Below are 1,153,433 nucleotides of genomic sequence, written 5' to 3'. Positions count from 1 at the left end.
TTTTCCAGCTAGACTAACTGAACAGCCCTCCTTTCAGTAAGTTACCTTACTAAGAGAATGTTGTGCACAAAGAGCTGATGGTCTCCTTTAGGAGTCTGCTGGTCTGTGAGACTGTACCTGGACTTGGGGGTCTGGAAGACGGGTCTTGGACCTATATAGTTGAAATAACAAGACTCCCATAGGAAATCTATGCCATGATCTATACCAAGACAGAATATAACACGTTTTAGCATCATCCTTAACAACCCTTCACACCCCTGCAAGGGATGAGGGATCCAAGAAGCTGCAGATGTAGAATGTCCCCATGGGATTGAGCATGGTGAGCTGCTTTATGCCAGGTTAAAACCTATTTTGTCTTATGAAGAAACTAATCCAAAAGTGTTTGTGACTGCTGCTAGTAGTGGTTCATCTGTTCTAATCCTGCTTCTGATGGACTTCAATTCAGTGGGTTGTTTACCTTCTGGATTAGTTGTTTCTTAAACATCGTCTGCCCTGTGAGTTCACGTCCCTGGTGGTATTGGCTATCAGACAACGTGTGATTCACATGGCACTGCAGATTCCGAGCACCAATGAAAGGATGTATGAGCCCCAGAACAAGAGCCTAAGGCACAAATATAAACAGTAAATCTTTTCCTTATGCACAAAAATCTAAACCTTCTGTGTTCCCTAGGGAGAAGATTTAAAGGGAGAAATCTCCTTTGGTAACTTCAGTTTTGAGAATGCCAGAGGGTGGGGGATGTGCTGTTACTTGAGGTTAGTTATATCCTACCTGTGTTCATGGAACCTCATCAGCACAGAGCTTCTTGGTTACCATGATGGGACTTCTGAGAATAACTGAGTCCACACAAACAAGTGTTAACTAGGCACTGCTTATTCCAAGGCAATGCAGGGGAGGAACAAGACCCAAGCTCTTACTGCCCATTATCGATTGCATTTTCCCATAGCTGTGCTTGGATGTCTGTCTTCTGTCTCAGGCCAAAGCTACTGCTTTGCACACCTTCTGGTTATTTCCCCTCCCAACCTCCCCCAGAGTTTCAATTTCTATCTTAGAGTTTCCCATATAGGGTACCTTTGAGATTGATCTTGGGGAAGGCAGCCAGCAGTTATATTTGTCTATGATTTGAGATTAAGAGCCATGTGGATCTCATACTGGAAAGACCTTTAAAGATGCTCAGGGGGCTCAGTCTTTCACAAGTACTTTTGTGATGCTAATAGGCCTGCCTAGGACTTCATGTTGGAGGTATTTGTGTGTGATACTGTTGGAGAACTTTGAAAACTATTTTCACTTGTGTATACATCCACCTATAACCACGCTGAAACCTTAACACAAATCATTCAATAGCACTCCATGGATGGAGGTATAGTCTGAGTAGGAAGTTATTTTATCTTGTATATGAAGCAGAAATCCCACTGTTTGTCACAAAGGCTGTGCAAAAACTTAGCTACGTATGCTCTAATAGTAAATCCTTGGTTTGGGGCTAAGAAGTCCCTTTTAGGTAACAAATAACAGATACTTTCCAAGAGTGGGCTTAGAGTAGAACTGAGCAGAAGACAGCCTCATGGAACAGAGATCGAGAATGGGACCCTCACGCAAGAGATCCTAACAACTCAGGTAGTCCACACAATGAACATTCAGCTGGGTGGTTGAAGTTCTTCTGGGAGTTTTCCTTTTTCTGCTTGCTCTTAGAACCAAGAGCTATTCAGAAATTTTGCCCTTGAAAGGGTCAGTCAGTTGGTAATATAACTCTTATTCTCATCTGTTCTAAGTCCAAGAGTTGGGAGGGAGGGAGAGAGAAGTAGCTTAGGGTAGAAATCTAAATTCTCTATCCATAAGCAGACTTTACATGAAAACAAGCTGCTACACAGAAATTGAGGAAACTGGACTGTAACAATGTCTATTAGTCTAGAGCAGTCTTAGGCTATTCTTGTGCTGTCTCCCTTCCCATAAAGTGTCCCTGATTGTGAGGAGTGCCTATGGTAAAGAGTGGTTCTGCCTTATGCTGCACTTTGAACTCAGTTGGTATAAGACATTTTTGACACCAGGTCTTTCAGATTTAGATCAGCACCTGAATGTCCCCCAAGTCTTCTGTTCTAGGGTAAGGAAGAAAGGCATTGCTGAGCTGCTTACTGAGGATTGTAATGATTATGTGGCTTTTGCTCTCTTAATTGTCTGAGAGCAGATCTCTGGGAGGGAGGGAGGGAGGGAGGGAGGGAGGTAAGAAGGGAAGGAAGGTCTTAAACTTCGGTGCATTTCTAAGAACGTTCTGTCAAGGCCACAGGGAGTCCTTATGCCAAAGGCATCCATAAGAGGAGTCCAGTGTCCCTCAAGAATGGGTGCGCCTTTTAGTATTAAGCTCCTTGATTGGTTGGAAGCCACCCACAGGAAGTGGAACCTAGGCAGTGCCATGGATTTCTGAGCCTAGTGATAGAGGCTGTCAGTCAAACATGGTCCCTGCAGTCAGATCTGAGCAGCATGTTTTCATGGCCACCACAATCCATTCTTGCACTGTATAGCTGTCCTTCAGATTTGAGGAGCAGCATCTCCATAGTTCCCATGAGCCCTTGCTAAGGGTAAATTAGTTGAAGAAGGTTGATGGGAGAACTGCAGCCCCAGTCTCAAACTCCTATGAGAACCACAACTGTCACTCATCTTCTCTTCCCCCTGTCTATTTGGAATTCCTTTCACCCTCAGCTATCACCACTGCAAATCCTGGTGGCTTATCTGATTGTAGTAACATGATTCTTCATTTCTGAGGAGGATAAACCCTTGGTAATCATACTCTTCAAATGTAGGGATTGTTGCATATGTACATTCCTGCTTAGAATGTGGCATGGTTACCAGAAAAATGCCCAAATGGATCCCCTGGCTTCTCATTTACAAATTCTTCCCTGTTCCCATTGTAAAAAGCAGCTGCCTTTTCAATTAGGTCAGTTACTTCTGCCAGTAAGGTAACTCTTTCCCTGTTGGTTCCTGAGCACTGGAGTCCAAAGTAGCCTGATGGCTGCTGTAGCCTGTGGCTCAATAGAACCCTTGCAGTATCCTAGGAGGATCAGGACTTCCAATACTGCAGATCCAAGAGTTCCTGGGACAGGAAGCCAAAGTCCCTTAGTAGATCATGGAGATTGTAGAATACTCCTGTGTCTACCCTTTTGTTCCTGGACTCCTGTATCCTGTTGGGTACCAAGCACCAGATAGAGATTTGATTTAATGCCAACATGGCATCTTAAAGGAAGATACTCTATTTTTGTGAAGTGTTGCCTCTGAGCTGCTTTTTTAGCTGTGTTTTTAGAAGACTGCTCCAGCATTCTGAGGCTAACTGCTCCTGATTGGTGTGAAGTAATGTTAATTCTTTCAGTGGATTCCCATGGCCATGAGCCCTATCCTGCATATTCTACTGTGAAGAATGTCCACTCTTCTGTTACTGTGTCATGTAGGATCTCTTGACCATAAATCAGCCATTCACAAAGCCTCAAAGTAGTGCTGGCCAAGGCTGTGTGGACAAGAAAGGCAAATCCACGTCCAGAAGTACACAGCATTGGCAGTACAAACCTTCATTGTATTTGGCTTGCCATCAAGTGGCCTCTTTGAGGAACAGTATTATGTATGGGTTTCAGCATTGATCTCTATTGCTGACCTTCAGAGGCAGCAGTAGCTACTCAACCTTGTTCAGTGGGACTCAACTTGGATGGACCCACACAGTCTCCTTTGCTATTACTGCTGCCACTCTAAAAAGCCATCACACCAGTTCTGAGCTGACTGCTGATGAATGTCAACTGGCATAATCACCTCAATGGCTTAGTTGTTCAGAGCCTCTCCTGGTGTATGCTTTATACAGCTAGAAAGCTCTTCAATTTGGGCTCAAGTCCCCTATGCACATCTTTATACCTCCCAGACCTCTTTGCTTTAAATCTCCTTTTACTCTCTAGGCCCCTGTCCAAAGACTTAGATTCTCTTGGACCACTTGACCTTTCACAGAGCATGAATGACCCATTGTACCACTTGAAGTTGTGCCAATTGGGAAGACTTTGGTTCTCTACTCTTCCAAAGCTTCAAGGCCACTCCTGTCCGTAACTCTAATGCATCTGCCACCCATTTTAGGCCATGCTGTTCTGTATGGATAGATGTCTTTGTGATTTGTCCTGCATAGCTGACCACCTGGACCTGCATGTACACAGGCAGGCTAAGGAATATTGTTAGACTCGTGCTGTGTGAATAACCTTGGGAGCCTAATTGTTGAAAATATATTATCTGTCCTGCAGGTCAGAACTGGCCCTTCTGTTCTGGATGCCAAGAGCTACAAATCTTGTCTCCCATCCCTCCTGCTCCAGGCTGGGCTGGGCTCCTGGAATGGAACCCTGGAGGGATGGCAGACACACATAGCCCATGCTCCTTGAAAATCTAGAAACATGCTAAAATAAAAATGCAGCTCGCTCCCAACTGCACGTAGGCAAACAGATGTTTAGTTTCAAACCCTATTATTTGCCCTATAAATCTGGCCCATATGGGGATGATCAGTTGGAAGTCTCCCTTGAGGGGAGGATGCTCCACCCACGCCTCTCAATCAGGACTCCAGCCTGGCTGTTTCACGGGGCTTCCCCAGCTAAGGAGGTTGGCTGTTGTAAGTACCTGATTTGTTGTAACTTTGCCTTATTATTTATTGCCTACTATTACTTTCATTTATGTGTAGACTCCTTTCTTCTATTAGATTTCTATAATAGTTTTCTTCCCTTTTCTAAGCCAAAACATGGCTATAAAATCTTTTTTTGCAGAACACATGCCTTCCCAATCTGTAATGCAAACCAGTCCGTGGCTTTTTCCTCTTTCAGTTGGTTTAATAGACCCCTCCATATGGCCATTGATGTGATCTGGGGGAGAAGGACTGATGCAAATGCTGTGGAGGACAGGAGTCTGGATACTTCCTCCTGCAGCTTATGCCCTCTGGTCTTTCTAGGTTTAATCCTGGATTAACCACTTCCATCTCTCACTGCTGCTGGAGCTGTCCAAGTTTGACTTAGTGGATCTGACAGACTGAACTCATAATAGACAGTTATGGATACATGATCGACTTGTTGTCCCATGGCCAAATGTTGTCTCTACAAGGGTGTAGTAAAATGGAGTTAGTTATCGAAAGTTAGATAACTTTGTGCTGTAAGTGACACAGCCTGATTCAAATACTTTGGGCGTGTGTAGTAATTCCATAAGCTTCATGCTGTTTCTCTTCCCCTTACTTGGCTCTCACACTTAACCATTCACTACTTGTTAGTATCCCTCAATCTTACTATCCTTTGCAAGGCATCAGTGCAACTTAGGAAAACCAAATACCAGGGTCTTCATAGGTGGTACCCCTATGTTTTTCAAATGGTTGTCATCACACCTGCAACAGTGTTTCCCTCTACTAGGATGTTTTCTTAGTTTGCCACCAGTGAAATCTTTAGCAATTGAGCCACCATCTTGTGTGAAGGACTACCTATGCCCTACCCACTAAGTGGGATGGCATCCTCCTCATCCACCAAGGCAGATAGTGAGCCAGTCAGATCCCCATTTTACCTTCTGCTTGCTCTGACCACTCTTGGTCCTCCAAGAAGAGAACCACATGATGGGACTAGACATGTGAAATTTACTGGAAGCTATGCCTATGAGGGAAATGTAGAGGGAACTAGATGCTGGGCAAGCTCTCAGATCACAAAGCCAATCTGACATCTGTGGAAGACTAAAGGAGGCTGAGGAAGGAAAGGTCTCAGACTTCACTGTACTTCTAAAAGCATCAGCAAGGCCAATGAGGATTCCTGGAGCCATAGTTCCCTGTCAGAAGGGTTCTGTCTTGCAGGAATGGGCCTACATTACATCCCTATAATGCCTAGTCATTGGCCATGAGCTGCTTGTGAGGAAATGTGACCTTGGCAGAGTACAGTGTTGGATTTTAGATGGCAACAGCTAAGGCTGGCAATCGATCACACTCCTACCACGGGAGATCTGGGAGGCATATTTAGAGGTTGCCACAAGAATTTCTATGGTTTGTGGTGTGTTCTCTAAACCCTTAGTCTTTCTTGTTAGGTAGCCAACTGAATGCCTCTTGGCTACATGCAGGTTTCACAATATTAAAATACATGAGACCTTAGGGGCATCTGGGTGGCTCAGTATGATAAGCATCTGACTGTTGATTTCTGTTCTGGTCATGATCTCTGGGTCATGGGTTTGAGCCCTGTATTGGTCTCCATGCTCAGTGGTGGGTCTTGAGATTCTCTCCCTCTGTCCTTCCCCCTGCTCATATGTGCTCTCTATCTCAGTAAATAAAATCTTAAAGAATACATTAAGACCATAGAATTGAGGGACTATGGTATTCCAAAGCCAGTCTGACAGAATTCAGTCTTTGGAGTATAAAGGTAAGTTCACATGTGAGGCTGAATTCCAAAGGATAGGTGCCATAAATTGGGTCCAAGTTTATGTCTAACTCCCTTGAGTATATTCTTCTTCAGAAAACTTAAATGTTCTGCACTGAAGGAGAATAACAAGGTTTCTAACATTCCAATTTTTAACATGGTGCTTAAATGCTAGAGCTTCAGAGGTAGTTCTGGATCTTTGGGTCTTGCCCTTTCTTGCACTCCAGCAAGAGTTGCCCTGAGAGCCAGTGAGCACATACTTGGCACTAACTCTTAACCTCTTCCCTTGGTCCCCAACCATGGTGGGGATGGGCAAAATAGGACTATGCTTTTGATTTTTTTCATTCATATGAAGAAGAATATTTGACTCTTCCCAAACTCAGACATAAGTTTCAGGAAAAGAAAACACCATGATGGAAGGATGGGATGGGATAGAATTTAGATATATTAGAAGAAATAGGCATATAATCAGAACCCTAAATGATCACACACTTAGATACCCTAGTAGTGAGGCAATTAACTGGAATAGCCAAAGCAAAATGAAGTCCATTTTTCTGGTTGTCATGTAGTGATCTTTCCTTTGTTCTTGACTACTTTCCTTTATACTAAGCTCTGTGATCATTTTGTTATACACCTGAAGCCTAGTAGACACAACATCTTCCTGCCTAGTTATAGTTAGGGATTCATAATCAAACTTGAATTGAATCCAGCTCTATCCTTATGAGAAGAGACTGATAAGTGCATTCCCAGGTGGGAGTAAGGAGTTTAGTGTCTGCTGTAAAAGGAACATTAAATATACAACCATTCAGTCCTTGGGGAAGAGGTTTGTCAACTTTACCATGGCTAAGAAAAATGTGGGTCAGAAGGACCAGAAGCTTTCAAGTTTTTTTAGAAAAAACCTGCCGAATTCCTGATTTTACCTCTTGTAAACTGAGTCACCGTGGACAATTCTATCACTTCTGGGAATATCAACTTTTCTCATCTGCAAAGTAGGGATGATAATTTCTGCCTGTACAGTGTGGTTGTAGGGATTACATTAGTAACTTTCCAGCAGCTACTTAACTAGCAAAATGCTTTAAAGTCACCTTGTAGATACTGAACTAATACTTAATTTAGAAGGTAAGATCAATGTTCCTAGACATAGTAGAATTAATAACTTCATCTTATTTTGTGATTGATTCAAAAGACCACACATCATGATCAGGGATCCTACAGATGGACCCACAGAGTTCCTGTGCAAAGAGGAGTCACTCTTTTTCATGGAGCCCTCCCATGCTTCAGGCTACTTGACAGGAGTAGGCCTGCAGGGGAAGTACAAGGGTCATGTTGAGACCTGGTCCTCTTGTCTCATTAACCTGACATTTTTTCCAGGCCATGTTCTTCTAGAATACTCCATGCTTTCTTAGTATAAGCAGTTTTTAACAGCATCTCTGTTAAAGGCTTAAATCAAAACTGCTTTGCTTGTTGCTAAGGCCACTTTAATGAAATGACTCCATTTTTTTAGGATTTATTTAAAATATACACAGAAAACAGACTGAGTAGAATGTATTAAATAACACAATATATTATAAACTCCAAAGCGTTTGATCTATTCGTCTTAGAAACCTCATATGCAGTTTAAAAAGCAAGGGTATTCTGCCCTATTTCCAATGTGTAAAATGTGAACAATACTAGCTACCTCCTAAGATGTTAGGATATCTGTAGGACTTACATACGTGGTGACTGAACACTAACCACTATTTGTATTACTGATGTCCTCATGATTTCACCTTGACAGCTCAAATACCCTTTAGTCATTAAAAAAAGAAAAAAGAAAGAAAAACTACCCTTTAGAATTCAGAGTTGTCCTATCTTGGCATTCCTTTGGAATCACACAAACTGGAGAACACTGGGCCTAACATTCCAGACTGCTTCAAGTTCCCATTTGGCAGGCTACCCGCCATATTTCAATACCTTCTCCATGTGCTTATTTGAGAGAAGGAAGTAACAGTCATTTGGTCTTAGTTTCTATCTTTAGGATTTGGAGAAGCCGCTCATGGATCTGCTTGCTATGGACAGCGTAGACAATGGGATTAAGGATTGGAGGAATGAGGAGGTAGAAGTTGGCCAGTAGAGTGTGGATTGGAGGAGGCACCTGGTGAACAAATCGGTGAATGAGAGAAGAAATGGCAATAGGAACATGAAAGATCCGAATGGCACAGATGTAAGAACCACATGTCCCCAGGGTTTTAAGCTGGGCCTCAGGTGTGGCCAGCCCCATCACAGCCCGGAGAATCACCACATAAGAGGCAGTGATGGCCATGGAGTCCAGGATCAGGACCAGAAAGCCAATGCTCAGCCCATAGACATTGTTGACCCTGATGTCACCACATGCCAAGGTGACCACGGCCATGTGCTCACAGTAGGAGTGGGAGATGACACGAGCTTTGTAAAGGGGTAGCCGCAGGCAGATCATCAAAGGCAGAGGTCCAATGTACAGTATACCCCAGAAGAGGGCAGCAAGCCCCAAAGGTCCCACCACAGCATGAGTGAGCACTGTGGTATGACTGAGTGGGTTGCAGATGGCTACATAGCGGTGGTCAAAAGCCATGGCAAGGAAGATGCCTGATTCGACTATGGCAAAGCAGTGGGTGAGGAACATTTGGGCCAGGCAGGCATCCAGGCCAATGTCCCCAGCACCAAACCAGAAAATTCCCAGCAGGTTGGGCATAGTAGAAGTAGACAGAACCAGGTCGATGACAGCCAACATACACAGGAAGAAGTACATGGGCCGGTGCAGGCTATGCTCCACCTTTACCACAGCCAAAATGGTGACATTCCCCACCACAGCAACCAGGTACATGGAGCCAAAGGGGATGGAAAGCCACATATGCAGGGACTCTAGCCCTGAGATGCCAGTGAGCTGGAAGGAGCTGGGTATTGAACAGACATTGTGAGAAGTGAGCATGATTCATAAATGAACCTTCTCACTTGTGGCCCAAAATGCAGGAGAAACTTTTTCTAGAAATAAAAAATAAGAATATTTTATTCTTGGGGTGCCTGGGTGGCTCAGTCGTTAAGCGTCTGCCTTCGGCTCAGGTCATGATCCCAGGATCCTGGGATCGAGCCCCGCATCAGGCTCCCTGCTCTGCGGGAAGTCTGCTTCTCCCTCTCCCACTCCCCCTGCTTGTGTTCCCTCTCTCGCTGTGTCTCTCTCTGTCAAAAAATAAATAAAATCTTTTAAAAAAAAAAGAAAAATATTTTATTCTTAGGTTCTACAATAAAGAATAGGATCAATGATAAGATGCTATAAACTTTCTTAGAAGAAACTATGGAACAATGTCCTAGTGGAAATGTCATGTTAATTATTTTATGGTATTGACAAAAATTTGCCAAGTTCAAACTGAGTACATATTAAATGAATGTAGGAGTATCTCTTTATAATAGGATTCTCAAAGAGTAATGTGCTTGCATCAATAAATACAATGACCTGAGGCAGACCGGTACTAGTTTTTAGTCCTTTAACTCTGTAGGTAGGCTATGTGGTATCTCCCAGGATTATATTAGAAGATCTCAAAATGAGAGGTCCTTGAAAAGAAGAGACACGTTGATGCTGAAAGATACAGTGACAGACTTCTAGGGCTGTCTAGGCTCTATGGTAAATCAAAGTTTAAGCTAGAGGCCAGCATTTGCTCATGCATGAGCTGAAACATTTAACCTGCAGACCAAAAATCACAAAGCAGAGACATTGGCCAATGAAGGACTTTGGAGTATGGAAACAAAGGGATTCCTGGAAGGTGAAAGCGCTGAATGTAACTCCGTTTGTGTGTCTGCCCAGAGGCAGGTCCTTGCAAGGGCCTTCTCCCTTCATGGAGGCTGAATAGAGGAGAAGATTGCAGAAGCAAAGAGGGATATCCCCAGGAAGAAAGAAGACACATTCAGCTCTCAGTGGCAAGAAGCCTAGAGGATGAGTATTTGGCCAGAGAAGAAATGCCCTACTCAGAGTCCAGGGCAACTGGCTTAAAAGAGAGATTAGTATTTTGAAAAAAAAAAAAAAAAAGACAAACCGTTTTGGGGTCTTGTTTGTTCCAGGATCTAAACGATGATACCAGAATGTGTTTCCTATCTATATTAGAGGAATGTCAAGGACGTGGAAAAGCCTATAAGAAGCTTTGTCTTCTAGATCTTGAGCCTTGTAGGGTTGAATATAGCAGGGTAGTTAGTAGTCTGGACTTTGGAATTTTCCAGATCTGGTTTCAGATTGTGGCAGTAGGAGCTGACACAAGTGACATTATCCTATGGTTACACAACTGACTTCATTTGACAACAAATTTAAACAGTTGTGACCTAGAGGAGGCATGAGGATTAAAGGAGAATGCAATGATCTGACACATTAACACTAAGCATTAGCTCTTTCTAGTTGTTGAGAATAATGTTCAAAACCAAAACTACATCCAATAAAGTTCAAAAAAACTTTGGAATGCTTATCTCTGTAGGGAGCCGTGGTACTGGGAGGAGGACAACCATAGTAGTGACTTTATCCCACAGAATTCCTCTCCCTGAGCTGGGTTTCCTCTCTAACTCAAGGTTCTCTTAGATCACTACAAATGGGAACAGTGTTGGCAATAGCCATAAAAAGGGAAGGTAAGAAGGCTCAGTCAGTGGGGCTGGGCAAGACAAGAGCACACAGGAACCAGCCTGTGATTGGATTGACCAGGTAAGCTCAGGTAAGGGGAGCCTGTCTTGGTTTTCTCACCTTGTGTGCTAGTTATTCTCCATTTGTCTGTTTTGAAGCTCTGTCCTAGGTCCCTAGAAGCTGATGTTTACAGGCTGCATCACTCAGATTCCCTTCTCTTGTGGGAAGGAGATAGGAAAGTGGGACTAGAGATAAGGAATTTGTCCCCCCAGTTCCCTTCCTGCCAGACACATATGGCACTGCCTTGGTGTTCTACCAAAGTAAACAACCCAAAGTAAACAACATCTTCCCTTTTGTGGTCAGGCCTGAGTTAGGTAATGCTATGCACGGTTGGTCCTAGTGCTTCACCATCCCCTATTCAGTTTCCTTAACTCTTCCCAGGCCTCAGCAAATAGTCCCTTCAATTGCCCCCTTCCCCAGGCCACTGGTTTGGATGGATCAGACCAGATCCCAGTAGTACACAATCTTTACTCAGTATTGTCTTTGCAAAGCTGTCTGCTTCCTCAGCAGGACACGTAATCTGAAAGTTGTCAACTTTACTGAATTGGTTCTAAAGGCAAAAGAAGGAAAACTTCCTGGTAGTCAAGGGCTAAATGACCTCTACTAGGACTTCTAGACTTAAAATTTAAGAGGGGACTTGTCCCCTTCACCCCTGCCTCTACTCGACTGGCCTTCATAACCTGATGTTATACTAAGCAAAGTTGTATTCATGTGGAGAATGACCTTGTTTACTCCAGAAAAGGAACAGTCTTTGGAAAAATTGGAAGGACTTGCCAAGTGAATTTGTCATTTATTCCCATGTTCCTCCCCCCTCATAGCAGTTATCCTTCTGTGTTAGTGCAGAAGTAGTTTCCATGTTCTCTTTGCTTCTGATGCCATTTGAGTCCCAGTACTACTGAGTCCCACTCTGGATCAGCAGTTTCCTTCTGAGTTTGGGTAGAGAAGTCCCGTTGTAGGGGGAATCTCACAGCTCAAGGTACATACAAGGCTAAATATACCAAGGGAACTCTAAAAATGAGAAATTATTTCTCTTGAAAGCCAGCAGGCCGGCCTTTAACTACATCACAGACCTTCTTTTTTTTTTTTTTTTTTTTTTTTAAAGATTTTATTTATTTATTTGAGACAGAGAGAATGAGAGAGAGAGAGAGAGCACATGAGAGGGGGGAGGGTCAGAGGGAGAAGCAGGCTCCCTGCTGAGCAAGGAGCCCGATGCGGGACTCGATCCCGGGACTCCAGGATCATGACCTGAGCCGAAAGCAGTCGCTTAACCAACTGAGCCACCCAGGTGCCCCATCACAGACCTTCTTAGAGCCAAGCCACATGTCTTCATTCCTCTGGACTGGTCTCAAGCCCTGAAGGTGGATTTGATTTCTTTCCCTTATCCTGTACCTGACAACATACAGAGCTGTTTTCCCAATGGCAGCTTCCTCTTCCTATCCATTTCCAGGAGCACCCCATCACAGTGAAGAAGGTACCCATGACTGGAGAAATGCACTTCCATGAAATGGGGTTGAGCTGAGCCTTGGTTAACTTTGCCAACCCCCATCCTTTCCCTAAGATCCTAACCTTCCTTAGCTTATGCCTCCCTAGTCAGAAGCAACCTTCACACTTTAAATACAACAGGAAGAGGCTAGTGCAGCTCCTGCTCAGAATGGTTGTGAGGGTATGAGGAATTACAACATGCCGCCTGAGCTCTATGCAAATACATCTGCCAACACTAACGATGGCTTTTACCATTCTTCACCCTGCCCACTATCTTCCAACAAGGTTGAATTTTTCTACCTCCCAACTGTAGCATGTTCTTTTGCCTCTGAGAATTACCCATGTTCTTTCCTGGTTTGGGATGGTATACTCCTCTTCCTCACATACCTAGTCCTTACATATGCACCTTGCCATAGCTTAGATGTCCCCTTAAACCTGCTCTAACCCTCAGTCTGTGTTCAGTGCCTGTCTTTGTACTGTACACACATAGTGTTCTGAACTGCCTGCTCACCTGCATGATTCCCCAAACAGAATCTGTTTTGTAAGAGTAGGAAGCATGCCTGTCTTATTCTCTAGTGTAATCCCTGTGCAAGCACAGTGCCTGGCTATGTCAAATGAGAATAACCTATTACCTATTTAAAGCACCTGGAGGTGTTTTGGAGGGTCTTGTATTGGCATTGGTGAACTAGAGACCTCTTCAGACTCCTTGAGTGTAACTCTGTGGATTCCACCCGTCAAGGCCCCTTGCAAGAGAATTCCTTCCCTTGGAGTCTCATCTTGGAGACTTCAAAGGATTATAATCAGAAGTAGGAGGCCCAAGGGTCCCAAGGCTGTTCATCCCAATAGGCTTCAAACCCTTCCTGATGACTTCTGTTGTTCCTTTAGATTCCCCTTTACAAGATGTTCTTGCCTGGGCTGGGTTGTGTCAGAACAAGAGCCTGGGGCTCCGCAAATGTCTTGAGGCCTGGCACTTATAAGCATTCTGTTCAGGGGTCGAGGGAATTCCATCTGGATAACCTTCCCACTTCTCTCAGTGGAGAAGGAAAATAGCAGGCTTTGTCCCAGAAGAATGAATGTAAAATCGAAACTTAAGCATAGCTATGTGTAGTGTGTCAGGGTTGGTCCAGAGAGGTCTAGGGAAAACATGCTTTCTAATTGAGTCATCATCCCTTGGATCGAAGTCTTGCTTTTGCTGGTTGTATCTGGCCTCCCTGGAGTCTGCAGGTATTCTCAGGACCCCAGTAGAAATCAGAAAGACCTTTCTAGAGAAAGGATGAAGAATCTCCTTGGAATCAGAGCTCAGCCTGCTGTAAATCTCTAATGAAGTTTGATATTCTTTGAATATTTGGAGGGGATGATAGTGTCTCAGATTAAGACAAATGAAGGCCTATTCCCTAAAAATTAGATACTGTGGAATTTTCTCTTCCCACTCTAGTTTACACTGTGAGTAGTGGAATCCATGGACTTGTGCGTAGAGCAGTGCATCTCCTTTACATCTTTCTGAACCTAACCTTTCCAACCTAATATCCAGTTCCTCAGAAGAGAAGCCACATTGAGAAAGTGGTTTATCTCTTGGTGTATCCTAATGGGATGTTCATGGGTTGGTGGGCATCTTGGTTTAGGAAGGACATGTGGCAAGACATGGAGTTGGAGGCTCCAAAGGCTTGAGTTTACAAGACATATACCCACTGTATGACCTTGAACAAGATTTTTCTCTAAGTGTAAAGTAAGAATAATCATCTCTTGGTAGTCTTTGTAATTGAAATACTGTATAGAAAGGGTAAAACATGGAGTAAAACATGTCAGGTACTTAATAAACAACATTGTTATCACTGTTACTGCTATTTTTGTGTCTCTGGGAAGCAATAACTCTCATAAGCTTGGGGGACCTCCTAATTGTCTCCTTTAGACCAGGAACCAATATAGTCAGGACAGGGTAATGCAGTAGAATCAATACAGAAAAACTCTTATTGTTACCCCTACTCCCCTTCCAGAGTATCTTACTTTCCAGCACCTCAGGAAAAGCTGGGAACCTCTAGAAGCTTGCTACCTGCTCCCCAACCTTAAACTTGACATTCTATGTAAAACTGCTTGTAGTTGGTACAATATACAGGGTATTTCTTGCTTTTATGCCTGTGCATGTGTTATGCCCTCAGCCAAGTAAAGTAAGAATGTCATTCCATAAGGGATTCATATCGAACTTTTGAAACTTGGTTAATTAAACACCACTTCCAATTGAACTCTGCGTTTAAACTTTAATAAGTTAGTTGTGATTTGTGTACCTGGATACTTTGTATGATATTTAGAAATTATAAGTATTCAATAAATCATTGCATCAAATTGAATCATGTTAGAGGTTATAATAAGGCCACTTCCTTTAATAATTTGACTTTATGGACCAACACAAGACAACATTTTTCAACTAATGGAGAGGTATGCCTATGAGCTGTGTAAAAGAACATTAAAGGTGTTAACTTTCCCCATAATTTAATATCTTAAGTCTATGTTAAATGAGTCAGATATCTATTCAGCCTCGGAAGCAGAGATGAATCAAAAGTAAACTGGTGGTGACTAATATAACATTTAAAAAAAAAAAGTAAACATGGTCCCTGTTGATTCTAGCACTGTCCAGGAGAGGGCATCTTGGCCCAAGGATGAGATATCATGACAGCCTGGGCTCCACAACACAAAGGAAAACCTCAAGCTTGATGTTAGATTTGATCCTTCATTTGAATGTGCTGACTTGGCTTTGTCTTCATCCAGTGAGCCTTGTCTTATTACAATTTGGCTTATTATTATGCAAGTCAAAGGTGTGAAGGCACTGTGGAGGTCAGGCCATTTTGAGTATACCAGGGACCCAAAATAAGTTGAATATTAGATTTCTGGTTTATAATTTTATCAATGAGTTGTACTATTCTTGCTCTGAAATAAGCCATCCTTCATGTACAATTCTAGAAAAGAACTCTTAAGCTTGTTAGACCAGCTGCTGTGTTGGAGTATGTGTGAATAAATATTTGAGTGCCATGAATACATCTGTAAAGTCTGAAGGTGAATTTTCTTATACATAAATGGGAATGCTGATGTTCAATATAGATAAAGAATTTTGCCAAAATCTTCCTACCTTACGAGTGGTAGAGCCAGGATTTAGAATCTGGGTTCAAACTTGATCTCCTCACTTCTGGGGGAACTGGTCTACCACAGTGGTTAAAAGCATAGACATGAGCCCACATCTGTCTGGTTGATTGCCAGTACTGACACTAACTAGACATGTGTCCTTGACCAAGTTATCCCTAAACCTGGTTCACACTTTTTGTGAGCTTTCCCACATCCTTTCTTATCTTGAACCCACCTGTATATCCCTGATTCCACCAGAAAGCTTTCTCAGCTTGAACAATCCAATCTCTAGCCTCCCTCTACCGGTCATTGATAATCTACTCTTTTCTGTGTTTTCCAGTACGTGGAAGGTTTCTCTTAGAGCCTGAAGCAACTATGGATGTACAGCTGGATGAGGGAATCCCCTTTGGATCTATGTCTTCATAGACAATGAGATTAGGCTAGATACCGCTTGAATATCTCTGTTCATTCAGGTGTCAGAATGACTTGACAAATGATGGGTTGTATTATACCAATAAGAATTAGAATCTTTTTTAATGTTTAAGTCATTAAGTACCCCTCTCCTGTGTCATATTCTCATCCCCTTACTACATTGTGCTACCATACTTTGGTTCCTCTGGCTATCATTTCCCAAATCCTTCTCCTTTTCACCAAAACAACCCTCTGAGATATGAGCTCTTAGAATCCTCACTTCTCAGATCAAGATACTGAGGCCCAAAGAGGCTAACTAATTTGCCTGAAATTTACATGGGTAGCAGTGAAAAACAAAAGTTTTGGGTTCATACACCACAGGTTTAAATTTTACATTTTTCATTCCTAGCTTGCTAATAGTTTATGAATGCCAGATGCCTTTTCTGTATCTATTGATAACATGATTTTTTCTTTAGCCTGTTGAGATAAATTACAGCAATTTTTTGAAATGAGTCAGCCATGCACACCTAGAATAAATCTCAGTTGGTCACAGAGCATATGCTTATGTATTGTCAGATTTGGTTTGCTAGCATTTTGCAGAGGATTTTTTTTTTATCTATTTTCGAGATATTCCCCAGTAAACCCATCTGGACCAGGTGTCTTATTTTGGAAAGTTATTAATTATTGACTCATTTAATTTCCTCTATTTCTCCTTGTTTGAGTTTGGTAGACTGTCTTTCAAGGAGCTGGTCTGTTTCATTAGGTTACCGAATGTATGTGCATAGAGTGGTTCAAAATACTATTAATCCTACATGGGATCAGTGGTTGTGGTCCCTCTTTTATTTGTTATTAGTAATTGCTATCTTTTTCCTTGACCTGGCTATAGGTTTATCACTTCTACTGATTTTTAAAAGAACCAGCTCTTGGTTTTGTTGATGTTCTCCATTGACTTCCTGATTTCAACTTCATTGATTTCTTTTTTTAATTATTTAAATTCAATTAGCCAACATATAGTACATCATTAGTTTCAGATGTAGTGTTTAATAATTCATCAGTTGTATATAACACCCAGTGCTCATCACATCACATGCCTTCCTTAATGCCCATCACCCAGTTACCCCATACCCCTACCCACCACCCCTTCAGCAAACCTCAGTTTGTTTCCCATTGTAAAGAGTGTCTCATGGTTTGTCTCCCTCTGATTTCCCATTCAGTTTTTCCTCCCTTCCCTTATGTTCCTCTGTGCTATTTCTTATATTTCACAATGAGTGAAACCATATAATTATCTTTCTCTGATTTCACTTAGCATAATAGCCTCCAGTTCCATCCACATTGACGTAAATGGTAGGTATTCATCCTTTCTGATGGCTGAGTAATATTCCATTGTATATATAAACCATATCTTTATCCATTCATCTGTTGAAGGACATCTCGGCTCCTTCCACAGTTCGGCGATTGTGGACATTGCTGCTATGAACATTGGGATGCATGAGCCCCTTCTTTTCACTACATCTGTATCTTTGGGGTAAATACCCAGTAGTGTAATAGCTGGGTCATAGGGTAGCTCTATTTTTAAATTATTGAGGAACCTCCACACTGTTTTCCAAAGTGGCTGTACCAACTTGCATTCCCACCAACAGTGTAAGAGGGTTCCCCTTTCTCCACAACCTCTCCAACATTTGTTGTTTCCTGCCTTGTTAATGTTAGCCATTTTGACTGTGAGGTGGTATCTCATTATGGTTTTGATTTGTATTTCTCTGATGCCAAGTGATATGGAGCATTTCTTCATGTGTCTTTTAGCCATTTGTATGTCTTCTTTGGAGAAGTGTCTGTTTTTCTGCCCATATCTTGACTGGATTGCTTGTTTTTTGGGGCGTTGAGTTTGATAAATTCTTTACAGATCTTGGATACCAGCCCTTTATCTGATATGTCCTTTGCAAATATCTTCTCCCATTCTGTAGGTTGCCTTTTAGTTTTTGTTGACTGTTTCCACTGTGAAGAAGCTTTTTATCTTACCGAAGTCCCAATAGTTCATTTTTGTCTTGTTTCCCTTGTCTTTGGAGACATGTCTTGCAAGAAGTTGCTGCAGCCAAGGTCGAAGAGGTTGCTGTCTATGTTCTCCTCTGGATTTTGATGGATTCCTGTCTCACACTGAGGTCTTTCATCCATTCTATCTTTGTGTATGGTGTAAGGAAATTGTCCAGTTTCATTCTTATGCATGTGGCTGTCCAGTTTTCCCAGCACAATTTATTGAAGAGACAGTCTTTTTTCCATTGGATATTTTTTCCTTATTTGTCAAAGATTGGTTGACCATAGAATTGAGGTTCCATTTCTGGATTCTCTATTCTGTTCCATTGATCTATATGTCTGTTTTTGTGCCAGTGCCATGCAGTCTTGATGATCACAGCTTTGTAACATAGCTTGACGTCATGCATTGTGATGCTGCAGCTTTGGTTTGCTTTTTCAACATTCCTCTGGCTATTCAGGGTCTTTTCTGGTTCCATCCAAATTTAAGGATTTTTTGTTCCAGCTCTGTGAAAAATGTCGATGGTATTTTTTACAGGGATGGCGTTGAAAGGGTAGATTGCTCTGGGCAGCATAGACATTTTAACAATGTTTACTCTTCCAATCATGAGCATGGAATGTTTTTCCATTTCTTTGTGTCTTCCTCAATTTCTTTCACAGGTGTTCTGTAGTTTTTAGAGTACAGATCCTTTACCTCTTTGGTCAGGTTTATTCCTATGTATCTTATGGGTTTTGGAACAATTGTAAATGCAGTTGATTCCTTAATTTCTCTTTCTTCAGTCTCCTACAGCATTTCAATGTGGTAAGATACAAAATCAATGCACAGGAATCAGTTGGATTTCTATACACTAACATTTCATTGACTTTTTTTTTTTAAGATTTTATTTATTTGACAGGGAGAGCACAAGCAGGGGGAACAGTAGAAGAAGAGGGAGAAGCAGGCTCCCCGCTGAGCAAGGAGCCCCATGTGGGGCTGGATCCCAGGACCCTGGGATCATGACCTGAGCCACCCAGGTGCCCCTCACTGAATTTTGTTGTAATTTCTTTTGTTTGCTTTAGGCTTAAATGATTCTTTGTCTATTTTTCTAAGACAGAAACATACATCCTCTTCTAGATTTCATTTCTTCTAATATGTATTCAGTGCTATAAATTGTTCTCTAAGCACTGCTTTCACAGTATCCCACAAATTTAGTAAGTTGTATTTTCATTTTAATGTAGTTCAAAGTATTCTCAAGTGTGACCCATCTTTATAAAAAGCATTTAATCTACCAAATATTAGGTTTTCCAGCACCCTTATTTCTAGTTTAATTCCATTTTGGTATGAGCAGACTGTTGATTTTAAATCTTAGGGCTTTTTATGGCCCAGAATATGGTCTGTCCTAGTGAATGTTGCATGTGAGCTTAAAGAATATTCTGTTAGGGGCACCTGGATGGCTCAGGTCATTAAATGGTCATTAAATGGTTAAATGGTTAAAGCATCTGCCTTCGGCTCAGGTCATTAAATGGTCATTAAATGGTTAAATGGTTAAATGAAGGTAGGCTATGATAAGTTAATATATATTATAAACCCTAAGCAACCATTAAAATAACAAAACAGTGGGGCACCTGGGTGGCTCAGTCAAGCCTCTGCCCCACATTGGGCTCCCTGCTCCGCAGGAAGCCTGCTTCTCCCTTTCCCACTCCCCGTGCTTGTGTTCCCTCTCTCACTGTGTCTCTCTCTGTCAAATAAATAAAATCTAAAAAAAAAAAAAAAGAATATTCTATTAGATGAAATAACTTACAGATGTCTATTAGATCCAGTTGACTAACAGTGCTGTTCAGTTCAACTATGTCCTGATGTTCTGCCTGCTGGATCTAATTACTTACTGATATAGGGATGTTAATCTCCAACTCTACTATGGATTCATCTATTTTTCCTTGCAGTTCTAGCCTTGCATGTGTTGGTGTTCTGTAAAGTGTATACACATTAAGGATTGTCATCTTGGAGAATTAACCTCTATCATTATTTAATGCTCCTTTTTATCCCAGTAATTTTCCCTTGCTCTAAACTCTTTGTCTGGAATTAATCTAGCCAGATTTCTTTTGACTAGTGTTAGTAAAGGGATGGCAAAATACCTACTATGCTTTCAATTTGCATCTTTATGTTTAAAGTAGATTTCTTATAGACCACTTGTAATTGGGTCTTATTAATCCACTCCAAACACTTTTTAAAGACAAATATCGAAACCCACACACTTAAAGGTAGTCAGGATTGCCATAAGGGCTGGCTAAAGATTCTACTTTCCAGACACCTGATCTTTGATCCTGATCAGACTCAGCTGACCTGTTGCTATCCAAAGTCTTAAAGCTGGAGAGGTCTCCTGGGATATCTAATTCCTGTGGCTTCTGACTTTTTTCTAGATCACATTGATTTAGTATCCCTGTATCCATTCTACAAAGGAAAACTAGAATATGTTAGAATCCTGGAGCTTACTCTAATGCAAATAGAAGAAGTGAGAATAAGGAAGCATAGCTCATGAGTTTCTTGCCCAAGAACTGAGTACAGAACAAAGTGGCAACCTGTGAAGGATCAGTATTCCTCCTCCCAAAGAACCCTGAAGTGCTATCATTGCTAGAGTTCTAGCCCCCTCTATTTAAGGTTGGTTCCCCTGGCAACTAGCCCCCAAAAGTCCCCTCATTGACATAAAGCCAGCTGGTAGAAAGGGGCTTGTTATGAATAACAAGATAACTATTTTACCTTCATGGCTCTGAAATGAAAACAAGAGACCAAATATGCTCCCATTGCTCTTAAACTCAGGAAATTCCAAGAGTTTTGGAAGCTGTGAGTCAGGAACCATGGAGTAGGACCAAATATATATTTGAAGTAAATTTTGGTTCTCTGAGTGGCCAAATGTATATTTCTTATAAATCACAATATTGTGTCTACTTCCTGTTCTTCAAATACTTATCCCTTTCAGCATACCTGTCATAACACTTCCATTTGAATACATATTGTTAGGAGTTAATTGGACACTTAGATAATCAGGGCCAGGGACCCCAACAAGAAAATATGGAATCAAGACAGCTAAAATAAAACAGCACTGACATCCTGTCTTGCAGCTTAGACAGGACTGCACTAACATTTTGCTTTGCAGCCTTTGCAGAAATTACTTCTGCAATATGTCCTAAAATAAGACAACCACAAGGCATTTGTCAATATCATGGGCAAGAGGCAGTTAAGACATAAGTCCACAAATGTCAGCAAAAAAAAGACCATCAGCACAGAGACATTAACCTAATAGGTAGACATATGGACCAAAGCCCTGATTGCTTAAGTTCCATGAAAGCTCATAAAAACCCCTAAACTTAGAAATTCTGAGGGCAACACTCTTGGGCCCCCCTTCCTCTCCAGGAGCTTTATACTGTTGATCAATAAACTTTGCTGCCCACCACTCTTCATCTGGTCTACCTCTTCACTAAGGGACACAAATCCTATAACAACATAATAGTACCAACACAAAAGCCTGACATTTGGATAAACCAATGTGGGGTAGGGATAGATTTTAAGAAACCGCTCATTTGTCCTATAAAGCCATTGCAAACACTTTTGTTCTTGTACTAGTTTGATTTCTTTCTCCCCCTTCATCTTCAGCTACTTGTAACCTAAACTTGCAGAGCTACTTAGCACAGAAATCATCTGGTGAATAGCTACATCAGTTCCTGCTCAGGCCATTTTCCAGAGATATTACATCCTAAGGAAGACTTAGTTCAATCTTCCAAAAACAGTTAATCATTAATATCCATATTATCATAAGACTTATATGTGGTAGGTGAACCTAACCAGCAATGTCAGTGTTGCACCATATCACAGTATGGTCATGGTGCAACTCTGTTCCATTACCAAACAAATCAGTAAGAAATGCAAAAGTGTTTGCTTTGCCTTTCCAACAGAATTTACCTTGTCCATGGACCAGATACTGTTAAAGACAAGGGTTGTTACAATTGGCCATGTTTTATTTCTGGATTCCAGGTTACCTGGGAACAAAGCCAATCACCTTGCCTCATCTCAAGGATTGAACTGAGACTACTTTCCATTGTGTGTTACAAAGCAGGGTGCACCTCCCTCCTATGGGAGGACACAAGTGATATTTAGACTTCCCATCCTTACCAACTATACCACAGGATGGGTTTTATGTCTACATTCTCTGGGGACAAGAGCAATCATGGTACATTAATGTAAATTATAGGTGCCCCCAGAAAATTTCCATAAGCTTGGAGGGCCATAAGATTGCCATAGATGTACCTCTTGAGCATTGACAGCTAGGATTGAGGGTCATTGCCATATGGCCACTTCAGCCTCCTTTTGCATTAAAATCATCAAGAAGCTCTGTTAGGTCAGGGAGTAGGTGCTTTCCCAGTGCTGGGTTCTAGCATTACCCAGCATTGTCTGAATATGCCTGACCCATGTTGCTAAGCCTCTTTATCTTCCCAGGCTGACTCCTGTCCTTTTGCCTTCCTCCTGGAAGAGAACTTCTAAATCTGCCAATCTAGTTAATCTTTGTCCTCTGAATGTAGCTCTTCATTAAAAGGAAACTCCACTTGTCCAAGGATACCTGGACTGGCACTGATCTCCCGTAAGGCCCCTTTCTGCCTTGTAGGCATGTGTTTAGTCCACCGTGCATATTGTTGCCATTAGGCACTAATGGCCAAGTGGAGTTAGTATACATGTTTTGCACCCCAAAATATTGGGATTCCCCACACTAGGGTTAGATGAGTAGTAATCCTACCTAGATGTAATTTAGTCTGAGTATGACTTAAGGCATCCCACAACCTTCATCATCTCAGGGTGGGGCCTTTCCCCAAGGGAATTTAGATCTTCTGTGTGCACCCAGTGCTTGAATATTATCAGGGATCCACTCTTCTCCCCTATTATGCTAATAGCTTTCCATCTACAAAAACAAGGGTGGTATGTGTTTGTGCAGAGCACACTATGGCATGTTAGGCATGCTGCCATTGTATTTTTCCCACTATAACCAGGGACCTTCCTAAGAATTTCGTCAAGAGCTATAGTGACCAGTCTGTCTGCTGTGAGCCATACACCACATAGTTTAAAGTCCCAGTAGGAAGCAATTCTTGGAAATTCTTTCACAAATGATATCCCTTATAGTGGGTGTAGCCTGAAAAATAAGAGTCGAATAATACTGGTATATTACTAGAACTCTATTTAGTCACTGAGTCAGTCCAGTTCATCCTATTATCAGAATCTCCCAGAGCAATGCCACTCAGCTTGCAGACTAGCATTCAACCTTGTCATGTGCCAAAAGCAGGGGTGGTCTCAGCAACCATATAGACTCACCTTCTGGGCATCTAGTATAATAAAAGGTAACATTCTCTTGCTCTGAGCCTCTCCCAGTGTATTAATAAAATGTTGGCTTTCCCTCATTGCCTAACACTACTCCTTTACCCTCAGCTGCTATTTCTCCTCTCCATTTGTCATTTACTTTTACCTGGAATTTTCCACCTTTTGGAAGGGGTGTTACTTTCAGCCACTGTGCTGGTCCATATTGCTTGATAATAATCTAGCACGTGGCCCCGCCTCAGTCCACTCCAATTCATGTAGGGTGGGGTTACACAGGTAACTGTGTGCTATCTTAAGCACCAGGAAATACAGCTGCATTTACTTTCAACTACATTCACTCAACCCCAACTCTGCCAGAATGGGGTAAAGGCACAAGCCATCCCATCAGACCCTTAGGAATTCAGTTTCTTAGGAATCATCCCTGCTTCCAGCACCCACAGCAGCATACCTGGTCCCTGGACTACTGTATCAGGTAGGAAAAAAAGTTGAAGTGATATGAAGAACTGTGAGGTCACACCAACATTCTGCCCCATCCTTCTTCCCCAAATACCCCCAGAAAAGCAGAGGAATCTATCCAGTGGGGACCCTCCCGTAGGTCCCCCTCATGTTGAATATAAGTACATACTCATGGAGGCATGTAAGCCAGCCCTTTATGCTTTTAGCTCTTCCCCTCCCCCATTTTAGACAGCAAATGTTTCAACTGCCTATTTATTAGACCATTACTATGAGGGTGATGAGCAACCTCTCCATTTGATGTAATCTCTTAGCATACTATTGGACCCGATGGGCTGCAAAATGTATCCTTTGGTCTGAATAAATGGAATTCATGGCCCAGATTGGTACAGTATCTTGTGTTCCAATCCTTTCACACTATTTTGAGCACTTACATCTATCACTGGGTATGCAGACCCAGTCTAGAGTATCTATTCCTGTTAGGATCCATTTATAGCTCCCCTTCTCAAGGACTACTGGCATTGGCCTAATATAATCCACTTGCCACCTATGTGTGGGGCCTCCCCACCCCCATCCAGGAATTTTCCCCATAGCCATCGGCAGTCTGTATCTCTTGTTGACAGAATAGTTCTTTCTGACACTTCATGCCTTGCAAGGTGCAAGAAGGTCTAGATTCAGCCTGTCTCTTCATTGCTGTAGTACCAGTGTGTCTACTCACTTCATAGACCTACATGGCCACTTTAGGGGAGCACATTGAAAGGTCCATCTGGTGGTTCCAATCACTTTCCAAACCTGAAAGGGGTTCTTCTGATGGGCATCAATATGTCCTACTCTAATGTGCCCCTTGTACTCTCAGAGTAACTTCCATAGAGCCATGCCCCACTTAGGCAGTGGAAAACTGGACTGTTAAAGGAATGCCTAGCCACCTGACCAGACAGCCAGGCTATTGGCTACAGCCCGTGAGTCAGTAAATAAACTTAGGGGCTTTTACTATGGCTCAATTCTTCCATCACTACTAGGAAAGCATGCCATTCAGCCCATTGAGCTGACTTATTCTGAACTTTAATCAAAGCCTTTCTATCTACTGGTCTTATGTGGCAGTTTTCCAAATGGGATGTCATCCATTCACCTGGGAACTGCTATCCAAAAACCAAGCAGTTTTTCTTGTTAAGAGTCGTTCATAGGGCACTGTGTGGCAATCCATTCCCGCAGCTCCTCAGGTGGCTCCAAAGTTGGCTCTAGAGGAAAAGAGATTACCTGCTCATGAATACAGTGAGTGCCTCCTTGCATTCCCATGGCAGTGTGCTTTTATATAAATCATTCCATTTTATTGAATTCCTCTGGGTACTGCCTTCCTTATTAGTGTTTGTCTGACATCACCCAAGACATTATGGGTATCTCAGTTCTCATGATTATGTCCTTAAGTCATTAAGGCAATCTCAATCCCCAAAAGCAGGCTAATAATTATCTCTCAAATGATGTATACTAGATAGCAACATCTGAGAATTTTCTGGTCCAAAATCCCAACAGTTGCTGCTAAGAGCCACTCATGGGGCTTCTGCCTTAAGCTCCAGTCTGCATGAATACAGGTGGCAGACACTTCAAAAAACCTACCTGAGTGGGGGTCATAAGAAACCAAAGGCATCGGGAGAGACAGCCTTTTAGAATTCAGATGTGGCCCACTCTTGTTCAGGTCCCCACTCCAAAATAGCTTCCTTTTAGGTAGTCTTACAGTTGGGGGCTAGCAATATTCCCAGATCTGGAATACGAGTCCTCCAAAATCCAAATAAACTAACTAAACTCTGGGCTTCTTGCTTGGTTTTAGGAGTGGGTAGTGATAATAGTTTATTTGTAATCACTTGCAGAATATCCCAGGTGGTTCCTGTCCAAGTTACTCCTAAGAATTTTACTATTTGTAGAGGGCCCTTGGACCATTGCTGGATTTATTAACCAGCCCCATGTTGGCCATGTGCCTCATCATTGCACCAAAACCCATCTGGGGGGTGCCTGGGTGGCTCAGTCGTTAAGCGTCTGCCTTCTGCTCGGGTAGTGATCCCGGGGTCCTGGGATCGAGCCCCACATCGGGCTCCCTGCTCAGCAGAAGGCCTGCTTCTCCCTCTCCCACTCCCCCACTTGTGTTCCTGCTCTGTCAAATAAATAGTCTTTAAAAAAAAAACTATCTGGATTTAATTTCTGAGATAGTACACTATATGGATATAATTGAGACCTGTATTAAGTCCACATCCCTTCTAACCAAATCATGGCAGTAAGCTGGTGAGTTCAGAAAACCCTGTGGCAGCACAGTAAAGGTAAATGGTGATCCTCCCCCATGTGAAGGCAAACTGTGTGGTTGGCTCTTTTCCAAGAAGGAGATAGAGAAAGCATTTGCAAGATGAATCATTTAAGTATCAGCCTTCTTCACTCTTTATTTTTTTGTATGATTGAAACCAGGTCTAAAACTGCTGAGCTGCACAACTTACATAAGCCTCAATAGTCTACTACTAGTCTCCATGAGCCAAGTCCCTTTTCACTGGCCACACAGGATGACTGTACAGAGAATTTGTTGGTACCAGCACTCCAACTTCTAGCATGTCATTCTAGTGGTAATCTTTTTGCCTACCAAACTCCAAATTGTTCTAAGTGGACTCAGGCATTTTACATGATTCCTACTTAGAATGTTCAATTAAAACTGGCCTAAGGGCAGATTTACATGCCTTTTGTTTTACAGTATTAGGTAGGGGAAGCAATCCAGTTGGACATAATATCCATCCCAATAATTCAGGTAAAGATGTGACCACCTCAAAGAGTCTGTTCAGGAATCCCAATTTTCATCTAAACTCCCACCTTAATCCTATCAACCATTGTATTTCCATATCCTCCTCGCAATCTGATCTTAGTTCCCATTAAGACTTCACTAACCGGTTTCAGATTCACAATACATTGACCTCCTGTAGCAAGGAGTCCAGAAAATTTTTTCTCCATCTGCCGTTTTATCTACACGTGTGCCCATGACCTTGGATCCCCAGGTGATGGTAAATGCCAGAAGCCTGGCCTCTGTCCTTAATCTATACCTTGATTAATCTGCCTAATCATAGCCCTGGGCATTTCCTGGTCAGGTTTTTCATCATAATCTTTGGCTTCCTCCTTTTAAATTCCTCCAGACAGGGGCAAATTAGGACAGACTTTGGGCCTTCCAATGTTGGAAGACGAAGAGGGTGTCCCTTTGGCCCACTCTGTCCTTAGTAGTGCTGCATCAACACCTTTGTTTCAATTCCATCATTGTCCACTTTATTCATCCTATTTCTCAACCATCTAAACTTCTACTGCGCTGAGTAGGGGCCCTTGCCTCTCCCCTTTGTCTCTCCCCTCTTAAGTATTTTAATTTTCTTGGTATCAGGCCCATACAGGGAAGTGGAGAATAAATCTGAGAAGGCTTCTGCAGTGATCGTTCAATTTGGTAACCACTGAATTACATTGGGTGCCCAAGAAAAGGGGCCCCTTAATCACAGCATTTACCATAATCCAAGTAACAGGCATATTCAGCAAGGGGAATATCCAGTCTCATAAAGCCAAATCACATGGCTTACGTAAGAAGCATATAGGTTGCTTCATCTGGGGTGTCTTACTCTTACATACTTTACAAGGGAACTTGAGCAGTCCCCCTTCTCAGGATAAACACTTTATGGTGGTTTTTATCCAGCCCACCAGGCTGGCTATTTCCCTCAGGGATAACCTCTAGTATGTCTGGATCAAGTACAGCCATCTGATCAACAGTGAGTTGTAGGGCCTATATCAACCAGACATATTCTTCACTCTGCAGCATTTAAAACCAGTGTTGCAACACCCAAACTAGTTACACTCATAATCCATTTTAGTAAAGTTTCTTTAGGAAGCTGATATTTAGCCACAAAATGAGACCATTCCTTTACATCCAGGTTCAGTAGTTCCTTGGTTTTGCCCTCCCCCTACATTGATTACCTTCTTGGTGTGGTTAGAGCTGGATACTTATAACTACTTTCTTCCATAATTCATTCTGTATTACATTTGCCTTCTTGGCAAATGGTTCTTTACCTGGTGGAGTGACCCAAACCTGCATTCCTGAAGGATCTTGTTCCTTTATAGTCCTGCCTCAGTTGTTGTAGCTTTCCATTGACCTTAATCACAGGGAATGGTAATACCAAGAGATGCCCTAGGGACTTTTCTGTATATCCAGACATATTCTTTCTTACCCCCATTTTGGAGTGAGTACAGAGTTTCCCTTGGTAATAATGATCCATCACCCCAGCCAACACAGTAACTCCTTTCTTTGCCTTTGGATTCACACATGAGGATCTCACCATGGCCAGGTGGCAATCTTAACTTTCAGTTCAATGGAATCATTGTCTCTAGGTAGAAGCATTCCTTTCTTTTCTTTTTTTTTTTTTTCTTAATTATGTTAAGTTAGCCACCATACAGTACATCATTAGTTTTTGATGTAGTGTTCAGTGATTCAATTAGTTGTGTATAATACCCAGTGCTTATAACACATGCCCTCCTTAATACCCATCACCTGGCTACCCCATCCCCCTAACCCCCTCCCCTCTGAAACCCTCAGTTTGTTTCCCAGGGTCCATGTTTTCTCATGGTTTGTCTCCCTCTGATTTCCCCCTTCAGTTTTCCCTTCCTTCCCCTATTGTCCTCTGTGCTATTCCTTATGTTCCAAATATGAGTGAAACCACATGATAATTGTCTTTCTCTGCTTGACTTGTTTCACTTTGTGTAATACCCTCCAGTTCCATCCATGTTGATGCAAATGGTGGGTATTCATCCTTTCTGATGGCTGAGTAATATTCCATTATATATATATAAACCACATCTTCCTTATCCATTTATCTGTTGAAGGGCATCTCGGCTCCTTCCACAGTTTGGCTATTGTGGACATTGCTATGAACATTGGGGTTCATGTGTTCCTTCTTTTCACTACATCTGTATCTTTGGGGTAAATACCTAGTTGTGCAATTGCGGGGTTGTAGGGTAGCTCTATTTTTAACTTCTTGAGGAACCTCCATACTGTTTTCCAAAGAAGCTGTACCAGCTTGAGTTCCCACCAACAGTGTAAGAAGGTTCCCCTTTCTCCACATCCTAGCCAGCATTTGTTGTTTCCTGACTTTTTAATTTTTGCCATTCTACTGGTTTAAGGTGGTATCTCAATGTGGTTTTGATTTTAATTTCCCTGATGACTAATGATGTTGAACATTTTTTCATGTGTCTGTTAGCCATTTGTATGTCTTCTTTGGAGAAGGGTCTGTTCATGTCTTCTGCCCATTTTTTTTACTTATTTTTGGGGTGTTGAGTTTGAGAAGTTCTTTATAGATCTTGGATACCAGCCCTTTATCTGTAGTGTCCTTTGCAAATATCTTCTCCCATTCCATGGGTTGCCTCTTAGTTTTGATGACTATTTCCTTTGCTGTGCAGAAGCTTTTTATCTTGATGAAGTTCCAAAAGTTCATTTTTGCTTTGTTTCCCTTTCCTTTGGAGATGTTTCTTGAAAGAAGTTGCTGTGGCTAATGTCGAAGAGGTTACTGCCTATGTTCTCCTCTAGGATTTTGATGGATTCCTGTCTCACATTGAGGTCTTTCATCCATTTTGAGTTTATCTTTGTATATGGTATAAGAGAGTGGTCCAGTTTCATTCTTGTGCATATGGCAGTCCAATTTTCCCAGCACCATTTGTTAAAGAGACTTTTTTCCACTGGGTATTTTTTCCTGCTTTGTTGAAGATTAGTTGACCATAGAATTGAGGTTCCATTTCTGGGTTCTCTATTCTGTTCCATTGATCTATGTGTCTGTTTTTGTGCCAGGACTATGCTGTCTTGATGATCAAAGCTTTGTAATATAGCTTGAAGTCACACATTGTGATGCCCACAGCTTTGGTTTTCTTTTTCAACTTTCCCTTGGTTATTCAGGGTTTTTTCTGGTTCCATATAAATTTTAGGATTGTTTGTTCCAGCTCTTTGAAAAATGCCAGTAATATTTTAATAGGGATGACATTGAAAGTGTAGATTGCTCTGGGCAGTATAGACATTTTAACCATCTTTATTCTTCCAATCCATGAGCATGGAATGTTTTTCCATCTCTTCGTGTCTTCCTCAATTCTTTCCTAGGTGTTCTTTAGTTTCTAGAGTATAGATCCTTTGCCTCTTTGGTTAGGTTTATTCCTAGGTATCTTATGGTTATTGTAAATGTAATTGATTCCCTAATTTTTCTTTCTACAGTTAAAGTGTTAGTGTATAGAAAAGCAGCTGACTTCTGTGCATTGATTTTTGTATCCTGCCACATTGCTGAATTGCTGTATGAGTTCTTGTAATTTGGGGGTGGAGTCTTGGATTTTCCACATAAAGTATCATGTCATCTGAGAAGAGAGTTTGACTTCTTTGCCAATTTGAATGCGTTTTATTTCTTTTTGTTGTCTGATTGATGTTGTTAGGACTTCTAGTACTACGTTGAACAATAGTGGTGAGAGTAGGCATCCCTGTCATGTTCCTGACCTTAAGGGAAAAGCTCTCAGCTTTTCCCCACTGAGGATGATATTCGCTGTGGGCTTTTCATAGATGGTTTTTATGATATTGAGGAATGTTCCCTCTATCCCTACACTGTGGAGTGTTTTAATCAGGAAAGGATGCTGTATTTTGTCAAATGCTTTTTCTGTATCAATTGAGAGGATCATATGGTTCTTGTATTGTCTTTTATTAATGTGCTCTATCACATTGATTTGTGAATGTTGAATCACCCTTGCATCCCAGGAATAAATCCCATCTGGTCGTGATGGATAATCCTCTTAATGTACTGTTGGATCCTATTGGTTAGTATTTTTGTGAGAATTTTGGCATCTATGTTCATCAGGGATATTGTTTCTTTTGGTCGGGTCTCTTTGTCTGGTTTTGGGATCAAGGTAATGCTGGCCTCATAGAACAAGTTTGGAAGTTTTCCTTCTGTTTCTATTTTTTGAAACAGCTTCTGTAGAATAGGTATGATTTCTTCTTTAAATGTTTGGTAGAATTCCCCTGGGAATCCATCTGGCCCTGGACTCTTGATTTTTGAGAGGTTTTTGATCACTGCTTCAATTTCATCACTGGTTATTGGTCTATTCAGATTGTTTATTTCTTCCTGTTGAGTCAGTAGTTTATAAGTTTTCAGGAAGGCATCCATTTCTTCCAGGTTGCTTAATTTGTTGGCATATAGTTGCTGGTAATAATTTCTAATAATTGTTTCTATTTCCTTGATGTTAGACATGATCTCTCCCCTTTCTCTCCCCTTTCATTCGAGATTTTATTAATTTGGGTCCTTTCTCTTTTCTTTTGGATAAGTCTGGCCAGAGGTTTATCAATCTTAATTCTTTCAAAGAACCAGCTTCTACTTTCGTTGATCTGTTCTACTTTTTTTCTGGTTTCTATTTCATTGATCTCTGCTCTAATCTTTATTATTTCTCTTCTGCTTCGTTTAGGTTTTATTTGCTCTTCTTTCTCCAGCTCCTTTAGGTGTAAGTTTTGCTTGTGCATTCAGGATTTTTCTACCTTTTTGAGTGAGGCTTCTATGGCTACGTATTTCCCCCTTAAGACCATCTTTACAGTACCCCATAGGTTTTGGACCGATGTGTTTTCCATTCTCATTAGTTTCCATGAATTGTTTAAGTTCTTCTTTAATTTCCTGGTTGACCCAATCATTCTTTAGCAGGATGCTCTTTAGCTTCCAAGTGTTTGAATTCATTCCAAATTTTTTCTTGTGATTGAGTTCCGGTTTCAAAGCATTGTGGTCTGAAAATATGCAGGGAATTATCTCAGTCTTTTGGTATCAGTTGAGAATTGATTTGTGACCCAGTATGTGGTCTATTCTGGAGAAAGTTCCATGTGCATTTGAGAAGAATGAGTATTCTGTTTTATGGTGGAATGTTTTGTATATATCTATGAAGTCCATCTGGTCCAATGTGTCATTCAAAGCTCTTGTTTCTTTGATCGTTTGCTTAGATGATCTGTCCATTGCTGAAAGTGGAGTGTTGAGGTCTCCTACTAATAATGTATTATCTGTATAATGCTTTATTTTGGTTACCAGTTGGCTTATGTAGTTGGCTGCTCTGATATTGGGGGTGTAGATATTTACAATTGTTAGATCTTGTTGGATAGACCCTTTAAGTATGATATAGTGTCCCTCTATATCTCTTACTACAGTATTTAGCTTAAAATCTAATTTGTCTGATATGAGAATTGCTACCCCAGCTTTCTTTTGAGGTCTGTTTGCATGATAAATGGTTCTCCATCCCCTCATTTTCAATCTGGAGGTGTCTTTAGGTTCAAAATGGTGTCTTGTAGGCAGCATATGGATGGGTCATGACTTTTTATCCAATCTGCAATCTTATGCCATTTCATGGAAGCATTTAGGCCATTTACTTTGTGAGTGACTATTGAAAGATGAATTTAATGCCATCATATTGCCTGTAAAGTCCTTGTTTCTATAGATTGTCTCTGTAAATTTTTGGTCTATATTACTCTTGGGGTCTTTCTTTTATAGAATCCTCCTTAATATTTCTTGCAGGGCTGGCTTGATGGTCACATATTTTCAGTTTCTGCTGGTCCTGGAAGGTCCTTGTCTCTCCACCCATTCTGAATGACAGCCTTGCTGGATAAAGTATGCTTGATTGCATGTTCTTCACATTTAGTACCCTGAATATGTCTTGCCAGCCCTTTCTGGCTTGCCAGGTCTCTGTGGATAGGTCTGACATTATTCTGATGTCCCTCCCTCTGTACATAAGAAATCTCTTCCCCATAGCTGCTCTCAGGATAGCTTCCTTGGCTCTAAGAAATTTGCATGCTTTACTATTATGTGCCAAGGTTTTGGTCTGTTTTTAATGATCTTGGGAGGGGTCCTCTCGGCCTCTTGGACGTGAATGCTTGTTTCCTTCCCCAGATTAGGGAAGTTCTCTGCTATGATTTGCTCAAATATACACTCTACTCCTCTCTCTTCACCCCCTCAGGGATCCCAATAATTCTGACATTGAAACAGTTTATGGCATCATTGATCTTTCTAAGTCTGTTCTCATGGGCTTCTAGCTATTCATCCCAATCTTCCTTGGCTTCCTTCCTCTCTATCAGCTTATCTTCTAGATAACTTCTAGATAACTTCTAGATAACTTCTAGAATAACTCTAGGGTAATTCGTTCTTCTGCCTCATTTACCCTGGCTATTAGAGTATCCAGCTTAGATTGCATCTCATTCGTAGCATTTTTAAGTTTGGCCTGATTAGATCTCAGTCCTGCCCTTAGAGATACAATATTGTTGCTAATGGTTTTCTCAAGCCTAGATATCAACTTCATAATTTCTACCTTGAAGTCTATCTCTGACATCTTGCTTATATCCATATCCATTAGGTCTGTGGCAGAGGCCATTGTCTCTGGTTCTTTTCTTTGTTGGGAGTTGCTCCTCCTAGTCATTCTGTTGAGAGGTGGTTGAAGGAATGTACAGAGTCCAAAATATCAACCACAACCCAAGCAAGATGCACCCATGTAGGGTGGCTGCTCTGATATTGGGGTTGTCCTCTTGTTCTTCCAGCGTGTCTTTTGGGGGAGGGGACTGCTGTGCTGTATCTCAGGCAACCCTGCTTGGTCAGAGTTGCCCTGCCCTCTGTTGGGTGACTGGGCTCAGTGGAAACCTGTTTTTTGAGGTTTTGTTCTCTGGCGGCTTTCCAGGCCTCTGCCAAGGGTCAGAGCAAAAATGGCCTCACCCAAAACTCTGTCACAGAGCAGAGAAATCACAGTCTGCTCTTCACTGAGCCCTCCAGGCCACACAGTCTCCATTTCTGTCTGCGCTGCTAAAAACCTCAACCTTCCGAGGTGGTGTGTGCCCACAGCAACTCTCCCAGAGATCGAAAAGGGCCCAGGTGTGTGTCTGCCCTTGGTGTTTCTAAAACTAGGAGTGGCCCCATGCTTGTGCACGGGTACCCACAGCTCATGGAACCTCTCTGATCGATGCTCTAAAGCCCTTTCCCAGCCACTACCTCTCTGTGCATTTTTGCCATGTCCAGGCACAGGATACTTTTGCCCTCTGGTGTTCCCACTTTCCAGGCTCCAGCTTATAGAGGCTCCCTCCCCCTTCTGTTTATTTTCCCATATCTCCCCACAGATTCATGACTCCACCCTCAGAAGCATTCCTTTCTTTAGAACTAAGACCTCTAGGGTAACAGGGCCTAAGATTGTAGAAACAAAGCATAAAATTTAGTTAATAGGTTAGGGATAATAGTGGTACCACTCCCATTTCTACCTATTAATTCCTAGACCTGTGAATAGTGGCTATGGGAGAATTAGTACCAAATATTGGATGCTGATTCAGAGCACATGGAGCCTTCTTGAGAACTTTTTGCAACCCTGAAATGTATTGCCCCTAGCTGGTGCTATAACTGAGTCTTCAGACGGCCATTCCTCTATCTTATCAAGACAGCTGCTTCAGGATGGTGGGAAACATGGTAATACCTGTGGATTCCATAACATTAGGCCCATTGCCACATTTCATTTGCTGTGAATGGAGTTCCTATCGGAAACAATACTGTGTGGAACACTATGATTAGGAATGAGTTATTCTGAGTCCACATATAGTAGTTTGGTGGAAGCATTGTGTACAGGGAAGGCAAAAATCATATGAAGGGTTAAGTTGTCTATTCCAGGTTAAGTCCTGAGTGGCTCAGTTGATTAAGCATCTGCCTTTGGCTCAGGTCAGGATCCCAGAGTCCTAGGATCAAGCCCCAGGTTGGGCTCCCTGCTCAGCAGGGAATCTGCTTCTCCCTCTGTCCAAACCTTCTGCTCATGTTCTCTCCCTCTCTCTCTCTAATAATTAACTTTTTTAAAGATTTTATTTAAGGGTCTACTCCAATAAGAACAAAATACTTCCACTTCCATGATGGTTGTAGTCCAGTGTAATCAATGTCACCAGGTAGTTGGCTGATCACTTCGGGGAATGGTGTCATATCAGAGACTCAATGTTAGTCTCTGCTACTGACAGATGAGGAATTCAGCAGTGACCACAGTCAGGTTGGTGTTGGCGAGTGGAAGTCCATATTGCTGAGGCCGTGCATTCCTACCACCACGACCACTTTGTTCATAAGCCCAATAGGCAATGTTAGTGGTGGCTGGGAAAAAAGGCTCACTGATATCCATAGAACAGGTCATCCTACCCACTTGATTATTAAATCCTCCTCTGCTGAAGTCACCCTTTGGTGAGCATTCACATGGACACAAATACCTTGGTTTGTTTTTTGTGGGGGTTTTTGTTGTTGGCTTTTTTTTTTCCCCATTCAGAAAAGTCTATCATCCCCAGATTTCCTTGTTACCAATTATTCTAATCTTGTTTCTTCAAGTCCCTGACCATCCAGACAAACCATTGCCCACAGCCCATGAACCAATATGTAATTGTGCCTCTAGCCCCTTCTCCTTCCAAGAAAAATAAATCCAAGTGCTCAAAGTTCTGACCACTGTAGGGATTTCCCTTCACCTCTGTCCTTCACAAATGTCCCAGAAAGACTGCTTCAAGCACTATACTCCCTACTTTGAGGTGGCACCTGCATATTTTACAGAACCATCTTTAAGTGAGCCCTAAGTCTTGTCTCCCTCTTCATGAGGAAGAACTTTCCATGAGGCCCTAGGTACAGGCATAGAAAGAGAAGGTATAGCAGGGGTGGGGACCATGGATATTTGGGCCACTTCATGTAACTGGTACCTTCAGGGCCTTCTTGAGTCTGATCGTATATAGACCACTTGTATTTGGTGGAGTGCTGCTGTTCACACTCACTTCATGGCTTGGTGGGTCAGGTAAGACCCAGTTTATGATGAGCATCTCCAGTCACATGGTAACCTGATGGCCCATGTACAAGCATTCAGCCTCTACTAAGGCCGAATAGTAGACTAAGAGCTGTTTCTTAAATGGAGAGTCATTATCCACAGAAGATGGCAGGGCTTTGCTCTAAAATCCTAAGGCCCTGCACAACAGTTCACCTATAAGGGCCTGCCAAAGGCTCCAATCAGCATTCCCACCTGCCACTGATATTTCAAGCGCCATTGGATTTGCTGGCTCATATGGCCCAAGTGGCAGGACAGCTTGCACAGCAGCCTGGGCCTAATGCAGATCATATTTCTATACCCCACTGAAAACGAGAAGCTTTTTGGATCACTCAGTAAGTGGTCCCAAGTAGCACACCCAGATGAGGAATATGTCTCTGAAAACACAAAGAAGCTCACTCGGCATTGTTCCCCTTTTGATTATAGGAGGGGCCAAATGCAACAGCTGGTCCTTCACCTTAGAAAGGGGTATCTCAACAGAACTCATACCACTGGGCCCATAAATGTTTCACTGAGGTAAAAGGACCTGAATGTAATGGATTGTATTTCATAGAAAAGTTTTAGGTTCACAGTGAAATTGAACAGAGTACAGACTTCCCATTTACCCCCTGTCCCTGACACATACATAGTCACTTTTATTACCAATATACCCAACCAGAATAATGAAACCTACATGGATGCAGTATGGGGATCCTGCCAGTTGCTGAGTGTGTCCATTTCCATTATGCATTCTGAAATTGGTAAATAACCAAAGGATCAATTTGGGTACCCATTTAGCCCAGAGTAAGGTGGATTTGAGCTGAAACTCAATCACCTTACTTCTATAGGCCCTACTCGGATTGGACTACAGTAACATTTGGGGTATACTAGAATTAGTGTCCATTCAGAGCCAGTGTCTAGTAGTTCCCCAAAAGGTCTGATTATTTTTTTTCCCCCAATGAACAGTTACCCTGGATACAAGCAATAGGTATCTTGGGGAAGACTGGGAGAAAGACTAACAGTATAAACTTTCAGTAGTATACCAGGTATTGTTCCCTGAAGGGGTCCCAGCCTCCCACTCACTCAGGAGGCTGTGGGTCTGTAAACTGGTTCAGGTCTGGGAATTGACTGAGGGGCCATGACTGTTTTTGAGAGTCAGGTTAAACTTTACCCAGAATTTCCTTTTTCTACAGATCAAGTAAGAATTTAGTAGACCTCCTATCTATTTCATTTCTAGGAATACTGTGATCAACTAGTCAAAGCCCTAGGTCTATACTAGTCAGAAAATCCTAATTGGTACTTTGACTCTGCTGTCCATCACCGTTACCTTGCCCACCTTGTCTTTGGCACTTGGATACTGGCATGGCAGGAGCCATTTACTCCCATTGAATATAGACTCTAAGGCCTGGCCTGCAGAAGAGAGCAATCACAGAGCTCTTCAAAGATGATGGGGTTCCCCTGACAAACTAATTTGTCACAGTTGTGGTGAAAGGTGTATTCTCTGGGCACTGTAAGGGTGTGTGAGCAGAACCTTAAATGACCAATCTACTTTAACATTCCATTTCTAGTCTCTGAATTCCTTTCTGTACAGTTTTTCAAGGCAGATTTGGCATTTTAAGTTAATTTATTGTGAGCCACCTTTTGGTCCATGTTTCAGCCAACAAACCAAACTGTTAGAGACCTTTTCTAACTCCCTAAGTTGCAACATTAAATCTAGAGTCTCTGCTTATTGGACTCGCCTCCATAAACTTGACCAGATCCCATTTTATCTTCCTTCAACTATTACCCAATACCCTTAATGTCCATTCCTAAACATATTCTCTGGATTTGTCTGTATGAATTAGAAAAGTCAAGTTCTTTTGGAGTGTAGTGCTCTTTCTCATAGGTGACACTTTATACCCCATCTTTAGGGCTCTTTCTGGGACTTGAATATAGTAATAGGCCTAAAAGTAGAGTGGAAGTGGATCCTAAGGAGAACCTGCATTATCCTGTATGGCAACTGCCTTAGGGGAAGTCACTACAGTTTCCTGAGCCAATTTAGGATTAGTCCCCTTCAGAAAGGTAGAGAGGCCTCTTCCACTGGCAAAGAAGATTCATCAGAATGAAGGGGCTCAATGTCCCAGCCTTATCAGGGTCTTCTCCTATATCCCCATTCCAACTTTCAGGATCCCATTTCTTCCCAGTCAAGACCCTTACTTTCTTAGAGACACTGAAAGACTGAGTTCAACTTGCAATGTAATTGAGTCAGTCCCAGGATAATATTCTGTGAGGTTTTTTGTTTGTTTTTGTTTGTTTGTTTGTTTGTTTTCCCCAGCAATCTCAGCCCTGTGGCCACAGGGCACACATAGACACTGTCAGGTCATTTATGTAGTTCTTGAGCTGGGAATTCGAATGTCTGAGCTCATCTTTTTTTTCCCCACTTTGTCCAGTGACATTAGGAATAACCAGCCAATTCCATTCTACTTATTAATTTGACAAATGTTTGAAGCTATCCTACATGGTCACCTATAACCTTGCCTCCTATAAGTATTTGATTACAAGTATCCAATGGTATTACTTCATGTATCTCTATTGCCCTATCATGCCATGAACTGTTCATTCCTTCTTTACTGCTGGAAATAGTGGTGTTTTTAAATATAATCAGATTAGAGAATCAATTCTAGACACCAGAATCAATTTAGAAAACTCCTCTTTACAGGTCTGTTCTTCTAGTTTCCAAAAGCTGAATTTAGGAGTTTCTAGAGAAACAGAACCAGAGGGTGTGTGTGTGTGTGTGTGTGTGTGTGTGTGTGTGTGTGTGTGTACATAATGGGATATTACTCAGCTATCAAAAAAAAATTAAGTCATGCCATTTGCAACAAGTGGATGGAGCTAGAGTGTATGTATTATGCTAAGTGAAATAAGTCAGAGAAAGACAAATACCATATGATTTCACTCATGTGGAATTTAAGAAACAACAGGTGGACATAGGGGAAAGAAAAAAGAAGCAAGCCATAAAAGGGACTCTTAGCTATAGGGAATAAACAGGGTTGGTGGAGGGGAGGTGGGTAGGGGGATGGGCTTAATGGGTGGTGGGTATTAAAGACACTTGTGATGAGCACTGGGTGTTACGTGTAAATGATGAATCACTAAATTCTCCTGAAACTAATATTACACTATATGTTAACTAGAATTTAAATAAAAACTTGAAACAAAAAGAGAACATTTCCAACTTTGCTGTGTTTTCTGAAATCATTAAATCATTCTCCCCACTTCATTTAAGAATATTATGTGGTAGAGAAAATGGGAAAATAAACTGTTCAAAATAAATTGGCCACAAATTGTTCAAATACAGAAAAACATTCACACTGTAGAAATAAAATGAAAACAAGGTTTTCCTTCATCTATACAATGGATATTTCAAAAATTATTGAAGGGCAATTTAGCAAATGAACTCATTTGACACTGGACTAAACATAAACTGGAAGAATGCTTTTGGAAAGCAGTTTGACAATAGGATTCATTTGTCCTGAACAATGGTCAGTAATCTACCTTCTGGGATCCTATCCTAAGGCTGAACAGAAAAAATATTGATAACTGTACCACTTGGCATATAAAAACTGAAATGAGCCCACTACTCTGGAAAGTGAAAAAGTAACCACATATTGTATGGACACACATTGTAATTTGTGATTACAAATTTTGGGGTTTTTTTTTTTTAAGATTTATTTGAGAGAACATGAACAGGTGGGGCTGTGGGTGGACAGAGGGAGAAGCAGGGACCCCAACGTGGGGCTCAATCCCAGGACCCCCCATATCATGACCTGAGCTGAAGGCAGACACTTAATTGACTGAGCCACCCAGGTGTCCCACAAATCTTTTTTTTTTTTTTAAGATTTTATTTATTTATTTGACAGGGAGAGACACAGCGAGAGAGGGAACACAAGCAGGGGGAGTGGGAGAGGGAGAAGCAGGCTTCCCGCTGAGCAGGAAGCCTGATGCAGGGCTCGATCCCAGGACCCTGGGATCATGACCTGAGCTGAAGGCAGACACTTAATGACTGAGCCACCCAGGTGCTCCAAGGTAGGAGTTTTTATACAGTATCCCTTTTCATATTTGACATAAAATTGCAAAGCCACAGAAGTAGGATTATTTCTTTGACATTTTTGATAAAGGATTTCTAGTTTCTCTTTGGAGAATGTTTTGCACAATTTGTAGATGATAAAATTATACTCTAATACCTTCTTGAAGACAGTTTACAAATTGTTAGTAAAGACTTGGAAAAATTCAACTGCATTGGCAAGCTTTTCCAATCTTTTTGGCTTGCCCCAGAAAAGACCTTTCATTGAGGATGATGGCAATATGAATGTGAGAAATCTTAATCTAATAGTACTTGGACTGGGACTTTCCTGCCCACAGGAGTTAAAGTTCTCAAGCCAGGTTATTCCCCCATTTAAATAAATGGAAATGCAATATCCCACATTTCCTCTTAATAATTAACTGGGAGCAGGGAGGAGGAGACAGAAGGACACTAAGAGATTTTGTTTTGGAGGTCCTGAAATGGTCATGAAGTACAGTAGCCACATTGAAATAATAAAATGACAGAGGGAAGAAAGTAACAGTATGATAACTGACATGAAAGGAGCTGGGTAAGAATGGAGTAAAAGTGATGAGATTAAGTGGAAACGGAGTGATAGATACAAACCTTGAAACAACTTCAGATCTTTTTGGAAAATTCTTGATTCATACTTATTTTGTCATAATTTTACCCTTTTTATTATCATAGAAGTTCTATAACAAGATAATAACCTCAGGTTAGAAACCTACAAGAATTTTGTGGTAATGCATGAAAAATAAAGCAACTACTCTCAATTCTAGTGATTCAGAATTATTGTATGTCCATTTTAGTTCTAAAACATTTTAGACTTCAAATCTAAAATGCTCATTTAACCTCAGTTTACAAACCATTACAAAATCTAAGGTGACTTACCTTAGGTTAAAAAGAAATCTTAGTATTTTGAAAGTATAATCTAAAGAAGCCAATGATTAAGCCAGAGTAGTATTCAAACTTCATATCATCCAAAAAAAAAAAATGTTTAAAGGAAAACAAATTTAGAACTAGCTAGGGGTTTAAGCTAAACTTTATTTTTTTTTAAGATTTTATTTGAGAGCGTGTGAGAGAGAGAGAGAGAGAGTGAACGAGGTGAGGAGCAGAGGGAGAAACAAGCTCTCTACTGAGCAGGGAGCCTGATGTGGGGCTCAATCCCAGGACTCTGGGATCATGACCTGAGCCAAAGGCAGCCGCCCAACCAATTGCCCCGGAAGCTAACTCTTTTTAGAAAAGAGTTTGTGCTATTTTATTTCCTCAGAATCCTATACCTAACACTAAGGTTAGTTAGGGCATATTAATTTTTCTTTGTTGTTTTGGGATGAGGGGTGCTCATTCCCCCACCTCCTTATCAAGGACTCTGGACTCCAGTGCCAAACTCAAGTTCACTTATTTTAGAAAGGTTATGTTCTATGAACATAAATTTTGGTGCCAAATATAATCTACCTACTATTGTTTAGGTTTTTTTTTTAATTGGGAGTTGATGAAAAGATACTATAGAAGCCCCAGAGTTAAAATTTGTTTTACAGAACTATCTCCTGTTCATAGCCCTGGACTTTGGAGAAAATAAAGAAAAATATTCAAATCCATCAGTGGCCACAATGCTGAAGGAATGACAAGGAACCTTTGTCATGGGATAGTTCTTTGGCATATTGCCTAAAGATTTAGGTATAAATCCATGATTTATACTACGTAAAGCAGAAAGTGTATATGGAGATCCAAGGCTTTTATCCTGGGCTTTTATTCTGGGCTTAAATTGCATTTAGTAGGGCTAGTATTAAGAAATTTCTAGCCAAATAATCTCAGAAATACTCCGGTATGATGTTTTTAGATGACCTTCTGGGTCTACCGCAGACCAAAATCAAATAACAACCATCTCCAGCTTCATCCCCCTATGTCATCGAATGATTCGGAGTAAAGAGGAGAAATGCCATGTGGACGTGTGCTCCCATTCCAGCCAGGGAAAACCACCCACGACAACACCCAGACCTATCGGACTTAGGGTATGAGCTTAGTTACAGAGGGCATTTAATCCCATTGTCAACCACAGTCATGTCTGGGCTCTTTCACAAACTTTCATGAAGGGGCTTATCTCACAAGAGGGTGGAATGGAATGTACCCTGGTGAATGCAGTATAAGGACATGACAAGTCCAATAACTGAACATCTTATTCAAAGCCAATATCTCATTTCTCCTTCACATAAATATATGATTATTCCTTTTTAAAATTTTTTATTAAATTCAATTTAACATATACTGTATTAGTTTCAGACGTAGAATTCAGTGATTCATCAGTTGCATACAACACCCAGTGCTCATTACTTAAGTGCCCTCCTTAATCCCATCACCCAGTTACCCCATCCTCCCACCCACTTCCCTTTCAGCCACCCTCAGTTAGTTCCCTATAGTTAAGAGTCTATTATGGTTTGCCTCCCTCTCTGTTTTCCTCTTTATTTTTCCGTCCCTTCCCCTATATTCATCTGTTTTGTTTCTTAAATTCCACATATGAGTGAAATCATATGGTATTTCTTTCTCTGACTTATTTCACTTAGCATAATAAGTAAACCCTCTAGTTCCATGTATATATATCTCCCTCATCTTTATCCATCATCTGTTGATGAGCATCTAGGCTCTTTACATATTTTGGCAATTGTGGACATTGCTGCTATAAACGTTGGGGTGCATTTGCCCCTTCAAATCTCTGTTCTTTTTCTATCACCCACACTCAAGGTGGAAATAAAAGACTGTCAGCACCTTCTGGGTCTGCAAGTAAGTCTTGATAGAAAAAGTGATGATTGGGTTAAAGTTGAGGGAGGGGGCATCATTATAGTTATTTGTAAATGGTCATGTGACACAGGTGGTTAAGAACTTGGGCTCCAGGGGCGCCTGGGTGGCTCAGTTGGTTAAGCGACTGCCTTCGGCTCAGGTCATGATCCTGGAGTCCTGGGATCGAGTCCCGCATCGGGCTCCCTGCTCGGCAGGGAGTCTGCTTCTCCCTCTGACCCTCCTCCCTCTCATGCTCTCTGTCTCTCATTCTCTCTCTCTCAAAAAAAAAAAAAAAAAGAACTTGGGCTCTGGATTTAGATAAAGGGCAGAGATGGATCTGAACCAATAACTGTCAGACTTTGGATATGTTCACAATCTAAGCCTCATTTTCCTCTTCTTAAAAACAAAAGTAGTGATAGTAGCTTCTCTTGGGCTTATTATAATGATGTACTGAGATAATGAATCTAAAATGCCTGCATAATTTCTGGCACATAAAGAAAAAAACTTGCCTTTTAATAATAATAGAATTTTATTGTGCACTGAGAGGCTGAAGAGAGGAATAACTGAAACAAGTTTCTGGAAAAGCTATAGAATATCTGCAATTGTTTCTCACTCATGAATGTACCAACCTCAACTCTAGAAAACTCTGTTCTTTACTTCTCTGCAGAAAGTCATCAACAGAACCAGCTTTCCTCTGATCTCCTTAGCTGCCCCCAGCACCCATTCATGTACAACTGAGGATTTTCAACTAGTGACACCCATTTATTTAGTTTTGGGATGATGAAAGGCCAAATAGCTCTAAACACCTCCTGTGTAACAAGTAAAAAAAATCCATAGTCACAGGCTCAGTTGTACAAAAATGTCACTTCAGGTTTTTCCCTGCATCATCCACAATGGGGCTTAGAGTAAAAATTAAAATCAGGCTATAGAACTTAGTCAATGCCAATTTGTAGTTTAGTCTGATACAGGTTTGTTTGTTTGTTTTTCAGATTCTTTGACTTTCTTTTTTTTTTTAATTTTATTTTATTATGTTATGTTAGTCACCATGCAGTACATCATTAGTTTTTGATGTAGTGTTCCATGATCATTGCTTTCATACAACACCCAGTGTTCCATGCAAAATGTGCCCTCCTTAATACCCATCACCAGGCTAACCAATCCCCCCACCTCTCTCTCCTCTAAAACCCTCAGTTTGTCTCTCAGAGTCCATAGTCTGTCATGGTTCATCTCCCCCTCCGAATTCCCCCCCCCTTCATTTTTCCCTTCCTTCTCCTAATGTCCTCCGTGCTATTCCTTATGTTCCACAAATAAGGGAAACCATATGATAATTGACTTTCTCTGCTTGATTTATTTCACTTAGCATAATCTCCTCCAGTCCCATCCATGTTGATGTAAAAGTTGGGTATTCATCCTTTCTGATGTTTGAGTAATATTCCATTGTATATATGGACCACATCTTTATCCATTCATCCGTTGAAGGGCATCTCAGCTCTTTCCACAGTTTGGCTATTGCGGACATTGCTGCTATGAACGTTGGGGTGCATATGGCCTTTCTTTTCATGACATCTGTGTCTTTGGGGTAAATACCCAGGAGTGCAATTGCTGGGTGATAGAGTAGCTCTATTTTTAAATTTTTGAGGCACCCCCACACTGTTTTCCAAAGTGGCTGTACCAACTTGCATTCCCACCAACAGTGTAAGAGGGTTCCCCTTTCTCCACAACCTCTCCAACATTTGTTGTTTCTTGCCTTGTCAATTGTTGCCATTCTAACTGGTGTAAGGTGGTATCTCAGTGTGGTTTTGATTTGAATTTGCCTCATGGCTAATGATGATGAACATTTTTTCATGTGTCTGTTAGCCATTTGTATGTCTTCTTCAGAGAAGTGTCTGTTCATGTCTTCTGCCCATTTTTGGACTTGATTATTTGTTTTTTGGGTGTTGAGTTTGAGAAGTTCTTTATAGATTTTGGATACCAGCCCTTTATCTGTAGTGTCATTTGCAAATATCTTCTCCCATTCTGGGGGTTGCCTCTTTGTTTTGTTGACTGTTTCCTTTGCAGAAGCTTTTTATCTTGATGAAATCCCAAAAGTTCACTTTTGCTTTTGTTTCACTTGCCTTTGGAGATGTATCTTGAAAGAAGTTGCTGTGGTCAATGTCAAAGATGTTACTGCCTATGTTCTCCTCTAAGATGGATTCCTGTCTCACACTGAGGTTTTTCATCCATTTTGAGTTTACTTTGTGTGTGGTATTGGAGAATGGTCAAGTTTCATTCTTCTGTATATAGCTGTCCAATTTTCCCAGCACCATTTATTGAAGAGACTGTCTTTTTTCCATTGCATATTTTTTCCTGCTTTGTCCAAGATTCTTTGACCATAGAGTTGAGGGTCCATATCTGGGCTCTCTGTTCTGTTCCATGGGTCTATATGTCTGTTTTTGTGCCAGTACCATGCTGTCTTGATGATCGCTGCTTTGCAATATAACTTGAAATGGGGCAACGTGATACCCCAGATTTGTTTTTCTTTTTCAACATTTCCTTGGTGATTCGGGGTCTTTTCTGATTCCATACAAATTTTAGGATTGTTTGTTCCAGCACTTTGAAAAATGTCATTGGAATTTTGATCAGGATGGCATTGAAGGTATAGATTGCTCTGGGTAGCATAGACATTTTAACAATGTTTATTCTTCTGATCCATGAGCATGGAATGTTTTCCATCTTTTTGTGTCTTGTTCAATTTCTTTCATGAGTGTTCTGTAGTTCCTAGAGTATAGATCCTTTACCTCTTTGGTTAGGTTTATTCCGAGGTATCTTATGGATTTGGTGCTATTATAAATGAAATCGATTCTCTAATTTCTCTTTCTACAGTTGCATTGTTAGTGTATAAGAAAGCAACTGATTTCTGTGCATTGATTTTGTATCCTGCCACATTACTGAATTGCTGGATGAGTTCTAGTAATTTGGGGGTGGAGTCTTTTCGGTTTCCCACATAAAGTATCTTATCATCTGTGAAGAGAGTGAGTTTGACTTCTTCTTTGCCAATTTGAATACATTTTATTTCTTTTTTTGTCTGATTGCTGTTGCTAGGACTTCTAATACTATGTTGAACAATAGTGGTGAGAGTGGGCATCCTTGACGTGTTCCTGATCTTAAGGGAAAGGCTCTCAGCTTTTCCCCATTGGGGATGATATTCGCTGTGGGTTTTTCATAGATGGATTTTATGAACTTGAGGAATGTTCCCTCTATCCCTATACTCTGAAGAGTTTTAATCAGGACAGGATGCTGTATTTTGTCAAATGCTTTTTCTGCATCAATTGAGAGGACTATATGGTTCTTCTCCTCTTATTAATGTGTTCTATCACATGGATTGATTTGTGAATGTTGAACCACCCTTGCATCCCGGGAATAAATCCCACTTGGTCGTGGTGGATGATCCTTTTAATGTATTAGTGGATCCTATTAGCTAGGATTTTGTTGAAGATTTTGGAATCCATATTCATCAGGGATATCAGTCTGAAATGTTCCTTTTTGATGGGGTCTTTGCCTGGTTTGGAGATTAAGGTAATGCTGGCCTCATAGAATGAGTCTGGAAGCTTTCCTTCTGTTTCTATTTTTTGAAACAGCCTCAGGAGAATAGGTATTATTTCTTCTTTGAATGCTTGGTAGAATTCCCCAGGGGATCCATGAGGCCCTGGACTCTTGTTTATTCGGAGGTTTTTGATTACTGCTTCAATCTCATTACTAGTTATTGGCCTATTCAGGTTGTCAATTTCTTCCTGTTTCAGTCTTGGGAGTCTACAGGTTTCCAGGAAGGCATCCATTTCTTCCAGGTTGCTTAATTTATTGGCATATAGTTGATAATAATTTCTAATAATTGTTTCAATTTCTTTGGTATTAGTTGTGATCTCTCCCCTTTCATTAATGATTTTATTAATTTAGGTCCTTTCTTTTCCTTTGGATAAGTCTGGCCAGTAGTTTATCGATCTTATTAATTCTTTCAAAGAACGAGCTTCTAGTTTCATTGATCTGATCTACTGTGCTTCTTCTTTCTAAATTCATTGATCTCTGCTCTAATCTTAATTATTTTTCTTCTAATGCATGGCTTAGGCATTGTTTGTTGCTTTTTCTCTAGTTCCTTAAGGTGTAAAGTTAGTCGGTGAATTTGGAATTTTTCTATTTTTTTGAGTGAGGCTTGGATGGCTATGTATTTCTCCCTTAGGACTGCCTTTGCAGTATCCCACAGGCTTTGGACCAATGTGTTTTCATTCTCATTGGTTTCCATGAATTGTTTAAGTTCTTCTTTGATTTCCTGGTTGACCCAAACATTCTTGAACAGAGTGGCCTTTAGCTTCCAAGTGTTTGAATTTCTTCCAAATTTTTTCTTGTGATTGAGTTCCAGTTTTAAAGCATTATGGTCTGAGAATATGCAGGGAGTAACCTCAGTCTTTTGGTATCAGTTGAGACCTGATTTGTGACCCAGTATGTGGTCTATTCTAGAGAAAGTTCCATGTGCACTCGAGAAGAATGAGTATTCTGTTGTTTTAGGGTGGAATGTTCTGTATATATCTATGAGGTCCATCTGGTCCAGTGTGTCATTCAAAGCTCTTGTTTCTTTGTTGATTTTTCTGCTTAGATGATCTGTCTATTGCTGAGAGTGGAGTATTGAGGTCTCCTACAATTAATGTATTATTATCAATATGACTCTTTATTTTGGTTAACAGTTGGCTTATGTAGTTGGCTGTTCCCATGTTGGGGGCATAGATATTTACAATTGTTAGATCTTCTTGTTGGATAGACCCTTTAAGAATGATATAGTGCCCGTCTGCCTTCGGCTCAGGTCATGATCTCAGGGTCCTGGGATCAAGTCCCGCATTGGGCTCCCTGCTCCTTGGGAGCCTGCTTCTCGCTCTGCCTCTCTCTCTCTCTCATGAATAAATAAATAAAATCTTTAAAAAAAAAAAAAAGAATGATATAGTGCCCTTCTGTGTCTCTAACTACAGTCTTTAGCTTAAAATCTAATTTGTCTGATATAAGAATTGCTACCCCAGCTTTCTTTTGAGGTCCATTGGCATGGAAGATGGATCTCTTCCTTCACTTTCAGTCTGGATGTATCTTTAAGTTCAAAATGAGTCTCTTGTAGACAACGTATGGATGGGTCCTGTCTTTTATCCAATCTGTAACCCTGTGCCATTTTATGGGAGCACTTAAGTCATTCACATTGAGAGTGATTATTGAAAGATATGAATTTGTCATCATGTTGCCTGTGAAGTCCTTGTTTCTATAGATTGTCTCTGTAAATTTCTGTTCTATATCACTCTTGGGGTCTTTCTCCTTTTATAGAACCCCCCCCTTAATATTTCTTGCAGGGCCAACTTAGTGGTCACATATTCTTTCAGTTTCTGCTGGTCTTGGAAGTTCTGCATCTCTCCATCCATTCTAAATGAAAGCTTTGCCAGATAAAGTATTCTTGGCTACATGTTCTTCTCATTTAGTACACTGAATAGGTCTTGCCAGGCCTTTCTGGCTTGCCAGGTCTCTGTGGATAGGTCTGACGTTATTCTGATATTCCTCCCTCTGTACGTAAGGAATCTCTTCCCTGTAACTGCCCTTAAGATGATTTCCTTGGTTCTAAGATTTGCAAGTTTTACTATTACATGCCAGGGCATTGGCCTGTTTTCCTTGATCTTGGGAGGGGTCCTCTCTGCCTCTAGGACATGAATGTTTCATTCCCCAGATTAGGGAAGTTCTCAGCTATGATTTGCTCAAATATATCTTTAGTCCTCTCTCTCTCTCCACCCCCTCAGGGATCCCAATAATTCTGACATTGGAACATTTCATGGTGTCACTTATTTCTCTAATTCTGTTTTCATGGATTTTGCGCTGTTTCTCTCTGGCCTCTTCTTTTTCCTTTTCTATCAATTGATTTTCTAGATCACTAATTCATTCTTCTGCCTCACTTACCCTAGCTGTTAGATTTTTTCTAGATTAGATTGGATCTCACTGATAGCACTTTTAATTTCTGCCAGTTCAGCTTTCATTTCTGCCCTTAGAGACTCTATGTTGCCCTAATCAATTTTTCCATTCTAGCTATCATCTTCATAAATGTTACCCTGAAGTCCATTTCCAACATCTTGGTTATATCTGTATCCATTTGTAAATCTGTGGCAGAAGTCACAGTCTCTGAGTCTTTCCTATTTTGGGGGTTCTTCCTCCTAGTCATTCTGTTGAGGGGTGGTTGAGGGAATGTACAGAATCCAAATTATTAACCACAACCCAAGCAAGATGCACCTGTATTATAGGGACCTTAGGGTTGTCCACCTCTTGTTCTCCCAGCCTGTCTTCTGGGGGAGGGGCCTGCCATGCTGTTACTCAGGCAACCCTGTTTGGGCAGAGTTGCCCTGGCCCCCGGGCAGGGGGATGGGCTCAGTGAAAACCAGTTTTGGGGGGCTTTTGTTCTCTGGTGGCTTTCCCTGGTGGCTTTCCGCATCTCTTCCAAGAGTCAGAGCAGAAGAGACTGTTTCCAACCCTCTACCTCAGAGCAGAGAGACCGCAGTCTGTTCTTCAGTGAGCTCTCCAGGCCACACCATCTCCGTTTCTGTCTGTGCTGCTATAAGCTGCAGCATCCTGTGTTGTGCACCCCTCAGCAGGGCTCACAGTCCTTGCCTCCAGGTCGGGTCTGGGGGTACGTCTCTGCCCTTTGCATTTCTAAAACCACCAGCCGCCTCCAGTTTGCATGTGTGGCCCTGCCGCTCCAGGTTGCAAATGATACAACTATCATTTATTAAACTTTTTTTTTTTTTTTGCCCTAAAGTGCTTTCCCCACTGCTACCGGTCTGCAAGTTTGTGCCCGGTCCCCAGCACGGGAGGCTTTCGCTCACTGGTGGTGCAGGATCCCCATGGCTCCCTCCCCCCTCTGTTTATCTTCCAGTATCTGCCCACGGAATCATGGCTCCCTACTTCATACCTCGAAACCAACTGCCTGTGATATTCTGTTTGCAGAGATCCAGATATATATCTTCTTACATCTCAGGCTGATTTCGTGGGTGTTCAGAGTGGTCTAGTAGATATCCAGCTCAATTCAGGAATAGGGGCCCCTACTCCTCCACCATCTTTTCCTCTCAGATCCTGATACAGGTTTTAAAAGTCCCCTGGAAGTTTTTCTGTCACCTTCTACCTTGTGTTAAATTTAAAACTGCACTAGGGAATGGGTGTGTTCCTATAAGATTGCCATCATAGCAATCACATAGGAGAAGACTATCTCCTTCCTTATTCCTCACCTGGCCTCTGACCCTAAATACATCTTATGCTATATTTATGATGTTTCTTCACATTGTGACCATGGGAAATGACCATCTCCTACTAGATTCTCTAGTACTGTTGATCCACTGAGATTACAATCACATCTCCACAGGACCCTGGCAGGGATTGTCTCCTCTGTATCCTTCTAATTCTCATCCCTTCATCCCAGTAGCAGGGCTGTGTGCAAACTGGCCAGAGTGATCACTCTTACTTTCTTTCAGCCAACTTCTTTCTCTCACTTGCCTCAGGACCACTTCCACACCACTCTGAGCCTTGGGAGTCTCAGCTAATGGAGTAGCTCTAATCAATATCCTTCTTCCTGCCGGGCACACAGGGTCTTTGTACCTAACCTAATCTAAATCCAAAAAGAAAAACCAGTTCTGCCAAATCAGATACCCTTATAAATCTTTCATCTTTCTGGATCAAGGCTTTTGAACTTAAAAGCCAAGAATCTTTGTCCTGCTAGAAAGGCATAGTAGAAAGCCCTGGCTCTCCTGATATTCTTCTATGATTGGATTCTAGAATTGAGAATTCTAGAATTGAGCTTGAGAAGTGACTCTGCCAAATATCTAGAAATAAAAGCCTAAGATCTAGGGGTCTATATTTCTGGAAATCTTGCCTGATCAGCACAAATTTCCTCCTTGGGAGGAAATATCCCCCCCCTCCTTGGGGGCATAATATGGTTGTTAAATTTTACTGTCAGCAATGAGGAAAACCAACTCACTTGCTCACTTCATTCAAATGGAACCAACATCAGCCAAGTATAAAATTTATTATGTTACTCACAATTGAATTAGAATCTTGACATGGACTCCTTTTCAAGGAATATTTTCTAGTCCAATCCTGATTTGTTAAAGTTGGATGGATATGAAAGTGATTCAGAGTTGAGACCTAATTATTCAAGGGATATAAGCATCTCACTGTGTGCTACAGGAAGATTAGATAGACAGATATATGATATAGTTAAATAGGCAGGTAGATTTTCACTCAGGAGCTAATGTTATTCTCAATTTGATTTGTCCAAGATTTCTCAGATGCATCTGTTAGGGCAGTGTACTATGTCTTCCTGGCCAAGCTGGAACTGTTTCTCAGAACTCCTTTCCCTGTGAGGTTCCTGTTTAGGACTAGCGGGAGGGCCCATATCTGTGAGATTGGAAAGCAGAAGTGAAACAGCAACCATTATTTTCTAAAGGTATGTAGAGTGCCAGGTGCTGCTGTAGCTCCTCCTTTTTTCCCTGATGTATGGGCTCACCTTATGGGCATGGAGTAGCAGCTGAGCTCATAATTCCTTCATCTCCTGCCACATCACCTTCCATTTTTCCAGATCCTGGGCCAAGTGTGTGTTCAGCTCAATGGTGAAAGGCAGCTCCTTCTGCCAGTCACCTGCATTGTAAAGGCTGGAGGCAGTGAGTGAGATGTGGATTCTAGGCTTCCTCTGTAGGTTCCAGTTCATCCTTGGGAGATGCTTATCCCTACTCTACTTTTATAATCCACATCCAGATTTTCTTCCTGAGTGTTGGTCCTGCTGAACTATAGGGCCACTTCAGACTCATAGTCTTCCATTATAGTTTGCCAGCTCCCCTAATTGCTTAAGGTCTAATCCTTATAATCAATCCCTTATTCTATATCATTCATAGTGGTTCTGCCTCCCTGATCAAACTGTAACTGATATATCAGGTTTCTTTCTCTATCCACCCTCATCCATTCTAAGGTAGGAAAGAAAATCCAAAGTCAGAACTATGCTATGTACCTTTTTAGTACAGGTAGAACCTCTTCAACAATTCATTTCATCTTTTTCACCACTCCTGTTGGCAATAAGAATTATTCATAGGGTTAGGATAGCTTACTAATAGAGAAATGTTTTACTCTGGGACTAGAACAAAAGCTAAGATAAAAGTTTAACAGACTTGGGACATGAGTTATTGCACCACAGGGCTCTGGGGAGAGGATCTATGGCATTCAGATATTTCCTATACTTGAGAGATTACAAGGCTACTAGAGGAATCCTTAAAATGGGATTTAGTGTCGTCACAACCATCATTTATTAAACATCTTTTTTTTTTTTTTGCCAGATACAAACCTGAGTATATAGGTTACTTTATATAGGTTAACTAATTAAATCCTCAAACCCTCCTATATAGATACTACACTATTTTGAAAGTGAGGCAACTGGCTTTGGAGAAGTCATTTAATTTCATGAAGGTTCATTGACCTGGATTTGAAACTTGGTTCCACCAGTGTATCTGAGATCTGCTTTCACCACCATGCTATCACTGTACTGCCACTCCCTCTGCTGGGCCATCTTCTGTTGAGGTGAACAAATAACCAAGAAAGAAGAATCATCCAATGGAGTGATTTGGTTTAATCGGGGGTCCTGCTGGCTGCTGTAGTTTAAGGCAAGTGCCTCAAAGTATATCAGGCTCACTTACTGTCATCTGTTTCTAGACAGTTCAGCTTCAAATAATTCTATTTTGAATCATGGATCAACAGAAAATATACTATTCCTGTTCCTGTCTTAACTCTCATCAGTTCTTCCTAGAACTACATGACAAATTTATGAACACTAGCTTGTTTTAAGGCTTCCAGGCCCAAACCAAGACACTATTGGTACAGGTAATTCTCCCATATTTTCTTATTCAGGCACACCCTCTGTTATGTGCATTATCTTTCAAGGCCCTTTCTGGATATACAATATAGTCTTACATAAGAGAAATATCTTCTTGACTGGCAGCTTCACCAATCTGAATCTTCCCAAGCCTCCCTAAACTTCTAGGTTTCTGAATTAACAACTTTGTGTGAAAATAATGTTCTACAAAATCAAGCTATACCATTTTATGACTATTTTAAAAAACACAGAGTACCAATGACTTTATTACCTTGAATGAGATTTTTACCTACTAATTTGGAAATTTTGTTGGCATTTGTAAAATAAGATTTTAGATGATGATACCTAAGCTCTTTTATTAGGTCCTAAATTGAAAAACAGTCTGTTTACCAAGGGAAGACAGGAATGGAACTTTTACAAGCCTATGAGCACCAGATATGGGAGCAATATTTCATTAAGGATCTTTCAGCAGACTCAACTTCCTGTGATTTCTATCTCCTATTGCATGAGGATAGAAATTTCCATTTCTGAGGATTCAGGATCCAAACATCTTCCTTCCATTCATATAACTACACACTCCCTTTCCTGTGGGTGATATTGCTGGTAATGGCAGCAGCTTAGAAGAAGGCCAACCAAAGTCAGGAGACTGGAAGAAGCAAGGTGTCAGTCATCAAATAGACTGCACTTAGACTCCAAACTAATTCTTGGGCAAAACTTTGAGCAGTCATCAAAAAACCAAGCTATAAAAATTAATGATGTACTACTATATGTTGGCTAACTGAATATAATTTTTAAAAAAAAAGGGTTAAGCAGATGATAGGACAGAATTAGGGCAGAATGGGTTGTTACAAATTGGGTGCTGAAGAGACCATGGTTCTAGCTCCTAGCATTCAAGTTTCTTTGATATGAGTCCATCACACTGCCCTATTGTTCTGATCCTGTAATTCATGAGTACAGAAATATCACCCATAATATACTTAAGGCATCAACAAATGTTTGGATAGATAGATGGATAAATGAATTTACAAATGCATGAATTTCTTTAAGTTCAGATGGATGAGATGATCAAATTACATATCATCCAGGCATTTTATAACTTGATACAATTAAGATGTTACGGTCTTAAGTCTTCAGGAAAAAAACCGTAGGGTCACAGACAGCTGTTTGTTATAGCCCAATCCAAGTGCTAACAATGGGCTTAGCAATCATTATTAAGGATCAAATATTTTCATACTTATCTATAAGCTGACATTGCCATGCACATATTAGTTCCTCAGCTAGTGCTTAACATCATTAGGGCTTGAGACTGGTAAAAGCACAATACAGTCCTGAAGTGTGGAAGCTAAGGTATTTGATTTGCATTTCTAGAATGAAAATAGATCCATTCAAATCCTGCCCATTCTGGAAGTTTCAAGTCAAACACTAGGGTCTGCATATGTGCTTTAGAGAAGAGATTCTCCAACTTCTTGTCAGTGAACTCCATAATTGCATAAAGAGATATATAATTTTTCAAAATCAAGTTAACATCTAGAATTTTTGTCATCTAATTCAAATATATAATTCCTGGATTACATTAAATATTGGTATTTTAAAATAAAACTGCTATATCAAACTTTTAAATGTAATCAGTATTATAGAAATATTTTGATACCCATCTGTTTAAAATAAGGACAAGATCTCCTTTAACAAACTTTACATCATCCTCCTTTCTCTGTAAATTATTGCATTTGTCTTGAAAAATTGTTTTTACAGTGCCAGTTTCACAAAAAGCTTCAGAACTAAGAAGGGACACAAAGCCAGGACCAACCAACAACATTCTCAGAGGGAGGTCTCAGCATTACAGGAACTCATCTACCAAAATTGACTAGACATCTCCCAACCTGGAGTCCTACCCAAGGGAGAGCGCAGATCCTTGGACTTTAGTCATGTCATCTGTGGAGGTGATGCTATACTGAGGGTAGCAGCGAGGCCCATTCTTCAGTCTGGTCCTTGTAAGGTTGGTCTCTCTGTCTCTAACTCACTTCCCAAACACGGGTAAGAATTCAATTCTACTTGGTGTCAAAACTACTTGAGGGGCACCTGGGTGGCTCAGTCATTGGGCGTCTGCCTTCGGCTCGGATCATGATCCCAGGGTCCTGGGATCGAGCCCCACATCGAGCTCCCTGCTCCGCGGGAAGCCTGCTTCTCCCTCTCCCACTCCCCCTGCTTGTGTTCCCTCTCTCGCTGTGTCTCTCTCTGTCAAATAAATAAATAAAATCTTTGAAAAAAAAAAAAAACTACTTGAAACATAGACCAAGTGCCATTCCTGGGATGAGGGAGGGATTTAATGTCAGGATTGGAGCAGAAACCAGAACATGCTTCCCCAAGAAAGAGGTACAAATGGCTGGAGTTAACCTAGGAAATCCAAGTCAGTAGACTATAAATTTGATCATTTACATGCGTGTGTATATATACTTACACATATGCAAATATTAGACACATTGATTATTGTATTTATATAAGTGTACGTAACCTATGAGATATGTACTTAACCACCACATACCATTATATTTTATATTATAAAACCTACACTAATGTAAATATTAAAAGGCTGAAGAAAATAGGAAAAAATGAAAATTCTAACATTTTTCTCTACCTGAGTAGGCCATTTTGTGCTCCTATTTTGCAGACCATCCTTTTTAGACAATTAGGGGTTTTGTAATACACAAGATGATATATGTACAACTTTAACATCTTCTATAGTTTATGGACATTCTATCACTTCATGTCTTCTCCAGTCTTTTATCCAACTTGGTATTTCTTAATATTCTGAGGACCACTCCTGTTTTCATGTCATTCTTGACTTTTGTTCTATTCCATGGAGGTAGAAATGCCAGGATCCAAGTGCACCTGGGTGGCTCAGTTGGTTGAGCAACCAACTCTTGGTTTTGGCTCAGGTCATGATCTCAGGGTCATGAGACTGAGCCCTGTGTTGAGCTGCATGCTGAGTATGGAGCCTGCTTAAGATTCTCTTTCCTTCTCCTTTTGCCCCTTCCTGCTCTGCTCACTCTTGCACTCAAAACAAATAAATCCTTTTTTTAAAAAATGCCAGGATCTGGCTGTGTTTTTTGATTTGTTCTATCTACTTAGGTGATCACATACTCTTAAAAAAATCAGACCTCTAATTTCACACATGTGGCACCCCAAATAATATGTCAAACATAAATATCCAAGGGAACTAGAGCTCATAGGTTGGAATACCAGAGAAGAGAGAAAATGCACTGGAGATCTGCAGTCCTCATCTGAGTACAATTTAGTGCTTACTTGGGAGAAAATTACCTGAAACTTAGGGAAAGACCACCCCAGAATACTAGAGGAAAAAATCTCCAGTTCTCACACCAGGCTGGGAATAGTTCTTGTTCCTACAAGCCAGAGTAGAAATCCTCATGAGTCATCAGATTTTTTTTTTTTCCAAAAATGCTTTTACTCAGTAGTAGTAACAAATTAAGCCTAAACTAAAAGCAGCTCTGGTCCTAACAAAGCCTAAAAGCAAAACCTAAAGGATGAAATGGTTTCCAACAACTTAACCATGACCCAGAATAAAGCTCAAGAACATATATATATATAATACAGAAGTATCCAGTACCCAAAAGTAAAATTCAACTTATCTGGTGTTCAACCAAAAGTTATCAGGAAATACACATAAGAAAAATCAAAACAAATTTTTAAAAAGGTGCAGATAAAATTAGTATATAAGGATATTGAATATACAGAATACATTTATATTTGTTTAAGAAGCTAGAGGAAAGATTGAGCATAAACTGTTTAGAGGCATCAAAGATATTTAAAAAATGCCTAAATCAAACTTTCAAAGAAGAAAATTACAATATCTGAGATAAAATATATATACACTTACCTATGAAAATTACAGTATCAGATGAAATGTATAATATCAGATTAAAAAATACAATAAAGGGATATAACAGGCACAATGGTGATATGGAAGCATCCTGAACAAAACACTACTTGAAATTCAAGGAATTGTGCTTATTTCTAATATTGCTTGTTAAAATGTTGGGTGAAGCTTGTCTTCTTTATGTTCATCTGCATTCTAACTCTGTCAATTGGCCATTCTAAGCTATCAATGGGTTTGGGGGCTACCCTAGGTAACACTATGTCTGGTTCAGTCAAGGATCCATGCAGAGGCATTGTTGGGACAACTTACAATTACTCAGGCTCCAGAAAATCCAGAACTAGGGTGCAAGAAGTGTTGGAAGTGTTATGATTAAGTTTGAATTAGCACACATTTTCCATATCCTCTTGTATCATTTATGTAACTGTAAAACTTCAACTCTAAAAATAGCATGCATGTATTCTCATACTGCTGTGCTCCATCTAAGCACATAGTATTAATACATGATAAGAAATAACTCACCTTTGACTATTTGAGTAAAGCTAGCCATGCAGACCATAGTTTATTACATAGTAATTGATTTCATATGCTACTAGACTTATATGTTGGATAAAATCACTCTCTGTGGAGGGTAGGAGTATCACCTGAAGGGCAATTTCATTTCTGCACCAAACATAAGGACAAATCAGATCTTGCAGCCTGGAAATACTTACTTGATCCATTTACTACATTCGGTTTACTAAATAACAATGACAGATAATTAGTTTCCAGAATGTACTGTGGAAAAAAAACCCACAATATTTGTGGTATGTAACAATAAAAATGTATCTTTCACACATCTGGAGATTGGCTGAGATGACTCTGCTGGTATCAACTGGATTTGCTTATCCATCCACAAGTCAGCTGGGGAATCTGCTGACCCAAGGTGGGTTTGGTTGTAAGGCTCTGCTTCAAGCTGATCATGCAGTTCTCCACTTTTTCCTCTTCCTTATTGGACAAATGGGCTAACCAGGGTATATCCTTATGGTGCAGCAGAGTCAGAAGACGGCAAACCCCATTGCACAAGCAAATTTCAAGCCTCTGCTTGCACCACATCTGCTAATGCCCCATTGGTGCAGATAGCCAACCCCATAGTCAGTGAGGTTTTACACTCTGGGAGAGGGAATATTTTTTGAATAGTAATCTAATCTATCAGGCACAGTGCCCCATCTCTACTGAGGAAAACCAAGCAAGAGTCTGGGTTAGCTCAGGGAACAGTCAGAGGCTCTTGGTCTAGGCTGAAGGAAAAATTCTGTCCTTGGACATGACCATTCTTTTAACACAGGCAAAAAACAAGACAGACTAGGCCAAGCTACATGAACACATTTTGAAGTTTATTATTGTGAAATATTTTAAGACCACTCAAATTCCATCGGCTGAAGGAAGTCACATAGCAAGATTTAACATTCCAAGAGTGAGAAAATTCCCCTCCATGGTAGAGGGATGGGAGAGTAAATATCTGTGAACAATAATACAGTCTACTGCAACTATATATTTTAACTTTTCTTTAGCTTCAGAAGTCTCAACTTCAAAAGGAAAGGGCATTAATCTTTGTTTCCATATTACATAGCTCAAAGATGGTATTCAGCTCTTCATTCAATAAATTTTACTAAGTGGGGTTTTTTTCTAGAAAAATACATATGCACATATGCACATGAAAAGTTACTTACAGGATATGAATTTACATAAAAGGATGTCAGAAGACTCTTTTGCTAAGTGTTCAACAAAGGAATTGGCTGTTAGTTCCTTGGACTTCTTTTCTGACTCCTACTGACTTAATGGAAGAAATAAGTCTGCTTAGAAGTGTAGTTGTTCAGGGGCTCCTGGGTGGCACAGTTGGTTAAGCATCCGACTCTTGGTTTCAGCTAAGGTCATGGTCTCGGGGCCTTGGGATTGGGGGATAGAGCCCAGCATTGGGCTCTGTGCTGAGCCTGCTTGGGACTCTCTTGCCCTCTCCCTCTGCCCCTCACCTCCCCCTGCTCTCTCTCTCTCTCAAATAAATAGATAACTCTTTTTTAAAAAAGTAGATCTATCCAAATGTAGAGCCAATAACATTGTGTGGTAATAGGTTAATAGAGTGGCAGAAGACTGGATGCCATTTAGAAAAGATATGGAAGCAGTTTTAGTACTAGAAGAGGTGTTGTCCTTTGGGTCACAAAATTTGTGGTTCAATTCCTCATTCAAGGTCTAGGTGAAGAGTTCACCAAAACCTCAACTTCTTGTGCCAATCTCAGCCAATATTCCTGTTCTCTTTCATCCAGATGACAGTAGCATTTGGGAAGCTTCTTTGTTTTCCTTAATCATGTGATGAGTCTATGAGAATAGGGTCAAATCTCTGCTATCAGACAGGCTAAAGTTTGATCTGACTAGATCTGTGAGGAATGAAACCTCATTTTCCTTGTCATACTAAAGAATTGCCAAACATGGAGATTACAATTTTCCTGCTTAAGATGTTTCCTCTCCACCTCAATCCAATATCCACTCAATACTGAACTGGTAGGTAAAGAAGACAGTATGTTACTACACATTCTTTCTCCAGAATAGACTGAGCACATGATCACGAATCTGCTTGGTCTTGACACCATAGATGATGGGGTTGATCATGGGTGGAAAAAGAAGATAGAAAATAGCAAGGAGTATGTGGACATGAGGGGCAGCCTGGCGAGCCACACGGCGCATGACTGAGGAGATGACCACAGGTGTGTAGGTGGACAATATGGCACCTATATGAGACACACATGTCCCAAAGGCCTTGTAGTGGGCCTCCTGAGAGGCAAGCTGTAGAACTGCCCGAAAGATGAAGATATAAGGATAACAAACAGCAGGTCCAACACCACTATAAACATGGCCACAGCAATGCCATAGACATTGTTGAAGCGAGTATCCCCACAGGCCAGCCTTACCATGGCGATGTGCTCACAGTAGCAGTGGGCAATCATGGGGCCTCTGCAGTAGTGGAAGCCTTTGAGCAGAAAGGGGAGTGGAGTCATTAGTGTCACAGCCCGAGCCACAGCAGCCATGCCAATCTTGGTGGTAAGGGGCCCAGTCAGAACCATAGCGTAGTGCAGTGGCTTACAGATGGTCACATAGCAGTCAAAGACCATGGCCAGCAGCACTGCTGACTCCATGATAGAGAAGGAATGGAGAAAGAACATCTGGACCAGACAGCCATAGAAGCTGATCTCCCGATCTCTGAACCAAAAAATAGCTAACATTTTGGGAAGTGTTGTAGAAGAGAGGACCAGATCAATGGCTGCCAACATGGCCAGAAAGAGGTACATGGGCTCATGAAGGGCTGCATCAGTCTGAATAATGAAGAGGAGGGTGCAGTTGCTTAGCAGGGCTAAAGTATAAGCTGAGCAGAATGGAATGGAGATCCAGTTATGTAGGTGCTCCAGGCCTGGGATCCCCATCAACACAAAGACTGCCGGATGAGTTGAGGTGATATTGGAGGCTGACATGGCCATTGGAAATTTTCTTCCTATTGTCTACTTCCACAGGGCTCTTCCAGAAAATATCCAGTGTCAGCATAATTATAGCATTCAATTTCAAACTCTGACCATTCACATGGAAGGATTAGCCCTTGATCTCATTTCTAGATCTTCAATTAGAAAATAATCCTAATATACATTATGAAACATACATGATCTCTGCCCTCAATGTACTTAAAAATCATTAGGTAATCAGAACATTAAATACCAATTGAGCTAGTATCACAGGCAATCTTCATTGAGGAATTGAGTGGAAGAAGAGCTTTCTATGGTCTTTGTGTGGCCCAGGACCACTTTGTAAAAGATGTAGATCCCTGCTATTTTCAATCTTACCAAAGACATTCACTGTCTTCCTGTTGTCTCCAAACTCAAGCTGCATCTCTAATTATGAAAGGAGTGTCTCTCTCCTTTAGATGTCTATCTTGGCTGTATGAAAGATAATTAAGACTTAGCACCTTCTAAAAATTCACTTTCCTCCAAGTTCTATAAATTTTTCCCTACCAGGGATTCCATAGGTCTTTATTTGATGCTCAGCAATCTCACCAACTAAAGCCATATTTCCAGCCAACTTGAGAGCATGGAAAGACCTATCATTGTTTTCCTTCACCTAAATTTAACTTCCATTTCTGCATACTTCTACCTTCACCCACTTTTCTTTCTAGTATCTAGGACATTCAGAGGAAGAGCTCCTCCACTCCCACCTTTTTGCAAGACTGACCTCTGAACTTCACACCATTCTTTTTCCTTCTGGAATCCTTTATCTTTCTATCTCCTTTTTATCCCTTTTATCATTCTCTTTGAAAAAGCTTAAACATTTGTTTCCCAGAATTTTGATCTGTGCTTCCTTCTCTTTTTTCTCAGTTTATATTTTAAAGGTTTCTTCTGAGAATGGAAATATTGTAGAAACAATTATCACAATGGATGAATGAATAAAGAAAATGTGATACACACAGGAATATTATTCAGTCATAAAGAAGGAAATCTTACCATTTGTAGCAGCATAGATGGAATTTGAGAGCATTATGCTAAGTAAAATAAGTCAGATAAATATTGTATGATCTCACTTTTATGTTTAATCTTAAAAGAAATGAACTGATAGAAAAAGGAATCCTCAGGGCGCCTGGGTGGCTCAGTTGGTTAAGCGACTGCCTTCGGCTCAGGTCATGATCCTGGAGTCCCAGGATCGAGTCCCGCATCGGGCTCCCTGCTCGGCGGGGAGTCTGCTTCTCCCTCTGACCCTCCCCCCTCTCCTGCTCTCTCATTCTCTCTCTCAAATAAATAAATAAAATCTTTAAAAAAAAAAAAAAAGGAACCCTCATGTGCTATTGGTGGGAATGCAAACTGGTGCAGCCCACTCTGGAAAACAGCATAGAATTCATCAAAAAATTAAAAATAGAACTACCCTATGATCCTATAATCATAGTACTGGGTATTTACCTAAAGAATACAAAACACTAATTCAAAAGGATACACGCCCCTCTGTTTATTGCAACATTATTTATAATAGCTAAATTAGGGAAGTAGCCCAAGTGTCCAACAATAGACAAATGGATAAAGAAGATGTAGTGTATATACACAATAGAATATTATTCAGCCATAAAAAACAATGAAATCTTGCCATTTGCAAAAACATGGATGGATCTAGAGTATAATGTTAAGTGAAATAAGCCAGAGAAAGACAAACGCCATATGATTTCACTCATATGTGGAATTTAAGAAACAAAACAAATGAACAAAGGGGGGAAAAGACAAAGCAAAAAAGACTCTTAACTATAGTGAACAAATACCAGGGGGAAAGTAGGTGGGGGATAGGTGAAATAGGTGAAGGGGATTGGGAGTATCTTGATGAGCACTGAGTCATATATGGAATTGTTGAATCACAATATTGTACACCTGAAACTAATCGAACACTATGTTAGCTACACTGGAATTAAGACTTTTAAAAACAAACTCAGAAACAAAACAGATTTGTGGCTGCTAGGGGTGGAAGAAATAGATGAAGGTAGTCAAAAGGTACAAACTTCCAGGGCACCTGGGTGGCTCAGTTGGTTGGGCGACTGCCTTCGGCTCAGGTCATGATCCCGGAGTCCCGGGATCGAGTCCCGCATCGGGCTCCCTGCTCGGCGGGGAGTCTGCTTCTCCCTCTGACCTTCCCCCACTCATGTACTCTCTCTCTCTCTCTTTCTTTCTCGCTCTCTCAAAATAAATAAATAAATCTTTAAAAAAAAAAAAGGTACAAACTTCCAGTTTTAAGTCCTAGGAATGTTCTGTACAGCATGGTGACTATAGTTAATACTATAGCATATATTTGAAAGTTGCAAAGAAAGTAGATCCTAAAAGTTCTCATCACCAGAAAAATATCATAGCTATGTGAGGTGATGAATGCTAACTAGACTTATTGTGGTAACCATTTTGCAATATATACATCTATCAAATCATTGTCGAACACCTCAAACTAATACAATTCTATGTCAATTATATCTCAAAACTAGAAAAAATTAATTTTAAAAATAAAAATAACCATTAGCACAAATCTAGAATATAAAATGCTCAGTAAATATGGGCATTTTTTTAAATTGAGAAAACTAGAAGTGAAGTTACTTACTGATAATCACGTTTGGAAAATATCAAATATTAAGCTTGAACTTTGAGAACTCTGGTTTCCTGACTTCAAATCCAATGTCTTAAATCACTATATTCTGCCTCTACCTTGTTGTTCCACAAACAGTTCAAACCCAGCATGTTCAAGTTAAAAAAATAAAACTCTAACTCCTCACCATGGTATAGGGGAAAGTTTTAGAATCTAGACTTAGTCTCAAGCAATGATTGTGTCATCAGTCTACCAGCAGAAACTAACATTAATCTCTGATATTTTTAAAGTTTTAGCTTCTTGACCTATAACTAAAGGCAATAACTATACTTCCCATGACCATCTCGCCAAGTTTTAATGTGAGGAAAGACGGAATCCTATGAGAATAGGCCTCGTAAACTGTGAAGCATTCTGCATGTGCCCATTTGTCATTTCTATCTGCCCCCCTTTCTACAATGTTTATCTTGATTAACATCAGCACCATCATGTAGTCTTTGGCTTTATCTCTTCCATCTAACAACCCCTTACTCGATTCCCCTTCACAGCACAACTTGTATAAAAACTTGACTATATTTGATCTCTGCTTCCTCATCTCTCATTTAATTTCCAATCCTTTCCAAGCCAGCTTCCATCTCCACTCTTTCCCTTATACTGACATGGTCATTACTTCTTTCCCCTCACTCTCTTTCTCCTTTTCTCTCTTCTTTTATTCCCCCTTTTATCTTCATATTACCTTACTAGGTGCTCACTTTTTTTCCTCTTGGCTTTTTTTTTTTTACCATCTATATTCAGGGGATTGTCAAATGTATAGCTTCTACTCTAAGTTCCAGACACATATATCCTACTGCCTATTGGGCCTCTCCACTTAGATGTTCCACACTCATCTCAAACAATACAGCCAAAGTGGAAATCTTGCTATCTCCCCACAAACTATTTCCTCCCCATGCACTGTCATCTCAGCACATATTCTGGCCATCTATCCTGTACCAAGGTTAGAAACCCAGGGATAATTCTTCATTTAATCCTTTCTCCCTTCCTTAGTATCCAGTTCATTAGCAAATCCCATCAATCTGCCAAATATAATTTAATCCCTACTCTTTTCCTTTTCCCCTGACAGTGTTCTTATTTAATTTACCATCTTTCATCTAGACCACAAAAGCCTCATAACTGGACTCTGTGGTCTGAATCTTGGGCCCTCTCCACTCCATTCTCTATAATGCAGCCAAATAATCCATAAACAGGCAAATTATACTGTTCCAGGGCTTGCCTCAAAACCTTCATGGAATTACCATTGCACTGAGGATGAAATCCACACTCCTAACTTTGGTTTACAAGTCCCTGCATGGTCTGGCCCCTACTCACTATTCAGCTTTATCCCCTCCCACCTGTCCCTTCATTGTGCTTCAGTCATAGAGACTTCTACCAGATGCCAAAGCTCCTGGAGCTCTTTTTCAATCAGTGATGCCCCTCGATCCTGCCCCTAAATTGTCTCCCATGCTGCTTTTCTCCTCTCTCTGACTTTTGTCTTCCCAAATTCACATCCCTGGCCTGTGTCACTATAATGATCACCCCTTTAAAGAAACTGAAGATGACACAAAGATATTCCATGCTCATGGATTAGAAGAACCAATATTATTAAAATGTCTATACTCTCCAAAGCAATATATAGATTTAATGCAATCGAGGTATCACAATCCGAGATTTCAAGATATACTACAAAGCTGTGGTAACCAAAAAGTATGGTACTGGCACAAAAATAGGACACGTAGATCAATAGAACTGACAAGATCTCCCCTGGCAAGGGAAACAAAAGCAAAATTAAACCATTGGGACCACACCAAGTAAAAGGCTTTTGCACAGTGAAGGAAACTATCAACAAAACAAAAAAGCAAGCTACTGAATGGGAGAATATATTCAACACCAAAAAAAAAAAAAAATCCGATTTAAAAAATGGACAGAGGACCTGAATAGACAGTTTACCAAAGAAGACATACAGACATACAAAGATGATCAACAGACACATGATTAGTGATGTTGAATATCTTTTCACCAGAGAAATGCAAATAAAAACCAGCATGAGCTATCCCTTTATACCTGTCAGAGTGGCTTAAGAAAAAAAAAAAAAAAAACAAGTATTGGTGAGGATGTGGAGAAAAAGGAACCCTTGTGCACTGTTGCTGGAAATGCAAACTGGTGCAGCCACTGTGGAAAACTGTGCTGCAGTTCCTCAAAAAATTAAAAATAGAATTACCATATGACCCAGTAATTCCACTACTGGGTATTCACCCAAAGAAAATGAAAACACTAATTCAAAGAGATATGCAGCCCTATGTTTATTGCAGGATTATTTACAATAGCCAAGACGCAGAAGCAACCCAAATGTCCATCCATAGAAGAATAGATAAATAAGATGTGATATGTACACACACACCACACCATACAATACACGGAATATTACTCAGCCATAAATAATGAGATCTTGCCATTTGCAACAACATGGATGGACCTAGAAAGTATAATGCAAAGTGAAATAAGTCAGAGAAAGACAAATACCATATGATTTCGCTCTTATGTGGAATTTAAGAAATAAAAAAAAAAAAACAGTCTTAAAGGCAGAGAACAAACTGGTGGTTGCCAGTAGCGAGGTGGGTGGGGGGATGGGAGAAATAAAGGGTATTAAGAGTACAGTTATGATGAGTGCTGAGTAATGTATAGAATTACTGGACCATTCTGTTGTAGACCTGAAACTAACATAACAGTATGTTAATTATATCTGAATAAAAAAACCTCTTTAGGGGCGCCTGGGTGGCTCAGTTGGTTAAGCGACTGCCTTCGGCTCAGGTCATGATCCTGGAGTCCCGGGATCGAGTCCCGCATCGGGCTCCCTGCTCGGCGGGGAGTCTGCTTCTCCGTCTGACCCTCCCCACTCTCATGCTCTCTCTATCTCTTCTCTCTCTCAAATAAATAAATAAAATCTTTAAAAAAAAAAAAAAAACCTCTTTAGTCCTCCACTCCTACTAAATCTACCACTACAATGTGACAGACCACATGTTCTATCCCTACTGAAAACTGCTTATGAGACCTCACTGCTACAAGGAAAATTAAAAACTACTCCACATTCTTATAAAATTGTTCCTGCCTAAATTATTAGCCTCACTTCTTAACCATTCCCCTAAACATTCATCCTGGTTTTAGCCACATTGGATTATCTGTCACTTCCTGAAAGGCATGCTTACTGCTCATACTATTTATCTGGAATGCTTTCCTCTGCCCATTTCCATATCTGGCCAAGATCCTGCCACCTTCTTAGTGAAGTCTTCTCAGACTCCTCCAGGCAGATTTTTCTCAGTGTTTTCAATGAGGACTCATTAATGACCTGAATTAAATAACATAAGGAGAGTATGATCCGTGTTGCCAGTGCATGTGTTTGTCCATTTGACAGACTGAGTACTTCTAATACAAGGGCTGTGACTAACTTCTATAATCACAGACTCTACTGAACATTACTGATGCTCAATAAGTGCTTTTTAAATGTGTATGAATGACTCCCTGAAGAAACTTTCTCCTCTCCTGCTGGTGTATAATATACTAACATCTAATTCAAAATGAAACATACTGAGTACCTCCCAATTTTAAGCATGTCCACAGATGGAAATTCTATGAAATCCTCCATCAATTTTAGTTACATAGATTGGAGTAAAAGTCCAGTTATTAGAAACTTCTCCAAGTCCAATGTGTATCTTAATTTTCTCCAAGACAGCATTGGGATGGACAGTGTGGAAGGCCCATGACAAAACGGGGCTTTATATATATATATTAAATAATATTAAATATTATATATTTACTGCCACTGTCCTTATGGAATTCAGAAAACCATTTCAGGGTTTCCTTCTCAGAATTTGGACACCCAGATTAGAGAGGGAGGGAGGGAGGGAACTTACTAAATATTTCCTGAATGAATGAAAGAATATCCTCTTATCCATGTTGCCATGCTTATCCTAAGTGAATGTGCTTCTCCAATTCCAACAGGTCCCTCCTCTTGCCTGAGTGCCCATCTCCCTTACTTTCTGTGTGCTCCTGCTGCCCATCTCTGGCCCTCCAGTTTATTTGCCCACACACCTCATTCTCACAGTTTGCCTATTCTGTTTAAATGCCTAATAATTCATCAAGCTTCCTTCTTTCCAGGTTTAACTGAAATATAGCTCTAATTCCATTCACAATCCAACTCTGCTTATCCAGTCTCCTCCTGCCCCAGCACTCTTAACCTGCTTGGCATGAGTGTTTTGTCCAGTCCTTACATGTCATTGTACTATGCTTCATGTTTTCATAGTCAAGACCTCAGCAAATGACAAAAGGAAGTCTGGGTCACTTAATTCTTTGTCTCCCCCAAAAGTGCATGTAGCTCTATACCTAGAATATTCAGTCAGTATTATAAACTATTTGGTAGGCTACCCCTTTAACTTGAGAGGAATTGAGAAAGATCTATTTGGGCAACTGAGTCCCCAAATGGTCGTGGAGGAAGTAAGTAGCAAAGCTAGGACTACATTCCACAACTTCTGACCCCCATGCAAGGATTCTGATTACGGGACTGCTGCAAAGATACAGCTAGTTGTTACTAAAACCTTTAATAAACAAGGGTAACTGACCTGTCCCTTCCACCTCCCTATTTCAGATTTTTCCTTTTTGTCCCAGAACTATTACAGCATCTGTGACTGTGGGTGAGACCAGAATGTGAAATAGGAGGAAAGCAAGTGGCACTAATGAGGGATTAACTAACCTGGTCTGGGTTATTTAGTTAAGGCTTTCTTGAAGTGGCCCTAATGCACAATACAGGAGCACAGCCCTGGGAGGCAGAAAAGGATTTCTTCTAATGGCGGCATGGGAAGATCTGAAATTTGTAGAAGATAAAGCCTTCAGGAGGATAGAAAGCAGGTCTTCTGTTCGATAGACAGTCATACAGGATGAGAATGCTAGAAGACAAGAGAATCAGGAGGTGAGATAATGCCTGAGACAAGAATAAATTGTTTGGGCACAAGAGGTACTGAGGAAGGGACTCTGCCTGTGCACTCCAGAGCTCACCTCCCCATACACTCCAACCTAGTCTGTTCCCTTCAAATATTACACACTCTTCTCATAGTGACTCTCCACTCAGCCTTCAGGTGTTCCTTCTAGTCATTACTATTCTTAGTCTGATTTCGGCCCTTATCCTAGTTATTCTAGTTTTCTCTGTCAGCCCAGCTCACATGGTTGCTTTCCTTGACCTGTACCCCCCAGGTACCCTGTTCCAGCCCTCTAGTAGCCAGCTGACCTAGCATAAGTACCCCTCCTTGGTCTGCTTGCTCCTCACCCCATTCAGGCCACCTCCCTGACTGTGCTTTGTGTATGCCTGGTCTTCCTTACCACCATGGGCCTGGTGTGCTCTGACCCCCCAGCTGGAGGCTCAATTAACTTTCTGTTGGTTTTAAGAAAAACTGATGCAGTTTTCCTCTTAGTGAGAGAAGGGTGGGAAAGAGAGAGTTGGAAAGGAGACGTCTGGCTATATCCTCATAATCACCTACTCTTTTCCCAAAAGAAAAAGAAACAGCAGTCCCAATCCCTGAGGAACATCCTGAAAGGGACCCAAGATGGGCCTGGTGTCTTCCCTGGAGGTCACTCTAGACTTCTCTGTCCCAGTCTCTGGTCTTCTGAGGTTCCTGCGCCTGGCTTCCTACAGACCCTACTCCCTCACCACTTTGTGGCATTCAGTGCCTCCCTTGAGGCAGAGTGTAGTCTGGCTTCGCAATCATGGTGCCTCTTTCCACCCTCACCTTCCTTCCCTGCAGTGCCTACTGAGAAATAGAGCCTCCTCAGAATATGCACACAGCTACCTGCTGTGTGTGCTTGGATTGTGACCTAGAAAGCTGGGGTTCAGCTATAACTAGGTCAAGGTTATCTCTTTTTTTATTTGGGTCAAGGTTATCTTTTTTTTATTTGGAGTTTTGATGTTTTGTTTCATTTTGTGGACAGAGCTGTGAGTTGAGGTTATGAGTGGGAGATTAGGTTTAAATCCCAGTTTGTGACCTTTATGAGGCACTTAACCTCTGTTTCTTGGATTGTTTCCTTATCTAACATGTGGGGACAATTATCCCAGTCCTGCCTATCTCTCATAATATGGGATCCAGTGAGATCACTGAGCTATACTTATCCATGTTGTTATTTACTCAATAGCTATCAACCATTAATAACAATACCAAAGGGGGTGCTTTCCTCCTCTGACTGGTTTCAGCATCTGATATTCTGCCATAGTCCTGAGAGGGGAAGTTGGTTTTCACAGGGGCTACTCTGTCATTAAACCTGAACTAATTCTCCATGAGGCATCCCAATATCTCCTACTGAGACTGTATACTTCTGGCTTCCCCTCCCATCCCACAGAAACATCCAGATTCTGTATTAGATGTCCTAAGTCTTGTCCCTCAGGAACAAGCACTCAACTGTCTTCACCTGGAGTCTTCAGAACACATTGAGTTTAGGTGAGCCTTCTACACAGAGCTTGTGTTGAAGTCTGAGTTAGACTTCAACAGAGACAGAGACAGGTGGTGATCCTGATTTGAGGTTCACAAGCTCATGTTGGGAGCAGTCGGAGAGGAAGATACCCAGGTTGAATTAGGGAAAGATCATGGTAATTTTATGTTTAATTTTTTTGAGGAACTGCCATACCATTTCCACACCAGCTGTACCATTTTGTATTCCCATCAACAAGGTACAGGATTCCTATTTCAACACCTCATTAACACTTAGTATTGTCTGTTTTTTGATAATAGCTATCCTAATGGATATGAAATGGTAGCTCATGGTGTTTTTATTTGCCTTCCCCTAATGATTAGTGATGTTGAGCATCTTTTCTTGAGCTAATTGGCCATTTGTATATCTTCTTTGGAGAAATGTCTATTCAAGTCCTTTGCTCATTTTGAATTACATCTTTTTTGGTTGCATTGTAGGAATTGTGTATATACTCTAGATGTCAATCCCTTATCAGCTATGACTTGCAAATACTTTCTCCCATTCTCTCTTGATAGAGTCCTTTGAACTAAAGGTTTTAATTTTCATGATGCTCAATTTATTTTTCTTACCCGTATTTTAGGTGTTCTATTCAATAAAACTTGCCAAATCCAATGTCACGAAGCTTTTTACCTACATTTTCTTCTATGAGTTTATAATTTTAGAGCTTCTGTTTAGGTTTTTTATCAACTTGAGTTAATTTTTGTATATGATGTAAGGTGAGAGTCCAACTTCATTCTTTTGCATGTAGATATCTAGTTTTTCCAGCATCATTTATTGAAAACACCAATAATCAAATTTTCCATCTTTATGGAGGTATAATTGACAAACAAAAATTGTATGTTTAAGGTGTACAACTTGATGTTTTGATATACATCTACACTATGAAATAATCCTCACAATCTAGTAACATTGTTACCATTTTCTCATGGTAAAAACACAAGATCTACCATTTCAAGTATAGAATACAGTATTGTTAACTACCGATAATCAATTTTTTTTGCAATTGGCAATATTTTTTCTTCTGACACATCAGATTTTAGATAATAACTGGAATTACCACTGATAACATTATACCAAGACATATTAGATTTCTAGGAATTTCATATAATTTGTAGAACACATATACAAAATGAAGAAGGCTTAGTATTAACAAACTGAGGGTTTCAGAGGGGAGGGGCTGGGGGGATGGGATAACAGTGATGGGTACTAAGGAGGGCACATGTTGTGATGAACACTGGGTGTTATATGCAACTAATGAATCATGGAACACCACATCAAAAACTAACGATGTACTATACAGTGGCTAACTGAACATAACAACAACAAAAATAAAAGCTTAGTATTACTTTCTATTTGGCAATGCTTCCCATGTAATTTAGCATATCAAATAAGCCTAATTAGTGTAACATCTCTTTTTTTAGAAGGAGAAAAAACAATTTTTTGTTTGATTTTTCCAGGGACCTTTTAGAAAATCCTGTTAATTTTTACATTTAAAGACTTCATTTACAATTTGATTTTAGGAAGTTTGTTAAAAATATCAAAAAGTTTGGTGCTCCTGGGTGGCTCAGTCGGTTAAGTGTCTGCCTTCCACTCAGGTCATAATCTCAGGGTCCTGGGATCAAGCCGCACGTTAGGCTCACTCCTCAGTAGAGTCTGCTTCTCCCTCTGCCCCTATACTCCCACTCATGCTCTCTCATGCGCTCTCGCTCAAATAAAATCTTAAAAAAAAAGACCAATAATCTAAGAAAATGGTCCTTTTAACAGAGAGAAAACCAAATTTTAATTCTATACCAGATTATTTTTGATATTAAGAAATTCATTTAACTTAATTAATTTTTATCTTAGCCAGCTTGACTTCACACTAAAATTCCTTTCCAAAGATTCTTTTTCTACAAACCTTATATAACTTTTTTTTTTACATTCAGATTTTATCCTAGGTTTTCCTCTTCCCCATTTTGAAATAGCCTCTCTTTAGGACAAAATTACTTTGTTTCCTCAACAAAAATGTATTTCCATTCCTCATACCTTTTTTTTTTTCTTCCAAGATTTTATTTAAATTCAAGTGTGGTGATGGGCAGTGGGTGTTACACGCAACTAATGAATTATTGAACACTACATCAAAAACTAATGATGTATTGTATTTCGGCTAATTGAACATAATAAAAAAATTCAAGTTAGTTAACATATAGTGTAGTATTAGTTTCAGGAGTAGAATTTAGTGATTCATTACTTACATATAACACCCAGTGCTCATCACAAGTGCCCTCCGTAATGCCATCACCTATTTAGCCCATCTCCCCACTCAACTCCCCTCCAGCAGCCCTCAGTTTGTTCTCTACAGTTGAGTGTCTATGGTTTGCCTCCCTCTCTGTTTTCATATTTTATTTTTCCTTCCCTTCCCCTATATTCATCTGTTTTGTTTCTTAAATTCCACATATGAGTGAAATCATATGGTATTTGTCTTTCTCTGACTTATTTTGCTTAGCATAATATACTCAAGTTTCATCTCCATTGTCACAAATGGCAAAATTTCATTCTTTTTGATCATCAAGTAATATTCCATTTATACGGAATATATATGTATCACCTCTTCTTTATCCATTCATCAATTGATGGACATTTGGGCTCTTTCCATAATTTGGCTATTGTTGATAGTGCTGCTATAAACATTGGGGTGCATGTGCCCCTTCAAATCAGTGTTTTGTATCCTTTGGATAAATACCTAGTAGTGCAATTGCTGTGTCATAGGGTAGTTCTATTTTTAACTTTTTGAGGAACCTCCATACTGTTTTGCAGAGTGGCTGTACCAGCTTGCATTCCCACCAACAGTGTAAGAGGGTTCCCCTTTCTCTACATCCTCACCAACATCTGTTGTTTCCTGAGTTGTTAATTTTAGCCATTCTATCAGTAATCAATTCTTAAACCCAATCTTGCTCAACCCCCTGGTAGCATTTGGCAGAGATGTACACTTCCTGCTTCCTGGTTGCCTAAACAATGCTCTGAAGGTTTTTTTCCTTCTTCATTATGTCCTCTTCTGAGTATCCTTTACTGTCCAGTTCTCTTCCCCTCGGATGTTGGGCTCTCTTCTCTATATTCATTCTTTAGGTGATTTTATCATTTCTCATAGTCCTAACTATTCTTTGATGCCTTCCAAATGTATATTTTCAATTCTGATATCTCCCCTGAACTTCAAATTTGGTAAATGTAACTTGCTCACCTGACAGCTATCCTTGAATGTCTAATACATATTTCCAAGCTTACTTATTCAAAACAGAATTCTGATTCCTTTCTTCCTCTACACTTTAAACCCACTTTAATCTCAGTGTTTCCCATTGTACTAAAGCCCTTCCATTCATCCAGCTGGAAGACTGTAAGTCTCCTACCTGAAACTCATCATATTCTCAAGACCCTGCATTCAGTGAATCCATCAACAAATTCTATTTGCTGCATCCTCAAAGCATATCCCAAGTGTAATCACATTTCATTGACTCTACTGCTGCTATCCTGGTTAAATCACTCATTTCATTCTTTGACTACAACAATAACTTTTGAACTAGCTTCCCTCTTTCACCCTTATTCTCCCTATGTAGAACCCAGAGTAGACCTTTTAAAACTTTAAGTCAGAGCATAACAGAATCCTGTTCAAAATCTTCGCATAGATTTCTTCACTTCAAACAAATTCCTGTTTTCAGCATGGCTTACAAGATCCTTTATTATCTGGACCCTGGCTCTCTCACAAATTCATCTCCTACTCTCAGTCACTTCACTCAAGCAAGTGACCCGATGCTGCCTCTCAAATTCACTACATTCTAGACCTCAAAGCCTGTACATCTGCTGTTCCTTCTACCTGGAGCACTGTCCTTCATATACCTGCATGTCTTGTTCACTCATGTCATTAAGATTCCTACTCAAATGTCACCTGAGAAAGGTCTACCATGACTACTCTGTCTAAAATTATGTTTCTTGTCATTTTGTCTTCCTATTTTATTTTTTATTAGTACTTTTCAATACCTCTTTGTTACATATTGACTTTAATGAAATTCTCCCTTACTGGCTTAGAAGTTCTGTGAGATCAAAGACTTTGTCTTCTTTGTTCACTACTACATTCCTAGAACTTAGAGAAATGTTGACACATAATAGATGCTCAATAATATTCTGTAGAGCAAATATCATTACTTGAATAGTGTTCTGCCCAATAGTATCCCAAGTTAACAATAAATAGCCATGTCTACCATTAAGACCATGGAGATCCTTGGCTTCGCTCTAAGCACTGTGGTGCTGGCAGAAAATTTAAGAGTCATCTCATTTATCTGCTATTGCCATTTATTTCCCTCTATTAGAATCAGTTGTGTCTCTGGAAGAACTAAATGGAGGAATGGCCAAAACTCAGAATCCCTGAAACTTAATTCTTGAAGTATGAATCTATGCCCAGAGAACAAAGCCTGCACCTTCCTTTCTATCATCTGGGCCATGCCATCTCCCACTGGCTCTTCCTTTCACCATCTGCATTTAAAACTCCTTAAAATAGGAATCGTGTGTGTGTGTGTCTTCTAAAGGAATGTATTTGTAAATCACTAATATAATTAAAACTTTAGATATGGTTAAAAGACAATTCATGAAATTGCATTTTCTTAGGTGAGTATTATCATACTTTTTAAAAAAAATAGTGAAACCCCTCAAATGAAACGTTATATAACACACTGGTGAACTGTGGTGAACATCCGTTGTTTCCCTTCTTTGGTATAGAATTCAAAAATATGATAGCTTGCTTCCTGGGAACCCGTTCTCCTAGTCACAGTTTTTTTTGGAGTAAACACTTGTATTTGCAAGAAAATATTTAAGGATTTTTACATATTCATTTAACCTTACTAACCATCTTGGGAGGTATATGTTCTATCACTATAAATTTGCCCAGGTTTATCAGCCACTTTTTTCCCAGTTTTTTATTTTTTATCTTTTTACCCTTTAAGTTGTAATTTCTTTCACTATACAGAAGTTTATTTTGAGGTAGTCTCAATATATTATTTTTGCTTTTGTTTCCCTTGCCTCAGGAGATGTGCCTATAAAAATGTTTCTACACTCAATGCCAAACAAATTACTGCCTGTGTTCTCTTCTAGGATTTTTATGGTTTCAGGTCTCACATTTAGGTCTTTAATCCATTTTGAGTTTATTTTTGTTTCTGGTGTTAGAAAGCAATCCAGTTTCATTCTTTTGCATGTTGCTGTCCAGCACCATTTATTGAAGAGACTGTCTTTTCCCCATTGTATATTCTTGTCTCCTTTGTAGATTAATTGATCATGTAGGCAAGAGTTTATTTCTGGGCTCTCTGTTCTATTGGGTTGGGGTGAGGGGACAGGCAAAATGGGTGAAGGGGAGTGGGAGATTCAGGCTTGAATAAGTCACAGGAATAAAGCAGAGCATAGGGAATATAGTCAATGATATTGTAATAGTGCTGTGTGGTGACAGATGATAGCTACACTTGTGGTGAGCATAACATAATGTATAGAGATGTTGAATCACTATGTTGTACACCTGAAATTAATGTAACATTGTATGTCAACTATAGTCAAATAAAATTTTTAAATGTTAACTTTGAACTGGGCTTCACTGGTTGCCAGAAAATGCCCATTATCCCTTGTTTGCCATGTTTTACACCTGCTGTCTTCTCTCCTTCATGTCTACCTTCCTCCAAGCCTACCTTCTATTTCTGAATCTTTGACTAAGTTTTACAGCACTAATTGCTTTTCTGCTGAATGAGCCTGTGTCTTTTTTTTGTATCTATAGGTCTCTCATTAAATTATAACTAATTTTGGGGGCACCTGGGTGGCTCAGTCGTTAGGCGTCTGCCTTCGGCTCAGGTCATGGTCCCAGGGTCCTTGGATCGGGCCCCGCATTGGGCTCCCTACTTGGTGGGAAGCCTGCTTCTCCCTCTCCCACTCCCCCTGCTTGTGTTCCTGCTCTCCCTATCTCTCTCTCTCTCTCTCTCTCTCTCTCTCTCTCTGTTAAATAAATAAAATCAAAAAAAAATTATAACTAATTTTTTATGTCTGCCATCCCAAACCAGACTATGAACAAAAAGGTGTGATCCTTCAATTCTATGCCCTAACATCTAGCACAATTCTTTGTGGGTAGTAGATGCTCAGTCAATGATCATTGAATTAGATAATAAAATAAAAACTTTTTACCAAGTGCTTGGCACAGATCAGGCAAAATGATAAGTACCTTACATATGTCATCTCATTTAATATTCATTGCCTCCCCATTTTACAGTGAAAAACCTACAGAGAAGCTAAGTAGTTTAACCAAAAGAAATATTGAGAAGTATTTGGGACACATGGAAGGGGCCAGGAGAAAAAGGAAAATTACCAAAATTTCCTAAACTGTGTTCCTGCGACAGAAAGCCTTTAGGATTATTTGTGTGCAGAGGTCTGTCCACCCACCCCCTTCCCATCCACTCTGAGCTCTCAGGATAAATTTCTATTGCCCTATTTTTTCCCCCTACCTTACCCAAATATCCTAGCTTCAATTTTCTGCCTCTTTCCAGTATCTCAAAGGTCTTTTTAAATGTCTTCATCCCCAGGGAATTTTTACTCAGGGCCTTAATAATAGGATAAATATTCCAACCATTTTGCTCCCCACACACTAATCCCTGCAGGACCTGAGACTTCACTACCACTCCCTGCCCCAGACCTGGTAAGTCTGTCTGTGTATTCAACCCTATAATATGCACACTACTAGCAGGCCAAAGACCTGACTGCACTAAGATCATTTTCTCACTGAGGTGGTCTCTACTTCAGATAAAAGGCACTTACAAATAAATCACACTTTTTGATCACTGCTATGTGCCATGTAGTGCTCTTGGATGAATGTCCCCCATAAGGATTCCTCACAGTAACCTCTGAAGTAGGAATCAACCTCTCCAGGTCACAGATGAGGAAGCAGGTTGACAAAGGTTGAGTGACTTGACTGAGATCACACAGTTGGTGAGTTAGGAGAGTTGAGATTGGAAATGGGCTGCTCTTACTTTTCCACTAATAAAAGTTGTATCCTTGGCAAGTACTTTTCCACTAATAAAAGTTGTATCCTTGGCAAGTAGCTTCCTCATGAGCACTTCCAGCAATGAACAACTTGTTCCTTTCCTCATGAGGCAGGTTTGTTCCTATACTTGAGCTCCTGTTCTAACATATTTTCAATAAGACCTTTTTTAATACCAGACTCTAAGGTAATTCAGAACAATGAGAGGGACATAAAGTAGAGTTATTCTGGGTGAGTCGTATGGAAGAGGCTGAGAGTCTCTCCTTCAGAAGAAAATTACAGTATAGCACAACAGCATTCACAGGTAGAGAGAAAAAGCTGTAAGAGTCTCTAGCCACTCACCTCCACCATGGAGAAGGTTCTGTAGCCATGCCACTCACCTCCCAGCCCACAGCCTAGGGATCATTGAATCAGAAGTGGCAAGAGCTCCTTTGAATGTGGCAATGGTAAGCCATCTCCTGCCTTTTATCACTTCCCAGTGCCCTACAATCTTATCCTGGAGATTTTTTATGAGATCTAACTCAAATATCATTGAGGACAGGAAGTGATGACCCCCAAGGCCTTCACCTTGATCTCTCTTAGAATCCGGGCATACTGTGCTCAACAAGTGCTTTTCCAACTTCATTTTCTCTATCTGTGCAAATGGGTCTGAGGCAAGGGGAGCATGCAGTCATTGTGCTATGTAACTACAAAGATAGAGTGAACATTCTTTGAGAGGCAACTCAGGGGCTGAGGAAACTTGATTCAATTATTAAAAGGCTGAGTAGAAGAAGAAAAAAGGGAAAAAGCAAGGCTGTCCCATTTATGTCTGATTATTCAACTCTCAATTTTCTCCACACCAAAGAAAGGGCATTGAAGTATGAACACTCCAAAACAATGTCTTAACTAAATGGATGTACCTGTGTCTTCTGAGTACAGCTTTGTTCACGCATTTTATACAGCAACATATATATACACACAGTTACATGCTGAACTAAGCACATAGTGTGCTTATTCATAGAATGGAGCAGGTTTACATATACCATTTTTACAAGGACCCCCTCACCCAGATTGTTCTCTGTCCCTGACACCTCAGCCGCCACCAAAATTGAAATACCCTCTGGATATACTCGATCCCAAGCTGAATGGTAGAAATTCAGGGAGGGGAAATAGCACAGAAGAAAAAAATAGGAAACACATGGAAGAAGGGATGATGAGACATAAAGAAACAAGATGATTGTCTCAATACCACAGTGACAGCCACAATTGGCACTGGGATGGCAACCTGGTCCAGGGTTCCTTCGCCCAGACCACATTAGAAGAACTTACCCTTTCTCTTCTTGCCTCTTTCTTTCTGGGTATGGATAGCTGATGTAAGGGATTATAAGAAGTATTGTAGCTTAATGTTAGGGATATAAATGGGCTATCTCCAGAAGGTTCAATTAGTTCCATTCTCTGTCCCAACTAGTAACCAGAACACAGTCAAATCCCATTATATGTAGAAATCAGTGTGAGAAAGGTACTCTTCTCTCACCTATGTCTATTCCTGGTTCTTGTTCTCAACTTTCCTTTTCATCCCTTGTCCCTCTACTGTCCCCTTCCTGACTTTCTTACTTAATCAAATTCTTTCTTAAATTCTCAATTACTCGCTGGCTAGTGGATAAGAGAGTAACGAGAAGGTACATGTAGGTAAGGGAAGATCAGGGGATATAGAAAGTGCGGATAAGAGATGTGGTGGACATTGTTAACATTTGCTTACAGTTAACAATTGTGTTCCCAGTGATTAAAAGTCACTTCTCATACCATCTTTATGTACCTTTGATTTTTATGAGACTGTTTTCATCCCTCAATAACTTTATCAGATCACATATTATGGCCAAATTAGCCTGACCTCTGCCACTGACCAATTCTGCATGATCTCACTTGTTTCTACCAGTATCCATACAGACACCTACAACAAGCACAGGATCCTAGTACTAACATGAGCCAGGCAATGTTATGGCTTTAGCAGGCTATAAGAGACTCAGGCCCTCACCATGTAAAGGTTGTTCTGGATCAGAAGTCAGGTTCTGAGTCTCATCCATGAGTAACCATGGGCTCAGTGCCCGAAAAACCCATTGAACGTCCCCCCACTTTCCTTTCTATTACTTCTCAGTCCTGATCTTCCCATCTTGAAAAGTAACTATATTTGAGTCTTCCATCCAATCTGCCTGACCTTTCATCATTACATCACCCTTTTATTGTCACATAGGCAGATGGATTAGAAAGAAATGAGAGTATAGGCAGAATAGGATTCACAGGCAGACAGAAGACTGGTAAGATTCTCTAATCACTTACCTTCACCATGATAGTTCTATAGCCATGCCACTCACCCTACAGCCCCAGCCTAGACATCACTGAATCAGACACAAATGGAAAGGACTCCTTTGATCCCTGGTAATGATAACTTCACCTCCTGCCTTGCATCACTTCCCAATGCTCTACAACCTTCTTATCCTGGATGTTTCTCATGAGCTCTAACTCAAATATTTTCTGCTGCCCACTTTGTTTCAGCCACAGCATAAGAATGAGTCCCAATGGCTTCATCTCCCAGGGCTTCCTAGGGTTTAGAGCAGGGTAATAAAGTCTTCTCCACCCACCCTACCTGGACCTGACCATGCAGTTCACAAACCACAGCCATCAGAACCCAAACACTTTTCTGCTCATGGGAATTCCTGGCCTGGAGGCATCCCACTTTTGGATTGCATTTCCCTTTTGCTCCATGTATGCCCTGGCAGTGCTTGGCAACATGGCAGTGCTACTGGTGGTGCAATCAGAGCCTGCCCTGCACCAGCCCATGTACCTATTCCTATGCATGCTGTCCATCATTGACCTGGTACTCTGCACTTCTACTGTGCCCAAGCTCCTTGCACTTTTTTGGACAAATGCTACTGAGATCAACTTTGGGGCCTGTGCTACCCAGATGTTCTTTATCTATGGCTTTTCAGCTGTTGAATCTGGTATCCTGCTAGCAATGGCCTTTGACCACTACTTGGCCATCTGCCGGCCACTGCACTATGGGTCATTGTTGCCCCCAGAGACTGTGGGCAAGCTGGCAGCTGCTGCTGTGTTTCGTGGCTTGGGGCTCATGACCCCACTCACCTGCTTACTGGCAAGGCTGAGCTACTGTAGCCGAGTTGCGGCCCACTCCTACTGTGAGCACATGGTTGTAGTGAAGCTGGCTTGTGGGGGCACACAGCCAAACAACATCTATGGCATCACTGCTGCCAGGCTGGTGGTGGGCACAGACTCCATTTGCATCGCTGTCTGCTATGCACTCATCCTCTGGGCTGTGTTAAGCCTTTCCTCCAAAGAAGCAAGGGCTAACACATTTGGCACTTGTGGCTCCCACCTTGGTGTCATCCTTCTCTTCTATACACCAGGACTCTTTTCATTCTACACACAGCACTTTGGCCAGCATGTACCCCGGCACATCCACATCCTCCTGGCTGACCTCTACCTTGTTTTACCACCCATGCTCAACCCCATCATCTATGGCATGAAGACCAAACAGATCCGGGGTGGAGCCCTCCGACTGATGAAGCAGGGCATTGTTCAGTCTTAAGTCTTCAACCCCACCCTGGAAAGCTATCTTCTTCCTTTAGGCCTTGGGCAATTGTTGGAGGAGGCCATTGAGAGGATGTGACCACCAGTTAACCTGTGAGCTGGCTGGGGGTATTTGGGCATTCTTTATCCCTTCCTCTGTCCCTGGAATGTACATTCTGACCACCATTCCCACAGTGAGAGCTGCTCTAAGTACACAGCCTTGAGAGCGTAAGGTATTGTTGAGCCCATCTGGACCTTATACATGACTAAACCCAGTTAAGGCCTCTACATAAACTTTTAAGATTTGGCAGATGGGTACTTATCTTGTGGCCACCAAGACAAATCTCTTAAGTAAGTCCCTTGCTCTTTAAACCTGCCACCTACCCATCTGGAGTGGCCTGCCTCTTTCCTTGGTCTCTTCTTGCTCTCTGTGTATGGGAGCCAATTTGTGAACCAACATCAATTGTTAAGAGACCAGTAGTTTCCCGCATGGTGGAGAGAGAAAAACCCACACTCAGTGGTATCCTTACTTCAATAAGGAGATAAAGCACAAGTCTGATGGGTGAAGAATCATCATATATTTCCCACTTGTGATGTAGATATGGTTACAAAGCCTAGGGATCCCCTGTCTATTGGGAAACATGGTCATCAAGCTGATGATAGCCTCCCCGGGAATTCCACACTGCTCTTCTGACATGGCTCCTACCTTCTAGGAGACCTTGATAAAATGAGAAAGATATGACTGATGATCTGAAAAGGAAAAAAATCCTCATCCATAGTCAGGTGTTCCTACTCTGATATGGATACATGAATACCTCCCTCAGTGAACTCCAACTTTGACAGGAGAAACACATACACAGAGAAGAGAAGCAGAGAGATGGAGATAGAACACTCAGCAATGGACCATAGGGACAACCGTGTCCACTGTACAGAGGAATATGCAACAAAGTGTAATGTCAATCTAGGAAGGTGAGAATTTTCATCTTTTCATTGAGCATTTAGTATGCTAAAAATCTAGGGGTATGGACTTGATTAGGTCAAAAGTCCTTGTGAAGACTGTTAACTGTTAGCCAGAGGAAAATGACAATAGGGAGACAACAGTGAAATAAATTAGTTTAATTAGCCAAATTAAAGAAATATGATTAGGATAAGCACAGGGACCATGGGTATTGAGTAAGGACACCTAACTTGCTCAGGGAAGAGATCCCAGTACCCACCTCTTTTCATTCCACATCTCTACACATAGGAAAGGCCACTTTCTCAGAAGCCTTCGATGATGCCTGGGGTGTAAGGTGTGGGAACAAAGTCTCAGACTAGATGATATCAAGTCTGTTCCCTGGGAGTGGCCATGTGGAGCTGCCACCAAGCCTCAAATGTCCAGGGAAAAGACTACACCCCTTCTTTGGAGAGAAAATAGAGAAAGCAGTCCAATTTGACCTCCAGAGCAGGTTTTAAAAATTAAAGTGATGGCTGTGATTAGAAGGCCCATTAGGATCCAGAGTTCGCAGAGTCTCTGGTTTTGACATCCCTGCTCAGAAGCTACATTCAGGGGCGCCTGGGTGGCTCAGTTGGTTAAGCGACTGCCTTCAGCTCAGGTCATGATCCTGGAGTCCCGGGATCGAGTCCCACATCGGGCTCCCTGCTCAGCGAGGAGCCTGCTTCTCCCTCTGACCCTCCCCCCTCTCATGTACTCTCTCTCATTCTCGCTCTCTCAAATAAATAAATAAATAAATCTTTAAAAAAAAAGAATCTACATTCAGATTGGTAAGGAGTTAATAGGTATTTGGCTTTCAGGCAAAGCATTCTAGTAAGTTAGGGAAGAGCTTGCACAGAAGGCCACTAGCAGGCTCAGGAAGACCTAGGTCATCAGAACTTCATCCAGTTATAGCAGTAGATTAACTTAACACTCTGCAGTGCCTCACAAGAATATGCATCATCTTCTTAGAGTTTCATAACCATCTGATGAAGGCACATAATTACCTCCAATTTAGAGTCCAAGGCAGAAGATTAGGAAGGTAATAACTTGCCCAAGAAATCAAGTAAATATCAGAGCCAGAATTCAGATCTTTTTAATTCTAAATTCTGTGTTGTTTACCCCTTATCCAATAAGTTCCTATAAATCTAGACCCTGGAAACAAAAATCTAATAAGATTTAATCTAGGAATGAGGGGATAATTCTTTCCCTAATATCACTGACCTTACTGAGAATATGCAACATGACAAACACTCTTCTAGGGTTTGGAAATATAATGATGATTCAGGAAGATAAATCCCTGGTGACAACTTAAATAGGAGACCTCAGCAAAATCCCCCACCCATGTACTCTGACTCCTGTGTTACCATAATAATTCTTCTTTCACTCTAGGGCTCAAAATTAGTAGCTTTAATTTTCCCACAAACAGCCCAGGTTGCCAGGCAACTAGAGACCTCAGATTGGCCAATAAATTCTAGTCTCCAGGATACTTAATTCAAATTATGGGGGAAATCAAGAAAACCAGCTATACTCTATTTGGGACCATTGGTTACAGTTGATTTATTTTTCCAAAACTATTTTTTAATGAGGTATAATTTACCTAAAATAAAATGCATATGTTAAATATATAATTAGATGATATCTGACAAACATGTGCATCAGTATAAACACCACCTTAATCAAGATACAGAATATTTTTATAATCCCAGAAAGTTCCCTTGTGCTCTTTCCAGGTAAAACCCTTAGGGGTCCTCCACTGAGAAAACCACTGTTTGATTTTGATTACCTTGGATCAAACTTACTGTTCTAGAAGTTCATATAAGTGGAATGCTATAATATATATTCTATGTGTCCAACTTCCTTGGCTCAACATGTTTTTGAGATTCATCTGTATTGTGTGCATGAGTTGTGAATTCCTTTTTATTTGCTAGTATTCCATTGCATGAATACACCAAAGTTTAACTATTTGGGGACACTTGAGTTGCTTCCTTTTTTTTTTTTTTTGCTATTATAAATAAAGCTGCTTTGAATATTTCTTAAACTAAAAGTAGAATTTCTGGGTTATAAGGTAAATGTATGTTTAATAGAACCTACCAAATTGTTTTCCAAAGTAATTGTACCATTTTATACTCTCGCAAGTGTTGTATAACACTTCTCAGTTGTTCTACATCCTGATAAATCCTTGAAACTACCATTCTTTTATTTTAACCATTCCAATGGTAAAATGGTAATTTGTGGGTTTAATTTGCGTTTTTCTGATGACCGACATTGAGCAACTTTTCATACATTTACTGTTTGTGCATACACCTTCTATGAAATGTCTGTTAATATCTTTTGTCCATTTTTTATTGAATTTTTTGCTTATTGATTTGTACTAGCCATTTATATATTTTGAATACAAGTCATCTGTCATATAAACATAGTGAAAATATTGGCCAATTTTGTGGCTTGCCTTTTGATTTTCTTGTATATCTCTTTGATAAAAAGAAATTTTTAGTTGCATATAAAGTAATGAATCATTGAACACTACAACAAAAATTTATGAGAACTATATGTTGGCTAACTGAACATAATAAAATAAATTTTAGTTATAAACTCAAAATTAGCAATCTTATTCATGGTTAGTGCTTTGTTTTACAGATTTAACTTATAATTTTAGCTGTAACCCAACACAAATAATAATTGTATAAGGTGTGAAGTAGAGATCAAGATTTATTTTTTTCACTTATGTATATTCAGTTCCAGAATTTATTGGAAAGACTCTTCTCCAAATTGAATTGCCTTGGCAACTTTATCAAATATCAGTCAACTCTTTATGTGTGGATATATTTCTGGGTTTTCTTTTCTCTTTCATTAATCTATTTGATTATCATATCAATCTCATATCCTCATATCAACACTGTCTTAATAACTTTATAATAAATCTTGAAAGGAAATAGTATAAGTCCTCCAACACTGTACTTCCACAGTTGTTCTGGCTGTTCCATATTCTTTGCATTTATATATATATATATATATAATGTGTGTGTCAATTTGTTAGAAAACATAATCAAACCTTAGTAATATTTTTTGTAGAAATTATTTTTTTCTGATTTCATATTGGCTAGGACCTCTGATACAATATTCAATAAAATTAGGCAAACATCCTTGCCTTGTTTCTGATCTTAGGAGGAAAGTATTCAATCTTTCATAATTAAATATCATGTTAACTGTAGGTTTTTCATAAGTTTCCTTTACCATTGTTGAAAATTATCCAGATGTGTTGAATTTGGTCATCATTTTTTTTAATAGAGTTAGGTAATCACATGATTTTTCTCCTTCATTCTATTAATGGAATATACCAGTTGACTTATTTTTAAATGTTAAACTACCTTATATTTCTGGAATAAATCCTACTTGGTTATGATGTACTATCAATTTTGTATATTGCTGGAATCAGTTTGCTAATATTTTGATAGGGATAATTGGCTCTCTGTTCATGACAGATACTGATCTTGTAATTTTCTTTCTTATAATTTCCTTGTCAAGTTCTTATATCAGTTTTGTTTACCTCCTAAAATGTACTAAAGTATTCCCTATTGCTCTATTTTCTGAAAATGTTCATATAACATTTATTTATTCCTTAAATATTTGATAGAATTACACAGGAAAGAAATTTGGGTCTGAATTTTCCTTTGTTTTTTATTTTACATTTAATTTTTAATGAATAATACTATTCAAATTTTCTATTTTCACAATCTTTCCATTTTCTCTAGATTGTCAAAATAACAATTGTCATAATATAACAATTTTATAAATTTTATAATTTTATAAATTACTCATAATATCCTTTTATTATCCTTTCAATTCTGTAGGACTTGTCACCTTTTATTATATTGGTTATTCATGTTTACTTCGTCCTGTTTTGTCATGCTGGTAGGGGAGAAAGGTATATCAGTTTTATTAATTTTTAGAACCAGACTGTGGCTTTATTTTTGTTTTTCTTTAATTTCTGCTCTTTATTTCCATTCTTCTACTTACTTTGGGTTTAATTTGCTCCTCTATTTCTAGCTTCTTAAGGTGGAAACTTAAGACCATTGATTTTTAAAAACTCACATGTATAAGCTTCTCTCTATGCATTGCATTAGCTGTATCCCACAAATTTTGATATGTTGTGTAAAAATATTTTGTACTACTGTTTAATTTCCCTTATGACTTTTTTGTGACCCATTGGTTATTTTTTAAGTGTGTTATTTACTTTTCAAATACTTGGTGATCTTATTTATTATTACTATTAATTTACAATTTAATTCCATTACGGTTGGAAAACATAGGCTGTATTTTAGCCCTTCAAAATGTATTCAAAATGTATTCAGACTTGTTTTATGGCCCTGATATAGTCTGTCTGGGTAAATACTCCATGTCTACTTCAAATTAATATTTCTTCATGTTTTGAGTGTATTTTATGATTATCAGGTAGATCAAATTGATCAATGATCAACTTTACCATATCTTTAAAGATTTTTTTTATCTGGCTCTCCTATCAGTCACTGACAGGACTGTTAAAAATTTCTAATTACAATTATGGTTTTCTCTATTTTTCCTTTTATTTCTGTCAATTTTGCTTTGTGTATTTTGAAGATCTGTTATTAAGTGTATACACATTTATAATTTTTATATATTTTTTCCTTAAATTTTTTTTATTTAAATTCAATTTAGGTAACATATACTGTACTATTAGTTTAATGGGTAGAATTTAATGATTCATCAGTTGCATATAGCACCCAGTGCTCATTACATCAAGTGCCCTTAATACCCATCAGCCAATTGCCCATCATCCCCTCACCCACTTCCCCTCTAGCAACCCTCAGTTTGTTTCCTACATTTAAGAGTCTCTTATGGTTTGCCTCCCTGTTTTCATTTTATTTGAATTGACATTTTAGCATTATAAAATGAGAGACTATGGATTCCAGGAAACAAACTGAGGGTTTTAAAGGGGAGGGGGGTGGGGGGATGGGTTAGCCCAGTGACAGGTATTAAAGAGGACACGGATTGCATGGAGCACTGGTGTTATATGCAAACAATGAATCATGGAACACTACATCAAAAACTAATGATGTACTGTATGGTGACTAACATAACATAATAAAAAATAAAATAAGATGATCCTCTTTATCTTGAGTGGTAATCTTTCAAGTCAATTTTGCCTGATTTATACAACCAACTTTCTTCTTAAACTGTATAGTACATCATATTCCATCCTTTTACATTTAAACTGTCAGTGGCTTTATACTTAACTGTAAAGACCAAAAAGTTGGGCCTTATGTATCTAGTCTGACAAATTCTGCTTATTAACTGGAATATATAGTCTGTTTACATTTAGTGTTATAATATACTTGGGTTTAAGTCTATCATACTATTTGTTTTGTATTTGCCTCCTTTGTTCTTTGTCCTTTATTTCTGCTATATTGCTTTGGGGGGGTAATTGAACATATATTGAAATACCATTCTATCCCCTCTACTTGTGGTTAGCTGTACTTCTTATTATTTTTGTATAGGTAGCTCTAGGGCTTACCCTATATATCCCTAATTTATCACAATCTTCCTTAAATTAATGTTATATCACTTCATGTAAAACATAAGAATAGTAAACAGTTCAGTTCATTTACTCTGTCCTTTGTGCTATTTTTAACATATATTTTACATAAAATATATATTTACACATATTTTGTATACATTATAAACTTTGAAAACTTATTTAAACTACTTTAAAGAATTTAATAAAACTATTTTATGCATATATTTACTATTTTCAGTGCTCTTCTTTCCTTCCTCTAGATCTAAATTTTCATATAGTATTTCTCTTCAACATGAAAAACTTTCTTTAACATTTTTGTAGTATAAGTTTGTTGGAAAGAAATTCTCTCAGCTTTTACCTGAAAATATTCTTACTTAAAATGTATTTTTGATAAAAAATTTTTTGCTAGCTATAGAATCCTAGATTGACAGGTTTATTTTTCCTTTTAGCACTTTAAATACATTGGCCCTTTGTTCTTTTACCTCATTTTTTTCTTATGAAAGTCTTTCATAATTCTTATTATTCCCATAAATATCTTTTTTCAGAAGCTTTGGTTACATTTTTTTCTTTGTATTTAGTTTTCATCAGTTTGACTTTGTGTCAATGTGTAATTTTCTTTGTATTCATTTTGCTTGGGACTCTGAATTTCCTGGATCTGTGAATTACTTTTGTAATTTTGTAATCAAATTTGGAAAATGTTTTTAATTAGTTCACAAAGTATTTTTCTGACCCGTTTTTCTCCTCCTCAGACTTCAATCACTTATATGTAAGACTACTTGGTAGAGACCCAAATGTCATTCTATTTAAATTCTTTTCTGTTTCTATTAATTGGTTAATAGAATACTGGATAATTTTTATTGACTTGGTCTTCAGGTTCTCTATCTTTTCTTTTGCATTATCCAATCTGATGTTATCCCCAACAATGATTTTACTTCAGATATATTTTCAGATCTAGAACTTTCATTTGATTCTTTTATGCAGTTTCTAAATTTCTCCTTAAATCCCTATATCATCAGGAGGTAATCAGAAGAACCACTGGACCCAGGCAATCGGAGGCTCCTCACCTCCTCCCCTGTCCTGGGGTTGTTTGCTCTGCCTACCACTCTCACAGTGGGACCTGTTCCAAGGACATATTCTTGAGAGAGTAAGGTGTCTGAGATCATCTGGATGGCATACATGACTAAGCCCAGTTAAGGCCTCTATATAAACTTTTAAGGTTCTGGTGGGTGGATGTGGAGATCAACTCACCTTGTGGCTACCCAAGACAAGCCTCATATATAAGTTCCCTTGCTTATTAAATCTTCCACCCACCAATCTGGAGTTATTTGCCTCTTTCTTCAGTCTTTCTTTGCCTTCTCTGTACAGGGGCCAGTTTCATATTACACCTGGGAAGCTCCCAAGAAGGTTGCATACTAACGGTCACCTATTTATCCATCTTCTTTGTATTTTTTAAACTGTTTTTATAGTTATGCTAAAATATGTTTTAATATTTCATTCCAAACACAAAGAGAAAATGTTTGTGTAACCCAAAATATGATCTATAAGAAGTCTCTTTCTGCTTTTTTTCCTCTTGATTATGCTTTTTTGGTATGTATAGTAATTTTTCAGACTATAATAGACATTGTAAATGATGTATTGAAAAATCTCTTGATCCTGTTATCTTGCCTTGAGGAGTGTTTAGTTTTTGTCTAGCAGGCATAATTTACTTATTGATGGGTCAAGATCTTATCCTAAGAGGTTTAACTTCAGGCTTTCAGACTTTATTATTCTATTTTTCTCTTATTCCAAGATCAAAGCCCTTAGTATGTGGATGTACTATTAAGGCACAGCTTTTCTGAAGGTTTAAAGTCTGAGGTGTTACCAGTTGTTCTCAACTTAGTGAAACTAAAATATCAAACTCTGTCTTCCTAACAGGAAATTGCTGATATCAGGGATGCTACCCTAATTTAAGCTATTGTACAATTTTCTTAGTTGTAGTCTCTCTGACCTTGTAATACAGGAAAAATTATACCTGGTGGCCAGGATCATTGCACTCTCTGCTCCTTCATTCTTGTATGGCTGGTTCATCATAACATGTACTGCTCTATTGTCTCATCTTCTCCTTAGGCCCACCTGTTCTCCTCACTTGAAGGTCCATTCTAGGGTCCTTTGGTTTCCCTTTCCCTTCTGATATCCACTATTTAAGCATTCTCCCAGCAGGGTTAGAGGTCCAAGCCCTTCTCAGGACACTACTTTTCTCTATTTTGTAACTCCAATAGGCCGGGGGCCAACATTATATCCTATTCAGATGAGTGATTAGATGGGCTTAACCAAGTTACTACTACTAATAAATGCTTTGAAGTAGCAAGTAGATATAAAGTAACTCTCTGGACCATCTCAAGAGTCAGAAGACGGATACTAAGTGTTTTGGTGCCTAGAAACAGAAGAATATCCATGGGTCAGGACAATCCTTTCAGTTTTTCTAAGAAATAGAGACAGTTGCCAGTCTTAAGATTGTTATACAGAGCCTGAGCCACCCTAGGATTCAAGGTCAGAAGAGGAAAAAGCAAAGAAGGGAAGAAACTGATGAACTAAGAATTTATATAGGAATTTTATTATGTTATTACAGTGTTTCTCAACTGGAACTCAGACTTCTGGGATTCTTGGTGGGAGGAGATAAGGGATATACCATATTTATACTTTCTACAACTTTATTTGCATATAAGTTATTTCCTCTAGAAGCAAATACTATATTTCTCCACCTACACTGTTCTAAGGTATAACCGGGCGTGAAAACCATGAAAAGTGATGAAGTAGATCTTGAAGAGAGCAAGAAACTTCTTGCAAAGCACCTGCTTCAAATAAGGTCATGTCATGATTCCCAGGCAGAGAAACTGTTCTCTTCTTGTGAAGGGAAAAGAAGTGCTTCTGCCAGCCTGGAAAGTTCAGAAAATATTGAAGGTTGAGTAGTTGTAGGCTCATTCACTGAAATGCCTCATTTCTTGCTCTTAAAGTCCCACACTTTCTGTATCAGGTCATCTACACCAAAGTAAATTTTCTATTGAGACTGTATATTCAGTTGTCTTTATATTTCTGCCAACCTTAAAATCCTAGCCTGGGTTTGATTTTCAGTAGTCTGTCTTCTGGCTGAAGAAATTAGAGTCCCTTTTAAAGCTACCATGGAGGACCTCTGCCTTTTACTGGTATAGGCCAGAAGATTTTTTTTTTTTAACTCTAGTTTTCTGCATGGGTGGAGGATAGTCTGGTGTTGTGGGGGTTTTTTTAATATTTTATTTATTTATTTATTTGACAGAGAGAGAGAGACAAGAGCACAAGGAGGGGGAGCTGCAGGGAGAGGGAGAAGCAGGCTCCCTGGCCCAATGCAGGGCTTGATCCCAGGACCCCAGAATCATGACCTAAGCTGAAGGCAGACACTTAACCAAACAAGCCACCCAGGAATGGGTGGGGGGATAATCTTATTAGCCTAAAGATTAAGAGCAGGAGCTTTTAGATACATGTACATAGACTTTTTTTTAACTAATAACAAAATCTAATATATATATCACACTTTGATAATTTTAACAGGGCAAACTAGTAATGAAGCTTTCTAGAAACCATCTTAGGATTCCACCTTGTGTCAGGCTCAAATACTTCAGTAGTTATCAGGTCTTTGGAGCAGAGGAAGGCATTACTGGAACATGCCGGGATGTCTGTACCCCGAAGGTAAAGTAGTAGAGACATTGACCCCAGATCTCTTCCAGTTCTTGATGTCAGTGGAGCCACAAAATATAAGAGTGGTTGTGCTATGGCAACAACAATTAAAATGAGACAAGTCTCCAAGCTCAGTGCTGCTGTTGAGAAAAGGTAAAAATGACAAAGCCAAAGAGGACCCCTACAATCCTAGATTGGGTGTCTAATATCCAAGCTTAATTCTGCTAACCGTCTCAATAGAACTTTTCCAGCCTTGGGGCCTGTATACATTTTTTGTTTTGTTTTTCCTGCCCAAGGCTGCTTGTGATTCTGAACACCATCCCGTCAGCTTCGGGTTTCTGATAGAAATAGGTGGGACCCTCCTCAGCAAGATGGACATGCTGTCTCTCTGGTCAGAACCTTACTATTGGGATGGAGAGTGAAGTGGGCAGAGGGGCCTAGATAACACAGTTGCTTGTTCAATCCAAGATCTGTGGCTCTGATGAGGAACCTTGTCATATAACACAAACTATCTTTTCAAATGACCTCCTCTTCCAAAGTAGCCTGTCAAACTAGACTTACTGAAACCTTTAGTTTGCTACTACTAGACATAATATTCTAAAATGGTAACTCTAAACTCATGATTTATTATCCTTGCTTCTTGACCTCTATGGGCAGGATCTGTGACCTTCAGACACACAGGGTTGGCAGTGGCTTTCTCCTAGTTACTGATAAGCATGGGGATCTGAGTTCTTTGGAATCCTATAGTAGAAACAGTGGTCAATGTAAATACATCTAATAGGGGAAACAGCCTTTCCAGCTAGAACTGCATGTAGAGGGCTCACAGCTCCCCATCCTGCCTCCTGCCTCTGAGTTCCTATTCTCTTGTCTCAGTTCATGAAAATGATACATAGAAATGACTATGAGCAGTAAATTACTAATTATCTAGATAGCTATAGATAGAAGCTTTATTGTGGCCTTTTCTATTAAATTTGAGTAGCGATTTTTCTACCAGGAATATCCCTATTTCAGTTCTCCATGAAATGTTTGGTTATTTTAGGGCTGAGCAGGCCAAGGGCAATGCTAGTGCTGGAGTGGGATACCCTTCAGTTTCTGGGTAAAATTCCTTCTGAAAATTTGCAAACAGCTTTGGAAAAATCTCCACAAAAAATTTAAGCTCCTCTCTGAGCTGCACCCTTGGAACCAGGCTTCTTGATCATGTGATATAGAGATAGTCACACCTTGTCCCCAAGGCCTGTGACATCCCATCCTTACCTCATTCCATCACAGTTTACCAACTGCTCATTATACCCCACAGGCCTCAGACATTCAGATCTCTTGGTCCTCTCCCTTCCTGAGGACCAGCCATAAAGACTTTTCTTGTCCCTTTGTCTTCCCTACTCATTTATTCAACAATATATATTGAGCACCTCTTATATGGTAGGCACTGTTCTTGGAGCTGGGGACACAACAGTGAACAGAACAGTCCCCAAATTTCTGGCCTTATGGAGCTTATATCCTAGTAGATCACCTGCATTGGAAGTGAGTGGGCTATTCCACCTTTACCATTGATGCTTGAGAAACCAGCACGATCCAGAAGTTCTGCTGAGCAGCTTTCCTAGGTTTAACAGTACCAAACTTCAAGCTCAAAGCAGAGACATGCCTGAAGAGAATCAAGAGAAAATTACCACTCCCTAGGCTGCAGATAAGTGCTAGATAAATTCAGCATGTGCAGTGTCACCCTGTGTGTTACCCACCATCCACACCCACCCATGTCTATTTCTTGATATGTGAGCTGGTTAATATTGAATTTGGGAGAAGGCCAGTGTCAAGGTGAATACAGTTTACTTCTACCTAACCTTATATATAATAGGAATATAGTTCTTCCTTAGGCTTAGAAATGAAGTGGTGGGAGGGGAATCCAATGGGGAAAAGGAGAGAGGTGCCTGCACAAATGGGTATGCACACATATCCTCTCAATTGCTGTGTCTGGGTCCCCTAGGAAAGGAGATGTCACAGTATGAGTCTGAAATAGTTTAGCTCTAATCAGACAGAGCAATGAGAGGATTATCAAGGTAATACTTAAATATACTTTTCAGTGGTCTCAGTCCCCCAAAATTATAAAAGCTGACTGTGCCCCCACAAAGGGCTCAACAAAAGCTGAATCATTCAAACCTCAAAAATTAACTATCCACCACTAATTCTCCCCCACCCCAAGACCCAGGTTTCCCCACAGGGGTCTGGTATTTCTGGGTCCTCCTGTTCTTCTAGAAGACATCAACCCTTTTCTGCTGGAAGCGCTTAAGGAGGCCCTGACGTATCTGCTTAGACTTGAGGCAGTAAACAATGGGGTTCATGAAAGGTGGGACCAAGAAGTGCAGGTTGGCCAAGAGCACTGCCAGAGCAGGATAGCTGTGCTTCTCTACTCGGTGCAACACAGACAACCCCAGTTTGGGCAAATAAAAGATGAGAACAATGCTGAGGTGTGAGACACATGTGTTGAGTGCCTTGAGCCTTTCCCCAGGTGAAGCAATGCCCAGCACTGTTCGTAGGATCAGGGCATATGAGAGCACAATGAGAAAGGAGTCAAGGCCCAGTGACAAGAGGATGGAGACCAGGCCAACAAAGCTGTTGATCTGGGTGTCTGAGCAGGCCAATCCCACAAGGTCACAGTGCAGGCAGTAACAGTGAGAAAGTACACTGATCTGGGGGAAAAGCAGACGCCGCAGGAGGATGGGTCCTGGGAGGTTGAGCAGGACAGCCCTCACCAGGATGGCAGCCCCCGCTCTGGCCATGGCTGAGTGGGTCAGAACCGTGGCATAGTGCAGAGGTTCCCGGATGGCGGCAAAACGATCAAAGGCCATGGCCAGCAGCACACCAGATTCCACATAGGTGAAGGCATGGATGAAGAACATTTGTGCTGCACAGAGATCAAAGGGCAGCTCACGAGCACCCAGCCAGAAGAGCCACATCATGGTGGGGAAGGTAGAGGCACAGAGTCCCAGATCAGAGGCTGCCAACATGGATAGGAAGACGTACATAGGTTCATGTAAGGACGGATCTCTGCGGATCAGGAGAAGGATGATACTGTTACCCAGAATGGAAACCACACAGATGAGGTTGATGGGGATGGAAACCCAATGATGAGAGGCTTCCAGGCCTGGAAAGCCAGTGAGGAGGAAGGTAGAATGACCAGAAGTGCTGGTGTTGCAGGAGAACATAGTGATTCCAGGACGGAGTGGTCCACCCTACAAGTAAGAGGCATTCATTCATTTGATCATCACTTATAAAGTCCCTACTAAGTGTGGGATGGAAAGGAAGAGCTGCCCCATAACCCTTTCTTAGGCCATGAAAGAAACCTCATTCCCCTCCATCTCCTGGCTAATTTAGTCTCCTCTTTGGATATAGTGACAATGAATACATTTTAAGAGTTGATCTCCGTTTACTGCTTTAGCCACTCAATATCTTCTCTTGGGCCTAAACAACCTCCTTTATTCACTTAAGCCATACCCAAAGGCCTATCTCCAGAGTGTCTCCTCAGATTAAATAATGAAGAAAGGAGAATAATTTTCTGTCAAAATTTAGGATGGTATTATGAATAAGCAGTAGAGACTCCATTTTTCTTTATTCTTAGAGGCAGGTTTTCCACAGCCCGAGATACCTATTAGCAAATACACTAGAAAGGACACATTCAAACAAAGGATGTATTTTCAAAAACTTTGTCTGACGATGGACTCTGAAAAACAAACTGAGGGTTCTAGAGGGGAGGGGGGTGGGAGGATGGGTTAGCCTGGTGGTGGGTATTGAGGAGGGCACATTCTGCATGGAGCACTGGGTGTTATGCACAAACAATGAATCATGGAACACTTCATCTAAAACTAATGATGTAATGTATGGGGATTAACATAAGAATAAAAAAAAAGAAAGGAAAAAAAACTGCGTCTGAGGAGGCTGGTTGGTTTTTTCCTCTGGTGCTGCATAAAACCAACATTTTCTGTACTTCTTTTCTGGAAATGCCTTTGGGACCCCAAATAGGTTCTTTTGAATGTGTTCAATAGTGACAGATTACTCTCCTGTGAAGATGGGTTGGCTTAGAGTAAGTATCCAAGGATTCTTCAAGCTAAGTCTGGTAAAAAAGACAGGAACTCGGATGATGCACTTTTTGTTAAAATGCCATCCTCCCCAGCCCCAGCTCCAGCTCCCTTCCCTGCTTAAAGCTTCTGACTCTGCCTTTGAGACAGTCCTGTGGACACGGACTCAATGGGAAGGCACTGTCCTCCAAAATATCTTTTTCAGCCCTCTTGCCATAAAAGCTGTTATGATAGCCCCCAAGTACTTTGAAGTTCTCCTTGGTGTGGGCAGAAGGGTGAGGCTGACTGGCGTGAGGGTAACCACCTGAAGAGTTAGAGCAGCTGAGGTTCCAGAACCCCCAGATTAATAATGTTAAGCAAGGAGGCCAGAGTGTAGTATTAAAGCTCCTCTGATGCCATAACTTCACATCGCACCTTCGGGCTTTCCAGACTCCCCAGATTCTCTCCTCAGCAACAGCACTGCATCTCCCTGTGTCTACTATCTTCACGTTGGCTTGCATTATAAATTGAATGTCTCACAGAAGCACAAACTGTAATTCTCCTACTTTGTCCTCAGAGCTCACCCTCTAGTACCTGTCAGGCCTTCCTCCCATTCCTGTTATCCATGAAATCTCCAGGGGAAAAAAAAAAAAACACCTGGTATCTTTTTTCACTCCATAACATATTCCCCAAATCAATTGTATTTGAACACTCCCCTCCTCTCAGATCCCAGTGAAACTGCAAATTGTCATCATTTCTCTAGATATTTATGCCCCCTAACTGTCCTACTTTCTTCATCTTCGGGGTCCTAAGGTTTTCTTCTTACAAAATAGTAGTAAAAGTCAGAAACAACATTTGTCTTTTATAAATGCTCCATATATGTATTGCTTGCTTAATCCTCCAACCTGTGGAGAAACCCTTTTTCCATTTTCTGATGAAAAAAACTGGGGCTCTGAGATGCTAATTGACTTTGCCAAGGTCATGAAGCTAGGTGGCAGATCTGGGACTTAAATCCAAGCTGGCCTAAAGACAAAGGCTATTTGCTTAATTGCTTTATACAAGAAAGCATGGTTCCGGCACTTTATGGTTATTAGATCCTTGGCCCTCAAGACAATTTAAAGGCCAGTTTTTCTGTCCCCTCCCTCCAACCCCACTTCCTCTAAAACAGATGCAGAAGTTGGGGACTGGAATGAGGTCACCCACTAGAAGTGGTCCTCAGATCAATCCAGCCAGACCCCTCTGCTCCAATCATTTCTAGTTTTTCTAGCCTTTCCACACAGATTGTGACTCATCCTCTGGATGCAGTGGCCAAGTCCTCTTCCACAGCCCACCTGCACCCAAGACCCAAGAGTGCTGTGGTGGTTGATACAGGGAAGCTGGTCCCTCCTCCCCCACCCCCGTGCTGCAGGAGTGACAAGTTCACCAAAAAGTTGTGTCTTGTCATAGAAAAAGGACAAGAATACTGACCTCACAGAGTGTGAACACGGAAAAGACTATAAACTGTTCAGCACATGGTAGGCATTAAAATGTAATAACAAGCAGATTTCACATCCATTATCTCTTGAAGTCTCCCTACTTCCAAGGGCTGTTAATGGCAGCATTCCCCTTCTGGAGATGAAGAAATAGAGCCTGAGAGGTGAGGAAACTTGTCAAGGACCACACAAAGAATCCGCAGAAGAGAAGACCAGCTTCAAGTTTCATCCATTTGACTCCAAAACTCATGCAGCTGTCCATTCCTCAGAATTCTCACCCCTAAAATCTTTGAAAATAATATTTATCCTTTGAGATCATTATAAAATGAGAATACATGCAAAGCACTTAGGACAGTGCCTGGGTTGCAACATAATAAGCAGTTGCAAATAATAATGGCTAACATTTGAGTATTTACTGCTTCATGATCATAAGCAAGTTTCCCACTTCGCATATGTGAAAACTGAGCTACCAAGTGGTTGCAAAACTTGCTTAAGATCATGAAGTAAGAAAGTGGATGAGCCTGGGTTCAAATCTAAGCAGTCTGACTCCAGAACCCACATTCATAAGCATGGTGTTCCTCGGCTGCTTTGTTGCTAGCTATGATGATTATTAGTGCTGCGAATGTTCATCCCCAAAGAAGATGAAATAGGACTACAGATGTATGGAATCTCCTCGTTTACCACCCCTGCCTCCTCTCTGGTCACTTATAATATGCATCAATCCTTGAATTTCCTCATAGAAAATGTCTAAATTTATAAGGGGCCCATGTGCTTATTAACTGTCCCTGTGTTGCATAGTGCATGAGTTTAATTATAGGCTCATAGTTTAGGAAGAAGAACTTTCTCCTCAAAGTAGTAATCTCCTGAGAAAGTAAAGGAGAAACATGATAAAACTATATCTGGAAAGAAAAAACAGGGAGACAAAGGGAGGGAAACAATGCAGAGCAGACCCTTCTGAGGATGGGGGGAGGGGCAGAATTAAACTACACTTTCTGTCCCTCTACACTCTTACTCATTCAGGTTCCAGAAAGACTTTGTCTTTCTCTAATCAGGGAAGTCTGTCCCCAGATGGCCTGTAGCTGAACTATGAGCCACTGAAAAGAAATGACCCAACTTAGAGAAGACTGGAGACGCTTTTCCCCCACCCCGAAAGATTTCTATGGCAACCAGGTATCAGTCCCCAGCACTCAAGGGGATGTAAAGCTTTAAGCCTCTGGATTTGCCAGCTGAGTCCTGGGACTGAAGAAGTCCCAGGCTTGGGGCCAAGAGGAAGTTTTTTGTTTGTTTGTTTGTTTTATTTTTTTTATTGTTAGCCACTTTATAGTACATCATTCGTTTTTGATATAGTGTTCAATGATTTCTTTAGTTGCATATAAGGAAGTTCATGGAAAAATAGGCTTTGACATTTAGCCTAGCAGAGACCAGCAGGAGCTAGGGACCCAAGTTTTCCCCAAGCCCATGACGCTGTTATGCTGTAGCCAAGATTAGCTTTATCACTGCTCTGCTCAGAAATAAGCTTAGCATAAACCTGCCTGGGCCACATAGCAATAACTGGGCAGTCACAAACTGTCTGCAGGGTCTCCAGCTCCCCAGAAATAACTCAGGCTCCTTCCACCTACAGCTGCTTTCTGGTTGTTTGAAGCTGCTATTATGATTTACGAATGAATGGGGATGTGTGGGGAGATTTCCTACCCTCCATATATCTTTCCTCCTCCTACCACATATAAACAGATTCTCGGAGGCTACAGCTTTCATACAGGACTTAGATCCCAAAAGCTATCAATGAAATTGCAGTGAAATCTGAGTGAAGGAATAAAATCGGAATTCCTCAAAAGGTTGTCATTTATGTATAGATTTAGGATCCATATAGTAAAAAAATCATTAAGTAAATCTGGTTCTATCAGTCTTCTAAATCACTTTAAATATTTTTAAACAGTAGATTCCCTTCAAATTTAACTATATGTGTTGCCTCATTTAGAAAGTTGACAACCAGAATCCTTGATTAGATTTAACTGATGAAGTGTGGTTATTTACAACAAGATGCCAAGGTCTGGAATGAAGTGGGACTATCTCTAGTACTTAATGGTATTAAATTTTAAATGATAGAATCATCCTGGTATACAGGCCTGCTTGTATAAATCAGACTTATGAATGTGTTATTACCCAGCCTTCTGTGATCTTCCTTCCAGAATCAGCATATAAAGCTCTAAGGTGTCTGCAAAAGGGATCTCCAACTTCCTTGAATGTCTTTAATAGCATGAATACTGTAGGTTCTGTTAAAATCACGTGTCGTCTCACATTAGCATTTCAGAGTTTGGGACAGGCTCACATCTAATATGTATTTTATCCTGGGTGGACAGTACAGAGTAGAAGTATATGCAGTAGACCCAGACTACCTGGGTTTGAATCCTGGCTTTATACTACTGATTAGCCACATGACTATGGGCAAATTTCTTAACCTCTCTGTCCTAATGTTCTGACCCATAAAACATAATGAGTACTTCTCCCATTGAGTTTTGGTGAGGTCAAATGAGTTCATCAGGAAATCATAATCTTTTCAATGTTTACTATGATCATCTATTACATAGCTGACTGCCTTCTTGACTTAGAATGAGATGGAAAGTGGCCCCTCCATACTGGTTCAAATTAGTCAGAATACGCTGTTTCAAGGAAGGTTTTGTCATATACCTGAACCCCAGATTGAGGCGGAGTCTATCCCTATGCCTGTCTTTGCCCCAAAATCAGAAGCCCCACACTGTGATGCAGGAAACCTGTCAGATTCAGCCTTTCCTACCAGAAGCCTCTGCTGGTGAACCTGGAGATTCATCTATAGTTCATTTTGCCTAGATTTGGCCAGGTAATTGAAGATTGAGAAGGAACCGTGTTTCCTCTTATCATGAAGTAACCATGTTTCTCAGCCCAGAACAGCAAGGAATAATCTAGCTCAAAAGATGGCATTGATTAATGTAATAACAACTCATTACAGATGCCTACCCAAGCCTATTATGTTATAAGAAAAAGGATCTGCAAAAGCCTTAAAGTAACACTCACCTCTCTGGATTTGGAAAGACCAGAAGGGTGGTTGCCTGCCCTAAACAGAGACTGGGCAGTGCAGCCCAGAGGCAGAAATGCTGAATCAGGCTGAAGCTACAAGGTTCTGTGCTCCACCTCCTCACCCTGGGCCCTGGCTTTGACCCTCCAGTGCCAGCACTCACCATTGCTCCAGAGTGTATGTCTCTTCTCATCTGTTTCTCTGTTTGTGAAAAGCATTTTTTGCTGTGTCAATAAAGACCAATATTTTATAATCCTCCTGATGGAAGTAGGGGAATAACTGGTCTTCTGGGATCCAAGTGCAAATCCAAGAGATTTTCATAGTTGAACTTCCTGAACCCCCTGAGTGCTGCCAGGCAGCTCTGGGACTTGGAAGGAAGCATCAAGCAGTACATGCTGATGATTTTTCATAGTGAGCATCAGAAGAATCCTAAGTTGCCCCAGATTGACCACCTGCCCTTCCCAAAGAGCCAGCCCCATGAATAGCCTGGTGACAGATGGAGGCAGGTGGGAACCAAGAGGATAGTTAGAGACCAGGACACCCAACTGTCCTGCTGGAGCACCAGAGACCATGAAGAATTTCCATTTCTAGAGAGAATAAGTATAAGTTCTTTCCAAATCCTGCCAAAGAGAAACCGGTAGTGTAGCTAAAGAGATGTGCATGAGTGCTTTATACATGGGGAGCGTGTTAGAGAGGAGAAAAGAAGTTCTCTTTTTGCCCATACCTAGGGAATGAAGGTGGTTGAAAATGAAGCTATGATGATGAAGCAATATCTCTCTCTCTCCTGGTAATACCCTTGGAGGTCACACATCAAGCATGATGTAGTAGAAAAGCTGGGATCTATTTCTGGGTCTGTCACTTACCAACTGTGTGATAATGAGCAAATTAACCCCTTGAGCCTTTTATGCTTCACTTATAAACTAGGAATAATGGTTATTTCTTGGGATTGTTAGAATTATCCTAGACTATGAAGGCACTCAGAAAAGGACTTGGCACATCATATAAGCTCCATATACGCTCCTTTCCTTTCCAGTAGGAAATCGAGAACAGGCTTCCAGTAATGTCTGGACGCCCCCGGTCTTGCCCCTCCACAGATCGTATTTCCCCTACCACTCATAGAGTTTTGGGCAGGGTGGGAAGAGGTGGTTTAAATAAACTTTTTATTTGGGGATACATTCAGATTTACAGAAAAGTTACAAAAATAGTGTAATTTCTATATATCCTTCCCCTAGTTTCCTTAATGTTAACAACTTACATAAACATGGTATATTTGTCAGAACTAATTAATAATGGTACATTGCTATTAACTAAAGTCCAGATTTTCTTTAGATTTTGACAGTTTTTCCATTAGTATCTATTTTTTGGTCCTGGATCCAGTGCAGAGAACCACACTGCAATTAGTCATCATGTCTCCTTAGTCTCTTCTGGTCTGTGATAGTTTCTCAGTTTTTCCTTGGTTTTCATGACCTTGAGAGTCTTCAAAAATATTGGTCAGTTATTTTGTAGAAGGTCAGAGCATTTAATTGACTAACCTCAACCATCCCCTCCTTCCTTTCTCTCCAGCATGGAGAGGAGGACAATGTAGGAGTAACAGTCTACCCCCACAGGATGTCCTGACTCCTCTTTATTCCACTCCAAGTCCCAGTGTGTCCTGCAGATTCGAGAACAGGACATTTCAAGGTTCTGTCTGCGTGAGGCCATCAGCATTTCCTGAGGTTTTCCTGGTGGTTTTCCTGATTAGGAGACCAAACTCTGTCCTCCATGGGCTGCACCCCAATATAAGGCTTTCCCATACCTATCACACACCCTTTTTCTCATTCATTGAAATTTTAGAAATTTTTTAGGTTCTTATGTTTCAGGCTCTAAAAAGCAGATAATTTTTTTTTATTTTATTATGTTAGTCACCATACAATACATCATTAGTTTTTGATGTAGTGTTCCAAGATCCATTGTTTTCATATAACACCCAGTGCTCCATGCAGTACGTGCCGTCCTTAATACCCATCACCAGGCTAACCAATCCCCCCTCCCCCCTCTCCCCTCCCCTCTAAAACCCTGTTTGTTTCTCAGAGTCCATAGTCTCTCATGGTTCATCTCTCCCTCCAATTCCCCACCCCCTTTTTTCCCTTCCTTCTCCTAATGTCCTCCATGCCATTCCTTATGTTCCACAAATAAGTGAAACCATATGACAATTGACTTTCTCTGCTTGACTTATTTCACTTAGCATAATCTCCTCCAGTCTCCATGTTGATGTAAAAGTTGGGTATTCATCTTTTCTGATGGCTGAGTAATATTCCATTGTATATATGGACCACATCTTCTTTATCCATCTGTTGAAGGGCATCTCAGCTCTTTCCACAGCTTGGCTATTGCAGACATTGCTGCTATGAACATTGCGGTGCATATGGCCCTTCTTTTCACTACATCTGTGTCTTTGGGGTAAATACCCAGGAGTGCAATTGCTGGGTCATAGGGTAGCTCTATTTTTAAATTTTTGAGGAACCTCCACACTGTTTTCCAAAGTGGCTGTACCAACTTGCATTCCCACCAACAGTGTAAGAGGGTTCCCCTTTCTCCACAACCTCTCCAACATTTGTTGTTTCTCTCCCTATCCATTTTGGCCATTCTAACTGGTGTAAGGTGGTATCTCAGTGTGGTTTTGATTTGGATTTCCCTGATGGCTAATGATGATGAACATTTTTTCATGTGTCTGTTAGCCATTTGTATGTCTTCTTCAGAGAAGTGTCTGTTGTTCATGTCTTCCGCCCACTTTTTGACTTGATTATTTGTTTTTTGGGTGTTGAGTTTGAGAAGTTCTTTATAGATCTTGGATACCAGCCCTTTATCTGTAGTGTCATTTGCAAATATCTTCTCCTATTCTCAACCCTGTGAGTTGCCTCTGTTTTGTTGACTGTTTCCTTTGCTGTGCAGAAGCTTTTTATCTTGATGAAGCCCCAAAAGTTCACTTTTGCTTTTGTTTCACTAGCCTTTGGGGATGTATCTTGAAAGAAGTTGCTGTGGCCGATGTCAAAGAGGTTACTCCTATGTTCTCCTCTAGGATTTTGATGGATTCCTGTCTCACATTGAGGTCTTTCATCCACTTTGAGTTTCTCTTTGTGAATGGTGTTAGAGAATGGTCAAGTTTCATTCTTCTGCATGTGGCTGTCCAATTTTCCCAGCACCATTTATTGAAGAGACTGTCTTTTTTCCATTGCATGTTTTTTCCTGCTTTGTCAAAGATTCTTTGACCATAGAGTTGAGGGTCCATATCTGGGTTCTCTATTCTGTTCCATTGGTCTATAGGTCTGTTTTTGTGCCAGTACCATGCTGTCTTGGTGATCACTGCTTTGTAATATAGCTTGAAATCGGGCAACGTGATGCCCCCAGCTTTGTTTTTCTTTTTCAACATCTCCTTGGTGATTCGGGGTCTTTTCTGATTCCATACAAATTTTAGGATTGTTTGTTCCAGCACTTTGAAAAATGTCATTGGAATTTTGATCAGGATGGCATTGAAGGTATAGATTGCTCTGGGTAGCATAGACATTTTAACAATGTTTATTCTTCTGATCCATGAGCATGGAATATTTTTCCATCTTTTTGTGTCTTGTTCAATTTCTTTCATGAGTGTTCTGTAGTTCCTAGAGTATAGATCCTTTACCTCTTTGGTTAGGTTTATTCAAGGTATCTTATGGTTTTGGGTGCTATTGTAAATGGAATCATTTCTCTAATTTATCTTTCTACAGTTGCATTAGTGTATAAGAAAGCAACTGATTTCTGTGCATTGATTTTGTATCCTGCCACATTACTGAATTGCTGGATGAGTTCTAGTAATTTGGGGGTGGAGTCTTTTGGGTTTTCCACATAAAGTATCACGTCATCTGCGAAAAGAGAGAGTTTGACTTCTTTGCCAGTTTGAATACCTTTTATTTCTTTTTGTTGTCTGATTGCTGTTGCTAGGAGTTCTAGTACTATGTTGAACAACAGTGGTGAGAGTGGGCATCCTTGACGTGTTCCTGATCTTAAGCGAAAGGCTCTCAGCTTTTCCCCATTGAGGATGATATCCACTGTGGGTTTTTCATAGATGGATTTTATGAATTTGAGGAATGTTCCCTCTATCCCTATACTCTGAAGAGTTTTAATCAGGAAAGGATGTTGTATTTTGTAAAATGTAAAAGCAGATAATTTTTAATGGATACTTACCTATGTTTTTTTATTAACTATGTTGAAATATGTACATCTTTCTGATGAAATTGTTTCTTGAGCTTTTCTAGCTCTGCATTCAGAAATGCATTCTTTGCCTTAAAACTAATAAATATGGCTAATGCTAGTTTGTCTCTCAAATCTGGAATGGGAGGGAAAATGGTAAATGGAAGTAGATGGATGAAACCTGAGACCAATTCCATCTGCTCCTGAGAGACTATTCTATTCATTCTAAAATCTACACTATCTGGTAGTCTTTTAAATGGTTCACAATATTGGGGTTCCTATATTCACTGTACTTTACCTAGAGATTAATCAGGTTCCAGTCCTATCCTGTAGTGATTTATGCCTCCAAAAGAAAGCACGTGTAAAAACTAAAATGGACTCTTTAGTAGACAAGCGGGAAATAGAGAAGTCTTTATATAAAGAAGATGGTATTTGACTTGAGACTGAGAAGAGTTGGTCTTAAATAGGTAGAAATAAAATAAAAGGCTTGCCAAGGGAGCACCTGGGTGGCTCAGCTGGTTAAGCATCTGCCTTCAACTCGGGTCATGGTCCCGGGGTCCTGGGATTGAGCCCTGCATCAGGCTCTCTGCTCAGCCAAGAGTCTGCTTCTCCCTCTGCCCCTCACTCCTCTCATGCGTGCTCTCTCATAAATAAATAAAATCTTAAAAAAAAAAAAAGTCTTCCCAGGACTGTAGTTAAGATCATTGTATATGGAATCAAACAGGGCTTAAACCCCCTATTACTAAACTAGATACCTTGTGCCAGGTACCTAGACTCTAAATGCATCAGTTTTAATTAGTAATAATCAGGTGAACAAGATGACCCATCCAGTGGATATTGATCAGTCTCTGCTCCAGTGACCTGTTGCCATTCAATGGGCTTTTATACAAGAGTCCATATCAGTAGAGGTAAACAGAGAAGCCTCAGTGAGGGGAAACCCAGGCTCAGGTAGAGCCTCTATCCTTGCTGCTCTGGACAGATACATAAAAGACCAACACTAAGCCTGAATTTTCACTACTTTTCGAATACACAGTCTTCTAGTGGCACATTGGTTGAATTGAACCAACAGCAATTTGTCCTCACAAAATTGGTGGTAATATTCCAAAGACAGATTCATTTTCTCTCCTACACTGCTTCTGCCAGCACCATGATTTTTAGACTTACACCATCAGGATATCCCAACATCACTTGCAACTGAGGAACTGATTTTGCAATCAAAGAATTCTGATAATGGGATTGCCCTATGGAATGCCTTAGTCTTACAATGTACACCATCAGCCAGAAAAAGTCGGCCCAATAAGACTATGAGATGCCCTGCTAAAGGCACAGCTATGACACCAGTTTGGAAACCCCACCCTATGAGATAGGAAGGTTGTCCCATAAATTCTGGTAAGTGATTAAAATCAATGACTATATCGTGGGCATTTTTTCATATCTACTATATATACACACTTCAGAGAATCAAGGGAGGAGGTAGAAGTGGCCCCTATTATCACCAAATTAGTAACTCCTTTATAGAACACTTTCTTTCCATCCCCCAACATAGGGCTCAGCCTGTTTGGGAGGGCCTAATTAAAAAAAAAAAAAAAAGACTTTCTACCAGAGTAAGCAGACCTGGTTCTAATAAATTGGAATTTGCAACTATCCCGTTGCTCTGTGGGTCTCCTTCAGCCACTGATGAAATAGAGGATAGGCTTTCTATACCGGCTGGAGTGACCTATTCCTATTACCAAGGAGAATTTAAGTGGCTGGTACATAATGGGGCAAGAAGGACTATGCCTAAAACCCAAAATATACATTGGAGATTCCTAGTTATGATTACCTGATGACAATGGCCAGTGCATTAAAGACAGGAACATTAAGGATACTGATCCTTCAGGAATGATTTGGATGACTCACCAGGAAAAGAACACTGAAGTACTAACATACTGGCAGTGAGTGAGGGAAACTTGGAATGAGTAGCAACTTTGGTCTTATAGCCAATACCAAGGTGGAGACTGTTGCAGCATGCATGTGTTATATTCATCGATCTATATGCATATTATTGAACATGTACCAAAGCAACCCTGTGGTATGTATTAATATCTTTATTTAATAGGTAAGTACATTGAAGCTCAGAGAGATGGCACGTGGCTGGTAAATAGCCGGGTTAGCCCTGAATCCATGACTGCCCTATCATGAGATCTATGTTTTCTACCACACCCAACAGTGGCTTACTCAGTGCCTATAGGAATGAGTGAATGCAGTGATGTGAAGCAGAGTCATTTTCTGAGTGTCTGCAAATTCATACATAGGTCTCTTCCTTTGATTTTTTTTTTTTCCCCACTTTGCTTTCTGGAACTATGTTCCGGGAATCAAATCAGTACAGTGATACAGTTTGGATATTAGAGGTCACCTAATAACCTTCCACTATACAAATTCTCTTAAAAACAGAACTGAAAATTTCAAAGAGGCATGAAGTGTTTTTAGGTTTCCTAAATCTATAGAAAACATTTAGCAAAGTTCAACTAATGTTTTTACCTTAAGTTACACAGGGACAAAAAAATATGAGCTGGAAGGAATTGAGAATTATTCTAGTCTCATCACCCTTCCTTTTTTTCCCCTTCCTCTTCTACAGCTTTTAACCACATCCCTCCCAGCTGCCCCTACAGCCTCTGCTTGAGCTGATGGGGCAGTCTGTTATCTCTGGGCTGTCACTAAAATGAGGGTCTTCCCTGGACCTTTAATTCTCATGCACCTACTTACTATGTCACTTCAAGCAAGTCACTTTACTCCATTCAGCCTCCATGTCCTCTCCTGGAATGTGAGTTTAATAACTCCTCAATCACTAAATTGTTATGTGGCTTAAATCCTATAACCTGACCTAGCAACAGTATTCACAATAGTCAAAAGATGGAAGCCACCCAAGTGTCCATTCATAGATGAATGGATAAACAAAATGCATATACAGACTTTGGGATATTATTCAGCCTTTAAAAGGAAGGATCCTGTCACATGCTACAACATGGATGAACCTTAAGGACCTTTTGTTAAGTGAAATAAGCCAGTCACAAAAGAACAAATACTGTATGATTCCACTTATATTGGAGCACCTAAAGAAGTCAAATTCATTGGGACAGAAAATTGAATGGTAGCTGCGAGGTGCTGAGGGGAGGGGATAATGGGGGAATTATTGTTGAACAGTCTCAGTTGGGCAAGATGAAAAAAGTTCTATGGATGGTGCGAATGGTCACACAATGAAGTGAATGTATTTAATGCCACTTAACTATATACTTGAAAATGGTTACGATGGCAAATTGTTATATTTTACTACAATTCTTAAAATAAAAAAAACCTCAGAAAATCCCTAGCTCAGTGACAAGTACACAGTTGGTGCCCACTAAATGTCAATTCCTTTCTTACCACTCACCGGCGTGACACCTGCCTTGGGGTCATGCGGTATAAATCCCTCACCCCCTGATGTTAAAAGAATATCAAGTCTTTCCTCAGAAGGACTTGTTTCTGGAAGTAGGAAGCAGAGGGTGGCGTGTAAGGGAGAGCTCCAGGCGCTGTGGTCGCCCTCCAAACCTCCCCAAGAGCAGCTCCCAGACGTGGGCACGGCACAACACGTTGGTGTGGAGTAATGATGACCAGTGTCAGATGGAAGAATCATGTTGTCTCCTTTTAGATGCGATATTTTATCTTATTAGAATCTGAGGACACGGGAGGGAGGGCGAAGCAAGGACGAAACGCTGCGCAGCTCTCTCTGGGGCCAGCCCGGGGCTTCCGCCCCCTGCGGCGCCCGAGCTCTGCCCCGCCTCACGCAGCGCCCTCTCCTCCCACTCTCCGCCCCTCGGCCCGCCTCCTGGGCGACGGGACTCCGACGGGAAATCGAAAGTGAAATAGGGAACCTGCTGCCGGCTGCTCAGTACCCTGAGAAGGTGAGTGACTCGCCCAGACCCTAGTGCCCCAGCCCTGGCTGGGGGACCTCTCTCCCCTGCCCCAGCTTCGAAGGGCCCCTTCCATCCATTGCTCACCCCTAGAGCCTGTAGTCCCAGTTCTCCCTTCGCAGTGGGGCTCGCTCAGCCCCAGCCCCGCAGTCCGGCCCCCCCGCCCCCGGCCGCGGCTGGCAGCCTGCCTGGAAGGGGGCCCGGCTGTGAAAGTGAATTCCAAGCCACCCGGAAGGAGGAAGGGGCCAGGGCCGCCTTGCTGCTGCCGCCTGAGCGGGGCCGAACCGGGGCGGCAACCTAGCCCGGAGCATGGGCCAGGGACTCCCGTCGACAGTTCCCCTCTGAGGGTGAGGGTTAGGAGTTAGGGTTAGAGTTAGAGAGGGGCAGGATGGTTTCAGATGTTAGAAACATAGGAGTCCGTGCCCCAGAGGCAATGAAGACAGCTACCAGGTTCCCAGGAAGGAGAGGAGAACCCAGGGAGCGCTTGACCACACGTTTGTGTGTATAGAAACACAAACATGGAAGCCCATACATACCTACAGGTATATATGCATACAGATACACATATATAATAAATATGTACGTAATCACAGATATATATAATTCCTGCCATTATTGTGCAGATTAATGATGTTTGCAAAGCATGAAGCACCTTCTCAGGCACATGGAGTGTGCATAGTAAATGTCCCCTATCATTGATGATGAGCTACTCAGCAGGGGACTGGTGACCCGAGAGGGGAGAGGATGAACAGGAAAAGCCTGGGAGCAGAGGATGAAGCAGAGATGGCCATGATGAAAATAGAGTTGTAAACAGCTTTATCACTGAAGTTCTCAACATTCACAGTCTCTTTGGGGGACTCAGTTTCGCCTTCTGTCTGACTAGATAAGTAGATGAGACTAGAGAGGAGAAGCTCTTATTATTCAAGTTAATGTTCTGGTCTTATTTTCACCCTTTCCACTTCACTCATCCTCATGTTTTCCTTTGGGTTGTTTTTTCTCACACAACACTTACCTTCTTTCTTTTCTCGTCTCCCCACTAGGCTACCCCAGAATCTCCACAGCGCTGCTTACTAAGAACACTATCCCTATGGCCTCAGCAGCGCCCTTGGCAATGATGTGGGAGGAAGTCACATGCCCTATCTGCCTGGATCCCATGGTGGAGCCTATGAGCATTGACTGTGGCCACAGCTTCTGCCACGAGTGCATCTCTGAGGTCGGGAGAGATGGGGGCGGCGTCTGTCCTATATGTAAGCACAAGTTCTTGCTCCGAAACTTCCGACCCAATTGGCCACTAGCTAATATGGTGGACAACCTCAAACAAATGGGCCAGAGTGCCAAGGAGGGCACACAGGGGGAGCAGTGTAAGGTACATGGAGAGAAACTGCACCTGTTCTGTGAGGAAGATGGGAAGACCCTTTGCTGGGTGTGTTCCCAGTCCCAGAGCCACCGTAACCACCACATGGTCCCTATTGAGGAGGCTGCTCGGGAATACCAGGTGAGGCCTTAGCACAGAGGCATGAGCAGGTAGAAGGGAGATGTGTCCCTGGGAGGGGGGGGTGCTTTGTTCCCCAGAGCTGGGGAGGCAGAGTCGCCTGTGGAGTGGAGGGGTTGGGGAAATGTAGGGAGTCTCCCACCTTCCATGTCTAATTTAAGCAGAACTGCAAGCTCAGCACAACTTTCTCATTCCCTAGGAGCAGGGAATATGCTTGGGAAAATGCTGCAAGGATCACATTTCCTTGTAGCCTCCTGGTTAATTAGGAATGAGTAGTGCCCCACCCCATACCACCCCCCCAACAGTATGGCTGTATTTTTAAGAAACATCTGCTGAATTCCTACCCCAGTCAGACCGTAGTCTTCCCTCTTTCTCTGCACTCAGGCTTTTCAAAGTACCAGCATGGTGGTCATCTTCATGCCACCCCACCCCACTTTTTGGTCTGGTTGGGCACTAATCTATCTTTCTCTGCAGGGGAAGCTACAGGTGGCATTAGGGAAACTGAGAAAAGGACAGGAGTTGGCTGAGGAGTTGGAAGTGAATATTGCAACAAAGAGAGCAGCCTGGAAGGCAAGTGTCGCGTCCCAAAGGGAATCTCAGATCAGAAGCCAGGGCAGAGTCCAGGGTCCCGGTCTCAAGCCCTAACCATAGCTATGCGCATCTGGGGAGTGATAGTATATCTCACTCTCCAAGAACCAGCTGTTCTCTAGGTCTCCTGATAGAGGAGATTAAAAAGGAGAAAATTCCCAATCAGAAAAATCAAGAGTCTTAGAAGAAGGTGCCAAGAGGAACAAGACATACCCTAAAGCTCCTGATCCTTGAGCCTAGTCTTAAAACATGACAGCACCCCTGCCTTTGTGTCTGGGACAGAGGTCCCCTAGGAGAGATGCCCAATGGCTAGACCTGTCAGGAAATGACAAGGGCTGTGAGGAACAGAGTTATGGGAATGACCAAGGTCAGACAGAAAAACCAGTGTGAGCAGGTAGTTGCTTGACCGTGTCCAGATCACTGGTCCAAAGTAGAATGGACAACTAAAGCTTGTTCTGCCTCTAACTGGGAGATGGGGCGGTCAGGGATTAGAGGAATGGAGGGAACTCATGGCAAATAAAGCCCAGAAAAGGAAGATGTGGGATCAGAGAAGGGTAAGTCAGACTGTGGTGGCAAAAGGAGTCATTCTGTGTCATCGGGTGACCTTCAGTCACTAACAGGAGAGGACAAGCAAAGATTATCCCAAAGACTCCCTTTCCTCAGGACTGAGGAACAGTGTTGTGAGCCTGTGTTTGGGAGGTTGTTGGCGGTGGGGACGGGTCACTCTCTCAGGAACCCACAGAGATATGAAGACAGAGTGGCACCGTTGGGGGCTAACTAGGTTTTGAAAGAGGCCGTAGAAAGTCTGATACCACGGGCAGTACAGCTGTGGTTGTGGGGCAGCTACAGCGGGCCCCCCCATAATCCCATCTCCCTCTCAGCCCAGAGGCCTCACCCACGCACCTCCCCAGCAAAACAGTATGTGTACGTACATATGTTCTGAGACCCAGAGTGCTGAGTCTATGGGAATAGAAATAGACATGAACACCTTCCTTCCCGAAGCTGAGGAGATTTTGATCAAAACCTTCTCTTTCCATTGACACCAAAGAGCCAGGTTGAGACACACAAACTGAGGATTCACGCAGAGTTTGTACAGCAGAGAAACTTCCTGGCTATGGATGAACAGCGGCAACTACAGAGACTAGACACGGAGGAGAGGGAACAGCTGAGAATCCTGGGGGAGGCTGAGGCCATGCTGGCCCAGAAGAGCCAAGCTCTGCAGGAGCTGGTCATGGAGCTGGAAAGGAGGAGCAGAGGCTCAGCCCTGGAGCTGCTGCAGGTGAGCCGGCCCCTTCCCTGCAGCCCAAGGAGAAACTGAAAAACGGGCAGCCTCGGGGAGCTCTAGCATCAGCAAATGGAAACCCGGTGCCTGGAATAACCGGAATTCAGACCCATGAGTGGTTTGCATTCAAGCCCTGGAAAGGTCCCGATTTAGGAGGGAATTTTCCTTGCGGCAATTAAAAAGAACATGCATCCCTGTTAGAGCCTGCTCTGACACATACAAGGTTCACGACCTTGAGAAAGTTCCTTAACCTTGCCGAGTGTCAGATTTCTCATGTGTTAAGTGGATAGTATAATATTAAATATCCCAAAGGATTTTTGTGAGGATTAAATGAGAGAAACAACAAAAGCTTCTACATGAGGGTTTGGCCATAGGAAAGTTCTCATACATGTAACTGAAAACACGGCCCTAGAAATGGAGACAGTAGCCCAGCCCCAGCCCTGCCACCAATTGTCTCCATCATTCTAGGGCAAGTGCTTTTCTTTTCCTAGACCTACTTTCTCCATTTGTGAAACAAGCGGGAGGAAGTGGACTGAATAACAAGGATTCCCCAGACGTTAGTCACGATGTATCATCTTCACACTTCTGGCATTTCTGTGGACTACCCAGATCCTGTTAGCATGTTGTTTCCTTGACCTGTCTCACTCTTTCATCAGAAGAAATTTAGCATAAAAGGAAATTTGCCCTAAGCACTAGTAGCCACGAAATCCTGTGTTAATATGTTACGGATTTTTTTTTCTATTTTCATGACAACAATGGCCATTTCTTAAATAGCACATAGGACACGCTTCAATGTATTCATTCTGTCATGACAATGCAGTGAGGTATGGGTGCTGTTATCCCCATTTTGTAGATGGGAAAACAGAGGGGCAGAGAGTTTGAGAAACTTAGAGACTAAAGCTGAGTAACTTGACCAGTTTCACCCAAACAGTAAGAGGCAGAGCTAAAATTAAGGTAAGCATATAACTATTTTTTTAAAAAACCTCACCCACGTGTGTTCTACTTAAAATCATCTCTCATCCCCTAATATGTTTGCCTTGTTTTGGGAAACTGTCGACCAGAGGGTCTCAAAAGTTCCTTCTGCTCTAACCTCCTGCAGTTTTTCTCTTCCCCAACCTTTTCAAGGTCTCTGTCAGATGTGGTCATGAAGCCATTCTTGTGTTTTTTATATTTTGTTTGTTTCTTCTCATTCTCTAAATCTTGCTTCTGCCCAACACTGAGCCATGCTTTCTAACACTTTTGACTGGGCCTAGGAGTGTGTCCGTTCCCAGGGAAGGGCTCCTAAGTCCTGCCACAGCATATTCTCAAATGATTCAATTTCACATGCATGAGAAAGTAGCATTAACTCCAGCGTAAAACAGAGCCCTTCCTTCCCAAACAATACAAGCCTGCAAATGAGATGGAGCAGTTTCTGTGCATCGTGACCTGGCCATTCTCACCCTGTGACTGTCTCTGGGCCTCAGCCAGGCTGGGCTACTTATTCCTTTCCACTGTCCCCCCACTCCTCTACCCACAAATCTGGGCTTTCTGATTTGTCTTCTGAATCAGAGTCCTTAAACTGGTCATCCTTCCCCTCGCTATAGGTCATACCCATGCCAGTTACCCTGGTTACCCCACAAATATCCACACCCTTTCTCCTCCAAGCTGGTCAGAAATATTTCTGGTATTGGCCCAGAGGAACAATAGGGTAGAGCAATGTCCCATGGGCTTCAGGGGGGCATCACCTCACCCACAGAACTGAGGTCTCCATAAGAAACCAGTGATCCAGAATTTACACTCTATCTCTTTTCTCCTCAGGAGGTGAAAAGTGTCCTGGGAAGGTAAGGAGAGGTTTTCTTTGTAAGAGGAGAGGGTGACAGGAAGCATACATACCTGTGGAAAAGGTTTTTGAGTTAGAAAAACATGCACTGATGTTTTCCCCATTCTCCTCCCTATTTTCAAAGACCCAATCATCCATAAAATATTTTCTGGTCTGAAGCTAATTAATGGGCATCTCAATTGGTGAGTTGCCCAAAGTAATTGGACTATAAGAGCTTCACAAAGTGAACCCTGACAAACCGGGAAATTCTGAGTCCACAGCCTGGTGGGTAAAAAGAATCTAGCTGGTTACAAATCTCCCAGAAAGAGCCAGGTGTGAAACCAGCAGCATGGGGCATGGGCAAGACTCCTTGGGGATCCTTACGGAAGTGATTCCATCTGTAGCACATGCCTCACCTGTAAAATGAAACAATGTGCTTGCCTGCTTATCTCAGGCTTGGGGAAGAGATATAGACTGTCCAGTAGCTTCAGGGGGCCCATGTAACCAGGAAGGCCTAGATAGGAACCAAGTCCTGCATCTTTTTGCCTTCCACCCGCCCTCCCACCCCGGGATCCTAACACAGGTGTTTGTAAATTTGCACTAAATTGTTATCCACAAGGGAGGTTATAGTGTCGTGGTTCAGGAGGGTGGGGCAGGAGTTGGAGACAGAGTCTGTAACTGTTTGCCCCAGGAGTGAGTCTTGGAACCTGAAGGAGCTGGACGTCACCTCCCTAGACCTGAGGAGTGTGTGCCTCGTGCCAGGGCTGAAGAGGATGCTGAGGACATGTGGAGGTGAGGCGAGTACCAGGAGTGTGGGACTGGGGAACAAAGTGGGTGATGAGGGTGCAGAGTGAGTCCTAGGGTCAGGGAGAAATGCAGGTCAGGGTAGGTGAGGCAGGGACAGAGAGGCAGTTCCCTCAAAAGTCAGGCCTGGGGTTCCTTTCCTCCCACAGTGAGGCCACAGTCACCTCCCACCACCGGCCCAGGGTTCCTGATTCCCCTCCCTCTCCCATCCTGACTGTGGTCCTCTCTCTGCAGTACACATCACTCTGGATCCACACACAGCCAATCCGTGGCTCATCCTTTCAAAGGATCAGAGACAAGTGAGGCTTGGAGACAGCCAGCAGAAAGTGCCTGAAAATGAGGACAGATTTGACAGTTACCCCATGGTCCTGGGTGCCCAGTGCTTTGACTCTGGAAAGGTTTACTGGGAGGTAGATGTGACAGGAAAGGAGGCCTGGGACCTGGGTGTTTGTAGAGACTCTGTGCAAAGGAAGGGGCACTTTTTGCTCAGCCCCGAGAATGGCTTCTGGACCATTTGGCTGTGGAACAAGCAAAAATATGAGGCTGGCACCTGCCCCCAGACCCCCCTCCACCTTCAAGTGCCTCCGCGCCAAGTTGGGATCTTCCTGGACTGTGAGGCCCGCATTGTCTCCTTCTACAATGTCACTGACCATGGCTCCCTCATCTATACCTTCTCTGAATGTGCCTTCGCTGGACCTCTGCGGCCCTTCTTCAGTACTGGTTTTAATGATGAAGGAAGAAATGGAGCCCCTCTTGTCCTCTGTCCACTGGAGATGGGATGGTAAGGATCCACTGACCTGTGGCGGCACTCTCTGGACACCAACACCTCTCTTGTTGGTGCCCTTCTCAGCCACTGACCCTGCCTCATTTCCCCAGGAACTCTGAACCACTTTCTCTGCAGAGGGGTCAGGATACCAGCAAGCAGACTTTGGCAGGGAATTCACTGAAAATCTACATCAAATGACCTTCAACATCAGCATTCCTGCACTAGAGTGCTTTCTGATTCCCTCCATGAAACAAACTACTTATATTTGGCCCAAATCACCTAGATCAACCAAAACTTGTTTCTTCCATCTTTATGTGACCCAAATCTTGTTTCCTCCTCTCCATCTCTAGACCTTTGGTTAAATTTCTTATACACCTTGCATGGTTTGCAAAGGGGCTTCCTAAATGCATTGGGCCTCAACCTATCCCATTCGATCCTTGTTCTTGTATACATCAAGGATTACTGTTGCAACATACACACATCAGATCCTAAGTGGCTCCACACCACCAATAGAAAAACAGTCATCCTTTGAAAATAAAGGCTGAATGATGTATGCCTTAGATTGCCACATTACATATCCAGCCCCTGGCTCCCCCATCCCTACCATGCTCTTCCAACCACATCTTGTTGATAATGGAGTTGGTCAAAAGGTATATCAATCTAAATGGAAGGTGGGATGGATTTTTGATACGTCAACTTGTCTAGGCCATAAGCCCCCAGTTTTTCAATCACTAATCTAAATGTTGCTGTGAAGGCATTTTGTAGATGTTATTAAAGTCCATAATCATTTGACTTTAAGGGAGATTGGATTAGGCCTGCCCAACTTATCCAGGACAATTAAGTGAAAGACCTTAAGGGCAGAACTTCACTGAAGTTCACTGAAGATGATCCATCTACCAATAGTACCTTTAGCTCCTGCCAGAGTTACAGCCTGCTGTTCCTGATGCCCTGCCTTGCAGATTTAGGACCTGCCTTGCCAACCCCCACAATTGCATAAGTGAATTCCTTACAATAAATCTCTTCACATTTATCTACTAGTTCTGCTTCTTTGGTGAACCTGATGGTTATGAAGGCCAGGACTGCAGTAACAGCATCACCTGGTGATAGCAAACACTCTCTTGAGTTTAAACTGTTAAGATTGGAACAAAAAGTGCTACACTCAAGCAGTAGTAAGCTGTGAGAGAACAGCTATCCTTCTAGTAACCTGAGTCCTTGTCTAAAATAGAATCTCAGGAGGAGAGGCTGGGAAAATGGCAGAGTAGAAAGACCCTAAGCTCACTTCCTCCCATGGATACAACTAGATAACACACACATCAGTGTAAACTCAGAAAATGACCTGAAGACTGGCAGAACAAACCACCACTAAAGATAGAGAAGAGGCCACATTGAGAAGGTAGGAAGGGTAGAGATGTGGCCGAGAGCTAAATGGACCATGGACCACCCACAGGAATGAGGGAGCCACTGGAGCAGAGAAGGGCAAGAAGCAGACTATCACTCCAGGGAGCTTGCATGGGGAAGACCAATTCCTATAACCTTTGGCTTCAAAAACTAGAAGGGCTGAATTTGATGAGTTCTTACAACCAGTGGGACTTAAAGCCTGGAATTTTGAAAATTAGCTGGCTTGGCCCTGAGAGAGTCCTGAGGATGATAGGAAGTTGAGTGCCAGACTTTAAAGAGCATGACAAACAGCCCTCAAAGATTCAGCATAGAAGCAGCCATTTGAAAAAACACCTGGGGCATGTTGGAGGGAGTGTTACTCATCTCAGAGTGCATCCTGGAGGGGCAGGGTTTGCTGAGGCACTCCTCCAGGAACAAAGGAGCTGGTAGACCCTATCTCCCTTCCCCATCACCCAGCACAAACACAAGGCCATCTGCAGGATACAGCACAGTGCCAACACTATCAAACTTGCTTACACCAAGCCCTGGCCACCCACATGTCGGCAGATCTGCCTTTTCCAGTCATGCTTGCCTTGGCCCCAGCACTGCAGTCCCCTCCCCCAGAAGACCAGGACAAACATTGCCAACACTCTGTTTCCCAACCCATGCACTTTGTGGGGCCTCAGTCCTGGAGATGGCAGTAGCAGGCCACCTCCAGAGGAAGACTAGGGCACACCTTGTTAAAATTGTACACCCTGCCCACGTGCTTTGCAGAACTGGCCTGGTCCCAGCAGCTGCAGTGGTGGCAGATCTCATTTCAAAAGCAGACCAGCATGCACCCTGTTAAAACCATATGCCCCACCTGGGCTGGGCTGGTCTCAGAGGCAGTGGCAGGTCCTCTCTTGCTGGCATGCATACCTTGCAGGCACAGTGCACCCACCTCCTCCAATTCACTCTTGGCCAGAGCCCATACACACTAGGGCCATGAGCCTGGCAGTGTACAAACAGCCCCAACAGGGGCCAGCACCACTCCAAAGTGACTCCTGCCTTCAGGTGAGGGGAAGATAACTACACACATCAGTCAGATGAGTGCCACAGCAGTGGGCTGGGGGCAGACAGTTGGTGTGATTGCAGGTCCCACCCACCAACAAAATCTCAGGGCAGAACAGGGAAAGCACACTGCAGTTTGGTGCTACTAAATCTTTAACAAATGCATGATCTGACTAAACTGAGGCCCAAGGACACCCTAGACTGGCCCACAAACACCACAGGGACCAAACATTGCCCACAACAGGCAAAGAGAACCACTGCAGATAACTGAAGGAAAAAGTGGCCAAGACACAACAGCAGGGCACACACACATACATAGGAGCCACCTCTGAAGTGCCAGATTCTGGTAAACGGGACACTGCCCTGCGGGGCACTACAGGACTTCATAAGGCCATTACTTTTTTTTTTTTTTTTTTTTTAAGGCCATTACTTTTAAGAGCAGGAGACATAGCTGATGCTCCTAACACACAGAAATAGACACAGAGAGTAAGATAAGATGTCCCAAATGAAAGAACAGGACAAAACCACAGCAAGAGACCTGAATGAAACAGATATTACTTATCTGCTAGAGATAGAGAATTTAATGATCATCAAGATAATCAATGGACTTAAGAGTGGATTACATCGGTGAGATCCTTAAAGCAATAAAGAACAAATCAGAAAAGGAGGGCACAATAAAATTTAAAATACACTAGATGGAATAAATAGACTAGAAGATGCAGAAGAACAAATTAGCAACCTGGAGGACAGAGTAATGGAAAGTAATCAAGCTAAGCAGGTGAGAAAAAAAATATTAAGCAAATGAGAATAGACTTAGGGAATTCAGTGATTCAACCATAATAACATTCACATTATAGGGATCCCAGAAGAAGAGAGAAGGGGACAGAAAATGTATTTGAAGAAATAACAGAAAACTTCCCTAATCTGGGGAAGGAAACAGATATCCAGATCCAGGAAACTGATCCCCCCAAAAAAATTAGCCCAAGGAGGTCCACATGAAGACACATAGTAATTAAAGTAGCAAAAAGTAGTGATAAGGAGAGAATTTTAAAAGCACTGAGATAAAAGAAGACAGTTACATATAAGGGAAGCTCATAAGACTATCAGCAGATTTTTCAGCAGAAACTTTGTAGGCAGGAAGAGAGTGACATGATATAGTCAAAGTGCTGAAAGGAAAAAGAAATCTGCAGCCAAGAATATTCTATCCAGCAAGGCTATCATTCAGAATAGAAGAGGTAAAGAGTTTAGCAAACAAAAGCTAAAGGAGTTCATGACCACTAAACCAGTCCTACAAGAAATGTTAAAGGGAACTCTTTGAGTGGAAAGGAAAGACCATAATAGTAAGAAAGTAGGAAGAACAAAAGCAGTAAAAATGAGTATATCTGTACAAATCAGTCAAGAGAGTCACAAAAAGATGTAAAGTATGACAATATATACCTAAAACATGGGTTCAATCTTAAGTGACCATCAACTTAATATAGACTGGTATATGCAGATGTTATATACAAACCTAGTATATATACCCACAAATCAAAAACCAGTAATAAACATGCAAAAAATAAAAGAATCCAAGTATATCATTAAAGAAGTCCAGTAAACCATGAGAAAAAAAAAGATGGGAAAACAACAAAAACCACAAAACAAGTAAAATGACAATAAATATATACCTATCAATAATTACTTTGAAAAATCAACAAAGAAACAGTGGCTTTGAATGACACACTGGATCCGATGGATTTAACAGATATATTCAGAACATTCCATCCAAAAATAGCAGAATACATATTCTTTTCAAGTACACATGGGACATTCTCCAGAATAGATCACATAGTAGGCCACAAAACAAGTCTCAACAAATTTGATCATGGTATGGTCAAAGTTTTACCATGTATCTTCTCTGACCACAACATTATGAAACTAGAAAGCAACCACAAGAAAAAATCTGGGAAGTGTACAAATACATGGAGGTTAAATAACATGCTACTAATCGATGAGTGGCCAACCATCAAAAAAAAAAAAAAATCAAAAATTACATGGAGAGAAATTAAAATAAAAACACAACAATCCAAAACCTCTGGGATGCAGCAAAAGTTTGCTAAGAGGAAAGCTTATAGCAATAGAGGCCTATCTCAAGCAGCAAGAAAAATCTCCAATAAGCAACCTAACCTTACACCTAAAGGATCTAGAAAAAGAACCAAAAAAACCCAAAACCAGCAGAAGGGAGGAAATAATAAGTGATATAGAAACTAAGTAGAACAGGGGTGCCTGGGTGGCTCAGTTGGTTGGGCAACTGCCTTCGGCTCAGGTCATGATCCTGGAGTCCCAGGATCGAGTCCCGCATCGGACTCCCTGCTCAGGGGGGAGTCTGCTTCTCCCTCTGATCCTCCCCCTCATGCTCTCTGTCTCCCATTCTCTCTCTCAGATAAATAAATAAATAAATCTTTAAAAAGAAACTAAGTAGAACAGATCAATGAAATCAGGAGGTTGTTCTATGAAAAGATCAACAAAATTGATAAACCTCTAGCCAGACTCATTAACAAAAAGAGGACTCAAAATCACAAATGAAAGAGAATAACTGACACCACAGAAATACAAAACATTGCAAGAAATTATGAAAAATTATATACCAACAAACTGGACAACCTAGAAGAAATGAATAAATTCCTAGAAATATATAACATACAAAAACTGAAGCAGAAACAAAATTTGAAGACTGATTACCAGCAGTGAAACTGAATCAGTAATAAAAAACTCCCAATAAACAAACGTCCAGGTCTAGATGGATTCATAGATGAATTCTACCAGATATTTAAGAGTTAATACCTACTCTTCTCAAACTTTTCCAAAAAATGAGAGGAAGGACAATATTATCCTGATGCCAAAACCAGATAAAGACACCACAAAAAAGGACAAGTACAGGCCAATATCCCTGATGTACATAGAAGCAAAAATCCTCAACAAAATATTAGCAAACCAAATCCAACAATACATTTTAAAAAATCATTCACAATCAAGTGGGATTTATTCCCTGAATGCAAGGATGGTTCAGTATTCACATGTCAATCAACATGATATATCACATCAACAAAAGAAAGGGTAAAAACCAAAAGGTCATTTCAATAGATACAAAAAAAGCATTTGATGAAGTACAACATCCATTCATGATAAAAACCTTCAACAAAATAGGTTTAGAGGGAACATACATATCTCAAAATAATAAAGGCCTTATATGAAAAACCCACAGCTAACATCATACTTAATGGGGAAAATAGGAGAGCTTTTCCCCTAAGTTCGGGAAGAAGACAAGGATGTCCACTCACCACTTTTATTCAACACAGTCCTGGAAGTCCTAGCCACAGTGATCAGATAACAAAAAGAAATAAAAGGCACCCAAATGGGTAAGGAAGAAGTAAAACTTTCACTATTGCAGATGACATGATACTCTATACAGAAAAACCCTAAAGACTCCACCAAAAAAACTTCTGGAACTGATAAATGAATTCAGTAAGATTACAGGATACAAAATTGATGCACAAAAAATCTCTTGCATTTCTATACACCAATAATGAAGCAATAGAAAGAGAAATTAAGAAAACAATCCCATTTACAACAAAAATAATACCTAGTAATAAACTTAAAAATTTAGGTGAAAGACTTATACTCTGAAAACTATAAAACATTGATGAAAGAAACTGAAGATGACACAGAGAGATTCTATGTTCATGGATTGGAAAAACAAATATTTTTAAAATGTCTACACTACCCAAAGCAATCTACATATTTAATGTAATCCCTGTCAAAATATGAAGAACATTTTTGTAGAACAATCTTAAAAATTGTATGGAACAATAAAAGACCCCCAAATAGCCAAAGCAATCTTAGAAAAACAAAACTGGAGGCATCACAATTCCAGACTTCAAGTTATACTACAAAGCTGTGGTGATCAAAACAGTATAGTACTGGCACAAAAACAGACACATAGATCAATGGAACAGAATAGAAAGCCCAAGAAATAAACCCACAAATATATGGTCAATTAATCTTTGACAAAGTAGGCAAGAATATGCAATGGGAAAAGGACAATCTCTTCAACAAATGGTGTTGGGGAAACTGGACAGCTACATGCAAAAGAATGAAACTGGACCACTTTCTTTCACCATACACAAAAATAAACTCAAAATGGATTAGCTATTTAAATGTGAGACCTAAAATCATAAAAATCCTAGAGGAGAACACAGGCAGTAACCTCCTGGCATCAACTGTAGCAACTTTTTTCTAGATATGTCTCCTGAGGCAAGGGAAACAAAAAGCAAAAATAAACTATTGGGACTACATCAAAATAAAAACTTCTGTAGAGGGAAGGATACAACCAATAAGACTAAAAGCAACCTACTGAATGGGAAAAGGGTTTTTTTGTTTTTTTGGTGCAAAATGGTGGTTTATTAAAGCACGGGGACAGGACCAGTGGTCAGAAAGAGCTGCTGCACCAGAGTTGTGAGGGGTGGCTGATATACTATGGGGTGGGGGGAGGTAAGGAAAAAGGAAGGTTTCAAAAGAACTTTCATACACTAAAGAGGACCTACAAGATACCAGAGGCCTTGCCATTGTCAAGTTAAGGTTGTTTTTCCCCTCTAGTAAGGTATTAACATTAAGATATTTGGGAGATTCCTGGAAGAATATCACACATGGTTCTTCTCTCTCCTCTTATTAATGTGTTCTATCACATTGATTGATTTGCAAAGTTGAACCACTCTTGCATCCCGGGGATAAATCCCACTTGGTCGTGGTGGATGATCCTTTTAATGTATTGTTGGATCCTATTAGCTAGGATTTTGTTGAGGATTTTGGAATCCATATTCATCAGGGATATCGGTCTGAAATTCTCCTTTTTGATGGGGTCTTTGCCTGGTTTGGGGATTAAGGTAATGCTGGCCTCATAGAATGAGTCTGGAAGCTTTCCTTCTGTTTGTTTTTTGAAACAGCTTCAGGAGAATAAGTATTATTTCTTCTTTGAATGTTTGGTAGAATTCCCCAGGGAATCCATCAGGCCCTGGACTCTTGTTTTTTGGGAGGTTTTTGATCACTGTTTCAATCTCATTACTGGTTATTGCCCTATTCAGGTTGTCAATTTCTTCCTGTTTCAGTCTTGGCAGCTTATAGGTTTCCAAGAAGGCATCCATTTCATCCAGAGGAGAAGAACCATATGGTCCTCTCAACTGATGCAGAAAAAAGCATTTGACAAAATTCAGCATCCTTTCCTGATTAAAACTCTTCAAAGTATAGGGATAGAGGGAACATTCTTCAAGTTCATAAAATCCATCTATGAAAAGCCCACAGCGAATATCATCCTCAATGGGGAAAAGCTGAGAGCCTTTCCCTTAAGATCAGGAACACGTCAAGGATGCCCACTCTCGCCACTATTGTTCAACATAGTACTAGAACTCCTAGCAACAGCAATCAGACAACAAAAAGAAATAAAAGGTATTCAAACTGGCAAAGAAGTCAAACTCTCTCTTTTCGCAGATGACGTGATACTTTATGTGGAAAACCCAAAAGACTCCACCCCCAAATTACTAGAACTCATCCAGCAATTCAGTAATGTGGCAGGATACAAAATCAATGCACAGAAATCAGTTGCTTTCTTATACACTAACAATGCATTTGTAGAAAGAGAAATTAGAGAAATGATTCCATTTACAATAGCACCAAAAACCGTAAGATACCTCGGAATAAACCTAACCAAAGAAGTAAAGGATCTATACTCTAGGAACTACAGAGCACTCATGAAAGAAATGGAAGAAGACACAAAAAGATGGAAAAACATTCCATGCTCATGAATTGGAAGAATAAACACTGTTAAAATGTCTGTGCTACCCAGAGCAATCTATACCTTCAATGCCATCCCGATCAAAATTCCAATGACATTTTTCAAAGTGCTGGAACAAACAATCCTAAAATTTGTATGGAATCAGAAAAGACCCTGAATCACCAAGGAAATGTTGAAAACGAAAAACAAAGCTGGGGGCATCACGTTGCCCAATTTCAAGCTATATTACAAAGCAGTGATCACCAAGACAGCGTGGTACTGGCACAAAAACAGAAGTATAGACCAATGGAACAGAATAGAGAGCCCAGATATGGACCCTCAACTCTATGGTCAAAGAATCTTCAACAAAGCAGGAAAAAATATGCAATGGAAAAAAGACAGTCTCTTCAATAAATGGTGCTGGGAAAATTGGATAGCTATATACAGAAGAATGAAACTCGACCATTCTCTAACACCATACACAAAGATAAACTTAAAATGGATGAAAGACTTCAATGTGAGACAGGAATCCATCAAAATCCTAGAGGAAAACATAGGCAGTAACCTCTTTGACATCAGCCACAGCAACTTCTTTCAAGATACATCTCCAAAGGCTAAAGAAATTGTGATATTGTATCTTTGCTTCTGGAACAATGTATTTGACGAAGATCATAATCTAGCTGTTACTATTTTAATGAAGTTAGAGACTTTACATCAGTAATTACCTCCCAAATATTCAAGTCTAGCAATCATGCTTCATTTCATGTTAAAAATTAGTTGTATGAAAGTTTTGACAAAGTTCTAAATTCCTACAGAAGTGTTGAGTGTGTGTGTGTGCATGTGTTTAAAAACAGACCATCTCAGGATGCCTGGGTGGTTCAGTCAGTTGAGCATCCGACTCTTCATTTCAGTTCAGGTCATGATCTCAGGACTGGGAAATCAAGCCCCTTGTTGGGCTCCCTGCTCAGTGGGGAGTTTTCTTGAGATTCTCTTTCTCTCAAGTCTCTCACTCTCTCCCTCTGCCCCTCTCCCCACTCGCTTGCTCTAAAATAAAATCTTAAGAAAAAAATACAAAGTTTCAGAGTAGTATCATTGGAATTTACCCCATCCTGACGGTCACCATTATTCTGAGACTCAACTGGAAAATTGCTTCCTTTTGTAGCTTAAACATGGATTTTTAAGCCAAGTGATCTGTTTTCATATTAGTAAATCTAACTTGATTTCAAATAAGGAGATAATCTTTCCTGATAACAAGGGTTAGTAACTGAACCAGACTAAGCATAGGAGTCTAAGACTGTAGGAAGTGAGGAAAAAGCAGGAGTCAAGAATCTTGATCAAAGACTAGGCAGAAGACTCCGTTGCTTTTCTTTACAGGTATGTAAGGGGTTATATGTGCAGGAGAGGGTAGGTGAACTCGTGGAAACCAAGTGGATGGCAAAAATTAAGGGGCCAGGAGAACAAAAAATTCAGTTAAGAGTCTAACATGCTATATCAGGGGTAAGTTTGAGGAAGAATGCTACAATAGACCATCAGAACTCGAGGCCTCTTCTTCCCAAGAAGAGCATATTTCCTCCATGGAAAAAGGGCATGCATCCCCCAATCCCTATTTCATGATGATCTCTAGCTAGAGCAGACTTGAATGAAACCCCACAACACTAGAGGCCAGTGATGCATAGGACATCACATAATATGTTCAAGTTCAAGGGGCCCATTTAACATTTCTAGAAGTTTGGCCACAAGTTTGTCTTTTCTGAGGGGGCAGTCTTTTTAGGGGATGTAGGCTCCCCAAAGGAAAAGCTTTAAGTTAGCTGCTTGTATCTCCCAGAATGGGCCTATGGATGAAGGTGCTGACGACAAATGGAAACACCCCAATGTTGGATCATTTGGGATAGTGGGGAAACTTCAATAGATCTCTGCACCCTACTGAGAACACCAGCTCCTAAAGAGTTTTCCTGAACTTTATGCTAGACTACTGAACGACACAAAAGTTAGTACTGAATAGCTCATAAAAATACACTTGGATTATTTCAATGAGGAAGGCAATTCTGCACTTGGATAAGAAACTGATTAACACGGGAAGGGAAGGAAAAATAAAATTCAGAGAGGGAAGCAAACCATAAGAGACTCTTAACTATAGGGAAGACTGAGGATTGCTGGAGGGGAGGTGGGTGGAGGGATGGGGTAACTGGGTGATGGGCACTTGATGTAATGAGCACTGAGTGTTATATGCAGATTACTACATTCTACCTCAGACTAATAATATACTATGTTAACTTGAATATAAATCTAAAAACAGTGGGAAAATAAAGGATTAGTATGGAATATGACCTATATTCCTTTAATGCCCTTTGAAAGATAAGAGTAAAGACTAAAATTGTGCTTATTAAAATTAGTAATCATTTGCCTGTTTGGACTGTGCTTAAGTGTATACTGCTCCTGAATTGAACACATGGGTGATGGCTCAAACAGGTGAGGTCATGAGGCTTATCACTGGGAGACCAAATATGGGTAGGAGTGAGCTTAGGGGAGCAGGAGAATTTCAGCTTGCTACTCGCTCACCTGGTCAACTGCTATGCATCCTGACATTGGGGCTTCATTTGGGGGAATAAATGCTCGTGGAATGAACAAATCTTTTTTGTGGCATGAAACTTCAGAGGCTGCTCCTCTCCTGGTTTACATGGTTAGATAGTCGTACCAACAGAAGATTGACTTCCATAAATATCAAGCTAGTTGATCATATAATTCAAGAAAACCCATCTTTTTATTCAGCCATACTATTTGGAGTGTTTCACCTTGTCTTAATAACCCACGAGTTTGAAATCCTGAATAGGTGCTCGCATTGTCTTGGTGTTAAAGGCCATCTGTACTCCTAGATGTTTTTCGGTCAGGACTCAGTCATTTAATAAACCTTGACTAAGCATTTATTATGTATCAAACAGTATGCTCAGTTCTGGAAATATAAGAGAAAAAAAGTAAGATCTCAAGCTTCATGAGGCTATCATTCAAGAGGTAGAAATAGACATTTCACAAGTTAAAAAACATTGAGATAGTCAGACTCTGATAAGTACACCATGGAAAATAAGAAAGGGGATTGGATACAATAGAAGAGGATACCACAGGTGAAGAAAGAACTGTCTGGAAGAACATTTCTCAATGAGAAGGAGTCCTCTGTAGGAAAAGCTAGTTGGAGAACATTTTAGGCTGAGGGTACAGTCTGTACAAAATTTCAGCAGCCAGAGAGAGGATGAGAATTTGCCAATATAGCTCCTGGGTTGCAAGGATCTACTTTACAGACTCTTTCTCTTCCATTTCACAACCTTGAAAATTACCTAACTTTTTAAGCCTCAGAATTCCTATCTTCATTGCAGAATTTTTAATGGTGTTATGTAAGTTAGACAAAACACCTAGCAGGGTCTCTAGCATGTAACAGGTGTTTAGTAAATGATCACTCACTGTCATCACCACTAGAAAAATAAAAATCTAAAAAAAAAAAAAAATGGGAGGAAAATAGGTTTTCTTTGCCACAAAAAGTTCTTCACCTGGAGCCTGAAATATCCTTGACTGATGCCATCTCAGGAGGCAAGAAACCATTAATACTTCCACTATTCAGCTGAGAATGTTCTTGTTTTAGGATTTCTCCAACAGACTCAAACAAGATAGGAGATGGAAAATTCTCCAAGAGATTACAAACCAAGTGCTCAACCCAAGGGTTTGGGTAGGCAGAGGTTTATCGTCCATCCAAAAAAAAAAAACCTGAACAAAAAGGCTTAGGGTACCTCAATAGGGAAAAATCACTGGTAAGCACAGGCTTGCTGAATCTTCAGGTAAAACTAATACCCATAGAAGGACATTAAAACAAATCCTGATGGAATTGTCAGGTAGATATTTCTTCCAGAATGCATGAGGAGACTAAGGGACAGGGACTGGATTTCTGCTTCAGAAGTATCAGGTATGGTTAATGTTGCCAAGTGGACACAAATTGAAGCCTTATGTCAAGGACTGAATAAAAAGCTCTGGGATAAATTGGGGTGGGGAGCTGGAGATGGCTGGTTTCTGAAAGCAACGGAGGCCAGGACTAGTCACCTCTCTTGTCACCTAACCCAATCCATGGTCCTACCATTAACCCTCCTGAAACACCACCTGCCGGTGGCTATTTGTCCATTTGAGCTGAGGAGATGAGCAAGAAGGGGTAGGAAGGGGCTAGTTTATGGATAGGGAAGTAAGGGCCTTCTATAGACCAAGGAGTCCATTACTTTGATAATTGAGTCTGAGAGAGTCCATATTTAGTCCTCTTTGAGGAGCTTTATAAGACTCTATACTAAAGGACCAACCAGAGGCCAAGCCACTAGCTTGAAAAATAAAGCACAAGTTTTATTATTTTTCTTGACCCCTAAAGGGGGTCATGGATATTTTCTATCTCTTCAGTCATACAAGGATGAATCTATGAGTTAGGGTTCTGAAAAATCAAACTTCTGAATGTTATTTCATGAAATAATATATCGAGATTCTGATTTGTCTGGACTCAAGGAGCCTAAGAAACTTGAAGTTTAAGGTGGAAAAGACCGATTTGCAGATACCCCTTTGTTAAGTGTAGTAGATACCAATGTGCCACCCAAGACTTTCCTTGTGATGGACGTATTGCCCCAACTGAGCCTTTAGCTGCTGGCCTCTTCAGGGATTATCTCAGCCTCAGAAACTTCAAGACCACATCTCATTTAAGGCAGCCCAATGACTGAAGGGGTGAAACATCATGGTTAATGTGGCCCAACTTAGGATAAAACTGAAAGGCCATTCTAAAAACTGCTCCTGGAGGAGTTGGTCAAGGCTACAACTGGATCTGCATCATAGCTTGATTTTTTTTCTCTGCCATCTTTTCCCTCCTTTCCACTCCTTAAATATCCTGCACAACCCTAACATTTGGTACTGGAAGAGATTCGAGAAAGTACATACTCAAGGTAAGATGTTAGAGTTGTAACACCTGCTGCCTGTCAGGTAATGAAGATCCCCATCCCTGTTGTAGGAGAAGCACAGATAACCCCTGGTAGCAGTCTGATCATTAAGATTTACTGATGGTGGGGCACCTGGGTGGCTCAGTTGGTTGGGCGACTGCCTTCAGCTCAGGTCATGATCCTGGGGTCCCAGGATCCAGTCCCGCATCGGGCTCCCTGCTCAGCAGGGAGTCTGTTTCTCCCTCTGACCCTCCCCCCTCATGTTCTATCTCATTCTCTCTCTCAAATAAATAAAATCTTTAAAAAAAAAAAAGATTTACTGATGGTGTATTGGGATGATAGGTTGGTGAAAAGTAATACAATTGATTGGTATGGCATAGCAGGCACCTGTCAAAGGTATTCTATTAACATGTGTTCCCTATCTACCTAGGATGAAGATAACAGGAGAACTACTCCATCTGTACAAAAATCAAGATGGTCAGGAGGCTAAGGGCAGTTTATCCAATCAATATTCATAATCCTGTACCTTGTGTTTAGACTTGGAATTTACTAATTGAATGTCTTCCCTCCTGGGAGGAAAAATTCAGCAGAACCTTGGGAAGAGTACATGGTGATGATTCCATTAGTTCTTTCTCCTAAGGGACCTACAGCCATTTATTCTCTGCTAGAGCCCATTATCACCCTCAGGTGCATGGCACACAGCCATTGATTTGGTGGAGGCTTTTCTACAGCTTAAGGGGCTCAGATGCACTTTTCATTCACCTGAAATGGGCACATTGGTAATTTCACCTGAAGGTTGGTTAAATTTCACTTTGTTACAATATAGCTCAGAGTCCTGGAGCTGTGCTCTACCAGTGTTCTGTGATGATGAAAGGGTTCTATCCTCTGTGTTGTTCAATTTAGTAGACAGTAGCCACACATGGCTATTAAGCACTTGAAATGTAGCTTGTTGGAGGCCTTAGGTTACACACACTTCAGAACATGGAAAATGAACACTAGGTAAATACCTAAGTTTGACTCCTAGATTACTTGGTATTTCAAGCCAAAGATGGATGGCTGCTGCACAGTCATCCCACTCAAGAGTAACCTTAAACAGTGAAGAGGAGTAAATCCTCCCAATGGGTACAGCTTCAGCCAGTGCATCCATTTTACGTAAAAGTCTTCATTGTGAGGTTTAAATACATATATATATACTAAAGGGCAATGGCAAATGGCTTGACTCCTAGTCAGAGGCCTAGAAGGAGAAAAACTGAAGACAAGGTGGTATAGGGTAGAGATAGGTGGATGGGCATATGGGTATAGATCAAAGTGTCTTTATAGAGCAAAAAACACCATCAGAAAGCATCTACCAAAAAAGAGTGCTAGTCCTACTGGGTATTTATCCCAAAGATACAAATGGAGGGATCCAAAGGGGTATGTGCAACCCGAAGTTTATAGCAGCAATGTCCACAATAGCCAACTGTGGAAAGAGCCAAGATGTCCATCGACAGATGAATGGATAAAGAAGATGTGGTGTATATATATACAATGGAATATTATGCAGCCATCAAAAGGAATGGGATCTTGCCATTTGCAACAACGTGGATGGAACTGGAGGGTATTATGCTGAGTGAAATGAGTCAATCAGAGAAAGACATGTATCATATGACCTCACTGATATGAGGAATTCTTAATCTCAGGAAACTGAGGGTTGCTGGAGTGGTGGGGGGTGGAAGGGATGGGGTGGCTGGGTGATAGACATTGGGGAGGGTATGTGCTATGGTGAGTGCTGTGAATTGTGCTAGACTGTTGAATCACAGATCTGTACCTCTGAAACAAATAATAAATGTTGAAGGAAGAAGGAAGAAAGAAAGAAGAAGAAAGCAGGAGAGAAAGTATGAAAGGGGGGAAATCAGAGGGGGAGACGAACCATGAGGGACAATGGACTCTGAAAAACAAACAGGGTTCTAGAGGGGAGGGGGGTGGGAGGATGGGTTAGCCTGGTGATGGGTATTAAAGAGGGCACATTCTGCATGGAGCACTGGGTGTTATATGCAAACAATGAATCATGGAACACTACATCAAAAACTAATGATGTATGGTGATTAACATAACAAAAAATTTTAAGAAAAGAGTGCTAGTCAAATAGATACTATATGAAGATCTGCAATGTTTAGCAGTTCTGAAACTGGCACCTCATTTTATACCACTATAGGCCAAAAGAAAAATGTTGTCAAGGGTTAAGATGGCTGCCAACTACCACATACGACCTAAGGCCATATGGAAGTCCATGACATTGCTACATCTCTCCAAAGTTTGGGTTACAGAAGTCTATAGAAGGCCCAGCTAGAAACCACTGGGGTGATAAATTCTATAGATTTGAAAAATAAACCACAGCTTAATATATAGCTGATAGGTTAACCAGAAAAAACATGACCAGCAGAAAAAGCATTTCAAAGTTCAACATTCAACTCACAATAAAAACTCTCAACAAAATGGGTTTGAGGGGAAATATACCTTTTCATAATACAGGCCATATATGAAGAACACAGAGATATCTTATTCAATGGTGAAAAACAGCTTTTCCTCTAAGATCAGGAGCAAAACAAAGATGTCCACTCTTACCACTTATTCCACATTGTACTCTCCCCAACAAGGACCAATTTGGTGGGTAGGAAAATGGTAGAACTCTGTTTCCTGGGCCGTAAGTTTAGTGATTTATTTTCTTAAAGAGGATAGAGAGCTTAAGTTTATGCCTTTTACACAGTCACTCTGCATATACTCTCCAAATACTGGGTTTGTTCTTTGGTTTCTAGTCCTCCATCCTCCTTTGACCCTATAAATTCAGACAATAAAGTAATTTGCCTAGTTCAAGCACCCCTAATGGGAAAGAGTCTTCCTAACTTATCTTGGTAAGATGTTTCATCCAACACAAGCTTCCACAATAGGGACACACTGCCCCCGAAGTAGTTCAGGATCTCCATGGTAGAAAAAGATAAGGTTCCCACAGCATCTTTGTCTCAGGTAAAGGTATGGGACGTGATGGAATTGGGACTGCATGATAAACACTGCCTGGGGCAAATGACAAACTACTGGTGGAGGCAAATAGGAGTCTTCTGGGAGACTGTGGGATTTAAAAATTTTAGAGGTTGGGACATACCCTCAAAGCATGTACATGTGATTATATAATTCTAGGATGGAGGATAGCACTGATCCATCATTAATTAGAAAACAGGGTATCCTGTGTTTGTCCTCAAAAATTATGAAATACATACTCTGTGACTGTATTTCAAGTGTTTAGCTTCAACCCCCACGAAGTTACCCAAAGTCTAAGAAATTACCCTTATCTTCCAGGGTAAGGGAGAATCTGAAGGAAAAGAAGGCATTTCCTAGGGTCAGAGGCCCCCGTTTTACAGACCTTAGACTGAATGGACAGCCATACTTTCTCAGGGCTTTGAGTCCCACACATATAGTAGAAGACTAGAAACTTCAGTGCAGGTGTTTTAAGGACTGGGGGATATGGAATAATTTTTGCCAATAGCTTAGTTCTCCTTACCACTTCTAAGCCAGGATTGCATTTTCATGGTTTAACCATTTAAAAAAAAAAAAAAGTGTTGTGATGAGCACTGGGTGTTATATGCAAACAATGGATCATGGAACACTACATCGAAGACTAATGAAGTACTGTATGGTGACTAACATAACAGTAAAAAATGTAAAAAAAAGATTAAGTTTCTTGTGATTTAGAAGTCAATGGTGTGAGGCATGAAACTCTAGAGCAATGCGTAAGTAGGCATTATCTTAGTTGGTCCAAGTTGTTTATTGATTTGAGGGGCTTTTAGGAACAAAGGAATCAAACATCACTAGCATGAGTATATAAAAAGTAACAATGGTTGATGATCATTAGGAAGTAGTTATAAGTCATGTTAGAAACAGGAGTAACCTATTACCCAGCTGGTTTCCTCCAGAGAGAACTAAAATGGAATTACAATTGGTATTAAGCTCAGTAGTTGAAAAAAAAAAAACAACTCAGAACTTTGGACTGGAGGATAAAATCCCTGTTCCCAGTCTTTTCTGCTTTCTTCCATGAGGATTTGTCTTATTTCCCAGAAATGAACATTCTGGTCCTTCTTGGACTTATTCCTTCCCAAGAGGAAAAGATTTGATTGTACATTAATAAAGCTGATGCTCTATTCTGATCTGGTTGCTAGTGTCTTTTCCACTGTTAATGTCAACCTCAGGAAGGGGAAGTTTTGTGTTTTGGGAGGGCTGATAACATCTATTCCCACCTGTTTAGAGAAATGAGTTACTGTGTGCAGCACTCATGAAGTCTGCTCAGCTGTTTGATTTCATCTGTTCCTGTATGTTCAGTTAGCCAACATATAGTACATCATTCGTTTGATGTAGTGTTCAATGATTCATTAGTTGGGTAAAACACCCAGTGCTCATCACAACACATACCCTCTTTAATGCCCATCACCCATTTACCCCATCCCCCACCTACTTCCCTTCTGTAACCCTCCATTTGTTTACCAGAGTTCAGAGTCTCTCATGGTTTTCCCCCTCTGATTTCTTCTCATTCAGTTTTTTCTCCCTTCCCCTGTGGTCCTCCACACTATTGCTTTTATTCCACATATGAGTGAAACCATATAATTGTCTTTCTCTGCTTGACTTATTTCAATTATACCCTCCAGTTTTGTCCATGTTGAAGCAAATGGTAGGTATTCATCCTTTCTGATGGCTAATATTCCATTGTATATATGAACCCCATCTTTATCCATTCATCTGTTGAAGGTTATCTTGGCTCCTTCCACAGTTGGCAACTGTGGACATTGCTATGAACATTGGGGGTGTGTGCCCTACCTACATCTGTATCTTTGGGGTAAATATCTAGTGTTCCTTTGAGGTTATGGAGCACAGTGAGCTTGGAGTGGCAAAGAGGAGAGGCTGCTTTGCTCCATTCTCAAGTGGCAGGAATCACAGGATCCTAAGATATGCCTAATCAAGGGCCATCACAGCCTGACACAGAAGACTTCATTTGAGTTACACTGGATCCAGATCAGCTTGCCAAAGGAAGGTAGCTGCAGGTGAGGACAGTCTAACCCTGCTGGGTCAACAGTCTCATTAGTAAGTGTTGAAAGGCTTTTGTGAGCTGCCATATTTAGGGATAAAGTGGTTCTGGAATTTCTTACAAGATACAATTATGAACCTTCATCCTGGAATTGGAGTCTGATGACATGGGTCAACCCTCAAACATTCAGGAAGAATTATCTTTTCATGCAGCCCAAGGAAAAATACTTGGGATCTTCTCTTGTTGTTAGGTAAGAACCCATAATCAGATGTGAGGGCTGAAAGCAGGATGCCAAATTTAGATGCATAATTAAATTCTTTAATGATTTCTCCTGATTCAATTCACTCTATACATTTTTGCTAACTACTTCAGTCCACTTCTAGAAGCTGGTTTGATTTTCCTGCTAAATGGAGTATAGACTCCCTACTACATTGTTGCCTTTATAGCTGGAGTTGCTTCCTGAGGGGGGGAAAAAATCTTGGGAACATAGGCTTTTAAGCCTCCACTACTGCATCACACTACAGACTGCATTGCATAACCTTTCCCCCTAGGGACAGAGCACTGTATCTGAACTTCCTGGACCTTCTTTCCTAGCCCAAACTTAGTGCTGCCCAGCTATCCCATCAAACATGGTATCATTCTTGACCTGCTTCCACTCTCTCTAGGGGATCCTCTCATTTCTGGTCTTTGGTGGGAGTCTCCTTCACTGGTTTTCACTTAGCCAATATATTGAAATATATTCTGCCACTACAGTGTTTCAGCTATTGGTCCTATAGAGGTGAACATGTTCTCATGGTGCGAGTTAGTCTAGCAGGAGAAAGGGCTTCATTAAACAAACAAGTAAAAAACATGGTTCAAGCAAGATTTCTCCAAGCGACAGCTGATAGCTAAGTGATAGAAGACATAACTACACCTAGAAGAACTCTTCCAGACTGAAGAAACTGGAACTGTGAAGATATGGAGGAAGGACAGAGATTGGTATTTCCCAGGAAATAGAGAGTTGGTGTGGACAAACTGTAGAATTGCTGGGGTTCCCAAGTGCTAACTACATTCCTTCTCCTATAGGTACATAAACACTTAAGGCTTGTGAGCCAAGTCAATATTTTAGTGCCTGTTATCAATTAGCTACTCTAAGCTCTTTACATTTGTTTACTCCCTTAGTTTTCATGACCACCTTGTAGTCTAAGTACTATTATCCAGATTTTACAGGCACTGAGCAGCAGAGGTTAGTTTCAGAGGACACACAATTCCTAGGTAGTAGAGCTGTGATTCAAGCCCAGATAGTCTGACATGAGAATCCAGGCTTCTAACAAACATACTCAATTGCCTCACCATAGGAATTGAAGTATTGGTTTGACTAATTAAACTGAATTGGATACAGGACCAAGATCTAAAGCCATTCACCACCTGTCCGCTTCTCAATTCAAGGGGATAGTTTAAAGGGCTGAGCAAACACTAGCCCACTTCATAAATAAGTAACCTTTCACCTACAGGCTACAGACGGCACCAGGATTAGAGGCAACTACTTAGGACAATGTGGACAAGTACTTGACTTTTGCAGTCACCATGAAGCCAATGGATTGATAAGCATCCCTTGTGAAAGGGCCAGTTAGAGGTGGAGAGCAGTTAGACGGGTTTCTTTCAATGTTGCTCCCTTCATGGGGGTGTAGAGGTCAGACTTCATGGACATGGAGATTAAGCGGTCATCCTCTCATTGATCCAGCAGTAGAGGCAAGCAGGAATGGGATTCCCATAGTACACCAGAGTTTGTGGGTTCCGAAAACTAGAGACTGTTAAGCAAAGTTCCAACTGCAGGAACCAAATGCAAAGTTCTAAAGGAACCTGGATAAGTCTGAAGATGATCTTTGTGGGCAAGGATAAAAAACCGTTTTGAACATTAGGCAGTTACCGGTGAGGAAGGTGACTGCTTACAAGACCTATTTCCAGAAGGATGGGTGTTTGTGGCTTGTTATTTGACAACCAAGTGATGAATAATATACATTATTAAAGTCATTGCAGAAGAGATTACAAAGATGACCAAGCAACAAGTAACAGCAGCTAGAAGGAAAGAAATATTTTATGTTAGGTTAGTCACCATACAGTACATCATGTTTTTGATGTAGTGTTCCATGATTCATTGTTTACGTATGACACCCAGTGCTCCATTCAATACATGACCCCCTTAATACCCACCACCGGGCTAACCCATCCCCCCACCCCCCTCCCCTCTGAAACCCTCAGTTTCCCAGAGTCCATAGTCTCTCATGGTTTGTCTCCCCGATTTCCCCCACCTTCATTTTTCCCTTACTTCTCCTAATGTCCTCCATGTTATTCCTTACATTCCACATGTAAATGAAACCATATAATTGTCTTTCTGTTTGACTTATTTCACTTAGCATAATACCCACCAGTTCCATCCATGTTGATGCAAAATTTGGGTATTCATCCTTTCTGATGGCTGAGTAATATTCCATTATATATATGGACCACATCTTTATCCATTCATCTGTGGACGGGCATCTCAGCTCTTTCCACAGTTTGGGTATTGTGAACATTTCTGCTCTGAACACTGGGGTGCATGTGATCCTTCTTTTCACTACATCTGTATCTTTGGGGTAAATAGTGCAATTGCTGGGTCATAGGGTAGCTCTATATTTTTTGAGGAACCTCCACACTCTTTTCCAAAGTGGCTGCACCAACGTGCCTTCCCACTAACAGTGTAAGAGGGTTCCCCTTTCTCTACATCCTCCAACATTTGTTTTCTTGCCTTGTCAATTAGAATGGCAAAAATTGACATGTACTATATTTGGATTAACCATATGTTCCCACCAACACATCCCCCCCACACACACACACTTTATGGCTACTGATGTCACCAGCTTTATAAAAGTTTAGAGTAAGGCAGGTAATCACAAGTCTGCTTATAGGTACAGGAAGGAGAAAAGGTAATAGCTTGCATCATGAGTTTTTCTCCTATTCTAGTTGTATATAGTCAGAAATCAAGCATTTTTGAAGGTGGATAAGAAGGGGTTCATGAAAGATATGTGCACTGCAGTCATTAGTAAGGACTACAGGAAATTCAGGTAGCCCATTGCAGAAAGGCCTTCAGTGTAGGTCTGTGTAAAGGGAGTCTGGGCTTTCCTGTTCCCAAAAGGGAGGCTTCTTATCTTGATCTACTCAAGTGAAATCTTGGTACCGATGCAGGACATGCAAACCATAGGGAAGCCGTTGATGGGGGCTTGGGACTGTGTGACAGACCACCATAATGAGACCTGAAGATGCAGTCACCTTGGCATGTTTTTTGAAAATGACTGTTATCCCTGCTCTGACCTAGACTGTTATTACAAAAACCAAACATTACAAGTTTAAGACTGCTTTAAAAAAGCATCCTAAATTGAACTCAGCTCAGGAGCCATCAGCTAAGGACTGCAAACAAAAAGCTCCCAGGTGATCTGAATAGTCTTCAGCTGAAAACATTACTCAGGTACAGAAATCTAGTGAACCACCAATTGAACCATCAAATCTCAGTTCCTAAGGGGAAAAAAGTCCTATGGTAAGACCAAAGCAATACCGTGAACAAGTCAGGAAATAGGAAGATCTCCACTGGGATGTAATGTCATGTCTCTAAGTGCCAGTTGCTAAGATGTGTGTTAGGTTGAGCAGCAACTCCTCCCATAGTACTGCTGCATTTCCTCAGGGGAATCCTTGAGGCTACCAATAGCTATGGTGCCCTACTACAAGGAGCACCTTCTCCTAGACCCAGCAGGTCTCAGTTGTCCCTGCTCTCCTCTTCCCTGCTCCAAACTCCTTCAACCTTTGATCCAGGTTTTTACCACCTTTCTTCCCCCAAAATGTCAGCAGCCACTCTCCACCACTGTAACTGGCATCGTCAGGAGGTGGTTGGTCTGCTGTAGGACTTTATCTAGATCCAAGACTGACAGTTACTAGGAAACAGATTCTAAGATATCCCTATCATGAGTCACAGAACAGTTTTCATTTTACACTGGGTCAACATAAGCTCCAGGGGAAGGCAGCCCCAGGTGAGGCTATCCAACTCTGCTGCGTTGAGTCTGGTTAATAAGTGATCAACAGCACCTGATTTTCTGAATTAAGGACACAGCTCATCCATCAGAGAGAAGTAACTACTCCTACACTTCAAGGGAAAAAAACCTTTAAAATCTGTTTTAAGGGATAGACAAAGGAGTCTCCCTATAGGAACGGGCCCTTAGATTTCACCTCTCAATAGGTTCTCAATGCATTTCACAGCTTCTTCTGCTTGTATCAGGATTCATTCCATGAGTACATAAGTAACCTGAGTATGAGGGAATGAGCAAAGTTTCTAGATCAGCATCACTATCCCACCTACTCGTCCAATTCCATCCCCTATAGAGCTCATATACATTCCAGAGATCTTGTTGCTTAAATCAGTATTAAGAGATTAAGCAGAGGGGCACCTGGGTGGCTCAGTCATTAAGCGTCTGCCTTCGGCTCAGGTCATGATCCCAGGGTCCTGGGATCAAGCCCCGCATTGGGCTCCCTGCTTGGCAGGAAGCCTGCTTCTCCCTTTCCCACTCCCCTTGCTTGTGTTCCTGCTCTTGGTAGCTCTCGGTCAAAATAAATAAAATCTTTAAAAAAAGATTACGTAGAGACCCTTCAGGCTGAGCAGCATCTGAATACAAAACCCTAGAAGAAAATGGGGTTCTCAAGTAGAGATTCTTGAAGTATCTGTAGGTTTAACATAAGGAAGTAGGAAAGGGAACTCTTGGGTCTAGGATCCCACAAAAATGCTTAAGACTGGACTTAGCAGTACTGTTATGATCTACTCTCATCTAAAATCCAACGGCAGGAAAAGATTAAAATAGGTCACTTGAGACAAAGAATGTCAAGGACTGGAACAGCTAGCGGCCCAGAAAGTACACAGGAGGAATCATGTGCTTCTTTGAGGATGAAGTAGATACCAAATCAGGAGTCTGAAAAGGAGAGATGAACAACAGGAATAGGAGAACTACCCCCCAGTAAAAGCCATTCCCTTAGAGCCTGCCTCTCCAGTTCCAACAAGACAAAACGAATCAGAACCTAAACGAACACCAAAGTGTTTCTCAGGTTTCAAGTTACCTGAGAGGAAAGGTAGAAAAGAATAAGGAATGTTCAGACTAACAGCCCTGGGGTTCTGAAGAAAGGCTTTGTAAAAGATCTCAGACAAGGCAAATATCCTATAAAATGCTCTGCACATTATGAGTCACTCCTCAAAGAAGATCTGGATGGCTTAGAGGCAGAAAGTAGCTATAAAGTAAGCCTACTGAAGGCACCAGGAGGACAATGGGCTCCAGCCACAGCTTCCTTCGGACATGGGATATTTTAAGTCACAAAAGGAACGATAACAACCAGTAACCCTATCAAGGATGGGGGCGGTTAACTTTAAGAGATTATGCCAAAATTAGAACCAGAGCTTGCTCCAACTAAAGAATGTCCTTCCTGCAACCTTGCATCATAAAAGACACTAAATCCAAGAGTTAAATACCCTTCCTGATAAAAGAGCTGTTAATTCTCTCATCCCAACCAGTAGCTAGCGTCAACCTCCAGAGTTCTTTGGGAGCTCTTCCCAGTCCCAGGTTTTCCAACAAGCCCACAACAGCACATAAAGGAAGTCTGGATGGGAAAATGAGCTCCACCTGGACTAAGAGGTCGTTTCTAGTATTTGATCAGCTCAAAGCGTTTCTCTCAACTCAGTGCCAAGTTTCGCTCTCCTGTTAGTGAAAGGAAGGAAAGTGCTGCTTACTGCCTAAGTCTCAACTAAATTTTGTGATTTAGTGAGATAAAGGGAACTAAGTCTAGGTGTCTCATTCATCTTGCCTGTCTTTCCCACAGCCAGGCAGCAGGAAATTCCCGGTCTCTTAAAGGAGGCAGAAACAGAAAAGCAGAGAGAAATAGACATTGACAGAAAAGAAAAACTAACTTTGATAGATCCAGGTTGCTCTCCTGCCACTCACAGTCAACCCTCATTTAAGTCAGCAGCATAAACACCCTGGTGGACTGTGGAAGTCTCACTTAAATAGAAGTGAGAGGACATGATTGGTCAGGCTGTAGCCAATGAGGTTCCTGGGTCTTTTGAACCTAAGCAAAGTGCCAGCCCAGGATTGGTGCTGATTTTTTTAAATTGGGAGACCCCCCCTGAGTGTGTACACCTGAATGATAATTAACTCTCCAGCATTTATTATCAGGATTCACAAGGGAGAAAAAAGTTTCAACTGTCAGAAATGGGCTAGAATCTGAAATTTGATAGTAAAAAAAAAATAATAACCTCAGTAAATAGTGATAATACACCATTCCACATGAAAAACAATATTTATTTCCTTATTACTACAGAGGAACCAAATCATGTCACTTTCTGTGTGAATAGAAATCACTGTGTACATCCTCCTTTGAAGGTCTCTTCTTAGTGGCCCTAACCCTCTTCTTCCAGAAATATGTTTGGACAAAACAAGACTGTGTAACCAGTGGCCATTCAGTCACTTCGTAGTCTCAAGCAGATGGCCGCTCCTGATATCAAAACCCACTTTTCATGTCTGAGAATGTTTCTCATCAATACATCCACGTCCTCAGCCCTGAGCTTAGGAAAATTGGTGAAATCTCTAACGAGGTCAGCAGGAATACAATTATTATCCTTACCCTGACAAAACCACCTTAGTAAAAGAGGGCTTATCCTGGCAGGAGACTATTCATAAGTTTGTGAATCTTCTCTCCAGCAGCTGTACCAGCAGCATCACCTTAGACATGTTAGAAGGTGAATTCTTAGTCTTCTGAATCAGAAACTCTTGGGATAACATGTGCGGTTGAACAAAGCCTCCGTGTGGTTGCAATGTATACTACAGGTGGACAACCACTGCTCTGTACCAATTCAGTCAGAATCTGGGGGTTGTGTTGCTTTCCTAAACATCAAGCTGAGGGTTTCAGAGGGGAGGGAGGTAGGGGGAGGGGGTCACAGGGTGCTGGGTATTAAGGAGGGTACATGTTGTGATGAGCACTGGGTGTTATATGCAACTAATGAATCACTGAACACCACATCAAAAACTAATGATGCTAAACAGTGGCTAACTGAACATAATAAAAATAATTAATTAATTAATTAATTAATAAAAACATCAAGCATACCGGGGTGCCTGGGTGGCTCAGTCGTTGGGCGTCTGCCTTCAGCTCAGGTCATGATCCCAAGGTCCTGGGATTGAGCCCCGCATCGGGCTCCCTGCTCAGTGGGAAGCCTGCTTCTCCCTCTCCCACTCCCCCTGCTTGTGTTCCCTCTCTCGCTGTGTCTCTCTCTGTCAAATAAATAAAATCTTAAAAAAAAAAAATCAAGCATACCTTTTGTAAAGCTCTCTGGGTGATTTCCATGTGCATTCAAGGTTGTCAACCACTGCCTTCATTATGCATGGATTCAGTGACCATCTCTGTGCAAACTGAAGGTGATTACCAAATCTTTAATTCTGGTCCAGACCTCCCTCATCTCCCTCAGGCCAATATAATCAACTGATTTATAGAGAATTAATTACATGTACAGCTAGGTGCTAAGTGCTTTACAGTTTACCATTTCATTTAATCCCTGTGACATAGCTATTCTCATATTCCTTTTGTAGTTGAACTGAAGCTTTTAGATATAAATAACCCACTCAAAATCAAACATTTAATAAGTGGCCAAGTCCAGATTCAGGAACATGACTTGCTTGATGAGCACTGTATTATTTTTCATGCTACTTCCCAATAATTAATCAGTAAATAGAATCAGCAAACCAGAAATGTGACGATTGAGTGACAGAATAGATTCAGAATAATTTGGAGCCATCTGGAAATTACAGAGGCGCTAGGATTCACACAGAGTATAGAAAATCCTGAAAGGAGGTTGTCACAGAACATAAGCACAATTCTAGGTTTGGCAGACCAAAGTTGAGACATTTATTTGCGTCAAGAAAAGCCCAAGTCCTCTAATGGACCATCCCTATCTCCAGTTTTACAATAAAGGTTTCAAATTACATTCATCCTAAGGTTTACTTACTAGGTATAATGAATAAAATCTGTGGCCATTTTTTATATTCAGATGGAAATGGTAGAAATAATATGTCTTGCTGGCCCAAAGGCATATTTATCCTGTTCACACTAAATGTTATTGGTTTATTATTTTTGTGTTATCAAAGCAAACATTAACATTCTTTAAAATTTTGCTTTGGGTATGACATAGTAAGACACGACATGATAATATCTCCATTGTTACAACCAGAAAAAGACAATTAAGTTTCAAAAGAAAAAAAAAACACATATTAAGCCATCAGAGAGCCAGGAAAGCGAAAAAGACTAGATAAGCAAAAATTCAAGGGACAGGAGAACTTTTAAAAGCAAGCTGAGAATTGTCAACCACCTTTTCCCTTTGGAACCATTTGCAAATACTGGACATAGGCTAAGTAAGAGTCAGTCGTGGTCCAGAAGCAGGGCTTCTCCTGGGGAAGAACCAAACCCACAGAGCTTTTTTTTTTTTTTTTTTTTGTCATTTCTTTTTCTTTTTTTTTAATTTTATTATGTTATGTTAGTCACCATACAATACATCATTAGTTTTTGATGTAGTGATCCATGATCCATTGTTTTCGTATAACACCCAGTGCTCCATGCAGTACGTGCCCTCCTTAATACCCATCACCAGGCTAACCAATCCCCCCTCCCCACTCCCCTCTAAAACCGTTTGTTTCTCAGGTCCATAGTCTCTCATGGTTCATCTCTCCCTCCAATTCCCCCCGCCCATTTTTCCCTTCCTTCTCCTAATGTCCTCCATGTTATTCCTTATGTTCCACAAACAAGTGAAACCATATGATAATTGACTTTCTCTGCTTGACTTATTTCACTTAGCACAATCTCCTCCAGTCCCATCCATGTTGATATAAAAGTTGAGTATTCATCTTTTCTGATGGCTGAGTAATATTCCATTGTATATATGGACCACATCTTCTTTATCCATTCATCTGTTGAAGGGCATCTCGGCTGTTTCCACACTTTGGCTATTGCGGACATTGCTGCTATGAACATTGCGGTGCATATGGCCCTTCTTTTCACTACATCTGTGTCTTTGGGGTAAATACCCAGGAGTGCAATTGCTGGGTCATAGGGTAGCTCTATTTTTAAATTTTTGAGGAACCTCCACACTGTTTTCCAAAGTGGCTGTACCAACTTGCATTCCCACCAAAAGTGTAAGAGGGTTCCCCTTTCTCCACAACATCTCCAACATTTGTTGTTTCTTTCCCTATCCATTTTGGCCATTCTAACTGGTGTAAGGTGGTATCTCAGTGTGGTTTTGATTTGGATTTCCCTGATGGCTAATGATGATGAACATTTTTTCATGTGTCTGTTAGCCATTTGTATGTCTTCTTCAGAGAAATGTGTGTTCATCTCTTCTGCCCACTTTTTGACTTGATTATTTGTTTTTTGGGTGTTGAGTTTGAGAAGTTCTTTATAGATTTTGGATACCAGCCCTTTATCTGTAGTGTCATTTGCAAATATCTTCTCCCATTCTGTGGGTTGCCTCTTTGTTTTGTTGACTGTTTCCTTTGCTGTGCAGAAGCTTTTTATCTTGATGAAGTTCCAAAAGTTCATTTTTGCTTTTGTTTCACTAGCTTTTGGAGATGTATCTTGAAAGAAGTTGCTCTGGCCGATGTCAAAGAGGTTACTGCCTATGTTCTCCTCTAGGATATTGATGGACTCCTGTCTCACATTGAGGTCTTTCATCCACTTTGAGTTTATCTCTGTGAATGGTGTTAGAGAATGGTCGAGTTTCATTCTTCTGCATGTGGCTGTCCAATTTTCCCAGCACCATTTATTGAAGAGACTGTCTTTTTTCCATTGCATGTTTTTTCCTGCTTTGTCAAAGATTATTTGACCATAGAGTTGAGGGTCCATATCTGGGTTCTCTATTCTGTTCCATTGGTCTATAGGTCTGTTTTTGTGCCAGTACCATGCTGTCTTGGTGATCACTGCTTTGTAATATAGCTTGAAATCGGGCAACGTGATGCCCCCAGCTTTGTTTTTCGTTTTCAACATCTCCTTGGTGATTCGGGGTCTTTTCTGATTCCATACGAATTTTAGGATTGTTTGTTCCAGCACTTTGAAAAATGTCATTGGAATTTTGATCAGGATGGCATTGAAGGTATAGATTGCTCTGGGTAGCATGGACATTTTAACAATGTTTTTTCTTCCGATCAATGAGCATGGAATATTTTTCCATCTTTTTGTGTCTTCTTCAATTTCTTTCATGAGTGTTTTGTAGTTCCTAGAGTATAGATCCTTTACCTCTTTGGTTAGGTTTATTCTGAGGTATCTTATGGTTTTTGGTGCTATTGTAAATGGAATCGTTTCTCTAATTTCTCTTTCTACAGTTGCGTTGTTAGTGTATAAGAAAGCAACTGATTTCTGTGCATTGATTTTGTATCCTGCCACATTACTGAATTGCTGGATGAGTTCTAGTAATTTGGGGGTGGAGTCTTTTGGGTTTTCCACATAAAGTATCATGTCGTCTGCAAAAAGAGAGAGTTTGACTTCTTCTTTGCCATTTTGAATACCTTTTATTTCTTTTTGTTGTCTGATTGCTGTTGCTAGGACTTCTAGTCCTATGTTGAACAACAGTGGTGAGAGTGGGCACCCTTGACGTGTTCCTGATCTTAAGGGAAAGGCTCTCAGCTTTTCCCCATTGAGGATGATATTCGCTGTGGGTTTTTCATAGATAGATTTTATGAGCTTGAGGAATGTTCCCTCTATCCCTATACTCTGGAGAGTTTTAATCAGGAAAGGATGTTGTATTTTGTCAAATGCTTTTTCTGCATCAATTGAGAGGACCATAAGGTTCTTCTCTCTCCTCTTATTAATGTGTTCTATCACATTGATTGATTTGCGAATGTTGAACCACCCTTGCATCCCGGGGATAAATCCCACTTGGTCGTGGTGGATGATCCTTTTAATGTATTGTTGGATCCTATTAGCTAGGATTTTGTTGAGGATTTTGGAATCCATATTCATCAGGGATATCAGTCTGAAATTCTCCTTTTTGAAGGGGTCTTTGCCTGGTTTGGGGATTAAGGTAATGCTGGCCTCATAGAATGAGTCTGGAAGCTTTCCTCTGTTTCTGTTTTTTGAAACAGCTTCAGGAGAATAGGTATTATTTCTTCTTTGAATGCTTGGTAGATTCCCCCAGGGAATGCATCAGGCCCTGAACTCTTGTTTTTTGGGAGGTTTTTGATCACTGTTTCAATCTCATTACTGGTTATTGCCCTATTCAGGTTGTCAATTTCTTCCTGTTTCAGTCTTGGCAGCTTATAGGTTTCCAGGAAGGCCTCCATTTCATCCAGATTGCTCAGTTTATTGGCATATAGTTGTTGATAATAATTTCTAATAATTGTCTCTATTTCCTCGGTGTTGGTCGTGATCTCTCCCCTTTCATTCATAATTTTATTAATTAGGGTCCTTTCTCTCTTCTTTTGGATAAGTCTGGCCAGTGGTTTATAAATCTTATTAATTCTTTCAAAGAACCAACTTCTAGTTTCATTGATCTGATCTACTGTGTTTCTGGTTTCTAATTCATTGATTTCTGCTCTAATTTTAATTATTTCTCTTCTAATGCATGCCTAGGCATCGTTTGTTGCTTTTTCTCTAGTTCTTTAAGGTGTAGAGTTAGTTGGTGAATTCGGGATTTTTCTATTTTTTTGAGTGAGGCTTGAATGGCTATGTATTTCTCCCTTAGGACTGCCTTTGCAGTATCCCATAGGTTTTGGACGGATGTGTTTTCGTTCTCATTGATTTCCATGAATTAAGTTCTTTGATTTCTTGGTTGACCCAAACATTCTTGAGCAGAGTGGTCTTTAGATTCCAAGTGTTTGAATTTCTTCCAAATTTTTTCTTGTGATTGAGTTCCAGTTTTAGAGCATTGTGGTCTGAGAATATGCAGGGAATAATCTCAATCTTTTGGTATCGGTTGAGACCTGATTTGTGACCCAGTATATGGTCTATTCTGGAGAAAGTTCCATGTGCACTCGAGAAGAATGAGTATTCTGTTGTTTTAGGGTGGAATGTTCTGTAAATATCTATGAGGTCCATCTGGTCCAATGTATCATTCAAAGCTCTTGTTTCCTTGTTGATTTTCTGCTTAGATGATCTGTCCATTGCTGAGAGTGGAGTATTGAGGTCTCCTATAATTAACGTATTGTTATCAATATGACTCTTTATTTTGGTTAACAGTTGGCTTATGTAGATGGCTGCTCCCATGTTGGGGGCATAGATATTTACAATTGTTAGATCTTCTTCTTGGATAGACCCTTTAAGAATGATATAGTGTCCTTCTGTGTCTCTTATTACAGACTTTATAAGAGATTTGACTGATATAAGAATTGCTACCCCAGCTTTCTTTTGAGGTCTGCAGGCATGGAAGATAGATCTCCATCACTTCACTTTCAGTCTGGATGTATCTTTAGGTTCAAAATGAGTTTCTTGTAGACAGCATATGGATGGGTCCTGTCTTTTTATCCAATCTGCAACCCTGTGCCATTTTATGGGAGCGTTTAGGCCATTCACGTTGAGAGTGATTATTGAAAGATATGAATTAATTGTCATCATGTTGCCTGTGAAGACGTTGTTTTTATAGATTGTCCCTGTAAATTTCTGTTGTAGATCACTCTTGCGGTCTTTCTCCTTTTATAGAACCCCCTTAATATTTCTTGCAGGGCTGGCTTAGTGGTCACATATTCTTTCAACTTCTGCCGGTCGTGGAAGCTCTGCATCTCTCCATCCATTTTAAATGAAAGCCTTGCCGGATAAAGTATTCTTTTTTTTTTTTTTTTTAAGATTTTATTTATTTTTTAGAGAGCGAGCGAGAGAGAAACAGCATGAGAGGGGAGAGGGTCAGAGGGAGAAGCAGGCTCCCCGCCGAGCTGGGAGCCCGATGTGGGACTCGATCCCAGGACCCCGGGATCATGACCTGAGCCGAAGGCAGACACTCAGCCATCTGAGCCACCCAGGTGCCCCCGGATAAAGTATTCTTGGCTGCATGTTCTTCTCATTTAGTACCCTGAATATGTCTTGCCAGCCCTTTCTGGCTTGCCAGGTCTCTGTGGATAGGTCTGACATTATTCTGATGTTCCTCCCTCTGTATGTAAGGAATCTATTCCCCCTAACTGCCCTTAAGATGGTTTCCTTCGTTCTAAGATTTACAAGTTTTACTATTACATGCCGGGGTGTTGCCCTGTTTTCCTTGATCTTAGGAGGGGTCCTCTCTGCCTCTAGGACTCGAATGTTTGTTTCATTCCCCAGATTAGGGAAGTTCTCAGCTACGATTTGCTCAAATACATCTTCTAGCCCTCTCTCTCTCTCCACTCCCTCCAGGATTCCAATTATTCTGACATTGGAATGCCTCATGGTGTCACTTATTTCTCTGATTCTATTTTCATGGATTCTGAGTTGTTTTTCCCTGGCCTCCTCTTTTCCCTTTTTATCTATTATATTGTCTTCCAGGTCGCTTATTCTCTCTTCTGTCTCAGTTACCTAGCTGTTAGATTATCTAGATTGGATTGGATCTCATTGACAGCATTTTTAAGTTCTGCCAATTCACCTTTTATTTCTGCCCTTAGAGACTTTATGTTGCCATTAATTGATTTCTCCATTCTAGCCATTGTCTTCACAATTGCTAGCCTGAATTCCATCTCCAACATCTTGATTATATCTGCATCCATTTGTAAATCTGCAGCATAAGTCATAATCTCTGAGTCTTTTCTGTTTTGGGGGCTCCTCCTCCTAGTCATTCTGTTCATGGGTGTTTGAGGGAATGTATAGAGTCCAAATTATTGACCAGAACCCAAGCAAGATGCACCTGTTTTCTTGGGACCTTAGGGTTGCTGGCTTCTTGTTTTCCCAGCCTGTCTTCTGCGGGAGGGGCCTGCCACGCTGTTACTCAGGCAACCCTGTTTGGGCGGAGTTGCCCTGCACCCCTGTGACGGGGGATGGGCTCAGTGGGAATCAGTCTTTGGGGCTTTTGTTCTCTGACGCCTTTCCCTGGTGGCTTTCCGCGTCTCTTCCACGAGTCAGAGCAGAAGAGACCGTTTCCAACCTTCTGCCTCAGAGCAGAGAGATCGCAGTCTGTTCTGCAGTGAGCTCTCCAGGCCACACCGTCTCCGTTTCTGTCTGTGCTGCTATAAACTGCAGCAGCCTGGGTCGTGCGCCCCTCCACAGCGCCCCCAGTCCTGCCTCCAGGTCGGGGCACGTCTCTGCCCTTTGTGCTTCTAAAACCGCCAGTCGCTCCCAGTTCATGCACGCGTGACCCCACCGCTCTGGTTTTCCACCCCGGGGGGGCTGCCCTAAAGTCCTTTCCTGACGCTACCGGTCTGCGAGTCTGTGCCGGACCGCAGCACGTGAGGCTGTCACTCACCGGCGGTGTAGGATCCCCATGTCCAGGCACCCTCCCACTGTCGTTTATCCTCCGATATCTGCCCACAGGATCACGGCTTTCCGCTTCGTACCTCAAAACCAACCGCCTGCGATATTCTGTGTGTAGAGATCCAGATCTTACATCTCAGGCTGGTTTCATGGGTACTAAGAGTGGTATGGTAGATATCCAGCTCAATTCCGGGGACCAGCTGAAATAGGGTCCCCTACTCCTCTGCCATCTTTCCCCCCTCCCCCACAGAGCTTTTCAGTGGCCATACAGAAATGCAGTCAAAATTTCAAACTTCAGGGGTACCTGGGTGGTTCAGTCATTAAGCGTCTGCTTGGGGCTCAGGTCATGATCCCAGGGCCCTGGGATTGAGCACTGCATCAGGCTCCCTGCTCTGCGGGAAGCCTGCTTCTCCCTCTCCCACTCCCCCTGCTTGTGTTCCCTCTCTCGCTCTCTCTCTCTGTCAAATAAATAAAATATTTTTTTTAAAAATTCAAACTTTAGAGTTTTTAAACACACAGCTGTTTTTTCCTATGGGACGTTTGCTAGGTACTGTGGCTATAATAGATGCTGGGGAACTAGGCCAAGAGATTCTAAAGGCCATATTAGGGTGCCAGGGTGGCTCAATTGGTTAAGCATCTGCCCTCAACTCAGGTCATGTTCTCAGGGTCCTGGGATCAAGCCCCACATCAGGCTCCCTGCTCAATGGGGAGTCTGCTTCTCCCTCTCTCTCTGCCCTTCTATCTGCCCCCCCCACTTGTGCTGTCTGCTCTCTCTCATGCTCTCTCTCTCTCTCTCAAATAAATAAAATCCTTAAAAAATAAAAATAAATGAAAGGCTATATTAACAAATCAAAACCACAATGAGATACCACCTCACACTGGTCAGAATGGCTAAAATTAACAACTCAGGAAACAACAGATGTTTGTGAGGATGTGGAGAAAGGGGGGGAACCCTCTTACACTGTTGGTGGGAGTGCAAACTAGTACAACCACTCTGGAACACAGTATGGAGGTTCCTCAAAAAGTTGAAAATAGAGCTACCCTATGGCCCAGCAATTGCTCTACTAGATATTTATCCAAAAGATACAAACAGTGATTCAAAGGGGCACATGCACCCCAATGTTTATAGCAGCATAAATTACACAAAAAAGACTAAAACTGTGAAGAGTTTTAAAAAAAGAGATAGGGAAGCCACTCAACTTTTCTGTTTTACAGACAATCCTCCACCAGGGTGAATTTGATATTTCTGTTTGTATTCCTTACCACTTAAGATTTAATATTTTTAAAGACATTTTACTGCTTTTGAAATACGCCACACCATTGTATTAGCAAAATATAAATATTCTACCTATAGAAACAAATAAACATGAAAAGAGGTATTATCAAACACCATTGATTAATATTCCCTTTTGTATAAGAAATCAAGAGATGAATTATCTTAAGTAGTACTTCTCTGAAGATATTTTAGTTTTGTCCTCATTTTTAAATTTTATTTATTTATTTTAAGTAATCTCTAGACCCAATGTGGGGCTTGAACTCATGACCCCAAGATCAAGAGTCACATGCTCTTCTGACTGAGCCAGCCAGGCACCTCTTGTCTTCAGTTGTTGTTTTTTGTATTTTTTTTATTATTATGTTATGTTAATCACCATACATCACATCATTAGTTCTTGATGTAGTGTTCCATGATTCATTGTTGCATATAACACCCATTGCTCCATTCAGTACATGCCCTCTTTAATACCCATCACCAGGCCAACCATCCCCCCACCCCCCTCTCCATTAAAACCCTCAGTTTGTTTCTCAAAGTCCATAGTCTCTCATGGTTCGTCTCCCCCTCTGATTTCCACCCCCTTCATTTTGCCCTTCCTGCTATCTTCTTTTTTTTTTTAAACATATAATGTATTATTTGTTTCAGAGGTACAGGTCTGAAATTCAACAGTCTTACACAATTCACAGCACTCACCATAGCACATACCCTCCCCAATGTCTATCACCCAGCCAGCCCATCCCTCCCACACCCCACCACTTGAGCAACCCTCAGTTTGTTTCCTGAGATTAAGAATTCCTCATATCAGTGAGATCAAATGATACATGTCTTTCTCTGATTGATGTATTTCGCTCAGCATAATACCCTGCAGTTCCAACCACGTCATTGCAAATGGCAAGATCTCATTCTTTTGATGACTGCATAATATTCCACTGTATATATATACCACTTCTTCTTTATCCATTCATCTGTCAATGGACATCTTGGCTCTTTCCACAGTTTGGCTATTGTGGACATTGCTGCTATAAACATCAGGGTGCACGTACCCCTTCGGATCCCTACTTTTGTATCTTTGGGGTAAATACCCAGTAGTGCAATTGCTGGGTCACATGGTAGCTCTATTTTCAACTTTTTGAGGAACCTCCATACTGTTTTCCAGAGTGACTGCACCAGCTTGCATTCCCACCAACAGTGTAGGAGGGTTCCCCTTTCTCCGCATCCCCACCAACATCTGTCATTTCCTGACTTGTTCATTCTAGCCACTCTGACTAGTGTGAGGTGGTATCTCATTGAGGTTTTGATTTGGATTTCCCTGATGCCGAGCGATGTTGAGCACTTTTTCATGTGTCTGTTGGCCATTTGGATGTCTTCCTTGGGAAAATGTCTGTTCATGTCTTCTGCCCATTTCTTGATTGGATCATTTGTTCTTTGGGTGTTGAGTTTGATAAGTTCTTCATAGATTTTGGATACTAGCCCTTTATCTGATATGTCATTTGCAAATATCTTCTCCCATTCTGTCGGTTGTCTTTTAGTTTTGTTGACTGTTTCCTTTGATTTGCAAAAGCTTTTATCTTGATGAAGTCCCAATAGTTCATTTTTGCCCTTGCTTCCCTTGCCTTTGGTGATGTTTCTAGGAAGAAGTTGCTGTGGCAGAGGTCAAAGAGGTTGCTGCCTGTGTTCTCCTTTAGGATTTGGATGGACTCCTGTCTCACATTGAGGTCTTTCAACCATTTGGAGTCTATTTTTGTGTGTGGTGTAAGGTAATGGCCCAGTTTCATTCTTCTGCATGTGGCTATCCAATTTTCCCAACACCATTGGTTGAAGAGACTGTCTTTTTTCCATTGGACATTCTTTCCTGTTTGTCAAAGATGAGTTGACCATAGAGTTGAGGGTCCATTTCTGGGCTCTCTATTCTGTTCCATTGATCTATGTGTCTGTTTTTGTGCCAGTACCATGCTGTCTTGAGGATGACAGCTTTGTAATAGAGCTTGAAGTCCGGAATTGTGATGCTGCCAGCTTTGCTTTTCTTTTTAAACATTCCTCTGGCTATTCGAGGTCTTTTCTGGTTTCATACAAATTTGAGGATTATTTGTTCCATTTCTTTGAAAAAAGTGGATGGTATTTTGATGGAGATTGCATTCAATGTGTAGATTGCTCTAGGTAGCATTGACATCTTCACAATATTTGTTCTTCCAATCCATGAGCATGGAACGTTTTTCCATTTCTTTGTGTCTTCCTCAATTTCTTTCATGAGTATTTTATAGTTTTCTGAGTACAGATCCCTTGCCTCTTTGGTTAGATTTATTCCTAGGTATCTTATGGTTTTGGGTGCAATTGTAACTGGGATCGACTCCTTAATTTCTCTTTCTTCTGTCTTGTTGTTGGTGTATAGGAATGCCACTGACTTCTGTGCATTGATTTTATATCCTGTCACTTTACTGAATTCCTGTATGAGTTCTAGCAGTTTTGGGGTGGAGTCTTTTGGGTTTTCCACATAAAGTATCATATCATCTGCACACAGTGAGAGTTTGACTTCTTCTTTGCCAATTTGGATGCCTTTGATTTCTTTTTGTTGTCTGATTGCTGTGGCTAGGACTTCCAATACTATGTTGAATAGCAGTGGTGATAGTGGACATCCCTGCCGCGTTCCTGACCTTAGGGGGAAAGCTGTCAGTTTTTCCCCATTGAGAATGATATTTGCTGTAGGTTTTTCATAGATGGCTTTTATGATATTGAGGTATGTACCCTCTATGCCTATACTCTGAAGAGTTTTGATCAAGAAAGGATGCTGTACTTTGTCAAATGCTTTTTCTGCATCTATTGAGAGGATCATATGATTCTTGTTCTTTCTTTTGTTAATGTATTGTATCACGTTGATTGATTTGCGGATGTTGAACCAACCCTGCAGCCCAGGGATAAATCCCACTTGGTCACGGTGAATAATCCTTTTAATGTACTGTTGGATCCTATTGGCTAGTATTTTGGTAAGAATTTTTGCATCCATGTTCATCAGGGATATTGGTCTGTAATTCTCCTTTTGATGGGGTCTTTGTCTGGTTTGGGGATCAAAGTAATGCTGGCCACATAAAATGAGGACTTTTCCTCATTTTTGAGAAAAATGGAAATGGAAAATTTCCTTCCATTTCTATTTTTTGGAACTGTTTCAGAAGAATAGGTATTAATTCTTCTTTAAATGTTTGGTAGGGGGCGCCTGGGTGGCTCAGTTGGTTGGGCGACTGCCTTCGGCTCAGGTCATTATCCTGGAGTCTGGGGATCGAGTCCCGCATCGGGCTCCCTGCTCAGCGGAGAGCCTGCTTCTCCCTCTGACCCTCCCCCCTCTCATGTGCTCTATGTCTCTCTCATTCTCTCTGTCTCAAATAAATAAATAAAATCTTTTAAAAAAAAATGTTTGGTAGAATTCCCCTGGGAAGCCATCTGGCCCTGGGCTTTTGTTTGTTGGGAGATTTTTGATGACTGCTTCAATTTCCTTAGTGGTTATAGGTCTGTTCAGGTTTTCTATTTCTTCCTGGTTCAGTTTTGGTAGTTGATACATCTCTAGGAATGCATCCATTTCTTCCAGGTTATCTAATTTGCTGGCATAGAGTTGCTCATAATATGTCCTTATAATCGTTTGTATTTCTTTGGTGTTGGTTGTGATCTCTCCTCTTTCATTCATAATTTTGTTGATTTGGGTCATTTCTCTTTTCTTTTTGATAAGTCTGGCCAGGGGTTTATCAATCTTGTTAATTCTTTCCAAGAACCAGCTCCTAGTTTCGTTGATCTGTTCTACTGTTCTTTTAGTTTCTATTTCATTGATTTCTGCTCTGATCTTTATGATTTCTCTTCTCCTCCTGGGTTTAGGCTTTATTTGCTGTTCTTTCTCCAGCCTTTAGGTGTAGGGTTCGGTTGTGTACTTGAGACCTTTCTTGTTTCTTGAGAAAGGCTTGTATTGCTATACACTTTCCTCTTAGGACTGTCTTTGCTGCATCCCAAAGATTTTGAATGGTTGTGTTTTCATTTTCATTGGTTTCCATGAATTTTTTTAATTCTTCTTTAATTTCCTGGTTGACCCATTCATTCCTTAGTAGGATGCTCTTTAGCCTCCATGTATTTAAGTTCTTTCTGACTTTCCTCTTGTGATTGAGTTCTAGTTTCAAAGCATCGTGGTCTGAAAATAGGCAGGGAATGATCCCCATATTTTGGTACCAGTTGAGACCTGATTTATGACCTAGGATGTGATCGATTCTGGAGAATATTCCATGTGCACTAGAGAAGAATGTGTATTCCATTGCTTTGGGATGGAATGTTCTGAAAATGTCTGTGAGGTCCATTTGGTCCAGTGTGTCATTTAGAGTCTTTATTTCCTTGTTGATCTTTTGCTTGGATGATCTGTCCATTTCAGTGAGGGGGGTGTTAAAGTCCCCCACTATTATTGTATTGTGGTCGATGTGTTTCTTTGCTTTTGTTATTAATTGCCTTATATAATTGGCTGCTCCCATGTTAGGGGCATAGATATTTACAATTGTTAGATCTTCTTGTTGGATAGACCCTTTAAGTAGGATACAGTGTCCTTCCTCATCTCTTATTACAGTCTTTGGTTTAAAATCTAATTTGTCTGTTATAAGGATTGCCACCCCAGCTTTCTTTTGGTGTCCATTAGCATGGTAAATGGTTTTCCAGCCCCTCACTTTCAATCTGGGGGTGTCTTTGGGTCTAAAATGAGTCTCTTGCAGATAGCATATCGATGGGTCTTGTTTTTTAATCCACTCTGATAGCCTGTGTCTTTTGATTGGGGCATTTAGCCCATTTACATTCAGGGTAACTATTGAAAGATAGGAATTTAGTGCCATTGTATTGCCTGTAAGGTGACTGTTACTGTATATTGTCTGTGTTCCTTTCTGGTCTATGTTGCTTTTAGGCTCTCTCTTTGCTTAGAGGACCCCTTTCAAGATTTCTTGTAGGGCTGGTTTTGTGTTTGCAAATTCCTTTAGTTTTTGTTTGTCCTGGAAGCTTTTTATCTCTCCTTCTATTTTCTTCTTTTTTTTTTTAATATTTTTTAATTTATTTAAGAGAGAGAGTGAGATAGAGAGCACAAGAGGGGGTAGGGTTAGAGGGAGAAGCAGACTCCCCGCCGAGCAGGGAGCCCAATGTGGGACTCAATCCCAGGACACTGGGATCATGACCTGAGCCGAAGGCAGTCGCTTAACCAACTGAGCCACCCAGGCGCCCTCTCTCCTTCTATTTTCAATGACAGCCTAGCTGGATATAGTATTCTTGGCTGCATATTTTTCTCATTTAGTGTTCTGAAGATATCATGCCAGTCCTTTCTGGCCTGCCAGGTCTCTGTGGATAGGTCTGTTGCCAATCTAATGTTTCTACCATTGTAGGTTATGTATTTCTTCTCCCGAGCTGCTTTCAGGATTTTCTCTTTGTCTATGAGACTCGTAAGTTTTACTATTAGATGTCAGGGTGTTGACCTATTTTTATTGATTTTGAGAGGGGTTCTCTGTGCTTCCTGGATTTTCATGCCTGTTTCCTTCCCCAAATTAGGGAAGTTCTCTGCTATAATTTGCTCCAGTATACCTTCTGCCCCTCTCTCCTTCTTCTTCTGGGATCCCAATTATTCTAATGTTGTTTCATCTTATGGTATCGCTTATCTCTCGAATTCTGCCCTCATGATCCAGTAGTTGTTTATCTCTCTTTTTCTCAGCTTCTTTATTTTCTACCATTTGGTCTTCTATATCACTAATTCTCTCTTCTGCCTCATTTATCCTAGCAGTTAGTGCCCCCATATTTGATTACACCTCATTAATAGCCTTTTTGATTTCGACTTAGTTAGATTTTAGTTCTTTTACTTCTCCAGAAAGGGTTTCTCTAATAACTTCCATGCTTTTTTCAAGCCCAGCTAGTATCTTTAAAGTGATGATTCTGAACTCTAGATCCGACATCATACTAATGTCCGTATTGAGTAGGTCCCTGGCAGTCGGTACTACCTCTTGTTCTTTTTGTTGAGGTGATTTTTTCCATCTTGTCATTTTGTCCAGAGGAGAATAATGAGAGAACAAAATACTAACAGGGTAACAATGTCCCCAGAAAATATACTCTAAACAAATCAGAAAATACCTGAAGCAGGGGGAAAAGAAAGGGAAAGAGAGAAAAAAGAAAAAGATAAAGATAAAAACAAACAAAAAGAGAACAAAACAAAACAAAAAGAATATGATCAAATATGATCAGACTGGTACATAGATCAGTGCCACACACTAGATTCTGGGTGTGTTTTGGTCTGTTAGAAGAAAGTGCCTCCCGAATTTTTAAAGAAAGAAAAACTTATATATGTACAAAAATAAGGGTTGATATGATGAAGGGATGGAATATGACTGTTAAGATGAAAATTACAAAAAATTTTATAAGAGGAATTGATAAGTTGTTTGAAAAAAGAAAGAAGAGGATTTAAGGGAAAAAAAAGGGAGAGAATGTGATCAGGCAGAGGAGTAGAAAAAAACCATACACTAGACATTTAGGGTATATTTTGATCTGTTAGAAGAAACTATCTCAAAACTTTAAAGAGAGAACAACTTATATATATGTGCCAAAAATACGGGTAACTACTATGAAGGGATAGAATATGACTCTAAAATGAAAAATAAAAATGTTTTTTAAAAAAGGGATTGATAAGATGTTGGTTGAAAAAGGGAAAAAGAAAAATTTAAAAGAAAAAAAAGACAGTTAAAAAAAATTAACTTTGAAAGACTACAGAATCATGGTAAAAAAGCCATGGACTCTATGTGCAGTATTCCCCTAGCGCTGGAATTCTGCCGTTCTCATGATGGGTAAACTTGGTCTTGGCTGGCTATTCTCACTGATCTTCTGGGGGAGGGGCCTGTTGCCGTGGTTCCCAAATGTCTTTGCCGGAGGCGGAATTGCCCCGCCCTTGCCCGGTCTGAGCTAAGTAATCTGCTTGGGTTTGCTCTCAGGAGCTTTTGTTCCCTGCAAGCTTTCCGTACAGCTTTGGAGGCCTAGAGTGAAAATGGCAACCTCCCAATCTCCATCCTGGAGGAGTCGAGAACTCGGGGCCCCACTCCTCAGTGCGCCCCCAGAGAAAAGCAGTCAATCACTCCTGTCTCCCCTGTCTCTGGCCGCACTCCATGCTCACCCAGCCTGTGATAGAGCGTTTCTATCTCTGGCACCTGACCCCGGGTGGAGTCTCCAACCCCAGTAGATCCCTACAGTGCGCTCCCATGCCACTCCTCCCGGGGGAGGAAGGGGAGTCTCCCCGGATCTGCCGCTTGTTGGGTCCCTGCTGGAGGAGCAGTGGGCCAACTGTGCCACGGATCACGGTTTATGGCAACCCCGAGCTGAGAGCCTGCGCCTCAGCTCCATCTCTGCAGCCAGCTTCCCTGCTCCGATCCCTGGGAGCTCTGCTGCACTCAGGCATCCCCAGTCTTTCTGTGACCGCGAGGGTCCTAAGACCACACTGTCCCAGAGACGGTTCTACCCCCTGCTTAGCCACTGGAGCAACGTGCCTCAGCGGAGCGGACTTCTAAAAGTTCTGATTTTGTGCTCCGTGGTTCTATCACTTGCCAGAAGCAGCCAACGGAGGCCCCTCCCCCGCCATCTATCCTCCCAAATATCACCTCGGATTCACTTCTCTGCACGTCCTACCTTCCAGAAAGTGGTCGCTTTTCTGTTCAGAGAGTTGTTGCTATTCTTTTCTTTGATCTCCTGTTGAGTTTGTAGGTGTTCAGAATGGTTTGATCCCTATCTAGCTGAATTCCTGAGACCAGTCGAAATCCAGGTCTCCTACTCCTCCGCCATCTTGCTCCACCCCCCCAATGCACTGTGGTTTTGATGTGTATTTCCCTGATGATGGGTGATGTTGAGCATCCTTTCTTGTGTCTGTATGTCTTCTTTGGGAAAATGTCCATTCATTTCCTCTGCCCATTTTTTAACTAGTTGGGTTTTTGCTATTGAATTATATAAATTCAACAATTCATACATATTTTGGATATTAACTTATTATCAGTTATGACTTAAAAATATTTTCTCTCATTTCCTAGGTTACATTTTCATTGTGTTGACGGTTTCCTTTGCTTCACAGAATCATTTTAGTTTGATGCAGTTCCACCTGTTTATTTTTGCTTTTGTGGCCTTTGCTTTTGGTGTCAAATCTAGAAAATCATTGCCAAGACTAATGTAAAGGAGCTTACCTGCTATGTTTTCTTCTAGAAATTTTATTGTTTCATGTCTTACATTCAAGCCTTTATCCAGTTTGAGTTAGTTTTTGTGTATGGTATAAGACAGTGATTCAGTTTCATTCGCTTGCATGTGGCTGTCCAGTTTTTCCAACATCATTTATTGAAGAGACTGTCTTTTCCCCCATTGTATATTCTTGGCTCCTCTATCATGAATTAACTGACCATATATGTGGGGGGGGGGGGTTTGGGGGGCTCTCTATTCTGTTCCATTCATCAATGTGTCTGTTTTCATGCACATGCCATACTGTTTTGATTACTATAGATTTGTTTAAGTTTGAAATCAGGGAATGTGATGCCTCTTCCTTTATTCTTTCTCAAGATTTTCTTGGCTATTCAGGGTCTTTTCTGGTTCCATACAAATTTTAGGATTATTTCTTCTATTTCTGTGAAATATACCATTGGAATTTTGTTAGGGATTACATTGAATCTGTAGATTACTTTAATAAATTCTTAACTGAGGAAGATGTCTGTTACTTCAAATATAAGCTGGGCAAAAACATGCAGAACTATGAAATTAAATCACTATCTTAAACCACTCACAAAAATTAATTCAAAATGGATTGAAGACTTAAACATATGACTTGATGCCATAAAACTCCTAGAAAAAAAAAGGGAAGAAGCTCCTTAACATTGGTCTTGGCAATGATTTTCTGAATATGTCACCAAAATCACAAACAACAAAAGAAAAAAACAAATATGATTTTATCAGTCATAAAAGCTTCTGCACAACAAAAGAAGCAGTTAACAAAATGAAAAGGCAATCTGCAGAATGGGAGAAAATTTTGCAAGCCATATATCAGGAAAGGGGTTAATATCCAAAATATATAAAGAAATATAACTCAATAACAACAAAAACAACAAGCATCCAATTGAGAAATGAGCAGAGAAACTAAGTAGATATTTTTGAAAGAAGACATCCAAATGGCCAACAGGTTCATGAAAAGATGCCCCAAATCACTAACCATCAGGGAAATGCAAATCAAAACCACAGTGAGATACCACCTCATACCGATTAGAATGGCTGTCATCAAGAAGACAAGAGATAACAAGTGTTGGTGAGAATGTGGAGAAAAGGGAGCCCTGTACATTATTGGTAGGAATGTAAATTTGTTCAGCCTTTATGGAAAACAATATGGAGGTTTCTCAAAAAATTAAAAATAGATCTACTATGTGATCCAGCAATTCCATTTCTGGGTGTATACCCAGAAGAAATGAAAACAGGGTATCAAAGAGATATATGCACTCCACGCTTATTGTGCCATTATTCACAAAAGCCAAGAGATGGAAACAACCTAAATGATCATCAGGATGAATGGATAAAGAAGATGTGGTATATATATACATTGGGATATTATTCGCCCATGAGAAAGAATGACATCTTGCCATTTGCAACAACATAGACAGATCTAGAGGGTATAACACTAAGTGAAATAAGTCCATCAAAAAAAGACAAATACTGGGCGCCTGAGTGGCTCAGTTGGTTAAGTGACTGTTTTTGGCTCATGTCATGATCCTAGAGTCCCAGGATCGAGTCCCGCATCAGGCTCCCTGCTCGGCAGGGAGTCTGCTTCTCCCTCGGACCCTCCCCCCTCTCATGCTCTCTGTCTCTATCTCATTCTCTCTCTCAAATAAATAAATAAAATCTTTAAAAAAAAAAGACAAATACCATATGATGAAAGGCAAATACTCATATGTGGAATTTAAGAAATAAGACAAACAAGGAAAAAAAGAGACAAACAAAAAGACAGACTCTTAAATATAGAGAACAAACTAGTGGTTGCCAGAGGGGAGGTGGGTGGGAGATGGGTGAAATAGGTGAAGGGAATTAAGAGTACTCTTATTGTGATGAGCACTGGGTAGTGTGTAGAATTGTTGAATCATACATTGTACACCTGAAATTAATATAACACTGAATTTAAAAAAAATTTTTTTTTAATCTGGGGTTCAAATTCTAGGAATCTATCATTAAAAGTTGAAAACTCTGAGAACTTTATGAAAAAGAAGTTCATAGTGGGCTTATTTATACTATTAACATAGGGAAAAGCTTAAACACTCAATAATATTGAAAAATATTACTATAGAGTATTATACAAACATTAGAAATTATAATTATTTTAAATTTTTAATGATTAAATTTATCATATATAGTAAAAGCCAAGATTTCAAGATTTTGTACATATTTTCATATCAAATATGAAAATATATACACATGGAACAAAGAATATAGGGCATTACACCAAAAAAGTTATCAGTAATTTTCACCCTCTTAAAGCTATTCTTTATATTTTTGTTATTTTCTTTTTTCTTTTAAGATTTTACTTATTTATTTGCCAGAGATAGAGCGAGAGCGAGAGAGAGCACACAAGGAGGGGGAAATACACATTTAATATTTAATCAAATGATAAGCTTTCATTGATAGCTAGAGATGCCGAAAAATCTGCATCTCTGCCAAGGTTATTTCTGCTTTGGAAAAAATACATAAGCAACCTGCTCCTGGATTTGCTTGGTCTTAATCCCATAAATGATGGAATTCAGCATAGGTGGAACCAGAATGCAGACATTAGCCAATAAGATGTGGATATGAGGTGGAATGTGGTGTCCAAACCGCTGAATAAGACTTGTGAAGATCACAGGCCCATAAAAGAGGATGATGATGCAGACATGGGAGCCACGTGTGTTGAGAGTTTTGTGGTGACCATCTGGGGAAGGCATGTGGAAGACAGCACAGAGAACCAGTAGATAAGAAACAAAAATTAACAGGACATCTAAGACCACTGTCGACATGATGACAAAAAGTCCATACCAGATGTTCACTCAAATGTCATTACAAGCATATTTGGCCAAACCAATGTGTTCACAAAAGGTGTGTGGAGTAATATTATTTTGGCAGAAAGTCAATCTTTTCAAAAGAAATATTATGGGGAAAATTGTACAATAACTTCTCAGACAGACAGTTACTCCAATTTTCCCAATCAGAGCACGTGTAAGAATCGTGGTGCACCTCAGGGGGTAGCATATAGCAAAGTAGCGGTCAAACGCCATCACCAGCAAGATCCCTGACTCAGAGATGAAGGTGGAAGGGTAGAAAAAAACCTGAGTGATGCAGCAATTCAGGGGGATCTCCCCAGCATGGAACCAGAAGATGGCCAAGGCCTGAGGTACTATGCAGGTGGAGAGGACAATGTCCACTCCGGCCAGCATGCAGAGGAAGAGGTACATGGGTTCATGAAGGCTGCTCTTTATTATAATAATAAAGATGAGCAGGCTATTCCCAAGCAGAGCGATAAAATAAGAAATGAAGAAGGGAATGGAAATCAACATGTGCTGGTCCTCAAGGCCGGGGATGCCCAACAGGCAGAAGACTGTGTGGCTAATAGCAGTGTGGTTTAAAGAAGTCATGCCTAGGGAGACCTTTCAGGACCCCACCTCCTATTCACACAGACAGGAGAAAACACAGATTTTCTTATAATATTCTTTGGTGAAGACACTAGGAGATTTGGGCAAATCTTACACTCTGTCTTCTTGGAACATGCAAATAATAAGACACATACAAAGGTTAATTGAATATATTCCCTGCCCTCAATGAATGACACTCTAATTAAAGAATACATGTTTCCAACAACCAAAAAATATTTCTGTATGTTCTTTCCCTACAAACAGATGGTTAAGAATGTAGGAAGGAGACCATGGGGGGTGAGGGGTAAAGGCAATTACAAGATGATGCTTGAATTTGAGATTGAGTCATTTAACATAAGGTAAAGAATGAAAAGAGGGAATCACCAAGAAAAATGTTTGCATTCTTGAAATATTTCCAGCCTAGGGTGGCCAATGCACAGAAAACACTGAGAGGGGGCAGGGGGAGGGGCTGCACAGGCAGATTTTTCCTGATAGTGAAGAGCCTTGACCATAACTTCACATTTAGACTCCATCCTTTACACAGGGGGCAGCCAATAGATGTCTTGAAGACAATTACTCTACTTTAGAAGGTTACCTGTGGACATTTGTTGGAATAGTAATTGGCTGAAGAGACAGGATTCTAAATGGCTAGTGGTATTCTAGGAATAGAATGGATCTGAACATAATACAGTCACAGAGGAATCAATCCAGTATTTGTTATACATCTATCTATGCCAGAGACTATTGTAAGCACTTTGAATGTAGTCCTTCATATTTTTTTGCATTTAGATATTGAATATCCACTCCAGGAACTGGATATTTTCCCCATTTCACACTAAAAGTAAATGACACTCAGTGAATGTGAATCATTTGCCAAATGTCACAAACCAATTATGGATAAAAATGAGGTTTGAAATTTCAGAATCTTATCACATAATTTGCTCACCCGTAGACAGTCATGAGACCTTTAAGAGGGAATATAGACAGGGCCTGTGAGCCCAAGGTGAGGGAGGAATTCCTTGTGTTCACACCTTAGGAAACTAAGTTTAAAAACTACTGAAATTGGAAAGGAGAAAGCACATTTTTGCTGGGCATGCAACAGCATCACATTTAGAAGATTTTGTCGAAGGTGGAAATTTTATCATAAATTTGCCAGTATACTTTCATTCATTAGTCCTTCAGCAAGTATATTTTGAGCTTTAAACTATTTTTCAAGCATCATAGTACAAACTGGTGATATAAAAAAAACTGACAACCTTCCAGGAACCTAGGGGCTTATGGTTTGAGAATGAATCAAATTTATACAGGTGGTTTTGGAGAACTGGAGACAAATGTTTATTCCCTCTGAGGAAGAGTATCTCAAAATATCTCAGTAGCTAAGTTATAGCTTATGCTCATTAACATCATATCTTTGACCCCCTGACTCCCTCCCCCCTGTTGGTGCCTCTGCTTTTTTTCTTTCTGGGGAGGAATATCAGCCCCTATTACCATCCTCCAGGTGATGGGAGAAACTGTTCTACCATTAGTTACTCAAGGGAGTTCAGTTGGCCTTGAAGGAGGGAACGGTCTCTATAGAGCATGTAGCTGCTCTGTGGAAGGCAGAGGCCAGGGAAGACACAATTCAGCACAGGCAGGGGCTTGAGATGAGGGAAGATCATAGAAGCTGCTGATGCCAGATGGTTGGGGGAAGGGAGAAGTAGGAATGTTATTAATTCAGCCAAAGACCAAAACCAGGGAGCTCAGGGGATGGAGATCTGCCTGTTTAGTTGGTCTCCTGTTGGAATGACCTTGTTCTAACACATGTTCATCCTCCGTGTCCCCTCTCGGACACCCCTCCCTCACACTTTCTTCTCACATCTGCCTGAGATAGCCTGGCTGTCTCCTCAAAGCCCTTCCCACACCCTGCTTTCTGAAGCTCAGCACAGGTCCCAGTCCTTCCCAGGGCTCTTCTCATATTTGCCAAGATGCGTCTGCAGTCTTAGCCAATATCTTTCTGTTTTTTCAACCCAGCCTAATTCCTAGGGCACCTGTTACTTTTTGGATGGCATCTCTTCATCTACTAACTTTCAATAACATCAGATAGCTCTTGTACTCTCATCTGCCTTCCCAGACCTCCCTCTCCATATCGGCCATCACCAACCAGATTGGTGCCTCCGGTTTTCCATTCTTTGTCCACATATATCAATAGCCTCCAAGAGTCCTCTCACCTCTGGCCTGTCTGGGACATACACCACCCCATTCCTTACCTTGATCCAGGAGCCTTTCTACTCCATGCACTCAACAGCTTTAGATTGAGTCTTCAGGAACAGACATGAGGACAGCAATTGGGCTGTTTATCCTCTGTCATGAGAGCCCTTGAGGAAGCACTACACCAGGGTCCCAGGGACAGGGCCATCCCCACCAGCCTCATCCTCATCCCAGATGGGCTGGGTCTCTAAGACCATTGCCCACTCCCCTTCACTTCTTCCTGCTCCATTTCTCTCTTGTTTCTCTACAGATGCTCTGATACAGAATCTATCTACTACCTAAGCAGCCTTGCTACATGCCTATTTTTTGCAATTTTAATATAAATGCTTACAATTAAGAGGGACTCACAGTTTTTAACATTTTATTCTTCATAAGAAGAATTACGTGAAACTTTCAGGGGTTTCAAATTCCAGTCATGAATCTGATGTTTAACTCAGTTGTCTAAGGGTATATAAATGTACAAGCTTAACAATTAGAAAAGGGATGTGAGTTTTGATGACCTTAGCCATGTTTCTATTTCCTTTGATTGACCCCTTTGGCTGCATTCAAGACTTTTCACTTTATCTTCATTTTCAGTTCGATTTGGATGGGCCTAAGCAGAGCTAGCTTTCCTTGTTTTTATCCTCCTTGAAGTTCACTAAGATTCTTGAATCTCAGTAAGCTTATCATATTTACCTCATTTGGATATATTCAGCAAGGATTTCTTAGAAAACGTTTTTCTGTCCTAGTCTCTCATTTTTTTTGAAACCCTAACAACACATATTTTGACATCATTGCACCAAGACCTGGTGGGGGGGGGGTCTGTTTTTTATATTCTTTTTCTCTCTCTTCTTCAGTTGGATAATTCTTTTTTTATTGTTATGTTAATCACCATACATTGCATCATTAGTTTTTGATGTAGTGTTCCATGATTCATTGTTTATGCATAACACCCAGTGCTCCATGCAGTACGTGCCCTCTTTAATACCCATCACCAGGCTGACTCATCCTCCCACCCCCCTCCCCTCTAGAACCCTCAGTTTGTTTTTCAGAGTCCATCGTCTCTCATGGTTCATCTCCCCCTCCGATTTCCCCCCTTCATTCTTCCCCTCCTGCTATCTTCTTTTTTTTTTTTTTCTTAACACATAATGTATTATTTATTTCAGAGGTACAGATCTGTGATTCAACAGTCTTGCACAATTCAGTTGGATAATTCTTGATAGATCTTATAGTCTATATCTAGAAGTGAGATGACCTTCCTGGAAGGGTAAATGCATTCGTAGTTTGGTTGTACACTGAAAGACCCCCTTCTTAGAGACTATCCTATTTGCATTTCTGCCAGCAGTGTATAGAAGTCACTTTTTCTCACAGCCTGGCCAGTATAGCATACGTCAAGCTTTTGAATACTTGTCAGTCAGATAGTATGTCAAGTGCGGCTGACCATCTGCAAAAGCAGTAGCCAATAACTCTTCAATCTGCCACACATACAAGCCAATTCCCCCATCATGAAGGACAGTCTATTACCTGGTCCCTTGCATTTGTGATGGCCTCATGATTTGCTTAGACCAATGGAATAAGGCTGAAGTATTATGTCTTCTGCTCACTGGATCTAGAGTGAAGTGAAAGCAGAAACAGTCAGAAGGTGATTATACAATCAAGGAACTTCAGGGGAGATTGGTTTTGGGATGTGAGGGATAGGAAATAATTAAAAATCAAGTATTGACATACTCATAATTTTAGGTTGTTGCCTCTTGGGCTCTAAAGGATTTCTCTCATTGGGGGGGGGTTGTTGTTTTAAAAAGAAACACAAGTACAGAAAACAAAAGAAATGAATTGCTTAAAGAATTATTTATCATAGGGCAAAATCACCCACATCAAGATAAAAATTTGTCAGACACACCCTTATCGATGTCTGTGTGCCCACTTTCAGTCACAAGGCCCTCCTTCCCGGCCTAACTTCAGTAGTTACATTTATATTCCAGTCTCTTAGCAATCTGCATCCAAATGCTGTTGTTTTTTATCTTCAACAACTTGTGAACATTCCATTTGCCCCTTCATCTTGACTAAAACCGTGCTGCCTACTCAAGAAAGCACTGTAGTATCTCCAACATAGTGAATCCGAGTATTTTTTTTCCATTTTTTTATTCTTATGTTAATCCCCATACATTACAACATTAGTTTTAGATGAAGTGTTCCATGATTCATTGTTTGTGCACAACACCCAGTGCTCCATGCAGAATGTGCTCTCCTCAATACCCACCACCAGGCTAACCCATCCTCCCACCCCCCTCCCCTCTAGAACCCTGTTTGTTTTTCAGAGTCCATCGTCTCTCAGGGTTCGTCTACCCCTCCGATTTCCCCCGCTTCATTCTTCCCCTCCCGCTACCTTCTTCTTCTTCTTTTTTTTTTTCCTTAACATATATTGCATTATTTGTTTCAGAGGTACAGATCTGAGATTCAACAGTCTTGCACAATTCACAGCGCTTACCAGAGCACATACCCTCCCCAGTGTCTATCACCCAGTCCCCCCATCCCTCCCACCCCAACCCCCACTCCAACAACACTCAGTTTGTTTCCTGCGATTAAGAATTCCTCATATCAGTGAGATCATATGATACATGTCTTTCTCTGTTTGACTTATTTCACTCAACATAATACCCTCCAGTTCCATCCACGTCGTTGCAAATGGCAAGATCTCATTCCTTTTGATGGCTGCATAATATTCCATTGTATATATATACCACATCTTCTTTATCCAGTCATCTGTCAATGGACATCTTGGCTCTTTCCACAGTTTGGCTATTGTGGACATTGCTGCTATAAACATCGGGGTGCACGTACCCCTTTGGATCCCTACTTTTGTATCTTTGGGGTAAATACCCAGTAGTGCAATTGCTGGGTCATATGGTAGCTCTATTTTCAACTTTTTGAGGAACCTCCATACTGTTTTCCAGAGTGGCTGCACCAGTTTGCATTCCCACCAACAGTGTAGGAGGGTTCCCCTTTCTCCGCATCCCCACCAACATCTGTCGTTTCCTGACTTGTTAATTTTAGCCATTCTGACTGGTGTGAGGTGGTATCTCATGGAGGTTTTGATTTGGATTTCCCTGATGCCGAGCGATATTGAGCACTTTTTCATGTGTCTGTTGGCCATTTGGATGTCTTCTTTGGAAAAATGTCTGTTCATTTCTTCTGCCCATTTCTTGATTGGATTCTTTGTTCTTTGGGTGTTGAGTTTGATGAGTTCTTTATAGATTTTGGATACTAGCCCTTTATCTGATATGTCATTTGCAAATATCTTCTCCCGTGAATCCGAGTATTTATACCCACTTCTCACAGTGGAGCACAGATGTTGGGAGTCACCGTTACAACTCCCAATCATAATTTCCCCTCCCTTTAGTAAAAATACCAAACTAGGGGGGCGGAGCAAGATGGCGGAGGAGTAGGAGACCTGGATTTCGTCTCCTCTCAGGAAATCAGCTGGATAGGGATCAAACCATTCTGAACCCCTACAAACTCAACAGGAGATTGAAGAAAAGAAGAGCAACAACTCTCTCATCAGAAAAGCGACCACTTAGGACGTGCGGAGAAGTGAATCCGCGGCGATATTCAGGAGGATAGACGGCGGGGGAGGGGCCTCCGTCGGCCGCTTCTGGCAAGTGATAGAGCCGCGGAGCACAAAATCGGAACTTTTAAAAGTCTGCTCCGCTGAGGGATGTCACTCGGGTGGCTAAGCGGGGGGTGGAACCCTCCGGGACAGTGTGGTCTCAGGACCCTCGGGGTCACAGAAAGACCGGGGGTGCCTGAGTGTGGCACAGCTCCCAGGTATCGGAGCCAGGAAGCCGGCTGCAGAGGTGGAGCCCAGGCGCGGGCTCTCAGCTCGGGGTTGCCATGAACCGTGATCCGCGGCACAGCCGGGCCACTGCTCCTCCAGCAGGGACCCGACAAGCGGCAGATCCGGGGAGACTCCCCTTCCTCCCCCGGGAGGAGCCGCGCGGGAGTGCACCGCAGGGATCTGCTGGGTTTGGAGACTCCACCCAGGGTCGGGTGCCAGAGACAGAGGCGCGAGGTCACAGGCCGGGCGAGCACGGAGTGCAGCCGGAGACCGGGGAGACGGGAGTGACTGACAGCTTTTCTCTGGGGGCGCACTGAGGAGCGGGGCCCGAGTTCTCGGCTCTTCCAGGACAGAGATTGGGAGGCCGCCATTCTCACTCTCTGCCTCCAAAGCTGTACGGAAAGCTCACAGGGAACAAAAGCCCCGGAGAGCAAACCCGAGCAGATTACTTAGCCGGGAGGGGGCAAGGGTGGGGCAATTCCGCCTCCGGCAGAGACATTTGGGAACCACAGCAACAGGCCCCTCCCCCAGAAGATCAGCGAGAACAGCCAGCCAAGACCAAGTTTACCGATCAATGAGAACGGCAGAACTCCAGCTCTAGGGGACTACTGAACATAGAATTCATGGCTTTTTTACCATGATTCTTTAGTCTTTCAAAGTTAATTTTTTTTAACTGTCTTTTTGTCTTTTTATTTCTTTTTGAATTTTTCTTTTTCCCTTTTTCAACCAACATCTTATCAATCCCTTTTTTAAAAAAAAAAAAAAACATTTTTATTTTTCATTTTTAGAGTCATATTCTATCCCTTCATAGTAGTTACCCATATTTTTGGCTTATATATATAAGTTGTTCTCTCTTTAAAATTTTGAGATAGTTTCTTCTAACAGATTAAAATATACCCTAAATCTCTAGTATATGGTGTTTTCTATTCCCCTGCCTGATCACATCCTCTCCCTTTTTTTTTCTCTTTTTCTTTTTTTAAATCCTCTTTCTTTTTTCAAACAACTTCTTATTAATTCCTTTTATAACATTTTTTATAATTTCCATTTTTACAGTCATATTCCATCCCTTCATCATATCAACCCTTATTTTTGTACATATATAAGTTTTTCTTTCTTTAAAATTTTGGGAGGCACTTTCTTCTAAAAGACCAAAATACACCCCAAATCTAGTGTGTGGCACTGATCTATATACCATATAGATCATATTTGATCACATTCTGGTTTTTCTTTTGTTGTTGTTGTTTTGTTTTGTTTGTTTTTGTTTTTATCTTTTTCTTTTTTTTTCTTTTTCTTTTTTCTCTCTTTCCCTTTCTTATCCCACTGCTTCAGGTCTTTTCTGATTTGTTTAGAGTATATTTTCTGGGGATGTTGTTACTCTGCTAGCATTTTGTTCTCTCATTAATCTATTCTCCTCTGCACAAAATGACAAGACAGAAAAAATCACCTCAACAAAAAGAACAAGAGGTAGTACCGACTGCCAGGGACCTACTCAATACGGACATTAGTACGATGTCGGATCTAGAGTTCAGAATCATCACTTTAAAGATACTAGCTGGGCTTGAAAAAAGTATGGAAGTTATTAGAGAAACCCTTTCTGGAGAAGTAAAAGAGCTAAAATCCAACCAAGTAGAAATCAAAAAGGCTATTAATGAGGTGTAATCAAAAATGGGGGCACTAACTGCTAGAATAAATGAGGCAGAAGAGAGAATCAGTAATATAGAAGATGAAATGATGGAAAATAAAGAAGCTGAGAAAAAGAGAGAGAAACAACTACTGGATCATGAGGGCAGAATTCGAGAGATAAGCGATACCATAAGATGAAACAACATTAGAATAATTGTGATCCCAGAAGAAGAAGAAAGAGAGAGAGGGCCAGAAGGTATAATGGAGCAGATTATAGCAGAGAACTTCCCTAATTTGGGGAAAGAAACAGGCATGAAAATCCAGGAAGCACAGAGAACCCCTCTCAAAATCAATAAAAATAGGTCAACTCCCCGACATCTAATAGTAAAACTTACGAGTCTCATAGACAAAGAGAAAATCCTGACAGCAGCTCGGGAGAAGAGATATGTAACCTACAAGGGTAGAAACATTAGATTGGCAACAGACCTATCCACAGAGACCTGGCAGGCCAGAAAGGACTGGCAGGATGTATTCAGAGCACTAAATGAGAAAAATATGCAGCCAAGAATACTATATCCAGCTAGGCTGTCCTTGAAAATAGAAGGAGAGATAAAAAGCTTCCAGGACAAACAAAAACTAAAGGAATTTGCAAACACAAAACCAGCCCTACAAGAAATCTTGAAAGGGGTCCTCTAAGCAAAGAGAGACCCTAAAAGCAACATAGACCAGAAAGGAACACAGACAATATACGGTAACAGTCACCTTACAGGCAATACAATGGCACTAAATTCCTATTTTTCAATAGTTACCCTGAATGTAAATGGGCTAAATGCCCCAATCAAAAGACACAGGCTATCAGAGTGGATTAAAAAACAAGATCCATCGATATGCTGTCTGCAAGAGACTCATTTTAGAACCAAAGATACCCCCAGATTGAAAGTGAGAGGGTGGAAAACCATTTACCATGCTAATGGACACCAAAAGAAAGCTGGGGTGGCAATCCTTATATCAGACAAATTCGATTTTAAACCAAAGACTGTAATAAGAGATGAGGAAGGACACTATATCCTACTTAAAGGATCTATCCAACAAGAAGATCTAACAATTGTAAATATCTATGCCCCTAACATGGGAGAAGCCAATTATATAAGGCAATTAATAACAAAAGCAAAGAAACACATCGACAACAATACAATAATAGTGGGGGACTTTAACATCCCCCTCACTGAAATGGACAGATCATCTAAACAAAAGATCAACAAGGAAATAAAGACTTTAAATGACACACTGGACCAAATGGACTTCACAGACATATTCAGAACATTCCACCCCAAAGCAACGGAATACACATTCTTCTCTAGTGCCCATGGAACATTCTCCAGAATAGATCACATCCTAGGTCATAAATCAGGTCTCAACCGGTACCAAAAGATTGGGATCATTCCCTGCCTATTTTCAGACCACAATGCTTTGAAACTAGAACTCAATCACAAGAGGAAAGTCGGAAAGAACTCAAATACATGGAGGCTAAAGAGCATCCTACTGAAGAATGAATGGGTCAACCAGGAAATTAAAGAAGAATTTAAAAAATACATGGAAACCAATGAAAATGAAAACACAACTGTTCAAAATCTTTGGGATGCAGCAAAGGCAGTCCTAAGAGGAAAGTATATAGCAATACAAGCCTTTCTCAAGAAACAAGAAAGGTCTCAAGTACACAACCGAACCCTACACCTAAAGGAGCTGGAGAAAGAACAGCAAATAAAGCCTAAACCCAGCAGGAGAAGAGAAATAATAAAGATCAGAGCAGAAATCAATGAAATAGAAACTAAAAGAACAGTAGAACAGATCAACGAAACTAGGAGCTGGTTCTTGGAAAGAATTAACAAGATTGATAAACCCCTGGTCAGACTGATCAAAAAGAGAAGAGAAATGACCCAAATCAACAAAATCATGAATGAAAGAGGAGAGATCACAACTAACACCAAAGAAATACAAACAATTATAAGAACATATTATGAGCAACTCTATGCCAGCAAATTAGATAACCTGGAAGAAATGGATGCATTCCTAGAGATGTATCAACTACCCAAACTGAACCAGGAGGAAATAGAGAACCTGAACAGACCTATAACCACTAAGGAAATTGAAGCAGTCATCAAAAATCTCCCAAAAAACAAAAGCCCAGGGCCAGATGGCTTCCCAGGGGAATTCTACCAAACATTTCAAGAAGAATTAATACCTATTCTTCTGAAACTGTTCCAAAAAATAGAAACGGAAGGAAAACTTCCAAACTCATTTTATGAGGCCAGCATTACCTTGATCCCAAAACCAGACAAAGACCCCATCAAAAAGGAGAATTACAGACCAATATCCCTGATGAACATGGATGCAAAAATTCTCACCAAAATACTAGCCAATAGGATCCAACAGTACATGAAAAGGATTATTCACCACGACCAAGTGGGATTTATCCCTGGGCTGCAAGGTTGGTTCAACATCCGCAAATCAATCAATGTGATACAATACATTAACAAAAGAACAAGAATCATATGATCCTCTCAATAGATGCAGAAAAAGCTTTTGACAAAGTACAGCATCCTTTCTTGATCAAAACTCTTCAGAGTATAGGGATCGAGGGTACATACCTCAATATCATAAAAGCCATCTATGAAAAACCTACAGCAAATATTATTCTCAATGGGGAAAAACTGACAGCTTTCCCCCTAAGGTCAGGAACGCGGCAGGGATGTCCACTATCACCACTGCTATTCAACATAGTATTGGAAGTCCTAGCCACAGCAATCAGACAACAAAAAGAAATCAAAGGCATCCAAATTGGCAAAGAAGAAGTCAAACTCTCACTCTTTGCAGATGATATGATACTTTATGTGGAAAACCCAAAGACTCCACCCCAAAACTGCTAGAACTCATACAGGAATTCAGTAAAGTGGCAGGATATAAAATCAATGCACAGAAGTCAGTGGCATTCCTATACACCAACAACAAGACAGAAGAAAGAGAAATTAAGGAGTCGATCCCATTTACAATTGCACCCCAAACCATAAGATACCTAGGAATAAATCTAACCAAAAAGACAAAGGATCTGTACTCAGAAAACTATAAAATACTCATGAAAGAAATTGAGGAAGACACAAAGAAATGGAAAAACGTTCCATGCTCGTGGATTGGAAGAACAAATATTGTGAAGATGTCAATGCTACCTAGAGCAATCTACACATTCAATGCAATCCCCATCAAAATACCATCCACTTTTTTCAAAGAAATGGAACAAATCATCCTAAAATTTGTATGGAACCAGAAAAGACCCGCATAGCCAGAGGAATATTGAAAAAGAAAAGCAAAGCCGGCAGCATCACAATTCCGGACTTCAAACTCTATTACAAAGCTGTCATCATCAAGACAGCATGGTACTGGCACAAAAATGGACACATAGATCAATGGAACAGAATAGAGAGCCCAGAAATGGACCCTCAACTCTATGGTCAACTAATCTTTGACAAAGCAGGAAAGAATGTCCAATGGAACAAAGACAGTCTCTTCAACCAATGGTGTTGGGAAAATTGGATAGCCACATGCAGAAGAATGAAACTGGACCATTTCCTTACACCACACACAAAAATAGACTCCAAATGGTTGAAAGACCTCAATGTGAGACAGGAGTCCATCCAAATCCTAAAGGAGAACACAGGCAGCAACCTCTTTGACCTCAGCCGCAGCAACTTCTTCCTAGAAACATCGCCAAAGGCAACAGAAGCAAGGGCAAAAATGAACTATTGGGACTTCATCAAGATAAAAAGCTTTTGCAAAGCAAAGGAAACAGTCAACAAAACCAAAAGACAACCGACAGAATGGGAGAAGATATTTGCAAATGACATATCAGATAAAGGGCTAGTATCCAAAATCTATGAAGAACTCATCAAACTCAACACCCAAAGAACAAAGAATCCAATCAAGAAATGGGCAGAAGACATGAACAGACATTTTTCCAAAGAAGACATCCAAATGGCCAACAGACACATGAAAAAGTGCTCAACATCGCTCGGCATCAGGGAAATCCAAATCAAAACCTCCATGAGATACCACCTCACACCAGTCAGAATGGCTAAAATTAACAAGTCAGGAAACGACAGATGTTGGTGGGGATGCGGAGAAAGGGGAACCCTCCTACACTGTTGGTGGGAATGCAAGCTGGTGCAGCCACTCTGGAAAACAGTATGGAGGTTCCTCAAAAAGTTGAAAATATAGCTATGATATGATCCAGCAATTGCACTACTGGGTATTTACCCCAAAGATACAAAAGTAGGGATCCAAAAGGGTACGTGCACCCCGATGTTTATAGCAGCAATGTCCACAATAGCCAAACTGTGGAAAGAGCCAAGATGTCCATCGACAGATGAATGGTTAAAGAAGATGTGGTATATATATACAATGGAATATTATGCAGCCATCAAAAGGAATGAGATCTTGCCATTTGCAACGACGTGGATGGAACTGGAGGGGATTATGTTGAGTGAAATAAGTCAAGAAGGGAAAGACATGTATCATATGATCTCACTGATATGAGGAATTCTTAATCGCAGGAATCAAACTGAGTGTTGTTGGAGTGGGGTTGGGGTGGGAGGGATGGGGTGACTGGGTGATAGACACTGGGGAGGGTATGTGCTCTGGTAAGCGCTGTGAATTGTGCAAGACTGTTGAATCTCAGATCTGTACCTCTTAAACAAATAATGTAATATATGTTAAGAAAAAAAAAAAGAAGAAGAAGAAGAGGGTAGCAGGAGGGGAAGAGTGAAGCGGGGGAAATCAGAGGGGTAGGCGTACCATGAGAGACTGTGGACTCTGAAAAGCAAACAGGGTTCTAGAGGGGAGGGGGGTGGGAGGATGGGTTAGCCTGGTGGTGGGTATTGAGGAGGGCACGTTCTGCATGGAGCACTGGGTGTTGTGCACAAACAACGAATCATGGAACACTTCATCTAAAACTAATGATGTAATGTATGGGGATTAACATAAGAATAAAAAAAATTAATAATAAATAAATAAATAAATAAATAAATAAATAAATAAGTAAAAATACCAAACTAGTGGTGTTCATGCCACCTGGAAACTATTCTCCCACCATATTTACCTAACACCTGATCGAGCCCCACTCTTCTCACTCCATGATTTCTAATGATTTTAGCTCCAGACACACAGGCTTCCTTACCCCCAACTGCCACTATCTTTATTAGCAACTGCAGCAACAGCAGAATTTACCTCTCCAATACCCACAATGTTCAGTGTTTGGACTCTTCCCCAACTGCCATGGTCTACACACTACCAGAGACACCAACTTCTATAGTAACATCCAGAACTCTGCCACTAGATCACAATTGGAAACAGCACATTCACCAATCTTAAAGTTCCAAATTTTCAATCTTTTTATTTCTTTTGAACTATAGGTGCTGTTAAACCAACCATCATTCCACAGTCTGTTGAATCTAGTCCCATTCCTTTTCTTCATCTCCTCTAGTACACTTAGGTTTTGTAATCCAACACTGTGATCACTCCCTTTCAGCACCCACAGCATTTTGCCCCTCTCTCCCTGTCATATTCCTTACCTTGCCCAAACAGACCAGAATTCAATGATCAACTTTTTCTAAGTTTTTTCCAAATGGATTTTCTGGCAAAAATAATGCCAACTGGGCAAAACATTTTCTATCTTCAGAAGACCTCAAGTGTTTGTTCCCATTACTCACAACTACAATCTCAAATGATCCTTCCCACCCTTCCCCAATCATGACCCTTATTACCCACTGTCAGCTGAGGGACTTATCTTAAAGGACATTGAATCAATAGGAAAACACTACCAGGAGAGAAAGCACTCACCTCCTTACCACCAGTACTCCACAGTTGCGAGGCAGAGAATTGACAGTGATTTTATTTTTTTCTGCTCTTTTAAGTTTTTATTTAAATTCCAGTTAGTTAACATATAGTGCCATATTAGCTTCAGGTGTACAATATAGTCATTCACTTCCATACAACACCCGGTGCTCATCACAACAAGAGCATTCCTTAATCCCCATCACCTGTTTCACACACACACACACACACACACACACACACACACACCCCACCCACCCACCCACCCACCCACCCCCCACCACCACCACCACCACCTCCCTTTGGGTAACCATCAGTTTATTCTCTACAGTTAAGAGTCTGTTTCTTGGGGAGCCTGGGTGGCTCAGTCGTTGGGCATCTGCCTTCGGCTCAGGTCATGATCCTGGCGTCCTAGGATCGAGCCCCACGACCGGCTCCCTGCTCAGCGGGAAGCCTCCTTCTCCCTCTGCCACTTCCCCTGCTTGCTTGTGTTCCCTCTCTGGCTGTCTCTGTCAAACAAATAAATAAAATCTTAAAAAAAAAAAGAGTCTGTTTCTTGGTTTTCTTCTCTTTTTTCCCCCCTATGTTCATTTGTTTTGTTTCTTAAATTCCACATGAGTAAAGCCATAGTGTATTTGTCTTTCTCTGACTATTTCACTTAGCATAATGCTCTCTAGCTCTATCCACATTACTGTAAATGGCAAGATATCCTTTTTTATAGCAAAGTAATATTCAATTGTGATATATATGTGTATATATATATCACATCTTATTTTGTGATTTTTATTTTTTTATTACGTTCCCTTAGCCACTGTATAATACATCATTAGTTTTTGATATAGTGTTCAATGATTCATTAGCTGCATATAACACCCAGTGCTCATCACAACACATGCCCTCCTTAATACCCATTACCCAGTTACCCCATCCCCCCATCCCCCCCACACCTCCCCTCTGAAATCTTCAGTTTGTTTCCCAGGGTCCATAGTCTCTCATGGTTCATCTCCCTCTCTGATTTCTCCCCCTTCAGTTTTCCCTCCCTTCCCCTGTGGTCCTCCATGCTATTGCTTATGTTCCACATATGAGTGAGACTATATGATAATTGTCTTTCTCTGCTTGACTATATCAAGATAAAAAGCTTCTGCACAGCAAAAGAAACAGTTAACAAAACTGAGAGGCAACCCACAGAATGGGAGAAGATACTTGCAAATGACATTGCAGATAAAGGGCTGATATCCAAGATCTATAAAGAACTTATCAAACTCAACACTCAAAAAACAAATAACCCAGTCAAAAATGGGCAGAAGACATGACAGACACTTCCCCAAAAAAGACATACACGTGGCTAACAGACACATGAAAAAATGCTCAACATCACTAGCCATCAGGGAAATACAAAGCAAAACCACAGTGAGATACCACCTTACACCAGTTAGAATGGCAAAAATTGACAAGGCAAGAAACAAGTGTTGGTGAGGATGTGGAGAAAGGGGAACCCTCTTACACTGTTGGTGGGAATGCAAGTTGGTACAGCCACTTTGGAAAACAGTATGGAAGTTCCTCAAGATGTTAAAAATAGAGCTACCTTACAAACCAGCAATTGTACTACTAGGTATTTACCCCAAAGATACAGATGTAGTTAAAAGAAGGGGCACATGCACCCCAATGTTCACAGCAGCAATGTCCACAATAGCCAAACTGTGGAAGGAGCCAAGATGCCCTCGGTACATTAGGGTGCATATATCCCTTAGAATTAGTACTTTTGCGTTCCTTAGGTAAATACCTAGTAGTGCAAATGCTGGACCATAGAGTAGTTCTCTTTTTAACTTTTTTGAGGAAACTCCATACTGTTCTCCACAGTGGCTACACCAGCTTGCATTCCCACCAACAGTTTAAGAGGGTTCCCTTTTCTCTGTATCCTCACCAACACCTGTTGTTTCTTGTGTTGTTAATTATAGCCATTCTGAGAGGTGTGAGGTGATTATCTCATCGTAGTTTTTTTATTTAAATTCAATTTATTAACATATAGTGTATTATTAGTTTCAGAGGTAGAGTTCAATGATTCATCAGTCTTATATAATACCCAGCGCTCATTACATCACATGCCCTCCTTAATGTCTATCACCATGTTACACCATCCCCCAACCACCCTCCCCTCCAGCAGCCCTCAGTTTGGTTCCTATGATTAAGAGTCTCTTATAATTGTCTCCCTCTCTGATTTCATCTTGTTTTATTTTTCCCACCATTCCCTTATGATCCTCTGTTTTGTTTCTTAAATTCCACATATGAGTGAAATCATATAATAATTGTCTTTCACTAATTAACTTATTTCACTTAGCATAATACCCTCTAGTTCCAACCACATCGTTGCAAATGGTTGATTTCATTTTTTTTGATGGCTGAGTAATATTTCATTATATATATATATATATATATATATATATATATATATACACACACACACACACACACACACATACATATACACACACCACATCTTCCTTATCCATTCGACTGTCAATGGACATCTGGGCTCTTTCCATAGTTTGGCTATGGGGGAACCCTCTTACATTGCTGGTGTGAATGCAAGCTAGTGTAGCCACTCTGGAAAACAGTATGGATGTTCTTCAAAAAGTTGAAAATAGAGCTACCCTAAGAACCAGCAATTACACTACTGGGTATTTACCCCCAAGATACAAATGTACTGATCTGAAGAAACACCTGCACCCCAATGTTTATAGCAGCAATGTCCACAATAGCCAAACTATGCAAAGAGCCCAGAATGTCCATCGACAGATGAATAGATAAAGAAGAGGTGGTATATATATACTATGGAATATTACTCAGCCATCAAAAAATGAAATATTCCCCTTTGCAACGACTTGGATAAAACTAGAGGGCATTATGCTAAGAGAAATAAGTCAGTCAGAGAAAGATCATTATCACATGATTTCACTCATATGTGGAACTTAAGAAACAAAACAGAGGATCACGGGCAAAGGGAGGGAAAAATAAAATAAGACAAAATCAGAGAGGGAGACAAACCATTAGAGACTCTTAACCATAGGAAAGAAACTGAGGGTTGCTGGAGGGGAGGTGGACGGGGGGATGGGATAACTGGGTGATGGGCATTAAGGAGGGCACTTGATGTACTGAACAGTGGTGTTATATGCAACTGATGAATCACTAAACTCTACCTCTGAAACTAATAATATACTATATTTTAATTGAGTTTTTTAAAAATCAAAAAAACTCCACCTTTTCTCAAGGTACAACTACATATATATGTCCATCTATATTTATGAATATGTTTATATATTTTTATTATTTTTACACAAACAAATAAAGATACATAAAGAAAAATATGGACACATACATACCAAATTATTAACAAATCTAATTGTATTTTAGGTGACTTCTTTTTTTCCTGCTTTATTAAAGTATAATTGACAAATAAAAATTGTATATATTTAAGGTACACGATGTGACATTTTGATTTTTTATACATTGTGAAATGATTACCAAAATCAAGCTAATTAACATATTCATTAACTTTTCATAGTTGCAATTCGTGTGAGAGTATGAGAACATGTAAGATCAAATCTCTTAGCAAATTTTAAATATGCAATACAGTATTATTAGCTATAGTCATCATGCTATCCATAAGATCTCCAGAAGTTATTCATCCTGCATAACCAAAATATTGAGCCTTTTGTATGTGATTGTCCAGGGATATCACAAGATATCTCAGAGGATGAGAAACTCAGTGAGGAATAATTTAACAACTCCCAAGACCAGAGCACTTATTGCTCTCATTTAATAGGGGCCAAGGGCAGGCTGCCTCAAAATGTGCCACTTTGGTACATTAATTATTTTCAATAAAAGCTACTTAAGAAACAGCCGATGAAAGAACTCTCAGACCCATACTGTCCCTCTGAAAGCAGAAAACAAATCTCCCACATGAAGAATACCCTCCCTGTACCAAGTAAAAAGACAACCTTATCACCAGAGATAAGGACTTGAAAGTTGAGAGCACCGGAGAAACAAACCTTGTTATTTTTTTCTAATCTACTACCTTGGACTAAATTCTGCTTAGAATTCCCTACTAATTTAAGCTCCCAAACACCTGTTTTCTTTATCCTGTCAATTCCTCACAAATTTATTGTTTCTTTGTCTAAAAGGTATAAAAACTGCCTGCCTCAGTCTTCTTTAGGTCTCAATTTCATTATTGGGCTTCTGCATGCACATAATAAAACTTTGATTTTTTTTCTCATGTTAACCTATCTCATGTCAATTTAATTCTTAGTCCAGCTGGAACACCTTGAACATAGGCTCTGTTCAGGAAGTAACCTGCACAGTCAAACATGGCACTGCTCTCTCTGTTGCTTTGACTGTAGAAGATACAAGTCTTGTCACCCTCCTGGTGAACATGCTCCAAAAATAGAATTCACTGAGCTATTTCCTAGTGTTTCAGCTTACCCTAGTGTTTCCACCCACTGCTTCCACAGACCACATCATGGATAACTAGAGATGCTAAAAATGCTATTCCTTTGCCAAAGTTATTTCTGCTTTGGAAAAAATACATAAGCAACCTGCTCCTGGATTTGCTTGGTCTTAAACCCATAAATGATGGGGTTCAGCATAGGTGGAACCAGAATGCAGACATTAGCCAATAAGATGTGGATATGAGGGGCGCCTGGGTGGCTCAGCTGGTTAAGCGACTGCCTTCGGCTCAGGTCATGATCCTGGAGTCCCGGGATCGAGTCCCGCATCGGGCTCCCTGCTCGGCAGGGAGTCTGCTTCTCCCTCGGACCCTCTCCCCTCTCATGTGCTCTCTTTCTCATTCTCTCTGTCTCAAATAAATAAATAAAATCTTTAAAAAAAAAAAAAAAGATGTGGATATGAGGTGGACTGTGGCGTCCAAACTGCTGAGTAAGGGTTGTAAAGATCGCAAGCCCATAAAAGAGGACAATGATGCAGACATGGGAGCCACATGTGTTAAGAGCTTTGTGGCAAGCATCTCGGGAAGGCATGTGGAAGACAGCATGGAGAATCAGCACATAAGAAACAAAAATTAACAGGACATCTAAGACCACTGTCGACATGATGACAAAAAGTCCATACCAGATGTTCACTCAAATGTCATTACAAGCATATTTGGCCAAACCAATGTGTTCACAAAAGGTGTGTGGAATAATATTATTTTGGCAGAAAGTCAATCTTTTCAAAAGAAATATTATGGGGAAAATTGTACAATAACTTCTCAGACAGTTACTCCAATTTTCCCAATCAGAGCACATGTAAGAATAGTGGTGTATCTCAGTGGGTAGCATATGGCAATGTAGTGGTCAAACGCCAACACCAGCAAGATCCCTGACTCAGAGATGAAAGTGCAGTGGATGATGAAGAATTGAGTAATGCAGCGATCCAGGGAGATCTCCCCAGCATGGAACCAGAAGATGGCCAAGGCCTGAGGTACTGTGCACGTGGAGAGGACAATGTCCGCTCCGGCCAGCATGCAGAGGAAGAGGTACATGGGTTCACGGAGGCTGCACTTCATGAGGATAAGGCAGATGAGCAGGCTGTTCCCAAGCAGGGCGATGACCTAGGAAATGAAGAAGGGGATGGAAATCCACATGTGCTGGTCTTCTAGCCCAGGGATGCCCAGGAAGTGGAAGATCATGTGGCCAACACCAGTGTGGTTTAGGGAAATCATACCTGTGGAGACTACCAGAGATACTTCAATTCATAGACAGAGTAGAAAATACAAGTTTTCTTGCAATATTCTTTGTGAAGACACTAGGAGCTTTTGGCATATCTCACACTCTCCATCTTCTGTGAACATGCAAACACTAAGAAACATAAGAAGTCACTAGGACATATTCTCTACCTCAATGAGTGATAGTCTAATTTGACATATATATATATACCCAGCTAATCAAATAAAATACATTATTGTATGTATTTCTCCTACAAACAGAGGATTATGAATATACAAAGGAAATCATTATATGTATCTGGAAAGGCTACGTAACAAGATGTTTCTTGAACTTGACCTTGTAATAGGTAGTTCATCATAAGGAAAAGAATGAAAAGGGAGGGAAACAAGAGAAGAAAATGTGGGTATTCAAATCCAAATATGGCCTGTTCACTGAACAGTGTTTATTCAGCTCCAGTTAGCTGTGCATAGGGAATGCTGAAGAAAGCACGGTGGTGTTTGTACAGGCATATTTGGCCTAATTGATGGAAATGAGATTTGAAATCTCTCTGACTTCACCACATTATCAGCTCACTTGCAGAGAGAGTCAACAGACCTTTAAGAAGTAACATTGACGGAATCTGTGTACCTGAATAAGGCACTGCTTGTGCTCACACCTTAGGAAACTAAGTTCAGAAATGACTGAATTTGGAAAATAAAGTATTATTGCTGGAAAGGGATATGCATGATATCTGGGAGGTTTTCTGGAGGTGGAAATTTTATCAGTTATTCTTAGTATACATTCATCCATTCATTCATTCACTTGGTCATTCAGGAAGCAGTAACTATTTTTCAGGCACCATATTATAAACGGGGGAAATAGAAGCAATGGGAATTGGCCTGAGTTCTGCCCTCATGGTTTGAGAGAAAATCAAATTTGTAAGCAGAAAGTTTGAAGAAGTGGAGGCAAATGCTAATTCCCCCTCGTGAAGGGGTATTTAAAAATATCTAGCTTAGTAGCTAAGGTATATCTTACACTCAAGAACATTATTTCTTCCATTCCAGTTATCCTCTTGGTGCCCCTGATTTTTCTTTCTGGGGAAAAAAATCAGCTCCAATTTCCATCCTCCAAGTGCTGGGAGAAAGTGTTCTGCCATCAGAGTCACCAAAGAAGTCCATTCAGCTGGCCTAGGTCAGGGCACTGTCTCCTATAGAGCATATGGCTGCTCTGTGAGAACGTTCTCTCCAGTGAGGGCAGCTGATCTGCAGGAAAACCAGTGTATGGCATCGGAGGGATGTGAGGGCTGGTGTGTGCCCCACAGACCTGATTGGGAAAGGAAAGAAGAAAATGGCAAGAAGGAAGAGGCCATAGAAGACACAAACCAATAAAGGCAGGGCTGGAGAGGGGGCAGATTACAGGAGCTGGTGATGGTCATGTGTTTGGGGAAACGGAGTAGCAGAAAAAAATTTATTTTTTGAACTTTTTTTTTCTTTTAAGTAGGCTCCACGCCCAGGGTGGAGCTCAGTGCTGGGCTCGAACTCACAACCCTGAGATCAAGACCTGTGCTGAGATCAAGAGTCAGTCGCTTAAGTGACTGAGCCACCCAGGCATCCCGAAGACATTTTATTAATAGGAGCCAGTGAGAGAAGGCAGGGAGCTCAGAGGTTGAGGATTTGCCTGCTCAATTGGTCTCCTGACCAAATTAGGATGACTTTGGTCTGACACAAGTTCATCCTCAACATCCCGTTCAATGCCCCTCCCCCATAGTTCCCTCCTCACACCTGCCTGAGATGTCCTGGTCTGCTTCCCAAGCCCTGCTTTGGGAAGCCCAACAGAGATACCAGTCATTCTCTGGGCTCTTGTCATGTTTGCCAAGAAGGGTTTGAAGTACGTCATTATCTTTTCTGTTTTCTCATGTCTAACCTAAACATTAGAGCACTTGCCACATATTGGATTACTTCTCTTTCTTGAGCAACCTTCATTAACCTCAGCTACCCATATACTCTCAACCTCCCTTCCCAGACCAACCCCTCCACTGCTGCTGTAACCAACCAGATTGGTATCTCTGGTCTTTACCATTCTTGGTGCACGGAAGTCCTGTCCCCCCACCCCCAGGCCTTCCTGGGATGTGACATCAGTCCAATCCTTACCTTGATCCTGGAACCTGCCCCTCTACACACATGTCTAATTTACTCACCAGCTCTTACTGAAATTGGAGATGACATTCAGCTTGTTGGGAGCCAGGCACTGGGCTGTTTATTCTCTTTCATGAGAGCTCTTGAGGGCAGTGCTTACATCAGGGCCCCAGGGACACGGCTGTCTCCATCAGCCTTGCCCTCCTCCAAATGCCTGGATCCCAGGTCCCTAAGTGCCATTTCCCTCCCTGGCCTTCTCCTGACTAGCTTCTTGCCCACTCCTCCCCACCTGCTCTAATCTCCATCCCACACTGAGTGTTCACATTTAAGATATTCACTACAAAAAAAGCTCTCCCAGCTAAACCAGGCTTGCTACAGACCTCTTTTAATACTTACACTGGCATTAAATATTGAATTAATGAATAGTAATTTTTTCAATCTACAATATCAATACATGTAATATGCAAAGATGATTTTCAAATTTTTGTTTTTCATGTAAAGGATGATGTTGCAGTTATATTCATCCCGGGATTGGTGATGAGATTCACATTTTGAAGCCATAAATAATGAATTTTCATTCTTTCCTAAGGGTCTATAAACATCCATGCATAACTTGTAGATCACATGGGATTCTTGAGATTCATGACACATTTTTATTTCATTTGCCTACCTAGTGTATCATTCTGTTTAGTGCTTGGTCATCAAAAATCCACATTTATGGTTGCTAGAAGAAAAAATTCTCCTGCTTTGTTTATATTCTTTTATAAGTAATTTTATTTCATTTTCCTCATCCTGAATGTAGGATGTGAACTTTTTTCAACTTGGAAATAACTTTATATTCTGATTATAAAAGCAATCTTGTACATTATTGTTTTTAATCAGAAGACAAGAAGAAGAAAGTAATCCCACCTTCAGGAAAAAAAAAAAATGTGTCATTTGATGTAAATGCATATAAGTATATTATCCTAGCTAGTTCTCCATACTTTATGCTCTTCTAAAAAATCATATTAGTGAAGAGAAGGAAAAAATCTTTTCTACCAGTCAAAGTGTTCCAGCTGTACTAAGAATTAAATTGACATGAGATAGATGAACAGGGGGGAAAAATCAGTTTTATTTGCTCACAGAAGCCAAATAATGAACCTAAGACCTAAAGAAATGACCAAGGCAGGTAGTTTTTATATTTTTTAGACAAAGAGACAATAAATCTCTAATGAATTGACAGGATAAAGAAAATCTAATTTCAGGAGTTTCAATTAGTAAGGAATTCTAAACAGAACTCAGGCTGGGGCAGTTGATTAGTGCCAAGCAACAAGGGTTGTTTGTACAGACTTCTCAGCTCTAAATTTCTCACCGCTGGTGTTAAGGATGTCTCTTTTCCTGTTGGTGCAGAGTGGGTACCGTCGCGAGCATGCTAGAAAGGCAAGTACGAGTTGTGTCTCTGCACAATGTCAGCTTTATTTAACCATAAAGCAAGGGTAAAGCAGGTTCAGGATTCCAAACTCAATGACATTTCACTACACATTTAGTCTGGCTTTATACACATCACACAAAGCAAAGCACAATACAAAGTCACACAGCAAACATACAACAAGGGGTAAGAGGTTAAGGAACCAAAGCAAAGTCAGTCCGTGCGTGCGCACGTGCACAGGTCAAATGAGGCCTCGTCCAGTCTGGGTCCCTTGCCGCACGCGCTGCTTCTTACATTCAAGCAGTGCAGGATCTCCCTTATGTTCAGAGATCAGTCGGGCCAGCAGCTGCCTTTCAATGTTGTTTATTCGCTGAATATCCTTCAACAAATCACTTGTCCCGCACTCCATTATAAACTTTCCTTCGCTCATCTGCAAAGTGCAGGCCGTGGCAGTCATGTCCTCGCAGACCCACGTGAGCGCTGAATTACTTCTTGTGCCCAAAGTACCCAGAACAATGTCCCCAGGTTTGGACTGTTTCCATGACTACTAGCCCTTGTCCTCGTTTCCCAAGAAATGCTTTTTCTTGCTCAACTCTTCCCTGGTGGCATATACCTAAAAATCGCACAAACAGAAGTTTGCGGAAAGGGCGTTAAAAGCCCTTCTCAGAAAATACGGACTAGTCCAAAACGCCACATGAAAGTTACCTAACGAAGGCGCCAACTCCAGCCACGACCTTCAGTAGAAGCAGACCGTGTGAAGAAAGCTCTTTCCTGTTTTCTCCTCCGCGGCCAGCAGCAGCTCCTCCAGACTGTCCACGTCGTCCGCCCGCTGGAGGCTCTGGCACAGCTCGCAGATGAGAAAAGCCCCCAGGGTGGCGTCCTCCAAGGTGTCTGCGATGTCCACGTTGACCACGTGCACGGGCTGGAAGGTCGCCTGCTCCCTGGCCCACAGCTCTTGCATCACTCGGTCATACACACTCTCCTCGCAGGTGAAGATGACGTCGAAGGGGTCGCTGCACTCCTGAAACCTTTCGGGGCGCGGCTTGATCCTCTCGTTTCTCCCCAAGAGGTGCAGGATTCCGTTCCTGCTGTAGCCTTCCCGGTCTTTCCTGCAAAGGTCCTCGTACATCTGCTTATACGTCGTGGAGAAATCGTAGATCACCGGGCGATTGCTTGAGGGTCCTGGCAGCTTCACCCGAGATCCGACTCCGAAAGACTGGACGTGGAACCCTCTTTTGAGGAGGATGCTGTGGGCTTCCATGCTCCTGTTCACATTGCTCCTGCACACCACAGCCACCCTGAGCGGGGACGAGGGCATGGTGGTGGCCTCTGGAGGCTGCGGAGGCTGCGGGGGCGGCTGCGGGGGCGCTGCGGCCAGGGGGCTGACCACCTGGTTCAGCTCTTTCGACCAGCAGAGTGTCTGAGGACAGACAGGGGGCTTATTATATTTGGTCACCTCCACGGTGTGGGCGGAGACTTTCCAGGACTTCCTGATGAACTCGGTTTCAGCGGGTGGAGTGTCCTCTGATCCTGAGCCCATAACCTAATCACAACAACTGTGAGGTGATTACCTCCACTAAGCCATTGAATCCCAACTAAACCACTGAATCTCGATGAGGGTGTGGCCACCCAACACAGGGATGTGAAACCTGCAGTTGGCCGGGTTGGTCTACATGGGGAATGAGGGCTGAGGTTGACAGTGACCAGGTCAACTAGGCTAACTGTAAGCATGTCACTGCTCTGCAGTGACCTGGTCAGGAATATGGGTGGAAAATCTGTTTTGAGGTTTTGAACTTACATCCAATTCAATTCTACATACAATGACATATAAGTATCCTTGCACATTAACATACATTTGGATTTTCTAGAAATGCAATTGTGTAAACCATAGGATGATTGTACGTAGTTTTGCCCAAAAATTTATAAAATTGTTCATCAATGCAAACAAATCACATGCTGGACAACATCCCTGCTGATAGTATATTAAAAGTTACAACACAGCGTTGTCTGCATTTAATACTCTTAAAATCACGATTCTCAAGGAAAATCAGGCTTTGAACTTCCAACTAGCAAAGTGTCCCAGAACAGGAACCAGGTCACCTTCAAGGAGTGTGTGGAGACTTCTAGGACTTCTTGATTGATTCAATTTGATCAAGTGGAGTACAATCTAATCATGCTAACCATAATCTAATCATTAGAACAATAGATGATTAAATCACTTGTACCTCTAGTTCCCCTGACAAGGGTGCTGCTACCAGAGGGAGCATTTTTAAATCTGGAGTTATCTCTGTCGGTTTACTTTTGTATTTGGCTAGAGAGGAGGGATAGGAAAAAGGAAGAAAGGAAGGAAACTTCTGGAGGAAATGATATGTTCATGGCACAGATCGTGGAGATGGTTTCTCAGATGTATATTTATCTCCAAACTCATCAAGTTGTATACATTAAATATGAACAGCTTTTTGTATGTCAATCATACCTCAATAAAGTGTTTTTTAAGGACATCTTGTTACAGCTATATAAATGTCAACTAAGAGTACTGTATGGTGGGGCGCCTGGGTGGCTCAGTCAGTTAAGCATCTGCCTTTGGCTCAGGTCATGATCCCAGGGTCCTTGGATGGAGCCCTGCATCTTGGGCATCCTGCTCAGCGGGGAGTCTGCTTCTCCCTCTCCCTCTGCCCCTCCCCTCTGTTTATGCTCTCTTGTGCACTCTCTCTCTCAAAATAAATAAATAAAATCTTTTTTTAAAAATTTGTTTTAGAGATTTTATTTATTTTTCGACAGAGAGACAGCAAGAGAGGGAACACAAGCAGGGGGAGCTGGAGAGGGAGAAAGAGGTTCCCTGCAGAGTCGAGAGCCCAATGCGGGGCTCGATGCAGGGCTCCATCCCAGGACCCTGGGATCATGACTTGAGCCGAAGGCAGATGCTTAACAACTGAGCCAACCAGGCACCCCAAAAAATTTTTAAAAAGAGTACTGTATATGGCTTTTTGAATCAGTGCAATCTGGCTAGTCAGTTAAAGATATCTCAAAGAACCTACCAACATAGATCTCATTTTTCAAAACCATCAAAAAGGCCAATTTTATCAAATGATTTTATTGCTTAAATCTAAAGAGAACACACAGAAGCAGAGAGTAGAATGGCAGTTACCAGGGGCTGGGAGAAATGGGGAGCCACCTCTCATTCTGCCCCCAAGGTGGCTACAGATGCTGTAGAATGGATGTAAAGTTTCAGTTATGCAAGATGATTGAGTTCTAAAGATATTCTGTACATAGTGCCCATAATTAACAATATTGTTTTGCACACACAAAAAAATTGTTAAGAGGGTCAAAAAAAAAATTATCAACACCTGGGGCCCATCCCAGACCAACTGAATCAGAATCTCTAGGTATGGAATGTACTGTCATCCTGATTTTATTTGCTAATTTCTGTCATGCCTTCGCCCACTCACCCTTTACATTTCAAAATGTATTTAATGCCAGAATTTAGTCCATACACATTTGATGTAAGGACTGTTGTACTTTGCTTCATTCCTTATGTTTTATTTATTTTACATTTTTGTTTCTGCCCTTGATTTTCTTTATTTTTGAGATTCTTATCAAGTTGTTATACACTCCATTCTGTCCTTGTTAATTTTGAAGTTCTACTTTGATTTTCCATTCCATTAAATGGTTACCTACACTTTCTCTTCCCTTCCTAATCACATCACATTTCCCTGCTATTATTTGAAGACAAATTTTGTAAATCTCTTAATTCGTTTTCACTGACCGTATTCCTAACTCCCAGGTTTTGCTGAGACATTTTGTTAATTCTAGTTCAGTGGTCCTAATCTAATTTATCTTGGAGATAGTTCCTTTGATGTCTGAGTCCCTATAACTTAGAATGGACTTTGCCTGAAGCCTCACCTTCTTTTTCCATTAGACTTCATAATAAATTATTTAAATATTTAATCCAAACTTCAATGCTTGCCTCTGTTTTCTTTCTTTTCTTCACATTCCCCTGCCCTCATTTTGTTCTGGTTCACATATCATAATGTTTGAAAAATCTCCTCTCGAGTATTTTTGTCAGTAGGGAAAATGGGAGATACAGACATTCTGAGTTGCTGTGTATTTTTCTTTCACCCTGATGGATGAGCTGCATCGTGGCTGGATAGAGGTTGGGTGTAGTCCTTAACTGCCATTTCACTGTCTTTGTTCCAGCATTAGAGATAAAAAATCTAATTCCAGCATGATTCTTCTTTTATACATAACATGTTCTTTTTAGCTTAATGTTTGTAATACTTTTCTCTTTTTCCTTAGAGCGAAAAAATCAGCATAGGCCTTTCTCATCAGTCTAGTTCAGTGGTTATCAATCTTTTATTCATTATCACCCACCTAAGGAGCCTTTTTAGACATTTTTTCCTAATTCCCCCTATGAAATTTTAATAGCACAGATAAATCGCATATCTGCTTCTGCACTGTATCTGTGCTTTATACATAAAAAGAGTAAGATTTTTTTTTGCCACCACCAACACTACCAGCCCCTGAACTCATTTTCACCTCCTTAGGGGTAAGATCACCCCTGTTGAGGAAGCATGGTCTAGCCTGAAACACACTGAGCCTCTTATAACAGCTCAAGAAATAGTCTACTAGTCTATTATTGTCTACTAGTTCATTATTGTCTCCCATCCGTTAATTTCTTCTGAAATTCTAGTAATTTACATTTTGTTATTCTTGATTTATCTTTACATTTTTGCTACTTGTTTTGAGATATTTCTCAAATCTAATTTGTATTAAGAAAGACCATCTCTTCCTTCAATTCATTCACTAAATTATTTAAAAGAGAAATTACATTAGGGACTCAGAAAATGTTTTTTGTCATCCTCCTCCATCAATTTCTTTAATGGAATTTACCTTTCATCTGAGTTGTCTTCTTTCTCCCCTAGCATCTGTATGTCACTGGGGGAACGTGCAGTTTGTTCTGACTAACTGGACAAAGGGCTTGTACACCCAGCTCACTGAGGCTCAGGTCTGGTTGTTCCTAGACCCCAAATGGGAGCAGACCCAGAGATGGTGGAAGGCAAAGTAGTCTCTATTCCCCACAAGGGTGGTGGTGAAGAAAAAAGAAGTGGCAGCTCTCCTCTGATGCACCTGAAAAAGCCTTCCAGCCCCCTCACCTCCTACATTCCACTCATGATTTCACCTTGGCTTTTTGGGTCCATGGAGAGTCCAGTCTCAGAATACCAAAATCAACCTCCCCAACTTCCCTCCTTAGCGCTTAAGCCTAGGCACTAACTTAATAGCATTCAGAAAGCACTCCCACACACCCTAGTTCTGCCATCAGGCCTTCAAGCAACCAAGACCTCCTTCCTGTGCTATCATTTTACAACTCTCTTACAGTGCATGGGACAGATATAATGATCTGCTCACCCCAACCCTAAGTTAGTCCATCTCTAAGATACCTATACTGTCTGTTTCATTAAAGGGTGGCAGAGAACTGAGGTTTGTGTCCTTCTTACTGTGGTCTCATTGAGGGGGACCCCGCTGGGTAAGGGGAGTGGGACCCAGGCTGAAGAACCCTGGGGCAGGAGTGGGACCCAGGCTGAGGATGCAGTGACAGCACACCAGGGCACCTCCAATCAGCTGAGGAGACCCCAGCAGGTGCTTTGACTTTGCCCAGAGAGAGTGTCCATGAGGACAAGATCCCCAGGACAGAGCTTCCAGTTCTCACCTGAGGCACACAGCCACCTCTCATTCTGGCCCCCAAGGTGGCCACAGATGCTGCTGAACATCACTCTTGGAGCCAGGTCCCAGGAGAGCCTGGGGAAGGACTTGGGCCCACCCACCCACTGCCTTTCTTCCTCTGCCAACCCATGGGAAAGGGAAAGTTGGAGTGTGGCAGGTAAGGCTGGTGGGCAAGGGCAGAAGGGCACTGGGGCCTGAGGGGCAAGGGGGAGGAGGAATAGATGGTCAAGTGGAGAATCAGAGAATGAGTATTCTCAAGACCAAGGGAGAGAGTGTCCACAAGCGTCTGCCTTCGGCTGAGTGCTCACCGGCTTAGATGCACTGAGATGCCTTGTGGAGTAGTAAGAGCCCAGAGAGGGTATTGCATTTGGCTGGGAGAAGTTGGCAGGAACACAGTGTCCCATATACACTGAAGTCTAGAAAGCTCAAGATGTGGCACTGGAATTAGGGTTTATAGAAGAGAGGCATGTTAAAAGTTCTCCCCTTACCTGCTTTCAGAATAATAAATTAGACCCCTAGAACTTCCAAAGGGAAATCTATTTCTTCAGACTCAGAATAATCTCTTGGTTTATAAAACCCATAATAGATGGGTTTCAATCCATGGTAGATATCATTATTTTTGATGTTCAAACTGTCTTGAGGTCTCTGCCTCCATGCCAACATAGATGAGAAGGAGTAAGCCTGGAGACAGAGACCTGTTACAACTCCCGTGAGGGAGGATGAAACCTAAACCAGTCAGATTCTTGGAGCTTTAGGACATTTGTGGATGAGCACTACGTATATCCGGCCTCCACATCTGAGCACAATGGAGTAGCTTATGACACACTAACCCTTCTATCAATAGTAAATGTAAAAGCTGGATAAAATACATAAAGCAACTGAAGGTATTAGAGAGAAATTGAGTCAGGCAGGACTTGAAGGAGAAGCAATTTCTGGAGAGAATGTAGGTGCACCTATTGCTTTTTCCCTCAGGGCATTTTCTAAATCTGGTGTGGGGAACAGACCAGGCTGAAAGAGGAGGCTGGGCTGGGACACCTGGGCAGCTCAGTTGGTTAAGCATCTGCCTTCGGCTCAGGTCATGATCCCAGGGTCCTGGGATCGAGTCCCACATTGGGCTCCTTGCTCAGTGGAAAACCTGCTTCTCCCTCTGCCTGCTTTGCTCTCTCTCTCTCTAACAAATAAATAAATAAAATCTTTAAAAAAAAATAAGAGGGGGCTGGGCTTACGGCATTTCCAGTGGGCTGGGAAGAAGGAAGTTGGAGTTCAGAGATGCCATGGAGTCTGAGACTTGAGATGGAAGATGCAACCTTAGAGAAATGAGCCCAAAAGTGAGTGTGCAGGTTCCCCTTGATGTATTTGCCAGTTCCTAAGCTGTGCATCTCCACAGTAACTAAGTTGAAAGCAACAGTTCTGGGGGGGGAGGGAAGATGGCGGAGGAGTAGCCCTATTCCAACTGGTCCCCAGAATTGAGCTGGATATCTACCAGACCACTCTAGCACCCACAAAATCAGCCTGAGATGTAAGAAGATAGATCTGGATCTCTACAAACAGAATATCACTGGCGATTGGTTCCAAGGTGCAAAGCAGGGAGCCTTGATTCTGCAGGCAGATATCAGAGGATAAATGGCATCGGCAGGGAGCCTGGCCATGGGGATCCTACACCGCTGGTGAGCGATAGCCTCCCGCGCTGGGGACCGGGCACAGACTCGCACACAGACCGGTAGCAGCGGAGAAAGGACTTTACCCCTGGAGGAAAACCTGTAGCGGCAGGGCTGCACATGCAAACTGGGAGCAGCTGGCAGTTTTAGAAGCACAAAGAGCAGAGACGTGCACCGACCTGGAGGCAGGACTGGGGGTGCTGCAGAGGGGTGCACAACCCAGGACTGCAGTTTATAGCAGCACAGACAGAAACGGAGACAGTGTGGCCTGGAGAGCTCACTGAAGAACAGAGTGCAATCTCTCTGTTCTGAGGCAGAGGGTGGGAAATGGTCTCTTCTGCTCTGACTCTCAGAAGAGATGTGGAAAGCTGCCAGGGAATGCCACCAGAGAACAAAAGCCCCAAAAAACCGGTTTCCACTGAGCCCATCCCCCTGCCCAGGGGGCAGGGCAACTCTGCCCAAACAGGGTTGCCTGAGTAACAGCACGGCAGGCCCCTCCCCCAGAAGACAGGCTGGGAGAATAAGAGGCCAGCAACCCTAAGGTCCCTAGAAAACAGGTGCATCTTCCTTGGGTTATGGTCAATAATTTGGACTCTATACATTCCCTCAACCACCCCTCAACAGAATGACTAGGAGGAGAAACCCCAAAAATAGGAAAGACTCAGAGATTATGATTTATGCCACAGATTTACAAATGGATTCAGATATAACCAAGATGTCAGAGATGGAATTCAGGCTAGCAATTGTGAAGACAATAGCTAGAATGGAGAAATCAATTAATGGCAACATAGAGTCTCTAAGGACAGAAATGAAAGCTGAATTGGCAGAATTTAAAAATGCTATCAATGCAGATCCAATCTAATCTAGATAACCTAACAGCTAGGATAAGCAAGGCAGAAGAATGAATTAGTGATCTAGAAGACCAAATAATAGAGAAAAAGGGAAACGAGGAGGCCAGGGAAAAACAACTCAGAATCCATGAAAAAAGAATCAGAGATATAAGTGACACCATGAAGCGTTCCAATATCAGAATTATTGGAACCCATGAGGGGGTGGAGAGAGAGAGGACTAGAAGATATATTTGAGCAAATTGTAGCTGAGAACTTCCCTAATCTGGGGAATGAAACAAACATTCGTGTCCTAGAGGCAGAGAGGACCCCTCCCAAGATCAAGGAAAACAGGGCAACACCCCAGCATGTAATAGTAAAACTCGCAAATCTTACAACCAAGGAAACCATCCTGAGGGCAGTTGGGGAAAGAGATTCCTTACGTACAGAGGGAGGAACATCAGAATAATGTCAGACCTATCCACAGAGACCTGGCAAGCCAGAAAAGCCTGGCAAGACATATTCAGGGTTCTAAACGAGAAGAACATGCAGCCAAGAATACTTTATCTGGCAATGCTGTCATTTAGAATGGATGGGGAGATGCAGAGCCTCCAAGAGCAGCAGAAACTGAAAGAATATGTAACAACTAAGCCAGCCCTGCAAGAAATATTAAGGGCGGGTCTATAAAAGGAGAAAGACCCCAAGAGTGATATAGAAAAGAAATTTACAGGGACAACCTATAAAACAAGGTCTTCACAGGCAACATGATGACAATTAATTCATATCTTTCCATAATCACTCTCAATATGAATGGCCTAAATGCTCCCATAAAATGGTGCAGGGTTGCACATTGGATAAAAAGACAGGACCCATCCATATGTTGTCTACAAGAGACTCATTTTGAACCTAAAGATACATCCAGACTGAAAGTGAAGGGATGGTGATCCATCTCCCATGCCAACAGACCTCAAAAGAAAGCTGGGGTAGCAATTCTTATATCAGACAAATTAGATTTTAAACTAAAGACTGTAGTTAGAGACACAGAAGGACACTCTATCATTCTTAAAGGGTCTATCCAACAAGAAGATCTAACAGTTGTAAATATCTATGCCCCCAACATGGGAGCAGCCATCTACATAAGCCAACTGTTAACCAAAATAAAGAATCATATGTTAATTAGTTAATAATTAATAATTAATAATTAATTAATACGTTAATTGTAGGAGACCTCAATACTCCACTCTCAGCAATAGACAGATCATCTAAGCAGAAAATCAACAAAGAAACAAGAGCTTTGAATGACACACTGGACCAGATGGATGTCATAGATATATACAGAACATTCCACCCTAAAACAGAATACTCATTCTTCTTGAGCACTCATGGAACTTTTTCCAGAATAGACCACATACTGGGTCACAAATCAGGTCTCAACTGATACCAAAAGATTGAGATGATTCCCTGCATATTCTCAGATGATAATTCTTTAAAACTGGAACTCAATCACAAGAAAAAATTTGGAAGAAATTCAAACACTTGGAAGCTAAAGACCACTCTGCTCAAGAATGTTTGGGTCAACCAGGAAATCAAAGAAGAACTTAAACAATTCATGGAAACCAATGAGAACAAAAACACATCAGTCCAAAACCTATAGGATACTGCAAAGGTGGTCCCAAGGGAGAAATACATAGCCATCCAAGCCTCACTCAAAAAAATAGAAAAATCCCGAATTCACCATCTAACTCTACACCTTAAAGAACTAGAGAAAAAGCAACAAACGATGCCTAAGCCACGCATTAGAAGAGAAATAATCAAGATTAGAGCAGAGATCAATGAATTAGAAACCAGAAACACAGTTGATCAGAGCAATGAAACTAGAAGCTGGTTCTCTGAAAGAATTAATAAGATCAATAAACCTCTGGCCAGACTTATCCAAAAAAAAAAGAGAAAGGACGGGCGCTTGGGTGGCTCAGTTGGTTAAGCGACTGCCTTCAGCTCAGGTCATGATCCCAGGGTCCTGGGATCGAGTCCCGCATCAGGCTCCCTGCAGAGCAGGGAGCCTGCTTCTCCCTCTCCCACTCCCCCTGCTTGTGTTCCCTCTCTCGCTGTGTCTCTCTCTGTCAAATAAATAAATAAAATCTTAAAAAAAAAAAAAAAGAAAAGAGAAAGGACCCAAATTAATAAAATCATGAATGAAAGGGGAGAGATCACAACTAACACCAAGGAAATAGAAACAATTAATAGAAATTATTATCAACAACTATATGCCAATAATATGAGTAAACTGGATGAAATGGATGCCTTCCTGGAAACCTATAAACTCCCAAGACTGAAACAGGAAGAAATTGACAACCTGAATGCATTGTTAGTCAATGGCCAATAACCAATAATGAGAATGAAGCTGTGATCAAAAACCTCCCAGAAAAGAAGAGCCCAGGGCCTGATGGATTCCCTGGGGAATTCTACCAAACATTCAAAGAAGAAATAATACCTACTCTACTGAAGCTGTTTCAAAAATAGAAACAGAAGGAAAGCTTCCAGACTCATTCTATTCTATGAGGCCAGCATTACCTTAATCCCCAAACCAGAAAAAGACCCCATCAAAAAGGAGAATTTCAGACCCATATCCCTGATGAATATGGATTCCAAAATCCTCAACAAAATCCTAGCTAATAGGATCCAACAATACATTAAAAGGATCATCCACCACAACCAAGTGGGATTTATCCCCAGGATGCAAGAGTGGCTCAACATTCATAGATCAATCAGTGTGATAGAACACATTAATAAGAGGAGAGAGAAGAACCATATAGGCCTCTCAATTGATGCAGAAAAAGCATTTGACAAAATACAGCATCCTGTCCTGATTAAAACTCTTCAGAGTATAGGGACAGAGGGAACATTCCTCAAGTTCATAAAATCCATCTATGAAAAACCCATGGCAAATATCTTCCTCAATGGGGAAAAGCTAAGAGCCTTTCCCTTAAGATCAGGAACACGTCAAGGATGCCCACTTCTGCCACTATTGTTCAACATAGTACTAGAAGTCCTAGCAACAGCAATCAGACAACAAAAAGAAATAAAAGGTATTCAAATTGGCAAAGAAGAAGTCAAACTCTCTCTTTTCACAGACGACATGATACTTTATGTGGAAAACCCAAAAGACTCCACCCCCAAATTACTAGACCTCATCCAGCAATTCAGTAATGTGGCAGGATACAAAATCAATGCACAGAAATCAGTTGCTTTCTTATACACTAACAATGCATCTGTAGAAAGAGAAATTAGAGAATTGATTTCATTTACAATAGCACCAAAAACCATAAGATACCTCGGAATAAACCTAACCAAAGAGGTAAAGGATCTATACTCTAGGAACTACAGAGCACTCATGAAAGAAATGGAAGAAGACACAAAAAGATGGAAAAACATTCCATGCTCATGAATTGGAAGAATAAACACTGTTAAAATGTCTGTGCTACCCAGAGCAATCTATACCTTCAATGCCATCCCGATCAAAATTCCAATGACATTTTTCAAAGTGCTGGAACAAACAATCCTAAAATTTGTATGGAATCAGAAAAGACCCCGAATCGCCAAGGAGATGTTGAAAAAGAAAAACAAAGCTGGGGGCATCACGTTGCCTGATTTCAAGCTATATTACAAAGCAGTGATCACCAAGACAGCATAGTACTGGCACAAAAACAGACATATAAACCAATGGAACAGAATAGAGAGCCCAGATATGGACCCTCAACTCTGTGGTCAAAGAATCTTTGACAAAGCAGGAAAAAATATGTAATGGAAAAAAGACAGTCTCTTCAATAAATGGTGCGGGGAAAATTGGACAGCCACATGCAGAAGAATGAAACTCGACCATTCTCTAACACCATACACAAAGATAAACTTAAAATGGATGAAAGTCCTCAATGTGAGACAGGAATCTATCAAAATCCTAGAGGAGAACATAGGCAGTAACCTCTTTGACATCAGCCACAGCAACTTCTTTCAAGATACATCGCCAAAGGCTAGTGAAACAAAAACAAAAACGAACTTTTGGGATTTCATCAAGATAAAAAGCAAAGGAAACAATCAACAAAACAAAGAGGGAACCCACAGAATGGGAGAAGATATTTGCAAATGACACTACAGATAAAGGGCTGTATCCAAGATCTATAAAGAACTTCTCAAACTCAACACCCCCCAAAAATAATGAAGTCAAAATGGGCAGCCATGAATAGACACTTCTCCAAAGAAGACATACAAGTGGCTAACAGACACATGAAAAAAATGTTCATCATCATTAGCCATCAGGGAAATTCTAATCAAAACCACACTAAGATACCTCCTTACACCAGTTAGAATGGCAAAAATTGACAAGGCAAGAAACAACAAATGTTAGAGAGGTTGTGGAGAAAGGGGAAACCTCTTACACTGTTGGTGGGAAAGCAAGTTGGTACAGCCACTTTGGAAAACAGTGTGGAGGTGCCTCAAAAAATTAAAAATAGAGCTACCCTATAACCCAGCAATTGCAATCTGGGTATTTACCCCAAAGGTACAGATGTAGTGAAAAGAAGAGCCATATGCACCCCAATGTTCATAGCAGCAATGTCCACAATAGCCAAACTGTGGAAAGCTCCGAGATGCCCTTCAACAGATGAATGGATAAAGAAGATGTGGTCCATATATACAATGGAATATTACTCAGCCATCAGAAATAATGAATACTCAACTTTTACATCAACATGGATAGGACTGGAGGAGATCATGCTAAGTGAAATAAGTCAAGCAAGAAAGTCAATTATCATATGGTTTCACTTATTTATGGAACATAAGGAATAGCATGGAGGACATTAGGAGAAGTAAGGGAAAAATGAAGGGGGGGTAATCAGAGGGAGAGATGAACCATGAGAGACTATGGACCCTGAGAAACAAACTGAGGGCTTTAGAGGGGAAAGGGGTGGGGGGATGGTTTAGCCCGGTGATGGGTATTAAGGAGGGCACGTACTGCATGGAGCACTGGGTGTTATACGAAAACAATGAATCGTGGATCACCACAACAAAAACTAATGATGTATTGTATGGTGACTAACATAACATAATAAAATTAAATTTAAAAAAGTTTTTCTTTATAGTCAGTGTTTTTAATGTTATGAATATCTTTTTTATTACTATTACTTTTTTTATGCTTATCTTAGGAAAAAAAATCTGTTGCCCTTAAAGTTATCTTATGTCTTTCTATTACTACCTTTATGAGAAAGTTCATATATTCTCCACTTTTTCATCTTAAATCAGTAGGCTTAGATTTCTATGTCTGAACACATGAGTTTATTTCATCCAAATTACTTCAAAAACCCAGGCAACAATTTATACCTAGTTACCTCAGAACAGCAGTGAACTGAATGTTTTTTAAGCTACATTTGTTCATGTGAATTCTTTGAGATTCTTTTTTTGCAAGATTTTATTTATTTGAGAGAGAGAGAGAGTGGGGGGGGGGAGAGAATCTGAAGCAGACTCTGCACTGCTCACAGAGCCTGACATGGGGCTTCATCCCACAACCGCAAGATCAGGACCTGAGCCGAAACCAAGAGTCAGATGCTTAACCAGCTGAGCCACCCAGGCGTCCCAAGATTCTTTTTTTTTTTTTTTTAAGTCAATTAGAAAACTTTGCAGTGCAATTGTTTGCCCTCTTTTTTTTTTTTTAAGATTTTATTTATTTATTTGACAGAGAGAGAGATAGCGAGAGCAGGAACACAAGCAGGGGGAGTGGGAGAGGGAGAAGCAGGCTTCCCGCAGAGCAGGGAGCCTGATGTGGGACTCGATCCCAGGACCCTGGGATCATGACCTGAGCCGAAGGCAGACGCTTAACGACTGAGCCACCCAGGCGTCCTGTTTGCCCTCTTTAAGGTCAAGAGTTGACTCAAGCTAAGGGTCCAACTGCCTTCTTTTGGATGCTGATATCCAGTTTTCCCAACAGCATTTATTGAAGAAAGACTCTCCTTTCCTGATGACATGTTCTTGGCTTACTTGTCAAAGATGAGCTGACAGGACATGCCAGTACCATCCTGTAGCTTTGTAGTATACCTTGAAATCAGGAAGTATTATGCCTCCAGCTTTGTTCTTGCTCAAATTGCTCCAGCTATTTGGGGTCTTTTGTGGTTCCATATGAATTTTAGTATTGTTTTTTCTATTTCTATAAAAAAAATGGCCTTGGAATTTTGATAGGGATTGCACTGTATCTGTAGATCTCTTTGGGTGGTATGGACATTTTAACAACATTAATTCTTCCCACTCGTGAACACAGGAGGTCTTTCCATTTATTTGTGTCTGCTTTAACTTCTTCCACTGGTATTTTATAGTTTTCAGTGTATAAGTCTTTGCACACTTAGAAATTTTGTTGTTTCTTATATTTTTAAGTTAAAATTACAAAACTTCTCATCCTATTTACAAATCTAGAAAATGTTCATAATCATTTTTAAGGGGCCATTACGACCTAATTAATTAAATTTCCATAAAAATTTTACACTATGTTTATAAACTTCAGAGTTCGAGTTTCCTCAAATACAAAAATTGCTTTTCATTCTCAAAGTGCCTTACTGAGTTTCTAATAAAAAAATTGCAATCTAATAAAATAAATTTAGAGCTATGGTAGTTGTGTGGTTCTCTTAAAAGTAAACTTACTGGAATTTTATTAACACTTTAAAATGTATAGCAGTTACTCAAGTACACACTTAAAAGTTGGAAACTGTTAAGTACCATATCTGCTAGGATTTCTAATATGCCAGATTCTCTTATAGATTATGAGATCATAAAATAACAAATATACAGGACTGTTCCCATACTAACCCAAAAACATAAACACAGTGACTTTGATTTATTTAATCATCTCTCCATTTAATCACTGGCTGGGATGCAAGATTAATTTCTTCTCCGTGATCAAGTTGATGTTTTATTTGCAAAATCCTTGCAGGTAGGAAAATATAAATTTAAAAAAGAAAAACTTTTCTCACTAAAAATATAATATATACAACTTTTGGCTAGCCAGATTGACTTTAACAAGATTTAAAAAGTCATTATAACCATGGGGTGCCTGGGTGGCTCAGCTGTTAAGCATCTGCTTTTGGCTCAGGTCATGATCCCAGGGTCCTGGGATCGAGTCCCACATCAGGCTCCCTGCTCCATGGGAGGCTTGCTTCTCCCTCCCCCACCCCACCCCCCACTTATGTTCCCTCTCTCGCTGTGTCTCTCCCTGTCAAATAAATAAAACAGTGTGGAGGTTCCTCAAAAATTTAAAAATAGAGCTACCCTATGACCCAGCAATTGCACTCCTGGGTATTTACCCCAAAGACACAGATGTAGTGAAATGAAGGGCCATATGCACCCCCAATGTTCATAGCAGCAATGTCTGCAATAGCCAAACTGTGGAAAGAGCCGAGATGCCCTTCAACAGATGAATGGATAAAGAAGATGTGGTCCATATATACAATGGAATATTACTCAGCCATCAGAAAGGATGAATACCCAACTTTTACATCAACATGGATGGGACTGGAGAAGATTATGCTAAGTGAAATAAGTCAAGCAGAGAAAGTCAATTATCATATGGTTTCACTTATTTATGGAACATAAGGAATAGCATGGAGGACATTAGGAGAAGTAAGGGAAAAATGAAGGGAGGGAAATCGGAAGGAGAGATGAACCATGAGAGACTATGGACTCTGAGAAACAAACAGGGTTTTAGAGGGGAGAGGGGAGGAGGGATTGGTTAGCCCGGTGATGGGTATTAAGGAGGGCACGTACTGCATGGAGCACTGGGTGTTATATGAAAACAATGGATCATGGATCACCACATTAAAAACTAATGATAACTAACATAACATAATAAAATTTTTTTTAAAAGAAGTCATTATAATCAGAACAAAAAATGTCTGAATGGTGAGCAAGTTCCATTTTCTAGGACAAGTTATTTTCTCTAACATGCATTTTTAATAACGTCATTTACTACTATAGACATGCATACAAGCTTTGAATCCTGAGATGAAGTGTTGTATTTCACAACAGATAATAAGTTCTTTTAATTTAATAAAATATTATAGGAAAACTTCTTGTAGAAAAATTAATTTGGGAATCAATTTTATGACAAAGTAGAGAATATTCATATATCTAATGCAAATAGGAACTTTGCCCCAACTCAGTAATGTTGTAGTCATTTTTATGATTTTTAAAATAGTCTGTAACTTTCTTATTGTCGCAACAAAGGACAATGTTAGCCCGTTAGGACTGCATTTCAAAACTGCTTGTGTCCGTCACTTCTTTTTTAAGTTTTTGGTGAAATAGTATTCTATTTGTTTTCAATTAAATTTTTAACTAAGGCTATATTGAAGTGTTTGGTGTACATAAGTTTTGGTATCTGGTTGGTACCTTGAAAGGGGGAAGCTAGAAAGGAATGAAAAGTGGGAAACGGTGTGTGTTGGTCTCCCTCTGCGGTCCCTGAAGTGAGTGTGAGCCTTCCAGACCCTGGGAAAGGCTCCAGTGAGGGAGGGCACGTGCTTTGGTAAGCCACTGTCACCGCGGTGGCCCTGGGACCAGAGAGCCCAGCAGTGGAGTTCTCCACGGACAGCCTGTTCTGCCCAATCCTGCCCTCTTCGGGGTGTTCTCATAAATATCTCCTTGGATATCCCACCCCACCACCACCACCGTCTGGGCTAGCTTTCTACTTAGAGATAAGTCATTCCATGGGGACTATCGGGGCTGCAGAAGTTACCAAGGAGAGGCAGAAGCACAAAGGGAAGGTGAAAATGAGCCACCTTGTTTCCGCTCCCATGAGTGAGAGATGGCCAATGCTAGTGTCCCACTGTCCTTTTTGGTCTCCTCACAGCCTGCAGAGCCCCTTCATCTCATGAAATGGACCCAACATTTGAGCTCTTAAATATAGTAAGAACAGGGCTTACATAGTTTGCATTTAATTCTGTGAACATTGCAATGATGTATCTGTTCTGTTACCCTCGTTTTATAGAACAGGAGACGGAGGCTTAGCCAGGCAACCTAAACTGCTCCAAATCACATGGCTAATCTGTGACACAGCCAGGTCTCCATCCCTAAAACGTCTGTGCTGAAATCTCACGCTCAGATCTCTGGGTCATGTTGCTACCTCTAGAGTACTCCATCCCCTCCAGCAGGAGAGGGCTAATGTACCCAGGGGTAGGTTATCTCTCAGGGAGAGAAATGTAAATTTTTTTTTAAGATTTTATTTATTTATTTGAGAGAGAGAGAATGAGAGAGAGAGCACATGAGAGGGGGGAGGGTCAGAGGGAGAAGCAGACTCCCTGCCGAGCAGGGAGCCCGATGTGGGACTCGATCCAGGGACTCCAGGATCATGACCTGAGCCGAAGGCAGTCGCCCAACCAACTGAGCCTCCCAGGCGCCCGAGAAATGTAAATTTTTTATTATAAGTCATACCCCTCCTACTTCTGAAAGGTATTTGAAGGAAAATCCCTTTTCTTCCAAAAAAAAAAAAAGAGAGAGAGAGAATATATCGAACAAGAAAGTAACATATAGATCTGGCACCACATACAGGAAGGCAAGAAAAGAGGAAATGGTTGTTCCATAACTTAGAAAAGTTGTCTGCTGTAATTACACATAATAGGGATCTCTGAGCTACCAAGCCTCCATGACAACAGTAGAAATATAAATTTAGTAGCTTTGTTCCTCAGGAGAAAGAACTTTGCCAGATAATTCATTCTAGGAGAGAGTTGCCATGTGGGTCTATATGTAAAGTTGGGGGGTGAAAGCTACCTTGTTAATCCTATAGTGCATCTGATCTTAAGGAGCTTGGCACCCATGCAGAATTATCAAAAGCCTCAACTCTGAGGCCACATGAATGATTTTCTTACATTACACACTGTATTTATTTAAGAAACAATTTGTATTTCCACCAGTAATTGTTCTAATTACTTTATAAAAATGGATTCGTTCAGCAAAAATTAATTCAGTCCATACCGTGATCCAAACACTGTCTTAGTCATTTGATTTGCATCAGTGAAAATGGGACATTTCGAACAAAGATTCTGCCTTTGTGATGCTTGCAGTGTGGCAAAGGGAGAGAGATAATAAACCATAAATGCAATGAATAAGCAGATTGTATCGTATGTTAGAATAAGAGCTATGGAAATAGAAACTAGAGGGTAAGAAGGTTGGGGTGACAGGTTGCAGATCAGAATAGGTAGCCTGCGAATATGAGGTGTGAGCCAAGACTGGGAGGTAGGGAGGGACCAGCCACGTCTATCGCCACTTTTGGAAGAGTCAGAATAGAGATAGGAAGAAAGACGAGTACAGCAGCTGCCTTCATGTAGGACCACTCCTTGATTACTCAACAACCAGCGGGGAGGGTAGCTGCAGTGAAAGCGAGCAAGGGTGAGTGTTAAATGATCCTCCTAAGCTGCATCAAGACCGTCCATGGGGTGAGACAGGAAAGAGCGTACCCAAAGATGAAAAGGCATGCTAATTCCCAGTGTTGGTATGGGTATGAGCAAGTTGACACATGGCTGTACTGTTTTGGGGATTATTAATTGATCAAACCTCACTGAATGGCAGTTCAGCACTATGGAATTAAAGTTAAAAAAAAAAAAAAGCCTTTAACCCATGTGCTTACCTTTCACCCATCAATCTAAATCCATCAGCTTACTCTCAAAAAATAACCAGACAATTTGTAAAAGGTATGAAAGAAGATAATGACTATATCATTGTTCATAATATGAGAAAGTTGGAAGCAGCACAGAAATACAAAATTACTTTCACAACGGGTTACATTAGTTTTGGTGCACCCAGCTAACGGACTGCCTGCATGCATGAGCGGTGTAGTAAAGGAAAACTTACGGACATGGAGACCTCGACTTCCTCTATTGCTGCAGGCAGTGCGTATCCTCGTGGAGCACAGACTGTGTTGGAAACCATCATTTTAGCACAACAGGAGTGGGTCTAATTTTTGTGTCCCTCAATATGGGCCGTTTTCCTGAATGGAGTCAAGCATCTGAGGGGCAGGCTGGAGTGTCCTGAAGGGAACAAAGCAGCTGTTGTAGCGAGGATGGCCCGATGTCAGTGCCCACTCCTGCCGGCTGGGTCAGGCTCAGAGGATTTTGATAGCCTTGCCAGAGCACTTTGTTTGGCTGGTGTGAAATCCAGCTCCAGTTTTTACAAGATCAAATGTTGCAACTTGTGATGTAAGAAAACTTAGGTACGAGGAGGGACCCATGCAGCGTAATCTTCCTTCTGACGTGTCTAAAGGAACAGTTATTAGATTCTGTCAGTAATGAGTTCACTTCAGAGCAGTAGCTATGGTTTGAGAAAGACCTCAGAGAGTTTTGGTATTTTCTTAAATCTGTTTTGTTTCTTAAATTCCCCTTATGAGTGAAATCATATGGTATTTGTCTCTCTCTGACTGCCTTATTTCACTTAGCATTATACCCTCTATCTCCAACCATGTTGTTACAAATGGCAAGATTTCATTCTTTTTATGGCTGAATAATAGTCCATCGTGTGTGTGTGTATATATATATATATACACCATATCATCTTTGCCCATTCATCCATCAATGGACATTTGGGCAGCTTCCATAATTTGGCTATTGTAAATCATGTTGCAATAAACATAGGGGTGTATATAGCCTTTCAAATTACTGCTTTCATATTCTTTGGGTAAATACCTACTAGTGCAATTACTGGATTATAAGGGAGCTCTATTTTCAACTTTTTGAAGAAACTCCATACTGTTTTCCACAGTGGCTGCACCAGTTTGCATTCCCAACAACACTGCACAAGGGTTCTTTTTTCTCCACATCCTCACCAACACTTGTTGTTTCTTGTGTTTATTTTAGCCATTCTGACAGGTGTGAGGTGATGTCTCATTGTGGTTTCGATTTGCATTTCCCTGATGATGAGTGATGTTGAGCATCTTCTCATGTGTCTGTTGGCCATCTGTATGTATCCTTCAGAGAAATGTCTGTTCATGTCTTCCACCCATTTTTAATTTGGATTATTTGGGGAGGGTGGGTTTGGGTGTTGAGTTCTTTCAGTTCTTTATATATTTTGGATACTGACCCTTTATTGGATATGTCATTTGCAAAGATCTTCTCCCATTCAGTAGGTTGTCTTTTAGTTCTGTTGACCATTTCCTTTGCTGCGCAGAAGCTTTTTATTTTGATGTAGTCCCAATAGTTTATTTTTGCTTTTATTTCCCTTGCCTCAGGAGACATCTCTAGAAAAATATTGCTACGGCTGATGTCAGAGAAATTGCTGCCTGTGCCCTCTTCTAGGCTTTTTATGGTATCAGTTCTCACATTTGGGTCTTTAATCCATTTTGAGTTTATTTTTGTGTATGGTGTAAGAAAGTGGTCCAATTTCATTCTTTTGCATGTGGCCATCCAGTTTCCCTTAGTACCTTTTTTTTTTAAAGATTTTATTTATTTATTTGAGACAGAGAGAATGATAGAGACAGAGAGCACATGAGAGGGGGGAGGGTCAGAGGGAGAAGCAGGCTCCCCGCCGAGCAGGGAGCCCAATGTGGGACTCGATCCCAGGACTCCAGGATCATGACCTGAGCCGAAGGCAGTCGCTTAACCAACTGAGCCACCCAGGCGCCCCTTAGTACCATTTTTTGAAGAGACTTTTTTTCCATTGCATATTCTTGCCTCTTTTGTTGCAAATTAATTAACCATATAATCGTGTGTTTATTTCTGGGCTTTCTGTCCTGTTCCATTGATCTATGTATCTATTTTTGTGACAGCATCATACTGTTTTGATTACTACAGCTTTGTAGTATAACTTGAAATCTGAACTTGTGATACCTCCAGTTTTGTTTTTCTTTTTCAAGATTGTTTTGGCTACTCTCAAGATTCTTTAATTTGCTGTCCATTTTATAGGAGTTCCTGTAACAGTCAGGAAATCTCTTTGTTTTTAAAGCATTTCAAAATCATGGACTAACCCTAAATCATACCTACCATCAATACAAATATTTGTTCTTATTGTTCATTGGTTAGCAGATGTGGGCAAAGGCAATTAATTTAGCCATCTGAATTGATTTAGTTTCTGTGAGAAGCTTAAATGTAAATCCAAGTCAGCTTGGAAATTTTAATTTTTCTTTTTAGGTATGAGTCATCTACAAACAATTAAACAAAGGATATCCAAAGGAGTGTCTAAAGGATCTGCAAGGAGCATGGAGAGTTCCTTAACAGAGGTAAAGCAATCCTGGGCTGCCCTTCTGTAGGGAAGGTGGGGAGAGGCGGGGTTTAGGGTCCTGCAGCCCATATTGCAGTGCTATGTGAACGGGAAGGCAGCGATACATCACAGAAGCTGAGATGCAAAGCCATGTTTTACCAGGCAACTAGGGGAAAGCAGTGAGGGTTTTCTGTACGTAAAAGTCTGTTCGGCATGGGAAGCCATGAAGGTTAGCGGAGACCTTAGAACCCAGTCAGTTGAGGCTTCCATAAGCTTTGCTGCTCCCGCCATAATTCCTGAACAGGTGGCTGTGCCTTGCTACTGGATCTAATGGAAGACTAAAGTGAGCAGTGGGCCTCTCATTAACGCCAGGCTGAGCCATACTGGAGCCTAGACCCTCAGGGGTACATGTTTCATGTATTGGTTAAGTGGTTAATTTTTTCCAGAACATTAAAAAAAAGTGAAAAAATATTGAAAATTTGAAAAGTAGGTTATTAAAACTTACATTAAATTCAAATGTTTTATTTATACAAGGAGTTTGTTATAATTTAATATGTCTGGGTTTAATGAAAGAAAACTCATCCAGAAGCAATAAAATTAATAAATTGCTCCATATGAAAATAAAATTATCTTACTACAAAAAAAAAGAAATGGCAAAAATAAATGACAAACTGGGAGAAAATATTTGCAACAATGTTTGCAGATAAATGTCTAACATCTCTAATATACAAAGAACTTTTAAAAATTGGGGGGGTGGGGGTATGGGAGTTTCTAAAACCTGATAGAAAAAAAGGCAAAGACATGAAACAGACAATCCACCAAAAATATTTTTTTAATGTCCCTTAAACATATGAAAAAATACTCAACCTCACTTGTAACAAGAGAAATGCAAGTTAAAATAACACCAGGGTACTATTTCTTACCAAATCAGATTGGGAAAAATTAAAAAGCACACCTACACTTTTTGTTAGCAAGCCTGGGGGAAGACAGACACTCATAATCACCAGTCAGAATGCAGATTGGTACAATGCTAATCAGGGAGAATTTGGCATTGTCTAACAAAATGACACACGCTTTCCCCACTCATTGTAATTTACCCTGGTCAAACATCTCCAACTGTACAAGAATATGTATGCCCAATGGAATTCATTTTAGGACTGTTTGTAATTGCAAAATATCAGAAACAACCTAAGGAACTTACCCAGGAGAATGGCTGAATGACTGTGGTATATCCACCCAGTGGAATACTATGCAGCCGTAGAAATGGGAACAATATCTCTAAAATGATATGGAAAGACTTCAAAATGTATTGTTAAATGAAAAAGCAAAATGTGGAGGGGGCAGAGCAAGATGGCGGAGGAGTAGGAGACCTGGATTTCGTCTCCTCTCAGGAATTCAGCTGGATAGGGATCAAACCATTCTGAACACCTACGAACTCAACAGGAGATCGAAGAAAAGAATAGCAACAACTCTCTCATCAGAAAAGCGACCACTTTCTGGAAGGTAGGACGTGCGGAGAAGTGAATCCGAGGTGATATTTGGGAGGATAGATGGCGGGGGAGGGGCCTCCGTCGGCCACTTCTGGCAAGTGATAGAGCCGTGGGGCACAGAATTGGAACTTTTAAAAGTCTGCTCCGCTGAGGGACGTCACTCGGGTGGCTAAGCGGGGGGTGGAACCCTCCGGGACAGTGTGGTCTCAGGACCCTCGGGGTCACAGAAAGACCGGGGGTGCCTGAGTGCGGCAGAGCTCCCAGGTAACGGAGCCGGGAAGCCGGCTGCAGAGGCGGAGCCCAGGCGCGGGCTCTCAGCTCGGGGTTGCCATAAACTGTGATCCGCGGCCCAGTCGGGCCCCTGCTCCTCCAGCAGGGACCCAACAAGCGGCAGATACGGGGAGACTCACCTTCCTCCCCCGGGAGGAGCCGCGCGGGAGTGCACCGCAGGGATCTGCTGGGTTTGGAGACTCCACCCGGGGTCGGGTGCCAGAGATAGAAACGCGCGGTCACAGGCCGGGTGAGCACGGAGTGCGGCCGGAGACCGGGGAGACGGGAGTGACTGACGGCTTTTCTCTGGGGGCTCACTGAGGAGCAGGGCCCCGAGTTCTCGGCTCCTCCAGGGCAGAGATTGGGAGGCCGCCATTCTCACTCTCTGCCTCCAAAGCTGTACGGAAAGCTCGCAGGGAACAAAAGCCCCGGAGAGCAAACCCGAGCAGATTACTTAGCCCGGAGGGGGCAAGGGCGGGGCAATTCCGCCTCCGGCAGAGACATTTGGAAACCACGGCAACAGGCCCCTCCCCAGAAGATCAGCGAGAACAGCCAGCCAAGACCAAGTTTACCGATCAATGAGAACGGCAGAACTCCAGCGCTAGGGGAATACTGCACATAGAATTCACGGCTTTTTTACCATGATACTTTAGTCTTTTAAAGTTAATTTTTTTTAACTGTCTTTTTTTGTCTTTTTATTTCTTTTGGAATTTTTCTTTTTCCCTTTTTCAACTAACATCTTATCAATCCCTTTTTTAAAAAAAACATTTTTATTTTTCATTTTTAGAGTCATATTCTATCCCTTCATAGTAGTTACCCATATTTTTGGGATATATATATAAGTTGTTCTCTCTTTAAAATTCTGAGATAGTTTCTTCTAACAGATTAAAATATACCCTAAATCTCTAGTATATGGTTTTTTCTACTCCCCTGCCTGATCACATTCTCTCCCTTTTTTTCTTTTTTCTTTTTTTAAATCCTCTTTCTTTTTTCAAACAACTTCTTATCAATTCCTTTTATAAAATTTTTTATAATTTCCATCTTTACAGTCATATTCCATCCCTTCATCATATCAACCCTTATTTGTACATATATAAGTTTTTCTTTCTTTAAAATTTTGGGAGGCACTTTCTTCTAACAGACCAAAATACACCCCGAATCTAGTGTGTGGCACTGATCTATATACCAGCCTGATCATATTTGATCACATTCTGGTTTTTTTTGTTGTTGTTCTTTTTTGTTGTTCGTTTTTGTTTGTTTTTATCTTTTTCTTTTTCTTTTTTCTCTCTTTCCCTTTCTTATCCCACTGCTTCAGGTCTTTTCTGATTTGTTTAGAGTATATTTTCTGGGGATGTTGTTACTCTGCTAGCATTTTTGTTCTCTCATTAATCTATTCTCCTCTGCACAAAATGACAAGATGGAAAAAATCACCTCAACAAAAGAACAAGAGGTAGTACCGACTGCCAGGGACCTACTCAATACGGACATTAGTACGATGTCGGATCTAGAGTTCAGAATCATCACTTTAAAGATACTAGCTGGGCTTGAAAAAAATATGGAAGTTATTAGAGAAACCCTTTCTGGAGAAGTAAAAGAACTAAAATCTAACCAAGTAGAAATCAAAAAGGCTATTAATGAGGTGCAATCAAAAATGGGGGCACTAACTCCTAGGATAAATGAGGCAGAAGAGAGAATCAGTAATATAGAAGACCAAATGATGGAAAATAAAGAAGCTGAGAAAAAGAGAGATAAGCAACTACTGGATCACAAGGGCAGAATTTGAGAGATAAGTGATACCATAAGATGAAACAACATTAGAATAATTGGGATCCCAGAAGAAGAAGAAAGAGAGAGAGGGCCAGAAGGTATAATGGAGCAAATTATAGCAGAGAACTTCCCTAATTTGGGGAATGAAACAGGCATGAAAATCCAGGAAGCACAGAGAAGCCCTCTCAAAATCAATAAAAATAGGTCAACACCCCGACATCTAATAGTAAAACTTACGAGTCTCATAGACAAAGAGAAAATCCTGACAGCAGCTCGGGAGAAGAGATATGTAACCTACAAGGGTAGAAACATTAGATTGGCAACAGACCTATCCACAGAGACCTGGCAGGCCAGAAAGGACTGGCAGGATATATTCAGAGCACTAAATGAGAAAAATATGCAGCCAAGAATACTATATCCAGCTAGGCTGTCATTGAAAATTGAAGGAGCGATAAAAAGCTTCCAGGACAAACAAAAACTAAAGGAATTTGCAAACACAAAACCAGCCCTACAAGAAATCTTGAAAGGGGTCCTCTAAGCAAAGAGAGACCCTAAAAGCAACATAGACCAGAAAGGAACACAGACAATATATGGTAACAGTCACATTACAGGTAATACAATGGCACTAAATTCCTATCTTTCAATAGTTACCCTGAATGTAAATGGACTAAATGCCCCAATCAAAAGACACAGGCTATCAGAGTGGATTAAAAAACAAGACCCATCGATATGCTGCCTGCAAGAGACTCATTTTAGAACCAAAGACACCCCCAGATTGAAAGTGAGGGGGGGGGAAACCATTTACCATGCTAATGGACACCAAAAGAAAGCTGGGGTGGCAATCCTTATATCAGACAATTTCGATTTTAAACCAAAGACTGTAATAAGAGATGAGGAAGGACATTATATCCTACTTAAAGGGTCTATCCAACAAGAAGATCTAACAATTGTAAATATCTATGCCCCTAACATGGGAGCAGCCAATTATATAAGGCAATTAATAACAAAAGCAGAGAAACACATCGACAACAATACAATAATAGTGGGGGACTTTAACACCCCCCTCACTGAAATGGACAGATCGTCCAAGCAAAAGATCAACAAGGAAATTAAGACTTTAAATGGAACACTGGAACAAATGGACTTCACAGACATATTCAGAACATTCCATCCCAAAGCAACGGAATATACATTCTTCTCTAGTCCCCATGGAACATTCTCTAGAATAGATCACATCCTAGGTCATAAATCAGGTCTCAACCGGTACCAAAAGATTGGGATCATTCCCTGCCTATTTTCAGACCACAATGCTTTGAAACTAGAACTCAATCACAAGAGGAAAGTCGGAAAGAACTCAAATACATGGAGACTAAAGAGCATCCTACTGAAGAATGAATGAGTCAACCAGGAAATTAAAGAAGAATTAAAAAAATACATGGAAACCAATGAAAATGAAAACACAACCATTCAAAATCTTTGGGATGCAGCAAAGGCCATCCTAAGAGGAAAGTATATAGCAATACAAGCCTTTCTCAAGAAACAAGAAAGGTCTCAAGTACACAACCTAACCCTACACCTAAAGGAGCTGGAGAAAGAACAGCAAATAAAGCCTAAACCCAGCAGGAGAAGAGAAATCATAAAGATCAGAGCAGAAATCAATGAAATAGAAACTAAAAGAACAGTAGAACAGATCAACGAAACTAGGAGTTGGTTCTTGGAAAGAATTAACAAGATTGATAAACCCCTGGCCAGACTTATCAAAAAGAAAAGAGAAATGACCCAAATCAACAAAATCATGAATGAAAGAGGAGAGATCACAACTAACACCAAAGAAATACAAACAATTACAAGAACATATTATGAGCAACTCTATGCCAGCAAATTAGATAACCTGGAAGAAATGGATGCATTCCTAGAGATGTATCAACTACCAAAACTGAACCAGGAGGAAATAGAAAACCTGAATAGACCTATAACCACTAAGGAAATTGAAGCAGTCATCAAAAATCTCCCAAAAAACAAAAGCCCAGGGCCAGATGGCTTCCCAGGGGAATTCTACCAAACATTTCAAGAAGAATTAATACCTATTCTTCTGAAACTGTTCCAAAAAATAGAAATGGAAGGAAAACTTCCAAACTCATTTTATAAGGCCAGCATTACCTTGATCCCAAAACCAGACAAAGACCCCATCAAAAAGGAGAATTACAGACCAATATCCCTGATGAACATGGATGCAAAAATTCTCACCAAAATACTAGCCAATAGGATCCAACAGTACATGAAAAGGATTATTCACCACGACCAAGTGGGATTTATCCCTGGGCTGCAAGGTTGGTTCAACATCCGCAAATCAATCAATGTGATACAATACATTAACAAAAGAAAGAACAAGAATCATATAATCCTCTCAATAGATGCAGAAAAAGCTTTTGATAAAGTACAGCATCCTTTCTTGATCAAAACTCTTCAGAGTATAGGGATCGAGGGTACATACCTCAATATCATAAAAGCCATCTATGAAAAACCTACAGGGAATATCATTCTCAATGGGGAAAAACTGAGAGCTTTCCCCCTAAGGTCAGGAACGTGGCAGGGATGTCCACTATCACCACTGCTATTCAACATAGTATTAGAAGTCCTAGCCACAGCAATCAGACAACAAAAAGAAATCAAAGGCATCCAAATTGGCAAAGAAGAAGTCAAGCTCTCACTCTTTGCAGATGATATGATACTTTATTGGGAAAACCCCAAAGACTCCACCCCAAAACTGCTAGAGCTCATACAGGAATTCAGTAAAGTGGCAGGATATAAAATCAATGCACAGAAATCAGTGGCATTCCTATACACCAACAACAAGACAGAACAAAGAGAAATTAAGGAGTCAATCCCAGTTACAATTGCACCCAAAACCATAAGATACCTAGGAATAAATCTAACCAAAGAGACAAAGGATCTGTACTCAGAAAACTATAAAATACTCATGAAAGAAATTGAGGAAGACACAAAGAAATGGAAAAATGTCCCATGCTCATGGATTGGAAGAACAAATATTGTGAAGATGTCAATGCTACATAGAGCAATCTACACATTCAATGCAATCCCCATCAAAATACCATCTACTTTTTTCAAAGAAATGGAACAAATAATCCTAAAATTTGTATGGACCCAGAAAAGACCCCGCATAGCCAGAGGAATGTTGAAAAAGAAAAGCAAAGCTGGCGGCATTACAGTTCCGGACTTCAAGCTCTATTACAAAGCTGTCATCGTCAAGACAGTATGGTACTGGCACAAAAACAGACACATAGATCAATGGAACAGAATAGAGAGCCCAGAAATGGACCTTCAACTCTATGGTCAACTCATCTTTGACAAGCAGGAAAGAATGTCCAATGGAAAAAAGACAGTCTCTTCAACCAATGGTGTTGGGAAAATTGGATAGCCACATGCAGAAGAATGAAACTGGACCATTTCCTTACACCACACACAAAAATAGACTCCAAATGGTTGAAAGACCTCAATGTGAGACAGGAGTCCATCCAAATCCTAAAGGAGAACACAGGCAGCAACCTCTTCGACCTCTGCCACAGCAACTTCTTCCTAGAAACATCGCCAAGGGCAAGGGAAGCAAGGGCAAAAATGAACTATTGGGACTTCATCAAGATAAAAAGCTTTTGCAAAGCAAAGGAAACAGTCAACAAAACCAAAAGACAACCGACAGAATGGGAGAAGATATTTGCAAATGACATATCAGATAAAGGGCTAGTATCCAAAATCTATAAGAACTCATCAAACTCAACACCCAAAGAACAAAGAATCCAATCAAGAAATGGGCAGAAGACATGAACAGACATTTTTCCAAAGAAGACATCCAAATGGCCAACAGACACATGAAAAAGTGCTCAACATCGCTCAGCATCAGGGAAATCCAAATCAAAACCTCAATGAGATACCACCTCACACCAGTCAGAATGGCTAAAATTAACAAGTCAGGAAACGACAGATGTTGGCGGGGATGCGGAGAAAGGGGAACCCTCCTACACTGTTGGTGGGAATGCATGCTGGTGCAGCCACTCTGGAAAACAGTATGGAGGTTCCTCAAAAAGTTGAAAATAGAGCTATGATATGATCCAGCAATTGCACTACTGGGTATTTACCCCAAAGATACAAAAGTAGGGATCCAAAAGGGTACATGCACCCCGATGTTTATAGCAGCAATGTCCACAATAGCCAAACTGTGGAAAGAGCCAAGATGTCCATTGACAGATGAATGGATAAAGAAGATGTGGTATATATATACAATGGAATATTATGCAGCCATCAAAAGGAATGAGATCTTGCCATTTGCAATGACATGGATGGAACTGGAGGGTATTATGTTGAGCGAAATAAGTCAAACAGAGAAAGACATGTATCATTTGATCTCACTGATATGAGGAATTCTTAATTGCAGGAAACAAACTGAGGGTTGCTGGAGTGGGAGGTGGGGTGGGAGGGATGGGGTGGCTGGGTGAGAGACATTGGGGAGGGTATGTGCTATGGTGAGCGCTGTGAATTGTGTAAGACTGTTGAATCTCAGACCTGTACCTCTGAAACAAATAATGCAATATATGTTAAGAAAAAAAAAAGAAGAAGAAGGTAGCAGGAGGGGAAGAATGAAGCGGGGGAAATCGGAGGGGTAGACGAACCACGAGAGACGATGGACTCTGAAAGACAAACTGAGGGTTCTAGAGGGGAGGGGGGTGGGAGGATGTGTTAGCCTGGTGGTGGGTATTGAGGAGGGCACATTCTGCATGGAGCACTGGGTGTTATGCATAAACAATGAATCATGGAACACTACATCAAAAACTAATGATGTAATGTATGGGGATTAACATAAGAATAAAAAAAAAGAAAAAGAAAAATGTGAGAAAGTCTTTATAGTATGCCACGTCTTATGAAAGAAGGGGAAATAAGAAAGTATATATGTTATCTGCACAGCTTTACAAAAAGAAACTCAGGAAAGGTAACCTAGAAGCTAGTGAGATTGGTTATATCCAGGAAGTGGGGGGAAACTGGGTGAAAAGAATAAGATGGTGGACACAGGGTAGAAGGAGGAGGGAAGTAACATGGGAGAGTTATGGGTTTGTGCAAGTCTGAGTCTTAGAGCCATGTTAATATTTCACTCAATTTTTTAATAAATAAAAAAATTTTAATGAATAAAATCAAGGATAAAAGAGAAAAACCTTAACATAAAATATACATGGGAGCAAACCAACCTAACCATATTTCAAATGAGCACCAATGGTCTCGCTTGGATCCACCACCCCCATGGAAAGGAAGTCTCTTCAGCAAAGAACTGCATCCTGACTCTCCCATCTTCCCTGAGCTGTCACCCCCAACTACACTGCTCCCAATCTCCTTCGCAAGAGTCCTCTGGACTTTGGAGTCTTCCTCTCAGCCTGGACACCAGCACCTGCCTGGGCCAGAGCCCTCAGCCTCCCGGCAGCTAAGCTGAGGCCGCAAGGATGCTGTTCCCCTCTCTCTGGTAGAGAAGAACATGAGCTGGTCTAGGAGAAATTCCTCCCAGGCACTGAGGGAGGAGCAGGAGGGACAGGAGGGAGGCAGGCCACCTTCCAGAAGTACACCCAGAATTCACAAATTGCTCCATTGGAATCCAGTGCATCACGGGGATGTGCGGTGTAAGGGGAGGCCCAAAAGCCCCATGGGCACAGCAGGCTGCAGGGGAAGGACCCCCACAGCACAAAGCCCTCCTCAGCCCTGAGGCCAGGCAGCCCCAGCAGAGGAACAGGCAGGCCACCGTGAGGGAGCCGGGCAATCTCCCGGTTATCAGGGAGTCTATCTGAATGGCCTGGGTGGCAAACTGCTGTAAACCATCAAGAAGGAATGGCTAGCTTACCAGCTCTTACCAACTTCAATTTGCCCAAACTTTGACATTCAAGGTATCGTGCAGATATAACTTATGAACAAGCACCCACATCTCTCCCTAGTGGACTCCCCCCAACCAGGTAGCTTCCTGTGCCCACTCTAAGCCAGTGTGTCTCCATGTGGCCTGGTAATGCAGGAGCCCCCGCTTTCTTACTGCCCTTCCAGACTAACCCCAAAGCCGCGGCTCCTATGAGAGAAGTTCCCTATCGGTGTCAGATCAGGCAAGCCGGGAGCCACAGCAGGCTCCAGATTTTCCTGACCCCTCAGACACCTGTCCTGGAAGGAGAAGGCCCGAGGCCACCCCCTGCTACATTGCACGACACCTGCCCCATTCAGACCCTGAAGATGTGATCCCACACAGAGCCCTGTCCCAGGGCCCGTAGGCAGAGTCAGAGTCAGTCCTTCAGGAATTCTGCCCACTCCTGGGCCCCTCCATCTCAGGGTACCCACTTGCTCTTTGAGGGGCTTCTGAGCTTCTGATGAGATAAAATGTGAAAGTGCTTTGGAAACAGTAAAATACCCTGCAAACACCAGAAGAGCGGAAGGGGGGAAATCCAGGGAAAGGACTGGGTGCCCCTGCAGGCTCCCAGGAGAACTCTGCGAGGGCTCGTGCCCCCCAGGAAGGGTTCCGGGGAAACGGGGCCAGCAACGGAAGCAGGCTTGCCTGGCAGACACCCACATGCAGCCTGCTCTGCCAGGGAGGGCTCATTGCCAGGCCTGGGCCACAGGGAGGAGATTAGCTGTGGCAGGAACTGGCCAAGGGGAGCAGGGACCCACAGAGGGCGGAGGCAGGCACTGGCTCCCAGCAGGACTCAGCTCCCAGGAGCGCAGCATGCGGCTCCTGCCAGGTATGCCTGGATGGGAGGGCAGGGGTCTGCTGTGCCAAGTGGATGGCCCCGCCTGGGGGAGGAGGTGCCAGAGTCTCTGGGGGCCCCTGTGGGCTGGCTTTGGCACTCACAACCCTCTCCATCACAGCTGAGGAAGACCACAAGCCTGCCAGGTTTTGCCACTCTACCCCCACCATGGAGAGACCAGAGGCCCAGAACAGAATTCCTCACCCTACTGTCTCCTTCCCCTACCCAGGAGTGACGGTGATTTAGCAACTGATACCGTTCACAGTGGAGGCAGGAGTTCCCACAAGCTGCCACATGGGAGTGACTGGCTCTAGCCAGAAGACCCAGCCTGAGGGCCTCATGAGTGCATCTGGGAATTCCAGCACCATCCCTGGGGTCCAGGCTCTGGTCAGGGGGACACAGAGAGACAGAGGTCAGAACCCAGGACCTAGAGCAGGTGTATGGGCACCAGCTTTCCCACCCCTGCTGGTGCTCTTGCAGGGTTTCCGGAGGCCAAGGAGACTGGGGGCAACCAAGGGGCTTGGGACCTTAGCTGTTTCTAAAGGGCACCTGGTGTTTCGATACTTTAGTAACTGGTACTACCATACATGGTACACAGGCTGGATGTCAGGCTGCCCTTCCTGGTCTCGAGCTCTTCCTGACGCCGTCCTGCCCATCTCCCACCTGGGGAGCCCCAGGGCACACGGCTGCAGCATGAACCATCGACCTGCTTCCTCAGTCCCCACGCGTTGACATCCCAGCCTTGCCCCTGACCGAGTGGCCCTCCTCCTTGTACTGCTTCCTGCTTCATACTCAGGGCCACAATTTCACATGAGCCTCGCAACAAGAGTCACGCTTGGAGCCAGACAAGTGTGAGGAGATGGGAAAACGTTATAAGCCCCGGCACAGGAGGGCATACGGCAGCCAACCCACCTGCAGCCCAGCTCTCACCTCTGTAAAGCCTTAAGAGACCCTGAAGCTCACCTTCCAGCCCCAAAATCATGATCTGTCTGTCCCTCCCCCAGGTCCTACTCAGCCCTTCTTAACTCAAGGCCTCCGTCCTGCAGGCCCTGCTGTGAAGGATCCTATACAATCTACACCAAGACTTCTTCCCTTTTCCCTCCTGTGTCACCCAGGCCTGGATGTGGAAGGAGGAGACTCAAGAGTTGAAAGATCCCGTAAGGATGATTCTGCCCAAGAACTGCCCAAGAATAAAGACAAAGAACTGACTTGTCCAAAGACCCGGTGAGTTAGAGACTGAGCAGAGGTACAGCCAGTATCCGAATCCTGCCTGCCGATTTCTTCCCTGTAGCCCTCCAGACCCAGGAGGGATCCTCTTTCTTCTGAGCAGGAAGGAGGCCTGTCTTGTCAGCTCCTGTCAACGTCCTAATTCCAAGCATTAGGCCAGGTAAGCCCTTGGGAAACAATATAGGCTAAAGAGAGGATCATCTTGGCAGACCCAAAGGCACAACAGCCTACTGAGGAGAGTCTGTCTGCTTGCTTTGTTTTACTTTGTGTGAGGGGATGGGAAGGGGTTGTCAGCAGGACAGTACCAAAAGTGAGTGTCCCCTGGCCTCCAGACAGCAACCTGGCTTCAGTGCCGTCTCTGTATCTTCAGGAACAGAGTAGCCCTGATTGCCGCCCAATATGGCCAAGTCCACTTCATCAAAACTGAGTCAACAGTTACAGTGACGGTTGTAACCTGAGAGGGCAGGCCCAGTGCAGAGGGGAACAGAGGACATACGGAGCTGCCTTCCCAACCCTCCAGCACATCTCTGCCTGGGAACCACAAAAGCGCAGCCAGCCGGCGAACGCAGCACTCACCCCCTCCCTGCACCATGGCTAGCCTGCCCCAGGGCCAGGCCTTCCGACGAAGTCTCCCGTCGCCCTTACCACTCGCCTCACAAACTCAGGAGAGGTCCCTCACCAGCCAGCTTTGATCTGAGACGGCAGTGTGTGAAAAAAGAATTAAGTTTCTCTGTCATGCAAGTAGCAAGTTAAGGTCAGCCTGCACATGTGAAAGGGAAATAGCACTATTAAATATGGGACTTTGAAGAGCCAAAAGTCATCTTTAGCCAAGACTTCTTGGCCTTTTCTGTAGCAGCCAAACCTTCCCGATCCCACCGTAGTCAGACGTGACCCTGAGCGCACGGAGGAGGGGGTAACAGTGGGGCAGTGGGGCAGGGGCATTGTTACTGTTAGGAACCATCCCCAAATAGACACCCTCTTGGCGGGTGCAGTCTAACGATACAGGCACATGAAGAGGCCAGGCCCGCGGTAGAAGGACACACTAGCTATTTGCAGAGGGGTAGCATTATAGCTTTTTGGACCAACAGGATAATGACACAAAAAGAGGGAAGCCAGGCAGCAGCAGGTCCACATTCTGGACACTGAGGCCAAACAGAGCATCCCAGGCATAGGCCTGGTCTCTTAAGTCCCGAGCACATGCTCCTGCAGGCTTGGCTGGCCCCGGGCGGAGAGGCTCCACTTCTCAGAACAGGCTACTTGGAGAGTTGACGTACACCCTGAGACCCCGGCTACTTTCACCAATAGGGTTAACAAGTAAATGTACACACTGTAAGAGGCCACTGAGACATCCCAGGTTATTTTGTTCTTTTTCCTCTAATAAGGGGAGGAGGAAGATTAACTGGGTTTAAGGCTAGAACAGAACAGTCATTGAGAAAAACAGACTGCGGCCAGGTAATAAAGTGGAAAAAAATGAAAACAATGAATCCTCGAACACTACATCAAAACCTAATGATGGCTTATTAAACATAATTTAAAAAATAAAAAACAAATTGGGAAATTCTAAAGCTGTATTCCACCCAGTAAAGACTGAAAATACCTTGTGATGTTAACAAAAAACAAACAAACAAGGCATCCAAAAATTTTAGGGCGAAGACCATCTGCCACAACTCCCAGGCTCGGATCGGCTTCAGGTCTTACTTTTATTTTTTTTAATTTAATTTTATGATGTTATGTTAGTCACCATACAGTGCGTCATTAGTTTTTGATGTAATGATCCATGATTCATCGTTTGCGTAGAAAACAGCTGAGAGAGAAAGAGCCACCCTGTGGCCCGAGGTCCTCCCATCCCGGACCCGCGCTCTCAGCTGGCGAGCTAACCTGCGCCTTCCTTGGCCAGGCGCCCAGCTCATTCCGCGGACTCGGGCGCCCCCGCGCGCCCGGCCGCCGGCGCTGCTGCCCCGGGCGTGCTGGGTCCCGGCGGCCGCTCCCCCGAGGCCCGCGCGCAGGCCGTGCAGCCCCAGCCTCCCCCGGGCCTCGTCAGCGCGCGGCGGATCCGCTGTTTGCGCGCCCGCGGGCTCCCGGGGCCGTGGCGGCGACGGCCGGTCAGGCAGCGCTAACGAGCCCCGCGGGAGCGCGGCGGCGGAGCGGCCCGCTCGTGGCAACCGCGCCGGCTCGGCCGTCCGCTCCCAGCGCGGGGGCCGCCCTCCCCGCTCCCGGCCTCGCGTGGCCGGGGCTCTTCCACCCCGGCCCCCCGCGCCGCCCGCGGCCAGGCTGCCCCCGGGCCCCAGCCCACCCCCAGGCCCCGCGGCCGACCCGGGACGCGCCCTCCCGCCCCGCCCCGCCCCAACCCTCGGTGACCAGTCCTGGCTGGCTCCCTCCCAGCCTGCGCCATGGGGGCTCTACCGATACTCACAAGCTTGGGGGAGAAGGCGGGGGGGGGGGGGGGGGGTCTTGGGAGCTACCTGCCAACCTCTCTGAGCTCGGCTTATCTGCATGGGGCTAATGATGGGAGCCACTCCTTCAGGTGGGTGGTCGTATGAATAATAATTAACGTTCGTTTCCTCTGTAACATTTGCCAGGAATCAGGCTGGGTGCACTGGTACACTGTTTACCTCATTACACCGATGGGACCTGTCGTATGTGTGTGCTATCCCATTTTACAGATAGGAAAACTGAGGTCGCATAATTTCACCTGAAGGCACACAGCCTGACAATGCGTTTTAGGGAGTTGGAGTTACTTAAGAAAACTGCTCACCTTGGTTTCAGTGTTTTCCAGACTTATTTGAATGGGGAATCTCTTTTTTTAAAAAAACACTTATGAGGGGCACCTGGGTGGCTCAGTCCGTTAAGAATCTCTTGATTTCAGCTCAGGTCCTGATCTCAGGATCCTGGGATTGAGCCCTGCAGCATGCTCACGCTAAGCGTGGAGCCTGCTTAAGATTCTCTCTCTCTCTCTCTTTCTCTCTCTCTGCCCCTCCCCCCTCATGCGCACACTCTCTCTCCAATAAATAAACAAACAAACACTTGGGAGCCTTCTAGGGAACTGTGTCCTGTGAAATACACTTTGGGACACACTGGCCTCCGCAGTCTCAAATGCAAGAATAGATGTGTGAGCCCCCACTCCTGAAAAGTGCTATGGAGCCACGAGGGCGTGTTTCATTATTACGGCCATTGTGATCATCCTCACGTTCATTATCATTTAGGGATCCTGGCTGTGGCCTCGCTGAGCACTTCCTGCCAAGCACTGTCCTAACTGCTTTGTGTGTATTAACTTACACCTTACAGTTACACAGGTGTTAGCCAGTGAGGCACAGGAAGATCAGGTAATTTGCTCTAGGTCATACTGCTGGTCAGAGAATTGGAACTCAGGCGGCCTGGGGGCAAGGCCTCTGCTGGTGGAGTGGAGGGCGAACCCCAGGTCTGGGCCTGTCAGCAAAGCCACGAGTCCCCATGAGAGCATCTCTTCTCTATGAAGAGCCACCACCCTCCTCCTGCCCATCCCCCCTGCTCATCATAACCACCACAAGCACCCTCATCCTGCGTTGGAGCCCAGCCCCACCATTTACTGGCTGGGCGATTTCAGACAAGTAACTTAACCATCAGTTTCCGCATCAGTAAAAGGACAGCATCATCTACCACACAGGTGTGTGTGAGGATGGACTGAGATGACAGCTATAAAGCACTTAACACAGGGCCTGAGCCATCCAAAGCACTCAGTACATGACGGCTCAGCACCTGCCCCCACTCCCACCTCCACTGAGGGGCCCTTGGCTTACCCGCACCTCTACCTGCCACACCCCTGGTCTTGAAATTATGGCTTTCTCTGTCTGTCTGCCCCACAAAACTGAGCCCTAAAGGTTGGTCTTGTTCACTGCTGCCCGCCCAGGACCTACCACGCCAAGCTCAGCACACACTAGAAACCTAATTAATGTTTGCTGAATGAACAACTGAATTGTGATAAGGAATAAAGCTATCATTAATTATTGAGAACCCATGGTGCACTAGGCCGAGTTCCAAATATCTTACATGGATTCTAACTCGCTTAATACCACCACCATATCAGGTAAGTACTGTTGCCACAATGACCAAGTGAACAGTTGGATGCCTGCCTACACTCACAGGGCTGCTGAGGAGGCTGAAAGATACTAAAAGCCCTACCTGTGCACAAAGGTTTTGTTACTAAGCACCAGAAAAGGAAGGAAGCCTGAGTTTGGGCCTGTTCCTCCCAGGCCTCAGTTTCCCTATCTGTGAAGTAAGGGTTGGACTTGATAATATCAGGGCTCTTATACTCATGGTGGAGTAGGAGGAGAAAGGTTTCTCTTGGCCCAACCTCCCTTCCCCTAAGAAAAGCACAGTAGCTAGATGGGCCCCGCCTGGAGCAGAGGGTAGGCCAGGGGCCAGGGAGGAGCCCCATTGCTGCCTTTGTGAGCACCCAGGTCAGAGTGGGCTCTGATTTATCTAGGAGTGGGGGTCAGGGTCAAAGCCCCAGCCAGGATCATGTGATGCAATAATTAAGGGCAATAATGACCATTCACATGCTAGCTCTTTACAGTTTGTGTGATCTCACCTGGTCCCTCACACCAACCCCGTGACTACTACCCCTAGGAACTAAGGCCTAGAGAGGCCTGGTGCTTATCCAGGGTCACACAGTGGGTCAACATCTAGACCCCACATGACTGGGGTCTGTTGATTGACCGATCAGTTTAAACTGCAGCAAGGCATACTCTAGAAATGGCTCTGGCTCTTTAAGGAGGGACTGAGCAGGACCCAGGACCCAGGTGGCAGGCCTGGCTACAGTCAAGTGAGAGAGTAGCCATTTCCAATCATTAAAAGTTGAGGCGGGAGGGCGAAGTGGGCACCTGGGGGCGGGCAGATCTCCTTGGGGCTCCAGCCAAAGCTGGCCCCGGCCTCAGACCCAGACTTCTGTAATTGGGCCCCAGGGATCCTGCTGAGCCTCTGTCCCCCAGGAGAGCCTCTCGGGCCACCAAGGCCCAGCTCATTATGGCCTAATTGGTGGCAAATCATTCAACCAGCCTCAGGGACAGAGAGTGATGAGCTCAGAGCAAGAAAAGTTTGAGCAGCCACAACTTTCTCCCACGCGGCCACAGCTCTGTCCACAGTGGTCCAAACTTTCCCAGTCCTGGGGGGCGGGGTGCAGGTCTCTGCTGGCGCCCAAGTTTGTCCAGGTTGCCCAGGCCCGGCTGTACCCTTGATACGCTGCTGTCACCACTGGGGCCGGCACAACCCTCAGCCGTAGCCTGGCGGTCTGGGTCTGAGGTGCCTCCAGTCTCCCCGCTCCCCCTGAGCCTCAAGGGTGCCCTCAACCTGGTGAGGGGTGCTCTAGCTCTGCCCCCCACTCCTCACCCCATCCCGGGCACCTGGTGGGGCAGCAGCCCCCTCCACACCCCGGAACAGGGCCGGGGCACTGAAGGGGAGAAGGTGTCAGGTTGTCCTCGTGAGCATGGGCCCCGTATCCCCACCCTGGGGCCAGTTCCCAGAGGACGCTCCCCTCGCTCCCCTCCTGGCCCATTTCCTCTCACACCAGCCCGGGAGGGAAAAGATGATGATAAACAAAAGGTTGCTATCTCAGAGCTAAACGTCTCCTATGCATCAGCCTGTTAAATCTCCAGAGAAGCCCCATGAGGTGCGAGTCATATCCCTGTGTCACAGATAAGGAAACTGAGGCACAGAGATTTTGAGTTTGCCCGCCTCGTGCAGCCTTTCCCTACCAAGAAGTGAGATTAATCTGGGCTCAAATCGCCGCCACTGAGCCAGCTGTGTAAACTGCCCCAGTCTAGTTAACTTCTCTGAGTCTTTGCTTCTTCATCGGCAAACTGGGGATGTTATCGTATCTATTCCAGGAGATCGGGAAGACGGTGTGCGTGAAACGCCTGTCACAGTCCCGCAGGGTACACATCCGTCAGTGACTGTGGTTAGTACTGCTGGATAGCACGGCGGAACGGGAAAGCACGGGATTTGGAACCAGCAATTCAAATATCGTAACTGCTCCCTTAATCCATGCCGGGCTCGGTACCAGCCCTGGAGTTTCCAGGGTCAGTTAGGTGCTCTCCCTGCCCTCCCCGGGCAGGATGAGACAGAACATAAGTGCAGTGGAGGACAGGTCAGGGGTCAGTCTGAGATGTCCCTTAACCTCTCCAAGCTCAGCTTTATCATTTGGTAAGTGGCGGGCAGTGCCTGCCCCACAATAACACAAGTTATCGCGAGGCCTGAGAGCCATAGTGTAGGTAATCATGGTCTGCAAGTTCTAGAATGGTATAGAAATGAAGAAGCTGAGGTTTGGGACCTCGAGTCATTGCCCAAGGTCACCCCGCTGGTGATGGCTGAGCCTAGAAAGAATCCCAGGGCTTATTCTGCCCCGAGAACGCTCAGCATCCTGGCAGGAAGGGCAGGCTTCCTCAGCCTTCGGCCCCCGCCACACCCTGCAGGGCAGGCCCCGCCTCGTCACAGGGAACTCACAACCAGGGGTCAGTAAGACAAGCAGGAGATAGTCAAATTGCATGAGAAGGGGAGGCATCCCAAGGAAGGGGGGCTGACAGATGCCTTCCTGCCTCTCCCTGCTCAGGCGTAACCTTGACCCTCTCTCTTCTGTTTCCTTTGCCTCCAAAGAAACCCATGGCCTGTGCGGACACAGGGAGTTTGCTGTAAGACGTGTCCTGCCACCCCCTCCCAAACAGATGGTGGCTGCACAATCCCCCTGAGAGAACATTCTTAGGTGGTCTCTCCTCTCTGTCCCTTAGGAAAGGTCTGAGCTCAGTGTAATGGGTCATCAGGATGGAGCTGGCTCCAGGGCAGAGAGCTCTGACCTCCATTCCCTGGCAGGCTTTGACCCCAGGTGGCAGCAGAAGGGAGCTGGCCCTGGGACCTCCTAGGAGCCCCTGATTGTTGGTGGCCAATGACTTCCTCTGCCAGAAAGGCCCAAACCTGCAGGAGGAGGCAGAGACCTGGGGAGAGGGAGGAGGCTGAGGAGGTGACCCCGGTTGATCCAAGGTCCCCTGGGGAAGATCTGGAGGGAGCTCAGAGGACACGCGCACACACAATGAATGTGGGAACCCGCAGCGGTAGTCAGCCCAAGTTCAAGTCTCAGCTCTGCCACTTACCGGCTGCACGGGCCTGGACAGATGTGTGGCCTTTACCTGTTTCCCCCTCCATAAAATGGGCATAATACCAGGGTCAGCCATACAGAGTTATCATGAGGATTAAAGAGATAGCCTTAGCTCATTCGTATAGAGTCCCTACTGTGTGTGAGCTACAGTGCTAAGTAAGGGACAGTTGTTATCTCATTTGATTGATGCTCAGGACATCTCTGTGAAGTTTTGCTTGTTCACAGCTACACTACACGTAGCCTACTAGGTGCTCAGTAAATATGTGTTGAACGAATGAATGGATGGTTGGATGGAGATAGGGTCGTGTTACCGTTGGGTGCATTTTTCAGAAAAGCACACTGAGGCTCAAAGAGAGAAAGCAATTTGCTAGGACCACACAGACCCCAGGTCTTCTGCCCCGGGCCCTGACACCATGTCCTGATTGACTCAAGCCCACAGTCTGTGGATCAGGGTGGGAGGCTGGGAGAGTGGCAGACCGCACCAGGAAGGTCCAGGGGGAAGCATCTCAAACTGTCCCCGTGGGTCACAGACTGCACCTGCCCCCAGGCACACTCCCTGTCGGCCTCCGCCCGACGTGGTGCTTTGGTGCCCCCTTGTGGCTTCTCTGAGAAGTGCAGGCTACACCTGGCCTGGTCCGGAGGCGTCTGCGTGAGGAAAGTCAGCCCTGCAGCCAAAGAGCCGCGGGTCCACAGATCCTGGGCCAGGCTCCCAGCCCAAACATGGGTAGGGAGGCACAGTCTGCTCCAAAAGCTTTGCTCAGAGACCAAAGGGCCCTCAGGGCCAAAAAACTTGTTTATGGGCAGTGCAGGCAGACGTGGGGGGCAGGGGTGTCCAACAAGGGACTTTGGTCTCCTGGCTTTTTGGAATGCCACCCCACATGGCCCCTCTCATGCAACACACACGCCAGAGCCATATCAGCCCCCTCGCCAGATTTCCCACTGCCCACAGCCTGAGGTCTTTGGCTCTGTAGTCTGTATTTTTAGGACAAGGGTGTTCAGCCCAAAGGACCCCCGTAGTAGAGAGTTCTCCTTCCTTTCTTATGTACATGAGACCCATAGAAGGATGGGCCCTGGCCAGGTGGGCTCAGCACCCAGGCCCCCAGACGGTCAGACCGGTAGATTCTCAGTAGGGACCCTTTCTCTTACAAGTTAAACAGAAGAGCAAGTACGGTGATCCGTCATGCATTCATGCACCCTGAGACCTGCCCTCCTGGACATTCTATACAGAACTGTATAGCTCCTGCAGGAGCTGGGGGGCTACTACCAGTCTGGGCCCAGGCCAAGCATTTTATGGGTCTGGGGATCAAAATGAGACTTGATTTCAAGCCTCAGCTCTGTCCCTTACTAATGCTGAGCCTTGGCCGAGGGCAGGAACTGGCTAACTGGCTGCCTCTTCCTCGAGGGCCGGGCCAGCCAGGGGAGAACCTAACTGAGGGAGCCTCCAGGGGGCTGAGGCCCTCCAGCCACAACTGATAACAGGGACCCGATGCCCATGGCTTTTCAAACTCAGACCCCAGGCTCGGGCAAATCAGGGAAGACCCTTCCAAATCAGGCAGTTGGTGGCCTGTCCTCAGGCCTGGACATTTCTTCCTTTGGGCTCAAAGATAAACCCACAGGTGAGTCGGCTGGGAAGAAGGGGGTACCGGGTGGGGGGCCACACTCTTTCTGGAGGCAGGGGGCCCGGGGCCAGCCCAGTTCTGCCCTCACCCCCTGCTGAAAGACCTCTCCTCAGGATGCTCTCTCCAGCCAAAGGGAGGGTCCCCGAAGCCTGTTGGGAGGGACCTCCTTCCTCCCTGCAGAGTTGATTTAGAGCTGCCCCATCAGGAAGGAAGCCCCCTCATCAGAGCCAGGGCCCACTGGCCTGCTACCTAGGGAGGGTTTCCCCAACCCCCTCCCCAGAGGAGGAGCTAAGGGTGGAGAGGCCAGGGGGTCTGCCTGAGGGGCCAGAGACCCATTTTCAGGACTGGACACAGCAAGATGGATGGGATGTCACGCTGAGGGAGCAGGGGGTGCAAAGTGAGGAGGCCCGCTCATCTGTGTCGCAGTGTTCAGGGACCTCTGGCACCCCAGCAACCAGAGTGGGCCCAGGGGACACTAGGAGCCAGGCGCGGCTCTAGGCCCAGTTCCGCTACCAAGCGGCTGGGACTTCTGGCTCCAAGCCTCAGCTCCCTCAGCTGTAAAGTGTGGTGGGGCCTCCACCTCCCAGGTGTGTTGGGGAAATCATATCAGCTGAGAAACACGAAAGACGGTAAATCCTATGTTCAGTGTTTTATCGCTAAGAATAACTAAATAGGCAGGAGGAATCTTTGGAGGCGGCGATGTGTTCATGGCGTAGCTCGGGGCGCTGGTTGCAGGAGTCTGTGTAATCGCCAAACTCATCAGGGTGCATACAATAGACACGTGCAGCCTTTTGAATGTCATCAGGCCTCAGCAAAGTGGCCTTTAAAAAAAAAAAAAAAAAAAGAGCTTCCGGACCTACAATCACATGAAGTTTGTTAGAAACATCAGAAGTTTGATCTAGGAAGGAAAGGCTCAGTCCTCCTTTTATAGAAGGGGAAACAGAGGCCCAAGGGCACCCCGCCTTCTCCACACTGGCTCCCACCTGGTGCCAGTGGTTGGGGTGGGGGAAAGAGAGGCACAGGCTAGGAGTTCCGAGGAGCCCTGCCCAGAGGGGATGGTGGCCCGAGACAGATAGCAGGGGTGCCAGTGAGACTCCTGTGCCCAAAAAGTCTCCCCATCTACGCCACATGCCAGGATATCCACCATCAGTCCTCAGGGAGCCATCAGGCGTTTACTCATCACTGTGGGCTTTGGATCTCATCAGAAAGCAGGTTTTGAAATAGGGAATCCTGACCACCTGGACTGGGAGAGGACTCTGGAGAGGAGAGTTCAGCACAGGGCGGGTCACGGGGGCCAAAAAGGGGCAAAGGGAGGGGCGACAGTAGACAGAGCCTGGGGAGGAGTGGGAAGCTGTCGGGGAGGTTCCAGGGCAGTTGGGCTGCCCAGAGTGCCCTCCCCAGTGGGATGGGACCCAAGTCCTGAACCCAAAGACTCCTCACAGTGTCGCAGCTCAGAGCGGCTGGGGCGAGAGCCGTCAGGGAGGCCTTCCTGCAGCAGGTGGTACCTGAGGTCCTAGAGCAAGCACAGGAAGCAGCCAGGTGATGTAGAGAAGAGGACGGACCCGTGGCAGAGGGGTGGGCGGCAAAGCGCGGTTTGGCCTTGCTGGAGGCCCCTGGGGGAGGAAGGAGAGCTTTGAATGCCAGCCTCCCTGGTTGGCCCTGGGGAGCCTCTGCAGGGTTTCATGAAGGGTGACAAGGTCAGGTCTGCTTTCCCAAAGGATCCTCCTGGCAGCAGAGGGGGTGAAGGACTAGAGGGCCTGGTGGGGCGAGCCCCCGCACTCATGGGAGGTGAGTCAGGACTGGCTTCAGGAGCCGTCCCAGAGAGGAGATAGGGGGTGGGACGGGCAGGAGTTGGTGGCAGACCAGACAAGGGGTGTGAGGGAGAGAATGAACAGGATGATGTCCCAGAAGATGCCTGGGGCTGTGGGCTGGACCCCCTGAGAAAGGGGATTGAGAGGCAGACCCACAAGGGTGGCAGGGTGGGGAGGCGGGGAGGTCAGCGGCAGGCAGGTTGCACGTTACATGGGTTACATGGGAGGTGTGTGCACCCTCCTCACATCTCACCTTCCTGGTCGTCCCTCGTGTGGAGTCCTGGTGAGGGGCCGCCGGGCCTCAGAAGCCCCCAGGGCCCTCAGGACCATACTCCTGTCTGTGCTCTGGGCCACAGCATCTCACCCTGTCACTAAAAGTTGACCAGCAAGAAAGTGTCCCAGTCTGACAGGGGAGGCCCATCCCTGTCCCAGAAAGCCCCAGACCTGAGGGGCAGCATGGCTGGGAGCTCCCGGTATGATAAGGAAACATGAGTGGTATCTCCTCAGCCTGCACTACTGCTGAGCTCCCCTCAGTTGATCTGTCTTTCCTAAGACAAGGCTGGAAGCACACCTCCCCCAGGAAGTCTTCCTGGCTTAGCCCTGTCTCACACTCAAGGTTGAGCTCCCACCCGTCTGAGCTGAACCCCTGGAGCCCAGACCAGATAGACTTCCTGAGAGCAACCCCTTGCCTCCCCCCTTTCCCCTCTGCATCCAGAGCCTGCCCGGGCCAAAGCCACCCTCACTGTCCCTATACACCCCATGTATAGAGGCTGTAGTGGGTTTATTGGTGGCCCCCAAAAAGGTATGTCTAAGCCCTAAGCCCTGGAAGTTGTGAGTGTGACTTTATTTGGAAACAGGGTCTTTGCAGATGTAATTAAATAAAGAATGTTCATATGAGATCATCCTGGATTTTACTCAGGTTGGCCCTAAATCCAGTGACAAATGTCCTTATAAGAGACAGAAGAGAAGGCCAGGTGAAGGAGGCAGAGATTAGAGTTTTGCAGCACCTAGAGCCACCGGAAGCTGCCAGAGGTGAGGAACGGGTCTCCCCCAGAGCCTTCGGAGGGAGCACGGCCCTGCCAACACCCTGATTTCAGACTTCTTGCTCCAGAACTGTGGGAGAGTACATTTCTGTTGTTTTAAGGCACCCAGTTTGTGATAGTTTGTATGGCAGCCCTAGGAAACGAATAGAGACTTAAAAACAGCCAGCGAGCCATTCTCAGAGGTCTGTGTTGGCCACGGTGTGAGCGGACCGAGTGCTGTGTCCAGCGAGAGGCGCCATTGTCCTGCCTCCAGGCGCAGGCCCCACGTGAGAGAGGGGCATGGACAAACTGGAGGGAGCCTAGAGAGAAGGGACCCGCTGGGGACCTTGGGGGCTCGGAGAGTAGGGGACAGGAGGGCCCAAACGAGAAAGGGAGCACACATGAGGTATGCCCAGTCTAGTGTGTGGAAGTCCCTCCTCTACACAAAGCTCACACTTGGCCCTGGGGCCAGAGCAGGGTTTGCTGGGCTCCTGATGCCTCTGAGACCCTCCAGCCCTGACAGCCCAGCAGCCACCTCTGACCACCCTGCTGTCACCTCAACCCGGCAGGGCTGGAGCTGGCCCAGGCCAGGTGCCCTTGGGTGGAGGGGGCCCCACTCCTGGGCTCCAAACCACACGGTCTTGACTGGTTCCCGCCTTCACCCCCACACCCGAGGCTTTGGGTTCAAGCACGCCCACCATCATCACATTCCTGCCCCTCCTGTCAAGCCTCACCTGAGCCATCCCAGGCCCTCCTCTCTGCCTCTGGCTGTTTCTGCACCTTCCAGGTGGGTGCAAACGTCCCCTCCTCCACGAAGCCTTCCCTGACCCCATCTGCTTCTCCACCAGGCCCAGAGCAGTAACGAGACAGGGGTGAAGTGGAGAGAGCCAGTTTGCCACAGATCCACTGATCTTGGATAAGCCCCCCAAAGTCTCCAACCCTAGGTGGCCCACCTCTAAAGTGGGGTGATCACTTCAACAGGGCCTCCCACAACCTCATTCTCCTGCTTCCAGTTCTTCCCTTTCTCCCATAAACATCACATAAACGCCCCCTGATCCTTCAAAAGTCCCCACATAGTAGGTGCTCAATAAAACTTGCACCTCCTTGGGACTCTTCACTCCTCATTACTGCATGTACAGCGGGCCTATTGGATGGACCAACACCCTGTCCTCCATGCCCTACCTGCTTTGACAGAGCCCCCCAGGGGGAGCTGCAGCCTGGGTTTGGGGCATGAGGCCTGAATTCCCCTGTTTGTGTTGAGTTACATCCCTTTGGCTCCAGAGCAGGGACCTTGGGCAGCTCAGACCAGGAGGAAGGGTCCGGCCTGGGTGTCAGGAGACCCGGCTCCAGGCTGGTCCTGGGAAGGTCCTAGGAGAACAAGGAGTCGCCATAGGGCCAGGCTCCCTGGGGCAGGGGTTGGCGTGCATTCAAGTGCACTGAGGGAGCCCCACCACTTCTCTCGGCTGCTGCCTGCCTATGCTCGAGTGAGTATCAGCTCAGGGGTCCGCTCAGGTGGGCAGTGGGGGCCAGGGAGGTGATGGCGGGTATGGGGGACAAGGGGGCCGGCACAGGAGGAAGGACAACTTGGACTCACACCGCTGACTGTCATCCCCTTTCTCTGGACAATCACACCACAACCCCATCAGCACCCATGTTCCGCCCCACCCCACCCCCCAGCTCCTGGTCTTTCAGAAGGAAATTCTCTCTAAGCCTAACCTACATCCCTCCTCTTTGAACTGAGCCCCTTCAATGGTGGGAAATCTGCAGGAGCTTCCTTTATCCTCTCTCTCCCACTCTCCCGTCTTGTTTTCCTTATACTTTTCTTCCCTGGGACTCTGGCCAAGCCCGTGTCTCCCTCAAGGTGTGCTGACTGTAAGCAGGACCCTGGCTTTGGAGTTCTGAGCCCACCCCCACCAATTCTCAGCTTCTGCACCCACCTCCCCCTCCTCCAGCTCACTTGAGCTTCGACTCTCAGATTAGATGTCCTCTGCTCTGCGGAGCCTTTCCTGTGCCCAGAGGCTGAATTAGAGGTCTCCCCTGAACCCCCATAGCACTCTGGTTCTTCGCCGTTGGACTCTTAGCATTGTGGGCATTGAAACCCCAGGTAATGCACCCATAGAAGCCCCAGTGCCTCGCAGAGTGCCTGGTACCTAATAGATGTTCCAAAAAATATATTGAAAGAACAAATACATGAATAAAGGGTGACTTCCTACGTCTGACCCTCAGTCATAACACCTGCTTATAGAGACGCTACGGCTACTAAGTGAGAGGGAGACTTTAACAGAGCCCAGACTACGGGAGGCCCTCAGAAAAATGTGAGTTTTCCCTCTGCTCCTTTGCATGAAAACAACTTCAAGAAGACAGCTGTTCCTCCAAGTTAACAGAGGACAGAGCTGAGCCCAAAGGGGGGACACTACGTAAAGAGGGATTTCGGGCCTAGGGGAGGAAAGATGTTCAGGGGAGGCCACCCACGCGGGGAGCTGCTGGCCTGACATGTAGTTTCATGTGGCTGTGCGTTCGTGATTGTCGACGTCTCGCCTGCTCCCAGAGGCCCACAGAGGAGTCACTGCTGGGAGGCTGGCAGCTCCATCTTCCTTTTAGGCTTCGTGGGTGCGAGCAGGGCATCTTCCCTCTCAGCTGCCCTATGTTTCTGAGTTTTTTATGTCAGTGAGGCGACTGCCTGGCAGTGAGTGAAGTCTGAGCACTGAGGGTAGGAGCCGTGTTTTTGTTCCGGGACTCAGTCTGGTAGAAACACTTCTCCAGGAGAGGATATGTCTGTGGATCCCAGTGTGTGTCACTGAGTGTTTTAGTGAGTGTGTATATATGTTGGTTTCACACACATCCTAAAGGACTACACTGCTTAACTCCACACAGTGATCTGACATGAGCCTGACTCAAAACACCACCAGCTTATAAATTCATTTATTGGATTGAGATATTTAATTGCGTGATTAAAATGCAAATCACCCTATAGGAATCTATGTTACTAAATTTTAAATTCTTAATGAAATGGGCAAATTATCAGAAGGATGTCGTTTTCCAAAGTTACTTAAGAAGAGATTAAAAGCCTGAGCAGATTAATTGCCATGAAAGAAATCTGAAAGTGTTACTGTACACTGATCAGCTGAAAAAGTCTGGGCCCACCTTGTTTTATTGGTGAGTTTTCCCCCAAACTCTCAAGAGATGAATAATTCCTGTGCTATAAAACCTGTTCTAGAAAATAGAATTTAAAAAGGAAATTGAATCAATTGGTTATGAAGTTGGCATAACTGTGATAACCAAAACCTCATAAAGATAGTTCCAAAAAAGAAACCTGTAGATCTATTCTAAATAAAATACTAGCAAATCAATTTTAGCAGAATTTAAAAGAATAAACACTGTGTAATATATCTACTTGTCAACAAGTCAAATTTTAAAAGTATTGGCTCATTACAGTTGGTTCCAAAAGGCATTTGAAAACATTAAACACAAATTCCTATTTTTTATTATTAAAAACTAGAAACAGAACAGTATTTTATTAACATAAAAAAGAATATCTCAAATGAACAAGCACCATCATACTTATTATTATAAATAGGAGTTCTAATAAAATTGAGGAAAAATAAATATACCTTTTCTTATCATTATTCTTTAACATTGTCGTGGAAGTTCTTTTTTTATTAAATAAAGTGTAATTTTTATTTTTTGGGTTTTTTTTGTTTTTTTTTTAGAGAGAGAGAAAGTACGGGTGAGAGCAGGAGGGAAGGGGCAGAGGGAGACTGAGAGAATCTTAAGCAGGTTCCACACTCAGTACAGTGCCCAACACAGGGCTCAGCCCGGGGTTTGATCTCACAACCCTGAGATCATGACCTGAGTCGAAATCAAGAGTCGGACGCTCAACCAACTGAGCCACCCAGGCTCCCCTGAAATAAGATATAAAACAGAAATAAAAATCTAGTTTAAAAAAAGGAAGGATAATTCTCCTTTGAATACCCAATAAAATCAACTGAAAAAAGTTTTCAGTTAATAAGGAAATTTTTAAAGTATAATATATAAAATATATAATATATAAGATAAATGTAGGGGCGTCTGGGTGGCTTAGTTGGTTAAGTGTCTGCCTTCAGCTTAGGTCATGATCCCAGGGTTGTGTTTCGAGCCCCACATTGTGCTCCCTGCTCGGCGGGGAGCCTGCTTCTCCTTCTCCCACTCCCCCTGCTTGTGCTCTCTCTCTCTTGCTATCTCTCTCTCTGTCAAATAAATAAATAAAATCTTTTTTTAAAAAAAGGATAAATGTACAAATGTACAAAATCAATAACTTTCTATATAAAATTGTTGCCAATTCAAAAATATAATAGAAAATTATTGTATTCTTAATGGTAACTAATAGCAAAACACCTACAATGAACTTAATAAGAAATGTGGGAGACCTATTCATTACTCAACAAATACTGAGTATCTATTATGTGTCAGGTTCTGTATTTGGTGCCTGGAATATAAATGTGAGCGAAGTGGATAGAGTGTTTGCTGCTGTGGCCCCATACAAATAAAACTAAGAAACTGCTGAGAGATATAAATCAAAGCTTTTTCCAGACACCATACTTTGATACTGAATGGAAAGACTGAACGTTGTCAAGACATCAGTCGTCCATAGAATAATTTATAGGATTAATGAAATCCCAATTTTTAAAAAATCACAATAGGATTGTTTTTGAAAATTTGCAAAATGATTCTGAAGTTTGGAAGAATAAAACTTGAGAATGACAAAAAAATAATTTAAAACAAGAGTACTTATAAAGTTGTTTCATTAAAAATCAAAATAAGTGATGAAGCTATAGAGATTAAAATAGTACAGTACTCTCTTACAACTCAATAATGAAAGACAACTCAATTAAAAACAAGCAGAGGATTTGAATAGACATTTCTCCAAATAAATAAACAAATGGCCATTAAGCACTTCGAATGAAACATGCGCATGAAGCACACACAACATCATTAGCTCTCAGAAAAACACAAATCAAAACATGTTGGATGAGTAGAATTTTTTAAAAAGACAGGTAATAGTAAGTGTTGACAAGGATGTGGAGAAATTGGACCCCTCACCCACTGCTGGCTGGAATATAAAATGGTGCAGCTGCTTTGAGAAACAATCTGGCAGGTGCTCAAAAGATTAAATAGAGAGTACATAGATACCCAGCAATTCCACTTCTAGAAATGGAAACATCTGTTTACACAAAAATTTGTGTAAACATTATTCAGACTAGCCAAAAAGTGGAAACAAAGCAAATACCCACCAACTGATGAGTGGATCAATAAAAGATGGTATATCCAGACAATGGAGTACTCTCCAGCCACTAAAAAGAAACCATATATGCATGGCTACAACATAGATGAAACCTGAAAACATTATGCCAAGTGAGAAAAGCCAGCTGTGAAAGACCACAAGCTGTATGCTTCCATCTATATGAAATGTCAAAGAATAGTCAGATCCACTGACACAAGAAGTAGTTGCCTAGCGCTGAGGGGACTGAGGGACATGGGGAGTGACTACCAGTGGGTAAAGGATTTCTATTTGGGGTGATGAAAATGTTGATTGTGGTGATGGTTGTACAGCTCTGTGAATTTACTAAAAAACCATTGAATTGTACACTTAAATGGGTAAACTGTATGGTATGTGATTATACCTCAATAAAGCTTTTATTTAAAAAAAAAATAGCCTGGTATTTGCACAAGTGCAATCAGAATATCACTACCTATAAAACAACCCCATCACATATAAGAACTTAATCTAGGATAACGATAGTAACACAAAGCAATGGAGAAGATGAAACAAGAACAATTATTTAGCTACTTGGGGAGAAATATATCAAGTTAGTGTGTCACTTTGTGACAGAAATGAATTTCATGTGGATCAAAATTTAATATGAAAAAATTAAACCATATTTTAAAGAGGAACACTTTGATCTTTGAATGAGAAAAGACTTGCTAAGCTTAAAACCAAGAAAAGAACTCACAAATGCCAATAGATTTCATTTTATAAATTTAAAATTCTTAGTCTTAACATCAGAAACAAAATAAAAATACTAACAAGACTTAGAAATTTTGTTTCAGTGGATAAGAAAGAGACAATAATTTTAATAATTAAATTGCTGCAGGAAATAGTCCCTTATATACCTGGGCAAAGTATAATGAACAGAAATTTCACAAATGAGAACCTGCAAATTAAAATGAGATTGTGGAGTGCCTGGGTGGCTCAGTTGGTTAAGCATCTGCCTTCGGCTCAGGTCATGATCCTGGAGTCCCGGGATCGAGTCCCGTATCGGGCTCCCTGCTCGGCGGGGAGTCTGCTTCTCCCTCTCCCACTCCCCGTTTGTGTTCCCTCTCACTGTGTCTCTCTCTGTCAAATAAATAAATAAAATCTTTAAAATAAATAAATAAAAGGAGATCGTATTTTTCAATCATGAAATTACTAAAAATATTCTTAAATCATAGTAATTTAATACTAGCACCAGTGACTCTGCAACAAGACTGATACAACATTCTCATTATATTTGAAATGCAAAGATTTATTGAAAGATGTGTATCTCATTAAATTATGACCCTTAAATTCTCCTTTTTTCTCCAGGAATATTGACTCATGAAGAACAAAGCCTAGTGAAGGTGGGGCAGGCCCCGGTGGGGTCAAGGTACAGAAACCAAGCCTCCTGAATCTCTTATCTTCCCAGAGCCATCCTGCTCCCCAGGGACAATGTCATCTTGGAGCAATGGCAGCTCCAATGTGTCCTACACCAGCTTCCTCCTGGTGGGCTTCCCAGGGCTGCAGGACTCCCGTGCCCTCCTGGTGTCGCCCTTCCTCAGCCTCTACCTGGTGATCATCTCTGCTAATGCGCTGGTCATCCACACGGTGGTGGCCCAGCAGAGCCTGCATCAGCCCACGTGCCTGCTCATTGCCCTGCTCCTGGCTGTCAACATCAGTGTTGCCACCACCGTGGTGCCCGCCATGATGTTCAGCTTCTCCACCCACTTCAACCGCATCTCCCTGTCTCACTGTCTGCTCCAGATGTTCTGCATCTACTTCCTCATTGTCTTTGACAGCAACATCCTGCGGGTCATGGCCCTGGACCGCTATGCTGCCATCTGCTACCCTCTCCGCTACCCCAAGAGAGTGACGGGCCAGGTGCGGCCAGGTGCCGGCTGGCCTGCTGGGGGTGGCACCTGCATTGGCGCTCTGGTGGTGGGGCTGGCCTCCCAGCTTCGCCTCTGCCGCTCAGACGTAATCCACCACTTTGCCTGTGAGCACATGGCCCTCATGAAGCTCTCCTGTGGGGACATCTCCCTGAACAAGACTGGGGCTCACTGTCCGCATCTTCAACAGAGTATTGGACATGCTGCTACTTGGAGCTTCCTACTCCCGCATCATCCACACCGCCTTCTGGATTTTGTCCGGCAGAGCACGTTCCAAGGCCCTGAACACCTGTGGCTCCCACCTGCTGGTCATCTTCACAGTCTATTCTTCCACCATGTCCTCATCCATCGTCTACCGGGGGGCTCGCACCACCTCCCAGGACGAGCACAACCTGCTCAGCGCCCTCTACTTGCTGCTGCCGTGTCTAGTACACCCCATCATCTATGGAGCCAGGACCAAGGGAAACAGGCAGCACCTGGCAACTCTGTTCCAAAGGGCACAGCTACCAGCACAGTCTCTGCCCTCGCACAGGGAGCTTCCTGCCTGACTCTTTGGGCCTTGGAGGTCCTACAGTCACTCTCACCAGCAAGCGGGTAAATGTGCGAGTCGGTCATCCCTGCTGTATTTTGGCTTTGACATTCTGCATTCATCTTTGAGAGTCTTTGATCCGTTTTCTGAAAGCAGCTACTAATCCAGAGTTACACAGTAATCAACTACAAAGTAAGCTTCTGTCTCTGCCTTCTAATTTTTCTCCCCTTCTTTCTGCATGTGATTTTCGTTCATTCATGCATCATTCATCAAACATCTATTTTACATACATCATGCTAACCTCGTGATTGCCAAGAAAGAAAAAAAAAAGTCTCTTCCCTGAAGGAGGCTCCAGGCTATAAATTTTCCAAGGTAGAAAGACATGTAATGTTCAACAATAGCTTTATGTACAAAACTCTGTGGGAACACAGAGAAAGGACAATTACTAAGACAGAACACTTCACAGAGAAGGTGAATTTGAGTTGTGTTTGAAACATAAGATAAGGTGTTTGCAGGAGAGGAAGGAGATAGAAGAAAAGGCATTCCAAGCCAAAGCAGCAGCAGGGGCAAAGGCACAGAGGCAGGGTAGACACGGCAGAGCGGGCACTCCCCGCCAGTCCCAGTCTCCCTGGCACAGGGGCAGATGTGGGCCAGGCGGTGAAGGAGGCCAGATGGGCAAGCAGAGGCCAGCTGATGAAGGGCCTCATCTATCATGATAAGGAGTCTGTGGTTTACTCCAGGCAATATGTAACCACGTAAGAGTCCAAAGCAGCAAGGTGGCAAGGTCCTATCTGCATTTTGGAACGATGGCTCTGCAGCCCTAATAGAGTGTTGTGGGAAGAAATAAGATGGTTGGAAAGAAAGACACTAAAATAAAAGACTTCAGAGGTAGTACATTTATGGGTAATGGTCTAGAGGATGACCATATATTTGTGACCTGGACTGATGGACAGTATGTCACTAGTGTTGAAGGAACCAAATGATTAAACAAAGATTGTGTACAGAACATTGACATGAATGCACTGTACTATCGTCCAGAAGAATGGCAGGAGTTGGGGAGGAAAGGTAGGCTGAGCCAGTGTCCTCTATGAAAACAGGAAAAGGATCTTGAAGCTGTTAGAGAACAAGGATGAGAAAGGAAGGGAATACAACACTGGAAATTGAGACCAGACTACACTTGCAAAGCCATCAGAGAGGGAGCCTTTTGTAATTTGCACAAAAGTATGCCATGTACTAGACACAGCTTTGATCAAAAGACACCAAAGGAAACTAAAAAGGTAAGCCACAGATTTGGGGAAGATATTTGCAATAAATTTAACCAAAAAGGAACTAGTATCTAGAATATGTAAAGAACAACTACAAATCAATAAGAAAAAGACAGACAATAGTAAAATAGGCAAAAGACTTAAACAGTCACTTCAAAAAGTAAGCATAAGAAAAGGTATTTGGGGCGCCTGGGTGGCTCAGTTGGTTAAGCGACTGCCTTCGGCTCAGGTCATGATCCTGGAGTCCCTGGATCGAGTCCCGCATCAGGCTCCCTGCTCGGCAGGGAGTCTGCTTCTCCCTCTGACCCTCCTCCCTCTCATGCTCTCTGTATCTCATTCTCTCTGTCTCAAATAAATAAATAAAATCTTTAAAAAAAAAAAAAAAGAAAAGGTATTTGACCTCTAGCCTCTCACATATAGATGTTCAAGTTGTGCACTGTACAACTTCACACATCTATTGTGTAAACATAGCAGATTCGTACATGTATTACAAAATTTCCCAGCAGATGACAATGAAATTCTCATGTATTACTAGGGAGGTTGTAGACTGGTGAACCATTTGGAAGACAACTTGCCATTATCTAGTGAAATTGAAGATATGTACACCCCATGACCCCATAAACAAAATAATGTCCTTCAGCAATAAAATGTGTAAATAGATTATGGTATATTCATACATTAAAATGCTATCAACAATAAAATACAGTCACAAGTACAACATCCATTCATGATAAAAATTTTCTGCAAAGTAGTTCTAAAGGAAATATACTTCAACATAATAAAGGCCATATCTGAAAAACCCACAGCTAATATCATACTCAATGGTGAAAAACTGAAAGCTTTTCCCCAAAGGTCAGGAAGAAGACAAGGATGTCCACTCTCACCGCTTTTATTCACCATAGTACTGGAAGTCCTAGCCATAGTAATTAGACAACATAAAGAAATAAAACACATCCAAACTAGTAAGGAAGAAGTAAAACTCTCACTGTTTGCAGATGACATGATATTCTATATAGAAAACCCTAAAGACTCCACCAAAACTACTAAAACTGATAAATGAATTCAGTTAAGTTGCAGGATACAAAATCAAAGTACAGAAATCTGTTGCATTCCTATATACTAATAATGAAGCAGCAGGAAGTGAAATTAAGAAAACAATCCCATTTACAGTTGCACCAAAAAAATAAAATAGGAATAAATTTAACCAAAGAAGTGAAAGACCTATACTCTGAAAACTATAAAATAGTGATGAAAGAAATTCAAGATGGCACAAAGAAATGAAAAGACATTCTCATGGGTTAGAAAAATAAATATTGCTCAAATGTCTATAATACCCAAAACAATCTACACATTTAATGCAATCCCTATCAAAATACCAACAGCATTTTCCACAGAGCTAGAACAAACAATCCTAAAATTTGCATGGAACAATGAAGACCTCAAATAGCCAAAGCAATCTTGAAAAAGAAAAATAAAACTGGAGGTATCACAATTCTGGACCTCAAATTATATTACAAAGTGGTAGTAACTAAAACGGTATGGTATTGGCATAAAAATAGATCAGTAGAATAGAAAACCCAGAAATAAACCCACAATTACATGGTCAATTAACCTTAAACAAAGGAGGAATGAATACCCACTGGGAAAAAGATAGTCTCTTCAACTAATGGTTTTGGGAAAACTGGACAGCTACATACAAAAGAATGAAATTGTACCCCTTTCTATACCATACACAAAAATAAACTCAAAATGGAAAAAAGACCTAAATGTGAGACCTTAAACCATAAAAACCCTTGAAGAGAGCACAAGCAGCAATTTCTCTAACATCAGCAAGGGAAATAAAAGCAAAAATAAACTATTGGAACTATATCAAAATAAAAAGCTTCTACACAGCAAGGAAATGATCAACAAAACTAAAAGACAACCTACTGAATGGGAGAAGATACTTGCAAATGACATATCCAATAAAGGGTTAGTATCCAAAATATATAAAGAACTGATACAATTCAATACCAAAAAAAACCCCAAATAATTCAATTTAAAAATGGGCAGAAGACATGAACAGACATTTCTCCAAAGAAGACATACAGATGGCTAACACACACATGAAAAGATGCTCAACATCACTCATCGTCAGGGAAATGCAAATCAAAACCACAATGAGATATCACCTCACACCTGTCAGAATGGCTAAATCAAAAACACAAGCAACAAGTGTTGGCGAGGATGTGGAGAGAAAGGAACCCTCATGCACTCTTGGTGGGAATGCAAACTGTGCAGCCCACTCTGCAAAATAGTATGGAAATTCCTCAAAAAGTTAAAAATAGGGATGCCTGGGTGGCTCAGTCGGTTAAGCACCTGCCTTCGGCTCAGGTCACGATCTCAGGGTCCTGGGATCGAGTCCAATATCAGCCTCCTTGCTCAACAGGGAGCCTGCTTCTCCCTTTGCCCGCCACTCCCCCTGCTTGTGCTCTCTCTCTCTCTCTAAAAAATAAATAAATAAATAAAATCTTTTTTTAAAAAGTTAAAAATAGAACAACCTTATGATCCAGTAATCACATTACTTGATATTCACCCAAAAAATACAAAAACACTAATTCAAAGGGATACATGCAACCCTGTATTTATAGCAGCATTATTTACAATAGCCAAACTATGGAAGAAGACTGTGTCCATCAGTTGATGAATGGATAAAGAAGAGGTGGTATATACATACAATGGAATATTACTCAGCCATAAAAAAAAAAGAAATCTTGCCATTTACAACAACATGGATAGAGCTAGAGAGTATAAAGCTAAGCGAAATAAGTCAGTCAGAGAAAGACAAATGCCATATGATTTCACTCATATGTGGAATTCAAGACACAAAACAAATGAGAAAATGGGAAAAAAGAGAAGGAGAGAGAGAGGCAAACCAAGAAACAGACTCCTAACTATAGAGAACGAACTGATGGTTACCAGAGGGGAGGTCAGTAGGGGAATGCGTGAAATAGGTGATGGGGACTAAAGAGTACATTTATCGTGACGAAAAAATATAAACATATATATATATAATTTAAAAAATTAAAACAATAAAATACAGTATCATGCAACATGAATGAATTTTTCAATCATAATATATTTTTCCTATTTTTCTAAATCTCCTCAGGATATAATGGATTGTAGAAAGCCAAAAATATATACAATGTATTGTGGGGTTTGTAATTTATGTAGCAATAAAACACCATACAGTACACAAACACTGGGAGAGGGGAAATGGAAGAAGCCTGTTGTCAGGATCTCATACTGTTTGTTGAAGTGGAATAATACAACTCAAAATAGACTGTGGTCAGTTGAAGATGTGGACCATACATGCTAAAGCAACCTCTAAAATGACACAACCTGGGGCACCTGGGTGGCTCAGATGGTTAAGCGTCTGCCTTCAGCTCAGGTCATGATCCCAGGGTCCTGGGATCGAGCCCCACATCGGGCTCCTGGCTCGGCGAGGAGCCTGCTTCTCCCTCTGCCTCTGCCTCTCTCCCTGCTCATGCTTTCTCTCTCTCTCTCTCTGTATCTCTGTGTCTCAAATGAATAAATAAAATCTTTAAAAATAAATAAATAAATAAATAAATAAATAAATAAAATGACACAACCAAAGCACAGCTAACACGCTAAGAAGTAGAATCGAATCATAAAATACTCAATCCAAAGAAAGCAGGAAAAAAGGAAAAGAGGAGCTTTGCAGTTCTGCTATTTTCAAATTCCAGAGGACAAAGTGGTGAGGCCTCCCTGGAGGAGCCAGCCCCTGCCTCTGTGGGTCTCAGCTCTTCACAGCAGAGCCCACACTGAAGTCACCACCTGCCCCAGTTCCTGTGCCGCCTGCACTGGGCAAGTAAATCCCTCAGCCATCTCACACAGTGCACCTAAATCAGGTCCCTGGCTCTCCCACTGTCACCCAAGTGTCCTTTCCTGTCTTCAGATGACCCTGAGTGCCTATGTAATCCGCAGACTGCAAAAGCCCCTTCCCTTCAGCTGAGCCTCAGGCCATTTCTGGGTGCCCCTGGGACGGAGCCTGACCTGCACCCTGACTTGTTCTCTCGAAGCCTCTAACGGCTCAACTGTAAAATGAGGGAAATCCCTCGGCAGATGTGACTTCTCTCTGAGAAATACCAAGAGCCGTAGAAATGAAAATGTTAGTACACTGTCACCTCCACCCAGCCTCTCTCCCGGGGGTCCCCCGGGAGTCCTGGGTTTCTCCTTGTCTCCTCCTTGGCGTCCTTGGACATGAGTGTCCCCAGGGAACCTCCTCAGGCTCCTCCCCTGGAGCCACAGGTCTACTTACCCATCCCTCCTCTTCAGCCTCACAGATCAGCACTTTTCAGAGGTGAAACCAAAGCCGCGGCAGGCTGCGCCCCGACGGGAGACCACCACAGGCTTCCACGGTGAGGCTGGGGGGGAGAGGACAGATTGATGGGGATTTGGAGGCAGGTTGGACCCGAACTCCACCTATTACCATCGAGAACCTAGGTTCATATCCCAGCCCTATCATGTAATACCTATGAGACGTTAAGAAAATTAGTTACCTTCTCTAAACCTCAGTGACCTCGTCTATAGACAGGGTTAATAAATAAATTCATCCCTCAGGGTTGCTGTGAGTATTAAAGAAATACTGCATGGGAAAACCCTTGGAATCGTGTCTGGCATGTAGTAAGTGCTCAATAAATGCCAACTCTTAATATCACTGCTGAGACTAAGAATGCTTGGAGCCTGTCCAATGCTGCCTCCCGTGTGGGGTGTGAGGGGGAAAGCGAGTCCTAGAAGACCTAAATTTGAGGTCTGGCGCTTCTTGTTAGGTGAGACTGAGCAAATTACTTGGGATCTCTGCGGTTTGATGGGTTTCATTTTTCATTCATTCATTCATTCATTCACGCAACCTCCAAGGGCTGCTCCAAGTTGCAAATGAGAATATTTATTCACGTCCCTTTGCGCATTCATTTGTTCCTTCAACACACTTACTGAGCACATATTCAGCCGTGGGCTCTGGGCTGGGCACTGGGGCAGAGAAGAAAAAGACATGGTCTCCCTACTGGTAGCACTGTCAGTCCAGCGGGGAGCTCGATCTGCAAACCAGCGATTATTGCACGATCAAGGCATGTCCCGCAGCTCTGCTTTTAAAGGTGAGGAGAAAGGGGCGCCTGGTGGGCTCAGTCGGTTAAGCATCTTCCTTCAGCTCGGGTCATGATCCTGGGGTCCTCTGCCCCTCCCCCACTCCCCACCCTTGTGCTCGTGCTCGCTCGCTCGCTCTCAAATAAATAAATAAAATATTTTTAAAAAATAAAAAATAGAGCGCCTGGGTGGCTCAGTTGGTTAAGTGACTGCCTTCAGCTCAGTCATGATCCCTGGGTCCTGGGATCAAGTCCCACATGGGGCTCCCCCTGCTCAGCGGGGAGCCTGCTTCTCCCTCTGCCTCTGCCTGCCACTCCCCCTGCTTGTGCTCTCTCTCTGTCAAATAAATAAATAAAATCTTTTAAAAAATATAAAAAATAAAGGTGAGGAGAAAGATGGAAAGCTTGAGGGTTGTATCAAGTTAAGGTAGAGCTTATTTTCTCTAGACAGAGATGAACTTCGTCATATGCTAAGGGAAAAGGGGGAGAAGTAGATGTCCTGAGGACAGAAGAGAGAAAAGACATCTGTCCCTGGGAACTGAAGGAAGAGAGAGGAACATAGTCACCAGTTTGTGAGGACAGGGTGGAGCTCTGCGTGTGGTTTTGACTTTTCTGGGGGAGAAAGTGCACCTATTTCTGCAGAGAGTACCCTGCTCTGGCATCTTCATCATAGCCTCCTACCCATCCCTCTCCTCTGCTACTCCAGAACAGTAAGCCTTGTAGAGTGATTTGGCTGGGTTGGTCTTTGGCCTCTACTCAGTCTGTAAATTCCTTTACCTCAAAGCTTCCAGAGCAACCAAGCCTCTCCTCTGGTTTCCAGAACTCCATTTGCTACTGGCTCTCACACTGCTTCTCTCCCCTCTTTTTCTCAGTCTGCTTCACTGGCATCTGCTCTTCAGGATTCTGTCTCATGCCCTCTGTAAAGTTCTAATCCTCACATAGTCATCTCCAGCCTTAATCCCCCCATTACACTCTCCATCTTATTTTTGATTGGGCATGTTGACTGGGCAACTCTTCATCTACCAGTCCTCACCACATCCAAATGCAATTAATTAATTGTACCTCCTAGCACCCCAACCCTGCTCCTCCTTTCTCAGGTTTTAGGAGCGCCAATGCAGTCATCCTCCCTAACAACAACAACAACAAAAACCCTTGACATTACTGTTGATTCCTCTGTCTCTCCCCACTTCCAATTGCTCTTATATTGATGTGACTCTCAAAACATCTCTTCAATCTCTCTCAACACTTTCATCAGCCAGTTAACTGATCTGCTCATCTCTCAGTCTTTTTCGTCCCTTCTGCCCCTCCTTGAGGAGGCTGTTATTCTACATTTCCTTTCTTGACTGTTTAGTGTCAAGAAGCTCCATGAGGAACTACCTGAGTAATCCTAAAATGCAAAACAGGAGAGCAAATTACAGTTCACGTGACAGAGACAGACTGACTTTGTTCAAGTTAAGAGGTTCATCAGCAGGGGCACCTGGGTGATTCAGTCGGTTAAGCGTCTCTTGATTTTGGCTCAGGTCATGTTCTCAGGGTCATGAAATCGAGCCCCGTGCTGGGCTCTGTGCTGGGCATGGAGCCTACTTAAGATTCTCTCTCCCTCTACCTCTGCGCCCGCCCCCCCACCAAAACACTCATGCGCACCCTCTCTCTCTCTCTAAAAAAAAAAAGAAAGGAAACGAAATAGGCTTTCTTCCATTGACCATGTTGTTCTAACAGTCTCTGATCCCTACTCCAGGGGCCAACCCAGGGCCAAAGTTAATGGGTGAGGATGGAAATACCAGCACCTTCAACACCTCCTACACCAACTTCTTCCTGATGGGCTTCCCTGGATTGTGAGAGTGGCGGCCCCTCCTGGTCCTGCCTCTTACCTTCCTTTATGTGACCATCATCTCTGCCAATACCCTGGTCATCCACACGGTGGTGGCCCAGCGGAGCCTGCACCAGCCCACGTACCTGCTCATTGCCCTGCTCCTGGCTGTCAACGTTTGTGCTGCCACTGCCGTGGTGCCCAAAATGCTGGCGGGCTTTGTGCATTATGCTAACCCCATATCACTGCACAGCTGCCTGGCCCAAATGTTCTTTATCTACTTCACTCTCCTTCTGGACTACAACCTCCTGCTGGCCATGGCCCTAGACCGCTACGTGGCCATCTGTCACCCACTCCGCTATACTGACCTGATGACCTCCCACCTGCTGGATGTGCTGGCCATTCTTGCCCTGACACGGAGCCTAGGAGTGGCAGTACCTCTGGTGGTGCTAACTTCAGAAGCTCAATTCTGCCGGACAATGGTGATTCCACACTTGACCTGTGAGTGTGAACTGCACTGCTGAGCATAGCTTGTGGAGACTTGACTTTCAACAATAAGTTGGGACTGGCCATGCGGTTGGTCACTGTGACCTTTGACCCCTACTAGGGGCCTCCTACACCCGCATCATTTATGCTGCCTTCCGGATCTCTTCTGGGGGAGCCCGAGCCAAGGCCTTGCATACATGTGGCTCCCACTTACTGGTCATCCTCACTATCTACCTCTCTGGTCTCTCCACCTCCATTGTCTTCCGAGTAGCCAAGACTGTGTCTCAGGATGTCCAGAACCTACTCAGTGCCATCTACTTGCTGCTCCCAGGAGCCTTGAATCCTGTCATTTATGGGGTGAGGACCAGGGAGATCCGGCAATATGTGGAAAAGATGCTCTATAGCAAGAAAGCAGCCCAGGAGGTTGGAGAGAATGCAAGGTATGATAGTGGAGGGAAAATTGCCAGGGTGAGAGGACTTTATTAACTTGGGAAGTTGAGGCTGTGACCCCTGGGAATAAGAAATAAGCAGGCTAGGGGCGCCTGGGTGGCTCAGTTGGTTAAGCGACTGCCTTCGGCTCAGGTCATGATCCTGGACTCACAGGATCGAGTCCCGCATCGGGCTCCCTGCTCGGCAGGGAGTCTGCTTCTCCCTCTGACCCTCCTCCCTCTCATGCTCTCTGTCTCTCATTCTCTCTCTCTCTCAAATAAATAAATAAAATCTTAAAAAAAAAAAAAAGAAAGAAGCAGGCTTTACTGAGGGACAGGCTGAAATCATGAGGAGATTATGGGCTCAAATCAGCAGGTCCCTTGTTGGCCAACAATTGCTTTTTAAATTCTCAGAATGCTTTTTCTATTTCCATTCAATAATAAAACTGCTTTTACCTATTTATTTTTTTATGATTTTATTTACTATTTGAGAGAGAGAGCACGAGTGGGGGCAGAGGGAGAGGGAGAAGCAGACCTCTCAGCTGAGCAGGGAGCCCAAGGCAGGGCTTGATCCCAGGACCCTGAGATCATGACCTGAGCCGAAGGCAGATGCTCAACAAGTCTACTGAACCACCCAGGTGCCCCCCTCCTTTTTTTTATTTTTTAAAAAGATTTTATTTTATTTGAGAGGGAGAGAGGGCAGGGAGGGATGGGCAGAGGGAGAGGGAGAGAATCTCAAGCAAACTTCATGCTAAGCACAGAGCCCGACACAGGGCTGGATCTCATGACCCTGAGATCATGACCTGAGCTGAAATCAAGAGTCAGACGTTTAACCAAGCCACCCAGGCACCTCATTACATATTTATCTTTCTGTTTAGTTTCTTTGTCCTCTTCCCCCTGAGAAAGCCCCAATTAATATCTGGATGTATAGAATCCCACTGGAAGTTGTACAGAGCAAGTCAGGCAGACCACGACCTGCTCTGAACATTCAGTCTGGAACAAATAAATAGTCCAGGCCCTTCCCTGGGACCCAGCCTCTCCCAAATACAGCCTAAGCCCAGTCTGACCAAATATACAGGCCAGCCTTTTGGTTTCCAGTCTAACCCAAGCACACTGGTTGGGTTCTAGAGTCCAGTCAGTCCCAAACACAGGCCCCAGGCCTGATACCCCCAATCTGACACAAGCACACAGGTCAGGCCTACCCCAAGTATCCAACTAGCCCACACAAACAGGTCAGGTCCTGCCCAGGGCCACTTAGTCTGATAGATACCCAGACCAGGTCTTTTCCTGGGGCCCAGTCTGAGCCAAAGACCTGACTAGACAGATAGGGTACTTGAGTCTGACCCAAACCCACAGGTTAGGCCACTCTTCTCATGGCAGCCTGTGTGAGCTACCTAAAAGTTACTCCCTACTTAAAAGACTTCCACAACTGTCAATGGAATAGAATGTCCTTCAGGGATTTCCCTAAAAGGGGCTATGGTGCCTGCATACTGTGCGGAGCCATGTGTAAACCAGGCCCGAGTTTTCTCTCCTTCTGTTTACTGATCCTAGGGAACTCCCATGAGGCCACAGGTGCAGGCTGGTAGAGGTGTAATGGGAGTGAGGACCATGGGCATTTGTGCCACTTCAGTAACTTACGTGTACTTCCAGGGCCTCTTGAGCCAAATCTTGTATATACCACTTCAATGTGTATACCATTTGATGATGGAATGCTGCTGTGCATGACCAACTTTATGTCTTGGTGGGTCAAACAGCACGCAGTTCATGATGAGCAGCTCAGGTTGCTTAGTGGTCCATGGTGAAGCATTCGGTCTCTACTAAGGCTGAGTAGCAAGCCAAAAGATGTTTCTCAAAAAGTGAGTAGTTATCAACAGAGGATGGCAGGGCTTTGCTCCGAACTCCTAAGAGCCTCCTAGAGGCTCCAAACAGCATCCTTATCTGCCACCTCAACACCGTAGACCTGCTGGATCATATGGCCCAGGGGGCAGGGCAGCTCGTGTGGCAGCCGAGGCCTGTTGCAGAGCCTTCTCTTGTTCCAAGCCCCACTCAAAACTAGTAGCTTTTCAGGTCATTTGATAAAGAGGCCAGAGTAGCACATCCAAATGAGGAATATGTTGCCATGCTGCCTCCGAAATCCAGAGGCTCACTAGGCATTGTGCCTGTCCCTTGGTTGTAAGAGGAGCCAGATGCAACAATTTATCTTTCACCATAGAGGGAACATCTCAACATGTCTCATACCATTGGAGCCCTTGAAATTTCAGAGATAGAAGGCCTCTGAATTTTTGTCACATTTCCCACCCTCTGACACACAAACGTTCTAGCAATAAGTCTAGAGTAGTTGCTAATTTTTAGGTCCAATCAGCAGGTCATCAATGTACTGGAACAGTGTCATATATTGTAGAAAAGGTGATCAAGATGAACTAAATTATGACATAGGGCTAGAAAGCTGATATACCCCTGAGGCAGAACATATACATGATCACCCAGAACCTTGCCTCTTAAAGTGTTTGATTAGTAGGAGTACCCAGTGATGGTATTTTGAGTGTCTCTATTACCACATCACACCATAAACTATCAGTACTCCCTTTACTACTGGAAATAGTCATTAGTGCCTTTAAATCTAATCAGATTACAGAACCAATTCCATAAACTCCAGAACCAATTCAGAAGACTCTTCCTGAAGATTCTATTCCTCTAGAACCACTTTTGGTACCAAAATCTGTATCGGTCAGGGTTCTTATTCTCTAGAGAAACAAAACCAATGAGAGAATGGGGGGAGGGGTTGGTAAAGGAGGTTAGGTGGCAGAGGGAGAAGGAAGGCGAGAGGGAGAGAGAGATTTTAAGTAACTGTCTCACATAATTGTGGAACTAGCAAATCTGAAGTTGGCAGAGCAGGCTAGCATGCTGGAGACCCAGAGAAGAAGTGATATTGTAGCTCAAGTCCAAAGGCAGTCTGAAGGCAGAAGTCCTTCTTTTCTTAGGGGACCTCAATTTTTCTTAAGGCCTTCAATTTGATTGGATGAGGAAACTCACATTATGGAGGGTAATCTGATTTACTCAAAGTCTACAGACTTAAATGTTAATTTCATCTAAAAAAAATATCTTCACAGCAGTACCTAGGCTAGTGTTTGACAAAATACCTGTGTACCATGGCCTAGCCAGCTGGCACATAAAATTAACCATCACAGATGCCTAGGCTCAGAGCAAGCCTAGTCACATGTGGAAAAAGTGCCCTAGCACAGAGCCAATCTGCACCAACAGAGAGCTCCTGAACTCAAGGAAATCTGTCAAAACATAAACTGAATATGCACTAAAGGTACAGAGACTTCAGTGATCATATGCACTAGGGAATAGTCTCTGCAAAAGCAGTTTGGAAAAGTCTCAAACAGAATATTTCAACAATAACCAAAAAATCACAGGCATTACAAAGAAACAGGGAAACATAGCTCATTCAAAGGAAGAAGAAAAATTGATAGAAAACATCCCTGAGGAAGCCCAGCCATCAGACTTACTATACAAAGATATTAAAACAACTGTCTTAAATATGCTTAAAGAGCTAAAGGAAAACATGGACAAATAAGTAAAGGAAATCAGAAAAGCAATGTATTAAAATCAGAATATCAACAAAGACATAGAGATTGGTCAAGGGAAACAAATTTTAGAGCTGGAAAGAATAACTGAGATAAAAAATTCATTAAAGGGGCTCAACAGATGTGAGCGTGAAGAAAAACCAATGACCATGATGATAGCACAGCTGAAATTATTGAGTCTAAGGAACAAAAAAAGAATTAAGAAAAGTGAATGAACTCTAAGGGACCTGTGGGACACAAGCAGTGGACCAAAAGATGCATTATGGAGTCCCAGAAGGAAAAGAAAGAAATGGGCAAAAAGATTATCTGAAGAAATAATGGCTGAAAACTTCCCAAATTTAATGAAAGATGTCAATCTACTGATCCAAGCAGCTCAACAAACATCAAGGAGGATAAACTCAGAGATCCACACCAAGATACATTAAAATCAAACTGTCAAAAGCCAAGAGGATGGCTATTATCAAAAATACAAAAAACTAGCAATTGTTGGCAAGGATGTGGAGTAACTGGAACTCTCGTGCACTACTGGTAGGAATGTAAAATGGTGCAACTCCAATAAAAAAGTTTGGCAGTGGGCGCCTGGGTGGCTCAGATGGTTGAGCGACTGCCTTCGGCTCAGGTCATGATCCCAGGGTCCCGGGATCGAGTCCTGCATCGGGCTCCCTGCTCGGCGGGGAGTCTGCTTCTCCCTCTGACCCTCCTCCCTCTCATGCTCTCTGTCTCTCATTCTCTCTGTCTCAAATAAATAAATAAAATCTTAAAAAAAAAAAAAAAAAAAAAAAAAAGAACTACTTCTTGGGCGCCTGGGTGGCTCAGATGGTTAAGCGTCTGCCTTCAGCTCAGGTCATGATCCCAGGGTCCTGGGATCGAGTCCCGCATCGGGCTCTCTGCTCCTCGGGAGCCTGCTTCTCCCTCTGCCTCTCTCTCTCTGTCTCTCATGAATAAATAAATAAAATCTTAAAAAAAAAAAAAGTTTGGCAGTTCCTCAAAAAGTTAAACAAAGAATTATGATATATTCCCACAATTCCACTTCTAGGTATACACTCCCCAAAACGGAAAACAGTAATTCAAACAGATACTTGTGCATCAATGTTCACAGCAGCATTATTCACAATAGCCAACAGGTGAGAATAACCCCAATGTCTGTTAACATATGAATGGATAGACAAAATGTGATATATACTACAATGGAATGTTACTCAGCTTTTAAGAGGAATTAAATTCTGCTATATGCTACATGGATGAACCTTGAAAACACGTTAAGTGAAGTAAGCCAGACACAAAAGGTCACATATTGTAGTATTCCATTTATATGAGGTACCTAGAATAAATAACTTCAAAGACAGAAAGTAGAACAGAGATTACCAGGGATTGAGAGAAGGGAATGAGGAGTTATTGTTTTAGAGTTTCTGTGTGGGATGATAAAAAATGTCTGGAAATAGGTAGTGGTGATGGTTGTATATTGTATATGTACTTCATGCCACTAAATTATATGCTTTAAAGTGGGTAAAATGGTAATATTTATGTTATGTATATTTTACCACAATAAAAAGAGGAAATAGGCATATGTTAAAATCAGAATTCTGCACAGCATCTAGGTAATTTTTCTTAAAATTTCTTCCCTGAACTCTCAAAGTTCAGAAAATGTTTTTTTCAAATTTAACCTCTGTATGAAAATAAATGACAAATTTGGTCTCACACAGTCACTTAGAAACATTTATTTCAGAATGACCTATAGGACCTTATCCAGATAAAGGTCCTGTCAGCACTTCTCACAGGTTGACTCAGTTTTGTTTCTATGGACCCCCACCAGTCAAAGCAGCAAAATGAAGTTTCCTTATGAAAACTGAGGTCACCAGAAAAGGGTGCCAGGTGGGCAATGAAACCCTATTCAATCACTCCCTATTTGCAAGGTGACTTCTTTTGCACTCCTAAAACTTCTACTTTGATTCCCAAGATATCAATTTAAAAAATTAATACTTTCACACTATATAGAAACAGTACTTTAAATTGACTGATCTTTTTGCTGCATTAAGGTCCAGCAAAGCCTTAGCACTTCAAGCAAACCTACTACACCTATCTATGCTCAAGAAGTAGTTTGGCTGTGAGGAAGTGCTGGTCTCTTCTAAGCCTTTCCTCAGGACCCACACATCAGACATTCCTCTCTATTCTCCAGAGAGCACACCATGGCTGCTGTGTTCCTCTCCTTCTCTTCTTCTTTTGTTGCCTTCTCCTTATCTTTCAGCTTCTCTTTATTTAGAGTGAACTGGATTGGATTTGCTGCTGGTCGTGTCCTTAAGTAATACATCCCAGTCTTCAAACCCTACAAAGGAAGCAAATACAACTACTAGAAATTGTAAGAATACTAGGCATTCGAGACCAATGTTTAAAATACATTTCCATAAACCAAGTCAGACTGTTTTCTATACCTGAAACTCCAACTGCTCTAGGAAGCCTTTTCAAAAATGCTTAAAGAGGTAGAGTCAGACAGTATACTGTGTTCCTTTTGCCACTAAAAAAGCTTACCTCTTTGGAAATGTCAAATATTTTTGTTCTTTAGTCTTTTCTTGTTTTGATGTGTATAACTTACAAGTTTGCCTAAAACATGTCTGTCTTATAACTATTTATAGAGCTAGATTGTGTCTCTGTAAAGAACAGATGGTGACTACTTCAAGTATAAGGATCATCTTCTATTCAGTATCCCCAGTCTTGGCACACAGTATGTGGTCAATAAATGCCTCTTAAAAAAAAAAAAAAAAAAAATTGTAAATCTATATAAATACCCAGAAGATTGCCAGGTAATAAGGATAGAATCCAGAATCACAGGACTTTACAGTTGGCAATGAGAAGCTAAGTAACTGGCTTTTATACTGTATATCGTTAAAGTGGGGAAACAAAGGATGTTTTTGAATAGTGGGTTGACGCATGTAGAAGTTTCATTCTAGAAACAGCAGCAGTGCACAAGACAGCCTAGAGCAGATACTAGAAGCAGGGAGATCAGTTAAGAAGTTTAAGAATAATGGCAGTGGAACAGGAAGAAAGATATTCAAGAAACAGTACAAAGGAACAACCACCACAACTTGGTGAGTGTTTGTATGGAGAATAAGGGGAGAGTTGTAGGTAACTCCAAGGTTTCATACCTAAGAATGAAATAATCCTAAAAGAAACAAGAAAATCCGAAGTGAGAGCTTGATCTGGTACAAAAACCATGATTTGGTTTTAACATATTGAAGTGAAAGAACTGCTAGGTGGCAATATTTAATAGGTAGCTAGAATATAAAACTGTTCTAATTCCAAAATATCCCAACTTCCTTGATTTCCTCCACCAACCTGCTTCCAGCCGTAGAAATGCATACTGGTGAGTTTGCCATAGTTAGGCTCAGCAATGTGGATGTTCAAAGATTGGCTTTGATCAATGAAAGCACCTCTTTCAGCTGCCATCTTAAGAACGGTTTTCTGTGAAATTTCCCACACAGTCTTATAAAGTTGCTTCAGGTCATCAGGAATTTCTGGTATGCTCTGAAGAAGAAAAAACAAATGTTTATTGCAGTCTGGCTGAAGAAATCAGGACAATTAACGTAATTAATGACACAAGGGTCTGGCCTTAGTTCTACTTCCTGCCAGGTCTGACCGTATCAGCATCATACAATATGATCCCTATCAAGTTTCCTAAGACGCTCACCTCTGGTTTAGAATGTTCAACGAAACTCCATTTAATTAACAAAATATCTGGCTAGTGGTAATGATTTTAAGATCCATTTTTATTTGGATTATAGCCAAAATATTCATTGTTCTAAAGGTACTTATAATAATTTATTAAGCAGCAAAAAATGACCCTTGAATTTTACAGAATACACAAGTAATACACAACTCATAGACAGACAATCAAGGGAAGCAATGAAACAAACCCCTTTTGGAGTCAATAGAAATAATGTTTTCTTAGGTCTAGGGTTAATTTGCATCAAAACATACAAACTAGCTAATGCTACCATTTCTGCCAGCAAATATAGAAATGTTACAGAAATCCTTATCTGTGTTGGCAGGGAGACAAATGTTTAGACAGAGGCCTCCACCTACAAAAATAAACACTTCTTGATTCTTGGCTGCAAATATTTTATTGTTAAACACTATCTGTCGCTCTGTTTTTTTGACTTTTGAGTCCTCAGTCTCCACCACATTTTTTAAATAAGTTTGACTCTAATTTCACACTTTATATCAGTGGTCCCCAAACTTTAATGCATTTTGGAATTTTAAATACCTAGGGAGTATTTAAAAAAATACTAATGCCTGGCTCCCATTTCCAGACATTCTAATTTTTTTTTTAATTTTTTTATTCTTATGTTAATCCCCTTACATTACAACATTAGTTTTAGATGAAGTGTTCCATGATTCATTGTTTGTGCACAACACCCAGTGCTCCATGCAGAATGTGCCCTCCTAAATACCCACCACCAGGCTAACCCATCCTCCCACCCCCCTCCCCTCTAGAACCCTGTCTGTTTTTCAGAGTCCATCGTCCAGACATTCTAATTTAACTGTTATGGGGTACAACCTAAGCTTCACAATTTTAAAAGCTCCCCAACTGGTTCTAATGTACAGAAAAGTCAGAAACTACTGCTTCATATTATTGCACAAACAAGAGGGTAAAGCCTAGCTATGTGAAAATGTATATAATACTAGCACAACAATGCAGAGGTTAACATAAGCCCATATGACCACAGTGAATAACCTTTCTCTCCACTGCATGGGGTAAGTGAGAAGGTACCAATGTCCAACTTAGCTTCTAAAGAGCACACTTGATTTTTCATTCTGTACCTGGATAGAACCATTGCATGCAATAATCTGATTTTTCATCTCTTCATTCCACAAGCCCCGCTCAGTAAGATCCTTCAGTAAGTGAGGATTTACAATCTGAATAGAAAAGCAAAAAAGATGTCAAGGAATAAGTAAGAATGACAGAGCCTAAAAAGGATCACAGGCCTGGAGCTTAAAATAAATAAGATCACTGAAGAAGTATTTAACATTAAATTAGTTGGTAAATTCTATATTTTATAAGACTGAGAGGCCCATCCTACCAAACAAAAGTTATATTCCTTTAAATTCTTGATCTGTGATTCAAGAAACAGGATATTTACAAAAATAAAAAGAACTAGCATTGCCTAAGATGGGTAAATCTATGTGGATTACTTCTTTTTTTCCCCCCTAAGTAAGGATACAATAAATACTTAAGAAGAAAAATTAGAAATATATCTACTCCAAACCTTACAGAAATTTATTTCAGGTAATCTGGAAATTCACAAATAAAATCTTTTAAATCAGTGGTTCTCGGGGCGCCTGGGTGGCTCAGTCGTTAAGCGTCTGCCTTCGGCTCAGGTCATGATCCCAGAGTCCTGGGATCAAGCCCTGCATCAGGCTCCCTGCTCCACGGGAAGCCTGCTTCTCCCTCTCCCACTCCCCCTGCTTGTGTTCCCTCTCTGGCTGTCTTTCTCTCTGTCAAATAAATAAAACCTTAAAAAAAAATTTTAAAAAAAATTAGTGGTTCTCAACCCTAGCTGCACATTAGAATTACCTGGGAACTTTAAAAAAACACTGGTGCTACCCACCAGAAATTCTAATTTGTAAACCAGATTGAGAACTATTGTCATGGTTCCATATACTTCTTGCTTCTATATACATCTTGAGTTTCACTGTATACATCTTGAGTATCATCAACTTAAGCATCTGAGGTCATAGTATACATCATTATGATTATAGAATGGTTAAATATCTTGTGAACTCTAATATCAACAAGCTACTTTCGTACCTGACCCTCAATCATTCATTCATTTTTTTTTTTTTTTAAGATTTTATTTATTTACTTGACAGAGAGAAGGCACACAGAGAGGGAACACAAGCAGGGGGAGTGGGAGAGGGAGAAGATGGCTTCCCACGGAGCAGGGAGCCCGATGTGGGGCTCGATCCCAGGACCCTGAGATCATGACCCGAGCCGAAGGCAGACGCTTAACGACTGAGCCATCCAGGCGCCCCTCAATCATTCATTCTTTTAACAGATATTTGTTAGGGGCGCCTGGGTGGCTCAGTCGTTGGGCGTCTGCCTTCGGCTCAGGTCATGATCCCAGGATCCTGGGATCGGGTCCCGCATCGGGCTCCCTGCTCGGCGGGAGGTGGGCTCTCCCTCTCCCATTCCCCCTGCTTGTGTTCCTGCTCTCGCTATCTCTCTCTCTGTCAAATAAATAAATAAAATCTTAAAAAAAAAAAAAAAAAACAGATATTTGTTAAATGTCTATTATTAAATAACTTAGAATAATATTGGAGATAAAGTGGACTCACTTTATCAAAGCTTTGCCCCCATACTAAGCAAAAGGGACATACTAAATATGAGTTGGCAGTTACTCCCAACAACAGGCTTTTGCAAGATCTCCTGTAGGTCTAGTTGTGATCTTCTCACCTGAAATTCTCCTGACAAGACTCTGCGAGTATAGATGTTGCTGGTATAAGGTTCAATGGACTCATTATTTCCCAGAATCTGAGCAGTTGAAGCAGTAGGCATCGGGGCAATAAGTAAACTGTTTCTTATACCATACCTAAAGAAAAGGAGATTATTAGGTGCTGGTACTAAAAACTACAATCTGCCAGGAAGGCAGCTACTTCAAGTCACTGCAGTAAATGCAGATGCTATGAGTGACGTCATACATGCATTAGACTCACATAATGACTTTTGAATTTAACCCCTATAGAGATGCAACTCACAGTATGAATGGTATAGCTTGCCCCTCTCCTAAATGCCTGACTCCTAAACAAAATTAGCACAATTTTACTGCTGGCGATTCTTATCATGCCATGACTTATTAGCACGTGACACACTAGCTTGCCCAAGGAAATAACAGAATGGCTGTTGAAGAGTCCCCACCTGTATCAGGGTACATTCATTCAACCCACATTCTTTTCTATGTGCTCTATGATTACTGTGCTAAGCCCTTTCAGGAAACATAATGATGTGAAAGTGGTCAGAATCTGACATCTATCACCAAAATTCTCCATAGGGAAAAATTATGCTCAAAGTATATTCCTGACTTCCTCTATCACCTCTTCAATCATTAAGTTCCTAGAGGAAGCTTAACATCTTTTGACTCTATTCACTGCCAAAGAGAGTGCTTTAAGGAAGAATATACTATCTGAACACTGAGAAATCTTCAAACTGCCCTTAGCTCATCCTTCAAAGCTCAGCCTAAGAGATGACCACTCTAGAACATTTTTCCCGACCAGGCAGAAAATATTAAATACAAAAGCCAAATATAAGTATTTCTTCTGCAAACATTTTCTATGACCTGTACCTTTATGTATACTTTACTTGTGCTACATGTCTCACCTTACTTAGTAAGTCTTAAGTTTCTCAAACACCAAGAGTTTGGTCTTTCCTATATTGTATACCTCTGGATTTATACAGTACTTAGCTTAAAGCTTCATATCCTAATGGAATCTGTACAACCAGGATCTTAATCTCACTTTGTCACTCTCTAGTTTTGAGGTATCAAGAAAACCACCAATCAACTTCATGTCTTACTTCCTCAGCAAAGTGGACAGTGATTTCCTGTCCAAAGATAGGAAAACATTTTGAAAAGTCATATATATATAATATATATATATATATAAAAGACACACCAAACTATGGAATTGTCTGTAATCATTAAAAACATTAGGTAGGTCTGCATGTACTAAGAGAAAGATGTCCAGGGCGCCTGGGTGGCTCAGTTGGTTAAGCGACTGCCTTCGGCTCAGGTCATGACCCTGGAGTCCCGGGATTGAGTCCCATATCGGGCTCCTTGCTCAGCAGGGGGTCTGCTTCTCCCTCTGACCCTCCCCCCTCTCATGTGCTTGCTCTCTCTCATTCTCTCTCAAATAAATAAATAAAATCTTTAAAAACAAAAAAAAAAGAGAAAGATGTCCAAAATAAATCTTAGAATATGTCAAGTTTGATCATATTTTTATAACAAAACTGTGTGCATCTGCAAATGTACTGAAAAAGGTCTAGAATAATACACACCATTAACAATGGTTATCTCTGGTAAAAGGAATAAGTTGGTTTGTATTTGTTTTGTGGAACAAGTGGTTGGAAGAAGAGGTATAAAGAAGGGCTTTCACCTTCCATTTTGTTTCTGTATTTGAACTTTGCTATTCATGTATTAATTTTGAAATTTTAAAAAGTTGTGTATAGAAAAATATCCATGGTATTTTGAGGAAGAAAAAAACAAAAAATAAAATACATGTCCATTTTTGTAAAAGTTGAATTTGCATATAAATGTACCCAAACAGATTTTTAGGAGGTGGTATTGGGATAATTTCATTTTACTCCCTTTCACACATATGTTTTCCAAAATTTTCTAACATGTATTATTAAGTAATAAAACAATTTTAAGGCAAATAGATATTTTTTAAAGAGTATTTTAAAGTTACTGCTTCCTTCTGTAAACATTAAACACTCTGCATATGCATTAATCCAGAGATGACAGGCTCATGAAGAAAGTGAAAACAATTTGTTTTATTATTCATTAAGCAAAACATGCTACCCGCCCTTAAATCTTTTATGTTTATTAGCTTGAAAGGCCTTAAAAACCTCAAGTTTTACATTTTTCTTTGACAGTTTAACGTATTACCCTCCAAAAGCTCTTCTAAATTCCTAGCTTACTCCTATGACAACCAATTCAGCAAAAGCCATTTAGGTGCCCAAGGGAGTTAAGCAATAAATAAAAGTGAAAAACTTTTAAAAAGCAAGCACACTTGGAAATATGAAGTTTAATGAGAAAAAGAATTGCTTAATCCAGGTAGTTAAGCCCCTAAAATAAGATCAACTAATAATACCTACCATTTATTAAAATGCTTTCATTGCACCAAGCAATTTGTAGGTTACTATTCATATATTATCTTACAAAGTATTTTTACAAAAATAGTTTTGTAGATAGGTCATTTTAGCCCCACTTAAAAGAGAAAAAATGAGTTTCAGAAGTTAAAATAACACACCTAACTTCTGAAAGCCAGAATGAGAACCTAAACCCTCCTTACTTCAAAACTACCTTACATCTCTTTGCTTACTTCGCAATCTTCTCCTTGAGAAGTTTCCAGTCCCACAGGTCTGTGGGAGTAACATTCCACATATCATACTGAAGGATCTAGGGAATAAACAATGCAAACTTATGACAAATCACTCTATAACAATTTAAAACAATGACAAAAACCAAATGACTAACTGCCATTCCCCACAACCCAACAAATGTCTTCTAGTAGAACTGTGTGAGGAATCCAAGGTCCAGAGATTTCCTTGGACAAACTTTCATGCAGTCATATTGATCAAAAGCAGGCTAAGAAACCTGGCTTATCTCTTCCCCATGTCCCTGATGTGAGCCCTCAGAGGATTCGTATCATATCTACAAACCAGGAAATCCTAACATTCATAAGTATGTGGCTGAGATGCATTCTCTTTTTGTACAGTAAAAATGTTACTCCAATTTCATCTTTCTTAATTGCCTTGATCTATTTACTTAGCTATTAAACACCTATTTTCAAACCACTGGATATCAGATTTCCTAAATATCAGCAGGAACATCAGGACTAAAAATAACATAACATTTTATTTTATACAGAAGAGACTCATACTACCAATAATAAAGGCAGTGTAGAAAGCAGAATTCTAAGACAGTTCCCAGGTTCTCACCCCCTGGTGCACAGGCCATGTATAATGTCCTCCTCCTGAGTGTGGACAAGACCTGGGAATATGATGGATGTTACTTACATAATTATGGCAAAGATGAAAAGTTTCTGCAGATGTAATTAAGGTTACAAATCAGTTAACTTTGAGTTAAACAAAAGAGAGGATATCCTGAGTGTACCTGACTTATCAGATGAAAACCCTCAAAAGAGCAACTGGACTGGGGCCTTCTTGAAATGACTCTCCCTCCTACTGGCTTTGAAGAAGTACAATGTCATGAGTTCTACAGGTACAAACAAATGAATTCCGCCAAAAACCAGGTGAGCTTGGAAGAGGACTCTGAGCCTCAGAGGAGACCGCAGCCTCTATCAACACCCTGACTGGGGCACCTGGGTGGGTCAGTCGTTAAGCGTCTGCCTTCGGCTCAGGTCATGATCCCGGGGTCCTGGGATCGAGCCCCACATCGGGCTCCCTGCTCCGCGGGAAGCCTGCTTCTCCCTCTCCCACTCCCCCTGCTTGTGTTCCCTCTCTCGCTGTGTCTCTCTCTCTCAAATAAATAAACAAAATCTTAAAAAAAAAACAAAAACACACCCTGACTATAACCTTGTGAGACCCAAAGAAAACAATGTAGCTGAGGCAAGCCTGGACCCCTGACTCAAGGAAATGGAGATAATGTATGTTGTTTTTATCTACTAAATCTAGCAAAAGAAAACTAATACAGATAGAATTCTTCTTAAGTCGCTTTTACCAATGACTAGTTCCATACAAAACATTAAAATAAAGGGGCATCTGGCTGGCTCAGTCAGTGGAACATGAGACTCTTGATCTTAAGGTTATAAATTCAAATCCTTTGTTGGGTGTAGAGATTGCTCAAAAATAAAATCTTGGGGTGCCTGGGGCTCAGCTGGTTAACTGTCTGCCTTCAGCTCAGGTTGTGATCCTGGGGTCCTGGGATCAAGCGCCACGTGGGGCTCCCTGCTCAGCGAGGAGTCTGCTTCTCCTGCTCCCTCTGCCCCTCCCCCCAGCTTGTTCTCTCTCTCTCTCTCTCAAATAAATAAAAAATCTAAAAAATAAAATAAAATCTTAAAAAAAAAACACATTAAAACAGAGTATAGTTTCCTATGGCTGGTATAACAAATTACCACAAATTTGGTGGCTTAAAATAAAAATCTGTGCTCACTTCGGCAGCACATATACTAAAATTGAAATGATACAGAGAAGATTAGCCTGGCCCCCGTGCAAGGATGACACGGAAATTCATGAAGCGTTCCATATTTAAAAAAAAAATTTTATTCTCGTAGTTCTGGAAGCCAGAAGCCCAAAATGAACATGTTGGGAGGACTCTGCTCCCTTCAAAGGCTCTGGAGGAGATTCTGTTCTTTGCCTCTTCCAGCTTCTAGTGGCTATCAGCATTCTTGGGTTGTGGATGCATTACTCTGACTTCTGCCTCCTCCTCTTCTCTGTCTCTTGTAAGAACTATTGTCACTGGATTTAGGGCCCACCTGGGTAATCCAGGATAATTTCAAAATCCTTATTTGAAATGCTCATTTCAAAATCCTTAATTACATCTGCAAAGACCCTTTTGAAATCCAAAAAGTTAACACTCATAGGTCCAGGGATTAGGATGTGAACACATCTTTTTGTAGGCTACCATTCAGCCTACTGTAAGAACTTAGAGGCAAAAAGAAATTTCATCCATATACTTACTCCTCTGCTGACTGGAGAGCCCTCATAGGTTTCATATGGGCCATGCTCCTTGGCCAGGTCACAGCTGGCTTCCAAGGCTCCATAATAAATGGTTTCAAAGATCTGCTTATTCAGTAGCTGGGCTTCTGGACTCTCAAAAGGATACCTCATCAGAATAAAAGCATCTGCCAGACCTTGTACCCCGATTCCAATGGGGCGATGGAGTTTATTTGATAAGCATGCCTTTGTGCCAACAGATTTAGAGAAGAAGGAGACATTACTGAACAGAAAAGGCAACACTCTGCACCAAATGATACATGCTCTTTTTTTTATCTCTGTTTTCTCACACCATTCCAATGACAGCCGTTTAAATGACTGGCAGATCATGATATGCTCCCTCCAACTTGGATTTCAAGAATTACCAATAAGCAGAGACCTCTATTCATACCTCTGGGACAGGGTAGTAGTTAATATCAATAATTTTATTCAAGTTTCGGACAATGACTTTGGTGACTTCAGCCAGCTTCTTAAAGTCATATGTGTGTTCTGATGTGACATACATATTCAGGGCCAGGGAAGCCAAGTTACAGACTGCAACCTGGAATGCAAAGAAAAAGAGTCAAGAATCACACAATTTTTATTTCTTCCCCCTGTGTCAATGACGACACCATGTAAGCCTCTAACACTATAAAATTTGTATCTTTATCTTCTCCCTCTTCACCGTTCATTTCTAAATCCCAATACCTATCCACGTGTGAGCTGTAACATGCACCAGTGAAACAGGTAAGACAGAGAATCTGTGTTCCATAGTCCATGGCTCTACTACCAGACAGACCTCCCATCGTGCTCTAATTTCGTATGTGTATCTGTCTCAGTCAGTAGATGTGTGCTGTCCAGTACAGTAGCCACTAGCCACATGTAGCTATTTAAGTAAAATTAAAAATTCAGTTTCTCAGTGGCACTAGTCATATTTCATGTGCTCAACAGCCACCAGATACATTTCCATCACTGCAGAAAGCTCTTCCAAATTACACATTCCCACCTTACTCTTACTGAGATTCTGATAAGTTCCTAACAATAGGGTATCAAATTTGTGAATTTTGCAAAAGCTCTTCAGGTGATTTTCCACTACACTACACTAGGTGGTAAGCTTTTTCAGGAAAGAAACATATCTTATTTAACCTTATATTTTTAGTACTAGTACCACATCTGGTACATAATAAATGCTTACTAATGCTGAATGAATACACTTCCTTTTCCATTTTGGACTATCTTAACCCAAAATCTCAACTCCTCTCACCTAGACTCCCTCATGCCCTTCATATCTAACTCAATTCTACACATTGCCTAAGTACCCAGTTTTAAAGCATAGCTCAGATTGCATAAGTCTGATAAATGCTAGGGAGAAAAATAAGGCAGGAAAAGACAAAAGGTTTCTAGGAATAAGGACAGAAGGAGTGCCATTTTTAAATAGAGTTGTCAAGGAAGATCTCACTGAGAATGAGACATACGAACAAAGAACTGAAAAGGGTAGACCGCAAGCCACGTGGCTATCTGGTGGAGGAGAGCATTTTAACATTCAAAGTAAAAGGCAAAAATCCTGAAGGGGGAATGTGCTTGATATACTTGGAAATTAGTAGGGCTGGAGCACAGTGAGCAAGGGGGAAAGTAACAGGAGATGAGATGGGCATACTCAGTTGTGCATGAACCCACAGGGCACTGTAAGAATTCTGGATGGAAATGAATGAAGTACTGATACATACTACAACACAGATAAGCCTTGAAAACATGTTAAGTGAAAGAACCTGACACAAGAGACCTGACACAAGAGATTCTGTTTAGAGAAAATGTTCACAAGAGGCAAATCCAGAGGCAGAAAATAGATTAGTAGTTGCCAGGGGCTGGGGGAAGAGGGTAATAGCGAGTGACTGCTAATGGGTACAAGGGTTCTTTCTGGGTTGATGAAAAGTGTTCTAGACTTAGATACTGGTGACAGTTACACAACCTTGTGGATATACTAAAAAACACTGAAATGTACACTTAGAAGGGTGAATTTTATGATATGAGAATTGTATTTCAATTTTTAAAAAATGAACAAACTCTGGATGGGTTGGAAAGTCAAAGAGGAGTGTTGAGTGGAGGAAAGATATGATCTGATTTTTGTTTTAAGAAGGGTCATTGTAGTCTCTGTAGCATAATCTATTTTGTACAATAGTTACTTGAGTACAGTACGTGCCAATTTTCTCCAACAGTGAATTATATGTTTCCAAAGGGCAGGGCCTGAGCTATAATCATTTACATTCCAGAGCACTTGGTACAGTGTCTTGCACATAGCTGGTGCTCAGTAACTCTGGCTGAATTAAACCACAACCTTAGCAGTATGTTTAATTCACTTACCATTTTCTTCCCAACTTTTCATTTGTCATGTGTGTTAGGTCCTAGCATATGGGATCTGCTCCTTCCTCATTTCCATAGTTTACATCCAACATCCAAGCAGCCTGTCATCCAACCACTGCAATAATCTCCATAAGCTAACCTCCAACCTCCTCTCACACCAAGACACTCTATTACCAGAAGCAAGAACTATCCTTCTCATCCTAGCATTTTGACGCTATTTTCCTTTCAGGAACCTACAAGGGCTTTCTACTCTGTGACATGCGAGACATTTCACCTACTATCTCCCCTCCCCCAGCCACAGCCATCTCTCCATATACCAAACCATAATGTATTTGCTCCATCAGAACAAACTTATTTGAAACTCTCTGCACAAAATCTATTCCTGTCTCTGATCTGTCTGACAGGCTGTTCTTCCCAAATGGAAAGCTTTTCGATAAACTTTTTTTTTTTTTTACATCAAATCTGTGTCCCATCTCTAGCCTCGCCTCTTCTATGAATCGCCTTAAAGATTTGACATTAGAATTTTGTCTCACCATTCACTGAAAGGACTCTCTACCTGCTTACATACTTTAAACTGAATGAGCATCCTGACACATTCTTGTGTTTGTCCTAAACCACCATAACTGAACACCGAGAAAAGATTATTACAACAATGTGTGTGTAAGAAAAAAAGTGAGTCTTTCCTACATGGCTTAGACTATAAGATATTTAAGGGCACAGATTACATCTGTTCCTTTCTTTGTCATCTCTATTTTAGTGCCCTTCTACTTATAGCAAACTATGAAAACTCCCTTCCCCTATCTCAAGTGAAATCAAGTGAGGGATTCACAAATTAACTGCCTAAGATTCTTCTCTCAGGACTCTGGGCAGAAGTTTGTCTACCTACCTCATCTTTGCTGGTATACTCTACTATTTCTGTGCACAGGTTGCTGCATTTGATCGTTCCCAGGTTCTGCTGGTTGCTCTTCCGATTACAGGAATCTTTGTAGAGCATGTACGGGGTACCTGTCTCTGTCTGAGACTCAATGATGGCATACCAAAGCTGCTGAGCTTTTACAACTTTGCGGACACGACCCTGTTTCTCATAACTGAAAGGCAAAGCTAATATTATTTTAATATTCCCTAAGAAAATCTTTATTGCAGACAACTTGAAGACACTAAAATATAAAATTATGAAAATTCTTAAATGTTTACTATGTTTTGCTAAGACAGAAGGGGAACAAAAGGAATAGGATATTCATTTTACTGTGGCTAGAGAGACAAAGGAAAATCAGGCAGCTCTGGACCCATTAGAATATACCCAAATCCCACTAAATCAACAATACCCTTCATAAGGAATAGGAATAACACCTAAAGTAGTCAAATCTACTGTGCTATTATTTAATGAACTAGTGACATGTGTTCTAGCTGTTCTTGATTTCTGTGGGCAATATAAAGCATAACTTTTTAAATCAAATGTACTGTGAGACAAAGCAAAATAATAACCCTTTACCTTAATTTTTATAAGTATCAATTAAAAACCAAAGCACCTCTTTATAAGTCACAAAATTTTAAAGAAAGAAGATAGAAACCAAATTTTGGTGAAGATTTGGGTAGCAAATCTGACCAAAATAAAATTATTAATCACATTCTCTCCCAGATGTTTCTGAAGATTCCTAGAAACTGGCTAGGATGACGTTTTGAAATTTGAATCCCCCAAATAAAAGAAACACATGATTAAAAATTATTACTTCATATTTTTCCCATACCTTTCATATAGCTTCTCAAATTCCTCTCCCCAAACCTCATCCAGACCAGGACATTCATTTGGACACAACAAGGACCAGTCCTATAAAGGGAAGAACCCATAAGAGACTTGAAATAACCAACCGCACATACTCCATTAGGAACATGGCAAGGGATAGGGTGGCTTCCATAGACTCTCTTGGAAATCTGCTGTAGAAATAACCATTTTGGGCTCAGGCTCAAACATCTAGTTCTGCCTGTTTATACATGACCTTTAAGCATTTAGGTCAGATGGAATCTGCTTTAGAGAATAAAAACCCAAAAGGGCAGGAATGGCATCTCTTAAATTGCTTAAAATGCCTTCCATAGCATAACACATAGGTGGGCTCTTCCTAACCATGATTTAAGATGACAAAAAAGAAAGCTGATATGAATCAAGTTGTTCTTATCAACAGGTACCTCCTTCTCACCTGATTAGTCTCCACTCGTTTCATGAAGAGATCTGGAATCCAAAGGGCAAAGAAAAGGTCCCTGGCACGCTGTTCTTCCTTTCCTGTGTTCTTCTTTAAATCCAGAAACTCAAAAATGTCTAAATGCCAAGGCTCCAGGTAAATAGCAAATGCCCCAGGTCGCTAAAGGCAAGTAAACCATCATTCTTTTCAGAATCAGAATGAAACAAAAAAACTTCATATTTTCCAAAGCAATTTTATAATATCACCTTTGATCTTCACAATTAAGGAAATAAATGAGATAATACAAATAAAGGTACTACAAATATTAGTAATATTGTCCTTACAATTCTAGGAGTAAAAAAGAGCAATTGATAAGAACAAGATGAAATCACTAGTCCAAAGTGACACAATGAACTGCAGATGGAGTTTCCTTTCAGATGCCATACAACTCACTTGACCTTATAGGACAGGTATACAAAGCCCACAGGAAATCACTTTATCTTTGACAATAAGTTGTGCTCTTATTAAAGATCAAAAAAGTGATGTCTTATCGAGGTCTCCACAGATCGTTTTTAAAGTTCATCAAGGGAAATCCATAAACTAACAGTTGATTAGTGTGCCTACTTATCTGTCCAAGGCAAGCTCAAATTGCAACTATCTTGCTGTTAACACTGGGTAAACAATCCAATCCTCTCAACTTTACTTCTCCCTCTGTGAAACAGGCAGAGTTTTGTTTTTGTTTTTTAAAGAAAAAGCTACAAGACTATTACAACCCCTTTTCAAGGTTAGGTATTAATATTAAGTCACAACTTTAGAAATTCTTTGCCAATAAGCTGTCACATAAAGAAGCTGCCTAGGGGGAGCCTGGCTGGCTCAGTGGGTACAGCATGTGACTCTTGATCCTCAGAGTCATGAATTCAAGCCCCACACAGGGTGTGGAGCCTACTTAAAAAATAAAAAATATAAAAATAAATAAATAAATAAAAGCAAGCTGACTAGACCATTGGCTGCGTGGAGCCAGGGGAAAAGTCTGTATGCATGGGGGTGATGGGGTCATTAATCAAAGGTGCCTGCATAAATGTTTTGGGGTAATGGGAAATGTTCTATATCTTGATTGGTGTAGTGACAAGTATATATATTTGTCAAAATCCATCAAACTGTACACTTAAAGTGTGTACACATTTAAAGTAAGTAAATTATACCTCATTAAATTGATTTTAAAAGTGAAAAAAAGGAGTTAGAAATATATACAGTATATTAGGAATGTAGTTAGAAATATATATACAGTAAATCATCTTATTTGAAGCATACATGGTTAAAGATTTTTTCTTTTTAAAGATTTTATTTATTTATTTGAGAGAGAATGAGATAGAGAGAGAGCATGAGAGGGGGGAGGGTCAGAGGGAGAAGCAGACTCCCTGCTGAGCAGGGAGCCCGATGCGGGACTCGATCCCGGGACTCCAGGATCATGACCTGAGCCGAAGGCAGTCGCTTAACCAACTGAGCTACCCAGGCGCCCTAAAGATTTTTAGTTCTGATTTCCAGGATTTTTGAGTAACAGAACATACCTTGTTTCCACCTTGATCCACATATCGAGCTGTGTTGTTATATACTCTCAGCATTGGTACAAGGCCATTGGAATTGCCATTAGTCTGAAAGAGAGACCAAGAATAAAGGCATCTGGAGGAGAAAAGTGGGACTAAGCAAGGAAAAGAACAAAATGGCTCAACAAGTTACTCTCTCCCAGTCTATATAAAGTCTTATCTGCTCTCCATCTCTCCCTTTGCTTTGAAAACAGAATACCCAATATAAAATGAACAAAATGTTGTTTTTCTCTTATTGCTGTAATGTTGTTGTTACATCTCTAATTTACAGTGAGATACAACATTACAAGTCAAAAGAATCTGAAATCAGGGTAGCTAAATTCAAATTCCATACCCTCTAATGGACATTATATAGATCTACTTTGGGTAGAGTAAAAACACTACTACAGTGTCTTTTTCCCAAAAGAATTCAAGGCAACTTAACAGTAAGAATTATATACAACGGATAAATAAAGACAATAAAGATAAATGGAGATTCTCAACAATAAATGGATCCTAGAATGAAAGTAAGAAAATATAGACTCCTAAAACTAGAAGATACCTCATCAAATTTTAAAAATAATCCTTCTAACTCCAAAGCAAGCCTTTAAACGTCTAGAAAAATAAGTGAACAATAGCTCACCCTACTATTATGTGTAAGTGCTCCAAAACACTACATAATGGAATAATTTCCTTCTAGACTCTAACTTTATTTGATAGGGTTAGGTATTTTCTTCACATTACAGGTGAGGAGACAAACTCAGAGATGTAAAATAACTTACGCTAGGCTGCATTACTGGTAAGTAGTAGAGATAGAATTTAAATCTAGGTCTTACCCAACATCCTTATCTTGACCCCCAATGAATAGTGAACTAGCAAAGGGCTAAACTTACATCATAAGGTGCCAATGTTTAAAGCATGAACCCTGGCTCTACCACATATTAAGTGATCTCTGGAAGTAATTTAATTTTCTATGCCTCAGTTTCCTCACTTGTAAAATGAAGCCGATATTGCCTATACTCACAAAGTTATTGTAAGGAGTGAAGTTCCTACTATGTGTAATGGTACCCACCTTCTATGGTTGTAGCAAGGATTAAATGAGTAACTCAGGTAAAGCTTTTATAACAGACTTAGCATATAGTAAGCAATCAATAAATGATAGCTGCTATTAGTATTGCTAAGATAAATCTGAATTCCAAAATCTGAGCTAAAAAATTCCTACAGATCATCTAATCTAAACCAGAAGCTAGAAGTAGTGAAATGACTCACTCGAAGTCATGTATGACTAGCCAGCACTTATCAGAGACCCAGGTCTCCCAAGCCCCAGCATATGCCCTCTCAACCTGAATCCCTGTAGCCTACAATTTTTTAGTCATAAAAAAGAAGCTTACCCCAGCAATGTAGCTGCCAGTAGCTCGAATACAACTCACAGCAACACCAATTCCCCCAGCAGACTTGGAAATCAATGCACACTGCTTCAGAGTGTCATAAATGCCTTCAATACTATCATCTTTCATGCTCAGAAGGAAACAGCTATGGGGGAAGAAAAAGTCACAACTCAGCAAGGAAATGAAACAAAGCAGAGAAACCAAATTGACTATACACCCCCCAAACAGTAAGTTGGGCAAATAAAAGATTTGAAGTTTAAAAAACTCCTAGGTATTTTAAGAAAAAAAACCTTCTACTGGACCTGACACAAGACACATCAACAAATCGTATTTTTTTAAATTTTTTATTGTTATGTTAATCACCATACATTACATCATTAGTTTTTGATGTAGTGTTCCATGATTCATTGTTTGTGTATAATACCCAGTGCTCCATGCAGAACGTGCAAATCGTATTATTTTAAAAACACCTCCTGCCTATCCTAGACGCTAGGCCTAGAAGGAAGTCTTTTTTTTTTTTTTCTAAGATTTTTATTTATTTTTTGACAGAGAGAGACACAGTGAGAGAGGGAACACAAGCAGGGGGAGAGGGAGAAGCAGGCTTCCTGCAGAGCAGGGAGCCTGATGCGGGGCTCGATCCCAGGACCCTGGGATCATGACCTGAGCCGAAGGCAGACGCTTAACGACTGAGCCACCCAGGTGCCCCTAGAAGGAAGTCTTATAATAAAGTCTAAAATATTAATTTATGTGTTCATCAGACTGCAGATGTGCTTTATCATATTTTCTCATGCAAATTCCTGAGCATACATAACTAATAGGTCTTCCCAACCTATTAGTAAGCCAAGTAAAATTAAACATTTATGAAATAAGAAACATCTATCCAATGTCAACCAATTCTTTGATAGGCCCTCCAAAATTTAGCTCCTTTACAGCCTTTTTGAAGACACCCCCCCACCACAACTTGTGATTTGGATCTCATCCTCCTCCCCACCTCAGGAACCTTACTTACTCTACCAATGATCCCTTCACTACCTTGAATATATATCCACTCACAGATTCTATCCATTAACTTTTTCTATTAAATATGCCAACATTGAGAAAGATACAGAGAATATGACATATACTTTGTACTTATCATCTACTTATATCTACACTACAGCTATAGTGTAATTACAATCCCATACCATATCCATGCATTTCTACCTTCTTCTGGCATTTATCATTTTTAAATTTCTGGTTACATATTTATTTATCCTTCTACAACTTGCTTTTTTTTTTTTTTTTAAAGATTTTATTTATTTGAGAGAGAGAGAATGAGAAAGAGCGAGTACATGAGAGGGAGGAGGGTCAGAGGGAGAAGCAGACTCCCTGCCAAGCAGGGAGCCCGATGCGGGACTCGATCCAGGGACTCCAGGATCATGACCTGAGCCAAAGGCAGTCGCTTAACCAACTGAGCCACCCAGGCGCCCCATCTACAACTTGCTTTTAACTTAATATTGTGTTAGAGATTCTTTCCTACTGATACATGTCACTCTCACTGCTACAAATTGTTCCACTGTATGAATATGCCAATATATTTGTCCATTTGCCTGTGGATGGACATTTGGGTTATTTCCAATTTTTTTGGTATTCTAAACAATGTTGCTGTGGAAATTCTTAAACATATCTCCTGGTGCTTAGGTTGAAGGATTTCTATAGAATATAAACCCAGGAGGGGAATTCCTGGGTCAAAAGATACACGTATGTTCCACTTTACTAAAGATTCTCCTAAGTGGATGGATAAGTATACTCACCTAGCAACGTATGAGAGTTCCCTGTGTTCTACATTCTTAGCCACACTTGGTATTATCAGCCTTTTAATTTTTATCAGTCTGATAGGTATGAAATATCTCATTATGTTAACTTTCATTTTCCTAATTACTAAACTCTTATGTTTATTCGCCAGTCAAGTTTCTTCTGTGAATTATTTTTTATATCCTTTGTCCATGTTCCTATTTAGTTTTGTGTCTTGACACAATCCCTTGACAGTTAATATACACTGTCAATATCTTCTCTCAGTCTGGAACTTGTTTTTCCACTTCGTTTTTGGTTCACAGGAGTTTTTAATTTTAATGTAATCAATTTTTCCTTAATGTTGTTTTGTCTATTATGACTATTTTAAGAAATCCTTTACCACTCTGAGATCATACATATTCTCCTATTAGGATGTAGGTTGAGGGGCTCCTGGGTGGCTCAGTCGTTAAGCGTCTGCCTTCAGCTCAGGTCATGATCCCAGGGTCCTGGGATCGAGCCCCGCATCGGGCTCCCTGAGAGCAGGGAGTCTGCTTCTCCTTCTCCCACTCCCCCTGCTTGTGTTCCCTCTCTCGCTGTGTCTCTCTTTATCAAATAAATAAAATCTTAAAAAAAAAAAAGGTGTAGGTTGAAGTATTAAGAGTCATGATGTCTACAGTTCACTTTCAAATGACTCAGACAAAAGAATTTTTTTTTAATTTTAAAGATAAAAAAATATCTTTAATTTTAAAGATAAAAAAATATATGTGTATATATATATATGGCAAAATGGTAGTAATATTTTTATCTAGACAGAGGTAAGTAAGTGTATGGGCATTCACTATCTTTAAGCTTTTCTTTTTCTTTTTTTTAATTAAGATTTTATTTATTTATTTGACAGAGAGACAGCGAGAGAGGGAACACAAGCAGGGGGAGTGGGAGAGGGAGAAGCAGGTCTCCCGCGGAGCAGGGAGCCCGACGCGGGGCTCGATCCCCATCATGACCTGAGCCGAAGGCAGACGCTTAAGGACTGAGCCACCCAGGCGCCCCTAAGCTTTTCTGAATATTTGAAATTCATAGTAAAAAGTAGGGAGAAAAATAGACATTTATCTATTTTCTCTAATGCTCTTCTAAAAGATTTTACTTTCATATTTAAATATTTTTCTTGGGGGCACCTGGGTGGCTCAGTCGTTAAGCGTCTGCCTTCGGCTCAGGTCATGATCCCAGGGTCCTGGGATCAAGCCCCACGTCAGGCTCCCTGCTTGGCAGGAGGCCTGCTTCTCCCTCTCCCTCTCCCACTCCCCCTGCTTGTGTACCTGCTCTCGCTAGCTCACTCTCTGTCAAATAAATAAATAAAATCTTTAAAATAAATAAATAAATAAAATTTCTTTCTTGAACATATTTCTCTATATGGAATGAAAAAGGGAAATCTAATTACCTTTCCTCCCCATAAGATAACCAATTTCCCTAGCACCGTTTCCCCCAGACGAACTGCAACGACACCTTCCCATATAAGCCTCAATCTCTTTCTGGGCTCTCTGTTATACTCCACCGGTTTATTTGTTTATCTCAGAGTAAATACCACACTGTCTTAATTACCATGGCATTACGGTAGTCTTGAAACCTGGTAGGACTTACTCTTTAAAACTTGCTATTGCAATTTATGTTAGTTTCCTGTGGCTGCCCTAACACATTACCACCAACCTGATGGCTTAAAACAGAAACTTATTCTCTCATAATTCCAGAGCCAGAAGTTCAATGTAAGTTCCACTGGGCCAGAATCAAGAACACTCCCTCCAGAGGCTCTAGGGGAAAACAGATCCCTGCCTCTTCCAGCCTCTAGTGGCTCCTCTGCTTGTAGCCACATCACTCCCATTTCTGCCTCCATCTTTACCTTGCCTCTTCTCTTCTGTATGTACCTTACTCCCTCAGCCTCTCTAAGGGTACTTCTGACTGGATTTAGGGCCCACCTGGATAATTCAGGCTAACCTCCCTATGTCGAGATCCTTTTTAATCATACTTTCAAAGACCATTTTTCCTTATAAGTTAACATTTACAGGTTCCAAGGATTAGAACTGGTATCTTGAAAAGCCTAGTAAATTTTTCTTAGCCTTTTGCTCTTCTGCAATAATTCTGGAATGAGCATATTGACATTTTGACTGGATCCATACGTTAACTTAGGAAAAACTGACATCTTTATAATATCAAATCCATTTATGATATAAAATCACTCTCCATTTGTTTTTTAATGTCCTTAAATGTTTTTTAATGTCCTGTTTTAGAATTTTCTCCTTAAAAGTCTTCCACATCTTTTATTAGATTTATTCCTGGGTACCTTCCAGTATTATAAATGATATATTTTAAAACTTAAATCTTCTAACAGCTAGAGATACTCCCTTCATTCGTATTGAACTTATATCCAGATACTTTGCTGAAATCTCTTTTTAATTCTGATAATTTATGTGTAGATGCTCTTGAATTTCCTATGTAAAAACCATACTATCTGTGAATCACTACAAGTTTTGTTCCCTCATTTACAATCCGTTTTTTTCTTATCTTATAATGCCGGCTCAAGCCTCCACTACAATGCAGAAAACAGAGGTGACAGAGATCTAAGTTTTTAGTGGATATCTCTTACCAAATTAAGAAAGTTATTTTCTGTATCTATTTTGTTAAATTTGTTTTATTATGAAAGAGTATTTGATGGTATATGTTAGTGCAATGGATTACATTAATGCAGTTTTTTATGTAGCGTATCCTTGAATTCCTGGATACACTAATGTTGCTAAGGGGTGTTTTTTTTTTTTTTTAACATAATACTGGATTCTGTTTCAGTGTTCCTTTTCTCAGAAAATGGCATCACCATTAATCCTGTTACTCTACCCATAAACTCAGGAACGAACCTTGACCCACATCCAAAACATCACCAAATTCTGTCAATTTTACCTCCTAAATAGCTCCTGAATCTGTCTACTCTCTCAATCTCTACTTCACTTCCCTAATCCAAACTACCACAATCTCTTGTATAGACTATTAAGAGTCCCATAATTAGTTTTTGGCATTTGTTTTTAAAACAATGTTATTAAGATGTAATTCACATACCATACAGTTCTCCATTTAAAGTGTATAATGAATGGCTTTTAGTATATTCAGAGAGTTGTGCAAACATCATCACAGTCAACTTAAAAATTTCATTATCAGCATTTGTTTCTCCAATTCATTTACCACACTGCAGCAGAGCTTTCCAGGACACAAATCTCATTTGATCAGAGCAGGAGTGATTCAATGTTCATTAAATTAATTTTTATGTGATTAACTGCCTTGTTTCTTCAAGTCAAGGTTTATTTCCCTAATCAAAACCATTTCAGGGGCGCCTGGGTGGCTCAGTTGTTAAGCGTCTGCCTTCAGCTCAGGTCATGATCCCAGGGTCCTGGGATCGAGCCCCGCATCGGGCTCCCTGCTCAATGGGAAGCCTGCTTCTCCCTCTCTCACTCCCCCTGCTTGTGTTCCCTCTCTCGCTGTGTCTCTCTCTGTCAAATAAATAAAATCTTTAAAAAAAAAAAAAACCATTTCAGAACATTAAAAACGACTGGAGATGACACATACCTAGAAAGCTGTGGGCGGTTGGTACCAGCATTGAAGAGAGTGGGAGAGGCATGGGTAAACCACTTCTCAGAAAGAAGGTTGTATGTTTCAATAGCAGCATCGATATCTTCTGCGTGAATCCCCACAGACACCCTCATCAACATATGTTGTGGTCTTTCTGCCACTAAAAACAAAAGGAGTTTCAAATGATGGGACATGTCAGAAAGACTAGGCTGAGACATGTACCTGAGTCAAAAAGGAACACCAAAAGACAATTTAAAAAACTTCTACCAATAAGCGCCAACAATTATTCAAAAGCCAAACCTAAAGTTAAAAATGTTAGTGTTTAAATAGAAATGTTAAGGCTAATAGCTCAGAGCTCTATATTCAATATAATGAATAGAAAATAAAACAAACATGTTCATTTCTCACCTTTCCCATTGATCTTCAACAAATAGGATCGCTCCAGCGTCTAGAAAAACCAAAGCAACCAAAACACTTCCAGAGCACAGTTTTTAAAGACACAATGGATATATCTTTCACAATAAGGCAATCTATTTTTTTTTTTAAGATTTTATTTGAGAGAGAGAGACAGAGTGCGCGTGCGCAAGAGAACCAGACAGAGCAGGGAGGTAAGGGACAGAGGGAGAGTGAGAAGCAGGCTCCCCACTGAGCAGGAAGCCCGGACGCTGGGCTTGATCCCAGGACTCTGGGATCATGACCTGAGCCTGAAGGCAGACACTTAACCGACTGAGCCACCCAGGCGCCCCAAGGCAATCTATTTAAATATTCTCAGTTTTTATATGATTTTAAATGAAAGGAATAGCATATTTACTCTTACTGGCTTCAATCTGGAACATTATCAGTTGGCTGTTTGTTTTGGAAAAGACTACATGAAAATTCCTGGAAAAAGCCAGCTCTGTATTAATATGTATAATGTTAATTGCACAAGTTGTGGTATTCATCATCATCATCATCTTTATGGTTAACACTTATGAAGTGCTATTCTAAGGCTAGGCACTGATGTAAGCAACACAGACACACACACACACACACTCACACTCATTTAATTCTCAAGAGAATTTATTGTTGAAATTTTATTATTATCCCCATCCTAAAGATGAGGAAACCGAAGCAGAGAGATTAAGTAACTTGCTAATAAGAAATAGAGCAGAGACCTGAACTCAGACGGTCTGACAACAACACTCATGTTCTCAATCACTACACAATACTGTTTATCAACACAAAAGTACCTAAAAAAGCACTTTGCACATAGTAGGAATTCAATAAATAGTTGTTATATAAATAGAATAATATGGAATAATTCTAGCAAAGTATCTATATAATTCCTCAAGTAATCCACGGGTAGCATTTGGAAAATTCAAAAACTGCAAATGGAAAAGCTATCTTTCCTTAATTCAAACAACCACCACCACCCTAACCTAATCCCCACCCCAGGTCCATCCCGACTCCCAAAACTTACTGCCTTTATAATCATATCATTAAAACATAAACAAAAAACCTGTATATCCTGATTTAAGGAGGAATTCCCACTTATTAAAGCCCATTATTTACCTTAAATCCAAAGTAGTTGTAAGAAAAATCTCGGTCATAGATAATGGCAGAGTTCAGGCGCTGAAAGAGGTTAAGGGGAAAAAAACCTACAATTAAGATAATTAGACTTATTTTCACAAAATCTGATATCTTTTAGCCCTGACTCCAGAACTAAAATTGACACAGGATACAAAAGAGATAACACTAAGTACTGTAGACTAGAAATTTATATCTAACATTAAGGAAAATAAAACAATATATCAATTGAATATCTTAATTAGGTTTAAAAACATGTATATTAAAAGACTAGAAGAGAACATGTAAATGTAAGCTGTATATAAGTAAAAATATTAATGTGATTTTCCAAATTTTCCCTGTTATTTTACAGTTCACCTCTAATTAAAAAAGGAAAGAACATGAGCACAAGAGGGACCATATTATCATCCTTTTTTTCTTTTTTTAAAGATTTTGTTTATTTATTTGACAGAGAGAGACACAGTGAGAGAGGGAACACAAGCAGGGGGAGTGTGATAGGGAGAAGCAGGCTTCCCACGGAGCAGGGAGCCAATGCGGTGCTCAATCCCAGGACCCTGGGATCATGACCTGAGCCGAAGGCAGACACTTAACGACTGAGCCACCCAGGCGCCCCTATCATCCTCAAACATGCTTTTAGACTACCTGTTAATCTAAAGGTATTGGTACCACATATTTACTAATACATATTTTTATTTTAAAATTAGCCCATTTTAGGGATGCCTTGGTGGCTCAGTTGATTAAGCGTCTGCCTTCAGCTCAGGTTATGATCCCAGGGTCCTGGGACTGAGCCCCGCGTCAGGCTCCCTGCTCAGCGGGAGGCCTGCTTCTCCCTCTCCCTCTGCCTGCTGCTCCCCCTGCTTGTGCTCTCTCTCTCTGACAAATAAATACATAAAATCTTAAAATAAAATAAAATTAGCCCATTTTAAACTTTACATAACTATATATGATAACAATGACAGAAGGTAGGATTACATTAATTCTAAAGCTCTTCAAAAAAAATTTAACTAGTTTTAAACAAACTAGTGTGTGACAATGGTCATTGTTACAGAGTTTTTCTTGGCTATAAAGCTGTTTAGAGGAAAACAAAAGCAATCAGGTACAAATAATCATTCTGGATAGAAAAAAATGGAGTTAGTATTATTTTTCAAAATACTAACAGTGTTTCTGCATAATGATCCACAGCCAAGGCCTAGAAAAATCTCTACGAAACCCTTCCTTTTCTCTTAAATTTTAAAGGGCATCTTTGTTGCCAAAAGCAGGGAGGTCCCTAGTGTGGATAATGGGGAACTGAAATACTTATTAGTACTTATTTTACAAATACAAGTTTCTGCTGTTCTTTATTTTTGTTTTTAATCTGTCTTCCAGATTATACATACGAACAACACACAAACAACTCAATTTTCTCTCTCTTTAACATCAGATACATATTTTGAGAGACAGGTGACTAATCATCCTATTACCCAAGGTTAAAATTGGTTTCTAATCTGTCCAGATATCCATGGTAAATAAACCCATGTACAAAAGGGCTGGCAAGACCTACACATTCTTCCCTTTCTCTCCTGTGGGATCTAGTTAAGAAAGGGGTTAAAACACAGGTGGATAATTTTTAAGTTGCTGAGCAAGATCTCTCAAGATTTTATGCTGGGAGTCAGTTTGGCAATGTCTACTAAATTTTTTTAACAAAATTTTTGAATGCACATATTCTTTGGCTAAGTAACTCCACTGAAGGGATTTATCTGACTGATATACTCATCTATGAGCAAAGCACCTACCATGCAAGGATATTCGCTGTAGCAAAAAAAGGAAAACAAATATTCATCACTAACAATTCTTACATATATGTACAATGACAATATATCTATAAAATGGAAGGCCATGCAGCTGTTAGAAAGAATAGGGTAAATTCATAAATATTGGTATAGAACTACCTCTAAGATAAACTTGTAGGTGAAAAAAGTATCAGCAATAACAGTATGCATAGTACACTATCACTAAAAGGAAAAATATGTATGTACACATATACAAACACACATACATATTATAGAATAGCTCTAGAAAAATACATTTTAAAATGATAAAACATTCTTGCTCTAGAAAGGAAAAGTAGGATTCAGAGGAGAGAGAATAACTTTTTACCTATACTATTTGTAGTGTTTAAATTCTTTTAAATGTGCTTATTGCTTTAAAACAAAAAAAATCTATAAAAAAATTTTTCACCAGAAAAGCATTATACATACATCTTTATTGGCCAAAACAATATCCAGTGTTGACTTGGCCACCATGGGAGAATGTCTGCCATTATGTGGATTTATATAATTGTAGAGATCTTCCATCACATCTAAAAAAATTTTTAAATAAATATATGTCAAAATCACTTAACAACAAATTCAATCCTCCGGTAATAGTCTAAAACCCTTTTTTCATACCAACCTACCTCACTGCCTAGCACAGAAAGTGCTCAATAACCATATACATGTTGAATAAATACATAATAATGCCTCAGTTAAGGAAAAATCTTCCAGAGTTAGAGTAAACATAGGCTCTCGTAATTTGAAAGAGATCCCCTGGTGATTCTGATGACCAAACCATTGAGAATTATTGGTTGAAAATAAAGAAAAACAGAAATTATTATCTCCTCTCAAATGGTTTTTTAACCCAGTAGAATAGAAACTCAACTATAAATTTATAATCTATCATCCCAAGCATTTCATTTCTATAAACGCAGATAATAAGCCCTGTCTTTTTGCTCTTCTTCAAGACATCATAACAGAGTGTGACCCTCTGCATTTACATATAAAACTTATATATGCACACATAATGCCAGCATTTTGATTAGGATTGTCTTGAATCTATAGATCAATTTTGGGATAACTAATATATCTACAATAAATCTAATGAAGAGGGTGATATAATGTTTGAGCTCCACATAAAGATCTGGAATTGACAGCCAAAAGATTTCTAATCTCAGTCTACCAGTTGACTTTTCATATATCACTTGTTACATACGGAACAAATTATTTAACCTTCCTTTGCTCACATTCCCTGAGCTATAAAATGGGAGTGATGTAATGAAGTGCTTGCTAATGGTGACAAAGGACATTTTGTTCAACCCAGAACATGCCAATAAATATTACTCGTTTTTCCAACCACACCACCATCAACCACCTAAAGACAGGCTTTAAAAAAAGGCGGGGGGGCGTGGGGTGCTGGGTGGCTCAGGTGGTTAAGCATCTGCCTTTGGCTCAGGTCATGATCCCAGAGTCCTGGAATGTAACCCCGCATGGGGCTCCCTGCTCAGAGAGGAGCCTGCTTCTCTTCCTCTCCCCTCTGCCTGCCGGCCCCCCTGCTTGTGCGTGCTCTCTCTCTCTCTCTCTGTGTCAAATAAATAAGTAAAACTTTAAAGAGACAGAGAGAAAAGGGTGAAGAAAAGGATCCACTGACTCTCTCATGCAGCAGGTCAGCAGCATGGAGAACCAGGAAGTTCCAATCCCCTCTATGCCACTAACTCGCACACCTTTAAAATAAGACATAACTTTTCTTTTGACATTTAAGGTTTCATTTGAGTAGTCTTACACATTTTCTGAGAATTCTAAGTTTTTCCTCCAGACTCACCACTGAACACTTTCTTTGTTTCTTTGTGCAAGTTGGAGACGGCAATCCTTGCTGCCAGGATGGCATAGTCAGGATGCTTAGTCGTCAAGGTCGCAGCTGTCTCAGCAGCCAAAGTATCTAGTTCCACAGTGGTGACCCCACTGTATAAGCCTTGGATTACTTTCATGGTGATCTGAGCCTATTAAAACAAAACCAAGAACGACTGGAGCTTCCCCAAGAACCACTAGCCTCCTTAAAAAAGCAATGAAGAAAACAATCAAATTTATTATCAAAAAAAAAAAACCAGACTTCCTTTTCTGAAAAATGATCTTTCAGAATGTTGGACTATGGGAAACTTAGTAATGAGAACTCATAAACCAATAGAACCACCAGAAAATGCATACTACATATGCAATGAAGAGGGGTCACCGAACAAACAAACAAAAAACCCAAGTATAGCTTTTATAAAGAGTAATGGTCTCACAGGAAAATAGTTGAAAACAAACCAGTGATTTTATAAGTATTTCCTCATCTTTCATTCAAATTCTGCCTCTGTGGTCAGGGTTTGAGCTACATACTTACTCATTTTCCCCAGTCCTCCCTAAGGACAAGTATAAGAAAGCAAATGAATCAAACTTTAATCATTCCCATTAAAGGAGATGAAGGTGTAAATCATTCAGTGACTACTCTTCCCTTAGCACTTCACAAATTACAAAGTAGCTCGATTTTCATCATCTCTGACATTTCACAGTCACCATGTGAGATGGGTTTTATTACTATCACCACTTTATGTGAGAAACTGAGGTTCAGGATACTGGGACTTGCCCACGGTTACTACGACTCCTGCTCCGCGGGATCCCATGCGACCTCACTGCATTTCGCTGTTTGCAAGACCATTTTGTAAGAGGGTCTCCTTTTTGAAACACACAATGCACAAGTTATTACCATACATTTTTAAGAAAAACAAATTCTTGAGTGTTTACTGAATCTTTAAGACACCTTAATTCAATAGAAAATCAATGCACTTCCCAGGTAACCAAAGCATGTCCCCCTCAAAAAAAGTGTGTGTGTGTGTGTGTGTGTGTATTACTAGTTTATAATCTCTTCTACTTATATTATACCTAAGCCCAAGCTCCTGATCACTTTCTTCTCAGATCCAAGAGATAAGTTATGTTCAGTAAAAGAGTAGTGAAATCTTCTGAATAGTTTCTGGTGCTACATGGCAAGTAATCAGAACTCAGGATAAAATAACAAGTCACTTGTATAAGTCACTCCCCTTCTCCTTGAACCTTTCTTATCTCTAAAACAGGAAGATGAAATAGGATGATCTCTCAGATTCATTCCAATGCTAACATTCTATTATTCTAATTATTGTTTAAAATTCTAAATATAAAATATAAATATATTTTATTTATATTCCTAAATATTTATTTATATTATTTATATTCCTAAATATAAAAGGGAATTTATAATAAGCATATTTTAAAGTTGTTTAAAATTATTTTCTTTTGAACATTTTGGTCAATTCAGTATTTATCAAGTGTCTAATTACATACATGCCAAGCACGGCAGATATCACAAGGTTAAGACACAGCCCACACTTGATTCTAGGGAAGGACAGAGACATATAATTAATTTCCATATCACATGATTAATGCTAGGAGGCCACCACAAGTGCGATAGCAGTACAGATAAAATACCCAAATAAGGCTGGGGCAATATGAATGAGTTTGGAAAAAGGGTTCTTAGAGACTCCATTTCGAAGATCATTTTGGAAACTATGTGTAAGATGCATCTATACAGGACAAGATTAAAGGAAGACACTTTAGAGGCCACTAGAGACAGCAGTCCAGATTAGAGACGATGAGGGTCTAGAGTAGGGAAGTTATAAAAAATAATGAGAAAAACAGAACAACTTGCTTATGAAGCAAGCAATCTACTTTATATTACTTAAATGTATTCTTTCTACATAGATAACAAAAAAGCAAATTTCAAACTAGTTCCTATACAAATGACCACAACTCCAAAACAAGATTTTCTACAGGCTTTTCCACTTATGAATAAAACAATTCACCCAAGGAAGTCTCTAATATGAAATGTTAATGTAAGTTTTCCTCTTTGTTCACTCTGATAATTCTCTGAAAAGAACTCACAGGACCAAAAGTTAGAAAATAAGTTTCGTTTTGTTTTGTTTTAGAAAGTAAGTTTTCAGCAATGAATTCACGCAAGGCCATAACCAAAATACCAAACCAAAATATTTATCAAGTGAATGATAAGAGATAAGGGACTAGTAAAAGGAATCACATGAAGCAAGGTTTACATATAAACCATATTTACTTACAGGATCAACAAAATCCATATTAAGTCCATAACATAGCTTCTGGATTCGAGACGTAATTTTGTCAAACATAACGCGCTCTTGGCGACCATCTGAAGAATCAAACCATGTAATTCATGTTAGCACTCATTAAGATAGCAACGTCAAAGAATCAAAGGTAATCAACCCATGAACTTTTAAAATTGACCAACATGAGATGCTATTTCACAGATAAAAGATTCAGACCTCAATAGAGTCATCAAGAAATTATTTTTGTATCTTCAAAGAGTAGGGATTCTATACACAACATCTTCCCTTCTTCCCTTACAAATATATAAATCAGTTGGATTCGTGCAATAACTTCCTAAATGATGTTTCTCCCCTTGTCCCACATGGCAGCCAGAATTAGTCTTTAAAACTTAAGTCAAAATCATGTCACTATCGGGCGCCTGGGTGGCTCAGATGGTTAAGCGTCTGCCTTCGGCTCGGGTCATGATCCCAGGGTCCTGGGATCGAGTCCCGCATCGGGATCCCTGCTCCTTGGGAGCCTGCTTCTCCCTCTGCCTCTCTCTCTCTCTCTCTGTCTCTCATGAATAAATAAATAAAATCTTTAAAAAAAAATTTAAAAAAATCATGTCACTATCCCCTTCAAAAAGCCTTAATAGTAGTTTAACATCTCCTTCAGAATAGAAGTCAAAATCATTGTAATAGTCCATAGAATCCTACACAACCTGTCCTGTGTGCCCCTTCCCCAACTTCAACTCCTGCTTTCCCACCCCCCTCCCTTCCTCTACCCTGGCAACCCTGGCCTTGTGACTATCTATACTTTTTCAGGTCTTTGGTCAATGTCATCTTCTCAGTGAGGCTTCCCCGATCACCTTATTTTAAACTGCAATGCCCCAAACACAGCCATGCTCTTCTTATCTCATCCTCCTTCTATGCTTTATTCTTCTCTATAGCACTTAGTATCATCTGACACACTATATATTTTACCCATGTATTTGTTTACTGTGTAAGTCTCCCCACTCATCCACTAGAATATAACTTCCAGAAGGAAAAAGATTTTCGCATGTTTTATTTACCAATATATTCCCCAGCACCTAGACCAAGAACCAAGGACTACTAGCCCATAGCAGGAACTCAAATATTTATGAAACGTTAAATGACTTAAAACCTGTCTCCAGGGGTGCTTAGGTGGCTCAGTTGGTTAAGCGTCTGCCTTCGGCTCAGGTCATGATCCCAGGGTCCTGGGATCGAGCCCCACGCTCCGCGGGACGCCTGCTTCTCCCTCTCCCACTCCCCCTGCTTGTGTTCCCTCTCTCACTGTGTCTCTCTCTGTCAAATAAATAAATAAAATACTTAAAAATAATAAAAAAATAAATAAAATAAAAATAAAAAATAAGGGGTGGCTCAGTGGCTCAGTCAGTTATGCCTCTGCCTTTGGCTCAGGTCATGATCCCGGGGTCCTGGGACTGAGCCCCACTCCAGGCTCCCAGCTCAGCGTGGAGTCTGCCTCTGTAATCTTAATCTCCTCTCCCCCGCAACCCCCTCCACGCTGGTGCTCTCTCACGCTCTCTGTCTCAAATACATAAATAAAATCTTTAAAAAATTTTTTCAAAAATAAAATAAATTCAAGTACAACTTCGTATATTAGCAAGCCCTGCTGAATGCTACACTGGCAGAATCTAGCAGAGAATCATCTGGATCAAATTATGTTCTCTGAAGGAATGAGAAACAAAATAAGCCCTGCCTTTTAGAGCTTGTTGTAGGTAGTACTTTTTTTTTTTTTTTTAAGATTTTATTTATTTATTTGACAGAGAGAGACACAGCAAGAGAGGGAACACAAGCAGGGGGAGTGGGAGAGAGAGAAGCAGGCTTCCCGTGGAGCAGGGAGCCCAATGCGGGGCTCGATCCCAGGACCCTGGGATCATGACCTGAGCCGAAGGCAGACGCTTAACGACTGAGCCACCCAGGCGCCCCTGTAGGTAGTACTTTTTAAACTATGGTATTTCAAAGTGGACCCAAAGGTTAAAAATACAACACAGGGGTGTTATCTACTCCAGTAATTTAAGTTCACAAATTTTCAATTCATATTTGTTACAGACTTATTGTAAGGGAATCTTCATCCTTCCATACCTTTTTCTAAAGGTCTAAAAAGACTAGATGTTCATTTCATTCACAGGAATGGACCAATAAAAGTGAACTACGTATTCTGGTCTTTTGGTCTCATCAGCTAAAATGGAGGACTAGGGAAATTAGAGAATGATGTTCTCAAGATACTAAAAACTGGAAGAAGGGCCATCACTGTCCACTTCTCCATCTCTTGGCTTTTATTAAACTACCTGGACAAAACCAAATCAACCACCTGCCTACCCACAGCATTCATTATATCCTATTTTTTAAAATAATTTTTCTCATTCGTTCTTTGAATTCTTATTCATGGCAAGTGCGGTGCTAAGTGTGGGCATAAAGCCCCATCTTTGAAATACTCACAGCCCAGCAGACAAAACATCCAGTCAGTCAACCAGTACTAAGTGCCTACAATTCTGAAATAACTTTACTGCTTTAACAGAGGCAAGCAGAGTCAAGTCAAACTTTGTTCATACCTGCCTTACAGTTCTCTGCTTAATGTATGTTTTGCTCTTGTTTTTCCAATCCGATTAAACCTTTTGCCAAGGCAGGGGCTGTCTCCTCTTATAATTTCACACTGCCAAGCAAAGGGCTGGCACAAAGGACGAACTCGGCAAGTCTAGTGGGAAATAACTGCAGAGGAAGAACCCAAGTCCCTGGCTCTTCCCAGGCCCCATCCTGTCGGAAGTCGTCCTGGCCGCCCTACTCTGATTCTGTATCAGCAGTCCCAGTCCCAAACTCCTCTGGGACTACTCCGGGGAAAACTGGAAACACCTCTCCTACAATGGGCAAATTCCGGGCATGTCTGTGGCTAAGATCGGTTCTGTTCACCCCACACCCCCACAGAAGAGATCACGAAACTGAAGGCAGAATCCCTTCTTTCTGACTCCTCCCACCCCTAGGACAGGTCACCAGCCCCGGGGTTTCCCAGCACACTCCGATGTTAGCCTTGGGTTCAACCCTGGCCTCACCATCAACTAACTGGGAGGCCTTACGTCAGTCACCGGACCTCTCTCCGCACTTCAGGTTCTTGACCTGAGAGGCGGAACTAAGGAATACCGCCCGGAAAGTGCTCGGCGCACGCAGTAACTACTCGATAAAGGGAGGTATTGCTCTTTTGAAAGGCGGCAGGATGACAAAGCCGAGGGGGCTCACACTGAAGGCCGGCTGGGGGGCTGGGAGGGACAGACTGACGCAAGCCAGAGGCCGAGCAGGCTTGACAGGGCGGGAAGCCGCGGCGGGCAGGGCGGGAAGCGGTAGAGGCGGGCGGGCGCCGCCAACTGCAAGGGCGGCAGCAGCCCGCGCCCCCTTTACCCGCTGCCCCTAACGCGCCGCCCCCTCCCCGGCCTCTCACCTCGCTTGATCACATGCATCGCGGCCAGTGGCTGACGCGCTGACGGGATTCGAGACGGGGCTGCAGTTCGGAGGTGCCGGCGGGATCGAGGAGGTGGCAGAGTGCGAAGGGTCGGGTTCCTGGGGGCGCTGAGGTGCAAGGACTGGATTTGGGGGCCAGAGGGCACTTTCCTCCACGGAGCGGAGGCGCGACAATCCGAATCCCCTTCCCGCTCCCGCCACCCGAGACGCAAAAGCGGCGCGACGGAGCTCGAATGACGTTACTCGACGCTGCCAGCGCCCCGGCCCGTGGGCAGGGCTAGCATAGCCCCAAATCGGCCCTCACCCGCCGCCATGTTGAGTACGGGCAGGGCCTTGGAAACTGAGCCTTTCCAACGGCCACATTGGGTGTGGGCGCGCCCGGCGGGAACGCGGTTCTCCCGCCGCCATATTGATTGTGGGCAACGCCAAATCTGGGGCCAGAACCCGGCGCTGCGCGCACAGCCCGCCAGCCCCGGCCCCGCCCCTCTCCTTGGCGGGCGCTGGCCTAAGTCAGTGTGGTTCAGGTATTTTTGAAATAAAAACCCAACCATCCAAAACCCTTTCTTGTCTTGACGACTGTTAGAATATAATAACCCGGGCGCCTGAGTAGCTCAGTCCCCCTGCTTCTCCCTCTCCCGCTCCCCCTGCTTGTGTTCCCTTTCTCGCTGTCTCTCTGTCAAATAAATAAAATCTTAAAAAAAAAGACAGAGAATAACCCGACTGCTATCCGATGTGGGCTATAGCCTGCGACTCATAGCGGGAGGCAGCCGCGAGCCCCACGCTCCTAGAACGGAGGAAATCTGGCACTCAGTCCTTGGAAGAGAACCCTGCGAGCCCAAGGCGTTTGATTTTTTTTTTTTTTTTTAAGATTTTATTTATTTATTTGACAGAGAGCGAGCGAGAGCAGGAACACAAGCAGGGGGAGTGGGAGAGGGAGAAGCAGGCCTCCCGCGGAGCAGGGAGCCCGATGCGGGGCTCGATCCCAGGAACCTGAGATCATGACCTGAGCCGAAGGCAGACGCCCAACGACTGAGCCACCCAGGCGCCCCCAAGGCGTTTGATTTTATTCTGACGGAGTGGGAGCTCTGGGAGAGTTTTGAGCAGGGTAGGGCCATGGCCCATTCGCTTTTATAATTATCCAGTGGATGGTGGCAGAAACAGGGTCAGCAATTAGGCCTTGTGGAGGCAGAATGGACAGTGCTTGGTGATTGAGGGGAGTAAGAATAGATAAGAGACGTAATATACAAGTGACATAGAAGCTTCTGATTTGGGGGACACAAACTTGATTTTCATGAAAGCTCATGTGGCATACCTTTCTAAAATCTTTCATCGGTTCCTCACTGCCCTCTAGATGCACCCCAAACTCCCTGTAAAGTAATTCTAAAAGTCATAGGTGATAGGCAAAGCCATAGGATAGATAGGGTAAAGATGGCCCAAAGATGGGTTGTCAGATTTAGCAAACAAAAATAATGTGTTCCAAATGTTGCAGGGACATAATTACACTAAAAAAGTTTTTATCAGAAATTCAAGTTTAACCAGGCAGGCATGCTGTATTTCAACTGTCAGCCTCTCCTGAGAGCTTTGGGGTATGTGTATTATAGAGTTTCAGTTTTCCTTGGCCAAGGAGAAATAATCTCTTCTTCATCCTGTCTACTATGCCACAAAGAACACAATGAGAGTCAAAGCCAGCAGAGGTTAAAATCTCCTACATGCTTTATTGGACTTCAAAGAGTCTTATGAAATAACACAGAAAAACCATGTGAGGGTGTCCAGGGGGTACAAGGCAGTCTGCAGCCTAGCACCCTCCTAAGACCAGCCCCAGGTGCCTGCACCCCAGGCCCCAAATAGGATCCCAGAGTAAAGGCATGGGAAGGAGTGGGGCAAAAGGAAAATACCTTTACAGCCATAGCAAAAACAGGTAAGGGAGAGAGTTGTCTAGAGGGTGGGAAGGGTGTGGGGGAAGAGGTCACACAGCTGCCTTCGCCTATACGGTCTTCCTCAGCCACCCCCTTCCCTAAACCAGCTGTGTCCTTTTTGAGCCTCTGGCCCAAGCTATGCAGTAACATGAAAATGGGGTCTGACAAGGGGAGTATGTGGTGCAGGCACTTGGGAAATTCAGGAGATTTCTTTTTTCAATTTAAAAATGTTTTTTGGTTCAAATGCAACAATATCCTGCCCAACAGCTCCAGGGCCCCATTAGAGCCCTGTATCATGGCTGAGGCTCCCATGGCCAGGGAAGCCATTTGTCTGAGCTCCAGCAGTTCTGATGCTTGGGGAGCATTTGGGCAGCACCTCTTACAGTCAAACCCTCCTGCAGTGTGGGGGAGCAAGGATAAGAAAGAGGCAGGTGTAGGTGAGAGAAGAGAGAAAAGGTGACTGCCCTGTAGCCCACAACTCTGGCATCTACTCATCCCCCAACTAAGAGGAGTCTCTCAACCTACCCCCTAGCCTAGCCTCTCTTCAAAATTCTCTAGTAGCTTGTTCTCTAGGAATGTGTTCCACTCCCCCATGAACCCCTGGAGGCTCAAGCAAGCTCCAGACCAAGTCTCCTTCTGGCCCACCACACTCAACAAAGAACAAACCTCAAATATTAGGCCCTCGGCCCCAATCTGAGGCAAACAGAACCATCGTGGGTGGGGTGGAACAGGTCTGAGGCACAGATGTCGGAAGTTACTCCTATCTTCCCCCGCCTAGCTGCTAGGGGAAGTTGGGGAGTGGTGGGAGGGAGGAGCCTGAAAGCAGGAAACAGAGAAACAAGAAACCAAACTTCAAAACTGGGACAGCAGAGACAGAAGCTGGACCCCAGAGGTGGAGGTGGGAGCTGAGGGGACAGCAACTAAGACATGCACTGAAGTAGAGAGGGGGTGGCAGCCGCAGCCCATGGCTGGGAGAAAGGCAGGGCAGGCAGGCCATGGTGGTCAGTTAATAAATAATGTTGAAGGACCCAAGGATGAGGGGGGCAGGTATGTACAGTGCCCAGGCCCCTGGGCCAGCCCCTCCCAGGCCCCCACTCGAGGGGCCAGGTGTCTTGGAAGGGGAGGAAGGGGAGGCAGAAGACCAGGGAAGGACAAGCTGTCCCGCCACTGCCACTCTCATCCTGCCTACTTCTTAAGAGGCTTCTTAAAGATTTTGAGGGGAAACTTCTTCCGGCCTGGGCTGGAGTCTGTCTCCTCGCCAATGGAGCCATTATCCTCCTCAGCCACGGCCTTCTTGCCAGCCAGATGGGGAATGCGTGTATTTCGGCTAGCCTGCAGGGCTCGGCTGTCCCCAACTGGAGATGGCGTGTCTGGGTCTGGGGAACTGGAGCTGTGAGAACGGGAAGAATCCAAAGGTGGAGAGCCACCAGGTGGGGCTGAGGGGCTCAGCTCCATCAGGCTGTGGGCCTTGTCCAGCCCATGGTTCAGCGCCAGGAGTGCCTTCTTGGCCAGGGCAGGGCTGTCGGGCAGTTTCTCCACCAAAGACCCGGGGTGGACCCCCTCAATCAGCCGGTGGCTGCCATTGGAAGTCATGGCACCGAGGGCCTCGTCTGCAGCACGGACCATCTGAGGAGGCTTGGGGGCCACACGCTGGCGGTCACTCATGTGGAGGGAGGACTCCGAATCGGAAAGGGTCAAATCCCTGCAAGACAGGGCAGAGAGGAAGAAAGGGACATACAGGAGAGGGGGGTGGGGGAAGGTGTAGAGGAGAGAGGAACAGCATGAGAAGATACGGTGGGGTGGGAAATGAGTATGCAAAGAGGGGTAGGAGAGAGAAAAGAGGATAAACAGGCAGGTAGGCAAGAGAGAAGGATGAGAAACAAGGAAGTTGAGTAGGCCATAAGTACAGGACAAGAGATGAGGCAGGAATAGGGAATGGGGACAGGTTGGGGAAGCGACAGGGAGAGGAGAGTAAAGGGAGAAAGAAAGGCAAAAGGAGGAGCAGGTATATATAAGAAGGACCAAGGGGACAAAAAAAAAAGAAAGAAAGGGAAAAGTGATGGAGAAAGAAGAGACAAAACAAGAAGCAAAACCAAAAGTCATTACACCATCATCTATCTGGCAAAGGGCTTTCTAATGACGGGCCCCCACCCTGCTGAGTGGCCAGGCCCTAACCCGGTGCAACCATACGCTTAAATCCCCCCCCAATAAAATCTCTGCCTTCCCACAGCTGGCTAGATTTCTTAGGACTCAACCCTAAGCCGACACAGAACCCACATATTGCTCTGAGTCACCATTGCCCATGCCTTCCTCCCAGACTGACTCCTGTCACACCCCAGGACACATCCAGTCTGGGCCAGGCCCCAAGGAAAGGGCACATGCGGTAAGTGGGCCTGACCCAGGCTGGGGAGGAGAGGGTTAGAACAGCCTTGCAAACAATCCCTTATGCACCCCAAAAGGCCAGGACGCTGCCTCTTTCAACCCTCTCACGGGAATGGATAGGGAGAGTGTAGGCAGGTGCAGAAAGACAGGACAGAACGTTGGTCTTTAAAGGAGCAGTGGTTGTGAAGAGCTGCCACTAGAAGTCATAATTTCCATCTCTGCCTGAGGCTTGTTGTATGACCTTGGACAAGTCATCTAACCTTGCTGGTCCTCAATTTTGGTCAAATGAAGACAATACCAACTCAATTACTTTGCAAGGCTGTTTGGAGGATCAAATATGTTGGCAAATCACTTGAAAATGTAGGAAGTATTGTGGGAATGAAGATGATGAGGCCAGTCAAGCTGGAAGACCCATATGTGGGCCAATCACAAGAGGCTTCTTTGCAAGGCTGAGTTATGGGGATGTGGCACTGCACACTGGACATGCACACACACAGGTTAGTCCAGAAAGCTGAGACCCTCTAAGGGGCTGGCTATTCCTAAGAAGGCCCACAAACCAATTCTGAACGCCTCCTCTCCTGCCTCTACAGACAAAAGGGTAAATTTGGGGGTCCCCTGCCAGTCCCGTAACTCTCCCTCTGCTCTCCCAGAGGAGAACCCACAGTAGGGGCAGAGGAGAGGGCTAAGGGAAACGCTTAAACATCGAAGTCAGGAAGCAAAGGGGAAAAGTCAGGAGTGGGAGGGGAGAGTGCCATAGGACCTGGAAAGGAGGAGGCTGTGGGTCAAAAATTAGGAAGGGCACCAGGCCCCGAAAATAAGCAAAAGCAGAAGGTTGGCTCATAGCTACTGGACGGTTAATTCTCAGTAGGAAACAATTAACTAAGCAACTACCCCATGGGCCAGTATCTTCCTGGAGACAAGGAACAGCAGAGAACAATCCCAGCTCCAACTCCATCCTACAGATACTGTTTCAACCACATCCTCTACTGTTTACTCATGTTCAGTCTCATATTTGGGTTCGCATATCTGACACTATCCTTCTGTCTAAATGTGCCCTCGTTTCCCTAAGTTCCAACATGATCCTCTCCATATCCTGCCTTTTCTACACACATATCGGCCACTGAGCAAGGTGCCGAGACAGTTCTGGGTAGCAACCGCACTGGGAAAAGGGGCCCTCTATGCTGACGAGATGAGGATCCCAGGAGCTTACTTTTCTAATGCCAAGGGAGAGCAGTCAGGGGGTTGGGGCCCTCCCAGCCTCACTCCTTGTGGCCCACAGCCCCATTTGGCCATGATTCCCATCCCTCCATGCCTTGTCATCAGTTAAAAGCTGAGACCTTCCAAAGCCAGAAAAGAGCCTGGAGGAAGCTCAGGTAGATGCAGGAGGTCAGAGGCCTGCTGAGGCAAGCTCACTTTCCCTCCCTGAATCGTTGAGACACTCAGGCCAGGGGTGTCCCTCCCCAAAGGCAGGGCTGCCTTGGGGCTTCCATACCAAGCTACTAACCTTACTAGAGAGCCTGTTTGTCTTTAGAGACGATCCTCTGGTGCATGGTGCAAAAGAAAATTCAGTAGTGAACAGGCCAGGTGGGTGCAGGTACCTCCCTGCCCTCCCGCCCCACTGCCCTTGGCTTGGGCCTTGGAGCATGAGATTCGCAGCATCCCCTAGTGCCCCGAACCCCAATCTAGTCTTCTCCACCTTTATGGGGAGGGGCAGTCTCCCTGCCTAAGCTTTTGGATGACAATGAGGATGAGAATGAAAATGAGCCACAGGGCTGGGTGAAAGTGCTAGCAAGGGTAGTCCCTTGGTGAAAGACAAAGGAATAGCCCTCATGGATAACTATCCGGACGTTCCAGGAGCAGAGCGAGAGAGACTGGCATCCAGAGTGAAGCAGGACCAAAAATCCACAACAGCGTGAGCAGGCTGCAGCCCAGAGGCCAGGGCTGGGCTGGGTCACAACTTCCAAGATGAGAGGTCCCTCTGGAGGAGAGGGACTTTCTGAGGCTCCCCTAAGCTTAATTCAAGGCTCTCATCTCTGACCCTAGCCTACCTCCTGAGGTATTAGCTGGGAAAGGCCCGGCCCCTGCTAGACCAGGTTTTGGCAGGAAGCCACTCCCCAGTTCTTACACAGTTCACGTATCGAGACCTCGTAGAAGGACAGAAATACCGGAAGAGTGTCCGGGCCTGGAAAGTCAAGTTCGACTCTGTGTTCTGTTCCTAATGAGCCGTAGGACCTGGGGAAAATTACTTGACCCTTCAGAACCTGAAATCCCTACTCAAAGTGAGTACTTTAGGCTCGTCCCACCTATAAACTTCTTGTCCAAAACCCTGAACCTGTCTCTCCTCTTCAGTTCCCTAATTCCGTGAAGGGTCCCACATCCATTCGGTCACCCAAGCCAGAAACCTGAGTGTCCTCCTAGGTCCCTCCCTCTCCTCCACCCCTCCCAGCCCGTTGCCAAATTAATCCTCTCCTTGCCACGCATAGACCTCACTACCTCCCCTACTGGTCTACCTCAGTGACTTCCAAATTTCTGTAGTCTCCCCTTCTCTTCTTCATACAGGCCCCTAAAATGTTATTTCTAAAATGCAAATCTGATTCTGTTCCTTTTAGAAATCCTTTTGCAGTGCTCCCTCTCCTAAAAGGTAATGGCCCAAGCCCCCTGCCTCTCAGAGCCCTTCCCCCTCCTAGCCTCATCTGCCACCCCTTCCCACCAACACACGTCCAAGGTCCTAACCACAAATACATCCACGCCTCTGCCCATCAGGCTTCCTCTGCCTAGACCGCACTTTCTTCTGCTCCTGTACACAGGGCGTTAGCACAAATGTCATCTCTTTTGTGACACGTTCCACCTAGGTGCACATTCTTAGTCACTCCCTCCTCAACACCCCCGTAGCACTTCTCAACTTGTTCCATAATTGTCTGTGTACCTCTCCCGGACCAGACTGTAAATCTTGACTATTCATCTAGGAATCCCCCTGCCCCACAGAGCCTGGCCCAGAGCAGGTATCCATAAATGTTCTATCAAAGGAGTAAAGGAAGCAAGGCCTCCAGTGAAACAACGAATGTGCAGGTGCAGAGTTCAGGCCCAAGTGCGGTAGGACCACGAGGGAGGGGCGCTGCACTCATTTTTAGAGTCGGCAAAGCCCAAACAGAGAAGGGCACAAAGTTGTGGGAAGTGAGGCTGACCTTAAGAAGGAGCCCCGGGGCTGGGAGAGGACAGGACAAGGAGAAGTTGCCCCACTGCACACACACACTCTCACACACACACACCCCCAGCTGACCAAGCAGCAGCCAGCAGGCAGAGGTCAAGGTAAAGGCAGCAGAAAGGGAAGGAAGGGAGGAAAGAAAGAGAAGAGAGACAGCTGATACCCCAAGCTCTCTGAATGCCCAGGCATCACAGCGCTGCTGTCAGAAGGGGGTGAGCCAGGGTAGGGCCCCATCTGGAGGAAATAGGAAGTGCTGTGGCGGTAATAAACAGGGTGGACATGGACGGTGGTGATGGAGGTGGTGGAGGAGGAGGTGGTGGTGGAGGAGGTGCTGGTGGTGGCGGCGGGAGAGGAGCAGGAAGAAGAAGCAGAGGCAGATGGAGCGCTGGTCCCGTGGCCTTCAGAACTGAAAGACTGTCCAGATGAAAGGCTGCGCATTCGCCGCAGAGAGACCCGGCTTGTCAAGAAGTGGCCAGCCTCGCCCTCTACCAACCTCTGAGATCCCAGGCCATGCTGTGGCTCCGTCAGGCGCTGCCGGACACTGCACTGCAGGGTGGGAGCTGCAAAGAGAGGGGGAGGAAAGGGTGAGGAAGGGCCAGCTCCTTCGGGCTGGCAGGCAAGCAGGTCTGCCCCTGCAGAAATGCTTGCTGCGGCCCACTCTGGGCCCCTGGTGCCCAATCTGGAGACTGGGGCACCTCCTCCCAAAGACCTCCCACCAGGGCTCCTGAAAGGAAGGGGAAATTCATGATGAGGTGCCCAGGGCAGTTTTAGTGGCAGCTGCAATGGAAGGAGACCGAGGGCCACCATGACTAGAAAGGAGAGGCAGGGCGGTGAGTGGGAGGACACAGGCAGGGCAGGGTGGGACGGGGCGGGGGGGGGGGGGGGGGGCAAGGTCCGGGAGAGCACTAAGAACCAGCCTTTCTAGAAAGCCAACCTCAGGAAATAATTCGCAATGTAGACAAGGATTTATACACAAACACGCTCATCACATCGGTATTAATAATTATATGAAAGTACACATAAAGTTGGAACAAGGGGAAAATGATAGTATATCCGAATGCTGGAAAACTCTACAGCTATTAAAAATGCTGCTTAGGATTTGAAAAACACAAAAATACCTATTAAAATGCTCAGGGGAGGGGCGCCTGGGTGGCTCAGTTGGTTAAGTGACTGCCTTCAGCTCAGGTCATGATCCTGGAGTCCCGGGATCAAGTCCCGCATCGGGCTCCCTGCTCAGTAGGGAGTCTGCTTCTCCCTCTGACCCTCCTCCCTCTCATGCTCTCTGTTTCTCATTGTCTCTCTCGCAAATAAATAAAATCTTAAGAAAAAAAAAATTTTTTAAATGCTCAGGGGAAACAAAAGGATACAAAATTAGACGTAAAAGAAATACCTCGAGCTATGGAACACAACAGACTAGAGTCTGAAACAAAGCCTTTCCACTTGTAGCCGTGACCCTGTGCAACTTACTTCCCTATTTTAAGTCCTGATTTATAAAATCCTGCAGGGTTGTTGTGAGGCTTCAAGAGAGTGCATTTAGGGGCGCCTGGGTGGCTCAGTTGGTTAAGCGACTGCCTTCAGCTCAGGTCATGATCCCGGGGTCCTGGGATCGAGTCCCGCATCGGGCTCCATGCTCTGCGGGGAGCCTGCTTCTCCCTCTCCCACTCCCCCTGCTTGTGTTCCCTCTTTCGCTGTGTCTCTCTCTGTCAAATAAATAAATAAAAATCTTAAAAAAAAAAAAAAAAGAGAGTGCATTTAAAGTACGTGGCACAGTTCATGGCACTCAATAAATAGTAGCGGTCATTATTATCTTGACCACATAAAAAATTATTAAAAATTCCACAGACTTCAGAAGACTGTCAGAGAAGATGCTCAAATAGGGTGAAGCTTTGGGTGCCTTTTTTTTATGCTCATATTTACACTTTTCACTTTGCAAATTTCTTCTAACAAGTGTACAGACAACAAAGAGCCAGCTCTTGGAACAATGCTATAGATCAGGCTCTTGGCAGATAATGGCCACCATGCCCAGTGAAGGGGATATGTGGACCCCAGGTGACTTGGGAATATGCTAGAGCATCCCCCTTGGGCTCACTTCCAGCTCCAGCTGGAAAGAGAATTTCTACCTTTGTTTTTGCTCCTCTACCCTGAGAGATGGGCTGCCCTGACTTCTCCCTGAAGATGGGAGAAAGAGCCAGGTGACAAGGGTGCCAGAAGCCACGGAGGGGCTGCAAGGGAGAGAACACAATTCCACAGTGATGGAGAGCTAGGGAGGCAGGGCTTCTATGACTGGTGGCTTTTAAGGCATGGAAGGGAGGCAGAAGAGGAAGAAGCAGCATGGAACAGAAAGAGGCAAAGGGGGAAAGAGAAGAAAAGGGAGAAGAAAAGGGAGAAAGGAACTTTCCTTCTCTCTTTCCATCCCAGCCCAGCTGGAAGAAGGGCCACCAGGACTTCTGTCTAGCTGGGCTGAAAAGAGAAGCCCAAGCCTTCCATCACCATGGGTGTTCTCTCTCTAGCCCTCAGCTGAGCAGGCTGATTCTTCTCACCCCCGAACCTCTCCCTGCAGTTAGTAGGGGCAGTGCTGAGGGAATAGAGGCAGCAGGCAGGGGAGTGAGGCAGGCAGGCAGAAGGGGCTCATGGGGTAGGAGTGCTGGTTTAGTCCCAAAAGTTGGAAAAACAAAAGCCCCAAAGGGGCTCCTCAAACCCGGGTATTTCCAGAGGGACTGATCATCCGAGCCGGCGGATGTTGAGCAGAGAGAGCGGTCACTGAACCTACGCCCCATCAGCCAGGCAGCATCTAGGGTCCAACAGCCAGGCCAAAAGGAGAAGAGAATCTGATTTACAGAGGGCTTCAGCCCACCCTTCAGTGGGATAAAGGGAGGGCCAGGGGCAAGGGGTGGGTAGCTCAGAGCTAATGAAGGTCCCTTCCAATCCATGGAACACAGGAGCCTTTAGGATCAAGACCTGCCTGCCAGTGATCTTAACCTCATTGGGCCTTTGATTAAAGCCCTCATAGGATATCACATCATGGTGACAACGCAGCTTGGCTGGAGGCAAAGTATTGCTGAACAAATTTACAAACAAATCCTGCCTGGAGCTGGAATCCAGCCTGATGAAAGAATGAGGCTTTCTGAAAGTGAGCCCCTAAGCCAGCCTCATGGGATATGGGCCCAGGACCAAAGCTTTTCCTTAAAATCACCTCTGATCCAGAGAAAATTTCAACCAGGCCACTCAGGGGTAAGCCCCTCATTTGCAAAAGATTTCCCACAGAGAGTTATCTCTTTGACTTTGCTCTACTCAGCTCTCACCACTGGAGGGGAGAAGACAGGGAGAGAAGGCCCAGGAAAGGGTGCAGAGGTCCAAGAATTCAGGTGGAAAGCCAGACATGCTTGTGCAGGAGATCCCTCCAGGACAAGAACGTCTTTCTGGCTTGGCGGACTTAGGGCTATGTCTCTTTAAGGGACTATTGCTTCATGGGGCCTCGCACAAAAAGGCAGAGAGAAAAAAGATATCATCCCATTTGTCCACTTTAGCAATTAAGAATAAAGAATATAAAAACGAAAACACAGGGGCGCCTGGGTGGCTCAGACGGTTAACGTCTGCCTTCGGCTCAGGTCATGGTCCCAGGGTCCTGGGATCAAGCCCCACATTGGGCTCCCTGCTCGGCGGGAAGCCTGCTTCTCCCTCTCCCCACTCCCCCTGCTTGTGTTCCTGCTCTCGCTGTGTCTCTCTCTGTCAAATAAATAAATAAAATCTTAAAAAAAAAACAAAAACGAAAACACAAATAAAAGCACTCAAGAGGCAAAAATGAGTATCATTTTTATATTATGAACCACTAAAGGAGATTGTTTTTATAAAGGCACATGGGGAAGAGAAGGGAGGATAAAGGGATTTTAAAAACACAGAGTGAAGGGAGACACACTGAATACAGGAGCCCCAGAGGGGCAGACGCAACATACAGCGAGAAAAATCCACCAAGAGCACAACCACAGAGGAATATCCTGATGTGAGCTGTGCGTCATGACCCAAGGCCGGGCGCTGACCTCGCTCCCTTGGTATCTGCCCCAGATGCTGCTGAAGCACAGCAATGGCCAACAGCTTCTCAACCGGGGCCTCAGAGGCTCCTTCCCTCGCGCCCACCCAGGAGGTCACCTACACTGCATGGACAAGGGTGACACAATCTCCTCATCCAAGTCATCCACGTCGTCCGTCATGATGAAGTGGGCGGGGTTGGGGCGCGTACTGCCCGTCCAGCTGGGGTCTATGTTGAGAGCAGCCACCAGGGAGTGGATGCCGGGGTTGTTGACAATCTGGAAGCCACAGAGGATCTCAATCTGCTGCCAGCGATGCAGGCGTTCCCGCAGTGCCGCCGTCACCTCACTCAGAGCTTGCCTGGAGCACAGGGGACAGAAGTGAAGCCATGGGTGGCTGGGAGCCCCAGCAGGAATGAGGCCTCTCAGAGGAGCAAGCGGGGGGGGGGGGGGGGGCGTTGCAAATAAGAACACAATTAAGTCAGGCACTTAAGAGTAACGTGGGAGGGGCGCCTGGGTGGCTCAGTTGTTAAGCATCTGCCTTGGGCTCAGGTCATGGTCCCAGGGTCCTGGAATCGAGCCCCACATCAGGCTCCCTGCTCAGCGGGAGGCCTGCTTCTCCCTCTCCCACTCCCCCTGCTTGTGTTCCCTCTCTTGCTGTGTCTCTCGCTGTCAAATAAATTAAAAAAAAAAAAAAAAGAGTAACGTGGGAGGCGGGTAAAGGCCAGGACAGGAGACCAGCGCCGCCCCTCTACCAGTGAAGAAGTACACCTGGGGTTGGACACTCTGCCCACCCTCCAGCTCTGAGGATGGGTGGGCATCGCCAGAGCCGGGCAGCAGGTGCTACTTACTTTGCAGTTAGGATTTTGTGATCCACGTCGTCCAGGGAAGAGCTGTGAGCCACATGGAAGGTGCCAAAGAGTGTGTTTCTCTTCTTTTTTATCTTCTCAGCCTGCAAAGATGAGGTCCTCAGCTTAAACAGAGCAGGGATTAGAGGTTGGAAAATGAGAAGTGCCTTTCTGTGGCTGGGTCCCCTTCCTCCTCCTAGCACAGCTTAGGCTGCACAAGAGAAAAGAAGAGAAGAAGGAAAAAGAAGGCAAGGGAAGGGCAAAGAGTGGGGGAGGAAAGAAGATGGAGGCAATGAGAGAAGCAGCGGGACCCCCTGCTAGGCCCCCCGACCCCAGGAGGGCTCTGCCCCATGGCAGGCGGGGCTGACAGAGCCTTCCCTCTACCTGCCTCCACCGGCTTCATCTTTCCCTCATTCCCTCCTCCAGAAACTTGAGGACATCATCAGGAACTATGTATTAGGAAAAGAAACAGAACCCAGCACCGGGATATCTCTTGGTCCCACAGCTGGGACGGAGAGAGGTGGAGGCAAGGAGGAAGGGTGGGGGAAGGGAGGGGGCCAGGAGCACGGAGGACAGCAGGAGGGCGCGTCTCACCCCCTCCTTGGCCACCAGCAGCTGCTTCTCGGCGTTTTGCTTCTTGATGTTATAATACTGCACCTCCACCTCGTGTGTCAGCTGCAGCCACTTCTGAAGGGCCTCTGGAGCATACCATGAGCTGTGTGATTCCAGTTCCTTCTCTGCTTTCCTCAGGGCCTCCCGGACCTGTGCAGCCAAGAGGGTGTGACCCATTTACTGCTGCCAAGACCCCCGCCAGTGCCTCTGTCTGATACCACCAAATTCAGAGTTCTCACCTGCTAGCTCATGGGCGCTTTCAAGCCTCTCAAAAGGCAGAAAGGGCAAGGATTATTCTCCGTATTTTATATACCACAGGAGGCAAGCTCAGGGGACAGTCACCTGCTCAAGGTCACACAGTCAGTAGTGTCAACCAGATCTCAAATTGAGATTTTTTGCTGCCTAGACTAGAGTGCTGTTTGCCCAATTACCTGTCTCTCCCGGTCCACAGCCAATCCCCAGCAATCTTCCCTGCTCTCTTGAGGCACAGGTCAGCTCAGTGAATCATCCTCTTTCTGAGAGTTGGGGTCTGTGCTTAGACCTCATGACATCACGATGTGGCAGGAAAAGCACTTGACTGCGAATCTGGAAATCTGGTTCTGGTCCCTGGTCTGTCACTCAACTGGTCCTGCACATCTCAATTCCGTGTGAGGAAAGACTTTTTCCCTCGCAAATCCCAACCATAAGTGAAGGGGTGATCTCAGGACGAGGTATGCGAACAGCTCAGGTCAGAGAGACCGTAAAAATGATTGCTACTCCAGAAGGGGGTTGGCCTGAATGCTCTCCAAAGTCTCCGCAGCCCAGAGGCTTGGTCTATGATTCTCGCATTGAGCAGGGCAGGTAGGCTTTGAAGAGCACCCTCTACAAAGGGCGTAGACAACAATCATGCTTACTTTTAACCAAAAGAGGCCAAGACGTGAAAGAACCACTGTGTAAGCAGAAATCTCACTGACTTCTCAAGCAAGGAGCATACAACAAAGTAGACCATCACAAAGCACTGAACGTGGAAGGTCTGAGATTACACAGACATTATATACACTGGATTCCTTGCTATCTTCCCCAGGCTACAGTATACACTGACCTTTAGCTGGTCAGAATCCCAGAGAAAAGGGATTGAGAGCAGACTTATTATGCCCACCTTCAGCCAATGGGGCAAGTACCCCAGAGCAGGCCCGAGGTTCTACCCATGGCCTACGATAGACTGGGAGGGCCTCAGCTAAGGACAGAACACCTTTATTCCTTAGACAGCCAATGAGAGGACCAATCTTCACATGGTTTTTTGTTCCTTGGAAGAGAAACTATAACACAGCCCACTCCTGGCTTTGTAGATTTAAAATGAAGAACAGATACCACCAAGTCTGAAATGAATGATCCAGTTCTACCTTGAAAGAAGTGAAAGGAATGGGAAAGGCTCAGGGGAGAATGGGAAGAGAAGAGGAAAAAGAACAAATAGAGGGAAGTGTGACAGTTGGAAGGGCTGGCCTAACAGGCTCAAAACTTTTTTTTTTTTTTCAGGCTCAAAACTTTTTAATGGGAGAAATACTTACAAAATGGGGAAAAGGAAACTTGGGGGGCAGGGGGCGGGGGGGGCAAGGAGACAGAGACAGACACATCTTGCCACATACAAGGAATAAATGCCTGAAGGCGATGAGAACTGTGGCAATTCAGAGTATTCTTTTATTCTATGGGTGTGGTTCTCAACCTGCCACACCCTGGAATCACCTGGGGAACTTTAAAAATACTGAAATCTGGACCCAAATCCAGGTTCTGATTTCATTGATCTGGGGTGCTGGCCTGGGTATCAAAAATCTCAAATGCTCTCCCAGTGATTCTAATATGCAGCAACGTTAATAACCACTGGCCATGTGCTTTCCAGGGTCACACCTGACTCCCACTCCCCCACAGGATGCAGTAGGTCACGGCACAAGAACAATTCTTTTTTTTTTTTTAAAGATTTTATTTATTTATTTGACAGCAAGAAAGACAGCAAGAGAGGGAACGCAAACAGGGGGGAGTGGGAGAGGGAGAAGCAGGCTTCCCGTTGAGCAGGGAGCCCGCTGCAGAGCTCGATCCCAGGACCCCAGGATCATGACTTGAGCCGAAGGCAGACGCCTAATGACTGAGCGACCCAGGCGCCCCAAGAACAATTCTGATCCATCACAACATCTGGGGAAAGCTAAGTTCTGAAAATTATGAAATTCTTGAAAGATAAATTATTATAATTATGAAAAATTTTCAAAGACATCAGAGGGCTCTAGAAGCAATAAGGACTAGGTCTACAGTTCTCAAAGTTGGATCCAGGGATCCTTGAGTGCATCCTTTCAGAGCATCTGTGAGCTCAAACTATTTTTATATCAAACTATTTTTATAACAATACTGAGACATTATTTACCTCCCTTTTTCACTCCCTTTCTCTCACAACAAATTATAGATTTCTCCCAAGGCTACATGATGAGGAATATCATAACAGATTGAATATAGATACTAATGTAAGAATCCGGTAGTCTATTAAGCCAAACATTAAAAATATTTACAAAATTGTAAAAAAAAAAAAAATCATTTCTCACTACATTTTTTTATTTTGAAAAATGCATTTTTCAAAAAATATTATTTGTGTTAATATATAAAGAGTTTAGTATACTTATTTTAAATGAATTAGTAAATTTTTTAAGATTATTTGGGTTTTTTTAGTAATCTCTACACCCAATGTGGGGCTCAAGCTCACGACCTTGAGATCAAGAGTTGCATGCTCTTCTGACTGAGCCAGCCAGGCACCCCTGAATTAGTAAATATTTTTTAATTTTCCTAGTTCTAACTTCTAACAGGGTAAATAGCAACATATCGCCCCTTTAAAAATGTTCTTTGAGGTCCTAAATTGTTTGTAAGAGTAAAAAGGTCCTGAGACCAAAAAGTTTGAAAACCACTGAATTAGATGAAAAATCCAGAGAGGGGAAAAAGCCTTTCTAAAGTGAGTTCACAACTGTCAGCCATTTTCTTCCTTGGAGGCTTTTGATGGTTCTGGGTCAGAGCTGATAAATGGGCTCAGCACGGGCAGTGCAACTCCACTGGGGCCCAGAGAAACCAGGTATGATACTGATATGACAGACTGGAAATTGAGATGTCCCAAACATACACCCCGTTTTCTTCATTGAGCATTTACTGAGTTCTGAGGCTGTGCAGGAGAACACGTAGCTAGGCCAAAGGGTGGAATAAAATCTCCCACAATTTCATAATACTTAGGAAACAAAATATTGCGGGAAGGAAGGGACCTGCTTCAAACACACTGCTGGTCCTTCCCTCCGAGCAGGAGGCCAAAGAGCTAAATTAAAATCCTCCCAGTGACAGACATGAATTTCTCATGGGCTCAGGAGAAAGAAATCCACCAGCTCTCAAGAAAAAGGAAGGGATGTGCCTGAGAAACTGGGACAAATGACTGCTAGACCAAGTCTTACTAAACCTACAACCCAGTTCCAACATGGCTCAATTTCTGATTGGCCTGAGGTGATTAGGTCCTCATCCTACATACCTAACAGGAGAAAGGGGGTGGGGGGGAGCCTTTATTTGAAGGAGGATAAAATCATCTGGGGCCTGTTATTGTTTTATACACACTGTCCAGCATTTACTAAAAATAAATTACTAGATATGAGAAGAGGCAGGAAAATATAACCAATAATCAAGAAGAAAAATAGGCAGTCTCATAAGTGATCCAAATGTTAAAGAGTTACCAGAAAAGGACTTTAAAATAACTATGACTGAAATACTAAAGAAAATACAGAAAAGATAGATACAATAGATGAAAAGATGGAAATTCTGGGCAGGAAAATGGAATCTATAAAAGAGTAAGATGAGCATTCTAGATCTGAAAACTACAGTATCTGAGAGTAGGATCCCACTGGATGGGTTAAACAGCACAATGCTCACAGCAGAACACAGGATTGGGGAATCAAAGATAAATCAATAGAAAATAACCAAACCAAAGCACAGAGAGAGAGAGAGAGAGAAAAAAAAAAAAAAAAAAAAGACACAACTAAGTAAGCATAAGAGACGAGTGGAATCCAGTGAAAAGGTCTTGCATGAATACTGGATCCCCAGAAGGAGAGGAGGGAATGCAGCAGAAGCACTCCGTGAACACGAAAGAGCATGTGCATTCTGCGGTTGTCTGGCGAAATGATCTGTATGTGTCCATAAGGGCAAACTGATTAATCGTGTTTAAGTGTTTTACATCCTTACTGAAATTTTGGGCTGCTTATTACTGACAGGGGTGTTTTACAATCTCTAACTCTGATTATAAATGTGTCTATTACACTTTTAGTTTCTTCAACTTCTGCTTTATATATTTTTTAACTATATTGTTAGATGTATGCAAATCAAGTGTTGCTATATGTTACTGTTAGCTTCACACATGTATCAGTTTTGTCTCCAGTAACACTTCCTGCTGTAACTGCCTGCTTTGTCTGATATTAATATAGCTACTCCTGCTTTATTTTCTTCTGTGTTTGTATCCTATATCTTTTCTCATCCTTTTACTTTGAACCATTTTGTATCCTTAAAGTGTATCTCTTGTAAACAGCACATAGCTGGGTTTCGTTTTTTTATCCAATCTGACAACTCTTTGCCTTTCAATTGTATTGTTTGGTCTGTTTACACAAACCAAGTCTCAACATTTGAAAGAACTGAAAACATATAGTATCTGTTCTCTGACCACAGCAAAATTAAATTAGAAATCAATGAGAAAGATAACTAGAAAAGTCCCCCAAGTGTGTGAAAATTAGGCCACATACTTACTCTAAATAACCATGCCCCCCCAAAAAATTTGCAATAGAAATTAGAAAATCTTTTAAACTGAATGATAATGAAAATATGAAATACCAGAACTTAGTAAATGCAGCAGCTAATGCAGTGCTGAGCTGGGAAATTTATAGCTCTAAGTGCCTATGTTGGAAAACATTAAAGGTTTAAAATCAATAACCTAATTTTCCACCTCAAGATGCTAGAAAAAGAAGGGGCACCAAGCTGGCTCAGTCAGTGGAACATGCAACTGTCGATCTCAGGGTCATGAGTTTGAGTCCCACGTTGGGTATAAAGACTGCTTAAAAATAAAATCTTTAAAAAAAAAAAAGGCTAGAAAAATAAGAGCAAGTCAAAAAATTTTTTCAAAGTGCAAGACATCTACACTGAAAACTACAAAACATTGCTGAGAGAAATTTTAAAAGGCCTAAATAGGGGCACCTGGGTGGCTCAGCTGGTTACGCGTCTGCATTTGGCTAAGGTCATGGTCTCAGGGTCCTGGGATCCAGCCCTGCATTGGGCTCCCTGCTCAGCGGGCAGTTTGCTTCTCCCTCTCCCTCTGCTGCTCCCCCTGCTTGTCTCTCTCTCCTTCTCTCTCTCTCAAATAAATAAATAGAAACTCTTTTTTAAAAATTAAATAAATAAATAAATAAATAACCTAAATAAATGACAGGATAAACAATGCTCGTGGACTAGAAGACTTGTTTGGTTAAAATGTCAATTTTCCTCACATTAATCTATAGATTCAAAGCAAAAACAAGAAAAATCCCAGCAAGACTTTTTGCGGGGGAGTAGGGAAGAGCAGTAGAATGACAAGCTAATTATAGAAATTCAAAGAACCTAGAAGAGCCAAGGCCATCAATAAAGGTGGAGAACTTACTAGCAATATCAAACCTTAGTAGAAGACAATGTGGTACAAGGATAAACAAACAAGGACTACATAATAAAGTATCTACCTGAAAGAAAAAGAAACTTGACTTCCTACCTCATATCATAGACAAAAACTAATTTGAAATAAACTACAAACCTAATGTGAAAAGTAAAACAATAACACTTCTAGAAGAAAATTTAGAAAAATATCTTGGGGAATGGGAAAGATTTCTTAAACAGGCCACAAAAAGTATCAACTGTTTAAAAAAAAGATTGATTAAATTGGACTTCATTAAAATCAAGACCTTCTGTTCATTAAAAGACAATACTAAGAGAGCAAAACACAAACAAACAAACTACAGGCCCAGAAGGGGTGCTTAAAAGATATTCTGGGGGCGCCTGGGTGGCTCAGTCGGTTAAGCCTCTGCCTTCCGCTCAAGTCGTGATCCTGGGTTCCTGGGATGGAGCCCCGCATCGGGCTCCCTGCTCGGCAGGGAGCCTGCTTCTCCCTCTCCCTCTGTCCCTCTCCCCACCACTCAGGTGCATGCTCTCTCTCAAATACATAAATCTTAAAAAAAAAAAAAAAAAAAAAAAGATATTCTATATCTTGATCTGGATGGTGGTTATACAGGTACATGCTCATGTAAAAGCTTTCCAGCTGTATATTTATGATTTGTACACTTTATGTAAATACTTCAATCAAAAAAGAAACAAAATAACTGTTTACACCTGTTATCCCCTATTCCTTGACCTTTTTTTTTTTTGCAACTTCCCCACTACTCTTATTGGTAAGACTCTATTGACTCTTGAAGATATTCTTGGAGCCCGACTTCCAAGTCCTCTCTCATGAAACATTCTGGCCAGCCTTCTGGCCCCTGCTCTTCCCCCTCCCCCACCCCCGAGCGCATCCAGGAATTTGTGCACTCTCCTACCTGCTCCAGCTCCTCCTCGGCGTATTTCTGGCGGCTCCGCTCATTCTCCGTACCCTCCCGCAGCTCCTTCAGCCGCTGGGCTTCCTGCTTGGCAAGGTTGATCTCATCACGCAGCTTCTTCTCCAGATGGACCTTCTCCACCTCCACTGTGCGGTGCTCCTCTTGGGCCTTGTGCAGCCTGGGGGCGATGCAGGGAGCTGGAGAAGGCCAGGCAAGGGTGCCAGCCCATACGCCACAAGTCGTGGCATCAAAGAGGAAAATGAGGGCTCTGGCACTGAGAATATATTCTCCCTATTTTGTTGACTGGCTCTGAGTTAGCTCAGGGCCCAGAGAAACCACAGTGGCTACCATAGCTCTTATGTTGGCCATCATTTTGCTGCCAGTAATCAAGCTAGGTCCCTGGGTATGTGATTCCCTCCTCTGAGGTGGCGCACATACTAAGATCCTAACAACTACTAGTTTACAGGGTATTTCCATGTGTCCCCCCTCAGATAATAATGTATCATTATCAGCCTAGGATGGTCCGGATTTAAGACTTAGGGAGGGGAAGTAATTGCAGGTAGAACACAGACTAGAATTCCAATCTGTATGAGTCCAAGTCCCATAGTTATTCCCCTTCTCCAGGGCTATCTGGAAGGTTCAACAAATGTAGAATACCCTGCAAGCTATCCCAAAGATCCAGAGAAGGCACAATGGCTGAGATATGACTGGGGTGGTGGCAGTGGGGATATTTAGGGAAGACAAGAAAGGAATCATTGAGCAGCAACTCTTGGAGTCCTAAGGACCTGTTCCCAGAAGCACAGAAAAATGAAATTCATGCCAAAGGGGCTAGGCAGGGCTTGGGAGAGCCCCCTGCTGCCCCCAGGCCTGAGTTTCCTTTCTGAGTATCTTTCATGGTGGGTAAGATCTCAAGGGCTCAGTTATAATGAAAATATACCTTTATACCCACCCACACATTCCCTCTGTTCACTGACAAAACCACCCAGCCTCCTTCCCTCCTCCCTTCCTTGCTCTACATACCTATGCTAATCCACCCATTCATTCATCCATTCTTTCAACAAGTACTTCCAAGTGTCTACTGAATGCCAAGCCCTGCACTCAGTCCTAGATATATGGAGATGAATGAGAAAATTGTCCGGGCCACTGGGGAGCTCATGATCTAGCCCAATATAGACAAGTAAACAGTTAACTATACGCAGTGTGATAAGTTCTATAAGAGAGAGAGACCTACAAGCTGTTGGATGAGCCCAAAGGATGGAGTGACCAACGCTGCCTGAAAGGAGTCAGGGAAGGTGAGGCCTGGGCTAGACGCAAAAGAAAGAGTAAGTTTGCTAATCCCTCTGGAAGAAGGGAAGGACTTGGCCACGGTCAGGTCTTCCTATCTTGGTAAAAAAACACCAAGTGACAGGGGACCAGGGTAGGAGGGGAAAGGATGATGAAGAAGACAGGGCTCTATGGCTTAGCTACAGATGGATAAGCTACAGAACAAAAGGAGCCCTCAGAAAAGAGCACTGACCACTGAGTTAATTAAGTAGGTGAAACAGAAAAGGCAGAGAGAGAACAGAAGTTCTGAAGACAGAACTCAACCTCTAAAAACTGCCAAGTCCAGATCTGTCAGTGGCTGAAGTCTCAAACGAGGTGGTGGGACCAGCAGGGAGGGACGAGGGGAAAGTCTAGGCTGCAAGCTTCCTGCTGACAAACTGCGGGTTTCTGCCCACTCTGTCCCTGGAAAGGGAAGTTGAGCCTCCCCGACGTACACACCAGGTGGCGCTACAGGCACAGCGAACAACAAAGCCGAGGCGCCATTTTCTACCCCCTCTTCTTCCCTGGCTGGATACCCTCCTTTACCATATTCTTCCACCACCCAACTTCCTGAAATTACACCATTAGGGATTCAGTTCTTCACTGAAGAGCAGCCTCTTCAGGAAAACCTATGATCTGTCTTGTCCAGATAATAGGGAACTCTTTTAAAGTAGAATCAAAAAACTTGACCCACTTTTATAGTCCTAACGAGACCTGGTAGAGGCGAAGACCATTAAGTACTACGGGCTGCAGAAATGAGCAAATACACGCGCAGTCAAGCCTCGCCCCACTCCATCTCCTCCACAGAAGCCTGAGCTTCTTGAAGGCAGCGGTCGGTTAGCCTTGTAAGTAAGACAATGAGGCAGCCTGCCCGCAGGCCCCAGCTCTAAGTAGCTATGTGACTAAGGGCAAGTCCGTTCCTTGTACCAGGCCTGTTTCTTCATTTCTAAATGGGAATCAAAATCCCTGCCTCAAAGAATTATCTCGGAACCCAACGAAATCCTACCTGGAATGCACATGTAGCATTACATTTATTCACCCCAAGTATCAGGAACTCTGTAAAAAAAAAAAAAAGCTCTGTGGTGGCTGGCAGCGCAGGCCCGGTAAAGTAAGGAGGGACGAGGAGGTGTGTGGACACTGTCAGAGGAAGACGTGTGTGTGCACGTGTGTAAGCCCGCCTCCGGGTGTGCACGTGCATTCGTTCCTCCAAGTGCCACAGCGGTCATTAAGCTCTGGAGGCCTTGGGAGTGGGGAGGGCTGGGAGCTTAGTTTTATCCCCAAACTTGGAATGTCTCCTGCCTAGATTCTTTGCCTTTGGAATGGAAACAGTACATGCTTTTCAGACAAATGAAGAATGGGGACTGCCCAGACAGCAGCTTTTAGCCCCCAGTTGGCAAAGGGCCCAGGAACAAGGGGCCCAGAAAAGTAGCCAGGAATCAGCTCAGAGATAAAACTCCGCTTGCCCCTTAGAAACCCAGCCAAGAGACAGCACCCTGTGGGTGTCAAAACTCCTGGCTCACTACTTCCTGTTATGTGACCCTAAACAAAGCACTCACCTCCTCTGAGCCCTCATCTCTTCAACTCAAAACTAGGGATGATAATAGTACTTACCTAACACAGTTGTGGTGATTAAAAAATAATGCATTTAAGCAGTTAACAATACCTAGCTCATAAGAAATCCTTTCCCCGCCCTCCAAAGAAAAGAGTATCTATCATTTAAAAGTAACAGAAAAGAGCCAGATGTCATTTCCTTTTACATGGATTCCTGCAAAGACTTCCCAACTAGAATCCCTAAGCTGCCAGAGTAAGTTTCTAAAAGACAGTCCTGAAGTAGGTCCCTCCTCTTCTCAAAAATAAAACAAAGCTGGGGCACCTGGGTGGCTTAGCCGGTTAAGCATCTGCCTTCAGCTCAGGTCATGATCCCGGGGTCCTGGGATCGAGTCCTGCATCGGGCTCCCTGCTCAGCGGGAAGCCTGCTTCTCCCTCTGCCTGCTGCCCCCTCCCCTGCTTGTGCTCTCTCACTCTATCTCTCAAATAGATAAATAAATAAAATTTGAAAACAACCACCAACAAAGCAAAACACCAAATACCTGCATTAACGCTCTATTGCCTTTTGCATCTTACTAAGACTTATCCATGTGAGGCTTAAGGTGCCAGGAATCTGGCCTCACTCTGTATGTTCAACCTTAACTACCAGGACCCCCCTACCCATCTTTCAAGGTCGCCTTCTGAAGTCCACATCCACTCATCTCCTGCCTCTGTGCCCTTCCTGTTCTTAGAGCCCTCATGCCATCAGTGGGCACAAGTCACTGCACTAAGCGTGTGCTCACTGCTCCTTTGTCTGTGTGTGAGCTTTGTTGCCCCAGGAGCAGTGAATTCCTCACAGTTCCCAGCACAGACCTGGTTCCTAGATGTCAGAATGTACGTGGGTTAACTGACTGACTGACTGACTGACTGGCACCTTCTTTTCACAGCTAGATTTCCTACAACAGTCTTTAAGCCATGTTTTGTTTAAACAGAATCCGACCATCAGATCTAGAAGGCCATTAGTGTTCTCCTGGTTCAACCCCTTCATACTACTGACGAGGAACTCAGTCCCAGAAGGGGAAGGGGATTTACCCAAAGTCACATAACAAGTGAGTACTTAAGAGATTTAGATTCCATACAAGAAAGAACTACAAGTATTAGGAAGACAGATTAGTGAGATTTTTTTTTTAAAAGATTTTATTTATTTATTTGAAAGAGAGAATGAGAGAGAGAGAGCACACGAGAGGGGGGAGGGTCAGAGGGAGAAGCAGGCTCCCTGCCGAGCAGGGAGCCCGATGCGGGACTCGATCCCGGGACTCCAGGATCATGACCTGAGCCGAAGGCAGTCGCTTAACCAACTGAGCCACCCAGGTGCCCAGATTAGTGAGATTTCTTTAGGGAACAGTGAGTAACAGTTAATTACAGGAAGGACAACAGTTCAGACGCCAGAAGGAGGATAGAATGGGCAAGCCGTCCAACCATGGAAGCTCAAGATCTCTGACAGAAGTAAGCTCCTGCCCTGGAGAGGAGTATTTGCCTGCGCAAAAGCAATGGCAGGAACCTACAAGCAGTTCTGGAAGTGTGGTAGAGCCCAGCCCCGTCAGCATGTGTCGGGGGCGAGATGGCCCACAACCCAGGTGGAAACAGGAGGCCCCCAAGAGCAGGAGGCACCACAGCTGTGGGGATGGGGAAGGGCCTTACCTTTCCTGAAGGTCATGCAGACTCTGCTCAGCTCGGTGTAACCCCTCCAGATCCTTCATCATCTTCTTCATGTGCTCCTTTGAGTACCGGTTCTGGATGTAGGCGAACCAGCAGCCGCCCACACCAATAACTATAGACACCACCAGCATGAAGTCCTTGAGGTGATTATGTCGGGTCACTGCCAAAGAGGAAGCCATAGTGAGACAGTTGCCCACTGCACGCTCAGCCTTGCAGACTCCACTGCATCCCCTCCTGTGTGAAGGCTTCCCACTCCAGAGCACTTAGTTGCTCTTCTTAGACACACACTTGCCACACACTAGTATACTAAGCTCTCTGCCTATTTTGGAAAAGATGAGAGGCCCGAGAGCGGTACAGGAAGCTTATTAAATCATACTTCCCTAAAAATGAGTTCCTTCTCAGGGCATCCCAGCTACCCCCTGGCCTACGATGAGCCCACGCGCCCACATGCAGTGGCTTCTGTCTGGAGGGATAAGCAATGCTAGAGTGCTAGAGTGGGGAGAAGGGGATGGTTGGTAAGAGTATAAAGCAATATCACTAGAGCTTGAGGCCTGGCTGTGGGACTGAAGTTCCTGCAACAGCCGGGTCCCCTGGACAATTTGCCTATTCTAGGTACAAGAGGCAGAGCCCAGATCAGGTAAAGGTCTGCAAGGCCCATCTGTGGAAGAGCTTTTCTAGGCTGTGGGCTCAATCCAGAGACCAGGGAGGACAGGAGGAACATCGAGAGGCTGGAATATATAAGACACTGCACGTGCCAGGAATAGAGGGGCAGATCCACCTCCGGAGAACGCCTGGCGGCAATGTGGCAAAGTGCTGGTGGCTGGGGTTCAGAGCAAAACTGAAAAGCCGAACAAGGAACAACACCAGAAAGTAAGTACAAAAACCATGTCCTGAGAACTGAGCCAAGCAGAAGAGGGCCACTCCTGGAGCCTGCCATTGTTCCCAGTCTATCAGATCTGGGCTCTGCGCCACGGCACAGGAGACCTGAAGAGACACCATAAGGAGAGCAGGGCTGCTCCCGTGGCCCCTGCCTGCGTTGTTCTCAACCTGGGATGGAGCAGCGGTGGGCTCAGAGGAGCTGCAGATGTGGGAGTCAGGGCAGCAGGTTACCCTCAGGTTGAGGATGGGGGAGTAGGACTGATAGGATCCCAGGGCCTAGTAAGGACAAGGGGCTCCTCAGTAGACGGATTCTTGTGCCATCGAAAGCAGCATCCTGCACTGAGTCTTAGGGAGTCTGGCTTCTCTGCTTGCCTCTGCCTCATCCGGATCTCTGCTTCCTCAGCTCTAAAATGCATTGTCACACAATTACTAACGAGATCAAGCACACAGTTATGAATGAGAGTGCTTTGAGGTGTTCTGGAAATCTTCAGATAGACATTTCCAGTAGGTAATTAAGAATGTGGATGTGGAGTTTAAAGAAGAGGAGAAGTTTAAAGCTGGAAGAAGAGGTGAGGATTATCAGGTCCCTTCAGTAGAGCCCTGGATGGAACCCCACAATCCTAAGGGAATCTGTGATGTTAATTTCATGTGTCGACTCAACTGGGCTAAGGGGTGCCAAGAGAGCTTTCTGGGTCTGTCTGTGAGGTTGCCTTCATAACAGATTAGTATTTCAATCGCTGGACTGAGTGAAGAAGACTGTCTGCATTAAAGCACCCTCAGGCCACTGACAGCCTGAATAGAACCAGAAGGCGGAGGAAGGATGAATTTGCTCTCTCAGCTTGAGCTGAGACATCCATCTTCTGCCGTCTTATATCAGCACTCCTGCTTGTCGGGTCTTTGGACTCAGACTGGGACTTACAGCAGCTGTCCCGATTCTCAGGCCTTGAACTCAGACTCAACAGTACCACTGGCTTTCCTGGTTCTCTGGGTGTAGACGGCAGATCATGGAGCTTCTTGGCCTCCATCATCACGTGAGCCAATTCCTATAATAAACCTCCTCATATCTATCTATCTGTCCATCCATCCATCCATCCATCCATCCATCCATCCATCCATCCATCCATCCAGGTTATGTTTCTCTGGAGAACCCTAATACAGAATCTATAAACCGATATATCAGAAAAAGAGGGGAAATGAAGAATCTAGTCCGTGCCTTACTAATGATATACTTCTCTCCATCCTAATTTCATTCCCTTTCTTCACTTCCTACCACCTGCTCAGCCTACTACAAGTCTAAAGTGATGTTTCCATTCCTTCTCCTCTGACTAGGATTCCCTAACCATCCCACTCTTTGGACAGGTAAACACGGGTTATCTACTGCTATCTCAGGGACTCCCTTGTGTGTTTTTCAACTTTCATGCTGCTTGCCTTCTGATAGTCTGTGAGTTCCTCAGGGCCAAGGCACAAGACTTACTTCTCTCTATGGTGGCCCCGTACTTCGCACAGACCCTGACCAGAGCAGGTACTCAGCAAAGGTGGAAAGGAAAGAAAAAGGGAAGAAGGCAGGCAGGTTTTAGCAGGAAAGGGGGTACAATACAAAGTCCGTGTGAAAGGACAAGGAGAGTACAGCTAGCTGGCCTGAGAGCCCCTCCACAAGGTCCGCTCTCAGAACCCACCCCACACCCAGCGAGCACGGCCAGGGCAGACGGACCTCAGAGCTCTCCTGAGAGCAGCTGCGGCTGGCTAGGTGAACAGAGCTAAGCCAGGGAATCTGGCTAGGACCTGGGTGGCAGAATTCCCAGCCTGAGTGCTGCAAATAGACTTTAGCAAAATGAGGTCACCTGTTAATACAATCAGGCCTGAAGAAGGGAGGACGGTATAACAATGAGATGCTACCATGTTAACAGAGGCAGGAGTAATGGTGAGAATTTTCAGGGTGCAGTTAGCATTGAGAAAGCGAGCCTCCAATGATTATCACTTTCTGGAAGAATCCCCTCTCCCAATCTATTCCCGCCACCTTCTCCACTGCCCACAGTACCCCCGCCGCCCCTGACTGCCACTAGGAATTTCTTTGGTCATCTGCACAGACGTCTGTGCTGAGGTGTGTGGTTAACCGGGAGGAGCTATTCCTCCCGCTTTCTGGTTACAGCCCAAACAGTGCTTTCGCTGGCTCACCAGTCCACACAAGACACTCCACGGTACTCTCCCCACCACCAAACTGGGCCAGACTCTTCTCCCATGTCCCCTGTCTTATAGTTCTGAAGAGGCCCAGCCTCCTTCTGGAAAACTTCTAGCATACATTTCCTGACACCTGCTCATTGCTAGGCCATATGCTGAGTTATGACGACAGATGAACAAAGCTGTTTCTACCCTCAAGGAGTTCCCTGTTTAAAGGGTAACAGGAAAACAGATTGTTATTTAAAAAAAAAAAAAGGCAGGTACAAAGGGTTATAGGATCCCAGAGGAAAGTAAGAGGGAAGGGTTGAACATGCCTGGGAAAAGGCTGGAAAGGCATCCTAGAGAAGGCTTGAAAAATGAGTTGAAAAACAAAAGAAAAAGAGGGTAAGGTAAGGATAGAGCTGACAGAGAAGAAAACAAGCTTTGCTGGAGAGGAGGTACTCCCACTTCCAGGGGACTTCTCCCATTATCTGAGCTGCTGAGGAAGGAAGACAAGGTGTAGGCTTGCCCTTCCTCTCCACAGCCTCCCCACCACCCCAGCAACTACTCTGCAGGCCCCTCTCCACACCCTTCTCAATACCCCTGCTAAAAGCTCAAAGGCTACACTGGCCCAGGATTAACCACAGTAGGCAACACTAAAAACAGTAGCTACCATTTATTTAGGGGAAATTAGGACATAGGGAACTTTACAAATGTACCCTAGGTCACAAAGCCACTGAATGCTAGAGCCAGTCTGCTTGATTTCAAATGGAATTCTTTATACTCTATCTTGCTTGCTCTACCAGAAGTGGAGAACGGGACAACACAGTACCAAAAACACTGAAATATAAGCCACAGACCGGGTCTGAGCCATGGCTCTGTCATTTAAGAGCTGAATGACCTCTAAAAATTCCCCTCATCACCTGAGTCTCCATTTCTCTGAGCAATTCCCTGCAGAGGAGGAAGAGCCCCCAAGAAAGCTGCACTGCCAGAGTGAGGCATCCGCCGAGACCCCACAGCAAGCTGACTGGGGACCCCGGGTGTCAGAGCACACCTAACCTCAGACCGTGGCACTGCTGGGGGCCCGGACAGATCGCGCAAGCCTAGGCCAGCTCCGCCAGCGGAGGAGACTGGAAGGGCGACGTGCTGCGCTGTGGCCACGGTGGGAGGACAGAGATGCCTTCTACTGCCAGAAAATGGGCCCTGAGGCACTCTGTGCTGGGCCAGTCTGATCCGTCTTCCCCCTTCCCAAGCTCGGAGGCTGCTGGGGACAGAGGGGCCCTGATCACTCCGCAGACCTTCCCGGCTCCTGCACAACAAACCTCTGATTTGAGATTTCTCAAGCTTCGACTGATGGCAGGAATTTCATTAAGGCTGGGCAAGGCAGCCAGGGCTGGCAGCTAGCTGTACCTGGCCCCGGTTCTCTGGGGTGCTTATCTACTACCTGCCTCCTGGTGAGCCCGAAGAACCACAGCCTTAAGAACTCACCCTCGGCGCACAACCACCGGCCATCACGCTAAGTCCTGCGTGGGGTTGGGCAGGGAACAGCACTGAAGCAGGGATTTTAGCCCATGCTCAGATGGGAAAACAGAGCTGGAGGGACACAGATCAAGGGATTCTTTGCAGGTACCCACCACGCACGGCTCCATCCTTGCAGAAGTCTCCTGGCAAAGAGCTTCCTAGTATTTTCCTCAGATTCCATCTGGCAATCTTCAAAAATTTTCTTTAACAAGCCATCAGTAAGAAAGTATTAAAACAGTATTTGCCATCAGGACAGCTGCTAGATTCCAAAAACCTTAGCTCCCAGGAGAACACCCAGTTCTATCAGAGTCTATGAAGGAGGGAGCCAGTAAGAGCCTTAATGACCAAGCCCATCTTACAAACAAGGAAACCAAAAACTAGGTAGGAGAACTGAATTGCCAAAGGTCACTTGATAAAGCAAGGGCCAAGGACCGATTCCTAAAAGTACAGGATACAGACAGCAGCGGAAGGAACAGACTTCCTGTCTTTTATCCTTTTACCAGGACACTTATCAATCAAAGGGTTTCCTCTCAAAAATCACGGAATGTCCATCTGAAAGGAATCAAAGATCCTTTAGTTCAATTGTTTCATAATACAAATCAGAAAACACATCCTGAGAAAACCGACCTATACAAGGTCATATAGTGAGTGGAAATTTGCAAAAGAGACCAAGGTACTTTACTTTCCTAAATTTTATAAGGAGTTCTCTAAATGGAAGTCTAAGAGTTACAAAAAATCAAGCTCTACATGTTTTATTATCATTGAGATATAATTCATATAACCGAAAATTCACTCTTAAAATGTGCAATTCATGTAGGACGACCATAGGTTTGCAGACAAATAAACCTTGTTCTGAATCCAAAAAAAATTAAAAATATTAAAAATAAAATAAAATGTGCAATTCAGGGGCGCCTGGGTGGCTCAGATGGTTAAGCATCCGATGCTTGGTTTCAGCTCAGGTCATGATCTCAGGGTCCTGGGATCAAGCCCCACCTCAGACTCTACACTCAGCATGGAGTCTGCTTGAGATTCTCTCTCTCCCTCTGCCTCTCCCACACTTGTGTGTTCTCTGTCTCTAAAATAAATAAATCTTTTTAAAAAAAAATTAAAATAGGGGCACTTGGGTGGCTCAACTGGTTAAGCGTCTGCCTTCTGCTCAGGTCATGGTCCCAGGGTCCTGGGATCGGGCCACACTGGACTCCCTGCTCAGCAGGAAGTCTGCTTCTCTCTCTCCCTCTGCCCCTCCCCCTGCTCATGCTCTCTCCCTCTCTCCAAATAAATAAATAAATCTTAAAAAATTAAAAATGAAAATTCAAAAAGTACAATTCAATGGTTTTATCATATTTACAAGGTTGTGCAACCAATAGCACAATTAATTTTAGAACATTATCATTACTCCAAAAGAAACCCTAGCAGTCCCTCCTCATTTCTCACTTCCTCCAGCCTCTGCCAGCCACCCATCTGTCTTCTGTCTCTGTGGATGTATCTCTTCTGGATATTTCATATAAATGGAATCATACAATAGGTAACCTTTTACGTCTATCTTCTTTCACTTAGCATGCTTTCCAGGTTCACCCACGTTGTGGCACGTATTAGAACTTCATTCCTTTTTGTGGCTGGCTAACAGTCCATTGTATTTATATACTACCACTTACTTAGCCATTTGTCCACCGATGGACATTTGGGTTGTTTGCAGCTTCTGACCACTGTGAACAGTGCTGCTCTGAATATGGATATATGGACTTGAGTGCTTGTTTTCAATTCCTTGGGTACATTCCTGGGCTATATGGTAACTCTATGTTTAACTTTCTGAGTTGTTCTATGAACAACCACACTGTTTTCTACAGTAGCTGAATCATTTTACATTATCATTAGAAATGTACGAAGAGTCTAATTTTTCCATACCCTTGCCAATAATAGCTATTTTCCACCTTTTCTTTGTTTTTGTTTTTAAGGTACCTATCCTAGTGGGTGTGAAGTGTTTTCTCAGCTCTCATACCTCTGTTCTGTCTATCTCAGAAACACTGTTTTCTGCTGCCGTCTGACTCCCGTAGGTTAGGTCACATGTAAGCTGTAGGCTATATGAAGGTAGCCTAGGAGAAAATACCCCTCCCATCCTGGTATCAGTCTAACCTGCTACACTAGCCCCTCTTGCTGGCTCTGACCCCTGCACCCATTACCCTGCACCTAGGACTCTAGTTCCCATGCTCTCCAGCCCCAGCTGATCTTTCCAGGTAGAATCCTTGCCTACTTTAACCTGAAGTTTCTAATGCACGCTTTCAGATATGGTAAATCCTATCTCGATACAGAACAGTAACAGTCTGATAATATGTCTCAGAAGACTAAAGAAGGCTTTCAGGCTGCTAAAGGCCTCCCCTTCCTGGTGGGGAACAGAGGAGAGCTTCTGCAAAAGTAGCCTAGCTTTTACTGCTAGGTTTGATTCTTCTAGTGTTAAGTGTTCTTGCTGGTGTATACAAAGAGAAGGGTGTAAGCTGTTCATGGGAACAGTCTAATAAAGCTCCTTTCCATCTTTCAAGACTCAGCTCAAGAATGATCTTCTCCATAAAGTTTCTAGGACTCAAACTGAAAACCTGTCCCTATTTTGTGCTCCCAGCTGAACTCTGAAAGACTTCCATGATAGTTATAACACTGTATTTGTTGATCATTTACTCTATTGTTGATATGCCTATCCCCATTTAGATGAAACTTTTTTTTTTTAAGATTTTTTTATTTGTCAGAGAGAGAGAGCACAAGCACAAGGGCAGAGGGAGAGGGAGAAGCAGACTCCCCACCGAGCAAGGAGCCCGATGAGGGACTCGATCCCAGGACCCTGGGATCATGACCTGAGCTGAAGGCAGATGCTTAACCGATGAGCCACCCAGGCGTCCCTAGGTGGAGCTTCTTGAGAGCAGGACCCTGTCATTTATACTGGTACACAGCAGTTGCTCAATAAATGTTAGTGAATGAAAGGCCTTTGCTCAGTAGTGGGCCTCACGTAAACGCTAGAGCCATTCATTGTGTCATTTATTCAAAACTTACACAATGAATGGTAAGCAAAAATGTGTCCTAAGACCAGAAAGAAAGAAAGAAAAACAAGCAAGAAAAGAGAAGAGGAACAGGAAGAGGACGAGAAAAAGAACATCAGTCTTCGCCCATATTGCTTTGTTTCACATTTTCAAAAGGCACAGACCGTCTGGAAAAGGCATAACTAGGAAAGTAAAAAAAAAAAAGACCAGTGGTTGTCAGGGGTTGAGGGGGAGGGAGGGATACATAGGTGGGGCACAGAGGATCTTTAGGGCAGTGAAACTAGCCTATACGATACAATAATGACGATACATACACGTCATTATACATTTGTCCAAACCCATAGACTGTGCAACACCAAGAGTCAACTCCAGTGTAAACTGTAGACTCTGAGTGATGGTGGCAATTGTTACAAATGTACCACTCAGGGCGGGGGGGGGGGGGGGTGCTAACCATGGGGGAGCTATGCATGTATGGGGGCAGGGGCATATGGGAAATCTGTGTACCTTCACTCAATTTTGATGCAAACCTAAAACTACTCTTAAAAATAAAGTTTATTAAAAATTTTAAGAACAGGGCACCTGGGTGGCTCAGTTGGTTAAGCGACTGCCTTCGGCTCAGGTCATGATCCTGGAGTCCCAGGATCGAGTCCCGCATCGGGCTCCCTGCTCAGCGGGGGGTCTGCTTCTCCCTCTGACCCTCCCCCCTCTCATGTTCTCTCTATCTCATTCTCTCTCAAATAAATAAATAAAATATTTAAAAAAAAAAAAAAATTTTAAGAACAAAAAAAGTACAGACCCACCCACCTCTATTGAGACCAGCTTGGGCACTTGTCAAGCCAAACGCACAGATGGGAAAATGTTCTATAGTCTCCGACCCTGCCTGCTAGCTGGCTTCTCCGGACTGCTTCCTGGTTCTATATTATTCTGCTGCTGGCTTCCTCAACCAATGCCAATAGCTCCCAAAGGGCAGGAAGTGGGCCCTAGGAGCCTACTTGGTGAAGGCTAATTTTCTAAGAAATCTTACCACTTTTGTTCCTCCAGAGTTCACTTGGAATAAGGAAAAGGACGGCAGGGTTGGCCATTCCCACCTTGCAGATCTTCAGGAACTGAACTACCTAATTCTCTCAAGTAACCCCTGGCTGAAGAGACTACTCCTTCCTTAGGCCTGAGTGTCTCTATGATTCCATGGAAGCCCACCTAGTCCTCTGTGGCTGGTCCAAGGACACAAGGTATTCAGCAATCAGTTCATATGCTCTGCAGGTCCACAGTGAAAGCAAGGAACAGCTAAATGGCATTCAGACCCTACGGGTTACTTATTATCCCTGAGCATACCTTTCATATTTCAGCTTTTGTATTCTTGCTCCAGTTGTTTCTTCCACCTAGAATGTTCTCTCCTGCCACCTGCATGGAATAAAGCCCTACCCATCCTTACAGGCAGAGGTCACATGCCACCTCTTCTATAGGATGCCTTCTCTATCCCTCCGGGACCTCAGAAGCATTGTGTACCTCTCTGGAACATTCATTTTATCCCTTTAGGGCAGAATATGATTCATCCAGATCTTCCTCTGGGGTCCAGCACAGCACTGGCATGAAGTAGGTATTTTCTTAATGTTATCTAATGGATGGACCTTGCCATCTGGCTGGATTAAAACATAAGACTATTTGAGAATTCATATTTTCATTTCTTAGTGGAAAGAGTGGAAGGTATGCCTTGCAGGTATGCCTAAGAGACCCAGGACCTCAGCCTAGCCACCCCAACAGCCTTGGGTTCCGTGGCACATCAGCAGCCCTTCTCTCCCCAGGACTCACAGAGAGGAGGCCCAAACAGCACTGTGTCCAGGGCCTTCAGCTGCAGCTTCTGCCGATGGCTCCGGTCTGTCATCTTCAGCACAGTCCCTGTCATGGTGGTGTTGGTCACAGCAAGCCTGTTGAAGCAAAGAGGAGGGGCTCAGTTTCCTTCCAGTAAAACCAGGAAGGAGACTGGTAGGATTACCCACCTCCTCCAGGAACACTTCCATGACTTCTAGCTCCTGGTGATAGCTCCCCTCTGCATTCTAGAACACAGAGTCTAGACCAGTGGTTTTCAACAGGGAGTAAGGAGGGACATATAACGTGTACCGAGAATATGTTCACCCTTCTGCCCATGTCCACCATCTCCTGAGAATCCTACTCTCTGAGGATTATCCATCTGTGACCATTGCCACCCCCAACTGTAAATTTTCTGTTCTGTTTCTCCTGCCAGGGATTATCCATTATACACGTGTCCCCACACTCCCACCATTTGTAAATGCATTCTCCTGCCCAATCCAGGTCAAAACATCGTGCCACGTGACCCAGCAATTCTGAGGGCCTCTAATCCTAACCGTCGGCCTTAAGTATAAACCTGCTGATGACAAACATTGCATTAGTGTTGTTATCTTGTATTTGAGTCACTGCAATTTACTCCCAGATTATTGTAATTTTTTATGACCTTCAACATACTCTTCATGATAACTCTAATAAGAGAGGGTCTGTAAACCAGAAAATGACCCAGGAAAAACTGGACTTTGTTTCTCTTCTGCTAGAACACTGTGGGTATAGGAGGAGACGGGTATAAGATATGAAAGGTTATCAATGCACTGGTCTGGGCCCCACATGTGAGCATTTACCACTATCCTACTCCATGAAGGCAGTGCTCTTTTCTGATGCATAGCTTTGTCTCCCCAGGTAGAAAAGAGGCCTCTGCCATCGTGGTGTGTGATTTACACTCCTGCCTGGGTACAGGAGCAGCAACATCCTTCTCTAGCCCTGGGAAGCAATCAAGGCCGCCTACACGAGAGGCAATGAGACAAGGGGTCAGGAGATCAAGCTTCTGGTCCCTGCTGAGTCAGCAACTCACTTGTCTGAGCATAAGCTGCTTGGTCTCTCCTCTGGGGCCCCATTTTTCCTTCTGTGTAAACTTATGTAAAATCAGATGCTTCCTACAAGCCTGAGAGTTCTCGGGGTTCCTCTTTGGAGAGAACACTTCTACCAGGTGTACTGGCCTTCATCTAACTCATCAAAATAAGTGTCATCTTTTCCACAGTCTATTTGTCAAAGAAATCTAAGAACTGGAATATTATTTATTTCTGAGCAATGAGAGAAACGAGAAAGGAGCTGACATTTACTAAGCAACTACTGTGTATCTTGTTCTGTTCTCACACTTTACATACCTCATTTAGTCCTCTGACTTTAAGAACACAGTTCTATCATTAGCTCCACTTCACAGATAAGAAAAGTGAGACTTAGAGTTGAGTAACTTGCCCAAAGTCACCCAGCAAGTAAATGGCAAAGGCAGGAAATGAACTCAAATCTTCTAGATTCTTCCCATTATACCATGTTGCCTAGTGGCGGGCTGAGAACCATTGCCACTCCATCCCACACGCCATGCACCGAGGCTCCATGCTTCCTGCTATCACTAAGGTGCCACAGCTTGGCTTCCTCTACCCCTCTGCCTGGCCTGGCTGGGTCTGGTCTTAGATCTAATCCTAGCTACAAGAAGGCTAAGTGAGCCCATGACCTGAGAACTGACTTCTTATCCTATGTTTGAGTTTTAATCCAAGCCATAGCTATTCCTCAAGATGGAATGAGCCAGGAATCCACAAGGCAATGCTGCTATTTCCATGGGTAATGAGAAAGAAACCTAAATCCTGGAGCTTCATGGTCAGTCATCTATTTAAGGGGGTCTAATGCATTTCTTTGTCCTCAGAGCCCAGGAGAGAACCCTGCCCGGGGTAGACGATGGGTAAAGTTTTGTTAAAGAGAACTCCACTGAATATTTCCAGGAAGCCTATCTATAACTATACGGGGCAAGAGGAAGATGCAGTGAAAAAAGCAGGGCACTTAGAAGCAGGCAGACCTGGGTTCAAATCCCAGCTCCGCCACTTACCAGTTTGGATAAATCATAAAATATTTGACATTCAGTTTGCTCACCCAAAAGCTGGGGTAGTAATTCCTTCCTCTCAGAACTGTGAGAATCAACTGAAATAACAGGTAGGAAAGTATTCTATAAGGGGATGTACCAAATTAAGATTATTACTCTCTCCAAAGTAGGGAGAAGCTGTGAAGAGAAGGCTGCAGGCAGCAGAGTGAGGAGCAGCCAGCTCCACTAGGCCTGGACAGCAGGGCCCGGTAGCTCTGGGGCTGGAGGCTGCCATGGGTGGGCATTCCAACCACTTCACCTTCCCCTTTCCCCTTTGTTGACGGTCATAACCAGACGCACCTACGTAATAAGATGACAGATTGTACATAATCAGCACTTACCAGATAGTGAGCCCTTTGAGGGCAAGGGCGGGCTGTTGTCATCTTTATCCCCAGCACCCAGCACAAGTGCTTGGCACAGAGCAGGTACCCAGTAAATATGTGTCGAATGAATAAGTAAATGGATTAATGACTGAATGACACATGGCACTAGTTTGACATCCCACAAGAAGCCCATGCAGAGCTCCATCCCTTCCCTTCCCCCGCAGGCACTGGCGCAGTGTGCCTGTGAAGGAGGCAGAGTTAGGGTACCACAGCCCTTGCAAGAGCCGCTCCAGAAAGGAGGCTGGGGCCGAGGGGAGTCAGGCCCGCCTCACACCACTTCTTTAGAGCAGATACACGGTATGTGGATAATTCAGGGGAGGCTAACAGAGCCCCGAGGCTCCTGGGCAATAAAAGAGGCAGCTGCTAGAGGGACAGCAAAAGAGGAAAGAAACACCACAGGCTTTGAAGTCCACCCAGATCTAGGTTCCAATCAGTTTTGCCTCTAACTAGCTACGTGACCTTGGAAAAGTTACTTAGCCATGTTCACCATCTATGTGCAATAATACCTACCTTACAGGATTGATGTGAGAATTAAATGAGATACTGTATACAAAGTGTGGAAGAGGAGTGCCTGCCATGTACTAGGCATCCAATAAATGACAGCTATTAGTACTATTCCCAGGCACGACAGAAATACTACATAAGAGAACGGATGCGAAGCGACTGTCATGCTTTACGGTAAGGGCACAACGGATGCGAGAAGAGGAGAGGTCTGCAGATTCTGCCCTGAAAAGGGTGGAACCTCGTGTAACTGGCCAGAGCAGCCTGAAAGTAGCCAACCCCAGCCCATCCCCCATACCCCCGGGGGAGAGAGCCAGTCTCCTCCTGACCTCGGCATGGCATGGCCACTGAGCTGCAGCTTCCGGAAGGTCTCCTCATATTGCGGCAGCTCCACGTACGTGATCAGCCACTGCACCACCTCATCCACGGTCCAGTTGTACACTGTGGGAAGAGACGAGCAGAGCCTTGACTCCAGAATGCAAGCACTACTGAAACTTATCATCACAGTCACATCGGCCTTCTCACTGACTGCATGCTTATGTGTTTACCATCTCCCCCTCCCACAAAATCTTAACTATGAAAGGAGTACATACTGTACTTTTTGTTTGACCCATAGGGGATGGACTTGCTCTTCCACTATACCAGCATTTGGGATGAAATCATCCTGAACTAGAATAATGACAGTAATACTAATAAATGCCATCTTTTCCGTGGCGCCTACTATATGACAGGTACTGTTCTAGGAGCCTCGTATATATTAACTCATTAATCTTCACAACCACCATGTGAAAGATAGGTCCCATTTTATCCCTGTTTTACAGATTTGAAGAAACTGAGGTACAGAAACATTATATATAACTTTCCCAAAGCTGCCCAGCTAGGAACTGGTAAAGCAAATGTCTGGACTCAAGCAATGTGCCTCCATACCCTTGCGCTAAGCCATCATGTACTCTTGTGCTCTCGCTCTCTCTCTGTCTACTTGATAGATTGATGGCTGGCTGGCTGGATGACATACAAGGATATGTGTATCAGGTGACACCCACTAATACTGGCATGCTGAACTTAAAAAACGTGGGAGCAACTGAGTTTCAGCAAAAAGATACCATTTTTATTGGATTTGAAGTTTGCTTTTAAGGATGAATCTGGTTTTGTTCATATTTGTATACAAATTTTATATAGCAACTTAAACCTCATTTTATGTTTGTACACATTTAAATAATAATTATAATAAAAACAATTTAAGTCAGCATTGTAGGTCCAAGATAAATTATTTCCCTTAAAAGGAATTTGTACATCCTCAAGTTTGAAGACTACTGCTGTGAGCAGGAAGAAGCCAAAAAAGTTCTGAAGCGGAGTGAAATGGTGAGATTTCTCACCCTCTTCTCTTAAGGTCCATGTCTTTCCCCAAAACTGCCTTTCATCAGAATGCTGTCCAATTTCCCTCTAAAAGTCAGACAACACTGAAGACATGGACTATGTCTTATTCATTGTTGCCCACCCCACTATCTCTAAAACAGAGATTCCCTGGGGCGCCTGGGTGGCTCAGTCGGTTAAACATATGACCCTTGATTTCAGCTCGGGTCCTAATCTCAGGGTGGTGAGATCGAGCCCTGGGTCAGGCTCTGCACTCAGCGGGGAGTCTGCCTGAATATTCTCTCTCTTCCTCTTTCCTCTGCCCCTCTCCTTCGCACTCTCTTTCTCTCTCTCTAAAACAAATAAATAAATCTTTAAAAAAGTAAAATAAAATAAAATAGGGCTTCTTATACAGTAGCATCAATAAGAATTTACTCAAAGAATAACGATCCCCACATGAGGAGTTCCAGAGACGTTCTGATTGTGGGCCCCCAAAGAGAAACAACAATCTCCTTAAACAAATACACAGTGCAACACCTCAGATGCTGGGCTATTTCTGTCACTCTCACGGAAGCTGGAGAAGCTGGAAGGCTGGACCTGCCCCTTCGTTCTCCTACACCCCCTACAGTGGAGCCCAGCCCGTGGTGCAGAGCAGACACTCAAGCATCCTGCAGGAAACAAGGTTGAAGGCAAAAATGCTCCAATCTCTTAACGTCCTCAAGAAGCTTCTAGACCTCAGGAGGGAAGTTCTGAGCCCGAGAGACTCTGGAGGTACCTGAAACTATCTGCAGAGGCACAGGAGGTGAGAGGGGGAAGGGGCCTGGGGAGGAAGTGAGGCAGGTCTAGTGCCCTCAGACTGCATCCCAGAAGACAAGATCCCAGAGGCTAGGTAAAGGGCGCTTAGTCATTGCTTGGTTAAATTTCAAATTCCCAGACTAGAAAGCATTGAAAAGAAGAGAGAAATTAATGTCCAAGAGCTACGTTCAAATCCTGGGGTTTGGGAAAGGAGGGATGACAGAGCAGGGTTAAAAAAGTAGGATGTATTAGCCTTTTATTCCTGAGAAGGAATGTATCCGCCTCTGTACACATCTGTCGACATGACAAATGTGCGCGTGCGTTCACTACGGTCTGGAATACCGGGTAGTGAAGGTGTAGCCGAGTGACACACAGATCTGAGGCAGACGGACAAGTACCAGCCTGTGAAGTGCGGAGAACAACACGCTCCCGCTACCGCTGCCAAGGGCGCTCGGCCGTGTCTCGCACAAAGGGGCCTTTCTGCTTGGCATGGGAAGTGGGAAGAAGGCCACTTTTTTGTTGCTAGAAAGGCCTGAGGCTAGCTGAGCTACAAGGGCCCCTTGTCTACTGGGGGGATGCCTTGATATAAGCGGGAGCATGGACGCCTGGCGCGCGGGAACTCCTCCCGAGCTGCACCTTCGGCTGTGGCGGAGACAGGCAGAGGCATTCCAACCAGAGTTTCTTAGTCTGCACCACTGACATTTTGGGTAGGACAGTTCTCTGTTGTGGGGGCCATCCTCTGCAGTGGAGGGTGGGTAACAGTAGTCCCTGGCATCTAGCCACTAAATGTAGCATGCTGCCACTCGTGACCGTCAAAAATGTCTCCAGGTACTGACAAATGTTCCCTGGGGGACAGGATGCCCCCACCCCCGGCTGAGAACCACTGCTCTAACACTACATTGAGTGAGACAGAGGGTCTGTATAAGGGGGCCACCGCACTCCAGTGAGGATGGACTCTCAACACAGTCAGCCCCTACATGGCTAAGCTATTGGGAAAAGGATAATGGCTTCAGCGTGTCAGGATAAATCTCAAGGTAGTTGTTCCGTGTGTGTGCATGCGATCATTCTGTTACCTAAGCAGACACCCTATCTAAGTAGGCTTGGCAGCATGGTGTGGCCATCCAGAGTCACTGCAGTCTGAGCGAAGTAAGCCAGGATGGGCTGCATCCTTGTCAGAGAGCAACCCTGTGTCCCACTCACTCAGTAGTCAGGGCGAGATATCAGGGCCTCCTGCCCCTAAGGTTCAAGTACCTAAAAGCTAAAAGTCTTGTTCTGCTTTCTCATTCCAAAAGAGAAAATGGGAAGAATCTCCAGGCCAAAGTGAGGAAGACGGTAAGAGCAAGTACAGAGAGCTGTTGCCGTCAGTAGAAAGCCACGGAATTTGGCAAGGAGGGCTTAGTACAGATACGGTCTCCAAATGACTCACGTGTCCAAATCCCAGGAGGACATGCAAACAAGAGACAGTCTTCTAAAGTCATCAGCCTCTCATCACCCCGAGCCTGTCCATAAGGCCCCTGGAGAGATCAAAAACTACATCTCTGGGCAAAATACTACGTGGAGTCAGAGAAGGCCAACCCCTGGAGTTTTCTATACCAAAGAGTCCTTCCTAAGAGAAATCTATAAGGTGGCTAACTTTGTAGTCTCCAACCCTTTTCATGACATACTCCAACTGTATTTTGACCATACACTGCCAATATATGACTGTTTATAAATCAGATTCACATGCTGACATTAGGTATATGGTAAAACATACACAAAAATTGAAGAATGAGATAAATGCAATAAAAGTACAAGCTACAGTCTTGTCTTGTAGCACCCCAGCTGACTGTGTTGTGCAGGTGGATACCACTGGGCAAACAGTCAAACTCATCCAACACAGATTCAGTTCAGTCAGCCTGAACTTCACAGCTCCGCCCTGGATGCTGTCTCTGCTGTAGCTCTTACCTCGGCAGACCTCACACAGAATCGGTATCTTGCACTATTTTCTTATGCATCCTTGGACATTGCTCTCAGATTTCCAGGTCTTTGCTATTTCCAGAAAAGCTTCTTTTCCCTCTTCGCAGTCTGCTAACCCCCAACTAATCCTTAAAACCCACCTCTAACTCCACTTGTGGAAACGCTTTGGGGCCCCTTTCAAAATCCTCTCTTCTAAAACCTTCAAAATAAAATAGGTACTAGCTCTCCCTTACGTTATATTGGGAGCTGTATGTTATATTGTTATTACTTAGTCACGCATCTCTCTTCTCCATTGTGCTTGGAACAATGTGGTGGTAGGGAACATGTCTTTTCTATTTCCACATTCCCCGGTGTCTAACCCAGAGCTAGATCATTTGAACTACTCTGTAAAGTTTACTGGACAAAAGAATCAATATAAATGAATGAATGGACAAATGAAGGCACTCTGTAGGTCCTGGATCACAGGGAGCACATCCCATCAGGATTTCCATTATGCTTTCCCACCAACAGCATCACTTGCCCCCACAGACTTCTCATGGAAGTAAAGCATTTACCTTATGCATATCAGCAGAGAACTCCAGAAATAGATATGGAGGCCAGGATAGATCTTGACTATCTGAGAAGCTAACTGAACATCAATTTCTGGATTTTTTTTTTTTTTTTAAAGAATAGGAAGGGGCCTTTTCCATTTGAGAAAGATTTTTATATAAAATGAGTAAACTCAGGGTGCCTGGGTGGCTCACTTGGTTAAGCTCAGGTCATGATCCTAGGGTCCTGGGATCCAGCCCCGTGTTACAGTGCTCCCTGCTCAGCAGAGAGTCTGCTTCTTCTTTTTTTTTTTTTTAAGATTTTATTTATTTATTTGACAGAGAGATAGAGCAAGAGAGGGAACACAAGCAGGGGGAGTGGGAGAGGGAGAAGCAGGCTTCCCGCGGAGCAGAAAGCCCCATGTGGGGCTCGATCCCAGGACCCTGGGATCATGACCTGAGCCGAAGGCAGACGATTAATGACTGAGCCACCCAGGCGCCCCAGAGAGTCTGCTTCTCCCTCTGCCCGTCCACCCCTGCTTGTGTGCTCTCTCTGTGCTCTCTCTCTCCCAAATAAATAAATTCTAAAAAACAAATGAGTAAACTCTCCCACTTTATTCTGAAATAACCACACACAAAAAATGAAGTAATCGAGGACTGCCAAATACCTGGCCATTTTAGAATGCTAGATTTATATATATATATATATGAAAGAGGGAAGAAACGTGAGCAAAGAGAGAACTATAAAATGTGAGGCCCGTTCAGAGAACACTAACTCCAGTTTGTCTGGAGTTGAAGGGTAACATACAGAGACAAGAAGAGTGAGGCATTACTGAGGCCAAATGATGAAAGTCCTTGAAGGCAGGTAGTCTCAAACTCCAAAATCATTTATTCACTGAAAAAAACAAAAACAGACATCAAGCATTGACTACTTGCCAGGCACTGCTTCAGGAGCTAGGGATACAACAGTACACACAACAGAGTCCCGGATCCCTGGTGGAGAGAGACAAACTAAAACACCATAAACAAATAATTCTATGTCGGGTGGTGATAAGTACAATGAAGAAAAACAAAGCAGGGTAAGAGAATAAAGAGTAGCGCGTTCTCAGATTGGATTGGGGAAGGCCTCTCTGATGAGGTGACATTGGAACAGACAGTGAAATGAAGGTGTGAGCCATGTGAATACTTGGGGGAAAGGCATTCCAGAAAGATGCAACAGTAAGTATTACTCCCTAGCACTTGAGCTATAGCAATACCTCTGGGAACATGCCAGAACAGATCCTTGGCCTTGGCCAATCCTTTCTCTTGCCAGAGAAAAAATAAGCAGTAAGAAATGGGCTCCTGAATCAGGATATCTTTCCCCTAATGGATTGGTGGTGCCTCCGGATGAAGCCCTCCTTTAGTTCTGTGGTTTCAAACCCACATCCCAAAAGAACTACGTCTGGTAGGACTGTTGACAGTCCTTTCTCTGCCCCTCCTTCACACAGCTGTTAGTCAGTTGATTGCTCAGTCAGCTCTTGCTCAGCCCTTTGGTCAGCCAGTCAGCACAGTGGTGAAGAATGTGGGCTTTTGAGGCGCCTGGGTGGCTCAGTTGGTTAAGCGACTGCCTTCGGCTCAGGTCATGATCCTGGATTCCCGGGATCAAGTCCCGCATCGGGCTCCCTGCTCGGCAGGGAGTCTGCTTCTGCCTCTGACCCTCCCCCCTCTCATGTGCTCTCTCTCTCTCGTTCTCTCTGTCTCAAATAAATAAATAAATAAAATAATAAATAAATTTAAAAAAAAAGAATGTGGGCTTTTGTTTGAATTCGGGATCTACCACTTACTAGACGTAGAACCACAGACAAGTTACTTAACCTTTCTGGGTCTCATTTTTGTCACCTATAAAATGGTGAGAATCAGAGTTCTCACATCACAAGAGCAAAGTGAAGATATGGGAAGCTCCTAGCATAAATAAATGCCAAGGAAATATTGCTTATTATTACCATCACCATTCATTTATTCATTCACCAAGCTCTCCCTGGCTTCCTACTCTGGTAGGTTCTGGGCAAGTTACTACATACAGAGACCAATATGCATAACTTCCGGGGCACCTGGGTGGCTCAGTCCTTAAGCGTCTGCCTTCGGCTCAGGTCATGATCCCACAGTCCTGGGATCGAGCCCCGCATCGGGCTCCCTGCTCAGTGGGAGGCCTGCTTCTCCCTCTCCCACTCCCTCTGCTTGTGTTCCCTCTCTTACTGTCTCTCTGTCAAATAAATAAATAAAATCTTAGAAAAAAAAAAAAACATGCATAACTTCCATCACAAGGGCTCTCTTCTAGAGAAGGAGACATATAAGAAAACACATGAGGGTGCCTGGGTGGCTCAGTCGGTTAAGCGGCTGCCTTTGGCTCAGGTCATGATCCCAGGGTCCTGGGATGGAGTCCCACATCGGGCTCCTTGCTCAGCAGAGAACCTGCTTCTCCCTCTCCTTCTGCCTAACACTCCCCCTGCGTGTGGTCTCTCTCTCTCTCTCAAATACATACATACACACATACATACATAAAACCTTTAAAAAAATAAAAACATCTTATCTTTAAAAAGAAAGAAAAGAAAACACATGAGGATAAGGTAGTACTTCATATGGGGTGATGTGGGGGGACCAAGAAAGGAATGGCTGACTGCTAGAGTGAGACAGAAAAGGCATCCCAAAGCCTAGCTTCTTATCTGGCTACTCTGGATAGAGAGCACTCCAACAGACCTACAGAATCTTACCAAAGTGGCCCTCTCCTAAAAGCGGTTTGTGGCCTAGGCCTATGGTTTGTCTCTCTGAGTGGTTTCCTTCTGGCTTTCACTAGCAGCTTGCCATCTGCACCCTGAGGGAGGCAGGGGTCTTAGTTTTCTGATGCTCTGTCAACCTCAAGCCCTGAATCATCATTACAAAAAGAATCCAGCCCTTGGGCCAAGGCCTCAGGTGACAGGCCCACAAGGCCACCCTGCACAAACCAGGTCTGCATGGCCACAGAATAGTAAAAGAACCTATTTTGGAATGTTGAATGAGCCAAACCACTTGTTTAAGATCACACAATGGTAGAGCCAAGGGCAAACTTCTGTCTACCCCATCCCTACACTGGGCCAGGCCCTGTGCTAAGTGTTAAGATATAAAATCACATAAGATAACGCCCTCAAGCAGTCTGGTGTGAAAACAGGCAAGGGAACAGATGGTTGCAATTAGTGTGCTAAATGCGATGAGGCGATAAGGGTAAGGAGCTGTGGGAACACAGTAGGCACCTAACATAGCCTACGGTTTCCAGGGAAGATTTCCTAAAGAAGGGTATACTTAAGTTGAGTCTTAATTGTCAAATAGGATTTAATCAGATCAACAAGGGGGAAGGACAGAGGGAACAGTATACATGAAAGCATCAAGGAATGAAAGGAAACGACATATCCTAGTAACTTCAGATAAATCAATGTAGCTATAGAAGAGATGGGATGGAGAGTGGTAGAAAATAAGGGGCACCTGCACCTCAGTGTTCATAGCAGCAATGCCCACAATAGCCACACTATGGAAAGAGCCCTGATGCCCATCGACAGATGAATGGATAATGAAGATGTGGGATATATATATACAACTAAATATTACTAAGCCATCGAAAAGAATGAAATCTTGCCATTTGCAACAACATGGATGGAACTGGAAGGTATTATGTAAGTGAAATAAGTCACTCAAAGAAAGACAAATACCATATGATTTCACTTGTATGTGAAATTTAAGAAACAAAACAGATGAACATAAGGGAAGGGAAGGAAAAATAAAGTAAGATAAAAACAGAGAGGCAAACCATAAGAGACTCTTAACTACAGGAAACAAACTGAGGGTTGCTGGAGGGGAGGTGGACGGGGGGGATGGGATAACTGGGTGATGGGCATTAAGGAAGGCACTTGAAGTAATGAGCACTGGGTGTTACATGCAACTGATGAATCACTAAATTCTACCCCTGAAACTAATAATACACTATATTTTAACTAAATTAAATTTAAATTAAAATTTTCAAAAAAAAATAAGAAAAATAAGTAGATCACAGAAATTAGCATGTGCCTGATATGCTAATCTAGCACAATGCCTGGTATATAGAAGGTACTCAGTTAATTTTTTTCTTTTTTAATGCAGGCGTGTTTGCACAAATTGTAGGAGAGAAACAGTACCTTTTGGGGCCAATACTACAAAGATGAATAGGCATGATGGAGAAAGAGCATTAAAATATGAAGAAACTCTCAGGATATAAAAGATCACTAGATTTTTACTTACATATACATATTGAGCTTTTTTCCCCTAACTGAGATAATTTAGTTGAGATTACAAATGGACATTTAATTTTAATGCATCTAGCATCTCATAGATAAACACTAAAAAAATCAATGGCATTTTCTATAATAATTTGTTTCATCAACAACTACTGAGCTTTCAAGTACCTTATTTTGTTGAGTACCAAATGAGACAGCAGTTGTAACCTAAGCTTACTGCTAATTCTACAGAAACTCAAGTGTTACCTAACCAATAGAAGATCCAATATTTATCTCTTCAAAATAACATATGATTATCATATATGATTACATGGGAATTTACTTGTACCATCTTTAGCAACACCTTTATTTATCCAGAGAACAATTAAGAATATTTCTTCCACCTAAGAATTTGGTGTCCTAGCATGTTTGTTTCATTATTTTTAAAAAAAATTTTTTTTCTTTTTTAATGAGAAGCCACTGAAAAATGCAAGCAGAGACATGGTCAGATATTTACTTTTGAAAGATCTCTCTGGAACCAATCAAAGGACAAACTACAGTAGAAGTAGACTGAGCCAAGAAGAATAGTATGAAAGCATCCAAGCAAAAGATGATTAAGGGGAGGTTTCTGCTTCAGGCTAAGATGAAGTAACTAGAATGGAATTCATCCTCCCTCCTGAAACAACCAAAAAAAAAAAAAGGAAAAAAAAGACAAAATATATGAAACAATGGTTTTCAAGACATTGGACATCAGCCTACAATGGACAGTGATCTTTGAGAGATAGTAAACAAATGAGGCAGGTGATACAATTGCCCTAGCTTCTGGCTTTGAAAGAATTTCCAGGCCACAGTGCAGAGTGGAACTAAAGCTGAGAGGGAAGAAATGGAAGTACACTACTGTGGTTCTTACACTATATGTGATAAGGTATAATAATATCTCTTCAGAAACCTCATGTACTATTGGTGGGAATATAAACTGGTGCAGTCACTGTGGAATACGGTATGGAGGTTCCTTAAAAAATTAAAAATAAAATTACCATATGATTACTACTACTACCTAGTAGTAGTAATTCTACTACTAGGTATTTACCCAAAGAAAATGAAAACACTAATTTGAAAAAATATATGCACCCCTATTTACTGCAGCATGTTTTACAATAGCCAAGATATGAAAGCAATCTTAAGTATCCAGCAGTAGATGAATGGATAAAGAAAATGTGGTTACCATATGCAACAACACAGATGGACCTGGAGGGTATTATGTGAAGTAAAGTAAGTCAGACAGAGAAAAATAAATACCATATGATTTAACTTATATATGGAATCAAAAGAACAATATAAATGAACAAACAAACAAAGCAGAAACAGACCCATAAAACAGAGAACAAACTTGTGGTTGCCAGAGGAGAAGGGGCTAGGGGAAAGGGCAAAATGAATGAAAGGGAGTGGGATATACAAGCTTCCAAACAGAATGAGTAAGTCACAGCAATGAAAGGTAGAGTAAAGGGAATACAATCAGTGGTATGGCAATTGCAATAGCATTATATAGTGACAGTAGCTACAGCTGTGGTGAGCACAGCATACATATAGAGTTGCTGAATCACTATGCTGTACGCCTGAAACTAATGTAATATTGTGTGTCAACTATATTTCAATAAAAACTAAAATAATAATATCCCTAGAGGGTAGACTGTGATAAGTTAAAGATGCATATTTTATCTCCTAGAGCAATCACTAAAATAACGAAAGAGTTAAACCAATAAAAAAAAAAGATAAAATGGAATCATAAAAACTACTCATTAATCCAAAAGAAGGCAGAAAAAGAGGAAAAGGGAATAAAAAAAACAGCAGGAGAAAACAGAAAACAAATAGCAAGATAGTAGCCTCAAATCTAATCACATTAATAACCACATTAAATGTAAATGGTCTAAATAACCCAACTAAAAGGCAGAGATTATTAGATTGCAAAAAAAAAAAAAATACAAGACCCAATCATAAACTGTTTATAAGAAATGCATTTAAATATAAAAACACAAGGGGGTGCCTGGGTGGCTCAGTCGGTTAAGCATCTGACTCTTGATTTCAACTCAGGTCATGATCTCAGGGTCGTGAGATGGAGCCCCATGTCGGGCTCCTCACTGGGTGTGAAGCCTGCTTAAGATTCTCTCTACCTCGGGGCAATTGGGTGGCTCAGTCAGTTAAGCGTCTGCCATCAGCTCAGGTCATGATTCCAGGGTCCTGGGATTGAGCCCCGCAACAGGCTCCTTGCTTGGTGGGGAGCCTGCTGTTCCCGCTGCTTGTGCTTGCTCTCTGTCTCTCTGTCTTTTGCTCTCTCTGTGTTAAATAAATAAAATCTTTAAAAAAAAAAAAAAAGATTCTCTCTCCCTCTCCTTCTGCCACCCCCCAAAACACACACACGTAGATTAAAAGTAAATAGATGGAAAAAGATACTCAAAACCAATAATACTCGAAAGAAAGTTTTATTAATATAAAAGGAGATTTCAGAGCAAAGACTATCACCAGGGAAAAAGAAAGTCATTTCATAATAATGAGATCAATTAATCAAGAAGACAAAATAATCTTAAATCTTGGGGCACTTGGCTGGTTCAGCTGATAAAGAATGAGGCTTTTGATCTCAGGGTCATGAGTTCGAGTCCTACATTGGGTGTAGAGATTACTTAAATAAATAAACTTAAAAAAAAAATCCTAAATCTTTATGCACCTAGTAAGAAACCTTCAAAATACATGAAGAGGGGCGCCTGGGTGGCTCAGTCGTTAAGCATCTGCCTTTGGCTCAGGTCATGATCTCAGGGTCCTGGGATTGAGCCCCGCATCGAGCCCCGCATCAGGCTCCCTGCTCGGCGGGAAGCCTGCTTCTCCCTCTCCCACCCCCCCTGCTTGTGTTCCCTCTCTTGCTGTGTCTCTGTCAAATAAATAAATAAAATCTTAAAAAAAAAAAATACATGAAGAAAAACTCATAGAATTAATAGGCAAGGAGAAATAGGCAAATCCACAATTATAGTTGGAAATTTAAATACTCCCCCTCAATAACAGATAAGAGCAATAGGCAGAAAATTAGCAAAGATACAGCAGACTTAAACAACACCATCAACCAACATGGCCTGATTGACGTTTATAGAACACTCCACCCAACAATAGTCAAGTGCACATACCAAGATATATGATGTTCAGGGACATAAAAAAAAAAAAAAAAAAAGGTTTGAAAAATTTTTAAAGGATTAAAAAATATTGAAAGGACTGCTACTCCTGAAACCAATATTACACTGTATGTTAAGTAACTAGAATTTTAAAATGTTTTAAAGGATTCAAGCCATACAAAGTATGTTCTCAGACCACAATGGAATTAAACTGGAAATTGATAACAGAAAAATCTCTGGAAAATCCCCCAACATTTGAAAACTACATACCATGCTTCTAAAAAACTCAGGAATCAAAGACATCAAAAAAGAAAGAGAAAGTATTTTGAACTGAATGAAAATCAAAAGAAAACATATCATCTAACATAGTGAAGAACCATTACTAGATGGATATAAGATATAAGACAGATTTCAGAGGTACGCATTTCCAGGGCCAAAAGAATTCCTCAAATTGGAATACATTATTAAGGAATACACTGTATTGGAGTTATTGGAGACTGTATCAGACCAAAAAAGAAAAAAGAAAAAGTGATAATAAGGATTTATCACCAGTTGTGTTTTCATTTTAGGTATTTTTACTCTGTCTATGCCACCAATAAACCAGTTAGAAAAAAGCAAACAACCAAAACACACCAGAATTTGCAAAATACCTAAAGCAGTACTTAACGGGAAATATACAGCATTAAATGTCTATTAGAAAAAAGGAAAGGCCTCAAATCAATGATCTTAGTTTCCACCTTAACAAACTAGAAAAGAAGAACAAATTAAACCCAAAGTAAGCAGAAGAAAGAAAATAATAAAGATCAGTGTAAAAATCAATGAAATAGCCAACAATAGAGAAAATCCTTGTAACCAAACACTGGTCCTTTGAGCATATCAATATATTAAAAAGAATAATAAGAAAAAGTTATGGGGCGCCTGGGTGGCTCAGTTGGTTAAGCGACTGCCTTCAGCTCAGGTCATGATCCTGGAGTCCCGGGATCGAGTCCCACATCGGGCTCCCTGCTCAGCAGGGGGTCTGCTTCTCCCTCTGACCCTCTTCCCTCTCGTGCTCTCTGTCTCTCATTCTCTCTCTCTCAAATAAATAAGTAAAATCTTTAAAAAAAAAAAAAAGAAAAGGTTATGAATAAATGTACGCCAGTAAATTGATGACTTAATGAAATAGACAAATTGAAGACACAAATTACAAAAGCTCACTCAAGAAGTAGATAACCTAATAGTCCTATACCTATTCAAGAAATTGACACTGTTATTAAAAACCTTGTCACAAAGAAAACTCCAGGATCATGTGGCTTTATTGGTGAACTCTAGCAAGTATTTACAGAAAAATAATACCAACTCTATATGAAGTCTTCTGAAAAATTGAAGAATACTTCCCAATTAATTCAATGAGGCCAGCATAATCCTGATACCAAAAACAAAGGTATTATAAGAAAACTATAAACCAATATCCCTCATTAACAAAGATATAAAAATTTGAAACAAAATTTTAGCAAATAGAATCCAACCATAGAGTAAAAGGATAATGACCAAGTGGGGTTTATCCCAAGAATGCAGGGTTGGATTAACATTTAAAAATTAATCAATGTGGGGTGCCTGGGTGGCTCAGTCAGTTAAGCATCTGACTCTTGATTTTGGTTCAGGTCATGATCTTGGGTTTGAGATCAAGCCCCAAGTTGGGCTCCATGCTCAAGGTGGAGTCTCCTTGGGATTCTCTCTCTCCCTCTCTCTCTGCCCTCCCCCTGTTCATGTGCTCTCTCTCTCTCTCTCTCTCTAATAAATAAATAAAATCTTTTTTTAAAAATAATCAATGTAGGGCGCCTGGGTGGCTCAGTCGTTAAGCGTCTGCCTTGAGCTCGGGTCATGGTCCCAGGGTCCTGGGATCGAGCCCCACATCGGGCTCCTGCTTGGCGGGAAGCCTGCTTCTCCCTCTCCCACTCCCCCTGCTTGTGTTCCCTCTCTCGCTGTGTCTTTCTCTGTCAAATAAATAAATAAAATATTTTAAAAAATAAAAATAATCAATGTAATTCACCATCTTAGCAAATAAAAATAGAAAAACCAGGCAATCATCTCAACAGACACAGAAAATTCATTTGATAAAATCCAACATCCATTCCTGATAAAAGCTCTCAGCAAATCAGTAATAGAAAATCACTTCTTCAATTTAACAAAAGACTTTTGCAAAAAAATCCCCACAGCTAATGTTATATTTAATGGTGAAAGACTGAATGTTTTCCTCCTGAGATCAGAAACAAGACGAAGATGCCTATTGTTACCACTTCCTTTCAAGACTGTACTGGAGATACTAACCAGGGCAATCAGACAAGAAGAAGGATTTTTTTTTAAAGACCTTATTTATTGGGGCACCTGGGTGGCTCAGTTGGTTGGGCATCTGCCTTCAGCTCAGGTCATGATCCCAGGGTACTGGGATCGAGCCCCACATCGGGCTCCCTGCTCAGCAGAGAGCCTGCTTCTCCCTTTCCCTCTGCTGCTCCCCCTGCTTGTACTCCCCCCCTCAAAAGAATAAATAAAACCTTAAAAAAAAAAGACCTTATTTATTTAAGTAATCTCTACACCCAACATGGAGCCCAAACCCACAACCCTGAGATCAAGAGTTGCACACTCTACCAACTGAACCAGCCAGATACCGCCACAAGAAAAAGTCTTTAAAGACATCCAGATTGGAAAATAAAATAATAAAGCTTTCTTTATTAGAAGATTTGATTATCTCAGTTGAAACTCTGATGGTATCTCACTAATAAGTGAGTTTATTGCAAGGTTGCAGAATACAAGGATCAATATATAAAAATCAAATTTTTACATATCTTACCACAATTTAAAAAATACTATTTACAATAACCCAAAATCTATGAAATAGAGATAAATCTGACAAAATATATGAAAGACCTGTACACTGAAAACTACAAAATACTACCAAGAGAAAGTATGTCTCCTAAATAAATAGAAAGATGTACCTTGTTCATGGATCAGAGAACTCAATATTGGGAAGATGTCAGTTCTGTCAAACTGAGCTACAGATTCAGTGTAATGCCAATCAAAATCCTATCAGGCTTTTTTGTAGAAATTGACAAGTTGGTTCACAAACAAACAGCCAAAACAAGTTGGAAAAAGGGAAACCAAGTTGGAAGGCGAACACTATCTGACTAAAAGGTTATTGTAAGACTGTTGTAATCAAGATAGCACGGTATTGACAATAAGAACAAATAGATCAGTGGATCAGAATGTAAAGTCCAGAAATAAACCCATACTTATATGGATAATTTATTTATTTATTTTTATTATGTTATGTTAGTCACCATACAGTACACCATTAGTTTTTGATGTAGTGTTCCACGATTCACTGTTTGTGTATAACACCCAGTGCTCCATGCAATACGTGCCCTCCTTAATACCAATTGATTTTTAGCAGTGGAGAAAGGACAGAATTTTCAACAAATGGTTCTAGAACAATTGAGACATCCATGAGCACAAAAAAGATCTCGGATCCATACTTAACACTAACATACACGAATACAGAACAGATCAGAGGCCTAAACATAAAACCTACAACTATAAAACTTCTAGAGGGGAACATGGGAGAAAATCCTTGTGTAACCTTGGGTTAGGCAAATATTTCTTACATATGACACCAAAGAATGATCCACAAAAGCACAAATTGAAAAACTGGCCTTCAGAAAAATTGAAACTTATCGTTCTTCAAAAGAATGATAAGCCACAGACTGGAAGAAAATCTTTGCAAAACATGTATCTCATAAAGGATATCCATTTGTATTCATGTGTCAAAACTCAAAAAAATTATACACTTTCAATATTTACACCTGATTGTATTATCAAGTACAACTGAATAAATCTTTCAAAAAGATGAAGTTGAGCTAAGGCAATATCATAGGAGATGCACATAAAATATAGAAGAGAGGTAGAATCCTTAGGACTTGGTAACAGAAAGAGGTGAGAGATGCTCAGTTTCCTTTATTAAATGTGGATTCAAGTAAGACCTTTATTTAATATAAGTAGCTATTTAATATAAACCAAAAATGATTGCAGTGTTAAATCACTGCATTGATGCTAGTTGGGTTTTGTTGCTGTTGCTGTTGTTGTTTTTGTTGGAAAAAAGGGATCTAAAAGAATCCAAGACAAAGATAAAGAAAAAGTCAATGATATCTTTCTCCCCTAAAATGTAGCAACAATGGCTGAGGTATTTTAACTCAATGGCTTAAAGATTCACTTAGCAAAGTAAATTTTATGTAACTAAAACAAGAGGATAAACACCTCTCACTGGGTTTATGTAAAAGCAAAAAGGGGATGCCTGCTCTTTTATACTGATCTGACTTCTGAAATGGTTTAGACAGAAGTCCAATGCCACCTGCCCCTGCTGGGTTATGCCAACAGAGAAAGGCCAGTTCTGCAGGGTTTCTCTCTAAAAGCCTCCCAGTTTGCCAATATTTCTCCAACTGCCTCCTATGAAAAATCCCATCCTACAAAGAATAGCACAGACAGAACTGGAGATCTGTTGAGTTTATTTCATTATTTCCAAATTATTATTTGGAATTATTTCCAAATTACTTCCAGTAGAAATAAATATTTTCTCAAGGCAAAGTTCAAAGTTACACTAGAATATTGGGTTCTTTTGCTTTTAGCTGGAATCATATTATTTAGTTAGAATCAAAGTTGATAGTTTAAGATGGTTTTGATCCATACAAATGGGGAAAGAAATTATTACTTTGTTTGCCTGATAGCATCTTTTGAAATCACATGTCCAGGAAAGGGGAGAAAAAATAGTAATGATGCACTTTGTTTAGAAGAATAGAAACCGTGTTTTAGAGGAGAATCCTCTTAGGTCAGTGCCTCCCACCATCCTCTAAGGGCACTGTTACTGTTTCTACTGGTTCAAATATGCAAACAATAATTATGTTTCTCAAAGATTCTACAAAATCTACCCGGCCTACCTTCCTTTAAAGAACTGCCAGCCCCCCTTCCTCTTAGAGGGATTGGAAATTGCCGCAGCCCCCCACCAAGCCCCATACATATTCTCTCACTACCTCTACCCTACATAATAAGTCTGTGATCCAAACTATGCCAATCTGATTCTCCCTCCACCATATCTGACCGTTGAGCAAAGATACTTAGTTAGATAAAAAATGAATGAAGCAGAGACATCTAAGAGTAGCTAATTAGAAAAGGCCAACCCCCTAGTCCCTGCTGCTGGGATCCCTGGAGTTTCCCTTGTTCTTGATCCTTCCTCAGCCCAGTTTGTTCGACTCTTTCTTACTTAATTTTGTATAACAAAGAATTCGGTGGTCTTTGTCTTCAGGTCAATTTCCCTGGTGATAGGAATATCTCTGTTATTCATGGTGGAGCCCTTGGATCACACTTGAGTTTGAGCTAATGACTCTGGATGGGGGCTAGTGACCAGAAAGACCAACCAGGTGACTAGGGGATTGGGCCTTTGGGCCAGGAGATATTAGCCCAACCTTCAGAAAGGAAAAGGGGGTGCAGAATGAGTGCCATCATGGAGCCAGTGATTCAATCAATCATGTCTATGAAATAGGACCTCAATAAAAACTCTGGACACTGAGGCTCAGATGAGCTTTCCAGTCAGCAAACACACTCGTGATTAATGTGCTGGGAGCGTGGTAAGTCCTGATTCCATGAAGGGAAGAGACAGAAGCTCCAAATTCAGGACCCTCCTAGACCTCGCCCTATTGGTCTCTTCTTTTGTCTGGCCCTAACTTTTATCCATTATAGTAAAATGGTAATCATAAGTACAGCACTTTCCTGAGTTCTGTGAGTCATTTAGCAAATTGTCAAACTGAGGGGATAGTGGGAACCCATGATTTGCAGCCAGTCGGTCAGAGCACAGGTGGCTGGAAACACCCAAAGTTTATGGCTGGTCAGTGTCTGAAGTGACAGCAGTCCTCTTGGGGACTTTGCCCTTAACCTGTGAAGCCTGCACTAACTGGGCAGTCAGTGACAGAATCGCATTGCATTATTTCATGAAACACTCTCTCTGCCTCATATTCCTCATCTGTAAATGGAGACAATCATGGTATTTCGACTTCAAAGGGTTTTTGTGCAAAACAAATGAGTTAATATCCATAAATCTCTCAGAACAGTGGCTAGCATATATCAAATACTATGTAAATGTTAAAGTCAGTTTTTTAGTTCTTGTTGTTTTGATTACTGAAGTCTAGAACTGGCTAATGTAGCAATTATCAGGCTTTTCTGTTAAAATCTAAGTAACACTGAGAAAACACTGGCTCCCACCATCAGTCAGAAAATGTTAACCACACTAATCCTGTAGATGGTACTGACACTAGCCAGCTTATGTTCTGCACACAAATGAGCACTGCTGATATCTATCTCATCTAGCAAAACTCAGGCCAGCCAGCTTGTGCCAGCGCCAGAATATCACATGCGTTTTGCAGCTCTGGGAATCATCACTCCAGAGATTAGGGGCCTTGTTGTAAATAACGAAGCAAATTGTTAGGAGGAATAGTACACACGAAGATCCTTACTTTTAGCTTGTCGAGTCACCAGGCATGACACTTGGTGAGCAAATCCTAAAATGATACATACATGTCACCTCTCGGCTTAGCTATGGGCTACCTCCCAGTGCGCTGGAATGTTTCTCCGCTCATCGGTAATGGGAACCAACCCCTCAAAACTCACTCCATTGTCTTCCATCTTCGTGTCATTTAGAACATACTTGGAAGTGTTCCAAATAGTTGCTGAGTCGAGGAATAAAGTTCTTACCAGAAAATTGTCTTGGCTGCTTTTTAGTATTATGATTTCATCCCTCTGTTTCTGCCCTCTCTTGGTCACTTTCCCTTCCCAGCTACTTCTGTGAGAGCTTTCAGAGAAGGCCAGGAATGCTCTCCCTGCCATTGTTCATTCCAAATTCCCACTTATGAAACCCAGTCTTCAAACCCAGGCGCCATGTCCTCATGTTGTTACAGAAAAAAGGAGAAAACTAAAATTAAACAGTACTAATAGAAGATTTTTCCTGGCAGTGCCAGTATAATTCCAAAGATCATTTCACTGCTTGATCTCGCAACAGCAGACAGCCAGAGCTGCTCAGGAGCTATTAAACAAAGCCCCCACAAGGAACTCGGCTCCTAACGATTTCCAGAAAGCGGTCTGTAGAGCTCACTTACGCTTCTTCTAAACTGATAAAAACACAGAGTGAACAAGAAGTATCAGGACTAGAATCCAGGTCTTCTTGCTTCGAATCTCATGTTCCCCACGTACATTATACATGATCCCTTCCAGATCTAAAATTCTATAATCCCAGGCAAGATTAAAACAAAAATAGACACTGCCTCCTTTCCTACCAAAACTGGTTTTCTCTACCACCAGACCAGTGCTTTCAACCGAGATGGCATGGAAAAGCACTGGCCCAGCGAGAGGAAGGTCCAGGTCTAAATCCTGGCTCTACTATTTACTAAGTGTGTGAAAACGAAAAAATCGCTTTATAAATCTGGGCCTAAGGCTCCTCATCTGCAAAAGCAGGGGCCCTGGTGGTCACTGAAGTTTAACCCTTCTTAGCATCAAGACCTACCCAAGAGACCCTGCAAATAGACTGCTTCCAATCTTGTTAGTATCAAAGGACACTCCAGCCACATATAGAGATGGAGAGGAGGCTAAAGTGCTGTTTTTCCCTTCCCTGTCAAGCTTCACAAGGTTAGATATGCTCTTTCACTCAGAGCTCTGAAGCAAATGCTCCAGGAAAAAAAAAAAAAAATGGTAGTCATGGTTTAACAGTTTTATGTATAAGAAATAACTAAAGTTTTTATTTAATAAGTTCAACATGAGGCCACAGAATGACATGCCTGCTGAAGACTCCAGTATCTAATCAGGCTGCATTCACAGATGCACACAGGGTCCAGAACTAAGAAGTTGACAGTCCTGGTCAACTCTGAGCTGGTCAAACCACACCTAGGGGTCTGCATCCGACTCTAGGAGCTATGATCTAAGACATTAACAAAAGTGTTCACAGGCAGGAAACCAAGATGAGGAGGAGGCTGAGAAAACATGTTTCCTTCAAAGAACCTGGCTATTTAACCTGGAAAAGAGAAGGCTCAGGGGAGACTCCATCTTACTTCCAGCCAATCTTTGAATCACCTAGGTCTCAGCACAGCTGAGACCAAGTGGGGAGCTGTGGAAGGAAGGGGCTGCCTCAAAAGGCCAACGAGCTCCCTATCTCTGGAGAAGCAGCAGGAAGTGGGGTGGGTGCTAGAGATGGGGAGGGACATGATGGAATTCAATTAGAATTCCAATGAGGAGCAGCTCCAATCTATTTGGGGCATCTTCCCCCACTCTCAGCAGTGACTAGATTCAGTCTTATTCAGTGACTATATGTAGAACCATTTTAATAATTTGCTCTTTACAAAGCACTTTATACTCATGTACTTTTAAGGCCAAGTTGCTGCCCATCTTCATCTGTCTTCTCTAAACCTTCCAGCAACTAAGATTGACAACCAAGCTGCCTATTACCTTCTGAAGACTTCCATGCCTTCCACAGGTCCTCCACACTGATGAGCTTATCCTCACCATGGAAGGTGCTGTGTTTCACTGTCGGGTCATGGTAATTGAGGTCTTCCCTCAGGAACTGCAAGGGAAAAGCACACAAGTCACAAGAGATACCTAGGAGCCAGCCCACCAAGATCTCCATGCAGGCCATCCAGCTTTCCACAGCACACTCCATCCACCCAACGTACATGTGTATCACACCACTTATCTGTCTTTCCAAGTGCATATGTCCTAGTTGCCAACTACACTGCCTCTTCTTTTTTGTTGTATGTTTCACTTGAAAAAAATGAGTAAGTCCTCCCTCATATTTTTCTAATTATGGATAGATACTAAATAATAGTTAACCAGAATTCAATCAGCTAGAAGAAGGAAGAAGGATGGGGAAAAAGAATTAACAATTTGCGATCACTTGTTTATACACTAAGCAATATTCCAAGAACTTCTACAATACTTTTTCATCTAATCCTCTACAACCAATGAATTATCACACCTATTTTACAAACGAGAACAGTAATACTCTAAGATAATGCAACTTGCCCCAAATCACATTAAATTGAGAGATTAAATTACTTGTTATGATGGTTTTAAAATGTGTCCACAATTCTATGACAATCCTCCCACAAAAGGTGAATTCCCCTCCCCCTGAATATAGGTTGACATGAGTGACTCATCTTCTAACAAACAGAATGTGGCAGCAGTAATGTCAAATGACTCCAAGGCTAGGTGAGAAAAGGCAATACAGAGTCCACCTGGCTCTCTCCCTTTTGGGACACATGCCTTGAGAGTCCTGAACAACATATATGGAGCCTGGCTACCCAAAAGCCACCATTCTGGAGAGATCATGTGGAAAGACCATATAGAAATATAGAGAGATGTCTGAGCAGCCGGAGCTGTTTGTCTCCACAGCCCAGGAGTCAGACATGTGAGTGACTGAGGCTTCAGGTGATTCCAGTCCCCAGCTTCTGAGTCACTGCATCTGATCTCAAGTGGACACAGATGAGCTGTCCCTGCTGAGCCATGCCCTGGTTGCAGGTAAATGACAAAAGAAATGTTGTTGCTGTTTTAAGCCATTGAGTTTTGGGGAAGTTTGTTATACAGCATTAGATAACTCAAACATTTCCTCAAGGTTACAGCTGGCAAGTGATGGATTTGTATTCCAACCCAAGAGATCTCACTTTATTGTCCAAATTTTTCCCCAGCACTGTAGATGCTGTCCTTTAATTATTGGTATTTCTTTTCATAATATACTCTTACAAGAAAAAAGAAAAGCAAAAGAAATCAAAGCTTTTAGAAATTTTTTTTTAGATTTTATTTATTTCTTTGAGATAGAGAAAGAGGAAGAGAGTGCATGCGTGCACAAGCAGGGGGAGCAACAGGCAGAGGGAGGGGGAGAAGCAGGCTCTCCACTGAGCAGAAAACCTGATGTGGATGGGGCACCTGGGTGGCTCTGTCAGTTAAGCGTCTGCCTTCGGCTCAGGTCATGATCCCAGGGTCCTGGGATCGAGCCCCGCATCGGGCTCCCTGCTCCATCGCAGGGAGCCTGCTTCTCCCTCTCCCTCTGCTTGCTGCTCCCCCTGCTTGTGCTCTCTCTCTCTCTCTGTCAAATAAATAAGTAAAATCTTTAAAAAAAAAAAAAAAAGGAAGAAAGAAAGCCTGATGCGGGGCTCGATCCCAGGACCCTGGGATCATGACCTGAGCCAAAGGCAGACGCTTAACCAACTGAGCCAACCAGGCATCCCGAGAGAATTTTTTTTTTTTATATTTTATATTTTATTTATTTATTTATTTTTAAAGATTTTATTTATTTATATGACAGAGAGACACAGCGAGAGAGGGAACACAAGCAGGGCAAGTGGGAGAGGGAGAAGCAGGCTTCCCGCTGAGCAGGAAGCCCGATGCAGGGCTGGATCCCAGGACCCTGGGATCATGACCTGAGCCCAAGGCAGACGCTTAACGACTGAGCCACCCAGGTGCCCCGAGAATTTATTTTTAATAAGGATTACACAGGTGACGTGGTAAAGAGCCCAGAGCAAAGAGATTTTGTCGATTCTTAGAAAAACGAAACTGATAAAAGTATTTTTTGATTTTTTTAAGTCAGCCTTTTAGGCCATCTGACCTTCAATTCATTTTATGCTGTAAGTTGTGAGTTTTAACACTTTTTCCCAAGTTGCCACCCTGTTATCCCAACCCCATTCATTAAATTATCTTTTATTCATTTTGAAAAATGCTATTTAGTAATAAATTAAGTCCTTATGTATACTCGAGTACATTTCTAGGCTCCGCATTCTTTTGCACTAAATGATATTTCTATTTTTGTAATAGCGGTTGACTATTTTATTATGCCTTTTATTTTATTTTACACTTCAATAATAATTTCTAATGCCTGGACCCCCTCTTCCCATGGCTCTTATATTTCAGAATATTTCTTGTCAGTCTCAGCTGTTGATTTTTCAAAATTAATTTTAGGACAATTTTGTTAATTTATTGAGAGTCTGATTGCTCTCCCTGGACACCTAAGTGATGAGATCACTAGACCTTAGACAGCAGACACAGGGACATCTCAGGGAAGACAGAGTCACAAGCAGTCTGACATAGCCAGTCTGGGGACAGAAATTCATTCATTCATTTAGTCAACAGATGTAAAATTTCTAAGTACCGGGCATAGTTCCAGGCACTAGAAATGCAGTAAGTAATAAACAAAACAGATACAAATCTTTACCGTCATTGAGCTAACATCCTCTTAGGGTGAGAGAGACAATAATTCCTATAAAGCAAGAAAGAGGAATAGGAAATGCCAAGAGTAGTGGTATTCATGGTCTGTCATTTTAGACAAGTCAAGGAAGGTCTCGTTAAGAAGGTAACTTTCAAGCATATATCTGAAGGAGATGTTAGAAAGGCAAGCAGAATAACTGGGAGAAGAGTATCTGAAGCATAGGGAATGGCAAATGCAAAGGCCCTGAGGAAAGAACATGCTCAGTATGTTCAAGGAATAGCAAGGGGGCCAGTGTGGCTGAAGAGAAATGAGAGGCGGTGACTAGTGGGACATGAACTAGGGAAGAACCAGGGGTCCAGATCATAAGCCCTTGTAGACCATTATAAGGACTTGGACTTCGACTCTGAGAGGGAAGCTGTTGGAGGAATTTGACAGAGATGCAACATGATCACATTTATATATATATATAAATATGCATGTGTGTATATATATATGTATATATACACATATATATATATTAAGATTTATTTATTTATTCCAGAGAGAGAGACAGTGCGTGCACACGAGTTGGGGGGGGGGCAGAGGGTGAGGGAGAGAATCTCAAGCAGACTCCCTGCTGAGCACGGAGCCCAACTCGGGGCTCAATCCCACAACCATGAGATCACCATCTGAGCCAAAACCAAGAGTCCAATGCTTAACCAACTGCACCACCCACGTGCCCCTACATTTATATATTTTTAAAGACTGTTCTAATGGGTATTAACGAGGGCACGTGTCGTAATGAGTACTGGGTGTTATACACAACTAATGACTCGTTGAACACTACATCAAAAACTAATGATGTACTTACTATATGTTTGGCTAATTGAACATAATAAAAAAATAAAAATTAAATTAAAAAAATAAAAGACTGTTCTAAATGCTGTGTGGGAGAGCAGACTATAGGAGGGCAAGGGCGAGTGCAGAGGAACAAGTCACGTGGCTACTACAATAATCTAGCTTGAAATGAGGTAGTAGTGTGGACGTAACGAAAAGTTGTCAGGATTTGCAAATATTTTAGAGAGATCAAATCTGTAACCCCCAGATGACAGATATGGGGTATGCCCTGTGTTGGCCCTCTTGGGCTCTAACCCAGACCCTCTTAACCTAAGACTAGAGAAACACACATCATATGCAGGCCTTAGGAGCAGAAATGCCAAAATCTCCAAGAGAGGGGATTTTCTGCCATTCCCAGCTAGCTTTAGGAAACCATCTGATGACACATACCAGCTGCTGATCGGGAACCAATAAGAAATAGACTGCTTTTTATAGCCAAGTCTGATCACTGAGGTATACGGAGGACAGAGAAGCTCATGGGAAGAAAGTACAAGGAGGACCTGCATGGGGCTCACATCCAGGGTCCATCGGTGCCCCATAAACCATGCAAAGAAGGAGTGGGATCAGAAAACAAGGCCAGCAAGAAGATGGTGCCAAATGAGGAATGTGGGCTGACAGAAGCTCTACCTGAAGGAAGGGCCTGAAGCTGAAGGGAACCTCTTTAGAGAACAAAGACATGGGATGCACCAATCAGACCTTAAGAGGAGGAAAGGCAGTATACTATAAATAGAAAGAGTGCACAACCTATAGAAACAGACCCCTTCCTTCCTGTGTGACTTCTGGGCAAGTGATTTGGCCTCTCTGACCCAGTTTCCCCATCAGAATGAGAACTAGGCATCCCTCTCATCTAAGCGTGCTAAGGAGTAAATGAGACATGCTTGCAGAAGTCAAAAGCTGCCTTTGCACCTATCTTTTAAGGGCCCACAGAGCATTTTCTAAACGGAACCCATATTTAAAAATCAGATTTCATACCAAGAAAGTCCAGCTTTTCAGGCTATCTTTATTTTTTTTTATTTTTTTTAAGATTTTAATTTTAAGTAATCTCTACACCCAACATGAACTCACAACCCCGAGATCAAGAGTCCCATGCTCCACCGAATGAGCCAGCCAGGCACCCCCAGGCTATCTTTAAAAAAAAAAAAAAAATCTAAAGATCTAGACACTGAACTCCTAGATCTTAAGGGCTTAAGGGCTGCAATTCAATTGCAAGGGAAATGGTGGCTCAGGGACTTGTCAAGAGCTGGTGTTGGCATGGCAAGCTCATTATTTTTATATAGGTTGTCCATTACAAATTAACTTCAAAATGCAACATTTTCTGAAGATGCTTTTATTCACATTTTACTTAAAGCTAAGGAAAAAAAAGTCAATTGTCCATATCAAAGGACATGATGTACATGTTGTCATCTGGAGCCGCTTGGTGGGGGGGGGGGGGTGCTGGCGGAGGTCAGGAGGCCTCCACCCCCACCCCCAGGGCACCACTCCTGGCTTTGCAGAAGGACCGGCAACAATGTGCCAGAGCTGAGCATCAGCTGCCCCCTTCTGAAGAGGCATGTGCTCTCTGGTCTGGGAGCAGAGAGCTTGTGATTCCTGATGCACACAGAAGCACTCTGTTACGTTGTAAAGCACAACTCAAATGTTAGTCGTCATTATTATTGGCAGGCGGGTGAGATAAGGAAGGATATGAAAGTAAGAGAAAAAGCTTCTTCATCAAAGGAGGCTCTTCTGGGCCGTGTACGCCCTCACCAGTGTTACTATCTCCCCTGCCAAACCATAAAGGCTTTCATGGAGGTCCCAGTGATCCAGCCATAAACACAGCAGACAAGAATGCTGCACCGAACTTGAACTCTGACGTCCAATGTACCTGAGGTAGGCTCTGCCACATATCCCTCTGAACTCTGCCCCACATCCAGCTAATAGCTAACGTCTGATTTAAGACAAAGTTTAAAAGCAACAAAAAGCAAAACCCAAACCAAACCAAAGAGGCGACTTTTGGCTCCCACAACAAAGATTTACTATTTCAGACTGAGAACAAGTAGCTCTTCTCTCAGGAAGGTCTAAGAAGGCTCCCTAAACGTCTCGCCTTACCACGGGGAATGCAGCACTGGCTGGAGCCACAGCTCAAGAGCTCTCTGAAGAGCTGGGACCAGCTGTCACGAGGTATGTTTAGCTCTATGAGCTCAGAAAAGTGATCTCCCTGGCGGTGGTGCAAAGAATTCAACCCCACCCCCACCCCAAGTGAAGCAGTAGTGAGGAGATGTGGGTGAGAACAGATGGATGGGAAACATCTCTCTAGAGCCCCCAACAAAACAGGCGCAGCCAGCTTCAGCGGTGAACAGAATTCACGGATGTAAAGCTGGAAGAGGAGGAGCACACCTTTGGGTGCAGGGATCCGGGCAGAGCTCCTGGCTATCTCCTTAGAACCAATTACTCCTCCCTCCCATTTCCAACTGTGTTCCCAACTGCTCACCTTCCATGTCTCCCAAACCAACCCACAGCACCTCCACTCCCACTTAGCCCCCTCCTCACACATACACACTCTTTAGAACCCACAAGATACATGTCCCACATCTAAGACGCTTCCCAACTCTTGTGCACCTCTTCGACATCTAACAAGGACCCACATTTTAGCTATAATAGCTCTAAATGCCATCTGTACAAAGTGCTGGGACTTGGATGTCTCATAGGTGAAGTATCTGTCCCCAGTGAGATCAGAAGCTATTGCTGAGGGCACAGAGAGGACAGTCATTTCTCACTCACCTTTGTACATCTAGTCCCACTTCTGCCAGTCCATCTACCACATTAGTCACCAGAATGACCTTTGTAAAGTACAAATCTGTAAACTACACCAGTGCACCTACTTAAAATCTCATGCCTCCTCATTACCTACAGAATAATGCCCTAGCTTCTTGGCCTCCTATTCAAGGCCATTTACAATCTGGTCATAGACTAACTTACCAGGCAGCCATTTTCCCTCCTTACCAGACAACTATAGTCCAGACCAGGGGCCAAGAAACTATGACCATGAGCCAAATCCAACTTGCTGCTTCTTTTTATAAATAAAGCTTTATTGAGACATAGCCACAGTCATTCATTTAGGTACTGCCTATAGCTGCTTTCATGTTATAAAGGCAGAGTCAAGTTGTTGTAACAAAGATTATATGGCCAACAAAGCCTAAGATATTGACTATATGGCCCTTTATAGAACATGTTTGGGGCACCTGGGTGGCTCAGTTGGTTAAGCGTCTGCCTTTGGCTCAGGTCATGATCCCAGGGTCCTGGGATCGAGCCCCACATCGGGCTCCCCTTCTGTCTGCCTCTCCCCCAACTGGTGCTCTCTCTCTCTCTCAAATAAATAAATAAAATCTTTAAAAAAAAAATTTTTTTTTAAAGAAAAGAAAATGTTTGCCAACATTTGCTCTATATACATCAAGCCACTCAGGCTCCTTGAAAAAACGATTGCTCGTTATACCTCTAAGTGTTTATACAATGTGCTCCATTTAAAATGTTTTCTCCTTCTCTTTATCTGCTAGAGAAAAAGTCACTGCCTCTGTGAAGTTTTCCAGACCTCTCCCAAGCAAGTTAATTGCCCTTTTCCATTTATTCTCTTAGTTCTCAGGGTATACATTTATGACAGTACACTATAATTACTATTGCATCACCACCCCTTTACTATCCCTAAGCAACTCAAATATAGAAACCATATTTTATTTGTCATTTATCTCTAACCTGTGTCTTACAAATTCTCTGGAACACCTAAACAAATAATTAATTTAGCTCCATAAGCCCACCTCCAAGCACAGGTCTGGCACAGAGCAGGATATGTGGTTATTAAATAACTGAATGAATGTCTCTCACCCTACAACACCCAGCAGGGTGCTTAGCTTACCATAACTAGTCAATGCATCTTATCTCCCCTACACAAAAGGAAGAAAAAGGTCCCCAAATTGTCAGCCAATGTAAAATAAAGATATTCAGCTAGGGGCCAGGCAGTTACACTGGCTTGGATTTGGTGTAGCATGATGGTTTAGAGCCTGATTCTGGAGCCAGGCTGCCTGGGTTTGAATCCCTGTTCTAGCACTTACTTTCAGTGCATCATGCACATCATTTCTAAAATGGAGATAACAGTAGTACAAAACTTCATAAAACCCTCAGGTTGAGGGTATTCATGAAGTACTTAGAATAGTCCCTGGCACAAAATAAGCTCCCCTATGTGTGTGAGTGAAGCTCTCCTAAATATGAATATATTTCATGTATTGTATGAAGAATATAAAGATATTAAGAATGTGCAGTCCTGGAGCTCACTATTACAGTGATGCTGATCTCTCACATGTAAAGAAGACCCACAGGGGAGGTAAAAGATAGATATGTCCTAAGTGCTTGCTATATGAAGGCCATGTGCCAAGAGATCAGCAATAGAGAAAATTAAGACAAGGCACTTGTAATCCACTGACCTTCAAGGTCTGTTCTGTCCTCCTCTATGATTCTTACTTTCAAAAAAGCGTTAACTCCAATTAAAACCAAAATTTCACAACCTTATGCAGCACCCTACCTGACTTCAACTGCCACTTCCTCCCATCTGCTGTGATAATGAATTACTTGAAAATCTCTGAAAGCACCAAGCTCTTCACCAGTCTAACGTCTTTGCACATGCTATTCCCTCACCCAAACACTCTACTTCTTCTCCTGGTCATTCTAGTCATCTCTTCAGACCCAAATTACATGTCAGCAACTCTGTGCATGGGTAAAACTAACAGGTCTTCCTCTTCTGTGACTCCCTCACAGCATTCACTCATCCTCCCGTAATATCCTCACCCGTTGACATGGCTATTTCCACCACTAGAGGAACTTCTTCCAAGGCAGCCGCTATGCCCTCCTGCCTTCCCTTTTTCTCCTATATATCCAGCACCTAGCATTCAGCACCCAGCACATACGCAGGTACAGAGAATCCCTCTGGGATCGAGTCCTTGCCATGGAATCATCCTTAAGATGTTGTCAGATCATGAACTGGGCACATGACAGAGATAAATCCTAAAGGTAGCATCTCAAGTTCCAGCCTTCTAGGTAACTGGCCAGAATGGCAAAGACTGGGAAACTCTGACATCTCTTGTCTTTCAAACTTTCAGGACCAAAGTACATAAGCTAGCCAAGGACTACTGGCTGGGGAATCTTTGTCTTAGGAAAAGAGGATAGAAATAGGTCACTAATTTCAAAATATTTCCCCAGAGAAAAGGGATCATCTTCTTAATTGGGGTCAAAACTATCACATCTTTCAGAGAATGAATACACAGCACTGGACAGAATGCGTTGTGGGTAAGGATGTTTTAGAAAATTGATGAATTAGAGGGGACTTCTGGCTTGATAGCATGAGAAGCTCCATGGATCCACTATCCAGTGAAACTGGCAAAATTATTTTTTTAAAGCAACCGTTTAAAGTTTCTGGAAATGGTCCTAGAGCATACACCAAATGAAGAAAATTTTGCCCAAGAATATCTACTAAAACTCAGTAAGAACTGTGAGAATCTGTAGTACCTGAATTAACACCTGCTCCCTCTCTCTCTCCCCACTTCCAAATCAGTAAGACAGGAACTCCACTCCAGACTGGTGCCGCCAAGAACACTGGGTTCTCTGATCCCAAGCTCCCAGCTGGAGGGCTATCTGCCTGAGAGAAGCAGGATATCAGCATTTCTCATGCTGCCCCCAGTTACTCTTGCTTAGGCTAAGTTCTAGGTGAGTCCAGCCAAGAAACGGGCCTCCCTTCTTCCACCCAGCCCCCACTTACGAAGCAGGGACTTCACCTTGGACGCAAAGCCACTGAGGATCCTGGGGCCCTGACTGCCATTGCCCTGGCTTATAAGACAGCAATTATACTTTGGGAGAGGCAAGCCAAGACAGCCTGAAGCTACTGCCACACCTCCACGGAGTGCTCAGCTCCTAAAGTGGGGTATCACTCAAAGAGAAGCACATCATTATCCCCACCTCCAGCTCCAGAACCATGGCTCAGAGATTTTGCCTGGGGTGGAGAGCAGGCTTTACACAGAGTTTCTAACCTCTTCCTAAAGGAAATTATTTTATTTGCAACAGACTGTGAAGGAGTTCAAGACCAAGGGCATTCTCAAAAACAGTTGAGGGTAGTGGTAAAAGGCATTTAGGAGATTGGTGGATTCATTAGAGATAGAGGTTAACTGTAGGCTGGAGAATTTGCTGGTGAGAACTGGAGAAAGAGCTGGGAAGAGCCCTCCTGGGGTAAGAACAAACCTCACTTATCTCAGGAACTATTCTTTCAGAGGAGCCCCAATATGACTGGATCCATCTGTGGAGTAAAGTTATGTCCCAGCACACGTTGAAAACAATAGAGTAATCAGACAACAACTAAGCTTAACAGCTAAATGTGGCCAGGAAAAAAGATTCAATGAGGGCCCTACCCAAACCATTGTCATCCAAAGGTGACTGTGGACATATCCAAAGCTCTACCCTCTGAGGAGAAACATGAGAGGCTTCATACTGTAGAGGATGGGTGGGAATGGACCACTAACAAGATCTTGCCAGCCACCAAACAAATAAGCAAATAATAATAAGCCCCAGAGGGGGTTGAACCAGTTCCCAGAGTTGCTACAATATACTATCAGAAACAACCAGTTCCCAACAAAAATATACAAGGCATACAGATTAAGAGGCAAATATGACCCATACAGCAGAAAAAAACACAAGCAAAGGAAACCATGAGAGTAACCAAGTTTCAGATTTAATAGAAAAAGACTTAAAAGTAGCCATTATAAATATGTTCAAATACTAAAGGAATGTGTGATGACAAAGTCACATCAAATAAAAAATATCAATAAAGGGGTGCCTGGGTGGCTCAGTCGTTAAGCGTCTGCCTTCAGCTCAGGTCATGATCCCAGGGTCCTGGGATCAAGCCCCTTATCAGGCTCTCTGCTCAGCGGGAAGCCTGCTTCTCCCTCTCCCACTCCCCTGCCTGTGTTCCCTCTCTCACTGTGTCTCTCTATATCAAATTAAAAAAAAAATCAATAAATATAAATTACCAAAAAGAACCAAATAGATGTTGTGAAATTGAAAAGTACAATAACTAAGATGAAAATTATAGGACAGAGGCTCAAACAGGAGAGCTGAACCAGCAGAAGACAGAATTGGCAAACCCGAAGAGAGACTGAAAGAGATTACACAATCCCAAAAATAGAGAGAAAAAAGAATGAAGGAAAATGAATCATCTCAGAGAAATGTGGCACACCATTAAACACATATGCATAAAGGGGAATCAAAAAAAGACAATAAAGAGAAAGGAACAGAAAAATATATTCAAAGACACAATGGCTGGGAAATTCCCAACTTTATTCAAAAACATTATTCAGAAAGCTCAACAGACTCCAAAGAGGATAGGATAAATGCAAAAGGATCCAGAGGCACATCACAGAAAATACTGAAAGCCAAAAGCAAGAAGAAAATCTTGAAAGCAACAAGAGAAAAATGATTTGTCACATACAAAGTAAACTCAATAAAATTAAAACAGCTACCTTCTCATCAAAAACAATGGATGCCAAAGGCAGGGGGATGACATGTTCAAAGTGCTAAAAGAAAGAACTGTCAACCAAGAATCTTATAGCCAGCAAAACTATCTTTCAAAGGTGAAGGCAGGGGCGCCTGGGTGGCTCAGTTGGTTAAGCGACTGCCTTCAGCTCAGGTCATGATCCTGGAGTCCTGGGATCGAGTCCCGCATCGGGCTCCCTGCTCAGCAGGGAGTCTGCTTCTCCCTCTGACCCTCCCCCCTCTCATGCTCTCTCTCCTTATCTCATTCTCTCTCTCAAATAAATAAATAAAATCTTTAAAAAAAAAAAAAAGGTGAAGGCAAAATAAAGAGACTTCCAGATAAACAAACACTGAGAAAATTCATTGCTAGCTGACACACCTTACAAAAAATACTAAAGGGGGCGCCTGGGTGGTTCAGATGGTTGAGCGTCTGCCTTCGGCTCAGGTCATGATCCCAGGGTCCTGGATTGAGTCCCGCATCGGGCTCCCTGCTCGGCGGGAAGCCTGCTTCTCCCTCTCCCACTCCCCCTGCTTGTGTTCCCTCTCTAGCTGTCTCTCTCTCTCTCTGTCAAGTGAATAAATAAAATCTTAAAAAAAAAAAAAAATACTAAAGGGAGTTCTCAAAGCTAGTAAATGACCCTAGATAGTCATTTGAATCCACATGAAAAAATAAACCTGCTCCTTTTTAAATAGATTCACTCATTCACTTAACAATATTTACTGAATACCAACACTGAGCCAAGCACTATTCTAGGTGGCTAGGGATTTAGCAGTGAATAAGACAGATCCCTTGCCCTTATGGATATTCTAGACAATAAATAATAATCAATGATTAAATGACAGAATCCAGAAGGTGACTGAGTCCTTGAAAGCAAAACAAACACATCAAAAAGAAGTGATATGTAATGAAGGTCTGTGCCAGAAATGGGGTAGAGGTAACAGAATTCATTACTAAATAGGGTGGTCTGGGAAAGATCTCATCAATAAGAAGTCTGAGAAAAGAAAAAAATATTTGGGAACATAAGGGAATTATCAAAGCAGATATCTGGGAGAAGACTATCCTAGGCAGAGGTAAGAGCTAGTACCAAGGCCCAAAGACAGAAACAACAAGACGTGTTTGCAGACCAGCAAGCAATGTGACTGGAGTGAAAGACCCAGAGAGACTTAGGATCTATAATCCATAGGGAGATGGTAATGATAAGGTAGAGCCAGATCACATAGGGCCTTCTTGACTCTGGTGGTGACTCTGGCTTTCGCCCTAAAAGAAAAATGAAGCTATTACAGGGTTTTGAGCAGAGGAGTGAAATGATCTGGTTTACATTTTTTCTGTTAAGCTCTCTACCTACTACACTGAAAACAGACTGTAGACATGGTGATCTGTGAGCAGGGCAACTGTACCTCAGTGCCTGTAGGGGAGTGGTGGTGAGAAATGATTAGATTTGGGACATGTTTTGAAGGTAGAACCCACTGGATTTATCAGTGGATGTGGGGTGTGAGAGGAAATATGAATGATTCAGAGTATTTGGGGCCTAGGCAACAGAAACAATGGAATTGCCTTCAACCGAGATAAGGAAGCCTGCGAGTAGAGCAGGTTTTGGATGAGGTGATACTCAGAATCCAGTGTGAAGTATGTTAAGCTTCTGATGCCTTTAAAATTCTTAGAAGAAAACACAAGGGTAAATTTCCATGACGTTCGATTTGACAATGGATTCTTAGGACATCAAAAGCCTGAGGAGCAACAAATATAAATAAATAAACTGGACTTTATCAAAATTAAAAACTTCTGTGCTTCAGAGGTCACTATCAAAAAAGTGAAAGGTGAACCTCCAGAGTGGGAGAAAATATTTGCAACTGACATACCTGATAAGGGACTTGTATCTAAGATATATAAAGAAATTTAACAACTCATAGTAAAAAGACAAACAGCCTAATTAAAAAAACAGAAAAAGGATATGAATAAAGCATTTCTTCAAAGAAGATATACAAATGGTCAATAACCACATGAAATGATGTTTGACATTATTAGTCACGCAAATCAAAACCATAATGAAATATTATTTCACATCCACAAGGATGGCTGTGATAAAAAAAATCAGATAATAACAAGTGTTGGTGGGGATTTGGAGAAATTGGAATACTCATTCATTGCTGGCACAAATGTAAAATGGTTCAGCCACTTTGGAGAACAGTCTGACAGTTCCTCAAACAGGTAAACACAGAGTTACCATATGACCCAGTAATTACACTCCTAGGTATATACTCAAGAGAAGTAAAAACATATGTCCACAAAAACTTGTACATCTATATATAGCAGCATTATTCTTAATAGCCAAAAGGTAAAAACATACTAAATGTCCATCAACTGATGAGGGAAAAAGCAAAATGTGGTGTGTCCATACAATAGAATATTCTTCAGCCATAAAACGGAGTGAAGTTCTGACACATGCTACCATATGGATGAACCTTGAAAACCTTATGCTAGGTGAAATAAGCCAGGCACAAAGGACCACATATTGGGGCGCCTGGGTGGCTCAGTTAAGCATCTGCCTTCAGCTCAAGTCATGACCCAAGGGTCCTGGATAGAGTCCCACATTGCATGGGGCTCTCTGCTCAGCTGGGAGCCTGCTTCTCCCTCTCCCTCTGCCTGAGGCTCTGCCTACTTGTGCTCTCTCTCTGTCAAATAAATAAATTTTTTTTAAATCTTAAAAAAAAAAAGAAGACCACATATTATGTGATTCCATTTGTAGGAAATGTCCAGTATAGGCAAAATCTATAAATACAGAAAGCAGATTAGCAGTTGCTCAGGGATGTGAGGAAGAGGCAGATAGGGGAACAATAACCAATGTGTATGGGCTTTCTCTTTGAGGTGATGAAAAGTTTCCAAAATTAACTATGGTGGGTGCCTGGGTGGCTCAGTTGGTTAAGCGACTGCTTTCAGCACAGGTCATGATCCCGGAGTCCCAGCATTGAGTCCTGCATCGGGCTCCCCGCTCAGCGGGGAGTCTGCTTCTCCCTTGGACTCTCCCCCATCTCGTGCTCTCTCTCTCTCATTCTCTTTCTCTCTCTCTCAAATAAAGAAATAAAATCTTTAAAAAAATTAAATTAAATTAAATTAACTATGGTAATGGCTGCACATATATGCGAATATACTCATAACCATGGAATTATATGCTTTAAATGGGTTAAATTATATGGTATGTGCATTTTATCTCAATAAAACTTTTTAAAAAATTGATGGGTCAGACCAGGGGCCAGGCAAATGTTTTTTTGTAAAGGATCAGGCAGTAAATATTTTAAGCTTGGTAGACCATACAGTCTCTGTCACAACTACTCAGTTCTGCTCTTCTTGTGTGAAAACAGCCATCGACAATATGTAAATGAGTAAGAGGGGCTCTTGTACCAATAAAACTTTGTATTTATGGACGCTGAAATTTGAATTTATGGAAATTTCACATGCCATAAAACTCTTCTTTGCATTTTCCCCCCAACTATTTAAAAATGCAAAAGCTAGTCTTAGTTTCTAGACTGTAGGTGTATTTAGTCAAGGGGTCAGCAAACTATGACCCCTTTCTAAAAACAGGAAGGGGGTCATAGTTTGCTGACCCCTTGACTAAATACACCTACTCCTCCCTCTGTAACAGCTTCAAGTATTAAGGAATTCTCTCTCCCTTACAATCCCCATAAACAAGAGTCAACTTTGATTCCCCTCTCAGTTTTTTCCCCCATACTACCGTTTCTACACATGGCTTTCCAAGACTCTGGGACATGAAATTCCAGCCAAGCACTTCATAGCAGGAAAACCTCCTGGACTCCGTTTCCAAAATAGAACACTTGGCAAAAGAGTTGAGGGCTCACCATGTGTTCCTTTTAAATGCTACTCACCTTTAGGCGGTGAGGGGACAAGGGAAAAGGCTTGGGAACAGAGAATATAAAAGAGTAAGACAGGAGCACTTGGCTGGCTCAACTGGTAGAGCATGCGACTCGATCTTGGGGTGGTGAATTCAAGCCCCACATTGGGCAAAGAACTTACTTAAAAAAAAAAAAAAGTAAGACAAACTCAAGTCCATCTTTAACAACCTTCAGGCTCCTAATCACTGTAAGAGGGAGAATTTAGGCATATATGTCAAAGAGCAATACCAAATAACTGTCCTTAAGAACAAAATGTATTAGTGTGTCATAGTACCACAGAGAAGGAAGAGGGAGTAGTGAAGATGTTAGGGGTTCTAGAAGCCTTTACTAAGAGGCATTTATTTATTCATTTGCCCAACCAGCCATTTAAAGGAGCAACACTATGTGACATGCCCTGTGCCCGGATCCAAGAACACAGAGATTAATCAGACATATTTAAAGCACCAAGGTGAGGGGCGCCTGGGTGGCTTAGTCAGTGAAGCGTCTGCCTTTGGCTCAGGTCATGATCCCAGGATCCTGAGATCAAGCCCCACATTGAGCCCCACATCAGGCTCCCTGCCTGCTTCTCCCTCTCCCTCTACCCCTCCCCCTGCTCATGCTCTCTCTTGCTATTTCTCTCTCTCAAATAAATAAAATCTTAAAGAAGGAAGGAAGGGAGGGAGAGAGGGAGGGAGAGAGGGAGGGAGAGAGGGAGGGAGGGAGGGAGAGAGGGAGGGAAGGACGGACCGACCAAGGTGAGACAGATAAAGAGAGAGTCAATCCTTGAAGGCAAGAACCACTGCTCTATGTGGAGGGTACGGCTGAATCTGTCCTCAATCCCAAGGACAGAGCCCAGAAACTCTCTCTCCAATCCTTCCAAACCCACACTGCCTCAGACCCACAGAGTTTTCCACTCTAAACTAATCGGGGAGCTTGCTCACCCCCCAGAGACATCGGGCCTTGTGAAGTGATACATAGGACAAATCTCACAGATACAGCCTCAAATCCCATCTCTGCCACTTAATCACAAGGTCACCGTTGGCCTGTAAAATGCACACAACCTCACAGTGACGATGTGGAGAAAATGAGACAATGTAAGGCACAGTCCCTCAGAGTGCCTATGTGTAGAAGGTGCTTCATAAATGTTTGACCCTTTTGAACCCAGCTCCCTTGGCAGGAGGGCTCATGCTGTGGAGAATGGTGTGTCCTAGATGAACCAGCCCCCAGCCTCTGAGTCCCAGAGACTTCTAATCTTAGCTCCCGCTCCTCAAGATGCCAGGTGGCTAGATGAAAGATGGGCGAGTCAGCGCCACACTGCTGAGTGCACACCTACCTGACCCACACCTGCGAGGGCGTGGCATTGCAGGGCACCAAGCGGAGAGAGAAGAAGCTGGATAGCAACACTATTAATGACATTTTCAGGCAGCATCATGGGTCACAAAGGATTCTTACCATCCATTATCTTATTGGAATCACATACTGCCCATCAAAGAAAACCCTACCCTATAAAGAAACTATTCCCTAGACACCTTCCCACTTGATGTCTCCCAAACTTGCCATATTTTTTGCCTCCTGCCTTTACTCATGATCCTTTTTCCTGGGATGCTCCTCCTTCTTTTCATCAGTAAACCTTGCTCATCTTTTAAAAACCAAGTTTCAGTTTCACCTGCTCTGCAAAGCCCGCTCCTGACACCCCGTCAGTCAGAATGAGAGCCATCTGTTTACAATCCTTCTAGTTTATCATCTTTGGGATAAAATCCAAGTTCCTCAGTATGGCAAGAATCTGGCTAATGCCTGTCATTCCCACCTCATCTCATCTCCAACCTCTCCCTCCCTGTCCCATTGTTACAATCTATGCTCAAGTTAAAAGAACCACTGACTTCACACATCACACATTCATTCCTTCACTGGCTATACCTTTCCCACCTCTGTCCCCAGGTTAACTCCTCTGCATCTCTCAAAATTCATCTCAGGCATCACCTCGTCTGGGCTGTGTTTCCTGGCATCCTAGGATAAGTCAAATTTTCTCCTCTTAAAATTCCAGGAAAAAAAAAAATTCCAGAGTATGCAGTACTCATCTCTCATCACAACACCTATTAGGACATGAATGTTCTTCTGCCTCACTAACATGTGAGCTCCTTGCAGGTAGAAAATTTGTCTTCATTATTAGTCTTTGCATATCCAGTACAGAGCAGACACAAAATATGTCTGGCAAAGGAAGAAAGAGAGAAAGAAGGAGAGTGGGGGAGAACAGGAGAACAAATAAGGGGAGGGTCACGAATCCTCATGTGGATCAGCCATTACGTCGAAAACCAATTGTTTCTGGGGCACCTGGGTGGCTCAGTCATTGGGCGTCTGCCTTTGGCTCAGGTCATGATCCCAGGATCCTGGGATCGAATCCCGCATCGGGCTCCCTGCCCCGCGGGAAGCCTGCTTCTGCCTCTCCCATGCCCCCTGCTTGTGTTCCCTCTTCTCACTGTGTCTCTCTCAAATAAATAAGTAAAATCTTAAAAAAAAAAAAAAAAAAAAAGAAAGAAAACCAATTGTTTCTAATGCAATGCACATGCACAGACACGCACAGAGAGACTTGCATAAATAAACACAAACACCAGTTAGGTCACAGGCAAGGCCTTGGGAGCCAACCACCGATTCCTCCTTAGACAGGATGATTCAGAAGCTTATACCTGAAGCAGGGCTTTTCTCTCTCTCTGCGGGCTTGACCATTTCTGGTTGCTAGATGACCCACCCTTGCATTCTGCCTACCACCCTGTAGGGTCCAGATCAGCCTAGATTAATAGCATCTTTGGAGTCCCGATTATACTTCTGCCTCTGTTTCCACCTCCAGGTCCTGCATACTATGCTGTTGCCCAACCATTTGCTCTTAACCTTCTCTTTGATTCTTGACCTGGCTTACGGGCTTTCTCTCAACTCCTACGTCCTTGGCTCTGTGTTTCTCCCCTGCCTCCACTTCTTTTCATACACACAGACACATCTAAATACAGAAAGACACATAAAAATACAAAAAGGTGGGGCGCCTGGGTGGCTCAGTGGTTAAGCATCTGCCCTCCACTCAGGTCATGGTCCCAGGGTCCTGAGATCCAGCCCCGCATCGGGCTCCCTGCTTGGCAGGAAGCCTGCTTCTCCCTCTCCCACTCCCTCTGTTTGTGTTCCCTCTCTTGCTGTCTCTCTCTCTGTCAAATAATAAAATCTTTTAAAAAAATAAAAAGTAAATTTAAAAAGGCATAAAATGACATACACACACATGCAAAGAAACAAACACAAGGCACATAAACACAACTACACATACTGACACACACACACACACAGAAGTCTTACAAATCTACCTAATCCCTGTCATCACAGGATTGCAGTCCAGAACAAACAAAGCAGACTCACCAACAAAGAGGAGGGAAGGAAAACAACAGTCTGCATAGTGAGAAAGAATTTCCCTGTCTGTCAAAGCAAAGCACCGTCTGGGTTTTCCTGGAAACACGAGCGGTCCCATCTGGGGGAGCTGCTGCTTCATTCTGTATCTGGCCAAGGCACTGGGACAGATTGCAAACTAGGCCTACTCCCTCTGATGTGTAGCTCAGCTTGTCTGGCAACTGGTCCCCTGCCCTGAGTGCTGGCTGACAAGGCGTCTTCTGCTACCCCGGCTTGTTAGATTACCTCACCCTTATTCCTCTCGCAACTCCCACAGTCCTGTGCTCACCAGTATCACGGCCATGAAATGTGCTATTGTCACTGCCAGGTCACAGGTCTGCCACTCTCGCTAGCCTGAGAGCTTATCAACGGCAAAGAGTATCTTATTTTCATCTCTATTCTACAGATGAGGAAAGGGAGCCTCCAAGTTACTTGGCCTTACCAATTTACATTGCAAAATTTGGATTTGAATTCAGGTCAGCTTCCAAAGCTTACGCTTAGACTTTTAAAAAGGCAATGTCCAAATACTTTGTTCTAAGAAACTCACAAGAGTGTGGGCTGAAGGCATGAGCAAGGCTACAGAACTTGAACTCAATGGGAGTTGGGAGGTGAATGCTACAACCACCCTATAATTAAGTATTTACAAGAAAAAATGTGGACAGGTCATTCCCTTAGCCTAAGGACCAGGTTTCGCCTGAAGAATGATGTCATTCACGGTATCACTCATCTCTGTTCTGTCCAAAAGGCCTGAGCAGACCTCAATCTGTGCTTTGCCTAGATTAGGGCAGGGGGTCAGAATGTTCTACAAAGCAGGAGATAAGATGGTGATTGCACCAGGAGGCTGGCAGGAAGCTAGAAGGCAAAAAACCAGAAGGATGCCGCCAAACTGTAACAATTCTTCAGGTCAAAGAAGAATTACTGTAGCAACAGACATGTCTACATAGAAACCTATGCTGAGGTTGTCTGAAAAACTGCAATTATTTCTTTTCTGCCCTATTTTGCATATAGTAAACCGAAGAAAGAAAGAAAAAGGCAAAAGCGCCCTGCTGTCAAAGCTGTTCAAAGAGGAAGAAAGGAAATCTATGTTCAGGATTGGGTCCAGGGACCAAGGGGAGAGCGCTGCTTCCCATGGGTCAGCATGGCAGCAGCGGCGGGAATCAGAGGGAGGCTCTGAGCACAAGGTGAAGCCAGGAGAGATAAAACCAGGGCTACTTAGCCAGCTGCCTCTGACATCTCCCCTCCTGGAGCTCCATATAGTAAGTGCCAAGAATTTGATTCAGGGTCCTGGTATGTGGGTGAGAGGGAATTACCACCTGGGTTCTCCCATAACTTTCTTGCCATCTTAGCTTTTCCATAAGTGACAGCTACAAAAAAGAAGAAGGAAGGAAAGAAGGAAGGAAGGAAGGATGGAAGGAAGGAAGGAAAGAAGGGAGGGAGGGAGGGAGGGAGGGAGGGAGGGAAAAATAGAAGAAGGATTCTCCCAAAGAGGATGCCCCAGGGCTCTTCAGTCTGGTGTCCTCAAAAACCATCTATACCTACCCAGAAACAGGGAATCTAGCTCTCAGGTAGCTAACCAGGGATCTCTGCTTCCAGATACCATGGACACACAGACTTGGAAGACCCTCTGCATATCTGTCAAAGTTAGGAGTCAGGGAAATGGAGATAGAACTCAGCAGGGTTTTCAAAGTGTTTTCTATAGAGCCCTATGGGGTCCTAGGGGTTGGGCTACAGCAAGGCAAGTGGGAGGTGACCGCTATACCAACCAGTGTTGTAGTGACTCTTATTTTTTTAACATCTTTATTTAGATATAATTTACATACCAATTTAGTGTACAACTCAAGAGTGCTTAGCATTTTCAGAGGTGTGCAACCATCACCACAAGTTTAGAACATTTCCATCAGCCTCATGCAGATCTGAGTTGCAATAACCCCCAAAATGGATAACTATGAGCTAATTCAGTCTCAGTTTTCTTATTGGTTATATGAGAAAATTACTACCTATCCCACAGGTTTCTTTCTTTTTTTTTTTTTTTTTAAGATTTTAATTTATTTTTTGACAGAGAGAAAGACAGCGAGAGAGGGAACACAAGCAGGGGGAGTGGGAGAGGGAGAAGCAGGCCTCCCGCCGAGCAAGGAACCCAATGCGGGGCTCGATTCCAGGACTCTGGGATCATGACCTGAGCCGAAGGCAGACGCTAAACGACTGAGCCACCCAGGCGCCCCTATCCCACAGGTTTCTTGTCAAAATTCCGTGTGAGAGTGTAGGGAAAGCCCCCAGCACGGGCCTTGCGGGTGGGAGCAGGGGGAGAGGACATAACACTTGTACCACAATGAACAAAACCACAGGCCGGGCACTTTCTACACGTGCTTTCATTTCGTCTTTGCTAGAATCCTTCAAGGCAGAGACTACTGCCCCCATTTGACCATGAGGAAATGAAAGCTCACAGAGATTTAAGAAACTTTCCAAGGTCATACAACCAACAGTTGGTGAAAGGGCACCTGAACCCCTCATCTTTCTTGCTCCAAAGCCTGTGCATACTTTCACTCAGTCACATAGCCTTTCAGACTTCTGTCTTTTTTTTTCTCTTTTCTTTATCTCTGCCCTCCTTGTACATGTTTTTCTCTAAGTCTTTCCTATTATTTTAACTACAGGGATTTTACCTCCATCCAGATTCTGTATGTGACTCACAGCATTGGGTAGAGGGCTAGGGAAGGAGTCACAGAGGTCAGACATACACATCATACACTAACGAAGCAAGGCTGTATCTGGATCCTAGACCCCAGCACTCTGAGACACAGCCCGCCACTGACTCAGCCACCATCCTGGCCGGGAACTCACAAATCCAAAGCACCCTGTCCCCATGCCACTGACCAGCCAACCTTGTACTCTTGCTCTGCCCTACGGAAACAATTCAAGGGGCACTTGGTGATAAGATAGGATCATTGCCTTCAAATCAAATTTCAAAAATACTTAACGCATCACCTTTATGTGTAAGGCCCTGTACCAGGTACTGTGGGAGAAATAGTGATGAATAAGACCCGATTCCTGGCCCTGGAGGCACTCACAGTCTAGTAAGACAGACAACTAATTACAATACAGAGCAGAGCGATATGCCAAATGAGAGATTCATGCCAAGTACTCTGGAGCATGGAAGAGGAAAAATTACTTCCCACTGTAGGGAAACAAGATTTCTAGGAGAAAACATTTATTCTAGGCCAGTAGTCCTCAACCAGGAGCACTTCTTCGTTTTTGTTGTTGTTGTTGTTGTTAAGATTTTATTTATTATTTATTTGAGAGAGAGAGAGAGCACAAGCATGAGAGGGGAGGAAGGGCAGAGGGAGAGGGAGAAGCAGGATCCCCGCTGAGCAAGGAGCCCAATGTGGGACTCAATCCCAGGACCCTGGGATCATGACCTGAGCCCAAGGCAGATGCTTAACCGACTAACCACCCAGGCATCCCAACCAGGGGTACTTTTATTCCCCAGGGCGACTGACAATTGGCAAGAGAGACATTCTGGTTGTCACAACTTTGGGGGAAAGGGGTGACGGTGGAGGTTTGCTGCTACCCATATCCAGTGTATAGAGGTTGAGGATGCTGCTAAACATCCTACAATGTACAAGATAGCTCCCCACAACAAAGAGTCATCTAGCCCAAAACGTCACTAATGCTGATTTTGAGACCCCTGACCTAGGCCTGTGTGGACAGGTGGAATTTTTACAGGCAAATGGAAGGCAGAGAGATGCTGAGATGAAAATTTATCTAAAGCAAAGGCAGGCGCCTGGGTGGCTCAGTCAGTTAAGTATCTGCCTTCAGCTCAGGTCATGATCCCAGGGTCCTGGGATCAAGCCCCACGTCGGGCTCCCTGCTTAGCAGGAAGTCTGCTTCTCCCTCTCCCTCTGCTCCTCCCTGCTCATGCTCTCTCTCGCGCTCACTCTCTCAAATAAATAAAATCTTAAAAAAAAAAAAAAAAAAGAGCAAAGGCACAGTGATGGGATATAAAGAAACATGTTTGAGATGGTTGTAGCCTAAAGTAAGGGAATACAGTGTAATGTGAACTAGTCAGGAAAGCTAAAGGCAGATTGTGGGAGCAATGAAGGGCCGGTTAGAGTTTAGATTGATTTAGTAAGTAAACGCAGGCCACTCTTAAGTTCCATCATCTCCAAAACACAGTAACACCTAGCTCATAGAGTGGTTGAGCATTAAATGAAACTGTATATGCAACAGCTAGAACAGGGCTTGGCACACAGTAGGGATGCTCCTTTTCCACTGCACTCCCTTTACAAGGTAGAAGTAATGATCAAAGTTGTGCTTTAGTAATTCCAGTAACAGTGCAAAAAGACAAACTTACAGGCAAGGTAATATAATCAAAACCATTAGGGCACAAAGCAAGACATTCTAATTATGTGCTAAATTGAGTTGCTTTGGACTGTGTGCTATGGGAGTTAGTCCTGGGATGAGAGAGAGATCAGTGCGGGGTGAGAAAGTCAGGGAAAGTTCATGAGAAGTGAGCCTGGAGCATTCCAGGAGATACCTAAGACTGATATGGACAGGGCCGAGGGCTGAAGGGGCGGGTAGAAATTAATCCCAGCCAGGGAGAACTAGCTGAGCAAAGAAAGGGCACTGCAACAAGCATGGAATGAGTCTGAGACAATGAGGGCCAGGGCCAGATAAGAGTGGTAGGAGGTACGTCCAGAGAGTCTTAAGAAAGACCAAGGCCAGATTTGAAGGGATGGAGTGCTTGGCACAGGAAGTCAGGTGGAATCAGAAAAGAAAATCACGCAGGACATAGGAAACCAAAGTGTGACTTGGGAAGATCATGGGCAGCATGGACAACGTGGCTGGTAGAGGGGAAACTAGAGGCAAGGGAGCATGGAGAGGTGTCCACAGCTGTCTGGATATGGAAATAAGGCCCAAAGCCTGAGGCGGGAAAGCAATTCTTAGTAATCATGCTAGTACTTCTGGGCATAACGAAGCTACTCACCCGCATCCCACTTAGCCCAGGCAGGCCAGAGCACTGGCTATGTGCATGAAGCCCATGGGGCTTCTCTCCCTCCCTACATACCACCTCCTATCAAGTCCAACTCCTGCTGGCCTCTGGATTTTCCAAGTGGAGCTGCTCCTCTCAAGGTTTAGTTCCCGCAGCCCACACAGCCCTCCAGGACCCAGCAGGCCCCGTGAGAGGACAATGCAAAAGGGGGAAAGCAAATCAAGAGTCAGATGCTTAACCGACTGAGCCACCCAGGGACCCCTGTGCCAGAAACTTTCAACAGAACTTTTCTCACTGAGTTCTGGCAATAACCTTGCAAGGGTAGGAATCACTAACCACCATTTTACCTAAGAAAACTAAAGGGGAAGTCACTATACTGTAATCGCAGTTCTTCCTAATTTCAGAATTTTACTCATTATTTAATCACCTGTGACATACAGACTACTAGAATGCAAGCTCTATAAAAGCTGAAATCTTCTCTGTTTTGTTTGCTATAGAATCTGTAGCCCTATAATGGTGCCTGGCACATACAGGTATTCAATAAAAATCTGTTTAATGGCTGGATAAATGCCCTTGATTTCCCATGTAGGCTCCAGAGAAGAAAATAACACTGCTCTCAAAGTGTCAGGTCAGGTCGAAGGGACAGTGGTTGTAGACAGCCTTTCTCTGTCTACTTCAGACTGTCCAGACAACCTGACAGGACCATCCCCCTACAGCAAATCCTTTACCCATGGGCAGTGTTCCCACCAGAGGTCTCAGCAGAACACAGGCCATGAATTTCCACACTGGTGGGCTGGTCGAACTTCCTCCCAGCCTTGCAAGAAGGGTACCACTGCCAATATTCCCATCTTGTTCATCTGAAGGGCCCCCAATCCACAACCTCTGCCAACTCAGACTGAAGCAAGCAAAGATAGTACTTGAGCAGCCAAACTGGCTGCCCCACAAGCAACTGATTATATATTTTCTATAAAATGCCTGCTAAGTCTCAGCTTGCCATAAATCTAATTTCATAGCTCACAGCAGAGTAAAGACAGCAATTAGAAATGGGGATGATCAAAGAAGAGACAGAGAAATTATGAGAAGAAATCACAACAATGGATATAGGAATCTAGGTACTGGGGTAATCGTGTAAGAGGCCCTGAAGACATGCTTTGAATGATCCAAATAAAGTCACCACTCTGTTCACAATAATCTGTAAAAAGAAAGACTTATTTCAAAAATGGCTAAAATGTTAAGAGCTCTAGAACTGAGGTTATAGTTTAGTCATCTGAAAAACTTACTGATATGAGGCTGAATAAATGAGGCCTCATAGGGTATCCCTTCAGACTTGCACTAAGATCCTTGGGGAATCAGCAGGGCTTTTTAAGTGGTCATGAAAAGCTCAGGTCCCTCATGGCCAGCACAAGCACAGTTTAATCTCTCACGTCTCAGTGCCCAGTAGCCAATATCTAAGCTCTGAGCTGTCCACCCAACACTCTAGTTAGAACCTGACCTCCAAGGTTGTCTCATATGTTTAGACTGACTTAAACACACACACTTTGCTACCACTGCTTTCTCTTTCGAAGACAGGTGCTTGTGACTGATCATGAAAACCCAGACTGGCAGGCCCCCCTCACCACCAGAGGCCTGAGACTGCAGGGGGAGCAGCTGAAGCTAAGGCAAAGGCAGGAGCTACACTGAAAAAGAACAGCTCACCACTGGCACAGAGAAGAGCAGGGTGACAGCTTTTGTGTTATTTTAGAACAGTTTGTGCTGATGAGCTTTTTGTTGTGGTAACATTCCTCTAAAAAGAACATTTTCTTCCTCCCCTCATTGACAAAGCAATCAGCAGAAAGTGAAAAAAGGAGCAGATGATGAAGATATCCAGGAATTTGTAGATCTTGGATCATATCACCTTCTTAACTGGTATGCCATCCATCCCCTAGTCCTGTGGCCAGGCCCCCGGAGAGAGATCAGGAAACCTCTAGGCCTCATCTGCCTCCAGGAACACGGTTCTATTCTCAGCACAGGCAAATAAAATTTGGGACCTCTGAGGGCCAGTGCCGCTTCTAGATGCAACCAAAAGTTCAGATACCTTCATCGCGGTTGCTGTCCTTGCTCAAGGACCTACAGTTGCCAGGTTCAACAAGTAGACCTTGCTCAGCCAGGCTGTCTGGGTCCCCACTTTCCTTTTCAGATTTTTGTCCTGCAGTCTTCCACCACGGAAGCTCTGTCCAACCAAACCCACCCACCACGCTCTTACTACCTCCACATCTGTACTCACACTGGTTCCCTGCTTACTCAGGCTGCCCCATTCCTTCCACTCCACCCGAACGTCTACTTTTGCTCCAGGAGGTCTATTTTTGTCCTCTTATAAATTCCTTAGACATTATCTAATTCAACCGAATGCAAGGATCCCCTCTGCTAACTAATCGGTGGAGTGCTATATTCTACCTGCCCATCTTCAGTGACAGGGAGCTCACTACATACCTACCAAGGAAGGCTCTTCTATGACAAGATGGCACTGGTGACGATTCTTTATTCTAAATGAATATGCCCATATTTTACTTTTCTCACATTGGTCCTGGTTCTGCCCTTAGCCTAAGAGAAAGAGTACACCAGTACTTAACAGCATGAGCTTTGAAATCAGATCTGTGCTCATACACAGTGTGTCCTTGAACAAGCCTTTCCAAGGCTCCAGTCCTTGACAATAATACCAACTTCAAAAGGCTATTAAGAAAGGTAAAAGAGTTAATTATGCAAAGAGCTTAACACTGTGCCTGGCACGGAATAAGAGCTCAATAAATGCTAGCTAGAGCTGCACTTTTCATCGCCTGCACCATCGTTACTTAACTCTGATTCCTCCACTCCTAATGTATTTGAAGACAGAAATTTTATTTCCCAGATCTTTTCTTTTCCAGGCTCCCGTTTCTCCACTAGACTGTAAATGATATGAGGACAGACGCATGTGTCCTCTTTACAGGCCCATGTCTACCACAGTGCCTGGCACATACATAATACTAATAAATAACCAAATTCTATTGAATGTCTCCATTTCATAGTTTCCATGCCCTTCATCGTTCACTCCTTCCCATACAGGTTCTCACTGTTCCAGGTGCTTCTGACAACATGAGATTCAAAACTGAACTCAAAACTTAAAAGGTGGGCTGACGAGCAGGGTGAAGAGACTGGGCTTACCTCTCCCTCGTGACATACACCATATCACTATTAAAGATCTGGCATAACTTGGCAGCTTCACCAAACTGCTGGCTCGTGTTGAGCTTGAAATCAACTGAAACCTTTACATCTTTTCACAAGTGATGACTTCGTACTCTGGGCTCTGTGGAATTGGAACTGTAGTGATGCCAAAAGGTGAGACAATAACAGAGCTTTTTCCATCTAGAGATTCCTCTCACTCCTACTATCTGGACTACTCAACCGGCTCCCAGCAACTGGAGGCCCGCAGTGCAATTCAGAATGATCTTTCTAGGAACATGTGTTTCTTCCTCCCAAACAGAGTATAAACTCCCAGAGGGCAAGATAAGGACCGCCTTGACTTCTCTCCTACATGCCGACACAGGGCTGAGCACATAGTAAGTACAGACGGATGCCCCCTCTGTCTGCAGCGGGATTACAATAAGGAGTCAGGGGAACTGTAGAGACCGACCTCGAGGCTCCCTCTCCCTCTCAGACAGCACAGCTCAGTCAGTGTTGTGCTTCTAGCTGGTAGGCAGATGGGAGCCAGTCCAGGCAGAGACACAGACATCAGGCCTGCACCCGGACCAGCAGGGTCCTATAGGGCTGTTCTGCTGAGAATCACCTCCCTTCGCAGGGAGGAGCTCCTAGAGAACAAGCCAACATCAAGAACATCTCTCCACGGGGAAGAGTGTCTAGACAGCTTTTAGAGACTGTCCACACAGGAAGAGAAGAGAGCCACGGCAGGGTGAGAGAGCTCACCTCATCGCTTTCTTCCACATCCACATCGCCATTGGCATCATCGTCCATCAGCTTGTGGATGCTGCGGACTGCATCGAAGCTGAGCTTCTCATCCTCACTGTGGCACAGGGGCTTGTCAATCCGGCAAAACTCTGTACAGGAAAAGCAAGAGACAACATTACTGTGGGCCGCCACTGGCCTTTACTACCCACCTGTCCCAGGGTCCGTAGCTTCCAGCAGCTAAAGCCTCATGTAGCCACTTCACTGGCTATTTGTACAATAAGAAAACTGTTTCATCCAGTCTTCAACCTTCTCCCCAAATCTCCCCCATTTAGGGACAATGCTTTATTATCCTAATCTTTCCCTGCTGGCAGGGAAGTCAAGCATAAGACCAGGAATACACTGGGATCTAGACAAAGAATATGAATAGGTAACTCACACAGAAAAAAATATAAATGAGAGAAAATACAAACAGCCAACGGACACAGGGAAAAAAGTTTAGCCTTACTAGTAAGTGAAGAAATACATGTTCAAACAAAATACCATTTTTAGTCAGTCGATAAATAAATGTGCATTAATACAGTCTTTCTAGAAACAGGAACACAGCCCATTCCCTGCAGTGCCAAAATAATACGTATTTTCCTTCTCATTCACTTTGTCACTGCTGGGAGTAGCAGAGTGCCAGCCACGGGCTAGCTGCAGAAAGCCTTCACATGCGGAGCCTGCCCACAGCGAGTTACAGTCAGCGATAGCCATCAGGCACCCACGGTCCTGAGCACATCAGCTGCAACAGTGTGGGAGGCCCGCAGTGCAGCTTCCCCCACCACCGACACACAGCCATGTAGCACTAAAGCCAACACAAGAGCTGAGGCCACCTAACCCTCTCTTGGAACCCCGGGAAATACTATGCATACAGCAGAAAGAGCCTGGCATCTTGTCTTAGCTCTACCGTGTGACCCTAGGGAGGTCACTTCCCTTCTCCGGCCTCAAGCTCACTAACTGAAAAAGACATTGTAAGTGAAGTTTCCAGTATGTCTTCCAATTCTTAGATTCTAAAATTCCCCTTTCCTTTGACCCTGATCTTGATAACTTCTCTCCAGCAAAAACTCCTCAGATCACTCCCAAAGAAGAAGCTGTCACAGGGGCACCTGGGTGGCTCAGTCGTTGAGCGTCTGCCTTCGGCTCAGGTCATGATCCCAGTGTCCTGGGATCGAGCCCCGCATTGGGCTCCCTGCTCCACGGGAGGCCTGCTTCTCCCTCTCCCACTCCCCTTGCTTGTGTTCCCTCTCTCGCTGTGTCTCTCTCTGTCAAATAAATAAATAAAACCTTAAAAAAAAGAAGAAGAAGAAGAAGAAGAAGAAGAAGCAGCTGTCACAGAAGAGAAAGCAAGGACAGGGTAAAGAAGCTGCTGCTGTGAAGCCTTCTAGAAGGCACTGGTCAAAGACCTGTCTGCTGATCAGAAACACTGACAGCACAGGACAAGTCACCTCTCTCTCACTGGCTAGTTGTTCAAATCCTTTTCAAAATGAGGGAAGGGCTATAAATGTTAAATGCGGGAAATGTCCCAGTTGTGACTCAATAAAAACATGTTGGATACTGGAGCTCACAGATGTTAACTGATGTGTCCAAAGTCAAAGACAGCTGAAGAGCCACAGCGAGAGCCCAGGTCTATTGACTTCCAGGCCCACACTTCACCTGTCCGCCTTTATGCCAAGGCGCCCAAACAGCTTTAAGTTGGGTTTCATCTTCTGGAAGTCACAGATGGTAAAAAGGACACTGAAGAAATGGCTTCATAGAAGACAAAAAGTAAGATAAATAGTATACATGCCAAAGAAATATCTCCATATAATCTTATATTCTTCTACATTTGTCTTACAAGTTGAAGTGGAGAGTGGAGGGTGGGGTGAGGCAGTGGTGGGTACCCAGGGAAAGAGAAGAATGCAGCCAAAGATTAAGGCATTGTTTCTCAACTTCCTCACCAATAAGAGCTCTTGGCATGATTATTTCATTTATGGACTCCTATCCATGAACTACCTATCTAAACGGAATTGCAGTTAAGTACTGACTGGTTCATAGATGGAAGCACACAGCCCTGGGGATTAGCATTACCAACATAACGCTTTCCTGCCCTTATTCCTGTTTTTGTGTTCATCAAAGGCACATATAATTGCCTATCAGAATAAGAAAAAAAAATTTTTTAATTGCCTATCAGAGATTTTTGATCAGCCTCTGATGTGCCCATTTAAACAACATTTATTGCGTATTCTTTATATGTCAGGCTCTGTAATCAGCATGGGGCATAAAGAGATGAGTCAGATCTCATCCCTGCCCTCAAGGAGCTTAATTATAAATGTAGGGGAGAGAGGTGATTAAAACACTACATGCTAATTACCATGATAGAAACAATCAGGATTACCCTAGGGGTCAGCAAACGTTTTCTGTAAAAGGCCAGACAGTAAACATTAGGATTTATGAACCAGATAGCCTCTGTTACAACTACTTTATCACTGAGCACAAAAGCAGCCATAGACAAAACCTCAGTGCATGAGCTTAGCCGTGTTCCAAGAAAACCTTATTCACAAGAACAGGTGGTGGGCTGAATTTGACCCCTGGGTCATAGTTTGCTGACCCCTGTTCTAGAAAACCACAGGTAGCACACCAGAACCACATTAGGTTGACAGATTTTTGACCCAAAGCAAAGAAACTCAATCTTTTCATTAGCCTGTATCCACACACAGGTCTATCATAAGTAAAGCACAGCTTCTTTTTTTTTTTTAAGTTTTATTTATTTAGGTAATCTCTACACCCAACATGGGGCTCCAATCCACAACCCCCAAATCATAAGTCTCATGCTCTTCCAACTGAGCCAGCCAGGTGCACCAAAGCCTAACTTCTAAAAGGCTTTTTTTAAATGCTGAATGAACTAGTTCACTGAGCTCTAGGGCTGTGGGGGTCTCCAGGCTGGGCACCGTTGGCCTTAAGGTCAGCCAGCCCCTTTCTTGAAGGCCATGGCAGGTCCAAGAAGTCTGGGCTTCAAACACTAGGCTCTGGTTTGTAACCTGATCAGACACACAGGTGACCTTTGCTGCTGGCATCATCTGGCATAGAGAAGGATTAAAGGGACTGAGGATAAAGGAGTACAAAATCTTGATGTCCCATAAGGCCATAGAACCCTGTTCAGAAAAAGCACGTTAGCCAAAATTCACTAATGACTCCTGCCTACCAAGCATTTCCTAGGCTGTCTCTCTCTCCTTCCTGAATCTATCATCTCTTATATATTCCGATCTGCCAAGGCTTCCCAGAACCATCTGGAAATACCTTAGAAGATCCAACCATTTAGCAACACATTAGTAAGAGCCCTGGACTTGGAGTCAGAACACGTATGTCAAAATCCTAGCTCCATCAGTTACAACTATATGATGTTGGACAAGTTGTTTAACTTCTCTTAGCTTCCAATATCTCATTTGTAAAATGAGGATAATTATATCTGCTTACATGGTTTTTGCAAAAATTAAGGGTTTTTGCAAAAATTAAGACCACATTTGTTCAAACACCTAGCATAGGGCATGCATAAAGCTGACAATCAATACATTCGTAGTTTCCTTCTTTCCTCCCAGAGCAGCAGGTGAACAGCTCCCATCCTCTGCTAATCAACCACTCTCCCTGTCAGACTATGAAGAATCAAATATAGGATATACAGTCCAATCAGATCAATCAGCATATGTTCTAGATGAGCTGGCAAGTGATGACAATGGCCTATATTCCCACAACATTTATTTGTCTATCACTGATAACATTCATCATACTGTGTTGCAGTTCTGTCTGTCCTCCCCATCAGACTGTGATTTCCAGAAGGGCTTGGGACAATGTCCCCAGCCCCAAGCAAAAGCCAGGTTCCTGATAGATGCTCAGGAAATGTTTTTTGATGAATAAATACCAACTAACAATTATGTGTAGGATTTCTCTAGGCAGAAAAGAGAATTCTAAGTAAAAAGAATAGTATAAGACCAGGTTTTTAAATTGTTTGATCTCAGGGACCCTGTATACTCTTGAAAATTGAAAATTCCCAAACTGATATTTACCATATTAGAAATTAAAATAAAAATTCTAGTAGCAATTAATTCCTTTTAGACCACTAAATCTCCTATACATTAATATAAATAACATTTTTTATGAAAAATAACTGTTTTATGGGAAAAAAAGTTTTCTGAGAAGGGTGGGATTGTTTTACATTTTTGCAAATCTCTTTAATATCTGGCTTAATGGAAGATGGCTGTAGTCTTATATCTACTTCCACATTCAATGTGTTGTTTTGATCCAAGATCAAAACAGGTATGTAGTTGGAAAAGAGAAGAGTATTTTAATAACCTTTCAGATAACTGTGAACATTCTTCTGTAATATTACATCAAAACTCAACAAGTGGTAGGTTTATTAAAGATTAGTTGCAGTGTGAAATTTGAAACTATCTGGATGAACTTTTTGTACTCTATTACGTTAAAATCTATTGCTTTGTCTTGCACTTTGAATAATCTTTTATCCAGGCGTGATTTTGTAACATGATGCACTGATCACATGGAAACTAGTGATTCGATGAGTTAGGCAGAGCTTCTGATTTTGACCCATTTCATCTATACAATATCAAAATAATCAGTTATTAGTATCACCACTAATTTCATCAGGAAACTTTTATTATTTATTTATTTATTTGAGAGAGAGATTGAGAGAGAGCTTGGGGGCGGGGGGCGTGGTGCAGAGGGAAAGAATCTCAAGCAGACTCTGCACTGAGCATGGAGCCTGATGCGGGGCTTGATCTCACAACCCTGAGATCATGACCTGAGCCAAAATCAAGAGTCAGACACCCAACCAACTGAGCCACCCAGGCACCCCTATTTTTTTTAAGTAGCCTCCACGCCAAGCATGGAGCCCAACATGGGGCTTGAACTCACGATCCTGAGATCAAGACCTGAGCTGAGATCAAGAGTTGGACACTTAACCAACTGAGCCACCCCAGTGCCCCCATCAGAAAAGCTTGAAATCTGGGGAAGCTCTCAAGCTCACAGTGGCAGATACAAGTTTTCCACAATTCTAAGTTTTAAATAAAAGCTAGAATTTTATCATTGGCAACAAATACTACCAGTTGTTTTCCTCTAAGTAGCAGACTCACCTCATTCATTTTCAAGAAAAGATCTGCCAAATAATTAGTTTGAGTAACTATAGTTTATCTGTCAGTTATTCTTTCAAATAAAAATAGTGTTCCCTGGGGCGCCTTGGTGGCTCAGTTAGTTGTCTGCCTTCAGCTCAGGTCATGATCTCAGGGTCCTGGGATTGAACCCCACATCGGGCTCCCTGCTCAGTGGGGAGCCTGCTTCCCCCTCTCCTCCCTGCTTGTGCTCTGTCTCGCTATCTCTGTCTCTCTCTCTCAAATAAATAAATAAAATATTTTTTAAAAATAGTGTTCCCTGAAGAAAGGAGGTAGTTCAACTTGCAACTCGATGGCACAAACACTCTTTCTTGAAATAAACATCAAACTTCTACCTGCAGCAAAAGTGCTTTATGCATATTTCCTATTTCATCACACAGAATACTAAAGAGACATGTATTCGTGTGATACAATTTAATAGAATTCATACATTTTTACTTATATATTTTTTTTTAATTCTTTTTTAAACAGAGCGCATGGAGGTGAGAAAAACAGTGACCACCCGCACGGTTTTGTGGCTCTGCTCTGACTCCTGATAAGGAACAAACAGTTTTACCTAACTGCTTTCGTGCCATTGGTGCAAATGTAGACACGGTGAAAAAAAAAGCAAGTAACATCTTAGCATTATTATTAAAATGTCTTTGACCTTTTGGACCCCTGAAAAGATCTTGGTGACCCCCAATGGTCTGCAGACCACACTTTGTTAATCACTGGCAGGCAAAACCACAGTCTTTCCCTCATGTCCCAATCTCCTCCCCTTTCTCCAGGCAGAGCTAATCACCGACTGCTCTATGCTCCAAAGGACTTTATACATAACTCTGTTATATTAATTCTCATGCTCTGAGTTGTTCACATGCCACATCCAGAAAAGGGCAAGGACTAGGTTTGACTCACTCTATCCCCCAGGGCCTAGTATGGCCCCATCACGAACATCTACCGTCAAGCAGGAAATCAGGAAACACTGGCTGAATGAATGAATGCGTGCATGAATGGATTCATAACAAACTGTATCTCCCCCAAGGACAAGAGAATTCCTGAGTACAAGCGAGTACTCCCCCCACCAATATCCACCATCCACCTGATGCCTCTTCTCTTTCAGCCAGTTTCTCCTCACTGAACAGTAATTCATCCCCCTGAGACCACGCATCTGCAGGCGTGCAAAGCAGAGTCCCTGCAGCTGAGCCTGACAATGGTGTGAGACACAAGCCCAAAGGGAAAGAAGTGAGAAAAACAGCAGTCAAGGAAGAAGGCATAGATAAGGAATAGAGAAAGGCCCTGGTCAAACTGTTCCTTACCACTTGGCTGGCACCTGAACGGAATCTGGAAATTGCTGAATTTTGCCAGCAGGAGTGTCACCTGTTGCGAATCATTTCTCCACTTCACCTCCCACCCCACAAAGCGGGACCAGGAAGCTCTGCAGGAACTCTTGATGGGATCAGAATCCACCCTTACCCTTAGAAAGGGCTCAAAAGACTGTTAAGAGCACCAGCCCGGGGAAGACTCAGGTTCGACCAAGGACCCTGACATTCCAGAGATAAAACAGCACTGAACCTAAATGAGGCTGAGGCTGGGGGTCTGGGGAGGGGGTTGGGTTGGGAGGAGGAAGTACCATCTACACAAAAATGTAAAGAATGAGAAGGGGGGCGCCTGGGTGGCTCAGTTGTTAAGCATCTGCCTTGGGCTCAGGTCATGATCCCAGGGTCCTGGGATCGGGTCCTGGGATCGGGTCCTGGGATCGGGTCCTGGGATCGGGTCCTGGGATCGGGTCCTGGGATTGGGTCCTGGGATCGGGTCCTGGGATCGGGTCCTGGGATCGGGTCCTGGGATAGAGCCCCGCGTTGGGCTCCCTGCTCAGCGGGAAACCTGCTTCTCCCTCTCCCACTCCCCCTGCTTGTGTTCCTGCTCTCACTCTCTCTCTCTAATAAATAAATAAAATCTTTAAAAAAAAAAAAAAAAAAAGAATGAGAAGGGGAACTGGTTTGGGACCTGAAACTGGCAAAAAAAAAAAAAAAAAGGGCCCCCTTGGAACACAGCACATAGTAGGTCTAGCCACAGAGGAAAGAGGAGTCAGCTCCCTGGGGCTGAGTGAAATCCAGCCTCTTGAGGGATGTTCTTGCCCCTGTTAGAACATCATGTCCTTATATCCAAGCAGAGGCCCAGCTCTCCTCAGCAGTGGGGTAGGAATTCAGAAGAGCTTTCCTTATGGACAAAGTTGGCACTGGTTTCAGCTACCCAAGCAGCAGTGACACAAAAGACTTCCCATGTCTCCCCCCAAGGAGAACACATCAAAAAATAACCCATACAACACCAAGAGTGAACCCTAAGGGAAACTATGAACTTTGGGTGATTAGGATGTATCCATGTGGGCTCATCCTTGGCAAAAAAATGTACCACTCTGGTAAGTAACATTGGTAATTGGGTTGGCTAAGCATGTGTGGAGGCAGAGAATATGTGGGAGATCTCTGTACCTCCCTCTGAATTTTGTTGTAAACCTAAAACTGCTCTTAAAAAAAAAAAGCATAGTCTACCATATGTGTATGATCAGTAAATGTTTTTACAATTCTTACTAGCATACTTTAAAAAAATATTATATGTTTATTATAATGCAAGATAACTATATTTTCACTCTAACCTATGATCTGAATACTCCAGTAACAATTTTTTAAATTCATATGAAATATAATTAAAGAAAGCCCTCAGTGGAAAAGAAAAAATTCACAGCCTTGACAATGTATAGAGCTTCAATGTGCAACATACTGAGATACGCCTCTGATTCCATGAGCATTCCTGACTTTGTACCTCTTCTAGCCTTACTTCAGTCAGCTTACAACTGTAGTTATTTGAGGGTATCTGAGGGCAGAGCTCATGTCTTTTTCATTTTTTCATAGCACCTACTACCACCTCACACATGATACACTTGTTGATTTGCTCAGTGCCCATCTCCCTCCAAGAGAAGTAAGGCTCACAAGAGCAGTGACTTTTTTGTTCCCTGCAGTAAACCCAGGGACTCAGACAGTGCTTGGTACACGGGAGGTATTCAATATAGATCTGCTAAATGAATGAACAAATCTTTCTTTTCCTGAGTGTGCAAAGCAAATGTCTCCTCCAGACCTGACTTTTAAATGTTGAAGTTTTAAAGAATCTGCGTTTGGTCCAAGGCTCTCTTCTCTTCATACTACTCTCTCTCTCTCCTCACAGCCTTGATTACCATTTAAAGAAATTACTAGTCATTGCCAACTCCCCCAAAAGGCAAAATGATGTTTCTGCTGCAGGTTTCACTTGTGACCCTCAGAAACCCACAGAAGCCAACTACCTACTAAGTATCTCCACACAAGGATGTTGACAGGAACACGAACGCATCATGTCTAAACCTAAACTCATTAGTTTCCCCCAAACTTTCTACTTCTTCAGTTGATTGTGTCAAAAACCTTCACATCTCACTCTCCCTCACTCCCCACTTCTAAACAAGCACCGATCCTAGTTCAAGACTCAACTATTCCAAATCCTCCTCCCCTCACAGGGAGATATTCTGAATACTTAACGAGCCATCAGCAGGAACGCTACCCATAGGCAATGCAAGTGCATACCAGCTGATTGATTATCTGTCCAAGTCATCTCCCTACTCAAAACCCTTCAAGGGGCGCCTGGGTGGCTGAGTCGTTAAGCGTCTGCCTTCTGCTCAGGTCATGATCCCAGGGTCCTGGGATCGAGCCCCGCATCAGGCTCCCTGCTCAGTGGAGAGCCTGCTTCTCCCTCTGCCTCTGCTGCTCTCTCTCTCTCTCTGTGACAAATAAATAAATAAAATCTTAAAAAACAAACAAACAAACAAAACCTTCAAAAGCTTTTCATTACTCTTAAGATGAAGTTCAAATTTCTTCAAGTGGCCTGCAAGGCCCAGAATGATTTGTCACCTGCCGCCTTTCTGGTCTCATGTCCAGCAACTCCCGTAGCTTTGTGCGATCCTTCTTTGATGTTCCAAGTTTCTCCCCTCCTTTCCACATATAGCACATTGGTTCTCAACTCCAGCTGCATATTAGACCCACTTAGGGAGCATCAATGTCACTGATGGCCAAGCCCCATCCCAGACCAGTTAAATCGGTATCTCTATGGGCGGGACCTAGGTATGGGTTTGGTTTTATGGGGGGTTTTGCTTTTTTGTTTTTCTTTGACATGTAACATACATACAGCGAAGTGTATAAATAAACATATAGATCAACCAACTTTTCCATGTGTATATATCTAAGTAACTACCATCAAAATCAAGAAATAAAACATTCCCAACACTCTAGGAAGACTTCCTCCCTCTTGCCCCTTTCCAATCAATACTACCACGACCACGATCTCATCCCACCCCATAGTAGTAACGGCTCTTCTGACTTTTATCACCATACATGAGTTTTACCTTTTCTTGACATTTATAAAAATAGAGCATGGATATTTCTTAAGGCAGAATTGCACACAATAAAATGTCTCCATTTTAAGTGTACAGTTCAGTGTGTTTGACAAACATATGCACTTGTATAACCACCACCCCAATCGAGATATAGAACATTCCATCACCCCAAAATGTTCCCACTTGGTACTTCACTGCCAAACCTCATCTGCCGCCCCACATAACCACTGATCTGATTTCTATCATTATAAATTAGTTTTGCTTGCTCTAGGACTTCAAAGAAATATAATCACCAGTATGTACTCTTTTGTGTCCGGTGGCTTTTGTTCAGCATTCAAAAGATTCAACCGTGTTGTCACATGAATCGGTTTTCTCCATGTTATCACTGAGTAACATTCCACTGAATGAAGAGACCAAAATTTGTTTATCCATCCACAAGTTTTTAGCTATCACAAATAAAGTGCTATGAACATTCATGTACAAGTCTTTGTGTGGACATGTTTTCATTTTTCTTTAGTGAAAATGAGTTTTTCATCCTGAGTTCCAGTAGGAGTGCAACCTCTGGGTTATATGACAGATTTGTTTAGTATGTTTAACTTTCTTTTTTAAGATTTTTATTTATTTATTTGAGAGAGAGAGAATGAGAGAGAGAGCACATGAGAGGAGAGAGGGTCAGAGGGAGAGGCAGACTCCCCGCTGAGCAGGGAGCCCAATGCGGGACTCGATCCTGGGACTCCAGGATCATGACCTGAGCCGAAGGCAGATGCTTAACCGACTGAGCCACCCAGGCACCCCTTTAGTATGTTTAACTTTTAAGTGCCAAGCTCTTTTCCAAAGTAGTTGTATCGCTTGATACCCTCCCCAGGAAGCACGAGTATGAAGCACCAGCCCAGCTGCTTCATATACTCTCTTATACCTGGTGATGCTAATGTGCAACCCAGGGTGAGAATAACCTAGAATTCCTATTTGCCCAAAGGATACAAAAATACAGATTCGAAGGGGCACAAACATCCCAATGTTCATATCAGCATTATCAACAATAGCCAAACTATGGAAAGAGTCCAAGTGTCCATCAACTGGTGAGTGGATAAAGAAGATGTGGTATATGATGAGGGAGCAGAAGGCAAGCTGAGGACAAAGCACAAGCTGACACCCCACAACACCCCCCCACCCCCACCTCCCCCCCCACTCCCCCGAGGTGGGATATGTGTGACATTCCTCAGGTACTCTGGGCTGCCCTAAAGCTAAGGGAAGGGAAAACAAAGGGGTAACTGACATAGATCACAGTCCTGCAGGACAAGAGTCTCCATCAGTTTACAAATGTCTTAGTGATTTACAAGGAAAAAGCATTATCATCAATAGCCTAACTTTCAGAAACCCATAGACTCAATTTTCGGGAGCCCTAACATCACTCTCTCCTCCATAGTGATGTAGAAAACAAAGGTAGAGGCAATGTAAATAAAATAAAATTGCCTTATAACCTGCAGCCCATTGACAAATACTTGAGGCAGGCAGAGTATGACATTCCACCAGGAAAGTCCCAACTGTCTTAAAGTTAATGCCTTACTAGAAGGAAAAACCATCCTAACTTGACAATAGCCAGACCTCCACCATCCTGTGAGTCTTCTTTAGCATATGAAAGTTCTTTTGGACACCTCCCTTTGTCCCTACCTCCCCCCACTCCCAAGTATATAATCAGCCATTCCTCACAACCCCAGTGCAGCAGCTCTTTCTACCCATGGGTCCTGTCCCTGTGCTTTAATAAAATCACCTTTTTGCACCAAAGATGTCTCAAGAATTCTTTCTTGGCCATTGACTCTGGAGCTCACCAACATTACAAAACTACATCAGTATATACATACACAATGGAATATTACTCAGCCATCAAAAAGAATGAACTCTTGCCATTCGCAAAGACGTGGATGGATCTAGAGGGTATTATGCTAAGGGAAATAAGTCAGTCAGAAAAAGGCAAATACCATATGATTTCACTCATATGTGGTATTTAAAAAACAAAACAGATGAACATATGGGAGGGGTTTGGGGGGGGAACAAACCATAGGAGACTCTTAAAGATAGAACAAACTGAGGGTTGATGGAGGGAGGTGGGTGGGGGATGGGTCAGATGGGTGATGGGCATTAAGGAAGGCACTTGTTGTGTGGAGCACTAGGTGTTGTACGTAAGCGATGAATCACTGAATTCTACTCCTGAAACCAATATTGCACTGTAAGTTAACTAACTAGAATTTAAATAAAAATTTGAAGGAAAAGAAAAAAAGAATAAAGAATTTCTTTTGTATGGAAGCCTCCTCATTCTTTCTTGACCTGCAGACTCTGACTCATACTGTTGGTCTGAACTTAAACACTTTTTCTTCAAAGAATCTTCCTTGATCAACTTCCCTGCCAAACTGGTTTAGGCCCACATTATACATTCTCTAAAGCACCCTGTATTTTTTATTGATAACATTTTTCACAATTATATTATTTGTGTGATAATTTGCTTAATATCTTTCTTCTCCACTAACCTGTAAGTTCCACAGTGGCAGGAACCATGGCTGCCTTCATGGCTGAATCCCGACTTCGAGCCAACACCCAGCACCTAGCAAAGTCCCTAGCACAACAGCTGGGCTCCAGTGAATATTCACTGAATGAACAAATGAATGCCCAGAAGAACTCAGTTGATGAAAGAGCAAGCTGAAACAGAGATGAACAGACACAGTCCTTGCCCACAGAAAGTACGAGAATGAGCACAGTATATGAATCACAAAGACACAAAATAGAATATGGTAAGACACAAGAGACCAGGAGATACCACCATCTGAACAGGAAGAAGACAGCAGGAGTGGAAGGAAGGGAGGGCATCCCAGCATAGCAAGCCCCAGAGCAAGGAGCACAGCATCTCACACAGATTAATTTGTAAAAGAACCCAAAGTCAAAGGGTACTTTTTACCATCTTGCAAAAATTCTTGGCATACAATGGGAGTAATGGATGTTGAGATCGCCACTGTACTCAGACTCTAAGCGGCAGAGTTAGAAGGGCTTTGGAGGCAGCAAGGACCACTGCCCACCTTAAAACTGGAGGAGGAGACTGGGGCTATGAAAGGGGAGGCTGGCCAGCAAAATAGTGGCAGAACCAGATTAGAAGTCTCACTAACTTCCTATGCCATGTCCTGTGGCAAGGCTATCTGGTTGGGAGATCCAGATGAGTCTGTGCAAGAAGGCTCCCTAGAACTACGAACCCTTACTCTCCAAGACCCACAAATAGGGACAAGTTCTAATACGTTCTGCTCGTCCACCGAGGGCCAACACAGAAGTCCTAACTGGTCTTGTACCATTCCCCAAGCAGGGTAAAATAGCATTCTTGGTTTTGCCCTAACTTCTTTAGTGTCCAACACTAACTAGAGACCCCTTCCTTATTAAGACTTAGAAACAAAGTTAAAAAGACACTAGAGAAGGAATACTGAGTCCCTAGTACACTCTGTGGGGAGAAACAAAAAGAGCAAAAGAATATGTTTCTGTTTAATCATATGAAACATAATCATCTGCTAGACGAGATGAATTCTTCAGCCCTCTCTCCACCCAGCCAGCCCATCGTGTCCCATTTCTACCTTCATCCTCTCAGTATTCTTTTCTTCAAATATTGGTTTCACAAGAAGCTTCCTTCCCAAAGAAGGTGGCTAATCCCTAAAATTAGTCCCCACCAAGCAGGCCAGGACCTCAGGAACCCAGGCTTCCAGTGCAGGGGCCTTCTAGCCTGTGCCTCCTCCCACGTCTCCTGCAGGGCTTTGGACTCTTGTCCATCCGCTTAACAGTCTATCTGCCTGCCCTTTAATTTTTGGAACCTTTCTGACTAAATTAAAAGTTTCTGAGCCCCAGTTCAGCATTCACATGCTACCACTTCAATGCTGATTTCTGACTTTCAAACACCTAATTGCTGACATTGAGCTAGCCAGCTGAACTAACCAAAGGCACCAGGAATATAAAAAGAAGTAAGATACACTTCTCTGGCCTCCAGGGTCCCCCAACCCCTGCCCCTCAATGATTAAAATACGTACTGAATTACAGAAGAGGTAGTTGCAGGTCTTTAAATTTCAACTTTCCTATACTCTGAGTGCTCCTAAGGATTTTCTTATCTGCAAAATCAGTAAAGTCCTTGGAAAAACAGTCAAGCCCTGTGTTAGTCACTCACTTGTCAATTGTCTATTCTCTACTTTACCTGTGAGTCTTATCTTCCCAACTACAGATGAGTCTGATTTCTCTGGCGTTCCCCTGTGTCTGGCAGAGCCCCGGGCAACACAAGACCTGGACTAGGACAACTGAAAGCTGCTTACAGGTTTTGAAGATTTGCTTTCTCAGCTTTGGGGTCCCACATACCACAGGTCTTTACATTCTGAAGGTATCTGTGCCAAGAAGCATGACAGCCCCAGAGAAATTAAATCAACACATACTTGTTCAAAAGTTGCCCCAAATTCTCTGACCTGGCACCTGACCCAAACATTCCTGCATCCTGGCCAGCACTTGTCAGGGTCTGAGATGGCCAAAAAAACAATTACAAACTACTCAAAACAGATTTCTGCTGGGAAAAGTTTTCTACAAGTGCTGGGATGGGCCCCCAAGAACTTGCCCAGATAAGGACATTGCACAGTACCCAGGGGAGGTGTCCAACCCATTAGTGGACTCTCTAGGATTACACCCTTCTGGTTCAGAAGTGGGCCTGGCTCCCAACAATCAGTCCTGATCACAGTGGCCCCAAGAGCACAGTGATAAATGCCTGGGTGAGCCAGGCACACCACTACATGGGGTGAAACCAATGTGGATTCCAGGTTCCCTCGCAGCAGGAGGTGATCCTCCAGCCACCCCAGGCCCACTGCTGGCTGGCCTACCAGAGAACACATTCCTGGGCTCCCAAAGAGACCAGACCCAGGAAAGAGCTTTTCACCATCTTCCTGCCCCACATAAGCCTCCACCCAAACTATACGAAGAAGATAACTGGCCCCCTTACTTCTTTTCTTGAGAGAAGATAACCAAGAACATCTACTGAAAAACCTTGCAGTCAGGATGATCTTTCCAAAAACTGGGTTTGCAGCCTTGCCTCACCGGATGGTGATGGCAGTTCTCAGCTATGGTGATGACATCTCCCCAGAAGGGGAACTGACTATCCAGAACAAGCCCAGGCTTCCCAGCCCTGCTTCCCACATGCAAATGAACGTGATATGATTTCTGAGGAAAAACCTCTATGGCCAAGCAGGCTCCAACTCACAGAGAACTGAGTTCTTTGCCTGGGTTACTACGGTTTCCTCAGTGATCTGCCTGTCTCTGGTCGTTTCTCTCAAACTCATTCTCTACTAAAGCAGTTAGTATAATTTTTCTAAAATTCAAATCTGACTATACTATTCTCCTGAATAAAATCCTTCACAGGTTCACATTAAAAAACCTGTATACAGGGGCACCTGGGTGGTTCAGTCAGTTAAGTGTCTGAGTCCTGATTTTGGCTCAGGTTGAGATCTCAGGGTTGTGAGATGGAGCCCTGCATCCAGATCTGTGCTCAGTGGGGAGTCTGCTTGAGATTCTCTCTCTCCCTCTCCCCCTCCCCCTGCTTGCACACACTCGCTCCCTCTCTCTCTAAAATAAATAAATAAATCTTAAAAAAAAAAATGGTATACAAATGTTCGTGGAAGCTTTATGTGTAATACCCCAAATTGGGATCAGTCCATATGTCTTTCAACAGGTGAATGGTTATATACATTATACACAATGGAATATTACTCAGCAATACAAAGGAATGAAGTCAAGATACATACAACCACTTAGATGATTTTCCAGGGAATTATGGCTGAACAAAAAAGCTAATTCCGGGAAGTTACAAACTCTATGATTCCAATTACACAACATTTTTGAAAGGTCAAAACTTTAGAAACATAGGACAGAGGGGTTAGGAACAGGGAAGGGGTGGGAGAGAAAGGTGTGGTTATAAAGGGGTAACATGGAGGTTACTTATGGTGTTGGAATACAATTTACACACACACATACACACAACCAGTACAAATAAAACTGAGGAAATCTAAACAAGATTGGCAGGTTGTGTTAACGTCAATATTCTGGTTATAATATCATACTACAGTCTGTCAAAATGTTACTATGGGGAAAACTGCAAAGTTTCCCAATGATCTCGCTGTATTATTTTTTTTCAAATGCATGTCAATCTACAATTATCTCAATAAATATTCTAATTTAAAGAAAAAAGTCCTTTGCAGAGCCCCCAAACTCCTACAACAGTAATTCCTAACTTTTTTTCAGTGAGGAATTCCAAAAGCTCCATATAATAATAGTTATACTTTTTTGGGCGCCTGGGTGGCTCAGTTGGTTAAGCGTCTGCCTTCGGCTCAGGTCATGATCATAGGGTCCTGGGATCGAGCCCCATGCCAGGCTCTCTGCTCAGCAGACAGTCTGCTTCTCGCTCTCTCTCTCACTCTCTCTCTCTCAAATAAATAAATAAAATCTTTAAAAATAACAATAGTTATACTTTTAGTATCTACAGACTGAAAAACAATTGGGAAAATAATATGAATTCATGAAACACCCTTCAAGGACCCCCTTCAGTTTCAAATCCTCAAGTTGGAAACCACTGGCCTGTATACTGAATATAATGTAGCAAAGGATACAGGCTTTTCAAGCGGTGGTCCCTAGCAGGTTCTCTAGCCTTTTCCCATACAACTCAACTCACACACACCTCACACTCCCACCACACTAAACTACTTTCAGTTCCATAAATATGCAAGACTCACTTTGTGGCTTTGTACATGATGTTCCCTCTGCCTACAATATCCTTGTCCCATTTTACACCTGGCTAATTCCTACTCAAGTTTCAAGATTCTACTCAGGCTTTTTCTAATTCCCCTAGGAAGTATTCTCTATACTGACTCCTTGGTTTACATTAGGAGCCCCTCTTCTGTGCCCTCATGGCCCCTGTGCTTCTCTCTAACACAACTTAGACCAATGAACCTCTGTATGCCTCCATTTCATTACCTATAAAATAAGGAGAAAACAGTATCTACCTCATAGAGTTTTAGGAATGAAATGAGTTAATACATATAAAGTACTTCAAATAGAGCATGGCACACAGTAAGCATTCAATTACTACCAAGTTGTTTTTATTGTCATCGTGTGTCTAACCATTACACTGGAAGATCCAAGCAGGAACAATATTTGCATCCATCTCTGGTCCGGCCTACAGTAGGTGCTTGGTAAATAACTGGGAAAAGAATTAAGGGATCTAAGGCTGGTGGTGTAAGGAGGTTGAATCTAAGTCAGTGGTAGAACTGGAGATCTAGAGAATTGAGAAGTACTGCTAAGAACAAGAGGTAAGTACAGTAGGAGCCAGGAATAAGATAGTCATCTCTCAAAGATAAGCACAAAACGACTATTACAGATTACTAAGAACTTGGGTGAAGAAACATAACTGAGAACTGCTAAATTATACATATCTTTTAAACTAGCTGAAGCCATACTCAATTATTATGAAGAGCTCTTTTGATTTGTCATTATAACCTGTTAATTTTGAGCTGAAAAATCTGTTTCCCCTTTTGGAGGCACTGTTTCTTCAGCTGTAAAATGTGACATAATAACATAATTTCCTAAGTATTTAAGATTATGAAAGCAAACTACCCAGCCCATTGGTTAAAGTAAAACTAGTTTGTTCCGGATAAATGTTATGTCATCCCCTTGCCTTCAAATTTTCTTTCTCCTAAAAATGTAAAAAGAAAAAGGGTAAGTCCCTTGGATAATAACAGCCTAGATGGAGAGAGGGAGGAGACGAATGTGAAATGGACCTACACAAAGCACCAGGGCTTGGGGAAGGGTAGATGGGTACCTAAAGTTACTCTCCCCCCAACTCCTCATGGTCAGAACTTGCTGGCCCTTCAAGGCTCAGGGAAAGTCCTATTCCCACCAGCCTTCTTTAACCATTCCAGGCCCTATGAGTCTCCCCTCTGAGGCCACAGCACTGAGCCCAGCCCGGTTCAGGCACCACCTCACAAGGTCTCTTCCAATCATAATCGGACTCTGTCCCCAGCTGGCCTGTTAGCTCCTCTGCAGTGGGACCTGAGTGTCTTCCTGCTCTCTCCACAAGAACAGAATTCAGTATATTGTTATTGTCTAAGGGAGAAAGGGGCGGGGGGGTGAACAAGTCAAGAACTATGTTGGGACTTATACCTACATTGTCTCTTTTACAAATCTGTAAAGTCGGTATTTTGATTATCCCTAATATAAGATGAGGAAACTGAGGCCCAGATATGCTAAGTGACTTGCTCGAGTCATATAAATAGTAAAAGAAAGGCTGGAACTGGGATACTGCCTGTCTCCAGAGTCTCGATAAGAATAAATGCATACTGGTGTCCACCTGGTTACCAACTATATAGCTGCTTTGTTGGGCAATTTGGTCATACCAGCTCCCCACCTCAACTCTTCTCTGCTGCCAATCTGGGCCAAGCCATTTGACTTCTTTTCTTCCTCTTATTTTGTCCCAAATGCAAAGGGAGCTACCCTGGGTCCCTTCCACAGTAGAGTATGTGGAAGAAACAGGCTAAAAAGAGGGCCATGCCAGGGGAATAGAAGGGAGGCAAATATTAATATCCTACAATAGCAGAGCTAGTTAAACCCTCTTGTTTTACAGATAAGGACACTTAACTCTGAGAAGGCAGGTAACTTGCGTAAGGTAACACAGGTGAGTGGAGACTGAAACCTTGTCCCCCAAACTCCCAAATTGGTGCTCATTTTGGTCTACCCGGCACAAGGCCATGGAGAACTGTCAGGCTTGTCACTGAGCAAAAAACCCAAACGCTGTAAACACAGGAAATGGGCTGGGATGAGGTTCAGAGGGAGCAGCAACTTTTGCCAAGTTAGAAATGTTCAAGGGTTTCCTGTCCACAGCTGTTAACTGTCACAGAAATGCTCCAGAAAGCAATGCAAGGTAGAAAGGGAAAAAAAAAGAGAGAGAATGAGGAGAAAATATTTAGGCCCAGAAGTGACTTTATAAATTATTCAGCCCCAACCTACTTAATTTTACAGATGAAGAAGCTAAGACTCCCCCAAAAAAGAAAAATGACTTGTCCAAACTCACACTCCGAATTTAAGGACCCTTAGAAACCACTTACTTGGTTCAAATCCTTCATTTTAGGGATGAGAAGCCTGAGACCCAGAGAGGGAAAGAGCCTTGCCCAAGGTCACAGGGCTAGAGAGGCGGAGCTAGACTGGAACGGAGCTCTTCGACCTCACAGACCTGTGTGGTTAGAGGGAGCCCGCTGAAGTGACTTACCTCAGACACAGCTGTGTTGGCCATGGAGAGAGTACAACAGGTCAGGAAACCAAAAATAAGCAGGATATACTACCAACTAATGAAGAATAACAAGGACCAAACACAGCAAGCTTATAAGAGCCCAAACAAAAGTGCTCTGGCTGCTTAAGACACTTTGGAAAACTAAGAGGCAGAAAAATATTCGAGCTATTCCAGGAACAGAATCCAAGGAAGAACGAGTGGGGCAGGCAAATAGAAAAGGCCGGAAATGCTAAGGGAAATCCCAAGGTTCTGCTTCCTTCTTCTGTCCTAGAGCTAAATATCCAGAACACACCACCTCAGAAGTAACTCTGGGTTCAGCAGGCCACTATGGGGGCACTACTGTATAGTAATTAGCCCATTACTGGGCCCCCACATACCACTGCTGGCAGGTATAGAGGGAAATTACATTTCCATGAGGCCTGGAATTTCACAGAGATTCACTTCTCATGCCAGCCCTGAGACACAAGGATTAGGACTCTCATCGAACGGATAAAGGAAACTAGGGCTTAGGGAAGACAAGTCTCTTGGTCCGGCATCAAGTTATTACTGTATACGGCAGATCCAGGGTTCAAACTTAAACTCTCTTTCAAGAAATGTTTAGTAAGTGCCTGCTTTTCCAACCCTGTCCTAAGGGCTGGGGATACACTGAGGAAACAAACATGGCCTCTGGCCTATAGAAATTCCAATCAAGGAATTGTGAATGCTTACTGGGTCACCCACATTACACATGAAGCGTGACTACTTAGAGGCTGGAAAGAACAGAAAGGCCAGAGGAACCCAAGCACCGAGAGCTGAGCTACAATAGTTGATTCCTCCAGAGACAGGGGGGCTCTGGTGAGAAAAGATGGGAGGCTGACCAGCATCACTGTACTTTTCTCCTACTCTGGTCAGAGCTTTCTCATCCAGCATGTCCCCAGTCCTCACTACAGTTAAGGCAGTCAGGCAGGGCAGAGACTCTTGATCCTGCTTGACAAATGAGGGAAATGAGACCAACAGCAGTGGTTCATCCTAAATGGCACAGTGAGCTGGTGGCAGAAAAAGTCAAGTCTCTTGGCTTCTGTTCTTTCTACTAGACTGCTCTGACTCTGGACCACAAAAGGGGAAATCTAAAACGGGATTGAGGAAGAGTTAAAACCTCTAGATTTCTCTAGCTATCCTCTTTTCATTTCACCATGACTCCCATCCCCACTTCCCCGTGCACCCCTCATCATCCTCACAGAGTTCTTAACTTGGCTTACATATACCCTCATTCCCTCCCTTGGTGCCTCAAAATCAGTGATTCAATCAGTGAGTTAATCAACCACAAAGTCTTGGCCGCCATCAGATACCATGTCCTCAGGGAAACATTCCCCTCCACCAGCTCATCCTCAGCATTCAGATCTTTAAATGGCAATCAAAGAAGAGAGGAATGCTGAAAAATGGAAAGGCCAGGCGGAAACACCCTAGCAGGGGAGAACATTTCACACGATCTGAAGTCTGCACAGAAGATATCCAATTTGTCCCAGTTTGAGGTCCACCTGCTAAATCAACCCAGCTGGGGGTTTGAATTCCCGATAAGAAGGAAAAGTACTAAAAACCTACCATTAACTTATTCATTCATCCATTCGTCATTATTGATGTTTATTCTGTATACAACTTATGTTAGGTCCTAGAGCCACATAAAAAAAAAAACAAAAAAAAACCTCTGCCTTCAAAAAGCTTACCTTTTAGTTTGTGCTTCTAGTTGTAGATGAAACCATTTTTTGACTAATTCATTTGTTTCTATCACTTACGTTGAACCTTGCGTGTATGTGACCAGTTTGTTTTCAAGTCTTTGTAATGTGACTGTGGGAGATAATGGAAAGGAGGAAAGGAGGAAAGTTGTGTTTGTTCTCTGCTATATTTTTCCATCTATTCAGGAAGTTTTGTGGGGTTTTTTAGAACCCTGAATTGGCCTGTGGCTCTTTTGGTAAAAGGTGCATTCAGCAGTAAATAATCTTTTTCTTTTCTTTTTTTTATTACAGCATAATAGCTTTACCAGGGGGAAGAAAAGCTTACCTTCTAGGGAAGAAAACAGGGAATCAGGATACAAGGAAAGAGCTACAGTTAAAGGATGTACCAACTTCTGTGGAAGCAAGATGACTAATTCTCTCTTAAGAGTAAGGGAAAGGCTTCCCAGAGAAAATGTCATTGGCTTAGTCTTAGGGAATATGAAACATCAGGATGCTAGAATGCCAAGCCCACATAGCCAGGGCTGGAGAGGTCTCTAAAGGCAGACTAAAGTGTCCCAGGTTCCTAGCAGAAAAGTTGATGTGGGATAAAAGAAATACACTATAGCCCTTGTTGCTTCAAAAATATTATACCTCTGGGGTATCTGCTCCAGGAAAAACCACCAAAGTCTGTAATACACCTAGCTCCACTCTGCACTCACACAGACCCAAAGCACTGAGCATAAGCTTGAGGTTCTACAAGAGACTTCTGTATCTTGGGCATGCACACTTCTGCTTCTTGCCTTGCAAACTGGCTCCCAGCAGCCTGAGCCACCTTACCTCACAAAAAGCTCTGCTGGTGGATACCACCATTAATGGTCTTAAGACGTAAAACTTGGGGCACCTGGGTGGCTCAGTTGGTTAAGCGTCTGCCTTCAGCTCAGGTCATGATCCCAGGGTCCTGGGATGGAGCCCCGCATCGGGCTCTCTGCTCAGTGGGGAGTCTGCTTCTCCTTCTCCCTCTCCCCACTTCATGCTCTCTCTCAGATAAATAAATAAATCTTAAATTAAAAAAAAAAAGACTTAAAGCTTAAAAGCCAGCTAAAATGAGAAATGGTCCAGTTCAAATGAAAACCTCTAGTGGTTTAACTCTGAGCTGGTCAAGATGAAGACATAAATCCTTTAATGCAGCACAAATACAGAGCAAAGCAAATAGGTCATAACAAACCACAGTTCATTTAGTGGAAGCAGAAAGTCCAACAGTCCCTGCCACCCTACACACCCATCACCAAACCCATGTTCCAGCTAGGCCCAGCCAACGCACAAAGCACAAACAGCACTGGAAGGAAGGGTGAGGGGGGAGGTCCTCAGGCCCTTTCCTGAAGCACTATCCCAATGGAAGAGAGTAGCCTCCTATCCCCCACCCCAACAGCATAGAACACCAGCCCAGGCCAACCCTTGCGGGACTTGCAAATCAGCAAAGAAGCTGGTGAGGTGCCACCCAGGCACCACAGGCCACTCTTCCCAGGAAATCGGAGCTACTTTTGCAGCCCACGTGATGAGATTGCTATGTGCAGTCTAGATATTATATGGCCATTGCAAGGAGCGCTGTTCTGCTGCAGAACTCACCGGAATAGAGAAACTGGGTTAAAGTCTGACTGGTAACTTGATCGTCCGCTAAACCCATTCTCACCTCCATGCACATCCCCCCACCACCCCCATCAAATCCTGCCCTACTGTCAAGCCCAATGCCCATAATGCTTACTCCGAGGGGAACGTTTGGCTCCCTGGTGGTCCTCAGTGACTGCTCTATTTTATTCGAACAACATTTATCCACTCAAACAGTACGTAGCAATGCTCTTCCTATGGCGGCACGGTCTGCTCGGCAGGTCAGCAAAAACCAGCCAATCCTTCAGATGCTCTGCACTCCCCTCCCCAGAACTCAAGTTCTTTGACGAGGCTGCCCAAGACCTACACTTGTACCGCTAAACCCTCCCAGGGATCACCTCCAGACGCAACAGATGTCCTACACTAGACGATTCAACGGGAACACACCTCAACTCAAGAGCCCACTGCCAACTGTCCCCCACCCCGCCCCGCCAATTCGTCCTGCCCCTTCTGGTCAGATCTGGTTTCCCACCACTTCACGCAGGCCTCACCTCGCTCACCATGTTGATGACCCTTTCCCTCTAGCAGAGGCCTTCAAACGGCAGACATCAGTCAACTGGCATCCCTCAGTTAATGGATCAGCTCTTTTTTAAATTAATTTACTTATTTCAGAGAGAGAGAGAGAGCACAAGCAGGAGTAGGAGCAGAGGGAGGGAGAGAATCCTCAAGCAGACTCCCTGCCAAACACAGAGCCCAACCCAGGGTTTGATCCCAGGACCCCAAGACCATGACCTGAGCCAAAATCAACAGTCAGACTCAACCGACTGAGCCACCCAGGCACCTCGAACTTATTTCTTTAACGTTAGAGTTCATCAGTAAGGGCATACACTTTTAATAAGAGCTTTGTATCATTTAAGTTATTATTATTATAGCAGCTAACATTTATGTAACACTACGTGTCAGGCACTATTCTAAGCACTTCATATTTATCTCATTTACCCTCTTGAAAACCCTACAAGGTATCAATATGATCAATTCCATTCTCCCAATCCAGAAATGAAGGCATGGAGAAGTAAACTAAGTGGTAGCATTAGAAACAAACAGTCTGGCTCTAGAGTCCAAGCTCTTAACTACTACGCTATGCTGCAGGGTATAATAAGGACCTTTATATACATATAGACACATGTGTACAGGGCTTAAATACACCTCCCATAATACACTTCTTCTAAATTAAGTCCAAACTTCTGTCTCTTTAGCTTTACTCTGCACTGCCTCTCCCATGTGCCCCCCACTCCCACCAGACTGACATTCTCACAGGGCCTGCCCTTTCATTCCTGGCTTCCATCCTCCCTCCTTCCTTCCCCCAAATCCTAATCAACCTTTCAGGCTTAGCTCCTCTAGGAAAGCTCCTAGAAAAACGGAAGGGAGGGAGGGAGGGGATCACCACTGGTTTAATGCCTACCATGCATCAGTCACTATGCTGGTGCTTTGAACACATCACCTCATGTAATCCTCACACTCCTGTGAGGCTGCTATCACTATACCCATTTTACAGATAAGGAAAAAGTAGTTCAGGGATTTAACCTGTCAAGGAGCCACAGTTCTAAAGCACACACTCTTTTTGCTATACCTTCTAAGCCCTTTATGACCTACTCCCCACATTTAAATGTTTACACGTACACTACTTGACTTTGTGTTTTATTTAAAATTGTCTCAAACTATTTTCCTGCTTATGTATGTGTCTATCTCTCCAACTGGACTCTAAGCCCCTCACCCCAAGGGCTTCCTCTAAATCCCTAACACATGGTAGGTACACAGTGACTGCAGAGTTTTACTGAACCAAATAGGTCTGGGCTCAGATTTGTTGTGCTCTGGGTAAAGCTGTTAAACATCTGCATCTTAACCATATATAACTATTGGTTAACTTCTTCTAGAGCTAAGAAAAAGGTTCTCTTAACCAAGAAAATCACATAGTGCAGTCTATGAGTCACTCTTGTCGGCAATATGAAGATCGCAGAAAACAAGCAACAAAAAAAGAACCACAGTGGGTGGAATGTTTTTTCCCATCCCACTCTGTAGGGAACACAATTGAGCTGATGTTCTCTAAAGAGTGCACACAGCTTCAGCTACAGAATGAGGGAATCCCAAAGGGAAGGTCAGCAAAAACCAGCCAATCCTTCAGATGCTCACAGGAAGCCCCTGGAGGGTTCAGAATAATGTGGTAGCAAATACTGGCCAAGGACAGACAGAATCTAGGCTTCATTTAGTCAACAAATAGTTCTTTTTTTTTTTTTTAAGATTTATTTGTTGGGGCACCTGGGTGGCTCAGTCGGTTAAGCATCTGCCTTCGGCTTGGGTCATGATCCCGGGGTCCTAGGATCGAGCCCCACGTTGGGCTCCCCACTCGGCGGGGGGCCTGCTTCTCCCTCTCCTGCCTGCTTCTTCCCCCTACTTGGGCTCGCACTCTCTCTCCGTCAAATAAATGAATAAATAAAAATAAAAGGATTTATTTGTTTATTTGAGAGAGAGAGCATGTGCTTGAGCAGAGGGGGGAGGGAGTTGTTGGCCTGGCAGGGAAGAGGGAGAGATAGAATCTCAAGTAGACTCCCCAATGAGCGTAGAGCCCGACATGGGACTCAATCTCATGACCCCGAGGTCATGACCTGAGCTGAAAACAAGGGTCAGATGCTTAACCCACGGAGCCAGCCAGGTGTTCTTTAACAAACAGTTCTTGACAGCACTAAGGATACCAGTCAATCTAGTGTGCAATCTGGACAAATTACTTAACTTCTCTGGACCTCAGTTTATTCACCTCTAAAAAGAGCTTAGTAAGCACGTTTTTGCCCATATCACGAAGTGTTGAGAGGATCAAATGAGAAAGGACAGATCAACATCATGGACAAAGACTAAGGCTATTTTTTTTTAATCGTGATCAGACATATATAACATAAGAGGCTGTATTTCATACTGTATTTCTCTGGTCTAAGAGGAGAGCCATGGTTGGGAGAAATGTGGAAATGAGATCAATGGTAACCTCAACTGCATCTAGTTACCACTTTCCTGACCCCCTGTTGGGCCTGTAAGATTTCTAGGAGTCACAGCACAAAGTCAGTTCTACAATTTTCAGGATTGAAACCCCAGAAGAATCACAAAATCTCAGAGCTATAAGGCCCTTTAGAGGCCAATTTACTCTAACTCATACTCATTACTCATCTTGCTTCCAGCCCATCACCAGATAATCGGGATGGCACTGCTTATGTGTATATCCTCTGAGTGCCCCAGAGATCAAGCAACATTATATAAGCCAGATTATCTAGTTTCAATAACTATGTTTATTTTCCTATTGCTATCCCTGAGTCTTTAGAAAATTCTTGTCTAAATATTCTATGCAGGGCTCAGTTATATGGTAATAAAGAAAAGTTCCCGTGCCCAACTTGGACCCAAACATAAAAGGAGAGCAGTACCCTGCTGAAGCTAGTATGATATAGTGGAGATAATCAGTGAGAGTCCCCCCCATGGAGGAAAGGGTTTTAAAATCCAGGTTTAGATGACATGGTCCAGTTGCCCCTTCTCACATCTTCTGATGTTAACCTTACTCATTCTGGATGGTGGGTGGTCTTATAAGAAATCCAGCATTTCCTCACAATGGCCCTAGGCAACTAGTCTGTTTAACAGTTGTAATGTCAAAGCACTCATATCTCTGGATGGCCCACCCCAATGGTAGGAATTTCTAGTAGTTTGAAAAATCCTCCTTGTACAGCAGGGGACCAGATTAAAAATAATTCAAACTACTTCAGTTATGGAAACTGCCATTTTAAAGTTGTCAGCCCCCTCTGCCTTAGAAACATCAAGTCACCTTGGAGCAGACCCTTGTTCTTGAGGGAATCCCCTTTTAACCATATAAATATAAAACAAGGGAGCACACATTCCCTAGGGGGAAAGGAAACAGCATGATCTTTTGTGACTTGGCAAAGACTGCTCCAACACCCCTTAGAAAGTGAATACAAATGCATGAACATACATATGTACAGGATCCAAAACCCTTCCAGGACAAAAGACTGAAATCTTCACCCCTTTCTTTTGAGGTTCAATGCTATTATCATTTCCCTAACAGACTGAGATCCTAATCAAGTTAAAGGTAGAAAGGAACATTAAGAGCCTACAGTAAGTGCTCACGCAGAGGAAACAGAAAGTCTGAATGGGTGTTTCAAGCTCAATACAATAACCAAAATGACTGTAGAAGAAGGCTGGTTCTGGAACTGAAATGTGGCTAAATCTAGAAATACTTCTAGACCCTGCCAACTGGTGATTGTAGGGGTTCCCTCCTCCAATGAATGAGCTTATACATATATGAACTGAGGAGCATTCGCTCTGAGAACTCAAGCTTAGTGGAGCCTAGGCCAAATGTGAAACTGAAGGGTGCTGTCATCCTCCCTCAAAAAACCACTGCACCATGTGTAGAACCAAGTCCTCGTGGCTACACTAAATAAGGAAAGAGCACACTGTGAGAGCCACTCTTAAAAGCCACACGGTGTCCCATGACGGAAACTGAAAATGGGGCCCACTAACAGACCAGTAAGATTCTCTAGTTCTCTCTTGGGAACTAAGCCTGACTCCTTTGGACCAAATGAGCCTATGAAGTCCTTAAATACTGCAGAAAGAGAAAGAGGAAAGGCCCCAGGAGAGACATACTAAACTTCCACATAATTTCATCCTCATTCAAGAGATCAATCTTACTACTGAAAAGAGATCTGACCTTATTTGTGCTCCAAGCTGATGACAAGCTGATGAGGTATGTCATATCCACTGTACCTCAATTTTTCCAAAATATGCTTATACTGTCCCACCCACAGGGCTCTCTAATTATGCCTTCTGAAGCCACTGAGAAAAACAAGTTGATGCTCTCATCCAAAGAATGGCCTTTCAAGGATATGAAGACGATTATGTTTTCTCTTCAGGCCTTCCAAATCTGGTTCCTCAACCCCTCTTCAAAGGATTAGATTTTCAGGATCTCTCTCCATTGTGCCTCCTTTATATATGCTCTGACCTGTCCATGTGGCCCTGAGAGTCTCCTAGCCCAGAACTGGATGCAGGCTACCACAGACAGCACTCTCAGAGCAAATGAGACTATTCTTCTGTTTCATATCTCAGTTATGTGAACCGAGGAGCCAGTCCCCTTTACAGGCACTACATTATACCTTGTTAGGAGGCTCCCTAGTCAGGGCGTGGAGAGGTGAAGGCTGGCCAAAAGGCAAGTAGCTCTGCCTGCTTGGGTCCTGGGATTCTAGTACTGAGACTGCTGTTTCATCCCTCCCCACTTCCTACCTCTGGGCCTCTTGCCCAGGGCCCCTTTAATGCTTAGACTTTAAGCCTAAGTCATCTTACTCCTTAATCTTATCCACCCGAGCAAAAGAGGCAATGACTGAACCACAAATGAAGAGATGGAAAGCAATATGGTAGTTAAGAATATGGGTTCTGGAGGTCAAATCCTGGTGCTATCACTTATAAGCCATGAGACCTTGGACATCCCTTCAGTGTCCCTTAACTCCTCTTATACTTCACTTTTCTGCCCTCTAGAATGAGGATAATAATAGTACTTATTGATGGAAATGTTCTATACCTTGACTGCAGGGAAGAGATTACAAAGGTTGTATATATTTGTCAACACTTAAAACAAGTGCATTTTACTCTATGTAAATTTACTCAATAAAGTCACTTTGAAAAGTTTTTTTAAAAAATTATAGAAATAGGGGCGCCTGGGTGGCTCAGTTGGTTAAGCGACTGCCTTTGGCTCGGGTCATGATTCTGGAGTCCCGGGATTGAGTCCCGCGTCGGGCTCCCTGCTCGGCAGGGAGTCTGCTTCTCCCTCTGACCCTCTCATGCTCTGTCTCATTCTCTGTCTCAAATAAATAAATAAAATCTTTAAAAAAAAAAATTATAGAAACTACTCATGGAGGATTGTAAGGATTAAGAGAATTATAAAATACCTAAAATAGTTCCAGAAATCATGATAAGCACTGGACAAATGTTATCTGTCTGTAATGGAATTTGCAGTGCTGCACACAATCCCTATGTCCTATGCTTGCTGTTGGGGAGCAAGGGATGGGTCTGAAGACCCAAAGGCATCCTTGGCTAACCCAGATGTGGTATGTTCCCAGAAGCCTCATTACAGATCTGGCTTTCACAAGGATCAAACGCCAGTGTTACAAACCACACCTCCTCCATGCTCCAGCCAACGTTGTGTTTAACACTGGGAAAGCCAAACCACAGGAATCATCATCAAAACTAAAGATATTCCAGGGAAACTGGGAGGGATCTGCTTTCCTTAGTCTTCTTCTGGCTTAGCTCATGAGGTCCTCCTGGAGCAACTTGGGTTTTTATTCAGTCCTTCACCAAGTCTTTCCTGTCTCCTGGGTCCAGCCAGTGCAGGAGTGAGGGAGTGACCAAAGGACAAGATAGCCAGTTTCCCAGCTGACTCACCCTCACCAACTTCACGATCTATAGGAATTACAAATAGAAAAAGAAAACTGATATGAGAGGCAGCAAGGTATAGCGAAGGGAGCAGCACTCTGCTGGGAGTGGGAAGACCAGCGTCCAGCCTCGGCTGACACCAGTCATTCGACCTGGAGCTTGTCCCATGCTCCCTGCGGACCTAGGTTTCCTTCTCTATTAAAATGAAAGGAGACGAATATACAATCTCACAGTTTGTGGCCTGATGATGGGGGAAAACCAAGTGTAACAGGACTTGTTTCAGGCTCGCAGCCGTGTGAGAAACCTCAGGGTGAGCCAAGTGAGCTAGGTTAGAAGAACTGATTGTCTCTGATCCAGCTGCAGCTGCCGCCACACGGGGGAGAGTACGCACAATCTGGAGGAGATCCCTGTCGGCTGCTATTACAGGGAACAGTTCATTTCCATTTTCTCACTTTGCACGGCCCCACAGGGCCAAACCTGAGAGTGAAGGAATCAGGATGCCAAGAGTGGCTCATTTCTGGCATTTCCTCCCTACTCATTCCCTGGGTCAGGCCCAGGGGCTTCGAAGAGCACTGTGGGTGAAGGGCAAGGTAAGGCCAAGCAGACAAAGATACCGTCTGTGGCACACGACACCATTCCCACTGCGATGCGTCGTTGCAGGGCTCTGGAGCCTGGACGGCATGCCGGTCACCGAATCACCGAAGAGAACGCTTTCGTAGCTCATGGAGGCGCACAACAGAGTGGTACGCAACCATCTGCTTCCAGTTCAGGCATTAGTGTCGTTCAAGGCAAAATTACTGATAACTCGAGTCTCCCTCAGGCCCTGTGCCTGCTAACAAGAGATGAAACCGACTCTGTTTCTCGCTCTCAAGAGGCCCCATCATGGAGAGGGGGGCAGACAGGGAAGTGGATAATCACCGCACCACAGAAGCCGGTACAAAGTGCTGTGGAGGCACAAAAGTGGGTATGCCTACCTCCACAGAGACAAGAGATCTAACGCAGCGTCACTGAAAAGGTGACATCTAAACCAGCTCTTGAAGGATGTGTGCACATACAGGGGGTAAAGACGGGAAGGACATTCCTGACAGAGGGAACAGAATGTATGAAAAAGCCTGTCATGCTTCAGGCACTGCAAGCAGTCTGGTGGAGCCGGAACACAAGACAGGTGGGTGCAGCCGCCTCGTGGTATTTAGGACCCTACTTCTCACACAAGACGGAGACCGCAAAGCCTCCACAGGGGCGCAGGGGAGAAGAAAGAGTGCGGAGAAGCGGGTGAGGCGGTGCCTACACATCCCTCCCCGCTCGCCCTCTCCCCAGACTCTGCCCCACACACCTCCCTCTTCACAGCACACATACTCCTACACCCCTGACAGCTCGGGGAAGAAAAAACCGTCTCACACTGAGGTCAGCAGCTCCAGGATCCCCAGATGAAGAGGCTGGTCCTCCATTAAAAGAAAGAAACAAGAACGTAAGCCCCTGGAAAAGGGACTACTAATTTACAAAGATCCAACCGAGCCTGGCAGTCGGGCCCCTCAGGAAGCCTGGGGGGATCTCATCCTACCAGACTCAGTGCCTTTTTCACTCAGACTCATCTCTGGTGAGCCATCTCCTAGTCTCTCTCCTACTGAGAATGCTGGGGAAGCTGGAGCGAGAAAGGCGACCCAACAAATCCAGAGCTGACTTACTTCTCAAAAGTGCCTTTAGCTACAGTTATATTCTCGCCTCACACTAAACACATGCACAAGAATTTGGATGGGAAAAACAATTTAGATACTCTCGGGTATCTCCCAAGCAGGCACATTCCTGAGCCTCGGCCATGCTGAGAATCCACGGGTTACTGACACAGGGAGGCCAGGCAGATAAGTCCAAGTAGACAAGGCCAAGGAAGCCATGGCAACAAGATGACAGGCAAGACCTAAAGTCTGTAACCACACTGGGAAACAGCTGCGAGTGGGGGAGAAGCATGGACTTCAGTCAGACCAGAGCTTGAACCCCAAGCCACCACTTGCTAGCTTCCCTGGACCTTCAGTCTTCTCATCTGTAAATGAGGATACTAACAGCATTTACCTCAGAGCATTCTTGGGACTATTAAGGGAAGTAGAGAATATAAACCACCTAGCCTGGGGCACACGGTCGGTGTTTAAATAACCTCCCTTCAACCAGTGCCACAATGATGCACTCTTGCACAACTAGGGAGGAGCGGCCCCATTCATAACACAGTCTGTGCAGACGGCGCACCCTGCAGTCATGCACCGCATTGTCCAAGACAGCCAGCCCCCAAGACTTCTTCTGTCCATCAGCAGTGCCAGAACTCGGAACAACAGACATCAATTCAAGAAAATGGATGGGCCTGATACCACTCAATCCCAATAACAAATATAAGACCAGTGACAATGAGCTCTGAAAACCAAGGCAACTTCATCCCAGCCAGAAAGGCTCTACTATGCTCCTACTGGGGTAAAAACCAATCTCTGGACCTCGATCAACCTCAAGTCGTCTGTAGATGAACTCCATCAACCAAAGACCTGGTGAGTGTGAAGCAAGTGTGCAACTAAGGTCCATGTCCTCTCTGCTTGACAGGTGCACCAAATGCTCAAGGGCAGGCCATTTCTCTAAAGCTGTTAAGTCCTGTCACATGGGACCCAGGAGACTGAGTCCAAGATTTAGGGTGACCTTAGCACCCTGGTTACCAAGGAGTGATGCCACTGCTCCTGACTGAATTTCTCCAGACAGGAAGGGGCCATCTGATTGTTTCTTATATCCCTAAGTCCTAGCACAGTACATGATATAACCCATCAGGTGTAAATGGTTGCTTAATAAATGACCCAACATGGACATGGCCTTGTCCCTCTCACCAGGTCTTTGCATATACTCTGCCTGCTGCCTAAAATTGCCTTTCTTAACCCTATTTACTTAGCTAATTTTTCTCAATCCTCAGGTCTCACTTAAATGTCATCTCCTCAGGTACTGAGGAGATAAAAGTTCCCTTGCAATATGTACCCTCTCATCACTTCCCTTATTTCCACTTCATGACATTCATCAGACTTCACTGTAATTCTTTGCTTCATTTTTGCCTTCCCTGCTAATCTGTAAGCTCTAGGAGAGCCCAAACCATATCCGTCTTTCCTGATACTGATTCCCAGGGCCTGGAATAGAAGGAGTACACAGTATATTAGAAAGGCTAAACATGAAGTAATGAACGAATGAATGAGAGAGCTCCGGTCCAAAATGACTCTCAGGTAACTAGGTATTCAAAACTGTCTGCTCAGCCCTAAGTGGTCAACAGTTACTTTTTGACTAGAATCTTCACAGAGCCTATAAATACCCATGCATGGAAGATGGCAGCAGACTGGATGAACAACAGAACAAAGAACAGTCTGTGTGATAGGAAGTAAGGAGAGATAAAGTAGAGGTTTTGAGGCAGAAACCCCACCTCTGAGTGCCTTGAATGCCATATAAAGGAATATGGTGAAGAGCCTGCAGGACAGCCTCTATCTGACCTGGGTTCACTAAGGTGGCATACAGCACGTACCCTCCCGCTACGCTAGAGCCACCCGCTTAGCTCCCTTCGCTGCTCACACACTGGCAGGTCTTCCTTCTCCCTGTCCCTTCAGGTTCATCCCCATTTCTCCAAGTCATATGGGATCAATCAATTACACAAGTGGCCCCAAGGATAGCCCACCCCAATTATCCTAGCCCAATATTTACTAAAGAAAGTTACAAACAGGGAAGCTGTCATTTAGAAAGGACAAGATCAGAAGGCCTGGATTCAAGTTGTTAGCTGTGTGACAGTAGGTTACTTAGTAAATCTTTCTGAGTTTTAGCAATCTCTGTAAAATGAGGATAATACCCACCTCACAAGGTTGTAGGGAAGATAGAGATAACACATGTAAAGGGTCTAGTACAGTGCCTTTCATATAGTGAGGGTCCAACACCGGTTTATCAAAAAATAACAAAAATCCCAACCAGGGCAGAAGGGTATTATTTCCTCCTAAATGCTAAGCACTTTCACTCCATCTGATACAGCAAAGACCCAAGAGGCCAGAGACTACTCATGTAGACTTGAGCCTGCATCGCCTCCTAAAAGGGGATGGGCAGATTGCCCTGTTTCCATTCTCTGTCTAGCTGTCTGAGCACTGAGGAAATTACCAGCAGGCAGGCTGCTGGGAGTGGGGAGGTGGGGGACGAGCTGAGGCTCTCTCCGAACTTCAGATCTATTCATAGCCTGGTCACATGTCCACAGAGGCCCAAGACTGTTGTCTGTAAACTTGGTAACCTATGGCCCCAAGCATACAATTTAGGACTAAGGTGTGTTTCAGACCAAACACTACAGACTGAGATCCACTCTAAATAATGAAATGTGGGAACAAACCAAAGCAACCAGAGGTGAGGTGTTAACTCTTGACAAGATGCAGGAAAGGAAACCACAGAATAAATCCCTCCCCCTCCCCAACCCTGCTAGCTTTATGTTACAGTGGGTCTCAGACGGAGCTCAGCCTTTGCAGATTTCCATTTGCCCTTGTTAGCATCTTCAGATACTCACTCTACCCCTGACCGACTGTGTCACCTTGCACAAGTCACAGCTCTCCAGGCTTGTGTCTACGCCTGAAACTCAAGAACGCTAGGCCAGTTGATCCCTACATCTTGATTAGGATGCTCACAGCACTTCATCCCCAAGCCCCAGCCCTGATTTATGAGAACCCAAAGTCTAAAACACTGTGCGCTAGAGATGGCAAGAGAAGGATCTCAGGGGTACTGCCCTCGCCACCAGCCTCAGCCACTGCACCAGGAAGAGAGGCAAGAATGGAAGCAGCTGAGCAGAAACCATCCCAACTTCTCAAAGTCCTCGCACCTCCAGCCTCTGAAGGTCATCATGTCAGAGCACCCAGGAAGGAGCTCAGGAAACATAAGCAAATGACCTCTCGGCATCAGAATGTGGGTGCTAATCGCCAATTCCCTGAAGCAGAGGTCTGCCTGCTTTAAAACAAAAGAGGAAAAGAGGGAATAAAGGGCCTGTATTTCCTATCTTTCCCAATCTGAGACAGCAACAGAGGACAAGCAAAACAGGATATCTGAATAAAACCTACCAGCGGTCATAAGTTATTAGGTGGCAAATCTGAGGTTCAAATACAGTTCAGTGTGTGTGTGTGTGTGTGTGTGTGTGTGTGTGTGTGTGTCTATGGTTATATGGTCTTTTCTTTATTCCACCAACACGCCTCATGAGGAAGATTCAAGAAGTGCTGGCTTCCAGAATGCCAAGAAAGCTGTGATACCAGGAAGGGATTCAAGTTCTTATGGGCCCTTTGGGGCTCTGTGAGGTGCCCCTCTACACACACACACACACACATCACAATCACACAATCCCAGGGCTAACCTAAAAAATTCACAGAGCACAGATAAACCAAGTGAGTTTAAAAGACAGAATAGTTCTCAAGCCAGGATTACATGTGTATTGACATATCTAAAGAAAAAATGTATCCTTTTTAAAAAATTTTTTTATTTGTCAGAGAGAGGGAACACAAGCAGAGGGAGCGGCAGGCAGAGGGAGAAGCCGGCTGCCCACTGAGCAGGGAGCCCAATGCGGGGCTCGATCCCAGGACCCCGGGATCATGACCTGAGCTGGAGGCAGATGCTTAACAGACTGAGCCACCCAGGTGTCCCGAAAAAAATGTATCCTTTATCAAGGAGTTATAGAGGCTAAGAAAAAGCAAAGTCACAGACACAGATTGGCAGACACACAACTGGGTTCATTGGCAGAATGAGTTCATCATTCATTTCCTTCCATAAAGGTTTACTGAGCACCTGCTATATGCCAAGTACAATTCTAGGCCCTGGGAATACAGTGATTCTAACACTCTCAAGGAGAGAGGGAGCCAACGAAGTTCAAACCTCCGAGGAGCTTTCCCATGACCTTGCCATCCCTACTGTGAGGTGACTGCATCAGGCTGTTGTAGACCCCGGATCAGCCAGGGTTCCCAGTTGAAGGAACAACTTAGTTTGCAAGTTCAACAACCAAAACTGATTCTGGCTAGTCTACGCAAAAAACTAAGTTATTAAAAGATAAGCTCAGATTCACCTGGAAAAGTGGAAAACCAGATATGAATGCCAAGAACAATGCCTAAAATCAGGTGGCAGAACTAGTCTGTCATCACATCTCATGTTCCATTGCTCCCCTGCTCCACAGAGCACAGAGAAGCCAAGTGATGCTAACTGCCAATGCCCATACACTCCACTACTGCTAGCCTCCACTATTGCTAGCCTCCACAACATAGACACTTCCACTACTGCTAGCCTCCACTACCACTAGCCTCCACAACATAGACACTTCCACTACTGCTAGCCTCCACTACTGCTAGCCTCCACTACCGCTAGCCTCCACAACATGGATACCTCCACTACTGCAAGCCTCTACTACTGCTAGCCTCCACTACTGCTAGCCTCCACAACATAGACACTTCTACTACCGCTAGCCTCCACTACTGCTAGCCTCCACTACCGCGAGCCTCCACAACAGACACCTCCACTACCGCTAGCCTCCACTACCGCTAGCCTCCACAACATGGATACCTCCACTACTGCAAGCCTCTACTACTGCTAGCCTCCACTACTGCTAGCCTCCACAACATAGACACTTCTACTACCACTAGCCTCCACTACTGCTAGCCTCCACTACCGCGAGCCTCCACAACAGACACCTCCACTACCGCTAGCCTCCACTACCGCTAGCCTCCACAACATGGACACCTCCACTACCGCTAGCCTCCACTACCGCTAGCCTCCACTACTGCTGGCCTCCACAACAGACACCTCCACTACCGCTAGCCTCCACAACATAGACACTTCTACTACCGCTAGCCTCCACTACCGCTACCCTCCACAACATGGACACCTCCACTACCGCTAGCCTCCACAACATGGACACCTCCACTACTGCAAGCCTCTACTACTGCTAGCCTCCACTACTGCTAGCCTCCACTATTGCTAGCCTCCACAACATAGACACTTCCACTACTGCTAGCCTCCACTACCACTAGCCTCCACAACATAGACACTTCCACTACTGCTAGCCTCCACTACCTCTAGCCTCCACAACATGGACACCTCCACTACTGCAAGCCTCCACAACATAGACACTTCTACTACCGCTAGCCTCCCCTACTGCTAGCCTCCACTACCGCTAGCCTCCACAACAGACACCTCCACTACCGCTAGCCTCCACAACATGGACACCTCCACTACCACTAGCCTCCACTACCGCTAGCCTCCACTACTGCTAGCCTCCACAACAGACACCTCCACTACCGCTAGCCTCCACTACTGCTAGCCTCCACAACAGACACCTCCACTACCGCTAGCCTCCACAACATGGACACCTCCACTACCGCTAGCCTCCACTACCGCTAGCCTCCACTACTGCTAGCCTCCACTACTGCTAGCCTCCACAACAGACACCTCCACTACCGCTAGCCTCCACTACCGCTAGCCTCCACAACAGACACCTCCACTACCGCTAGCCTCCACTACCACTAGCCTCCACTACTGCTAGCCTCCACAACATAGACACCTCCACTACCGCTAGCCTCCACTACCACTACCCTCCACAACATGGACACCTCCACTACCGCTAGCCTCCACTACTGCTAGCCTCCACTATTGCTAGCCTCCACAACATGGACGCCTCTACTACTGCTAGCCTCCACAACATAGACACTTCTACTACTGCTAGCCTCCACTACCGCTAGCCTCCACTACCACTACCCTCCACAACATGGACACCTCCACTACTGCAAGCCTCCACTACTGCTAGCCTCCACAACATAGACACTTCTACTACTGCTAGCCTCCACTACTGTTAGCCTCCACTACCGCTAGCCTCCACAACACAGCCACTGTGACACCACCACCTCTGCTGTCCCAGGAGCTCCACCCTGCTATAAACACCACCACCACTGCAGTCTGCCGTTTCACATCACCAGCTCTTCAGACTCAAAGTCCCCGGGGAGTGGATCAGACCAAAAGAACCTATGGCAAGTACGGAAAGTGAATGTCTAGCATTTTAAGTGAAGAAATTCTTAAAAGGGTAATAAATATTACCCTTGCATTCATCTAACTAAGGTCATAATTCAAATTCCATGTTCACCATAACCATTCTGATTAGGATTTGGTGTTCGGTGCCACCCAAAGGGAGAAAAGGCGCTGGTCCTACCGAAACAGGCATTCCAGTAGATGTTCAACATTTCTTGAGGTAAAATTAAAAATTGGCATTCTTGTTTTATAGATCAGCCTTATAAATTTGGTTAAGAAAGTCTGCTTAGACTGAGGGTTGCTGGAGTGGAGGGGGGTGGGAGGGATGGGTGGCTGGGTGATGGACATTGGGGAGGGTAGGTACTATGGTGAGTGCTGTGAATTGTGTAAGACTGATGAATCACAGATCTGTACCTCTGAAACAAATAATATATTTTAATAATTCAAAAAAGAGTAATTGAATAGAGACTATTTACATTTAAAAAAAAAGAAAGTCTGCTAAGAGAAATAAATATTCTCAGGATACTGACAAAACCTGAACCTTCAAAAAGTGAAACACTAACAAACATTCCACTGAGCATTTCACATGTGCCAGATACTATTCTAAGTACTTTATAAAGAATAACTGATTTTTCATAACAACCTTACAAACTGGATCCTATTCTCCCCATTTAAATTCAGAGGAAACTGAGACAGAGAGAGATTAAAGTAAAATTGTCTAAGAATACTCAGCTAATAAAAGAAAAAGTGCAGAATTTGAACCCAAGGAGTGTGACTCCATACTTAAACTTTTGTCAGTTCCACAAAGTAAATCCCCAACTAATGAGGCCTGCTAGCTGGTGGTTCTGCTCACTGCAGTATTTCTGGTGGGGTACAGACTGGCAAGAATACACGGTCCTATATCCTCCATTCTAAGGTTGAATTCTTGGTTTAATTAGCTGCAGACACAAAATCTTATTGGAAAAGAGCTGCCCACACACGACAAGAACAGATGAAGCATCTAAGTGAGCCTTTTGCTCAGCTTCCAGATTCTGTAACCACAGTTGCTGGCCACACTATCCACACAAGGTCATCTTTACTGGACTTAGCATTGTATCACGCTATAAACTGGTATTTATATTCAGAAATCATGTCTACATTCAGAAAGAATTTACACAAACAATATAAAGACAGTCATCTCCAAAATGGGTTGCACAAGGGATGCCTGGGTGGCTCAGTCGTTAGGCGTCTCCTTCGGCTCAGGTCATGGTCCCAGGGTCCTGGGATCGAGCCCCACATCGGGCTCCCTGCTCAGCGGGAAGCCTGCTTCCCCCTCTCCCACTCCCCCTGCTTGCGTTCCCTCTCTCACTGTGTCTCTCTCTGTCAAATAAATAAATAAAATCTTTAAAAAAAAAAAAAAGAACAAAATGGGTTTCACAAGACTTTCCAATGAGGGGCGCCTGGGTGGCTCAGTTGGTTAAGCGTCTGCCTTCGGCTCAGGTCATGATCCCAGGGTCCTGGGATCCAGCCCTGCGGCAGGCTCCCTGCTCCTCAGGGAGCCTGCTTCTCCCTCTCCCTCTGCCTGCCACTCCCCCTGCTTGTGCTCTATCAAATAAATAAATAAAATCTTAAAAAAAAAAAAAAAGACTTTCCAATGAAAGCACAGAAAGAAAAGTGAAAACTCTTATTTCATATTTGTTTTTAATCTTAAAATATAAGAATTATGCTTTACTAATATTAACTGTACAGACTAAGGATGATCCCCTCTCTGAGTCTGGTATATGTTTCCATATCACTTACCACATACAAGATGTCCTGAGGACACACGGGGAACTCCACAGTGTCTGAGGGAGAACATCAGTGTTTGAAGTCACTCATTTGCTTTTAGGATACTAGGACATACTGCAGTTAATACATAGCTGATTAAATGACCTTATGTATCATGGTTTTTATTTTTTTACCAACCAAACCAACCCTCACCACATAGATAAATGATTTTAAGGGATTCTTGCAAATAAGTAAACAAAAATAAAAAAACAATCCTCATGGGTTGAAGATAATATTAAAATTACAAACAAAACTAAACAATAGGAATGTAACAAAGCTGACCCTTCTATTCCTAGTATAACTTTTTAGAAGCTACATTAAGGGTAAAAACAGTCTAATTGCTTCAAACAATAAATTGGCCAAAAAAATTTTAAATTATCAAGAGACTACTTAAAATATGGATTTACATTTATTATTAACAATGAGTTGCATCCTTAGTATACACTGTGCCTTGGTATATTAAATCAGAGTCAGCAAATATTTTCTGTGAAGGGCCAGACAGTAAATATTTTAGGCTCACAGGCCATACGTTTTTTTTTTAAGCTTTATTTATTTGTTTTCGAGAGAAAGTGCATGTGGGTGCACGCTTCAGGGGAGGGGCAGAGGGAAAGAATCTCAAGCAGACTCCCAGCTGAGTGCCAAGCCAGACTCGGGGCTCTATCTCATGACCCCGAGATCATGACCTGAGCTGAAATCAAGAGTCCCACGCTTAGGGGGCACCTGGGTGGCTCAATTTAATGTCTGCCTTCCACTCAGGTCATGATCTCAGGGTCCTGGGATTGAGCCCCACATCGAGCCCCACATCAGGCTCCCTGCTCAGTGGAGTGTCTGCTTCTCCCTCTGCTTCTAATGCTCCCCTTGCTTGTGCTCTCTCTTTCTCTCTCTCTCTCTCTCTGGCTCTCTCTCTCAATAAATAAATAAAGTCTTTAAAAAAAAAAAAAAGACTCCCAGGCCTAACCAACTGAGCCATCTAGGCGCCCCAGGCCATATATTTTCTATCGTAACTAAATTACGTTGCCATTAGAGTATAAAAGTAGCCATAGGTTATATGTAAACAAATGAGTATGGCTGTGTTTCAATAAAACTTTATTTATAGAAGTAGGCATAGCTTGCTGACCCTTGTATTAAATAACGAAATAAAGCTATCATGATTAAAAACGTATCTAAAAATTAAATTTACAGATAAACCTCTCTATTCATTTTCTGTGATTTTTAAAGTCCAGAGATACCCAATCTAGTTAAGAAGTCTCTTTATAGGTTTCCCACTTAATAGTGAAAAATAAAAGGCACATAACATTGTGAAACACTATTTCCTTCTTGCTGCAGTAAAAAATGAGATTAAATAGTACAAGAAAAGCAATATTTTTCTATTTTTCAAACTGTATTCATTTGTTAGCAAGTGCTGTTTGAACAACATATATAAAATATTTCCGGGGCGCCTGGGTGGCTCAGATGGTTAAGTGCCCACCTTCGGCTCAGGTCATGATCTCAGGGTCCTGGGATGGAGCCCTACATCAGCCTCCCTGCTTAGCAGGGAGTCTGCCTCTCCCTCTGCTTCTGATGTTCCCCCAGCTTGTGCTCTCTCTTTCTCTCTCTCTCTGGCTCTCTCTCTCAAATAAATAAATAAAATCTTTTAAAAAATAAAATATTTCCTAAGATTTAAAAAAATATTACATATTATGGAGCATAGGAGATCTGCTATACAGTAGGATTGAAGTTTTCTTTCATGTGCCAGTTAAAGGATTTGAGACATTCTGTTAAACACTGAAATATAAAAGGAACTGCCTTTTAAGGGCCACTAAAGGGAAAATGTACAGGAGAAAAAATATCCTCGACTGTATAAGTCTTTTATTAAAATAAAGTTTGGGGGCACCTGGGTGGCTCAGTTGGTTGAGCATCTGCCTTCAGGTCGTGATCTTGGGGTCCTGGGATCGAGCCACTGCTTCGGGCTCCCCTCTCAACGGGGAGTCTACTTCTCCCTCTACCCTAACCCCTGCTCCCGCACTCTCTCTCTCTGTCTCAAATAAATAAAATCTTTTTAAAATAAATAAATAAAAATAAAATAAAGTTTTATTTTAAATAACAAATGAGGGGTGCCTGGATGGCTCAGTCAGCTAAGCAACTGCCTTCGGCTTGGGTCACAAGTCCCACATCGGCCTCCCTGCTCAGCGGGGAGCCCACTTCTCCCTCTCCCTGCCACTCCCCCTGCTTGTGCTATCTCTCTCTGTCAAATAAATAAATAAGATCTTTAAAAATAATAATAAATAAATAATGAAAAATAAGGTTTTATGAAAACAACTTAAGTATACCCACTGATAAAGCAGCTGATTTAACTGGAAATCTAAAAGGATTCTGGGTGGAGGTAAAGACACAGCACTACACATGGAATTCTTTCCTCAGTCATTCTTTTTTTTTTTTTTTTTTAAGTTAATGGTCTTTTTTTATTGGAATAAAAAAAAAAGACAAGCATTTACAACTTGGAATGGACGTAAATTGTAATTTCTTGATCAGCAATGTTGATGCTTGTGCTGAAGTCCACAGCCACAACCTACTCTGCTGGCTCCAAGTCATGGTTCAGGAGGTTTTAAAAACAGAGCGTCCCGGGGCACCTGGGTGGCTCAGTTGGTTAAGCGACTGCCTTCGGCTCAGGTCATGATCCCAGGGTCCCGGGATCGAGTCCCGCATCGGGCTCCCTGCTCGGCGGGGAGTCTGCTTCTCCCTCTGACCCTCCTCCCTCTCATGCTCTCTGTCTCTCATTCTCTGTCTCAAATAAATAAATAAAATCTTAAAAAAATAATAAAAATAAAAACAGAGAGTCCCAAGATGCTCCCTTGGTAAAGGTTTCTTGTTAAAAAAAAAAAAAGTTTGTGTGAATGGTGACAGCTTGACACCCATTTCGCTCTAGGACAACACGGGACAACGCTAAACCAACACACACGGCATGCCACCGGGATGAGTGTCAGGGTCACTCATGGGTGGGGATGCCCAGAAGTACGAGAGGGCCATCCTGCTAAGTGGGACTACGTCTAGACTGTTTATCCTTCACCCATTTTTCTGCACAGCATCCTGAGGTAAACCAATTTTAAATGTTTTGTTTTCAGTAAACCAGCTATGACAATTTATACTAACAAGTTGAACTAGAACCCATTTGAAGAAGGTTTAAATTTGTTTTTTTCATTTTTTGTTTTTAATACAAATGCCTGACTGTCCTCAATTGTCAAGCTGCATGCATGAAAAACTGGCCAGCCCAAACAGTGTATTTTTTTTTTTTTTTAAAGATTTTATTTATTTATTTGACAGAGAGAGACACAGCAAGAGAGGGAACACAGGCAGGGGGAGTAGGAGAGGGAGAAGCAGGCTTCCCGCCGAGCAGGGAGCCCAATGCGGGGCTTGATCCCAGGACCCCGGGATCATGACCTGAGCCGAAGGCAGACACTTAAAGACTGAGCCACCCAGGCGCCCCCAAACAGTGTATTAATCATGAGCAAACGGAACTGCGAGGAGTCCATTAGGGGCTTCCTTATCATTAAGGTAGTACAAGTATTTATATCGTAAAACTGATGTGTAGCTTGATCTTTAGGGGACAGGACCACCAACCAATACATGCAGATTTTGTGTGTGTGGCAGAAGGTACTTTTGACATTCAGTTTTGCTATATAGAAACAGAATGAGTAAATGAACTTTTTTTTTTTTTTTGCAAGAGGTAAGTAAAAGATTCAATTTGATTCTTCTAGAAGGGGGGAAAGGAGTTGAAAGCAGGCCTTCATTTTGCAGTCATCATCTGTACAAATTCTTCATAGTTGAATTGCCCATCTCCATCAATATCTGCTTCTCTGATCATTTCATCTACTTCTTCATCTTTAGTTTTTCTCCTAAGTTGGTCATGACATGACGTAGCTCCGCCGCACTGACGTAACCGTTGCCATCCTTGTCAAAGACTTGGAATGCCTCGCGAATTTCTTCTTCACGGTCTGTATCTTTCATTTTTCTAGCCATCATAGTCAAAAATTCTGGGAAGTCAATGGTGCCATTACCGTGGGCATCCACCACGTTGTTCATATCCTACCGTTCAGCTTCTGTTGGGTTCTGACCCAGTGACCTCATGATAGTTCCAAGTTCCTTTGTTGTGATGGTGCCATTTGTCAAATAGGGAGAAAGCATCCTTGAACTCAGCAATGTGTTCTTCAGTCAGCTGATCAGCCCTGGTGCGAGCGAAGGGAAGAAGAGCAGAGGGAGGGAGGGTGGCTGCACCAGCGCAGGGGCTGTGAGGGCGGGGGCGCCTCCGGGGCTGCTGCTAAGGCGCGATGGGTGCTCAGCGCTGTGCTGGGGCCGCTGCCCGACTGCGAGTAACCAAGCCGCGCCTGCGAGGCTCCCAGCACCACTGCCCTCCTGAGTCATTCTGAAGCAAGCTACTATGGCAAAGAAATTGAACATGCAAGTGTCGAATGCTAAACGACTTCACTGACGTGGTTTATTTTATAAAAAATACGACTTTTAGGGCGCCTGGGTGGCTCAGTTGGTTGGGCGACTGCCTTCGGCTCAGGTCATGATCGGGGAGTCCCTGGATCGAGTCCCGCATCGGGCTCTCTGCTCGGCAGGGAGTCTGCTTCGTCTTCTGACCCTATCCCCTCTCATGTGCTCTCTGTCCCTCTCATTCTCTCTGTCTCAAATAAATAAATAAAATCTTAAAAAAAAAAATACGACTTTTACATGATCTCAGGGTTGTGAGATCAAGGGGCTCCGCACTGGGAGTGGAGCCTACTTAAGTTTCTCTCCCTCTCCCTCTGCCCCTCCCTACCCCTCTAAAAATAATAATAATAATAACAATAAGACTTTTAAAATTTAGTAGTACCATTTACTATTGTGTCAAAAATACGTTAAATCTCAGGGGAGGGGGGAGGGGTATGGAAGATATATAGAACCTCCAGAAGGAAACTTATAGACTATTACAGAAAAAATAATTTTAAAGATCTAACTAAGTGGAAGGACATATCATGTTCATGAATTGGGAGACTACATCTAGTTAAGATGTCAGTCCACCCAAATTAATATATAGATTCAGTGCAAACCCAGTCAGATTTCCAATAGGTTTTTTTCTTAGCAGAAATTGATAAACTGATTCTAAAATTCACATAGCAATACAAAGGACCAAGAACAGACAAGGCAGTCCTGAAAAACAACAAGCTGATAGACTTACACTACCAAATATCAAGACCTATTATAATAATAATTAAGACAGTGTGAAATTGCTGCAAAGATACAAAATGATCAATGGAATACAATAGAGAATGCGAAACAGACCCACACCTAACGGTCACTTGGCTTATAACAAAGGTGACACTACAATATAGAAGGGAAAGAATAATCCTTTCAATAAATGGTATTAGATCAACCGGATATCCATACAGGGGTGAGCGGTGGGGGGATGTATCTTCACTACCTCACAACATACCCAAAAAATGTAATTTCACATCACTGCAGACCTATGTGAAAGTAATGAAAGAATAAAGCTTATTAAGTGAGAAAATAGGAGAATTGCTTCCTGATCTTGGAGTAGGCAAAGTTTTTTGTTTGTTTGTTTTTTTGAGAGAGAGAGCATGAGAGGGGGGAAGGTCAGAGAGAGAAGCAGACTCCCTGCTGAGCAGGGAGCTCGATGTGGGACTCAATCCAGGGACTCCAGGATCATGACCTGAGCCGAAGGCAGTTGCTTAACCAACTAAGCCACCCAAGCACCCGGCCAAGTTTTCTTTAAAAGAACACAGAAAGGGCTAAACATAAAGGAAAAAGTTGATAAACTGAGAAAAGATATTCAAAATACATAGAACTTATATGTTCCAGAATACATAAAGAACTCCAACAAACAAATAAAATGACAAGCAACACAATAAAAAAATGGGCAGAAAACCTGAACACTTCACAAAATAATAAATCCAAAGAGTGTATATGCATATGTGCAGATACAGTTATAGATATGATAAATGTGTATATATATCATATAGACACACATATGCACTGTCTGGACTTATATATCATATATATTTGTCATATGTATATATTATTCATGTATTTATGAATAAAAAGATGCTCTACTTCATTAGTCATTGGGGAAAGACAAATTAAAACCACAATGCAGTAATACTACACACTAACCAAAAGGGCTAGAATGAAAAAAATAGGCAAATACTAGGTGTTGAAAAGAATGTCCAACAACTGGAACTCTCGTATACAGCTTGTGGGGCTGTGTATCGGTATCTATTGCTGCATAACAAAACTAAGTTGTTTAAAACAATAAACATTCATTATCACAGTTTCTGAGAGTCAGGGATCAGCGAGTGCCTTAACAGGTGGCTCTGGCTCAGGTCTCTCATAAAGGTTTATAAAGGGCTATTGTCACTGAAGACTTTGGGGGCTGGAGGATCTGCTTCCAAGATGGCTCACTCACACTCCTAGCCAATCAGTGCTGGGTGTTATCAAGGAAGCCTCAGTTCTTCTCTATATGGGCTTTTCCACAGGCTGTTTGAGTATCCACAATATATTGGTGGGCTTCCCCCAGAGTAAGTGATCCAAGAGACAGAGAGAAAAACTCTTAGGACCTAGTCTCTGAAGTCATACACCATCACTTTAATTTTATTCTATTTGTTAGATTCAAGTTACCAGGGTCCAGCTTAGTCAAGAGGAGGGGAATTGGGCTCTACCTCTTGATGGGATAAGTATCAAACAATTTGTGGGCCTATGTTAAAAACAAATACATCCACTTTGGCAAAGAATGTGACAGAACCCACTGTGGAGCATATATCTTAACCAAGGCCTCCAAGTGCTAACCTCCTCTTGCTCATTCTGATTATAGCGTGACGTGGTCACCATAATAGATCAAAGTGATGTTCTACGAAATGGCCAGATGGTCCAGGTCTCTTCTGACTAGATTATGACAAGGCGTACAGGAGTGGAAGTGTTTACAAACCCCGGGCAAAACCAGAAAGGTATACTGATATCTGTTCCACTGGACTGTCTGAGATAGAAAGGAATGCACTCACCAAATCAGCATCCACATATTAATGTGCTTTAGCAAAGACGCCACACACACCCCAGCAGTCATAATAAGGGCTATTCAGCTGAACTGCTGAAGTCTCCATTCTCCAGGATCCATCCAGTTTTGTAGGAAGGCAGGCCAATGAATTAAATGTCAGTATAATAGGGACCCACCATCCTTGCATCCTTAAGATACTTAAGGGTAGCACTAATCTCCACCATCCCTCACAGAATGTGATACTGGTTTTGATTCACTACCCTGGCCAGGAGCAGGCAGCAGATTCAAAGGCTTCTACTTGGCCTTCCCCACTATGACGGCTCTTATTTGACCGGTCAAGGATCTGATGTGGATGCTACTCCAGCTGTTAGGTATGTCCATCCCAAGCATACATGTGAGGATAGAAGAAATGACTACCTGGTAGATCTGTGGAAGAATTCTACTTCTAAAAAGTATCATAAGAAAGTAATAAGATAAATATATACTAGCATTATACTAAGTGAAAGAAGCCAGACATGATTCCATTTATATGAAATGTCCAGAATAGGCAAATCCACAGAGACAGAAAGTAGGTTGTCAAAGGCTAGAGAATAGGGAGTGACTGCTTAATGGGTAATGGGGTTTCTTTTGGGGATGATGAAATATTGCCCAGTTAGATAGTGGTGATGGCTGCACAACATTGTTAGGAGAAAAAAACCCACTGAACTGTACACTTTAAAGTGGCAAATTTTATGTTCAGTGTGTTTTATCTCAAAAAAAAAGAAAAAAAACAATACTGAGTGGCTGCTGGCTGTGTGATGAGCTGGCTGATGTATGAGGGCAATTTTACCCTCACTCAACTGACAAAACAGAATCCAGCTCACAGCTCTATATGCTCTAGCATACTGAGCCCTTGCAAAATGCTGAGGATACAAATATATTTCACCACTCACATTAACCAATACATTATAAAGTGACTGCTTCCTGTCCACTGACTCCCTATTTAAATTCGAAAGGCTCGGGGCTTCTTCAATAAAAGCAGTTTGGTGTCAGGGTGCAAGGTCCTTGGCATCTTCAACCCCAGGCAGTAGTAACTGGCTCTGCTCCTTACCCCATTCTCCCTGATTGGAGGGAAAATACAATCTCTTCTACAGAAGGCCAGAAAGATAGGAAGAAAGGATTCAAGGACTATCACACTTCAAGCAAATATTTATTGGATAAACTGTCTAGAAGTTTTCAAATTCTGCTCTGCACACCTCCCCTCACACCCAAGTTCCTTGGCAATATCTACTTCTTCAAGCAGAGCAGCTCTAGTTGATTGAGTTTTAAGTACTAGAAACAGACTTCTTTTTTTTGTGGTGAACATCTGTGAATTTTGTGACTTAACTATTGCCCCACCTCCCAAACCGTTCTTGATGTAAATGCATCCTGATTTTCCCTTAAGGGACCACTCTTACCTGCTCTTGGTCCACATGGATCCAGGGGAGCAGACCCTGAGCCCCGGGTTCCATGAGTAGAAAGAATGTAACTCTGTTGGCCAATGAATGTCCAGCATTCCTCTGTGATTACTTTAGGGTGGACACATGACCCAAGCCAAAATCATAGCCGGGACTGCCAGCACCATCGGGAAAGAGGTATTATCTTTCAACAGTGGTTGCTTAGCTAGTAGAATGCACACCCTAAGCTGATACCGATCTCCGCCGCGGCATGGGTGGAGCCTGCCTAAGAATGACACCAAAACAAAGAAAAGCAGAGCCAAAGGAAGAGAGATTAGGTCCAAATGACATCATTCAAGTCCCTTGCTGTTTTGGATCCTGCTGTACCTAAAGACAAATAGACTTCTAGCCTTTTAGTTACTTCAGTCAGCAAGTCCCTCTCTTGCTTAAGTCAGCCTGAGTTGTATCTCTGTCACTCACAAAAAGACAGAGTCACAACAAATGTAAAATTATTTGAAAAAAGCTGAAAAACACGCATCTGGCCAATAAGCCTCAAACCTTTGCTGTAAATCATAGGCAGGGGGAGAATCTTAAAAAACAAACCAACCAACCAACCCACAACAACTCCTGGAAGAATTAGTCTCTTCTTGACTCCCCATTAAATTCCTAAATGTGCACAGCATTTTACAGTGTCCAAATCATTTTCCCACTGATAATCTCAGCTGATCTTCAAAAACAGAACAACCCGATGAAGCCAACATTCACACTGTGTATCTGAAGACACTGAAACTCAGAGAGAAGTGACTAACCAGAAGTCATCCAATTTGAAATCAAGGCTCCTGTCTCCAAATTGTGTCTTTTTGCAACTCATTACTGCTTTACACAGTTCTCAAATACACAGGGCTAGGAATGTGACTAGGCTCAGTACAGACCTGAGACCTGGCAGCATTGCTCTCCTGACCCCCGGCAGCTTGGCCTTGTTTAACTCAGTCCTTGCTCTCCTCCCTTTCTGCATGGTCTGAGATACAGACAAGCCCATGGTATAGCATCCCACTGCACATACGTGAGGGTGTGTCCCTCTACTGACCGGCAGCCCTAAAACGTCAGCGGCCTTCCTCTCAAAGTAGCCCGGCACCTATTAAATGCACATCAGCAGACCGCATCGGAGGAGGAAACATCGGCTTGAAGATGCACCTCGGGTGAAAAGTGACACTTCAGACAACAGCAGCTAACACAATTTATCTACTGGGATCTGAAAACCTAAAAATCATTACTGACTGGGAAAATCTCAACAGCATACATTCAAGGATTTAAAAGTATGTTAGACTCACTCTTTCTTTTTTTCTTTTTAGAGAGAGAGAGAGAGAGAGAGAGCACGAGTGGGGAGGGGCAGAAGGAGAGGGAGAATCTTAAGCAGACTCCACGCCCAGCATGAGCTGACCCCAAGATCATCACCTGAGCCAAAATCAAGAGTTAAGACACTTAACTGAGTGAGCCACCCAGGCGCCCCTAAACTCACATCTTATACAAATATTAACTCAAAATGAATCAACAACCTAAATATAAGAGCTAAAACCATAAAACTCTTAGAAGAAAACACAGGGGCAATCTTCATTACCTTAGATTCTTAGATATGACACCAAAAGCATAAGCAGCAACAACATCAAAATAGATACATGGGACTCCATAAAAATTAAAAATGATTGTGTACCAAACACATTATCAAGAAAGTGAAAAGTTGGGGCGCCTGGGTGGCTCAGTCGTTAAGCTTCTGCCTTCAGCTCAGGTCATGATCCCAGGGTCCTGGGATCCAGCCCCGCATCGGGCTCCCTGCTCAGCGGGAGGCCTGCTTCTCCCTCTCCCACTCCCTCTGCTTGTGTTCCCTCTCTTGCTGTGTCTCTCTGTCAAATAAATAAAATCTTTAAAAAAAAAAAAAAAAGAATCCTAACAACTCAACAACAAAAGGACAACCTAATTTTAAATGGACAAAGGACTTGAACAGACATTTCCCCAAAGATGCAAATGGCCAATAAATACATGAAAAAATGTTCAACATCATTCATCATTAGGGAAATGCAAATCAAAACCACAATGAGGGGTGACTGGCTGGCTCAGTCGGTAGAGCATGCAACTCTTGATCTTGGGGTACTGAGTTCAAGCCCCACGTTGGGGAGTAGATTGTACTTAAAAATTTTTTTTAATCCTTTAAAAAAACACACATGGTGAGACACCACGAACCACTCACTAGAATAGCTGTAATTAAAACAGACAAAATGAAAAATAACTAGTATTGACAAAGGTAAGGCAAAATGGAACCCTTAGACACTTCTGGTAGGAACGTAAAATAGTGCGGCTGCTGTGGAAAACAGTTTGAGTGGTTCCTAAAATAGTTAAATATAGAATTATACTTTAATCACAATTCTACTCCTAGGTCTTGTATGTAGCCAAAAGAATTAAAAACTGGTACTCAGGGGCCCCTGGCTGGCTCAGCCGATAGAGCACGTGACTCTTGATCTCAGGGTCATGAGTTTGAGCCCCACACTGGGCATGGAGACTACTTAAAAAAAAAACAAAAAACTAGTACTCAAACAAGTACATGTACATGCATGTCTATCGCCGCACTACTCCTGAGAGCCAAAAGGTGGAAACAGCCCACGGGTCTAGTGTCTATCACCAGATGAATGGATAAACAATTGGGGGGGGGGGGAGGGTTCTATCATATGATATACTACTAGCCATAAAAAGGCATGAAGTTTTCTAACACATACTACAACACAGATGAGCCTTATGAACATTATGCTAAGTGAAATAAGCCACACACAAAAGGAAAAATGTTGTATGATCCTATATAAAACACAGGAAATGTGAAATATCTAGAATTAAGTGAACTCAGAGAGACAGAAAATAGATGAAAATTTAACAGGAGCTGAGGGGAAGTTATTGCTTAATGGGTACAGAGTTTCTTTGGAGATGATGAAAAAGTTTTGGAAACAGAGAATGGTGATGTTTGTGTAACACGGTGAATGTAATTACTGCCACAGAATTATATACTTTAAAATGGTTAAAATAGCAAATTTTATGTTATATATTTTGCACAATAAAAACACTTTCAAAGAAAATGGTGTGCTGACAAATGCTACAATGTGGACAAACCTCCAAAATATTATGCTAAGTTAAAGAAGTTAGACACAGGGCGCCTGGGAGGCTCAGTCGGTTAGGTGTCTGCCTTTAGCTCGGGTCATGATTCCAGGGTCCTGGGATTGAGTCCCACATGGGGCTCCCTGCTCAGTGGAGAGCCTGCTTCTCCCTCTGCCTCTCCCCCCGCTCATGCTCGTGATCTCTCTCTTTCTCTCAAAAATAAATAGAATCTTAAAAAAAATAAAAAATAAAGAAGTTAGACACAAAAGGTTACATATTCTATGATTCCATTTATATGAAATACCCAGAATAATTAAATCCACAGAGAGAGTGTAGGTTGATGGCTGCCAGGGGGAAGTGGAAATGGGAAGAAACTGCTTAATAGGTAAGGTGCTCTACTCTGGAGTAGTGGAAATGTTCTGGAACGGAATAGAGGTAGTGGTGGCATAAAATTGTGAATGTACTGAATGCCACTGAATTGTTCAATTTATAATGGTTAATTTTATAATGGTACAACCTTCACCTCAATACATTTTTTTAAGTACATGAGAGAATTCACGGGAATTCAGGGTGGCTCAGCAGTTAAGCGTCTGCCTTCGGCTCAGGTCATGATCCCAGGACACTGGGATCGAGCCCCATGTCCAGCTCCCCGCTCAGTGGGGAGTCTGCTTCTCCCTCTGCCCCTGGTCCTGCTTGTGCTCTCTTGCACTCTCTCTCTCTCTCTCAAATAAATAAAATCTTTTTAAAAATTAAAAAAAAAAAAAAAGAATTTAGGGACTCGTCGGAGCAACAGGAATTAGGGCTAAGAGACAAGGCAAGGCAAGAACCGTGAGGAGCACAGTAACTAGGCTGAGACACCCAGGAGCAGCAGGAAGAAGCAACTTGAGACTGCGGTAACCCAACGCCTCCCTGCATCAGGGAGGGGGCAGCTAACGCGGCAGTAACTAAGAGACCCCCATTCACAGTAGATTAACTCAAAGAGAAGTTTATTTCTCTCTCATATAATAGTTTAGCAGGGAGCAGTCTGAGGCAGAGAGTGGAACTTTGCCATCCTCACTCAACGTGACACTTCCATCTCCGGAACCAAAAAGTGCTGTAGCTCTCATCATCCCCCAGCTGGCAGGAAGGAAAAAGGACAAGAGAGACACTCAGCCACTCTTTTCAAGCACGTGACCCCAAAAGTGGCAGATACGCCATTTCCACTTAGACTCCACTAGTTCGAACTTGGGCATCTGGCCACACTTAGTTGCAAAGAGTTACAAAAAGTTGATATATGCCCGGCTAAAACTCAAGTGCTCTATCATTAAAAAAAGAATGAGAGAGTCAATATTGGCAAAGACAACTAACACTCTGCCATTTATACTCACTTCAGATATTTTTTATTTTTTTTACTATTTTTCTGATGAAAGAACTAATTTCTAAGCCCTGAGGTTTGCAGTTGCTGTTCCATGGAATCTGTGGGCTAGGGTGGAAAGAAAAGAAATGCAAGGCAGTTATGGGTTGATGCCTCCTGTTAACCTCACTATACGGACCAATACCAACATAGCCTATTATTTGCGCTTTGTGACTGGGTATGTATGGTGTAGAAATAAGAATTTCTCTAAAATAATCAGTGAGAGCCATCTCTGTGCAATACTGGGTGAGGGGTACAGGAAAAAAAAGAAAGTGGGGCCCCTGTCTTTAAAAAACCTCCCAAGCTGTGTGACGATCACACACAAAGCAATCGCAATACAGTGAGATACCTAACAGAGAGTCATACCAAGTATAATGAAAGAATAACGCGAATGGGCTGCCTACCTGTGGGCAGGGAAATCGGAGAAGGCTTCCAGAAAAGTGGTGACCCTGGAGCTGGGTTCTGAAGGATGAGGAGCTACCAGACAAGGAAGGAAGACATTCAAGCAAAATGGAAAGCAGGAATAAAAACAAAGATATTTGCTGAGAAGGCAATAAACAAGAGCCAGGTCATGGATGTCATGAACACCAGAATCCCAAGCAGACTCCCCACTAAGCGCAGACCCTGACGCAGGGGCTTGATCTCATGACCTAAGCCGAAACAGAGTCAGATGCTTAACCGACTGACCCACCCAGGCACCCCCAAAATTGACCATTTTATATATTTATTTTTAAAGCTTTTATTTATTTATTTGAGAGAGAGTGAGTGAGCACAAGCAGGGGAGCAGCAGAGGGAGAGGGAGAAGCAGACCCCCCACTGAGTAGGGAGCCCTACTCAGGACTCCATCCCAGAACCCTGGGATCATGACCTGAGCTGAACGCAGACATTTAACTGAGCCACCCAGGCGCCCCAAAAATTGACATTTTAAAGTGAACAATTTAGTGTCATTTAGCACATTCATAATGCTGTGCAACTATGGAGGTTCTTAGTTTTTTACCAAGTCCAGGAAAGCCTCTGTGATTTCCCTGTGACTCCACCCCCTCCCTCACATATCTCAGCTCAAACCCATAAGCCAGATCCTTGTGGTTTCCAGCAAACATCTGCCTCAAGTCCCTTAGCTGCCATAGCCTAGCCTTTCCTGACCTTAGCTCTCCTGGGAACACAGGGCACAGTGACCAGAAGCAAATTTGACCAGATCTACCCCTTATTTTACACTTTTCAAGGACTCTGCCTTGCCAAAAGAATAAAGTCTCAAATCCTTAACAGGACATACAAGGCTCTCTACAATCTGACATCTGCTGGTCTCCCTAGTCTCATCTCCTAAAGATTTTGCCCTAAAATTCTTTCCTCTCACTATGCTTCCTTTGCTACCTGCGCCTGCTCAAACATGCTATTCTCTTTCTCTCACCCTGAGAAGGGTATTTTCACCCCATACACTTTTCCCCCAGGCTTATCTTACCCTGGGGAAGGTTCTCATCCTATTTTCATTATTCCCATCGAACAGCTCTGATTCCAATCTCATTTCACTCTGGGGACCACTCTGATCCACACTTCACTATTCATTATTCTCTGGACATGTCACTGACCATGTCATACCCCAGGATGACTTTTTTCCACTTCCTCTTCTTCTACTTCCCTCATGTCACTGAGAATATTCTTACCCTGAACACATCTGCTTCTGCTCCATCTGTCTGGGTCTCTCGTAAGTCCAGGGCTTCCTTCACCAGGTCCCTCACCCCAAACTTACTGGCACCTGGGTTTTAGAGCAGTCAAAATCACAGAGACAGAAAGTGGAATGGTGGCTGCCAGGCGCTTGGGGGGGCGGGGGGTGGTGCAGGAAAAGGGAGTGTATGGGTATAAGTTTCCATTTTACAAGAAAAGCATCCTGGAGATGCATGGTGGTGATGGTTTCACAACATCATGAATGCATTTAATACCACTCAACTGTACAGTTAAAAAATGGCTAAAATGGTAGATTTTATGTTACATGTATTTTACCACAATAAAAAAAAAATGGTGGGGGGTGGCTACAGGTACTGAGACTTAGGAGAGGGATATAGTATATTCCAGCTGTGGAGGGGGGGGCAGGGGCAGTGTGCATCCTGATCTTATTCTCCTTCACCTTCTTTTCTGACAGTGACACACTTCTATTAGGATCGCATTTGAATTCAGCCTCATTTTACCCTAAAGATATTTCAGACTGTAGCCTCATCTTACTCTAGGAACAGCTCTGACCTAGGCCTTTCTAATCACATACCATGGAAAGTACCACTCCAGGACACCCTGAGGTGGCTGACACTCTGACCTTGGCTGACATTAAGCCTCAGGAAAGAAGAGCGATGTGAAGCAACTGGCCTGAGTAACTCTAAGGTTATCCCAAACTATGGGAAGAAGGTCTTTCCCAGGGAGTGGGGGAGAAAAATTTCCAAATCATCCCAAACCCAGAAGGGGTACACTTTCTGCGTGTACAAGCCAAAGGTGTGTCAAATGGCACACAGGAAGATTTCACCCAGAGGCCTCTTTCCAGGTACGTTTTAGGTTTCCAGCTGCAGCAGCATCACAAATATCAGTGGGTTCCCACGTGAGTCAATGAACAATGCGCAATTCAGGACGTTCAGGCTTTGCCTTTCTTCTGGTATCTAGGCCTCTGGTTTACACACTTCACTCAGCAGCAAAGCAATAATATTTAGACTCCGTCCTTCTATAATATTTTGGGGGGCCTGGAACAGACCTAGGCTTTACAACTTTCTAGCCATGCAATCTTGGACAAATAATTTTCCTCACTTGTAATTTTCCTCATCTTGCTGGGATGTGAAGAAAAGTAAACAAATATCTATAAAGCCTCTAGCAATGTAGCTGCCCCAAAAGATTTCATGCAACAAATACTTACTAAGCATAGGCTACACACCAGTCAGTATTCTAGGCACTGAGGACTTGGCAATGAAAGAAAATCCCTGCTCCTGTGGAACTAACAAGGTGGAGGGCTGGAGAAAGAAATCTATCAGAGGGTGATAAAGGCTATGGAGAAATACAAAGAAAGAGGTTGCAGGGTGCTCTGAGAAAGGAGTTGCTATTTTTAAATAGAGTGACTGAAAAAATCCTTACTGAGAGGTTGGCATTTGACCAAAAGATCTGAAAGAAATGAGCTAAGGAGCCCCACGGAAAGAGGAAAAAGAGGGGAAAAACAAATGTGAAGGGCTCGAGGCAGGAGCATGTCCCTCTTGTTCAAAGAACAGTGAGGAGGCCCACGGGGCAGGGTGAGCAGGTGGACGGAGATGAAGATAAGCCAGGTAACTGAAAGCCCAGGACTTGGACTTTTTCTCTGAAAGATACGGTTTTGAACAGAAGAGCTATATGATTAGATTTACATCTTAAAAGGATCGCTCTGACTGTTCCATTTAAAACAAACTGTTGGCAGGCAGGGGCAAAAGTGGGAAACTAAGAGGCTATTACCTCTCCAAGAAAAGGGACAACAGTAGTTCAGATCAAGGGGGTAGTAGCAGAGGATATGAAAAATGTCTGAATTTCGGATACGTTTTAAAGGTAGAACAAATAGGATCTGCTGACAGACTGAATGTAAGTGTGAATTTGTTAAGTTTAAAATGCTGATTAGACGGAGGCCTGGGTGGCTCAGTCGGTTAAGCGTCTGCCTTCGGCTCAGGTCATGCATGATCCCAGGGTCCTGGGATCGAGCCCCGCAGAGGGCTCCCTGCTCAGCGGGGAGCCTGCTTCTCCCTCTCCCTTTGCCTGCCACTCCCCTGCTTGTGCTCTCTCTCTCTGATGAATAAATAAATAAAATCTTTAAAAAACAATAAAATAGGGTGTCTGGGTGGCTCAGTTGGTTGGGCGACTGCCTTTGGCTCAGGTCATGATCCCGGAATCCTGGGATCGAGTCCCACATCGGGCTCCCGGCTCAGCAGGGAGCCTGCTTCTCCCTCTGGCCCTCTCCCCTCTCATGCTGTTTCTCTCTCTGTGTGTCTCAAATAAATAAATATCTTTTTTAAAAAAAAGTTTAGGGCACCTGGGTGGCTCAGTTGGTTAAGCGACTGCTTTCGGCTCAGGTCATGATCCTGGAGTCCCTGGATCGAGTCCCGCATCGCGCTCCCTGCTCGGCAGGGAGCCTGCTTCTCCCTCTGACCCTCCCCCCTCTCATGTGCTCTCTCTCTCTCATTCTCTCTGTCTCAAATAAATAAATAAAATCTTTTAAAAAAAAAAAAGTTTAAAAAAATAAATAAAATAAAATGCTGATTTGACATCCAAAATCTCAATTAAGAGGTTAGATATACAAGTCTAAAGTCCAGAGAAGTCTGAGCTGGAAACACAAATTTGAGAGTTTTCAATGAACATGATCCTTAAAACAACGGAAATGGCTTCTAAATGTCATTGATTTATTACACAGTAATGAAATAGCCAACGAATAGTGGCTGCTTTTATAAGCCCTTTGTTTCCTTAAGGTGCTAGAAATCTTGCCAACTCTTAACGTGCATAAAACTTTGGTGCCCAACATCTAACCCCATTACCAATCCCTCACAAAAATTTGACTTTCTGCTCTGCATTTTTCCTCACTCTCTTCCTTCCTTTCAAATTTTCAATTAAAACATCAGGTACGTGGGGGCACCTAGATGGCTCATCAGAAGAGTAAGCGATCGTGAGTTCAAGCCCCACATTGGGTGTAGAGACTACTTAAAAAAAAAAATTTTTTTTTTAAACATCAGTTGAGTGGAGGCATTGTGGTATTAAGTGGTAAAGGCACTAATAATTCTATAGTTAGACAGGTCTGAATCCTCTGTCTTAGCTATATACTAGTTCTATGACCATGGAACTGTAATTTTCTTAGTAAGATGGAGCTAATAGTACCTCTGTTACAGAATTGTTGTGATGATAACATCCATTCATTCACTTGTTCAACAAAAACTTACTAAGCATCTATCACATGCCCAGGACTATGTCTAGCACTAGAGCTACAATGGTAAACAGGCAGAGGTCGTACTGTCCTCGTCAAGCTGACAGCCCAAGGGACCTTAATATTTCTAAACAACCAAGACAAAATTTAAAATTTTTAAAAATCATCTTAAAAAAATAAGTATGTAAAGAGCATCACACAGTGCCTGGCAAGTAGTAGGTCCTAAATAAATTACCACACTTATATTTTATAATTAAAGTATATAAATCCTCATAGAACAACACATTTTTAGAATTGGGATGACTTTTAGAAATCAAAAGGTCCAACTCTCTCATTTAACAGAAGAGCAGATTAAATTACTCCATAATAACTTACTCAGGACACCTGTTCAATCGGGCCGTGAGCCAGGTATGTGGGTACAAGGATAGTAAAACAGTCCCCGCCTTATGTCAAATAAATATGCAAGGGGAAGTGACCTGCCTGAGTAACTTAGCTGCTCACTCACACTGGAAATCATGCCTTCTAATTTTCAGTGTTTCGCTCTTTCCACTGATCCAAAATTATTCCATTTAAATAAAAATATGTATCAAGAAGAACCTTACCATGTGCCCGGTGCCAAAGAGAGTGGCATTGTACAACTCAGCAAGTCCTCACAGTTAAGTTGTCAAAAAGAATAGCTTGGGCTTAGAAATTGATCCTTTTTGGGCACCTGGGTAAGCGCAGTCGGTTAAGCGTCTTCGGCTCAGGTCACGATCCCAGGGTCCTAGGATCGAGTCCTGCATCAGGCTCCCTGCTCCATGGGGGGTCTGCTTCGCCCTCTGCCCCTCCTCCCACTCATTCTCTCAATCTCTCTCTCAAATAATAAATAAATAAAATATTTTTTAAAAAGAAAGAAATTGATCCTTTTTTGCTCTGTGAGTCATCAACAATATGCAGCAGCCAGGGCCTATTGGCGTTGCTGGCAAATTACAGAAAGATGGAGAAAAATAAAGTGAAAGCCACTGGCTAAGCAGAGAGAAAACAGAGCAAGGCCTTTCTCCTTCGCTCCAGAGATTAAGTCACAGTCCCTCCAGGGTAGGGCCGATCACAGAACTCCACCTTTACTCTCTCTGGGCCATCCACCCATCCTCACCCCCTTTCAAGGATTGAGTTTCTAATGGGAAAAACAACAGTGGTGTGGAAAGAGCACACCTTGAGGACTCACAGACCTCAGCTGAAATGCTGGCTCCACCTCTCACTGGCTGAATGTTTCTTACCTCATCTATTTCCGCATAGAAAATGGTGACTATACTGTACTTACTTCTGTGGTGAGCATTAGAATTGTGTTCGATGTATCTAGAAAAATGCCTAGCATGCAGAGGTTACTCAATATATAGTACTATCGTTAATTATTATTAATGTCCAGGTCTCCCCTACCTACTCCACACTCCTTGTGACTGCAGGCTTCAACAGAGCACCACAGTGTAGGGCTCCGACAGGAACAGGAAGCTCTGAGACAGACATGGCACCTCCATTGGCTACATTCCTCTCTCTCTCCTCCCTCAACCTAGACCAGCTCAGCTCCCCACTCCACTCCGCCAACTTTGAAAAAACAAAATCTTTGAACCTGCCTTCTCTGGTCCCTCTTCAAAATATCATCTTCTTTCCTTCCTTCCCTTACCACTATCTTTCTCAAAAGAGAAGTCTACACTTGGTGCCTCTGTGTCCTCACCTCCTACTCCCTCCCTAAGCCACAGCAGTCTAGCTACCATCCCCACCCCTCTACTGAAACTGCCGTCACCAGGTCACCAATGACTCAACAGCTCAGTTCAGGGCTCACCCTACTTGTTCTCTGCTTCAATAGAAACTTAAGACACTTTATTTTAGAAACTCTTCCCATTCCTGGCTTCCCAGACAGTACTTTCTCCTACCTCTCTGATTGCTCCTCCTCAAGACTCCTTCCCTAGCTTTTCTGTCTACATATATCAGAGTTCCCCTAGGCCCTATCCTCAACCTCCTTCCTTTCCGCACTTTATGGATTTTACTCAGGTGACTTCACCTATTACTCTTTTTTTAAGATTTTAGTTATTTATTTATTTGAGAGAGAGCAAGAGAGAGAGCTCGAGCAGGGAGAAGGGCAGAGGGAGAAGAAAATGCCCCACTGAGCAGGGAGCCCAATGGGACTTTGGGATCATGACCTGAGCCAAAGGCAGACACTTAACCCACTGAGCCACCCAGGCGCCCCTCACCTATTGCTAATGATCTCTACTCTCACTTGGAAATCATTCCCATAGCTATGCTCCTACCTCTCCGAGGAACTCCAAAGCTCCTATCTTCTCCCCTAAGTAGCAGATGTCATCCACGAGCATCTCAAAACCAACATAAACTCCCCACAGCAGCTCTCTAGGCTGTATTTCCATGTGTTAATGGCCTCACACTAACATCCAGTCACCTAACACTTCCTCCTCCGCCCTTCACTCACACATTTCAGTCAATCCTCATGACCACTACCCTAGTCCCAGCCTCCAGCATTTGCAAATGCTCTCCTGCCTCTAGCTTATCCATTCTCGGCCTCCCGAGCACAGGCATCAAAGAGATCTTTCTAAAACACCACTCTGACCAAGTGACTCTCCGCCTTAAATATCTAGAGTAAAGCTCAACTCCAACAGGATGTAAGCTCTTTGCCATTCAGAATCCCTTCTGAGCAGCCCAACAGTCGGTCCAGCACCAGGAACAAGTCACCATTCCTTGAACATGCCATGTATTTCTTCACTCACATTACCTAGTACTCTTCTGGTCATCCTTTTTTTGTTTGTTTGTTTTTTTAAGTATAATCTCCATTTTTTCCCCCCAAAGGACTTAGCTCCTTACATGGGTTTTGGTAGAGGTAGTGGGGCAGTACCTGTAGGTCTAAATTGGGGTGGGGGTGTTGGGTCCTTCTGTGCTTCACGAGAGCAATTCCTGACTACCTTACTATGGATGGCACAGCGCACATAGTAATGTAGTCTCACATAGAGCTTGGGAAGCACATCGACCTTGAACACACTTGCTTCAGACATGTCCCTGACGGCGGCAGCCTCTACGTTCCGAATAACAAACTTCTCAATGGCCTTGTCCTTGGGCACACAACAGACCCAGCTGGTGCAGCAAAGAGGCTGCATGAGACCACGGCTCTTTTTGGCATGACCATTATTCCTTCTTTCCTTGGTCATCTTGGAAGTGAGGACCCGAGAGACACTCTTCTGGTCATCCTTAAAGATCCACCTTAAACATCTCTGAAGCCTTCCCTGACACCCTCTAGCTAAGCATTTAGACCCTCCTTCCTTTCTCCCAATACATCTTCTATGTTCCTCTACTGTAGCACTTGTGACACAATATTGAGTGTACTTGCCTATGTGCTTATCTTCTCAGTAATCTGTGGATTGCTCAAGGACAAGGACTATGTCTGTCACATCTCCGTAAGGCAGCCCACTTGCCCAGTCTCTCAAGATGAGCAGCCAGACTATCAGCCATGATGGAGATATTCCCCCCATATCAGGAGAGCGAACTCTAATGGCAGCAGGAAGTCTTAATACTTTCCCTCTTGCAAATGCTGCTTGGACTCTGACTCCAGAGGAGGCATCCTGACCTGATTCCTGGGGCCCTTCTGCCTAGAACAGCCTGTTTGATAGGGATAGGAGAGCTTCCTGTAGATTAAAATTCTTTGGAAAATGATTTCTAAAATGGGCTAATTACAAGTAGGGCTGGCCACTGCCAGATCCATTTCAGGAAGTCATGTCAAGACTTTTACATACCGTCAAAAGTAAGTGAGGTGAGTACTACAACAGCCTGTGGCTAGTCTTCCTGCTTTTAATTCCACCTCTCCTTGGGACAAAGCCCTGCACCACATGCTGGTAACAAGTTGTTCACTAGCCAGAAATCTGTGATGGCTTCTCACTGCCTAAAACTGCACAGCATGGTGATTAAGAAGAAGGACCCTAAAATATATCATCCAGGCCTGAATCCCAATTCCACCACTCATTAACCATGTGAGTTTGAACAAGTTATTTAAGTTCTCTGGGCCTCTGTTTTCTCACCTGTAAAATAAGAAAGTAATAGTATACCTACCCTCTTAGGATTGGTATAAAGATTAAATACTCTAAAAATAAGAATTAAATAATAAAAAATTAAACCAGCTTACCATTAAAAATGTTAATAACAGTGCCTGGCTCATGGTAAGAACTTAGTAAATTATATATAAACATATTCAGGTTTCAAGTCCCTCTGTCATTTAAAACCTGAGACAAGAACTGTTGCCCTGACCCATTTCACATGCCACAACTCACCAGTTCCCAATCCTTTTAACTTCTGACTTCATCATTTATGATTCTTTGCCTCTACCCACAATATCACCCCCCCATCTACCAGCCCCTCCCTCTGTCCTTAGCTGCAAATTCTCCCTGGCAGTGCTACCTACAGCTGCCTGGAAAATGCCCCCTCAGCAGAGTGCCCTGGGGGGTGCCACGCTTAAGAGCGATACAGGATAACACCTTCACCTGAGCACCCCAATCTCCTTGCTCACTCCTACTTGCACTCAGGTCATTTTTCCAATCCAAACGCCTCCCTGAACTTCTGCAGGAGATAAACCTTAAACAGAGTTTTAGAGACTAAGTCACACCATCTCCAGGAAGCCTGCTAGACTACAGTGATCCTCAACCACTAAAGTCTTAATCTGTAAGATATACTTCCTCACTCATATCATCCAACCATCTCTATGAGATGAAGTTCCATGAGGCAGTATCTGGTGTTCTATCACTACGTCCCTATTATCCTAGAACAATGACTGGGTCATAGTAAATGTTTAATAACTACTTACAGAATGCAATTAATCTAACCCAACATTTTCATCTTTAAATAAGAAAACGGGGTGCCTGGGTGGCTCAGTCAGTTGAGTATCCGACTCTTGATTTCAGCTCAGGTCATGATCTCAGGGTCGTGAGATCGAGCCCCGCATCAGGCTCTGCACTGAGGGTGGAGCCTGTTTGGGATTCTCTCTCTTCCTCTCCCTCTGCTGTTCCACACCCTCCCCCGACCCGGCCGCCACTTGTGCTCATGCACTCTCTCTCTTTCTCTAAAAAAAAAAAAAAAAAGAAAAGAAATAAATAAGAAAACTAGGATTGAGAAAATAGAAGGACCTCAGTCAAAGCTGAGTGAGGACTGAAACCCAGAACTCTGCAAGACTGAAATTATGAATGCAATCCACCCCCAACACACTTCTGGGCCAGCTGCAATTCACAAGAGAGCAGACAGACAGTTCTCTGATTAAACTGAGTGACGTTCCCTCAAAGCAGGGCATTTATCTTCTCCTCCAGAAGCAAAAGACTAGGCCAACTACAGATGCTCGATTAGCTAAATCTCTTACCATTGATTCTAGGACATAATCAGGGACTGGTGGATTAACCAAGATCTCCAGCTTTCTGTAGCAACAACCCAGTCTGTGAAAAGAAGGGGAGCCCTGGAGTTACCTTGCCAACCAAAGGACAGGTTGCCATTCAACTTCTCCAAGCCTTACTAACAGAAAAGCAGGAAGCCACTTTGTGCTCATTTACCTAATTGTGTTCCGTGGAACACTAGTGTCTTATGTAATGTCAATAGATGGGTTTGTCTGGAGTTTGGGAGTAGGGAGCAGGGAGGGGGTGGAAATTCCGTAATCAAAAAAAATATAGGAGGGGCATCTGGCTGGCTCAGCCCATAGAGCATGGGACTCTTGATCTCACGGTCATGAGTTCAAGCTTAAAAAAAGTTGGGGGGGGGCGCCTGGGTGGCTCAGTCATTAAGCATCTGCTTTCAGCTCAGGTCATGATCCCAGGGTCCTGGGATCGAACCCCACATCGGGCTCCCTGCTCAGCGGGAAGCCTGCTTCTCCCTCTCCCACTCTCCCTGCTTGCGTTCCCTCTCTCGCTGTGTCTTTCTCTGTCAACTAAATAAATAAAATATATTTTTTTTAAATGTAGGAAACCCTACATACCTTTCCTTATCATATTAAAGGATCCGAGCTTTTCCAAACTTGATCTCAAAGGTCTCGCAAGAGTAATACCTATTGTCTTTTCATATGAGAGAGATATTCTGAAGAACATTTATTTTATTTTTTAATTTACTTTTTAAGAACTTATTTTAGGGGTGCCTGGGTGGCTCAGTCGTTAAGTGTCTGCCTTCAGCTCAGGTCCTGATCCCAGGGTCCTGGGATCGAGCCCCGCATCAGGCTCCCTGCTCTGCGGGGAGCCTGCTTCTCCCTCTACCAGCCCCCCTGCTGTGTTGTCTCTCTCTCTGTCAAATAAATCAATAAAATCTTTTTTAAAAATTAAAAAATAAAAATAAAAGAATGCAGTGTACACATGTATAAAGGTACTATTATTCCACAGTTCCCCAAATGGACAGGACCCTAAATAGGAACTGGACTTGGACTACTAAAATCACATTACTTTCTCCAGCACAATAAGCTTGGGAGAAAGTTAACCTGGATTCAGATCTGTCTGCTAACTTTAAAGCCTGTGTCTTTCTATCATTAACACTATATTCCTTGACAGTTGTTTATTCTAAAAAATCTTTACGGAGCTACAGATGTAATGCTAGGTACAAGGATATAAGGAAGTGTAAGATTTAGTAATCTCTGCACTCACTGAACTCATAATTTGGTGATATTCATTGCTATGATAGAGGCAATGGGAACATAGGGATAGACAGAGGGAAAGGAGGTAATGAGAGCTTGAGGGGAGCCCTAATCTTTGGTGGTAAGAGAAGTTGCCAGGGAAGGCTTCCCAGAGACGTAGGTACATCAGCGCTAGTCTAGTGATAAAGAACATGGGGGGAGGGGAGGGGAAACATGGGCTCTCAAGGGAATAGACCAGTTTCTTTTGTTTGTTTGTTTTGTTTTGTTTTTATTTATTTGACAGAGAGAGATAGCGACAGCAGGAACACAAGCAGGGGGAGTGGGAGAGGGAGAAGCAGGCTTCCTGCCGAGCAGGGAGCCCGATGCGGGACTCGATCCCGGAACTCCGGGATCATGACCTGAGCCGAAGGCAGACGCTTAACGACTGAGCCACCCAGGCGCCCCAATAGACCAGTTTCTTAAAGAAGGCCAGCTTCTGGCCTATCCAATGAAGTAGGAGAGGAAAAAGGGGTCTTTACCAGATAATACCACCTCCGGGGACTAACCAGAGATGCTTTAGGAAGCACATGCCAGGTTGGGTCGCCACCAGATACAAACAGCTGCTCTCCTGGAAACAATTAAGTGGCAGTTTTTACTCTGACAGAATCTTAGGCCTCAATGGAATATTTTGAAATCGCTTAAATAAACTCCCAGTTTATTGATAATAAGAGGTCCTAAGAGAACCTGGCTTCATTTGTCTCAACTCCAGCTGAATACGGGAGAAACACAGGTTAGACAATAATAATTATAATGGATGACAATTAATGAGAACTTATTATGTGTCAGGCAATCTGCTAAATGTTCAACATGAATTAGCTCATCTTAATCTTGACAACAGCCCTTTGAGGTAGATAATATGATTATCTCCATGTTATAGATAAGGAAGTAGGCTCAGAGAGGTGAAGTAACTTGCCCAAAGTATTACTAGCAAAAGATGGGACCTAGGTAGACTGACCCCAGGGCCTATGTCCTTCATCACTAGACTAGCTGAGGTACCTACTTCTCTGGGAAGCCTCCTCTAACAAATCCTCTACCATGAAAGTCTGGGGACCCCTGAACTCCCACTGCCTCTTATACCTCTCTCTACTTCTTGTCCCCATTCCCTCTAACGTGGCAGTGAATTATCACCAAAATTATGAGTTCCATGAGGGCAGAGATTACTGAATCTTACACTTTCTTGTAACCCTTCTACCAAGCATCACATCTGCAACTCAATAAGTATTTTTTAGAATAAAAAACTGTCAAGGAATATAGTATAATGATAGAAAGACACAGGCTCTAAAGTCAAACAGACTTAGATCTGAATCCAGGCACTGACACTTCTTAGCTATAATATTGACTAAGTTACTTAAGCACTCTGGGGCTCAGAGTGGTAAAATTTTTAACCATATAACATTGTGAGAAAACTAAGCTAAGCACCTTAAACAGTGCCTGGCACATAAAAGTTACCCAATTTTATTTGCCATCCTCCTCCTTTCCCCTTGTCTTTCACATATTGGTAGAAAGAACTCTAGTCTGAGAATCCAGAGTATAATTAGCTATAATCTTAATTAAGTACTTCTTTCTGGGCTTCAATTTCCTCATCTATAACTCACAGACTATTGGTTCAGAACAAATGAAATAAAACATGCTTGAGTGGTTAAAAAAACACTGTGCAGATGGAAAGATTTTTGTCATTCCACCAAACTAGCTTTTAAAATCAGCCTTGAACCGCACTACACAAGAAGTGTCTTGAAGCTCACGAAGAAGAGCGATCTCTCAGAGACCCAAAAGCTATAAAATGAGGGAGTATTTGCACTGTCACTAGGAGAAGGAGCCAGTCCCACTGAAGAGCTGAGGTAAGTCACTGCCAAATGGCTTTGCTCCAGCAGTCCCCAGCTAATTAAGGCCTTGCTCCCCTGCCTGTCTGCCTGTGACCTCTGCAAAGGCTAGAGAACACCAAGTGCTCCACAGCAGCTCTTCTCTTGGCCAGACTGGCATAAGGTATTGCGGCCAAGGATCAGCCACAGCTATTGCTAAGAAGCTCCAGCCCTTGGCCCTCCTCAGAACAGAGCCCAGAACATGGAGCCCTCAGGCTGTCCGGAGGTTATCAGTTCAGGATTCCTAAGAGTCAGCCTTACAGCTACCAAGACTCTGGGCCTTGAACATGTCAGATGGGACAGAACTTAAGTCCTAAGCAGGCAGGCCCTTTGGACAGCCTAGAAAGTCCCCTTATGCTATAGAATAAGGAGTAAGGATAAGGGATTGGTCCTCCCATTCTTAGCTGGAAGTATCTAGTCTTAGATGCCGTCAAGGTCACTTTGAAGGCTCTTCTTGAAGCTGCATAGGCCCCAGGAACCTAACCACTTCCTTTGTTCATTAAAGCAGAACTTTCATTCCACCCCTAAGGCTCCCTCCCCCAAGCCCAGCTCTAGAGTAAGATGGTCCATCCATTTTGCTCTTTAAAAGTTAAAACACATGGGCCCTTTTTGTTGTAAGGGTTTAACTGCTGCATTGGGAAAGAATGTAGGCCAAAAACAGCACACATGAGGAAGTAAAGAGGTTTAAAAAGTACTACAAGTTAGTTACAGTCACTGTCCCCACTTAGAGTTCCCGGTTCCTGCGTTATTGGTGCTCTTAGAGAACAGCTACAATCCAATAGTCTCCAAACTTTATTTTTGAACAGTGTAACCCTCTCTTTCAAATGCAGTTCAAATTAAATCTAATTAGGAGTCTCAATATCTAATTAGATCTCTAATGCAATAATGGATCTAGGTAGCAAACATCAATGGCTCCCAAAATCATCAGGCAAAAAGCTGATGGGAAATATTTTAACAAATAGATAAAACTGGGCACCTGGGTGGCTCAATTGGTTAAGCGACTGCCTTCGGCTCAGGTCATGATCCTGGAGTCCCGGGATCGAGTCCCACATCGGGCTCCCTGCTCGGCAGGGAGTCTGCTTCTCCCTCTGACCCTCCCCACTCTCATGTGCTCTCTCTCATTCTCTCTCTCTCAAATAAATAAATAAAATCTTAAAAAAAAAATAGATAAAACTGACAATATCTGAACCCACTCATCAATCTAAACATTATAAAAAGAGAGAAAACCAGATATAGTTGGACATCCTTTCTAAAAGAAAGAAAAGCAGGGCACCTGGGTGGATCAGTCAGTTAAGTGTCTGTCTTCTGCTCTGGTCATGATCTCAGGGTCCTAGGATCAAGCCCAGTGTCCTTCCTGCTCAGCTGGGAGTCTGCTTTTCCCTCTACACCCCCCCACTCTTTCTCCCTCTCTCTTTTCTCTCTCTCAAATAAATAAATAAAATCTTAAAAAAAAAATGATTAAACCTGAATCTGATCAAGCCTCAAGATCCAACTACCAATTTATAATACAATATAATACAGAGAACGTAGGAACATGTTAAATGCCACCATAGAGAGATAATCAGCAAAATCCAGAAACTGGAAAACTCTTCTGGACAAATGACCCAGTTTCTTCAACACAGAATTGCAAGGAAAAGAAAAAAAGGAGTGCGGGGGGAAGCTGTGGATTAGAAGAAACTCAAGATTTAGATCAACCAGAAAAAAGAAATAAAAGACATCCAAATTGGAAAAGAAGTAAAACTGTCACTATTTGCCGATGACATAATACTATATATAGAAAACCCTAAAGACTCCACCAGAAAACTATTAGAACTAACAAATAATTCAGTAAAGTTTCAGGATACAAAATTAATATACAGAAACTTGTTGTATTTCTATATGCTATTAATGAGCTATTAGGAAAAACAATTAAGAAAATAATCCCATTTATAATTGCATCAAAAAGAATAAAATACCTAGGAATAAATTTATAAATAAATTTACCAAGGAGGTAAAAGACCTATATGGTAAGACACTGATGAAAGAAATTAAAACTGTAAGACACTGATAAAGTGGAAAACTGTAAGACACCAATGAAAGAAACTAAAAAAGACACAATTAAATGGAAAGATATACAATGCTTGGGGCACCTGAGTGGCTCAGTCGGTTAAGCATCTGCCTTGGGCTCAGGTCATGATCCCAGGGTCCTGAGATTGAGCCCCACATTAGGCTCCCTGCTCAATGGGTACCTGCTTCTCCCTCTCCCTCTGTCTCCCAGCTCATGCTCTCATTCTATCTCAAATAAATAAATATTTTTTAAAAAAAAATACATAATGCTCATGGATTGGAAGAATTAATATTGTTAAAATGTCCACACTACCCAAAGCAATCTACAGATTCAATGCAACCCCTATCAGAATACCAATGGCATTTTTCACAGAACTAGAACAAATATTCCTAAAATTTGTATGAAACCACAAAAGATCTCAAATAGCCAAATAATCTTAAGAAAGAAGAACAAAGCTGGAGGTATCATGTTCCCTGATTTCAAACTATACTACAAAACAATAGTAATCAAAACAATATTATACTGGCACAAAAACAGACACAGAGATCAGCTGAATAGACTAGACAGTCCAGGGGCACCCGGGTGGCTCAGTCAGTTAAACGTCTGCCTTTGGCTCAGGTCATGATCCCAGGATCCTGGGATGGAGCCCCCCATCTGGCTCTCTGCTCAGCGGGGAACCTGCTTCTCCCTCTCCCTCTGCCTGCCACTCTGCATACTTGTGATCCCCCCCTCGTCAAATAAATAAATAAAATCTTAAAAAAAAAATAAAAAGAATAGACAGCCCAGAATTAAACCTACATTTATACTGTCATTTAATCTTGAACAAAGGAGGCAAGGACATACAACAGGGAAAAGACAGTCTCTTCAATAAATGGTGTTGGGAAAACTGCACAAATATGTGGAAAAGAATGAAAGTGGACCACTTTCTTACACCATACACAAAAATAATTTCAAAATGGATTAAAAACTTAAATATAAGACCAGAACCTGGGGCACCTGGGGGGTTCAGTCATTAGGCGTCTGCTTCGGCTCAGGTCATCCCGCATCGGGCTCCCTGCTTGGCGAGAAGCCTGCTTCTCCCTCTCCCACTCCCCCTGCTTGTGTTCCCTCTCTTGCTGTGTGTCTCTCTCTGTCAAATAAATAAATAAAATCTTAAAAAAAAAAAAAAAGACCAGAACCCATAAAACTCCTAGAAGAATACATAGGCATATTGGTCTAAGCAATTTTTTTTTGATCTGTCTCCTCAGGCAAGGGAAACAAAACCAAAAATAAAGAAATGGAACTACATTAAAAAAAAAAAAAAAAAGATTTAGATCAACCAATGTATAGAGCTTCGTTGGACACTGATATGAATAAATCAACTTAAACACTGACTAGTTGATATTAAAGGATTATTACTGTATTTTTAGGTGTGATAATGATATTTTGGTTGTTTTCAAATACAGTTCTTTTAGAAATACATAATAATGTTTGTGAACGAAATAATATGCCTAGAATTTGCTTCAAAATAATCCAAACAGGTGGGACAGTAAAGATGAAATAGAATTAATAAGACTGGCCTTGAGTACATAATTGCAGATGGGGAGTAATGGGCACATCGGGGTTCATTATACTGCCCTCTCTCTAATTTGTTTTTTTAATTTATTTATTTGACAGAGAGAGAGAGAATGAGAGCAGGGGGAGGGGCAGAGGAAGAGGAAGAGAATCTCAAGCAGACTCCCCGCGGAGCAGGTGGGTGAAGCCGGGCTCCATCCCACGACCCTGAGATCATGACCTGAATTGAAACCTGAACTGAAATCGAGAGTGGGGCGCTCAACCAACTAAGCCACCCAGGCGCCCCTGCCCTCTCTAGTTTTAAATATGTTCAAATTTTTCTATAATATGAAAGGTTGGCTTTTTTTTGTTTTTTGTTAAGAGAGAATGTGCATAGGGGCGCCTGGGTGGCTCAGTGGGTTAAGCGACTGCCTTCGGCTCGGGTCATGATCCTGGAGTCCCGGGATCGAGTCCCGCATCGGGCTCCCTGCTCAGCAGGGAGTCTGCTTCTCCCTCTGACCCTTCCCCCTCTCATGCTCTCTCTCTATCTCATTCTCTCTCTCAAATAAATAAAAATAAAATCTTTAAAAAAAAAAAAAAGAGAGAATGTGCATAAGCATGAGTTGGCGGGTGGGGGGTTAGAGGAAGAGAGAAAGAGAATTTTTTTTTTTTTTAAGATTTTATTTATTTAGGGGCACCTGGGTGGCTCAGTTGGTTAAGCGACTGCCTTGGCTCAGGTCATGATCCTGGAGTCCCAGGATCGAGTGCCGCATCGGACTCCCTGCTCGGCAGGGAGTCTGCTTCTCCCTCTGACCCTCCCCCCTCTCATGCTCTCTCTCTCTATCTCATTCTCTCTATTTGACAGAGAGAGAGAGGACAAGCAGAGGGAGCAGCAGAGGGAGAGGGAGAAGCAGGCTCCCCGCTGAGCAGGGAGCCCAACGCGGGGCTCAACCCCAGGACCCCGGGATCGTGACCTGAGCCGAAGGCAGACGTCCAACCAACTGAGCCATCCAGGCACCCCGGGAAAGAGAGAATCTCAAGCAGGCTCCATGCCCAGCACAGAGCTTGATCTCATCTTATGACCCTGAGATCATGACCCCAGTTGAAATCAAGAGTCGGACGCTTAACTGGATGAGCCACCCAGGCACCCCCAAAAGGTTTTTTTCAAGTTCAAAAATAAGCTGAGTGTGGAGGGGCTACAGTTGAGACATATGAGTAAAGCCTAGAGCTCCTCCCAATGACTCATTTCTCCCACACTGATCCCTGAGGCAGCTTGGGAAGCCCTAGGATACCTAGAAAACAGTCTGAAAACCAACGCTGCATTATATGGAATACAGATACCCGAGTAAGAGAACCTGGCTTCGAATCTTGGCTCTGCGCCTTAATAGCAGTGTGACACCTTTAAAAAAGTTACCCTCTGAGGTTCTTACCCTTGTGCAAATAGGGCTACCTCCAAGGATGTATTTATCTAAAGTATATATGATTGTTAGGACCACTTAGGGAGATCACTTGCCTTTTACTCCTGACACTAAAGTTACTCAACCCCCATCCCACCCCAACCTTCATGCCAATCCCTTCGAATCTTCAGAAAACACACATAAAATTCTGTGAAGACATGAGAGGCAGCAGGAATTAAGATTCAATGCTGTGGGCAACCTGTGTGTGCCTGGCCAGCTACAGTATGTGTGTGTAGAGGGGAAGGGGGAGGGCAGTAATGGGAAAGCGCCTTAGAGAGTCTATGACTGAAAACTTACCCTCAGCCTAGGCTCCAGGTCTCTAACTACCAATCCTAAATGACAAAAAATAAATAAGTGCCAAGCACTTGTGGATGAAGGCCAACTATCAGGGGGAAAAAAGTTTCATGTTAATGACAGTTTAACTGCCTATGTCTGGCTCAGAAATAATGAAACCGATCCTTTTTATCAACACTTAGATTCTGTTTGCCTTCCACAGCCCCTCATGTTTTGAATGATTTTGTCTATAAACAAAGTGCACTTACTGAGAAATAATTCAACATTTTCAGCTGTGTTTATTATCACTACTTTTTCTTTTCAAAATGCTGATCCAGATTTCAACCAACCATATACAATTATCAAAGCTTCATAACAATATTTTGAAATCACACACCTCACCATCTTGGCTTTGATTAGAATGAGCAAGAAAGTGAAAGTAAACATGCAGACATTCAAGCATGGGGCCGTGCTACCAGTTGCTTATTTTGGCTGTATACTTGTGTCCAAGGTCACTCACTCACTGGACAGGTTTATGTCCTATGATGCACCAACTGCCAGTCAAAGCACCAACCAGCTCGAGCAAACTAGTGTTACCACACAGCACTGACAATTACAAACCAAAAGCAAAGACACTTCTATTGTAAGTAAAGGCTTACTGAAATACTGAAAGGAACTTAAGTTCATTCATTCATTCAAAAACAAATATTTACTAAGTGTCCCCGGTCGTAGGCACTAAGGACAAAATGAAGAAGACATAGTCCATAGCCTCAGGGATTACATAAATACACCCCTTCACTGCTTTCATGGATCCCAAAGTTACCAGAGACCACAGGCCACCAAAACTGTGTTGGAAGAGGTGACATTTTGATTCCCTGATGAACACAACTTGTGAAAAGGCAACCTGCTTCAAGATGTACTTCTCAAAAGCACAGCCCTGATCTGCAGGTACAAGTTGCTCCAGTACTAGAAAAAAAAACAAGAAAATGGTTTCTAAGATCAAAGTTTCTGTCAGTATATCAACAGATATTTACTGAACTTCTATTTTGTCTTTGGGCACTGTGCTAGATAAGGGATACGCAAACTGTGGTCCTCAGGCCAAATCCAGACCAAGACTTGTCTTTGCAAATAAAGTTTTATTGGAACACAGTCATGCATGTTCATTTACAGACAGCCTATGGCTGCTTTCCTGCAACAACTTGCCACTTCAACAAAAACCATGAGGCCCATCAAGCCTAAAACACTTACTATCTGGTCCCTTACAGAAAACGTTTGCCAACTAGTACGCCAGACTCTGAAGATGCAGAAATGTATCTGTATGTTGATCTAGGTGGTAGTTATATGGGTATACACACGTGTAAAAGTGCATCAAGCATCTCATTCATTTAATCATATTTATGTCATAACTTAATACTTTATTTTAATGGAATAAAGAGTACTCAGTCCTTGCCCTGTAGCAACTCAAAATCTGGTAGGAGGCCATAAAAGTAAATAATTGCAGTACAGTGGTGATAAGAATCATAATGAAAAGTTACGCTAATTACACTAATGGCACAAAAGAGAAAATAAACCTAGCTGAGTATGCAAGGCCAAGTCTTTATAGAAGATAAATGAGGTATATCTCAAAGAATGAGTACATATATGCCAAGAGGGCGGTGCTAGGGGAAAAAAAGATGGCGGTAAAAGGGAGAGGTCATTCCAGGCAGAGAGCACAGCATATACAAAGGTTCAGAAATGCAAAATAAATAAATAAATAAACCAAAACAATAAAATATGGCATGGCTTTGGGAAATGACAAGTAGTTCGCAGAAACGCTTAGGTAAGGGCGCCTGGGTGGCTCAGCTGGTAAAGTGTCTGCCTTCAGCTCAGGTCATGATCCCGGAGTCCTGGGATCGAGTCCCGCATCGGGCTCCCTGCTCAGCAGGGAGTCTGCTTCTCCCTCTTACCCTACCCCCTCTTGTGCTCTCTCTCTCTCTCTCTGTTTCAAATAAATAAAATAAAATCTTTTTAAAAAAAAAGAAAGAAAAGAAACGCTTAGGTAAGGCACTAGCAGAGCAATGTCAAAAGATGAGACTGGAGCAATACAGAGGGGTCAGACCACGGCAAGCCTCATTTGGAAGGTCACCATACGTGAATGGCCATGTAATTCATAGTCTAAGCGGGGTCACTTCTATTTTTTTTTTTTTAGATTTTATTTATTTATTTATTTGAGAGAGAGAGAGAGAAAATGCAGGGTAGAGGAACAGAGGGAGAAAGAGTATCTCGAGCAGACTTCACCCTGCACACAGGGCCCGAAGTGGGGCTTGATCTCACAACCCTGGAATCATGACCTGAGCCAAAGTCAAGAGTCGGATGCTCAACCCACTGAGCCTCCCAGGTGTCCCCAAACATGGTCACTTCTGAGAGTAAAAGAGAACCAGAAAAATAATTGTAAACAAGGACTATCCCAGAAAGATATGATCATCCTATTATTTGCCATATTAAAGAACATAGGCTTTAACCTACAAGATAGGACAAGTTAATACAAAATTTTAAAGAGAGGAATACCAAGATTTATGCTTTAAAAAGAGTGTGCTTCACCTATTTATTTTATTTAACCTATTTATAGACTACTTACTATGTGCCAGGCACTACCCTTAGCACTTTACAAATATTACTTATTAATCCTCATAACTACCTTGTGAGATGGATACTATTATTATCCTCATTATTCAGATAAAAGGCACAGGCTAATTAAGTAACTTGCCCAAAGTGGCACAGATAAGTGGCAGAGCAGTCAGGCTCCAGGGTTTGTGCTGTTCCTATTTCACCTCAGGGCCCACCTGGGACATTTACTCAGAAACTCCTGGGCCCGCAGATGCCGTGAGGTCCCTCTCTGCAGCGACCCACACCACTCCGCACTTCTTCCCACCACTCATCGTACCATTAACCATTTGTTTAAAAATTAATAAATAAATAAATCTATCTTCTTCACTAGACTGTAAACTCTGTAAGGACAGGGTTGAGATTATCTTGTTTACCACTCTATTCCCACAGTCTGATATTTATTAGCTCTCAATTTAGAAATGGTATTAATAGCGAACATGGGGGTACCTGGGTGGCTCAGTCGGTTAAGCATCTGACTCTTGATCTCAGCTCAGGTCTTGATCTCAGGGTCATGAGTTCAAGACCTGCGTTGGGCTCCACACCGGGCCCACGTGGGGCATGGAGCCTACTTAAACACACACACACTGGGGCGCCTGGGTGGCTCAGGCAGTTAAGCGTCTGCCTTCAGCTCAGGTCATGATCCCAGGGTCCTGGGATTGAGCCCCGCATCGGGCTCCCTGCTCAGCGGGGAGCCTGCTTCTCCCTCTCCCTCTGCCTGCCACTCTGCCTATTTGTGCTCTCTCTCTGTGTCAAATAAATAAATAAAATCTTAAAAAAAAACACACACACAATAATAATAATAATAATAATAGTAATAGTAATAATAATAACATTTATTGAGCACTCACCCTGGGGCTAGGCACTGTTCTAAGAGCTTTAAATATAGTAATTGAGGGCACCTGGGTGGCTCAGTTGGTTAAGCGACTGCCTTCGGCTCAGGTCATGATCCTGGAGTCCCAGGATCGAGTCCCACATCAGGCTCCCTGCTCAGCAAGGAACCTGCTTCTCCCTCTGACCCTCCCCCCTCTCATGTGCTCTCTCTCTCTCGTTCTCTCTGTCTGAAATAAATAAATTAAAAAAAAAAATCTTTAATAAATAAATAAATAAATAAATAAATATAGTAATTGATTTAAGAGAAGTTGAGTAAGCCGTTCAAAGGTCACAAAGTTAGTAAGAAGTGGAGCCAGGATTCTGGATCTAGCTCAACGCCCTCTACTTTATGCTATACTACCTTTTTTTATTGAATAAATCAAAATATGACTTAACAAAATTAGTATCCCTGGTATCTAAACAGTGCCTGGCGCTCGGCACGCATTCCAAAAATAAATGACTCTTTCAGGTGCTGAGGAAGAGACAACCTGTTACCACATTGCCTTCCTCCCAACAAGGCAGCCTGGCCCACAGAAATATAAGCATATATCCAGATCACTGGGGAGGCAGCATAATGTACTGGTGAAAAACACAGGCCTTGGAATTAGAACATGAAATCCCTAATTAGGTTGAGTCCCACTTACACCAATTACTAGACATGTGACCTTAGATTCCTCATTTATTTATTTATTTATTTATTTATTTATTTATTTATTTATTTTAAAGATTTTATTTATTTGACAGAGAGAGACAGAGAGAGCAGGAACATAAGCAGGGGTAGTGGGAGAGGGAGAAGCAGGCTTCCCTCAGAGCAGGGAGCCCGATGTGGGACTTGATCCCAGGACTCTGGGATCATGACCTGAGCTGAAGGCAGACGCTTAACGACTGAGCCACCCAGGCGACCTAGATTCCTCATTTATAAAACGAGAATAACAGTATCTATCTCATTGGCTATTGTGACAATTATATAAGGTAAATAATAATTGTACATAATACAAAAGTTTTTTATCATAACAATAAACATGATTTTTATTATTATTAACTGTCTGATCAGTTAGTGGTGGACTTAGCTGTAGCTCAGAGTTTCTGCAACCTCCTGCTAGGTACCTTGGGACCCCCACCCCAAGTTTTATACCAAAGTTGACTATTTTACAAGTTTAGAACTCAAGTGGGTATTGTACATGACCAGTGTTTCACGGAGCTTCAGACTTCTGGCCCAGTGCCTGAAGAAGTGACTATCCTAAGGATGGGCTCCCTATCCCATTACTTAGGCCATGCCTTCCGGAAGGAAAATGAGGAAACCACTAGCTCCATCTGACCTAGCTCACAATGAAAGACACCACACTAGAAAACATATGTATCTACAATATCCTCTTGAGCTTCAGACTTCAGTCATATCCTTACTGTCAGGCTAGAAACACTGATTTAGTCCAAGAGACTGGCCAGAAGCCAAGAGCTTACGGCATTGCTGCGGGGGTCTAATGGTGGTGACAGAGAAAAGTTTTAGAATTTTGAGGTGCCATAAAATACTCTCTGTAATCTCTGTGACAAACTTAATCCCAAGCGTCCTAGCTGCCCAGCCCTATATTAGGACCAGACGGGTCTGATCAGAGAAATCACAGACATGGGAGAACAAGGTCAGTCTCCAGAGATCACCACCTGGATTGGTCCCTGCTTTCAGACCGTGACATACCTATCTATCATTAGCCTCATTTTACAGATAAGGCAGCTAAGGTCCAGAGTGGGTAAGAGACCCAAGTCTAAGTGGTGGCAAGAAATAAATGAGCATCTAGTCTCAAGAAATAACAAGGCAAGACTCATTAAACTGCCAAAACACAGGGTCAGGCCATGAGGAAGATTACTCTGAGGAGCTGCAGGGATGGAGAAGAGCTAAGGTACAGAGGGTCTCACGGTAACAGTTCCTAGCCACCACACCCCTCACAAAGTAAAGGGGGCCCAACCTTGCTTTTATGGCTTGATACCTAGACCCTATATTATCTATTTACCTATCACCCCTATGAGATGGTACTTCCCTGAGGTTATACACATTTTATTACCCTTATCTGTATTATCAGCACCCTGCCTAGGCACACAGCTGCACCTCCTGCTGACTTCACAAGGACTCAGGCTAGCCCGATGCACCCGACTCACCCACGCAATATTTAAAACGAGGCACACTTAGTCTATCAGGCACCTGCCATGTCAAGATGTGGCTCCTCAACAAAGAGCTGAGGTAAGGCTGAGAGAAAGTGACTTTGGCCAAGTTGCTCCTGTAAGATACTGATAACAACAATCACCTCAGAAGGCTGTATGAAAAGCCAGATGTGAAAGCTCTCACCACAGCTGCTGACACACAGTAGGCACCTGATGACTGCCGGTTCCCTCCCATAACCCTTCTGAGTTCCTGTAAAAACTATTTTGGTTTTGGTTTTGTGTGTTCGTGGACCAACGTTGATCAAACTGCAAGTATTTATTTATGTGCAGGGCACTGTGTTGATCTCATCCTAGGCATCTCTGACGCAACCTCCGCATCTAGCACGGGGCCCACCAGAGCTGCCCGGCACACAGTAAGCACTCACTAACTAGGGACCTCCCGAGGAGACTCCCAGACACGCAGGCACAGAAGAGATCAAGTCCCTGGCCAGCATCAGCGTATACATTTAGAGAGCCCCTCCCCTAGTAGAGCCCGGCCATCGCGATGACCATAAAAATACAAGAAGGATCCAGGTGAGTTCCTCAAAACTGCTCTAGGGACCATATGGCAATGTTCCAAACTATAGCGCATCTCCATTTAGGACCTGGGTTGCAATATTACACTGACCACCCACCTTCACCTGTCCTTACACTACCCATTGTGAGGAAAGGAAAGCGCTCCTTCCTTTTAGCACTGCCTGTTTGGAAAAGCTGACCTCCCGGGAAACGGCTGGGTCCATAGCCTGGCAAATAGGATCTGGCAAAAGCTTGAACCCTACAAAAGCATCTCAATCATTCCACCTTGCTGGGCTCCAGCGCTGAAAATAGCTCCAGATGAAAAACAAGCTGTGTGGACTACTTATCCAGTTTCATAGCAAAAGCAGGCCTCAAGCTGACTGAAGAGGACAAGCCCCTCACTCCTTAACTCAAGCAGGACTAGAGGCCTCACCTGTTTCTGGCCCCATAGCAACTGGCATAGCTCTGGCACCTCTCGGGCTTCATCTTTCCAAAACAGCAATGGAACAAGTGCAGGACAGGGAAGGGCCTTCCACAGTCAGCCGAGCGCTGCTAAAGGGGCGGCAGGGAGAGCGCTATTCCCGGACACAGACCCTTTATTCCTTCATCAAATCCGAGGGCAAAAATCAAAGGCCCACACCTGACAAAGAAGCATTCTGTACCTCTGCTTTCCCATCTGGTTCCTCTATCAAGGACCTGTCTCAACGCCTGCCTAAGGGAAACCTTCCCTAATCCCAAATCAGAGTCAGTCCGTCCGCAGTCTTGCACACCAAGCCCATGCCTGGTGCACACCCTGACCCATATGCCACCAGAGTCAACTCTTTCCAGCTCTGTGTACCCCAGAACATTACGCACTTCCAAAGCAGGGCCAGCGTCTCATAATGTCTGTGTCTCCACTTAAAGCAGGTGCTCAAAGGCCGGTTTGTTGTAGCGTGAAAGTAAGCAGGTACATTAACAAGACAGCAAGTATAAGGACAAGAATGTATCCTGCCTTGCTCTCCCTGTTGTCCCAAGTGTACGCTGCCCTCCAGCCCTGGGTTCAGGCTGGCTTTCCCAGGCTTCCTCTCATCGCCCAGCTCATAGCCGTCTCTCCCTCCTCTGTGCATATCCTGGCTGAACCATTCCCTGGACCCAGGAAGGTGTGTTTGGGAACTCCTTCAGGACGTGGTCAATGGAACGGCCACATGAGAGTCCACCAATAAGTGTTGACAGAGTAAAAAGGAAAAAAAAAAAAAAAAGCAAAAAAACTTCCCTTGAGCTTTCAATAGCTCATCTGTGAGAAGATGAAAAAAAATATCTGTCACTGGTATCTCACCTGGTTTCACCTGGTTGCTCCCACAAGCTTCGATTATCTTTCTCCCTATCCTCCACTGGTTCCCAGGGAGTTCTCCATAAAGAATTCAGGGCAAATGGTTCAGCACCTATATTTGGATCTACAACTGTGTGACACTCAAGATGTCATCAGAACAGAGATGACAGCTCATTCTTCACATCCCACATCCTTCAGACTATAGGGAGTGATTCATCCATACTTATCCAGCCAAAGGCAGGAAAAGTCCCTTGAACCAAAGCAGGACAATGTTGCTCCACCTACTCACTGGTGGGCCCGTGCCTGAAATCATGTTCAGGCTCACATCTAAACTGGGAAGCCCTCACCTTTGTGGGCTGAAGTCCTGGGGGAAGACTTCCAATCAGAAAGAAAATAAATGATAAATTTCTACAACTGTGTTAAAACCAACAGTTCTTAGCAAATCCAAGTTATTTTTGTTTTTATTGAGATATAATTTGTATACCATACAATTCACCCTTTTAAAGGTACAATGCAGTGGTTTTCAGTATATTCACAAAGTAATGCAGCCATCACCAACGATCTAATTTCAGAACATTTTCATCACCCTAAAAATAAACCCCATACCCATTAGCAGTCACTCCCCATTACCCCTGCCGCCTAGCCCCTGGCAACCTCTAATCTATTTTCTGTCTATACAGATGTGCCTATTCTGGACATTTCAATAAATGGAATCACATAATATGTTGTCTTTTCATTTCGCATAATTTTTCAAGCTTCATCCCTGTTGTAGCATCTATCAGTACTTTGTTCCATTTTATGGCTGCATAATATTCCATTATACGGATACTTCACATTTTGTTTATTTATCAGTTGATGGACATTTGGGTTGTCTCCACTTTTTGACTATAAATAATGCTACTGGGAACATTCATGTACAACACCTTTGGCCTTCCAGGTGTTGAAAACATCTGGCTAGCTCCCATACTGTTCACTCATTCTCTTAACTTAGAAAAGGCAGAGCCAAGCATCATGCTACTCACCATTTAAGAAAGCACTTTCACTGTCCACTAACTCACTGAATCTTTACAATACTCCCCATAACCTCAAGGCAGGGATTCCTGCTACCATTTTATATATAAAGAAACCCTAACCTTGAAAATTTAAGTAATTTTGCTAAGTCACAAAGGTACAGGGACAGAAGAACCCAGATCTTCTGATTCTTGGTCCAGACCTCTGTGAGTTGACTTAAAAGGCCATCCAATTAGACGCTTTCCTTGACCATCCTACCTAAAATAGCACCCCATCACTCTCTAACACTTTGTCTTGCTTAACTTTGTTCTCTAGAACTTATTATTATGTGAAATTATATTACACATCTACTTGTTTATTGCCTATCCTCCTACTTAAATATAAGACAACAGGGACTATGATTCTTATTATCTTTTGCATATCAAGTGCCTAGCAGAGTTCCTAATACAGAGTAAGGTCTTAATATTTATTATATGAATGAATAAATCTGGTGCAGCTCCCAAATGATCCCCTCTACGCCATTTCTGCCAAGTAAGCCTCCAGTCTACACTCAAAATTCCACTCTATGCTCATTTCATTCAGCATTTATTAACATCCACTAGCCAGGCCATCTAGATGATAAGGACAGAAATAAATCAAAATATAATCCCTGACTCTAGAAATACAACCTAGTGATTTGAGGCAGACAATAAAAAAGTATACCATTATAGAGATGTTCATAGCAAAGAGTACCTAACTAGTGGAATAAGGAGGAGAAAGGGGTTAATAAAGCTTCTCAGAGGGAGTAACACTTGACCTGAGCCTGGAAGAACAATTATAATTTCAGCCACCAGAAGAAGGGAAGGATATTCTAGACAAAAGAAAAAGTCTGATCATAGGCTAAGAGACATAAAAGATGTAAGTATATATATTTTTTAAAAGATTCATTTATTTATTTTAGAGAGGAGGAGGTGGAGGGGCAGAGGGAGAGGAAGAGAGAGAGAATCCCAAGCAGACTCCCCGCTGAGCACGGAGCCCAACGTGGGACTCAATCTCATAACCCTGAGATCATGAGCTGAGCCAAAACGGAGAATCGGACACTTAACCGACAGAGCCACCCAGGTGCCTCAAAGATCTAGGTATATTTAAAGACAAGTTAGTGATTTTTTTTTTAAGATTTTATTTATTTATTTGACAGAGAGAGAGAGAACAAGTAGGCAGAGAGGCAGGCAGAGGGAGAGGCAGAAGCAGGCTCCCCGCCGAGCAGGGAGCCCGATGCAGGGCTCGATCCCAGGACCCTGGGATCATGACCTGAGCTGAAGGCAGCTGCTTAACCAACTGAGCCACCCAGGCGCCCCGACAAGTTAGTGATTTTTAAGTCTAGGAAGGTTTGCCCCAAAAATATGTTTTAAAAAATTTTGAATGTCTGGTATTCAGAATATATAAAGAATTCTTATAGTTTGTATCAGTCAGCGTTCTCCAGAGAAGCAAAACCAATAGGTTATATATACAGAAAGAGAGAAAGATACAGATATATAGAGATATATATATATCAGAGAAAATTTATTATAGGAATTGACTCACATGGTTATGGAGGCCAAGAAGTCCCACCATCTGCCATCTGCAGAGAATTAGGAAAGCTGGTGGTGTGATTCAGAGCAAGTCCAGAGGCCTTGGCCAGGTGGTGGGGTGATGGTATAAGTCCCAGTCCAAGTTTAAAGCCTGACAACTAGGAGCTCTGATGTACAAAAGTAGAAGATGGATGTCTCAGCTCAAGCAATGAGAATAAGTTCACCCTCCTCCCCTTTTTGTTCTAGTCAGGCCCTCAGGAGATTGGATGATGCCCACTGGTATTGGTGAGAGTGGTCTTCTTTACTCAGTTTCCTGACCCACATACTAATCTCTCCTGAAAACATGTTCACAGACACACCCAGAAACAATGTTTTATCAGCTCTCTGGGCATCCCTTAGCCCGGCCCACATGAAATTAACCGTCGCACAATTCAACAAGAAAAAGACAAAACCCAATTAAAAAATGGACAAAGAACTTGAATAGACATTTCTCCAAAGATGATGTACAAATGGCCAAGAAGCAGAGGAAAAGACAACATCATTAGTCATCAGACAAATGCAAATCAAAACCACAATGAAATACCACTTCACACCCACTTGGATGGCTATAATCAAAAAAACAGAAAATAACAAATGTCAGAATGTAGAGAAATTGGACCCCTTGCATACTGATAGAGGGAGTATAAAATGGTGCAGCTACTTTGGAAAACAGTTTGGCAGTTCTTCAAAAACTTAAACATAGAATTACCATACGACCCAGCAATTCTACTCCTGGTATATACCCCCAAAGAATTGAAAACAGGTACTCAAACAACTACATGTACATGCATGTTCATAGCAGCACCACTGACAACAACCAAAAGATGGAAACAGCCAAGTGTCCGCCAACAGAGGAGTAATAAACAAATTGTGGTATATACGTACAATGGAATATTAGCTACCCATAAAAAGGAATAGAATACAGCTTCATTCTACTACATGCCACATGCTACAACACAAATAAACCTCCAGAATATTATGCTAAGCGAAAGAAGCCAGACGCAAAAGGTGACATATATCATGATTCTGTTCAGATGAAATATCCAGAATAGGTAAATCCGTATAGCCAGAATGCAGATTGGCTGCCACCAGGTGAAGGAGAGGGGGAAATGAGAGCAACTGCTTAGTGAGTATGGGATTCCTTGGGTGTATAAAAATGGTTTGGAACTAGATAGAGATGTTGCTTACACACCATTGTGAATGTACTAAATGCTATTGAGTCATACATGTGTATAGTTAATTTTATGTTATGTGAATTTCACCTCATTTAAAAAATTAAAAAAGGTGAATGGCCCATGGTATCATATTCTAAAAGGAAAAACTCAAAGCTACTGATGTTTTCCCATCGAGCTTCTTCCTGCCTTTCCACAAAGCCTGCCCTCACATCCCAATGCATCCAAACCTGCCATTTTAGCAATGAGTTATATTCCCTTGCTCTTGTTTTCTAGTCATTTCCTGTGTCAGGCCTTCTAAAGTCTCCAGTGAGAAAGCAAACTCCTTTCTGAATAGGGTCTATGTGTCCTTGTTGTTTCCCTTACAGCACAGCCCGGTCACGGGTGCAGAGTACGGAAAGGTGCCGCATGGCCTCCCCGGAAGCAGCAGTTTGGAGCGGTGCTATCTCTGAGAAGGGAGCTGGGGGCTGGGTGGCCACAGAGACCAAAGATACAACTATCACACAATGGTCTAAATCTGAATGATTTTCTTTTGGGGCAGGATGGGGGTTCAAGGAGAATAGAGAAGTATTTAAAAAATAGCTTCGGAGCAATATCTGATTTCAGAAATCACTGAAATCTCTCAATAACAACTGTGTTCTTGGGCGCCTGGGTGGCTCATTTGGTTAGGTGTCTGCCTTCGGCTCAGGTCATGATCCCAGGGTCCTGGGATCGAGCCCCACATCAGGCTCCCTGCTTGGCGGAGAACATGTTTCTCCCTCTGCCCCTCACCCTTCCCACTCCCCCTTCCCCCTCCCCCTGCTTGTGCTCGCTCTCTCACATGCTTTCTCTCTCTCTCAAATAAATAAAATCTTAAAAAAAAAAAAACTATGTTCTTGATTTTTCAGAAGCAACAATTCTAATGCCCAAGTCTTTCAGGAAAACAAAGATTTTACTCCCAAAGTTTGACTCTGAAGCCATCCATCAGCTGTGCACGAGCTGTTTTCATTGCCCAAAGTAGGCAGTAGAGACTAGAGACATCGGGCCCCACATTCAAGTTCTGATCCATCAACCAAAAGGCCCCAGTGCAGCATATCATCACTGATGTCTGCAACCCAACCCACAGGGAATAACCTGCAAGGGTCACCGGCATGTCTTCCTCAGGCTCCTCATGCCTTATACTTACAGATACTTCCTTTCTTTAAGGGCCATCATGTGGCCCTTAAATACATTCTCACAATAGCCCTAAGGCTCATACAGATTCATGATTTCTCCAGGGTCATGTGGCTAATAAACAACAGCAAAACCAGATTTTAAGGTCTAGTCTGCCTGCTCCCCAAGCTCAGGCCACTGCCACACCACGAAATTGTCCAGCACCACACATCCTGCCCTATTTCCTGGATGTCTATGGGAGAATGCTCTGACCACTCAAAATAAGCCAGTGCCTGTCAGGTGAACATTAATCCTGGAAGCTGCAGGGCCAGAACCTCTCTCAGGCAGTAGCAACCCGGAGCACTGACACCTCTGAGACGTACCTGAGATGGCTATCCGGGCTCCCCCACCACTCCCCAAGTCACCAATCAAGCCTCCTGAATGTAGATGTTCTGCCTCAGATGGCCCTCGAAGGCAGGGTTCTAGGAAATGCCAGGGACAAATACTCATGTGGAAGGCATGGCAAACAACACATGAAGCCAGAAAGCAATAGACCTGAGACCTAGTCTAGTTCTGTCCCCAAGTGGTTATATGACCTTGAGAAGTTTGCCTGCCTTCTTTGTATTTGTTTTCTCTGCTATAGTACAGAAATAATCATCCCCTACCAGGTCTCATAGGTTTGCTATGGGTATGATGAACAGAAAGACTCATCTTGAACAGGAGAGGGCTTTGTAAAGGGCAAAGCACAAAGTAACTGTGGGGTCATTATGATATGACTACCACCAGCTGGCTGGAGAGAAGATTAATGTCCATGAAACAATTAGAAGGTGAAATAGTAGATAATTAGGTACCAAATTATATGATACAGACCTGGAAGATTATAGTCTCGAAAGGGGAATCTCTGGGATCAGTCAGAGAAACTGCATAGAAAAGAACGGACAGGACTAGAGGATGATGGCAGCAGAAATGTGTAGCCAGCGGGAAGGGGATGAAGTAGCAGGAGGCTAACGGTGCTAGATCAAATGCTGTGTGTTGGGAGGGCAGGGAGGCCACAGTGCGTAGACTGTGGAGAGAAGACCGTCAGGCCAAGGGGCTGGGGCCAGATGCAGTTGGCAACAGGGAGCAACAGGGGAGAGCAGAGCTGGATTTCACAGCAAACACATACTGCGCACTAACAATGTGGTAGGCACTATCAGAGGTTAGGGGGATACCAAGACGGAGAAAGACGTGAACCTTGCTCTCATGACTGCATTTGAATCCTAGCTCTTCTGTCTGCAGTGACATGAACATCACGGAACAAGCTTTACAATCACAGGACTCTGGATTCAAATCCCTGCACTGCTATTGCTACATCAGTGACCTTCATGGAGTAACCAAAACTCTCTAATTCCCACTTTCCTCATTTGCAGTACAGAAATAATAACAATCTTTCATAGGCTGGTGGTGAGTACTAAATTATATAAAGCACGTTAAAAAAAGAAACTTGGTAGGTGCCTTCTCAACATACAACAGATAACTATTACCATTATCATTCACCAGCTCTGTGACCTTGGGAAAGTTGCTTAACTTCTCTGGGCTTCAGTTTCATCACTGGTAAACTTCACAAGGTTGTTGTGAAGATGAAAGGAAGTACCTAGCACGAGGCAACAGCTCAGCAAAGTTCTCTTTTCTTTCCTTATCTCCTTTCCTTAACCCTCCTCCCTTTCCCTTTTCCACGGCCCATATTTGAGATCTCCCTTTTGACAATGCTCAGCCCCCAAGGAGGGCACTGAGGACACAGCTAGGGCACTTGCTGACTCTAGAAGTCAGCAGGCCCATTTAACCCCCCAACTAACTTACCCAGGGCCTGACCACTCCCATCAGGGAACACGTTCTTTACCCACTTCTTGCCAAGTGGCTTCAGTTTGCAAGCAAGAAGCCCTTTCTACCTGACGGTCTGACAATTCCTCCTGTGAAACTTAACCAGAAGAGAAAGCCCTGACGTCTAAAATGATGATAAAAGACAGGAGAGTGGTATTTCCAGTGTCTTTCCATAGGAGAAAAGGGAAAGGTACTGGGCGCCCTGACCGAGGGGCAGACAGATCCCACAGGCCTTGCAGGCAAGGGCAGGCAAACCTGTGGCGACTTCCAGAGGTTCCGGGAATGTCTGAGAACAAGGCCCTCAGCCTGCTGGAGTCACTCAGGCATGAGGAAAAAATTAGGTTTTCACTAGGAAAGGTCAACTCATAAATACCTGATTAACCCGAGCAAACACATTCTGCTTCAAGTCCAGGGAGAATTTACAACTGATCCAGAACAGAAGTCAAGCTGAGTACACGTTTTCAAAGCTATAACTAACAATTACTAAGGGAGGGCCTGGTGGAGGAAGTGATGGCTGGCTATAAAAGCCTAATCCAAATCAGGTGAGTCCAGACTCTCCAGTGGAAGCTGCTTTTTCTGGAAACAACCTCTGCACAAACCTGCAGTGCAAAAGCTACCTTGCCTTGAAAGACAAGAGCCAGCCCTTCCACCAAGACCATGGGAGATGCAGAGAAGCAAAGCATAGTAATGACGACACCCTTGCAGGGAATTCTTTTTGTGAAGAAATAATACCGATAACTCTAATCTTATACCTAAGGAAGACATGGTCAGATCAAACCCGTGAAACCACTAGCTAGGCTTGCCCAAGCCTGCACCGATGTGCTTTTCCCTCTGCTTCCATCCCATTTTGCAAATCGGGAAGGAAAAAAGAAAGGGGAAACGATATTTCATAAAACACTTATTAGGACTCCTACAAAAGTTGTTAAACGTTTAAATGGTTTGTTTTTTTTTTAAGATTTATTTATGGGGGGGAGGCAGAGGGAGAATTGAGAGAATCCTCAAGCAGACTCCCTGCTGAGCCCAGAGCCTGCCCTTGCAAAGACAGGGCTCAATCCCAGGACCCTGAGATCACAACCCAAGCGGAAATCAAGAGTCAGAAGCTCAACCGACTGAGCCACCCAGGCACCCCAAACTTTTAAATGCTTTTAATCCTCCCAATAATCCTGTATGATAGCTAATCCTAGTCCCATTTATTTATTTATTTATTTATTTATTTATTAAGATTTCATTTATTTGTCAGAGAGAGAGAGAGCACGAGCAGGGGGAGGGGCAGAGGGAGAAGCAGACTCCCCGCTGAGCAGGGAGTCCGACATGGAACTCGATCCCAAGACCCTGGGATCACGACCGGAGCCCAAGGCAGATGCTTAACTGACTGAGCCACCCAGGCACCCCTCCTAGTCCCATTAAAAATGAGGAAATGGAGCCCCAGAAAGATCAGGCAACTTGCTCAGGAAAGGGGCTGCTAACGGCAGAGCCCAAATCTGAGCCTAGCCTGCCTGATTCCAAAACTTTTCTTTCCACAATTATTTATTGAGAGCCTACTCTATGTCAAGCACTAGCCCTGGGTGAATATACAGCAGTGTGTAAGGCAAAAACCCCTGTCGTTATGGAGCTTTCTTCCCAAACACAGTTGTCTCCACATACAGCACACCACACATCTAATAAGCAGATACGCGCATTTCTTTCTGGGCTCGCAGGCAGGACTTGACAAGTACGTATAGAAGGACTGAATGCAGTCCTTTCCCTAACCTCACAAGAATTCCTCTCAGAGGCTGCCCAGACAGCATTCAACCATTTACTCATCGAGTCTGCATCCTTCTTCCCACCTATGGCAAGCCGTACCTTACAGCAAAGCTTCCTTGTCGTACTGATAAAATGGCTCCAGTCACCCAGTGAGCATGACGCCAGTATACTTCAGAGTTTACAAAACACTTTCCATACGTGATCTTCTTTAGTCCTCATAAATTTTAATAAGGTAGGTATTGTTCCCATTTAACACGGAAACAGACACCAGAAAGTTTAGTTACTAGTTTCTTGTGTCCTTCTACACAATTGAGTACTGCATCTGAGCTAAAGCACAGTTCTTCCTGGTCCTGAGTGCATTCTCCTCCCCTTCTCCTAAGAACATCTCATAATCTATTCTCAATATTAGACAAAACAAAAGGGTATCATGTCACTATCTAGACCATTCTGTTTGAATAAGCTTTTCAGGTTTCCCATAGCATCAAAACAGAACAAATAAACAAAACCACTGTGTTTTATCCTAATGTGGTATTTACTTTGATTGTTATTAATATTGTTACTTTTCCCCTTAAAGGTGTTTTAACTGTATTTTTCATATTCTAATTTGCCATTTATTCCCAAAAGAAAAGAACTTTTTTTTTTAAAGATTTTATTTATTTGACAGAGAGGGAGAGACATAGCAAGAGAGGGAACACAAGCAGGGGGAGTGGGGGAGGGAGAAGCAGGTTTCCCACCAAGCAGGGAGCCCGCCCGATGCGGGGCTCGATCCCAGGACCCTGGGATCATGACCTGAGCTGAAGGCAGACGCTTAACGACCGAGCCACCCAGGCGCCCCCCAAAAGAACTTTTGATGTGTAACACTAAGCGTATATGCTATATGTATAGAAAAGGGCCTGAAAATACTTTTATAATTTTTTCAAGTCAGTGAGAAAAATAATTCAACTTATGAAAATCCATTTACAGACTTGCCTTCTTCAGGAAAGATTTTAGCTTCTGAAGTGGCACACACCATTAGGTAAAGGTTGCAGAAAGTTTAAGCTTCAATTCCAGGTTAATGACTCAGCATGTTCTTTGCAAAAAAAAAGCCCAACCCCGCATCTCTATCCCCCACTCCCACCTCCCCACAGTCAACAGGTATATTCCAGCAACCAAGGCCAGGCTGAGGGCTCTGTCACCACCATTCTTACTCCAGGTAGCATTGTTCTAACTTTACTAATTACAAGGAAACTTCAAGAAAGAAACAGACTCTAAAGCCAGATGCCAAAGCAAAAGACCTAGAGGAACAGAGGCCTGCTCCCCAGGAACCCAAAAGGCATCCTATAAAAAAGACCCTATTGCCTCTGGTATAACACAGCACACTCTGAGCAAATCAAGACCCAGGCTTGGCTTGATTCAGAGAGCTAGCCAATACTGCCCAACACCCTTCCCTTTACCAGTGTGTCATGATGCCTGAAATTCTAACACTATAACTTCATTTGGTTCTTTAACAAACACATCCTGAGTGCCACCCCTTGCAGGAGTGGTAGTAGTCAAATGGGAAGGGGGGCGAGGGGGAGTGCAGATCCATGCCTCATGAATATCAGCCAGATTAGAGAGACGGGCAGAAGGCTCTGGAAATGCAGGCCAAGAAAATAATTCTGGCTGTAGAAACTGAAGAAGAGGTAGGAAATTATCTCAGCGTGGAAGGATAGGAGGATATGAAATCATTGTACTACTTCAGGAAGGTAACAAGAGGCTTTGGGAGAGACCCGCATTTGAATTCTGGTTCGGTTGCTTAAGGCTATAATGACAATCAGGCGAATTATTTTCCTTTCACAAGTATTTCCTCATCTGTAAAATGGGCATGATACACATCTCAAAAGACAGCTGTGTAAAACACTAGCCCCAACTTGGAACATGGTAGGAATTAATAAACACCCTTTCCTTCTCCCTTTTTCTGGTTAGAACCGAAACACACACCAGGGAGGAATGCTCCAAAGCAGGGGAAATTACTTTCCAGCTAACAGAGCAAAGCCCTTTGGGGGTTAATAGAACAGAGAATCAACCTCAAAGGGCATCTCAGGAGTCTAGAGAATAGCAAATCCAGGCATATCCAGACCCAGGTCTCAGCCTCTATCTCTCTCCACCATGAGACATGTGGCAACCCATTCTGGACAAATACCACATCATTGTGCATTTAGTTAGATGAGGAGATAGAAACCCACTCCTCAGCTCCCCGCAAAGACAGCCCTGTGCCAACTTCTGGTACTACAGGAGGCGGGAGCAGGACCTAGTGCAAAGAAAGGTATTGAGTCCAGGTGCCAACATTTTAATTAGTCCAACCTCAAAAGTCTATAACCACAGGAGATTAAAAGGAGCCCCCGGGGAAAGCCTCTGCCCTTCACACAGTTCAGCCAATTAGATCTGCTCAAGTGCCCTAATTTTCATCACTGAATTCTTGGGGGAATCAGGCCTCACCAAGCTCTAACTCCTGGTGGAGAGTACAGGCCCTAGCTCAGCTCAGGAAGAACCGTTGGATGTGGGCTGTGAGAGAGGCCTATCAAGTATGCCCTGAGGCCCTGACACCCTTCCAGCATCAGTAAACTAAACCTTGCCTTGCCAGGCTCCATTCCTCCACCCCAGTGTCCCACTGTGAACCATTTTCCCAGTGGCTATCCCCTAGCTGATCCACACCCGAAAAGCTAGCAAAGGCTAGTTTTGATTCTCAGTTCTGGGGTAACCTCACCCCAGTAATGCTTGTATTTTAAAGGGAGATGCTCCAAAATGGAAATAACTTCAAAACTCAAAAGAATAGAGCTACATGGTAAACCAGCAGGCAAATATGAAAATTGAGGCACGAAGGGGTAAAGTGTCTTGTCCAAGTTAATGATAAGCTACTACACTCGAAAGCCAACAACCTTTATATTTCCCAAAGGCTCAGGCCCTCTCCCTTGCAACTTGTTGTCACTGAAAGTGAAAAAGCAAGGTTATAAAGAAAAGTGAGAACCCAGGGGACAAAGGGTAGTAAGGAGAAGGGATGAACCAGGGAATTATATAGAGGACCAGACAATTTAAAGGAAAACTAATCATAAATTACTCATATGTGTATAAGACTAAACACCTGTCACATTATTTCATAAGATCTGTACATATCAACCTTGTGAGGTAAGTTCTATTATCCCCAAAATACCTGGAATGGGGGAAACAAAGGCCCAGAAACGTCAAGAGTATCACCACCCATGTTAACTACGTCTACTCAATTCCTAGCCTAGTGTTCTTTTTTATTAAAGTACCTATTCCATAAAGAAAACTATGAAGACTCAAGAGAACCAAGCTAGGAAGAGAGGAAAAAAAGAAATAAAGGTTCAAGGGAAATAAGTGAAAGGAAAATGCTTTAAGACAAAAGCTACAAAACAAGCAGCAGCTGTTTTATTAGAAAATCTTGCAATCCCCCTCTACTGTCTCGGAGGGTGTGTGACAAGACATCCGACAAGATGGCCAGTTTCAGGCCCACTTCCATGACAGGCAGCTGTGTAACCACAGACCTGACAAAACACAAGCAGCCTACTCCCACTTCTCAAGAGGACTCGGGAACTTGTGTACTAAACCGAAGAGATGCCCTCAAGAGGACTCCAAGCACCAGCTTTGACCAGCAGCTATACCCTAGTAGGTACCTCTGCTCCAAGCCAGGGCTCACCTGGTCTAGCAGGAGTCTCCTCCAAAGCATAGCCTAAAATTCAGCTATCACTCTGCCCCAACACCTTGAGCCTGCAAAAGGTTGGCAGAAGACCCTGGGGGGAAGGGGATAGTACTCATCTCTCAGGCCAAGAACAGCTGATAGGATAGGATCGCTTGGTGTTCCTTCAGTAACCCCATTTCCCACTGGAAAAGTAGAGATGTGTAACCATGAAAAACTTGGCATGTTCCCAGACCAGAAAGCCCCAAATGCAGGTGAGTAGTCTAGGACAGCCTAAAGTGAAAGAAGACCTCCCATGAAAAACTGTAAGTTTAAGTCTGCTCTTATTTGGCCAAAATACTCACTATATATATTGGCTCTACCTCAAGCCGTAATCCTGAGATAATACCCTCACACAGCACTTAAGAGTTTTACAAAGTATATTATCTTCCATTGCCTTCATAAGGTAGAGATTAATATTCCTTTTTTTTTTTTTTTTTTTTCAAACTTGGAAACTAGGGCTCAGAGAGAAAAGGGAGCCCGTTCAAGGTTTTATAAACAGGGCGCCTGGGTGGCTCAGTTGGTTAAGCAACTGCCTTCGGCTCAGGTCATGATCCCGGAGTCCCAGGATCGAGTCCCACATCGGGCTCCCTGCTCAGCAGGGAGTCTGCTTCTCCCTCTGACCCTACCCCCTCTCGTGTTCTCTCTCTCATCCTCTCTCTTGCTCGCTCTCAAATAAATAAATAAAATCTTTAAAAAAAAAAAAAAAGATTTTACAAACAGAAAACGGCAAAGGCTGGAGTTGAACCCAGGTTTTTCCATCTCCAAGACTGATTTTCCTACAATGAAGACCCAGCTTTGTTAGAAAGCTTAATAGCTAAAAAACAAGAAACTTGGAGTCTCAGACTTGGAATCCATCCATTGCACAAATCATTTCATTTCTTTAGGCACCTGAAAGCTCATCTATAAAATGGAGAGATCTGAAAGAAGTGTGGAGAAGAGAAGTCTTTGGTTCCTGGAGTACTGTGAAATGTAGCCCCTTGCCCAGCACTTCAAATAAAGTCAACTACCCCTCCACGCATCACTGCCTAGCACTGACCCTCCTTCTAACTGTCATATATTTTCTGTTAATGGCACCACCAGGCTCCTCATTACCCATACTCAAAACATGGGCGTACCTCTGACTCTTCTCTTTCCTTCCTACCCTTAAACTATAAGTCCTATTGATTCTACAGCCACAATGAAGACCCTAATCTCTGCTCGTGAACAACTGCAAAGTCTCCTACCTTGGCTCCCTACCTCCACCCTCACCCCAACCAATGCATTGTATATACACTCTGAGATTAATCTCCCTAAATCTCCCTAAAGCAAAACTCAGGTCATGACCCTTCCTTGGAGGCACAAATGACTTATTGCCTACAAACTCAAGTCTAAATTCTCTAGCCTGGCATTGAGGCCTTCCCTGATCCTTCCTCAATCTTTTCTGCCTTATTTTATAGTACTCTCCTTCATAGATGCTACTCTCCAGCCAATCTGGACTAACTGATGTCTCCTAGAGACTACTTTTTTCCACTCCATGCCTTCACTCACGACATTTCCTCTGGCTGGAATGCTTGCCTCAACCTACCTTACATTTCTGCCTGAAGTACCTGAAGAGCCACTAAGCTGCCACCTCTTCCACAAAGCTTCCCTGATCTCATTTTCCAAAAGGACCATCAGTATCATTCATAGGGCACTAAACCTAGATCACCTTGCACAATAAACTAGCAAATGGGAGACCCACTGTTGAGGATTATACAAGATCATGTACATGAAAGTAGTACAGAGTAGTAGTAACAGTAAACTAGCCCAGTCCTAGTTTAGAGTAGGTACTCAATAAATAGGAGCTCTTATTATAATAAAGAAAAAAGTCAGTGCACATCTGCACTGGTTCCCAGTTATTATACACAGTACTTCTACTGGGCAGGAACTGTCATATAATATACATGTTAAATGTTGACCGAAGAAGTAAAGAACACTACAAAGATACAGACTCTGTCCCAAAGCTTATATCCAAAAGAGTTCAACCATAATGCTAGTTTTGGAAGACATAAACTGAATACACACCACTCTGTAGCTATATACTCCACCACTGTGATAGTCCCATTCAGAATTTATAACTGAAATACACCCTCTCATTCCCTCCCCCATCCCAAATTCCTAATCCCGGTTCTTCCAAGCCACTTAGGTGACACAAAAAACTAATACCACTAACAGTCTGATAAGCTGTACACTTTTTAAACCAAATGCACATCTCTACCTAAATTCATATAGCTGTTTCTTCCCCTCCCCACAAATTATTAAACTAAAATAGAAACATCACTGGCCTTTGGGTCAGATAAACCTAAATTCAAATCCTGGCTTAATAACCTTGGGAAAATCACTTAAATTCTCAGAATTACAGTATCCCCGTCTACAAAATGAAAAAAATATTCACCCTTAGGCGTTATTATACAGATGTAAAGCACCTAGCCCAGTGCCTAGAACATAACAGGTCCTCAATGAATAGTAGCTACCATCATCATTCTTATCTTTGAAGTTATTTGAGTTGTCTTAATTACGTATTTATCTCTTTAGCGATAGGAAGGGTGAGTTCCTGTGAACTTCGCCCTTTTCAGCAGAAATTACTTGAAACAAGACCTCCAGGAGTTTGGCTACCCAGCAACGTACAAGCACGCGCGCACACACACACACACACGGACACACACACACGTGCACACACACGCACACACTGCTTTCTAACCTGTGCATGTATCATACAGGGCACCCGTCTCCCCTGGCCACTACATTTTAGATGCTGGCTCTGGGAACTTGGCAAACATGGACACATTTGTTTTAACATACACTGTAGTGATGAGAGTTCTGAGAGCTTCCTGAGAGGCCTGAGATAACCCAGAGAGGCCAAACAGGAGCAGAGCTACTGAAATCACCCTGGAGAGAATTAGAAGCATATGAGATTTGGAAGCCTGCCTGCCAGAGAGATTTCTGGTCATTACCTAGGCCAGAACTCCATACAAGGCAGCCAGGAGCTCTGGAGATGTGGCCAACAGAGGAAAGGGACAGACCTGTCCTCGCTGGGCCTTGCCGGCCACACGGCTGACTCTCTCAAACCTCTGCCTCCTCCACCAAGGCTCCCTAGGGGCCCTTTCCCCAGTGCCCTGGAGGAAGAAAGCTGCTGTGATGTCCGCTCAGGCTGGAGTTCTCTGAGGTCCAGGGAGTTCCAGGATCAGAGATAACATTTTAAAAGCCAGTGATCTTCACCAGCCTATCCTACCTCCCTGCTGCACAACCAGCCCAGCAGGAAAGAAGACTCCCTCCTCCATCCCACAAGCCAGGCTAAGAAAAGCAGTTAAAGTGTATTGTGTTCATTTGGCTGCCTCAAGTTTGACCTGAGGTAAACCCCCGTGGACCACGGAACCAAAGACAGGGACAGCGGGACCCAAGGAAGGCTTGTCCGCAGGTCTCATGTCGGGCCCCTCGGAGCATAGTCCAGCTGCGGCCACCTGCTCAGGTAGCCGTTGCTGAGGCAAACAGAAACTGTTGGCCAGAGGCAGGGCCAAAGCATCCCCCGGTGTAACTAATAACTGTCGTCGAGCACAGCTTTGGTAGGTCCTCAACAAATAGGGACGAAGTAGGGGCGCCTGCGTGGCTCAGTTGGTTGAGCGACTGCCTTCGGCTCAGGTCATGATCCTGGAGTCCCGGGATCGAGTCCCGCATCGGGCTCCCTGCTCGGCGGGGAGTCTGCTTCTCCCTCTCCCGCTCCCCCCTCTTGTGCTCTCTCTCTCAAATAAATAAATAAAATCTTTATAAAAAAAAAACAAATAGGGACGAAGTAGAGTCAGCAGAAAAATAACGCTCACAGAGCTCCTCAGAAAACCCACCACGTGAATCCTACCCCTAATCTCGGAGCACTCTTGTCTAAGCTTTTCACAGGAACTGGTGCCGATTTACCCGGCACTCTCCCTTCATGCCTACTCAAGCCAAAGATCCACTCTTTGCTATCCATTCATTCATTCAACAAATATCTACTGAGCACATACTTTCTGACCAGCACTGTGAGACACACCAAGGATACGTACTATCGTCAACAAAACAAACGAAACAAAACAAAATCGGAAACAACAACAACAACAAAAATGGCTTTAAAATCTATACAACACTTTCATATAAATTAACTCTTTTAACCCCATTTTTCAAGTGAGAACACCGTAGTTTGGGCCCTATAGCCGGTAAAGACTTCAGCCAGGGCGCAGGGCTCTTGATTCTAGAGCAGGCTATCTCTTGCTTTAAGAGGTATGAGCAGGGTGTGAAGTGCATAGAGTAGTGCAGACAGCAAGTGCCACCAGAGCTTGATCAGAGATGAGAGGGAACTCGTGGCTAGTATTGATGTCAGGGAACACTTCCCAGAGGACTGAGGGGTTAGGTAGGAAGAAAGGAGGAGAAGGGAGGGCATTCTGGGAGGAGAGTACAATGACGTAAGTAAAGGCAAAAGAGAAGCAGTGTGGGGCGCCTGGGTGGCTCAGTCGTTAAGCGTCTGCCTTCGGCTCAGGTCATGATCCCAGGGTCCTGGGATCGAGTCCCACATCGGGCTCCCTGCTCGGCAGGAAGCCTGCTTCTCCCTCTCCCACTCCCCCTGCTTGTGTTCCTGCTCTCGCTGTCTCTCTGTCAAATAAATAAATAAAATCTTTAAAAAAAAAAAAAGAGAAGCAGTGTGAGGTATGTTCTGCAGACCAGGATAAAGAAAAAAGTGTTGCTGGGCCAAGATCCAGAGAGAGGAACACAGGAAGATAAAGTAGGCAAAGTGGTCCGGGACCAGAAGCTTGGGTCGGGAAGGAAACCACCACCCATCGAGGGATTTTAGAGGCTGCACCATCTTTGTCCCAAGCTCCCCAGCGGAAGACAAAAGTACGAGGCTGCTGGCTCATTTCAGGTTTCTCTTTGCAGGTCTGTCATGACATAAATCTGTTCCACTCCGACAAACACGACAGGGCCGTAGCCTTCCTTCTGCAGATCCACCTGCCCCATCAAGCTATGCCAACACAGGCGAGACTTTGTCAAATTCTCGGGGCCCAAAGAGCTTCTTCCCCTTGGCACTTTCCAGGGGGCCAGAAGTTTTAGACACATGTAACCTGCCTGGGGAGGCCCGAAGTCCATACATAATGCAAGCAGCTGAGCCAAACAACAGTGAGAGACGCAGTACAGCGCTTGGACACTCCTCCTTCAGGGAGCCTGCTCCATACATCCCAAGAGACAGAGATCCCTCCGTGCTCTGAACTGAAATGCCAAGGGAGTGGTACAGACTGCAGATACGTATTAGTCACCATAAGCCACAGACACCACTGGGCTCCCTTTACTGTGCCTGATATGAAAGCTCTCCAGCTGTGCGGGAAACTCCTCAGAAGCAGTGCTTGATGCTGACTTTGTGTACTCCCAATTCTGCCCAGTCCAATTTCTGTGAACATGATACAGTATTGTGAGCCACTTTCTAGTTCTCCTCTGTATAGGTCTCATATCCCCTAACAATCTACACTGGCTGTGTTAGGGTAGAAAGACTCCACAACAGAGCGGAAATAGCATGTGAATGAGAATCAGACAAAATGAGATTCTAGCTAAAACACTGGGCAAATTTCGATACTCTGATATGTAAAATGAGGAGTTTGGAAGAGATGGTCCTTAAAAGCCCTTGAGCTTTGACATACTAAGACATTAAGTCCTAGCACCTAACACCAATGACCTAAAAGGTCGTAGTAAGTTTTTCATCTGTCAATGTATAAGTCCCAATTCAATGCCACTTATAAGTCTAGCTCTCTGAGGCCAAGTTGGGGCACTAAAGACGCCAAGGTCAGTAGATGCACAATGGGCTTCAGAACTGAAGGTACCAAGCTGAGCAGTTGCAAGACAACACTAGAACGTAGGATAAAAAGCTACTTTAGGATTGGGCCTAAGATACAGGAGGAATATAGAGGGAGGGGCCATGCCAATCTACATGTCAAAGCAATGAAGTCATGCATGAACCAAGAGGACATGATACCAAAGGGAGTACAGAGAGACTCCACAAAACTCTAGGAGGCAAGTAAAGGAAGTTAAAGAAAAGCTGAGAGGGCACAGCACCTAGAAGCCATTGTTCCCAAGATCATGGCCCTGGGGTGACACCATAGGCATCTTCTTTTTACCACAGGCAGGGTAAATGTATCATGGCCCTAGGGTGATACCACAGGGTGATACCAAGGCCCCCAGTGATCCCCACCCTGCTGGTGTTCATGCCCTTGTTTAAGGCCTTCACCTTGAGTATGGGCCAGACTTACTGACTTGCTTCTAACAAACAGAATATGGCAGAAGTTGTGGCGTATCAATTGTGAGATTAAGCAATAAAAAGACTATAGCTTGGGCACTCCCTCTTGGATCACTTGTCCTGGGGGAAGCCAACTACCATGTCATGAGGCAGCCCAATGGAGAGTCCCAGGTGGCAAGGGACCAAGGCCTGCCAACAACCACATAAATTAACTTGAAGATGCTCTCCCCCGTACGCCCGCAATCGAGCCGTCAGCCCCAGCCCAAGAGCTTGATGCAACCTCATGAGAGACCTTGAGCCAGAGGCACCTAGCTAAGTGAGCACCCAGATTCCTAACCCACAGAAACTGTAAGATAATAAATGTTTATTATTTTAAGCCTCTAAGTTTGGGGATAATTTGTTATGCACCATTACAGGTAGGGACCAGGCCCATCTGGTCAGCCATTTCAAGCCTGCAGCTGGGGCCAGGGAAGTGGTTACACCCAATAAAAGGAAGGGGGAAAGGACCGGAAATAAGGTCAAATACAAGCACCCACATTTTATCAATAGCTTCCCTACAGGCTAGAGTAAGGCCTGAATAAAAGCCTAGCTCGACCATACCCAGAGTCTATACACATTTGATGGGTATACCTCAAGTTAAACAATGGGACTGTAGCAGGTTCAGAGGTGCTTTAGAGAGGTGGTACCACAAGCAGACACTCGGATTCTGACTGAGGTTTTTCAGGCCCACAAAAGCTAAGGTTGAGAGGACCCAACTATCCCTAATCATGCAGTACTTGAGAGTTTATAAAGCCTTCTCACCATGTAAGTTATCTCATGTGATCCTCACTACAAACCTATCCATTAAGGTTACTGATTCCCTTTCTACAAATAAAAAAAAACTAAGCCTGAAAAAGATGAAGTGACTTACCCTCCACTAGATCCATAGTTAGTAAGGAAAGGAACTGGAATTCTCAAGTCCCCCTAAATCCAGATATTTACTTCTGATGGCTGTGGCCAACTCAGACCCTTCAGCAAAGCCAAGCCAGTCATCTCACTCTACATCAAGGCTTCTATCCAGCCCCATCCACTCACTTCCCAACCCTCTCCTCCCCGCTCCACATGGGTCCTTGGTGGAATTAGACAGTCTTCCAGCTACTCTTAACTGCATTCTCTTGGTAAGGATTGCAAAGGTAAGAGTCTGGTTTCTTTAAAATCCTACACAAAGTTTTTCCAAGTGAAGTGAAGCTATTGGACCCAAACTGATCTAGATGATTTTTTTTTTTTTTGAACAAAGAGTGAGAAATTCTAAAACAGTGAAATTTTTTTTTAAGATTTTATTTATTTATTTATTTTGACAGAGAGAGAGAGACAGCGAGAGAGGGAACACAAGCAGGGGGAGGGGGAGAGGGAGAAGCAGGCTTCCCACAGAGCAGGGAGCCCAACGTGAGGCTCAATTCCAGGACCCTGGGATCATGACCTGAGCCGAAGGCAGACGCTTAACGACTGAGCCACCCAGGCACCCCTAAAACTGAACTTTCTAAATAAGTGAAGTTTATTCTTCAACACTACCTAACCCTCTCCGAGGAAAATTTTTTCAACTTCTAACCAAGTGCTTAGTGAATTACAGGAGAATCAGAATCAGAAAATAAATCCCCTTCGGTTTAGTTCTACAAACTTTATTATATACAAAGTATAGTACATGCCAAGCCTTGTGCTAGGAGCTTGCTGTCCTACCCTCCGAGGAGTTTATGGTATGCTGAGGAAGGCAAGCACATACACAGATAACTCCACTAGCACAGCATGGTTCCTAAGATTATGGACTCTACCATATTCTGCAGCCACACTTGGTTATATATTGCTAGACTAGTCAAACAACCTGTTAACACAGCTATCACCAGACCACTGAGGCTAAAGGCTCTGAGTGCCAGATCCGTGAGGAACACATCAACAGGTAATATGTTCTGATAAAAACAGCTATGGCTTGGAACACAGATCCCCAGAGGCATAGTTCTGATCCTGCCACTTTTTAGCTATGGGAGCAAAAACACAAATTTCTCAGCTGCAAATTTGTCACTTTGAAAAAGGCCATAATAATAAAAACAGTCCCACCTAATTCCAAAGTTGAGGATAAAATAAAATAGACTGAAAAAGAATAAACAGGGGCGCCTGGGTGGCTCAGTCAGTTGAGCGTCCACCTTCGGCTCAGGTCATGGTCCCAGGGTCCTGGGATGCAGCCCCCTCCACCCCAGCACTGGGCTCACTGCTCAGCGGGGGGCCTGCTTCTCCCTCTCCCTCTGCCCCCAGCTTGTACTCTCTCTCTCTCTGTCTCTCTCTCTCAAATGAGTAAATAAAATCTTTTTTAAAAAAGAAAAAGAATAAACAGTTCTGAGCGTGGATGAAAATATCAAGTACCCTGTATGAGCAGCACATCCACGGGTTGAGGAAAAGCCCAGAATGTGTAGCAAAACATATGAGATGGTTTGAAAGGAAGAGAAAAAATATGATCCATCCAAATAGGCCCTGATTCCACCTTTTCCAACAAACTTTAACATAGGTTTTAGGCTAGGCACAATAAAAACAGAGATAAATAAAGTACAACCCCTCCTCCCTTCTTCCACAGAGCTTACACTTGGAAGAGAGCAAACATATACACAATGTGTTGTTATGTGTTACATTAGAAATTTATACAAAGTGTCCTGGGGTAATAAAGAAAGCTCTGTATTGTTATTATTTTATTTCTTAAACTGTGTCCTGGGCACATGGTATTCAATGCATTATTTTTTATACCTTGCTGTATATCTTAAATATTTCATATATTTTATCAGCAGTAACAAAAAAACAACAAAAAAAAAAAAAAAAAGGAAAAGAAAAGAAAAGCTCTGTTGGAAGCCCAGACTTCTCTCCCTAAAAGTCTGATAGCCAGAGCTGCTTGTTTCCTGGAGTATCATTTCCCACAAAGGGAACTGTACCACAGCATGCCCATGAAGTCATTAAGCAATGTATCTCAAAGTTACTCAGCAGGAAATGAGAGGCCCCTTGGTGCTCAAATCCAAGTCCTAGGGCGCCCGAGGAAACCATTTCCCTCAACAAGACCTCATCCCTTCCTTGCCAAAGAACAGGAGTTCTTAACATGAAGGCCCCACATTCCGGAGGAGCCCATAGATAGAATTCAGAAGGGCCTGTGAGTTTGGATGGGAAAGAAATTACATCCCTATTTCCAATATTCTTTTACTGAAAGGTAACATTTCCTTCAATTATATCTTATGGGCAACCAACCACAGTATTAGTAGCATACCTATGATTTTGTCACCAAAAGAAATGATATTTTCACACCACATTACACTTGCACATATCTCAAAATATTATTTACATTTATCATTACTTCAAGATTCTGGTAGTTCTTAGACCTGCCCCTAGATCACATATGACTGCAATCTTCCTGTCTACAGGCTCTCATGCGAGGTAGCCGGCCAAGTATGAAGCAACTCTGCCCAGTTATTGTTCAGCCACCAAACAGTGAGACTCCATGTACTCACACTGGAGACCCAGGCATCTACAATGCCCGTTCCTGCAGCCTTCCCCAAGTCAGACCACCACTCCCTCCTGGTTCCCCTCTGCCTCTACCCAACTCCTCCTTCCAGGAAGTCCTCCCTAGCCACCTCAGCTGAGCCCAACCCACACACAGCTCTCTTAATCCTCAGGCTACACTGTCTACACTGCCTGGTTTTATGCTTCATTAAGCCTGTGCATTATGCTACATTTAATAGTAGCATACCCCCTGCCCCTAGACTTAGACTTCTTTGGTAGCCCTAAGTCTCTTCCATAGCACAAAGCAAGCAGTAAGCACTCATTGTGGATTGAATAACCAATTAAGTCAGGGTCCTTGACTCAATTGTCTTTGTCTAGCTCCACCAATAACCCACTGTGGAACTTGTATTTGATGCTTCTCTGGATGTCAGTTTCCTCATTTGTAAAAATAAGTGGGTTGAACTAACTGATGTTTCCACCTCTTAACTTCTGAATTAGGCAACCACTTTCTACCTCCCAAGATCTGAGAAAAAAATTATGGGGGAAACTGAAATGCCTCCCCCAGCTCTCCCAGGCAGTGTTAGTCACTTGCTCCTCTGGGCTGCCCACAGCCTTGTGTGTGTGTATACAATACCTCTATCACAGCGTGGATCCCAAAGCTGTGAGTGAGTCTATACCCTAAGGGCTGAGGTGGATGCAGGGAGAAGAGTCAGGCTGCCTGGGTTCAAATTCTAACTCTACTCCCTACTTGCTGTACAACCTTGGGCAAGTTTCTTAACCTCTCTTTGATTCCATTTCCTCCAATATAAAACAGGACTAATACTCAGCACACCGGATGATTGTAAGAATTAAGTGAAATAAAATGTTTGGAACAGTGCCTGCCACACACTAAGCACTAACAAATGTTAGTTGCTATTATTGCTGCTGTTAATTAATGTCTTCCTAGGCACTGAGTTGCTCCTTCAGCTGGATCTCTGTCCTCCTCCCATTCTCCAAACAGTGCTCTGGTCACGCTTTCTTCCGCAGCACCACCACATGATAATATATTTATTTATGTATTTATTTCCTAGTTCTCCACTAGACTGTAACCTCCTTTTTTTTTTTTTAAAGATTTTATTTTTTATTATTTGAGACAGAGAGAATGAGAGAGAGAGAGCACATAAGAGGGGGGAGGGTCAGAGGGAGAAGCAGGCTCCCCGCCAAACAGGGAGCCCGATGCGGGACTCGATCCAGGGACTCCAGGATCATGACCTGAGCTGAAGGCAGTCGCTTAACCAACTGAGCCACCCAGGCGCCCCCTTTTTTTTTTTTTCAAAGATTTTATTTACTTATTTGACAGAGAGAGACGCAGCGAGAGAAGGAACACAAGCTGGGGGAGTGGGAGAGGGAGAAGCAGACTTCCCACTGAGCAGGAGCCCGATGCGGGGCTCGACCCCAGGACCCCGGGATCATGACCTGAGCCGAAGGCAGACGCCTAACGACCGAGCCACCCAGGCGCCCCGAGATTGTCACCTCCTTGAGGGCAGAGAATCTATCTGTTCTATTCATCCTTAAATTCCCACCATCAAACATACTGTGTGTGCCACAGAGCAGACACCCAAATATTTGTTGAATAAATAGCACATGAACTGCACTGTTCGAGGTTTGCTGAATAAATTAACCTAGCTAAGGGGTGACTGTCAAAGCTGGGTGCAGATGATGTCCTAGCTGCTCCAGGATTAGTGTGACCCTCTCCCGGCCCCAATATTAGCCTCAGCCAAGCCCCACCCACCTGCCCTTGGCCCTGGTCCAGTTCCGGGAGCTACCCTCAGCTAAAATTAGCATAGCCACCAAGATGGCCAGGCCATTTATAGCCTTGGAGGCAGCAGCAACTAGCTGGGTGGGCAGACAGGGCTCTGGCCTCCCACTCCCACCAGGGGTTGATTGAGAAGCCAGCCTGCAGTGCACAGACTGCCTAGATGCCTATCCTCCACCCTGTTCTGGCTATACTGAGTCACACCACAGTTCCTGATCAGAGGCCCTCAGTATCTCCAACACTGGCAGTCACAACCTGACTCACCTGGGATCCCCCACAAACATTCTGCAGAAAACCTTTTGAGTTTCTGGAAGCAATGAGCCCAGAGTCTACGGGAGGTTCCAAGCATCGGTTCCAGGCCAGCTTCAGAAATGCAGCCCCCAGGGTAGCACGCCCAGGCTCAGATCTTTACTGAGAAAGTGACTTAGCACAGTTGGGTGTGCGGGCATCAAAGAGCCAGAAGGTGACAGGAATGGCCTCTCCACTGCCCAACTGAGGGGGCCTCTTAGTGGAGCACCTGCCTTCACTGCAGGGACAGGGCTCTAAGATGGACAGATACATCCAACGAGAGAAAAAATCCAATTCTCTGGCCCCTGCAGAAGACTCTCCAGGGAAGAAAAAGACAGCTCTTTCCTTGGATCTCATCAGCTCAGTTACAAGGGCCTGCCTAAATAACGACTGGGAAGAAAGTAACATTCTCTTGGCCCTGCCTACCACTCCTTTAATGGGGCAGGGCCAGAGAAGATGGGAGAAACCTAAGACCTGCCTATAAGACAGAACCCAGTTTCTTCACCTATAAAAAGGGGAATAATACCACCTGCCATGCATTCTACTAGGCTATTATGAGCCTTTTATAGGAAAAATAGCTGTATAATTGTAAAGTATAAACTATAGAGAACATATAAATTGACCGGGTATGCCAAATCTGATTAGAGAAATGGCAGCTTTAAGGGCAAGTAAAACTCCTGTGTTCTAAGACTACATGGGGACTGTAAGGCCTACGAGAGTTCCTGGCTGCATAAGAAGCTTCTCCCCAAATCCTTTAGCAGAGCCCAGTCCGTAAGCCACCTCTTTGCAAAAAAAATGAGTCCCTGTCTGAGTCAAAGTCCCAGACAGGCCCAAGGGGACAACCTAGAACAACAGTTCTGGGGTCCCCAGGTTCCCACAAACTACAATCATGCCTAGCACCTAGGGTCTCTCTCTGAGACTTCCCTCCCTGGGATTCAGTATTATTATGACAACAGAAACTACTTTCTGAACTGAGAGGAATCAAGGCCTAAGTGATAGAGTCAGCATAGCCAGGTCTCTGAGATATGTTGTGAGGAGGGCTGTCCCCACAAGCTCAAGTCATGGGGTGGTTCTGAGGGATGCTGGAATGCCTCTTACCTTAGGCAGGTGTGTCCACACAAACACACACACACACACACACACAATCTTCTCGATAGCAAGCTAATGCCTAAAGTTCAGAATTTCATCCCTTTAGCTCATGTCTAAAATATAAAACACCTCCTCCCCCCCAAAAAAGATATTCATTTTAGGTCAGGCACTCATATTTTAGGGGGAGAAAAGGACATTTTATCTGTTATAAACAGGAATGTCACTGAGACAGCAGAGATGTTCCTAGGGTTCCTAGGGTCTACTTCACAGTTTGATCTACATCTGCCTAGTAGACTTTCCCTTCACAGCCCAATGAAAATCAAGCTTTGAGCTACATTTCAGGGGCCAAGGAGATACCATATGGAGGAACAAGATTAATCTGCAAGAAAGACCAATCTTCAAAATAACAGCCTACGGGGCGCCTGGGTGGCTCAGTCGTTAAGCATCTGCCTTCAGCTCAGGTCATGATCCCAGGCTCCTGGGATGCAGCCCTGAATCGGGCTCCCTGCTCTGCGGGAAGCCTGCTTCTCCCTCTCCCACTCCCCCTGCTTGTGCTCTCTCTCTCGCTGTGTCTCTCTCTGTCAAATAAATAAATAAAATCTTTTAAAAAAATAAAATTAAATTAAAAATTAAAAAACAAAATAACAGCCTAGGTGCTATGCTTGTACGTAGGGCAACCCTACTTGCAACTCAGCCCTTCAGGTACACCCAGCCCAATCAAAGAAGTTAAAAGAGAGGGTTTTCGGAGAAAGGGTCTATCATCAAAGCCAGCATCTGGATCCATCCATGAAACCTCCCAGCCACTATGACCTATGTTTCCTTTTCCTCCTATATCAATGGGTATCCACTGAGCAGTCCCCTCATAAAGAACTCAGCTATAAACACTCCCTAATCCGCAACCCACTGCTTTGGATAGATCACGGTGACAGGGTGAGAGAAATGGGGAAAGAAAACTGAATTCCTTCTAAGTCTTGTGTAAAACAACTGAATTTTAAAAGTATTCTTTTCTTTTGCATTCTGCAACAGAACTCCAGGGCTCCTGATACCTGACAAGGCTCCATGAGTGCATAAGGAAAAACAGGACAGATCAAAAATATCATAGAATTCCTACCCTCATCAGTCAGAAGAAATGGAATAAATCAACAAGTGGCCCCAGAAATTATACCATACCCACCTAAGAAAAAGCCATTTAACTCCCTAGTGGTAAATAGTATTCGATCTAAAGAACTGCCTTGATATTTCAAATGGGATAGCTAAAAGACAGCGGATTACCTAAGGGAAGGGAGGGACTAAGTTTCCCACGCTTGTTGGAACAGAAAGGCACACCTCAACACCAAGCTATAGGGCAACAGAGTTGGCCCAGCCCTGACTTTCCCTGCCCAACCCAAGTAGCCTCAACCTCCCCTGTGCTGCCAAGTGCTGAAACTGGCCAAAAGCAATAGACTTATCATGGCCAATAGACATCATTTGCCTAAGCCATTCTTCCAGACAAGTAGTCCTGAGAAGAGGTCCTGGCTTGCTGATCTGAAAGGCCAAGGTGCCCGAAAGGCCAACCCCTTCTCACTGCCAACAAAAGACATCCTGGGGAGAGAGGAGGAAAGTTGTTCGTCAGGGACAGACATTAGCCATGGCTCCTGAACAGAAAGAACTTCTTGGACTACTGAGAACAGGCAGTGCCATCAGCCGCACATGTAGAAACCTAAGGTTCAACTTGCCCACTCAGGCACCTCAGTCCAGCCCGTGGCAAGGCCTTACCTGCCGCAGTGGACTCCTCAGAACCAGCCCCCGAGCCAGCTCCTGTCGCCTTCTCGCTGTGGCTATGGCTGAAGCTCTGGCCGTGATGCAGGAGGAGCCCCCAGAGGAGCCACAGGGCAACACGGGCGCACACATCCATGACTCCAGGTCTCAGTCAACATGCGCCTGATGTGGACACCTCAGGATCCCAGAGCAAAGCCGGGAGCCCAGAAGTGTAGCCGACAGTCCTGGAACCCCAGGCAAGAGGCCCTCGAGGCGCCGCAGCTGTCCAGCCACCCGCCGGCCTGCCTCCTACCAAAGCCAAAGGTCAAGTGCTCCAAGTTTGGGCGCGGGAGGAGGGCGGGTTCCTCCGGTCCAACAGTGGGTCCGCTGGAGCTGCGGCGGCCTGAGCGCCGAGTCTGCTCCAGCCGCTTCCGGAGAGTTTGGACAGGGTGGCTGCGGGGCCGCTGTCAGCTCCGCAGCGGGCTACACCTCTGCGGGAGGAGGCGGACGGGCGGGATCTCCCGCGGGCACCGGAGTGGGGGAGGGAGGGAAGAGAAGGGAAGAGGGGGGCACCTGGCCTCTCCCCGCCGAGTAGCCGCGAGCAGCACAGGCTCGGGGAGGGCGTGCAACTCGCAGGTCCCCGCGGGCGCGGGCGGCTCCGGGATCCCAGGCCTCCTAGGCTGAGGTCAGCGCCCCCGCCCAGTCCCGTGCCCAGGCGGCCGGCGGTGCCCAGGTTCAGCAGGCGGACGCGCACTGGCCAGGCCCGGGACAGCGGCTCCCCCGCAGGCTGGCGGGCGGCGCGGGGCGGGCCCGGGGCGGGCGGGGGCGTGCTCTCCTGCAGGCCCGCCCCGCGCCGCCCGGCCTCCAGCGAAGCCCGGCCCGCCCCAGAGCCGGGCTTATCCCGGAATAACCTGTTAGAGGCAGCCGCCGGGTGCCCCCAGCCCGCGGTGGGCTCTCCCCGGCCCGGGTCCGCACTCGTGTCTGCCAGGACCCCCCTCCCGCGCCAAGGGTCGGGTCCCGGCCTCCCCTTCCCCCACGGGAGTCTCTCCCGCTCTAACCGCCCGCGTATGGGCGGGCGCGCCCCGGACACGCAGTAGCTCAGGTAACCCAGGCCTGCGGCGACGGCGGCAGTAACTGCCCTGCCCGGATCTCCGGGCCTCGGTGCTGCTCCACTCGCCTCAGCTCTAGAGCCGGGCTGGACAGAGAGGCCCCCGGCACAACGATTGCTGTCCCGGGATGCCTGAAGCGACAACGGCCTGGCCGGGGCCGGGGGCACGCTCCCAGCCCCCCTACTTCGTGCCGGCTTTCAGGCTCCGCCCTCCCGCCGCGCCGCGCAGCCAATCAGCTTCCTCCTCTCTGCAGTTTAGGAACCTGCGCGCTTAGTCACCCGCGCGCAGTGGCCCCTGGCGGGCAAATCTGGGTGCTGCAGACAGGACTCGAGCTCCTGGGAGGCCCTGCCCCTTTGCAGAGGGGTTGGGGAGTGAAGCAAGGATCCGCCCCGGGGCAACCCATTCGGGACTGCGAGTGTTTTCAGAGGAAATGATGCCAGGTAACAAAATGAAACGTCCAAAACACTACAGTTAAAATTGCCCTACACATCCCTTAAGTCTCGGCTAAAGGACCCCATCTGCCCATCTGCTGACTCCCCGCCTCATTAAAGCAAAGTCGGATGCCCTCCTTTAACTGTCACAACCCGTTTTCCCACCTGCCCCTCAAATCCCCTCCCCTTTGAGGTTTTTGTGGGTAGGGCCTGTGGCTGGTTCCTCTCGGCCTCTCACTCGCCCAGCTCTGTGTCGCTTGGAGGAGGTGTTGGCGACTTAGAATGAGTGCCCCAATGAAGAGAGAGCCGCACCTGGGCCTCCTTCAACAGAGCCTGCATTTCCTGTTCTCTCTCGAGCATGCTGTCAGCAGATCTTTACTAAAACCTGCTCTGTGCCCTACCCTGCCCTTGGCACCGGAGGCAGGGGAAGGAATTACGCGCAGTCTCTCCTCTGACTGACAGTGCTAAGCCAGCTACCTGTTCTGAGCGAGCCCTCTGAAGACCAGGAACATGGATTTGCTCAACAGCTGCCTGGCTTAGGGGTTAGGCTGTTGATATAAAAATACACTTCTAACGTCATCTACTACCACTCTTCCCCACTCTCAAGCTCCAAGCACACTGGCCTTCTTTAAGTTCCTCAAACACATTGAACCTTCATCACCCCACCTTTGTATCTGCTGTTGCTTCTGCCTGAAACACTCTCCCCTTTACCTCCAGCTCCCCGTGTAGCTGCTCTTTCCTTCTTCCAGATACAATTCAAGGTCTCCTCCTCAGAAACTCCCATTTCTGACCAGCGCCTCAGGTCCAGAATTAGACCATATAGATGTCCGCCTCCCTCCACCCCATAAGATTGAGTTTTCAAAGGTCAGGGGGTTGTGTCTTATTCATCTTTGAGAAAGGGTCTCAAATCTCAAGACTGAGAAGATGAGTACCCGACCTAGGTTCTACTAGACATATGCTCTGAGTCAGGGGCCTTAAGCTCAAATGGCAAAGTTGGTAGACAGATAACACAATTGAGAGAAGTAGGTGAATAATAGGGAGTGGTGGGGACTATAGCACAATGGAGAAAAGGCAGGAAGGTGGACTCAGTATTGCTGGATCATCTTTAAGAAAAGTTGGAAAGCTGGACTTTTGCATGACATATCCCCTTTTTTAGTACTAGCAATTAATTAAAAGTAAAAAGCCCTGGGACACTTAAAAATGGCGAAGAAGGGGCGCCTGGGTGGCTCAGTTGGTTAAGTGTCTGCTTTGGCTCAGGTCATGATCCCGGGGTCCTGGGATGAGCCCCATGTCTGGTTCCTGCTCAGTGGGGAGTCAGCTTCTCCCTCTGCCTCTGCCCCTCCTCCCAGTTTATGCTCACTTTCTTCCTCTCTCTCAAAATAAATAAAATCTTTTTTAAAAATGGTGAAGAAGATAAACTTTATGTTCTGTGTATTTTACCACAATTAAAACAAAAATAAAAATAAACAGTATCTGGGAACCAAAGCCATGGCCTAGATAACAGGAGGAACATTTTGAAGATTTTATTTATTTATTTATTTATTTGAGAGAGAGAGAGAGAGAGAAACAGCATGAGAGGGGATAAAAAGCTGGTACTCAGTAAAAGTGTGCCCAGGAGGAACATTTTGGTTTCCTCTCTCTGCCTCCAAAATCATGATTAACATCAGAAAAACTAGTTCCCAGGGCACCTGGGTGGCTCAGTGGGTTAAGTGTCTGCCTTCGGCTCAGGTCCTGATCCCAGGAACCTGGGAATGAGCCCCCAGTGGGCTCCCTGCTCAGCAGGGGAGCCTGCTTTTCCCTCTCTCTCTGACTCTCCCCTTTGCTCATGCACTCTCTCTCTCTCAAATAAATAAATAAAATCTTTAGGAAAAAAAAGCCAGTTCCCCTCTGGATCTCAGTCTCCCCAACTATAGGATGTATAAGTACCAGATTATTAAATTCAGTTTGGCTTTAATATTCTACAAAACAGGAAAATCCTGAGACCTCATGAATCTTCCTGGATCTGAAGCTATGAGTCTCACTTCAACAGTCACTATGTTGGGTCCTCATGTGAGTGTAGTCTCTGCAAGAACCCCTCATCACATTATGAGTCTCAAGAGGAAACAGAGAGCTTTTTTTTTCCCCATCTGTCTTTTTTAAACCTATACACCAAGCCTTTACCATACACCAGGTGTATCTCCCTTGAATTGCTCTCAGGGCCTTGCTCCTGATATTCTGCAGATGTTGGTTAAATCAAATTGGACTAACAATTCTCGTGCCTCTGTTCCACTCTTTGCCCAAGCTTTCACATCAAACATCTTCTCTCTCATTCACAAGAGCTCTGCTAGGTAAGACAGAGGCTATACTCATTATAGATAAAGAAACTAAGGCTAAGGCCACCACACCAAGCTCTCTCCTTTGGAATTTTCTCTCTATCCTGTAAATCTCAGCTCCAGTGAAAGAAAAGCATCCATGCCTTGACCAATGATGACAGCATAGCATGAACCAAAAGTTGTGATTAGTAAAAAAAAAAAAAAAAAAAAAAGATCCAGCTCAAAACTTACCCCTTCCTTCCTTTGCCACCTTGCCTGACTTGCCCAACTTGCCCTGTGTCTCCAGTCTTCTGCTATATCTTAGAGTACTTATACAACTGGATTATGATTATCTCATAAGTATCTGTCTTCCGCATTAGCTTCTGGGTTCATCAGGGATTGAACTTCATTCATCTTCATACTCTTCCAGGCTAGGACTTGACCAGGTACAAAACTGGTACTCAATAAAAGTGTGTGAATGAATGATGTGTGTTCTCTATGAACTGGCTGTCATGTCTCTAGCTGTCATTCATCGACACCACAGGGTTTCTGGTTACCCATAGCTTTCATTTGGAAAATGACAGTATCTTCAGTAGAAGTGCCATAAAGAGTCCTACATCTGCTCACAAAAGTTTAGTTTAGAATCCCCGGGTTTGGGGATTTGTGTTATCAGTGGCGCCCCCTGGTGTCCAAAAATGGCAAGTACCGCTATCACTGAGAAACTGCCCAGGGTCTGGCTGGGTAGGAGTGAGTAAAGAGATTTTGGCTTCTAGCAATTCTTCCCATACTAGTTTCACAAAGAAAATCACCTCCTCTTCCAAAATCAGGTCTAGGATCTTAGTACCAATGTTCATTTATTGATTTAACATACTGAGCACCTGTTCATAACAACCCAGTTCCTATCCTCAAAGAGCTCAGTTTTGAAGGGAAATCTCCATATGAACAGTAATTAGCACTTGTTGATAATGTCTCTAGAGGAATTGGTACAGGGTCAGGTGCGGGAAAACAGAGGAGGAGCAAGTAACCACCTAAAGCAATCAGAGGGTGTGCAGAGGCACACTACTGGGGTGAGGGGGAGGGGTTCTGGAATTAGATTGCCTAGATTCACATCTTGGCACTGTGGTCTGACCACACAAACTGAATTGTTCCTGGGTCACACCAGAGCTGAAGAAGGAGGAATTCCCAGAGGGGATTATGCCAAATGAGGTAGGTACCATCCAGTTTGGAAAACCTCAAAGATGCAAAGGTGCCCTGGAGGCAAACAGGGCAACTATTGTTCCACCAGCCTGGGAGGAGGGACCCTCCTAGAAGATAAGGCCAGGCCCTAGCCCTTCCTCCCCCCATCTAGTTAGTTCCTCAGAGGGAATCAGGAACGATGGATCAGAGGACGCAACTCTAGAACTCTGTTTCATTTGTCACTTCCCGTTTGTTCTTTTTGCTATCTCCTGTCTTGCTCATCATCTTCCCATGTCATGAAATGGGACATCAGGCTTGTCTTTGGGGGTAGCAATGAAGAACAGTAACGAAGGGGAGACTCCTACTTCTCCTAAGGCAGGCTGAGAGAGAGAACACCAGGGAATCAAGAGAAGCCCCATCAGAGACAAAGGAAAACTCAGATTTAGGGTTAGTCTGAAGAGGCTGAGACTGAGACTGAGCAGAAGACCCTTGTGAGCCACTGGTGAGCTATAGGGGACGGAGCTCATACAGACTAGGCTGGGAAGACCTGTTTGGAAGACACCAGGGCAGAGTTGAAATCATTTCAAGGCTTTTTTTCCTCCTCCTTTCTGTCTCCGCCCTGCTCTTTTAGGGGAACCAAGTCATGGACATATAGAGAAATTAATGTTTGTTGTACCCTGGGCAATCTGCTAGGCATTCTACTTGCATTCTCTCATTTAATCCTCACAATCCCACAAAGCATGTAGTATTGTCATTCCCATTTAAAAATGGAAATAAATAGCTCTGTTCTATGCTCTTACAGCACATAATCACCTCTTTAAGATCTATCTCCCTTGCTAGTTACATCAGAATAGGGACTTATCTATGTTTTCACTACTGCGTCATTAACATGTGACATTATACCTAGCCCAGAGAAGGTTTTCAATAAATAGGAGGTTCAAGGAATGAATGAGAGAGTTCATGTGACTTGTCAAAGGCCACTACAAAAGTGGTACAACTAGGATTTGAATCCTGGACTGTCTGGCTTCAGAACTGTCTATGATCTCTCTGTTTTACCCTCCACTGGGTACTTTCATATATTGTCTCTCTTCTGAATGTCCCAGCCCGTGTGCTTGCTTCTCAGCTGCTTGTGAGCACAAACATACACCACCTACCAAGAGCTCACCTATTCAGGGAAAGCAAGTGAGAGAGTAGGAAGAAGAAACAGCCCTATGGGGCCTGTGCCCTCTTCCTATACTCTTCAGATAAGCATCCTCCTCCTCCAAGAAACCTTTGCAGACACTCCCACCCCATTACCTGTCTCCCACTCCTGTGGCCTTATTGGCCCATCCATATCTGTGCCCTAAAAGTGGCTCTAAGTCATCTGGCCTCTAATGGTTCTACCCAGATCAGTGCTTTATTACTGCAATTTTATTCCAGAGATGTATACTGAAGACAAAGGGGTGCTCAGGCCTGCTGTGCCAGGCCCAGTGGGTGAACACAAAGATGAATCAGACACAACCTCAAAGGACTTATAGTCAGTGGGGGAGACAGACATTAGGCACAGATACAATTAACTAGAACACAAAGCAAGATGACCTAAATAGTATTAAAGAACTATGAGCAATAAGCTACACGCATAAGCCTTAATTACTTAATTATTATTCTAAAGAGTGTATCATAGAAAGTCAGAGCTCAAAAGCATCATCTGATTTAACCCCTTGTTTTCCACTGGAGGAGTCTGAGACCCAGAGAAGGGTGAGGCCTAGCCTAAGGTCTCAGTAGCCAGTCTACTTCAGGCCCTCTGGAGTGCAGCGCAGGGCTCTTTCTTCTTCCTCCGGTATTTTCATATGCAGCAGCCCCATATCCCACCAGATCATGAAATCCTCAAGGTCAAGTCAGGCTCTCCCACTTAAGCAAGCTGAACCAGGGCCAGGTATGCTGATGACCAAAAAGAAGGGGAAATTCAGTCTGACCCTAGGCTGCCAATCCAGCCTTTTGGTTTACTGCGTGTTATGTGTACCCTCTTCTTACCACCATGCTTCTAAATTTGATTTTCAAATATTTTTTGCAGGAAACTTTTAAAAAATAAGCTCTTGGGGCACCTGGGGGGCGCAGTCAGTTGAGGCCCCGACTCTTGGCTAGAGTCATGATCTCAGGCTCTGTGCTCAGTGCAGAGTTTGCTTGGGATTGTCTGTCCCTCTCCTTCTGTCCCTTCCCCTCATGCTTGCTTTCTCTCTCTCTCAAATAAATAAATAAATCTTTAAAAAAAAAAAAAAAAAAAAACTCTTTATCCAGAACACTAGTATATAAATCAGATAAAAGTAAACTAACTCTGGTTGAAGGGAAGGGAGGCCAAAGCCCCACTATTTTCCCACCTTCAAGTCCTGGGAAGGGAACTCTAGGAACTCAGCTCAAAAATCTTTGTTCTGGGACATAATTTTTAGTGGCTTCATAGAAGCTGCTTTAGTATGTAGTCCTCCACTGAACCCTGTCTTTTATGGAAACTCACAATCCTTTCTTCATCAGCAAACACCAAGCACCAGCCATGTGCTCCCAGTAAGGTACAGAGGGGAATCAGATTTTCCTTTTGTCTTTCCTGCTCTCCTCTTCTCCACACAGAGGAGTCTATCTATCCCAAGTGCTACGGGGAGGGAGGAGACAGACCCAAACTCCACCTAGGAGGATCAGGACAAGCTTCCCCAGAAGGCTTATAGAGATTGAATTCACCTACTCAGTCATCTACCAGCCTGAATCTGACAGAGGCTCTCCTTCGTTGTCCTATATCTTACCCCCCAGCTGTATGTCCTGTTGAGCACATAGGAAATATGTCTAGCCAAAATTCAGACTTACTGTGAGTGTAAAACACATACCAGATTTCAAAGCCTTAGTACAAAAAAAGAATGTAAAATATCCTATTCATTTGTATAGTCAATAATTTTTATATTGGTTATAGGTTGAATGATACTATTTTTGATATATTGGGCTAAGTAAAACATATCATTAAAATTATTTTTACCTATTTCTTTTTCCTTTTTTTTTTTCTTAAGATTTTTTATTTATTTATTTGACAGAGAGAGAGAGAGATAGCAAGAGCAGGAACACAAGCAGGGGCAGCGGGAGAGGGAGAAGCAGGCTTCCCTCCGAGCAGGGAGCCCGATGTGGGACTCGATTCCAGGACCCTGGGATCATGACCTGAGCTGAGCGCAGACGCTTAACCATCTGAGCCACCCAGGCGCCCCTTCTTTTTACTTTTTTAAAAATGTCATCACTAGAAGATTTTAAGTTACATATGTGGCTTACATTATTTGCACTAGACAGCACTGGGAGAGACTATCAACTGCTTGGCAGAGGTGGGGTGTGTGTGCACCTGTGTTGTAGGAGGAGGGATGATGGCAGCCAGGGAGGGCGTATCCATTCGGGCCAAATTGTGAAAGTCTGAGTGGATTTCGCTGGGCAATCAATACAGGAAAGAAGGCAAGGCCGAGAAAATAGAATCAGCAAAGACCCAAAGGTCCGTGGGCAGGCATGTTGTGTTTAGGAAACTCGTTCTTATAGCATGATTGTTCTTTAAAGGCATTTGTTGAATGTTATTTTGAGCCAGGCATTGACAGCACGCCTTTTACATCCATTCTCATGTTATCTCCACAACTATAGGATGAAGGAGAGGTTATCCTATTTTACCAAAGATAGAACTGAGGCTCTGAAAGGTTAAGCTATTTATTCTCGGAGTTGTTCGTCTTCTTTATCTAGAAAGCCTCTTGGAGACAGGGAGCCTGTCTTAAAACGCCTCTCAGTTTTCCTCCACAGCACCCAGCACGGAGCTGTGCACGTAGTAGGCGCTCAGAAAGTTTGTGTTGAAGGAAGGAAGCATATCCACTCTGGAGTCAGAGCTCCACGCGAAGACCTGGGTGCAGAAGCACCAGAGGGCGCCCACGAGCCCGCCCACCCCTTGGTCCCCAGGGCGCCGGCAGGATCTCGGGCCTGGGTGCGGCCCTGCAGCTCTAAGCAGTTGCGCGCCCCGACGAGAAGAGCAGGCGAGGGGAGCCATACGTCCTGCGCCCGCCCCGCCCCCTCCCCAGAGCCCGGGCGCACCGAGCAGCCGGTTGCGGAACGACGACACGACATCCTGTTTTTGGGGCCCGCGGCTCCGCCGGCGCCTCTGCTGATCTTGTCTTTCCCCGGGTGCTGACGCCAGCTCCCCTTCCCCCAGTCTCCGCACCCTCCCCAGGGGTCTGGGGCCTTCCCACTGCTGAATCACCACCACTCCGCACTCCCCTGGGGCTCGGGGCAGGGGTGGGGACTGCCCCAGTCGGACCCACTCTGGCCAACCCCCAGCCTTGGCCAGCGCTCGATCCCTGGGCTTGCTGGAGGCACCCAGTCTTGGGGCGCCTGTTCTCAGCATCTTCCCGCGCGGGTTGGTGGGGGCGAGATACGGGGAGGGGGACAAAAGCCTAGCGCCCAGGCTAGGGCCTCTACTGGGGTTGGGGTGGCAAGCAGAAGACGAGGAGAACTGACCTTAGGAGGCCTGACTTAAGGGCCTCGGAGGCAGAGGGCTGGGGTAGGGGAGCCCAAGTCCCGGCCCGGGGCTGGGCAGGCGGGAGGGGTGGGGAGCAGAGACCCGGGCGGGGGGCCCAGGCCCCTCGCACTTCCTGGTCGGGCCCCGCCCCGCCCCGCCCCCGCGCCCCGCCCCGGCCGGCCCGCCCCCCCCACTTCCTCCGGCCTCCCGCTCTCACTTCCTTCTCGAGCCCCGAGCTGCTGCCGCCGCCCCCAGCTCCCCCGCGGCGGGGAGGGCACCAGGTGAGGCCCGACGCCTGCCGGCGGCCTGGGGGTCCGGGGGAGGGGAGCCCGGCCGGCGGGGACTGCGCGCTGGCGCGGGCCGGGGAAGTTTGCTTGCGGGAGGCCGCGGGCGGGAGCTTCTCTGCTCAGGGCAAGTTGGGCGGGCGCGGCCGGGCGGGCGGGGCGGGGAGCCGGCCACTGCGAGCCGGCGGCAGTTCTGGGAGGGTGGGTTTCTGTACCGAGGGAGGGAGCCGCGAGGGACCGCTGAGGTGGGAGGGTCTCCCGCTCCGAGAGAAAAGTCTCCGAAGTGGAAGAGCTCAGAGGGGGGAGATGGGACTCAGGGGTGGGGTGACCTCAGAAGTTGGGGGGGTTCCGAAGTGTGTGAAGGAAGGGGGCCCTCTGGGCTGGAAAAGGCGCTCTCCCTACACTCCGGCAGTTGTGACATTTGGGAGGTTGGAGGGGGACGGTGTCTGTGGCCTGGGAAGCCCTAGACTGCAGAAAAAGAGCTCCCTCCCTGGATGATCGGTGCCAATCCGGACCCACATTCGCAGGCTGCAGTCCAAGGTCCTGTGCACTCAGAGGAGGGCAGGGAGGGGGGAGCCCCGCCAGCCCCAATCCCGCTCTCTGTATGCCTGTTTTTCTGACGCCCAACCTCTTCATCCCTGGAATGAAGCAACAGGTATTTAGTTAGCAAACATCTCTGTGCCTAGCTGACCGGAGCCTGGCCTTGCTCTTTTGGGGGTAAACTGAGGAAGGAGAGGACCTGGTCTTGTCCCGTGACTAGAGATGGAATGACTCTCATTCAGAGATAGTGGTGGTCCCTGACAAGATGGCATCACTGAGAGTAGGACTATTTTGAGGAGATAGAAAAGAGCTTCTGGGAGGCAGCAGGGGCTCTGGCCTTGGGAAATGATTGGGAGCATCTCCTATTCCCCTCTCCCCGCCCCATCGTTAGTCCCTGAATTCTAATTTCTCTTCCTCCATTCCTTCTTCAGCCCCTGTCCACAAACTCTCCATCACCCTCTTCTTGCATCCTCTGAGTCTTTCACCCAAACACGGTCATGCCTAGGCCCTGTCTTGTCACCTGCTCTGCCCCTCTGTCCACGTCTGTTCCCTGCAGCTTCCCCCCCCCCCCCAGCTTCTCGCTCCCAAACACATATCCACCCTCTTGCTTCTTCCACTTTCGCTCGCTCCTCTCGATCTCTTTCTCTGTCTCCTTCCCTTTCAGCCATTTATCTCCAGCTTTGGGGTCCAGATCTTTGGTGAGTTTGAGAGCCTTTTCAAATCTCCCTACCTCAGAGAGACAGGCTACAACCTCCCAGTGATAAGAGATGATTAAAGGGCTGAAAACCTTTCTCTATGTGTATTTGCATGGTATTGTCCATGTGTCTATATCCTTATCTCTTGGAGACAAAATAACGGCCCTCAGCCTTGAGAGGGCCCAGAGCAGGGGAAGCCAGCCAAATGATGGGAACCTGCAGTGGGTGAGGTTGTGGTTAGGCAGGAGGAAGCAGTCTGTAGCAGTCAGGGTAGAGCGACACAGGAATAAGACTGGTGAGAGAGGCCATGGGAAATCAGAATCACCCAAACCATTGGATGCTTAACCAAGAGGCCAGGTCTGGAGGCTGGGGGAGAGCCTGAAGGCCCCTGACTCCAGTGCTTACTCGTTCCAACACCACATGTTAGGGAGAATGGGACCAGGTCAGCTAGGTGTGGTGGAAGGAAAGGGAGAGGGCAAAGGCAGGGTTCTGGAGGGAAGACTATATCGCTAACTTAGGTCTTAACTGTTTAGTTCCAGTTCAGGAAAAGAGGAGGGTTGTGAGGCAAAGGTGTGTGCTCCCTCTTCCCTGCTCCCCAACAGGACCTGCCCAGGCTGGGAACCCACGTGCCCTGGGCTGCATCAGGGCCTTGTTGACCAGGAAGCCCCCTGCTGACCCCTCTGCCTCCAGGCATCATTAATATTCCCCCTCTCATCCAGGAGCCTAACTCCCTCCGTTTCAGGAATTTCTCTCTGGAGTTTAACTTCAGCCCAGCCTGGCCTGGTTCTATAAGCTCCTGTCCCCGTTCTAAAGCTCCTTCCTCAAGTCTTTGGGAAGCACATTGAGAGATCCTGCCTCTCCACCTCCTCAAGGCTACTGTAGTCATTTCTCTCCATTAGAAAAAAAAAAAAGAGAGAGAAGTGGAGGGAAACTTTTTTGGGATTCCCAAGCACAACTAGATTTAAGAGCTAATCTGGTTCCTCATTCTATCCTTCCCCCGTCACAGTTGTCCTTCTCCCATGAATTGTCCCTTCTTCCACCCACCCATATCTCCAACTGTCATTCTGGGAGGTATAGGGGGTTCTACTCCAGGAGGAAATTCTGGAACCTGCAAAAAATTCCAGCTCAGAGAAGGATGTGCATGCAAGACGCTTTTTCAGTATCATGGCTCATTAAAAAACCATCCAGGAGTTCTGACTCCCTACCTGCTAAACTAGTACTTATTTTAGGAAGAAATGGCTGATGTGAGATTGTCACAGATCCTGGTTGGGAATCTAGGATATGGAGAGTTGTTTCTGGCCAAATGTGTTAGGTCGGATGAGGTGGCTGATGTGAGCTTTTAGGAGGTCATAGCAGGAAGATACCAGAAGTTGTTGCTGTAATGAGAGCTGGGAAGAAGGGCCTGGGCCCAGAATGAAGACCTCTCCCTCCATATACAGTATAGACCCATTAGTGGTGAGGCTTGTAGGGGTCTGTGAGGAGGGAAACCAAAGACAAAGCCTGGGCCACCTCCCCAGAACAGATTGGTTTTCCTGTCTAGGGTCTAGCTTCCTCTTTTGTCCTCATGTCATGGGCGGAGGACATCTCCCCAGGAGCTAGAGCTTACAGGAGGAGCTCCTCAGTTGGGGCCGGTGAGGGTGGCTGTCTGCCCAGTAATGTCAGTTCTAGATCATGGCTAGCCTAGTGTTGGCTAGACATGAGAGCCAGGGAACTTGGAAGCAAAAAGGGTTCAGGCATCAACCTGATCCCTTTGGCCCATTTCCTGAAGGAATAAAACCATTATTGGGTCATCCTAAATGAGGCCAGAAACATGGGCCCATTCCCAGGCCAGAGTAACAGTCTTCACCTTTTCCTTTGTGGAAGTGACATCAGGCTGGAGGTTAGGAGCCCCAGGTCCTTGTCCTGGATTTGCTCCCAAATCTGTATAACCTTGGTCAACTTTGTCTCTTGTCGCTTACTTCCAACATTAGGGAGTTGCCTGTTAATACCCCCAGTGAACATAGAGAATACTGGGAACTCTAACTCTCCTTCCCCTAAGAAGCTCCTTATAGCAGTACCCCCCACCCTGGGCCCTGCTGTCTCATGTCAGCCTTGATCTGACAGGCCTCAGTAGTCTCTGCGTATCTGTCCGGGGATGGGACCAGTGGCTCCTTTCCCCCAAAGCACAAGGATTCTTACAGGTTGAGAGAAGAGAATTAGGCAGAGTATTGGGGATTATCCCTTGGAGGGGGGCAGCAATATGGGGGAGTACCCTCTGCCCTGTTCCAGCTCTGCCCCACTGACAGTGGAAAATTGGTGCCGGAGTTTCCTCCCTGATGTATTTTTCCCTTGTGGAAACCCCCTCAGAGCTGGGGCGGGGCTGAAGGGATAGGGCGGCCCTGGGTCTCTCTGTGGGTATTTTCAGGTGGGGGAGGCAGGATTGGGAGGATGGCATTTCTGTAGAGCATCGTGTGAAATGAGCAAAGGCAAAGGAAGTGCCACTTCACAGGCCTTTCATGGGGCCCGGGGACTGCTGAGCTGCTGTTAGGCGGGGAGGAGGAAGGGAGGAGGAAGCAAGTGTTGGAGCCTTCCTCTGTGCTGCCTGGTGGGGGAGGGGCAGCCTCCTTAGCTCCCCCAGCCAGAGCTGCCCTGGCCCTGGGGCTCACCCTTTGTGGAGCACCCAAGGTCCTGGGATGGTGAGAGAAGGAAGGGACTGGGACTTTAGTGAAAGGGTCCCAGCACCTCCAGTGCCTTCCCAGCTACACCTGTCCTCCTTCCAGTCCCTACCAGGTGGAGTCAACTCTCTTTGCCTCTTACCCTACCTGCTGCAGTGCAGGATCCTCTGCAGGGGGTGAAGGGTGGAGAATAGCAAGAAGTGGAGGTTCTTCAGCATTCATTTTTTTTTTTTTTTTTTTAAGGCTGGATACTAGGCTGTCTTGGGTTCTGTCCCTGCTGATGGGGAGAAGGGGAAGAATGAGAGAGACTCAGCCCTTGGCCTGGTCCCAGCCCCACACTGACCTCATGTCTCCCCCAGCTTCCTCCTCCTAGCCCAGCTGCAGCCAGCTGCAGCCCCTTTGAGCCTTTTCATGTCACCTCTCCACCTCTCCTTCAAAACAAACAGACTTGCAGAGCTTCTGAAGCCATTTCCAATACAAACCCTGACCCTCACCTCATCCTTGACTAACGGTCTTCTGATGTTACCAGTTCTTAGCCTTATCAGGATGACTTTTCCTACCCATCTTTCTCATCACCTCTGGGCTAGCTATGCCTGCATTCCCCTCCTCTCACCCTTCCATCTGAGGACAGGACAATCTAGCCTGTGTGTTCATTACTCTAAATTGTACTCCACAGAGGAAGGAGGAAGTTGGTTACCCTTGTCTTATGTCTCCTGGGCATGGAGGCTCTTCCTTGTTCCCAGAATCAAAGTCTGGATTAATGGGGGAGGAGATGTGTGTCAGTCTGCAGCTTTTGCCCAGCCCTCTGCTGGGCTTCTGGAAGTAAGCGGGACAGACTTCCCTCCTCATGAGGCATCCAGTTCAGTGCGGTGAATAAATAGTTCAGACAGTGCTGGGGAAGGTAGGGCAGGAGAGGGGGTTGCTTTGGTGTCCTAGAGAAGCTGGGGAACAGAACTGGACCCTGCAGGACTGGGAGGCTCTGAGGCGAGGAAACAGAATTCTAGGAAGAGGAACTCCCATGTGCAAAGACCCGAGGGATGGATTGAGTTCATTCAGTTATTTACTGACAGGCACTGTGTGCTGTGCTCAGCCTAGGGAGATAGATCTGCGAGGACCTTGCCCTCTAGACCCTCCCAGTCTAGTGACAAGAGATAAGGTTCAGGTCAGCCTCCATATGATGCAAGTTAGAACGTACCTGTGAGGGAAACTGAGACCAGACCTGGGATGGGATAAGTCATTTGGATTTGGGTGATTTACAGAAACTTTCCTGGAGGAAGTGGCAAGAGTGCCTGGCTCTGGAGGACCAAGGTTAGGGGTATACACAGGACTAAGGACAGGTTGGAGGATGGAAATGGGGAAGAAATGCTGGATTCCCATAGGGACAGGAAATATTGCTGCTTGATGTGTTTTGGGGAAGAGTATGTGGAGGCTGTGTGTAGAGGATCAGGGTGGTGTGGCCAGAGCTCAGGAACAGAATGCCCACAGACAGATTGTAGTTCGAATGAGTTTCAGGTAGGGCTGTAGAAGGGGAGCACCGTGCCAGGGAGGCAGGTTAGAAGGCTGCAGTAAGTTCCCATTGCCCCCACACTCCCGCATTTCTTTTTTTTTTTTTTTTAAAGATTTTATTTATTTATTTGAGAGAGAGAATGAGATAGAGAGAGCATGAGAGGGGGGAGGGTCAGAGGGAGAAGCAGACTCCCCGCTGAGCAGGGAGCCCGAGTGGGACTTGATCCCAGGTCTCCAGGATCATGACCTGAGCCAAAGGCAGTCGCTTAACCAACTGAGCCACCCAGGCGCCCAACACACTCCCCCATTTCTTACAGCCCATTCCTCCCCTCCCCCACTCCCAGTTGGGACACTTCCCCTGCTCTAACGGCCACCAAGATCTGGCAATCAGGCAATCTGCTGCTTCCTTTCCCTCCCCCATTCTGGGCCTGCCTGGGCCCCACCCCAAGACCAGGTCCCACAGGGTGCAAGCTGGGCTCCAGAAACGACACTCAGACATTAGCCCCGCATGAGTTGTGCTCCTTGTGGGAGCCACGTCAAGCTGGTAGTGTCCCTTATGTGGCACAGGTTAGACCTCACCTTCTAGCATGTGCCCTCCTTAAAGGAGCTGTGGGAACTTAACTGACCCGGCTCAGGCCATAGGATTTCAGAGAAAAGAGTTGTCCTGGGAGAGAGGATAAAAGTCTGAGCTAGACCTGAGTGGGGAGAATTGGGCTGATGCCGCCACTCAGACACCTGCATACTCAGTGCTTTCTGCCTCTTGGGATGAAAGGCATTGCTTTTGTAACCTCTCGTGTGGACAGCACTTCCCAGTTTACAAAGTGCATTCATTCCCATGCTCAGGGATCCTCACTGCTGCCCTTTGAGGCAGGGAGGGCAAGTGTTACCATTCCTGTTGTACAGATGAAGAAACTGAGGCTCCAGGGAGGGAAGTGGCTTACTTGCTTATGGTCTCTAAGACAGCTGGGGGGGGGGAGGACTTGGAGGCTGTGTGACACCTTGAGGAAAACATGGGATTTTGGATCACAAAACCGGGGTTTATGTCCTGACTTCCAGACTAACTAGCTGTGTGATGGGTTACTTTAACTGCCCTGAGTTTGTTTGCTAATCAGTAAATTAGGAATATTACCAGTAGGTAGTCATAACATCACGTGACCTAGGAAAAGTTGTACCTTGTGAGAGTTTTTGATCAAGGGGCAGAGTCAGCAGGTGAGCCCCAGAGGTCAGATTCAGGTATCTAGTGCTCCTGGCTCAATCTACACTGCTTCTGCTTTGCCCTGTTTCTGGACACTACCTCACTCATGATCCTTTTCCGGTATCAGTCCCTGTTCCCTTGCCAGCCCGGAAGCTACCCCGTCCCTCCCAGCTTCTTTGAGGGCTGACTTACTGATTGCTGGTTGATAACCCCCCCCTAGAGAGCTGCCTGGAGCCTGCTATACTTCCAGTCTCTTGGGCCTTGTGACTGCTGGCCAGAGAGTTCCCTCCTCGCCTTCCTGCCAGGGCCAGCCCAGGGTTGGGCTTGCAGGGGAAGAGTTCCCACTCACACTGCCATACCCACTCCCCTGCTCTGTGTGGAACTGAAGATTTACAAGTCCAGGAGTCCTCTCAAAATGCCGGTGTCTCCCAGATAACCCTTGGACACAAGAAATGGCTCTTTTCCCCCACCCCCAAAAAACTGGTTGCTCTTTTCCCAGGGAAGGAGTCACAGAATCCTGAGAATGAATGTGCTGCAACTTGCCCCAGTGTGCCCAGGCCGTATGCATTTCCTGACTCCACCCTCCCACCCCAACCTGGGGGCCTTTCCTGCCCCCATCATCCTATCCCCTGCTCCCAGGGCTCTTGATGTCTCATTTCATCTACCTAGTGCCGTTGTCACAGGCATTTTTCTCCCCATTTCATGGATCGGGAAACTGAGGCCCAGAGAGGATAAGTGCCTCATGCTTGGTTGCAGTGAATCAGCAGCAGAGCAGAGCTGGGGCAAAGACTTAGGTTAGGTCTCTTGACTTCCAGTCTAAGGTTCCCTCCATTGCCCTAGGAGACCCTTATTTCCTTCCCAGCCTGTTCCCAAGGTTCTCTATCTTTCCTGAGATTGAACATATACTTTTTCATGCAAATAAGATGGAAATATTTTTAATGCCCAGAGAGGCAACCTTAAGAGAGTGAAACCATTTCCCTCCAAGCTGGTCCCAGGGGAAGTGGGGACCTGGGAGGGAGCTGTGGCCATCCCTGGGTCCTGTGCAAATCCCAAACCCCCAGAATTCTGTTTCTGTTTCCAATGGGGGATTCCTTCCCCCTCCCTCCGTTTGATTTTTGAGGCTTCTGAACCAATGATTGAAAGGTCCAACTGTGGGGGGGCGGGTATGGGGTTCTCAGACGAGGGTATAGTTTGTATAAAGTGAAATGGGGAAAATGGGCCAGCGGTGATGGTGCTTGGTGGAACAAGGGATGCTTAGAGATCCCATGTGTCTAAAACAGGGCTGTCTCCTCCCAGGGAGTAGGGACCTGGTTGTGGGAGAGAGTCAGGGAAAGGAAGTCACATACTGGCCAGAAAAAGTCCCCCATGGCTGAGAGGAAGTAGCCAAGGAGAGGAGGAATCTTGCCACAGCAGTATAAATAATCACAGGGTTTCCGGAAGCTCTGCTCTGTTCCAGAACTCAGAAGAGCAGTTCCTCACCCCAAAGTGCTGTGAACTGCAGAGGGGATCAGGGTGATGGCTGGAGCTGGGACTTCTCTTATACTTACCCCACTAATAATTACAGCAGCCTATTTATTTGGCACTTCCTGTGTGCCACACCTCATGCCAAACACTTTCTTCATGTTTGCTCATTTCATACTCTTGGCAATTCTAGCACAATAGACAAGATTATTCCCATTATACAGATGAGAAACTTGAGACTCAGGAAATTTAAATATGTTGCCCAAGATCAAACATAACTGGTTGGTGGGACTAGGATTAGAATCCCTGGCCAGTCTGACTTCAGCATGGATTCTCAGTGATGGTGCTTTAATGGCACTATGTTCTCTATCCAAGAGTCTGGAAGCTTCCGAAATTTTTCAGAAGCACATGGATGTGAAAGGATGGAACATGAAGGGGCAAATCAAATGTTTGTTTTCCTCTTCTGCCCATCCCTCTTGGCTGGGCTTGGAGGATCTAGCCTACCCCACCAAGGGCTTTGAGAGAAGATGCTAATGTCTGGGAGCCATAGCCTTTGCCTCTTTCATCATTATATACCAGACTCCAGACCAAATCCCAGCCCTGGCTCAATCTCCAGTATTCTCCTGCACTGAGTTGTGAGATAGGGTTTACTGTGCTTATAAGAGTTATGAGGTCAGCTCTCCCGCCTTCTCCCCATCCCTCAAGCACCCTGGATTGAGATAGGGCAGCTATCTAGAGAATTTTGCTCCTTAGCAGGTTTCTCTTTGTGCCTTTTGGTTTGTACTTAGTAGCCAAGAGGTCAGGTTTGGAGTTAAAACATCAGTGCACTGGGCAGGGTGGGCCCTGAGTTGGTAGAAGCCCTACCATGGTTACATCTCAGAGTGACCTGGGACAGCTGCTGTGTGCCAGAACCCGTCTCCAGTCTACGCAGTGGGAGGGGTCCCTATCTGGTAGAGGATCTGGTAGACCCCCTACTTACATACCTCACTTTTTGTGTCTGTACTGCCTGGAGGGAAAAAGAAAGTAGCTAATACTTACCGAATACTTATTATGACCCAAGGGACTGTTCTAAATGCCTTGGATGTGTTCATTTACATAATCCTTGCAACAGCTCAGTGAGGTAGGGAGCATTTTACTCTCATATTACAGATAAGAATACTGAGGCATACAGAGGTTAAGTAATTTGTCCAGGGTCACCCGGGTAGGAAATAGAAGAACCAGGATTTGACCTTATTCAGTCTGGTACCAGCACTTACTTGCCTCACATAACACATTACACGTTGTACTGCCGTCCTCCCTACACCTGAGCATCTTGGCTTGGTCTCAGGGCCCCTCTCTCATCGTGTGTCTCGCTGTCTCGGAGATCTGTCTTCATGGGATTGCAGGATGGTGTCAGGTTAAGAGAACAGGAGCGGGTTTCCCCCCGTGTGCTCCCATTCTTTCTCCCCAGCAGGTAGAGGCCTCCCTAACCATGCGTGTCCCTTCGATCTGTCCACAGGTCACTGCACCCGGAGGGGCCCAGACGGGGAAGGAGGCCTTTGCCTCCACTGCCGCAGCTGCACTCACGATGCAGAGCATCAAGTGTGTGGTAGTGGGCGACGGGGCTGTGGGCAAGACGTGCCTGCTCATCTGCTACACAACCAACGCCTTCCCCAAGGAGTACATCCCCACAGTGTTCGACAATTACAGCGCGCAGAGCGCAGTGGATGGGCGCACCGTGAACCTGAACCTGTGGGACACAGCGGGCCAGGAGGAGTACGACCGACTGCGCACGCTCTCCTACCCTCAGACCAACGTCTTTGTCATCTGCTTCTCCATCGCCAGCCCGCCCTCCTACGAGAATGTGCGGCACAAGTGGCATCCGGAGGTGTGCCACCACTGCCCCGACGTGCCCATCCTCCTGGTAGGCACCAAGAAGGACCTGAGAGCCCAGCCGGACACCCTGCGGCGCCTTAAGGAGCAGGGCCAGGCCCCCATCACACCGCAGCAGGGCCAGGCCCTGGCCAAGCAGATCCACGCTGTGCGCTACCTCGAGTGCTCGGCCCTGCAGCAGGACGGCGTCAAGGAAGTGTTTGCTGAGGCTGTCCGGGCTGTGCTCAACCCCACGCCCGTCAAGCGTGGGCGGTCCTGTGTCCTCTTGTGACCCTGGCACTCGGCTTGGAGGCTGCCCCTGCCCCCCCACCAGTTGTGCCTTGGCGCCTTGTCTGCCCCCAGCTGTGCCTTAAGGACTAACTCTGGCACCCCTTGCCAGGGGGCTCCCTGAATGCCCTTTGCTCTGAATGCCCAGTTCTCCTTAATGAGGCCCACGGGAAAAGGGGCTTTGGGCTCTGCCCCGCTCTGCTTGGGAACACCAGGTATTCCTGAGAGCTCCCCCAGGCCAGGGTTGGACCCCTCCCCAAGAAGCCAACCCAAGTGCTCCTCCCCCATCGCCCCTACTGACCAGTTGATCCAGCTTCCCACACAGATGTTGCTGCCTGTTGTGGTGCCTTCTCTCAGGTTAGGAGCTCTCAGCTGTCCCTAACCTCTCCCTCGCTGCTCTTTGAATTGCTTCCCCCTCAAGATGCTCTCTCCCTTCCCCAAAGGAGGAGCCACAAATCCTGAGAAGATGAATGTGCCCTAACCTACCCCCATGTGCCCAGGCCTTATGCATCTGCTGACTGACTCAGCCCCCTCTTCCCCAGGCTCCTGGGGGCCTTTCCTACCCCCATCAGTATCAATAAAACCTCCTGTCTCCAGTGGCCCTGGCTCCTCCCTGTGTGCTAGGCTTGGGGGTTGGGCAGGGGATGGGCATGGGCTAGGGCTCCCCAGAGACTGGGAGCCTTTTGTTTCCTGTAAAAGGGGACAGGAGACAATAGGCTTCATTGTGGTTCCCCTACCCCCCAATTTCCCTAACAAAGCTCTGGGCTCCCTTGGAGGGGCCAGTCTTGCACTGGGGCCCAGCCACTGATTCTGTAGTGGACTGGGATGCAAAGCCTAAGGAAAAAACGCATCTAAGGCTCAGAAAGGGAGAAGCTGAGAGCCACAAGCCTACAGGCAGGTGCTCACAGTCATGCATTTGAGAGCTGTTCCCTTACACCCCCAAGGGGACGGGTCTTTACCAGATAGAACTGGGGCTGGAAAAGCCTGTGCCTCAACCCAAGACCTCCAGTTATCCCAGCCTCCAAGCCTAGAGTCATTACAGGGATGGCTCAGTCACTCCTACTCACCAAAATTGGGTCTTAGACCAGCCTTAGGAGACTCCAGGCCTGAGGTGGGAAGCCACTTGGAACCATACCCTGCCATGGACTTATTCCCTCCATCCTGGAGCCTGTCCCTCATTTCAGTTCCATGAAACAAAGACAAGCAAGCCTAGCCCAGGCTGTTGGGGAAAAAAAAAAAAAAAAAAATTTTTTATTATTTGAAATAAAATGTACAACCCAAAAAGGTCAGGGCATGGGGCAGTAGGGAGATACGGGGACACCAGAGAGCCCATTTTAGGGCAGGAATCTGCCCCTGACTCCACCCCACACCTTTGTCACGGAAGAAGAGTCTGTAAGCCAGAGATTTCAGAAGGGAAGGAAAATAGGTGCCGTACCAGTGCTTTTTCTGGAGCACATCAGCCTTCAGGTACAGAACACCACCTCCACAAGGTGGTGTCAGAACCACTGGCAGGGCCCGTGCAAATCCTACAGCCCTCCCGCCCCCCATCACCCACCCGGACACACCGAGGCTTAGATAGGGAAGCATACACACTAAATGGGAGGTGAAGTCAGGGCTAGAACACCTGAGCAAACTTAGCAGGGGATGGTGGCCCTAGGCCTGGGTGTGCACAGGAGATGATTAGACACAGTCAAGCGAACGACCCGGTGGAGAGAAATGGCTGTGGTTTTCAGGTAGCAGCCACTGCTCAGTGGTCCCTGACCTCCGCAAGAGGCGGCTATGTAAAGGTCAAGAACGGGTGGTGGTTATGAACCTCAGGACTTTTTTTAGCACCAGATGGTGGAGCTCTACTTCCAGCTCAGCCTCCTGGGGCCTCTCAGATAAGGGTGATGCTGCTTGAAGGTTCCTAGGCCTTCAGGTGGGGTGAGGGAAAGGAGAAGCCCGCAGGGCTGCCTGAAGCCCTGTCCTGTGCCCTTCCTCCTTTCTTCCGCCCTCCCCCCGCTTCAGCAGGGCCCACAGAGGACACGGTGTGGGGAAGGCCAGAGTGCAGTGTCTTGTTTCTAGTTTCTGGGCAGTGGACCACCTCCTTCCTAGCCGAAGAGAAAGGGTTTAGAATCGCTTTTCCTCAGGCTGGGAGGTAATGAGCAGCTCCTTGTTCCCGAAGTCCCACCAGGCCGTCATGTGGAACGCCATGTTGGTTAGGACAACAGTGTACTCCAGGATGGCAAAAATTGTGTACACTGTTGTGAGGACACAAGAACAGAGCATGGTGAGCCTTCTTCCCCACCCCAACCCCGGGGCCTCTTGCTGAATCACCACCACCACATCCCTACACAGGGGACACAGTGGCAGCAAGCCCCCAAGACCACTGCCATAGCGCACACTACAGAAAACATGACATCTGTCCCATAGCCACCGTGACCACCTATGGATCCCAGCCTGGCCTCACCTCCAGCCTCACAATACATGTTGTGCCGGAAGTAGACAGCCAGAGCCGTGAAGAAGGAGATGAAGTTGATGATGAAAAGCCGCTGCTTCCAGTTGTAGGACTTGCGGTCCTAGGGGATGGGCTATCTGATCACTCTGTAGCCTGCTGGATGTGTGTGGACAGCCTCCCCTCTTGGCCCTGGTTCCTAAGGGCTGTGTCTCTTACCTCCCTTGGTTATGGAAGGGGGCACAGGCAAGGGCAGCGGGAATGATGGGCATGTTCATATCCCTGCATTTGGGAGGATAATGAGGCCAAGGAGCAGAGGTGTCCCTGCCCCTCCCACTTCAGCCGGATGGAATATGAAAGTTACCTGGAGTCACCCACCAACATGACGCCTCCACATACTGTGGGGAGAAGAAAGGCGTGCGCGCGCGCGCGCGTGTGTGTGTGTGTGTGTTGCGGGAGGGGCACTGGAGGTAATACAGACCACAGACCCCTGACACTGTTTCTAACCCACAGCAGCCTGGGTGCTGTCCCTCGTTCTACCCCCACTCGGCGCCTCCATCTCTTCTATTTTCCAATCTCCCATACTATCCGAACACAGTCCTAGATTCTGACCCATCGATCACCCTCCACTTGTCCCCAAGTCCCAGCCCCGGCCCGGATTCCCATTAGAACTCCGGTTCCCACCTCACCATTACCCGAATCCTGAGGACACGTGTCCTTGATTTTCCTCTGGGCCACCTGGAGCCCCACTAGGGGTAGACCGTACCTCCTGACTTACTGTGTGCTTCTTGGTCAGCCGCCAGAGAATGCAGGTGAGGAGCATGTGACTGAGGGATGAGGCGATGAACACAATGAAAGCATTTTCGTGGATGGCTGGAGGGAGAGAGGAGGGTTGGGAGCACGCACCGCAGGGAGCGTCTGAACCCCTCCGTCTGAAGGTCCGAGTGCGGGAGGGTGCGGGGGCGACCCTCCCCAACCCTTCCCTGCTCCTCCTTCCCTCATCCGGGCACCCACTGAAGTCCTCGGAAGAGGAGACGTAGGTGAGCACTAGCAGCGCGAGGTTCTCCACAATGTTGAGGCCAAAGTTGAGGCGGCAAAGCGGGCGGTAGCCGGGACACGGGCATGCGCAGCTGAGGTAGTGGTTCCAGTAGGCGAAGGCCACCAGGAAGCGAGGCGCCGAGTGCAGGCCGATGCAGAAGCGCCACACGTAGCGCTGGGGCACCTCCCCACCGATGGCCGAGCTCACCGAAGGCAGGTAATTGGGCACCTAGAGAGTGGGGACCCGTCTGGTGGCAGGCCTCCACTGGCCCCACCCACCTGGAGAGCCTTCTCTCCCTCTCTCAGAATCACCCTGGCTCTCAGGAGGCTCCACTCCAGCCCCTTCCCTTCCAGGAAGTCCTCCTTCACGCACCCCCAAGGCTCTCCTGGGAGATGTCCCCTGCCAGGTCCAGGCCCCAGGGTGCTTGTTCTCATTCCCCAGGCAGCCTGGGGTGTGTGCAGGGACTTGATGGAACCTATACATGGCTGCGGAAGCTGGAGACAGATTCAGATGCTCTCTGAGCCCATAGAACAGAGCGGTGCCTTTGATAAGGCCTTGTGGGAGGTTCCATGAGCCCAGGGCCCTAGATACAGTCTTGAGGACCAACCACCTGAGCTTCCTTGGGACAGTGCTGGATTCACTGGGCAGCCAAGATGTTCTTCTGACTCCTCCCAGCTTCCCTTATTCTTCTGGGTAGATATGCCAAGGTGCTAGAGGGTACTGTGAGATCCTGGGGGCGGGGGCTGGGTCAGAAGGGTACCCCCACCCTGATCATGCGTAAGAAAGTGGGTGCTCTTAACCTGGGATAGCCTAAGAAAATGACCCTATTCTGGTTCCTCTCTCCCATTCATCTTTCTCAAAGCCTGGAATTCCTCCTTCCTCAAGGAATTGGAGCACTATTCTTTAAAGTTGAGGAAGGAGGAGGAGGTCACACACACAGCCATGAGGATTGGTGTGTTGTTTGCATGAGAGGGTGAGAGGAGGAGGGATGAATGAACAACAGTGTAGATGCTGACAGGAGAGCCAGGGCTAGGAGGACGACCTCTCAGAGTCCAGGGCCTAGAGCAGGGCCTCTACCTTTAACGTGCATGTAACTCACCGGGGATTGTGTGAGAATGTAGCCAGTCTGGAATATGGGAATCTGCATTCCTAAAGGATTCCAGGACTGGAAGCTACCGGTCTGTTGCACACACTTTCTGTGGACATTTTTTAGACTTTCAACAAGAGCCGGAGCAGTGCCAGAGCCCAGTGACTGGAGCAGGGCCAGTCTTCAGAGACGCAGTTCTGGAAGATCCCTTCCTTACACTTCATGGGGATGCTGACTGGGGCTCCATCAAGGCTGGGAAGGGAGGCAGTGATGGAGGCAGCTCACAGAGCAGGGGTCGGCCTGGGGGATCACCAGCCAGGGGCTTCGAAGCCTTCCCAGAAAAGGAGATAGATTTCCCCTCAGCACTATCAGAGGAAGCGATGTGCAGCGTTCTTGGAGAGAGGGTGCTGCTGTCAAGGCGACGGCTTGAGATACTATAGCTGGAGACGAGGCTTAGATACTCACCCTGAGTTGTCAGTAAAGAGGCAGCATGGAGGCTCTGGAGCCACACAAACCCGGGTCTGCATCCCATCTCTGCCTTTATTAGCTGAGCGGCCTTGAGCCGGTCACTTCACCTCTCAGAGCTTCAATTGCCTCGTCGGCAAAATAGGGATACTACCACCTACCTCGCAGGATGATTACGAATATTAAATATAACGTATGCAGAGCGTCTGCAGCCTTCGGCACACAGTGGCTATGGTGATGGCTTTCCCAAGACCAACTTCCATGAAAAGCCTACAACTAGCTGGTGAGCTATGTGGTTCTTGAACATGGGAAGACTGCATATGAGCGAGAGGTGAGAATCATATCTTCGCCAGAGACTTCTGACACCTCCAAGCCTCCTAACTGTTCTGCCACTCTGAGTTAGGTCCCCTAAGTAAGGTTAGTAAGAGTGTGGCCTCCACTTCCTAGAATATTCATTCTGAAAACTCCTGCCCCAACCCCAGCTACTTTAAGGGGAGCAGAACCAGCATGAGTTTGTTTGTTGGTTTGTTTGTTTTTTCCAGCATGAGCTTTTAAAGCTTGGCTGGGAGAGCCCAGAGCCCTAACTGATGCTGGGAAACAGGTAAAGTGTAGAGATGGCAAAGAGCTGGGGTGACGCCTCAGGAGGGAGGGAGATTCAGGGCACTGTGGCTACTCGTGCCATCCTCGTAAGCTCCTTGCAGATTAGGGGTGGAGGTAGGATGCTTAGAGCAGGCATTTTCTCTTATCTCTCCCCCCCAATGCGTGCGCGCGCACACATACACGCACACACACACATGCATAATCAGGTATAGATATTCATATATGCCCCCCCATCCCAAGCACACAAGTTCCCTACTCACCAACTATGCCAGCAACATCAGGAGCTTATCAGAGACCAGGTACCCAGTTCACCCCAAGTCTCCCCATGAGTTCAGAGCTAAGGGTACTGAGGTGGGAACATAACCCCTTTTCCCCAAGAACAGAAACCCTCCACTGGCATGGAAGACGTGGCTCAGTGGATCTGTGGCAGGGCAGTAGATCAGAAATTCACATGGTATAAAGGGTGAGGGTCCAAAAAATTTCCTACCATAGCACCTCGGATTTCACCATTAGAGATTCATTCCTTTGATAAAATCCCCCAAAGTTATGGATGACTTTTCTGTCTACTGCCCTCATCCTTTGCCAAATGGACACAAACTCTCATCCCTATCAATTCAACCTGCTACCTTTCTCTGGACTCCATCCCTACCTCTCTATCCTCATAGTCCCTATTTTAGCTCTGGTCTCCCCAGTAGCGTGAACTACTACACCAGCCTCTTCACTGATCTCCCTATTCTTGCCCCCTGACCTTACAACTGTTCTCTCTACCCAGGAGCCAGAATGGTCTTCTAAAGCATAAATCTGATCATGCCCCTTTCCTGCCTCAAATCGTTCCAAAGCTCACCACTGCCCTCTGGATAAAATCAAAAGTTGTCAGCCTGGCATTCACAAAATCCTTCTTTACCCGCATAGCTGCAATGCCCCCTGCTTCAGGAAGGAAGTCTTCCCCAACATCCAGGCTAGATTAAGTGCTTGCTCTGGGCCCCGTGACCCCTGTGCTCCCCTTTATCACAGTGCCTCCCATCTCACTCAGCCTGACCATCTGTGTCTAGGACTGTCTCTTGTAGGATGAGAGGCTAAGGGCAAGTGCATGTTCAGTTCCATGCCCCTGACCCAGAACCTCTACCCCTGGGCCCTCAGAAAGGCCTGGTGGACTGCTCATGGAGGCAGGTTTCTTCTAGCTAGCAGAGCCCTGAGTGGACAAGCTGTGGGGCCCGAGGCTGCCAGAGGGAGAAACCAAACTAGAAGATTCCAGGGCAGGGCTGGGGGGGTCCTCTCAGGCCAGGCCCCCAGTCTGGACTAAAGCCACCTATGACTTCTGGCTCCTGGCCGCATCTAACTCCCCAGTCCTGGCTTCCTTCCCAGTCTGGTCTTTCTTCAGCCTCCTCCTCCCTCTCATGGCCTCTCTTGCCTACTCCCCCCTCCTCCTCCCCTCTGCTCCCTGGCACTCTCTGTAATCTACTCTCACTGAGTCTCTCCCCACAAATTCCCCCAACTCTGACTTGCCCCCCACCATCCCTTCATCCCTTTCCCCTCTCTCTGACCCTCCGCCTTCTCTCCTACTCTCTGATTCCACTCTTAAGGCCATCTCCCCACCTGGCCCTGACCTGGCCCTGACCCAGGTGCGGGGGAGCGTGGCACTCACCCCACAGTCAGTGGCCACCGTGTACTCAAAGTGGAACACCAGGGACCAGATGATGCAGAAGAAGAAGCCGAACATGGGGAAAGTGATGACCCACCAGATCATGGCCGTGAAGCGGAGCCGGAACACAGTCCCGTCTGGGTCCAAGGGCTGTGAGGCCGCAGAGAACATCCTGTAGGGAGTGATGCCCAAGCAGGGCGAGGGACACAACTTGGGGCCTGGTGGGACACGTGGGCCTCGGGAAGTGAGGCCTTTTCCAGAGCTGGCTCCTCTGGGTAGAGGGAAGAGCCAGAGTAGAAAGGTAGAAAGAACGTAAGGGGAAAAGGAAAGCGGTGCAAAAGATCAGGAGGTGCAGAGAGAGATGGGGCAGGGGCAGCTGAGTCAGGCAGCATCAGCGCTTAGGAATCCCTTTGGCACAATGGTCCTGTAGGTCCACCTCTTGACAAGTCTGGAGAATAGACGCTCCCAGTGGCCTGGACATGGGGAGTTCTGATGGGCCACCTCATTCTCAAGACTCTCATACCCACTCGGAAGGGTCAGAGGTAGAAAGATTGCTATTTCTGTTCCACAGAAGGGGAGAACTATGCCAGGATCAAACATTCGAACTAAGATCTCAGCCACCTGATAGCCTAAAGCTCCCAAGTCAAGGTTTTCTTCAGGCCAAATAACCTAAATAAAGGACCCTTGGCTCAGACTCAGCCCTCCCACTGACCCCGTCTGACCACATTCCTGCTCTTCACCCAAGTTCAACTAGGAACAGTGGGGGTACCCAGAACATTTCACTGGGGCCACAGGCTGCCAACCAGCCCACCCCCAGGCTCAGAATGATCCAAGCCTCAGGCCAGCAGTATTGTCATCTCAAGATACCAGGGTCCCTGCAGAGGCCCAGACCTCCATCTCCTTCCTCTCTGAAAAGACCATGTCACCCAATCCAAAGGTTATAGGAATCTGAGGGTCACAGGAATCTCCTCCACTCACCTTGAGCCTGTCTGCTGGGCCAGACCCAGACCAAGGGAACTGACTTTCTTCCACTCTCTTCTCCCTCTAGGCAGAGAACTCCCTCCTCCCACCTCCCACTGCCCCAACCACCATGACTTGCAAGCTGGGTTCCCTTTTGTGGGACAGACAAAAATGGCTTTGTATTAAAAGACCTAGGAATCAAACCCCCCTTGGGACACATACCTCCCTCCGTTAAGAGAACCCCAGTCCACTAGTCCAGCTCAGCATCAGGGAAATGGGGGAGGGGGCTCGCACTGGGCAACACTCACACTGGGTGCTGACAGATGGATCCGGGGCTTGGGTTGAGGGCTCTAGCGAGACTGAGACTCTTCTAAGACTGGAGGGTCCCACCCCTAGCTCGCCAGGGCCTGTCCTCCCGCCCACAGAGCCCAGATCTCCACGCCTGCCCAAGCACACAGCCCTCCCAGGACCAACAAGGCCATATCATAAACCCTGGAACACTCTGCAAAGATCAGAGTGATAGTGGCTAAGGTCAGCCTAGGGTAGCTTCCTTGCCAGGGATGGGTGTAGGGACCTTTCTGAGGGCTGTGTCCTGGGATACAGGTGGGTTTCTGGGAAGGGAAAGGGAGAAAGCAGAATAGGATTTCACCCCTTTTTGTTGGAGCCAGAGTAGGTCTGCTGGGCCTCACTGGAGAGCTAATCTTAAGACAACAGATTCAGGATCCAAAAGAGATCTAGATGGGCCTGGATATGCGGTTATCAGCGTCCAGCCTGCTGTGCACAAACAGCTAACATCAGCTCGAGATGCCTGAACAGGGGCCTAAGAGCCAGTAATGGGACTGCAACGGGCCTGCTTTTGCCTCTACTGCCCAGGCTGCTTGAAGTCCTCTGCCCACATCAGGGCCTTGTATGGAGAGAACAGTGACCAACTGGAACAAGTCTAGGGGCGCCTGTCCTGTGAGGGTTGCCCGAAAGAACTGGAGCTATGCTACCCAATAAGGGTAAACTCAGGGACCCCCCCCCCCAATTACTGCCGTTCCATCTCTGTAGGACTGGCTTGATGCCAGGAGGAGAAAGTAGCTCTCAGGCTCCCAAAGCAGAGTCAGTGCAAAAGCAGAGATTCACCAGAAAGAGAATGTATGCTCACTACAAGGAAAAGCTTGCTAATTGTTAGTTACTAGGCCTCCTTGGAATAGGCTGCCTGGAGGGGAAGCTCCCCATCACTGGGGATGTGCAAGCAAAGGCAAAGTCATCTATTTATAGATGCAGTAGGCTAAGGTTACTTCTTTTATTCCTAGGGTTAGCCATTCCTGGAATGATCTAGGTGAGAAATTCAGAGCAGACATCCCACCTGGACTGCCCCTAGGAGGCTCCAGCATGGTCATCCCAGGGAGCAGGGACAAAATCACCCCCTGGGTCACTAAGCTCAGTCCTGCCCTAGAGGGGCCAGGTACCTCTGCCACGCCTATGCCTTAGTTCCCTAACTAGTATGCCAAGAATGGAGTATAGGTACGTCAGGTGTGCTGAGTTACTGATCCCATTAGCCCTCAGAAGCCAGCCATGAGGGGCAGAGCAAACAGCCTACTCCATTTAACTCCATATGCTGTACAAGTATTAAAATTTTCTGTATGGACTACATGGTATCAGGCCTTCTTTTTCCCAGGGCATTGGGCTGGAGGGGGGGGGATCCTATTTATTTTTCAACAAATTCTTTCTGATTCAAATGTAGTGCCCACCTTGAAGGAGCTCCAGGTCTGGTGGGGAACAGGACACAAACACGATGTGATAGAACTGTAGGAAAGATAAAACAGGGAACTCCCGGAGGAGGGAGAGATTAAGTTGGCCCCCAAGGAGGCTAGGGAAGGCTTTTCAAAGGAGGAGACACTTGAGAAGGGTTTTGCAGGATACAAAGGAGTTGACCAGGGTGAGAGAAACATTTGAAGCATTATCTAAGGTGAAAACTAGCTCAGAAAAGGCCATTGGTTGGGCCCTTTCTGATCCCCCCCAGATCACCTGCTCACCCCCCTTGTCTTCCAGTTCTGTTCTTTCTGATAGCTCCCAGCCCTGGGTCTCATCACACTGGCTGCCCAGAGCTCAAGGCCAACACCTACCCATTGACAAATCAAGGAGAGGGAAAACTTCAAGTCATATGAACAAAGGAAGTAGGCCCCACTCCATACTGCCAGCCAGACCCCAGTCCTAGTCATAGCCCTATTTCTGGAGCAGATGCTCTTTATAGGGAGGCAGGAAGCTGAGCTGAGTGGGGGCCTTCAGAGCTCTCTCTGATGCTACTCCAAGGGTCCATGTCCAGGCCCTGCCTCTTTTAAACCTCCAGCCCCTAAGCTCTTCCTCTCCTGCCCTGCCTTCCAACCTGACAAACTCCTTTTCCTCCTCTTCCTTCTGCTCCTCATCCTTCACATTTCCCAAACCACCTTCCTATTCTTCCTCTATCTGGAGCTCTACACTGGCCCTGAGAATGAGGATGGGAATTATCAACCCCATTTTAGACATGGGGAAGCTGAGGCTCAGTCTCTGTGTCTCAGGTAATATAGAGTCAGTGGATGAGCCTGGAGGGTAACAGAGGTCAGCACAGGCCTCGCCCTCTTTACTCTGGTATACTACAGAGAAAACTCACGTTTTTCCTCCTTGCCCAGCACGCCATACCCAGTCTAGAGGGTGCATGGCTGCCTATGGGAACGTAGCCCATACACACATATGGAACACATACACACACACATCATCAGGCCCCCATCCAGACCCGCACAGACACAGTCTCTCCCACACACATACAGTCGTGTCCCTACACACACGCACACATAATCACATTCCCACAGAGACAGGCACAGCCCACAGTGCCGCACTAAGAGGCTCCAGCACCTTCTAGCTCAGGCCAGTTCTCTCTCCATCCCTCACAAAACCCTGGGGCTCCTGAATCTGCCTGCTATGAAGTAAGGATTGGGTTCTGGGTCCTGGGGCTGCCCAACTTCAGTGACTGCAGGCCCTAGTGACCTCCATGGAAAGTGGCAGAAGGCTAATTCCTGAGACCTCAATTTGCAGGCACCTTAACCCCCAGCAGCCGAATTTGTTTGACGGACCTCACTGGAGGGCTCACTAATCCTGTAACAATAGAATCAGGATCCAAAAGAGATCCAAATGGGCCTGAAGATGAGATATTGTTCCCCGACCACCCCTGTGCAAGCCCTACCCCACAGTGTGTGGCCGTAGTCTCCTTGAAGTGGAAGAGCAGGGACCAGAGGATGCAGAAGAGGAAGGCGACAAGTGGACAGCAGACCGTGACCAGGGCCACCAGGGTGAAGCGGAGCCGGACCAGGGTCCCATCCCGGTCCAGCGGCAGTGGGACCTGGTACATCTTGTCAGACCTGGGGATGAAGTAATGTGCTGTCAAGACCCAAGGCAGCCAGGCCGGGCCTCGGTGGCAAATCTAGCCCTTGTGCTCAATCCTCAGCTTAGCTGTGCTATGGGGTGAAGGGTCTAAGAAAGCCATCTAGCCCCTAAGTTTGGACAGCTCCCGCCCTGAAGAATGAGAATCCCAAGAGAATATTCATCCTCAATTTCAGAGTAAAGACAACAAACCCAATCTGTGCTAAAAGGAAGCTTGAACAGATTGGGAGAACTTCTTCTCCCTTGTAGCTGGCTTTACAACAACAGCTGGTTTAACTGGTCTCTCTTGTTTCAGGAACCAACCCTACAACTTCCCCGTGGACAGAATGGCCCATCTCCCACCGGCCTTTGAGCCTCCAGGCTTCAGGGCCTCCATCAGCTCTCCCTGCTTCACCCACTGGCCCAGGGCTTTCTGTACCTTCAGTCCCTTCCCAGGCTCTGTGTGCCTGCACCCTAGCGCACAGCAGCAAGGACTCCATGGAAGCCAATAGAGCCCGGAGCCCCTGCTCGACCCCGCCTGCTGCCTCACGTGCTCTGAGGGTGAAAGGCTTTGCAGAATCAGGCCTAGTGCTAGCCTGGGCTTGCTGTTTGCTGGAAAGAGCTGCCTTGTCAGCTTCTGGAGTCTTCCCAGTACCCATGGGGCCTGTCCATCCCCCTCCAGGGATGAAGTAAAGGCTCCTGAGGATTGTGACTCCCCCCTCAGATGAGGATAGGAGGGTCAGCAACTATAATAACCAAGTACACACCAACAATCCCAGGCTCCCTCAGTGCACAGAAGGTGAAATTGAGGCCAAGAGAGGAGCAGGAACCTGCTCCAGGTCACACAACAACTTGAAGGAAGAGCCAGCAGTGGGGAGATGTGGGGCCCACAGGGTCACAAACTACAACCCCAGCCTTCTTTGACTCCTTCCTCTCTGGGCCAGAGGTCTAGGCAGAAAGGTCAGGTTAGGTCAGATTAGGAGGGGAGAGAGAAGGGGTGCCTGTCCGTAAGAGAAAGAAAGGTAAATCAAATCCTATATAGATCAGTCAGGGAGCCCTGTCCCCACTGCAAAGACAGAGAAACCAAGATGAAGACAGAGAAAGGTCCTTCCTCAAAGCCTGATGCTGAGCCTGATGGACAGCCATCCTTGGAACTTAGGCTTCTTGTGGCCAAACTAGGACTGGTTCCAGATTCATAAAGAACCTGCCCTTCTGGGCTCAAAGGTCTTGCCAGATCAAGCCCCAACTCTTCCTGGTCCCACCCTCAGGAAGCACCTCCTGGCATTCCAGAACCAGGTGAACAAGCCTCTGTGTTCTCCTCCATCTTCCCCCACCCGCCTCTCTGCCAGGCCCGATTAGGCTGCCTGCTCCAGTGGCCCAAGCTCCTTTCTCTCTTCAGGGGTCAGGGATCTCCCAGGGGAGTTGGAAGGGGCCCTAGTGACAGCCAAATCAAACACGTTTCTTGGATCATCCCCAAATGGACTGTAATCCCCAGAGGCCCCAGAAGGGGAGCAACTTCCCCACCCAGTCCAAACCCTGATTCTGTGCTTATAGCATCACCAGCCCCCTCCTGAAGCCAGCAGCTCTAGATCCCTCAGGAACCACTGGGATGCCCAAACTGAAGACCAGATCCTCCAGGAATGAATAGGCACTGCCCAAGGCAGAGGGTGGGTAAAGAGGCTGGAGGAATGGTCTGTTCCACAGCTTGGAGGTATGCCTGGCTTCTCTTTTAGCTGTGTGACCTTGGACAAGTCATCTAACCACTCTGGGGCTTTTCCCACAGCTGTGCAACATGAAGATCATGTGGTTTAGATTACTAATAAGGCCATTCCAACGTGGCCATTTTACTTCTCTGGGCCTCAGGACAGGGAGCTCACTACCTGAAGGGCAGCTGTTCAGTCCCAGTCAGCTCTTAACTTCTTCATAGGGACTACTTAGCTGGCTACCACTTTCTCAGGAGTACCCCTACCTGGTCTCCAAAGGTCCCAGAGATCTTAGCCTCCAGCACCTTCTGAGTCTGAGGCACCCTGAATAGCACTTGATACACTTGTTATACATTGTTTCTTGTAACCCTGACTATAATTCTATGAGGTAGGCCCTATAGCCTGTGTATTTCCATTTTACAGTAGAGGAAATTGAGGCTGAGGGAGGTTTAAAAGACTTGCCCAAGGTCACAGGCCAATAATTGGCAGAGGTGGGATTTGAAATTACTTTATGGGGTTCCAGGGCTCCCCAACACCTCAAGAGAAATCCCAACCAGCAGTCCCTGTGAAGGGAAGGGAGAGCTCAACCAATGCACACCCAGCCACCATGTGGGGGAGCAGGGGGTGGGGGAAGGGTTAGTTCAGAAGTCGGCACAGCAGAAGATCCTGGGCAGGCACCAGCACCGCCAGAACGTGGGGCTGGGCCTTGAGGAGGCCGGACCGCGTGGCGGAGCTCCCCCAAGTGGGGTTGCCCGGCAGTCCGGCACACCCATCCCCATACTCACCCAGGATGTGGCGGCGAGGAGGCCGCGCCAGCGCAGACCGGGCCCTGGGGGAACCCGAGGGGAGCCCAGGCCCAGCCCGGGGCAAGCGGCGGGGGGGGGGGGGGGGGGGGGGGGAGGGCGGGCCGGAGCGGGAATGGCGGGGGCGGGGCCAGCGCGCTTGGGGAGGAAACTGCGCCCAGATCCTCCGTTGGCCCCTCCCCACCTCTGCGGACCTAGACCCTTGGCTCTCCCCCTTGCTCCGGCGTCCCCTGGTGCCGTGTCTCTCCAGCTCTCTTAGTTTGCCCCACTAATTCCCGCTGCGTGGGGGCAGCCGGAAGAGCCCTGGACCCCTGGGTTTGACACGTTGGATAAGCCACCTTGTCACCTTACCTCTCAGCTGTGTTCCATCACCTGTTGGAAGAACATAAAATTAATTCAACAGGGCCCCGAATTCTCTCATATCCTAACCTCAGTCCCTCCTGCCCACGCCCCCATTCTAGCCGAATTATCCAGCCTCGCCCTTCTGAAACATTACAACAGTTTTGCCCCAGCCTCAGCGCCCGTCCCCCCTAACTTTGCTCCCCAGAGCCGATTCGAGCAAAGGGAAGAGCACCTTACGGGTAGAGAGATCAGTGAGGCCCACCCCAAAAGCTCTGGGCCAGAGCTGTTCCCACCTTTGATCAGGAGAGGGCGCCCTGTCCTGTCCGATATAACAGAGCAAGGATCTCCTCCACCCCCCTTCCCACTCCCCCGGGGTCTCTCCCTGCCAAGAGAGGATTGATCCCCAGGAACCCGACGAGGGCTCTTGGGGTTGTCAGAGCACCTGCAGGGGGTGAAGGACTTCTGAGCTAGACATGATCACCATCACATTTTCCTATTTAAATCCCTACGGTAATAATTAGCACATTTTGAGCACCCTCTGTCTTCCAGGGACTTTTTTTACTTTTTATGCATTATCCCATTTAATCCTCATAAAAACCCCATGAGGTAGGGGCGCCTGGGTGGTCCATTCGTTAAGCGTCTGCCTTCGGCTCAGGTCATGATTCCAGGGTCCTGCGATGGAGCCTCACAACGAGCCCCGCATGGGCTCCCTGCTCCCTGGGAAGCCTGCTTCTCCCTCTCCCACTCCCCCTGCTTGTGTTCCCTCTCTCACTGTGTCTCTCTCTGTCAAATAAATAAATAAAATCTTAAAAAAAAAAAACTCATGAGGGAGATACTATTAATATCCCCACTTTACCAATGGAAAACAGAAAAGGTATGTTACCTATTCACACAGTTCTAAATGTCAGAACCAGGATGGGGGTCTGGCACCTGAAGCCCTTCTCTTAATCCCTATACGGTTGACCCTGGAACAACAGGAGTTTGAACATCACAGGTCCACCTTATATGTGGATTTTTTTTTTTTTTTGATACAGCACAGTATTGTAAATGTATTTTCTCTTCCTTATGACTTTCTCTAAAAAAAACATTTATTTTTTTAAAGTAGGCTCCACACGCAACGTGGGGCTCAAACTCAAGGCCCCAAGATCAAAAGTCACATGCTCTACTGACTGAGCCAGCTAGGCACCCTTTCTTCCTTATGATTTTTTTTCTCTTTTTTAATTATTATTATGTTATATAAATCACCATACATTACATCATTAGTTTTTGATGTAGTGTTCCATGATTCATTGTTTGCGTATAACACCCAGTGCTCCATGCAGAACGTGCCCTTCCTTATGATTTTCTTAATAACATGTTCTTTTCTCTAGCTTACTTTATTGTAAGAATACAGTATATGAAACATATAACATACAAAATATGTGTTAATCGACAGTTTGTTATCGGTAAGGCTTCGGTCAACAGTAGGCTATTTATAGTTAAGTTCTGGAGGAGTCAAAAGTTATACATGGATTTTTGATTGTGCCAGGGTTCAGCACTCCTCACCCCTGTGTTGTTCAAGAGTCAACTATATAGGCGCTCCTGGGTGGCTCAGTCGGTTGGGCATCGGCCTTCAGCTCAGGTTGTGGTCTTGGGGTCCTGGGATCCGGCCTGCATCAGGCTCTCTGCTCAGCGGGAAGTCCACCTCTCCCTCTCTCTCTCTCTCAAATAAATGAATAAAATCTTAAAAAAATGAGTCAACTTATAATGTTAACCCCATAAGGTAGCTATAATCACCACCGTGGGGATACAGAGGCTCAGATTTGATGAACTTACCAGAGCTCTTTTTCATGCATTCACTCTTCTTCATTCACTCAGCCTAGGCCCTCTCTGTGGCTGGCCCTAGCTGGGCAATGGTGGGGACCCAGAGATATCTCACTCCTGGGGGCTCCAAGTCTGGAGGGGTGATGTCTTTTCTTTTTTTTTTTAGATTTTACTTATTTATTTGTGGGGCGGGGAGCACAAGCAGGGGGAGCGGCACACAGAGCGAGAAGCAGGCTCCCCGCTGAACAAGGAGCCCGATGAGGGACTCAATCCCAGGACCCTGGGATCATGACCCGAGCCAAAGGCAGACGCTTAACCGCCTGAACCAGCCACCAGGCATCCCTGGAGGGACAAAGCCTTATTCTAAAAACTTCTTTTGTTGAACTTGAACTCTCCTTCACCCTGTCCTTTAAGGCCCCAGGACAAATGAACAATTAGTAAAACTTTACTGAAAAAACCACCTCTTTTTAGTTTCATTAACTAGATGTAGGTTTCCTATCTTAGGGTTTCGTGTCATCTGTTTTTGTCTAGCTCCAACCCACAGATGCCTGCTCCTGGCCTTTATTCCCTGTCTTGACACCTGGTCTGTTCCTTTGGCTCTAAATACCATTCCCTGAGGCTGGGTCCCCTCTCTCTGCCTCTAGACTACCCCCAAGGCCTGAAACTCGAGGTGCATTAATCTTGCCTTTAATTCTTTGATGACTGGGGCAATTCACCACACAGTCCTGAATCTCGGTTTCTTCATCTGTAAGATGGTTTTAGGAATATCCACAGCACAGGGTTGCTGTGAGAATTAAATGAAGTAAAAGAGCAGTGTGCCAGGCATGTGGAAGATACTCACGGAAGATACTCATGGCTCTTAGGACCCAGTGTGGAAGCTACAGCCTGAACTCTCCTGACTGAGCCTTTTCTGAACTGTGTGACCACAGCTGTCATGGACACTCCCCGAATCCGTTTCTTCCACTGCCAGTTCAAAAGCCTATCACCTACCTTGATTTATGTGAGAAAAAGTAGAGGAGAAGAATGAGTTCTTACTAGGTGCCAGGAACTTTCTGTACACTTTCTAATTTGATCCTCTTAATAATCTGGTGAGGTAAATTTGATGGAATCTATCGTACCAATAAAGAAGTTGAACAAGCATCTAAGCCTCCAGTCTCGCCTTCATTCAGCGGGCACTCAGTGTTTGCCAAATGGGCATTTGCCCATCGTCCGAGTCCACACAAAAACTCGTACACAAGTGTCCATAATAGCATGATTCATAGTAGCCACAAGGTAGAAATTCAAATGTCATTCAACTTTTGGATATATAAATGAAATATGGCTTATCCATAAAATGGAATGTTATTCTACCATAAAATGGAATGAAGTTCTGATAAGTGCTACAACATGGATGAACCTTGAAAACATTATGTTAAGTGAAAGAAGTCAGACACAAAGGCCACGTGTTGTATGATTCCATTTATAGGAAATGTCCAGATAGGCAAATTCATTGAGACAGAAAGTAGAATAGTGGTTGCCAGGGGCTGGGGGAAGGGAGAGATGCGGAATGACTGCTAATGGTCTGGGGTTTCTTTTTTGGGCTTATGAAAATCTTCTGGAATTAGATAGTAGTGATAGTTGCCCAACTTTGTGAATATAGTTGACCCTTGAACAATACAGGTGTTAGGGGTGCTAACCCCCCCACAGTCCAAAATCCAAGTATAACTTTTGACTCCCCAAAACCTTAACTACTAAGAGCCTACTGTTGACCAGAAGCCTTAACACATATTTTGTATGTCATATGTATTATATACTGTAGTCTTACAATAAAATAAGCTGGAGAAAAGAATACATTACTAAGAAAGTCATAAAGGAGAGAAAATACATTTACAGTACTGTACTGTATTTATTGAAAAAAATCTCTTATAAGTGGACCTACCCAATTATATGCTATTTATAAACATCATCCTTCCTTATCAAGTGGTAGGAAAAGAGGAAGGAAATCAACATTTACTGGGTGCTTACTATGTGTCAAACATGTGCACAGTCCTTTGCAAATTCCCTTATTTGACCTTTACAACAGCCTTACAACATGGGAATTTTTGTGCCCATTTTATAGACAAGAAAGCTGGGTCACAGAACAGTTCAATAATTTGTGCAAGGTCTAAAAAGTAGTGAGACTGGTATTTGAACTTAGCTGTTTGACTCCAATTCTGCCACTCTTTCCAATGTACCACATAAGAAATCTAGACCATCATTCTGAAAGGAAGTCTCTTGCCCTTCCTTGATTCTGTGGTCCATAAGGGTCCTGTCTCCTCCCTGAGCACCAATGCTTCCAAGCTGCATAAGGTGAGTTCTCAGAGTATGTTTGTGAGAGACTGGGGGTTCCTAGGACAGACTTTCCTTTGCTTTGTCTCTCTTGGCCAGAGCAGAGTGTTGAGCTGTGGACCTCTCTGGGCTCCTGATGCCCAGGAGAGGGCTTGGCTCAGCAAGCTTTTGTGAGCATGCACCAAACTCCTTTTCTTTAGAGGGGAAGAAGGAAGGTGATGATAATCAAAGGGGTTCAGGGGTGCCTGGGTGGCTCAGTTGGTTAAGCAACAGCCTTTGGCTCAGGTCATGATCCCAGGGTCCTGGGATCGAGCCCCACATCGGGCTCCCTGCTCCTTGGGGAGCCTGCTTCTCCCTTTCCCTCTGCCTGCCACTTCCCCTCTTGTGCTCTCTCTCTCTCTAATAAATAAAATGTTAAAAAAAAAAAAACCACAAAGGGGTGTTATGCGAATTAGGCAGAGTAAGAGTATGTGGTCCACAAAGTCCTTCCTAGGGCAGAAGTACCTGGGAATGACGAGCTTGTGGGCCACATGCCTACCAGAGAACCTAACGAGAGGTCCTCCTATATAGAAATCATCAGAGTTATAGGAAATTTCTCCCTGTGGTACCCCTCATCCAATGTCTCTCCCTCCAGTCTTCCCACAAGTATGCACTATTTAAGGATCCCAGCTCTATATACCCGCTAGTACTTTGGACTGAATGTATTTACTTACTCATTCATAACGTACTTCTGAGCCCCATTTCTATGTCAGAATCAATGTCAGAATATTAAGAATGGGAACTCCTTGATATTTTATTTATTTATTTATTTATTTAATTTTTGAGACAGTGTACACGCATGCGCGAGGGGGGGGCGGAGGAGGGGCAGAGGGAGAGAGAGAATGTTAAGCAGGTTGTATGTTCAGTGTGGAGCCCAACTCAGGACTCAATCTAACGACCCTGAGATCATGACCTGAGCTGAAATCAAGAGTTGGACGTTTAACTGACTGAGCCACCCAGGTGCCCCAGGAATTCCTTGACATTTTTAAAGAATAGGAAAAACTATCATTTATTGAGGGCTCACTGTATACTGGGTACCATGCTAAATGCTTTATCTCATTTAATTCTCTCAACAACCCTAAAATTACAGTTGTTACCCTCATTTTACAGACAAGGAAACTGAATTCAGGTGTTAAGAAATTTGCCCAAGTTCACACAGCTAATAAATGGTTGGGCTCAGATTTAAACCCAGGGTTCACTGACTCAAAAGTCTCACACTTGTACTATTATTCTACTTAAGACAATAATTCACTCATTCATGGTCAAACATTTAATGTGGACCTATACTGTTTGCCTGGCCTTAGGTACACTAGAATAAATAAGTAGCAGAGAGGTTTAATCACAGTTGGGTTTCAGGACTGGAGGGTGAGAAATCAGTTTCAGTAGGGCAGTGAGGAAGCTACAGGAAACTATCCAGGGAGAGCTAATGACTTTTAATGTAAAACACAGGTAAGTGGAGGAAAGGAAGGGATGTTTGGATGCAGAAGTGGGGGGGAAAGTGGCTGGAGTAAGATGTTTAAACTAGCTTTACTATTTGACCATCCATATATTTATTTATTTTTTCCTTTGAGCATCTACTGAGCACCTACAATGTACCAGATTTCTCCTATCCATTATCTTAGTTCATCTTTTTTTTTTTTTTTTAGATTATTTATTTATTTATTTGACACAGAGAGAGACAGCGAGAGAGGGAACACAAGCGGGGGAGTGGGAGAGGGAGAAGCAGGCCCCCGGCCAAGCAGGGAGCCCGATGCGGGGCTCGATCCCAGGACCCTGGGATCATGACCTGAGCTGAAGGCAGACGCCCAACGACTGAGCCACCCAGGGGCCCCTATCTTATTTCATCTTTACAACCATTCCACTTTTTGACAAATTAGTCAATTATTTCTAATCCCTTGCTACCGTCCAACACTCAGAGGGATTTAAGTTCATCTACGTTTGGGCAGAGCCCATTTCAGTTTTGTACTTATGTTCTAGGAGAAGGTGGTGGTGGTGGAGCGGTAGCCTGAATAGGTTTTGCTTTCTGAGCACAGTCCCTGCTATTCTGTGTGGGACCCTCAGTCACTAGGTCTGTTTTCTAGAACATGCTTAACCTTCCCGCCCTGTAATATCAAGTGGGGTAGGCGGAAGAAACCCAAATGACTAAGATGCAGCTCTGACCTCTAAGAGCCTGGGCACAGAAGACAGAAAAGTAAATAATAGGATACAAAGTGACAAGGCTGTAACAGAAGCCTGCCCAAGCATTAGCCCAACTCTCTGAGAGAGATCCGGGAATGCATCCCAGAGAAGGTGGGAATATTTGAACCAGGCCTTTAAGAATAAATAGGAGTTCCTAAAGTGCAGGTCGTTAAGAAGTTCCAAGAATCCTCATTTGTAACACAGCCTACACTGAGCCATTTCCTTAGGGCATGCTTATAGCGCCTATTCTAGGGATTCAGAGAGGGAAAGGTTGTGATGGGGCCGGCATGGGTTGGGAAGGCCAGGTTTTGGGGCCTCAGAGCAGGGGCAGGCAAGCTACTCAAAGAGACAGACCTCCCGGGAGAGCCCTCCAGCTCCGCACGTGGTCTGGCCAGGAAGTGCGGGCAGGACTACGGGGAAGCGTTCCCATCACCGCCCGCGGACTGGGGCTAGGAAAGGGTAGAATAGTTACCATGCCATCCTGGAGCCTCCCTTCTGATTGGCCCGAGTTTCAGCAGCCCGACTGTCTCGGCTCCAAGGCAGGGGGCGGAGCCTGGGTATAGCGTCACCACCTTTCCCCCACACCCCGCCCAGTGCACCCCAATGCAGCCACTCACAAGCCCACTTCGAGGGGGCCCTGTATGACATCACGACTCTCCCCCAGCCAATCGCGGCAGAGAGGGGCGAGACTTCATGTCCCTCCCACCGCCCCTCCCCTTTCCTCTCCGTAACTCCTTATGTCCCTCCTCTTCCCCCTCTCCCCTTCTCCCAAAGATCGCCCTCACGTTAGGTTTCAAAAGACTCGTTGCCCAATGAATAACAGGGCGGGCTTAGAGTGGCGGAAGCGTCTGCCAATGCGCAGACAGCGAGGGCGGAGCGCCCGGAGCGAGCCTCTGACGGCGGGCGGCGTGTGACGCAGTCGGGCCCTCTGCGCGCTGCGCCCGAAGCGGCGGTCGGTGGCGGTGGTGGTAGCGGCGGCGACGGTTTCGTGGCGGCCGCGCGCTGCTCTCTGAGCGGCGGGTGGCGGACGGGCCGAGGCCTTCACTCCTGACACTTCCTTCTCCTGCCGCACCGCGGTAAGTCGGGAACCCAGGCGGTGGCGGCCCCGGACCGACAGGCTCCTCCTCCCCTCAGGGCGGGCGGGTGCGCGGGGCGTCCCAGGCCCTCCGCGCGGAAGTCTCGCGCCCCGGCGCGCACCTTCTGCCCTGAGGGAGGGGGCGGGGCGCGCTACCCTGCGGCCCCGAGGCTGGGCTCTTGGGCGCTAGGAGAGAATCGAGATTCGTAGAGTCTGTGCCCCGGGGTCTCCCGTGGCAGCCTACGCGGAGGGAGCGTCCATGTATCTGGTGGTACTCCTTCGTTTGCCCGACGGTGATTAGGTGGGCGGGCCCTTTGCGGGGGCAGCGTCTTAGTACTCTGAGTAGGGTCTCCCTAGCACTTCCTTGACCATCGTGCTGGATGGGCTTTAATTTGCCTTTGGCGTCTCCACGGGGGAAATTTGTAGCCCGAGGTTTAGGGTGGGTGGGTCGGGAGTTTGTTAGCTTTTTAAAATAATATCTGAGAGTTAAGGTCGGTTTAGTGGAGTAAAAGGTTATTTTCTGTCCTCCCACGTGTTCCATGTAAAACTAGATGAGGAGAAAGATGGGATTTCTGGATTACTATGGCCATAGAGACCTTAGAAATTAAGCCAATCCCCCTACCGTACATCACGTGCAAGTTTTACAGATGGAGAAACTGAGGTCCAGAGAACGGACGGGATTAGCCAATACCAGATGTGACTCAGTCTAGAAATTTTTCTCCTGTATCACTCTTCCTGGGTGTTCCAGCCTCCCATTATTTGAAGGTTCCCTCTGGAGGTTGGGGGCGGGGAGCATTCGGTAGTTAGAAGCAGTCTTTGATAGCGTTTCCGATCTGGTTGGTACCACTTCTGTTTGTGTAAAGGCAGAAGCTTCATTTGCGGTACCGTAACCTAAACCGTGAGAACTAAAAAGTTGGCGGAAGAATGTCAGTGATGTAAATGTATTGGAAACGAATCCATAAGACTACATGTCTGGCTAATTTCCTATTCCAAATCTGAAATTTTTATTTGTGTCAGCTGCTGGGGATTCAGAAGAAAGAATCCAATTCGTGACTCATAACAGTATTGGAATAGGAAGCAGGAAGTACAGACAAAACTTAGATAGGCAGTGGTAATTTTGTGGTTCTTATACTCATGGCTCCTTTGGTACTGAATTCAAAGTATTGTAGTAGGATAAGGTGAGAAAGTGAAACTATGGAAGAAACTAACTGGAAGAAAGAAAAGAGCAGTGATCATTCCCTGTGACAGTCTTATAAAGGGAAGTGCTTGTTAACTGGGTGACAGATGATATGTTTACTTGGTGGAAGAAGGATATTAAAAAACAAAACCAGAACTTGGACAAATTGGAGGTACTGGGAAATACTTTGATAGAATTATTTTTTTCACTCTTCATTAAGATTTGAGGAAATTGAATTAAAAAGTCGCCACTTTGGTCTGTTCACACTGGTGAGATCATCACTTTGTTCTTGTTTAGATGACAAAGCAAAAACTGAAAACTAGTGTGTAAGAGCAGAAGAGTACAGTAGTCTAAACACATAGATGTGAACAGAGTATATTTTCTGTGACATTTTCTCAGTTCAAGCATCACCCTCTTCTGGGAAGCCTTTCCTGGCATTCTGTCTCCTGCAAGCTTCCATAACACTTATTTGATACTTCTATTTATAGCACAGATCATTTTGTATTTTAGCTGTTTATCTTACTAGACTGTGGTAAAATATATTTGTCTTATCTTTTTTTAAGATTTATTTATTTAATTTTTTTTTTAAAGATTTTATTTATTTGAGAGAGAGAAGAGAGCACATGAGAGGGGGTAGGGTCAGAGGGCGAAGCAGACTCCCCGCCGAGCAGGGAGCCCGATGCGGGACTCGATCCCGGGACTCCAGGATCATGACCTGAGCCGAAGGCAGTTGCCCAACCAACTGACCCACCCAGGCACCCTATTTATTTATTTTAGAAAGAGGGAAAGAGAGAGAGGGAAGGAGGGAGAGGGAGAGAGAGAAAGAGAATCCAAGCCGACTCCCTGCTGGTGCGGAGCCATGTGGGGCTCAGAATCACAATCCTGAGATGATGACCTTAGCCGAAATCAAGAGTTGGATGCTTAACCGACTAGCCTCCCAGGCGCCCCTGTCTTATCTTTGTATTCAGGTTGCTTGGCACATAGTAGGCATTCAGTGTTTACTTGAAGGGATAAACAAATACGGAACAGCTAAACCTAAAAATAGTCTGTAAAAAGACTGGGTATATGTGTGCTCCGGAAAAACGGAGCCTAGATAAGAGGACTCATACCGTTCATACATTACATGGTACTTTGGTACCTGACTTTATTCGTGTCTACTAGCTCCTAGATAGCTAAGAACAGATAGAACTTTTAGGGAACCAAATTCACAGCTTGAAAGAAATTGGGTATATTATTTTATTGTGATATTTTTATTGTAGCAATTAACCTAAGAATTAAGGGATACAAGTTGTGATGTTTAATTTCTGACAGTGCACATCTGTAATTATGTAATTTGTCGAAAGGTTAGGGGACTAAGAAATTTTAGGAGATTTAACAATATAGGTAGTAGAGGTAAGGTATGTATACAGTGTTTCTTGAGAATTTGGTGCATTTCTTTGGGTTTGGTATTATGCCTAAGTATTTGGCATAGCATGTCTCTAGAGAAGATTTTTCAGCCTCTGCACTGTTGACGTTTTGGGCCAGATAATTCTTTTTGTCTGGGAGCTTATTGTAGGGTGTTCAGCAGCGTTCCCCACATCTACCCATTAGATATCCATAACAGCCCCCCCCCCCGAGTTGTAACAATTAGGAAGGTCTCCAAATATTGTCACATGTCCACTGGGAGGCAAAATTGCCCTGATTGAGAGATCACTGCTTTTGAGAAAACATTACCAATATTTCAGTAATGCCATAACTTTATCTTGCCTGGTGTGTGCTTGTAAAGTCAGCTAATAAATTGCATCTTTTTCTTTTTTTTCAAGATTTTATTTATTTGACAGAGGTGGGAGGAGAGCAAGCACAAGCGGGGGAGCGGCAAGCCGAGGGAGAAGCAGGCTCCCTGCTGAGCAGGGAGCCCGATGTGGGCCTGTGGGGCTCGATTCCAGGACCCTGGGATCACGACCCAAGCTGAAGGCAGCCGCTTAACCGACTGAGTCACCCAGGTGCCCCTAATAAATTGCATCTTGATAGAGTGTCCTTTAAAGTTATTAAAATCTGGAATTGTTTCAGGAAGCTGAAAAGCTAAGAGTCCTAGAGTCTCTTTTATTTTTGTGGTAGCCTCCCTTTCTCTGGGATAGAAATCAAGGTCTTGTTTGAAAGGGGATAGGCCATTGGGAAAATAAAGCAATATTTATTTCTCTTTTTGTGGAAGAGGGCAAAAAGAGTTTGTAGTTGAATTGATGTAATTAAATGTGGTGCTGTGGGATTCCATTATCTTTCCATTTCACTGATACAGTTACATGCATTGATTGGAGTCTTGTCCCATTGTAGTGACACTGCGAATTGTCATATTGAAGAGTTTGTACTTAATTCAGCGTAATTGCAGTTTTGTAGTAGAGAAATAAAAATTATTAAAATACAGCTCTAATTAGCTAAGTCTGATACAGTGAGTTTAAGCTGGTGGGTAGTAGGGTAAATTGGAAGATGTGAAACTCGAGTCTGGCAGATGAATTAGAAGACTATAACAATAGTCTAGTATAGCAGTTGTCAAAATTTGAGGTCTTTGGACTCCTTTATACTTTTAAAAATTATTGAAGATTCCAGACAGCTTTTGTTATGTGGGTTATATCTACTCATATTTACTATACTAGAAATTAAAGTTTTAAAAGATAATATTGACTTAAAAAATAATAAACTCATTTGTTAATATAACAATTTTATGAAAAATTGCTAAAAAATTTAGTGACAAGGGTGGTGGCGTTTTACGTGTTTGTAAATCTCTTTGATGTCTGGCTTAGTAGGAGATCACTGGACTTGCAGATCTTTTGCATTCACAGTTGATAAGTTGTTTCGGTTGAAGTATGGGAAGAAAATCCCAGCCTCATACAGATAAGTAGATGGAAAAGAGGAATTTTTTTTTTAAGATTTTATTTATTTATTTGACAGAGAGATAGCCAGAGCAGGAACACAAGCAGGGGGAGTAGGAGAGGGAGAAGCAGGCTTCCCGTGGAGCAAGGAGCCCGATCCAGGGCTCGATCCCAGGACCCTGGGATCATGACCTGAGCCGAAGGTAGGCGCTTAACAACTGAGCCACCCAGGTGCCCCTACACTCAGATGTTTCTAAAAATTTGTTGCAGTGTGGAATCTGAAGCCATATTATTAAAGATTTTATTTATTTGAGAGAGAGCGCACGCACACACAGAGCAGGAGGGAGGGAGAGAGGGAGAAGCAGATTCCCTGCTGAGCAGGGAGCCCGATGCAGAACTCCATGCGGAACTCAGGGGATCCCAGGACTCTGGGATCAAGACCCGAGCTGAAGCAGAGGCTTAACTGAATGAGCCACCCAGGCGCCCTGAAGCCATATTCTTGAACTTAGTCCGGTGTTACATTAAAATTCATTGGTTTGTCTTGCACTTTGAATGGATATTTACTCATGCATGATTTTATGACATCATACATTGGTTGTTTAGAAATCATTGGTTCACTGGGTTATGTAGCTCTTCCCAATGTTGACAGATTTAATTATACAGTTAACATTTTCACCCATCTCATCAGATAAGTCCTTTGAGAATGAGCTGACAAGGGGCGCCTGGGTGGCTCAGTCGTTAAGCATCTGCCTTCGGCTCAGGTCATGATCCCAGGGTCCTGGGATCAGGCCCCACATCGGACTCCCTGCTCGGCGGGGAGCCTGCTTCTCGTGCTCCCACTCCCCCTGCTTGTGTTCCCTCTCTCGCTATGTCTCTATCTGTCAAATAAATAAAATCCTTTAAAAAAGAATGAGCTGATAAGCTCATAGTGGCAGACATAATTCTAATTTTCATTTCAAATCTGAATAACCATAGTTTTGTCATTTATTCTCTGAAGTAAAAATGGTGTTCCATGAAAAATCAGCTGGTTCAGCCTTCTAAGGTAATCACACAGGTGTTATTCTTTGAGATAGCCCTTGTATTTCCATACACAGAAGTGCTTTTGAGTAGTTCCCATTTCATCTCAAACAATAACCACAGAATATTTAAAAAATGTGTACTGAAATGTCAAGAATTAATAATCACTAATTTTTACAACTTCATCAAAGGCATTCAAGTGAAAGTGTATTTTTTGTGTGTGTTGTGTGTGGCAGTGAAGAATTCAGTGACTGTTTTATAGTTTGGGTCATTGTCCTGATTCATGCTCAGGGTCCAGCAGTTTTATACACCATTGCTTTTGCACCCCAGTGCTGAGGTTAGTACAGTTAAAAAAAAAAAAAGGTAAATAATGTCTTAGTATTATTATGAAAATAGTTTTGACTTCATGGACACCCTGGAAGAGGATTCAAGGACTTTTAGGGGCCTTCAGACCTCACTTTCAGAATCACTAGGAAGGACAATGATTTTTCACATTGGTTCTTTGAAAGCACTACTTCACCTATTCCTCTTTACTTCAGCGAGAGCAGCTTCTGCTTATGTCTGTTTTATGTGTTGGGTTCCGTAGCTAAAAATATTTGAAAACCACTAATTAAGGGAAGAAAGAATTGACTGAATTAGGACTCTTGTTCAGGAAGGGAACAGTTCAATCCTTCATGAATGCATGTTGCACTCACTCATCACTTCATACCTTATTTATTTCCACATGCTCCTTTGACCTGTGGTATCTACACACCTAAGCTTTTTTTTTTTTAAGATTTTATTTATTCATTTGAGACAGAGAGATAGAGAGAACACAAGCAGGGGGAGCAGCAAAGGGAGAGGGGGAAGCAGGCTCCCCGCTGAGCTGGGAGCCCGATGTGGGACTCGATCCCAGGACCCTGGGATCATGACCTGAGCCAGAAGGCAGACGCTTAACCATCTGAGCCACACAGGTGCCCCCACACCTAAGCTTTCTTGGTGGACTAAGCTTCTTAAGAAATAGGTGAATGGATTTGTAGATTAAAGGTGACTTGCTGGGAATGAGACTAGGGATGTGAGATGAGTGGAAGAGAATGAATGATCAAAGTGACCTCAGTGTGTGTATGGAGTGGGTGTTTGTTTTTGTTGTTTACAGTGGTATTTTATGGTTGTATTAAATGGTCAGTAGAGGACATTGAAGTATTGGGAAATCATTTTATGTATGGTGTTCTAGCTAGGCATTGAGCAGTCAAGGCTTAGAGCAAGGGAAAATTAATGTGCATTTTTCTAACTAAAAATATTGTAAAAATATTTGTTGAAAAGCTAAAGAAAAACCTGCTTTTGGGTGTAGAGATTACTTTAAAAAATTTAAAAATCTTTAAAAACAAACAAAGCTTTTGAGGAGCTGTAGTTTGAGGCATCTTTGTCCTTCAGTGTAGGCTGGAAAATCCCTGTTCAAGTGTAGACAGAGGTCTAAGAGGTTGAATATCATGACAAGTACAGTTACACAGTAGCAAATGGCAGGGTTTCTTAAATTCCTTTTTAACTTTTTATTTTGAGTTAATTTTAGATTTACAGAGAATTGCAAAGATAGTAAGTGGTGGAGAGTTTTAAATACAGATTTGTCTTACTCCAAAGTTGATGTATTCTTTTCACTACTTCTGTTTGTCAAATGAAGATTATGTTAAGGGAATGAAAATATTGCTCAGCACTGTGAGGAAAGGAGCTCTATTAAATAATATAGATTATTTTAAATTAATTTACACCCTAATGGAAGAAATTGAGCAAAATCCAGGTGCTTTTTACCAGAGCAGCAAACAGTTCATATACTCAAGTGGCAGGTATGACAACAAATATATTGCATAACTAAAAGCAGCTGGGAGGCATTAGTTTACGTAATTGGGTTTGGAAAGGGGGAGGGGAAGGGGATGTGTTTTTATACTGATAAAGAGTCTGAAGGGTCTAATCTGGGACAGTTGTGGAATAGTGAGGCTTGAACGGCAATTTTTATTTTTTATTTTTTTAAGATTTTATCTATCTATTTGGGGTAGAGAGCATGAGAGGGGAGAGGGTCAGAGGGAGAAGCAGACTCCCTGCTGAGCAGGAGCCGGATGTGGGACTCAACCCTGGGACTCCAGGATCATGACCTGAGCTGAAGGCATTCGCTTAACCAACTGAGCCACCCAGATGCCCCTTATTTTTTATGTTTGTTTATTTTTTTATTTTTAAGTAATCTCTGCACCCAGTGTGGGGCTTAAATTTACAACCTCGAGATCAAGAGTTGCATGCTCTACCCAGGTGCCCCAGCAATTTTTCTTTTTCTTTTTTTTTTTTTAAAGATTTTATTTATTTATTTATTAGAGAGAGAGAGAGAAATAGCATGAGAGGAGAGAGGGTCAGAGGGAGAAGCAGGCTCCCTGCTGAGCTTGGAGCCCGATGTGGGACTCGATCCCAGGACTCCGGGACCATGACCTGAGCCGAAGGCAGTCGCTTAACCAACTGAGCCACCCAGGCGCCCAATTTTTTCTTTCTTAATATGTCTTACAAAAAAATTTTTTTTTGCAGTGAGTATAAGTACATCCATCCATAAAGAAAGTGGTTAATCTTTTCAGAAAAATTCATCTAGGCCACATAAATTGTCATTCCGTAAGAGTGAGCAGTTACCTTTCTGATGATTAGAACTGTCATGTTTGCCAGAGAAATGTCTCTTTCCCCTGATAGTGCTGGATTAATACTGCCAAATTTTGGTTTTATAGCCTTCTTATTTTTTTTTTTAAAGATTTTATTTATTTGACAGAGCACAAGCAGCGGGGGAGAGAGCGGGAGAAGCAGGCTCCCTGCTGAGCAAGGAGCCCGATGCGGGAATTAATCCCAGGACCCTGGGATCATGACCCAGGCCTAAGGCAGCAGCTTAACCGACTGAGCCACCCAGGGGTCCCTATAGCTTTCTTATTTATAGTGAATGTAAAGTCATTTTTCCTTTTAGTTGTCAGTGTTCTTTCTCTAGGAGTTCTGGGCTCTCTACGCACAGCTAATAGTCAAAAGTAGCTTTGTGATCATGCTCAATTTCACCATTTGTAGAATAGGGATCAAAATACCTACCTCTTTGGATTCTTGGGAGGTTTATATAAGATAATTTGTAAAATGTACTTAGGCCAGTGCCTGGGACATAGTAAGAATTCAAATGTTAGCTAGTATTTCCGTTTGGGCCAGGTTAATATATTTAAAAGGATAAAGACTTGAATGTATGATATGCCTTTAAACTTTTTTTTTTTTAAGATTTTATTTATTTATATGAGAGAGAGAATGAGATAGAGTGAGACAGCATGAGAAGGGGGAGGGTCAGAGGGAGAAGCAGACTCCCCGCCGAGCAGGGAGTCCGATGAGGGACTCAATCCCGGGACTCCAGGATCATGACCTGAGCCGAAGGCGGTGGCTGAACCAACTGAGCCACTCAGGCGCCCTAAAGTTTTTTTTTTTTGATATGCCTTTGAACTTGAATAGATTTAGAAGTTCCACACATAGCAATCTCTAGGATTACTCCCCCCCCCTTTTTTTTAAGGGGGGGGGAGATCACTAGCGTGAGGGGGATGGGGCAGAGGGAGAGAATTTTTTTTTTTTTAAAGATTATTTATTTATTTGACAGAGAAAGACACAGCGAGAGCAGGAACACAAGCAGGGGGAGTGGGAGAGGGAGAAGCAGGCCTCCCGTGGAGCAGGGAGGCCGACGTGGGGCTCGATCCCAGGACCCCGGGATCATGACCTGAGCCGAAGGCAGATGCCCAACGACTGAGCCACCCAGGCGCGCCTCTTTTTTTTTTTTTTCTAAGATTTTATTTATTTGACAGAGACACACAGAGAGGGAACACAAGCAGGGAGAGTGGGAGAGGGAGAAGCAGGCTTCCCATGGAGCGGGGAGCTCGATGTAGGGCTCAATCCCAGAACCCTGGGATCATGACTGAGCCGAAGGCAGTCGCTTAACGACTGAGCCACCCAGGCGCCCTGAGAGAGAGAGAATCTTAAGCAGGCTCCATGCCCAACACAGAGCCAGACACAGGGCTCAATCTCACAACCCCAAATCATGACTGAGCCAAAATCAAGAGTCACATGCTCTACCAACTGAGCTAGCCAGGCACCCCTACCTTTTTTTTTTTTTTTTCTGGCTACAAATTTATTCAACACAAAACATCTCCAACTTTACTGAGGTGGCTGACCATGTCCACGACCAAATCCGCCTCTAAACTGGAACTCAGTTGCTGACCCAGCCCCGGCCTCAGCTTTCTTGTCGGCACCAGGGGGCACAGCGCTTCGTCTGTAGGTGTCTCTGTCAGTTTCCCCTCGTGTGAGTCTTGCAGGTCGCTCTCCCTCCAGACCTTTGGGCCGTGGTCGGCCAGTCTCAGGGTGGCTGCGACGCAGAGTGGCAGGCACAATCTCGGGGGGCAGGTGGAGGTAATAACGGAGATACTGGATGCCCTCGTTGGTAAGGTACCAGTAGAAATGTCTCCAGGCAAACTGTTCCTTTACGTAGCCTCGTGATTTGAGAGACTGCATGGCCTTCATGACGTGAAGGTTGGGCACATTCTTGTCTGCCAGCTCAGGGTGTTTGGGCATGTGGACATCCTTCTTGGCCACCATCACTCCCTCCTTGAAAAGGAGTTCATAAATGGCAATTTGGTTCTTCTTGGGCATCAACACCTCGGCGGCTGCTACGTCTGGGGCCGGGGCTGGAAAGCTTTTTTTTTTTTTTCTTTAATAGAAAAATAGTGCAGATTATCTGCATCCTCTAGATCTTTTTTGTTGTTGTTGCTGGTAATAGAAGAAATAAACATGATGGAAAAGTTTGGGTCCTCTGAATTCTTTGTCCCAGATACCATTTACCTGCCTTTCTCTAGAGGCCACCACTTTCATGTATTTCTTCTAGTCTTCCTTTTTACTCTTACTATGAATAAGAGTGTATTGTCTTTTCTATTTTACATAATCTGCCAAATGTATCTTTTTGCAGTTTGCTTTTTTTCATTAAACATCTTTTACTTGAAATAACTCTCTAGGATAACTTTGTCCAAATATTCTGGTGGTGTCCTATTCTTCATACCGTATCCTGGCTACATATGTAGCAGAGTGCTCTGGTTTACTTCTGTAGTTGGATAATTTAAGGTTAATGACATCTACCTAATGAACTAATAAGTTCATTTATTATATCCTTATCATATGAGGGAAGCTGAGCTTTGGTGTTAAAACACAAGGCCAGATAGGATAAGTACACAAATACCCATTCTTATCTGTGTACCTTATTTATCCTGATGCTTATTTCCTCTCTTGTCTTTCTAGTCCCCCAAGGTCCAGTTCACATTCTAATTCCCCACAAATTTTTCCTCATATTTCCTATTCACATTCTGACCTACATTTGACTTCCTGTTGTGCTTCCTGGCACTTACTGCTCTTCCAGTTTTAAATGTATGGGTCCTCCCTCTGATTATATCAGAAGTTACAAACTCAAACTCAAAATGTTTTTCTGACCTAGCCCTATTTTAAATGTTATCAGCTAGTTTGAGATAATATAAATGCATACATAAACATTTCTGCATACATGCATACATATATATGTGAAATAGACCATATATATAACAAACCAAACAACTATTTGCTGGTTGTATCCAGCCATTTTGTGATCTCTTCCTTTTTGCAACCTCTTAAATGACAAATTCTACCAAGAATCTTCCCTTTCATGGTTTCCTTTTGTTCTGAGAATTCATCACACTTGATTTTAAGTTAGAAGTTACTTCTAAAATACGTTGATCATACAGCCTTTGTTTAAAAAACACATTAGTGGTTATTGTCATTAGTTTAGAAAATGAGTACACTTGACCCTCCAACAACAAGGGTTTGAACTGCACATGTCCACTTACACATGGAATTGTTTCAATAAATATGGTACAGCACTATAAATGTATTTTCTCTTCTTTATGACCTTCTTAATATTTCTTTTCTGTAACTTACTTTACTGTAATGCAGTATATAATGTACATAACATACAAAATATGTGTTAATCAACTATTTATGTTATTGGTAAGGCTTCTAGTCAACAGTGGGTTATTAGGTACTTAAGTTTTGGGGGCACCAGAAGTTCTAAAACCTGCATTGTTTAAAGGTCAACTGTACCGGGCGCCTGGGTGGCTCAGATGGCTAAGCGTCTGCCTTCGGCTCAGGTCATGATCTCAGGGTCCTGGGATCGAGTCCCGCGTCGGGCTCTCTGCTCCTTGGGAGCCTGCTTCTCCCTCTGCCTCTCTCTCTCTGTCTCTAATGAATAAATAAATAAATAATCTTAAAAAATAAAAATAAAAAAAAAATAAAGGTCAACTGTATATGTTTCAGACCCTTTGTTAGTTTCTGGGATAGTAAACCAATGATACTGTCTCTATCCTGGAGAAGTTTATTGTGTATTGGGGAGGGTTGGAGGTTTCAAAGGTTGAGCTCCTTGGAAAGTAGACTCTGAATTAGAGAGAGTGTTGCATGAGTTTTGTTACAGAGTGCTTTGGGATCACCACCTTGGGAGAGAAGAGGAATGGGCTGAGGGAGAAATTGAGTTGTGATACTATCTTAATGAAGGCCTCAGCCAATCCTGTGGAGAATGTGAAGCTGGGAACACCCTTCAGAATTAGATTAAGTTGGGGTGAAAGGCCCTGATTTTGCATATGGACTACCCTAGGAAGAGGATATGACACTGAGTAAGGCAACTCTTACAGTGGAGGCAGTTCTGAAGAGGATCAACAGCTGAGTGTTATCTTTTGGTAGTACTGCTCAGCAGCTGGGACTACAAATCCCAGGTATTTGGTATTATCACAGTGTCCACCATAAAGAGTCAGAGTCAAGATTAATACTTATAAATGAATCATGTGTTGTGTAAGCTCAGAGGAATGACTGACTAATTGCTAGAAGGAGCTATGAAAGCTTATGGAAGGGATGACGCTTGAGCTAGGTTTTTTGTTTAAGATTTTATTTGAGAGAGAAAGCACATGTGCACACATGAGCAGTGGAAGGAGCAGAGGGAGAGGGAGAGAATCTCAAGCAGACTCCACGCTGAGTGTGGAACCTGAGGCAGTGCTCAATCTCATGACCCTGAGATTAGGACCTGAACCAAAACCAAGAGGGCTGTCAACTGACTGAGCCATCCAGGCACCCACTGAGCTAGGTTTTGAAGAATGAATTAGTAGGTTTAGAAAGGGAAAGTCTAGTGAATGGGACATTTTTCATTGAGTCACTGACATTTCATAGCATAGTCAAAATGATTTGTTTGAAGGACAAAAGGTTAACTGTATTAGCCATTCTTTAATTTCTAGCAATTATGATAAAAATCATGAGGCTGTTTCCAAAATCCTAGTTTATTTCCATGGTGATAATTTTTTTTTTAAACACTTAAATCCCAGTATGCTCAGGCTTAAGACTAAGCCAAGCTCATCATGGCCAGATCCTCGAAAAGATAGGCTGAGCTTGAGTGAGAAGCTTTTTTTCCAGGAGTCCAAATTGGATTTGGTCCCTGCGTTGTCCCTTGTTCTTGGGTCTGGAACAGATGAAATGAATTTCCTTAATACTAAACATGTTCTTGTTTGTTGCTTAGTATGTTCCCTCCTAGGATTGAGGGTGTCCATGGGAAGTCAGAAGATAGATTAAACTGGGGCTCTACCACTTATTACTTCTTTGACCTTGGGAAACTCGGTAAACACTTGATCCTGTTTTCTCATCCTTAAAATACAGTGATGCATAATATCATTTTAGGATTGTGGGATAATGTATCAGAGCTTATAAACAGGTGTTTCCTAGGATATTTTATTACTACTTAAAATCCCTTTGTGAAATATGTGTGATGTTAGGTTTTTATGTTAGGATAAGATTTTTAAATTTTTTACATTTTTATGTTTCTTAAGATTTTATTTGAGAGAGAAAGAGAGAGCACGAGCAGGGGAGGAGCATAGGGAGAGGGACAAGCAGACTCTGATGAGCACGGAGCCCGATGGGGGGGCTTGATCTCATGACCCTGAGATCATGACCTGAGCCGAAATCAAGAGTCAGATACTTAACCGACTGAGCCACCCAGGCACTCCAGGATAAGATTTAAAAAAAAAAAAAGATTATTTATGTATCTTAGTGTGCACCCCAGAGAGAACAGGGGGAGGGGCAGAGGGAGAGAGGGAATTTCAAGCTAACTTCCCGCTAACTGGGGAGCCCAGCGTGGGGCTCCATCTCATGACCCATGAGATCATTACCTGAGCCGAGATCAATAGTTGGACGCTCAATTGACTGAGCCACCCAAGCGCCCCTATTAGGATAAGAATATTAAGAAGCAAATTTTGATTGTTAGGAGCTATGGATTTGGTCTGTAGAACCTAGTGCCCAAATTAACTCTAAAATCTTCAATAGGAGGATGACTGTCACAGAGAAAAAACTATTACTTAGCTTCTGAATCCTGATACATCTGCTGTATAGATGTCAGATGTACATGAACAGATGGCTGGTTGTGGGGATGAATAAGAAAATGGATGGCAAATTTAGTGTAATAACTATTACTCCTCAGTTTTTGCTGTGCTGATGATGGGTCAAAAAATGTAGTCAACAGAGAGTGAAGTGGATGTGATGGGGCTGTGACTCAAGACAGCAGTATGAGAGAGATTGCAGTCAAAATGAAATGGTCTAGACATCTAACCCCTAGCACAACTGTCATTCCAAATGAACTGTTGAAAAACAAATACATAGATAGAGCCACAAAGGTCTAGACTTCTGTTAAGTACTTCCAAGAATATTTTCCCTGGAAAGGAGAGTCACCAGTTAATAGGGTAAAGGCTCAATCTGTACACTTCGTGACACCTGTTAAATTGAGAAGGCAGGAAACTTCAAGCAGATCTCATTACTAAAAGAGAAATGATGTTTATGTGAAATATAGCCTCTGGTTCCAAGAGAATGCATTAGAGTCATTTTAAGAGCCTTTCAAAATACAAATGTCTACATCCCAACCCTGGACATTTTGGTCCTCATTTCTAGAATGGGGCCTGGGGGGTTTTATTTTTGAAAAGCTTGCTAGCTAATTCTGATATGGCTCTCTTGAACCACTGGTTTCAGTGAGCTTTGTTTAATTGGAATTATTAAATTCCCGGATGTTGGGATAAAGAACTAAGTGTTGGAATTTTTTCCTGGGGGGAGTTTAGGGGACAGAATGTTGATTTTTGTAAAACCATTAGGTATTTAGGGACAGCTTCATCTTTTCCAGGGTTGCACAAAATGTTTTGGTTATTAGAATAACTGGAAGTACTGAAGGAACACTAGAACGTTGTGGGGAGCACCTCTAAGTGTTTGATTCTATTATATGAATGAGGTATGATTTACTAGAAGAAAAAACTGTTCCATCAATGTGTATATAATAGAAAAATCATCCTGTCACAAAATCCAGATAAGTATGATTGGCTATTTTCTGAGATTTTTTATCTATCTTTATTTATTTATTTTTAAGATTTTATTTATTTGACACAGAGAGACACACAGGGAGAGGGAACACAAGCAGGGGGAGTGGGAGAGGGAGAAGCAGGCTTCCCGCTGAGCAGAGAGCCCGATGTGGGGCTTGGTCCCAGGACCCCGGGATCATGACCTGAGCCAAAGGCAGATGCTCAACGACTGAGCCACCCAGGCGCCCCCTGAGATTTTTATTAAAAGTACATAGTTTAAAAAAAAAAAAAAAAGTACATAGTTTACTCAGTGGTCTGCTAGCTAAGTGGTAGCAGATACCTTAAGTTTAAGGAAAATTTATCAGAGGGACAGTGTTTACTTTTGAATAGATTAACTTTTTTTATGCAAATCTGGGGAGGGGCGGAAACCAAACTTTTGTACTTGTTGGAACACTTTGGTCCAACTCATTAAGTGCCTGGTTTAGATACTGGAGAGGAATCATTCATATGAGGTGGGGGATTTTCACCAAAGATTTTCTGTAATGTTCCCAGACAAAGATAGGTAAGTAGGGGACCATAAAGAATGGTCTTAAGAAGTAATCTCAAAGAGAATGTCAGGGCACCAGAATCTCAGATTTGGAGATGGTAGGAGGGACATGCATAGTTTAAAGAACATTTAATATTACAACATTTTATATACCCCCCCAAATAGGGCAAAAAAGTTTTTATAATGTAAAATACAGAAAAGAAAGCCTGACAAAAATTTTAACTTCTCAGGTGGTTGTGACGACAGAATATCATTGTAATTTTTTTTTTAAAGATTTTTAAAATTTATTTATTTGACAGAGAGAGACACAGCGAGAGAGGGAACACAAGCAGGGGGAGTGGGAGAGGGAGAAGCAGGTTCCCTGCTGAGCAGGGAGCCCGATGCGGGGCACGATCCCAGGACCCTGGGACCATGACCCGAACCGAAGGCAGACACTCACTGCCTGAGCCACCCAGCTGCCCTTTCATTGTAATTTTTAATGGGTATTGTGGATAACCTCCTAGATCTGGCATAGTGGACCCAAAATCTTCATTAAAAGGGAACTTAAAAAAACAAAACAAAACATTGTTTTAAATAAGGGATGATTGTTGGTGGGATATGAAGTTTAACCTTAAATTATGGTACTAATAATTCAGCTCAATTTTAGAAGGTCTTTTATTATATAGAGTTTTAGGATATTGAATGAGAGTGAACATTATGCTATAGTTTGGATGGGACTAAACTTGTACAATGACATTTTTTGAAATTGTATTTTAATTTACATTGTATTCTGTGGTCCTTAAAAAGGTGATAATTTTTTCTTCTTTCAGCTTGCTGAAGCAAAGACTCATTTTGAAGATGTTTAATAAGTCATTTGGAACACCCTTTGGGGGTGGCACTGGTGGCTTTGGCACAACTTCAACATTTGGGCAGAGTAAGTTTTACAAAAGAACAAAAGAAGGGGAAAAACTTAAGCTATTCTTATTAAGAACAAATCCAATCTGATGGCTGAAATAAAAAACCCAAATACAAGTGCTGGGAGGATGTGGAGAAAAAGGAACTTCCTTTCCCACTGTTGGTGGAAATGTACAGCCACTGTGGAAAACAGTGTGGAGGTTCCTCAGAAATTAAAAAATAGAATTAGCGTACAATCCAGTAATTCCACTACTGCTTATTTACCCAAAGAAAACCAAAATGCTAATTCAAAAAGATATATGCACCCCTATGTTTATTGCAGCATTATTTGCAAGAGCCAAGATATAGGAACAACCCGAGTGTCCATAGACTGATGAATGGATAAAGATGTGGTATATATACAAAGGAATATTACTCATAAAGAGTGAGATCTTGCCATTTGTAGCAACATGGTTGAACCTAGAGGGTATAGTGCTAAGTGAAATAAGTCAGAGAAAGACAAATACCATGATTCCACTCATATGTGGAACTTAAGAAACAAAACAGATGAAGAAAAAAGAGACCAAAAAACAGACTCTTAAATACAGATTCTGAAACTAATGTAACACTGTGTGTTAATTATACTTGAATAAATAAATTAAAAAAAAAATATCATTCTGATAGCTTCAGATAGGAATTTTATTCATACTTTGGTCTTATAACAAATTCTCTTTGATCAATGACCGGATAAGATCTTGTTAGAATTTTCTAAGAAAATAGAAATAAGTTTGGAGTTTTCATGTTTTTTTGATCATTCATAGAAGGTATTTGAAATACGTTTTTATTTTTTTAGAGAGAGCATACACATGAGCCCGGGGGGTGGGGGGGGAGAGGGGCAGAGAGAGAAAAAAAAAATTTTTTTTTTTAAGATTTTATTTGAGAGAGAGAGAGGGCACAAGATGCGGGGGTGGGGGCAGAGGGAGAGGGAGAAGTAGATTCCTTGCTGAGCAGGGAGTCCCGACAAGGGGCTCGATCCCAGGACCCTGAGATCATGACCTGAGCCGAAGGCAGGCACTTAACAGCCTGAGCCACCCAGGCGCCCCTTCCTTTTGTTGTTGTTGAACATATTTCCTGTCATAGAACTATGGAATTAGAATCTTGGTTGGAACCTGAACATGTGTATTCTGAAAAACCTTCCCAGGTCATTCTGATGTGCTCCCCTAAAGAAGGATCATTCATCCCAGTGACTCTGGAATGTATGATGCCTAGAGAGAATTTAACACTTTAATTTTGATGACTTGACTTTTGTCTGTAGCTCACAATCACTAGTTACCTTGGTACTCTTTTTTAACCTGTCGACATCTATAACTTTATTGAAAAGTCACACCTCTTCACTTTGTTTTTTTCTCCTGGGACAGTGAATAAAAGGTCTGGCTTAATTTTAACTCTGTAATTTGTAGCCTGATGGAACTTTGAAAAAATTATTTTCAGATTAGACCAGTGATCCTATTCAAACACAAAATGTTAAGAAATATTAAAATCCTTTTCATTAGGTCACCTGATTTAGATTTTATTTTGACCCTGGATTTTGCTTTTTCAGACACTGGCTTTGGCACTACTAGTGGAGGAGCATTTGGAACATCTGCATTTGGTTCTAGCAACAATACTGGAGGCCTGTTTGGAAATTCACAGACCAAACCAGGTAGGGGTTTTATTTGGAATACAGTGGTTTATTTATAGCTGGTATAGGACTTCCTTTAGTGGTTCCAGTCCATCTATTTAACTGTTTTTTTCCTCTCCATCTATCCAGGAGGATTATTTGGTACTAATTCATTTAGTCAGCCAGCTACTTCCACAAGCACTGGCTTTGGGTTTGGCACATCAACAGGAACATCAAATAGCTTGTTTGGAACTGCAAGTACAGGGACCAGTCTCTTCTCATCCCAAAACAATGCCTTTGCACAAAATAAACCAACTGGCTTTGGAAGTAAGTAGGACATCATTGGACTTTTGCGTCTAATAGTTTGGTTTGCTTATTGAATGTACTCCCTCTTTTTCTTTCTTTTCTTTTTTTTTTTTTAAGTTTTTATTTATTTATTTGAGAGAGAGAATGAGATAGAGAGCATGAGAGGGGGGAGGGTCAGAGAGAGAAGCAGACTCCCTGCTGAGCAGGGAGCCCGACGTGGGACTCGATCCCAGGACTCCAGGATCATGACCTGAGCCGAAGGCAGTCGCTTAACCAGCTGAGCCACCCAGGCGCCCTCCCTCTTTTTCTTTTTCCTGTGTTCATTTACCTCCTTTCTCCACCAGGTGGCAATAGGCTAGAAAGGAAGGGGCTATATCGCTCCAAGATTGGAAATCTAAGAAGCACTAGTATTCAAAGGATATGCAGAGGAAGAGGCTCCTGACATAGAATGACCAGAGAGTGGATGAAAAGCCAGGCCAGAGTAATGTCATAGGTGTTAAGAGAGGAGAATTTCAAGGAGGAATGCATGTAGTCAGCCATATTGTACTGCAGGGGCACCTTCTTCTTGCCTCTGTTTCACATTGGGTATAAGAGACTAAAGGAGGAATAACAGATACTAGATGTGACATGGTTACTCTTCCATTCCTTATCCGTGGCAGATGTTTTGTTGTTTTATTTAAGTGGGCTCGTGGAGCCCAACATAGGGCTTGAACTCACGACCCTCGAGATCAAGACCTGAGCTGAAGTCAAGAGTTGGACACTTAACTGACTGAGCTACCCCAGGTGCCGCATAGCAGATTTTTTTTTTTTTTAAGATTTTATTTATTTATTTGACAGAGAGAGACACAGCAAGAGAGGGAACACAAGCAGGGGAAGTGGGAGAGGGAGAAGCAGGCCTCCCACTGAGCGAGGAGCCTGACGCGGGGCTTGATCCTAGGACCGTGGGATCATGACCTGAGCCGAAGGCAGACGCTTAACGACTGAGCCACCCAGGCGCCCCAGCAGATGTTTTTAATAGGTGGTTTCTTTCTCTTTTAAGTCTAAATGTGGCCTGGGGATACTTCTCCACACAGTACTTTGAGGTAGCCACTACTAGTTGAACAGGTGTGCCCTGTGAGTTGATACATTCACAGTGCAAAAGCTTAGCAGAATGAATAAGTTAGCCAGCTATCAGTATTTCACAAAGGGAAAGTTGTGGGGGGGCAGCTGGGTGGCTCAGTCGTTATGTGTCTGCCTGCAGTTCGGGTCATGATCCCAGGGTCCTGGGATCAAGCCCCGCATCAGGCTCCCTGCTCCGTGGGAAGCCTGCTTCTCCCTCTCCCACTCCCCCTGCTTGTGTTCCCTCTCTCACTGTGTCTCTCTGTGTCAAATAAATAAATAAAACCTTTAAAAAAGGGGGGGGGAAGTTGGGGGGTATTGAAATATTTAACCATAACAATGTAAAATGCAATCTAACATGCTAATTCAAAAGAGATGTGACTGTTTACTTGAAACCATACATTAGGATGGTTTTTTTTTAAAGATTTTATTTGAGAGAGCGAGAATGAGAGAGAGAGAGCACATGAGAGGAGGGAGGGTCAGAGGGAGAAGCAGACTCCCCGCTGAGCAGGGAGCCTGATGGGGACTCGATCACGGGACTCCAGGATCATGACCCGAGCTGAAGGCATTCGCTTAACCAGCTGAGCCACCCAGGCGCCCCAGGACATGTTTTTAGAAAAGAAATAGTTGGCCAGTGTGAAATCTGATTCCTCTTAAATTGGTGATTAGGATGTCCCTTACTATTAAATATTGGCAGATAACTTTATTGCTTACTGACATTTCTGCACCCTATGTATAAATTCTTGAGAAGTAATATCTCTCTTTGAAAAATATATTCTTTAGATAACAGTTAAATTCACTTTTTTTTTAAGTTTTTATTTATATATTTATTTGAGAGAGAGAAAATGAGAGGGAGAGAGCACATGAGAAAGGGGGGAGGGTCAGAGGGAGAAACAGACTCCCTGCTGAGCGAGCAGGGAGCCTGATGCGGGACTCATTCCCGGGACTCCAGGATGATGACCTGAGCTGAAGGCAGTCGCTTTACCAACTGAGCCATGCAGGCGGCCCCAGTTAAATTCACTTTTATGTAAGTTTTTTGAAATTCAGCTTTTTGGAAAAGTAAGGCAATCGGGATTTATTCTAAAAAATAATCAACATGCCTACTAATTTTTCTAAATTACTGGGCAAAATTTTATAATAATCTGTTTGGTTGCTCTAATAGGATCATTTGTATGTTTTGAACTTTTTGGTGTTGTGTAGGTGTTTGTCTTAATGTATGTAAATAAAATATACTGTGACCCCTTTTGAAGTCTGTTATGATGTTTTCAGAAAGGTTCATTCAGCATGGAGTCTTTTTTTTTTTTTTTAAAGATTTTTTTTTTTTATTTTTATTTATTTGAGACAGAGAGAATGAGAGACAGAGAGCATGAGAGGGAGGAGGGTCAGAGGGAGAAGCAGACTCCCCGCCGAGCAGGGAGCCCGATGCGGGACTCGATCCAGGGACTCCAGGATCATGACCTGAGCCGAAGGCAGTCGCTTAACCAACTGAGCCACCCAGGCGCCCCTCAGCATGGAGTCTTATCAAGAAAGGAGAAATGAGATAAAATTTATGATGAAATAGAGTACTATTTCTTTTCACTTGTCTTCCAGGTTTGCCCAATAAGAACTTTATAGATGCTTAGCTGACAAAGGGATTCAGATTTTGTTTCACTTCAAAGTTGGAAGCCTAGAATTATGTATGTGTCTGTATGAAGCAGGTTTGAAGGAACTTGGTCGGGAGATATGAAAGATAGAAAATTTGAGGATGTGAAAGTAATGCTCCTATGGTGCGAAAGCCCAATTCCAAAATATCTTACAGATTCTTAAATTCTTAACTGTTGCCATCTCATTTTTCTTCCTAATTTACAGATTTTGGAACAAGTACTAGCAGTGGGGGACTTTTTGGTACTACAAATACAACCTCCAATCCTTTTGGTAGCACATCTGGCTCCCTCTTTGGGCCGAGTAGTTTTACAGCTGCTCCTACTGGGACCACTATTAAGTTTAATGTAAGTCTTTCCTTCCAGTCTTTGTGGAATATATTACTCTTCCATTTGTATATCTCTTTGCAGGATGAATGGTAAAATTTCTCCTTTTTCCAGTTATGCACAGTTTAGTCTCACTCTTCTTGAAAGATGTGTTAAGAACAAAATCTGTAAATATTTATATAGTAGGTGGGAAAGTCATGAAACATAAATGTTGATTATGTGTGAATCATGCTCAGTCCACCCAAATTTATATTCACAAGGTTGATTACAGTAGGTAGTATGAGGTTGAACTTGTATTTACTGCATTCATAACTTGGCTCTGAATGATCAGCATTCCTTATATAAAGGAATGAGGGGGCAAACTAAAAAAAATTATTGAAAATAGGGTCTCTTTCAAGACAAAATCAGAGAGGGAGACAAACTATAAGAGACTCTTAATCATACTGAGGGTTGCTGGAGGGGAGGGGGATGAGAGGATGGGGTAACTGGGTGATGGACAGTAAGGAGGGCACATGATGTAATGAGCACTGGGTATTATATAAGACTGATGAATCACTGAACTCTACCATCTGAAACTAATAATACACTATATGTTAATTAATTGAATTTAAATTAAAAAAATAGTCTTTAAAAAGAACAGGGCCTCTTTAAAGAGATATATGGAATAACTCATCAATATTCTGTGTTCCAATGAAAAATAAAACTTCTCTTGATGAAATGGCAAAATAGGGCAATAGAGTTAGATGTTTTCTTGGCTATTTTGAGAGAACTTGATAGAGGATTAGAGTGGAAGATTTATTAATGAAAATGTATGGAATACTACTTGATATAAGATACCACTTGATGTGATTGGTTGGGAGATACTTAGAATAGGCTGGAGGTACAGTTAGCCTAAAGAAAATCTGGCACAAAAAGGTCTTGGCTTAACTTCTTGTTAAAATTTATTCTAGGAAATGAAGAATTTCTTAGGCAAGGTGGCGAAGTCATAATTTAGAAACTGAACTTTATTTTATTTATTTATTTTTAAGATTTTATTTATTTGAGAGAGAGAGAGAACATAAGCAGGGTGGAGGGACAGAGGGAGAAGGAGAAGCAAACTCCCTACTGAGCAGGGAGCCTGATGTGGGGCTCAGTCCCAGGACTCAGAGATCATGACCTGAGCCAAAGACAGATGCTTAACTGACTGAGCCACCCAGATGCCTCAAAACTGAACTTTAGAATTTAGAAACATACTGAATTTAGAACCCTAAATTTAATATAAACTTAAATATAAATGATAGTGAAAAATACTGTGTGTTATCTCTTGGAAAGTACAATAATTGAGAAAACGACAATACATGTAGAAATCTTTAGTTACATATTGTGCCTTTTTCCTTATAAAGTTATAGGGAAAAAGCCAGGCTTCTGTATTTCTTAAATGCAACAACTTATAAAGCAGACAGACACTTCAAAAAATTAAATAAAATAAAGCAGACATTTTAGAGCAGGGTAGGGGGCAATTAAGCCTGAGTAATACAGGTTTAAATGTACATGTTGGGTAAATTGGATAGTTTTTCTTATGCAGGTAATCTTAAGTGTATTTTATTTCTTTATTTTTTTTAAAGATTTTATTTATTAGAGAAAGAGCACGAGCAGGGGGAAGGGGCAGAGGGAGAGGGAGAAGCAGGCTTCCTGCTGAGCAGGGAGCCAATGCAGGGCTCAATCCCAGGACCTTGGGATCATGACCTGAGCCAAAGGTAGATGCCCAACCAACTGAGCCACCCAGGTGCCCCTTAAGTATATTTTAGTAGATAATTAGATGGCTTGGTTATGGGCTTAATATCTGATAACTATTACTGATACTGATTTATTTAGATAACCTTGATGTAAGGAGAGGAGAGATCAGAAATGCAGTATATTTAATTAAGTACCCTTGAAACTGTCTCATTTAGCAGAAGACCTACAGGACTAGTTACTATAGAGTTCAGTGGTTGAAGAATTGTGTCTGTGAGAGTAGGGATTTAGAGTTTGGACTTAAACATTTGCTTCAGACTTTCAAATTTGCCTTTATCTTCTTTTGCAGCCTCCAACTGGTACAGATACTATGGTTAAAGCTGGAGTTAGCACTAACATCAGTACCAAGCACCAGTGTATTACTGCTATGAAAGAATATGAAAGCAAGTCACTAGAGGTCAGTAAAATGCAATACAGAAATATCAGCCTAACCTTTTGATTCTATTGGAAAGCAGGTTTTAAAAATGTTTTGATTATTTTTAGGATCAAGTGGTTCACGTTGGGTTTATGTAAAAAACTAACAACCACATTTTTTTTAAGTAAGCTCTATGCCCAGTGTGGGGCTTGAACTCACGATCCCAACCGAGAATAAGAGCCACATGCTGTACTGATTGAGTCAGCCAGGCGCCCCACAGCCAAATTATTATTTTTTAAAAAATTTTATTTACTTATTAGAGCATGCAAGCACAAGTGAGCAGGGGAAGGGGAGGAGCAAAGGGAGAGGGAGAAGCAGATTCCTGGCCGAACAGGGAAACTGATGCAGGGGTCAATCCCAGGACCCTGAGGTCATGACTCAAGCTGAAGGCAGACGCCTAACCAACTGAGCCACCCAGGTGCCCCCCCCAAATTATTTTTTTAAATTAATGTAGTAATCATACATATTTTAGGCAGGGCAATATTCAGCTTGTAAGTAGAACTATAGTTCTACTAGGTAGTCTATTATAATAGATTTTATGTTGCTCACATTACACTGGGCAGTGTGTGTGTACATGGCATGCATGGTTTTTTTTTTTTTTAAAGATTTATTTATTTGAGAGAGGGTGCACATACAGAGGGAGAAGCAGACTCCCCACTGAGGAGGGAGCCCGATGTGGGGCTCAATCCCAGGACCTTGAGATCATGACCTGAGCTGAAGGCAGATGCTCAACCACTAAGCTACCTAGGCACACCCCATGCACATGTTTCTAATAAACTCATGAAAAATCATAAGTGTACCACATAGTAAGTTTTCACCAAGTGAACATACCCATGTAACCAGGATCCAGATTAAGTCACAGAGCATTACCAGCATTCCTGATATCCCCCATATGCCCTGCCTCCCTAGTCACAATTTCCACCCCCTTCTAAAGGTAACCACTATCATGATTGTCCATATTTTCCTCATTTCAGACTTTATATAGGTGAAATCTTGCATTATGTGTTTTTAAGTCTGTTTTTCCACATTGTGGGATTTATCCATGGTGTTTCATGAAGTTAAAATTTGTTCATTCTTTTTTTTTTTTTTTTTTTTAAAGATTTTATTTATTTGAGAGAGAGAGAGACAGGAGGGCCTGAGAAGGGGGAAGCGTCAGAGGGAGAGGCAGGCTTCCCGCTGAGCAGGGAGCCAGACATGGAACTCGATCCCGGCACTCCGGGATCATGACCTGAGCCAAAGGCAGTCGCTTAACCGACTGAGCCACCCAGGCGCCCCAGTTTGTTCATTCTTATTGGTGTGTGATAGTGTCTTGTATATTTTGAGTGTCAACCCTGATTGTAACTGTTGCTTCCTCTGCATCCCAAACTATACTTGCTTTATTGGAAACACCCTGACTGTGAGGCAAAACTGTTAATGTTAAATTTCATCCCTTTTTTCCCTAATTTTCCAAGACCCCCTCACCCCATCCCAGAATCCTTGATCTTTTTAGCTAATTTTTACATTTGGGGTGGGAGTAGATAAAATTACATAGCATTCTACTAAAAGAAAGTACTACTGTTTATAAAAGAAAATTAAAATTAAGATAGGTTAGTCCTTTGGCCTGTAGTGTTAGTGATTACGGTATGGATCTTAATGTCCATTCTACACTATTGAAAGTGTTTTTCTGTAACGATATTAAGTTAATGTTCTGTAGTTTTCTGTTTTTTAGTCATGGTTCTTATGTGAACATGGAAATTGAATTCTAAATTTAAGTATTGTTTCCTAAATAATTTTTTTGGCTGCATGTAAAGATAGGAAATATGCTTTCCCTTCCTCTAGGAACTTCGTTTAGAGGATTATCAGGCTAACCGGAAAGGCCCGCAGAACCAAGTGGGAGCAGGTACCACAGCTGGCTTGTTTGGGTCTTCTCCAGCCACCTCCAGTGCGACAGGACTCTTCAGCTCCTCTACCACTAATTCAGGCTTTGCATATGGTCAGAACAAAACAGCCTTTGGAACTAGTAAGCACTTGGCACCATATTGAGCCATATTGAGGAGGGACAGACAACTGAAACATAATTGTCATTTTGTGATAAATGCTATGGAGAAAAATAATGCAGTGATGTTGGAGGAATAGAGTGATATGTATGTGGGGATGGAGAGAAACAGAGTTTTAAATGAAGAAGGTTAAAAAGGGCCTCACTTTGATAAGGTAGCATTTGAACAGTGACCCCTCTGAAGAAGGCAAAGGATAAAGCTGTACAAATTGCTGGGGAAGAACATTCCAGCCAGAGGAAGCTATAAGTCTAAAACCCTGAGTTTTTTTCCAAAGAGATAAGGACTAAGGGGAAGTATTGAGGGATATAGGGACTATATTTTATAGGATTTTGTGGGCCAATGTCAAGATCTGAATTTTTATTTGAGTTGGGAAGCCATTAGAAGTTGTAGAAAGAGAAGTCATGTGATTATGAGTGAAGGATCATCTGAAACCTGCTCTATTAAATAGAGTAAATTGTGGTAGCTACATTTATGAGCATAGCATAACCTAGAGACTTGGGGAATCACTGTGTTGTATCAACTTCAGAAACTCAAGAAAAAGAAAAAGTAGGTTGTAAGGGGCGAGGGTGAAAACAGATCCGTTAGGAAAGCTATTGCTTCATTCACATGAGAGATGATGGTGGGTTGGCTAAGGAGATGGAGGTGGTAAAAATGTCAGATTCTGGACCCAGTGTGAACATAGAACTGATGGGATTTGCTAATAGATTGCTTTGATGTGGAATGTGAAAGAGGGAAGTCTAGGATGAGGACTAAATTCCTTTAATACAAACACTACTTTTGTACAGGTAGTACATATATATGATAAAAAGTTCATGAGACACAAAAAAGTCTGTAACCAAAGTTATCTTCTTTCTCTCCCCTAGCTACCATTTTTCCCCCATAGAAACAAGCTAAAGTTAGACCTTTTCGTGATCTTTTAGAGAGATTTATATACACCCACAAATACACAGATAAATACATGTTTAAGTGGCATTTAACATTCATTTCAATCCTGGTGTTCTGTGATGTAGCTTAGCCATATATTCATTATCAAGTACAATGTATTCTATGCTGGAATTATAAAGAGAAAGCCCCTGTTCTCAAGAAAAACTTAGTCTAACAGGGTTAAAATACACATACAGATTTTGAGTGTAGTGTGGTATCTTGTAAAATGGAAAGTTTTGGACTCAAAAGAGGAAAATTACTTAGCCCAGCCAGGGTTCTTGGGGTCAGAATATTATTGTAGGAATTAAAGTCTGAACGAAATCCAAGTTAGGTGAAAAAGGATGGGAAGTGAAATGTTTATTTAGTTTGAGTAGTGAATTAATGTAGGGTAATTTAGATATGTATTCAAGAATATTAAGGCTGTTGCAGTAACTGAGTAACGTAAGGTTTGAGGGTTTTTTCCTCCATTTATTTTTACTTTATTTTTTTCTTTCTGAAAGGTACCACTGGATTTGGAACAAATCCGGGTGGTCTCTTTGGACAACAGAATCAGCAGACCACCAGCCTCTTCAGCAAACCATTCGGCCAGGCCACAACCACCCAGAACACTGGCTTTTCTTTCGGTAATACCAGCACACTAGGACAGCCAAGCACCAGCACCATAGTAAGCAACCAGGCCCTTCGTTAACACCACATCGTACATTCATAGAGCTAAGTAATGAGGCTTCTAATCATGTCAAACTAGCCAGTTCTACCTCTAGTAGTTCTTAAGGGTTGATGGTATGTAGTAAAGGAAAGAGCAAAATGTAAAAAATTAAAACCTAGATTCTAGTACAAGCTCTACTCTTTACTCATTGAGAGGCTGTTGAGCAAGTTACCTCTTCTTTCTGAGCTGCTTAGTGTGCTAGAATTGGCCATCCTGAAGGCTACACCTTAGGACATTGGCTGTATCCATTCTGTAGAGTAATAGGAGAAAATACTTATAAATTACTGGCTGTATTTCAGAGTATTCTTTCATCTTGTTCCCTTAAGTGGGGTCAGGCAAAGGTGTGTAATTCATTAAAATAAATAAGGGAGCATTAAAACTCAGAGCTATATTGGATAATTGATACTTCTGTGCAAAAAGCAAAAAAGGAAGTACTAGAGTCACTACCAGTTTATTTCTAAGGACTCTTCTAGGGAAGAATAAAATTAAGATTAATAAGAGGTATGATTTATTGATTCGAATTCTTGGAATTTAACTGGCCTTTAAGTTAAAGATATTTTATCTGATTAAAAAACAATTACAGCCAGACCCCAAAATCTTAGAAATACTGGCAAACAAAATTCAGTAACATTAAAAGGATTATAACCATACCATGTGGGATTCATCCCAGAATGTTGGTTCAACATAGAAAAATTAATAAACCAGAGAAATAAAAAAGGGATGCCTCGGTGGCTCAGTTGGTTAAGCTTCTGATTCTTGATCTCAGCTTAGGTCTTGATCTCAGGGTCATGAGTTCCAGCCCACATGGGGCGGCGGGGAGTGTGGAGCCCACTTAAAAAAAAAAAAAAGGATAAAAGAAAAACAATAAAAAACAGAAACCACATGACTTCAGTAGGTACAGAGAAAGCGTTTGATACCCTTTCATGATAAAAACACTAAACAAAAAATAGAAAGGAACTCAGAATAGCCAAAATAATCTTGAGAAAGAAGAAAGCTAGAAGACTCGCATTGTTTCAATTTTATTTTATTTTATTTTTAAAGATTTTATTTATTTATTTGACAGAGACACAGCAAGAGAGGGAACACAAGCGGGGGAGTGGGAGAGGGAGAAGCAGGCCCCCGGCCAAGCAGGGAGCCCGATGCGGGGCTCGATCCCAGGACCCTGGGATCATGACCTGAGCTGAAGGCAGACACTCACTGCCTGAGCCACCCAGGCGCCCTTTCATTGTAATTTTTAATGGGTATTGTGGCATAAAAAACTAGATAGTAGTATTTTCAAAAATTTGGCGAAATTGGAAACCTTACACATTACTGGTGGGAATGTAAGGTAATACAACCACTTTGGAAAACAGTTTGGTGGTTCCTCAAAATGTTACACACAGAGTTACCATTTAACCCAGTAATTGCACACCTTGGTATTTCACCAACAGAAATGAAAACACAAAAATTTGTACACAAATGATTATAACATAGCCAGAATGTAGAAACATCTCAAATGTCCATTAATGAATGAATTTAAAAAAATGTGTATTCAGGGCGCCTGGGTGGCTCAGTCGTTAAGCGTCTGCCTTCGGCTCAGGTCATGATCTCAGGGTCCTGGGATCGAGCCCCGCATCGGGCTCCCTGCTGCGCGGGAAGCCTGCTTCTCCCTCTCCCACTCCCCCTGCTTGTGTTCCCTCTCTCTGTCAAATAAATAAATAAAATCTTAAAAAAAAAAAAAATGTGTATTCATACAGTGGAATATTACTCGGCCATAAATGGAATGATAAATGTTACAACGTGGTTGGGACCTTTTAAACATGCCAAGTTTAAACAAGTTAAGCCATCCACAAAGGACCACATTTTATAGGATTCCATTCATACAAAATAATCAGAATGGACAAATCCATGGAAACAAAAAGTAGATTCGTGATTGATTGCCTAGGAATAGGGAGTGATTCTTAACGGGCCTGGGGTTTCTTTTTGGAGTGATGAAACTGTTCTAAATTTAGAGAGTAGGGGTAATTGCATAAGTCTGAACATAGGGAAAAAAACCTAAATAGTGAACTTTAAATGGGTAAATTTTATGGTATGTGAATTATGTCTTAGTAAAGCTGTTTAAAAACACTGTGTTTGGGGCACTTGGGTGGGCTCAGTCAAGCATCTGACTCTTGGTTTGGGCTCAGGTCATGAGCTCAGGTATGTCAGATCGAGCCCCACATCAGACTTCATGCTCAGTGGGGAGTCTGCTTGAGACTCTCTTCCCTCTCCCTCTTCTCCCCACCTCCCTACCCCCCACATGGGCTCGCACGTCCTCTCTCTCTCTCTCTCGGTCTCAAATAAATAAATCTTTAAAAACAAACAAAAAACCCAGCACTGTTGAATTCTCAGTTCAGTAATAATAGTCCATTAGTGCAGTATTTTTTTGTTGTCGTTAACTAATGCAAAAATAAAATACCTTCTTAAACATTGGATATGAATTTTGCTTATTTGAAATGAGTGTAGTTTTTTTTTTTTTTTTTTAAGATTATATTTTTATTTGACAGAGACACAGCGAGAGAGGGAATACAAGCAGTGGGAGTGGGAGAGGGAGAAGCAGGCCTCCCGCCGAGCAGGGAGCCCGATGCGGGGCTTGATCCCAGGACCTGGAATCATGACCTGAGCTGAAGGCAGCCGCTTAACGACTGAGCCACCCAGGCGCCCCATGAGTGTAGTTTCTTATCTCAAATTAAGACGACTTTGGGATGCCTGCGTTGCTGGGTTGCTGGGTTAAACATCCACCTTTAGCTCAGGTCGTGATCCCAGGGCCCTGGGATCAAGTCCCTCATCAGGCTCCTTGCTCAGCGGGGAGCCTGCTTCTCCCTCTGCCTGCCGCTCCCCCTGCTTGTGTGCTCTCTCTCTCTCTGACAAATAAATAAAATCTTTTAAAAAAAAAAAAGACTTTAACTTTACACTCCTGCCTCTGTCCAGATTGATTATTTCTTCTGATTGTTTTCAGTTACTTGATTCAAAATCCATTCCACAGCTCAGTGTTGATTAGTTCTTTCAGCATAACTATCTGAAAATGAAGCATTCTGTCATATTGTTTTGTTTTCAGTGTTGCAACCCTGCTGTTTCTTAGAGCATAGGAGTTAGTATAAAGTCTTATTAGCTGCCCAGGACCTTGGAACTCATCGGGCTTAGATGTAGGTATGAATTTCTGGTCCTGTCACTCAGGAGCTGTGACATCTTGGGCAAGTTTTTAACTGCCCCGAGGTGGGATTTTTGTTTTGTTTTGTTTTGTTTTTAAAGACTTTATTTATTTGACAGAGAGACACAGCGAGAGAGGGAACACAAGCAGGGGGAGTGGCAGAGGGAGAAGCAGGCTCCCCGCGGAGCAGGGAGCCCGACGCGGGGCTCGATCCCAGGACCCTGGGATCATGACCTGAGCCGAAGGCAGACGCTTAACGACTGAGCCACCCAGGCGCCCCTGTTTTGTTTTTTTAAATGGCCCTCCTCATCAGGGTTGTTGTGAAGAAAAGAAATGCTCTATGTATTTAGCATAATGTATATCAAATAAACTTTTTTAAAATGGCAACAATTATTAATCTAAGACTCTTAAAGAAAACAGACTGTTGTAGGATATCTTTTAATGTAGATTACTTTTTGCAGGGTTTATTTGGAGTGACCCAAGCCTCACAGCCTGGAGGTCTTTTTGGGACAGCTACAAACACCAGCACTGGGACAGCATTTGGAACAGGAACGGGTCTCTTTGGGCAGCCCAACACTGGATTTGGTGCTGTTGGTTCGGTAGGTTTTTACAGTTGACTCTAATTTGAAGATGTGTATACATTGGTTAAAGGAATTTCTAAGAAAGATTTAATTATCTTTCAAGTGTTTTTACTGGATACATTATATGACTTGATACTGATATAACTAAAGCTATTTGGTGCAAAAAAGAATAACCAGGTAACTTCAGTAGGTTAATTTTCAAGTAGTAAGTTCTTTTTTAAACTTCTTTGCCTCAGTGCTTATGTACAGTTTACTTCTGGTAGCAAAATATCACTCCAGTTGGTTAAATTGAGTCTAAATTGAAGTGCTTTCATTCTTAAAATCGGGTGACTTTTAATTCCTATATCTAACCTCTTTTTGGGGTGATAAGTTGGTATGATACTTGAGAAGTAAACATTCTAAGTTGCTAAAATTGTTGGCGGTCTCATGGTTTTCATGCAATGGAGGCTTAACTGAATTGTGTTCCTTGTTAAGTTATTTAAGTAAACTATTTAGGAGTGCACTTGACCTAAAAATAATAGTAAATTCTGTATGGCCATTTAACTATGTGAGAATTAGTATGAAACAGCCAATCTGTATTATGTACCCATTAAAAAAAGCTTTGAACATGCTGTTGTGGCTAATTAAAAAAAAAGAAAAGAAAAGAAAAATTCCAAAATGTGAATTTCATGGAAATTAAAATCTGTTATTTCCTAATTTTTCTTTGGGCAGCTAATTGAGATGAGAAATTGAGAAAATTATATAATGCTTCAAAAAGTTCTTTTTAATAACCACTTTATTGAGATATAATCCGTATGCCATACAATTCACCCTTTCAAGGCTTATAATTCAGTGGTTTTTAGTTTACCAACAGACTGTGGAACTATCACCATAGTCAATTTTAGAACATACTCATCACCTTAATAAAAAGAAGCCTCATACTCATTAGTAGTCACTTTTCATTTCTCCCCAGTTACCTCAGGCTTACTGTCTACAGATTTATCTATTCTGGACATTTCATATAAATGGAATCACATAATGTGTAGTCTTTTGTGACTCATTTCTTTTACTTAGCATAATGTTTTGAAGGCTCATCCATGTTCTAACATGTTTTAATTTTTTATTATAACTGTTTATACTGGCAAATTAAATACATGATACTTTTCTGTTACCAGGTAAAGAAATATTTGATTACTTTATTGTTTTCTTTGCTCCACTGTAATACTGTGTTTGCTGAAGGGTTGCCATTAACTTCTTAGGCTAGGAGCATGCTCTATAAAGTTAATCTTGCTCAGATTAGTATACTTTTCTGATAGTCTTTATTCACATTATGCCTATTTTTTCATAAAAGTTATGACCTCTCCTCTTGCTTACCTCATCCTCAATCCAGTTTACCTGAGGTAACCTCTATTTGTTGTTTGGAGTGTATCTTTATACTACTTAAAATTTTCCTGTGTTTTATTCTTTTTAGACCCTGTTTGGCAATAACAAGCTTACTACATTTGGAACCAGCACAACCAGTGCTCCTTCATTTGGTACAACCAGTGGCGGGCTCTTTGGTAACAAACCAACCCTGACTTTAGGAACCAATACAAACACTTCCAATTTTGGTACATATAAAAAGCAGGTTTGGCTCTCTTAAAGTTACACTGACTATACCACACATCATTCTCCTGATTCATATGATTGGGAATTTTTAAAAATTCTCAGGTAAGCTGTGGCTTGATGTGAGGTACCGGAGGGAAAGATTTAAAATCATGGACTTGGGTTGACATACTTAGAAAAGTTGTAAATTGCCTTACCTCATTATTAGTCTCTTAATTGCCTGCTTTGGATAAAATGGGCCATTCAGCACATGCAGTGGTACCTTGTAGAAAATTGCTTCTCTAATGGAGATAGATTTTTTCCAAAATAAGGAAATAGATTTTCTTTAGATTACCTCACTGGTAGTTGAGAAACCAGAAGTGAAACCCATTCGGTTGAAAGAACACATTGTTTTAGGCCAGGTTTCAAACAGGGAAGTAGTGTACAAATGAGATTTGATGATTTTTTTAAATGTTTTTTGTTGTCATTTTTGTTTTGATTCTTAGTTGTTTTTTGAGATTTCATAATTTTTTTTGAGATTGCGTGATTCTTACTGAAAATTGGAGTTTTCCCTCAAGCTGCAAAAGTATATTTTTGATTGCATGTTCATTTTTAAAAATTTGGAAAATACAGATTAGATTGAATAATAATTAAAAAATAACCCTAAACCACTATTCAGAGATATGTTGGAAAAATTAAACTTGTTTAATAGAAACATTATATTATTCTAAATGTCTTTAATAATTTGTGTTAGATAACGAAAGTTCATTTTATGTGCCAGATATATTATTAGGCACAGGGGGTATTTAGTGTGAAATGAATGAAAAGATGGTTATTGGAGTGCCTGGCTGGCTCAATTACAGAGTTTTACAGTTTTTCAGTGTTTTTAAATGGTCTTATAGTGTACTAGAGAAAGAGACTACATTAAGAATCTGTTAGAAGGTGATACGTTTTTACAGAAATGCATATGTGAAAGAAATAGGTACCAATTCCTAAATTTTTGCACTTAATTTTATTATTATTTTTAAAAGATTTTATTTATTTGATAGAGATCACGAGCAGGGGAAAGGGCAGAGGGAGAAGCAGACTCCCTGCTGAGCAGGGAGCCTGATGTGGGACTCGATCCCAGGACCCTGGGATCATGACCTGAGCTGAAGGTAGACACTTAACCAACCAAGCCACCCAGGCGCCCTTATTTATTTTTTTAATGAAGATTTTATTTATTTATGTATTTATTTGAGAGAGAGAGGGAGAAGGAAGCTCCCCACTGAGCATGGAGCCTGATGTGCAGCTCTATCCCAGGACCCTAGGATCATGACCTGAGTCGAAGGCAGACGCTTAATCGACTGAGCCACCCAGGCGTCCCCAATTTGATTTTTTAAAAGATTTATGTATTTATTTGAGAGAGAGAGCACGAGCGCGGGGAGAAGGGGGTTGAGGGAGAGGGAGAGAGAGTCCCCAAGCAGACTCTGTGCTGAGCGACCCAGAGATCATGACCTGAAGTGAAACCAAGAGTTCACGCTTAACCAACTGCACCACCCAGCTGCCCCTTTAATTTGATTTTTTTAACCTTTTTTGTTGTGTTGCTCGCTCACTCTTAGTAGTGATTATCATTTCAACGATTAATTCTTTTTGATTATGAAAGAATGGTTTTGAGGCATTGGGCTTGGTTAGCATGGGTATCTATTTTGAGTACTTGTTTATTTTATAAAATTAAGATGGGAAAGATACTTAAAGGTTAAATTAGAGTTTTTCAATCTTTTTTCATCACTGTCACTCCTTCCCCCAAAAGCTTTGTAATCATCTTCTTACCCTGTGAGATTTTAATACCACATGTGTTCTGTTATATCTGTTTATGTACTGTGGCCCTTTGGAGGGCCATAAGCCATTGTATAGCTGTGATTCATTTAGCCCCTCAAGAACCAATTTTCCCTTCCTTTGAAAATGCGTGTTTTTTGGTGCATTCTTCATGCTCAGAAAAAAACCAAACATTGTTTTTAGGTGGGTGCTTATATAGGCTAAAGTGATAAAATGGGCTAGACTTCTGAAATATACTTGATGTTCTTCATCATTGCGAATTTCTGATTTGTTTGGAGATTTTGTTGTTGTTGTGTAAATACATTTATATTCATGTTTGATGTTTTGAAAGTGAAAGAGTTCATTTTTATCCAATATGCCTCACTAGCTTATGTGATGAATCTTAATTGTCCTAATTTTTTTTCCTTTTTTAATCCCCAGTTTTGACCTAATGCCTGGCATAGAATAGGTACTCACTAAAACTTGGTTAAATGAATTAATGAGTGAATAAATGGGGCCCTAAGAGTAAGGATTCCTTCTAAGTCAGATGGGGGTTGCATGGTAGCAAGTTTTGTTCTACTCTTGGGTGAATTTAACATCCCATTACTACCCTTGAGGGATCCTAAGTAAGGCTTTCTTTGATATTCTTGTTTTCTTGGGAAGCTATCAACTTTGAGTTTGTGGACAGAGTCTTCTGATTTGGAAATAAGCCATATAACAAATCTGGAAATGGGATAAGATTATACAAAGATTTAGAGCATCATTATATTATTGTTAGTCACACATCCATTATGGGATTTTGTTTCATTTGGCTGCTGATTAATTCACAGAGTTAAAGGTTGGGGTACCTGCTGCTACAGTTGGTGTTGTGAGATCCTTAAGTCATTCTTTAGAGTCATCAGCTTATTTTCTTAGTAAATGATTATTCCTGGGAGGGACGGGTTTAAGATTAAATGAGTATAAGATAGTGTCTGAATTTCCGAATGAATGGAGGAGTAGAATTGTTTCAGGAGAGGAATTACAGACAGTATGTCAACACTTGTGAGCAACAGTTTAAAAAGATTGCTTCTGGGACGCCTGGGTGGCTCAGATGGTTAAGCGTCTGCCTCCCGCTCAGGTCATGATCCCAGCCCACATCAGGCTACCTGCTCAGTGGGGAGCCTGCTTCTTCCTCTCCCTCTGCCTGCCGCTCCCCCTGCTTGTGCTCTCTCTCTCTCTGACAAATAAATAAAATCTTTAAAAAAAAATAAAAATAAAGAGATTGATTCTTTGGGTATTGATAAGATGGTGCTGGGCAATAAATCAGTGATTCTTCCATACTGTATGGTTAAGTGGACAGTTAAGGAGCTATTTGTATACTTAAACATCTTTTTTATTTTAAAAGCTCATTTTTCTGAATTGCGATATAATTGAAATATAACAGTAGTTTCCGGCGTAGGACATATGATTTGGTATTTCTGCCGAATCATATAATAGACTAGTTAACATGTTACTAACATGTTAACATGTTAACAGTAAGACTAGTTAACATGTTACCAAACGTAGTTATATGTTTTTTGTGTGTGTATGATGAGAACTTTTAGGATTGCTATTTTAGCAACTTTCAAATATGCAAGACGGTATTAACTATCGTCACCATGCTGTACATTACATCCCCATGACTTACTTATTTTATAACTGGAAGTTTGTACCTTTAGATCCCCTTTCACCCATTTCACCCATCCCCTCATCACCTTCTTCTGGCAGCCACCAATCTATTGTCTGTATCTATAAGCTGTTTTTTTGTGTGTGTTTTATAAGATTACACATACAAGTGAGGTCCTGCAGTATTTGTCTTTCTCTATATGGCTTGTTTCACTTAGCATAATGCTTTCAAATTCCATCCCTGTTGTCACAAATGGCAAGATTTCATTGTCCTTTACAGCTGAATAATAATCCATTATATGTATATATCACATCTTTATCCATTTATCCATCAGTGGCTATTTAGGTTATTTCCTGTATTTTGGCTATTGTAAATAATGCTGCAGTGAATATGGGGGTGCATGTCTTCCTGGGTTAGTTTTTTAGTTTTCTTTGGATAAATACCCAGAAGTGGGATTGTTAGATCATATGGAATCTATATTTTTAATTTTTTTGAGGACCCTCCATACTGTTTCCCACAGTGTCTACACCAATTTACATGCTCACCAATGGTGCACCAAGGGTTCCCTTTTCTCCACATTTTTACCAACACTTGTTATTTTTTGTCTTTTTGATAATAGCCATTCTAATAGGTATGAGGTGATAACCTCGTTGTGGTTTTGATTTGCATTTCCCTGATGATTAATGATGTGGAGTATCTTTGCATATGTCCTTTGGCCATCTGTATGTCTTCTTTGTAAAGAGAACAACTCAGATCCTCTGCCCATTTTTAATTAGATTGTGTTTTTGCCACTGGATTGAGTTCTTTATGTATTGTGGATATTAACCTCTTATCAGATCTATGATTTGCAAATATTTTCCCTTATTCAGTAGGTTACCTTTTCATTTTGTTGATGGTTTCCTTTGCTGTACAGAAGCTTTTTAGTTTGATGTAGTCCCAGTTGTTTCTTTCTGCTTTTGTTGCCTTTGCTTTTGGTGTCACATCCAAAAAATCATTGCCAAGACAGATTTTTTTTTTTAAATTAACATACAATGTATTATTTGTTTCAGGGGTACAGGTCTGTGATTCATCAGTCTTACACAATTCACAGCGCTCACCATAGTACATACCCTCCCCAGTGTCCATCACCCAGCCACCCCATCCCTCCCACCCCTCTCCACTCCAGCAACCCTCAGTTTGTTTCCTGAGATTGAGTCTCTTATGGTTTGCCTCCCTCTCTGTTTCGGCCAAGACAGATATTAAGGAGCTTAATGCCCATGTTTTCTTCTAGGGGTTTTATACTTTCACGTCTTAGAGTTCAAGTCTTTAATTTTTGTTTATGGTGTAAGATGGTGGTCCAGTTTCATTCTTTTGCTGTCCAGTTTTCCCAGCACCATTAATTGGAGAGACTGTCCTTCCCTATTGTATATGCTTAACTCCTTTGTTGTAAATTAATTGACCATTAATTAATCGTCCTTAATTTTCATTTAAAAATTGTTTTGAAATAACAGAGTTAATCAACTTTTGTCAGTTAGAATCGGAGGAAATGTGTGGTATAAACAGTGTAAGTTGGGACTTATTTCCCTCATGTGGGTTTGAGGTAGCTCACAAATATTTTCTGCTGTTTACTGGGCTGGAAGATCCTTTCTGGTTAAATTTTAACTCAAAAAGAAAAAGAGTATCTCCAAGTACATTTTTTCCTGGTTTTTTTTCCTTCTTTAAAAAAAACTGTGCTTGAGTAGCAGTACTCCCATTTTGTGGCATAGCTATTAGTTAGCACAATTGAAGAAAATTTTTAGTGAATGTATGATTTAAAATGTGTCAGATTATGTCAGATCCCATGCATTTTTAAGTGAGATTAGAAATATATTTTCAAACTGTTTAAATTCTTTGCTTTCATTGAGATAATCCAGATATTGGCATGACTAACTATAACATTCTTAGTTGGTGATAATGTCCTATATTTCAGGATACTCTCTTTACTCTGTTATCTTTCGTACTTGATCCCCCTCCATGATACCTTTTAAAAAGACTTCTGAGTGTTCCATGAACAAGGTTTGCTGGCCAGTGATTGATTTTTTTTTTTTTCCCCCTCCTATCAAGAGATTAATGATGGGACGCCTGGCTGGCTCAGTCAGTAGAGCATGCAACTCTTTTTCTTTTATAAAGATTTATTTATTTATTTTAGAGAGAGAGCGCGTGCGCGCATGTGCACTCTAGTGAGTTGGGGGAGGAGCAGAGGGAGAGAATCCTCAAGCAAACTCCCCTCCAAGTGCGGAGCCCAATGCAGGGCTTGATCCCACAACCCATGAGATGACCTGAGCCGAAACGAAGAGTCAGATGCTCAACTGACTGAGCCACCCAGGTGCCCCTGGAGCATGCAACTCTTGATCTCGGGGTCTTGAGTTCGAGCCCAGTGTTGGGTGTAGAGATTCTTTAATGATTAAAAAAAAAAAAAGATTAATGATATGCTGATTGGATGTTTTGTTGATATTTAGCTACAAAAGGAGTGCAGAAACTTCGTGGACATATCTGAACAAAAGGGAAATAATAGCAATAATGCAGTAGAGGTGTCTTTTGGTGAAACCTGTGGATTTTCAAGGGGAATCATAGGATTTTCTCTAGATGGGAGGTCATAGTGAAGGAGGGTGATTTCTTTAACTCTCCATCATCTCTCATAATAAAACAGTTCAACCCAAGAAAAGTTATTTATAGATTATTTTCTCTCCTAATATCAGCTAGTTAAGTCCTTGAGTGCTCCTATGAGTTGATTGAGTATGACACCATTAAAGTTCCAATGTGTGATCAGCCAGCCACACATTACTGCCCATACAAGGTTCATCTGTTCAAAACCAAAGCTACTGTGGAGATTTTTTTTTTTTTTAAGATTTTATCCATTCATTTGACACAGAGAGAGAGAGCTAGAGGAGGAACACAAGCAGGGGGAGTGGGAGAGGGAGAAGCAGGCTTTCTGCTGAGAGCAGGGAGCCCGATGTGGGACTTGATCCCAGGACCCTGGGAGCGTGACCCGAGCTGAAGGCAGACGCCTAACGACTGAGCCACCCAGGCGCCCTACTGTAGGGATTTTTATAGGTAAATTTCTATTAGCAAGAACCTTTAGCTTCAGTAAAGTGTCTTTGAGATTGTCTTATTTTTAATATATATATATTAAGGTTTATTTATTTAAGTAATCTCTACCCATTGTGGGGCTCAAATTCACGACGCTGAGATCAAGAGCCATGTGCTCTACTGACTGAGCCAGTTAGGCACCCCGACTATCTTATTTTTAGTGAAAGTTTGAGGGAATGCATTTTTCTTCCATTAATTAGACATGAAAAATAGGTTTGAGGCTCTGAGTCTTACAAAGGGATTGTATATGCTCAAGCACAATCACTTTAATGGATGTTACCCGGTATTGAATATTTCAAGTCTGAAACATAATTAAATAGGAAGATTTTGGGGTCTGTTTATAGGCATCAAAATTAAAATTCTTTAAAAAGGTTAAGTTAGCTTACCATTTACAATTTCTAAATATTAATAACTGACAGGATGCAAAGCTTAGAGTCAGACTGCCTTTTTAAAAATTCCCTTGTATAGGAAATTGAGAGTTGTGTTAACAGTACAGTCCACTCATCTTTTGTCCTTCTAGGTTTTGGCACAAACACCAGTGGGAGTAGTATTTTTGGAAGTAAACCAGGACCTGGGACTCTGGGAACTGGGCTTGGTGCAGGATTTGGAACAGGTAAGGAACTGTACCATGAGATTTAGGAAGTGACACAGCTTGGCTTTCTAATTGCTGGAACTTAGGACCTCTGTTTGATCATATGCTGGGGAATAAGAGGACTAGATTTGCATTTTCACAAATGGACTTATAAAACATTCCCAGCAGTTTTGCTTTACCAGGTTTTAAAACATTTGGACGTTTTATCTTAAAAGTTATATGCTTCCTTTCTATAAAATGTTTTTCTTCTGATAGTCCTAGTCTATCTGGGATTTTTAGTATTTAATGTGAGACTTGTCAATATGATGGCATTATTAACTTTCAGTTCCCTTGTGCTGCCTTTGTAACAGGAAGGCATTTGAGACTTTGAACTGTTAATCAAGTAAGCTTTATTACCCTTATAGTAAGAGAGAGCAGTAAGAGCATTAGTTGAAGTAATTAGCAAATACTCTGAGGTTTTAGTAAGGTCTGTGCATACTTCTCAATTCTTTCCACCTTGATGTAGAGCTGTCATACCTTTGTCTCTGTTCCTACTATTGATAATTTATTTTTTAGTGCCTTTGAAGATATTGACCCTTCTGCCTACCAAACTGTTTTAAGCAATATGAGAGTGGTAGTGGTCATAAATGAATAACAGCATGTACAGTTCCAACAAGGTTGTTAAAGCATATAGTTTTGTCTATTTCCCAAGTCATCTGACCATGGGTGTGTGGTCATTTAGTTGCAAACCATTTATTTCCATGGTCTCTGCTTCCACTATCCAGTTATCTGTTGTCTTTGCTACTATGCTCTGATCACTTATCTTTCATCTCTCTCTCTCTCTTTTTTTTTTTTTTTAAGATTTTACTACTCAGCAATCTCTATACCCAATGTGGGGCTTGAACCCACAACCCTGAGATCAAGAGTTGTATGCTCCACCAACTCAGCCAGCCAGGCGCCCCTGTCCTTTCCTTTTTAATAGAACCTCATTTTATACTCTATGAACTATTTCCTTCCATTTTCTTTTTTAAATAAAAGATATAAGTGTTTTAAAAAAAATTCAACAATACAGAAGTATGATAAGTCAACGTATATCAGTTGTGAAGTAACAGCTATTTAAAGTTTGGCGTGTTCTTGTCAGACTCCTTTACATTTTATACATTTTTTTCATTTTATACGTTTTTCAAATGTGTACAAACACATACAGTTGTACATGTGTGTTTTATGTATTTTCTATTATCTTCTTAAATAGAAACCATATCCTACATGAGTGGTTTTTTTAAACCAAAGGCTGAGGTACGTTAGTTGGATGTAATAGTTATATAGTGGGCTGCAAACAGCATTTAAAGAAAAAAATAATAGAATGGGAAACTCATTTACAAAGTAAGGTTAACTATCATTGAATTTTTGTTTTAGTTATATGTGTGTGTGTGTGTGTGTGTTATGGGTCTCCGTGTATTTCATATTGTGTGCTACAGTCAAAAATGTTTCAAACTGAAAGCAACTGCCTTACATGGTATTCTGTATTTCATTTTTTCATTTCCCATGACATTTTGGGCATATAGTTTTTTCTTTGGTCAGTATATATATAGATCTGACTTATTCTTTAAAAATAACTGTTCGGTATTCCATTGTGTATATATGTGCGTATATACACATGACATAAGTACATACACATAACATAATTCAGTTTTCCCCTTTTAGTAGATGTTTGAGTTATTTGATATTAGCAATGCAATAGTGAAGATCTTTGTTACATAATTTTGTATGTGTTAGTATTACTGTGGGATTGATAGTTGGAATTGGGTCAGAAGATACACACGTTTTGAATTTTGGTCAGTCTTGCTAATTTGCCTTCCAAAAAGAATGCCAATATGAATTTTTGCTCTCATTGTATTAAAGTGCTCATTTTCCCCATACTTTTCCATATTGTTGGACTTTTTCATCTTTAAATGCATGATAGTGGAAATTGGTGTATTCTGATTTGCACTTCACTCATTACTGATGAAGGATACTCCTATGTATGTTTACTGGCCATTTGAATCTTAATTCCTTATTCATAATATTTGATCATTGTTTCTTCATCTATTTTTGAGACAGCTTTATATATTGTGGATATTAACTCTTTTGGGTTGTATGGTAGAGTTTTACTTGAACTTTTTAACTTATCCAAATTCTATCATATATATTTTACAAGAAATAAAAATTAAAAAGCTGTAGTTTTTTGTGTAGTGTGAACCCTAAACTTAAGCAGAATATGTCATCTGACATCAGTGTTCTTTTCTAATCCTGGAGGTAAAATTAGCTTTGGCGTGGGTAAATTACAAGCTTTTTCAAGGGTAGTTTTGACCCTAGACAGTTTGTGAACCATAAACCTAAAGCTCAGGTAAGATGCTACTTTAATGTCTGTTACAGATATTTCCACCAAGTGTTTAAGTTTACCATTTAATTTTATGGTATCGTCATGTTCAAGTTTTATTTTATTTTTATTTTACTTTTTTTTAAGATTTTATTTATTTATTTGACAGAGAGAGACACAGTGAGAGAGGGAACACAAGCAGGGGAAGTGGGAGAGGGAGAAGCAGGCTTCCCGCGGAGCAGGGAGCCCGATGTGGGGCTTGACCTGAGGATCCTGGGATCATGACCTGAGCCGAAGGCAGACGCTTAACAACTGAGCCACCCAGGCGCTCCACATGTTTTATTTTTATGTGGTTAAAGTTGTCATTCTTTCCTTTTTGGCTTCTAGGTCTTGCAGGTTATTAGCAGTGCCTTCTCCTATAGTCCCAAGTTATATAATGTCGTATAGTTTTTTCTAATGCTATCATCATCTCTTCCACGATAATGTAATTTCTCAGCCTTTTTGTTTATTTGAATATGTTCAGTTTTCCTTAAGTAGTTCTACTTCAGAGACAACAGATAACATTTTTACTGCTGTAATATATCCCTCATTCATGCTTTGTTTGTATAAACTAAAACCCAAATACAATCAGTAAAGAATTTTACACCTCCAACCTTAGCAGCAATAGATCATGTAGGGAAATGAAAGTTCTGTGAACCACCATGCATACACTGGTGGAATTCTTTGATGGTCACCTCTGCTAAAGTAGACTTTAGGCTTTGAGAGCAGGGTGTCTTAAGATGTTATATGTAAATACCCACGTTCATGAACTCTGCATTTCATGGTATCACAAGGAGAATAGCACTGTAGCTTTGGGTGATGTCTTTTTGGGGGCACTAACTAAGTGGGTATTCTTTGCACCTTTTTTTTGAGTGATGGAGATTCATACTCCTTTTATTTTGAGTGATAGAGATTCAGACTCCTACCTCAGCAAAGGTAAAATTTCCTATAAGAAATTTTCCTATAAAACATTTTATGTTATTCTTTGGTGTGTGATATTTTCCCACCTGATGTGCTCGGACTAAGGAACATTCATTAAATCATGGGAGTATAAGTTTCTGATTTGACAGTGATATTAACTGTCATTGGCACTATCAATAGTATGGCATTTTCTTGGTAGTTACTTGGTAATATTAAGAAATTTTAGTTCTTAAAAATTTTCCATGAAGTAATAAGTTTAAGGGTACATCTAGTAAAGTTCATTGTTGATAAGGTATACGCAGAAAAATTTACCCAAAGTAATAGATACCATAAATAAAATTAAATTTTAATGTTTATTGGAAGATCTCAAAAGGAATATAACCATTTTCGCTTTTCTCTTGAGTATCCTTGGAGTTTCTAGGGCCACTATTACCATGGTGCTCCCCATATATCTGCTTTATGATTCCTACAACTAATTATAAATACACCACATTTTATAAATTGACATTATCTTTCATCAGAGTGTCCCTTAACTTGTGGACTATTAGTAGGTCTTTTCATTAAACATAAAAATCCATTTACATAATAGGAGATAGCTCTGGATAAAATGCGTATTTTTCCGTTAATAAATTGCAACAGTATGCAGACAGGTCACTTTATGACAGTCTCTTTCCAGGTCACCTGAACCTCCCAATGCCTTTTTTATTCTTTTTTGGCTTATTGAAGTAACAGTGGTTTTTAGACTGTTTCATGGTTCTTCATCAAGGACTGCTACAAAGGTGAGGGAAATACACACCCACCCAGATGAGAAATTTTTGTCCATTTTATTTTTTTAAAAAGATTTCATTTATTTGTTTGTCAGAGAGAGAGAGTGTGCACAACAGGGGGAGCAGGCAGAGAGAGAAGCGGGCTCTCCACTGAGCAAGGATCCTGATGCTGGACTTGATCCCACCTGGGATCATGACCTGAGCCAAAGGCAGATGCTTAACTGACTGAGCTACTCAGGCGTCCCTGTCTGTTTTATATATTTGGGTTTCTTCTAAGTTTTTGTTCAGGGGGTAAAGAGGTATTTGTTACCTGGAAAAATAAAGAATTCTGAAATTTGTGCTGTAAACTATGTCCTTCAAGGAAGTAATTTCAGTTTTTCTTGGAATTTTCACCAATTTCTAATGGTTTGCAACTTTATTTTATTTATTTATTTATTAAAGATTTTATTTATTTGTATGACAGAGAGAGACACAGCGAGAGAGGGAACACAAGCAGGGATAGCGGGAGAGGGAGAAGCAGGCTTCCTGCAGAGCGGGGAGCCCGATGTGGGGCTCGATCCCAGGACCCTGGGATCATGACCTGAGCCGAAGGCAGACGCTTAACGACTGAGCCACCCAGGTGCCCCTGGTTTGCAACTTTATTTTTTTTTTTTTTTTTTTTTAAAGATTTATTTATTTATTTGAGAGAGCGAGAATGAGAGAGAGAGAGAGTACATGAGAGGGGGGAGGGTTAGAGGGAGAAGCAGGCTCCCCGCCGAGCAGGGAGCCCGATGCGGGACTCGATCCCGGGACTCCAGGATCATGACCTGAGCCGAAGGCAGTCGCTCAACCAACTGAGCCACCCAGGCGCCCCTGGTTTGCAACTTTAAAAGGAGTCTTATTTCCTATTCTAAAGCTGGGCTTTGGGAGAAATAATCCCTTCGCTACATTGTTGTCTTCTTGTTATTAATGAGGTTATACAGTTAAGGAATGTTACCCTCACTAATTTATATTGTATGGATTCTCGGAGTATAGACTTCCTGTCTTTTTTTTTTTTTTTTATCGTAAAGCAGTTTGTATTCGATTTTTTTTTTTTTTTTTTTAAGATTTTACTTATTTTAGAAAGAGAGTGCAAGCAGGTGCAGAGGGAGAGGGAGAGAGAATCTCAAGCAGGCTCCACACTGAGTGCAGAGCCCAGTGGGGGGGCTCGATTTCACAACTCTGAGATCATGACCTGAGCTGTGAAATCAAGTCTCGGAAGCTTAACTGACTGAGCCACCCAGGTGTCCCTCGATATTTTTGACCTCTAAGTATTATATCTTTGAAATGATTTTATCGCTCAAGATGCATTGTTGGCGTTAAAAGGAACTTTAGATCTTCTAAATTGCCAGTAACTTTTTGAGGAGGAGGTGATGGAAATTTTTAAAAAATTTTTATGCCAGTAATTTATTCTAAATAAATTTGTCCCATTTTCACTGCCACAACAAGATCCATAAGCAAGATTCATTAGGCTTTAAAACATAAGTTTCTGCAGTGGGTTTCCCCTTGGTGAAAAAATAAGTTTTTATTCCATCCGGTCTGATTCATAATGAAACTTGAGTCTGCTCGGTAAGCACATCACAAGGCATTTAGCTTTTCTTTTCTTTTTAAGTTTTATTATTTAAGTAATCTCTGTACTCCAAGTGGGACTCTAACTCATGACCACAAGATCAAGAATTGCACACTCTTCTAACTAAGCCAACCAGGTGCCCCCATTTAGCTTTTTATAAAACAAAATATTTGTCTTGGTGTAGTTTGCATGAGATGGTATATTTGAAAGTATTACTTTTGCTGTTCAAAGATGTCTTGGGTTTGGTTTTCTATAGTTTAGCCTATAAGTTAGTCAAAAAGATGACATTGTGTTTGGTTCATCTTCATATTTTGACTTGCAAATACTGAGATTTAAGGAGACTTGATTATTTTTTAATTCTTTCAAACTCTATTTCTATAGTGTAGCAATTAAGAACCCTGATTGTATTGTCAGATGCACCAGTGTTTGAACCTCATTTTCACCATTTACTACATTTGTGACATTGAACTGATTACTAAACCCTCAGTTTTCTCATCTGTTAAATGTGGATATTTCCTGCTTCAGGCTTATGAAGATTAAGTGAGATACTAGCTAATATTTAATGAGTATTAGTATCTACCAGTCCTCTTGTAAATACTTAATATGTGTGTTTATTCATTTTAACCTTAGGATAGATATCTGTGTATTACTATCTCATGTTATAGTTGAGGAAACTGAAGCACAGTGAGGTTAAGTATTTTGCCTCTGATGTATATAATGTACTCAGCACAGTACCTGGCAATAATTAGCATTTACTGTATTACATACTCTTGTTGAAATGAGTGGTCATTATGAAGTTTCCAAATGTATTATATTTTTAAGTAACTGACCTCTGGCATAACATTCAAAGGATCTCCTGTGGCGCTTTTTCTTTCCTCTTGTCTCCATAGCTCTTGGTGCTGGACAGGCATCTTTGTTTGGGAACAACCAACCTAAGATCGGAGGGCCTCTTGGTACAGGAGCCTTTGGGGCCCCTGGATTTAATACTACGACAGCCACTTTGGGCTTTGGAGCCCCCCAGGCCCCAGTAGGTAAGTGTCAGTCACTTTAGAAGGCTTTACTCAGTTTATTTCTTGCTAATACTTGACTTGGTGACCTGATTTTCCTCCCAGTCTATCCCACCCCTACCAAAGCAGTACACAGACGCACATCATTAAACAGTCATGTGGTGCAGAAGGGCTTGTGATGGATCCTGGCCTTTTCCACTTCCCCACTCCCATGCCTTGTCCCCTAAAGAGACTGCTTTGTTATGGCCACTTTGTTTCCTGATACGTAGTTAAGTTCCTATCTCTAAATGATGTGCTTATGTTGCTTTGTTTTGCTTTATTTATTAAGTCTTAAATAAATTTAACTTGTTAATGGTAGATGAGAAATAGAGCTCACTTATCACCTACTTCTGTGTTCTTTATTCACTTCTCCTAATATAGCTATGTTACTAAATACCCTAAGTTTAGTTTTATCTACTGGAGTGTTTTTCATACTTCGTTCATTTGAATACCCTTTCGTAGTTTTTGCCCTCTCTGCCTCCTACGTCTGTCATTATTTTTAAATTAAAATTAACTTTTTAGCTTAAATACCTTTTTAAAAGAAATCTGTTCTGTTGGAGATAAAAAACTGTTACCACCTGGCATAAATAAGAGTAACTGAGTGAATGAGAGAGAGCAAGAGAAAGATGTACCATGAAGTTCATCTCCCATACTATCATGATCCGTGTACCACATTTGGATAAGCTTTTTGCAAATTTAAGCCGTGTCCCTACATACTTTTTCTTGTTCTGTCAACTGAGAGTATTTCTTGAGTCCTCTTGATCAAGTAAGGGTATTAGTGCCCTTTCTTACCCTTCTTTTTTCCTCATTTCTTCTTTTGCCATCTTTATATTTTCATATTGAAAGTGATGATAATGTATTCTGTCCTATAATTATTACCGTCATCTTTTCTCTGATTAAAGAATAATTTAAAAGTTGTAAAGGTGAACACAGCGTATTATTACAACTATGAAAACATTGCTGCCCAGCCACATATACCTTTTTTATACAGCTTTTTCATTCTAGAATTTCTAATTCTTTTTTCCCCTTGGATTACCAGTCCTTATCACCTTCCTGAACTGGTCCAAATTCTTAAGGATGGTATCAGAATTCTTTTACCCTGAATATGTCACTCATTGATCCCTCTGTCCTTCCTCCTGCAGCAGTATGAACTCTGATTATTCCCTAGGCCTTCAGCATTGCTCTCAGTATTGCCTTCAGGGCTACTCAGTGGGAACTCCTCTGTCCTAGGTGTAGGTTTTTCCCTTTTATTTATTTCCTGAATTGTCTGGAATGTGTTTTTAAGTAAAGTGTATATGAAGGGTAAACTTCGATCACTTATAGGTCTGAAAATACCTTTTTTTGTTCCTCATGCTTTAATGTTATGGAATTCTAGTGTGAAAATAATTTATCCTCAGAACTTGGACTATATTCCTTGCATTAACCATTATGTGCTGTGAAGTCTAATGCTTTTCTGATTCTTGAGATGTGTTCAGCTGCTACCCCCACAGGCATTTAGGATGGTCCCTTTGTCCTGAAATTTCACTGAATTGCTTATACCCTATCTTTTTTGTTTGTTTGTTTTTTAGAGTGGGGGAGGGGCAAAGGGAGAAGGAGAGAGAATCTTAAGCAGACTCCACACCCAGCCCAGAGCCCGACATGGGGCTCTGTCTCACAACCCTGATCATGACCTGAGCCAAAATCAAGAGTCAGACAGTTAACCAGCTGAGCCACTCAGGTGCCCCCTTTCTAAATGCTTGATTTTTAAGCTGTGTTTCTACTTTTTAGGAGATTTCTGAATGTCTTCTAAATCATCATCGTTTTGGATTTTTATTTTCAACTTAGCAAGAATTCTTTCTCATTCTCTGACAGTTCCTTTTCTCAAGCATCTGGTTCTTAGATGTAATTTTTTCTTGAAACTTTGTTAATTGGCATTAAAAAAATTTTTTTAGGACTTTTCTGTGCCTTAAATCTTCAGGATTATTTTTGCTTTGGTCCTACTCTTTAATGCTCTGTGATCTTTACCATTCATATTCAAGAATAAAATAATAAAAAGCTCACTGGCAGTTTGTGTATGCGTAGAGCTTGTTTACCAGTAAGTTTCACTTTAAGGTAAGTAGTCCAGGAACCAGCTATTATCTAAGGGTCCTCTGATTGTTATATTCTTAGCTCTGGGATGATGCAAGTACTGAAACAAGTTGTCCTTGTTCTTTCCATATGTTAATTTGGTTTCATCAGAGGCACAGTCTCTGATGTTTGGCTTATCTCTTGAGGATCAGGGATTAGGAAGGATGAAGGTATGGGTGTTTGTATATGTACTTTGCATTGGTTCATCTCTCCTGCTTTCAGTCTCACTTCATCAAACTTGGTATCATTGAATCCCTAATCTTTCTGGGATTCTACAGGGCAGATATGCTCCACTTTGGGCTGTAATCCCCTATGAATGTACTCTAAGCTATCCTTTGCTGTATCCTGCTTTGTCACTCCTCTGTCCACTTCTTTCCCCTAGAAATTTGTTATATTTTCTCTTCTGTTCGTTTGTTATGTCCCATTCTTTGTCATTGTGGGTTATATAGATATATTTTAATTTGTTTTAAACATAGATTTAACATAGGGGCACCTGGGTGGCTCAGTTGGTTAAGCATCTGCCTTTGGCTCAGGTCATGATCCCGGGGTCCTGGGATTGAGCCCTGCATCCGGCTCCTTGCTCATCGGGGAGTCTCCTTCTCCCTCTCCCTCTGCTCCTCCTTCCCGTTCGTGCGTGCACACTCGCACGCTCTCTCTTTCTCCCTCTCACTCACTCTCCTCTCAAATAAATAAATAAAATCTTTTTTAAAAAACAGATTTTACTTAGATCTTTGGTTTGGAGGTGAATTAGAATTCTAATTTGTGTGAACATTAGAATAAGCTTTATCATTAAAAGTGATATTTTCACTTTTATTTCTTTTCTTTAGTTTTAGTTGTTTTCAGTAGGAGGACATACCATAAATATTGTAACCTGCCATTTTTACCTGGATAGTGTTTTGAATAGTTTGGGTTTTTAAAATTTTTTTATTTATTTATTTAAGTAATTTCTACACCCAGCGTGGGATTTGAACTCAACCCCGAGATTAGGAGTAGCATGATCTTCTGACTGAGCCAGCCAGGCACCCTTTGAATGGTTTTTGATAATGCATCTTTTTCTGAAGTCAATTAAAAGTTCCTGATATAAGCATTTAATACTACAGTTACATATGGTACTGTTACCACACATTTAAAAGTAGCCGTATTGCCTTTTAGAATGTACATCTTTGTATCATAGGATGTTAGTTGGAAGGTGCTTTAGTGCTTATGTGAGTCCTCTCTTACTGTGGGAGTTCTCAGTTACAGTTTTCCAAGTCATTCTGGTCCATTGTTTTGTTCAGGTTGTTTAGAAACCAAAACATGCCTCCCTAGAATTTCCACTCAGTGGTTCTACTTTTACCTCCTAAGCTAAGCAAACCAGTCTGGTACAGTTTCTTTGCAGTAACCCTATTGTCCTTCTTCCAGATAAAATATCATCAGGTTTTTCTATTCTCAGACTTTATTTTTTATACTTTTTCCTGTGCCTTTAATCATTTGGTCATGATGTGGCTTTTCAGTATGTTTTCAAATTATTGTGACCGGAATTGACTGTAACACAAATGGTAGCTTAACTAGTGCTTATGCTTGATTGTTCTCTTATTTTTGCTAACATACCAGCTCTCTTATCTGTATTTTTAAATAATACAGTTAACTTAGAGAATATTTCATATTTAAGCATACAAAAATAAAAACATCCTGTTCACACACTTTCCTAATTACGTTCGGATTTGTTAAAGGAGTTCTTATTCTTTTGAGTAAGCCCAGATGGGGTGACCTATTATACTTGTTAATGATGGGATCAGCTGGTACATGTCAGTGTTATTTTTAATGCATAATTGCCTGTCAAGTAATAGACTGACTAGTGAATATTAGAATTCTTACAAAAACTTCCAGGTTTTCTTGAGTCTCCTTGAATAGTCCATAGAATAACATTTATGCTATTGTTGTGTGGCACTCTGTACTGAAGCTACTTTTTTATATTTTTTTTCCTCACTGATACTTAAATTGGATTTAGGAACATCATACGGATGATTTGCTATATGCTCTTTAAATTGACATCTCCTCTGGGTTTCACAGTCTTGAGCAAACTTGTACTTTCCCCTTACATATTAGCATACAGTTTTAGTTGTTTTTTTTTTTTTTTTTAAAGATTTTATTATTTATTCATGAGAGAGAGAGAGAGAGAGGCAGAGGGAGAAGCAGACTTCCCACAGAGCAGGGAGCCTGATGCGGGACTCAATCCCAGGACTCTGGGATCATGACCTGAGCCGAAGGCAGACGCTTAACCATCTGAGCCACCCAGGCGCCCACAGTTTTAGTATTTAATTAATACATCTGATTTTAAGAAAGCTTAATTTGACTAAGGTGGATTTACCCCTTTTTCGTTACTTAAGCTTTAGCTCTGTTCTGGGTTTGTTGTTGCTGCTGTTGCTGTTGTGCTTTTTTTCTCCCTGTTGTATTAAAATTTTCCAAATGTTTTGATTGAGGGATTCCTTCATTGTGGATTATCTTATTATGTTTTGGCATTAGCCTTGTTTTAAACACTTATAAAGGAAAAAAGTGTTTTAATCGCTAAAATTATTTAGGTGTGATTTTATTATTATTTTTTTTAATCATTTGGAACTATTTTGCAAAGAGGTTTCTTCATCAATCAGGGTATAATGCAGATAGTTGTGGGGGTTTTCTTGTTTATTTTTTACTGTGTGTGATATAGATCATCATTCCTTTTCTGTTCCCTAAATTCTCTGTGACTAATGACATGTTTTTACACTTTAAAAGAAAATTAGACTAATTGGAGTGATATTTTTTCTTTCAATTTTTACTTGAATATGAATATTAAATGTAAATAATAAACATATAAGGACACCTTTACAGCCATTTTCATTTTTTGTATTCCACTTTCTTCCTCAATAGTCTTAGTATACTTAATATTTTTTATTCTGGAATTTTTACTTACTAAATTAAATCAAAGATACTTCCTTATTTCCACCGTGAAACACATTGTTATTATTTTTAATAACTATTTAACCCACCATGTTGATGTATCATGATTTTTACAACTATTAATGTTGGGTATAGGTTGTTTTCAAGTCCTAACAATTATAGATAATATTTATTGAATATTTATAAACATTTCTTTGTTTCTAGTTTGTTTAAACCCTTGGGTTAAATTTCCATGATTGATATGAGTAGGTTAAAAAATATAAAAACAGTATTTGCTTTATGTACTGTTGTTGTTTCTTTTAGACAGAGTAAGTCAATTTATAATGTGTCTGGAAGTCAAAGACTATAATTCTTTTGATACAGCTGATACATATACAACTAATAGATAATGAGGTAGATATAAAATATTTCTTCAAGGTTGTTTAAATTGCATTTCATTGATTATTAGTGACAACAAACACCTAAGTAAAATTTTTTGTGTGTTGTCTTTTATGAAATGCCTCTTCGTATCTTTTACCCATTAGTTTATTTGGTTGTTGATTTTCTTCACAGTTTGCTCCTCTGCTCTCCACCAATAATGCCATTGAGTGAGTCTGAACATTTTGAAGACGTCTCCAAAATGATTCTGTGTTCTCTTGCTCTAATTGCATTGGATCCCTGGACTGACATCTTCCTTTCTCTTTTCTTTTTTTCCAAAAAGCTTTGACAGATCCCAATGCTTCTGCTGCCCAGCAAGCTGTTCTCCAACAGCACATCAATAGTTTAACGTACTCACCTTTTGGAGACTCTCCTCTCTTCCGGAATCCCATGTCAGACCCTAAGAAGAAAGAAGAGGTAAATTTAAGGATGCTTTTTTTTTTAATATTTATTTTTTTATTCTTATGTTAATCCCCATACATTACATCATTAGTTTTAGATGAAGTGTTCCGTGATTCATTGTTTGTGCATAACACCCAGTGCTCCATGCAGAATGTGCCCTCCTCAATACCCACCACCAGGCTAACCCATCCTCCCACCCCCTTCCCCTCTAGAACCCTGTTTGTTTTTCAGAGTCCATCGTCTCTCATGGTTCGTCTACCCCTCCGATTTTAAGGATGCTTTTGTAAAGTTTATTCTCAGATCAAGAGAAACTAAATGTGGAGAATATAATTTCTTAATATATAGCTTAAGCAGAGTTAGATGTAATTAAGTTTTTAAGACACATTATTTGTGCTTTTCACTGAGCCAGGAGATACATTATGTTTGCTGTATCTGGAAGGCAGCATGACTAAAATAGTGAAATGAACACTGGACTGAAGGTGAGGGCTGAGACTTTTCAGTAACCCTGAAATAAGGCATATCTTATTATTCCCATTTTATAGTTGAGCAAACTAAGGCTCAGAGAGGCTGATTTTCTGAAAATCATAATATTCTTTTTTTTTTTTTTTTTAAAGATTTTATTTATTTGACAGAGAGAGACAGAGTGAGAGAGGGAACACAAGCAGGGGGAGGGGAGAGGGAGAAGCAGGCTTCCTGCAGAGCAGGGAGCCCGATGCGGGACTCGATCCCAGGACCCTGGGATCATGACCTGAGCTGAAGGCAGACGCTTAACAACTGAGCCACCCACGCGCCCCTGAAAATCATAATATTCTTAAGTGGCATATCAGTATCTTTTCTCCTGGTTTCTACAGTTAACTTTGTCTTAATTTTTTATGCTCTAGTGTCAAAGAAATGATCTTCTGCTCACTGTGGTGTGGGTTAAAAGTAGGCTTTGGTCTGTTTAATCCTTGTGTTACCATGTATAATGAGCATGTCTTTCTGCTTCTGAATGTGTTTCTTCATCTGTAAAATGGGGATAGTAATACTCTTTAATCTTGAGAATTAAGTGAGATAATGCATACCTGGCTTATTTATAATAAGTTGGTTAGTCTACAGGTACTATTGCTCAGTTATTTATGTCATCTCGTTTCTCCCTCACTGGTTTTTTGAATTAACCCTATAACTAGATATAAAGATAAGATAGGAATCTAAAGTGCTTTTTAACATGCTGCATAAATACAAGTTTTGCTTAGATGAAAAGTTTGTGTGGGACATCTAGGTGGCTTGGTCAGTTAAGTGTCTGACTCTTGATCTCAGCTCAGGTCTTGATCTCAGGGTTATGAGTTCAAGCCCTGCATTGGGCTCCATGCTGGGCATGGAGCCTACTTTAAAAAAGAAAAGAAAATTATGTGTTATTTGTGCAGCATAATTATAGGCCTAAATATGTGCTAGTCACTGTGTTCAGTACTGAGGATACAAAATGAAAACAAGAACTTATCTTCTAAGAGCTTGCTATTTATTTAGTCAGAAGATTGGATCTGACAGGGTGCCTGGGTGGCTCAGTCGTTAAGCGCCTGCCTTCCGCTCAGGTCATGATCCCAGCGTCCTGGGATCGAGCCCCGCATCGGGCTCCCTGCTCGGCGGGAAGCCTGCTTCTCCCACTTTCACTCCCCCTGCTTGTGGTCCTCTCTCGCTGTGTCTCTCTCTGTCAAATAAATAAATAAAATCTTTTTAAAAAAAAAAAAAGATTGGATCTGTTAATGTGTGTTTTTGGGTTTTTTTTTAAGATTTTATTTATTTATTTGACAGAGACAAAGCGAGAGAGGGAACACAAGCAGGGGGAATGGGAGAGGGAGAAGCAGGCTTTCCGTGGAGCAGGGAGCCCGATGCAGGGGCTCGATCCCAGGACCCTGGGATCATCACCCAAGCCGAAGGCAGACGGCTTAACGACTGAGCCACCCAGGCGCCCCTGTTAATGTGTTTAAATTTACTCAAGCTCAATATAGTAAATACAGTAATAAAATAGCCCATTAGCGGGTGAATGGATAAACAAAATGTGTGTGTGTGTATATATACACACATATATATGATGAAATGTCATTCAGCCATAAAAAGGAATGAAGTACTGATAACGTGCTACATACAACATGGGTGAACCTTGAAAACATTATGCTGGGTGAAAGAAGGCAGACACAAGAGGCCACATGATTCCATTCATATAAAATGCTTAGAATAGGCAAATTTATTGAGACACAGATTCATGTTTGCCTAGGGAAACTGGAATTGGGAGGCACAACATTTCTTTTTGGAGTGAGGGGAATGTTCTGGACTTACATAGTGGTGATTCTTTTTTTTTTTTTTTTTTTTTAAGATTTATTTATTTGAGAGAGAGAGAATGAGAGAGAGAGAAAGCACATGAGAGGGGGGAGGGTCAGAGGGAGAAGCAGACTCCCCGCCGAGCAGGGAGCCCGATCATAGTGGTGATTCTTGCATAACTTAGTAGATATACTAAACCCCCCTGAAGAGTTTGCGTTAAAATGGTGAATATTATGTTAAGGAAGAGCGTAGACTTTTGGGTGAGTTTGATAAGGCTTTGCAAAAGAGGTAACATTTAACTTTTTTTGAGTATATATGGAGAAGTTGGTAGATCTAGGTTAAGACATTCCAAGCAATGACACACAATTGTGAGAGATCACAAAAAAGATCTAGGAATGTTCATTGTTGCTGAAGTATAAACAGTTTGCATTGTAAAGAGAAACATAAACTGTGACAGGGTTTTATATGTTAGACATTGTTGTTTCAAGTGGTTATATAATCCCATGTATAATGTTTAGTAGGAAAACAAATGTATAACATCCAGCAGATGTTACAGAAAATAATAAAGGTGCCATCAAAATCAACCTAAAGTCTTATTTTAGTTGTATGTCTCTTCTACTAACTTGTAATTTCCTCAAAAATCAGGGAAAGTGATTTCATTATTTTTATTGCCAGTACTTAGCGTTTGACTCATGGCAACTACCAATGTTTACTAAATACTGAATACATGCCAGCTAATAACCATTTTTTAAAGAGTGATTTGGATTGCACAGTTGAGTATTCATGGTGCATCTCAGTTTATTTTGAAGTTAAAGATTTTTGGTTTAGTTGAAAAATACACAGAGGTATCTAGTTGGATAAATGGCAAAGACATTTGAATTATGTTAAGATTTTTTTTTAAGGCCAAATAATGCATTTGAGTTAAACTGGAATTTTCCTTGATGCTTTTGTTTTTCAGAGATTGAAACCAACAAATCCAGCAGCCCAGAAGGCTCTCACTACACCTACTCATTATAAACTAACACCCCGCCCTGCCACCAGAGTTCGACCAAAGGCTTTACAAACAACAGGCACAGCCAAGTCACATCTCTTCGATGGGCTGGATGATGATGAGCCATCATTAGCCAATGGAGCATTCATGCCCAAGTGAGTTTATTTTTGTTAACATAAATTAAAAGTAAATATTAATTTAAACTAAGTACAAAATAATATGTATTTACCTAAATGTAGTACAAATGTTGTAAATTTAGGTTTTTGTTTGCTTAAGGATTTATCTGTTTATCTATTTATTTTAGAGAGAGAAAGAGAGCATGGACATGCTCGAGTAGGGGAAGGGGGTAGAGGGAGAGAATCTTCAAGCAGACTCCCCACTGAGCACGGAGCCCAAACCCCGGAAGCTTGACCCGGGGCTCTGTCCTGTGACCCAGGAGATAGTGACCTGAGCCAAAACCAAGAGTCAGACACTTAACCGGCTGAGCCACCCAGGCGCCCCTGTTTTTAATTTTAAAAATAGAGAATATCACAAATAATAAAAGTGGCCTGATCGTTCTTCAAGGATAACCATGGTTAACATAAAAATATTTTTACTGTTCTACTAATATGCAGGTTTTTTTGTTTTATTTTGAGATTTTAGTGCTTACATAATTTTAAGCAGAAGACACTTTTTTCTTAAAACTTACATTGGCCAAACCAATTCAGAATATCTCTACGTAATTTTATGTGTGGAGCCTGTTTTCCTCTCCCTCTCCCTCCAGCTCACGCTCACTCACTCTCTCAAATAAATAAATAAAATCTTAAAAAAAAAAAATAGGTATATATATATATAGTGGGCTGGTACTTCAGAAAAAATGGAAAGTCCAATTTTATACATTTCTTAGCACATAATTGGACTATTTTGAAGTCAGGGACAGTGTATTATTCATGTTTATGTCCCAGTATTTAGGAATTTTTTTGGCACAGAAAGGATTAGGGTGGGAAGGTATACATTTTGCTAATAGTACCACCTCTATCTCCTTCCTGGCTTCCACTTCTGCGTTCTTCCTCTCAACAGTCTTTGCTTAATAGATCAGAACTATTTTAGAGAGTTCGTCTCTCTTTCCTTGATTCTTCACTTGGCTTGCAGGAACCCCATAGCCCCCTGGTTTTCTTCCTACTGTATTGGTTGCTCCTTCTGTCTCCTTTGCTGGTTCCTCTTCTCAGCCTTTTAAAATTGGAATGCCTCTGAGCTTAGTTCTTGATCACATTTTCTTTACTGTCTCCCAGAGTGATTTAATTTAGTTTCATAGCTTTATATGTCATTTATAGTCATTTATAGTCTGATGATTTCTTTTCTTTTCTTTTTTTTTTTTTAAGATTTTATTTATTTATTTGACAGAGAGAGACACAGCGAAAGAGGGAATACAAGCAGGGGGAATGGGAGAGGGAGAAGCAGGCTTCCCGCAGAGCAGGGAGCCCAATGTGGGGCTCGATCCCAGGACCCTGGGATCATGACCTGAGCCGAAGGCAGACGCTTAACGACTGAGCCACCCAGGCGCCCCTAGTCTGATGATTTCTAACCTTTAATCTCCACCCCAGACTTTTCTCCCAAACTCCACAGATTTTTATATCCAGCCCCACCCAACATCTCCACTTGGATGTCTAAAAGACATTTATTTCAAAATCAACATGGCCAACACTGAACTCCTAATCTTCTACCTCAAACCTGTTCCATCCATAGCCTACCCTATCTCAGATAACTGTGTTTCCATCATTCTAGTTGTTCAGGCCAGAAACTTTGGAATCATCCTTAACTTCTTTCATATATCCCACATCTGAAGCATCAGCAAATCTTCTTTGTTGAACCTTCAAAAATTACCTAGTATCTGACCAATTTACCTCTTTCACTGCTACTCACTACCCTGATCCAAGCTTTCATCATCTTTTTCTTTTTTTTCCCCAAGATTTATTTTTAAGTAATCTCTGTACACAATGTGGGGCTTGAATTCAACCCTGAGATCAAGAGTCACATACTCCACCAGTTGAGCCAGCCAGGCATCCCTCAAAGCCATCATCATCTCTTGACTGAATTACTACAATATTCTCCTGATCTTTCCAGCTTTACCCTTACCCCTTTGCATTCTGTCCTAAATATAGCCAGCACAGTGGTCTCTTTGAAGTGTAAGTCATATCATGTCACTTTTCTGTCCAAAACTCTGTGGTGGTTCATATTTTACTCAGAGTAAAAGCCAAATTCCTTACAGTGGTGTGTAAGGTGCTGTAAGATCTGATCTTGTTTGGTAACTTTCTTGTGAAGACGTTTACTACTCTCTGTTGTTTACTCCACTCTAATTTTAGTGCTTCTTTGCCACTGTTAGGACAGGAAAGGCATGCCGTTGCCTTTCAATCTTTGCCATACTTGTTCTCTTTGCCTGAAACACTTCTCCCTGTAAGTCCATATATTAACCCTCACTGTTTACTCACATATCCCCTCAACGAAGACTACTCTGACCCATCTGTTTAAAATTGCACCCATCTTTTCTCTTGTCAGCATTTCCCACATTCTTATCATCTTTCTTTTCTCTTTTTTCCTCATACCTTCTAATATTTATTTTTTTAAATATTTGTTTTTCGTCTGTTTTTTCCCTCTAGAACATAAGCTCTATATAGGTAGGTACCTTTGCTCCATGTTGGGTATAGGGATTATTTAAAAATAAGTCTTGGGGAAAGAAAGAAAAAGAATGCATCTTAGGAGGCATAAAAGGAGCTAAATAAGAGTATAGAATCCCGGTTATAGGATCGAGGGGCTCCCTCCCTATAGGATATGGAGATCATCTAAGCCAGCGGATAAGAGGGGATGGAGATTGTAAAAGTCTTTTGAGTTTATGCTCTCACCTTGTTAGAATCTAGAATTTAATCTTAACTGTATTTAACTATCTAAAGGAAATGGCATATGCCCCTATTCACTTCCTAACCAAGCCTTGGGCTATCACTTTATACTCTGTAAACAGTTGCCATATAATACCACAGAGGGTAAAGGATTCATGAAGGACTTTAGGAGTATGGCTACCCCTAGAAACAGTATTCTGTTTGCTCTGAAAGATGAATTTGGTAGATTGACAGTGTGAGAACCTTATCAGTGCCGTGTCTTTTTCCTTTTGCCTTTTCATACTAGTCAGAGGAAAGTTACTATAGAGCAAGCTAGTATTTTACTTATTCTGAATGGTAAATTTGAAAATATTCTTTGATTCATCTGTTCCTTCCTTCATTCAACAAACATTTATCAAGTAACTACTAAGTCCCAAGTGTGGTAGGCATTACGAATGCAGCTACGAACAAGACACATTCCTCCATTACTGAATTCACAGTCTGTGAGGGGAGAGAGATGTTGACACTAAGCACAAGTGACAGAGAGCAGTGGTAGAGATTGCCACTGTAGGGGAGACTAATAGGAGAATGATGAAGGAAAGCTGCTCTGAGGATGTGTTATTTAAACTGAAGAGGGAGGGCGCCTGGGTGGCTCAGTCGTTAAGCGTCTGCCTTCGGCTCAGGTCATGATCCCAGGGTCCTGGGATCAAGTCCCACATCGGGCTCCCTGCTCGGCAGGAAGCCTGCTTCTCCCTCTCCCACTCCCCTTGCTTGTGTTCCTGCTCTCGCTATCTCTCTCTCTGTCAAATAAATAAAATCTTTTAAAAAAATAAATAAAAATAAACTGAAGAGGGAGGGGCACCTGGCTGGCTCAGTCGGTCAAGCATGTGACTTTTGATCTCAGGGTTGTGAGTTCCGAGCCCCACGTTGAGCATAGAGATTACTTTATTATTTTTTTATTATTATTATTTTAAAGATTTTATTTATTTATTTGACAGAGAGAGACAGCAAGAGCGGAAACACAAGCAGTGGGAGTGGGAGAGGGAGAAGCAGGCTTCCCACTGAGCAGGGAGCCCGATGCGGGGCTCGATCCCAGGACCCTTGGATCCTGACCTGAGCCAAAGGCAGATGCTTAACAACTGAGCCACCCAGGCACCCCGAGCATAGAGATTACTTTAAAAAAATAAAAATAAAAAAGAGGGATAGGGAGGACTGTTGGGCAGAGGGAATATTTTGCTATGTTTCTGGTTTTAAATATGCCTGTTTTTTTTTTCAAGTGGATATAATGTTATTTTCCAGTATTCCTTTTTTTTTTTTTTTTTAAGATTTTTATTTATTTATTTGAGAGAGAGAATAAGAGAGAGCACGAGACGGGGGAGGGTCAGAGGGAGAAGCAAACTCCCCGCTGAGCAGGGAGCCCAATGTGGGACTCGATCCCGGGACTCCAGGATCATGACCTGAGCCGAAGGCTGTCGCTTAACCAACTGAGCCACCCAGGCGCCCCTCCAGTATTCTTTTGAATGATTGTTTCAGACACGACTTAACTTGACCAAATGGTATTCTATCATGCATTTACCAAATTAGAGCTCTTTTCCATTTACTTAAAATACTAGAAAATACAAGTCATTGGCGATGGTAGAAAGGAGAGATTTTGGAAGGTTCATAACAAGGAGTATGAGGAAACTTTTCGGTATGATGACTATGTTGTTTTTCTGGTTTGTGATAATGGTTTCACTGGTGATACAGAGGACAGAGCTTATCAAATTGTATAATATAGTATGTGCAGTTTACGTCAGTTATGAACTAGTAAATGTAGCAAGGTTTGTGGGATACAAGTTCAATACATAAAAGTCAATTTTATTCCTATGTACCTTTATAGCTATATTCCTATACGCCAGTTGAGGGCAGTGACATAACTATGGCAAAATACATGAATCTGCTACTTATTTTTACTTATGAAGTATTTCATTGTTGAAATAAATCTAGTCTTTGAAGTCACATAGGTTTGCTTTACCACAATAGTGTTTCTTTTTTTTTTTTTTTTTAAGATTTTATTTATTTGAAAGAGAGAGAATGAGAGAGAGCGAGTACATGAGAGGGGGGAGGGTCAGAGGGAGAAGCAGACTCCCCGCTGAGCAGGGAGCCCGATGCGGGACTCGATTCAGGGACTCCAGGATCATGACCTGAGCCGAAGGCAGTTGCTTAACCAACTGAGCCACCCAGGCGCCCCACAATAGTGTTTCTATACTTACGTTCTTTGTACCTGTCTAACTTGATATTCCTGATCTGGTCCTCTTCACTTTTGCCTGGCACTATTCTTACGTTTTTTGTTGATTCCTTGTCTTCTAGTTGTAAGTATATTCTTCATGAGAATTTTTTTGTTGGGGGGCAGCAAAGCAAGGTTTGTTGAGCAATTTATTGAGCAATAGCAAAAGTGATGGTACAAAGCTCCTAAGGAGGGAGGGGACCTGAAGGGATTGCCCCTTGTCAAATATTTAATCAATCCCCCACCCTGGTTCCTGTGCTTCAGTCTGCTGGATCTGGTGTTTTTTATGATTGCCAAGTTGTCCCATCTCTGGCAGGTGGAGGCCCTTTTTTTAGGTTTCTCCTAAGTTCTTCCCACACAGGCTCTGAGAGTGTTTGGTAACTTCCTTGCTTGTTAGGATTCACTGTGTAAAATTTTGTTCAGGAGTTTTTTTGCCATTGTGTTCATCACTTAGATTGGCGTGAATGTTCCTTTCTTACCTGGTTTTGGTATAAAGTTTATGCTGACCTTATAAACAAATTAGGGAGTATTTTCTCTTTCTATTTTTCTGGAGTTTATGTAAGATAGGCCCTTTTTTTTGGTTTTTGTTTTCAATAAATGTAGGGTACCAGTGAAGACATAGGGTCCTGAAGTCATATTTATTAGTAAGGTTTGTTCTTGGTTTTGGGTTTTCTTTTAATTATTAATTTATATGAAAGTTATAGGGCTATTAAGCTTTTAATTTTTTGCATTAACTTTTGGCAAGTTATATTTTTATATTGTTCAACTAACTAAAATTTTGAATTTATTGGAATAAAGTTGTTAAAAAGTATCCTTATGGGAGCCTGGGTGGCTCAGTCGTTAAGCGTCTGCCTTCAGCTCAGGTCATGATCCCAGGGTCCTGGGATCGAGTCCCACATCGGGCTCCCTGCTCGGCAGGAAGCCTGCTTCTCCCTCTCCCACTCCCCCTGCTTGTGTTCCTGCTCTCACTATGTCTCTCTCTCTCAAATAAATAAATAAAATCTTAAAAAAAAAAAATACCCTTACTGTCTTTTTCATTTCAGTAGAATCTGTGGAGTTATCCACATTTTCATTTCTGACAAGGGTTTTTTTTATGCCTTCTCTTTTTCTCATGGTGATTTCAAAGAACTAACATTTGGCTTTTATTGATGCTCCCATTTCTGATTGTTTTCTGTTTTATTCATTTTTAATTTTATTTATATTTTCACCAACATTTCATTTCATTTTGTCTTTAGTTCCTTCCTTTCCCCCTCCCTTTTTTTGGTATTTAATTTTTTGTCCTTTTTCTAAGTGGATACGTAGCTCTTTGATTTTCAGCTTTCCTTCTTCCCAGATATATGCATTTAAAGATAAAAATTTTCCTTTAGTTCAGCTGTATTTGTATTCTCTAAGTTTTGATATGGAGTACTCTTACCATTCAGATAATGATTATACATGCTAATAAAATTCTTTCTGATTTTTATGGCCAGGGGTGTTGAGCCTTGGGTTATATACGAGTGTAAATTCCTAACAGGAGATTTTTTTTTTTTTTTTTTTAAGATTTGATTTATTTATTTGAGAGAGAGAATGAGAGAGATCATGAGAAGGGGAAGGATCAGAGGGAGAAGCAGACTCCCTGCTGAGCAGGGAGCCTGATGTAGGACTCGATCCCGGGACTCCAGGATCATGACCTGAGCCGGAGGCAGTTGCTTAACCAACTGAGCCACCCAGGCGCCCCTTAACACGAGATTTTTAAGTGATCATTTTGTTAATTTCTAGCTTATGTGCAAAAACGGTATTCCAGGTGATTTTGAGTCTTTGGAATTTGTGGCTTGCTTTAATGGTCCAACATATGGCTAGTTTTCATAAATACTCCATTTGCACTTGAAAAGAATATGTATTTTATAGTTGTTGGGTATGGTGATCTTGAATTAGACCAAACTTGCTAATCATTTAGGTCTTTTATATTCATACTGATTTTTTCCCCTTTTTTTGTTTGAATATTTTGGTTACTTTATTTCCTTAAATTCTAATATCATAAAAAATGAACACATTTACAGTTTTCGTAAATTTATCCATTTTTAAAAAAGATTTTACTTATTTATTTGAGAGAGAGCATGAGAGGGGGGAGGGTCAGAGGGAGAAGCAGACTCCCTGCTGAGCTGGGAGCCTGACTCCAGGCTTGATCCTGGGACTCTGGGATCATGACCTGAGCTGAAGGCAGATGCTTAACCAACAGCTCAAGGCGCCCCTTATTTTAACCATTTTAATATTTAACAGCCTTTACAAATGTGTGTCTGAATCACTTGTATTTTACTTAAGGTTTTTTAAAAATTACTAATTCTTATTGTGGTAAAATGCATATAAAAATGGTTAAAGTTGGGGCGCCTGGGTGGCTAAGTCGTTAAGCGTCTGCCTTCGGCTCGGGTCATGATCCCAGGGTCCTGGGATCGAGCCCTGCATCGGGCTCCCTGCTCCACGGGAAGCCTGCTTCTCCCTCTCCCACTCCCCCTGTTTGTGTTCCCTCTCTGGCTTTCTCGCTCTCTGTCAAATAAATAAAATCTTAAAAAAAAAAAACAAAACCATGGTTAAAGTGATCAATTTTATGTTAAAAATGCACATGCAGGGTGCCTGGGTGGCTCAGTCGTTAAGCGTCTGCCTTCAGCTCAGGTCATGATCCCAGGGTCCTGGGATCGAGTCCCACATTGGGCTCCCTGCTTGGCAGGAAACCTGCTTTTCCCTCTCCCACTCCCCCAGCCCCTGCTTGTATTCCTGCTCTCGCTATCTCTCTCTCTGTCAAATAAATAAATAAAATCTTTAAAAAAAAAAAATGCACATGCAATAATTCTGTTTTCTCCTTTCAGTCCCCGTTAACCTCTTTATTACTTTCTGTCTGCATGAATTTGTCTATTTTAGAGAATACAAGGGAAGTCATACAGTATTTATTCTATTCATGTCTGGATTATTTTACTTGGCATAATGTTCTTAATATTTATGATGTTGTAGCATGTGTCAAAACTTCATTTCTTGGGGCACCTGGATGGCTCAGTTGGTTAAGCATCTGTCTGCCTTTGGCTCAGGTCATGAACCCGGGATCCTGGGATTGAGCCCTGCGTCAGGCTCCCTGCTCAGCAGGGAGTCAGCTTCTCCCTCTCCCTTTGCCCCTCCCCTGCTGGTGCTCTCTCAAACACGCTCTTCTCTCTCTCTCAAATAAATAAAATATTTTTTAAAACTTCATTTCTTTTTAAGGCTGAATAATATTCCATTCTTTGGATATACCACATTTTGTTTATCCATTCATCTGTTGATGGACATTTGGGTTGTTTCCATCTTTTAGCTCTGTGAATAGTGCTGTTATGAACATTGGCGTACAAATATCTGTTTGACTCCCCGTTTTCAGTTATTTTGAGTATATATCTAGAATTGGAATTGTTTGGTCATACATTAATTCTATATTTAACTTTTTGAGGAGCTATCAACTGTTTTCTACAACAGCTGCACCATTTTACATTCCCAACAGCAATGCAGGTTTCCATTTTCTCCCATTTTCTTGTCAGCACTTAGTATTATCTCTTTTGTTTATTATAGCCATCCTAGTGAGTGTGAAGTGGTATTTCATGCTTATAATTTGCATTACCTTTATGACTAATAATGTTCAATATCTTACCATTTGCTTATTGGCCATTTATCTTTGAAGAAATACCTTGTCTCGTTTTGTGTCTTTTTAAAAAATTACTTTATTTTAGTTACTATATTTTCAAAATTGTTTATGGCAGTAATTAGAGTTCAAAGATGATGATACTGACTTTCAGAGATTTTTTTTTTCTTTTTATATTTTATTTATTTGAGAGAGAGAGAGAGCATGAGCTGGGGTGAGGGGCAGAGAGAGAGAGAGAGAGAAGCAGATTCCCCTCTGAGCAGGGAGCCCGACGCGGGGCTCAATCCCAGCACCCTAGGATCATGACCTGAGCCGAAGGCAGACACTTAACTGACTGTGAGCCACTCAGGCATCCCTGACTTTCAGAGAATTTTTGCTTTTTTATGATAGGTGCTTATTGAGATGAGTGAAGGTTGAACTTGTGATTTTATGTTTTTTACTTTTAGTTCTCTCTTAACTCCTGGGGTAGGGATTTTCCAGGTCCCAACACAGAACAAGCACCATTCACTCTTGCCCCCAACCTCTTGGTGGCTCTAGACTCCAGTCTTTGTCTCTCTCTAGTCCTTTAAGACTGTCAAACAGACCATCTGCCTTTTAACCTTCCTCTTGGAATCAGAAAAGGTGCCAGGAAAAAAGCAACCCTAAATAACAGACACCTTGCTGTGCTAATGGCCCTGAGTGCTGGCTCGGTCCTTTTTTACTATCTTGTTGGCTCTTGACACCTAAGAGAGCTCTGGGTTTTCTAGTTATCCTCCCTCTCTGGCGTCACCCAGGTTGTCATTTAATAGGAAGGCAAGTTTTAATTTTCATGGAAATAACAATTCTTTATTGTCAAGTGCTTATTTCATTGGCTTATTTAATATATATTTATGTCATTATAATAAGTATAACTAGCATACATGCGTTTGGAACAAATGCTATTGATGATTGTTAACCATATAACTCAGTTGTTGAGATTAGAAATAAACAAGAGTGGTCTGCTACTTGTAGTTTGTTTCTTTAATTATTTTTTTAACAATTTATTTGAGAGAGAGAGAGCACATGTGCAGGAGGGAGGGGCAGAGGGAGAGGGAGTCCCAAGTGGACTCAAGACCCTGAGATAACGACCCAAGCTGAAACCAAGAGTCAGACACTTAACCGACTTCGTCATCTAGGTGCCTCATGTAGTTTGTTTGTTTGTTTGTTTGTTTAAGATTTTATTTATTTATTTGACAGAGAGAGAAATGGAGTGGGGTGGGGGGCAAAGGGAGAGGGAGAAGCAGACTCCCAGTTGAGCAGAGAGCCTCATGCTGGGCTCAGTCCCAGGATCCTGGGATCATAACCTGAGCCGAAGGTGGATGCTTAACTGACTGAGCCACCCAGGCACCCCAATCCAGCAAGTTTTTAAGTGGAGGTTGAATAAGAGATCTCCTCTACGAAGCTTATATATGATAGAGGTTCTTGCCTTAAGTAAACCTACTGTATGTACACCTGAAATTTGCATCATTGGATGTCAGGGTTTTTCTCCTTTTTCTTTCTCATCATCTTTAAAAAAGAAATCTTAATCAGCAAATGCCTCTTTCCTATTTTCTTCAAGGCAGCACGCCAGGTTCTGTGAGGAGACAGTCATGAATCCTGTCAAGAAAGGAAGAAAATGTTTAAAGAAGAAGAAGTTATTTAGAGTAGTAACTGAAATATAAGACATAGTATGATGGGTTAACTAAGTGTCTGGGTAGAATGCTCAGGGTTCAGAGGAGAAGGACTTTTCAAGGAGATTTCCCACTTTGTTTTGAATGTACTTAGCTTATTCTTCCAAACACCAGAGAGTAATATATTTGAGACCTTATATTCTGGTTATGTATTAAACATTGTGAGTTGAACTTGTTAGGTCATTTTTAGATATGTAAGGGCTGAACAAGAATGCTCTTTTCGACTAGTTTTTAAGATAATGTTAGTTATGTAATTATGTGTGCCTGAGGTTTTTTTGTTTTCCCGTTTTGGTCTCTTTATAGGAAGAGCATTAAGAAGTTGGTTTTGAAAAACCTTAACAATAGCAATCTCTTCTCTCCTGTTAATCGTGATTCAGAAGATCTAGCTTCACCATCTGATTATCCAGAAAATGGGGAGAGGTAAACCGAATTTTGTTTTGGGTTGTTTCTAGTAGAGCACCCTGTTCTCATTTTGAAGAGATTCTGAGCTTGGAATTTATTCATTCTGTGAAAATTTATGAAGTTTGGTGAATGTGGCATGGTATTACAGATATGAGCACCTAGAAATTGATCATGTTTTTGCTTTTTGAGTATTTTAGACCTTAAAATTATTGGAGATCTTCTGATTCAGTTCTACGTAATTATTTTGATATCCATGTGTCATTTTGGACAGGGTTCTCATACATTTGACACCCCTTTCCCCCCTTTAAAATAAGGGATGTCTTATTTGTGATAATTATCAAAGTGATGCATAGTCATTGTAACTACACCAAAAAAATAAGTATATAAGTGTATAAAGGAGGAAGTAGAAATATACACAATAATCCTTAATAGTTTGATGTATATTCTTACAGTTTAGAAATTTATTTATATAGATACATTGTAGAGACTAGGCATGACTGATAGAATATTTTTAGCCTGCTTATTTCCACTTATTTTATTATAAATGCCTTTCTATATCTATGAATACATTTGCCTCTTTTTAAATTTTTATTTTTTTAAGATTTTATTTATTTATTTGACAGAGAGAGACACAGTGAGAGAGGGAACACAAGCAGGGGGAGTGGGAGAGGGAGAAGCAGGCTTTCCGTGGAGCAGGAAGCCTGATGCGGGGCTCGATCCCAGGACCCTGGGATCATGACCTGAGCCGAAGGCAGACACTTAATGACTGAGCTACCCAGGCGCCCCTCTGCCTTCTCTTTTTTTAATGACTTTAATAGCCATCTTGGTGAATATATGATAATCAGTTCCCCATTGGAGGACATTTAGATTATTTTGGTAAACTTTTTTTTTTTTTTTAAGATTTTATTTATTTATTTGACAGAGACAGACACAGTGAGAGAGGGAGCACAAGCAGGGGGAGTGGGAGAGGGAGAAGCAGGCCTCCTGCTGTGCAGGGAGCCCAGTGCGGCGCTCGACCCCAGGACCCTGGGATCATGACCTGAGCTGAAGGCAGATGCTTAACGACAGAGCCACCCAGGAACCCCTATTTTGGTATTCTTATATTCAAAATAATGCCTCAGTGAAAAATTCTATATACATCCTTGCACTCCTGGGTTTTTTTTTTTCTTCCTTGGATAAAATTCTAAGTTGATGTTTCCTTAATGAAGCATAATACCTTGCTGATGATAATACTAAAAACCTAAAATTTTTAGTTTGAAATTCACCACTCTTTGTCCTTATATAGTAGAATGCCTTTTTTCTTTTTCTTTTTTTTTTTTAACTAATATTTGGGATGCTCAGATTCATTCATTCATGAAAGTAGATCAGTTGTAATCTTATCGTGAAAATAGGTCGTGTAATCTACAGCCAGATTTCCTGTGTTAAAATCCCAACTCTAGCACTTAGAGTTTTTTAATTTGGGCAAGTTATTTTATTTTCTCTGTCAGTTTAAATAAATTTTTAATATGTAGAATTACTCAGTAAAGGTTTAGTGAGGGTTGGCTGTTATCATTGTTATAAAGGGCTAAGATACCATTTGTTTCTTTTCTACTTTTCAGATTCAGTTTCCTGAGCAAACCTGTTGATGAGAACCATCAGCAGGATGGAGATGATGATTCTCTTGTGTCACGTTTTTATACTAACCCTATTGCCAAACCCATTCCTCAAACCCCGGAGAGTGCTGGAAATAAACACAACAGCAGCAGCAGTGTGGATGATACCATTGTTGCATTAAACATGCGTGCTGCTTTGCGAAATGGGCTGGAAGGAAGCAGTGAAGAGACCTCTTTTCATGAGGAGTCACTGCAGGATGACCGAGAAGAAATAGAAAATAATACTTACCATATGCATCCAGCAGGTTAGATACAAATTGATACATGGGTAATGTTTTACCAGTCATTTGAGACCTTACTTTTCACAGATTTTCAATTTACTGGAAGTCAGCTACCTGAACTTTTAATTAAATGTCTTTATTACATTTTATAGACGTTAATGTTTAAACACTTTTCACTTATTTTTTTTTTTTTTAAGATTTTATTTATTTCTTTGACAGAGAGAGCACAAGCAGGGGGAGAGGGAGAAGCAGGCTCCCCGCTGAGCAGGGAGCCCAATGTGGGGCTCGATCGCAGGACCCTGGGATCATGACCTGAGCTGAATGCAGATACTTAACCAACTGAGCCACCCAGGCGCCCCTGTTTTGTTTGATTCTTATTAATTCACTTACTTTTTGTACCTTTGGAGTAGTTAAAATTCATGTTGTTAATTATCCAGGTATAGTTTAAAGATCCCAAATTTTATAGCCAGAGACTATCTTCATACTTTTCCTGGCTTTATAAACTCAGATTGCTTATTAGGTGTTTTTTTTTCCTAAAGATACTTATTTGACAGTGAGGTAGAGACCACATGTAGGCAGAGCGGCAGGGAGAGGGGAGAAGCAAGCTTCCTGCTGAGCAGAGAGCCCGACGTGGGACTCGATCCCAGGACCCTGGGATCACGACCTGAGCCAAAGGCAGCCACTTAACCGACCGAGCCACCCAGGCGCCCCACTTGTTAGTTTTTTAATTAAAATAATAGTGATAGGGGCGCCTGGGTGGCTCAGTTGGTGAAGCGACTGCCTTCGGCTCAGGTGATGATCTGGAGTCTCAGGATCGAGTCCCCGCATCGGGCTCCCTGCTCGGCAGGGAGTCTGCTTCTCCCTCTGACCCTCCCCCCTCTCATGCTCGCTCTCTCTCATTCTCTCTCTCAAATAAAAAAATAAAAATAAATAAAAAATAAATAAAATAAAATAATAGTGATAGTTATCATATAAAACTTTTGAGGTTGAATTAGATTAGTATAGAAACCATAATGCCTGAAATGTATTGGCATTCAAATGGTATAGGTGCTGTGGTTAATTATTATCACCTCAGTTCTGTGCTTCCCCCTCCCCCCAGCAGTGAACTGATTGATCATTTTTCCCCCAATGAATCCGTGAAACAAATAATACAAACTATAAGATTATAGTGTCTCTATTGGTTACTTAAATTAAGCTTGCCTTTTTTCCTACTTTATTTATTTTTTTAAAAGATTTTATTTATTTATTTGACAGAGAGACAGTGAGAGAGGGAACACAAGCAAGGGGAGTGGGAGAGGGAGAAGCAGGCTTCCTGCTGAGCAGGGAGCCCGATGCAGGGCTCGGTCCCAAGACCCTGGGATCATGACCTGAGCTGAAGGCAGACGCTTAATGGCTGAGCCACCCACATGCCCCTAAAGACTTTATTTTTAAGTAATCTCTGCATTCAGCTTGGGGCTCAAACTTACAACCCAGTATCAAGAGTCACATGCTCCACTGACTGAGCCAGCCGGGCACCCAGCTTGCCATTTTTTCTGTGTTGACATAACATCACATTTGGGCTTTGATGAACGTAATCTCATTCCTTTTTTTTACTGAGATACAATTTATATGTAGTGAAGTAAACAGATCTTAAGTGTTTATTTCAATGAATTTTGACATACATACTTGGTATATATAATGGAAAGTGGAAAGTTTTTTCATGTCCCCATCCCCAGAAGTCAACTACAGTCTAGTTTCTTTCACATAGACTAGTTTTGCTTATTCTTGAACTTTCTATAAATGGAATCATACTGTCTCTACTCTTTTTCACTCTACATTTTTGAGATTCTATCCATGATATATCAACAGTTCATTCTTTTTTATTGCTGAGTGATATTACATTATTATATATATGCTACACTTGGTTTATCTATTCTCTGTTAGTGAACATTTGGATTGTTTTATAGTTACTCTTGAAGTGTCTGTGAAATTTTTCTGCATCTAATTATCTTATTGCCTTCATATAGATCTTCCTGTCACTTGGTGCCCTGAGGAAACAACTCTATATTTTCACATTAAGAATCCAAGTATCTATATATGTGTATATCTGCATGAAATTATTTTGATACTACATCTGTTTTTCAAATACCCAGTCTAGACTTTTTTATTCTTATTTTTCTCATTGACCTTGTTTGTCACCTTCCAATTTAAAATTCCCTTTCTGGGGGGCGCCTGGGTGGCTCAGTTGGTTAAGCGGCTGTCTTCGGCTCAGGTCATGATCCTGGAGTCCCGGGATTGAGTCCCACATTGGGCTCCCTGCTCAGCGGGTAGTCTGCTTCTCCCTCTGACCCTCCCCCCCTCATGTGCTCTCTCTCTCTCTCACACAAATAAATAAATAAAATCTTTTTTTGTTTTTTAAAGATTTTATTTATTTATTTGACAGAGAGAGACACAGCGAGAGAGGGAACACAAGCAGGGGGAGTGGGAGAGGGAGAAGCAGGCTCCCCGCAGAGCAGGGAGCCCGATGCGGGACTCGATCCCAGGACCCTGGGATCATGACCTGAGCTGAAGGCAGTCGCTTAACCAACTGAGCCACCCAGGTGCCCTAAATAAAATCTTTAAAAAAAAAAAAAATTCCCTTCCTGGGGCACCTGGGTGGCTTAGCCAGTTAAGTGTCCAGCTCTTGATTTCAGCTCAGGTTATGATCTCAAGGTCGTGGGATCGAGCCCTGTGTCAGGGTCTGTGCTCAGTGAGGAGTCTGCTTGGGATTCTCTCTCTACCTTGGTGCTCCCTCCCTCCTAAATACATGCTGGCTCTCTCTCTCTCTCTCTAAGTAAATTTTTTTTTTTTTAATACTGAGTTTGGAGTTATAGTTCTGCCTCTACCGCTGAGTCAAGGCAGGTTTTTTCCACATTGGGTTTTTTTGGAATAAAAGAAAAATGGATTAAATAGGCTTTTCTCAGAATTCTTCTTATGGAATGCCTTTCATAGTGCAGTATGTTTATGAGTGCCATATGAAAACATTCTGTGATTAATTAAGTATGGAAAACACTGGGTTAAGGCTTGATTATTAGATTTAATTATTTTTCAAGTTCTCAGAGCCTGTAACATACTATCATGTTCATGTTTCCCCAAACTTACTTGACTAGGAACCTTTTTCTAAAAAGCACAGTTTCTCCTAGGAATAGTGTTTCTCAGAAAACCAGTTTGGTGGGCTCAGTTGGTTAAGTGTCTGCCTTTGGCCCAGGTCATGATCTCAGGGTCCTGGGATCGAGCCCTGTGTCTGGCTCCCTGCTTAGGAGGGAGTTGTCTCCTCCCTCTCCCTCTGCCCCCTTCTACCCTGCTCATGTGCTCTCTCTCAAATAAATAAAATCTTAAATAATAGTTTGTAAAGATGCTTTTATTCCTATATGTTTTCTCTTAATAATTTAGTTATGGATTATTTCAGATTATTTTAAAAATTATTCTTTTTAAAATGGAAAAAGTAAAATAAATACGAAAATTCATCTACGTAAGGACAATTACAATTAATATTATATTTTCTGTTTCTTTTGTCATAGGTATTGTTCTCACTAAGGTTGGTTACTATACTATTCCATCTATGGATGACCTTGCTAAAATTACCAATGAAAAAGGAGAGTGCATTGTCTCTGACTTCACTATTGGTCGTAAAGGTGAGTATGAGCTTAGGAGTTTGTAGTATTTAAGCCAAAGATCTGCATCTTATTTTTGTAATTAAGTGAAAGAAGTTCTTGATAGCTGAATCCATTTTTTTCCTTTTTGGACCCACCTTGACCTGCATAGAAGACCCTTTGATTGACAAGTAACAAAAGACTAGAACCATATAACATTCTTTGGTAACTATTTGGCTCATTGCAGCTTTCTGCAGTTAAAGAAAATACTATAAACAGCAAGAAAATACTAAGTGAGAAAACTGAGTAATAAGAGATGAATAATATTTAGATTCAGCTTCATATTATTAATAATTTAATACAGATGCAGTTTTCTTGGGGAAAAAAAAATCTTACCTTGCTATATTGTATTTTAGAGAGGGCTCTCCAGCATTTTAGCTCATTCTCCAAGCTAGGTACTAAGTAAGGGTTGTTTATGTAGCAGTAGTACAGATACTTGGAAGAGATTTAAGAAAACTGTTTTGAAGATAAGTGCAGTAGAAATGTAGATATTAAACAAGATAACTGGCTTTGATGTCATCCTGTGATACATATTATGGACGAAATAACCCATTGATGGTATTGCTGGGTGATTTGATTAATGTTTAGGGCAGCCTGGCTGGCCTCCTTGGTGGGACATGTAACTCTTGATTTTGGGATTGTGAGTTCGAGCCCCATGTTCAATGTGTAGTGATCACTTAAAAATGAAATCTTTAAAACAATTAAAAAATATTGATTAATGTTTTAAGTTTTTTTAATTATTATTTAGTCACTGGAAAATAAAATAGATTATTTGCCCTCTGTACAGGATGAGTTTTTAACTATTTGCTTTGACTTACAGGTTATGGTTCAATCTATTTTGAAGGAGATGTGAATTTGACAAATCTAAATTTGGATGATATTGTGCATATTCGAAGGAAAGAAGTGATTGTCTACTTAGATGATAACCAGAAACCACCTGTGGGTGAAGGTCTAAATAGGTATGTATTTATTTACATATTTAGAAATTAGGGCGCCTGGCTGGCTCAGTTGGTTAAGCGACTGCCTTCGGCTCAGGTCATGATCCTGGAGTCCTGGGATCGAGTCCCGCATCGGGCTCCCTGCTCGGCAGGGAGTCTGCTTCTCCCTCTCCCACTCCCCGTTTGTGTTCCCTCTCTCGCTGTGTCTTTCTCTGTCAAATAAATAAATAAAATAATAAAATCTTTAAAAAAAAAAAAGAAATTAATCTGCTAAATCACAGAATTCTTCTCACATTATATACATTTTTCTGCAACTTGTTTTTTTGACTTACTGTACAGTACGTGATTATTGTTGTTCTAATTTGAAAGTATAAATGATAAATGCTACACTAGGACTTTTTTGACTCCTTTTCCCTAATATTATCAGGTCCAACTGTTACTTTCCAAAAATGTACTTTAATAGTACCTTTTTTCTCTTGTGTCTGCTGTGACCATTTTTAATTCTTTCTCTATATTTTAGTTTGAGAAACTAGCTTCTGGGGGCGCCTGAGTGGCTCAGTCGTTAAGCGTCTGCCTTCAGTGATCCCAGGGTCCTCAGGCTCCCTGCTCTGCGGGAGGCCTACTTCTCCCTCTCACACTCCCCCTGCTTGTGTTCCTTCTCTCACTGTCTCTCGCTCTGTCAAATAAATAAATAAAATCTTAAAAAAAAAAACTAGCTCCTAATACTTCTTTGGACAGATGAAAGGGCCATAGTTAAAGTAATTTATGTTCACAACCTACCAAGATTGAATCATGAAAAAATAGAAATTCAGAATAGCCCTATAATAAGGAAATTGAATTATAATAAACCGCCCCCAACCAAAAGCCTTTGACCAGATGACTTCAGTGGTAAATTCTACCAAACATTTATAGAATTAATGTCAGTTCTTAAACTCTTTCAAAAAACTGGAAAGGAAGGGAACACTTTCTAACTATAAGGCAAGCATTACCCTGACTCCAAAGCTAGAAAAAGAAACTACAAGAAAATAAAACTATAGACCAATATCCTTGGTGAATACTGATGTAAATATCTTCAAAATACATTTGATCCTCAAACCACAAAGGTTTGAACTGTGTGGTCCACATAAATGGGTTTTTTACAGTATGATACTATAAGTGTATTTCCTTAGAATTTTCTTAACATTTTCTTTTTTTCTAGATTACTATATTGTAAATACAGTATATAATACATTCAACTATATAATACATTCAACATACCACTATGAGTTAGTTGACTTATGTTATCAGTAAGGCTTCCAGTCAACAGTAGGCTATTAGTAGTTAAGTTTTGTGGGAGTCCAAGGTACAGAGATATTCAGCGGCACAGGGGTTGGTTCCCCTAACCCCTGTGTTGTTCAAAGGCCAACTGTATTAGCAAACAGACTTCAACAGTACATTGAAAGGATTATACACCATGGCCAAGTATTACTTATTCCAGGAACACAAGGATGGTTTAATATATGAAAATTGATAAGTGTAATACATCACATTTATAGAATTAAAGACGAAAATCACCTGTCATCTCAACTGATGCAGAAAAGCATTTGCCAAAATACAGCACCCTTTCTAGAGATAGAAGGAAACTACCTCAGGGTGCCTGATTGGCTCAGTCAGTAGAGTGCATGACTCTTGATCTCATGGTTGTAAATTCAAGCCCCACATGTTGGGTGTGGAGATTACTTAAAAATAATAATAAAATAAAAAGAAGGAAACTACCTCAACTTAATAGGGCCATATTTTCAAAAGAATGTCAGACTCAGTGGTGAAAGAATGAACGCTTTTCCTCTAAGATCAGGAATAAGACAAGGATGCCCACTTTGCCACTTTTATTCAGTATAATACTAGAAGCACTAGTCAGAGCAATTAAGCAAGGAAAAGAAATAAAAGGCATCATTCAGATTGGAATGGAAGAAGTAAAATATCTCTGTTCAGAGATGAAATGATCTTGTGCAGAAAACCTAAAGATTTCACTGAAAACAGTTATAAATTCAGCAAGGTAGCAGGATACAAAATCAACACACACAATCAGTGGGTTTTTATATACTAACAATGAGCAATCTGAAAGGGAAGTTAAAAAAAATTCCATTTTCAATAGCATCAGAAAGAATAAAATACTTAGGAATAAATTCAGCCGGGTAGGCAATAGCTGGAAGAAGTGAAAAAAGACAAATATATGGAAAGTTATCCCATGTTCATGGATTGGAAGACTTTAAATTACTAAAATGTGGGTCCCTGGGTGGCTCAGTTGGTTAAGCGACTGCCTTCGGCTCAGGTCATGATCCTGGAGTCCCTGGATCGAGTCCCGCATCGGGCTCCCTGCTCAGCGGGGAGTCGGCTTCTCCCTCTGACCCTCCCCCCTCTCATGCTCTCTCTCTCTCTCTCAAATAAATAAATAAAATCTTTAAAAAAAAAAAATAAAATAAAATAAAATAAAATAAATTACTAAAATGTCCATACTACCCAAAACAATCTACAGATTTAATGTAATCCCTATCACGATGCAATCTGCATTTTTTTGCAGAAATAGAAAAATCCATCCAGAATCTCAAGGGACCTCACATACATAGTTAAATGATTTTTGACAAGGCTATCAAGACCATACAATGGGGGAGAGGATAATCTCTTTATCAAATGATTCTGGGGAAACCTTGATATCCAGGTAGAGAAGAATGAAGTTGTATTATGTTATAGAACAATGAACTCAAAATGGACCAAGCACTAAACATAACACCTAAAACTTACAAAATTCTTAGAATAAAACATAGAGAGGGGAAGGTTCATGACATTAGAGATGTCATGAATTACAATGTAATTTTAGTTTCAGGTGTACAGTATAGTGATGCATCACTTCATACATCACTCAGTGTTCATCACAAGTGCATTCCTTAATCACTATCACCTATTTCACCCATCCCCCGACCCACCTCCCTTCTGGTAACCATCAGTTTGTCCTCTTCAGTTAAGAGTCTGTTTCTTGGTTTTCCCCTTCCCACCACCCCCCTTTGCTTGTTTGGTTTCTTAAATTCCACATATGAGTGAAATCATACAGTATTTGTCTTTCTCTGACTGACTGATATTGCTTAGCAGTATACTCTCTAGCTCCATCCATATCATTGCAAATGGTAGGATTTCATTTCTTTTTTTCTTTTTTTTTTTTTTTTTTTAAGATTTTATTCATTTATTTGACAGAGAGAGAGATAGCGAGAGCAGTAACACAAGCAGGGGGAATGGGAGAGGGAGAAGCAGGCTTCCCGCCGAGCAGGGAGCCCGATGTGGGACTCGATCCCAGGACCCCGGGATCATGACCTGAGCCGAAGGCAGACGCTTAACGACTGAGCCACCCAGGCGCCCGATTTCATTCTTTTTTATGGCTGAGTAATAATCCATAGTGTATGGGTGTGTACACCACATCATCTTTATCCATTCATCAATCAGTGGATGCTTGGGCAGTTTTCATAATTTGATTATTGTAGATAATGCTGCTGTAAACATTGGGGTCCATGTATCCCTTTGAATTAGTATTTTTGTATTCTTTGGGTAAATACCTAGTATTGTGATTGCTGAATCATAGGGTAGTTCTGTTTTTAACTTTGAGAAACCTCTGCTGTTTTCCATAGTGGCTGCACCAGTTTGCATTCCCACCAACAGTGCATGAGGTTTCCATTTTCTCCACATCCTCGCCAATACCTGTTGTTTCTTGTGTTGTTGATTTTAGCCATATTCTGACAGGTATAAGGTGATACCTCATTGTAGTTTTGATTTGCATTTGCCTGATGATCAGTGATGTTGAGCATCTTTTCACATGTCTGTTAGCCATTTGTATGTCTTCTCTGGAAAAATGTCTATTCATGTCTTCTGCCCATTCCCTAACTGGATTATTTGTTTTGGGGGGTATTAGTAAGTTCTTTATAGATTTTTGGGATGCTAACCCCTGATCAGATAGAACTTTTGCAAATACCTTCTCCCATTCCATAGGTTGCCTTTTAGTTTTGTTGATTGTTTCCTTTGTTGTGGAGAAGCTTTTTATTTTGATGTAGTCCCAATAGTTTATTTTTTATTTTGTTTCTCTTGTGTCTGGAGACATATCTAGAAAGAAGTTGCTACAGCTAATGTCAAAGAAGTTACTGCCTGTGTTCTCTTCTAGGATTTTTATGGTTTCAGTTCTCACATTTAGTTCTTTATTCTGAATTTATTTTTGTGTATGGTGTAAGTGGTCCAGTTTCATTCTTTTCCATGTAGCTATGCAGTTTTCCCAACACCATTTGTTGAAGAGACATTCTTTTTCCCATGTCATTATATTTTGATGAGGATTTCCTGGATGCAGCACTAAAAGCATAGGCAACAGTAGTAAAAGTGAACAAATTAGAGTACGTTAAAATCTAAGACATCTAAGAACACAGAATGAAAAGCCAGCCTACAGAATGGGAGAAAATATTTACAAATCATATTTCTGATAATGGGGTTAATGAAGAACTGCAGCTCAACAACAAAAATACAAAAAACCCAATTAAAAATGGGCAAAGGACTTCAGTACACATTTCTCCAGAGATAATATGCAGATGGCCAACAAGCAGATGAAAAGACAATCGTGGCACCTGGGTGGCTCAGTCATTTAAGTGGCCAACTCTTTGTTTTGGCTCAGGTCATGATCAGGATCCCTGGGATCAAGCCCCCAGCTGTCTCCGCACTAAGCAGGAAGTCTGCTTGTGATAGTCTCTCTCCCATTGTCCCTCCCCTCGCTGGTGCTCGTTCTCTCTTTCTCTTTCTCTCTCAAGTAAATCTTCAAAAAGAGAGAGAGAGAAAAGATACTCAACATCACTAATAATTAGGGAAATGCAAATCAAAACCACAGTGAGCTATCACACCCATTAGAATGGTTACTGAATTTCAAAAAGGAAAAAAGTTTTTGCAAGACTGTGGGGAAATTGGAACCTTTGTATATATTGTTGGTGGGAATGTAAAATGATGCAGTTACTATGGAAAAGAGTATGGTGATTCCTCAGGAAATTAAAAATGATCCATCATTCCAAAAGAATAGAAAGCAGGGGATATATATCGATATCTGTATATATAGATATATATCCTGGGTATATATCCAAAGGAATTGGAAGCAGGGTCTCAAAGAAATATGTACACACCACTGTTCATAATAGCCAAGAGGGAGAAGCAACCCAGATATCTATCCATTGACAGATGAATGGATAAACAAAATATGTTTTTATATGCAGTGGAATATTATGTAGCCTTAAAAAGGAAGTCCTGACTAGCAACGCATGGGTGAACCTTGAGGACATGCTAAGTGAAATAAGCTAATCATAAAAAGTCAAATACTATATGATTCCACTTATTTAAGGCCTTTTGTGGAGTCAGATTCACAGAAACAAACAGAATAGTGGTTGCCAGTGGCAGGAAGTTGGGGAGTTGTTTTTGTTTTTGTTTTTGTTTTTATTTATTTGAGAGAGAGAGAATGAGAGACAGAGAGCAGGAGAGGGAGGAGGGTCAGAGGGAGAAGCAGACTCCCCGCTGAGCAGGGAGCCCGATGCGGGACTCGATCCCGGGACTCCAGGATCATGACCTGAGCCGAAGGCAGTTGCTTAACCAACTGAGCCACCCAGGCGCCCGGGGAGTTGTTTTTTTAATGGGTATAGAGTTTTAATTTTGGAAAGATGAGTAAGTTTTGGAGGTTGGTTGTACAACAGTGTGAACATATTTAACACTACTGAATGGTATAGTTAGAAGTGGTTAAGATGGTAAGTTTTCTGGTATACCTTTTATCACAATAAAAAAATAATGTTTAAAAAAGTCACTATTAGGGACGCCTGGGTGGCTCAGACAGTTAAGCATCTGCCTTCGGCTCAGGTCATGGTGCCAGGGTCCCAGGATGGGAGTCTGCTTCTCCCTTTCCCTCTGCCCCTCCCCCTCTGCTCATGCTCTCTCACTTTCTCACAAATAAATAAAATCTTAAAAAAAAAAAAAAGTCACTGTTAAACGTTGTGTTTTAATTATAGTCAGTCTTTTTTTTAAAAGTGACCTAGGGGCACCTGGCTGACTCAGTTGGTGGATCATGTGACTCTTGATCTTGGGATCATTAGTTCAAGCCCCACATTGGGGATAGAGATTACTTAATAAATAAAAGTTAGGGGGGCGCCTGGGTGGCTCAGTTGGCTAAGTGACTGCCTTCGGCTCAGGTCATGATCCTGGAGTCCCAGGATCGAGTCCCACATCGGGCTCCCTGCTCAGCAGGGAGTCTGCTGCTCCCTTGACCCTCCCCCCTCCCATGTGCTCTCTCTCTCTCTCATTCTCGCTCTCTCAAATAAATAAATAAAATCTTAAAAATAAATAAATAAAAGTTAGGAAAAAAGTCATCTATTACTAAGTGCTAATCACTCTACTAGGTGCAAGGCATATAGAATGAATAGATTACCGTCCTTGATCTCACATATTGATATTAGAAGGTGTACATTACTGCTGTTATAGTCATCTTCACACTCATTACTTTTACTTAATGGTTAATATTATGGTGTTCCTGATGTCTCATTCTGCAAGCATTTGTTATTAATCAGTGGTAGTTGCTGCTTTATTAATGTTTTTAAGTACAGTAGCGCTTTAAGACCTTCACTAAGACTTAGGTTTTAGTATTTGACTATTAGGACTGGATTTGGTCAAGGCTGCATAGTGTAAGTGTTAACTAAAATTTCATTGGAAATAATTGATGTGGTATGGTAGTTCAAAATGAATGGAGTTTGACTCTTGAACCAGATATTGAGCTAGTTGATGGTGGGGGTAATTCCTTGCTTTTGAGCTTATCTACCCTGGGAAGCAAGAGTCAAGTTTATGAAATATCTGCAAATTCCAAAGTAACACAGGTACCTTTATTTGCTATTTATATAGATGCTACTTGGGTGTCTGGTCTTAAATATGGAACATTTATACTTTATGTGGTTGTACATTGCAGGAAGGCTGAAGTTACACTGGATGGAGTTTGGCCAACAGATAAAACATCTCGTTGTTTAATAAAGAGCCCAGATCGACTTGCTGATATCAACTATGAGGGCAGATTGGAAGCAGTTTCAAGGAAACAGGGAGCTCAATTCAAAGAGTACCGTCCTGAAACGGGTTCTTGGGTGTTTAAGGTATAATAGTCACTTAACCTAGTTCTTAAAAATTGTGGTTAGAGTGACAAAATGTGTTATAAGTGGTCCTCTCTTAAATTTTTTTTTTTTTTTTTTACAAATTAGGAAACAGATACAGAGATGCATCATGATTTGCTCCAGATTTTTTTTTTTTTTTAAGATTTTATTTATTTATATGACAGCACACAGCAGGGGGAACAGCAGAGGGAGAGGGAGAAGCAGGTTCCCTGTGGAGCAAGGAGCCCCATGTGGGGCTTGATCCCAGGACCCTGGGATCATGACCTGAGCTGAAGGCAGCCACTTAACTGACTGAGCCACCCCAGAACAATAATACGCTATTAAAAACTTTATGCTCATGATTCACATCCTCTACCTCATCCTATGAGCATTTAGATACACTTCTAAGGAGTGTTTTTTCAATGTGTGGCATCATTAGAGGCATGAGGCAGAATTTGTCTCTTGATATTAACTCTTCCTCAGTTGTCATTCATTTAAAGATTTCTGGGGATGGAGATGTTGACTTCCTTCCTTGATAGTTTAACCTAATGGTTTCTTTCTCTTCTAAGCCACTTGGATTATTTAACTAGTTGAAGGCCCGACACAAGTTAATAGCGAAAAACTAGGCAGGATATAGATGTGAAAATAGTAATGACTTTTCTAGATTTGGTTTCCTATATTAATAAGTTAGTATTTGTATATAAGCAACTTGTACGAAACATCAAATCTAAGGGTAGCAGTAAATTACATGTGATAGATGACATATCATTCTGCCTTAAATATTTTGATAGTTCTCTCTTTTTTTTAAAGCTAATTCTGCATGATTGCAAGGGCAAGTATTATGGAAGCTTTTAGGAATATAAGTGTTAAAATTGATTTTGTTGGATCTGGGATGCCTGGCTGGCTCAGTTGGTAGAGCATGCAACTCTTGATCTCAGGGTTGTAAGTTTGAGGCCCACATTGGGTGTAGAGTTTACTTAAAAATAAAATCTTAAAAAAAAATTGATTTTGTTGTATTCTTCTTTTCCTTAGGTCTCCCATTTTTCTAAGTATGGCCTTCAGGATTCTGATGAAGAGGAGGAGGAACGGCCATCTAAAACTAGTACAAAGAAGTTGAAGACTGCCCCTTTGCCTCCTGCAGGCCAGGCCACCCCATTCCAGATGGCTCTAAATGGCAAGCCAGCACCTCCACCCCAGGTAGAGACAGGACAGTGAATTTGAATGGAATCCATGATACAGAAGTTGAAAGGAAGTCATTCAGCTAGTACAAAGCTGTTTATGACCCCTGGAACTTTGAAGAGTACAAATGTATTGGCAATCACGTTGAGACAAGTACCAGGGAGGGCATGAGGTGGTCCTGGCATCTGTTCTTAAATTGAGAGATTTAAAGAATTCTCATGCTGTTTGGATCATTCCTTCTACAGATTGTCATTCTTAAACACCTCCCTCTCTTTCATTTGGACTTGCTGAATTCTCTGCTCAGTGATCAACTTAAGATAGCATTTTGTTTGTGTGGGTTGATACAAAGTAAATCTTATTTTCCTTGACTACCTGATGTGCAGTTTAATCTTGTTCTTTACCTCCGTGGTTTTTTAAAAGTTCAGTTAGCTTTCTGCAAGGGCTTTTTAACTCCCATTTTCTCAAGTTGTTTGCTTATACTTCAGGTAACCTCTTGATATTTGTATTTTAACAATACATAATCTTTCTGAAAATAGATCAGGTCTTAGAATATAAATGAATTATTTGGTGTGGGGAAAGAGGGGCTGTATTGTTTATTGCAATTACTTGTGTCATACTCTTTCAGTATTGTTAAGCCAGTATAAACCTTTTGTCCATGTAGGGAAAGGTTTGCAATTTAAATATCAGGTAGTTTCTTTGCGAACTCAAAGAGTTTTACTTTCCTTTGGATGTTGTTTATATTCAATCAAGTTACAAAAAGTTTTTTTCTTTGCTGCCATACTCCCTCAAAGAAGAGAACTTAACACCGAATTTCTTTGTAAAGCATCCTCTACCTCTCAGCTGCTAAAAGCAGGACCTTTGGAATTTTTTGTGCTACAATTCTTATGGCTGCTGAAATGTGCGATTTTTATGATTTATTAAATAATTTCTTGGGAGGCATTTTCTGGAGATTGTTGTGTATGTATGTTCATATTTGCGCGTACAAGGTGAGGGAGGGCATGATAAAAGTGGGAACTGGGATATACATTGACTTCTATGTTCATAATCTTTATAGCACAAAACCCCTAAGAAATCTAAACTAAAGAAATGCTGTAAATGGATTTGGTTTTCCATGTTTTTTTTTTTTTCCTGAATCATATACTTTGTATAATCCCTTTCTCTACAAATGTTTTTTGATCTTTATATTATGTGTATTTCCTGGGATAAGAGTCAGATAGCCTTCATTTTTGCTAATAAAAGTAATTGTTAGATCCTAAAGATGCAGCTGTGAAAGAAAAGCTTCATCTGTGGATAGAGCAAATTTATGTAATATGTCTTGACAATCAGTGATTTTTTTTTTTAGGCTATTTAATTTCCAGAATACAGATAGTAAGGGATAACTATACATTTCTGTGATGACACTTGAGTAGGTGAGAACTTTAAAAAACTTTTTGAAGAGCACCAGAAAATTTCAGAAGAACCAGGTTTTAGGAAGAAGAGATGTGGTAAGGATCAAAATGGGCAAAGAGAATACAGTGAGTGGGATCTTTTTCAGATACATCCTTTGATTTAAGAAGCGGGTGGTCTTTGGCTGGGGAAAGCAGAAATGGGAGAAATGGGTTAGTTGTTTAGGTATTAGCCTAACATATTAGAACAGTAATGAAGGACTCTTCCTTCATATTGCCCAGTGACCTGAGTGAGACAGGTAGGAAATGCTAATGGTTGCATAGTTTTAGTTATTAGCACCAAAGACCTACATTTTACTTGGCATGAGGAAAATACTTGAGCCATCAGAATGAACTAGGAACAGACAGCAGTCTTTTCATCTTAGTGTCAAGATGACTATCTTCACATTGTCACCTGGCCCCCTGGGGAGCTTGATTTTGGAACACGGTGTTCCTTCAGTCTGCTCTAGCATTTTTTTTTTCCTGTGCACAATCTCAGGTTCTCAGAGTTGAGAGTTGAGAGTTTTTTAGGTATTAGGAAGATTTGTATTTTTGTTTAACGGTGCTTTATCACATTGCCTTTTATGTAATATCTTCATTCCCTCTGTAGTTTGTTCTTAAGATTTGATTTGCCCCTAAAGAGGTAAATCTAAGAAAACAGAAAACATTAATGTAACTAAATCTTCACATAATCTCTTCTATGCCGTTTAAGTTAGAGAAAATGTTGGCAGAAAAACCTTCATCACACCAGTGAATCAGGGCAGTTGCAGAAACATTTGGTAGTTAGAACATTATTTCCAAAATGCTGATCTGAGATCCAGTTTTCAGCTGACTGCAACACTACTATGGTGACCTTTGATTCCATAGATACAGCATCGGGCTCAGGCATATTTATATTTTAAATGCTTTCGCCCGGGTGATTGAAATACCCAGCCAGGCTTCAGAACCACTTGAAAGACCTCAGATGGCATTCAGGCAGAGAGACCTTTCTATAGCTTTTTACCTCCACCTCTTAGTGAACTGTAACTTGTGTTCAGTATCACTGAGACAGACTAGTTGGCTTGCTCAGAAACTTATCATCACTAGGTGAGTACATTCAAATGAGTTAGAGATTTTTTTTAAAGGAAAAAAGTGGTTAGGATTTAGGGGCGCCTGGGTGGCTCAGTCATTAAGCGTCTGCCTTCGGCTCAGGTCATGATCCCAGGGTCCTGGGATCGAGCCCCGCATCGGGCTCCCTCCTCCGCGGGAAGCCTGCTTCTCCCTCTCCCACTCCCCCTGCTTGTGTTCCCTCTCTTGCTGTCTCGCTCTCTCTGTCAAATAAATAAAAAAAAATCTTTAAATAAATAAATAAAAGTAAAAACAGTAGCCATCTAAGATTATTCAGTAAGTCTATATATATGTTGAATATATAGTTTGTATTTTTATGTAATTAAAATATATTACATATATATAAAATGTATACTATAGGCCTTTTTGCTTCAGATATTAATGTTGCAATGTCCTATACTTCTTGTAATATCCCTGAATGTATGTGTAGAAACATACACACTTACTTTGATGGGTCCTTGAAACCCTGAGATGAACTTTCTCCGGAGAACACAGTAATGTTGACAGGGCTAATTTTCTAGCCCAATGAATATAAAACATTCTTTATAGTTAGAAAACAAGTTACTTTGGAAGCAGACAACAGTAATAGTTATACTGGATTAAATTATTTTAGAGGGAATAACAGTATGAATTATTTAAATACCTGTTTGACCGTGGATTGGTTGCTCACCCTTTGTTGAATAAAGGTGTCATGATTTACTTTACCTACTTGAATTACTTTATGTACTAGATTAAGAGATGCTTCATCTTTAGGGTATTGGCAGCTTTGTTTGTATGAGGAAGATTCTCTTGAGATGGAAAGTGAAGGTTTCTAAAATCATTGAAGGTTTCACTCATGAAACCTCACCCTCCTATATATGAAGAGACAGTCATTTTACAGATATTATATATGTACTTAGGATTTGTAATGTACTGTGCTGGTTTTAAACATAAATAAGATCTACTTTTTTTTTTTTTTAAGATTTTATTTATTTGAGAGAGAATGAGATATAGAGCATGAAAGGGGGGAGGGTCAGAGGGAGAAGCAGACTCCCCGCTGAGCAGGAAGCCCAATGCGGGACTCTATCCAGGGACTCCAGGATCATGACCCGAGCCGAAGGCAGTCCCTCAACCAACTGAGCCACCCAGGCGCCCAAATAAGATCTACTTTCAAGAGATCATAGTATATGAAAGGGATATTCTGTTTAGCTGTTTTTCTGAGTATTTGCCTTACTTTTCCATAGATTTCCCAAGGGTTTCCTTTTTTTTTTTTAAACTTCCTCCATTCCTTCTGAGCCATCTTTCTATTAATATTATTATTGTTATTGTTAGTCTATTTTTCTTTCCAGGACTGGCTTTGAAGGAGCACCTGATCTCCCAAGATTTCTCTGAAAATAAGTACACAGACATCTTTTGGGGGAGTTTATTGCAATTGCTTAGATATACTTTAACAAAATTCACTAATGGGGATCTTAGGAGCCTACCAGCTCCTCATAGTTTCATAGTCATTCACTTCCCCCTTATCCACTTATTACATGAGACTTCATAACTTTAAAGTCTGTGCATGAGGGTAGAGCGAATAAAACCTTGATCCCTACCTAGCACCCTTCTTAAAAATATGCTGGGTCCACTGGGTCTGTACTTGAGTTGTTTAAGGCAAAATGGGAGGATTTCATCTAAATGTTCTAAGTGAACATCTCTTGCTGCTGTTATTTCTTTGTTGAGTAGTGTAAGTTGAAACCATCCTCCCCTTTTTTCCTTTCCTTTCACCCATCCTCACTCCTTGTTCTTTCATATTAATTGCCCTCTTGTGTGTGTGCCAGGCACTACACTAGGCAATAGAATTGATGAAGAAAATGTCTGATGAATGTTAACTTTAACAATGTGCTTGGTGGTAGATACAGAGAATAGTAGGTTATAATGTTTTCAAGCCTTGACAATGTGGTGGGACATATACATACTGCATATGCAAGAAATCACAATATATCATGATGAATCTTAAAAAACAGGTTTAGACAGGGTGTAATAGGAGCCCAACAGAGGGAGGGTATCCAAACTGATAGGTTGACACAGAGGATATGGAGCAGTTTAATAACTTTTCCTAGAAGTGAATTGGTTAAAAACTAACTTATGAGGGAACTTTTGGAGTTAGTGTTCCCGTAATTCTTGTAATTAAAATGGGAGCATTGTGACCACAGCTACTTATTATTTTATTTTTTTCCAGAATTAGAGAGCATAAGGGTAGCCTCTTCAATAGGTAAAAAATAGTATCATGTTTGCCTTTCACCATTATTTGGCCTTCAGTTTTGTTGCAGTTGTCCTTGGGGATTTTTCTTGTCTTAAGGGGCAATTTATTATGTATCCAACAGCTCAATTTTTCTATATTTACAAATGGGAGGAGTATTAATATCTTACTGAATGGTATCTTTTAGTAAGAATATTTGTTAAAGGAATGCAAGGGAATAATAGCTAATATACCATTAAAAATAAAGTTGGAAAAGTTACACTAATGGATGTTTCTTCGCCCAAAGTAATCATGAAATTATTTTTAAAACTACCTGTTACATAATAGCATCCATTTGAGGGTCAGCATGAAATAGGCCACTTAGGAAGATAAGCCCCAAACTTTGGAAGATTAATAATCTACAGATGATACCATGATAAGAAAAATAAGTAAAACTTTCTGATTTTGAGAATGTTTCATAAATTAGTTTAGCCACTTTTTAGCATTTTACCAGGTAATATGCAAGTTTAGGACATACTTAATGAATTTGTAATGAACCAGTTACTTTACAGTGTGCTTCAGGTTGATGATACCTCATAACTTTATTATGAGGTATCATAATATTACCTTTTCAAATCATAAACTGTTACGCATGGGTATATCTTGAAAACTGCTTAATAAATGTAAAGCCAGGGGCACCTGGGTGGCCCAGTCGTTAAGCGTCTGCCTTCGGCTCAGGTCGTGATCCCAGGGTCCTGGCTCAGGTCGTGATCCCAGGGTCCTGGGATCGAGCCCCGCATCGGGCTCCCTGCTCTGCAGGAAGCCTGCTTCTCCCTCTCCCGCTCCCCCTGCTTGTGTTCCCTCACTCGCTATCTCTCTCTCTGTCAAATAAATAAATAAAATCTTGAAAAAAAAAAATGTAAAGCCAACTCTTGGCACTTGAACATAAAGGAATTATTCCTAGATTAAAATTGTTCCTAGGGAACACCTGTTTGGCTCAATCAGTAAAGCCTGCAACTCTTGATCTCAGGGTCATGAGTTCAAGCCCCATGTTGGGTGTGGAGCTTATTTAAAAAAAAAAAATTTTTTTTGTCTCTAGTATTACTTTGTTTTTCCTTTTCGAAATTAGACATTCCTCATATCTTACATGATACTGCACATGTAGAGCCCAGCTAGCCTTTAGGATTCAGTCACCCAAAAGATAAATTCCAGGCCCCAAATTGTTAACTGGAAATTTATTTCTAATTGTTTTTGTTTAAAAGAAATGCAAAGTTACTGGAGACTTTGGTATTTGTACCTTTTATTCTCTTTTCCCAATGGCTTCTGGCTACAAGACAGTGTGAGGGGACAGGGTCACGCTGTGTATATCAGGAAATTATATTTGCTAGTTAAATCAGGTAAGGCATTATCTTTGTCTGAAGACCACCATTTGTTCAGTATGGGGCTTAGGTTCCAGACACCAGACCTTAAGATACTACCAAAGGGTGATTTCATGAATCTGTATTTGGACCCCAATTACATATAGGGGGTATTTGGGGTAATTATTGTTAAACCCTTTTTAACAAATATGCTACCTCATAGAATTGGCAGAATCTAGTATTGCTGTATCATATTCTGAAAACTATGGTCTAAAAGCTCTGTGTCTATTTGGTGTAATTTAATGCTGCTTCCCTGATCTTTCTGCTATCTACAGAGCCAGAGTCCAGAGGTGGAGCAGTTAGGGAGGGTTGTGGAACTGGACAGTGACATGGTAGATATCACCCAGGAGCCAGTTTTGGATTCCATGTTAGAAGAGAGCGTGCCTGAGGATCAGGAACCTGTGTCTGCCTCAACACACATTGCATCTTCACTGGGAATTAATCCACATGTCTTACAGGTGAAGTCCTAACCCACCCTTACTATAATAGGAAGCCAAACTAATCTTTATCTCCCTTTCATAACCTTGGGCTTCTTCCTTGATTATTCCCTGAAGAGCATTGAGTGGTCATTGGGGTGAGGAAAAAAACAAGAATATGGCCCATATTCTGGGAGGGAAGGGGAAGGCTATATTGAGATTCATTAGACCTGGATTCTAATCCTGGTTTTATAACTATTACTGTGTGACTTTAGGAAAGTCGTTTAACATCTGTGAGCAGATTTTTCTCTATAAAATATACTTTGTTTCCTTCATAGGGTGGTTTTGAGGCTCTAGAAAAGTGCTCCATAAAAGTTTTTTAATAGCCTAGTAGATACAGGTTTCTTTAAACTCTGTCTCAACTTCCCCCTACCTATGCCTTTTGGCATGTCATAAGTTGAGCCTTTGTCTTATTATTTGGAGTTAATCATTCAGCAAACAGGTGAGCAGTTGCTGTGTGCCACGTTTTGGCGAGACTCGTCTAAAGAGTATTCTATAATTTCTACCCTTCGGGCACATGCAGTGTAATAGAGTCAGCCACACAGATATTATACTAGCTCTGGACACAGCCTTCAGACAAAGCGATTTATTGGTTATTGGAAACTGCATTTTTCTTTTATGGCCTTTGGATTTGGGGGAGCACATTCATTCTGTAGATATTGCCTTTTTAGATCATGAAAGCATCATTGCTTGCTGATGAAGAAGATGTAGATATGGTTCTGGATCAACGCTTCAATCATCTTCCTTCTAAAGCAGATACTTCTCAAGAAATCTGTTCTCCCAGACTCCCCATTTCAGCATCCCACTCATCAAAATCCCGTTCTTTAGGTACTGTAACTGATGCTATTTTATGAGAAAGCTGTTAAGTCCTGCTTTTCGCCTTTTAAGATGAGTCAACTTCTCTAGCGAATATCCCCCTAAAGGCATATGACATAAGGATGCCAAGAGGAAATGTACTCTTATAAATATGTTAGGTGGGCCAGTTTTTAAAAACCACAGTCAGCTTTATTGGTGCAGATGCAGAAGTTGTATGGAGAACAAAGCATTTGTGTTTTGTTCAGGTTATGTTTTTATTTGCTTGTAAATGGATTAGATAGTAAGCTCAGATTTTCTAATTTTTATCACACCTTAGAGGAATGAGCGAGTTGTCCTGCACTGTACTCTTTTTGTGCAATCCTCATGCTATCCTTATTTTATAGCCTTCTGGGGGCAAATGTTGCTTCTTAAAACGCACAGAACTTGTCAGATTTCTGCCTTTTCCTAAACCTCCTCAAATTCTTAGGGAAGTAATATTTGATTTTAAAGCTTTCCCTTTTTTCTTGTGGGCTTGTAACTGTGTGGGATTAGGGATAGAGTATTGATGTCAACAAATCTCAAAACAAAGCCAGAGGAACTATCAGGAAGAGATTTGTTTATGTTGCCTTAAAAACTAAGTGTTTCGTTTTCAATTCTTTCAGGTGCCCTTATTAACTTCCTTTTAAAAAATATTTTAACTAGGGCGCCTGGGTGGCTCAGTTGGTTAAGCGACTGCCTTTGGCTCAGGTCATGATCCCAGATTCCTGGGATCGAGTCCCGCATCAGGCTCTGGGCTCGGCGGGGAGCCTGCTTCTCCCTCTGACCCTATCCCCTCTCATGCTGTTTCTCTCTCTCTCTCTCAAATAAATAAATAAATAAAATCTTTAAAATATATATATTTTAACTAATAAACCATCAATTAAACATTCACTACAACCTTTTCCATAATGAGCACTACATGAAAATCTCATACTTCAGTAACTGACTCCTTGTTTTAAACAGAATTAGAAAACAGGCAATAGTAATAAGAACTGTCTTTCTGAAGGGTGCAAGATGCCACAGTGGGTTTTTGTTTCATTGAGTCTAGCATTGATCATTAGAGTGGTAGCAATTTGAATTTTGATCTTACTAAGTTTTTTCTGTGGACTAAGAAACGGTTACATTTAGCATTCTGATAAGGGCATGAACATTGGTGTCAGACTTCCCTGGGCTTATCTCTCAATCCTGCCACTTAGTAGCTTTGTGGATTTGTACTGAACACTTTTCTGAGCCCACTTTTCCCACCTATAAAATGAGGGTAAAAGTGTTGTTCATCTGAAGTTATTGAAGGGTGAAATGAAACAGTGTATACAAATGGCTTATACAGAATCACAGTTAAGAGCTTAATAATTTTTTAAAACAGTAGTGGCAGTGTTTGTTATTAATGTTAATATTGTTGTTGGCATCATCATCACTAAAATTCCTGCCTTGATTTCCTGGTTGAAAGAATATTCCACAGACTCTGACTTGCTTCTTGGCATCTATATCTGATTTAATTGGTTTGGTAAAACTCTAATTTCAGCCTCACTGATTATTGTTGTTCAAGAAGCAATAGAGACTGTATTTTCTAATAGTCTTTTTTTCCCCTATTTCAGTTGGTGGGTTACTACAATCAAAGTTTACTAGTGGAACTTTTCTTTCACCAAGTGCCTCTGTACAAGAATGTCGTACTCCCAGAGCAGCATCTTTGATGACTATCCCATCCACATCTCCTTGGTCTGTCCCTCCACCCCTGACCTCTGTGTTTACAGTGCCCAGCCCAGCCCCTGAAGTTCAGTTGAAAACTGTGGGTACACGCAGACAACCAGGCCTAGTCCCTCTTGAAAAGTCTGTCACCTATGGCAAGGGGAAACTCTTGATGGACATGGCCCTATTTATGGGACGCTCATTTCGAGTTGGTTGGGGCCCCAACTGGACTCTTGCTAATAGTGGAGAACAGCTGAGTGGCTCTCATGAACTGGAAAATCATCAGATTGCCGATTCTATGGAATATGGATTCCTGCCTAATCCAGTAGCTGTTAAATCGTGAGTCACAATTTCCTTATGCTTTTTGAGAAAGACAACTTGGTAGGTAAGAAAAACCTTTTCATTGTCAGGAGACCCAAAGTCAAGGCCCTGCTTTGTGATCTTTCTAGAAATGTTTTTAGTACAACTTTAGACAGCAGAAGATCTTTGTATAATTAAAAACTAAACTGATTAATAAGATAACTCCATTTGTATCATCAAGGTGTGAAGAGTATATAATACTTAATGGTTAAACTTTATTTGGAAATGTAACAGACTCAAAGCTGATGGTTTTTTTTTTTTTCATCCTTTTTATTACATTAGTCTTTTTTTCCTATTTTCTCACTTAGATATTTATGTTTTTTTCATATATAAGGTATATTCTCAAATAAGCACATTTCCTGTATTTTGGGCCTTGTAAGGTGAATGTATAAATTGTGTATAATCCATGCATAAAATATTTGGAAGTAAGATGACATCTGATAGGGGCTCCTGGCTGGCTCAGTCAGTAGAGCATATGCTTGATCTTAGCTTTGTGAGTTCAGGCCCCACATTGGGTGTAGAGCTTACTTTAAAAAAAAAGAAAAAGATGACATCTGGTAACTGTATTATGTTACATATTACTACATAATCCCCACCGTTAACATTTATATGTGTGTGCTTACAGTTCTATATACTTTGTATATGTGTATATGTATGAGTGTGCATGTGTGTGTGTATATATGTATATCTCAGGCAGATGATATATGTATAGTTCCTGGTAGTTATTAGTATGCATACAGTTTTTTTTGTGCAAAATATATAACATTTTCCTATTTACTTTGTATAACACATTGTGCTATCTTTATTACAGATTAAATGACTGTGATTACCTGTTATGCTTAGTTTTTAAAGTTGATTTTGAAGAAATACAAAACAACAGCATCTCTTGAACCTCACAATTAGTAATGTTGATCCTAAACCTAGTTTATGCATGACATCATATTTTGAAAGTTGTTAAAATCAAATCAAGGCCAGATTGATTATATACTCGTCTTAATTTAGAGTCAGTTCTACAGTATTTATGAGCTTAGCCTCATGACTTTGATACCTTACTAAGTGTAATTTGAGAAATCAGTATCCCACAGTGGCTTTTGGCCCTTGGATTTCATAGTATCTAGATACGTGTTGAAGCCAGTTCCAAGTCGAATTGTATTGATTCGCATGCTTGTTATAACCTGGCTTTAAGAAGCCTTTGGATTCTGAATGCGTGGGCCAGGTAATTTGTTTACTTATTATATAGCAAATAAGTTGATTATAGTTTGACATTAAGAAACACAATTTCTGGGGCGCCTGGGTGGCTCAGTTGGTTAAGCGACTGCCTTCGGCTCAGGTCATGATCCTGGAGTCCCTGGATCGAGTCCCACATCAGGCTCCCTGCTCGGCAGGGAGCCTGCTTCTGCCTCTGACCCTCCCCCCTCTCATGTGCTCTCTCTCTCTCTCTCATTCTCTCTGGCTCAAATAAATAAATAAAATCTTTAAAAAAAAAAAAAAAAAAGAAACACAATTTCTGTAAAAACAGGGAAATGTTTGTCATTCCCTTTGTAACCATAAAAAGAAACAAAGGTTTGTAGGAAAATTCTAGCATCTGTCTTATCTTCATTTTCTGTCTTGTTTGTCATTTGCCCTTGTAGCCTTACTGAGTCTCCATTCAAAGTTCATTTGGAAAAACTCAGTTTGAGACAAAAGAAGCCAGATGAAGACCTGCAATTATACCAGATACCTCTGGAGCTCAAATTAAAACATAGCACTGTCCATGTGGATGAGCTGTGTCCTCTCATTGTCCCTAATCCAGGAGTTGCTGTCATTCATGACTATGCAAATTGGGTTAAGAAAGCATCAGGACACTTTCTGGAAGCACAAAGTGAGTATGGACTGTTTTCTATTCTAACCTTTGATGTTTCAGGAACTGCCATAGAAGCATGTGTTCATAGGAGGACAAGTTTCTTTAAGCCAATGTAGTGAGCAGATGCCTGAGCTCACACTTTTCTGCAGTTGAGTTGGAATGAGCAAAATCTCAAGGAAGGAGAAATGATAACATTTTTGCAATTACTCGTATGGCTTTTAACATACAAGTCCTTGTTTATAGGAACTATAGCCAAATTCCTTGGATTTTTGAAATTGCGTTCCTTCTTCCACCCAGAGAACATAGGGAGAAAAAGCCATTCCTTCTTGCTTTTCTAAATCCTACCCATTCTTCCATGTCCAGCTTAAGTACCACTTGGTTTTCCCAACAATTTAATGTTCATAACTTCCCTTCCTAACCTCTCCATTACCTTTCTATTACCATTGTGACCATGGTTTTCTAAACCAATACTTTGATAAAGGGCTTTTCTAATTTGGGAATTTACTATTTCAAATCGTAGAAAAATTATATTTTACCTTTCATAATATTTCACCATTATTGAAGAATGGCCACTCTTTTATTTTATTTTATCATTATTATTATTATTTTTTAAGATTTTATTTATTTATTTGAGAGAGAGAGAGCACATGAGAGGGGGGAGGGTCAGAGGGAGAAGGAGACTCCTGCTGAGCAGGGAGCCCGATGTGGGACTCGATCCAGGGACTCCAGGATCATGACCTGAGCCAAAGGCAGTTGCCTAACCAATTGAGCCACCCAGGCGCCCAAAGAATGGCCACTCTTTTAAACTGTTCCATGCCACACATTTTGAGAATTGTATATATTCATTTCTTTGTGTTTGCTTCAGTTGTCTAATCTTCTTTTCAAGCATGTGTGTCATCTTCCCAATGTATACTTGTATTTGGCTTAGTGGTAAGCAGTGCTTCCATTTTGTTTTCCTTCCTGAGGAGCAATATGAATAGTAGTTAAGAACGTAGAGTAGGACTCAGATTACTTGGTTTCAAATCTTGGCTCTGCTACATGTTGCCTGTAACTTTGAGCAAGTTACTTAATGCTCTGTACTTCAGTTTCCTCATCTGTAAAATGAAGATGGTAACTCCTGTATAGTTACCTCGTGTAGTTTAGAGTTGGCTTTACTCTTAAGTGCTTTCAGCAGTGTCATTTAGGCTCATTAAATGTTAGGCCATGCCTACTACAGGAGAGAAGACTCCCTCACAAGTTTTTAGAGCACTTAATATTTCTTAAAGCATTTTGCAAACAGAATTTAATCAAATTGGAAGACTTTTCTCTGTCATTTGAGATTATATTAGCCATAATGCAGCTATAAGAACCTGTTTAAAGGAGCATAGGGCTAACATTTGTTACATAAGTACCACAGGAATATGGAATGAACAAGCAGTTATACTACACACCTCTGGAACTTGTAAGACACAGCAGAGTGAGCTGGAGACAGAGTAAGGGAAATCAGCTTGAGTGGTTGTTTGGGGTATTTATTAATTTATGTATTTTAATGCACAGTTAGAATGATGTCCTCTTTGTAGGTACTTTGACTTCATGTCATAGCATTGTTTTCCTGTCCCTTCTTTAGTTGTGAAGCACTGGAGCCTAACATGGACATTATGTGAAGCCTTATGGGGCCACCTGAAGGAGCCTGACAGCCAGCTGGATGAGCCTAGTGAATACATTCAGATTCTGGAGCGAAGAAGAACTTTTTCTCGCTGGCTATCCCAAACTGCTGCACTTCAAATTGAGGAGGAAGTCTCCTTAACCAGAAAAGACAGGCCCGTGGAGGCTGTCTTCAGCTACCTCACGGGCAAGAGGATCAGTGAAGCCTGCTCTCTGGCCCAGCAGTCAGGTAGGGCATATGGTCCTTCTCTGCACCTTTATCTACATCCTACTCACCAGTGGTCCCTACCCCTTAACTATAGATTTGCCTTTGTCTTCTAACCTGAAGTAAGTATAAACTTCCCAGGAAGATTGCTGGTTCCTCCAGAATAGGGACTGTGTTTTCTAGTTTTCTCTTTAGAACCGTAAGCATTAAGTTTATTTAATTAAAATTATTTTAATTTTGTATGCTACATATGCATTTGTAGTAAAACTAGAAGGTACAGATAAGCAAAAAGCAATAAACCCAAATCACATAAATCCTTTAGTATTTACTATATACATTTCAATGTACAGCTTGTACCTGGACTGTTTACTTTGTAATATATAAGGTATATTAAAATTTGTGTACACAAAGCAACATATGCGTGTAAACTTTTCAAAGATGGTACCCTGCTACATATATATGTATATGTAGTGTTCTTTTCATGTTCTCTAATACAGATATTATAGTCAAATGCTTTTCAGTATTCTTTTATCTACAAATGTTACCATGTTAGCGAATTCCTTTTTTGATATTTAGGCTTTTTTTCCTCCCACTATAAGCAGTACTCTGAACCTTTTAAACATAGGTTTTTTGCATTATGTAAATTTAATTTCCGGGTTGAGATATTTACTTTTTTTTTTTTTTTTTAAGGACTTCCCATTTTATATTTGTGCTTTTTTTAGTTCCCCTTCCACTAATGAGAGGCATTCAGCAAGTACTTAATAACTGTCCGGACACAAATCTTGATAAGAATAAAAGATGGCGTAGTCCAATATAATCTGTGTATAATAAGATCCCTGATCAAACCTTGTTACTAACTTATCTGAAACCAAATAATTGGATCCATTAATTGGATTTATTTTTTGGAGGACTTGGCCAGTTTGGATTGTAAGGAGCAAATCATAGGAAAGGCTAGAATCAAGAACTTTTCTACATGGACAGTTGCATTCCATGGTCACTACATGTTTAGCCTTTTGTGATCTTCATATATTTTTGTACAGTGAGAATTTGTCTTTAGGATTGGCCTTTTATAAAGTTAAAAAGATTATGAATCATTAAAGAGGTAAAGTTATGCTCACCAACACATATATGTATAGCAGAAGAAAATCTTAAGGAGTGCCAAAAGTCAGGTCCTTAGATTTATTTGTTCACAAATTCTACTTTTTCCTCCCCCCTCCCCCTTTTTTCTTTTCTTTAAGGTTAAACTTTTGGCAAGGCATTACCTTTCAGCTTACTAAAAACTTTTGCTTCACTATCTCCGCTTTTAATAATTGATAGAACAACTAAACAATATCAAGAATGTAAAACACTTGAGACGCCTGGGTGGCTCAGTTGGTTAAGCTTCTGCCTTCCGCTCTAGCCATGATCCCAGGGTCCTGGGATCGAGTCCCACATCGGGCTCCTTGCTCAGCAGGGAGTCTGCTTCTCCCTCTGCTGCTCCCCCAGTTTGTGTGTCCTCTCTCTGACAAATAAATAAATAAAAATCTTTAAAAAAAATTTAAAGAATGTAAAATACTTGAACACTATCAGTGTTACTTTATATCTACCAACAAGAAGAAAGACCTCAAATCAATAACCTAAGCTTCTGCCTTAAGAAACTAGTAAAATAAGAACTAAACCAAAAGGTAGAAGAGAAGAAATAGTAAAGACTAGAACAAAAATCAATGAAAATGATAGTGTAAAAAAACAGTAATCAGTAGCACCGAACATTCATTCTTTGAAAAGAGTAAGAAAGTTTACAAACCCTTAACTACATTGATTATGAAAAAGAAAAAAAAAAAAAAGGAAAGGCCCAAATTACCAAAAAGCAAGCATGAAAGAAAGAACATCACTATTAACCCTACAGAAAAGGGACTACTATAAGAAATTGTGTGTCATCAAATTCAACAACTTAGATAAAATTGACAAATTCCTAGGAAAATATAAATTACCAAAACGAACTCAAGAAAAAGTAGAAAATCTAAATAGATCTGTAACAAGTAAAGAGGTTGAATTAGTAACTAAAAAATCTTCACTCAGAAAAGCCAAGGTCCAGATGTCTTCACTGGTAACCAACACTGTTTTTACAGAAGTAATACCAATCCTTTACAACTCTTTCAGAAAATAGAGGGAGCACTTCCCATTTTGTTCTATGATGACATTATTACCCTGGTCTCAAAGCAAATATACAAAAAACCTACAGCTAACGTCATAATGTTGAGACTGAATGATTTCACCCTAAGATTGGGAACACCGTTTCTATACAGCATTGTAATGGATGTTGTAGCCAGTGTAATCAGGAAAGGAAAAGAAGCAAAAATGGCATGATTCTGTATGTCGACAGTCCTAAGGAATCCACAGAAAAGGCAGTGAGACTAAATAAACTAGTTGAGCAAGTTCTCAGGATTCAAGATTAGTATACAAAATTAAGTTGTGTTTCTATGTATTAGCACAGACAATCCAAAAATGAAATTAGAAAAACAATTGCATTCACAATAACATCAGAAAGAATAAAATACTTACGAATAAATGTAACAAAAATGAGACTTGTACTATAACTATAAAACAGTAGTGAGGAAATAAAGATCTACATAAACAAAGAAACACATTTCCCGTTCATGGAGTACATCTCAGTTTCAGCACTATTGTCATTTTTGGCTGGTAATTTTTTGTTGTGAAGGCTGTCCTGGGCATTTAATAGCATCCCTGCCCTCTGCCCATAAGAGTCCTTTACCTTCAGTTGTGACAACCAAAAAAATACCTCTAGGCATTGCCAAATGATTGAGTCCCGCATTGGGCTCCCTGCTCCTTGGGAGCCTGCTTCTCCCTCTGCCTCTCTCTCTCTCTCTCTCTCTCTGTCTCTCATGAATAAATAAAAAAAAATTAAAAAAAAAAAAAAACCACTCAGATTGAGAACCACTAATAGATTGGGAACCTCCGTGTTGTTAATTGATTTGTACATTCAGTGCATTTGTTTTTATTTTTTTAAGATTTTTTATTTATTTATTTGACAGAGTTAGCAAGAGCAGGAACACAAGCAGGGGGAGTGGGAGAGGGAGAAGCAAGCTTCCCACTGACCAGGGAGCCCGACGCGGGGCTCAATCCCAGGACGGTGGGATCATGACCTAAGCCAAAGGCAGATACCCAACGACTGAGCCACCCAAGCGCCCTTTCAGTGCATTTTCTATCAAAATGCCTACAACAGGCATTTTTGCAGAAATTAATAGGCTGATCCTTATTTGGAAATGTAAAAAACCTAAACAGTTTTGAAAAAGAAGAACAAAATCAGGGAACTCAATACTTGTCTGATTTCAAAACTTCTGGAAAGCTGCAGCAGTCAGGACAATGTGGTACTGACATCAGGGTGAACATAGAAAAATAGAAGAGAAATGAGACTTCAAATATAAAACCCTCCCACTTATAGTCAGTTGATTTTGGACAAAGGTGCCAAGATAATTTAAATATGGAAAGGATAGTCTTTTTAACAGATAATGCTGAGTTATGAATATTCATATGCAGAAGATTAATTTATATTCTTACCTTGTACCATACAGTAAAATTAACTTGAGGTAGTACCCTAGAATCCTGCCATTTGTTCAGTATATGTCCTCATCAATGGGAAAGTCTTTGTGAAAAGTCAAGGATTGGCAGAAGCCAGTTGGTTGGTTGACAGTGTAATCAAAGCAAAGAGAGGATCTTCATGAATATATTGTATCAAGCTCTGAACTCAACCATCTCTAATGACCAGGATATTTATACATCTTGGCCAATAAATCCTCTCTTTTGGTTCTCTGGATACACTGAAATAATCTTTTCTTTTTTCCTTTTAGTATCACTCACCTAGAATACTAGCAGCTCATGGTCAAGTGGGCTACATAACTGAATGAATCATAGTCCAGTCATGCTTTGATTACCTGTATACAGAGAGACCATTTATCCTGCACATTTCCAGATGTGCTCCTGATGCATCATTTCTTTCGTCTAGGCCTCTCTAGTTTGTGGAGGAAACTTTTGCGATGAGAGCCTCAGTTTTGGCAGGATGGTACTTTATGTAGACATGTAAGCATTGACCCATATACAAAAAAGGAGAAGGACTATTGACTTTTAGGTGTAGTAAGGGCTTTGTAGTAAGGGCTGAAACAAAGCATTTTTCTCTTAACTTACAACTTAACTGGAAGTTTTCATAAACTGCAGTTTCTGTCCCCTCACATTCTGGTTAATAAAAATCTTTTTATTGCCTCAGCCCTTGGTACTTAAAATTTTTTAAGTTTAAAAATTAAAACTTTTTTTAAGTTTTAAAAAAACTTAAAATCCTCTTACTCTTGAAAAGAGTAAGAAAGTTTACAAACCCTTAACTACACTGATTATGAAAAAGAAAAAAAAAAAAGGAAAGGCCCAAATTACCAAAAAGCAAGCATGAAAGAAAGAACATCACTACTAACCCTACAGAAAAGGGACAACTATAAGAAATTCTGTGTCATCAAATTCAACAACTTAGATAAAATTGACAAATTCATAAACTGCAATTAGACCTGTGAGAGTGAAAGTCAGTGATCCTCTATACCACACATGCACGTTTCGTCTACATTCCAGTTTGCCATTTGTCAGTGCCATTCTAGATGGGCATGTTTTCAATTATGTGATCTCAGTTTTCACTACAGACCTTTGAATCAGATGATACTTTGCTCCATTTTACAGATGAAGTACCTTATCTAGGATCGCAGAAGTAATAGTAGATCTGTCATTGAACTCTGTACACTATACAGTCTATGCGTAATTTAGGTTAAACTACTTTGAATATTTTCTTCCCAAGCAGAAAATGGTAAGTTCTTGGTCAGTATTTTGGCACTACTGCAGAAAGTAATCACAGTGTGAAGTTCCCCCTCCTGAGGGCTAGAAGAAATAAGATAATACCCCCAAGTGTTTCCCGAAGTCTGTTAATCCTCGTGATCACCAGGGAACTGTTTCTCTTGTAGGTGATCATCGTCTTGCCCTTCTTTTATCCCAGCTGGTGGGTAGCCAGTCAATCCGGGAGCTGCTTACTATGCAGCTGGTGGATTGGCAACAGCTCCAGGCTAACTGTTTCATCCAGGATGAGAGATTGCGCATCTTTGCCTTATTGGCTGGAAAACCGGTACTTTCCTCTTTTCTCATAAACTTGCATAAATTTTCTGATAAATTCAAGATGGCTTGAGGTAAAGGGAAAGAGCTATCTTTGTAAATTGTATACTGTGACACATAACTAAACAACTTGTTTTTAAATTTTAGTGGAAGTATTTTGAAATTACAGAGGTACAACATGTACATTGTAAAAGAAAACTGGCTATATAGAAATTAAAACATTAAAATTCACAGTATCCCTTATCCTAGTGGTAAACAACATAATTTGTAGTCTCTTTCCAGACATATTGTAAGTCTATATCAACATATATGTGTGCATATTTACATGTGTGTATATTCCAATAAAATCAGTATAAATAGTTCTGCAAGTTAACTGTATATGGACATTTTTTCATGTCGTGTAGCATCACTCTTTTTAGTAGCCACTTCTGTTCATTTTATGGGTGATATAACATAATTATTTTAAGCCAGTTTTCTTTTGCTGCCCGCCTGATTGACATCTTGATGTCACTTTCCAAAAATGAAATAGCTGGTCAGAATTTATGCACAAATTAAAGTTTTATAAGATGGCAGCTGTAGGCAGTAAGAAGACCTCCTCTTCACTCTCTGTGGTTCTCATCTCTTCTCAGAGTACCGATAGTCTAAATCCGCCCTCTCACCTGCCACCAAGGAATTATGTATTTTATATTTGGATCATTAACACTGCCAGTCTAGTTCATTTAAAATGTTATTTGAATAGGGGCACCTGGCTGGCTCACTTGGTAGAGCATGCAACTCTTGATCTTGAAGATCGGGAGTTTGAGGCCCATGTTGGGCATCATAGAGATTACTTTAAAAAAAGAAATAAAATGTTACTTGAATAAGTGAGTAACTTGCAGATCTGGGCAGTAACAAGAGAATGTATAACACATAGCTGTGATGATGATTTTGTCTCCTGCAGGTATGGCAGCTCACAGAGCACAGGCAAATCAATGTGTGCTCATATTTGGATTGGAAACGCGCCCTGGCTGTTCATCTTTGGTATTTGCTTCCACCAACAGCCTCCATTTCCAGGGCACTCAGCATGTATGAAGAAGCATTTCAGGTATTTATGTCCAGTAGAGCCAACCAAGAGTCATGGGGGGAGTTCTGTTTTTGCCAGAAAAGTACTGCAGAGAAAAAAACATCAAGGCACACTTCATAATACTTTTTCCTGACTGCTTTTTTTGGAAGTACCATAAAATTGAAATGGACCAAGGAAATCTGATGGGAAACTTTTCTCCTGCCTGTGGACAGGGTTACTCTTAAACTTCTCCAAGTGTCTGCTTCTATTTTATTTAGTATGATGTTTCCACAGTTGACCTTCTTAAAGCTGTTTTCCTGCCCCCAAATGAGAGGGGTTTTCTTTATTCCTAATGCTGTTTTATCCTTTTGGGAATTCCCTGAGATACAGCCCAACCTCAAGTTTGGTAATAGCCCCAAATTAGCAGGCCTGAAAATTTTGCCTCTAAATATCATATTTCATATGCCTCGACGGTGTTGAGATTAAAGTATTCATTAATGTGAGGGGTGCCTGGGTGGCTCAGTTGGTTGAGCATCTGACTCTTGGTTTCGGCTCAGGTCATGGTCTAAGGGTCGTGAGATCGAGCCACGCATCAGGCTCTGTACTCAACAAGAAGTCTGCTTGAGATTCTTTCTCCCTCTCGCTCTGCTCCCCCTGCCTCACACTCACACTCTCCCTCTCTCTCTCTAATAAATAAATAAAATCTTTTTTATTTTTATTTTTTAAAAATATTTTTATTTATTTATTTGACAGAGAGAGCACAAGCAGGGGGAGTGGCAGGCAGAGGGAGAGGGAGAAGCAGGCTCCCCACTAAGCAGGGAGCCCAATGCGGGGCTTGATCCCAGGACTCTGGGATCATGACCTGAGCTGAAGGCAGACGCTTAACCGACTGAGCCACTCAGGTGCCCCAAGTAAGATCTCTTTTTTAAAAATATTATTAATGTGGGGTTTTTTAATTTATTATTTTCTTTAGGGAGAGAGAGAGTACGAGAGGTAGTGGGAGGGTCAGAAGGATAGAGAGAATCCCAAGCAGGCTCCACGCCTCAGTTTCACAACCCTAAGACCATAACGAGCCAAAACCAAGAGTCGGACGCTTAACCAACTGAGCCACCCAGGCACCACTATTAATGTTTTTAAAGCCCTCATTTCTTCAGTTCTTTCCTTACTGTCCACAGTTACTCTCTTTGATATCACTTGTCAGAATTCTCAGGAGAAAGAGAACACTAAAGAAACTGAGTGTAATAAGAATTGTGACAAGAAATAAAAAAGAATGTGACAAGAAAGGTATGAGGATTAATGACAGCTATCCAAAGTCTTTGATAGTCCTTGAAGACAGGTGGGCCATGTCACCACAAAATAAGCTTAAGATCCTTGACACATTCCATTAGGGTGTCATCATTCTTAATATATGTGTCTAAGTCACTGATACATGATCACATCTAGTGAAACACACTCGCAGGTGGTGTACTGTTTTATCAAATTCTTCCCTTCAGAATTCCTCTGAGGCTGACAGGTATGCCTGCTCCCCACTTCCTGCATACCTGGAGGGCTCTGGCTGTGTGATAAAGGAGGAAGAAAACTCACAGAGACCACTTCAAGATGTCTGCTTTCATCTTCTAAAACTCTACAGTGATAGGTAAGTCAAAGCCATGCATGATAGTCACTTGAGGACTTAATCAGCCCTAGGGAGTCCTTTCCTGAGTTTTTTCCCTTTAATGTGAAGCCAAATTGCCGTAAGTTTGTATAAATTAACAAAGTATAATTTATAGTAGTTGAATGCAAAGAACATTGGAACTAGGGTTAGAAATCTAAAAAGTGATTAATAAGATACAATTTACAAATAGGGAAGTGTGCATTATAATATAGTGTAACTGTCATCATCAACATATCAATTACATTACCCCCCAGAAGTTCCCTCATGCCCCTTTGCAATCAGTCCCCACCCCCAAATAAGTAAGTAACTGACTTTTTGTTACTATAGATTAATTTTGTGCTCTATTGGGATCATTCTGTTAAATTTTGTGCCTAGCTTCTTTCGTTCACATAATGGTTTTGAGATTTATCCATATTAATATGTGTATTAGAAGGTTTTTTTATTGCATAATTTCATTTATTGATGGAAAGTTATGAATAAAGATGCCATGAACATTTATGTGCAAAAGTGTTCATATCATTTTACATTCACACTAGAACTCTAGGTGTTCCATATCCTCTTCAAAATTTGGTACTGTCAGTTTTTCAAATTTTGCCATTTTAATGGGCATATAGTGGCATCTCATTGTGTGTGTGTTGTTGTTAAACAAGAAACTGGTTTATTTATCCTGCAGGAGTATATGAACCCATTCTATTATTACAGATAATCAGTTAATTAAAACTATCTCAGCGGAACTATTGCACATATTATCAGAAACACTGAGGGATTTTTTCCAGTCGTAACTAATCACTCCTATCTCATTTCAATTATTTAAATACTTTTAAGTATTAAGTATGTAACTATGTTAGAATATGATATAGTTTTTGTTTGTTTTAAGATTTTATTTATTAGAATGCGCACAAGCGGTGGGGGGGACGGGGATGGGGGCAGAGGGAGAGGGACACGGGGCCTCGATCTCAACCGAGTGAGCCACCCAGGCACTCCCAGATAATACAGTTTTGTATTGTGGTAAACTATAAATAACTAAAGTAGGGCGCCTGGGTGGCTCAGTCGTTAAGCGTCTGCCTTCAGCTCAGGTCATGATCCCAGGGTCCTGGGATTGAGCCCCACATCGGGCTCCCTGCTCTGAGGGAAGCCTGCTTCTCCCTCTCCCACTCCCCCTGCTTGTGTTCCCTCTCTCGCTGTGTTTCTCTCTGTCAAATAAATAAAATCTTAAAATAAATAAAGTAGTGCTTTAATTTGCACTCCTTAATGACTAATGATGTTGAGCCTTTTTTCATGTGCTTATTTACCATGGTTTCTATATCTTCCTTTCAAAACTGTTCATACTTTTTTGCCTATTTTTTAATAGGGTTGTCTTGTGTTGCAATAATTCTTTATATATTCTGGATCTATATTATATATATATTTTTTATTATAAATATGTTTTTGCAATTATCCTAGTATAAGGGCTTGTTTTTTTCAATGTCTTAATAAAGAAAATGAGAACTTTTACATTTTAAGTTCAATTAAAGTTTTTAAATTATAAAGTCAATTTCTTTACTAGTCTGTTGAGGTTTTCTATTTATTCTTGAGTCACTTTTGATCATTTGCTTCTACTAAGGAATTTGTTTCCCTGAAGTCATCAAATTTATTGGCATAAAGTTATTCATAACATTTTCCTTATCCTTTTTAAATATCTATATGATCTGTAACTGTCTGTCTCCTTGATATTGGTAATGTGTGTCCTGTATCTTTTTTTTCTTGATTGTTTTACCTACAGCTTTTAGTTTTATTGCTTATCTCTATTATTTGTCCAGTTCAAGATGGATCAGAAACCTAATTTCAAACTTAAACCAGAAAACAAACAGAAGAAACCAAACAGGAAGATCTTTGCAACTGTGAGTTAGGCAAAGATTTTTTTGATACCAAATAAATAACCTGTAGAAGAAAAAATTGGTGCACTGGACTTCAGAAAAATTAAAAACTATTGGTCATGAAAAACTGTTAGGAGAATGAAAAGACAAGCCACAGATCGGGGGAAGATACTTGCAATTCATATATCTGATAAAGACCTTGTATCCAGAACATATAAAGAACTCCTTTTTAAAAAAAAAAAAAAAAGATTTTATTTATTTGAGAGAGAGAGTGTGCAGGCAGGTGGAGTGGGAGAGGAAGAAGCAGACTCCGTGCTAAGCGTGGAGCCTGACACGGGGCTCGATCTCTCAACCCTGAGATCATGACCTAAGCTGAAATCAAGAGTTGGATGCTTAACTGACAGAGCCACCCAGGTGTCCCCAGAACATTTAAAGAACTCTTAAAACTCAATAATAATTAAACAATCCAATTTTAAAAGTGGGCAAAATATTTAGGGGCGCTTGGGTGGCTTAGTCGGTTAAGTGGCTGCCTTCGGCTCGGGTCATGATCCCAAGGTCCTGGAATCGAGCCCTGCATCGGGCTCCCTGCTCGGCGGGAAGCCTGCTTCTCCCTCTCCCACTCCCCCTGCTTGTGTTCCCTCTCTCGCTGTGTCTCTCTCTGTCAAATAAATAAATTAAATCTTAAAAAAAAAAATGGGCAAAATATTTAAACATTTGCTTTACCAAAGAAGACCTAGATGTCAAGCACATGAAAAAGTGTTCAGCATCAATAGACAACAGGGAAATGCAAATTAAAACCATCATGGGGTACCACTGTCCACCTATTAGAATATGATTAGAAATTAAAAAGACCTAGGGCGCCTGTGTGGCTCAGTCAGTTAAGCCTCCGACTCTTGATCTCACCTCAGGTCTTAGGGTCATGAGTGCAAGAGTCTCCCAGCATGGAACCTACTTAAAAAAAAAAAACCTGTACCAAGTGTTGTGATAGATGTGGAAGCAACTTGAATTCTCATACACTGGTGGTGAAAAATGTAAAATGGTATTGGCACTTTCGTAAACAGTTTGGCAGCTTAGAAAGTTAGACATACACCTGCCTGCATATGATCCAGTCATGCCACTCCTAGGTATTTACCCAAAAGAATGAAAACATATATCTATATGCAAATGTTTGTAACAGCTGTTTGTAATGATCCAAAACTGGAAACAAGCCAAATTTCTATCAACAGGTGAATAGATAAACAAATTGTGGTATATCTATATAATGGAATGCTACTCAGCAATAAAAGGGAATGAACTGTTGATACACAAGATAACAGAGTGAATCACAAGATAATTTTACTTGGTTTTGAAAGAGGTGAGACAAAAAAGTACCCAGAAACATACATATTGTATGATTCCAATTTACCTAAAATTCTGGAACATGCAAACTGATTAATCCCAGAAAACAGATCAGTGGTTGCCTGGGAAGAGTGGGTATAAGGAGGGGCAGGAAGAGGGGGATTACAAAGAGTCATAAGGAAACTTTTGGAGGTGATGAGTGTGTTTGTTATCTTGACCTTGGTGGTAATTTCACAGGTGTGTACATATGTTAAGACTTAATGAAAATTGTACATTCTAAATATGTTCTGTTTACTGTATATCAGGTTTTTTTAATGTCAAAAAACAGAAAAAGAAAGGAATATCTCAAAGTGCCAGTAATAGAGAAACTGGAGCCACAAGGAGATAGTGAACCTTGTTCTCATGAAAGGTAGAATTGCTGTGACTAAATCCTTAAATAAAGTCCACACTCTGTCCCATACAAATAAATAGACTAGAACTGCACTGTCCAACATAATAACTGCTATTCAGATATGACTATTTTAAGTAAACTTTTAAATTTAGTTACACATTCATAGTCACATTTCAAGTGTCTAATAGCCACATGTGGCTGGCTATTGGCTATCATTGGTCAGGGCAGGTTATAGAACATTTCCATCATCCCACAAAGTTCAGTTTGACAGCACTGGTCAAGAAAACTTCTGTTCATTACTTGGGCAAGTATTAGGAAATAAAATGTCTGGGATCTTAGGTAAAAAGGTAAAGTTATTGGATGGTGATCTAAGCCTTAAAACTTGCAGGTGTGAGATCTTAGTTTAATAGGGAATTGCAAGCTAAGAACTTTACACATAAACTGGTCCAGGACCATTAAAATCTTTGGGATGCCAGCAGAAGAAAGAGCAAAAGTCTGAATTTTTTCAGACGTTTGCTGGGCACCTGAATTTCCTTCTATAGAGAATAATCCCCACTGTAGACAAAATCAGCGGTAGAGATTACAAGCCATAGAAGGAAGTAACCTTCATGAAGACAAGCTGTTCAAACAAACAGGAGACTTAGCACTCCAACAACTTCATGTAATAGAACAGTCTGGAAAATCCTAATATAACTGCATGTTTTTAATGGTTAAGAAAAGTATCGGGGTACCTGGGTGGTTCAGTCGGCTAACCATCTGAACTTCGGCTCAGGTCATGATCTCAGGGTCCTGGGATCCTGGGATCAAGGCTGCACTCAGCAAAAGGTCTACTTCTCCCTCCCCCTCACTCCTCCCTAACTCATGCGCTCTCATACACTCTCTTTCAAATAAATAAAATTTTAAAAATAAATAAATGGTTAAGTGAAGGAATGAAGACTAAGAGTTGTGAAGACTCCATGTACACCAGGATGGTAAATATCTAAGCCAAACAAATACCAGCAAACCTATCAGATCACACAACCACAGAAGAGGAGGTGCCTTCATATTTAGTAGGATCTGTAATCTGGCTGAACCTAGAAGTAGACTGATAGAGCACAGTCTCAGAGGGAGACCATGTGGTCTATAATGCTGCTTTTCTCGGGTGCCTGCCTTTATTATCTTCTAAACCATATCCAGAACAGTTGACCTGTCCAGTGCAGGTGGTCTGCTGCCTTGATATGGTAACTCTCAGCACTTTTTCCTTTGCAGACATTATGATCTCAACCAGCTGCTGGAGCCTCGAAGCATAACAGCCGATCCTTTGGACTATCGCCTAAGCTGGCACTTGTGGGAGGTGCTGCGGGCTCTTAACTATACCCATCTCTCAGAACAGTGTGAGGGTGTGCTACAGACCAGTTATGCTGGCCAACTGGAAAGTGAGGGGCTCTGGGAGTGGGCCATCTTTGTCCTCTTGCACATTGACAACTCAAGGTGAGTAAGAAGCTATCAACCCACTATACATTTAGTGCTACAGGGCAGTGCCAATGACATCAGTCTCCTAGGGTTTAATTGAGTAAGTAAGCATCTAGAATGTATTTTTGGTCCAGCCTTGTGATAAACCTTAGGACAGTTCAACTCGCAGCTATCTCTTTATTCATGTGAACAAGTTGGAAGTGAGACTGCCTTAAGTGCCAAATTATGCTATTTATTATAAGACCTCTCAGTAGTCTAAGAAGTGAGAAGCGATCTCTGCAGTGATCAGGGAATACCCTAGACAGGAACAGGAAATAATTAACAGGAAAGGGAAGGGTATGTCCACATGGGGCTACCCCATTAACTTAGCATTAATTAACATTAACAGATTCACTGTTAATTAGCATTAACAACATTAACAGATTCACTTGAATGTTGCATGGTTAGGAATTACGCAGAAACAATGTTTGCTGAGCTGCCTCAGTGGATCTGTGGAGGGAGTGATGTAATGAGTTGGCAAGGAGGACCCCTGCTTTTTCTGTCTGCTGGCTTTCTCCCTCTCTGGCTTTCCCTTGCCATCCACCCACACCTACCCCTCAAGTTTGATAGTATTGTATTTACCAGTATATCCTTGCTTAGATGCCTAATGTTTTCGCTCTCTATCCTAAAAGAGCCTTTTCTCCATGGTGTGAATGAGATAAAGTTGGAGACTTCCTTTTTTGTTAATGGTAGTAGCATGGCATTACACTAATAACAAAAACATTTGTATAGTACTTTGTCGTATAGTATTTTTACATATATTTATACTGTTGTAAATACTTTACAACTCAATTGTAATTGATCAACTCAATGCTCATAATGAACCTATAAGCGCTCTTACAATCTCTGTTTTATAGATGCGCAGCCTAAGACACAGAGAGATTAAGTAATTTTTGCTCAAGGTCACATGGCTAGTAAATGGCAGTCTTCCAACTCAAGACACCCAGAGTCTGTGCTCTTAATCATTATGCTGCACTCTCTGTCATGTTACATAGTGTGGAAAGAAGTTGAGTTTTGTAGTCAGACCTCCCTTAATTCTAGATCCATCATGTACTCACTTTGACCTGGAGTAAAGCTTACTCACTTTGATTTTTGGTTAAAGATACTTTCTTTTTATCAGTAAAATCATAATATTAATGCCTACCTAGTCAAAGGTGGTTGTGGGATTAAAGGAGGAAAAGTAGGAGTGCCTGGCTGGCTCAGTTGGTGGAGTATGTGACTCTTGATCTTGGGGTCGTGAGTTCGAGCCCCACATTGGGCAGAGATTACTTAATAAAAAATTTTTAAGGGGCTCCTGGGTGGCTCAGTAAGTTAAGCATCCGACTCTTGGTTTCAGCTCAGGTCATGATCTCAGGATCGTGAGATCAAGCCCCATGTGGGTCTCTGTGCTTAGCACAGTCTGCTTGAGATTCTCTACCTTTTCCCTCCCACTTTGCGCCTCTCGCAGCTCTCTCTTTCTCTCTCTCTCTAAAATCAATGAAATCTTAAAAAAAAAAAAATTTTTTTTTAAAGGGAGTAAAAGTATAAAGCATCTAGCACAGCCTTCCGTTTAAGGAATTTCTCCTCTTCTCCCTTACCAGGAAGCAAAATGACTTTATACTTCCCTTTGAGTTTATTTAAATTCATGGGGAATTTCACATGGTAAAAGGCTGGCTATAAGATAACTGATGGTTTAAGAGTAGGCTCTAGGGAAGCCTATTTTCTGATAAAGGATTTTTTTAAATGAATTTTTCAATTTATTTTGTTTTTTTATGTATGTATGTATGTATGTTATCTCTACACTCAACATGGGGTTCAAACTCAGGACCCTGCTCTTCTGACTGACCCAGCCAGGTGCCACCTGATAAAGAATTTTAGAAATGAAGCAGTTGAGATTGGGGGTCCGTGGAAAGCCTTGAGAAGATCCTTGAAAAGGTGTTCAGAAAAGATTCTAAGACGAGGAAACTAGTTTTGATTTGATATTTAAATCTGGTCCTTTGGGGAGCGCCTGGGTGGCTCAGTCAGTTAAGCGTCTGCCTTTAGCTCAGGTCATGATCCCAGGGTCGTTGGAACATGATCCGAGGGTCGTGGGATCGAGCCTGCTCAGCAGGGAGCCTGCTCCTCCCTCTCCCTCTCCCAATCTCCGTGTTTGTGTTCTCTTGCTCTCCCTCAAAAAAATAATTATGGTCCTTTGTGGCACCTGAGTGGCTGAGTCTGTTGAGCGTCCGACTCTTGATTTCGGCTCAGATCATGATCTCAGAGTAGTGGGGTCAAACCCCGCATTGGGCTCTGTGCTGCTTGAGATTCTCCCTCTCCCTCTGCCCATCCCCCCCCCCCAGCTCTCTCCCACTCTCTCGCCCTCTGAAATAAATAACATCTTTTATTTTTTTAAAAGATGTTATTTATTTATTTGAGAGAGAGAGAATGAGAGACAGCACGAGAGGGAAGAGGGTCAGAGGGAGAAGCAGACCCCCCGCTGAGCAGGGAGCCCGATGCGGGACTCGATCCCAGGACTCCAGGATCATGACCTGAGCCGAAGGCAGTCGCTTAACCAACTGAGCCACCCAGGCGTCCTAAATAACATCTTTTAAAAGAAAAATAAATAAATGGCTGGTCCTTTGGCCCAGGTAGGAAAGGACTCTCCTTAAGGGGCCTTGAGACCAAAAAGAGGGTAGCCTAAATCTAGAGGCAGAGAGAAAATGAATTAGGAAAGCTGATGGCTTTGAAGGGAAAAAAGCAAACAAGGACCTGGAAGAGACCTTACCTTTCAAAACTAATTCATTTACTTGTACTGACCATATGGGAGAAGAGGAAGGGAGAAGGTTGGAAATGAACTACAAAGAACTACTCTGTGGAGAATAGGATTCTCCTATCCTAGTCCTTGATCTCCAGTTACTAGGAATAAAATAAAAAAGAGGGAAAGCCTTTTCTTAGCACTGGACAATCTTCCCTAGAGTATTAGTTTTCACTGTTTTTTGATCATGAAACTATAATGTGCTTAGATACTTCTATTTTATTTAAAAAATAAATGGTGATATGGCTTTTTTTTTTTTTTTTAAGTGAAGTTTGAAGTGGTTTACTCATTGTTAAGACCTACAGTTTGAGAGACTATCTCAGGGGTCACTCTGCCCTGGCTGAGGCAGCCTTCTCCATCAGTGAGGATAGGATGTATTCAGCATTGTCTTTCTTCCTACAGCATGCGTGAGAAGGCGGTTCGAGAGCTGCTTACCCGGCACTGCCAGCTATTAGAGACCCCAGAATCTTGGGCTAAGGAGACTTTCCTGACCCAGAAGCTTTGTGTGCCTGCTGAGTGGATTAATGAGGCCAAAGCAGTTCGAGCACACATGGAATCTGACAAGCACTTGGAGGCCCTCTATTTATTTAAAGCTGGACACTGGAACCGCTGCCACAAATTCATCATCAAGCACTTAGCTTCTGGTGAGTGCTTCAGACTAGGGCCTGTGTCTCCTGGAATCACCCCAAATTCTTCCAACCCCAGAACCCCATGATTAGTCAGGCCAGAGATGATGTTCTGGAACTTTGCAGTCTTGAATCAGATTACACTTTGCAAAAGTTCTCTGTGCAGAATAAACTTGGGCAGGGGTTGACAGGTTGTTTACTTTACCATTTGCAAGGTTATGATTGATATACATGAATTATGTTGAACTCCTTGTGTGTTTAGGGAATTTTATCTACCAGAATGAAAAAGGAGACATTGTAACTGATACCATAGAAATACAAAGGATCATTAGAGACTACTATGAACAGTTATATACCAACAAATTGGGCAACCTAGAAGAATTGGATAAATTCCTAGAAACATAGCCTTCCAAGACTGAATCAGGAAGAAATAGAAAATCTGAACAGACCAATTAGTAGTAAAGCAGATTGAATCAGTAATCAAAAAACGCCCTACAAGTAAAAGTCCAGGACCAGATGGCTTCACTAATGAATTCTACCAAACATTCAAAGAATTAATACCAATCCTTCTCAAACTCTTCCAAAAAATAGAGGGGAGAACATTTCCAAACTTACTTTATAAGGCCAGCATTACCCTGATATCAAAACCAGACAAGGATACCATAAGAAAAGGAAAGTACAGACCAATATCACTGGTGAAGCTGATGGTTCACCAGGGATAGATGCAGAAATTCTCAGCAAATTATTAGCAAACCAAATTCAGCAATACATTAAAAGGATTATACACCATGATCAAATGAGATTTATAACAGGGATGGTTTAACATTTACAAATCAATCAGTGTGACACACCACATTAACAAAATGAAGGATAAAAATCATATGATCATCTCAATAGATGCAGAAAAAGCATTTGGTAAATTCAACATCCATTTGTAATAAAAACTAGTTGGTATAGAAGGAACATACCTCAATAATAAAGTCCATATATGACAAGCCCATAGCTAACATGCTCAATGGTGAAAAGCTTTTAGCTTTTCCTCTAAGATCAGGAAGAAGACAAGGAAGGGTTCCCACTGTTACCACTTCTGTTGCATTCCTATACACTAATAATGAATTATGAGAAAGAGGAATTAAGAAAACAATCCCAGGGACACCTGGGTGGCTCAGTCAGGTAAGCATCTGCCTTCAGCTCAGGTCATGGTCCCAGGGTCCTGGGATCAAGTCCTGCATTGGGCTCCTTCCTTAGCGGGGAGCCTACTTCTCCCTCTGCCTGCCACTCCCCCTACTTGTGTACTCACTCGCTCTCTCTCACAAATAAAATAAAATATTTAAAAGGAAAGCAATCCCATTTTCAATTGCATCAAAAAGAATAAAAGTACTTAGGAATAAATTTAACCAAGGAGGTCAAAGACCTGTATCCTGAAAACTATGGCACTGATCAAATAAAGACACAAAGAAATGGAAAGATACCCATGCTTGTGATCTGGAAGAATTAATGTTGCTAAAATGTCCTTACTACCTAAAACAGTCTACAGATTCACTGTAATTCCTGTCAAAATTCCAATGGCATTTTTCACAGAGTTAGAGCAAATAACTAAAATTTGTGTGGAACCACAAAAGACCTCCAGTAGCCAAAGTGATCTTGAGAAAGAAGAACAAAACTGGAGACATCACATTCTCTGATTTCAAACTCAATTACAAAGCATAATTAAAACAGTATGGTATAGGCCTGAAAACAGACACATAGATCATTGGAATAGAATAGAGAGACCTGAAATAAACCCACATATGTGGTCAATTAATTTATGACAGAGGAACCAAGAATATACAGTTTTTTCAATAAATGGTGTTGGGAAGACTGGACAGCCACATGCAAAAGAATTAAGCCGGACCACTATCTAATTCCATGTACAAAAATTAACTCAAAATGGGTAAAGGCTTAGGGCATCTGAGTAGCTCAGTGATTAAGCGTCTGCCTTCGGCGCAGGTCATGATCCCAGGGTCCTGGGATCAAGCCCCGCTTTGGGCTCCCTGCTCCACAGGAAGCCTGCTTCTCCCTCTCCCACTCCCCCTGCTTGTGTTCCCTCTCTCGCTGTGTCTCTCTCTTGTCAAATAAATAAAATCTTAAAAAAAAAAAATGGGTAAAGGCTTAAACTACAGGGCACCTGGGTGGCTCAGTCGGTTGAGTGTCTGCCTTTGGCTTAGGTCATGATTCCAGGGTCCTGAGATCAAGCCCTGCATTGGGCACCCTGCTCAGTGGGGAGCCTGCTTCTCCTTCTCCCTCTGCCTGCCGCTCCCCTTGCTTGTGCTCTCTCTGTCAAATAAATAAAATCTAAAAAAAAGACTTAAACTGTAAGACCCAAAAGCATAAAACTAGAAGAAAACATAGGCATAGGCAGTAAGCTCCTTGACACCCATCTTGGTGATGATTTTTTTTTTTTTGGATGGGACACCAAAATCCAAGGCAACAAAAGGAGAAATAAATGGGACTACATCAAACTTAAAGAAGTTTCTGCATAGCTTCAAAGGAAACCATCAACAAAATGAAAAGGCAACCTAGGAATGGGAGAAAGTGTAAATCATTTATCTGATAAAGGGTTAACCTCCAAAATATTTAAAGAACTCGTAAAAATAACAAAAAAAAATCTTTAAAAAATTAGAGGATCTGAGTGGACATTTTTCTTTTTTTTTTTTTTAAGATTTTATTTATTTATTTGACAGAGACACAGCGAGAGAGGGAACACAAGCAGGGGGAGTGGGAGAGGGAGAAGCAGGCTTCCCGTGGAGCAGGGAGCCCGATATGGGGCTCGATCCCAGGACCCTAGGATCATGACCTGAGCCGAAGGCAGACGCTCAACAACTAAGCCACCCAGGCGCCCCTGAGTGGACATTTTTCTAAAGAAAACATATACAGATGGCCAGCAGTTACAATGAAATGATGCTCTACATCACTAATCAGAAATTCAAATCAAAGCCATAATGAGATACCACCTCATCCCTGTTAGAATTGCTATTGTCATAAAGATAAGAAATAACAAGGTTCGTGAAGATGTGGAGAAAAGGGAGTCCTTGTGCACTGTTGGTGGGCATGTAAATTGGTGTGGCCAATATGGAAAACAACATGGAGGTTCCTCAAAAAATTGAAAGTAGAATTACCATATGATCTAGCCATTCCATAATTATCCAAATTATTCCATAATTATCCAAAGAAAACAAAAACACAACTCGAAAAGAAATATGCAGCCCCATGTTCATTGCAACATTATTTACAATAGCCAAGATAGGGAAATGAAATCAGTAGATGAATGGATAAGGGAAATGTGGTGTGTGTGCATGTGTGTATATATACATTGTATATATATACAATGGAATATTACTCAGCCATAAAGAAGAATGAAATCTTACCATTTGCAACAATATGCATGGACCTCAAGGCATTACACTAAGTGAAATAAGTCAGAGAAAGACAAATACTGTATGATCTCACTTGTATGTGGAATCTTTAAAAAAGAAAATGGCTTATAGATACAGAAAACAGATTGGTGGTTGGCACAATGAGTGAAGGGAGTCAAAAGGTACAAGCTTCCAGTTATGAAATATTTAAGTCATGAGGATGAAATATACGTTACACATATATACATGTGTATGTGTATGTATATACAAATATACATTAACCATACTAATAATGTATTGTAACAAAAGCATGCAACTCTTGTTCTCAGGTTGTGAGTTCAAGCCCCATGCTGGATATAGAGAATGCTTAAAAATAAAATCTTTAAAAAAACAGAAAGTTGCTAATAGAGTAAATCTTAAAAGTTCTCATCGCAAGAAAAAGAATTCTGTAACTCTCTGTGGTAACAGATACTAACTAGACATTGTGGTGATCATTTGCAATATAAACAAGTATTGAATCATTATTTTGTGTACCTGAAATTAACATAATATTATAGGTCAATTATGTCTCAAATTTTAAAAAGAGAAAACAGAAAAAAAAAACCCACCAGAAATCTCTGTTTGGGGAACTGAAGCAAGAAATTTTTCACATTTTCTTTGGAGAATTTCAAGATACCTACTTGTAATTCTCTAGTCTGACCCAACATTATTTCCCCTTCCTTCCTGTTTTAGATTTCTGCCATGTTCTCTCTGTACTTTTGAGAATCATATAGTTGTGTAGACAGAGTGTTTAATATTTTGTTTCTTCAGATGCCATCATTAATGAGAACTATGACTACCTGAAGGGGTTCTTGGAAGACCTGGCACCTCCAGAGCGCAGCAGCCTAATCCAGGACTGGGAAACATCTGGGCTTGTTTACTTGGACTATATTCGGATCATTGAGATGCTTCACCGGATACAGCAGGTACCTGAATTCCTTAAACTACTACTTGGTTTTCCTTTTCCCTGGCCCTTAAAGCCACAGAGACCTCAGAAGGTCTGAGCAACCACTTGAAAAACTCATTGGCAGAGAACTGTCAGTGCAGGAGGAACGTTTTGATGAGGCTAATTTGCTGTAGTCACTATGACAGCTATATCAAAACTTAAAAAAACTTTTGAGCTTATTACCAAGTAGTATGTACAGTAGACATTCCTGCGGCTTGTCCACTTATAGTCTCCTCCCCTTGTCCAGCCCTCCTTTGAGTGAAAGGCTCAGGGATGAGAGAGAGAGTAAGGTCAGAGATTTGGTGAGGGTAGTAATTGTTTCACACATCGTTTGGCATGGGGTTTTTTTGTTGTTGTTTTTTAAAGATTTTATTTATTTATTTGACAGAGAGAGACACAGCGAGAGAGGGAACACAAGCAGGGGGAGTGGGAGAGGGAGAAGCAGGCTCCCTGCAGAGCAGGGAGCCCGATGCGGGACTCGATTCCAGGACCCTGGGATCATGACCTGAGCCGAAGGCAGTCGCCTAACCGACTGAGCCACCCAGGCTTCCCATTTGGCATGTTTTAACATTCCAAGTATTACAGGTTTTTTTTTAATCTTCATCAAAATATATTGGGGTCAGTCTCAGTAGTCATAAGATAGGCCTCAATTGCTTATAGCACAAAGACCAGACGCTCAAACATAGAATTCAAGCCCACATAGAGGTTTTTACCTGTCACTCCTGCCTTCTAATAGTGTTAACCCGCATTCCAGTTGCCAACCTGCTCTGCTCTCATCACACTAAATTACTCATGGTGTTTCCAGCAAAGCTTGTTTTATTTCACTCTTTAGCACACACACACATCCTTTAAGATCTACATTGCTGTAAACTCTACTTTGTTCTCCTTTTCCCTAAGAAATGTTAATCGCACTTTCTTTTTTACTGTCAAAGCACTTGGTACATTTGTTTACTGACTCTTATTAATTACTTATCCACATCTGTCTTTAGGTTATCATGAGCTCCTTTTGGGGAGATCATCTTTAAAATTAAAGGCAATAGAGTATAGAGGGTAAGAATCAAGTTCTGTAGCCAAACGGTTAGGTTCAATTCATGGTTCCCTCCCTCACTAGCTATGTGACCTTAAGCAAATAAATTAGCCTCTCTTTGTCTCCTCTGAAAAGTGGGGGTGGGGGGGGCAGGTGGAGCACAGATTATCATAGATATCTGACAGTTGTCGTAACGATTAAAATATACTTAAAGTGTTTTAGCAGACTATATATATTAAGTGCTTAGTAATTGTTATCTGTTATCCTTATCAAAATCCCTACTAACACAGCGCTGGGCATATAATATGCATAATTTATTATTTGTTACACTTTTAGGATAAATTAATATTATTTGCTATACTTCTAAAAATTAAGAGCATCACCTCTATTATCACTGAAGAAAACTCTTTCCTAGTTGAATATTAATACATTTATATAACCTAGTTTTTGAGAACTTACTATGTCCCAAGCACTGGTGGATTTGGGGGATATAAAGGTAAGCAGCAGTATATGTTTTGCCCTTACCAAAGTAATAATTTTGGTGAGGAAGATATATATATGGGTAAGCCAGCAGTTACTGTAGAATGGAAAGTGTAGGGATTAAGCAAAGAATGTTTTGTAGCAGCACATAAACGGAGTACCTAACCCAGTCTGAGGGAGTCAATAAGACTTTCTAGAAGTGGCACCTAAGCTCCCTAAGGATGAAAAAGGAGGATGGGTGGGACAGAACATTTCAACAGAGGGAATAGCATGAGTATGAGTCTAGAGATCAGAGAGATGATAGTGCTTCCAGGGGACTTGGTTTTTGTTTTGTAAGATATTCAGTCATTCATTTTGTCCATTTTATTTATTTATTTATTTATTTATTTATTTATTTATTTATTTAAAGCGTGAATGAGTGGGGGAGGTGCAGAGGGAGAGAGACAGTCTCCAGCAGACTCCATGCCGACATGGGGCTCAGTCCCAAAACCCTGAGATCATGACCTAAACCTAAATCGGGAGTCAGCCACTCAATTGACTAAGCCACCCAGGCAACTGTCCAGGGAACTTTGAATAAGGTGGTTTGGAGTGGAGAGGGGAGCGTGTAGGTGTAGTAAAGCCACAGAATCTCTCACCTGGCTTGCTATAGTAGACACCATGCAGCAACCAGAGTTATTTTTCTAATACACAAGACGTATCATCTCACTCTCGTCTAAAACCTTCCAGTGGATTCTTATTTCACTTAGAATAAAGTGCTCCTTAGCAAGTCTTACAAAGCTCTGCATCAATAATTCTTACCTTTTTTTGCTATGGACCTCCTTGACAGTCTGGTGAAGCTCATGGATGGCTGTCTAATGTGTTTTAATGCATAAAATTTAAATTCATGGGATTACAAAGGAAACCAATATGTTAAAATACAGTTATCAAAATATTAAGAACTTAAGGTAATAAGTGGTTTATTTAACATCTTAAATTTAACAAGCCTAGCAGTGGATCTCCTAACTACTCTAATTTTGAAGTACTATATTTAAAAATCACTAACAACTGTAATGTAATATGAAAATAGCCGTGATGTCTGTTGATGACAAAGTCTCAGTTATTGCTTGACATCTACATTAGTAAGTAAATGCTAATGTTTAGTAAAAAGTTAGTAAAAATAAATGTTACGTTTCTCAGTCCAAGGTCACAGACTCCCAATACTGAGGACCTCCAGTTATGATCCTCTAGTCTATAAAACTTCTCCAGTTTTATCTTCTTCTCTTCTCCTCTTTTTTTTTTTTTTCTTCTCCTCTTTAAACTCTGCATTTTACCCACCTAAGTTTTCTTTGCATTTGCATCTTGTAGTTTTAGCTGTTCTCTTTGCCTAGAAAGCTTGCCCCTCTCCTTGTTGTTCAGGTCTCCACGAGGATATGACCCTCCCCAGGGAAGCCTTTTCTGATCTCCCAATCTGAAGTACCATCCAGTTTTTCTGCCATATCACCCTGCTTGAATGATCTGCATAGCTTGTGATTCTTCAAGGTTTATCTCTCACAGTTTATTTTTTATGAGTTTCTTGAGAGCAAAGACCTCATCGTATTTACCACCTTTAAAAGTCCAGTTAAAGACTTGATTCTTGTGGATAAAAGAATACTTGCAGAGGCTGGGGTGCCTTGGTGTCTCAGTCAATTAAGCATCTGTCTTTGGCTCAGGTCATGATCAGGCTCCCTACTCAGTGGGGAGCCTGCTTCTGCCCCTCCTGCTTCCCTTGCTTGTGCACCCCCCGCCCACTTCAAATAAATAAATAAATAAATCTTTAAAGAAAAATTCTTGCAGAGGCATTAAATGGTAGATTCTGCAAAGCCCCCCAAAAGTAGATTCAATGAGAGAGATGCTTCGTGGAAGGGTTGGGTGAGCATTTAGAGAAGGAGGAGATGATAGGACACTTAGCAAGTAGGGTGGTTTAATGTAAGAGTTTGAGAGGGGGGGCCAACCAAGAGTCATATGTGAGACAAACAGGAATAAGATGCTGCTGAAAATATTCAAAATGTAAGTAAAGAATAAAACAGGGTTCCTGGCTGACTCAGAAGAGCATGTGACTCGATCTTGGGGTTGTGAGTTCAAGCCTCATGGTGGGGGTAGAGATTACTTAAAAAAATAGACTTGGGCGCCTGGGTGGCTCAGTTGGTTAAGTGACTGCCTTCGGCTCAGGTCATGATCCTGGAGTCCCTGGATCGAGTCCCACATCTGGGTCCCTGCTCGGCGGGGAGCCTGCTTCTCCCTCTGACCCTCCCCCCTCTCATGTGCTCTCTCTCTCTCTCATTCTCTCTGTCTCAAATAAATAAATAAAATCTTAAAAAAAAAAAAGAAAAGAAAAAAATAGACTTAAAAAAAAAATACAGACTTGCTTTTTAGAAACCTCACTCTGGCTACCATGTGGTAGGGAAAAGGATGTAATGGGGATGACACTGAAGATAGTGGTCAAGCTCTTAAGATATGCTGGTCTCAAAGCTTGCCCAGTTCAAGGCTTTGTATACTGTGTTACTTGCCTCTTGTGGATTACTGCTGAGGTTGTGTTTTGTCCTCAGTGATTAGGCTGGAGAGTGGTGACATGACACTGCCTGCCAGCCTCCTGCGTTTTTTCCTGTTGTTTCAGAGTTTTGCATAGTCATTCTGTGGATGGAATTGGGGTGATGGGAGCTCTTCTTGACCTAATTGGTTTCTCTGCTCCTTTGTAGGTGGATTGCTCAGTTTATGAGCTGGAGCAGTTACATGCCAAAGTGATCTCACTGTGCAGTCGCATACAGCAGATGCAGTGTTACAATGCCAAGGATCTCCTGGCCCAGTCAGGTAAGCCTCCAGACTCTCCCTGCTTCCTGCCTGCTTGCTTCCTGTCTTTACAATTATTATACCTCTGCCCCGATGCCCACCCTTGCCACCCCGCATCCTTGATGCCCACTTCATTTTTTTTCTCTCCAGACATGGCCAAACGTGCAGCCAACCTGCTGCGGGTGGTATGGAGCCTTCAGCGTGCCCCTGAAACAACCTCCGACTCAACACCAGACCCTCAGCGAGTCCCTTTGGGCCTCTTGGCTCCCCACGTTGGCCAGCTCCCCATGCCTGAGGACTATGCCTTGGAGGAACTGCGCGGCCTCACACAGTCCTACCTGCGAGAATTGACTGTTGGGAGCCAGTGAACCCCAAGTTCTTCCCGCCACACTCACATGCTCATTCACACTCACCACACAGAGATCCCCTGCATTGAGTTGATTGGCACTGTTTGCCATTCTCTTGGTTGGCTATGGAATCCATCCTCTTTTCCTGCTGCCCCAAGCAGCATCCTCCATTTGTTCAGGGCTTTTCTTAATACTGAACAAAGACTAAGGGCTTTTAGAACCCAAAAAATGAGCCAAGTCTCTTTTTTACCATCTTTAAGACCATTCTTCTCCCCGCCCCCCCCCCTCGCCTTTCTAAAACATGGTCAATAAAATACCTTTCGCAGAATTCCCTCCAGAGAACCAGGGAATCCTTTCCCCCCCTCAGCTGTTCTGGATCTTGTGACCCTCTGTGCCAACCTGCTACCCTACTCCTACCTCAGCCCTTTTATACTAGGACAAATGTGTTGATCAAGGACTGTCCTTCCTTAACAGATAAACTATCCACAGAAGGAAGGAGAATTTGTCTCTTAAGTAGGTTTTTGAGTTAACACTGTTTAGAGTCAAAAGAGGGTTGGACTGAGTTAGGAAGCAGAACATAGTCATTTCTGACTCATATAGGGTAGAAGTGAGTGCCTGCCATGGAGGGATGAATCTTCAAGGCTTGTTTCTTCCTGCCTTGAATGTTCCATGAACATCAGACCTTTCCTACTATGTGCAGGAACTCTTGGTCACAGACTCCATGTCCCTGGGAAGCTCCAGAATTCAGTTTGGTCCCTGGTTTTCAGTCATCTTGCCAGGCTTCGTGTCTGGATTTGCCTGAAGAGTTTGGATAAAACATGGCAGGTTGGGTAGCCCTCCCTGTCCTTCCTATTCTAGCCCAAAGCATTTCCTACCCATTGTCTCCAGTCCCAGAACATAGAACCATTACTGAGGCAGGCAAGGAGCTGGACTTTACGGGCAAGAGGAGGGCCTTTGCTACACTGCTCTCAGCTGTGGGGAGTCCCAGGTAAAGGCCTGCGACAGCTGGTATTAGGGCTGTCATGGACAACATGGCCACCTCTGGGTCTTTATGCATGAAGATTATGTAAAGGTTTTTATTAAAAAGTATATATATATATAAATAAATGATCTAGATTATTTTCCTCTTTTTCTGAAGCTACTTTCTTAAAAAAATAAAATGTTTATAGCATTCCTGCTCTTGGCTTTCCCTTTGTGTTTTTTGAGCCTTCTTACTCCAAGGATCTTTACAGTGGCCTCAGTTGATTTGCAGTCTAAAGGGAGATGGGTCATGGGTTAAAGAAAGAACAGTCAAAGGCTAAATTTATTAGGGCAAATTTAGGGTGAGGGGGTCGAGACTATTAATTAATCCTGACTACTTATACATATATAAAGATTTTATCCATTCATTTGAGAGAGTGAGAGAGCTTGAGGAGGGGGAAGGGGGAGCAGCAGAGGGAGAGGGAGAAGTAGATTCCTCGCTAAGCAGGGAGCCTGATGAGTTTTAGAGCCATATATATATATATATGAAATACTAGTTTTAAGAGTAAATACTGCCCATATTCACAATTCCCAGGACCCTGGGATCATGACCTGAGCCAGAGGCAAACGCTTAACCATCTGAGCCACCCAGGTGCCCCTGACTGCTTATATTTATATAAATACATTTATAAGCATATATTTATGTGCTTGGCTTCCCAGTGGGGGATAGGGGAAGAGTCTCATTGCCCTTAGGAATATACTTAGGATTCAAAGCCTGGCTCTTTATTCTGGGGGTTTTGTTTGTTTTTAAATCTCGGGTCACACTTCACTCTTAATTTCATTTTCCATTGTGTAAAGGGGATGATGATCATGAATGTTGCTGCTAAACACAGCTGTTTTCCAGAGGGAATGATTAAGTCTGATGTGTACTATTTGGATTTTTTTTTTTTTTTTTTCTGTTAAACTGAAGGTGTGAGCAAATTCCAGTTAAGATTAGGCCAAAGATACTGGGACATGGAGGAATTTGGAGATAAAGCAGAGTGGATCTGGGGCTTCCCTTTAATTTAGAACCCCAAGGACAAGGGTAACTCCTGGGAATCTCCCTCCATTACTGACTGTGAACCTGAGTCACAGAGCATTGCTGGGCTTCTGGCAAAGAAGTCCTGTTGTGGTTTCCTTGTGAGAGGTGTTTTGTGAAAAGAGAGTGTGCTATAGAAATGGTTAGCCTTTAGAAGTGTTAAGAATTGTGAATATGGGCAGTATTTACTCTTAAAACTAGTATTTCATATATATATATATGGCTCTAAGTCAAATGTTTCTCATAGCAGCTGTGTTACATCAGAGACAAGTTACAGTTCAAAGTTAATGATAGGGGCGCCTGGGTGGCTCAGTCGTTAAGCCTCTGCCTTTGGCTCAGGTCATGATCCTAGGGTCCTGGGATTGAGCCCCGCGTCGGGCTCCCTGCTCTGCGGGAAGCCTGCTTCTCCCTCTCCCTCTCCCCCTGCTTGTGTTCCCGTTCTCACTGTGTCTCTGTCAAATAAATAAAATCTTAAAAAAAACAAAAAAACCCACCAAAGTTAATGATAAAGATTGGGATCGAGCCCCACGTCGGGCTCCCTGCTCAGTGGGGAGCCTGCTTCTCCCTCTCCCACTCCCCCTGCTTGTGTTCCCTCTCTCGCTCTCTCTGTCAAATAAATAAAATCTTTAAAAAAAAATAGTATTTCTCTAAAAAAAAATAAAAAAATTTTAAGTTTCTAAATAATCTAAAAGCAGGAATCCATTTTCTCAAAACTCAACAGACTTGTAGAATCATACAACATCCAAAATAAGTGTATTTCCTTGGCAGAGTGCTGGAGTAATGCCAAAATCAAAGTCAGGAAAATTTTGGAGATTAAATGTTGGATTAGCCAAACCAAGGCCTGCAGAGTAGCTGCGCTTTTCAGATGTTTTACTCTTTGATTCAGTTGCTACTTTGTATTAACAGAAAATTACTCTAGATTTTTTGTTCCGTTTTAAAGAATCAGCTCTTCCTCTTATTGACCCAATTTTACCAGAGTTCTGTATTGTAATGTATTGATTTCTGCATTCATTTCTTATGTTTTCCTAAGGGTTTTTTTTAACCTTTTACTGTAGGGATTTTCACCTATGAAAAAGTAAAATGGTATAATGAATCCACAATGAACACTTGTGACAATCCTCCAATATTACTTAATCTTTACCTCCATTGTTATTCTACCCACCCCACAATGGTATTTCTAAGGCAGATCATTTCATCAATATCTAAGCATTTCTAACAGGTGATTTTTTTTGTTTGTTTTTTTTAGAGACGGCATGTGTGAATGGGGGGAGGGGCAGAAGGAGAGGGAGAATCTTAAGCAGGCTCTACACCCAGGGCAGAGCCTGATGTGGGGCTCAATCTGATGACCCTGAGATCATGACCTGAGCTGAAATCAAGGGTCAGAGACTTAACCGACTGAGCCACCCAGCCACCCCACTAACAGGTAAATTTTTTTAAACACAGTCACAGCACCCTTGTCCTACCAACAAAATTAACAATAATTCCTAGATAGCAACTAATGCCCTCTGCATTTCCAAATTTCCCCACTTGTCTCAAACTATATTTTTATGGTTGAATTGTTTGAGATTTATTTATTTTTGAGAGAGAGAGAACCTGCATGAGCATGGTGTGGAAGGGCAGAGGGAGAGAGAAAATCTCAAGCAGACTCCATGCTGAGTGTGGAGCCCAATGCCGGGCTCGAACCAACAACCCTGAGATCATGGCCTGAGCTGAAATTAAGAGTCAGACACAACTGAGCCACCCAGGCACCCCATGGTTGAATTGTTTGAATTAGGATCTCAACATGGTCCACACTTTACATTTGATTTTTTTTTTTAAGTCTCAAGTATCTTAATCTATTACCAATGTTCTTCCCCCCCCTTTTTTTAATGCCCTTTGTTAAAGTAACTGGGTCATTTGTCCTTTAGATTCGAGAACCAGGGGGCGCGTGGGTGGCTCAGTCGTTGGGCATCTGCCTTCGGCTCAGGTCATGATTCCAGGTCCTGGGATCGAGCCCTGCATCGGGCTCCCAGCTCCGCGGGAAGCCTGCTTCTTCCTCTCCCACTCCCCCTGCTTGTGTTCCCTCTCTCGCTGTGTCTCTCTCTGTCAAATAAATAAAATCTAAAAAAAAAAAAAAAAGATTATTGATTTAGGTGTTGTCAATCTTATTCACCCTTTATATAACTTCCCATCAACCTTCCACCTAATGATAATCAGGGCTAAGAGTCATTATTTCATTATTGTATATCCCTTGTCTTTTTGTATGTGTTGATTCATTATTTTCAAAATAGAGACTTAAATCATATAGTTACTGTGCAGTTAATTTTTTTTTACTTTGTGTTCCCACCCCCACCACCCCCACTGCTTCTTAAAAGTTACCCACAAACTTTTGGATTTTTTTTCAATATAACATTTTCACCCCAAAATACAGTAAATATGTTATAAGAAATATTTTAGCTTTTTTTTTTCAGGTAAACACCAATTTACACATCAGTCTTTAGTCAGAGACTATACTACGGAAATGAGACAGGGAAACTGAAGGGACCCCAGGAGAGAAAGAGCTGGGTTTTTTTCTTTTGCTACTTTTCTGGCTTCTATTCTTGCTGGACCTGCACCACCAATGCACTTTACACATGCTTTGTAATGCAAATAGCCTATATCCTCCTTGTAAGGGACGGAGAGTTAATGATTCTCTAGAATAAATAACATCTAAGGAAGGACCAGGTGAGAATGACCAGAGGAAGCTATCATGTGCATTCCACACCACGGGAGCCAGACATCCCAACACCAAGACCTCCTGGCTCCAAGCAATAACACCTGGGCCCTCGTCTTTGTTCTAACCAGTTCCTGAATGCCTGAGAGGACACATACACTAGACCACCATCCCCAGTAAAACCCCCAGGCCCTGAACAAAGATGAAATTCATTTACTTTTTCTTTCTAAGTCTCCCAGATACTCTCTCTCTCTCCCTATGTATATATCTTTAATAAATTGCTTTCACCACCTGCTGGCTCAAATTTGATTTTTATCCCGTGTGAAACCAAGAACCCTCTTGACTGGCATTTGAGAGAGAGCACACAAGTGAGGGGGAGGGGCAGAGGGAGAGGGAGAAGCAAACTCCCTGCTGAGCAAGGAGCCCAACGCCAACACAGAGCTCAATCCCAGAACCTGGGATCATGACCTGAGCAGACGCTTAACCAACTCAGCCACCCAGGTGCCCCAAGAATTTGAATTGTGTGTCATATGTAAATGAATCCCAAATGTGTTATTTTGCAAATTGAAGCTAAACAGATAAAAAGCATGTTTAACTCTTGGGTCTCCTGTATGTGCACTACTTCCTTGCTGTTTTGAGGCACTCTTGAAGTTAGCCTTTATTTTGCCCTTGAGGTATTCTGCAAAACTTTTTTTTTAAGTAAACTCTATCCCAAACGTGGGGCTTATGACCCCGAGATCAAGAGTTGCATGCTCTACCAAATGATCCAGCCAGTGCCCCTGCAAAACATTATTTTTAAGTGTAATTTCTTGTGCCCCCAAAAGACTGAATAATTATTGAGGAAAATGGTACAGGAAAAAAGAATATATATTTCACCCTCACACCAAATACCAACCACTCACTCTTAAGTCTTATCTTTCTTCTTTGGCAGGTACAGTAAACCTGCATGACATTAGTTATGAACCAACTAAATTGATTTTAATTCTATATTTTATGTTATTATATAGGAAAATTCACTTTTCTTTTGGTATGCATTTCTGTTAATTTTAACACATACAGATTTGTATAACCACTCCATAGTCATAATATAAAATGTTCTGTCGGGGCGCCTGGGTGGCTCAGTTGGTTAAGCGACTGCCTTCGGCTCAGGTCATGATCCTGGAGTCCCGGGATCGAGTCCCGCATCGGGCTCCCTGCTTGGCAGGGAGTCTGCTTCTCCCTCTGACCCTCCTCCCTCTCATGCTCTCTGTCTCTCATTCTCTCTGTCTCAAATAAATAAATAAAATCTTTAAAAAAATAAAATAAAATGTTCTGTCACCCAAAAAACTCCCTCTTCCTATCCTTTTATAGTCATACCCTACCAAAACAGTCTTGAGAAAGAACAAAGCTGGAGGACTCACATTTCCTGACTTTAAAGCTTACTACAAAGCCATAGTAATCAAAACAGTGTGGTATGGGCATAAAAACAGACATATAGGCTAATGGACTAGAACAGAGAGCCCAGGAATAAACCCTTACATATATGGTCAAATGATTTTTGATAAGGGTGCCAAGACCATTCAATGGGAGAAAGGACAGTCTTTTCAACAAATGATGCTAGGAAAACTGGATATCCACATGCAAAGAAATGAAGTTGAACCTTTATCTAAACACCATTCACAAAAATTAAGGATGGGTCAAAGACTTAAACGTAAGAACTAAAACTATAAAACTCTTAGAAGAAAACATAGGGTAAAAGCTTCACAACATTGGATATGGCAATTATTTGTTGGATATGACTTCAAAGTGCAGGCAAAAAAAATAATATATAGACAAATTGGACTTTAAAAAATATTTAAAATTTTGTTCACCAAAAAAATAAATCAACTGAGTAAAAAGCAACCCATAGAATGGAAGAAAACATCTGCAAATTATATACCTCAATAAGGAATTAATATCCAGAATACAGAGAGAACTCCTAGAACACAACAACAAAACCCAATTTAATAAATGGACAAAGGACTTGAATAGACATTTCTCCAAAGAAGACATACAAATGGCCAATAAGCACATGATACGATGCTCAACCACTAGTTATTATGGAAATGTAAATCAAATACAGTGACATACCACCTTATACCCGTTAGGATGGCTAGTATAAAAACAAACAAAATAAAATAACAGCTCCTGGTAAGGATGTGGAGAAATGGGAATCTTTGTACCCTGTTGGTGGGGGAAAAAAATATTATAGCCACTGTAGAAAGTAGTATAGCAATTCCTCAAAATATAAAAAATAGAATTATCATATGACCTGGTGCTGCATTCCACTTCTGGGTATATAATCCAAAAGAACTGAAGCAAAGTCTTGAAGAAATATTTCTACTTCCATACGGAGCAGCATTATTCACACTAGCTAAAATGTGGAAGCAACCTAAGTATTCCTCAGGGAATGAATGGATAAGGAAAATGTGGTATATACATCCAATAAAATATATACAGCCTTAAAATAAGGAAGTTCTGACATGTAACAAAATGGATGAATCTTTTTTTTTTTAAGATTTTATTTATTTGACAGAGAGACAGCTAGAGAGGGAACACAAGCAGGGGGAGTGGGAGAGGGAGAAGCAGGCTTCCCACGGAGCAGGGAGCCCGATGTTGGGCTCAATCCTAGGACCCTGGGATCATGACCTGAGCTGAAGGCAGACGCTTAACCAACTGGCCACCCAGGCGCCCCCAAATGGATGAATCTTGAAGATATTATGCAAAGTGAAATCAGCTGACCTGAAAAAAACAAATATGTGATTTAGAGGTGACTGGGTAGCTCAGTTAGTTAAGCGTCGGCCTTTGGCTCAGGTCATGATCCCAAGGTCCTGGGATCGAGTCCAACATCGGGCTCCCTGCTCGTCAGGGAGTCTGCTTCTCCCTCTCCCTCTTCCCCTCCCCCTGCTTGTGCTCTCTCTCTTGCTCACACACTTTCTCTCTCTCTAATAAATAAAATCTTTTTAAAAAATGACAAATACATGATTCCACTCACATGAGTTATTAAGTCAAAATCATGGAGATAGAAACTAGAATAGTGGTTGCCAGGGGCTGGGGGCTTGTGAATCTAAGTGTGTGTTCCTGAAGATAGAATATTCGAACTAACTCACTGGGATTATAGTATAAATACCTTTGGTTGACTACTGTGCATCAGGCAATATGCTAGGCACTTGCCTTGTGTTACTGCTTGTCTCCTTTAATCTTTATACCTTCTGAAGTGAGGACTGTTAATTCCATTATCCTGTGTGAGAAAACAAACCCAGGGAGTTTCAGTATCTTGCCCAGGTCAAACAGCTCATAAGACAGAGCTGAAAGTGCCTGTAAAGCCTGTGTTTTCCCTGCTACCCAATGTCACCTATGGTGTTTGGGCATGGGTGAGACATTCAAAGGATGCCCAGCAGCATGGCTGACAGGACCTGGGTACTGGTTGGGTTGCAGGGGGAGAGGGCAGAAAGGAAGGATAATTCCCAGATTTCTGGCTGAGGTCATGGCGGGGAGGGGGGGGCGGGATGGGTGCTTTGCTGAGAGGGAGAACACAGAACAAAGAACAGTGGGGAGAACACTGAGACTCAGACCAGGATGGCTGTAGGGAGTTGGAGATGAGGATGTGAGCTGCATCTCCCGCTCTGTGGGGCCACCTGGAGCCACAAGCTCAGCTAAGGCTTATCCCCATTCCCACCAGGACAGGAGTGCTTTGCTTGGCACAAAGTGCCTAGCCTGGACAGATGTGCTCCATCTCTCACTGAAGGCAGAGGTGACAATCTAAAGGGAGCCTCAAAGCAGGTGGGGGGATGGGGTAACTGGGTGATGGGCATTAAGGAGGGCACGTGATGTAATGAGCACTGGGTGTTATATGCAACTGATGAATCACTGAACTTTACCTCTGAAACTAATGATATGCTATATGTTAATTAACGGAATTTAACTAAATTTTTAAAAAATACAGGGAGCCTCAAGAATTCAGCAATGGGGACACCTGGGTGGCTCAGTCGGTTAGGCGTCTGCCTTCAGCTCTGCTCACGATCCCAGGGTCCTGGAATCGAGTCCCGCATCGGGCTCCCTGCTCAGCTGGGAGCCTGCTTGTGCCCTCTCTCTCTGACAAATAAATAAATGAAATCTTAAAAAAAAAAAAAAAAGAATCCAGCAATGGTGGCAGAGCTAGGAGGAAACACCATCCACGGCTCTGGCCCCTCACACCCTCACACCCAGTCTTTTGCAGATCCTGACCCCAGGATCTCTGCCCTCCAACGCCCCACGCTGGCCTTGAGCTGAGCCTGGGTGCTGCATTACAATTTGAATAATTCAGGTCCCAGTAACCTGAGGTGTCAGCTTCAGTTGCTCTGTTCCCATGGGCACAGGTGTCCCAACCCTGTAAATAAGCTAATGAAAAGGGCAAAGGGGAGGGGCCTACAGCTCTGTGCCTCAGAGGGCTCAGGGCTGATGGAGAGTCCCTGCCCCTGTCCTGCTGAGAATGTGCCAGGCTCATCCGGAGTCCAGGTATGGGGGACAGAGAAAGGAAGTTAGGGGGCTGAAATAGAAGGAGAAAGGAAGAGAGTGGAAGGAAGACCCAAGTCAAAGAGGCAAAGAGCAAGAAAGAGTTCCAGAGGAAACGACACAAGGAAATGGAGACAGAGGGGCTGAGTGAGAGGAAAGGGGGGAGGGGGATAGAGACAAGGGCAGGGACAGAGGCCAGAAGAGGCAAGGACCAGCGGAGGAGAATGAGCAGATGCCAAGATCAAGTACTAAAATCCAAGGGCAGGTACAAATAAGAGGGTCAGAGAACTGGAAGGGCCACAGGGCCCAGCAGAGATCTCAGTCTTACTTCTTACTTCCAGGTATCATCCACACCATCCTTGCCAGCAAGGCCTGATGCTGCCCTCAGTCCGGTCCCGAGGCTCACACCCAGAGACCTGCCCTACCTCTTGCTGTGGCAGGACCATGGGACTCAGGAGCCACCGCCTCAGCCTCGGTCTCTCTGTCTCCAGCCTGGGCCTTCTGTTTCTGTTCTTACCGCTTCCAGGTGTGACGTGCAGTAAACCAGCCCTGTCTCTCTGGGCCCTGCGGCTGTTCCCTTCCCCCCAAATCTCTCTCCACATCCGATTTCTCTTTACTACTGTTCTGGGCACAAGCGCTCTATCTGGGTAGCACGGAGGATGGAGGTGCTGAGGAGGATGACAGGGGACCTGCCTGCCTGGAGTGACAGCAGTGATGGAAAAGCCAGGGGGTAGGGGTGGGGCAGATCATGAAGGACGTTGAATGCCAGGCTGAGTTTGGACTTTATCCAGCAGGCAATGAGGAGCCACTGAATAGTTTTAAGCAGCTACCGGCCTGGTCAGACTTGAGTGTTTAAAGGCCTGATCTCAGAAATGTGGGGGATGCTTAGAGAGGCTGCACCCGCAGCAGGAGCCATGAGGAGGCTGCTGCTGGGTCCACTCAAGCTGCGGGGGCGACTAGACATTCAAAGGATGCCCAGCAGCATGGCTGACAGGACCTGGGTACCAGTTGGGTTGCAGGGGGAGGGGGCAGAAAGGAAGGATAATTCCCAGATTTCTGGCAGAGGTCACGGTGGGGGGGATGGGTGCTTTGCTGAGAGGGGGAACACAGAACCAAAAACAGGTTTCAGGGGGGCAGGAAATGAGTTCATATTTTGGACCTACAGAGTTTAAGGTGCCAATAGGACATTCAGGAGTGAACTGTTGTATTTATGGGTCTGGAGCTCAGGAGAAAAATCTGGGCTACAAAAAAAAAAAGCCAACGACAGGATTCTGGGGAACAATACTTGAGTCAGGGGCTGAAGACAATGTGGTGTGTCACAGAAGCCTAGGGAAGAGAGTGTTTTCAGGACGGAATGGCCCAGAGCATCAGAAGCTTTGAAGAAATCCATAGATGTGCAGCTGGATAAGTGGAAACAGGTTTGAGAGACAGCAGGGGCTGGTGGCAATGGGGTTCACAATACCTGGGGGAGAGGCGGGACTCTTGTCCCCTGTTTGGGCCCCTCTGACATTTGCAGTAGGGCAGGCAGAACCCATGTCCTTAGGAAGGGAAAGGGTGGGGAAGAAATCTGTCAGCCTTGCTCCAGAAGACAGCAGCAATTCCCTCCTCGGCCTCCACATCACTCTTCCGCGGAGGCAGTCCAGGGAGGAACGAGAGCCACAGCTAGATGGACAGAGCAGACCTCAGGAGGACCAGTCAGGTGGCCGTGAGATAGCAGAGCAGGTGACAGGGCCCCAGCCTTGCGCGGGTGGAGGGTGTGAGCAGAGGCCCCTGGCCAAGGGTCTCAGATGGACAACCCTTCTTCCTGGTCCCCCAGAGTGCTTGGGAGCCGAGGGCAGGCTGGCTCGAAAGCTCTTCCATGACCTCTTCACCAACTATACAAATGCCCTGAGACCTGTGGCAGACACAGACCAGGCTCTGAACGTGACCCTGGAGGTGACATTGTCCCAGATCATCGACATGGTGTGTTGTGGTGGTAGTGTCGAGGAACGGGGTGGGGGTGGGGGTAATGAGAGACTGGGATTATTCTCCAAGCATTTCTATAAATGTTAATATTAACAACAATAACAGCAGATACTAACTGCTGGGTGCCCACAGTGTGCCCACCACTTTGCACACTGACGCTCCTGCCTAGCAGGGATTATCACCCATGTAACTACTAAGGAAACTGAGGCCTAAAGAAGAAAAGAAACTGCCAAAGTCACATAGTAAGGTCAGGCCGGGGTAGGAACTGGCCTGTGAGCCAGCTGGGTTTGTGGGTGCCGTCTCGAGCTCTGTAGGTGAGTGTGTACACACAGGGAAGGGTGTGCATATACATGCGTCCACATCTGTGCCCACTCCCTGCCCCCGACTAGGATGAGCGGAACCAGGTGCTGACCCTGTACCTGTGGATCCGACAGGAGTGGACAGATGCCTACCTACGATGGGACCCCGACGCCTATGGTGGCCTGGATGCTATCCGCATCCCCAGCAGCCTCGTGTGGCGGCCGGACATCGTACTCTACAACAAGTACGGCCTGCCTTGGCCCCTCCCTTCTCCGAGCCCCTCCCTACGGTTGCCCTGGGCTCTAGGTATGCACTGATTCCCCAACCCCCCAACCCAACCTGGTTAGCCCGCTGCCCTGGAAGCTTTTCCCCCAGACGCTCCTAAGCTGCCAGGAGCTCACAGCCCCTCCATGACACCCCCTCTTCAACCTGTCCCAAGCCAACCCAGGCTGAATGCCTCCTGGGAACCCACTGTGTGGTCCAGGGCCAGTTCCGTATCTCTCACAGAGAGGGATCTGGGGCACAAGTGCCTCTCGATGGCAAACTCCTCCCTTGCAGGCGGGCTCCAAGTCTCTGAGGACTCCCCGAGGGCCTGCCTAGGGTAACTTCCTCCAGGACCTAACCCTCTGGAGCATTCCTTTATGACCTAAACCAGTTCTGTGTTTCCCAGACAACATACGGCTCTGCATATTCTCCCCGGGGGCCCTCTAGGAGATTCGCAGATCACACTAAGCACCCCGGTGCCAACTTTTACAGTTGTGTTTTCACACTGCCCTGGCCTAGATCTGTCTCTTTGGGCCCAGCAGGCGCCACCCCTTCTAAGCCTCTGAAGGCACAAAGGTCCCTCTCTGCCACCCCCTCTCTCCTCTGCGCGGCCCCTGGTAGCCACAGGACCCCTGGGGTCAGAGGGTCCCTGCAGGGGTCCGCCCGGCCTCCGCCTCAGGGAGCCCCGCCCCGCCTGCCCCGCAGGGCGGACGCACAGCCGCCGGCCTCCGCCAGCACCAACGTGGTTCTGCGGCACGACGGCGCCGTGCGCTGGGACGCGCCGGCCATCACGCGCAGCTCGTGCCGCGTGGACGTGTCGGCCTTCCCGTTCGACGCGCAGCGCTGCGGCCTGACGTTCGGCTCGTGGACGCACGGCGGGCACCAGCTGGACGTGCGACCGCGCGGCGCCGCCGCCAGCCTGGCCGACTTCGTGGAGAACGTGGAGTGGCGCGTGCTGGGCATGCCGGCGCGGCGGCGCGTGCTCACCTACGGCTGCTGCTCCGAGCCCTACCCCGACGTGACCTTCACGCTGCTGCTGCGCCGCCGCGCCGCCGCCTACGTGTGCAACCTGCTGCTGCCCTGCGTGCTCATCTCGCTGCTCGCGCCGCTCGCCTTCCACCTGCCCGCCGACTCGGGCGAGAAGGTGTCGCTCGGCGTCACCGTGCTGCTGGCGCTCACCGTCTTTCAGCTGCTGCTGGCCGAGAGCATGCCGCCGGCCGAGAGCGTGCCACTCATCGGTGAGCCGCGAGGGCGCGGGGCTGGGCGGTGGCGGGGTGGGGAGAGTGAGGGGGTGCGGAGAGAGCCGTCCCCGCCCGGAGACTGTCCCCCACCCCGGCCGCTGCTCACCGGTCTCCACCCTCCACCGGGGCGCGGCGGGGGAGCGGGAGCTGGACGGCCTAGCAGAGCAGCGCCGATTCCGTGCGGGAGGCGGGCGCGTCCTGGGTGCATGCCTCAGAGATTGAGGGGAGAGGAGTAGGCCCCTTCCAGGAAGGACACCCCACCCCTCACCTGTCATAACAGGCAAAACGCCTTGAGTTCTGGCTGTGTGCCAGGCCCTCTCCTAAGCACTTGACATTTTTTTATTAACTCAGAGAGGCACCACCACAAACCTGTGAGGTAGGTTCTGTTATCCCAGTTGTGCCAGAAGGATCAGTAACTTGCCCCAGATTGTGCGTGTACCATCTGAGAGTGTGACTTTTCACGGACTGTGGGGGAGTGCAGCGTCCAGCAGTGAGGAGAACAATTAGGCAGCAGGTAGCTTCTGAGAACTCACTTGTAAGAATAGGGGATGAGGAGATCTTGGCCCTTAACCTCCTTCCTGGATCCATCCATTGGGTTTGGAGGGTCCTGAGAGCCTCACGGCGGGTGAGCTGGTGCCTGTTTGTGTTGAGGCGGTGGGCAAGCTCAGGCTCCCTGAGTTCTTGTTTTGGGCCCCAGCTCACTCTCTCTCTTGCAGGGAAGTACTACATGGCCACCATGACCATGGTCACATTCTCCACGGCGCTCACCATCCTTATCATGAACCTGCACTACTGTGGTCCCAGTGCCCGACCAGTGCCATCCTGGGCTCGGGCCCTCCTGCTGGGACACCTGGCAAGGGGCTTGTGCGTGCGGGAACGAGGGGAGCCCTGTGGGCAGTCTAGGCCACTTGAGTCACCCCTCAGTCCCCAGCCTCCTGACGGAGGTGCTCGCCCTCTGGCAGTTCCTTGCCGCGAGCCACGGTGTCTGTGCCGTCAGGAAGCCCTACTGCGCCACGTAGCTACCATCGCGAACACCTTTCACAGCCACCGGGCTGCCCAGCGCCGCCATGAGGACTGGAAGCGGCTGGCCCGTGTCATGGATCGCTTCTTCCTGGGCATCTTCTTCTCCATGGCCCTGGTCATGAGCCTCCTGGTGCTGGTGCGGGCCCTGTGAGTCCCAGGGGTCTGGTGCAGCCACAGCCCCTCCAGACTGGGATGGAAAGGCCAGGTGGTGGTTGGCTCTCGGATAGGCCACCCAGTCTCTCCCCACTGTGCCTGAGAGCCGGGGACGCCCTCTCTCCAGGATCAGCACTGCTGACTTCACAAACCACAGGGATCACTTGTCTATATGCCTTAAACTTTAAGGGAAATCCAGAGCTTGCCACTCCCCTAATTCCTACAGAAGAGGAATTCTGAGAAGGGCCAAGGTCGGAACGCAGTCTGGAAGGACTGAATTGAATTTTGATGCTGCTTGTTAGAGATTTTGGTGGCAAGAGTGCAAGCTACCGGAGAAACAGAACGACCGTGTTTCCTTGTCTTCTCTTCCTTCCTCGGTGGCTGTTGTGTTTGGGACTTGATCGTGCCTGTCCCTGCCTAGGGACTCAGGGAGGGGGATTAAGGATTCATTCTCTCATTTCCAGAACAGGAGGCCACATGAGGATTTGGCCCCAAAGCCCCAAGTCATAATAAAGAAAGTGTGTGCCTAGCACCTCTTTAATGTCCCTTGGGGCCTATGGTAGTGGAAGTTGGGGATCCAGGTTTGTCTCTCTAGAGACAGGAGCCTTAGGATGCATAAATCAGGGCAGAAATTATGTCTTTGCTGACAAGAATTCAACTGAGCATTCAGTTGAGACCCTGGCAGAGGACCTAATGCTGTCCCTGCTCTCTGCCCTCTGGAGCTGGAGTCAGTCCACATCATTCCCACACACTGACATTCAGAGAGCTTGAAAGTGGCCAAGGTGGGGCAATGCAGAGATGAGCCATTCACAAGGTGTTTGTTCCTTTCTGACTTCCCACACTGTCTGGCACTACATCTGTGCTTTAGACCCAGTCCCTGCCCTCAGGAAGCTCACAGTCTGACATGGAAGACAAACATTGACACGTGGTGTAGGGAAGCAGCCAGGGACCTGTGGGAGCAAAGAGGCAGGGCCCCTAACCCAGCCAGCTGGGAGAGGTCCGAGAAGGCTTCCTGGAAGAGTGAAAAGGAGCTTTCCAGGTGCACATGTGAGCCATTTGAGCAACATCAGCAAATACCGTGGCCAAGTGCTTTCCTCCCCAATCTTTCCCAAACTAGTTTAATCTTCAATCTCCAATCTCCAATCTCCAAATGAGTGGTTGCCTGCTGTAGAGACCCCCACCCCCATTCAGTGACTCACTCTTAAAGCCTTGGGGAAGGCTCAGTCCCCAGATTCCCTTAATTCTCCATCAGCAAACCTGGCAGCTGCCAGAGAAAGTCCCAGAGTTTCCTGCAGAGGGAGTCACCATGGATCCTGGCTGCTCTTAAAACACACGCGAGGCCGATATCCCCATGTCAGGTCGAGGCAGCACATTGGGCAGGTGGGGCTGTTCAGCGTTGGATGGATCATGGCAGGCCTGGACTCTATAGAAAAGTTCCCCCGACAAGGAACCAGAGCGGCAGTAGGAGGGACCAGACTGCAGAAGGGGGTCCTTGACCGATGGCTGTAGGAAAAACAGAGGCAGAGAGAGAGGTTTCGGGGCAAAATGAGGTATACAAAGAAACATGATGAGAAATGAGCAGAGTGGGCTGGAAACACTGACCCACAAGGTGCAGTGGGAGCCAGAGATGGAGAGCAAGAATTCAGGGAGGACGGCAGGCAGATGAAAGAGCCCTTGGTCCCCTTGCAGAGGTCCCTAGGAGGGTCTGTGCCCCTGCCTCCTACTGACACAAATGAGCCATTGCTGGGTGGGATGAACAAGGGGAAGCCATGTGAGTGGGTTCTAGTGACGCTCATCTTTGCCCCTCTGCCCAACCCCTGATTACTGGTGGACTGGGCGGTGGGGGCGGGGGGATTCTAACCTTGTCCAGTGCTTGAGATGACATTACCGGCACTCAAGCTGGTTGGAGGCTGGAGATCTGGATTCTGACCCTGGCTCTGCCACTGACTGATTCTGTCCCCTTGGGCAGGTCACTTCTGTCTCTGGGTCTCCCTTTACTATATAATGAGGGCAATACTCCCTGTTCTTCCCCCTTCCAATATTTTATTACACAGTAAGGATAAAATGAGATGGTGTCTGGGGATAGGTGGGGGCCAGGTAGTGTGGTGGTTCAGAGTTTGGCTGTCTGGACCCCACCCCTTACTAGCTGTGTGTGTAGGGCTGGTTGCTTCACCTCTCTGGATCTTAGTTAACCTCATGTGTAGAACAGGGGCAATGACAGTGCGTACACCACTGGGTCGTGGTGAGGATGCCTGGACTCTGAGTGGTACTGTGTCATGGAGAATGGTGGGGACAAAGAGGAGGCTGGGGCTCCTTCCTGCCCACTGTTCACAGAGCCCTGGAGGAGGGAGGTGGGGCCCAAGGGGGAGTAGTGGCTGTAGTTTCCCAGCCTATTCCAGTTGGTTTCCCTGGAAAAGCCCCTTCCCACCTGGGGAAGTGAGGCCCAGGCAGGCCCGGGTGCAGCAGGTATTCAAGGGAAGAAAAGAATCACAGCTGAAAGGGACCTGGGGATCATCTAGTCTATATGCTTATTATACAGATAGGAAAACTGAGGCCCAGAAAGGGATTGATTGGTCAGAGAGAGAGTTAGGGCAGAGCCTGGATGAGAGTCCAGGTCTCCAGCACCCAGGGCCTGACCTCGACCTTGGAAGATGGTCTAAGGGAGCCCTGGGGGCAGTAATAGAGACAGTGGATCCTGCGGCTGAAGGAGAAGGCCCAGGGAGGACTGTGGGAGTGGCCCTTCCCTCCATCCCCTCAGTGCAGCCCGGATCTCTCTGGGGCCCAATCAGTGGCCTCCTGTGAGGGAAAGGGGCAGCACCAGACTGGGGGGCAGGTGTGTCAGCTTGCATGACCACTGCCCCATACACACATATATGTCCTCTAAGAGAGGTTCACCACCCCCACAGGGGTCTGCTTAAGAGGGTTTACTTGTTTTGATGAAAAGGGGGTTGTTTTCCTTTCAAGACGGATGTGCATCCAGGAGAGGAGTCCAACCCCAGGGCAGCCTGCTCATCCTTGAGCTGAGCCCCATAGAAGCTTGCAGCTCTTACCTGAGTTACCCAGGCGGCAAGGCCTAGACTTGCACTGCTTGTCTGTAGGGAAGAAAGAATAAAGAATCAAAGGTTCAGTAGCTCTCAGGACAGGAAAGAACCCCAGAACCCTGTGGTCCATCCCAGCTTGTTCTCAGAGAAGCTAGTACATTTTCCCCTAACTCAGCTTCCTTCTGGTGGGACCTCCCTTGCCGGCCTTTGACTTGACCTGTGAGCAGCAGAGCTAGAAGGGAGCCAGCCTTCAAAGCCAGGGTCTCTTCTGGGTGCTCCTCCTGCTTCCTTGGCCTATAACTTTGCCTCCCAGTGTAACCACCTCTCCCACACCTTGTCCCAGGCAAGGAGATACTGGTTCATGTACTTTGCATGTCTTCCTCACCTTCTGTCAACTCATGCACACCCACGATGCTGACCAAGGTGGAAATGGAAGCTGCACTGGACCTTCTCCCATTTTAGATGTGGTCCACAGCTCCAGCCAACAACCTGCCTCTAATTATGCAAAGTGGGCCTCACTCAGCCAGGACCTGTGGCCCCTTCAGAGATAAAGAACCTGGGCCTGTCCTCATGATTCCACCTCTGGCTGGTCCTGGGGGATAGACAGTCTGAGCTAGGACTATGGGGCATGGCACCCAACTGCTGTCTCAGCACCCCACCTGCACCCCCACCCGGTCCACATGACAGCACAGGGTTTCCATTCAGTCAAATACACGTGCCCCTCCTGGAAACTGAGTTTGGGCCTCTTACTCATACCTGGCAGTAATGGTCTGGGTGTCAGCACTGTGGCCAGAAATTAATTGCCTTCCAGCTTCCAGCTGGAAGAAGAGCCTGTTTGGCCCTCAAATGGCCACCTGCCTCAGTCAGGAAACCCTCTGCAGCCTCCCAGCAGGCAGGTGGCCAGCTCCGGCTTAGGTACCTCCAAGGACAAGTGGCATACTCCCTCAGAAGGTTGTCTCCCCTTAGATGCACAGGGTGGAGGGGCAGAGGGACAGGACTGGGTCCCCCTCACTGTTCATTTGATTGTGATATTGATGTACGCGTCCCCTGAGACCAAGGGGGAGCCCGTCTTGAGCACAGGTGCTACCCAGCGTGCGCCCTACCTACCTTTAATGTACTCGCAGTTGTACGTGCTACGCTTGCCCAGGGCCCGAAGGTAGATGCGGGCAGGGCCCTGGGCGGGTCTGCTGGCATTGATCACCTGGAAGGTCTCGAAGGGGGGGATCAGCACCTCCTCCTCCCCAGGGAAGAAGGAGTAGCCCTTGATAGGTGCCCCAAGGCAAGTCCAGATGCCAAAGAAGGTGTCCTCCCCAAACTGCTGGGCTGCAACATTCTGCAGGGACGCGGAGGCAAACCCCCCCAGCCTGATAGTGGCCCCGGGCCCCGCCGGCCGGAAGCGCAGGCCGTGCACCCCTCGGAACACCTGGCGGCACTGGGGAGAATTCTGGCCCCTGCCCAGCAGCTGTAGGGCCTCGGTCAGCAGGAAATGGAGTGTCTTGAAGGAGAAGTGGTGGAGGTAGTGGGCTCTGGAGCGGCCCGCCTCGCGCACGGCGGCGTTGAACTGCTTGTGCAGGGGGCTGTTGGCGGTGTAGGCCAGGAGGGCCACGCCGTGCTCATCGCGGAAGCCAGGGGGCGGCGGGGGCAGCCGGGTAGGCCTGGGGCCCCACTCTGGTCCCCAGGCCTGGCGGTCCTGCCACCGGCTGCTCGCCAGCGCCCAGCCATCAGCGTACACCTTGTTGGCCTGGAACTCGGTTTCGTTGAGGTCTGGGAGAGCGGCCATCATGGCGGCTGCACAGCCGGCATACTGGTCATCGAAGGAGGCCGGGGCCATGTCCAGGGGCAGTTCTTGAGAGAAGAGGTCTCGTCGAGTGACGGGGTGGCCCTGGGCCTGGCGGAGGCGGAGCAGTGAGGCCTGAGAGGATGAGCCTCAGGAGAATGGGAGCCTATGGAGAAGGACACTGAAAGCGCCAAAGTAGCCGCGCTCTCAGAGACCGGGTCAGGGGCTGTCCCCCAGGCCGGGCGAGCCCCACCGGAAATATCAGTCCTTCTCTCCTCCCGCGGCCCCTCCTCCCAGACTTCCGAGCAAGCCAACAGTGCAGCTCCCTGCGGGCCTGGGCCCAGTGGGGAGCCCCGTACCTGCGGTAGTGCTTCCATGAGGCCCGTGCACACAAGCAGCAGAGAGAGCACGGCGGGCGTCTGCATGTTCGCGGCAGCCCTGGACAAGTTACTGTCTCTCTTTGGGTCTCAGTTTCTTCATCTAGAAAATGGGAATGTTAATCTGTACAGTTTAATAAACATTAACAGACACCTAGTTTGTGTCACTCCCAGTGCTCGGCACAGAGTCACAACATAGAAATGAAGGCTCAGGGCCCCTGGGTGGCTCGGTTAGTCAAGCGTCTGCCTTTGGCTCAGGTCGTGATCCCGGGGTCCTGGGATCGAGCCCCGCATCGGGCTCCCTGCTTAGCAGGGAGCCTGCTTCTCCCTCTGCTCCTCACCCCGCTGCTCGTGCTCTCTCTCTCTCTCTATCAAATAAACTAATAATCCTAAAAAAAGAGAAAGAAACAAAGGCTCGGAAGAGAAAGAGAGGACCCTTCTTGCTGGAGGGAACACGGAAGACTTCCTGGAGGAGGTGTTATCTGAACAGGGTCTTACAGGAAGAATAGGAGAAGAAGGTTTCAATCAGTGGAAACTAGGATAGGAGAGGGACTTGGGGTGGAGAAGACATCCAGGGCAGCAGAAATGAGAAGAGCAAAGGTATTGGATGTAAAAAGTGAAAGACATTTTGTCCAGCGTGGCAGAGCTTGCAGTGAGGGAATGTTGGAAAGACTGGGCCCCGTCGTGAAAGGTCTTGACGGCCGCGGTAAGAGGTCTGGGCTTCACCCCATGGGGGATGTGAGGCTGGAACAGGTCCAGGACTGGCCAGCTGGTGGGGCCATGGCAGTACTCCAGGGACAGGATCCAGCCACCCTCGCCCCGCACCCCGCCCCGCCCCGCAGTCCTGCTGCACACTGAACCCTCCTCCCCTAGGCTCTCAACTGCTTCCAGGGCAGGGACAGGTGTAGACCCCCAAGGGGTGAGGGAGGGGGTCTGGGAGATGGGAAGAGGATGGGGTGGGGAGTGAGGCTCCAAGAAGGCAGAGTCCCAGCGGTTTCTAAATCAGTCCTGCCGCTGCTTTGTTTCTTTCTTTACAAAGTAATGCCCGCTTGTAGTGAAAAGAAAAAAGTATGAATGAGTCCAAGCCCCGGTTTTCTCTCTCTCTCCATGTCATCTCTCACTCGTACCCGTGCCTGCTGCTACCGTGATCGTAGTGTCCTGTAGGACCATTTTTGATGCATGTGCAAATAATTTAATACTTAAATATGCAGACACACATCGTTTTCTGTACACAGGCTGGTTTGTCTTTTTTTTTTTTTTCCAAAAAGAAAGAGGAACATGCTTTCACATACATATCCTGTAAGCTTTTCTCCAGGAAACACTATATCAGGGACTTCCTTCTACATCATATATACATATCTACCTATTCATTATAATGGCAGCATGGAATTTCGTAATGTAGTTAAACCATAATTTGTTCAACCATTTTCTTATTGATGGACATAGATTTTTTCCCTAATTTTTTGACATTTTTGACATTACACATAGTACTTCAGTGAACATCCCTGTGTAGAAATCTTTGCCTACTTGTGTGCATATTTTTTTTAATGTTTTATTTATTTATTCAGGAGGGTCAGAGAGAGAGAGGCAGAGGCAGAGGGAGAAGCAGGCTCCCCGCCAAGCAGGGAGCCCGATGCGGGGCTCGATCCCGGGACCCTGGGATCATGACCTGAGCCGAAGGCAGATGCTTAACGACTGAGCCACCCAGGTGCCCCTTGTGCACATATTTTTATAGAAAAGATATCAAGAAGTTATTTGATGTTTAAAGGATAAGAATTGTTTATTTGGCACTGCCAAATTGCCAGAGGCACTGGTCTGCCTGTCCACAACAACGAAGAGTGCCCTTTCCTCTACATCTTTGCTAGTGCTGGTTACCATGATCTCTTTTGAACTTTCACTTAACTGGTGGCCACAGATGGTATCTACTTTTTTTTTTTAAAGATTTTATTTATTTATTTGACAGAGAGAGGGATCACAAGTAGGCAGAGTGGCAGGCAGAGGGTGAGGGAGAAGCAGGCTCCCCGCCAAGCAGGGAGCCCGATGCGGGGCTCGATCCCAGGACCCTGGGATCATGACCTGAGTTGAAGGCAGACGCTTAACCAACTGACCCACCCAGGCGCCCCTGGTATCTACTTTTTAATTCACATCTCTGCTCACTAATAAGATCAATCTTAACTTTAATTTTTACTGTTTTAAAGTTTTAATTTTCTAAAGGTAATACATTTTCATTGTTCAAAATTTAAATAGTCCAAAAGGCACACAGTGAAACACCTTTCTCTCACTAATTCCTCACCCCATCTCTCCAGAGGCAACCAACATTCCCATCTTCTGTGTGTCTTTCTAAAGATAGGCTATGCACATATAAGCAGATTCACAGGTATTCCTGTTTTCCTCCTTTTAAAATGGCAAGACAGTCAGTGGTTCTTTATCTTTGGGAATCTGATGAAAGCTGAAAATGGATACACGTACCCTCACACAGTATTACATGAATTTCCAGTGCTTATGTCTCTGCCCCCATCTCAGGTTAAGCATCCCTGCTTCATAATCCCCTCTGGTTCTTGGAGGTAAATGTTGATGGTTCAGCACCCCCCCCCCCACACACACACATCCACACACAGGTGCAGTGGAGAGTTCTGGTACATGCTGACACCTCACCTCATGCCGAGCTTCCTACCTCTAGTGCTCTATATTATTTTTGTGTCCAGGGCTTTCTCCATCACCCTGTAAGCTTGCTCAGAGCAGCCCCAAAGTGCAGGGGATTTAATGTTCCCAGGGACAACCCTTAACCAAGGAGGGGTGGTAGATTCTCTTTGCTACCGAGGGTGCCAGAGGACTAAGCCCCAGTTGACCACAGTGGTCACAGTGTGTTCATTAACACACTTTTTGGGCGGGGGGGCTTTCCTCTCTTCTCCATCCCACTTTGCCACTCTTTCACTTGTACTTTCTGGGATTAACTTACAAATAAGCTCACTACACCCAAGTCCTTGTCTCTGGATCTGCTTTGGGGGGGATCTAAACCGAGAGAGGGTCTTTTTGGATCACATACCGTCAGAATGTGGCCCAGAACTGTCCCTTTAGCCTGGACCCCAGAATGACCCACATAAGGAGCAGACCTGAGCCCAGCCAGCAGACTGGCAGCCTGAAGCAGAGGACCCTGATCAAACCCACTTCAGCCACTCGGTAGCCAACTTGAGGACTCATGAGCGTGAGAATAAATCTTTGCATGCCACTGAGATTGTGGAACGTAGCAAAATGGTGATTCAGCAGAAACTCACTAGGCCGACTCTGGCTCTTGCTGCCTCTCTCTGGCCTTTGTTTCTTTCCCCATCTCTGTCCTGCAAAGACAAGGCAGTGAGAGAGAGACTGGGGGCTTGAGAAATCAGACTGAGGACATTGACGCATGTGGCCTAAGATACTGGCCGTGAGGATGGACCCAGAATTACTAGGTGTAATTTACTAGACTTGGTGTCTGATGGGATATAGGAGATGTGTCAGAGGGAAAAACCAAGGATGACATGCAGGCTTCCATGCTCTAGGTTGCCAACACAGAGGAGGAGCAGAGTGGACTTCAAAAGCTCATCTTGCCCATCCCAGCACATGGTAGGTGCTCAATAAAAAATGAATGAACCATCATCTTTGGAGGGGAAACAGTGAGTTCAGTTTGGCACGTGTGGACTCTTAAGGGGCAAATGTCCAAGAGATAAAAGAATGGACAATAAGATGAGACATTTGAGTGATATGTGTGTTGAAGTCAGAAAAGACATGAGATCCCCAGGGAGAGAGGAAAAAGAGGACTGAGCAGCAAAGAAAGCTGCTTGAAGCCAAAGCACCGGTGGACCAAGACACCTTGGGTTTCTAGAAGCTCTTCACTTGGGTCCCATGAAGTACCCCAGTATCCTTGTGATAATTCCTCTTTAGGCTTCATCTAGCTTGTGGTGATTCCTGTTAACTTGCCATCAGACGAGTCTCATGTAATATCTATCCCCATTATTCACCAAGTCACCCAAGATGGTCACTTCATCAAACACATTTGATCATTCATCAAACACTAAATTAGTTGCCAGCTAAATGTTAATCACAATATGGGTCCATCCTAGAAGCTCCTTCCATTTCCCCGTCCCTTCCATGGCTCAATCTGCCCCTGCCTCCCCCTTGATCTCCACTGTCACCCCTGCTGATCCACCCTCCACAGAGCAGGGAGACCAGTGTTTCTCAAGCACAACTGCTCAGGTTGCTTACCTGCTTAAGAACCCTCTGTGCCAAACCTGACTGGAAGAAATAACATACAGAGTAAAAATGCAGAGATGAAAATTATGAGGGAAGAGATGAGAACACATCTACAAGGAAAAAAACCCAGCAAAATACAATTTCCCTCTACGCCCTCAGGACAGAGCCCTCCTCATGCTGGCATTTGAGGTGCTCTGTGACCTAGCCCTCCACAGCATCTTCAGCCTTGTGCCCTGCCGTTCCCCCCCGCACCGTGCGTGGCTTCTACAGAACAGAACAAAGCTGCAGGCTCCATTCTTCCCTCCCTGTGGCCCTGCACACATTGCCATCCTGCTATCCACTTTTCAAGACTTAGCTCAGGGGTCACCTTCTCCAGGGAGCCCTCCGACTTCTCTGTGATCTTCAGTCACCCTGTGCTTTCCTCGGTCACTGTCCTAATCATACTGTGCTGCCCTTATGTGTCTGGCTCCCCTGCTGTCCTGTGAGTTCCTTGAGGGCAGGGACCAGGCATGACCCATGCTGTGTCCCCAGAGCTCAGCACAAGCCAGGCACAGATGAGGCCTCCTGGAATGTCTGCTGAGTCTGAGAGCTTTCTGGGTGCAGCTAACAGTGTAGACCACTGCAAGAGCAGGTAGATTGATGACTTTGGTGAGCAGTGTTGGGGGGGATGGGGTGGGGCCAGAGTGATGGTGTGGTTATGGGAGGCGAGGAAATGGAGGCACTGGGCAACCCCTTATATCTTACCTGCTCTTCTGTTTTTCCTCTCATCCTGCTCAGGGCACTTGTCAGTTTCTCCTCATCCAGACCCTCACGGAACATTCCCTTCTGGGGATGTGACTCCAGATCTCTTCCCCAGGAACCCCCCAATTTCCCAATGTCCCCAAACCCTCCAGGTATCCTGAACCTCTCCATCAGAGGTGCTATGGTCTGAATGTTTATGTCCCTCCAAAGTTCATATGTTGAAATCCTAATGTCTGCTGTGATGGCTTTAGAAGGTGGGGCCTTTAGGATATAATTAGTTCATGAGGGCCCTGGGATTACTGTTCTCGTAAAAGAGACCCTGCAGAGCTCCCTAGCCCCTTCCACCATGTGAGGACGTAGTGAGAAGGTGTCCGCTATGAGCCAGAAAGAAGGCCTTCACCTGACCATGCTGGCACCCCGATCTCAGATTTTCAGCCTCCAGAACTATGAGAAATAAATGTCTGTTGTTTATAAGTTAACTGTCTGTGGTATTTCATAGCAGCCTGAACAGACTAAGACAAAAGGTGCCCTGAAGCTGTTCCTAACGACTCCTAGAACTCCACCATCAGTACCCCAAATTTCCCCTTTAAAAAAAGTCTTTCCCTGCCCTGTACCCAGGAGGAGGGTGGTGTGCCCCTTACCTAGGCCTTCTCCAGGGAAGCTGGTGTCGGTCTCCAGTGATGGCCACCGGGGGAGGGGGAAGGCAGGTTTCTCCTTTATACTGTCAGTCCCCCACCCCTTGTACCCACACAGCTGCTCAGAAATGTGACACTCCCCCATCTATTTCTGGATGTCTCCTGAAGGCTTGGGAACACTAGCCTCTGCCCAGTCTGCCCTGGGCCAGTGTACCTCCCATAAAGAAGGGAACCTCTGAGGCCAGAGAGAAGGTGGGCTGAGGCATCGAGGATCCAGGCTAGAACAACTGTCTCCGCACTGGGTTTGGTCCTGTGCACAGCACCCCTGTCCTCAGTATCTTTTTACTTTGTGTTCCTTTTATTTGAGCATGGAGACTCACCTAACGTGCAAGGAGAAATTTTCCCAGATTCAGGAGGCTGGGTCTGGCCAGCCCTGATTTGCTCTGTGATCTTGGAGGATTTTCTGCCTCACTCAGGGCTCCCCGGCTCAGTGACGAAATTTGACTCCATCTCTTGGGGACTTTCTTGGAGTTCCACATTTGGGGATGGGAGAAGCACTTCCATGTGAGGAGAGGACAAAGCCCTGATCCCAGTGGATCTGGTACCGGGGACTTGTTTTAGCAGGCCTGGCTCTCCCAGACCCTATCTTCTGTTCCAACAACTGCAGGTGCTCAGGGTCCTCCAGGGTGAGAGGCAGTCAGGATAAACAGGCAAGATGTGGTTTTTCACAGTAATGGTAAACAGTAGAGAAATGGATTTTCTAATCTAGGTGAGCTTCGGGATGGTCCATCTCATTGGAAGGGGACTAGAGTACTTGTATAGAGGCTGTGTTTGCCTGATAAGTGCTCTGGTTTTTTGGGATGACACTTGTCCCATCTCCCTCCCCACATTTCTCCAAGCCCAGGCACACAGTTTGTCTTTTTTGGTCTGTAGGAAGGATTTTTGGAGAAAGCAGGATTCTAGAAGAAGGAAATTCTTTATTTGGGCTGGCAGCCTGCGGGAATGGGGCAATGGGGATGGGGCTAAATGAATGAGCCAAACCAGGATGGAGGCCCTGAGGTTAAGTCTAACCTTCTATGCCCACCTCAGCTCCAGCAAGCAGCAGGAAGCATCTCTTAAATCCTGACATTTGGGACCCCCAACTCCCCTGACCACTTTGGAAGTAACCCTCCAACCCCCAGGGCTCAGGCTGCCAGAAAGCTGTCCCCAGAGCTGCTTACTGATTTCTCAACTGGTCCCTTCTCCCATTACTTCTGATTGGGCATCCAAAACTCAGAGCCAGGTTATTTATAGACAGGCCCACAGCAGGGGAGGGGGAAAGCTAGTGTTTATAAACATGGGGTCACCTGGGTCTAAGAGGTCCAGAGAGAGAGGGGCTGTGGAGGGAGACGGGCTTGCCCCTGAGGATGGGAGACAGAGAGCTGGTCCAACCCTACTGAAGGGAAGGGGGCGGGTGGGTGCACTCAGATGCTGGATCACGCGTGCCCCAATGCGTGGGCCATATGCAAATTGCATGCAAATCAGCGAGTGCACCAGCAGAGAGTTCTTGGTGGGCGGGACTCTCGTGGGCCTCCCGGGTCTAGTGGTCTGAGAGCTGGGGGTCCGCCAGGTCGGGGCCCATCGGAGGCAGAGGCCAAGTCTCACAAGTCCCTCCCCCCAACCCTGGTCTCCTTCGGAGCCAAAGCGAATTCTGGAGAAAGAACTCGCAATCCTAGGGAAGGGGAGGTACGCCCCTCGGCCCCTTCCCGCGCCACTCCCGCTTCCCCACCCCGTGTCCGTTGTTGCAGAAGAGAGGTGTCGGGTTACCGCCGCGGGGGCTATAGTTAGCCGCGGGACTTTGTTGATCGGCTAGAGTCCCGGGACAGCGCAGCACCCGCCGGGACTTAAGCCCCCCGCCGGCCCGAGCGGTCAGTGTTCCTTCCCGCCGTCGTCCCTGAAACTTCCAGGTGGGTCCCTGGCTCTCCGCCCCCTCCCCTCTCCGGGCGGAGCCAAATGATGGCTCCGCCTTTACCATCGCAAGAAAGCCCCCGAGCAGAAGACGCGGAACATGGGGGCTAGTGGGAATCTGGGGAGCGGAGCCCTGGGGTTGTGCGGGGTACACAATGAAATCTAAGGCCCCGCCCACTCCCTTAGGCCCGCCCTTGGCCCCGCCCACACCCGCTTGGGCCGGATCCTGGACGAGACCCTTCACACCCCAGAGGAAGGGACCCTGGTCTTTGTCTCCCAGCCCATCGCCAGTGCTGCCCTCTTCATCTGGACCTCGCCCACCCTTGAGTCGCCCCCAGGAAGGATGCTGGCGGCTTTGCTGATGGCTCTCAGCTACCTCGGCCTCCATGCCCTCTGGCAGGTAACTGGGAGAACCTACTACTGCTACAAAGGGAACAGGTCAGGGGCAGACCCGGAAGAGGTGGACTGGGAGGCTGACTCCTCAAAAATCTTCCCCACGTACTCTTCTCTAGGATCCCAGTCCTCTTAATCCTCTTCTTCTCAGGAACCTCCATCCCTAGAGGGAGCCCCAGGTTCTTACTATCTCTCCCAGAACCTCCACCTCCATACACTGGTCCTCTTAGGATCTTCCTTCATATCGTTCCTCCCCACGTCCTGTCTGCCCCCGCAGGCTCAGCCCAGGCAAACTGGCTTGGGCCACCTGTGTGCTGCCCTCCTGCAACCCCTCCCAGACCAGGGCTTGACCTCCTCCACCCTACCCCCCCCCCCCGCATGTTTTGGAATATGGGCTTCTAAAGCAGGAGAGGACTCAGGAGTCTCAGAGATTACAATGTCTTGGTGTGCTGGCATGAAGGGGGAAGAGAATCTAAGGATGGGGACTGGGTCAGGTCATCAGACATTGGCTGTATATTTGTATATCACCTGTATCCTGAGTCTTAGAGCCAGAACAGCGCTTGGAAGTCATCTAGCGCCATTTCCTACCAGGTGCAGAACTTCTCTAATGACAAAATGACCCCTTCACACTGTACGGAAGTGAAGATCTATATGCTGTCCTCACAATATCCCTGTGAGGTTGGAAGTATCCTCAGTTTATACGTGGAGAACCTGAAACTCAGAAAAGTTAAGAGACTAGCCCAAGATCCCACAGCTAGTAGGCAGGGAAGTCACAATTTGAACCCACGTCTGTCTCCAGTGCTGTGCTATTTAAGCCCTTGAGCTCTTGCCAAGTTGCATACACTAGATAGTTGCTCCTAGAAACGAGATACTGATGTTTCTGGACTGATCTGCCACCAGGGCCCCTGTCCAGTGCTCTGAACGTCTCCCCTTTCCTATGCGGCTCCTCTCTTTCCTACATTTGTAGGCTCAGGCTGTTCCCATCCTGCCCCTGGGCCTGGCTCCAGACACCTTCGACGATGCTTATGTGGGCTGTGCGGAGGAGATGGAAGAGAAGGCGGTCCCTCTGCTGAAGGAGGAGATGGCCCGCCACGCCCTGCTGCGGGAGTCCTGGGAGGCAGCCCGGGAGGCCTGGGAGCACAAGCACCGAGGGCTCCCCCTGCCCCCTGGCTTCAAAGCGCAGCACGGAATCGCCGTCATGGTCTACACCAACTCATCTAACACTTTGTACTGGGAGCTGAACCAGGCGGTGCGGACCGGTGGCAGCTCCCAGGAGTTCTACATGAAGCACTTCCCCTTCAAGGCCCTGCATTTCTACCTCACCCGGGCCCTGCAGCTGCTGCAGGGCAGTGGGGGCTGCAGCAAGGGACCTGGAGAGGTGGTGTTCCGAGGCGTGGGCACCCTCCACTTTGAACCCAAGAGACTGGGGGACTCTGTCCGCTTGGGCCAGTTTGCTTCCAGCTCCCTGGATGAGGCAGTGGCCCGCAGATTTGGGAATGTCACCTTCTTCTCTCTAAGGACTTGCTTCGGGGCCCCTATCCAGGCCTTGTCTGTCTTTCCTGAGGAGCGTGAGGTGCTGATACCCCCCCATGAAGTCTTCTTGGTCACCAGGTTCTCCCAGGATGGAGCCCAGAGCCTGGTGACTCTCTGGAGCTATAATCAGACCTGCAGCCACTTTAACTGCGCCTATCTGGGTGGTGAGCCATGTATGAGGGAAGCAGGACCGGCAGGGTGGGGGAAATAAGCTAGGACGCCCCTTCGGGACACCGGCTTGGTTCATGGGGGAGTTGAGGGCTAGAAGTCAGCTGGAGTTGCTGTTCTATGTGACAGGTTCAGCCAGCTTCTAGAAGGTCTTAGAAGTGTTTTCTGGATCTATGAACATTCTCAAGTGATTCTGTGAATGCTCTCAAAATGTTCTATCCGCTGTACAGTCTAATTGACCACAAGAACCTGGTTGAGGTTGATAAGCAGAGGAAAGTGACAGGGGTGCTGCTTCAGATCTCAGGAGGCCCTGGGCTTAATGGGGTTGACAGGCCGTGTATATGGTGTTCCTAAGTGCTGAGGCAGGGACAGATGGAGGAGCAGCAGGGGCCAGGCCGGGAGCGGTGATGGATCAGCAATCTGGGGAGATTTCCCAGGGGCAGGAAGAGGAAAGAAAGCCAGAAGTCAGCGTTTAGAAGGGAAGTTGGATTGAGAAGGGGAATGGCCCACACCAGGGCCTGGTGGGAAGGGAAGCTTGGGGTGTGAGGACCTATCCACGCGGAAGGCTCACCGTGCCGTCTGTTGCAGGGGAGAAGAGACGCGGCTGTGTGTCTGTACAAGGTGAGTAGCCCGCTGCCCCCTCCCTCAGCTGCTTCAACGCCCCCCAGCCCTGCTGACCCCTCGCCTTCTTCTCTTCTCTCTCCAGCAGGAGGGCAGCCAGATTCTACCCCCAAGGGGGACTTCTCTCTGCTTTCCTGGAAGACCCTGCTCTTTGCCCCTGGGGGCTTCCAGCTCTCAGGAGCTGGGCCCTGAAAGCCCAATGTCTGCCACTAGGAGTCCTAGGAACTCATGATCTTCCATTGAAGAAGGGGGCTTCGAATGGCCTCAAAGCGAGAACGTGGTTTCGGACCCAGCCCTAGCAGCCATTTCCCCAGGGATGGGGACCTACCCAGCCATCTCCCCTCCCAACCAGGATGTGGGGGGATCTGAGGCCCTGGCAGGATGGAGGGAGCGCTGCTATGTGGTAGGGATTCCCCGGGACAAGCAAGGGTGGTACTATGATGGCCACTCAATTAAACAGTATTGCAGTGTGGTGACATCACATTTCCTGACTGGTTTATTCCATGAGACTAGACCATCTACCCTGCTCTGGCCTTGTGAGACTCAAAGACTGAGGGACTAAAAGGATGACTTCTTGATCACTCCTAGACATGGTCCCCTGTGCAGACCCCTGTCATAAACCAGAACTTGCAAACCCAGGAGCTTTAACAGCCAGAGATTCCTCACAACCTCCCTGAAGGAAGGAAGGAAGGAAGGAAAGAAGGAAGGAAGGGGGACAGATGGATTCACTGGCCCATTTGTCAGATGAGGAATGCAAAGACAAGGAAGGAAGCAACTTGCTCAAGGTCAAAGAGTTAGTATTGAAACCAGGCTCCCTTCTTCCCAGTCCAGAACTCTTTCCTTGAAAGATTTGAAAGAACTCAAAGTAGGAGCCTAAGCCCCAGACACCTGGGACCCCACAGCAAGACATTTCTCTCTGTCCTGCTCCCACAAGAGTCCATTTCAAGGGTGAGGGGAGGGAAATCTCGAAACCTGAAGAGACAGAGGTTCTTACACACTCTGGAGGCATCTGACATCCAGAACAGAAACTTTATTGAGGCAAGTAAAGCAGCAGAGTCTTCTAAATGACACTTACCCTCACCCATCTAGGTGGCTCTACCTAGCAACAGAAGAAGGGACCCTCCCACTGCATCAGGACCCCCCCTTGATCCCCAAATCTTTCTCCTGGGGCAAGTCCCCTGCTGTCTCTGATTCTTGCTCCCTGTGCACTAACACGTGAGCTAGGGAGGAAGGGCCAGACTCTCCAGAAGCTGGAGTCCTAGACCCTCCAGCATCCTTAAGCCCAGTTTCTGAAGGTATCTGGGTCCCCACAATCCCTGGCACTGTCAGCTCTGGGGTTTCAGGGATGGGGGGCCCAGATTCTGGAAGCTGTTATGCACTCGGGTGATATAGCGACTGAGGATGCGGGCACCTTCGGGTGTTCGGGGTGTCCCTCCCTCTGCCAGAGTCCTCCGCACACCAGCCACCTCGCGTTGTAGGCGAGACACAGTCTTGGTCAGCTCCGTCAGTCTGTTGCCCAGGTCTGGGGTTTGGGGGAAGTTGTTGATGGGGAGGTCTCTCAGAAGATGAGCCTGCCCTGAACCACTTCTCCCCTCACAACAGAACCCCAGGGGACATCATGCCTATGGGTCCTGAGGGAGTAGAACTGGAGACAGTGAGAGACTGGTTCACAGGCTGGGGGTCAGGAGCAGGCAGAGTCTGGGGCAGATGAATCTGAATGGGACTCAGATGGTCATGGGTTTAAAAGATAGAAAGAAGGAAAGTTTTGTGGTCCAGAGAAGGGATCAGGAGTCACAGGGATGGGCAAGTTTTTAGTGGGTAGAGATTTGGTCTCTGCCCTTGTCAGCCCTGTTCCCGTCTACCCATCCTCAGGGCCCAGTTTGAATTACACCTCTGCTTTCTCCAATTTCTGGTCCTCTATCCTTCTACCTTTCCACCAGCGTCTCAAAATAATAGGTTCTCTATCTCCCTTGGGCTCCCATTGCAATTTGGTTCTCTCCTAACTAAGCCCTATCTGCCTACAAAGATGGTTTCTCTGTCTCACCAGACAGAAAGCTTCCCCCTCCCCGCCCCGTGTCTCTGCTCTACACATTCCCCCTCTCTCAAAGATAAGGCTGGAACAAAGGGGACGTGGTGATGAATGTTGATTGAATGAGTGAATTAGAGACTGAGTGAATGAACGAAAAATGAGTTAAGTGAGTGAGCCAATGGGTAAGAGAGTGAATGAGTCAACGAACACAGGGATGAAGGATTGAATGAAATGAGTGGAATAAATATCTGAATGGCTCAGAGTCATTGAGGAGGAAGGCCACACTGCAGGGTGCAAGCCTGGTGTTTGGTATTTATTCCCACAATGCAACGGGGAAGGCTTGGGGGTGAGCCACTAACCTTTCTGCCTGGTCTCCTCAAACTCCCGCTGGGCTGTCTCTATGTAGCGCTGTACCAGGGCCTTGATGACTCGGAGGCGGTAGGATCCGTTCTCTCCTTCCCCAGGCCCTGCCCCTGTCCCGGGATTGGCCTGGGATGGGAAGACCAGAGGGTGAGAGAGACTCTACCCACCCCGGCCATTCTGTAATCATTGTGTCCTCTCCCAGATGATAAAGGATGGAGGCCAAGTCTGCAGACGTTTCTGTCCTGGAGGCCACATAGCTAGACCCTGGTGCAGTCCTGGAAGGCAGAAGGAGGCCGGAGCTGAGCAAAGGCTGAGTGGAAGAGAGCTGGGGTGGGCAGGTGAGGGGTGGAGGGTGGTGCAGAGGGGGGTGGGGGGCAGAGACAAAAATGTTGAGTCAGGCACAGTTGAGTTCTCTCTCCTGCCACCAACCCTACCTTGGTTTTCTTGAGTTAGTCCAGGTTAAGCCTGACCTTCAAACGCTGCAGAGGGGGAAAGTAGGGGATGTGGGGAGGCATCTGCATGGAAATCATCATGTGAATTGGAATGATTGGTTTGGGGTCCAGGTATAGGCCCCGCAACAGTACCAAGAGGGCAAGCAGGACATACGGATGGGGCAGACAGTGGAGAGAGTACAGAGGTGTAGCAGGCAAAGGGCTAGACTGAGAAGCTTTGGCCCAAATCCCAGCTCAGTCACTTAGCAGCTCTGCGCCTCAGGCAAGTTATTCAATTTCTTCAGGCCTGAGGGTCTCCAAATTGAAGACAGAAGTGGTAGTAATGCCTACGTCTCAGGTCAATACTTCCCTGGCAGAGAGTAGGGGCTCTCTAAATGCTTAGGAAAGAATTATTTTTATCTAGTTTTATCTTCTCTCTAAATATTTTATAGTTAGCATATTTACTCATAAAAAAAAAAGCAAAGCATTTTATTAAATATTCTCAGGGGAAAGATGGGATTGACCAAGCTGGGGCAGGCAGAAGTATGAGAGAGAATGATAGGCCTTTTACAGCTACAGAGTATATAAAGCATTTTCCTTGTATAAAATAAGGAATAAGAACTTAGGGAGGCCGTTTCCTGAGGATGCAGGACAGGGGGGAAGGGACATCTAATTGGATCAGAAGACACTAGCGAGGTGGGGGCAGCTGGGAGAAGGGTGGGACTCCAGTGGGCAAGATCCCAGCCAGCTAGTGTGGGGGGATCTGGCTGGACACAGTGGCTCTGCCCATCCAGGACTGGGCACAGGCCCCGAGAATTGGGCACAACCTCAGTTGAAGAAGCGGAGTCTCATCCTAGGGTAGAGCAGCCCTGACAGACGGTCTGCACATAGGCATCCGGCAGCCTGGACAGGAACAGGAAGTGACTGGGGGAAAAGGGTGGTAATTCCAGAATTTGGAGGCAGAGGTCCATTAGGGTGAAGGAGGTGTCCACGTGGGATCGCCCAGAGCCAGGGAGTGGGGGGAATCCCGGGCGTTTTAGTGTCTGGTAAGCGTTCTGTTTTCCCCATGCTGAGCACATGCAGTTTCCTGTGCCGAGAACTCCCCTCTCCACTATCTGCCCACCAACCTCCTGTTTACCCTTCAGGGTTCTGTTCTGCTCTCAAGGGCTCTGGGAAGCTCCCTGGTTCCTGAGTCTGGATCCGGGGCCTGTCCTCTGTGCTCCAGGAGCGCGCTGTGCTTCTCTCTACTGTGGGCTTGTCCCGGGCAATTACCGTCCGTTTCCTTCTGCTACGCTAGACTGGCAGCACCCAGAGGGACCACCGTTCTGCAGATCTTTATTTCCAGTAGAGGTGTTGGTAAGTGTTTGTTGAACAAACTATGGACCAATCAGGGGATCCAGGGACCTCAGAGCTCCAGAGTTGGCCTATGGCCCCCAAAGAGCAGGCCCGGAGTCCCTGGCTTAGAGAGATCCTCAGGTAACATATTTTAAAGGGAACAGATAGGACCCCCTATGGACCTGGCCTTAACGCTGGTCTGAAATAGGCTGGGGCTCCCACTCCAAGCCTGGGTCAGGGAACAGATAGCGAGAGATAAGGGAGCCAGCCCTTTAGAGGCTCGGCCTCCTCTCTTAGGCCTCTATCAGCTGTTTAATTTCCCAGTTTGTGGGGCATTTTCCCTTGGTTTCTTAATTTTTTTTTTTTTTTTTAATGTTCAACTCTTTCTTGGCTCAGTTTAGGGCAAAGAAGTTTGTCTGAAGTCTGGAGCTTTTTTTTTTTTTATAAAAAAATTTATAAAATTTATTTTATTTTTCTTTTTTATTGTATAAAAAATTTGTGTAATAATAGTGATAAAAATATAATACTGAGGGGCACCTGGGTGGCTCAGTCAGTTAAGCGTCTGCCTTCGGCTCAGGTCATGATCCTGGGGTCCTGGGATCGAGCCCACATTGGGCTCCCTGCTCAGCGGGAAACCAGCTTCTCCCTCTCCTCCCCACTGTGCTCTCTCTGTCTTTCTCTCAAATAAATAAATAAAAATCTTAAAAAAAGCTTTAAAAAATAATACTGAAAAGGATTGCTTGGGGGAGTAGGGGTTTCCTGATGCTTCTATGGCTCAGCGGGGGCTGGAGCGGCTACGTAAGGCTGCAGGACAGGTCTGAGCCAAATAGGGTGCCCGTGGCTTGGGAGCAGGGCGGTATGGATTTCTGTTTAAGCCGGGTGACCCACGGTTGGAAATCTAGGAAACATCCAGAGCCAGGAACAGGGAAGGGCAGCCAGGTGCGAGAGGAGGATGTGGGAAATAGCTTTGTGGGGAACGTACCAGAAAGACAAAGGGTGTGCAGACAAACAGGCGGTGTAGACAATACAGTTGGAGGCCCGGCGTGACAAAGCCCAACGACAAGCAGAGGACATACTCACGTAGGTAGGGACTGGCCGATAGTCTGGCTTCTTGGTTTGGCAGCAGGAACAGCAACAGCAGATGAAGCGGAAAATTCTCCTGAGGGATTCGGAGGGGCTGGAAAGCGGTTAGGCAGGGGAGGGGTCTAGGGAGCTGGGCAGGGGCAGCTGGGTGCTTGGGAGGCAGGGAGTGAGAGCTCTGAGGGTATCACCTGAGCAGGTAGCAGGGGGAGGGCAGGATGTTGAAGGGCACAGGCAGCGTCAGGCGCTCCCGGAAGTAGGACAGGTGAGCGTGGAGCGATCGGACCTCCACATCTGTGTCATCCTGCGGCCAGGAGGCAGGGGCTCTGCAAGGGCCACTCTGGTACCCAGCCCTCCTGCCCGCCCCGTCTGCCCCCAGCTCCCCCGGTCTCCACGCCTCTTCTTCTGCAGTGTGCCCACCGCTGTCTTCTCCCCATTCCCATCTATCACCACATTCTCCTGCCTGGCTCCCCGTTCCCTCTCTTCCTCCCCATTGTCTTTCATCCTCTGACATCCAATTCCTGCCCAGGCTCTTCTCCAGCCACAAACCCTAGCCCCTCCATCTTCCCTGTCCCTTCTCGTGTTCCCATCTACTTTTCCACAATGCACCCTTCCTCCCAACCAAGAAGGAGAAAGAGCACCAGACTTGGGTCTGGAGAAACGAGTAGCCATTACTAAGACCTCATTTTGAAGATGAAGAAAATGAGGCCTGGAAAGGAACCCTTGCCCCAAACCACAAAACAAGAGCGGAGGCCGAGTGGGAACCCAAGTGTTTCGACTTCTTGCATTCTTTTCCTCTCCATCCCTGGGTCCCTTCTTCTCCCTGGCCTCAGCTGGCCCCGGCTCACCTCAATCTTCTGGAAGGAGTTGGTTATCATGGCAATGAGCATGTTGAGCAGCACAATGACCATGACGATGGTAAAGATGCCGTAGAGGGCCCGGCCCACGAATTCAGGCACCAGAAACTGAGGCATGTCTATGACGCTGTGCTCCTCCATGCCAAACATGGTCTAGAACAGAAATTGGAATGTCTCGTTGAAACTGGCGTGCAGGGCCGAGCAAAGGATAGGATGTGAGGGGCGGGAGGAGAGCCTGAGTGCCACCCAGACACGCTCCTCCTCACCCTCCAGGACTCAGCCAAGGGCGTTCTGATTCCATGAAGCCCTTTGGACCATCCTGGCCCGTACTGACTCTTGTTATTTCTGAGCTCACACTCATTTTTTCAGTAAACCAATATTTACTGAGCATATAGTAGAGCCAAAGGTGCTAAGGATGGTAGCCTTGAGGGAGTGGGGGCATGAAGACCAGTTAAGAAACTTGTCGTGGTTGGGGTGCCTGGGTGGCTCAGGCAGTTGGGCGTCTGACTCTTGATTTCAGCTCAGGTCATGATCTCGGAGTTGTGGGATCAAGCCCTGTGCGGGGCTCTGCGCTGAGCATGGAGCCTGCTTGGGATTCTCTCTCTCCCTCTCTCTCTGCACCCTCCCCCAGCTTGTGCATGCTGTCTCTTTCTCTGTAAAAAAGAAGAAAGAAAGAAAGAAAGAAGGAAGGAAGGAAGGAAGGAAGGAAGGAAGGAAGGAAGGAAGGAAAAGAGAAGAAAGAAAAGAAACAAAGAAAAGAAACTTGTCATGGTCTGGGTGAGATGGGATGGTGATTTGGACCACAGCAGCGGCAACTCCAGTGCCGCCTCTTCCAGGAAGCCCCTCTGAACTCCCTTCTCTACCCCCAGTGGAATGTGCATATCTGTTAGTCCCTCACAGACCCGACTACATTCTCCCTCCTCTTGCATTAATTTGTGAATCTGTCTTACTCCGTCCATCTCAGCGCCAGTTCAGGCCTTGATTACTGCAACCGCCCTTGTGGCTGGTCTCGGCTTCAGTCTCTTATTATTCCATCCTCCATGTGGCATCCAAGGTGTTCTTTCTAATAGCTGATCGGAGGTATTGTACTTCTGCTTGTCAAACTTTAAACGTTCCTAATTGCTCTCAGTCCAGATGCCTACCATGCAACCTCCCTGAGACGGTTAGCAGAAATGTCTTTGACTGAATTAGGTGTCACCCATGAATAAACAGCATGGGAGGGCTCATGCTGTCTGTGCCACCGTGCAGTGACCGGTGGCACCAGGACCCACGAAGCAGACTGGCATGAATGGTTGCTGCCCGTGGTGTTAAGATTCATAGTCGAAACTGTGCAAGTTCAGTTCCTTTAAGCTAGCATCCTGAACGTGGGATGTGAACAAAGGTTCTTAGTAAGAGAACTGGTCTGAATAAAGCCTCCATTTACACTGGAACCAATGACAAAGCCTTGACCAATATCCACAGGCCCTAGCGTGGCTCCTTCGGCATCATCAATAAAACCATCCCATAATTGCACTCATGAAGAATTTATAATGGAATCATTGCTTGAAAGGCCACCGGGAGCAACCTGGCCGGCCTGAGAAAGCCCAAGCTTCTCAGGAGGACATTCATGAGCTCTGTGACCTGGGGCTCTACCCTCTCCAGCTTCCTCTCTCTCAGGATTGCCTCCACATGCCAACCGTGGAAGACATCTTGCAATTCTTCAACCAGACGCCCCAGCTTTTCCCTTTCTGCCCAGGATGCCCTGCACCTTCTCTGAAGCCCATAATCCTTAGAGGTGGAGTCCAGATACTCCCTTTTCTATGAAATCTTTCCTGATTACCCAAGGCAGAGGAAGGGGCTTTCCCCTCTGGGGATCCTCAACATAAGCCCTCCTTCCTCACAGCACTTAGTGCCCCAGATTGAGCTTATTTGTGCACACTGGTTATCTTCGTCATGAGACTGGGTCTGGTTCACTGCCTCTGTCTCTGCTTTCAGTGCTGGGGACAGGACTTACCATGAAGAAGGCGTCAGTAAGTGGGTGTGAACTCAACAACAATAACAAAAAGCCCACCACAACTGAATGACAAAGTGAATGGGCATAAAATGTGGGCAAATGAACAAATGGACAGTGAGTGAGTGAATAAACAAATACAAGAATAATTGGCCATATTTGGGAAGAACTGAGCATCAAAAAGAATAATGAACTGTAATGGATTCTTAAAAAAAAGTCTTTGTGTCCTTAGTGACTTTCAGAAAAGAAGAGAGCACTTCTTTATAGAAGGACGCCACAAATAAATGTAGAAAGAACAGCAGTAGAAGATCACCAAGATTCATCTAGGGATGCTAAAGCCACAGTCAAAGTTGCGAGGGAACAGGTTAGTCACACGGTCTCCACATATCTTTCCGTTGCTAAAAGAGCATCCTTAGTAACTTTGCAGTGAAGAGGTTTGCTAGGCCAGTAGGCCTAGCTACACTGACATCTTCTGTCTCCTGATGTGATGCAGTGGAAAACCCACATCATCAACTAGGTTGTATTCTGTCAAAATTGCTTAACTTGAATCTTACCACAGGAACTAGTCTGATAAATCCCAACTATGGAACACTTGCTACAATATACCTTGATCTGTTCTTAAAAAAAGTTCATTTGTCATGAAAGACAAAGAAAAGGTAGAGGGTATGTTGCAGATTAAAGGAGACTAAAGAGGTAATGACAACAAAATGTAACACATGACTCCAGATCGGATTTCAGATTTTTAAAAAGCTAGAAAGACTTTTTCCTGGCAGGGGGATATGGGGGCGCAACTGGGAAAATCTGAGTAAGAACTGTACAGTAAATAATAATTTGGGATCAATATCAAATTATTTGTTTATTTTTAAATTTTTTTTGAAAGTAAGCTCTATGCCCAATGTGGGGTTTGAACTCATGACCCTGGGAGAAAGAATCACGTGGGATGTAGAGCCTACTTTAAAAAGAAAGAAAGAAAGAAAAATAAATAAATAAATTTAAGATTTTATTTATTTGAGAGAGAGAGAGAAAGAAAGCACGTGCGAGCACATGAGCGGGGGAGGGGCAGGGGGAGAGGGAGAAGCAGGCCCCCAGCTGATCAGGGAGCCTGACATGGGGCTTGATCCCAGGACCCTGAGATCATGACCTGAGGTGAAGGCAGACACTTAACCGACTGAAACTTAACCAACTGAACCACCCAGGCGCCCCAAAATAAATTAATTTTTTGAGTGTGATAATGGTTTTTTGGTTATGCTCTTAGGAAATCTCCTGAAATATTTAGGGATGAAATGTCATGATGTTTGCAACTTACTTTTAAATGTTTCGAGGGAAAAAAAAAGAGTAAGGAGAACAATAGATGGAGCAAAATGTGACAAAATACCATCAATTGATGGAGCTAGGTAAAGGGATTATGGGTGTCCACTGTGCTTTTAACTGTTTCATAGGATTGACAGTTTTCAAAATAATAAGTTTGGGAAGAAAGTGAGTAAATGAATGAGTTAACAAACAAATGAATAAGTGTGAATCAGTGAGAGAGTGAATTAATTATTGCCCAAACAAGAGATTAATTATGAGTGAATAGGTGAGGAAGGAGGGGAAGGCAGAGGTGATCACTAAGCTCCAGGCTTCTCCGTCCCAGACTCCCACCTGCCCATCTTGCTTCTGCCCCAGCATACTTGCCCAGCCGCTCTGTCTCCTGGTAGGGCACATAGATGCTGTTGAGACCACAAAGGAAGGCGGTCAGGATGATCATGAGGATGAACATGAACCTGGCAAGGGAGGGGAAGAGGAGGGGTCAGAGAAAGTCTTCACCTTGGGAGAAGTCAGGTTCTGGGAAGAGGGATCGGGCGATGCCCTCCCAAGCTCAGTATCTCTTGACAAGTATTCCGTTTGGACTATGAAGAATAGAGAAAGTCGGGGCGCCTGGGTGGCTCAGTCGGTAAGCGTCTGCCTTCGGCTCGGGTCATGATCCCGGGGTCCTGGGATCGAGCCCCGCATCGGGCTCCCTGCTCCGCGGGAAGCCTGCTTCTCCCTCTCCCACTCCCCCTGCTTGTGTTCCCTCTCTCGCTGTGTTTCTCTCTGTCAAATAAATAAATAAAATCTTAAAAAAAAAAAAAAAAAAAGAATAGAGAAAGTAGGGATGGGAAAGGAGAAGTCATTTAAAATCATGCCAGGGGCACCTAGGTGGCTCAGTTGGTTGAGTATCTGGCTCCTGATTTCGGCTCAGGTCATGATCTCAGGGTCCTGGGATTGAGCTCCTCGGGTTCTGTGCTCAGCAGGGAGTCTGCCTAAGGATTCTCTCCCTCTCTCCCTCTCCCTCTGCCTACCTCCCCCCCTACCCCCACTCATATGCACACGCTCTCTCTAAAATAAATGAATAAATCTTAAAAAAATAAATTAAAATGGTGCCAAAGCAGGAGCTCTTCCTTGAGAATGAAGGGTATTGAATTGAAGCAATCAAATCTGGGGATGGGCCAGTCTCCCAGGCAGGGACTGAAATGCTGAGATGTGGTTCAAGGATGAGTGAACCTTGAGTCCGATTGCACAGGATTTACCATCAGCAGAGTTAGAGCCAGAGGTGAGCATGGGTTAGGCTACAACAGGGGTGGGGTGGGGGAGGGGGAGCTGGGTGGCAGAGGGCTAGGGAATTTTACAAGGAGATCCAGTGGAGTCTATGACAGGGAAGGATGCTCTGAGCAGGGATAGTGTGCACCGGATCATGTCGTCAATCATCTTGCCAATGGAAATCTGCAGAGTGCCCAGTGACTCATGGGCCAGCAGAATGTAGGCCAGACGGGTGAAGCTGAGCATGCTGGTGACAGCAAAAAGCACCTCTGCCAAGAACTGGGGGTCCTCGGTGTGCCACTCACTTCGCTCTGTGCGGGGTGGAATGGGGGCTGAGGCTGAGAGCCAGGGGACAGAAGGGATCGGGGGATTCAAGCTGAGTCGGGGGGCACTCACCAGCCGCGGTGAAATGGTGGCAGGCAGCGCCATCCGGGGCATCCTGGCAGTGCGCGTGGGCAAGTCCGGCCAGAAGGAGGCACAGTGCGAAGGCCGCCAGGTACAGGGACAGGATGACCATGTCCAGGAAGTCCCACCAGTCCAGGACGTAACTGCGCAGGCCCTCGATCCACACCTCCTTGCACTCAAACCACAGGAAGCCTGAAGGAGGTGGTAGGGGGAGAGCTAGGTTATGGTGTGGGGGCACCTACCCACGGCGGGGGCAGAGAGCTAAACTATCACGGGGACAGAGTTGATAAAACATAAACATGCAATCTACGTAAGGACAAAATGATCCTCCGTGAAAATAAAAACACTCCTGGGGCGCCTCAGTGGCTCAGTGGGTTGAGCCTCGGACTCTTGATTTCGGCTCAGGTCATGGTCTCAGGGTCGTGAGATGGAGGCCCGTGACAGGCTCTGTGCTGGGTGTGGAGCCTGCTTAAAATCGTCTCTCTCCCTCTCCCTCTGCCCCTCCCCACCTCGCTCCTGTGCTCTCTCTCAAACAAACAAACAAATAAAAGCCTCCTGGCTGATGCAGACTCATCTATGGTGTGGCCTGCATCGATGACCCCAGGCAGCTGATATGTATAAACTATACCTGGGAGAGGCTGGGGCTGGGAGGGAATGATTTAAATCTGTTTCTCCCTGCCTTCCACCGAACAAATACTGGACAAATATTTCGAGAATATTGATTTGAAGGGGCTCCAGATTATCTGCCTGCTCTGAGAGCCAGACCTGGGGATGGGGGTGGTTATGGGAGCTGGACCCTATTAGCCAGGTAATCCTGCTGTATTGTACCCTTCTCCATTCCCTAGATACAAGTGTGTGCTGTTTCCGTCTGCCTAGAAGGCCCTTCCACACCGGTTTGAAGCTGGGCTCACCTTTATGGCCCAGGTCAAATACTACCTCCTCTGCGAAGCCTTCTCTAAGCAGGTGGGGTGAGTTGCCCCTTGCACTCGGCTCTCACAGCTTCCTTTAGATCTCTGTGATGCCATCAACCACGGGGCACTGCGGGATATCTCTTCCTGGGTCTGCCTCCCCTCACTTCCCCTGAACTTTGCAGCCCTTAAGGGCAGGGACTGTGTCTGATTCATCTCCTTGTCCACAGTGCACAGCGCAAGGCCTAGGAGTCACTATTAAACCAACATTCATTAAGCTGCTACCATGTGCCAGTGGGGCTCGGTGGTGAATAAGACAAATACAGCCCCTGGCCTCCCAGGATGCCAGCGAGGGAGACAGACAAGTAACCTAGTGGTTACAATCCAGTGTGGTAAATGCTCAGATTGAGCAGCAGAGGAATAGAGAGGCTGTTACGGGAGTGGTTAGAAATGGATCCTCACCCTGATTTGGGGGCCAGGGAAAGCTTCTCAAAGAAAGTGACCTTTAAGCTGAGTTTGGAAGGAGGGGCGGGGAGAGCCGGCCAGGTGACAGGGCTGTGTGGGCAGGGGCCGGGGCTGGGAGACTATCTCGGGAGCCTGGGGTAGATGTTGCATGGGTGGATGGAACCAAATTTAATCGATCCTGGCTTCACTCACAGTAGGGTAGCAACAAGCACTTCGTGCATGAAGAAATGCAGAGTTTGGTTTCTTAAGACGTTTCTTCCCCCATGGGCAGGAACAGAATTGGCTTTATTTCCACTTAGCATAGGTCCATCATGTTTAGTAAATCATTGGATGGGAAACTTTTCCTCTTGGACTGCTCTTGTTTTCTTCCCCAGAGTTTCTTGGCCAGGTTTCCTTTTGGTCATCAAGGCCTTGGTACAAGGTGGAGCAGTGGATTTGGTGGTGGTAGCTTGGGGAGATTTGCTAACTAAGCTAGAGCAGAATGAGGGGGAGGACAGCTGAGGAAGCGGCCAACAGCCCAGCCCGCCGAGCTGACCCGCCAGAGGCTAGGTAAGGCTCTGGGGATTCTCGTAATTGCCTTTGCTGAATTGTTTAAGAATACTTGATTCTGCTCTAGAAGAAAACTAATGGAATGAATGAAACTTATACACTGAGCATAGATAAGTTAGTTATTTGGGTGACATGTTGAACAAATAAAATGAGTAGAGCATATGTGTGTGAACATACATAGAAAGGGATGGGTAGACTCTAAATATTCACGATATACTGAATATACATGCGGCAGAAGAAGCTCTTAGGACTCACCAGCTTTTAAGTCAGCTACCCACTGGTAATACCCATTCTGGCCCTCTGTGTCCTCTGCACAAGGATTGCAAAGGAAACACAGAGCTGCCCATCAGGATGATTAGCAAGCTTCAGCTGTGGCCAAACGTATTTGCCCCCACGTCTCTCCCATAGATGAAGTGTTGGGGCCAGGCAACCTCTCGCTGTTGTAGCCCCTGCTTGGATCTCAACTCTGCTCCCCCTAACCACACCATCCTAAGCATACCATTTAGGGATTTAATAAACTGTATGAATTAGGCATCTCAATTTGGTCCATGAGCCATTCTGTTCCATGACTTTTGGGACCAGATTGCCTGATGGTGTACTGGTAGGCTACCATGACACCAGGGTGACTTCCCACCTGACACTATGGACCCGTGTCTTATTTGTGAGAGGATAGGGAGGTCCAGAGTGTTATCACAGGGATAGATCCCCTAACTAGGGGTGAACGGAAAAGGTCCTTTGGTGTGGGAGAGCCCAGGGGGGTTTGGTTATATGTTCAGGGCACATCCACAGGGAGAGGGCCCCCTCATTGGAATACTTATTTTGAAGAACAGCGAGGCAGCCCACCAAGGGAACAGCTACAAAAAAAAAAAAAAAAAAAAAAAGGCCCCACACATGTACCTGTGACCCAAACCATGTGTAGGGAAGTCTCCCAGATGCTCTGGCTGCAGCCTCGGAAGGTACTCAGCTGTGTCTCCATGGCCAGGGACTCGCCCAGCAGGAAGATGAGGAACCACAGATAGGAGGCCAAGTGCAGCAAGAACTTCAGCACTGGGATCTTCAGTAGGCGGCCCAGCTTGGGGGCAAGGAGGGAAAGCGTGGCTCTCAGAGACCGTTCACATCTCCCCCCTTCCTGGGAGAACTTCCAGACTCCTCCTTTCACACATGCACGTATTCAGGCATTTATTGAGAATGTACTACATTTCATATCTATTTCCTTCACAACTGTATGAGTATTACTATTCTCCGTTTTCTCAGCTAAGAAACTGAGGATCATAGAAGTGAAGGAACTTCCCCTTGGAGGTCCCACAGCCTCCTTGAGTTCAAGCTCAACCAAGTTAAAAAATAAATTCATCATCTTCTATCCCAAACTTCTTCCTTCTTGTTCTCCTGTGTCCCCATCTTCCTAACTCCTGCCCCATCCCCTCAATCCTCATGCCTCTAGTAGAGAGAACTTTCTAAAATACACAACTAATGGGATCACTCCCTTGATTAAAATCCTACACTGGCTTCCATCACTGCTTATAAGGCTCTGCTAGATCTGGCCCCTGCCTGCTTCCCACCACTTGCTATTTCTACTTATGCTTTAGCAACACAGACATTCTTTCAGTTTCACTAATCCTTTATGTTCTCCCTCCCCTGGACCTTCCAATACCCTGCTCCTGCTCTCTGGAGGACGGCTTTCCCTGGTCCTCATCTGGCTGACATCACTTGCTCTTCATTAAATCCCTAGGGCCAGGCATAATGCCCGGCTCACAGCAGGGTTTCAAGGAGATACTTGTTGAGATGAAGGAATAAAAACATCTGAGTCCGTAAAGGCTCTCAAAGAACCTGTAGGCTGGGGCGGGAGTCTCTTTAGGAGAGTATGGGCTTGTATATGAAGATTAGGCTTTGGAGGCTGAGAGACCTCAGTTTAAATCCTGGCTGTGCTGTTCCTGTGTACCCCGGACAAAAAGAGCACTTCTGTTCTCCGTGCCTCCTCTATAAATCAGCGTCAGACCGACTTCCCAGGGCCACTTCAGGTGACTCAAAGAGCATATTCGCCAAGCGCTCAATAAATGGCAGTTATCATTAACTTTATTCCCAGTACCCGGGACTTGGGTGCCAGTCAGTAGCCAAGGCAGAGGAAGGGCGTGGTGAGGAAGATGAGGAAGGCGACAAAGAGCTTCCAGATGGTGGTGCTTCCACGCCAGCCAGCCAGGTTCCCACACCAGATGGAGGACAGGACTTGCTGGCAGGTGGGGTGTGCTACAAACTAAGCAGAGAGGGCGCATGAGCAGAGTGGGTGGTTACCAGGCAGGGAAGAGAGGGAGGGAGCCAGCTGGGTACGTAGTCCTTCCTTCCCTGCCACAAAGATTGAGTCATATTTCTTTTCTTCTCAGGCCACCTAGCTCAGAAGAAAGGCAACTCATTTGCCGTGTGACCTTGGGCAGACCCCAGACCCCACCCCTCTTTGGGTCTTGGTTTCCTAGTCTATGAAAGAGAAGCTGAACTCAAAGATTTTTCTGCACTCTCCGGATCCCACATTTTTTTCTTTTTTCTAAGTAATCTCTGTACCCAACATGGGACTCAAACTCACAACCCAGAGATCAAGAGTCCAACGTTCTACTGGCTGAGCCAGCCAGGCACCTCCAGATCCCACATTCTTGAACTTAAGGTAGTGATGGGTGGAACTAGGTACCCAAGGCCCAGAACCCTCAGGGGCCCTGTCTTGTTAGAGATGTGGGGCACCAGTCCTGAGGAGGGGAGGAGCAGGGAGAATAGGGTGGTGTCTTGGAGGGCAGGGCCAGGGAAGCTGTTATGAAGGAAGGTTTTTGGTTTAGCTCCTGGTGGGACAGGATATCTGAGAGTGGGTGAGAGGGAGGAGTAAAGGGTGGGGAGGCTAGAAAAGGAGCATGTCTTTAGCTTACAGAGACAGGCATCTAATGAGGTGGGGAATAATGGAATCACTTTATATCTAAGCCCTCAGAGAGCTAATCTTGCTGAATAGAGAGAGATACTGAAGTCTAACAACAGAAGACTGGACCAAACTTACTGCATAGGCCAGAGACAGAGCTGAGTAAAACCCAGATGTCTGGGCTGAAGGTAGGGTCCTGGTGGGTCATGGGACTTCCAAGGGTTGGGGAGAGGTTAGGGGCTTAGACTAAAGGTTAAGAAGGGAGGTGAGGAGACCCAGAGGGCCAAGGGCCTAGATGGAAGAGTGCTTGGGATTAGAGTCTTGGAAGGCAGGGAGAGGACTTATTTGGGCTGCACCGGGGCATACCCAGCCTTGGCTGGGCGGGGATCGGGGCAGGGGTGGGGGAGGTAGGTAGGGCCCAGCTGACCCGCTTCTGGTTGTAGTTGACGGTCAGTTGCAGCCTCGCCAGGTTGGGGATGCCTTCCTCAAAGGCCTGGCCCAGGCCCTCAGCCTCGGGTTCAGTCTCGCATCCTCGCGCTGGTCATTGAGCACCGCAGTGACCTCGCTCTGGTTCTGGCACATGTCCAGCAGTTCAAAGCCGTAGTCCTGGCTCAGCGCCTCCAGAGCAATGTACTCGGGCTGCAGGGGAGCCGGTGTGTGTGGCCACCCTGAGGCCCCAGCCCCGTTAAGTCAGCCCCACCTTCCCAGCAGCAGGCCTGGGCCCCCTCTGTCCTGCTGCGGGCCCTCACTTCCCCACATGTGGTGTCACCCTGAGTCGTCTGTTCCTTTGTCCTCTGCCACCCCAAAGCTCTCCTCCTTGCTCTGAGGTGCCTCTTGTGTCAGCTTTGCTTTTCTGGTGCTCCGTCTACCTCATCCCTAGGTCATTACAGCCCAAACCCCGCTGCCATCTTTGTACCTCCCCCCTCCAGTCCGTTTCCCGGCCCACTTCTCGTCCTGCTCTGCGTGCCTCTTGTGGGTTCATTTCGTTCGTTTTTTTTTTTTTGAGCGCCTACCTTACCTGAGAAGCTGTCAGTTTTGGCAGCAGACACGGGTAGGACAGTTCTTGCCTCCACTTACCCAGCCTGGCCTTGATTTTACTCAGGGCCCCAATCCCAGGGAGAATCCAGGCAAGAATTCCAGGAGGTGAGGCCCGAGCCCAGCAAGGTCCCTCAGGTGGTGTCGCATGGGGCACGGGGCTTCCCCTTGCCAGGCCTGGAGAATCTCTGCTGCCTCCTTCTGTGGGGCTGCTGCGAGCACGGAGGGAGAGTCCTTCGGAAGGACCCCTCTTTCCTGCTACTTGTGAAGTGGGAGCTCTGAGTCTTCCACAACTCTGGTGAAGCAGCATGCTCTTTCCCCGGCTCACCTGGCATGGACTGCGTCCTGCCTTCGGCCTCTGTTTCAATAGCCTTGTCTGTGTCCCTGCCTAATGGTGATCTTGAGCATGGGGACCAAGTCTGCCTGGCACAGAGGGGATGTTGGAGGATGAGTGAGGGACGGAATGGGGCTGGTGGTAATCAAGGCTCCTGACAAGTCCCTGCCACTGGGCCTCCCCACCTCCCCTTCACACGTTCTCTGTGCTGTGTGGGCCCCCGCACTCATCGCCATGTCGAGTTTTTCTACCCGACAGCCTTTGCTTACACTGCACCCCAACTGCAAATATCCTCCCGACTCCTCTTCACTTTAAACCGCCTGGCTGTGCAGCCAAGATTAATTCTGCTTCTTCAAAGGAGTCTGTCCTGAGCACAATAGCTGTAGCCCCCGACCTCTCTTTTCTGGGTTTTAGAAGCCATGTAGCATTCTCCATAGAGGCACGAAGGGAAGCTGAGCATCCTAGGAGTGGCTTGTCCACCTCACTCTGCCCTTCCCTGCTTGGGATCACAAGCTTGGGGCCCCAACACACAATGCTCAATGTGGGACCTCACAGGAGGTATTCAGAAAGGACGGGTTCCACTGAATGTCATCTCTCTCTCGCTGCTTTTCTATCTGTGTCCTCCCTCCTCCCTTAGACCAAGGGCATCCCTAGCGTGGGGTCTGTGCTGCCCCCATAAAACTAGGTGCCCCTAGAGTGATGGCTCTCTGCCATTAGAATGAGATTTCCCCTTCAGGGTGGGATTCTGTAACTCCCCATGAAAATGGAGGGGTACACAGGTCATGATCTCGGGGTTCTGGGATCCAGCCCCGAATCGGGCTCCCTGCTCAGCAGGGAGCCTGCTTCTCCCTCTCCCTCTGCCCCTCCTCCCCGCTTGTGCTCTCTCTCTCTGTCTCAAATAAATGGATAAAATCTTAAAACAACAACAAAATGGAGGGTTACTGAGAACAGAACAAGGCCTCATCATCTTTCTGTTGTTTTCCACGCCCCAGGACCCCCGCCCCAGGCCCACCCCTGCCCATGTGAAAGGACAGATATGGGTGACCACAGGCAGGGGGAAGTATGAGACTCCGACCTTAAACTCAGGCTCCTTGCGTGCAAGACGCCTGAGCTCCCGGCTGAGCTGGAAGGCGACCAGCATAGCGTCCTCACTGGCCAGCAACAGGTGGGCCCTGCTGGCCATGCCGCGGTACGTGTTGATGCGGGACAGGGAGAACTTCAGCAGGTCCTAGCGGCGGGCGTTGCTGCACTCGAGGCAGGCGCAGGAGACCAGGTGGGGGCGGGCGATGGTGTGGCCCTGGGCCATGAGCAGCTGGGCGATCTCATACAAGTCCTTCTGGCAGGCCAGGGTGAGCGGAGTGACGCCAGGGGCAAAGCGCGAGCCATCGATCGACGAGTCAAAGAAGGCCAGTGAGAAAGACCTCGTGTCCACTTTGCGGCCCTTCTCCCGTTCCAGCCGGGCCAGCAGGCGCCGCACTGCGGCCGGCTGGTTTGTGTCCACCGCCACCAGCAGGGCCTCGTGGATCTGCCAGACGTCAAACTTGACATTGGCCAACAGCACATCAGTGATGGCTTCGTGGCCCAGCCGGATGGCCAGATTGAGAGCTTCCCTCCAGCAGCGGTCCTCGGCCTCCTCCACGTTCCTCAGGGGCCCGCCTGGCCCACTGCCCGACGCCTCGACCCCCGACTCCAGCAGCTGCTGCACTAGGCCCAGGTGCCCCTCCTGGATGGCGGCCAGGAGTGGAGGTGGGAACCTCAGCTTCTTGTTCGCGATCTCCGTCCAGGTGGGCTGTGGCTGGATGAAGGACGGAGAGAGCAAAGGACCTCCTTTGCTGTGGGGCCTCCCTCACCCTTCCACCTTTAAGCCCTCGGCCCAGACACCATACGAGTTTGCTTTCGCCCAAAAGCATACTAACAATGTCGTTTTCGAAGTACTCTTAATGTAGTGCTTATATATGCTTCTTTTCTGAGCACTTCCCAAATACAGCAACTCACTCTTTACAATAACCCTGTGAGGTAGGAGCGATCACGCCCCCTTCAGCAGGAGAGGAAACTGAGGTACAGATATGCTAAGCCACTCAGATGAGATGGGGACCCAGCAGTCTGGCTGAGGAGCTGGTGTTCTTAACTCCCCTTTATGCTACTTCTCAACTCAAATAGGAATTATTGTTACTAGTTTTGGATTTCTGGAATCTTTACTCATTCAAAACACCCAAAATGTGGGATATAATAATGTAAACAAATAAATGATTCCATTTTTTTTCTTTTAAGGAAAATAAGAATGCTACCACCTTTATCTATGTATTACTCTGAAATTAATTTCTATATCAAATATACATGCTATACTCTAGTATATTATGGTTTATCTAATGTAATCATCTTACATAATGAAAATATGAATGTTCCCCAAAAGATTATGTCTGTATAGGGGATAAATTTCATTTCCACATTTTCTAGGAATCAATCATTTTGGAAACACCCTTTCATACCATAATAATAGTTTCTTGTATAGATTTGTTGTTAACAAATACCCCTTTTATTGAAATACTGATATTTAGAGAATTAGTCTTGGTTGAAAAAAAGCATCCTTTTCTTTTTTTTAAAGATTTTATTTATTTATTTGAGACAGAGAGAATGAGAGACAGAGAGCATGAGAGGGAGGAGGGTCAGAGGGAGAAGCAGACTCCCCATCGAGCAGGGAGCCCGATGCGGGACTCGATCCAGGGACTCCAGGATCATGACCTGAGCCGAAGGCAGTTGCTTAACCAACTGAGCCACCCAGGCGCCCAAAAAGCATCCTTTTCTTTTAAAAAAAGTTGGCTGTACAAAAACTCTACAAATTTATTTTTACAGTTCTAGAGGTTAGAATTCAGAAATCTGTATCATTGGGCTAAAAAGTCAAGGTGTTGGCAGGACAGGGTGGCTCTAAGGGAGAATCCAATCCAGCTTCTAGAGCTATGTTCCTTGCATTCCTTAGTTTACGGCCACCTCCTTCATCTTAAAAGCCAGCAGCACTGAAGATTACAAACATTTCCTTCGTCACCATTTTATTGTGTAGATTCTTAGGTGAGGAAGGGCCAGGACTGGGTCCTGCCAGGGTCCCCCTTCCTCAGCACAGCTGCCACCCTCAACAGGAACCCACACACAGTGGGCCAACATAGGTACTCTGAGAAGGGGTGGGTTAAAGCAGGTGGATGGGCTGCACGGGGAGTCTAACACAGGATCTGCCCAGGACCCAGCTCCCATTTTGTTGATTTCCTCTCCCAGCTGCCCATCCCTCTGAGAGTCCCAGAGCCTCCGAAGGACAGGTCCACGCAGAGGGTCTTTGACCTGGGCTTTCTCACAGTCCCTTAGCTCTGTCCAGGACTCCTAGCAGATCCTAATGCTCCTCCCACCAACCTTTCCTGGCTTTGTCCTCTCCTACTTTGGGTAGCATTTCTCTCTCAGTGCTGCCTCGTCACTCTCTTGTACCGGGCCTAGCCCCCCTCACTGCTCTTCTCTCTGGGCCCAGGCTTGGGGCTCCAGGGGCTCTCCTCCACCAACATGGCAATATCCATCACCTGCATGGTGACTGGAATGTCCTCTCTGCCCCTGTGGCTCAATCTATTGTTTTAATTATGGCCAGAAATGGGAGCAGGATGAGGGAAAGTAGGAGAGCAGGCCTCTTACCGTGAGGAGGTCCATGGCTGCACCCGCCTATGCTGGTAGGGACCAAAGGACTTAATTCCTGCTCTGTCTGCTCCCCTGACTGTGCCGCTTCCTCTTTCCTACCCTTGAGTTCAAAACCCCGCCCTGGGCCCTCCCTTTGCCAGGACCAGCTGCTCCCCCTCTGCCCTGTACCCTGGAGACCAGAGGAACTGGTAAGTACCACACAGTGGAAACTTCTGGGAAAGGGGAGAGGACATAGTTGCTCAAGAAAGGTGGGAATAGAATTGAGAATATCACAGGTGGAGGGGACCTTAGAGACCCTCTGGTCCAACTGTCACATTGTACAGATGGGGACTGGGATTTGCCCAAGGTTCCACAGCCGAGCCTAGACCCATTCCTTAGTCATCAACCCATCTGATCCCTAGAATAGCTCTGCAAGCAGGAGGACGGCGGTTTTCTGTTACTGAGGGTTAATTCTGGGTCCAGGATGAAGAACTTGCTTCAAGTCACACAGTAACACCGTTACCTGATCGTACCTAGGGAGGGAACCCACAAAGGATACTGGGAGTTAAGGTCATGGGATGTTGGAAGTTAGTCTCGTGCTCAAAAATCACTCTCAACTTCCCAGTATATCACAAGATCTTATCTGCCAGGCAGTGCTTTTGTTTCATTTGGTCTCAGTTTTCCTTTTAGGAAAATGGGCATGAGGATGCGCATCACTCACTGAAAGGAAGACATTCTGGATTATGTCCCAAAGCCCTAGAGAAATCACCAGTTCTACCCAAGAAGTTCTAAAGGGGAAAAGGATGGAGCTGTCTTGGGGGAAGTGGGGGCCATGGTGACAGAAGCCTTGACAACCGGGAGTGGAGAGCAGGCTGGGCCCAGAGGTGCCCTCAGGCAGAGTCCTAAGGGAATGAGTGGAAAGAAAGGAGGAAGGCAGCTGGGCCTTATCAGCTCTTAGCTGTCGCAAGACCCACTCCCCAGTTTTAGTCACAGAGGGCACGGGGCCAAAACCATGGCACCTCAGGGCTCATGTCTGCGGGACCTCCCCACACACGCTGGCATGTTCTTCTACTTCTCCTGCTGAGAAGTACAACTGGCAGAGAGGGCACTGGACCCAGGATGTGGGTGGTGAGCTTTCCGGGGAGGACACCCACAGTACGGACTGTGATGAAGATGGTGATGAGGAGGGAGAGGCTTGCCGAGGTGGGGAGATCTCTCCGCAGGTGGCCGCGTGCCGGGGAAGAACCTCAGTGCTGAAGGAGCCTAAGGGGGAGAGAAGGAGGTTAGCAAAGTTGGGCGCGCTCCCAGGCACGATGCCACCCCAGTGTGGCTGTTTTTGCAGGAAATTTACTCTGGCTGGATATTCTACGCCTGACACTGTCCGGTCGTGAATGCGCCAAACATTTATCAAGGGTTTACTGTAGGCCTTTCACTGTGTCCGGAGCCGAGGGGCGGAAACTGAGGCCCGTCCTTCTGGACTGTAGAGTTCAGGGGTAAAGATGAGCTATGGCCACAGGCAACTGTGATACAAAGCAGAAGTGAGAAGTGCCAAGTGCAAGGGAATCTGAGAACAGTGCAGGGGCTCGGCTCGGAAAGATGAGCTGAGAAGATCAGAGAAGACCTGGCAAATAAGTATCATTTGAATAGGGACTTAGAGAATTGGGACATGGAGGAAACAGTTGGGAAGGAAATGCTAGGCCCTCTCTGATAGTATTTCCTATTGCTTTGTTTCATATTTCCCCTGGGGACAGGGCCCGTGTCCCTTCCTCAGCTTGGCCAACACAATGTAAGCATGTGTTCCAAACAGACTTGTATGTAACTGCGGAGAAGACTGGGAGTCCAAGCTCGAATATTCCCTGGCAGCGTTCCCAGGTCTCCTAGTCCTCCCGCAAGTGATGCCTGGTAGTCCCACAATAAGCCCTGGGCCCCAGCAGCTCACCTGCACAAATGGGGCACAGTGAACTGTCCTGGACCCCACTGCTTTGGGCCCGGGGTCGGTGGTGTTCTCTCTGCCCTGCCTTTGCCATCCCCCTCTGGTTGGGCCGCGAGTTCGAGCTGGATAAAGGCCTGTGAGAAAGAGTAGTTAAAGACCAGCTATTAGTAAGAGGCTACAAGGGCTGAAGGAGCCTCGAGTTAGGATAAAAGAGTGTGGACTCATTGATGTGGAGCCAGAAGCCGTGGTTGGAGTCCTGGTTTTCCCACTTGATGTATCCAACCTGAGGGAAGTCATTTAGCCTTGAACATCTGAGAACAGAAGTTCTGTTATTGCTTTCAGGTTTTTAAAATTATTCTTTTATTGAGATAAAATGCACATATGATAAAATTCATCCTATTAAAGTAACTATTCAACAGTTTTAGGATATTCACAAGGTTGTGTATGACTATCTAATTCCAGAACATTTTTATCACCCCGAAAGGAAACCCTAAACCCATTAGTAGTCACTACCCCTAACTCCTCTCCGCCTCAGACCCTGACAACCACTAATGTACTTTCTGTCTCTGTGGACTGGTCTATTCTGGACATTTCATATACATGCAATCATATACTGTGTGGTCTTTTCTGACTAACTTCTGTCACTTAGCATGTTTCAAGGTTCATCCATATTGTAGCTTACATCAGTGCTTCATTCTTTTTTCATGGTTGAACAATATTCTATGGTATGAATATACCACATCTTGTTTATCTGATCATCAGTTGATGGACATTTGGGCTGTTTCCACTTTTTGGCTATCAGTTATCAGTTCTTTTTTTTAAAGATTTTATTTACTTATTTATTTAACTGAGACAGAGAGAGAGAAGCACAAGTGCTTGGGGGAGAGGCAGAGGGAGAGGGAGAAGCAGGCTCCCTGCTGAGCAGGGAGCCCCATGTGGGGCTCGATCCCAGATCTTGAGATCATGACCTGAGCCGAAGGCAGACACTGAACTGACTGAGCCACCCAGGCACCCCTGTTATCAGTTCTTTGGGGTCTATTTTTAGAAATGGAATTGTCGGGTCATATGGTAACTCTATGTTTAGCTTTTTGAAGAACTGTCAGACTGTTTATTAGGGTGACTGCACCATTTTACATTTTCACCAGCGGTGTATGAGAGTTCCAATTTCTCCACATCTTTGCCAACATTTGTTATTGTCTTTTTTTTTTAAATTTATTTTTAAAGTAAGCTCTATACCCCACAGGGGCTCGAACTCATGACCCTGAGATCAAGAGTTGCCTGCTCTCCCGACTGAGCCAGGCAGGTGCCCCTGCTACTGTCTTTTTGATTACAGCTATCCTACTGGGTGTAATCACTGTGGTTTTGATGTGCTCTTCTCCGATGGCTAATGATATTAGGCATTCCTTTCATGTGCTTATTGGCCATTTGTATATCTTCTCTGGAGAAAAGTCTATTCAGTCTTTTGTCCATTAAGAATTAGGTTATCTTTTTATTGTTGAGTTGTAAGCATTCTCTATGTATTCTAGAAACAAGTCCCTTATTGAATATGATATGCAAATATTTTCTCACATAATCTGTGTGTTCTTTTTATTGTCTTGACAGTGTTCCCTAAAACAGAAAAAGATTTCAGTTTTAATGAAGTCCATGAGATACAGTGTACTCATCTCCAGGTTCTAATTCACTACAGAGCTCCCTCTTTGCCTAACCGGCAACATGTGGACAAGGACATCTTTTCTCTACTTACCCTCTAGGTCCAGACCCTGAGATCAAGATGCAGACACGAGGGTACTCTCTGACTCGACTAAGACACAGGTTGGGGAAGGACAGGTGCACAGAAGGGCAATAAGGTTTGGGGAGGTGATATGGATCTTTCAGGCTGACCTACTCACCGGCGGGCTTGCACTTTCCGTCTCTTTGTCCTGCTCACATCATTCTCTGAGTTCTGCTCCTCTGGTGTGAGCTCTGTGTTAGAAACACTCATTACATCTAGCGCATTAACAAAAAGGCCTTCACATATGATGTTCTTTCTTTTTTTTCTTTTAAGACTTTATTTATTTGAGAGAAGGAGAGAGAGCACAAGCAGGGGGAAAGGGGCAGAGGGAGAGGGAGAAGCAGGCTCCTCACTGAGCAGGGAGCCTGATGAGGGGCTCGATCCCAGGACCCTGGGATCATGACCTGAGCCGAAGGCAGACACTTAACTGACTGAGCCACCGGGCACCCCTATGCTTTGCTTCTGAAGTACTTATCACAGTCTGAAGTTTTAGACTTACTTGTATGACATGGAGAAGTCTCTCTGTTAGGGTAGGAGCACTGCTCTTTTATTTACTGTGGTATCCTTGACACCTAGCACGGAGCCTTGCACATAGAGATGTTCAATAAATATCTATCAAATGAGTGGCAACAAAACCCAGCAACAACCATTTGTCTAGCTATTCAGAACTTCCAAAACACTTTATATAGTATTTAATATTTCTGAAGGTGCTTTCACAGCTCCAGTGCCCAGCTGATTGGGTGTCCCCAAAAGGTTAGTTCTTTCCCATTTTCTGTCTCTTAAAATTATAAACTACATCCTTCCTCATGTGGTAGACAGCTTCTGAAATGAATCCTATTTTTTTTTTTAAAGATTTTATTTATTTATTTGAGAGAGAGAGTGAGAGAGAGAAAGAGCACAAGAGGGGGGAGCGGGAGAGGGAGAAGCAGACTCCCTGCCGAGCAGGGAGCCCGATGCGGGACTCGATCCCGGGACTCCAGGATCATGACCTGAGCCGAAGGCAGTCGCTTAACCAACTGAGCCACCCAGGCGCCCTGAAATGAATCCTACTGATTCCTGCCTCCTGGTATTCATGACTCCCACTGAATTTAGGCAGAATCTAATGACTTGTGTTGAATGGATAGAATACAGCAAAAGTGATGGGGTGCCACTCCTGTGATTAGGTTATAAGAGACTGACTTCTTTCTTTTTACTTTTCTTTTTAAGCTTATATATTTATTTTTTAGTAATCTCTATGCCCAGCATGGGGCTCGAACTCAAAACCCCGAGATTAAGAGCTTCATGCTCTTCTGACTGAGCCAGCCAGGCGCCCCAGATGGACTTCTTTCTTGCTAGCACTCTCTCTCGCTCTCTCGCTTGCTCACTCTGATGAAGCAAGCTTCCACATTATGACATGCTCCAGGGAGAGGCTCTCAGGGCGAAGAAAGTGAGGGAAGCCTCAATCCAACAGCCCATGAGGAACTGATTCCTACCAACAACCATGGGAGTGAGCTGGGGAGCAGATCATTACCAGTGGAGCCTTGCAATGACTGTAGCTTTGTGTCAGATCTGGAGCCTTAAGAATGCTGTTAAGCCAGGCCCAGATTCCCAACTATGAGAAACTGTGAAATCATAAATATTGTTGTAAGTTACCAAGTTTTGGAGAAATTTGTTTATGCAAACATAGATGAGCAATGTACCCTATTTCTGCAATGAGATAACATACTTATTATTTCGGTAATTTGTTCAGTTCTTTAAAATGACAGATAAACTGTTTCTTTTTAAAAATTTTCCCAGTGAAGCAATGAGTGAAACCAAAGGTTTTCAATGAGAACTCTACGTGTTCTCTCTTTTGCTGTCTAGACCAGTTAAAACCAAGAACCCCGGGGTTCAAATCCTGGATTTGCCACTTATTAGTGGCACTTATTAGTGGCACACACATTTATTAGCTGTGTGACTCAGAATATTTAACTTTCCTGAACCTCAGATTCTTTTGTAAAATGTAACAGTAACAGGATCTACTTCATAAGTTTGTTATGAGCATTAAACAGTTAAGTTAGTAAAAGTGCCTTAGCCATGTCTGGTGCAAAGAAGGAGCTCCAACTTGTTTAATCCTTTCTTCCTCTGTGATAAAACCATGCTATTCCATTACTTTATTTCTCCAATAAGCTCCATACACCACCACCCTGACTTAACTGTCCTACTGAAGTGATCACAAAACATTAATACTGCGAGAGGCCTATATGCTATGTGGTTTAATTCCTTCACTTTGAAGATAAGGGAATTGAGGCCCAAAGAGATAAGGATTCCTGATTTCTAGGCCAGTGTTCTTTCAATTACTACTATACAATATTGGATTTCTCTTCTGGTAACAAGACACTGACAATTGCCTTTTCTCCCACATGAAGTCCCATTAGCGAGGCTTCCTTGTATAGCAAAACGGTGGATTCAGGGAGAAAGCATGGTGCTAGGGAGAGTGAGGAGCCACAGGTAGGTGATGGGGACTCACCTGCACGGGCTGGCTGACTAGGACCTGGTTCCTCATGGCTGGTTTTTGTGCTTGCCATGCTCGTGGGGGGCACCCTCCGGGCAGCCGAAAGTACCATGTGGGCTGAACGGCCCAAAGCCCCTGGCTGGAGCTGTTTTAGGATATTCTTAAGCTCTGAAACTTCCTTGGTGCTCCTGCAGGGAGACAGACAGCACTCGGTTTCATTCAGAACAGAGACTCCATTCTGCTCACCCTGCTCAGTGGCATCTAACCAAGAAAGTCTGATCTACAGATAGGGTTAGATCGAGAGATGTGGTTAAGTGGGGGGAAACCAGGCAGTGAGTGCCTGTGAGTGACTTGGTAGCCTTTCTTTTTTCAGGAGAAAGAACTGAAAAGTGGACAAGAGACCTCCATTCTGGTAGCTACGTACGTTTGGGGATCTGGGAAGAATGTCCTCCGAATGGAAGGATTAGCCAGCCAGGGTCTGGGACCAGACTCCGGAGCATCAGAGCCCTGAGAAGAAAATGGAGAAATATGAACTACAGATATCCACCACCAGGGGGCACTGCCACCTAGTACCAGGGATAGTCCCAAACCTGAGGGCTTCGCCTCAATGAGAGTACGTATGGATATTTGCTATAACTTTATGTGGTACCTTTGCTTGTGGGCACACTCTCTCCCAGCTGTAAGATACGAGATTCAGAGATTCAGTAATTTTGTATACTTAGTTTCCCAATGCTAAGGGTTTTGTCATGATCCTGAAAGATCAAAGAATATATGCTGTCGGGAAAAATGGGGCCATGAGACTGATAATCACGAGCAAACTTTTGGAAAGCATATATATGTGTGTGGTTGTGTGTGTGTGGTTTCAATCTGTGCGTATATAAAATTGATTCGTGTAGGTACAAAACTCAAATCACTTATCTCTCTTTATATACCTAAGTGAGAGAAACTAAGTATACCCATGTTTCTCTATATTTAAAAATAGTTCTATTTTGAACTATTTGGGGACATTCTCATCATTTTTCTCTTCGAAATATTATTATTATTATTATTATTATTTTTTTAAGATTTTATTTATTTGAGAGAGAGAGCATGAGAGGGGGGAGGGTCAGAGGGAGAAGCAGACTCCCTGCCGAGCAGGGAGCCCGATGCGGGACTCGATCCCGGGACTCCAGGATCATGACCTGAGCCGAAGGCAGTTGCTTAACCAACTGAGCCACCCAGGCGCCCTCGAAATATTATTTAATAATATTGTCTAATTTCCAGTATGATTTCTTCTGTGAACTATTTTGTTCACCTGCAACTACAAACCTACCAATTTTAGCCACTGATAGAAAGAGATGTGTATGTACGTATGCGTACATAGATACCATAAGTATTAGCCTAGCCACTATATATAACTATTACAGGAATTTTATAAATCTCTCTACTTCTAACTTCAGAAATGTCTACATGTGATAATCACACAATAGATCATTTCTAAATAGCTTTTCTTTATGTGGTATGTGCCACAGTTTCTATCTTGTCAAAATTCAATTTATCTGTGTCAATTCATCTGTACCTATTTCCTTTTTTATTTTTCCAAATTTACTTTTTTCCCTTGGATTTAAAAGAACTAAAAAATTTTGTCTTTAATCTGCAGCTCTGATTCTTCTATCAGATTCTTTTTAAATTTTTTAAGTAGGCTCCATGCCTAGCGTGGAGCCCAGTGTGGGGCTTGAGCTCATGACCTTGAGATCAAGACCTGAGCTGAAATCAGGAGTCCAACGCTTAACTAACTGAGCCACCCAGGCACCCCTATCACAGGTTCTTTTAAAAGTAAACATCTTTCGGGACGCCTGGGTGGCTCAGTTGGTTAAGTGACTGCCTTCGGCTCAGGTCATGATCCTGGAGTCCCAGGATTGAGTCCCACATCGGGCTCCCCGCTCAGTAGGGGGTCTGCTTCTCCCTCTGACCCTCCTCCCTCTCATGCTCTCTGTCTCTCATTATCTCTCTCTCAAATTAAAAAAAAATAATAAAAGTAAACATCTTTCTTAAAAAAAAAAAAAGTAAACATCTTTCTTATAAAGCATGACCTTGACCTCATTCTGCAAGTATGAGAAGTAGTATTTTTATTCATATTCACAGCTTGTTTTTATTTATTTAAGTAATCACATTCACTGTTTAATATTTTATAAGTGCCATCACAGTCTCATCTTGGACCTAGCAGTAATTTTGAAATATTTTAATTTTCCAGGGTGTTTATTTTTTCTTTACCTTGTCTCATAAATTTTAGATCGAATGCTACTAGAAAGGACAACTGATGGGTGTGGAGAGATGGTTTATTTAACTTTAACTCTAAGTGAGATTAGGAACTGGGCTCCCGAGCACAGGTTAAGTGGAGTCAGGAGGCCTGAGTTCAAATCCACTCCAAGACCTCCTTAGCCACGTGACCTGGGGCATCTCACTAAACTTCTCTGTGCTTCTGTTTCCTAACTGGAAAACCAGTGCCACGAAATACCCTATTTCACAGGCCTAAAAGCCCTTGTGTTCTGCTATCACCACAATATACCATTACTACAACACAGGAGGAAAAAAGCCTATGGAATTTTAGACATCTTAAATTATAAAACTGAATGCTAGCAATCTGTTTCCATGTACCAACCCTCTCTTGTAGAAACGTTTCAGGATCTCTTTCCCTGTGGTTTCCACTGAGATGTGTGCAGTATGTTTCACTCTGCTGCTGATGTTCAACGCCCTTCTGACATTATGGCTCTGGAGCTGCTGACTCCCTCTTCCATCCCACCAGGGTCTTAAAGGTTCAGAGTAACTGAGATGACCCACATGGAAAAGGCTCTAAGAAGCCCTTATATAGCCCATAGTTGGGGAGACCACATCTCCTGGTTTGCCTGGGACAATACTGTTGTCTTGATAAAATTCACAGCCCTTTTTTTTTTTTTGCGCTCCAAGTGTCTCTGGGTTTGGATGGTAAATTTTATGGTGTTCCTATCTACAACTTGCCCCTGAGCGGTGAGTTATCTAGAAGCCTACTTTGTTCTGCGCTCTGTGCTAGCTGCCAGGAATCCGTGTGGAACAAGACAGACAGGTCCCTAATCTCGCAGAGCTTGCATTTTACTGCGCCACTCACTGAGCCCCAGGCCGCTGCAGAGCCGAATTCGGCAGAGTACCCAAACTGCTTCCACTGGTTTTGAGCTTTTCCTGTGAAGGAGGAAATCTCAGACCAGGCTTTACTTTGTCTCAGTTCTCTGGGTCTCTCCTGAGGCTGTATGACAGAAGCATCTCCTCCTCCTCCTCCCTTTTCTCTTCCCAATGCCCAGTCTCTTGTTTTTCTCAGTAACCGTGACAGGAATGACACCTGTGACATTCACTCCTGGGGCTGAACTTTTGGTTAGGTCAGATGTTTGGAGCTTCTAAAGACGCATCGTGTGCATAGGAAGCGCTGTGGTATGATGATAGGAGACTCGGATTTCTAGTCCTTCCTCTGCTCTGATTCACTGTGTGAATTTGACTATGGAAGTTTCCCTAGCTGAGATGTAGAAGAGGTGCAGAATGGGGCTTGATGAACTCCACGTATTTTTTCACCTCTAGAATTCTATGACTCTAGCTTTGTGTGATTCTGTCTTTGTACTTGTTTGGAGGGAATTATGATGGAGGGTACTGGAAAGTTAAATGAAGACACCAGGGACGAGAAAGCAGGAGTCTGAATAGGCTTAGGAGGAAAAAATAACTAGAAAACTGGCTGAGAAGAGGGGAGGTAAACTGACCAGCTACCTATCTACCTTGTCTTAGCAGTATGAGTGTGCTGTCCAGGGAAAGAAAGCAGGAAAACAGATGAAATCGCAGAGCACGTATCTAAGATTCTAACTGGCTCTCCTGGCAGGTGGGTCAGGCGACAGCAATGACAGAGAGACAGTAAGTGAGCCCTGAGTCTGGCAGGTGCCAGAAGGAAAAGTCTGATGAAAGCTAGAGCCCACAGGAACCCACACCTAAACTATGAAATTAAGTTTGGATCCAAAAGAGACTTCATTCATGCTAAAGAACGAGTGGTCCAATAGCTTTGGGTACACTGTACTGAAGCCTCGCTCCCTTGACTCGCCCACGGGTGAGAGGGGAGGAGGGGCGTTCCCTCTTACTTGTAAGGAAGTGTAGCAGGCCCATTTATGCTTTTATTTGAGTGTGTGTGTGTGTCTATCCCTCAATCAAGCACCAGCTTTCTAACCAGAAACTGAAAAAAAGGTGGGAAAATATGAAGTCCTTGTTCCACCATTGTACATACCTGGCTCAGCCTAGAGCTCTCGGGGGCCAAGGGACCCCCCACAGGGTCATCTAAGGAGTCCAGGGAGGAACACACCCGGAGGAAGGCCAGGCCAAAAGACTGCTGACGTGTGAAGGGTTGGGAGCAGGTCAGGCGAAGTCGATCCCATGACTCACCTGAGGCTGGCACCAGGAAATCATCTCAAGGGAAAAAGAAAGAAAATGAAAGGGAAAGGAAATGCATAAACGAAGGGGAGAAAGGAAGAGAAGGTCAATACTGAGGAGAGGAAAGAAAAGACGGGACTGTATAGGGTAAACTCCAACAAAAGGAAGAATGGAGGTCATCAGTAACTGGCCCCTTAGGCCTTGGTGCTCGGCGTCTGGCAGTCCCAAGCAGGCCAGTCAAGGTGCACTCAGACCCAGTGCTTCGCCTTCCCACATTTGCTCTTCTGTCAGGGTTCCACACTGTGCCCAGCATGAGCACATCCTCATTCTACACCTCTCCAGGGACCTTCTCAATGTCTCATTTTGATAGGAGGTACCTGCAGTGTTGGGGTCTGAGCTGACCCCTTACCCGGTGAGTTAGCTGAGCTGCATCTACCCCTCCAGGACCATGAGAGCCCAGCCTCCCCACAGCACTCCATGGCCTTCAAAGTCACTCCCAGTATGACATACCAATACTGCAAACCCTTCTCACCTTTAATTCCCAGCACTATCTGGTAGTACCTCATCTCCTGCACCTCCTGTGACCCTCCCATATCACTCTTCCTTCATATTACAAACACCTCTGTGTCAACAGGGACAAATCCTTACTAGACTGTAAATCCCCAGAGACCAGGAATCAGGTCTCATGTTTCTTCTGCAGTGCCTCGTGAACACAGAGATCTGCATAGACTGGAGCTCAGGAAACACTGGATACTGCCTCATTATATCCATTATATAGCTTTCCATCACTTACATAAACATTATTCTATACTAACACTTATACAATGGTCCATCCTTATCTGCGGGGCACATGTTCCAAGACCTCCAGTGGATGCCTGAAACCACAGAGTAACCAAACCCTGTATATACTGTTTTTTTCCTATACATACATACCTATGATAAAGTTGAATTTATAAATTAGGCACAGGAAGAGATTAACAACAATGACTAATAATAAAATAGAGCAATTATAACAATGTACTTTAATAAAAGTTATGTGAATGTGGTCTCTCTCTCTCAAAATATCTTACTGTACTCTACCTTCCCTTTTTCTTTTTCTTTTTTTTTAAGATTTTATTTATTTATTTATTAGAGAGCGAGCGAGAGAGAAATAGCATGAGGGGGGGAGGGTCAGAGGGAGAAGCAGGCTCCCCGCCGAGCCGGGAGCCCGATGCGGGACTCGATCCCAGGACTCCGGGATCATGACCTGAGCCAGAGGCAGTCGCTCAACCGACTGAGCCACCCAGGCGCCCCTACCTTCCCTTTTTCTTGCGATGATGTGAGATGATAAAATGCCTACGTGGTGAGATGACATGAGGTGACTGATGCAGGAAGGCACTGTGACAGTTAGGCTACTACTTGACCTTCTGACACTACGTCAGAAGGAGCATCATCTGCTTCTGGGCTGTGGTTGATGGTAGGTAACCGAAACCGTGGAAAGCGAAACCATGGATGAGGTGCGGGGGGGATGAGGTGCGAGGACTCACACTAAAGTCCATTTATACAAATAAAAACACTACTCACAAAGAAGAGTTCTACATCAGCCTCCACCAAATCACGTCATGTGTCAATATGAATCATAGCTCGTAGATATTCCCGGCTATCACCTATTCCCACCACAGAAAACTCATACACAAACCTACCACACAGCTGTTCACTCACTATCTACCCCATGTCCCACAGATGTAACCGAGCCCCTGCATAGGCCCCTCCCACAAGCCCACCTACCAGCCCAGCTCCATGGCCCTCTATAGTGGGTTATCTAGCTCTGCATCACTGTATCTCTTTCTCATAATCTCTCTCACTCAGTCTCTCTCCCATTTCTGCTTTTGCCTCCCTTACCATCTTTACTTTTAAAGATTTTATTAATTTATTTGAGAGAGAGAGTGAGCGAGCATGAGCAGGGGAAGCAGAAGGAGAGGGAGAAGCAGACTGAATGTGGAGCCCGACCTGGGGCTCGATCCCAGGACCCTGGGATTATGACCTGAGCTGAAGGCAGATGCTTAACCGACTGAGCCACCCAAGCGTCCCTCCTTACCATCTTTAAACATGCGGACGCCTGAGCGATTTTTCCCTTGCTTTGAGTCAGCTGGGGACATTAGCATGGTTGCAGGGAGCAGGGTGACAAAAGGTCTGTCCAGGGACCAGGAAGAACGGCCCACATCAATCTGCAGGAAAGCAGAGCCACAGTTACCTGGGGACAAAAGGTTGAGAGAAGAATTTAAGGGTGATGGGAAGATGCTGCCCTAACTGCGCACAAGGAATTGGGTGGGAAGAGGACATTCTTCCCTTCTAGAGCTAGTTGGAGGCCCGGAAAGGTCAAGGAACACACTGAGCCAGCAACTGAAGTGGATGAGACCTTAGTCCACAGAATGACAAGATGAAGGTTCATCCCTGACTCGGTAGACTTGCTGTTTCTCTGTCCTCTGGCTCTGGCAGGCAGTGCTAATCTCTGTCTCTGTTAACCCCTGGTACGGAGCCTGACATCTCTCCATCCTGACAGAGCTGAGACCAATGGTCTTTGTCAGTTCTCTACTCCAGAGAATTCTAAGGCCAACCTTCTCAACCCATAAATTCCTATGGAGCCTTCCCAGATTAGTGTGCAGAGCTCATCCCCCAACATGCTCTTGACAATGATATTTAGAGGTGTATACAGGTTCTATTTGTTGGCATTTATAATTATGTCAGTGTCCTAAGGCTTCACCCAGACTGCTCAGATCAAAGCAGGGCAGGTACATTGCCTAATTCAGGGAATGCTATCCCCATTTCATTTTATGTGAACAGAACCCTCAGTCTGCCAACACCATACACCTCTCCCAAGGGCAAGGGCCACACCTCACCTTCACACCAGGAAGGGTTTACTCCATGAAAGGTGCTCAGCTAGACCGAACTGAGACACTTTGGTGGAGCATCTGGAAGGCAATGTTACTCCTGTGTCTCCCGCAGAGGTTCCCGGAGCTCCGAGAACTCACTCACCCACGTCAATGTAGCCAATGGGCACTGCCCTCTCCAGCTGGAGTTCTACTTTCAGTTGCCCACTCTTGTCCTGAGGGCAGCTGAGCCAAGGTCCCCTCTGACTGTGTGGGTTCAGCAAGTTCTCCACAGGATACTTAGGATCCTAAGTCAGAGAGAGAAGGAGAACATCAGGACCCTCACTGAGTTGAAAGCTAAAGAGGATGCCCAGGAAGGAGGGCTCCCTACATTCCCAAACCTTTCCAGGAATTTTAACATGATAGAAAGAGCACTAGATGGGAGTTATCATGTGCCAGGGGATCTACAGACCGCTTACCTCTCCTTCATTTACCAAACTACCTCATTTCATCCTCTTAACACTTTAGTTTACTCTTTAGTTTACCTAACATTATTGCTTCTTAATTTGTTAACTGATCAATAAACTGAAGCCTAGTTTCAAGGCTACAAAAGCTAAATAACCAACCAAAGTCAGAACACCTAGGTCTCTGAATTCTGAGCTCTTAACCACCACACTAGACTATTTCCTTTCATTTATAAGGTGTTTTCACAGACATCTATTTACCTTCAAAGTAACCCTATGAGAAAAGAAAGGCAAGGATTTTTATTCTAAGTTTACAACTGATGGTTAGAAATAAAGTGATTTGTTCAAAGGCAACAATAGCGGTACCAAGAGACATTCTCAGTTCAAATCCAAAGTTAGATTTTTTTTTTTTTTTTGTGGAAAGGCCCTGAGCAAACTACTTTCTCTGGATCTAAATTTCTTCATCTATAAGTAAAGGGGAGGGAGACTATGTTCCTGGTTTTCAATTTTGTTTTAGCAATAAAATCCATCCTCTTAACTGAAATCTTATACTAATGTGTGTGTGTATTTTCTTTTCTTTTTTTTTTTTTTAAAGATTTTATTTATTTATTTGAGAGAGAGAGAATGAGAGACAGAGAGCACGAGAGGGAAGAGGGCAGAGGGAGAAGCAGACCCCCTGCTGAGCAGGGAGCCCAATGCGGGACTCGATCCCGGGACTCGATCCCGGGACTCCAGGATCATGACCTGAGCAGAAGGCAGTCGCTCAACCAACTGAGCCACCCAGGCGCCCTGTGTGTGTATTTTCAACAAATAAAAACAGAGCTCTGGTTAAAAAACAAGTTGGGGGCCTAGAGACATATATGACCCCCTGCCTTCAATTTCCAGAAGTGGGTGCCCACAGAGTACCGTTTGAAAACCTCATTATTAGGTGATCAGTAATGATCTCTATAGGGCTCAGTATATGAAGAAAACCATTTAGGCTGACTATGTAGGTAAGAAGGATATGTGTAATTTTTATTTCACTTAGGAGTTGATATAGTAGTTCCTAGCTCTCTTAAGGGTCTTCCCAAATGAGTGGGGATGTCTTTGACTGTCATAATGACCAGGAAGCATCACTGTCATTAGGGTCTGGAGTCCATGGATGCTAAATATCCCATCAGGCAAATGACCCTGCTATAAATGCAGACTTATCCCACCTAAAATGCCAAGGTACTCTTTGAGAAAGACTAGGGTAACAGAAGGGGAGGAGTGGGAAGAAAGGATAAATGGATAGAAATGACAGGAGAGGAAGTTCCTAAGAATCACCACACCGGATCAATCCTGGGCCCAGGGCCCGGCATCTAGACCTAATTGGGATAATTGGGATTTCCTGAAAAGTGAACTTTTAGGGAGGAGGCTGAGTCACTTTATTTTTTTTAAAGATTTTATTTATTTATTTATTTATTTATTTATTTATTTATTTATTTATTTATTTATGAGGGAAGAGAGAGAGAGCAAAAGAGAAAGAGAGAGCATGCACGCACAAGCAGGGGGAGTAGCAGGCAGAGGGAGAAGCAGGCTCCCTGGTGAGTAGGGAGCCTGATACGGGACTCGATCCCAGGACCCTGGGATTGTGACCTGAGCTGATGGCAGATGCTTAACCGACTGAGCCACCCAGGCGTCCCTGAGATCACCTTTGATGGTGGAGGTGATATTCTCACACGTCAGGGATGACCTTGAGTGTCCTGGTCTGCCCTCAATGACAGAGTAACTAAATTGCCCTTCTAGGGACCCTGGTACAGACTTTGGGCCTATGGTTTTGATAGTTCCCTTCAAACTAAGGATGGAATCCTGAGGTTGTTTTCTTCTTTACCTTTAATTCCTGGAAATACTACTTTTATGCATCCTGCATTGCTCTGGGAATAACCTGAGGGCAAGAGCTGTGTGTCCTCCTTTGATTTTGGATCCCCAAAGGGATATGTCTCTTCTATTAAACTGGGAGTTTCCTGAAAGTGCAGCCAAGTCTCCTATTTTTGTCACTCCTCTCAGTCACCAAGAAAAAAAATCATGCCTGCTAATTAACGTACCTGAGAGGAAAATGATACCACGTGGCTAATCTTTACAGGAGCCATGGTGGGCCCAGCAGTTGTCCCAAGTACAAGGCAAAAATACTTTCTCCCAGGATTTCTTCTGTCACCACTTTTGGCACTACCTATGTTTTGGTCTCGTCAGTTCCAGAAGAGAAAGAACCCTCATGTTACTCCTGAAGAAGAAAACAAAAGAAAAACAAACTAGCCATGGCTGGTTCTCTGGTAATTTTGGCAGCAGTCAGACTGTTTCTGGTGCCCATGATGGGCTTGTGGGGGCAGTGGGCAGGGAACAGATCTGGACCAGGGGGTGAGTCCAATAAATGTGAAATGACTGGAATGCAACCACAGGGCAACAGAGCGGCAAGTACAAAATATGTTAGCATGGTAATGTTTTGTTTATATGTAGGTAAGCTCCCAAGGGCATGAATTATGCCTTCAATCATTCACCTTTATACCCTTAGAACCTAGCACATAGCAAAGATGCAACAAATGTTCAACTATATATACAGGTCTATCAATTTTTGTCTTCCCTTTAAAATCAATCTTCTTAAACTTGTTTTTCATTGTTACTCCCCTATTAGGAATCTTCAATGGTTTGATGTATTCAAATCCCTTTTTACATGGTAGGTACTTGATAAATATTAATGCAGCTTGGCCCCTCAAAGCATCTACAATGTAGAGCTCTACATTTTCTGCTTCATCTGCTCCTATTCCTTTCATCAGAGGATGTGTTTTACCTCTCACTGTTTTATTTTATATTAAAGTTCATTATGGATATTTGTACTTTGTCTTTTGCCAAACTTTTTATGGAACACTTTAAAACATGTTAGTATAATGGACTCTTCTTACCCATCCATCACCTAGCTTCAACAATTCCTTGGCTAGAGGTGTTTTAAAGTTGTCTGAATGCCTTTAGGTAGGATCTCTCTCCAAATATTTATACCCTGCCCTTTTTTACCCATGTTCGTTACCCATCTGGCCCCTGAGAATGAGTCCATGACCCCTGAAAAATTCTTGGCCATAATGTTTGGTCTTCTTGCCTCTTTCCCCGCTCCCTCAACCCCCAATTCCCCCCTCCCCCCATCTCCAAGCCTTTCTTCATGCCATCACCTCTGGTTGGAATGCTCTTTCCCTTTTGCACTTGTCAAATCGAATGCATCTTTGATGCTCAAACTATCACTTCCACCTCAACCAGCTCAAGTGATAGCTCCATCCTCTTGATTCTGTGTTACAATTATCTGGGTATATGTCTATGTTCCTTGACCAACTGTAGGCTCTTGGAAGACAGGCTTCATGTCTAATTCAATTCTGTATCCTCAATGTAAGAGGGAGAAACAGATTAGCAAATGTCTGCTGAATGAATGACCATAAAAATTGAGCTCCAATGGGCTAGCAGTCACAGAGTGCTCATAGTGGGGCAGACTGCTATGACAGTGGTAACAGTTAGTAAAGGTCATCCAAAGGTCAAGCACTCCTCACAGGTCACATTCAATATGGTGCCATGGCTTCGAGGAGAGAAGAATGCAAGATGAATCCTGAGTCACCTCTCCAGGCCTTCAGATTAATTAGAGTTGATTATTCCCACAATAGGAACTCACTGAACTTTAGCAATTTTTCCTACTCTCTGCATACAGAGATACATTGGATTTATAAAAATAAATGATATGGTCTCCGTTTTGGAGAAACTCCCAGTATCCCATTTGTGATCTGATGTGAAAACTCCACCATTTCTCATCACTAACATACAGATGACTGACTTGGCCAGTCCCAAACTATACTCTAGGCTTGGAGACCCTGAAGCTGTCAATCTTGGATATTTTATTTAGTTAATATTTTGGGGGTGTCTAGTAGGTACCAGGCCCCGTACTGGTACTGGATACACAACGATGAATAAGATATATACAATCATTTTCATGAAGATCATAGTCTATCAAATTGCTTGCAGTTCTCCAAGATTAAGTTTCCAACCTCCTTGCGCTTGTATATACTGTCGTTCTTTTTTTTGCCAATGGCATGTTTACTCTGTGTGTCTCCCCAATAAGTAGTGAGCACTTTGAGGATGTGAATTTTTGTTATGCTCATCATCTCCCACTTTTGGCACTACCTATGGGAGGTGCTGAAACACAGCAGGCATAAAGAGCCATTGAAAAGAGTAGTTTATTAAGTCAGTATAATTCCAATCAGATTTCTGCAGAAGTTTCTGGCAAACATGACAAACTCATCAACCAATAAAGGGCCACAAATTGCTATAACAATTCTAAAAAGACAGATCAAACAGATTCCAGAAACAGACTCAAATAAATGGGAATTTACCGTCTTTTGATTGTAAGATAGAACAGAAGCATGAGTCTGTCAAAAAAAGATGAAGGAATACGTGGTGTTCAAAAAATTGGCCCACTTGTGAAGAAAAATAAAAGTAGATCCCTATCTCATAACATATTTAAAAAATTATACTCAAATGGATCAAAGATGGAAACATGAAAAATACTTTAAGGTAACAAAAACAAAGTTAAAATAAAAATGACTGACTGGAAGAAGGTATCTGCAACACATAAAAACTTGGATAGTATTCAGAATATATATTTTTAAGTATTACAAATCGGTAAAAAAAAGCCAAACAGTCCAATAGAAAACTGGAAATAAGATAGAAATACAATTCACATAAGACCCGAATGACCAAAAATCCTCATACTTCCTGGTAATAAGGAAATTGCGTATACTTTTCCTCTAAGACCAGAAAAAATTAAAAAATTAAAAAGTCTACAATGTAAAGGATTGGCCCTCTCATAAACACTTCCAGCCCATCTTAATTCTGACTAGCTACATTTCAAGAATAGCCACATATGTGTGGCTTGTAGTTAACTTATTTGAACAGTCCAGCTCTAGAGGGACTTATATGTGTACAGACACATACAGTATTTCTAATAGCAAAAAACATAAAATTCTAATGTCCATTAGTTGAAGAATGGATAAATGGAATAGTAAAATACTATATATATTATATAATGGAACACTACCTAAGAGTTAAAAGAAATGGATTAGATGTAAATATACATAAACATGGACAGTCCTCAAAAAATATAGTGAAAAAGTTACAGAATGATATAGAAAGTAGCACTTATTTTCATCAAAAAACAAAATGAAATAATACAATTACATTGTGACTACCCAGAATTTTTCTCAATGGACTGGGAGAATACCCAGTTAATTGTGGTAATAGTTGTGTCTGGGAAAGATTTAAGAGTAATGGGTCTGAGAGAAGAAGACACAAATAAGTTCAACCTTTATCCGTATTACTTTATCTTTTTAAAAAATGAGGACACAAATAGATCATGATGTCAACAGTCAATGTGGGGTGGTTGGGTTATAAGGTATTTATAATATTCTCTGCATTCTTTTGCATAATAAAAATAATTCCCATTTTAAGTAAATAAGATGCCTGTAGATGGTGTAAATATTACCCTGTAACTTCCTGTTGGTCCTAAAATAAAGTTGACATGTACTCTATTGTGAGTCCACTGGTCATCCTAGCACACTATTCACCCCACAGATCCAGCTGGGACGCCCAGGGGGTAAGTGCGCAGGGGCCATAGGTTTGTAAGGTGTTGGGTCCGGATATACAGGTAACGAGGGATTGGAAATGAGTTAGGAAGCTTTAAGTTGGGGTGCGGCACAGAGAATAAGGTGTATGGGTGGGGGTAAAGATAGGAGCTGAGGACGCACGATGTCGGGTAGGAGAGAGTACCGAGATTGTAAAGCAACCCTAAGGCGTGAGAGCGCAAGAAGCAGTTTGGGGGCCGCGCAGGTCCCGCAAGGCTCTTCTCTCAGCTTCAGGAGGCTAAGCGGCGCAGCCACTTCCCCCGCGCCCCGGAACGCTCTGTTCTGTGCATTCCTTGACCGCCACCCATTCTCGGCAGCTCCCCTCCCCATCAACAACCCCCCAAAGCCCCTCACCCGGGACAACGGACCTCGAAGAGCCACCGCTGCCTCAGCTCGTGGACCACAAACCCATTCTCCCGCCAATTCTGCCCTCTGACCTCCGCCTTCTGACCCGGAGCACGATTCTACGCTTCCCCAAGTCCGGGAATTTGTTCTGTGGCCTCAAGAAGCCACTGTTTCTGAAAGATGACTCCCATCGAGGCAAGAAGACATGTGCTATAATCAGCAAAATACATTCGTGTGTATCTATGTATGTTTTATGTCTATTTTTAAATGTATATTTTATGCAAATTTACACTCACTACAAATCTGTCCAGAGCGCGGAACTTAAACTTCCGGGTCAGAGTCAATGCATTCTGGGGAATGTAGTCCTCAGCCTCCACGCTTCACTCCTTGCAGCTCAGAGTGAGGGAGCGTCGCGAAAGTTGACGGTTTAGAGACTCTTCTCTTTGGCTGTCCAAAGGGGAAAATTGGTGAAATATTTTCACTAAAAATAATACAAGTCTACTTTCTCATTCTCCAAGAACCCTCCTCCACCGAAGCTTGGAAGTGCATGGAAACCGGCCCTCCCTGACCTTTAAGGAGTAGCAGGTAGATGGTCTCTTAGTCTCTCTCGGAGCTCCGCCTGTCTTGATGCCCCGCCCCCCTGCTGGAGCTCGAGCCGCCGATTGGTTAGGAGCACTTGAGCGGCGGAAGCAGCTGGCTCGCGCGGGGACGGGGGAGGGGGAGAGTTGTGAAGATGGCGGCAGTGGTGGAGGTGGAGGTTGGAGGAGGTGCCGGCGGGGAACGGGAGCTAGATGAGGTAAGAAGAGTTCAGAGTAAAGGAGGGGAGAGGCTCAGCCTGAAACTGAAGGGAGGGGAGGAGAGGTATCAGAAGTAGGGTCCTTGGGGAGGCGGGACCCTGAGGGAAGGAGCGAACTGGGGGGCGGGTGCGCGGAGAGGGAAATCAGAGGTACCCTGGACTCGGGGACTCGGAGGTGGACATGGGGGTAGAAGACTTGCAGTAACCTCAAGGGTGGAGATGGAAGATAGGGAGAGAAGCCAGAGAGGATGGGGGCGTTAAGATCTGAGATTATTAGCTGGGGGTCCTAGGGTAGGACTGAAGGGCTGAGAGGTAGCTTGAGTTGGAGGGGCGTGGACTTCTGTAAGGAAAGGCCGGGCTTTCGCTGTGGGAGAGGGGAGGCTAGGTTTGGGGTGGGGGTTGGGGACGCGGACCGGGGAAGAGTGCTAATCTACTACTATTATAGCGTTATTTTTATGTAAGAACTATTTTATTTATACTTACACTCTAGGACTTTGTACATAATGTGTACTCAGTAAAATTTTGGGCACTGAGTGGATGAATGAATGATTATATACCGGAATTCATCCGTTCACTCATTTAACAAATATTACATATCATCTTTGTGCTGAGTCCTGGGCTAAGTGCTAGGGACATAGGGGCCCTCCCACTGAAGAGCCCACAGCCTAGTGGTGGGAGACACACAAGGAAGACTAGTCACTGCATCAGAGGTATAATGATGGCACTGAAAAGAGGGGACCAATTTAGTTTGGGCTAGGGAAGGGTTCCCAAAGGAACTGAGTCTTATGGGGTAAATGATTCTCTATTTCTGGCTCCTTCTAAACGTATGAGTTCTTTGAGAGTGAGTTCCTTGAGGATGTATGTCCCCTTTACCTGTTTAATAGGCATTTAACAAGGGATGTATTCAATTACCAGTGGTCCTTGAATCACTAGGAGGAAAGAGACATTGAGTTTGAAAGGAATGAAGGGACAGCTCTGAGAAGTAAAGAGAGGGTGAGAAAGGAAAGGGAGATGATTCTGGAGGCCAAAGGTACATTCAGAACAAGGGGTGCTTGTGGCCTTGCACAGGACAGCATATAGACCATATAGAGGAAGGGGATTGATTGTCAGGAATGGAACCAAGGGTATCTCTGAGTGATCAGAATCTTAGAGGCCCTGGCTGTGTTTTTTGTGGGTGAGTGGGGAAGACCGGGGAGAGGCTCAGAGAAAAGGGAGTAGAAGTGGACTTGAGAAGTCAAGACTGTTGCTTGGTGGTGGGATGACTTGGTGGATTTGGTTTACCTGATTGGGATCATTAAGGTGGCAGGAGACTGAGTAACCGACAGGTGGTTAGAGCAGGGGGAGATTTTTAAAGAAGCATTTTAGACCCATACCTCCCAACCACTAGAGGTGTTTGGATACCACTCGGTTGGTGACATGGGGTGATTGTGGAAATGACCTCCAAGGCCCCTTCCAGCTTTAAGTTTCTATGATTACAGTTGGCTGTGGTTCAGTGAGATATATTTGAAAGCGCCCTGGAAAAAGTAAATTTAGTATTGAAGTTATTACATATGGTTTGTTAGTCATGAGCTCTCCTTTGAGGGAGGCTAATTTCAGTTACATGTATCAGGGTTCATTGAGATAAAGAGCAAAAGTATTAGCAGAGAAGAAAACTTAAAGTTTTGATTGTAAGACGTTTTTGATTTTTGCTTCTTAGCTTTTCTTTCCTTATGTTTTAAGAACTTAAGAGCTTCTAGTTGTATAATATACTTATTATGAGTATATTATAGACTTAGAGTGTCATGCCTAGAGGTCAGCTTTATATGTAACCCACTAGCATCTGTCCCAGAAGCTTCTGTTACTTTTTTTATTTACTGAGAAAGAATATAATCTGTGGCCTGGAAATTCTATATGGACTGGTTGTATCTTTTGTGTGTTTAAGGAAATAACTCTGAGAAGTAGGAACAGCCAGTTATCCCTTCAAGCTCCCTTCCCCTAAACAAACAAACAAAAACCCGGAGGTCTGGTCTGGCAGACCTTAGTTTATGTAATACTAAAGTCTACCCAGCTGTTTCTTAGCAGCCTTAACTACTGAACAAAAAGGTGAAATCCATCCTTATAATTTGTAATTATGGAGTTCTACTGTGTGTTATGCACTGGCAATTCAAAGGTAAGACAGGATCTTTACCAACTTGGAGTGTAGGGAAGAGACATGCAAATAGCTCTCTAGTGCTAGATAATTGTTATAATGGAAGTGTGTAAAAAATTCAATGGGGCAAGCAGTTGAGTCTGCTAGGGGGAGTCAGTAAAATCTTTGTGTTAGAGATGGGTTTTGAGCTGAAAAAATAAAGGTTCGGTTTACAAAGAAATAGTGACTTGCATGTGGTGTCACAGTTGTCTCCCTGTGGCCCTTTCTGTTTGGTAGAGAGACTACTGTGGGGACCAGATAATGGTAATGGATAGCCTAACTAAGCCGCAGTTGTGCTCTGTGCCACTTCTTTGGGACGATTGTACATGCTGTGGTTTTGTTCTTCAGGATATTGTACCTGTGTTTTCCAATATCAGATGCCATTAGTATGATGAGTTGTCTGGAATAGCAGCCAGCAGTTCATTCATTTCTTTCCTCTTTTGTCTTTTCATTATTTGTTTCTCTAGTAATTGAGGTAATTTAGGCTTTGCTAAGTGTTTCTCTGGTGTTGCAGAGGTGTATGGAAAAGAGGGTTTAGGAAATGAGCTACTGGTGGAAAAAGTTACTGTTTATTGAGTCCTTACCATAAACCAGCCTCTGTTTAAAGTCCTTTACTTACATTATCTGTGAGTTAGGTGGTATTAATTGCATTTTATACATGAGGAGACTGAGGCTAAAGAGATTGGTGTAACTTTCCTAGGATTCCACAGTTGGTGAGCTGGGAGGTGCAGATTTGAACCCAGGTCTGCCTGTGCTATCCTGAGCTTAGCCCGTGCTGTACAGAGCACCTTGGTTCCATTTCTCCATTCTTTATGCTCTGGGGATAGGTAATTTAAAACTGTATGGTCTTATGATATCATGTGAAAGTTGATACAGTACATTTCATAAGTGACTGAGATTCCAAAGAGTATTATTTTGAGTCTCCGATTTGTGACAGTAGTTTCATTAGTTTTCCCTATTTATGATCAAGAAAGTTGAGGTTCAGAGTATTATGAGAATGCCAAGGATCTTGCAACTACTAAGTGGTATCATAAGATTTAAACCCATTTTTTTTTCCAGATTCCAAAGTATTTGTTTCCCCTCAGTTTGAAGACCTAAACTGCAGACTTATCTAAACAAGTCAACTACCCCTTTCTTTATATACAGAAGTTTCATCTCCAAAACACGAAGTAGCATTTCATTCCCGAGAGGTGTAAAAGTAAGGATTAACCAAAGGAATATTGGTTTTTCTATACGGGTCCTTTAATTTACTGATAATTTGATTCTGCTGGACCCCTCCCCTTCTCCCCCACCATGGGAAGAGTGATTAGTTTAATGGTATTTAGGGAGATGAGAGATGGGTCTATCCAGCTCAGGCTAGGTATTAAACAGGCTGTGATAACTGGTTAAACTCAGTTCTTGTTCTCAACTTGCCAAACCACGTGGTGCTGGAGGATGTTAGTAGGATAAAGCATGGTTACGAGATAGGTGGCCCAGAAGCAGACTTACTCCTGGAGCCAGTGAGTTCCTCCTGGAAGGTGAGGCTGGCCAACCTCAGAGAGGAATTGGAGGCATCATTTTGGCACAGAGAGCTGGCTTGGGAGCTAGGGTAGAAAAAGCATGTCAACATCCAATCAGGGCCAGCCAGCCTGCCTGGCCAGTGCCTGTGAATTCTGGATGCGTCTACCCCCAGTGCTTGTTCATCTGCCAGAATGATGTGATATCATGCAGATCAGTGAGTAGTTTCCGGCTCAAGTTCAAAGCAAGTATCCCAGTCTACAACTAACTTGAAGTATTTGTTGTCTCAAGTGTGTAATTTACCTCATCTGGGCCCTGTTTTATTGTTAAAAGATGAGATTGAACTAGATTGGTGGTTTTTAAACCTTTATTTAGCCACAATACCTTTTATTCAAGCAAAATCTCGCGTTGAAGCCTTGGGGTCCTTGAGGGGACTCAGAACCCCTCGGGTGTCTCAAGACACACTTTGATAATCAGGGAGTTCTTTCTTACTGCCCGCTGATTGGGTGACCCTACTCTTTGTTCCTTCAGCCCCCGCACCCCCCATACTTCTCCTAGCCCAGGCCTACCAAGGATTATTTTGTCTGTCTTCCCCACTAGACTCTTAGCTAAATGAGAGAGTCCAGATCTGTCTTGCTTATTGTTGTAGTTCCTTCCCTCAGCATGCTGCCTTGCATACAACAGGTTCCTACTAAGTGTTTGACAATTATTATTTTTGAGTAATAGTAATACTAGCTACCAGTTAGTGAATGTTTGTGATATGCCAGCTCCTCTGCTTAGTAGTACATAGTTTTTTTTAATTGAATGTTTACAACATCCCCATGAGAATTGAACTATTGGACTAAGTCATGTTTAAAACTCTTTCTGGTTCTAACATACTGTGCACCATGTTTCTGGTTACTGCCAGGTCTTTGTTGGTGATGTCCTGTCTGCCTAGAATGCCTATCCTTTCCCTCTGTGTGTTTCTAAATATACCTGTACTTAAGGTTTTAGCCCAAGGCTGTCTTGACTTCTAGAACTATTCTGATCTACACTGATGTCTTCTTTCCCTGCCTTTGATGGTTTTCTCTGTGTTCATTTATAATTCATCAACCTTTTCTGAAGCACCTTCTTTGTGCCAGGCACTGTGCTATGCTTGAGGATACCAGGAGGGAGAAGGTGTGATAATTGCCTTCATGGAGTTTATGGACTAGCACGACAAGAGAAGGACTGATAAATAAGTACAAAAACATGTCACAGGTGCTGTGCTAGGCAGTAGATGTGGTGGGTACATCGAGGAGAAAGTTGCAGTTCATGTCCTATCTCCTCTTCCCCGCTAGACTGGTAAACCCCTAACAGAGAGGCTGTGGAAATCCCTTGCTTCCTCAAAGTAGTAATCACTGCTTTGCTTTGTTTTGTTTTTGTTTTTCTTCCTGTGGGTCTCTCCCTATAGACGTTTGATAAATGTTCCTTGTTTCCAGGGGTTTTCTTTTCTAGAGATTTTTGGCCAAAGCCACGGTCTTATTGAGCGATTGAGGTTTGAATATCTGGCCATTTTTCTTTGGATTATTTTTAAGGCATGTAAAATGAGTAATAGCATAGTGTAGTGGGGAAAAAAACAGAATAGTAAACAATACACTTAGGTTCTAGACTAGGAGTAGCAGATTTGTTTTATCTCGGAGACAGCCAAATGATAATAGATGCTTAGAAGGCTGTGTTGAGGAGGATTCTGAGACCAGGGCTCAGCAGGTGAGTGCTGAAGGTGAAATAAGATAGAGTACTTAGTCTGTTCCAGGTCCTGTGCCAAGTGTTTTATATGCATTATCTAATTTAATACGAAAACCTTATAGTAGGTACTATTGTGGTTATCCCCATTCTAAAGATGTGGAAACTGAGGTATAGAGAATTTAAGTGACTTGCCCAGTGTTATACAGCCGGGTAAGTGACAGAGCTGGGGTTCAAATCCAAGACGACGCCAGCACCTTTGCTCTTAACCACTCTGGGCAGTGTGAGTACTGTGTACTTCTAATATTGTCCTACACTGGACATGTCTGTGTATGTATGTGACTTCATTTACAGAGGTAATTTGACTGGGGTTGTGCATTTGTCTGTCTCCCATGAGATTAGGTTCTCCTTGAAAGCCCTAACCATCCTTATATTCCTGGTGCCTGGCAGAGTATGATTCAATAAATGCACGAAGATGTGAATTCATGAAAGGTTTCAGCCTCTCTGTACCTCACTTCTCCATCTGTGAAATGAATGATAGGTTTGGACTTAGATGATGTTTTAGAGATCTTTTGCAGCTTTGCAAGTCCTGGATCCCAGTATTTTACCCTGTCTGTGTTTCCTACAGTTCCTGTCAGGTACTCAGGTACTATTTCTATCAGGTAAATACTAGTGAATGATTTAATGAATGAATGTATAATTATTGTTAATAATCTTTGCTAATAATATTAAGTTGAGAGAAGAAGAAAATGGTGATAGGGAAGTTGTAGATGAAAAGGCCTACATATAACCTTTGACTTTTTAATGCAGTGTCTCATACTTTGGCAGATACCCTGTCTGAAGATAGTGTTTCCCATTTGGTTTCCCATAACACCTCCTATCCCCAGCTCACTCTTGCTTTTTGCAAGTCATGTTTTTTTTTTTTTTAAAGATTTTATTTATTCATTTGAGAGACAATGAGATAGAGAGAGCATGAGAGGGGGGAAGGTCAGAGGGAGAAGCAGACTCCCTGCCGAGCAGGGAGCCCGATGCGGGACTCATCCAGGGACTCCAGGATCATGACCTGAGCCGAAGGCAGTCGCCCAACCAACTGAGCCACCCAGGCGCCCTGCAAGTCATGTTTTGATTAAGCTTGTATCTTAATAACTCATCTGCTTCCAGAAGGAATTTAAGGTATCATCTGGTCAATAAAGGGGGATAGGAGAAAGAGGAGGAAAAGATGAAGAGGAATGTCCTAACTCCTTGAATGCAGGGACTGTCTTTCTTTGTACATTCCTCAGAGGTTATGCAGTGCTTGGCACATAGCAGACATCAATATATTTATTGCATAAATGAGAGGGGCGCCTGGGTGGCTCAGTCAGTTAAGCATCTGACTCTTGATCTCAGCTCAGGTCTTGATCTCAGGGTTATGAGTTCAAGCCCCATGTTGGGCTCCATGCTGGGCCTGGAGCCTGCTTAAAAAAAAAAAAAAAAAAAGAGATACAAATGAGAATGCTCATAGGTGTGGGTACTGTTCAGGATGAGGGAAGTATTGACTCAATAGCAAAGGTTAACTGACATGCTTAACTGTCTGTTCTTGAAGTAACACAATAGCACCTGATAACATTTGCTTTTAAACTGCTTACGAAGCATTTCCATTTGTAATTAATGGCATATTGCTCCTTACCAGTGAGTCATAGGCACAGAATCAGAGGACTTACTCTCTGCCCCATAGTACCCTATGTAGATTTCTGCCAGCACTTACCATGTTATATTGTTCGTCTCCTCGATTAGGCAGTGAACTCCTGGAGGGGACAACCATATCATTTTTCATCTCTGTGTTCCTAGCACCTCATCTCTCACAGTGGCGAGCATAGAGTAGATATTCAAATGTTTATTGCACTTGAATCTTAAATCTAGTCCATCACCCATGTCGAACGTCCCCAGCAAGTGATCATTCCCAGTCTTTATTTATTTATTTATTTATTTATTTATTTATTTATTTAAAAGATTTTATTTATTTATTTGAGAGAGAGAGAATGAGAGAGAGAGAACACATGAGAGGGGATAGGGTCAGAGGACGAAGCAGACTCCCTGCTGAGCAGGGAGCCCGATGCGGGACTCGATCCAGGGACTCCAGGATCATGACCTGAGCTGAAGGCAGTCGCTTAACCAACTGAGCCACCTAGGCGCCCCCCAGTCTATATTTAAATCCCTTTAATGGTAGGGAGCTTTTTTTCTGTGGTCAGCTTATTCCCTCTTTGAATACTTCTGTTGCAGTATTCTTCAGATTCGGCTAGAATTCTTATTTCTGTAGCGTCAGCTTTTTAGTAGTCGTTCCTTTTCCTAGATCTTGCTTCTTTGCCTCTTTGAACCATGGAAGCACATGCAAGCACAGGCACTGCCACAGGATGCCTCTGGGGTGTGTAGGCTCAATCCACATGGGGCTGTTTGTCCTGAAAGCCTACTCCCTGAAAGCCAACCCAAGATAATCCATCTGGTGTCCTGCCTTATCTCCACTTTATTTCTTTGTGTTTTCCCTTCTTGAGGTTATCTTTTTGCTCCTCAGAGGAAAATCTGTAGGTAAACATAAACTCATTAGTTCTCTCTAAAGTGTAGCTTTCCTAAGGGAATGCTGAGGTATGGCCATGGGGCTTTTGGCCCTGGACAACTAGGGAGAAACAGTGGGGAAGGAGGAAGCAGGGAACGAGGCAGAGAGCATAAGCATAAGCCTGCCAAGGTTTGTGTTCCCTCTATTCTCCTTCCCCTTTCCCAGTAGGGTGTTCTCAATAACTTAATATGTCTGTTACTTAAGAGGACTCCAGTGACATTCTATTCTGCATTGCCCATGGGATTGAGCCTAACCTCTTCTTGAGTCTGTCAATTAGCACCCTGCAAAACAGTTTTTTCTTCTGTTCTAACGATAACAATAGCTAACTTTTTTAGTACATACTGTGTACCAGGCACTATAGTAAGCATTTTACATGGCATTAGCTCTTTTAATTCTATTATAATGCTATTAATATGTTCATTTTCTAGATGAGAAAAATGGAGACACAGCTAAGTAATTTTAATTTATGCAAGATTGCCTAGATTGTAAGTGGAGGTAGGATTTGAACTTGGCTATAGGACTCCATGATCTCTATTGCTGGTGTACTCTATTACATGGACTCACTATTTTCAAAGTTCACCACATCTTTATTGAGCATTTAATTATGCCAGATACTCTATTTGGTCTTGGGAATTCATAAATGGATAATGAGACTAACTCTGCTCCAAAAGAATTCATGGTCTAGTGGGGGAGAAACCCATCAAGTGATAATGACAATATAGTATAATGAGTAGAGTTATATACAAGGTACCACAGGTACATGGATGGAGTGTGTTAATGTGTATTTGGGAGAGTTAGGGAAGACTTAAGAGAGGATATGGCATTGGGCTGATCATATTAAAGGAGGGGTGAAAGTTTACCATATGAATAGGAGGCCAGTTTATACCGAGGTAAGTGAAATCACATATTTGAAAGAATGGAGGCATGGAATCTCTAATCCTTAAGCATACTGTTCTTCACTACTAAGACATTTGTTGATAACTGCTTCATGCAAAGTGCTGTGTTAGGCACTTGGGTTGAGAGAAAAGATGCTAGATCATGTTTCTGGCTTTCAAGGAGCTTACAGTTCTGTTAGAAAATAGGACATGTAGTCCATCCAGTTGGAAAGATAGTGGCTATAATTATAAAATAATAGGTCCTAGGGGTGCCTGGGTGGCTCAGTCATTAGGCATCTGCCTTTGGTTCAGGTCATGGTCCTGGGGTCCTGGGGTCCTGGGATCGAATCCCACATTGGGCTCCCTGCTCAGCGGGAAGCCAGCTTCTCCCTCTCCCACTCCCCCTGCTTGTGTTCCCTCTCTTGTTGTGTCTCTCTCTGTCAAATAAATAAAATCTTAAAAAAAAAATTAGGAGGTACCAATTACCTTATCAGTAGAAAAAACAAAGTACTATTGGGGAAGTAAATCCCTTCTCATTGATATGTTAGGGAAAACTTCATGGAGAGGGAGCCTTCTGAGCTGGACCTTAATGGATGATTTAAATGTCACTCGAGAGAGAACTTCAGGAATAAAGGCCTCTAAGTAAATATGAAAAAGAAGGATGTATTTGGAGATCATCAAGTAGGTGAGGACTAAGTGCTAGATCTAGAAAAATAGATTGGGGCCAACATAAGGTTGATTTTGAATGCCAGGCTGAGGAGTTAAGATAGGCTTATTCATTCCTTCGGTCATCAATTATATATGCTTATATATGCCAAATACTATGCAGAGGAAACAAAGATGAAGACCTGGCTCCTACTCTCAGGGGGGTGATAGTCATGTAGGGGAAGACAGACATGGAAACAGATAATTGTGTATAGTGTAAGTGGGTGTTATATACTGTGGTGACCCAAAGGAGGGAGTGATTAACTCTGCTTAGGGGAATCATTAAAGACTTAACAGAGAAGATGCTTGAGTTTGTTCTTAAGAATTAAATTTGAGTTCAATAGGTGGAGTCTGTGAGGTAGGGAAGAATGGTCCAGCAAATTGAAAAGATAAGCAAAGGCTTGGGGCGCCTGGGTGGCTCAGTCGTTAAGCGTCTGCCTTCGGCTCAGGTCATGATCCCAGGGTCCTGGGATCGAGCCCCACATCGGGCTCCCTTCTTGGCGGGAGGCCTGCTTCTCCCTCTCCCACTCCCCCTGCTTGTGTTCCCTCTCTCGCTGTCAAATAAATAAAATAAAATCTTTAAAAAAAAAAAAGATAAGCAAAGGCTTGCAGGCATTAAACAACATGGAATATTCTGGGAACTGAAAGTATTTCTGTATAACTGAAATATAGGCTAAATGTAGGGGGATAACAGTGAGCTATAAGGTTGGAGAGGCCTTTATAAGAACATGCTGAGAAGCTTGGGCTTGTAACATGTTCAGATCTATGTCTCAGAATAATCAAGTCTGATAGAAATGTAGAAGTTATTTTTGGAGGGATCAGGTTGGGGAAAGAAGAAATTAGTTGGGAGTACTTCAGTAGCTAAGAGATAATGAGGATCTGAGCAAAAGCAAAGGCAGTGAAGGTGGAGAAAAGTGAGCACCTATAAAAATATTAAATAGCAATGCTTCCACTTATTTTTTTTGTGCTTTCCATTCCCCTCCCTAATTCATTCACTCACACATTCATCAAGCATTTATTAAATATGTCATCTGCATTGTTCATTCAATCTTTCCTTCTTCAAATATTTGTGCCTTCAATATGACAGGCATTTTTCTAGGTCCCAGTAATTCTGCAATGAACAAGACAACCAAGGTCCTCGCTCTTGTGAAGTTTACTTTCTAATGGGGGCATGCAGATAATAAAAAGAGAACTCCAAATGGTGACAAGTCTGCTGAGGAAAGTAGGGTGATGTGATAGAGAACAACTAGGAGAGGTTATGAAAAGCTTATGAAGTGATATTTGAACCAACACCCAAATGAAGAAGACCTAGCAATTTGAAGATTTGGAAGCAAACGTATGTCAAGTGGAGGGAGAAGTACAAATCAGTGGGATGAGTTAGGCATGTCGTGGGGCCAAAGTGAAAGCCAGTGTGTCTGAATCATAGTCCAAATCAAGGAAAAAAAGTACCAATGAGGTCAGGGAGTTTGGCAGAGTCGGAAACCGTAAGGCCTCATAGATGCTGCTAAACATGTTGAATTTTATTGAGAGTACAGGGAAAAGATTTTGGATGGTTTGAAAGACGGGAGTGAGATGAGCTGGTTTGCATTTTTTTTAAAGATTTATTTACCATAGAGCGCCCTATTAAATGGGGGGAGGAGCAGAGAAAGGGAGAGGAAGAGAAACCCAAACAGAGCCTGAGGTGGGGCTGCATCTCAAGACCCTGAGATCCTGACCTGAGCCAAAGGCACTTAACCAACTGAGCCACCCACGTTCACTGCTGGTTTTCGTTTAAAAAAAAAAAAAAAGATCTTTCTGGCTGCTTTGAGGAGAATGAATTGTAGAGGGGCATTCAAGGAGAGTACTTAGGAGACCTGCAGTAGTTCAGGTGAGAGATGATAGCATTGGAGGTGGAATAGCAGAGATGATGGGGAAAGGTGGATAAATTTAGAATTTGTTTTAAGTAGAGCCTACAGGACGTGCTGGTGGATTGGATATCAGGTATAAGAGAAAAAATCAAGCTTGACTTTGAGGTTTTTGGGATTTGTTTTGCTTTAACTTGACTAATTGGCAGCACCATGGTTGACGGTACCAGGTATTGAAACAGGAGGGACCAGGGTAGAAGTTTTCGGGGGGAAAAGAGGAAATGTGAAAAATTCTGTTTGGCCATTCTATTTGACATCATTTCCACTGTTTGTTCAAGGGAGAATTACTCAGTCTCTGTGTATTTCCAAAGCATGTGCTTTGTGTGCAGTGCTAGGTGTGAATTATGAGGGGGATGCTGAATGAGTAAGGCCCATTCCTTGTTGTCAAAGCTGTTAACATTAAGTAACATCCATCTAACATTTATTTTTTATTTTTTATTTTTTTTTAAAGATTTTATTTATTTATTTGAGAGAGAGAGAATGAGAGAGAGCACATGAGAGGGAGGAGGGCCAGAGGGAGAAGCAGACTCCCCGCCGAGCAGGGAGCCCGATGCGGGACTCGATCCAGGGACTCAATCCAGGGACTCCAGGATCATGACCTGAGCCGAAGGCAGTCGCTTAACCAACTGAGCCACCCAGGCGCCCCCATCTAACATTTATTGAATATATACAGTGTACCAGATTATAGGCTAGTTCTTTTTTTTTTTTTTTTTTTAAGATTTTATTTATTTGAGAGAGAGAATGCACGTACGGATGGGGGGTGGGGGCAGAGGGAGAGGGAGAATCCCAAGCAGACTCTTTGCAGAGCACAGAGCCTGATGTGAGGCTCAGTCCCACGACTCTGAGATCATGACCTGAGCCGAAGTCAAGAGTCACATGCTCAACCGCTCAACTGACTGAGCCACCCAGGCACCCCCAGGCTAGTTCTTTGAATGAAATACAAAGGTGAATAAGATTCAGAATAAGATTCAAATGATCCTCAGACCCACTTCACATCCAGTAAGATTGCTAAATGGGAGAAGATATTTGCAAATCATCTATCTGATGAGGAACTTGGATTCAGAATATATAAAAAACTTACAAGGCAATAGAAGATAAATAACCCAATAAAAACTGGACAAACGATCTGAATTGACTTTTCTCCCAAGAAAATATGCAAATGGCCAGTAAGTGTATGAAAAGATGTTAAACATCATTAGCTATCAGAGAAATGCAAATCAAAACCATAATGAGATACCCACTCTGATACTATAATAACAAGGACATAATAACAAGCGTTGCCAAGGAGGTGGAGAAATTGGAATGCTGCTAGTGGGAATGCAAAGCGATGCAGCTGATGTGGGAAATGATTTGGTGGTTCCTCAAAAGGTTAAGCAGAGAGATACCAGATGACCCAGTAATTCCACTCCTGAGACATAAACTCGAGAAATAAAAACATGTGTCCACAGAAAAGCTTATATACAGATGTTCATAGCAATATTCATAATAGCCCCAAAGTAGAAACAATACAAATGTCTATCAACTAATAAATGGATAAATAAAACATATATCCACACAGTGGAATATTATTTGGCAAGAAAAAGGAGTGAACTACTGATATATGCTAGAACATGGATGATCCTTGAAAAAACATGTTGTCTGGGGCGCCTGGGTGGCTCAGTTGGTTGGACGACTGCCTTCGGCTCAGGTCATGATCCTGGAGTCCCGGGATCGAGTCCCGCATCGGGCTCCCTGCTCAGCAGGGAGTCTGCTTCTCACTCTGACCCTCCCCCCTCTCATGCTCGCTCTCTCTCTCTCATTCCCTCTCTCAAATAAATAAATAAAATCTTAAAAAAAAAAACATGTTGTCTGAAAGAAACCAGTCAAAAATTGCATTTTGTATGATTTCATTTATATGAAAGGTCCAGACAAGGCAAATCTGTAGAGATATAAAGTAGATTAGTGGTTGATTAGGTCTGGGAGTGTGAATGGGGAGTTGGCAGATGAGCATGAGGTTTGTTTTTAAAGTGATGGAAATGATTCATAAAATAAGATGGTTGCACAACCTGTAAATATATGAACATTCAATTGTCCACCTAAAATGGATGCTGTACCTCAACAAAGCTTTTTTTTTTTTTTTGATGGGCAGCAAAGTAAGGTTTATTGAGCGATAGCAAAAGTGATAGTACAAAGCTCCCAAGGAGGGAGGGGACCTGAAGGGGTTGCCTCAACAAAGCTTTTAAAAAAAGAAAATACCGGGGCGCCTGGGTGGCTCAGTCGTTAAGCGTCTGCCTTCGGCTCAGGTCATGATCCCGCCCCACATTGGGCTCCCTGCTCCTTGGGAAGCCTGCTTCTTCCTCTCCCCACTCCCCCTGCTTGTGTTCCCTCTCTCACTGTATCTCTCACTGTCAAATAAAATCTTAAAAAAAAAAAATATCGTTGACCTCAAGATGCTTAGAGTCTAGTTATGGAAATAGACTTAGAAACAAGTATAAAAACTAGTAAATATGACCTTGGAGATATATATAAATTGCAAATCTCTTCAGAAGAGGATAGGAATCACTCCACCTGAGGAGATCTAATAGACTCTAAGCATCTTGAGAGTGAGAGCTGTTATTTATCATTGTATCCCCAGTCTAAAACTTAGCATATGTTCATCTAACAGTTGTTGAATGGATGTGTGAATGAATAACAGTGGAGAATGTCTCATGGAGGAGGTGATATTTGAGCTACATCTTCAAGAGTGAATAGAGATGAACTAGACAGTGAAGGTGAGGAAAGAATTCTAGGGAGAGAAGATGGCACTGGCCAAAGCACTGAGCGATAAAAGGGAAGAGCATGTTAGAATGGTAGGTGGTTCAGTGTGGCTGGAGTATTTGGTGGAGAGTGGTGAGATAAGTAGCTGGTTGGACCAGATTATGAAGTACCTTGTGTGTCATACAAAGAAGTTCGGGCTTTAATCCGAAGGCAATAGAAAGTTATCAGTCTGTCTAAGTAGAGGGCTGGTGGGGTCAGTTTTGTATCTGAGAAAAATCACTGTGGCTGCTTTTATATGTGAATCTGTTCTGGCAAGATTAGATTCAGGGAGATCACTTGGAGGTCATTGCAATAGTCTAGGAGAGAACAAGGGATAAAGTCTGAGGTGTGGCAATGAAAAATTCAAGGGAGATTCCATAGGTGGGTAGATATGATGAGCAGATGAACAGTACAGACTATGAAGGCTTTAGGAGTTCATAGAAAGGATAGTTTTGCTCTGGAAGGGTTTCTGGAAGAGGTGGCATCTGGATTGGGTCCTAAAAGAATGGGTAGAAAGGTATAGAGTACATGGGAGGTTGGAGGGCATGTAGGAAAAGGTGAGAGAGGAGGGCCAGGTGGGGAGGAAGCTAATCTGAGAAGTAGGAATTTGATGGGAAAGGAATTGAAGAACCAAAGAATGGTAGGTGCCCCTAAATTTGATAATTGTTGAATGGGAGAGAGGTCATTAAACTATTCCTTCTACTTTTAATATATTTGAAAATTTACATTAGAAAGCTTCCCCCCTCAACTGACCTAGAGGATGAGCTTGCCTTCCCAACTCAGCTGGCCTGGCTTTCTGGTGATGGTAGAGAGGTGGGGGTGACAGGCAGACAGCAGCCACAGCTGTTGTGTCCGCCAGCATCTCCTTTCACTTCCCTGCTCAAAGTGTGCTGTCGTATCAGGCCTTAAAGTTTGCCTAAGCAGATTCAACGTCTGCGTGATTCCCAGCTGATTCATGAGGTCCTTTTTAAAAGTGAAGTGGTTGCACTTTGATTTATTGGCCTTGAATTGTTGGCAAGGCTATGGGGTTGAAGAAGAATGTGAATGAAAGGAGAATGGAGAGCTACAAATATGGAGAGCCTGTGAACCTTTGTACTTGTTATCCTAATCACCCAGCGGACCAGAGCATCTGTCCCCACAGGATAGAGGAGGAAGCCAGCCTCGTGTGCTGTATTCCTACCAGGTCCAGGAGATAGCTAATCTCTCCTTTCTCTGTGCTTACGTAGCATTTTGTTAAAATGTCAGTGGTTATCCTGGTCATACTGTATTATGGTTAATAGTCTGTTGTGTCCTGTCTCCTCCCCTCCCCTGCCCCCCACCAACTGTGAATACCTCAAGGGCAAAGGTTGGGTTTATTCATCTCTAATTTTTATGAAAGAATGAAGTCTCTAGCTGCATGATTGATCAGTCTCTAACTTGGAAGGATCACCTGGGACCTCTGAAATGCCAGTTTGCCCTGGTGGATGGGGTTCCAGAGTTTAGGGCCCTTTGCAGTTAGCAGGCACTTGAAGCCAGGACAAGAGGCCATCCCCTGCCTGATGGATATTTCTGATGCATGCCTATTGTACTCATGTAGTAAAGTTTCATTGATTTAATTTGGTAGCATCCTGTTAAATCACACCTTACCACACTGAAGGCATTTTGTTTTTAGTTCTGTGGTAACTAAGGAAACTGTGGTAGTTCGGAAAGCCAGAGTATTACAGCTGACTCCAAAGCTCGGGAGTTAGACAGATTTGGTGTGAATTATTACAGCATTTTAGCTTTAAAGGACCTCAAAAATCACCTAAGCCAACCCCGTCATTTTATATATGGGGAAATTGAGGCATAGAGGAAGTTCTCTGTTTATTGACATAGAGCAGTTAAATAGCTATGCTGGATTACTAGCTCTTCTCATCTGCTCTTCTCTTCAACTGCTCTTCTCTTTGCTGAGAAAGGTAGTCGTTGCCCTAAAGCCATTTCTTGGGGTGAAAAGTGGGAATGAGATAAAACCCAAGGAACTAAGACATACCACATGGGGTAAGTTTTACTGGCTGTCTCACCCAGCATGGTTCTCATGTTGTTGGAAACCTTTTGGGGAAACGAGTATCTACAGTGTAGCAACAAAATAGTCTCCCTTTTCACTTTCTTCTCTTATCATGTTTTATTTTCCTTCGTAACACTGCCAGAATTTATTTCATATGTATAAATATATGTTTATTTAAATGTTTATTATCTGTCTTCTTATTAGAAGTTAAGTTTTATAAGGGAATAGACTTTGTTTTATGCTTGTCTTATGATTGAATGAACAAACATATTTATTGGGTACTTTCAAGATGCTAGGTACATGCTTCCCATGCCTTTGGTGTTTGCAGGTCAATGATATGTCTGTTTCTTTTTTGGGGGGGGGTGTGGTTATTCATGAATGTATCTAAACCTATCCTGAACACAGAATACACATTATTGTCAAGTGATTTTCTGATGACTTTATAGTGCTCATATGATTAGAGTGAGGCTACTTTTTATTGTGGATTTAGGCAGTGAAATTTAGTGTGAACTTAAACCTCATGCTGCTTGATCAGATAGGCCCAGGAGAGAAGAGACTTTTAGAAGCAGTAGAGCGAAGTAACTTGGCAGCTGGGGAGAGAACACTTGCTCCATAGCTGTGGGGAGACAGCAGAACCTAGGGCTGACTTATCCATTAGGCATAGTAGACAGGTGCCCAGGAACCCACAAAAGTGTCTTAGTTTCCTTTAAGAAGAAAAAAGTGAATACAGTCCAGCTTGGATTATACATCTTTATAGCAATGCAGTTGTAAAATATATTTTTGCATGTCATCCTTGCACAGAATCATCTCTGTATTGCTCCAGTAGTGAGCACTATATTTAAAAATATATACGTATGTATGGTTTTTTTTTTTAATGGAGAAAGGGGCACACAAAGGCAGAAGTACCTGGGCCTCATGAAAATCATACTGTGACTCTAGGAGGACTTTGTGACTGGTCATTGATTTGGTCATTTGAGGCCCTAAACACTGTCTTTGATATCTCCTGTAAGTTCTGTGACCCTTTCCCCATCACTCTTTGCAACTGTGCTCTTCAACGAGTCATTTCTTTCCTTTATATCTCATCTGTGCCTTTTGTAGAGTGGAAACACTTGTGCTCCCTGGGCTGAGTAAATTCATACTTTTGAATTATTTTATTTTTTATCTGTCTTCTCAAGGGCAAGAAATAAGTCTGTTCATCTGTGCATCCCCATACCTAGCCCCGGACCTGCACATTTAGAACAGGAGTACCTTACATGAGAATTGAGTAAATGAATAAATATGTCAAACTTCACAGATAGCTTTGAGGCCTTATTTATTTGTTTTCTTGTTTATGTACTTATTTATGGTATTATATACAGTTCTCCAACTATCTCTTGGTCTTTTCTGATGTTCTGTCAGCAAAGTTTATAGAGTTTGAGGATACTTGAGAAAATGATGTGGGAAACAAGGGTATTGTACCATCTTAGAGAAGAGCCAGTGTGAAGAATCAGGTGCACATGGGGAATAAATGGTCTTCTTAACAAATGAGGCTGAGACAACTAGTTAGCCACATGCAAAAGAATGAAGTTGATCCCTACCTCATACCATATACAAAAATTAACTCAGAATGGACCAATGACCTAAATATAATAACTAAAACTATAAAATTTTTAGAAGAAAACATAGTCCTAAATCATGGCCAAATCATTATCGTTTCTTAGATATGACACCAAAAGCACAAGGAACTAAAGAAAAAAATAAATAAGTTGGACTTACCAAAATGAAAAACTTTGTGTTGGAAAGGACACCATCAAGAAAGTAAAGAGAACCCACAGAATGGGAGAAAATATTTGCAAGTCATATATCAGAACTTCTATGACTCAACAATAAAAATGTAAATAATGCCATTAAAAAATGGACAAAAGTTTCTGATACGGCATGTAAGAAGCTTGGAAGTCACCACTTTGTCCTAACAACAAGTAAAAAGCCGAACAAACTGAAAAATCAATAATTCTTATTGATAAAATCAATAATCTCTTCTCTCTTGTAAGAGAAGTGAGTTCATAAGGGCAAACTGCTGCCTGGAAAATTGGAGAGACCAATAGTTGAATACAGAGAATCACAACTTACAGAGGCAGACGTCTGTGGGAACCAGTCCTGGAGTAGGGAAACCTGGGCTGTAATTGTTGATGAATTGCTGGAGGCTCACTTTGGACAACTCTGAGTTAAAAGCTCCAGGGAGACTCAAGTCATTGAGGGCCCCCCCCCGCCATTTTGTGAATTCTACCTCCTGGATATCCATTAGGTTCTTAAACTGAGTGTTGAGAAAAATCCCCTCATGCTTCTGGCGGGGGACAAAGGAACTATGCAGAGCATTCTGTTGTTAACAAGGTCTGCCATCAGGAGAAACTAGTTAGCCAGAGGCTAACTGACCCAGGGGAAGGGAAATACCCAACTCTAGCCAGCTCTGGGCTTCCATGTAGGAGAAGGGAAATGCCAAACTCCAGCCCACTCAAGCCATCCTCTCCCACCTAAGAGGGGTGAGTGAAGAACTGAGAAGCACTTGTGAAGTTCATACTCCAGAGGCATAGGCTCACTAAAAGACTGAAATTCAGTCATTGGACTATAGGATGTTTCCCCTCCCTCCACACCTTACTATACCACATTAGTAAAGGCCTATTTATAGCAGTGCCTTTTACTGGGCGTATCCTGCCCAGCTATCAAGAAAAAATTATAAGACATACCAAAAGACAAAAAGCATAGTTTTTTGTTTTTTTAAGTAGGCTCCCTGCCCAGCATGGAGCCCATTGTGGGGCTTGAACTCACACGACCCTGGGATCAAGACCAGAGCTGAGATCAAGAGTTGGACACTTAACTGACTGAGCCACCCAGATGCCCCAAAAGCACAGTTTGAAAAGAAAAACCAAGCATCAGAATTAGACTCATATATGGCAGGGATGTTGGAATTATTAGACCAGGAATTTAAAACAACTATGATTAATATGCTTGTAGCTCTAATGGATAAAGTAGACAGCATGCAAGAACAAGAGAGATGGAAATTCTAAGAAACACTAGAGATCAAAAACACTGTAGCAGAAATGAAAAATGCCTTTGATGGGCTTATCAGTAGATTGGACATGGCTGAGGAAAGAATCTCTGAGCTTGAGGGTATCTCAGTAGGAACCTATAAAAGTGAAAAGTAAAGAGAAAAGACATTAGAAAAAACAATATCTAAGAACCATGGGACAACTACAAAAGTTGTGATATACATTGCTATAGTCTGAATATTTGTGTTCCCCCCAAATTCATAGGTTGAAATTTTAATTCCTAATGTGATGGTGTAAGATGGTGGAGCTTTTGGGAGGTGATTAGGTCATAAGGGCAGAGCCCTCATAATTGGGATTTGTGCCCTTATAAAAGAGGCCCCACAGAGCTCCCTAGCCCCTTCTACCATTTGAGGACATGGCAAAAAGATGGCCATCTATGAACCCAGAAGCCCTTACCAGACACAAAATCTGGTGCCATCATCCTGGACGTCCCACCCTCCAGAAATGTGAGAAATAAATATTTGTTGTTTATAAGCCACACCCAATCTATTGCATTTTGTAACAGCAGCCCAAACAGACTTAAGACATTCACATCATGGGAATACCAGAAGAAGAAAAGAGAGAGAAACAGAAGAAATATTTGAAACAATAATGACTGAGAATTGCCCAAATTAATGTCAGACAGCAAACAACAGATCCAGGAAGCTCAGAAAATACCCAAGCAAGATAAATGCCAAAACAACAACAATGAAACACAAACCTTCCATGCCAAAAAAACTACACCTAGACATATCATTTTTCAAACTAGAAAATCAAAAATAGAAAGTCCTGAAGGAAACCAGAGGAAAAACCACCTTACCTACAGAGAAGCAAAGATAAGAATTATATCCAAGTTTTCCTCAGAAACCATGCAATCAAGAAGAGGTAGAATGAAATGTTTAAAGTGTTGAGAAAAGGGGCGCCTGAGTGACTCAGTCAAAGTGTCTGACTCTTGATTTCAGCTCAAGTGATGATCTCAGGCTCGTGAGGTTGAGCCCCATGTTAGGCTCCGTGCTAGGCGCGGTGCTTGCTTAAGATTCTCTCTCTCCCTCTGTCGCCCCCACCATGCCTGCTCATGCTGTCTCTCTTTAAAAAAAAAAAAAGTTGAGAAAAAACTCCACCAGCCTAGAATTCTTTACGCTTCAAGAGAGAAGGAGAAGTAAAGACAAGCAAAAATGAGAGAATTTGTTCCCAGTAGACCTGCCTTGCGAGGAATGTTAAAAGAAGTTCTTTAGAGAGAAGGAAAATGATAGAGGTCAGAAGCTCAGATTTACATAAAGGAAGGAAGTATCAGAAAAGGAATAAGTGAAGATAGAATAGAAATATTTATTTTACTTATTTTTTTATGAATGATTGTAAATTTTGTATTAATTTCAGTTTTCATGTGTTCATTGCTAATATATAGAAGTGTATTTTTTGAGTGTGTTTATATTGTATTCTCCCATATTGCTGAACTCTCTTATTCTAGGATTTTTTTCTTTTTGTAGATTTTGGGATTTTCTACATAGGACATCATGTCATCTGCAAATAGGGGCAGTTTTATTTCTTTCCAATTTGTGTGCCTTTTATCTCCTTTTATTGCCTTATCGTGCTGGCTAAAAACTTCAGTGTCATGTTGAATAGTAGTGGTGAGGGTAGACATGCTGACATTGTTTCTGATCTTAATGGAAAAGTATTTTGTCTTTCACCATTGAATATAATGTAAGCTATAGTATTTTTGTAGATGCTCCTTTTTTTTTTACTTTTAATTGATCTAGCATAGCAGTTTTTTCAGAATAATTATACAACACTGCATTTGATTATGTATGCATTTATGTGTCTATGTATGTGTGTGCATGTATAGATATGCTTATGAAAAAGTTAAATGAATGACAGCAATGAAACAAAGGGTGGGAGGGAGGAATTAGGATTATTTTGTTATAAGGTACTTACATTACCCATGAAGTGGTATAGTATTATTTGAAAGTGGACTTAATTAGGGCGCCCGCGTGGCTCAGATGGTTAAGCGTCTGCCTTCGGCTCAGGTCATGATCCCAGTGTCCTGGGATCGAGTCCCGCATCGGGCTCCCTGCTCCTTGGGAGCCTGCTTCTCCCTCTGCCTCTCTCTCTCTCTCTCTGTCTCTCATGAATAAATAAATAAAATCTTTAAAAAAAAAAAAAGTGGACTTAATTAGTTGTAAATGTATACTGCAAACTCTAGGGCAACCACTAAAACAAATAAAAACAGAAATATAAGTGATAGGCTGAGAAAGGGGAGAAAATATAATATATAAAATTCTCAATTAAAATCACAAAAGCTTGGGGGTGTCTGGGTGGCTGTCGGTTGAGCTTCCAACTCTTGATTTCAGCTCAGGTCTTGATCTCAGGGTTGTGAGTTCAAGCCCCATGTTGGACTCCACCCTGGGCATGGAGCCTACTTTAAAAAAAAAAAAAAAATCACAAAAGCTTGGAAGAAAAAAACAGGAGCCAAGAACAAGGACAACAAACAAAATATTAACAGATATAGTGGATATTAATCCAACTATATCAGTAGTTACTTTGAACATCAGTGGTCTAAATGCACCAATTAAAAGATGGTCAGAGTGGATAAAAAATAAGAAACTCATTTTAAGTAAAAGGACACATATAAATTAGAAGTAAATGAATGGAGAAAGATATACCATACTAATATTAATCAAAAGAAAGCAAGACTAGCTATATTTCAGAAAGAGCAGACTTCAAAGATTTATTTATTTATTTTAGAGAGAGCACGAGCATGCGAGCGGGTGGGGGAGCAGGAGGGGCAAAGGGAGAGGGAGAAAATCTTAAGCAGACTCCCCACTGAGTGTGCAGCCTGATGCAGGGCTCGATCTCATGACCCTGAGATCATTACCTGAGTCAAAATGAAGAGTTGAGTGCTTAACAAACTGAGCCACCCATGCATCCCAGAAAGAGCAGATTTTAGAGAAGGAAAGTTATTAGGGATCAAGGGGGGCATTATGTAGTAATGAAAGAGTCAGGCCTTCAAGAAGACATAACAATCTGTAATATGTATGTGCCTAACACAAGGGTGTCAAAATATGTGAGGCAAAAACTGATAGAATTGCAAAGAGAAATAGACAAATCCACTTTTCTAGTTGGAGAGTTCAACATTCCTGTGTCAGAAATGAACAGATTCAGCAGGCAGAAAGTCAGTAAAGACATAGCTGAATTCAGTAACACCGTCAATCAACTGGATATAATGGACATCTATAGACTGCTTCATCTGACAACAGCAGAATAGAGACATTCTCAAGTTTACATGGAACATTCACCAAGATAGACCACAAAGTGGGCCATAAAACACAACAAATTTAAAAGAATAGGAATCATACATTGTCCCCTGTCAGAGCATAATGGAATTCAGCTAGAAATCAGTAACAGAATGACAGCTAGAAAATCCATAAATACTTGAAGATCAAGCAACATACTTCTAAATATGGATCAAAGAAGAAATCTCAAGAGAAATTTAAATACATTTGAACTAAATGAAAGTGGAAATACAACTTACCAAAATTTGTGGGATGCAGCAAAAACCATGCTTAGAGGGAAGAGACGAAAGATCTAAAATCAATCACCGGGGCTGGGGCCTGAGCCTGCCAAGTTAGACTGTCCCAGGGCAGTGTTGGTAAGTGGAGGTGGCAGACCTCACCTGGCCCCAGTGACGATGGCTGTGTTTCATGATGAGGTGGAGATTGAGGACTTCCAATATGATGAAGACTTGGAGACATTTATACCCCTTCCCGTGTGGGGATAGCTTGTGCATCACCAAGGAAGATTAGGAGAATGAGGAAGACATGGCAGCGTGTCCTAGCTGCTTTCTCATTATAAAAGTGATTTATGACAAGGATCAGTTTATGTGTGGACAAACAGTCCCAGCTGCTTCCACCCACAGAGAAGTAGTTAAATGCTGAAGAAGACTTTAGGAATCCAAATCTTAAACATTTGGGAATGAGCCAAGCTGGATAAATCAAATGCAAGTTACTGGTTTCTTTGAGAGGACCACCATTCTGTAGTTGGCTCTTTTGTTAGAGTGTGGATCCTTGCCATTGGCTGCTGAGTTCATCTCCAATTAAAGAAGCAAGTCCACGACATGAAAAAAATAAGAAAATAAAATAAAATCAATCACCTAAGGATCCACCTTTGGAAAGAAAAAGAGCAAATTAAAACCTGATTAAGCAGAAGAAAAGAAATAATGAAAAACAGCAGAAATCAATGAATTAAAAGTAAGAAATCAGTAAAGAAAATCAAAATCAAAATCTGATCCTTTGAAAGATTGATAAAACTGGTAGGTCTGTAGCCAGGCTAACTAAGAAAAAAAGAGGACACAAATTACTAATAGTAATTTACTAAACACACTATTACCATACAATCCAGTAATTGTGCTCTCTAGCATTTCCCCATAAGAGTTGAAAATCTATGTCCACACAGAGACCTGCACACAGATGTTTATAGCAGCTTTATTCACAGTTGCCAAATGTTGGAAGTAATCAAGATGTCCTTCAGTAGGTGAGTGGATAAATAAACTGTGGTACATCCAGACAATGGAATATCTTTGTGAATATTATTCACTAAGAAGAAATGAGTGATTAAACCATGAAAAGACATAGAGGAATCTTTTTTTTTTAAGATTTTTATTTATTTATTGAGAGAGAGAGAATGAGAGAGAATCATAGAGAGAGTGCATGAGAGGGTGGAGGGTCAGAGGGAGAAGCAGACTCCCTGCTGAGCAGGGAGCCCGATGCGGAACTCGATCCCGGGACTCCAGGATCATGACTTGAACCGAAGGCAGTTGCTTAACCAACTGAGCCACCCAGGCGCCCGACATAGAGGAATCTTAAATGCATATTACTAAGTCAAAGAAGCCAGTGTAAAGAGGCTACATCTGATTTTAACTATATGACATTCTAGAGAAGTCAAAACCATAGAGACAGTAAAAAGATAAGTGTTTGATAGGGGTTGGGGGGATAGAGGGATAAATAAGCAGAGCACAGAGGATTTTTAGGACAGTGAAGCTACTCTGTATGATACTTGAGTGTTGCATACATCTCTGTATACATTATACATTTGCCCAAACCAGTAGGCTATATAACATCAATAATGAACTTTAAGGTAAACTATGAACTTTGGGTGAAATGATGTGTCAGGGTAGGTTCATCAGTTGGAACAAATGTACTACTCTGGTGGGGGATGTTGATAATGGGGGAGGCTCTGCATATTTGGGTGCAGGGAACATATGGGTAATCTCTGTATTTTCCATTCAGTTTTGCTGTGAGCCTAAAACTGATCTAAAATAGTCTATTTTTAAAAAATGGACAAAGGATCTGAATAAACTTTTCTCCAGAGAAAATATATAAATGGCCAATAAGCCTACGAAAAGGTGCTCAGCATTACTGTCCTTCAGGGAAATGCAAAATTGAAAATATGTTGCGATACCATTTCCCGCCCGCTTGGATGCTTTTATCAAGAAGAGAGTAACAAGTGTTGTTGAGGATGTGGAGAAGCTGGAACTTTGATGCAGTGCTGGTGGGAATGTAAAATGGTGCAGCTGCTGTGGAAAACAATTTGGCAGTTCCTTAAAAGGTTAAACATAGAGTTACCATATGACCCAACAATTTCACTCCTAGGTATATATACTTGAGAAATGAAAACCTGTCTACACAAAGACTTGTAGATAAATGTTCATAACAGCATTATTTGTAATAGTTAAAAAGTATAAACAACTCAAATGTCCAATGACTGATGAGTGGATAGCTATAATGTGCTATGTCCATACAGTGAAGAAAGGAATGAACCACAATACGTGCTACAACCTGATGAACATTGAAAACGTTATGCTAAGTGAAAGAAGCCAATTACAAAAGACCACATGTTGTATGATCCCATTTATATGAAACATCTAGACTAGGCAGTCTGTAGATAGCAACAGAAAGTAAATTAGTGGTTTCTTAGGCTGGGGGGAGGATGGAGAGGGACTGCTAACTGGTATGTGGTTTCTTTTTGGGGTGGTAAAATGTTCTAAACTTAGAAGTGGTGGTGGTGGCACAACTCGATATACTAAAAAGCACTGAATAGTACACTTTAAATGGGTGGATTTTATGGTATGTGAATTAGATCTCAGTACAGCTGTCATTAAAAGAATCAGGTGCATAGAAGTGTATGATTGTAGGACAAGTTGTGAATGAGTGCTGGTGTGCAGTAGCAGGGCTTCTCAAACTTTTAAAGGGCATATGGATTACCTGTCTATCTTATTTAGTGTAAATTCTGATTCAGGAGGTCTGGGGTAGAGTCTGAGATTCTCTGTTTCTTAATAAGCTCTCAGGGTGCTGATGCTACTGGGCTCTGGCCCATGCTTAGGAAGGCAGTAAAGGATGTTTGTTTCTTCAGTGAATGGGGTCAGTCTGAAGAGCCTTCGAGCCAGGAGGATTTGGCCAGCATTTTGTAGGAAGGCATAATGTAGTTTGGTGGAAGAGAGGGGCTTAATGGACAAAGTAACCAGCCTGTGTAAAAACTCAGACCACAGAGTATCCAATATTTGTGGGGTACAAGAGGCCTGTTGGGTTACAGGGGTGGGTCCCTGAATCTTGCACCTGAGCATTTTCTGTTTTTATGAAATTTTCTCTTGCTCTCTGCTTGACATTTTTGATTTAACTTCTTTCAAATCTGGACTTAGGTAGATTGATACTACTAAGGGCTTTGTGAGCTTCTAGGAGGGGAGGGATTGGTTGGCAAGAAAACATTCTATGTGTGGGTCTTGGGAGTTGGATGTGAACCCATCAGTCAGTAACCATGCCTGGAGAGCCTCCTCAATTAGCTACCTGAGCTCTGGACAGGGCACAATCAGACTGACTTACTGCTTGGACCCAGATGAATAAACTCATTAATGAGGGAGCAAATAAAGATGTATTTCCAGATGGTACGGGTTAATTATAGCTATGGTTTACAGCTTTCCCTGTTTTTCCACTTGTGCTAGAAGACCAATATGGATGTAGTTTAAAGAATTGTTTGGTTCAGGAGGCAACTACTAAAGCCAAATCATGTCTCTACTCTTTGCATTCATAGTATTCCATGAAGTGCTGAACAGTCCTCTAAGCCCAGGTCTAGTCTCAGCCTTAGTGCTTGCCCTTCTGAGGTATTTTCCCTGAGGCTCTGGAAGCAGTAGTGTCCTGTGCTTCATCAACATTCGGTTCCACAGCCTCTCCTGATACTTTATAAAGTGCTTCCACTCTCCCAGGAGGAAAGGTAAGGAAATCACTTGGTCACCTTGAATGTTCTTACCCTCACAGCCCCACAATGAAGTCAGAAGTCTTATTCTCTATTTTCTAGACGGAGAGCCTAAGGTATAGGTAGTAACATGCTTGACCACCATCATGGAGAGACACCCCATGGCTGGCCCAGTTCTTTGGATCTTCCTTAGTTTACCCTTCAGTGGAGTCGTCTTGCTTCTTTGGAGATGTAGTTGTGTTGTTTCTTTTTGTTTTGACAAACATGAGTTTCTGAGTGCCTCCTGGTATCAAATGAATACTTCTTTCCCGGATACCTACTAAGTATTTTTCATGTGTTTATTTATACTCCCATTTAAGCATCTCCAGGTGGGGTGCTGGTTTGTCAGCACACTTATTATCGTATTGGAGAGAATTCTGTTCAATTCCCCTAGTACTCACTGAGTGCTTAGTATATGCTCAGCTCTGTTCTATTCTCCTTGAAAGACACAAAGCAGTGTATTCTCCTTGGCTCTGTGGGATCTTCCAGGTTTATGGGATGGAAGCAAGGTAGACATAAGCAGGCCAGGACTAGGGTGAAGCAAACAAGGCACTCACTTTCAAGGTCATGCGCATGGAGGGTCAGTACCTGACAATGAGTGCCTCCTTAAATTTTGAGCCCTAGGTCCCTTGGCTTACCTCCACCTTCCTTAGTCCTGGTTCTGGCCTTAAGCAGTTACATCGGGGCACCTGAGTGGCTCACTCAGTCAAGCGTCTGCTTTAGGCTTAGGTCATGATCCCAGGGTCCTGGGATTGAGCCCTGCATCCGGCCTCCTGCTCAGCGGGGAGCTTGCTTCTTCCTTTCCCTCTGCCTGCCCCTCTCACTGCTTATACACACTCTCTCTCTCTCTGTCAAATAAATAAATAAATAAAATCTTTTTAAAAAAGCAGTTACATCACTTGGAAATCACATTTAAGATAAGACTATGAATGACTGGTATGGAACAGTGCTTCATAGATTTAATATGCATATGAATCATCTGGAGACCTTATTAAAAGTAGGATTCTGATTCAGTGGGTCTGGAGTGATGCCTGAGATTCTGCATTTCTAACAAGCACCCAGACAATGCTGATACTAGTCTTTGTGCCACCCTTTGAGTAAGGAGAAAAATCCGTGCTTGAGAAAAGCAGAGGGCCAAATTCACTAAGCTAGGGAATCAGGGCAGGCTTCTTGAGGGAAGGTGAAATTGCAGCTGGGCTCTCAAAGGACAAGTTGGATTTGGATGGATAAAAGAGAGGGAAACATTGCAAGCAGAAGGAAGAATATGCAAAGGCCCAGAGATAGGAATGAGTCCCATATGTTTTGAGACAGTGAACAGACTGGCTTGGCAAGACACAGGTCCAAGTTGGAAAAAAGGAAAAGAGTTTTGATAGGTAGCAGGAAACCTGTATTGGACTGTTTATTTAGAAGTGTGGTCCGGGGCGCCTGGGTAGCTCAGTCGGTTAAGAGTCTGCTTTTGGCTCAGGTCATGATCTTGGGGTTCTGGGATCAAGCCCCACATCGGGGCACCGTGCTCAGTGGGGAGTCTGCTTGTCTCCCTCTCTCTTTGCCTCTCCCCTGCTTGCATGCTCTTTCTTTCTCTCTCTCTCTCAAATAAATCTTTAAAAAATAGAAATGTGGTCCTTAATTTTCTGCTCAGGTACCACCCAAATGGGCATTTCCATTTCTTATATCTACTTGTCCTGGGATATTATGGGACCTCTGTTATTCTAGGGAAATGAAGACCTGACACCTGAATACATTCTGTGAGGCATTGTGTGAAGTAGGAAAAGGGAGGAGGTGGTTGACTTCATTACCCTGGCAAAGCCTTGAGTTTTTTTTTTTTTTTTAAACTTAGCTGGGACATGTACAAATCAGAAAGCCCTCCCTAAATAGTGATGGGAATACACAGTACACACACATAAAGGATGCCTGGTAAATACGTGCTGATTTGACTCAGTAGGAGAGTCCTGCCCATTTTATTTCAAACATTCTTTGTAAAGTACTTTTCTGAAGTTATCATAGGAACAGTGAGAAATTGGGCCTTGAACCTCATAAGTACTAAAGGAATATTTGTTGAATGAGTCCTTTGAGGCCTTGTCTCTCTCCTCTATATCAAGAAACGTTTTCAGCTCAGGTCAGTGTAAGAATGTATGAATGTAATGTTTTTGACTTATGTACTGACACTTGGTTATGCTTTTGTATGGCTGTAAGGAAGTAGAAGACTTGAGTCATGAACTCAAAGAGTTTAGTATTATTCTTGAGCAGTGGTTTTCAGCTGGAGGCAATTTTCATCCCACGGGGGACATTTTACAATGTCTGTAAACATTGTTGCTTCTGTGCCATCTAGTGGCTAGAGGCCAGGGATGCTGCTAAAACATCCTACAATGTACGGAATGCTCCCTACCTCACCAAAGAATTATCCAGTCCCAAAATATCCATAGTGCCAAGGTTGAGAAACCCTGCTCTAAAGGACAAGAACTAACAAATAGAACCAGAACTTTGAAGTTGGAAGGTCATACTGCTAGTTAATAGCAGAGCAGGGACTAAAGCTTAATTCTCCCTAGTCTAATGATGTGCTGCCTGCTGCCATGGGGCCAGTTAGAGTCAGATGGCATATGACAGAATATTTTATCTAGCTTCATCTCCCACTAATCCTAATTCATACTTTTTGCCCTAGCCATACTCATTTATTTGTATGCTACGCAACTTTATTCCTTCATCTTCACGTTAGTTAGTCCCTTTGCCTGGAACGTATTTCTCCCATTTCTTCATCTGGATGATATTTCACGTCTTCTCCAGGAGGTCTTTGCCAGTCTATAACACTGCAAATTGGATCAGAAGCCATTTCTTTATTCTTCCATAGCTAGTCCTCAGCATGTAGTCAAGAAATTTTCTGTATATATGTGTGACTTCTTGACTAGGCTGTGAGCATCTTAGGAGCTAGGTTTACTCTCCTGTCCTCATTGCCTAGCATAGACATGCAATATACTGTCAGTCATAGACATGAGATAAAGTAAGTGGTTAGAGGGCGCCTGGGTGGCTCAGTCGTTAAGCGTCTGCCTTCGGCTCAGGTCATGATCCCCGGGTCCTGGGATCGAGTCCCACATCGGACTCCCTGCTCGGCGGGAAGCCTGCTTCTCCCTCTCCCACTCCCCCTGCTTGTGTTCCCTCTCTCGCTGTGCCTCTCTCTGTCAAATAAATTAAAAAAAAAAAATCTTAAAAAAAAAAAGTAAGTGGTTAGAGAAGGGAGAGATCAGTGGGAAGTAGAGTATTGGGGAAGGCTTCATAAAGATTGTGACACTTGAAGCTTCTCATAATTCCTTGAAGATAATGATGAATGTATGAGTACCTTATTTGGGCAGGCACAGTTCTAAGACAGTAATGGATTTTTTTGGTGTTGTTTTTCTATAGGTTGATATGTCAGACCTCTCCCCAGAGGAGCAGTGGAGGTAAGTGTGACAGTGTGGGCCCCTCAGGCTGGGAACTGTAAATTAATCCTACTAATAGAGTTGTATATCTACCCTTTTGCTTCCTTGTCTGTGGGGAAGCCATTACTCTTGACTAGTAGGAGAGGTCATTTGTGATCTTCTCCAGTACTTGGGTTACTCCTGAGTAGCTCCTTCAGTCCTGGGGAGTAAATAGGTAATTGCACCAAACTATTTATCTGGGTTTAAATACTACTAGTTCTGCCATTTCCTAGCTATGCTATCTTAGGCAAGTTAACTTGATTTCTTACTACCTTAGTTTCCTCAGTTTGCACAATGAAGGTTGCAACAGTACCTACACCTGATAGAGTTGTTGTGAGGACTATTAATATATGTGAAATTCTTAGAACAATGCCTGGCATGTGGTAAGCTTCCAGTAAGTGTTACCTGCTTTGCAGGTGACTATCATCATTAACATCATCATTATCCATGAAACAGAGCAGAGAGATCTGGCTGAAAAATGGGAATAGTGTCTTCTGATCTCAACTCTGCCACTAACTTGCTTTGTAACCAGAGTGAGTCAACAGTCAACAAATACCTTATTATCATGATTACTCATCAAAGAGCCTTCAGAGTGTTTGCCCCACAAGGTAGCTGACCAGTGAGCTGGAATCAACTATGTAAATTTGATTAATAATACAAAAAAACCCTTTCATTTAGATTATTAAAATAGAGAACGACAAAGATACCAACTTACATGACAAACCCAGGAAGATTTTAGAAAGCTTTAAACTTAATATGCACCAGTTGTATACCTCAGCTACCAAAACATTCCAAAATTTGGAAGATGTTCATAGAAATATACTGTCTGCTTTAGGGAGATGAATTGCACCATGCTTCACTGAGTCCACGCTAATTTTGTTGTAAACACTGCATATTAAGAAGATCTTCAGTTAGATAACATCTAGAAGAAGGCAACCAGGATTAATGGTTTTCACATTATGTAATATGAATAGCATTGAAAAGATCTAGAACTGTTAGCGTAAAAGGGCATAGAAAAGTGGTGGTAGGAAGAGGATTGTTTTTGTTTTGGTTTTTTAAATAAGATCATATAAATCTTTGAAAGAGCAGCATTGGGAAAGAAGAATGATTATGTCCTTTGTTGTTCCAGAGTATAAAATTAGGTCCAGTGGATTGAAGCTATAGAAAGATGGATTTTGTCTCATCAGACATTTTTAATAATCGTGGTATATTGAGAGGTAGTGAGCTCCTGCCCTTAAAGTATTGGAGTTTTATTCCTTTATTAGCACATGTGAGTACCTACAATGTGCCAGATAGATGGTCCTCGAATTACTTTAAGAGGCATATGTTCTCAGCCAGTGGAAGTATTCAAACAAAGATTGTAAAGATAATGTTTGCATTGCGTGGGAACCTGAACCAGAGTTGTTGTTCTCTGGTCTTTTCTCCATATTTGGTATTTTTGTTGTGTACATCCATTTAGTCATATACTGTCTGAGAATAAGAAATTTATCTGTTATCTTTATAACTCCCCACAGTACTTAGGTTTTTAAAGTGTCCTTTGCCCTTTTAGTTTAGCTTATCCTCACAACAACCCTATGAGGGAAGCAGCAAAGATATGGACTCCTTGGACAGATGAAGAAATTGTGATGTAGAGATGTGAATTTTCTTGGCCAAGTCCACATGGATGTCTGAACCTAAGTTTCTGACTCCCACCCGTACTATTTTTTTGTCAGAATCTCCCACCCTGAATGAGTTGATGTAAGATGAACCCTGAGGTGCTGTGGCTGGCTGCTGACATTTAGCTGCCCACTGCCCCTACCATATTTCCTCCCTAACATTTTATTGTGAAAAATCTCAGAAAAGTTGAAAGATTATACAATAAACACCTTTAGGCCCACCACCTAGATTCTACAGTTAACTTTTCACTGTATTTGCTTTATCGTTTGTCTGTCTATAATTCATCCCATTGGGTTCTTCTTGAATAGTCTGTCATTGCCCTTGGGAACTCTATGAAGATACCATTTATGTTGTCCTTTCCCTCTCTCCCTAATAGCCTCAGGTATGGAGAATTGGCATAAAAGCTCCTGACTACAGGCTGTATTTGTATTTATTTTTCTAACTCCTTCCTCATTTCTCTGTTGGCTGACTCTGACTCTATTCTTAAAGGAAGGTGTTGGCCAAGAGAATCACTTGTTGCCAGTCTTCTGGACCAGAGAATGCCAGCCTTAGATTAAATAAGAGTTTCCAGTTGCACTCTTCCTTAAGCTCTTGAGGAGGCTATTTACCTGTGGATGCTGATGGTGAGGACACTGTTGGATTCGTACAAAGTTGAAGCAGTCCAGATTTTTCAGGCTTTAGCTAGTCTTAGACTAGGATCCCTGGTCCTGACAGAGAGGATAGGACAAATAAAGCAAGACTTTAACCCTGGAATTAGTACACATCTGCAATAGTACTCTTTATTGGTGTTATAAATATCATTGACTAAGAGTATGAGATTTTATGGCTATATCCTTCTCTCTGGGTTACTTTCTCCTTCCAGTGACAGGTTGAAATAGGACTGAAATGGGCAGTGACAACAGGCTTCTCCTGGGTCCTCTTTCCCACAGGAAAGGTGTCAGCTGCTTTTGCTCTTGGGGGTGGGCAGCAAACAACCCACCTTTATTTCCAATAGCTGAGCTTCTGACTGAGGCCCGTAGAGCCCCTGTTCTATCCCAAAATGCCCATTCTCTAGGGTGTGTGTTTTTCTAGCCCCTAATTTGTATAGTACCCTGCAGATGCAAAGCCCAAGAATGTGTTCTGAGCTAAAGACTGGTGGAATATCCCTGGAAAGCACTGCCCTTTTACCAGCACACCTTCCCTGATCTGCCTCACCTCATCTGTTTGACTTTCAGGGTTGAGCACGCACGCATGCATGCCAAGCACCGCGGCCATGAAGCCATGCACGCTGAAATGGTCCTCATCCTCATCGCTACTTTGGTGGTGGCCCAGCTGCTCCTGGTGCAGTGGAAACAGAGGCACCCCCGCTCCTACAATGTAAGCCACTGCCTCTCACTTCTTTTTCTGACAGTTGTCAAAAGACCCTTCCTAAGTATTCTAGGGTCCAGCCTACCTCAGGCTGCATACAGGCAGGGAATAGACAATGATAGTAAACGTTATGTAAGAATGGTGAATAGTGTATGGTGGGTATGCATTTAAGAGGCAAGTGATTCAGATGGTGAAAATAGGGATAGAACCTGAGACTACTTTCATGGCCAGGTCTTCCCTTTTAAACATTTTGGGACAGATCCATGAAGGAGATGCTCATCAGGAACTATTCAAGTAAAGGGAGAGGTGGTCGCCTTGTTGGGAAGACCAAGCCTCTTAAGTGAATTTTACAGGTAGGATTTAGATTAATTTAAAAAAAAAAAAAAAAGACAATGATAGAGGAAATGAGGAACAAAACATATAAAACATACAGAAAACATATAGCTGAATGGCAGAAGTAAATCTTTCCTTATTGGTAATTACTTTAAATGGGTTAAATTCTTCTATTAAAAGGAGAGATTGGCAGATTGGTTAAAAAAACCAAACAAACCATGAGAGACTCACTTTAGATACAAAGACACAGAGAATAAAAGTAAAAGGATGGAGAAAGATATTCCATGTACATGATAATCAAAAGAGAGCTGGGGTGGCTATTAAATATCAGACCAATAGACTTTAAATCAAAAAAATTTACAAGAGACAAAGGATATTATATATTGATAAAAGGTTTAAACCAATAAGAAGATACTACAATTATAAACATAACTAACAAAGGAGCCCCAATATATGTGAAGCAGAAACTGATAGAATTGAAGAGGGATAGACAGTTCTACAATAGGTTGCAGAGTTCAGTACCTGACTTTCACTAACGAATAGAGCAACCAGATAGAATATCAGTAGTTAATAGAGGACTTGAACAGCATTATAAACCAGTTAGACCTAACAGACACACAGGGCACACACTACCCAACAACAGCAGAATACATTCTCAAGTGCACATGGACCGTTCTCCAGGAGAGAACATGTGTTAGGCCACAAAACAAATCTCAATAAGTTTGAGAAGATTGAAATCATAGATTCAACCACTCTGGATTAGGACATGACAGGTGCAGTGTACTGGATTTTTTTTACGACTGTTACCATAGAAGTTTTTAACCTTTACAAGGGTAACAACCCTTTTTTAACATCAACTTGGCAAACACCTACGTGATAATACTTTGCATAGAATATACAAGTGCATATATAGTAGTAACAATAGCTAACATTTATTGAATTCTCACTATGCCAGCCACTGTTGTTAAGTACTTCACAAGTGTGGACTCAGCTAATCCTTGTAATAATTCAGTAAGGTAATGTTTTCTCCAATTACAAGTGAGAACTGAGAGAGAAAAGACTAAGTAATTTGCTCCAGTGATAAAACCATTATTTGAACCCAGACAGTTTTACTCCAGGGTTTTTAATCTTAATCTCTGAATAGTTCTTTTTCTCTAGTATATGCTTTTTCAGACCTCTGGTGATATGGTCAGACATGCCCAGGGGTCTGTAGCCCACATGATGTGAACTGCTGCACTATCTCATTTAATCCTTCTAATAGCCCATGAGGTAAGTACCGTGAACAAACTGAGGCCCAGAGAGTTGAGGCATGAAGGGAATACTAATAGATAGAGCCAGGATTTGAACCCAAGTGTTCTGTTTCATATTTCATAATTTCTGTTGTACCATATGTTGCTCCTGGAAAAGGTTTTCCATGAAGGGAACAAGGGATAACCTAGAGCATAGAAGGAAGAGAGGATAATCTTTGCCCTTGAGCAGACAGAAGTTCCGAACATTACTGGCTTATAGCCAGCTCAAGTGTTGGCATGCACCACAAATAGAGACATCTGTACCTTCAGGTCACATTGCACTGAAGGACCACATGACACCAAGACTTTTTGAACTGGAGACCATCCAACAGGCTAAGCCATCTGAGATGGGGCTTCACGTCTGGACCCTGGTCATGCTTTGCCCTGTTATCTGAGATAAGTCACTTGTTTGTCAGTGTGTGATTATAATGTGTACTCTATAGAATGGGAATTACCAAGATGATTGAATTGAGCCTGGAAAAATAAGACCACCCATATACCAAGTGTAGAATGAGAGCCCCATTGGCATTTCTGTGCTGGTATTTAGAGATAATCTTAATTATATAATGTTAGCTAATCTGCAAAGATTTTTAAAAACCTTTATCTATAGGAAGTGAGGATTCATGTATGTACTATAGTGGTTTTCAATAAGTACTTTTTAAAAAAACTGTGGAATCCTTTCTTCAAATAATATCTTCAGGAAAAACCCAGTATGGAAAATAATTAAGAGGCCCCTCTGATTAATAGAGGGTTGGATAACCCTGACTCCTCTGCTTCTCAGGAACATATATAGGAGTCATCAGTGTTAGAAAACCACTGATAATGTCATTCCTTAGCTAATCCTTAATAGGAAATGTGACTGTAACTTAATGAAGCCAGTTATATAAGGAACATGCACAATTATCCCATTGCTTTACTGCCATGCCCTGTAAACATTATGCTGAACTTCACTGATGAGCGAACATGCTAACATTATAAAATATATTGCACTGAGAAACTTAAACCCCTATCTTTCAAAAATTGGAAAAGGAAATCTGTAATGTCCGCTTTATGCTGCTATTGTACAATGATGATCTAGATTGGTTTTTAAAAAACTTTTATTAACTTGTGTACAATGAATATTTTTACTGCTTTAATTAAAACACTAACTTTGGAAGAAGAAAAATTGCCCAAGATGCTTGTACACAGTAATATCTCCTATCCTTTTTCAAGCTTATCAAGTTGGAGCTGTTTGCCTTGTAGGCAGTATAATACAATGGAGCCAGCCCAATCTGATTTGCTCAGTCAGCTGTCTCACTTCCTAGCTATATGACTTTATATCTTGAGCCTGTTTTTCTTATCTCTAAGATGGGGTGATATCTACCTCATGGGTTGTGAAGATTATATAAGATTCTATGGCAAAATGTTTTGTAAACTTTAGAACTAATGGTAGTGACTATTGTTGCTCCCACTCCTAAGAGAAAAAGTTCAAGACGTAAAAGTTTTCAGATACTATGTGGAAGAAGAATAGAATTTTATTTTTATTGACAATAATTTCACATAAAAAAATTCACTATTCTGTGGGGTGCCTGATAGGCACAGTTGGTTAAGCAGCCAACTCTTTCAGCTCAGGTCATGATCTTGGGGTTGTGAGATCAAGCCCCACGTCGGGCTCCATGCTCAGCACGGAGTCTGTTTTAGATTCTCTCTCCCTCTCCCTCTGCCCCTCCTGCTTGTGCTCTCTCTCTCTTTCTCTCTCTCAAATAAATAAATCTTTAAAAAAAAAGAAAAACCCATGGGACGCTTGGATGGCTCAGTCGTTAAGCCTCTGCCTTTGGCTCAGGTCATGATCTCAGGGTCCTGGGATAGAGCCTCGCATCAGGCTCCCTGCTCCACGGGAAGCCTGCTTCTCCCTCTCCCACTCCCCCTGCTTGTGTTCCCTCTCTTGCTGTGTCTCTGTCTGTCAAATAAATAAATAAAATCTTTAAAAATTAAAAAAATTTAAAAAAAGAAAAACCTTGGAAAAAATTGATTATTCTAACCATTTTAAAGTATATAATTCAGTGGCATTTAGCACATCTGGTGTTGTGCAGGCATTGCCACTATTTAGTTCTAGAACACTTTCATTACCCCAAAAGGAAACCCCATATCCATTAAGCAGTCACTCCTCATTTCCCCCTCCCACCAGGCCCTGGCAACCACTAATCTGTTTCTACGTATTTGCCTATTCTGGATATTCATATAAATGAAATTATATAATATGTAGCCTTTGTCTGGCTTCTTTCACATAGCATGATGTTTTCAGTGTTGCAGTATCAGTACTTTATTCCTTTTTGTGGCTGAATAATACTCTGTTGTATGGATATGCCACATTTTGTTTATCCCTTCATCAGTTGATGGACATTTGGGTTGTTTCCACCCTTGGGCTATTGTGAATAGTGCTGCTATGAACATTCGTTATAAGCTTTTATTTGAACACCTGTATTCAGTTCTTGGGTATGCCCTGGAGTAGAACTGTTTAACTTTTTGAGAACTTTTTGAGAACAGTTTTCCATAGCAGCTATACCATTTAACATTGTAACCCACAGTACATTGGGTTCCAGTTTCTCCACATTCTCACCAACACTTGTTCTTTTGCTTCCCTTCCCTTCCCTTCCCTTCCTTTCCTTTCCCTTCCCTTCCCTTCCCTTCCCTTCCTCTTTCTTTTCTTTTCTTTTCTTTTCTTTTCTTTTCTTTTCTTTTCTTTTCTTTTCTTTTCATATAGTCACCCTAGTGGGCATGAAGTAGTATCTCATTGTGGTTTGATTTGTATTTCCCTAATGACTCATGATGTTGAGGATCTTTTGATGTGTTTATTGACAAAAAAAAGTGATGTAAAAAAATGTGTTTATTGGCCACATGTATATCTTCCATGGAGAAATCTCTTTGCCTATTTTTTAACTGCCTTTTGTTTGTTTCTTTTTTCTCTTTGTGTGTGTGTGTTGTAAGAGTTCTTTATATAGTCTGGATAGTAGACCATTATTAGATATATGATTTATAAATATTTTCTCCCATTCTGTGGGTTGCCTTTTTACCTTCTCCATAGTGTCCTTTGGTGCATAAACATTTTAATGGATCAGTTATTAATTAGGTTCTTTTTAAGAAATTTAGAACACCAGTTTGTGAGGGTAAACTCCATTTGTGAGAGAAAACACAGAGCAGAGGTAGCCTTGAAGCTGAGGAACAGCTTTAATTTTTTGGCAGAATTTGTGAGTCCACAGCTTTTTTTTTTTTTTTTTTGAAGATTTTATTTATTTATTTAACAGAGAGAGACACAGTGAGAGAGGGAACATAAACGGGGGAGTGGGAGAGGGAGAAGCAGGCTTCCCGCAGAGAAGGGAGTCTGACGTGGGACTCGATCCCAGGACCCCGAGACCATGACCTGAGCTGAAGGAAAGACGCTTAATGACTGAGCCACCCAGGTGCCCAGTCCACAGCTTTCTGATCAACGTTGCACTGCTCTGTAATCTCATATTTCTCCTTCTCTGTCGAAGATCTCACCTTCCTGGTGTCTGGGTTTATGTAGCTGCTGCTGCTTGAAGTAAGCATCAGTGAGATGTTTTGGGATTTTCACACTGCTGATACCAATTTTGGTGTAGGTGGCAATGACAAATTTCTGGTGTGTTCTACGCAGAGGAACTCGATTGAGGGCTAGAGGTCTGGTTACAAGTAACAAGCCACTGCTCAGTGGCTTCAGGAGAACCACCCTCTTACCTCTGTGGCACCCAGTGAGGATGATCAAAATGGTCCCAGGAGTGATGCTAGCTCACAGTTTTCTTACAATGCTGACTAAAAGGTTTTTTGCTGTGGCTCAACAGCTTTCAAGAGGCACATCTTCAGTAGAGTAATACCTCAGCATCTTGTGAAGTTTAACCACTCGGGTACTACCATTCTTGTAACCACCAACTGATTTTGTAACGGTAGCAAGAACCTTCTCTTTCTTTTCTTAGCTATTGACTAGTTCCTCTTGTAGATGGCCTTTCTGGAGTACATAGCTGATCAGGAATAGCTGCCAATTGCTCTGACTAGGAGAGGGTTTCGACCGCGGTGGGGCTTCCCATTTGGCATTTTAGCCATGAGGTTACCCTTCTTAACCTTGCCACCAGCATCAGCCTTCTTGGCTTCAGGTTTCTTCTCCTTAGTATCCAGCTTCTCAGCTTTTTTACTCCCCATCTTGCAAGATGAGAAAGAGGATGCATAAACATTTTTAAGCTTGATGTCCAGTTTATCTCTTTTTTCTTTTTTAATGAATATATTTGACATATAACATTGAGTACATTTTTTTTTAGAGATTTTATTTATTCATTTGATAAAGAGCACAAGCAGGGGGAATGGCAGAGGGAGAGGGAGAAGCAGGCTCCCCGCTGAGCAGGGAGCCCGATGCGGGACCTGATCATGTCCCGGATCATGACCTGAGCTGAAGGCAGATGCTTAACCGACTGAGCCAACCAGGCACCCCTGACATTGGGTATATTTAAGGTGTACAACATGTTAACTGATACATTTATTTTTTGCAGTACGATTGCCATTATAACAACATTAAGCACCTCTATCACATCACGTAATTATCCTTTTTAGTGGTTGAAATAATTAAGGTCTAGTCTCTTAGCAAGTCTGATGATTAGACTACAGTATTGGTGTCTATATGCATTATACTTAGCATTAGATCTCTATGGTTTATTTTACTTGTTCCAAGTTTGCACCCTTAAACCTATTTTTTCTTTTGTTGCTTGTGCTTTTAGTGTTATATCTAAGAATCTGTTGCCAAATCCAAGACTATTAAGCTTTACCTCTATGTGTTTTTGGAAGGGTTTTATATTTTTAGCTCTTACTTATAGGTCTTCGGTCTATTTTGCGTTACTTTTTGTAAATGGTGTGAGGTAAAGGTCTAACTTCATTTTTTTGCATGTGGATATCCAGTTGTCTTAGCACTATTTTCGAAGAGACTTCTTTTTCCATTGAATGATTTGTCACTCTTGTAAAAAAATCAGTTGACCGTAGATGTATGCATTTATTTTTGTACTTTCAGTTCTGTTCCATTGAACTATATGACTATGCTTATGTCAGTACCACACTTTTTCTTTATTAATTTTTTTATTTTAATTTCAATGTAGTTACAGTGTTTGTTACATTAGTTTCAGGTGTAAAACAGTGATTCAGCAATTCTATATGTTACTCAGGGCTCATCACAATAAGTGTACTATCAATTCCCTTCACCTATTTCACCCATCCCCCTACCCACCTCCCCTCTGGTAACCATCAGTTTGTTCTCTATAATTAAGAGTCTGTTTTTGGTTTGTCTCTTTTTTTCTTTGTTCATTTGTTTTTTTAAAGATTTTATTTATTTATTTGACAGAGAGAGACATAGCGAGAGAGGGAACACAAGCAGGGGGAGAAGGAGGGGAGAAGCAGGCTTCCCCGCGGAGCAGGGAGCCCGAAGTGGGGCTCGATCCCAGGACCCTGGGATCACGACCTGAGCCGAAGGCAGACGCCCAACGACTGAGCCACCCAGGCGCCCCTCATTTGTTTTGTTTTTTAAATTACACATGAAGGAAATCATACAGTATTTGTCTTTCTCAGCCTGACTTATTTCATTTAGCATTATACTCTCTAGATCCATCCATGTTGTTACAAATGGCGGGATCCCATTCTTTTTTATGGCTGAGTAATATTCCTGTGTGTGTGTGTGTGTGTGTGTGTGTACCACATCATCTTTATTCATCTGTTGATTGGCACTTGGGCTGCTTCCATAATTTGGCTATTGTAAATAATACTGCAATAAACATAGGGGTGCATATATCTTTCCATTTAGTGTTTTTGTATTCTTTGGGTATGTACCCAGGAGTGGAGTTACTGGATCATATAGTAATTCTATTTTTAATTTTTTGAGGAACTTCCATATTGTTTTCCATAGTAGCTACACCAGTTTGCCTTCCTACCAACAGTGCACAAGGGTTCCTTTTTCTCTACATCCTCACCAATACTTGTTGTTTCTTGTGTTTTTGATTTTCGCCATTCTGACAGGTGTGGAGTCATATTTCATCATAGTTTTGATTTGCATTTCCCTGATGATAAGTGATGTTGAGCATCTTTTCATGTGTCTGTTGCCATCAGTATGTCTTCTTTGGAGAAATACCTGTTCATGTCTTCTGCCCATTTCTAATTGGATTAATTGGTTCTTTTTGGTGTTGAGTTATATAAATTCTTTATATATTTTGGATACTAATCCTTTATTGGATATGTCATTAGCAAACATCTTCTCCCATTCAGTAGGATGTCTTTTAATTTTGTTGATTGTTTCTTTTGCTGTGCAGAAGCTTTTTATTTTGATGTAATCCCACTAGTTTATTTTTGCTTTTGTTTCTCTTGCCTCAGGAGACATAGCTAGAAAATGTGTGGCTGATGTCAGAGAAGTTACTGCTTGTGTTCTCTTTTAGGATTTTTATGGTTTTAGGTCTCACATTTAGATCCTTAATCCATTGTGAGTTTATTTTGAATTTGTTGAGATGTGTTTTGTGGCCTCATATGTGATCTCTTCTGGAGAACGTTCCATGTGCACTTGAAAAGAATGTGTATTCTGTTGTTTTAGGATGGCATGTTCTGAATATATCTGTTTGATCCATCTGGTCCAGTGTGTCATTCAAAACTGCTGTTTTCTTGTTGATTTTCTATTTGGATGATCTATCCACTGATGTTAAGTGGGGTGTTAAACTCCCTTACTATTATTATATTACTGTCAGTTACTTCCTTTAAGTGTGTTATTAGCTGCTTTATGTATTTGGGTGCTCCCAGTTGGGTGCATAACTACTTACAATTGTTACATTTTCTTGTTGGATTGTCTCCTTTATGATTATTAGTGTCTTTCCTTATCTCTTGTTACAGTCTTTGTTTTAAAGTCTACTTTGACTGATATAAGTATTGCTACCCTTGCTTTCTTTTCACTTCCATTTGCATGAAAAATGCTTTTCCATCCCCTCACTTTCATTCTGTATGTGTCTTTAGGTCTGAAATGTGTCTCTTGTAGCAGCATATAGATGGTCTTGTTTTTTTTATCCATTTTGTCATCCTATGTCTTTTGATTGGAGTGTTCAGTCCATTTACATTCAAAGTAATTATTGATAGGGGTGTCTGGCTGGCTCAGTAGGAGGAGTGTGCGACTCTTGATCTCAGGGTCATAAGTTTGAGCCCCGTGTTGGGTGTAGACATTACTTAAAATAAATTAAAAAAAATTTTTAAATGCCTTATAAAAAAAACAAAGTAGGGGCGCCTGGGTGGCTCAGTTGGTTGAGTGGCTGCCTTTGGCTCAGGTCGTGATCCTGGGGTCTTGGTATCGAGCCCCACGTCCAGCTCCCTGCTCAGCAGAGAGCCTGCTTCTACCTCTTCATCTGCCTGCCACTCTGCCTACTTGTGCTCTACCTCTCTGTCCAATAAATAAATAAAATCTTAAAAAAAACACAAAAAACAAAGTAGGGGCTCCTAGGTGGCTTAGTCGTTAAGTGTCTGCCTTTGGCTCAGGTCATGATCCCAGGGTCCTGAGATCGAGCCCCACATCGGGCTCCCTGCTCAGCGGGAAGCCTGCTTCTCCCTCTCCCACCACGCCCTCTGCTTGTGTTCCCTCTCTCACTGTGTCTCTGTCAAATAAATAAATAAAATCTTTAAAAAAAAATTATTGATAGGTATGTACTTATTTCCAATTTGTTACTCGTTTTATGGTTGTTTTTATAGTTCCTCTGTTCCCTTCTTTTTTTTTTTTTTTTAAGATTTTTAATTATTAGTGAGGTTGAGCACATTTTCATGCTTACTAGTTAGTCATTGATTTCTTCTACCAGTTGTTTGTATTGTTGATTAGTTTTTGTATTTGCTATTTCAATTTCCTTGAAGTGTTTATTGAAGTATGGTTGATACAGAATGTTATATTATTTTCAGGTGTTCAACATAGTGATTCAACAATTCCATACATTCTACAGTGCTCACTATGATAAGTGTATTTACTATCTGTCACTGTACATTATTACAGTCTTATTAACTGTATTCCTTATGCTGTAATTTTCAATCTCCTGATTTACTTATTTCATAACTGAAAGTTTGTACCTCTTAATCCCCTACCCCTATTTTGCCCATCCCCATACACTTCTCCCCCCTGGCAACTCTTTATTCTCTGTATTTATGAGTCTGTTTCTTTTCGTTCATTTGTTTTGGTGGGGTTTTTTTAGATTCTACATATAAATGAAGTTATATGGTATTTGTCTTTCTCTGTCTGACATATTTCACTTAGCATGATACCCTCTAGGTCCATCCATGTTGTCACAAATGGCAAGATCTCATTGTTATTTATGGCTGCATAATATATACCACATCTTCTTTATTCATCTATCACTGGACACTTAGGTTGCTTCTATATCTTAACTATTGTAAATAATGCTGCATTAAACATAGAGATTGCACATATCTTTTCAAATTACTGGTTTCTTTTTGCGGGGGGTGGGAAGGATGGTAAGTAACCAATAGTGGAATTACTAGATCATATGATATTTCTTTTTTTTTTTTTTTTTTAAGATTTTATTTATTTGCGAGAGAGAGAATGAGAGAGAGAGAGCACATGAGAGGGGGGAGGGTCAGAGGGAGAAGCAGACTCCCCGCTGAGCAGGGAGCCCGATGCGGGACTCGATCCCGGGACTCCAGGATCATGACCTGAGCCGAAGGCAGTCGTTTAACCAACTGAGCCACCCAGGCGCCCTCATATGATATTTCTATTTTAAATTTTTTGAGGAACTTCCACAATGTTTTCCACAGTGGCTATACTAATAATTTACAGAATACCAGCCTTCCCTTTTCTTCACATCCTCACCAACACTTGTTATTTCTTTTCTTTTTGATACTAGCCATTCTATGTGAGGTCAAGTCTCACTATAGTTCTGATTTGCATTCCCCTGATGATCAGTGATGTTAAGCATCTTTTCATGTACTTCTTGGCCATCTGTATGTCTTCTTTTGGAAAAATGTCTATTCAGGTCCTCTGCCCAGTTTTTTTAATCTTTTTTTTTTTTTAAAGATTTTATTTATTTATTTGAGAGAGAGAATGAGATAGAGAGAGCATGAGAGTGGGGAGGGTCAGGGGGAGAAGCAGACTCGCTGCTGAGCAGAGAGCCCGATGTGGGACTCGATCCCAGGACTCCAGGATCATGACCTGAGCCGAAGGCAGTCGCTTAACCAACTGAGCCACCCAGGCGCCCTCTTTTTTTTTTTTTTTTTTTAAGATTATTTATTTTAGAGAGAGAGAGAGCCTGCACACCCGTGCAAGAGTGGGGAGAGGGGATGGGGCCCCTGGGTGGCTCAGTCAGTTAAGCCGCTGCCTTCGGCTCAGGTCATGATCCTGGGGTCCTGGGGTCCTGGGATCGAGCTCCGCATCGGGCTCCCTGCTCAGCAGGAAGCCTGCTTCTCCCTCTCCCACTCCCCCTGCTTCTCTCTCTTCCACTCCCCCTGCTTGTGTTCCCTCTCTCGCTGTCTCTCTCTCTGTCAAATAAATAAATAAATAAAAATCTTTAAAACAAAACAACAACAAAAAACTGCTTTAAAAAAAAAAAAAGAGTGGGGAGAGGGGAAGCAGACTCCCCACAGCACAGGGAGCCTGAAGCGGGGCTCAATCCCAGGACCCTGAGATCATGACCTAAGCTTAAACCCTCTAGGTCTAGCTAGAGTGGGATGCTCAACCCACTGAGCCACCCAGGTGCCCCTCCTCTGCCCATTTTTAATCAGATTCTTTCATTATTATTTTTTGGTGTTGGACTGTATAGGTTCTTTATATATCTTGGATATTAGCCCCTTATCAGATATATCATTTGCAAATATCCTCTCCCATTCAGTAGGTTGCCTTTTCATTTTGATCTTGGATTTTTGCATATGCATCCTAGGAGGATGTATCAGAATTTCCATAACAGCATTATTTGTAATAGCAAAAACTTAAAAATGACTCAGTACCCAAATATGGGTGACTGGATAAGTTAGTTGTGATGTATTCACCAGTGGAATATTATGTAACTTATATGCATGGTTTTATAAGTTACATAATATATATATACATTATATATAAAACAACACGAAAAATAATTAACTGTAGTTACAAGTAATGGTAAGGATGAATCTTAGCAATTTAATATTGAGTGAAAAAAGATTCAGAAGGCTGCTCATAACTTGATACCTTTCATAGAAAGCTAAAAACAATGAAAACTAAAGAATATGTTTTAAAAATATGTATATGCATAATACAACCGTATTTTATGAAGCAAGGGAATGATAAAATCAAGATGCAGGATAAGGGTGATGTTGGATGGAAGACTGGAGGATAGGCTAGAGAAGAGCACATAGATATAAGTAGTTTTAAAATTTTTTTTATTTTTTTTTATTTTTTATTTTTTTAATTTATTTTTTGACAGAGAGAGACATAGGGAGAGAGGGAACACAAGCAGGGGGAGTGGGAGAGGGAGAAGCAGGCTCCCCGCCGAGCAGGGAGCCCGATGTGGGACTCGATCCCAGGACCCTGGGATCATGACCCGAGCCGAAGGCAGACGCTTAACGACTGAGCCACCCAGGCGCCCCAGATATAAGTAGTTTTAGATGTTCCAGTTTTTATGTTGGGTGGTGGGTTCAGTAGTTATATTATTAAAAATAAAAAGGAAGGAAATTTTGTCATATGCTTCAACATGGTGATCCTTCAGGACATTATGCTTAGTAAAGTAAGCCAGTCACAAAATGACAAATGCTTATATTTGTCTTCCACTTATATGAGGTACCTAGAGTAGTCGGATTCACAGAGACAGAAAGTAGAATAGTGGTTATCAAGAGATGGGGCAGAGGGGGAGAGTAGGGAGTTGTTATTTAATGGGCATAGAAGTGTCTGTTTTGTAAGATGAAAAAGTTCTGGAGATCTGTTAGAAAGCAGTGGGAATATTACTTAGCACTACTGAACCATATATTTAAAAATGATTAAGATGGTTAATTTTATGAGTTTTTACCACAATTAAAAGTAATTTTTAAAATTAAAAGTAGTCCATGCATGACTAATGATGGGAATATTCATTAGAGATTCTGATTAACTCATTTTCCCCCCTCTACTTGAGGTTCAAAAATAAAAGCAAGAAAGCAATTCCTAAGACACAGACTTGCCTTTTCAAATAGTAAGACATACCATAAGAATAGACAAATAGACCAGTAGAACAGAGTAAAGATCTCAGAGAGAGATCCCTGTATAATGGGGAACTTAATATACAATAAAAGCGTAGGGGAGCCTGGATGGCTCAGTCAGGTAAGCATTTAACTCTTAGTTTCGGCTCAGGTCGTGATCTCAGGTCATGATCTCAGGGTTGTGAGAGTGAGCCCTGTGTCAGGCTCCGTGCTCTGCTTGGAGTCTACTTGAGATTCTCTCCCCCTTTGCCCCTCCCACTCATTCTCTCTCTCAAATAAATAAATAAATCTTAAAAAAACCATAATAAAAGTGTAACCACCAATCAGTGAAGAAGATATTTATTGTTAAGTAGATTGTATTGAGAAAACTGACTCACCATACGGAGAAATATTAAAACTAGATACCTGTATCACACTGCATACAAAGTGGACTAAGGATAGATTAAAGATCTAATTATGAAAGGCAAAACTATGAAGTTAATAAAAATTATGTAGATAAATAACATAAAAATATGATAAATTTGATTATTAAGATTAAGGGGGGGACCTGGGTGGCTCAGTCGGTTAAGTGTCTGACTCTTGAGTTTGGCTTGGTTCATGATCTCGGGGTTGTGGGATTGAGCCCCCACATCAGACTCCATGCTGGGTGTGGAGTCTACTTGGGATTCTCTCTCTCCCTGTCTCTACCTGCCCTTCCCACCCCCCTGTGCCCTCTTTAAATAAATAAATAAATATTTTTAAAAAAAGATTAAGGGGATTTGTTCTGTAAAGGGGACCACAGGCAAAGTTAACTGATAGCAGAATAGGAGTTTAGTAATGATTAAAACTGATGATAATTGATATTCTAGACTAACAAGCTGGATATGTCCAACTGCTGGCAGGGATCAGAGGCTCTAGGAACTTTTGTGTATTCTTTGTAGATATGAAGATGGGGCAGGTATTATGGGGAGAGCAGCATGGCACTATTCAGTCAGATGGAATATATACATATCTTGTGACATATCCTAAAGGGGCATGTGAGAAGGTATTGATTTAAATGTTAATTATGGGGCGCCTGGGTGGCTCAGTCGTTAAGCGCCTGCCTTCGGCTCAGGTCATGATCCGGGGTCCTGGGATCGAGCCCCGCATCGGGCTCCCTGCTCCGCGGGAAGCCTGCTTCTCTCTCTCCCACTCCCCCTGCTTGTGTTCCCTCTCTCGCTGTGTCTCTCTCTGTCAAATAAATAAATAAATAAATAAAATCTTTAACCAAAAAATAAATAAATAAAATAAATGTTAATTATGGCAGTTAATTGAAGAGTTGGAGGCAGTCTGGGTATTTGTATCTGAATAAATAAGTAAAATGTGGTGGATGCATATCATGACTCTGCATTGCAGTTAAAAGCAACACATTAGGTTTACCTGTAACGACATGTGGATCTTAAAAGCAGAGTACTGAGTGGAAAAAGTAACAAAGAGAAAGACACAGTGCCAACTAATAAATCAAAACACATGCACAGAAAATAGTTTGTAAGAATAGATACAAACAAAAATATACATATTAAACACATTAAATGTCTATGGGGTGAAGAATGGGACTAAAAAAGAATCAAAGCAAAATGGCTCCCCAGAGAATGTTGTGTAAAGGAGAGACACTGGGATTATTGTCAAATAGTAGAAACATGAACTGTTTGAGATTAGCTACCAGAGCTTTAAAAAAAATGCTTCTTATGGGCATGCTGAGAAATGATGGAATTAATTGATAAGGCTCTGTTTCTCTCAAACTGAATGAAATTTTCTGTTTTTCCCTAGTGCTAGTTGGCAACCCAGACTTTCAGTTGGCACACATGACCCCTGAGTGGAAAAACACTAGTTCTATTCTCCTAGACCAGGTCTTTCAGTAGGGAGACTATTCACATTTTGGGCCCGATGATTATTTTTGTGGGGGATTGTCATGTGTAGGATGTTTAGCAGCATGCCTGGCTTCTACTTACTAGATGCCACTAGCATCACCTCTCCTGATCATCACAACCAAAAATGTCTCCAAACTTCATCACATGTCCCCTGGGGAGGAAATTCACCCCCTATGAGAAGCACTGCCAGAGAGCAGCGTGGATGCTGCCAGCCATTAGGCTGATTATGAGCAAGTATGCCAATCCACTGGTTTCACTGTGAAAAGTATCAAACATCTTTTTGTAATTTAGGAGGTCAAGTCCATCCTAAACGTTAAAAGAACTGCGTCTAAATTAACTGCTATTTAGGAGCAAAAGGTCCTACTGTTTTCTGTATTTAAATTTCAGGGTACTGTTCTTTCAGTCATAGCAACAGTAGTATTACCACCTTAAGCTGCTTATAGTTGCAATTTGTTGATATTTAAAAAAAATACTTTTCTCATCTGATATCTCATTGGAACCCCACAATGGCTTTATTCGGTAGTAAGGATAGGGATATACCTCCATTTTTCAGATTAGTAAACCAAAGTGCAGAATCCTGAAGAGATTTGCTGGGAGCACATGACCATTAAATTGGGGAGTTGGACATAAAACCAAAATCTGATTCTTGGTTAAGTACTCTTCTCATATGAGCACTCAACCATTTTTTGAGGTTTCTCAAAAGCTCCAGGAAATTGTCAGTTTCTGCCATGGTCATTTCTGTTTTTAACTCCCCTGATTTTTCCTTCTTTTTTTTTTTTTAAATATTTTTATTCTTATGTTAATCCCCATACATTACATCATTAGTTTTAGATGTAGTGTTCCATGATTCATTGTTTGTGCATAACACCCAGTGCTCCATGCAGAATGTGCCCTCCTCAATACCCATCACCAGGCTAACCCATCCTCCCACCCTGATTTTCCCTTCTTTAGTGACTTTTGCCTAGGTCCATCATATTGCCTTCTCAGACTTTCCAGGGTTTTATCAGAAACTCAAAAGTGAATGGGTGCCAAGGAGGCAGGACTTGGGAGACAGAAGATCTGGATTAGAAACTAGCCCAGGCCCAGCTTGCTTTTTGGCTTCTCTGTCGCTCAGTTTTCATCATCTGTTCAGAGTCTAGTATTACTCACTCCTTAGCTCCCACCAGGATGTTAGGGGAAGGAGTAAGTTTATGCCTGGAAAAGTATCTATCCTATTTTTAAAGATCTCCAGGGAGAAGCTTTCATCATTTCTGTTACCAAAAACAGTATCTTTTTAAACTCCTGTCCCCTGAACTGCAGTTCCCTTGTGGGATGGATGAATGGCAAAATCTCCTACCTAGAAATCTTTAAAGTACTATAGATTTTTCTTAGACCAACACATTAAGAGGGTTACTGGGATGTGACTAGAGAATATGGTCTAAGATGGTAAAGGATGGTAATCCACTTTCTATGCGAAAGAAAAACTTTCTTCCCCAGAGTATAATAAAAACTTCTCTATGTGTAATGCATACATCAGGCTTCTCTGAGCCTTGCCTACTCTTTAGGCTCATTTCTCACACCTCCCTCCTTATTTGTACTTTTTCAGACATACCATGTTCCCTCATCTTGAGCACTCACTCATGGTGATGCCTTTACTTACACCTACTAGGCCATCAGGACAGAGGTCAAAGGTTGCTTCGTTCAGGAAGCCTTGGTTCCCCCATGTTGAGTGAAACTCAACTCTCTCCTCCACTTTCTGGGCCACCAGGGCTTACTCCGTTATAGCATTTATCATACTGCATTATAATTGTTTTTTTTCTCCTTGGTAGTCTTAAGTTCTTGAGGAGGATTAGTTTTTTATCTCTGGATTCTGCAGTCCTTAGTATGGTGCCCGGTAGGGGCTCAGTAAATGTTTGTTAAATTATTTCTTGACTGACTCTTGCCTGGAGAGAAGACTTGGGGAAAAAGACAAAATTTTAGGTATTAGAAGAGTAGTCATAAGAAACGGGAAGTAAATGTACTGTGTGCCTCTCTGAAGGACAAGAGTTGGATCCAGAGGCAGAAAGTACACGAAGGCAGATTTTTCAGGTAGGCATCAGGGAAGAACTATCTAGCACATCTATTAGCAATGGTCTGCCTCATGTGGTAAGGTGACTGTTTGCAGGGGCATGGTAGGAGGGAATTGAAAACCAAGTTTCTGCCCTATAGGGTATTCTAGCAATGTGTGGGGTCATACTTGTTCACAAGAACTACACTGCATATATCTCCTTACTGGGCCTCTGGACAATCTTCAGATAACTGAAGGTAACAGCTATGCCGCCCTGTAGTTCTCCAGGTCTATTGTCCTAGTGCCTTCTGCTGTTCATTATGTAATTTGGTTTCTAGACCCTTTGTAATCCTGGCTGCTCCCTTATGGCCATGTTTGTCAATGTTCTTTGTACACTGTGGTCCCAAGACTTAATTGTAGGGCCCTAAGAATGCTTTGACAGAGCAGAGAACAGGAGAGCTGCTGCCTCCTTCATTCTGGGCATATTCCTAGTTAAGCAGCATAAGGGTGCCTTGGCTTTTTTGTCAGTGTCCCTGCTGGCATATATTCCCTGGCAATTTGTGCTCAGCTGAGACCCCTAGATCTGTTTCACATGAACTGCTATTAAGCCACTCATTTTTCCATCCTATGCTTGGGTAGTTGGTTGGGTTTCATCATATAGTTTTCGTTCTTCATTTCAGCTTACTGGCTCATAGAATGTTAGAGCTAGAAGAACTGTAGAAACAAGCTTTATTCATTTTGGATCTTGCTTCTTCTGTCTTCCATGTTCACTGTCTTGTTCTCTCCCAGCTCCTACTAAACTTTTTGCTGTCCACAGTTTGTTTGGCAAGCAGATCTTCTGTATTTTCATCCAAATTATTCATGAAAATATTGACCAGAGCTGTGAAGCATATCCTAGACACTTTCCTCCAGTTGACCTCTGTCCATTTATCAGCATTTTCCCCCAAGCTGATTGTTCTGTTAGCTGCGAGTCTCTTACTTTGCTCTACTAGCTGGACTTGCAGTTTTCAGTTCATCCTTTATATTCCTTTTCAGTCAAGCATGGTGGGTGATCACTACCCACACAACATAGAGCAATACAGAAGTGATGAGAATCCTGAAAGACAAAAGTGCCAAGCATGGCAGACCGGCAAGGCACCTGGTGCCCAGGGGAGGATGTGATATGGGAGCTGTTTTCTGGTTTTTCATGAATTCTAGTTTCTGAGGTGAAAAAAAAATCTGAAAGTCCATTTAAATATGGTCTAGTTCTTATTGTTAGCGCCTAACATCATCATTTCAACTGTATAGTCTTGTGGAGAGATAGGTGGGATGTAGCTATTCTTTACTTTCCAGATCAGAGAGCTGGGATTGTCCCTCAGTAAATGTTTGCAATGAATCAATGAACAGGTTTCAGGCTAGTCTTCACTTTAGTTTTGTATTTGTAAAATCAGGGAAAGAAAGGTGAATGGCTTTCAGTTTCCCCCTTCAGCTGGCCAAATCCAAGCCCCCTCAGAAACAGCCAGTTGTCTCTTCCAGGCAGTCTTCGCTGATGGTTTCTGCTCACACTGCTACATCTTTCCTCTGAACTCTCATGTCAGTACTTGATGCTTTGCTGCTTCTACTCAGTGGCTGTTCAATTCATGTATTTGTCTCACCATCCTAAATCCTGGGAGTGAAGTTAGGGGCAAAGCTTCCCATTACTTTGTACCAGCATCAGGCACAAGCACTTGAGCAAGTTATTGAACTTAATTTGTCTGCGTGAAGTGTTGCCAGCAGATGGCACCAGAGTCCCTGACAGCGTTCTGAAAATCTTGGGTAACTCTCAGCAATTTACATATTGCCAAGCTTGCCACTAAAATGCCTTCCTTAATGAGGAAGCTTCAATTTACTTATTAAGCAGAATGCTAATAAATACTGCAGCAGAAATGAAGAAATTAACCAGGCAAAGTTGTAACTTACCAGTTTTCACATGGGAGGCTGTTCTGTTCACTGGCCCCTCTGTTTTGCCCCTTGTCAGGCCCTGCTTTCTAGGCCCTGAACAGAATCTGGCTTTCAAGCCTACCTAATGGAGTGTGTCTGGGTATCTGAAAGTGACCTCAAGTCCTTGGTTTGTGTTTTTAGATAATTTATTTTTCCTGGAAAGGACAAATTAAACATTATAAAGAAATTGCTGTAACCCTACCACATTTTTCCCCCTGGAGGTTTTGGTGATATTTTTAAAAATTGGAGTATGGTTGGCACACAGTTTTACATCAGTTTAGGTGTACAACATATTGACTCAAGTCTATATGTGATGCCATGCTTGCCACAAGTGTGAGCATAGCATCCATCTATGACCATACAGTATTACAATACCATTTACTGTATTCCTATGGTGTACCTTTTATCCCCATGACTTATTCATTCCATAACTGGAGTTCTGTATCTCCTACTCACTTTCATCCATTTGCTCATCCCCCTATCTCCTTCCCCCCTGGCAGCCTTCAGTTGGTTCTATTTATGGGTCTGTTTCTGCTTTTTTTTGTTTGTTCATGTATTTTGCTTTATTTTTTTATTCCACATATAAGTAAAATCATATGGTATTTGTCTTTCTTTGTCTGAATTCCCTTAGCATAATACCCTCTAGGTCTATCCATATTGTCACAAATGGCAAGATCTCCTCTTTCTATGGCTGAGTAATATTCCATTATATATATAAACCACATCTTCTTTATCCCTTCATCTACGAATGGACACTTGGGTTACTTCTATATCTTGGCAACTATAAATAACGCTGCAGTAAACGTAGGAGTGCATATGTCTTTTCAAATTAGTGTTTTGGTTTTCTTTGGGTAAATACCTAATAGTGGAATTACTGGCAGTTCTATTTTTAATTTTTTGAGGAACCTCCATACTGTTTTCCACAGTGGCTGTACCAATTTACATTCCACCAACAGTGCACAAAGGTTCCTTTTTCTTTATATCCTTGCCAACACTTCTCATTTCTTGTGTCTTTGACTTTAGCCATTCTGACAGGCATGTGATGATATCTCATTGTGGTTTTGACTTGCATTTATGATTAGTGACGTTGAGCACCTTTTCATGTATGTCTTCTTTGGAAAAATGTCTGTTCATGTCTTCTGCCCTTTTTTTAATTATTATGTTAATCATCATATATTACATCATTAGTTTTTGATGTAGTGTTCCATGATTCATTGTTTGCGTATAACACTCAGTGCTCCATGCAGAACGTGCCCTCCTTAATACCCATCACCAGGCTAACCCATCCCCCCACTCCCCTCCCCTCTAGAACCCTCAGTTTGTTTTTCAGAGTCCATAGTCTCTCAAGGTTCATCTCCCCCTCTGATTTCCCCCCCTTCATTCTTCCCCTCCTGCTATCTTCTTCTTCTTCTTCTTTTTTTTTTTTAACATATAATGTATTATTTGTTTCAGAGGTACAGGTCTGTGATTCAACAGTCTTACACAATTCACAGCGCTCACCATAACACCCCTCCCCAATGTCTATCACCCAGTCACCCCATCCCTCCCACCCCCACCACTCCAGCAACCCTCAGTTTGTTTCCTGAGATTAAGAATTCTTCATATCAGTGGGGTCATATGATACATGTCTTTCTGTTCTTCCCATTTTTAATCAGATTATTTGTTTTTTGGTGTTGAGTTGTAGAAGTGCTTTATGTATTTATGAATATTAACTCCTTATTGGATATATCATTTGCAAATATCTTCTCCCATTTAGTAGGCTGCCTTTTTATTTTGTTGATGGTTTTATTGCTCTACAGAAGCTCTTTTTTTTTTTCCATTTCATTTCATTTATTTATTTGAGAGAGAGAGAGAGCAAGAAGGGAGGGGAGCAGAGGGAGAGGGGCAGAGAGAGAATCTCCGGCAGAGACTCTGTGCTGAGTGCAGAACCTGATGTGGGGCTCGATCCCAGGACCCTGAGATCATGACCTGAGCTGACACCAACAGTTGGACACTTAATTGACTGAGCCACCAGGTGCCCCTCTACAGAAGCCTTTTATTTTGGTGTAGTCCAAATAGTTTAGTTTTGCTTGTTTCCCTTGGCTGAGGAGACATATCTAGAAAAACGCTGCTATAGCCAATGTCAAAGAAATTACTATGTTTTCTTTTAGGAGTTTTATGTAGGTCTTTAATCCATTTTGAGTTAATTTTTGTGTATAGTTTAAGTGGTCCAGTTTCATTCTTTTGCATGTAGCTGTCCAGTTTTCCCAATGCCAATTATTGAAGGGACAGTCTTCACTCCATTCTATATTCTTGCCTCCTTTGTTGTAGATTAATTGCCCATATAAACATGGGTTTATTTCTGAACTCTTAGTTATGTTCTGTTGATTTATGTGTCTACTGTGCTTACTTTGGCAGCACGTATACTAAAATTGGAATAATTTATGTGTCTGTTTTTATTCCAGTATCATACTGTTTTGATTATTATAGCTTTGTAGTATATCTTGAAACCTGGCATTATGAAGCCTCTAGCTTTGCTTTTCTTCCTCAAGATTGCTTTGACTCTTTGGGGTCTTGGCAGTTCCATACAAATTTTAGTAGTTTTGTGAGAAATGCTGTTGGTGTTTTGGTAGGGATTACATTGAATCTATAGATTGCTTTGGGTGATATGGACATTTTAATAATATTAATTCTTCCAATCCATGAGGATGGCATATCTTTCCTTTTGTGTCATCTGCAGTTTCTTTCATCAGTGTCTTACAGTTTTCAGAGTATGGGTCTTTCACCTCCTCAAGTTTATTCCTAGGTATTTTATTCTTTTTGGTACAATTGCAAATGGAATTTTTTCTTATTTTCTCTTTCTGCTACTTCTTTATTAGTGTATAGAAATGCAACAGATTTCTGTACATTAATTTTGTATCCTGAAACTTTACTGGGTGCATATATTCCTTCTGATAGGTTTTTGGTGAAAACTTTAGGGTTTTCTATATACTGGTATGTCATCTGCAGATAGTAATAAAGTTCTTCCTTACCAACTTGGATGCTTTGTTTCTTTTTCTTGCCTGCTTGCTGTGGCTAGGACTTCGAATACTATGTTGAATAAAAGTGGCAAGAGTGGACATTCTTGTCTTGTTCCTGATCGTGGAGGAAAAGTTTTTGGTTTTTCTCCTTTGAGTATGATGTTGACTATGGGTTTTTCACATATGGTCTTTATTATGTTGAGGTATATTTTCTCTACCCCTACTTTGTTGAGTTTGTATCATGAATGGATATTGCTTTGTCACATGCTTTTTCTGAATTTATTGAGATAATAGTATGATTTTTATCCTTCATTTTGTTAATGTGGAGTATGATTTGTGAATACTGAATCATCCTTTCAACCCCAGAATAAGTCCCACCAGCTCATGATGCACTATCCTTTTAATGTTTGTTGAATGTGGTTTGCTAATATTTTGTTGAGGGTTTTTACATCTATGTGTATGCCGGATATTGGCCTGTAGGTGTTTTGTTTGTTTGGTTGGTTTTTTGTTTTTTGTAGTGTCTTTGTGTGGTTTTGTATCAGGGTAATGCTGGCCTCATAGAATGTATTTGGAAGCTTTCCTTTTCTTCTTTTTCAAATAGTTTGTGGAGAATAGGTATTAACTCTTTAAATAGTAGGACTCACCTGTGAAGCCTTCTGGTCCTGGACTTTTGTTTGTTGGGACGTTTTTGATTACTGATTCAATTTCATTACTAGTAATCTGTCTGCTCAGGTTTTCTGTTTCTACCAGATTGAGTTTTGAAAGATTGTATGTTTCTAGGAATTTATCTACTTCTTCTAGGTTGTCCAGTTTTTTGGTATATAATTTTTTGTAGTGGTCTCTTAGAGTTCTTTGTATTTCTGGGGTGTTGATTGTTACTTCTTTCTTCGTTTCTAATTTTATTTGGGTCCTCTTTTTCTCTTCTTGTGTCTGGCTAAAGGTTTATCAATTTTCTTTATCTTTTCAAACAACCAGCTCTTGGTTTCATTGATCTTTTGTGGGGTTTTTTTTTTTTTTTTTGGTCTCTATTTCATTATAACCCCACCACTTTCAATATGTTGATTATTTTGGTTGCCTCATTGCAGTCTTTGCTCCCTTATTACATTTGACTTTATGCAATTTTGATCACATGAAGACCTAGTGAGAGCTCTCATTTACTGAATGCTTACTATGAATTATGCACTCTGCTTGTTTTTTTTTTTTTTAAGATTTTATTTATTTGACAGAGAGAGAGATAGTGAGAGCAGGAACACAAGCAGTGGGAGTGGGAGAGGGAGAAGCAGGCTTCCCGCTGAGCAGGGAGCCTGATGTGGGGCTCAATCCCAGGACCCCGGGATCATGACCTGGGCCGGAGGCAGACACTAAACGACTGAGCCACCCAGGCACCCCTCTGCTTGTTTTTTTTTATATAAAAGAACTAGTATATTGAATATTTACATTATATTTATTACATTATTTATATTAAATGCTTACGTTTTTAGCATTGTTCCAAGAGCTTTCCATGCATTAATTCACTTTATCTATACAATCTTTTTTTTTTTTTAAAGATTTTATTTATTTATTTGACAGAGAGGGAACACAAGTAGGCAGAGTGACAGGCAGAGAGAGAGGGAGAAGCAGGCTCCCCACGGGGAGCCCGATGCGGGGCTGGATCCCACGACCCTGGGATCATGACCTGAGCCAAAGGCAGACGCTTAACCAGCTGAGCCACCCAGGCGCCCCTCTATACAATCTTTTGAAAGTAGATACTGTTAATCCCATTTTACAGTTCAGAAAACTTAGGTTTATCAGGGTTAAATGACTTACCTAAGATAATACAGTAAATAGCTATATTGGGATTCATATCTAGATCTCTTTAATTCTAAAATCTCCAGTCATTTCACTGTATCATTCTACTTTATTTATTCATTCTTTAATGATTTCTATTTGAACTTCTAAAAAACATCTAAAGAGGGGTGCCTGTCTGGCTCAGTTGGTTTGTGGGTTTGAGCCCCATATTGGGTATAGAAATTACTTAAAAATAAAATCTCTAGGGGCTCCTGGGTGGCTCAGTTGGTTAAGCGTCCCAACTCTTGATGTCAGCTAAGAGTCCAGTATTGATCTCAGGGTTGTGAGGTCAAGCCCCATCTTGGGCTCCATGCTGGGTGTGGAGCCTACCTTAAAAAAAAAACCAACTTTAAAACAAAAAAATTTTTTAAAGCATCTAAAGATTAATAGAATCATTAAAGTTTGGGTTTGAGGGACGCCTGGGTGGCTCAGTCGGTTAAGCAGCTGCCTTCGGCCTGGGTCATGATCCCAGGGTCCTGGGATCAAGTCCCACATCGGGCTCCTTGCTCAGCAGGGAGCCTGCCTCTCTCTCTCTCTCCCTCTGCTTGTGCTCTCCCTGTCAAATAAATAAAATCTTTAAAAAAAAAATAAAGTTTGGGTTTGATTTCTATTTTTCTCCTGCCGCTGGACTGTTAGCCCCTTGAGGACAGGGGTCCTAACTAGGGGGTCATGTTTATTTCTGCATTCTTCTTTCCATTAAATGCAAAATAAATACTCGATGTACCAGTGAATGAACACTGCCTTCGCTCTCCCAGGAAATCTGAGATACAAGGCTGCTTAATAGAACCTTAGCATGTTAGAACTTTAAAGGGGCTTGAAAAATCAAGTCAAACCTGTCCCTCAAGGAGGAAGGACCTCCTTAGGGTGACCCAGTGAGTTGGAAGCACACAGAACTAGAATCTAGGTCTTTTGGTCTTCTACTTAGCCATCTGGTTTGAAAGAACCTAACCCTGTCCCTAAATTGCTCCCTCTTTCCCTACTTTCCTTCTTCCTTTTCTTTCCTTTTTCTCTTTCTTTCATGATGTGAGTTGAGTAGCTTTATACACTTAAAGTTTTAAGCCTCAGAGTTAACAAAGCAAGGCAAGACTTTTTTCATTCCTTTTACACTGATTTCTACTCCTGATTATGCCTTTATTCAACCCGGAATAGAATCCAGGTCCTTTGCCTCTCTCCGCACCCAAAGTATGCAGAGCTACAGCTCATGTAGAGAAAATTATCTTCACTAGATTCCTTCTTAGAACATGCTATTGATGATTGGTGAGGAGTGGGAAAAAGGCTGGTAGGGGACAGGCTGGTTTTTTGTTCTGTTTTGGGTTTTTTTTGGTTTTTTGGGTTTTTTGCAATAGCCAGGTTTTTGGAGGAATTCCTATTTTTTTTTTTTTTCTCAGAGAAGACAAATGTAACCAGACTCTGTAATTTAATTCTTCTGTAGTCTCTGGTCCTGCTGTTTTGTAAGCAAATGATGTGAAGGCTAAAGACCCTGCAGCTCTTCTTTCCACATCTCACCACCATTTATTTACTCCCTTTGAATATCATGATTCCAGTTGTCTTACTCCCTAGTTAAAAGTATTTTTTTTTTTAAGATTTTATTTATTTGACAGAGAGAGAGACAGCGAGAGAGGGAACACAAGCAGAGGGAGTGGGAGAGGGAGAAGCAGGCTTCCCACCGAGCAGGGAGCCCGATGTGGGGCTTGATCCCAGGACCCTGGGATCATGACCTGAGCCGAAGGCAGACACTTAACAACTGAGCCACCCAGGCACCCCTAAAGTATTTTTTTTTAAGATTTTTAAAAAATTTATTTACTGAGAGAGTGCACGCACGGGGGAGGGGCAGAGGGAGAGAGAGAATCCCAAGCAGACTCCCCCACTGAGCACAGAGCCCAACATGGGCCTTGATCTCACAACCCCGAGACCTCATGACCTGAGCCTAAATCAAGAGATGGACACTTAACCAACTGAGCCACCCAGGCGCCCCTCTTATCCCCTAGCTTAAATAATATATGGTTTGTTACGATGTCCTTTCCTGGTCTCCTCCCATTATCTCATAGAATGTTACCTGGAGTGTTATTTGGGTAGCCATTTGTTAATACGTCCCAGTGCTCCCACACTTTTCATATAAGGCCAGACTGTTTTAGGATGTTTCATTCGGAGAGTTGGTTGGGAGTTCCTGTACAGTGGAATGGATAGTGAGACTACATTGTTCACTGACCATTAGCCTGCACCAGTGAGCACACAGAACCGTAAGCTCTAAAGCAAAGTGGGATCTGCTCACCATTCTCCTCTCAGTGTTTCTCTTTTTTTTTCTCCTATGTAAAATAACACTAAAACACTAAGGCTTTTTCTTGCCACAGAGCAGTCTGTTAGAAGCTACAGGAGACAACTAAATGCTAAAAAGATGCTCTAAGGTACACTGTCCAATATGGGAGCCACCATTACCATATGGCTATTGAGCACTTGAAATGTGACTAGTCTCTCTTGAGGTATGCCATAAATATAAGGTACACATCAGATTTCAAAGCCTCAGTACAAAAAAAAGTAAAAGATTTCATAAATAATTTTAATATGAAGTAAATGTTGGAACGATAATATTTTGGATGTATTGGATAAAATAAAATATATTATTTAAATTAATATCATCTGGGGGCACCTGGGTGGCTCAGTCGGTTGAGCATCTGACTCTTGATTTCGGCTCAGGTCATGATCTCGGGGTCGTGAGCTCGAGCCCCACGTCAGGGTCCGTGCTCAGCACAGAGTCTGCTTCTTCCTCTCCCTCTCCCTCTCCCTCTGCCCTTCCCCCTGTTCGCTTGCTCTCCCTCTCAAATAAATAAAATCTTTAAAAATAACACCAGTGGGGGCGCCTGGGTGGCTCAGTCGTTAAGCGTCTGCCTTCAGCGCAGGTCATGATCCCAGGGTCCTGGGATCGAGCCCCGCATCGGGCTCCCCGCTCGGCGGGGAGCCTGCTTCTCCCTCTCTCACTCCCCCCTGCTTGTGTTCCCTCTCTCGCTGTGTCTCTCTCTGTCAAATAAATAAATAAAATCTTAAAAAAAAAAAATAATAACACCAATGTTTCTTTTTCCTTTTTTAAATGTCACTACTAGATAACTTAAAATTACGTATGTGACTACCATTATGTTTTGATTAGGTAGCACTGGTCTAGAAATCCCCAAGTAAATACTTTCTCAAAAGTTTTTTCCACTATGGAACTTTAGGAAACTATCATTTTCCTCTCTATAACTCGTCCCTGCACGTTCTTTCATTTTATTTGATGATATCAGGAAGAAAGGCTCCATTAAGTACTAATTACCTTTTTTTTTTTTAAACACCTGCTACTCACCTGAGCAGAGTGACATCTAGTGAAAGCAGGGTGGTTGGTGGAGGCAGTTAGGAGGCATCAGGGAGTGGAAGACTGGTGATCAGTCCAGACTTCTGATTCAGAATCATTGTATACATTTGGAACTCTTCAGCTGACAAGCCCAAGTTCTGAGATACCCCTTACAGCAGAAACGTGCCTCTGTTTTGGGTTCTAGTTTTGCTTTCTTCTCATGTATCTGAGTTCACTGAGGCTCTGTCGTGTGCTAGGCCGTTTCCTAGCACATGGGAAACAGAGGGATATGGCCTAGTCACTGCTCTCAAGGAGCTTATACTCAGATAATGAATTTGAAGCAGTCGAGATGAGCATGTAATGACGGTAGAAAAGAAGGTGCCTTTGGAGCGCTAGAAAGTTACGACATCCTGCCCGGAAAGGAGATCGAAGGCTTCGTGTATCTTGGCTGTGATGTGACCAGGCAGAAGGGCAGGTGGAAAGGATGTTTTAGCCTGAGGGGGACAATCTAACGGCATGGGAAGTAGTAGAAGGTCACTCTTGAAATAGTAGTTTCGGGCCACATTGTGGAGGATTTGACTGCCTAAGGATTTGGGTGTTATCCTGTATGCAGGGGACCATTAGAAGGTTGTAAGCAGGGGAATGACATGTTCAAGACTGTATGTGAGAGATACCATTCCAGTGCTCCTGGGAAGGATAGATTGGAGAGGGGGTTGCTGAATGCAGGGAGCTTTAACAAAGAGGTCACTATAGTGAGCCAGGCAAGGGATAGCCAGGGCTCACATGGAAAGGAAAGAACGTATGCAACAGGTAGGTGAGGAATGAAAGAGAGATGTCAGGCATGGTCCTAAGTTTCTAAGTTAGACCGCCAGGAGGGGCCTCTCTCCAACATGGGAACTACAGGAGAAGATCAGGCTAAAATGGAACACACAACATACACTCTGGACTTGCAGATAGAGCACAGAGGGAGCTGGCTAGAGCTGAAGTGCTTGTGTTTGTGTTTCAGATGGTGACCCTCTTTCAGATGTGGGTTGTTCCCCTCTATTTCACAGTGAAGCTGCATTGGTGGAGGTTCCTAGTGATCTGGATCTTGTTCTCTGCTGTCACCGCTTTTGTCACCTTCCGAGCCACCCGAAAACCACTAGTACAGACAACCCCAAGGTGAGAGTTTAGGTGGCGGGGAAGAGCTAGGTTTCCTGAAGGGAACGGGTTGAAATGCATGGGATTGGGGTAGGTTTAGGCTGAAAAAGTTGTAATTTTTGTTTGCCAAAGTTATTTGGCATGGGCCCCCACCAAAACAAGCTGATTGGGAGAACTACCCGCCCCCCCCCCCCATTCACAGATTAAAAACCCCAAAATATTTCCCTATAGCTTACCGTAGAGTTTATATCAAGGTCTATGTATATTTAAATCAACCAAATAAGTAAGCAAATTCTGGGGATCATTGTGGTCTCATTTTAAATGTTATTTTGTGAACCCTTCTCTGATCTCTAAACTAGGTTTTCTGTTATATTCTTTCATAGGCCCTATAGTTTTCCATCATAGAACATAACACAAAATCTTGAGTGTCTATCTCCCCCACTAAACTATAACTGTGAGATCAGGAACCACATGTATTTTGTTTGTCCCTGTATATCCAGGCCCTACCACAGGGCCCGGCACATAGTAGCCCACTCTGTGAATTTTTGTTGAATGAATGAATCTCAGCAAATTTGCAATTTTTCAACAAACAATACTTCTTTGGTCACAAAACAGCCCCTGCCTGTATTATTCTTTGTATTTTATCCAAATGCATTTCTAGTTTGATCCTCCCAACCAGCTTGTGAGGTCATTTCATATCTGTACTTGACAGAAAGAGATTTTCTCATTCATTCATTCATTCAACAAGCACCTGCTATGTGTCAGGCCCTGTGCTGAGCGCTGGGGATACAGAGCTGGATAAGACATGGTCCCTGCCCTCAAGGAATGCTCGGTTTAATGGAGGAGATGGACCAGAAAGCAGCTGTTTCAGTGCAGTTGGTAAGTGCTGTGAGAGACATGTGTACAGGTCCAGGAGAGCCTAGCAGAGGAACTAGCCAGCCTCAAAGTTGTAACTATCAGAACCAGAGGCTTCCAAGTTGCAAGTTGCTCTTTTTCCCATGCATTTTATGTTCCGCTTCACTGTAAGGTTTTACTTTGGCCTTCTGAGTTTCCTTGTACATGGTAAAATTTATCTTCAAGGTGAAGTCGATGACTTGGAAGTTCCTCCCTGGCTGTGGTAGTTTACATTAAGGGCCATGATAGAAGATAGAGACTCTGGAGCCAGATGGATGTGGATTGGAAACTCAGCCCTGCCACTTAATTACATGACCTGTATGGCTTCACCTTTCTGAGCCTTGAATTTTTTATCCCTAGAAATGTGACAATGATTGCTCCCTCATAAAGGGTGCTGTGAAGAAACGGTGTAAAAATATACTTTAAGTGTCAGTAAGTAACAACCAGTATCAACTTGTAGGTAAAGTGACTGAAAATGTATCTATGACATGGGAGGTTTTTGATGATAATAACTAACATTTGATAGTGCTTTATAATTTCAAAGCACTTTCATAAACATCCATGCTTATTCATGTAGCGTTTATTGAGCATGTATTATATACACCAGGAAATGGGCTCTGTACGATCCATTGAGGAAGGTATCATGGTTTCCTCATTTTACAAATAAGTAAACTTGTCTTAGAGTGGTGATTTGATTTACCTGGGATTACCCAGCTAATAAAACTCATTTAATCCAGATTTTGCCTAAAATTCCACATCCTTTCCACTGTCTCACTCCTATCTGATGAGTGCAAACCCTGGATAATGGAGCTTTGTGTGGTTTCTGAGGGCAGGCACTACAAAATGTTTGGGGCCTTTTCCTTGCCTGAGAACCCATTACCACTTGCTTAGCCACAGCACGGAGGCACAGGGAGGGACCTTGAGCTTCCTCCCTGTGGCCTATCAAGGTTGGTGGTAACTTGGTCTCAGGAGCCAGACAGGCTTGAGCTGTTTATTCAAGTGAATTCCTCAGTTTGCTCTCACCATCCTGGTTTCACACTGCTTTTCATTGAATTTGAGAGAGCATTGCTCCTCCTTCAAGAGCATTCTGTGAACCCCACCCCACCACCACCACCATCCCACACATACATCCATTCAAAGGTATTCTTTGAGTACCTCTTTTCTTATCCCTTCTTCTCCAGAAAGAAAATCATTTCAGAAGCAAATTCATTAGACACCATTTCATTATAAGCCTGTAGATAGGAGCAAAGCAGTATTCAGGTTGACCATTCCCAGTAGGAAAAGCTTGGAGGTGCCTTGCTGGCTCAGTCGGAAGAGCATGCACCTCTTGATCTCAGGAGCTTGAACTCGTGAGTTCGAGCCCCATGTTGGGTATAATGATGACTTAAATAAATAAATATTTAAAAAAAAAAAAAAGGGAAAAGCCCATAGCTGATTCTCTTTTTCATCTTCCCTTGAATTCTCTTTCCTGACAAGAACAGCTGGCCTTCCCCACCTCTTCCCATCTGAACATAGCTGTAGTTACTAGTTTTCACTTCCTTATCCAGCTAATCTGAATTTGAGAGGGCATAGCTGTCTGATGTCAGCTCTGCTTTTTGTTTGTTTGAAGCTGAAACCTTTTAGAAGGCTCCCTTTTCTTCCCTTGGTCTGGGACCAGGAAAATAGCACTAGCTCCCTGGTATGCAGGGGTATTTCTGCAATTAAGAGAGTGACCAGGTCTGTAACAGTAACTGAAGTTGCTTCGTAAGTCTTAGACAAATAACCTAATGTCCCCTTTGATGTAAGAATAAGAGATTCTGGTAATCCAGAGGCCCCTAGGCAAGTTTCCATGTCAGCTATGCTAATTTTCTCTCCTTTCTCCAGGTTGGTTTATAAGTGGTTCCTGTTGATCTATAAAATCAGCTATGCCACTGGCATTGTTGGCTACATGGCTGTCATGTTTACCCTCTTTGGTCTCAATTTATTATTCAAGTAAGTACTCTTTGCTTTTGTTTTTGTTTTTGTTTGGGGAGGAGGGGCTGGTAAGATGTACCTTTCCTCCACAAGCCAAGTCCTGAATATTAACAAGGGGGCCATGGCACCCAGGATAGGAGACTTGGGCTTTGGGGAATGGGAAGGTGGGCCCTCCATGATTTGTGCTGGCAAAGAGGAAGGGATGTCTGGATATAGAGTTAGAGTCCCATCATTGGTTATGTTTTCCAAGAACCTATATTTTAATGGAAAAGTATCACAACAGTAAGCATAATAATGATTATGGCCAGTTATCCATCACCCTATCAGAGTCATTTTCCTTGTCCATGTGTTCACTGTTTATTGCAATGACTCTACCTGAGTGGTCTTATGTTTAGGGAGACTAGGGGTTGGCAAACTGTCCCGTGGACCAAATTGGCCTTTGTCCTGTTTTTACAAGATAAAAAAAGCTTTTACTGGAACATCATCACACTCATTTGTTTATGCATTGTTTATGCTGTTTTTGCAGTATAACAATAGCAGAGTTGAATATTTGTGGCAGAGACTATTTGGGCCACAAAACTCAAAATACTATCTGGCCCTTTCCACAAAAAGTTTGCCAGCCCCTGAACTAGACAGTCAGACTCATGTGACACAGTTGGCCACACCTGGCAACAAGTGCACCTGGAAGTGTACAGGGCAGGAAACAGAGTGGTATCCGTAGGAGCCCTCAGAGCAGTTCCAGGGCTGAGATGTGAGGGGGTGAGACCACACAGATGGGTGGCCTGGAAGCTTTCCCCCTCCTGGGAACACATCCAGTTTTAAGAATCTCCCAGTTCAGATGCACATGCGTCATGTTTAACACATTGTTGCTTTGTAACGTAGCTGGCATTCCGAAACCGTTTTTTAGAAAGTTAACCCGTGGACATTTAACTCCTGCTCTATTGTTGGGCACTTAGGGTGTTTTTCGATATTGTGCTATCACAGATAATATTAGCTTTGTTGCTTCTAAGGATACGTTACCAGGAGTCGGATTCTGACTATTGCTTCATATTGTCATAAAATTTCAAAAAGATTCCTATCGGGCGCCTGGGTGGCTCAGTCAGTTAAGTGTCTGCCTTCAGCTCAGGTCATGATCCCGGGGTCCTGGGATCAAGTCCCGTATCGGGCTCCCTGCTCAGCAGGGAGTCTGCTTCTCTCTCTCCCTCTACCCCTCCCCCCTGCTTGTGCTCGCTCTCTCATGCTCTCTCTCAAATAAATAATTAAAAAAAAAAAAAAAAAAGATTCGTATCAGCGTACAGGTTCCCCTGCTCCCAGTTGAGGCAGAAGCCAAGAAAGCCAAGAAATCCTGGACTCTGAGACTGTAGGGTATAGTGAGTCAGCAGGACAGATGAGAATGGAAATGTGGTCTCCTGGCTGAGGTGATGGGGACTGTGGACTGTGGATCATGAGGAATCCTGAGCCTAGGTCCGGGCACTTGAAGCTAGAGATTTAGGATTCAGGTTTAAAGTCAGGACCACTGGCCTCTTTCCCAAATCTAGTGCACTGGAGGCAGGAGTCTCTTTGAAACTGAAAGGAGTAAGTCCTTACTTTATATAGTGAGAGCATACCCATGGAATTCTTTTTTCCAGGAAAAAGCATAAACAGTCTCCACCAAGGTTTATAGGAATTCATCAGTATAGAGTCTAGCAAGTCCCATCAAAGAAAGCCAAGCTATTTCCAGATAGCTTCCTAATCTGTGTGGTTAAAAAAATAAAAATCCAGATTCTGCGTTGCAGGGTGCCTGAGTGGCTCAGGTTTTGATCTCAGAGTTGTGAGTTCAAGCCCCACATTGGGCTCCATGCTGGGCATGGAGCCTATTTTAAAAAAAGAAAAAGGAAAAGAAAAAGATTCTACATTGTATTAAAGATGGTTATTCTCTAATTACAGTTTGTTTTTACTTGCATAAGCTATACAAGGAGGAAGACAGAATTGAGAATCTTGACCATTTTTATGCTATTAATCAGGTTAATTGGTATAATATTATGATGTCTAGTGGGTTAAATATTATAAGATTGATGAATACACTCAACTTTTTAAGATAAATATAATTTACAACTTTAAGTAAACAGGTACAGTCCCTGGTACAAATTTTTGACCAAGGTTGTTTAATAAACATTCGAAGACTGAAGTTTGCAAATTATTGGTCCTTGGAATTATTAAAACAAGCCTCCTAATGTATAGGCAAGATCTTTGTCCTTCTTAGTAAGTAGACTTGGACCCCCAATTTTTTTTTTAAAGATTTTATTTATTTGAGAGAGAGAGCGAGCATGAGTTGGGGGACAGAGGGAGAGGGAGAAGCAGACTCCATGCTGAGCAGGGAGCCCAATGTGGGGCTTAGTCCCAGGACTGTGAGATCATGACCTGAGCCAAAGGCAGACGCTTAACCAACTGAGCCACCCAGGCATCCCCCATTTTTTAAAATCTATTTATTTGAGAGAGCACGAGTGGGGGGCTTGGGGATGGGGCAGAGGAAGAGGGAGAGAGAGGAAGAATCATTAAGCAGACCCCCTGCTGAGCACAGAGCCCGATGCAGGACACGATACCAGGACCCCGAGATCATGACCTGGCCACTTAACCGGGTGAACCACCCAGGTACCCCTGGACCGAAATTTAACTTTGATGACATGATACAGAATATGTATAGATACAGCTTAAAATTTTATGGTAACTGGTATGTATATATTTGCTAAGTGACTAATTTTATCTTTTATTTTTAAGCTGTGGCTGGCAAACTTTTTCTGTAAAGAGCCAAATAATATTTTAGGCTTTGTGGACAAAAGGCAAAGTCTATAACAAGAGGGGAAACTCTTTCTTTGCCTCACCTTGTTTGATGGATGGGCTCTCTCAGGTGGGAGGCATACTTTGTGCCCACTTGCCATCAGATGAGACATCCTCAGAAGGAGGGGCCTAACAAGGGGGTTGTGTGACCACTGGGATCATTTTCACTTTCTGTTCCAGTGACAACCCAGATCTTGGTGTGCCCTTGCCCTGCCATTTCAACTTGGGCAGCTGGCTGGAGGTGAGGCAACTTGGTGAGTTGCCAACTTCCAGACTGAAATTCCACTGGTTGGTGTCCAGTGATTGCCAACAGTGGAGTCTCCAACACATAGGTGCCAACCAGAGTGGGCCCTAGACAGCTGCAAGGCATGGTTGCCAGTTGGTGGAGGCACGCATTGGGGACAGAGTGGGGAAGAGGGGTGGTAGGCAACACCCTGGCTTGATCTTTGTAGCTCACAGTGCTAGCCTGTTCAGATGGTGCCAACAGGCCATATAAAAAACAGGTTTAAGATCTGGTCTTATTTTGCCAGCACTTGATTTAGCCGTTAAAGCTTCCAACTTCAGGTGCCTCCTTATGTGTCCCAGAGTAGTGATCCAAAGCAGTTGTGTCTTAGGGCAGGCCTTACAGGCCATGCTGCTTTCCTTACAGGATCAAACCAGAAGACGCCATGGACTTTGGCATTTCTCTCCTCTTTTATGGCCTCTATTATGGAGTTCTTGAGCGAGACTTTGCAGAAATGTGTGCAGACTACATGGCATCTACCATAGGGGTAAGTTCACCTGGGCTTTCACTACTGCCTCATGCCACTTCCAGAGAGGTCAGTATAGCATCACTGGCTTGATGGAAGAGCTAAGCCATAAAAAAAATCCTTCAAGATATCAGTGGTATGTATGGAGATTTCTTCCTTAAAATTTGGAAAACCAGATCTCAGATGTACCCTGGAATTTTTAACTTTAGGGCCATTGTAGGAAAGAACCACTTTATCATTCAGGAAGTTAACATTCATTCAGTAGATAATATTTAATGCCTCCTATGTGCCTGGGCACTGGGCTTGTGCTGGAATTACAAAGGTGTACATGGTCCTTGCCCAGATGGAGTTTACACCCTAGTGACAGAGATGGATATTAAAGTAATAAATACACAAATAAATATAAAATATAACTTTTATAAATACTATGAAGGAAAGGTTCACAGTGCTATGAACAAATGCAGTAATGGCATTTGACCTCATCTGGGGGCCTAGAGATGGCTTCCCCAAAGAAGTGACTGTTGAGCTGATGCGTAGGAGTTAACTAGACGAAGTGGGAAGTGATGTGGGCGGCAGATAGAGCAAACTACGTGTGTAGATAAGAGTCCTGTAGTGAGAGAAAGGGTGGCCATTTGGAGGAACTAAGGCTAGTGTGGTTGTAGGGCTGAGAATGTACTGGAAGTGTCTGGAGAAATAGAGGCTAGACTAGAAAAAAACCTTGAAAGCCAAAGGAAAGATTGTGGTTTTTATGCTAAAAACCCTGGGAGGCTAAGATCGAAAATGACATCTTTCAGATTTGCACTTTAAAAAGATCATTTTGGCTGCTGGATTGAAACAGATTGGAGAGGGGTCCACCGCTTAGAGTGGACCCCTGAAGACTAAGAGGCAGTTATAGTAGTCTGGGCAAGATGAAGGTAGCTTGGGTTAGGGGACAGATGGTGCGAAGGGAGAGAGGCAAGCTATTGGAGAAGTATTTTGGAGGTACATTTGCTAGGACTTGGATAGGACTTGACTATAGATTGGTTCTGAAGATTGAAGGAAAGAATTTGAAGGAAAGTACGTATCAAAGCTGACATGTCTAACTCGAGCCACTCCTTGGCTGGTATACTTTCACTGAGATAGGAAATGCTATAAGGTGGAGACCAGGGAGGGATTCTTCAAGCTCACAATATGGGTAAAGTAACAGCCAGTCTTAAGAAACCCAAGTCAATACTCCTATTTCTTTTTTTCAAAATGGAAATGTGTCTTTGTTGTTTTGCTGCTTATAAAAGTAATGCATGCTCTCTATAATTATGTGAACAACACAGAAGTACTCCTCAGTGTCAGCGCATTAGAAGACCCCACCCCAAGAAGGAGTATTTCCAAGTTCAACGAACGTTTCTCCAGTTCTCTGCTGAAATGTGTGTGGCTCTGTCTGATGCAAGAGGTCTGAAAGGCCTTCAGAAGTTCTTGCAACATGAGGTTTAGCAGTTTGGAGAGAAACCTTAGGAGAATGTCAGGGAAGTAGGTTCTCTTGGGGCAGCCAGATACCAGTCCTGGCTTTTAGGCAGCAGATACCAGTGGAGACCAACTTCGAGGCACAGGAAAGGATTGGCGCTGACTTTGTATGAGGAGACTTGAACTTTGGAGAGTTCAAGGTAGTTTTGCAGGTGGGAAGATACTTGCTGTGCACATTTTTACAACAGTGCTATGCGGTCTCGTTTGTGCCATGGACTGGTGGGCTTTGGGCAGTTCAGGTTAAGCAGAATCCTCAGCCATCACCTTTGGTAACTTTCATCTAGTGCAGTTGTAGATCTAGGACTTTGTTTCCCAGTGTCATGGGACTATTTTTATGTCTTCTGTAATGGATTAAAAGGAAAACAAAGTGTATTGGGTCGCTTTATGGACAGCCCATTAGATTCTTGTTTGAAAACTGTCTTGTGTTTTAGCCACATTTCATGATCTCTTATCTATTGGTATAGACTTCAGCTTTTCCTTTAACCACTTCACTGCCCAGAAGAGATTTCCAGATACTCGATTGTCTGATTATTATCTTCATTTTCAACAACAACTTTTCTTGAAGTCTGCTTCTTTGGCATGCTCAGCTTTTCAAAATGATTCTTGCCAGTATCCTGCCGTTTACCCTCTTATAATTTCTTTTTCTTCTCATTCTGTTTTTAAGGGGCCACTTTTCTGATTTTCCCAGGCTGTTGCCAGTTTTATCTCAGGGTTATTATCAGCTGCCAATTTAAGTGTAGCCTTAATTCCCTCAGGTGGGTCATTAATAACCAATGTACAGAACCCACTTCAGTCCAAATGGAACTGAGCTCAGAATCGATCCACTAGTTAGCTTCTCCTGTAGGAGATGGAATCATTACATTGGCTTCCCAAAAATGGGATTTGAGCTGGACTTCTTTCCATGCTCTTGGGAAGGATTATTAGGTGTTCCATTGATTACAAATGATAATCCTTATTATGGTAATTCCCTAATAATGATAAATTTCAGTATCACCAAGAGAGCTGGTGGGAGAATTTCTCATTAGGGTCGAGAGTGCCTCAGGCACCAGCGCTTGACCCCTCATATTCTCCTTTCTCCTTTGAGTTCTCAGCAGTTACCTCCAACACCTGATGCTCATTCTATAGATGAATCCACATACCTCCCTATACCTCTTAGTAGCTAGCACAAGAACACAAGGATCAACAATCACATTGAACTTTATTAAAGGAAAATAGACATGATTACTTGAATGAGGTTAATCTGACATAGCAGGGTACCTGCTTTCCCAGGCTTTCAGACCCTACCCCATCCAGCTCTCAGCCTACCTCTGTGTAGCAGGTGCTATCTTAGCATGCACCACCTCGAATCCACATCTAGACAACTTCTGTCCTCCAGACGTCTAGACCTAGAGCCTGTGTTCTGATAAAAGGATGCCTTTACCTCAGGCCAGCCTTCTGAATCCTGGAGTCTGAACAAGGATCCACCTCTTCCCTAGGTAATTGACATTGAGAATGCCTATCTCTTTCATAGGAGCTGCTCTGTCCAGCTCCTGTCCAACAGAATGTGACCTTGCTGACCCCAACTCCTAACAGTTCGCTATTTCCCCAGGCCCCCATTTCCGGGGCAGGGAGCAGGTCATAGGAACACTAGGATGGCTGTGACAGTACTGGATGAGTCACTAGGAGTTCATTCACTCATTCTTTCCCGCAGCAAACGTTGCGGAGATTTAGTGGCAGCTTTTCTGCTAGGGCTGAGGATGCCCACAGATTAGACTAGGCAGGGATGTCGAAGGGACTCGCAACTCCATCTTGGGATAAAGGGATAGACTGCACTACTACCTTTATAGTTCTTTCGAACCTGAGAATTCCAGGACTCTCCTATTTCTGCCCCAGTCTTTGGTCAAGTGGGCTGTGGTCTGCTTAGGAACATACAGGTCTCTGAGCCACGGCAATCTGAATTTCAAGACCATCCCTGGCCTTGAAGCCAGAACCTGATCAGTGGTTTGGGGATGGTAGTTTGAGGAAGCCAGGACACTCCAGCCTTCCACGCATTTTTTAGCCAACTCATTCTTTCATTTATTCAAGCAACACTTACTTATCAACCTTTCACAATGTGCTAGGTATGACCACGTGTAGGCTTTACTAGCTCCACCACTGCTCACTTCCAAGTAGCAGCCCTAGTAATTTTTTTTAAACTGTGATAAACCACACATAAAATTTACCATCTTAACCATTTTTAAATCTACAGTTCAGTGGCATTAAATACATCTACATTGTCCTACAACCATCACCACATCCATCCATAAAACTCTTCATTTTGCAAAATAGAAGCTCTGTACCCCTTAAAATAATAACTCCACAATCCCTTTCCCTACAGCCCCTGGAAACAACCATTGTGTTTTCTGCCTCTATAAATTTGACCATTGTAGGTACTTCATGTAAATGGACTCATGCAATATTTGTCCCTTGTGACCGGCTTATTTCACTCAGCATAACGTCCTCAAGGTCCACCCATGTTGTACCAGGTGCCAGAATTTCCTTCTTTTTTCAGGCTGAATAATATTCCATTGTATACCTCAATTTAAAAAGGGCTATAAATGGGGCACCTAGGTGGCTCAGTCAGTTAAGTGCCTCTTGATCTCAGGGTCATGAGTTCAAGCTCCTTGTTTGGGGGGGATGCTAAATAAATAATCTCTTTGTGCGTGTGTGTGTGTGTGTGTGCATGCATGTAGCCTCTTAGAAAAAAGAATTCCATTGTGTGTATATGCCACATTTTTAGTCCCAGGTGTTTTTCATAGTCTTTTGTACATTCTGTGATCATAGCTCCCATCCCAGAGAGTTATAGTTGATTTTGGAGCTGTTATTACCTACCAGGTGGGGAAGTAGGTCTGATTCATCCCTCGGTCCCCCTCCGAGAGTGGTTTGACCTACTAAGATCTGTGGTTAATTAATTTCAGGGTTCCCAAAATGAAATGAGGTTTACAGTTGTATTAACACACATTCTCCATTCCTTCTCATTATTTTACACGACTCTGTTTATTCTACACGACAGCTGTTTTGCCTCACATGGAGAAATTGTAATATGAACTAAAGTAACTCGTCTTGAGTCAGAGGAACCTTGGATGGTGTTTGTTTTTTTCTAGCTAGTCACTGTGAGGTCATAAGCTTGTGACAGCCAGTCATTATAGTTCCCATTCACACCCAAAGGTCATGTTGGAGTGGGCGTGGAAGACAGAGGATTGCAAAATAAGCCAGTTTTCTGGGGCTCTCCCCTCGGAGAGACCTGTTGGGCAGGCAGGGTAGTGGCACATTGTTTCTGCTCCATTGGGCCATGTGTCCTGCCTCACACTTTTCTTTCTTCTTCTTCTTTTTTTTTTTTTTAAAGATTTTTTATTTATTTTTATTTGACACAGAGATAGCATAAGCAGGGAGAGCGATAGGCAGGCAGAGGGAGAGGGAGAAGCAGGCCTCCCGCCGAGCAGGGAGCCCGATGCGGGGCTCGATCCCAGGACCCTGGGATCATGACCTGAGCCAAAGGCAGCCACTTAACCGACTGAGCCACCCAGGCGCCCCACTTTTCTTTCTTCTAAGTAAGTTCCTGTGCCCCAGATAACCTTAGGACAGGACTAGCTGCCCATTCATCTGTTCTGAAGTAGTGGGAAGAGCTAGGGGGTTAGAGTCAGATGGACCTGGTTTCAAATTCTAATCCACTTTTAATTAGCTGTGAGCAATTTACTTTACCTCTCTGATCTTGTTTTCTCAGCTGTAATAATATTACTAGACATAAAGTGTTGTAAGGAACAAATGTGTAAGGGAAAGCACCCTGCAGAGTAGCCTGGCCCATGGCACTTAGTTGAGGATGACGATGGTAGCCAACATTTATCAAGTATACCTTCTGTACAGTACTTCTGTACTAGAAAGTTACATATTTTGGGGCGCCTGGGTGGCTCAGTCGTTAAGCATCTGCCTTCGGCTCAGGTCATGATCCCAGGGTCCTGGGATCGAGTCCCGCATTGGGCTCCCTGCTCGGCGGGAGGCCTGCTTCTCCCTCTCCCACTCCCCCTGCTTGTGTTCCCTCTCTTGCTGTCTCTCTCTCTGTCAAATAAAATCTTTAAAAAAAAAAAAAAGTTACATATTTTATGTCTGTAATCACCGGGAGCACAGAGACCCTGTAGGATTTCTTTGTGTCTTCATCATACCCAACACACAGAGGAAGACACAGAACAGACAAATCCTAAGTCACCAGCAGATGCCAGTTCTCTCTTGGATGCCATCTGTTGTCTGAAGTCATCTCAGACCACTCTGTGACATGGAATCTCATCTACTATAACCCGGAGAAATGGGTATTTTATTCCCTTTTTCAACAAGTTATTTCTGAAATCATCTGCTTGAACTGACCAGGCACCAGCTCTCTCTGACTTCCAGCAAGGCTCTCCTCCTCCTCCTGTGTCCTCACTGGTCGAGAGAAGGGGGCAGACTGGAGGAGCTCACAGGGCTTTCCTGGCGCACACATTCTCTGATGTGTGAAATGCAACTCCTCTTTATTTCCTGAGCCCCTGCTATGTGCAGGCTTCTGTGCTGGGGTTTTCTACTCACATATTTATACCCATCTTCTCCTTCCCTCCAGTTATGGTGGAGAAAATGTCCTTTCTTCCATCACAAGCCAGCCCTGCCTGCACTGTGGATTCCATACCCTCTTTCCGTTTTTTTTTTTTAAAGATTTTATTTATTTATTTGAGACAGAGAGAATGAGAGAGAGAGCACATGAGAGGGGGGAGGGTCAGAGGGAGAAGCAGGCTCCCTGCCGAGCAGGGAGCCCGATGCGGGACTTGATCCAGGGACTCCAGGATCATGACCTGAGCCGAAGGCAGTCGCTTAACCAACTGAGCCACCCAGGTGCCCAGCCTCTTTCCGTTTTTTAAAAAGATTTTATTTATTTATTTGATGGATAGAGACACAGCGAGAGAGGGAACACAAGCAGGGGGAGTGGGAAAGGGAGAAGCAGGCCTCCCGCCGAGCAGGGGGCCTGATGTGGGGCTCTATCCCAGGATCCCGGGACCATGACCCGAGCCGAAGGTAGATGCTTAACGACTGAGCCACCCAGGCGCCTCTCCATACCCTCTTTCCTTCTCCGGGATGCATTATGCTATCGAAGTCCCTGTCTCATCTGTGACTTCAACTTTTCCCTCTCTGTCGGGCTGTTCGCCTTTTAAGCATTCTTTTTCAAAACGATCGAACTTTCTTTGACCCACTTTCTCCTCTAGCAACTGACCCATTTCCTGTCCTTCACAGCTAAACTTAGAAGGAAGCTCTGTCCCCTTTTGATCACCTTCTCCATACTCCTTAGCCTATTCTAATCTGGCTCGGCTCAAACCTTTCTTCTGAAATGGCTTTTACTCAAGTCACTAGTGGCTGTGTCACTAATTCTGACCTCAGCAGTCATCATTGGCTTTTGTGATGCTTCCCTGTTCTGCTTTAACTTCTGTCTCTTCTGCTAACTTGTCCTCCCCTTGAATGTTGTTGTTCCTATGAGTGCAGACCTAAGGCATCTTCTCTGCACTTCACCTAGGCATTCTCCTTTTCCTTTTCTGTGACTTTTTGGACCAGAACTTTTCTCAGCACCAGACCTTTAGTCTTCGGCTGTCTATTTAGCATCACCGGTCTGTCCACTTCTCTTGATTTTTACTACCATTAAATTAGCCCAGACCATCACCCTGGTCCAGGTCTCCAGCATCTCTTTATAAAGAATTGTCATTGTCCCTTAGCTAAGGTTCCTTTCAGTTTCTCAAGCACACCAGGTTCCTTTCTGCCTCAGGGCCTCTTCCCTCTTCTGCCTTTCTTCCTCTCCCTAACTCCCACTGCCCTTTACCTCTCAGCCTCAAATGTCACTCCCTCAAAGAAGCCTCCTTATGTGACCTCGGCTTAGTTAGGAACCCCTTTCTTCGCCCTTTACTGCCTTTGAAATAATTCTTATTTTAGCCTTTGCAGTTAGATCTTTTTTTTTTTTTTTTAAGATTTTATTTATTTATTTGACAGAGACAGAGATAGTGAGAGCAGGAACACAAGCAGGGGGAGTGGAGAGGGAGAAACAGGCTTCCTGCCGAGCAGGGAGCCCGATGTGGGACTCGATCCCAGGACCCTGGGATCATGACCCGAGCTGAAGGCAGACGCTTAACGACTGAGCCACCCAGGCGCCCCTGAAGTTAGTTCTTATTTTCTATAAATATTTATTTTTTTAATGTCATTCTCTTGTAGTTGTAGGTTCCGTGAGGAGAGAAGCCGGGTCTCTGTTCTTCCGGCAATATATCCCAAGGACCTAGTCCAGTGCCTGGTACTTTAGTAGGTGCCTAGTATATTTTGATGGAAGGAAGGAAGAGTTTGGGTGGCTTGCTCAAGTTCATCAAGATAGTAAGTGACAGAAGACTGCAGTTAGGTCTGTCTAATCCTGATAAATTGTAGGTCCCCCTTGAGCTTATTCTACGGAGGGATCCTGTTCTTGAGGTTAAACTGAAACCTGCCTCCCTGGATCTTACGCAGCTCAGCCTCAGTGCCTCCTGATACAATCTCCTCCTGTGTGATTTCTGCGAGGGGTGTGCTGGGCCTTCCTGGTTTGACAGCTTACCTGGTGGCTTTGTTGAAACATTGTGGGATTTGACCCTGCCTGCCTAGTGCCACATTAGTGTTGTGGGGAGAACTCCAGAAACTAGGAGCCTAACAGACGCTTTCCTGGACATCCCTCCTCCTGTCTTCACCTCATCCAGGTTCCCTTTCATCCTGCATCCTTTGCCTCTGTGTCCTGTGGGGAGAACTCTGGGGTGATTTGAGGTTAAGCTCTTCCTCAGCTCTAACACATCTCCTGAGTCAGAACGTTCCTATTTCTTTTATTGCCAATGCTGTGGGCCAGAGTGAGTGGCCATGTTTCTGTGCTACGTGATTATACAAGGAGGATTCAGTGCCGAGCTGGACCCAGACCTCTTGGTCTCTTGTCTCTCTGACAAGTTGATACGCTTAGAAATTCTAAGCCAGAACACCTTTCAGAGCCATACGCCTGTCAAGCTCTGGGGAAGTGTTTCTCAGAGGTTCCCCCCCACAATACTAACATCCCGAGATTCCAGCTTTTGAAAGTTGCATAGTTAATGAAGTCCCACAGGTTTGGCCCTGCCCCCTGATTTAGCTTATCCTTTTCCACTGCCTTTTGTATTCTCGATAAATAAATCGGAACCGTTCAAGTAACTGGCTCTCAGCAAGCTAAGTAGCTGATGGTTCTACAGCTAACATTCAGCAGATGTTATGGGACACCTTGGATAGATTTTGGGTAGGGGTCAGAGGGTCTGGGTTTGGGTCCCTTACCTCTTTCCTCTTCTGGGCTTTGGTTTCCCAGCGTTAGGGCTGCTCTGGTGTTCTCTGGTAATACTCGAGCTCACCTTGAGCTATCTCAGACGGGTTTACAAGAAAGTGAGGTGGTGCACATGAAGGCAGGAAGCTCTGTATTCATGGATTCTTGGGGCAGTGTGGCACCTCTGCCTTCTACCCTTGAGGACTCTTGGAATCCGGTAGCGGTTCTGATGGCTGAGAGGCTGTTCCTCAGAAGGGCACCTTGGAGTAAGGGAAGCCTCCATGTTGAGTGGAAGTTCTGGCAGGCACCTGGTGTCACCCTCTCATACTCCCTGTCCCAGCACCTGGGTGCCCTCTCCTCTCTCACCCAGCCTCAGGGCTTTGGCTTTTTCAGAAGACAGGTGTTTGGAAACAGAAGAAGAAAGACAGCAGACTCAAGTTTAAGGAAATGCAAAAAGTCTAGAGGCGGTATATCTACCTGACAGGTCCAGATGAGATTGTAGTAACAAATGCAGAAGGCTTTTTCACGATCCATTATAGAGTCTCGCAGAATGTTTAAAAGTTCTGGAGATTAGTTGCACAACAGTGTGACTATACTGAGCACTAATGAACTATACATGTAGAAGTAGTTAAGATGTATATTCTATATTATGTGTATAAGGCAAAGGAAAGAAAAAATAGGTCTTAGAAAATGTCAACAAATAAATTTCAAGTCTTTTCTCCTTGGGGTAGGGGGAAGATGCTATTTAGTTATGTAACAATAAACCACAAGGAAATTATGCAAAACTTGGAATTTCTTTTTGGAGCATGGAGTTGGTTATTTGTTGTAATTAACTGTGGTAATAATTTTTAATCTAAAAGTAATATATATTCATTAAGGAAAATTTGAGTACAGAAAAGTAGGCAAAAGAAAAACATCACCTATGATCCTACTACCAAAACATCCCTGGCATGAGCATTCTGACCTATTTCCTTCTGATCTTTTTCTCTTTGTATAGATTTGGGCTTGTCTTTACATATGGTACCGATCATGTTGTGCCTCCAGTTTTGTACCCTACTTTTTGACACTTAACTGTTATATCTCAGGCTTCAGTTGCCTCCCTGCTGTTAAGTCCCTTGAGTTTGTACCAAGTTTATTTGGGCGTTCTCCTGTTCTGGGTCATGAATGGTTATTTCCATTTCATTGCTTGTTTTTATTATTTTGTGGGTTTTTCTATTATATAACTTAAAATTCACCATTTCAAGGGGCGCCTGGGTGGCTCAGTCGTTGGGCGTCTGCCTTCAGCTCAGGTCATGATCCCGGGGTCCTGGGATTGAGCCCCGCATCGGGCTCACTGCTCGGCCGGGAAGCCTTCTTCTCCCTCTCCCACCACCCCCCACCCTTGTGTTCCCTCTCTCGCTGTGTCTCTCTCTGTTAAATAAAAGATGACAGAGAGAGACACAGCGAGAGAGGGAACACAAGCAGGGGGAGTAGTTTTGTTTTGTCTGCTTCTCTTTTGATGGACACTTGGGTTGTTTCCACCTTTTGGATGTTGTGAATAATGTTTCCATGAGTATTGGCTTACAAGTGTGTGTTTAGTCTTTGTTTTCCTGGAGGGGGAGATATATGTAAGGATGGGATTGCTGTGTCATATGGTAATTCTGTTTAACTTTTTGAGAAATTGCTAAACTCTTTACTTCTTAAATTATAAATAATGCTTAAATGAATATCTGTATACATGAAGCTTTTTTAATTTTTATTTTTTTTTGCTTTTTTGATATTTTTACTTCTTTAATTACTTGAAGTGTCATTAATCAACAGTTAGAGGGCGTGGCAGTTTGAGGCATCATGCCAGATGCTGTCCAAAAGGATTGAACCCCTTTCCCTGCTTCCACGAGTGTTCGGGAATGCCCTTGTCACCAAACCCACATTGCACCGGGTATCTGACTGTTTTGAATCTTAGAGAAGAGACGTCCATCTCCGCTGGAAGCGTAGTCCGGCCACAGAGTGGCTTATCTGACATAGCTCCTGATCACCAGCCCTGAGTCCTTCTACCTCCCGATCTCCTTGTCCCTGATGCTGACCAGCCGAGTGCTCAGGTTCTGTTAGATCTGACTTCCCAACCCATCTTTGGTCTGTCCCTTTCTCCCCCCCATCCACCCAGCAAAGATGAGGTTGATTTGGCATATAAAAGATGTTCTTTGGCTATAGGGCCTCCCCCTCCCTCTTTGCCTCCCCTTCAGAAGACCTAAGGCCTCTGTGGCACCATCCTACTTGGGCCGATTCTCACACCTTTCCTGTCTTTTCCTCCTGTTCTTCCCTCTCAGTTCTACAGCGAGTCGGGCATGCCTACCAAACACCTCTCGGACAGTGTGTGTGCCGTGTGTGGGCAGCAGATCTTTGTGGATGTCAGTGAAGAGGGCATCATCGAGAACACATATAGGCTGTCTTGCAATCACGTGTATCCTGCCTGGAGCCCCTTGGGCCTCATCTCTCTTGCCACATGCACATTCCAGTCAGGGAGGAGAGGGGGCGGCCATGACCCTGGCATACTGTCTAGACCTTGAAGTGCAGGAGAGTCACAAGAGGGCAGACATTTGGGTGATGTTCTCTGCCAGAGAAGCTGACACCCGGGAGTGGAAACTGCGGTCTCTCTCCCTCTTTCCTGCAGCTGGGAGCCCCTCCCATGTAAACAGAGTTCATAGCCTGACTGGATCCGAAAGGAGCCCGAAGCTGCACCAGCTGCCTCGAGGCTGGATCACTTATTGGGAGGAGCAGCCTCTAGCCGGATCCCTCAGTTTCAGAATCCAGTCCTCCTGAATAACATTTCCAGTATTTATCATGTGCGTGGGCAGCTCCTGTTCTGTGCCATGTATTATCTCCATTTTGTCCCATAACAACCCTGTAAGATGGAGATCATTATCCTCACTTCACATGTGAGGAAGCAGGGTCAGAGAGAGGGGTGTGCCCAAGATTATACAGCTAAAAAGAGGGGAAGCCAGGATTTGAACCTTTCTCCAGAGCTAGTGCACGGGCACCTTGATGACGGATATGGGGCTTAAGTGCCATCCTGGCTGCCCACCATTTCCCTTGACCAGTGGTGCTCAGATTCCACGAGTTCTGCATCCGTGGCTGGTGCATCGTGGGAAAGAAGCAGACGTGTCCCTACTGCAAAGAGAAGGTAGACCTCAAGAGGATGTTCAGCAACCCGTATCCTTTGTTTGGGAATGGGCAATGGGAAGAAAGTCCTGGCCAGTGTCACTCTGCCTTTGGGTCCTCCTGGGACCCTTCCTTGTCCCCCCTACCTTGGTACATATCCACCGTTCCATTTGACTTGTGATCGAGGGAAGTTGGGGGTGGCACATGGGGCAGGACTAACAGCTCAGATTCTCATCATCGTTCTGGATCCCTCAGGGGTAAATTGGTAGCAGTAGCAGCCCGTTTACTGTTTGCTTACTCTGCGCCTGGCACTGTGTCAAGTGCTTGGCCTATATTATCTCCAGCAACTTGATGATGTCGGTAATATTATCCTCATTTTACAAATGAAATGGTTTCGAGGTTGAAAAACCTATTCAAGGTTACATACCTAGTGGGGCCTGACCTGTGACGTGTGGGGCCTGAGGCTGACTCTGTGCCTGTGCAGAGCCTGCAAGGTGCAGGGATGGCTGAGGGAGCCCTGTTCCATCCCCTCTCAACACGGGGCCGCCGGCCTTCCCCACTCTGCCCTCCCTCACCTTCCTCTTCCTCCTTACCACCTGTCTGTTGGAAGTTGCCCAGCCACTGCTCTGGTCCCCCCTTCGCTTCCCCTGGGATCTAGGGGCCCAGCTCTCTCCCCTCCCCTCTCCCAGCTGCCCTGTGTGCCAGGGTTCCCTATCCCCTGGACACTAGCTGGGCTGGGCAGGGACCACTGCATTCCCAGCACATTCCCACAGCCCCCGAACCAGAGGCTCTGGCCTGTCCCCTTAAGGTTCCTTGCTTGGTTCTTCTAGAGTCTAGTTCAAGAATGGTTAAGTAACTCCATGGTGAGGCTGAGGCTTAGGCTTGGGGCTTCCCCGCAGTTCCCAGGGATTGGGCCAGGCTGCTCTTTTCTAATGCTTTTGGAGAGGCTCCCCCACAGTGTCATGAGGTTTAATCTGTGCTTTCCGCAGAGCTGGATTCCCAGACTCCCTCTCTGAGTGTCTTGCCCAGCGTTTAGCTCTAAAGTGAAAGGAAGCGAACTCCTCTCTGGGGCCGCTGGGCCTCAGTAGGGCCTGGTGTTAGTGGTGCATGGGGAGTCCTTAGAGCCTCTGCCAGGGGTTATCCCCTGTGACTAGCCTCTTGCTCCCTGTTCCCTTCTGCCTCCGTCCCTAGACTCAGCCCCTTCCTTGACCTAGAAAACCTTCCATTTGGGACACTACAAGAACCTGTGAGGTTACCTTATCCCACTGCCCACGTCCCTGCAGCCATTAACACAGAGGAATTCACAGCAGTCTCAGACTCTGCTCTCACACCAGCAGGCCCATCTTCGAGAAGGCGTTATGGGAGGCTCTGTCCGCATGTTGGTCTTCGAGAGCTTAGTTTCACCTCTCCACCCTTCTCCCATGTCTGTCCTGTCTTCTGCAGTGGTCCCCTCTCCCCTCCATCCCCCAGTCTCTGGGTTCAGCCCTCCTTTCTAACATGGAGAGGCTGGTGAGGGGGCTCCCTCTCCCTGTAGGCAGGCTGGTTTCTGTGAGGCAGCTGACAGTGCGGGCAGACCCTCTCACCCATCCCCTAGACCAGCCTTAGCAGCTCTGACACATAGCCTCTTTAACGCACTGACAGCTGGGAGAGGCCTCACGTCATGTATGGGCAACTGCTGGATTGGCTTCGGTACTTGGTAGCCTGGCAGCCTGTCATCATTGGCCTGGTGCAAGGCATCAACTACATCCTGGGCCTGGAATAGCCAGGAAGAAGAGCATCCGCCCGCTACGGACCTCAGGGCACTCTCCTCCCCGCCCTCCAAGACTTCCTGGGTGGGAAGGACTCAAAAGGGACCCTTGGGCCACTCAGGACCCCTCCGACTGTGCCCGGGCTGGGGAGGGAAATGATGGAGAGCCAGCCAGTGGGGCTGTCAGCAGTGGGGGCTTTTTAAAAGAAAACTATTTTGATGAATATATTTAAAAACCTTTTTTATTGTGAAGCATAGGAATTGCCCCAACTCCTCTAGGCCTCGCCCTCCTTGCTTGAGCACGGCAGGAGCAGAGCCACATTTTTGGTTTAAAGGAGCCTTCTCATCTCTGGCTGAGAGCCTCAGCCTCCCTGCCCGCCCCCCCACCCCCACCCCAGCCCAGCCCTTCCTTCCCTCTGTGGGGCTCCAGCCTGCTTCACTCCGTGTGGGAGAGCTCATGGGCTCTGCCTCGTACCACAGATGCACGCTGCGGGATGGGGAGGTGTCTTCCTTCCTCCCTGTCTGGGCCCCGCAGTCGGTGTTGTGTCCGATTCTGTCTTCCCTTGTCCAGGACCCGTAGACTGGTTTAGGCAAGTGGAACCTTGTCCTGACTTTTCCAGGGAGGGAAGCCCTGGGATCTCACGGTTCACTGAGGATTTGTTTGGGGGCAGCAGCTTGGGTGACCTGCCCCCAGCCAAGAACAGAGTCTGTCTGTGTGTAGTTGGGCCATGGGGACTATTATTGGCAGCAGTGATTGAAGGCGTCTTGTGCAATCTGACCCTTTAGCCCGGAAGTGGTGACACGCGCCAAAGGCCACTCTGCCACATCACTTCCTTCCTGGAAAGCGTGCGTGAGAGTGTGTGTGTGTGCGTGTGTCTGTCCGTGTGCCGCAGTAGAGCTATGACAGATAGGACTTCTCCCTGTCATCAGTGTTCCCTTGAAGCTGCCAGGGGATTCCCAGCCCAGGGAATATCCCTCTGTCAACTTCCACGTTTGTGGGTCCTGCCTGGGCCCGGCAGCAGGGGTGGTGGTGGGTGGGAAGAGAAGAGGACAAGGCCCAGGCAAGTGTGGGTTCTAAAGAGGCTCCAGGTAGGCCCCAGCCCTGGCCCTAGGAGTTTTGAAGGAAGTGGGAGGGCAAACATGGGCCTCCAGCACTGGGTTCCTAGGGAATGTGGCCCAGCTGGGCCTGCCCTTCAGGCACAGCAAGAGCCAAGCAGGATCTTGTCACTCCATTCTGAATAAAGCTCCATGAGCTGGGTTGGAAAGCTGAACATCCATCTTGCTGTATTCTTCCATGGGGTCCCTGGGCGTGCCTTGCCTTTGGTGCCTTTTGCTGTTCCCATATGAGAGCTGGATCCTAGGGGTGGCTGGCCCCTTACCCGTGGGAATGGTGGGATACCAGACTCCTGTCCTGTGGCCGAAGGGCTCTGGAGCATCACTGGGTGACTCTCTCCTCACCACCTGAGGTGAAGTCTGTGCCCTGCCTGCTACCAACACACCTTCTCCTGGGCCACCCTCGACTTTGGCTTTTCTCAGCCGGCTGTGGCGTCCCCTGGTCCCCCACTGGTCATGTCAGTGGGCCCATCCTCAGTGGAATGGGGACCAGTTGAAGGGTCCAGGGATCATCCTTTCACTCTTGTCCCCCCTACACGTCAGGCTCATGTGAGAAGCCGAGACCAGGCTGTCCAAGGCTCTCTTTTCATACTTCAGCAAGTCTGGGTCCCTTGTCCTCCCCATAGCCCGACTCTTACCTTGGTTCCACTCCAAGGTGGAGTCCTGTCTCCTCTCCCTCCCATCCCCCAATGCCATCCCCAGAAGACTGTGTCTCAGAAGCCCCAAGCAGCCTTGCCTCCTGACCTCACAGCTGGAGATACTGGCGTTCCCAGGGAGGAGTTTCGTGACGCATCCCCCAAACCGAGCTCCATCTCCTGGCTTCCCTGGCTCTGTCCCCAGCATCCCATCCCCCTGATCAGAGACCACAAACCTCAGACACTTGGCTCTTGTCCTTCATGCTTGATCTGTGTGTGGACTGGGTCACCTGTCCTGGTCTTTCTGCCTCCACAGACATTGGCACGACCCCGATCATGAGTGCCTCCTCCAGCTTTGCATCCCCAGTGCCTCACGCGCCTCATAGTCCTCGCCCTGCCACAGCCCCAGCTCCGCTTGTCCCGTCAGCCACCAGACTGGTGCATTTATATCGCTCTGTTGTTGCTGGAGCCGGCGCTAGGCTGCTTGCTCCTCCTCTTCCCCGGGAAGTGCCCTCCCCTCGTTTTAGGGCCAGCGCTGCAGCTCGTGTTCCAAGTCCTCAGCCTGGCTCTGAGAGGTTCCTGCACACAAGGCCGAAGAGTGCGGGCAGCACAGTTCCCGAGACATGCCTCACGCGGGGCCGGACACAGCTGGACTGAGTGGAGCTTCAAGAAGGGGGATTCTGAGAAAGAGGGCTCTTCAGGGCTTCTCGGGAGCCAGGTAGGGAGAAAGCTACACTTCCTAGTGGACCTAGACCTGTAGTTCTGGCCAAGGGGCTAGGATGAGAGAGAAGCGAGAAGGCTTTGGGGGGGCGGGGAGAAGGGGATGGAGGAGGTTGGTGGTTGGAGGAAGTGGAGAGCCTGAGAAGGGCCAGGATGACAGGCTGGTGTGACATTGAGCCTGAAATGGGCAAAGTGATCCAACTTGGGGTCCCCAATGCCTAGGAGAGTTGACCCCTTGAATAGAGGTGTGAATGTGAAAGAAGAAACATGAGGCCTGCTCACATGGTCGCGAGGGCTGGTTCTGAAGAGCAAAGGTGGACGCCGAAGTCCTGACCCTTGGCTGGGACAGAAGAATCCACCTGTGAGAGACTCTTTCCTGAGTTCATCCCATCTGTACCCCTGGGAGGGTGAAGCTGAGGGGGCACTAAAGACCCAGTCTGATACCATGGGGAAACCTGGGAGTTAGCAGGAAGATTCCAAGCCAGCACGGATTTTGGCTGCAGAAGAGGTGCCGAGTACAGGCTGGTGTCATGCTTGTGTTAGTAACCTGTCTTGCTGATTCCCTGGCTACAAAAAAAGCGAAAGTGAAATAGAGGGGAGAGGGACAGTGCTTTCCCAGAAGGACTTCACTAATCCTGCCCTTCCCAGAACCAGCTCCAGCGAAGAGGGCTTTGCTTCTCTTTGTGTTGGGGTAAGTCCCTGGCCCCTCTGTGGGTCCGTTTCTCCATCCCTATGATGAAGGGATTAGGGTGGACTCATAATCAGCATAATGTTAATGGTACTAAGAGCTAGGGTGGGGAAGACTGTCACTAGACGGTCTGCAGCTTTGTTGCCAAGTGCTGAAAGAGCCCCAGTCTCTGCGGGATGCCTGGAGTGCCTGGCAGCCCATTCGGAGTTCAGACCAAGGCAGGGCTGTGGAGCCCCCAGGAAGGACAGGCCCATAGGAATGGCTGGGATGCAGCCACTGAGAAACTGAGAGAGAAGTAGTTTATTCATGTTCTCCTCCCCCACCAGCCCAGAGAGGAAGTTGTTACAGATAAATAGAACCAGGCACGCCAGCTCCCGACACATCCGTCAAGACCATGAGACAGAACTGGACACCAGGTGGGACTTGAGGCTGGCCTGGGAAGGCGGGATGGGGTCTGAGGACAGTAGGGAGCGGTGCGGGCGGCCCTGAGCCTTACCGCCCAGGGGAACTCCATTCTGCTGTTGTGTTCGGGCTTTCAGCCTCTGTCCAGATGCTGTGGTTCTGGCTCCAGTCCAACGTCTCCCTGTGCTCCATTCAAAAAGGGCCAAGATGTGGGTGGGGCCTGAGGACGACCCCCTTCTGCTCCTCCGATTCCCTGGGCAGAGCCCAGGAATCTCTGGGCCAGAGTTGCATCCAGGCCAGGATGCTGAGCATGCCTGGCAGCAGACAGCAGTTGACCTCCATACTGTCCTGCCCTCAGATCGCAGCCCTTTGCTGGTCCTGCTTCTGTGTGCCCACATGGTCTGTCACCTGGCTGGAGCCACACCTATACCTCAGGCCACTGCCACTGCCTCAACTGGGATCACAAAGGACCCCTGCCCTTCCTGGCTCCCAACAGCTAAGCAGTGCCCAGCATTGGAGGTGACCTGGCCGGAAGTGGAAGTCCCACTGAGTAAGGAGCAATTCTGATGGGTGCCCAAAAGGACACAGGGGTCAGGGTGGGTTGTGGGCACAGAGGGTCCAAGAGTGGGGTTGACTCCTGAGCTGCCCCCTACCCCCACCTTCTGCCATGTAGCCCCACCAGCCAGGCCAGCTTCCCAGAGCATTCGGCACGTTCCCTCCCACCCAGCATGAGTGTGGGTGCAGGGCCCAGCTCCCAGGATGCTACCTATCCAATGGGATGGAGAGAATTCAGACACAAGGATGATCAGAGGACTCCCAGAGCCTTGACTGCAATAGGCTCTGAGGCCAGTCCCCCCCCCGCCCAGCCCCCTTGCCCTCTGGCCACCTCAGAGGAGCAGTGGCCTCCTGCTGCTGCCTCCTTGGCCAGGGCTCCCAGTCACCAGAGCCGAGCACTAGAAAAGGTCATCCTGAAGAAACAGGCTCAGGAGTCCTCACCTGAACCAAGGACCCGTCCCCCGATCCCTCTTGTTCAGCCCTGGGCCTCCCGGTAGACAACCACACTTCCCCATTGGCAGACTTCCGCACCTGGCGGGTGTTCACAGCCGCACTCCAGGTTCCTGAACCGTGGGGCCTGAGGGGAGGGTGTGCTCTGCGCAAGAGCTAACTGCCACACCTGTCCCTAGATGGAACGCTGACCTTGTCCTGTGCCGCCTGCAGCCGCTTCCCCTTCAGCATCCTCTACTGGCTGGGCAACGGCTCCTTCATCGAGCACCTCCCAGGTCGGCTGAGAGAGGGCAGCAGCAGGTGAGGGGCACAGTGGTGAGGCCAGCAGGAGGTTTGGGGGGGTGCCTTCTGCGGTCCTCTCTCATGGCCTTCCGTCCTCTGCTTCAGCAGGGAGTACCGGGGTGCACGCACCCAGCTACGGAGGGCCCTGGTGCTAGAGGAGCTGAGCCCCACCCTGCGCAACACCAACTTCTCCTGTGTCTTTGCTGATCCTGAGCAGACCGCCCAGCGTCACGTCATCCCAGCTCAGCTCTGGGTGAGAAACCTGAGGGAAGGTTTCCACGGACAGGAGGAGCAGTATGGGGAGGAAAGGGTGGGCTCAGCCGAGTGGCCGCCAGCTAGTGTCCACCGTGCCCCCAAGTGGAACTTAGGACTCAGGCAGGCATGGCCTACAGCAAGGTGACAAGAGATGTCCCCACCCTTGGGCCTGATCCTTGTCTGCCTTCACTTCCCCAGGCTGGGCTGAAGACCGTCATGCCTTCTGTTCAAGAAGCCCCGCCCTCCAGCAGGTCCCCCCTGCCTCGTCATCGCGACAGGTGAACTCCAAAGCCTGGTTGAGTCGTCTCCTCTTCACTGAGGTCTACATGCTTTTGCAGCTCTGGCCTCCCTCTAATGGACTGTCCCAGGGAAGGGATGGGATAAATGCTACTTCTGATCCACAGCTGCATCTTTGTCACACCTGGCAGGGCCCACAGTGGGCATGCATAAATGGTTTTTCAATGGAGGCATGACAACACCTGCTCTGTCATTTAAGCCATTGTTCCACTTACAGGACTTGGCTCATCCTAGGAGGGAGTGTGGGAAGAGAGGGATTGTCAGAATCTAAAGACAAAACCAGGGGACACTGGTCCTGAAAAGAGAAATGTAAGATCCTATGGCCCTAGAAAGGCCAGGAGAAAGGACTGGAGGTAAGGCAGGTAGTTAGTTGGGAAAACTTGGCAGGGACAAAGATGTGCTCTAAGTTTCCCTTTTCCCACACAAATCAAGACAGCTCAGCACTTAAGGGAGAAAAATAGACTTTATTTACAAGTAATAACATTTAGAAAAGATCCATCCCTGGCCCTTAAAAACCTTCCCATCACTGCAAATCCCACCCCAGTGTAAGTCTGGGGAAGGTGGGGGATGAGCTGCAGCTGAAGGCTGTCCCCCACCCCCGCTGCCGCACCCAGGCTTGGGGCCCATTTGTTCTGGAAAAGAGCATCTTCTGGGCATCTGAGCCCTTCGGTGGATGGGAGCACCTCTGGGTGCACCCACTAGGGTCAATACCCAGTCTTGGACTTTAAAAGTGAAGGGCCCTGCAGGTGCAGCAGGGACCAGGGCCTGCTCCTCCAGTGGTCCCTCTTCTGGATCCAGAGGCGGACTGACTCGGCCCTTAGGCCCAGCCACTCAAAGCCAGCCTCAAGTCTGGTTATGATGGAGAAGTGACTTTGCTCTAAGAAAACATGAGGCAAGGTAGGGAGAAGACCCAGACTCTCCAGGCCTCCGGGGCCAACTCTGAGGACACATCTGTTCACCTGGCGAAGGCTCTGGTGAACATCCAGGTACCAGGCCGGGGTGTGGGCAGGCATCACTGTCTCTAGGGGTCTGGCCACTGTTGGCCTGGGAGCTGAGAGAAGGCACTGAAAGGGACAGTAGAAGGAAAAGGACCAGGCGAGGTCGGCATTGAGGACACAGGTGGGGCCTCTCACTGGTCCTGGCCCTTTAGTGCTTTGCCTGAAAGAGAGAAACACCGTCACGTGGCTGGACACTTGGGATGCCCGCCTGCACCAGATGGCTCAAGGAGGCCTCTTTCAACTTCCACCACCCCTGGACTAGGATCCCTTCCTTCCTTCCTTGGGGCTGACCTGGACACATCGACCTTGAGCTTATCAACTGCCAGCTTAGGCCTAGGCAGCCCCGTGTCTCCTCTCCTCCATGAGCAGGTAACCAAGACAGGGAGCGCCCACACTTAGCCCCCCTCCAGCGGCCTAGCTGGGCCCTGCCTTCACCCACTTTCCTAAGAGTCCACCAGCCCCTTCCCTGTCAGTGCCTCCACCTTGCCCTTGGCCCGAGGGGTGGCAGCGAGGGCGGCGGCCATGGCGGCGCTGGCTGCCGTGGTGGCGATGCGCGGAGAGCGGCGAGTGCCACCGCGGCTGGTGGGGGACGCCTTGGACAGGGCTTTCTTTGAGGCTCCCCTCCGCAGCAGGCTGTTCCCGAGCTTCTTGGGCGTGTTGAGGATGCTGAAAGCCATGGACTGGCGGCGGTCAGCCTGTCGCGGAGGGAGGGGCTGTCAAACAGGGCTGCACTTGGGCCCTGCCACCAAGGCCCCTCCAGGGGCTCCCTCCAGCCCCCCACTCACCTGTTTAACAGCCGGAGCGGCAGCTTTCTTCTGGGCCTCCGTAGTGCTCTGTTTGCGCCCTTCATGTCGGTCCCGGGGAGTCACGGGGCGGGGGAAACAGCTGGTGGCCTTCTTAGACTATGGGGGAGAGGGTCACATCCAAAACCAGACATGGGTCTCAGAGCTGAGTGGACCTTGTAAGTCAACACCGCCGCGCCCCCCCCGCCCCCCCGCTTCCCAACAGTCCCCGCATCAAGCCCTCAGAGAGCGAAGGCTCCCCTTTAATCTACTTTTCCAACTTGAGGAGCTGGGCTAGAACCAGGCAGGCTGCTAGACAGAACAAAAGAGGAGCCAGGGGCGTGTACCTCAGGGGTCCCGGGGCCCTGCTGGGGCTCCGAGGAGACCCGTTTGCGCTGCTGCCGGGTGGTGATGCCCGCGGCCTCGGCTATCTGGGCTGGCTGCATGCTGGCTCGGCGCAGGGTCTCCCGGGGGTCCCCGGTCTTCATCTCCTCGTCTGTGATGGTAGCCAGGCTCAGGGAAGGCTGCGTGGAGCAGGAGGGAGGGGTCAGGGGGGCCGGCCCACCCCGCAACTCCTCACAGGCCTGGCGTGGAGGGCAGCTCAGGCCTTCCTGGGGCCGAAGGCCTCCCTTGCCAGTGTCTTTTTGCTGTGCAGGGTGGCCGCAGGAGGAGGCCGGGGCGGACCTCCTCCTCCACATCCAAGCCCGCCCGTGGTGACTTCACCCCGACCCCTTCTCTGCCAGCTAGTGCATGGACACAGAAGGTCACCCTCCGCGGCACGCCAGAGACCCGGGGCCCGAGCTCACCCTGGACTCCAGGGGGTAGCAGGTCTTCAAGTGGGGGGGGCACACCCGGTTGCGCTGCTGCAGCTCTGCGATGCGGTTCCAGTCGTCCAGCTGCTCGGGCTCATCCTGGCAAGTGCCCACGTAGAAGCTGTTCCTTCCTGTGGGGGGCAGGGAGACGGGAGCAGGGGGTGCTGGAAGGCCAGGAAGAGTGAGGGGAGCGGCAGGAGGCCACCCCTGGTCCCGGGCCTCTTGCCAGCCGTTGCGTCCACCACTCCTGTCCCGTGGACTTCAGGCTCAGGGCCTCCGAGTCCTGCTCTGCTCAGTGCTGCAGATCCAGGAGTGGGGCTCACAGACCATTTCCACCCTGGGGACTGGCTCAGTGCTCTCCCCCTGAGGAGGTCAAAAGAGATCCTCTGCAGAGGCTGTGACACCTTAGAGGAACTAACTGAGGACCAGGAATTGATACCTAGGGGGTCCTGGAGGGCAAGAGCCTTCAAGAAGAATCTAAGAATAGAACACTGGCCCAGCAGGGCTCTTCCGGCACCCCTTACCCCCGAGACAGGGTGAACGGAGGACCTGAGCTGAGCATCACTATCAGGCTGGGAATCCCAGGCTCCTTGCACGAACATTTCCCGTTCACCCTGGCTGCGATGAGCAGCAGCCTGAGGGGCAGGCGAGGTGCTGGAAGGTAACCAGCCTTGAGGTTGTCAAAGCGTGTCCCTTTCCTGTGCCAGGATCTGCTTCTCGTCTCATCTTTGTGTGTTTCAAGCCCCTATGGTCCCCTCACCTGGAGGGGCCCCACTGGACACCCCAGCCTGGGAGCGGCGAGCGGAGCTGCGAGTGGTGGGCCGGTAGCCAGGCAGGCTGAGCAGAGCCGAGTTGCCATCGTCAGGAGAGCCCAGGCGGGCTAGAGACTGGGTGGAAGAGGTGGCTCGTGGGCCGGCCTGGGAGGCAGGGGCTGACTGTGTGCTGTAGAAGGATGAATTGGCGCTGTCCGGCTCTTCCACATCTAGCTTCTGGAAGAGAGAATGAATCTGGTGGGGTGGGGCCCTGACAGAATAAGGCAGCCTCCCATTCCTCTTCCTAAAATGCCTGTGTTCCCATACCGCTTTGCAGGGATCCTTAGCTGCACATCTGCAAGAAATGGACCTTGTTGCTAAGAATCCTGCATTCTCTCTTGCCTACTGACAATGCTTTGAAGGAGGGAAGGCAGAGTATGTATCAGACCATTTTAGAATCCAGGTGTAGAAAAATAAAGTGATGGGCCTCCAGGTCACAGCTAGCAGGTGGCAGAGCCGGGGCTGGAACGCTTGTCTCCTGGGCTAGTCAGGCTCATCCCACAGCCTTCACCGTCCCTCACCCCGAGCTTGCCACGGCCTGCCCACCTTTTAGTTCTCCAGCTTCTTGGTAGCAGAGGGCAGCCCACACGAAAGAGGTACCTGCTGCATCGAAGGTACCTCCCCACTCCCCAGCCTCCTCAGGATACGGAAACAAGGGCCAGCCAGAGTCCCCATCCTAGCGGGCAGCCCTCTGGGGGGCCACAGCACATGTCAGCCACCCAGGAGGCGTGCTGGAGGCCCACAGCTGGGCTGTAACTTCTCCATATTCTCTCCCTTCAGCCTGCACAGGGTCAGTGCTACCCATGGAAAGAAAGCAGCCTTAGAGCCAGCAGGCATCCAATTCCAGCCTTGCCCCTTCTTACAAAAGAGGCCTCGCAAGTCCCTGTGTTTCTGGGGATCTCAGTTTTCCCATCTGTAAGATACGGACCCTCGGGAGGCTATTGTGAGGACCCGATGGGCAAGATGCCCTTAACGAGCAAGTGAGCATGACTGGCCTGGAGCCCCACTCCCAGCAGCCTGACCTTGGTCATGGTGATGTTGATGATTTGTGTGGTGCGTCGACGAGCGGAGCGGGTCTTCCGGCCTGAATCCAGGAAGACGTCCCCCAGGGAGTCCAGGCTGCTTTCCAGTGGGGCCTGTCCCCGAGCAGGGATCGGGGTGAAATAGAGAGACTCCAGGGATTCTACCTTGGGGGGCAGGCGCTGGGAGATGGGTGAGGCTGGCTCTCCGGGGATGCTGGTGCCATCTGGCTGAGTTCGAGGCAGCTTGCTGGAGAAAAGGCACTTTGGTTCATCCCTTTGCTCCGAAGTGACCAATCCCTACCCTTACTACAAGCAGACCAGGTCAAGCACCCCATTCTCACTCTGAATTTTGAAAGGCACCCAGGAAAGCACTTACCCTGGGCCCTCCCTTCACTCCACTCTCCATTCCTGGTGAGCCCCTCTACTCCCATGGTTCTCTAGCTCCTTAATACTGGCAACTCCTAGACTCCACTGTCCCAGACATCCCCACCTGGACAACTAGCTCCACGGTGAGTATGTCCAAACTAAGTCCATCCGTCTATTCCTCCTGGATCTCCTACTTCACAGAACGGGAGCAGCCTCCAGCTGGGCCCCCCCAGCCATGAACATGGGTACAGTCCTACCCAACAGCTCACCTAACCACACCCCAATCCGCTCACATCCCCTTGGCCGGGTCCGCCTCTCCTCTCACCTAGACCTGGTGGCACCTGAGGGGAGGCGCCAGCCTGGTGACAACCAGGGACTCAAGCCAGGCTGCCCGGGGTTCAAGCCTGCCTCTACCACTGTGGGACCTTGGGCAAATGACTGCCCCTCTATGCCCCAGTCTCATCTGTTGAAGGAGATAATCATGGAATCTACCTCAGAGGACTGTGAGGAGTAAATAAACGCATTAGTATTTTGCGGGTGTTTTTGTAACAGTATTGACACATTTCTCTCAGCTTCTTCGCTGGCTTCATGAGTGTAAGCTTTCTAAGCTGCAAACTGAACCACATACTCCTTCCTTTCAGACTCTTTCGAGGTCCCTCACTGCCTCTAGGATCAAGTCTAAACTTCAATGGGGATCCCAGCGAGCCCTCCTCACCTCACTTGCCAGCCCAGCCACGCTCTTTCTTGGCCTCTACCCTCTGCTCCCCTCCGTTCACCAGGCCCACACACCTTCAGCTCCTTTGCAGACTCCCGAGTAGAAGTGACAGCCTCCAGGAAACCCCTTCTGACCACTCGGTTTCCTTTTACTCCCATTGTGCCCTATACAAACATGCGTCTACCACCTGGGACCAGTTTCCTTACTCTTCTCTATGAATAAGCTCCCAGAGGGCAAAGGGACCACATCTTTATCTCACTAGGCCCAGCGGCCAGGACACAGCCTGACAAACAGTAGGCACTCAGTGACAAGAGGGCAGCAGCGTGCCTCACCTGGTGATAGTGAGGGGAGTCCCCTCCTCACAGCTCAAATCCAGGCTGTCAATACTCAAGTCCAGCTGAGGCTTAGCCTGGGGCTCCCGGCTCTTTAGGGCATCAGTTGCCACCTGGAACTTGCCCAGATCTCGAAGCTGCTGGTCAGCATGGGCAACCTGCAAAGGAGAGGGCCAAGGAGAGTGAAGACAAGCCTCAGGCAGGGGCAGCCCGGGAGAGGGGGGGCACAGGGGTCCAACGTAACCCCGGGTGAGAGAGTCAGTGCAAGCAGATACTTACCTGTGCCTCCAGGCTGCGCACCTGGGCGGTGAGGTGGCGGCAGGTCTGCTCAGCCTCCTTGGTCTTCAGCCCCGCCTGCTGCAGCTCCCGGCCCAGCCGCTCAGCTTCAGCCCGCAGCTCTTTGTTTTCCTTCTGCAGCTGCTCCAGGCCCCGGAGCTGTTCCTGTAGCTCTTGGTTCTGCTGTTTCTTGGCATCATAGTGGGTCTTGGCTTTTTCCATCTACATGGGCAGACAGGGTGGGTGGGGTGGTGGGAGGGCAGGGCTGGGGGAGGAGAGGGTGGGCAGTGGGGCGCTGGGGGCACCGGGGGCGCCTCACCTGTAGCTTGTAGTGCTCAGCTGCCTGCTCCTTCTGGTTCAGCTGGGCCTGCAGCTCATTCAGCTGGGCCTGGAGGCGTTGGGCCTCTTGCTGGCTCTCCCCTCCCTGGGCCTGGAAGGCATGACAAACGCTGACTGGGGTGGCTGGTCTGTCCGCTCCACCCAAATCCCTGACTTGCCCTAAGATCCTGGGCTCTATGGGTGTTCTCAGACTCCTGTATTCTCTCTCAGGACATGCACAAAAAATCCTGCCCCCAACTCCCACCTAATTTGGACACACCACACACCCCTCAAGGTCCACATTCTGCAAGAGCTTTCCCTGTCCAGCTAATGCCATTTCTGGCAGAGTTCTGACAGCCCTATCTTTGCTTTCTTTGTGACCAAGCACAAGCTTGGCACCCTCGTACTTGGCAGTCATCACCTCCAGCTCCCGGGCAGTGTTCTGTGCTTCCCTCCCCAAGGAGACTCCCTACTCCCCAACGGGGACCGAGCCTCAGGAACACTTGGGTACAGAGCATGGAGCTAGGCACTTGGCACATGAGCTCTCTGAGGGCTCGTGAACTCTCTTTCTCCTCAAAACCACTGTGGGAAGTAACTTCTTCCCCATTTTAGAGATGAAGAAACTGAGCTCAGAAATGTAAACATACTGACCAGGATCATAGCACAGTAAGATTTGAGGCTTGGTCCAGCTGACTCCAAAGCCTGTGTGGGCTCATTTACGATGCTGCACTGCCTCCTGTCCAGACCACAGATTCCTTGGGAGCAGGGCCCATATCCAGTTCTTGGACCCTCTGTGCAATGCCAGTGAGTGCTTAGCTTGTAGTAGACACTGGACTACCTCGCCTTACCTCTCCTGCATGCCATTTGGGAAGGCCCCCAAATGGAGCATAATAAGCATCTGGGTTGTTTTTAAGATCTTTATTTATTTGAGAGAGAGAGAAAGCGAGAGAGAGCACAAGTGAGGAGAGGGAGAAGTAGGCTCCCCATTGAGCAAGAAGCCTGATGCAGGGCTCGATCCCAGGACTCCGGGATCATGACCTGAGCCGAAGGCGGGTGCTTAACTGACTGAACCACCCAGGCGCCCCAGTTTGTTTGTTTTTAAGATTTATTTATGTATTTGAGAGAGAGAGAGTATGAGTGGGAGGGGCAGAGGGAGAAGGAGAGAGAAACTCAAGCAGACTCCATGCTGAGTGCAGAGCCCAACATGGGGCTTGATCTCATGACCCTGAGATCACGACTTGAACCCAAACCAAGAGTCGGACACTTAACTGCCTATGATACCCAGGTGCCCCGATAAACATGTTTATCACACAATTATGGCAGGGAAGAGAGCTGAAAATACTAAGAATATTAAGTTGCTGGGACGCCTGGGTGGCTCAGTCGGTTAAGCATCTGCCTTTGGCTCAGGTCATGATCCCAGGGTCCTGGGATGGAGCCCCGCATCAGGCACTCTGCTCAGCGGGGAGTCTGCTTCTTCCTCTCCCTCTGCCCCTCCCCCCTGCTTGTGTTCTCTCACACTCTGTCAAATAAAATCTTCAAAAAATATATCAAGTTGCACTGTCATATTAAATGTTGAGGACACTCCTCGAGGCTAGGCTGTCTAGAGCAGTGCTATCCAAAGAACTTTCTACAGTGATGGAAATGTTCTGTATCTGCCCTGTCCAGTATGGTAGCCCTAGCCATATGTAGCTACTAAGCAAGGGAAATGAAGTAGCGTGACAGAGGAGTGGAATTTTTAATTAATCAAACCACACAGGACTAGGAGCTACTGTAGTGGAGAATGAAGGTCTGAGGAATGGGATCATTCTCGTCTTCCCTCGAGAGCTCCAACAAGGCACACGCAAGGGCTCCTGGAGCCACAGGCAGGTGTATGGCTGTCAGGCCCTCCTCTGCCCCAACGCCCACCACAGCCCGAGGGCTTATAGAGCATCTTCCCTCCCCCAGCCTTGCTCCGGGGCTGAGGGAGGACGACCCACCCCCCACCGTATCTTACCTTCAGCTTCTGTTGTTGCACCTTGCTGGCTTGGTCATGGTCAGCTAACTTCTTACTCAGTTCTTCCACCTGGAGCAGGGGAAGAAAAGAAGACTCAGAAGGCCTTCCCCTGTATGTCCAGAGAGATTAGGACCTTTCCCCCAGATAAATCCCCAGTGTTCCTAGAAGAAACTCTGGTCCTTTCTCTGGCCTCCAATTAGGGAACAGCCTCTGCTTAGGCTGGTTGGCAGGACCTGAGTGAGGCGACCCAATAGGCAGGGGCTGCCAGATGGCCCGTGCTCACCTCTGTCCCCAGCCTGCAGAGACAGGCCTGCCGGAGCCCTGCAGCCTCCAGATTCAGCAGAATTGAAATCTGGGGAGCTGACACCCTACTACCACCCTACTGCCACTGTTCCCAGCCCCAGCCTTCCCGGGTTGGGGACAGGCACGACCGAGTCTGTAATTCTAGCAGACAATAATGAATACCCAACATTCCTCCCCCAAACTGCCAAGGCCCACAGATGCTCAGACCTCTTCCCAATCTCCGCAGGCTGTTAGGGCTGGTGCCAGCAACGTGGCCGCTGGGGTTAGCACTGGGAAGCAGATTGCCAGACAACAGCAGGGGCAGCCCTTCTACCCCAAGCCCACCCCACTCCCACAGAGAAGAAGAGCAGAGGGAGGGAGGAGTCGAGAGGGAGCCTAACAGCCACGAGCAGGGCTGGCTCCTCCAGGCGTTCCGGGAGCTCAAGCAGTAACTGCAGAGACGAGAGACAAGAGGCCATTGCTGACTGTTTGCTATTTGGTGTGACTGTCCCCATCATTTCAGGCTCCCTGGAGGCGGCGACGGAAGGAGGGGAGGGCCTGACTCCTCAGCAGGCCCGGAGTGACTGAGTAGGAGGGGTGGTGGAGAAAGGGCGCTCCTGCTAAATACCAGCGCAACAGCCTCGACGTCAAGGGCAGCACAGGGAGATCCTTGTGAGGGCCCGGCAGCCAGGCCCGGCCACCTCCTGTCTCCCGCCAGGCTTGGCCTTCCTGCTCCCAGACAGCTCTAGCTCACACTCGGGGTTAAAGGCCCAGAGCGTGATGGGCAGGCGTCCCACGCTCACAACCCTCCCTGACCTGAGAGGGCTGCTTTCATGTCACCTTTAGGGCTTCTGCGGGAAAGAAGGGGGCCGCGTTAAACGAGGCCCACAGTCACTTTGCCGCTCCTCTTAGTTTGGCACTCAGGCTCGGAACAGAACTTGGAGATTTGGTAATCCCAAGGAATGCCGGTCACCAGTTCGGACATGGGTAAGATGAAGCCTACCCTACCCCTCATCGCTGACAGGCAGATGAGAGAAGGGACAGAAGGATGGGGATGCCGACCTGGGCTGGGTGGGACGAGGCCCGAGAGAGGGCCCAGCACACTGCAGTCCTGGGCAGCCCGGGCCTGGACTCCATGGCTTGACCCTGCCCCCTTCACAAACAGTTCACAACAGGAGCGGGCGGAGGCAAGCTGCGGAAGGATCATGCACTGAGACGGGTCACCGCTTAAGCAGCCAGCATTTATCGGGGACCCCAGGCTTTACCTGCTTAGTCTGCTCTCTCTGAAATACCTCTAGCTGCTCCACCTGTGCACGGGGGAGGGGCAACGGAGACAGAGTGAGATGCGGGCCGAAGAGGCACCAGGTCTGCAGCCAGGCCGCTCTCACTGAGGCTCTGACACTTCCCTCCAAGGAATGAGACTTCTAGTCGTTTAAAAAAAAAAAAATGCCAATTTGGCTCACTCTCATCCCCGGTAGCTCCTAGGGTCTCCACCGCAGGCATACCTGCCTAGCACCGTGTGCTTCTAGAATGGGCTGATGGCCTTCACAACTTGACTCTCCAGGGACAGCGCTTTCAGGGAGGAAGAAACTACTGGTACTTGCTTTAGGACCGTAGGGGGCAACATACTTGAACTCTACCAGCCACCCCGCGAGGGAGGGGTGACACGACAGGAGGGAATCTCTGGGGGCAAGGCTGAGCTGGGCATCTCACCTGGGCAGTGAGTTTCTGCCTCTCGTCCTGGAACCGCTGCCTCTCCTCCAGGACCTTGACCTTGGCACCCTCATACTTGGCAGTCATCACCTCCAGCTCCCGGGCAGTGTTCTGTGCTTCCCGCTGCAGCTCAGCCAGGCGGGTCTCGGCGTCAGCACGCACGGCTGCCAGCTCTTGGCCATACTTCTCTCTGGCCTGGTCCAGCTCCACTTCCAGAAACTGCCGGCCAAGGCTGGCCCGCTCACCCAGCCCCCGGTTCTCCTCTGCCAGCAGGCCGTGGGCCTTCTTCAGCATGCTCAGCTGCTCCGCGTAGCTGGCCTTCTCAGCCCGCAGCTGCTGCGCTGCCCGCTCTTGCTCTGCCACCTTCTGCCGCAGGGGCACCAGCTCCCCGAGCTCCCGCTGGGCCCGCACCAGCTCGGCCCGCAGCCCGCCGGCCGCCTGCTTGCTCTGCTCCAGCTCCTCGCGATGGCGTTTCTCAGCAGCCGCCTGCTCGGCCTGCAGCTGCTGGCAAAGGTGCTTAGCGGGCAGGAGCTCGCTCACGAGGGCCTGTGTGCTGGCGTGCTCCAGCTGCAGGGCAGAGAGGGCCTGCTCCTTCTGGAAGAACTTCTCCTGCCACGTCTTCAGTTCTTGGCCCAGCTCCTCCGCTCGCTCTGCCTGCGAGGCCAACTCCTGCCGGAGGCTCTCCGAAGCCACCCGCTGTTTGTCCGCCTCCTCCCGGAGGGTGTGCACCTCCTCCCGCAGAGCGGAGCTGCGTTCGGCAGCCCTGGCGCTGTTGCTGGCGGTCTCCGCCTGCAGCAGGCGCAGCCTCTCCTCCAGCTTCTGGCTCTTCTCCGACTCTGCTACGACCAGCCGCTTCAACTCCTTGCTCTCCCCCTCTTTCTCCAGGACCTGGCGGTTCAGGATGGACACCTCCTCCTCCAAGCTGCTGATGAGGCTGTTTTTCCTCTCAGCCTCCTGCTGGCCCCGGGCCACCTGGGTCTTCCACTCGTCCTCAGCCTTGCTATGGTCTTGGGCTTTGGCGCGGAGGGTGGCCAGCTCCCGTTGGGCTGTGGCTAAGGTGTCCTGACTGCACCCCAGCTCCTGGGCCTTCTCCTCTAACCGGCCCCGCAGAGCCTCCAGAGCACCGACCTGCTCGGCGCGGGAGGCGCGCTCACACTGCAGGCTGCGCTCCAGGCCAGAGGCCCTCTCCTGATGCTCCCGGCACTGCCGCTCCAGCTTGCTCACCTCTGCCCGCAGAGCCTCGAGCTCAGGGCCTTTCCGCTTGCTCTTTCCAGTAGACTCCGACTGTGCTCCTGACCCAGAAGGGTCTTCTCCACTGGCCGGCCCTGGAGACTGTTGGCGCTCCTCCTCTTTCTTGGCCAGCTGTTCCTTCAGTCGCTGCACAGTTTGCCGAAGCTCCCCCAGCTCTGTTCTCTGGGCTGCCTCCTGCCCACAAAGCTTGGCCAGCTCCTGGTCCTTCCCTTCCTTTTCCATCAGGGCGTGGGCCAGGGCTTCCTGCAGGGTCGCAAACTCCACACGCTGCTCATTGAGGGCATTCTGCAGCCGCATCTCCAGCTCTGCCTTGGCGGCCTTCTCCAGGGCAAGATCGGCTTGGGCCCGGCCCCGCTCCTGGGTCAGGCGTGCCACCTCCCTCTCCTGCTGCCCGCGCTCCTCCTGCTGCTGGCCCTGGCTCTCGATCAGCGCAGCCCGCAGCCTCTCCAGTTCACTGCCCATCTGCTCGGCCTCCCGCTCCATGGCCTGCAGCGCCGCCTGCGTGCTGCAGAACTGGCGTCCCTGCTGCTCTTCCGGCCACTCGGCCTCTCTGGCTCCGGCCCTCGGCGGCTCCTTGCGCAGCTCCCGGGAGGCCGTTTCCTGCCGCTCTCCTGCCTTGCGCACCAAGACCTCCAGGCGGGCCACCTCCTTGCCGGTGGCAGCCATCTTCTCCTGCAGAGCGGAGAGGTCGTCCGCAAGCCTCTGGGCCCTGACCTCCTTCTCCTGCACCTGCTGGAGCGCTCTGGCCAGGCTGGCATGAAGCTGAGCGACTTCAGTCTGCTGCCGGCTGATCTGGAGCTCGCTGTGGGCCTCAATCCCCGCCACCTTCTCCTTGGCCTCCTGTAGTTCCTGGCGGGCCTTCTCGCATTCCTCCTTCAGGGTCATCAGCTGCTCCTGGAACACGGCACCGTACTGGGCCTCCTCTTGCTGGCTCTCCTCGTACCGCTCGCGCCAGGTGGCCACCTCCTTGGCAAGCTGTTCACACTCCCCCTCCGCCTCACGCTGGGAGGCTTCGGCCTCTGCCAGCTCCCGCCGCAGGGCTTCCATCTCAGCTTGATGGGCCTCCCCCAGCTGCCGTAATCGGGCCTCCAGCCCCTTGCGCCCAACCCTCTCTTCTTCTAGCTCCTTCCGTTCCTGCTTATGCTGTTCCACCAGACACCGGGTCTCTGCCTCCAGCTTGGAGATGTGACGCTGCTGCTCTTCTAGGGCATCTGAGGCCCTGCGCTTCTCCTCCTCCAGGCTGCCCTTGGTGATCTTCAAGGACTCCTCAAGGGCCCGGACCTGCTCCTGGAACTGGCCCTTCTCCTGGGCCACCCTTTCTCTCTCGGTTGCTTTTTGCTGCTCAGACCTCAGCTGGGCCTTTAGCTCAGCCACCTGGGCCTGGGCCTCACACTGCTCCTGGCGGGCTGCCTCAACACAGGCATGGAGTTCCTCCACCTTTTGGCTCAGCTCTGCCTTCTCCCGCTGGGCCTGAGTCACCGAGGCCTGGGCGCTGTCCCGGGCTTCATTAGTGGCCTGAAGTTGCTGTTGCAGGACCTCTAGCTTGGCAGTCTTCTCCTTCTCCAACGCTTCCAGCTGCTGGAGAGCCGAATCCCTCTCCTTTAAAGAAGCCTGCCGCTCCTCGGCGGCAGTGGCCAGTCGCTGGGCATGGTCTCGCCTGGCGGCCTCCTGCCCCTGGGCAGCTTCCTCCAACTGCTGCTCTTTTTGCTTCAGGCTGCTGCTCAGCTGCTCCACCTGCTGGCGAAGGCCCTGCGAGGCCTGTTCTTGCTGCTGGAGGCTCTGCATGAGCTGGGCCTGCTCCGTTTTGGCCTGCTGCTTCAGGCCGGCCAGTTCTTGATCCTGCTGCTGGAGAGCGGCATTGAGGGTGGTGAGCTCAGAAGTCAGTGTGGCCACCTGGGCAGACAGCCGGGCCCCCTGAGCCTGAGAGGCCTGCTCCAGCTCTTCCTTCGCCTGGCTGAGGTTGGACAGGGAGCCCTGCAGCTCGGCAATCAGGCCAGCCAGCTGCTGCTTTTCGTCTTCAAAGTGGCCCCGCTCGGCAAGCAGCGTGGCTTCCCGCTGGCCCTGCTCAGCCTCCAGCGCCTCCACCCTGGCTTGGAGCTGGGTGTTGTCTGCAGCAAGAGAGGCTGCCTCTTGCTTCAGGGTTTCCAGCTGGTGAAATAAAGAGACAAATGAGGATCAGCATGACTCCTCGATCACCACAGCGCCTGTGAGAACTAAGGAACAGGAACCTGATGTACCAAACACAGGCCCACACCAGCCCCGGGACACGGGTCCTCACCGCTGCTCCTGTGCGCTCCTACCTGCAAGACGTCCCCCAACACTTCGCCCTTCTCCCGGGCTGGGTTCTCCCGCAGCTGGGCCAGATGCTCTTCCAGCTGTGAAAGTTTTCCCCGAAGGATTTCATTCTTCTCTTCAAGGCATTTCTGAGAGTAAACAAGAGCCTCATGTGAACAGAGGTGGAACAGGCACTAGGTTACCAATAACATACGGAGCCCTAGCACCCTGTTATCAAGATCTCCTTTTGCCCTGACCTTGGGAAAAACTCAGAAACCATGCACCTGGGTTCATGACGGACCTGATTTTCTAGCCCTAATTTCAGGGTTGAATTAAGTCATGGGACCTGTTAATTTCTTCTTCCAGGCCACTGAGTTTACTTCAAATTTCCTTACTTAAAAAAAAAAAATTTCCTTACTATATACCCTTCCTCAGGCAAGTCTTGGCTCCCAGATTATCTAAACACTCACCAGCTTAAAAACCTCCCCAGCCATGCCTGGGTGGCTCAGTCAGTTAAGTGTCCAACTCTTGATTTCGGCTCAGATCATGATCTCAGGGTCGTGAGATTAAGCCCCACATCAGGCTCCCTGCTCAGCGGGAACTCTGAGATTCTCTCTCTCCCTCTCCACCTCCCCTCCTGCTTGCCCATGCTCTAAAATAAATCTTAAAAAAAAATTAAAAATAAAAAATCTTGGGGCGCCTGGGTGGCTCAGTTGGTTAAGCATCTGCCTTCGGTTCGGATCATGATCCCACAGTTCTGGGATCGAGTCCCACATCAAGCTCCCTGCTCCGCGGGAAGCCTGCTTCTCCCTCTCCCACTACCCCTGCTTGTGTTCCCTCTCTCGCCGTGTCTCTGTCAAATAAATAAATAAAATCTTAAAAAAAAAAAATCCTCTCTTAAAAAATATATATAAATATATATAAACACCTAATATATATATATACACACACACACACATACATATGTATCTCCCCAGCCTGCCCGGGCATCAACAGCAGCAGCCATCGCACCTCCCAGCCCTGTCCTCCAGCCCCATTCCCCACTCCCCACTGTTCACTAAGCCAGGGCCAGGACTGTGCTGGGTCCTGAGTTCCTAATCCACCAGATAGATATGGGAGGTAGCTATTACTAGCCTTCTTTTGCAGAGCAAGATCTGAAGCTCAGATGTTAAGTGCCTTGCCCTAGGGCTACAGGGTTAATAAGTGGTAGAGTTGGGTTCTTAAAAATACCAATAAAAATAATAGTGGGGGCACCTGGCCAGCTCAGTCGGTGGAGCATGCAACTCCTGATCTCAGGGTTATAAGCTCGAGCCCCACATTGGGTGTAGAGATTACTTAAAAAAAAAAAAAAATATATATATATATATATATACACACACATATATATATATTTATTTATTTGGGAGAGAGAGCACGAGCTGGAGGGGCAGAGGGAAGGGAGGGAAAATCTCAAGCCAACTCTGACTCTGTGCTGACAAGAAGCCCAATGCAGGGCTCCATCTCACCACCCTAAGATCATGACCTGAGCTGAAACCAAGAGTCGGATGCTTAACTGACTGCACCACCCTAAAAATAAAATCTTAAAAAAATAATAAGAGTAACGAATTCACTGAAAGCTTACTTTGCACAACACAAAGTGTTAAGTACTTTGTACATAGTACCCGACAATGGGTGATGAGGCAGCTACTCATTACTTTTCCCACTTTACAGAAAGCATGCTTAGAAAAGAGGTCAAGTAACTTGTCCAAGATCCCACATCTTGTAAACAGTGAAGACAGGATTCAAAGGTGTACTGGACTTAAGCCCACAATCTTTCCATTACAGCGCACTATTAAACCTTGAAGAGGAGTCAGCTTACTTCCCAAAGGCCCCAAAGAATAGAGTGGTAAATGGAACTCAGCTGTGAACAGGCAGTCAAGACCGTGGCCCTGGTTCCCCAAGCAGAGGGGTTACCTTGTCCTGCACGGCCGTGCTGAGCTCCTTCTCGAGATGGGTCTGTTTCTCCACCCACTCTCGAGTGGCCTTGCTGTGCTCTTCTGTCAGGTCATTGAGGGCACCCTGTAGCTGCTGCAGGTGACTGGCAAACTCCCGGAGCTGAGACAGACAAGCGCGAGTCCTCGTCACCCAAAGTCAAAGCCAATACCACCACTGCTGTGTGTTCCCCGACTCCAGGGGCTGCAGGTGTCTGACTATCCGTCTAATCCGCCCCAAACCAATTACAACTAGTCACATCTTTAACTCAAGACTCAAAATTCAGGGCCACAACCCTATCCCTGGCAGCAGCCTATTATGGGACAAGGAAAGGGCCAAAGTATGCAGGTCTCTGGAAAGACTGAAGCACAGGACAGGTGCCGGGACATTCTTCTCAACCCTGTTTTGGAGAATCCTCCAGACCAACTCAGCCCCAGCAGGCCTCCAGGTGGGGACAGACCCCTCCCCCCAACACTCACCTTAAAGGAAAGGTCCCCATTCTCCTCAGAAAGCTGGTTAATTTTGCGATCCATCTGGCTCTTCTCTGTCTTCAGGTCCTGGCACTGCTTCAGAGTTTCATGGAGACGCACAGTGAGGCTGTGAGGGAACAGAGCGGTCAGAAAAGACAGTAGCACCTTTCCCCCCACCCCACGGGTGCAGGGCGCGGTGGGGAGCTGGGAAGAGATCAGGGAGAATCCTACCTCTCGTTCTTGCCACGGAGCTCCTCAAGCTCCCTGGGCTCCAGCGGGCTGGCCGCCTGCTTCTCGTTCAGCAGAGCCAGGCGGTCAATGCGCTGCTGCATCACAGCTATCTGTGCGTCTGCCCCGGGGAAGGGGAGGGAGGGGAGAGTCAGCACAGAACGACGGGGAAGAGAGGAGGAGGGGGAGGCATCCATTCTAAGGGAAAGGAGGATATGGCAAGGGCAGAACCGGCTTCCAGGAGGTCAGCTGGACTGGCCCAAGGCTGAGCACTAAGCTCCTGGGCCAGCAGAACGGACAATAATGGAACGGGGGGCCGTTCCGCACACAAGCCCAGCACTTCCTGGGATGAAAATCCCCAATGCTGCTCACTCACACATCATCCGCCAGCCTACTAGGCGCCTACCTTTCTCGGTGAGGAGCCTGCGGTTCTCAGCCAGCTCCAGCTCCAGTTCATCTCTATTACTTCTCTCATCTGCAAGCTGCTTCTTCAGCCGTCTCATCTGGAATTGTGGGGTCTGCAGGATGTCGCCCATGGGGGAGGCTGGAGAACCTGAGAGGAAGCTGAAGAAGGAGATGGCTCAGACGCCACGGTCAGAGCCTGAAGCATGAGGGCTGAAGGGAAGAGCACTGGGTGGGGATGGGTGAGCAGGGCTCTAAGGTTGTGAGTACCGGCCGGTAGGCCAAGCACCTCAGCTCTGTTCGCAGTGCCATCTCCCGCCTCATGACACGACTGTGAGCAAACGGTTCTTCTCCCCCCTCCAAGCCTTAACTTCTTTGTCACAAAAAAAATCATCTTGCCTCTGCAGAGCGGCACTGAGAGAAGGGACTTTAGCAGTCTCCACGGGAGGAAGGAATTCCATAAACAGGGAACAGCTTCTGAGGAAGGCCTTCTGCCAAAAATGGATCCCAACCAATTCCCCTAATTAGTACTGGGACAGGTGAGAACATCTAGCAGGTGCTCCAAGCACTGTCTGCAGGTGAACAGTGTTAGCCTCTAGAATGAAGGGGTCTGAGGACAGATGTTGAGGTCCTGTCCCAGGAGAGGAGGCACAGCACATACTTGTTCCCACTGGAAGAGGCGACCTTCTGTAGCTCTAGGAAGCGAACCTCCCTTTTGGCCTGGTGGCTGGGTGGGGACAGCTCTTCAGAGATGGTGCTGGAACAGGTAGAAGGGACAGGAGCTAGGGGAAGAAGCAAACCATCATAAAAAGGTTAGTAAGAATGCGAACAGATATGCATCTTTATCCAATTTGAGAACTCGCCTTAGTGGAAGTGAATCTGCAGACACTTACATGTAAGCTACAGAGGAAGGCCACTGGGCAAAACCTGAATCCCAGTGTCTGGGTCATCCAGAGGTCAGTGGCACTAAGCCGAGTCAAGCAAGTGGCTTCTCTTTCCACAAGTCATTAAGTGCTCATGCTTTTCCCTGCTGATTCAACAACTGCAGAGGCAGCTTGGGAGCTGCCCTGAGCACAATCTCCTCTTAGCCCAACAACTTCTCAGGTCAGAGCCACTGGCTCCTTCCTGAACTCCTCCATTCTGAAATCTTGCACTGCCAACACAACCTCTTTCTCAAAACCTCTGCCTCCCCTGGTTCCACGACCACCTTCACACGGCTATCCTACCCCTAAACACCCATCCCTAGTCTCCCCATCTGCCCTCCCTCCTACCCCCACCCTCTAAGCATCCAGAGTTCTAATGGGGCCTCCCTGCTCTGCCCACAGTGGCCATCCACACGCTGACTTGCGAACCCATAACCTGGCCCAGAGCCCTCGCCTACATTCTAGACTCACATTTCCAACATCTCCATTTGAAGGGCTGAAGAGAAACTTGAATATGAGGAACATCAAATTCAGTGGCTGGAAGAGAGCCTGCCTAGAGCCACATACTTAACCTATCCTCACTGGATAGCCTCTTCTTCAGAAGACATGCGGAGCTCTCGGTCTTTCTCCTGTACTTCCAGCAACACATTTGGTAGAGGACGTACCTCTCTGTTCTAGCACTTATTCTTTATCCTACTTACTGATTTACGTATCTGCCTTCCCACCTAGAACATGAGCTTCATGTGGGGAAAAGCCTTTCTTTTAGGTGCTACTCCCAGCTTCTAAGCCTAGAGTAGCAATTGCTTAAAAAATAAAAAACAGGGCGCCTGGGTGGCTCAGCCGGTTAAGCGTCTGCCTTCGGCTCAGATCTTGATCCCAGGGTCCTGGGATGGAGTCCCGCATCGGGCTCCCTGCTCTGCGGGGAGCCTGCTTCTCCCTCTCCCTCTGCCGCTTCCCCTGCTTGTCCTCTCTCTCTGTCAAATAAATAAAATCTTAAAAAAAAAAAAAGGTATGTGTGGGGTGATCAAGGACAACCTACCAGCAGACACGATCACTTATCATGTCCTGCTTAGGCGCTGCCAGGCAACAAGGAAGAGCTCCAAAGGAACTGGGATGATGGCAACATGGCCTATTTATTCCATTACACACACTTTTACTGAGTGCAGACCCTGTGCCTGGTGTTGGGACTGAAACAAACCCCCACTGTATTTCTTAATAATTCAGGATCCTAGCAGTTCCCAGCTCAGACCGGAGGGGATCCTCAGGAGTAGGTCCTACTTACCTTTCTGTAAGAAGTTTTCTAGGTCCTCATTTAGGTTTAGCCCATCCTCATGGTCCAGCACAAACTTGAGAATGACTGCTAACTCAGCCTGGGCCAGAGAGAGAGAAAAGGAGCATCACTGAAGTGTCAGAGACACCTGAAGAGATGGAAGGCACCACACTGGCCATGGCAGCCCCAGGAGCCTGCTGGAGCTCAGTCTTCCTCTCAAAGCCTAAAGCCCCACATTCCAGCTGAGAACATTCTAGCAGAGACATGTTGACCCTGCTTGCCCTCGCCTCCTCAGTTCCTCTAAAGATGCACCTGGGTTCAGACAGAGTTCCTATCTGACTTCACTCCTGACCACAGAGAAGAAAATGGGCAAAGAAAGTAGTGCAGTCAGAAAGCTTTTATATGTAACTATGTTGCCCTCTTCCAAATGACCCTCACTGTTGTTCTTTGTCTAAGTGAGAACCCAAGAACCCTCCAGGGCTCATTCAAAGCTTATCCACTAGCTCAGCTGTAAAATCTGCCCTTCACTGTCTGAATTCCAAAGTCACAGAGTTGATCTAATTTTTCTGGCCAACGCTGCCATAGTTCCTTATCCTTGTGAATTTGTTTCTACCAGGTCTATGACCAGCCTGGAGCAGAGAAAAGGTTGAAAGAGGAGCCACCCATTCCTCCCATGCCACTACAATCCCAACCTCAGAGAGGAGCCATGAACTAAGTGAGTTTAAAATGGGATGATTCAACATTGTTACCACTATGCGAAAGGCCACAGCTCTCTGGACACTGCCCCCGCAGTCACCTACATCACCCCCTGTGGCATCCCAGCTCCTCCTGCTCTGGGAAATAAAGGACAGCTGCTCAGGCAGGAAGCAAAGCCAACATTTGGACCCACATGACAGGTAGTTCCTGGAAACCAGGCCAATTCCCACTATAATGAAGTGGAGGCACCAACTCCACTTCTTCACTTAGGGACCAGGTAGAGGAGGGGGAGAGAAGGTAACCGCTTTGGGCTGGACTGTCATGATGGACAAAGACATTCTCTCTCACTAATCCTTCCCATTAGAGGAAAGGAGGAGACAAATGGAGTGACAGTTTGTGTAAAAAATATACACACTCACATGGGAACACATACATGAGGAGAGAACAATTTCTGCATATTATCCCATCACAGTACAGTTATGACTACAGTTAAATATACATATGTAAAAAAGGACTTGGAAGTATAGCCTTTAAAAGTTAACAGTTATCTCTGGGGATGAGATTACTGGAAACTGTTATTTCCTCCTTTTGTACTCTTCAGTATTTTCTGGACTTTCTATAATGAATGGCTGGAATTACTACAACATAATTTTTTAAAATAACGCTATATGCTGTTTAAAGAAAAGCAATGGAGTGAGGTGAAGCAAAGACTAGACCCATCAATCAGGGCGGAGGAGGCACAGAACTTACCTGAATCTTATATTCAAATTGTTCCCAGTCCCTGGGACTTTTGGAGCTCATGGTGGAGTGGTATAAGAGCAACATGGTCATCTAGAAGCCAAAGAGGACATACAGTCACTGAGTGGAGCTGCCTCTCTTCTCAGTGCTCCCCTTTCTGGGCTGTTCTGGGGACTCTGAACTATTCTGGAGGCTCTTCCGAAGCTCCTAGAATTCCGCCCTAGGTCCCTGCCCTTACCCGCACCCAGAAACACCTGATTGAGGACACCTGATTGTGCAAAAAGCCTGGTGCACACCTGAATTCCCGAACTCATGGAACCTAACTATGAAGCTTAAGCTACCCTCTACAAAGGTAGCACCCAGAAACAGGAGAGGGAATGGAGACCGAGGTAAGAAGACTATGACAGCTGGGTGAGGCCTAATTCCTGCCAGGTCTTCATCGAGGCCCACAGTAGTAAGCACCCACCACTTCCCCCTGGGTTAAAAGAAGGCCCAGCAGGTCCCTCTGGTGCCACCCTCTGACCCCCGCATCTGGTATTCCATTGGTACCTTGGCCAATTCCAGCTCTGACCCTTCTATCACTTTTTGCACGGACACCAGGCATTCCGGAGAAGAGGGATGTTTTCGGTTTTCTGTAACGACGACAATGCAGAAAACAGGGTGAACTTCCTGGACATCCCTGAGATCATCAGAACACCTCAGAGTAGAACAAAATCACTATCTCTGGTGGGGCCAGGAGATGTAGGGCTCCTTACTCCTATGTCCTCTCTCCCCCAACATACACATTTCCATCTGAAGTTAGTTCTATCCTAGGTCAGTCCAAGGACTACAGGGAAAGTTTAAAAAAAAAAAAAAAAGCAGGCTAGGAATTCAGAGCAGCTCTGGGGCACAATCTTGCTTGCACTCACCCACCCAACTCATCAACTCTGGCTCAGTACTACAGAAAAGAAGCCCAGAGATTCCAGGTCACTCTAGAGTCTTATTCCAAGTAAGGTCACAGAGGAAGCCTGAAGCTGAGCCATACTAGGAGGACTAGGGACACCTGGTTCTTATGCTGGTATGCCAATTATCAACCTCTGCTTTATCTAAATCTATTATCTCCTCTCCCGTAATTCTCTTGAGCGAGAGATGGCAGACAGCTCCTATGTCACAGATGAGGACTCCGTGGTCCATGACTGCACAAGGGAGGGGACTGACAAGCACTGTGCTAGCTTTTCATCTCTTCCTACTAACCCATCAGCCTTAGGAGAAATTATCATTCTCTCCACTTCATAGACAAGGAACCTATGTCCAGAAAGGTCACACAAGCTATGAGGAGAAGGGCCAAGACCTCAACCTAAATCTGCCTCTGCCTCTGCTCCACATCTATTGCCTAGGCAATTAATTCAAAGTTATCCAGGGGAAATGTTTCTCTTGCAAGGGAAAGAAGGTAACATGGATCCATCCCTCTCCTCCAACTCCCTGCAGTGGGTGGGGGACAAGAGCCCAAGGTGATGAGTCCCCAAAACTGACCCTCTGGCTCTGCCTGGATCTCAGAGACGGGCTGTGGGACTGAGGGACACTCTTCTTCCCTGACTGACATCAGCATCACCAGACCCAGGGAAACAGCTGTACTCATCCCTGTGGTACAGCGTCGGTAGCCTTGAGCCTTTGCTCCTCCAGACACTGAGCTGGTTCCCCTGGACTTCCAAAGTCCCAGAGGTTGAGGAAGCAGCTCTTTCTTAGCAAGATAAAGAAAGGTGCTTACTTTGCAAAAAACTGCACACAAATTCCAGTCTCTCTGGCACCGGCTGCTGCAGGATTTGCTGCCCCTCGTCAGTGCCATGGCTAGAAAAAGAACAAGTATCAGGACCAGAGTAGTTAGCAGTCCTTCCTTCCTTGCTACTCCATTACATTCCACCTTCCCATTACTTCAGGCTTGATCTGCACTGGATCTGGGAAAGCAGCAGACCAGATGCTGGAGGCAGGGGAGAAGATACCAAAACACTACTTGGTCAGAAGGAACTGTGTGGTAGATGAGAAGTGGGAACTTGAGGCGTGCGGTCCTTCTGAAAAAGATGGCACTCTGCCACCCCAACCGTAATATGAAAAAGCTCTGTGGGAAGAGGGGAGGATGGCAGCATGGAAAAGGGGAAGCTAGGTTCAACAGTCTGTAATGGCTCCACTGGAAAACGTCAGGAAGCTAGGGAAACGTGGCTAGAGTAAGACAGACGATGGAAAGGGAAAAACAGGCCCAAGACTGAAAGAACAGGAGGAAATTCCCAAGGCTCTGAAGTGCCAGGGCAAAGTTCAACAGACTGAAGGCTGAGATGGCTAAAGCCAAGGGACAACACTGTTTTTTTTTAAGGTTTTATTTATGTATGAGAGAGAGAGCAGGAGCAAGCGGGGCGGGGGGGGGGGGGCAGAGAGAGAGAGAATCTCAAGCTGACTCCCTGCTGAGCACAGATGACCCTGAGATCATGACCTGAGTCAAAATCAAGAGTTGGACACTTAACCAACTGAGCCACCCAGGCGCCCGGGGACAGCTCTGATCAGGGGCTGTTGCTGCGCTAGTCTGTTTGAAGGGCAAGCCACCCGCTGAGAGAGCAAGGAGGGCAGGGAGGCAGCAGGGGGAGCTCTCACACAGCCCAGGCCCCTGGCCCTGGGTGCTCAGACTAACTGCAGTTTCAATTTCAGGGGTGAATAGCTCCAATTCCAGTCAGAAAGCGGACTTTTCTTGGGCTACTACAGCTGGAGATACTGATTAAAGGGGCCTCTTGTTCCTCAATCTCCAGGTTCTACTGAATCTCCAGGTTTCAGCCAACTTTCTGAAGGTCAGGGCAGGCCCTAGAACCAGAGAACTTGCACCGCCAGACATCCTGCAAAGCATAAGCAGCATCCAAGCCAAGACCATGAATGTACTGCCCTCCCTCTCTCACGGGATTACAAAGGTTTCTTCCAAGTGAACCCCCTATTTTCTGGATAGCTGGTTTGTGATTAGGGACTCCTACAGAGCCTTCAGGAGATGCTCATCTCCTCCCAGACTCCTAAAAGAGCCACCTTCCCTACCCACCCACAATCTGGAACACTGTGACTCCTTCACTCAGCACAGAGCAGCAATTTCCTTAAGTGTATTCCATTAGATAAAAACAGAGAGGGTTCTTGCGTTAAATGTTCGGGAAATGCTGGGTTAAACCAAACTGAACATTGTCTAAAGAAGAGAATATAACATGCATTATTTCCCAAACCTATCTGACCACAAAACCTCTTTTTCCCTTACTAAGCCCCTGGGATAAGTTGCACGGAACATGCTTTAAAAATGTTAGACCTGGAGCCATCCAGCCCGTCCTTTAAAACTGAGTTCAAGGGGCGCCTGGGTGGCTCAGTCGTTAAGCGTCTGCCTTCAGCTCAGGTCATGATCCCAGGGTCCTGGGATCGAGCCCCGCGTCAGGCTCCCTGCTCAGTGGGAAGCCTACTTCTTCTCCCACCCCCCCTGCTTGTGTTCCCTCTCTCACTGTGTCTCTCTCTGTCAAATAAATAAATAAAATCTTTAAAACAAAACAAAACAAAACTGAGTTCAAGGGGCACCTGGGTGGCTCAGTCAGTTAAGCGTCTGCCTGCAGCTCAGGTCATGATCCCAGGTTCCTGGGTTGGAGCCCCATGGTGGGCTCTCTGCTCAGCGGGAGCCTGCTTCTCCCTCTATCTGCCGCTCCCCCTGCTTGTGCTCTCTCTCACATGCTCTCTCTCCCTCTCCCTGTCAAATAAATAAATAAAACCTTTAAAAAATAAATAATAAAACTGATTTCAAGTCTTATCTCTGGCAGGAAGCCATCCAGAACCACTGCCAGTCATGCCTCCTCACTCCTCAAGAATTCCTACAGCACTGACGGATACAAGGGCATCATTTACAATTGACCACACCAACTGCGCGCCTGGAAGCTAGGGTATAGGAGGTACTCGGTACATATGGGTTGACTGACAGATGAAGGAGGCTCTGTAATAGGAAGAGCAGAGGTCAACATCAGTAACACAAACGTCAGTGCTTTACGTTTTCTGGCAAAATGACTCCACTAAATTTTGCTATTCAGGCCTCACAGATATCAGAGATGGGACAGCCTTTTTGCTTCAGGCTATTCATACACAAAACAGAAAGGGAAATTTGCTAGAGAGGTGGATGCCAATGTATTTTCCCAGAGAGAAGTCTAAGTGGCCAAGGAACAAGCCCTGTTTGATTCCCACAGTTGCTATCTCCACCAGCCCTGCCGTCCTCCACCGTCTTCCCCTGAGAACTAGCATCTGATTTAGGTTAGCAACCGTAGCAGCATCGCAATGAAAAAGCCAGAACACATTCACCAAGAACATCTATTTTCCCGAAGGAAGGTGGTCTGCACTGTCCTGTATCAGAGATGGAGATTAGGGTTAACCTGGAATTTCAACAGCCCCTCCCCTTAGCGCGCGCAAGCGCACACACACACACGCACACGCTCACACATTGTGTTGTCTTTCCCTCTCACCTTCCCTCCACCTCCCCTCCTCCTACTCTAAGGCTCAGGCAGTGCATCAGAAGACAACTTGGAAAATGTGCATCTTGAATTTGTAACCCTCCCTATGAAAATTTCCCACCAGGTTATAAACCTACATTGGCTAAACCAAGGACACACATCCTTACCCATGGACATATATACTGCTCTTGTCATTAAGCCAAGGAAATTTATCTCCTCAAAAGCAAAAGCTCCTTGATCTATGCTTTTTTTTGGAAAGCAAAGCAAGGTTTATTGAGCAATAGCAAAGTGATAGTACAAAGCTCCCGAAGAGGGAGGGGATCCGAGAGGGTTGCCCTTTTTCAGATTTTATTTTTTTAAGTAACCTCTACACCCAACGTAGATAGAGCTCAAACTCGCAACCCCAAAATCAGTAGTCACATGCTCCACCAACTGAGCCAGCTAGGCGCCCAACCTTGATCTATTCTTATGTCAAAAAAAAAAAAAGCATGCTGCACCCTATTGTATGTTACAACACAAGGGGTATCACACCTGGCTGCCCCTCTTTCAGTGATGTTAAAATTATGTAGTAGGTTAGATATTGTCAGCCTAATGGTTTTACCAGCCACTGATGTGAACAGTCTAGATTTACTACTTCATTAGGGTTTGAAAAATAATTATTTTCATGAGGAATTGCAAAATGCTGACTTATAAGTGGTGCACAATTCCACCGATGAAGTATCCTTACAAAAAAACAAAACAAAACAAAACAAAAAAGAGCATTAAAAAAACCCTTAAGTTAAATCAAGCTTGGCTCTCATCACCAGTTTATAGGCAACAAGGGGGACAAGAAGAACAAGCTGAACAGCACTGGGATTATACAATTAATAAAATCTAGAACTTAGGAAATTCTATAAAATTGGAAGAAAAGAAAATGGGGTAAGGTATGGGGGTAGAAATGAGTAGGAAACAAGACTGGTGGGAGGAGAGGAGCCCCTGATGAAAGCTCTTCAATACCAAGGCTGAAGATTTTCGATTTCAACTTCCTGGCAACGAAGAGTCACTGAGGTCCACCAGCTGTGGGGCATCACAGTGTAAGCAGGATGGCAGGAAGGTATGCCCTGGAATATGCACAGATTAGAGGAGAACGAGGTCACGAGGACCTGGTACCCAGAATGAGGCAGAGGGAGGGATGTGAGAAGTCTTCAAAGGACAAACTGAGAGGATGGTGACTGAGTAGAATCACTGCCAAAGAGAGGGAGGAATTCAAGATGCTGCTGAAAGGTCCTGCTTGGGTAACTGGGAGACAAAATGGTACTATCTATATACCAAAATAAGAAAACAGTAACTTCTTTTCACTAAGGCAGATGCTGGTTAGAGCCACAGGGACCTTCAAAACATCTTATAAAACATCCCACCACCAACATACATTTCAAAAATTACATTCAGAAGATTAAAAACAAAAACCACTCTGTTCCAGGCTACTCAGCCCCACTAGACTTTGCTGAAGAAGAGTATCAACTACATTTTCGTTCCTTTACTTACTCAACAAACATTAACCAATGTAGTGTGTTAAGCCAGGTGCAGAGGACCCCAAGGGGAATCAGTTCTACCTTCTTTCCCTATGAATGGGTGGCCAGGCAGCTTCACACAGATGCCGATTACATGGCACTGGTTCCTACCTGCTGTGTGTGCAACAGAAACACCCTCAACACCTCAGTCTGTCCCTGACCTAGGGGCTCAGAGTCAACAAAAAGGGAGGGTCCTCTCCACTGTCTCCACAATCCTTTATATTATGGCTGACCTCTACTTTTGCCCGCAGCACAAAGAAGTGAAAAGGTCAGTTTTGCCCTCCATAATTCCTGAAAGTTGATGAGAGAGGAAAAAGGATGAACTATATGAGCCTAGAACAATAACTGCAGGTTATAGCTTGACCCATCTTTGCTTGGTTCCAGAGAGGTAAGATATAAGGGGGAAGCCCCACTCCACTGATTTCCAGGTAACTGTGATGTTCAAAGGAACCGTGCTAAAGACAGACATAAAACAAAGCTCAATAGAATCCTGGCTACATGACAACAAGCAGCTTATCAAATGCTAATTGATCTCACAAAGCAAGTTAATGAGGCAGATGAAAACCCCAGAAATGCTGAAATGGTTTAGAAAAGGGCATATCTGTGCTGTGCTAACAGGTTAGAGATAAGATTTCTAGGTGCTGCTTATTGCCCTCCAGTACAAGAGCTTCCCCTTTCTTCTTCCTGACCCTACAAGTTGCCAGGAGGGCTTGTGAGAAGCCCAAAGAAGAGGGTATGGAAGACTCATTGAGACAAGAGGACAGCGAGCTCCAGAGCAGGCTCTTGGAACACTGTGATAGCAATGAGACTTGCAGGCTCTCCTGGGCAAGCGTGAGGAAGCCTTAGGGTGGGACAAGAGCGAAACCTCTCCCACAGACAGACTCAGTGACCAGAACAGGAGGCTGGTGTGCCCTTGCCTCTGGCTCCACGCTGGCAGTCCTGCCCATGCCTTCTGCTCACAGCCGTCAGTAAGGAAAGGGAGTACCTGCCGTCCCCAGCCCAGCACACCAACACACGCTTCACCTGAGAGGCTGGCGAGGGGTGTGGCGCATACTCACATGCTGTCAATGATCTTGATGAAGACGCTGCAGTCCTGGAGCTGCAGCACGGCCTCCACAGGGCTGGCCACATGCAGACTGTTCACCTGCAAAACACAGGGAGGAGCCTGCTGGAACAGAGGAAGTGACGGGAGCACTGCGGCTCGCTCCTCCCCCAGAGGCAGACCACCCGCCAGCCAGATCGCTGGGAGTGCCCACAGCTGTAGGCCTCAGGCCTTCTGGAGCATTCACTTCAGCCAAGGAGAGCTGCTGTCCCTGCTCGTCCAGTGACAGCCACCTGAATGCTGCCGTCAGAGTCTTTCCTCTGGCTTCAACTAAATGAGAGCTTAAATACTATGATGTTCCAGCACTAGGGATACACTTTAACTATAACTCGGCATAAAATGGGTTTTTTTTTTAAGATTTTATTTATTTACTTGACAGCAAGCGAGCGAGCACAAGCAGGTGAGAGGGAGAAGCAGGCTCCCCACTGAGCAGGGAGCCTGATGCGGGGCCCAATCCCAGGAACCTTGGGATTGTGACCTGAGCCGAAGGCAGTCGCTTAACCAACTGAGCCACCCAGGCGTCCCATAAAATGGTTTTCTGGAAGGATACACGAGAAACTGTACCACCACTGCCTCTAGGGACAGGAACTTGATGGCTGAAAGTCAGATGTGGGAAAAAGAAAGGCTTTTTATATTATTGCCCTTTGTGTCTCTTGTATGTTTACACTATAACCATCTGTAGCTCAAATTATCACACTACAGCCCTTTCTATCTCAAGAATTTTGAACTATCTATTCAAAGCTTAAATACTACATAATGCTTTATATACTCCCACACGGATATAAAATCTTGTTATTAATGCATTTTAAAAATTCTTTCCAGACATAAAATTTCGGCTGTCACAGGGAAAAATGATGAGGCAATAAGATAATAAGAAAAAAATGAGGAAGGAAAAGAAGAGCTGGGAACCCTAGGGAAAAACTTGTCAATTCCAATTTAATTGCCTGCTTTTCTTTGCCTTCAGGCTGCCATCCCTCTAACTCAGTCTTTACAACTAGGAAATTCACCAGCAGTCACCTGTAAATGAGTCAGGTACACAGGTTATTCAACAAGCATATACGGTCAACTTCTACAGAAAAACCTCACGAATTCCAAAACCAAGTTCAGAAGAAGCCTGGGCTAAACTTCACCTTTGTTACTTCCACAGGAAAAAAAGGGTTTGCTAAATCAATCAATCCCATATGCAAGACTGAGGAAGGAGGGAACTCAAGCTGCTTGACAAGGTATTTGTAAGAACTTCAGCACAGTGGTTACGTGCAATGAGTAGATTCTACTGTTTATAAATGCGCTCTTTAAAAGGTACTGAACTATGGGGCACCTGGCTGGCTCAGTCAGAAGCACATGCAACTCTTGATCTCAGGGTCGTGAGTTTGAGCCCCATGCTAGGGGTGGGGGGGCTTTTCTTTTTTAGTAATCTAAAAAAAGAAATAAAACATTACTAAAAAGAAATAAATAAAAATATAGATAGTACTGGGCTGGGAGCTCCCAGATTAAGATTTTGAATCCAACTCCTCCACTAACTTGCCAGGAACCTTTGTTATCAACTTATTTCTCTCTGTGCCTACTTTCTCACTTGCCAAATGGATGGAATCCCTACATTGTTTACTTCAGAGGACCAGTGTGGGTTCAAATGGGATTATGAATGCAAGAACACATTACAAAATAAAAGTGCTAAATGCAAAGCACTATTATGGTTAATAAAATAAAAATAATGAAGCAGATGCAGCAAAACTACTTCTCAGTTTAATTAGCTGACTGCACTAGAGAATTAAGAGTATTAAAAAAAAATGACTCAGCCACAGATACTATTTATTTGTTAAATATATATATATATTTTAAGATTTTATTTATTTGAGTGAGAGCAGGAGCAGGGGGAGGAGCAGAGGGAGAGAGACAAACCGACTCGACTCCCTGCTGGGTGGGGAGCCCCACTCGGGACTCGATCCCGGGACCCTGAAATCATGACCTGAGCTGAAGTGAGAGGCTGAACTGACTGAGTTACCCAGGTGCTCCTATATACTTTTATATTATAAACAACTTCTAGGGGCGCCTGGGTGGCTCAGTCGTTAAGCGTCTGCCTTCGGCTCAGGTCATGATTTCAGGGTCCTGGGATCGAGCCCCACAAAGGGCTCCCTGCTCTGCGGGAAGCCTGCTTCTCCCTCTCCCACTCCCCCTGCTTGTGTTCCCTCTCTCGCTGTCTCTCTCTGTCAAATAAATAAATAAAATCTTTAAAAAAATAAAAATAAAAATACACAACTTCTAGGGACACCTGGGTGGCTCAGTCAGTTAAGTGTCTACCTTCGGTTCAGGTCATGATTCCAGGGTCCTGGGACCCAGTCCCACATTGGGCTTCTTGCTCAGCGAGGACCCTGCTTCTCCCTCTGCCTGCCGCTCCCCCTGCTTGTGCACGCTTGCTCGCTGACAAATAAGTAAAATCTTAAAAAAAAAAAATTAAAAAAAAAAAAACACTTCTAGATGGCTCTAAATGAAAATAGGTTAAAAGTTAAAAAAAAAAGTGTAGAACATAAAATGTGACCTCTTGCTGAAGCTTTCAATTTATATCATCTGTATATATATGTGTGTGTATAAATATATATACACACACACATATTTATACCACCTTTTTTTTTTTTTTAAAGATTTTATTTATTTGATAGAGACACAGCGAGAGAGGGAACACAAGCAGGGGGAGTGGGAGAGGGAGAAGCAGGCTTCCCGCGGAGCAGGGAGCCTGATGCGGGGCTCGATCCCAGGACCCTGGGATCATGATCTGAGCCAAAGGCAGTCGCTTAATGACTGAGCCACCCAGGTGCCCCTTTATACCACCTTTTGAGGGGAAAAGCCTAATCTAATTAGTCAGGAAAGGCCAGTGTAAATTTTTGAGGAAGATTCTGAATATTCCAGGCCAAGATCCTTTTCCACGAGATGAAAATAGAGTGCCAAGACTTAAGCATCCAAAACCATCTCCTTTTAATACCTATAATCAAAGGAAAACTTTAAGGGCTATGAATGCTTGTTCACTAACAAGACTGAAAGATCACACCAGTTAGCTGACTTAAAGTCACTTAAGGAATCTGGATTCATCTCCTATCAATTAAGTAATAATCCAGCAATAGTTTCTTTCATAGAGATAAAAATGCATTTTCTTCCTGTGCATTATTTTGCTCTCAAATGAGAAACTGTTGGAAAGCTGAGTAAGTGGAGAAACTCTTTCATCTTTAGTCAGGGATTAAAAGATAAGAATAAGGGCCTAGCTCACTGCAGAACCCAAGAGCTGCCTGTAATGTTTTTCAGGGTTGCTTAAGGTTGTCAAATCTTAAGAAGTTCCCTATTCCCACTAACAATTCATTCACTGTAACTGCTGGATAGAGAACAATTTCAAGCTACACTTCAAGTAAAATATAAATTTATTTTTACACTATAAAATAAATTACTGAAACTTTGGGGGGAAAAAACCCCACTCATTCTAGTATTTTAATGCATGCACTTTTAGCATTTTGATGTATTTCTTTCTAGTCTTTTTTCCCTACGTCATTTTTCTCTAAACCACAACTATAATTGTCACGTGTATATATTCTGTGCCACTCTTCCCACTAACATAAGAAGCATTATTTGACACTGCTACAGTATCATAAAATCCACCTTAGCTGCCTGCCTTTTGTTTAAATTGAAAATTTCTAAAAAAAAATTCTGTTATCATGTATTAATATTTTAATGCATGTTTATTTTGACTTTTGAATAAAGTATACAAATACCTGCTATTTAATAGAACTAGCCCTGTATTGGTTCTTCTCTGTAATGGTAGTACTCACTAATAGAAACAAGCCTAGGACCTAAATAAATAAATATACTGATCAACTTAAAATAGTGTGGCTAAAGGATCCCCCAATATTCAGTTAATCCACTGAACTGGAGACAAAGCTCACAGCCCCCAAACCCAACCAGGCCCTTCTTAGGGATGAGGGGAGGAAAAGGAAGAGAAAATGTTTCTAACATAGATCTAAAACACTGAAATTTAATATAAAATATGTAAAACATAAATATAAAAATACCCATTTAAAACTATACAACTAAAATTCATTTATTTCAGAAACTGAACACAAAGAATGCACATTTTGTATATTAAACACATTTCCTGTCTAGAGATCTAACAGTAATTAAAGACAGTGTCTTATTTTTTTTTTTAAGATTTTATTTATTTATTTAACAGAGAGAGCATGCACAAGCAGGGAGAGTGGCAGGGAGAGGGAGAAGCAGGCTCCCCACTGAGCAAGGAGCCCCATGCGGGACTTGGGACTCAATCCCAGGACTCTGGGATCATGACCCAAGCCAAAAATAGATGCTTAACTGACAGCCATCCAGGTGCCCCAAACACAGTGTCTTATTAAATCCACCCTACTTAGAAATTAAACATTCTGGGTGCCTGGGTGGTTCAGTTGTTAAGCGTCTGCCTTCGGCTCAGGTCATGATCCCAGAGTCCTGGGATCGAGCCCCGAATCAGGCTCCCTGCTCAGCAGGAAGTCTGCTTCTCCCTCTCCCACCCCCCTGCTTGTGTTCCTTCCTCTCTCGCTGTTTCTCTGTCATATAAATAAAATCTTTAAAAAAAAAAAAAAAAGAAAGAAATTAAACATTCATTTCCTTTAAAATATTCTATAATTTTTTTTAAGTTGGCTTTTTCATTGGCCCTAATTGATCAGTAGTCAGGTGACTACTAAAATACCCTGTACCACATAGCATGCCCCAGCAACTTTAAGTATCAAGAATTATTATTTATTCAGATACAGTGCTAGATGTTTTCTACACACATTATGTCCTCATCCTCATCATAACACCATGAGGTATTTTTATTATTTCCATTTTAAAAATAAGGCGCTGAGAGGCTAAGTAACTTGCCCTGGGTCACACACCCCAGCCACAGCAGTGATTCTAAGTCAGGCTGTCTGACTCCATCAGGTTTGTCATCACTACACTCTGTGTCCTCTTCTGCTTCCCTGCAGCTTTATGTTCCCAATGCTTGGTATTACTCTTTCATTTGCCATTGTTCATCTTGGACAGAAGATATATGAAAAGACCTAGCACAAAGATTTAAGTAATCACACAAAGATTTAAGTAATCAAGAAGGCAACAGGAGGACAATGGAAGCAGACAGAAACATGGTAAAGAAAGCGAGGAGAACCTTGCCCTACGATAAAAGGCCTTTCAAGACCAAAGTCCCTGAATGTCAGTGAAGCTCAGGATAAACCCTTCTAGTCAGGAAAATGCACAGGAAGCAAATGAAGATGGGTCTCCGTGCTGCCCTGCAGCCAACTACGGTTTCCATGACCAAAAGGAAATACAGACCGCTCCTAAGAGGTATATAGAAGCTTAGAAGGGAGTTCTCTTCTAAGCTACACAAGTGGTGTCATGGATCACTGTCAGGAGCAACATTGCCAGAAATAGTAAAAGTTAACAACTAAGGGGAAAGGCAAGGGAAAACTGTATTTTCTTCATCTGGAGATGAGAAGACTTCACATAGTCATGGCTCCTAAAAACTCCTCTTCCGCCTCTGCAAACCTCCTGGAGAATCTCAGACCAAAGAGAGGAAGACTACTCACCCAAGAGAGGAGTGCAGCTGCCCGGGTGGCATGGAGCGTCATCTTGGTGACACCAAACAGTCACCCCAATAAACCTGGAAACCAAGAGAAGAAGAAGAGCAGTTAATTATATCAGATATCCATAATGAAGGACAAGGAGGGAAGTGGTTCAATATACTGGCTCTGAATACTTAAATCTCTCTTCCCTCAGCATTTAACCCAACAAGGCACATGGGTATTTTTAGAAAGCTCAAAGTACACATTAAAATTACTATAAAACTTATCATAACAGTAAAGAGTCCTGCATTTATTTATTTATTTATTTATTTATTTATTTTCAAAGATTTTATTTATTTATATGACAGAGAGAGACAGCGAGAACAGGAACACAAGCAGGGGGAGTGGGAGAGGGAGAAGCAGGCTTCCTGCTGAGCAGGGAGCCCGATGTGGGGCTTGATCCCAGGACCCTGGGATCATGACCTGAGCCGAAGGCAGACGCTTAACAACTGAGCCACCCAGGCGCCCGAGTCCTGCCTTTAATTCAATGTCCACAAACTCTACACACAATCTTTCTGTTCCACAGAAAATGTGACACTCAAGGCTGTCCTCCAACCCTGTTCTTTGGGACATGGTGCCCTTAAAACATGGAACAAACATGGTTTCTCAGCCAGAGGTGGGTCTGAATGGCGATTCCATATGACCTTGGACAAGCAGCATAACTTCTTTTAGTCTCGGTTTCCTCATCTGCAAAATGGGATTTGCAAACACCTCTCTGGGTTACTGTGAGGCTTCAAGACAAAGCAGGTAACACAAACAGCCTGTGTTAACATAGTGTTAACATTGCCTGGCACATGGTAGGTATAAGCTAAATGATCACTTATCTTAAGCAGAAAGATTGATTTCTGGCTCTTTCTGTAGGTGCCCAAATTCTACCTAACAATAACCAAGTTCTTGAGGGAAACCTCTCCAAATTCTGGATTTTTGTATCTCCCACAGAAATGTCAAAGATACAGTTCAAATGAGGGACTGGATGATGCCAGATTCAATTCTGGCAGAGATCTCATGAGACATTTAATGAAAGACTAGGTACCTATCCTGGTATTCCTACTCCCAATTTCCCTTCCCACTGGGAATTGGCCATCTGCCTGCCAACCTGCTCAAGAAACCACAGACCTGGTAACTAAATATTCCTCAACATCTCCCAGCAGCCCCCACAATTCCTACAAAGCACGGGAGCAATCAGCCCCACCTCCCCGTCCTGTCACAGGTACTCAGTCTGTCACTATTCCATGAAGAACATGAGTGGTTCAGTCACATCACCTATATCTCTCCCCATATATTAGCATCTCCAACGTGTGGGTCCTATGGACCCAACATTTGTTAAGCACTTTTTGTTTTTTTTTTTTAAGATTTTATTTACTTGAGAGAGAGAGTATGTGCACGAGCAGAGGGAGAGAGAGAAGCAGGCTCCCCCAACTTGGGGCTCGATCCCAGGACCCCAAGATCACAACCTGAGCCGAAGTCAGACACAATGAACTGAGCCAGCCAGGTGCCCCACATTTGCTAAGCACCTTCTGTACACAATGTGTTGGGGATAAGAAAGACACCATTCTTGTCCGTAAGGTACTTACTGTCTAGTAGGGGAAAGATACACATAAATCTGATGATTCCACTCCCCATCATTCTTAGTCCTTCCTATGTAAGTGTAGTGTGTTTATCAACCAAGCAAAAAGGTCCATACATATGTTCATTCTGTGCTGGAAGCTACATGGGAAATGGGACACTGACATGGTTCCTGCCTCTGAGGAGCTTACAGCAGGATGAGGAGTGAAATTAAACATACATGAAACTTTAAATAATAGAAAATAATTAAATGCTAAATGTAACTAAATGCTAATTATATTTAAGTGCTTCCTGACCCCACAAAACCCAACAAGATTCCACCTGTCATACCAACGTCACAGTCTTGGAAATGAGCCCATTCACCTGGGCTTTGGCAAGAGCAAGGGAAGTGGTTAAGGGAGCTCTCAGGAGGGCAGAGAAGCTAAAGGGCCTATGTGTTTCTCAGTCTTGGATGATTTTCACCCAGCATGGCCTACCCGTCGGCACTGGATTCGTAGCTCCCTGGGGCCAGGCAAGGATACAGACAGATGGTCTTAACTATTGTACCGCAAAAAGACTTTTCTGGTTGGTTGGCAAGCCTAAAGTTAGAGGGACCATGCCTGGCCCTTGCGGTGAAGGCAGCAATAGCCAAATGCTCTACTGGGGCATCTAAAATAAATAAATAAATAAATAAGGGTGCCTGGGTGGCTCAGATGGTTAAGTGTCTGCCTTCGGCTCAGGTCATGATCCCAGGGTCCTGGGATCGAGTCCTGCACTGGGCTCCCTGCTAGGCGGGGAGCCTACTTCTCCCTCTGCCTCTGCCTCTCTCTCTCTCTCTCTCTGACTCATGAATAAATAAATAAAAATAAAAAATAAAGAAAGTCTATATGTTAATTGAATTTAAATAGATAAAAATTTTAAAATTAAAAAAAAAAAGTCTATGCTATTCAGGAACAAGGGAAATGAGGCTCAGATCACCTCTCCCTCATCCCCACTGTTGCCTCTAGACTTGCTATCCTTTTGAAGAGGTCCAAAATTTCAGTCAGAAATTTTATTTATTTGTAACCAGAGGTAGATCTTGCCCCCTCTGAGAGATTCCACAGCTGTGTTGCTAAAAATGACCTGAGGTTTAAACAAACTCTTCCCTTCATCTCAGAGGCAAAACATACAATCCTTATGTCCTCCCCGGGGGAAGCCTTTCTAAAACTAGTTCCACTGCTCAGGAAAACCCGTGTCAAGGCCAAATGCCTTCTTCTATGCTCCCCAGACACAGAAACAGGAGGAATCCAATAATCAACAAACTCCAGAATGACCTTGTCAGTTCAAAGCCCATAAAGCATTTTCCCAGACACAGGACACTGGAGTGGGACCTGCTAGGACAGCCAGCCATTCACTTCTCTGGGTAATGAATGATTGAAGCCAGTGGCACAGCTAGTCCTTGGACTGAGACTACAGCTTTAAGCAGGCCTTGGCTTAGAACCCAAGGGCTCCCAGCCAAAGCACCATCCTCCCCACCCTCCCCCTGAAATCTGAGGCAAGCCCCACCCAGAAGACTGGGTGATGGTCATGGCGATGGAAAAACAGATCCCCACGATTGTAGCTCAGAACCATTTCACAGAAGGATCTGCTGAGATCCACCCCAACTTGATCAGGTATCACCCACCCACATCCCCCAATCAATCAACAAACAAACAAAGCCCAGGAATGCAAGCCTTCTCAAGGCACCTTCAGAGTTCCTACCCGCCCGTTTCTTTGAAAAGAAGTGCCCCCAGAATCCCAAACAGAGGCTTCACAGAGCTGATAAGGTGGCCTCTCTTCCCAAAGCTCAAGAAGGAACCAAGACACACACAGAAGCAGCTGCTTTATAAACTAAAGGCCTTGCATCCTCTTTACATTTTCAAAACTGATATAATGTAAATTCCTACATCAGGACCAATTCCCACATTTACAGTAACCCCTCTATGTTTCTAGAGAAGATATATCAGGACAAGGAAAATGATGCTCAAGAGACGCACAGCCACCTAGCTCAGACTCTCTCTGGGTCTTAAAGAGTTAAAACCTAGCCATGGTTTTCTACCAGGGCTGAAGCTAATGCAAACCACCTGCTTAGATGCAAGGAAAAGGACCAGAGGGTCAGATTGCTAAGCTCTGGGGTCTGTTCTAGAAGTTTCAGTTCTAAGGTTAACCAAGTGATAGGCCAAGGGCGAGAAGGTCTGAGTTGTGGCAGTGCTGCTCTCCTTACCCCACCCCCTAGCCTGGGTGCCAGCTCCTTGTAAGACCATCTCTTAGCCACTTACTGCCTGCCTGAACACCAGCCCTTCCTCAAGATAACACCAAAGTGACCTTTGGTCCCAGAAAGCAACAAAATTGTACTGATCACTCCACTCACGAGCCCCTTGCCTCCACTGAACCATCCTTCTCTTAAGTGATAGCTCCCTCTCTCAGAATTTCTGGGCCCAAAGCCCACACAAACTCCCACCTCAAAGCGTCCTTCCCCAAGCCCCGCCCCCTCTCTACCCCATGTTTCCAAAGGCTCAGAGCTCAGAAGGGAAATGTCTGTCCTATCTATAAGACCATGCTCAATGGCAAGGTTTACCACTACTTACCCTGACAGCCTGCCTGCCTGTAGCCATAAAAATTCCATGCTCTGTACACCTAAAAGAGATACTCCCACCATCTAAGTGAACTCGACATCCACAGGGTAAACACCTTGATCTTTAGGGTGTTCCTCCTCCTCTGACTGTGGGAGGGATAGGTCAGGAGGCACTGGCAAACAAGCACCCAGACCTCACCTGGTAGGTTACCTCAGAGGGGCCCAGCAAAGGCCAAGCTATGTCGCCATAGGCTAACGCATCATAAAGAACAAAGTAAGAAATATCTTGCTGGTGCATCTCTAGGCTTGGAGGAGGTAAAAGGCCCAAGGACCAGCAGCTCCAACAGAAGCCAAGGAGGAAAAAATATAATCCTTTTCAACTCCTGGGGAGTCCTGGATAGGCTGTCTCATCTAAGTCCAAAGGGTTTCTCTGCACTCCTGAAGTCAGGGCAAACCAGCTTGCTGGATGTATTCCCTGGGCCCCCTAAAGGGACTTAGTCTGGACTCAGGCCCCTCCTGCCCTTCACACAGACCAACCCTTCTGTGTAGCCTAGAATTTGGCCCAGAGCCCTCGTGAGGAACAGGAGAAGGGCGTCAAGGGAAACCAAGATTTCTCTGGTTTCTTCAAAAGTGGCTTACTGGTATCTGCCTTCCCCCCAACCCCATGCTCTGCAGGGTCCAGATCAGAAAGATGTGGGCAAAAGGGTTGCCTCATGAAGTAGACCTGGGGCCTACAGCCATATACTGCACATACACACCCAAGCACACTCCAGCAGTTCATCAGCACCTGACCGCACTACTATATTCACACACCCTGGTCGCTACCAGCTGACAAAATGAACCCTTTTCGCTCCCCACCACTGCGTACACACCCAGGCCTCACTCAGGAATGGAGAAGCTCTCCTGAGCTGTCTCTACAGCTCAGTGTGCAGGCGCACGCTTTCCCCCCTCTGAACAAAAACAAGCTGACATCTAGGCGAGGGGGAAAGAAAGCAACCCTTTGCTCTCAAAGGCGCCAACTCCCGGATGTTGGCAAGCTCTGCTCCCAGCGCCTGTTTCTGAGTGTTTACTTGCGCTCCCTCTCCTCTCCCTCCCCTTTAAGGATGGCGCAGGAAAGGGGGGGGAGACTCCACCGCACCCCCTCGTCCATGTTTGAACAAAAACCCAGAGAAAGAGGGAGGGAGAAAAAGTCTCAGTGCAGGGGGGGGCCTTACCAGACTCCCAAAGCCAAACGTATCTACAGGTTTTAATCCGCCATTAGCATTTAAATCTTGAAAGGAGAGGAGAAAGGGGGGGCTAGTGGAAAGTAACCCCACACACAAAAGAAAAGTTGTTGGTTTTCTTCTCAGTCAGCCTGGCAGGAGCGATCTTCCTGGCTGACAGCCAGAAGTACGTCACAGCCAGGAGTCTGCTTTCTTTAAAGGCACAGCAAGCTTCCGTGATCCGGGAGCGCGGCGAAAGCAGAGAACTCTCGGCAAGGGGGGGAGGGGCGGCAGTCGGGGGCAAGGAGGGAGGGGCGCCCTGGACAGGAGGGGCCGGGAAGGCTAGGCCCACGAGCAAGAGAATAGGACGCATGAGGGGGGAGGCACGCGGGAGCCAGCAGACAAAAAATCCTGAACCGCAACAGTGGCCAGAGCCGAGGCAAACTGTGGCGTAAATACACAAAACACATCTCACAGTGGCCTGCCTGACAAACCTGGTATCACCCGGACACTCCCCCTTCGCTCTCTTAACACAGCAGTGACAGCCTGTCCATCTCTCTGGCCAGCAACGGACTGCCCTGATGATTAGATCAGCCCCTGCCTGGCGGCGCGCGGGGCAGGGAGGAAGAGCCGGGAACAGAGGCTTTGGAGGGTGAGCAGGACACAGGCCCTTTCACGCGGGGCAGCTTCCTGCCGGCTCCAGGGCGGGGCGGCTGTGTCTTTAAGCACACACATGCCGCTCACACACAAAGCGCCGGCCTCCTTTCGCGGGCGCCGCCTGCCCTGGGACAAGGCCACCTCCCCGCCCCCCCCGCCCCCCCGCCAGCCCATTCCCTGAGGGAATCTCTCCAGCCCGTACCTTCTGCGTGGCAAGGCCAGGACGCCGCGCTGGGCCCGCTCCTCCCCCTCGGCCACCCAAACAAGCAGCCCAGGCAGACTGTGGCCTTGGAGCGCAGGCCTGCGCTGTCCTGTCCGGGTGGCTGCGCGCTATTGTCGGCTGTGGAATGGCCGCCAAAATCCCAGCTGTGCTGCCAGAACCTAATCCCCTGTTCCGCTGAGCATTTGTGGGGAGGGGCCGAGGGGCCAAGGCACGGGACCTAGTACGGAAGGCACTGGCTGGAGCCCCTGCACAGGCACAGGCACAGGCACAGGCACTGGGACCCATGGGCAGAGCCTACAGGCTCTGCCTCTCCCCCATGGCCCAAAAGAAAAGATGTCGGACTCAGAAAACAAAACCACAGCGTTTCCACCCACTGAACAGTGACTCTCACAACCACTGGGAGAGAAACCCACCAGTCATCAGGACCGCCCCCCCCCCCAGCTTTTACTTAGACCACCAATATTTATTAAGCACCTACTATGTGCAAGGCACCGCTACAGGACATAAAGGGAGTATACAAAGATGAATTAAACCCAGCCTCTACACTTAGCTAGGTTATAATTACACAGGAGATAAGAAATGTGCCTTGAAAACTGTATTTCAAACAGTATGTGATAACTCCCACAAAAGGATATAAAAATTCCAACTAGTTGAAAGTAGGTAAAAAGACTAAGAAAATCTCGGGAGAAAAAAAAAGACTAAGAAAATGAAGTGATATATGAATGTGGATCTTAAAACATGTAGGTAAAATTTCCCCAGATAGAAATAGAAGAGTGGGGAAGAAGGGAAAACAGAGAAGACTGTGGAAGTAGTCTGGAACAGACCTTTAAGTTGTGAGGTGAGGTCGGAGTTGGTGAATCTTGAACTCAAATAAAGATCTGAATGCTTATTTTGTTGTCTGTTTTTAACACAGAGATGTGGTACAGTGAGAACCGTATTTTCAGAAATTATTCTAGTATATAAAAGAAAGAGACTACCAGCAGGGAGGCAGGTCAGAAGGCTGCCACAACCAAAGGCAGGTAATGAGGATACGAAAAGGGAAAATGAGAGAGAATGGAAAGATGAGGAATGAGACATGATGAAGACAGGGAATGGCTGGAAGCAGAGGGAGAAATTGTAAAGGAGAGGAAAATGTGGGGGATGGCTGGGCAGACAGAAAGGCCATATATAGAAGTGGGGAGATGAGACAGATCTCTCTTATTAGAATAAGAGAGAAAACAAGGTATAATAAATAGCAGCTATTGCTTACTGAGTGCATATTATGTGCCACGCACACCCTGTTCTGCTGACCTAATGTGTATTAACTCATTAATCTGAAAAACTCCCTTAGTGAAGCAGGTACTATTACCACTCAACTCTACAGAGGAGGAAACTGAGCCACAGAGATGAAATAATTTGCCCAAGATCACACAGCTAGTGACTGGCCCAACTCTACACCACTTGCTGCTGTGTGACCGGGCAGGTAACCTCTGGACCTCAGTATCCCTATTTGTAAAACAAAAATAAAGATATCTATTTTACAAGGTTATAATGAGGCTTAATCCCGTAACATCTATAAGGTGCCCAACACACTGACTAGCAGGTGGTGCTTAACAAAGGTTAATTCCTGTTATGGGCATTTTGGCACCTAGTCACCAAGGTGTCCAAGCAGAAGCTGGCTGTTTGTCAAGAAAGCTAGTGGGGGTGCTCCTCCCTGGAGTGGGAGCTTGGATCCTCAGGATGCTTGCTCTCCTTCCATCAGGCTGCCTCTCTGAATTTTACTTTAAGGTCCAGCTCAAATCTCAACTCCTCAAATATTCCTTAACAGGTATCAGTGGTTATCTAAGGGAGGAGTTAGACTGTGGGGGAGTTTCTATACTATATGTTTCTTTTATATTTGAATTCATTCTAAATAAACATGTATTACATTGGTAATCACAAAAATGTGTCTACATTCTGCATTCAGCATTTGTGCTGCCTTAACTATATAAGCATGGAAGTCTTGTCCTCACATCTAGAATGTAAATGTCAAGGGCATAACCAGTTCCGTCTCTCTCTATGATCCCCCACAGTATCTAGCACACTAGGGCTCCTTGAATCTGTTCCATTGAAATACATGTGGATGGCAGGTTTCCAAATTTAACCCTCTGGGCACCAGAGAATGACTGGAGTGAGTGGTGGGAGTCAGACCAAGGCCCATTGCTGCAGAGACCCCCATCACCCGGCTTCTTCTCCCAGGCCCTTAGCTTTCCCACAGTATCACTTGCAGTCTGTGGTTAGCAACTGCTATTGGTAGAAAGTTCTTTATTCAAAGAAAGACCAGGAAAGCCAAGCCAAAGCAAAAACCAAAGCTTTTATAGAAAAGCAAAGTGGCAAACATAATTTAATGACTGGCATAATCAACACTCCAGGAAATGTATGAGGTGAAAATAGGAGGCAGGCCTGCTAAAACTGTCCTGGCTACATCTGGCACTGCGTCAGCCCTGAAGCTCCCCAGCACCTGAAAGAGTTGATATTGTGTCTCAAAAGAATACAAGAGATTCCCACCCCCCTCCTCGGATCTAAACTCCAGGCAACAGCTTCCAGCTGTGCAGCTGCAGAGGAATGAACTCTCCTCTGGAACCTCTCAGCCAAAACTGCCAAGCGTCCGGGCCTGCTCTTCACGGCTGCCCACGAAGCCGAAGCCCGGGCCAGTGGTGGCCAGTTTCTCCAGCCTCCCTTTCCCCCACCACAAGGCCGCCGCTCGCCTCCAGTAGCAGCATCAGGACTCCCCCAAGCCTCCTCCCGGCCTAGCTAGGCAAAGGGCAGGCCACATGGCTCCTGCCTGAATCCACAGCCCCTGCTCTGTGTTCCCAAAAGACCAGGATAGGTAAAACCATTTTTAAAAGAAAGGAGAGGGGGCACCTGGGTGGCTCAGTCATTAAGCGTCTGCCTTCGGCTTGGGTCATGATCCAAGGGTCCTGAGATCAAGCCCCACATCGGGCTCCCTGCTCCGCGGGAAGCCTGCTTCTCCCTCTCCTACTCCCTCTGCTTGTGTTCCCTCTCTCGCTGTCAAATAAATAAAATCTTTAAAAAAATAAATAAATAAAAGGAGAGAAGAAGGAAGGAAAACAATAAATGACTAACACAAGATTCAGGATAGCACTCAGAGGTTGGAAGGGGTTGGTGATGCACAGAGGGTGTTTTCAAAGGGTCTGGTAATATTACATCTCCTGTGCATGGGTGTTTGTTTTACTATTTTTGTTTAAAATGTAGATGTTACAGCTTTTAATGAGTATTGCCATTAAAAAATATAATAATGTGTATTACCATTTTTAAAAGTATGAAGTAAAAACTGAAAGAGAGCAATTTCCACTGAGATGGCCCAGAGTAGGGTGGTTCTAATACAAAGAATTCACCTGGCCTTCAAGGCCCTCCAGGACCCAGCCCCAGTTTTACCTTCTAGAGTTATTTATGCCCTTACCCAAACCCTCCACCCTGCCAGACTGGTCTTCTCACTGTCTTCTGAAGTCCCTCTGAACCTCCCACCTCAGCCTACTAGGCTGGAAGGGAAGCTTTCACTATAGGAAGCTGTAGGCCCAATGAGAGCCTCTCAGTCCCTATAGGCCCTCTCACTAAGAAAGCTGGTAGGGAAAATGCTCTTATAGATCCACTGCCCTATGCGATGCCTTCTAGTCTTTCCTCTGCCACCTGATGTCCTAGCATCATAAATACCTACAGACTATTGTTGCTGTTGCTGCTACTGTTGTAATTAATAGCTAACATTTAATGAGCACTTAGTATGCACCAGGCACTGTGCTAAACACTTTTTTGCTTCGTCCTCACAATAACCCAATGACACGATAACAAATACTATGATTATCCATCTCTATTTTACAGAAAAGGAAATTGAGAAAGATTAAATAACTTGCCCAAGTCCACACAGCTAGTAAGTGTTGGAGCCAAAACTGGAGTCCAGCTGGGTCTCTCCAGAGACCATCCTCTTACATGGTCATCTCATCTAGTCCTCTCAACTACGTAGGCTTTATTTCTATCTTAAAGATGAGAAAATCTGAGTCTCAGGAATTAAGTGACTTAGTCACATAGGTAGTGACTTGTCTATGTGGTCTCTACATTATTCTCTACTGCTCTTAAATAAACAACCATCAAATGAATAAATAAAAGCTAGCACATTCTCAGTGGCTCAAAGAAACCCTGTTCCTCTATACTTCCTCATAAGAATCAACTTTTTAATCCAAACAAACAGTTCTAATTTTAAAAGTTACCACTAAAGAATTTTTTTTTCTGAAGATACAACAGCTTTAGAAACATTAAAGGACCAAAACTCCTCTGAAGAGGCGAGCATAGAAGAATTTTCTACTGGAAGGGACAGTGGACATATCTCAAGGGTGAGAAGCCATGGAGAAAGAAGATTGGAAGAAACTCCATTGGCTGGAGGGAAGCTTACTTACCAGGCCTCATTCTCCCTCTCCAGAGGGTAGTGCTGAGTAATGAGGCAGTGTTGGTAAGCCTGCAGCTTCCTGGGGAGAAAAGCAGAGGGCAAATCAAAACCCAGAGAGGATTCATTATAACATCCAAGAGGCCCTATTCAGTTCTCCCTCAAGAAGGTCTTTCTACAAAACACCTAAGAACCTGTTCACCCTGTTTCATTGTCACAGAAGAGTAAACGGATCTGTCCCTACAGGCAATATATCTAGCACAATGTTTGCGCACAAACACAGAACTGATGATGAGAAAGGTAAAAGAAACTGAAGGAGGAACAGTTTCAATGTAAATATTTGCAACTACTCTTAGAGACAGCCACACACCAATGGTAACAAACAAACAAACAAACAAACAAACACCCTAGATTTGGTGTTGGAAGCCCCTGAAGGTAAGTTCTGAATCCATCACCTACTAAATTTATGGCTTCAGGCAAGTCACTTGCCCTAGCTTGGGTCTCAGTAAAAGAAGGGTATTGGCATTGGATAGATCATATCTAAAGCACCTCCAAAACTTCCCATGATTCTTTCTCCAGGATACCATTCTCAACAATAACAACAAAAATCTTTGCCACAGAACTAATCTCCTCAGAATCTGGTCAAAACTTCACCAGTTAGATCTTCTTCCTTTCCAGGGGGGAAAAAAGAAAAAAGCAAATCCCCTAGAAACAAGCATTTTTGTTTGTTACCCTACTGGGTCCCATCTCCAAAGCAAGGCACAGGTGGATGCTTCATTAATCCTGATGACAGGAGGTGGTCCTTGGAAACTGGTAGTACCAACTGTGCATGGGGCACAATGAAAGGTATTTGGAACTACAGTCAAGGTATTTACAAGCTTTCATAAATAAAAGCCACAGAGAAGAGTGCAATTTATAATTACATTGGTCTTAAAAGCCTAATTTTTAAAAATGGGAAAAAAAACCCACACCTAAATAAAAGCAGTTTTCTATACCTGGTCAACAAATCACAGAATCTCAAAGTCGAAAGAGACCTTAATGGTCTTCTAGTCACCCACCCTACATTCATGCTAGAACACTTGTGACAACTAGGCTGAAGATTTGCTATCTTTTTTTTTTTTTTAAGATTTTATTTATTTATTTGACAGAGAGAGAGACAGCACAAGCAGGGGAGTGGCAGGCAGAGGCAGAGGGAGAAGTAGGCTCCCCGCAGAGCAGGGGGAGCCCGATGTGGGACTCGATCCCAGGACCCTGGGATCATGACCTGAGCTGAAGGCAGTCGCTTAACCAACTGAGCCACCCAGGTGCCCAAGATTTGCTATCTTCTGCCCGAGATGGAAATTTACAATTTATGTGTATGTCTGAGCAAGGTCTGCTGATTTGAGACAACTTGTGACTTCAGAACATAAGCTTTAGAGAATAAGGATTCTGCCCAGGATCTGGTTTGTTTCAAACAGACTTTAAGTAGCTAAAAAACCCAGATGACACCTCTCTCTTCTCTCTCCCTCTCTCCCCATCCCCTCTGCTTTATCTTCTGTCTCTACCTCCTACACAGCACTGAATCCCCCGGTCTTTCTGGTTCCAAATCCACTTCCCCTATCACACACAATGTGATGCCTTTAACTTCCGAAAGAAATGAACAAACACAAATATTAATAAGGGCTGGATTTCTAAATAGGATGCTAGACTGCCTCAAAAACCAAATTTGTTAATATGCTAACTAATAAAATAAATGGGAATGTATTTAATGTGGCCATGATAAAAAAAAAACAGACAACAAACCTTTTTTTTTTTTTTTTTTTTTAAGATTTTGATTTGAGAGCATGAGTGAGAGAGGGCAAGAGAGCACAAGCTGGGGGGGGGGGGGAGGAGAAGTGGCAGAGAGAGAGAGAGAGGGAGAAACAGGCTCCCTGCCGAGCAGGGAGCCCAATGAGGGGCTTGATCCCAGGACCCCGGGTTCATGACCTGAGCAGACAGACACTTAACCAGCTGAGCCACCCAGGTACCCCCAAACCTAACATTTTAACAGACTTCAAGAATTTAAGGAAGGCTACTTCTCACATCTCAATTAATCCCTCCTGAAGAACCCTAAGAGGCAAGCATATTCATTCCAATTTTACAGACTAAAAGACTAGAAGAAAATGCCTGCTTCAAGGTCAACCTACAGGACTGCAGAGCCAGAACTCAAGTCTTCTAAATCCAGGGCTCTTTCCAGCACACCTCAACTACAACCTATACCTGTCTTATCAGTATAGTCCTTTTTGTGCACAAAGCACTTACACATTCCTTGTTCAAAGGGTTTTTGCTACAACTAATTTGTGGTGTGGGCAAGGCAGGTGTCATTTTCTCCATTTTTAAAGACGCTAAGTAACTTTAACAGCATTAGATAAAATAACATCCCATATATCTGGCATCACTGAGAAGTATGAAGAGTTCCTCACAGGCAATTTTCCTAAAGCTGAAATTTCCCTCCCTTTAGGACCGAATCTTTAGAAAACCAAAACACTATTTGCAATACAGATTCTTCAAAATATATAAGATGGGTTACTCTTTACTTGGAATTAATGAAATTTAACCAGGGACATTCAACCATAAACATGAAATAAACACCTGAAGATACTATATTGGAGACTCAAACCTAAATTAAACAGGCTTACAGGGCACCTGGGTGGCTCAGTCGTTAAGCGTCTGTCTTCAGCTCAGGTCATGATCTCAGGGTCCTGGGGGCGAGACCCACATTGGGCTCCCTACTCAGCGGGAAGCCTGCTTCTCCCTCTCCCACTCCCCCTGCTTGTGTTCCCTCTCTTGCTGTGACTCTCTCTGTCAAATAAATAAATAAAAACTTAAAAAAAAAACAAAACAGGCTTACAATCCTGTGGAGAAAGAAACATACCTATAACTCACCTTAATACAAGGCCAAAGAACACAGACTTGGGCAGTGCTAAAAGGAAGGTGAGAGAACACTGGGAAGTCTAGTGGAGACTAACAGTGACTTGTCGGAAGCACACCAGAAAAGCAGTGTCCTGAGCAGAACGGCTTACTTGTGCTTTTTCAAAAGATGAATCTGGCACAACATTGAGCCCACAGGCAGAACAGAGTGAGGTGGTAACTGCAGTGGCAGTAGGACCAAAGAACGGTGTTACTTGAAAGGCATCGGGGAGGTAGACCCAAAGTTCTTAGGAACGGGGTGTGGTAAGGAAAAGACCTAGGATTCCTGCTTTGCTGAAAAGACTTCAGACCAGGAACACAGAATTTACTGTTTTAGAGGACATGTAAGGGTCTGATTAACTCAGGATGGATGATTAGGAAAGCTTTACCAAGGAAGTAACATTGAAGCTGAGTACTTAAAGTGTGAGTAGGATGAGTAGGGTTTCACCAAAAGAGAAGTAAAAAAGAGCATTCTAGGCAAAGAGAACAGCATATGCAAAGATAGAGTTTATTACATTTGAGCAATGGCATGCAGTTTTAGGAAGGTGTAGCAGATGATGAGGATAAGTAGTACTAAATTGTGAGGCACTTACATCATACTAAGGAATTCAGATTTTATCCTGTAGGTGATAGGAAACAATCAAGGTTTCTAAAGGGAGGGAGTAAAGGGGAGGAACATAGATCAGACCTATGTTCCAGTCTGTATGACGTACAGGCTAGAATGGTAAGAAACAAGAGGAAGGCAATACAGCACAATGGCTAAGAGCATGGGGTCTGCAGTTAGACTGCCTAATTAAAATCCTGGCTCTATAGCTTACTAGCTGTGCAACCTTGAGCGGGTTATTTAACCTGTGTCCCCAGCTTCCCATTCTATAAAATGTGAATAGTAACAGTACTTTCTCAGAGGGTCATTGTAAATCTTTACAAATCTTAAATGCTAGCTGTTAGAGACTGAAAGGTTATTAGTAGGAGGTTATATCCACATGTGGTTTAGTGTTGTCCTTGCTCTTCCTTCTACCCAAAGCTTTCTTTTCTTACCTCTTCATCTAGTTAATTCTAACTTATCCTTCATACCTCAGCTCAACAAATGTTACTTCCTCATGTAAACTCTCCCTAACCACCTAGTTCCCAGTTCCATACTAGGTCAAGTTCCTACTATGCATAGCACCAGAGTCCTTTCCTTCACAGCTCTGTTTCTAATTATGCCTTTTTGTATTTCATTAATTTTTCTCCTAGTATCATATGTTCCATGAAATCACAGATTGTGTGCTCACCATTGAATTCTTAGAAATTAGCACAATGCCTGGTACGTAGAAGGTGCCTGATAAATACTTCTTAAATGAATGAAAGGTTTCAAATTATATTTTAAAGGTGAATCCTCTTCAGACTCACTCTTCATATAGAACCCAAGATACAGATAAAAGTAGATGATTTGAAGTAAAGGATGTTTGGAGCCCTGTCCCCCTCCCCCGCTTCCACCTGATTCCTAAGTCTGTAATTCTTTTCTTTAAAAAAAGATTTACGTATTTGACAGAAAGACAGCAAGAGAGGGAATACAAGCAAGGAGAGTGTGAGAGGGGAAGCAGGCTTCCCGCTGAGCAGGGAGCCCGATGCGGGGCTGGATCCCAGGACCCTGGGATCATGACCTGAGCTGAAGGCAGATGCTTAACGACTGAGCCACCCAGGCACCCCTATAATTCTTTTTCTTTTTAATTAATTTTTTTGTTGTTGTTCTGTAATTCTATTAAGCTTTGCAGAATGCAGTGCAAAACCATTACTTGTTCCAAGCAAGTAGGGATATATGCCTGAAATAAAGCAGTGATTTAAAAAAGAGAAAGCAACAGTTTGAGAACTACTTATGACAGGCCCTGATAATCAATTGTAAGTGAAGAATGAGAAAAGGAAAATTCTAGAAACACCTCTAATTTCCTAGCTTGAATGAATATCACGTGTGCCAAAAACAAACAAAAAGAATGTAAAAGTAATAACTTCAATCACTGAGCACTAGTACCAACCCTATCAGGCAAGTGCTATTAATACCCTCTTTCATAGAAGTTTCAAGACGTTGAGCAACCTGTCCAAAATCATGAGGCTAACAAGTAGCAGAATTAAGATTCAAACCCAGGTCTGTCTCACTCCAAAGTTCATAACCTAAACCATCATGCCATAATGGCAGGTGGTTTGAAGTTTGGTTTTAGACATGAGGTGTCTATTGGACATACAATCAGAAAAACCCAGTAGCTGGTGAAAAATATGATTTGGGGCTAAAGATATAGATTTGGGTCACTTTTGGGACAGTGTGACTATAATCAGAAGAGGGTCTATGGTAGAATCATGCTTGCTTTGTAGGCCTATAAAGAGGTGGTGTATACATTTGCTATTGAAATTTGTTAATCTTCTGCCAAAGCCTCTGTCTTGCGCAGCTCCAGGGGGCACCCACGTTGAGAATTGATGGAAAGACTCTGAGTGAAATTCCAAAGCTCTGGAGATTCCTTTTAGGACCTTTATATTATTTGAGGAAATTTTAACAGAAAGCCAGTGACCACACCGATGTCAATTTAAAAGGAAGGTGGTTAAGAGAATGGATCTGGAGATAAAACGTCTTCATTTTCTCTCATGTCAGGGTCTCATCATCTCTTGCCTGGGATTCTACCTTCCTCACTAAAAACACCTAGCATTTGTATATGGCTTTTTACCACTGACAGTGTTTCCCATCTACAAAGTATTTCACATGATCCTCACAACAGCTCTGCAAGGTAGACACTGCTTTCATTTTATCAAAGAGGAATGAAGTTCAGAAAAGTACTTTGCCTAAGGTCACAAAACTATAAAACAAGAGGACCACAATGCAACTCTGATCTTCTGGCTCCAAATCTGAAGCTCTTTCCAGCAGATTCACCCCAAGATAACCATGAGCCACCCACCCACCTAGGAACCAGAAGAGTCACCATCCCTATGTACACTTTAGCTGTATTTAAAAAGAAAACAGCAGGGGGGATAATGACTCAAAAGGGCTAATGGGATGCTGGTAATGTTCTGTTTCTTGAAATAGCACTAATGACACAGGTGTGTTCATGAGGTACATCACTTTACACATTTTTCTATATGTATGTTACACTTTTTTAAAAAAAATATTTTATTTATTTATTTGAGAGAGACAGAGATAGTGAGAGAGAGCTCGAGCAGGAAGGAGGGGGAAAAGCAGGCTTCCCGCGGAGCAGGGAGCCCGATGCGGGGCTCGATCCCAGGACCCCGGGATCGTGACCTGAGCCGAAGGCAGAGGCTTAACCATCTGAGCCACCCAGGCGCCCCTGTATGTTACACTTCAAAAACCAAACAAACACTAGGCAAAATTAAGACAGACTAATCAAAATTCAGGAGCAAAGCTGGATGTCTCAGGGCTACATATATATTTACTTCTCAAGCAGCAGGTACATAAAGGGCACCTACCAATTAAGTAAGGATGCACAAAATCCTTGCACACACAAATAATATATTCACCCACTTGTCCTTACCCATAATGTCTAGGTGATGTGAGGCAATCTGATGGAATCAGGAGCAAGGGAAGCCCAGGAAGGGACCAAGATTCATTTACTATTAAATGAAAAAAAAAATGCATCTGAAAAGTGCAACTATCCTATACTATCAATAGTAAGATATCTCAATTTCAGGGACAATAAAAGTGTGAAAAAATAGCCAATGAATTGAAAGATGCCACCAATTATAAATGCATCCTAATTTCAGTGTTAAAATGTAAAAACAAAACAAAACAAAACAGCAACAAAGCATTTAAAAATAAATAAAATACAATGTTCTAATCTCAAAAGGTAGTTCAACTGTGGGATCATAGATCCTGGAGCATTAGGGCTAGAAAGGACCTTGGAGGTAAGTCTCTGGTACAAGCTCTTCAATTATAGAGATGGAGAGAGTGGGGCCCTGCTTAACAGTTGTTAAGTGACCTTATTAGATTGAAGCTCACACACCAGGAAGTTGAGAAGAACTACAAAGCTGGTTCCCTGATTCCTGGGACTCTTTCCACTATCCAGATACCGCCCCCTAAACCCAGGAGAAGATTTACATGTTAACTCTATTTTTTACTTTCATAATTCTCTGCTTCATTAACTCACTAAAAAAAATTAAAAGCACCTCTTAAAAATCAGTCAAGATGAGAAAATAGAGGAGACTTCACCTCTTGCTTGACCAAGTTTATTTTCCTTGTTCTCTAAAACCAATGAAGCAATATAAAGTTAGACTAAAAAAATTTCTAGTCTCTCAGCCCCTTTTTGTTCCCCTCTGGGCCCTCCCACAAGATAAGATATGTTAACAGATTTTTCCATGCCCCCCAAAACATAACTACAAATATATATTTTTTTATTTTTTTAAAGATTTTATTTGACAGAGAGAGACAGCGTTAAGAGGAAACACAAGCAGGGGGAGTGGGAGAGGGAGAAGCAGGCTTCCTGCGGAGCAGGGAGCCCGATGTAGGGCTCGATCCCAGGACCCTGGGATCATGACCTGAGCCAAAGGCAGACGTCTAATGACTGAGCCACCCAGGCGCCCCGCTACAAATATATTTTTATATTTAAGGATTTTTTTATTATTCTCCATTTTAAAAAACTAGGTTTACACTTCAACATTGCTCTGCAACTTGTTTTTCTCCCTTAATAATTTATCATGAACATCCCCCTAAGTATCAGTAAATAAGATTTTAACTCATACTTTAAAAATTTTTTTTTTTAAAGGTTTTATTTATTTATCTGAGAGAGAGAATGGGAGACAGAGAGCATGAGAGGGGGAGGGTCAGAGGGAGAAGCAGACTCCCCGCTGAGCAGGGAGCCCGATGTGGGACTCGATCCAGGGACTCCAGGATCATGACCTGAGCCGAAGGCAGTCACTTAACCAACTGAGCCACCCAGGCGCCCCGAATACTTTTAAAAAGCTATATAATGGGCACCTGGGTGGCTCAGTTGGTTAAGCGACTGCCTTTGGCTCAGGTCATGATCCTGGAGTCCCGGGATCGAGTCCCCCGCATTGGGCTCCCTGCTCGGCGGGGAGTCTGCTTCTCCCTCTCCCACTCCCCGTTTGTGTTCCCTCTCTCGCTGTGTCTTTCTCTGTCAAATAAATAAATAAATAATTAAAAAAAAAAAAGCTATATAATAACAGTCCACATAAAGAATATAACATAATGTGTTCACGTATTTTCCTACTGATGGACAAAGCTATTTTCAATCTACCATTTCAAACAATGCCATAATGCATATCTTTGTGCATATTTCTTTTTAAATGAAAGAAAAAAATTTCTATATACACACTTTCTAGTCATCCAATGTTTTGATTGCTTCCTTTCTTGTTATCATCCCTACCTTACTAGCTCATAGAATTTTCCTCAGGGCCCAGTGTGATAAAGGAAGGCAAAGCAACTTGGAGAATGTCAAGACAGGACATGTGATACTTACTGTTGGTAAATTAAAATTGGCCTATCTTGGCTCCCTCTCCCAGCCACCTGCGCATCTCACCCTCCCACCCCCACCCAATACATGTGCTCCTTGTTCTGGTCTCAGCAGCTGCTTCCCACTCAACCAATGTGGGCAGAGATGGCTTGTGGAATTAATCCTACTTTGTCACACTGCTGACCCTGACAAGTGCAGAAAGGCCCACCAGCTATCCAAACAAGTAGGAAGGAGAAAGAATACATTATCACTATGAAATATTATAATACAGAAATACAGAGAGCAAAATGTAAAACTCCCCATTCACCAAACCTTAACCCACATTCACCAATGGCACTCCCCTCCTCAGAGTGACTACTGTTACAAGTTTGTTGTAGCCTTTCCTAAGCATGCACACACGTACACGTACACGTGTATATACAGATACATAGATGTGTATATACATGCATGTGTGTATGCATGTATGTAAATAAAGAGACAAAGAGTGTGTGTTTGGTCTACATACCTGTAATCATACTGTATGATTTGTTTTGCAACTTGCCTTTTTCACTTAAAAATTTATTTCACGTTTCCATATTAGTATATAATGGATTTCTCATACTTTAAAAAGCTTTGGGGGTGCCTGGGTGGCTCAGTCAATTAAGCGTCTGCCTTCAGCTCAGGTCATGACCCTGGGGTCCTGGGATGGAGCCCCACAACAGGGTGTCTGCTTAGCAGGGAGTCTGCTTCTCCCTCTGCCCCTACCCCTGCTGGTGCGCACTCTCATGCTCTCTAATAAATAAAAAATATCTTTAAAATAAATAAATAAAAAGCTTGAGAAAAATGCTATAGTTTTTGAACAGACAGGCCTTCTGACTACTATATTCTAATATATTTCCCACTATCCAAAGGTCAACAAACTATGATCTGCAGAGGTGAACAGAGTAGACCCTTGAATAATGCAAAGATTAGGGGCGCCAAGCCGCCCCCACCACCCTATACAACTGAAAATTGATGCAGAACTTCTGACACCCCAAAAACTATTAATAGCCACCGTTGACTGGAGGCCTTATCGATAACATAAACAACTGATTAACATCTATCTTGTTAAGTTATATGTATTAATACCGTAACCGAACAATAAAGCTAGAGAAAAGAAAATGTTACTAGGAAAATCATAAGAGAAAATACATTTACAGTACTGTATTTATCAAAAAAATCCCCGTATAAGTGGACCCATGCAGTTCAAACCCATGTTGTTCAAGGGTCAACTGTAGTTGCAACTACACAGCCTGCAAAGCCTAAAATATTTACTACCTGGGTCTAAACAAAACAATAACTTACACTGAACATCTAAAGAACAGTTTCTTAATGGAGATTGTTTGTCCAACTGACTGTGGCTATTTTAGACAGTGAAGCTCATTTTAAATGAAATTTAGATGGGGCACATGAATGGCTCAGTTGGTTAAGCGTCTGCCTTCAGCTCAGGTCATGATCCCAGAGTCCTGGGATCAAGTCCCACATCGGGCTCCTTGCTCAGCAGGAGCCTGCTTCTCCCTCTGTCCCTCCCCCTGCTTGTGTGCTTGTGCTATCTCTCTCTGACAAATAAATAAAATCTAAAAAAAATAAAAATAAAATAAATGGTTATCTCTGCAGAGTAGGATTAGGATAAAGGGTTAAGTGTAGGGGACTTATTTGTTATATATATCACTTTTATAATTTGTATAAAAGCATTACAATGCTGTTTAAAATAGAAAAACTGAAAGCACTATAAAAATCCTCTATGATATATTATTATACTGCATATACAGCAATATTTATAGTTTCAGCAATATTTTAAATTTATATGAATTTATACAATGAAAACAATGGTAACTGGGAAGGAGAATACAAAATTATAGGTAATATATGACTTTGGACTATGCAAAACAGAAATATGCATAGGTACAAAACATTGAAAAGACATCCTAAAATGGGAATAAGTGATTTTCTCCAGATAGTGGGGTTATGGATAATTTAGTTTTCTTCTTTATCCTTTCCTGTATTTTTCCTGTTTCCTACAATGAATATATACTATTTCTCAACCAGAGTCAAAAAACATTTTCGGTTTCTACTGTATAATCAAAAGTCCACCCTTTGTGAGAAATTTGTATAGGACTATATACAGAATTAGCAGAAGTAAGCAACCCATTAGCAAGAAGACTGCATAAGGTATACGCCTAAGAAAACCTTCATCTTTGGGGTGTAGAGAAGCTCAATCTAAAGGGACAATGCTGATCATTTCCTGCCTTCTTGTTTTTGGAGATGCTTTAGTAAATGTATCTGAGGAATCAAGTTATATTGAGACACCTGACAAACCTTATACTCTAAGACCCAGGACCATCACCTTCTCAACCCTTAAATCTAAGACCTTACACTTAAAGAAAACAGATCGGGGCGCCTGGGTGGCACAGTTGGTTAAGCGTCCGACTCTTGGTTTCGGATCAGGCCCTGATCTTGGGATCAGGGTCCTGGGATCGAGCCATGCAAGGAGCCCAAGCTCAGTGCAGAGTCTGTTTAAGATTCTCTCTACTTCTGCCCCTCCCCACTATGCGCAAGTGTGCACTCGCTCTCTCTCTAATAAATAAATTAAAAAAAAAAAAGGAAAGAAAACAGACTAAGACCTAAGTAACATGGGTTGGATCATATTATTCCTCACATCAAAAACATTCAGGGGGCCAGGCGCCTGGGTGGCTCAGTGGGTTAAGCATCTGACTCTTGATCTCAGCTCAGGTCTTGATCTCAGGGTCATGAGTTCAAGCCTTGCGTTGGGCTGGACGCTGGGCCTGGAGCCTAGTTAAAAAAAAAAAACAAACAAAACAGGGAGCCTAGGTGGCTCAGTCAGTTGAGCGGCTGCCTTCGGCTTGGGTCATGATGCCAGGGTCCTGGAATGGAGCCCTGCATAGGGCTCCCTGTTCAGCAGGGAATCTGTTTCTCCCTGTCCCTCTGCCCCTCCCCCAGCTCCTGCAGTGCTCGCTCTCCTTCTCTCTCATAAATAAATCTTTAAAAAAAAAAACATTCAGGGTGTGTCTGGCTGGCTTAGTCAGAGGAGCTTGTAACTTGATCTCTGGGTTGTGAGTTCGAGCACTATGTTGGGTGCAGAGATTACTAAAAAAAAAAAATAAACTTAAAAAAAAATTCAACAGCTAACTCCATGCAGAATAAAATCCATATCCCTTAACATGACACTTAAAGTTCTTTAGGAGCTAACCATCAAACTTCCTTTCCGGCCTATCTCCAGCTCATACCTCTAAGATATCCTCTATCTCAGGAATACTTTTCTAAAACATGCTCTGTGCTTTTCCCAAACATGCTGTGACCTCCTCCAAAATGCTCTTTCTTCTAAACCTACTGAACGCTTAATTCACCTTTTATAACCTGGTTCAAATGCCTTCTCTCTTCAGAAGCTCTCCTTGTTCTCCCAATTCAAAAACAACTGTTCTCCCCTCTATGTGTTCCCAATATTACTTGTTCCTCTACACACTTTATTCCATTCCTCTTTGGGTCTATACTAGCTACAAATATGTTTCACTTGACTAAGCTTCTGGAGAGCAAAAGCCCTCTCATTCACCTACCAGCTGCATCTCAGTATAATGCTTGCACACAGTAGGTACTAAATAATGTTGCCTGACTGAATGACAGCCAACTGGCCCTAATCTAATGAATTACTTCAGTGAGGCAGCCAGCGAAGCCAAAGTGTCAAAGGAGGACAATCCCTCTAATTTAAAGTGACCAACAGAAAACGTCATGGGCCTGCCACTTTAAGGGGACTGGCAAGCTGACTGTGTTTACACAATCCTAATTAAAACTAAAGGGCACTGAGGGAAAGAAGAGGAATTGGGAGATTAAGAGGTGTGGATTCTACGGGTCACCTCCTCCTCTGTTTGGAGCCCAAATCTCCCAGCCTAGTGCCTAGTGAGCTCACCAAGCAGCCTATTCTCTCCTTGGGGCCACTATAGGATCTAAGTGTCAAAAAGCAACTGATTAGGCCACTTTCTCTCCAGCAACTGGCTCTGCTCTTGGCCATTTAACTTCTAATTGTGGTTACCTGGGGCTTTTTCTCTAAATGAATCCCATTGCATCAATCATTAAGAGAATCCCTTTAAAGAAAGACTTGAAATTAACCACAGTAGGGAACAAAGTCTCTAAATCTCCTAAATCACAATATCCACACTGTCCATCTTGATGAAATTCACCTCCAACTCCTTCAAACAATAGGTCCTACCAGGGAATGACTTCTCTCAGGACCAGCATGTCCTGTGATTGTTTTTCAGGAGAAAGCTCCTAGTGCCTGCTTCCCATTAAACAGCTACTTCATGTTTGATCACTCGGCCGTGACTGCACGTAGAAAGCAAAATCACTACAACTTAGGGGCTAAAAAGGAATTCCACTCCTACCCCCTAATCTAATAGTCAAGAATTTACAAGCAGATATTTTCCCACCTCAAATCTCCTTAGGCCTACCTGTTTTCAGATCTAGAACTCTTAGTATGGAACTTTCTCAATATTAAAATCAGGAAAACAAGACCTAGAGTAAGAAAGAATTGCAAACGATCATATAGTGACTTAGCGACAGAATCTTTTGACCACACTGCCGAATACCTTATTTTACTGACTAGTTATCAACAAGACCACCATTTCCAGGAACAGATTCCAGGGTACACCAATCAGCCTATTTCAAATGCATTCAAGATAGGCTCTCTGCTTTCCCTCTTCCCATCTCTCTGCCCATCCTCACCCTTTCTCAAACCCAACTGCTGACAAAAAAAAAAAAAAAAATTAATGAAGTGACTCGATATATCATTTTTCCCACAAAAAGACTGGAGCTACCAAACTGTCTGCGTTGGCCACACCATGTGATGGGCTCTGGCATGCTGGTGCGCAGTGGGTGCTGCAGCCAGAAGGACCTGTGCCTGAGTCTTCTGGAGATGGGACTGCAAACACCCCCTCAGCTGCAGTGTCCTACAGCAGCATGTTCCAATCCTTTTTGGTCCTCAAATTACATTTGTGATTTGGGAGGACTACCAGGAGAAAGGCAAATTTTCTCACACTATCTAGTCACCATGGCTTAGAAGAAAGCAAATAAGCACAGTGAGTATAAAGAAGTGGCACCTTTTTAAACAAACATTTCCAGGGGCGCCTAGGTGGCTCAGTTGTTAAGCATCTGCCTTCGGCTCAGGTCATGATCCCAGGGTCCTGGGATCGAGCCCTGCATCAAGCCCATCATCGGGCTCCCTGCTCCGTGGGAAGCTTGCTTCTCCCTCTCCCACTCCGCCTGCTTGCGTTCCTGCTCTCGCTCTCTGTCAAATAAATAAAAATTTAAAAAAAATTTTTTTAATTAAAAATACCTAAACATTTCCAATCTTATTTTTTTTAAAGATTTTATTTATTTGACACAGAGAGACACAGTGAGAGAGGGAGGACAAGCAGGGGGAGTGGGAGAAGCAGGCCTCCCATGGAGCAGGGAGCCCAATGTGGGGCTCGATCCCAGGAACCTGGGATCATGACCTGAGCCGAGGGCAGACACTTAACAACTGAGCCACCGAGGCGCCTCCAATCTTATTAAATCAAATGAAAACTGCAGTCAAAATAGACCCTGTAGAAAGTTATTTACTTATTCTAACAATATTACTATCACTCAAAACATTTATGAAACACTCCATTGGAAACTGCCTTCAAAGTCTACTCCATGTGAGACACACACACATAAATTAAGTCTTACTGTTTACATGTCATTCTTCACCAAAAAATGCACTGCCTTGCTTCACTCTTTGGCTCCCAGTATCTTTTAGCGGTTTTCAAAAACTGAATCCACCACGCAAGAGTGACGATTTGCTACTTCTGAGGATATTCAAAAGACTGGCTTAGAAGCCAAAAATATTCTGAGCATTGGCAGCATCACCAGAATAAATACAAAGGCTGAGAACACAATTACTTTGAGGACAAACTTACAAATATTAAGTGTCCCACAACTACAACTAAGGGGACAAGATATGTGCAATATATGTCACATATTATATTACTTTACAATCACATTATATAATCATAAATTTTGACCCTGAAAGAAATCTTCCGGTTCATATAATCCAAACTGTTCATTTTTACATATGAGAACACTCAGTCCATTGAGGTTAGGCAATTTGTCTCTAGTCACACAGCTGGTTAGCAACAGTCAGGACTAGAAACCTAACATATCCTAATCCATACCCCTCCCCCTTCCGTATTCCTCACTGCTGTCTTTCAAAGGGAAAGAAAATAACTTGGGACACTAAAGTACACCACAATGGTTCTGAAACCCAGTAGATGAGAAATGATGGCTTAAGACCAGGATATCTCTCTGTAATCACCCCTATGGGTATGAGCCATTGTTCAGTATGTAGCTCACAAAAGTTCTGGATAATCTACCTCAGATCAGGGATCACTGAAACCTCTGGACACCCCCCCACACACACAAACACACAATAAGAATATATCTATTAAACCTGTCTTCCTGCAGTACCCCATGTGCCTCAAGTTAACCGAAAGAAAGTTACTATGCCTCCTGTAGTAACCCATGTGCCTCAAGTTAACCGAAAGAAAGTTACTATGAAGAACATGAATCAGGAAAAAAGAAAATAGTAAAGCTTCTGTTCAGGAAAAAGCTGATCTATGAAAAACCAGAGAGGGCAGGAACCATCCTGAACTTACTTCCTGGTGGACAGCTTCCTCAGACCTGGACAAAGAGATCCCTCGCAGTCTGGCTTAGAATTAGCATCTACCCAGGGAAGGGGAAAAGGGAGAGGAATGCTTGTTCATTCTCCCATCCCACCCACTGTTGGTCAGCTCAGCCTCATATCATTCTGGGCAGCTCCAGCATTCCGTAGATCAGACAGCAACTGGAAGGGAAGCCACGCAACCTAGGTCAATGGGGTGAATCAGTCGCAGAGCAGGAAGAGTCACTGGGGCAGAAATTCTGGCCTCCTGTGGCAAGATTGCCAAACCATACCACACCACACCCCCACCCACTTTGGTCAGCACTGGGAAGGCCCTGCCCTATTAGGATTCTGGTCTCCAAACCAGGAAAGGTCCTTCCTCAGGAGGCTCCATACCACCTTCATTCCCAAGTGTGTTTCTCCTACTCAAAAACCTTCCATGGCTTTCTTCTGCCTAAAGCATCATACCTAAATTATCTGGCTTAATTTTCGAAATCCTCCATTATATGGCCTTTAAGTCATTTATTCAACCTTATTTCCCACTATTCCAGTGTACACTCTGAACTGATCAAGCCAGTCTTTCCACTTCTCTCTGCATGAGCCTCTCTCATTTCCATGCCTTCAGTTATCCAGCAGTGGTAAATTCAAATACCTTCAGGAGTAAGGCAGGTAAAAGAAATGGATTCTCCAGCGGAGCATATGGTAAAACCCAAAATGTTGTCCCCACCTAAAGGCATTCAAATATTTTAATTCAAATATTTATGCAATACTTCACCTTCAGCATTACAATAACCTCTTAAATAATTATTAATACTCTTTCTAGCTTGCAAGTGAAGAAACTTTCCCAAGGTTACGCAGCTGGCAAAATGCTGGGCATCATCTCTGAATCCAAAGCAAGAGCTCTAAAGTATTAGGATTCCCAGTAGTACAAACATCAGAAAAGATACAGAGCTCTAAACTCTGAAGAGGAGGGGGGTGCCTGTGTGGCTTAGTCGGTTAAACATCTGACTCTTGATTTTGGCTCAGGTCATGATCTCAGGGTCGTGAAACTGAGCCCCACATCAGGCTCCATGCTCAGCACGGAGTCAGCTTGGGATTCCCTCTCTTGCTCCCTCTGTCCCTCCCCCCACTTGCACTCTCAATCTCTCTCTCTAAAATAAGTAAAATCTTTAAAAAATACATAAAGGGGCGCCTGTGTGGCTCAGCTGGTTAAGCGGCTGCCTTCGGCTCAGGTTGTGATCCCAGCGTCCTGTGATTGAGTCCCGCATCGGGCTCCTTGCTCGGCAGGGAGCCTGCTTCTCCCTCTACTGCTCCCTCTGCTTGTGCTCTCTCTCTCTCTCTCAAATAAATAAAATCTTTTTTTTAAAGATTTTATTTACTTATTTGACAGAGAGAAGGAGAGAGACAGCGAGAGAGGGAACACAAGCAGGGGGAGTGGGAGAGGGAGAAGCAGGCTCCCCGCCAAGCAAGGAGCCCGATGTGAGGCTCGATCCCAGGACCCTGGGACCATGACCTGAGCCAAAGGCAGACGCCTAACGACTGAGCCACCCAGGTGCCCATAAATAAGATCTTTAAAAAAATAAAAAGTAAAAAATACATAAATAAACTCTGAAGAGGAAATTCATTTTTCATGATACACAACCTTAATAGTGGGATGGGAAACCCAAATAGCTTATCTAACCATACTCCAACTAGCTCAAATTTTATCCATGTTCCTGCCAAAGTCTTTCCTAGTTATTCCAGGGCCTACTGAGTTCCCTCTTCTCTTAATTCCTATTGGGCTTACAGACTAGACAACACAATTGTGTGCCAAATTATATATGGTCATGCAAAACTGAATACTGAGTCCATGTGTTCTCTATCTTCACTAATCACACTACTGTATTAACCTATATAGTTCTGCTAAAAATGTTTAACCTGAATCTAATCAGGAGAAAACAATCCTACAAATCCAAATTAAGAAATATTCTGGGGACACCTGGGTGGCTCAGTTGGTTAAACATCTGACTCTTGGTTTCGGCTCAGGTAATGATCTCACAGTTGGGGGATCAAGCCCAGCCTTGGGCTCTGCACTCAGTGTGGAGTCGGCTTTGGATTCTCTCTCTCAGATAAATAAAATCTTAAAAAAAAATATTCTGCAAAATCTAAACTAAGGGCGCCTGGGTGGCTCAGTTGGTTAAGCGACTGCCTTCGGCTCAGGTCATGATCCTGGAGTCCCGGGATCGAGTCCCACATCGGGCTCCCTGCTCGGCGGGGAGTCTGCTTCTCCCTCTGACCCTCCCCCCACTCATGCTCTCTCTCTCTCTCTCTCATTCTCTCTCTCTCTAATAAATAAATAAAATCTTAAAAAAAAAATCTAAACTAAATTCTTCAAGAATGTCAATACTATGATAGAAAAAAAAATTCAAGATTAAGAGATTAGAGAATTGTTCAAGGGGCATGACAAAATCATGGCAACTAAATGTAAGCACGATCCTTCAATGAAGGCTGATTTGAAAAAAGTCTATAAAAGACATCACTGGGAAAATTTGAGAAGTCTGAACAAGTACTGTACATTGGATGTATTGAATCAATATTAAATTTCCTGAGTGCTAACTGTATTGTGGTTATATAGGAAGGATAGTCTTGTTTTTAGGAAACACTGCTGAAATATTTAGGATGAAGTAACATGATGTTCACATGAAACAGTCAAAAGTGTATCAGAAAATGAAGGACAGAGAGCAAATGCAACAAAATGTTCACAATTGGTGAATCCAGGTGAAGAGTGTATTTGTTATATTTTTCTTGTAAAGTATCAATAGGTTTGAACTTATACAAGCGTGTATAAATATTTATTATTCCTATAAAGTATCTGTAGGTTTGAACAGTTGGTGAGGAGGAAAATCCTGTATTACACACTTCTTTACATACTCAGCTCTTTGAGAGATAAAACAGGTACTCATTACTTATTTGCTCACTACCTAAGGAAACTGGGCTTTGGAGGTCAGCAACCAAACAGGGTCCACTCTGCAACAGTTCATGAGGGGTACAGTGGCAAACTCTTAGAGAACAAGAGGTTTCCTTCACACTCACACCATCACACCACAGAAAGGATAGAAAAGTAGGTAATAAAAGCTATTACCTCGCCCTTCACTGAGGCCATCCAGCAGTCAGAGACACTTGACAAATGCCCACTTACAGGGCAGAATACAGTTGTTACCCACACAAAGGACCAAGAGCTAGGGTCACATTGCATCCACCTTGTCACAGGGTACCAAAAACTTGACAGCCTGCAAAACAAGTGTCTCTGGCCAGTCACAGGAAGGCAGCAAGTGATCAAATAAATATGTCTGAAGTATACACAGTCTTTACTCCTCACCATATAAACCAGTCCTCAGCTGCAGTAAGGCAGAAGAAATCTGCAAGGCTGAATCACTGGCATTTCCTGCACTGGCTTCAAAGAAATCAGTCCTTAAATAGGACAGAAAGGGCAGCTGACACAGCTGTCAACAGAGGCCTCAACTCAGGAGCATGCTGTGCAATATGCCCTCTTTCCCTTCTACGGCCACCAGGTCGTTTTACTTCTGCCAAGTGGTCCCTTATTAGGGTGACTGACTGCCCAATGGCCAACCCTTAACCTTGACTCTCTCCTCCCCTCATTGACAGCCAAGTTACTGCCCTTTCCAGATAGTTCCTCCACCAATTTAGCAGAAAGAATAATCAAAACTATTCCCCCAAAATTTCCATCAGCTGAAGATTTAAAGTGGTGTAACACAGAGCTTACTTCTCAAACCTACCATTTTTAGCCCTTTTACCAAACAGAATGAAAACATATAAAGCCTGCTTGTCAAGTTTTGGAATTATAAACTGTGAAGGACAGAAAATACAATGTTTTTAGATTTGCTATGGCAAAAAAGATCTCAACAGTTACCAAAATCAACACAGTACAATTTCATAGAATTAAATATAAACGCTTGCATTCACAATGAAAGAAATCAAACTAATACAAGATGGTAGAGACCTGGTTCAGCAGTTCTTATTTAAAAGGCTGCCTTTCAGGGCACCTGGGTGGCTCAGTCGTTAAGCGTCTGCCTTCGGCTCAGGTCATGATCCCAGGGCCCTGGGATGGAGCCCCAGCCCCGCATTAGGCTCCCTGCTCAGCGAGAGGCGTGCTTCTCCATATCCCACTCCCCCCTGCTTGTGTTCCCTCTCTCACACGAGGTCTGTCAAATAAATAAATAAAATCTTTAAAAAAAAAAAAAAAGGCTGCCTTTGGGGTAGGGGAGGGAGCAGGCTGCCTATAGTGGGAGGTGGAGAAGAGGCTGTTATGCTCTCAATGAACCATGAATGTAACAGAGCTACCCAAAACATCAATGCAGGATCGGTATGTGTGACAACTCTGTGCCTCACCTTTAAAGAGCAAAGTCAGAGTATATGCAGTGAAAAATGACAACAACTGTGGTGAAAGGTCTAAAAGTCATGTCATGGCAAACGTGAGGGAAGAACTACAGAAGTTTAGCAGGGAGAACATGAAAACTTTTTTCAAATATATGCATGCTTGTCATGCAGGTGAAGAGAAAAACTTGTGTTCTCTTGCAAGAGGACAAAACCAGAACTACTGAGTAGAAATTATAGGAAGATAGATTTTGGTTGGACATGGGGAAAGACTTTCAGCATAATAAAGAAATTAAGAATTTATGGTGGGAGGCCATAGGGCTCCATGCTGAGCGGGGAGCCTGCTTCTCCCTTTCTGCCTGCTGCTTCCCCTGCTTGTACACTCTGTCAAAAATAAATAAAATCTTAAAAAAAATAAATAAATAAAATCTTAAAAAAAAAAGGAATGTGGGGGGCACGTGAGTGGCTCAGTTGTTAAGCATCTGCCTTCGGCTCAGGTCATGATCCCAGGGTTCTGGGGTCGAGCCCCGCATTGGGCTCACTGCTCAGTAGGAAGCCTGCTTCTCCCTCTCCCACTCCCCCTGCTTGTGTTCCTGCTCTCACTATCTCTCTCTCTGTCAAATAAATAAATAAAATCTTTAAAAAAAAAAAAAAAAGAACGTTAGCTATTGCTATGACTGTTGATATGATAAATCAGATAACCTGAAAACCTTCCTACTAAATACGCCTGGAAATGCTTGGGAAAATATAATAAACGTCCTTTTAGATTACGCCAATTAAGTTATTGTCTCTCAGCTCCATACCTACCCTGTTATACTCTGCTCTGTGACATTGGGGCTTGAACTTCGCCAACCCCATTTCACCTTTGCCAGCTGGCTTCCAGTTAGGCTTGTCAATATGAGGTGCTAAAGGGAAAATGGAACTTCCTCCTTCCTATGGCTTGCTATTTCTTGACAACAGCAGTGGGTTCCTTCCCACTTCTTTCTAAACTCCCAGAATCAGCCTCACTGCACCCCCTCAGAGGCACCAGCACCAGCTGGGCAGAGCTCAACCAAACCTGGCTCCTCCAAGCCCTTCCTGTGAGCACCTGAGAAACCAGCAGCACCAGGCAACACCCTCTCCTCCAAGAATCAGGGTGTAGTTCCTCCAGAACCCTTCAGACTTCTAGGCTCTGATAACACCAACCTTTCCTCCCTTTGTTTTTCAGTCCTAGATGAGGTAGCTGTTTAATGCAGTTATTACATCAAAGGTACTTTAAGATTCCCTTTTTGCTTGTTCAGCCCTCCCACAAGGGTTTAAACTAATTCTATTTACTGAGTTCACTCTTAAAATAGCTATGTGTGGTTTCTACTTTCCTGATTGGATCCTAACTGATACATAGATAAACTGAGCTCATGAGAAAGTAAGGGAAATCCCAGGAACAGTGTGACCTGACAGCATAGCTGGGCTAGCCGTGTAAAGAATTTATAACCTCCTCATTGTCCAGGAGACAGATTTTGAGCCCACAAAGAGCAACTGAGATCCTTGTATAAAGGCTGAGGCATTCAATAAAAAGATAGACCAGGAAAAAAAATCTGTCCACAGGGAAATAAGGAAGCTTACCTTGCTCACCCAGTGAAGTAGGAGGAAAAACCCTCCTAGGAATTCAAAACCATAGTTGTTTTGTGACCTAAGTTTATGGCCTGGAAATCTATGAGGAGAGATGAATTGCATACATTTTGGTCCCAGGTTGGGAATAGCCTTGAGTGCCCAATGGAAGCAACTACAAAGTTCTTCAGGAGATATAATGAATGGCCAATAAATATGTGAAAAGACGTTCAACATCAGTCATCAGGAAAATGCACATTAAGACCATGATGAGATACTACTATACCTCCAGGAAAATGGCTAATATTAAAAGGCCGACAATACCAAGTATTGGTAAGAATATACAGCAAGGGGCCCCTGGTGGTTCAGTCAGTTAAGCATCTGACTCTTGATTTCGGCTCAGGTCATGATCTCAGGGTGGTGATATCGAGCCCTGCACTCACAGCAGAGTCAGCCTGAGATTCTTTTTCCCTCTCTCTTTGTCCCTCCCCCTACTTGAGCATGCGCAATAAATAAATATATAATAAATATATAAATATATTTCTCTCAATAAATATATAATTAGATACAATCTTAAAAAAAAAAGAATATGAAGCAAATGGAGCTCTCACATACCACTAAAATGGTACCACCACTTTGGAAAACTGGTAATTTCTTAAAAAGTTAAATATACAACTGCCATACAACCCAGCCATTCCACTCTGAAAAGAAAAATACACAAATGCTCAAAGATTTGTACATGAATGCTCATAGCCAATTTTATTCACAATAGCCAAAAACTGGGAACAAACCAAAAGTCCATCAACAGTGAATAATAAACAAAATTACATGATATAACCATACAACAGAATACTACGTAGCAAAAGAAAGCAACAAATTACTGATATATGCAACTAAATGGATAAATCTCACATGCATTATGCTATGTGAAAGAAACTAGGCCCAAGAATACACACTACATGATTTAACTTACATGAAATTCTAGGAAATGCAAATTAATCTATAACAGTTCCTGAGCAGGGCACTTGGGGGCTCAGTTGGTTAAGCAACTGCCTTCGGCTTCCAGGGAGTCCCAGGATGAGCCCCATGTTGGGCTCCCTGCTCAGCAGGGAGTCTCCCTCTGCCCCTCCCCCTACTCTTTCTCTCTCTCTCTCTCAAAAAAATAAAACCTCAAAAAAAAAAAAAGGTTCCTGAGCCAAGGTGAAGGGAAACATGGACTGTAAAGAAGCATGCAGAAACTTTGGGGCATGATAGAACTGCTCTATACTTTGTGGCAGCTTTTTATAGGTGTATACACATCTGTCAAAACACTTTTCACTTTAAATAGAGTTTATTGTACATAAATTATGCCTAAGCAAAGTTGACTTAACACTGGAAAAAAAAAAAAAGAAACTGCTCTTGAGGGAACTGACCTCAATCCAAGCTACATAAGACTACCACAGATGATGCTCCTTTGAATATGAACTTACAATCCAAAACTACTACATACTTGGGGAAACAATTCACCATGGGCAAGAGTCAGTTAAAACAAATGGCAGGATTATACCCCTAAAAACTTCAGAAAATTGAACATGATAGAGACTACAAGTTTATTTAAAATTATTATATGAATTGAAAACATGAGACAAAGGATCATAGGGGGAAGGGAGGAAAAAATGAAACAAGATGAAATCAGAGAGGGAGATAAACCATAAGAGACTCTTAATCTCAGGAAACAAACTGAGGGTTGCTGGAGTGGAGGGGGGTGGGAGGGATGGGGTGGCTGGGTGATAGACATTGGGGAGAGTATGTGCTATGGTGAGCGCTGGGAATTGTGTAAGACTGATGAATCACAGACCTGTACCCCTGAAACAAATACATTATATGTTAATAAAAAGAAAAAAAAAACATGAGACAAAAACAAGATACCATAGAAAACAAAGAGGCAGATTTAAAAACGAACCAAAGAGTACTTCTAAAAATGAAAAAGTTAGCTAATGAAGGTAAGAACTCAGGGCACCTCGGTGGCTCAGTCAGTTGAGCAACCAACTCTTGATCTCAGCTCAGGTCTTGATCTCAGGGTCATGAGATCCCTCTCTCATCAGGCTCTGCACTGGCTGTGGAGCCTGCTTAAGATTCTCTGTCTCCCTCTCCCTCTCCCCCTCCCACCCTTAAACAAATACACACACACACACACACACATACACAACACACACAAAGTAAATTAGTTCTAGGTGAAGAGTCAATTAGTATGCTAGGAGATAGATTTAAAGAAATTAATCAGAGGTAACACAGAAAGAGACAGAAATTATGAAAGATAAGAGATGTGGAGGGGCGCCTGGGTGGCTCGGTTGGTTAAGCGACTGCCTTCGGCTCAGGTCATGATCCTTGAGTCCCGGGATCGAGTCCCGCATCGGGCTCCCTGCTCGGCAGGGAGTCTGCTTCTCCCTCTGACCCTCCTCCCTCTCATTCTCTCTCTCTCAAATAAATAAATAAAATCTTAAAAAAAAAAAAAAAAAGAGATGTGGAGGACAGAATAAAAAAGCCCAACATAAGTTAAAATATGGGATCTGGGAAAGGCACTATTTAAAAACAGAATGACTGCAAATTTTTCTACAAAATTTATGCAAGGTATGAAATCTCAGATTGAGGAATCACTATAAGCTCCCAATAGGATACAATTAAATCTACACCATATAATGAAACTGCAGAACACAAACAGTAAGATCTTTAAAACAACCAGAGAAAAATGCAGGTTACCTACAATAAAATGATAGTTAAATTGTGAGCACAGTTCTCAAAAGTAACAACAAAAAGTCAGAATTTCAGTAAAATAACATTTTCAAAATGCTGAGAGAAAATAACTGGAAGCTTAGTACCCAGCTAAACTATCAAGACTGAAGAGGAAATAAAGATGTTTCCACACAGAGTGTTTACCACTAACTGACTCTCACTGAAGAAAACATCTGAAGGATATATTCATCTATTTAACACAAAAGGAATAAAATGCAAGAATGGTGAAAAAACAAAAAGCAAGCATATAAGGGTAAAATGAAATTAATCACAGAGCACAAAACATAATACTGTTAGACTACAATAATAATTATTATTACTTAGAATTGCTTGATATTGAAATGGACTGCCTTTGGGAGTGGTCTCATCGTTGGAAGTGCTCATTTTGAGTTCGGACAACACCTTTTGATATGTTTAGTATAACACTGGGTAAGAGGCTGAAATAAGTGACCCCCAACATACTTACTGACCATAGGGTGTTATCAATTAGACACAGCTGTCAAAACATTCCCCAATCCGCTCTGTTTAGCCACCTGTGGCAGGGCTTTCCCCCCATCCTAACAGTTCTAGAACTCAAGTACTAGTTCAAGGCATTCTTCTCACTCCCATATTCCATAAATAAAGAAAAGAACATTCTAAATAGAAATGTTTTTTAAATGAGCTTTCAGGTAAGGTCTTTTAGCTTTGGGGGAATACAGCTTTGGCATTAGATTAAGAATCAGGCATTACAACTAGTCACCATTTGCTTGAACTTGGGCCAAGAAAAGAGTACTTTGGAAGCTTTTACAGAGAATTATGTGCTTCTTCCTCTACAAGGAGAACCATACAGGAACAGAGAGGGAGGGAACACATATACTCATCCTTGCTGATGGAAAGCTACCTTACTTGGTCTGAATGTTCCTTCTGGGTTCCCATATATTCACAGCAGTAAATAGCTCGACAAGGTAGCCCCATTTCCCTTATCCAAGGCTTCTGTCCACCACAGAGTAACACACTTGACATTCCAGAACTTTGGACATACAGGACCAGGCAACAGACACCAGAGAGAGGGAAACACGGATTAAAGCAAGTAAATATGACATTTTTAGAATGCAGTGCCATTCCAGACAAAAAGACAGAATACAGAGGTTCAAAAGCCACTAAATGAAGATGGGAAAGCCAGGCTCCTATTTCCTTTCAGTCCACGAAAGCTCATTCCTTTCAAAGTATGCATTAATAGCCATGACATGTTTCACTCATACCTGCCTAGGCATCAGGATACGGGGACAAAAGACACTGTCTCGTTCTAGAAGGGCAAACATGCAGACACTCTTCCAATACCAGATGAGAAGCACTCCCCTGGGGCGTAAGCAAGAGAGGACGTCCACAGGAGGCAGCATCAAGCCAGTTACGCTCTTTCCCACCCACAACCTTCACACAGTAACTTACAGTCGCATATTTGTACATTCCAAGATGCTTCCATGAAACAACTTAACTGATCTGACCCTCAGAATAACCCCAAGAAGTAGGTAAGGCAGGTAAGTTCATTGTTTACGTTCGGGAAATGAGGCTCAAAATAAATTAGGTCACTCGTCCAAGACAACGCGCACCCCCAAACAGCCCCTTACCCCCCCACTCCTTATTTACGCCAACCACGCACTAGCGATGTAATCCTGACCAAGTAAACACTATAAAATACCTCTGTTTCCCCATCTGTAATAAAGGATAATAGGACAATTAGGAATATTTAAAAAATGATCCATATAAAGGGTGTGGCACAATGTCTGAAACGTAGCCGGTGCTCGGAAAATGTCTACTACTAGTATTACTACTGTTATTGTTAACAATAATAGGCGGAGACTTCCCTGGGACCTCTGGGTCACAAGCATTTCAGGAACACGCACTAGCCGCCCCCCGCCCCCACCGACCCGGTCGCAGACAGAATTCCACAGACACGCCCCCAAACAGACCCTCCCCCTAGGCACGCCGACACCTCCTCCCACCCGGACATGCCCCCCTCCTCACAAACCTTACCCCCGATAGATTCTCCCCAGTCAGAGTAGGTTATGAAGGAGGCCTTCCACTCGCACCCGCCTCTCCAGCACCCCCTTTAGGCCCGGGCATCCCTGCGGGCGCCCAGACCGAACACCAGCCGCGGGCCCGCGCCGGTTACCTGCCGCGCGCTCCCGCTCCGCCTCACGCTTCCACGGGATCGTGTTTGTGCGGGCTCGCGCCAGCGCGGTGAGCGCACAATTAGTTTAAACTATGGCCCCGCCCCCACGCGCCACCCTCTGATTGGCCCCGGTCGGCTGGAGTCTCACGCAAGGGCACGCTTGAGGACCCGGGAAAAGGAAGTGTGAGGACCACTGGGAAGAGAGAAGGGGTGTCACTCTTTCCGGAATCCGGCCTGGACTTGAGAGCAAAAAAAACTACGAATCCCAGCACGTCCCGCGGCTTTGGAGCACCGCCCCTGGCGAACTACAACTCCCAGTAGGCATCGCGGCAGCACTTAGGTTTGTGGCCAGGATGCGGTGGTGTAGGTAGTTACCATGGAGTTGCGCTGAGTAAGCCTGAGGTAGTGGGACGCCGAGGCTGGAGGGAAAGCAACTGCGGGTGAGTCGGGCGGGAAAACAGGAAATTCGTTCTAGGGGACCATTCGCTCTCTATGGAGAGATTAAGGAACTTCCTTTTTGGGGACCTGAGAAACCCTCCCGCACACACCCATTCTCCCCTTGCACAATGAACAAGACACAACATCCGTACGGAATAGACCGGGGGAGGGGAGGGAAGGGCGATGAGATACATAGCCACACGGATTTGGGGGGTGCTTAAGAACATCCCCTATCACAAACCCGGGACCCCCTAATACGGATACCTCAAATCTCTGACAGTGGGAGATCTGAAACACACTCAGAAAATGGGTTGGTTTTTCCTCGATGATGAACTGAGACCTCTTCAAGACATGGGAGTAGAATTAGAGTAAATCACCGGCCCTAATACTGGAGATGTATGGGGCTTGACTTGTCTCTTCCCTGACATGCAGGAAGGTCCCAGGGTACAGCCCCGTTCTCAGAGTCAGCAGCATCACACACACATTAGGGGTCCTGTCCCTAATTTACCTCTTCTCCCTACACCTCCCCCTATGGTCGGCTTCTCCTAGCTCGGTAGTTAGACTTTGATTCCTTTTACAGTCTCATGACAGATTATGTTTGGCAGCTTACCGAGCACCTTCACATTCAGTCTCTTGAGTTTTGTGAGTCAAGGATATTTATCCCCATTTTACAGATTGGAAAACTGAAACCCAAAGTGGACCAGCGACTTGCTCAAGGCCACACACCAAGTCAGTGACAGCTTAGGACCATACCCCAGTTTGTCAACTTCGAGCCAAGTCACTAACTTGAGTTTACAGCATGTCTAGCTTAAGGACGTGTTCCAAGGAGTAAACTTGGACAGCAGCTAGGCTGCATCTTGGGCTTCCTGTGGCACCTGGGAATATAACCTCCCAGAACACACTAGATTATGTGGCTGACTTTTCATGACATTCTTTGATTTTTCTTCCACCTGTAGCCCATAAACAGAAACCCTCTCTAGGCCAGGCCATTCAGTCTCCTATAAGATCTCATCTGATTATTCCTCAAAACTTCCTATGCCATCATATTGCTACTTACCTGAAAGAGGGAAGAAATAGGCTAACAACAAATCAAATCCCAATTGTTAGTAATTTCCAAAAACTGAAAACAAATTTTCATCAACTTGGATTGGTTAAAGTTAAATTAACTAAATTAATAGGATACACACAAATTCTATTCAGTACTCTGCAGTTATTAAAAAGGGTGAGTCTAGGGGCACCTGGGTGCCTCAGTCAGTTAAGCATCTGCCTTCGGCTCAGGTCATGATCTCAGGGTCCTAGAATCAAGCCCTGCATCTGGCTCCCTGCTCAGCGGGGAGTCTGCTTCTCCCTCTCCCTCTGCCTCCACTCCCCCCCCCCCCCGCCACTCATGCGCACGCACTCACTCTCTCTCTGTCAAATAAATAATTTAAAAAATATTTTTAGAAAAGGATGAATCTACAATATAAAAAGAAAAAATACATTGTTAGCTAACACTACAATGGCAACCATATTTCAGTATAAATGTATCCCATCAATATATTGTACATCTAAATCTACACAATGTTATGTCAGTTATCCCAGTTATAAAGTAGAATTTAAAAAATACATTTACAAATAGTATGTGTTTATTTAAAAATATACACAATTTTGTATATATCCCTTCTAAGAGGTTATATTCCCAAACATTAATCATGATTGTTCTTGGTGAGATGGAAACTCAGACTTTTAGTTTCTTTTTTTTTTTTTTTTAAGATTTTATTTATTTATTTGACAGAGAGAGACACGGCGAAAGAGGGAACACAAGCAGGGGGAGTGGGAGAGGGAGAAGCAGGCCTCCCGCCGAGCAGGGAGCCCAATGCGGGGCTTGAACCCAGGACCCTGGGATCACAACCTGAACCGAAAGCAGACACTTAACAACTGAGCCACCCAGGTGCCCCAGACTTTTAGTTTCTACTTGATGTACTTCTCTATGTTGTTTGACTTTATTCAGCTATCATGTTAACTTTTAAAATTAAAAAATAAAATAAAATAAAAGGTATTTCCAATTTGGAAAGGAAAAATTCCAAAACAAGACAGGTATGCCTCTAAACTTGTCATTTGTCAAGTCAGCCTGGACAGATGAGGAAGGCACTGGCATCTGACTGGTCATGAGGTAGAACAGCAGCTGGGAAAGACTGGCTCCAAAAACGCAGCCACTGAAGCAAGCAAAGCAACCTCAAGTCAGTTCTACCCAGCAGCCAGGTATACCATGTGACACCTGAAGACACTCTTCATTTCTTCTTTCATTTGTCCATTATCCATTTGTTCATCAAGCCTTTAGTGAAGACCCACTCTTTGCCAGGCTCAGTACAGAGTAATGGTGGGAAGAGAGAAAGAAGTCTGACTTCTGTCCCTGGCCTTGAGCTTACAAGGAAGGAATAGAAAGTTTATAAAGAAACGAGTACAGGGGTACCTGGCTGGCTCAGTCAGTAAAGTGTGCAGCTCTCGATCTCAGGGTCATGAGTTCAAGACCCACACTGGGCATAGAGACTACTTTAAAAAAAGTGGGGGGTTGCCTGAGTGATTCAGTGGGTTAAGTGTCTGTTGATTTCAGCTCAAGTCATGATCTCGGGGTCACGGGACTGAACCCCACATCAGGCTCCCCACTCAGTGGGGAGTTTCCTTGATATTCTCTCCCTCTGCCCCTCCCCCCACTCACGTGTGCATGCCCTCTCTCTCTCAAATAAATAAATCTTTAAAAAAAAGAGTATGGAGAATACAGCTACTTCAGTGTATTAATATTAGCACCTGCTGCAGGATATACAATAGCTCTCAAGATAGGTATATCTCCATTTTACAGATGAGGAAACAGTCTGTGATAAAATTTTGTTCAAAGTATAGTAGGGGCATGTATCAGTTAGCTATTGCTGTATAACAAACCATCCAAAACCATAGTGACTTAAAATAATAAGTATTTATTATTGCTTTCAAGTCTCTAAGTCAGCCATATGTTTCTTCTGGTCTTGCCTGGGCTCATTCATGGGTCTGCAGGCATCTATGACTATCCTGAACTTGACTTGGTGTAGGCTGGCTATTGGCTAGTCTAGGATGGCCTCAGCTGGGAACACTAGCTCTCTGCACCTATCTCGCCTGCACATGTTTCTCCCATCCCTCCTGTAGGGTAGCCATTTTCTCTTGGCACAGGCAAAAAGCAAGACGGCAAGCTCTTTAAGCTTTCTGTTTGCTTCATGTTTACCAACATCCCATTGGCCAAAGCAAGTCACATGGCTGAGCCCAACATCGGAGTGGAGAACTACAGAGTTATAGGGCAAAAGAGATAGATACCAGGGAGGCCAGGAATAGGAATAATCAAGGGAATCAATCTACCACAGAACACATTGACCAATTTTATCTGGAAAGACAGCCTTCATCAAAGAGAGTACACTAGGCCTGAGTATTAAAACATGAGAATATTCACTAAGTAGGCAGCTGTTTCTTAGAACTGGATGCAGGCTGGTTTGCCACAATCAGTGGAAACCTAGCAGGCTTTTCTGTGCTCATGACAGACAGGGTTGTCCTATTATTTGTTATCTAGGCTTCATTCCTTCTGGTCAGGGACAGGGCAGCGAGCACTCCATAAATGTTTGCAGATTTGAATTGAGTTTCTTACTGTGAATGAGGTGTAGACTGAAATAGCTGAACCTGGGAGCCAATTGTTAGAAAGAGCAGCTTACGATCAACACTAGAAAAACAGAAAGCCTTGAATTTGGCAGTTTCTCATTCATTCCTCCCACAAACATTTCTTGAGTGCCTGTTGTAAGCCAGGTTCTGTGTCAGATGATGAATAGACACAGTGCTAGCTCACAGTCTGGGCTACTATTTAAATGGGGAAGAATAGCAACTGTTTCCAACTGGCAAATTTATCTAACTACAGGGGGCTCCATTTTTAATACTAACTCATCCAGAAAAATGCATCAGGATGATGCATTTGTGTATGACACAAAGTCAGAATTTCTTAGGAACTACACTGAGTTAGGTTCTCTGATGGTCAAGGGAACTAATGGTAAAATTCTGCCCTTAAATATTTTAAGCTAAAATCCATGTCCAGTGCAGAACTCTGGGGTCCCAACACAGGACTTTGAGAAAAGTATCCAATCTCACTCAAAGACATCAAACTTGTTTTAGGTGCTCTAGTGGAATGGGCTTCTCTGTCGAGGTGAGAACACAAGCCAGGTTCCTCTATTTCCAGAAAAGCCTGTGTTATTTTTGGCTGTCTGTATATTTGATAACCTAAAAGATGCAGGTCTCCCTAATCAACAGTCTGTGCCCACCAGGCCAGTCTTGATTTGACAGAGAATTCAACTGTGAAATGACTCAAAGTGGCACTTCCACAAAGCTCAGTTGAGACTGCTGCTTTTTGAGAGGAAGACATTCACTTCCCATTCCTCTACGCATTAAAACACCAAAAAAGGAATTTACTCAAACTGTATTAAGCTTAAACTGAATTATAAACTGTCAGGTCCCTGGTTTTTTGTTTTTTAAAGATTTATTTATTTATTTATTTGACAGAGATACAGCAAGAGAGGGAACACAGCAGGGGGAGTGGGAGAGGGAGAAGTAGGCCTCCCGCAGAGCAGGGAGCCCAATGCGGAGCTCGATCCCAGGACCCTGGGATCATGACCCGAGCCGAAGGCAGATGCTCAACGACTGAGCCACTCAGGTGCCCCAAGGTCCCTGGTTTTTAAGAGAAATTCATTTTAGGAAAATGTGTGCATTTCATTTTCTGCATATAATCTAGAACTGCATATCCTAAGGTTTCCCTTTTTACTTTGGCTGCCGGGAATTTCAGAGATAACATAGGCCAGTTCCTAATTCCATGGTACATCTCTTTCTCTTCCTTTAGTCTGCTTCTGATCTTTCCCTTCCATGTTTCCATTTCCTACATCAGTCTGGTAGCCACTAGACGCTTGTAGCTATTGAGCACTTGACAGGTAGCTTGTCCAAATTGGGATGTATAAAATATCTCAATTATCAATAGCAATTATATGTTGAATGTTATTTTGGATATATTGGGTTAAATAAAATATATTAAGCTTTACCTGTTTCTTTTGACTTTTCCTTTTATGGCTACTAGAAAATTTTAAATTACATATGTGAAAAAATTACTTATGTGGCTTGCATTTATAGTGTTCATTATATTTCAGTTGGACAACTCCATTCTATAAATCATCCTGTTTTATGAGTGTTGTTATATACATATATCATATATATATATATATATATATATATATATATATATATATATATATATATAAACTACCTCAAATCCTTTTGGAAAGCAGGTGTAGTAAGCAAAGGAGGTGACAGCAGGGGATGAAGTGAAGGGGAGGTTGACTGGGACATGTCCTTGTCAGTCTATGTGTCTTTTGTTTGTATCTGTCACATACAAAACCCCTTGGTAAAGTGTGTTTTCAGCTTTCTTCTTCCCAGGTAAGTAGTATTCTCATGGCTTTCCCCAGTCTCTTGAAAATATCTCTGCTAGGGCGCCTGGGTGGCTCAGTCGGTTAAGCGACTGCCTTCAGCTCAGGTCATGATCCTGGAGTCCCGGGATCGAGTCCCGCATCGGGCTCCCTGCTCAGCGGGGGGTCTGCTTCTCCCTCTGACCCTCCTCCCTCTTGTGCTCTCTGTCTCTCATTCTCTCTCGCAAATAAATAAATAAAATCTTTAAAAAAAAAAAAGAAAGAAAATATCTCTGCTTTACTTGAGCTAACAAATTGGAAAGGATCTGATAAGACAATTCACACCACATTGTAAATGACTGATAACATTGTGTTTACCCCTCTCAGGGGTATTTCCATTTTAACAGGGAACAATCCCTGAACCCAAAGGAATGAATCCCTAATGGTGGCGTTTCAGGCACTGGTGACAGGTGAGTGAGTGAGGTAGACTCTGGTTTTATGTGTATGTGCTTATATATGTAGGAGTACATTCGGGATGTGGCTGAAAGTAGGGTCTTTGGATGGAAAGGAAATGAGGCTGAGAGACAAGCTGAGCAGAGAAGGTAGCAAAGCCCCAGCTGGGTCAGACTGGCAAAGGGCTGTCAGACACCAGATCCAATGAAGGCCCTCAGGGGTTTGTTAAGCAATAGAATAGCCCAGTTGATGTCACTGGAGTGTAGGTACCAAGACAGCCTCCATGGTAACTACTGTGGAGTAGCACAAAGGGCCTCAGAATAGGATTCGGGAGTCTAGGATTGCAGTCCACACTGACTCACTGGCTTAACTCTGGGCAAGTGCTTTTACCCTGGGGTCTCGGTTTCTTTATGTGGAAAGCAGAAATGGGTGTTACAACTATCAATGAGCTCTAAGGGATGTAAAGGTGCTCTGAGAAGTAGGAAGTGCCCTACAAATGCAAGGAGTGGTGATTACTGTCTTAAAACAGAAATGCAGCCAGGCAAGCCTGGAGTGGTGGAGGGTAGAAAGCAAGGGTGCAGGGCTCTGGGGATACCTGGAAGCCTAAACCCCTTGTACCTGGAACACCAGTCCTTCTCTATCGCCCCCAGGCTGAACCCGGACTCCCAGGGCCAATGCTTACACCTGACAAATGATGGCCTGAGCTATGAACAAACAGGACTATATGAACACTTCGGTGCAAGAGCCCCCTCTTGACTACTCCTTCCGAAGCATCCACGTGATCCAAGGTCAGCCCACAGAGCACAGCACTCCACTCACCATGGCAACAGGCTGGGTATGGTTCCTAGGGAGAGAGCCGTCTTCTACTTAAGAGCTTAAAGAGAGTCTTCCTGTGTGCTTGCAGATTTTTTTCTTGTTTTTGAGAGGAGTAGGGGGTAAGGAGGTGGCAGGGGTGTAAGGGGTAATTGATCATCTTCAAAAGATTCCAGGCTACAGCAGTAAAGTCAGGTCGAAGGAAATTGGGAAACTAGTTTATCTGCCTATGGTTTTATTCTCCTGTTTTTACCTGAAGAGAGGAATAAATGAATGAAAACACAGGCGGAACCCTATCTCCTCTGAGGACACAAGCCTATTCTGATCACTGGTAAAACATGCAGGGTCTCATTATTAGGGGCATGTTTCCAGTTTAAATATTTATTGATAAATATCTTATACTCATTCCAGCCCTATCCAAGTTTATTCCATTATCACCCATAATTATTTCAGGTTCCAGCACTACCCATGCTCATTCCCATTTTTATTATTCAGTGTCTTTGTAAATAGGTGGCTCATACTCTTCAGAAAGGGACAGAGGGAGGCTCTTAGTATCATATTCTCAGGGTAATATGCTTCTTTCCAAGGAAGTTCTGTCCCTGGCTTTTGCTATCTGGCTTCTCATAAAACACTGTACATCTGCTCTCACCGAACACATGCTGGTACCCACATATCCTAGACCCAGTATCTGGCTTTGGTTTTCTCTCATAGGCAACTGGTGGCTACTTTTAAGCTCAGGAAGAAGGCAAATAGTTATCCAGGGGGTACTAGGCCTGGCTTGAGTTGGGGATACTACTGGGTTTGCGCCAGCCACAGTGGTAACTCATATTCTTTCAGGAGCATACACCCACCTACCGTGATCTTTTTTGACTGTGCACAGCATCACTTCTGACTGATGTAGTCTGTGTTTCACAAGGGTTTTAGCTGTAATGGTTCTGTACAAGGTAACTGAGGTGACAGATGAGGGAAGTATGGCTCCTGCCTACCCGGGAATTCCCAACTCTGAGCGGGGAAATAGAGCTTTGCACTCTCTGGAACCTTCAAAATGAGGGGAGAAACAATCTACTACAACCACAGATGACTCCACAGCACAAACCATGGTCCGTACAGATGCCCTCTCCTTCGTTCAGTGGTTAAATATTTACTGAGCACCTACTATTTAGTGAGCACACGTGTATACATACATGCCAGGCATTGTGCTCCTTGCTGTGTCTCATAAAGAGAGGGACAGAAGCACATCCAAGCCCCAAAAGGCCAGTCCCCTCAGGTTCCCCAGAGCTTGTGGAAAGAGTCTGGGGGTACTGGATAGACTATTTGCTAAAGTAAACCAATAGATGGATTATAGATTCTGAAATGGCAAGGACTTTAGACCATATCCAACCCATAGTCCTCTAACTTCTGCGCACGAACCTACAGTGTTAAGGGAGTCTGCTGCAAGACACACTTACCAACCCCTTCCATTATGGGGTGAGGGATGACGTGAAAAAGTTATTATCAAACTAACTCCCACCCTCTAGGGACACATGGAAAAGTTGTGTGGCAACCCTTCAGAGATACGAAGACGGGATCACGTTTCCCAGGTCTTCCTGGGGCTAAACACTCCCCAGTTCTTTGGGCACTGATATCTGTGGTCCGTACTCCAGACCTGCCTTGGCCTACTCTGAACAAGGCAGCTTCAACAGATCCTTATGCAATGCAGTACGCTGGTGGAATCTGAAGGGAACAGAAACCTGTAGCAATGGGATACACCATTCCACTCTTGATACCGGCAGCCCAGATGGGAGCCTCAAGTTTTAGGCAACACAGTTCCACCAGTGGCTGCTTCTGAGCTGGAGATCTGCCCATGCTTAGTGGCAGTCTCCAAGCTGCTGCCTCATCAGGCTGGATGCTAATCTATATGTGGGTTTATTTTAACCCTAACTTTTATTCAGCTGTGTCATTTCACTGGGGGTTCTCAGGATATGTTGAGGTGGGGGGGGGGCAGGATACTCTGCTTCAGTGCCCTTCTGTGACCTCCCCCCCCCCAGCTCAGGCCCCAACTGGGGATCCTGCTCACTCCAGCACTAAGGTGGAGAGCCACCTGGTGGATGCTGCCTGACCTGCAGCCGAGGAGGAGAGGAAGTTAACCCTAGGGGGAGGTGGAAGGGACGAAGTGTGTCCAGTAAGAACTGAGGGGAGTGAAGACGGCTAGCCAGCTTCAGCAAATCCTAAATACTTCCTTCCCTGGAGACAGCTTTAGACAAGTAATGAGAGGCTTAGGGGCAAGAGGAAAAATACAGTCCCCTCAGCCATAGGGGGTATCTGGTTCTGGCTCTGCCACTATGACTCTGGGCAGGGCCCATCCTCTCTACCTCATTTGTCAAAAAGTGTGTGGGGGTCTACACAGATGGTTTGGAACATCCCTGTTTTCCCTATTCTCTCTCCTCCTTGGCCAAACTTTCTGAGGGTGTTGTTTACACTACTTGCTTAGATTTCCTTAACCTTCCCTTCACTCTTGAACTTAGTCCAATCTAGCTTCTGTCCCCAGGTCCTTCTCATTTCATTGAAACAGCCTTCACCAAGGTCACCAGGGGCTGGAGTTGCCAAAATTACTTTTCAGTCCTTATCTCCCTGAAATTCACTCCTATAAACTATGGACTCCCTCAGCATCTGTAAAATTATCTTCTTGTGGTTCTCCCTCCGTCCTTCCCTCATTACTCATTTAGACTCCCCTTCCTCCTTGTCCCTCCTTTCTACCCTCACTCTCCATGTAGAATCTCCTCTACTTCTCTAACTTGTACACCTTCTATGCTAATGATTCTCATCCGTCTCCTGAGCTTCAGGCCTCTGTATCCAACTGCCTGGCTGGCTTCTCCACCTTTTTGTGTTATAGGAACCTCAGACACACACCACGGCTAAGCCTGAACTCACCTTTCCAACCCTGGTTTGTCTTTTTCTAATTCCTTATCAGTCCCCTAGACAAGAAACTGGGCACCACCCTATATTATTCTTTTACGCTTACATCCAGTCACTTGAAGTCATGCTGATTTTCTCTCCCTCTCATCTCTTGCTTGGATGACTCAAAGAGCCACACTGGTCTTCCAGTCACACCCACTCCCTTTAATCCATCTCCACGCCAAAGCTTCAGAATGATCTTTCTGCAGTGTGAAAGATTTGGATCATCTCCTTTGTTTAAACCCTCCAGTGGCTTCCCATCATCTACAGAATGAAGTCCAAAATACTCTGCCTGGCATTCAAGGCTCCTTGGCTTCTTCCTCCTTGCCCCCACCTTGAGCAGTGCATGCATACACGCCGTTTCACACCTCTATGCCTCTACTTGTGTGGTGCCACTCTTGCCCTTTCCACCCTTTGCTTGGTTAAGGTCTCCTTATCCACCGAGCTCCAGCTCAGGTTTCGACCTCCCTGAGTGCCCAGACTGAGCTAGGAGTCCTTCTGCATGATTCCATCGCTGTCATTGCTTGTTTTCATCCTGCCTGTATGAGCTCCTCCAAGGCACAAACATCTGCTTCATCCCTGCCTTGTTACTCGTCCAGAGCTTGGCACACACCATCTGCCATTCTGTTTACCACTATACATCCGGTATCTGGCACATATACAGTTGCTCAGCAGTAATGCAAGAGAGAGGACGTCAGAGGGTTGTACTGAAGTGAATGCTATAGGTCCTACCAGTGGATAATTCTAGACTTTGTGCTATAATCATCTTCGTTCAAGCCTGACAGTTCTAGTTCTTAGTTTCCATAAAGTGAGAGTGATTTTGCCTCTCCCCCGTCCCCAAACCCAATGATATGACAGACATGAGGAGACCATGTGACCCAAACCAAGAATTTGGGATGGGAAGTCTTTGACCCTTAGTCCAAGTTTACTTGGACTCCTGAGGCCTGTGGGATGGGGTCCTGTACTGACAGCAGGTAGAGCCATGCTAGACTCAAGCATGAGGCTATGGTCCTGGCAGGCCCTCCAGCTATAGCTTAGGCTGTAAATCCTCCCAGCTCTGTCCCTTCCCAGCCCTAAAACAGAAAAGCAAAGATGATAGCCCACGTCTCACTCTATCCCCACAGACCTGACGAGTGAGGAGCCACGGACAGGGCTACGACCAATAAGGCACTCAAAGTCAGGGAAGTCACTGACCCAGTCCCTGTGGCTGAACAACAATGTCCTCAATGACCTGAGAGACTTCAGCCATGTGGTTTCACTGCTTCTGGAGCATCCAGAGAACCTGGCCTGGATCGACCTGTCCTTCAACGACCTGACTTCCATTGACCCTGTGAGTCCCCAGCCCTGAGTGTCCAGTCAGGGTGGGCCTGCTACCACCTCGTCCAGCCCCCAGCCTCTCTACCTCCCACACATTCTCCAGGAAGTAGTGTGGCAGTACAGTGCTGTGCAAAGTACATGGCTGTGGGCTCAGACAGATGTAGGTTCAAATCCTAGATTTGTCTCTTACTTTGGGACTTCGGCAAGATACCCAACCTTTCAAAATCTCAGCCCTCCTGTCTGAAAGATGGGGAGCACATGCCCCCACAAAACAAAGATTTTATGAGGATTAAATGAGAATTATGAAAGCCAACTGGCACGTAGCAGGCTGCAGGAACATAAAGCTTTTGTTACCGGGCACCCACTGTGCCTTGTGCTGAGTTCTTCTGTGGAAGAGGTAGGTAAAGCACAGCACTTATTTTCCATGAACTCAGACTCAAGTTTTAAGAAATAAAACACAACTGACCCTTTCTTGTCCAGGATCGCTATCAGAGGGGAAAAGCAGCTACAGCATGAGTTGGAAACTATTCCCCAGGTTGTAGTGATCTCAATTTAACTACTATTTTGAAAACTTCTCTTCTGTACCTAGCGTGATGCTCTCTATCCCTATCCCTTGTTATGAAAGATTCTTAGATCACCAAAGCTAAAAAGATCTTCAGTGTAGAGGCAACTGAGGCTCAAGGGGAAGCAGGAGAACCCAGTCACCTGGCAAGTCAGTGGCTGTGCTAGGCCCCAGGCCCATACCTCCCGCCCCTCAGATCACAGCTCTATGGCCATGTGATACCCCTGTACTCCTCAGAGTTCAATGAAAAGTAGGTCGGAGTTATCCAGAATGGCTGCAGGGGGGTGGCGTAGACTGGAAAGCAAGCTGTTTCCCAAACTTTTCCTCCTTGGCCCCCAAGTCAGTCCTGAGCACAGATCCAGGGCCCTGTCCATCCTGGCTTTTGGTTTCCTTCCCCAACAGGTCCTGACAACTTTCTTCAACCTCAGTGTACTCTATCTCCACGGCAACAGCATCCAGCGCCTGGGAGAGGTGAACAAGTTGGCCGTCCTCCCGCGGCTCCGGAGCCTCACACTCCACGGGAACCCCATAGAGGAACAGAAGGGGTATAGGTAAGTGCCCTGGCCCTGAAGCTGGGCTCCCCTGAGGAAAAGGAGGTGGGGAGTCCAGTACCATTGTTCTGCCATGGTGGGACAGAGAAGAGAGTGGAGATCTTTCCTGTCTTACTCTCCGTCGGGAAACTCTGTCTCCCCCAAATTATACTTCAGTCCCTCCATTCTTGCAGTTAGGGGAGAGAGCACCAACTGGTGGAGGGGGAAGGAGGTTCCGGTGGGGGGCTGGCCCCCAGCCCAAGTCTTCCCCACAGGCAATATGTGCTGTGCACCCTACCCCGTATCACCACATTCGACTTCAGTGGGGTCACCAAGGCAGACCGTGCCACAGCTGAAGTGTGGAAACACATGAACATCAAGCCCAAGAAGGTCCGGATCAAGCAGAATGCACTCTGAGGTTCCCAGGGCCCCAGCAGTCCTAAAGGCCGAGGATGGTCAGTTTGGTTTGGCAATAAACGATTTGAGCAGTTGAGCAGATGTGAAGTCATCTGTGCCCTGTAAAAATGTCCTCCAACTCAGGCAATTGTCAGTAGCTCCAGTCTTACTTCTCTGATAAGAGGGAGGCAGTGGAGGGAAAGGCCTGTTGGCCTGGGATGCAGGGGACCTGGTTTACTGTATGGCCTTGAGAAACTTACCTGATCTCTCCGGGCCCCTTTCTTTTACTCTTCAATTCAGATATCCTGGGGTCAGAGCTGCTTCACAGAGCGCCAAGTTTCTGTGGAAATGCCTCAGAGATTTTATAGGCTGTGATCTCTGAACCCCCCACTTCAATCAGATCAGAGTAGTTCCACTGTTTCACATGCTGGTGTTCTGCTTGAGATTTCATTTGATAAAAAGAATCTTCTGCTTCAAAACAGTGGCTTGCTGGCTCCGTATCAAGTATCCTTGGTCTGCCTTTACCCTCCCCCCCGCCCCCAACCCTGGGCTTGTTGGTAATTCCACTGAACCTGAGGCAGGGCCCCCAACAGTGACAGCTGCCTCGGATTCAAGTTTGTTCAGCTTTGACAGTATTCCCATCACCGGAGAAGGGACAGTCTTATCCAATCTGAGGTTAGCCCAGGCCAAGTTCCAGCTAAGACCTGGGAACCCTGAACCCTTATCTTCTAGATTCCTCTCAGTGCCCCTGGAAGACGTGCCCCTCCCCCTCCCCCATCTCGCTGCTCACAGACCAGAAGTAGTACTAGGGTGGTGGGCAGGACAGAGGGGCTGCAACCAGCACACAGATGAATACACTTCCTTTATCGAGGGCGACAAACCAAAACAAAACCCCAAAACCCCAAACATGTAAAAACCCAGGGTGCTAGAAATACAAACTCAATTCATTCAAATTCAAGCTCGTCCAGACCCTGGTCACAAACCCTCGTGAGGTGCATATGAGCACCAAGTCAGGGAGAGGGGGACAGGAGTGAGGCCAAGAGAAAGGGTGGGAAGGGGCCCCTGATAGGCCCCCCAGGGATCACCCTCACAGTGGTACCTCCACCTTCCCAGTGACGGTGAAGACCTACCAGGCCCTAACCTTTTGATCCCCACCTCATCCCTGGCCAGGGCTATGAACGCCAGTCCCAAATGGTTCTGCCCTCCCTCACTCCGTCCTCACTTGCTGAGCCTTCCAGCCTCACTCTTCTCCTCCTCCACACTCTTCTCTGTGATTAGTAGCAGGTTAGGGTACTGTGTGAGCCGCAGTGAGGCTGGGGGCCAGGGGAGGCAGGGTGGAGACGGGGTGAAGAGAAGAGCTGTCCAAGGATCCCTCTCTTCATGGGATCCCAAACTGTACAACCAGCTCCTCTTTTGCGTCCACTCGGATCTGAGAAAGTGCACTGTAGGCATAAGCAGCTATCCTGGAGACCTGAGACAGAGGGGCCAGGGACGAGAGGAACAGAGAGAGGCAGTGAGAAGGGAGATCCGGAAAGCCGGGGAGGGGGATTGGGTGGCAAGAGAGGAGGGGATGGTGAGGGACGGGGAGCCAAAGAGAAAGGCAGGGATGGGAAAGACAGCAAAGAACAAAGGGGAGGAAGAAAATAAAGGTGGAAAGAAGATACAAAGTACGAGAGGTGAGGGTGAGTGGGGCACTCGAGCTACCAAGCTCCCTAACTCCACTTCCCTACCGCCTCTGAGACGGAGAGGGTGAACCCTCTGCCACAGCCTGGGCCGTGAGGGAAGGGTAGGCAGGGGCGGCTCACCTGCTGCAGGTCGGAGAAGGGGATGGGCTCGCTGGCCAGCACTTGGTGGGGCTGGCTGGTGAGAGATGGCAGCGGCGGCAGCTTCTTCCAGTGGGTCAGGCTGCTGCTCAGCACAGCCAAGCGGGTGCTGGCCAAGAGGATGGAGGGGGTGGGCAGTCAGGCCGGTCTGCCCTGCCCTGCCCAGCCCTGCCCAGCCCAGGCATGCCTCGCTCCCTCAGGCCAGAGAAGCAGGGTGACAGGCACCTCCGCTCACCACAAACTCGCTCCAGGCCCACCTCCCTTGGCCTCCGCACCCTTGAGGGCCACGGGGCAAACAGGGCTGACATGAACAACTGCTGCGGTACCAGAGAGATCTGTTATCAGTCTCCTGGGCTGCACCCAAACAAGAAGCGTGGACTGGGGCTCAGGCTCCAAAGCTGGATAAGGGATGGAGGGGCAGGGAGGAGCCCAAGGAGCCCGTCTGGGTGTGTGTGTGTGTGTGTGTGTGTGTGTCCAAGGAGCCCGTCGGGTGTGTGTGTGTTTGTGTGTGAGCCCAAGGAGCCCATCGGGGGTGTGTGTGTGTGTCCAAGGAGCCCGTTTGGGTGTGTGTGTGTGTGTGTGTGTGTGTGTCCAAGGAGCCCAAGGAGCCCGTCTGGGTGTGTGTGTGTGTCCAAGGAGCCCGTCTGGGGTGTGTGTGTGTGTGTGCCCAAGGAGCCCATCGGGTGTGTGAGTATGAGTGTGTGTGTGTGTGTGTGTGTGTGTGTGTGTGTGTGTGTGTGTGTCCCCGACGCTGGCCAGGTCTCACCTGTACTGCCTTGCCCGGTCCATGTACTCATGCTGCTCCATGCCCTGGGAGTCCGCGGCAGACACATCAATGATGTTGCTTTGGGGAGAAGAGGCAGAGGGAACATGACAGGTGCTTCAAGAGGGACACACAGGATTCACCGCCAAGTGCCAACTCTAGGGCTATCTGACACCAGTGTCCCTGCCTGCCCACTGGAGCAGGGCTGGGCCCAGAGGCACCTCTAGCCACTGACCTTGTCCCATCCCCCATGTCCTGGGCCCAGTCCCTCTATCCCTCCTTTAACATCGATGGAGAAGCTCTGCCCAGGCTTGGTCCTTTGGTGCTCACCTGGCTGTCTTAGCAAGGATGGAGGAGAGCAGGGCCTGCTCATCTGTGCGAGTGGGAGGCAGGCTGTGGTAGTTGGGCTCAGCTCCATTGAGGGCTTTGGTAGGAGGGCTGCTAGGGTCCAGCAGCAGCTTCCGTTCCTCTCGGTCCTAGGATAGGCCATAGGGGAGAAGTCAGCCCTGGAGCCTTTAGCTGCCTTTCCTGGGCTCTTCTCTCAGCCCAGCTCTGACCTTTAAGCACCAAAAAATATCCTAAGTGCCTAAGTGTGTGGAATGTCAGCTAAGGCTCAGTCCTGCCTGCCCCTGGGAGCTCAGCTGAGTTGGTGGTCTGGGATGAATCAAAGTGCAACCAAGCAGTCCTAGAGGCCCTGAAAGGATGGACAGAGGCACAAAGCATGTATTCAGTAACAGCTCTAGAGCTTCAGAAAACAGTCTAGCACCTGATGCAGGTCAAGAGCCTAAGAATGGCACTCCTGATCCCCCAAACAATTCTATTCCTTGTATAATGTCAGGGCAGGAGTCCCAGCCTCTGGGTCACACAGCCCCAGTATGCCCCCTTCTTGAAGGCAGGTCCCTTCTACTCTCAAGTGTTCACTCTCCTCTGATGCTCTCTTTGTATACAACTCCCAGAACCAAACTTAATGTACCTGGTGAAACCTGACCTGACATGGAGCTGCTCCCTCCCTTGCCATGCCACCACACCTCTAGTAGTGTGATTGTGCTAATTTTCAGTAGTCCCATTACTGCTAGCCAATGCTGATAATCACAACTCCCAGAACTAACCTGGGGCCAGACCAAGTCTCCCTGGTCCCTCACAATTCTGTGTGGTTTTCTCCTCGTTCTAATCTACTGCAGTCTCTCTGGATACGACCCTGCCTTGAGCCCATCCGCTGCAAATCCCTCCTGGCTTTGTGTCAGCTACAAATTGGATAAGCAGACCTGCTGGGTATCTATCCAAGCCATAAAGAGCAAGGGTGCCCAGGACAAAGCCAAGGACAAGGGGCCCATCCTGCCTAATGCTGACTGACAAACCCTCAGTGCCAGACCACCAGTGCTCCACTCCAGGCCACTTTCAGTTCCTACCACAGACCTTCCCACTGCGGGCTCCCAGCTCCCCTAGCCACAACTCCACAACGCTCCTTACAGAGGGCCACTTCCTCCTGCCCGCCTGCCCCACCCTAGGCAGGCCCTTTTCACAATACTCTTCCTTCTCGAGCCTAGGTTGCCCAAGTGTCCCCAGTTCTCAAAAGCATGAGACAGAAGCTGTGGGATTCTACCCTATCACTTCTTAACTCCTCGACACAACCCCTCCTCCTTAAAACACAGGCTAAGTATTAAAGGGCTAAAAAGACAAAATACTTGCCAAAGATCAAACTATCTCAAAGGAAAGCTGGCTTCAAAATGAACCCTGAGTTTGCTTCCTGTGTGTCATTCTTCTCCCCAACCCTACTTGAGACAGATCTTCCTGCAGGACCGGGCAGTTTTCCCCCCATCAAGGGTTCTTCAAGAACGTTGTTTTCCTGAGACCTAGACTCCCAGAAGAGGCCAGGCTACCCCCATCAGAGTGGACAAATAACATCACCCCACCCCCAAAAGGCCAAGTGCAGCATGGAGGAGGTTTTTCACACCAAGGTCTGTCCCTGAGTCAGTGTCAACCCCGGAGTCAGGATTTCATTGTCTACCCTAGTACAGACAAATATATGTGGCCTGCCCATGATTACCCATCTGGTCTATGGGCACAGCTAAAAGAGACAGCTTGGCCCAACGGATAAAGCACATGGCTTGGTATCAAGACACCATGGCTATGGCACTGCTCAGCTCTGTATCCTTGGCTAAATCACTTAGTCTCTCTAAACTTTTTCTTGCCTTTATTTTATTTTTTTTAAGATTTTATTTATTTGAGAGAGAGAGACACAGAGAGGGAAAACAAGCCGGGGGAGTGGGAGGGAGAAGCAGGCTTCCTGAGGAGCAGGGAGCCCGACGCGGTGCTCAATCCCAGGCCCCTGGGATCATGACCTGAGCCAAAGGCAGATGCTTAACGACTGAGCCACCCAGGCCCCCCCTTTTTCTTGCCTTTAAATACATAACCTGTACCTATATGACAAACGCTTGGCAAAAATCAAATGAAAGAACTATAAAGGCCTTTGAAAAATGCATCATACTTTTTTTATTAAAATAAAGGAACAGAAATGAGAATGGGAGAGTGGCCTGTCCCAAGAGCTAGCTGAGAGAGGGACTCTGATAGTGAAGGGTATGGCATAGACTTTTGCCACACGAAGCCTTAAATCACCCAGCACTGATCGAGCACCGTTCTGGGGGTTAAATACAGAAGTGAGAGCCTGTCAAGAAGGTGAAATTCAGGAGAGCAGGAAGCCAGTTCTCCCAACTAGAAGCTGGTATCCTTTCTTAGAAGACACTAACCCTTCTTGATTCACTCCTCCTTGCAAGAGTCTGTATTACTCTTTAGGAGACAATCTCCCACTATGCCACAGTTTTCCCAGTAGGCAGACATACCGTCTCCTCTAGGAGGCTGCAATGAAGTGAGGGGAGTGGACATGAGGTATGCCTAACATAAGGCATAGGAAATAAAAGTATGTGTTCATTGAGCGGGAAATTAATGAGGCCCAGGAGCCACTCATGCCTCTCATACAAATGACATTTTCCTAACCTTAAATCCTTAACCTAAAATAGGTTCATGTGAGTCACTGGGGAAAGACCTACTTCCCAAATACCAGTAACAAAATCCATTTCTGTTACCATCTTCCCCACCAGACTGTGAGCTACTTGCTGAAATCTTTCTATCGTGTCCATGTCTAGAATGTGTTGAAATGTAGAATCCAGGCTTAGAGACAATAAAAAAGGTGAGTGGCCAAGAGCTTGAGACTTCATCCTCAGGAAGGTCTCCCCACTCCTAAAAGATCAAGCAGGCAGGGCAGGGTTTAAGGTGTGGGGAGAAGTGAGAATGCACCAAGAGGAAGAGGGAGAATTTAAAACTGCACAGGTTTCTCAGCCTGATCCCCTGTGCAAAGGGATCAGATCTACAAATTCCCAGGACAGGCACCCTCTCTAGCTGAAGGAATCTTCAGGCCCCAAGCAAAAACTGCACTGAGGCAGGCCAAACAGAGCTCCCCATCCCGTCTCTCTAATCCACTCCAGCCAGGGCGGAAACCCACTTTGTAGCTTCCCAAACAACTTCCCACATGTCTCGATGTCCTCATTGTCTCTATTAAATTCTTCACTGGTCAACTCAAATGCCACCTACTTCCAGAGGCCTTCTCTGACCCCAAACCAGCAGTGACCTTCCTTCTCCAACCCCAGGGGCTGAGAGCATACACAAATTCCTGATTCATGTCAGGACAAACGAACTCTGAGCCTCAGCTTACCCGTCTCTAGAATGGATTCACAAAGCCCGCTCACACAAGCACAGAAAAAGCACAGGAAGCTGGGAAGACAGTTTCCCAGAGACCTAGGCTGAGGATCCCGAAGGCTATAAAGGTTTAAGGGTGGGATAAGATGAAAGGGGTGGGAGCAAGCGGGACAGGCAGCTGCCTGCACACCCCAATGCGGAGACTGTAGAGAAAGCTGGGGCTTTAACAGGGGTAGGAGCCTGGCCGGACGTCCCCTCTGTAATCTGTCCCCTCCCGGCCTCCGTACTATATGCACCCCGCAGTCCCGCTCCCGCTCTTCTGCAGGTTTTCTTCTGGGCCCCACGCCTCAGCCTCTCAACCCTCATTCCCGAGCCTCGCCCGCCGCGGCCGCACCTGGTCCGAGTCCTCGTTCTCGCTGCTGTAGCAGCACCCCATGGCCGGGGTCGGGCCGGGCACTCAGGCGGCGCCGAGGAGGGACGGCGTCCGTCGGGAGCCCTTCCGGTCACATGACCCGTGGCTGCTTCCAGCAAGCAGCCACCCGCCTCCCGGCCTATCCCTTCCCAGAGCCGCGCAGCTGCCGCCGCAACCCCAGCTTCCGGCCCCGCCTCTACCGCGTGATCATCGCCAACCAATGGGAAGGCTCACCTCGCTTGACAAAACGCGAGACACGTGATGCGATGAAAAGGCGGGGCAGATCACATGACTTAAGTCGCTGCCCGGTCTTGGAATTTGAGTCTTCTTTCACCGGGTCTAGAGGTCTTCGTACTTTGTGGTCGCGTGGTGCCAGGCCACCTTTCTGGGCCAGTGAGTGAACTTATCCCAAATGCCATCATGATTTGCTCTCCTAAATGCCATGCGAGGGGCGAGTGGGATTGAGGCCCTACCCTCCTAGAGCACACAAGTCTCTGTGTACAAGCGTTGGACCCAGATGCCCAGCCCCCAGTCGGGGGACACATAGTGTGGCGCCCAACGGAGTTCTCAGCCTGGACTGGGGATCGGAGACTTACTGGAAGAAAAGCCCTTATTCATACACAAACCAAAGCGGAGCAGAGCTTAATCCTGGAAGAGATAGAAACCCCCTCACATGCTTTGCCCTCAGGCATTTCTCTTCAATCTTGCTGGCCTTTTTACAGCAACCATAGTAATCTAACACACAATGCTCTTTTCTTAGAACCACCCCATATCTTCCCTTGGACGCTGAACACAGGTCCAGGTCTGTCATTCAAGATCTTGCAGAGCCTCTCACCTGCCTCCCATTCCAGCATTTGGGTCGTGGGGGCTGGTAGTGATGGTGGTGGCGGTGCAGGGATTGGACTGATGCCTCACCAGCCCTAAGAAAATATTTGCAGTTTCCCGACTGACCTCCTGGACTTTCCTCATGTGGCCTGGCACACCGTCTCCCCACCAGGTCTGCCTTCTGCCTTCAAGCCTCACTACAAACAGTATTCTCCTGATTGCCATCTTAGATCCCATTGTTTGGGCATGTCCAGCTCCCTGTGCTTAATCCCTATCCCGTGTTGATTCCTTCATTTATCGAATCAAAAATTACTGAGTGTCTGATGTGCCATACACTGTTCTGTCTAGATACATAGCAGTTCACAAAACAGCCCAAAGTCCCTGTATCCATGGAGCACTGCATTATGTTTTATTCTCCGTTTCTGGATCAGTCTCTTCCTCCAAACTTGGAGTTCCTGGAGGAAGGGGACAAGATCTGATTCCCCCCTGCGACCCACACCCTGGCATTTACTTAGACAAAATGTCAGTTGAATTCTGAATTGAATAAATTACAGCCTCCCATCACCTTGGCTCACACCATGTCCCATGTCCTGATACAAGGAGTTAGAGGAGAGGTCACCAAACCCAGTAGCTCTTATTACCCCTCAGATCAAGACCCTGGAGTTCTGTACATTTTTTCAGTGCTCGAGAAGGGTAAGAGTTAGCCCCACCTTGTTGCTGCAGCTAGTAACTTGAACTGCAGGTCTCAGGTGACAGCAGCAGCTTCTGCATCAATAATTGAGAGCAGGTCCAGCCTGCCTCAGGGTTCTCTGGCCCCAAGGACTCCCCCTCTGATCTTCCCCAAGCAGGAGCCTCCAGCCCAGGTAAGCAGGGCTCTTGAGTGTGGGTTCCCAAGCACACCAGTTCAAACTCACTATCACTCACCTACTCACATCCATTTATATACTCTTACTTTCAATTTTAGTCCCCATCACCAGGGGCCTCACGAGGGGCAGATCTGGAGGAAAGGGAGGATGGTCCAGGGCACTTGAGAGGAGAAGGCACTTGTCCCCCATAGGGGGCCTGGAAGAAGAGGCCCGAGTGGGGGGACTGTGTGCTGTGTCTGTACATGCTTGTAAAAGGAATTCTGAGAGAGAACAGAAAAGGCGAATGCAGGGGAGGGGAGACAGGTTCTGGAGAGGAGATAGAGAATCAAGGATTCCTCCCACACTCAGGGAAGACCAGATGGAGGGATGGGAAGAAATCTCATCCTAACACCCTATGGAGTGTTTTGATTGCCTTTTACTGAGGCAGCACACAGGGCCTGAAGGGGTTTCTGACTACAAAGCTGTGCTCTTTTGCTCCACATTAATGGGTCAGAGAAGAGAAGGCAGAGGGTAGGGAGGGTGGAGGATATCTCAGAGGAGGTCTGCAGAAAGCAGTCCAGAAGGGGTGACTACAGAGATGAGGAGAAACAGGTGGAAGAAGCAAGGTGAAGATAGGATCAAGGGGCAGAAGTGGGAAGAGGTGGTTTGGGGGTGGGTGCAGAACACAGACTAGCATGAAGTCCTTGAAAGTACATGGGCTTGAAATCGGACCAATTCAGATTCAAATCCCAGTTCTGCTGTGTGACTCTGGACAAAAGACAGCTTTTTTGAGCTATGGTTTGTAAAATATAGGGATAATACAAATGACAAGCAATGGTGGGTGTGGGTTTCCCTCCCTGCCTCCCTTCACCCCAGAGCCCTGGTAGGGACCATGTCCCCCGCCATCGCACTGGCCTTCCTGCCCCTGGTGGTGACACTGCTGGTGCGATACCGGCACTACTTCCGACTGCTGGTGCGTATGGTCTTGCTGCGGAGCCTCCGAGACTGCCTTTCAGGGCTGCGGACTGAGGAGCGGGCCTTCAGCTATGTGCTCACCCATGCCCTGCCTGGGGACCCCAGTCACATCATCACCACCCTGGACCACTGGAGCAGCCACTGCGAGTACCTGGGCCACATGGGGCCTGTCAAAGGTCAGTGTTCCTTAGCCTTCTGCTCCAGGAAGCACCCCTAAGATGGTAAGGGAGGTCTGGGATCTGCCGCTGCCTACTGGGTGCATTGGGCAGGTTCCTGATCCTATCTGGGTCTTTCTCTCCTCTGCAAATGAGGGGGCTAGGCAAAGTTACTCATCTAGCAAACACTTATTGCCACCCTTCTGTGCTAGGCCTATACTAGGTGCTGGGTGGGAAAAGGAGACAGAGGCCACACAGATGAATCAGCCACAAATGCTGGCATCAAAGGGGACATAATACAAAAGGGACAACCATCTCAGCACATCACCCATAACTTTCTAATTACCTGTGCTAAGTATTTCTCCCCCACACCGTGGAGGCTCCCACATCCCATTCAGGGTAACTGCCTGGCTTTGTCTGAGTCCCGGCTCCTGGCACAAGTGCTTTTAGAGTCTGAAGAAATTTTTTAAATTCCAAGGTTAGAAAGATATTCAATGAATAAAACAAGGGGGAATGAAACTGGAAGTTCTAGCAAAGGTCTCTCAGAAGCCTGGTGGTTGTTTCTGCTTGAGCCCTCCTGGAGAAAGCAACACTTAACACAGAGAAGAATTGCTTCCAGCTTGGCCAAGCAGATAGACAGGGGTGGGGAGGGGCAAAGCCAGTCACATATGCTAATGCAGCATGATGGAATGAGCCAGCATCGACTTGGTTGACTCTGGGCACAGTGCTTGGGAGGGCTGTGATACAGGCTACAGATGGGAAGAACTGGAAAGTTTGGATAGGATCGGGTCCAAGAAGGTCCCGAATGTCAGGCTGAGGATCTCAAGTTCAATCTCAAAGGCCTTGAGGATCATAGGAACCAAGGAACAACAGGGTCAGATTTGTTTGTTGGAAAGATGCCTAATGGCTGGTATGAAGAGGAGCATGAAGGAGGCAAGCCTGGAGGGGCAGGGGACCAGTGGGGGCAGCTGGAACTGTAGTCTGAGAAGACCCCAGCTGGTTGGGGGTTGCAGTGAGGCAGGTGGGCATTTGAGATCCCTTTCTATCAGGGGCCCTGCATCTGTCTCCCATGTCTGCTGCAACAGCCGTCTTCCCCCCAGGTCAGATCCTGATGCGGCTGGTGGAGGAGAAGGCCCCTGCTTCCGTGCTAGAGCTGGGCACCCACTGCGGGTACTCCACATTGCTTATTGCCCATGCCCTGCCCCCCGGGGGCCGCCTTCTCACCGTGGAGTGGGACCCACGCATGGCAGCAGTGGCTGAAAAACTCATCCGCCTGGCTGGCTTTGACGAGCGCACGGTCAGCCCCCACCTCCCCAACCCTTGTCTCTTCCCTTCCACCCCCAGCCTTGCCCTAGCCAGGCCTCCCCAGTGATGGAATCCCACCTAGGAGAAGACAGCAGCTCCTCATAGGGGACTGTGGCCCTCGGTGATGTATGAACTCCTGCCTTTCTGTTCCAAGTCATTTGCTCATATTTGCTGCTGGATGACAAAGGAGCAGTTAAGAGGAAGGTCTCTGGAGCCCAGCAAATCTGGGTCCAAACCTTGTCTATGTCTTGTGAGCTTTATGACCTTGGGCAAAGCACTTATTCTCTGAATCTCAGCTTCATCACTGGCAGAATGGAAATCTGCCTCTTGGGTTTTTCTGAGGACAGAGGAAATGTGAGAACACTCATGGGGACCTAGGCCGGGACCTGGCATAAAGTAAGCCAGATCCTGCGGGAGTCTAGTGTGGGAGACAGTCCCTCCCACCCTCACCTCCAGCTCCTCCCACTCCCACAGGTGGAGCTCATCGTGAGTAGCTCAGAGGAGGTGATCCCACGCCTACGAACCCAGTACCAGCTGAGTCGGGCAGACATGGTGCTCCTGGCACACCGGCCCCGATGTTACCTGCGAGACCTGCAGCTGCTGGAGGCCCACGCCCTGCTGCCAGCTGGTGCCACTGTGTTGGCTGACCATGTGCTCTTCCCTGGTGCACCTCGCTTCCTGCAGTATGCCAAGAACTGTGGCCGCTACCGCTGCCGCCTCCACCACACTGGCCTCCCAGACTTCCCTGCCATCAAGGACGGCATAGCCCAACTCACCTATGCAGGGCCTGGCTGAGGTCCAGGCCCAGGGGTACTTACTGCTACCCCTCCACCCCCACCCAAGCAAGGACCTCAGAACATCCCCTCCCCCACTGCTTGTGGCCTGACACATGCTGAGCTCCGGGGGGCAGTGTGTGGGGGGGAAGGCTGTCCTCCCACCTTTGCCCTACTCCTGTTCCACACTGATTCAGGCATCAAGTTCTGTCAGATTGCTTGGTCCCACTGGCCCCTCTCCTTCCAGAGACAGTCATGGATTAACAGGCAAGAGTCCTGAGCTCCCAACCCAACTCTATCACTGATTTTCTGGGTGACTCCAAAGGAGTCCCTGTGCTGCTCTGAGATTTAATCTGCTTTCTTAACACCAAGGAAGCTGGCTGGAAGAGCTCCAGGGGCGTCCCAGCTCCGGGCCACAGAAAGCCTGCCCTCCCCAGCCCATGCAGTTCCAGGTGGGATCAGAGGAAACAAGAGAGGCTCTGAAGGAATATATGAATATAAGCTGGGCCAGAGATGAAGCCTGGGCCCAGAGCCAGGGACACTCTGGCCTTCCTTAGCCCTGGACCGCATGGTCAGGTAGGTTTGCCCTAAGTCCCCTGTGTGCCCTCTCCCTAAAGCTCAAGAGAAGATGCTGGATTCCTCTGGGCCCCACCAACAAATAGGGAATAGAAACGGGGGGGAAAAAAATCAGTCCTGTGTCTTTATTAAAGGGAGTTAGAGACTATACCTGGCAACCAAAGGGCGAAGTACTAGGCAGAAAGGTGGGTTGGGCTCAGGCCCTGGGGACTCAAGGGCAAACTGATGGCCTGGGAGGGGCCAAGGAGACCAGTTCCTGGCAGCAGCTGAAGAAATACCCAAAGGTGAGCTTTCAGGCACTGGGGCAAACAGCTGGTTCTGCAGGGGATGCAGGGTAAGTTCGGCTGGCCTGGAATTTCCCTGAGGCCACCCTGCCTTGTCTACCTAGATCATCCACTGGTCCTGATCCTGTTCGTTGCCTTCCATGTCCACCTGGAGAGAAGGCTGGGTGTGGGTGGGAAGGGGCCTCAGCCACCCAGCCAGCCCCAGTCCCAGATCCTGCCCGTCTGGAACCAGAGTCTCTGTAACCCTTGGCCACCAGTTAGGTCAGGGGTAGGGGCCCTCCCCCACACCCCTGCCTACCTCATTGACCTCTCCATCATCAGGTGACTCATTGTAGTCATTCATCTCATCCATGTCCTGCATGTCCTCATCATCCTCTGAGTCCTCTTCACTATCTTCATCGTCATCTTCATCCTCCTCTTCCTCATCATCATAGTGCTGGTGAGGCAGAGAAGAGCCTATAGGCTCTATAGGGCTGCCTGGACCAGTTCAAGGGCTGGTCCACTTGGAGCCAGTCTCTGGGAACAATGAATGACCCTCCATTCCCCAACCTTGCCCCACCCCTTTGAGTCTAGGAAGCTGATGCATGTTCTGTAGGACTTTAGTGCTGGGTCCAATGGCCACCCACTCTACATCCCCTTTACAGCCTCCACCCAGAGCTGAAGACCACAACTGCTCTGGGATCAGAGGCAGGACTTTCAGAAGTAGAGCAGAGCCTTGGTCCGCCTGGGCCCCACACAAGCCCTACCTGCTGGAACCACTCACCTCTGAGGCCGGCTTGCCAATAGGTACCAGGTTGTTGTCTTTCTCTGCGATGCTCTGGAGCTATGGCCAAAGTGGGAGGAGAGCATGGTCAGGGCACAAGCAGGACAGGTCAGGGACATGGGACCGGCCCATTCTGCCCCTAAGATGACCCCTTAAATGTGGAGAAGCTTCCTTCCAGTTTCCCGAAAGAGACAATCCCTTTATCTCTTGTCATCTGCCACTTACTTATAAACTTGATCCAACTACATAAACTCTCTGGGCCATGGTTTCCTCATAAGATTATTGTGAGGGTGAAGTGAGAGACTATCAATCTAGAATATCACATCTACTAGGTCCTCAATAAAGTCAAAACTATTTCCTATGCTTTAGGGAAAGGAGCCTAGGCTCCAGTCTGGCCCAGAAGTCCCATGGGCCCACAGTAAATCAGGGTCATACAAAGATGTGAACCTAGGCCTCCTGGCCCCCAGGTTGATTGTTCCCAACCCAGAGCAAAAAGCTCCTCCCTGACTGAGGCTCCACCACTATGCCAGGTCCTTACTCACCCAGGCCTGATGCTGTTGTTCTTGCTGCTGCAGCTCTGTCTCCTCCACACAGGGTCGATCCAGATTAAACCACAGTGTCTCAGTCACACGGGGGAAGAGTGAGGGAAACAAAGTGGACATGGCTCCTAGACTGAGGTAAAGGGCCAGGTGAATCCCGCTGTCAGACGTCTTTGGTTTGGGGTTTTATTTGGTTACAGTTTAATTTAGGGATGATGTGGAGTAGAAGGTAGCAGGGAAATCGCTCTTCTCTGTGGGAATCAGACAGACCTGGGTTTGAGTCCTGGCTCCACCACTTACTAGCTGTTTGACCTCGGCCAAGTCACTTAACCTCTCTGAGCCTCAGTTTCCTCATCTGTAAAATGGGGAATAATAACAATTATACTACACCCTCATAGTTATTCTGATAATTAATTTACTTTATGGAGAAGTAAAGTGGTTTAAACTGTTCAAGGCAGGGAAGAGAATGGAAGCCAAATGTAGAGCTATGAATCCAGAATGCAGACTGGCATTACAAAATTAGACGAAATTAGAGGTAGCAGGGCTCCACTGACACTATCTTTACCTCCTCCCAACAGTTAAGACCTACTTTTTGCCCCTCTATGATCTGTACCATACTTACCCAGTGTCAGAAATGTAGGACACTAATCACCTCTCTCATGAACCACAGCTGAACTGGGGTGGGGGTGGGGTACCACGTGCAGTATGGTTCAGAAAGACATTCTAAAGGCCTGAGTAAATGGATAAGTAATTGGAAGGCTGAATGAACTATCATGTGGGAGAATTTTCGGCACGGATTAAGCAGCTGAGGGGGCTGACCAGAAAGGTCCTGGGGAATCTGAATTAAAACCTTTCACCTCACAGGAAAATTTGAGGCCCCGGAACAGGCAACGACTGGCTCTAGATCACAAGTGAGTTGGGGCATCAAATTCCCACGGGGAAGAAGTCGAGGCCAGGCACTAGAGGAGATGAGCGGGAGAAAAGGACCTACGTCTAGTTCTGCTTTTGCCCTAAACTCATTTGACCGATCCTGGGCCAGCCGCTGCCCTTCCGTGAACCTCAGCTTCCCCGCCAATGTCACCAGCACACCAGCACCCATCCTCAAATCCCGTTTAGTAGGAGAGGCCAGAGACTGAGGCTCCGAAAGCCCACCCCTCGCCTCAAAGCCACCGCCCATTCTTTGCTTATTATGATAATGACCGCGGGGTGGACCAACACGAAGAATGCAGGGGCGGGATTCGAATAGGCATTTGCCCTTATAGGGTTGCTAATCGCGAAAGGAGCGGGGCCTGAATAGGGCCAATTAACTGGAAGAAATGCTGGGTGACAGAAAGTGACACCAATGAGTGACGGATCTTGGGCGACGGGGTGGGGCTTAGCCTCGAGGAAGCGGCCAATGAGCTGGAGCTCTTTAATGTTAAAAGGCGTCTGAACGTGGAGGTCCTGAGGAGCCGGGGCAGGGCCACGGGGTTTCTCTGGGGGAGGGAGAAGAGAAGGAGCAGGGAGACAGCGGCCGCAGCCTGGCTTCTGTACTTACCGCGCCGGGAGGCGGCAGCCGGCGGCAACCCGGAAGCACTTCTCTCGGGCTGAGCGGAAGAGCCCGCCAGAACCTGAGAAGCACCAACGCATGCGCCTTTGCTCTCCTTTTGTTTCCCGCTCCCGCCCACCACACCGGATGTGACGTTACACACCTTAGTCACAGCGTTGAGGTTGGAAATTTGCCTACTCTATTGGTCCCTCCTGGAGCCTCCGCCCTTCGGCTTCTCCAGCCTGGTCCCTCTCCAACGGCCCATTTAACCCCGCCCCTTCGTCCCCAGCCAGGATCTGCCTGCCAACCCCTGCTGAAAAATAGCTGGCAGCAGCCTGCTTTAGTACTAGGACTGCTTGTCCTGCCGCGTCCCAGGAAAATTCGTCTGCTTCTACACCAGAATCGCTGGATGATGTTACGCCCCTCTGTCCGTTCTTTCTCACCTTCAGTTTCTTGTTTGGGCGCATACATTCATTTATGTATGACTTCAACAGAAATCGTTGAGTCCCTACTATATTCCAGGCTCTGCTAGAAGCTGGGGATAAATCTAGAACACGGTCCCTGCCCCCATAGACCTCACAGTCCAGTGGAGAAGCCAAACTCTGCAGACCCACAGTGGATTCACTGGTTTCTTAAGATTGCCTGTCCAGTTCTGCATTCGAGATCGTGTATGGGTTTGACTAGTCAGCCTCAGGGCACTGCTTTTGGGGAAGTCAGCAGGGCTAAATACCTTAGTGGTCAAATCTCCAGGCCTGGGCTAAATACCTTAGTGGTCAACTTCGTCATCTCTCCCAGTCCTTTGCTGATGCTTCTGTTGAAGCATCCCCTCTGTAACCTCTGACTCAGCCTCCCCTTCAGAGATCATGCCTTCTTGTAACCGGCAGTCCGAACCCAACCCCGTTAAGCTCCATCACTCACCAGCCTCGTCTAGGGCTAGCAATCATCCACGATTCCACTCCTGACCACACCAGATGTGTGAACTTTAACAGGTCCTTTTTCTCCCAACCTGGAATCAGTTTCCTCTTCAACCAGCTTCATAAACTGTGCAGCCTTCCTCCTATCCTGGACTGATGTGAGGATTTGATGAGATTACATGTTTAAGTGGTAGTGTACTGTGTATATTAACATATACGTTTCCAACGTATATGTAACATAACGTTTCCAACCAACTCTAGTCGTCAAAAGTTTTTCTTTTTTTTTTTTTAAAGATTTTATTTATTTATTTGACAGAGAGAGACACAGCGAGAGAGGGAACACAAGCAAGGGGAGTGAGAGTGGGAGAAGCAGGCTTCCCGCGGAGCAGGGAGCTCGATGCAGGACTCGATCCCAGGATCCTGGGATTATGACCTGAGCCGGAGGCAGATGCTTAACGACTGAGCCACCCAGGCACCCCAAGTTTTTCTTTTCTTTTTCAAATATTTTATTTTTATTTATTTGAGAGAGACAGAGATAACGAGAGAGAGCACAAGCAGGAAGGAGGGAGAGAAGCAGACTCCCCACTGATCAGGGAGCCCGATGCGGGACTCGATCCCAAGACCCTGGGATCATGATGGGAGCGGAAGGCAGGCACTTAAGCGACTGAGCCACCCAGGCACCCATAAAGTTTTTCATTAAAGAGTAAAATTTGCCTCTTGGAAATGTCCACCTTTTTCATTCATTCATTCAACAAATACCTACTGAGTGCCTTACTATATGCCTGTTACTAGCCTAAGTAGTGGGTATACAATAGTGAACAAAACAGACCACCCACTCCATGCAGCTTCCATCCTAATGGGAGAGATAAACAACAAGATAGATAAAATATATAGTTTTAAGACTGCAGTAAATACCTAGGAGAAAATATAAATCGGAGAATCGGGAAAGGGAGAGGTTTCGTTTTAGGTAGGGGGGCCAAGGAAGACCTTACTAGGAAGGTGACTTGAGTAAAGGTCTGAAGAAAAAGATTGGGGGGGCCCCACTGTTCTGATATTTAGGAAAGAGCATTTCAGAGAGGGAGCAAGTGCAAAGGGTCTAGAATGGCTGGAGCATCGAGTACTATGGTAAGAGCAGGAGAAGAGCACAGAGAGGTAGCAGGAGCCAGACAGCACAGCCTTGCAAGTCACAATAACGACTTTAGCTTTTACTCCATGTTGAGAATCCTGTGAAGGGTTTTGAGCAGAGGATCCACACAATCTGATTTACATTTTAACAGAGTTACTCTGGCTATTCTACGAAGATTAGATTCAGGAGGGAGAGTGGCAGAAGCAGGGAGACCAACTAGGAGCCTATTACAATAATCCAGAGGTGGGGGACGAGAAGTGGATGAATTTTGAATATATTTAGAGGGTAGGGACAAGAGAACGTGCTGACAGATTCGATGTGGAGTATCAGAGGAAGAAAGGACTGAACAACTGGAAGACCAGTGTTGCCATTTCTTGAGATGGGGAAGACAAGGGAGATGTTGTTTTGTGGGGGGAACTATCTGGAGCTCATTTTTGGATGTATGGAGTTTGAACTGCTCACTGGAGTACAGATGGTGAGAGGGCAGGAGGAGGAGGGGGCAGGAGGTCTGAGGTCAGGGGAGAGATCTAGACTAGAGATACCAATTTGGGAGTTATCAGTACATAGATGGCATTTAAAGCCATGAGACTAGATGAGATCATCAAAGAAGTGAGTGTAGATGGAAAATAGTTTCCTGCAACATTCAGCATTTAAGGAAACTAGGAGAAGCAGCAAACCAGACTGAGGAAGGCCAAAAATATATGTAGAAAAGCAGGCAAGCTGGGTGATATCCTGTAAGCCAAGTAAAGAAGGGGTATCAGGAAGGAGGCGGTGCTCTACTACAGCCTCGTTCTGTACAAATTGTTTCTATTGTTTCTATTTGTTTCCCCAGCCCACCAGGATTTCTTGAGCACACAGTCTTGAGTGGTTTCTATGTCGCCAGGACTCAGCCTGATTTCTCCCTTCTCCTGGATCCCTTATCTGTTCTTCTTGTGGCCTATGTACCCATGAGTCTCTCCTCCCTGCTTCTTTGCCTTATAGACTCCCTACCTCCAACACCCTTTGCCTCCCATGCTTCCTGACAGCTCTGACCTAATGGAAATTCCCCTGTAACCTAGAGTTTCTTACCAAGGTCTGCAGCCAGGTTCAACAAGCCATGGTGACTGGTTAGCTGGGGGGAGGGGAAAAGGGAATGGGAGAAGTGGAAATTTTGTGTGATCCCCTATTTTTGGCTTGGGCAACTCAGTCAATGATGGTGATATTTGTTTTACATCCATTATCCATCATTTAACCTTGCTGAGTGTTTAACTTCCTTTCATTTCAAGGATAATAAAACTAAGACTGAGAGGTTAAGAAATTTGCTTCATATTCCTTCATTTGTTCCACTATTGGTCAACATTTATTGAGTGCCAAGCAAATGCCAGACACCATGCTAGGCCCTAGGGACAGAAGCAGAAATAATCCCTGTCCTAGAGAAAAATATAGTCCAATGAGGACTAAAACAATTATAGACAATTATAGGAGAGGGTAGTAAATGTTAAAATCAATGTATGTGGAGAGTATTATGAGAGCACAAAGGAAGGAGAGATGAATGGGTTCTGGAGAAACTGAGTTTAGACTATTGTTCCAGGGAAGGAAACATTTGAGAGGCCTTGAGGGATGAGTAGGAGTTTACCTCATATACAAGTGGGAGAATGTGATGTACAAAAGGCATTATTACCTTCAAGGACATGGAGTTGAAAGGTGATGACGACGTGTTTGGAGAATAGTGAAAATCCTTTCAGGCAGATCTAGGTATCTGGGGATAGAGAAGGAGAGATGAGAAAGAAAGTTAGGGGGACTCAGATGGGAAGGGCTTTGGTGGTCCTGAGATGGAGTGGACAGGGTGGGAGTCAGGCATCCTGGGCCTTACCTTGGCCCTACTGCTGACTTGCTGGGACCCAGGCAGATTCCACTCATCTCCCAGCTTCTGTTTTCTCTAACATAATATCCCAAACATGTCTCCAGCTCTAATGTGAGTTCTTGGAAGATACTCCTCAGACCTGGCCCTTGTGTCCTGACATACTACTTGCTCCTTCATTGTGTATTACACAAGCCCCTGGGCTGAAAGCAAGAGGTAGCATGGGGGTTTCTCAACAGTGAGAAATAAGTCCAGAGCCCATAGGCTGGAGAGGGAAATCCATGGCTCTGGGCAGAGAATTCTCCAGGATCTGGGAAGGGCGAGAGCTGAGCGATGGGAATACAATACCTCCTTGCTACTGGTTCCTGAAATGCACTGAGTACATTCCTGCTCCAGAGCCTTCGGGCTTAAGGTTCCCTCTGCTTGGGACACATCCCTCTGGCCACGTAAACTGACTGTTGGTGTTTTTTCTTTTTTGTAAAGTCGGTGCCTGACTTAAGCTTGGATTACTGAGGCATCCAATCCATAGCTATCTCTAATAAACCAAGAGCCACGCCACCTCCCCTCCACCGAGGCTCCTTTGTTTTGGGGATCTTGGCTGATTTTGATAACTGATCATTTGGGCCACTTGTCTGTTCTCTTCCCTCACTTTATTATTTTTTTTTTAAAGATTTTATTTATTTGAGAGAGGGAGCAAGAGCAAGAGCACAAGCAGGGGGAGGAGCAGAGGGCGAGGGAGAAGCAGACTCCCCGCTGAGCAGGACTCCGGGATCACGACCTGAGCCGAAGGCAGACGCTTAACCGACCAAGCCACTCAGGTGCCCCTCTTCCTTCACTTTAAATTCTCACTCTATTTTTTTTTTTAAGATTTTATTTATTTATTTATTTATTTAAGACAAAGTGAAAGAGAGAGAGAGAAGGAGCAGAGGGAGAGGGACAAGCAGACTCCGCACCGAGTGCGAGCCTGACACAGGGCTCCATCTCAGAACTGTGAGATCATGACCAGAGCTGAAATCAAGAGTCCAACGCTTGGGGCGCCTGAGTGGCTCAGTCGGTTAAGCGTCTGCCTTCAGCTTGGATCATGATCCCAGGGTTCTGGGATGGAGCCCCCTGTTGGGCTCCCTGCTCAGCTGGGAGCCTGCTTCTCCCTCTGCCTGCAGCTCCCCCTGCTTGTATTCACTCTCTCTCTGTCAAAAAAAAAAAAAAAAGAGTCGGTTGCTCAACCAACTGATCCAGCCAGGCGCCCCTAAATTCTTACCCTTAAGTTTTAAATTCACCGGATAAAGACTAAGCCCTCAAAATCCTAGGCCCCCACCATGGACCCCAATAAAAGCAGAACCCCAGGCCCACATGCTCTCTCTCCCGGTGCCCTCACTGGGTGGCCCCAGGCCTGCTGTGTAATGTCCAGGTTCTGTAGGTAATAAACCTTTCCTTCAAAGTCTCCTAAGGGTTACCGCTGAAGGGCATCTTAAAATAAGAACCACAAGAGCCAGTCCAACCTCATCATTGCTTATTGATAGGCTGAGGCCGGCACAAAACAGTTGGTGTGGCTGGCAGGATAGCATGAAGCCTGTGCAGTTTCCTGAGGGGAATGCCCTTTTTCACCTGTAACTTGCTGACTAACCACCTCGTCAGATGGGTAACCCTGTCTGAGAAAGAAGGACCATTTGTGGGGTCTCTCATACTGCTCCGTGCTTTTGCATATTGCTCTGTGGTGTGTGGCCTGTGGTGTCCAACCCAAAAGGCCACAGCTGCCATTATAATCCAATGATCTCCCCAGAGTGCCGTGATCAAGCCCATATGGTCTAATGAGATGATTAGACTACTAATTATAAAGGCCTTAATTGACCATTAAAGTGTGAAAGGATCCTTCACCCCTCATGGCCTAGGAGAACTGAGGACGGGAGATTGGATCACAAGGGTGTTATCATTGTCCAAGGAGAGGCTCTGGGCTAAAGGCACAAGGAAAAGAGGAAGACAGGAGACCTCTACCTGTGACCACTGAGTCAGTGGGTCGTGCCTGGACTACATGTCCTAATCCCGAAGAGTGAAGTAGCTTTGCAACCAGAAATCAATGGCACCTCCAGAGAGAGAACACAACAGAGGCCTAGAGTCTCTGTGATACCACTTCTGATACCCACTGTTGTTGCTCTTCACCCCCTGACCTGATGGGATATTACCAATCCCTGGTGTGATGTTACTAAAAAAATTAATGGACAAATATACATGTCTTGAATATCTTTGCCAGTGCCTCCTAAGAACCCTGAGGAGGTACTCCAGCTCCTTGATAAATGCAAAAGCCCATGGACACTTCCTGGGTGTTAGTCAATGCCATGCATACCAACATGCCAAGACTGGTATTACGTTCAGAGGCTTAGGGGCTTTTCCCAAAGACCCTCTGTATATCATGCTAGTGGAGGCAGACTCCAATCCAGAAAGGTCTCTTGGGACACCCTGGAAAGGAAAACAGCCACCTAGCAAGAGGGTGTACAGTGATGTCATCTAAAATTTTTGGTAACAACATATAAGATGAAGGTAACAGGATAAAACCAAAACGTAGAAACTGAGATCAAAAACTAAAATTTAACTGAAATTCAAACCTTCCTTAGAAGTTTTATGCAGCAGGAAGGAGAGAGGGGAACTAATAGGCTACTGAGAGTTTTTTTGTTTGCTTGGAATGGGCTCTGAATTGTTACTTACAGCTGCCAAAATGTATCAATGGGCCAGTATCTCTAAAGACATAAAATCCATAACTTTCTTAAAGATCCATCCAGGCTATGTGCTTGTTTCCACCAAGATCCCACAGATCCTGAACCCCTCGGCTTTCCCCTGAATGGGGCAGAAGTAGAAGCACGCTTCTAGAGGTAACCCTGCCACTGAGGGGAAAACCGATAGGGTTATTGAGGCCTACAGTGAGGAGGAAGAGGGAAATGGGAAGGCAGAGGCCCCTAGAGCCCTCGATATTCATACCAGGTCCCTCCCTGTCCTCACTTGGGTATTTACTGCCTGGCTCCATGCTCATCCTTCCATCACAGTGATCACTGCTAAGGCTCACAGTGAATGGAAAACACTAAGATGGGGCATCTCCTGCTGCACAAAATCAGCATGATCCAGTGGGTTTATCATTTTCATGACCATAATGACCCAGATGACTCCCTTCTCATTTCCATTCCTGAAGCGGCCCCATTTGACCTTGAGTCCAGAGAATTATTTTTACAGGTGCTCCCCTAATTACAGGTTGATGCTACTATATTTTATGGGGACTTTCAAACCATCCAAAAGACACTAAAACTCCAAGGAGAAAACTTACATTCTTTCTCTGTCCCTTGAAGAACATGTCTTTGAAATGTGAATACCCGAGGAAGTAATTTAAGATTATTTGTCGGGCGCCTGGGTGGCTCAGTTGCTTAAGCGACTGCCTTCGGCTCAGGTCATGATCCTGGAGTCCCGGGATCGAGTCCCGCATCGGGCTCCCTGCTCGGCAGGGAGTCTGCTTCTCCCTCTGACCCTCCCCCCTCTCATGTGCTCTCTCTCATTCTCTCTCTCTGAAATAAATAAATAAAATCTTTAAAAAAAAAAGATTATTTGTCAAGGACAAATACAAATCTTAAAGTCTTCACAAACATTAGTAAAAAGCTTTAGCCATTGGAGCAGGCAACCTTAACTTGTTCCATCTGCCAATTTGGATTCAATTGTTATGTATAAACTAGTTTTATATTAATGTACCTGATGTGTGGCTAAAATTTTGAAACAGAAGCTATAGGGTCTCTGTGTATCTCTGCATGATTATAAATGTCTATGGATGTATGATATGCACATATGGTCTTTTCTCCCTCTCTCCTACCAAGATGGCATTGCCAAAATTAGTTGGTAAAAGAGCTCTATTTAATTGGCTTAAAAATGAGCACTTTTGAAGTAAGTATTCCTAAAACTCAGAAATACAGAAACCACCCAAATGTTTTTCAAGTTCGTATGATCTGGGATAATCTTTGGTAAATAAAAGCTAGTTTAAGTTTGGTTTAATTAAAATTGGTATGTCTTCAGAGTTATTAGCATTAAATATAATGCAGGCATACAAGTTTTATTCTACCTGCATTTACTAGTCAAATTCATGTTATCTCTAATACACATTTTGTCAGGAAGAGAAGTAGCTTGGGATGATGACTGACTGTATAGTGTCTAATGAAGTTTTTTTGGGTAATCTAAACATAGTTGTCGGGAGCAAGTACTTTCTTTAGAGGTAAGTGGGAGAAGAGATTTTAGGTGAACTTTCAGCAGTAATTATGTCTCATAGCATGTCTACTTAAAAATAGTTTCACGGGACACCTGGCTGGCTCAGTTGGTGAAACATGTGACTCTTGATCTTGGGGTTGTGGATTCGAGCCCCACATCGGGTGTAGAGATTACTTAAAAAAAGTAAAATCTTGGGGCGCCTGGGTGGCTCAGTCGTTAAGCGTCTGCCTTCGGCTCGGGTCATGATCCCGGGGTCCTGGGATTGAGCCCCGCATCGGGCTCCCTGCTCTGCAGGAAGCCTGCTTCTCCCTCTCCCACTCCCCCTGCTTGTGTTCTCTCTCTCGCTGTCTCTCTCTGTCAAATAAATAAATAAAATCTTTAAAAAAAAAAAAGTAAAATCTTAAAAAAACACAGTTTCACAAATCTTTGATAATTTTCACCATTAGAATTGTGCTAAGTTAAAAAAAAGAATTCTGCTATGTTGAATGATGGGAATTCACTGACTGTCCAGATTATTTCCAAATAAGATGAAATACTGAAACATTAATTGTTAAACAAGTCTAAGTTTACCTACTTTTGACCTCTCATTACAGGGCACTCAAGATATTTGGGTCTATTAGTAAACATGTCTTGTGCCACATTGAAAAATTGTGCTATGGGGAAATGTATGTGACTAGAAACTATTAAATTCACTCATAAATTTGCCAATCTAAAGAACACTGGTGTAACAGTTCACAACTACTTGCCTTTTAGTTTTCAGTAGAAATTAAGGTTTCTAAGGGTTAAGATTCTAATTAATATATGTAATTAAAGCTACTAGAACTAATAAAGGAAAAGACTATATGCAAGGAAAGTAGGATATGTTTTTGGCTAAGAGAAGGCTTGAGGTATGAAGATGCATTTTTGTTAATGAAAAAGAAATTAAATTTTTTCTAACATTAAAAAAAAAAACCCGGGGCGCCTGAGTGGCTCGGTCGTTTAGCGTCTGCCTTCAGCTCAGGTCATGTTCCCAGGGTCCTGGGATCGAGCCCCGCATCGGGCTCCCTGCTCAGCAGGAAGCCTGCTTCTCCCTTTCCCACTCCCCCTGCTTGTGTTCCCTCTCTCGCTGTGTCTCTCTCTGTCAAATAAATAAATAAAATCTTTAAAAACAAAAACAAAAACAAAAACAAAAAAACCTGATTATTTCATAATAGGAAAGAGAAAAATAAAGACAAAAATCAAACTTCCCCAAATCAAATTCTAAATGAAGTTTTTTTAACTTGGAAGTACCTTTGGGACTTTCTAAAGGGCACCTGGAACATCTCAGATTTGTTCTCTCTTTCTGTATAAAAAAAGATATTTAGTGAATTGGGCTTATTTGATGTGTTAAAACACGGGAAGTATTGCCAAGTAAAAAATAATGCTGAACCTTCTTTATGGATATCCTTGTATGGATATATGTTAGTAATATAAGGGTTGCAGAAATTATATGAAATTCCTAAAAGTCCAATATGTAACATTATCAGTCATAATTTCAGTTACCATCTTAAAATGTGGGTATCACAGAAATAAACAAATTTCCTTGTTGATTTCATTAAATGGACCCCCATCAGACTTTTAACTATGGGCATTTTTCAGTCTTTTTTCATTTACAGGCAGTTATTGTTTTACTCTGGTTCTTTTGCAAAAGTAATTCCTCTTCAAGAAGATTCATGGAAAGGACTCTGACAAGTACAGGTGTCTGATAACTTTCAGATCATACCACTGAACTGGATAAGAATTTACAAACTCTTATGAAAAGCTGGATTCATAAAAGTGCTAACAAAAGATCAAGAATTAATTACATAGGACTGAAAGATGATGATGATTATAATTTTTTTGTTCAAAACATTGCTGGTTCTTTAATCTTTTGTTTTCCAGATTTAAAGAATTTTTTTTCTCTTTAACTATGACAACAATTTGGTAAAGTATATCTTTGTGAACAAAGATGAAACAGTTACTTTTTCTTCCTACTTGATCTCTCCAGAATTTGGCAAGTCTCAGCAAGGATTTCTTATTTTCATGGCAATATAATTATTTGCATAAGTTCAATAAGAATCTGTTTTCCTTGTAACAGTTGGAAAAATTGGTTATCTTACCAAGGCTTTGACTGGAATGTCATATTTTAGAGAGATAAGCATAGGCTCAAATATGATACCAGATTTAAGGAACTACAGTTGACTTTATGGAGCCAATAAAGCCCCTTGGAAAAATCACCCTAGCACCTTGCTCATAGGGTTTCAGCAGCCGTATGAGGTGCATAAGGAAGGTCATTTCTTTTTCCTTTTTTTTTTTTTTTTTAAGATTTTATTTATTTATTTGACAGAGAGAGACACAGCGAGAGAGGGAACACAAGCAGGGGGAGTGGGAGAGGGAGAAGCAGGCTTCCCGCGGAGCAGGGAGCCCGATGCAGGGCTCGATCCCAGGACCCTGGGATCATGACCTGAGCCGAAGGCAGACGCTTAACCGACTGAGCCACCCAGGCGCCCCTGCAGGAAGGTCATTTCTTGGCAGTCCCAGGAACCTCAGGATATTTTGGGGAACCTCAAGAAGAGAAGAATTCACCCAAATCTAGAGGTATTGCAGAAGTCTGATGGCAGATCCTTGGCTTGGCTTCTTAGCCTCCAGAGGCTTCTAAAAGTTGTCTGAGATTCCTTATGAAAAGTTCCAGCAAAGTAAACATAAAAGAACCTATATGGTCAATCACTGTTCTTGCTGCATTTATGTAAATCATCAGGCCAAGTTTAATGAGACTAGATTTATTTTGCAATCAAATCAGTCTCTTTGATTATTTCTGATAGAAACAGGGGTGACTGTAGAGAGAAAAAAATACGTTTCAATGGAAAGCTATAGTACACTCTTGTAAATATCAGATTCTAGACCTGTTGTTTTTGAGGTTTTGTTTTCTACCTGTAAACTGGACAGGACACTGATTCTTATTTCCTCCAATATCTGGCTACAACTCTCCAATCTAATGTTTCCAATTTTTCTCCCACCCTTCTGACTTGGAATCACTGAGAACTAAAGCTGCCTTTTTCCTAAAACCATGCAAGCTAATTGGGACAACTTGATATAAACTTCAGAGAAATCACCATAGCAGCTCATGTATGGGCAATCTCTATGCCTGTTGTTGTGTGGGTCACTGAGAAAGGTCACTAGCAACATTTAAACTGCAAACCAGGAAAATCTATTAGACTGCCACCGTCTGCCCTCACTCCATCTCTTCAGATGCTTCAAGCCCAACATTTAGAAATCTCACCTGGCTGCCTTCAGAACTCAGAAACTGCGATTATAATCTGCTCTAATCATTAACCTTTTTTTTTTCTTTATTGCCATAGAAATGCCTCTTCTTAAATACCCAGGGCAAATACTTACACCACATAGGCCTAACTTGGAGAACCAACCTTCATCACCCTCTCCTGAAATAATCCTCTAACGGAACTGATTATTCTCAAGATTAAGAGACTAGTTTGATAAGATATGGAGCAATCTACCAACTCAGGACGGGTTCAAACCTACTTATGCCAGATGGCCCAAGACATTAAAATATTCTACGACATTACCCAAATCCTTGAACAGGTTGCTAAGCCCCTGAGATCACTAACCTGTTTTCATGGATGGACCTTTCAAGTTTGGGACAATGGCTCTGGACTGGATTTCAGATTATTGCCTGTATAATTATTATAGCATTTGCTACTATAATCCTATTGAAACATGTAATTTCTGGGTTACAGGGTGCCCTATCCCTGACTTTTAGTTTATTGGCTACCCTGCCAGTTAATCTCCTCAACTTTGGCTCTGATACCTCAGCACTGATGTAGGAAAGACGTTAGGGTTTGAAGCCAACGGCCAAGAAAGAATTCTTGAGATGTCTTTGGTGCAAAAAGGTGATTTTATTCAAGCACAGGGACAGGACGCGTGGGCAGAAAAAGATGCACCAGGGTCATGAGGAATGGCCCATTATATATTTTCAAGTTGGGAGGGGGTTAGGGATAGCGTAAATCTCTAAGGAATTTTCGAAGCAAGGTTTCCAGGACCTTGAGGGGGCTAGCTATTGTTGGGAAAAGGTCATTTATTACCATCTAATAAAACCTTAGTCATGAGACCCTTCAGATGTATATCAGTGGGCCATATGCTTGGGGGATGATTGCCAACAAGTATCTAGAGATAAAGAAAATTTCTAAAGGAATTTTTATATGCTAAAGTAGACTTACAGGATCCTAGTGGGGAACGGGGATTGGGCTAGGATTGCCTTTTGCCTTTAGCAACGTATTAACATCAAGGCAGTTGAGTCCCTAGAGGAATGCCACTCTGCCTGTTTCAAGGACTTGTCAATGGGCTGTAGGTAGTAAGGAAATTTAATAATTTTTCTTCTGCCTTGGTTTCCCATGTCAAGCATCACAGGGTAGATTATAGTGTAAACCTTGACAGTTGGTTGTTCTTTTTTGCAACCCAAATGCCTGACTTAAGCTTTGATTACTGAGACATCCATTTCAAGGACAGCCATCTCCAAGAAATACATTGCCAGCCACATGTGTTAGATAAAGAGCCAGGCCACCTCCACCCCCAACTGAGGCTTTTTTGTTTTAGAGATCTTGGCTGATTTCCACTGACCATTTGGGTCACTTTTTTTTTTCTCTTCTCACACTTTAAATTCCCATTCTTATTTTTTTGTTGTTGTTTTTTTATTTTAAGTAGGCTCCACACGCAACATGGGGCTTGAACTCACAAGCCTGAGATTAAGAGTCACATGCTATACTGACTGAGCCAGCTAGGCACCCCCTGCTCTTATGTATTAAATTCACCAATACAGAGCGAGCCTATGCTCACTCTCTCTCTCCCAAATAAATAAATAAAATCTTTTCAAAACAAACAAACAAGTAAATAAAAGGGGCGTCTGGTGGCTCAGTGGGTTAAGCGCCTGACTTTCGCTCCAGTCATGATCTCAGGGTCCTGGGATCAAGCCCAGCATCAGCTCCCTGCTCAGCGGGGAGTCTGCTTCTCCCTCTCCCTCTCCCTCTGCCTCTGCCCTTCTTCATGATCTCTCTCTGAAACAAATAAAATCTTAAAATAAGTAAATAAATAAATACAAGGAAACTCTAGGCCCCCACCCTTGACCCCAATAAAAGCAGAACCCAGGCCAGTGTGCTTTCTCTACCAGTGCCCTCGCTGTGTAATTTTCAGGTTCTGTAAGAACTCTTTATTTTTTCAAAGCTCCCTCAAGGTGATTGCTGAAAGGCATCTTACATTCATAATAAGAACCACAGGAGCCAGGGCCAGTCCAAGCACAACATTGCTTATTGATAGGCTGAGACTGGTACAAAACACCCCTCCGTATCCATGGGGATCCTTTACTTACTTCACTGTGGCCTCTGCCCAAATATCACCTTGTAGATCTTTCCTATATAAAATAGCCCCTCCTCGGTGAGCCTGGGTGGCTCAGTCAGTTAAAGCATCTGACTTTGGCTCAGGTCATGATCCCCAAGTCCTCGGATGGAGCCCTATGTGGGGCTCCCTGCTGGGCGGGGAGTCTGCATCTGCTTATCCTTCTCCCTGTCTCTCTCTCTGCCCCTCCCCCCACCACTTGTGCCTGTGTTCTCTCTCTCAAATAAATAAAATCTTTAAAAAAAAAATAGCCCCTCCTCTATCCTTCTCTATTCCCTTACCCTGCTTTATTTCTGCAGAGCACCATCACCATGTATCTCTCCATTTGTTTTCCTCCATCTCCCTGCCCTCCTTGGAATGTCAGCTCCACAAGAGCAGAGACTTGGTCTTGTTCACTGTTGGAGCCCTAGCACCTAGAACAGCCTAGCACACAGTAGGCACTCAGTGGACCTTGAGCTGATGTATTGACCAAATCCCTACTGCCACCCTGCTGATCCAAGGCACCATCATCCCAAGCCCAGACTCCTGAAGTGTACCAGATCCACCCGCCCCGCCCACACCCAATCCCTCCTGCACACACCAGCCAGGAGATCTTTCAAAACTGCCAACTGAATCAGGTCACTCCACAGATTAAAACTCTTCAGTGATCAAATAATTTGATCATCCCTTGCAGTGATGAGGAATTCTGTGGAAATACTTTGTTAATTCAGTAGAAATAAGTGTTATGTTGGCTATATTAAGGTGAGAAGCCAAATTGTTTATCAGAGCCTGAAAAAGGCCATACTGACTCTCGTGGTGTTAGGCGTTAGCTAGTGCTGCACCATCCCCTAGCTTTGTGGTTTCCTGTTGCAGGCAAGGTTGGATGCTAAAATCAGTGGATGACAGTGTGATGAGGATTGTGCATCATGTCAAACTATCTTCCCACAAAATACAAAGGGAGAACTAATAACTATATGGCGAGAAACCACCTTAACCAAATGATTGCTAGCAATAAGACATCGTGCACGTCACATACCCCTTGATATGATATACTCTGAAAGGGCCATCACTTCTCCGATTCTCTGGCCAAAATGTACTTGGATTATGTAAGATATCAACATTTGGGGAACATGGATGCAAAGAATGTGGGAACTCTCTTCACTACTTTTGCAATTTTTCTGTAAGTCAAAGATTATGCCAAAATGCAAAGTTAAAAAATCAAACCAACATAGTGGCTTAATAGCTCTCTTATTATACTTCAAGATTATATTGGGCAAGACTCAGCTGGATGATCCTTCTGCTCCATGTGGCAGTGACTAGGGTCACTTGGTAATGTTCAGCCCATGTCGGGGATGCTCTTGAACATCCAAGATGGTTTTACTCACGGGCTTGGGCCTTCGGCAGGGGTTGCTGGAAGGCTGGCTTCAGCCAGGCCCCCTTTTCTCCATGTAGTCCATGGGCTTCTCGATGTGGCCTCTCCAGCAGGTCAGTCAGTCCTCTCACATGGTGGCTCAAGGGTCTAAGAGCCAATATTCCAAGAAATAGAAGTAGAAGCTGCTAGTCCCTGTCTTGATCAGTTTGGGCTGCTGTAACAGAATACCATATAGACAGGACGTTTAAACAAGTTTATTCCTCTCAGTTCTGAAGCCTGAAAGTCCAAGATCAAAGTGCTGGCATGGTGAGTTCTGGGGACGCCCCCCTTCCAGGTTGCAGACTGCCCCTTCCTTATTGTATCCTGACATGGTGGAGAGCAGAGAGGGGAAGCAAGCTCTCCCATGACCCTTATAAGGGCACTAACCCCATCTAACCCTAATCACTTCCCAGAAGCCCCACCTCCTAATATCACATGGTGGAGGGCAGGTAGGGGTTCAATACAGGAATGTTGGAGAGATGCAAACATTTAGTCCATCATCGTCCCTTAAGGCCTGGACCTAGAAACAGGCAAAGCATCAGTTTTACCATATTCTATTGGTCAGAGTAGTCTCAGGGCCTGTCCACGTTCAAGGGGAGGAGACATAGTCCTCGCCTCTCAATGGTCAAAGAATTTGTTCCCTTCTTTAACTCCCACATGGGAAAGGGCTTTTCCCCCTCCATTGCACAGGATGAGATTAATCTTAATCCTCGGTTCTGGGCATGCTCTCAGCATTGCTCCAGGCGTGACTGCCTTTATAGATTTGTGTCTTTCCTTAGCTTTTTTCAAAAAAGCAATGGAAATCTTATGTTTGTCCTTTTTGCATCATTTATGATGTGTATACCTGCTTCATCACATGGCTAGGAAGAACTGATGAAAAATCTAAGCTTATCTCTGGTTGGAATGGGGTAGCCTGATACCCTTATTTGTAAAATATTAGATTTCCTTTATTTGCATTATTTGGCAAAACATAGCAGAACCGGAAAAAAAAATGTACAGTCTAAAAGGTTTCTGGGGAGAGAAGCTCTGAAGGCTGGTCTGAAAAGTAAACATAGGGGGTGCCTGGGTGGCTCAGTCATTAAGCATCTTCGGCTAGGGTCATGCATGATCCCAGGGTCCTAGGATCGACCCCACATCGGGCTCCTGCTCAGTGGGAAGCCTGCTTCTCCCTCTCCCACTCCCCCTGCTTGTGTTCCCTCTCTCACGGTCTCTCTGTCAAATAAATAAATAAAATATTAAAAAAAGAAAAGTAAACATAGGATGTGTTTTCTTGGCTAAATTTCCTAGAGGTAAGGCAAGAAAATGAGACCATGTATCTGGAGATAGCATTACAGTGGGCTTTGCAGTTAAATCAGCTTGGGTTGAATTCTGACTCCTCTACTTTTCAGCTATTTGGGAATTCACCTGACTCCCAAGGTCTTGGTTTCCTCATCTGCATGTTGGGAATAATAATGTCAACATTGCAGTGACTTGCGAGAGTTACAAGACACAACAATGTAAGTAACACATCCATTATTCTAATTGCTGTAGCGTGGTTCTCAATATATAACTAGTGTGATTATGTAATTAATGTTTATTAGCTACAAAATACTTTCATTTACACCTTCAGACTACTCCTAAAGAAGGAAAACAGATGCATGTCCCAATTTAGGGAATGAAGATATTAAGACCAGCAGCACAGTGAAGATCACAGGCTGGTTCAATAGGAAGGCAGACTGCTGTTGACTGTGGTCTGATACTCCGAGGTGATGAGGCCCCGTGCAGGCAGATGGGGCAAGGTGAGCACCTCATAACCAGACTCTGACCTTGTCACCTTAGATGTACCTGAGGCAGGACCATGTGCCGAGAACAGACCGAAACCACAGACCTTACCCCCGGGAGAGACATTCTACTAGTTGAGTAAGTGATGACAGGATTTGGAGGTTTTCCCAAAATCATAATGGGAAGATATCAATGTACATTATTAAAAAAAACCAGAAGCAATACCATCTGTCTTCTTAGACTAACAGCAACTTTACTGTCTGCAATAATGTTTGAGAAATAGACTAAGGATCAAGCACTTTTAACTTGAAAAAATGAACTTTTCTTCCTGAACTTTTTTTTTTTAAGATTTTATTTTTAAGTAATCTCTACACCCAACATGGGGGCTTGAGTTTACAGCCACTCCCCCATCAAGAGTTGCATGCTCCTCCCACTGAGCCTGCCAAGAAAGTTAACCCTTTCTTAACCTTTTTATAATGGTTAATGAAAGAGTTTTTGCCCCAGAGAGCATTTTAATTAATTTCAGATCATAACAGGCATAAAGAAGCGACTGGAAGGTTAGGCCATCAGATGTGGGTAACTTGGTTCCATGAGGTTTTTGTTTGTTTTGTCAGAAGCATAAAGGTATAGTGAAACTACCCCCCAAAAGGGCAAAGTGTAGAACAGTATGCTATTGCTTATGCACAAAAATGGGATATACAATTGACCTTGAACAATGCAGGGGTTAGGGGTGCTGACACACACCCAGACTGCACAGTTGAAAATCTGCATGTTACTTTGGACTCCCCCAAAACCTAACCACTAAGAGCCTGCTGTTGACTGGAAGCCTTACCAGTAACATAAACAGTAGGTCAACACATATTTTGTATGTTATGTGTATTATAGACTGTATTTTATTTTATTTTATTTATTTATTTTTATTTATTTTTATTTATTTTTATTTTTTATTTTTTTAAAGATTTTATTTATTTATTTGACAGAGAGAGACATAGCGAGAGCAGGAACACAGGCAGGGGGAATGGGAGAGGGAGAAGCAGGCTTCCCGCCGAGCAGGGAGCCCGATGTGGGACTCGATCCCAGGACCCTGGGATCATGACCTGAGCCGAAGGCAGACGCTTAACGACTGAGCCACCCAGGCGCCCTATTTATTTTTTTTTAAAGATTTATTTATTTATTTGAGAGAGCGAGAATGAGAGAGAGAGAGTACATGAGAGGGGGTAGGGTTAGAGGGAGAAGCAGGCTCCTTGCTGAGCAGGGAGCCCGATGCGGGACTCGATCCAGGGACTCCAGGATCATGACCTGAGCCGAAGGCAGTCGCTTAACCAACTGAGCCACCCAGGCGCCCCTATAGACTGTATTTTAAAAAGATTTTTATTTATTTATTTTAGCGAGAGTTTGGAGAGACAGAGAAAGAGAGCAGGGGGAGGGGTAGAAGGAGAGGGAGAGAAGCAGACTCCCTGCTGAGCACGGAGCCAGATGCGGGGCTCGATCCCAAGACCCTGGGGACCATTTGACTTGAGCCGAAACCAAGAGTCGGACGCTCAACCAACTGAGCTACCCAGGTGCCCCTATATACTGTATTCTGACAATAAAGTAAGCTAGAGAAAAGAAAATGTTATTAAGAAAATACATTTACAGTATTATACTACATTTGTGCAAAAAAATCTGTGTATAAGTAGACCCATGCAGTTCAAGCCCATGTTGTGCAGATCTGAGATGGGTTGCAGAACTAGCAGGGTCCTCAAACTGTGGGTGAGATACCGCCAGTGAAATCTAGAAGGATACGTCCAGGGAGGGGTGGTGGATCCCACCAAGGTCACAGAGAAAGCTAGTATTGGAGTGCCCTTGGGAGGGGGTGAGGGGGTGAGGGGGTCTTGCCTTCTGGCCAACCTCTACACTTGCCTTATTGCTTGGCTCAGGTACCTTCAGGGATAAGCTAGGTGAGGACAGCAGAAGATCTGGGCTTGGCAGGGAGACCAGTGGAGAAACCCAGTGGAGAGTCTCGTGGCTCTGTGTCCACCTCTGACTACGGCTTTCTGGCAAGAACGGATGGACATGGCCTGGCCCATGACACAGTTGCTGCTTCTGGCTTTGGTGGCTGCTGTGGGGGGTGCCCAGCCCAGGACTCCAGGGGCTGGGATGGACCTGCTCAACGTCTGCATGGATGCCAAGCACCATAAGACAAAGCCAGGCCCCAAGGACAAGCTGCATGGCCAGGTAAGGATGGAGTGGGGTCACGGGTTGGGGAGAGAGCTGACCCTAAAAATGGAAGAAGTCGCGGAAGGGGAAGATCAACTTTGGGGAGCAATGGAGTCAGGAGGGTGGCTGAGGTGATCCCCCGGAGGCTACCAAATCTACTTATAGTGGGGGGACCATTTCTCTGGCCCCCACTATGGGCCAAGTGCTTTCCTCACAACTCATCAGTGAATATGCCCAGAGGGCCGACTTGGTAGGTGGATGGTTGTCTCTACTTACACAGGAGAGAAAATAGGAAATGAGGTCCACAGAGGGCAGAGGTACAGTGTGCACGTCCGTGTACGTCTGTGCATACATACACCGTGGGAACTGAGAGGCTAGACATGAGCAGGGGCTAGGACAGAGTCGGGCAGTGCCTTTGCCAGCCTTAAATATGCCCCTGGCCCAGGAAGCTCAAAAGGTACAGGAGATTCAGGTCCCTCAAGGTCATGATGCAGCAAACACGGAGGAACAGTCCAGGTCCTCCACCCCCATTAGGTGTCGAAGAGACAGTGACAAATCAGATAACACTGGGAAGACTTCCCAGGAAAGGTGCCATCAGCCTTGGCCTTGGAGGATGAGTAAGAGTTTTCCAGGAAGACAAAGCAGGAAAGGGCAGCCTGGCAGAGAACAGCTGGTACACGGGTGGGAGGGTGAGAGCATGGGCAGTGGCGAGCGTAGTGTGACCAGAGCCAAGGATGTTGCTGCCCACAGAGAAGGGGAGGCGAGGGAAGCCCCTGAAGCAGCTCGGAAGCTGAGCCTACCGTTGAACTCCAGGCTCCCGACAGATGCCGGTCCTTCATTCCCCCTGGTCTCCTCCTCTGCTCCCCACGAAGTCTCACGTTGCTGGAGGACTGGGATGTCCTCAGGGAAAGCTGGCCTGGACTCACCCAGAGGCTAGAAGTGAAGAGCAGGAAGCCCAGAGCCCCATGACTTCTGAGTCATTTCCGACTTCTCATTTGTGGTGGTGGTATGTGTGCGCATGCGCTAAAGTATACCTTGTATAAAAGTTGCCATTTTAAGCATTTCTAAGTGTCAGGTTCGATGGCCATTCATATTGTTGTCACCATCACCATCCATCTCCATAACTTTTTCTGAAAGATTGTTTTATCTTCAGAACTTTTTAAGTTCTAGAAGTTGCGTCTAAGACCCCTTGGGAGCACTTCTTCTTGCCAAGAAATGGCATGCAGACTTTTGAGGGAGTCATTTGCTTGTAATTCTCAGGGACAGGGGCTATAATGGGAGTGCTTATCTGTGTCAAGCCCCCTACTAGAGGCCAGCAAGTGCTTTTCAGTATAATCATTCACTCTTTTGGAGGCAGGAACCACTGAGTCTGGTTGGCAGGTCAGGGATGAGGTACATGGGGTCATGCAGAGCCACCAGGAGTTGGGGCATCTGAGGAGGGGCCTGCGTGAAGTCAGGGAGGCCTGGAAGCATGTTCGATGTAGCTGTGCTGGGGGTGGGCTAGGTTGTTGGACAGAGGTAGGTTTGGTTCCACCCTCTTGGATTTTCCTTAGTTTCTCCTGAGTGCCCAGACCTGTCCCATGTCCCCTGTCACTTGACCCTGGGTGCTAGAGTTCGTCTCAGAGATTTTAAGTGACTGCCTCATAATCACTCAGCTCCGGAGCTCCAGCTTGGAACTATTTCTACCGAGAAAGCTTCACCACTTCCACTGTCTTATCGGCCTTGAATTTACCTCTCTGGGATGGTCTCCCACATCGAGTCAGATCCACATTGGAGTTCGTGTGCAGGCCATTATGCCCTCTGTCCCCCACCGCTTTCTGGACCTATCTGGAGTCCCCTAGCCTGGGGATCCAGACCCTAGGACAGCCAGATCAGCCCCTTTCACCTCTGCCCTTACCACAGCTTGGGACCAGGCTCTTCTCCTCCCTGCCCTGAGTTAAAATCTTCATCCCACCATTTACCAGGGTGCAGCTTATGTAAACTCTGTAACAGTTGAATGAATGATGTTTTCACTAGAGTGTTGAGGGCATAAAGTGCAAAAGCCTCAGGGACTTTGCACTTGCTGTTTCTGTGCCTACAATGTTCTGTGTCTTCCCCCTGCCCCCAACTAAAGCCATAAACTCCATAAAGGCAGAGATTTGATCTGTTTTGTTCACTGCTGTATTCTCAGCACCTAGCACGATGCGGGATTGATCATAAGTACTCAGTTAATATTGGCTGGATGCAAAATGAGTAATATAAATAACCCGAATCACGTGAAATAACTTTGTAAACTGTTTAGAGTTGTGAAAATAATTGCTCCCCCAGACAGTGGTTCCCAGGCCTCCCACATCCCCTGTTTTACTCTCTGTTAAAAACTCTGTTATAATTGCCTCTAGCCCAAGGGCCAGGCATAGCGACGCCCTCCCCAGCAAGGGTTCCTCTGGATGCCCTACCTGGGGCAGAGGAGCCAGAAGATGCGGGAGACAGCTGGGCGGGGGGAGGGGGGGCACTTAGTCTGGTGTCTTCCCCACGCAGTGCACTCCCTGGAAGGAGGCCTGCTGCTCAGCCAGCACCAGCCAGGAGCTGCACAAGAACATCTCCCTCCTGTACAACTTCACCTTGGACCACTGAGGCAAGATGGAGCCTGCCTGCAAGCGCCACTTCATCCAGGACAACTGTCTCTATGAGTGCTCACCCAACCTGGGGCCCTGGATCCAGGAGGTACAGGACCTGCCCTCACCCCAGCCCAGCAGGCTGCCAGCCAGCTGAGTCAAGGCTGCGGGCGGCCCACATCCCCGTCCCCACTCCCTCCCCTCCCACCCAGGTGAACCAGAGCTGGCGCAAGGAGCGTTTCCTGCACGTGCCCCTGTGCAAAGAGGACTGCCAGCGATGGTGGGAGGACTGTCGCACCTCCTACACCTGCAAGAGCAACTGGCACAGGGGCTGGAAATGGACCTCAGGTGAGGGCCTGGGGGGTGGGGGGAGACGCAGGTGGGGTTGGAGGATTTGGGGGTGGCCAGAAACCAGCTTCGGGCCCAGGGGCTGAATGTCTGTGTCCACGCCCTCTCCGCCTGCAGGAATTAACCAGTGTCCAACCGGGACCACCTGCCGCACATTTGAGACCTACTTTCCCACGCCTGCAGCCCTGTGTGAGGGCCTCTGGAGTCACTCCTACAAACTCAGCAACTACAGCCGAGGGAGCGGCCGCTGCATCCAGATGTGGTTCGACCCGGCCCAGGGCAACCCCAATGAGGAGGTGGCGAGGTTCTGTGCCCAGGCCAGGAGTGCCAGGGCCCTGCCCCGAGGGCTGGAGCCTCTCCTGCTCAGCCTGGCCCTGATGCAGCAACTCTGGCTGCTCGGCTGAGCCCCTCCCACTGCACACCTTCCTAGTCTGCACCTGGCCCAGCCCGGGTGACCTGGCCTCAGCTGAGCGCAGCACTCTCAGATGAGGGGACCTCACAATGCCCTGGTCATTGGTTCTTGATCCAACATGGGTCATATGGGGTTCCTCTGACAGCCTATTTTAATAGATCCATGTGTATCTTGTGTCTTGTAAATAATTTGGGGATGATGGGGCACCTGGGTGGCTCAGTGGTTAAGCATCTGCCTTCGGCTCAGGTCGTGATCCCAGGGTCCTGGGATCGAGCCCCGCATTGGGCTCCCTGCTCTTTGGGAAGCCTGCTTCTCCCTCTCCCCCTGTTTGTGTTCCCTCTCTCGCTGTGTCTCTCTCTGTCAAATTAATAAATAAAATCTTAGGGCGCCTGGGTGGCTCAGCTGGTTAAGCGACTGCCTTCGGCTCAGGTCATGATCCTGGAGTCCCTGGATCGAGTCCCGCATCGGGCTCCCTGCTCAGCGGGGGGTCTGCTTCTCCCTCTGCCCTCTTCCCTCTCGTGCTCTCTGTCTCTCATTCTCTCTCAAATAAATAAATAAAATCTTTAATAAATAAATAAATAAATAAATAAATAAATAAATAAATAAATAAATAAAATCTTAGAAAGAAAATAATAATAATTTGGGGATGAGTGGGTTGGAGGGACATGCTTCATTGCTTTATCATTCCTATTGAGAGGCCCAAAGAGGGACTGTGACTAGCTTGAAGTTCACCAGCAAGTAGGAGGTAGAAGCTGACTCCTTAGTCTGAGGCTCTTACTTCTTCACCAGGCTTCCCCCCATGCCAAATTCATCAGTCCCACACTACAAGGGGATATGGGGTTGGGTGGAAAGAAGGTGGGCAGAGACTGACAGATGAATTCTCAGGCTCCTGGTGAGAAAGTTTCTTTCCCTTTCTTTCCCTTATTAGATGTGGACTAGGGTGCAGATATTAGTGGTGGTAGTAGGTAAGGAATCCCAATGATGAACAACTGCATTGCTTCCCTTTTTTAAAAGAGACAGTTGCTGGGCAGACAGAGAGGGAGAGAAAGTCTCAAGCAGACTCCACACTGAACATGGAGCCCAATGTGGGGCTCGATCCCAGGACCCTACATGACCTGAGCAGAAACTAAGAGTCGGACGCTCAACCAACCGAGCCACCCAGATGCCCCTGCAGTGACTAATTTTATGCATGGTAGAATGTTATACTTGAATTCCAGAAAAGGAATTGCTGGGTCAAGAAGTATATGGATTTATAATTTTGATAGTTACAACTTTACAGGGGTTGTATCAGTGTGCCCCCCCCCCCCACTAGCAATGAGTGACTGTTTCCCAGGATACGGTCAAACTTTTGATTTCCTACTAAGCTGATAGGTGGGAAAAGACCATCTTTTTTTTTTTTTTTCATATTTTATTTATTTATTTGACAGAGAGAGACACAGCGAGAGAGGGAACACAAGCAGGGGGTGGGAGAGGGAGAAGCAGGCTTCCTGCCAAGCAGGGAGCCCAATGCAGGGCTCGATCCCAGGACCCTAAGATCATGACCTGAGCCGAAGGCAGACGCTTAACAACTGAGCCACCCAGGCGCCCCGGGAAAAGACCATCTTGGTGTGGTTTTCATGCGCCACGTGTCTTATCATGAGAACACAGTTTCTGAGATCTTCCTTTTTGGTCTACTAAGTTTGGGCCCATTCTTTTCAATCGCTGGGCAATATTCCAGTCTATGTAGTATATGTCACATTTAACAGTCTCCTACTGATGGATATTTGAGGGAGAGGGGTTCTTCTAGAACCTTGACATTTTTGAAAAGCACAGGCCAGTTACATTGTAGAATATCCCTCATTTGGGGTTTATCGGTTTCTTCCTCATTAGACTGAGGTTACGCATTTTTGGCATGAATATCCCCAAGGCAATACTGTGTCATTCTCAGTGCATCCTAACAGAAGGCGTATGGTGGTGAGTTCACCCACTCCTGAGGGTGAGATTGGGTCCGTCAGGTTTCTCCACTACTTTTTTCCCCCTTTGTAATTTGTAAGTATGATATAGGCAGATATTGAGAACTGGAGATATCCTATTGACCATCATACTGGTACCCACAAGTTTCATTATCTGATGGACACTTTTTAAAAAGTAAAACAAACACCAAAAAATGTCTTATGTGACAGTCCCTCACCAACCCTTTAATGCTTTCCCATGGTATCTGTTGGAGAAGCCAAACTTCAACGGCATAGAGAGCCCTGCCCTCCACCCCGACTTAGACGGATTTAAAGCTCATTTCCAATCGTTCTGTTCCACACCCCATAGGTGAGCTCCATTCACACTTCTCACTTTGTGCCTTTGTGCCAGCAATTCTTTCTGTGTTCCTGGAATGTTCCTTTTTCCTCTGTGGGCTGGCTCCTTGTAGTCACTTAGATTTCAACCTATGATTCGCCGCTAACATGACTTCTGACGAACCAAAAGAGGTCATCCAAGCACTTTCTTATCACATCTGTCTCGTCCCTTTGTACAAATACCTATTATCTGCTGTGTTTGTCATCTGCTTTTCCCTAACAAGACAAACACTCACAAGGAGTCTATGGGAGCCCGGGGAGGTTAGAGAAGGCTTCCAGGGGAGTCATGTTTGCCAAGCAGAAAATGGCGGGAGGAACAACATTCCATGGAGAGGGTTCAGCAAGGACAAAGGCTTGGTAGGATGGAAGTTGAAGCAGAAATTTCTAGGTGGCTGAAATAGAAGTTAAGAAGGCAAGTGGCGGAACTGAGGTCAGAGGAGAAACACTGGATTTGCAATCCTTAGGCTGATGCACAGAGCTTTCCTTTCTCTCTTTGTGGAAGAATCTGGCTTGGAATGGGACTCACATCTGAATTCATAGCCTCTCCTGGCTGCCTGGGAACTGCTATTTCCACAGCTGAGAAAATAGGGGGCAGGCTAGCAGCGGGCAGGGAAAGCTCCAGTTTCACCCACCCCGACTCCCTGCCACCTGGGGCCTCCACCTGCACCCGTCAAACACCTTCCTGTTATCTTTGGTCATAGCACAGCCTACAGATTGGGGTCTATAGGATGCCGATGGCTCACCTGGCTGATATTAAACTTCCAGTTCAGGGACGCCTGGGTGGCTCAGTTGTTAAGCGTCTGCCTTTGGCTCAGGTCATGATCCCAGGGTCCTGGGATCGAGCCCCACATCGGGCTCCCTGCTCAGCGGGAAGCCTGCTTCTCCCTCTCCCACTCCCCCTGCTTGTGTTCCCTCTCTCACTGTGTCTCTCTCTGTCAAATAAATAAATAAAATCTTAAAAAAAAAATACACTTCCAGTCCAGGCTCAAAGGTGGCTGATTCACCCTGCCCCTCCCTGCAGGTCAGACAGCCCCAGCACCCAGATCCCAGATTCAGAGGAGGGCTCAACAAAGGGGAAGGAACTCCCCACAGATCAGAACTCCACCCTCATCTCACCTCCCATTAGCTGGTGACTTCTGAAGCCCTCAGGGCCCAGGGTCTTCCTCTCCTAGTCGAGAGGCCACAAAACCCAGTCAAGGATCAGTCCCCAGGGCAGAGTGGAGGATGCCGGGTAGGGGCAAGTTCCATCTGGAGGAGTTCCCTCCTGCAGGCATTCTTAGATGTTTGGTCATTCTTCTCCAATCTGGAGAGGGCTGCCTGGTCTTATAAAGCCAGAAGAGAGGTCTGAGGAGTCCGATGGCCCTTCATCTGCTGAGATCTTCTGAGGCCTTAACCCTCCCTGCTTGTCACAGGATTCAAGTAAGGATCGCCCTGAGGGAGAGGTAAAACAGGGCTTGAGGTGGGGGAAGGGGGGGAGGGAGGAGGTCTTCTGGGAGTCCATTTCTTTACAGGCCCTTCAGGGCTTCGTTGCTTCTCCAGCAAGCCCATCCCCATCCTGTTCCATGGGCCCAGACCTGTGGCCTTCCCCACAGTGCTGAGGCCCCATTTTCCTTAAACTTCTATTGCTGTCCCTAGGCCGATGGCTGCCACATATGTATCCAACCTGTACCCTCCCCGGGGCTTTTGACTCTATGACCACTTCTCCCTGGGTGGCACACAGGCACTGTGACAAAATGGAGCTCGGCATTTCTTTTTGCCCAAATTTGCTCCTCTGCTTTTCCCTTTCCCCGCCAGTGGTACCACCATGGTAAAAAGAAGGCTTCTGTCCTTGGCTGGGGTGGGCGTGGTGGAGGGGTCTCCCTGAGACCTGACTCTCAGATGCTGTAGAAGGGACACCTGTGTGGGTGGGTGCCAGGGGGAAGGGAGAGGGGCTGGACATATGAATGTCTGATTTGGCTGGTGGTAATGCCTGGGGCTGGTGAGGTTGGAGGAGTTGGTGGATCTCTGTGTTGGGAACTGGGGAGCTTTGTACTCGCTACAGCTGCCTGGGAGCTTAGAAGCATGCACTCCAGTCCTCGCCCTGCAGTTGGTTCTGTCCTGAGTCTCTGGATCTCATTCTCATCTGTATACGAAGGACAGGGGGTTGGAAGTGGACAGGATTATTTTAAAGGATCCCAGCATCTCAGGCTGCCAGGTTTTATCAGACCTGAGTTTGGGGGAGGAAAAGGGGTAAGTGGGACTTGGGGAGTGGCCTTAGGTCTGCACTATGAATCCACCCACCTCCCATGGAGGCCTGGCTAGTGCCCACAATAATTAGCGTGCAATAATTAACTGCTGAGTGGCCTTCGCCCGATCCCAGGCTCCACTCCTGGGCCACATTCCCCACTGCCTGTCCTACTGCCCGTCTCCTAGGCCACTAAACCTCGTCTGTGCCCCAAAGTAGGGCAAGGGGGACTCTAGAGCAGAGCAGAAGCCTGAGCCAGACCGGGAACCACTTCCTCTCCCAGGTATGCCACTCCCCACCCCCTCAGTAGAGGCAACACACCCCATAGTGCCCCCAGCAGGTGTTAAAGAATTTGCTGAACCAGGAGGATCCACTTGGCCTAAATCCCAGAGAATCCAAAAGTGGAGGCTGAGGGCCCAGAGCAGAGCAGGGCCTGGCCAAGGTTAAAACTGTAAGTTAGTGTCCACCCCCGAACTACAACCGATGGGCTCCTGCCTTTTAGCACAGTGCCAAGTCCTTAGCGCGCTTCAAGTCTGGGGCCCTAGGGCACCTGTGGTCAGGGTGATGAGGGTGATGGTGGCTGGTGAGGGGTGGTGGGGGTGGAGAGTTGCACCAAGATCTGAAGCAGAGACTAGGAATGTGGGGAGTGGCTTGCCGGGTGATGTAGGTTGCACGAGAGGAGAGCTCTAGCTCTAGAAAGCAACCGCAATAAGAAAAACTGCTGACTGACCAGGTGGGGCCCACGGAGCCTGGGGCGGGGGCTTTCTGTTAGGACTGAAATTGTGGACAGGCTCCTCTGGCCCCCTGTGCTCTAAACTGCTAGACTGTTTCCCCAGAGAGTCACCTGGTGCTCCCCAGAATACAGATTTGTCCTCTGCTCTCGCAGATCAGTGAGTGATTTGGTCATGAGAAGGATGATTGGGTCCTGGAATGAATGAATTAGCAGGGGAGAGAATGAATGAACACGAGAATAAATAGTGTAGTAGAATCTTGGATGGTGGGAAGGTGAGGGGCGAGTTGGGGAGTGAGGCGGGAATTCAGTTCCAGGTTCCCTGAGCCCTGCTGGGCAGTCAGCCTGGAGGCGGCCAGCTCTGGCCCCATCCAGGAGGCCCAGGAAGAAGCCCGATTTCCATAGGACATGGGGCACTGTGGAGACAAGGCAGCTTTGAGCAAAGGGGTGCATATGCTTTTGGGAGCTGTGGGAAACATGCCAAAGTTTAGGAGAGCCCAGGTGCCTGGTGACCAGTGGGGTGAGGGAACAGTCAGTCACCTCCAGGTTCAGGGTCTGAGCTCAGAGGGCTGAGGTGCCGCAAAGGTGGGAGGCCAGCTCTGTGGCCAGGGGATGGGAACCTCCCGAGGCCTGGAGGCTGTCCAGCTGGCTCCCCACACCCACCCCCAGCCCTCCGTGCCCTGTGACAATGACCCATGTCACAGGACCTCTGGGAGAAACCAAATGATGAGGCTGGGGAAGGGATGGAACCAAGGTTGGGGGTTGTTTGTTTCTGGTTTGGGTTTTTAGAGAGGGAAGGGAGAGGCAGAGGCAGAGGGAGAGAGAGAATCCCAAGCAGGCTCCACTCCCACCTCAGAGCCCGACGTGGGCCTTGATCTCATGTCCCTGAGATCACGACCTGAACCGAAATCAAGAGTCGGACGCTTGACAGACTGAGCCTCCCAGGAGCCCCTTGTTTTTGTTTTTTCTAAACATAGGTCTGCAGCTTATCTGAAGCTCCAAAACTAAGATCATTGTCAAAGTTTGCACAAAGTGATTTGGTGTCAAAATCTGACCTGAGAATCAGTGTGAGGTTATTATAATTTGTTGTTGTTGTTGTTGTTATTATAGTTTTTATTTAACCCACCAGTGTAACTCTTTTACCACAGAATGGGTGCTTGATTGTTGTGCATGTAAATCGTATTACCTTTTACCAAATCCTAAATATTTTAAATTCTGAAACATTTGCCTCCAAGGATTTCAAAACAAGAGACTGTGGACCTATGGCAATCTCCTGGCTGTTTCTGCATTTTGCCCAAACGCCATCCCTTAGTTTCATCACTTGATCCCTTCCACCTGGAGAAGTCAGTAACCTGAGTGACCCGAGCAAGGACCCACCGTCCCAGGGGGTGGTGTCTGATCCCATCCCTCCCTGAGGCTGGGAAGACTGAGGGGTTGGGGTGGGGCGGGACCAGGCCCAGGTTTCACGGAGGCTCCACCTAGCGGGGGCTGTTTCCACCCACCTGGAGGCCCCACCTCTGCCTTCCGTGGTGCCACTGACCACAGCTCTTCCTTCAGAGACTGACATGGCCCAGCTGGTGAGAACACAGCTGCTGTTCCTTCTGGTGGGGGTGGCCGCAGTATGGGCAGCCCGGCCCAGGACTGAGCTTCTCAGTGTCTGTATGGACGCCAAGCACCACAAGGAAAAGCCAAGCCCGGAGGACCAGCTGCATAAGCAGGTGGGCAGAGGGCCAGTCTGGGGTGGGGAGGAGCAAACTCAGGAAGACGAAGGCGGGAATAGAAGCGTCCAAGTCCATCCATGGTGGAGGCAGAAAGGCCACCTGAGAGGCCTTGAGTTTGTACTACTGTGGGCACCTATCTGCTTGCCACATGCTCAGTGCCCCATGTTGTCAGTACGACGCCAAGAGCTCAGCTTCTTGGTGGTTTCATTTCCAGGGCACACAAACCCAGAAGCATGTCCAGAGAGGAGCCTGGGAAATGACACTGGAGCGACCCAGCCCAGGGGTTCATTTTGATTTCAGAGTCTAGGCTGGAACTGACCCCGCTAAGAGTCTTGAGAGGAGAGAGTACCCACAGCACATCGTGGCTTCTATTCTGCCAGCCCCAGCGACTGGATTTCTCACAGTCGTAAGGCTGGGTGTGAGGCACCTTGATTCACGCATCTAGCAAACATTTCCTCTGGGGTTCTTGACCTGCTTATTGGACCTGAGCTCTCCTTTCTATGACAACTGATTTACCACAACCCCTTTAATATCCTGAACCTGTCTACATGTTTAAAAAAATCAATATGATGCCATAACTGTGAAGAAAACACAAAAGGGAAGCCACTTGCAAAATGCATTCCAATATGTCAACGTTCATTTTGACCTCATTAGCAGATAGTGATCGCGTTGCTTTGAATCACTGAGCCTACAGCCGAGTGATGGTGTAACTTGGATACTTGGAGCAGCCCCGACTTTAACTTCTTCAACCTATATGTTGTTTTTAAAGTGCACATTTTAGGGGCGCCCAGGTGGCTCAGTCAGTTGAGGCTCCGACTCTTGATTTTAGCTCAGGTCATGATCTTGGAGTCGTGGGATCCAGCCCTGCATCGGGCTCCAGTCTGAGTGTGGAGCCTGCTTGGACTTCTCTCTCTCCTTCTCCCTCTGCCCCCTTCCCGGCCTCTACCCCACTTTTGTGCATATGTGTGTGCACAATCCCTCTCTAAAAATAAAGTGCACATTTTATTTATTTATTTATTTATTTTTTTAATTAAAGATTTTTATTTATTTATTTGAGAGAGAGAGAATGAGAGAGAGCACATGAGAGTGGGGAGGGTCAGAGGGAGAAGCAGACTCCCCGCCGAGCAGGGAGCCCGATGCGGGACTCGATCCAGGGACTCCAGGATCATGACCTGAGCCGAAGGCAGTCGCTTAACCAACTGAGCCACCCAGGCACCCCTATTTATTTATTTAAAGATTTTATTTATTTTTTTGACAGAGAGAGAGACAGTGAGAGAGGGAACACAAGCAGAGGGAGTGGGAGAGGGAGAAGCAGGCTTCCCGCGGAGCAAGGAGCCCTATGTGGGGCTCGATCCCAGGACCCTGGGATCATGACCTGAGATGAAGGCAGACGCCTAACGACTGAGCCACCCAGGTGCCCCTAAAGTGCACATTTTAATATTTTGCTTTTATACTGCATTCTAAGCTATGGGTTTTCATTTATTCAGTGTTTTGAGTATACCTGTAATTAGATCTATTCTGAGGTTCTAATTTATTTGACTTGCTTCCTCACCTCCAGGTGTTTTGTGACCTTCTCAGTGAGGCATCTCTGACCATTCTAGAAAGCTGCAATTCCCCATCCCTCTCTCCTGCTTTAATCTCTTTCCAAAGTAGGTATCCTGTGAGAAGTGTTCCTTGTCATGTTTCTACTCTCTGGGTTAGAGGAAGTAGGAGCTCAATAAAGATTTGAATTAATGAATTTCATAATGCCTGCACTGCCCCTGAAGAGGGTCTCCCAATGGCAAGCATTGCCCTGGAAGACTGACTGCCTTGGGGGATCAAAGACTAAAAGGGACGAGGCTGCACGTGGGAATATTGTGGGTGTGCCGGGTGTGGGAGTTAGTCCCTGTGTCTTCCCCACCCAGTGCAGCCCCTGGAAGAAGAATTCCTGCTGCTTCGCCAACACCAGCCAGGAAGCCCATAAGGATATTTCCTACCTGTACAAATTCAACTGGGACCATTGCGGACATATGACACCTTCCTGCAAAAGGCACTTCATCCAGGACACCTGCCTGTATGAGTGCTCCCCTAACCTGGGGCCCTGGATCCAGGAGGTATGAGTGTCCTCCCTGGACCCCCATCTTTACAGAGGAGCTGAGCTTCCCAGACCTCTCGTCAGGCTGCCTCTCCAGCTCTGGGTCTCTTCAGGGCTGAGCTGCTGAGAATCATGAACCTGAGCCCTTTTTCTCTACTGACCTCCCACCCAGGTGAACCAGAGCTGGCGCAAGGAGCGCATCCTGGACGTGCCCCTGTGCAAAGAGGACTGCCAGCAATGGTGGGAGGACTGTCGCACCTCCTACACCTGCAAGAGCAACTGGCACAGGGGCTGGAACTGGACCTCAGGTGAGGGCCCGGGTGGGGCGGGAAGGGAGAGATCTGGAGGTGGAAGTGTGGGGTGTGGGGCTCGCATAGGAATATTTGGGGCTGTGGGCTTGGTGGAAGCAAAGCTAGTTCTGGGCCCAGTGGCTGAAGGTCTCCCATCTTCCCTACAGGCTATAACCAGTGCCCAGCGGGAGCTGCCTGCCTTCCCTTCCATTTCTACTTCCCCACATCAGCTGCTCTGTGCCGTGAAATCTGGAGTCACTCCTACAAACTCAGCAACTACAGCCGAGGGAGCGGCCGCTGCATCCAGATGTGGTTCGACCCGGCCCAGGGCAACCCCAACGAGGAGGTGGCGAGGTTCTATGCCCTGGCCATGAGTGCCGGGGCCCTGCCCCGAGGGCTGGAGCCTCTCCTGCTCAGCCTGGCCCTGATGCAGCAACTCTGGCTGCTCGGCTGAGCCCCTTTTACCCTCTGATACCTGCCCAGTCCTCCCCTGTTGAGCCCCACAGCTCCTGGCCAATCACTTCCTGCTCCTTGGCCAGGGATGGGGCTCTGACCGACAGTTTGAATAAACCAGACACCCACCATGTGTTACATGAGTTATTTGGGTGTGAGTGGGAATGTGACGTTTGCTTCCCAGTTCCCATTGATTGAAGCCAGTTAGACTTGGTCAGTTCCAGTTCTATGAACTTTCTAGATGTTGAACTGTTCTTGTAACCTAGAACATATTCATAGCTCTCAATTGCCTTTTTAAAAAAGATTTTATTTATTTATTTATTTATTTAATTTATTTGAGAGAGAGCAGGAGGGAGAGGGAGGGAGAATTTGAAGCGGACTATGTGCTAAGCGCAGGGCCCGATGTGGGGCTCGATCTCACAACCCTGAAATCATGACCTGAGCCGAAACCAAGAGTTGGATGCTTAACTGACTGAGCCACCCAGGTGCCTCTCAATTTCATTTTTCACTACAGCTTAAATCTACAGCCAGGCCCAGAGTTTTATCATTTGAATTGGACCCAAGCATTCCAGGGTTGACTGTTCTGCCCAGTGCTCAGCTCTCTGATAGAATAGAGGGGAATGAATGGCTGTGCCCAGCATGTTCTGGATGGATGGCTGGGTAGAGGTGAAGAGGGCCAGCAAGAGCCATTCCTCACTAACGGCTAATACCCACAAAGCACTCTCTACCAGGCACTGTCCTAAATGCTTTATATGTATTCCTATAGGGTATAGACACTGTTGTCTACATTGTACACATGTGGAAACAGCCACCTAAGTTAAGAAACATGGCTAAAACTGTCCCCTGCGGGGGTGCCTGGGTGGCTCAGTCGTTAAGCGTCTGCCTTCAGCTCAGGTCATGATCCTGGAGTCCTGGGATCGAGCCCCACATCGGGCTCCCTGCTCAGCGGGAAGCCTGTTTCTCCCTCTCCCACTCCCCCTGCTTGTGTTCCCTCTCGCTGTGTCTCTGTCAAATAAATAAATAAAATCTTAAAAACAACAACAACAACAAAAACTGTCCCCTGCATAAAAGCTGGGATTCCACCTCAGGCAGTCTGGCTCTTGAGAACAAGCTCTTTGCCCCATGGAGTGGGCAAATATGTGTATCTTGAAGGGATAATGGACCTCATGCTCGACCAGAGAAGCTGAGCCAGAGCCCGTCTGGCAGAGCCAGGAGTGGAACCCAAACCTAGACTCCTAGAGCTGTTTACAAATGAACGATCTGACAGATTTTTAGGCCGTGTTTTCACATTAAGTATAGTTTGTAGCAGTTATAATAAGCTAGGTTATGTTACAGTAACATATCACATGTTTCCAGGACAACTAACATTTCTTATATAAGCTACAGCGCTTGCTGTGGGGAATCTGGGATAGCCTGCACATCACTCAGGGACCAAGGCTGCAGGAGGATCCATCTCATTGCACACTTCCATGAGACAGGACTAGGAAATCTGGCGAATTCCATATGGGCTTTTAAAAGTTCCACCCAACACTGATTTTGATGGCCAAATCAAGTCATGACCACGACTAACTTCAAGGAGGCCAGGAAAATACAATGCTAACAAGTTCTTGAAAGGACAGGGCAATGAGAATGGTTGTCAAAGACCTAATAACCACTACAAAGACCTTGTTATGTTATGGTCAGTTTATATTTCTGGCATGGTTGTGGTGACAAATTTAATCTTTCAGATTCAGGTAAGAAAGAGAACCAGCTCTGTGAACCTCTGCAAAAAACTGTATCAAGAGTGGAGCAATCGGGCACCTGGGTGGCTCAGTTGGTTGAGCGACTGCCTTCGGCTCGGGTCATGGTCCTGGAGTCCCTGGATCGAGTCCCGCATCGGGCTCCCTGCTCGGCAGGGAGTCTGCTTCTCCCTCTGACTCTCCTCCCTCTCATGTGCTCTCTCTCATTCTCTCTCTCTCTCAAATAAATAAAATCTTAAAAAAAAAAAAAAGAGTGCAGCAATCCACTGGCCATCATCCTAGTAGTCTTACAAACAAGGCCAACATTTTCTACAGAACCAGTGATAACTATTTACAAATGGGACTTGTTTATAGATGTGTTAGAATTAGTGAAATTTAAGATTAGTATCACCTTGGGCCTGGGTGGCTCGGTTGAGTGCTCAACTCTTGGTTTCAGCTCAGGTTGTGAGATTGAGCCTCACGTCAGGCTCCTGGCTCAGCCCAGAATCTGCTTGACATTTTCTCCCTCTCCCCCCACCCCGCCCTGCCCCTGTCCCTGCCCCTGCTCTCACTCTCTCTCTCTCAAATAAATAAAATCTTGTTTTAAAACAATTAGTATCAATTCAAGCCAACATACCTAATTAAAGACCTATTGTGTTGTTTCTGAGCCATTTATGAGAATACTAGTCTGTGTCCCACTTTCTGGAGTTGGTCATCCTCAAATTCTGAGGAGTTATTAGCTTGCAGAATGTATTAATAATTTTCCATATTAAGATCTCCTCAGCAGTAGTACTGGTAGAAGGATAGACATAGAGATTAATGGATCAGAACTGAGTCCAGAAATAAATCCCTATATTTATAGTTAATTGATTTTTGACAAAGGTGCTAAGGCAATTCACTGGGGGAAAGAATAGTCTGTTCAACAAATGTGCTGGGACAATTGATTATCCACACACAAAAAGATGAACTTAGACCTTCAACTCATACAGAAAATTAACTCAAAAGGATCATAGACTTCAATGTAACAGCTAAAACAATAAAATTTCTAGAAGAAAACAGCATACCTTCCAGATTTTGTGTTAGGCAAAGATTTCTTAGATTAAAGCTTCTACCTATTCTACAGATGGACTGTTTTCTGTTGGACCAAAAACAGGCTATCACTGAAAAAACAGGTAAGTTGGATAGCATCAAAATTCAAAACTTGTGCACTTCAAAATATACCATTAAGAAAATTCAAAGACAGGGGCGCCTGATTGGCTGAGTTGTTAAGTGTCTGCCTTCGGCTCAGGTCATGATCCCAGGGTCCTGGGATCGAGCCCCACATCGGGCTCCCTGCTCGGCGGGAAGCCTGCTTCTCCCTCTCCCACTCCCCCTGCTTGTGTTCCCTCTCTCGCTGTGTCTCTGTCAAATAAATAAATAAAATCTTAAAAAAAAAATTCAAAGACAAGTTACAGACTGGAGGAAATATCTGGAAAACATATCTGATCAAGGATTTGTATCCGTAATATATAAAAAAATACTTACAACTCAATAATTAAGAAAACAACTCAAATAGGGGGCGAAAGAAACGAACAGACATTTCATCAAAGAAGTTACACAAATGGCTAATAAGAACGTGAAAGAAGCTTAACACCGTTAGTCATTAGAAAAATGCAAAATTTTTTTTAAAAGATTTTTATTTATTTATTTGACAGAGAAAGACACAGCGAGAGAGGGAACACAAGCAGGGGGAGTGGGAGAGGGAGAAGCAGACTCCCCGCCGAGCAGGGAGCCCGATGCGGGACTCGATCCCGGGACTCCAGGATCATGACCTGAGCCGAAGGTAGTCGCTCAACCAACTGAGCCACCCAGGCGCCCTAGAAAAATGCAAATTAAAACCACGGTGAGATACCATTTCACACCCACTAGAATGTCTTTAATAAATACAGCAGGCAATAACAAATGTTGGCGAGGTTGGAGAGATTGGAACCCTGATACACTGCTGACAGAAATGTAAAATGGTACGGCCCTTTGGAAAACTGTGGTATTTCCAAAACAACTTAAAACTGCCTTAAGACCCAGCAATTCCACTTCTAAGCAACTACTCAAGAGAGATGAAAATATATATCCACATAAAGACTTGGTTTTTTTAAAGATTTTATTTATTTATTTGACAGAGAGAGAGTGAGAGGGTGAGTGAGCACAAGCAGGGGGAGCAGCAGAGGGAGAGGGAGAAGCAGGCTTCCCACTGAGCAGGGAGCTCGATGCGGGGCTCGATCCCAGGACCGCAGGATCATGACCTGAGCCAAAGGCAGAGGCTTAACAACTGAGCCACCCAGGCGTCCCCACATAAAGACTTGTACATGAATGTTCATAGAAGCATTATTCAGAATAGCTCAAGAAATGAAATAACCTGAAATGTTGATCAGCCGGGGAATGGATAGACAAAGTGTGTTGTATCCATACAATGGAATATTATTCAGCAATAAAAAGTAACAAACTACTGGCACAAGCTAAACACTATGCTAGTGAAAGTCTATTTTTATGAAAATTCCAGAAAAGGCAAGTTTATACAAAGTAAATTAGTGGTTGCCTGGGGCTAGATTGCGGAACCAAGATTAATTATAAATGAACATAAAGGGGCATGAAAATGTTCTAAACTCATTTATGGTGAGGTTGTAACACTTGGCAAAATATTTTTTTAAAGATTTTATTTATTTATTTGACAGAGAACACAAGCAGGAGGAGTGGGAGAGAGAGAAGCAGGCTCCCCGCTGAGCAGGGAGCCCGATGCAGGGCTCCATCCCAGGACCGAGATCATGACATGAGCCAAAGGCAGATACTTAACCGACTGAGCCACCCAGGCACCCCTCACTTGGCAAAATATTTGTAAACTTTAATGGGTAAATTTTATGATATGTACAATGAGTGAATGAGTGATTACCTATATAATACTCTCCCTTGCAATGGTAGCATACAGAGAATCTTATAGGATTATGGATTTCTGTGGGGCACATTCATGAGGGGACATATTCTAAGGAATTCAATATCTGGCTCCATAAAAATCTATCATCTGAGCCAAACTATCCCATCATAAACTTTGAGAGATTAGTTGGAACAATGCAACAATCAAGGAGGGAGCATGAGCTTGGTATGATATGGACAATACCAGATGTATTGTAGAGATGTTTAGGAGAGTGGCCCATCGACCAAGGATTTTTTTAGAGAGAGTGTTTATTCCAGTTGGCACAAGTAGGGTCTACTAAATTGAGGGTTAGAAACCAGAGCCGGGGGAAAGAAAAAGGGCTACATCATATGACTACTCAAAAAAAGATCATGAAGCACATTACCAAAAATACCAGCACAATAACCACAACCATGTCTCCATCAACTTCACTAACTCCTTTAAAATTATTCCTATTACCTTTTGTGGGTTAGCATCTCCCTCCATAGAAGTCTTTCATTTTAGGGCTGGAATTTTCTGGAAATCTCGTCTCAGAGCTCTGATAGGTTGAATCACCCAAGGGTTAGTTATGGTGGTGATGTCAGACCCATGAGTCTGTTCTCCTATCAATTATGGTAGGATCTTTAGGAAGACAGAAGGAGAGAATAGGAACTCCTTGTTGACCAGACAAAATGGTCTAGAAACCTATTAATGTCCCATATCAGAGTGAAAGAGAGAAGTTTCATTGAGGTGTAATGCAACAGAGCATGAACTTACTAGTGACTGCTGCATTTCATGAGGCCTCAGTTGATGGCTCTTTATTTACTCTATTTTAAAAAATATTTTATTTATTGGGCACCTGGGTGGCTCAGTCGTTAAGCGTCTACCTTTGGCTCAGGTCATGATCCCAGGGTCCTGGGATCGAGCCCCGCTTCCGGCTCCCTGCTCTGAGGGAAGCCTGCTTCTCCCTCTCCCACTCCCCCTGCTTGTGTTCCCTCTCTCGCTGTGTCTCTCTGTTAAATAAATAAAATCTTTTAAAAATATATTTTATTTATTTATATGAGAGAGAGAGAGAGAGCATGAGCAGGGGGAAGAGCAGAGGGAGAGGGAGAAGAAGGCTCCACACTGAGCAGGGAGCCCGATGCAGGGCTCTCTCCCAGGAGTCTGAGATCATGACCTGAGCTGAAAGGCAGACGTTTAACCAACTGAGCCACCCAGGAACCCCTGATGGTTACTTTAAAGAGGACATATTATTAGAACCTGGGGAAGGAGAGTTAGTCTTCCCAACCCACTATTGTTGATAATTCTATTTGTCCTCTCTCATCTCCTTGAGCTCTGGGTGATATGGACAGTGGATACATTTAGAAATCTTGAGGGCCTTACAGTCTATTTTGTAAGATGTGCACCAAAATTACTATTGATAATAAAAAGTTATTTTTTTTAAAGATTTTATTTATTTATTTGAGAGAGAGAGAATGAGAGAGAGCACATGAGAGGGGGGAGGGTCAGAGGGAGAAGCAGGCTCCCTGCTGAGGAGGGAGCCCGATGCGGGACTCAATCCCGGGACTCCAGGATCATGACCTGAGCTGAAGGCAGTCGCTTAAGCAACTGAGCCACCCAGGCGCCCAATAAAAAGTTATTTTTTTAAAAGGTTTTATTTATTTGAGAGAGAGAGCATGGGGGGCAGGGGCAGAGGGAGAGGGAGAGAGAGTCTCAAACGGACTCGTGCTGAGCACAGAGCCTGATGCGGAGCTCCATCTCAAGACCCTGAGACCATGACCTGAGCCGAAATCAAGAGTCAGATGCTTAACTGACTGAACCACCCAGGCACCCCTAACAATTTATTTTAAACTAAGGCATAAAGTTATCTTGGAAATACATTTGTTGACAGTCATCATGCAAGCCATGGCACGTGAAGATGAGTATGCTTTTACCCATTTGGGAAGGTTTGCAGCCACTGAACGTTCAGTCACAACACTATACCCTGTATTAAAGTCATCTAGAGGGACACCTGGGTGGCTCAGTCGGTTAAGCATCTGCCTTCAGCTCAGGTCATGATCCCAGCATCCTGGGATCGAGTCCCGCATCGGGCTCCCTGCTCAGCGGGGAGCCTGCTTCTCCCTCTCCCACTCCCTCTGCTTGTGTTCCCTCTCTCGCTGTGTCTCTCTCTGTCAAAATAAATAAATAAAATCTTAAAAAAAAAAAAAGTCCTCTAGAAAGGATGAGCTCCTCTCTGCTTTGACATCTTTCTCTACACTGTGGACACCATGAACAGAGCAGCTCTTTCTAATACTGATACACTAATTTTAAAAACATGGAGCATACCAACTACACCTAATTATTTTTAGCATCGCTCCTTGTATCCTTCTTCACTTATGAGAGCCATGCACTGAGAGAGCAAAGTTTTTGTGTATTCTAGCAGCTATCTGGGAAGTGCCAAGATGATTTTGGTGAAAAAGATGCCTTGATAGTTTTGTTATTCTGAATATAGGACCTGATCTTGGAGAACGGGAAACAGAAGAAAGTATTGTCTGGAAACAGCCTTAGCCTTGGTTGTGTTATTAATAAGAAAATTATATTTTATAACAACTTTGTCATTAAAAAATTTTTTTTAAAGATTTTTATTTATTTATTTATTTGAGAGAGAGAATGAGAGACAGAGAGCACGAGAGGGGAGAGGGTCAGAGGGAGAAGCAGACCCCCCGCTGAGCAGGGAGCCCAATGTGGGACTCGATCCCGGGACTCCAGGATCATGACCCGAGCCGAAGGCAGTCGCTTAACCAACTGAGCCACCCAGGCGCCCTGTCATTAAAATTTTTAACTTCTCGTTTTATGTTATATCTTGACCCAAGAGGATGATGTGAGTGAGCACAAAACCCCCAAGTCACCATTTTTTCTAGGAAGTGAAAGTTCACATTCACGTTATGTAAGGACCTAAACTCTGCTGTAAGGGAAAAACATCCAGGAAGCCAAAATAACTTTTATTTCTTCACGTTAAGGGCAGACTGTAGGCTCAAAGATCATTTTTCTTATGGGTGACCGTAGTATTTAAAGCTTTGTACTTCTTTTTTTTTTTTTTTAAGATTTTATTTATTTACTTGACGGAGAGAGACAGCAAGAGAGGGAACACAAACAGGGGGAGTGGGAGAGGGAGAAGCAGGCTTCCCGTGGAGCAGGGAGCCCAACACGGGGCTCGATCCCAGGACCCTGGGATCATGATCCGAGCAGAAGGCAGACGCTTAATGACTGAGCCACCCAGGCACCCCTAAAGCTTTGTACTTCTTAAAATAGAAGTCTGAAGATGCACTTCTGGAATGGCAGAGGAAAGACATCTGAAAATCTGCTTCTCCATAAAAGCAATAGCACGGGCAAAAATGGTCAAAAATCAATTATTTAGAAGTCCAGACACCAAAGCTTTCAACACTCAAAGGAGAATCTGTCCAAGAAAAATGTTCCAAAAAAAATGGCCAAATGCTAGTAGGAACAATGAGTTTGGTGGTGTTTGGACCAGCTTTGTCCCCATCCTCCTCTTCCCAACTCTATGGTAGTTTCCCAAAGCGGCTGCCTCACACCTACAACCGCTTTGAGAACCAGTGGCCTAGTAGCCACTAGAGGGGGCAGCATGGGTGTGGAACTCCCAAACAGCCCTTGCCCTAGAGAACTGTCACTCTCAGATCTGCCTGGAGGCTCCCCATAAGAGTCCCATTCATAGGGCTAGTCTTTATTTGACCGGATTCAAAGCTCACATAGTGAGAAACTCTACTTTGTCTGTCGAAACACTTTGCAGCAAATTATTTGACATCCCAGCTGCTTGAGGCAGGAACACCAGCTGATGCAAACAAGAGGCTGGCTAAAACACTTAAGAGGACTATCAGGGAATGAACTGTCAATAGAAGGCTATGAAAATCTCTGACGTTACCTGAGGATCTAGAAATTCACATATGTTTACAGAACTGTGAGTACATCCAGGAAATACCCGATAAGGCGCCAATCCCTCAACTCTGGTGAGCTGGAGGTCTTCCTCAAGCAGGAAGTGAGGGATAAGGCAGAATAAACTGCCAGAGCATTGAAGTCTTGCCTGAACCCTTGGCAAAAAGTAGGAGACCACGAAGCAAACCAGGCAGAAACTTTGGTGACCACATATGACAAAGAAAATAAGACTTTACAGAATTAGTTCATGAAAGTCGATAAACAAATAAGCAGCAATAATAAGAAGCCATGGTTAGAGAAATCTGATTTCCAGAGTTGCCACATTATATTATTTAAAATACCCAGTTTTGGAGGCATCTGGGTGGCTCAGCCGTTAAGCGTCTTCCTTCAGCTCAGGTCATGATCCCAGGGTCCTGGGATCAAGCCCTACATAGGGCTCCCTGCTCAGAGTGAATCCTGCTTCTCCCTCTCCCACTCCCTCTACTTGTGTTCCCTCTCTCGCTGTCTCTCTCTCTGTCAAATGAATAAATAAAGTCTTAAAAATAAATAAATAAATAAAATAAAATACCCAGTTTTGGGATGCTTGGGTGGCTCAGTTGGTTGAGTGTCCGACTCTTGATTTCAGCTCAGGTCATGATCGTGGTGTGCTGGGATTGAGCCCTTTGTTGGGCTCCGTGCTCAGCAGAGAGTCTGCTTAAGGATTCTCTCTCTCCCTTTCCCTCTGCCCCTCTCCCCCACTCATGCTCCCCCCTCCCTAAAAAATAAAAATAAATAAATCTTTTTTTAAAGATTTTATTTATTTATGAGAGAGAGCAGGGGGAGGAGCAGAAGGAGAGGGACAAGCAGATTCCATGCTGAGCGTGGAGCCCGATGCAGGGCTGGATCTCGGGACCCTGAGATCATGACCTGAGCAGAAACCAACAGTCAGATGCTTAACTGACTGAGCCACACAGGTGCACCAACAAATAAACCTTTAAAAAAAATACCCAGTTTTGGAGGCACCTGGCTGGTTCAGTCAGTGGAAGATGCAACTCTTGATCTTGGGGTTGTGCGTTTGAACCTCATATTGGGTGCAGAGACCAGTTAAAAATAAAATCTTTTTAAAAAGTTACCCAGTTTTGGGGGTGCCTGGGTGGCTCAGTCGTTAAATGTCTGCCTTCGGCTCAGGTCATGATCCCAGGGTCCTGGGATCAAGCCCTGCGTCGGGCTCCCTGCTCCACGGGAGGCCCGCTTCTCCCTCTCCCACTCCCCCTGTTTGTGTTCCTGCTCTTGCTATCTCTCTCTCTGTCAAATAAATAAAATCTTTAAAAAATAAATAAATAAAAATAAAAAGTTACCCAGTTTTCAACAAAAAATATGAGAAATTCAAAGAAACAGGAAACTGTGAGCTATACACAGGGGGAACATAGCAATCAATAAAAATTGTCCCAGAGCAAGCCCAGCTATTGGACTTATTAGACAAAGACTTTAAATCAGCTCTTATAAATAAGAACTAGGGGCAGCTGGCTGGTTCAGTGAGTAGAGCATGCGACTCTTGATCTCATTTGTGAAGAACTAGAGGAAACTATGTCTAAAGAATTCTAGGAGGGGTGCCTGGGTAGTTCAGTTGTTAAGCATCTGCCTTCGGCTCAGGTCATGATCCCAGGGTCCTGGGATTGAGCCCCGCATCGGATTCCCTGCTCGGTGAGCCTGCTTCTCCCTCTCCCTCTGCCTGCCACTCCCCCTGCTGTTCTCTCTCTCTTTCTGTGTCAAATAAATAAATAAAATATTAAAAAAAAGAATTCAAAGAAATATGAAAATGATGTCTTACCAAATAGAGAACACCAATAAAGAAACAAAAATCATTTAAAAAATGAATAGAGGGGCACCTGGGTGGTTCAGTCGTTAAGTGTCTGTCTTCAGCTCAGGTCATGATCCCAGGGTCTTGGGATTGAGCCCTTCATTGGGTTCCCTGCTTGGTGAGGCTCCTTCTCCCTTTCCTTCTGCCTGCTCCCCCTGCTTGTGCTCTCTCTCTTTGTCAAATAAATAAAAATAAAATCTTTAAAAAAATAAATAATGAAATAGAAATTAGGGGTAGAGAGGTGCCTGGGTGGCTCAGTTGGTTAAGCATCTGACTCGATTTCAGCTCAAGTCATGATCTTAGGGTCCTGGGACATCGGGCTCTGCACTCAGTGGGGAATCTGCTTGAGGATTCTCTCTCTCCTTCTCCCTTTGCCCCTCCCCTCCATACTCTCTCTCTCAAATAATATTTTTTAAAAAAAGAAATTTGGGGTAGAATAGTACAATAAACCGAAATGAAAAATTTGCTAGAAACTCCTCAACTTGATAAAGAATATCTACCAAAAAACCTAGAGCTAATATACTTAATGGTGAGAAACTCAAAGCTTTCCCACTAAGATCAGGTACAAGGCAAGGATGTCTCCTCTCACCACTTCTCAACCTTGAACTGCAAGTTCTAAGTAATGCATCAGGACAAGAAAAGGAAATAAAAGGTATAGATTGGGAATAAAGAAATAAAAGTGTCTTTGTTCGTAGATCACATGTTAGTTTATATAGAAAATCTGAAGAAATGACAAAAAAAAAAATTCCTGGCACTAGTAAGTGATTATAGCAAGGGTGAAGAATATAAGATTAATATATGGAAACCAATTGCCTTCCCGCATACTAGCAATGAACAAGTGGAATTTGAAATTAAAAATATATATCATTTATAATAGCATCCATAAAAATGAAATACTTAGGTGAAAATCTAACAAACTATGTATAATACCTTTGTGAGGAAAACTACAAAACTGATGAACAAAATCAAGGAACTAAATAAATGGAGAAATAGTCCATGTTTATGGATAGGAAGACTCAATATAGTCAAGACTGCAGGCGTTCCCAACTTGATCTATAGACCCAATGCCATCCCAATCAAAACCCCAGCAATTTGCTTGGTAGATACTGACAAACTGATTCTATAGTTTATATGGAGAGGCAAAAGACCCGGAATAACCAACACAACATTGAGGAGAACAAAGTTAGATGAATGACAATCTCTGACTTCAAGACATACTGCAAAGCTACAGTAATCAAGACAAAGTGGTTTTGGCAAAAGAATAAACAAATTGATCAATGGAACAGAACAGAGTCCACAAATATACTCACGTAAGTATACTCAACTGATATTTGACAAAGGGGCAGTGGTAATTTCAACAAATGTAGCTGTAACAACTGGCCATCACATACAAAATGATAAAAATCTACACACACTACACACTTCACACTTTTTGTGAAGGCGCAAAATTAACTTAAAATGGATCACAGACCTGAAGAGATCACAGGTGCAAAATATAAAACTCCTAGAAGATAATGTAGAAGAAAATCCAGGTCACCTTGGGTTTGGTGATGACTTTTAAGATACAAAACCAGCTTTTGGCTTTCGGCTCGGGGAGGCAAAGGTGCAACTTTCTTCGGTTGTCCCGAATCCGGGTTCATCCGACACCAGCCACTTCCGCCATGCCGCCTAAGTTCAACCCCAACGAGATCAAAGTCGTGTACCTGAGGTGCACTGGTGGTGAAGTCAGTGCATCTACCCTGGCCCCGAAGATCGGCCCACTGGGTCTGTCTCCAAAAAAGGTTGGTGATGACATCGCCAAGGCAACCAGTGATTGGAAGGGTCTAAAGATTATGGTGAAACTGACCATTCAGAACAGACAGGCCCAGATTGAAGTGGTACCTTCTGTCTCTGCCCTGATTCTCAAAGCCCTCAAGGAACCACCAAGAGACAGAAAGAAGCAGAAAAACATTAAGCACAGTGGAAATATCACTTTTGATGAGACTGTCAATATTGCCCAACAGATGCGACACTGATCTTTAGCCAGAGAACTCTCTGGAACCATTAAAGAAATCCTGGGGACTGCCCAGTCTGTGGGCTGCGATGTTGACGGCCGCCACCCTCATGACATCATAGATGACATCAACAGTGGTGCGGTGGAATGCCCAGCTAGTTAACTACAAAGGCAAATGTTTCAATAAAGGATCATTTGACGACCAAAAAAAAAAAAAAAAAGATACAAAACCAAAGGCATGATCCATGAAAGAAAGAACTGACAAGCTGGTCTTAATTAAAATTAAAATTTTCTGCTCTGTAAAAGATGTTAACAGAATGAAAAGACAAGCCACAGACTGGGACACAATATTTGCAAAAGACGTATCTGTAAAGGACTGTTTTCTAAAATACAGAAAGAAATTCTTAAAACCCAACAACAAGAAAATCAACAACCTGATTTAAAAATAAGCCAAAGACCTTAATTAGCAGACACTTCAGCCAAGATGATATGAAAATGGCAAACAAACATATGCAAAGATGCTCCACATCATACAGCATCAGGGAAATGCAAATTAAAACAACAGTGAGATACCACTATACACCTATTAGAATGGCCAGAATCTGGAACATTGACAACACCAAATGCTGGTGAGGATGTGGAGCAGCAAGAATTCTCATTCACTGCAAATGAATGAAAATGCAAAATGATACAGCCACTTAGAAAGACTGTTTGGCAGTTTCTTAACAAAACTAAACATATTCTTACCATACAATCTGATATTTCCCCAAAGGAGTTGAAAACTTATGTCCACATAAAAATCTGTACATGGGGGGCACCTGGGTGGCTCAGTCATTTAGCGTCTGCCTTCATTCAGGTCAGGTCATGGTCCTGGGATCAAGCCCCGCGTTGGGCTCCCTGCTCCGCGGGAAGCCTGCTTCTCCCTCTCCCACTGCCCCTGTTTGTGTTCCCTCTCTCTCTGTGTCTCTGTCAAATAAATAAAATCTTTAAAAAAAAATCTGTACATGAATACTTATAGCAGCTTTATTCATAATTGCCAAATGTTGAAGCAATCAAGATGTCCTTTAATAGGTGAATGGATAAATGAGCTGTGGTACATCCAGACTATGGAATTTTATTCAGCACTAAAAAAGAAATGAACTGGGGCACCTGGGTGGCTCAGTCAGTTGAGCGTCTGCCTTCTGCTCGGGTCATGATCCCAGGGTCCTGGGATCAAGCCCCACATCGGGCTCACTGCTCAGTGGGGAGTTTGCTTCTCCCTTTCACTCTCCCTCTGTGCTCTCTCGAGTAAATAAATAAAATCTTAAAAAAAAAAAAAAAGAAATGAACTATCAAGCTATGAAAAGAGATGGATGAAACTTTTTTTAAAAAAATTTTATTTATTTATTTGACAGAGAGAGACACAGCGAAAGAGGGAACACAAGCAGGGCGAGAGGGAGAGGGAGAAGCAGACTCCCAGCTGAGCAGGGAGCCCGATGCGGGGCTCCATCCCAGGACCCTGGGATCATGACCTGAGCTGAAGGCAGACGCTTAACGACTGAGCCACCCAGGTGCCCCGAAACTTTTTTAAAAAAGATTTTATGTATTTATTTGAGGGAGAGAGAGAGAGCTGGAGAGAGAGGGAGAGAAAATCTGAAGCAGACTCTGCACTGAGCACAGAGCCCGATGGAGGGCTTGATGTCGCGACCGTGAGATCAAGACCTGAGCGGAAACCAAGAGTCAGCCGCTTAAGCCACTAAGCCACCCAGGTGCCCCAAGAGATAGAGGAAGCTTAAATGCATATTACTAAGTGAAAGAAGCCAACATGGAAAGATTATATACTATATGATTCCAACTATATGAATTTCTGGAAAAGGCAAAAACTATGGACATTATAAAGATCAGTGGTTGCTGGGAGCTGGGGAGAAGGAGGGATAAATATGTAGAGTAGAGGGTATCTTTTTTTTTTAAGATTTTTTTTTTTTAAATAATCTCTATTCCCAACATGGGGCTCAAATTTACCACTCTGATGGGTGCCTGGGTGGCTCAGTTGGTTAAGCGACTGCCTTTGGCTCAGGTCATGATCCTGGAGTCCCGGGATCGAGTCCCGCATCAGGCTCCCTGCTCGGCAGGGAGTCTGCTTCTCCCTCTGATCCTCCCCCTCTCATGCGCTCTCTCTCTCTCTCTCATTCTCTCTCTCTAAAATAAATAAATAAATCTTTAAAAAAAAATTTACAACCCTGAGATCAAGAGTCCCATGTTCTATTGACTGAGTCAGCCAGGCACCCCAGAGCAGAGGATATTTTTAGGGCAATGAAAATACTCTATATGATAATGACATATATCATCCATTTGTCCACACCTAAAGAATGTACAACACCAAGAGTGAACTGTAATCTAAACTATGGACTTCAGATGATTAAGATGTGTCAGTATAGGTTTATCAGTTGTAACAAATGTACTACTCTGGTTTGGGATGTTATAATGGAGGAAGTTATGCATGTTTGGAGGCAGGGGGTATATGGGAAATCCTTATACCTTCCCCTCAATTTTGTCGGGCACCATAAGTTGCTTTTTAAAGAAAAAAATAAAGTCTGAATTTAAACATTTTTTACTAGAGGTGCTCAGCAGCAGATCTGAAGTGATAGAAGAAAGAATCTACAAACTTGAAAATAGAAATTGTCCATTCTTAAGAACAAACAGAATAAGGGGCACCTGGCCAGCTCAGTCGGTGGAATATGAGACTCTCACTCACAGAGTTGTGAGTTTGAGCCCCACATTGGGTGCAGAGATTACTTAAGAAAATAAAATCTTAAAAAAAAAAAAGAACAAACTTAAGGAAGAAAAATAAACAGAAACACAGAGACCTGTGGGAATACCATTAAGCATACTAAAATATGCACAATGAGAGTCCTAGAAGGAGCAGAGAGAGAATAAAAACATAAATAATATTTGGATAAATTAAGGCCAAAACCTTGATTTCAAGGCCAAATTTTATATAAAAAATTAATCTACACATCTAAGTTCAATGACTTCCAAGAAAGAGAAACTCAAAAAAATTCACACTTAAACACACTAGAGTCAAGTTATTGAAATATAAACAGAGAATCTTGAAAGGAGCAATAGAGAAATGACTCATCATTTACAAAGGATCCTCAATAAGATCAATTGTTAATGTCTCATTAGAAAAACCATATGAAGTCCAGAATGCAGTGGGATGACATTCAAAAAAATGAAAGGAAAAGACTGTCAACCCAGAATTTTGTAACCAAAAAACTATTCTTCAAAGTGAAGGAGAAATTAAGACATATACCCAAATAAACCAAAGCAGGGAGATTTTGTCACTAGCAAACTTTCCCTACAAGAAATACTAAAGGTTGTCTTTCAGGCCAAAATGAAAAAACACCAGGCAGTAACTTGAATCCACATGAAGAAATAAAGAGCACCAGTAAAAGTTACTATGTAGAGAAATATAAAATATGGTATAAATGTTTTTATATTGTAACTCTTTCCTTATCCTATTTAATGGGAAAAGACAACTTCACGAAATAATAATTATAAAACGGTGTTGATATGTTTATAATGTATAAAGATGAAATTTGTATGACAATAATACAAAGTACAAAGGAGTAGGGGAAGGAATGAAGCTATATTGGAATAAAGTTTTGAACATTATTGAAACTCAGTATTAATCTGAACCAGATTGCTATAATTGTATAACCAGATTGTTAATTGTAACCCCAGAGCAACTATTAAGAAAAAACTATAAAAATATAGTAAAAGAAACAAAAATGGAATTAAAATGGTACACTTGAAAATACCTATTAAACACAAAAGAAGGAAGTAATGGAGAAATAGAGGAACAAAAAAACCAAAATACATATATAGGGGTGTCTGGCTGACTCTGTCAGTAGAGCATGTGACTCTTGATCTCGGGGTTGTAAGTTCAAGTGCCATGTTGGGTGTAGAGATTACTTAAAAATAAAATCTTTAAAAAAATATATAAAACAAATAAAATTGCAGCTGTAAAACCTGTATCATTAGTAATTATATATAAATGGATTGAATTCCCCAATAAAAATGCAGAGATTGGCAGATAAAAACTCATTGCCCAACTATACACTCTTTACATGACTCACACTTTAGATTCACAGACACAAAAGGGCTAAACTTAAAAGGATAGAAAAAGATATATCATGCAAAAAAACCCCTAAAGGATAGCTGGAGTGGCTATAATGATATTGGGCAAACAGAATTTAAGACAAAAATTGTTAAGAGGCAAAGATATATTTTTTATAATGATATATTATATATATAATATATGTATTTATATTATATATATATATAATATATTAAAAAATAATTTTTTTCGGGGCACCTGGGTGGCTCAGTCGTTAAGCGCCTGCCTTCGGCTCAGGTCATGATCCCAGCGTTCTGGGATCGAGCCCCGCATCGGGCTCCCCACTCGGTGGGAAGCCTGCCTCTCCCCCCTCCACTCCCCCTGCCTGTGCTCCTCTCTCACTGTGTCTCTCTGTCAAATAAATAAATAAAATCTTAAAAAAAAAAAAAAAAGATTAAAAAAAAAAAAAAAAGATTAAAAAAATAAATTTTTTCTAATGATAAAGGGTTAATCCATCAGGAACACATAACAATTATAAACATAAATGCACCTAATAACAGAATCCCAAAATACATGAAGTAACTAACAGAGTTGGATAGATAAATACATAATTCAAAAATAGCAGTTGGAAGGGGTGCATGGCTGGCTCAGTCAGTAGAGCATATGACTCTTGATCTTACAAAGGATCATGAGTTTGAGCCCCATGGGCAGAGAGATTACTCAAAAAAAAATAAATAAATAACAGCAGGGGCGCCTGGGTAGCTCAGTCGTTAAGCATCTGCCTTCGGCTCAGGTCATGATCCCAGGGTCCTGGGATTGAACCCCGCATAAGGCTCCCTGCTCCGTGGGAAGCCTGCTTCTCCCTCTCCCACTCCCCCTGCTTGTGTTCCCTTTCTCGTTGTGTCTCTCTCTGTCAAATAAATAAATAAAATCTTAAAAAAAACCAAAAACAGCAGTTAGAAATTTCAATAACCCCTACCAATCATGAATAGAATAACTAGGCATAAGATCAACAGGGAAGTAGACTTGTACAACACTAGAAACCAGCGAGATCTAGCAGAGATCTATAGAACACACCAGCAAACAACAGAGAATATACATTCTTCTCAAATGCATATGGGATATCCTATGTTAGGCCATAAAAAAGGCACCAATACATTTAAAAGAACTGAAATACAAAGTATATTTTCTGACCACAAAGGAATTAAATTAAAAATCAATAGGAGGAAGGTTTTTTTTTAAAAGATTTTATTTATTTATTTGACAGAGACAAAGCGAGAGAGGGAACACAAGCAGGGGGAGTGGGAGAGGAAGAAGCAGGCTTCCCGCGGAGCAGGGAGCCGGATGCAGGGCTTGATCCCAGGACCCTGGGATCATGACCCAAGCCAAAGGCAGATGCTTAATGACTGAGCCACCCAGGTGCCCCAAAAAGAGAAAGTTTTAGAAAATTCACAAACATGTATAAATTAAACAATACACTCCTAAATAATGAATGAAATAAATCACAGCTATCAGAAAATAAGATGAATGAAATGAAAATGAAAAATAACAAAACTTATGGATGAAACTAAAGCATTGCTTTGAAGGAAATTTAGAGCTATCAAAGGCTATATTAAAAAGGAAGAAAGATTTTATTTTTTTTTGTTTTTTTTAAAGATTTTATTTATTTATTTGAGAGAGAGAGAATGAGAGACAGAGAGCATGAGAGGGAGGAGGGTCAGAGGGAGAAGCAGACTCCCCGCCGAGCAGGGAGCCCGATGCGGGACTCGATCCCGGGACTCCAGGATCATGACCTGAGCCGAAGGCAGTCGCTTAACCAACTGAGCCACCCAGGCGCCCAAAAGGAAGAAAGATTTTAAATCAATAACCTAACCTACTACCTTAAAAAACAAAAAAGAGCAAAATAAACCCAAATTGAGCAAAGGGGAGGACATAATAAAGAGGAAAGCAAAAATAAATGGAACAGAGGATAGAAAAACAACAGAGAAAATCCATGAAACCAAAAGTTGGTTCTTTGGATTTTTAAAAAATTAATTAATTAATTAATTAATTAATTAATTAATTAATTAATTATAAAGCAGGATCATGTCCAACATGGGATTTGAACTCATGATCCCAAGATCAAGAGTCGCATGCTGTACTGACTGAGCCAGCCAGGCACCCCCAAAAGTGAGTTCTTTGAGAAGATCAACAAAACCAATAAACCATTATCTAGATTGACCAAGAAAAAAAGAAGAATCAAATTACTAATATCAGCAATAAAAGATGAGACAACACTATTGCCCCTACATAAATAAAAACCATTGTAAGAGAATACTCTGAACAATTGTATGCCCATAAATTAGGTGCCATAAATGAAATGGCCAAATTCCTAGAAAGACACAAACTACCAAAGATGACATAAGAAGTAAAAAATCTAAATATACCTGTAACAAGCAAAGAGATTGAATTCATAATTTTGAAACTTCCCACAAATGAAAGTTCAGGCTCTCACTATCTCAGTGGTTCATTCTACCAAATGTTTTTTTTTTTTTTAAAGATTTTATTTATTTATTTGAGAGAGAGAATGAGAGACAGAGCGTGAGAGGGAGGAGGGTCAGAGGGAGAAGCAGACTCCCCGCCGAGCAGGGAGCCTGATGCGGGACTCGATCCCGGGACTCCAGGATCATGACCTGAGCCGAAGGCAGTTGCTTAACCAACTGAGCCACCCAGGCGCCCCATTCTACCAAATGTTTAAAGAATAATTAATACCAATCTGTCACGAACTCTCTCAAAAAATAAGAGGAGGAAACACTTCCCAACTCATTCTATGAGACCAATATTCCTCTGATACAAAATCAGACAAAGACATCACAAGAAAACTATAGACTGATATCCCTTATAGATAAAGACGTAAATCATCTCAACAAAATACTAGCAAACTGAATCCAGCCACATATAAAAAGGATTATACATCATGACCAAGCGGGATTAGTCTCAGAATACAAGTTGGTTTAATATCCAAATATCAATTGATTTAAAATATCATATTACTAGGGGTGCCTGGGTGGCTCAGTCGTTAAGCGTCTGCCTTCAGCACAGGTCATGACCCAGGGTCCTGGGATCGAACCCAGCATCAGTCTCCTTGCTCCACAGGAAGCCTGCTTCTCCTTCTCCCACGCCCCCTGCTTGTGTTCCCTCTCTCACTGTGTCTCTCTCTGTCAAATAAAAAAATAAATAAATAAAATCTTAAAAAAAATAAAATAAATAAAATATCATATTACTAGAATAGAAGACAAAACCCGCATGATGGCCACAGTTGAAACATCATTTGACAAAATCCATTCAAAACAAAACAAAACCCAACACAGAACAAACTAGGAATAGAAGGGAATTCCCACAACCTGATAAAGGTCATCTGCGAAAAACTCACAGATAACATCATAATCAATGCCAAAAGCTTTTCCCACTAATATCAGTAATAAGCAAGTATATCCATGCTCATCATGGCTATTCAACCTTATACAAAAGTCGTAGCTAGGGGGCGCCTGGGGGCTCAGTCAGTGGAGCTTGCAATGCTTGATCTCAGGATGATCAGTTCGAACCCCACTTTGGGTATAGAGATTACTTTAAGAAAAAGTTGTAGCAGGGCACCTGGGTGGCTCAGTCATTAAGTGTCTGCCTTCGGCTTAGGTCATGATTCCAGGGTCCTGGGCTTGAGCCCCGCATCGAGCGCCGCATCGAGCGCCGCATCGAGTCCTGCATCGGGCTCCCTGCTCAGTGGGAAGCCTGCTTCTCCCTCTCCCACTCCCCCTGCTTGTGTTCCCTCTCTCGCTGTGTCTCTCTCTGTCAAATAAATAAAATCTTTAAAAAAAAAAAAAAGAAGAAGAAGAAAAAGTTGTAGCTAAGACTATTAGTCAATAAAAAGGAATAAAGGCATTCAGATTGGAAAGCAAGAAGTAAAACTATTTTTTCTTTCCTTCCTTCCCTCCTTCCCTCCTTCCTTCCTCTGCTGCAAAAAGCTTTATTGTTTCCATTTGGTCCACAGCTTGGTTAAAAAGATGCCTAGTGGCTGCAGGGAGAAGCTCTGTCACAAGTCCTGACCTGACAGGGTTGTCAGAGGCATCCCTCAAAGGCTGCTCATCTAGGAAGCAGTTCTCAGGAAGAAGTAAAACTTTCTAGTTACAGATGATACGACACTGTATATAGAAAATCATAAGGAATCCACAAAAACATTATTATTACTAATAAGTGAGTTTAGCAAATTTGCAGGATACCAGATCAATATACAAAAATCAGTTGTGTTTCTATACACTAGCAATGAACAATATAAAAATGAATTTCAGAATATAATTCCATTCACAATAGCATAAAAAAGAAGATATATAGAAGTGAATTTTTAAAAAATATTTTATTTATTTATTTGACAGAGAGAGAGACAGCGTGAGAGGGAACACAAGCAGGGGGAGTGGGAGAGGGAGAAGCAGGCTTCCCGCAGAGCAGGGAGTCCAATGTGGGGCTCGATCCCCGGACCCTGGGACCATGACCTGAGTCGAAGGCAGATGCTTAACGACTGAGCCACCCAGGTGCCCCATAGAATTGAATTTAACAAAGTAAAAGACTTGTGTACTGAAAACTATAAAACATTATTGACAGAACTTTAAGACCTAAATAAATGGAAAGATATCCCATGCTCATCAATCAGGAGACCTAATACTATTAAGAGGGTATTACTCCCCAAACTGATCTACAGATTCAACTCAATCCTTATCTAAATCCCTTGGCTTTTTAGGAGAAATTGACAATGTGATCCTAAAATCCATATGGGCACGTAATGTTATGGACCCGGCCAAAACAATCTTGAAAAAACAAAACAAAACAAAATTAGAGGACTCACACTTTTTGGTTTCAAAACCTACTACAAAGCTACAATAATCAAGACAGTGTGATAGTAGCATAAAGGTAGATATGTAGGTCAGTGAAATAGAACCGAGAGTCCAGATTTTTGACAAATTGTATTGTGCCAAGACTATTCAATGAGGGAAAGAATAGTCTTTTCAATATATGGTGCTGGGATACAACTGGATATTCACATGCAAAAAAATAAAGTTGGATCCTCATTTTATATCTTATACAAAAATTAACTCACAATGATCAAGGACCTAAATGTAGGAGCTAAAACTATAAAACTCTTTTAAAAAACAGGGGAAGAGTTTCATGGCATTGTATGAGGCAATGATTTCTTGGATATGACAGCCAAAGCAAAGCAACGAAAGAAAAAATAGATAAATTGGACTGCATCAAAATGGAAACTGTGCACACCCAAGGACAGTTAACAGAGTGAAAAAGCAGCCTATAGAATGGGAGAAAAGATTTGCAACTCATACATCTGATAAGGGGTTAGTCCAGAATATAGAGAGAACTAGAGAGCTCCCACAACAATAAAAAGATGTATAATACAATTTAAAAATGGGCAAACAAGTTGGGTAGACATTTCTCCAAAGAAGGTCTACAAATGATCAACAAGCCTATGAACAGATACTCAACATCACTCATCATCAGGGAAATGCAGATCAAAACCACAATGGGGGGCACCTGGGTGGCTCAGTTGGTTAAGCGACTGCCTTCGGCTCAGGTCACGATCCCGGAGTCCTGGGATCGAGTCCCACATCGGGCTCCCGGCTCAGCAGGGAGCCTGCTTCTCCCTCTGACCCTATCCCCTCTCATGCTGTTTCTCTCTCTCTCTCTCTCTCAAATAAATAAATAAATAAAATCTTAAAAAAAAAAAACACAATGGGATATCACCTCACACCCACTAGGATGGCTTTTATTAAGATACAAAAAGCCGGGGCGCCTGGGTGGCTCAGTCGTTAAGTGTCTGCCTTCAGCTCAGGTCATGATCCCAGGGTCCTGGGATCGAGCCCCGCATCGAGCCCCGCATCGGGCTCCCTGCTCCGCGGGAAGCCTGCTTCTCCCTCTCCCACTCCCCCTGCTCATGTTCCCTCTCTCGCTGTGTCTCTCTCTGTCAAATAAATAAATAAAACCTTAAAAAAAAAAAAGATACAAAAAGCCAACAGGAAATAACAAATGTTGGTGAGGATGTGGAGAAATCGGAACCTTTGTACACTGTTGGTGGGAATGTAAAATTGTACAATCGTTATGGCAAATATTATGGCAGTTCCTCAAAAATGGAATTACCATATGATCCAGCTATTCCACATCTGAATATATACGCAAAAGAATTGAAAGCAGGGTCCTCAAAAGATAATTGTACGCCTTCTTCACAATAGCCAAGAGGTGAAAGCAACCCAGGGTCTTTCAGTGGGTGAATGGATAAACAAAATGTAGCAGATACATACAATGAAATATTATTCAGTTATTAAAAAGAAATGAAATTCTGACACATGGATGAACCTTGAGGACATTATGCTAAGTGAAATAAGTGAGTGACAAAGAGACAAATACTGTGTGATTCCCACTTATATGAAATATCTAGAGTAGTCTGTTCATAGAGACAGAAAGTTAAATGACGATTGCCAGGGACTGGGGAGAGGAGGAAATGGGGTATTGTTGCTTAATGAGAACAGGGATTCAGTTTTGCAAGATGCAAATATTCTGGAGATCAACTGCACAGCATAAATACATTTAACACTACTGAACTATACGCTTAAAAAGAATTAAGATGGCGAGTTTTATATAATGTATGTTTTTCCACAACTTTTAAAAAGGCCATCAAAAAATGCTTAATTATGTTTACAGAAATGCTAGGTGGTGAGATATTACATCATTTGTCAGATTTGAGACAATTTTTCTCTGTGAACCTTGACTTCTGCACTTCAACCTCTAACTGTGTCTACCTGGTTACTCAAAAATTAACCCGATAGCTGTCATTTAAGCCTACTCATGTTGTGCCAGGCTTTTCCATATATAATTCTCAACAATCCCCTGGTGAGCAAATTAAAGCTCAGAAAAGCTCACTGACATTTCCCAAGGTTGTATGAGGGATAGCGCTGTCACTGGAACCCATGCCTGACCCTAAAGCCTGGGTTCTTCCCTACTGCACCTCATGCCCCTCAAGCTAGCTTCATCCTAACAACTATTTGGGGTACCTCAAAAATTCAGATCCCCTTTAGAGATGAGCTTCTCTAGGTTTTGATGAATGTTGAATGTGTGAATCCTATAATTAATAAATTAACAAAGATGACTGAAAACGGGAATGAATACTCTGACAGGCTACTGGAGCCTTGGATGGGTGGGGCCTGGAAGACGGAAGGAGGGAAGACTGAAGAGCTGAAAGCGGAAATTACAGTCAGTGTATTCTGGCTGAGATCAGAAAACACTGGGGAAGTCCACGGCCCCGGAGCCATCGCCAGCCTGAAAAGAGGCCAGTCGGGACACAGCTGTGTGTGCTCCCAGCTGCAAAGGAGGCTCAGGCAAGATGCCCTAAGGAGGGAAGGGTGACAGGGACATTGGGTAGGGGAGGGGCAGATCTTTCTTTAGAAAGATCACTGGGGGGCGTACCTGAGTGGCTCAGTCGGTTAAGCAACTGCATTTGGCTCAGGTCACAATCCCAGGGTCCTGAGATGGAGTCCCGCGTTGTTCTGTCTGGCTCCCTGCTCAGCGGGGAGTCTGCTTCTCTCTTCTCTTGCTCCCTCTGCCTCCACCCCCACCCCCATGCTCGCACACGTTCTCTCTCTCTCTCCTGAATAAATAAATAAAATCTTAAAAAGAAAGAAAGAAAGGTCACTCGGACTCCTGTGGGGAAGGTGACTTTAAGGGGAAGAAACTGGAAGAGGGAAGACCTGACCCCAAACGCAGAGCCAAGGGAAGTGAATTCCAGAAAGGTTTTTGGAAGGACCCTTGGCCAGGGCTTTGTGGGGACGTGGGGATGGTGAGAGAGAGGAAGCAGTCTCTGTTGTCAACTTAGGTATTTCAGTGACAGCCGAAAGGAACAGACCTTTAACAGCTGGGTGTGGGGGGTGAGGGTCAGTCAGGGAGAGAGAAGTGGGTGTCACTTGTGTGGGGTGACTCCCAGGACTCTAAGCACTTGTCTAGTCGACTGCTCCAACATGGGGTACTTTCATTTTAATTAATTAATTAATTAATTAATTAATTTTTGGTGGGGAGAGACACAGGAGTGGGGAGCAGGGAGGAGCAAAGGGAGAGGGAGAGAATCTTTTTTTTTTTGCGAGAGAGAATGAGAGAGAGCACGAGAGGGAAGAGGGTCAGAGGGAGAAGCAGGCTCCCCGCTGAGCAGGGAGCCCGATGCGGGACTCGATCCCGGGACTCCAGGATCATGACCTGAGCCGAAGGCAGTCGCTCAACCAACTGAGCCACCCAGGCGCCCGAGGGAGAGAATCTTAAGCAGGCTCCATGAGATCATGACCTAAGCTGAAATCAAGAGTCAGATGCTTAACTGACTAAGCCACCCAGGCGCCCCCATGGGGTACTTTTATTTATTTACTTATTTTTGTTTATTTATTGATTTTTTCCCCCATGGGGTACTTTTATATTGTCCCTCAGGTCCAGGGATCTCTACACTTGTTTTCTGAGGGGTAAGGTAGGAATCTGGTGCATTAGCCTAGAGATTGCTGAGGACACCAGGATTATGATGGGTGGAGGACGGAAATGGCTTTCAGAGAACAGGGAAGGAAAACATCTGAGGAAGCAACAGTTAGAAACCATCAGTCTTTCCACATCCGTATTATTTAACCAAATAGCACCCCATGTGCTACCTCCCTTGACCTCAGTGCTGATTGGGAGAACTCAGTAGATCTGGGTCACTGCCTTCCCCAGGCTAACAGGTTTCTAAGCTGGCGAGGGAATCCAGGTGATCTGGGGTATGATGGAGAGCATGCACTTGCTGGACATGGTGTGAGGGCACTGTGTGTACCTAGCCCTTTTCAGGGGACCAGGGCATGGACCTGAACTATTTAAGTTTTTTTTTTTAGTAAATAGTAAAACTATTTACTTTTCTTAAGTAAAGTTGAGAGAAGATGTGGGCACAAATACATCTCTTCCAACTGAGGAAGACTTTCCCAGGGCCGATCCACTAATCCCAGATCCTCTCTGAGCCCACCAACCCAGGGATGAAGGAACCCCTTTGCCAACCTTCTCTACTTCAGCTTCAGGGAGCCTCAGGACCCCAGCACTGAGGGAACAGGGTCTGACCCCATCCTTCACTGTGGAGGTGGGGAGACTGACACAGGGGGTCAAGGGGGACCCTGCATGAGGCCCTCTCCTTTTGGGCCTCGGCCTCCCTAACCAAAGCTCCGTCTGCAGGGACAGAGAGACATGGCCTGGAGACTGATACCACTTCTGCTGCTGTTGGCCTGGACAGCCTCCATGTGCAGGGCCCGGACCAGGACAGACCTGCTCAACGTCTGCATGGACGCCAAGCACCACAAGACAAAGCCAGGCCCTGAGGACAAGCTGCATGATCAGGTGAGGAAAGAGTGTGGCTCAAGCTGGGGAGGGGGCTGGTTCTAATGGGGAAGAAGTCAGGGGGGTGGGGGAAGGGTCGACTGCTCAGATGCCCCCACATCCTGGGTTATTGCTGGGAGAGAAGATGACGGTAAGGTGGGGGGTATTGGCTGAGGTGATTTTAGGGGTGGCCTCCTCAGAGAATACCATGTCAGCAATGATACGATATAATCATTTGTTGAGCACTTACCAGGTGTGGTGTTTACTGCCCATGATTTCATACTCCCAGTGGTCCTTTGATGTAGCAGATAATGTTCTCCCCCACATGACACAAACGAGGAAACTGAGGCCCAGAGAAGCACAAGGACACACAGGGGACTCAGACATAAGCAGTCCTTGTGGTGGTGCAGGGACAGGACTCGGGTGGGCACTCCCAGCGGTTTGGAGGGTGAGAGATTGTCGGGGAGGATGGTTCTTCCTACCTTCACTATGTGCCAGTCCACGGAGTGTCAAGGTTGGGGGAGACGGTCTCTTCTGGCTGTGATACAGAGCAATAGGTGCTGTATATTCACTCATTCTGTCAAAATGGATGCCAGTCAGTTGTAGCTCTATTGAGACTCCATGTCTCCTTTTTATGATAAATACTCTTTATTTTTTTTTTAAGATTTTATTCATTTATTTGCCAGAGAGAGAGAGAGAGAGCACAAGCAGGGGGAGCAGCAGAGAGAGGGAGAGGGAGAAGCAGGTTCCCTACTGAGCAGGGAGCCCGATGTGGGGCTCAATCCCAGGACCCTGGGATCGTGACCTAAGCCGAAGGCAGACGCTTAACTGACTGAGCCGCCCAGGTGTCCCAATAAATACTCTTTAGACTCTTTTTCTATCCTGGAATAAAATTCAAAGCCAATAGAACCTATTTGCACATTTAACTTAAAAAATATCAACATGATTCTCTATCTGTACTACAAAGGAGAAGCACAAAGAAAGTAACTTATAATAAAATAAAGTATATTTCAATATGTCAATTCCCTGGCATGACTCCATTAGAAATCACTATCAAATAGCATGTTTGGGGGCATCTGGGTGGCTCGGTCGTTGAGCATCTGTCTTGGGCTCGGGTCATGATCTCAGGGTCCTGGGATCGAGCCCCACATGGGGCTTTCTGCTCCACGGGAAGCCTGCTTCTCCCTCTCCCACTCCCCCTGCTTGTGTTCCCTCTCTCGCTGTGTCTCTCCCTGTCAAATAAATAAATAAAATCTTAAAAAAAAACCAACACCAAATAGCATGTTTGCCTCTATTCACCAAATCACTATGAATAGGGCAACTACAGATGAAGATCGACACAGGTATCTTCTATTGGCAGCTTAAATGCTGTAAGATACTCTAAGCTGTGCTGGCATGATGACATAATTTTCTAAAACAGTGAATAACTCTGGTAAAACAAAACACATAGCACGGCTTTCCTTTTCACAGTATTTGCTGTCCTGAAAAAGCCGGTCTATATTAAAAACTTGCTAAGATATGGTGTGTCTATATGTAAGATGGAGTTCAGTTTAGATTTAGGAAATCATAGAGAGGTCTTGCGTTTACTTTTTTCAGCAAATATTTTTTTATGGGCCTGCCACGTTTCTGGCACTGGTCTCATTGCTGGGGACACAGACCTTAGTACTCGCCAAGGAGAAAGTTATTCCACATACGTTACTACATAGGTCATTGCCTTCTTCCTTTGCTCAAAATATCACCCTCGGGTGAGGCTTTTTTTTCCCCCTAAACATTTTATTTATTTATTTGACAGCGAGAGAGAGGGAACACAAGCAGGGGGAGCGGGAGAGGGAGAAGGAGCTTCCCACTGAGCAGGGAGCCCAATGTGGGGCTCCATTCCAGGACCCTGGGATCATGACCTGAGCCGAAGGCAGACGCTTAAGGACTGAGACACCCAGGCACCCTCTGGTGAGGCTTTTCACAACCACCTTATTTAAAATTTCAACAATTGGGGTGCCTGGGTGGCTCAGTCGGCTAAGCGGCTGCCTTCAGCTCAGGTCATGATCCCAGGGTCCTGGGATTGAGCCCCGCATCGGGTTCCCTGCTCAGCGGGAAGCCTGCTTCTCCCTCTCCCTCTGCCTGCCACTCTGCCTACTTGTGCTGTCTCTCTATCTCTCTGTCAAATAAATAAATAAAATCTTTAAAAAAAAAAATTTCAACAATTATCCCATACTCCACTTTCCCATTCCCTGCTGTAATCTCCATATAATTGACTGGATCCTGACACCATATCTTTTTCTCTTTCAGTTTCTTACTGTCTGTCCCCACTTACCAGGATATAAGTTCCATGAACACATATTTCTGTCTGTTTTGTTCTCTATCGTATTCTCAGCATCTAGAACAGTGACTGGAATAGAAATAGGTACTCAGTAATTATTTTCTAATGAATACATCAAAGAACTTTCTATAAAGTGTGAAGGGCTGCATCAGTGATGGCTATTGTCCCCCCAACACGGGGTTTCTCTCCGGCTCCCACGACCCCTGATCAGCCCTGTTGTGACTGAGTCTCCCCCAGGATGGGAGTTCCTGGAGGTCAAGGACAGAGGGGTCCTCACAGTAAACTTTCCTAAGACAACCCACCTGAGGCAGGAGAGCAAGAACCATATGGGGAGATGCTGGAGGTGGCAGAAGGTTGTGTGTGTGTGTTGGGCGGGGGTGGGCACTTAGTCCGGTGTCTTCCCCACGCAGTGCACTCCCTGGAAGGAGAAGGCCTGCTGCTCAGCCAGCACCAGCCAGGAGCTGCACAAGAACATCTCCCTCCTGTACAACTTCACTGTGGACCACTGTGGCAAGATGGAGCCCGCCTGCAAGCGCCACTTCATCCAGGACAACTGTCTCTATGAGTGCTCACCCAACCTGGGGCCCTGGATCCAGGAGGTACAGGACCTGCCCTCACCCCAGCCCAGCAGGCTGCCAGCCAGCTGAGTCAAGGCTGCGGGCGGCCCACATCCCCGTCCCCACTCCCTCCCCTCCCACCCAGGTGAACCAGAGCTGGCGCAAGGAGCGTTTCCTGCACGTGCCCCTGTGCAAAGAGGACTGCCAGCGATGGTGGGAGGACTGTCGCACCTCCTACACCTGCAAGAGCAACTGGCAAAGGGGCTGGAACTGGACCTCAGGTGAGGGCCTGGGGGGTGGGGGGAGACGCAGGTGGGGTTGGAGGATTTGGGGGTGGCCAGAAACCAGCTTCGGGCCCAGGGGCTGAATGTCTGTGTCCACGCCCTCTCCGCCTGCAGGAATTAACCAGTGTCCAACCGGGACCACCTGCCGCACATTTGAGACCTACTTTCCCACGCCTGCAGCCCTGTGTGAGGGCCTCTGGAGTCACTCCTACAAACTCAGCAACTACAGCCGAGGGAGCGGCCGCTGCATCCAGATGTGGTTCGACCCGGCCCAGGGCAACCCCAATGAGGAGGTGGCGAGGTTCTATGCCCAGGCCAGGAGTGCCGGGGCCCTGCCCCGAGGGGTGGAGCCTCTCCTGCTCAGCCTGGCCTTGATGCAACTCTGGCTGCTCGGCTGAGTCTAGCCCTACCCAGACGTCCTCTCTGCATGTCCCCAGTGTTGATGACCAAGCTGGGCATAGAGGGAGCCCTAAGCGTGCCTCCATCCATTATCTATCCTTCTGTCATCCCATTCCTGCTCCATGGCGGGCCTTGGGGTTTCTCTGGCAGTCAGCTCAAATAAAAAGCCTGACACATCCAGGGGCACTTGTGTGGCTCAGTCATTAAGCGTCTGCCTTTGGCACAGGTCATGATCCCAGGATCAAGCCCCACTCTGGGATCCCTGCTTGGCGGGAAGCCTGCTTCTCCCTCTCCCACTCCCCCTGCTTGTGTTCCCTCTCTTGCTGTCTCTCTCTCTGTCAAATAAATAAATAAAAATAAAATAAAAGACTGACGCATCCGTGTCAGATGAATTATTTTGGTTTGAGTGGGTAGATGACAGATTCCACAGTTTCTGAATTCCTTCAGGTCAGAGAAATGAGACCTGGGTTTGAATACCAGCTTTGCTACTGACTATGCCAAAGTGAAGCAGCTGCCTGTCTATTCTAAAGCTTAGTTTCCTCCTCAATAAAATGGGGATAATGATCCTTCTTTCCTTCCGGGTTGTGAAACACAAAGGAGCTATTGCCTAGAAAGCATGTGAGCCCAGTGCCTGCACTTTAATAGTCCTCAGGGATTCTGTTGCTCTTGTAGCCACAAATGAGAGCTGGGTCCAGGGCTTTGTTACTTATATTGGGCCCCAAATATCCCCTCTTTCTCCTAGGCCCAGCCTGCCTGGCTCTGTGCTTAGCTCTGCAATGGGAAAGCTGGGAATGGGAATCTAGGGAAGGCTCTGGATTCCCAGTGGGGGTGAAAAAAAGTTCACACATGATGTGGATTGGAGGGACAGAGTTGAGGCTTGGACCCTCAGAAGAGGAAGAGAGAAGACTGGGGAGGGCAGTCTGGGAGGTTCCTGGAAGAGGAAATGTTCAAGAGCCTTGAACAGGTTTAGCTGAGTTCTAGAGGCCTGGATGGAAAAAGGTTGGAAACCCTTAGGGGCTTCCCAGGGGCAGGAGCCTGGCCTCTCCTCTGGCACCTTTGTCCCCTCCACGGATTGCTAGATGTCTATCCTGTCTTTGCACAGCCCCCAGGAACTGGGCCTGAGTTGATCTCTGGGTCTCCCTCTTGCCCTTTTCCCCTGGGGAAGTCTTCATCTCTACATCCCCCTCACAGTTATCCCTAGAGAGCCACAGGTCCCTGTCTGAGAACACCAGGCAGGTGGGTGATCAAGCTACGACTAGAACCCAGGTGTGAAGACTCCTAGTCCAGGCCTCTCCCCTCCCCACCGCACCAGGGTGCCCCCTTCATGGCACTCACCTTTCCTCATACCTAGAGCTGAGTGACTGGGGAAACCGGGCAGTTTGTGGAGGATGACTTATGGGATTCCTGGAGGGGTCTGGAGACACTGGGATGTATGGGGGTGTCTGTTAGCTACTTTATTTACCTAGTCTGGAAGGCCCCCACAGAGCCCATTCTGTGTCCCAGGCTTTGTTCCAGCTGGGTTAATCCAATGCGTATTTGAAGGAGAGGAAGGAGCTTGCCGGGACTGACCCAGACACAGGTTCAATTGAGCAAAGTGAAAGCTCTCTCCCAGGTTAAAGGGGATCGGCCGACGGCGGCCCAGGAGTTGGCAGCTGTGGGAGCTAGGCTGGAAGCCTGCGCCTTTAAGGAGCCAAGGGGCGGAGGGGCGGGGCAGGAAGCGGACTCCCGGGAGACGCTGCCACCGGCTAGGTCTTTTTTGGGGGAAGGGGCGGGCCAGACCCTCTGTGGGCCCCGCCCCCTTTCCGGCGAGCGGTACCCCTCCCGCCCTGGGCGCCCGGGGGCGTCCGAGCGTATAGGCTCTGGGGAGCTCCCGGGTCGGCGTCCCGCCCACAAAGGCTCAAGTTTGTCGTCTTGGAGGGAGTAGCTGGGGCGGGGGCGGGTACTAATAATACCCGTTCGTGCTGGCGCCGCGCTTTACAGTTTACACAGCTGTCACCTTCGTTACTCCTTAATTAATAATAAAAATAGCCGCTGTTCTGGAGGCTTACTGGATGCCAGGCCCCGTGCGGAGAGCTTTACAAGCACAGTCCCATTGAGTCTGCCCTCATAACACTGCCCCCACTCTGCAGAGCGGGAAGGCGAGGCGCGGAGGGGTGTCGTGACTTGCCCGAGGTCACTCGGCGGGTCAGTGGCTCCGGGATCGAGACGGGGGGCCGGGGAAGGCGGGGCGCGGGTGCTACCCCCGGCTCAGCCGAGAGCTGCGGGGGCGGAGCGGCGGGCGGGGCGGAAGGCGAGGGGGGGTGCGGCGGCAGAGGATGGCCATCTTAAGTGGCCGCTGAGAGTCAAGGGCCGCTTCCCCCGGGAAGGGGGCTTCGGAGCGGCCCAGGAGGTGGGGGTCTGCGCGCGGCGGCTGCGTCTCTGGGGAGAAGTCGGGAGCCCAGGGGTTTGAGGGAACTTTCTTCTAGGAGGGCAGTGGCGGAGTGGGGGGCGCCTGATCTCGGGCTGCTGAACCCCTCAAGGCCCGGGCCTGCGGGTATGGGGGATGGTGCCAGGGAACTTGGCCGGGAGGGGGGGAAGGGCTTTGCCCGGCTGCGAGGGGCTGCCAGGGACGTGCGTGGGGAATCGAGGACACTGGACCTTGTCTGAGGGTTTGTGGGAGATCAGGTTTCTATGGAGGGGATTTCCCCCCCGCGGGATTTGTAGGGGGCTGGACCCAGTGCAGTTTGAGGGTTCAGGTCGAAGAGGGGCCTGGATTTCACGGGGGTTGAGAAGCGGGCCGCTTGGGTAACGAGGACGGGGAAGAGGTTCATCTTGGATCCCTCGCGGGTTTTGAGAATTCGACCCGACCCTTTGAGGCTGCAAGGGAGGTGAATGGAAAAGATTTGGGGTGGGATTAGACGATTATGGGAATTGGGGATCATATCGTTGCGATTGTTGGAGGGGGCTAACTCTCCGGAGAGGGGGCCGGGATCCCAAAACGTCCAGGAGAAGGGTAGGAGGAACTTGACCTTCGTTGTTGGGGTGGGGGGGTCTGGATCTCCTAGGAGTGGTGATGGCGGGGCAGGATCATTGTGGGTTTGGCGGGTCCCGCGTCCTGCGGGAATGCGGGGACCATCATCCCCACGGGGAAGAGGGTGGGGGTAGGGACGGTCGGGCCGTGGGCCGAGCGGAGGGGGAGGGGGCCGGCCGCCCGGCTCTGCGCTGTGCTCCTGCCCCTCCCCCGCCGCCTCTGAACAAACTTTTCTTTCTCTTCAAGTTGAGGCCGGCGCTGCAGGCGGCGGCAGCGGCGGCGGTGCGGCGAACGAGGCGGCCTGCGCGGCGGAGCGCGGAGCCCCCGACCCTCGGCTCGGTCCGGTCCGTGGATCCTCAGGCCCCGGGCCCGGCCCCAGCCTCGGCCCCGAGCGTCCCGGGGCGGATGGCGCGGGGCGGTGGGCGCGGGCGGCGCTGAGCCCTGCGCGCGCTATGGCCTCGGCGTGCGGGGCGCCGGGCCCGGGGGGTGCGGGGCCCGGGGGCGCGCTGGGCAGCCCGGCCCCCGCCTGGTACCACCGCGACCTGAGCCGCGCTGCCGCCGAGGAGCTGCTGGCCCGGGCAGGCCGCGATGGCAGCTTCCTGGTCCGAGACAGCGAGAGCGTGGCGGGAGCCTTCGCGCTCTGCGTCCTGTGAGTGGGGCTGGGGCTCCCTGCGGGCGGGGGCGCGGCCCCAGGTTCCTTGCGTGTGTGCGGAGGGCCTGGGACAGTGGGACGCCAGCGCCCCCAACAGTGGGGGCTTTGGCTTTAAGCCTGGGCTGAGGAAGGATGCAGGGGGCACTTCCTTCCTGCTGTGTCTCTAGGGACACTTTCTGGGGCGTCGAGGGCAGAGTGTGTGGGGTCCTGTTAGCCAGGGTGGCTGTAAGGGGGGAAAATGCAGGGAGTCTCTGGCAGACCCCCTCAGGTACCCTCAGGCAGAAGGGGCAGGAGGGGTGAGGATGTGTGGATGTGCATTCCAGGGTTGTGTGTAGTTCTGTTTATACAGGGATGGGGTGTCTGAGCAGTAGGCATGGAGGGAGTTGGGGCCAGAGAGACCAATGGATCTGTGAGGACGCCCAGCAGCTTCCTTAGGGGTCCTTTCTATGCCCCCAGGACTGAGGTTGGGACCTGTGTGGCTGTAGATGTCTGGGGCTGGGGGGCAGGGTGGTGTTGAGAAGGATGCAGGAGGCAAAGCTATATGGGGCCATGTCATTATTTCATAAATCAATGAGCGTGCGCCTGTGCCCTGGTCCTGGGTATCCTGGCCCCCCTAGCCCTGAGCTATGGGTGCTGAACGTGGGTTAGACTTGGCAGCTCTCTGAGTGGGTCTGGTCCTGCTTCTGTAGCCATCAGCTGTGTGTGGCAGTGCTTCTGGGTGAGTTTGGTGGGTTTGGAGTCATCTCCCTGAGCTGTCTCCTATGCCCCATTGTCTGATACTAGGTGGACTGCTGTGGGCATTAGGATCTGATTATATTCCCTCTTAGCCCTGTGAACCCTCCCAAACCTCTATATTTCTGTCCCTTACGCTTCTGCTCTCTTCACTTCTTTGGGGGCGCATTGGCCTAGGCCAGTAGTTCTCATTTGGGGTTGATTTTACCCCTCCGGGACATTGGCGATGTGTGGAGACATTTTTGGTTGTCACAGCTGGGATAGTGCTGCTGGCATCTAGTGGGTAAAAGCCATAGAGGTGCCGCTAAACATCCTGCAGTGCATAGGACAGTCCCTCACAACAAAGAACTGTGCAGTCCAAAATGTGAGTGGTGCTGGGATTGAGAAGCTCTGACCTGGGCAGTGGACCTGAAGAGGAGGGGGTCCCCTAAGTCTCAGCTCATGGTCCAAGTCTGACGCCCAGGAGAGACGAACAAGAAACTGCTTTGGCAGATGACTATCCTAGAGTCCTGCCTCCCAGCCCCCTCTGGGGCATACCCCCTAATTAGGGAGGGGAGGGAGGCAGGTGCTGGGTCAGCTGTTGAGTGGGAGGGGGACAGCTGGGCCTGTGTCTGGGGGAGGAATATTATTGTCCCAGGAGGGGAGAGTCCTGGCTCCATAGCTAGGGGAGGAGATGGGTGGAGTGAGGGTCTGTCTGCGTCGGGGGTTTCGGCTTTGCCAGCTGACTCTGGCTACTCCTTGAATCTTAAGAGCCCGGGGTGGGGGGCGGGGGGGGGGCGGGGGGGACAGGTCAGAAATGGGATAGAAGCCTGGGGATAGGTAATCAGAAACATACTTGCTTCCCTACATACCCATATGTCCGTGGGTGACATTTCAGGGCACACCCCTGCTCTGACAGGCACTGGCCTCTGCCCTGGCTTTAAGTCCTAGCTCTGCCTTTTATTTACCCCGCGACCGGAGTCAAATTGCTTTTCCTCTTTGAGCCTGTTTCCTCTTCTGGAGAATATCTGTATCAAAATGTGAGGATTAAATGAGATCACATCTGTAGGGTGTCCTACAGACACGGCTCAGTTAATGGGATGCTATTGTTGTTGTAAATGCAGTCCACTGCGTGGTGCCCACACAGACACCTGCAAGGAACGTTGCCCCGTCAGCAGCTGCGAGAGCTCGGAAGGGGGCCTACCTGAGTGGAGGGGATGGACTGTGGCCAAGGTGTAGGGTCCCCTCAAGCGGGCATTTGGTCCTCTCTGGTGCCCAGCACACACATGGGCTGGTGGCGGGGGGGGGCTCCCTTGAGCAAGCCTACCTGAGGTTTGGCTGCAGAAGGAGGCTTCCATCCCCACTGAGTGTGGCCCGCACTGCCCAGGCCAGGCTCAGCTGTCACCTGCTCAGCTGTTGCTGCCATCTGTCAGCACCCTCCTCGGTTTGGGGCTCTTAGAGGCCTAGGTCTCCCATAGGGGGCCCCCTTGGGGCATCCCAATGTCCTGGTGTCTGGGGAAGTGGGGAGAAAGCCGGGGTACCCGCATACTTCCTAACAAAATGGCCCCGACACAGCCAACTCCAGCAGAGCCAGACACCAACGTAAACACAGACAGCAGGCGCACACGTGTGTGAGCACGTCCCCTGTGTGTGCAAACAGAGGTTAACCAGGCTTCTGAGGACGCTTACTCTGGCAGGGGGCCAGATCTGGTCCCACAGCCCAGAGGGGCTGTTTAGACAGCTGTGGAGGCCACAGAAGAGCTGCCTGTTGCTTCCCGGGCCCAGTGGTGGGTGTGGAGCCTATGTAGGTCTGGGTGCAAGGGTGGCGGGGGGAGGCCAGTCATTCCTGCTCTTGTTGGCAACACTAGCAGGATACAAGTGGACTGGGCTCCTCATTAACCCTGTGCGGCCTGAGCAAAGGTTTTAGGAAAACCAAGCTGAGGGAGCTGAGGGCTGAGCCCGGTAGCAGGAGGAAGGCATGCCTTGGGGCTTAGACCCCAGCCAGAGGGCGACAGATTCTGACCCTTGCTTTGTCATCAGGTATCAGAAGCACGTGCATACATATCGAATTCTACCTGATGGAGAAGACTTCCTGGCCGTGCAGGTAGGAGCCTGGAGCCTGAGCCCTGGCCTTGATTCCATCCTGTGGCTTGGGATCAGTTGGCTGACCCTCTGCCACCCGTGCTGGTTCTCAGACCTCGCAGGGCGTGCCCGTGCGCCGTTTCCAGACCCTGGGCGAGCTCATCGGCCTGTACGCGCAGCCTGGCCAGGGCCTTGTGTGCGCCCTGCTGCTGCCTGTGGAGCGGGAGCGCGAGCCGGAGCCCCCTGACGACCGTGACGTCTCAGGTGCTGCCCGCCCTGCCTCCCTGCCCCCTCCCAGACGCCACCTGCTGCTCCCCCTCCCGCCTCCTCAGCCTGCCTCCCCCGGAGCCCCCTGCACCTGACCATGATGCCAGGGCCCTTTCCCCCACTTCCGTGGGAGTATCTATACTTCGCTGGGGAGGGGAGGCCCACTGACTCCTGTCCGCAGATGGCGAGGATGAGAAGCCCCCGCTGCCCCCGCGTTCTGGCTCCACCAGTGTTTCTGCCCCCGTGGGGCCCAGCAGCCCCCCAGCAGCCCCTGAGACTCCCACAGCTCCAGCTGCTGAGAGGTAAGAGCGCAGCCCCCCTACACGGAGCCGGAATTCCCTTTCTCCTCTGAGAACGGTGTCCTCATCAAAGGGGGAGAGACCTTCCAAGCCCCTCCACCCCCCGCAGAGGCAGCCACCCTGATCCATGGTGCTCTGATTGCTACCAGTCCCATCTCCTCCAGGGATAGGGTGGGAGTGCTGGGACAGCGTCAGCAGGTTCTTCACTGACTTCTCAACCCCTCCCTGAAGCGCTCCCAATGGGCTGAGCACTGTCTCCCACGAGTACCTGAAGGGTAGCTACGGACTGGACCTGGAGGCTGTGCGAGGCGGAGCCAGCAACCTGCCCCACCTCACCCGCACCCTCGCCACCTCATGCCGGAGGCTGCACAGGTACCCGGGCCGCCCAGCCCCGTGCGTGCAGCCTCTCCTCGCCTGCCCCCTTGTTGCACAAACGTCCGTACCTCTGATCTCTGGCCCTGAACAGGGATCCAGCTGTTGTTTCCTGACTTTTCCTCACCCGAAGCCTTGTATCCTCACGGTGGAGGCTGAAGCCACCCACTCAGCCCCCCGCCCTGTCCTTGGGGTGGGGAGGGGGCATTCTGACCAGTTGTCTCCTCTAGTGAGGTGGACAAGGTCCTGTCGGGCCTGGAGATCCTGTCCAAGGTGTTTGACCAGCAGAGCTCTCCCATGGTGACCCGCCTTCTGCAGCAGCAGGTGGGATTACGGGGAGGCCTGTGGGGAACGGGCTCGTGTCTGGGGCCGGCTGGGGGACCTCCTGCTTGCTGGCCTCCCGTGCAAGCTTCATCCTTGCTCTGTGCAGACTCCGCCGCAGACTGGGGAGCAGGAGCTGGAGAGCCTGGTGCTGAAGCTGTCCGTGTTAAAGGACTTCCTGTCGGGCATCCAGAAGAAGGTAGCCTGACTCCCGACCTCCGACCTCACCTACCGGTCCCTGACTGTTTGCACTAGCCTAACTGGTCTCCACCCTGAGTCTACAGTTTAGCACTGATCCCAGCATCAGCCGTGCCCCTCCTGGCCCCAGCTCTCCGCATGTCCCCTGATCCTGCCTGCCCTTCCCTGCTCCAGGCCCTGAAGGCTCTGCAGGACATGAGCTCCACAGCCCTGCCGGCTCCGCTGCAGCCATCCATACGTAAGGCCAAGACCATCCCCGTGCAGGCCTTTGAGGTACGGAGGGGTGTCAGGTGGGGCCTTCTGGGGCAAAGGGCCGTTGGAGGTGAAGGGGGTGTCCCCTGCCCGAGGTCTTTCCAGCAGCCGCTCCCCCACTCCCCCATGACCTGCAGGTGAAGCTGGATGTGACTCTGGGCGACCTGACCAAGATCGGGAAGTCGCAGAAGTTCACGCTGAGCGTGGATGTGGAGGGCGGGCGGCTGGTGCTGCTGCGGAGACAGCGGGACTCGCAGGAGGACTGGACGACCTTCACACATGACCGCAGTGAGCCAGGGCCTGACCTGGGGCAGCGGGCAGGGCGGCCTCCAGGCCTCAGTGCCCGGGCCAGTGAGACTGTCCTCCATTCCCTAGTCCGCCAGCTCATTAAGTCCCAGCGTGTCCAGAACAAACTGGGTGTCGTGTTTGAGAAGGAGAAGGATCGGACACAGCGCAAGGACTTCATCTTTGTCAGTGCCCGGGTGAGCATCCTGCTGGGCTAGACCTGGGGGCTATAGGGGTCCCTGTGGGGTGGGAAGAGAGGAGACGCGTGATGTAGGTGGGTCGTGCCTCCTGGCAGGGGTGGGTCTGACAGGGCAGAGAGTATATGTATTGAGAATGGGTGGCCTGAGGGTGGAGTCAAAGGGTCCATTCAGTGAACAGTTATTGAGCACCTGTGATATGCTTGAATGGGGGACCAGACAGGCATGACCCTTGCCTCGTGGGACCTGCCACCTCCCAGGGACCTCCCCTAACTGGCTGTTGTCCCCCCAGAAGCGGGAGGCCTTCTGCCAGCTACTGCAACTCATGAAGAACAAGCACTCCAAGCAAGATGAGCCCGACATGATCTCTATCTTCATAGGCACCTGGAACATGGGTCAGGCCCAGGTTGGGGCTGGGCGGGGAGAGAGGAATAGTCCCAGATCAGGGGCCTGACCGCCCCCCATCCCCTTCTCCTCCAGGAAGTGTGCCACCTCCAAAAAACGTGACATCTTGGTTCACATCGAAGGGTCTCGGGAAAACCCTGGATGAGGTCACAGTGACCATACCCCATGACATCTATGTCTTTGGGACCCAGGAGAACTCAGTGGGTGACCGCGAGTGGCTGGACCTGCTACGCGGGGGCCTCAAGGAGCTCACAGATCTGGATTATCGCCCGGTAAGGGGGGGGGTCATCTTGTTCAGTCCCCCTCTCCTCAGACACCACCCCAAACTATCCTGCTTGACCTTATGGGAGACCCTGGGGAGCACAACTTGACTGGCTTTCCCTCTGGCCCCCCGGGCATATCCTTTAGGAGATCTAACGAGTCCTTCGTGCTGTGGGAACATGCTATGTTTCTCTCTGGCCCATCAGGAAAAAGGGGTAGCAGACCTTTCTATCCTGTGACTGACAGCACAGTCTATATATAGGCAGGGGTGTTGGGGGGGCGGAATGTGGACAGTGCCCCAGCCCAGGGCAGGGGTGACCCCGAACCCTCTACCCAGATTGCCATGCAGTCACTGTGGAACATCAAGGTAGCTGTTTTGGTCAAGCCAGAGCACGAGAACCGAATCAGCCATGTCAGTACGTCCAGCGTGAAGACTGGCATCGCCAACACCCTGGGTGAGTAGGGTGGGCAGGGTCTCTCTGTCCACACCTCTTACTTCTTCTCCAGCCCGTAGTCTCCCCTTTTTGGGTGGTCTCAGCTTTCTCAAATATAGAACTTTGAACTCTGTAAAGCATATTCATATTCCAAATGTCTTCTAGCACCACCAGGAAGGCAGGGCCAGGATTACTATCTCCATTACATAGATGATAAACCTCAAAAAAACCCAAAAAACACTGAGGCCCTGAGTCGCTGAGTGACCTGTCCAAGGTCACACAGCTAGTACGTGGTGGCCTCTTGGTTTGTGGCCCAGCGTTCCCTCAGCAGAGATTCTGCTCAGAATCTGCAGGTCCTTTCAGCTCCAACTTGGGGATCCCCTGTGATCTCCAAGGGCTTTATTCACACATGCGGAGACTCAGGCCACCCAGATGGACTGCGTGTGCCATGTGGCCCCCTGGGAACGGGGGATGCGTTCAGAGGCTTGCCTGCCTCATAGCGTCTGGGGCGGGGTGGGGGGGCAGTGGGAGGATCTTCCCACCACTGCTTCGAGGGGCAGAGGGGAGTTGGGAGCCCTCCAGAGGTGACACATGCCTTCCTCTCTTGCTTGCCCTGACAGGAAACAAGGGAGCTGTGGGAGTCTCCTTCATGTTCAATGGCACCTCATTTGGCTTTGTGAATTGCCACCTCACCTCAGGAAATGAGAAAACCGCCCGGTGAGGGGGCACCTTTCCAAATCTTTACCCTCATTCCCCATTCCCCTGAGACCTATCCCCTTTCCCATATCCCAGTCCATGACCCTCCTACATCCCTGTCCCCAGAGACCGCCTTCTCCCTTGTCCCAACTCAAGACTCCTCTACCTCGATCTTGTTCCCAGTTCTTTCCTCTGTCCCCAGGGACCCTGATCCGCACCCTATCCCTGACCCCAGAGACTTCTTACTTTCCTGCCAGTCCCTGGCCCCTGACCCTGGGCCCCCCACCCCGCCCCCCAGGCGGAACCAGAACTACCTGGACATCCTGCGGCTGCTCTCGCTGGGCGATCGGCAGCTCAGTGCCTTTGACATCTCTCTGCGTTTCACTCACCTCTTCTGGTTTGGGGACCTCAACTACCGCCTGGACATGGATATCCAGGTGCGAACAGGGCCGCTGGGTGGCTGTGAGGGAAGCTGGGCTGGGGGCCAGTTGGGCTCCCACCTCTGGCTCTGGCTCAAGAGGGAGTGGCCAGCCCTTGTGTCTACACTGCAGGAGATCCTGAACTACATCAGCAGGAAGGAGTTTGAGCCCCTGCTCAGGGTGGACCAGCTTAATTTGGAACGCGAGAAGCACAAGGTCTTCCTTCGGTTCAGTGAGTGTGGGCCCGGCAAGTCTCCGAGGGCTGGGGCCTTTCTGATATGCCTGGGTGTTCAGGGCCCTGAGCCCCGCTTGTTCCCTGCCTTCCCTAGGTGAGGAAGAGATCTCCTTCCCTCCCACTTACCGCTACGAGCGGGGCTCCCGGGACACGTATGCCTGGCACAAGCAGAAGCCAACTGGGGTGAGCGAGGGGAACGGGCGGGGGGGGCCTTAGGAGATTCCTCTGGGCTCCAGTGAATCAAGAGTGCATGTCTGGTCAAGGTCTGGGCAGTTACTACTCCAGCTTTGGTGGCCCCTCTAAGGCCTCAGGGGTGGGTGATCCTGGGTGTTGTGAGGACCCAAGAAGGGAGATGGGTGCTGGGGCCTGGGGTGGTGGGAGTGTAGGGCCTCATCAGCTCTGCAGCTCTGCAGTGGGGCTTATGCTGAGCAACCCCGGCTGTTGGCCCTGACCTTGCTGACATCGCCTGCCCCAGGTCCGGACCAATGTGCCTTCGTGGTGTGACCGGATTCTCTGGAAGTCCTACCCTGAGACCCACATCATCTGCAATTCCTACGGTCAGAGTCTCCTGGACAGGGTGATGGGCAGTCCTGGGCGGCCACAGTCCGATCCTGCCCTAGCTTTGGGAAGTGGGAGCTGAGAGGAAAGAGCTTGCCCCTGAGCTCCCATTCCTACTCCAGGTTGCACTGATGACATTGTCTCCAGCGACCACTCCCCCGTGTTCGGGACATTTGAGGTTGGAGTTACCTCTCAGTTCATCTCCAAGAAAGGTGACTGTTCTGGATGTGCCCGTGGGTGGCCTGGGATGTACATAGGTTTGACTGTATCTGTGTGTGTGTGTGTGTGTGTGTTTGGGTGTGGACATGTATGTGCAAGACTGTTTCTGAACATGTACTGTGTGAAGCTGTGTGCCCGGGGCACTGTGAAAGGTGCGTGCCCATGCGTGTGTGTCTGTCTGTGAACGTAAACACACACAGATATCTGTATTTGCCTGGAGCCATATGTGTACCCCCGAGTGTGCCTGGTAGTGTGGGGGGTCGTTGGCAGGCAGTCCCTGCAGGGGTTCTGATCCCCCAACCCCCTTCCTACGTGGTCTCTCATCCTGGGGTTGTCTGCCTGGTCCAGGGCCTGGGCTTTGGGGTCTCCCCATTGGCTGCTTGGGACTGGGGAGGCCCCTCCTGGCCGTCCCTCCTCCTCTGCCAGGGGCCCTGATTTCCTGTCCCAGGGTTCAGTGTCTGTCCTGTTCCTCCTGCCACCCTCACAGCCCTCCTGACTGCCTTCCTCCCTTTGCCCCTCAGGGCTCTCAAAGACTTCGGACCAGGCCTACATCGAGTTTGAGAGCATCGAGGCCATTGTGAAGACAGCCAGCCGCACCAAGTTCTTCATTGAGTTCTATTCCACCTGCCTGGAGGGTCAGAGGCGAGCCCGGGGCTGGGTGTGGCCAAGAGGGCTGGGGAGCCCCAGGTGCCCAGAGCGGTCGGCCCCCAGGATAGGGGGAAGGGAAGCCAGGAGGTGGCACTCAGTTGGATATCCCCCTCCCTCTCCCCAGAGTACAAGAAGAGCTTCGAGAATGATGCCCAGAGCAGTGACAACATCAACTTCCTCAAGGTGCAGTGGTCTTCACGCCAGCTACCCACGGTGAGGCTCTTGGCAGGGCCTGGGCCTGTAGGTGAGGGCACAGGGAGAGGCGTGGCGGAGCGCGTGTGGTTTGTGCATGCGAGAGTGTGCGTGTGCGTGTGCATGGTGGGGCTGGGCATGAGTAAGGGTGAGGGACCAAGTTGCAGGTTCATTCATCCATTCATAAATACTTTTCGAGCCCTTGCTAAATGTCAGGTCCTGTGTTGGCCATTGAGGATGTAGAAGATGAATGACAATGCTGTTAAGTGTTATGAAAGGCCCATGCGGGGCTGTGTCTTCTACATTAAGGCTTGGGATCTTTCCTTAAGTGGGAGTGAGCATGGACCAGTCTGAGGGTAGGGGTGAGTGGTGTCAGGGGCAGGAGGGGGTGCTTGGGGCTTTGTTCTTCACTGGGCCTCTCTGCTCCCCAGCTCAAGCCAATTCTGGCTGATATCGAGTACCTGCAGGACCAGCACCTCCTGCTCACGGTCAAGTCCATGGATGGCTACGAATCCTATGGTGAGGGCGCGGAGGGGTGCCAAAGGCACGGAAAGCCAAGCAGAGCCCTAGAAAGGTTTGGCAATCTGCTGGTCTGCCCCATCTTCCCTTCAGGGGAGTGTGTGGTGCCACTCAAGTCCATGATTGGCAGCACAGCCCAGCAGTTCCTGACCTTCCTGTCCCACCGCGGCGAGGAGACAGGCAACATCCGTGGTTCCATGAAGGTGCGGGTGCCCACAGAGCGCCTGGGCACCCGTGAGCGACTCTACGGTGGGGGCTCCTTTGGGAGGGATATGGGGCATACGATGGGGTGGCATGGGCAGGTCTAGGAGGGGTGGACCGGGGTGGGGGGAGGGCTTGTTAGAATCCCTGAAGTATTTGGCAATTATGCAGCCATGGCTGGAAGTGGGCCTGCATTGAGGAGCAGCTGGAAAAGGCCTGATAGGCCCAGTGGGTATCTATGGTCCAGAACCCCAGGTCCCCTCTGAGTCTTCTTTCTCTTCCTCCCCCAGAGTGGATCAGCATTGATAAGGATGAGGCAGGAGCAAAGAGCAAAGTCCCTTCTGTGTCTCGAGGCAGCCAGGATCCCAGGTGAGCTGGGACTGTGCCGGGGGTCCCATGAAGGGGTGCCTGGGGGCTTTGGGCCAGCCTCTACCTCGTCTCACCCCTGTACACCCCTGGCAGGTCAGGGAACCGCAAACCAGCCCCCGCAGAGGCCTCCTGCCCACTGTCCAAGTTATTCGAAGAGCCAGAGAAACCACCACCAACTGGGAGGCCCCCAGCCCCACCTCGATCTGCCCCCCGGGAGGAGCCCTTGACCTCCAGGTGAGAGAAGGAAGCTGTTATACCCCCCACTTCATCTGTTGCTATGCTCGGCTCTCAGGGCCAGCCTGGGGACCATTTGCTGCTTGAGTGATCTCAAGCCCCATGGCTGGGGGCGCTGGGGCTCCATACCTACGGCCACTCAGGCCAGCCAGGGGAGCACAGTCATTCTCTCCTCCTGATTCTGCCTTAAAAAATAGAATTAGAAGTTGTTTTCTGCAACAGTTCCTCCATGTAAGGAGGGAGCTTTCTGTTTGGCCTCAGCATGGGATTTCCTTCGGTGCATTCTATGGAACACTGTCCTACAAGATGCCCCATTGGAAACGGGTTTGTGGTCAAATGAGTTTGGGAAATGGTTCTGGCTAGATTCTTTTCTTAGACAGTCCCAGTGCACATTAGTATTCGCAAAAGCTCTGAGCATGTGAACAGGAAGGAAACCCTTTTTCAACTCTGTTGAATATAGTTTCCCAAACTTAATGGGCCAGGAAACTTCTTTTCCACACAGTAACTATTAATACCCTGGGGAACTAGTGTTCTGTGGCTCATACTCGGGGAAAGTGAGGCTTACTTTCTAATTATATCCAAGTGTCGCTTGAACTTAAATAAAAGCTCCTAGCTGCGGTCTGGTGCTTTTTCACTCACCTTCACCTATTATCAGTCACCTTGGTTTTATCTTCAGGCTTGAGTAAAACTAACCTGAATCCCTGGGTGAGACTCCTCGGTAGATTGGTCTCAGATGCCTCCAGAGGCTTTCACAAGATCTGGCTGGTCATTCGCATTAAAGTCTTTATTGCCCTGCCTTCTGGCACCTGTTTTCCCTGATTTAAGCTCAGGTTTCACAAAGTCACAAAAGAAAGATCTGAGAATCTTAGCAAGTCAGGCAAGGAAGTTCAGGGATTATCTATTCAGTGATCGTGTCTCCTGGATTTTAGAGGTGAAGACAGCAAGGGCCAGCGAGGGAAAGTGATGTGCTCAAGGTCACATGCAGTTGTAGGACCGGTGGCCCACCGTCCTGACTCCCCAGTCCAGTTCTCCTTCCACTGCACCCATTGCCTTCACTTTGGTATCTGGGTCCTGACTTCATTATCCTGCTCCCAAACCCAGGTTGAAGGCAGAGGGGGCTCCAGAGCCGGAAGGGGTGGCAGCCCCCCCACCCAAGAACAGCTTCAATAACCCTGCCTACTACGTCCTTGAAGGGGTCCCCCACCAGCTGCTGCCCCCGGAGCCACCCTCGCCTGCCAGGGCCCCTGTCCCGCCGGCCACCAAGAACAAAGTGGCCATCACAGTGCCTGCTCCACAGCTTGGGCGCCACCGGCCCCCCCGTGTGGGAGAGGGCAGCTCATCAGATGAGGAGTCTGGGGGCACACTGCCCCCTCCAGACTTTCCACCCCCACCACTGCCAGACTCGGCCATCTTCCTGCCCCCCAGCCTGGATCCTCTGCCAGGGCCAGTGGTCCGGGGCCGCAGCGGGGGTGAAGCCCGTGGCCCACCACCTCCCAAGGCCCATCCAAGACCCCCGCTGCCCCCAGGCCCCTCACCTACCAGCACTTTCCTGGGGGAGGTAGCCAGTGGGGACGACCGCTCCTGCTCCGTGCTGCAGATGGCCAAGACGCTGAGTGAGGTGGACTATGCCCCTGCTGGGCCTGGCCGCTCGGTACTTCTGCCAGGCCCCCTGGAGCTGCAGCTGCCCCGGGGACTGCCCTCGGACTATGGCCGGCCTCTCAGCTTCCCTCCGCCTCGCATCCGAGAGAGCATCCAGGAGGACCTGGCAGAGGAGGTGGGTGGACCAGGGGTGGCTATCTGTGTGTACCTCAGGTGTGTGCTTTGCCCATGGACAGTGGTAGCCTTTGACTTCACCATTCAACACACTCAGTGGTGTCCCTTCTGCCCTGAGCTGGGCACTGGGGAGCTGGGGGGGACACCTGCATCAGCCCCAGTTCTTGCCTCTTCCCCTAAAGCATGTAGTAGAATGTGGCTGCTTGCGGGTGCTTCTCTGTGTGGGTACCCCCAGTGCTCCCCCTGACATGCCCTATTCCCTCAGGCTCCGTGCCCGCAGGGCGGGCGGGCCAGCGGGCTGGGCGAGGCGGGCATGGGCGCCTGGCTGCGGGCCATCGGTTTGGAGCGCTATGAGGAGGGCCTGGTGCACAATGGCTGGGACGACCTGGAGTTTCTCAGGTGGGGGCGGGGCTGGAGGCGGATGGGGTGGGGCTGGCCCCGGGGGCGGAGCAACGGGCCCTCGAGACCACTTCGCCAACCTCCCAGCCTCTCTCACCCCTACAGCGATATCACCGAGGAGGACCTGGAGGAGGCTGGGGTGCAGGACCCGGCTCACAAGCGCCTCCTTTTGGACACCCTGCAGCTCAGCAAGTGATAGCGGGGGCACTGCGAAGCTGGGAACTCGGCACCCCTACTCCTCCACTAAGGCCCAGCCATAGCCCCGAAGTTGAAAAGTTATGAGGGGTGGGGCAGTACCTCTCTGGCTATTTATTGGGGATCTGCGTTCCCCACTGCCCAGTCATTTGGAATGCCCTAATTAGGACATCCTGCCCCTCACCTGCCCCAGGGCTCCAGAGGTCAGTTGCTGTGATTACCAAGGACTTTGGTTGTTCTGGGGCTGACCTCCTTTTCAGGACCCCTACTCCCAGCCCCAGGGGTGCCCGTAGGGTTGTCCATTTGGCTACGCCTGGGTCCCCACTTTAACCGCTGTTTCTGCTGCCTTCCACCTGGCCTGAACCACAGGGGGAGGGGCTCAGCTAGGACCTCTCCCAGCCCCCACTGTGGGGGTGTCCGTCCGGAAATGAAGGAATAGCCCAAGGACCGGGCTGGGGTTTATTTAAGCTTTTCTGCGTGGGTTTAGGGAGGGCGGGCACTTTAATGTTATTGGGGCTGGTGGGGGTGGGAAGAAGGATCTGGGCCATAAAGTGCTAGTTTGCTTAGTTCTCACTGTCTCCTGGTCTATACCACCTTGGGTTGTGGATGTGGGGCTGCAGTGCATTCCTTGCTGGTTGCAAGTGGGTCGGGTTCTTGCAGGCAGCCTGTCCCCATCCTGGGTACTCAGAAGGGTTGCCAGCGTGATGTCTTCAATAAATTAAGTTTTATTTGGATTGAGCAAAACTCACCTCAATAAATTACAAGTTTTTCAAAGGAAAAGAACAACAACAACCCTTCCCCCAAAAAATAATAATCAGGAAAGAGGAAACCCCTCTGTCCCGATGCCCTGGCCAGCCCCACTGCTCTCAACAGGCCTAACCTCTGCGCCAGACCGGCTGGGAATGGGAGGGGATAAATTGGCAGTTCGATCCTTCAGGTGGCTTATTATCCCAACAAGGACCAGTACGGGTGGGCCCGAGGTTCTGGGGCAGCAGGCTGGTCGCTAAGGTGAGGAGTGACCCAGCCAGCTGCAGAGCCAGGGGAGGGAGCCAGGCTGTTACTGCACTTGAGTACCCTCACGTTCCAGCACAGTTATTTGATCCTAGTTCCAAAGAAAGCCAAGCTGGAAGGGGGGAGGTCCCAGTGAAGAGTACCCCGCTCTGCTGGGTAGGGCAGGTGAGGACGAGAGGCCCTGACTTGGTCTCCAAAGCTGGGGAGGGCACACCTAGGGGTCAGACACGGTAGGGGGTGGGGACAGATGGGCACTTCCAGGCGGGCGCCCAAATGGGGAGGGACTCTGTCAGGTCCTGGAGGGGCAGGGGCGTCTCTGGGGGCAGGCCCGGAGCCTCCAGAGTCCAGCGGCTAGAAGAGATTGGTCTTCAGGGCCGGGCCAGGCTTCCGGTGGAAGGAGGACAGAACCCCGGAGAAGGGCCCGGGCCCGGGTTCCGCCGGCTGCCAGGCCTTAAGCAGCTCCGCCGCGCCCGCGCCTGGCCCGCCGCCCCCGCCACCCGCCACGCCCGCCCACAATGGGCCCTTGAGCGGCTGTGGCCCGGGGCCAGGGCCGGGCCCGGAGCCCAGGGCGGCAGGCAGCGGGCTGGGGCTCAGACGCGGGCTGGCCAGGCCGGGGGCAGGCGGCGGCGGCGGCGGCAGCGACGCGGTGCTGTCGGGCGTGGGGCTGCACGTGGACTCCTTGGAGTCGTCGTCCTCGGACGAGCAGCGCGCCTCGCCCTTTTTGGCTCCCGCCGCGCCCGCCGCACCCTTGGCGCTGGCCGCACGCTCCTGTTTGCGGAACTTGGCCCGGCGGTTCTGGAACCAGACCTGCGGGCACAGGGGCCGGTCAGGCCGAGGCCGCAAGACGCGGGTGAGCCCTCAGTCGGGAAGGGGCCGGATCGGGATTATCACCAGCTTTCTGAGCGTCGGCCCCCGGGCCCTCCACCACTAGGCTCGTAGCCCTCCTCGCCTCTCTGCTCACCTCCTGGCCTCCGCTTGCCCCTTCCTCCAGGTCTTCCCCTTGGGATCTGCTCACTCGCCGACCCCGCTGCCTCCAGTGTTCTTGGTCTCCTGGAGGGGACCCCGCCTTCGCTCCCTCATCACTCAAAGCCCTGCCCCCAGTTCCTAACTACAAGAAGCTCCAGGAATTTCCACCTGGAGTGTCTCACGGCGGTGGAGAACGGGTTCGGGCACTAGGGGAAACCTTTTGTTCAGGGTCTCCAGGGAAGGCGGACCAGCTGAACATCTGTACTTGGATTTGTAAGACAGACAACAGAGTCCACCTGGGCGGGCCCTCCTGAGCCCTGAGCCGGCCCAGAGCCTTGCGTTTCGGGCTCAGAGAATTCACAGCAGCGGAGCTAGGGAGGGGACATGGGGGCGCTCGCTGGTTTTCCCGGATTCGTCTGCCTCGCTCCCACTCTACCCACTCGGCCTCCTTCCAGAATTCCCAAGCATCCCTCTACATGCCTGGCCCTACTAAGGAGACCCAGGGGGAAATCGTGGGGCTGAAGAACTCAGTTCTCCCGAGGGCCTCAGGTCTGCCAAGTCTTGGCCCCGTCGCCTCCCCGGGTTGCCCATCCTCTCCTGCCCAACCACCCCCAGACCAAGCCCTGGCCCCTGGCCCCAGCTTTCCGCCTCCAAGCTGCACCTGCCTCCCACCCGAGTGAGGCCCCTCTGTCCCGCGGCCCCCAGGTATCCGGGCACCAACCTCCCACCCTCCTCCACGCGCACACTCCCGCACACACACGCAAACACGCACCTGCACGCGAGCCTCGGTGAGGTCGATCTTGAGCGCCAGCTCCTCGCGTGTGTAAATGTCGGGGTAGTGAGTCTCTGCGAAGACGCGCTCCAGCTCCTTGAGCTGCGCGCTGGTGAACGTGGTGCGGATGCGCCGCTGCTTGCGCTTCTCGTGCAGGCCCGACGGCTCCGGGAAAAACTTGTAGGGCACTAGGGGTGTGTGCAGGAGGGGGGAGTGACGAGGGTGGAGGCGTGAGGGGCCGAGCTCAGCCCGCTGTGTCCGGCCCCTGAGATCGCTCGCCGTCCCCCGCCCCTGACCCGGCCCCTCGGCTTCCTCCGCTCAGTCTCGAACTGAGCGTCTTCCCTGTCGCTCAGTGGAGCCGGCAGGAGTGAAGGCGGGTAGGGCGCAGGGAGACCTGGGGCCCAAGAGCAGCAGCAAGGGAATCAGGATCTGATCCTCAGGTCAAGACCGCTGACCTGTCCTCGGTCCTCCCCGTGTTCCCTCACCTCCCTCCAGTCCACCTGCGCCTGCGACCTCTGCTTTGGTGTGCTTCTACCTTGGTCAGCCTGCCCGCTTGGTTTCAGGTCCTGCTCTGTCTACCCTAGCCTTGGTTGCAGGTCTTATCATCATCATGAGTCTTCCCAGTAACCAGTTCTGGACCCCGCCTGGGCGACTGAGACTCCCTGGTCTGGGTCCACTGTGAGCTCTGCCATGTACTTTCTGCCATGTAGGGACTTGGCCTGCTCTACCTTGCCATCTCTCTCCTCCCAGGCCTCATTTCCTCAGCCCCATCTCACAGCCCATTCTCCTCCAGGTGTCCTCTCCTCGTCCTCATCTTTCTCCATCCACATCTCTCTTCAGCTTTCCCTTCTGGACCATTCTTTTCTTTGTGACCATTGAAAAGGGTCCTTATTTTCCCCCACCCAGGTTCCTTTACCTTTTCTTTGCCCTTCTTCTTCCTTCCAGGCACTTCTCTCTGTGACCCAAATCCCCCACAGCCAGCCCCACCGCTCTCCCTCATTCTCTTCCCATCCTTGTCTCTTTTACCCCATCCCAGTCCCCGCTGCCCCACACTGTTTCTGACAATATCTCCTCATCCCTGTCTCCAACCCTTGCTTAAGTCTCCATATTCTTTAGGAATCCCCAATATCCTTCATCTTTGTCTTACATCCCTAGTTCTCTATCTCCCCCTAATCCTTGTCTGCAACACTCCATTCCTAGCACCATCTTCCTCATCTCTGTTGCTAATCTTCCTTGGTCCCCATCTCCCATAATTCCTGTCCCCATCACATAGTTATTATCTCCATCTCCCCAACCCTGGGTCCCCATTTCTTCCAGGGCCCCCACTCTTCCCATCTTTGCTCACACCTCTCTATACCTGTTCTCATTTCTCCATCTCTGTGGGGCCCATATCCCCATTTCTTGACCCTATCTCCCCAATCCACATCCTCATCTGGCCCAGAGTACCCAATCTCCCCATCGCCGTTCCAGTTTTTGGCTCCACCTTGCTCTTTCTCATTTCTCCAAATCCAGGTCCCCATCTCACCATCCTTCCCACCCCCCAGGCCCCAATATTCTATTTGGGTCCCAGTGGTCTTCCCAGGAAGGAAGGAGATAAGGAGATTGGGTGGGGCAGCCTGGACTCTAACTGGAGAGATGGGGGATGGCTGGAGAGGCTCCATGAGGTTGAGGGTTCAGATTGGGACTTAAATCAAGAGGCTTGGAGGTACTGGGAGACTGCTTCTGGGTTCTGTAGGACTCTAGCTGGGAGAGTCTCCAGGGGGAAAGGGAGAATGAAAGTGGCTTAATGACCTGGACACTCTTTTCGTCCAGCAAGGGAGGAGGTTTCCGTTGTGCAAGAGGGTCTGGGCACAGGCAGGATGGGTCCAAAACTGGGCAGGAGGAGCTTGATGGTGCTGGGGCTCTAGGAAGGTTTCCATCTGGGCAGCTCAGCTGCTGCAGGAGCCCTTGTTGGGGTCAGACATGAAGTGGGGTGGGGATAAGGATGGAGATCTGATTGGACTGAGCCGGGAGCATCTTCCAAGGATACGGAGATGGAGAGATTTGGTGGTCAGTCTTTGCAGGTGGGGAAGGGAGGACCTGGTGAGGGGCCTGGGGCTGGGCCAGGGATCTATTTCCCTGACCCGAAGAGCACGAGAAGGGGAAAGATGAGAGGGTGGGGCTCAACTCTGCCTAAGGGAGGCCCGTCTTACAGGGAGGCTGGGGATCCCTCGGGTGTTGGAGGGCAAGGATGGTGGCGGCTGTGGGGGACAGTCGCAATCACTTGCCAAATAGGGCAGGGGCTGGGGTTCCCGCAGGATTGGAGGGAGGGTTGGGCCGGGGCTGGGCTCACCTGCCGAGTAAGGCGCTGGCTGGTGGTCGCGTAGAGCGCCGAGCGCGCAGTTGGAGGAGCCGAGCGCGGGGCAGGGCGGACCAGCCGCGGGGAAGGCGGGTCGCAGGGGGCTGTATTGGAAGCCGCCGGGCTGGCTGCAGGCGCCGAAGTCGCCGTAGGCGGACGCCTCCATGGCCGCCACGCACGAGTCGTACGAATTGAGGTAGGAGTAGTCCATCGGCCCGGGGGTCGGGGTCGGGGTCCGGGCCGGGCCGGGTCGGGGTCGGGGTCCCCGGCCGGGTGGGGGTCGGGATGAGGGTTCGAGCGCCTGGCGCCGAGGACCCGAGGCCGGCTCTGAGCGCCCGCGAGTCCGCCCGCCCCGTCGCGGCCGCCCTCCGCCTGGGTGCAATGCAAGTGCAGCCCGGCCCGGCCCGCGCGCCTTTTAACGCTCAGGACCCCGCGGAGGGGGCGGGGCGGGCAAGCTCCGCGGGGCGGGGCCTGGACAGCCCAGGCCCCACCCCCAGCTACCCCAGACCCCCACTCCAAAGGGTACCCGCAGCCCTCCTTGGGCTCCCGAGGTGCGGGGCGGGGCAGTGTGGGGCCCCATCCCTACAGTCCTCATCCCGCCCCAATCCCAATCAGACCTTCGCTCTCTACGCACAGTGCCAGGCTGGAGGGTCCCAACCCGTTTCCTCGGCCTCCCCACCTGCGGCCCCGCAGAAGGGAGGGGAGACAGGCCTGGCGGCGCTCCGGTGAAAAAGTTAATTCAATTCGTCCTTATAACCGAGTTATTCTGATCCAGCCCCTCGGCCCCGCCCCCAGCGAGGTCCTATCCCGCCGGGGACCACGGAGGCGGTCCAGGAGGGGGATGGAGACACGGACGAGGAAGAGACGGAGCCTGGGATGGGGACGTGGATGAAGAGAGGACACAGGGGGAGAAAGGGACAGAAACAGTGATGGAGAAAGAGACAAGAGAGATACAGGTACACAGATGGAGGCAAGGCTGAGCCAGGGACGCGAGAGAGATTGGAGACAGGGGCAAGTGGGCCCACAGGGACAGAGATGTAGACAAAGCTGAAGCGCGTGCAAGAGAAAGGCAGGGATGGAGATGGGGACAAGGCAGAGACAGAGGAGACAAGGATAAGAGGCGGACCAAGAAAGAGAGTGAGGCAGGCATGGAGACAGAGAAGACCCTGGGGTGAGACATGGATGGAAACAAGGACTGAGATGGAGATCAGGAGAGAGATGAGACAAAACAGGGCAGGGACAGGGAGACACACACACAGAGGGGCGGTCTCAGAGAGACAAGGACAGGGACAGACAGAGGAGGAACAGAGCTGAGAGAAATAGCCTTCGGAGAGCTGAGACCCACAGCTGGAGTGCCCAGGGGCCAGTAGGATTGTGGTGGAGGCCAGGCCAGGCTGCGGAGGGGGAGGGTCGCTGCAGCCCAGATCCCTCTATCCTGACTTGTCCACACAACCCTGCCCTGTACCTTCAGGGCCCAGCCTGCCTCTCCCCTCCCCCAGTTCCCCAGCTCAGTTTCCCTGCCCATCACCTCCCAGTGTGACCCTTTGGTCCCCAGCACCCTTGGCACAGAGTGTGTGTATGTGATGAATGTCAGGATCAGGAGATCAGGAGTAACCGAGTGACCTCCACACTCTCTCTCAGCCTCCCCATCCCCTCTCCTCCTTTTCTTCACCAGGTAAACTACCTAGACTCACTCTGGAACTGGCCACAGACCTGACCCTCAGCAGATTCAGCCTTGGGCCTTCACACTGTGGGAAAACCAACACAGGATCCTTTCTAGAACAAAAGAGAGAAGCTTTCTGCCCCTGCAGCTCACCTGAGGTGGATTGGACAGCTTTCCCACCCAGCCCCCAGCCTCCTCCACCCAAATCTTGGTAGGTCCTACAGATGCGAGAGTGAAGACCCAGAGAAAGCCCATGCAGGATGAGAGAAGGTCCCTGGGAATACCTTTCCCCGATTCCCCACTATGGGGAACATGCCCATCCTCAGGTCATCCACTTCAAGGGCCCCCAGATCTTTGCTTCACACAAGGATCACCTGTCCCCCAATTCTGTAACTACTCCATGCCAGGGGGGTTCTTTGAAGTGTTGTGTCTAATTACGTTTTAGGTAGAAGCTTCTAAAGCTGACAGCAAAACTGCTTCAAAAGTTCTCCGCACGGGTTTGTGAAGTGTACCTCTCGCCTCTGACACATGCTCTGCAGGGAGCCCAAAAGGGGATCTCAGAAGTGAGAACTCGGAAGTGCTCTCCTTAGACCTATTGGCTCTCCATTGCCCTCGGGGTCAAATCCAAGCCCTCATTCCGCTCACCATGTCCTCTAGCGCCAGTGCCCCAGCCTGACTCCCCCTTACTTGGCTTTCTTTGAAGCCCCCACACATTGATTGATCTTGGAGTTTAGAGTTGTCCTTTCTGGCTGGAATGTTCATTCCACTCCACACCCCGCTCCACTGCCCCCTACTTCCCTCAAACCCCCAAACCTGGATGACTCTTGTTTATCCATCTGGTTTTGAAGTGGACATGATTGCTTCCTGGAAGCCTTCCCTGACGCCCCTAGACTCTGCTGAATGTCCCACAGTAGCTCCCTCTCTTTTGGTGACTCACGTCCCCAATACTTGCAATAAAATGCAAGGTCTCGGGACAGAACTGTTACTTCCCAGCCCTACCACAGTGCCTAGCACATCATTCTGCACATCACAGGTCTTCCCACATCTGCTTGTTGGGTTAATGAAAGCTAAGCTGTGTGTTGGGGAATCCCTGCCCTCGCTTCTGGGGATGGAATCCTCATCCCCTGAGTCCCATTCCCCACTCTCTGGAAAGGCATCATCCTCTCTTCTTCATTCCCTCATTCCCCAGGGACAGGAAACTTCCTTCCTCTGAGCCAACCTTTGGGCTGGAAGAAAGTCCTCCCTCGTCTGAGGAATTTGCAGGGGGCCTTATCCCTTCCCCAGTGACAAAACTGAAGGAAAAGAGCAACTGAAGCTCACAGGCAGGGACAAGCAGAGATATGAGGGAAGGCAAAGAGGCCCTGGTTCCAGTTGTGTCCAAGACCATGATCCATCCCTGTCATTTCTACAGTTTGGTCACTGAACCAATAAATTCCCCTCTCTGTCTAAACTACTTTAAGTTTGGGCTTCTGACACTTGCAGCTAAAATCTCTGACCAATTATAATCTGTGAATGCTTGACACCTTTGCAGGTAATCAAGTTATGGTAGTGGTGATTAGGAATTTTATTTTAACATGCATGTTACGGGGTTAGCAGGGCAGGAGGTCACCTTCCCATGGCTCGGGTTCCTTTCTCTGCAGGCAGCCATTTGCATCTGCTGATTGGCATAGAAACAGACACAGCTCAAAAAAATGCTTTGAACCCTGTCCACTACTGGGTTCAGGTCTTCCAGGTGGTGGAAGTGGGGGGACTTTGGAGGGTAGGCTGCATGGTGCGTGCAAATGAGTGTGTGTGTGTGTGTGTGTGTGATTGAGAGAGAGAGAGAGAGAGAGAGAGATGGGGGCAGGAAAGAGGGCTCCCTGAGAACTCACCATAAAAGAAGAAGAAAACAGGGAGAGTGGGCTGTACTCCGCAAGGACCTCATACTCAAGAGTCCAGTGGATGAGATCTCTTGTGGGGAGCTCATCCTAACTGAAACTCCCTCCCACAAGTGCGTGCACTCTTGGAGAACAAAAGATGCTCTAGCACAAAACACTGTTGCAGCCATCTTGCTGTGACACCCCCTTGCTGAGCACCATGTCTTCACTTCCACGAGTGATGACAGATTCTGGAGCCTGGTTGCTGGGTTTCAACTCTGCCACGTACAAACTTATGACTTACAGTAAGTCATTCAGCCTCTCTATACCTCAGTTTTCTCACCTGTAAACTGGTTTATCTTAATGATTAGATGAATTAAAATACATAAAGTGTTTGAATAGCACCTGGCACATAGTAAGCACTAAATGAATATTTTTTAATATATCGCGGCTGCTGCTGCCAGCACCATCTCACTCCCATCCCCCTTTCTCCTGCTCACCAACTGACTGAGCCCTGTGTGACTCACAGACCCAGACCACACTCTGGTCAGGCTTCTCTGATTTGTTACACCTGATACCTGGATATAGAACCTGGACATAAACCCCCATGCTTGCACCACAGCATCACCTCTACCCTCAAGATTTCAGAGGATATCAAGGCCTAGCAGAATTACCCAGCCTGACCTCTTAATTTTAGTAGATGAAGAGGCTGGGGCCCAAGGAGTGGTCCTGTAGAAAGAGTTGAACTAAAAACAGTGGAAGTGTGTCAGAGTGGGAGGATTCCGCCCCCTCGCCCCCTGACAGAGGGAGCAGTATACAAAAAGGAACCGGGGGGGGGGGGGGACTTTTTTCTTCTGCTCTGACACTAACTTACTCTGTGAGCCTAGACAGTGGAAACTCCATGAGAATGGATGAGGAAGGACCCATGTTTTGGAGAACTTTTTCTGCCTATGGTCACTTGGAGAATGGTAGCCTGGGAATTCCCAGGTACCACTATCTTATTCCCACTTCTACAAGTAGTCTCTGACCTTAGCCTCACCTCATAACTCTGAGCAAGGCTTACCTAGGCTCAGAAAGTGGCCACCATGCTGATTTATTAAGCCAGTACACTCCTTGTCAGCCCTTCTCTGCTATGGGGAAGAGCACGGAGTAGTGGCTACTCCCTACCATGGAAACTCATTTTCTCACCCTCTGAAGCAATGTCCTCAGTGTCATCATTGTCTAACCATGACTGGAAGCTAACTGTGATCAGACATCCATGTCTAACTTCTAATAAGGAAGGGAGTTTATCTATCAGTGGAAAGTTAGTGCATTGTCAGGTCCTGCTTGAGGACCTTTGAACTCCTCTCCCCACCCCATCCCGCCCCACTTTTATCTACCAACTCCACAGGCATCCTTCTTCCAAATCCCTATTCTCTTCTGCCATGACTCTGTGCTCCAGGGAGAGTTGGAGGCAAACACATTAACTGTATGTCCTCCCAACCTGTCTATCAGAACCTGCAGTCTCTTGTTCATTTCTCTGTTATGGGGACAACCCTTTTGACCATTCTTTTCTTTTCTTTCATTGGTACCGTAGGCTACCCAGTATACTACCAATTTCTATTTTTGTTTTCAGCTTTTAGCATTAGGCCTTTCCAGGGACCCAAATGCTCAACCATCAAGGATCTCTGAAGAATGAGGGAAGATTTTTTTAAACAAATTTTTTATTGTTATGTTAATCACCATACATTACATCACTAGTTTTATGAGGGAAGATCTTAATCCAGTTCTAGAAATCTTTTTTTTTTTAAAGATTTTATTTATTTGACAGAGAGAGACACAGCGAGAGAGGGAACACAAGCAGGGTGAGTGGGAGAGGGAGAAGCAGGCTCTCCACCGAGCAGGGAGCCTGATGAGGGGCTCGATCCCAGGACCCTGGGATCATGACCTGAGCCAAAGGCAGATGCTTAACCGACTGAGCCATCCAGGCACCCCTAGAAATCTTTTTTGAGTGTCTGATCTATGATAGAACTTCATGAGGCACTAGACACATGGGAATAAATTAATCCTAGATGCTTTCTTTAAGAATCTCCTAGTCTGGGCACGCCTGGGTGGCTCAGTTGGTTAAGTGGCTGCCTTAGGCCCAGGGTTCTGGGATTGAGTCCCACATCCGACTCCTTGCTCAGTGGGGAGCCTGCTTCTCCCTTTGCCTACTCTGCCTGCTCTGCCTACCTCTCCCCCTGCTTGTGCTCTCTCTTTCTGACAAATAAATAAATAAATAAATAAATAAATAAATAAAATCTTTAAAAAACAAAAACAAAAGAATCTCCTAGTCTGATGGGCACATGGGTATTTGTCTATGGGAGATGTTATCCTTAGAATGTTTCAGTTGTCTGGACAAGAGAATGGCACATAGATGGTGAGGTGAGTTGACTCTTCTTTTAAAAAGAGAAGAAGAAAAAAAGGTTTGATCCTAACAACCACGCCATACATTGACAAGCTTATCCAAGTTTTTATGCGTGGGAAGAGTCCTGCCTAAGGGCTGCCATAGTGGACATCTATGGTGTGGTCAGCCCAGCACAACTCTTGTCTTGGGAACTGTTTCCTCCATCCACGTGGCTACCCAGGGAATCATTGCTCTTATATAATCCTACCCTCAGCCATAATTGGTCCAGGTGTGGGTACTTGTCCAACGATGGGTCAACAAACCCTTCCTCTTCATTACTTCTTAATTGGGAAACGAATCATTCTCTTTTGAATGGTTAAAGCTATAAATATAAATCTCAGGAAATGTTTGCAGCTACTTTCCCTACTATCAAGAGAAAAGGTGGTCTGTAGTGGAGAAAGAATAAATAAAAAGTTGAAGCAAAAGATATAGAGTCTCATGTTAGAATTTAGGAGCCTAGTTCCAGTGATTCCTGAGACATCCTTACTCTTTTTGCAAATTAGTTGTTCAGTCCTTCAATGGATTTTTTTTTAAATCCAATATATTCTTCTTTATGTTTAATCTAGTTCAAGTTAGATTTTTCACTTCCAAATAAAGATATTCAAATAAAAAATTGGTATAAGGTATGTAATGATGCAAAGAGCAGATCTTAAAATATGAAACTGGCCCTGTTGATGTAGGGTGGGATGCAGTGAGAATGTCTCCATTCTGAGCCTGGAAATGATATGACCTTGTTAGGTGATAATAAAGTAGCTGGAAAAACTACTGCATGTGTCTCTTAGAACTTGGTGTCAATTTTTCCCCTTGCCCTGTGGTTGCAACATCGAAGGATTGAGTAGAAAAAGGTAAAATATTGGTGTATACTGTCTCCATTTGCAACCTCAGAAAGGTGCATCAAGAGGGAACAGGTTAGATGAGGGACAGCATGACAATTTGTAACTCTGGTAAGGAAACATCTGCCTGTGACCGGCAATCAGAGGCTGCAGCAAGAGGATAATCATGCGCTTGGCAGATTGTCCACAGTCAAGTTTTCTGCCACCCCCTAAAGTGAATATTGATTAGGAGACAGTGAGTGTCTTATAACTGAAATGGAGATATTTGGGAAGATCCAGAGAAATTAGGAAAGTGTGATTTTCCCAGTCCTTCTTGGCATTCTGGCCTGACAGCAGGAAAGAGCTGACATTCTTTTTTTTTTTTTTTTTTTTTTGGCATCTAGCATCTGAAACCACTTTCTAAGCTAGGGGAATTCCCCATCTAACAGATGCCAGATACTTGTTTTCTAAACTTCCCTTACAACCAAGATTCAGGCACTTGACCTCGTCTCAGCCAATCATGTACGCTCATCACAGACTAAGCTAAGGAATCTGTAGTAGTGAGGACTCATGGACCATAAGAATTCTCTACAGGGGCAAAAGGTTGCAGCAACATCTAGTTCTAGGTGCAGCAGGCCCCTACAGAGCTTGTTCTTGGCAGCAGTGAGGGTTCAGTGCCAACTACATCAGCTGTGCAAGGGGCAGTGATGGCAAGGCTGTTTTCATGGGGAAAACAATGTAGCTTAATTTAGGGTAGTATTTCTAGTTCTATGTCTCTATAGTTGGTCCTCCAGTCATTCCAGTAATTCTCTGAGATATCTAATATCTTTTATAAATGTAATATCTAATAAATATATTTTTTGCTTAAATAAGATGGAGTTAGTTTCTGTTGCTTGTAACTAATGACTCTGATATAGAAATTGGTACTAGATTGGCTGAGGGCATCAGACTCTCAGAACTGTTGGAATCTTGGAATAATTGTGATTCCTGGTTGGGAACAAAGGCAGTAAAAATCCAGAGATGGAGTGTTATTTAATGGCAAACAGTTCATCAATTTATTACCAGTGGCCACCTGGAATTAAGTATCCCTAAAGAGCATAGACTTGGTGGACTGTCAGGGATCAGTATAAAGGGAATGAGGAATTCAAGGATGGTGAGGAGGTGTGGAAAGCTTAGAGAGAGAATGAGAGGGTAAAAATCAAACTCAACTTTGCTCCTGTGTGAGAGTTAGAGAATGGTTTGAAAGAGGGACATGCCAGGATGGGAATGGTGATGAAAGGATTTGGATGGCTAAGAGAGGCCTAAGCCCTCTATGCGTTAGGGCTAGGTTGGGAGCACATAAGGGAAAATCCAAAATAACAACAAGGTAAGCAAATAATAGATTACTTCTTCTTCACTTAAGGTAAGTCTATAAGTAAGGAGTCCAGTGCTTGTGTGGCTGCTCCATGGGCACTTAGGACTCAGATTCCTTCTTTTTTTTTGTTTCCTAGAGTGTGGTTTCTAACTTAGGTTCTTATGTCTTAGGTAGCTGCTGGAGATCCAGCTATCACATCCATATTCTAGGCAGCAAGAATGAGGAAAAAGGAAAAGAAAAAGTGCATCTTTCAGTGAGACATCTCCTTAATAAGGAACCTTCTAGAAGTTCCATTCAACACTTCCACTTACTTCTTTGCCTGAGCTTAGTCATACAGTTACATCAAACTTAATGGGAGACTAGGAAAGGCAAGATTTTAACTGAGCACATTAGTATCCCCCTACCCCCAGTAGAGTCTATGCTGCTGAGGAGAGAATGGATATTAGGCAGGTGTATTGTTACCCACTGCTACATAACAAACTACCCCCAAACTTATTAGCTTAAAACAACACACATTTATTATCTCATAATTTCTGTGGATCAAGAATCTGGATGTGACTTACCTGAGTATTCTGCTTCAGGGCCTCTCATAAGGTTGCAGTCAAGGTGCCAAATCTTTAGTCTCAAATGAAAGCTTGACCAAGGAAAGATTGCTTCCAAGCTCACTCACATGGTTGTTACCAGGACTCAGTTTATCCAGGCATGTTGGACCGAAGGGGTCAGTCCTTACCAGATTTTGGCCAGAGATTGCCCTCAGTTCCTTGCCATATGGACCTCTCCAACAGGGAAAGCACATAAGAAGAGCCAGACAAAATGCCAGCAAGACAGAAGTCAGTCTTTCATAAACTAACCTTGGAAATGACATCATATCACTTTTGCCATATTCTATTCCTTAGAAGAAGGTTACTAGGTCCTGCCCACACTCAAGGAGAGGGGATTATACAAGGACATGAAAATCAGAAGACAAGGATCACTGAGAGCCATGTCAGAAGCCATCTATCACAGCAGGCAACTAATGATCTCTGTCACAATCCCAACCTCCCAATGGAAGTAGCCAGCTACTATAGGACCTCCTCCCTGTCTAATGGGATAACTTTTCTCTTGTTTGAAGACCATGTAAAAATGTCCCCATGGGAATTATCTGGTAAGAGGAAACCAAGTTTCCTTATGCCCCATCCCACTGACTTCATTATCTCCATACTCACAGCCAGAATCAGACCCCAACATGCCTCATGGTCAAATAGGAAGTCAAATTCACAAGAAGGCCTTCCCACTATAAGAATTAAAAGATTTTTCAAATTTATATCAATAAAATCTGGCAAATCTGAGAATGGATTTTGAGGTGCTGGACCAGGAAGGAGGAACATAATTTAAAATTAGGCTGAATAGATCAATATGAGTGCACATACCAGAGCCTGGATTCCATGAGTTAGTTCTAATAACTGGGAGTTTTGTTTGGTTTTTTTTTTTTTTAAGATTTTTTTTTCTTTTTATTTATTTATTTGAGAGAGAGAATGAGATAGGGGAGGGTCAGAGGGAGAAGCAGACTCCCTGCTGAGCAGAGAGCCCGATGCGGGACTCGATCCCGGGACTCCAGGATCATGACCTGAGCCGAAGGCAGTCGCTTAACCAACTGAGCCACCCAGGCGTCCCGAGTTTTTTTTTTTTTTAAGATTTTATTTATTTGAGACACAGAGAGAGCATGAGCGGGGGGTAGGGGCAAAGGGAGAGGGAGAATCAAACTCCTCTCTGAGCAGGGCCCAATGCGGGGCTCGATCCCCGGACCCTGGGATCATGACCTGAGCCAAAGGCAGACGCTTAACCAACTGAGCCACCCAGGTGCCCCATAACTGGGAGTTCTAGTTGCCTTTTTTTTTTTTTAAGATGAGGTTATTTTTCCCTAGAGTCTATAATAACATTTTAGTATATTCACTTTAGCTTATATCTACCCAGCTATCCATTCTTCTATCCATCTCTCCATCTATTGTATTTTTTGATGCATTCACAGTAAGTTACAGACATCCATACACTTGGTTCCTAACACTTCTGTGTATCATTAAGTAGAGAAAAATATTATTTGTTAATTTTCAGGTATAATTTTCATATAGTGAAACGCATAAATCTCAAGTGCACCCACCACGCAATGAGTTTGACACGCACACATGCCTATGTAACCCAACCCCTTACCATCATCCCAGAAAGTTCTTTCATGCCTCTTCCCAATTAATCCCAATTCCCACTCCCTCACAGGGAGTAACCATTCTTCTGATTCTTTTTCCACTAGAGATTAATGTTGCCTGTTCTTTAATTCCTTTGAGTACTTTGTGTAAGCCTTCTTTTACTCAACAAAAAGTTTTTGAGATTCACCTATGTTGTGTGTATCAATAGTTCACTGCATTTTTTTATTGCTGAATAGTAATTCATCGAATGAACATACTTGTGTAAGCAGAATTCTAAGATGTCTCCCCAAATTCCTACCTCTTGGTGTACATGCCCTGTGTAATTCCCAGTACTATGACTATGATGAGATATCACTTCCATAATTAGGTTATATCATATGACACTATTGACTGTTAAAAAGGGGAATTATCTGGGTGGATCTGACCTAATGACATTGAACCCTTTATATTTGGGTTAAGAGGTCAGAAAACAGTGAAGTCAGAGAGATCTGAAACATCACTCAACAGGAGGAAGAGTCTTCATAGCCAAATGGAGGGGCCACATGGCAAATGTGGGTGACCTCTAGGAGCTGAGAGTGACTTCTAGCTGACAGCCAGTAAGAAGACAGGACCTCAGTCCTACAACTACAAGGAATTGAATTCTGCTACGAATTGAATAAACTGGGGAGTGGATTTTTCCTCAGAGCCTCCAAAAGGAAATGCAACCTGGCTGACATCCTGAAATCCTGAGCAGATGAGAACTGTGCCCTACTCTGAACTGTGAGCTAATGAGTGAATTGTGAGCTACAGAATTGTGAGCTAATGAGGGAATGTTTTTTTTTTTCCTATCACTGTGGTTGTCTCTTTTTCTTTTTCTTTAATTTAATTTTATTATGTTATGTTAGTCACCATACAGTACATCATTAGTTTTTGATGTAGTGTTCCATGATTCATTGTTTTCATATAACACCCAGTACTCCATGCAATACATGCCCTCCTTAATACCCATCACTGGGCTAACCCATCCCCTGACCCCCCTCCCCTCTAAAACCCTCAGTTGGTTTCTCAGAGTCCATAGTCTCTCATGGTTCATTTTCCCCTCCGATTCCCCCCCTTCATTTTTCCCTTCCTTCTCCTAATGTCCTCTATTCCTTATGTTCCACAAATAAGTGAAACCATATGATAATTGACTTTCTCTGCTTGACTTATTTCACTTAGCATAATCTCCTCCAGTCATCCATGTTGATGTAAAAGTTGGGTATTCATCCTTTCTGATGGCTGAGTAATAGTCCATTGTATATATGGACCACATCTTCTTTATCCATTTGTCCGTTGAAGGGCATCTCGGCTCTTTCCACGGTTTGGCTATTGTGGACATTGCTGCTATGAATATTGGGGTGCATATGGCCCTTCTTTTCACTACATCTGTGTCTTTGGGATAAATACCCAGTAGTGCAATTGCTGGGTCATAGGGTAGCTCTGTTTTTAATTTTTTGAGGAACCTCCACACTGTTTTCCAAAGTGGCTGTACCAACTTGCATTCCCACCAACAGTGTAAGAGGGTTCCCCTTTCTCCACAACCTTTCCAACATTTGTTGTTTCTTGCCTTGTCAATTTTTGCCATTCTAACTGGTGTAAGGTGGTATCTCAATGTGGTTTTGATTTGAATTTCCCTGATGGCTAATGATGATGAACACTTTTTCATGTGTCTGTTAGCCATTTGTATGTCTTCCTTGGAGAAGTGTCTGTTCATGTCTTCTGCCCATTTTTTGACTTGATTATTTGTTTTTTGGGTGTTGAGTTTGAGAAGTTCTTTATAGATCTTGGATATCAGCCCTTTGTCTGTAATGTCATTTGCAAATATCTTCTCCCATTCTGTGGGTTGCCTCTTTGTTTTGTTGACTGTTTCCTTTGCTGTGCAGAAGCTTTTTATCTTGATGAAGTCCCAAAAGTTCAAACTCTCTCTCTTCGCAGATGACATGATACTTCATGTGGAAAATCCAAAAGACTCCACCCCCAAATTACTAGAACTCATACAGCAATTCAGTAATGTGGCAGGATACAAAATCAATGCACAGAAATCAGTTGCTTCCTTATACACTAACAATGCAAATGTAGAAAGAGAAATTAGAGAATTGATTCCATTTACAATAACACCAAAAACCATAAGATACCTCGGAATAAACCTAACCAAAGAGGTAAAGGATCTATACTCTAGGAACTACAGAACACTCATGAAAGAAATTGAAGAAGGCACAAAAAGATGGAAAAACATTCCATGCTCATGGATTGGAAGAATAAACATTGTTAAAATGTCTATGCTGCCCAGAGCAATCTATACCTTCAACACCATCCTGATCAAAATGCCAATGATATTTTTCAAAGTGCTGGAACAAACAATCCTAAAATTTATATGGAATCAGAAAAGACCCCGAATTGCCAAGGAAATGTTGAAAAAGAAAAACAAAAGCATGGGCCTCATGCTGCCTGATTTCAAGCTATATTACAAAGCCGTGATCACCAAGACAGCTTGGTACTGGCACAAAAACAGACGTATAGACCAATGGAACAGAATAGAGAGCCCAGATATGGACCCTCAACTCTATGGTCAAATAATCTTCAACAAAGCAGGAAAAAATATGCAATGGAAAAAAGACAAGTCTCTTCAATAAATGGTGCTGGGAAAATTGGACAGCTATATATAGAAGAATGAAACTCGACCATTCTCTAACACCCCCACACAAAGATAAACTCATCAATGTGAGACAGGAATCCATCAAAATCCTAGAGGAGAACATAGGCAGTAACCTCTTCGACATCGGCCACAGCAACTTCTTTCAAGATACATCTCCAAAGGCAAGTGAAACAAAAGGGAAAATGAACTTTTGGGACTTCATCAAGATAAAAAGCTTCTGCACAGCAAAGAATGTTGTTTTAAGCTGCTAAGTTTGGGGTTATTTTTTACACTGTAATGTAAAACTAATTTAATATGCAGTTTGTTTAGCCATTCTCTTTTGATGGACATATGGGCTATTTCTAGTTTTGTTCTAGTATGAATAGTGCTGCTATGAACATTTATGTGCAAGTCTTTTTTTTTTTTTTTGTGGATATATGTTTTCATTTCTCTTGAAATGGAATTGTTGGGTCATAGAGTAGATGTATGTTTTGTTAAATGAAGAATACTTTGGTATAATGTAGCCGAAAGAATCCAAACACTTATGGAGATGCGAATGTTGGTTTATAAACCTTTCCTTCTAGGAAGGTGTGATTCATTCACAATCAACGCCATTCCTTGAGAGGGTCCAGATGACGTTCTCTTCACTAAGCCACTGAGAAACATATTTGTGAGAGAGTAACAACATCTTTGGAAAGTGCATAGTAACTGGTTTCTGTAGGCCAGGGATGTTAGGGGAAGACACTGCAGATGGGACTGAAGAATATGGGCATTTCACTAAGATCCTGATTCATAAAACCAAGAATCCTTTGGAACTGGTGAACAGAAGGCCAACTTAAGACAAGATAAGAGTTATGGTCTCTCACCCAATTTCCAGGCCTGGGTTGGTTCCTTGAATGAAGTGAAGGTAGGTACACTTAAGGAAGATGTATAAATATCTGTTGATATATTCCTAATAGGCTTCCCCAATGGGACCTATAGTCATGTCCCAGGATAACTGTTATGGCTGAATTGTGTCCTCCAAAAAGATATGTCGGGGAGCCCTTTCCCCAGGTACCTGTGTAATAAGTGACCTTACTTGGAAATGGGTTCTTTGCAGATGTAATCAAGCTAAGATAAGGTCATACTGGATTAGTGTGGGTCCTAATCCAATGACTATGTCCTTATAAAAAGACATTTGGACATAGAGACAAACAGCAAGATCAAGTGAGGATGGAGGCAGAGATTGGAGTGATACACTGCAAGCCAGGGAATGCCAAGGACTACTGGTAACCACTAGAGGCTAGGAGAGAGGCATGGAAAAGATTCTCAGAGCCTCCAGAAGGAACCAACTCTGCCAACACCTTGACTTTGGACTTCTGTCTTCCAGAACCATGAAAGAATACATTTCTGTTTTTTAGTCACCCAGTTGTGGTACTTGTTATGGCAGACCTAGGAAACTAAGAGAATAACTGTGCCCTTGGGAACTATTGACACTGGCTTAATGCTAATTGGAGTTGTAGTTGGCACAGTGATCCCCCACTCAGAGTGGAGGCTTATGGAGTCAAGTGAAAAACTGACTTTTGATTCTAATCTACCTCACTGCCAGTCCTGTCCTTAAGCCCATTTTTATTTTTATTTATTTATTTATTTATTTATTTATTTATTTATTTATTTATTTATTTTTTTTTTTAAAAGATTTTATTTATTTATTTGAGACAGAGAGAATGAGAGAGAGAGAGCACATGAGAGGGGGGAGGGTCAGAGGGAGAAGCAGACTCCCCGCCGAGCAGGGAGCCCGATGCAGGACTCTATCCAGGGACTCCAGGATCATGACCCGAGCCGAAGGCAGTCGCTTAACCAACTGAGCCACCCAGGCGCCCAAGCCCATTTTTAAACCCATGGTTTTTCTAGTTCCATAGTGGATAGTTAGATTAGGCATATTCAGCAAGTGGCAGAATATGTCACTCTAACCCATGAAATATGGCTATTATGGTTGAAAGGGCTAAGTGGAAGCCCCACAGCTTACTTCCTATCAAAATTATAAACAAAAGCCAATACTGCATTGCTGGGGGAAATGTTAAGACTCGGACACCCATCAAAGACCTGAAAATTCAGAGGTGGCGATTGCTGTTACTTACCCTCTTAACTCACCTGTCTGGCTTGTGCAGAAGTCAGATGGTGCTTGGAGAATGGCAGTGGGTTATTGAAAGGTTAAGACAGGTGATGACTCCAATCGTACCATGTTCCTGATATGGTTTCTTTACTAGAGCAAAACAACAGAGCCTCTGCCACCTGTAGTGAAGTTATTAACTTGTAAATGTTTTTTCTCTATTTCAACGAGCAAAGAAAGCCAAAGGTAGCTTTGTTTAATCTGGCAAGGGCAGAGATACACCTTCGCCATTTTGCTTCATGACCATGTTAACTCTCGGCCTTTGTGCCACAATTTAGTCCACAGGGACTTTGATCTTCTTAGCCTCATGTAAGACATCACACAAGTCCACTATAATTATGACAAAATGCTGGTAAAACCTAAATAGCAGGAGGTATCAGGTACCCCAGATGTCTTAATGAGTTGTTTTCAGTGGTTTTGGTTTTATTTTAAAATAATTTTATTTTTAATTTATTTTATTTTATTTATTCATTTTTTAAGATTTTATTTATTTATTTGAGAGAGAGAGAGCATGAACAGGGTGAGGGGCAGAGGGAGAAGCAGGCTCTCTGCTGAGCAGGGAGCCTGACGTGGGGCTCGATCCTAGGACTCATGACTTGAGCTGAAGGCAGATGCTTAACCGACTGAACCACCCAGGTGCCCCATTAATAATTTTTTAAAAAAATTCTATTTATTTATTTGAGAGAGAGAGTGAGCGAGAGAGAGAACATGAGCAGGGGCAGAGGAGCCTACTGAGCAGGGAGTCCGATGCGGGGCCAGGACCCTGGGATCATGACCTGAGCCAAAGGCTGATGCTTAACTGACTGAGCCACCCAGGTGTCCCCAGTGTTTTTCGTTTTAGTCATTCTAGGACATGTGTAGTGGTATCTCGTTGTTTTAGTTTACAATTCCCCAATTCCCTGGTAACATGATGTGGAGCATCTTTTTGTATGCTTATTTGCTATTTTCTTTGGTGAGGTGTCTGTTCAGATTTTTCTTTTTTTTTCTTCCTTTCCTTTCTTCTCCTCTCCTTTCCTTCCTTCCTTTTTCTTTTTCCTTCCTTCCTTCTCTTTTCTTTCTTTCCTTCTTTCTTTCTTCTCTCTCTCCCTTCTTTCCTTTCTTTTTCTTCCTTCCCCTTCCTTCCTTCCTCTTCTTCTTTTTTTCCCTCCCACTCCCTTCCTTCCTTCCTTCCTTCCTTCCTTCCTTCCTTCCTTCCTTCCTTCCTTCCTTCCTTCCTTCCTTCCTTCCCTTCCTCCCTTCTTCCCTTTCTCCCCTTCCCTCCTCTCCTGCTCTTCCTTCCTCCCTTCCAACTTCAAACACATATGCTTTATTTTGCAGAAGTGTCAGTGGTAGGCTGAGACCCCCAGCAGGGCAGGGGCAGCTGGGCAGCCACCGGGCCCTTTGGGAAGGTGGGGGGAAGCCGCAGAAAGAGGTGATGCCTCCATAGCTCCTCCCAAGGCCAGCCTCTTCCCCAGGCCCCCAGGACAGAGTTTTTGCCTATTTTTAAATCAGGTTGTTTGTTCTCTTATTGTTGTGTTTTAAGGATTCTTTGTATATTTTAGATACTAGTCCTTCATTAGATATGTGTTTCGCAAATATTTTCTCCCAGGCTGCATGGCTTGTCCTTTCATTCTTTTAACAGTGTCTTTTGCAGAAGTTTCTAATTTTAATAAGGTCCAACTTATCCATTGTTTCTTTCATGGATTGTGCTTTTGATGTTTCTAAACAGTCACTGCCAAACCCAACGTCACCTAGATTTTCTCCTATGTTATCTTCTAGGAGTTTTATAGTTTTGCATTTTACATTTAGGCCTATGATCCACTTACCTGTGTGTGTGTGTGTGTGTGTGTATTAAGATTTTATTTATTTTAATATATATATATTTTAAAGACTTTATTTATTTGACAGACAGAGACACAGCGAGAGAGGGAACACAAGCAGGGGGAGTGGGAGAGGGAGAAGCAGGCTTCCCGCTGAGCAGGAAGCCCGATGCGAGGCTCGGTCCCAGGACCCTGGGATCATGACCTGAGCTGAAGGCTGACGCTTAATGACTGAGCCACCCAGGCACCCCTTTACATGTATATTTTAAATAATTATTTTATCAAATTAAAATGCACATAATTAAAAAATATCAAGACTTATAATGATAAGACTTATAATGAAGAACATCCTCTTCTCTATCCCTTTCTTTTTTAAAAATTTTAAAAAATATTTTACTTATTTATTTGACAGAAAGGGAGAGAGAGCACAAGCAAGGGGAGTGGCAAGCAGAGGGAGCCGCTGATGCGGGCTCCATCCCAGAACCCTGGGATCATGACCTGAGCTCAAGGCAGACGCTTAACCGCTTAACTGAGCCACCCAGGTGCCCCTTCTCTACCCCTTTCTATCCCCAGAACCCAGATCCCACTCTCCAAACCATTTCAGCTGTTTCTTTTTGGTATTGGCTTCCACATATTTAGATAAACAACATTTTTAGCTAACATTTATTGAGTGTTTACAATAGAGTGTCAGGCTCTATCTTAAGTGCTTTTCATGCATTGTTTCGTCTTCATAATCATCTTATATTATAGGTACTATTTCTAGTCCCATTTTAGGGATGAGAAAAATTGAGTCACAGAGCGGTTAGGTAATTTTGTAAGGTCACATGGTTAGCAAATGGCAGAGTTGGGATTTAATCCTCGGCAGTGTGTTCTTTCAGTATAATGTTTACCTTGTGATTTCTTGATTTTTTAATTTTAGACTATTGGCTTCCTAGTATGAATATTTATCACTCACACCACCAAAGTCACCAATGTGTCCCCCTTTATTAATCCAATATGCCATATTTCACTGAATCTAAGACATCACTGACTGTAAGATATACCTTTATATATCACTAAAAAGAAAATAATTACTCTCTTATCACTTAGAATTTTCGTTTTATATTTATTGAAAGAGATCCTTTAGACTTCAGATGTATTATTTACTATATACTTTTGTGCATGCACGCAATAAAAAGAAAAATACAGGGGCGTCTGGGTGGTTCAGTCAATTAAGCGTCTGCCTTTGGCTCATGTCATGATCCCAGGGTCCTGGCATCGAGCCCTGTGCTGAGCTCCCTGCTCAGTGGAGAGCTTGCTTCTCCCTCTCCCTCTGCTGCTCTCCCCTCACCCACCCCACTCGTGCTCTCTCTCTCTCTCTCAAATAAATAAATTTTTTAAAAAAGATTTTATCTATTTATTTGACAGAGAGAGACAGCGAGAGAGGAAACACAAGCAGGGGGAGTGAGAGAGGGAGAAGCAGGGAGCCCGATGTGGGGCTTGATCCCAGGACCCTGGGATCATGACCTGAGCCGAAGGCAGACGCTTAACAATTGAGCCACCCAGGCACCCCTAAATAAAATCTTTTTAAAAAATACAAGCAAATAAACTGGTTAAAGTATTTCTAAAATTTCTTTCATTCAGAATCTCATTCTTTTGAATCATTTTTTGCCTCAAAGATGTCAAACCCCACATTTTTTTTATTGTTTTTAACACAAATCATACTACATACTTTCAAGAGTAATGGTGATATAGTATTTTTTAAAAGAGGGATCCACTATCATCAGTGGGATTTTCTTCTAACCGATATTCATTCTGCAAATTTTGATACTGGCATTTTCCTGATTTTTCTAGAATATATAAACGAAAACTGCTTAGACAAAACCTGGACTTATATTCTTTCCTCAAATGGTCCTTCAATGGATTATGGACCGACATGTTCAGGAGTGGCATATCCCATCATGCCATAGGAATAACAGTCATGTTTGCACATGGTTAGAGCATCTATGTCATGATCATCGCCTGGCTGATAGCAATTGTGACAGATCTTGATTTCAGATTTTCAGATTTCAGTTTTGATAGCTTGTGCATCTTGGAATCCATGAAAAAGAGTGGTCATATACAAATATTAGTTATATAAATATTTAGTTGGACTTTATGCCTGAGTCATGTATGTATCACTTACGTACCATGATTAATTTGCTTGTATGAACTTTTGCTTTCCCTAGAATCAATAATAGCCTGTTTTTTATTTGCTTACTTTTCTATATTCTCTATCATTATCTCTCTCCTAAGGAATTGTAAAACTCTTGGAAATACTCTTTTCCACACAGACATGTCAAGTCTTCTATCAGTCCCTTTATTTTTTTCTTGGAGACATTTCTCCTGGAGCTTTATGGGTTAGACTGGACTATTTTCCCAGTTCTTCACTTCCTTCCTTTTACTGAATTATACACCCATGCTTTATGCCACATGACTTTGCAGTATCTTCCACTAGAGTATGGGGAGTACATTTTCCTACCCCATTGATGTTGAGCTTGGCCCTATGACTTGCTTTGGCTCAAGAATGTTAATAGACATGAGAGGAGCAGAAGATTTCAATGTACTTGTGTCATCTGGCTTGCTTTTTGAGCTCTTCTACAATTCGCCATGAAAATAACGTGGCTTGGGTAACGGTTGGTTCAAGGAGAATGAGAAAACATGAGAAGACTTGAACCCAAACTTCAGTCTAGAGCCAAACCCAGCTGAACCCAGCTATATCAACTGAACTGTAGCCAATATGTAGACCCATGAACATGAGAAATAATTTGTTTGTGTAAGCCACTGAGATTTTGAGGTTTTCTTTTACTACATAGAAAAAAACTGACTAAATGCCTTCTGTCCTCCTGCACAAGTCTGGACTGGTTGTTGCTCTGCAGAGCTATTGTCCTGGGATGTTCCTTTGCCTACCTATTAGGCTGGATACCTAATCTACTGATTTCTGTGACTTCCTTTTTCTTGGTTTAATAGAGCATACATATCCTTAAGTAGCTGCCTGAGAATGGGTGCATAAAAGGCACATTTCTTGAGACCCCCTCATGTTGACTGGGTCATCACATTTCATTAATAATTTGGCCAGGTATGGATTTCCAGGTTGAAAATAATTTTCTTTCAGAATTTGAAGGCATTTTACCATTGTCTTTCAGCTTCCTATGTTGTTTTTGAGGGATGTAACTATAATTCCCTATTCTGTATATGTGGCTTATTTATTTTTCCTTTGGAAGCTTTTAGAATCTTCTTTATGTTCCAAGAATTCTGATATTTCATGATGATATGCCTGGGTGGGAATCTGTTTTCAACCACTGGATATTTGGTGGGCCCTTTCAGTCTGAAAACTCATGTCCTTTAGTGATGGAAAATAATTTTTAACAGGAAAATTTTCTTAAGATGCTATTTATCTGATAATATATTTTTTCACTTAATCTTTTCTTTCTTTTTGGAACTCCTATTAGGTGGAGGTTGGGCACTCTCAATTGCTTTTTCTAACTTCATTTGTTCTCTCACATTTTCCATATCTTTTTGTTCTACTTTTTGGGAGATCTTCTCATTTATCTTCCAATTATTTTATAGATTAAAAAAATTAGCTAACATATCTTAAAATTCCAAAAGTTATCTCTGTCCTGTTATTTTTACCTTTATAGAAATAATCTTATTTTTGTTTCATGGTTATATTATGTTCTCTCTTTTTTTTCCTCTCTGGGTATTTTTTTCTTCTCTAGATTTTTTGGGGGAGTTTTCTTCTATTGCTTTCTGTATTGTTTTTGCTTCCTTCTAGTTTTCTTCTTCTTGATTATACTTTTGGCTTTTATGCTCAAGCTTTCCTTACATGCCTGGTGATTCTTTTCCTTTCATATTTAAGAGTGAGGTATTAAAAAGTTTGTGTCCAGAGTTTGTGAAATGTGGTTTCACTGTATGGTCACTGGATAGGGACTCAGCTGTTTTTTGTTTGTTTTTTTTTTTAAATGCAAAATGTTGCTTCTACAGATCTTTTCTCTAGGGTCATTTAGTATCTCTAGAGACAAATCTTTCAAGGTTCTGCCCAAGAAGGAAATGTGCTTGGCTGCCATTGCTCTTGAAGCTACATGGCAGAAACGGCTGGGGTGGGTTTTGGGCACAGCTCTTCTTTCTCACTTTTTGCTCTTCCTGGAGGTCCTGAACCTGAAGGCTCTCTGGTTGGCTTCTTCCACACGCTAACACTTCAGTCTCCTATATCTTCAGGAAAGGGGTATTTGGCTGACCAGGATGCAAGAGACCTGGAAGTCTTACTGCATTTAAAAAATAAATTATATGTACAGTCCTGAACTTTTCTGGGGTACTGTGGTATGAATTTGATTCTTTTTTTTTTGACATCCCCTCTGTAGCTATTGGGTGTTTAGTTTTCTTAGTTCTGCTATTCATTTTTCTCAGTTCTGCTTTCTCTATTTAGTTTCCATTTGTAATAGAGTACAGACATGTATTAAGAGAAAAAAGTTTATAATTTCACTAACTTGAAATAAAAATACATGTATTAGGCCAGATGATTCAAACAAGTAAAGAAATAGAAAGTAAAATATAAAAGTGTCTTCCTCCTTTCTTCCCCTAGTCCTTCTCTCAAAAGGTAACCTTTGTGAATACTTTGATTTCTCCTAGAAATAAAAAAAAACCAAGCCTATAAGTGTGTGTGTGTGCGTGCGTGTGTGTGTGTGAAATTGTATATACACAGGATAAAACCATATAGTATATGGGCTAGATTTTTCCCGTAATATTCCTGGAGATATTTCACTATTGGCACATGCAGATTCATTTTGTTCTTTATAATTTATTGTGATGGGCACACTGGTTTTGAAACTATTTCTAGAGCACTATACAAACTATAAAGGATCTTCTCTAGTAAGTTCTTTTTGTAGAGCAAACAATTTCAGGGTAATTAATACTTGTCCATTAATTTTTCAGGTATGTATACTGGTATTTTATTTTTTTTATATTTATTTACTTAAGTAAATAAAAGCCCCAACGTGGGGCTTGAAGTCATGACCCTGAGATCAAGAGTCACATGCTCCCCCCAACTAAGCCAGCCAGGTACTCCTGTATACTTGTATTTTAATACATCAACCTTTCTTAAAGTGATCCCAGCTGTAAACAGATCACTACATATATAGTCACAAGGGTTTCAAGTGAAATGCTCAGTGAGGCAGAGAGCAAAATTATTGGGAATCTTTTGGTTGCAAGAAACAGAAATTCCACCTGAAGGAAACTCCAGCTAAAGGGGAAAAAGAGAGTAGGTTTTAGGGATACTCTGTTGTCTTATAGGACCTAACAACAGGCGGGCTTCATGGAAAACTAGGACCAGAGACCCAGACACCACTGTAACTCTCTCTGATCTTTTAGCTCTGCTCCTCTTGCACTCTGTTCTTTACTCTAAGCAAATCCATTTCTTCAATTATTCTAGTCCTCAGAGTAGATAACTTGGCAATGGACAGCTGCAGAGATGTACATCTTAGAGAGCCTTGGGGCTCTCTCTCAAGCTCTGGTTTTAAAATTTCTGGGGGAGAAGGGAATCTGATTGGTCCAGCTTGGGTCATATTAGGTTGTTACCTTAGGACAAGTAAAATGTACCCAGATGTATCCAGAGAGCAATGGATGGCAGTGAATGGACCAATATGACAGCAACCTTGAAAAGTGTTTGGATGGTGTGAAGGGGTGAGGGAGAGCATTGCTATCAGAAGGGGAATGCTGAATAGACTGTTGCCTAGGGGTCTGCCAGTACTGAATCTTCTAATTCTTTGATGGAGACTTCCTGGAAGGGGTAAGATTTTTTTTTTTTAAAGATTTATTTATTTATTTTGAGAGAGAGACAGAGAGAGCAAGTGTGTATGAGTAGGGGGAGGGGCAGAGGGAGAGGGAGAATGAGAATCTCATGCAGACTCCCTGACGAGCACAGAGCCTAACACACGGGGCTTGATCTTAGGACCCTGAGACCATGACTGGAGCCGAAATCAAGAGTTGGATTCTTAACCAATTGAGCCACCCAGGTGCCCTAGATTTTTCTTTTTTAAAGATTTTATTTATTTATTTATTTAGAGGAATCTCCACACCCAACATGGGGCTTGAACTCACAATCCCGAGATCAAGAGTCATATGCTCTACCAACTGAGCCAGCCAGGTGCCCCTAGAAGCAGTAAGATTTCAGTGGTGCCATCATTTGAAGAAAATCCAAGCCCTCGGTGAAGGTTCCAAAGGTTCCCTAGGTCACAGAGAAGACCCTACCCATCAGTCTGGAGCCCACCAACACATCCTTTTCTGGGCCTTCAAAGCTCTGTGATCCTTCCAAGCGAAAGTGGACAGCAGTGGGCACTATTGTTAAAACAAGGCTGGGTTCAGTCTTCATTTTAACCATTTATGGAGATCTACATTTCTTTATGTAGATCAAAGTTTCTCTCTGATATCATATTCCATCTTCCTGAAGAACTTCCTTTAACATTTCTTCCTTTAACATTAAAATTTTTTAATGCAGGTGTGATGGTAATGAATTCTCTCAAATTATATTTGTCTGAAAGAGTGTTTCTCTCTCATTTTTGAAATATGTTCACTGGGTACGGAATGCTGAGTTGACAGTTTCTTCCTTCAGCACTTTAAAGATGTTACTCTATTGTCTTCTGGCTTGCAGAGCTTCTGGTGAGAAGTGTGCTTTGTTCCTCCGTATAGTGTGTCTTTTTTCTTTGGCTGCTTTCAAGATTTTCTCTTTTAGTTTTTGGAATTTTGGATATATGATGTGTCCAGGTGTGTGTAGTGGTTGAAAAATATGTATACAAATTCTTTGATGCTTTAAAAGGTGGAGTTTAATTCTTCTCTTAAGTTTGGGATGGACTTAGAGACTTCCTGCTCTCCAAGTTATTTTATCTTATTTTATTTATTATTTTTTAAAAGACTTATTTATTGGGGTACCTGGGTGGCTCAGTTGGTTAAACGTCTATCTCTGGCTCAGGTCATGATCCTGGGGTCCTGGGATTGAGCCCCACATCGGGTTCCCTGTTCAGTGGGGAGCCTGATCCTCCCTCTCCCTCTGCTGCTCCCCCTGCTTGTGCTCTTCCTTCTAAGTAAATAAACTCTTTTAAAAAAATAAAATATTTATTTGAGAAAGAGAGAGAGAGACAGAGAACAAGTGGGGGAGGCGCAGAGGGACTGAATTCAGTGCAGACTCCCCACTGAGTGTGGAGCCCAATGCAGGGCTCAGTCTCATGACCCTGAAATTATGACCTGAGCCGAAATCAAGAGTCAGACGCTTAACTGACTGAGCCACCCAGGTGCCCCACAGGCATTTTATTTTTAAATTTTTGTGTATCAAAGTATAATTAACATATAACATTGTTAGTTCCAAGTGTATGGCATAATGATTCCATATTTGTATGTATCACAAAATGACATCCATTGTTATAGTCACAAAATTTTTTTCTTTGTTAGATGTCCATGACTCATTTATTATATAACTGAAGTTTATACCTTTTGATTGCCTTCAGCCCTTTTGCCCAGCCCCCAACAAACTGTTTCCTGCATCTATAAGGTCTTTTTTTTTCTTTTTTAAGATTTCATATATAAGTGAGATCATATGGTATTTGTCTTTCCCTGACTTGTTTGACCTAGTATAATACCCTCAGGGTCCATCCACATTTTCACAAATGACAAGATTTCATTGTTTTTATGGCTGCATATATTCCATATCTTGGCTATTGTAAATAATGCTGCAATGAACATGGGGGTGCATATGTCTTTCCGAGTTAGTGTTTTTCTTTGGGTAAATACCCAGAAGTGGAATTGTTGGATCATATGGTAGTTCTATTTTTAATTTTTTGAGGAACCTCCATATTGTTCTCCATGGGAGACTCACTTCTAACAAAGATGATATAGTGGGAATTAATGGTGTGCTACTTCTGAGACTGGGCTCGTACAAGACAGTGTTGCTTCTGCTTGACTCTTAGATTGCTCTGGGGATGCTAACTGCCACACTGAGGATTTTAAGCTGGTATGATTTAGTGATCAGGACATTATAATTATTTTATATATTTAATTGTCAGAATAAGCCAGCTGGATGAGGAGTTACCGTAATGGGAAGAAACTGTCAAAGATAAAAACCCAAATCGTGACATTATGCCACAGAAAGCTTATTGAGTGATTTGCTCTTCCAGCAAGCACTTGGTAAGCATCCATACTGTGTCTGAGTATGTTCAGATAAGCCACAGAAATCAGGCAGAGGAAGACCCTAAACCAGTTTTGTAATTTTAACCTGCTAGAATATGAATCTTGACTTCTTTGATACAACTCTATTAAAATACAGTTCATTTAACTTTTTAAAATTAATAGACTTGGGGCACAGAGTTGGTTCAGTCAGTTGAGCTTCTGACTCTTGTTTTTGGCTCAGGTCATGATCTCGAGGTTGTGGAATTGAGCCCTGTGTGGGGCTCCATGCTCAGTGGGGAGTCTGCTTGGGATTCTGTCTTTCCCTCCCCCTCTGCTCCTCCCACCCTCTCTAAAATAAATAAATCTAAAAAAAATAAAATTAACAGACTTTATTTTTTATTTTTTTAAGATTTTATTTATTTATTTGAGACAGAGAGAATGAGAGACAGAGAGCACGAGAGGGAGGAGGGTCAGAGGGAGAAGCAGACTCCCCGCCGAGCAGGGAGCCTGATGCGGGACTCGATCCCGGGACTCCAGGATCATGACCTGAGCCGAAGGCAGTCGCTTAACCAACTGAGCCACCCAGGCGCCCCAGACTTTATTTTTTAGACCAGCTTTAGGTTCATAGCAAAATTCAGTGGAAAGTATAGAGCTACCATATATTCCCCCGCTCCTGGAAAGCGCCCCCCCCACCGCCCGCCGCCCAGTATCAACATCAGCATCAGAGTGGTACATTTGTTACAATTAATGAACCAATACTGATATATCATAAACCAAAGTCCATATTTTATATCAGGGTCCACTCTTTGTGTTGTACATTCTATGGGTTTTGACAAATGTATAATGACATGCACTCAACATTATCTATTATACAGAACAGTTTCACTGCCTTAAAAATCCTCTGTGCTCCACTTCTCTGCCCCACTCAAGCTCCTGGCAACCACTGATGTTTTTTACTGTCTCTATAGCTTTGCCTTTTCCAGAATGTCATATAGTTGGGATCATACAGTATGTAGCCTTTTTGCATTGGCTTCTTTCACTAGTAACATGAATTTATGGTTTCTCCATGTCTTTTTGAGGCTTGATAGCTCATTTCTTTTTAGCACTGAATTATATTCCATTATATAGATGTACCATAGTTTGCTTATCCACTTGCCTACTAAAGAATATCTTGGTTAGGAATGCCTGGGTGGTGCGGTCAGTTAAGCCTCCGACTCTTGGTTTTGGCTCAGGTCATGATCTTGGGCTTGTGAGATCAAGCCTCGTATTGGGCTCCATGCTCAGCATAGAGTCTGCTTGGATTCTCTCTCTCTCTGCCCCACTCCCCACACCGCGTGCATGTTCTCTCTCAAAAATAAATAAATCTTAAAAAAAAGAGTATCTTGGTTATTTTCAAGTTTTGGCAATTATGAATAAAGCTGCTATAAATTTTGTGTGTAGGTTTTTGTGTGGATTTAAGTTTTCAGGACATTTGGGTAAATAACCAAGAAGCATGACTGCAGGATCCTATGGTAAAAGTATGTTCAGTTTGGTAAGAAACAGTCAAACTGTGCTCCACAGTGTGCTGTACCATGTTGCATTCTTACCAGCAAAGAATGAGAGTTCCTGTTGCTCTACATCCTCACCAGCACTGGTGCTGTCAGGGTTCTGGATTTCAGCTTTTCTAACGTGTGTGTAGTGGTATCTCAGTATTGTTTTAATATGCGATTCATTAATGATGTATGATGTTGAGCATCTTTTCACATGCTTATTTGCCCTCCGTGTATTTTTTTAGAGAGGTGTGTGCTCAGATCTTTGCCCATTTTGTAATCTGGTTGTTCATTTTCTTACTGTTGAGTTTTAAGAGTTCTTTGGATATTCTGGACACCAGTCTTTAATCAGATTATGTAATATGCAAATATTTTCTCCCAGTCCGTGGTTTGTCCTCTCATTCTCTTGACATTTAACTTTGGTGTGTTTTTTTTTAAAGCTTATTTTCTAAAGAATTTTTCTTTAAACTGAGGTATATATTTTTTTGATATAAAAGAACTAAGGGGTGCCTGGGTGGCTCAGTTGGTTAAGTGTCTGACTTTTGATTTTGGCTCAGGTCATGATCTCAGGGTTGTGAGATCTAGCCCCACATTGGGCTCTGTGCTGAGCACAGTCTGCCTGAGAGTCTCATTCTCCCTCTGCCCCTCCCCCTGCTTGCGTGCTCTGTCTCTCAAATAAATAAAATCTTTTTAAAAAAGATTTATTTATTTATTTGACAGAGAGAGGCACAGTGAGTGAGGGATCACAAGCAGGGTGAGTGGGAGAGGGAGAACCAGGCTTCCCACTGAGAAGGGAGCCCGATGTGGGGCTCGATTCCAGGACCCTGGGACCATGACCTGAATCGAAGGCAGACGTTTAACGACTGAGCCACCCGGGTGCCCCTCAAATAAATAAAATCTTAAAAAAAAACCCTAATATAATCCATGTCATAAAATTCACCCTCTAAAGTTTAAATTCACTGGTTTGCATAAAGTTGTGCAACCATCACCACTATGTAATTACAAAAAATTTTCATCACTCCAAAAAGAACCCTATTATCAATCATTCCCATTCCCCTCTCTCCTTGGCAACCACTAATCTATTTTGTCTCTATGGATTTGCCAGTCTGGACATTTTCATATAAATGAAATCAGAATATGTAACCTTTTGTAACTAGATTCCATTACATTTTCTTAAAAAAAGATTTTATATATTTGAGAAAGAGAGAGAGCAAGCATGAGCAGGGAAGGGCCAGAGGGACAAGCAGACTCCTCACCGAGCACGGGGCTTTACCTGGGGCTCAACGTGGGGCTCTACCCCAGGACCCTAAGATCATGACCTGAACCGAAGTCAGATGCTTAACAGACTGAGCCACCCAGGCACGCCTGGATTCCATTACATTTAACATGTTTTCAAGGTTCATCTCCATGTTGTCGCACAAATCAGTACTTCATTCTTCTTATGGCTGAATATTCCATTGTATAGATATACCATTATTTTATCTATTCAGCAGTTTGATGGACATTTGGTTTCCACTTTTTTGCTTTTTAACATTCACGTAACAAGTTTTTGTGTGGGTGTGTTTTATGTCTCTTAGGTATATATTTGGGAGTGTAATTGCTGGGACAGATGGAAACTCTATGTTCAATCTTTCGAGGGATTGCTAGACTCTTACAAACTGGTTGCATAATTTTCCATTCCCAATTCTTCACATCCTCATCAACACTTGTTATTGTCTATGTTTGATTAGAGCCATTCTGGTGGGTGTGTAGTGGTATCTCATTGCAGTTTCGATTTGCACTGTTCCCTGATGGTTAATGATGTTTTGCTTATTGCCCATTTGTACATTTTATTTGGAGAAATGTATATTCAGACCCTTGTCCTATTTTACAATTAGGTTGTCTTATTGTTGAGTTGTAAAAGTTCTTTCTTTACTCTGGACACTAGACTGGCCAGAGAAGGATGGGGGTTTTGAAGGAAGTGCAGTTACTGTTGATAAAATTTAGGACGTGACCATGACATAGGTGATTTAAGTGAGTGGGGGCAGAAAAAGATCATTAAATATAAGGAAAGCAGGATGTTGGATAAGTCATTCATGGGAAGTTAAAGCCACCAAGAATGATGACATGTGTGGGGAAAAAGAGAAAGTGATACAGGGGCTAAAATCTTTTCTGCATGAGGGACAATAGTTGACAGTTCAGTAGAAAGGGCAATGACACAAGGGCTGGAATAGTCAAACTGCTGAATTTTAAAAGCTGGAAGGAAGGATGAGAAATAATCACAGAGCAGCAGTGGGGGGCTCATGTCCTGGTTCTGACAATAAAGCAGCCTCCACCTCAGAGGGCTACAGGGGAAGCAGCCTCTTAGGGGAAAGCCAAAGTAAGCAATGCCTTCAGGGGACAATTAAGGTGAAGAGATGAAGCAAACATTCCAATGAGAAGGTGCTTATACAGAATTTGATTACAGAATGGAAGTACTGGAGGGCATATTAGAAGGGTTGGGAAGGGGAGCAGTTTGTGATGTGGTGGTGGATCAGGTTCAGACTCTTGGGATTACTGTGATAAACCTGTGAGGCATGGTGGGATTAGACCCGAATGACTCTTAGAGGATGGTGAGCAAATAATTCCAGGACTGTGGTCGAGGCTGCATCCTTATTTCTACAACTGACTGTGGACTGGAGGTAGGAGTAGGTGGGGTGGCACTCTGGTGACTTCCCTCCTCTCCTACACATTCCATATTCCCCTTGCCCTATGTCATCTCCTTAGATCATGAGTGTTCTTTGCCCAGTGGGTGACCCAAATCTTTGTTCTTTAAGAATCTGAGTGGTCCTAGTATCTAATGTCTAGTATTGATTAGGACCACAACAATACAGAAGATTGTTTAAATATAAAAAACACAGAACTAAATCTGAGGAAACAACCTGGAGTGGAGGTTTAATCAAATTCACTTATTCTTTTTTCATACTGTCCTTTCTTGTATTATGGTTTCTAGTCTTCCCTTTATTTCTCTGAACACTTTAACTTATTTTCTTTTAAAGATTTATTTGAGAGAGCGAGAGAGAGGGAGAGAGAGCATGAGCAGGGGGAGGGGCAGAGGGAGAGGGAGAAACAGACTCACTGCTGAGCAGGGAGCCCCATGAGGGATTCGATCTCAGGACCCTGGATCATGACCTGAGCCGAAGGCAGATGCTTAACCGACTGAGCCACCCAGAAGACCTCTCTGAACATTTTAAATATACTTTTAAACTCAGATTTTGTTTAAAGATTTTATTTTTAAGTAATCTCTTCATCCAACATGGGGCTCAAACTCACAACCCCAAGATCAAGAGTCATACACTCCACCAACTGAGCCAGCCCAGTGCCCCTCAGATTCTTTTATAACAATTCCTGGAGTGCAAATTTTCCCATTTGTTCCTTTCTTTGCTTTGTTTCTTCTCCTCTCTCTTCTTCTAATTTTTCCCTGTAATCTCATTTTAAATAGGACTTGTTTTTTCATAGGTTCCTTTGTGAAAATTTGATTATGGGACTATCCTTACAGTTTTGTTTCCTTCACTGGCCCAGGACTAGCTTTTTGTCAATTTTTCATTGTGACATCCCAGAAACACTCGGGTATTGTGAATTTGGACCACATTTGCACACACAGCAAATGTGTAAGTTTCTGTGTAGATGATTCTTTCTACTTACATCCCTGAGTTATGGTAGATTTTCTTTTATTTCCCTACTGATCACCAGATCAATGAGTGGTGTTCTAGTTTTTATTTCACAAGGAAGTGGTCCTTTGAGACTCCTGTCTTTGTTGAAGCCCTAGCACTCAGCTATTAGGCCTATATCTTGGTCCCAAGTCTATACAAAACTCCTTAACTTCCACTTCACACATCTTGGACTTTTGGGTTCCCATTCATTTCTGGCACCTTGGGATCTCCCATTTTTAGTTTCAAGCCCAGTTGTGTGTTGAACTTTTTGTTGTTTTTGTTACACACTATTTCCATGTTTGAGGGTGGGAAGGGGGTTTGCCTGGAACTACTCCATCTGCTGCATATTGGTCAGAAGTCACCCCAAAACAAAGGGTCTTTTGAAAACACAAATATGGTCATTTCATTCTCTTAGGATGGCATTCAAGGCACTATGAAAGCAGGAAACTTGCCTCTCTAGTTTCCTTTTCCACCGCTTTCTTCTTTTCTCCACACCCAGACAGTTAAATTAAAATGAAAAATTATAACTCATCTATTTGTTGGGCTGGATATGACGGCTACAAATAGTGCTCACCTTGTGACAATTCAGTGGAACTGTATACTTGTGATTTGCATATTTTTCCATGTATATCTCAATAAAAGAAGTTTAAGTAAAAGAACATGATTTTTTAGAAGGATAAACATTTAATCACCTTTCCGATTTTTTCTTTGGTAATTAATTGGTCTATTCAAAGTATGTTTTGGGTGTCTGCTGGGAAATTACCTATTTTCTCTGTTTCCAAATTTGGTGCCACAGAATTCTCCTGAAATTATTTAGAATTTTTCCGTATCTACATGATTTCTCATTCCTAATCTTACACTTTTTTCCTCTTTTTCCTATTTATCAGGCTGAGGTTTTATCTATTTTACTGGTGTTTTCAAAGAGTCATTTTTCTACTTACCCTTTCTCCTTTTTAACTTCAAGTTTTATCTTTATTGGTCTATTTTCTATTTTCTTATGGCTTAAATGTGTTTTTTTTCCCCTAAATCTTTTTGGGTTTTTTTTGAGGGGGGGCGGGGCAGAGGGACAGAGAGAATCTTAAGCAGGCTCTGTCCCCAGTGTGGAGCCTGACACAGGGCTCGATCTCACAACCCTGAGATCATGACCTGAGCCAAAATCAGATGCTTAACTAACTGAACCACCCAGATGCCCCTTCCTAAATTTCTAGAACAATCACCACGCATCTTTGAGTTTTTCTTTTTGAATAATAAAGGTGTTACATTTTCATTTTCAAGCCCTGTCTCATGCATTCCAGGATACTCAATATGGGTTCTGGGTCTTGCTTTGCCCCATTTGCTCTGGGTCCAATCCTGGCAGATCCTACTGGCTGGCCACAAGAACATGACAAATAAACGTGTGCTCAGTGAATAAATGACACTGTTCTGTCCTGGGACCCACTGTGAAGATCTGTGCTCACTGCAGGGCACGCCCAACCATCCGAATACCTGGAGCATCTGTCACATGTTGGCACTGTGTCAGGTCCTGTGAATAGGACAGTGAACTGGACAACCGAGTATCTGCCCTCTGGGTGCTTACAGTGCTTTCTGGTGACAAAGACAGACACAGAACAAGTAATGCAAGTGAGCTGAATGTTGCCTAGGATGCTATGGAAGCATAACATAGGGGCCGACATCCCTTAGGAGGTGTAGTTAAGAATTTGTAGAAGTGATACTTAAGTCCCTCAAAATCTGAGGGTCTACCCTATCTCCTCCTCTCCCCTTAGGAAGGTGGCCATTGGGTTTTCTAATACAAAAGTTATCTGGTCTTGAGTTATATGCCTCCTGCTCCTGGCCACAGCTGACTGAACCAAAGACTGATCACCAGGGATAAGAACTTTATCTACTAGGAATGTTCCATATAGGATGGTCACTGACTGACTGCATTAGAGCTTTAAGGGAGGTCTGAACACCCAACAGAGTGAAAGGAGAAGAAAAGGAGATAGTAGAAGAAGAGAAAAAGAACAGTAGAGTATAACAATAGCCACAAATCCTATGGTACTGGATTGGAACTGCAGGTATCAATGTGAGCTCACGATTTTTAATAATATACATATAGATACAGTAATAAATTCAGATGTGCGTGTTAACACGAATACACCTATTTCCTAGCTCTGTGTGCAGAAGGGGCCTAGAAGGAATGACACTCCAGTATCAATGAATACACCGAGTGCCTGTTCTCGAGTGCAAGGGACCAGGAGCTATCTGGGAAAACAGCTGATGCCAGGGCTGGGACAGGAAAAATATGAGTGAGCTTGGAACATCTTGTGGCGCTAGAGAGTAAGGAAGGGCTAAAAAAATGATGGGGGCAATGCCAAAACAATACAGAAGCCAACCTGAAAGCGGTCCCAATGGCCAAATCTGGGCCAGTATGAGCAATGAATAAACTACCATAGTATTATATTATAACCCACAGAATAAAACAAATATCCATTAGTTTATACTGATATAAATAAATTATTGAATAAATATATGGGAGAAAAGAGATAGCTCTTCCCTACAGAATACCAATTAATAAATACAGATGAGATAAGTAAACAGAAAGTCATCATTAGGCCAACACAGCATTAATACTTGTAAGCAAAAACCATCGAAGGATGCTAAAATTCGTAGCAAAAGTTTAAGGACAAATAAGACATTTACACAGCTTCAAAGGATCTCCCCGCAAGATTCTTATTAATTTCAAAGGGGAAACCATTAATTTTACAGTGGAGAAACCTGACACATACCACCACAGTCACATGATCCAAGTTAATATCACCCCCGCTAGAAGGCACCTTTAGAAGGGCACATCGTCACTTCTGGGTAGTTCTGCCAAAACTGCAGACCCTCAATCTAATCACGCGAAAACAGGAGACAAACCCAAACTGAGGAACTTCTATAAAATAACTGACCTGGACATGTCAGAAGTGTCAAGGTCATGAAAGGCAAAGAAAGGTGGAGGAACTGCCAGGGGCTGAAGGAGACAAAGGAAACATGACAAAACGTAACATGGGATCCTGGATTGGACCCTAGACCAGATGAAGGACGTCAGTGGGGAAAATGGCAAAATCTGAATGTCTACAGGTTAGTACTGTGTCAGTGTTAATTTCCTGCTTTTAATAACGATACTATAGTTTGGTAAGATGTTAATATTAGGAGAAGTGAGGTGAAGGATACAGGAGAACTATTTTTGCAACTTTTTGTAGGTCTATAATGATTTCAAAACAAGTAGCATTAGCAGTAGCAGGAGTAGTAGCAGCGGTAGCAATAGTAGTGGCAATAGTAGTAGGAGTAGCAGGAGTAAAAAGAACAGCAGTCACTGAGGTAGGGAGCAGCAGACAGCTCCCTGAGGGCCTGGACAGTGACTGCTGGAGCATCTGCTGGAGCCCATGTCCTGACTTCTGACTGCCTCGTACCCACCACATTGTTCTGGCATTCTGCCTTCACCTAAGGGACTTTAATTCCTGCCTCTATTTTCTGCTTCCTGAAAGAGATTAGCTAACACCAAAAGGAGGGATCCCAAAAGGCCCTGCGGGGTGACGGGGTGTTCATCAATGGTGGCTACTATTGATGGTGCCCAAGGAGGCACCAGGCCTCGCTGTGTCCTGCTAAGCCGGGCCTGAAACGGGGCTCGTTTGTGGTATGCCCTTGGGGGATGGTGTGCAGACCCTCTGCTTTGTGACCAACAGGCAGACTGCCCTGGGAGCGGTTTATTCCAGGCTAAGTCGGCTGGGACAGCAGTATAGACAGAGCTGATGCAGACTCCACAGCCACCTGGGCACAGCCTGATTTCATGCTCTCTCTCCCTACAGCTCCCCGATGTCTGTGTTCGTCTCCTGAAGGAGGCCCCGTAGAGCTGAGCTTGCTTGGTCATTTGGTACTGTTGTCCAGCCCCGGAGCAGAGCAGCGTAGTGACCCACTCAGCCTTCCTCCTCGAGGTGCCTTATACTGGCTTAGTTCCAGAGCTGGAGAAACATGGTCTGGCCTGACACCAGAATGTGTGGTGAGGGGGAACAGCCACCATATGGCAGGGGATGGAGGAGGAGTTCTATGGGTCCCTTCTCCTTGGAATTCTAAGCTATGGGAAAGAGGTAGCTACAGTCTACACTGCACAACCTCTGTGCCTGGGCCTCTGCACTCTTTCTCCACAATCTGTGCAGACATTCTGGGGACTCAGTTGCATGAGGGCCAGCAGAGGGTGGCAGGGCACAGCCTGGTCCCCGTCTTTTCCCAGGCAGATCTGTTCTCAGCGGCCAAACTTCAGAGCTTTCTGGGACCATGATAAAGGTCCAGAGACTATAGACCATGGGGATCATGCTGAAGGACAGAGATAAGGGACCTCCTTCTCTTCCCTGCCTTGAAGGGGATGGGGAGGCAGCCCCTCCCTTGGAGACCTGTTAGCAAGTTTTGGGCCCATAATAAAAGGTCCAGGGGAAGGCAAAATCCCTATTTTTGACTTTGAGGCTGAGGAGGGGTCTTCCGGGGGCTATGAGGAGGTAAACAGGCCTCAGGCTGGGTGGAGAGGAGGGAAAGGGCATGAGGGGAAGATAGGTCAGTTGCCATGCCACAGCCGAGGGGCCTTTATTAGATGTTGAGGGCATGGAGAGGCAGGTGGGTAGAAGCTAGAGGTTGTGGCACACCTTCTCAGGGTGTAGTGGGGCCCGGATGTCCAGTTTGCGGGTCTTGCTGTCCTTGTCGATGATCTCCAGCCGCAGCTTGGGTAGACGCTTCTCAGCCTGGGGTGAGGGCAGTTCGGGGCTCTTGAGCAGCTGTTTGTCTGAGTCCTCCACAGTGATGCGCAGAGTACAGCCCCCCGGCAGCAGGTCTTGTTCATAGGCGGCTGCCAGCTGGTTCACGACACGGCGCTCGACCTGTAGGTGACAGGTGAAGAGCTCATCACTGCTGGGGCCGTGGCCTGGAGCCCAGGCTCTATCACTTACTGCCAGGTCAAGTCAGAAAGCTCTGAGCTTCAGCTTCCCCCTTGGCAAAGTGGGGCTAACCACACACAGCTTGCAGGACTACGCTAAAGACTCAATGACGTCAGTTTCTGAGGTTCCCAACTTAGTTCCTCACTCCTGGCAGGGGTTCATACTTGCTTATCCTCCAGGACCAGGGTTTTACTTGATCATCTTCTGGTTTGGGTTCTGAAGGGGCATCTGCTCTGGGTATGGACTATTCCAGGCTGGGAGCCCAGGGCGGGGCGGGGGCATGGGGGGAAGGAGGTGTGGAGGTGCCTTACTTCTCTCAGGCTCCAGTGCTCACCTCATGCTTGATGGAGCGGGCGCCATAGTGCACATTGTAACCGTCGACCAACACGTCTGCCACCTCGCGGTCCCAGAGCAGTGTGATGTTGTGCCTTTGCTTGGCCTGAGATAGGTCAGATACGAGCATGCCCACATGTGGCCCAGTGCTTTCCATCTCTCACCACTCTGGCCTGAGGCCCGGGACTGTGAGTGACTGTGTGCCCCCAGGGTCAGTGTCCCACACCACTGTGCTCCATGCCTCTAGGGTGGTGGTGCTTCCAACCCCGTGTTCCCTGATTTCCAATGGGCAGATGACCCAACCCCACCCATGGGCAGTTCCTGCTCTTACTCTCTTGGCCCAGAAGTTCAGTTCCTTGTTGACAAGTTGGATGAGCTCTGAGTGGCAGAAGGGGAGGAAGTAGACAATCTCGTTGATTCTTCCCAGAAACTCATCTCTCCGGAAGTGAGCCTGCAGGGCCGGGTTAGGGGTGGGTGAGCTCTGTGACCCAGAAGGGGTAAAGGGAATTACTGGACCCCAGCGGGGAAGACTAAGGATGGCTAAGGGGATCTTCCCATCGGAGACTCCAGTAGGAAGGACAAAGACCTCTTACTTTCAGGATGGGGCGTATCACATTCTCCTTGAAGTTCTTTGAGATGGTTATCTTGTCATTAATCTGGACATCCCCTGTGGAAAAAGAATCATAAACTGCCTACTCCCCATACCTAGGGAGCTCTGGGAACTGTGCCTGCCTCTTGCGCCCATTCATGAAAAGAGCTCTGGCCCTGCCCCCGATGGTCTGTGTGATCCTGGTCATGGTCTCAGGCTCTTTAGGCCTCAGCCTGGTCTCTACTTGAATGAAAGGATTGGACTGGGCACTTCCTGGGTCCCGTCCAGTTTTATGTGCTACAAATACAAAGCCTGAGGTTCCTTAGTGTAGCAGTTGTGTGAAGGAGGGAAAGATGGGGACAAGAGTCAGGACCAAGACTTGAGTTCTGACTTGGAGGAGGGGTTGGAAGGTTTGTTTCCAAATAGAAAGGTGACAGATGTGGCCTCCTGCCTGATGTCATCCTTGCCCCCAGGAGCCGTGCTGTGGTCTGGGTACTTGCCCAGGTGCCCAGACAGCTCAGGCCGTGTGCCATACCAAGGTTTTCGGCGATACGGGTACGGCTCATCTCCAAAGCCTCTTGCCTGAGCTGCAGCGCGTGCTGTGCAATCTCGTCACTGGCCACATTGGAGGTCATGATGAAGATGGCATCCTTGCAGTCGATAGTCTTCCCTTTTCCATCCGTCAGCCGGCCCTGGGAAAGAACCATGACTGCACAGTCAGGAAGTGCTAAGCCTGGACACCTCTTCCAGGAGGTTTCTCCAGAACCCCCAGCTGCTCACTCCTCCCGGTTCTCCCTGCCCTGGGCTGCAACTGTTCCACCGGCTGAGAGTGACTCCAGTCAAGACTGAAGCTCTGTTTATCATCCATCAGTGCCCCTCATTCATCTCTGGCACCCCAAAAGTCAGCCCGATTAAACATGCATCCATCCAACGCACTTTCTTGGAAGCCCAACTGGGCCAGGCTCTGTGTTGGGGCACTGGGGCCTCACTGAGCCTTTGACATGCTTCTTCTTCTTTTTTAAACAAGGTTCCTTGTTTTTTTGTTTTTTTAAGATTTTTAATTTATTTATTTGACAGAGAGAGACACAGCGAGAGAGGGAACACAAGCAGGGGGAGTGGAAGAGGGAGAAGCAGGCTTCCCGCTGAGCAGGGAGACCGATGCGGGGCTCGATCCCAGGACCCTGGGATCATGACCTGAGCCAAAGGCAGATGCTTAACGATTAAGCCACCCAGGCGCCCCAACATGCTTGTTTAAAAAAAAATGACACTCAAGAAACCAGGAATGACAATTCATTGAGTTAAGTGTTATAAGGGGAAGCCCAGGTCACTGCAGGAGTTCAGAGGAGGGTATTTTATATGGCCATTGTGAAGACTAATATGGTCATGTGGGTTAAAAATCCTTAGTCAGCCAAGCTGTGCAAATGTTCCGAACTGTTGTTATGACAGCAGACATGTAATATATATTTGTTGTATCAAAATGAATGAGATGAATTGAAACAGGTATAATCTCTGCAACTTAAAGCCATCCTTTTGCCTGACAGAGAGGGATAGAAAATAAGGCTCCTCCTTTAACCAATGTGGGAAGAGTCCTTGGAATCTTTAGCTCTTTCTAGAAGCGACACAGATGAAAGAAAGCATCTATACTGGAGACAGATGCACTGAGGAAAGAGAAAAGGAGCAACAGCAGGGAGAAGAGACAGAATGAGAGAAGAGAGAAGTATAGCTATCTGGGGCCATGCAGTTCAAGGGCGAGGAGCTCCCACCCACTCAGCAAACAACAAGGCTGTATCACTGTACAACAGTTCTTTACAGTCATTTATGACAAAAGCAACGGTCAGGGCCTCGCTGAGCAGAACTGATGGAGTAACAACAGTGGACAACAATGGGCCACTTCTCCTTGCACCACAGGTACCCTGCTTCGTGTTCTCTTGTGTCCTACTGCACTCCTCCCACCAAGCACAATTCCTGCCAGGCCAGAGGACATGGCTCTGAGGACACGTCACTGACCCCAACCTGTCTGCTCCTGCCTGCCCCAGCCTCAGCTGGTAGCTAGTCCTCCTCAAGCATTTCCCTTTCCCTGGTGGTATGGACCTGACTCAGGCTCAGTCCTTGCTTCTAAAGCCAAAGCAATGGCAGACCAGCCCTGGCCCCCAGAGGCAAAAGGAGAAGGGATGTGCATTAACTTAGTACCTACTCCATGCTGGGCATGGTACCTGGTGCTTTTTAGCCTTGCTTTATACTGGCCCTTGGCACAGGCTTCTTAGATTTGTTTAATTTGAGAGAGAGCACGTGAGCAGGGGGAGGGGCAGAAGGAGAGAAATCCTCAAGCAGACTCCCTGCTGAGCATGGAGCCCAACACGAGGCTCGAAAGGGGCTCAATCTCAAGACCCTGAGATCATGACCTGAGCTGAAATCAAGAGTCAGATGCTTAACCGACTGAGCCACCCAGGCGTTCCTCAGGCCTCTTAGAAAGTGTCAGTTCCAAGGGGATCAATTCGAAGGGGCCTTGAGGTCCAGGTCCTGATTTCGGTCCCTGCCTTGGGGTGGGAAGAAGGGAAGGCAAGGGTGCATGTGGATGTTCTTGAGCTTTTGCCATTGGCGTCCCTGATTATGAGTAACAGATCAACAGAATCTACTGAGGGCAATTCTGGTTCTGGGGACCTGGTCTCTGCAGAGGGGTGTGTGTGTGTGTGTGTGAGAGAGAGAGAGAGAGAGAGAGAGAATGTGTCCAAATGTATGCATACGACACTCCTCGCAGAGCTCATTCCCGAGGACGGAGTACACACGCTGCTATACTGGCCAGAACAACAACCAGCGGCAATTCCACTCCAGGATCAAAGCCCTGTTTTTTTTAACTGGGCCTGGGGATGGGTCCCAGGTGGGTGAGGGGAGCAAACACGGTGTACGACTGACCCAAGGGGTGACTTTCACAGGGTTCATGTCTCCTCTTCCTCAGAGTCCTTGGCAGTAAGGACTGCCAAAGAGTCCTCCCCAGAGAGGGAGCTGTCACTGTGCCACCCCTCAGCAATGACAGGGTGGGTGTGACTGCTACCCCAGGGTTGTAGGGGCTGCTTTCCCACTGCTTCTGTCCTTGGAGGGAGGCACAGGGGCAGGCTTGGCAGGGGCCAGTGTCCTCCTGAGACTTCTGCCCTGCGCGGCCGGCTCTGGGGCCACCTGGGGTTTTACTGAGAGCATTCGGGCTTGGGAGAACTGAGCTGGGTGGGAATGGGGGGGCTTCCTTCATGCCCCGAGACTGGATCAGGTGCCCTTACAACTTATCCTAGTGCAGCACGTACCACAGTGGGCTGAAGTGCTTTTTGCTGCTGGCCTCCCTGACTCATTCATGAACACTGAGGCAGAGACTGTGTATTGTGTGTCCCCTCTGCCCCACACCGAACCACATTCCCTCTTTGACTTTCCTGATAGGTCACAAGGCTCTGTGTTAGCCCTCTCTTCTTCTCTGCATACTATACACCCCCTAGTTGAGAGATCTCATCCTTTCCTGTGGCTTCTCTTACCCTATCTGTGCTGACACATTCCTCAATCTTTGCTTCCAGTCCAGATCTGTCCTGCGCTCTGGACTTCTCCAACTGATGGCCGGCCTCTTAGACACCTCCACCTGGTCGTCCTTCAGGCATCTCATTTTCAGCAATTTCAAACCTCGGCTCCTCTTCTTCCTCACCAATTGGCTGCTTGTACTCCTGGGCTCCCTGCCTCAGCTGAAGGCAGCAGCGGCCGTCCAGTCACCCAGGCCAGAAATCCTGCAGCTGGCCACCCTCGGCCCCTCCGTCTCCCCTCACATTCAATCCCTGAGTCCTGCACAGTCGGCCTTCTGGGAGTTCTGGCCAGCCCAAGGCCCTGCTTTCGAGCAGGCGTCCCCACATCTAGCCTGGATACTTCAACAGCCTCCTTGCTACTCCCCTTCTTCTTTCCAGTCCATTCTCTCACGGTTGTCTATAGGATCTTTATAAAGTGAGAATCTGGCCATGTTTCTCTCTTGCTTAAAGTCTTTCAAGGCTCCTTATGATCTAACAAGTAAACCCACACTCCTTCGCCTGGGATCATAACTGGTCCCTGCCAACCTTACCCACTCACCTCTACTGTTCTGCTCTTACTTCCCTTTTGCAGTTGCACGGTGCTGAGCAGCTACAGTTCCCTGGACAGACCAGGATGCCTCATGCCCCTGTGCTTCTGCACAGTAGGAGTCTGCTGCCAGCCCTTCTCCACTCTGTTCACCTAGAACCTCCTCAGTTATTCTCAGAAGGTATGCTGAATTACTGTTGAATTAAGTTACTCAACAAAGCATTTCCCTTGACTTTGTGTGCTCTGGGAGTGGTTGGAGTGAGTAAGACAAGGTCCCTGTCCACAAGAAGCCCATAAGCATAAATCTAAGTACTCTCGGATGGCAGCTTTGGTCAATGGAACCAAGGGCACAGACTTCAGAAATGGTAGTAGGCTGGCAGAGGCTGTAGGAAGGTAGTCAGTGGAGTGACAGCAGCAGGGGACGGGTAGACAGGGCTTATATGGAGGTGGTAACAACTTGGAGGTGGCGCTTGTTGTATCTCAGTCAGTAGCTGCCTTCCCTCTTTCTGGGCCAAGAAGGGCATCAGAGGTACCTCTGCAGAGATGTCAGAAGCGGCTGTGTCCACAAACCCTGAGCTGGGCCCTCCCTTCCTGTGAAGGCTTCCCTGCAGATCTACCTCTCTCTTCTGGCCCTAGCTGCGTGGTAGTTATTATTGAAGCTGCAGGCTCTGCACTGAACTGCCTGGGCTCCCATCCTGGACTCCCTCTTGCCAGCTGCATGCCCATAAGCCAATCACTTCTCTCACTTTACTTCAGTTTCCTCCTCTTACACAGAGGCAGTAACAATAACCACCTTCACAGGGATGGTGGGAGGATTCGATAAATTGATACAAGTAAATGTTTTAGAACAGTGCCTGGCTCATAAAGTCAAAAATATCAACTATTATCATGTCTCCTTTCCATCCATCTACTAGGCAGGGAGCTCCCAGAGAGCAGGACTGGGTCTGGTCCATAGCTGTGTACCTGAATCCCATCAAGAGACTGGAACGAGGTGGGAGGTCTCAGAGCACATGTATGGGTAACTGAATATGTGACCTTTGAAGGACAGGCCTTCATTCCTCAGCGGCTGGTCTGGGGACAGGGAAGAGCTGGGGAGCTAGGAAGACAGCAATAAAACTGGGGCAGGGACAAGGATGCTGGGCCAGGTGGGGAAGATGATGGGCAGCTGTGGGTATGTCTGGATCTGGGTCTTCCTAGCTTGGTACCTGGTGTGCTATTTGGTCCAGGAGAAGTCCCTTCCTGCACTTGAGTACACTTGCGACATGGGACGCAAAACCCCTTCCTGTTGTCCCAGGGCTGTAGGGGGCTAAATGGAAAGGTAGGCTGGACTCCATCTGGACACATGTTGGCTAATATAGCTCCTGTATGGGAGCAGGAGAAGCCTCATGCCCAGTTCTGCAAGGCCCCTAAAGGAGGTCAACCCCTCCTACGATCATAAGTCTCTCTCCTCTGCGTGAGGTAAGGAGTGGCAGAGAGAGGGAGAACTGGGACTCTGGAATCAAATGTATCTGTGGCCCAAACATGGTTCCTCTGCACAGTAGCTCCATGCCATGGGCAAGACATTTATAACCTCTCTGAACCTGTTTCTTCTTCTGTAAAAAATGAGGGTTTCTACTCTGCCTGCTATTGTGATGGCTGGCAATGGCGTCTTTAGCCTAGTACACAGAATGTGCTGAAAAAGAAAGGAGTTTTTTTCATTTAGAGCTCACCCCACCAGCAGGAGACTGTCTAGTTTGTGATGAGCCTGGAGCTCCTTGAAAGAAAAGGGCTCCATGAGCCAGAAAGGTTCTTGGAGCTTATCTTGGATCCAGCCTCCTTGTTTGTCACATGAGGCCCCTGATGCCTAGAGATGGAGCAGAGTTGTAACTAAAAATTCAGGTCTGTCCTGGCACCTCTGCTCCGTGTCTCTCTAGAAGGCAGCCTGGGCAGCCACAAAAACTCTTGGGTAGAGCTGGTTTGTCCGCAAGTGCTCAGCCTGGACCCTGGTCCAGAAAGGGGGCAAAGCCACATCTGCTAGGTGACCGAATGTACACATGTGGAAGTGGCAAGTGAAGGAGGGATCAGACAGGCCTCTGGGCCCTTGATTCTTATTGTTCATAGCTCACCATACTCCCAGATGTCCCCTACTCCATCCTAGCCCAAAGTGACTTTCACCTCATCAAACAGCTGCAGCATGATGGTGAGCACATCTGGATGGGCCTTGTCCACCTCGTCGAAGAGCACCACAGCATTGGGACACTGCTTCAGCTTCTTGGTCAGCTGGCCACCCTCCTCATGTCCAATGTAGCCTGGTGGGGACCCGATAAACTTGGCCACCTGGAGGAAGGAAGGAAATATACTGGGAAGGCTGTTCTATACTTTTAGTTTCTGATATGGGCATGCACAGGAAAATGGCTTCACTCATTAGCAGTGCCTGTCTCAACAAGGACAGTCGGACTTTTTTCTGGGGTGGTAGGAATCCTGCCGTAATGGAAGAGCCTACAGATCTTCTCTAGGTTTCTTTTTCAGAGCAAGTCCTATGCAAAACAGATCAGTGACCCTCTTGCACACATATGCCCCCAAAGGATGAATCCCAAGGCTGCTGGAATTATCTCAGGTCCATAAGCAAGTCACAACAAAATACCCAGGCAAAGTCTTGTTGACTTCCAGGCCCTCCAAACCACACTTCAACGAGGACTCTCACTTACCTCATGCCGCTCTTGGAACTCAGACATGTCCAGCCTGATGAAGCCCTGTGTGAAAACAAGCAGGAATCCATTTGGAGGCAGGAAGGTATAGAGGGAAGGGTTAAGGAGGAGCACATTTCAAATATCCCTTAGGCTTTCAGACCACACCAATGCAAGATCTTCTATCCCATTCTCATATATTTTTTATCTCCTGGCCTCCTTTTCTGTCCACTCATCTCCCGCATGATACCCTCATTCCCTACCTCAATAAACCCAAGTCATGTCCCTGCTCTTCTAAATCTGGCTCAGAATGTCTCTTTTTTCAGGCTTCTACTGGTCTGATTACCACGTCAGGATGGTGAGGGCATCCTGTGTGTGCTGGAGCCACAGCAGCGAACAAGTCTTGGTCTCCATCCTTGAGGAGAACCCCTCAAGTGGGGCAGGTAGACATGGACAGATTCAGTTACAGTCATGGACAGATTCAGTTACAGTCAGTGTGGACCATGATGAGAAGGAAGGGTGCAACAAATACCCAGCCAGCTCCGTGGTGCCCTCAGCTTTGCAGGTCTTTGTGGGTACATGCCTCTTTGTTTTATTTATTTTTTATTTTATTTATTTATTTATTTTTTTTTAAGATTTTTTATTTATTTGACAGAGAGAGATACAGCGAGAGAGGGAACACAAGCAGCGGGAGTGGGAGAGGGAGAAGCAGGCTTCCTGCAGAGCAGGGAACCCGATGCGGGGCTCGATCCCAGGACCCTGGGATCATGACCTGAGCCGAAGGCAGACGCTTAACGACTGAGCCACCCAGGCGCCCCGCCTCTTTGTTTTAGATTACGTTTCTTTTGTGCTAAGAAATCTTTTATTTTATTTATTTATTTATTTATTTATTTATTTATTTATTTATTTATTTATTTTTAAAGATTTTATTTATTTGACAGAGAGATAGACAGAAGAGCACAAGCAGAGGGAGTGGCAGAGGGAGAGGGAGAAGCAGGCTCTGCACTGAGCAGGGAACTCGATGCGGGACTCGATCCCAGGACCCTGAGATCATGACCTGAGCCGAAGGCAGACGCTTAACCATCTGAGCCACCCAGGCGCCCTTATTTATTTATTTAAAAATTTTTTTTTAAGATTTTATTTATTTATTTGACAGAGAGAGAAATAGCGAGAGAGGGAACACAAGCAGGGGGAGTAGGAGAGGGAGAAGCAGGCTTCCCATGGGGCAGGGAGCCCAATGTGGGGCTTGATCCCAGGACCCTGGGATCATGACCTGAGCTGAAGGCAGACGCTTAACGACTGAGCCACCCAGGCGCCACTCTTTTGTGCTAAGAAATCTTTTAATTTATTTACATTTCCTCATTTCACTTAAAAGCTATCCATAAGGCAGCTTGTAGCCCATCTCTCTCCACCACGGGGTCTAGGAGTGATCTGCTGGGAACTGGTCCTTTGGGGTGAGGTGCAACCATGATTAGCCCCAGGGAAAGGGTATGTGTGCATATATGTAGCAAGGGGGTTGCAAGTTCACTCTTTTTCATGACAAATTTAGGGATTTATATTCCCAGGTGCCCTGTCCCTCCACCCAGACCAGGGTTCCCCAGGCTCCTTTCCCACTGGCACACATTTCCACCTCAGACAGTGCACTCACTGAATGCACTTCTGAGAGCTGGGGATGACAGGGCACCAAGACCCTAGAGAGAGGTAGCTATCTCTGTCTGAAATTCCAGCCACGTTCTAGCACGGCTGCTGGTCAGAAATGTTAGTTTTTCTGTGTCACTCTGTACCCGAGGTACAGGGCAGCAGAAGAGCTCTGGCAGGGACCTGGCTTCCAGTCCCAGTTCGGCCACTGTCTGCGTGGCGTTGGGCATGCTGCCTCCCCTTTTGGACCTGCAGTTCCTTCTTATGGAGCACAGGCCCTTGTTTCCTCTCCCTGCCTCCCCAGGGTCCTGAGAACACCTAATCCAAGAGGTAGGTAAGGGCTTGGAGCAGTATTAAGGCCAGGTGGAGGTTATCGCTGCGATCAGAGAACATGGGGCATCAGCCAGCAAGCATTTTCAGAAGGTCCTAGGCAGCTCAACCAAGACAAACACAGGCTTGAGGAAGAACGGGAGCATGAACATGAGGAAGCTGGGCATGCTTTCCAGAGGGAGCAATGCCCTCTAAGCCCCAAGATGGGTACCTAATGATAATAGCTGACAGTCCCTAGATGCTTATTAAGTGCCTGGCAATGTTCTAAACAAGCTATACAGAGCTCAGAACATGTACAAGTCTATGAGGTAAGTATTATTATCATTTCTACCTTCCAGATGAGAAAACTGAGTCACAGATTAAAGTAACTTGCCCAAAGTCCCTCAGGTTTTACAATTTAGCTCCAAGCCTGTGCTCTTAGCCACTTAACTCTACTGCCTCATATTTCCTGCTGTCAATCAGCTCTTGGCAGTCTTCACCTGTAAGTTCTGAGCTTTGTGCCCTGATGTCAAGTGTCCCAGGACACCAGAAGTATAGACTCTAATGATCACTTATGTCAAGTGATGTGGGTTCTCATCCTAGTTCTTCTACTGATTTGCTGAGTAACTTTGAACAAGTTCTAGGGCTTGATTTTCTTAGCTGGAATACTTTTGGTTTCATATGATCTTAACTTAGGGTTATCTAGAAGTGAGGCAACAATTATGATAGTAATATCCAACATGTACTGATTGCTTACTATGTGTGAACGGTGTTTAGCAGTTTACATGATCACTTTTAACCTTCATAATAATCCAATGAGATAGGCACCATAATTGAACCCATTTTACAGATGAGAAAACAGATGTGAACAGAGATCCCAGCCAACTCCAGAGTAGTTTCGAGTTGGGGTTTGAACCCAGGCAGGGGGACTCAGACCCTTGCTTCCGATCCCTCTGTCACAGTGCCATGCTAACTGCCATCTTCAGGGCGCTACCACCCTACCTCAGGAGAAGATCACAGAGCCCCATTAAGGTTCTCTTTCAAGGATTATTAAGCCTAATAATGGAAGTTAACAAAACTGCTCAAATTTGGGAGAAAGAGCAGAGGCTAATGAGAGAAAAAAATTAAGCCAAAGATCTGATAAAGAAATTACACAAATGTGCAAATGAGACCTTGTGAGGCAGCCAGGTCCAGAGGCATTAGTGACCTTTTACAAATGAGGCACTAAGGATCTGAGAGCCGGAACTCAAATCCAAGCCACCGAGTCCCTGGCCAGTGTCACTGAGGGTGTCATTGAGCCAGTGCTACCGCACAGTTCCTCTCCAGCTCCTGTGACACGGCACTTTCTGTACATCGTTCCTTGGGTCCTGCTAGCGTCGGGTACAGTCCAGGTCTCTCGGGTTTTGAAGGCAGGTCTCACACTGGCCTGTTACATGGCCAGAAGATGTCTGTGCTAAACACAGACTCTGCACGGAGTTGGTACAAGAAAGTTTTACAGAGGCACCACCTAGGATTTAAAAATTAAATACACAGATGGTTGTACTGGGTTTCTCATGCTTCACATCTCCCTATTTGACACGGGAACAAATTGACAAGTTTACATTTAGCCTCCTACCGCAGCTAGGAACGATGGCATTGAAAGGAGAGTTGAGAGACTGGATTCTGATTTTACTTCTTCCCCTCACAAGTGACCCTGGACGGGCCTGCCCCTACATGCTATAAGGTCTCAGTCTTCTCATCTGCAAAGTGGATCTAATTCAGCATCTATGCTATCTTCTTCATGGGGTCAAACAAGACGGTTGATGGGGTGGTACCATGGAAAGTACAACATGATGAATAAACAGGAGATCAGGGCTCAGGCGCTGACTTAAGTGTGCCACAGCCTGAGCTCACTGTGACTCAGTATCTTGCTCCATGCTCACGACAACTTTAGACACAGGGCTGGACAGCTGCATTTTGAGGTGAGAGAGCTGAAACTTGGAGGAGTCAAGCAACCTGCCTAAGGCCAGGAGAAAGTAGAACTGGAGCCTGTGCTGAAGAATGGCTGGCTCCAGGGCCTTGACCGCCAGCCCACCTCCTCCGAGGGGTGATGGTGTATTGCAGGATGCCATCCCCATGCTTTCAGGAGCCCCTGCACTGGTGTCAGTCGGACCCTTGTTCAGATGTGCCGACTGAAAATGACCTGCCTCATCAGTCTCTTAGCAAGCCCCGTCTCCTTTCTACACCAGCAAGTCAGCTGATGCTTTCCTTCTTCTTCCACTGTGTATGAAGACATATTAAGACGGCTTGGATAAGGAGATTATAATTTGTAATTAAATATTAACCTTTCTGACAGTATTAAAATTAAACCACTCAGAATTCTTCATCCCTAATCAGGTGGTTCCTGCCCGTAACTGTATCTTCCCTAATAGTCTTGCTAGTTTATGGCTCTTTCCAGAGTGCTAATTGTTTCAATCGCTGCCAACCTGATGAATTGTCTTAAAAATGCTATTTCAGTTGCAGCATATTAGCATGCCATGTGCTGCTTCTTGCCTACTGCCTGTCAAGTGGGTCTGCTCTGGGCTTGGCTGAGGCAGAGCATAGCTACTGGCAGAGCCAGGGAGGCTTCAGAGCCTTTGGCCAGTTATTAGGCAGAAGGGGGCCGAGGATGTGGCTCAGGAGGACACAGCCTGAGTGACCTATGTTGTTTCTGTGGCTGCCAGGCCCTCAGGGAGGGGGCAAAGGGGCAGTGAGGCCAGGAGCAGGATGGAAGGTGGCTAGGACTCTGCTGCTGGGGCAGTTCTGGCTGAGAGGCCTGAGTAATTCCTCACTGCCTCAGCTGTGGAGGCCTTCCACAGAAATTAGCCAAGGGCATCTGGGGTCACGGGCAACCTCAGGTGGTGGGCAGGGGTACCTTAGCCTCCAAAGGGGAAGGCTGGTGGAATAATGTTTGGCTTTAGTTGAAATGTTTCTGCAATCTTCGAGGATGGCTCTGACATTTCACTCTGCAGGAAGATGCTTCCAGTCACCCCAGAAAGTCAAATTAAGTAGGCCTTGAGAGCCTGAGCCTAAAAAAATATGGGATAGGGACAGGTCTCTCTTGTGGTGAGTCCAAAGGCTCCAAAGTCATGGGGAAAAGGGGACTGTGACCACTCTGCAGCTTAGGGCCTAAGAAATCATGTTTAAAAGCTCATATACAGGGGCACGTGGGTGGCTCAGTCAGTTAAGTGTCTGCCTTCGGCTCAGGTCATGATCCCAGGGTCCTGGGATTGAGCCCCTCATCGGGCTTCCTGCTCAGTGGGGAGCCTGCTTCTCCCTCTCCCACTCCCCCTGCTTGTGTTCCCTCTCTTGCTGTGTCTCTCTCTGTCAAATAAATAAAATGTTAAAAATAAATAAATAAATAAAAGCTCATATACAGGGGTGCCGGGGTGGCTCAGTCAGTTAAGCAGCTGCCTTTGGCTCAGGTCATGATCCCAGAGGCCTGGGATCGAGTCCCGCATTGGGCTCCCTGCTCAGCGGGGAGCCTGCTTCTCCCTCTGCCTGCTGCTCCCCCTGCTTGCACTCTCTGACAAATAAAGAAAATCTTAAAAAAAAAAAAATAAAAGCTCATATACAATGGAGAGAAGCAATATGGCATCTTGTCATTCCTACTTGTTTTCTTCTACAGGCCCCAAGACTCTCTCTGGCACAGCCTTGACGTACTAGATAGTAATAATATGTTTCCAAAGCTGTTTCCCTTTCTGGCCTGAGTTCCTCAGGGCAGGGGAGTGTCCTAAATGTTGAGTTATCAGGATCTAGTACAATACCTGGCCAGAGTAGATGCCTGAAAATGCATGGATGAATCTCACTGGGTTCTCCCAAATGGCCCAGCAGTCAGGCAGGGCAAGGATTATTTTTCCTGTTTCATAGATGAATAAACTGAGGTACAAGGAGGTTGGATAACTTGCCCAAATTCCTGGAACAATTGGTGGCCAAGCTGAGGCCAGACTGAGGCCTGCTTTCTGGACCAGGGTCCATCTTTTTGATTCACTATTGCCACATTCAGGGAGCCTAGAATTTTGGGGGGCTAGCAGTAGTGGCGAGGCCTACATCCCAGCTCTTACCTTTTTGGCATCTTTGTGCATATATTTGGCTGTCTGCTTGGCCAGCTCTGTCTTTCCTAATAAGAAGGAAAGGAGAGGTGTTGGGTTAGAACCAAATGATTGTCTTCTGGAATGAAAGAATATTAGAAATGCATGGACATTGGAAATAATATATTTTATGGATGGGCTCAGGGAGGGTCGGTGACTCTCCCAGTCATTGGAGGGAGAATTAAAGGTGGAGCTGGAAACAGAATCAAAGTCTGCATTGCATCTTGATTTTTCTGGGGATGGAGACTGAGACTTTTTTTCTAATGGCAGCATCCTAAGAGTGGGAGGTGGACTCTTATAATCCAGAGCCAACTTGTCCTTTGAAGCCCAGTGCAAACCTTGCCTCTGATAGGAGCACCGTGACTTCCTGGTCCCTGCACTGAATCTCTTTAGACACTCATGGTCTTGCCATCCAGCCAGGCCTTGGAGCCATAGGCTGAACAGAGGCTGGGAGGGATTAAGAACACCTCTCCTCGGCCTCATAGCCTTTCTCTGTAACATAAAGAAGGAATGACAATACCAAAGTGGTGGCTCTGAAGGGCCATTTGGTATGATGGCCAAACCTTTGGAAGTCACTCTCTAGCAGAGGAAATCAAGTTCTACAGTATCATGGTGAGATGGAGGTAACCTACTTCTGGGGGAGTGGTAGGTCCATAAAGATGCTAAGAGGGAAAGAAGAGACAACAAATGCATGAAACTCCCCATCAGGACAATGGTGGGAGGAGGTGGTGCAGGTGGGGGTTCTGTGAGGGTGGAGAGTAAGGGGGTGAGATTGCCTCAGATAATCCAGCCAAACTGACTAGAGAAGTCCCCAATGCATTTGACTGAAACCAATTTTGCGATGCACTCCACACTGTGCTGGCCATATGAGGGGCTTTCTTTAGCTTCCTAGAAGGTTATGCCCCAAGCTGCACTAAATAAGGTTGGTGTGCTGGGCAGTGGAGGTGGTTCAACTATTTCAAAGGGCAGCTCTGGGGATGCAGAGTAGCCGGACCAGGGCTAACAAACCCCAAAGGGCCTGGTCGTCCAGGTGACGTAGGCCCTGCACCACAGCTTCCAGAGAGAGGGGCATAATTCCAGCTGTTCCTAATGTGACAGATAATCCTCTTGCTAGCTCTGTAATTTGGAGGTGGTTGTTTTCAGAGCTGGAGTTGTATAGCAGTGGATTGTGTGACCCTGGCCCATAGCAGCTAGGGTTCCCCCAGCTCTCCTCGCCCCCTTGCCAATCTGTTCCCAGTTACCTATTCCAGATGATCCCAAAAAGAGGAAGACCAGAGGGTGTTCTTCGTCGTACCAGCCATTCTCCTTCCTCCGGATCGCTAGGGCCAAACACACAAGATTGGGGAGGGCGGGGTGGACAGGGAGGGAGGCAGATAAATCAATGACACAAAAGGCAGGATAATTATCACTAAGTATACAATATGTTTTACTGCTCTGCGCCCACTCAAAGTCCTCACTACCATTAGTGCTGCCTAATCTGATTAGCTGGCAAGGCCCCTAGAGACACCTAATCAGGTTAGCATGGATTTGGAAAGCTGCCCAGAGCAGATTTCGGATAAAGTTTTCCAGGATGAGCACTCAGCGTTGCCAGGGAAACTGAAAGGCGGGTGGATGGTGAATGGAGGGGTAGGGGGCTGGTGAAGGAGAATTCAAGAGGAACTTTAGCTCTCAGATGGCTGGTTCCCCATCTACTCACCACTGGTGGGAGACTGAGCCTGCCTCCTATGCAAACAGAAGAGAGAGAAGCCCATGGCAGGCCCTAAGGGATCTGGGGTGTGAGCTCTGGACTCTCCCATTTGGGGAAACCAAGATCTAGTCCACTGTCTGGAAGTATAGCCAAATGTACTTTCTGGAATCCAGTCAAGGGTAGTGTGGAGCTCAGGGCACAGACGGGTGAGCCACTCGGTTAGCACTGCCACTAACCATGGCCTCCAGTGGGGAGCAGTGCTGGGGGAGTGGGACAGATCTGTACTAGGTTCCCTGGGAGTTCAGCTCTGCTCGAGTGAGACCTGACCGCTCCTCTTCAGGAGGAAGTATATATATAATCAAGGGCTGTGCATTCAAGGTGAGGAAATTAAGTGCCTAACTACGGAGTGGGAGAGTCAGGCTCAGAGGCGTCACTCAAGCAGAAGAGCAGGGGGAGGAATGAGGCAGAACCATTAGAAGAACAACCATTTATTGAACATGCTATTTGCCAGGCACAACTGGAAAAACTGTCAACATTTTTTATTACTCAAGACCCACACAAACCTCATGAGAGGGGTATTATTCTCAATTCTATTATACTAAACAGGAAACTGAGGCAAAAGATAAAGAGACTTGCCCAAGTCATACAACTAGATTACTAGTTGACTGGTAGAGATGGTAGAGTCTCTTCTCTCTCTAAACATTTCTTTTTTTTGCTCATATACAGCTGCTTTAAAAAAGTGAGTATCAATTTGGGTTGCATTAATGGGAACATGGCAGTCAGAAGCAGGAAGGGACAGAGCACTGTGTTATGTCAGGGTTGGTCTGCATGTATGGCCTGGTTCTCAGAGTGTCAGGGGGAGATAAACAAAGGGATATATGTCAGAAGACAAGGCCTGAAAAACAAGTCAACTGAGAAAGAGTTGATGGTCTTGGGGAAGTACTGGCCAGTACTGAGGTACAAGGATCCTAAACGCTATACCGTGTGCTACCATCTGTATGGCTGGGTTCCAGAGAAGTAGCTGCGGAGGTCAGGGACGGCTTTCTGGAAGAAGTGGGACTGATGAGGGATCGCGGAGACTGGGAAGGATCTGGAGGGAAAAAAGGTGGCCAGCATGACATAGGTGGAGAGACAAGAATGAACATGAGTAGTTGTGGGTGGAGTCAGATTATGGTCTCAAATACCTGCCTTAGGACTTCAGGTCCGTGTTGTGGCCTTTCTCACCTCAAACTCAAATGCTGCTACCTAAAGATCTTTCTAGTTCTGGCCTCAGGAGGAACAGATGGAAGTGCAACCTCTTGGGAGATACCCCCTGAGAAAACACTCAAGTCCAGCCTCTCCCTTGGGCAAGGTCCCAGATCATCTCTAAACTAGCTGACCCAGCCCTATGGAAGGCTTGGCTCTCAGAGGAACCCACCAGCCTCACAGGTACCTGAAGGCTGGGGATGATGAGGGGTAGTCCAAGCCTGGCTGAGATGGGAGTCCCCAGTGCCCCGAGAGAAACAAGAACCCATGGGTGGGGTTTTTGGGGAGGCAGAGATATAAATGGCAAAGGCTAGACTTCTGTGGACACTCTAGGTAGATGTGTGTTGGGGCAGGGGTGAGAGAGGGATTATCTGAAAGGAATCACATTCTTCCAAAAGTTGTGTGAACTGAGAAGGTAGGTTGGAAAGAAGCTGAGCATGAACTGGGTTCAGGCTTCATGGGGTATCTGGGAGAGGCAGAAGTGCCCAGGCATCACTCAGACAGGTGGCCTGGGGGAAGTGGGGTTCCCCAGGTGTCAGGTACCTGAGGTTCTGATCTGGATTTCTCTTTCAGGAAAGCTTCCCAGCCACTGAGAGCTGCACACTGCTGGGCTATGCAGTTCAAAAACGCCATGGAGAAGGTGGAATTGGATTATGCCTGGGGCCACCTTTCCCCCTTCTTTTCTAATAATGCACCTGGGAGAGAGCTCTTTATAATGCCAGGCAGACTCCACTGCACAGCTGTCCCTGGCCAATTCTGCCAGACCCGGGGCATGAGTCTGGGGTGGGTTTGATCTGGCCCCCTGTGAAACAGGCGAAATGCCAACCATTAAACAATTACAACTCTGGATATTTCTAATAATATCTGAAGAGAAAAACGACCAAGCAGATGGAGTCCGACAGAATGAAAAATGGAAGCAGCTAGGAAAGACTGAGGAAGGCAGGCCCCCAGGGTGTGTGGCTGCCAGGGTGGCTGATGACCACGGCTGGGAGCCTTGAGGGTTCTGTCAGGCTGGGGCAGAGACACTGATGGGCCACTGGAGACGTGGCCATAGGTACTGATGTCTCACTGTGGACCAGCAAATGCAGCAACTTACTCCGCTAGACTTTTCAGTCTATTAAAAACTTCCATAGACATAACTTCATTTGAGCCTCATTATGAATCTACAAAGCTGGCAGGGCAGGGAATTTGATTCCCTTCTTCTTCTTCTTTTTTTTAAGTTTATTTAGTTTTTAGTAATCTCTACACCCAATGTGGGGCTCAAACTCACAACCCTGAGATCAAGAGTTGCATGCTCTTCCGATTCAGCCAGCCAGGCGTCCCTTGGTTCCCTTCTTACAGATGAGGAAATATGTGCGGAGAAGTTAGGTAACCTGCTCAAGGTTACACAGGTAAACAAATGAAGGCCCTGGGCTTTACCCTCAGCTCTGGCTAACTCGCGAGCCTGAACTTGTGCTTCAGGAGTTTAAAGAAAGGAGTCAGCCCTCCCCGGCCACAACACCTCCTCATACCCTAGCCTCACCCAGAAAACTTGTCTTTCTGTAGCTTCCAGTCTAGCTCATTCAGCCTTTGATACATGGCCTCAGGAGCCCCTGTCCTCTGACTGTCTCCTGACTACTCTCTGGGCTCGAGATGGTGTCAGGGTCCCCTGAGCAGGCAGCTCAGCCCCTTCCTTGGCCGGTCCCATCTCTGCTAGCTCCCACAGGCCCAGCTGCCTCTCCACAGGCTGGGCCAGCACCAGTGCCTCCTTGCTGTGTTCTTCCCCTTAGCAGAACGCCTTCTCCTGGCTGCACCCACCACTACCGGACCATCTTCAAACTCACATGCAGCAACCTTTTTGATGATCCAACCCCACCTCTACTCCATTAACTCCCAGGGTCTATATTCTCTGGTCCACTTCACCTACAGGGTGGTATGGTAGACAGGGTAGGAGTTATAGGATCTAGTTTGGAGTCCTGGCTCTGCCACTTTCTAGCTAACTGGCTTTGAATAATACACTCCTGTAGAGCCTTGGTTTCTTCAGCTATAAAACAGGAATGCTCAGACACATGCTATGCCAGCCCCACACGTAGATGAAATGAGCCCAGGGTTATGAAGGCACTCTGTATGAGCCCGATCTTCAGAAAAGTGCCAGCCACAGTAGTCACAGTAGCAGTGGCAGCTGTAGCGGTATGGGACACATACCTCTTTCATCCTCGTGCTAGTCCTGAGCAGTATTAACCTCCATTTTACCGAAGAGAAGATGGGGGCTCAGTGAGGGGCAGTGCAAGGCGTTTCATCCACCTGCGCCTTTGGTGTCCTGGAGGAGGGTGTGCTCAGGCTGGGTAATCTGTGAGAGCAGGTGCTAGGAGCTTCATTTCCTGAGGGACCCTTGGGACTAGCCCAGAGGTGGGATAATGCTTGCTGACTAAATGAATTAATTGTTGGTCTTTCTGGAATCACGAGGACGAAAAAACAGATACTTCGATTTCCATTCTACAGAGAAGAAGAGTGAGGCCTGGACCCGAGTCTCAATGCTCCTAGCAGTCATTACTACCCGTGGGTGAAGAAGGCTTCCTCTCTCTTCTTAACCCCTCTCCAGGGAGCCTTCTCCATCTGTGCAGCAAACAAGCTCTGAGCCAGGTGCTGGGCTAAAGAAAGGTCTGTGCCATTTAGATGAGCGCTGCTGTGTGGGATGGGAGTCCTGGGAGAAGTGAGGGAGATCCATTCGTGCCCGACTGACACCTGCCAGGATGATGAGGGGCCACTGCCAGGCAGTACGGGTGTGATGGACATTCCAGACAGAAAGACCCATCATGTGCAAAACCAAAGCGAGAGGAGACAGCTGCCTCCTCCTCCCATCCCAGGCCTTTGCCTCCGTCCAGCTCCAGGTTCTGAGGCCATCTGGGTGGGCTGACTCCTCCTTCCTGGTAAGTTCTAGTGATCTGGTGTGGGAGGGTTTTTTTAGCCTAACATGTTTGGAACATGTTTGTCCCATGCTTGTGGCATCTCTTAGGGGAACCAGTCCTTCAGAGGAACTCTTGTGGTTGAGTCACCTGAACATCTTTAGCAATCTCCTGTCTACAGCTTGTAGGTTCGGAGAGCACAGCAAGTGCTCAAGAAGTGTTTGCTGTCAGAATGGATACTGATTGGAACCTCAGGTTGGGAGGATGAGAGAACAGTTTTCTTCTTAGTCTCTAAGGATTAGTGTTTCTGAAGGCAAACTATTGCTACTGAGTGGTTACATATAAACAATGTAAATAGCTTTTGCTGAACACCCTCCACCCCAGGTGTGTGTGCATGCATGTGTGTGCTGGGGCAGGAATCACTGGAAGGAAGAGCACCACCCTTCCAGAAGGAGGCTGGGATGAGAATCTGTGTTGGAGAGAGGCTGAATGTCAAGAGGGGCTTAGGCTTCATTCACTCGAGTTTAGCCCACACGCCTGTGTGCCCAACCCTGGGGAAATGCTGAACGAGAGGTAGTTCCTGACCTTTGGAGAGAGACATTCAAAGAGATGTCCTGTGGTAAGTGCAGTGATGAAAGGTGTCCATGGGAAGCCCCAAGAACGGGCCCTGTGTCCTGGCGGGGGACTAAGAAGGCTTTCTGGAGAAGGCCTGGGTCTTGAGTATCTCGGCAGGCCAGGGAAAGGGCAGGATGGTGTGGACAACGAGAACATCTGAAGTGGTATGGGGTGGAGGTGGGACTGCAAGCAGTTTTCTAAATTAATCACCGCCTCGACATGACTCAGGGATGGCCTGGATGTATATTTTAGCTCAGAAACAGGACTCTGAGGGGGGTCCAGAAAGCTGCAGGGCTTGGGCAATTACGATTTTGGACTGTCAAAAAGGGAAGTAAAGCACGAAAGAGCCCACTGTGTGTCACGTGGCTGATGCTGAGATTCTGAATTCAGGCCAGACCCCAGCATGGAAAATGAGTTGTGATGGCTGAGCTTTCCTGAGGGAATTCATGGGCTTCAGAGTCAAGTGGGAACAGGTACAATGGGTGTTGGTGATAAGCCCCTGGTTAGAGGGAGCTGCAGGGAAGCTTCCAGGTGTGCAGGCTAACCCAGAGCGGGACTGGGGAATGGCCTGTCCACTGGAGGGGTCAAAGGTCAAGTAGTGTGAGTGTTGTTACTATTTCAATACACTCATGTTCCTAGTATGCTTGTGAGCTACTAGAGGGCAGGCTTACAGCTTCTCTCCTTTCCTCAGAGCACAGAGATGGACAGGGGCCCAACCAAATTACTTCAACAAACTGCACTACACATCTACTTCACGAAGAGTGCTGTGCCAGGAACTGGAAAAACAAAAATGATTCAGTCATGGTCTCTGCTCTCAGGAGTCTACAGTCTATTGCTCCTGAACTGAGTCAGGCTAAGTAAAAACCAGCCAGAGTGTGGGAGATGGGGTCAGGAAAGGGCCAGAAGCAAAGTTATTCCAAGCAGAGAGGGCAGCAGGGCAACGCCCACAAATGCAAGCAGATCAACACAGCACGTCCAGGGAAGCAGAAGCAGCCCGGTGTGCGTGCCGGCCGGGGGCGTGGGGCGCAGCAGCCCGGGTGGGCCTTGTACTCTGGGCTACAGCAGCAAGAGCCACCCAAAGATTTTAGACAGGGAAGTTTTCACATTTTACAAAGCTTACTCAGCTGGGGAGGAGAAATGATTACAGGGGAACGAAAGGAGGCAGGGAGACCAGGGAGGAGGCCACTACATGGTTCAAATGGGAAATCCTGAGGTCCTGAGCAAGGGCTGTGGTATTAGGAAAGGAGACCCATTTAAGAGGCAGGATGCTAGAACCTGATAATGTGATGGGCTGTTAGGGGTGAAGGAGAGGGAGAAGCCAAGGAACTAAGTTTTTATTTAAGAGACCAGGTGAATGGTGGTGCCTTTACTGAGGTAGGAGCACAGGAGGTGGGTAAGTAGGAAGAAGGGGGTGGAGTCTAGCCCTGAATGTGCTAAATAGACAGCTGGTTGCTCTTCTGAGGAGAAAGGTGAGACATAGAGGCTCTGAGCTCCCAGGAGGTCAGCCCAATGGGCTAGGTGTCCTCCCCCTCCCATGACTAAGAGTGGCTCTGGATTCTGGAAGGAGACCCTCACTTTCAGTGCCAACGCTCTGGCTTGTGGTATGTATGCTGGCCTTGCTTTGGCTCCCGTGACCCTAGAAGACCAGAGAGGCCATGGGGCGTAAGCTAAGGGGTTGGTGCTTTATCTCCTCCATTTGTAAGGCGGTAACTGTGCGCCAGCCTTGCTAGAAGCCCTGCAGCTGGGGATCACACTGATAAATTCACTGTATTACTTTGCACAAATCAATATCCCAGCACTTACCAGGGGTTGATGTGACCGAAATTGGTTTCAGCCAATTCGTGTGGGTAATAAATGGCCATTTATCAAATCAATTCATTCTGCGGCACTTCTCTGGCTGCCCATCCTCATGGTACCCCTGGGGTGCCAGGCTCCACCCAGCCAGTCCCTAGCATATATCTGGTGCTAGCCTAGAGAATCCAGAGAGGCCTGGCCTACCCCTCTCGATCCGCCTCTCTCTCCTGCACCTGCTTTAGTCTGGAGACTTTGAGGCACTGGTTGCTGCTTGCCTACCACAAATTCTGACCCAGAAAGTAACTGATGCTTCACCTGGGTTGGTAGGTGAACATTACCTGATCATTATCAGTGTGATCACCAGCCACAGGCTTCTCAGCTAGGAGGGCATACAATTACCACCATACAAATGGAGCAGATATACCAAGCCCACAGCTCAGGCCCTAATACCTGTCTGTCTTTTCTAGGGTCACTGGAAACCCAGCAGGGTCAACCTCCCTAACACAGGACAAGGCGTAGGGCCCTCCTGATCCGAAGCAGAGTTTGGGTAACAGAATGGAGCTTTGGGTAGAGGGAAGGTCTCAGGGCAGACATTCTGACAGCCCCTCGGAGGTGGGCAGCTGGATCATTTACTGCTTCTCTGGGCCAACGACAAGGAGAGACAACGTGGGTTACTTCAGAGGTCGGTGTAGGATCAGAGGAAGAGGCCAGCCTGGGGCTGGGACTATGGATCAGTCTTGGCTTGAAGGAAATAACTGTGGGCCTGATCTATAGAACATGCCCAACCCTAGACGGTAAACATCCTGAGGACAGAGACTAGAAAGAGCATGTGCTGTATTGTGAGAGCCTCACCCAGCTCACAGGTGAGGAGACTGGCACTCAAAGAGGCCGAGTGAGTAGCCAGAGTTGCACGGCTGTTAAGTGGCAGACCTGCTCTTGGACCCACGTTGGTCTAATTCTCTAGATCCCAAGTCCTCCTCCCTGCTCCCTCCAACTTCTGGGAGCTTCACATCTTACGGGCTTGAGAAGCCGGGGAGAAGCAGGAGGTCAGAGAGGAGCAGGCAGCCCGCTGGGAAAGGGCCATGTAAGAGGCAGAGGGAAAACACTACAACGGCAGCGGCAGTGCTGGCCCCTGTGAACGGGAAACTCCAGTAGGAGATGCTTTCTGAGCTCTCCGCCCACGTAATGTCTCTCCCATGGGGAACTCTTCTCTTCAACCCCCAAGAGCTCCCAGGGTCTCTCCTCCCTCCACCTCAGCCACAGCCTTGGCAAAGAAGTGGGGGGCTGCCACCCTCAAGGTGGTGGCTGAGAGTGGATGTCTGTATCCAGACACAAAAGGGCAGCCTAGTGTGGTTTGGGCCTGAGTAGTGGGGTCTGTGTGTTCAAAAAAGCTTTCCTCAGCTCCTGTGTGTCAGGAGGCTACAGGCAGCCTTCTGACCTCTAGCTGGTGAGGCAGCTCTGATCGTGGACTCCTTTTATCTGCTGCTGAGGTCAGGCCCCTGATGAGGGGCTCATGACCACCGCATGAGTCCCATTGGTGTGTGAGGAGGATGGAGATCAGGCTGGGCTCGCTGTGTCGCAGGGGTGGCGCCTTCATTTTTCAATTACTACTCTAATTGGTGTCCTAGGGCTGAAATGCCATTCCATATCCCAAAGGAGTACCACAATACAGCCTGATGTCTTCTTTTATCAGTGAACCTCTATCAGGTGCTGTCTTTCGCAGTACTGGATCGCATCTGGTGGGACCAAATGCTTCGAGAGAAGGGGTAAGCAACATGAATGGGACAGACACACTAGGGCAGAGGTTTTTAAACTTGAGCTGAGCATCAGAATCACCTGCAGGGCCTGTTAAAACACAGATTGCTGGGCCCTACCCCAGAGTTTTTGATTTCATAGAGTTTGGGGTGAGGCCTGAGATCTGCAATTCCAACAAGGTCCCAGAGGATGTTGATGCTGCTGGTCCAGAGACCATGTTCTGAGAAGCACTGCCTTAGGGGATATCTTGTTTAAGCTGGGCATGGGTTACTCTGCCCTTGCCTCATCTGTCTGAGGTCACCTTCAGAGAGTCATGCACCCGAGTCACAGAATAGAGGTGAGCCCACCACCTTGAGCAGAACCTTAGTTTTTTATTCTCTCTAGTGGGGTCTGCATGGGCAGGAGGGCAGTTAGAGTAGGGGTTATACCAGAGAGCAGTCTGGCTCCTAGTATGGGACATAAGAGCTTCTAGGGTCGAGAAGAAGGTACTTAAGACTTGTTCAGGATGTTTTCCCTAAAATTGAGCCAGCTGTTGACAAACTATACTGAAGAGTGGCAGAGTTCCGGGCTGGGAGACAAAAGATAGAAGTTTTAGTTCTGGCTGAGTTGCTACATTACAAGTGATAGACAAGCTCCTGTTCTCTGGGTCTTAGTCTGCTCACCTGAAAAGTGGGGGATGGGGACAGTGGACCAGATGAAGTTCAGAGTTAGAGCACAGGAAAGCAGCCTGAGTGATTATTATAAGTGCTCTGTATCTCAGCCTCCTCATCTGTAAAATGGGGATTTGGGGCGCCTGGGTGGCTCAGTCGGTTAAGCGTTTGCATTCGGCTCAGGTCATGATCTCAGAGTTCTGGGATCAAGCCCCGTGTTGGGCTCCCTGCTGCTTAGTGGGGAGTCTGCTTCTCCCTCTCTGCCCCCCAACTCATGCTCTCTCTCTCTCTCAAATAAATAAATATCTTTTAAAAAATGGGGATTTAATGGTACTAACCTCACGGGGTTGTTACAAGGACTAAACGACAACATAGGTGAAGAGCTTATCATAATGCCTGGCACATAGAAAGTACTCAACAAATGTTAAGTTGTAATAGCCACCTCTGCACGGTACAGTGACAACAGGATGTACACCTCACTACAGCAGACCACGAGCCACCCCGCCCTCTTTTGGTGCTGCCTGGCATCCTGATACTCACCAGCACCCACTGTGGCGATGGCATTCTCCTGGCCAATGATGTGCTCCTTTAGCCGCTGCTCCAGGGGAAAGCGGCGCCGCTCCTCAGCCTCACGCTTCCGTTGCTTCTCCTGGTACTGTGGGGAGAAAGAGAAGGTGGCTCAGGAGTGCCGGGCCCAGAAGGACCGTTTCATTCTACACTATAACCCAGGGGCAAAAAACACAGGTCTGGGGCTCCAGGGGTCCTGATGCACACTCTGGCTCCTGGCCACTGGAAGCTGGCCCAGTCCTTCCCACTGTCCCTTTGTCCTAGTCCTCACCTTAGGTGGCCACCGCTCAGTAGTCCTGGCTCACCCTGCTAGTAAAATAAAGTACTGCTAGTAGATTAACCCTTGACTCTGCAGTCTGACAAAAGACCTGGGTTTGAATCCCAGCTTTATCACTTACAAGATGTGCTTATTATCTGGAGCAAGTTACTTCCTCTCAGTTTTCTCATCTGTAAGTTGGGGATTAAATATGATGATATACATAATGAGCTGGCATGCAGTGTAAGTGCTTAACAAATAGAGGTTCTTTCCTTTCACTTATCCTCTTGAAAATCTTTTTGGTTTTTACTCTCTCTCTCTTTCTTTTTTTTTAATGTAAGTTCTATGCCCAACATGGGGCTTGAACTCATGACCCCGAGATCAAGAGTCACACACTCCACCGCCTAAGCCAGCCAGGTGCTCCAAAAACCTTTTTGGTTTTTTGTTTTTTTTTTAAAGATTTTATTTATTTATTTGAGAGAGAGAGAATGAGAGACAGAGAGCATGAGAGGGAGGAGGGTCAGAGGGAGAAGCAGACTCCCTGCCGAGCAGGGAGCCCGATGCGGGACTCCAGGATCATGACCTGAGCTGAAGGCAGTCGCTTAACCAACTGAGCCACCCAGGCGCCCACCTTTTTGGTTTTTAAACCAGAGCTATGAACACCTTCCACTTCAATGATATTGCATTTCAATTAAACACAATTATTCTGCAATTGCCATGTGTCTGGCCCTGTGCATGCTATGACGGAAATGGTAGGGTGGGGAGAAGGAGGAGGACTGGAACCTAGGGGGTTCTAGTTGCTGCTGAGTGCCTGGTGTGTATCTGGCCCTTGGCTTGTTGGTCCGCTTTAGAAAAGGCAGAAGGAAGGCGACCTGAGTGTGATCACACTACAAGGGAAGAGAGGAGAGCCAGGCCTGCCCTCAGGGAGCTCTAAGTTGGACAGGGAGGTGAGGCAGGGCTTGTACACAAATACCTCCCAGGTGGTTATCAACCATTTTTCTCCAAAGCATGCATGCCTATTTCTAGCTTGTACCTATCACTAAAAAACAAAAAAAAAAACCCCAAAACTTCCCACTATTGAAAACAAATTTGTTGGGGCGCCTGGGTGGCTTAGTCGGTTAAGTGTTCGACTCGACTTCAGTTCAGGTCTAGATCTCAGGGTCCTGAGTTCAAGCCCCGCATTGGACTCCATGTTAGTGTGGAGCCTGCTTAAAAACAAAAACAAAACAAAAACCAAATTTGTTCCATGTTTGTGAATCTGTCCTCTAAGTCGATTATGAGCTGCCTGAGGGCAGGCACTATCTTTTACTCACTGCAGAAATTCTGGCACTGTGAAGGCAGCTGGTGAATGTTTGCAAAATAAATCTAGTGACAGATAAGAAGAGGAGAGAATTAACAGCTAAACTGGGTGGCACAGGAGTCCAGAGAAGGGAAGGATACGCAAAGCCAGGAACATTGTGGGGAGGCTTCTGGGTGACTGGAGGCTTGAAGAAGCTGTACTACTGGGTTAGGCAGAAGATGTGGGACTATCTGGAGGCCAGGCAGGGAGGGTGAGTGTACAGGTCTGATGATCAAATGCTCATGGAGCCAGGTGGATGGGGGAAGGAAGCAGGCCTTGGAGTGGGACAGAAAGACCTGGATCTTAGGGAGGCTCCTTTCCCCTAAGACCCCGTAACACTGACAGCTTTCTAGAAAGAGATCTGCCAAGGTAAGGGCCCTGTCACAAAAGTTGTGGTTGCAGATTGCTCTTGCAGGCAGAGTGGATGAAAAATACCTGCTGCTTGGGCAGTGTTTTCCTGTTACGGTAGTGACCTTGACAGAAGTTAAAAAAAATAAATAGCAAACAATCCAATTTTGGCTGTTGCTATCAGTCTGTAACTGAAAGCTCCCATCAGTCCTGGGTTTCATATGGAGCAATAATTCGGCGCCAATCCCAATGGAGCGACGCTTGCCGGTTGGAATCCAGAGTGTCACTGTGCTGCTCCCTCAGGCACCACACACATCACCTGGCTCTGATGACTCCGCCATATATCTGCCGCCTCCTCCTCCCTGCCCACCCAGCCCCTCTCAGCTCTTGGGTCCACTAGGCTGGAAGGTTCTGATGGGGAGATGCACACATCCTGCCTGGCCCCGCACTGGGTAGAAGCCTGGCCGGCTTGGAGTCAGGCTGGCCACGAAAACAGCTTGAAGCAATGGAAGCTGGCTGCCGAGGGTTTGCCGGGTCTGCTTCCTAACTCGCCCTCAGTGATGGGTCTCAGAGTCTTCCTGCCTCTGGGCCTTTGCTCATACTGCTCCCTCACCACAAAGTTTCCTCTATTCCCATCTACCTCTAAGTGCCCTGGTGATCTCAACTTAAATACCGCATTGTCTAAGGAGCCTGGTGTAAGGCTTCACGCCTGCCCCTGGCACCTCCAGAGCACTTATTTAACTGCCTGTTTGTCTCTCCTTCTCAACCATGCAGTCCTCAGTGACAAAGGCCAAGTCTTATTCAGCTCCACAGCTCTATCACAGCACAGGGCCTGGCTCCCAGGAGTCAATGCATGCTGCCAATTGAATGAGGTTAACTACTGGTTGTGGAACCGCTCGCTGAGTGCCAGGCACCGTACAAAGGCACTGCACTTTACATACAGTGTCTCCTTTAAGCCTCACAGTTGTCCCTGTGGGAAGTTCGGCTCCTTTTTTGGCTCACAGTGGGGCAAGTTGTATGGCAGAAATAAGCGGCTTTGCTCCAGACAAACCTGAATTCAAACCTCACCTCGTCCCACCCTCTGGCGAGCTGACCCTGGGGAAGTTAATTCACCTCCCTGAATTTTCGTTTCCTCATCTCTAACATGGGGACAGTAACTCACACCACCTTGCAGGATCCTGGTGGGATGCTGGTGAGGATTAGTTGCGATAATATACACAAAGAATGTGGCAGAGTCTCTGGCACAGAGCAAATGTATAGGCAGAAGTGGTGGTGTGAGGGATTCAAGTGGACAGCACAGGAGCTGGCCCCTGACAGGCCTTTGGTAAATGTTGCTTCTCTCCTCCTTCACTGCATTTTGATAACTATCTAACCCACTGCTTTTTTGGGGGATGAAGTGGGGGCACTGGAACCCTTTTACCTAATTTAAGCTGTATGGGCTCCACAGATGAAGAATTCTCTGGCTCAAGCAGAATCTAGGAGCGTAGTCCACTTAGATGTCCCCACTGCCCCAGAAATGGCTCCTTCCTGAAGAAGCCTAGGTCTGAGGGTACCATCTCAATACCAACTGGGTTCTGGGGACACCTCCACTGCACAAGGCAGCTCATCTCTGCCTGTCAGTTTTCCTTACGTGGTAGAGAATTCTGCCTCTAGGTGCTTTCCATGCACTCATCTACAGGGCCTCTTAGAACTTATCTTTTTCCTCTGTCATAGGCAAACATGACTTTTCTTGCCACTCTGTTGGTTTGGGTATAAACTCTTTGGTCTCCCTAAGTCTTCTCCAGGGAAATTTTTTATCTCCTATAACTCTTCAGTGTCATGATTTTAGGTGGTTTTAGTATTCCTGTTATTTTCTTGGGCAAGGAGAAAGGGTCCTCAACTTCTACAGGGGTGAGTATGGGGGAAAGGTTATACTGCGATCTGGCTGGTTTCTTTTTCTTTTTTTAATTAATTAATTTTTTTTAAAAGACTGTATTTATTTATTTAACAGAGAGAGACACAGCGAGAGAGGGAACACAAGCAGGGAAGAGTGGGCGAAGGAGAAGCAGGCTTCCTGCTGAGCAGGGAGCCCGATGCGGGACTCGATTCCAGGACCCTGGGATCATAACGTGAGCCGAAGGCAGACGCTTAACGACTGAGCCACCCAGGGGCCGAAGCAGACTCTCTGCTGAGCAGGGAGCCTGATTCTGGACTTGATCCCAAGACCCTGGAATCATGACCTGAGCTGAAGGACTCTTAACTAACTGAGCCACCCAGGCACCTTTTTTTTTTTTTAAATTTAAAGATTTATTTACTTATTCGGGGGGGGGGGGGGAACGCATGAGCGGCAGGAGGAGCAGAGGGAGAGGGGAAGCAGACTCCTCGCTGAGCATGGAGCCTGCCCCGGCCCCATCCTGCAACCTCGAGATCATGACCTGAGCTGAAATCAAGAGTCAGATGCCCAACTGAATGAGCTATCCAGGCACCCGTGGCTGGTTTCTTAGGAGCTTTCTAGATTGTCCTGGGAAAGATCCAACCTGTGGCCTAAATCTAGGCACATCCTCATTCTCCCCCCACCTGGAACCCTAAATATCTATTCAGAAAAACTTCTGAAAAGGATCAGACTTTTTTTTTTTCCTTAAAGATTTTATTTATTCATTTGACAGAGAGAGACACAGTGAGAGAGGGAACACAAGCAGGGGGACCAGGAGAAGAAGAAGCAGGCTTCCTGCAGAGCAGGGAGCCTGATGCGGGGCCCGATCCCAGGACCCTGGGATCATGACCCGAGCCGAAGGCAGACGCTTAACAACTGAGCCACCCAGGTGCCCCTGGGTCAGACTTTTTGATAAAAATGTATAGGATGCTGGGATTAAACCAGGTTAAAGGTTACTGCTTTATGCTCTTTTCCAAATGTTTAGCACAGAGTTTGTATTTTAAAAAAATGTGCTGAATGAATGAATGACTTCTTAAGGCATTAGCTATGAGCCCAGGCTTGTGAAAAGCTAGCTAATGGAAGAACCTAGAAAGGAAAATACTTGGTCTGTATATATTCTATTTGGGGGAGGAGAGAAAGATGGGAGAAGGCACTTGGTAAGGGCTCCTACTACTGTTCCTGGCTTTTTTTTTTTTAAAGATTTTATTTATTTATTTGACAGAGACACAGTGAGAGAGTGAACACAAGCAGGGGGATTGGGAGAGGGAGAAGTAGGACTCCTGCTGAGCAGGGAGCCTGATGCGGGGCTCGAACCCAGGACCCTGGGATCATGACCTGAGCTGAAGGCAGACGCTTAACGACTGAGCCACCCAGGCGCCCCTGTTCCTGGCTTTTTGAGGAGATGCAGAGGAAGCCTACAGGGACTAAGGACAAGGCCCTGCTTCAACAGGGTTCCAAGAGAGGAGAAGATAGGGCAGGTGACCCACCCTGTAGAAGCAGAGGGCACTGGGCTGAGAGTCACTAGGAAGAAGCCACCCAGGAGAGCAGGAGTCGGGGAGTGATCATCTTAATAAAAGCCATATGCAATTAGCTTCAGAAGCCCTCACCTGGAGCCAGCAGCAACCAGCTCCCCATGCTGCATCTTGGCTGGATAATCGTGGCCACTGGTTTCCATCATTCTTGATTTAATATGGCACCCCTCCTGGCTGTGAGTGCATTTACAGGAAAGGGCTGGGAGGCTGGGGTGAAGCCTAGCTAGGCTCTCTCAGAGGTGGGTGGCTGGGATGAGTCGTTTCTTTGGGGAGGGTTACAGAGAGAAGGGGTAAGTCAGGCACCCCTATTACTGGGTATCCCTCAGGGAACAGGTCTGACAATGAACCTGGCAGTGTGTTCACCGAAAGGGCAGCTGAGGCAGGGTTGGGAGTGATGAGTAGGCAGAATGAGACCCTGGGTAAGAATGTGGTAAGTATGGAGGAGGGAAGAGAAGAAAGGCCAACCTACAATTTGCCTCTCATGGGAGGTCAGGGCCACAGAGCCTACTGGCTGCTTTCAGATACACTCACATATGCCCCATCCTCCTGACTCTGACCTCAACTAGCATCACAGGGTTTCTGCCATGTTCCGAAGATGGAATGACAGAGAGAACTGGGCAGGAAAGTCACCACAGGGACCAGAGGGCAACAGATAAGACTGGGGTCAGGGGATGATGGAAAAAAACCCTCAGTGCAGGGGATGATGGTAAGAGGAGCCCAGGAGGTCCAATAAAGAAGCCTGGGGAATGAGAGAGGCACCCAAGGGACTTGAAAATCTCTTGAACTAGCTCATCAAGTATACATCCCTGTAGAGGAAGTCAGGGAACAGGGCAGGTGTCAGTTCTACCACACTTGGTGACCATTATGTCAGCAACCCGGATTCCATTCTCCTCTCTTGCAGCCCCATCCTCCTTGCTTCCAGAGTGATGTTTTAATACGTAAATCAGATCATGTCATTCTGCAAATAGCTGGGCTGATCCAAGGACTGGTGAGAGAAGGTTAAGAGGGGCAAGGACTGGCTCAAGTGAGAAGATGAGTTGTGTTCTCAGTGCATCCTATCAGGAGGCACAGGATGTTGATTATCCTACAACTGGTGATGTTAACTTTGATCACTTGGTTAAGGTGGTCTGTGCCAGGTTTCTTTACTACCATTTCCCCCTTTGTAATTCCTAAGTATCCTGAGGGATGAGGATCTGAGCCTATGTAAATAATCCTGTTACTCCTCAAACTCCCACTCACTAGTTTTAGCATTGACTGTGAAGTCTCACCTGATTGGGGACTAGCTGTTCTAATCCTCATGGCCCTAGGAAGTTCAGAGTATCTCCTCCTCCCCTGTACAGAGATGAGATAAAACAAAGTTCCTCTGGTAGCAAGTAATAGAGACAGAATGCTAACCCTTGCAGTCTGGCTCTAGAGCTTGCACTTGCCACCTTGCAGGTAAGAAAAGACCTGTTCCCTGCCTTGGGGAGTTCAGAGTCTGTTTAGGGAGATGAGATTTAAAACACAAATCTCCTATTCCTACTTTTAGCACGGGGTTATCTAATGATTTTACTGAAAATAAACACCAGAAGGTGTTCTTGCCAGAAATGCATAACCTGAATTTAATCATAAGGAAACATTAGATGAACCCAAATTGAGGGACATTTTACAAAATAACCTGCTTGAACTCATTAAATGTCAAGGTCATGAAAGACAAGGAAAAACTGAGGAACCATTCCAGGTTAAAGGAGACTACTAAAGAGACATGAAACTAAATCCAACTTGGGATCCAGAATTCTCTTTTCTTGTAAGGATAATCATTGGGACAACTGGTAAAATGTGAATAACATCTGTAGATTAGTTAATATCAATATTAATGCCCTGCTTCTGAGGACTGTACCAAGGTAAGTAAACGTCCTTGTTTTTTAGGAAACACAACTATTTAGGGGTAAAGGGGCATCATGTGTGTAACTTACTCTTAAATAGTTCAGAAAAAATAATGTATCTCTCTATATATAATTATATATTATATATAATATTTATATACATCATAAAGCAAATGTGATAAAATTAACAATAGGTAATGTGGGCGAAGAGTTTACAGAATTTCACCTATTTTTGAAATTATGTAAAAATAAATCAGGATAATGCTTACCCTTGGGGGATGGGTAGTGACTGGAAGAAGTATAAGGTGGGTTTCTGAATATAATGGTCTATTTCTTGATCAGATGTGTTTAGTTTGTGAAAATTCAGTGAACTATATACTTGCAATATATGCACCTTATAAAAGTATATTTCAATAAAAAGTTTTTAAAAAGTTAAAAACAAAAGAGAGAGCAAAAGCTTGTCCCCATAAAGCATATAGCTCTGTCTAGCCCACAGTAAACCTGCAATGGAGGTCAGATGGTAAGGCCAAGCATAGGGCTAGGCGTGCAGTATGTTGGCACTTGAAATGAGATGCAGCAGGGAGCAGGCTGGGCAAAATGGGGAAGGGGTATCACTTCGCCCTAAGACAGGAGTAAGAGAACCCTCTTACCCTCTTGTGTACCTCACCCCTTCTCTCCTAGAGGGCTTTCCTCAGCTCTGATGGGAGCACCCAGGCTTACAGCCCAGAATGAAGGCCCAGGGGAGCACTGCATCCCCAGCTACCCCTGAAGCAAATGAAAAAATATAGATATAGGAACTGTGCTTGTGATTCTGTCACTGGGATATGCAAATAAAATATATATGATAGGCTTATCTGCCTAATATTCCTGCCAATTCATTCTCTGGGTGTGATTAAAATGAGCAATAAATTCCTCGTGAGTCTCGGTGGAATGAGGCTTCGGGAGTGGAGATGCAGGGCTGGCAGCAGCACGTCCCCCTCAGCTGGATATTCATCATGGAACAGCTCCCCATATTTTTGTTTTATCTGCCATCACGTACACAAAGATATATTTCTACCTCTGTCCTTCGTCTCTTAGTTAAAACGTGAAAATGGTCTAAGCTTTAAGTATTAAACTCTCCATGTAGTAAAATCCTTCAAACTGAGATCACAGGCTACCTTCTCTATGAAGCCTGCCCTGCTCATTCTGCCTGGAGGTGGTCCATGCTTTCTCGGAGGCCCCACAAACTCTCTGCAGACCACTCCTAACGTACAAATCAGTCTGTGGGTATCAAAGCTAAGAGCGCCTGCCTCTCCCCCATCCTCCTCTTCTAGGCGGCCAGCTCAGAGGACAGGGGCTGGGCTTCATCTACCTCTGAATCTTCTCAGGGGGCCCAAGGAAGCTACTGCACAGAGAATGCTGAGAAACTGAGCAAACTGACAGTAAGGAGAAAATCATTTAGGCCACTTAAGGTGACAGAGATTCTTAGATAAGTGATACATTTTAAAAGGCAGAATGAAATTAAAGATTAGGCTTATGGATAACTTGAAAATGGGAAAATTATCAAGAAATAATACTAAGCAGAGCACCTGGCTGGCTCAGTCGGAAGAGCATGCAACTCTTGATATCAGGGTCATGAGTTCAAGCCCCCACACTGGGTGTAGAGATTACTAAAAAAATAACTTAAAAAAAAAAAAGACTATTAAGTGGAAACCCGCCCCCCCTCCAGATTCCAAATATGGAACTAGGATCATAACTCAAACACCTTCAGGGCCAAGTAGGAAATATAAATGTCTGACAGGCCAGCACATAATATAATAAGGAGTTGAGGGCCCTGTGGCTGGAGAATCCACACTCCCAACCGCCAAGGGGTCACATTTTTTAAATAAATTCTTGGGTGGCAAAATAAAATATGGCTGCCAGTTTGAGACTCCTGTATATACAGTAGGCTATCAATCAGGTTAAAAAAAAAGAGGCCAACTATACATAGATAGATAGATAAGGTCCAGAAAAGGCAGATCTAATATCATAAATTCATATCCCAATAGTTACTTATAACAACTTGACTTTCTGTAAGTCATCTGCTTTCTTTTCTTTTTTTTTTTTTAAAGATTTTATTTATTTATTTGACAGAGAGAGAGATAGTGAGAGCAGGAACACAAGCAGGGGGAGTGGGAGAGGGAGAAGCAGGCTTCCCGCTGAGCAGGAAGCCCGCGACTCAGGGCTCAATCCCCGGACCCTGGGATCATGACCTGAGCTGAAGGCAGACGCTAAATGACTGAGCCACCCAGGTGCCCCAGTCATCTGCTTTCTTTCTTTCAGCTTCAGTTTTTTTTTTGTTTTTTTTTTTAAGATTTTATTTATTTATTTGACAGAGAGAGAGAGCACAAGTAGGCAGAGTGGCAGGCAGAGGGAGAGGGAGAAGCAGGCCCCCCGCAGAGCAGGGAGCCGGACGCGGGGCTCGATCCCAGGACCCTGAAATCATGACCTGAGCCGAAGGCAGACGACGCTTAACGACTGAGCCACCCAGGCGCCCCTCAGCTTCAGTTTTCCTACCTGTAAAATGGAGGTAGTAAGAGCTGCTTCAAGGATTTGTTATGGGATTAGAAAAAATACAGAGAGCACCTGGCACAGCGCCTATTACTCACTCGGGCACTAGTCTTGTACTAACATGGCCAACATTAAGCCCCTCTAAGGCAGCCAAATTTAGTTAAGGGTCCCTCAGCAGCCCTAACCCCTCCACCTATGCTGGCACTGAGAGGCCTACCCTCTGTCATACCTCTGAACACACCATGGGCTCTCTTGGCCAAGTCCAGGGTATGCTCTCATGGGACAGCTATTGTGCCTGAGAGGGACGACAGGAGTGCAGTCCCTGAGGTTATCTGAAACATGTGTAGGGATTTCCTTAAGACACCTGAGGAAACTGACCTGACCGCGAGGGCTGCTCCCAGGGGTGGAAAATCTGAACAGAGAGGAAGGAAGTGCTTGCTCTCTAGGAACCTTCACTCTTGCTAGTCCCAAGCACTCCTCAGGATGTGCTGTGAAAGCCCATCTCCCTTCCTACCCTGCCACCTTCTTGGAAGAAACTACCACAAGATAGTTACTAAGGATCCCGGGGAGACAAACTGTATGGTTAATGCTGGTTGCCAGATATTTCCAGTTCTCCCCCTTCTGGGTACATGGTAGGATTCCTCTTCTTGGCCTCTTGTGATTGGGTGGGAACAAGGCATTAGTTCTGTCCAGTGAGTTGTGAGTGGAAGTAAAGGGTCTACTTCTAGACTGAGCATTTAACTACCGATGCAAGACCCTCCAGAGCATTCTTTTCCCTCTGGCCAGCAATCTGCAACATCCCAGAGGGTGGCTGTAATGCCAGTCTGGTCTCTGAGGGCCTATGATGAACAGAGACCATCATGGACAGGCTGCATGAAGCCAAAAATAAATCTTCACTATTTTATACCACTGAAATCCCGGGTTGTTACAACATAATCTGGTTTATTCTGACCAATACATAGATAATTGTATACTGAATGGAACCTTAGAAACCATTTTGTGCAATGTCTTCATTTCACGGAGGTAAACTGAGCTTCAGTGAAGGGAAACACTAGCTCCATGTCACCCAGTCAGTGAGTGGTGGTGTTGGGATCACAACCCATGTCTTGTCTGTCTCAGTCCAGTGACCTAAGTGCTCTTACTCAAGACATAGAATATATGACACTAGGTGGGACCTGTCATACTGAATCATCTCAAGGCACTTCCGCCGATGTGCCAAAAGAGACTCCATGATGATGGAAAGAGCAGAAGAGTGAGAGTCAGTAACCAAGTCTGCTCTTTCACGAAGATGGTGCCAAAACTGAAGAAGGAAGCCCCTGCCCCTCCCAAAGCCAAAGCCAAAGCCAAAGCCAAGGCTTTTAAGGCCAAGAAAGCAGTGCTGAAAGACGTCCACAGTCACAAAGAAAAGAAGATCCGCATGTCACCTATATTCCCATGGCCCAAGACACTGCGTCTCTGAAGGCAGCCCAGATATCCTCCAAAGAGTGCCCCCAGGAGAAACAAACTTGACCACTGTGCCATCATCAAGTTCACCCTGACTACCGAGTCAGCCATGAAGAAAATAGAAGACAACAACACACTTGTGTTCATTGTGGATGTCAAGGCCACCAAGCACCAGATCAAACAGGCTGTGAAGAAGCTCTAGGACATTGATGTGGCCAAGGTCAACACCCTGATCAGGCCTGATGGAGAGAAGAAGGCGTATGTTCAATTGGCTCCTGCCTATGATGCTTTGGATGTTGCCAATGAAACTGGGATTATCTAAACTGAGTCCAGCTGGCTAAATCTAAAATTTTTACCATAAAAAGAAAACAAACAAACAAATAAAAAAAGAAAATGAGTCTTTCAGTTCTAGTCCTACCATTGAACCTACTACGTGACCTTGTATTCAAGGCTATTAGTTTCTGTTTTGACACTAAAGCACTCTGGGGCCAAAGGCAAGCCATGTCACATCCCTGGGCTCCAGTTTCCTCAGGAGTAAGACGAGTCCACTGATTTAGGCTTCAGAGATTTGAAACATGTGCCCCGCAGAAGGACCCCCACAGAAGCTGCCTGGGAGAGAAGGGCTAGGCCAGGTGGCTGTGGCACTGGCCCACCTCTCAGCTTTAGTTTCCTCTGACTTATTTGTTTAGGCTTTGGTAAGATTTCCCACCACGGGACTTGATGATTTCTGAGCTCTGAGATTTGTGATACTAGTTCTTGGATTCTGCCCAGTAGTTCCTGAGGGATAGCGCAGTGGCTGGGAAGAGCAGAAGGCAGCCTGCATTTAGGGAGTTCAAAAGTTTGGTTGAGAAGATCAATTTATGATGGAGATTTTTTGGGCTTAGGCTGTACCAGGCTCTCTGCGGTATGTGTGGAAGGGAGGGGTGAGGGAATGATTCTGGAAGGAGTGATGATGGGAAAGGACTGCCTGTGAGGTTAAAGAATATGTGAGGCCTGGGCTAATAGTACTTGGGCTAAAGATTTCGTCTAACTATCCCTGGTCCTATGAAAAGGAGCTAGAAGGCCCATTACCTCAAAAACTGAATTTGAAGATTAGTCCTCAGAAGTCAGAAGTGGCTCAGGCCTCTGCCTGGTCATGACAGGGGCAGCTTCCTATTCTTGATGAGATTGGGGGCTAGATTTGTATTTAAACAGACAATAATCATCTAAGGAGAAGTGGCTTTGGTATGGAGCCAGACATAATTTAATGAGTGAAAGATTAAATGCAGCACGGAGTGCCCACAGGCCTTCTCCTTTCTCTGAGACTTACCTTTGCCTCAGAAGTCCTCAGAAGCTTCATCACCTCCCCTTCTCGGGCATAATCCAAGGGTGTGTGTCCCATTTCATTCCTCTGCAGGGGGTTGGCTCCTGGCAAGAAGAGAAATAGTCAAACACTGTATGAATGGTCAGTGGGGCCTCAGCCTTCCCTCAGAGGTGACTTGGGCCCTGATTTCAGAGGAACGAATTCCCATGGAAACAGGGAGCAACAAAACCTAAGAGATTGTAGAATGGTGTGAAAAACATGTCAAGGTACTCTGAGAGGACAGTCCTTAGTTCTCTGACAGACAGGTCAGGGTATCGGGGTTCCTGCACATACACGCACACATGTGCAGAAACATACCACCCACACTACTACTTACACAAAGATGCGTTATATACACATAGGTGTGTTGTACACAAATACACACACACCCCCCAAATACACACAGCTATCCTACCACCAATGCATCAGTCATTAAAATGCCCCTATGATCAAGCTCATTTGCATACAGATGAATATTCATTAATAAAATCATAAAAAGGGTTCCTTTCTAAAGCACAGAATATCCGAAAAAAGGTAAAATAGCCCCCCTTTTTTCTGCTCTCTGCTCCGCTCTCTCTCCTTTAATGCTTTTTTACCTTGGTATTTCCTGCCTACCAGAGTTAGCGGAGTCCTCTGGAAGGGAGTAGACATCACCAGGAACCTGGCTATGGTAGCCCCAAGGTTTGATGCTCTTACCAATGCTAACTGTTGGTGAGTATGTGCATGTGGGCAGGCATTTCTTCCAATCATTAGTTCCTGTGATTTGAGGACAAAGAACTTGGAGTATGATAAAAAGAAGGGGCTTGCCCAGGCCATACATCTACTTTCTTTCTGCGTTCTGGCAGCTGATGAGCCTATGTATCAAGTGTCTACTTGGTGCAATGTCTTGGCAGATTTGGAGGAAAGGCTCCCCTGACCTCCACACTGTTAGAATCTCCTTCCCAAAGCTCAGGTCTGAACACCTCACTCCCCTCTTCAAAAACTATACATTCCATTCAGTTTGGCAAACCTTGAATGTGTAGGGCTTGAGACACAGAAGACACAGAAGAATCAGATCTGGCCTGGCCCCCGGTCTCCCTGCTTTGAGAGAAGAAACATAAGAAAGTTGTGCCTTGAACAGAGCAGATGCTCAAGAACTAGGTACTAAATGGAACATTCCTTGATCTTTCTTGCTAAGGAAGTACAGTCTAAAAGTAAAGAAGGGTTAAGACTCAGCCCCTGCCATAAGGATATAGTGGGCTGGCTGGGAACACTAAATATGCAGGCAAACACACATCAGCATGGGGCCTGGCTCAAGGTGGGTGTCTAGCTACTGTTTGCTGATGGGCTGTAAAACTCAGCATTTCTCATTCCTAGGCTGTGGAAACATTTGTTCCAGGATATAAAACTATTCCTACTGAAGCTCTCTGCTTCTTAAAGGTCTATAAATTTATCAACAATTGTAAGCATTTATTAAGCATTTACACGTGGCTGTCTGCCTGGGCTGCAGAGGAACAGGTGTGGGAGGAGGAGGGAGTGGGGCAGAGAGCAAGAAGTAGGATCCAGGCCAAGGACACTTATTATCAATGAGAAAAATTAATCTTTTATACATGATCCTATTTTCTAATAGGAATTTGAAATAAAATATTTATATTCTTTTTTATTGATATAATTCACATACCATAAAATCCAACCTTTTAAAGTGTATAATTCAGTGGTTTTAAATATACTTACAGGGTTGTACAACCATCACCACTGATTCCAGATCATTCTTTTTTTTTTTTTTCAAGATTTTATTTATTTATTTGACAGAGAGAGAGATAGCGAGAGCAGGAACACAAGCAGGGGGAGCGGGAGAGGGAGAAGCAGGCTTCCCGCCAAGCAAGGAGCCCAACACGGGACTCGATCCCAGGACCCTGGGATCATGACCTGAACCGAAGGCAGACGCTTAACGACTGAGCCACCCAGGCACCCTCTAGATCATTTTCATAACCTTGAAAAGAAACCCCATAACCATTCCCCCTAAACCCAGCAACCGTTAGTCTACTTTCTGTTCCTATAGATTTGCCTATACTTGACATTTATATAAATGGAAACATACAATATTCGGCCTTTTCTGTCTGGCTTCTTTCAGCATGTTCTCAAGGTTCACTGATGTTGTAGTAGGTGTCATTCATGCTGCAACATGAAAGCAGGAATGCCGCATTCCTTTTCATGGATGAATAAAGCTCCATTCTGTGGATAGGCCACATTTTGTTTAGCCATTCATCAGTTGATGGGCATTTGGGTTGTTTCTCCCTTTGGCTATTGTGAACAATGCTGCTATGAACGTATGTGTACAAGTCTTTGCGTGGAGTGTTTTCACGTCTCTTGGCTATAAATCTAGGAGTGGTGATAATAGGGGCTGCAGGTATTTACTGAGCACTGACTATGTGCCAGACACTGAGCTCTGAACTTCATGTACACTGTATCACTTAAACCTTGCAACCACTGTTGAGAGGGAGAAATTAAAATCCCCAGGCTACAGACATGAAAACTGGGGCCCAGGAAAGTGAACCAACTAGCCCAAGGTCACAAAGCTAATTATCTGCTTGAACCAGGAGTCAAACCCATCGCCAGGTTTTCTCAACTCCAATTCTCCACACTCCCACGGGGCAGCCATGACACAGCCCTACTGAAATATCCTTCCCTGGCTTTTCAGCACTTACAGGATAAAGTGCCACCTCCCTGGTAAGAAGGGTATCTGTGTTCTTCCTAACTAGTAGGCAAGTCCTTAGGGGCTCTGTTGGAGTCTCATTCTTTCAATTCTATTGGCGGTGACTGGGTGTTTTGTATCTGCAGGGCTCTGTATGCAGGCTGATGGGGGATTGGCAAAACCAAGGAACAGTCTTCTTTTTTGTATTTCTTTTTTTTTTTAAAGATTTTATTTATTTGTTTGACAGAGAGACAGCGAGAGAGGGAACACAAGCAGAGAGAGTGGGACAGGGGGAGTGGGAGAGGGAGAGGGAGAAGCAGGCTTCCCGCTGAGCAGGGAGCCCGATGCGGGTCTCAATCCCAGGACCCCGGGATCATGACCTGAGCCGAAGGCAGCCACTTAACCGACTGAGCCACCCAGGTGCCCCTCTTTTTTGTATTTCTTGACCATTCTGTAGCAACTGATACCTTGGCCACTCTCCTTTGAGTTCTATAAAACCATTTTTTCAGGTTTTCCTCACACCCCTGTGATCATCTCTTGTGCAGACTTCTCTTCCTGTCTTTAAGATTAGGTGCTACCTAGAGTTTGCATCAAGGCACAATTCCAGCTTTCCAGAAGCTAATGGGGATGAGAGGTGACCAAACAACTACAACTTGGGCCGAATGTGTCAGTGTGCTAAAGGAGGGACAGACAGTACTGTGGGGGCCCAGGAAGGAATGGAGTACTAAGGGGCTTGTTCACCTGGTTTGGCCTTACCAGCCCATCCCTGGTCTCTCTGGTGCTCAACACTGAGGGGCTCCACAAGGCTGAGGGCCAGTGGCAGATGGCATCCTCCCCTTCCCCCCAAGTTCCTAGATCATGGCTAGGGCTGAAAGGGACCTACAATTCAGCAGTGGAAAGGCCTCCTTTCTTAGGCAGCCTCAAGGGGAACTCAGTCGCTAGATATGGGCTGGAGTAAAAGGGGGATCCATAAGGAGAGACCTATAGAAGGGAAAGACAAGAGGAGCGAAGAGAAGAGAAATGGAAGAGAAGGGGAGGGAGGAGAGGAAGGGGAAGTGAGAGAGAAGACAGTGGGAGAAAGAACAGAGGGTGAGATTAGCTGCGTCAAACAAGTGCTGTCAGTGATCTATATTTGCTTACAGAATGAAAAATGTGTGCCATAAACATTGGCCACTGAGTAATTTCTAGTAGGAGCTGTGTCACTTCTCATAAAGGATGGGATGGGGACAGGTAGGACATCTCTGCACCTGGGCCAACCAGCATAGGGATGCCTTTTAAAGCAGTGTTGGGCCTATCTCTAGCTCAGGAGGCTCTCGGTCAGTCCCCACCCCAGCCACTCCTGAGGGGGTTAGCCAGCCGGTTTCCCCAAGGTTCTGCAGCCTCAGGGCAGCACTTCTGCTCCCACTTTAGGAAGGCTGAGTGGGGGCACCATGGAAAATGTCCATCTAATATTAGGCCCCCAGCCCCCCACACCCTTGCTCTGATGCTCTGACTTGACTAATTGCTGTAATAATTGATAGAACCTGACTTCTACAACTGATCGATTTCACCTCCACGACCAACGGCCACAAGCCATTATACTCCAATAAATAACCACACTGGGTCTCACCCGCCTGCCCTCTCCGGGGGCATCAGGATAGCCCGTGCCCTGGCCTGACCTCCCCTTGTCTCCCACCCAGGGCCCCTCCGGGCCGAGCAGCTGGTCTAGAGGGTCAGGCCTCTGGGAGCAAGTGAGAGGGCCGAATGGAGGTGGGGAGTGCTAATCGCAGGCCATCCGTCACCTCCCACTGGCTGTCTGGGGCTGGGGCCAACACCTGGAGCACCCCAGGCAGTATAGTGCAGGACCCCTCCTCTCCTCTCCCTGCTCCAGATTAGTGTGTCCCAGCTTATAATATTTGATAAATAGCAGACTGGCTTCCTGGCAGCACTGCTGCGGCTGTGCCTGCCCGCTACAGCTGTGGAAGGTCACTCATTGGGGAAATATGTTTCTGTCAGTGGTATTGAAAAAAGTTTAGTGGAGTGACAGGCCTCAATTTTTCAAATTTTATTAACTCCATCCTCTTAACCATTTGTCTTGAATTCCTTCAGATTCTGGGGGACCTGTCAATAGGGCTTGGGTCAGGAAAGTAAGGTGTGTGTGTGGGGGGGTGGTATGGGCTGGTCCTGGCTGGTATCAGTGGCTGGCTTGGGTCTCATCATGTAAAGCAGTGGAAATGGTGTTGGTAAGACAGAAGGCTGGCCCACTGGGACCCAAGGAACCCCCTGCTCTTCTCTGGCATAGTGCCTGCCTTTGGTTTGACACAATCATAGATTTCCTGAGTGGAAAAACACCTTAATGGTGAGCTCTTCCAATTCCCTAAGAAGAGACGCCCCTCTACTGCATCAGAAACAGGTGGTCTCACCCTGGCTCCCCTGAATGTGCCCAGAACCTAGCCCCGAGCTCATGGTTCTCCAAGGGGTTCCCCCCACTAAACCAAGGACAGAACTCAGTTTCATATGAGTTCCAACCTCTCCCTTCAACCTCACTCCCACCTTGGTCTTCCGGCAAACACCTGTTCATCTTTAAAAACCTGGTTCAGGCTTCTCCAATAAACCTTCCTGGTTTCCCTCCCATTCCAGGTTTGGAATCACCGTTTGTGCTCCCACAGGCCCTTCTGCTTCTACCTTAGTGATCATTCTGCGTGGAAACAGTCTGTCTGCATCCAAGACTGAGAGCTCTTCGAAGTCAGGGATCATGTCTGATCCACTGCTATATCCTTGCTACCCAGCACAGGGCCTGGCACAGAACAGGTTTCACTAAGATTTACCAAATGAATGGATTTCTTTTCAGGGACTATCTTCTGAGGCCACACAAAACATGGCTGCTCTTCCGGCCTCAGAAGAGCCCTCTGACAGCAAGTGTGTGATCATGTCACTGACTCCTGTAAGCCAAAGCTCCTGGTCTCTTTTCTCTCTGGGAAATAAGGTCAGGTCAGGCCCCAACATCCTCTAGGCTCTGTGGGCAGGAAGTGGGGAGGAAGTGGTGGGACAGACTGGCTCACTTGCCCATCCTTGGTGGAGGGCTGAAATTACGGTGGGGGAGGCAGCTTGTTACTCCCTCCACCCTTGTCACTACCCGTTCTGGCCCTCTGCCTACCTCTGTGAATATCAAAGAAGATAACGCTAGCCTAAGAAGGCTTTAAAAAAACACAACAGTAACTACCCTATACAAATGGGTTAGGCTGTATTATTCATTAATACTGACATGCTCACACACTCCCCACTGCCCCCTACAGTTCTATTAGCCATACTGGCCTTCTAGTGATCCAGGTCTACAACCACTGAGTTTCTGTGACTCACCCCTTCCCCTACATGTAGTTGGCTCCCAGCCCTCTAAAAGAGCACTGGGTGGGGGAGCTTGCTGGGGTGGGGGTTACCACTCCCTGGCTGTGTGATCCAGGACACTTTCTTCACTTCTCTGGTGGTAATGATTGCTGCCTTGCCTACCTCTAGGGGTTTTGTTTGGACTGAGTAAAATAAAAAGCTTGAAAATGATTGGTGGGGAAAAAAAGACTGTATAATGTTCTTTATAATAATGTTTATATTCACTCTTCCTTCCATTTTTACTGCTAGGTCCTTTACCACCTTCATCCTGATTTTCACTATTTCAGTAGTTTGTTTACCCCCCATTTAGAAGTTTTTTGCTGAATATAAGGGAAATTTTTCCAATAATCAAAGATGTCTGTCAGTGTGGAGCGATCTACTCTTTCTGGTTGTGAGTTCCCCACCAAGGAAGCATTCCTAGAAAGAATGACCACGTCAGAGAAACCACACGCCTTCCCTGTCTCCACACTATTGTTTGGGCCATTCTTCACGCCTGGAAACCCGCTCCTTATCTCCCTGACTACCCCTTGTTCAAGGTCCCTCCCTCTGGGAAGCCTCTACCACCCTCCAGCTCTCAATGCTCTCTGTCTGTCCATGGGCTCCTGTTGTCTTTCCAACACCCACCCTTTCCTGGGGGCCTATCCCTGTTTAGTCCTCACAGCTAGTATGCATGTAGCCCCTCAGGTCAGAGAGAGAAGAGACCTGTCCAGAATGCGGCGAGAGGCTGAGTGGAACCAGAAAGAGTCCCAGTTCCCTGATGTCTTGTCCTGAGCTATTTCCATAAATCATACCAGTGAGCATTCTCAAGATACATACACACACATACCTGTGCACTTCTAGATCCGCCTCCCTTGTGACCAAAAACCTCTACCCAGCACTCACTACATGCCATATCCTGTGCTGACTCCTTCCATGTATTTCATTCTTAACAATTTGAAGAAAGCAGAAGAGGTATTATTTTTCCCATTTTCCAGACGATTTAACGGAGTCTGGCAGAAGAGCGAGATGAAAAGAGATAAGCTAACATTTGCTGGGTATAAGGCCTTTCTTTGTACATAGTGTCTGAATTATTCATCATACAAAGACTCAGAGAAAAGAGGCTCAGAGAGCTGAAGTAATTTGCCCATGGTCACCCAGCAGACAAACAGTAGAGCTGGAATTTAAAGCACAGATTTGTTACACTAGTCTTTCTTCTGTATTTGTTTGCAATTTTACATAACCAATTTTTTTTGTTGTTGTTTCTTAAAGAAGCCAGGTCTGGTTTTTCCACCACATAGTGCTACTTTCCAAAGACCTGATGACTCAAAAACAGGCAAATCATCTCTCTTCTTCCCTTCCAGTGTGCTGATATGCTCCAAAACCAAGATAATAGGAGGATTTCTAGAGGTAGGTTTGAGATAGACAGTTTTGTAAGGGTACAAAATGGGGTTCCTTTTCCTCTCATTCAGGGCTTCCCCATCTGGGGACCAGGTGAATAGTGACCCACATTAACTGACATCCTAGAAGATCATCTCCAAGTCCTAACTCCCCAATGGACACAGTCAGTTGGGGTCCCTTGCCTTCAGAGAGGGGTATATCTGAAGTTCATGGAACAGAGAGCTACTGCCTCATGACTGGATCCAGCCATTCCATTAAAAACCACTGAGTACTGATGCTGGGCCAAGTGCTGGGGACACAGTAGAATCAGACCGGTTCTTGCCTTTGGGCAAGACTCCCAGACTGATGGGAGACAGGACAGAAATAGTGACAATGCAGTGTGGTGGGGCGGACAAGGGGATGAGGATGATGACTCCCCTCCCCCCAATACAAGGGAGATACATACTGTGTAGCTGGGGAGATGGGAAGCCACAGCACCAGCCAGAGAAGAGCAGAGGTGTTACAGTGCATAAGCACTAAGGAAAAAGAGACTGGAGAAGCCTGGGGAAGGGAAGGTTAGAGCCCAAGATGGTCATGGAGACTGTGAGTGGGAGAGTGAGTGCTAGACCCAGGCCTTCTAGTCCAGGGCTCTTTCCACCTGCCCACAGTCTTGGGCCCCACCCCCAAGCTTTTAGTTCCAAGTGACCAGAAGGACTGGACCACACCAGCTGTCACTATTCTCTTCACTGGTGGCAAACTCCCGGAAACTTTCCCAGGCCACTCTAGCCTACATGGACCATTTCCTCCTTTGAACCCCTAGAACACTTAACTGATCACACACTTTTTATATACATATGTCTCATCTCCAGAATCAGATGTATTACTAAAGGGATGCCCTGTGAATATCCAGAGAAGGAAATGGTGATGGTCGCCAGGCAATGAGGATGGGGTCACAGAAACCAAGTCATGCCAGACTAACCTCATTCCCTTTCTTCATCAGGATTATCTGTTTGCTCAATCAGGTGCAGTCAGGGCAAATGTGGACTTCATCAGACATTTGATGGGATATCTCAGGACAACCTGAGGACATGATGGAGAATTGTGGGCTGGGTGCCAGTACAGTGTGGAAGGTTAGTAGTGACTGGTGGACTAATCAGACCCAAGGGGAATGGAGTGACTAATGGATCATAGGTGACCTGGAAGGAAGTTTTGAGTGGCAGTAAATAGGGTTGGTCTTGTTTAGTATGTTTATCCTTGACAAAAATATCATAGGATGGTCTGTTCATCAAATCTGTAGGTGTCAGGTTAGGGTGGGAAGAGCCAGACACACCTGGTGGAAGGCTGACATTAAGAGCTGAAACAAATGAGATGAAAAGTAATGGAGATAAATGGGAAGTTATGGGTTTTAGAAGAGAGACAAAGTAGAGATGGTTCTGGGAAGTGTGATCAAAATAGGAAAGGGGTGGGGGCCTGGCTGGCTCAAGTGGAAGAGCATGGGACTCCTGATCTCTGGGTTGTGAGTTCAAGCCTTACCCTGGGTGTAGAGATTACTAAAAAAATAAACAAACTTTAAAAAAAATAGGAAAGGGTTGGTAAGCCACATGAGAATAATGGGTTAAGGAACTGGAGGTTCAGGATGGAGAAAAGATAGCTTAGAAGAACATGCCTGCATCTTCAGGTACTGGAAGGGCCAGCAGTGGAACAGGGATTAGAGTCATTCTACATAAGCCCCATGGTAAAGTTAAGAACCTTGGAAGCAGATTCTGGTTGAATATAAGAAATTTCTAACCATCATCCAAAGATAGATTCTGAGCAGCCTCAGGAACAAATGAGTTCCCCAGCACTGGGAGTGTTCAAGCACTGAGTGGATGACCATTTGGTAGATCTACTACTTACACCTCAGCTTATGGAGGTTTTTTTTCCAAGACTAATTGTTAATTTGTGTTTATTCATTCAGAGATACTTTTTGAGAACCTTTTATGTGTCTGGCATCAAACTAGGTGCTAGGAACACAAAGGTGAGTAAGAAGACACTGTCCCAGCTCTTAAAGAGCTCCTGGTCCTGCTAGGAGAAGATGGGTAAGTTTATTTCAAGAGTATCTTGTGCCTCGATTACAGGCCTCAGCACAGGGAAGGCTGGCTTCAGCTTAGATTAAACCAGAGAGATCCTGTAGAAATCCAAACACATACTTGATTACTAAAGGCCATAGCTTAATCAAGCCAAATCACTTGCTTAAACCAACTACTGGCTGTGGGAACAGAAGTATACAGTGAAACACAATTTGTGAATTTTTGTGCATGATACTTTGCTCTTAGAGTCTGAGATTTGGTCTTTGGCTAGGACTTGTTTATGTACCTACAGATTGTCTTACAAGTGGCTGTGATGTCAGGGTGAAGTGATTTAGCCAGCAGGGCTACCCAACTCTCCATTTCTTACCCACCCTATGGGGACTGCTTCAGCACAGACATAAACATGCTCCTGCCGTTACCTTATTGCACTCGTCACAGGGGGAGGCTAGAAGGCTTGATTCAGGGATATGATTGGATTTTAAATCCCAGTCTCACAGGATTTTAATTACTGGTCTGGGGCAGCAGGGATAGGCGCTGGCTGCCTTTGGATGGAGGAGGTCGATACGCCACTCCACAACATATTGAGCCACAATGCCTGCAGACTCTATTGCTCTATTTAATCATCTTTTGCAAAATTTACAGTGGAACAGGAGGGATCAATACAGAATTTATCACATTCTCTTGTAAATATGAGCTAGGAAAGAGTTCCAGGCAGTTTGTTACTGAGTGGGAGGGAACATGTCTGTGTACAGCTGGGTATTAGGAGAGGAGACAAAATCCATACTTCTTGGCATACGCTACAGATGCTCAGCCGGCCCCCCTTAAGTCTGAAAGCAAGTTCAATGGGAAGAACACAGATTCATTCATTCACTCATTCATTCAATCAACCAACCAACACTCCAGAGCACCTATTTTATGCCAGACTCTGTAGAGACTCTGGGGATACAGACTGGTAATTCTGCTCATGAGATCATAAGCAGAGATATACCACAATGGCTGTGCTACTTACTAGTGAATGGAGGAACTTGGGCAAGTTACTTAACAGTGACTTTGTTTATACATATGGAATATGTAGATAATAAATCAAATTCAGTTATTTTAATTATTAAAAGAGATAAAAGCCTTAATATAGAGCTTAGTACACAGTAAGGACTCAATAAATAATAGCTATTGTTACTTTTACTACAATTACCATTATTATTTTTTAAAGATTTTATTTATTTATTTGAGAGAAAGAATGAGATAGAGAGAGCATGAGAGCGGGGAGGGTCAGAGGGAGAAGCAGACTCCCTGCTGAGCAGAGAGCCCGATGCGGGACTCGATCCCGGAACTCCAGGATCATGACCTGAGCCGAAGGCTCAGAAGGCAGTCGCCCAACCAACTGAGCCACCCAGGTGCCCTACAAATACCATTATTAGGCATTCCTTCCTATGATGCAGCTCACCAATGGTCTATTGCAGAGATGGCGTATTGAACAGGGAGACAGCCACCCCATCTCTTGAGCAGACAGAAGGGAGACTGGGATGGCCTTCCACACACTAGACACCTGACCAGAGCTGCTGGTAGCTGAATGAGTGGAGCAGCGGGGTAGAGGGTGTCTAAGGAGGAGATACATTTGAAGCTCTGTTTTTTTGAAGCTTTGACTGTAATGCTGGAAACAATAAAATAGCCTCCTAAAACTGCCGTGGGGGGACAGAGTGAGAAGTGATATACTTTATGGGGGTAAGCCAGGGAAAGTTATACAGAAGAGAGGTAAATGAGTTGGCTCTTAAAGACTAAGTAGGAGTCTGACAGGTAGAGAAGCAGGGAAAGGGCATCCTAGGCTGAGAAAAGTGGATGTGCAAAGATTTGGAGGCAGGAAAGACTCTATCCTAGGGAAGTAGCCTGTGAGTGGGCCTGTGGTAGCAAAAGTTCCTGTCTCCCCAGACCCACCTGGCTGCAGGGATCCCCTGGTAGGCCTACCAAGCTCTGGTCCCAATCCTGAAGCAAACCATCATCCCCAGCCCCTCTTAGAGATAGGGCGGCAGAAGATTGATGGGGTGCTCTAGGAAGACTTGCATGTGGGTTAAACATCTGGGCTTATCTTACAGGCACTAGGAATTGCTGAAGGTTTTCAAACAGAGGAGTGCCAGGGTTTGCAGGGTATAGGCTGGTTTGCAGGGGAAGTAGGGAGACCAACAAGAAGACTGTTACAACTGGCCAGGTGAGACTGAAGTCTGAACTAGGGTAGTGAGGACAGAGGAGAGAAGATGGATTTGAGAGAAAATTCTCAGATAGACAGGCTTGATGAAAAATGAGAGTGAAGTCATCAGACTTACTTAAAATACTTCCTTGTTTGGTGACCAGTAGTTGATGCTGCCAGTCACCAAATAGGGAATATGGAAGAGTCGAGTCTGTGGAGGGTTGGGTTTGGATACACTGAATATGAGATGTCTACAGAATATTAAGCATCAGCAGAGCTATTGGAGACATGAAAATGCCTGGCTTGTTGTAAGGCAAATATGTAGGCCAGTCTGGTTAAAAAAGAGATGGTATGGGGCGCCTGGGTGACTCAGTTGGTTAAGCGACTGCCTTCAGCTCAGGTCATGATCCTGGAGTCTGGGGATCGAGTCCCGCATCGGGCTCCCTGCTCAGCGGGGAGTCTGCTTCTCCCTCTCCCACTCCCCGTTTGTGTTCCCTCTCTCGCTGTGTCTTTCTCTGTCAAATAAATAAATAAAATCTTTAAAAAAAAAAAAAAAGAGATGGTACGACAGCATGGAAGTAAGTGTTCAAACGTAATTCATATACAGAGTTAGGTGGGGAAAAAAGGGCAAAAGCAAAAACTCCTGCCAAGGATTTCTGCTCAATGCAACGTAAGGTAAGGATTTTCTAGATGAGAGATGTTTCTGAATAGCATGCGACATACGCACTGCAAGTATGGGGATCCTCAGCTCATTTTCCTTTTGGGCAAGTTTCCTGGAAGTTGTGGGCTCTTAGGAGGCCAGTCCCACTTCCCTCTCTCCCCACAATCCAGCACAGACTACCCTCAGAGGTGGCAGCAGGCTCCGTGCCCAGAAAGCAGCTGGGAGCAACTGTCATGGGAGGGAATGACTCTGGATAAAGCAGAGTTCAAAGTGCACATAATAAGAGCCGGGGTCCCTGGGCTTCTGCATTCCCCCCACCCCCTCCCACAAATGACAGCTGAGACCAAGGCAGCCACGCCTGGGGTCTGGGCTGAATTTAGCAGTCATAATTATACTGCTGAGGTCTGGGGCAGAGCCACAGTCTCTGCAGAAGGCAGCAGCTTTTGTTCATGCCCTGAAAACACATCATCTTCAAACATGCTAATCGCATGTCTGCTTCTGTCTAACAACATTGAAGGGAGGCTGAGGAGAGGGCACACAATGCCCACACATCTGGCTAATTCAGTTATGAGGCCAATCAATCTTGATGGGTTGTCTATAAAACATCAACCACCCCAAAGGACTGACCTGACCAGATGTTTAAGCTTCTGCTGACCAATCCCAGCCTAATGTCCACAGCAGAGAAGAGGGGTTTTCAAGAGATGGCTTATGCTGCCACTCACATGTTTATTCCCAAAGCTAAGTAAAGCCTTCTGCCTGGATGAGAGCAATCAGTACATTAAAGTGGTGGCTGAGCCAGGCTTAGTGAAGTGAAGCTGACCCTTGAACAACACAGATCTGAACTGTGCAGGTCACTTATACGTGGATTTATTTTGATAAATACACTACAGTACTATAAATATATTTTCTCCTCCTTACGATTTTTAAAATAACGTCTTTGCTCTAGCTTACATTACTGCAACAATACAGTATATAATACCTATGACATACAAAATGTGTATTAATCAACCGTTTATGTTATTGGTCAGACTTTTCTGATCAACAGCAGGCTATTAGTCACTGAGTTTTGGGGGAGTCAAAAGTTACATGCAGATTTTCGCCTGCATGGCGCCCCTAACCACTGCATTGTTCAAGGGCTAAATGTATACTCATCAAATATACAGACTTTCACTCTGACCTTCGGGAAGGCAGGAGGCCTTCTTTACAGGCAGCTTCGAGAACACTTGCAAGAACAGAAACCAATGAAATATTTTTGCTAATCGCACTTCCCAGTTGGGAGAGAATCAGGAGTGTGGAGGCGGGTATCTTTATGATATTAAATGCTACAGGCTCCAGTCCTGGGCGCAGGAACCATTCATCTGCTGATGTCTGCTTTTCAACCCCCTATCAAGGCTGAAGGAATTACTCATCTCCCTCATAAAATTGTGGCTTTTTTTTTTTTTTTTTAAACCAGAAGCCACTGCCAACAAGGACTCTCTCAGTTTATGTTCCTTCCTTTATGGCCAACCCCAGTCACCAGGCAACAGTCACCAAAAATAAAAGTGGAAGGGCAGTGGGGAGATTAGGAGGTAGGAGAGGGCAGGGAATAGACTTGCAGTCTATACCAAGAGGACCATTTTTGACTCAGAGCTTCTAGCTGGTGCTAATGACTCCATTTTCCTCAAGAGGACTTTTCTCTAATTAATTCTAAGGACTTCACCAAGTTTGTCTCAGCTGAGGCTGCATGACAAACCAGATGGATGGACTTGGAAAAAGAAACTTTTCAGAAAGTGGTGAGAGAGAATCACACATTTAAAATGAGGTCTTTGTTGTAACAGTCTGTGGCTAGAACAGTAGGTGCCATGCAGTAGGAGCTTAATCAATATTTACTGACTGAATAATTATGCTCCACTTATGATGCAGTTGGGCTACATTGCTTCAATTTCTATTTATTAGGAGAGGCCTCCTATAGCCCAGTCCCTGGAAATACTGCTAGACAAAATCACAGAGATCAGGAGAGTCTTCTCTCAGCCTGAATGAGCACGGATGAAGCAGTGTTGGAAGGCAGAGGTATGGACCTCATTACCACACCCAACAACTCTTTCTTCTTCCTCATGGCTATAGTAATCAATGCTGCTGACCAATCCTGCTTCCTTTCGATTCTTTTCCACCTTGATTTTCATGATACCTAATACCCATGACTTTATCTTCTATGCAGGTTCCTGTTCATTCTTCTGTCCCAGGTTATGGGTGACACCCAAGGCTGAGTCCTCAGCTCATGATCCTTTCTCTGTATGCACTCTCCTTTAAGAAACAGTTCCAACTGGCACAGTTTAAACTATCCCAGTGGTTCGCAATCCTGGCTGTGTATCAGAATTACATGGGAAGTGTTAAAAACATATCAATCCAGGGCGCCTGGGTGGCTCAGTTAGTTGAGCGACTGCCTTCGGCTCAGGTCATGATCCTGGAGTTCCGGGATCGAGTCCCGCATCGGGCTCCCTGCTCGGCAGGGAGTCTGCTTCTCCCTCTGACCCTCCTCCCTCTCATGCTGTCTCTCATTCTCTCTCTCTCAAATAAAATTAAAAAAAAAAACCAAAAACCAAAAAACAAAAAACCGTATCAATCCAAGGTGGGAGAAAATATTTACAATATATATCACAGATAAAGGGCTGTATCCTTAACATTCAAAGAAATTTTAAAAATCAGCAGAAAGAAAAAGACCAAAAGTCCTATAGAAAAATGGGCAAAAGACATGGAAAGACAATTCACAAAAGGATAATATAAAACGACTCTTAAACTTACGAAATGGTGTTCAACTTCACTCATAACAAGAGAATCAAACTAAAACTATGCAAAGATACTATCTCTCACCTACCAGATTGGCAAAAATTTAAAAGCGTGACAATACACTCTGTTGGGGAGGTGAGAAAAACAGGCACTTTCATATGACATTGTTGGTGGTAATGCAAAATGGAACAACTTCTGTGGAGAAATTCACAATATCTAACTAAAGGACATATGTATTTATTTACCCTTTGATCCAGCAGTACCACTTCTAGGACTTTACTGTAAAGATACACCTCCAACAATCCCAAATATATATGCAAGAGGTTATTCACTGTAGCATTATGTGTAACTAACAAATACTGGAAACCTCAGTGTCCAAGCATAGGAGATACAGTACAAACACACAATGGAATACTATGAAGCTATAAAAAAGAATGAGGAAGCTCTCTCTGTGAACTGATATCGAGTGATTTCCAGGAAATATGGTTATTTAAAAAAGCAAACTGCAGAAGAGCATATATCGTAAGCTTTTTGTGTAAAAAAAAAAAAGGGTAAATTTAAAAATACATATAATTTGTTTATACAAAGAAACATGGGGTCAGGGCTCACTGAGGGGAGCAGAAAAAGGTAGACAGATATAGGAGAGAGTTTTAGTTCTCTGAGTGTATCCTTTTTTTTTAAGATTTTTTAAAAAATGTATTTATTTGACAGAGACACAGCGAAAGAGGGAACACAAGTGGGGGGAGTGGGAGAGGGAGAAGCAGGCTTCCAGCTGAAGCAGGGAGCCCGATGTGGGGCTCGATCCCAGGACCCTGGGACCATGACCCGAGCCGAAGGCAGACGCTTAATGACTGAGCCACCCAGGCACCCTCTGAGTATATCTTTCTATATAGTTCAAACAACAAAATTGAAACAAAAACAGGTAGGGGAGAAAAGCCCTAAAACTGAAAGTGAATTGAAGAATTAACCCAATTGTATTTCAAATGAATAAACACACACACTGAAGGGGAAAAAAATACCACCCAAGTAACTTATGAACCTAGCACTTGACTATATACTCTTAGCCCTGGATGGAGTAGGCATGAAAACTACAAACAAATCCTGACCTGAACTCTGTTTAGTAAGTCTGTTTTCCAGAGTGGTGTGGGTGAGGCAAGGCTGAAGCCTTCTTAGATGTATTACAGGAGTAAGAAAATGAGCAGATGTATCAGTGCTGTTTGGAGCCAGCATTCTCCCTACAGAAGAAGGGGCATACAAATAAGAAATGTGTGAAGACAGGGAAGAACCCAGTGGGGATGGACTGGAATGGGAGGTAGTGGTATTCAGGATTTCAAAAATATGTACATGCATATGCATATGTGTGTATATATGTATATGCATGTATGTGTATGCACATGTGTATATAACCATATATATTTCCTGGTCCTGTCAACAGAAGGGGTAATAAGCAAACCCAGTACTCAGGTTTCAGTCTCTAATACAATTGCTCACTAAAAAGTCTTAGGGCCCCTGAGAGAAATGGCTGATTCCAGGGCAGCAACAAGGTGGATACAAGACTGAAATACCTTGTTATGCCAGGAAATATGGAAATGCTATAAAAAAAAAAAAATTGGGGGTATGCCACACTGGACAAATCTGAGACAATTTTAGCACAACGTAACTGAGTAATGAGTTATAGAACAATTAAAGCAACAGTGGCCATGAGCACATTGTCACAACAGACAGGTAAATGGGGGAGAAAATACTCTTGTTTACCACAGGATGCCAGGTGCTGAGTGGTCAATGTGGAGTGAGTGCTGGGGTTGGGAAAGATGTAAAATATTCACTTTGCAACCACTGTATAAAGATTGGTTCAGAAAAGAATCATCAATGGAAGCTAAGTCCAGAGGCAAATTTAGATGAGGAGCAGGGTATCTGTATGGTCTTAAAACGGTCTCCCCACAGACTGCTTATTAATTTCAAGGGAAAAAGTAATAAAGAGGGATGCCTGGCTGGCTCAGTCAGTTAAGCGTCTGCCTTTGGCTCAGGTCATGATCCTGGGGTCCTGAGACTGAGCCCTGCATCAGGCTCCTTGCTCAGCGGGAAGCCTGCTTCTCCCTTTGCCTTCCCCTCCCCCTGCGTGCGCTCGCGTGCACGCGAGCTCTCTCTCTGACAAATAAACAAAATCTTAAAAAAAAAGTAATAAAGATACAGTGGAGAAACAGGGCAATACTTGGGTTGGTGATGGGGTGGGAGTAAGAGCTTTTACTGAAAAACTCTTGAATTTTGTACTGTGTACAAGTATTAACTATTCAAAAACAGGAAGAAACAAAACATACGATATCTCTGAGAGTGCGGTAGGCAGAATAATGGTCCCCCAAGTGATGTCCACATTCTAATCCCTGGAACCTGTGACGGTGCTAAATGACTTGGCAAAGGGGAGTTAAGGCTGTAGATAGAATTAAGGTTGCTAATCAGCTGACTTTGAGAAGGGAGGATACCCTGGGTTATCCAGGTGGGCCCAATGTAATCACAAGGGTCGTTAAAAGTGAAAGAGGGAGGCAGAAGACTCAATGTCAGAGTGAAAAAGGAGAAAAAACAACTGACCACTGCCAGCTTTAAGACATAAGGGGACTAGGAGACAAGGAATGTGGGCAGCCTCTCGAAGCTGGAAAAGACAAGAAAACATTCTCTCTGTGTCTCCAAAAAGCAATGTACTGCTGACACCTTGCTTTTAGTCCATCGAGACCCACTCTAGACTCATCTCCAGAATTTTAAGATAATAAACTTGAGTTGTTTTAAGCCACTAAGTTTTTGCTAATTTGTTTACAGCAGCAATAGAAAGGATACATAAGAAAAGTTACAGGGGTTGCTTCCGAGGAAGAGGACTAGGGATGTGGAAGGGAGACTTCTTTTCCACTATATATACTCTGGTACTGATTGAAATTTTTATCTTGTACATTTTTTTAAGTAAAAATCACCGTTGGGGCACCTGGGTGGCTCAGTCAGTTGAGCGTCTGACTCTTGGTTTCTGCTCAGGTCACAATCTCAGGGTGTAAGATTGAGCCCCGAGTCTGTCAGCTTCCGTGTTCAGCGGGAACTCTGCTTCCCCTCTCCTTCTCCCTCTGCCCCTCTCCCCCCTCAAGCGTGTGTGCTCACCCTCTCTAAAATAAATTTTAAAAAATAAAATCTTTAAAGTAAAAATTACTGTAGACATTAAACAAATGACAGTCACTTCAGGAGCTCACTATTGATTTCACAGTGGAGTACAAGTCCTCTGGCTCATCCCCAAGGCCCTCCACACTCCCTACCCATAATCCAGCACGTGGCCAGTTTCTTCCAGGTCTCTAACATGCAAACCTTATTTCTGTTACTGACTCACCTGAAAAGCTTTCCTCCTTCCCTCTGCTTGTTTGAACTCTACCTGTCCTTTGGGAACTGCCTCCAGTCCCCCTCCTCCACGGAGCTTCTACAATGCCAACACTGATCTTCCCCTTCTCATTCATTACACGCGTTTATTCTGCCCTTTGTGTAAGTTTATTTCAAAGTCCTGCACTGTCCTGTGCTGTTCTCAGTGTGCTTTGTGTACAAGCCTTTGCACCAAACTGGTACTCTATAGGGTGCAGTCTGAAGGAAGGGCCTGTATCTTTTTAATTCCTATAATGCCCAGTGCCCATTATAAATACATGTATTCAACAAATATTCACTGAGTACCCACCATGTGCTAAGGATATTGCAGGGTGCTGGGAGTATAAGCACTATAGATCCAGACCCTACCTTCAGGGAACACATTATATAACAAAGGAGAGATCTATTGATCAAATAGCTACAGGACTACATGTTGTGGTAAGTGTAAGAAAGAAATTATACAGGACATTTTAAGAGCATATATCAGAGGAACTTAGAAAAGGGATACTGGTGGTCAGCTGCAGGAAAATAATTAAAAGTTGCTGAATTAAGTAAGAATACTTAGATTTGCAATTGGATAAATCAGAGGGCAATTAATTCATTTAGAATCACAAAATATGAAAACAGAAGGAAGCTTTGAGATTGCAACCCAATGATCTAGTTTTACAGATGGGCCAAATGAGGCTCAGTGAAGGGGAGGGACTCCTCAAGGTTGCACAGCAAGGCTGAGTTAGTGCCAGGTCATCTGACCCCCACTTAGCACTTCCAACCACACAGGGTTCATTACTTCAAAGGGAGTTTCTGAAGGATTCCTGAAGTGGCAAGCTCCCCCTTCTGCCCACATTTAAAAGAATTCATTTCCAAAATGATGTTCAGGAAGAAGACTGTGGTATAAACCTAAAGAGAGCATCTCTGCTGTGCTCTTTCTGGGACACTGCCAGGCCTCTATGTAAGGGAAGAGAGAGCATGAATGCTAGAAGCACAACTCCCTTTGGGGAGGGAAACTTGGTCCTGGGCAAACCCCCAGTCTGACTCTAGGATGGGAACTTTGCTGCTATTCTGCAGGCCTTGACCTTCAGACTGGCATCCCTTTTTAAAGCTGTGGTACTGCCCATTGTCTGTGCATTCTGTCCACAAGCACATTCACTGAAGGAGCAAGAATGGGCCAGCAAAGGGCAGATGGCCTTGCCTTGGGAAATGTGAGTTCTACTTAGCTCTATTTCCAGGCCCAGTGCAGGTGGAGGAGTACACTGGACAGAGAACAGACCTGGCCCAGATGATGCTGACCTCTCCTTCACCCAGGGGAGACTTGGCCTCCAGCTGCCACTGTTGGCGGTGATGAGCTCATGCCGGATACCAGCCAGGCTCATCTGAGGACTGCTTGGAGCCGATTAGAGCCTTGATGAAATGCGGGTGCCTGGATGGCAGGCGGCTCTGGAGAGCTTGGGCTCTGGTGGCCAGGCGCTCATCTGTAACTCAACCATGCAGTGACTCCTTATATCCAGAGGATCTGGGATACAGAAATATCTTTCCTTGGGGGTTAGCAAGGACAGTTCTTCATTCTGCACTGGGCAAGGGGCTGACTATGACTAGGCCAAGGGCAGAGGAAGGACTCAGGGTCACTGAGGGCCCCCGTTAGCCATTACTTAACCATGTGGACTGCAATTATATGACCACAGAACCCCTCCATTCCCCACAATGCCCCTGACTGCAGTGCTGGGTCTCTTTGGATGATTAGCACCCAGCACTCTCCATAGGACTTTCTCAGGTTAAGTGATGAACTGACATCTACACTTCAGGTCTCAAAACATTTGCTCCGGGAAGACTTCTCTTGCTTCAGACCAGATTAGGTCCCCATTATGCTCTCATAGGACCCTCTATTCTTCCTCAGTAACACTTATCTCAGTGACAATTAGCTAATAATTTTGTAATTATTTGCCTAATGTCTGTATTTTGCCAGAGTTTAAGCTTCACAAGGATGGGGAGGTGCCATAAATGTTGTTAAAGTAATAAAAGGAAGTCAACAAAAAGACCAGTTTTACAACAAAAAGAGAAAGTTTTACAGATAAGTTCTGAATAGTATTCTTTAAAAGGAAACTTTTATATACAACAGAGGAGGGCTTCTTCACCACCACCTTAGCTATGGGGCCAACTGGGTCCTCCTGGCTTTCTGGCCTGCAACCACTCATCCACACAAGCCAATCGTTCCTGTTTTGTTTTGTTTGTTTTTTTTTTAAAGGAGAGAGAGAGAAGGAGAGAGTGAGAACGAGTGGGGGGGAGGGGCAGAAGGAGAGGGAGAAGCAAACTTCCCACTGAGCAGGGAGCCTGATGCGGGGCTCAATCCCAGGACCCTGAGATCATGACCTGAGCCTAAGGCAGACGCTTAACCAACTGAGCCACCCAGGCGCCCCCAATGGCTCCTGATTTTGAGTGGCAGGGAGGATTTTCTTTCTTACTTTCACTTAAAACAGCTTTACTGAGATATACTTTATATACCATAAAGCTCACCCACTTATATATTTAATGCTTTTTTAGTATATTTACAGAGTTGTACAACCATTATCATAATCTGATTTTAGAATATTTTTACCACCCCCCAAAGAAACCTTGTACCCATTAGCAGTCACTACCCATCCTCCCACAGACAACTATTGGCATGGAGGGTTTTTAGCTCTATATCCAAACAATATGAGGAAGCCTTCAGTGTCCAATTATCTGACATGATCTCTTCATCATACAGATGAAAAAAAGTGACGCCAGAGATGCCGTGAGTCCGACAGGGGTGAGATGGTGGCAAGCGGGGTGCCTGCATCCTAGTGGCAGTGCTCTGTTCCCTCTGCTACACAGTCTGACTGTGTGTCGCAAATGTTCTATCCCACTGGACTTCAAGCTACTTGAGGGCAGAGGCTATATTCTGCTCATTTGTCTTCCCTTCTTGCCCAGGAGGACCATCAGAGCAGTGATGTCTCAGGTTGGTCCATGTACTGGCACCAGTCTGTGAGCCTTGATACCAGTCCTCGATGAGATAAGTACAGTGAGAGTATCTGGAAACTGTTAACAGAACTTCGGGTAATTTTATACCTGTTGAACCCAATGACAAATTCGGGCCTCTATTTTGTATGCCTTTTTAAAATATAATTTTCCCAGTAATTTATTTTTATTGTTTTTTACAAAAGCATTGGTTATGATAGATTGCAAATTCAAACAACAAAAAGAAACAGATCTTTCATAGATTGCTTGAGAAGTGCTGCTTTAAAGCAACCCATTCTCCACTTTCTTCTGCTTTCCCTTTTCCCTCTCGGTTTCCTTGTATCTCTTGCACTGGCTCTTTTCATGCTCACATCTGAAATGTAGGTTCTCTCAGTTGTGTGCTTGGGTCTCTTTAGCTCTACAACTTTCCATGGGCAACTCACAGATGCAGCCAGCTTCCACCACCCTGAAGAGACCAACAGCTCTGAAATTTTCATGCTCAACTTACAGAGTCTTTTCTCTCTTGAACCTCAGGCCCATTCATCCAGCTGCCTGCTACACACCTCTCCAAGAGTGTCCCACAGGTTCTCTGATTGGTCAATAGCTATTTATTAATCACCTACCATATGCCAGCTGTGAGGTTTTTTTTTTTCCCTAGGAACTATGAATATAGCAGTAAAATAAAGAGGCAAGGTCTCTATGATCATAAGGTTTACATTTTAGTGGGGGAGAGAAAGATGATGAACCAATAAACATGATCATTTTAGGGACTGATAAATAGCAGAAAGAAGGTAAAGTGGGATAATATGAAAGAAAGTGACTGGGGGAGCTATTTTACTAGGGTGCTCAGGGAAGGCCTCTCTGAGGAGGGGAAGTTTGAGTTGAGACCTGAATTCCCAAGGGGGAAATGATCCCAATCACTGGGAGAGGTAGGTACAGAGAGGCCCTGCCAAGGGAAGGAGTTCAGTGTGCCTGAGGAATAAAAAAAGGCCAGTGTAACTGGAGAATAGTGAACAAGGGGGAGAGTGGCTAGAGATGAGGTCACATAGGCAGGCAGGGTCTGGGTTCCGTGGGGCCTTATAGGCTCTGGTAAGGAGTTTAGATTTCATTTTGGTGTCAGTGGCATACCAATGGAAGGTTTTAAGTAGAACAACCACAAGATCAATGTTTTAAAAAGATCCCCCCGGCTATTATTTGGAGGATGGATCTGGGGAGACAAGAGTGGAAATGGTGGGACTAGTCAAGAAGCTGCACTGATCATCACCCTGGGACTAGAGCTGCAGCAATGGAAATGGGAAAACAGGAATGGGTTCAAGATGTGCTTTAGAGGTACAACTGACAGGACTTAACTGAAGGACCTGACAGGGAATGTAAGGGAATAAGAGAATTCAAGGATGATGCCAGAATTTGAAGCCTGAAAACTATGTAGATGATGGTATCATTTATTTAGATGAGGAAGACCTGGTAGATGCCAATTTTGGGAGAAAAGCAGATGCATATTTTGGCCAGGTTGACATTCAGACCGAGGGAAAAACAGGAGCTGGGGGAGTGGATTAAGTGAATAGGGATAGTTCCTTTTCAGGACTTTTACCATGAAGGGATGGAGAGAAATGAGGCAGAAGCTGCAGGGAGATATGAGGCCCCGGGAAATTTTTTAGTTTGCTTTGTTGTTTAAGATGGGTGATACCAGGGCATGTTTTTATGCTGACTGGAATCAGCCAGCAGAGAGGGGAACAAAGGTAATGCAGGAGAGATAAGGGATAACTGGAGGGGCAAAGTCCTTGAGAAGCACGAGGAAACAGGAGCCTGAGCCCAAATGCAGGGTTGGTCTCAGGAACTGTAGAGGAAGGAGGGCGGCATTCAAGTACAGATGGGGGTAAGCTAGTGGAAGCGGCAGGAAGATGAGATAGTTCCCCTCTGACTACAATGTATTTTCTGTAGGAAGTGTGAGGTGGGGGGGCGCCTGGGTGGCTCAGTTGGTTGGGCGACTGCCTTTGGCTCAGGTCATGATCCTGGAGTCCCGGGATCGAGTCCCGCATCGGGCTCCCTGCTTGGCAGGGAGTCTGCTTCTCCCTCTCATGCTCTCTGTCTCTCATTCTCTCTCTCTCAAATAAATAAATAAAATCTTTAAAAAAATAAAAATAAAACTCCAATTACAGCAATACGATCTAAAAAAAAAAAAAAAACTTAAAAAAAAAAGGAAGTGTGAGGTGGGATCATTGGCTTGGGAGCTAGAGGAGAGGACTGAAGGACTGAAGGTCTGAGGAAAAACAAGGTATAAAAAAAGCTCTAGAATAAGATGATGATTTTACCCACAAGTACAGTGGGGTGGATGGCAGTGAGATTTATGGTTGTAAATGCAAAGTGAGTCCCCTTAGCATGGTTGTGTGATGTTTTTCTCCAGCAATATTCAGTTGTTCTGATACAGACATGAAGTAAAAAGAAATTGGGTTTAACTAGGGTTAGTGTTTCATCAGATGAGTGTAAAGAAGGGAGAAAGCAGCAAGGGAATCATCAAAACATCGGGCCATGGAATCTAAAAGTGGGAGAGAAGGAGGAAATAGTCAAAATAGCACTGGTCATTCCCCTGTACCTCCAATCCTGTATTTCCTATCTCCACCCAGGCACATGCCATCTACTCAGCCATTCAACCCAGAACCTGGACCTTATCTTGACTCCTCCTTCTCTCTCATGGTCTGATCCTATGGATCCTACTCCTCACTCTTTCTGGGATCAGTCTTCTCCCCCTTCCCAAAGTAACTGCCTTGGCTTAGGCCTCACCTAGACAATTACAACAGCTTTCAAATGAAATATTTTCCCTTTTTCCAACCATGCCCCTTCTTATCCATGTTTTTCCATTTTCTTTAACCTTTCTTTCAAGTATAACATATATACACAAAAGTACAAAAAATACATAAGGGTATATATAGCTCAAAGAATTCTCATCAAGGTGGATACAGCTGCACAACCACCATCTAGATAAAGAAATAGAATATCACACATCCCAGAAGCCCCCTGGTGCCTTCTCCCAGTCACTACCTGCCTGCTTGAGGGTAACCACTAGCCTGACTTCTTACACCATTGGTTAGTATTGTCTATTTTGAACTCTGTATATAAATGCAGTCATACAGTAAGTACTCTTTCATGTCTGGCTTGTGTCCAGAATGTTAGGTTTGTGAGATTCATTCATGTTGAAAGAGACTGTTCGATCATTCATTCATTCAACTGATTATTCCATTGTGTGAACATTCCATAATTTATCCATTCGAGTACTGATAAACATTTTTGAAACTCCTAAACCATTTTTCACGTTAACATAAATCCAATCCTTCCCTCCCCTGAATTGTAATGCTTTCCCACTGGAGAATAAAGTCCAATTTCCTTAGCAGAGCTTGGTAGAGGCCTCCATTATTGGCTCCTGCTTTCCATTCTTGCCTTCTGAGCCTTCCATCCATACCCTATAAATTCAGCTCTTCTGAACTACCTGCAATGTTTTGAATGTATTGAAGTATGCTGCTTCATACTCCATGCCTCTGGAGATGCTATTCCCTCTGCCTTTCTCCTTCATCCACCTGGTAAACTTGTATTCATCCTGTAAGACTTAGTGCAGGCACCATCCACTACACCATGCTTTCCCTGCCCTCCCCAGGGACCGAAAGGTCTTTTCTCTGTGATCCCTCAGCACCTCCTATACATCTCCATTAATATACCCGATAGCAATTCTTTGTTAAAATGTCTGATTTCCTCTCTGAACTATGAGTTCCTTAAGGGCAAAGACCATGTCTGGATCGTCTTTATTTCCCAGGTGCCTAGAGTAGGACCTATGACAGGAGAGGTACTCAGTAAGTGTTTGAAAAATGAATGAAAAGACTTGCCCAGGGGTTACATAGGACACTGGAGCTGGAAGGGGTCCATGGGATCAGCTACTCTAACTTCTCTATTTTACTGAGGAGAAGAAAGGATTTGCCTACAGGAGAAAGGACTTGCTGGTAGCAGAGCCAGAACATCTGATCTTCAGCCCAGTGCTCATTCTCCTTCTTTGTACCGCCAGCAAGAATCAGAGGGTGAAGTTTCCAGAGGACAGCCTGAGGCAAAGCCGACTCCCTCAGCATCTGGCAGTACAGCCAGATGGACAGACAGTGAAGTGGAACAAGAAATGGAACTCTTAAGTTTCCAGCCCCCAAAACAAACTAACAGTCTCTTAAAGGGAAGATGTCAGCACTGGAAAGGCTCTTTGCCTTAGGCAGAGATGGTGGGGAATTTGACTCATCTGATGATGGCTGGGTAACACTGAGGACTGAGCTGTGTGCCCTTGGGAGAGAAGGGCAAGGAAGAGCCATGAAAGCAGGTAGAAGAAAAGAGGCTAAGGGAAGCCCTCGGGAAAGTGCTATTAGGTTTCATAAAGGCCAAATGTTTCTGAGGTGATGAGCACTGAAAAGGCAGTGGTACTGTAACTGCAAAGATAGCTGCAAAGAGGTGGCTCGTGTGTGAAGCTCTAAAACACCAGATACAATCTGACACTAAGAACGAGGGGGCCAGGAAACAAGGGTGCCACATCCCCAAACGGAAAATCTAGAGTGGTCTTAGAGATTTATCAGCGCATCCAAACATGTACTAAACTATGTGCAGACCACCGTGGCAAAGGAGGCAGGGGCAAATCAGACACCGTCCTTGCCCTCAGTCTACCTCAATCTAGAAGAGGGGACTGGACCCAAATCCCAGGGAGCAGGGAAGAGTTCAGAAGGGAAGTGGCATTAAAGATGGGGACTGACTGGCAGAAAAACCTGCATGAGTAAAGGCACCAAGGTGTGAGCTCTGAGGCAACACTACTGTACAGCTGGAAATTAGGGTAGCAGTGGGAAAAAAGTTAGGTGAGGGTCAGACTATAACACCACCAAAATCAGGTTAAAAAGTTAGGATGGGTAGGATTCTTTATATATTTTGTATATATATGTGTGTGTGTGTGTGTATGTATGTGTTTATTTTAAAGATTTTATTGTCTTTAAGTAATCTCTACAGACCCAACATGAGGCTCCAACCCCAAGAGTTGCATGCTCTACAGACTGAGCCAGCCAGGTGCCCCTATTTTGTATTTATTTTTTAACAAGTAAGCACTGAGTGTTTCTGAAGTTAATAATAGTAGGTATTATCTATAAAGTGCCTACTCTGTAGAACCTACACATGCCCTACTCCTGACAAAACCATCGAGAGCAGGTGGCACACTCCCATTTCCAGATGAGGAAAGAGAACCTCAGAGCAGCCCGTAGCTTGCCCAAGATCACAGGCTCTTTGGTGGCAGGGCCTGCATTCAGATCCTGACTCCACAGTTCATGCTCTCTCCTTGCAGCATTCCTCAACTGGGTTGCTCCTCTGAATCACATACAGGAAATTATCTGAGCAACGATTTTCTCAGTTTTCCCAAGAATGGTGCATAACGTGTACCAATTTTAGATGCCTGGGAGAGGAGTTATTCCTTGTGTACAGTGGATGCCTTAGAGCACCAGGGCTCAATTCTCCGGAGGAATCCCGGTCGAGGAAGGCTGCCATGATTGGAACTATGTCTCAGGAGGATGGATCTGGCAGTGGGATCACATCCCTGGGAGGAAACAGTTGCGAAAGCCCCTGCAGAGCCCTAGAAATACTGGGAGAGTCAGCTCCAGGGGCTTGAGGGAGGCAGCTCCCCACCCTCCCTGATAAATCCTCTTCCCAGTCATCCTGTCTCTCCCTCCCTACCTCCCTCCAACCTTTTCTTATACTTGGCAGTCAAGTGCTGAGGCAGAACTTTCCAGCTCATAAGCCAACAACACAGGCAGAAGCAGCACGTTCACAGAATGAAAACCACAAAGACCTCCACTTCTGTGTGGAGCTCAGGAGCAGAAAATTGGTACTCGTGAATTCAGAACTCAGAACCCACCCAAAGAAGTCTGTCTGGCAAACTCCCATTAACCTTCATGATAAGGCTTAAGTGCACACACACCCCGCCCCCTACCCCCAGGCGTTCTATAACTGACTCCATCTCCCTGCTCACTAGGCAGGGGTATTTCCTTCTTTGTGTCCCCAGAGCTCCTGTCCAGTCCCCTGCCAGACACCCACACAGCTGTCACCACCGCTTTCCATATCTATCTCCTCTGCCAGTCTGATAGTCTCTCAGGGTCAGGGTCAATTTGCCTGATCCATCTAGGATGCCCTGAAGTCCATGGTCTCAGAAATAACAACTACGTAGCCCACAGTGACAATGCACAGCTGAGATTTAAACCCAGGTCTGTCAGACTCCCAAGCTTGTGTTCTTTTCACTATGTTACAGGACCTCCTAAAGATGACGAAATGACCTGTGCTAAGCACCCAGCCCAACACTGCAAGAGCTCAGAGGTGGCGCTATCAGAGTGTACCAGAGCACCAAGAGAAGCTTCCTGAGAGAGGGAGGCCTTGAAGGGCCCGAAGATCTAGATGAGAAGAGAGGCAACACGATGGTGTTTTAGGTAGGGTGGAGAAGTTTGGCAGAAAGAGAATTAAGGAATCTTTAGGCAGGAGCACAGGTTTTACATGAGGAGGAAATAGGAGGATTATAGCTGTCAGGGGGAGAGTTTGACTTCTTTAGACTAATCATGGCGCACCTACCATGTATCGGGGCTTTTACAGACATTATCACTAGTCCCCATGTTACCCCTGTGATACTTCCCAGGTGTTATCTGACAGTGAAGAAGGCTGAAGCCTAGAGAGTTAAGGCAACATATCCAAGGCGATACAGCTAGTAGGTGGGGAAGGTGGGATTTAAACCCAGGTTGGCCTTACTCTAAGTCTGCAGTGTCCTTTCTATTACTCCATGCTGCATCTTAAGGGGTCAGAGAACTGCCTGCATTAATAGACTGATGCTGCTGCCTGGACCTCCTCCCAGCTCTCATATGGGGACCCCTGGCCAGAGGGCAAGAGCGGCTGGCTTCTCTAGCTCTAACCCTCTACAATCTGGGGGCCCCAGAGCCCTGTGGACTCAGCAATTTCAAAGACAAGGGTTCTGTGTGGACCTCGTGAAAACAGGCTGCCCCTGTGCCTAGGCCTGCCTTGGATCTCCCAGAGAGCCTCCCTCTAAGTTGCTGCAGCAAAGCCAGGGGCAAATACAGGCTGAGAAAGCTAGATGGGCAGGAAGGCCTGCCTTCCCTGAAACCCTCGGGAGGAGGTCAGCTGAGGTCAGAAGACTTTGGAAATGTGACTGGCAATAGGCCCTAGGACAAGGGAGCAGGATCTTGCCTCTCGGTTGGCTGGTCACACACACAGAGGCAGACCAAGAGAGGTCAAGGGGGGGCGGAGGGGGGCTAGAAGTTGGCAGGCCTGCAGGCCCTGAGTGACGGCCACTTGTTCAGGTCGGGAAAGGAGAAATAAGTGGGTTAATGGTTTTGGCCCTTGAGGCTGGGAGGCTAGGGCAGGGGTTGTAAATGGATGCTGGGTAAAAAAGCAGGTGGGCGAACTGTAAAGTTGGGGGCTAAGGGCATCTGTTCCAAGTCAACAGGCAGGAACCATGCCCCTGGAACGGCTCAAAGGACTAGCCTTGGCCTGGGGGGCTGAGGGTGGGGACGCTTCATAAAAGGCCTGTGCATCTTCATTTCAAAGGTGTTCAATCTGGAAGGCTGGGTGAGGGTCTCTCTTTAGACTGAACTCCCTGTCTGTCTGAGGGCTGAGGGGAAGCAGGGAATGTAAACCACTGGACAATGGCTGGGAGTACTGATTGATTTTAAGGCTTGGCAGAAAGAAGCCCCACGGTGAATGCTCCAATTCTTAGCTGCAAATGTCTTGCCTGAGATCTAAGTAGCATCTTGCTTGGAGACGTTTTCTAAGTCTCCGCTTCTGAGAGCAGTGAGTTCTTGCTCTGAAAGCATCAATCATTCCCGGCACTGTCACCACATCCATGAGCAGACCTACACCTCTCAGTGTTCATGCCCCAGACCCAGGCATACTCTGCTGCTCTGGGGCAGGTTGCCTAGGCTTGGGGGTATGGGCCAGGCATAGGTTCTAAGCCAGCATGGCTGTGGCTGACAGAAGGTGGCAGGATTTGGGGATTACTGGTAAACCCCTCCAGCCCAATCACATGGCAAGGACTAGAACATGATCTCGGAATGTTAGGCTGTGGAAGCAAGGGCTCTGGAACTGAAAGAACTTTCTTTGAATACTGGATTTTGAAAAAGTGATTCAGCTGCAGAGGACAGTTGGCAGAAGTTAGAGAACAAAATCACAGTGTATTTGGAAAAAGATGTTTTAACCAGTTAGAGAAGAACTAAAATGGAATGGACTCCTGGGGAAGAAGTAGGGTTCCCTCAGTCCCTGCCACGGTCCAAGGAAAGGCCAGCCTGCCGGCTGTTGAAGGTTCCTGCCAGGAGGAGGGGAAGCAGGCAATCAGGGTGACTCAGAGAACTTCTGAGGCCCCTTCCAGCTCCCAGGCTCTATGGAAAATGACCACCGACAAGGAGGACCTTGGTATCCAGGCCCAAGAGAGGGCCCCTAGGCCCTCAAGGAGTGGCAGCAAGGGCATAAACAGGCAGTCATGTGCCATACTTATTCAGAGGCCTGGGCATGACACTCTAGGTAAGATGCTTCTTTTCCTACCCCAAGGCGAGGCCAGAATGGGATAAGGGGAAGTGGGAGGGAAAGTGACAGCTTGGGAAGTATCTGGCAGGGTGGCAGGTAACTCTGTACCAGACCTACATAGGATGAGCCCAGCCTGAATTGAGGGATGGTACATACTGCCCCTCCAATTAAACCAATACTCTCCAAAGGGAGGGTATTCAATCAGTGAACAAAGGTTTATTGAGTGCTTACTGTATGTCAGGTACCGTACTAGGTGCTGGGGACAAATCAGTGGTCTTTAGGGAGTGAGTCAAGTTAGGGAGAAGGCTACTGAACTCACGAAAATAATTCCAGATTGTGACAAGAGCGATGATGGGAAAGAAGAGCATGCCATGATCCAGAGTAATGAAAGGGGCCTAATTTAGACTGAGGAGGGGAGATGGGATCAAGGAGAATGTCTTTGAGACCTGCATCGGTACAGACTTGAAGGGCCTCCCTCCTTGTTCTACTAGCCCTGCTCTAGAGGTGACAGGGGAGAAGAGAGGACAATTTTGGGGAGACGCACAACCAAGAAAACTCAAGAGCACATGCAGATAGGCAGGATGCTGTGGTGTGTGACACACACGAGGCAAATCACACATCCCAGAGCCACTCTCACGGGCTGGAGCCACCCTCGAGGCACTTCCAGCTCTGGAAGGGTAACAGAGCTCTGGGGAGGCATGGATTTTCCAGAGTGGAGAGGCTGCCAAGTACTCTTTCCCTGCCGAACCCCAGCGCCATTCACCCATGCGCTCACCTCCATCAAGCAGCTCCTTGACAGTGCGGTAGTCATCAGCAAGGACAGCATAGTGCAGGGCTGTGCAGCCCTTGAAGCTGGCACGGTTGTTCAGCCGGTTGTTGAAGTCATCCTCTCGGGTGACCAGGACTGGGGGGACAGCAACACAAACCCTCCCATTAGCAACAAATGCCAGGAGCCACCAATCTCACCTTTCTCTTGGTGTTTTACTTCCCTCCCTCACTCATGTACATGCTTACTACACATATAATGCACCTACTATGTGCTGGGCCATCCGTGCAGGGCAAGAGGGGGTAAAACAAGGCCAGTTAGTTCACAAATGTTTCCTGACATCTATTATGTGTTAGGATTCATTTGGAGATGCAGAAATGAATCAGATCTGGTCTCTGACTCAGTCTGATGAAGGAAGCAGACAAAAACGGACGTGTAAAGTGCTATTTGAGATAAATGCTATATTAGAGTTATAACAGGATGACAGAAAGGCGGAGGGGAGCTTAGCTCAGTGTGGGCATGAAGAGAGTATCCCAAGAGATGAGAGTCTTGAAGGGTGAAGAGAAGTTGTCAGGTGAAGAAAGAAGGCTAGGGGGTTGGCTAGGGGATGGTAGATCGGTGAGGGAAAGAGGCTGTTCCTAGCAGAACAGTTACATACCCCTTTATTTCGAAGGTGTTCACAATCTAGTGAGTATTCAGAAGTATTTTGTAAAGAACCTTCTTAATTTTTAAAAGCCATTAAAAATTTGAAACCACAGAATAGTACAAAGTAGAAAAGGTATCAACACCTCAGCAACTCAAGAAACTACATTTAATATTTTGGTATCTCTCTCTATATATGTATATATAAGCATGTATGTATATGTATCTCCTACATACAAATCCTACAAAGCACATATATATCTCTCATGCATATCTGTCCTTCAAAATTAGAGCATACTATATTGCAATTTTGTAATTTTTTTTACCTTTAATAATCTATTGTGAACATTTTTTTTTTGAGCGTAAGAAGAACAAGCATTTCATGTGGTCAAAGAACCAAAAACCCCCAGTTCACTCTAGTGCTAATATTCATGACTCTCTCCAATTTAATAAAGGCGCCTGGGTGGCTCAGTCAGTTGAGCATCTGCCTTCGGCTCGGGTCGTGATCTCGAGGTCCTGGGATCGAGCCCCACATGGGGCTCCCTGCTCAGCGGAGAGCCTGCTTCTCCCTCTCCCTCTGCCTGCCGCTCTGCCTACCTGTGCTCTCTCTCTGTCAAATAAATAAATAAAATCTTAAAAACAAAACAAAACAAAAAAACAAAAGAGCCTAAGACTAGTTCCATCACTTTTATAGGACCCTCTGGGTTGGGTAACCACGTATGTCCCGGTTCACCCTGGATGGGTCTGGTTTATGCCTACTGTCCTGGACAGTCCCAGTTTGGACAATAAACTGGATGGTTACCCCACCTCTGGGGCCCTGCCTTGGAGATGAAACCCCATAGAAAAATATTTATCCTGCACAGATAGGGTTTCTTTCTGCCTCATGTAGAAATTACTGGAATTACTGTCTTATGTTCTATCCTGAGCTCCATTTGTTGAGGGCAGAATTTGGGTCCTACCTACCTGTACCCACTTTCCCCCCAGCCCACGGCACAGAGTCTGCAAAGGTAGACTCCTCTTACCTCCTGCTGGATAAAGGGTATAATTTAGTCAAGAGGTAACCTTGACTAGGTAGCTAAAAGTACCATATTCTTTCTTTCTTTCTTTCTTTTTTTTAAGATTTTATTCATCTGACAGAGAGAGAGAGCACAAGCAAAGGGAGAGGGAGAGGGAGAGGGAGAGGGAGAAGCAGGCTCCCTGCTAAGCAGGGAGTCTGATGCGGGGCTCCATCCCAGGACCCTGGGATCATGACCCCAGGCTAAGGCCGACACTTAACCGACTGAGCCACCCAGGCGCCCCACACCATACCAGTTCTAAATCATTCTTTTCCAAGTGGTCATGGAATGGAGTCTATGTATTTCCCCTCCTGAGAAACTGGATCTCCTATTTAAAAGTTCCCCAAACGAGAAGACTGTCACGTCTCTTCCTAATACTAGCTGACGTCACCTGCTGACCTTCTACTCTATGCCTGGCATGGTCACGCCACACAATCTATTTAATTCTTCCAACCACCTTATATAGTAGGTATTATAATTCCCATTGTACAGATGAGGAACAGAGGTCACATAGTGAGTGAGTAGTTGAGTGACAATAAGAACCCAGATCTAATCTGAGTGCTCTTTCTTTACATCATATCATGTTGTCACTCTAATTTTGCAAACGAGGGAATCAGAGCCCAGAGACCAGATATTCTGGTCTCAGCCTTGGTTCCTACTGCCTCTTCTTTCTCTGCTCAAATGAAGGTACAATACACTCTTGGTGGAACTTGGCTTAAGAGAGATTGGCCTGAGGTTTGTAGCTAGCCTCTGGTAAGTTAGCTTAGGTGGAAGCGTTTCAAGTGTTTGGCCAGAATGAAGTTGGTGGAGTGTGTAGGTGAAGAACAGACTTTCCTGTAGTTTAGTCAAACAAAGGTAGATCAGCTCTTCTGCACCACACAGAGGCTCTCCAGACTGACCACCTCCCCCAACCCCTGAGTGTTATCTGACGTTTCCCGGAGCAGGGAGAACAGGAAGAAGGCCTCTGAGTAGCTAACAGATGAGTCCCATGTGCATCTGCATTTTTCCCATACGAGGGCTTTTTAGGACCCAACTCAGAGATTACTAACTCTTAGTCACAGTCTTATCAAATCATGGTAAGTGATCTTATTTCCAGCCCACTGCAGATCAGGAGAAACAAACAAGAAGGCTGGGGAGGAGGCTTCAGAATCCAGCAAATTGATTACAATCAAGTGCTGGCTAGGCAGGAAGGGAAAAGAACAGCACAATCAAAAGCTGAAAGAGGAAGTCACAGAATACAGCACCTCAAAAGCCCCTAAGGGCACCAATGAACTGCCACATAGGACATTAACTGCTGGATATAATGATGAACCTGAGGAAAAGTGATAGTTGGCTCAAGAAAGCAGGAAGGATATAATCCATTTTATAAAGAAAACACATCATTCATTCAACAAACAACACTTACTGAGCATCACTGCATAGTGATAGCTTCTGGAGACATACTAATGAATAAGACAGGGTTCCTGACTTTAAGAAGTTAATAGTCTAATGCAAGAATCCGGAACAGACAAATTATAACACTGTTCCGTAAACACAATGACCGAGCTATACGCTGGGTGCTTACCATAAAAAGCAGATGAACTTAAGGAACATGGCTGGGGTTATTTGGTTCAGGGACAAGTGTCAGCAGAGTGCCAGCATCATAGCCCAGCTAATAAGGAATGTCTATGAGGAGGGTTCCTGCTCACCTCTGAGGTCTCATCTCTCAACTATCCCCTTCCTAATGTGCTTTCTTGCCTCTGAGGTTTTGCAAATACTATTCCACTGCCTGGAATGTTTTCCCCTCTCCCATGCCTTCGGTTGACTAACTCCAATTCATTTTAGGCCTTCTGATTAGAAGTCACTTCCTGCAGTGATTCTTCCTAAGTTTGAGGCAGTTATTCCTCCCAAGAGCTCCTCTAGCACCTTAGGCACCTCCCAATTACAGTATTTATTCTGTTGCAATCATTTGTTTACTTGACTATGTTCCGTACCAGACCAAATGCTCACTGAGGACAGGAAGTGTGACTGCCCTTATAATTGTATCTTCAGTGTCCAGTATGGTGTCTGGGCATAAATATGGGCTTCACAAATACTTGTTGAATTAGCTAATGAATACACAATACATAAATAAAGTCCTAGTATTACCTTGTTTTAGAGTGTGGCTGTTAAATAAGTGAGCTCAGGAGCCAGACCCTGGTGTTTGGATCCCAGTTCTGAACTTACTGACGGTGTAATCTTGGGTAAATTACCTAACCTCTTTGTGCCAAGTTTCTTTATTGGTAAATGGAGATAACAGTAGCCTCTCATGGGATGTTGTAAGGATTAAAAAAGACACTTTGAGTAAAGGGGCTTGGAACAGTGCCTGGCATACAGTACTTTCAGTCAGTAAATGTCAGCTATTATCCTTCCTGTTTGGTCTTGTGCTTCCAAAAGTGCATTATCTCTGTGAAAAGTGGTTCCATTTGGGAAATCCTGCATACACTTTTCCCTTCTGAAAGGCACAGTGCTGAGTAAGAACCAGCTGTTTAATTTGGTATTAGTCAGCAGTTTCCTGTTTGACAGCCTCTTTCTACCTTGTCCTTGTTAAAATCCTGCAGTACTAGTGTTCCCCAGAACACTCTTTGGGACTGAGTAGTGCATTACAATCACCTGTGAAAGAGCATTTTCCTTTCTTTCTTTATTTTAGAATAACCCTGTGACGTAGAAGCTGTTGTCATGTTACAGATGAGAAAACTGAAGTTGAGCAGGGTGCTGTAATCAGTTAGTGTGGGAGCTAGGACCTAGTCCAGGTCAGCTAGGCCCATTCTGTGCTCTTAGCAGTAAGCCCTTTTCTTCACAACACCCAGTTTGAGAAGCCTGTCCCAGAAGATCTTGCTGAAGCCCCCAGATCATTGAGGTCATACTATTCTCTATCCAAAAAAAGTAGCTAAAGGCGGAAAGGAGGTGTGGGGAGTGGTGCAGCACGCGCCGTCACATATTTACTCACTCTCACTGAGGAAAAGTCAGTCAGTCCACGGAAGCTAAAGGGACTCATCCAAGACCGGCTCACCAGCTGCCCACCAAGGTGGTCTTTTGAGGCCCCGTGTTTACAGCCGATCCTCAGCCACTGAACTGACCCTTTTCCAATGAAGCCATTTACTAGCCTGTCTCCAGCACAGGGTGAGACGAGCTCAGGCTCCTGCTTCTCCTCTAAGCCAGCCATCCGTGTCTCTTCGCCCCTCTGACCACAGGGAGATGACAACGCATCGCACTGTCATCCTTCTGCTCCCACCTCTGCCTTTTGATGGTGCAAAGTCTATGCCTGGGTGCTGTCGCAAGCACGTGCCTGATGTGCTCTCTGCAGGATTCCCTTAAGTCAGCAGTGCCAAGGAGTCCGCAGGGGTGAAAGCAGTCCCCAAAGCCCATCATGTAGCCCTGGCCACTTGCCAGCCCTGCTGAAACTGCAAAAAAAAGTAACCGCCTCCCACAATGACAAACAGTGATTTAAGGTCTTACAGTCCGGAATCTAAGCTCTGCCACTTACTAAGTTCTTCTAGCTGTAAAATGGGTATGATAAGAAATAATTTGAGAAATACTAAATATTTAAATACTATGAGAATCAAATCTGATAACAGGTTTATTTTTTTTGATAATAGGTTTTTTTAAACATCACCACAAACATTTACTAATGCCACTCTCTCTCTTGGGTTAAGCACTGGGGACACAGACATGAACCAGACATGGCACTTGTCCTCATTTGCAAAGTCTACTGGGGGAGACTTCGAAAAAAGGTGTATGAGGCAAGATGGGTGGTCTCTGGATAACAAAAGCTTGATTACTGCTGCCTTGTGCAGAGGAAAGACAACCCTAGTGACGAGTGCCACTCCCAGGAACTTGTGCCATCTAATGTCCTGGAGGGCCTAGCAGTGCCTTTGCCTTTAAAGATGTGAGTGTGTCTCCATGAGAGAGAACCTGTCCGACTACTCTAACAGGTGCGAGAATAACCCCTTCCTTTTGTGCCGCATTTTTTGGTTTAGAGAGCACTTCAATGTGATTGTTTACTCACCCTAGGACAACTTAGGACAGATACTGTTTTCTCTATTCAACAGATTAAAGACAGAGGTAAAGAGGCTGGGTGGCCTGCCCAACCTGCACTGCTAACTGGTGGTGGACAGCACCAGATCCAGAGCCTGCCTGGCTCTGTCCTCTGTACTTCTCCATGCCCAGCTTCTGTCAGCGCCCACAGGCTCAAGCCTCACATAAACTAGGGTGGGCCGACCTAGCTTGAAGCTCAGGATCTGGGTTAAATTTTTATCAAGAGTCTTGGGGAAGAAGCCTCGGGGCTCTTTGCTTCCTCTCCCTCAAGATCTTCTGTATCTACTACCGCTTTAAAACCTCACTACAACCTGAGACAGCTACCGTCCTGCCAGCATGCACGGGCTACCTCGTCAGCTTCTGCGGGCGCTGTCAGCTCTGCCTCTTGTGTTTCTCTTTGGGCAGAGGATGGGGCAAGAGGGAGACTCCCTGTGAGCGGTCACCATGAGACCATCCTCAGGGAGGGCAAGGCCCTTCATTTCCTTCCACAGCCTGGAAACCCCTCTTTCCTCTCCAAATCCTCCCTGTTCTTTCAAGTCCTGTCCAAGCCTCCTCTTCCAGGAAGTCCTTTCCCCCCAGCTCTGCCCTGGATGCCTGTTGTGTTGATTATGTGTACTCATTTACCAGTTAATTCTTTACTGTCCAACACCTCTTGCAATACTTTCTTGCATTAAAATTTCCCTCTGACTCCCCAGTTAGATCCTAGGCTCCTCATGGATGACAGTAACTAGTTCATAACATTTTCTGTATGTATTTCATACAGCATCATGTCAGTATTTTACGCAGCTTCGGCGATGAACACACGAGAACCTTTATCCACCTGCCTGTCCATGAAACATACTACCACTGAGCAGCCTGGAACAGTAGGTGCTATGAGAGTCACACACACACAGTCTGATGGCAGCAGAGGCGGGGCACACATCATGTGGCTTTGAGAGGAATCACTCAGGAGAACTGTCTTGAGGATGAGGGAGATCTTGCCAGGTGGAGACGGGAAGAAGGGCATTCTAGGGAAAAACGTGGTGTTTGCAAAAGCCAGAGGGTGAAGACTCCACTACCTTTCCCTTCAAGAAACTGAGTCTCTCAGTGAGCCTAGGGTGCTGTAGGCAGAGAGGAGGTCGCCCAGGGAGGCAGAGGCCTGACTCTTAGAGGGGTTTGGATTCTATCCTGAAAGCTATGGGCACACAATGGTTTTTTGTTAAGGAATTAAGCAACATGGCGAACAGCAAAAACAAGAGATCAGGAGATGAGAGAACTGGATTCAAAAATGACTCATTCCCGGGCGCCTGGGTGGCTCAGTTGGTTAAGCGACTGCCTTCGGCTCAGGTCATGATCCTGGAGTCCCTGGATCGAGTCCCGCATCGGGCTCCCTGCTCGGCAGGGAGTCTGCATCTCCCTCTGACCTTCCCCCCTCTCATGCTCTCTCTCTATCTCATGGTCTCTCAAATGAATGAATAAAATCTTAAAAAAAAAAAAAATGACGCATTCACTAGCTTGGAAGGCATTTCAATCCCTCTGTGCCCCAGACTCACTATTTTTCAAGTTGAAGAGGTTTTTTCTACACCAATGGTCCTTAAACTTTATTGGGAACAAAATCACCCAGGTAACTTGTAAAAATTGTTGATTCTTGGGCCCACATCTCAGCAATGTTCAGTAGGCAGGGCCTGGGAATGTACCAGAGCAGCACCAAGCTAGATGGTCTCTGAGCGTCCTTCCCACTCTAATGTTCTTGTGATGAACACGAGAAAGATGCAAGGCTAGTCACACCCATACCACTTCCACCTGCCTCGTCCTGCTCCCAGGAAGCTAAGGATGTCTGGGCATCAGAACACTCTTCCGAGGCCTCATGTTTAGAAACTTAGAGCAAACCCCCAGGACACTAAGCCTTGGGATGAGACCTCCAATATCTCACTTATACATCCTTCTGCCCCCCGGAATCCCAGTTGGAATTAGGTCCTTCTACACCATACACTCCTGTCTGTCTCCTCATTCACCCACCAACCATTAATTAAGTACTTTCCATGGGCTGGGCCATGACCTCAAAAGCTTGTAAATGCTACACGTAACACTGGAAAAAAAATCTTTTATAAAATATCTCTAGCAGGAAAGAGTTCAGAATTTTGAGTTGGAGAGAACCACATTTTAATTCTGATGACTCTGGGAAGTTACTTCATCCTTCTGGGCCTCAAATTCATCATTGGTAAAATGGAAACATTAATATCTATGAACTGGGTTACTGTGAAAATCAAAGATGATGCGGTAGAGTCAGGGGCACAGGAAATGGCCAGTCCCTAGGAAACGGCCATTTTTCCAGACCTGGAGCTGTAATATATCCATATTCCTCTGTTTGACTTTCAGAGGCTTTTCCTACCTAGTCCTAGTTAATGTCTCCAAATAGACTTTCAACTACTCCCTTCCTGCTGTCAAAACCCCCGTAAGAGGACCCTGGTGATCCTACCATGAATCCTCAGGAGGCAGCAGTGTGCATTAGAAAGAACAGAGGTCGGAGTGAGTGAGACTGAGGAGCAAAAGTCACTGTGCAATTTTGATCAAAATACTTAACATCTCTGAGAATTTGTTTCCTCATCTGCAAAATAGATATCATCACCTACCTTGCAAGACTCAATGGCAAACCCAATTAAAAAATAGATCAGGGAATCTGAGTAGATGTACAAATGGCCAAAAGGCACATGAAAAGACGGTCAACATCATTAGCCATCAGCAAATCTGAACCACAACAAGAAACAACTTCATATCCACCAGGATGGCCAAAGTAAAAAAGATAGGCAGTAACAAGAGCTGGGGAGGATGCAGAAAAGTTGGACCCCTCCTACGTGGCTGGTGGGAATGTAAAATGGTGCAGCCTCTTTGGAAAACAGTCTAGCAGTTCCTCAAAAGGTTAACAGAGTTATCCTATGACCAAGCAATTCTACTGCTAGGTATAAAGTTAAGAAAACTGGGGTGCCTGGGTGGCTCAGTTGTTAAGCATCTGCGTTTGGCTCAGGTCATGATCCCAGGGTCCTGGGATTGAGCCCCACATCGGGCTTTCTGCTCGGCGGGAAGCCTGCTTCTCCCTCTCCCACTCACCCTGCTTGTGTTCCTGCTCTCGCTCTCTGTCAAATAAATAAATAAATTCTTAAAAAAAAAATAAAGAAAACTGAAATCACTATATTCACACAAAAACTTGTACACAAATGTTCACAGCAGTATTATTCATAATAGCCAAATATAGAAACAACCCAAATATCCCTCAACTGAAGAATGGAGAAATGAAATTTGGTATATCCATTAAAGAACTATTATTCAGCTATGAAAAAGGAATGAAGTACTAATACATGTTACAACATGAATGTACCCTGAAAACATGCTAAGTGAAAGCAGTCCAAAGATCATGTATTGTATGACTCCATTTATATGAAATGCCCAGAATATGCAAATCTTAGAAACTAAGTAGATTAGTGGCTGTCTAGTAGGAAATGAGAGGAAACGGGGAATGGAGTTTCTTTATGGAGTGATAAAAATGTTCTAAAACTGGCTTTCTGTCCGTGGACGCCACCGAGTAAGCATCGTTAAAGTCTCCCCTCCCACCGCCGTCATGTCTAAGTCAGAGTCTCCCAAAGAGCCTGAACAGCTGCGGAAGCTCTTCATCAGAGGTTTGAGCTTTGAAACAACCGATGAGAGTCTGAGGAGCCACTTTGAGCAATGGGGAATGCTTACGGACTGTGCGGTAATGAGAGATCCAAATACCAAGTGCTCCAGAGGCTTTGGGTTTGTCACGTATGCCACTGTGGAGGAGGTGGATGCAGCCATGAATGCGAGGCCACACAAGGTGGATGGAAGAGTTGTGGAACCAAAGAGGGCTATCTCAAGAGAAGATTCTCAAAGACCTGGTGCCCACTTAACTGTGAAAAAGATTTTTGTTGGTGGCATTAAAGAAGACACTGAAGAACATCATCTAAGAGATTATTTTGAACAGTATGGGAAAATTGAAGTGATCGAGATCATGACTGACCGAGGCAGTGGCAAAAAAAGAGGTTTTGCTTTTGTAACATTTGATGACCATGACTCTGTAGACAAGACTGTCATTCAAAAATACCATACTGTGAATGGCCACAACTGTGAAGTAAGGAAAGCCCTATCTAAACAAGAGATGGCTAGTGCTTCATCCAGCCAAAGAGGTCGAAGTGGTTCTGGAAACTTTGGTGGTGGTCGTGGAGGTGGTTTTGGTGGGAATGACAACTTTGGTCGTGGACGGAACTTCAGTGGTCGAGGTGGCTTTGGTGGCAGTCGAGGTGGTGGTGGATATGGTGGCAGTGCGGATGGCTATAATGGATTTGGTAATGATGGAAGCAACTTTAGAGGTGGTGGAAGCTATAATGATTTTGGCAATTACAACAATCAATCCTCAAATTCTGGACCCATGAAAGGAGGAAATTTTGGAGGCAGAAGCTCTGGCCCCTATGGTGGTGGAGGCCAATACTTTGCCAAACCACGAAACCAAGGTGGCTGTGGTGGTTCCAGCAGCAGCAGTAGCTATGGTAGCAGCAGAAGGTTTTAATTACTGCCAGGAAACAAAGCTTAGCAGGAGAGGAGAGCCAGAGAAGTGACAGGGAAGCTACAGGTTACAACAGATTTATGAACTCGGCCAAGCACAGTGGTGGCAGGGCCTAGCTGCTACAAAGAAGACATGTTTTAGACAATACTCATGTGTACGGGCAAAAAACTCGAGGACTGTATTTGTGACTAATTGTATTACAGGTTATTTTAGTTTCTGTTCTGTGGAAAGTGTAAAGCATTCCAACAAAGGGTTTTAATGTAGTTTTTTTTTTTTTTTTTTTGCACCCATGCTGTTGATTGCTAAATGTAATAATCTGATCACGACGCTGAATAAATGTGTCTTTAAAAAAAAAAAAGGTTCTAAAACTGACTGTGGTGATAGATGCACAACTCTTGTGAATATACCATAAACCACTGACTTACACACTTTTTAAAAAAGATTTGAGAGAGAGAGCGCGCGCATGCATGCACGCATGAGTATGAGCGGGGGAACGGGGGCGGGGCAGAGGGAGAGAGAAAATCTCAAGCAAACTCCCGGCTGAGCATGGAGCCCAATGCAGGGCTCAATCCCAGGATCCTGAGATCACAACCTGAGCCAAGATCATGAGTCAGACACTCAACCAACTGAGCCAGGCCCAACTTACACACTTTAAAAGACTGAACTACACAGTATGTGAATTAGATCTCAACAAGGCTATTATATTTAAAAAAAATGTATGTAAGGAGGTGAGCACACTGCTTGGCATGCAGTAGGTACTCAGTAATGGTAATAGATTTATTATTGTGCCCTTTCCTCTTCCTGATGCGACACTCTCACTCTGGCCAGAATTGCCTCTCACACTAGCACTGTAGAATATGTCAGGCTCATTGCAGGGTGCCCATTTCATACTCAGTAGAGAGTCACAGGTGAGTCCTGATGCCTAATATCCCAGGACTAAGAGTCTTTCTCCAATACTCAGATTAATAAATACATAACTCTTGGAGAAGTAAGCAAATAATAGCCTCCATTTATTGAGCACTTACTATGTGCCAGGTTCTGTGCTAGGAACTTTACAACTGTTTTCCTCCCAAGAACCATACTAGGCTCTTATTATTATTATTATTCCTATTTAATTAATGAAGAAACCATGACTTACAGAGTTATGTAGCTTGTTTCAGGTCACTGATACTCAGTGACCAAGCTGCTCTGTTTAGCTCCAAGGCTTATACTCTTTTCTCTATGTGATTACATGACTTCATTATTCCTTTTCTTTATCTACATGTTACCCATCCTTTATAACTCAAGCAGTCTGATTTTCACTGATCTCCCTTTCCTCTATGCATTCAAGTAATATCTAGTTCACATCAAATTAGTTAACATTCTCTTTTACATAGCCTTATGTGTTCACAGAGTGCCTCATGTGTATATTCTTGAACATGGCAGGTGCTTGATAAATACTTCCTTAGTGAGTGGATGGTAAGCTTGTCTCCCCAAGAAGGAAATGGGTTCTTGAAGGATAGATACAGTGTCTTACAGATCTTTTTATCCTTCCTACAGAGATGGCACTCATGACCATCTAGGCTGGCCTATGGATGGAAGATGAGACCCTAGTTGAAAATGGTTCTCACAGACACCACTTTTTCTGCCCATGGACTGGAAAATTTCTCAAGAACAGGACTCTTTATTCCCTTCTAGTAGGAGCTCAGAAAAGGTTTGAAGAATTAAAGGGAGGACTAGTCAGCACTTACTCTACTGAAGGCACATTAAGGGCAGCCTTCTCCTAAGGACCCCAAATTCATTTTCTCTCATCCCCATGAAAGGGAAGGGGGAGAACAGAAAGGTTGGAGCTTTAAGACGATAGGTTGTTGATCCTGCCTGTGATGCCAGACAGTGGCATCCTCTCTGGCCCAGGACCTCCCCCGCATCCCCGCCTTTTAAAAAAATATTTTATTTTAGGTACTCTCTACACCCAAAGTGGGGCTCGAACTTACAACCCTGAGATCAAGAGTTGCACGCTTCACCGACTGAGCCAGCCAGGTGCCCCCAGGACACCTTCATTGACCACAGGCCCAGGTGGAGCTTTCCCACAGCCCACGTGTCACCTTCACACTATCAAATTCAAAGAGTGGGACAAACTCTTAAGAATGCGTTACTCTGCTGTCTGTAGGCCCATCAATACTCTGTTTGACCCTCCCTTTCTTCCCATCTCTTCTAAGTCTCACAGCAGTAACATGTCACAGCTATTTAGAGTCCCTCTGAGGTGGCCTATCATTACTCTGAGCTTAACTTCTCCCCACTGTCCCTGCTTTGCCCCCATCCCAACCAAAGCATCCCATCTTTCAGCTCCACAGATCCTCCAGGTAGGGCTGGCAACAAGATGGGGAGCCTGCCCTCTCTGCCTTTCAGTCAGTTATGCTACTTGGTTGGCCAAACTCAGTCCCTCTGTGCTCCCCATCTCTACACCTGCTTGCCTCTCCTCTGCCTTTTCTTCAAAATGTTAAAAACTCACAATAAAAAACAAATACAAAATGTTGTAATTAATAGCCAATTCCAAGCCAACCCAGCATCTCTACTAATAAACCTCAACACTTGCAAAAAGAACAATAAATTCTGCCTCTCTCTGGTTTTGAGGTGGTCTCTTTTATATCCAGTCCATGTGTGTATGTATGTGGGTAAGTGTGTCTACATATATATTTATTTGCCTTTATTTCCCATCCAGGGAGGGGCAGAATAATGAACTGCGTGCGTCAGGGAAGATGAATCTGAGATACTAGGGAGCAGTGCAGTAAAAAGATTAAAGTGTTATTATTGTTGTTTTTTTTTCCCCCATGGTCCATTGTGACAGCTCGACCGTCATCTGTAAAAAATGTCTCAGCGAGAGATAATCATCGGAAACTCAATAAAGCGTCAGGGGGAGCCTCAGCCCCCATCAATCACTGGGTGCCTGGAAAATTTCAGCCCTCTGTCTCCCTTCCTGCTATCCATATAAATGTCTCTAATATATTTTGTGTGGTGTGTGGGACCCATCCCTGATTTGGAACTTTTGATGAAAAAATATTTATACACAAAATATGTAAATCAGTTAAAAACCACAGGACTAGTTCTTCGCCACCCCATCCCACTTTTCCTTATTTTTATAAATGTATCAAAATTATTCTTTTTAATAAAACATGTCAACTGGTCTATCTCCCTCCCCTAGTCAAACATATATATATATATGTTTTAGAGGGCTAAAAGGAGGGAAACAATTAGCTTAACTGGCTGACACATTTCACCTTGAAGCTGGCTAACACAAGCATGATGGATTGACAGTGCACTGTCCATCCTAGTGACTCTGGCAGCTGGCACCACTGAGAAATTAGATGTAGAACCACTGGCCCTGGAGGTGCGACAAGGCTGTGACAATGACGAGGAAGAGGCAGGGACATTATTAAAAATAATAACTTGCCCCAACAGCTTTTGGCCTGGCAGATTCCCAAGCCTTCCCAAGCCTCTGGACAAGCAGCGGTTCTGGGCTAAGTGTGAGGCACATACAGGCTGCTATGGTTGTTGGGCTCTGTGTATGAGCAGGAGACAGTTCTGCTGGCATTTGGCTGCCTCTCTCTGCCTCAGTTTCCTTTAGTGCCTGTATCACAGGGTTGCTGTGGCACACCGTATCAGTCCATGTTACCTGCTGCTGCAGTGGTCTTATCATCGCCATCCTATTACCATCTCCCCTGCTTCTCCACCCTGGAGGGGATCCACTCCTGTGGTGCCCTCTCCTCTAGAACCTTCAGAGCCCCTCTCTGTCTAAAGGACAAAGTCCAAGCATCTTGATCTGGCCCCAGTGCACTAATGCCGAATCTTTTGTTCATTACTCTTCAAGATAAATCTGCTGTGTAGATGCTTCACCTGAACAAGTTCACTTAACAGCCTGACACACGTTTTTCTGTTTCCCACGTGTTTGGGATATAACACACCCCTTCACACCCAACTGTACCCACCTACGGGCCCTCCATAAAACTTTCTTATACTTTGGGGCTCAGATACCATTTTATTTCCCTGACTGCTTCAACCAGACATTCTCTTCTCTGAGCTCTGGTAGTCCTTGTTATCTGTACCTCTGACTGAACACTTGTCAAATACTGTCTTGGTCAAGTCTTCAATCTTTATTATTATTATTAATTAATTTTCTTGCTAGTATCTTACACATTTGCAATACACCTTGTATTTTCTCAAGTGCTTTCATAAGTACTTCAATTTGATCTTTATAATAAGCCAATGGTGTAGGAAATATTCTTCCCTACAGATGCAAAAATCAAGTCTCAGAGAAAGAAAGAGAAATGCCCAAAGTCACACAGTTTGGTGATGGCTAAGCCACTCCTCTGACTCTAAATATAATGTTTGGCTCTCTACAGACAACAGTTTGCTACCACTGAAAAGCATTTGGAAGGCCATGTCAAAGAGTCTGAATAAAGTTCCACAAGAGTATGATGAGGATAATGATGATGATAGAAAGACAGAAATTTACATTAGTGGAATTCCTTCTATATTCTAGGTTTTAGGTTAGGGACAAATATGCTATCTCTAACTCTTCTGATAACCTTCATTTTATTTATTTATTTTATTATTATGTTCAGTTAGCTCCGGGAAACAAACTGATAACCTTCCTAAGTAAGGAGACAGAGGCTCTGAGAGGTGCAGAAAATCGCTGCAGGTGTCATAGCTATTATGTGTTCTGTACGACCTATAATACCATGGCATGAGCACATAACCTCGCAAGGAGTGAAGCTTAAAGTGGCAAAATAAGGTCTCTTCCAGGGAGAAGGCCCAGATGAGTTTTTAAAAGCAGTTCAAGCCCATGGCCAGAACTAACATCTGTAGTCTAGATCATGCTACTCAAAGACTGGAGAGCTGTGAGAAATGCAAAATCTTAGTTCCCACTCCAGAGCCACTGAATCAGAATCTCTGTGGGTGGGGCCCAGGAATCCGTGTTTTAATAAGCTCTTAAGGTGACTCTTATGTCCTTGGGAGCATAATTACTTCCATCTAAATTTATGTTCTCCAAGGGCATACATTCTCTCTGCTGTCCCTAGGTAGAGCTGGGCACACGGTGGGTGCTGAGCAGTTAACTTATACTGAATAGATGAACCAGGATGAGATGACTCCCTGGCATGTCCTGGGGAAGGGGAGAAATATTATAGAGAGCCGTTCCATTACCACCAGTGGGAACTCCTAGCCATCTCCTGAACTCCAGGGCACTTGTCCACTGGTTTGTGATGCGCCAGCTTGCACCGTCCTGTCCCCCATCTGAAGACACAGAGATGGGGAGGTCAGCTGGAGCAGGCCAGGACCCGCAGCCCCTGGAGCTGTGGGAAGGGGACTGCCCAGACTGTTGGGGTTGGCCTTGGGAGGTAGAGCCTGGCAAGTCAGGCCCTCTAGCCCCAGAAGGTTCCTATGCCAACCCAGCTTCTATACGACTCATCTTTATTCAGCCACCACTTGGAGCTAAGAAGAGAAGCTGATTTATATCCTGTTCTCACCATGTTTCTGCCGTGTTTTATTGTTTTAATTGTACATATGAGAGGCACTCAGAATGCTTGCTTGCATTTCTGACAGCCCCAGACACCCAATGTTTATAACAGTTACTTACAAGCAGCCTGCGGCATCCCTGGCTGGGCAACTTGTTTACTGTTACCATGCATTTATTGTCTCCTCCACCTGAGGATTGGGACCCACCACCCATCTGCCAGCCACAAGTGGAACTCTCCTGGAGTGGGCATGGATGGGGATCAAGGCACTGAATGGAATGTGGTCAAGATCAGGGAGTGACTTGGTAGAGAAGCAGCAGTGATCTCCACGCTCCCCTCTCCACATGTGTCCCCTCTATGTGCCTTTGCTCAAGCTGTGCCCCTACTTAGAACAGCTTTTCTTTTCTCACTTGCTTTCTGGCCTCCGAAACTCAGCTCAAATCCCACTTATAAGTACATCACTTGTTCTGATGGTGAGCCTAAGGCTTCTAGACCTTAGAAATCACATGGCTGCTGGGCGCCTGGGTGGCTCAGTTGGTTGGGCAACTGCCTTCGGCTCAGGTCATGATCCTGGAGTCCCGGGATCGAGTCCCACATCGGGCTCCCTGCTCGGCAGGGAGTCTGCTTCTCCCTCTGACCCTCCCCTTCTCATGCTCTCTCTCTCTCTCATTCTCTCTCTCAAATAAATAAATAAAATCTAAAAAAAAAAAAAAAAAAAGAAATCACATGGCTGACAGGGGCCTTGGAAGCCATATTATCCAATGACCCAGGGCAAGAATCCCCTGTACAGAATCCCTGACAGGCAGACATCCAGCCTCTGTCAATGCTCCTTGAGTGATGAGCTGCTCAGTACCTCCAAGGCAACTTTACACGGACTGAAAATCCACCTCAATAGCGATGTTCTTCATCAAATATCATCCTTCACATGATGCTTTACTTATCTCTAGTCATCCTAACAACCCTGTATGATGGGTATTGTTATCCCTATGTTACAGAAGAGAAAACAGAAATTCTAGAACCTTAAATCACTTGCTCAAGATCACACAGCTAGTAAGTTACAGAACTTAGACAAACAGAGCTTAGATAACTGCCTACCACTGACATCTGACCTTTCTCCAGGACACCATTATACCTCTCAAGATGCCACTCTTGGGGGCTGAAAAGGATGGACAGAACAGTCAGGCCAACACAGTTTCTATGCCAGGCATTCCTGTGTCACTTGCACCAGCTGACCTGCCCTCTGCCCAGAAACACCAACCCTGACAAGGGCAGGGAATACTGTAATGTGCCCAGCAGGCTTCTTGCTAAGGAGCAATGGCCATATGTAAATCAGAAGGGTTTTGCTAGGAATGGGGCAACCGATGATAAAGTATCAGAAAGGAGGTCACAGAAGTTTCTTTCCTTTCTAGACCATGCCTGTTCTGAGCAGGTAGAACAGATAGAGCCTCTTTGAGAGAAAACAAGGCAACTTCTCTGATACCTTTGGTACCTTTGTTTGGATCCTCTTTCTTCTTTTTTTTTAAAGATTTTTTTTTTTTTTTTTAATTTGACAGAGAGAGACACAGCAAGAGAGGGAACAAAAGCAGGGGAAGTGGGAGAGGGAGAAGCAGGCTTCCCGCTGAGCAGAGAGCCTGATGTGGGGCTCGATCCCAGAACCCTGGGATCATGACCTGAGCCAAAGGCAGACACTTAACGACTGATGCCCCTGGATCCTCTCTCTTCCTCACACCTTAGATGCTGTACCCTGAGTGAGGAGCTTGTCCCCGCACCTCTTACCTTCACTCTTTTCCTTGGACAATTTTAGTCACATCCACTGTAGTCACTACCAAGCTAATGCTGGTGACTCCTTTTTTTTTTTTTTTAAGATTTTATTTATTTATTTGACACAGAGAGACACAGCGAGAGAGGGAACCCAAGCAGGGGGAGTGGGAGAGGGAGAAGCAGGCTTCCCATTGAGCAGGGAGCCCAACCCAGGGCTCCATCCCAGGACCCTGGGATCATGACCTGAGCCGAAGGCAGACGCTTAGCCAACTGAGCCACCCAGGTGCCCCAGCTGGTGACTCCTAAATCCCTATCTCCTGCCAGACTTCTCCTTTGAACTCCATACCCACACATCCAACTGTTAAATCAAATCAGAAATCGGGATGTCACCATGAAATGCCTCCTTTTCCATCAATTCCCACATTCTGCTAAGAACTCAACCTCTTAATATTTTTAACATCTAATTTCTCAATTTCCAAAGATCACTTTTAGGAATCCCCAGAAATTATAAGTGCATTTTGGGGGAGAGGAGCATAGGAGCATAGCTTCCCAACCAATTCTCAAAGGGGACCATCATCCCCTAAAGGTCAAGAGCCACTGCTAATCTCTCCCCTTCAATTTCATCCCTCACCCCATCAGAATGATCCATCTAAAATGCAAATGTAAACTGACACCCCTTGCTTAAAATCCTTCAATGACCTTCAAAAACAGTGTGAGCACCCTAGAACTGTCCTACAATGTCCTTATCATGCGGAACCCTGCTTCCCTCTCTAGTCTTACTTCTTGCTATTCTCCTCAGCACTGTGGCAGATGAGTCCACTTGTTGTCACCCACCCACCCCATGTCTCTGCATGTGTTGTTCCTTCTACCCAGAAGATCCATCCCTCTTAGTCTGCCTGGCAATCTCCCACTCATCCTTAAGACCCAATTCAAAGTCACTTACACTATGACACTTCCCAGACAGCAGCCTGCCCTCAGGTAGAGCTTATCACTGCCTATGTCAGTGCTATCTCCATTCTTTGTACATCTACCTTTGCAGTATCACTCTGTACTGTGGTACCTTGTTCGTAGGTCTGTCTTCTCACTTGACTGGGAACACTGTTGAGGGCCTAGACCATGTATATTCATTTCTACATTCCCAGCATCTGGCAGAGTGCCTGACACTCAGTAAATGCATGTTGAATTATAAAGAAATAAAACTAATGAGCAATTACAACTGTAGAGCACTTTACAATTCACACATCACATACTTTATCTCTTGATGTTCACAATACTGATAAGGTAGAAAAGGGATATATTACTGGGGTTTAGGGAGGTCCTGCCAAGGTCACAAATGACAACTCACCACCTCCTTTCAGTACTGAGCACAGTATAAGGCCCACAGAAATATCTATTAGAAATTTAGTAAATTTGATGGACCTGGCACGGACTCTGCTCCAATAGTAAAGGACTGTCCAATTGAGCCTGTGACTTTTCTTTGAATTTGCCTAGACACACTCTTGGCAAAGGGCTAGCACCCTTGTTCTTTTCTACCCTACTCACACATCCTGTAAGTCAGGTACCTCCTGAGAAAAAGTCTATCCAATCCAAAGATAAGAGAACCACAAGATTCTTTGGTTCCTGTCTACTTCACCAATGAGAATGACCTAGAACTAGATACAGTAGGCAACAGATATTGGTTGAATGGATGAAAGAGCGAAGTATCTTTAAACTAAAAAAAAAAAAAGAAAAATCTGGTTAAGAAGGAGCTAAAGGCTTGGTAAGGAGAGAGGAGAGCCCTGGAATGATTCTAAAGGACTGTGACTTTTCAGGGTTAGAGCACATGAAGTTGGAGGGCAGAGCACATACAAACTGATACGCCAGGGAAAACTGGATAAGCTGCTGGAAATTGGCAGGCAGTGCAGTCTGTAATTTAACAACAACAACAACAAAAACCCAAAACAACAACAACAACAACAAAAAAAAGATGCAGAGACAGGCATATCCTGCAAGCTACAGAAGAGTGAGTTCATCAATAATTCTGACAAAATTCTAGGATGTATTTTTTTTAATGGTTCTTAAACACTTAGGTAATTACTGAGTATCAGTGTGGGCTCCCTAAGGACAAGATAAGACCATACCAGAATAACTTAGTATCTTTTGGGGAAAGGGTTATTGGGCAAAAAAATATGACAAATGCTAAAAGCACATTTTTATTTTAGCAAGAAACCTAAGAAAATCTCTTAAAATTCTGTGGACAACATGAGAAATGGAGGCTAAAAAAAAAATGAAGTTTGGTGGATACAGCTGTGAATGTTGAGTAATGTTTCAAAATTGTGATGATTACATGCTCCAAGGCTCCATACTGAACTGAGTCCTTATAAACATTTAAACCAAAGACTAGCACATAAAGTACATGATGGCAGGGATCTTGCCTGTCTAACTCACCAACGCCTAGAACACTGTCTGCTAGGTAGGAATATAAATATATGAATAATATGTGAATGTAAATATATGTAAATATATGAATCCACAGAAAGTCTACTCACTAAATTTGTAGATCATACAAAATAAGAAGAGATACTTAATATTTTTATCTTATTTCATAAGGAATATAATAGTCTTTTCCAATATTTTTGTTGTCTATCTACCTACCTATCTAGAATGTAGGCTGGCTAGTGTAAAAGTTAAAAAAGTTCAGAGGAGGCTGACAGAAAGAAAAGAAAGGAAGGAAAGAAGAAAGAAAAAAGAAAATACCTACAACAGGGTCAGCACATACAGCCTATGGGCCAAATCTAGCCTGCTGCCCATTTTGGTAAAGTTTTACTGGTTCATACCCACGCACATTTGTTGCATGTTGTCTACAGCTGCTTCTGCACTAGAGTGGCCAAGCTGAGTACTCACAACTCAGACCAACTGACCCACAAAGCTTAAAAACCACTATGCAGCTTTTTCCAGAAAAAGTTTCCTGACTACTGATCTAGAATGTCGAATATGAGCATCCATCTGGAGAGAACAAAGATATAAAACTTAAATGTAGGGGGAAGGGACTGGTGTGACAGCAGAGGCTGGCCTACATGGCTTCACAGCTCTGGGATTCTGTGAAATCAAAAATAATGACTGAGCCCTGCTGGGATCCCGAGGGCAGATGATAAGGCACTCAAATAATCCCTTCCCTTCCACCTGGCTCTGCCCCCTCAGCAAACGCTCCTCTTTGCTTTTTGGTGAGAGCACCTGGACAGAAGACCGAGCTGAGGACAGTAATGCTATGTCTGAGAGAGAAGACAACCCACATGATGAGTCTCCACATAACAGGCTGCAAATATAGGGCAAATTTGGTACTCATGAAATTCTCCTCTGAAACATAAAGTGAACATAATTCCTCCAACTCAGTGGGGAATCCAAGGAGGCATAGGTCATGGCCTGCACACAGAACTGTCAGCTGAGCAGGAGAGGAAAGACATATGGGCAGATGAGAGTTCAAATAACCATATAAAAGGCCAAGATTTAGAGAACATTCAAAAGAGCAGCTGGGGGCAGGCTGCAATTATTGCCAAGGACAGGGAAGGCTTCGTGGAGGATCCAGCCACAGAAGTGGAGCTTGACAAAAGGAGCAGGTTTAGAGAGGTAGACAGGCAGGGGGAAGGCAACTCCACACTTCCCCTGGGCAGCAATGCTCTGCTGCTCTTGACATTGCTCTTACGCTGCTGACCTGAGAAACCTCGCAGGGGCAGCAAGCACACCCCTGCCGTGGGCTACCACAGCTACGTCGGTCCAGCAGCCTCACTGACAGCTCGGAGGACCAAGTGCACTGCTTGCCTCACTGGGCCTCCCTTCAGTCAATGTTCTGACCCTCAGGCAGTCGGCATGGCTGTCCGTCCTCCTGGCATCACTGCCAACCCGAGAGCAGTACTGCTCAGCTGCCCTATTGCTGGAAACAGGGCTGGTTATCGCAGCCTTTGAGTGACACAGGATAACGGACAGGCAGGGGGGCCAGTATGAACAAGCAAAAGCTCAAAAGTAAAATAAATATTCACTGCTGTTTGTAGCCAAAGCAACATATCCTCTTCCATACCTCACTTTTGAAGAACCACTCACCAGAAGTAGCAAAGACTGACTTGCCTGAGTACCCTCTGACAGACATGTGACTGAACCGTGATACAGGTGCACACCACCTCTTTCTTCGGAAGTCCAAACAACCCACATTAACATCCTCAGGAGGCACAGATGACCACCCCATTTTATAAGCATAGACATCAAGGCACAGAGAAGGTCCACTATTTGTCCTGGGTCATAATGGTAAATTGAGGGCCAATCCCAGAGATACGATTTCATTTTGCATATAGAAGGGGAAAAAAGCAGTATTCAGAGTAGTACTGAGGGACTTCTGAGGCAGAGGAAACCAGGGAGGCTGCTTTCTAGTTCTGGGACAGGGATGGGATAGGTTAAGTCTGCAGGAAGTAGAAGAGGAACAAAGCCACATTTCATGCAGTTGCCTTAATTATTTTATGGAAACCTGCTCCATTATCCACTCACCTGAGGCTCTATGGGCTGAGGTGCTGTCAGGAGAACACCAGGTGAAAGGTATCCCCCACTCCCTGCTCTGGTCATGAAGTCAGGCCTCTATCTTATTCCCCAAGACTTCTGAAGGGACATAAATGATAGAGGCAGAAGAGACTGTGAAGGGTGTCTGTTCCAAGCTTTCTGGGTTATCCATGCGTTCCCAGAGGATGAGGGACTTGCAGGCTCTCACTCTGAGTTGCTGGTAGGGCTGACAGAGAGCAAGGCTGCCTAGAAGCCAAAGGGAGGAGAGTGCTCACAACAACAGGGTGGTCTGTGCTTACCTTCCAAAGAATGGATTCCCTGCTCCTTGGCAGTCTTATAAACACTGCTGAAATCATCCCCAAGGTTTGGGTCAGCACCAGCAGCAAGCAGGATCTGCACCACACTGGAAAAAATCAGAAAGACAGAAGTGTCAAAAGCTGGAAAGGCCTAGGAAGTAGAGACTCAGATTCTGAAGCATGTTTGGGGATTGGAGCTGCTTCTGCTCATGTGAGTGGTACAGGGGAAAGAACGGAAACTCTGCCAGTGTAAAAGACAAGGAAAGCTCCGAAACTGACTAGCCGTGTGGCTCTGGTCAAGTTATTTAACACCCTTCTAAGGCTAGGTTTCCACAACTACAAAATACAAAGTATTTATTCAACAATCACTTATCAAATGCTTACTGTGTTGTAGTCACTGTTGTAGGTGCTAGGGTCTGCACCCTCATGGAGTTTATGATCTTCTGGGAATATCAAGAATTCAGCATGAAATTATAGCAATGTGTGGTAAAGGCTATGATGGAGGAAGTACTGGGGCGCCTCGGTGGCTCAGTTGGTTAAGCATCTGCCTTCGGCTCAGGTCATGATCCCAGGGTCCTGGGATCGAGCCCCACGAGCCCTGCATCGGGCTCTCTGCTCAGCGGAGAGCCTGCTTCTCCCTCTCCCTCTGCCTGATGCTCGCCATGCTTTTGTGCACACGCTCTGTCAAATAAATAAATAAATCTAAAAAAAAAAAAAAGAAGTAATAGTAGTACCATGTACAGTGGGAAACCAAGGGGATCAGGAAAGGCCTCCCAGGAAAAAAGTATGGAGGTTCCTCAAAAAGTTGAAAATAGAGCTACCATATGATCCAGCAATTGCACAACTGGGTATTTACCCCAAAGATACAAAAGTAGGGATCTGAAAGGGTACGTGCACCCCGATGTTTATAGCAGCAATGTCCACAACAGCCAAACTGTGGAAAGAGCCAAGATGTCCATCGACAGATGAATGGATAAAGAAGATGTGGTATATATATACAATGGAATATTATGCAGCCATCAAAAGGAATGAGATCTTGCCATTTGCAACGACATGGATGGAACTGGAGGGTGTTATGCTGAGCGAAATAAGTCAATCAGAGAAAGACACGTATCATATGACCTCACTGATATGAGGAATTCTTAATCTCAGGAAACAAACTGAGGGTTGCTGGAGTGGGGGGTGGGGTGGGAGGGATGGGGTGACTGGGTGATAGACACTGGGGAGGGTATGTGCTCTGGTAAGCGCTGTGAATTGTGCAAGACTGTTGAATCTCAGATCTGTACCTCTAAAACAAATAATGCAATATATGTTAAGAAAAAAAAAGAAGAAGAAGATAGCAGGAGGGGAAGAATGAAGGGGGGAAATCGGAGGGGTAGACGAACTATGAGAGATGATGGACTCTGAAAAACAAACTGAGGGTTCTAGAGGGGAGGGGGTTGGGAGGATGGGTTAGCCTGGTGATGGGTACTGAGGAGGGCATGTTCTGCATGGAGCACTGGGTGTTATGCACAAACAATGAATCATGGAACACTACATCTAAAACTAGTGATGTAATATATGGGAATTAACATAAAAAAAATCTTCAAAAAAAATATCATAATAAACGCATGGTGTCAGCCACAAAAAAAAAAAAAAGAAAGGGAATTGTACAGCTTTTGCTGTATATAATATACTATTTTGTATTTTTGGATTATTCTTTAATAATACTTTAGATAATTATACTAATACTGAAGACAGTAATACTTTAGAATTAATTACTTTAGAAAAGTATGCATTAATTTTGAAAACTCCTTTTTTAAACAAAATAAAATAAGTCCTAATAAATATTGTACCTCCCAAAAAAAATTTTAAAAGTCCACTTCCCTTCTATTACGGCATATTCCTGCTCACGCTTTCTTTTTTCCTTAAGGGGAAAAAACCAAAAAACAAAAAAGACTCTGCTCACTATAAAAAATTCAGACACTATAAATAGCTAAAAAGAAGAAAATGTTTTTAGAATATATAACACCTTTCCATTTTTTTAATGTATGTATATTTTTATTTACAAAAATAAGATCATACATAAATGCTCTCTAAACACATAGAAACATACACTTTTTTTATAAAGATTTTATTTACGAGAGAGAGAGAGAGAGAGAGCACACGAATGTAAATATGCAAGTGGGGACAGGGGCAAAGGGTGAGGGAGAGGGAAAGTGAGGGAATCTCAAGCAGACTCCACGCTAAGTGCAATGCAGAGCTGGATCTCACGACCCTGAGATCATGACCTGAGCCAAAACCAAGAGTCGGATGCTTAACCGACTGAGCCATCCAGGAGCCCCAACATTTCCATGTTTTTTTTAAAAGATTTTATTTATTTATTTGAGAAAGTGTGAGAGAGCAAGAGTGAGCGAGGTGAGGAGCATAGGGAGAAGCAGGCTTCCTGCTGAGCAGGGGACCCAAGGTGGGGCTCGATCCCGGGACTCTGGGATCATAACCTGAGCCGAAGGCAGACCCTTAACCCACTGAGCCACCCAGGCACCCCCCAACATTTCCATGTTTTAAGTATTTGTCTACCACATTGTTTTTAATAGCTGCACAGTGTTCTACTATAGTATACTTTATTCAACCAATTCCCTATTGTAAAACATTAGATTATTTTTAATATTTCAATAACACATATCTGATTATTTCCTTTGGATAAATTCCTAGGAGATTAAGTTCTAGGTCAAAAGTGTGAGCCTTTTTTTTTTTTTTTTTGAGATTTATTTATTTGAAAGAGAGAGAGAACGAGCAGCGGGGAGGAACAGATGGAGAGGGAGAAGCAGACTCCTCACTGAGCAGGGAGCTAGGTGCCAAGATCATGATCTGAGCCGAAGGCAGATGCTTAACTGACTGAGCTACCCAGGTGCCCCAAAAGTGTAATCCTTTTTAAGGGTTTTGATAAATACTATCAAACTGAATTTTAGGAAGATTGTACCTTTTTTTTTTTTTTTTTTTTTTACTAGCAAAGGAAGAAGGATGAGAGTAACTTCTGTGCCTTCCTTTCACAAAATAGGGTGTTTATTTTTCTTTATCATGTGCCAGTCTGGTAAGCAAAAATGGAATCACACTGCCATTTCTACTTGGATTTCTTGGATTACTAATGCGGCTGGACTTAAGAAATAAATGTTTAGTAGTCATGTTTCTTTTTTCATGAATCACAATAGTTGACTGTATTTTCATAATGTCCTTTGACCATTTTTCTCTTAGTATGTTAATCTTTTGCTTACTGGCCTTCAGAACTGTTAATGCTTTCGAAGGCGTAATGGTAAGCGTTTCAAAAAATTACTCTATCATAACTATTAAAAAGTCAAACTATAGTTTTAGTTTTTCTCTTCTTTGTTAGTTTTTCAATATCTGTAATCAGCAGTGTTGATGGTTTTCCCTGTACCAACTGGCTTGAATTTCATTACCTTCAAATAGGCATAGAACTTGGCTCAATTATTTGCTGAATGGATGGATGAATTTTAGTAACTCCTATGTACACAGACACACAGTCCTCACTGATAAGTCAAAGAACCAGAATCCATCTCCCACGTAGCTGAGGTTCTCCTACAACTGACCTAACATGGTCAGGTTGAGTCTCAGGTGTCTATTCACCTTACCTAAAAGGATCTTAAGAATTACCTTTCATAGGCAATCTATCCAGTATATCGATTACAATCCTAAGGAGAAATGAGAAGGATCTCTAAGCAGCTAAAATCCATGTCTAAAACTCAGATATTGAATTCACAGCAGAGTCTGTCAGGTTCTCACTTGGAGACGTATCTGCTCTTAGTTTACACATAGTTGGGATAAAACTGGCATTGGTCTGTTTCCCAGAAGATGAAAAGCCAAGAGGGTACAAAAAGGCTGTTATAGATAGGCAAACCAACACAGAAGGCAGTGAGAAAAAATATCTGCTAGAGAGGTAGCATGGTATAGAGATTAAGAACATTGGCTTTAAAATCTGGGACAATCTGCGCATCAACATGAGTAATCACAGTAATGGATTATAACCCATTGAGTAAAAAAAGATTCCATAATTCCACACTGAAAATAAGTAAGTTAATGGGATGAAAGGAAAGCTCTTCCTTACTGTAGAATGACAACTAATAAATGTAGAAGGAACAATGAAATTAGAACATCATCTTGCAATCTCATAATTATCACGGATAAAAAGAGCATCTGGCTCACATGGCTGTGTTAATGCATGTGAAGTGCTTAGAACACCATCTGACATATAATAAGTGCTCAACAAACATTGGTTATTATTTTTACCATGTCCCTGACCTTGTGGTTGGGCTGTGGGGAAGTCAAGAGAAATGTGAATTGAGACACTTAAATTGGGAAGATAGCACATTTTATAACAAGCACAGAAAGATCTGGGTTCAAATCAGAGCTCTATCATTTACTGTCTGTGATCCTGGACAGGTTACTATACCTCTGACGCCCATTCCCTTACCAGAATAATGGAGATAAAAATGCCCCTCTTACAGGTTATAAGCATGTAAAACTCAGTAGTGCATGGCACACAGAAGGAGTCCATAAATAAGAGATCTCTTCCCTTTGTCCATATAATCTTAGTAATAATAACATGATTCTGGGCGGAAGTAGGCACCAGATGTACACCTGACCACCAAACTCAGGACTCATGCTGGCACAGCCCTGTGTTAAGAAGGCAACACTTCTTTCTATATTCTGCATAAGGTGGCTTGTTTTAAAATCCGAGTGAGAAAGGTTTGTCGATCTAAACTCAAAGGGACATAATTTGGTTAATCCTCAGCTGCTGTGTCCAATCACTATTCAATCACAACCCCTCCCATGGCAGGCTGTCCCTCTAGGCAGCTAGTGTCACTAACTGTGCTACCTGGGCCTCTCCAGGTTCGTGAGTATTGATTCCATCTGTCCAATTTGCAGGCTGCAAGACGTGTCCAAGCAACCAAGTATGCTGCCCTTGGCCCTGGAGGGCAGACAGTGGTCTGGTAGGATGGAGAGAAGACAGTGACTAGGCTCGGCCCTCAGACTGCTAACCCAATCAAAGGGAATGCGCAATTCACTTCACAAACTTGGAGGCCAAAGAGGATAAGCAACCAAGCTAGTGACTCATTCTGTAACCTCAGAGAAGATTCCCTTCACTTTTAATAAAACTCAAAGGCAGCAGGCCCACGGTGGGAGTATAGCTAGGACTGAAGGAACTGTGGCTGCTTAGTGGCCAAGAGTGGCACCAAACACCTTGCCAGATGGCTAGGAGGCTTTCTGTCCAACAGCCATTACTTACTTACAATGCATCTAATCCAGATCTCCACAGGGATCAGGCCCTTCTTGGAGAAGCCAGCCCAGATCATGCTAGAGGGCTACACGACTATGCTTAGCTTTGGTGATCAAAAGAACTTCCTGGACCTATGGGTTACAGCACAGCAAAAACACAGTAGGAGGCTAGCCAGGTTAGAGAAAGCTAAGGCAAAGCTGGTAAGAACAGGCTTAGCAGTTGGCCATGCCCAGCAAGTGTCAAGAAGTTCAGAGTAAAACAGAACCAAGGGCCAGAGACCAGGAAGCACAAATATGAGACAGAGTCAAAAGCCAGGTCAGATGTTAAGGACTAGAGGCTAAAGAAGAATAGTAGGTCACAAACCAAGTAGGCAGCCAGAAACCAAGGAATATACAGGTATCAGAAGTCAAGGAAAGGCAAAAGAAGCAGAAACCAGGAGCAGCAATGAGACTTTGGAAATGAAGTGATTTCTATCTCTTTGATGCTTTTCCCTGAAGCAGAAACAAATCCTCAGGTTCAGAACTGTATTTGGGAGAAGGTGACTTACATGGAGAGATGGTAAGTTGGCCCGCCATCTGGCTAACAAGGGGAGTAGCAAGGTCAGGAGTAAAAAGAGAATCTGATGGCACAAAGAGAAGCAGACACTGCTATTTGAGGTGATCTATCAAAGGACAACGGCAGCCTACCCTCTGTTCTGATGCTGGCATACTGGTTGTTGCCCTTTAGTAGGTTTGGGTTTAGGTATTACTGCCTTAAATTTGGGTAGCTGGTACCACACAGGCTGTGGTGTACGGGCTAGTCCTTTATGGTCTTAACAGCTGGATTAAAGGGGGAAGAGTATATCATTCCATGCACTTATGTTTTTCTACAACAGGAAACACTTCTCCTCAGGGGATCTATGCTGACTACTCCACAGGTTCTCTCTGGACAAAGATTTAAGAATACCAGCAATTCTCTGAGCCAGCTCAGGATTTGGTCTTGGGTGGTCTGTGGAAAGAAAACCAATGCCATTATTAGCCTCAAAGACTAGAGATAATCTTGACTCTTATTTCCCTAATTTGGAGATTCAGAGGCTGTGTATAGCCCAAGAGGATGGGGGTTTGTCTTTTAATGACTTGGCTCTAGCAGCTGTTCTTGCCTTCCTGTATGCCCATCAGAATCTGTTCTGTTCTTATCTCTGCCCAAGTGAGCTGACTCACCAAAAAGACTGGGCCTTGTGAATAATGAAGGTTAAGGTTGTGAGGGTGAGCTCGGATCCTAGGCTGAGAACTGTTTTATTCTCTGCCTTGTTTATACTACCTGCTAGTACAAATATCTATTTTCTCAAGGGTACAGAGTGTGGCTAAGTAGGAGGAAGACAGTAGTCTAATAAGAGCTAACATTTGTGTATTTCCCCCATGCCACACGCTGTTTTAAACACTTCATATATACTAACACATTTAATCTTCACAACAACCCAGTGAGGCAGGTTATACATTAAGAAAACTGAGGCCCTGAGGAATTAAGTAACTTGCCTAAGGTATCATTCAGCTGTAAGGAGTTGAGGTGGGATTCAAACCAGGGCAGTGTGGCTACAAAGTCCATGTGCTTACCCCTCTGCTACATTGCCCCTCACTTCCCTATATTGACTCCCAGGCAGCTAACAAACCGTGGGAGCACTTTGCCTCAAGTCAGGTTTTAGCAGCAAAGCTAGGATCAGAAAGCCCAAGAGAGGAAGAAACAAACAAAACAGATTTCTATTACGTATATGAAGAGATCCTCAAGCTCATCTGTTATTAGAGAAAAGCAAAACAATGAGATATCACTTTAAAGTCCACAAGTTAGCAAAAGTTAGAAAGCTGAAAAATGCCATGGGTTGGAGAGGACATGGGGTTCTGGGACTGTTCACGCACTGTCGGGACAGACTGGTGCAGCCATTTTAGAAGGCGATCTTGTTAACAGTTTATCAAATTAAAGTACCTTACTCGATGACCCAGAACTTCTGAATATATATCTCCCAGAGCAATTCTTACACAGATCCCTAAAGGGCAACATGGAAGACGTTCATCCCAGCATTCTGTGACAGTGGGCAGTTGCAGGCAATCAAGTGTCCACCATTGGGGAATGAGTAAGTTAAATGTGGTAGAGACACACTATGAAATATGATACAGCAGTTAGAAGCAACTATTAATCATTAACTGAACTTCACCATTTGTTCCAAAGGTTTATTCCTTCAGGAAGTCTTTCAACTGCAGAACTTCTAATTCCTGTGATGATCTAGTGGATCTTGGGGACTGAAGGATTAAGGACCCAGCGAAAACAATGAATTCTCTGAAGTACACCAAGGCCATCAAATGTGCCATTCCTTCGTTGCTTCAACTGGTTAGTGCCCATCACCTTCAGGGCTCTTCAGGGACTAGGTCACCAACTCAACTGAGTCTTCTCTGACCCCCAGCCTGGGTCCATGCCTTCCTATTTGTCTATCCAGAATGCAGTACTCACCCCTGGGTAGGTGACCCTCATCGTGTTGTACCATGATTACCTGCTTACTTTTATTTGCCTTTCCTGCTAGACTATGAGGCAAAGGCCATGTGACTTTCATTCCCAGCTCCTTGCCCAGTGCCTGGGTCAAAGTGGTCAGTAGATGCTTTCTGAATGAGTGCATGAATAAATGAAGGATGAATAAATAAAATCATTGTTTTATTTGGTGGGAAATGGAGGAGAATGGTAGATGCCACTGCCTCAGCCCAGATATCTCCCACCTGAGGGCACAAACTAGGTCACAGGAGATTTAACTGTGGAAAACCTTCACCTTCCTCTCCTGAGCACCAGACCTTTCCTGCCTTCCACCAGGCAGTTCCCAGACAAAGCTGAGGAAATGAATAGGAGGGTGGTCCCAAGGTGGCAGCTCCTGAGACTCATGGAACTCCCTTTGGAACCACAGCCCCCATGAGGCGCATTTTAATTTGCTGATCAGGTTGTAATTAGATTAGAGGTGGGAGCACATGTAGGAAGGTTGGCTCACACTGACCTTGATGAGCTCCAGCTTTCAGGACAGTGGGGCGTCACAGTGCATGGGAGGACAGTTACATCGATCGATGTTAAGGCTTTCTGGTCTCAGTGGCCGGAGGGGCTTGGGGTTGCCACATTGTTTAGGAAAAAGCGAGGAAACCTGTGGTGTGGGCTGAGGCCTATGCTGGGCCAGGCGCGTGTCAAAGACGCCTGGCGAGCAGCTGGAGTTGGTGAAGCAAGAAGGGCAGTGATCCCGGCTCCAGGTCGTCCCTACACAATGTTGAGTTTCAGGAGAAGCTCCTCCAACTCCTCCTCCCCTCTACCCCCCACATCCAAAGCATGGGGTCACTGTGATGAGTGTCACGGGTCCCAAGGAGAAGACAAAGAGTTGATCTATTCTCAACCCAGTGCACACCTCGATGAAGGGAGGAAGCAAAGAGGTCACAGTTCAGGAGGTTTGCTGGAAAGTCAAATGAGCTGTGGCTCATTCAGTCTACTGGCCAGTCTATGCACTGGTCAGGAAAGCAGGGTGGCCTGAGCAAAGGCAGCAGCATGTGTTAAATCTAAAGGTCCTGTGGCATGGGGGCAGGAGCCGGGAGTGGAGAGGGTGGGGAGAGCAGTTTTCTTTTTAAAGCCAGCTTTCTTAGGAAATAAACTAAAATTCGGTAGGAGGCAAAGTTCCTGTGTAGAAAATGTGCCACAATTTTCTCAAAAGAGGATAATAATCTTTTGTTTACTTCCCTCAAAAGGTAAAGATCAGTAATCACAATATAGCAGCCACAGTGGGTTAAGCACTTTACATTCACTGTTCCAGATCCATATAACCACTTGCAATGAGGTACTAGTCCCATTTTATAAATGAATAAATTACAATGTATCGTGGATCACTACATCAAAAAACTAATGATGTATTGTATGGCGACTAACATAACATAATAAAATAAAATAAAAAAAAATAAAGCTCCAGTAATCAAAAAACCATACTATGGTGTGAGAAAACATAAATATATCAAAGTGAAAGAATGAAGATTCAAAATTTTAAAAAAATGAATAAATTGAGGCTCAGCTGCCCAAGTATACACATTAATTAAGCACAGGAACTAAGATTCAAATCCAGGTCTGTGTGGGGCCAAACCTGGTACACATTTCCCTAAACCACACTGGTTCTCACTCATCCAACCATCCATCCGTTAGTCTGTCTTACTATCCCATAATTACTGAGCCTCTACTATGTACCAGGGATAGTGACATTTTCAGATGGTAAAGTAAAGCAGGTCATAGCAGCTAGCTGGGGTAAGAGGGAGTCTCCTTCAGATGAACAAGGGTCAAAATCAATGGTGGGTCCAGACAACGTGAGATCATTTGGGGCAAGGCCCAAGGAAGACATCGCACATTAAGGAGAGGGCCATGGAACCAAATCACCCATCAAAGGGCTTCCCAGACAATCTCAACTTCACATCCTCAGCTTAGTTCTAAATCTAATTCCCGATCTTCCATGTCTTTCGATCTGTGCTCTAGAATACATGGTTGCTGAACCTATGGGCCAAAGTGGTCAAACCCTGGTTGTTAGGGATTTCACCACAGTATGGGCCTGGATTAGGTTCTCTCTAGGCAAATGATCTATAAGAGTGTGCTGGGGCTGCTATATCTCCTAGACTTTGGATGAAAATAACAAGAAGAAAACAAAAAATATTAGTAACACCAGCAGATACCTATTAAGTACTTAGCTACACACTAGGCATTGCACTGAAGAGTTTTATGTGCATTTTAATCTTCACAACCACCCTATGTTGAGGTAGGGGCTATTATTATTGCATTTTGCAAATGAGGAAACAGAGCTAATACCAGGTAGAAGGTTTTAAACCTAGGCAGTCTCCTTCCAAAGCCCTTGTTCCTCACCACTACATCACATACAACTAGACTATGTGCTCCCCCAAACAGGGACTGTGCCCCGACCATCTGTTCCTCACACATAAGGCCCAGTACAGACCAGTAAATATTTGTTGAATCAATTCATTTCTGGGGCCTTAATACTGAACTTGCTGATGCACACACTGAGTTTTTTGTCAGCTCCTAGGCTTTATTTGCTACTATTGCTAAGTTAGGTCTTCCTCACCCTGGATTTTACAGTTGGCTTTTGGTTTTAATTGCAGACTTAAACACTTGTCCTATTAATGTTTATCACCACAGATTTAACCACTGTTCTAGCCCACTGAGTTCTTTTTTCAATATCCCCAATTCTTTCACCCAACATATTACCTCCCTCTTTAAGTTTCATTTAATCTGCCAGCTGGGTTGGCATTTATCCATGTAATGACTGAATAGGACAGGGCCCTGTGGCTCACCACTAGCGTTTGCTCTCCAATCTCTAATCATATATACACAACATATGAAACAGGTCACTCACCATCTGACTGAACTATTCTCCACATCATACTTTATTCATGTGGGTATCACGAGAGACAAATACCTTGCTGAAACCCAGACACACCTACTATATTACTTTATACTCCTGATCCACTAGCCTGCGGCCCTATTTAAATAAGCAGCTCACCTCTTTCTGCCATCTTGGAGCCTATGGAGGCCTGCTGGGAATAGGACTCCTAAAATGACAAATATGTCTGGAAGGCTGTGGTCCAAGGCCATTTTTGCTGGCTATAAGTGAGGTCTCCCGAACCAGAGGGAGCACAAAGCTCTTCTAAAAATTTATGCTCGAGATGAAGCTGAATTCTATTTAAGTAAGAGATGTGCTTAGGTGTACAAAGCAAAGAACAACAGAGTGACTCCTGGTGAGAAACTGAACAAAACCAGAGTAATCTAGGGAAAAGTAACTCGTGCTCATGGAACCAGTGGCATGGTTCATGTCAAATTCTGAAGCAACCTTCCTGCTAAAGCCACTGGCCACAGAATCCATGTGATGCTGTACCACTCAAGGATTTAAACTTACTGAAAAGTAAATAAATAAAGGTATAGATTTGTTCTCTTATAAAAATATATATATATGGCGCCTGGGTGGCTCAGTCGTTAAGCATCTGTCTTCGGCTCAGGTCATGGTCCCAGGGTCCTGGGATCGAGCCCCGCATCAGGCTCCCTGCTCAGCGGGAAGCCTGCTTCTCCCTCTCCCACTCCCCCCTGCTTGTGTTCCCTCTCTCACTGTGTCTCTGTCAAATAAATAAATAAAATCTTTAAAAATAAATAAATATATAATAAATAAGCAAGCAAGCAAGCAGCTCATGGCACAATGTGGGTCTGATGTCTTTAAAAAGAGGTGTGGGAGTGAACCATATCACAGTCCCTAGAAGTGGAATGTCTTTCCCCAAGCAGCTGAATTGGATGAGCACTGGATGCTCCCTTGATCCCAAACCGAAACTCTCCATGAAAGCACCGAACACAGAACCCCAGGACGAGATATAGTGTTGGAAAAGGGGGGTTACCCTGAGATTGTTATGTTAGGCAAATGAGCTGGCACTGCTTTCCAGGGAGCACTGTCTTGGGTTGCCTGAGGTCAAGGCATGCATCTGCCAAACTAGAATCGGTGCACGCTGGAATTGGAATATCATTACTACGAAACAGGATTATCTTGAGCAACGATTCCAAATGGGATTAGAAATGACTGTTACTCAGACATAATCGGCCACAGCAGCAGTGGGAGAAACATCAAGCCCGGCACACTTTTCTGGGGGCATGATGCTGGCATTCTGGGCACCTGGCCAGCACCCTTATCCACCCTTCCTTGCTGGGAAATACTGGGCACTGTCCAGCATCAGGCAGGTGGCCACCTGGGACAAGAGCCAGTCCCACATCAAAGTGCCCTGCTCTGGGGTCTCATGTTCTAGGCCCAGTTTCTTAGATGAAAAGGAGTGGAAAAAGAATCTCCAAAGCCCTTCTGCTTCTGAGCCACCTAAAGGTGTTGGTGAGAGACAAGTTAATAACCCACATTCAAAGATAGGCTAACCTGCAGACTGTTAACTAATTTCCTCCTGGAGTGATCCACATTCAGCAGTAATAATAATAATTAAGCACCACCACCACTACTATTATGCTACTAACTAAAGTAGCCAACCCTTACCGAGTGCTTACTATATGGCAGGCATTGTTCTAAACAATACAATATTTACATATTTAAACCTCAAAACAGCCTTTTGGGGAAGATTTGCTTATTATCCCCATTTTATGGTTGAAGAAACAATCACAAGTAAGTGAAAGAACCTGCCAGGGTACATAAGTGGAAAGAGGAAGAACAGGAGTTGAACCCATGTAATGTGGCTCTAGAGCTGCGGACATACTGACACTAGACTACCACAGAGTGAGAGGATCGTGGCCAGTCTGGATAGGGCCTTTCCTTCCATTCTCTGGTCTCTAGACTCCGCCAGCTCCTCCAACCAGATCTGGCACATTCTTACTTTCTCACCTTTGTGAACTTATGTTCACACCGGTCCTCTGGCACTAATGATATTCCAGAAATGTTGTCCCTCTACTCTCCACCTCTACCAATCAAAATCCTGTCCATCCTTCAAGGCCCACCTTGTGTGAAAGGCCTCCTTTCATGATCTCGCCTCTACACGGCATGATCTCGCCTCTACACGGCATGATCTCTGCCTGGCACGAGAGGTGGTTTTCTCTGGGACACTGACCACATTCTGCCTCATTCTACGGATTGTTTAAAAAAGGGGGGGGGGGGACTTGTTTATCCCTTTACTGTCAGCTTTTTTTTTTTTTTTTAATTTCTAAGTAATCTCTGTATCCAAGGTGGGGCTCGAACTTACAACCTCAAGATGAAGAGTTATATGCTCTACCGACTGAGCCAGCCAGGTACCCCCTGATAGTCAGTTTGTTTTTTTTTTTTTTTTTAAGATTTTATTTATTTATTTGACAGAGAGAGATAGGGAGAGCAGGAACACAAGCGGGGGAGTGGGAGAAGGAGAAGCAGGCTTCCTGCTGAGCAGGGAGCCCGATGTGGGCCTCGATCCCAGGACCCTGGGATCATGACCTGAGCCGAAGGCAGACGCTTAATGACTGAGCCACCCAGGCACCAGACAGTCAGCTTTTTGAGACAAGGAGAGTGGTTTGTCTGTTTTTAGACTTCTCATAATCATCCAGCATGTCTTGACACCAGTGGGTCATCAAGAAACCCTGACTGAGCTGACCTGACTTTGGTCCTGGCACCTCTTAGTCCATCCCAAGGCCTTGCTCCCCACCCCTTCCCTCCACAGGCAGTATATCCAGTGGAAAGAATGAGAATTTATGGTTCAAAAACAACTGGCTTCAAATCCTGGCCCCCTCTTTCACTTATTAGACAACCATGGGCATCTCTGAGCTTCATTTTCCCTATCTGTAAAATAGGGATAATGATCCTTCCCTATTAGGACTGTAGTGAGGATTAGAGCCAACACAGAAGTGCCTGACATGGGCCTGGCATACAGAAAGCACCCAATCACAACCATAGCCATGATCACCACTACAGTCAGATTGGCCAGCACAAAGCCCAGCCTCCTTGGGCCAAAGGAAGCACCCCTCTGCAACAAGCAGCCAGGCCAAGAACAAGCTGGGGACCCTAGGAAGAGGCTGTAGGCCTTTAAGGCAGGATAGATCTCTATGTGGTCAGGCCCCCTAACGATCTGCACTGAAGCACGGCTGCAGGGGTCCTCCACTTGCACTCTGTCTCCGGCTAGCCAGCAAGGGAGGAGAACTTCCCAGGGAAGCTGCCCCTGGTCCAGCTGCAAGAGCAGCATCATTGTAGGAACACCTCTGCAGCTGCTGCCCCACAAAGAAAGGCCTGCACAGCCTCTTCTGCAGGAAAGAAATCTGGTTGGGACTGCTGGTTTATTAAAGACAGGGTTTAATGCCCACCCAGCCACCTCCTTAGTAAGGTGGAGGGAAAATAAGCAAATGCTAAAAATAAATAACTGCTATGAGAGGAAATTAAATGGTCTTCAGCCAAGGATGGCGGCATTTTAAAATTAACAAAGCCCAGGTACCACATCCAGGAAGGCCTTGGCAAATGCGTGTTAGCCACTCATTAGATCAGCTCCTCAGGGACCCCAGCCAAGCAGGGAAGGCAGTGCCGGGAAGCAGGCCTTCCGATGCTGATGAAATGCACTCCGGGAGAAAAGGCAGAGGAGGGAGGGAGATTCTTGTGGGGAATTTCAAACAGTTTTGCTGGAGCTCTGCCTCATGGCCTCACCTTCTCTGAGGCAGGGGCTTTCAAAGCAACCACCAAGCCCAAGTGGACTCAAATCTGAATCTTCCCCCACCACCCCACTCTTTCAGGATCTTTGGTTCCTGAAGCACCACATCGGCCACACTATTTAGGTGGTCTCCCTGTATGGCAGTGCAGGGACAAGGAGTCGGAGGATGATGTGGGATGGGAGGCAAGTTCTCAGTCCTGTACCCTGCACTTTTTCCTTACTATTAAGAATTGTAGGATATGCTGTGAATTTATATAAGCTCACTGTGTATCACTTGTAAGTGAATTTATCACTATTCATCAGTAATTATACTTCATGACATCACAAATGAGAATTCATAAACCTTTATTCTCTACTAACAATTACAGTATACAGTACTCTAATGTGAAACACCATTAACAATAGGAAGTCTAAACATTCCAGGTGACCATGAACTATATGAATTCATTTTGACACTACAAACGTGAATTCTTGGTATGCCACAGGTTACAATTAATAATGGAAATTAGGGCGCCTGGGTGGCTCAGTTGGTTAAGCGACTGCCTTCGGCTCGGGTCGTGATCCTGGAGTCCTGGGATCGAGTCCCGCATCGGGCTCCCTGCTCGGCAGGGAGTCTGCTTCTCCCTCTGACCCTCCCCCCTCTCATGCTCTATCTCATTCTCTCTCTCAAATAAATAAATAAAATCTAAAAAAAAAAAAATAATGGAAATTAGACAGGGATGATGTCTTTTTAAGTTTTTTTTAAGTCAATTTACAGAAGTATCATTTACTCATAGTAAAATGCATCCTTTTAAGATGTACAATTTGATGAGTTTTCATTGTATATCACCACCACAATCAAGATTTAGAATATTTCCATCACCCCAAAAGTTCCTTTGGGTCCCTCCTCCTAAATCCTAGCAGGCACTAACCTGATTTCTGTCCCTACAGTACTGCCTTTTCCAGGCTGTCATATATTTTTGGAGTTATACCATAGGTAGTTTTTTGTGTCTGGCTTTAGCTTAGCATAAGGCTTTTAAGATTCGTCTCTGTTGGGGCACCTGGGTGGCTCAGTCGGTGACGCATCCAACTCTTGATTTCGGCTCAGGTCATGATCTCAGGGTTGTGAGATCAAGCCCTGTGTGGGCTCTGCACTGAGTGTGGAGCCTGCTTAGTAAGAGTCTATCTCGGGGTGCCTGGGTGGCTCAGTCGTTAAGCGTCTGCCTTCGGCTCAGGTCATGATCCCAGGGTCCTGGGATCGAGCCCCGCATCGGGCTCCTTGCTCAGTGGGGAACCTGCTTCTCCCTCTGCTGCTCCCCCTGCTTGTGTTCCCTCTCTCACTGTGTCTCTCTGTCAAATAAATAAATAAAATCTTTAAAAAAAAAAAAAAAGAGTCTATCTCTCCCTCTCCCCCTCCCCAAGTCTCGTGCATGCACTCTCTTAAAAAAAAAAAAAAATTCATCCCTGTTGCTGTATGTGTGAACAGTTTTTTTTTTTTTTTTTTTTTAAGATTTTATTTATTTGACAGAGAAAGAAAGAGCACAAACAGGGGAGCAGCAGTCAGAGGGAGAGGGAGAAGCAGGCTCTCCTGGAAGCAGGGAGCCTGATGGGGGGCTCGATCCCAGGACCCTGAGCCAAAGGCAGTCGTTTAACCAAGTGAGCTACGCAGGCGCCCCTGAATAGTTCTTTTTTTTTTTAATTGCTGGGTGGTGGTCCACTGTATGGATGTACCATAATTTGTCCATTCACCAGCTAATGGACATTTGGGTGATTTCCAGTTTTTGGCAATTATGAACAAAGCTACTATGTCTGCATACAGGTCTTTTTGAAGATGTGTGTTATGTCTCATGGATAAAATTGGTACAGGAGCTGGTATTGCTGGGTTGCATGGTAAATATATGTTTTACCTTTATGAGAAACTGCCAAAGTGTTTTCCAAAGTGGCCACAGCATAATAATGCATTCCTATCAGCAATGATGGCAATTGTTCTGCATCCCTGTCAGCACTTGGTATTGTCAGCTTTTCTAAATTTTAGCCATTCTAAATGACTAATGTGGAGTATCTTTTCATGTGCTTATTTGCTATCCATCTCTTCTCTGGTTAATGTCTGCTCAAATCTTTTGCCCATTTTTTAAAAATTGGGTTGCCTTTTTATTTTTTATTTATAAGAGTTCTTTATATCTTCTGGATAATATTCCTTTATCAGATGTGTGTTTTGACAGTTTCTTTTTTGAGAAATTAAAAATTATAAGGATCTAAATCATACCATTTTTCTGCCAAACCACTATCCCCTGCATATACACACTGATGAAGGAAACAGGATAGACTCAAACCTTCAGTTTACAAATACCTTAGTGCCACTGGACGGAGAGTCAAGCAGTAGTTGATACCTGCTAAAACTCATGAGGCTATTTTTATCTCCACTGTAAGCACCCAACCAACACTAGACTTTAAGGAAAGCTACATCTGGAGAAATGGCTGTCTTATAAACAGCTTTTGGCCCCCCAGGCTCTGCACCTCCCAAAAGCCCTGTTCTGGTCCACCAGGCTCCTGGAATGGTCAACAGTCGTCACACTCCATTGCTGGCCATTGTCCACTGGGAAAGGTAGGAGGCTCCCAATCCATCCTTCAGTGAAAGAGCAAACAGTGGGGCCTGTGGCTGCTTGGACATCAAAGTTGAGCAAACAGGCCTGGCAGGCCCTGCCTCTCCGCCTACACATCCTGCAAATGCCATGTGAAGGAGCTTCCCTGAGGGGGTCATGACTTTCAGCTTGTCATAGCACACATCAAAGTTTGCACCACACACGAACTGGGTACATGGGTTCGAATCAAGTCGCCTAAGAGCGGATACTCAGCCATTGTGTCCAGTTTTAATCCTGTGTTTTCCCAAGTAATTAAGCCTTCTTGCTTATGAACTTGTGACTAAGTAAAGCATCACTGAGAGGTTGTAACATCAAAGTGCCTTCCACCGTCTGTCCATGTTTGGTAAAATTGGATTTCTTTCTCTTCTTAAAGAAAAACTAATTGAATTTAGCTGCAGGCTGGGTATATTTGCACGAGCTGGTGAAGGCTCTGCTAAGTCACAGTGATCATCCTGGGACCCTGTGGCTTAGCCTTTAGCTGGGCTGGGTCAAAGTGCAACACAGAATGAGGCACCCAGACTCAAGCTAAACAAGTGCCTATAGCATGAGGCTTACGGAGGCCTCACTATGGAAAAGGGGTCAGCCCCCAGCAACTGCTCCTCAAGTCACTACTTCACCCAAGCTGTTACTAGGGCTGGCAAAAGGATCATCCTAGTAGAATGTTGGTAAATCTTTGGCAGAACGGCTACTGAAGACAATGGCCATCACATTACTCGAGTCCTTGATGTCTGCAGTCCAAGGAAGCTTCTTAAGGCAAAGGCCGTGATGCTTATTATCTGAATCCGTCACAGCCTAGCACATCAGCACCAGATGCAGTATAGTTTTAAAAAATGTTTGCTGGATACATAAAATGATAATAGAAAGGGGTGTCAGAACAAAGTTCTTCTTTCCTGAAGAACCAAACTCTCTGTATCCCTTCTTTTGCCTTGCTCATCAGGAAACTTCAATCTAAAGTAATACTGAATTCCACTAATTACCTGACTTACAGTGAGTATAGCATGGTCTGATTTATGTGAAATCACACACATACACTGCTCAATTTCTAGATAGAAGGAATTCAGTTGACTCCTACTTTCTTCTCTATATTATTTTTACAAAAACAATAAACCTATTTTCAGAAAAGAAAATCTCTGGTTCAATCCTGATACAATTATCTTTCCTTTTACCAATATGATTTCTGATCCTGGTCCAGTTTTAACTCTCCTGTGTACATTTATATTTGTATTTTAATTTGAGTCACTGCAAACCCTTTTTGGAAATAAAAGGAGAGAATAAATTATAAATTAAGTTCCCATACATACTTTTAAAATTTTGTTCTACAGGACTGTATTTTTTATTAAAAATTAAATAAAATAGTACTATCTTTACTATTCAAAATTAAGTTAAAAATATATATATACAAATAACAGTTCACAAGATGTTAGTCTCCTTAAGGATAGAGATTATTGTGCTATATCCCTAAGGACATAGGCATGAAGCAGGCACTCACTAAAGGCAGTTGAGGGTGAAATGACTGGATCATCTCAGGACCTCTCCTTTGAGCTTGTGGGCTGACAACATCTAATGCAGGTGAAGGTTCTCTGCTTCAGTCTTGAAGCAAGGGGTGCTGCCCCTCTATCCTCCCTTCATCCAAGTCCAATTGAAATGGTGGCATTTCAGGCCTGGCCAATATGATTCCAGAAGGGCTTGGTAACTGATGAAATAAGGATCAGTACACTTCTAATAAGGAGAAACTTATTGGCAGACTGTGCTGGTATGGACATGATCATCTTTTAAGACCACTCCCATAGCACCTTACCAATGAGGCCTACTCACCCTAATCAAGGTACTTCTGGCATTCCTTTTTATCAGGTTCTATTTTCCTTTTTCCATAGCACTTCTTACTTTCTAATATAGTATATATTTTATTTATGTATTATATTTATCATTTACTACCCAGGGACCACCGCTAGTATAGAAATAAGCTCTATGAGGGCAGGGATCTTTGTCTGTGAAGAACAGTGCCTGGCAAACAGTAGGTGCCAAAAAAAAATCATGATATGAATAAATTAACCTAAAAGGTACGCTACTTTCAATAAAAATCCGTCCCTAGACACTGGAAGGAAGAGGAGGACACAAAATGGATGTTTAAAACACCAATAATTAGTTCTAAGAACCAAAACAAGTAAATACAAGCCAACACTCTCACTTTGCTCAACAAGCATCACTGATTTGCTAATGGCACTGGATAAAGACAGGGCAATCAGTTAAGGCAACAAGTCATTAGAATTAGAGAAAAGTGTCCCCAAAGCACATCTACCAGCTAGCTGCACACTGATTGACAATACTCTTAAGTATAGTGTTACTTCCTCATCTGTCGCAATGCTAGAAATACTACATCTAGAAGGGCCACACACCCCCTTCCCTTTTCTCCACCACCTGCTTGCTATCTCTTGTGGATGGAGAGAGCCGCCAGCTGGGAAAGAAGACTGGTGGGTGGGGTGGAGGTGGTGGTGGGTGGAGTATCAGTGGTAGAATAAACACACGTTTGTGTATAGACATGGCTAATGTGGGTAATAGAGAATAACAACTCGTCATTTGTAACAGGTAGCACATACACTATTGCACTGGGCTCTTGCAAAAATACAGCGGGAATCTACTCTGCTGCCAGATTCAGTCCCCTCATACCCTCTGCTCTGATAATATCCTGTCCACATGGCTCTGACATCAGTGGTTACATTAGACTCTCTCTCTTAACTGCCTTTCTTTTCCACATTGGACCTTGAGCTCCTAAGGTCTCTGATTCTCCAATGATTAGCACAAAGTCTGGCTCAGAGTAGATATTTACCAAATGCTTGTGAAAATAACTGATTTCAGGTGAAGAAACAGGGTACCCCCAGAATTCTGAAATTCAACTAAGGGTCAGAACCAGAACTGGATTCCAGGCCTCTCAACTGCAAAGCCTATTTACACCAAGTTTTCTTTTTAAGTGCTTGGAGCTTAAGAGGCAAATAAGGAAATGGAGTGCTGAGAACAGGCTCAGGACAGAGGAACAGAGAAGAGAGACCTACCTCAAGCACAGCTAAGTCTCTCAGCCCGTCTGAGGCAGTGCCACCTCTACATTAGAAAATCCCTGTTTTCTTTTCCAAAGGCCAGTAGTGGCAGACAAAAGCCTTAATGATCAGCTTGAAGAAAAAATTAAAACTGGTACTTCAAACTACCAATTTCCATGGCTGCTACTAAAGTGCCCAGTCTGCTTTCTTTGAAAGCATTTCTTTTTGCTCTTTTTTAATCAATTATTTTGCATAACTACAGCTAGAGACTGGGATGGAGAAGTAGCATCTGGGATCTGGCAGACGGAGGCAGCAGTGAGGTAAAGTAAAACACAGATTTTGCAGGCAGCCAGACCATATTCTAACTCCTGTCTGTGTGACCTCAGACAAATCATCTTTTCTCTCTGGGCTTCAGTTCTCTCAGCTGCAAAATGAGAATTTTGGCAAATTGTGGCAATTGTGAGAATTGGAAATAACTCTCTACACATAGGGGACTATTTCAACCTTTACAAAATAGTTTCCCCCTGAGGGAATGGGGAAGTGGGCAGGAAAAGAGCAGGGCCTCCAATGGTACGGAGGGAGTGCCACCGCCCCCCCACCTCCAGCCCCGGTTTCCATCAGAATCTTCAAAGAAATAGCCCAGTGGAGCCCTCGCTGAGGACGGTGACTAGCTTCCTCCACATGGACAGACAGTGGAAAACGAAAACATGAAGGGAACTCACATGTGTACCTTCAACCACTTAACACAGGCTTGCAAACATTTCATGGCTTCAATAATGCAAATGACTCGCTTAAGGTCACAAAGCAAATGAAAGATGGAGCCAGGATCCAAGGCTATCTCTTCCCTTTCCCCATCTTCTATACTTTCATTATACCAGGTGTAGACCTGACCTTCAGCTCAGTCCATCACCCTGCCTCTGGGGAAGACAACAAGGAGACAAGCAGGGTGGGAGAGGGTTCTGGATTGTGGTCTGCAAGGCTCAGGCTAAGGGAGCCCTGTGTGGAAGATCTCTCACCTGTCATTTCGGCTGATGGCTGCCACCATGAGTGCTGTCCAGCCAAGTCTGTGCCTTGCATTAACATCTGCACCTTCCGACAAGAGCCTAGAAAGAAACAGAGGAATATTTTCAGTATATGGCTTATCGTGGAGGTAGGAGTGGAAGAAATTAGACAGTCAACAAACAGGGAGGCTAGGTGAATCTGGAAATAGTCACAGGCCTTTGAGAACTAAGTACCCATCCCAGCTCCTCTGGCCACTCTCCCCTCACCCCAGGCCTGTCCTATCTCTCTCATTCTTCCCTTGCATAAGTCTGACCCCTGCTGTTACCTTCTGAGGAAAGAATGTGTCTTCCCTACTTTAGTACCCTGACACTCCCATTCCCTTAGTCCAGAATGCTCTTTCCCTGATTCTTTGCCTACTCTAATCCTACTAGCATGCTATGGGGTACAATCCTGGCTTGAGAACTCCCTTCTGAGAAGGCTTCCTTGGCTCATCCAGTCCACAGATCTCTTCTCTGTCCTTAGAATTCCCCTATGATTCATGGAGGAGCACTGAATGCCCAATGACACTGCCTATCTAGGTAGTTCCCAGTTTACCAAAGGATCACATCCTCAAGTTTCTCTGTATGGTGGCTGTTTGGAAACTGAAAATCTTGAACCCAAGGAAAGATGGGAAGAATGTTAGAAATGCTAGATTAGTTTTCTAGGAAAGTCCACATGAGCCTATTTGACTCTCTATGCCAGTGCCTAGCACACAGTAGGAGTTCAATAGTTGCTGGATAAACTAACAAACATAGGGCTTTAAATATATCACTAAAATCCTGAATTCTGGGTCCTGGGAACAAGGGGTTGGACAGAGAGAAGGGGAGTAAAAAGAACCAACTCTTACTGAGCACCTACTGTAAGCAGGAACTGCCTTCACAACTTGACACATATGCTCTCATTTACTCTTCACACAAGTTTAAGGAACTGATGTTAACCTCTTTTCATGGATGAGGTGACAGGCTCAGTGAGGTAAAATGACTCACTGAAGGTCACAAAGCCAGCTAAGGGCCATCAGTGACTGAAGTTCAGGTTGATAATGGCTCTATGGCCAGAGATCCTGTCACCTCACAGCCCTTCCTCCAGACTGAACCTAGCTCCATGGAACGTGGAAGACAAGAGACTCAACTGACTTTAGCAAATCACTGCATGTGCTTGGTCCTGTGCTAGATTCTGGGGTGGGGAGTGAGAAGACACGGGGTCTGCCCTAGGGAGCAAATGATTTAGTTGTGGGGAGGGGGGGAACTAAGGACAGTAGGAAATCAAAGCCTGGAGTGTGTGGTTTCCCACCAGAAGTGCTGCAGGAGGCCAGGAGAGCGCGAGACCAAAAGTCAAGAGCGATCCGCCAACAAGGCAGGATCTGACTATGGGGAATGGGTAGAGGGTGTTTGGGGGAACTGGGAGGCCACTAACTCTTTAGTGGGTTCCAAATGAAAGGCACCAGCAGAGAGTCTGGAGGTGGGGTTGAGTCCTAGCACCATTCTTGTGCCACAATGTGCAGTAACTCCTTGTCTGGATCAAGCCAAATAAAAGCTCTGTGCGGCTGAAGTAAGCAGGGGCGGAAGGCTTGGGAGGAGGAGCCACAGCATGTACGCACTCATCTGGCCTGAGCTGACGCAGGGAGGAGACAGGCACTGTCGGAGCCCAGGGCCAGCAAGCACATAAGCATGCATCGGAGGAGCTCTGTGAATGGGGGAGCGCAGGCTGCAGATGCATACCCAGGGAACCTAACCCAGACTCAGCGACCGAAAAGGCCTCCCTGAGGAGGTGATGCTAGAGAGTCGCCAGATAAATGGGGTTGAGGGAGGGGAAGGAGTATGTCAGGCAGAGGTAAAGCCTCTCATCCAGAGGAGAAGGCAGCATGACTGGGCCCAAAATGTGAGGGAGGATTGTCAAGAGAGGAGGTTGGGAAACCCTCACCTCTCACCTCTAATTTGGAGGATTTCTTCTGGTGAAACTCCTGGGCCTCTTTACCACACAGAGTTAAACTTCTTTTTGGAGAAATAATTTTCCATGGCCAAGAATATTAAAGAGACTAAGAGCCCTATGAGACAAAAATCTCTTTTTGCACAAAACCTCCTTCCTAATTTACAAAACCTGCCCTGGTTTAGCAGGTGCTGTGCAAAGTGCATGGGTCTGAAAGTTCAGAGCCTGGTTCTGATCCTGTGATTCTGATCAGATGGCCTCATTTCTCTGGTCCTCAGTCCAGAAGGCTACAAAATCAGGACCAGCTGAAGCAAAACAAAGAGATTTCTTTTTTTTTTAATTTTATTATGTTATGTTAGTCACCATACATCATTGGTTTTTGATGTGGTGATCCACGATCCATTGTTTTCGTATAACACCCAGTGCTCCATGCAGTACGTGCCCTCCTTAATACCCATCACCGGGATAACCAATCCCCCCTCCCCTCTAAAACCCTGTTTGTTTCTCAGAGTCCATAGTCTCTCATGGTTCATCTCTCCCTCCGATTCCCCCCCCTTTTTCCCTTCCTTCTCCTAATGTCTTCCATGCTATTCCTTATGTTCCACAAATAAGTGAAACCATATGATAATTGACTTTCTCTGCTTGACTTATTTCACTTAGCATAATCTCCTCCAGTCCCATCCATGTTGATGTAAAAGTTGGGTATTCATCCTTTCTGATGGCTGAGTAATATTCCATTGTATATATGGACCACATCTTCTTTATCCATTCATCAGTTGAAGGGCATCTCAGCTCTTTCCACGGTTTGGCTGTCGCGGACATTGCTGCTATGAACATTGGGGTGCATATGGCCCTTCTTTTCACTACATCTGTGTCTTTGGGGTAAATACCCAGTAGTGCAATTGCTGGGTCATAGGGTAGCTCTATTTTTAAATTTTTGAGGAAACTCCACACTGTTTTCCAAAGTGGCTGTACCAACTTGCATTCCCACCAACAGTGTAAGAGGGTTCCTCTTTCTCCACAACCTCTCCAACATTTGTTGTTTCTTACCCTGTCCATTTTTGCCATTCTAACTGGTGTAAGGTGGTATCTCAATGTGGTTTTGATTTGGATTTCCCTGATGGCTAATGATGATGAACATTTTTTCATGTGTCTGTTAGCCATTTGTGTGTCTTCTTCAGAGAAGTGTCTTTTCATATCTTCTGCCCACTTTTTGACTTGATTATTTGTTTTTTGGGTGTTGAGTTTGAGAGGTTCTTTATAGATCTTGGATACCAGCCCTTTATCTGTAGTGTCATTTGCAAATATCTTCTCCCATTCTGTGGGTGGCCTCTAAAACAAAGAGGTTTCTGAAGGAAAAGACATGAAGTGTGCCTTGAAGAACAGGAACAATTTAGAGGCAAGGGAGGAAGTGCACGCCAGTCAAGAGGAAAGGAACAAGACAGAAGCAGGGAAGCAATGGGAAGGTAGATTCAGAGATATAAAAGGATTCAGGTAGATCCATCCAGGTGACAGTTCACAGCAAAGAAACAGGCAGCTGCCAAGGTATGCAGGGTCTACAAAAGGACCTCTAAAGCCAAGCTACCAAGGCAGTGGGCATAAACCTTTTTGAGCCATAGGCTTCAAGCTGATGACTCCAGAAAAGTGCATAGGAACACACATACTCAAAAAATAATTTTTTCTTTCCTTACATACAATGTCCATGAGTTCACAGCTCTTCATGAAATAACAGATCTTAGGTTAAAAACCCAATCTAAAGGGTTGACAAATGTCTGGTATGCAGGCTACTGTCCTGTACTCTTGCATCTAAGTCAGAAATCACGAATCTCTCCTGGCAGCTCTCTCCTGTGGAGCCTTTGAAAAAGTCTCAGAATCCTCAACACTCGTTCCAATCGGCCAACATTAATCAACTAAAGCTGGCAACAGAGAAGAAACCTCTTTGGCATTCCTTAGACTCTCACCACAGGCAGAGGGGTTGTCACCGAAGGTTTCTGGGCAAAAGAAATTACAAAATTAACCTGAGAGCTTAAGCAAGTTGAGTCTGAAAGGGGAGAGAGTAGAAAGTGGGAACAAGAAGACCTTTTGGGGGCTGCTATAATATGAGACCAAAGGAGATGACCCACTGTCTCCAGTGGGTCAGTGACCCATGTTTCCCTGCCTGGGTCCTGAGAATTCTGGAAGCAGCTCTGGTCTGGAGGCAGGGCCGAAGAAAGAGGATGGAGATGCCTCCTCCTCATGTCCCTTGAGGGCTGAGTGTAGCATAATGAAAAGGATGAACAAAGGACTTTAGAATAAATTAGACCTGGATTCAAATTCTAGTCCAGCTAGATGATCCTGGGCACATCAATTCTCTGAGTCTCAGTTTTCTCACCTATCAAATAAGGACACTAACCTCTACTTTGCTGGGATCCCAGCCCAATACCTGGCTTATAACAGGTGTTCAATACAGGGTGACTTCGGCCTGCCACCTTACCCTACTTCCAGCCCTTTGATGGACCAATGTGTTCTAGTCTGAAGCTGGCAGTAGCAGGTTGGCCAATACCCAGGGATTCTAAGACAGGGTCACACAGGATGACCTGGATAATTCATCCAGCCTGGCTCCAGGCACTCCTCTATTCATCTATTCAACAAACATGTGTACACACCTACTTTGCGCCCAGCTGCATGCTGGCTCCTGAGGATACAAGACAGAGGTTCTTGCTTTCCAGAACTGAGCCAAGCAGGGTTTTCTCTTTTCTCTTTATATACATATATACATATGTATTTCTGTTTATTACTTCTTTTACAAATAACTGCATTTTAAGATAAACTCATACTGCTAAGTATACAATAATTCCATTTTTAGGAATTGCTATATAATTCTCTACGGCACATCCACCAGATTTTTCCCTCTCTGCTCTCCCAGAGATACCCACTCAGGCAGCCTCCATGTCCCAGGCACCAAAAGCGATGCTCAAAGAACAACGTCTTGCATGTGCCCCTTTGGATGGGTGTGAGTATTTCTCTGGGGCATGTACTAGCAGTGGGATCCCTGGGTTTTGGGTTTGCGTTACTTGGTTTGATGCCACTGTGCCAGGGTCCTCTCCAGGAAAGCTGCTTCATCTACCCTCCCACCAGCAGGAGGGGTGCTCCTGGCCAACACTCGGCAGTTGCCAGCTTCCTATTGACTGCAAGCCCGATAGGTCTAAAGGGGTCTCATGTTATTGTCTTAGCTTGCGTCTCTGATTAGCAACAATTTTGAGCTACTCGTTACATTCCGTACAATGCGGGATTTTCTTTTAAGAGGAGGACTGCTGGGAAAAAGGGCTTCTCCAAACTTGCTATCCTGTCAACGACCAGAGCCAAGAGAGCACTGAGCAGTCAGGCGGCGGGGGCGCTAGTCAGGGCTGCCACCTCCTGCTCTAACACGCTAGGGAAGGTATCTCATCCTAAGCTTCAGCCTCCTCCTGGGTCCACGCGGGTTTCAGGAGGCGGCACAGAAACCTGAAGGAAAGGGTGCCACCAACCTGATGGGTCACTTCTAGGAGGCAAATCTTAGTGTTCTTCGGTGACACTCCAGCTTTTGAGCCCTGCCCAGCATCCCGACTGAGCATGATTCTTTGCAGCCTCCTGGGGCTCAGGTGTAATGGAAAAAGGAATGACCCTGGAGTCCAAGGGCTGGAGTTCAGATTCTAGCTTTGTCGCTTACTAGCTGTGACATGGGGGATATTAATCTCTATTGTGCAAGGTGGTTGTAAGGATTAAAAGTGATACCACATGGTAGCACTCCATAAGGAGTGGTGGCACTTGTTAAATCAAGGAAGCACCAGAACCAACATTAAAAAGCACTACAAGCGAACCCAACTACAAACAACTTTTCCTCCTTCAGAGCTGGGTGGGGCCCCTCCCCCACCTCCTTCTGTGCAGAGCAGCTCTCAAAGTTAGCATTTCACACACACAGGTCTCCTCCATTTCATTTTGTTGCTTTGCAAGTGAATGCCCAGTGGGCAGTCATTTCAAAGTCCGGGCCAGCTGGGCGTGCAGGGTGGCTGCCTGCTGAGAGTGGCTGAAAGGGCCTCTGCAGCCTGAGAAAGCCACCCCTGCTCTCCCCTGTGATTTTCACCAACAGACAAAATGCGGCAAGTGAATTAATCTCTTTTAAAAAGAGCAATGCTTGTGACAGAGCATGGTGTCTCCGAAAAGGTTAGGATTCCATCATCCCTGAGATGATGAGTGGAATGCTTAATGCGGGTTGCCACTCAGGGCAGAGCAGCCTGTGTCCGGGGGCTGGGCACCGCAGGCCTTTCTGGGCTCCCTCCAGACTTGTGGAAGGCCCTTCCCTAATGAACTAGGTCTCCCGCTTGGCAGGGCAGTAGTGGGTGACACTAATTGGGGGTGGTCCAGGGCAGCGGACAGGGAGGAGGCCACACCAGCAGTCAGGAGTTGAAGCCCAGATCTTGCACAGATCTCAGGCAGTAGTGGGGGGCAGGGGAAGAAGCAGGATGGATTTGGCCCACATGCAGGCTCCAGTACTAACTGGGTGGGTAGGAACGGATGAATGAATGACCTAGCCTCTCTGAACTTTACTTGGTCCCCTCATCTGAGTGACAGCTCCTGCTCTCTGGGCCTGTTCCCACACCTGTTCAAGAATGGAGAGGACCCCAGCAGCCCTACTCTGTAGTCACACGGGGGTACCACGAAGTAACAATGAGCCAAAATATGTAAAAATATTCGACATGTGGGGTGCCTGGGTGGCTCAGTCTGCCTTCGGCTCAGGTCATGGTCCCGGGGTCCTGGGATGGAGCCCCGCATCAGGCTCCCTACTCTGAGGGAAGCCTGCTTCTCCCTCTCCCTCTCTCCCCACTTGTGTTCCCTCTCTCACTATGTCTCTCTCTGCCAAATAAATAAAAATCTTAAAAAAAAATACTCGACATGCAATAAAGCACTGGACAAACGGAAGAGCCTGTGCTATCATTTTCTAATTAGTACCTACCCCACTTTAAGGAAGTAACAGTAAACTAGGATATGTGGAAGGTGTACACAGAACTTGGACCATAAGTGCTCAAAATTTTCTGTGGATTGATAAGTAAACAGTCTCAAATCCCCAGGCAAGGGCAGTGGTAGAATAAGGGTCCCCTAGCCCAAGACCTGAAGATTTCCATAGGAGACTAACACATCAAGGGGAAAAACAAAGCTGTTCTGATCAGGGATCCAGGTGAGTTCTGAAGGCTTCGGACCAAACAGCAAACAATTGATGGAAAAGAGGATAAGAGAGTCAAACTCTCCCTTCCTGCTGTGAGTGCCTCTGTATTCTTTTAAATTTTATTGTTGTTTTTTTGTAACAATGAACATACTATTGTTTTTTTTTAAGCAAAACTTTCTTGGGGAAAGTTTCCCGCCCCCCCCCATCAGCATGGCCGTCCTGTCTCTTCACTCCCTGTGCTGGCACCATGGGGCCACACTCGGGCTTGAATGAGTACATGTCTACAGCACTTCCCTACACACTCTCATCAATACCTCGGTCTTGTGTTGGAAGTTACCTGTTTTATACTGGTGGGCCTGTCTTTTTCAAAGAATTTAGGCTCCTATGTATATGTGGGAGAGTGTGGGTGTAGCTTCTCAGGCTCAGGGCTGGGGACACTTAAGATGCAGGCCTGGGACTGGAGGCCATGGATTCTAGTCGTGGCTCTCTCAGTAACTAGTTGTGTGATCCTAATCTGTCTCTCTGGGCCTCACTTTTCTCTGTGGTAAAATAACGGAACAAATGATTTCTCAAATCCCTGTGAGTCCTAAAATCTTAGGATTCTAAATATGTATAACGTCAAAATTTGAGAAGTGGATTCCTAACAGACACAGGCATTCGCAAGGCTTCCAAAGAAAAGACAACTCCTCGGGCTGCTGCTGTCTGTAGGAGGGAGAGAGTCCCGGACAGGGATATGGGGCAGTTTTGAGTTATTCTGGCTAACCGGCTCTTCCACTCAGGGGAGGGAGGTACCACTTGATTTTTCTTCCTCTTTCTTTATGACCAATCAATACAAAGCGGCCACTGAACTTCAATCGTGCATTGTTCCAACTGATTTCCGGATCCTTCACATTAACCAGCTCTCAGCTGCAGCTGGGGAGGGGGCTGAAGGGTGGGGAGCCCTGGCCCACCTGCATCAGAGGCCTGGAAGCAGTGAGCCATGCAGACTCAATCATGATCACTATCTGGGCAACAGGGCTCTGGCTGGAGCCTCGCAGAAGGTCCTGTTTACAGTAATAACAGCACCAGGCCAGGCTGTCTGAGCAGAAGCAAGGCGCCTGGGGCTAGAATCCACACACAGCCTCCATCTGTGCCTTATCTACCCAGTCAGCCTGGGCTGAGAGGGGCAGGGCAAGGGAGGAAGAAGGCTGCTCTCAGAACCCAGCTCGGGCCAGCAGTCTTCAGGCAGGCTCCTGGTACTCTAACTCCACAAACACAAGGCCTCTCTGGCATCTTCTGCATTTGCTACTTGAACTAGGCACTCTCCTTCAAGGCCCCTCTTGGGACTCTTCCTCTAGGAAGCTCTCCAGATGCTCTCCCTACTAGGGAGATGGCCCACTCCAACACTGCCACTACTCCAAAGGGAAGCGGGTGAACAGTGAGGGAGGAGAAAGACAGGCATTTATGCAGACTGCAAGCTTCATAACTATTTATTTCCTATCACATAAGGTTTTAAATTTCTAGATGTGAAGAACAATCTGCAGAGATCAATCAGTCCAGTCCTTCCTTTTATACATACAAACATGGAGGTTCACAAAGCATCAGCCTTCGACTAGACTAATTTGGATTTGAGCCTGCATCTGTCTCTTCCAGGCTGTGTGACCGTGGCAGGTTATGTTAACCTCTCTGAATCTCAGTCACCTTACCTTATCAGCCTGCCAGACCTACCTAACAAGGGTGCTGAGCTCAAACAAAAGAAATAACGTATGCAAAGCACTTACATTTTGCAAATGTTAGTTGTCATTACCACAAGTGTTCTATTTGTTCAAAAGCACACAGTGGAGGAGCTGTATCAGACCCTCACTGAATAGTGCTGGATTAAACGGAATGAAGTCCAATGCTGGGTGACCATTCTTTGTCCCAGCTCTCACAGTTTCTAGCAGGAACTTGACACACATTAAACTGCAGAGATTATTTTTTTAAACTTTATTTTGAAATGATTTCAAGCTTACAGAGCAGTTACAAAAATAGCACAGAAAACCTCAGATCTGCCCTTTGCTCAGATTCTCGTTACATTTTGCCTCTTGTGCTTGACCACTCCTTTTCTCTATCTTTTCCTGGACCATGTGAGAGTTAGTTTCAGACATTATGCCCCTTTACTCCCAAATACTTCAGCACATATTTCTTAGTATGAGGCTATTCTCTTACATAACCACTAAACAACAATGATCAAATCTGGGACACTTAACATTTAAAATATTTTTATCTAATATTCAAATTTCATCAGCTACCCCAATAATATCCTTTAGAACAATTTTCCCCGTAAACCAGATATAAGCCAGGATCAATATGAGAATCAGGTATTGCATGTGTCTTTAGTTTCCTTTCACCTAGAATGAAATAGTTGCTCAGCCTTTCTCTGATTTTCATAATTGTAACACTTCTGCAGAGTAAGGCTAGTTTGTAGAATGTCCTTCAGTTCGGATAATGACTTTTTGAGGAACCCATTTCCTATTATTCACCCATTCATTCCACAAACTTTTCATGAGACCGTGGTTATTACAGGACTCTGAGCAGGATGAGTTCCAGTGTCCTCGCCTTCAAGGCACTCACTGTTCAACTCCACACCTGGCAAACAGCTAAAATATAAGTAAGGACCCCGGAGAAGGTACCATGTGAGTGTAGGTCAGAGCAACAGAACCACAGGGACAACTTCCTAGAGGAAGAGGCATGAACTGTGCCAGAAAGGACAGGCAGAAACACCGATTCCACTAATGACCTCCTAGGATCCTCCTGAGGAAACGTCTGTTTCCCCAAGCAGTGTGTGCCATGGCTGGGATGCAATAAAACATGAAAAGCAACAACATAAGGCTAGAAAGGGGAGGGGGTGGCCCAGGGCACCCTCATCTGGGTACCACTGCCCAGGGCTATATGCTATGTCCCAGTCAGCTGCTGCCCTGGTAACTTGGTGACAAGAAGGAAAGCCCTGTCTGGGCAGCTGAAGTGTGGAGAAGGGCCATGGGCGCCACCTACTGGCACCACAGCAGGACTCTAGGCTGCTATGGAGGGCAGCTGGGTAGCTGGCTGGGTTGCCAGAAAGCTTGTCACATGTGTATGGCAGTGAGACACAGAAGTGGCTCAAACTTGTCAAACAGGGTTGGCACTTGAGCCACCACTGCCAAGAACCAGAACCCCATGAGCTTTTCAGTAAACACTGGACTGTGAAAAGCCGTTCAAAATACCTGGCCCCCTAGACAGGTGAGAGCAAAGATCAGGTTCATTCCAGTAACAAAACTTAAGTAGCATCTTCTTCAAGCCAGGCTCTATGCTGGGCACTAAGGGTCCAGAGATGAAAGAGACACGGACCTTGCCCACAAGGAGCTCCCAGTCTGAACTGGGGTTGGGGAAATAGGACAAGCACACAAACAAGCGCTTTAAGTATCACGGTGCTCTGAGAGCTCTTTGTACAGGGTCAGTGAGCACACAGCATACTTGGCTCTTGAATGATGAAGTCAAAAGAACTCACACCTCTTGAGCGGCCTACTATGTATCAGGCACCTGACATTTATGATCTCATCTGATCATGTGACTAGTGAAGGACCTGCTTAAGGTGAATGGCCAGTGAGTGGCAGCTAGGGACTGGGACCCATGCCGGGACTCTCTGCTGAACCACACTGCCTTCCAGGGCACATATCCCATTTTTTCCCTTCTTTCCCACATGTAGCCTGGGACCAGCACACTACAGGAATCTGATGGGACTAATCAACTGACAAAAAATGATAAAGAAGGAAAAGCTTTAAGTGGAAAGGAAGGATCTGAGGGACGGAGACACTCTTTGATTAGTTCTGCATTCTAGAACCTTCTCCCCTGGAAGAGACCCTCTTCTCCTAGACTCAAGATGAGATAGGCCCAATCCATCCCTTCTTCTTCCTCCACACTAGCTCCACAACTTTCATACTCACATGGCAATACGATGCTTTAAAATGGTCTTGCCTTTAGGTTAAAACAAGCTTGGCAACAAATCCAATCAAAAGGTTAAAGAAGTACAGCCCTGGTTCTCAGCAGGCTGGGCTGACTGCAAGCTTAACAGAATCCAGGAGTACCATGCAGCTGCCAAAAAAGCTAGTGCAAATTCAGACCATATTAATAGAAGCATGAAATCTGTAACAAAGGGGATGAACTGCCCTGCTCCTCACAATTGTGGTCATGCCACAATTCAGAAATGGCACCAAAACTCTGGGGCCATTTCATTAGGAAATGACTACGATGGGGAGAAGACTTGAAAGCACAGTTTAGGGAACCAAGGCTTATTTAGCTTGGAGTTCCATCTCCTAATATTTAAAGGTCTGGAACAGGAAAAGGAAGCCGTGTAGTCCTAGAGGACAGAGCAGGGGCTAAACAGGGCAGCTGCAGAGGAAGCTAACGCATAATGACAGCCCTCTAAGTGTCAAGTGCTAGGCCAGTGCTTTTACACATACTGCTTCAGAATTCATCACAAGATAAAATGTTTTTCTAATTCCAAAGTGCCTTTGTTTACATTACTCCAAATGTCCAGAAAGTCTTTCCACTAAGCAACTTGTATCCAGATACCACCTTTCTCCAGGCCCAGACTAAACGCCACCTTGTCTATGAAGCCTTAACTTTCTTACATACTAATTACAATTCTCTTACCAGACTGCAAGTTCTTGAAAGGCAAAGGTCATCATGATACATGTTTATGCTCCTCCTCAATGCCAAATGGGGTATAATGCTTATAATGGGCCTTAAGAATAAATGCCAAAAAAAAAAAAAAAGAATGAATAAATGCCAAAGGAAATATACAAATGGCCAGTAAGTATGTGAAAAGATGCTCAATGGATGGACCATTAACCATCAGGGAAATGCAAATAAAAACTACAACGAGATATCACTTCACACATACTGGATGGCGGTAATAAAAAAGACAGATAATAGTAAGTATTGGCAAAGACTGGAGAAATCAGAACCCTCATTCATTGCTGGTAAGAATGTAAAATGGTAGAGCCACTTTGGAAAATAGTCTGGCAGCTCCTCAAAATGTTAAACATAGAGTTACTATATGATCCAGCAGTTCCATTCCTAGGAATCTACCCAATAGATATGAAAACATACATTCTCATAAAACTTATACACGAATGTTCAGAGAAAAATCATTCACATTAGCTAAAAAGTAAAAACATAAACGTCCATCAACTGATGAAAGAATAAAATGTGATATATCTATACATGGAATATTATCCAGCCATAAAAAGGAACGAAGTACTGATACACGCTACAACAAGGATGAATCAAGAAAACATAATGCTGAGTGAAAGAAGTCAGCCACAAAAGACCACACTGTCTGATTCCATTTATATGAACTGTCCAGATAGGCAAATCCATAGAGACAGAAAGTAGATTTGTAGTTTCCAGGGTCTGGCGGGAAGGGAGAACAGGGAATGACTGCTAATAAGACTACGGTCTTTTTTGGGGTGAGGGAGTGATGAAAATGTTCTGGAATGAGACAGTGGTGATCGTCGCATAATTTTATAAATATTCCAAAAACCACTGTACCCTTTAAAAGAGTGAATTTTATGGTATGTGAATTATACCTCAAAAAGAAAAACAAAAGAATAAAATAATGAATGAATGCTTGTTCAAGCAGAGTCCGCTTATCCTTCATGAGGAAGAGAGGGCCTCATACCTAGAGAAGCTCTACTAAGGACTGGATGCTTCCCAGCAAAAACCTCTTTGCGGGGGTGGGGGAAGAAAACCTAAACAGGGATTGAATACTGATGAGGAAGTAAGGCCAGAGACCAAAGTGCCTTGGATCCTATCTACCAGTGCAGGGGCTGTAACTAAGTGTCACCTGCTCTGGAAAGGATCCTGCCCTGCCTGCTGGACTCTGAACCCCTGGGAATTCAGAGGCCTCCCCCAATTGTTTGTGCTTTACATCCTGTCCCTGCTCACTATCCATCTGTAAAAGCTGGTCAAACACACAGACTTCATGGGGGGCCTGGGTGCTATCCCCCTCAAACAAAAGGGCATTGAGATGGAAGCCTCGGCTCAGCCTCAGCGTCAGAGAGGATTCTTAGGCAGCCTTCCTGGGCCTCCCATCCACATAAATGGAGGGCCCGGAGCCCAGCCAGCCTGCCCAGCTGCTGTACCCTCCTGCTGGGCAGCCTCTGGAGAATAAACATGGTTTCATTCGACCCATCAATCAACTGGCCGGACTATATCTGTACTGTGTGCCTTCTGAGTGCCCAGCCAGCCTTGTGTGACTAGATATGGTGGAGGCAGGAGGAGGTGCCATCCACCTTGCTGTGACAGCACAGCCTGGGTGAGGAGACACGGGCAGGAGAGGCAAGGAGGTGAAAACCCAACGTGATACCGTACGGCGGAGACTTTAAGGCCATGGGAATGTGATACGAAAGCTCACCGCAGGCTAGAACAAGTAGTGAACTGTAGTGAGAAAAGCACATACTTTGGGTCTCAGCTTAAATCACAGCTCTACTATTTACTAGCTGTGAGGTAGGAAGCATGAAATCTAAGCCTCAAGTTTTCTCATCTGGAAAATGGCTATAACACAATCTGTTTTGCAATACTGTAGCAACAAAGGAAAAGAATACACATACAGTATCTAGTACTCTGCCTCCCGTAGAGTGGATATTTAATAAATGACAGCTACTGTAATAATAGTGAGGGAGAGCCTTCTGAAGAGGAAGGGCTTGAGGTGGGCAATGAAGCATGAATTGGAGATAGACAGAAGGACAGGGGTGGAGCTGCAAGCACTGCAAAAGTTTCCAGGTAGGAGTAGTAAGCTGCAGGTCTGGGGCAGCAAGAAGCCACGTCTTGACTGGAACGGGGTTCTCGGTATGGAGGCGCAGGCCAGGCTTGACTGGTGGGGGTGCAGGGCGGGGGGGTGTTGGTGAAGAGCAGAGGGGAAGACAGAAGGCAGACAGAAGTGGTTCTCCCTCTAGCTAGAAAACACTTCCTGAACAGGAAAAGGGAGCCTGGAAGAGTGCAAGGCTCTCTCTGCCTCGGGCCTCCTCATCTGTAAAATGAAGGGGTATGTCACTTCCAAGTGGACTTCAGGCAAATTACTCAAGTAATCTGCATTTATTTCACCGTCTGTGAAATGGGGCCATTATTACTTGCACAGTTGTGAGGATTTAGTGATTAAAGCCTCACATAATACCTGCCTCAAAAGAGGTATTCAGTAAACATCAGCCACTATCAGTAATATTTAACAATATTATTAAAGTATCATTATATAATATTTTATATTACACATACCAGTATATATAAAAATTATATGCACGAAAAATTATGCCATTAAAAATAACCTATAAAAAGTAAATAAAATTCTGAATATATTTAAGTTCTAAAAAAAAAAGGAGTAAAACTAAGCATGATAGCCTGTGTGTTTTTTGTTTTTTTTAATGATTTTATTTATTTGAGAGAGAGAGAGAGTGAGAGAGAGCATGAGAGGGGAGAGGGTCAGAGGGAGAAGCAGACTCCCCGCCAAGCAGGGAGCCAGCCCTATGTGGGACTCCATCCTGGGACTCTGGGATCATGACCTGAGCCGAAGGCAGTCGCAACCACTGAGCCACCCAGGCGCCCCAGCCTGTGTTTTTTTTTTGCCCCACTTACTATTCATTTACCTTGGGTTCATTAGTCTGGGAGGTCTCTGAATGCTCACACTAAAAGCTTAAGAAACATGTATACAGGGTAACAACTTAATATTCAGAAAATTCTATCCATTACCTTAATTTATTTTTCTAGTTATGGGGCAGTGTAATTAGTAACATTTAGTAACAAAACCTACTATACACAGAGCATTCAGTATGCGCTAGGCATATAGCACTAAGCAGTTTCATTTAATTTTCTCACAGCAAAGGTGTGAGGTGAGGTAGGTCAATCATCATGTCACTTTGCAGAGGAAGAATCTAAGGCTAGAAGAGGTTAGGCAACTTTCCCAAGGTCACAGAGCTGACAAATGGCACAGCTGGAATTCAACCCTTGTTTTCTCAGACTCACAGCTGGGAATCAAACCTTGCTTTCTCAGACTCCAAAGTCCTTACCACTGGGATTCCTGCCAACGATAGGAGAGCCTCTGACAGACCCACTGATTGAGTCAGAGGGGAGAACCACTTGTTGCCTTAGGAGGAGTCTGGACCTGGGACTCCTGCTCAGAAGGGAGAAGAGGGAAGGAACTAGGATGTAAAAGAACCTCAAAGTTCAAAAGTGAGATTAAAAAAAAAGTGAGATTTTCTGAGAAAGCTTTCAAACAGGACAGGGACAGAGCAGGAACTGTGAGGCAAGAAGCTAAAGTGAATATCATAAGCCCAGTGGCACATTTAGCTTGACTACTTTCAGTATTCTTGGATTTCTCTCCCTCAGTTTCTAGGAAAATTCCTTGGGAAAAAATCCAACTGGTTCTAGCCATGCTGACAGGATTTGTGTTATGGTCATGACTGAGCTGGGGTTTTTAAGTAGCAGCACTCGGGCCACAGCAATAGTGCTGCGTGGACAGAACCTGACAGCTGCCCCTGCTGCGGGACCCCGGGGGACTGCAGCTTTGTGACCTACCCTGCCTCAGTGGCTGGATCAGTGCCAAAGAAGGTCCCGGCACACACAAGCTGGTGACACTCAGATTAGTTCCTGATGTTTCTCAGCCATCAGCAGAAAGGTTGTTGATCACCTCACCCAACAACCCGACCACCACCACCACTAAATCAGTTACCACTACTGTTAGAATAAAGACAAAGCTCCTCACTATGGCCTCTAACGTTTATTCTAGGGCGCGTATGCACGTGCACACACACATACACACACACACGTCCCGCCCTTGCCCTTTTTAGTCCTTCACACTTGTCATCATTCCTCCCTCCACTGGGTCTTTGTAAATAAAAGGTCCTTCTGCCAGGAAAGCTCTTCTGCCCTTCTTCACCTAAGTTAACTCTTCACCAGAGCTCAAGCTTCCTCCGGGAAGCTTTCCTTGACCAGAAGAAATCCACTAGAGGCTCTAGGATTCTCTTTACCCTCCCTTGCAGCATCTGTCACAGATGTAATTTCTTTTCTTTTCTTTGCTTTCTTTCTTTAATTTTACATTTGCACAATCAACATCTCAACATCCAAGTAGGCTTTAAGCTCTGTGAAGTGATGCCTGTAAGTATTTTTGGCTTATCACTGTTCCATCAGGGCCTAGCAAAGTGCCATAACATAGTAGACACTATTTGTTGAATGAATAAAAGAGGTAATTCTCCATTTTTATATTATTTTTTCAAAGAGAGGTCAGTTCTCTGTTTATAGGTTTATTTATTTATTTTTAAAGATTTTATTTATTTGACAGATGTAAAAGAGAGAGACACAGAGAGAGGGAACACAAGCAGAGGGAGTGGGAGTCGGAGCAGGGAGCCCGACGCGGGGCTCGATCCCAGGACCCTGGGATCATGACCTGAGCCGAAGGCAGACGCTTAACGACTGAGCCACCCAGGCTCCCCTGTTTATAGGTTTATTATAACTGTAAATAATTATTAACATTTGCCTACCTCTTTACCATTTACAAAACACTTATGCAATATTCAATAAGTACTTGTTAACTATCTACATGAACAGCAATGAACAACAACAATGGTCTGCTATCTATGAAATTCACAGTTAAGGGACCAAGGCCACACAGCCAAGAAGCAGTAGGGCCAACACTAGAGGCTCCATCCCAGGGCTGGGCTCCCTTTTAGGGACATCCCTCCTCCCTACAAGTCACCCCCATAGGCTTTAGCTGTTCTCTGCTCCTGTGCTTGGCCAACCACCTGACTCTGCTGGGCTTCTGTGCAGTCGACTAGCTGCTTCCACAACTCACCTACTTATGAAGTTCAGAAACTAAGCTGCCAATATAGTCTTCCCCGATTACCTTCCATCACCAGGGAGCAAGAGAGCAGAGACCCAGTCACACACCTCTGCAGAACTGCTTGCCTGGTGTTTCAGCGTGTGATCTGGACCTTTCCAAAGGGACTCGGTTTTCTCTACAGAGCTAAACACTGGGAACTGTATTTCAAAGTTCTCAGTGGGACCCCCATTAACATGATTTGGAAACTAAGACTGAAAAAGGGAAGTTCTATGACTTATTAAGGGTCCCAGAGCCAGTTTGAAGTGGAACCCAGATCTGCTCATTCTAAAAATCTTGTATTCTTTCTGTAACATTATACTGCCTTCCAACATCCCAGTATTTATTTATTTTTTTTAAAAGATTTTATTTATTTATTTGACAGAGACAGAGAGCGAGAGCAGGAACACAAGCAGTGGGAGTGGGAGAGGGAGAGCAGGCTTCCCGCTGAGCAGGGAGCCCGATGTGGGACTCGATCCCAGGACCGTGGGATCATGGCCTGAGCCGAAGGCAGACGCTTAACGACTGAGCCACTCAGGCGCCCAACATCCCAGTATTTAAAAAGCCCATGAGTGTTACACCGTAGCATTCAAAAACCAGTGTGATCATCTGAAGGAGCTCTCACAACAAGCATCAAATTAGAAGAGTGATGCCAGTTAGGACTTGACCTTTGGTCTAGAATAAAACTTATGTTTCAATCTACTGTAAACCACAAAGACATTTAAATATTTACTGGTTAAGAGAGCTGGATGTTTGGTTGCTCTGATGCCATCATTAATATCTTCCCATCCAGCCAAAATGATACAACAATCAATAAACAGCCTCTCTGAGAACCTGAGACAGCCAAATGTATTTACCAGCCAGGGTTTCTGTTAATTAGATAAAATCCCTGGATCAATGTGCAGAACATTTACCTATGCTGTAGCTGAGCACATTCTGGACACCTCAGTCCTGGCACAGGGACAGCAAGTGCCTCAAGCCGCAAACTGGGGCATCCAGGGACAAGAACCAAACTAAGCAATCAACATAAAGCTAGAATAAATGTGTTTAACTCTCAACAAAATCTAACCCTTTCTTCTTTCCTGAACTGTAAACCAAATCAGACTTTTTTCCAAAGGCATCTAGTAAACAAGTCTGAGCTGATATTCCTTGATTTTCTAAAACCATGAAACCAGAAACCAAAACAAGATAACAAAACAATCTCTAGGGGAGCCTGGGGTGTCTCAGTCAGTTTAGTGGCTGCCTTTGGCTCAGGTCATGATCCCAGGGTCCTGGGATGGAGCCCTGCATCGGGTTCCCTGCTCCATGGGGAGCCTGTTTCTCCCTCTGCCTGCCGCTCCTCCTGCTTCTGCAAGCTCTCTCTCTCTCTGTCTCTCTCTGTCAAATAGATAAATAAATAAATCTTAAAAAAATCTCTAAAGTGATCACTGAGATTTTTTTTTGAGAGGCAACATGGTATATACAGAGGGAAGAGTCAGAATGACGCATACATTCAACTGCCTAGTTGACATCTTTGAGTATCTCACTAGCATGTTAAATTTAGCAAGTTTAAAACCTAGTTCATAATCTTTTCCCCCCAACCTAGTTCTCGTCTAGCACTTTCATCTCAGGGAACAGAATCTACACAGCTGAAATTCATTCTTAACACCTTCTTCTCCCTAATCAGTGATATCCAATTCTGTTCATTCATTCAACATTCACTTATTAGTACATACGACGTATCAGGCACTGATACTGCTCTAACCACTACCCAGTCCTGTCTAGCTTACTTCCTCCATCTCTGCTGACATCTTAGTCAAGTCATCATCTGCCATCAACCTCCTTTCTAGACTATTCCGACTATTCCAGTCGCTTTGAACCAGTCTTCCTGCATCCTCCATGGCTCTCTATAAATCTGTTCTCTGTGGAGCAACTAGAGAGATCTTTTACAATGCAGATCTAGATCATGTCACCAGGTCTTTCTCTCATTCAAGCTCACGCTCTCTCTCTCTCTCTCTCTCTCACACACACACACACACACACACACGCATGAGCACACAGGCTTAAAATTCTTTAGTGGTTGCCCCCCGATCTTAGTAAAAATAAAAATCACCATGGCCTACAGACCCAGTGTGGTATGGTCCTCGCTTAACTCTCCAGCTTCAGTTCATGTCACTGTGCCCTTGCTCTCTAGAGTCCGGTCAGATTGGCCTTCTCTCAATTGCTTGATTTCTTCACATCTGTTCTTGACTTAGGGGCTTCCACCCTACTGTTCCCTCCAACCGAATCTAATTCCGCCTTTCTCTTCATCATTCAGAGCTCACTTCAATCTCATGTACTCCAGTGCTTTCCCTTACTGATACATACCCTCTCCTCCACTCCTCCTAGATCCAAGGTTAGATTCCCAAGTGCCTTGTAAATCCCTTTTTAAACAAGTCTGAAGATATAATTCACATACCATACAATCCACCCATTAAAAGTGTACAACTCTATCATTTTTAGTATATTCAGAGTTGTACAATCCTCACTACTAACTCCAGAACAGTTTCATCATCCCCAAAAGAAACTCTGGACGCATTAGCAGTCACTCCCTATTCCCTCCCAACACCAACCTCTCCAGTCCTTGGCAATAATTATTTTCTGTCTCTATGGATTTGTCTATTCTGGACACTTTATATAAATTGAATCATATGATATGTGGTCTTTTTTCTGACTTCTTTCAGTTAGAATAATGCTTTCAAGGTTCACTGATGTCATAGCATATAGCAATACTTCATTCCTTTGTGCTGATGAATAATATTATGCTCTGTAGCTATACCATATTTTTACTTATCCATTCAGCCATTTCTGGACTTGGGGGTTGTTTTCCTCTTTGGGGTATTATGAGTAACAATGCTATGAAGATTCATGTTCATGTCTTCTTTTCTCTGGGTTATGTACCTAGGAGTAGACTTGCTGGGTCATAAGGTAATCTATGTTTAACAAACTGAGGAAATGCCAACCCTTTCCATAGTTCCACCATTTCACATCCACACCAGCAATACGTGAGGGTTCCAATTTCTCCACATCCAACGAACACTTGCTATTATCTTTCTGCTTACAGCCATCCTAATAGGTGTGAAGTGGTATCTCATTGTGGTTTTGATTAGCATTTTCCTAATAAATAATGATGTTAAGCATCTTTACGTGTGTATACTGAATATCATGTGCTCATTTGAATATCTTTAGAAAATATCTATTCAGATTCTTCGTCCATTTTTAAGTTTGGTTATCTTTTTATTGATGAGTTAAAGATTTCTTTATATATACTGGGTACAAATCTCTTATCAGATATATGATTTGCAAATATGTTCTCCCATTCTGCGGCAGAGTCTTTTTCACTTTCTTGAAGGTGTCCTTTGAACACAGTTTTCAGTTTTGATGAAGTCCAATTTATCTATCTTTTTCTCTGTTTTCTTGTGCTTTTGATGCTATATTTAAGATGGCTTTGCCTAACCCAAGGTCACAAAGATTTACTCCTACGTTTTAAGAGTTTTATAATTTTAGCTCTTACATTTAGGTCTATGATCCATTTTGAGTTAATTTTTGTGTATAGGTGAGGTAGGGCTCCAACTGCATTTTTTTGCATGTCGATATCCAGTTGTCCCAGCACCATTTGTTGAAAAGACACTGCACTTCACTTTGAAGTACAAAATTATGTCTGCATAATTAGTCCTGCTCCCAGTTAGACTACAAGTACCAAGAGGACAGGGACTGTGTCAATCTTGTTCACCACTGCATTTCCAGCATTCAGCCCAAAGCCTAGTCCCTAATAAGCACTCACAAACCTTGGTCAAATGAAGTATTATTTCTGCTATTAATAAATACTCTACAACTCTATGGGTTATAGGTATTATCTCCATGTTACCTAAGCTCATAGAAGTTAGGCAACATGTGCCTTGTTTTGCTGGTTCTCAATTTTGACTCATGTGCCCCATCCTCCCCTAGGAAGGGAGTTAATGAGCTCCTCCAGGGCAGTGATTGCTTCTCCTTCCTCATGGTGTTGCCACCAACATAAATTCAGCTCAGGGCTAGGCACAGAAGACAGGCCGGACAGATGAATGACTGAGGGACAAATAGACAATGCCCTCCACGGCCAGGTCTCTCCCTCTCTCCAGTTCCTCCTGACCTCAAACTGTGATCAAACAACACCAAACAATATATAATTCCCCCGCCCCACCACACACCCTAGGCTGTTTCTTGCCTCAGTGCTACCACTCATGCGGTCCCCTTTGCCTGGAATGCCTTCCCCTTCTATTTCCCAAGCCCTACTGGTATTTAAAGCCATTTCCTCTAGGATGCTTTCTCTGGTCTCCCAGGTTGGTTAGGGGCATCTTCTGGGCTCCTGTCTCACAGCACTGATCACGCTATGTTGCCACAGTCTTCCCCAGTCTCCTGCATTAAGGGCAGGAATCATGCATGGTCAGGGGTCCCTTGTGCCAAGCATAGGACCCAGCATATGACAGGTGCTCAGTAAATTTTGTCAAATGATCAAATGAATCCTGGAAAGGGCAGGCAGTGTGAGGTTCAAGATTGATATCACCAGGGTTCCTTCTTTAGAGAACGTTTGGGCTGATGAACAACTGAGCTATGCACTCAGCAAAGAGGCCCAACTCCCTGCTGGGAGAAGGGAAATGGGTAGGGGTGTTGTCTTTCACTCAAGTTTGTTCTGAAGGAAATGTGATCTCCATTGGGAGAATAGGAGGCCTCACTTCTCCCAGCCCTGATAGCTCCTCACATGGCTCAGCCCAAGCCTGGACAGATGTGCCTTCAATCTGCCCTATGCCCTAGGTTTCGGGTGAGTGATTCCTGCATCCAGAAGCCAGGCTTGGGTATGGGCTGAGCCCAGGAGTAGGGCCACCTGCTCATGATGCGGACAGGTGGGACAGGGGCCCCAGGACAGGGCTTCCACTCCTGAGTTGTCAGAGCTGAACACACTAACAAGGTTTAAGTGCCTTGGGGGAGGAGGAGGGAAATGGCTGCCACACAGGGAGAAAGGAGGAGATAAGGAAGGGAAGAGGAAAGGACCCAGCCTTCCTCTAATATAGCCAATGGACGTATGGAAATAAGACTCTGGACTGTCTGCTTCAAGTTTGCTGAGAAGTCAGTAAAAAGCAACTTTCCCCAAATTCTGTTGTGCTGGGGAATAGAGTATAAGATGTGGGGAAACAGACCTGTCCCTGCCCTGGGGAGGCACACAATCCAGTGGTTTAAGGTGAAGTCTAGCTCACAACCTTCTTAATATCAAGAACAGAATGTGGCGAGTGGCAGATCCTGCCTTGTCCCCTCTAGCCAGGCAGGCTCACGCCACACACGGTTAGCGAGCACCACATAAAGCAGGTCAACAGTGCCTCTACATCAGGGTGACTGTCCAGAGCTGTTGGCTTGATCGTCTCATAAGGTTGTCTATAAGGATTCCTGATTTGGGCAGCAGTGAATCTTGCTGCTTTTCTTGTTCATGGACTGAGTGCCTCCTCAGTCCTGACAGTCAGCCCTAGTTCTCTCACCCAGCCTCCAACTTCTCTTCTAGACAAGGATCACTCTCCTGCCGCAGGCTGGCATGGCCCTTTTCAGATGACTTTTTTTTTTTTTTTTAAAGATTTTATTTATTCATTTGACAGAGATAGACACAGCGAGAGAGGGAACACAAGCAGGGGGAGTGGGAGAGGGAGAAGCGGCCTCCCGCAGAGCGAGGAGCCCGATGCGGGGCTCGATCCCAGGACCCCGAGATCATGACCTGAGCCGAAGGCAGACGTTTAACAACTGAGCCACCCAGGCGCCCCGTCAGATGACTTTCATACCCTCCCAGACCAGAAGGGAGATGTGGGGCAAAGCAAGGGGAGATCACAGCCAGGTGGGAGGAGTCAAGGAAGGCTTCAAAAGGGCTGTAGCACTTGAGCTGAGTCTGGAAGGATTTAAGCAGAGGGTAATGAGCACTGAGTAGAGGGGGTGGTCTGTGTAGAGGGCTCATACCCAGGACCTACGAACTTCAGATTCCACAGCATCCTTAAAGAGGAGGATGAAGCACTTCCTCTCTGAGCAGAAGAACCTCAGGCTGCTGCCCTTCACTATCCAGAGCTTTCCCAAGGCTCTAGGGCTAAGGAAGGTTGGGGGACATCAAGGCAGAGATGCACAGAGCCTCAGAAGGGCAATGGGGAAAGAACAGTAAAGGACAGTATTATTCACCAGATCTGAGTTTTATTCCAAATACTGATATCAGAGACGATACTGATCACACACTTGGTGACCTAACCATGTATAAACTATGTTTAAGGGGTTTTTAAAAATTGAGAATGGGACTCTATCCTGCCATAGGCAGGTCTGTTGGACGGAGCTAAAAGCAGGATACACAGGAAGAACCTAAGAGCGGCATGAAGCACCTATGCAGAGTCTAGGGCATAGAAAAGCTGAATAAACACCAGCTGTAGGAATTCAAAAGAACTGTTCTTTTAGGGGCGCCTGGGTGGCTCAGTTGGTTAAGCGACTGCCTTCGGCTCAGGTCATGATCCTAGAGTCCCGGGATCGAGTCCCGCATCGGGCTCCCTGCTCGGCGGCGAGCCTGCTTCTTCCTCTGACCCTCCCCCCTCTCATGTGCTCTCTCTCTCTCTCATTCTGTCTCAAATAAATAAATAGAATCTTAAAAAAAACCCAAAACTGTTCTTTTAGCAAGGATGGCCAGGCTCTCCCCACCTCCACCTCTAGACCTAGCTCTATTAGCAGGAAAAACTATAGTTGATAGGTTACATGTCTGTTTCCTCGAGACCAGAGCCTGGGTCACGGCCCATCTCCAGTACCTTCCAGCAGAGGCCTACCCATTCATGCATAAGCAGGAAGTCTTTTGGGTGAGGAGGGGGTTCCTAATTCAGGCCTTTATCACCTTGAATTTGTCTTATTGAAACAGCCTCTCCTCACTTGTTTATTCTTCACCCTTCTGAATGATCCTAACTGAGTCACTCCCCTGCTCAAAAACCTTCCATGTCTCCCCAGTGCTTATAGGATAAGCATCCTAGACTCCTCACCATGGGCTTTCTAAGCCCTGCACACTGGCTTCTCTCAAGCCAGCTGCCCTCCTTCCCCACCCCCTGCAGGGCAGTACACCTCAGCAGCACCCACAGGACACCGGGCCCAGCAGCCAGCCAGCAGCTCCTGTCCCGTCTTTGCTGTTCCCTACTCTTTGCTTCAGAGTGGGGGGGCACAGGGGGACGCAGGAGGTCAGAAGAGTAGGGGTAAGACTGCTGTGCTGAAAGTCAGGCTCTGTGCCTCGCTCACCTCTGACTCCCTTACAAGGGGTGAAGGGAGACTCTGAGTCATCATGACCAAAAGAGATGAGGCAACTGGAGGCAGGAGAAAAGCAGCTAGAGACTGGAGACACACAGGAAAGGCCCTTACAAATGCGAGCCACACAGGCAAGAAGCAATGTTCTGCATCACACACATCAGAAATTCAATCACTTCCTGCATTCTTTTGACGAGTGTTTAATTGCTATTAGAAAAACGTTTTTTTTGAGAGAGCTAAAATAATCAACACTCAGGGGCTTAATGGAATAGGGTAAACTCAGCCTCCCCTGGGTGACGGATCAGTGGATTCACGGCATTGCTGCTTTGCAAATACACCACCTAAACTGGGTTGCCAGAGCTAAGCAGCAGCCTGGCAGTCCTCAGCAGGAGGGCTGACCGATCACTGACAGGTGGCTTGAGGGTCAGCAAAGGCCTGGGGGGGGGCGGGCACAGCCAGTTTTGCCCCCTCACTCCCTTGTACTGCAGCAGAGGGAAGCGCGGCTCAGCTGTTTCTGGGGAAATGAAGATGCCACGCACAGCCGGCAGTTATGAATGGCTCTTATAACAACAAGCCGACATCTGTGCTTGGTTTTTAAGATGCATCGTCGCATGTTTATTAAACTATTGCTCCATCGTATTTATTTGGCTACGAAACAACTCCCAGCCCACACTTCCAAAAGTGGTTTATTAAAAACTAAGCCTTGAACATTAATACTCAAAAGCACCCCTGAGAATCAATAATAATGCTGCAGATAAAATGAAAGGGAATCAAAGCAGTAAGTCTTGGTGGGGGCTGCAGCTGACTTTCAACACTTTCTTATATGTTCAGGCAGCTGGAGTGAGAAGGAGCACCGAGAGTGTGGCACTGAATGCAGGGGTAGCCACCCCAAACACAGGACTTCCTGTCTAATATGTGGACATGGTAGCAGGGAAGGGGGGTATCCTGGGGCCACCTCGCTTTATACAAAGGGCCAAAAAAGGCCAAGATGAAGCCCAGCGCAGGCCACTAGTTTCACCAAGAATAAAACCTCTGCCCCTAACCAACAGCCCCATACTGAAGTGCTGGGGTGGCACCAGTCTGAGCATCTATCCTGGACACAGACTGCCCAGCCCCGGCACCAGGCTGAGCCTCAGCCTGAGTCCTGTCCCTGCCCAGAACAAACCTCAGTTCCAACCTGCCAGTGGTCCTAAGGGGCCCAGCTGAGCCAGGCAGGCTGGAAGAATGCACTCAGCCCCTGAGCAGGAGCCCAGTATGTGCACCCCAGCCCTTCAGGAAGATCTTTCTAGCCCCAGAAGACCCGACAGAAAGGCTTCTTCCAGCTCCCTCCCAAATCCCCAAACCTTTCCATGGGTGCCCACCTGTACCCCATCCAGGCAGCAAGCAATAACACATGGCCAGTTCCACAAACATGTAAGAACAAATTGGAAGATTCAGTAAAGAACCCGCAGGATGTGGAAGGGACTCTAAACCATGCCCTGCTAAGAATAAGACAGTGGAAGGATCCAGAGATGTTTGGGGTCAAGAAAAAAGGAGACACAGGGCTGACTCCCCACCTTAAAAAATCTAAGGGTTGACCTGGGCCAAGGCAGCCCAGGTGACTGTGACTATAGGGAAGTTACAGGGTTCACTTTCCAGATGAGTGTGAGGATTTCCTCCAAGGCAGTCATCACTGGAGCAAGGGGTTCACCCAGCTCAGGCCCTCCTGTAGGGGAGAGCAAGTCCTGGGGATCGACACTCACCTGCTGACTTCTTGGACATTGTTGGTGCGAGCAGCTTCCATCAGGGCTGCATCTGAAAAGAAAGGGGGCACTTGTCAGATCCCTGGTCAGGACCTACCCTCAGAGCTAACTGTATGGAGGGCCCAGTAAAACAATGGAAATGGAAGAACTTCAGAAACATGGGCTTTGGGGTGCCTGGTTGGTGCAGTGAGTTAATCGTCTGACTCTTGGTTTTGGCCAGAGTCAAGATTTCAGGGTCCTGAGATCAAGCCCTGCACTGGGCTCCATGCTGAGTGTGGAGTCTGCTTGGGTTTCTCTCTCCCTCTCCCTCTGCCCCTCCCCCCCCAAAAATAAATAAATAAAAGGAAGGAAACATGGGCTTTAACGAAGGAAATGATGCCAAGGCATGTAAAGAGAAAGCTAATCATCCCCTGCCTACATGGTAGGCACTGTTAACCTATCTTCCACATCCATTACAGAGCCCAAACTTGTAACTCTTATCATACAGGTGATCCAGGTAAAGTGTTAGCAACCATGTGCTGCCTATGGCAAATGCGTGATATGTGAATCCCTTCACTCTTCATTAGCTAGAAAGCTCAGACTAATATGTTTCACATGGCTGTCATTGTTACTAGTCATCCCCCTACCTCATCCCACTTTCTCCCCCAACACTGATTTCTCAGCGTAGTTTTGAATCTCATGTCAAAAGTCACCAACCCTGCACAGAGGAACAGGCAGGGGTGTGGGCTCCTCAGTTAAGAGCCTTGACCAGGAGCCAGGAGGCCCAACCATCTGCCCCCTACTCCCTGGGCTGTGGCAGCCCCTTTCCCTCTCAACTCCAGCTTCCATGACTATAAAGTAGATGCAATAATCCTTGCCCTGGCAAGCCTCACGAGGATTCCAAGGAGATGAAATGATGGTTGAAAAACATGCCAACTCCTCGGTGCCAAGCTCAGCAAAGGGAGACCCAAAGCAGAGTGTTGCAATCCCTTAGCAAACACCTAGCAGAAAAGCAATGCTAAGCCTGGCCTGGCCTGAGCAGTCTGCAGGCTGTTGGCACCACCTTGTGGCCACAAAGAAAAACTTCGTGACTCAGAAAAACTATTAATAGTAGAGGCAAGATTTTTTCAAATGGTCATGGAGCCCTATGTGCCCAGCATGGTTCTGAGCTCCATTGTTGAACACTGGAGAGACTCATACCCAGCCCTGCCTCAGGGAGTTCTCAGTCCAGCCAAGAGACTCACCCAGCAAAACATGAGAGGAGGCACGGCAGTAGGGTAGAAAGAGCAGGATATGGAGACAGACAGACCTGGGCTCCCACCCCAATTCTGCCACTTACATGCTGTATGAGCTGGCCAACTTATCTAACCTCCTGAGCCTCAGTTTCCAGGGATAAGACAGCCACCTTGTCATGCATACACAAACCAGATCTGTGGTTCAAACATTAGTGTCTCCACCCCACCTGCCAGCCTAGAGTCCAGGGAGAGGTCTTTCCTGGTTATCTTCCCCCATGGTTCTCTAAGCACACATCCAGGGATGCTCAGACAGCCCTCAGTTGGAAGGGGAACAAAGCTTCCTCAGAGATCACTGTAACCACTCTTCCCTCATTCTGCAGAAAGAAGTGGCTTCTGCAAGGTCACAGGGGGAATGAGAAGGAACTGAGAGTCAGGGCCTCCCGGCTCCTACAGGGTAGTTTCTACTGCACCATATGGAGGGCCTGAGCTTTTAACTCCAAATCAGGGTACAGCATAGGCTAGCAAAGTCTGAAGGGTTGGAAGTGATCATGGTTTTGGTCATTACTTACTTTAGAAAGTAGACAAAGTCCATATTGGTGCCCCCAGGAACCTCTAAGGCAAGACCTTGGACCCCTCCCCCAATTCATCTAAGCATACTAGCCTCAGGACATTCCCTGCTCATGAACTTTCCGTGGCTCTCCACTGCCCATGGGAGAAATTCCAAACCCTCCAAAAACCCTCCTGACATCCAGGCCCCACTCCATCTGCTCTCACCTCATTCCAAAGACCCCCTGTCCTCCAATCAGGCTGGCTAACCTGCCAGCCCCTGCACACACCATGCTGACTTGTGACCCCCATATCCATGAAGTCTTTGCATGCAATACAATCCAACTCAAGACACATTTACGGAGTACCTACTACGTTCCAGATGCTATGGTGGACAAACAATGTGAAAGTATTAGGGAAAGGAACTCGTATCAACCTGAAAAAAAGATAAGCTGCATTCCTCGCTCTCATGGAGCTCACAATGTCACTCCTTTTCATCTCTTGCCTCATCCTGCTGAGTATCTTACCCATCCTGACCCTGCTGGCCCTCGAATCCCCCAACAACACATTGTCATACCACTTACCAGACCCATCGGCCTAACTGCCTGAACTGTCTCCTTAAATGACTTTGTGCTGCTAGGAGTTCCACACCTCCCAAAATTGGGCTCACAGAGAGTATTCAAAAAATGCTCAAAGTTATAGAATTATAGCATGCCTAAGCTAGAAGAGCCCTTATAGTCTCTATTTCAACATCCTCATTTTGTAGATGAGGAAACAGGGCCAGTGAGGATGAGAAGCAAGAGTCCAAAGTCACAATGGGAGTTACAGGTAGAACCAGAACAAGATCCCAGAGGTCCTTACTCCCAATTCAGGACCCTTCCTTTACAGCTGGCCACATCCTGCTAAATAAACTTAGTTCAAGGTAGTCCCCATTCTTGCTCCCAAGTCTGAGAGCTTGGGATGCATGAAACCTATGAACACCATGCTTCCAGCTTTACCCCCTGAGGAACTACTGAGAACCTGAGTGGTTGGACTCATGCAGGCCAGAAGTCTGGCTGCCTGCTCTCCCAGTCCCTGCTCAACTCCTTGCACCCAGGTGAGATGGCAAGCTGGGTCAGCCAGCCCCCATGGTTGCTTTTGGGTCTCTAAGGATCCAACTTCCTTGTTTTTCTTCTCCTGCCAACTGCATGGCTTGACAAGATCACCTCACACCTGAGACCAGGGACAACAAAACCCCGGGGACTCTGATGGGCAGACCCAGACTGCTGAACTCCAAGACTCAAAATAACAGCACTGTAAGAGTACTGAGAAATCATTCTTTACTGTGTAAGGGGGGGGGGACGTGAAACCAGAGAGGAGCAAGGGGTGAACAGTGGCAACGCTGGTACTGAAACCAAGTTCCTACTTCCTTTCTTAGGCCACCTTCCGCCGGGAAAACTTCTCTGAACTATCTAGTAGTTACCGTTAGAACACACGGTGGTTTCCTGGAGACCTCTTAAGAGAAGAACTGGACCAGGCAGAATATTAGGACATAAAAGGACGATGCTCTAATTTTAGATGTATCATTCAATGTCTCCATCGTACAGATGGACAAAGCAGCGCCCAAAGAAGGGAGGTGACCTATGATAGGAAGTGATACAACTCAGAGGCACTGAGCTCTCCAGTTCACCACCCTGCCCCAGTGACCAGACGATGTCTGAGTCCTTCCAGGACTGAAGCTCTGCTGCTCTGAATCTATAAGCAACTCCCGCCCTCCAAAGATAACGGAGTCAGGTCACTCCTCCCGCCTCTATCTTCCTCGAACCCAGACTGCCCCGATAATCACCCTTGTTGGACGGGCTCTTGCTGTAACAGTGAACCACTAGCGCCGTGGCCAGGGCCCACATGCTCAGTCCGGCCCTCTTGGGGACCCCGTTCCAGCTGTCCTGTCCCGGGAGTGTTTCTTCTGGGCTAGGAAGGCGTCCCCATGTTGCGGCTACGAGGCACTGGGTCTCGGTGCGTCCTCCCTGGCGCCCCCATGTGGCTGCCCCTTCTCGGGGGTGGAAGGCCAACGATGTTCCAGGGCGCCCCCCGACGGCCGCCCTCAGCCACTGCGGCTCCCCGCGGCCCGCGGTGGTCACACTCTGGCTGGAGGCACTTCCATGACTCCGGAGCGACGGGGACCTAAGCTGATGGAGGAGGAGCCGCGGCGCCAGCGCTGTTCTCCTCAACACCAGGAACCCCAGCATCGTGACAGCCGCTTAGATAACCCCCTGGTGCCGGCCCCTGCGCTGGCCGCGTCCAACATGGCTGCCGCGGCGCGTTCGAAGGCGCCGCGAACGCGGTGGGATACCGCACTACTTCACGGGAGTGGTAGTCCACAGCCTTAGATTTTTCCGCAACTGGAGAACAAATAAACTACATTTCCCAGAAAGCTGTGGAACATACGTCACAATGACAGACGACTTAGAGGAGCCTGATGCATATTGGGAAATGGAGTTCGAGTGAGGGGGCGTGGTAAGAGGGGAAATGCCTGGGTAAGAACGTGGAGATTAGAATTAAGGTTAGAATCCCAGCGCCTCCTGCCAAGTTTAGTTAAAATATGCGACGCAGTTTCTGACTACTGCAAGTTAAACAGGGGATCTTCAGCAGAAGCCTATTATGAAACGTATGCTTATTTCTTTTAGCCTATTTCTCTTTTTTAGCCTGGGACAGCTTTTCAAAAAAGATGTCTAGGGTAACCAGTACACCTGTAACAGCAATTCTCTTTATTTTCCTACACAGACTTCCTTTCTGTTGAAAAGCTAACTCCTAGTCTTGCTTTCTCACTTGTGTTATTTTCTAAGGGTTTTCACGTGGGTTGTCCCATTGAATCTCATGACAGCTGCATGTGGGGAAGCTGGGCAAGGAATGTTATTCCTGTCTACAGGAAAGGGAATTTCAGTTCAGAGGCGGAAAAAAATTGCTAATCAATCAATCAATAAAGCTCAGATCTTCTAACTCGGAGCCCAATACCTGCACCCCCATTTCTTCCTCTCTTTTCCAGACTGAACCCACAAGCAGGTAACAGAGGAAGCTCTTTTATGCCAGTCCCATCTCTTACTTCTGCCCTTCCCTTAGGTCTCTGCTCAAACTTCATATTATCAGAGCCTTCTCTGACGATTTTATTTAAAATAGCAATTCTCTTTCCCACATCCTTCCTATCTTGCCTAATTTTTCTTCACAGTACTTACCATCTGACATACTGAAAATTTATTGTGTTTAATGTCTTTCTCCAATAGAGCATGAGCCCCACAAAACAGGGACTTTGTTTTTTTCTCTCTTACATTACTAGCACTCAGAACGATGTCTGGAACAAAAAGAGATGCTCAATAAATATTCCTTTGGTAAAAGGATTACTCCTGCCTTATTATTGTGGAGAAATGAATATAAGCTTTGGAGTGCAGGCAGACCTGGATTTCAATTTTAACTCTTGCATTTACTATATGTGTGACCTTGGACAAACTTCCTTACCCTTTTCATTGTTAATTTCCTCATTGTTATCAAAGATAATATGATCTACCCTCAAGAGGATTGCTTGTATTAAATTAGATAATATGTAGACCACCACTGTCCCTGGCTTATATTAGGTCTTCCAGAAATGGCAGCTAGCATTGTTTTCCCTGCTCTAGGGGTGCACTGGATTCCCTACTCTAAACTTCATTTTAAGTTTTTATTTAAATTCCAGTTAGTTAACATACAGTATAATATTAGTTTCAGATGTACAATATACATCAGCCACTCTATATATTACTCCGTGCTTATCGCGGTAAGTATACTCTTAATACCCTTCACATATTTCACCCATCGCCCCACCCACCTCCCCTCTGGTAACCATCAGTTTGTTCTCTATAGTTAAGAGTCTGTTTCTTGGTTTGCCTTCCTCTCTTTTTTCCCCTTTGTTCATTTGTTTTGTTTCTTAAATTCCACATACGAGTGAAATCATATGGTATTTGTCTTTCTCTGACTTATTTCGCTCAACATAATACTCTCTAGCTCCATCCATGTTGTTGCAAATGGCAAGATTTCATTCTTAAAAATATGGAACACTTTACAAATTTGCATGTCATTCTTGTGCAGTGGTCATGCTAATCTTCTCTGTATCGTTCCAATTTTAGTATATGTGCTGCCAAATCGAGCACCCTACTCTAAACTTGAGGGCAGAGATGGAGTTTCTTATTTCCGATCTTTAGTAAGGCACTCAGTAAATAGCTGTTAAATGGACAAATGACTTCTTAAATTACTCAATAGCAAAAGCATTTTGACCTTCCTATTTTAAGAGAGTCCCAGGACATCCTGTTTTATTAGACACTCTACTCAGGATAGCAGCTTCACCCTCCCTGTATTCTTAGAATACTTGTGCTTCCCAACTTAGGGCTGATCTCAGCCAGAAGGGCGATCTCTGATGACCCATTACCAGGTGGGTCACAAGATGGTGTGAGTATGCATCACTCAGCCCCTCCTACTGCAGGCGCTTTCCAGCACCTTTCAGTTTACTGCGCAACTTGCAATCATTGGGTAATTCTCAAAGCACTTACCCATTGATTCCCTTATTTGATTTTCATAAATAACATTGTGGGGGGTGTCAAGGCAGGGTTGAATTAGAAGAAAACATAAAGTAATTAAACAAATAAATAGAGTAGGGAAGCTTTCTGGGTGTGACACAAAACTCAGAGCCCACAATAGAAAAGACCGATATATTTGACTCTACAAAAAAATAATTCTGATAGTGAAATATATATAGTGAAAAATATACACAGTGAAAAAATGACAATATGGGGAAAAAATATATTCACACCACAGTGATGAAGGGCTACGTAATACAGAAAACTCCTACAAAATATGCAAAAGGCCTACCATACAAGAGACAAATGCACAAGGGCAATGCCTATGGTAGCTTATACTGTGCCTTTGTGCAAAGTAAAGAACGGGTCTCCCTGAGGATGAATTAGAAAAAGAACCTGCACAGTGTGTGTGACTAGGTGAGCAGGGCGCTGCCGGATTTCACCCTTCCACTTCCATGAGCTGCATAGCCAAACTTAGCAGCCTCAAGCAAAGGACTTGACCAAAGAGCTCATGAGAAAAAAAAATACAAGTTGTATTTAAACATATGAAAATATGCTCAACTACACCCATGATAAGAGATGTACAAATTAAAGCTTTATTGATCCATATCTTACACCATAAACAAAAATCATCTCAAAATGGATTATAGACATAAATGTAAAACCTAAACTCTAAAACTTCTAGAAGAAAACATGAAGAAAATCTTCCTGATGTTCAGTGAGGCAAAGATTTCTTAGATATAATACCAAAACCATGATCCATTAAAAAAAAAAAAGGTAAAATTTGACTTTGTCAAAATTAAGAACTTTTGCTCCTCAAAAGCCACTGTTAAGAGAATTAACAGAGGGGTGCCTGGGTGGCTCAGCTGGTTAAGTGGCTGACTCTGGATTTCAGCTCAGGTCATGGTCTCAGGGTCCTGGGATCTAGTGTCATCAGTCTCCATGCTCAGCAGGGAGAGAGAGTGAACAGAGAAACCACAAAGGGGAGAAAATATTTGTAAATTATACATCCAATAAAGACTTGTACCAGAATATAAAAAGGATTCTCAAAACTCAATACAGTAATAAGAAAATGACCCTATTTTTAAAATGGGAAAAATATTTGAATAGACACTTCACCAAAGTGAAATAAAATAAACACATGAAAAGACCCTCAATACCATTACTACGATTCATTAGGAAAATGAAAATAAAAAATTACCATTACATATCTATTAAAATGTCTAAAATTAAAAAGACTGACCCTACCAAATATTTTTTTTTAAAGATTTTATTTATTTATTTGAGACAGAGAGAATGAGAGAGACAGAGAGCACATGAGAGGGGGGAGGGTCAGAGGGAGAAGCAGGCTCCCTGCTGAGCAGGCAGCCCGATGCGGGACTCGATCCCGGAACTCCGGGATCATGACCTGAGCAGAAGGCAGTCGCTTAACCAACTGAGCCACCCAGGCGCCCTGACCCTACCAAATATTGGTGAGAATTTAGTGCAGCTGGAACACTCTCATGCTGCTAATGGTAATGTAAAATGGTAGAATTTCTTTGGAAAACAGTTTGGCGGTTTCCTTAAAAGTTAAATATACATCTACCATATGATCCAGCCATTCTACTTCTAGGTATTTACCCAAGAGAAAGAGAAACCTATGTCCCTACAAAGACTTGGTCATGAATATTTTATTCGTGATAGTTAAAAGCTGGAAACAGCTGGGACCTGGCTGGCTCAGTTGGAGGAGCATGCGACTCTTGATCTCAGGGTTGTGAGTTCGAGCCACACATTGGCTGTAGAGATTACTTAAAAATAAAGTCTTTAAAAATAAAATCTTTAAAACAACAACAAAACCAGGTGGTTATTTAAAAAACATCTGCTACAAGCAAAAAGAAACAACCTAAATGTCTACTGAAACAAGAATACATAAAGAAATTGTAGTGGATCCATACAGTGGAATACTACTTAGCAATAAAAAGGAATCAACTATTGATAGATGACATGGATAAATCTCAAAATAATTATGTTGAGTGAAAGAAGTGAGATTAAGAAAAAAGACTGCAGGGGCACCTGGGTGGCTCCATAGGTTAAGCAGCTACCTTTGGCTCAGGTCATGATCCTGGGGTCCTGGGATCAGGCCCAAGTCAGGCTCCCTGCTTAGCAGGGAGTCTACTTCTCCCTCTTCCTCTGCAGCTCCCCTTGCTTGTGCTCTCTCTCTCACTCTCTCTTTCTCTGTCAAATAAATAAATAAAATCTTTAAAAAGAAAGAAGAAAGAAAGAAGGAAGAAAGAAAGAAAGAAGAGAAAGAAAGAAAAAAGACTGCATGCTGTATTATCCCATTTATATAAGATTCTAGAAAATAAAATCTAATTTATAATAACACAAAGCAGACCGGCAGTGGTTGTATGGGGATGGGTGGGAAGGAAGGTGTGGGGGGAGGGGAATTACAAAAGGATACAAGGAAACCTTTGGGATGATGGATATGTTCATTATATTGGTTGTGGTGATGGCTCACAAGAGCACAAATGTCAAAATTGATCAAATTTATACTTTAAACATGTGCAGTTTATTGCATGTCAATTACACTTCAACAAAGTGTTCTTAAAAACTATAAGATAAGGGTACCTGGGTGGCTCAGTCGGTTAAGCGTCAGACTCTTGATTTCGGCTCAGGTCATGATCTCAGGGTTGTGGGATCAAGCCCCACACTCAGAGCACGGAACCCGCCTGAGGAGGCTCTCTTTCCACCACCCCCGCCCGCAGTGCTCTCACTCACACACTCTCTCTCTAATAAATAAAATAAAAATTACAAAATAAAATAAAAACTATAACATAGGGGAACCTGACTAGCTCCGTCGGTGGAGCATGCAACTCTTGATCTCAGGGTTATGAATTCAAGCCCCATGTTGGGTGTAGAGATTACTTAAAGGAAAAACAAACTATAAGATATGGTTTACCTATCAGATTGTCAAATATATACTTTAAATATATTTTAAGCATAT

General features: G+C 44.5%; 32 protein-coding genes, 2 long non-coding RNA genes, 2 other non-coding genes and 7 pseudogenes across 116 annotated transcripts; 21 read left to right on the top strand and 22 right to left on the bottom strand.

Moving 5' to 3' along the window:
* Positions 1–8,371: 8,371 nt before the first annotated feature.
* LOC123857447 (olfactory receptor 52M1-like) lies at positions 8,372–9,328 on the bottom strand. Its single transcript, XM_045894284.2, has one exon. The coding sequence runs from the start codon at positions 9,326–9,328 to the stop codon at positions 8,372–8,374; it is 957 nt and encodes a 318-aa protein (XP_045750240.2).
* Positions 9,329–58,916: 49,588 nt separating this feature from the next.
* Positions 58,917–59,863, bottom strand: LOC123856671 (olfactory receptor 52K1-like). Its single transcript, XM_045892814.2, is given in 2 exon segments — positions 58,917–59,206; positions 59,209–59,863. Coding segments are annotated over 2 exon segments (945 nt in total).
* Positions 59,864–77,978: 18,115 nt separating this feature from the next.
* Positions 77,979–79,871, top strand: LOC123856672 (olfactory receptor 52P1-like). Its single transcript, XM_045892815.3, has one exon. The coding sequence runs from the start codon at positions 78,689–78,691 to the stop codon at positions 79,634–79,636; it is 948 nt and encodes a 315-aa protein (XP_045748771.1). The 5' UTR covers positions 77,979–78,688; the 3' UTR covers positions 79,637–79,871.
* Positions 79,872–92,083: 12,212 nt separating this feature from the next.
* LOC123856495 (olfactory receptor 51H1-like) lies at positions 92,084–93,037 on the bottom strand. The gene has a single exon (XM_045892681.1). The coding sequence runs from the start codon at positions 93,035–93,037 to the stop codon at positions 92,084–92,086; it is 954 nt and encodes a 317-aa protein (XP_045748637.1).
* Positions 93,038–106,308: 13,271 nt separating this feature from the next.
* Positions 106,309–114,305, top strand: TRIM21 (tripartite motif containing 21). Of its 2 annotated transcripts, XM_045894287.3 has the most exons (7): positions 106,314–106,536; positions 107,586–108,040; positions 108,512–108,607; positions 109,674–109,904; positions 111,705–111,727; positions 112,397–112,497; positions 112,744–114,305. In XM_045894287.3, the coding sequence occupies exons 2-7, from the start codon at positions 107,633–107,635 to the stop codon at positions 113,292–113,294; spliced, it is 1,410 nt and encodes a 469-aa protein (XP_045750243.1). In that variant the 5' UTR covers positions 106,314–106,536; positions 107,586–107,632; the 3' UTR covers positions 113,295–114,305. The 2 variants fall into 2 exon arrangements, with proteins under 2 accessions (XP_064433090.1, XP_045750243.1); XM_064577020.1 differs by lacking the exon at positions 108,512–108,607 and having other exon boundaries at positions 106,309–106,536.
* A 43,629-nt stretch (positions 114,306–157,934) lies between these two features.
* LOC123841589 (olfactory receptor 52B4-like) lies at positions 157,935–158,879 on the bottom strand. Its single transcript, XM_064575851.1, is given in 1 exon segment — positions 157,935–158,879. A coding segment is annotated over 1 exon segment (945 nt).
* An 18,123-nt stretch (positions 158,880–177,002) lies between these two features.
* LOC123856496 (olfactory receptor 52B4-like) lies at positions 177,003–178,159 on the bottom strand (annotated as a pseudogene).
* A 3,660-nt stretch (positions 178,160–181,819) lies between these two features.
* LOC123856673 (RNA polymerase II subunit A C-terminal domain phosphatase SSU72 like protein 3-like) lies at positions 181,820–183,003 on the bottom strand. The gene has a single exon (XM_045892816.2). The coding sequence runs from the start codon at positions 183,001–183,003 to the stop codon at positions 182,422–182,424; it is 582 nt and encodes a 193-aa protein (XP_045748772.1). The 3' UTR covers positions 181,820–182,421.
* Positions 183,004–232,713: 49,710 nt separating this feature from the next.
* Positions 232,714–233,920, top strand: LOC123856497 (olfactory receptor 52Z1P-like). Its single transcript, XM_045892683.2, is given in 2 exon segments — positions 232,714–233,534; positions 233,536–233,920. Coding segments are annotated over 2 exon segments (984 nt in total). The 5' UTR covers positions 232,714–232,935.
* An 8,101-nt stretch (positions 233,921–242,021) lies between these two features.
* LOC123856498 (olfactory receptor 52Z1P-like) lies at positions 242,022–243,147 on the top strand (annotated as a pseudogene).
* Positions 243,148–248,326: 5,179 nt separating this feature from the next.
* On the bottom strand, positions 248,327–282,381 carry RRM1 (ribonucleotide reductase catalytic subunit M1). The gene is made up of 19 exons (XM_064577018.1): positions 281,896–282,381; positions 278,436–278,524; positions 276,116–276,293; positions 274,741–274,841; positions 272,489–272,548; positions 271,346–271,385; positions 270,935–271,097; positions 265,562–265,703; positions 264,156–264,239; positions 262,606–262,767; positions 262,159–262,238; positions 261,297–261,498; positions 258,462–258,611; positions 258,035–258,256; positions 255,715–255,791; positions 253,073–253,208; positions 251,440–251,535; positions 249,955–250,143; positions 248,327–248,947 (listed from the first exon to the last, which is right to left on the bottom strand). Exons 1-19 carry the CDS (start codon positions 281,912–281,914, stop codon positions 248,762–248,764), a joined length of 2,376 nt encoding a protein of 791 aa, XP_064433088.1. The 5' UTR covers positions 281,915–282,381; the 3' UTR covers positions 248,327–248,761.
* On the top strand, positions 257,500–257,606 carry LOC123858050 (U6 spliceosomal RNA). Its single transcript, XR_006794018.1, has one exon. It is a non-coding gene; the product is annotated as a U6 spliceosomal RNA (small nuclear RNA).
* A 1,229-nt stretch (positions 282,382–283,610) lies between the features above and the next one.
* Positions 283,611–471,830, bottom strand: STIM1 (stromal interaction molecule 1). 4 transcript variants are annotated; one of them, XM_045894292.3, is made up of 13 exons: positions 471,092–471,827; positions 366,412–366,542; positions 339,011–339,125; positions 318,778–318,889; positions 315,434–315,549; positions 306,024–306,201; positions 301,494–301,671; positions 294,886–295,053; positions 294,295–294,395; positions 293,569–293,804; positions 292,117–292,209; positions 289,912–289,978; positions 283,611–285,533 (listed from the first exon to the last, which is right to left on the bottom strand). In XM_045894292.3, the coding sequence occupies exons 1-13, from the start codon at positions 471,228–471,230 to the stop codon at positions 285,017–285,019; spliced, it is 2,151 nt and encodes a 716-aa protein (XP_045750248.1). In that variant the 5' UTR covers positions 471,231–471,827; the 3' UTR covers positions 283,611–285,016. The 4 variants fall into 4 exon arrangements, with proteins under 4 accessions (XP_045750248.1, XP_045750247.1, XP_045750249.1 ...); XM_045894291.3 differs by lacking the exon at positions 292,117–292,209 and having other exon boundaries at positions 289,582–289,978; positions 471,092–471,830; XM_045894293.3 differs by lacking the exon at positions 292,117–292,209 and having other exon boundaries at positions 471,092–471,826.
* On the bottom strand, positions 408,355–409,035 carry LOC123857452 (calmodulin-1-like; annotated as a pseudogene).
* LOC123857453 (small ribosomal subunit protein eS26-like) lies at positions 417,257–427,182 on the bottom strand. Its single transcript, XM_054512088.2, has 2 exons — positions 423,395–427,182; positions 417,257–418,366 (listed from the first exon to the last, which is right to left on the bottom strand). Exon 1 carries the CDS (start codon positions 425,981–425,983, stop codon positions 425,639–425,641), a length of 345 nt encoding a protein of 114 aa, XP_054368063.1. The 5' UTR covers positions 425,984–427,182; the 3' UTR covers positions 417,257–418,366; positions 423,395–425,638.
* Positions 471,831–480,589: 8,759 nt separating the features above from the next.
* On the top strand, positions 480,590–491,651 carry RHOG (ras homolog family member G). Its single transcript, XM_045894305.3, has 2 exons — positions 480,590–480,859; positions 490,412–491,651. Exon 2 carries the CDS (start codon positions 490,481–490,483, stop codon positions 491,054–491,056), a length of 576 nt encoding a protein of 191 aa, XP_045750261.1. The 5' UTR covers positions 480,590–480,859; positions 490,412–490,480; the 3' UTR covers positions 491,057–491,651.
* A 624-nt stretch (positions 491,652–492,275) lies between these two features.
* On the bottom strand, positions 492,276–512,414 carry PGAP2 (post-GPI attachment to proteins 2). 18 transcript variants are annotated; one of them, XM_045894302.3, is made up of 9 exons: positions 512,308–512,408; positions 505,518–505,538; positions 502,485–502,659; positions 501,016–501,094; positions 498,417–498,491; positions 494,501–494,753; positions 494,253–494,359; positions 493,502–493,610; positions 492,276–493,292 (listed from the first exon to the last, which is right to left on the bottom strand). In XM_045894302.3, the coding sequence occupies exons 3-9, from the start codon at positions 502,616–502,618 to the stop codon at positions 493,162–493,164; spliced, it is 888 nt and encodes a 295-aa protein (XP_045750258.1). In that variant the 5' UTR covers positions 502,619–502,659; positions 505,518–505,538; positions 512,308–512,408; the 3' UTR covers positions 492,276–493,161. The 18 variants fall into 18 exon arrangements, with proteins under 18 accessions (XP_045750258.1, XP_064433077.1, XP_064433078.1 ...); XM_064577007.1 differs by having other exon boundaries at positions 494,265–494,359; XM_064577008.1 differs by having other exon boundaries at positions 501,016–501,070.
* Positions 512,415–512,722: 308 nt separating this feature from the next.
* NUP98 (nucleoporin 98 and 96 precursor) lies at positions 512,723–633,349 on the top strand. Of its 10 annotated transcripts, none has more exons than XM_045894309.3 (33): positions 512,727–512,911; positions 528,717–528,820; positions 530,381–530,482; positions 530,591–530,767; positions 533,693–533,832; positions 535,874–535,981; positions 537,818–537,998; positions 539,460–539,623; positions 543,296–543,433; positions 544,866–544,929; positions 552,049–552,141; positions 558,664–558,804; positions 564,545–564,678; positions 567,917–568,104; positions 578,696–578,812; positions 580,393–580,691; positions 584,207–584,320; positions 585,159–585,297; positions 592,271–592,448; positions 593,478–593,642; positions 600,052–600,234; positions 600,924–601,080; positions 602,682–603,111; positions 604,764–604,993; positions 606,582–606,848; positions 611,819–611,976; positions 612,904–613,047; positions 614,499–614,641; positions 619,493–619,714; positions 622,911–623,152; positions 627,340–627,494; positions 631,736–631,847; positions 631,977–633,349. In XM_045894309.3, exons 2-33 carry the CDS (start codon positions 528,745–528,747, stop codon positions 632,192–632,194), a joined length of 5,379 nt encoding a protein of 1,792 aa, XP_045750265.2. In that variant the 5' UTR covers positions 512,727–512,911; positions 528,717–528,744; the 3' UTR covers positions 632,195–633,349. The 10 variants fall into 10 exon arrangements, with proteins under 10 accessions (XP_064433072.1, XP_064433071.1, XP_064433069.1 ...); XM_045894306.3 differs by having other exon boundaries at positions 544,866–545,004; XM_045894308.3 differs by having other exon boundaries at positions 512,728–512,911; positions 544,866–544,953.
* LOC123857457 (small ribosomal subunit protein eS10-like) lies at positions 522,073–523,019 on the bottom strand. Its single transcript, XM_045894314.3, has 2 exons — positions 522,961–523,019; positions 522,073–522,676 (listed from the first exon to the last, which is right to left on the bottom strand). The coding sequence occupies exons 1-2, from the start codon at positions 523,017–523,019 to the stop codon at positions 522,127–522,129; spliced, it is 609 nt and encodes a 202-aa protein (XP_045750270.2). The 3' UTR covers positions 522,073–522,126.
* Positions 633,350–633,497: 148 nt separating the features above from the next.
* On the top strand, positions 633,498–646,360 carry CHRNA10 (cholinergic receptor nicotinic alpha 10 subunit). The gene is made up of 5 exons (XM_045894324.3): positions 633,498–635,634; positions 641,757–643,377; positions 643,770–643,924; positions 644,650–645,182; positions 645,902–646,360. The coding sequence occupies exons 2-5, from the start codon at positions 642,808–642,810 to the stop codon at positions 646,357–646,359; spliced, it is 1,716 nt and encodes a 571-aa protein (XP_045750280.3). The 5' UTR covers positions 633,498–635,634; positions 641,757–642,807; the 3' UTR covers position 646,360.
* A 13-nt stretch (positions 646,361–646,373) lies between these two features.
* Positions 646,374–657,245, bottom strand: ART1 (ADP-ribosyltransferase 1). Of its 10 annotated transcripts, none has more exons than XM_045894317.3 (7): positions 657,166–657,245; positions 655,796–655,825; positions 654,832–654,891; positions 651,539–651,659; positions 650,510–651,314; positions 649,412–649,453; positions 646,375–647,864 (listed from the first exon to the last, which is right to left on the bottom strand). In XM_045894317.3, exons 4-7 carry the CDS (start codon positions 651,602–651,604, stop codon positions 647,785–647,787), a joined length of 993 nt encoding a protein of 330 aa, XP_045750273.1. In that variant the 5' UTR covers positions 651,605–651,659; positions 654,832–654,891; positions 655,796–655,825; positions 657,166–657,245; the 3' UTR covers positions 646,375–647,784. The 10 variants fall into 10 exon arrangements, with proteins under 10 accessions (XP_054368071.1, XP_054368072.1, XP_045750276.1 ...); XM_054512094.2 differs by having other exon boundaries at positions 655,796–655,821; positions 657,166–657,232; XM_054512100.2 differs by having other exon boundaries at positions 646,377–647,864; positions 650,510–651,290.
* A 1,418-nt stretch (positions 657,246–658,663) lies between these two features.
* Positions 658,664–662,776, top strand: ART5 (ADP-ribosyltransferase 5). Of its 2 annotated transcripts, none has more exons than XM_045894326.2 (5): positions 658,664–659,105; positions 659,293–659,506; positions 660,467–661,196; positions 661,789–661,821; positions 661,910–662,776. In XM_045894326.2, the coding sequence occupies exons 2-5, from the start codon at positions 659,450–659,452 to the stop codon at positions 662,011–662,013; spliced, it is 924 nt and encodes a 307-aa protein (XP_045750282.1). In that variant the 5' UTR covers positions 658,664–659,105; positions 659,293–659,449; the 3' UTR covers positions 662,014–662,776. The 2 variants fall into 2 exon arrangements, with proteins under 2 accessions (XP_045750282.1, XP_045750281.1); XM_045894325.3 differs by having other exon boundaries at positions 661,907–662,775.
* A 176-nt stretch (positions 662,777–662,952) lies between these two features.
* XNDC1N (XRCC1 N-terminal domain containing 1, N-terminal like) lies at positions 662,953–703,056 on the bottom strand. The gene is given in 26 exon segments (XM_064576989.1): positions 662,953–663,179; positions 663,182–663,343; positions 664,210–664,339; positions 667,060–667,138; positions 667,251–667,363; positions 667,908–668,100; positions 671,577–671,669; positions 672,614–672,776; positions 672,862–673,062; positions 675,690–675,864; positions 676,879–677,043; positions 678,113–678,213; positions 678,216–678,324; positions 680,130–680,849; positions 682,895–682,916; positions 682,918–682,938; positions 683,860–683,968; positions 684,645–684,772; positions 686,528–686,614; positions 688,912–689,070; positions 689,307–689,389; positions 693,156–693,334; positions 695,376–695,531; positions 696,314–696,455; positions 698,678–698,853; positions 702,922–703,056. Coding segments are annotated over 25 exon segments (3,762 nt in total). The 5' UTR covers positions 698,723–698,853; positions 702,922–703,056.
* A 49-nt stretch (positions 703,057–703,105) lies between these two features.
* RNF121 (ring finger protein 121) lies at positions 703,106–785,823 on the top strand. Of its 4 annotated transcripts, none has more exons than XM_054512102.2 (9): positions 703,106–703,210; positions 733,401–733,438; positions 736,327–736,468; positions 764,309–764,463; positions 767,200–767,307; positions 770,756–770,876; positions 781,974–782,107; positions 782,755–782,856; positions 784,447–785,823. In XM_054512102.2, exons 2-9 carry the CDS (start codon positions 733,407–733,409, stop codon positions 784,565–784,567), a joined length of 915 nt encoding a protein of 304 aa, XP_054368077.2. In that variant the 5' UTR covers positions 703,106–703,210; positions 733,401–733,406; the 3' UTR covers positions 784,568–785,823. The 4 variants fall into 4 exon arrangements, with proteins under 4 accessions (XP_054368077.2, XP_045750295.1, XP_064433061.1 ...); XM_045894339.3 differs by lacking the exon at positions 703,106–703,210 and adding an exon at positions 703,309–703,421; XM_064576990.1 differs by lacking the exon at positions 703,106–703,210 and adding an exon at positions 729,849–729,986.
* Positions 725,514–727,419, top strand: LOC123857468 (diphthamide biosynthesis protein 3-like; annotated as a pseudogene).
* LOC123857469 (large ribosomal subunit protein eL6-like) lies at positions 741,369–742,520 on the bottom strand (annotated as a pseudogene).
* Positions 785,824–786,327: 504 nt separating the features above from the next.
* On the top strand, positions 786,328–790,118 carry IL18BP (interleukin 18 binding protein). 3 transcript variants are annotated; one of them, XM_045894341.3, is made up of 7 exons: positions 786,328–787,018; positions 787,243–787,711; positions 788,035–788,124; positions 788,469–788,660; positions 789,295–789,415; positions 789,506–789,650; positions 789,851–790,118. In XM_045894341.3, exons 3-7 carry the CDS (start codon positions 788,103–788,105, stop codon positions 789,932–789,934), a joined length of 564 nt encoding a protein of 187 aa, XP_045750297.1. In that variant the 5' UTR covers positions 786,328–787,018; positions 787,243–787,711; positions 788,035–788,102; the 3' UTR covers positions 789,935–790,118. The 3 variants fall into 3 exon arrangements, with proteins under 3 accessions (XP_045750297.1, XP_045750296.1, XP_064433062.1); XM_045894340.3 differs by having other exon boundaries at positions 789,503–789,650; XM_064576992.1 differs by lacking the exon at positions 787,243–787,711 and having other exon boundaries at positions 789,503–789,650.
* Positions 790,119–790,393: 275 nt separating this feature from the next.
* Positions 790,394–860,102, bottom strand: NUMA1 (nuclear mitotic apparatus protein 1). 16 transcript variants are annotated; one of them, XM_064576977.1, is made up of 27 exons: positions 859,966–860,044; positions 834,007–834,075; positions 823,321–823,394; positions 817,683–817,768; positions 812,341–812,420; positions 811,143–811,225; positions 810,606–810,686; positions 809,172–809,259; positions 807,628–807,748; positions 806,971–807,128; positions 806,568–806,685; positions 806,346–806,463; positions 805,849–805,989; positions 803,922–804,044; positions 800,371–803,769; positions 799,923–799,964; positions 798,376–798,444; positions 796,384–796,494; positions 796,068–796,286; positions 795,789–795,946; positions 794,376–794,622; positions 793,302–793,530; positions 792,536–792,705; positions 792,077–792,253; positions 791,733–791,849; positions 791,430–791,642; positions 790,394–791,107 (listed from the first exon to the last, which is right to left on the bottom strand). In XM_064576977.1, exons 3-27 carry the CDS (start codon positions 823,360–823,362, stop codon positions 791,096–791,098), a joined length of 6,402 nt encoding a protein of 2,133 aa, XP_064433047.1. In that variant the 5' UTR covers positions 823,363–823,394; positions 834,007–834,075; positions 859,966–860,044; the 3' UTR covers positions 790,394–791,095. The 16 variants fall into 16 exon arrangements, with proteins under 16 accessions (XP_064433047.1, XP_064433049.1, XP_064433046.1 ...); XM_064576979.1 differs by lacking the exon at positions 859,966–860,044 and adding an exon at positions 859,827–859,912; XM_064576976.1 differs by lacking the exon at positions 834,007–834,075 and having other exon boundaries at positions 859,966–860,102.
* Positions 809,424–822,891, top strand: LOC135362378 (uncharacterized). Its single transcript, XR_010406994.1, has 3 exons — positions 809,424–809,874; positions 818,874–818,949; positions 822,724–822,891. It is a non-coding gene; the product is annotated as an uncharacterized LOC135362378 (long non-coding RNA).
* A 49-nt stretch (positions 860,103–860,151) lies between the features above and the next one.
* Positions 860,152–884,949, top strand: LOC123857470 (uncharacterized). The gene is given in 8 exon segments (XM_045894352.2): positions 860,152–860,405; positions 866,229–866,311; positions 866,945–867,082; positions 871,166–871,371; positions 872,323–872,471; positions 883,438–883,476; positions 883,478–883,634; positions 884,117–884,949. Coding segments are annotated over 6 exon segments (954 nt in total). The 5' UTR covers positions 860,152–860,405; positions 866,229–866,311; positions 866,945–867,000; the 3' UTR covers positions 884,438–884,949.
* On the bottom strand, positions 873,690–879,689 carry LAMTOR1 (late endosomal/lysosomal adaptor, MAPK and MTOR activator 1). The gene is made up of 5 exons (XM_045894342.3): positions 879,520–879,689; positions 875,763–875,908; positions 875,436–875,513; positions 874,652–874,778; positions 873,690–874,317 (listed from the first exon to the last, which is right to left on the bottom strand). The coding sequence occupies exons 1-5, from the start codon at positions 879,559–879,561 to the stop codon at positions 874,225–874,227; spliced, it is 486 nt and encodes a 161-aa protein (XP_045750298.1). The 5' UTR covers positions 879,562–879,689; the 3' UTR covers positions 873,690–874,224.
* Positions 884,950–885,094: 145 nt separating the features above from the next.
* On the bottom strand, positions 885,095–888,295 carry ANAPC15 (anaphase promoting complex subunit 15). Of its 11 annotated transcripts, none has more exons than XM_054512103.2 (6): positions 888,115–888,237; positions 886,848–886,932; positions 886,581–886,710; positions 886,039–886,098; positions 885,574–885,711; positions 885,095–885,435 (listed from the first exon to the last, which is right to left on the bottom strand). In XM_054512103.2, exons 3-6 carry the CDS (start codon positions 886,698–886,700, stop codon positions 885,376–885,378), a joined length of 378 nt encoding a protein of 125 aa, XP_054368078.1. In that variant the 5' UTR covers positions 886,701–886,710; positions 886,848–886,932; positions 888,115–888,237; the 3' UTR covers positions 885,095–885,375. The 11 variants fall into 11 exon arrangements, with proteins under 11 accessions (XP_054368078.1, XP_054368079.1, XP_045750300.1 ...); XM_054512104.2 differs by having other exon boundaries at positions 886,581–886,705; XM_045894344.1 differs by lacking the exon at positions 886,848–886,932 and having other exon boundaries at positions 885,095–885,423; positions 888,115–888,295.
* Positions 888,296–902,690: 14,395 nt separating this feature from the next.
* On the bottom strand, positions 902,691–951,258 carry LOC123857472 (uncharacterized). Of its 3 annotated transcripts, XR_010406993.1 has the most exons (5): positions 950,942–951,258; positions 948,361–948,435; positions 946,532–946,626; positions 946,300–946,392; positions 923,527–923,718 (listed from the first exon to the last, which is right to left on the bottom strand). It is a non-coding gene; the product is annotated as an uncharacterized LOC123857472 (long non-coding RNA). The 3 variants fall into 3 exon arrangements; XR_010406992.1 differs by lacking the exons at positions 923,527–923,718; positions 946,300–946,392 and adding an exon at positions 902,691–903,186; XR_008507503.2 differs by lacking the exon at positions 946,300–946,392.
* LOC123856674 (folate receptor gamma-like) lies at positions 906,807–910,518 on the top strand. Its single transcript, XM_045892817.2, is given in 4 exon segments — positions 906,807–906,989; positions 909,489–909,674; positions 909,778–909,913; positions 910,031–910,518. Coding segments are annotated over 4 exon segments (777 nt in total). The 5' UTR covers positions 906,807–906,821; the 3' UTR covers positions 910,318–910,518.
* LOC123856675 (folate receptor alpha-like) lies at positions 916,180–920,145 on the top strand. 2 transcript variants are annotated; one of them, XM_045892818.2, is made up of 4 exons: positions 916,180–917,324; positions 919,232–919,420; positions 919,574–919,709; positions 919,859–920,145. In XM_045892818.2, exons 1-4 carry the CDS (start codon positions 917,172–917,174, stop codon positions 920,143–920,145), a joined length of 765 nt encoding a protein of 254 aa, XP_045748774.1. In that variant the 5' UTR covers positions 916,180–917,171. The 2 variants fall into 2 exon arrangements, with proteins under 2 accessions (XP_045748774.1, XP_064431961.1); XM_064575891.1 differs by lacking the exon at positions 916,180–917,324 and having other exon boundaries at positions 918,920–919,420.
* On the top strand, positions 932,115–932,742 carry LOC123856676 (large ribosomal subunit protein uL11-like; annotated as a pseudogene).
* FOLR2 (folate receptor beta) lies at positions 943,904–949,976 on the top strand. The gene is made up of 5 exons (XM_054512107.2): positions 943,904–944,059; positions 945,909–946,070; positions 948,777–948,965; positions 949,069–949,204; positions 949,322–949,976. The coding sequence occupies exons 2-5, from the start codon at positions 945,921–945,923 to the stop codon at positions 949,603–949,605; spliced, it is 759 nt and encodes a 252-aa protein (XP_054368082.1). The 5' UTR covers positions 943,904–944,059; positions 945,909–945,920; the 3' UTR covers positions 949,606–949,976.
* A 630-nt stretch (positions 951,259–951,888) lies between the features above and the next one.
* INPPL1 (inositol polyphosphate phosphatase like 1) lies at positions 951,889–966,757 on the top strand. 4 transcript variants are annotated; one of them, XM_045894356.3, is made up of 29 exons: positions 951,889–951,995; positions 952,863–953,265; positions 956,020–956,083; positions 956,175–956,325; positions 956,510–956,630; positions 956,859–956,999; positions 957,230–957,323; positions 957,430–957,519; positions 957,693–957,791; positions 957,908–958,058; positions 958,146–958,252; positions 958,545–958,647; positions 958,733–958,929; positions 959,256–959,373; positions 959,973–960,069; positions 960,347–960,485; positions 960,600–960,699; positions 960,797–960,885; positions 961,178–961,259; positions 961,383–961,472; positions 962,001–962,114; positions 962,252–962,340; positions 962,751–962,838; positions 962,932–963,087; positions 963,330–963,408; positions 963,502–963,642; positions 964,744–965,416; positions 965,681–965,814; positions 965,920–966,757. In XM_045894356.3, the coding sequence occupies exons 2-29, from the start codon at positions 953,069–953,071 to the stop codon at positions 966,008–966,010; spliced, it is 3,795 nt and encodes a 1,264-aa protein (XP_045750312.1). In that variant the 5' UTR covers positions 951,889–951,995; positions 952,863–953,068; the 3' UTR covers positions 966,011–966,757. The 4 variants fall into 4 exon arrangements, with proteins under 4 accessions (XP_045750312.1, XP_064433041.1, XP_045750313.1 ...); XM_064576971.1 differs by lacking the exon at positions 962,932–963,087; XM_045894357.3 differs by lacking the exon at positions 965,681–965,814.
* Positions 966,758–966,879: 122 nt separating this feature from the next.
* PHOX2A (paired like homeobox 2A) lies at positions 966,880–973,539 on the bottom strand. Its single transcript, XM_045894360.3, has 3 exons — positions 971,091–973,539; positions 968,759–968,946; positions 966,880–967,827 (listed from the first exon to the last, which is right to left on the bottom strand). Exons 1-3 carry the CDS (start codon positions 971,305–971,307, stop codon positions 967,372–967,374), a joined length of 861 nt encoding a protein of 286 aa, XP_045750316.1. The 5' UTR covers positions 971,308–973,539; the 3' UTR covers positions 966,880–967,371.
* Positions 973,540–978,857: 5,318 nt separating this feature from the next.
* Positions 978,858–1,148,171, bottom strand: CLPB (ClpB family mitochondrial disaggregase). 5 transcript variants are annotated; one of them, XM_045894361.3, is made up of 17 exons: positions 1,147,693–1,148,171; positions 1,144,108–1,144,159; positions 1,118,075–1,118,161; positions 1,096,955–1,097,058; positions 1,074,580–1,074,708; positions 1,043,767–1,043,864; positions 1,031,207–1,031,321; positions 1,021,277–1,021,354; positions 1,020,009–1,020,064; positions 1,014,001–1,014,045; positions 1,013,468–1,013,629; positions 1,007,766–1,007,922; positions 1,007,235–1,007,308; positions 1,006,973–1,007,092; positions 1,006,643–1,006,747; positions 1,006,021–1,006,251; positions 978,858–986,313 (listed from the first exon to the last, which is right to left on the bottom strand). In XM_045894361.3, exons 1-17 carry the CDS (start codon positions 1,148,093–1,148,095, stop codon positions 986,233–986,235), a joined length of 2,097 nt encoding a protein of 698 aa, XP_045750317.1. In that variant the 5' UTR covers positions 1,148,096–1,148,171; the 3' UTR covers positions 978,858–986,232. The 5 variants fall into 5 exon arrangements, with proteins under 5 accessions (XP_045750317.1, XP_064433043.1, XP_045750321.1 ...); XM_045894365.3 differs by lacking the exon at positions 978,858–986,313 and adding an exon at positions 989,882–1,002,946; XM_045894362.3 differs by lacking the exon at positions 978,858–986,313 and adding an exon at positions 1,003,158–1,004,354.
* On the top strand, positions 1,042,303–1,042,779 carry LOC123857477 (large ribosomal subunit protein uL23-like; annotated as a pseudogene).
* Positions 1,083,866–1,085,215, top strand: LOC123857476 (heterogeneous nuclear ribonucleoprotein A1-like). The gene has a single exon (XM_045894367.3). It carries the CDS (start codon positions 1,083,919–1,083,921, stop codon positions 1,084,879–1,084,881), a length of 963 nt encoding a protein of 320 aa, XP_045750323.1. The 5' UTR covers positions 1,083,866–1,083,918; the 3' UTR covers positions 1,084,882–1,085,215.
* A 1,749-nt stretch (positions 1,148,172–1,149,920) lies between the features above and the next one.
* Positions 1,149,921–1,150,027, bottom strand: LOC123858048 (U6 spliceosomal RNA). Its single transcript, XR_006794017.1, has one exon. It is a non-coding gene; the product is annotated as a U6 spliceosomal RNA (small nuclear RNA).
* Positions 1,150,028–1,153,433: the final 3,406 nt, after the last annotated feature.

This window comes from Mirounga angustirostris, unplaced genomic scaffold (assembly GCF_029215605.1).
Source record: "Mirounga angustirostris isolate CCGP_5_RB_7025 unplaced genomic scaffold, mMirAng1.0.hap1 SCAF_13, whole genome shotgun sequence".
In the NCBI taxonomy this organism is placed as follows: domain Eukaryota; kingdom Metazoa; phylum Chordata; class Mammalia; order Carnivora; family Phocidae; genus Mirounga; species Mirounga angustirostris.
Note: the sequence above shows the minus strand (reverse complement) of the source record. Positions and strands in the feature narration are given on the sequence as shown.

What these genes read in the sequence shown, in the direction of transcription:
- LOC123857447 (XM_045894284.2), bottom strand. Translation starts at nt 9,328, where the DNA reads ATGCTCACTTCTCACAATGTCTGTTCAATACCCAGCTCCTTCCAGCTC.
- LOC123856672 (XM_045892815.3), top strand. Translation starts at nt 78,689, where the DNA reads ATGCAGTTCACAAACCACAGCCATCAGAACCCAAACACTTTTCTGCTC.
- LOC123856495 (XM_045892681.1), bottom strand. Translation starts at nt 93,037, where the DNA reads ATGTTCTCCTGCAACACCAGCACTTCTGGTCATTCTACCTTCCTCCTC.
- TRIM21 (XM_045894287.3), top strand. Translation starts at nt 107,633, where the DNA reads ATGGCCTCAGCAGCGCCCTTGGCAATGATGTGGGAGGAAGTCACATGC. An exon ending in CAAAGAGAGCAGCCTGGAAG is followed by an intron (nt 108,608 to 109,673) that starts GCAAGTGTCGCG and finishes TTGACACCAAAG; the next exon opens with AGCCAGGTTGAGACACACAA. An exon ending in CAGCCCTGGAGCTGCTGCAG is followed by an intron (nt 109,905 to 111,704) that starts GTGAGCCGGCCC and finishes TTTTCTCCTCAG; the next exon opens with GAGGTGAAAAGTGTCCTGGG.
- LOC123856673 (XM_045892816.2), bottom strand. Translation starts at nt 183,003, where the DNA reads ATGCCCTCGTCCCCGCTCAGGGTGGCTGTGGTGTGCAGGAGCAATGTG.
- RRM1 (XM_064577018.1), bottom strand. An exon ending in TGGATCAAGGTGGAAACAAG is followed by an intron (nt 262,768 to 264,155) that starts GTATGTTCTGTT and finishes ACTTGCCTTTAG; the next exon opens with CGACCTGGGGCATTTGCTAT. An exon ending in GCTCTCCAGTCAGCAGAGGA is followed by an intron (nt 255,792 to 258,034) that starts GTAAGTATATGG and finishes TTTATTCCCTAG; the next exon opens with ATCCTTCAGTATGATATGTG.
- LOC123857453 (XM_054512088.2), bottom strand. Translation starts at nt 425,983, where the DNA reads ATGACCAAGGAAAGAAGGAATAATGGTCATGCCAAAAAGAGCCGTGGT.
- STIM1 (XM_045894291.3), bottom strand. Translation starts at nt 471,230, where the DNA reads ATGGATGTGTGCGCCCGTGTTGCCCTGTGGCTCCTCTGGGGGCTCCTC. An exon ending in TGAGGAGTCCACTGCGGCAG is followed by an intron (nt 366,543 to 471,091) that starts GTAAGGCCTTGC and finishes TTTCCTGTACAG; the next exon opens with AGTTTTGCCGGATTGACAAG. An exon ending in CTGCATGACCTTCAGGAAAG is followed by an intron (nt 301,672 to 306,023) that starts GTAAGGCCCTTC and finishes CATCGCCCCCAG; the next exon opens with GCTGCACAAGGCCCAAGAGG.
- RHOG (XM_045894305.3), top strand. Translation starts at nt 490,481, where the DNA reads ATGCAGAGCATCAAGTGTGTGGTAGTGGGCGACGGGGCTGTGGGCAAG.
- PGAP2 (XM_045894304.2), bottom strand. Translation starts at nt 502,649, where the DNA reads ATGTACCAGGTCCCACTGCCGCTGGACCGGGATGGGACCCTGGTCCGG. An exon ending in AGCACACAGTAAGTCAGGAG is followed by an intron (nt 493,611 to 494,252) that starts GTACGGTCTACC and finishes CCCATCCCCTAG; the next exon opens with GACCGCAAGTCCTACAACTG. An exon ending in CATGTATTGTGAGGCTGGAG is followed by an intron (nt 493,293 to 493,501) that starts GTGAGGCCAGGC and finishes TCCTCACAACAG; the next exon opens with TGTACACAATTTTTGCCATC.
- LOC123857457 (XM_045894314.3), bottom strand. Translation starts at nt 523,019, where the DNA reads ATGAAGAATAGGACACCACCAGAATATTTGGACAAAGTTATCCTAGAG. An exon ending in ATCCTAGAGAGTTATTTCAA is followed by an intron (nt 522,677 to 522,960) that starts GTAAAAGATGTT and finishes TTTCTATTAAAG; the next exon opens with AAAAAAAAAAAAAAGCTTTC.
- NUP98 (XM_045894306.3), top strand. Translation starts at nt 528,745, where the DNA reads ATGTTTAATAAGTCATTTGGAACACCCTTTGGGGGTGGCACTGGTGGC. An exon ending in GATTTGGTGCTGTTGGTTCG is followed by an intron (nt 543,434 to 544,865) that starts GTAGGTTTTTAC and finishes TATTCTTTTTAG; the next exon opens with ACCCTGTTTGGCAATAACAA. An exon ending in CATCAAGCACTTAGCTTCTG is followed by an intron (nt 623,153 to 627,339) that starts GTGAGTGCTTCA and finishes TTGTTTCTTCAG; the next exon opens with ATGCCATCATTAATGAGAAC.
- CHRNA10 (XM_045894324.3), top strand. Translation starts at nt 642,808, where the DNA reads ATGTGCAGCTGGATAAGTGGAAACAGGTTTGAGAGACAGCAGGGGCTG. An exon ending in GACATCGTACTCTACAACAA is followed by an intron (nt 643,925 to 644,649) that starts GTACGGCCTGCC and finishes CCTGCCCCGCAG; the next exon opens with GGCGGACGCACAGCCGCCGG. An exon ending in CGAGAGCGTGCCACTCATCG is followed by an intron (nt 645,183 to 645,901) that starts GTGAGCCGCGAG and finishes TCTCTCTTGCAG; the next exon opens with GGAAGTACTACATGGCCACC.
- ART1 (XM_054512096.2), bottom strand. Translation starts at nt 651,604, where the DNA reads ATGCAGACGCCCGCCGTGCTCTCTCTGCTGCTTGTGTGCACGGGCCTC. An exon ending in TCATGGAAGCACTACCGCAG is followed by an intron (nt 651,315 to 651,538) that starts GTACGGGGCTCC and finishes TCATCCTCTCAG; the next exon opens with GCCTCACTGCTCCGCCTCCG. An exon ending in CAACTGCGAGTACATTAAAG is followed by an intron (nt 649,454 to 650,509) that starts GTAGGTAGGGCG and finishes TCTTCCCTACAG; the next exon opens with ACAAGCAGTGCAAGTCTAGG.
- ART5 (XM_045894325.3), top strand. Translation starts at nt 659,450, where the DNA reads ATGCTGGCGGCTTTGCTGATGGCTCTCAGCTACCTCGGCCTCCATGCC. An exon ending in TAACTGCGCCTATCTGGGTG is followed by an intron (nt 661,197 to 661,788) that starts GTGAGCCATGTA and finishes CGTCTGTTGCAG; the next exon opens with GGGAGAAGAGACGCGGCTGT. An exon ending in CGGCTGTGTGTCTGTACAAG is followed by an intron (nt 661,822 to 661,906) that starts GTGAGTAGCCCG and finishes TTCTCTCTCCAG; the next exon opens with CAGGAGGGCAGCCAGATTCT.
- RNF121 (XM_045894339.3), top strand. Translation starts at nt 703,359, where the DNA reads ATGGCGGCAGTGGTGGAGGTGGAGGTTGGAGGAGGTGCCGGCGGGGAA. An exon ending in GGCACCCCCGCTCCTACAAT is followed by an intron (nt 736,469 to 764,308) that starts GTAAGCCACTGC and finishes TTTGTGTTTCAG; the next exon opens with ATGGTGACCCTCTTTCAGAT. An exon ending in CTAGTACAGACAACCCCAAG is followed by an intron (nt 764,464 to 767,199) that starts GTGAGAGTTTAG and finishes TCCTTTCTCCAG; the next exon opens with GTTGGTTTATAAGTGGTTCC.
- IL18BP (XM_064576992.1), top strand. Translation starts at nt 788,103, where the DNA reads ATGAGACAGAACTGGACACCAG. An exon ending in GGAAGTGGAAGTCCCACTGA is followed by an intron (nt 788,661 to 789,294) that starts GTAAGGAGCAAT and finishes ACCTGTCCCTAG; the next exon opens with ATGGAACGCTGACCTTGTCC. An exon ending in TCATCCCAGCTCAGCTCTGG is followed by an intron (nt 789,651 to 789,850) that starts GTGAGAAACCTG and finishes TCACTTCCCCAG; the next exon opens with GCTGGGCTGAAGACCGTCAT.
- NUMA1 (XM_064576976.1), bottom strand. Translation starts at nt 823,362, where the DNA reads ATGACGCTCCATGCCACCCGGGCAGCTGCACTCCTCTCTTGG. An exon ending in GGCAGAAACTCACTGCCCAG is followed by an intron (nt 799,965 to 800,370) that starts GTGAGATGCCCA and finishes CCCCGTGCACAG; the next exon opens with GTGGAGCAGCTAGAGGTATT. An exon ending in AGGGCCCCGGGACCCCTGAG is followed by an intron (nt 791,850 to 792,076) that starts GTACACGCCCCT and finishes TCTCCCCCATAG; the next exon opens with TCTAAGAAGGCCACCAGCTG.
- LAMTOR1 (XM_045894342.3), bottom strand. Translation starts at nt 879,561, where the DNA reads ATGGGGTGCTGCTACAGCAGCGAGAACGAGGACTCGGACCAG. An exon ending in AGAACGAGGACTCGGACCAG is followed by an intron (nt 875,909 to 879,519) that starts GTGCGGCCGCGG and finishes GGCCTATCCTAG; the next exon opens with GACCGAGAGGAACGGAAGCT. An exon ending in CCTTCTCCGACCTGCAGCAG is followed by an intron (nt 874,318 to 874,651) that starts GTGAGCCGCCCC and finishes CCTCTGTCTCAG; the next exon opens with GTCTCCAGGATAGCTGCTTA.
- ANAPC15 (XM_045894343.2), bottom strand. Translation starts at nt 888,206, where the DNA reads ATGCGTTGGTGCTTCTCAGGTTCTGGCGGGCTCTTCCGCTCAGCCCGA. An exon ending in GGCTGCCGCCTCCCGGCGCG is followed by an intron (nt 886,711 to 888,114) that starts GTAAGTACAGAA and finishes CCTTTACCTCAG; the next exon opens with TCTAGGAGCCATGTCCACTT. An exon ending in TTGGCAAGCCGGCCTCAGAG is followed by an intron (nt 885,712 to 886,038) that starts GTGAGTGGTTCC and finishes CTGCCTCACCAG; the next exon opens with CACTATGATGATGAGGAAGA.
- LOC123856675 (XM_064575891.1), top strand. Translation starts at nt 919,061, where the DNA reads ATGAATTTCATAATGCCTGCACTGCCCCTGAAGAGGGTCTCCCAATGG. An exon ending in TGGGGCCCTGGATCCAGGAG is followed by an intron (nt 919,421 to 919,573) that starts GTATGAGTGTCC and finishes CCTCCCACCCAG; the next exon opens with GTGAACCAGAGCTGGCGCAA. An exon ending in GGGCTGGAACTGGACCTCAG is followed by an intron (nt 919,710 to 919,858) that starts GTGAGGGCCCGG and finishes TCTTCCCTACAG; the next exon opens with GCTATAACCAGTGCCCAGCG.
- FOLR2 (XM_054512107.2), top strand. Translation starts at nt 945,921, where the DNA reads ATGGCCTGGAGACTGATACCACTTCTGCTGCTGTTGGCCTGGACAGCC. An exon ending in AGGACAAGCTGCATGATCAG is followed by an intron (nt 946,071 to 948,776) that starts GTGAGGAAAGAG and finishes TTCCCCACGCAG; the next exon opens with TGCACTCCCTGGAAGGAGAA. An exon ending in GGGCTGGAACTGGACCTCAG is followed by an intron (nt 949,205 to 949,321) that starts GTGAGGGCCTGG and finishes CTCCGCCTGCAG; the next exon opens with GAATTAACCAGTGTCCAACC.
- INPPL1 (XM_045894356.3), top strand. Translation starts at nt 953,069, where the DNA reads ATGGCCTCGGCGTGCGGGGCGCCGGGCCCGGGGGGTGCGGGGCCCGGG. An exon ending in TGGCATCGCCAACACCCTGG is followed by an intron (nt 959,374 to 959,972) that starts GTGAGTAGGGTG and finishes TTGCCCTGACAG; the next exon opens with GAAACAAGGGAGCTGTGGGA. An exon ending in AGGAGGACCTGGCAGAGGAG is followed by an intron (nt 965,417 to 965,680) that starts GTGGGTGGACCA and finishes CTATTCCCTCAG; the next exon opens with GCTCCGTGCCCGCAGGGCGG.
- PHOX2A (XM_045894360.3), bottom strand. Translation starts at nt 971,307, where the DNA reads ATGGACTACTCCTACCTCAATTCGTACGACTCGTGCGTGGCGGCCATG. An exon ending in GCCAGCGCCTTACTCGGCAG is followed by an intron (nt 968,947 to 971,090) that starts GTGAGCCCAGCC and finishes ACACACCCCTAG; the next exon opens with TGCCCTACAAGTTTTTCCCG. An exon ending in TCACCGAGGCTCGCGTGCAG is followed by an intron (nt 967,828 to 968,758) that starts GTGCGTGTTTGC and finishes CTGTGCCCGCAG; the next exon opens with GTCTGGTTCCAGAACCGCCG.
- LOC123857476 (XM_045894367.3), top strand. Translation starts at nt 1,083,919, where the DNA reads ATGTCTAAGTCAGAGTCTCCCAAAGAGCCTGAACAGCTGCGGAAGCTC.
- CLPB (XM_045894361.3), bottom strand. Translation starts at nt 1,148,095, where the DNA reads ATGCTGGGGTTCCTGGTGTTGAGGAGAACAGCGCTGGCGCCGCGGCTC. An exon ending in CAAGGAGCTGCTTGATGGAG is followed by an intron (nt 1,043,865 to 1,074,579) that starts GTGAGCGCATGG and finishes TCTTCTTGCCAG; the next exon opens with GAGCCAACCCCCTGCAGAGG. An exon ending in AGTTCCAAGAGCGGCATGAG is followed by an intron (nt 1,013,630 to 1,014,000) that starts GTAAGTGAGAGT and finishes TCCTTCCTCCAG; the next exon opens with GTGGCCAAGTTTATCGGGTC.